The 1,093,529-nt window shown below is 39.0% G+C and overlaps 3 protein-coding genes and 2 pseudogenes across 4 annotated transcripts; 3 read left to right on the forward strand and 2 right to left on the reverse strand.

Moving 5' to 3' along the window:
• Positions 1-117,518: 117,518 nt before the first annotated feature.
• Positions 117,519-362,205, reverse strand: LOC149155680 (non-canonical heme oxygenase HOZ, chloroplastic-like). The gene is made up of 12 exons (XM_089445922.1): positions 361,813-362,205; positions 335,711-335,773; positions 335,094-335,180; positions 271,345-271,443; positions 271,051-271,146; positions 182,685-182,750; positions 182,456-182,546; positions 182,089-182,156; positions 181,931-181,996; positions 181,614-181,664; positions 118,036-118,100; positions 117,519-117,872 (listed from the first exon to the last, which is right to left on the reverse strand). Exons 1-12 carry the CDS (start codon positions 362,080-362,082, stop codon positions 117,803-117,805), a joined length of 1,092 nt encoding a protein of 363 aa, XP_089302048.1. The 5' UTR covers positions 362,083-362,205; the 3' UTR covers positions 117,519-117,802.
• Positions 219,097-252,375, forward strand: LOC149155681 (D-2-hydroxyglutarate dehydrogenase, mitochondrial pseudogene; annotated as a pseudogene).
• Positions 319,676-320,979, forward strand: LOC149155682 (uncharacterized). The gene is made up of 3 exons (XM_089439445.1): positions 319,676-319,812; positions 319,927-320,272; positions 320,923-320,979. The coding sequence occupies exons 1-3, from the start codon at positions 319,685-319,687 to the stop codon at positions 320,977-320,979; spliced, it is 531 nt and encodes a 176-aa protein (XP_089295571.1). The 5' UTR covers positions 319,676-319,684.
• Positions 362,206-448,948: 86,743 nt separating the features above from the next.
• Positions 448,949-972,743, reverse strand: LOC149155683 (phototropin-2-like). 2 transcript variants are annotated; one of them, XM_089445926.1, is made up of 24 exons: positions 972,560-972,743; positions 968,025-968,926; positions 966,903-967,085; positions 966,123-966,214; positions 965,648-965,927; positions 925,189-925,405; positions 924,965-925,035; positions 893,332-893,438; positions 844,353-844,402; positions 844,038-844,142; positions 842,886-842,945; positions 759,607-759,696; positions 758,866-758,942; positions 747,154-747,238; positions 692,786-692,866; positions 660,909-661,012; positions 660,531-660,580; positions 619,434-619,540; positions 588,186-588,311; positions 540,376-540,427; positions 497,489-497,601; positions 487,426-487,566; positions 461,182-461,274; positions 448,949-449,341 (listed from the first exon to the last, which is right to left on the reverse strand). In XM_089445926.1, exons 2-23 carry the CDS (start codon positions 968,900-968,902, stop codon positions 461,185-461,187), a joined length of 3,159 nt encoding a protein of 1,052 aa, XP_089302052.1. In that variant the 5' UTR covers positions 968,903-968,926; positions 972,560-972,743; the 3' UTR covers positions 448,949-449,341; positions 461,182-461,184. The 2 variants fall into 2 exon arrangements, with proteins under 2 accessions (XP_089302052.1, XP_089302051.1); XM_089445925.1 differs by having other exon boundaries at positions 925,189-925,411.
• Positions 520,669-521,692, forward strand: LOC149155684 (diacylglycerol kinase 7 pseudogene; annotated as a pseudogene).
• Positions 972,744-1,093,529: the final 120,786 nt, after the last annotated feature.

The following is a 1,093,529-nucleotide window of genomic DNA, read 5'->3' on the forward strand; positions in this document are numbered from 1 at the left end:
AGTCAACTAGTAGCCCTCTAATGATCGACATAGAGAATTATGCCAAAGTTCTCCACCTATTTCTTCATTCATTTCTCTCACCCATCTAGAATTATTATTGAAGGAAGGTGGGTCATTCTTTAGCAAGTACTATAACCATTCTAGAAATCATATGCTTTCATTTAATGTTATGGGCATATTAATATGGATTACTGGGAAAATTGGATGATCAACCAATATTGTTTGTATCCTTGTTACCACACTTCACTTGAAAGGTTAGTCTTTGATTATAGTCCAGTGGGACCTCCTCTAAGGCCTTATGGATTAGAAAGGGAACTATTGGGAAGGCACTTATTGATATGGTGTGTCCAGGTTAATCCATACTTACCACTTTCCTTCTATCTCAATTATCCATATCCCTTCTTTAGGTTGATATTCATTGGTCATTGGGATTGTCACCCTATAACCACATCCTTGAGATAGGGCTTGAAAACATGGCCTTGAAGGTTGATGCAGTTGAAAGAATGATAAAATCATATAAAGACAATGGAAAGAAAATTCAAAATGCAACTGATGGTTGGGACATGTTTAGCGTGTGCACAAAATCCTAGCATAATATCTACCCCCCTCATTTGCCATCACCCAATTCTTTAAGCATTCAATGCTTCATCTAAAATAAAGGAACCCTTGAATGTACCAACCTCAATAAGCGAGAAACTACCACATCTTAAGGGGGTATTGAAAAATCATAAAGAAATCTTGGGCTCCTAAGTTATGCACCAAATAAAGATAAATCATTAAACTAAAAGGGACACCAGAGGGGTGGAAAAAGCAAGATAAGGAAAGGAGTAACTCATGCCACCATGATTGGTTCCTCCTTACATCATTACACTCTGGATATTGGACCCCCATTAGTTGGTCTCATGGCACTGGTATCTTTCTTGAAGTTTCTCCCACTCCACAACAACTATATCACACACACCTATGGATTGAAAAGCTAACCTGGGTCATGTCTTTCCCCTTGGGGATTGGAAACACCTAATCGGGTTATTTGCTTGATCATCCCTAACATATTTGAGGTAACTTGTTTTCAAGTCTTGATCTAGTTATACATTTGAAGGTGAATCTTGTGTGAAGTATTTATGAACCCATAGCATTAGATATGGTACATTATGATGCTTTAATGGTTTTGTGTCCCAAATGAAGTTGATCTTACATGATCTTGAGAGTTTTTGTTTAGGAAATACTACACATGAAGTAGAGATCCCTTGAGAGATATCTTGACTCTATAGCACCTTTCAAGGGATACATTTCCTCATTTTGAGAGAAAACATGACTTTGTGGCACCAACGTTGCCCCTCTAGAGATGAGCGTTGGGCCTTGAGTAGCTTCCATATACTTATACACCTCTTGATGTGCATCCAAATCCTGAAACACTGAGTTTAAAAGATTGGCCATTGAACTATTTGATGATGTGATCAGATGGACCTAGGACACCCTCATGTTGGCCTTGACCCTATTTGATGAATGATATCTTATTTTGGAGCTAATATGAGGATAGTTGTCACCGAGATGACTTGGTAGGGATACCACAATCCATTTTCGATGCTAATTATTTCCCTAGATGATGTCATGTCACCCACACATGCATGGTAAGGGTGATGTATGCCTCCTTTTGGATGACATCATGGTGGATGAGGTGTCTTTTGGAGATGTACACATGCACTTTGAGGTCTTTTTAGAGTAAGGAGCACTCTTGGACCATTGCTTCACTTGATACATATTTCCATTTTTGGAGGATGACATCATAGTGGAGATCATTTTTATCCCATATGTGTGAGTTATTTTTGACATTTTCTTATGTTGAATGCTCAAGTAAACTTGTGACCTTTGACCTAGTTGAATGCTCAAGTAAACTTGTTTTAGGGTTTTTTCTTATAAAATTAGTGAAGTGAGACGTTGTAATCCTCATATAAATATATGAGAGTCTCATTCACTTATCCATCATCATTATTCATCACACTCATTCTTTAGAAGTGCACACTAGCTCTTGTCTTCGTTTTTACTTGGCCGCATGTAAAATTTTGGTGTGAATTGTTTGATGGGGAGGATTTTTACATGAGGAAGCTTCTTTGGGATAGATTTAAGGGATTCTTGTGGAATTTTGTAAGTTTATGGTTTATCTTCTTTCATTTTTTCATGCTATAATATGTGAATTAGGGTTTGTATGTGAGCCATGTTAAAATTGTAATATTTATCTTGAAATTTTGATTCTTCATGGTATGTAAAAGTGTTTTTCTTGAATCCTTCAAGATAACTCTAACATGTGCATCTCTTGAACATAAAATCTCCCATCTAAAGAATCCTCTAGGGTTTGTAAGAACAGACTCTTACTCTCTCGCCATCTTCAACATGGTCATCTTCTTCATTGAATTTGCCCTAAAATACTCCATCATTGTCCAATTAGTTCAAAGTACTATTCTTCTAGGTGTTGATCAATCTCTCATTTACGTATACTTTTTCTCTCTTCTTTCTTATTTATAAGTATCTAGGGTTAGGGTTAGCATTTTATTGAAAATGTGTTTAGTAGTAATTTTACTTGATTTGCTATATACCTCTTAATAGGGATTGCATTTAATATTTTGAAAAAGGATTAGCATTAATTACATAGTAAAACCCTATAATTATGATTTACGTCATCTTTTCCATTGTTTTTTGATGCATCCTTCAGCCATAAAAACTCACTTGCATACCCTAAACCTTGCAGGCCTAATTGTTATCCTTATACTTTTATTGATTCATCCTTGTAAGGCTATTTCTTTTGGATTTTATGTGACATTGCAAACCCTATAATCAAACATATATCAAACCTTAACTTATAATATTTTGCTAATCTATTTAGGTGGTCTAGGGATAGAGTACTTAAACCTTGGTAATTAGTATCTTAGCTTTCTAGCTTTTGCCAACACCTTATCCCAATCTTAGACCTTGCTTCACTATAAATCCTTATTATTGAATATCCTTGTGTGATCATTATAAGGAAGACTCCCTTGTGGTATTTAATTTACCATTAAATGATTGGAGAAAGGATATTACAGTGACAATGGTGGCCATTCTCTTATTTCGACAAGGTCTAGATTTTCCTAGTGGGGCTTTGCACTAAGCTTGCTATATTTTGCAGCAACATGTACAATTATAATAAAATGGTACAATGAAAGGTTCTAACCTACATAACAATATAACAATAGAAATGTCATCGCTTAATATCGATGACTTAATAAGGGATTTTCTAGTTAACATGGGGATTATATAGTGCTTAACATGCCCCTCCTCCTCAAACAAATTTTATCCCCAATACTTGACTATTTGTGGGTGTTTCTACATGAAAAAAACATCTTCCCATGTTGTCTCTTCCACTGTAGGTTCTTCCATTTTATGAGGTTCTTAGTAATTGCTTGATTGCTCAACTACTTAATCATTGTTTCCAATATTGTTTTTGGTTCTAGTATGATTTTCTTTTGTTCATTAATCTCTAGTAAAATGGTTTGGATTGGGATCTCATCATTGATTACTGTCATTAAGCAAGAGGCATGGAAGACTAGATGTACACATGAATATGGATGCAACTCTAATTTGTAAGACATACTTCCAATCCTCTGCAAAACATTATAAGTGCCATAATAACTTGGTGCCAAATTATTGTCCTTCTCTTTTTTCTTGAGGGACATCTATTTATGTGGTTGCAGTCTCACAAATACCCAATTCCCAACTTCAAATATCTTTCATTTAAATGTTGATATTCTTGTCATTTTATCCTATTTTTTTCTATAACCAAGTTATCCTTCAATAGTTTGAGAACCTCTTGTTAGTTTTGTATATAGGCCTCTATTGCTTGAACCTTTATAGTCCCTTTCAAGGGTGATGTGATGGATGGGGGATAATATCCATAACGTTCCATAAATGGTGACATTTTTTATGAAGTATAAAAGGATGTGTTGTACCACCATTATTCCAAGGGCAACCATTTAATTGATTGTGTCTATTTATCATATGAAAAGCAATATAGATATCCTTCTAAACATTTATTCACAATCTCAGTTTACCCATCATATTGAGGATGTTAAGATGAGTTATGATCCGATTGAGTACCCAAACAAGAAAATAATTCAGTCCAAAAATTTCCAGTTAAAATTGAATCTCTATCACTTACAATAATTTTTGGTATTCCATATAGCTTTTGGATTTTTTACGTGAATGCTTCTATAGTTGTATTTGCTTTAAAATGATAAGAAAGAGAGCAAAATGGGCATACTTTTTCATTCGATCTACCACTACCAAAATGATACTCTTTCCTTCATATTTGGGTAAATCTACGATAAAATCCATTGAAATGCCTTCTCAACATTGGCTTGATACGACTAATGGTTTTAGGAGCTCTGAGGTCTTGATTGTCACTCCCTTATTTTATTGGCATACCACACATTCAACCACAAACTTTTTCACATCTACTTTAAGACCTTCCCAAAAAATTATTTCTTGATCCTATGATATGTCTTCAAGAACCCTGCATGTCCTCTTATAGGAGAAATGTGTAATCCCAAAAGGACCTTCTATTTGAATTGAGAATTCTTTCTTAATTATAAGAGATCTTGATACCACAACAAGTCATTCTTCCACAAAAAATAGTTCTTGCATTGTGGTCCTTCTATAGTTGTTGAATGATATTGTGAATCTTTTCATCTTGCTTCCATTCTATCCTTGCTTCCACCCAATTTAATTTAGAAATGAAAATGGCCCATAGTAAAACCATTATATCTTCCTCTTTCCTTGAAAGTGCATCTGCCACAATATTTTGTTTTTCCCTTTTGTATATGATTTCAAAGTCATAATCCAACATCTTTGTAACCCATGTTTGTTTCTCTTCCGAATATAATCATGCTTCCAAGAAGTAATTCAAACTATAACGATCTGCTTTTATTTTTAACTGTGTTTCTGTTAGTTATGGATGCCATTTCATAATTACAAGTATTATGGACAGCATTTCTTTTTTCGTAAATGGGTGTATGAGTAAGTTCTTTCCTTTAAGTTTGTTACTTTCAAAGGCAAGGGGCCTTCATTATTGCATTCAAACTAAACCAATGCCAAGTCTTAATACATCACACTCTATAATGAAAATTTTTGTGAAGTTAGGTATTCCCAAGACGAGAGTTATACACATAGCCTCTTTAAGTTTTTCAAAAGATTTAGTTTCTTATTTAGTCCAAGAAAATGATTCTCTCTTTAATAACTTTGTTAGAGGTGTTGATATTTGACCGTAATTCTTGACAAGCTTGCAGCAATATCCTCTCAATCATAGAATCCTCTAAGTTTCTTCAAGGTCTTGGGGATTGGCCACTCCCTCATAGTTTTGATTTACTTAAGATCCATTTTGACATGCTCATGGGACACAATATGACCCAAATATTCCAATTCTTAAATCCAAAAGGAACACTTTGAAGGCTTTTCATATAGTTGTTTCTCTTTCAATGGTGTTAAGACACTGTCAATATGTTGTACATGCTCTTCACAAGATTTATTGTAGAATATTATGTCATAAAAATATATTAACATATATTTTAAAAGAGAGGGCGTGAAAATAGAATTAATCAAGCTTAGTTTTAAAATCATGAAGGTGCATTTATAAGTCTAAATGGAATAACCAAAAACTCATAATGACCTTCATGTGTTCTAAAGGTTATTTTGGGAAAGCCTTTTTTCCTTGTTATGATTTAATGATATTTAGAATGGAGATCCAACTCAACAAAGAAAATTTCTCCATGTAATTCGACAAATAATTCACCAATGACAAGTAATAGGAAACTTATCTTTGATTGTAATTTTGTTGAGTTGTCTATAATATGGACACATACACCATGAACGATCCTTTTTTATAACCATCACCACTATTTAAGAGAAAGAACACTGGCTAGGTTGAATAATTCCAACCTCTAATATTTCATGTCTGTTGGTGGCATGGTGTTGGCATTGATGTCAATAGGGAGTTAGTCAGCGTTGGCATTGATGTCAATAGGGAGTTATTCGGCATTGGCATTGATTTCAACAGTTTGATGAGCTTGGACATGGATTAACTGTTTAGTGTCGATGTGTTTGAAGTGTTACAGGTGTTGCAGAGGTGATTGAGAAGGCGGTGAAAAAACGTTTGATGCAATGAATTCAATTCTGGGCAATGAGATTCTGGTTTTTTTCCCCATTTCAAAGTACAAATGTTGTCTAGTTAAGGAAAAATAATATTTGCAAAAGATATCACCAATATTTTTGGTTGAATATCTACGTCCATTTCCAAAGGGGGAGAATGAAGAACCTACATCCATTCCTGTAGGCATGCAAAGGAAAAACCATGGGCACAAACCACTCTAATTTCCTAGAGTATTTGTTGAAATAATTGATTGACTTGTCTGCAATGGGTATTGAAGACTCGGTCATTAATGGAAGGTGTGAATGCATTGAAATAACTAAGTAACTGTGATTGTGTAGAATTTTCTCTACAAATTAGCTAGCTCACTGATATCATGTATAAATTTCACTTGCAGATCAAACTGATATATGCAATGTACTAAAGCATAATACTAGATCTACATCTACCATAAACTTTGCGGAAGCTAATCAACCATGAACAACATCAAGCATGAACACATATAACTGATAAGAAGGAATCAATCACACATAACACAGAAGAATTTATCTGGGAAAAGCACCAGCCTAAAACCCCATCTCTGTATTATCAATCAAGTGGAAATCCTCAACGACATACAAAAAGAATAAGCTCAAAATCTATCCGGCTCTCTCTGTACTCTGATGATGTAGCTCATGGACTATCTAGGCCTGTATATATAGGCTCCACAAGTCCTCCAAGCCCTATTTCCTTGTGCAGTTTTGATTGGGGTCCAATTACATAACATGTGTGAATTGGCCAAATCATACCTGCTGTCACCTCAGGTCCAACTACGTAATACTAGAAGGAATAATATTCCTTCCTCATGCAAGTGATATTCACTAGGAATATCCTAGCAACTGATAGTACACTATCCCTCATCTGATCTCAATTGGGTCTCTGTCTACACTGCCATGCATCAGTTATCCATGAGTGAATACTCAGTTATCTGAAAATACTAGTTGTCACATGCATGCAAGCACCAACAAACTGAATCTCATTAATTTAACAACTTGTTAAATTAATCTAACTGGACTTGGCTAAGTTAAACTAAGTCAACTGATCCTCTCAATCTAGAACTCATCCTTAATTCCTCAATCAGTGGAGCAAATCAAGGACACATTCCCCAATCAGTGGAGAAATTATTGCATGTTCTCACAAAGACTTCAAGTTTGATTTTCCTTAACTAATTAACTCAAACTGAATTAATTAATTAATATTCAAACTGCTGGTAACACCAAATTCGAATTTTACTTCCTATTTATAGTCCAGGGACTGACTAAAATAGGAATCCACACTGCACTGCTAAAAAGATAACTTCTATTTTTAGCACTTCCATTTTTCATTCCCTGTTGCCCAATCCAGAACTGATGCCCAAACTACTATTTTTAGTAGTGCTATTTTTAGTACTTCTATTTTTAGCAATTTCTTGTTGCCAATTTTCAACACTCCCTCTCAACAAGAAAGGCTTCCTCTCGAACCCGATCCTGTACCCCTAGAATGTTCTGCATGCAACACATCTACCAAGTGTGGTTGCTCCAGCAATTCTCGGAACAAAAAAAATCTCCCAACTGACCTCTCTGTTGGGCTAGAAACATACTCTGATGCTGAAGCTCTACCTGCTACTGACAAGTGCTACCTCTCTGACCTCTGTGCTACTGCAACATCTCCATGCATCTCACACTACTTCACCCTTCTCTGTGCTACCCTGCACAGTACAACACACTTGTGCCTCTCGCATTGTTGCAGCCTGCATGCTCTACATTATCCTGGGATTCCCTGCACTGTAGCTCTCTTTGCCGCTCCATCCGCATCTGTCTCTACCCAATTAGTCAATTCCTACTACTCCACATCGGGGCTCCCGTAGCAAGGTCTCATCCAAGAGGTTGGGTACCTCAAGGATCCTGCCCCTCATCCTTGGGACGATCACTCTACATCGCCCCACCTCCTACTTGGAGGTATGGCTGCATGTGATCCCTCAGCCCACCTAGCTCGAAGTTTCCCCCTACTGGAGGTATCTGCATGAGTAGATGTCTCTACTCGATCTCCACTCAGCTTCCCTTGTTGTGGCTGCTCCACAATCTCCGGAAGTTGCTGCACCAATCGTGGCTCCTCCATAATCGTCTGATACTTTTTCTGGCACTGCATGTTGAGAGGTAATATACCCTCCCTCTCAACCACCAAGTCTCCATCAGTTGCCTTGCTACTCAAGGATTTGCATGCATCTTGAACCTCAAGAGCATACAGGTTCTTGACCCATGAACCGATCTGCTTCACTTGTTTAGTGATGATGTGTCTAAGGAAAACCCTTCCCTTACTGAAGACTACATCATAGCCTCTGTCTTCCAGCATTGCGATCGACACCAAGTTTCTCTTCCATCCTCGTACATGCTTGACATCAGTCAAGGTAAGGCGAGCTCCATGCTCTCTCTGAAAAATAATCGTGCCTACACCTGAGACACTATACTTTTCATCATTACCCATCGCTATGAGTATCTGGAGATCTTTCTCCTCCAAAGTACTAAACAAACTCTTGCCATCGGTCATGTGGAAAGAAGCTCCACTATCAAGAAACCAACCACTTCCCACCATGGATGAAACCATGCATGCGAAGAGTGTGAAATCCAACTCGAATTGTGAAGCAAGTGCCTCACCTTGAGATCCTTCCCCGGATCCCTTCTTGGATTTCCTTAGTGGACAATTTGTAACAAAATGGCCCACCTCATGACAACGAAAGCATCGTACTTTCAATTTTTCAACCTTCTTCCCACCATGGGAAGAACTGGATTTAGGAAGAGAAACCTTCTCCTTCCCCTTCTTCGCCTTACTTACTAAGGCACAGTTCTCTTCATCCTCCATGGATGAAGAACCGTCTCTGGTGCTCTGTCTAATCTCCTCCTGCATCAACTCCAACCATAGTCATTCCCAATATGGCAGTTTCTCTCTTCCATTAACCGAGTCCTGGTAGCTATGCCATCTCTTAGGAAGTTTGAGGAGTGCAAGACTCACCATGTCATCATCAGCTGTCATGACCCCTACACTTGCAAGCTCATCCCTGCATGTGGTGAGCTTGGTCAGATACATAGAGATCGTGTCGCCCTTTTCACACTTGATCTTTCGAAGTTTTTCCTTCAGTGCCAACTTCCTCTGATCACTGCTGTTCTGATAAAGATCTTTCAATGTTTTCCACATCGAAAACGGAGTCTCCTTCCCATGGAGGCTCGAGACTATGTGATCTCGAACTCCCTCCAGGATGATTCTCCTAGCTCTAGCCACACACTTCCTCCATTCCGCCAACTCTTGGGCATTAGATCCTGAGGGCTTGGGGACTTCTTGATCAATGAAGTCCTTCACCCCGTTATCCTCTAATACTGCCTCCATGCGATCCTTCCAGGCTATATAGTTTGAGCTGCCATCCAGTGCATACTCAAGCCTCAAACCATAGAATGCCATTGATGAAATCTGAAATGTGATAAGAACTCGATATCTATATCTAGAAACCACAAACTTCTTCCTTCTTGTATATTGTTCTTCCTTGATCACTTGTGCTCTGATACCATGTAGAATTTTCTCTACAAATAAGCTAGCTCACTGATATCATGTAGAAATTTTACTTGCAGATCAAACTGATATATGCAATGTACTAAAGCATAATACTAGATCTACATCTACCATAAACTTTGCGAAGCTAATCAACCATGAACAACATCAAGCATGAACACATATAACTAATAAGAAGGAATCAATCACACATAACACAGAAGAATTTATCTGGGAAAAGCACCAGCCTAAAACCCCATCTCTGTATTATCAATCAAGTGGAAATCCTCAACAACATACAAAAAGAATCAACTCAAAAGCTATCCTGCTCTCTCTGTACTCTGATGATGTAGCTCATGGACTATCTAGGCATGTATATATAGGCTCCACAAGTCCTCCAAGCCCCTATTTCCTTGTGCAATTTTGATTGGGGTCCAATTACATAACATGTGTGAATTGGCCAAATCATACTTGCTGTCACCTCAGGTCCAACTACGCAGTACTAGAAGGAATAATATTCCTTCCTGATGCAAGGAATATTCACTAGGAATATCCTAGCAGCTAATTGTACACTGTCCCTCATCTGATCTCAATTGGGTCTCTGTCTAAACTGCCATGCATCAGTGATCCATGAGTGAATACTCAGTTATCTGAAAATACTGGTTGTCACATGCATGCAAGCATCAACAAATTGAATCTCATTAATTTAGCAACTTGTTAAATTAATCTAACTGGACTTGACTAAGTTAAACTAAGTCAATTGATCCTCTCAATATAGAACTCATCCTTAATTCCTCAATCAGTGGAGCAAATCAAGGACACATTCCCCAATTAGTGGAGAAATTCTTGCATGTTCTCACAAAGACTTCAAGTTTGATTTTCCTTAACTAATTAACTCAAACTGAATTAATTAATTAATATTCAAACTGCTGGTAAGACCAAATTGAAATTTTACTTCCTATTTCTAGTCCAGGGACTGACTAAAATAAGAATCCACACCGCACTGCTAAAAATATAACTTCTATTTTAGCACTTCCATTTTTAATTCCCTGTTGCCCAATCCAACACTAATGCCCAAACTACTATTTGTAACAGTGCTATTTTTAGCAATTTCTTGTTGCCAATTTTCAACAGATTTGGTTTGTGTTCTATTGATTTGGTCTCCCAAGTAGTGGAATGCAATAATCATGTCGATCTAGATCATGGTGGAATGTTAATTTTTCACCTGGGCATAATGGATCGAGTTAATGGTCGTGGATCTAGTCCAATTAGAGCATTGGAAGTTATTTTATTTATACCTATGCATTGCACTGAGCTTAAGTTGGCTTATGCGCTCATAGACATAGATAGAGAATTATTATTGTAGCATAGATGGAAAAGAAATGAAAAGGTGTTGATATCATGCCTATAGGTGTGAATAGAGGAGATTGATTCAACATTACTTGGATTTAGTCAAGTATAAAACTTGTGCCATAATGATGATCATCTCCACAATGAATAAACCAATGTGTACACATATTCATTGATGACTAAACCAACAAAATGTTCGTGGACCAATTCAACAATCCATCAATTGAATATTCTTAGTGAAACCATGGGAAATTACTAAGGTTTGTGCTCGTGGTATTTCAGTTTTTCCCCTACAGGACCAGACATAGGTTATATATTCTTAACCTGGGTTGAGTCCATGGATTTTCCACTACAAATCTAGGTTTCCTCCTTACAAATGTTGTTTTTCCTTTCTGAACTATCGTTCATACACTTAATGAGGAAAAACACAAAGCCTTTAATCCAGATAAGCCATTGCTACTTTAGGCCATCTATAACCATGTTGTTAAACACCTTTGCAACACCTGTAACACTTCAGACACATCAACACTCAAGATTTAATCCACATGAAAGCTAATCAAGTTGTTGACATCAATTCCAACACCAGCTAACATCTTATTGACATCAATGCCAACACCAACTGACACCTTATTGACATCAATGCCAACACCATGCTGCCACCATTCTCATCAGTTGGAATTGATGGAAACCTCTAACCACACATCCAAACATGCCATGAAGATAATGTAGCTCAATTTGGATGTGTGGTTGGAGGTTTCCATCAATGCTAAAGGGGGAGACTGTTTCCAACATGGTGTTGGGATGTCAAACAACTTGATGAGATGGCACATGGATTAATTGTTGAGTGCTAACGTGTCTGAAGTGTTACAGGTGTTGCAGAGATGCTTGAGAATATGGTTGTAGATGGTTTGAAGCAGTAGTGGCATATCTAAATTAAAGTTTTTGTGTTTTGCCTCATTAAGTGTACCGACGTTGGTTCAAAAAGGCAATAAAGTGTTTGTAAGGAGGCAACCCATATTTTCAATTGTAAATCCATGGACTCGGCCATGAGCACAAACCTCGATAATTTCCCATGGTTTCATTGAGAATGTACAATTTATGGATGGTTGAATTGGTCCATGAATGTTTTGTTGGTTTGTTCATCAATGAATATGTGTACACATTGATTTATTCGTTGTGGAGGTGATCATGGTTATGGAACAAGTTTAATACTTGATCTAGTCCAAGTAATGTTGAATCGATTTCCAAAGCATGTGAATTTATTAATCGACTTAGTCATGGATCTAGTCTTCATAACAGTTGGCTAACAATATTAAATAAGCATGCATTGAATCGTGGTAGAGATTAGATGGAGTGAGGTTTGTTTGGCACTTGTAGTAGGGTATCCCATATACATAATGACCATAGTGCCATTGGTAAAATGTGGCCAAATGTTTTGCGCAAGAAAAGTGTGTTGATGTACGTTTGGACTGAGCAATGTAATAGTGAATAAGTGTTAAAGTTCAAGGAAGAGATGGGTATGGAGAGCAATGTCTAAGCACAAATCATTGCAAGAGAATGTGAATAGAGTGATAAGAGGGATCAAATTAGTGTATATGGATGAAGGGTTGTGATTTCAATTTAAATATACCTATGTGTTGGATCTAGTAGTGTGCGTAGACAGAGGCAAGCCAATAATAGAGATTGTTTGTGTTAGCGCTTGAGATTTCACCCTAGGCTGAGGAAGGTAAACCTTCAAGGCTACATCAAACCATTTCACCTCGTAGCTAGCCCTACGAGGTATGAGAAGGCTCTCTCGGGTCAGATTCGGTAGATCTTTCAATAGGATTAGGCTGACCAATTAAGAATAAATATTTTAGGCTAGTAAATTGATAGGGGGTTTGATTTGATGATTTGTGGGGGTTTTGGTGGCAATTGGTGGAAGTGCAATTCAAGGTGCGGGGATTGAGCACAGTTTTCACAGGGGGATCTAAGGGGCAAGGTAGGAATGAGTGCTGATGTCTTAATCTGAGATGGATGATCAGAGATGATAGAGGAGAAGCTAAAGAGGGCAAACACACAATTCGAATCCTCTCTAGACAGTAGAAAACATTAAAATTGAACAAACTAAAAGCTGAGCATGTCAAAACATGAGTTCAAACTTTACCACTTCATCTGTCCAATTTAGAAGCATAAGAGAGATGTGAAACACATAAACAAACTTACAAGAACATGTAGAGAACACACCATCAACAATCAGATCCACAAGAATCCTCAAAGATGTCTGTAAAACCCTGGCTTTCCTTGCCTTCAATTGCAGAAATAGATGCACAATATACAATGAAGCTTCCTTACACAAGAGTCCAACCATGAAAATGAGAAGGAGAGAGCATAATATAGACCTCCTAGACCATCTAACTCCTTTCCCCACCTCTAGGGGTCGAGCTCAACTTCCTAGGAGCAGTTTGAACTAATTCTAAACTAAGAACTAGAAAATAGGCAGCCCAACAACTTGCCTCTATTACTTAGCTAACTCATCCATGCATTAATTTTTCACTATTTACATCAAAGAAGCTTCTAGAAGAGTAAAGAAAGATAAAACCTATCAAAGTGCCATGAAAATATTACATTCATCCATCATCTACAAGTAAAAATGGTCAACCATAGTCAAAACAGTGTTTTTTGACCGAAAATGGCAATTCTGGCAAATCTGGAAGTTCTGGTCGCGCCCCTGGAAGTTCTGGTCGCGCCCCTTCACAGCTGTTTTTGAGTGGGTTCCACTGGTCCAAATCAGGTGCAAGATGGCTCATTGGAAAGCTTGGCCTGTCTACTTTCCATCCCAAGTGTAATTTCTGAATTTGGTGTTGATTTGACCCCTCAAACATTGATTCTCCCAAGGTCACTTTCTGCAACTCAAAAAGTGGGCAGAAAGTCATTTTTTTGATGTATTTTGAGCTTTTGGAGGCTCAAATCTCAAAATTAGGCTGCTCCCAAGTACTGGTAATTTTTCTTTTTTCATGCCCTTTCCAAAAATGCCAAGTTTTCAAAATTCCGAGCAGTCCTCCAAAATGGTCTCACCCGGGGTGAGACCAAACCGTGGGCAAAACCTGTAATTTTACCAAAAATTTCCAAAATGCTCCAAAATTTTCAAAATTTTCACATTGTGATGCTAAATCAAGGCTGATCAGTATCATGATGAGTGAGGGAGACCTCAGCCAAGATGCGGAGTGGATTTGTCCTTTTCTTCCCCTCCTGGGCCTCTGATAGCTTTCTTTGGAGAATTTTCATTCTCGCCTTGCAAACATGTAATCTGGCCCAGTAGTGTGTCTTCATGTTGCGGAGCAGCTCTTTGTCATGATTTTCCTTCTCCAACAATCTCTCCAAACGAGTAATCTCATGAATGTACCAAGTCTCCCGGTCACCGGGCCTCCTGCGGTTTAAGCCTCTGTTACCGCGGATTCTCCATAGTTCATCCAGCTCTTTCTCTCTTGTGATGACCACCTTTGCCACCCTTACGAGGCCTCTGATGTGTCTCAACCTCCGTGGATGAAGATCGGTCATCACCTTGCTCATTAGTCTCAGTGGTTGACATGATGTTATTGAGCGAGGTGGAATAAACAAGTCAAGATGACCGCTGCCCTGCCTGCAAAATGCTGTGAAGTATGCTGTTTTCAAGGGGAAACATCATGAGGGATATGTTAGGGGAGGTAATTTACATATAGGAAAGGTAAAAATATATACATAAACAGGGAATTCTGAAGAAAAACATCACATAATGCTAAACATGTCATTCCATCTCTCACCATTTGCAAATCAATACTTTATTTAGGGAAACTGTGATTTTTAATCACCAAGGGAAAGGACAATGAAAATCATCATGATGGAGGGGAGGATGTCATAAGCATAGGGGGAAGTGGAATCTCAGAGATTGAGCGAGGGGAAGGGGTCCAAAAGGGCAAAACACAGGCCAAACCTAGAAAATTGCCAAGTTGTAGCTAGAAACTAGGGTTTGTGCAAAAATGAGGAATTTGGCGGATCTAAGGGATGGGAAGTGTTTGATAAGGTACATGAAGGATAGGGGAAGGTGTATTAACATCAGGAAACAAGTTTTGCCGATGATTTGGCCGCCCAAGAGAAATTGGCTTTCAAAACCCTAGGAGAGGGAAATGAGCTTGCCTAGGCACAACTGAAGCATGAACATGGTGTAAAATGACCCATTAGACACTGACATGACGATGACAAACCTCTGAATGATGATAAGCTCAGCTGAATGATGACATGGACTGACATTTGGGCAAACCCTAGGCCTAATGCCTAGTGACCAAATTTTGCTTGAAGACTCACTGAAATGACAAAATTTGACCTTGACACTTCAAAATCACTATGTAAGAGCACATTTGATCACTGGAGGAAGGCTGTAAAGACTGACACTAACAGTTTGAACGATCGAGTGTGCAGAGACAAGAGATCACACTTGTAGTTGATGCTATTGAATAGAGTTTGTTTTGCATGGTGTGTTTAGACATAGATCATTGCACTAGTGTTATGTTGCTAATATTGTTGTTGTGTTGCAGAGGTTATTTGATAGAGTGTGTTGCAAGGGCTTATAATGTGTGGTTGTTTCTAATAGTGTGTTGTGTGATGGTTTGAGAGAATGTTGTTATTAGTATATTTCCAAAAGTAACTATATGTTTTTTTCCAATGTTTGGCTGAGTGTGAGTCAATGTATGGTAGTAATCCTCATACAATGTAAATCTTGTATTGTTAGTCTTGTGTTGGTCAGAGTTTATGTTGCTAGGGCGTTTGGGTTGTTTGATGTATTGAGGATTGAGAGTTGTTTTCATGTAATGTTGTTGAGTTGTTATTGAGTTGATTGGTAGAGTTTGAGTCTGAGATTGATATGTTGGTTGTATGAGTAGATTTGTTTGTATGAGATGAGAGTGATTGTGAAAGTGTTTGATTTAGTTATTGAACAAAAGACTCTTTAGTGGGTCCAATATGAAAATGGGATGAAACGAGTCCCATTGTTTATTGAGTTATTGTAGGTGGATCTAGTACAAAAATGGGATGAAACAAGGGCCGCGGTTTGTTGAGTTGTTGTAGGTGGATCGAGCCTAAAACTGGGATGAAATGTTGCCCATGTTGTCTGAGTTTGAGGAATGGGCCCTAATATGAAATATTGTGAAACATGGTCCACAAGGGAGCCTGAAGGTTGGGGCCTTTAGTGAAGCAAGTAGTGGATTTTTGATTCAGGGTGTAGTGGCATCCTTTAGGTAGTGGCCTAAGAACTTGGGAGTGGTGGCTTCCATCCAATGGTGGCTATAAATGCTATTGGGAGTTTGGGGTATCCAACAGGTGGTAGCTTGAAAATTCATGGGAGTGGTGGCTTCTAGCAGATGGTGGTCTACAAAGTTCACTAAGCGGTGGCTTTCATCAAGTAGTGGCCTGGAATGAGAGTTGCTTGCATGATTGGAAAGTTGTGGCTTGCACACTAGCGATGGCCAGTGATTATGTAAAAGAATATTCATATTAGTAATAAGAAGAAGCAAAGTAGATGGTGGTTTTTCTCCCAGAAGGGTTTCCACCTTATATCTTGTGTTCTTATGTGTGATGTTGTTTAGGATGTTGATTTCATGGTTATTTCTTTTTATGGTTGTTGCTCTCATACATTGATTATGAGTATGTTTAAATATGTTATTGGTGTCTTTGTTGTTAATGAATGAATGGATCATTGTTTGTAAAGAAAAGGTGAAAATTAGTATAAGTTGATCAATGGTGTACAATATTGATTCATCGCCCAACTCTCAGTATTGTCAAGCTTCCAACAATGTCTTGAAAATGGACCGGGTTGGTGGCTCTGAAATGTCAATAATAAATCTCACATATCATGTGGATATTCCATTATCAATAAACAACTCCAGCCATATAAACTTGAATACTACATATGCTCAATATCACTCTTTTGTGCATATGGATACCTATAAGAACTAATGTTAGGTGGTAAACTAATATATTGTAAATGAATAGCATCATCGTGATCTTGAGTAGGTGGAATAGCCTTAGGCATCTATCCAAGAGAAAGTACCTTAGAATGATTATTGATAACATTTTGGAGATCCACTAGAGCAAAGGATATAGATGTTTGAACATCTAATGAACACAATTATGAAATTACGCCATGATGTCCCTTTTTTAGCAAACTTGTCAAGTTATTAGAGGTTATCACTTTCCATGGTTTCCCTTAGATACCTCTAAGTTCAATTTCCTTTCCTTATGAGGAAAATCTTATGAAAATATCCTGAAAATTAAGGGCCATTGTTCCCAATGATTGTCACCATTAGACCCCTAATACAACATCAACACCACCCATTTAGATTACAGTCATGGGACTATCCAATGAATACTCCCCCATATTCAGTTTAATACTATGACACTTTCGTGAACAATTTATGGTATCTCCAGTTATAGTCATTACTTGAAATTCTTGTGCTAGATACACAAGGAAATTAAGAATTTTTTCTTATTTGTAATTGATAATGCTATGGGTACTACCTGCATCAATCAAGATTGTTACCTTTTTCTTTTTGATATATCCTTCTATCTCGCCAGCTAATGCATGACAAGATATTGTTGGAGTATTCTCTTCTAGCTCTATATCTTATGACAATACCAACTCTTGATCTTGTTCATCTTCAAACTCTATATATAAAATTTCCTTTTGCCACATTTATGCCCCATACTATACTTGATGTCACAACTAAATCATATTCCCTTTTCTCTTCTTTCATCCATTCATTGAGGTGTCAACCTTGTCAGTTTTGGAGAGGGAGTATGATTTTCTCTATAATTATTAGTGACCAATTTTCTAGTAACCATATTTTTAGTTTCAACTTTTCTTATTAGATTGAAATCATGCTCTAAATATTCAGGTTCAAAGAGACACACCTCATGTTGTATGTTTTCCTTTAAATTCCCATAAATAGGTCTAACAAATTATTCTTTGAAATGGTTTTTTCCCTAAGACACGACTTTTGGAATCACTAAATATGCTCTATAACTATGTATTTTTTGGCAAATATTTACTAATTGACTAAAGAATGTATTGTTATTAATATCCCCACAATGTGTTATTAGTTCCTCTGTAAAAACGAACCAATATATAACATAATCCTTTTTCATCTGGAAAAGACATCGATATAGTGCATGTTGATCCTATTCTAAAAACATGGCTAGAATATTTACCTTTTGTAAGATTTCCACTTGGTGAAGATCAAAGAATTACTCCATATAGAATATCCATGTTACAGGATCATTACCATCAAACTTCCTTATATCGATCTTCAGGTTGTAGTAGTTCCTTAGTTTTTACTTTAAGCCCTAAATATGAGGATCTTGAAGTTAAAAGTCGTGCTTATGGTTCTATGATTAAATATTTGTGTTATTAAATTATGATAAAATACTCCTCATAGGTGATTAAGTTCCAACAATATAGTTCTCCTGATTTTCACGACTTCCTTCGATCTTAATATCCCTTCTAGGGAGCCCCTCCAAGAGAAGTTCTTCCATGGAATTCATGGATTTTTTAATTTCTTCATTGACATTTTTTTGGTATTTCTTCCTTGTTTTCCCCCATCTATTTTTCCATTTCATCCATCATTTATATTTTAAGGCTTTCTTGAGAACCTGATAAATCCACCTTTTTCAACATACTACCATCCATTTCATTAACTTTCTTCTCTAATTGGGAGAACCTCTATGCCTTCATTTTATTCATGAGTCCCGAATGAGCCTTTAGGAGGTTAAATTGGTGTATTAGCTTTCTTTCGAGGCATGTTGGAAAATAATAATAGTACTCACTCTTTATCACAACTTTCAGTCACAAAACGAAATATCGGATCTTCTAACCAAAGTTATGTCACCTGTAATTACATACCTTTAAAAACTTAATTTGGAGAATATCTTTATGGATAACATTTTTCTTGATATAAATCTAAGTTTTTAGTCCTTTTGAATTTGAAACTTTGGCTTGTAAAACTCTAATATGTCTTTTCTAGCAATTCCACATAGTTGACTAGAATTTGATGTGCCAAGTGAAAGTTATAGTAACTTTTCCAAAATTTGTTGATTTCTCGAGTATTTTTAAGAGAAAACTTGTACGATGTTTCCACTTGTTCAATTATTCAAATATTATTGCGATTTTTTTAACAAAGGTACTTTGTTATGTCTCCTTCAATCTCTGAAAATTTGACAATATGAAATGTCCAATATAAGAAATTATATCGAGAATGCCAAGATCACTCATTTTAAACCGATTTCAAGACCGTTCACAAACTCTAACTTCCCTAGGGTATATCTCAAGAATTATAACAAACTAGAATCTGAAATTTTTACTAAATGTACCTTGTGATTCCTTCTCAATATGCTCAAAATTTTTTAGTTTGAAACATCTTAAAAATGAAGTTATAGCAAATATGCCAAGATAACTTATTCGAAACATATTTCAAGACCAATCACAAATCCTAACTTCCACAAAATATGTCTCCAAAAGTATAGAAAATCAAAATACGAAATTTTAACTATACACTCCCCAATATCTACCCTCAATATCCTCAAAATTTCACCATGTAAAGCGTCCTGGAAAAAAGTTATAGTGAAAATGCCAAAATGACTCATTTGAAGCAGCAAAACCTTAAGATCATATGTCCTAATACCAAATTTTATGACCCTTTCACCTTAAAAATGATAACAAAACCAATAATTATAGTCCACTTTGAGGGGGAAACAAAAACCTCCTTTTATAATGAATACAATATAGAAGACAATATTTGATGATCCCAATACTAGGTCTTCTTTATGTGTGTATGTGTGAATATATGAATCTATATCTATATATATATATATATATATATATATATATTAAACAATAATACAATTGCCTAAGTATTTAGACAACTGAGTTATGTAGAGAAGAAGAATTACACAAAATGTGGAATACAAGACAATATAAGAGGAACACTCATGAGCGCCTATCTCTCCTTCTGCATTAGTATACATTGTAGAATTTGGGATGTACAGGAAAGTTAGATAAGGTGAAAAAGAAAATTTTCTTCTGCATCCACATTTACAAGGCCAAAAGTAAATACTCAATTTCTTTTTTAGTAGGAACATAAAAATGTATGGGTTTCTTTGTTAAAAGGAACATAAAAATTGATCAACAACAATCAAAGAACTCCCAAGAACTAAGAGACTTTAAAACCTTATTTTAGTAGAGCTCACATCGTCAATATTACATAAATCACCACATTTTTGTTTAAATTCCTTACACCCTAGGTTTGGTCTATGGCTATACTTAGCATACAAACACACTAGCAATGTTTAACAACTTTTCACATTTAAAATATAATGGTAGTGAAACAATAAAGTTCACACACACACACACACACACACACATATATGGCCCAAAACTCGTTTCTCATTAGTCCATCAATAAGAAAACATTAGGGCCCTCATACCAAGGATCATGGCCCTTTATGAAACCTGATACAAACTAGTATACAATATACAAAATCTAGGTCTTTAGGTCAACCCCTTTAGACCTTCAATCTGCCCAACAAATCAAAGACAAAAATCACAACCTACTGGTTGAGCTTCCTTTTCAATCATCCCTTTCAGTCATGTTGTCCATAGAATATCAGCTTCATTAGTTCTTTTTCCTAACATTCCTTTTCCACCTTAACTCACAAAAGAAATGACTCGGTTGATTTCCATGCAGACCCAACTTCTCACAGTGGACAATTCCATTCAGTTCATTGTATTTATCAACCTCTAAGCATGTTGTTCATAGCTCCATTTCTGAACAAACTTCACAAATATCAACTCAGTAACCCTACTTCACTTAACAACATCCCTAAGCCACCTTTGTTGGCCTATTTCAAGGTTTGAGACACCTTCACCCTACCTTCTAGTGTCCTGAGGCCTTTCATACCCTCTCCTCTGTCTACAACCTACCTCAGATAGGATTGTCTTTGCTACGACCATCACATATTTGTTTTCCCTCGGTCCTTAGGCCTTTTCATCCTTCCTGTAACCAGCCTAAGGCCTATCAGCATCCTCCTAGGGCTTTGGTCGTCTTCCAAGACAAAAAACATAACTCAAAAACCTTTTATTCCTCTTCAACAGTAGACAGAAAGTCACATCCAACCTCCACTTAACAGACAATAAACCCAACCTCTTCTTATCCTTCTCCCTAAGAAAAAAAATATTCAACTTGTATTCCACTTGGATATATGCATCTCTCTTCTTGGCTTGCTATTCTTCTAAGATGGAGTTGTTATGATGATAGAAATGACCTTCATGTCCTCGAATATATAGTGTTCAAGGGGTGGCCTTTAACCCCAAGGGTCATGTCACTTGGCTCCCAACCGACCTAAGCCTACATGCTCAAAACAATGAAAACATTAATAATAATAATAAAATTCTAGCTCTAAACCAACTCATTTAGGTTCAAAACCCCCAGGCTTGGGTAATTTCCCCACAAAGTGGGTTTTCTCCGCACATGTGAAGTAACCAGGATTTCTCGGAGTACCTTCCAAGCTACACTATTTTCAACGCTCCCTCTTAGCAAGGGAGGTACTTCCATTCCATGGAAGTAACTCATCTAAAAAAAAAATTCCTCATTCATGGAATTTGTCATTGCTGCATAACCTACAATATGAACAACACTCTCCTCGGATGTGTCCCTCCCACTAGAAGCCTCTCACTTCTTGTTCTCCTGATAAGCCTTCAATCCATTCCAAGGTTCCTTCTTGCTAGTTTTAGAAGTATCCTTTCTTCCCATTAACCATGCACTCTTCTTGGGTGCAGAATCTCCCTTTGACACTGGAAACTCTCACTCGAACTTGACTCCCTCTAAGTCTCATAAACTTTCTTCTTCCCTTCAACGTGTATACACCACTCTTCTTAACTCTAATAACTACTCCTATGGAGTTAGAGCCTTTGGGCTTGAGCATAACCTTTCCATCGTAGTACAATAATTCAAACCCCTTAGCCTCAATCGTTGGGACATACAACACATTGCACTTGGGCTCCTATACCCACAATACATCTTGGACTTGTAGCAATCCTCCTAACTCCATCCTAAATGGCACCGTACCTGAGCCTCTAACAATATTCTTACTCTTATCTCTAACCTCCATGTGTAATTTAGAGTCCCATTCATTTAGAGTCTCAAATACTTCATGTGATCCAGTCATATGCTTCGATGCTTCGCTATCAATGAACCATGCACCCTCATCAATGGTTCCCTTAGAGAAATGAGAGACTAGAGAAAATTCCTCCTTGAACCTTCTTGCAAAATCATCCTACTCAACTGTAGATGTAGCAACCATTACCATCTTTGTCTTCTTCTCATTATCTCCTTTCTTTCTATGTGGACACTTACTCACATAATGACCAAAATCACATGTGAAACACTTCACTTTGTTCCAGTCCTTCTTCTTATTTCCATTGTTGAAGTTCCCTTTTCCCTTCATCTTACTAGAAAGAACCACATTCTCTCCATCATAATTATTCTTATGAAGATCCGCGTCCCAAAGTTCCTCTTGGATGAAATCATCCCATAACTTGATCCAATATGGAAACTTGTCTCGAGAAACTATTCCTTTGATAAATGGCTTTCATTCCTTGATCAAGTGATCAGTATTTAGCTCAAAAATCAAAGTGCTCAGAATCACTAAAAACCTGAACGACCATGTCCGTCTTGGTAATACGATCCCAACGTAACTCATTTCACTCAAAACAGAGCTCGTATGAGAAAGAGAGAGACTTATGTCCATCTTTCCAAACAAAAGAATTTTGCAAAAAAAAATTACAGTCACTGCCTAGTCAACAATCTGTATTGCTGACGTGGCAGGTGACTGTGCAGGTCAAAATTGGGTCAGCAGTCAATGAGGACACGCCAAGTGGCACTTTATGATTGGTCGACAGTTTGATGTGTTGGATTTTTTTTATTGGCTGTTAGAGGACCAATGAGAAGGTGACGTGGCAAGCCCAGAGGCCACCACGTGTACCTCCCCAAGGGCCTAGCAGGTTGGTGCGCAGTGAAAAAATGTTGATTGGTAGGCCTGCGGAGTCAAACCCGCGACCTAGCCCACACAAGCACCAAGGTCCACCGCTATGCCGCAACCATATGAATTAACAAACAATGGGCGCGATTTGTATTTAAAAGGGTAGCACATGGCGGCTGGGGGAGAAGAGGCCCAACCCCCTCCACATATGACTGACACCTCAAAAATGAAGGCCAACACTTAACTCTAATCGTGTGTTTAATGTGCCAAGTGGGGATTAGCACTAATTGAAACATGCTTGTCCCTTAATTAATCATGGATTAATTTGGCGGTGATTTTAACAGGCCCGATAAATCTGGCACTTTGGCGGGGCTAACTGGAGTTTCTCTAGATTTGGTGGAGTTTTCCTAGGGAAAACTAAAAAGACCATAACTTTTGTAAAATTCGACCAATTTTGGCTCAGAAAGAGTCATTCCTAGATGATTTGGATGTTTTGAGAACATTGAAGCAGGTTTTAGGAGAAATGAAGCATTGTAAACAACACTTTTTTTCATTTTGAGCTAATACGGAGACCTATGCCATGGAAGCTAGACCAAGGAGATGTAGCCCAAGAGGGGTGAATTCCTTTATCAAAACACTGTGTTAAATGTTCATTTTGATGGTTTGTTGTATATTTGTTTGTTTTTGTTCAACACTTTATTTAAATGATATTTTGCTCATGAATTTGACATAAAACTTGACAAATTTACCTGTTACATTCACAAAAACCATAAGGAAACCCCTCCACATGAAGCAAATGATGAGAAATTGTTTTCTAATTATGAAGTTGAAATTAGCACAGAAAAACTAATATTCAACAATAGATCAAGTTGGTATCAGAGCAAAGGTTATTTGCTTGATTTGATTGAGTTTTGTGCAAGTAGGGTTTTAATGGTTGCAAATTTGTGATGCTTACAAGGTTAAAGTTGCAAAGAGGAGAAGGGAAACTATTAGTTGCAAGTCCTGAGGTTATGAACAAAAAAAGGAGAGCCACAAGGCCACAATCTCCACCCAAAGTTTCACTCCGAGTTGCACTTGAAGAACCTCAAGTTTTACCTTCAGTTGAGATTGAGGAGGTATAAGCAGTACCCGAAGCTGAGCTTGAATCCAAAGGCATCATGTCTAGAGAAAGAGAGATTGAAGGTATTTTAGAAGAGGAAGCATTCAAGAAAGCTTTGTATGATTTAAATGACATGGTTAAATTCCTCTAAGAAGAGAGGAATACTAGGATGGTTGGAGAGAGTTCTAAGTCTCCACATGGAGAGGGAAGCTCAAAAGATAAAAAAGATGAAAAGAAGGATTCAAAGGGTAATGGAGGAAAGCCTCCTCCATCTCCACCATCTTCATCATCGTCTTCATCATCCTCATCATCACCAACAACATCATCTTCCACTTCCACCACAAAAACTGTTCATACTCATTCACAAACCCCAAAAGGAAAAACTCCCTTACTCAAATTGGACATTAAGTTTGAACTTCCCATGTACAATGGTGAGGTAAATGCAGAGAAGTTAGAAAATTGGATTCGACAATTGGAGGTTTATTGCAGAATTCAGAACCTTCAAGAAGATGACATAAAGATCCAGTTGGCTTCATTGAGGCTAGAAGGAGAAACACTAGTTTGGTGGGAAGCAAAGACTCAAGAGGAAATGTGAATTCATGGTAAGATATCCATTTCTTGGGTTGAATTTCTTTCTTCAATTAAAAGACAGTTTTATCCTTTAGCCTACATGCAAAAAGGCATTATGAGTTGGCAAAACTTTAGGCAACTCAAGGGCTAAACAATTCAAGACTATACCTAGGAGTTTAGGAAAAGGGCTTTGTTGTTAGGAGTAAACTTGAATTCCCAAGATACTCTATTGAAATATATTGGGTGTTTACATTCCTACTTAAAACACATTATCCTTATGTTCAATCCAAGAAATTTAGATGAGGTATGTGTGCAAGCCACGCACCTTGAAGCAAGAGGAAAGAACATTCAGGAAGAGGGTAGCAAGAAGAAGCCATTCAAGGGTAAGGAGAAAGAGAAGGGTGGAAAATGGAAAGGAAATAAGAATGCAAGTGTAAAAAAAGAAGGGGAGAAAATTACATGCAAATGTTGTTCTAAAGAGGGCCATGATGAAACCCACTGTTGGAAACTACATCCTGAACTAAGGCCTAAGAAACCAAACAATAAGGGGAAACAAAAGACAACCGCTACCACACAACATGATCTTGGATCCGATTCTGGTGATGAGACCAAGATTACATAGTCACAACAAAACTCCAAATCAAGAATCAAGGATAGAGTTGTTCCATGTAAGGGTAATCTAAAACCATACAAAGATTGATGCACTATTTGATAGTGGGTCACAAGCGAACTTAATTTCAGAAGACTTGGTCAAAAATATTAACCTTGAAACTGTACCTCATCATAAGCCATATACTTTGGGTTGGATAGTCAATAATGAAAATTTACAGGTTACAAGGAAATGCTTATTCAGGTTTGCCATTACTGCAAAATTTATTGATGAAGTTGAGTTAGATGTGGTTCCACTTGACATCTCAAGAATTATTTTGGGAATCCCATATTTGTATGATAGGAAAGCGGTATTTTATTTCCATGAGAACAAATATCAATTGCTCAAGGATGGAGTGGAGTATATTGTGAGAGCCCATCGCAAAAAGTTAAACATTTCTTTGGTTAATGCAGGGCAGATGAAGAGGCTAGTAAATGCAAGTAAAATTTTTGTGCTTCTCATGATCAAGAAAAAGAATGATATGGATTATGAATCTTTTGAAGGTTGTGATGATAAGTTAAAATCTGATTTGTTTGATGTGGTAAGCAAGCATGGCGAGATGTTTCAGGAACCAAAGGGGTTACCTCCCAAGAGGGGAATTCAACATGAGATACAACTGCAGCAAGATGTTCCACTTCCAAACATTGGCATGTATCGCATGTTGATCATGGAGAGCATGGAAATCAAGAAGAAAATTCAAGAATTTCTGAAAAAAGGTATCATATGCCCATCTACTTCGCCATGTGGTTCACCAATTGTCTTGGTGCCAAAGAAGGATGGGACTTGGTGCATGTGTGTGGATTTCCATGCACTGAATAAGATAACGGTAAAGAATCGTTATCCACTCCCAAGAATTGATGATTTTCTTGATCAATTGAGGTATGAAAATTATTTCACTAAGTTAGACTTATGAAGTGGTTATCATCAACTTAGAATAGTTGAAGAGGACATTTGGAAAACCGCATTTAAAACTAAACAAGGATTGTTTGAGTGGCTCGTTATGCCTTTTGGTCTTACCAATGCTCCAGCTACTTTCATGAGAGTTATGAATGATGTATTGAGACCATTTATATATTATTTTTTCATTGTTTAATTAGATGATATTCTCATATACATAAAATCCAGAGATGAACATGTCATGCATGCGAACAAAGTACTTGATGTCTTGAGAAAAGAACAACTATTTTTAAAGATGTCAAAGTGTGAATTTGGCAAGACGTCTTTAGTGTGTTTGGGACACATTGTTGGAGGAGGTGTGATGAAGACAGACCCCTCTAAGGTTGAGTTCATTGTGAATTGGCCCAAGCCCAATACAATTACAGAGGTAAGAAGCTTTTTAGGGGAAACATAATATTGGAGGAAATTTATTGCTAATTTTTCTTTAATTGCAACTCCACTACATGCATTGACTAGTTTCAATAAAGTCTTCCATTGGGGAGATGTATAACAAAAATCATTTGATTCTTTAAAACAAAAGATAAGTTCAACACGAGTATTGGCTCTTCCGGATCTTAGACAACCATTTGAGATTCAAACAGATGCTAGTGATTACACCATGGGAGCAGTTCTCATGTAGCATGGTAAGCCCATTTTCTTTTATTCTGAAATTTTTAATGGTGTTGTGACTAACTATCCCACTTATGAAAAAGAACTTTATGCATTGGTACAAAGTGTTAGAAAATGGAAACATTACTTGATGGGGAAGGAGACCATTATCCATAACGACCATCAACCATTGCAGTACTTACAATCACAGTAAGAGTTGCAGCAATAACAACACTTCAGGTGGATGGGTTTTCTACAACAGTTCCATTTGGTTATCAAGTACAAAAAGGGAATCTACAATCAGGTAGCTGATATGATTTCTAGGCCTATTCTAAATTCATCTATTATACTCAAGTACAATTCTGTTTTTCATGAAAGTTACATTGAGCAATATGCATATGATAATGACTTTCAAGATGTATATGCAAGCTCGAGGCAAGGAAACCAAATTGAAGAGTTAGATTATCATGTACATAATAGTTTGTTGTATCACTTGGGCAAGTTATGTATTCCATAGGGAGAAGGAAACAATATCATAAGGGAGGCGCACACTTCATTGATTGCTAGAAATTTTGGTGTAGGCAAGACAATAGCGAATCTCCAAAGGTATTTTTATTGGCCACACATGTTTGATAGTGTATCTCATTTCATTAGAGGATGTTATTTGTGTGCAATAATTAAGCCTAGCAATAGGAAACTAGGATTTTACACTCCACTTCCAGTACCTTCATGTCCATGGGAGAGTATCTCAATGGATTTTGTAGGAGGTCTTCCATTGTCTAGGAAAGGTCATGATTACTTGTATGTAGTTGTAGATAGGTTCAGCAAGATGTGTATTCTAACGCCATGTAAAAAGAAAATTATTGCTGAACAAACAACTCATCTTTTCTTTCAAAATGTTTGGGTTTATTTTTGTCTTCCTACTTCCATTGTAAGTGATCGAGATTCTCAATTTGTTGGGAATTTTTGGTCAAATTTGTGGGACATGATGGACACTAAGTTGAAGGAGAGTATAACCTTTCATCCGCAAACAGATGGATAAACCGAGGTGGTCAACAGGACAATTATTCATCTTCTTAGAGGATGTTGCAACAAACATCCCAATTTGTGGGATGAATAATTGCATTACATACAACATGCATACAATAGGGCAAAGCATTCTTCCACAAACACATTGCCATTTGAGGCATGTTTTGGGTACTTACCAAGATCGCCATTGGACTTCATCTTTGAGAAAGATGTTGCTATTGATGGCCATAGCGACATAGATAAGGCAAGGAAGTTCATTGAGCAAATTCAGTTGATACATCACACAGTGCAAGAACAACTTGAAAAGAGTCAAAGAAACTACAAGGAAAGGCATGACAAACACCGTGTCGATCATAAATTTCACGTTAGTGACGAAGTTTGGTTATATATTAGAAAATAGAGACTTCAAGGGGAAGGTAAAAAGCTGAAGCCAATCCATTATGGTCCTTTTAAAATTATGGAAAAGATTGGTAATAATGCATTTAAACTAGATTTTCCTCCTTATATGCAAATATAGTTTGTTGTTAATGTTGAGAATTTGAGATTGTTTGAGCCTTCTTTGATTGATGATCAAGGAAAGCATGTTCAACTACCATCAATAGATGATTTCTCGCCAGAATATCTTGATGAACTTCAAGAAGATCTCATACTTGACAAAAGAACCAGAACTTCAAAGAGAGGGAATGTCGAATACCTTCGAGTGGGACTCAAGGGACAAAATCCTTCTAAGGCCAAATGGATGAAGATTGAGAAGGTGAGGGAGCCATACCCTCACCTGCTAAACAATTTATAGTATCTTTTAGGGTCCAAAAGGCTTTTAGTGGGGAGGAATGATTAGGTGATCAATATTTAGCTCAAAAATCAAAGTTCTCATAATCGCTCAAAAACTGAACGACCATGTTCATCTTAGTGATACGATCTCAACGCAACTTGTTTCACTCAAAACGGATATGGTATGAGAAAGATAGAGGATTTTGTCCCCTTTCCCAAACATAAGAATTTTGCAAGAAAAAAAATACAATCACTGCTCGGTTAGCAGTCCGTATTGTTGATGTGGCAGGTGACTGTGCAGGTCAAAATTGGGTCAACAGTAAATGAGGACATGCCAAGTGGCGCTTTATGATTGGTCGACAATTTTATGTGTTGGATTTTTTTTATTGGCCGTTGGAGGACTAATGAGAAGGTGACGTGGCAATCCTAGAGGCCACCACGTGTCCCTCCCCAAGGGCCTAGCAGGTTGGCGCATAGTGACAAAATGTTGATTGGTCGGCCGGCAGATTCGAATTCCCACACAAGCACCAAGGCCTACCATTCTGCCGCAACCATATGACTTAACAAACAATGGGCGTGATTTGTATTTAAAAGGGTAGCACGTGGTGGTTGAGGGAGGAGAGGGCCAGCCCCCTCCACATATGATAGACACCTCAAAGCCAAAGGCCACCGATTAACGCTAACCACACATTTAATGCGCTAAGTGGGGATTAACACTAATTAAAACATGCTTATCCCTTAATTAATCACGGATTAAGTTGGCGGTGGTTTTAACAGGCCTAATAAATCCGGCACTACTCCAATTTTGGTGGAGTTAACTAGAGTTTCTCCAGATTTGGTGGAGTTTTCCTAGGGAAAACTGAAGTGACCATAACTTTTGTAAAATTCGACCAATTTTGGCTTAGAAAGAGTCATTCCTAGATGATTTGGATGTTCTGAGCACATTGAAGTAGGTTTTAGGAGCAGTGAAGCATTGTAAACAACATTTTTTTCCATTTTGAGCTAATATAGAGGCCCAAGCCATGGAAGTTGGACCAAGGAGATGTAGCCCAGGAGGGGTGAACTCCTTTATCAAAACACTATGTTAAATGTTCATTTTGATGGTTTACTGTATATTTGTTTGTTGTTGTTCAACAATTTATTTACATGCTATTTTTCTCATGAATTTGACATAAAACTTGACAAATTTACTTGTTACATTCACAAACACCATAAGGAAACCCCTCCACATGAAGAAAATGATGGGCAATTGTTTTATAAGTCTGAAGTTGAAATTAACACAACAAAACTAACATTCAACAATAGATCATTCCTCAGAGAACCCCTTCAATGCAATCCTCACTAATTCAGATTCTCGGAGGTTATCACCAATGGAAAAAATTTCATCACAAACTTGAGAAACCCTTATGAGACATGAAGCCACATTTTCACCATCCATCATCTTAGTGCTCTTGAGCTTCTCTCTCAATACCATCAATCAATTCTCGTTCTTATTCAGGAACAAATCTTGAAGAGCCTTCCACATATCATGTGCAGTGTTATTCCTGGTGAGATGAGGTATCAAGTGATCCTTAACTCCATCAAGAATGATTAGCTTGACCTTCACATCTAACTCTTCAAATGCATCCAACTCTTTTGGATATGTTGGCCTAACAATCTCCTTAACAACAAACTCCCATATCTTATTCACCAATAATACTAGCTTGATTCTTTCCTTCCATGAACTATAGTTGGACAACCCATCCAACTTTTCCCCATACCTCAAGCTAGCAATTATCTTTGACATGTTGTTAATCCTTCAACAACAAATCAACCAAATTCCTCTTAGGATGCTTCTTGTGGACATTCTAATTCATTTGTCCCTACAAAGTAGCTTTGATACCATGTTGAAATTCCTTACACCTTAGGTTTGGTCTATGGTTAGACTTGGCACATAAACACACTAGTTGTATTCAAAAACTTTGCACAACGGAAATATAACAATAGTGAAACAATAAAGTACACACATATATATGGCCCAAAAATTGTTTCTCATTATTCCATCAATAAGAAAACATTAGCACTCTCGTACTAAGGATCATGGCCCTTTATGAAACCTGGTACAAACTAGTATACACATACAAAATCTAGGGCTTGAGGTCAACTCCATTAGACCTTTAATTTTCCTAAGAAATCAAAGACAAAATTCACAACTTACTTGTTTGTTGAGCTCCCTTTTCAACAAGCCCTTTCAGTTCTTTTGTCCACAAAATATTAACTCCATTAGTCCTTTATCCTAGTATTCCTTTACTACCTTAACTCACAAGGGAATGACTCCTTTTATTTCCCTGCACACCTAGCTGCTCACAGTGGACAATCCCTTTAGTTCACTATATTTATCAACATCTAAAGATGATGTTCATACCTCCATTACTGAACATACTTCAAAAATATCAACTCAACAACCCTACTTCACTGAATAGTAGCACCTAAACCACCTTTGTTGACCTCTTCTAAGGTCTGAGACACCCTAGCCCTACCTCCCAAGCCTCTGAGGCCTTTTAGATCATCTCCTCTACCTATGACCTACCTTAGATAGGCTTGTCTCTATTGGGGTCCTTATAGATTCATCTGCCCTCGATCCTGAGGCGTTTTTGACCCTCCTACAACTAGCCTATGGCCCCTTAGCCTCTTATTAGGGCTTTGACCCTCTTCTAAGGAACAAAACAAAACTTGACAACATTTTATTCCACTTCAACATAAGACAAAAAGCCATGTTCAACCTCTACTTAACATACAATAAACTCGACCTATTCTTATCCTTCTCCCTAAGACAAAAAATCTTCAACTCGTCTTCCACTTGGAGATTAGTAAATTCGACCTCTTCTTATCCTTCTCCCTAAGAGAAAAAATCTTCTACTCGTCTTCCACCTGGAGATTTGTGCCTATCTTTTTGGCTTGCTATTATTCAGAAGATGGAGCTGCTATGATGATTGAAATGACCTACATGTCCTCCAATATATATTGCTCAAGGGGTGACCTTTAACCCCAAGGATCATGTCACTTGTCTCCCAATTGACTTGAGCCTACATTCTCAAATACTAAAAACATAAATAATAAAAACTATTTTCTAGTTCTAAACCCAATTCTTTGGGTTCAAATCCCCCGGGATGGGTACTATTACCACAAAGTGGGTTTTTGCCTCACAGGTCAAGTACGTAGGACTTGTGGGAGTACCTCCCAAGATACATTATTTTCAACAATTTTTACAATAGTGAAATGAGAAAAATAATTGTAATGCCCCACTTGATCCTATCATGCTAATTTTTATTAGTGTTTTATTAACCTGAAAATATTGACTTATAATTATTAAGAAATATTGGTATATACCTACATTTGTGAAACTATAATTTTATTTTACTGATATTACTTTTATTATTGTTATTATTTAATTCCCAAGTTGTCTTCTCAAATTTAATTTTGGATAGCATATGGTCCAGGGGAAATTTTAGGGGCTAATATTTGTAGGTGGGCTAATTTTCCATACTTTTTCCAAAAAAAAGATTCGGCGATTTCCATTTTTTCTAAAATGATTCACCCAATTTTTATAGTACACCATTAGTTTACATTAAAAATCACCAAAATATTATATCAACTAATATAAAATCATTGGAAATATAAATGTTTCTACAAAAATATCACCAAAATTTTTACAATTTACATATTAAGGACTAGTAAGATTCACCAAGGTTTCTAAAATTTAAGATAAACTTCCATAAAATTTTCCTTGATATGGTCTCCTCCAATTTATTTCCAATTTAAATACCCATATCCCAAGGTGTCTTCTCAAATCTACTTTTGAGAAGATATGGTCTTCTCCAATTTAATTCTAAATTAAATATCTATATTTTATTCCCAAAGTGTCTTCTCAAATCTACTTTGAATAAGATATGGTAATAAAAGTCAAGGATACTAAAATGAAAGGATGAGGGGGTATTCATGAGATTAATGATAGGTGGATGGGAGAACGAGACATAAAAGGGGGAAGGAGGAGGAGAGGAGGGGCTGGGGGGGTGAGATCCTTGGTCTTCGTTTTTGGTTTTGGAGGATTTTGTTTTTGGGAGAGGAAGGGGGGGGGGGGATGTGGAGAAATAGAAGGGATAGAATGGAGAGATAAAGGAGAGAATTCAAACTTGGATCTATTGGAGAGTGTTGGTTTAACTTGGACACACTACAACTCGCTAGACGTGGGCTCAGATGGCTAGGGAACATGTGGAGGTTCCCTAGGATAAGAAATCATTCCTAGTTGGATGGGAGGTAAATTTAGTTGGGTAGTCGAGAGGAGCATCCCAACAGAGTTAGGAGCATCTCAACCAAGCTATTGGAACATGTATTCTTCCATTTATTGATTACTTATGTAAATTGTTGCAATGAAATTCTTACTTGTTTAATATGTTGTAAATAAATTTAATTGTATATTATCATCAAATAAATGTTGAGTTATAAATAAGCTATTTCCCTTCTTATTGTGTTTAAATTAAATAAATTTAGTTTTAGTTAGAGGACCCTAGGTTGGATCCTAACACATGGTATCAAAGCTAGATTAAAAATATGACCTTTAGACCCACCTAGTTAAGAAACATGCACACACACACACACACACTATATATATATATATATTAAAAAAAAATCTTCTTCTTACATTTGGACTATTTATATATACCTTCTTAAGCTTTATTCGCATGTGATCCCAACGAAAGGAGGCATCATCACCTGCTCGAAGAGGAAACTTACTAGAATTCCCATGATGAATAAGCTCATCCTCCAGACTAGTAGGTGATTCAGGCCACCTCAAACCCTTCAAACCACTGTCTACTTGAATAAATTCTAAGACTTTCTTAACTAAGTCTCGTGCCCCACATATACTTCTGTTGATGCCTTCCAGTGCCATAATTATGCTTCTAATTCTCTGCATAGCTCCCTCAGAGGGCTACACATTTTTGCATGGTTTGGAAAATCCAGAAACTTGTAAAACAAGACCACAACAAGAGAATATATGAAGTTCTTGTTTGGGGTGGTCCTGGTTCGAATCCTTCTTAGTTGCAACAAAAACAGGCCAGGCTTTGCTGCACTGAGTAAACTGGTAGTGTTTCTGACAAAGATTCGTTGAACCCGCCTGCTTAAGAAGTTGGGAGGGATTGCTTGAGTTCATACTCGATGTGGACATCTTACCAAAGGTACTCTGGTAAATTGCAGTGCTTACCCCAGACTGCCCCTCTTTAACTTTGTTGTACGACATGGTAGCACTCTCACTATCCCAGTAGATGTCTTCAAGATATTTGTAGTTGATGTAATTGGTGCAGTCTACACCAATTTCATGATCAAACTGGTGATCCACCTGAAAAATCCTTACCATACACCATTATAATGGTGATAATCCCCTACATTACCCATCATATCAACTTAAACATGCCCTTTCATTCATAATACTCACTATGCAAACATGACAACGATTCTCCAGTCTTTGACGGGAAAATATGTACATACAATGGGTTAATTACAGGAGATTACTACATATTGCATACTCTGCCATCCATTTTTATGGTGATTCCCAGCCCGAGCACTTGGGCGAAAGAATTTTCTTGCATTCAAATTTGCAAGTGGATTAGTTCACTAATAATTGATGATATATTAATGATGGGCCAGAAAATAAAATAAAATAAGAAGAAGCAATGAGTGAATCTTCTTTTTTGATGTTCCTTCTGCAATCAGTAGTAAAATCTATAGGAATTCCGCAGGAGTTGGCATCCACCACACCCGACACAGGTGTGGGTAGAAGCATTTTTCCATTGCAATGCTCTACCCCTACATCCAAAGATGAGCCACATGCCACTTGAAGAGGCCCTGTTATTATATTAACTAGAAAATGGGCATATGAGATAAATTTTGAAGCTCATCCTATCCCAAATAAGTATATCCTCTAATAATAATAATATTAGATTGCGTTAAAAGTGACGAGACTTACATGTCCTTTTGTCTTTCAGTTGTTAAAGTTCAGTGACTGACCGATTTTGGGTAACGATTATTCAAAAGAAAGGGTATGATTTAAAAAAATTAATGTGTGGATGAAAAGTTATGGATTGAAGTTGTCTTTTGAAAACCATATAGCTTTTTAGCTTTTTCATTGTTTGAGTTGCTGTAGTTTCAGTATATTTGTTGCGTTTGACCAACACAAATCTGGTAGTTTTAGTATCGCAAGTTTTAGTGGCCTTATGGGGAGGAGTGAAAAAGCCACTTGAAGAGGCCCTTCTTTTATATATTAAATATTAATTATACACCACAAGTATACGCAAAAGCCTTTCTCCCTCTCCATATCTATATCCTCACCGTCCAACAAATACTATTTTAATTTTTGCAGCAATTGATCTACGACAATAATGGCTTACGGGGCTTACATGGGAATAAAAGGCTGAACAAAGAGTACAATAAAAGTCATCCATGACCCTTTTATGATTTTTATTATTGGAGATAATAACAAAGAAGAGTACCCATAACGAAAGCCACATAATTAATTTTATGAATCTTTTCCACTGATCCGAACTTAAAGAGGAATGCAACAACTTACAAATATAATCATAAACACAAAGATGCGGCAGAAAAACACTTCATTTCATTAATGGAAAAATATTGAACTATGCTTACAAACAGAATGGAAATAAGATAGCTCGGGCGATGGTAGCTTATCTCTGAGGAGAGATGTGGTGGCTACATGCCTCTGAACTGTGTTACAATGAGGTTCAAAAGCCTATTTATTATTGAGAAACAATGGAAAACCCTAAACATCCAAAAACCTAACCCTAGGAGATGAAGCGCCAAAATTGTGGGCCTCGTTTGGATAAACTGGTACATCAATTTGACGGGGTCGTAACATTGGCATACAATCACCGTTTGGCTATCATAATACCTCGTTTCGAGATCTCGAAGAGAAGGTTGAAAAAAAATTGGCAAGCCAATTTGGGATGTTTTCAGTCTCTCCGTTTTCCCAAAAAAACGTAGTTTAGGAACTCAAAACGACTCTGGAAGTTCAGGACTCGAAACACTGCCAAAAATAGTACACTGTGCTACAATTAAGGAAATTGAAAAACCTGAAAGAGACAATGTTGGGAGTCCAAGTGGAATAGGCAGGTGGCCACCAATATCCACCTGGATCATTCCTCCCTGCGTAGGAAGCAATGGTCCCCATTGCGCTGAGTGCCTCCATGAGATGGGGAAACTTCTGTTGAACTTCGTACTTGATGAGCCACTTGACTTGGTGAAGGAGTTGGCCAACTTTGACAACCTGATATAGTTGGATCTTCTGTTGGCGAGTTCTCTTGATCTATGTGTCCATGATCTAGTCAGTGGTGGCCTGTTTCACGCAGTCTGGGTTTAGCTCTGTTGGTGTGAGTTGTTCTGCAATGTCAGATGTGTCCAACAATGGTGGGAAGTATTGTCGAAGGCGATCTACATTGAACATTCGGTGCAGACCAAGGAATGGTGGGATGATGAGATCGAAGGCATTGTCACTGATAGCCTTGGTGATGGTGTATGGCCCATATCGAAGCGGGCGAAGCTTGCAGTGGGGCCCAACAAGGCGCTCTTTCTGCAAATGAAGCCAAACTTTATCGCCCACCTGGAACTTGTGCAACACTCGATGTTGATCATGGTTCTGCTTCTACTTAGCATTGGATTTGTCCAATATATCATGGACCTATGGAGGATGTGTTGAATGCGCTCAATGAAGCTGTTAGCCCTTTCAGCTTCGGAATGCACGTGAGACAAATCTACCTCAGTGGATGTAAGTGGTATGGCCACATCAATGGGGCATAATGGCTGAAATCCCAGCCCTACCTAAAAGGGGTTGTGGCCTGTTGAGCTGTGGAGAGCTATTTTGTAGATGTGTTGGACACAGGGGAGACTTTCATCCCATGTGCATGGATGCTTCGAGTTGTACATGCGCAGAATGTGTATGATCATTATGTTGACAACCTCCGTTTGGCCATCATTTTGTAGATGGAAAGTCATGGAATTAGAGAGTTTTGTATCCAACATCGACTAGAGACTTTACCAAAATGCACTCAGGAATATGTTGTCCTGATTCGAGATAATTAGCTGTGGGATCCCAAAGTGTACCCACACTCGCTCAAAGAAGAGCTTAGTAGTGGCCTTTGCTAAGATACTCTTCTTTCTGGCCGCCATGATGGCCATCTTAGAGAATTTTTTGACGACCACGAAAATGAAATCGTTGTCATGCTTAGTAGAAGGAAGGCCCGACATATAATCCATGGAGACAGATTCCCAAGGCCGACTAGGAGTAGGTAGAGGAGTATATAGGCCTTGCTTCTTGATGGTTGATTTGGCAATGGCGCGGCGGTGCAGGATCTAATGTACTTCCCAACATCCTGACGAAGTTTTGGCCAATAAAAATACTTCTGCAATACCGCCACTATTTTCTCTACTCCGAAATGTCCAGCGACCCGACTGTAGTGCGCCTCCAAAATCATCTTGGCACGCTCACTTGAAGGAACACATATGTGTCCCAAGTGGCATAACAGTGCATCCTGAAGGTGAAAATTTGGAACTTTCTTCCCTTCCAGGAGTGTTTAGTATATGTTGTCAAATTCTGGATCGCTCTTGTAAACATGCGACCACCTCGATGTCTCGTGCCCACAGGAGTCGAGCACAGTGATCAGCGCCATGACCGGTGGTCTGCTGAGGCAATCAATGACATTATTGGTGCTACCCTTCTTATACTTAATGTTCAAATGGAACTATTGTAGATAGGTGGACCATTTCTGATGGTGATCGTTCTGCAACTTCCCTTGTGTCTGTATGAAATGTAGAGGTCGGTGGTCTGTGTGGATGATGGTTTCCTTCCCCAGAATGTAATGCTTCCATTGATGGCAAGATTGCACAATGGAATATATTTATTTGTTGTAAGTGAGGTATTTTCGGACTGTGTCTGAAAGTGTCTCACTGCGGTAAGCCACTAGATGCCCATGTTGAGTAAGAACTGCCCCAATGGCATAGTTGGAGGCATCTGTCTCAATCTCAAATGGTTGTTGTAGGTTTGGTAATATGAGAATTGGTGCAGAGAAAAGGTGATTCTTAAAATTCGAGAACACTCGCTATTGGGTTTCCGACCAAAAGAACTTTTCTTTCACTCCGCACTTGGTGACTTGACTTAAAGGCCAAGCGATATGAGAGAACCTTAATAGGAACCTGCGGTAGAAATTGGCTGGCCAATATTGAATGACTTGTATCTTGGATGGGTCCACATGTACACCCTGCTCATCAATGATGTACCCTAGATATTGAACCTGTGTTAGGCCAAAGGTGCATTTCTCCAAGTTAGCACACAGCTTGTGTTATCAATAGGTTTGAAGGACTTGTCGAATATGGTGGAGGTGTTCTTCCCATCTCTGGTTGAAGATCAGGATGTCATCTAGATACACCACCACGAATGTATTGGTGAAGGGAAGCAAGATTTCATCCATCAGTCCCATGAAGGTTGCAGGGGTGTTCGTCAATCTGAATGGTATGACCAACCATTCGAAAAGTTCCTCCTTAGATTTGAAGGCAAACTTCCACACATCGGAGGGTTCGAAAGGCACCTGGTGATAACCTGACTTCAAGTCAATCTTGTTGAAATATATGGCCCCCTTGAGTTGGTCTAGAAGGTTATCAATCCACGGGATTGGGTACCTATTCTGGATAGTGATCTTGTTCAGTGCCCGATAATCAATATAGAGTCTCCAGGTCCCATCCTTCTTCTGTACCAATATAATTGGGCTCCCACAGGGTGATGAGCTTGGCCTGATGTGCCCTTTCTGCAGTAGTTCCTAAATCTGCCAATTGATCTCATCGTTCTCCAAAACCAAGTGTCGATAGATCGGTCCATTAGGCAGCGACGTTCCCGGGGTCAAATAGATGGAGTGCTTGACCTGACAGTGCGGAGATACCCCTATGGGTGAGGCGAAAATTTCCCTGTACTCCTCCACGACCTTGTCCATATGTTTCTATTGTGCAGAGGAGCTTTGTCTGGAAGCCATGGCCACAAACTTCTTCTTGCATTGGGGGTGAATCATAAGGAAAACAAATTTCCTGGTCTACGAAATGATCTTACTGCATTGCTTTACAGTGATCAAAGAGATGGTGGTAGGTAGGGCTACCTCCGGTATCATGTACAACTTATTAGCCAAAGTAATATTCACAGAGTGAGGTCTAGAGTCATATACATCATGCCAGTTCCACAAGTATGGTTGTCCTAAAAATACATCAGAAACTTCAAGAGGAGCAATGTCACATAGTACCTCAGATCGCGTCCTTGGTGAAGCCACCCAATGGTGTAGGGTTATGGATTTGTTGTAGTCTTTAGGCCCAACCGCTCCATGACGTCTGCTGAAATGAGGTTATTTTCGCTCCCACTGTCAACAATGAATTGTAGAGGAGAACCCTTCACCCACATCTGTGAGTGGAAGAGGCATTCCCCCTCCTTTGGATCTTCAGGCTCAATTTTCTGGTGGCTAGAGTAGCACTAGGCTCCACATCAATGATCTTCTTCCCTTTGTCAGTCCCCTTATCGGGTCCTGATTCAGAGTCGTAACCTGTGTCTGATTTGGAAGCCTTTAGCTTAGCCACCAGTGACTTCTTGTCCCGACACTCACTTGTATTGTGAGTGAAGCTCTTATGGAATTCACACCATTTTCCTGTGTCCTTCTTCATCTTCGTGGTGTTTTTATTTACTTGCGGCTTAGGCGGGTTGTCCTGTGTAGCCCTGCCTTGGATTGGTCCCTTGTTTTGTGGTTTGGGGGCGCCTTTTCCTTGCTTTGGATTCACAGCTCCAAAGTCCCACTTCTTCTGTTTAAACTTCTTCTCAATCTTTGCAGCGCACTGATATGCCGTGTCGAGTGAGGAAATGTCCAGGAACTCCATCTCGTCCTGAATGTGCTTGTGTAGATAGCTGCGGTACTTGAGTACCAAATGTCGCTCAGTATCCTTGATACCCAACTTCGTTAAAAGGGTACGAAAAGTATTTGTGAACTTCAGAACATCTTGCTCCCTTCCCTGCCATAGCGTGGTCCAATCTATGTATTTGTCTTCACAGCTCCCGATAGGGTAATACTGTTCCTTGATGGTGTCTCAAAAAGAATTCCAAGTCGGTGCAGATAAAAACAAAGAAGGTTCACTCTCGTCATTTTTTTCACAGAAGGTTTCCCACCAGTTCTTGACGTGTGGCACAGCTTTGAGAAGTGCAAACACAATCTTTTCCCGATTGGAAAAGTCATGAACTGAAAAATATCCTTCCAATAGATTTAACCATTTATCTATGACATATGCATCTATTAGGCCTTCGAATATGGGAATATCGAAGTTAACTTGTACCTTAAATGGAGCGACGCCTCCAGAGTGGCTACTGGATGAAGATGCTTTGCTTGTGGGTAGCCATTGAAGGATCTAGGCAAATTTATCCATCATCGTGTCCCTCTGCCGCTCGAGAGCTTCTTTGAGCATCATTTTGAAAGGATCTCCTACCCCCTCGTCTTTCTTTTTTTATTCCATGGGGGGTTGTCATGTTTTGCAAGGTTGATCCTGCAATGGTTCAACCAGATCAAGCCCTAATTCCTTATACCCTAACCTCGTTGGGGACATGCAAAGAAAAATAGAGAAAGAGCAAACCCCTTTAATACGATTGATCTAAAATTAAACAGGAACGCAAAAACTTACAAATATAATCATAAACACAGAGATGCGGTAGAAAAACACTTCACTTTATTAATGGAAAAATACTAAACTATGCTTAAAAACAGAATGGAAATAAGATAGCTCGGGCGATGGTAGCTTGTCTCTGAGGAGAGGTGCGGCGGTTACATGCCTCTGAACTATGTTACAATGAGGCTCAAAGGCCTATTTATTATTGCGAAACAATGGAAAACCCTAAACATCCAAAAACCTAACCCTAGGAGATGAAGTGCCAAAAATGTGGGCCCCGTTTGGATAAATTGGTACATCAACTTCCCGGGGTCGTTACTTGGCATACAATCTCCGTTTGGCTATCATAATACCTCATTTCGAAGATCTCAAAGAGAATGCTGAAAAAAAATTGCAAAGTCAATTTTGGATGTTTTCAGTCTCTCTGTTTTCCCTAAAAGCGCCATTTAGGGCCTCAAAACAGCTGCAAAAGTTTAGGACCCGAAAATTTGCCAAAAATAGTAAATTGTGCTACAATTAATGAAACCGAAAAAAATGAAAGAGATAGTGTTGGGGGTCCAAGTGGAATAGGCATATGGCCACCAATATCCACCTGGATCATTCCCCCCCCTTAGGAAGCAATGGTCCCCATTGCATTGAGTGCCTCCATAAGATGGGGAAAATTTTGCTGAACTTGGTCCTTGGTGAAGGCGTTGGCCAGCTTTGACAACCTGATATAGTTGGATCTTCTGTTAGCGAGTGCTCTTGATTTGTGTGTCCATTATCCGATCAGTGGTGGCATGTTCCATGTAGTCTGGGTTTAGCTCTGTTGGTGTGAGTTGTTCTGCAATGTTAGATATGTCCAACAATGGTGGGAAGTATGGTTGAAGGCGATCTAGATTGAACACTAGACGCAGACCAAGGAACAATGGGATGTTGAGCTCGAAGGCATTGTCATGGACGGCCTTGGTGATGGTGTATGGCCCATATCGGAGCGGGTGAAGCTTGCAGTGGGGCCCAACGTGGAGCTCTTTCTGAAAATGAAGCCAAACTTTTTTCACCCACCTGGAACTTGTGTGACACTCGATGTTAATCATGGTGTTGCTTGTACTTAGCATTGGATCTGTCCAATATATCGTGGACCTATTGGTGGATGTGTTGAATGCGCTCAATGACATTGTTATCCCTTTCATCTTCAGACTGCACGTGAGCCAAATCTACCTGAGTGGCTGTAAATGGTATGGCCACATCAATGGGGCATAATGGCTGAAATCATAGCCCTACCTGAAAGGGGCTGTGGCATGTTGAGCTCTGGAGAGCTCTGTTGTAGATGTGTTGGACATAGGGGAGACTTTCATCCCATGTGCGTGGATGCTTCGAGTTGTACATGCGTAGAATGTGTACGATCATTCTGTTGACAACCTTTGTTTGGCCATCAGTGTGGGGATGGAAATCCGTGGACTTAGTGAATTTTGTATCCAGCATCAACCAGAGACTTGACCAAAATGCACTCATGAATCTGTTGTCCCAATCTGAGATAATGGACCGTGGGATCCCATACTGTACCCACACTCGCTCAAAGAAGAGCTTAGCAGTGGTCTCTGCTAAGATACTCTTCTTACAGGCCGCCATGATGGCTGTCTTAGAGAATTTGTCGACGACCACAAAAACGGAATCGTTTCTGTGCTTAGTAGAAGGAAGGCTCGACATATAATCCATGGAGACAAATTCCCAAGGCCACTAGGAGTAGATAGAGGAGTATATAGGCCTTGCTTCTTGATGGTTTGTTTGGCAATGGCGTAGGAGGTGAAAAATCTAATGTACTTCCCAACATTTTGACAAAGTTTTGGCCAATAAAAATACTTCTGCAATACCACCACTATTTTCTCTACTCCGAAATGTCCAGCAACCCGACTGTAGTGCGCCTCCCAAATCATCTTGGCATGCTCACTTGAAGGAACACATATGTGTCCCAAGTGGCATAACAGTGCATCCTGAAGGTGAAAATTTGGAACTTTCTTCCCTTCCAGGAGTGTCTGGTATATGTTGCCGAATTCTGGATCACTCTTGTAAACATGCGGCCACCCCGATGTCTCGTGCCCACAGGAGTCGAGCACAGTGATCAACGCCATGACCGGTGGTCTGCTGAGGCAATCAGTGACATTATTGGTGCTGCCCTTCTTATACTTAATGTTCAAATGGAACTGTTGCAGATAGGTGGACCATTTCTGATGGCAATCGTTCTGCAACTTCCCTTGTGTCTGTATGAACTGTAGAGGCTGGTGGTCTGTGTGGATGATCGTTTCCTTCCCCAGAATGTAATGCTTCCATTGATGACAGGCCTGCACAATGAAATACATTTATTTGTTGTAAATGGGGTACTTTCAGACTTGTTTCTAAAAGTGTTTGACTATAGTAAGCCACTGGATGCCCATGTTGAGTAAGCACTGCCCTGATGGCATAGTCGAAGGGATCTATCTCAATCTCAAATGGTCGTTGCCAGTCTGGTAATGTGAGCACTGGTGCAGAACAGAGGTGATTCTTCAACTCGGAGAACACTCGCTGCTGGGTTTTCGACCAAAAGAACTTTGCTTTTTCTCCGCCCTTGGTGACTTGAATTAAAGGCCAAGCGATATGAGATAACCCCAACACGAACCTGTGGTAGAAATTAGCAAGACCCAAAAAGCTGTGGAGCTCTGTTAGAGTGGTTGGGGCTGGCCAATCTTGAATGACTTGTATCTTGGATGGGTCCACATGTACACCCTGCTCATCAATGATGTACACCAGATATTGTACCTAGGTCAGGCCAAAGGTGCATTTCTCCAAGTTAGCACACAACTTGTGTTGTCAAAGGGTTTGAAGGACTTGTTGAATATGGTGGAGGTTTTCTTCCCAACTCTGGCTGAAGATCAGGATGTCATCTAGATAAACCACCATGAATTCATTGGTGAAGGGCCACAAGATGTCGTCCATCAGTCTCATGAAGGTTGCAGGGGCGTTCAGCAATCCAAATGGCATGACCACCCATTTGAAAAGGCCCTCCTTGGATTTGAAGGCAGTCTTCCACACATCGGAGGGTTCGATAGGCACCTGGTGATAACATGACTTAAAGTCAATCTTGGTGAAATATCTAACCCCCTTGAGTTGGTCCAAAAGGTTCTCAATCCGCGGGATTGGGTACCTATTCTGGACAGTGATCTTGTTCAGCGCCCGATAATCAATACAGAGTCTCCAGGTCCCATCCTTCTTCTATACCAATACAATTGGGCTCCCACAGGGTGATGAGCTTGGCCTGATGTGCCATTTCTACAGTAGTTCCTGAATTTGTCTCTTGATCTCATCGTTCTCCAGAACAGAGCATCGATAGATCGATCCATTGGGCAGTGGTGTGCCCGAGGTCAGATCGATGGAGTGCTTGACCTGACAGTGCAAAGGTACCCCTGTGGGTGAGGCGAAAATGTCCCTGTACTCCTCCACGACCTTTTCCATCTGTCTCTGTTGTGCAGAGGAGACTTTCCTGGAAGCCATGGACACAACCTTCTTCTTGCCTTGGGGGCGAATCATAAGGAAAACGAATTTCCTGGTCTGGGAAATGATCTTACTGCATTGCTTTACAGTGATCAAAGAGATGGCGGTAGGTGGAGCTACCTCTGGTATCCTGTACAACTTATTAGCCAAAGTAATAATCACAGAGCGAGGTCTAGACTCATATATAGCATGTTTATTCCACAAGTATGGTTGTCTTAACAATACATCAAAAACTTCCAGAGGAGCAACGTCACACAATACCTCATCCGTGAAGGGATTGATGCTACACGGAAGGCAACACTGATGGCTGACAAAAAGATCTCATCCTCAGTGAAGCCACCCAATGGTGTACAACTATGGATGTGTTGTTGTCTTTAGGCCTAGCCGCTTCATGACTTTTGTTGAATGAGGTTCTTTTGGCTCCTGCTGTAGACAATGAAATGCAACGGAGAACCCTTAACCCACATCTGTGAGTGGAAGAGGCGTTCCCCTTCCTTTGGATCTACGGGCTCAATTTTTTTGGATTTTCATGGTGGCCACGGTGGCACTGGGCTCTGGATCAATGATCTTCTTCCCTTTTTCAATCCTCTTATTGGGTTCTAATTCAGAGTCGGAGCCTACGTCTGATTCGGAAGCCTTCAACACAACCACTAGTCACTGCTTTGCCCGACACTCACTTGTATTGTGAGTGGAGCTCTTATGGAACTCACACCATTTTCCCGTGTCCTTCTTCATCTTCATGGAGTTGTTCTTTGCTTGTGGCTTTGACGGGTTGTCCTGGGTAGCCCTGCCTTGGATTGGTCCCTTGTTTTGTGGTTTGGGGGTGCCTTTTCCTTGCTTTGGATTCGCAGCTCCAAAGTCCCGCTTCTTCTGTTTAAATTTCTGCTCAAACTTTACAGCGTATCGATACGCCGTGCCAAACGAGGAAATGTCTAGGAATTCCATATCATCCTAGATGTACCTGTGTCGACAGTCGTGGTACTTGAGCACCAAATTCCACTCAATATCCTTGATACCTAGCTTCATGCGAAGGGTATGGAAAGTATTTGTGAAAACCAACACATATTGGTCCCTTCCCTGCTATAGCGTGGTCCACTTTATGGATTTGTCTTCATAGCTCCCGATAGGGTAATATTGTTCCTTGATGGCGTCCCGGAAAGAATTCCAGGTGGGTACAGCTGAAAACAACGAGGGTTCACTCTTGTCCTTTTGTTCACAGTAGTTTTCCCACCAGTGCTTGACGTGTGGGGCGGCTTTGAGAAGTTCAAACGTAGTATTTTCACGATTGGAAAAGTCATGAACTGAAAAATATCCTTCCAATATATTTAACCATTTATCTACGACGTCTGCATCTATCAGACCTTCGAATATGGGAATATCAAAGTTAACTTGTACCTTAAAAGGAGTGGCGCCTCAAGAGTGGCTGCTGGATGAAGATGCATCGCCTTTGGGTAGCCGTCGAAGGATCTGGGAAAAGTTATCAATCATCGCATCCCTTTGTCACTCGAGACCTTATTCGAGCAACATTTTGAAAGGATCTCCTACCCCTTGGTATTTCTTTTCTTCTGCCATGGGAGGTCATCGGGTTTTGAGAGGCTGATCCTGCAATGGTTCAACCAAATCGAGCCCTAATTCCTTATACCCTGACCTTACTGGGGACATGCAAATAAAAACAGAGAAAGAGCAGACACCTCTCATACCACTGATCCGAACTTAAACAGGAATGCAACAACATACATATATAATCATAAACAAAGAGATGCGGCAGAAAAATACTTCATTTCATTAATGGAAAAATATTGAACTATGCTTACAAACAGAATGGAAATAATATAGCTCGGGTGATGGTAGTTTATCTCTGGGGAGAGATGTGGCGGCTACATGCCTCTAAACTGTGTTACAATGAGGCCCAAAGGCCTATTTATTATTGAGAAACAATGGAAAACCCTAAACATCCAAAAACCTAACCCTATGAGATGAAGCGCTAAAATTGTGGGCCCTGTTTGGGTAAATTGGTACATCAAGTTCCCAGGGTCGTAACTTTGGCATACAATCTCCGTTTGGCTATCATAATATCTCGTTTTGAAGATCTCGAAGAGAAGGGCCAAAGGAAACTAAAAAACTAGTTTGGGACATTTTTGATCTCTCAGGTTTCCCTAAAAATTATGTTTAGGGCCTCAAAACGGCTCCGGAAGTTCAAGACATGAAAAACTCCCAAAAATAGTAAACTATGCTACAATTAATGAAATCGAAAAACTAAAAGAGACAGTGTTGGGGGTCCAAGTGGAATAGGCAATTGGCCACCAATATCCACTTGGATCATTCCTCCCCCCTTTGGAAGCAATGGTCCCCATTGCGTTGAGTGCCTCCATGAGATGGGGAAACTTCTGCTAAACTTGGTCCCTAGTGAGCCACTTGCCTTGATGAAGGAGTTGGCTAGCTTTGACAACCTGATATAGTTGGATCTTCTGCTGGCAAGTGCTCTTGATCTGTGTGTCCATGATCCGATCAGTGGTGGCCTGTTCCATGCAGTCTGGGTTTAGCTCTGTTCGTGTGAGCTGTTCTGCAATGTCAGATGTGTCCAATAATGGTGGTAAGTATGGCCGAAGGTGATCTACATTGAACATTGGATGCAGACCAAGGAATGGTGGGATGTTGAGCTCGAAGGTGTTATCACTCAAGTTGTCCCCTAGGAAAATTCTAAGGAGGGGATACGGCCGAGGTAACCACTAACCAGTCTTTTAGCTGCATATTCTAGCCAATCTGCAACTAGAGAGGGCTCTCTCTTTATGATTTAGATTTGTTTTATTATATGTTAGGCTAGTTATGAAGCACAAGTATTTGTTTGGTGTTTGGAAGGTGACATTCAATAGAACAGGGTTGCAAACTAAGAGAAGTTCAGACCATTGGGTTGATGGAGTCCAATGAAAATAAACCTCTGGTATGGTTTCTTTGGCAAAAGGAGAAACTACAGAGCAAGATAGTTAGACACAGAACAAATTTCAAGCTGGAATAAGATGAAGTGAAGTCAGGGAATGAAAGGAAATTAAGAATCTTTCATTATGCTAACAGAGGGAAGATGAGTAAATACTATCAAGGAGCAGTTAAGAATTCCTTAATTATATTTAGAGTGAAAGAACCAGGGAGACAGGAGCAGTTAAGAATTCCTGCCTATGCTAGTCCTGTAGAAAACATAAAAAATGACAGGAATTGAACACAGAGTATAGCAAAGTAAATTCTGGGCTATTCTTTCTTCCTGCAATTTAGAACATGGTATAGGGATGATATGTAAAACATAAATATAGTAAAACGAGAGTTTAAAGAAGACTTATTGATCCATGAGGTAACACGAGAATTCTGTAACATATTCTTCTGCCATTAATTCCACAACCAGAAAATTCACCAGCAAAGTATTCCAACAATCTTTATTCAGAAGGGTTCTCAAAATTACAGCGCAGGTCTAGAATGATATTCACCAACCAACAATAATACATATCTTGAGGAGGTATTTATAAAAGAATAGTTACAAAATATCTCATAGGGAAAATATCCAGCAATAAATTTATCCATCTACTTCTTCAAAGGCAATAAATGATATTGAAAAGAGAGCGTAATCAATGCAGAAGTAACTTGCGTTGTGCTGGCTGCCTTAGGTGGTCTGATATATTTGACTTTTGGACTTAATAAGTCGACTGGCAGCTGTTTCTTTATCTCGCGTTCCTGCGTTGCTGTCCCGGCCCTGTCATCTGTGCCCGATTCCCCTTTAATGCGTTTTGGCGTGAGCTCCTTCCTTGCTGTTGTCATATTTATGATATGTGGCACGTGCATTAAATTTGATTAGATGCAGACAATCAAAAAGAATTAGCGCCAACACTACCTTGGTGGTAAAACCTCCAACATGCCCTGCCACCATTGATCTGTTGGCAACTGGTGTCTTTGTAGTTTTATTAATGTTTCATCAGCTTCAGTATACCTGTAGTAATTGGGCTGGACTTCAAAAAGATGTGTTATCTCATGCTCGATAAAGAATAGATTTTCCAATTTGTCATATAAGCTCTGTCCAGAGGGAGGTACTGTGTCTTCTGAAATGCTTGATGATGCTGTAATTTGATTGGTAACATAGGTATTTACCCTGTGAGCATACTGTTCATGTGTCAATAGTCTCCGATTGTTGGTCAATAAGCTGGGTAACCCTTTGCTCTGCAAGACTGCAAACTTTTCTGTAAAGGCATTTATCTCTGTCTGCATTTCTTGGCACTTTCTTTCCAGATTTTGTACAAAATTCCTCATGGTCAGCACCTTTTTCACTGTCAAAATTGTACCTGTTCTGTCCTGAATATCTAGAGCTGCTAGCTGCTCTCTGGTATGAGTATTCAAAAAATGAATTAGTTTATTGGCCTGTTCGGGCTTGTTTGCTAATAATGCTTTGGCTTTTTGAGTCTCAACTTGAGCTATCTCTATCAATTCAATCTGGTCATGAATAGTCTGTATTGATGTCCATTGATCAGTGATGGACTGGCCAATTTTAGTCCACAAAATTGTTTTGATTTCTGCCAGAGTTTTGTGAAGAGTAAGGTCCTTCTCCAAGGATTTTACCTTATTTTCCAAGGCCTTTACTTCTCTTGTTTTCTCAGCCACAATTATTTTTGATTTATCATAATTCACCTCTACCTTGGCTAGTTTTTCTTTGGCTTCCTTTAGCTCTGCCATTTGGAGTTCTAAAGCCTTTATTTCCTTCATCATCTCTTCCATGCTCAGGTTGGCATCTGGTACTGCTGTTGTTGCTAGAGCTAAGGTACCTGCTGTTGATTCTGGGACAATGGGAGGGACTGCTGCTGTAGTTGTGGGAGGAGCTGTTGTGCTTATTGGAGCTGTTTCTGGTGGCTGGGAGGCCAACTCTCCCTGTTTTCCTTGTAATTCTTTCTCCAATGCCTTCTCTGTTTCTGCCAGTCTTTCATTCATCCTCATCAGCAAACTCACCACGTCCTCCTCTTCTTTCTGTTGTGCAACTTCTGTGGTTTGAGGGTGCATGGTAATTGGTAGCTTGAGCTACTTCCTGAGGGCTGCAATATCTTCTTCTTTCTTTTTTATTAAGGACTATATGCCCTTGGGATCCTTGGGATCATGTCCCAGCTCAATGATAATTTCCTCCAAGGATTTGATTCTGTTATCCTTGGCTAATGAGGAGGCCTTTTCCAATTCCAATTGGGCAGAAGTATTATGTAGTGAATTTTGCAGTTTGTGAGCCAATAACGCTTTGTCTGCCAAGGTGGAGTACACCATTTCGCCAGTTTGTTTATGTAATTCAATCTGGTCCATTGGGTGGATGTCTTTAGAGAGAACTTCCAGATTGGTCCTGATATAATCAGCAGCTGACTGTGGCTGCTGCATTGTAGGCCTGAAGTGACTAAGGGTCATTTTCCCTTCTTGAATATCATAGGCTGCCATTAGCCTTTGTTGATTGGTGGGAGCCATTCTCAGCAATTGATTATAAAGTTGGAACCTTACTGGCTCATTTCTAGCCTTTATTTCAGTGAATGCTTTCTTGATATCCGAGCCTTGCTTGCTCTGTTGCTTGGTGGATGTAACCTCCACACCATGTTGCCTCTCTTGCTCTTGCTGATATGAGCTAGTTGATGTTTCCAAAATTGGAGGAGCCTGTTGTTCAATTGTTTCCTCCGCCAATTCCTCTTCAGAGTAAGGATTTAACCTTTGCCTCTTTTCCCCTTGCTGTTCTGCCGATCCACCTAGAGGTGTGTCTTCTTGCTTGTCCCTTTTCTTGGCTCTTTCCTCATTGAGAGGAGTTTGTAACACAGGGATTTCAGGTACCTTTGTTTGTGTTGAAGGACCTTGCCCTTGACTTTGCTCCTTTGCTGTATCTGGCCGGTCTGCCATTATATCTTGTTGTTCTGAATGTTGTACTTCCTTGCCTTTGGATGTCCCTGTAGGTGGAGTACTCTCTTGGGCAGGTTGTTGTGAAGTTGTGGCAAATGATGTGCCCACTCTAATGTGTTGAGGCAATGTGAAAGGGACCTGTCCAAAAGAGTCCAGGTCAAGTGTTTTTTCAAGCTCTTTCATTGCTTTTTCTAATTTCTCTTCTTCAGTAAGCTCTTCAACTAGTGTGCCTTCTACCCATTCTTGTTGATTAGCATATTGTTCAATTTCAGAGATTTTGTAGTGCACATATCCTGTAAGCTTGTTTTTGACTCTTCTAAAACTTATGAAATGTTTAGGGTCATATGGTGACCAATGAAAACTTTGATTCAGCATAAGTTTATCTCTTAATATCTTATCTGCTTCCTCCCAGGCTTCTTCCCTTTTATTGAAGATAAAAGGGCCCAATTGATGTCTTATCTTGAGCTGTGCCTTTTTCCTAGCACCATAGAAATGAGTCAAATCTGAACTACTAAATTGTCGGTAGTATTCCAGGGCAAAGAGTCTCATAGGGACATACTTTGGCAGCTTGTAGGGAGTTAATTCACAGCCATAAATCCTGATTACTGTGTGGTTTTGGTAAAAATACCAGTCACCAATACTGTATTCCTTTGAGAGATGTAAAATTTTCTACATTTCAGCAGAGAGCCTGGCAGAAGGAGTTATTATCAACAAAGAAGTGGCTGGATATATGAACAGGTCAATGAACTCACAATATGTATATGGGGAGTTGTGGACTTCATGGAATACTGAGGTCCAGAAAATCACAGACCTCCTTTCTCCTTTGAGGTCCAATCTTTTAAGAGGAAGTTGGAAACTATCAGGTTGATAGTACAACAGCAAATGATATATGTAGGATGTGTATTTGAACACTCTTTCTCTCTCCAAATTCATGAATTGCTCATGGATTTTATTTGCTATGAAGGTGGCATAATCATACTTGACAGCAGGGGGCTGTCCTGGAGTGAATATGGACATCAATACTAAAACAGTTTCATCAACATACTCACTGGTTTTGAATCCTAAAATGTAGGATATCATGTCTATAATGAGTCTCCCTGCCTCATTGAACCAGACTTGGAGATAAGGAGGAGGCTGGTCAGGCTGGAAATTTGGTTTCATAAACAACTGAGCAATTCTGGTTATCTCTGAGCTGGGCAGTTTGGCACCTTGGTCAAGCAAGAATTTCATGGTGAGAGGAGCCAGAGGCTGAGTTGGCTTGAAGTTCAACATCTCATTTATGGATTGAGGAGTAATATAGAAGAGTACAGTCCCAGATGGAGCCATAACTGCTCTTTGTGTGGGTTCATAATTTGCACAGCATAAATGGATGAAATCAGGGAGCACATTCACTGAAGGGAGGTAATAGATAGGCATGTTGGACTCCCAAATTCCCAAGACATCAGTGCTGCTTCTGTAGCTATTTCTAATTTCACAAAAGGCTTGTAGGTGAGGTTTGTAACCCATCATATCCTTAATTTGGAAGTCCCTGTCAGCAAGGGGTATCCATTCCAATTCCTTATGTGGTGCATTCAAGGGGGCAACATTCAAGGCCACTGGAGCTTCCATGCTTCACTGTCTGTGTTTATAATTGGAATTTGGGTCTGTGTAACAACAGAAAACAGAGTACTGGCACTAGGGTTTTCTTAGGAAATTTGCAAACTGAGTTATATATAGAAATGGCCTCACTGGGTAAAATTCATAGAAAAGACAAAGTCTGCAGAGTTTAATTGGGAAGCTGGATAAAACAGTGGAAATGGTGCTCTTTTTGCAAGTGATTTTGACAAATTTAACTCAATATTTGGGCATTTTTGGAGATTTTTCCGACGGAAATGGGCTTGAATTTTAGTTTAATGGGAAATTTGCAGAGGAGAACAAAATTCACAGGTTTTCTTTGGGAAAATGGGTCAAACAGTGGATTAAAATGCAGAGATTTGTAGGCAGGAGTGCATTTTAATTCGAATTTTAGTTCTTTGGGTGATTTTAACAGAGAAACTCGGAAAAACAGGGTTTACGAGCGAATATCGGGTAAATACCTGTTTTACAGGTGCCTGGTGCGAAATGCAGGTCGAGGACTGAGCTGAGGGGCCGAGCTGCGGAGTGAATTCCTCTGGGTGGCGGACTGTGCAGAGAAAATGTCGTTTTGGACGTCGTAAACCATGCAAAGCTCGTGCAAGAAAAACAAAGAGAAATGGACAAAAACGTCGTTAAAATGACTTTTTAACAAAAAATTTGATTTTGGCGGGTTATTGGCGCGCTTTGGTTGGGTGACGTCAGCATGATGTCATCTTTGTCGGGTAGCAGGGGGTACGGAAGGTGACTTGGCGCTGACGTGGCGGACACGGCGGACGGAATAGTGATGACATGGGTGCTGATGTGGGTGGACGACGTCAGCAGCGGTAAGCGGGAGCGGTTTATGGTTTCATCGCACCGCTTTATGTACGGGGACGGTTTTCAGCCGAACGGACGCGATAAACTATGGGAGCGATATGCGTCCCACAGTACAGTGGGAAAATCGCTTTTTATCGTGTGCTATCATCCGGTCATCGGGGCACCTCCGATATTGATGTGAGCCATCCGATCTAGGGGATCGGATCCGACGGTTGACGGAGGGGTAAGTTGGCGGAGGGGTACAACACAGGACCCGCGCATTATTTTAATGTTTTTTAATGTTTGTGGGGTATAAACCTTGGTTAACAGGGGTTTATGGGTGCGGTTGTTTATTTAACCAAGTGTTAAATAAACTCCAATGGTTTTGAACGCAGAGGGCTATTATAAGGTTTCTGCCAAACCTTTTAATTCCCGAAAACTTTGATATATGGCTATACTTGCCAGGGGTCGGGGTATTATAGAATTTTGGGGTTTTTTATATAGTTTTTATGTATAATAGGGGTGGAGAAGTATTATACGGGAGCTATACAATATAGTTAGGATGTTAATACGGTTTTGTGAATAGAAAACGCTAAGTTTATAAGGTAAAAACTTAGGTTCTTAGAAAAATGAAAGTGAAATGGAAGGGTCTTTTTACACAAGAAATGTGGCTTGTTTTGACTAAGTAAACACAAAGTTTCACTTAGTATTTCTCATAAAATGAAATGAGTTAGGACCACTGAGCAGATCTCAATGTCCTTGAAGGGATGTTAGTAAGGGTTGCTTGGGGAGATGGGAGGGGAAATTAGTCATGCTCCACTAAACTGTAGCCACTTTGCCAGGATGTTTGTGATACTCATGAGATAGATTATATTTAAGAGGACAAAACTGATCACCAACATGCTTCTGCAACACCAGAATTACCTACCCATTCTGCTATTCCTAACATTTTTTCTTCATCTTGTTTGGGTGCATTTGAGCTAGCAAACCCTTTCTTTCTTTTTCTTTTGACTGCCCTCCTATCTAAGTCTGCCCTTATCTCTTCCAGGGGCTCAGATTCAACTGTTGAGCACCCTTGTTTCTCTACCTAGCTAGTGATCTGCCAAGCTTGAACTGTTTGAACAGACCTTATTCTCTAATGCTAAAACAAGAAATTTAAACATGGACTGGCCAAGATTGAGTTGTTGGGCCATCCATCAAGTGTGACAAAGTCACTGATTGCATGATTTGAAATTCTTTGCAAAAATAGGACAGTAGTGGCATTTTGACTAGCACACTTTCCTGGTCTTTCTTTGGGGTTCATTTTCTCTCTTTTTTGACCAATTCATTCTTTTTCCCTTTGATTTTTTTTTTAGGGCATACCCTCTTTACATTTTTTAAATTTTTCTATTTTTTTGGAAAATATGGAACCTTTGCAGCATGGAAATGATGATCATATTTAGCATTTCCACAGTCAATCATGAAATATGACACCTATTGGTATAAGAACCTAACAGAAGGCATTGTCATCGATTGCCTTGGTGATGGTATATGGCCCATATCGGAGAGGTCGAAGCTTGCGGTGGGGCCCAGCAAGGCGCTTTTTCTGCAAATAAAGCCAAACTTTGTCGCCCACCTGGAACTTGTGCGACACTCGATGTTGATCATGGTGTTGCTTGTACTTAGCATTGGATCTGTCCAATATATCATGGACCTATTGGTGGATGTGTTGAATGTGCTCAATGAAGCTGTTAGCCCTTTCAACTTCAGACTGTATGTGAGCCAAATCTACCTAAGTGGCTGCAAAAGGTATGGCCACATCAATGGGGCATACTGGCCAAAATCCCAGCCCTACCTGAAAGGGGTTGTGGCCTATTGAGCTGTGGAGAGCTCTGTTGTAGCTGCGTTGGACATAGGGGAGACTTTCATCCTATGTGTTTGGATGCTTCGAGTTGTACATGCGCAGAATGTGTACGATCATGTTGTTGACAACCTCTATTTGGCCATCAGTTTGGGGATGGAAAGTAGTGGAATTAGTGAGTATTGTATCTAGCATCGACCAGAGACTTGACGAAAATGCACTCAGGAATCTGTTGTCCCGATCTGAGATAATGGAATGTGGGATCTGAAAGTGTACCCACACTTGCTCAAAGAAGAGCTTAGCAATGGCCTCTGCTGAGATACTCTTCTTGCAGGCCACCATGATGGGCATCTTAGAGAATCTATCGACGACCACGAAAACGCAATCATTGTCGTGCTTAGTAGAAGGAAGGCCCGACATATAATCCATGGAGACAGATTTCAAAGGCCAGCTAGGAGTAGGTAGAGGAGTATGTAGGCCTTGCTTCTTGATGGTTGGTTTGGCAATGGCGTAGGCGGTGCAGGATCTAATGTACTTCCCAACATCTTGATAAAGTTTCGGCCAATAAAAATACTTCTGGAATACCGCATTGTTTTATCTACTTTGAAAAGTCCAGCGACTCGACTGTAGTGCACCTCCCAAATCATCTGAAGGAACACATATGTGTCCCAAGTAGCATAACAGTGCATCCTAAAGGTGAAAATTTGGAACTTTCTTCCCTTCCAGGAGTGTCTGGTATATGTTTCCGAATTCTGGATCACTCTTGTAAACAGGCGGCCACCCCGATGTCTCGTGCCCGCAAGAGTCGAGCACAGTGATCAGCGCCATGACCAGTGGTCTGCTGAGGCAATCAACAACATTATTGGTGTTGCCCTTCTTATACTTAATGTTCAAATGGAACTGTTGTAGATAGGTGGACCATTTCTGATGGCGATCGTTCTGCAACTTCCTATTGGGCGCGTGATCTCCCAAGGCAAGTTTTGGGGTTTAAAGCCTAGATTTTGACCAAATCTGATGTAAAGAAACCACATTTTGTGGGCACAGAGTGCGAATTTTGTAAATGAGTCATAGGGTTGTCCACCCTCATTTTTGTAATGTAATGTTGGCTTTAGAAATCTACTCATGGTTCGCAGACCATGGGATTGTATAAATAGAGCGAGGCTCTAAGTTGTAAATAAGCGAAGGATAGTCATGAATGAAGGATGAAGAATTTAGTCTTATCTAAGTGTCGAGTTGAGTCTTTGGGTCGTAGAGTAGGAGAAGGCTCTGCAAATGAGTGCACGGACCGCTGCAGCTGAGTGCGCAGGGCGAGTCGAGTTTGTAACCTTTGGAGAAGTAATAAAGAGAAGTTTTACATCATTTCTGTGTATCTTTTTCCTATTTTGTGCATTGAATGTATCAGATATAAATTGCATTTCTATGGTTTATATGATGCGTGAACTTATATGAATGTGTTGATAAAGTGAATATAAGATTAAGTACGTGTTTACGCGAAGATAACTAACTGTTATATGAAGATAAGCAAGATCTGCAGTATAACTTGGGAAGTAGCACAGATTGCTGCTAGGGCAACGTGAAATCACCTCAACCCTGGTTAGGGCTGTGCGAAGGTGATTATAACAGATCGCGAAGGTCTCACAGGTCAGGACAACACACGAAGTGACCTGCGCGAAGGTATTCACAGTTGGACTAAACCGACCCCTCAGACATCTCAAGGGTGCGGAAACTTGGTTCCAGCATCCCCCCATACTGCTTTGGGTGAGACCTCAGTCCACGCTCTGTGGGCTATTGCCGAAAGGGCCAGTAGTATAGGGATTTGTTTGGCTAATTAACTCCGAACCTGGGTCAGGCCCCCTCAAGCCAACAAATGGTTCCGTTGCCGAGACCGGAATCTGCATAGAGATGTCTGATGTCGTATCATTGGAATCCAACTAAGAAGGAAATTGAAGGTTGGTTGGACAGAAGAATTCACGAGTTCACGGCGCAGGAGAACAGGAATCTGCAACTGACAAAAGAAGAGTGGTTAGACTGCTACCTGTACACAGAGATCCACGAAATCTTTTTCGCATCTTTCCCTACTAAGTTGTACGAGTGGATTGCGAAGCTAGTAGATAGCCAAGGAAGGTGGAAACTCGACAATCCTATTGTGTGGACCCCAGATTTGGTGCGCAGATTGGAAGCATCGAAGGATAAGATCACACGCGTTCTTGATCATTGGCTCGATCGAATTATCGGAGGATTCATTACTGAGTTCGCGGTAGATACTTCATTAAGCTATAGCGAGGCGGAGCGATGTTTTCTCAATGGACTGTGAGGTAAGTACGTAAAGTCTCTGAATACTTGGATTAAAATGCTATTGTGTGAAAAGAGGGTTATGCAATTACCTTGATGTCCAGAGCTATGTGAAGTTGAAAAACCTACAAAAACGAAGGAAGTAAGGGACCAGAGAATAGCCCTTTGATTTCACCTCCGCAAGGGGACGAGGAAGAGCTCGCGAAGGTCTCGCCGTGAAGTGCGATCCATTTGATAAGGCAAAGGATTCCGCGCATATGACCCCCACCCACACCGCCACCAGTTTCACCACCTTCACCTCCATCTTCACTCGTACCACCTCCGCCACCACCGCGAGTCAATATGGCAAGCGCGATAAATTTTCCTATGTTCAAGGGAGTAGGAAATGAAGATCCGGACCAGTTTTGGTTCATGATAAGAGCCATATGGGAAGTGCAAGGAGTTATAGATGATAATATAAAGAAAGCAATGCTGGTTAGTGCTCTGCAGGATCGCGCGCTGACCTGGTATATTAAGCATTCTAATGATAATCCGAATGCGGGAATTGCGGATATCCAAATTGTGCTAAACAGATAATTTAGCAAGCCGAAGTTAGAAGCGTAGTTGATCATTGGATTCAAAGATATCACAATGCTACCAGGTGAGACTCCTTGGGAGCTGGATCAGAGACTAAAGTGTACGATTCGCGAAGCTAATATGAGTTTGACGGATGGAAAACACTGTGAATGGTTTGTACCATCGCTAACGCCGCATTTGAGGAATGCTCTGTCGCAACAGAGGTTAACGACTCAGGCAGAGGCCCTGGAGATCGCTATGAGGCTGCATGAAACCCTGATGTAAGATCCTAACTTGTGAGTTCAGCAAATCCACGCGTTGAAAAACTTGTGCCTTGAGATGCAGAGTCTGAAACAGGACAGGACAACCCGACCAGAAGTGCGTGAAGAGGTGTGGTGCGTAAAATGCAAGGGTCAGGGTCATGATAAGGACCATTGCCCTGTGTTCATGAATTACCTCGCGAGAGGAGGACCAATGCCGTTGAGGTCGGAAGCACAAGCAAGACCTAGTGCAGCACCTACTTTGTGGTGAGTGATTTGTCAAATAGGAGGAAAACATGCTACGGACAACTGCCATTTGTTACAGAAGTACACGTGGAATTCGCAACAGTTGTAATCTAATTTTTGTAGATCGGTTGGACACGATGAGCGCACTTGTAGAAGCTATGAGCTGATGATGGATAGAACTCTCATCTATAGATTTCAGGCCAAAACACGGCCCCTAGACCCAAATGCAGGAGTGGGGCGAACCGAATTTCAGGGGCGTGGATGAGGTCACGGACAAGGCCGAGGTGGAGGAGGACCTGGAAGAGGTCGCAGACAGTTGATATGCTACAATTGCGGAGGGCCAGAACATTATTCTCATGATTGTATAAATTCAACACGCCCATCATGTCTGTATTGTACCTTGTTTGATCATGAGATGGAATATCGTCCTACGCTGATAGCTAGGATACGCGACAAGGGAGCGCTACCACCTCCCTCGACTCAGAACCTACAGATAATGAGGTCTGAGCCGCGTGAGGAAGATCCAAATGTGAAAATTGTGCTCTGAAGTGGAATCACGACGGGAGATGATAAAGGAAAACAACCCGAAGATAGTACTTGGGTTCGCAAGGCTCCGACGAAAGAAGTAGAGTTTGATTTGGAGCGCACTAAGGAAACCTTCATGGAAGCTAAGAAGAGCTTCGTTGATGCCTCCACTTCAGAAAGCAAAGATATACCAGAGTTGGAAATGGACTCATCTATGCTTATGACGTTCCTAGAAACACGCATGAAGCTACTACGTGACAGTAAAGATGTAAAAGGATTGCAGGAACTCATTAACAGATGTGCTGGGACCGCGCCAAGAGAACCGCGCGTAGTCCAGAATATTGGAAAACACAATACTAGGACAGGGAGAGAAATGAGGCTAACCACTCAGATTGGAGAATATGAGATGGACCAACTAATTTTGGATTTAGGATCAAATGTGAACGTTCTGCCAAAGCATACATGGGAGCGCATTGGGAGGCCTACGCTACAATGGTCTCCTATTCAGCTACGAATGGCGAACCAACAGAAGATAATACCCATGGGATCATTGCAGGGAATCACCTTGGATATTGAGGGAGCGAGTGTGATAGCAGACTTTGAAGTGATAGAGATTGTTGATGACAACAATCCCTACCCCATGCTCTTAGGAATTGATTGGGCCACTGACATGAACGGGGTGATTAATCTGAAGAAGCACAAGATGATTTTTGAGAAGAAGTCTTTGCGCATAGTTATACCCTTAGACCCTGCTGAGGGATCACGCTACACAAAGCTAGTACGTGACTATGAAAGTGATGATGATTTGGACTACATCTACAAAATAACCGCACGAGAGAAAGACTGGGTAAATCCCACTGCGGATTGACGAATCTCATGGGAGCGTGAAAGCTCTTGTATGTCGAATTCTGATGAGGAGATAGAGCGATGGCAGAGCCGGTTACACGAGGTAACCACGCTGAACTGTAATATGATGACAAGATCGCTGCATTGGGTATCGACAGAAGTAAGGGATTTGCCTACTTATGATGGGTTAAGTGAGATAGATACTTTCCTAGATAATTTTGAAAGGGAGGTGCTGGAAAAGCAACATTTCCAGGCCTTGAATTGGGTACGGCGCGCTACGCCTGCGAGGTGGCGGGGTGCGCATAGAGGGAGCTTTGAGGACTGGCACGAATGCAGGAGAATGATGCACACATTTTTTGGGAAACCTATAGTGCGATTGGCAGATAAATACAATGGACGAGATGGTCCATGTGCACATCTGTCCAGGTGGGTATAGGCATATGGTAAACAACCTACACGGATACACATGAACTGCATGTTGGGAAATATGGTGAATGAGCATGTGTTGGGGGGCAAATGTGCGAACGATTCCTCAAGTTGGAACGACAGACTATGGAGAGAATGAGCGCATAGAAGGTTATCCACGCAGAAGCGTTTATTGAAGCGTATGAAGCACTGAACAAGGTATGTAATGCGCAGATAAGTGATTGGGACCTGTGCATACCAGCAGTTTTATGGGCCTATATGGTGATGTGCAAGAAACTGATGGACCAGACGGCTTCTAGGCTAGCCTATGGAGCGAACGCTGTAATGCCGATGGAATATATCATGCCTAGTCCACGCACAACAGCGCCCACGGATATGACTAAATGCGGAGCCTTGGAAGAAGGGATCGCACAGCTGGACGAAGAAGAACACTTAGGACCTAATGAAGAGATCCAAAAGGTGATCTTAGGCTCCAAGAACTCATGAAGGAAAAGGTTCGGTTGAGGGAGAAAAGCGCCATGGAAGAAGAAGAAATCAAGAAGCTTGAGGAAGGAATAAAGGACTTTCTTCATAAGAAAACTATGGTGATAAAACAGGATGCACACGATTACGTTGACAACTTTGGGGACTACTGCCAAGAGTTGATCAGTGTGATGCCTTGGATCGGGCCGTATGTTATTAAGGAGGTCACAGACAGAGGCACGGTGTAGTTGGTAAAGTTAAATGGAGAACCCTTCCCAGGAAGAGTGAATAGCAGTCAGTTGAAGCCATACACGGGTGGCCCGGCTATCTAACTAGCCTATTGAAGCACAGTCTTAGCACTCCAGGTAGCTGAAAGGAGGCGCAAGACTATAAAGAGATGCAAGGAATGCAGGAATAGATACAAGGAAGCAGTTCAGATACAACAGTCACTGAACAACATGTGCAGGACAAAGTTGGGAGGTCTCCGCGCGAAGATCTCCGCACCGATCGAGTGACTCGAGGGCGAGTCATGATGTTTTTGTTGGGGGCTTGTTGGGCACAGGATCCCCCAAGGCAAGTTTTGGGGTTTAAATCTCAGATTTTTACCAAATCCGATGTAAAGACTTCGCGTTTTGTGGGCCCGGAGTGCGAAGATTGTAAATGAGTCATAGGGTTGTACGCCCTCATTTTTGTAATGTAATTTCGGCTTTAGAAATCTACCCATGGTCCACGGACCATGGGATTGTGTAAATAGAGCAAGGCTCTAAGTTGTAAATAAGAGAAGGATAGTCATGAATGAAGGATGAAGAATTGAATCTTATCTAAGTGTAGAAATTTTGAATAATAAACACATATTCAATAGAGATTATCCCGATTATACACTATTGCAGAATACATGCATAATACGTAACCTCCTCTATGTTGATCATCAATTTAGCAGCATTAAAAACAATGAAACATCAATCGCATGCGCACATTAACACAATATGTAACCCGGGGAAAGCTTACAGCTGAAAACCCCACACTATCTGTATATTAATGATTGAGAACATGTAACATTACATAGTACAATACTCCTCTCAAGTACTCAGTACTATCTCCACCTATTACATACAATACAACTCAGATCTGATCTCCAAATCTCCTCTGCTGCTTGCTTGCCTCCACTGCACAATACCTGCAAGAGAATGAATGAGAATGGCTGATCCAAACTCATTTTTACCTTGTGAAAGTCACCCACACTGGAAATCACGTGAGCACAAGCTATATTTCACTTGGTATTGGCCCACACTACGCAGAGATCATTGGCATAACTCAATTCCATGCATGTGCACAATCTCATGCACAACTGATAGCAATCTCAACCTCTAACACCTATCCCTATTGAACTGTACATGCACTGAGTTAACTGATGTATTCTTCAGTTGCATTATGAGTTAATAATTAGTGAATTAATTAATAACTAATTCACACAACTCATCACTTAGTCTATTGATCAGTTAAACTAAATACAACTAGCTCAACTAAGTCAAACTGAACACAACTCCATTAATTGCTCATCCAACTCCACAGAACTCAACCACATGAGTTCTAACTGATGTCCTGCATGCAATAGCTCAACTAACACATAAGAAAAGCGTATTTCCTTCTGACAGCTGCATGTGCCACATCTGTAGCTCAAACTGAAGTGCTCCAAGAGGATAAGATAAAGTTTATAGTCTAAATATTATTATGAGACAATAATATTTGACTTTTCTATTTTTGACTAGCAGTCTAAAAATAGACTCTGATCACTCTTGTTGTGATCACTCCTGCTGTGATCACTCCTGCTGTGATCCAAAAATAGACTTTGTGCCATAATTTTCCTGCGGGCCCACTTAGTGAAGGCGACTCCTTTCCACTAAGCTCCATCATCTTGTTGCATTCTCAACAAGCATTTCTTGTTGCACACTTTTCAACACTCCCTCTCAACAAGAAAGGCTTCCTCTCAAACCCGATCCTGTAACTCTGGAATGTTTTGCATGCAACACATCTGCCCGGTCCACTTTGCTCCAACAACACTTGGAACAAAAACACTCCCAACTGACCACTTTGTTGGGCTAGGAACATACTCTGATGCTGAAGCTCTACCTGCTACTGACAAGTGCTCGTTCTCTGACATCTGTGCTACTGCAACATCTCCATGCATCTCGCACCATTGCACACCTCTCTGTGCCACCTAGCACTGTGAAAAAGACTTGTGCCTCTTGCATCTCTGTAGCCTGCATGCTATGCTCTGTCCTGGGATTCCCTGCACTGTCGCTCTCTCTGCCGCTCCATCCACATCTGTCTCTACCCAATCAATCAGTTCCTGCTACTCCACATCGGGACTCCCGTAGCAAGGTCTCATCCAAGAGCTTGGGTACCTCAAGGATCCTGCCCCTCCTCCTTGGGATGATCAATCCACATCACCCCACCTCCTACATGGAGGTATGACTGCATGCGATCCCTCAGCCCACCTGGCTCAAAGTTTCCCCCTACCGGAGGTCTCTGCATGAGTAGATGTCTCTACTCGATCTCCTCTCAGCTTCCCTTGTTGTGGCTGCTCCACAACCTCCTGAAGTTGCTGCACCAATCGTGGCTCCTCCACAATCGTCTGAGACTTCTTTTGGCTCTGCATGTTGAGAGGTAATATATGCTCCCTCTCAACCACCAAGTCTCCATCAGTTGCCTTGCTGCTCAAGGCTTTGCATGCATCTTGAACCTCGAGAGCATACAGGTTCTTGACCCGTGAACCAATCTGCTTCACCTGTCTAGTGATGATGTGTCTAAGGAAAACCTTTCCCTTACTGAAGACTACATCATAACCTCTGTCTTCCAGCATCGCAATCGACACCAAGTTTCTCTTCAGTCCTGGTACATACTTGACATCGGTCAAGGTAAGGCGAGCTCCATGCTCCCTCTGAAAAATAACCATGCCTACACCTGAGACACTATACTTCTCATCATTACCCATCCCTATGAGTATCTGGAGATCTTTCTCCTCCAAAGTACTGAACAAACTTTTGTCACTGGTCATGTGGAAAGAAGCTCCACTGTCAAGAAACCAACCACTTCCCACCATGGATGAAACCATGCATGCGAAGAGTGTGAATTCCAACTCAAACTGTGAAGCAAGTGAGGCTGCCTCACCTTCAGATCCTTCCCCGGATCCCTTCTTGGACTTCTTCTTTGGGCAATTAGTAGCATAATGGCCCAACTCATGACAACGAAAGCATCACACCTTCGACTTGTCAATCTTCTTCCCATCATTGGAAGAACTGGATTCGGAAAGAGAAACCTTCCCCTTCCCCTTCTTCGCCTTACTTGCTAAGGCACAGTTCTCCTCATCATGCATAGATGAAGAACTGTCTCTGGTGCGCCGTCTAATCTCCTCTTGCACAATATCCGACCAAAGTCTCTCCCATCCTGGAAATTTCTCCCTTCCATTCACTGAGTCCTGGTAGCTATGCCAACTCTTAGGAAGGCCAAGGAGTGCTAGACTCACCATATCCTCATCCTCCATAGTTACCCCCACACTTCCCAGCTCATCCTGGCATTGTGTGAACTTCGTGAGATACTGGGGCATACTGTCTCCATTCTCACACCTAATGTTTCTGAGTTTATCCTTGAGCGCCAACTTCCTCTGGTCTCTCTTGCTTTGGAATAATTCTGTCAATGTTTTCCACATCAAATATGGAGAAGCCTTTCCATGGAGGCTAGACACAATGTGATCCCTCATGCCCTCCAACAGAATCCTTCGACACTTTGCTGTCTTCTTTTTCCAATCCCTGACTTGAGCAACATCAATAGGTTTTGGGACATCCACATCTATGAACTCCTTCAACCCATTATCATCTAATACCGCCTCCATCCTGTCTTTCCATGCAATATAGTTCGAGTTGCCCTCAAGAGCATACTCCAATCGCAATCCGTTGAAAGACATTGCAACGTTGACACCAAGAAAACATTGTTGCAAATTTGAATTCCACCAGCTCCAAACTCAACCGCCTCTGATCTAAAATTCGTGAGAACAAAGTATTTCTTGTACAGAGATCGACTGTATGGGCATTCACCGGATATCTCACCTTCCAAAAGAAGGATGAATCCGGAGGCAACCTGGCCCGATTACAGACTCTGCCTGAAGAAATAGAATGTAAACACTTCCTGAATAGTAGATCTGATGATCAACAGCTCTGATACCATGTAGAAATTTTGAATAATAAACACATATTCAACAGAGATTATCCTGATTATACACTATTGTGGAATACATGCATAATACATAACCTCCTCTATGTTGATCATTAATTTAGCAGCATTAAAAATAATGAAACATCAATCGCATGCGCACATTAACACAGTATGTAACCCGGGGAAAGCTTACAACTGAAAACCCCACACTATCTGTATATTAATAATTGAGAACATGTAACATTACATAGTACAATACTCCTCTCAAGTACTCAGTACTATCTCCACTTGTTACACACAATACAACTTAGATATGATCTCCAAATCTCCTCCGCTGCTTGCCTACCTCCACTGCACAATACTTGCAAGAGAATGAATGAGAATAGCTGATCCAAACTCGTTTTTACCTTGTGAAATTCACCCACACTGGAAATCACGTGAGCACAAGCTATATTTCACTTGGTATTGGCCCACACTACGTAGAGATCATTGGCATAACTCAATCCCATGCATGTGCACAATCTCATGCACAACTGATAGCAATCTCAACCTCTAACACCTATCCCTGTTGAACTATACATGCACTGAGTTAACTGATGTATTCTTCAGTTGCATTATGAGTTAATAATTAGTGAATTAATTAATAACTAATTCACACAACTCATCACTTAGTCTATTGATCAGTTAGACTAAATACAACTAGTTCAACTAAGTCAAACTGAACACAACTCCATCAACTGCTCATCCAACTCCACAGAACTCAACCACATGAGTTCTAACTGATGTCCTGCATGCAATAGCTCAACTAACACATAAGAAAAGCGTATTTCCTTCTGACAGTTGCATGTGCCACATCTGTAGCTCAAACTGAAGTGCTCCAAGAGGATAAGATAAAGTTTATAGTATAAATATTATTATGAGACAATAATATTTGACTTTTCTATTTTTGACTAGCAGTCTAAAAATAGACTCTGATCACTCTTGCTGTGATCACTCCTGCTGTGATCCAAAAATAGACTGTGCACCATAATTTTCCTGTGGGCCCACTTAGTGAAGGCGACTCCTTTCCACTAAGCTCCATCATCTTGTTGCATTCTCAACAAGCATTTCTTGTTGCACACTTTTCAACACTAAGTTTCGAGTCGAGTCTTTGGGTCGTAGAGTAGGAGAAGGCTCTGCAGTTGAGTGTGCAGAGGCCTAGTAGTCCGTAGCTGAGTGCGCGGACCACTGCAACTGAGTGCGCAGGGTGAGTCGAGTCTATAACATTTGAAGTAATAAAGAGAAGTTTTACATCATTTATGTGTATCTTTTTCATGTTTTGTGCATTGAATGTATCAGATATAAATTGCATTTATATGGTTTATATGATGCGCGAACTTATATGAATGTGTTGATAAAGTGAATATAAGATTAAGTACCTGTTTACGTGAAGATAACTAACTGTTATATGAAGATAAGTAAGATCCATGGTATAACTTGGGGAAGTAGCGTAGATTGCTACTAAGGCGTCGCGAAATCACCTCAGCCCCTGGTTAGGGCTGCGCGAAGGCGATTATAACAGATCACGAAGATCTCATAGGTTAGGAAAGCACGCAAAGTGACCTATGCGAAGGTATTCACAGTTGTACCAAATCGACCCCTCAGATATGTTATAACTCAGGTTATCCCTTGGCTCCTTAAGGGATACGGCCGAGGTAACCACAAACCAATCTTTGGATTGCAGGTCCTAGCCTACCTGCAATCAGAGAGGGCTCTCTCTTTATGATTTATCTTTGTTTTAGGGATGATTTTAGGCTAGATATGATGTACAAGGGTTTTGTTTTGATTTTGGTGGGATGGTTGATGCTTCAGACAGAGTTGGCCTGCAAAGGATGAGAAGTTCAGACCATTGGGCATGGAGTCAATGAATGTGAACTGAAGGGTGTGTTTTCTTTGGCAGAAAGAGGGGAATACAGAGCAGGATAGCTACACATGGCACAATGTTAAATGCTGGAACAAGGATGAAATGGAGGTTAGGGAATGAGAGGCAATTAAGGATCTCTCATCCAGCCGAAGAGGGAAAGTGGATGAAGGCTAAATAGGAGCAATGAAGGATTCCTAAACAACATTCAGAAATGAGAGAACTAGCTTAAACATGATCAATAAAGTATTCATATCCATCACTAATTCAGAGGAAAACATAAAGAAATGACAGGAATTGAGCATAGAGTGCTGATAAGCAAATTCTAAGCTATTCTTCTTTCCTGCTATTTAGATGGTGAAACCAGGGTGGCATAAACACATATAAACTGAAAACAGAGACAAGAAGGACTTATTGAGTCATGTAGAAACACCAGAAATCTGTAGCATACTCTTTAAGCCATCAAATCCACAACCAGCAATTCAGAAACAAGCATTCCAGCATCTTTGATTATAGAAACTTTCAAGCTTACAGCGCAAGTCTAGAATGAGAAAAACAAACAACCAACCAACCCTTTCTACATCGCTGAGGGCGGTATATATAGAGAAAATATCTACAAACAACAGATCTGAGACAGATCTCATGAAATAAGTGTCTTGACCTAATTTGTACAGAAAATAAATGCAAGAAATATCTATCTAAGTGTTGCGCTGGGACAGCTGCCTCAAAAATGAGTTGATATGGTCCTTTGAGCCATGTGCTGGCCATTTCTGTAATAACTATGCCTTGGGTTCTGCTGCGCTGCTCTCATATGGCTTAAATGCCCATAAATCTGTCTTGGTGAGCTTTAAATGGGCCTTTACTGTTTCTTTGACTTGCTAGGGGCTCTTTATTCTTCATCCGCTTCGGGCTGCTGATATTTTGATCTGATCCTCTTTGCCGCTTCACTGATACACTTTGACACTGAATCGGGCCACTTTCTCTTCCTTGATATACTTTGAACTGTCAAATCGCCCCTTTATGGCCACTTATGGCAAGATTTGACTGCTGCAATACTTTCCGTGGACCTCTAGAGGAGCATCGGCACTGGCCGATCAAAAGTTTCCCAAAAATGAAGAAATGACTATAAATAGAGGAGGATGCATGGACTGGAGGCTTGCCAGGGCCGAAAACCTGCATTTTGGAGTAATCTGGGCTTGGAGTGATCCAAAACTGTTGAAGAATGCCTTGACTCCTATTGCCGGTGGAGCGCGCGCAAGAGCGAACTGATAATATGTGAAAAGGCCGCCTTTTTCTTTGTAAAGCGAAAAATTACTTTACATAGAAAAAACATTGCAAAACTAGGCGGGCGGGGCACTGTAGAGGAGCGGAGATCTGGGTCGTTGATCTGGGGCGGGCTTATCCAACGGCCGCGATTAACGCGGCGCATCGGCGATCGGCGGGGACAGGGATATCATATATATGGGCGGAGCGAAATGGAAATGCGCGACATGATCAGGAAGGTCGGATGAGTGGGATGATCGGACGGCTGAGATTAAGTCGGCATGTCGCTTATCGGTGGGGTGGAGGGTGTGGGACTTATATGGGGACGCGATGTGATATTATAAGGACCATTGATCTGGGGCACATGAATGGATGCCCGCGATTAAATCGTTGTTTCACCATCGGGGAGGACATGGGGCGTGGCTTTATTTTATTGTGATTGCCGACTACGACGGGGGATGCGATGGGATCCGGGCCGTCGGATTTGAGGACCTAATCCAACAGCTCCCGATAAGTCGGAGCATCGGCGGATGGGCGGGGTGTATATATGACACAATAACAATGCGATACGCCGACGCGAAGTCGCGATCAGCGATAAACCATCGGACAACACATATATGGGCTTTTACATATCACTGCCCCCTCCCAACTGCGATATCGCATCGGAGGGGGTACAAAGGGACCCTTTTTGCATCGGAACAAGGCTTTTGTAACAAAGGAAAATGTTATGAAATCGGAGGGGCATTTTTAATATTTTGAAGGGATTCTAAGGCATCGGAAGGGGTTCGATAGCCCTGAAAAGAGGAATTTCATGCCTTGGAAGGATTCCAAAGGCATTTGGAAGGGAATTTATGTGCTTGAGAAGGGTTTTGAGCCTTTGAAAGGGGTTTATGCCTTGGAAAAGGTAGAAACAAGGAAAAAAGATGGATTTGTACATTTGGAGGGAGATTTTATGCCTTAGGAAGGGGTCCAAAAGCATTTGGAAGGTGGTTTGAGAGGCGAATGAGGGTTCTTGCTAAGTTTCAGGCAAACTTAGCAATTCCCAAGGGATACTTATGGTTATTTTAAACCAATGGAAGGGGATATGTACATAGGGAGGTTATTTAGCATAATTTTAGTAAGGGGAAGGGGGAATAGATAGGGATTTACATAGTAGAGTTAGTAGTTAACATGAAATTGTGAAGAAAGCGCTAAGTATGGAAATCTTAGGCTATAAAGGGAAATAGAACTTGTTAGAGAACATGTGAACACTCCTTAGGTAAAGAAGATCTTTACCAAGGCAAATGATATGAAGAATGATGAATCTAAGAGATATCAAGCAGATCTTGACCTCTTTGGGGAAGTTAGTGAGTGATTCGGGGAAGAGGAAGAAGGGAAAGTTAGACATGCCTCACTTGAGCTGATCCAAATGGAAAACTGCCTCATATCTGTGATCTGAATAGATATAACACTTGAAAACATGAAATGGATCACCATTCTTTATTGCGAAATCCTTCAAAAATGGAACTTTTGCAGCATGGAAAAGATGAACATTTTTGGCACTTCCACTATCAATCATGAAATATGAACACCTATTGCAATAGGAGGCTAACAAGATATTTCAAGGGTGCAGAAACGTGGTTCCAACATCCCCCCATACTACTTCGGGTGAGACCTCAATCCGTGCTCCACAGGCTGTTGCCAAAAGGGCCAATAGTACAGGGATTTGGTTGGCTAATTAACTCCGAACCTGGATCAGGCCCCCTCAAGCCAACACTTCCCTTGTGTCTATATGAACTGTAGAGACCGGTGGTCTATGTGGATGACCGTTTCCTTCCCCAGAATGTAATACTTCCATTGATGACAGACCTGCAAAATGGAATACATTTCTTTATCGTAAGTGGGGTACTTTCGGACTATGTCTGAAAGTTTCTCACTCTGGTAAGCCACTAGATGCCCATGTTGAGTAAGAATTGCCCCAATGAAATTGTCAGAGGCATCTGTCTCAATCTCAAATGGTTGTTGCAGGTTTGGTAATGTGAGAACTGGTACAAAATAGAGGCAATTCTTCATCTTGGAGAACACTCGTTGTTGGGTTTCCAACCAAAATAACTTTGCTTTCGCTCTAGCCTTGGTGACTTGAATTAAAGGCCAAGCGATATGAGAGAACCCCAACACAAACCTGTGGTAGAAATTGGCAAGACCTAAAAAGCTACAGAGCTCTGTTAGAGTGGTTGGGGCTAGCCAATCTTGAATGAATTGTATCTTGGATGGGTCCACATGTACACCTCGCTCATCAATGATGTACCCCAAATATTGAAACTGGGTCAGGCCAAAGGTGCATTTCTCCAAGTTAGCACACGACTTGTGTTGTCGAAGGGTTTTAAGAACCTATTAAATATGGTGGAAGTGTTCTTCCCAACTATGTTTGAAGATCAGGATGTCATCTAGATACACCACCATAAATGCATTGTTAAAGGGTCGCAAGATGTTGTCCATTAGTCTCATGAAGGTTGCAACGGGGTCTTCAATCCGAACGGCATGACCAGCCATTCGAAAAATCCCTCCTTGGATTTGAAGGAAATCTTCCACACATCGGAGTGTTTGATAGGCACTAGGTGATAACCTGACTTCAAGTCAATCTTGTTGAAATATCTGGCCCACTTGAGCTGGTCGAGAAGGTCATCAATCTGCAGAATTGGGTACCTATTCCGGACAGTGATCTTGTTTAGCACCCGATAATCAATACAGAGTCTCCAGGTCCCATCCTTCTTCTGTACCAATACAATCGGGCTCCCACAAGGTGATGAGCTTGGCCTGATGTGCCCTTTTTGTAGTAGTTCTTGAGTCTATCTCTTGATCTCATCGTTCTCCAAAATAGAGCGTCGATAGATCGGTTCATTGGGGAACAGCATGCCCAGGGTCAGATCGATGGAGTGCTTGACCTGACAGTGCAGAGGTACCCTTGTGGGTGAGGCGAAAATGTCCCTGTACTCCTACATGACCTTGTCCATTTGTTTCTACTGTGAAGAGGAGCCTTGCGTGGAAGCCGTGGCCACAACCTTCTTCTTGCCTTTGGGGGGAATCATAAGGAAAACCTTAAAAGGAGTGGCATCTCCACAGTGGCTGCTGGATGAAGATGCATCACCTATGGGTAATCGTCGAAGGATCTGGGAAAAGCTATCCATCATCACGTCCCTCTATCACTCGAGAGATTCTTCGAACAACATTTTGAAAGGATCTCTCGCCCCCTCTTCTTTCTTTTCTTTCGCCATGGGAGGTCGTCAAGTTTTGCAAGGCTGATCCTACAATGGTTCAACCAGATAGAGCCTTAATTCCTTATTCTCTGACCTTGTTGGGGACATGTAAAGAAAAACAGAAAGTGCAGACCCTGCTGATACCACTAATCCAAACTTAAACATGAATGCAACAACTTACAAATATAATCATAAATGCAGAGATGCGGCAGAAAAACATTTCATTTCATTAATGGAAAACTACTGAACTATGCTTACAAACATAATGCAAATAAGATATCTCAGGCGATGGTAGCTTATCTCTGAGGAGAGATGTGGAGGTTACATGCCTCTGAACTGTGTTACAGTGAGGTTTAAAGGCCTATTTATTATTGACTAACAATGGAAAACCCTAAACATCCAAAAACCTAACCCTAGGAGATGAAGCACCAAAATTGTGCACCCCGTTTGGGTAAATTGGTACATCAAATTCCCGGGGTCTTAAATTTGGCATACAATCTCCGTTTGGCTATCATAATACATCATTTCGAAGATTTGGAAGAGAAGGCTAAATACAAATTAGCAAGTTACTTTGAGAAGTTTTTCGTCTCTCCGTTTTCCTTAAAAATGCCATTTAGGGCCTCAAAACAGCTCGGGAAGTTCAAGGCCTAAAAAACCGCCAAATATAGTAAATTCTTCTACAATTAAGGAAATTAAAAAAATGAAAGAGACAGTGTTGGGGGTCCAAGTGGAATAGGTAGGTGGCCACCAATATCCACCTGGATCATTCCTCTTCCCTTAGGAAGAAATGGTCTCCATTGCGTTGAGTGCCTCCATGAGATGGGGAAACTTTTGTTGAACTTGTTCCCTGATGAACCACTTGCCTTTGTGAAGGAGTTGGCCAGCTTTGACAACCCGATATAGTTGGATCTTTTGTTGGCAAGTGCTCTTGATCTGTGTGTCCATGATACAATCAGTGGTGGCATGTTCCATGCAGTCTAGGTTTAGCTCTATTGGTGTGAGTTGTTCTGTAATGTCAGATGTGTCCAACAATGCTGGGAAGTATGGCTGAAGGCGATCTACATTGATCACTGGGTGCAGACCAAGGAACAGTGGGATGCTGAGCTCGAAGGCATTGTCATCGATGGCCTTGGTGATGGTGTATGGCCCATATTGGAGTGGGAAAAGCTTGCAGTGGGGCCCATCAAGGCACTCTTTCTATAAATGAAGCCAAACTTTGCCGCCCACCTGGAACTTGTGCAACACTCGATGTTGATCATGGTGCTGCTTGTACTTAGCATTGGATCTGTCCAATATATCATGGACCGGTTGGCAAATGTGTTGAATGCACTCAAAGAAGTTGTTATCCCTCTGTTGAGATACTCTTCTTGCAGGCTACCATGATGGCCATCTTAGAGAATATGTCGACGACCACGAAAATGCAATTGTTGTCGTGCTTAGTAGAAGGAAGGTCTGACATATAATCCATGGAGATAGATTCCCAAGGCCGGCTAGGAGTAGGTAGAGGATTATATAGGCCTTGCTTATTGATCGTCGGTTTGGCAATGGCTCATGCAGTACAGGATTGAATGTACTTCCCAACATCCTGACGAAGTTTTGGCCAATAAAAATACTTTTGCAATGCCGCCACTGTTTTCTCTACTCCGAAATGTCCAACGGTCCAACTGTAATGCGAGGCTAATCCTGCAATGGTTCAACCAAATCGAGCCCTAATTCCTTATACCCTAACCTCGTTGGGGACATGCAAAGAAAAATAGAGAAAGAGTAGACCCCTCTGATACCACTGATCTGAACTTAAATAGGAACGCAACAACTTATAGATATAATCATAAACATAGAGTTGCGGTAGAAAAACACTTCATTTTATTAATGGAAAAACATTGAACTATGCTTACAAACAGAATGGAAATAAGATAGCTCGGGTGATGGTAGCTTATCTTTGAGGAGAGATGTGGTGGCTACATACCTCTGAACTATGATATAATGAGGCTCGAAGGCCTATTTATTATTGAGAAACAATGGAAAACCCTAAACATCCAAAAACCTAACCCTAGGAGATGAAGCGCTAAAACTATGGGCCCCGTTTGGGTAAATTGGTACATCAACCTCCTGGGGTCATAACTTTGGCATACAATCTTCGTTTGGCTATCATAATACCTTGTTTCGAACATCTTGAAGATAAAGTAAAAAGCAAACTAGGAAGCCAGTTGGGGCATTATCAATCTCTCTGTTTTCCCAAAAAACGTCATTTAGGGCCTCAAAATGGCTCCGGAAGTTTAGGACCTGAAAAACTGCCAAAGATAGTAAACTATGCTACAATTAAGGAAATCAAAAAACTGAAAAGACAGTGTTATGCAGGTGACCACCAATATCCACCTGGATCATTCCTCCCCCCTTAGGAAGCAATGGTCCCCATTGCGTTGAGTGCCTCCATGAGATGGAGAATCTTCTGCTGAACTTGGTCCGTGGTGAGCCACTTGCCTTGGTGGAGTTGGCCAGCTTTGACAACCCGATATAGTTGGATCTTTTGCTGGTGAGTGCTCTTGATCTGTGTGTCCATGATCTGATCAATGGTGGTTTGTTCCATGCAGTTTGGGTTTAGCTCTATTGGTGTGAGTTGTTCTGCAATGTCAGATTTGTCCAACAATTGTGGGGAGTATGGCTGAAGATGATCTACATTAAACACTGGGTGTAGACCAAAAAACAGTGGGATGCTGAGCTCGAAGGCATTGTCACCAACGGCCTTGGTGATGGTGTATGGCCCATATTAGAGCAAGAAAAGCTTGCTGTGGGGCCCAACAAGGTGCTCTTTCTGCAAATGAAGCCAAACTTTGTTGCCCACCTGGAACTTGTGCGACACTCGATGTTGATCATGGCACTGCTTGTAGTTAACATTGGATCTGTCCAATATATCATGGACTTGTTGGCGGATGTGTTGAATGTGCTTAATGAAGTTGTTAGCCCTTTCAGCTTCAGACTACATGTGAGCCGAATCTACCTCAGTGGTTGTAAATGGTATGGCCACATCAATGGGGTATAATGGCTAAAATCCCAGACCTACCTTAAAGGGGTTGTGGCCTGTTGAGCTATGGAAAGCTCTGTTGTAGCTATGTTGGACCTAGGGGAGACTTTCATCTCATGTGCGTGGATTCTTCGAGTTGTACATGCGCAGAATGTGTACGATCATTCTATTGACAACCTCTGTTTGGCCATCAATTTGGGGATGGAAAGTCGTGGACTCTGTGAGTTTTGTATCCAGCATCGACCAGAGACTTGATCAAAACGCACTCAAGAATCTTCTATCCCGATCTGAAATAATGGATCATGGGATCCCAAAGTGTACCCACACTCGCTCAAAGAAGAGCTTAGCAGTGGTCTCGGTTGAGATACTCTTCTTACAGGACGCCATGATGGTCGTCTTAGAGAATCTGTCGATGACCACGAAAACGCAGTCATTGTCATGCTTAGTAGAATGAAGGTCCGACATATAATCCATGGAGACAGATTCCCAAGGCCGGCTAGGAGTAGGTAGAGGAGTATATAGGCCTTCCTTCTTGATGGTTGGTTTGGAAATGGCGCAGGTGGTGCAAGATCTGATGTACTTCCCAAGATCTTAACGAAGTTTCGGCCAATTAAAATAATTTTGCAATACCACCACTGTTTTCTCTAATCCGAAATGTCCAGCGGCCCAAATGTAGTGCACCTCCCAAATCATCTTAAAACGCTCACTTGAAGGATTACATATGTTTCCCAAGTGGCATAACAGTGCATCGTGAAGGTGAAAATTTGGAACTTTCTTCCCTTCCAGGAGTGCTTGGTATATGCTTCCGAATTCTGGATCGCTCTTGTAAACATGCGGCCACCCGATGTCTCATGCCCACAGGAGTTGAGCGCAGTGATCAACGCAATGACCAGTGGTCTGGTGAGGCAATCTGCGAAATTATTGATTCTACCCTTCTTATACTTAATGTTCAAATGGAACTGTTGCAGATAACTGGACCATTTATAATGGCGATTGTTCTGCAACTTCCCTTGTGTTTGTATGCACTGTAGAGGCTGGTGGTCTGTGTGGATGACCGTTTCATTCCCTAGAATGTAATGCTTTTATTGATGACAAGCCTTCACAATGGAATACATTTATTTGTCGTAAGTGGGGTACTTTCAAACTGTGTCTGAAATTTTCTCACTGTGGTAAACCACTGGATGCCCATGTTGAGTAAGAACCCCCCTAATGGCATAGTCAGAGGCATCTGTCTCAATCTCAAATGCTTGTTGCAGGTATGGTAATGTGAGCACTAGTGCAAAATGGAGGTGATTCTTCAACTTGAAGAATGCTCGATGTTGGGTTTCTGACCGAAAGAACTTTGCTTTCTCTCCACCCTTGGTGAATTGACTTAAAGGCCAAGCGATATGAGAGAACACCAACACGAACCTATGGTAGAAATTGGCAAGATCCAAAAAGATGCGGAGCTCTGTTAGAGTGGTTGGGGATGGCCAATCTTGAATGACTTGTATCTTGGATGGGTCCACATGTACACCCTGCTCATCAATGGTGTACCCCAGATATTGAAACTGGGTCAGGCCAAAGGTGCATTTCTCCAAGTTAGCACACAACTTCTATTGTCGAAGGGTTTGAAGGACCTGTCAAATATGGTGGAGGTGTTCTTCCTAACTCTGGTTGAAGATTAGGCTGTCATCTAGATACACCACCACAAATTCATTGGTGAAGGGCCGCAACATTTCATCCATCAGTCTCATGAAGTTTGTAGGGGGATTCATAAATCCGAACAGCATGACCAACCATTCGAAAAGGCCCTCCTTGTATTTGAAGTCAGTCTTCCACACATCGGGGGTTTGATAGGCACCTAATGATAACCTGACTTCAAGTCAATCTTGTTGAAATATCTTTTCCCCTTGAGCTGGTCTAGAAGGTCACCAATCCGCGGGATTGGGTACCTATTCCGGACAGTGATCTTTTTCAGCACCCAATAATCAATACAGAGTCTCCAGGTCCCATCCTTCTTTTGTACCAATACAATCGGGCTCCCACTAGGTGATGAGATTGGCCTGATGTGCCCTTTCTATAGTAGTTCTTGAATCTTCCTCTTGATCTCATCGTTCTCCAGAATAGAGCGTCAATATATCAATCCATTGGGTAGCGACGTGCCCGGGGTCAAATCGATGGAGTGCTTGACCTAACAGTGCAGAGGTACCCTTGCGGGTGAGGCGAAAATGTCCCTATACTCCTCCATGACCTTGTCCATCTGTTTCTGCTGTGCAGAAGAGCCTTGCCTAGAATCTGTGGCCACAAACTTCTCCTTACCTTGGGGGCGAATCACAAGGAAAACAAATTTCCTGGTCTGGGAAGTGATCTTACTGCATTGATTTGCAGTGATCAAAGAGATGGTGGTATGCAGGGCTACCTCCGGTATCCTTTACAACTTATTACCCAAAGTAATAATCACAGAGCAATGTCTAGACTCATATACAAAATGTCACTTCCACAAGTATGGTTTTCCTAACAATATATCAGAAACTTCAAGAGGAGCAATGTCACACAATACCTCATCCGTGAAGGGCTTGATGCTATAGGGAAAGTGGCACTACTGGCTGACGCGAAGATCTCGTCCTTGGTGAAGCCACCCAATGGTGTACAATTGTTGATGTGTTGTTAGGCCTAGCCGCTTCACGACTTCTACTGAAATTAGGTTCTTTTAGCTCCTGTTATCGACAATGAACTGTAGCAGAGAACCATTCAGCCACATCTGTGAGCAGAAGAGGCGTCCCCCCTCCTCTGGATCTTCAGGCTCAATTTTCTAAATCTTTGTGGTGGCCATGGTGGCACTGGGATTCACATCAATTATCCTCTTCCCTTTTTCAGTCCCGTTATCGGTTTTTGATTCAGAGTTAGAACCTGCGTCTGATTTGAAAGCCTTCAGCTCGACCACCAGTGACTACTTGGTCTGACACTCACTTGTATTGTGAGTGGAGCTCTCATGGAACTCACACCATTTTCCCATGTCCTTCTTCGTCTTCGTGATTTTGTTCTTTGCTTGCGGCTTCGGCGGGTTGTCCTGGGTAGCCCCGGCTTGGCTTGGTCCCTTATTCTGTGGTTTGGGGGCGCATTTTCCTTGCTTTCGATTCGCAGCTCCAAAGTCCCGCTTCTTCTATTTAAATTTATGCTCAATATTTACGACGTACCGATACGTTGTGCCGAGCGAGGAAATGTCTAGGAACTCCATCTCGTCCTCAATGTACTTGTGTAGACAGCCACGGTACTTGAGCACCAAATGCTGCTCATTATCCTTGATACCTAGCTTCATGCGAAGTGTATGGAATGTATTTGTGAACTTCAACACATATTGGTCCCTTCCCTGCCAAGCATGGTCCACTTTATGTATTTGTCTTCATAGCTCCCGACAGGGTAATATTGTTCCTTAATGGTGTCTCAGAAAGAATTCCAAGTGGGTGCAACTGAAAACAACGAGGGTTCACTCTCGTCCTTTTATTCACAGTAGGTTTCCCACCTGTCCTTAACGTGTGGGGCGGCTTTGAGAAGTGCAAATGTAATCTTTTCCCGATTAGAAAAATCATGAACTAAAAAATATCCTTCTAATATATTTAACCATTTATCTACGATGTCTGCATCTATCACGCCTTCGAATATGGGAATATCGAAGTTAAATTGTACCTTAAAAGGAGTGGCACCTCTAGAGTGGCTGTTGGATGAAGATGCATCGCCTGTGGGTAGTCGTCGAAGGATCTGGGCAAAGTTATCCATCATCGCGTCCCTCTATCGCTCGAGAGCTTCTTTGAGCAACATTTTGAAAGGATCTCCTACCCCTCGTCTTTCTTTTCTTCCGCCATGGGAGGTCGTCGGGTTTTGCGAGGTTGATCCTGCAATGGTTCAACCAGATCAAGCCCTAATTCCTTATACCCTGACCTCGTTGGGGACATGCAAAGAAAAACAGAGAAAAAGCAGACCCCTCTGATACAACTGGTTCGAACTTAAACATGAACACAAAAACTTACATATATAATCATAAACATAGACATGCGGCCAAAAAACACTTTATTTCATTAATGGAAAAATACTAAACTATGCTTACAAACATAATGGAAATAAGATAGCTCGAGTGATGGTAGCTTATCTCTGAGGAGAGATGTGGCGGCTACATGCCTCTGAACTGTGTTACAATGAAGCTTCAAGGCCTATTTATTATTGAGAAACAATGGAAAACCCTAAACATCCAAAAACCTAACCCTAGGAGATGAAGTGTCAAAACTATGGGCCCCGTTTGGGTAAATTGGCACATCAACTTCTCGGGGTTTTAACTTTGGCATACAATCTCCGTTTGGCTATCATAATACCTCGTTTCGAAGAGAAGGCTTAAAACAAATTAGCAAGCCAATTTGGGAAAATTTTGGTCTTTCTGTTTTCCCTAAAAACGCCGTTTGGGGCCTCAAAACGACTCTGGAAGTTCAGGACCCGAAAAACTGCCAAAAATAATAAACTGTGCTACAATTAAGGAAACCAAAAAACTGAAAGAGACAGTGTTGGGGGTCCAAGTGGAATAGGCAAGTGGTCACCAATATCCACCTGGATCATCCACATTTATTGATAAACCTTTTTATTCAAATTATTTATGTTCTAGTCATAGTTGTTATTGTACATAAACAACGCTTTCCACTACTCAATTAAAACATTTATTCAAGGATAAAACCAAAGATATTCTTATCAAGGAGTGGTCGTTTGCTTAAATCTGAGTACAAAAAAAACCCTCTACTTGAAGTAAGAAAAAAAAAAGCATCCATTTAATTGAATTGCTGCAATCTGACTTACAAAATATCGAAATCTTTTTGGAATGAGTTAACCTTTCGCTAACATTTTATTTAAATAGTTAATATTTAATATATTTTTTTCTTTTTTCTTAATTTTTGATTTTTTTTTTACCGTTTTCCATAATTCTCAATATTTTACTTCACATACTAATATTTTACTTTTTATTGTTCCATAATTCTCAATGTTTTACTTCACATCTAAATATTTTACTTTTTATTTACCTTAAATTCCTCACCACAATGTTGGGCCTGTAGGTTTTAACCCCGTACAAAAATTACCTGCATACGAATTCTAAAACATGGAAAATAAACAATAGCGATAGCATAACACATAAAACAAATATACACAGAGATTTTCCCCTGGATCCCAAAACCGGGACTACGAGATTGATTTTTCATTATGTTCCTTCCAATGTTACAATAGATATAGATATACATGCCGAAGCATCCAATACCATGGACTGAAAACCATCGTGCCCAAAACCATGTGCGAGAACCATGCACAAAACCATAGGTAGGTCCGCCCACCTAATATAGGGTCCAAAACAAGTTCCCGGAGGCATTGCCCCAGACCTCGTAGAGAGGGGTTAACTGCCCCCCTCAAACCCCTCCCCCTGTGACCCCCCTGTTGCGTAATTGGCACAACGAAGGAAAGAATATAACACAACCCAACAGGGCCTTGATTGTTATTAGTGAAAGATTCGCTCTCAAAACTCAACATTTTTCGTACATGCTTAAATCACTGACAGGTTTAAGGAAAAGCTTAGCGCGCTGCACTTAGAAACAACAGGTGATTAACACACGGGCTAATAAGAATCTTGGTGCCTTTGAACTTAAGAATGCTCTTACCAAGGCGATGCTTAAAATATTCGTACAATATGTGGGTACTACAATCAAATTGTGGAGGCATAACGGAAAACTTTTTTATTTTAATTTTTATATTTATAATTCAAATCGAGATCATTAATACTTATGGTGAAATAATTGGCTAACCAAATATTTTAGGGTTTTTATGCAATAATTCAAAATAAAAAAATAAAAAAATGGAATGTGTATCAATATAAGAGTTTTTAAGACATTATTGACACTAATATAAATAAATATATTTACTAAGAGTTATTACCACCATAATTTATGTTATTTGCATAAATTTAGATGAGAGTAAATTTGAAAGTATACAAACATAGTGAGGTTAGTGCCCACCAAAATTTATGGAGTTGTGTCAAAAACTTAAGATAAAATAATTATTTATGTAGTCAAAGAAAACCTATCTATGTATATAAGAAGGTTGTAATTTCCTATAGAATTATTTAAGTCCCTTTAAATATCTATATATATATTGTAATATATATATTGTTATATATATATATATATTAAATATTAAATATTTTGTAAAAAAACAAGTATAATAAATTAAAAAGTTATGGCAATTTAAGTGGATCTTTTGCAAATTATTTCTTAAAAATTGAGATTAACATTAATACAAAGGAATATTATATTTTGCAGAAAATATATTTTCTTACAAATTCATATAGTGAGAAGATTTAGTGAGAATGCACAAATGGATTGGTAATATTATATAATTTGAAATTAACATGGTTTAAATTGAAATGAATTATATATATATTTGATGTAAAGTGTGTTATTTATGCACTATGTACTAGTTATATTTTGATTAAAATGGATATGAATAGTTTATAAAAGATAAATAAATATAAAATTGATTGATAAAAAACGGAAATGAAAGGTTAAGTTTATTGACCTATCCATTACCTTTTGTACCTTCACTCTCAAAGGGAAATTTGGTGGAAGAGTATGCTCAAAGAGCCAAGAACTATAGTCAAAGGACTATCCAATTAAAAACTCAACAACCATTTGGAGTTGGTTTCCATTTTAGTTTCCAAGGTAAATATTGTGTTCATTGTGCCTTGAATGGTTTGATATTTCTATGTCTAAGAAAGAATTATGTGTTTGAGAATTAGTAAAAGCTCTTCTTCATATTTAAACTACTACTTGAAATTGAATTAATGGCCATTTGGTGAATACACAAGAATGGTTCCAAATTTCTTTCTAGATTAGTATTTTGAAGGCCACCAAGAGCAAACTAATATTTGAGTATATTAAACCAATTCATTAATTAAAAATGTGTAGGTTATATAAGAGATCACACATGAGAGGATTTAATAGATCCTTGGGGATCTGCTCAGTATTAGTAATGCTCGTTTACGTGCATAGTAAAAGAAAAAAAAATTGTTTATCGTTTCATATATGTGTGTGAGTCGACTAAGAGAGGACAAGTCCTAAGTTGCATTAATAAATCTCTTATGGAACAAATAATTCGAACAGTTCAAAATGGTGAAGACGCAAGGAAATCAAGGTCGAGGAGGATCATCACAAGGACCTCCTACAAATAACCCATTTCCATCACCAGAGTTGGCTCTCATCTTACGTTCCCTAGAAGAATTTAATGAGACTTTAAGAGGGCGCCAAACAAATGAGATGGAAGTGGAGCACCCTCCATCAGGGTTGGGAAATCTCAAGGGATCGAGAGACTCCGATAGAGGACCTCCAATCGAGGACATTACTGGGGAGCTCCAAAAGATTAAGCTCCCAGATTTTATTGGAGGTCATGCCAGTGAACGAGCAGAAGTCTGGTTAGAAGGAATGAGAAGGTGCTTTGTAATAAGAGATTATACTTCCAATTCAAAAGATAAAATAGCAATATTCCAACTCAGAGATAGTGCTCTGAATTGGTCAGGTAACTTAGAGCGTCAACTACACCTCACTCTGGACACAATTACCTGGGAGTTATTTGAGGAGAAGTTCAGGAAAAAGTACCTACCAACATATTATGAAGAACAACAGGTAGGAGCCTTCCATGCTTTAGTACAGGGAAACCGCATGGTAGAGGAATATGAGATTAGATTCATGGAATTGGTCAAGTATGTCTCCTACATGGACACTGATCAGCGCCAAGTAGATCGTTTCATTTATGGATTGAACTCTAAGATTAGGGAAATGGTGCAGATGTGGAAACCATCCTCAGTTGCAAAAGTTGTTGAACATGCGCGTTATGTTGAAGAGCACTTAGACTTAAAAGATGGAAAAAAAACCATTTTTACACAACAACCAAGATTTATGGGGAAGGCCCCTCGTACCTTCTCTAGGGGAGGAAGTTTGAGGCCACCACCATATGGAAACAGGGTTGTACCCAGAGCACCGACAGTGGGGATTTCAATGGTTACCAGTGCAACTTCACCCACAGCTTTGAGGACTCGTGTAAATCAAGGTCATACACGAGGAGCCACAAGTAGGGGCAGGGGTCTCAGGAGAAGGAGCCATTTCCAAAGAACTCCACAACATTATGTTTAGAGTCTACCATGCATCACTTGTTGGGATGTGCGGGACCTCATTACCAACGTTATTGTCCTAAGTTACAAACTGGTAACAACCGTAGAGAAGGAAAAGCACCAATGGGGGAAGAAAGTAGCCACCATCGAATCTATGCAGCAATTGATAACCAACAAGTTGAACACCAATTTGTCGTGGTAGAAACCTCAAGTATGATCAACAAAGTAAAAGTTAAATTTTTGTTTGATTGTGGTGCTACAGATAGTTTCATTTCACCAATTGCATTAGAAAAATGTGGGTTGGCATCACATGAGCATGATGACTTTAAGAAATTCGAGATGGATTCTAGGATTAAACAAGTAGTAGGACCTAGTGTTGACCAATGTCATGTGAACCTCAGGTTTGTATAACTAAGTTGAAGGCATATGTCACAGCATTGGGGATGTATGATGTAATTATTGGAATTAACTGGCTAGAAGCTCATCGAGATTTGGTAAATTGTTTCAAAAAGAAAGTGATTTGTTTAGATGATGAAGTTAGGTCAATTGATATTTGTGGTATCAAGAGAGGAGTGTCCCTATGATTCATATCCATGTTGAAGGTAAAACTTTGTCTTTGACAAGGTTGCAAATTATATGTGGTCGAGGTTGTAAGTGACCATAAAGGACCCTCCCTAGATCAACACCTAAATTTTTCAGAATTCAAGGATGTTTTTCCTAAGGAATTTCCTGGATTACCTCCTGTAAGGGAGATCAATTTCATAATCGACCTAAAACCTAGTGCAAAACCAATATCTAAGACACCATATTGAATGACAACTCCAAAACTTTGTGAGTTGCAAATGCAGTTAAAAGAGATTTTAGACTTGGGATTTATCAGGCCTAGTATTTCACCTTGGGGTACACCAGTGATTTTCGTCAAGAAGAAGGATGGTTCCTTAAGGCTATGCATAGATTATAGGGACTTGAATAGAACCACAATAAAGAATAGGTACCTGATACCTAGAATAAATGACCTATTTGAATAAATGAAGGGAGCAACGGTTTTCTCAAAGATCGATCTATGATCTGGATAACACCAATTGAGGATTAAGGAAGGTGACATCTCAAAAACCGCATTTCAAACTCAGTTTGGGCACTACGAGTTCGTAGTTGTTCCATTTGGTTTGACCAATTCACCAATAGTATTCGTGAGCCTCATGAATGGTATGTTCAGGAAGTATTTGGACCAATTTGTGCAAGTCTTTTTGGATAACATTCTTGTGTATTCCAAGAATGAAAAGGAGCATGAAGAGCACCTAAGGGTTGTATTGACTTGCTTAAGGGAAAATCAATTGTATGGAAAATTGTCAAAATGTTCCTTCTTTCAGAAGAAAATTCATTATCTTGGGCACATCATTTCAGGAGAAGGGATTTCAGTTGACTCGGAAAAGGTAAATGCCATAATGGATTGGCCAGTACCGAAAATGCCCATGAGGTGCGTAGATTTATGGGGCTAGCAAGTTATTATCGTAGGTTTGTGGAAGGGTTTTCGAGGATTGCAAAACCCATCACCACATTACAGCGAAAATGGGTCAGGTATGAATGGACATATGAATGTGACACTGCATTCACTGAACTAAAGAGGTTACTAACTAGTGCATCGATCCTTTGAGTACCGGACATGGAAAAAGACTTCACTGTCTGCACCGATGCTTCAAAGCAAGGATTGGGAGAAGTATTGATGCAAGAAGGCAAAGTAATAGCTTACGCATCTAGAAAATTGAAGAAACATGAAGAGTTGTATGCTACCCATGACTTAGAGTTAGCAACAGTGATGTTAGCTTTGAAACTATGGAGACACTACCTCATTGGGAGAAGCTTTGAGTTAAGAACAGATCATCAAATCTTGAAGCACCTCTTCACTCAAAGGGATTTGAATGATAGACAGAGGCGGTGGAGTGAATTCATGAGTGAGTATGATTTTGGGATCTCATACATTAAGGGAAAGGAGAATGTGGTGGTCGATGCACTAAGCAGGAGGCCACGAACCTTCTCCCTAGTACCCTTGAGGGTCAATTTGAGGGAACGTGTGTTGGAGAAACTCTTTGAAGATAGTTGGTATCTAAAGGTTATATCAGCACTCCAGAGTGGGAAGCAGATAGAACCAAAGTTTGAGGGATATGTCCTTGAACCAAATGGACTATTGATATTTCAAGGGAGAATGTACATACTTAAGGAAGGGGGTATAAGAAGAACCATCCTCGAAGAGTCACATATAGCACTCTATTGTGCACATCCTGGAGTGAAGAAGATGTATGTGGACATGAAGAAACTCTTCTTTTGGGCAGGCATGAAGCACGACATAGTCCAGTTTGTCGCCAAATGTCTTGAATGTCAACGAGTGAAGGTTGATCATCGCCATCCGGCAGAACTCCTACAACCACATGACATCCCTATGTATAAATGGGAGGTAATTTCTATGGATTTTTTTGTGGGTTTTCCACTCACTTCACAAAGGCACAATGTTATATTGGTTGTAGTTGATAAATTTACCAAAAGTGCCCATTTCATTCTAGTGAGAGACACTTACAATGTTACTGATGTGGCACGAGTTTTTATAAGTGAAGTTATTCAACTACATGGGTTACCCAAAAAAATCATTTCTAATAGAGACTCTCGATTTACGTCTAGGTTTTGGACAAGTTTGCAGTCAGCACTAGGGACTCAGTTGAACTTGAGTACTGCATAACACCCAGAAACAGATGGGCAGACTGAAAGAATAAATTAGGTTATGGAAGACATGCTTAGAATGTACGTCATGGATAATAAAACTCAGTGGGAAAGGTACTTACCATTGGTAGAGTTTACCTATAATAACAGCTACCACAGTTCAATCAGGATGCCCCTTATCAAGCTCTATATGGGAGGCCATGTAGGACGCCATTGAGTTGGGAAAATTTGGAGGATTAAGTAATAGTTGGGCCAGAATCAGTTCAAGAAATGGAGGAACAGGTAATGCAAATTCGACAAAGTTTAAAGGAAGTACAAGATAGACAAAAGAGTTATGTTGATTCACATAGGATTGATCAAAGTTATGAAGTAGGAGACCAAGTCTTTATTCGTATCCAACCCAACCAAAGCACCATTCAGTTTGTGAAAGGGACAAAGTTGTCACCTCGGTTTATAGGACTTCTAGGATCAAGGAAAAGATTGGACCAATCGCTTATTGTTTTGTACTGCCACCCCATTTACATAAAACTCATGATGTTTTTCATGTATCTATTTTACGACATTATGTTTCTGATGAATTTCACAAACTGGATTGGAGGTAATTGCAGGTCTCGAACGTGGGAACCATAATGCTCGAACCATTACGCATATTGCACTGTGGGGTTCGACAACTCAGATGTCACATGGTGGACCAGGTTAAGGTCCAGTGGTACAAGTATAGCCCAGGATTTGCTACCTAGGAGGATGCAGAGACTATACGTCATGACTACCCCTCACGTTTTGAGCATATTTGATGCCCATTTTGACTTAGATAGCTAACTATGTTAAGGCTCTATTTATAGTTCCATGTTATTTATTTATGAACACTATGTAATATTGATGCATTTAGTTGGACAGGTGAAACTACTTATATAAATCATTAGATGGATTAGGTATTGTTGATTGAAATATTTGATGTATGACCTAATGTACGACTTACTTGGTTACAATTTATCTAGTGTATGACTTATCAAAGTTATTGTTGTTTCATGTATGGCTTAAGTGGATATGATTTATCTAATGAATGACTTAGCAAAATTATGATTTATCTAATGTAAGATTTATTTCCAGTATGAAGTACAAAATTGACACGTGGATACTAGACTTAATAACATGATGTTTAAGATCACTTATCTATATATATTTTGTTGTTATGTATATGCATGAATGAGAACTAACCTGTAGATTGGAAAGAACTATATGATAACCATTATCTACTCTTCCGATGGGGAATGTCGAGACATCCAATGAGGAATGGTGTGATTGACATTGTTCTATTACATTTTGTATCTACTTGATATGCACTCTTATGACATGGGTAAAATGTAAATGGTAGGTGACAAGACTACCTGATTGGATTATTCGATGACAAGTATCCAACCAGCATTGTAGTGTGGTCCATATTAGGGTGTTGACCCTAGTTGTGAGGAGGGGTGGAGGTATTTCCCACTGTGTAATCTCCAAACCTGGAATCGTGTTATGCTCATAACCTGCAAAAAGATACCCAAATACAGAATATGCGAAGAAAGATACCCAGAACATAGAATAGTGAGAGACAACAGCAAATATTTTATTATTCAGAAAGCAATGTTCACTGGCCTCTTCGAGGGGGAAACCTCCAATAGAGCAGAGCTCGATTCAAAAATAAGACACGATGCTCCTCGCAGGGAGTCTCTATCCTTTATATATGACTCATACATGCAATACCATGGATCAATACCATGGGTTTTATTAATACCATATATCTAATACCATGGCCCATTTGCAACTAATTGTGGTCCCGTCATTAATTGCGGGTTAACCACTTACAATTATTAATATTGGCTTTATTGACTCTTTACTATGACTCGATCCCACTACATAAATAAGGGGGTTAGGGTGGGACCCTAACATGCCCTCCCCCTTGAGAATAGCCTTGTCCTCAAGGCTGAAGTTGCGGAAACTGCTGAAGAATAGTGGTTGGTTCCCAAGTTGCATCTTCCAGAGAGGTGTCTTTCCACTTGACGAGAACTTCCCTAATCATGCAGCCACGCAGATTCCTTTCTTGTGTGTCTAGGACCTGGTAAGGTTGGAGCCAGATTGACCCTTCCTCGTCCAATTCAGGTAGACTGGATTGAATTTTGCAATTGTTCCCAATCACTTTCTTGAGGCATGAGACATGAAAAACTGGATGGATTTTTGCAGTAGGTAGCAAAGCCAGCTTGTAGGCTACTTCTCCAATGCGCTGAAGTACTTGATATGGTTCGTAGAATTTTGGAGATAGTTTCTAACAACCCTTGTCTTTGAGTGATGTTTGCTTATATGGTTGCAGCCTCAAAAAGACATGATCCCCTTCTTGAAATTGGCGCTCTGAGCGATGCTGGTCTACCTGTTGCTTCATGCGGTTTTGAGCTTGATGAAGATTCTCTCTAAGATGGGTGAGCATGGTTGCGCGGTTTTGTAGGAGTTGATCCACTGCTTGTACCTTTGAGCCCCCCTTGATATAAGAAGTCAGGGAAGGAGGGAGTTGACCATATACTGCTTCATAGGGAGTCATTTTGGTGGTGGCATGATAGTTGGTGTTATACCACCATTCAGCCAGAGGTAACCACTGTACCCAAAGATGTTGCTTTTCTGAAGTGAAACACCTAAGGTAGGTTTCCAGACATTTGTTGACGGCTTCCTTTTGACCATCCGTTTGTGGATGATAAGAAGTACTGAGTTTTAGTTGGGTGCCTTGTAGCCTGAAGAGTTCCTGCCAAAAATTACTGGCGAAGATCGGGTCGCGATCGGACACAGTAGAAGTGGGCATGCCATGCAATTTGAAGATCTGATCCATGAAAGATTGAGTGACCAAAGACGGTGTAAATGGGTGGGGTAGGGCGCAAAAATGAGCATACTTCGAAAGTCTGTCCACAACCACCATGATGACTGACTTGTTTCCTGACTTTGGAAGACCTGTAATGAAATCCATAGAAACCTCAGTCCATATTGTTGCCGGGATGGGCAACGGTTGTAATGTGTCTGGTGCTTTGATGGTCTCCCCTTTGTGGCGTTGACAAACATCGCATTCTACTACAAAAGTGAGGATGTCCTTTTTCATGCCTGTCCAAAAAAATGATCTTCTGGTGCGAGCATACGTCTTCTGAAAGCCTGAATGTCCTGCAATGGGGGATGAGTGAAATTCTGCCAAAATGCAACTTTTGAGGGTGGATGTTGGTGATATTACGACTCTGTCCCTGTAGCGAAGAATCTCATCCTGCCACGAGTAGCCCTTGGTGGAATTTGGATCCGCCTGCAATTGAGAAATGAGTTGGGAGAGCCCGGGATGTGAAAACCATTCCCTGCGAGCCTCTTCAATCCAGTATGGAATGGGAAGGGAAATTGATAGAGGGGTACTTCCCTCCTCAAATTGGCGAGATAATGCATCTGCTACACTATTTTCTTGCCCTTACTTGTAAATGATCTCATAATCATATCCCAGCATTTTGGCGAGCCATTTATTTTGTTGTGGGGAGGATAGGCATTGCTCCAAAAAATATTTAAGACTCTGATGGTCTGTGCGGATTTGGAAACGTCGCCCCAATAAGTAAGGTCGCCAGGTCTCTACTGCATGTAAAATGGCCATAATTTCCTTCTCATAGGTAGATTGGCCCAGATTCTTCCCACTTAGTTGTTGGCTTGTGAAGGCCAAAGGTCGCCCTTCCTGCATTAAGACCGCCCCAATACCCGTACCCGAAGCATCACATTCAATGAAAAAAGATTTGGTGAAGTTAGGTAGTGCTAAGACTGGAGTGGAACACATGGCATTTTTGAGAGCTGTAAATTCCTGTTGTGTGTCCTCATTCCAGAAGAATGATTTTTCTTCAGGAGTTGAGTGAGGGGCTTCACTATGCGACCATAATTGCAGACAAATTTGCGATAATAGCTTGTGAGACCCAAAAATCCTCTCAGGCTCTTCAAGGTCTTAGGTTGAGACCAATCCTGCATTGCCTGGATCTTTTTGGGGTCCACCTTGACACCTTCACGCCCCACAATGTGACCCAAATACTCAACTTCTTCCATGCCAAACGAACACTTGGATATATTGACAAATAATTTATGCTTGCGAAGCAGTTGCAAGATTAGATCTACATGCTGAAGATGTGCGGCCCAAGTGCAACTATAGATGAGGATATCATCCAAGAAGACAAGGACAAATTTCCTGAGATATGGTTTGAGAAGGTGGTTCATAAGGCTCTGAAAAGTAGATGGGGCATTACAAAGACCGAATGGCATGACCAGGAACTCATAATGGCCTTCATGAGTTCGGAAATAAGTCTTTGGAATGTCGACTTCCTTCATGCGAATTTGGTGGTAGCCTGAGCGAAGATCCAGCTTAGTGAAGAATTGAGCCCCATTGAGTTCATCCAGAAAATCATCAACCACCGGGATGGGAAATTTATCTTTGACTGTCAACTTATTGAGGGCCTTGAAGTCTGGACACATCCGCCACTCCCCATCTTTCTTGAGCACCATGACCACCGGTGATGAATAAGGACTAATGCTAGGACGAATGATACCTGCTTCCAAAATTTCCTTGATTATTTTTTCTATTTCATTCTTTTGGGTGAACGGATATCTGTATGGGCGCACTTTTGGGGGTTGGGCCCCTTGGAACCAAGGTGATTCTATGATCATGTTCCCCTCTCGAGGGTGGAAGCTCATGAGGCTTGTCAAAGACCGACAGATGGTTATTTAAAATCTGTTGCATCTCAGGATGAATCGGCAGAGACTTGGTTTCGACTGCTTAGATGGCATTAAATTGAGCTATAACTCCATGATGGCCCTTTTTTAGCAATTTTTCCATCCTATGCGAGCTGATGATAGAGGGAGCTCCCGCGTGGAGTTCACGAAGGGTATGTGTGGAGTTGTTCTGTTTAAAACTCATATATAACTCCTGGAAATCAATTGTGATTGGCCCAAGAGTACAAAGCCATTCAACACCGGGGACAATGTCGCACCCTCCCATGTGTATGGCAAACATGTGGGTCTTCAACTGATAATCCCCCATTTGAAGTTTGACATTTTCACAGCGGCCTTCACATTTCATTGTGCCCCCATCCGCAATTTGGACTTGGAAGTTAGAAATTGCTCGTACAAAACAATGCACTGCTTCCGCGACTTTTTGATGGATGAAATTATGTGTACTTCCACTATGAATCAAGACTACTACTGGGCGATGTTTAATAAAACCTCTGATCTTGAGAGTTTGAGGTGAAGAAATCCCTACCAAAGCATGCAGCGAAATAACTAGTTCGTCAGGGACATTGTCCTTTTGGTTGTCCTCTTCTACCGCCTCATGTTCCTCCAGTGGTGGATCTTCCTCCGATGAGCTGTAATCAATGGCATCAATTTGAAAAAATTTGGGCTTCTTGCATTTATGACCTGGGGATTATATTTCATCACAGTAGTAACATAATCCTTGCTTTCTTCTTTCGGCCATTTCTGCAGGTGACACCTTTTGAACCTTAAGTGTTTGAGTCGTACTGTGAGCTTGTGGGGGGCAACCCTTAGCGGTGAAATTTGGGCGACTCTACTGGGCTGCTAACACACGTTCCACGTTACAAGCTACCTTGCAAGCCTCCGTCCATGTGGGAGGGTGGTGCAGTAGGACGTGGGCTTTTATGGCTTCTTTAAGACCGTTGATAAAACATTCCGTGTAGAACACATCTGAGAGACCCCTAGTGCGGAAGGCTAGGGCTTCAAAGGCTATAATATATTCATCCACTGTGCCAGTTTATCGGAGCTTAGTAAGACGACCCAAAAAAGAATATTCCTGGTCAAAGCGTTCTGTAAGAGCTTTTTTGGTGGTCCAAGTCACAAAAGTTCCATTGCAATGTTGATGCCATTCCCACCATTGCCACCTTTCATTGTCCAAGTACATGCTCCCCACCATAAGCTGAGTCTCATTATCTAAGATGTTATTCAGATTGAAATACTACTCCATTTGTGCTATCCATGCTGTCAGGTGAGAACCATCAAATTTATGCATATCCAACTTGGGAGTTCGCAGACAGGATTGTTGGTGGGAGCCCCAGAGGTGAAGAGAGTGGCTAGACTCACCCTCACTGTGTCCATTGCCAATATACACCTCCTCATGGGCTTCCTCCTTGCCCTTCGGGATTATGCTCAGGATTATGCTAGTTAGTCTGTCAAGCTTAATTTGGAGGGATTGCAAGGATTGTTCAAGTTTTTCCATCCTCTCATTGGCCATAGCTTGAGCTCTAGTTTCTACCATGCACCGACTTGATGTTCTTGAAATTTGGGACCGCCCAAAAAAATTTTCACTAAGAATTGAATGGTACCACCATGCTCAGCGCTTCATCCTGATTCTGATGGGCTAGATCACTGCTCACGCAAAGGGGTGCAGCAGTAGCAGACATCAGTCCCGCAGTTCCAAGTTAGCAGACCAGCCATTCCGATCTATTAGATCCATCAGATCTGCAGCAGCAATCTGTTCCACCCCTCAGAGCTATCCGATCCGCCATTCAGATCTCTCATATCCACCTGATCTGAGTAGTTGTGTGGGGTTCTATACCGGGGCATGATTTTCACAGGACTTTTGGAAGCATTGACATTTTGAGGATTCGGCTACTACAGTTTCCTAAGGAAGGAGTACACATAATTTCATCCATCAAAAAGTAGGTTAGATCGGTATAACTGATTCCATAGTATATAGCAGCAGAGGATGGATAGGGTGGGAGTGGAAGTAGGTTAGGAAGTATATGAGGATATAGATTAGTTGGAGACTCTTGATGGGAAGTGGTATTATTGTCTAACTTACTTAATTTGACTACTATACCTTTCTCTCTATTTTGTTATGCCTTATTGTCAAACTTCTTTCGAACTCCTTGTATCTTTTTCACTCTAAATTCGGGACAAGGTTTTCTGAAGGAGGGGTGTATGTAATTTTGTACTTTATCCTATCATGCTAATTTTTATTAATGTTTAATTAACCTCAAAATATTGACTTATAATTATTAAGAAATATTGGTATATACCTACATTTGTGAAACTGTAATTTTATTTTACTGATATGACTTTTATTATTGTTATTATTCAATTCCCAAGTTGTCTTCTCAAATTTAATTTTGGATATGATATGGTCTCCTCCAATTTATTTCCAAATTAAATACCCATATGCCAAGGTGTCTTCTCAAATTTACTTTTGAGAAGATATGTTCTTCTCCAATTTAATTCTAAATTAAATATCCATATTTTATTCCCAAAGTGTCTTCTCAAATCTATTTTGAATAAGATATGGTAAGAAAAGTCAAGGATACTAAAATGAAAGGATGAAGGGGTAGTCGTGACATTAATGATAGGTGGCTGAGGTGGATGGGAGAGAGAGACATAAAAGGGGGAAGGAGGATGAGAGGAGGGGGGGAGATCCTTGGTCTTGGTTTTCAATTTTGGAGGATTTTGTTTTGTGGGGGGGGGAGTGGAGGGGGGAATGTGGAGAAACAAAAGGGAGAGAATGGATAGATAAAAGAAATAATTCAAACTTGGATCTATTGGAGAGTGTTGGTTTAACTTGGACACACTACAACTAGTTGGACTTGGGCTTGGAGGGCTAGGGAAACTGTGGAGGTTCTCTGGGCTAGGAAATCATTCCTAGTTGGCTGTGAGGTAAATTCAATCAGGTAGCCAAGAGGAGCATCTCAACCAAGCTATTGGAACATGCATTCTTCCATTTATTGATTACTTATGTAAATTGTTGCAATGAAATTGTTAGGTCCCTATAATACTAGTGATTCCCCCATTACTATTGTCATTGTATCCCTTATTTTTATTGTTGTTCCCCTATTGTCCCCATATTGTTATTATTGTACCCCATAGAAGCCCACTATTGTTATTTTTGTGCCCTTATATTATTATTGTTAGGTCGGCTTTAGTTATATTGTGACCCCTTAGACTCCTATATATAAAAAGGAGGTTTTGTCATTTGTATCATCCAAGAATTGTTCATTTTTGTAATGTAAAGGAGGTTTCCCCCTCGAAGAGGCTAATTTCTAAGTCGTTGATATATCTTTTCTATATTTTTCTGAGCTGGTTTCATAACATTTGGTATCAAAGCTTGGATTTTAGGGTTTCACTGCTCCAAACAGGTCATCGTGGAATTTTCGCCATAACTTTTTTCTGTGACATTTCAGAAGTGAAAAAAAAAACCATTTGAGCCGAAATCTCTCTGAATCTCAAGTCTGAATTTCAAATCTTATCTCGCTATATTTTCAGAGATATGATCCAAGGAAGTTAGGGTTTTTACAAAATCCCAACTTATATCTCAAACAAGTGACCTGGGGAAAATCGTCATAATTTTTTTTTTTTTTTTAGCATTAGATTGAAATTTCGTAAGAATTTACAGAAAGAGGACAAACTGTAGTTGTCTGTGTATTAGTTTCCGATCCTAAGGTCAAAAAAGGGACACGTGGCAGTTCGTACAATATTGTTTTACTGAACCAGTCTATAATCAGGTCATCGTGGGAGATTTGACATAACTCTTCATTGGAGAACCCAATCTTGATCAGACTTGCAAGGTTAGAAAGAGTACTCAGAGGTTTACCGCAAGAAGCAATTGCAGGCCTTCAAGATATAAAATTACAGAGATACAACAAATTCAATATCAATCTCCTACAAAGTGAAAAAAGGTGCGTAGTTTTTTTAATTTTTTGCATAAGTTTGGTTTGAAAAATTAGTTTGAAGGAATTCAAAGGGCATAGTGAAGCATTATTATCAATAATTGATGCCCCGAAACAAGAAAATGGAAACACCTAGTAAGCAACCGGAAAGCTCTAGCATGACTCATGAAGAAGAAGAAGAAATGCAACATGATATATCAAAATTACGAGACCAAGTGCAACAAATTTCACTCACACAAAAAGTAACAGAAGCTAAGATGGATGATTTAAAGAAAGACATAGAAGCTAATATGTATGGAGCAGAAGCTAAGATGGATGGTTTAAATAAAGACGTAGAATCTAAGATATATGGCATGGAAGCTAAGATGGATGATTTAAAGAAAGGTGTGGAAGCTAAGATGGAAGATTTGAAGACAGATTTGACCAAGTTTCTACAAGAAATGCTTACTAATGGCGAAAGGGTAGTAAAGGAAACTCATGATGAGAACAAAATAAATGTTAATTATGATTTCATAGACTCTAACGTTGGATCGAAGAACCACCATGTTCCAAAGATCGATATGAGGAAGTTTGATGGAAAGGATCCTGTATCATGGATACTACAGATGGAGTAATTTTTTGATCTCCATAATGTGCAAAACACACAAAAGGTATGCATTACAACTTTATATTTGGACCAAATCAGTTTGTATGGTATCAATGGCTTTTCTCTCGTAAACAAATTGTCACTTCGGCTATTTTTACGGGTGAAATGATAGCACATTATGAGGATACAAAAAGAAAAAAAAAAAAATTAGCCAATTGATAAATCTCAAAGAAAAGGGTTCAATGATGGAGCACATTGAGGACTTCCAAAAATTGAATATAAGGGTACAATATATTCCAGAGGAGCATAGGATTGATGTGTTCATCAGGACTTTAAAGGATAACATCCAACATGAGGTTCGCCTTTGGGAACACAATTCATTGGAGAAGGCATTCAGGTTGGCAAGAAAAATGGAAAGCAAAATTATGGCAACAAGGAAGCCTACCACTCACAATCATAAAGATGGAAATGTTGTTTCCCCTAGCCATCCACAACCTACAAGGTTGACACCACAACAATTGGAAGAAAAAAGAGCAAAAGGGCTTTGTTATAGTTGTGATAGCAAATACACTAAAGGTCATAAGTGTGCTGAGAAGAAATTATTGTACATAGATTGTGAAGATGAGGAAGAAAAGGAAGAAGAAACGTCAAAAGAAGAGAATATACACCAGGAACAAACCCTAGAGAAAGAAAAAATGAATCCGACCATATCTTGTAATGCATTAGCTAGAATTACCACTTCTCAAACTATCAAGATAGAAGGGCATATCAAGAAGAAAAAGGTAATAGTGTTGATTGATTCGGGCAGTACCCATAATTTTATTCATTGTAAGATAGCCAAGGAATTGAATTGCTTCCTATACCCAACACCAGAGGGTCAAGTGATGGTTGCAAGTGGAGCAACCATAAATTTCTCAAGAAAGTGCCATAATATCAAGCTATCCATGGGAGAATATGTATTGAATAGCCCAATGATTTCCATTCCAATGGGTGGTGCTGATGTTGTACTAGGAGTCTAATGGATACAATCCTTGGGTACAATAGCTTTTAATTTTCAAGAACTTTTTATGAAATTTTCTTCAGAAGGAAAAGAAGTTGAATTAAGGGGTATCGCAGGGAAACTGGGAAAGATAATCAGCTCTAATGGAATGACAAAACTTCTAAAGAAAGAACAACGAGGCATAAATGCACAATTATGTTCACTAGAGGTTCCCACATCGAAATCATCTATTTCTCCAAATCTCCAAAAAGCCTTGGACAATAATTCCAAGGTATTTGAGACTCCCAAAGTCCTCCCACCTATTCGTGATCATGATCATGTTATTCATTTGATTCCAGGAAGTGTTCCTCCAAACATCAGGCCTTACAGATATCCCTATGCCCAAAAGAGTGAAATTGAACGTATGGTTGCAGAAATACTAGAGGCTGGTATAATTCAGCCTAGTCAAAGTTCTTTCTCTGCTCCAGTAGTATTGGTTCACAAGAAGGATGTATCATGGCGCATGTGTCCAGATTATAGGGAGCTCAACAAGCTCACTATTAAAGATAAATTTCCCATTCCTATCATTGATGAATTATTTGATTAATTGCATGGATCAATTTACTTCACCAAGTTGGATCTTCGTTCAGGATATCATCAAATCAGAATGAAGACTGAAGACATTCCAAAAACAACATTTAGAACTCATGAGGGTCATTATGAATTTTTGGTCATGTCTTTTGACCTTACCAATGCACCTTCTACATTTCAAGGTTTGATGAATTCCATTTTCAAACCCTTCATTAGAAAATTTGTGTTAGTATTTTTTGATGATATACTAATCTACAACAAGTCTTGGAAGGATCATGTTCAACATGTTGACAGGGTGATCAAACTATTGGAGGAGAAACAATTATATGCAAAAAGCTCCAAATGTTTCTTTGGAGTACAAGAGGTGGAATATCTGGGTCATATTGTATCTCATGAAGGTGTTAAGGTAGATCCTAGCAAAATTAAAACCATTAAGGAATGGAAAATCCCCACATCCATAAATCATCGACGAAGATTTCTTGGGTTGACAGGGTATTATCGCAAGTTTATTAAGAATTATGGGAGAATAGCAGCACCTCTAACAACATTATTGAAGAAAGATGCATTTTCATGGACTCTAGAAGCAACGAAGGCCTTTGAACATCTTAAAGAGGCAATGTGCCAAGCACCGATCTTAGCTACACCGAACTTCACGAAAACCTTTATTATGGAATGTGATGCCTCAGGAAATGGAATTGGTGTTGTTTCAATGCAAGAAGAAAGACCCATTGCTTTCACAAGTTGTCCAATAAAAGGAAAATTTTTACACAAAGCTATTTATGAGAAGGAAATGTTGGCAATAATACATACACTTAAGAAATGGAAACCCTACCTAATGGGAAGACACTTCAAGGTAAAAATAGATCATGACAGTTTTAAATACTTTTTAGAACAAAGATTATCTTCAGAAGAGCAGCAAAAATGGGTCACAAAGATGTTGGGTTATGACTTTAAAATCATCTACAAAAAAGGGAAGCAAAATGTTGTGGCAGATGCACTCTCAAGAAAGGATGAGGATGTGGAAGCATTTCTTTGCACCATTTCTATTATCCAACCAAATTGGATAAACGAAGCAAGAGATGAATGGAAGAATGACGAAGAAGTGTGGGAACTCATTCAAAAGTTACAACAAGATCCCAGTACATCTGATACATTTAGTTGGAAAAATGATTCGTTATGGTACAAAGATCAATTATGCCTATGTAAGAATTCCCAACTCAAACAAAATATTCTTAGGGAATTGCACACCTCTCCCTTAGGAGGGCACTCGGGATTTTTAAAAACTTACCACAGGGTTAAGAAGGAATTTTTTTGGGATGGCCTTAAATCAGATATTTAAAAGTTTGTGGCGGAATGTTTGGTTTTCCAACAAAATGAAGTTGAAACAATTAAGACTCCAGGTCTATTAGAACCTTTATCCATTCCAAACCAACGTTGGGAGGAGGTTTCAATGGATTTTATCACAGATTTAGCCAAGTCCAAAGGAAAGAGTGTTATCATGGTGGTAGTTGACAGACTTACCAAGTATGCACACTTTTGTGCATTATCTCATCCATTTAAAGCGAGTACAGTTTCTACTGCATTTATGGAGACAATTCAAAAGCTACATGGAAACCCAAAGATTATTGTAAGTGACAGAGATCCCATTTTTTTGGGCAAAATTATTTTCTTGTCTTGGCACATAGTTAGCTCATAGCTCATCTTATCATCCTCAATCTAATGGGTAAACTGAGATAGTAAACAAATGTTTGGAAGGATATCTTCATTGCTTTGTATCTGATAAATAGACACAATGGGTCAAATGGTTGCCTATGGCTGAATGGTGGTATAACACTTCCTTCCATACTGCAACAAAAATGACCCCATTTATGGCACTTTATGGATATCATCCACCATCCATCACATCATATTTAAGAGAAAATTCTAAGGTTCAAGCAGTGGAAGATCACATCGAGCATCAACAACAAGTTCTCCAACTCCTAAAGGATAACCTCACCTTGGCACAGAATAGAATGAAACGGCAAGCAGATCAAAATCACAGCGAAAGAAGTTTTGATGTAGGTGATTGGGTATTCCTACGGCTATAACCATATAAACAAATGTTCCTCAAGCAAGCTAAGAAGTATAATAAATTATCACCAAAGTATTATGGTTCGTACAAGGTGTTGCAAAAGATAGGTACTATGGCATACAAATTGGAGCTTCATGCAACTTCCCGAGTGCACCTAGTTTTCCATGTTTCATGCTTAAAGAAGGTTATAGGTGACAAGCTCCCAGTGCAAACAATATTTCCAAAACTTAATGAGGAAGGAAAAATCATATTGGAACCTGAAGCATTCAAAGAAACAAGAACTCGACAACTACGAAATTGATCAATTTTAGAGTATCTCATCAAGTGGAAGAACTTACCTATTGAAGATTCCACATGGGAGGATGAGAATTTTATACAAAAGCATCCAAAACTACTCAAGCGTTGAGGACAACAGTTTTTTGAGGGAGAGGGGCATGTTAGGTCCCTATAATACTAGTGATTCCCCCATTACTATTGTCATTGTATCCTTATTGTTATTGTTGTGCCCCTATTGTCCCCATATTGTTATTATTGTGCCCCATAGAAGCCCACTATTATTATTTTTGTGCCCTTGTATTATTATTGTTAGGTCAGCTTTGGTTATATTGTGACCCCTTAGACTCCTATATATAGAAAGGAGGCTTTGCCATTTGTATCATCCAAGAATTGTTCATTTGTGTAATGTAAAGGAGGTTGCCCCCTCGAAGAGGCTGATTTCTAAGTCGTTGATCTATCTTTTCTATCTTTTTGGGAGTTGGTTTCATAACAGAAATTCTTACTTGTTTAATATGTTGTAAATAAATTTTAATTGTATATTATCATAAAATAAATGTTGAGTTATAAATAATCTATTCCCCTTCTTATTGTGTTTAAATTAAATAAATTTAGTTTTAGTTAGAGGACCATAGGTTGGATCCTCACAATGATAAAGTGTCTTTTGCTTTCACCACAAGAAAATGAATGGAGATCTAAGCAATAAAATTATGGATGTTACTAAAGCAATAAAAAATTATTTAGGCAATGATACAAAGAAGAGGGTTGCTCCAAAACACAATATTGTCCCTCGACTTTAGGGGCCTTCCAAGATACACAAGGAAGGTGTGCCTTGAAGCCCATTATGAACACACATAATAACAACCTTGCTAAGTTTCTTGCCAAAAAGATAAAACAACTAGTGAGTCACACATAGTTCCAAAGTCCTTTATCAAAGACTCCACTCGCTTCATCAAAATAATAAAATCTCTTAAATTAAATAAAATAAATCTATCATGGTCAAGTTTGATGTTGTATTATTCTACACAAGTTTTTGTCAATATCAACATTTTGATGTCATTATAAGAATCAAAGATGAGACAACAATTTTGATCAAATGTGCTTGAAGTCCATATACTTCAGCAATTGTAGTGATATATACAAACAATCAGATGGCATGGTGCTAGGTTTTCTACTCTCCCTAGTAATTGCAAACCTAAATATGGAGAATTTTGAGAATATGACCATTGAAACCTTCTCATTCAAATCAAAAGTGTGGGAAAGACTCTAATGACATGCATGTTATTTGGTCAAACAAACAAGAGTGTCTGGATGACTTCACAAAGCACTTGTATAGCCTATCCAACCATATAGAGTTTAAAATTTGCTATGGAAACTAAAGAGAATAAGTATGTTTTCATTTCTTAGATGTTTGAATCACCAAAAATACGAAAAGTTTCTTATCATGTCAGATATATCAAATAAAAATGTTCCACAAAGATGCATCTTGTAGAGTCAAGGGGCACCCCTTAGCTCTCCACACCCCTAAGATGGGGGCCATCCCCCTAATAAAAAAAATTGATGTTCCACAAAGACACATTACTTCACCTATACATCTCTCTTGTTTTGCATTTACAAGTTACTTAGAATTTGACTTTGAGATAAGATTGAACAATGATTTACCTTGATTACTCATGACAACGACTCTAAAACAAATAGTGAACTCCCATTAATGGTTTTGATGTATTCATACAACAAATGGATATAGAGAACAAATCAATGACATCAATTCCTTAATACTCATTTGATTTTATTTATTTTAACTACTTTAGTTTTCATTATTCATTATTAATTTTCAGTTGTAATTTTTGACTTTAGATATTGATGATTGAGTCTTTGACTTGTCACTCTTTATTATTTTTGACTAATTTTAATTTACTAATTTAGACAACAGTATTATTAATACCATTAGGAATTTGAATCAACGTATTCCCTTTTGTTCTAAATTATAAATTTGAACTTTTGATGTGCATTTATCATTTATTCAATGTGAAATATGATAATAACAAGAGTGATTAATGAATCATATTTAATACGTTTACAAATTTAAATTTATTATTTATGTTATATAATGGTAAGTTTAATATTTACATAAATTAAATGAGATGAATTGTTAATGTTAGGTTATTGAGCAAAGAGGTGCTCAACAGTGCAGTATGGGGTACATGTGTAGGCGTTAGATATTAGATGTGTAGGTGTTAAATGTGTACATTAGATGTGAGATGCGTAGGAGTTAAATATGTGAATATTTTTTAAATGTCGGGCTCATAAATACACATATATTATATTCTATTATGTTATGTAAATATTTTTACTTCTTTAATTTACATTAAAAATAAATAAATAATTAATAATTAAAATAAAATTGAGATAAAATAGTAAATTTCCTAGAGGTTTTTGGGCTCTAGGTTTTTGAAATCCATGGTTTTACCCATGGTATTCTTCTCTAATAGTCAAATTACATTAAAAAAATTTAAAAATTAAAAGAAAAAGAAAATAAAAAAATTAATAGTTAATAATTAAAATAAAATTGAGATAAAATAGTAAATTTATGCATTGAGGTTTTTGGGCTCCAGGTTTTATCAACCCATGGTTTTGTCCATGGTATTATTCTCTAATATAACCTATTTAAATGTATTCTTCCCTAATGTGAGACAACCATTGCAATAAAATATATTCGCTAGATCAAAATAAATCGTAATTTCCACAAAAATAGCATAACCTTGAGAAATTTTCATATCCAATTTGGCAAAGGAAACCACTTATTGAAAGAACACTACACGAACAATTTATAGCTCTGTGGATGCATGTCTTCTAGGTAAAACTTGGGAAAAACAACCCTTCTCACTTTGTTACATAACCTTCAAAGATTAGATTTTTCCAGGTTGTTCTATATGTTATTCATTTTATTTTATATGTTTGAAATTTTACTATCTAGTGTGAAGAGAAACAGGCACGAAAAAAATAAAATTTGGTACATGCAGTCCTACATTTTGGTTATATTTTTTTGTCTGCATTAAAATTTATTAGAGTTGCTTAGTTTAGATTGTGTCAACCATTAGTTTTAACCTCTGCATGAAAATTCAATGGAATATCTCTCAAATATTCATAACAACAAAGCTTCAAGTAGATTGTCTTAACTACTGAGCTATATATATATATATATATATATATATATATATATATATATATATATATATATATATATATATAACCAGCCTAAATCCATCTTAACTCTGGATCTATTAAGCGCAGAGAGGGATCAAATCTCTCGAGGTACAAATACATCCTCAGGTTTTGCACTCAAAAAAGAGGTTTGCACCACGAGAGATTTGATCCCTCTTGGGTGCTTAATAGATCCGGAGTTAAGATGGATCTATATATATATATATATATATATATATATATATATATATATAATTTAAGAGATGACGCCCCTATACTAGGAATCATGTTATGTCCCCATGTTCCTTAAAATTTGGGATGTTTCTACAACTACCCCATACGAGTTTCTGCATACCCGCATCCAAAAACCTAGAAGAAAATTGTAAAAAAATAACTCATACTAAAATACTTGCAAGTTGATTCTCACCATCTTCCGGGGAAATTATTAGGTGTTGATTCTCACCATCTTCCAGGGAAAATATCAAGTGTCGTTAACACACTAGGAACCGAAGTTGTCAGAATCTTAGACATAGAGCACTTGGATCAAGAAGTTGATTCTTTTCTCAAAAGTTCCTAAAATAAATGGTCACAGAGAAAGACAAATAAAGATGGCATTAAATAGAGCCTAGATTGGTGTCTGTAATAGGCATCAAATTTATGATAGGAATGATCATCGCATTTCCCTATATCCATGAAATCACAAACAAAATAGCAAGAATTCCAAGGAAGTAAAATATAAAAATTGCCTTCTCCCCCCTAATTTACCTTGTGGAACATGCTTGACTCTCGCAAGGATAGAAGAGATTCAAAGAAGCATCAACAGGTTTATTCATTTTCCTACCTGTGGAAAATTATATATATGTGAAACAAGTCATTCAGCACAAATAAGACTAAAAAAACATAGTACAGAAAATGTGCTTGACTGTGTTCAAAAATCTACACTATTTGAGCATTCACATACTTCTAAGCACCATATTTTCATAGAGAATGAAAAGGTTCTTGCAAGAGTGGATCATTATGTAAATAGGCATATCAGAGTAGTGGAGATTGAAAAACACCCAAATAATATGAAGAAAGATGATGGTTGGAAACTGAATGATACCTGGAAAGTTGTTCGCCACCTTCTAAAATGCAACTCCAGACAAGTTATGGAACATAGCATGGAACTGTTCAAAAAAACCTCGATAGATCTTTGGCTACATGGAGAATCAAAGCACCATTAATCGAAAATTTATTTGATTTATCCCAACTGACCTACACTCAATTTGTAAAATGATGAAATGGACTTGAGTAATTAGTTTGAAATGTCTAGATAAAAATATGTACAAGGCTTTCCCTGTAAAATTCTGATTTTGAAAGATTTTTACTTTTTTAACTTGTTAGTCTTTAATCCACTGCTTTGCTGACAAATTGAACTTTCCAAGTTCAGCAAAATGTAGGACAAATATGGTTATGTAAATGTTGGATTGGATGTCATGTCAAATATGCAGAATGGATGCATATGTTGGATTCATGAGTATATTGGATGTCTTTTTTTTTGTAAGCTAGATGGAAATATTTATATTGCAATAAAAATGAGTTTACATTTATAACAATCATGTCCCAAAAAAATGAGTGGGAACTTGAAAACTAAAAGAATAACAATAACTTGTCCCCAATGTTTCACATTTAACCAAAAGGAATACAAAATACACATAATAGCATACTAACTAAGTAGCCAATCGAGAATTCCATGCAATGGGTATGTCAAGCTTGACAGAAGAAAACCATACGCACCTATAGTATAATACGCCATAGAAGATGTCATGACTAAATAGTAGAAATAAACAAAACATAGACCAAAAGAGACCAAGTGTAGAATTACTAGTCTAAGACAATAACTGGAGAGATTGCATTAGAGTTGCCTTGAGGTATTTCTTCTGTTGGTGCGTTAATGATAGTTAGAATGCAAGGTTGTGAATCAGAGCCTGAATCTGAGTCAAACACCATGAAGCATTCCACCTGGGTCATCCTGGAAACTAAGTCATCCAATTTGTACCTTATGTCTCGGAGAATCCTTTTGATCTCCTCATGTCTTGTAAATAATTGATAATGATTGACTTTCTTGTCACGAATCACCATGTGAAGCAAGGTCTCAAATTTCTTGTGTAGAGCCACTGAATGAAGAAAGTGAAGTCTCCTTTTACGAAATTTTCCTAGATCTGGAGTCCATCTAAAAGTGGAGACAATAATTTTAGAATCTGAATAGTAAGCCTGGTCACCAAATTCCTTGGCTTCTGAGTGAAGAATTTCGTTTCTAACTTCATGAGGCACAGTATTGAAATGTTAAGCCACAGAATTCCAACCAAAAAGACGTCAATATCGTGAAGAAGAAGCACTTGTCGCACCTCCCCTACGACTAGGTTGGTGAAGCCGAGGTGCCATAAGAACAGTTGTCCAAAGCAGATTCGATAGGGTTGGGAAAAACACAATGTAAGTGGTCGGATAAACAAACCCGGAGAACATAAGCACCCCAAGCCTAATTACAACAATATGGTAAAGGAAACAATTGAAGGGTGTAGGCACTGGTGCAACTATGATAAGAGAGTTGTATGGAGATGTCATTAAGGAAGTAGTGGACAATCAACCATATATACCCTACATCAACCAACCCTAGGCCAACCAACCTAATTTGAAAATTTTTGGACAGGACACAATAGCTTAGAGAACTGAAAGTTGACCTATGGACCTGTGTTACTAACAAGTTATCAAAACCACAATGAAAACATTTTAGGCTACCATACACCACAAACAAGGACTAGGACACTGAATGAGATACCTGCGGAGTCAGGGATTTGAGAGGATGCGGAAGGAAATATAGCGACCAGTTTAAAGGGAGGACCTATCGTTGTATTGTGAACAAATAAAAAAAAACATGGGCACTGACAGCAAACAATCCTCGTGCCAGACCCAAGCAAAACAGGATAATAAATTGATTTGGATTCTCTCAGCTACCAAAATCAACCAAGATCTTTTACTTATGTGATGTTAGCAGAATCGCATGTGAAAGAGTATGAAAAACCACATGTGCATAATTTAAATAAGAGGAAACATAACAACAACCATCAAATCAAAGAACACACACAAGTTGATAATGGAGTTCACCCAGTGTGGGTTACATCTTCGAGCCCGTGTCAAGAGTGGGGAGGCTGCTTCATTAATTGCTACAAGATGATGATGAATACCTTATGTGTTCTTTGTCAATACAAGGAAGAAATCCCTTAACTAGAGTGACATACCTCTTTACAAAATGTTATTCTATAAGAACTCTCACTCATAAAATCTCTCCTTCAGCATGACAAAATAACAAACTCTCACATAAAGTGGCATACAAGGATCCTCCAACAAAATGGAAAACAAGGATCTCAACATCAAATCATCATCTCAACAAAAATCAAAAGAAGGCATGGCATCAATGCATCTTATAGCACCATTTCTCGAGATGTCCTAAAAATGCACACCTATGTTGAAGAAATGAGTTGCACGGTTGAATTTTTGGTGAAAAATCATGAAATATGACTGTAAACTTGACCCCTTTCTGATTCATTAAAATCTGGGCTCCCTGAGAATCTCAAAGATTCCTCAAAGATTCTCTTCTATGTGCTCACTGAAATTCAGCTGCTTAGACGAAGAAACTTATCACACTATCACGCTCCTCATGAAAAACTGAGAAAAATGAGTATAAAGTTGGCTTGGATCTGAAACTGTCATTTTAGATTCCATGCAAATTCTTGCATCAAGGTTCCACCTTCATGGTTCTGCGCTCAACATTCTGCTTCTAAAAAGTCTACTTCTCATATCAAAAAATTAATCACGCCATCAGACTCCTAGCGAAATTCTGGTTAATCCGAGTATAAACTTAGCATGATTCTAACACCTTCAAAATTTAGCTCTAAAGGAATCTCCAAGATTCTCCACAAGATTCTGGATAGAGATATATGTGGAATATTCCCCTACAATATTCTCTAAATATGCTCTCGAAAATCGCGACTGATCACAATTCCAGCGCACAATTTTGGCAATTAATTCCTCTTACTCGCAGTTCCTCCATTCTCTGCCCCGACTCCCTCATCGAATGGTGAGAATGTTGAGTATTTTAATAAAATATTGGCAATAAATTCCATGTAGGCCCGTTGTGTTGTTGGCAGGTGTCTAAACTTGATGGGCGAAGATCCAGGGGTCAAGCCTGCGGGCCTCCGCCATAATGACATGTTGTTGGCGCGTTGTTTTAATTAACCAACGACCCACCAAATCCACCATGACTTATATGGTTCGCGAATAATTTGATTTTTATTTTAAATATAACCATATTTAAAAACATATAATATGGTTCCACCACTTAACCATATCTAATAGTTATATTGTTTGTTGGACCATTCTATTTATTATTTATATAACCATAACAACCTTTATTTTTATATGGTATTATAACCATACATTTTTTAATGCATTCATTGGTTTTCTCATAACCACATTTTATATATTATTTTTGTTATATGGTTTATTTAAATAACTATATTTTTATATTTTTAAATGATTTTTGTTTGATTTTAATTAATTTATTTTTTGGGGATTTAATATTATTATTTTTGTTTTTTTCAAGGACAAAGATCCAATGACTGAGCACCAAGTGTCAATGGTTGATTGGTCAATGTGTTTCCACATGTGCCTTGTGGATTCTATTTTTCTTGTTCTACTTATAAACTTTCGAATGCGATAAGTTGGTAATACGAACTCAAATTTCAGTGTCATTTGTGCCACTGGATTCAGAACAACAAGATACACGACTTGGACTTGGTTTCTTTGAAAGTTGAAGGCTTCAAATTTTTAACCTCTCTGGAGCCACCTGGACCATTCCTCCCCATTGAGGAGTTTTTGGTTCTCCAAAAACATGAACACAATCTGCAATTTTTCGTACTCCCTCCTCTGCACAACAAGTGCCCTGACAGGCCACACTTCATTCTCCTTCACCTTTGTTCCTCAAATCCATAAGTGATGAACCGACACATGTACTTTATGTAAGCCTGCAGTACATCTTGCAAAATACATGTTCAATTACATGACCTATCATGACCCAAGCAATCCCCATACTTGCCAAGAGTTTATAACACACTCTTTGGTCAAGTTTACATCAAAATCATATCAGAAACCAATACCCCAACTATCAACAAAAAGGCTAAAAACATCATCATGTTGCTTCATAAGTGATGGAAAACACTTCATCACTTTTACATTCATTTCGCAACATATGATTTACAAAATGTGGCCATGACAAGCTACTATATCTAATAAAACCATCTCTCACTCATCAAAATGAATGGGTCATCATTCTCGAGTTGATTCGTTTGTCGAACAAATTTACTGGCTGGTTCCTTCATAGGTGCTTTGTCCTTCTTGAGACATTGCTCTGGATGGAGCTCCTAACATGTGGCTCTCTGATGTCCACCTTTGTTGCAATCATTGTAAAAATTCTTCTTCCTCCAAACCTGCTTGACCTTCTTCCTTCCCTGATGTGGAGAAGGCATTTCACGTCTTGTCCTCTCTTTTCTTGCCATTCTTTTCCAACACTCTGCAACAACATGGTTATACAAGCCACAAAAACTACATGGTTTTATATGCCATTATTTCTACTCATCATTAACAATCTTCTTGTAATCAAAAGGAACATTAGCATACTGAGACTTTTTATACCTCTCTTGGTTGTCTCTGGTACATGTCTGGCGATGAGAACTTGCTTTGGCTCTTTCTTTACAATGTGCATTGTCATGGGAAGATTGTGATGTGTTCCTGTCATTCTCTTTCCTTGATGATTTGGGAAATGGTTTGGATTCCTTTTCTAAAGAAGCCCTTTTTTCTGTTGCATTCTAACATTCTCCTTTAGTGTACACCAATCCTGAAACGGGTAGCTCAAAGGCTTCCAACATAAATAACATCCTGTGAAAATGAAATTGAAGAACTATCAACATTGTTTATCTCAACTATTGATCCTGAAGCAGGTGATGATGGCTTCACTAAGTCTTTGTTGCACTTCATATTTTCCAAGGCCTCTTATGTGGCTCGTAATAGAAGCTGCAATATCTGTTTCTCCTCTTCTGCTTCGTGTAGAAGTCTCTCCAATTCAACATTCTTTGCTTGAAGGCTCTCGTTGATCTCTTCATTTGAATGATGAGAAGAAAATTAAGACGAAGAATATTCACCAGAAGATGGACAAGGAGCATCATCCATTGCTCACTCATTCTCCTGTTCCTTTTTTCCATTTTCTCCTCATAATCTGCATACATTATATCTACCATGCTTGCCATCCTATAGAAGGCCTCGTAGAGATCTCTGTGATCCTCCAATTTTTTGTTGCATGTTTAATCTTTGGTTATCATTCACACTAGCAATTTGCATCAGCAAGAAGACCGCTCTGATACCAAACTTGATCTAGATTCTCTCAGCTATCAGAATTAACCAAGATCCTTTACTTCTGTGATGTAAATAGAATTTCGTGTGAAAGAGTGTGAAAAACCACATGTGCATACTTTAAAGAAGAGGAAAAATAATGGTAACTATCAAATCAAAGAACACACATAAGTTGATAACAGAGTTCACCCAGTGTGGGTTACGTCTTCGGGCCTAGTGTCAAGAGTGAGGAGGCTGCTTCATTAATTGTTGCAAGATGATGATGAATACATTATGTGTTCTTTGTCAATACAAGGAATAAATCCCTTAACTAGAGTGGCATGTCTCTCCACGAGACGTTCTTCTATAAGAACTCTCACTCATAAAAGCTCTCCTTCAGCATGACAAAATAACAAACTCTCACATGAAGTGGCATACAAGGATCCTCCAACAAAATGGAAAACAAGGATCTCAACATCAAATCATCATCTCAGCAAAAATCAAAAGAAGACATGGCATCAATGCATCTTATACCTCCACTTTCGGGGATGGCCTGAAAATGCACACATTTGTTAAAGAAACAGGCTGTACGATTGAATTTCTAGCAAAAAATCGTGAAATCTAGTTGTAAATTTGACCCCTTTCTGACTCAATCAAATTTGGGCTCCCCAAGAATCTCAAAGATTCTTCAAAGATTCTCTTCTGCAAGTAGACTGAAATTCAACTACTTAGAGGAAGAAACTGATCACACCATCACGTTCCTCCCAAAAAACTGAGAAAAATGAGTATAAAGTTGGCATGGTTCCGAAACTGTCATTTTCAGAGCTCCAAGGAATCTTTTAGACTCCATGCACATTTCTGCGTCAAGGTTTCACCTTCATGGTTCTACACTCAACATTCTTCTTCTGAAATATATGCTGCTCAAATCAAAAACCAGTCACACCATTAGACTCCTGGCAAAATTCTGGTTAATCTGAGTATAAACTTGGCATGATTCTGACACCTTCAAAATTTAGCTCCAAGGGAATCTCCAAGATTCTCCACAAGATTTTACATAAAAATATATTGTGGAATAATCCCCTAGAATATTCTCCGAATATGCTAACGAAAATCGCCCCCAATCACGGTCCCGTCATGCAGTTCCAGTGCTTAATTTCTCCTGCTCATGGTTCCTCCATTCTGCGCCCTGATTCCCTCATCGAATGGTGAAAATATTGAGCATTTTAATAAAAACTTGGGCAATAATATCCACGTAGGTCCGTTGGGCTATTGGCAGGGGTTTAAATTTGGCGAACAAAAGTCCCGGGATCAAGCTTGCGGGCCTCCACTGTATTGGCATGTTCGTGGAGCGTTGTTTTAATTAACCAACAACCCACCAAATCCTCCATGACTTATATGGTTCACGGATAATTTGATTTTTGTTTTAAATATAACCGTATTTAAAAACATATAATATGGTTCTACCACCGAACCATATTTAATAGTTATATTGTTTGTTGAACCATTCTATATATTGTTTATATAACCATAACCTTTCTTTTTATATGGTATTATAACCATACACTTTTTAATGCATTAGTTGGTTTTGTCATAACCACATTTTATATAAAACCATATTTTATATATGATTTATGTTATATGGTTTATTTAAATAACCGTATCTTTATATTTTTAAATGACTTTTGTTTTAATTTTAATTATTTTTATGGGATTTAATATTATTAACTTTTTTTTGTTTTAATTTTAATTATTTTTATGGGATTTAATATTATTAACTTTTTTTTGTCTTTTTCAGGGACAAAGAGTTAATGATTGAGCACCAAGTGTCAATGGCTGATTGGGCAGTGTGTTGCCATGTGTGTCTTGTGATCTCATTTTTCCTGCTTTACTTTTAAACTTATGATTGTGATAAGTTGGTCATACGGAGTCGGATTCCAATGTCATTTGCGCCATTGGATTCAGAACAACGAGATCTACAACTTGGACTTGGTTTCACTGAAAGTTGAAAACTTCAATTTTTGAGCCTCTCTAGAGCCACCTGGATCAGAGATGATATGAGCCGAGAAATAAGACCAGGACATATACAAATGGGTTAACATAATTGTCTCTAGTTTTCAAAGCAACAACGAACCAAGGTTGTATTCGGGTTCAATGAGAAGTTGGTGTGCATTCGCGAACATGAACCGGAGGTTCCACCACCCTAAGATAATATCCCCACATTTATAAAGAGACCTCCCTACCGGCGAGTATAACAAACGAAAACCAATGTCTAAAGGAAAAATCAAACATGAGAGACAAGTGGGTGTTAGGGCATACATATTAACGCCCGCATTAAACACTCCAAACATGTGTGCACTGCTCTAAGATGCCTCCATGATCAAGCTCAACTGTTGGAAACCATAAACCAGGAAAATGTCAGACGAGACCTCGCTACCCTCCACCTACCTCTCTTTAAAGTGATAAGACAAAAACCACAAGGGTTGATCAGATATACAGTGGGGAGGCCACACCTACACCTCCACTAGATAGGTGGTGACGTTTTCTCGGCCTCCGAGGTTAGCTTCCCAATCAACCAATATTTGCTCGTTCATGTCAATCATGCGAGCTGGCGTCCTTCCTTTCCATAAATGCCCCCCAACGGAGAGGGGTCCTAACTCTTGCCATCTCGAGCACCAATTATCAACAAAGATCTAGTCAGTTGTACGCACCCAGTCATACTAAAACCAGCTATGGACTCTATGGATTACCTCAATTGATGCCTCGTCTGAGCATGGTTTATCATATTGTAGCCCTTGTGTACAGTTGCCCCAATCAGCTAATACATCTGCCACCCGATTACCTTCCCTCTTTGTGTGATGTAGGATAATAAATTGAAAGGAAGACATGATGTTTTTAATACTCTTGATTACTTCGTTGAGTCTCTAGGTATGGCATACTTGTTCTTTCGATTGAGCGTGTAAAAATTTTCGGAGGCATTGTATGGCAATATAGGAATCCGCATGAACCTGTAAAAACGTATATCCCTCACGAACCGTTATTTTCAACCCTTTTTCCAGGCCAAAAAAATATGTTATGTTGTTTGTTGAGGTACCACAATAGGAATCATAAATGTGTAGAGGTTGAGATGACTTGTCTCGAAAAATGCTTCCGCAACCCATTGGTCCTAGATTCTATGGAAAAATGTAACTAGGTTCGGTCTCCATAATGACGTGTAATTGTGTTTTCATGTAATTGATGAGGAAAAGAAAAATAAAATTGTTAATGCAATGCTTGTCTCATGGGTTTCATGAGCAAGGAATTTTATTTTAGTGATGGCTCCCATTGTGAGCCTTTAGGATTTGTCATCTAGTCATAAAAGTCAAATTGAGTCTATGTCATGTATGAAGGACCCTTCTTGGGTATGTTACATTGTGTATGAGCCATGTAAGCCCTTAAAGACCAAGCACAAACAACTCCTTCATGTCGGCTACAAAATGGAGTAACTAACCTACTCTAAGAGACATGTTGGCTCAAGCTCTTTCATGTCAGCTAATTAAAGAGGCAAACCACTATAAATAGGCAGCTCGGCCTAAGTTCAGGAGATAGAATTTCAGAGACACAATTCAGTCAAGATCTGAAGTTCGAGGATCTTCAAGGGAGTCAAATTACCAACGAGGAAGAAGGAAGGAGTGGCGAGGTATCTAACTGTTGATTTGGGGTTGTTTTGTGGGCCAACTAACCTCCACATGTGCGAGAGATCTATGTTGTCCATTACAGGAAGACAACTGAAATATTAGTCACTATAAGGAAAGTATTTTGGGTGAAGAACAAGGATGACATCAAGCTGAGTTGACAAACAAGCAATCTCCACCTAAAGCAAAGGGTATCAAGGACTCAAAGGTGACATTTCACACATGTTAGGATTTCTGAAGAAAGCCAAGGTTTGGAAGGCAATAGTAAAGGAGGACGAAGTTTGACTTTCATTGAAGGAAGAAGTTGTGTGGCTTGGTCTTGGAGTGGCAAATAGGTCAGGGGTTTTGGTCTTGGTATTCATCAATTAGAATCTCTATAAGAAGAAGAGTTTGTTCATGTTTTCCTCTCAAAGAGAGAGGTTTTGGAAGGATGATAGCCTTTATTTTGTCTCTTGTCTCTTTATGGTTTATGCATTGGTAGTTGTTTGATGAAAAAGATCACTAATAACCTAAGTAAAAGAATATCCTAATCTAAAGTAGTAAAAATCACTCACAAGAAGTTACTAATAGAAGAGAAGTCACATAATTACTATGCCCTAGATTTCTCAACATAGTATTAGAGCTATGGTGACTAAGTCAAGGAAGGGCATCTCATCAAAGGACACTCAAGGATCAAATATAAAGGAAGGCATCAAAGCGAAGATCATCTTAAAGTCAAAGGAAGCATCATAACCCTAGATCAAAGAAGTCTACAAAGAAGTATTGGGATCATCATCAGGAGGGAGAAGGCCAAAACCCTACATCTACCCAAGTTAAAGTGTTTTTTGAAGACTATTCATCCAAAGGAAGCTAGATCAAAAGGTGGTGTCATCTCACTCCCTCTGGGGTCAAGGATCATTCTTGAAGAAAACTACCTTCATCAAGGAGAAGTTTTCTATCCTCTATATCATCATCAACATCAAGGAAGCAGCAAGAAGAAGAAGCATCCTATCAAGTAAGTATATTTATGTCCACATATGAATCTGGAAAAATGTCTTTTTGCAAGGAAAGCAAAAAACTGGTTGGCGCTTCAAACTATCTTGCATGGAAGAAAGGGACAGATCTGAATCTCATTGAAAATGAGGTTATGGAACATATCAAACATTCTATCACTAAACCAAGAGAGTAAGATGCTCAAGCTCTTGCCAAATATATGAAAGGGGAAGTTAGGGCTCGAAGGATTCTCATAGATCCATCAAGAATCCCCTCATCCCATATGTATCTAAACGTGAAACTTCAAAAGAAATCTATTACAAACTAGTAGAGTTGTATTCTGTAAGTAGTGCTGGAGAAGTCATCTCATTAAGGCAAGAACTCTACACGCTGAAGATGTCAAGGGAAGATGGAATAGCCTCATACTTTATGAGGATATTTGCGATTCAGGATCAACTACAAGATTTGGGAGATGTCATGTCTGATAGTGAAATGACTACAATTGTATTAAATGCACTACCAGAGGAGTGGGGTAAATTTACTTCAAGTATTTATGGGAAGAAAGAAGCTACTTAATTCCAGGATCTATGGTCACTATGCAAGATTGAAGAATCTAGACTAAAGGCCAAATCTGATGTGGGAGCAAGAAAGTAAAATCAAGCTTATGCTGCAATAACAAAAAGAAAGGGATAATTTGGAAAGTTTGGTTTAAAAAAAAACATGGCTAAAATTCAGCGCTATGGGTGTCAGAAATATGGGCACTACAAAAGAGATTGTCCTAAGGTCATTAAGGACAACAAGAGAGGACGACAAGAAGCCCATATCGCAAAAGAACTAGAGGAAGTTGAAAAGAAGAAGTCCAAGAAAGATGAAGTAAGAGATCTCTATTAGTGAGATAGTCTTCCTCACCTAAGTTCTTCTCAAATTCCTAAGTCTTCTGTTCTAAGATATGGCTATCATGATTCACTAAATGAGATGCATCAAGGCATCACAAAAGAATTGAAAGCAAGAGCTCGAACATCATCATAGAGAAGCACGAAAGACATTTAGAATCTACGGAAGTCAAGGATATAGCTCTTGGGAATCTCAATGAAAACACTAGTGGCAAGGTCATTTAGTACAAGGTTCATCATACATCTGTCAAAAGGAAACTTCCACTGATGGGGATACTTTAGATCCTAAAAATTCTATGATGGAATCTACATTGAAAGGTTCACCGATCATAAGAGGAAGCAAGGTTTTTATCAAGAATTCCAAACTTGTGGAATTCATGGGATGATGGTATGATGACATAAAAGTGAAGCAGATCAAGGGATTGAAGCTCTTTCAATCAAGGAAGCTGCTACAGAAAGTCTGGATGACTCAAAGGAAAAATGAGGTATGTATGCTTACATTTGATATTGTGGAAGTCATGTCATATGGTTGTAGTAACATGGATCAATGCTCTATCTTGAGAGCATGATCAAAAGAAAGGATCTTCTCCCTCAAAGGAATGAAGGAATGCATGAGTCACACATTCACTAGATGAAATCAACATGAAGTATGAGGTGGTTGACTACAATTGAGGAACTCTTATTGGAAGCTCTTGGGAATGAAATGTGTGAAGAAAGGAAGGAAGAGATCATGGAATATGCAACCATGGTAAAGGCAATCAACATTCGAAAGACTAAGTAGATTTGACTAGGATATCTCCATGGAAGATATGAAGACTCCCATGGAGTCTGAAAAAGAAAGAGACCCTTGACAATATATATCTTTGGGAGATATGTCGAATGTATGCAGGAGGTTGATGCAAACTAAAAGATGTTATGATGAAAGACCATCACAAAGGTAATGTTGAAGGAAGGCTAGATATGGACTGATGGATCACTTTCTAATGATGACATGGCTGACTCAAGGATGAAAGTGATGGATGGTCGGTGCCCTATGTAGAAGTCCCAAACATGACGACTCCTAGATAACGAAAAGAAGTTCATGACATCATGAAGAGGAGTTCTTCAAGCATTTGGTTGTCCCACCATCTCCACCTAAGAAACTATTGTAAATCCCTAGTTAAGAGGGAGCTTGGAAACAAGTTTCTTACTTGGAAGAAACTTGGAAATTCCTAAGCCAAGAGGGAGCTTAGGTACATTCCTTCCATAGGAATGAGTACATTCCTTTATTGGAATAGATATGTCCTCCCTAATTAAGAGGGAGAGATAGACACATCATTCTTGTCTTCACTTGGGAAGACATAATGGAGGATTGGGTAAGCATCTGGCATCTAATGCTCTTTGAGGATGTATTAGGGCATCTAAGATAAGAGTAGTCATAGAGGACCGATATTCTTTGAGGACTGGGAATCCAAGATAAGAATAGTCTTGGTGGAACACACCCTGAGAACCCAGGTGGGGTATGTTCTGAGAGAGACAATGATGAGGGTGTTTATACATCATTGATCTCGCCAGCATTGTGCTCAGATCTCGTGGAGAGATACAGTGGTTAATCAAGGTCTTGCTATGTAACAATGTTGGTTGATATGATGTTATACAGATGGGTTACCAATCTGACTCTTCTTATGAGAAATTCTTCAAATTGGGAATGACCAAGTACCACTATGAATACCTCCCTCGTTAAAAGGGAGTGCTGAAAAATGTAACTAGGTTCGGTCTCCATAATGATATGTGTAATTGTGTTTTTATGTAATAATTCATGAAAAAAAGAAAAATAAAATCATTATTGTAATGCTTGTCTCATGGGTTTCATGAGCAAGGAATTTTATTTTAGTGATGGCTCCCATTGTCAGCGTTTAGGATTTGTCATCTAGTCATAAAAGTCAAATTGAGTCTATGTCATGTATGAAGGACCCTTCTTGGGTATGTTACATTGTGTATGAGTCATTAAATAGGTATGTACGCCCTCTAAGACCAAGCACAAACAACTCCTTCATGTCGGCTACAAAATGGAGTAAATAACCTACTCTAAGAGACATGTTGGCTAATTACAAAGGCAAACCACTATAAATAGGCAGCTCGACACAATTCGATCAAGATCTGAAATGCGAGGGTCTTCAAGGGAGTCAAATTACCAGCGAGGAGGAAGGAGTGGTGAGGTATCTAAGTGTTGATTTGGGACTATTTTGTGGGCCAACTAACCTCCATACATGCGAGAGATCTATGTTGTCCATTATGGCAAGAAGGCTGAAATATCAATCACTATAAGGAAAGTATTTTAGCTGAAGAACAAGGGTGACATCAAACTGAGTTGACAAACAAGCAATCTCCACCTAAAGCGAAGGGTATCAAGGACTCAAAGGTGACACTTCACACATGTTAGGATTTCTGAAGGAAGCCAAGAAGTTGTAGATCTGAAGTGGGAGCCGAGGTCTGGAAGGCAACAGTAAAGGAGGACAAAGTTTGACTTTCATTGAAGGAAGAAGAAGCTTTGTGGCTTGGTCTTGGAGTGGCAAATAGGTCAAGGGTTTTGGTCTTGGTATTCGTCAATTGGAATCTCTATAAGAAGAAGAATTTGTTCGGGTTTTCCTCTCAAAGAGTGAGATGTTTTGGCCCTGGATGATAGCCTATATTTTGTATCTCTTGTCTCTTTATGTTTTATGCATTGGTATTTGTTTGATGAAGAAGAACACTAATAACCTAAGTAAAAGAAGATCCTAATCTAAAGCAGTAAAAAGCACTCACATGCAGTTGCTAATAGAAGAGAAATCACATAATTACTATGCCCTAGATTTCTCAATAGATTCCCCTTGGATGCCCCATCAAAACTCGGTATTTTGAAGTGTTTTGGAGGTGGGGTGAACAAATTGATATCTTTATCGTTATGCATCAAACTGAGTGACTTGATGGGAGTAGGGTTAAACATTATTGTTTGTAGATCCAATGTTTTAAAAATATACTCCTTCATCCTTGTATTTGAGAATTCTTCCTGTGCAAAGGACAATGTCGCTAGCGTCTCACATATATTCTTAAATCTTGTAAACTAGCAACATTCCTTTTGTTTGTCTGAAATATCCTAAGGTTTCATTCTTTCCAGAGGTTCCATAGGACAAAGCCACAAGCGAGTCTCCAAGCTTGTGATGCTATGGGATTATTAAACTTATTGTCTAAACATTGCATTACTAATTCTCGGATTGTGCAATATTGAGGCGCGGACATCGAAATATCCTCCCTATAATATCCCAAACATTATGTGCAAAGGTGCAGGTTAGGAAAATATGTTGTGTTGTCTCCTCTGCTTGAGAACATAATAGGCAAATCGATGGTCCTTCGTAGCCTTTTCTCCTTAAGTGATCCCATGTAAGGGTTTTGCCATGTGTTAGTAACCATAAGAAAACTAGTTTCGGCTAGCTCTTACAATCCCACAGTTTCCCCCACAATTCTATATTGTCATCTACATGGAAATTTTCTAATATTTGATAGGCTTCTTTTAACGTAAATTTTCCAGTTGATTGGTGGCCCCATCTTAGAACATCTTGTTGTTGTGAAACCCTGATAGGTCTATTATCTAATAATTCTTGAAACTCCTTCCATGGATAACTCTCACCAGACCAATCTTCTTTATCCTTCCACACTTTCTATTCTTAATTCTTCGTAAATGGTTTCCAGAAATGAGTATATTGAGTGTTGGGTCAATGGGCAACCAACTGTCCAATAATCCAACATATGGTTAAACAATTATGTTTGTTTGGATAATTACCTTTTCCACCGACCACCGACAATATATAGACAAGTAAGGTTATGATAATTGTAGTAACAAGAAAACTGTTAAACTTTTCCCTCTATTTCATTTATTTATTCTTCTCTACATCTTGTGTTAATAGATTACCATGGTGGCATGGGTTAACTACTCAAGGATTAAATCTAAAATTATCTTATATAAAAACGATGTCCAAAAATGATTATTTAATATTTGAAATAGCTAATCAAAGCCCTTTATCATTATGAACCATCTCATTTTGAAAACAAGATTGGATCCTTTGTGCAAGAGGGCAGTGTGCAAGTGGAGGAACAATAGTGAATGATTGAACTACGATAATCCTCAAGGGAGAAAGGAATATCTCCAGAAACACATGAAAACTTTTTCGATATGAAACCCATAAACCTCAAAACTATCTGAATATAATATATACAAGAAAATCACAAGTATAAAAGCAGAACACAAAACTTTGCCCTCACAAATTGACGACATAAACTTAAACCACAGCGAAAATGTTCCTTAAATATCTTACATCTCTTCGCTATTTCCTTTCATGTGTAAGACACATCGTACAACGTTGACAATTGATAGCAATATATCATCATTAATAAATGACTATTTACTACAATCACAAGGCATTGGAAAAAAATTGTAAATATTGACGAAAATTAATATATATTTTATCATAATTTGTCATGTTTTTTGTTTTTGTTTTTCTTTTTTTTTTTCTTTTCTGTTTTGTTCACTTAATCTTGAATTTCATAGTTTATATAATACTTGATAACACACTGATTGCAAATTGAGCTGCTTCCATGGGCTTAATGAATAGTGTTATTGGGTCCCTTATATATTTTTGTTTTGTGGTTAAAACTATTATTTAGTTATGCTTTCATGAACTGTAACATACTCTAGACACTAGTGATCTGGTACATCTTATAATCCTTAAGGATGGAAAAGGAAACACATGAGATCATAAATTTTAAAAAATCAGTAACAGAAACCCCTAACTGTGGCTAGAATCTCCAATACTTAGAAGAGAAGACAAAATGAAGTGTAACGATAGAAAAGTGAACGCACTAATTTTTCGTATTTACATAGGAGAAGAAACTAAGTTTGAATACTCGGTTATATAAAATACACGGAATCTCTTAGAGAGTTGATTGAAAAGCTAAAAGGATTCAAAGGAAAAATTAGGAAAATTGCAACTACATCTTGCACTTCAAGCAATCGTGTGATAATTGAGCTTAAGGAGATGACTAGAACAATTTTCAAGAAATGCTCCATGTGTACAATTATGACAACAAACAATTACATGCAAATATGACATATATATACTTGAGTTGTATTTAAGAATTTGAATCGATGGAATCTTGTTTTGCAGCTTCAAGCATCTGCACTATGAGGGTCTTGACATCCCTGCATGCCGACATATTAAGAGATCAAGTTAAACAAATTATATAAAAACATTTCAGATTTCGAAAGAAAAAAGAGCAGGTTATAAATCTAATTAAAGCATAAATTAATTTGTGCATACGCTAATCTAGCGCCTAGCGTAAATTTAAACTATACAGGTAATCACCTTCGATCCTCAGCAGGTCTAGGAAAGGGAATTCGAAGTTTAAGAGTCTTCCCTTCATAGCCAACCTAGAAATGCCCCAAGTGCAAATTAGATATTCAGTGGCTGCCACTTGAAAAGATTCATTTCAATGTGGATGTACAAGTATTTTAAATTTGGGTGCCTCAAAGAAAGGAAAATCGAACAAAAGCGTAGTTGAAACTGCATGTGTACATCACTTTTGTAAACAACTAATTTTTCCAATAATACAAATATTGGAACTAATTTTTCCAATAATACAAACATTGGAAGGTGCTTTTGAATATTGTTTGCATGTCTTAAATCTGAACTAATATGAAAAAATTCCTTCATAGAATTGAAATGTACATCATTTAACCAACATAAGTTCCCAGCATCTTATCAAACCCCTTCATTAAGGTTGTACCGATAATGAAGGTAATCTTATCTAACGTTTTAATTATATTTTCATAATTAGAAAATATGTTTCCATTAACTAATTGAGATTGATAGCAGATAAATAGCTTCTTGTCCAATGTCCCCTTCGTAGATAACCATTATTGTGTCTAGACAACAAATATTTGCTATTTAATATGTTCACCCAAACCTCAAGTGACAAAACATAGAACAAGAAAGATCAAATATTTCTACACGAGGATGCTTTCTTTAAACTTTAATGGTCAGAGTATCCACCACCTATTAAGAGGGGGGACATAGTATCAATCTTAATTGGGTGTGACCTGTTCCAATTTAACGACCATGATGGCTTCCAATATTCAAATGTCCTGCGCGTGAGGACATGCCAGCCCACAAGGGGCAAGCATGTCACTTAGGTAAATTGAACCCTAGTGGGGCCAATAACAACCCTCTACTTCCATTGATTCAGTAAGCCCCCTTTGACTGGTTCCAGTTTAATTACCTAAGATTGGAACTTGGGATTAGAATTAAAAGGTTGTTCAATCTTCTACTTTTTCTGACTATAGTAGCCTATGTGTGTCACTTCTAACGATTGCTTGTATTGTCAATAAATCTAATAAATATTGAGTCAAAGACCCATAATGATGACAAATCTAGATCTTCCCCAACAATTTTCACACGTACATATGCTCTCCTTTTCATAGTTGTCTACCTTACCATCATGACATCCTATTTATTAAGCTACATCTTCAATAGGTACAAGCCAAAGAAACAATTATGCCAAAACAACCTAAACAATGTTTAAAATCACAATTTACTCCAAAAGTGTTTACACCAAGCTTGGGGGTGCTTCATGTGATTTTGGGGTGAATGGCATGTTGATTACCCTTGGTTATATCATTATGGCCATAGACATTGGAGTTAGCTTACTCATGGATTTCTATGCCTTGTCTTGATGCTTGTGTGGTATTCTTTCATGGAGCTTTGGAGAGTTGATGGCATTCTTTATGATGTGCACATGGAGAGTGGGTTGATTGCTTGGAGAATGATTCACCTTGTAGGAGTGTTGGAATCTTGGAGGAGAGTGTTCAGACCAGTGTTGCACGAAGTGGGGACATTTTTTGCAAGCGAAGCATCTCGAAAGCATCTATTTTATATATATATATAATTAATTTTGCATTTATATTAAAAAAACATCCATAATACCAATTTAGTTGCAGAATATACAAAAACATGCATATTTGTAGACAAATTAAGATAGATATGGTATCCCGTATCCATAGTACATCAATGATTAATTATTCAAGAATCAACCATCTAGATTCTAGCAATTACAAACAAACATCAAATTTTTAAGCATATCACTGATAGTAGACGGTAAAAAGTATCAATTTATAAAGCATATAATAGTGTTAAATTTCGAATACCCACTGGATTTATTATTTCACGGGAATTTAATTTATCCCAAACAATTTATTTATTTACCCAAATAAACACTGAATCACCGAAAAATAAAATGATTGGTATTTTGAACTTCTAGAATTAAATATATGCAACAAAAATGAACTAGAAAGATCAATCACACATTGCAAAAATAAATCACCTACAACAATTCTCCCATCATTTAATTATTTGGAAAATTTAGGTTTTTCGACCCACTGAGATACTAGGAAAAATACAAAATCCCGGAACCTATAACTCGGCTCCTATAGAATGAATTCGGACCAAGGAACTCGACCTTTAGGAAAATAGCCGGATGAAATCAGCCTAAAGAACTCGACCCAAATACTCAACCAGTAACTCGACCTACGCCCTCCTTGCATGCCACTAATTCACACAAAGGAAAACTCGGCCCTCTAGCAACTCGACCTCCTCCAGATAAAATCAATCTCCCTTCGACAACTTGGCCCTGCAATCTCCTCCTACTCAGCCATCCTAGATTTTCCCCAATCCACTTGCACTTCTCCTTCTTTGCGCTCCTAGTCCACAAAGCCACTCGCACATAGAGAAAATCCCTTTCTTTGAATGATGATTCTCTCACACAACTTGTGTTCTTATGTGTCTTCACCTCTTCGCTAGGCCTCCTTTATAATCTTTGTTGAGTCCAAATGCCTAACCCCAATCTCACTTCTAGAACCATCTTGGAGATCAACAGTTGAGATTATTTCTAAGTCACTTAAATAATTAAATTATTTATGCTTAGAAAATGACTCAATAGTCCACAATAATTAATTTACTTTAATTATTGTACTTTTCCTAAGTTAGACTCAGGATTCAGGAAAGAAGACAAATCACTTACTCCACCAAGCAAGAACCTAGAAGAGGAAAATAATGTCTTCCACATGCTAAGACACCAAGCCTATGTAGAAGACCTTCCGAAGCTACCACTCATTTCAACACTCTCTCCTAGCAAGGAAGAGATTCTCCACTACTCCCAGCATATCTCGGTGCTTGGCAAACTTCCCTCTGACTAGAGGCTTAGTGAGAACATCTGCGACCTACTCCTCTGTAGAAATGTACAGCAATCTCACAACACCCGTCTAGACCCTGTCTCTGATAAAGTGATATCTGATTTCGATATGCTTGGACCGATAATGAAACACAGGATTCTCAGAGAGCTTAATGCAACTTTGACTATCACAGCGAATCATTGTTGGCCCCATGTGCAGATCAAATAACCCTGCAAGCATCTTGTGAAGCCACACTCCCTCACAACTCACCATACCCGTTGCCATGTACTCTGTCCCTATTGAACTGAGTGCCACTAATTGGTACTTCTTACTAAACCATGAGATCATGGTTGATCCCAAGCTGAAACAACATCCAGATGTGGACTTTTTGTCCACCACACTCCCTGCCCAATCAAAATTTGTGTACCCTTGCAGCTCCACTCCTCCAACTCTGACATACCTCAGTCCAAAGTCTACTATGCCACACAGGTATCTCAGCACATGCTTCATTGCCACCCAATGAACTTGTCTCGGCTCCACCATGAACTAGCTGAGTGTATTCACAACAAAACATATATCTGGCCTAGTGTTGACCAAATACATCAAGGAACCTATCAATTGTCTGTACAGTGTGGGATCCACTAATTTACCTTCAAAAGTGCTTAGCTTCTTCAGGTTAGTGATCATTGGTGTAGACATAGTCCTACAATCCTCCATCCTGAACCTCCTCAAGATCTCAACTGCATACTTGCCCCGCCCAAGGAAAATCTCTCTTAGTTGTTGCCACACCTCCAATCCCAAAAAGTAGTGCATCAAGCTGATGTCCTTCATGTCAAATTTTGAAGCAAGATCCTCCTTGCAAATCCCTTTGAATTTCTCTGATCCCATAAAAAACAAATCGTCCACATGCAATACCAATATGAGTGGTTCACCCTGAACAAGCACAAAGTACAAGTTGGGATCTGCCTCACTCTTAGTGAAGCCCAAACCAAGAAGATATTCATTGATCCAAGCATACCATGTGCGCAGAGCCTGCTTCATCCCATAAAGGGCCTTTTTCAACCTACGCACATGGGAATCTCTCCCATGCACCTCAAAACCTTGAGGTTTCTCAATATACACCTCCTCCTCAATTAGGGCAGACCCTACTTCATCCCATAAAGGGCCTTTTTCAACCTACGCACATGGGAATCTCTCCCATGCACCTCAAAACCTTGAGGTTGCTCAATATACACCTCCTCCTCAATTACTCCATTGAGAAAAGCAGTCTTCACATCCATTTGATGTATCCTCCACTCCATCTCTGAAGCAATGGACATAACTGCTCTAATGGATGCATATCTAGTGACAGATGTGAATGTATCCTCATAATCCAATCCCCCCTTCTAAGAGAACCCTCTCGCCACAAACCTCACTTTATACTTCTCGATACTTCCATCAGCTGCATGTTTGATCTTATAGATCCATCGAGAAGTGACCACAGACTTTCCCTCTGTTGATTTTTGTAGCATCAAGAGGTATTCCCACATGCCAAGGATCCTTCCAAATCAGCAAAAAGAAATAATAAATATTAAAAGAAAATTCAATTTTTATATTGGTTTATGTAGGCTCCAAGAAGCTTAAGTCAACCCCACCATTAGAGGTGATCATTGGTCAAAAGGGCACCCATTTGATCCCTATAAATGTATAAAGAAGAGATCCAAATTCGTTAATCCAATCAACAACATCTCATTTGAAGAAATCACACAAGTGGACAGAGAAGAAGGAAGAAGTTGACTGTAATTCAAAGTTTGACCATGTTTGCCTAAGTCTGACCATTGACCGAATCTAACAGCAGCTCGAATATGATCTCAAGACGTTGATCGCAGGTTGAATTGACCTCGGAACGTTGACCGCAAGACCAAAACTCTTTGTTGACCGAAAATCTATATTTGACCAACATTGACTTCTCTATTCTGAAGGGTTTGACCAACAACTATAGTTTGGAATATCTTTGCCCAGATTTGGGATTGAGAATTGGCAGAAATTTCTAGACAATTTTTATTGTAAACTTTGTTGAAGATTGAATTCTCCTTAGAAAAAAAGTTGGTTGGGTTTTTCCCAAGGTAATCTTGTGTCTCTTTTGTGTCTGGTTGTCTCTTATGATCTTATGGTTATTATTGCATTATAGTTGAGATTTTCTATATATAATTACTTAATGATATAAGTGACATAAGATAGCTTGAGAATACAAATCATTGGAAGTAATTATCAAGATTAGAAAATCGATTTCTATTATAAGAAAAATCAACATGGCGTTAGAGCGACGTTGTTAAAGAGAAGCCCTAAGATAGGAGACAAGCAAGGTTAAAGGAACAACCATTAAAACCAACTGTGAGAAAACAAGACCTAGAAGAATAATTTGATTAATAGTGAGCTAGTAAGAGGAAGTATGAAGTACCAACAAGTTCAGTGATGATCTTTGACAAAGTTGAGGGTAAGCAAAAGAGAATGAAGAAAACAAGCTTCAGGATTATGTGAAGAATGACATTCCAGAACCAGAGGGAGCAGAGGCCAAAGCAAGACAATTATTTTTGATCCCTCATAAAGATTGCCAAGCAATTGCAAATAATACAAAGTTTCATGTTTTCGTTTGAGGTTTGAGTTCCAGACAAGGCTAGGAGTTCTATTTGATATGGGCCTATTTTACAAAGATGTGTAAAGAAGTTTTAGTCTTGATTGTGGTCACTACGGAGTTATTATTATTACGAATAGAGGTCGTGTTACAATTTTGAGGATGTCATATGGAGTGAAGGTCACAAGTCTAGAATACTCATATTGTAGCTTGTTATTCTAGCCGTAAGTCATCATGGTCATGATACACATAAATGTCCAACAACAAATGATTGAACGAAGTATATATATATATATATAGTGCAAGTAGGGCTACAACACAACTAACGTATGGATATAATCTGTTTTGGTCTGAAATATCTTGTAGCATAATGATTTGTGGGTGAGTTTGAAGAAGAACTCGTAAAGAAAAATAAACACTTGTGAAAAACAATCAATTTTGAGCTTTGTTACCCACCACCTCGTGGGTGATATCCCCAAGAGAAATTTGTCTTCATGATGAGCCTCAGCTGGCAACCAGCAGCCCCTTGATGCCTCCTACTAGCTCATTATGCCATTTCTCTGCCCCCTGAGCCATCCATGTGGTCCCTCACCCACCTGTATTGATCGTATGTTTGAAGGTGGGCCTCCCGAATCTAAAGGTATGCCTTGTCATTTGGTAATTGAGTATTGGATTTACTTATCGTGAATACTTATGGGTATGGATTGATGGGGGGATTTGGTGGAAAGAGTGGGCTTAGTTTGTGCTCCTGTCCACTTCGTCTCTTCTGGGATTGTTACCCTTGGATCTTAGTCCCGTGGGATCTCCTTTATTGACCATTTGGTTCTAGGGTGGTATTACCTGGGAAACCTCGATTTTGGGTGCACGGTCCCGCTCCTTTATCCACACATATCACTCCCTTTCCACTCACTATACCCCCATTCATCTTTTCTCCCACCTGGGTCCACATAGGGCTAGCCTCCCTACCCCCTTGCCCCCACCTTGGGTCAGGCCTAGAATGATGCCCCAGAGGTTGAAGCGATTAAAAGAAAAGTGAAAAGCATAAATGGCCACATTTTACAGGAAATTGTACCACAAAATGCAAAAGATGGTCGGGACAAAAATAATTAGCACGTGGGCAAACACTAACACATGATCTCTAACCCATCCATGGCCATCACCCTGGGTCCATAGGCCCTAGATGGGCCTCCTCTATCATTCAGGAACCCATGATTGTCCCAACCCCTAGAAGGTAATGAACTGCCCTACCTCAAAGGGGGTAATCACTGCTATATTATACACATCATGCTCTTGTCCTTTGAGCCCCGTGTAGTTAACTAAAGAAAAATTCATAAAAGGCAAAAGGCATATAAAAAAGAGTGGAAAAATCAGGGTCGGGGCACCTCATCTACCACGATTGCTCCCTCCTATACATTATATACCCAGGTGTGGGCTTCCCCTTATCTAGCTACCTCTATGCCCCATTATGTGGCCCAGGGCTGCCCCTCTCATTCCCTATTCCATCTCACCTATTTGTCACTTGTTGCCCCCATTAGAAGGATGTACCTTGGACATAATAATATGCAGCCATAATTATCGAGCAAAAATATAAACTTCACAAACCACCGTATGTTAGTAACGACAGGACTAACAGCTATTCCAAGGGAAAGGCAGGTAAACCCTCGTCAGAAAATACTAGTAAGTATGTTCCACCACCATTACGAAGTGAAGGAAAACAACAATCTAATGTCGAAAGAAAAAAGGATGGCAAATGTTGGAAGTGCGGAGACAAGTATTATGCAGGACACAAATGCGCAACACAAAAATTGTACAACTGTGAAGCTAAACAAGAAGAGGAATCCTCAGAAGACAGCTCTAACAAAGAGGACAATGAAGAAAATGCAAACCCTAGTCCAGAATCAGAAGACGATATGCCACGAATTTCCATAGTAGCCATCACAGGGATAGCTCAACCACAGACACTGAAGCTTAAAGGTTACATCAAGAAGCAAAGCGTTATTGTTATGGTGGACTCAGGAAGTACGCACAACTTTGTAGATGTAAGTGTTGCAAAAAGACTGGACAACTTTGCTTACCCAGTAGCAAACTTAAAAGTTATGGTAGCACATGGAAAGCGTATAGATGGAGTTGGCAAGTGCCATAAAGTTAAGTTGCAATTAAGCGACTATGCAATGGAGTCCAGTTTTTATACGGTTCCCCTAGGAGGAGTAGATGTTGTTTTAGGTGTACAATGGTTAAGAACACTGGGCACATATTCAACAAATCACATAAAACAATTCATTAGATTCAAATGGGATGGACGGAAATATCAATTGTTCGGGTTTTGGGTTGAAGAAGCTTATTCGCAAGGGGGCACCAGCGTTTGTTACACAATGTTAGCACTTGGAATTATTATCGACAGAAGGGACTCATCAACAATCAGAGATCTCATCCTTGATCCAGAAATACGAGAAGGTTTTCCAAGATCTACCAATGAAGTTACCCCCGGAAAGGCAAATTGAACACATTATTGAAGTAAAACCAGACTCAACACCAATTAATGTTAAGCCATATAGTTATCCCCATCACCACAAGACAGAAATAGAACGCTTAATACAAGACCTACTGAAGCATGGAATCATTACGAAGAGTAGAAGTCCATACACTACACCCATAATATTAGTCAGAAAGAAGGACGATCTTTCCGATTATGTATAGATTACAGAGGCTTAAACAAAATCACTATTAAACATAAGTTTCTAATTCCGTTCATTGATGAAATGCTAGATGAATTACACGGTGCAGAATATTTTTCCAAGTTAGATCTAAGATCAGGCTACTACCAAATACGAGTAAGGTTAGAAGACATCGAAAAGACAACATTTAGGACTCATGAAGGGCATTACGAGTTCAAGGTCATGCCATTTGAATTAAAAAATGCACCAGCCACCTTCCAAGCAACCATGAATGAACTTTTTCACCTTATCTTAGGATGTTCATATTAGTTTTCTTCGATGATATTTTAGTCTACAGTAAGACGTGGAAAGAACATCTCAAACATCTAGAAGAAGTGTTGTCTGTTTTGGAAAAGAACCAGTTTTACGCCAAGCTATCAAAATGTACGTTTGGGTAGAAGAAAGTTGAATACCTAGGTCATATTATATCAAGGGAAGGACTCCGAGTGGATCCCAACAAAATCAAGGCAATCAAAGAATGGCCCAAACCCAAGAACATATCTAAGTTGAGGGGATTTTTGGGTTTAACAAGGTATTACAGAAGGTTTATGAACAACTACGCACATCTGACAGCACCCCTGACAAATTTGTTAAAGAAAAATGCTTTTAAGTGGGATGACCAAGTAGACAAGTGTTTTGAGAAATTAAAGGAAGTGATGTCAATCACACCAGTACTAACAACTCCTGACTTCTCCAAACCGTTTGTAGTCGAATGTGATGCTTCTGGGTTTGGAATTGGAGCTGTATTGATGTAGGACAACCACCCTATAGCATTTGAGAGCAGGAAACTTAATAAACAAGAAGGCTTAAAATCAACATACCAAAAGGAGATGCTCGCCATCATACACACTCTGACGAAATGGTGCCAATATTTGCTTGGAAGTAAATTTTCAATCCAAACCGACCACAACAGTCTTCAATTCTTACTTCAGCAAAAGACATTATCAACAGAACAACAGAAGTGGATGGAGAAGTTGTCAGCTTTCGATTTAGAAATATTACACAAGAAGGGAAAGGAGAATGTCGTAGTTGATGCACTCTCACGTAAAGATGACGATCACACAACATGTGCCGCCATGATAGTTGTTCCGGAATGGTTGGACGAAATACAAGCCAAATATGCCAAGGATAAGGATTGTGACTCCATGATTAACAATATCAGTCAGTATACCAACTTCGAGTGGAAAAATGACATCTTATGGTACAAGGGGAGAATTTACCTAACACCCGCATCCAAATTTAAGGTGAAAATACTAAAGGAGTCTCACAATTCACCAGCAGCCAGACATGTCGGATTCTACAAGACTTACTACAACGTCCGATAGTCATTCTATTGGAAGGGTATGAGCAAGGAAATTCAGAAATATGTTGCAGAATGTGATATTTGTCAAAGAAACAAGAGCGAAAATGTTCCAACTCCAGGGTTGCTACATCCACTACACATTCCAAATCAGAAGTGGGAGGAGATTTCGATGGATTTTATTGAAGGACTACCTGCATCTGACGGAAAGGATAAAATATTTGTAGTAGTCGACAGGCTCACTAAATATGCCCACTTTATGGCTATTAAAAAGACTAACACAACCAAACAAATCGCTGATGTGTTTTGTAAAAACATTTACAAACTACACGGGTTTCCTAAGGTCATAGTCAGCAATAGAGATGTAAGGTTTAAAGGGAAATTTTGGAAGGATTTCTGCCATCAAGCAGGAATATCCCTCAATATGAGTTCGGCCTATCACCCCCAAATAGATGGGCAAACCGAAATCGTTAATAAATGCTTGGAAACATATCTTCGTTGTTTCATTACAGATAAACAAAACAGATGGACACGATGGCTACACCTGGCAGAATGGTGGTATAATACCGCATACCACACGTCAACTAAGATGACACCCTTCCAAGCCTTATATGGTTACGAGCCACCCAGGTGGAAGGACTTTGCACTCCTTGATTCTAGGGTACTAGCAGTTAAAGACCACTTAGGAGAAAGTCAAAGGATCATCAACTTACTAAAATAAAATCTAACCATGGCCCGTAATAGAATGAAACAACAAGCCGACCAACACCATTCTAAAAGAGAGTTCGAGGAGGGAGATTGGGTCTTTGTTAGACTCCAACCTTATAAGCAACTATCACTAAAACAACAAGGGAAGAATAAATTGTCACCTAAATATTATGGACCGTACCAGATAATCAAAAAGATAAGTAGTGTAGCTTATGGGTTAAAGTTACCGGACAACTACCGAATCCATAATACCTTTCACGTATCAAGTCTCAAAAAAGTATTAGGGAAAAATCAAACAACACAAACAGAAATACCAGAGACCGATGAAGAAGGAAGAATAGTCCTTGAACCTGAAGGTATACTCGCTACCCAAGAAAAGGTTTTACGATCTAAGACCATAAAGGAATACCTCATCAAATGGAGGAGGTTACCAGAGGAAGATTCATCTTGGGAATCAGAATGTTTCGTGCATCAACACCCAGGCCTACCTATGCTTTGAGGACAAAGCATCTTAAGGGAAAGGCAATGTTATGAACTTAAAGTCATAACAATTAAATAAAATATTAAAATATTATTTAAATAAATAAATTATTAATTATAATCAATTAATTAGCAAATAATTAGTTACATGAAGAGACATCAGTCCCCAAGAGACATGTCTCTCTGATTAGGCATGGCTAGTCAACTCCTATTTAAGGAGCACCGCCTCAGCCTTGTAAACATCATTCAATTTTTATCATATATATATATCTAAACATATTACATTCAGAATTTACATGGTGTTTTATTATCAGTCTACAGTAATTTAGAATTAAATTTCTAACATGTATGATGAGCCTTGTCCTAGATGACTTCTTCCTTTCCTTCAATGTCCATTGAGGTTCCAAGAGTTATATCCTTCATATTTGTCTCTCATGGATATTGTCCTTCATGATTCCCATGGTGATGTCACGAGCTCTTGATTCTAATACTCGTGTGATGCCATGGTGCATCTTATTATCATTGCCATATCTTATAACACAAGATTTAGGAGCTTATGATAGGACCCCTTTTGCGAGGGAGACCATTTTAATTGTAGTGGAGATTGTTGCTCCCTCTTTCCTTGGCCCTTTTCTTCAACTTCCTCCATCTTTTCGGTGATATGAGCTTCTTTACTACATTTCAGAGAGTATAACTTCTTTTCATATATCCCTTTTTGTGTCTCCTTTCTTGTTACATAGGGATGAGAGGACCTTCAGAGTTCTTTTCCATGAATTCAAAGGAGCCTTTGACATGTTTACTGACTTCTTCTTGTCTATGAGGATTATGACAATCACAATCCTCCTTATTTCATGCAAGGATCTTTGAGTGATTTCATACAAATCCTATGAGCATCTTGATGCCCTTAAACCATGTTTAACCTTTAGAGACTTATACATCAATGACTTTTCTTCTGGGGACTATATCTATCCTTCTTTCTGATGCAAGGAATTTCGATGACCCAACCAATGAAGTCATTGAGTCAAACTTGTTTATAAAAAGAAAGATACCTACTTGGCACATGAAGATAAAATCTTCACCTTGATGCTTTCTTGAATGATCTCCTTCAATGAGATTCTTGCTTGAGCTGCCTAGTACAATTGAGTTCCAAGACTTCCTTTGAGACTTTTTCGCACTGTTCAGCACCAAGCACTGTTGCTTTTCTAAGATGTTGAGATATGATTTCGAGATTAAGAACTTTGACAGCACTGCTATGATGCCCGTCCAAGATGTGGCACCGTGTTCTTCTTTTGAAGTGATATCACTGTATGATGTGACTGTGCGGACACATCCTTGTGACATTCTGTGGTATGTAATTTATAAAGGTGTGCCTTAGAACTGTGGGTGGCACTGAGATACTGATACCTTCCATTCATTATTGAATTGTGGTTCATGTGCATGATTATACATCATGTTCTAACACCAAGCTGCATCATGGAATTACCAAGACTGTGTTGCAGAGATCCTTCTTCTAATCGAGACTTGTGTACTTCTTGATTATATAAACAAAAGCCTCTTGTTGTTGTATGTTTTTGTTGTAGACTGATTCATCAGTCTTTGATGTAGGTCTTCTACTTGCTTCGATGCCCTTGAAGATTGATCCTTGTATGTCTCTTTGTTGCCCGTGATTATAGTTATGCATTCAGACTGCAGAGACAAGGTAAGTTATGAGATCCTTTTATCATGACTATGGTTTAATTCCTGCATTTAGATCTTCATTATGATGGATATGCTGCGTCTGTTTAATATGTCAAAACAGAGATTGCGTCTAGTATGCCTGCACCGAGATCCTTATTATATTATCCATTGATGAACAGAGTCCTTCAGAGATTGCGAGATTTACTTATTCGAGATCCTTTGTATAATGAGACTAACTCCAGAATTCCTCAATTGTGCACCGAGTTGGTATATGTTACTGGACTGAGGTAATACTTCACCAATCCATGTAGACGAAATCAAGACTGAGGATAGCCTTCAAACTGAATAAGTGTCACTTAAATGCTAATGATGAGTTGATCTTCTTTATGCCCTGTACTAACCATAGCTCCGATTCCATGTTGAAGAATCTAGGGCAATTCATAGATTGATGATTCTTCTTCAATCTTATAGACAACAGTTTGTATTGTATTCTTCAATTAAACTTTAGTTAAGTTAGTGTATTCTTCTTTACCAAACAGTTATCAAAGTAGAAGATCAACAATAGAACACATACACATGATGTTGGCTCCAAGCCAGGGAAAAACCTCTCCTCTTGAGAGTAAAACCCTTGAATCTCTTCTTATAGATATTTAGATGTTGAATACCAGAACTCTTAACAAGATAGATGCAACGTTACCTCCAAGATATTTGTCACTATCTTCTGCACTACGTGATTCACTGTCATCACTGTTCTTCTTCTCCTTATGTCTTTCACTATTGTTATCTTTGATGCTTTCTCTTCTACTTGTTACAATTATTCGTTGATGACAACAGGGATAAGATGTGCCACTGCCTCGTTACTTATGTATACCAATGCGCAGTCCTGTAGAGTATATACATTACAGAGAGCGCTTTAAGGAAGGATGTCTCAGCTAATGATTCTGCATATGACTGAGAGTTCTTACAGGCTTTCGGAAAGACTGTCCACCTTCACGTATATATATATCTCGAGACCCTGAGATATGTGCTGAGACTTCTTTTAAGAGAGGTGTCAAGATTTCTGAAATCGATACCGAGGTTCTGAGATGATATTCGAATCCCACCAAGACTTCTGAAATCTTCTTCGAGACTTATCGAGACTTCTGAGATATATATCGAGGTTCTAAGATATTCTTCGGGACTTCTGAGATAGATACCGAGTTACCTTCCTTTGTGATATGCTTTTGTTCTTCAAATATATATGCCGAGACCCTTATCCTGTACTGTGTATTCGACTGTGATCTGAAGACTTGCCTTTCGTTGACTCTGCATTGCCCATGTATATATATGGGTCAACGATAATCCTTTTAAGCTGACAAGAGAGCTTTCCAAACAGAGCCAACATATCAAGGAGACATACTGTGGTTTGTAGAGTGAATTTGCATGAAGATAGTGACCCTTATCTTGGAGTGTTTTGACTTACATAATATTTATGATGAAACATAAAAATCCTAAAGACATCAAGAAGAAGTCTTTGATCTATGGTAAACACATCTTGCTCATGAATCCCATGATGCAAGGAATAACCATTTTTCTTCATAAAATTATCATTACAGATCATAATGAAAATCGATCCTAGTTACCTTTCCTTCAACACTTCTCCCATAACATCTTCCCTCACATTGCTGATGTCTGACATCTGTGACAAACTGCCACTGCCCACCAACTATTGTGCATACTCTGATTCATCTACCACTCTGTAGCTGAACCACCTTGCATCTGTGCTGCTACTGACACTGCACTGTACTACTTGTACTGCTGCCAACTCTATTCTGTGTTGCAACTGATCTCATGCGGCTGCTGCTGCAACTACTGCAACTGAGAACCAAGACTCTGTCACTACTACTAAAAGGGGTTCTCAACTATACCCATTTGTTCTCTGAATAGACAAACTTGGCTTTCCTTAGAGATTTTGTGAGTATATCTGCAACCTGCTCTTCTGTCGGAATATGTTGTAGCTGGACTGCTCCATGCTACACACAATCTTTGATGAACTAATAATGTATGTCTGTGTTTCGACCTATCATTAAACACTGGATTTTCAGAGAGCCTGATGCGACTCTGATTATCCCAGTAGATACTGGTCACCTCCAACCTCTGACTCTTCTAAAGCCATATAGCTTCGCACGTGATTGTGCTAGCTGCCATATACTCTGCTTCTGTAGAGCTCAATGCTACTGAGTTTTTGCTTCCTATTGGACCAGGAAACAATACTTAATCCAACATTGAAGCAGCTCCTTTGTCATGTCCCTTCCCAAATACATTAGTAACAGGGTGTTGCTACACAATTTTGCACATTTTTGACTAAGAGGGCCCCACACTTTCGACTTAGGGACTTAGGGGCCAAATCGACTTTATTTAGCTGCTAGTCGAATGTGGGGGCCACCCACATGGAGTTCAAATTAGCCATTCGATATGCTTGGAGGGAAAATCGAATGGGTGGATGGAGGGGCCCACATGAGGCCAAGGGGGCCCAAAGTGTTATAAAGAGAGATCAGCTCTCATTTTCTTTTCATCTTGATCATTTTACAAACAAACTTATCTTTGTACGCTCTACTGCTTAGTGAGTCTACCAGCTGTTTAGCCACGGATCTTCCGCATGGGAGATTCAACCTCTACTTCTGGGGACTATCCGTGCCCGTCCTAGGGAGGTTGTTCCACAGAGGTTTTAGGGGTTCCAGCATTCACACACACTTCATCCAACCACGTAGAGGAGGAGCCTGCGTATTTTTTGGGCAGCCATAAACACGCAGGAGGGGATTGAGCCAGTCGGGAGGTCCATAGCTTGTTGGGAGTTCCGAGAGATGGAAAGGTTGTTGGTTGAGGACCATTTCGCTGAGTTTTGCAGCCAACCAGTCAAGGGTTATAGCAGTACGAATTTCTTGGTAGAGGGATTGCGCAAAGGCCTCTGGCAACAAACTTGTGGTGCTTGGGAGAGCAGTCATCTGGGCCAAGGATCATCCGGGGAGCAAGGAGTTAGTCATCACAGGTGAACCCAACATTCTAGGGGTGTTTTCAAAGGGATTTGCAGGTTGTTTCCTGCAAGTCGAATTTGGCAGCAGCAGCTGGGGAGAGGCTCCAAGGAGGCCGAAAATCCAAAGTCAAAACCAGAGAAATTCCCTTATGGTTTTTTCTGGGTTTTGTCCAAGGAGTTTAAGGCTGAAAGGATATAATTTTCTAGGCGGTTTTTGGGTACATTCTAGCAGGTCGAAGTTCAACAGGACAACAGTCTTAGTTTTACTAGGACAACGCAGTGCAGAGTGGTGCAGCAACTAGGCAGCCTTTAGCTCAGCTATTCCATCACCTGGGTTTGGTCCAGCTTGTCCTTGAGACAAGCTCAGGTGCACCATCTCATTTATATTGTACCTATGCTCTCATATTTTATAATATATGGCTCAGCAGTTCCAAATTTATAGTGTTTTATGGATGTATAATGCATGTTTTTAATTTTATGTTGTTGCATTGTTTATTTGTTTAAAATATCACTCACATTCCTACTTAGGAACATTACAGTGGTATCAGAGCATGATCTTGGCCCAACTGTGGGTAACCAGTAAGATCAAGGGAGATTTAGGCATGTATGCACAGTGACGAGTTACACCGTACACTACCAATGGCTTAGGGGAGATTCAGTGTGCAGGAATTCTACGGTGGAATCCACTGGAGCGATGAGAGGTTGGCTCAATTGAGGAAGGTGTCAAACCAGATCCATCCTTGTCCTTACAACATAGACACTAAAGGTGCACAAGCCATGGGAGTACAACCATCTATACTATGTCAGGAAATCCGTCAAAATCAGGGAACCAAATCTCCTGAAAAGGAGCAAGCAGGCCAGAGAAAGTTAGAGGATGAGTCAAGGAGACGATTTTGCTAGTGTAGACCTTGTCTTAGACATCAGGGGCCTAAGAAGGAGATTGAACATGAGGCAAAGGACATGCGGGAGTGTGAGGATCACATTGGTATACCAATTGTGGCACAAGAGTCACCATTGTTGGAGGCCTCTTTGATAGCACCAATTGACACCTTGAGTAAGAAAGTAGAGCATACACCCATAGGACCATCCATGGATGAGGTGCCAGGAGACACAAACATGTCCACCATTGAGAAGGTGACATCTTTTGTTGAGATATCCAAGGTCGTGACCAAGTTTTCAGGTGATAGCAATGCATGACGGGATGATGAGGTGTCGAGAGACATCACCACCCTTGATGAGGAGCCAATAGGTACAGAGGCACCCAAATCTAAAATAGAGTTGCAGGATGACAACCACCTACAACAACATGGAGAGCACATAAAGGGAGGTGAGCTAGTCATGGAAGGGCAGTTCGTGACTCATGTTGAGCCCATGGTGGAGGAGGGCAAGTAGTCTTCTTTAGGGCCCACCACTGACTTAGCGTTGTTAGATGCACAAACCGTCAACAGAGTTGCAGTACTTCCAGATAATAGCTCTCTTTGGGCTTATATAGATAGGGCTTGCAACATTGCTAGACTACCTTTGCACCACGGAGAGAGAGATGTAGAGACTCCCCGACAAATTTTATGTGTTGACCAGGATGGTGAGTTGAGGCGACATGAGTTGCGCAGGGTGCAACACTTGCGAGATGGAGGGCTTGTTCTACGTGCTAGAGTTTGTGCATTCGATCCCTCTCTTGGGGTTGGATGGCGAGATATTCTGAGTTGGTACCTAGTGGAGTGGGCTAGACTCATGGAGATGGTTGTAGTCCGGAGTAAAGCTCAGTGGGAGTTCTCAGACATTGAGGGTGCTGGAGGCTCAGGTTAGCATTGGGATCCAAGCGGGGCTTCCTATCCAATATCAAACATGTGGGATGGCTATGGCAATGATGAGGTTGTCAACCCTGTGCCTAAGTGCATGCATTCCTTAGGGGAGTTCTAGTTAATGCTAGTGGCCAAGTGGTTTGTGACCAGACTCCATTGGTTGTTTTGGCATGTTGGTTGTGCATGGGGGCGCAAGATCATTAGCATTCTCTGGCAGGAGCTAGTTGGAGGAGGTGGCATAGGTATGCCACTAGACCGGATATTGTATGAAGACGATGTTCTCCCATTGAGGTTTAGGACTCAAGGGTCACAGAGGATCGACACAGTAGAGATATCCCCCCTAGTAGGAATGGAGTTAGGGTGCTCAAGTCTACCAGGATGGATGAAGGGACATGATGCGTGTCATGGTGGGGTCACTATCAGACTGGTGAACACTTTGGCACATGCGGGATACCATATGTTACAGGGTGGTGTGATAGTAGGCAGTGGTACACAAGACTGCACAGAGTCAGGTCGTAGCGTCCAATTTTATATACAGGGATGTGGCCTAATGCATACAGACCCAATTCTAGGCCATATCACCCAGTGGTGTACAGGGCTATGCAGCGAGGAGCAGTGGCCTACAGAGGAGCATGGAGATACATGGTGGTATACCACAACATGCTGGTTGACACTATGCGGTAGGAGGAGTGACTCACATCACATTGAGGACATGCGGGGAGTAACAGGTGCAGTGACACATAAAGGACATCGGACGATACAGGATGATATGGCTATAGCCGGGGGTATTCCATGGTGTAAAGAGACAGGTTGTGGTATACAATGGCATATCGATGAGTGCGGTGATACTGGGTGGTATGCATTGGAAGATGATGCAATGTAGTGGGCGCTTGGAGCGTTACCTCCAAGGAGACTGATGGACAGGGGCAATAGGTGTACCATTGAATGCATCTCACCTAGGATCGATGACGACATGGTTGAGCATCTGGTGACACCATGTTTAGCAGAGATAGGGCCTCGAGGGGGTTGTCAATAGATCCAAGGCAAAGACAGGGACGTCCGTAGGATTACTCTTGAGCATATTTTGGCAAACTCTTGATCATACCCTTCAGGACATACCCACCCATCCTCCTCCGGTGTTGCTTACAGTCACATAGTGTTTGGTTGTTGCCCCTTGGCACTCTCCATGCAGGCAGCAGGGCATGGGAGGCTCACCCTATGCAGTTGAATGAGACACCGCGTGTCATGGGCTAGGAGGAGACTCTCCAGTTGAGACACTTGGTAGGTGCACGAGTTGACAAATATAGGCTTAGGGATAGCATGGTTGATTGTCGAGGAAGCATTTGTTCCACCCCTAGGCTCACACTTGGCGGGGTGACCAAGAGGGAGTTGTATGGCGCTTTTCCAGCTCGACAACTTGAGACATTAGGTGAGCATGAGGTGCGAGGGATGGTAGCCCTTGTTGGCAGGATGATGCCTAGGCTTCCAGCAGGACCAGGGCACATCATCAGGAGTTGGAATAGTAGATCTTGTCGTGTGATTTAGCAGGCGCGGAGCAGTTGGTTATTGGCAACACAGGTTCTTGATGCTCAGTGCCTACCTATTAGATACCTACAGGAGTCAAAGACAAGGCACGGAGGAGTCTCGACCGCTAGCAGCAAATCACAGCAATAGGCAGAGAGGATTGGGGGTTGTGGACCTATTGTATGGTTATGGGATCCAAGGATCTAGTGGATTGGTGGGATACTCCACTCCTCAGAGCATGGGCAAGATAACATGTGAATTGATTCATTCAAAGGTAGACACATGGGGAATCACTGAAGCCCTCACCATAGGGCGAGGTAGATTGTTGCTCAAGATTGGGACCAGCCATGGAGGGATAAAGGCTGACACTATTGGGTCGCTTTGACAGGTTGGGCCTAACCTCAATCATCACATAGATTGTGGCCGAGACCAATGCGAGAGGAGGCTCTGGTACGAGCATGTTAGACAGTTAGTGATGACCAGGGTGTCGCGAGGTCAGCAGGACAGTTTCTTGCTGCATTGGGCATGGGACCCTAGCGTCATAGTACTTAGCAGTTCAAATACCCATAGGGGTGAGCTGGTTTCTATAGGGGAGGGTCATCAAGATTCTCCATCGGGTTTCAGTGATTTGCTAAGGGCGTGGGAGACTTCATCAAAATGGCAGGATGGACAGAAAGAGGATTTTAGGAGGAGCTCATGCAGGAGAGGCTTCATTCGCATAGGGATTGAGTTGTATCTTCAAGGGCCCACAATTAGAGTGCATGGGGTGGACTACTCGATAGAGAACAATCATGAAGATTTGGACAGAATTTTACATCGTCAAGATACTCTACTTATTGGTGATAGACACAGGGGTTCTAATGCCCATATCTGGCAAGATAGTGAATGGAGCAAGGAGGGATTCACGTTGATCAGGTTGGCTTGGGATACTAGTATTGAGGGGCTCCTTCACTATAGGATAGTACAACGATCAAGGACGATACAATGGCACATTTGGGACCCTAGTGAAGTTTGCAGTTATAGTGGGGGTCCACAGTCAAAGAGGGTGCTTGTTCAAGCATTTCTTGAGGACAAGCGATGTTTGGATCATTGGAAGAACTTGCCAGATGAGGATGCCACCTGGGAGGGTAAGCATATTTTGGGGCACCCAACTTTGAGGTTGCTTGAGGGCAAGCAACATTTGGGAGAGGAGGACTGTCATGTCCCTTCTGAAATACATTAGTAACAAGGTGCTGCTACACAATTTTGCACATTTTTGACTAAGGAAGAGGGCCCCACACTTTCGACTTAGGGACTTAGGGGCCAAATCGACTTTATTTAGCTGCTAGTCGAATGTGGGGGCCACCCACATAGGATTTTGAATTAACCATTCGATATGCTTGGAGGGAAAATCAAATGGGTGGATGGGGGGACCCACATGAGGCTAACGGGGCCCAAGGAGTTATAAAGAGAGATCAGCTCTCATTTTGTTTTCATCTTGATCATTTTACAAACAAACTTATCTTTGTACACTCTACTGCTTAGTGAGTCTACCAACTGTTTAGCCACGAATCTTCTGCAGGGGAGATTCAACCTCTACTTCGGGGGACTATCCATGCTCGCCCTAAGGAGGTTGTTCCACAAAGGTTTCAGGGGTTCCAACATTCACATACACTTCATCTAGCCACGCAGAGGAGGAGACTGCGTATTTTCTGGGCAGCCAGAAACATGCAAGAGGGGATTGAGCCAGTCGGGAGGTCCATAGCTTGCTGGGAGTTTCGGGAGATGAAAAGGTTGTTGGTTGAGAACCATTTCACTACGTTTTGCAGCAAGCCAGTTAGGGGTTACAGTAGTACGAATTTCTGGGCTGAGGGATTGCGCAGAGGCCTCTGGCAGCAAACTCGTGGTGCTTGGGAGAGCAGTCATCCAGGCCAAGGATCATCTGGGGAGCAAGGAGTTAGTCATCACAGGTGAACCCAACATTCTACGGGTGTTTTCAGAGGGATTTGGAGGCTGTTTCGTGTAAGTCGAATTTGGCAACAGCAGTTGGGGAGAGACTCCAAGGAGGCTGAAAATCCAAATTCAAAACCAGAGAAATTCCCTTTTGGGTTTTTCTGGGTTTTGTCCAAGGAGTCTAAGGCTAAAAGGATATAATTTTTTGGGTGGTTTTTGGGCACATTCCAGCAGGTCGAAGTTCAGCAGGACAACAGTTTTACTGGGACAGCACAGTGCAGAGTGGTGCAGCAACTGGGCAGCCTTTAGCTCAGTTATTCCATCACCTGGGTTTGGTCCAGCTTGTCCTTGAGACAAGCCCAGGTGCACCATCTCATTTATATTGTACCTATGCTCTCAGATTTTATAATATATGGCTCAGCAGTTCTAAATTTACAGTGTTTTATGGATGTATAATGCATGTTTTTAATTTTATGCTGTTGCACTGTTTATTTGTTTAAAATATCACTCACATTCTTACTTAGGAACATTATATCCTTGATGTGCTCTTCCTATCCACTGAAATGTTTGCTCAATTAGCATCTGTGAATGCACATAACCTGACACCATCACCTCGAGTATACCTCAATCCATACTCGACTGTGTCGCGCAAATACCTCAGAATGTGCCTTGTTGTTGTCCAATGCACTCTCTTCGGTCCCACCATAAACTTACTAAGTGTTGACCACAAAGTAGATATTTGGCCTGGTGTTTACAAGATACATGAGGGAACCAATACGTTATCTATACAAGGTTGGGTTAACGTCCTCGTCCTTTGATACATCAATCTTCCTCCAGTTTGTAATCATACGTGTAGACATGGGTCTACAGTGTTGCATCTTGAATCTCTTCTCTGTAGCATATCTCCCTTGACCAAAGAAGATCTCCCCGTCCTTCTGCCACACTTCTAAGCCTAGGAAGTAATGCATCAACCCCAAATCCTTCATGACAAACTCTACTGTCAGGTTCCTCTTATAGTCCTCTATGATCCCTGATGACCCTGTCAAGAAGGGGTCATCTAAATACAATACTAGTATGAGTGGCTCATCCTCTACCATCAAATAGTAAAGGTTGGGATCTACGTCACTCTTGACGAATATGATCTGTTGCAAGTAGTTGTCAATCCAACCATACCATGCCCTAGGAGCCTGTTTGAGCCCGTATAAAAATTTCTTCAGTCTGCACACATGCATGCCCCTCTCATGTGCCTCGAAGCCCTCTAGTTGTTCTATATATACCTCCTCCTCTATCACCCCATTCAAGAAAGTTGTGGTTAGATGCTGGTTGATGCAGGATTGAGCCTTGTTGATGTGGTCCTATTGGAAGCGTTTCTTAAAGGGCTGACTTGGTACTTCGAGAAAGGACTTGGTCTAGGGTTTGGGTCTTGGTTGTCTCATTTGAAGTAGATTCTATAAGAAGAAAAGAGATTTTTTTGGGTTTTCCCCTTGGAGGGGTTTTGCCTTAGCTTGGAGCCTAATTTTTGTGTCCATTGTTTTTACTATTTGTTCTTGATAGTTGTTTGATGAAGAAGAACTAATAAAGAACACACAAAAAGATAAATAAAGTTCACAAGCAATTATTAAGTTTAAGGAAATTTTGAATTAATCACTGCCATATTGCATTTTCCAACAATAAATACTTGTATAGTTGAAAATTGAATTTGTCTGCTGACTTTGAACCTACTTCCTTCGAAGAAGTTGCTTCTCATGTTGAATGGAACGAAACCACGCAAAAGGAATATGATGCTTTCATCAAAAATGGGACTTGCAAGTTAGTGGACCCTCTATACGAAACCAAACCAATTCATTGCAAGTGGGTCTTCAAAAACAAGTATAAAGCAAATGGCTCACTTGACAAGCACAAAGCAAGGCTCGTGGCAAAAGGATTTGCACAAAAGGCGTTGACTATGAAGAAGCCTTCGCTCCCACAACAACATGGGTGACTATCCAGAGCATATTCTCTTTAGCAGCACAAAAAGGATGGAAAATCCATTAGATGGACGTGAAGACTACTTTCTTGAACGGGGATTTGAAAGAAAATGTTTTTATGTCTCAACCTAAAGGTTTTGTTGTAAAGGGACAAGAACAAAAGGTGTGCAAGCTCATCAAATCTTTGTATGGTCTAAAATAGACACCACGAGCATGGTATGAAAAACTAACTGAGCATCTTCTGAAGCTAAATTTCAAACATTATAATCTTGATGATGCAACTTTGTTTGTCAAAAAGGTTGGCAAAATAGTTGTGTATCTTGTAGTATATGTAGATGATTTGTTAATAACAGGAAACAATGAAACTTATATTGCATCTGTGAAGAAAGATTTGAAGAAAGGTTTTGAAATGACAGATTTGGGACATCTTCATTACTACTTGGGCATTGAAGTCAATCAAAATCCAAAATACATATTCATTTCCCAAAAGAAGTACATTGGAGGACTACTGAACAGATTTGGCATGGCAAATTGTAGCCCTCTCTCCACCCCAATAGATCAGAATTTGAAGCTTACGTTGAAAGAAGGGAACGAATTTGAGGATGCAACCAAGTACAAACAGCTTGTAGGAAGTCTCAACTACTTAACCACAACCAGACCAGATATCTCATATGTTGTGAACATTCTTTCAAGACTTATGCATAAACTATGTGAGAGAGAATGGCTTGCTGCGAAAAGAGTCCTGAGATACTTAAAGGGAACTCAAGATTATGGACTCAAGTACACCCAGGTGGATGACTTTAGTCTTATTGCACATTTAGATTCAGATTTTGATGGGGGAAAGAAAAATGAAGTATCAACTTCAAGATATCTCACGAGTCTAGGATCAGCAGTTGTCTCTTGGAGGTCACACAAACAGTTAGTTCCGGCAAATTCGACAACAGAGGCAAAAGATGTGGCAGTTGCAGAGTCAACAAAGGAAATTGTGGCTCGGGAAAATACTTGAAGACTTGCAAGAGAAACAAGTGCACTCAACTCCTTCACTTATCGACAATACTTCTGCAATCAAGTTGGCCAAGAACCCCAGATTCCATGATCGAACCAAGCACATCAATACGAAACATCATTTGACTCAATATCATGTATAGGCCAAAACTATTCATCTAAGACATTGTTCCACAACTGAGAAAATTGTAAACATCTTCACCAAAGCATTTGGAAGAGAATTTTGAAAAGTTCAGAACGATGCTTGGGCTCACAACACCCCTTCAGATTAAGGGCGAGAATGTTAGACACCGTAATCCTTCAGGATTATGGTAAAAAGTAATTAGGTATGAATATTAGGTGTAGTAACGGATAGTTGGTTGGGAAAACCGACAGCCCACACATATCCTTCATGTAATAAATCTCTCATTTCTTAATGAATTGACATTGGAGCTTTTTGCACGATCCTCAGTCTGACAAGAATATGTAGAAGGCATGCATCAATGACAAGCTCATGAAATTTTTCTTATGAAGGAGAATTCTCAGCTAAAGGGAAATATGTTGCAAGAGAATACCTCCCTCGCTAAGAGGGAGTGTTGATTTTTGACATTTGTAGCATCGGGAGGTATTCTTGCATGCCAAGGAGCCTTCCAAATTAGCAAAAAGACAATTCAATTTTTATATTGGTTTATGTAGGCTCCAAGAAACCTAAATCGACCCCACCATTAGAAGTGACCCTTGGTCAAAATGGCACCCATTTGACCACTATCAATGCACAAAGAAGACATCCAAATTCGTTAATCCAATCAACAACAACATCTCATCTAAAGCAATCCCACGAGTGGACAAAGAAGAAGGACAAAGTTGACTATAATTCAAATTTTGACTAAGCCTAACCATTGACCGAATCTAACAGCAGCTTGGGTCTTATTTCAGGACATTAATCGCACGCTGAAATGACCTCAAAATGTTGACCAAAAGACCAAACCACTCTGTTGACTGAAAATTTGCCTGTTGAATAGCGTTGACTTCTCTATGCTGAAAGGTTTGACCAACAACTACAGTTTGGAATATTTTTTACTAGATTTCACTAGTATTTGGGCTTGAGAATTAGCACAGAGTTCTAGACAATTTTTACTGTAAACTTTGAACATTGAATTCTCCTTAGAAAAAAAGTTTGCTAGGTTTTTCCCAAGGTTGTGTTTTCCTAGGGTAATCTTGTGTCTCTTTTGTGTCTGGCTATCTCTTTATGATCCTATAGTTATTATTGCATTATAGTTGAGATTTTCTATGTATAATTGCTTAATGATATAAGTGACATAAGACAACTTGAGAATACAAATCATTGGAAGTAATTATCAAGATTAGAAAATCAATTTCTATTATAAGAAAAATCAACACCCTCTGGTCTCAACACGATGTCCCATACATCATTGCTCATGATGGAGTTATACTCCTCTATCTGTTGAAGGAAATGTAACTAGGTTCAGTCTTCATAAATGTACTTTTGATATTTGTATTTATTCAAGAAAAGAAATATTATTTTTAATAGATATGTCAATGAGTTTCTTGCTCATTGAAATAGGTCTAACACATGTTAAAGTGCTATAGGTAAGTCAAATAGTCAAAAGAAAATGTTGAAGACCTTAAGGGCATGTTATACTATGTATAAAATGGTATAAAGTTCAAAGGAATACCTCCAAACAAAGTCAAAGTCATCTCGTTGCAATGAAAGCCTTTAAGAAACAAAATAATGAAGAAATAGTCAAGTTGGCCTAAGGACAACAAGTCGGCCTAAAGGAGGGATAGTCCTCTATATATAGAGGTTGTCCACTCCCTCTCAACGTCAATAAGCAAGCTCTGAAATCAGCGAAGGTAGAAGCCGAGGAAAGTGAAGGAAAAGGCAAGTCTAAGGGTCTCCAAGACAAGCGAAGAAAGGAGGAAGAAAACCGAAGTGAAGAGGATTGTTTCTAGGGCTAGAAACAGTCACACGTGCAAAGAAAAGGAGAGCAAGTCTGCGGCATAACAGCAGCTAGAGAACAGTCCATGAATTATCATTGTTTGGGTGAGAAATTAAGTCTACAAGGCCTCCCAAGCCTAGCGAAGGAGTCTCTCTCTCTAGCAAAGGAAAAGAACCCTAATTCTCTAGGGTTCCTACCACACGTGGCAAAACTAGGGCTGTTGTTCAGTTACATCAATTTGCAGACCTATCTCAAGAAGAACCTCGTTGGATCAAGGGAAGGGTGTCTTCATAAGTGAAGATCATCTCTAAGTAAAGAAGAAGCATATATCATCAAGAAGCTCACATAAGCAAGGTCTATCTCTAGACAAAGATCGAAGAAAGAAGGACGTTGTGCAGGGAAGCAAAGTGCCGAGAGAAGGAAGACAAACTGCCGAGGAACAAAGTGCAGAAAGGAGGAAGGACTTGACTTCTGCTTGGAGGACATTCTAGTTAGGGGTCTAGGGTTTGGCATTGATCAAGAAAGAAGCTTCAATAAGAGAAAACTTACCAAAGGGTTTTCCTCTCAAGAGAAGAGAGGTTCTGGCCCTGGTAGAGAGCCAACATCTTGTGTTTTTGTTTTATGTTTTGATAGCAATTTGATGATGCACACACACATGCATTAATAAGAGAACAAGAAGATTAAGCTAACAAAGACAAATTGTAAAAAGACTTCACAAATTGTTATCTAGTCCCGAAGAATCACTCTACACCTAATTGCCCTAGATTCTTCAACATAGTATCAGAGCTAAGGTGACACATCAAGGAAAGGCTATCTCAAGAACACTCATAAGGTGACTCATCAAGGAAGGACATCTACAAAGTTGAAGCATCAAACCAAGAATTCTATATCACATCAAGGACAAGGTCTACCATCTATCTTTCATCAAGTAAGACTACAAAGCAAAAAGAGAAGCCTTTTGTATAACGGCACCTACAAAGAAGAGCAAATCAAAGAGGGACCTACATCATCTACAAGTCATCAAGGAATTCCACTTGGAGAAGGCAACTTGAAGAACATCAAGATCCTAGGAAGGCAAGCCATCAAGTCTTCAAGGAGAAAGCAAGTCTACTACATCTCAAAATCTATCAGTAAGTATATGTCCCCTTTTGAATATACATCAATGTCTTTTTGCAAGGAAAGGAACAAATTGGTAGGTACCAATAACTTTCTTGCATGGAAGAAGAGAACTGATTTACTTCTCAAGGAGAATGAACTTCTAGAACATGTCAAAGGGAATATCACTGTCCCTGCTAAGGAACAAACCAAAACCTTAGCCAAGTATAATAAGGATGAGACAAGAGCTCAAAGGATTCTAATAGAATGTATCAAGGACTCTCTCATTCCAAATTTGAAACATCAGAAGAAATCTATGATAAACTAGTAGAAGTGGTATCTCTAAGAAATGAATTGTACAAGATGAAGATATCAAAGGAAGGAATAGCTCCCTACTTCATGAAGATCTCTAAGATGAGGGATCAACTTCAAGAGCTAGGGGAAGTCATGTCCGACAAAAAAATGACAATTGTAGTACTCAATGCTCTACCTGTAGATTGGGGCAACTTCACATCAAGCATATATGCCAAGAAGGAAGCTACCACACTAAGTGAAATGTGGTCTCTATGCAAGACAAAGGAAACCAGACTCAAAGCCATGGAAGATGTGGGATTAAAGGAGCAAGCATTTGCTACCATGGCCAAGAGAAAGGGAAAATTTGGCAAATTTGGTCCACGAAGAACAAACAACAAAGATATGTCCAAAATCCAATGCTATGGATGCCAAGAATATGGACACTACAAAAAGAATTGTCCTAAGCTTAAGAAAGACAACAACAACAAAAGAAAGAGGGAATAAGCTCACATAACTCAAGAGGTGAAAGAAGAAGAAAAGAAGCAAAAGAAGATCCTTCGAATCTCTACTATGGCTAAGTCAAACTCTTTACTTAAAGTCTTCTTTCAAAGTTTTGAGTAGGATAGGAGCATGTAGGAATAAAATAAAATTGCATGGCTAGAAACATCTTCTAGAATCTAGAAGCATGAAGTACATAGAGTTCTAGATACTCATATAGAAAGAACATTTATAAATGAGATCAAAATGCATGGTTAGAAATATCTTCTAGAATATAGGAGCATCATGGATATAGTTCAAGATATTCATCTAGAAGAAGCATACCTAGAATAGGACCTCAACCACTATGAAAGCAAATTGATCATGATTAAGAATCTTAGAAGACCTCCATCATCAAAAGGAAAGAAACATTTGCAGGGTAAGGGTCTTTAAGATCCTATGATGGAATCTTCAAAAGAAGATTCATAAACAAAAGCAGATGTCTCATTGGGAATCCCATTCATGGGATTCAAGAAAAGGATGATATGGAGGCAAACTAAGATGAAGCAAGAAAGGCCATACCAAGGACAACCAAATGAAGCTAAGATGATCAAAGGAGAATCAAGATGAGGTATGTATGCATCAAAGTTTAGTCGTGTTATCTTATGCATAATATTGAGTCATGGGAATAGTTCTATGATATGGTCAAGTAGAAAAGAATCTCCTTCACCAATGACATGCTCGAAGGCATGTACTATAATGCAATGAAGGTCAACAAAAGAAATACTCACATAAGGAGTATAAGAATGTTGACTAGTCCTAGAAGCAAGCAAGGAAGAAGTGCTCTCACAAGGAGCATAAGGTGGTTGACCAATCTACCCAAGAAGAAGCAAATGAAGAAAGAGATCAAACATGTGAAGAACACCATGATCACCAAGAATCACTATCTGACTAGATACTTTGAAGACATCTCCCGAAAGAAAGCAGGACAACTCTGACTAAGAAAGGAAAAGATCAAAGGATCCTTACACCTATGAAAGGTGCAAATAATTGATTCTATCCTACGAAGATGTCATAGATGAAGAAACCATCCAGCAAAAGCACCATTTAATGTTGAAGCAATATTAGGATGAAGTCATGAAAGGCTACTAGATCAAAGCATGGGAACAAGCAAGTACAAAGAAGCATCCATGTGAAGAGTAGTTCGAAGCATAGACAAGATGACAAGGAATAATCAGACGACAAGAGAACCTGATATGTGACAAGAAGACCACTTTCCACAAAGGAAGCAATGACATGACCAAGAAGGAAGGAAAGTGATCGATGGATGTTGCCCTACCAAGAAGAAGTTCGAACAAAGACTTCATGACATCAAAGGAAGGAAGGAGATCCAGCAGCTAAAGGACCCAAGAAGAAGAAGTTATTGATGAATGGACAAGTCCCTAGCAAAGAGGGAGTTATAACAAGTTCCCAATTACAAAGGAACTTGGAAAAGTACCTTGTCAGAGGATACTTGGGCATGTCTTCCTCAATTGAGAGGAAGTGATAGACACAACATTCTTGTCTTCACTTGGGAAGAAAGAATGGGAGGATTGGGTAATCATCTGGCATCTGATACTCTTTGAGGATGTGTAGGGCATCCAAGACAAGAGTAGGCAAGAGGACTGATATTCTTTGAGGGTTGGGAACCCAAGATAAGAATAGTCCTAGAAGGTCATACTCAGTGAACACCCGGGTGGGTATGTACCTTGAGAGACAATGACTAAGGTGTCTATAAGTCATTGGTCTCACCAACATTGTGCTCTGATCTATTGAGAGATAGAGTTGTCAGTCAAGGCCTTGTTGTGGAAACAATGTTGGTTATTATGATGCTATAATAGATGGATTGCCAATCCGGTTTCTCTTATGTGAATTCTTCAAGATTGAAACATAGCCAAACACCTTGTAATGTTGTATGAATACCTCCCTAGTTAAGAGGGAGTGTTGAAGGAAATGTAACTAGGTTCGGTCTTCATAAATGTACTTTTGATATTTGTATTTATTCAAGAAAAGAAATATTATTTTTATAATATATGTCAATGAGTTTCTTGCTCATTGAAATAGGTCTAGCACATGTTAAAGTGCTATAGGTGAGTCAAATAGTCAAAAGAAAATGTTGAAGACATTAAGGCCATGTTACACTATGTATAAAATGGTATAAAGTTCAAAGGAATACCTCCAAGCAAAGTCAAAGTCATCTCCTTGCAACGAAAGCCTTCAAGCAGCAAAATAATGAAGAAATAGTCAAGTCGGCCTAAGGACAGCAAGTCGACCTCAAGTTGGCCTAAAGGAGGGACAGTCCTCTATATATAGAGGTTGTCCACTCCTCAACATCAATAAGCAAGCTCTGAAATCAGCGAAGGTAGAAGTTGAGGAAAGTGAAGGAAAAGGCAAGTCTAAGGGTCTCCAAGACAAGCGAAGAAAGGAGGAAGAAGACCGAAGTGAAGAGGATTGTTTCTAGGGCTAGAAATAGTCACACGTGCGAAGAAAAGGAGGGCAAGTCTGCGGCATAACAGTAGCTAGAGAACAATCCATGAATTATCATTGTTTGGGTGAGAAATTAAGTCTACAAGGCCTCCCAAGTCTAGTGAAGGAGTCTCTCTCTCTAGCGAAGGAAAAGAACCCTAATTCTCTAGGGTTCCTACCACACGTGGAAAAACTAGGGTTGTTGTTCAGTTACATCAGTTTGCAGACCTATCTCAAGAAGAACCTCGTTGGATCAAGGGAAGGGTGTCTTCATAAGTGAAGATCATCTCTAAGTAAAGAAGAAGCATATCTCATCAAGAAGCTCACATAAGCAAGGTCTATCTCTAGACAAAGATCAAAGGAAGAAGGACGAAGTGTCAGGAAGCAAAATGTCGGGAGATGGAAGATTAAGTGTCGGGGAACAAAGTGCAAAAAGGAGGAAGGACTTGACTTGTGCTTGGAGAACATTCTAGTTAGGGGTCTAGGGTTTGGCATTGATCAAGAAAGAAGCTTCAATAAGAGAAAACTTACCACAGGGTTTTCCTCCCAAGACAAGAGAGGTTTTGGCCCTGGTAGAGAGCCAACATCTTGTGTTCATGTTTTATGTTTTGATAGTAGTTTGATGAAGCACACACACATGCATTAATAAGAGAACAAGAACATTAAGCTAATAAAGACAAATTATAAAAAGAATTCACAAATTGTTATCTAGTCCCGAAGAATCACTCTACACCTAATTGCCCTAGATTCTTCAACACTATCATGGCATCTCATCAGACTTGTTCATCTATAGCCTCCTCAAAAGTGGAAGGCTCATATTCGTTGACGCTACTCGTTAGTGCCAAATAACTAGAAAATCTCGTCGATGGTCTGCTCTTCTTGAAAGTGTTGCTAGGAGCCTCCACATGCTCCTCAGCATCCCTCAAGGTTTGCTAGGCCCATCTTGGCCTCCTCCTAGTAGAGCTCGAAGGAATATATAACTCCTCCACATCTGCTGACTGTGTCCCTGCTACGAGTCCCTGCTCAGGCAAAGGGGCCTCTCGCTCTCGATCTTCTATTGTTGTTGGCTCCTTCTCATGAGACCTCCTAAGGGTCCTGCCCTCATCAAATCTAACATTCTGATTCAGGATCACCTTCCTTTGTCCTAGAATGTAGACTCAGTAGGCCTTTCATACCTCACTGCAGCCTGCAAATATGCCCCTCTCAGACAAGGGTTGCAGTTTACTCCTTTTTTCTGTAGGAATATGGACATATAATAGACTACCAAATATGTGCAAGTGGCTCACATTCGGTTTCACTCCTGTAAACAACTCCTCAAGAGTTACATCCTTCAATACCCTATGAGGACTCCTATTTTGCATGTACACAGTTGTATTGCAGGCGTCCACCCACACAAAACATAAGTAATTCCCGATCATAGATCATTGCCCTCGCTACCTCCATGATGGTCCTATTTTTCCTTTCGGAAACCCCATTCTGCTGAGGGTTGTAAGGTACTTTGAGCTCCTTTTTAATCCCTGCTTCCCTGCAAAAATCCTAGAACTCATTGGAGATATACTCGTCACCATTATCCGTTCTTAACACCTTAATCTTCTTCCCAGTCTGGTTTTCCGCAAGAGCTTTGAACTCCTGAAACCGATCTAAGACCTCATCCTTGGTCTTCAAGGAGTAGATCCACGTTTTCTTGGAATAGTCATCTATGAACATCACTAAGTATAAGGACCCTGTGATCGATGTCAAAGACATAGGACCACAAACAGTTGAAGGCACCAAGTCTAACACACCCTTGGACCTGGTGTCGCTATGAGGATACGCCACTTTGGCTTGCTTTCCAAGCACACACCCTTTATGTTGAAAGGTAACTAGTGCCAGTCTTCATTGTTCTTGAGTCATGACTAGAGGTAATTATTGATGTACTTGTCAAAAAAAAGGAAAGAAAAATTATTTGTAAAAAGAAACATTAGGGGATTTTTGAGGGTCTAAAATGGGCCTCCTAAGGAAATTATAAAATAATAGTGGAAATAATAAAATAAGATTAGATTACATCATCAAATTTTAGAGGGAAAAAAGATAAAACTATTTTTTCAACTCATATTTTCAACTTATCTCCATATGGGTTTACTCAAATTTCGAGCAGAAACACTCGTTGAATGCAGAATTTGATTCCTCGTCCAAAGGGTACCCATGTTTCATACTTTCGATGGACCCTGCTACACGAAAAATGAGAAATACATGAAAAACGTGATTGCAATCACATTTTTTCATGTATTTCTCATTTTTCGTGTAGCAGGGTCCATCGAAAGTATGCAACATGGGTATTCCTTGGATGAATTAAATTTTGCATCCAACGAGTACCCCCACTTGAAATTTGAGTAAAAACTTAGAGAGGTAAGTTGAAAATACGAGTTGAAAAAGTAGTTTTATTATTTTATTATTTTTTAATCTTTGTACTTTTTTACTCCAAAAATGGTGAATCATCCCCCATGGTTGACATCATCATCTTGAATCCTTTTGGTTCTTATAAAGTTTATTTTGGTTGTATGTTTTTCTTAGGAGGCCCATTTTAGACCTCAAAAATCCCCTAATGAATTATTTTATTAAAATGGGTTTCTTGCCCATTATATTGTGGTCCTAGGTCAAAGCACCCATTGTGTGCTCTAGGGGTCTTGTTGTCAAGTCAAGAGTCAAAGTCATGATGTACTAGCCCTTGGAGGGCCCATGTAACAAGAAGGAAAATTATGTAATGTAATATGTCATGTCTAGAAGCCTCCAAGTGATGAGTCGGCCAAGAGAGGCCTAATTTGCTCTCATGGAGGCCTATAAAAAGAATAACCTCACTTCATTTGAGACACACATCGAACTACAAGTTATCTCTGATTCTATTGAAGAAGAGAAGGTTTTGATCCAACGAATTTGTGTGGGAAGAAGAGCGAATTCTTGGGAGGCCAGTGAATCTATGGAAGGAAGCAAAATTTTGTCTTTGGTGCTCACACGTGTGAGTTTGAACGAGGGACTAGGGTTTCCTCAACCTAGTTTTTGCAGAGACATAGTTTGGGATTCAGCTGGCTCATCACTTGGGGTTTGGTCAAGGTCAAGGTCGTGGTCTAGGAAGTCTTCATTCAATAGATTCTATAAAAAGAGATTTCGTGGGTTTTCCTCTCTAGGAGAGGTTTTGGCCCTGGCTAGCAGCCTACATCTGGTGTTCTTGTGTTTGTGTCTTGATCTTCTTATTGGCATTTGTCTTGATGATGGGTAGAATTGGATAATAATGCTAATGCTCTAATATAACTCACAAGAAAATGTCAAGAATAACAGAGAAATCAACTTTTAAATACCCTAACAGTATGCCCTAGATTTCTCAACATGGAATCAAAGCTAGGGATTTGAACTAAGGCCAATAAGAAGATCAATTTGGTGTTACATCATCATCTACCATAGACCGAATTTATGGAGGCAAATAAAATCAAAGTTCTGCGCAACCCTAATTGCAAAAGTAAGCCCGCAAGCATTGTAAGAGTATCAAGAGCACTTTGAAGACATTTCAACCCTATTCAAGGAAATTTAAAGGCTAATCTAATAGCCCTCTCCTTACCGCACTCATTAGCAAGCAGATCAAAGCTTTTTGACACCATTATCTAGCCCTAATCTCTGCATCAAGGCCACAGACCTACGTTAGCAAAGTGAAGGCATAAGGAGCATTGTTGTTAAGGGTTAAAGGATTTATCTAGCAGCATATGAGAGGCCGCACCTCTTGACATTAGAATGAAGGTTAAAAGGGAGACCTCTAGATCTACATCTTTCATCCAAATCACCGAATTTCTGAAGCAACTTCACAACTTTGGTATGTACATTATATTCATTGTTGATCAGTGAATTTACCAAAGTTTTGTGAAGGGATTGTTCTCATTTTGGCAAGGCATTCAAGTTCTTCCTATTAACAACCATATCAACCCTAGAAGACAAATCTTTTGTACGTAGTCCAAAATTTCTATGATATGGTTTTGTGAATACATATCATTTGTATGCCCTAGAAGAAGCATCGAAATTCTCTCCCTTCACCTGTGCAAATAATTCATCCAAGATAGATTTTTGTTGAAGAAATATTTTGAAGCATAGTCTCACTATCAAAAATATTATCTTTACCTAAGCATGAGGTTCGAGTCACTCTTCATCAAAATTTTGAGCATAATTAGTGTGCAAGTAAAGTTAGAAATGGAGCCTAGTTCTTCTCTTAGCATAAACACTTTTCAAAATTCAAAGACAAGGAGTCGAGACTCCTATTACATTTCTGTGTATAAGGAAGAAGGCACATTAGGCCTATCAACTAAATATAGTCCCTCGTACATCCAAAGGAGAAAACAAGATCCATTCTCTCCATCTATATTCAATCACTCAAATAATTAAGATCGAGATACCGAAGCATATCTGTGGGAACTCAAGAAACTCTAAAGGATACGAATAAAAGGCTATTGTCATAGGGAGGAGCCGAGATCTCCTGCAAGATTGGCTACAAGTATATTCTTCAAAGGAGTCCTAGATCGAGTTGCTCCAGCCATATCTTGAAAGGATAGCCACCATTGCTCAAAACTCGTTGACTTGAATAAGTGTGAAAAGATTTGTGTAATCAACAATGATAAGATTGGCACATATATATATAAATACAGTTCAATCCCACCAAAAGTCAGTATGTCAACCTGTGGTAACATTAATAAGGTACATCGATTTTTGAAATAGCAGTGAATCATTCTAGAAGTCTTGTGTTGGAATCATTGGCTCGATCCTGGAAGTCCTAATTCAAGGATCCAATAATTCACTTTGGCCACATTTAGAGATAAGGAAAGTCACAAGTAGTAGCTAAGGTCACATTATTGTGACAGTGACACCATAAGTATAAGGTAATTTTGGATTGTTGACAAGCGTTACAAGTCAACTTTTATTTGAAGAAGATTTTTTGGAATATTGTTGCACCTATAACAGTCAGCTCAATGAAACTTGAGCATATCAAAGTGGCCAGCAGAGAAGCAAAGGTTTATTGACTTTGAAGAGATAGCAGTCCAGAAGCAGGTCACGATGTTATGACAGTCATCTCTTGTTGACAGTAAAAGATCAGTTATCTCTGATTCTATCGAAGAAGAAAAGGGTTTGATCTAGCGAATTTGTGTGGGAAGAAGAGTGAATTCTTAGGAGGCTAGCGAATCTATGGAAGGAAGAAAAATTTTGTCTTTGGTGCTCACACGTGAGAGTTTGAACAAGGAACTAGGGTTTCCTCAATCTAGTTTTTGCAAAGACATCTTTTGGGGTTTGGTCGGCTCATCACTTAGGGTTTGGTCAAGGTCAAGTTCATGGTCTAGGAAGTATTCATTCAACAGATTCTATAAGAAGAGATTTCGTGGGTTTTCCTCTCTAGGAGAGGTTTTGGCCTTGGCTAGCAACCTACATATGGTGTTCTTGTGTTTGTGTCTGTGTCTTGATCTTTTTATTGGCATTTGTCTTGATGATGAACAAAATTGGCTAATAATGCTAATGCTCTAATATAACTCACAAGAAAATGTCAAGAATAAAAGAGAAATCAAATTCTAAATACCCTAATAGTATGCCCTAGATTTCTCAACAATTTACACACTCCATCTTGCTCCACCCGGATCTCTGAAAACCTAGTGACCATCCTCTGCACCATAGGAAGAGCTCTGTAGTGTAGGTGCCCCATCCTCCTATGCCAAATCTTGCTCTGGTTGTCACTCTCATGTATGAGAGCCTTCACCAGTTGTCCTCTCAACAAATAGATATCTCTCTCCCTTCTACAAATCACCCGCTTCTTGCTAAAATCGGTCCCTTTCGGCCCAACTACCGCTTCACCTCCTGTAGAGTTGACCTCGAGTCCTTTGTCTTCCATGGCCAAAACTAAAATGAGATTCTTTTCCAAACCTGATACAGATAACACCTCGTTCACCTCCATGATGCCACTTGAGTTCATTTGGAACTCGACACTCCCAGTGCCCTCGACTGCATACTTGGCCCTGTCACCAAGCTCCACATGTACATCTTTGGGCCCTCTGGTCATGTTGGCGAAGATGTCCCAAGATCCTGTCATGTGACAAGACGCTCGACTATTCAACCAAACACCTCTTGTGATGGTTCCAGAAATGAAAGATACCAAGGCGAAGTTTTTCTCAAACTTCTCAGCCATTTCCTTGTTGGAAATACTGAGAGGGGAGTGAATGTTTCCTTTAATTTTACAATTGATTATGTTCTTTAACTTACCAAATCATTAAAACAAATACGAAACAGTGTCACATCACAAAAACAGTGCACAGAAGATTTCTCTCAACAAAAGCTTCATTATGTATGGTTACATACAAATTCACCAATCAGGACTAGAAGGAAGTAGAATACTCCCAGGGATTTTACCAACAAGCCCTCTTCTCAATACATCACCATGGTAAAACATTGAATCCACTTAGTTCTCAATCAAATCAATAATCATATTGCAACTTGTTGGAAAATGTAACTAGTTTCGGTCTTCATAATTGTCATTGTACTCGTGTCATTATGTATATCTTACGTTACAAGCAAAAAAAGAAAGAAAAATATTATTTTTAAGCATGGGTTTCATGCTCTATTTGTATTGGTCATCTAGGTCAAGCATGCATTTCATGCTCCTAGGGTTTTTCTAGTTAAAAGAATATTTTTCTCGAGTCAAAAGAGTTTTTATCATTTGTATAAGACCCTATTGGGCAAGTTGTAACATGTAAAAGATATTATTTTTGAGTCTAGAAAGTCAAGAAGACCTCCAAGACCAAGTCGGCCCTAACTGTGAAAAGTCGGCCTAGAAGAGGCTATTCGACCTCATGAAAGGCATATATATAGAAGCAGCTTTGACCTCATTTGACACATTCGATTTGCACAAGAAACAAGTTTGATCTGAAGCAAGGAAGAAGAAGGAAGCAAGAGCGAAGGTCAAGGAAGCAAGAAGAAATCAAGAAAAGGAAGAAAGATTTGATTTTATGCTTGGATTCTCTCACACGTGCGAAGATTAGGGTTTCTGCAACTTTTGAGAGGACGAAAAATGCAAGTTCGAAGTTGCAGATCTAAAGTGAAGGTCGAAACCTTGTTTGAAGCAGATTTGAATGGTTTGACTTAAGTTGACTTTGACTCACTAAAGGAGATCTCTTGGAAGGTTGTCACGTGCAAAGAAACTAGGGTATTTGCAGCTATTGCAGGACTGAAAAGTTTGACTGAAGCAAAATCTTTGAAGTTTGACTTTCGTTGACCTTGTTGACTTGAGCTTGTTTGAGGAAGCATTACTTGGAGGGCTAACTTGGTGCTTGGAGGAGGTCTTGACTTTGGTCTTAGGGTCTTGGATTTCTCATTTGAATTGATTCTATAAGAAGAGAACAGATTATTTATGGGTTTTCCCCTTTTGGATGGGTTCTGCCTTAGCTTGGAGCCTATATTTTGTGTCCTCTGTCTTTTATGTCATTATGGTTCATGCTCTTGATAATTATTTGATGAAGAGAATTTAATAAAGAACTTGAAGAAGCTAATTCAAGTTCACAAGTAATTATTAAGGATAAGGAGAATTGTTTTAATAGTTTCCCTACTAGATTCTCCAACACAACATAGCTTCTCTTCCAGCAATATCAACAAATAGTCACTGACGTACCAACCTTAGCAACAAATTCATCTCCTCAAAAACTCTGTCATTTAACTGCTCTATACATGATGTGGACTGTAATATTTAGGTATACAAAGAGAGACAGCCTGCTAGATTACTTCAAGGATTAAATGTTGCTACAAAGGATATGACCATGAATGCTTTTCAGAGTTCTGCAAATGATATGACAGTGAAACCCTTTCCAAGTGTTGTAAAATGAAATTTAAATCCTGAACAAAAGTGCCAACAAACTACCCTTTGTCTTAGACTGAGACTGCTCTAAAACCCTCACCAAACTTAATTGTCACAATGATATGCTTAAAGAAAATTTTCCACTACAGAGAAATCAAGCATAATATAGACTAATCTATCGCCCCTGTTGAGAAATCAAGAGGCTTGCATATTAATTAGATTTCTATTTCTTTGTTAAATGTTTGTGAAATTTTTTGGCTTCTTATTAAGTTAATTATGTTCTTCTTCATTAAACAGTTATCAAATGTAGAAACATGAAGATCACGGTACAAAAGAAACACAAGATATAGGCTCCAAGCCAGGGGAAAACCCAGAAAAAATATCTTCTTATTGAATCAGATCAAAGTGAGATATCCAAGACCCATGACCAACCTTCAAGATGCCAAGTCAAACCATCCTTCTGCACAGTGAATCCGTTAGCATATCTTCAAAACACGATATGATAAGGTAGAACTTCCACAAACCCTTCTTCAACTTCAGACTTTGGCTTTCCTTCTTTTGCAAAATTCCAGCGAATTGTGTGCGTCCAAATGAGCTCAAATCATCCTTTATTTATATTGCCCAGAGGGGTAAAAATAGACATGTCTTTTGGGGCAGGGCCGACTTAACAAGTAGGGTCGACTTAGCATCTAGAGGGGTTTTTGAACCAAAATACATATTTAAAAATTATTTTTCCTTTTTCTTTACAATAGGTCAAAATAGGACTTTGACTCTTTGACTCAACAAGCCCTAGAAGCATGAAGAACATGCTTATCTAATAAAATAGTAATAATAATAATAATAATAAATTTATTTTTCTCTTATTTCTTCTTTTTCTTTTACATAAAATATACGATGATATAAGTACAAAGATCATTATGCAGACCAAACCTAGTTACATTTTCTAACACTCCCTCCTAACTAGGGAGGTATTCATGATTCCACAATCGATACAAGGATATTTCTCAAATTGAAATATTCTCATAAGAAGAGTCCAGATTGATAAGTCATCTTTAACCATTAACATCATAACCAGTGTTGTCAAATAGCAACATAGCAATGCCTTGACTAACAAGTTCTAACTCTCCACAAGATTATAGCACAACGCTGGGAGGCATACATATGGACACAACCATAGCCTCTCAAGGCACATACCCCGTACGGATGTTCACAAGGTATGTCCTTCCAAGAATATTCTTATCTTGCATTCCCAATCCTCAAAGAATATTGGTCCTCGTTGACCACTCTTATCTTGGATACCCTGTCAAATCCTCAAAGAGTGTCAGTCCACGGGACTACTCCCTATCTTGGATTCTCAATCCTCAAGGAGTACTAGTCCCTAGATGCTTATCCAATCCATCATTCTCCCTGCCAGTGTGATACACTAGATATACAGCAGTTAGTCCTAGCCTAGTGCATGACACATATGGAGAATACAGTGTCCACCATCACTCCCTCTCAACCAGGTAAGAGGTCCTTACTCCTCAGACATGGAGGAGATTTCTTACTCCCTCTCAATCAGGGAGACATCATCACAATCCTTAGCTGGTCTCATATTTCTTCAATACATCATCTACTTGTTCTTCCGTGGAGATATAGTTGTAGTTGTAGAGCTCCTATTTCATGTTACATCATTCCGGAGCTTTGACCAAATTCTTTCACATTCTAGTTCCATGACAGGTTTTTTTGGCTCCTAACAGCGTCATGTTATATCAAACTTCGAGCTTCCTGGATCAAATGGTTCATCTGTCATCTTCAAGAAGCTGAGCTTCCTCACAACTGCTAGCATATGTCTTCTTCCTCATAACAAAATTCTGCTTTATATTCTTCAAAGTGTCATATTAGCTTTCCAATATCAATTTTGTCCTCATGCTTGTCTAAGCCATCAAACGTGTTATCCACACAATGCATGTGTTCCATGATCAAACCACGCAGTTGTAGGTACATCAATATCATCCAACAAAATATGTCAATTGTTATCCTTCCAACCTTTGCATATATTTCTGCAATATGTCTTTCCAGGGAGCCAAATCATATCTCAAACAAATCATCAATATCGGACTTGCCAAATCATAATGGCCTTAAATCAAGGTGTCAAATTTTGCTACTTGCTCCTTTTGAAGTCAACATTCCTTTGCATGTTCTATATTGCAACAAGGTTTTGCTTCATCTTTCAATTATCAATGTGTTTCTGGAATATGCTCATCAGCTGGAAGCTTCAATATCATCAGGGTTCCTATAGCTCCCTCTTTCCATCATGCTCATCATTATTAAGAAGTCACCATCAAGCACGAGTCTTCCTTTACTTTGTTCTTCCAACCTTCTCATCTTGCTTCCACAATTTTCACAGCCTTCATAATGTGCTTGCAATTATCACAAGCAAAATATACAAAGACAAGAGCATGATGTCAAATATGTCAATCTAGGGTTTCTATGATTTCTCAAAAGGTATTTCTAGGGTTCTATTTACAGACCCTAGATACTACTTGACCTAACCCTTATAAGGGTTTTTACTTTTATCTAAGAGACATAGTCTGAGGGTTTTTGACTTTCAAAACTAGGATTTTAATATCAAAGAACATCAAAACCTAGATACCAATTCCCAAGAGCTAGGGTTTACTTAGAGGGAACAATTAATTAGGGTTAAGATTTTCACTCCTAGGGTTAATCCAATCTGAACAAGGGTTTAGAAACCCTAAATACCAAGAGTCTTCAAGACTTCACAAGATGCAAGGCCTATAAACCCTAGATTCTCAAGATGCACAGGAACAACTGCAAAACCCTAGATAATCTTGACCCCTAAAATGCACATAAAAATTGCACATGCCTCTGGGACCTTAGCATACCTTCTTTGGTCTTGATCAACTTCATTCAAAAGAGATAGCTTCTAAGCGCAGGAATGAGCTTCACCGATATTCAGATTTAGTACCACCATAGTTTACAAATCTTAGTCAAGGTAACATATTCAAGCTTTCTTCAGGTCCAAACTTCAGGTTGGCTTTAATGTATATATCCTCCATTTATGTATTTGAAATGAGGACAACGTCATAGCTCCTCATACTTGTGCTTCTCTCGATCTTTGAGAGTAGGTTTACACTTAGAGACGATTCATTCTTCTATCCATCGATCATAGTGATGCTATTGAATATAGTACTAGTGTTGTCATTGTCCAATACGATCCATTGAATAATTTGATGTCATAGAGATACTGAAAACAGTCTGGGTCACATCAACAAGTGTGATGGAATGATGTCACATATTATAAGCGAGATCTTGTAGTGAGTGCGAGATCAGAGTTCTGTGATTAGTCATGAATGCGAGTTGTAGGTCATATAACGTTGATGCCATCAATTATTATAGATCGAGACCATTGTGCATGAACATGTGATGCTACCATAGAAAATGCGAGCCCCATTTCAAATGAATGTCATTGTTATAGTAAGTGCAAGTGGCCTCAAAAGCAAGTCAGAAACAACGAACCACAAAAATTCAACAAGTCATGGTTATGAATTAATGTTTTTACGTCCAAAATGCATCCTCAGATTTGATACTTCGTTACCGAGCCATTATGATTACTAAAGAGGTAGATCTGAAGACTGTATGAGCCACAATGAACTACAGTGCCAAAGTGATGCCAATACATGACGCTTCATCGTGCCATAGTGAGTGTGAGCTTTGCATATCAAGCTAGTCACTGCAATGTACTGTCACTGTGTTGTATGTAAACCAGAGCCATTATATAAAAAGAGAGACTTGAGCTACTATCAACGAGATAACGTTACGTACCGCATGATCCTGAGCCAATGAAATCCTAGAACCAGACCATTGATAAATTTCATATGCTTACAGAAAAGCAAGTCTCATAACGATGCCATGCAATATGGAGTCAAGAATTACGAGGCCTCACGATACCATAAAGCCTCGATGCCTCTAAGTAGACTAAGCCAAGAATCACGATGCTACAGAATTATGATTCTTTTGTGTGAACCATTGTGCGATGTCATAGTATATATACATAGGCAATTACAGAATGCGAGTTTTGGATGTAAACCATAGAGCGAGCTACGATATAACCACAATGCCATTGGTTATTAGATATGACGCCATTGTAGATATGTGACCACTAATAATTATAGATAGAGCCCAGAACTTTGTATGTTAAGCCACTGAAACTTGCGAGGTCAACAATGAGGAAGGAATTAACCAATAAATAGATGTGTGCCCAGGAATGTGAGCTTTTGAATCTTCCAGACAATGTCTTACAAACATTTTCACAGAGAATGCTAGGGTTACCACAAAGATGTGATTATAGGAACCTGAACTTCATGTCAATGAGCCATATATGTGTTCAGAAATCTAGAGCAGCTAGATCAGGGTTATTTCTCTTTACTTTGATAACTGCTTGTGATGTTCTTTACTTCAACTTGTAGTATTTATAATTAGCTTCTTCTTCTCTTGATTATTATAGTGTTCTTATCATCAAACAGCTACCAAAAACATGAAGATCAATAGAACAAATGGACACAAGATGTAGGCTGTTAGCCAGGGCCAGAACCTCTTCTAGAGATGAAAACCCACAAGAAATTCTTCTCTTCTTATAGAAACTTCAAATGACAAATTCCAAGACCCTTTAGACTCAACACTGAGACCCCCCTCCAAGACCAAGTCAACCTCCTTTAAATGAGTTTTTTCTTCCACAAAGTCAACACTAGTCAAACGGCTCCAAATTTCCGATTTTGACCTCTATTTCATAATTTCGGCTTTTGCTTCAGACTCTCCTGCAATAGTTACAACTTTGCACGTGTGGGAGAAAGAGACTAATTTAGGCCTCCTCTCTTCTTCGCTTGGCTTGATCTTCTTTCCTTAAATACTCGGCCTTAGAACTTAATCTTTCAGCAACACTATTTCGAATTCTAGAAGGAGAACTTCAATATGATCTTGTGACTACAGAAACCCTAGCTGCAATTCGCACGTGAGAGAGAATAGAGATAGAAATAGGCTTCTAAACTTTGATTTTTCTTCCTTAATTCCTTCCTCTTCTTCGCTTGTCTTCTTGTCTTCCTTTTGTGCTTCAACAAGCTTGATTGATGATCTGCTTCAAATGAGGTCGAATGCTCTTTATATATACTCTTTCTTGGAGCTCAAATAGCCCTAAACAGGGCCGACTTTTCACAGTTAGGCCGACTTGACCTTGGAGGGGTGCATTAACATTTTTTTACACAAAATAAATTATTTAACTAGTTACAAGATGCCTAATAGGGTCTATTACATATGATAATAACTCTTTTGACTTCTAGACTCTGTGACAAACCCTATAAGCACACAATGGGTGCTTGACCTAGAACATTTTGTCTTTGAGCAGGAAATCCCATTCTTTATATAATAACAATGATAATTGTCTTTTTCTTTTACATTAATCACATAAAATCAAGAGTACATGAGATATTATGAAGATCGAACCTAGTTACATAATTCAACACTCCCTCTTAACTAGGGAGGTATTCATAATACATTTATGGTACATGGACATTCTCATACTGAAGAATTCTCATAAGAAGAGTCAGATTGGTAAGCCATCTCATAAGCTATCTTTTCAACTTATATCAGTGCATCTCATCATATCAACCAGCATTGTCATATAGCAAGGCCTTGACTAACAGCTCTATCTCTCCACTAGATTAGAGCACAATGTTGGGGAGACAATGATTTATAGACACCTTCATCATTGTCTCTCAAGGCACATACCCCATCCAAATGTTCACAAGGTATGTCCTTTTAGGACCATTCCCCTCTTGGAATTACACATCCTCAAGGAATCTCCTCTTCGACTACTCTTGCCTATTGGATGCCCTACCTCATCCTCAAAGAGTATCAGTTCCCGAGACTACTTCTATCCCAAGAAGTATCAATCTCAGATGCTTACCCAATCCTTCATTCTTTTTGCACGATGTGAAGACAAGAACGATGTGTCTATCTCTTCCTTTCAACTAGGGAGGATCTACTCATTCCTTTAGAAGAAAGGAATATACCCAAGCTCCCTCTTAACTAGGGATTGTTGAAATTTGTAACTAGGTGTGGTCTTCATAATATTCTATGTACTTTTGATTTTATATATTTGATGTAAAAGAGAAAGAAAATTATTATTGTTATTTTATATAGCATAGGTTTCATGCTCTAGGTAAATTTGTTTTAGGTCAAAGCACCCATTGTGTTCTTCTAGGTTTTGTCATAGAGTCTTAGAGTCAAAAGAGTCATTGTCATATGTGCAAGACCCCATTGGGCATTTTGTAACAAGTCAAAGAAATTATTTTTGAGTCAAATATGTCAAGATACTCCTCCAAGACCAAGTCGACCTAGCAAAAAGATGAAGTCGGCCTGCAAGAGAAGAAGTCGGCCCTGTCTAGGGCTATTCGTCCTCCATGAACAACTATATATATATATATATGTGTGTGTGTGTGTGTGTGTGTGTGTCACTTGACCTCACTTCAAGATCATCCATCAAGCTCGCTAAGGAAACAAGAAAAGAAGCTTTAAACCAGCAAAGAAGAGGAGAACAAAAGAAAGAAAGAAAATGGAAGTTTGAAGTCTGAATTTTGGGTAACATTCTCCCACACATATGAAGGAATTAGGTCACATTTTGTTGCAGCAAAATCAAGGAGCTGAAATTTATTGTCAATTAGATCAAGTTTGAAAGCCTTATTACCTAGAAGAAGAGAGCAAGTCTAGCGAAGGAAGAAGAAGACCTTATTCTGCCCTAATATCACCCACATGTGCGAAAAAGACAGAATTGCAGGAAGGCCGAAAATTACAGGTCTGAAGTAGAGGCCGAAATTTTTTGCAGGGGTCGAAGTTGTGCAAAAGAAGAAGTTTTGACTTGGGTTGACTTTGTGAAAGAGGAGTTTATCTGAAAGGAAGTTGACTTGGTCTCGGAGGGGTCTTGTTCTAGGTCTTGGAATTCGTCATTTGAAGATTCTATAAGAAGAGAAGAATTTCTTGTGGGTTTTCCTCTCTAGGAGAGGTTTCAGCTCCGGCTAGCAGCCTATATCTTGTGTCCACTTGTTCTATTGATCTTCATGTTTTGGTAGTCGTTTGATGATAAGAGCACAATAATAATCTAAAGAAAAAGAAGCTAATTATAAATACTACAAGTTGAAGTAGAGAACATCACAAGCAGTTATCAAAGTAAAGAGAAATCACCCTAATCTAGCTTCCCTAGATTTCTCAACATGGTATCAAAGTTAAGGTGACAAGGAAAGCCAGCTTGAAGATCATAAGGGACGAATATAAAAGGAGGAACATCAAGGAGATATAGTCATCACATCACAAAGACCCTATTATCTTGAAGGAAGAACTTTTGGAAGAAGAAAAGAAGACCAAAAGGACCCCACCTACATCTCAAAAAAGAAGGACTCTACACATTTGAAGTATTTTGGGAAGCCTCCACATTTTTCATCATCATCAAAGGAATCAAAGTTATCGCCCTCATAGTGAAGAAAATATCACACCTCAAGCACTTAAGGAAGAAGAACATCACATCTTGAAGAAAAGCAATTGTCATTTTGAAGAAGGAAGATCAGCCCTCCCTTATTCTAAATCTCACACTCTAGTGGAAGGCATCATCTTCATGGATACATCTTGATTGATCAAGTAAGTACTTTATATTTATGTCTCATCCTACAAATCAAACAACAACTTTCTGCAAGGAGAACAATAAACTTGTTGGTACATCAAACTACCTTGCGTGGAAGAAGAGAATAGATTTGATTCTCGTAGAAAATGAAGTTTTTGAGTATGTCAAGGGCTCCATAACAAAGCCTCCTCAAGAACAATCTCAAGCATTGTCAAAGTATATGAAAAGAGAAATAAGGGCTCAAAAAATCCTCATTGAATCTATCAAGGATTCTCTCATTCCCTTTGTAGCAAAATTGAAGACATTAAAAGAGATCTATGACAAGTTGGTAGAGTTGTAATTTGTAAGTACAGCTGGGGAAATAATATCTTTAAGAAATGAAATATACAAGATGAAAGTATCAAAGGAAGAAGGGATAGCTTCATATCTCATGAAGGTATCTAAAATTAGAGATCAACTACAAGAGCTAGGAGAAACAATGTCAGATCCAGAGATGACCACTTCAGTACTCAATGCACTACTAGATCAATGGGGCAACTTTGTATCAAGCATCTATGGAAAGAAGGAAGCTACACCATTCAGTGATCTATGGGAATTAGGTAAGGTTGAAGAATGCAAATTAAAAGCAAAGAATGATGTTGGATCAGTGTTACTTGGGAGCGGGAGCGGGAGCGGGGAGCGGGAGCGGGGAGCGGGAGCGGAAGCGGGAGCGGGAGTGACCATTTTCAGAAGCTCCCGGTTTGGGAGCGAATCGGGGAGCGATTTTTTAAAAATATATATATTTTTTATATTTTTTAATTTTTGATACATATATGTCAACAAAAACATGTAGAATGATGAAATAGACATAAAAAACATAAAAAAACATAAATTGATCATTGAACCATATCACATCAATCATCTAGAAATTATAATCGTCATCAACCTTAGTAAAATAATAAATTAAAATAACATTCAATTCAATAACATTTATCATCATTGATCACCAAAGTAACAAGTTGTACTTGTAAGCCAAGTTTAACCATTACAAGAAGTAATATCGAAGATATTTCTAAGTCCTAACTTCTAACTGTTAACATGATATGAAATGTTAAAAATTTATAAAATGAAACATGAATAATGAGATGAAATGAAACAACTTTAGTCTTTCACAAAGCATCATATTCATAATTCACAATCATTACCAATGAGTTATAATTGCCAAGGCCCAACTTCAAACTTCAAATTTTCATTGTCACAGTCACCAGTGATATAATGTTTACAAAAAATATCATAATGTCATAATGATATGAAAGAGTCAAGAGTCAAGAGTCAAGGACTCAAAACTCAACACTGAACAGTTATGAAAACTAAAGTGACAAGTCACAAGTCTAATAGAAACTAAAAAAGACAAGTAAACTGTAAATCTACAAGTGGCCCTTGCCACGAGAGTCTCCAGGAGTATAAGTAGGTCTTGGCGGTCTTCTAGGAGTCTCCCGCCCAGACCGACGACCAGAACTAGAGCCTCCACGCGAGGGTGTCGATGGAGGTGGCGACAGCAATGGAACAAGACTCGGGCCCCGAGAACTGGATGGTGGAGGTGGAGGTGGCATGGCTGCTGCAGCTGCTTCAGCTTCATCCCGTACAAGCTCATCTTCTAGTTCTTCCATATGTACAATGCCATCTTCCAAATTGTCGTCCTCAGGGTGATTGTCCCAAATTTTATATGTGGGATCTTCATTAGCCCGATCACAGTAATGGCTCAACAACCTCAAATTGTAGTGCACATAAACCAAGCTTTCTGCTCGGTTTTCGTTGAGCCTGTTTCTTTTCACATTATGTATATAACTGTAGGTGCTCCAACACCTCTCTGCAGAAGAAGAATTTACAACCTGTGTAAGAACTTTCAATGCCAATTTTCGCAAAAGTCCGTCGCCGCCATATGTTTCCCACCATGTGAGAGAATCAAATTTATCTTTGTCGTCCATTGCATGGAAGTTACCATACAAACCACTGCCAGTGAAGTATCTGCCTATTTCAAGGCGCACAGCTGCACATTCCTCCCTGTCAGGCACCAACTTTTCTAATGCATCCAGATATCCTTTAGTTACCTCTCGATCTAAATGGGGTTTGGTCCTAACACCACCCCCTGCTGCAGGTTTGCCCAACCAAGAATCTGAGTAGTATTTTGGCGTAAGGATATACGCCAAGCAATGTAGTGGAAGGTTAAGCCTTTTACACCGTTGACACACACAATCGTGAATCAGATTGTACAAGTCGGGATCTCTGTTATTAACAATGTCTTTTATTTCCCCCAACATGGTATCCATTTGCTCATACACCTCACCAATCACTGGTTTGTCTGTATCTGCAAACCGAATCATGTTATAAATTGGCTTGGTGAAATCCAATACCTGTCTCACAGTTGTCCAAAACTGCCCATCAAGAGCGGCCTCCTCCACCGTTTCAAAACCTGCAATGTCAGCTACATTTGTAGCCCTTTCCTTTAACACCTGCCAATTTGGACTTGATACCATGCTAGCTAAACCCTCTCTTACCTTCAAAAGGCGCCTGAAGGTGAGGTAATAGCTACCAAATCTAGTCCTCGCAATCTTCAGCAACTCCAATCTCGAGTGACTGCGGAAAAGGCCATGGGTATTGCTATGATTTGTAATAAATTTTATCATTTTTTTTCCTTTCTTGTACAAATCACCAATCCATTGGTATTGTTCATTTTTGTTTTTGACAATATCATGCAACAGAAGGTTCAATGTGTGAACCAAACATCCAGACCAAAATATGTTCGGGTATCTATCCTCAATAATTGCTCCCGCTGCCTTACAATTAGGAGCATTATCAGTGATGACTTGGATGACATTGTATGGGCCAATACGCTCAATTGTTTCAAGCAATGCTTCTGCAATGTTGATAGCGGTCTTGAACTTGTCTGAGTAATCATGTGCAGCTAGAAAAATGGGACCACTTCGGGACACAGCGAGAACACTTATCAATGGCTTGCCTTTTACATTTGTCCATCCATCAGATACAATGGACACCCCATTGTCAGTCCAAGAACTTGTCATTTTATTCAAAGAATGTGATATTTTTGCTTTTTCATGATCAAGGCCAACTGTTCTTGCCTTGTCATACCCAGGGCTCTTGTATCCTTTAGGGGCATCATTTATGGCAGAACCCATTTCGTGCCAATAAGGTGAGCGTAGAACATTGAATGGTATCCCATTTGCATAGAGGAACCTGTAAATTTTTGAATCCACATCATTCCTACACCCCTCATCAAGGAAATCTGATATGGTTCTACGGCGTAAAGATGATGACCCTGAGCCTCCATGTCCATATCCACTGCCTTGGGAGGATGCTGAAGGAGTTCTTTGTGAGCTTTCAAAGAAACCCCTTGATCTTTTTGCTTTGTATTGGGCGTCCTCCTCTTCCTTTATGTATTTGGCTCTATCTTCTGTTGACACCTTGTCGCAAGTTCTGATTCCTATTTGTTTCTCTCCATCCCATGCCCTTTTCCCGCAAAGGTGTCTTCTCAAACGGGTGTATGAGCCTGTGAAATCAGAATTGCAATGGGGGCAATGAAATTTAGTGGTTCCACCCCCTCTCCCTGCTTCAGGCCTCTGAACATATTTCCACAATGGAGTTTGGTCTTGTTTAGTTTTTTGACCCTCATGTTCACCCTCCTCCACATCCTCCTCACTGGGGTTTTCACCTATTTGACTTCCTCCGGCTTCTTCATCCACCTCTTCAGTTTCAGGCCCCCTCCGTTTCCTACTCTCCACCACCATAATAACCAGAAAAGGGACCAGGAAGAGGAAAATGCCAATAAAAATCCCCAGGTCCATCGTGTTTGATGTTTGTAGGGTTTGAGTCTTGAATCTGCAAATTAATTTAGTTTATTGGGATTAATTCATTTAATTTATTAATTTAATTTAAATTAATGATCTTTAAACTCAAACAGGTAAATTAAACTAACCAAACTAACCACCTAACCAGCTAAACTAACTAAATGATTAAGTTACTTACCTCTGCAAGCTTGCTCCTCGCTCCTTGGCACTTGCTCCTCGCTCCTCAGCTCTGGCTCCTTGCTCCTCAGCTCTTGCTCCTTGCTCCTTTGCTCTCAAACTCAAGCTCAATCTCATTGAAATGATTTTGTTTTGGCCCATTGGGCTTATAAATCCAAAAAAATAAGTTAAATTTTTTGTTTTTTTCGGGTCCGTGGAATTTTTTTCCGCCGAATCGCTCCCGAATTTTTAAAATTCGCTCCCAGAGCGTTTTTTAATGCCCGGGAGCGATCAGGGAGCGATCGCTCCCCGATCGCTCCCGGGCATTAAAAAGCGCTCCGGGAGCGCGGGAGCGATCGCTCCCTGAAGCGCTCCCTCACAGACCAGGGAGCGCAAATTTTTTTACGGGAGCGCGCTCCCGAGCCGCTCCCGCCCGGAGCGCGCTTCGGGAGCGGGTTCGAAGGGGGGGGGGGCGCTCCCCCGCATCACTGTGTTGGATCAAATTAGCAAAAACAAGCATTTTCTGCTATGCTAAGGAAGAAAAAAAGTTTGGAAAATTTGAGCCTCGAAAGAAATTTCAAAAGAAGATTGACATGTCTAAGATTCAATGTTATGAATGTAATGAATATGGGCATTTCAAGAGGAATTGTCCTAAACTCAAGAAGGGCAACAAGAAAAGGAAAGAAAGAAGTGAAGCCCATGTGACCGAAGAAGTAGAAGAACTGGAAGAGAAGAAAACAAAGAAGGAAGAAGTGAAAGACCTCTACTATTAAAGGTCTCTCATACTTTAAGTTTATTTTCAAGTCAACAGTCATGATAGAAGCATTACAGTTATGGTAGGATGCATTGTAGCAGTGATTGAAATGGCATCATTATTAGAAGTATAGAAGAATAATAGAAGTAGCAGTTTGCACAGTTGAAGTAAGTCATCTAGCAAGATTGGAAGATAAGAGCTCATCACACCTCATCATCATTAGAATGAAGTATTTGTAGAAAAGGATCATCAAGATCCTCCACCAGAATCTTTGTTGAAAAGGTTCATCTCTACTTGGATGAAGCAAGTGTTACATATATAGTCTACATTCCACCTAATGTGGGATCCACAGTTTAGAAGGATGAAGCTATGGTGATAGAGAAGTGCAGCATGAAAATTTAGTTGAAGCATTTTCATCTTCAAGCAAGGGAAAGGAAGTTGCTAAAGGAAGTCTAGATGACCACATAAAGGAAGAATGTATGCATGTTGTTGTCGCGCGGATTGACACGACAACCCTCAGACCGGGGGCTGTCACTCTGATCTCCGGTAATTTTTTAATTGATAGAGTCATGTCATCACTTAATTGTAGATGGAATGGTTAGAATACTCTATCACATGAGCATGGTTGAAGAAGAAGGAACTCTTCCTTATGAATGACACATGAAGGCATAAATCAATATGCCTTGAACTCTTCTATATTATGAAATGATAAAATCAATATCATATGACCTCATATGATAGACAACAAATTGTCTCTATGCAAGAAGAGCTATGTGTAGAGATCTCGAGGAAGCACTATGTGAAAGGAGAGTTCGTGAAGATGTGTCTACAGCTACTTAATCAACATATGATATTAAAAATATTGGCTATGACGTCTCCATAAAGAAGTTATGAAGACCTCCTCTAGAATATAAGAAGGTGGGTCATAAGGTTTTTAATAAGAAGGAACTATGTATAGAGATACTGAAGAAAGGAGTATGTAAAGAAGTTATGAAGACCTTGATGAGTACGATGAAGAAGGGTAACCTCAATAATGGAAGCCTTCGAAATGGATTTGTAAAAGAAGGGATGTTGATATTGCAAAAGTAGATGCCATGACGAAAGGCCATCATAAAGAGGTAATTCTATTTTTGATGTTCACTTTTGATTTATGAAAGCATCTGGTTGGATTGGAACAGGGCTACCAGCAGAACGTTGTAGAAATTCTCCTATAACTAGTACACATAAATTTGATAGATGATTCTGAGAAGAACATGACTTAGAAGAGGTAGTAGTATGAAGGATAGTCAGATGATGACAAAGAAGATCACTTTCCGATAAAAGAAGGATGACATGACTAGCATTAATTGGTTCAACACTATGTTTCGTTGAAGGGAAGTAATGTAAGAGATGGTTGAAGCCCTACGAAGAAGTTATGGAAGAAGATGGCTCCACAATGTGGAAGTTGAAGTGTGTTCATGACCTGATGATGCAAAAGGAGGAGCCCTACAAGCAGCTGATAGTACCATGATCTCCACGGAAGAATAGATAGTTGTTGTTGGAAACAAGTCCCTAGTTAAGAGGGAGCTTGGGTATATTCCTTTCATGTAAAGGAATGAGCAGATCCTCCCTAGTTGAGAGGGAGAGATAGACACATCATTCTTGTCTTCATATCATGAAGAAAGAATGGAGGATTGGGTAAGCATCTGAGACCAATACCGATACTCTTTGAGGATGAGGTAGGGCATCCAATAGGTAAGAGTAGTCGAAGAGGAGATTCCTTGAGGATGTGTAAATCCAAGACAGGAATGGTCCTAAAAGGACATACCTTGTGAACATCCAGATGGGGTATGTGCCTTGAGAGACAATGATGAAGGTGTCTATAAATCATTATCTCCCCAACATTGTGCTCTAATCTAGTGGAGAGACAAAGTTGTTAGTTGTTGATTTGGGGTAGCATCGGATGTGCTCTAGCCATGAAAATTGGTGGAGAGGCTAAAGCACATGAGATTCCAAGACCCATAAATGGTTTGGACAGATTGTACTGGGTTTGGGAGATATTAAAATAATTAATATTTTTAATGGAGTTCCTAAGTCTAAACTTAGGAAAAATAAAATATTAATGGGTATTAATATAAAACTGGGTTAGAAGGTTCCAAAATTCATGGATCAAGCGAAATCTAATCTTAGCCGTTGATTAGAGATTTAATCTCGTTATTGAAGGGCCAACGAGAAAGGTATAAGAAGAGGCTTGAGGGTCAGTTGGAGAACACACCAGAGTGATCAGTCATTCATTTTGCTAGAGCGGGGTTGCTAAGCAAAGTTGAATCAGTGATCAGCAACGAGGGGCAGTGAGTACGAGGCAGAGAGGCAAAGACAGTACTGAGAGACCAGCGCAGAAGCAGAGAGAGCGAGAGCAACAACCAGTCCAGGCTACGCAGAGCCTAGCAGAGACAGCGCAGAGGCCAGAGGGACTGTGTCATCCACGCAGAGGCTATTGGAGTGACGCAGAGGGTCCCAGAGGCTGCTGGAGTGACGCAAAGGGTCCCAAAGGTTGTTGGAGTGCCTCAGAGGGCTGACGCAAGTCAGCAGAAGGCTGACACAGAGGCCAGAAGGGCCAGCGCTGAGCTTCAGTTGTGTCGGAGAGGGTTTCATGGGACAGGTTTTCTGAATACCTGTTTCCGAATATAGAGGTATTGTTGCCGTGTATTTTTCTCTGTCGGGTGAGTTAGTTAGGCATCCAGTTGTACTCAGAAAGATTGCATAATAATATAACCCTTTGAATAGCTACACCAGTTTTCCCGCATTGGGTTTTGTCCGTGGACGTTTGTCCAAAAATAACGGTGTCACTTGTGTGCTTGTTTTCTTTCAGTTGATGATCTATAGATTTTGTGATTGTATTGTGTTTATTTCGGTATTTAAATGTTTTAAATAACTTGTTCGAATTTAAAAAAATAGAAGAAATAAACCAGCAAAATACAAATTAATTTTCTGATGGTTGATATGATGAGATGCGCTAATATAAGCTGAAAAGATAGCTTATGAGATGGCTTACCAATCCAACTCTTCTTATGAGAATTTTTCAATATGATAATGTCCATGTACCTTCCATGTATTATGAATACCTCCCTAGTTAAGAGGGAGTGTTGAAATTTGTAACTAGGTTCGGTCTTCATAATATTCTATGTACTATTGATTTTATATATTTGATGTAAAAGAGAGAGAAAATTATTATTGTTATTTTATATAACATGGATTAAATCATGCTCTAGGTAAATTTGTTTTAGGTCAAAGCACCCATTGTGGGCTTCTAGGTTTTGTCATAGAGTCTAAGAGTCAAAAGAGTCATTGTCATATGTGAAAGACCCCATTGAGCATTTTGTAACAAGTCAAAGAAATTATTTTTGAGTCAAATATGTCAAGATATACCTCCAAGACCAAGTCGGCCTAGCAAAGATGAAATCGGCTTGCAAGAGAAGAAGTCGGCCCTGTCTAGGGCTATTCGTCCTCCATGAACAACAATATATATGTGTCACTTGACCTCACTTGAAGATCATCCATCAAGCTCGCTAAGGAGACAAGAAAAAAAGCCTTAAACCAGCGAAGAAGAGGAGAACAATAGAAGGAAAAAAAATCGAAGTTTGAAATCTAAATTTTGGGTTACATTCTCCCACACGTGCAAAGGAATTAGGTCACATTTTGCTGCAGCAAAATCAAGGAGCCAAAATTTATTGTCAATTAGATCAAGTTTGAAAGCCTTATTACCTAGAAGAAGAGAGCAAGTCTAGTGAAGGAAGAAGAAGACCTTATTCTACCCTAATATCACCCACATGTGTGAAAAAGGCAGAATGCAAGAAGGTCGAATTACAAGTCTGGAGGAGAGGCCAAAATTTATTGCAGGGGCAAAGTTGTGCAAAAGAAGAAGTTTTTGACTTGCGTTGACTTTGTAAAAGAGGAGTTCATCTAAAAGGAAGTTGACTTGGTATTTGAGGGGTCTTGGTCTAGGTCTTGGAATTCATCATTTGAAGATTCTATAAGAAGAGAAAAATTTCTTGTGGGTTTTCCTCTCTAGGAGAGGTTTTGACCCTGGCTAGCAGCCTATATCTTGTGTCCACTTGTTCTATTGATCTTCATGTTTTGGTAGTTGTTTGATGATAAGAACACAATAATAATCTAAAGAAGAAGAAGCTAATTATAAATACTACAAGTTGAAGTAAAGAACATCCCAAGCAATTATCAAAGTAAAGAGAAATCACCCTAATCTAGCTATCCTAGATTTCTCAACAAGGACTTGTTTCCAACAACTATCTATTCTTCTGTGGAGATCATGGTACTATCAGCTGCTTGTAGGGATCCTATTTCTGCGTCATCATGTCATGAATAAACTTCAACTTCTACATCAGGGAGCCATCCTCTTCCATAAATTTTATGTAGGGCTTCGTCCATGTTTCTCATCACTTTCCTTCAAGGAAACATAGTGGTGAACCAATTAATTCTAGTCATGTCATCCTTCTTATCATCGAAAAGTGACCTTCTTTGTCATCATCTGGTTATCCTTCATACTGCTACCTCTTCCAAGTCATGTTCCTTTCAGAATCATCCATCCAAATTTATGTGTACTAGTTGTAGGTGAATTTATACAACCTTCTATCGGTAGCCCTGTTCCAATCCAACCAGATGTTTTCTTTCAAAAATCAAAAGTGAACATTAAACCAAAATTACCTCTTTATGATGGCCTTTTGTCAAATCATTTGCTTCTGCAACATCAACATCCTTTTCTATACGAATCCATCTCCAAGGCTTCCATTACCGAGGTTCTCCTTCTTCATCATACTTATCAAGGTCTTCATAATTTCTTCATGGAGATGTCATAACCAATCCTTCTTTACATCAGATGTTGATTATCCATGTAGATGCATCTTACGAACTCTCTTTTCAACTTCTTCACATACTGTTTCCTTGGGATTTTTATACATAGCTCCTTTTTAAAGGAACAATAGTTGCCCACTACCTCATATTCTTCATGAGGTCATATAATGTTGATTCTACCAACATGTAGAAGAGTTCAAGGCATATTATATATATGCCTTCATGCATCAAACATAAGGGAGTCTTCTTCTTCAAACATGCTCATGAGATAGAGCATTTCAATCATCCTTTTTTGAAACAAAATGAAGACATGACTTTGTCTATCTATCAAAAAGTTATCAAATGTATGCATACCTCTTTCTTCGTATGGTCATCTAGACTTCCTTTAGCAGCTTCCTTTTCCCTTGTTTGAAGATGGGAAATACTTCAATCAAACCATTATGTTGCACTTCTTGTCATCATACCTTCATCCTTCTAAATTGTGGATCCACTTGGGCGCTAGGCATAGCTTTAGGTTCAATTCGTGCCATAGGATAGTTCAACAAATCAATTCTGGCAACATTTATATTTTGCTCTATCTCAAAGCAAGGACCTTTGCTTTTGCCATGATTTTAGGCCCTTTGTCACAGAGGACATATGTCAAATGTCCATGGAGATATCTCACTTACCTATCAAGAATGGTATCATCAATTGGCTTATATCGCTCAGGGATCTCCTTGAGTAAGCTTTCAAATTTTTGAGTAAATTCCTTAACAATCTCTTTCTCAGTTTTAGTAGCTTGAAGGAACTTCTCAAGAAGGATAACTCCTTCCTTGGTTTTAGCCCATCTTTTATTGAAGGCCTGGTAAAAGGTATCCCAATGAGTAATACTACCTTGGGGTAAACTAAGGTACCAATCCCCAGCACTTCAATTTAAATTCAAGGCAAATAGCCTCATTACTATATCCTCTTCCATTATTAGCTTAACACTCACTGCCCATTAAAACTCATGCATGTGTTTTCCTGCAATGGTGGCATTAGTACCATTGAACTTAGGCAACCATTTGCAATATTTCTCAGGTAACGGATGCGAGGAATCAAGGAATTGGCTTACATCCAATTGCCTAAATGCAGCTATGAGCCATGGTTTGTCCATGGTATTAAGGATGGTGATGTCTACAAAGACTTATAACCACAGAGCTTTTAGGGATAATGGGGGATGTAGCTACTTCAGTGGTTTCTCGGGTAGTCTTCTTCTTTAATGGAGTTATAATATCTTCAAAATAAATACCACGAGTTGTGATTGGATTAGTTTCAATAGTCGTCAAAAGAGATTTTGTTTTGTCATCTTAAATGTTCTCTTCAAAGAAGGTGAAGCTTAATCTTCAAATCACGAGGAGGTTGAGTTAAATCCTCCCGACAACGGCGCCAAAAGATGTTACCTCAAAATTTAGCAGGTTTGGTGAGGGAAGCTCACAAGATAGAACTAGACTAAGTGACAACACTATGAGGTGTGGCCCATTGTCACCATAGCCACTACAACACTATGAGGTGTGGCCCACTATCACCATAGTCATTACAACACTTTGAGGTGTGGCCCACTGTCACCATAGCCACTACCTCTTGCTCTTTAGTGGACTTTCACCACAAGGGAGGCTTCCTTATGTTAGGTCACCTAAAGGATATATCAAATCCAAGGGTTAGAGGTGACAAGGATAGGCTTAGGAGAGATACTCTACTTAAGAACAGGGTTCAGCTCGCTTAATATGGCAATGTGCATTCTCCAAGAGGCCTAATTAGGGCACAAAGTAACCTAAGGTTTAAGAATAGGCAAGGTTAATAGGCTTGTCTAGGATCACAAGGCCAATTCGAGGCTTGAAATAGATGAATATGATCAATTTGTGGCACAAGAAGCCTTCAGAAAGCCCCAAGTTGAAGCCTAGGGCTTCGCTAGGGCAAAATTACCTAGGGAAAAGGACATCAATCCTAAAATGGAAAAATTAGCCATGGGAAATGGTTGATTTTGAGGCAATGACCTCACAACCAAATGTTGAATCCCTTCACAAGGAAACACAATCAACCCTAGTTGAAATTAAACCCTAACCCTAGCATAGTGGCTTTCCTTAAGAGGCCAAATATTAAATTTAGGGGAGAAAAGTGTGAGTTAGAGATATTTTTTGGTGTAATCAACAATGTGAATAAGGCTAGCACCTTGACCTTGGGTGATGGAGTCTAAGGGAGGTCTACTTAAGAGAAAAGACTAAACCCTAGCAAGGAGTAAGGGATAAGAAACCCTAATTTCAAACCCTAGCTATCATTGTATGAGGGAGCAAAGTCAATGAGGAGAGCTAGTCATAAAGATTCACTCATGGGATTGTCACACAAATTCTACAAGGGTAATGCATACAATACCATTGCTAAGATTCCATAGAAAAAATCAATAATAACTAGCACATAGAAACCCTAGACAATAACCATTCCATGCAATAGCCATAAAATAAATTCCAATACAAAGAGAACTTACAAGATAGATGCATGAACTAATCCTTTATTGCTCCAAAATGACATCTCCAAAACCAAAGAATAGCTCCATAAGCAAAAACTCCACAATAGATCACATCTCCACAAGATACAAGACAAATTTCAGCTAGGTCGAAATCTCTAAGAGGGTCGAATTGATCCACAAGTGATGATCCAAATGAAATGAGAATAACCTCTACTTATATGAGGTTTACCTCAAGTAATTTAGCCTAATGAAGCCCCTAATAACAAGTTTGACATGAAATGAACTTGGGTTACAAGCCAACCCACTAGCTAATGACAAAGTAGACCATAATTGCCCACACGTGTGAGTCGTAGCCTCTCTAAATGTTGACATCATGCCCAATTAGGGCTCCAAATGCCATGCCAAGGTGTGTTGAGGTGTCCAAATGTGTGAAAGTGCCTGGATGATCCAAAATTTGAGGGATTGTCCTCAAATCCTCCTCTGGGGTCCCAAGTGTAGCTGGGGTACCATCAAGTGGTCTCCATGGGTCTCCAACTGTCAAATAATGTCTCATCCTCTCTAGTGTTAGGGCTTCCTCAAGTGCAACAAGCCCTCCCTAGTCTCTCAATGAGAGACCATCTTCATCTAGGCTTTGAATCAACTTTTTCCTGTCAAGTTGTATCAAGGCCAACCTAGGGGCACACTAGATCCAGTGGTGTCATCATGAAGAATCCTAAAATCTAGGTCAAAGTTGACCAACGTTTTGGTACCTGAAGGTACTATGGGACATGTAAGACCTGCACATGCTATTATGAGGCTCCAGTCTCTCAACAGTGCATTTGCTTTGGCCATGTACTTCTCTGAAAAGCCTAGCTACCTGTGGACCCTCGAGGCCTAGGCTATTGTGTACAACCTGACAAAAACAACATGGACTCAAGTGAAAGCAACAATCCATCAGAGACTAGGATCATATGTGCATCTAAGTGGACCCTATGTTACTTGGGAGCGAGAGCGGAAGCGGGGAGCGGGAGCGGGAGCGACCATTTTCAGAAGCTCCCGGTTTGGGAGCGAATCCCGGAGCAATTTTTTAAAAATATATATATTTTTTATATTTTTTAATTTTTGATACATATATGTCAACAAAAACATGTAGAATGATGAATTAGATATAAAAAACATAAAAAAGCATAGATTGAACCATATAACAACAATCATCTAGAAGTTATAATCTTCATCAACCACATCCGCAAGTTAGTAACATAGTAACATACAACATATTGAGTCTCATGATTCATCAATCTTAAAGTTTCAAGCTTTCAAAATTCAATATATAACATTTATCATCATTGATCACCAAAGTTGTACTTGTAAGCTAAGTGTAACCATTACAACAAATAATATCTAACATGAAATGAAATGTTATAAAATGAAACGAAATGAAACAACTTTCAACTTTCATGAAGCATCATATTCATAATTCATTACTAATGAGTTATAATTGCCAACTTCAAACTTAAATTGTCATATATTGTTTAAAAAAATATCATAATAAATATGAAAGAGTCAATAGTTATAAAAGCTACTAGAAACTAGAGAAGAGAAGTAAATCTATTATCTATTTCTTATGCTTGGGCGTCTTGCCACCACGAGAAATGTCTAATTTTTTAGTCTTGTTGCAAAATCAGGATCTTTGTCATTAATATCACCCTCCAAGCATTAATATGCAGAGGTATCTTTGTCATTACCTTTGTATCTGTATAGGGATCTTTGTCATTAATATCACCCTCTAAAGCATTAACATAAGATAGAAAAAGCATAGCATGTCAAGTCAAGATTTTGTTTGAGTGATGCGTACATTTTTAGAAGGGTCATGATAGAGGAGTTCGACAACCAATGTCACTAACATCAAGGTACATAGAGGGATTGGTACTCTTGATTAAATATGAGTTCCATACCCTAATACATGACAAAATTCAATGGAAACATTGCAATCCCCCAATCCTGAAATCCTGAAAAACTGATAAGTCTGCTGGATTTTGAATGAAATCTAAAATTCTACTTTCTCCATATGAAATCCAATGAGGACGAAACCACTCTCAAACATCCTGAGTCATTTCATGGTAATGTTAAAAATTTAAGTAAAAGGATGAAAATGAAAATTAAAGAAAATGTCACTTTTACTTTAAGAATTTAACATTACCATGAATAGCATATCAATACTAGGGCCTAGACTTGATCATTAAGTTGCCCCACTCAAAAACTATTTGTTTCTTTCAAAAAAAATTCATTTCGAACATTACTACAAAAAAAAAAAATGCAAAAAAGGCAAAACGCTCCCGAAAAGGCAGGGAGCGAAATTTTTTTTAGGGAGCGCGCTCCCGACCCGCTCCCGCCCGGAGCGCGGATCGGGAGCGGGAGCGAGGGGGGGAGGGGGGGCGCTCCCCCGCAACACTGAGTGGACCAAACTTGAATGTTAAGGGCATGTTAATACTTCAAACAAGGATCACCTTTTGATATCTAACTAGACCAAGTCCCGTAAAGGTGTTCCCTACCTTGGTAGAGGTGGCTAATGGCCAACCCTATTAGGTGCTTCCAACCCTCAAGGGGAAGTGACAGTTCCAAGGTCAACCCCTCAATCAATAGGTGTTGGTGTAAATAATGTGGTAATGAGGGGAAGAAAGCCTCATGGCCAAGTGCCATGGTCAAAGGAATCAGCTAATGGGCGTGTCCACATCCTAAGTGTATGAATGTAAAGGAGGGAGCAATCATGGAGGCATGAGTTACCTGCTCAACCTGATTTTTCCACCCCTTTTGTTTGTCTTTTACTTCTTCTTGATTATTCCTTGTATTACCGCATATAGATCAAGGGTTAGAGCTTACTCTTTATGATATAGCAATTTTATTACCTCTTAAGATGAGTCGGTTCATTGCTCATCAGGGTTGGGACATGCAAGGGTTCATTTTTTATGTAATGGAGCATCATGTGCTCAAGAACAAAGGGATAGAAATATGAGGAAGAGAGAGCTCATGCTAGGCTTTTGCCCACTTGCTGATCTTTATGTCTCGGCCATCTTTTGCATTTTGATTTTCTTTCTTTTGTTTTGTTGTGGCCATGATATGCTTTTTCTATTTTTTTAGCTACATCAACTTTCAAGGCAAAGTTCCCTCCCCCCTCGAGGAATGTGAACATATCAGTGCCAAATCCCAAAGAACTAATGACAAGTTGGACAGAAGAATGGGGTAAGATATGGAGCTTGTAAAGTGTGATGGAAAATGGCAAGTATGGTATAAGGTTAAACGAACAAGCTATCTCAATCATGGTTTTCCAAGTAGTGTCCCTCCTATAACCCTAAGGGGTTTTAAGGGAAGTCCCAATAGACTAGCACTAAATATTAACCCCCCTAGTAAGATGAGAGAACAAAATTACAATCAAGATTGGTCAAACTCCCAGATCACCCCTTTATCCATACTAAATGCCCAAAACAAACAAGTATAAGCACCTAATTGCAACATGATCAAAGTACCTTTTCAATAGCAGCCCACCTTCATCCAAGTGTAAATGCTAAATGGTGAGAGGCACATGGTTGATGCAAATGGCATATCATCGTCAAATAGTGGCTGGTAGGGGTTGCTAATTAGTTTAGGAGAAAAAATTTCTCCTACGGGGTTACCCATTTTGGTGGGCAATAGAACCTATAGAAGAACACATAGGGTGCATCTTCTATATTTAATTTGTCCACTCACAAAAAAGATATCTAGGATTTTACAAGAGAAAAAAAAATCACCCCTTTCTCCAATCAATTTTCATCTTCTTTAAAAATTTCCCTAGAACTCCATTAGCCCTTGTAGGATTAGGCACTAACCAAGGTTGTGTTGATAAAAAAACATTAAAACTTAAATATTTTTCTCTTCTTACCTCTCCTACACTTTTTAAGGCAAGTTGCTCGAGGTTTTTAGGGTTGATTTTCCATAGAGTTGAGCTTGAGTGGATGCTTGTGGATGAAATTCCAAGGTTTTCCTCAATAAACCGTTTAAACGCCAAATCTAGTATTTATTAAGGTGTGACCTCCCTAATTAGGGCTAACATCATCTTTTCCAAGGTCCTTTGTGTCATTGAAACCCTAGTCATTAGCCAAGATTCAACTTGAAGCCTATTAGAGGATTCCCATATTCCTTTGTTGACTAATCTATTGAGGGAATCCTTTCTTTCACTTCTACATATCTAGATACTCCTTATCATTGCTTATCAATAAACCCTAACCTGTACTAGTCCTTAGCTAATCTAGGGTTAGAATACTTGTTCCTTTATAAAGAAGATTTGAGTCTATTTTGGCTTTAAGGTATCTTTTCCTAGGCCATTCATATCACCTTAAGCCCTCTATTTAGAATACCCTTATAGGTGAATACAGGGAAGCCTCCCTTGTGGTGAAATTCCACTAAATATCAAAAGGAAGGTTTCTAAGGTGATAGTGGCAACCTTTCCTCATTGTTGTCATAGGGCCTAGCCCTCACCTAATGAGTCCCATCACCAGGCCTGCTAGATTTGCAGCAACAGTGATCAACCAAAATCTCAAATATCCAAAATATCTCGTTGTCTTGGCTAGTGTAAAGAAGAAAATAATCATTGCTAAAATAAGAACAGATTCTCATGAGCTCCATGGTGAAACTGGGCATTAGTCAATTGAAAATTCACAAAACACCATGGTTTCAAAAAATCTATCACCTTTGTGATGCTAGGAGGGTTGAAGATGAAAAGTACTTTCTCTTAGATTGTCCAACTTATACTCACCTTAGATCTAGATTTCAAATATTTGTCACACAACCAACCTTCTTGACCTTTTAACTCAACAAAACTATAGTGATTTTGGAACACTTCTTTTAATGCTTTTCAAGCATAAAAACAAAATTCTAAGAGAATTCCAAGCAATCTCTTACCTTCTAGTTCCAATAGACCATTTGGTCTTAGTGGACATCAAACATCATCATCAAATAAAAATAAAATGATCACTAGAGGGTGGGTGTTAGAATAGATAATTTCGATCTTTTAGAGAGAAGCGTAAAAACTGAAGTGGCTTGTTTGCTCTAAAAGAAATAAGGAAAGCTATACAGTTATACACATGCAAGAAAATGTAAAATAATTTAAAGGCTTTTTTAGGATAGAACAACTTCTTATAGGAAAAGCCAAGGATCTACTTTTATCTTAAGTGAAGAATTTGGAAACAATCATGTGTTATATATATGTATCTTGTTCAACAGAAATTTACTCTTGTGCAACTGGATTGAACAAAAATAAGAGTGGTCGATGCAAAGTTGGAGGAATTCAAAGAAGAAACCAGAAAGATCTGGCAAAACTTTCAAAAAATAACAGGGTAATGTGAACTTGAATACATCTACGAAACTTGTTGCTGAGGAGAATTGAAAGATTCGCAGGACAAGGCAAATGGATACAGCAACTACCTTCTTCAGTTACCTATTTGGAAACACATACGTATTATGAAAATCACTCTCTGCAAGTTGCTCAGACAAATCTAACATGATGGGTAAAAGCAGATTTGGAGGAGCTCAAAGAAGAAACTAAAAGATCAAGCAGACCCTATGAAGAAATAACAGAAGAATGTAAAATGAATACATCTAGAAGATGGACTGTTCAGGAATATCAAAAGATTCAGTGGCTAAGGAAAATGGAGACAGCAACTAACTTCTTCAGTATCCCCTTCTTCATATCTTGATTTTCTGTTCCTCTTTGGGTGTTTTTGTGATCTTTATGCTACTATTTAAAATCTGTTTATATAGCTCATATAGAAACTTCCTAATTTAATAGCTTTCTAGGCATTATTGTAATCTCTGAAATCAGATTTTCTGGCCTCTCTAAGAGGCTCATTGTTGCATACCATCACCTACGTATTTTATATATTTAGTCTAATAAGATCTTGTTGCCTTGTTTTTTTTTCAAAACCCAAAAGGGAAGTCATAGGAACTTAAATAGTAGCAAAAGAAACATCAAATCCATGTTCTAGGCAAAATGACATTAAACTCAATCCTAACACTGACATGAAAGGTGGAATGCAAAGGAAATAATTTCAATCACCTTAACATTGAAACCTAGTCTGTCCAAGTCAATTATTTGGGCATGGTCAACCTGCACGTAAAGAAAGTTTAATAAATAATACCTTCTCTCTGTTGTAATTAACGATTACTTATAGATGAACATCTTTATCTTGTCCCAAACTGTCAATGATACATAGACTATCAGTAAATAAGGCTTTACCTTTGTAATTTTCTACAAATGCACATTTTTACGATATCTAAAGCTATAGGCATCAGATATAATACATAATTCATTTCATCACAATCACGTACAAAAATTCATTTATTGGGCAGGAAGGGTGTTTCCAAAATAAGTACCTTAATCGATACAAAATGTTGTACAATCAATTTTGTGTCTTCTGCATGATCTCTGTTCATATGGGACTGCTTCAAATAGCAGATAAATCAGTTTCCAAACAGCTTAGCCATAAATCAAATGTTCAAATAATCATGATATACTGTCAATTAGAAATTACCGCTACAGGGATTGAAAACTGGGATATTGGATCAACTTTTGCCTTTTTATATTCTTCCCCGGTGAACTCTGCATGGATTAAAAGATTAAATTTGAAAGCTGGTGCATATCTCATGCACTAAGAAGCACATTACTATGTTGCAATGAAAATGGTAAGAAAATGTATGTGTGCAAAATAAGAATACCATTTCATTCTTATCAAAATAATTGCAAGGTACTTTACATAATGGATGAAGTGCAGGCATGAAAAACAAACATGTATGTCCCATATGCCAAAATATATTAACAAATTCCAATATACTTCTATAGGAACAAAGTCATCATATGAAAGAAAATGTTAGGTACATAGTTGGAAAATGTGCACTTACCTCCTGATCCTAGCATGGCTGTTGCAACACCAGAAACATATCTTACACACTTTGGTTCAATACGCACAAACTGGAAATCCCCAAAGTCAACCTTGAATTGAAATATTATCGTCTCAGAAACCAACAAAGATATAAAACATACCAACCAAAATCCAATCAAGCAATCATCGACAGGTATTAAAAGATAACTGGCATGTACACTAATGGCAGAAAGAATACAGCAACTCACCCAAAATGCTTCTGGATGCTTTCTTAAGTAAGATGCCCGGCTTGCTTCCCGTTCATTTTCTGGAACCTAAATGAACAAGTGACCATTTAAATGATCCACCTCCATACACATGCCATGTTCAAACTGTCACCAAAATGAAATATAGAATTCACACCACACGACAGTCCCCTGAGGTTAATTCCAAAGCCAAGGGCAATGAAATTTACTGAAGACAGAAAAGCTTCAAACTGATGAGGGATACCTACCATACAGGTAGCTTGGACATGCAGCAAATATAATTTCAAAAGAGTTGGCAAGTGACCCAAAACCATAGTGACAAAACGTTCATTTTCTGGAAACTAAATGAACAAATGACAATTTAAATGTTCTACCTCCATAGACGTCATTCTCAAATTGTCATCAAAATGAAATACATAATTCACACCACATGACAGTCCCCTGACATTAATCCGAAATGCAAGGACAATGACATTCACTAAAGACAGAAAAGGCTTGAAAAGCTTCAAACTGATGAGGGACACCAACCATACAGGTAGCTCGGAAAAGCAACACATATAATTTCAAAAAAATGGCGTATGACAAAAAAACATAGTTACAACATACAAATATAGAAGAGGTTTTACCTGACAAACAAGCACCCTTAAATTAAAGTCCAAAAGATTGGTATTAGCATATGGGCAACTAGGGTGGAGGCCAATGTCACCTCACCAACCCTCTTCCTACTTTATGTTGGCTCTTCTCCAACTCAAAAAGGTAGCCACCCTAAGGTGAGATTGCTAATGTTTAGGCATAGATATCCACCACCTGTGGGTGACACCCATAGGAGAAATGTTTCTCCTAGATTGTCTTCAGCCAGCAACCAGCAGCCCCTTGCAGCCACCAGATAGCTCGATGTGCCACCATCTCCACCACTTGAGCCAGCCATTATGTGCCCTCGCCCATCTTTTATGATCATATGTTTGAAGTTGGGCCTTCCAACCCCAAAGGTATGGCTTTCATTATGTAGTTGGGTATTTTTTCTTACTTATCTTGGACACCTTTGGGCATGAATTAGGGGGGGGATTTGGCAGAAATAATGGGCTTGGTTTGTACTCTTGTCTGTGAAGATTCGAGAATCCCACCTAAATCTACTACTGCAACGACTGATTAAACTTCTCCTATTTGTTAATAACTAAAACAAATTATTTACTGTTTCCTATAGAAAATATCGAAGCTAATACAACTACAGCCTTCACTTAATTAATTAATTTTCCCAAAACAAGAACAGAACAATAGAGAAAGAGACACACAAGTGACATAGTATTTTTTGGACAAATGTCCCCGGAAAAATCCAATGTCGTAAAACCAGTGCAACAGATCTGACGGTTTTTAATATTATGTATAAGTATTCTGAATACAACTTTGGACGCCCTCCCAGCAATCCAGTTATAGAGAAAATCACTTGGCAAGAAAGATTGGTGAGATTACCTCACTCAACATTGTTGATCCCGGCCGATTCGGCAGCTCAACTGTGAGTTCCTCGGCTACTTCTACGCTGCCCCTGCGTGGGCCTGTGTCAACCTCTGAGTCACTACGTCAGCTCAACTGTGAATCGATCTGCCTTCAGGAGCCTTTTCCAGCCCTCCCAGCTCAGAAACGTCGGCTCCTTCAGCAAATTCAGACCTTTGCACTACACTGTGTGGGGTCTGCATGAGCCCTTCCTATCTCTGCGTCAACCTCTCTGCCCTCTGTGTTGCCTCCTCTATGTGTCTCTCTACCTCTCTACTGAGTATTCTTGGCTCCGGAGAAGATCTTCCAGCCAAAACTCTCTCTACCCCTCTCTACAACAGCTCACTATCGAAATTCCCCCAGCAGTTGCTCTGCCTCAGAAAATCGAACTTCTCAACTCTCTGTGTGTTTTCCAAATGACCCTCAAGCCTCCTTAAATAGTCTTTTCGTTGACATTCAACGGCCCAGATTAGAAGCTAATCAATGGCTAAGATCATTTCTGCTTGATCCTCATCTTCTTTTAGAAGTTACACCCACAGTTAGATTAATACCCATTAATTATTTTAATTTCCTAAGTTTAGACTTAGGGTCCTATTAAAAATAATTAATTATTTTAATAAAATAGTCTCCAGGTGGAATTTCCCAAAACGCTTTATGGGTTTTTTGGAATACATGTGCCCAAGCCTCCCTACAAAATTTGAGACTTAGAGAACATTTGATGATACCAGAAATCAACACTCCCTCTTAACGACGAATGTGCTCTCGTAATGCAACCTGCTGAAGCATCACTCTGTTATGTGAAATCTCCCTTTGCGTTGCTGATGTCTGACATGCTATCCACCAACCATTGCGCAAATGTTGCATTTGTACCATTGTTGACCTTGCCATTGACAACACTGCATCCGTATTGTAACTCCCTCTGAAATTTTGCATTCGTGCAACTACTGGCACTGCCACTGCACTGCAAACTGCTGCTGCTACTGCATCAACAACGAAAAAACATCCCAAATTACTGAACTAACTATCTTCAATATGATACCATGTGAATGTTGGAGCCAGATTGCTGCTAGTCTCTATGTTGACCCTCTGAATCTACTGCGTTGTTGCTGACTACTGCTCTGTACCATCTACATTACTGCCAACTCTGCTCTATGTTGTTCAATCTTTGGCGCTCTCTATGTTGTTCAGTCTTTGGTGCTCCTAGCCACTGCAACTGTCTCTCCGACACTCCTCGACACCATCTGACACTAGTCCATCCTGCTACTTCTGATCTGGGCTCTCGTAGCAAGGAATTGATCCAAGAGGTGGGCTCCTCAAGGATCCTGCCCATCTGTAGCTCTTTCGAACTACAGCTCCAAATTAGCCCACCTCCCTCTTGGAGGTATCTCGGCTGTCATGGCGAACTCCTCCTCGATCTTCGCGGGTGCAGCCTTTGGATCGTGCTTCTCATCTTTGTCCTTCTTCCTGAGAGGACACTGAGTTGCGTAGTGACCCATCTCACCACACCTGAAGCACTTTATCTTCGAGACGTCCTTCTTACGTCTCTGTTGCTTCTACTGCCCCTTCGATGCAAGAGCTGCATTATACTCCTCCTTGGGCTTCGACCCACTGTTGCTGCTTTCGTCAAGCTTATGTTGAAATTTCTAAGTCTAACCCATTAGAAATCCCTACTGCATCTCCTAGCTTAAATTCTCCTACTTGTTTATTACATTAACAAGTTATTTATCAATATAAATACTGAAAAATAAACACGGATGCGGCCTTAACTCATATACAGATCAGCAACTGAAATACGGAGACAAACACACAACGGACATCGTTATTTTTGGACAATTGTCCCCGGAAAAACCCAATGCGGGAAAACCGGTGCAGCAGTTCAAAGGGTTTTATTATTATGTAGATTCTTGAGTACAACTAGGGTGTCGAAATGGCTAACCCAATAGAGATTGTTACACGGCAGTAATACCTCTTCTCAGAGACAGATATTCAGCTAATATACCCCATGAAAATCCTTCTGGCGCTTCCTCTCAGCTCTGTGTCAGCCTTGCTAGCCTCAGCGTCACTCCTGAAGCCCTTGCATCAGCCTTCTAGCTCTGTGTCAGCTCTCTGTTTTTTGCGTCACACACGCAAGCCCCTCAGCCTCTGCACAGTCTCTAGCTGCCTCTGTGTAGCTTCTGCTGCCTCTGCGTAGCTCTAGCTGCCTCTGCGTCAGCCTCTTTGGTCACTGCGCTGACCCTCAGGCACTATCTCTGCCTCTCTGCTATGTACTCACTACCCCTCGCTGCAACATATCACTTGTTCGAATTTTCTCAGCAAGCCCCACTCCAGAAAATCGAACTGACTGATCAATCTTAGTGTATCTCCAACTGACCCTCAAGCCTCCTCTTATACTTTTCCTGTTGAGTCTTCAACGGTCGAGATTAAGTCTCTAATTAACGACTAAGATTAGATTTGGCTTGATCCATGTCATTTAGAACCTTCTCACCCAGTTTTATATTAATACCCATTAATATTTTAATTTTCCTAAGTTTAGACTTAGGAACTCCATTAACAATATTAATTATTTTAATATCTCTCTGACCAGGTGGAATTTCCCCAAACCATTTTTGGGTCTTGGAAATCTTGTGTGCCTTAGCCTCTCCGCCAATTTTCATGGCTAAACGACATCCGATGCTACCACAAATCAACACTCCCTCTTAACGAGGAACGTGCTCTAGCAATGTTCCACTACTGAACAGCACATTGATCCTTCCGCCCCAGTACTTGTGTTGATGCTTGGCCTGCTGCCCAACATCCACTGCACTGTTGCTTCCTGTACTGCTACCCATGACACTACCACTGCCATTGCTACATCTGTACTGCAGCTCCCTCTCAAGTTTCAACATGCTACCCATGCTGCCCATAGCACTGCCACTGCTAACTGCTGCATTGCAACTCAATTACCGAGAAGTAAGTAACTGATCTACCCAACTTCTGACATCCTTGTTAGTCCGAAAGCCTCCTGATGCTGAAGCTACCTCTGCTGCTATCCTGTGTTCCCTCTGCTGCCTCTGCGTTGCTGCAATCACCTTTGTGCCTCTCGCACTGTTGCAATCTCTATTGTGCCTCTCGCACTACTACAAACACCTTTGTGCCTCTCGCACTGCTGCAACCCCTACTGTGTTGCTACAAACCTCTGCACTCTAGCACTGCCTTGTTTCTCCATCACATCTTGCTTCACCCGACCTCTATCATCCAGCTACTGTCATTAAGAGCTCCCGTAGCCGGATATGATCCAAGAGTTTGGGCACCTCAAGGATCTTGCCCGTCATCTCCTGTAGTCCTCTTGAGCACTCATGGCACAGTCGTCATCAGTCTCGACTTCTTTCTCCGCCTTAGCCAGAGTTGCCTTGGAGTCAGAAGCCTCTCCCTTGTTCTTCTTCCTGGGACACTGGGATGCATAATGACCCAGCTCCTCACAATGGAAGCACTTTACATTGGAGATGTCCTTCTTCTTCCTCTTCCCTTGTTGTTCCACAGATGCTAAAGCCGCATCCTCCTCCTCTTTCTTGATTCAACTTCCTTTCCCACTACTCCTCGCCTTGGTCAACTGTCTGATCTCTTCTTGGCAAAGAGCTGCCCACATCTCTTCCCATCCTGGAAGAGTAGCTCTGCCCAAAATGCCTTGGAAAAATGTCTCCCACTCCTCGGAGACTTCATTCAAGGCGGTCCTCACCATCAACTCCTGATCCGGCATGGCCCCTATGGAAGTAAGTTGGTCACCAATCTCTTGCAATCTGAGGAGGTATAGATCTATCTGCTCCCCCTTCTGCATTTGATACAACCGTAGCTGATTCTCTGATAGCATCTTCCGCTACACAAAAGTGCCCTGATACAATGTCGTCAAAGTATCCCACATCTCCTTTGCTATGTTCTTTTCAGCAATATGAGGTACAACATGATCCTTGACCCCATCAAGGATTATGCACTTTGCCCTCGCCATTGCATCCTCATACTTCTCATTATCAGTTAGGTCAACTGGGATAGCCATGGTTCTCAAGGCGAAGCCCTTGATGCGATGTCTATCCAGGACTGCCAGGATCTTGGCCTTCCAGATGACAAAGTTGGAAGCCCCGTCCAACCTGTCCTGATCCCTCAGTCCGTTCACTTCCATCTCCACTCCTCTTCTGGACTCCCTCTGAGATTCGACTTCCCTCCTGGAAATCTCCCTCTAAGTCATGATTTACCTGTTGACAATCTTCCCGCCAAATGTCGAACCGCCTCTCCAATCCTCTTTGCAACTGCAACTCGGATCTGGATTTCTTGGCTAGAAATTCGTCAAGGTAGTGACTCCCTCTACCGTGGTTCTGTCCCATTAGGTATTGTTCTGCTTCGACAGAAACAACACCCCACCTAACCACAATCTGCCCGCAGCTCCCTAGGCCCCGACAACTGAAGAAACTGAGCCTTCCAGCTCTGCACACTCCGGCAACAGCTGAATCACTCCTCTGGCCAACTGCGTCAAGCCTACCTGGATGAGTAGGATGACATGGCTCTTCGTGGGCCTCTTCTGCTTCTCTCCGCCTCCGCATTAGCCCTCTCTATGGCTCGAAATGATGATGTTGTCCCTCTGCATCAATCCTTCTCTATTGCCTTCTGCTTAGGAGTAGCTTTGTCTCTCGGGACAGCTGCCACTGCTGCAAATTTCCGATATCACTGATGCCTTCAGTCCTCCTGTGATCGGCAACGCTCTGATACCATGTTGAAATTTCGAAGTCTAACCCGTTAGAAATCCCTACTACATCTTGTGGTTTAAATTCTCCTACTTGTTTATTACATTAACAAGTTATTTATGAATATAAATATTGAAAAATAAACACAGATGCAGCCTTAACTCATATACAGATCAGCAACTGAAATACGGAGACAAACACACAAGGGACACTGTTATTTTAGGACAATTGTCCCCGGAAAAACCTGATGCGGGAAAACCAGTGCAGCAGTTCAGAGGGTTTTATTATTATGCAGATTCTTAAGTACAACTAGGGTGTCGAAATGGCTCACCCAACAGAGATTGTTACACGGCAGTAATACCTCTTCTCAGAGACAGATATTCAGCTAGTCTGCCCCACGAAAATCCTTTCGGCCCTTCCTCTTGGCTCTATGTCAGCCCTGCTAGCCTCAGTGTCACCCCTGAAGCCCCTGCGTCAGCCTTCTAGCTCTCTGTATCAGCTCTGCTTTTTGTGTCACCCATGCAGGCCCCTCAACCTCTGCACAGTCTCTAGCTGCCTCTGCGTCAGCCTCTTTGGTCACTGCGCTAACCCTCAGGCACTATCTCTGCCTCTCTACTATGTACTCACTGCCCCTCGCTGCAATAGATCACTTGTTCAAATTTTCTCAGCAAGCCCCGCTCCAGAAAATCGAACTGACTGATCAATCTTGGTGTATCTCCAACTGACCCTCAAGCCTCCTCTTATACTTTTCCTGTTGATTCTTCAATGGCCGAGATTAAGTCTCTAATCAACAGCTTAGATTAGATTTGGCTTGATCCATGTCATTTAGAACCTTCTCACCCAATTTTATATTAATACCCATTAATATTTTAATTTTCCTAAGTTTAGACTTAGGAACCCATTAAAAATATTAATTATTTTAATCTCTCTCTGACCGGGTGGAATTTCCCCAAACCATTTCTGGGTCTTGGAGATCTTATGTGTCTTAGCCTCTCCACCAATTTTCATGGCTAGAGCACATCCGATGCTACCACAAATCAACAGTTTACACTTGACCAAGTCTCTCCTCAGCTCCTCTTGCTTGAGCGCTACCCACATCTCATCCCAACTCAGCAAAATCGCCCTGCCCAGGATACTCTGGACAAAGACTTGCCACTCATCTAAGACATAATTGAGAGCCTGTCTAACCAACTCTGTGTCTTGAGGTGTAGACCCCACAGCTAATAACTCATTTCGGGTCTCCTGAAGCTTCGTGAGGAATGGATCCACACGCTCCCTCTTCTGGATCTGATTAGATCTCAGCTTCTGCTCCAAGTACATCTTCCACTGCTCGAAAGATCCCTGATATAGGGTAGACAACACATCCCACATCTCCTTAGCAGTCCCTTTGCTAGCGATGTGATAGAGAACATGATCCTTCACTCCGTCGAGGATCATTCTTTTTGCCTTAGCCATTTCAACTCGGTACTTCTTCAATTGATCTGCATGTGTAGGCACAGCCACCGTGGTGTCGACATATGTCTTGAGGGCATGCTCAGCTAGAAGGAATGGCATTCTAGCCTTCCATATGACATAGTTGGATGCTCTGTCCAACCTATCCTGATCCCTCAATCCACTGGTTGCCATCTCTGCCACAAATGTCGAAAATCTCCTCTTTGGTTCTTACTGTTGTTGCTCAACCAATAAGAAAATGGACTTCTTGACGAAAAGTCTTACTGAGGAAGAAATTCCCTCAACCATGCCTAGCAAAACGGCCTGCAAAAAAGACTGCATCCCACCAGCTTCTCCTCACGCTGAGGTTTCAGTGTTGCTCCCTCTGCCACAACAAACTTTCAAATTGGGAGTCCTTCCTCTCTGTCGACTCACTTAGAGAGAGACTGCCTCGAAAATTCAGCCCTCCTGGCTTAGACTGCGCAAACCCTTAGAGAGATTCGAACTGTTGCCTCTTGCAACTATTTCGATCTCCTTCTCTGCTCAGTGTTGGGTTCTCTGGCATTGTTCTACTTGCTTCTCCTACACTCGCTCTGATACCATGTGAAGTTTCGAGAATCCCACCCGAATCTACTACTGCAGCAATTGATTAAACTTCTCCTATTTGTTAATAACTAAAACAAATTATTTATTGTTTCCTACAGCAAATATAGAAGCTAATACAACTGCAGCCTTCACTTAATTAATTAATTTGCCCAAAACAAGAATAGAACAATAGAGAAAGATACACACAAGTGACACAGTATTTTTTGAACAAATGTCCCCGAAAAAACCCAATGCGGGAAAACCGGTGAAGCAGATCTGAGGGTTTTTATTATTATGTAGAAGTATTCTGAATACAACTCTAAATGCCCTCCCGGCAATCCAGTTACACAGAAAATCATTTGGCAAGAAAGACTGATGAGATTACCTCACTCAACACTATTAATCCCAGCTGATCCGGCCGCTGAACTACGAGTTCCCCGGCTACTTCTGCGCTGCCCCTGCGTGGGCCCTGCATCAACCTCTAAGTCACTACGTCAGCCCAACTGTGAATTGATCTGCCTTCAGGAGCCTTTTCCAGCCCTCCCGACTCAGAAACGTCAGCTCCTTCAGCAAATTCGCACCTCTATGCTAGAAGCTACTGCGCTGCTCTGCGTGGGGCCTGCGTGAGCCCTTCCTACCTCTGCGTCACCCTCTTTGCCCTCTGCACTACCTCCTCTATGTGTCTCTCTACCTCTCTGCTAAGTATTCTTGGCTCCGAAGAAGATCCTCCAGCCAAAACTCTCTCTACCCCTCTCTATAATAGCTCACTATCGAAATTAACCCGGCAGTTGCTCTACTTTAGAAAATCGAACTTCTGAACTCTCTGTGTGTTTTCCAAATGACCCTCAAGCCTCCTTAAATAATCTTCTTGTTGACATTCAATGGCCCAAATTAGCAGCTAATCAATGGCTAAGATCATTTATGCTTGATCCTCGTCTTCTTCTAGAAGTTACACCCACAGTTAAATTAATACCCATTAATTATTTTAATTTCCTAAGTTTAGACTTAGGGTCCTATTAAAAATAATTAATTATTTTAATAAAACTGTCTCCGAGTGGAATTTCCCCAAACGCTTTATTTGGAATACATGTGCCCAAGCCTCCCTGCAAAATTTGAGACTTAGAGCACATTCAATGCTACCAGTAATCAACATTGTCCCATTGTCCAACTTGGTGGTTAGCCTTGTATCCTAGTCCCATGGGATCTCCTTTATTGGCCTACTAGCTTTACGAGTGGTATTACATGGGAAATCCTGATTTTGGTTGCGAGGTCCTGCTTCTCGACACCACATACATCACTCTCCTCCGCTCTTTATGACCCCTTTCCACATTTGTCCATTGGGTCCACAAGGAGTTAGCCCCCCCTTCCCCTTGTCCACACTTTGGGTCGGGCTTGGAACGATATCCCGAAGGTTGATGCAACTATAAAAGAAAAGTAAAAAGCATAATTTGGCCACTCTCAACAGGAAATGTGCCATAAAATGCAAAAGATGGCTGGGACATACAAATTTAGCACGTGGGCAAAAGCCAACATGAGCTCTACCCCTATCATCATGGCCATCACCCTCGCCCCTAGGACCCCTCATATTGGCCCCCTACATCATTAAGGAATCCATGATTGTCCCAACCCTTGGTGGGCGATAAACTACCCAACTTTAAAGGGGTATTCACTACTATATCATTCGCATCATGCTCTCATCCCCTAGAGCCCCAAATAGTGTTAAAAGAAAAATTAATAAAAAGCAAAAGGCATATGAAGAAGGGTGGAAAAACAAGGGTCGAGCTTACTCATGTACCGCGATTGCTCCCTCTACATCTATACACCCAAGTGTGGGCTTTCCTCATCGTAGATACCCTTGTACCATGGCATGTGGCTTGGAACCTTCCCTTGATGCCCCACTCTGTTCCATCATTATATCACATGCCACCAGCCATACGACGGATGTACCATGGACCTATCACTCCCTTAGAGGTTGAAACCACCTAATAAGGTCCTTGATTAACCTCCCTCTTGAACTTGGAGATACATGTACACTTTAAAGCCCGTTATGGAAGGGCATGCCACTATGAAGTATCCACTTGGTTCCATGATTTGTAAGCTCATTTGCTCAATTACACTAATGATTTTTTATACGGGAAGGTGAGGAGACACATTGGATCTTATACAGGATTGCAAGTAGGTCTTCATCTTGGGGTTTGGTCTCCCTATATGGGGTTTGTTGCCACGTAGCACATACACCTAAGTTAGTGAGAAAACCCTTAACCCCACAAGGTGTGGTCGGTGGCAAAACTAAGAGGTGGGGTTGTCACCTATTACCAACTCTCATCGTTAAAGCTCTCTCCTAGGTAAGCTAAGCGGGGTGGTCCCTAATGAAAACTTATATGATATGAGTTTATAGAAGATTAAGTTAAGAGGGAGATGTTTATAAAAAAAATAACTTGACTCCAACATGTTAACAAGCATATAATATATAAGCATTATTCAATGATGTATTCAAAGTATAGACCATTGCCTCAAAGAAAATGACAATTGCTTGCTCAAAATGAAAATCAAGATACAATGAGAAAGAATCCTACAAAATCAAATGTTAGAAAAAGATGAGCATATAAACATCAATTGCAACTATAAAAGAAATAGTACTTGAAATTAAATGCTCAAATGACAAGATAATGACATCAATTACTCATGAGCTAAATAACCATCAAAGCAACAAGCATACAAAATAACTTGAAAATAGAGTTGCACCAATGAAGGATATCCCAAGTACAAGAAAGCAAATAGTTGCAAAAGTAAGGGATCCAAATACTTTCAATATAAAGCAAATGCTTCTCGAGAAAAAGATAAAATTTGCTAATATAACTCAAATAAATTCAAGATAGAATACATAAGAGACTTATATTGCAAGTGAAAATGTGATGTAGAGATGCTCTTGGTTTATTTTATTAGTTGCATTCTAAAGCAAAGTTTCAATTCAACTCTAGTCCCCAGAGCTCATCCTCGCTTGGAAATCCGTATTTCATAATGAGGACAATAGCAGTGGAGGGTCCCTAAAGTCTATACAACAACTTAAGTTCAAGGTTAATTTTAGAAATGCCAGTTAGCAATAAAATGTGCCTAAGTGAGATGCATGTAAGTTACTTGCTCTTGAAATCTTGATACCAATGCTTCCATAAATGAGGAAATACCCAAAGTAAAATTGCATTAATGATTTCAAAGTAAAAAAAAATGGTAGCTTAATGTCAGCAAGTGAATTAAAGTGATGCAAATAAGTTGCTTGAAAAATAAATTGTTTCAAGTAGACAATAACAATATAATGCTCCAAGGAAATATCAACAATACTTAAAATAACAATGTAGCAAAAGTTGACAAAAATGAAGCATGTACTCAAGTAGTCATGAAACAATTTACCAAGCTTAATGGAAATGAATTAATAAACTAAATCAAAGCTTGCCAAGAATGTAAAGTGCTTGCATGTAAAGAAATATTTTCTCAAAGCAAAGCGTTAACTTGTAGCTCAAAGTAACAATGAGATGAAGGATGTCAAGCTCAAGTAAAAATGTAGCAAACTTAATTTAGTAAATGAAATGAAGTTTTGAGGTTGTGTTAATTCCCAAAATTTACCATGTGTGAATGAGTATTAACAAATGCAAATTGCATGCAAGAGAAACTAAATTGTGAAAGTCAAGAATGCAAATCAATCCACCCACAAAAGTCTTCCTTCTAAATGAGGAGGTGGGATACCATGGGATGAATCCCATGCTCCCTCAAGCCCAAGAAGATTATTCTATTTAGAGTTATTACAATAAGGAGGAGGCCTTAAAAAGCTGCCCAAGAGATGAATGAGAAATTTTTACACAACCGGAACTATAGGAGCTAGATTCTCCTTCTTGTACAATGTGAAAATTTGGAAACCAAAGTAGCTAATGAGACCTCCTTGAAATCTGAAAATTACAAGGGAAAATCAGCCTTAAGAGACCCACAGCCTATCTTTATGTGCAGCTCTCAAAAGAACTTGGCCTTGCAGAAAATGAAGGACTCCAAATGCTCACGGCCTCCTTGGGAAATGATCCAATCATGCAATGGGTCCTGCAAACACTTGTTATGAGTTTGTAGAAAATGTCATCAAAATTCTGCTCCAAATGAGTTATCAAATCCTCCGAATTTGGGCTGTAAAACAAGAAAAATATTAGTGGACAAAAATCAGCTAGATGAAGTGTATATGTACAATTATAATTTACAAAGGACTAAGCTAAACAGTGTGAGTAAACTCTCACTCTTTGATTAGCCATTTTAAGCTCTTAGATAGCAAATGAAAGCAATTGGAGCACAATGTTTAATAAAAGTGATTTAAATTTAAAAGTACTTGGCTTGTGTACAAGTTATGTCCCGAAACCCCTGCAAAACCACTTTGTAAGATAAAACTATGAAGGCTCAAAGAACAAATGAGAGCTCCTTTGAGAATGTATCAAGAGTGGGTTGGTCTCTCCAAAGACTTCCCCTCACGCTTGATTCTTTGATCCCAACAAGATGTTCCCTCTACAAAACTTCAATCAATAATTAGTTCCATATAGATTTAGCAATAAACAATGATAAGAAACTCCAGAGATTTATTTGAAACCAGTGTGAAAAAAATCGAGATAAAATCAGCAAAGTCCAATTTTTTGAGCTAGCCGATTTTATCGACCGATTTTTTGGCAACTTTTTGGAGAATGAAAAATTCGGGATTAAATCGGGAGATTTTCCAAAAAATCATGAGTGAGATAGTTTCTTTAACGACTTTTTAAATTTATTTTTTTTTAAATCGAGATTTTATCGAAAATGTCGAGATAAAATCGAGAGTTTTTCCAAAAAATCATGAGTGAGGTAGTTTCTTTAACACTTTAATTAAAATGAATATATTTGTATTTTTTTAATTTTGCTGACTTTTTCAAAAACCTCGAGATTTTAATGACTTTTTCAATTTCTGGACCCTTGTCAATCTAATCTCGACTTCGACTTTTTCCACATTGTTTGAAACCAACTAGAGAATTCTATACCTAGAGTATATTTCTAAATCAAATGTCAATGCAAGATAGTTGTACATTAAAAAATCCACAAGAGCATATGGAAACAAATTAAATCAAAACATAAGTAAAAGGAATTATACCAACAATCAACAATTCATCACACTCCAAAAGGACGAACACCTCATGAATGAAACCCCAAAGTTTTTATTGATATTTCTGAAAGTGTACAAGGCAGTAGCGTTTCTACAAGCACAATAACTAGTAACAATCATTACATAGTGAGAGCCCATAGCTCTATTATATAGAAATTTGGAAGCCAATTCCAAGGCAAATGATGACAATCCCAATGCTCCTTCATGCAAATTCGAATTTCCCAAGTGGCAACTTGATTTCTTCCTTAGAGGCCCACGCAATCCTTGATGAGGGAGCTCAAATTAGATGAGAGGGCATGTGGGAGAGTGAAGTGGAGTGGTAGGAGACCACTCCCCACCTCACTCAAGTAAACTCTAATCCATTCTCAAGTCAACTCATGATATCTCCTTGAAGCTCAAGTTAACTTCCTCAAATCGTGGATTTTGTCACTGGAATTCATTGTCTTCTCCACAAAAAAAATCGATTTGTTTGATTTGTGGCTTATGTAGAGTCCACATCACTTGGTAACTCAACTTCGACCTTTACATGAATTTCCACCTCATTTCCACATCATTTGAACAAGTGTGGATATTTATTTTTCTCCATTTATTTAATAGTTGGACTAATTTATTGCCACATTTTACACAAAACTTAGGAAAAGTGGGTTTTGAGAGTCTATAACTTATTTTTTACCCCTCAAAGTGTGTCATAGTAGAAAGTTAAAGGTGAGAGGTGTAATTTGAGTACACATACCCCATACAAATTCTTTAGACATCACTTATTACATTTTACATTCAAATTTCCTCTCTATAAGAAGTTTTTAAAAATTTAAAAATTGACCCCTAAACCTAATCAAATTCCACAAAATTTTACGAGTGATCTAGTATGGTAATATATAATGACTCTAGACACTAGGACTCACCCAAGGCCTCACCATCAAGCTGCACTCTGGCTTTGGGGTTATGCTTGGAAGAAAAACTCAATTAATTATTAACTCCCCCGTAAGGACTTAATAATTAACCAAGTGAGAAAAGCCTCCCAGAGTAAACTCACTTGATAACAAGGTCCCTAGTTACCTAGGCCTGTTACATGACTCAACTCATCACACTAGCATCACTTTACATCATCCATGCAGGGCTTGTGGAATCTGAGTACAACATAAAAAAAAGATGAGAAGAAGAAATAGAGTTAAAAACTCTGGTGATATAGTGAACTCTGATGGTACATGAAGCCTTTGACACAACCTCGGGCATGGAGTCTTAAAAAATTTTCAAGTACACTTTAGTTGTCAACACGGTCCAAGAACTCAAAAGGGTCTTATTGGCATTTGTAGGGTGTGCGTTGAGAGCCATGGGGCTCCACTATAGCAGAGAGAAGATTGCCATGCCATGGGATCCTTCAGTACCATTCATTGCTCGCTCGTGTTCCACTTGTTTGATGATAATGATGCACCTGGACCACCTTGCCCAACCGACTACACACTTGGCAGTTGATCCAGGGCCCAGATGAGGTTGTGTCTCACCATGGGTTATAAAGGGAGCGCTTGCATCATTGTTCTAGCCTTTGCAGATGGGATACAGGGTTGTTCGATCCACTTGGAGACCCTTGAGGATGATTTTGTGCCCTCGTAACCACTTGGGAGCACCACAAGTCATTTGCTTGGAGATCAAGGGGCCATCCCCTTCATCACTATTTTTGGAGCCCTTCTACTCACTATAAATTCCTTGGTGACCTAGTAGCTGCCTCTTAGGGCTATGCGAAGTTGCCATAATGACTCCTTGGTTTTTTAAAAGAACTCCAAAAATTGAAAGCACAATGACTCCATCTCTCCCAATAGGCAAGGCACTGATCTAATCCTTAGTGATCACCTTAAAGATTATCTCCTTTCACCTCTTTTCCTTTTATAAAATCCCTAACCCTAGAGGTCTCCTAGGGCATCAAACAAAATTCATTGGAGCCATCCATTCTGAGGTGAGTTGAACTACAACTGCGTTGGGGTTGTCCTTAGGCCCTCACAAGTTTCGAAGGATTTTCCATGGCTAGATTTGGAAAAATCTCAAGCCCTAGCACCGACATCGTTCTTGTTCCTAGGTTTCCTTGGTTAGCGGATTCCTCAAGGGTCATTGCACCAAAACTCAAGTGAAATTCAATTTCATTGACCCTCTTCTTCTCCTTTGCTTGGTCTAAATCATTTGTTTGGAGTTTCACCTGAAACCCTAGGCCTTGCTTGGGTCTTCTTGGGCTTCTTTGTGGTCCCATACCTTTATTATTCCTTATCTTACAAGGCCACCTTATAAGACCATCCTCTCTTGGGAATCTTAGATCTAGGGCATGGCCTATCAAGTAATATCTCTAATCCTTGGGTCTAGGCCTCCTTTGAGCCTTTCTCGAAGAGCCTTACACCTTGTTTCTTGAGCAAGTAAACCTTATCATTTGAGTCTCTCCTATGAATGGGCTCTTGAAATCACTATCTATCTCATCATTGAGTTATCATTCATAGTGATTTCCCTTATACTGGGACTCCTCCCATCTGTGAAAGTTCGTAAAGATCAGGGGGCATTGACTAAGGTGGCATTGGGTCCTTGTCCCATAGTTGCCACTTGGTCTAGTAGTTGCCCCTTTGGAACCCCTTATAGGACCCCTGCTAGATTGAGCGGTAACATTTTGGCGCCATTGTCGGGGACCAAGTAGATCTAGGTCCCTTCTGAATCATTGAGGAATTGATTCATTGACGACATTTCAAAATATTCCTCTGGTGACTCCATTCACTGTCCAATGCCCTAGTTTACTTGAAGTTGACAACTTTCCTCTTTAAACTAGGGTTGCTGCAAGAAGGGGAGAACAAACTCCATCACTTGTTAGAACTAACCTTCTCGCCTGAATTTGAAAAGGTTGGTAACTCAACTCCCAATATGGTGACCAACTCCAATGCCAACCAAAATCAAAACCAACCCAAAGCCCCAAGAAGCAAGAGACACTTGGCTAGTGTTTTTGGACCTTTGAAATTGAGTGATAATCTAGAACCTTCGCTTGAGAAGTATAATGATTGGTTACCCAAATTCAAAGGGGACGCTACCCAAAGCACGCATGATCATGTTGATGATTTCCCCCAAATTCATAGAAGATGATGACAAGATCATGATGTTATTTGCCTTATCTTTTGAAGGAAAAGTTTGGGAATGTTACCTTAGTCTCTCTCCCGATAGCATAGAGGACCCTGACCAATTTCAATATGTTTTCATGAGAAGATGGTCATCCAATGCCCAGGGGGTCTTCCAACATTGAAAAATTTTACCACATAAGGGAAGGGAAGATATTAAGGAGTTCATCCAAAAATTTGATAAAGTAGTTAGAGACATCCTTGATAACCTTAGAGCTCCCAATGCAAATATCCTAGACAAATTCATTAAAGTTGTGGGTGGCCACCTAACCTATGCATTAAAAGATAAGAAACCTAAGACTCTTGCTGAGGCCAAAGAGACTATTATGAAAGTTGAACTTGAAAATTTCCAAAATGGAGGTGGATGAGCATCCTAAAGCTAAGGTTGAAGCTAAGAAGAACAAGTCTAAAGACCAAACTAAGGAGACCCTTGTTGTGGTCCTTAAGAAGCTTCAAAAGCTTTCTGAAGACATGAACTCAAGGGATAGGCTTTACATGAATAAGTTCACCGCCTTAGAAAAGGCTCAAAAGTCAAGCTTCATTCTCAAAAACAAGCCTTTTCCCAAAAACACTAATGATGAAGACAAGCCAAGTTCATCGCAAGCTCCTAACACTTTAGCTCCAACTAATGTTGTGGAACAAGAATCATCTTCTGAAAATAAACAAAGTGATGCAGAAGAAAGTGAAGATGAGGAAGAGGGTGAGCAAGCAAGCATTGTGGAAACTCGTGCCTTCAAAATTATGTTAGGTGCCACTTATGACCATCCCCCAATTAGTGAGGTGACTTCCAAAGAAGAGAAAGATAAGTTGATCCTCAATGTCGATAATCGCAGAAGGTTTAAAGCGGTCCTGTTGACCACTACGTGTCAACTACCTGTAGCAATACACCCGCTTTTTTCGCAAAAGGGATAGTGCTTGATCAACGTGTCCGTGCCATTCGATTGTCATCATCAGCTCGATCATGTTATGTTGTAAACCTAGTCTGCATGTGTAAATTGTAAATAATTCTAGCAGATCTGAGTCATGTATGTAAATTGCCTAGGTGGACCTAATTTTCTAGTGATGATTCACGTTCCGGAAGGTTTTTTGTCTCACCGATCTATGATCGGCAAAGTTTTCCTTCAGCCTAACCCCATAGCCAGAATTGATTTTGTCATTAGAATCTTAGGGAATCCTAGCGTGCTTCAAGTCTATGTAAAAGTAATTTGGAAATAATTCTGACTATTTAGTTAAGTTATTACAAATTGCTTGATCTGCTAGATTATATTTGGTCGCGGAACTGGGTGGTCTATGAGGGTCTATGTCAAATCGGTTTTCCCCCTTGAGATGTAAAATTGTAAAAGTCATAATGTAAAGTGTCTTGAGGGTTAGAAAATGTTTTAATTCTCTCATAAGTCCTAAGTCCTAGGTCCTAGGTAATTTTTCCAAAGGCTAAGTTCAAGGATCCAAAAAATAAAAATTAAAAAAATTAAAAAATAAATAAAAATAATAATAAAATTTAAAAAATAATTTAAAAATAAAAAATAAAAAATAATTTAAAAAATAATTTTAAAAAATAAATAAAAATTTGAAAAATAAAATAAAATAATAATAAGTCAAAATTTTGAGTAAATAAATGCAAAATTTTAATTTTTAATTTATTAAAATTTCGACGGATGAGATTAAAAGATATATTGATCCTCATTGACGGTCGAGATCATTTTAACATGGATCACTAACTAGCCGTTGGGAATTTTTTCTTTAAATAGGGTGCTAGGGGTCATTTGAGATCAGATTTGATCTGAGAGTCTGGTGCTAAAGAAAGCTCTCTTGTAGTCATTTTTTGTGCAATAAAGAAAGACATTGGGGTTGAAAATCTTGCTGGTGTTACTCTTCTGGAAATGTTGTAAGGTGATTTATTTTTCTGCATAATTTTATTTCTAGCCATTGATAATAGCTTGATGAAGATTGATTTAGGCACCAGTATCTTGTCTAATCTCTGGGGTTTGAATGATAGTTTAGATTCCTGAAATATAATGGCAGATATCTCCATTTGATCTAGATTCCACTATTGTTTTCTCCCTCTATGTTAATGGTTGATTGTAAGTTGTGTAGGAAATCCTTTTTTTAGTTTACCAGGCATTAGGGGAAGTTCTCCGCTGAACCAGCCAATTCCCGAATTGTGGTTTCTGAAAGAGCCCAGCCAGTTCTTAATTCCGGGCTTATCATCTGAAATTTTTTATGAATGCATGCAGAGTTTTTCTGAAGCATCTCACATTAAATTAAAATATTGAAAATATTTATGTGGCATAACGAGAAATCTGGCTGTTTTAGAGCCTGCAGTTTATGAATATTGTAATTATTTAGTTAGGGTTTTCAGTTTCGTTTCTTGCACATATTATTTTTGGGTTTTCTGTTCTTTGTCATTGCAGGTGCAGATCTTGAAATTTTTTTGGGGTTTTCATTAAACAAATCTGAAGCAGGGTGATTTAAGATTTACTGGAGAATTTGGAGGGTTTTCTGGTCCTTTTTACTGCTGCTGCCTGGAGTCTTCAATTTTCAGAGAAATTTCGAAATTTTTTAAAGGGTGTTCACTGTCCAAACCCTCACACAGCTGCACGTTGTTTTCATTTCTCTACGCTGCCCACAGTGTTCAATTGCTCCGTTGCACAAGCCTTACCTTGCTCTGCGTGAATTCATTTTTATTCTATTCCGCTGTCCATTCCAATTTCAACGCTTCCCTCCCTTTGTGCATCTCCTGGCTCCGTCCCTCATCAAGTTCCAACACTGTAAATCCATTCTTCAAAACTAGCAGCCCCTTCTTCCCTCATTCACCATCGCACCATCTCCACGCTACTTTCAACTATTCAAATCCTCACATGCTGCCATATCCATGCAGTATTCATGCTAACCATTGCTCCAGCTCCCTACGTCCTCCATTCATCCGTCGATTTCCCTCACTTCCCAAGCCGCCATCGCTGCCAGATCCACGTCATCTACATATCCTATCGACTGCATCTGCAAAGAAAACATGCATCTCTTCTGTCGAGTTGCTTTTCCCGCAACTATCCAAAACTGCGCAGCTTTCTTCTCACTCTCAACGCCTGCAAAACACGTGAGCTCCTCTTTAAACCCCACACAGTCACTTTCTGCTCCATTCTGGCTTGCACGTAACCCTCACGCAGCCCATCCAGCCCTCGACATCTCCAAAATCTGCTATCCTGTGTCGAACCCTCCACCATTGAGCTCTTCTTTCCATGCTCCTGCCTGCGTGCAATCTCCAGCTCTCTGCGTGCAGTCTCCCTTCCCTACGCAGCTCCTCATTCGCAGCCGCACCTCCTCACGCTTTCCTTCAGCCATCTGACCTGTGTAACATAAACAAAGCATTCGATCTTCATTCAATTTTTGACATATGCGTATGGTGTTGGAGTCGGTTAAGTTTCTCATATGTTTGGTTTCATATGTATATATTCATGCGTTAGGCTTCATAACATTTATTTAGTTTAGTGTTTTGATTTAATTAAAATCATAAATTCTTAAGTTTTCTTTTTCATTTAGCTTAGATTTCATTTCTTTTAAAATTTAGATTTTTATTTGTATATAGTTCTTTAGTTTAGAATTTGACTTTTTTTGGTTCAGATTTGTTTCATTTAAAAATATAAAGAGTCGTAAAAAGGTCCTTCTAAGTTTCTTTGATTAGCTGTTAGATTTTTATTTTTTTTAATATCAAAAAAAAAATCATAAATTTTTTTTATAGAAAGTCCCAAAAAATTATAAAAGTTTTAATCATTAGTTTTGTTTTAGAGTTTTGTATAGTTACGTTTACATTTAGTTTTGTTTTTTTTTATGAATCAAAAAATCATAAAAATATATAAAAAATAAAAATCATAAATGTTTGAAAAAAATAAAAAGATTTTTGATTTGTTCTTTTTCCAGCTTAACTTTTAATAATTTTAAGTTTTATTTAGTTTAGTTTAATTTAGAATAGTTTAAGTTTTATTTATTTTATTTTTATTTAGGATTTTAGTTTTGATTTAAAATTTTATAAAAAAATAAAAATATTTAAAAATTAAAAAATATTTTGAAAAAGCCTAATAAAAAAATTGAAAATTCATTTTTGTGGTCCATTTTCTATAGCTAAACGCACTAAAAATGTTTATTTACAAGTTGGCTATATGAAAGTGGTAGCTGGTCAGCATTTAAATTTTATGATCATTTAAAGCATTTAATTTTTCTTTAAGTTTAATTGTTGGATCATCGTTAAGGCGTTGTGCATTTGTTGAAAATCTTACATCGCTTGGGTTATTTGATGATAAATGATTGTTCTACATGGTTTATATTTCTGCAATATTCAATAAATAGTCATTTAATCATTAGCTCCTTAAGGCACTAGTCTATTAACTTAATAAAATCAATTAAGTGCTTGTTTCCCCTCGTGTCTACCAACCCAACTGATCCACAGTTGGTTATCCATTGTCTCATAGGGTCTACCCACCTTAGCCGCGGGAGACAGGCTTAAATGGAGAGATCGGGGATCAAGGTGACAGCCCCTGGTCTGAGCGTTGTCGTGACAATCTGTGTGACAACAGGTCCAATATTCACGAAAGAACAACGAAGATGCCTCCACAAGCTCAAAGGAACCTAGCAAGAAAGAATCTACTCCAAAACAGCCTCCTCCTAAAGAACATTCTCCTAAGAAACCTCCAAAGAAGGATCCTCCCAAGAAAGATAATCCCAAGAAGGATCCTCCAAAAGTGGAACCTAAAGGCAAATACAAAGGTAAGAAGTGTTGATTTGAGGTAGTGGCGGATGTGCTCTAGGCCTCAAAATTTGCAAGAAGGCTTAGACACATGCATTCTCCAATACCCAGAAATCATTTTGAGGAATTCCACCCGGAGACAGTTTTATTAAAACAATTAATTATTTTTAATGGGACCCTAAGTCTAAACTTAGGAAATTAAAATAATTAATGGGTATTAATCTAACCTATGGGTGAAACTTCTAGAAGAAGGCGAAGATCAAGTCAAATGATCCTAGCCATTGATTAGAATCTAATCTAGGTCGTTGATTGATTAACGAGGGGATTATAAGAGGAGGCTTGATGGGCACTTGGAGAACACACCAGAGGCAGATACTCAGTTACCCGAGTAAGATCGATTCTCTCACTAGTCGAAGTTCGACAAGAGAAAATCGAATCAGACAGAGAGTTGCAGGTGAGAAAGGAAGAGAGGGCATCAGCATTTTCAGAGAGTGCAAAGACAGTAAGACACAGAGCAGGAACAGGGTGATGCAGAAAGAGGCAACGCAGAGGCAGATTGACGCAGAGCCTACGTGGGCAGCTTGACGCTAGGCCAGTGTGAGAAGTTTGACGCAGAGGGATTACGGGGAAGAAGTACTTCACTTGGGTCAGAAATTTGTCAGGAAGCATCTGTAAAATTTCTCATTCTTGTTTTGTTGGTTGTAATTTGTACATGAGAATTTGCTGAAGAATAATAAAACCCTCATCTGCTGCACCAGTTTTCCCACATTGGGTTTTTCCGGGGATGATTGTCCAAAAATAACTGTGTCATTGTGATTGTATTTGTGCCAGTATTTTTCCTTACATTTACTTTCTGCAATGTTTTAATTGTGAAGGCTGCAGTAGAATATATTTCAATATTTGTTGTAAGAACACTGTGAATAACTTATTTCTGAGATAATAAGTAGAAGAAATAATATTAATCACTATAGTAGGATTTCTATTTAGAAATTTTCACATGGTATCAGAGCTAAGGGAAAGCAGAAGGAAGAAGTCGGAAGACCCAGCGTTGAAAGGAGAAAGGAATTCAAAATTCTTGCAGGGGCAGTAATTCGAATCTCCAAGGGGCTTGCGCAGTTCAAAGCCAAGAGGATTGGATTTCGTGGGAAAACTCTCTCTGAGTGAGTCAACGGAGAGGTAAGTCTTTCCAATCGAAATTTGTCAGTGGTAGAAGGAACAACGCAGCAGAAGATTCAGCGAGAGGGGGTGTCTCAGGTGAGACGCAATTTTTTCTACAGCAGTTGTTGGGACAGGTTAGCGTCAAAAAATGGCACAATATGGATACTCAAAGTGTCTCAGATTTATCTACCAGATTAGATCAAAAATTTGCATGCCTAGCAAATTCAGTGTCAGCAGATGTTTGGTACATTGATAGCGAAGCTTCAACTCATATGACTGGAGTACGAGAACATTTCTCAAGCTATCAAGAAGAACAAATGGACTTCCAAATTACCATGCGAAACAGAACGAAATGTACTCCAGCAGGGAGAGGCAGCATAGCATTTCAGACGGAAGCAGGGACTAGCATCCGAGCCACCAATGTTCTTCATGTGCCAGAATTATGAATGAACTTGATTTCAGTGTCCCAGTTATAGGACAAGGGATATGATGTATACTTCATGGGAAAGAAAGTATACGTCAAGCATCCAAGCTGGAAGAAGAAAAGGAAAATTGGGATTCGAAGCAACAAGTTGTATAGATTGCAGCTTGAGTCACCAATGGCACTAATAGGCGGCAACTATAATGGTGAGAAAGAGCGAAATGAATTATGGCACAAGTGAAAGGGGCATTTACACCACGGAGCACTGAGGATGCTCAAAAAGACTGTTACAGGGGTACCAGTCCTTAGTAGTGAACATGATGACTTATTCAAAGGGTGTGTACTAGGGAAGTACACTAAAGCAGTTTTTTCTAGAAGTAACAATAGAGTTGAATGTGTATTAGGATTAATACACTCAGATATTTGTGGTCCTATGTCCACAAGAGCTCTTAGTGGTGGTGAATACTTCGTCACCTTTATTGATGATCACTCCAAAAAAACCTGGATCTATTTCTTAAAGACCAAGGATGAGATCTTTAATCGTTTCCGAGAATTTAAAGCTCTTGTTGAAAATATGACAGGGAAAAAGATAAAGGTATTGCGTTCAAATAATGGTGGAGAATATACAAACAAAGACTTCACATATTTTTGCGCAAAGTAGGGCATCAAAAGAGAGTGGACAGCTCCATATAATCCGAAGCAGAATGGAGTAGCAGAACGGAAAAACAAAACTATTGTTGTGGCAGCCAAAGCTATGTTGTATGATCAAGATCTACCTAGGTATCTATGGGTAGAAGCTTGCAACATAGCAGTGTATATCCAGAATAGAACTCCTCATAGAGCATTGGGGAAGAAAACACCCGAAGGGGTCTTCACAAGGAAAAAGCCAGAAGTCAGTCATCTCGGGATATTCGGAAGTGTGGCTTATTGTCACATTCCAAATGAAAAGCACAGTAAACTGGATCAAACTACAAAAAAGGGGTATCTCGTAGGATACAGCGAGACCTCAAAGGCATACAAAATCTACATTCCTAGCAGCAGGAAGATTGTAGTGAGACGGGATGCAAAGTTCATGGAGGACAGAGCTTTCAGGAAATCTCGTGAGATGCCTGCAGAAGATCAGTCAGGAGATGTTCCATTAGTCCAAGAGCAGCAGGGGCAGCAAGGAGGACAGGTAGGAGGACAGACACCTAGATTAAGTACAGTGACCAGTACCAATATCTCCTCAGAAGGAGGAAATGCAAATAGTTCTCAGCAGATGGAATGATAGGATCAGGAGGAGTTGGTTGAGCCTCCCACCACCAGTGGTAGAACCAGCAAAGAAATACAACAGACATTGAGGGACGCAAAGGAGTTTGTTGGAGCTCCTAGAATCAAGAAAAGGCAGCGTCGACAACCTGAAAGATATCAGGCATTGGTAGCTCAAGTTGAAGAACCCTCTAGCTTTCAGGAAGTTGTTCAACACCAAGTATAGGTGGATGCCATGGTGGAAGAATACAACTCCATCATGACGAATCATGTCTGGGAAGTAGTACCTTGACCAGAAGATAGATCAATTGTAGGATCACGATGGATCTACAAGATCAAGTATGTTGTAGATGGTAGTATAGATAAGTACAAGGAAAGGTTCGTGGCAAAGGGGTATGCTCAGAAAGAAGGAATAGACTATGAAGAGACCTTCGCCCCAGTTGCTCGATACACCTCTCTCAGATCCGTTATATCCCTAGTAGCTCAAATGGGATGGCAGATTCACCAAATGGATGTCAAGACAACATTCTTGAACGGGGTGATAAAAGAGGAGGTGTATATAAAACAGCTCGAAGGCTTTGAAACTCATGAGAAGAAAGCCCTGTACAAGCTCAAGCAGGAACCCAGAGCATGGTATGGTTGGATTGATAGTTACTTGCAGCAGTTGGGATTTGTCAAGAGTGATGTTAATCCCAATCTCTACTATTTGATGGTAGAGAGCCACTTATTATGGTATTATATGTAGTTACTTGCAACAGTTGGGATTTGTCAAGAGTGATGTTAATCCCAATCTCTACTATTTGATGGTAGAGAATGAGCCACTTATTCTGGTATCATATGTAGATGACCTGTTCCTAACTGGGTCATCCAAACTCACCAGGATTGCAAGAAGAATCTTGAAGCTAAATTCGACATGAAGGACATCGAGTTGATGCATTATTTTCTAGGGTTGGAAGTTTGGCAGAAGAATGGGGAGATCTTCCTTGGACAAGATACGCTACAGAAATTCTGAAGAGATTTAGAACGCAGGATTGTCGACCCATGGCCACTCCCATGATCACCAATTGGAAGAAAATAGATGCATTAGGAGACAAGGAAGTAGATCCCACCTTGTACAGGCAACTCATTGGGTCGCTCATGTATTTGGTCAACACTAGGCCAGACATTTGCTTTGATGTCAACACTCTTAGTCAGTTCATGGTGGAACAAAAAGGGGTGCATTAGGCAGCAGCTAGGCACATTCTTAGGTATGTGCACGAAACAGTCAGATATGGGTTGAAATACTCCCGAGGGGAGGACGTCAGATTGAATGGGTTCACAAATGCAAATTGGGCAAGTAGTTCAGTAGACCAAAAAAGTACCTCGGGGTACTGCTTCAGTGTTGGAAGGATGATAGCTTGGTGCAGCAGGAAGCAGAAGTCGGTACCTCTGAGCTCAGTAGAAGCAGAATATATGGCAGCCAGGACAGCTACGTGCGAAGCTATATGGCTTAGAAAATTGCTTGTTAGCTTGTTCAGAAAAATGATGGAAGTGACCAAGGTTTACTGTGATAATCAGGGTTGTATCAAAATCTCTAAGAATCCAGTATTTCATGACTAGTCGAAACACATAGATATTCGTTGTCACTTTATCAGAGACTGTGTTCAGCGTGGGGCAGCTCAGCTACAGTATGTCCCCATAGGATAGCAGGTAGCTGATATAATCACAAAGGTTCTCGGAAGAGCTAAGTTCACTCAGTTCAGAGAGCAAATGGGTATGGTAGAAAATCCATTTCAGTAGCAGCAGTAATTTGCAGTGCAGGGACAGCTGGCAGTGGCAGTGCCAGCAACAGCACAGATGCAAAAATTTAGAGGGAGTTGCAGTACGAATGTAGAGTTGACAGTGGCAATGTCAGCAGCAGTATAGTTGCAACAACAGTGCACTATTTGGTGGACAGCATGTCAGATATCAGCAGCGCAGAGGACGATGTTTCAGAGTCAGAGCAGTATGCAGCAGCATATATTGCTAGAGCACTTCCTCGCTAAGAGGGAGTGTTTATTTGGGGTAGCATTGGATGTGCTCTAGGCCTCAAAATTTGCAGGAAGGCCTAGGCACATGCATTTCCCAATACCCAAAAATCGTTTTGGGAAATTCCACCTGGAGAAAGTTTTATTAAAATAATTAATTATTTTTAATGGGACCCTAAGTCTAAACTTAGAAAATTAAAATAATTAATGGGTATTAATCTAACCTATGGGTGAAACTTCTAGAAGAAGACAAAGATCAAGTCAAATGATCCTAGCCATTGATTAGAATCTAATCTGGGTCGTTGATTGATCAACGAGAGGATTATAAGAAGAGGCTTGATGGGCACTTAGAGAACATACCAGAGGCAGATACTCAGTTACCCGAGTAAGATCGATTTTCTCACTGGTCGAAGTTCGACAAGAGAAAATCGAATCAGATAGAGAGTTGCAAGTGAGAAAGGAAGAGAGGGCATCAACATTTTCAGAGGGTGTAAGGCAGCAAGACGCGGAGCAGGAACAGGGTGACGTAGAAAGACGCAGTGCAGAGGAAGATTAACGCAAAGCCTGCGTGGGCAGCTTGATGCTGGGGCAGTGTGAGAAGTTTCACGCAGAGGGAGGATTCCGGGGAAGAAGTACTTCACTTGGGTCAGAAATTTGTCAGGAAGCGTTTGTAAAATTTCTCATTCCTGTTTTGTTGGTTGTAATTTGTACATGAGAATTTGTTGAAGAATAATAAAACCCTAATCTGTTGCGCTGATTTTCCCACATTAGGTTTTTCCGGGGACGATTGTCCAAAAATAACTGTCATTGTGATTGTATTTGTGCCAGTATTTTTCCTTACATTTACTTTCTGCAATGTTTTAATTGTGAAGGCTACAGTAGAATATATTTCGATATTTGTTGTAAGAACATTGTGAATAACTTATTTCTGTGATAATAAGTAGAAGAAATAATATTAATCACTGCAATAGGATTTCTATTTAAAAATTTTCACAAGGGGGGCAAGCTTGATATTGATGTAGGCGCTACTATAGGAAAGATGACCATGCAAGTTCCCTTAAAAGAGTTGTTTAAACTCCCACATCAACAATGGCAAGCCAAGAAAGCATTAGGGTTCGAAGAAGAAGAGGACACACCTATCACATTACAAAACATACACCTCTCTAATACTAACTCAAGCCATGAGCCATTTTTGCTCACCTTAGATATTAATGACCTCTTACACAATTGTATGTTGGATTCTGGGGCCTCCACTAACATCATGAAATTAAAAGTCATGAAGCAGCTAAATCTTAACATTACTCAGAGGTACACAAGTGTGTGTGGTTTGAACTCCCAACCTGTTGAAGTAGAAGGCCTTATCAAGGATCCCAAGGTGTCGTTAGCTATGAATCCTGACATTTCGTTGCTCATGGATTATTGGCCCTCATTTTTTGTCCAATTTTGCTTAAGAAAACATACTTAATTCTTATATTTTCCATCCATTTTCCATCACATCCACCTCATTTTCATGTATTTTATGCATATTCAGGTATTTAATTTTAATTTTGCAATTTCTAGAAGTTTTTAGATTCAATTTCAAGTGCAATTTTTTGACAGAATCAGAAATTCTCGTAATAGCTATATGGATGTCATATTTGCAGGACACCTGGGTACGATCTGGATACATTTATGAGAAACTTGGGAACTAAGACTGAGCTAACTCCAATTGGTTCGGTCAAAATAAGCTAAATGAGGCCCAGTCAAAGCTGGTCAAACAGGACCAGTCATCTAAAAAATCCTTAAGAAATAGGGTAGTTTTATGATTTCATGGGATTTTCCATATTTTTAGTGAAAGGATTGAATGGATTCGACTTGGATAGGTGGATATGGATAGATATAGTTGTTAGAGATACTTTAGATCAGTTTGTTTCATGATCTTCTATTTAAACCAAAACTTTGAAGGCTTATGTACGTGGAATTTTGTATAACTTATGTCGAGACATTTGAATATTTGAAATTAATTTGAAGAACCTGTTCTACTTCCATTTTGTTGTTTAATGTGTGGGTGATTGACTAAATTTGCAGTAGTTGATAACATCTTCATGTGTGCAATGCAAGGGTGGAGGACCCCCACTCCAAGCTAAGTACACTTCATTGTTTAACTAGCTTGATTTTCATGAACTAGTTGCTTCAGATTTGTTTACTTGTTTTATTTCAGATTTGCTTACTTGAATTGATGTGCGATGATTTATGTTTGCTGATGAATCTTAGTCTATTTATCATTTTGATATGAAAAGACAACACAATGTTCAAGTTGAACCCTCTTTTTATTGAATTAATGAATAAAAACTAGAATTCATCTTTCTTGTTTTCAAGTAGTTTTTTGCAATTCCAGTTTTCTAACATGAGCATAATAATGAATGAATTTGTGATGAGGAATATCAAAGATCTCCTAAGTTAGGAGCCTCTTTCATTGTTTATTTATGCATCTTAAGCTGTTGTCAATTAATGGTTTTTTATTTCTATTCATCAAATAATATTGTAGAAGAATGACACAAATGGATCTCTTAAATTAAGAGCCACTTCATCTCATATATATTAGAGAAGTGAATTAGAAATTATTTAATTAGATTTATATTTGTAATATGCAGTTCCTTAATTCTTCATATTTTATCTTCTAAGCTTGACTACATTTGATATCCATACATTGTGGACATGCCTCCAAGTTTTACAAACCTGGATTGATAATGAAATACTTGTGTTAATTTGTGTTAATAAATTAGCTCAACATTTTGGCGCCGTTGCTGGAGACGCATCCATCAACATAGTCAAATAGAAGATTAAAACAAAATCTAAAAAAAAACAACAAAACAAAAACAATAAAAAATCAATGATGTTATGTTTTTCTTAATTATGTTTCTTTATGCCTAGAAATAGAGATCAGAAAGGTAGATTTATTTAAAAAAAAAACCCATCCATAGAAGTAGAACCATCAAGACTAACTACACTAGTCGCTGGTAAACCAACAATAGAGGAATTAGAAGAAAAACAAAGAACAAGACAAAGATTAACTTTAATTGAAAGACAAACCTTGTTAGCCTGGGAGGTAAAAAGGAAACAAACTCCAAAAGCAACACCTACTTCAGAAAAACAAAAGAAAATTGTTAAACCAATAGATCAGCCCATTTTTGAGCCTATAGATCAACCTATTTTCAAAAACAAACAACAACCTGAATCTCAAATTGTCATCGAAATAGTTGAAACTATGACAGAAGAAGGGAAAGGATCTATTATTCTTACTCCAGAACAAAGACTTGAATATGAAAGACAACAAAGAGAATGGAGAAGACAAAGAGAGGAAGAAGCAAAAAGAGAAAATGATAGAAAGAGAGAAGATAGGAAAAGACAAAATGATAATGAACAAGAAAATATTGATGATCAAGAAGCTACTTTTGGCTTTCCAATATTAGATACAAGTGCAATATTAGGAGAAGATGTGAAAATGAAAAAAATTCCACCTTCTGTATTGCCTAACTTTTATGGAATGTCAACAGAAGATCCTGATTCATTTATGTTTGAATTCGACATCTTGTGTAGAACTTATAGATACACAGATGACACACACAAACTTCGTCTCTTTCCTGCTACTTTGAAAGCAGCAGCATTAAAATGGTTCATGGGTTTAGGAGAGCGAACAATAACTTCTTGGGATGACATGAAGAAAATATTTCTTAAAAAATACCAAGCCTATTGTAGGCCTAGGGACTCGAAAGAGGATGTTTTCAGAATGACACAACAAGAAGACGAAAGTTTAGAAGAATACTTAGAAAGATTTGCTTACAATCTACAAAAGTCTAAACAACACTCGCTAAACCAAGATACCATTCGAACAATCTTTCTTAAAGGTATAAGAGATGAATACCTTGACATTCTAAATGTAATGGGCAAAGGTGACATTTCAAACTTTCCATTTAATGAAATTGCAGAACTCTGTCAAAAATATTCTAGAGGAAGATCAAGAGCTGGAAGGAGAGATGTTAGTTCAAAGGTAGCAAAATCGGCAGCGGGAGGGGTAACAAGAGCAGAGAGAGGGAGCTTGCTGGAAAACTTCAAAACTGATCTTTTAAGTACATTAGGAACACAAGTAAATGTTATAAAAGCAAACAACAACAAAAAAAGAAAAGAACAAATCTTAGCAATCTTTTGTCCCAAATGTAGAAAGAAGCATGCATTAAGAGAATGTCCTTTAGATAGTGTTCAAGTATGTGGCCTTTGCACAGAAAACCATTCAACAAAAAACTGTCTAAAGTTGAAAGAATTGCAAATGAATCCAATGGAAGAAGTACAAGGAGCAGAAGGTTTCTATTATGTGGCACCAAGAAGGCCTTGGCAACCAAGGATTCCTCAACAATTCCCTCAGCAATTCCCTCAACAAAACTATCAATATCCTCCTCAAAACTCTTGGAATACCCCAATGCCATGGAAAGCTTGGCCTCCACAACAATATCAAAACCAACCTACACAAGGTTGGAGAGGATATAGTTATGGAAACCAGCCACCTCAACAAATGTATCCTCAACAATACCAACAGCAATACCAGCAACAATATCAACAACCATTCTCATACCAACAGTTCCAACAATATCCACAATCCATGCCATTTCCACAATAGAATCCCGCACCATTACTAACACAACCACAGCAGCTATAGCTGCCTTCAAACCAGCCTAGACCAACTCAACTACCAGCTCAGCCGGTAGCAAATCCAAGCAACAAAATGGATAAACCTACATACAATGTGGAAGAAGCAACATATTTTCCAACATACTCCATTCTTCCCATAAATGATGTCCATTTAAGGTCTGGGAAGTACAGCATAAAAATTCTCCTCCGATCATAGAAGAACCAACAGAACAAGGAGAACAACCTGAAACATCACATTCAGAAAATCAAAGTCAAAAAGGAAAAACTATAATAACTCAAACACCACCCTATCTAGAGAGGTTAATAGAGCAGAAAATTCAAATGACCCTTCCTGAATTTGATATTTTGAATGAATTAAAAAATGCTTATGTAAAAATTCCTTTATTGCAAGCGATCAAAGAAATACCAATTTATGTTAAAACAGTAAAGGAATTATGCATCAAGAAAACTAGTAAAAAGAAGAAGGATCCTACTACAATCCAAGTCATTGGAAAACTAGCAAGCCTCATGTCTACAAAGACAGCAGTAGAAAAATATATTGACCCTGGTATCCCTATGGTTACTATTTCAATAAACAATTTTTCAGTTCCAAACACATTGATAGATTTGGGAGCAACTATAAAGGTAATGACTACAGAGACAATGAAACATTTAGATTTAAACAATATTAGATCTACTACTACCATTTTAGAGTTAGCAAATAGATCTAAAGTTATACTAGAAGGAATATTAGAAGAGATCATAGTCTCTTTGGATTCATGGGAGTATCCTGTAGACTTCTTCATTTTGCAGCCAAAAACAAACTTGGGAGGACATCCTCTAATCTTAGGCTGACCGTGGTTAGCAATTGTTGATGCCTTTATAGGATGCAGATCTGGAAGTATGATTATTGCACATGGGGATGAGAGAAAACACATCACACTTTATTCTCCAGCACAAGCACCTTCTTTAGTATCATTGCTTGAAGGACAAGAACAACAGCAAACTAAATCAGTTATAAGTATTAACCAAGTTTTTGATCTTAGAGAAGAAGAGGAGAATGAAGATCTATTGGATCTTTTCATCTCAGAACCAAATATTTCAGAGTAGCTTAGAGTAGATCAATATGAAGCTGCAAGTAATCTTTTGAACCACTGTTTTCAGGAAACCTGCACAAATTCAATCATTACAAGAATCATTCACACATTACAAGAATCATTCACAAATATTTTTCCTGTAAACACAATTACCAATTCAACAATTAAAAGAGTTGAAATTTATCCTGGAAAACATTTGAACATTGGTAACAACTTACAATCGTCACAAAAGCAAGAGGTAATAGAATTATTACAGAAGTACTCAAAAGCTTTTGCCTGGGATTACACAGATATGCAGGGAATTCACCCCAGCACATGTATCCACCACATCTATACTGATGACCAGATTAAACCAGTAAGGCAGCCTCAAAGGCGGATGAACCCCATGATGAAGGAAATAGTGAAAGAAGAACTACAGAAACTACTGCAAGTTGGGTTCATCTATCCTATTTCTGATAGTCAATGGGTTTCTCCCTTAGCGGTAGTACGAAAGAAAAATGGGAAATGGAGGATATGTGTAGATTACCGGGAATTGAATAAGGCAACATTAAAAGATCGTTTTCCGCTACCATTTATTGACCAAGTCCTAGATTCATTACCTGGGAAGAAATTCTTTTCTTTCCTAAATGGGTTTAGTGGGTATAATCAGATTAGAATAGCAATGGAATACCAAGACAAAACAACATTTACCTGCCCATGGGGAACATATGCATACAATGTTTTGCCATTTGGGCTATGTAATGCACCTGCTACTTTCCAAAGAGCAGTTCTGGCAATATTTGCTGATCTGATCCATGAATGTGTAGAAGTCTACATGGACGATTTCACTGTATATGGAAACACATATGACGATTGTTTGAAAAAGCTTGAAAAAGTTCTGAAATGATGCATAGAGACAAATTTGTCCCTGAGTAATGAAAAATGCTACATGATGTTAACAGAAGGGATAGTGTTGGGACACCATATTTCCTCATCAGGAATTAAGGTGGACCCAGCCAAAATACAAGTCATTGTGAATTTAATGCCACCTACAACTCAAAAGGAGGTAAGAAGTTTCTTGGGTTATGCAAGCTATTATAGACGATTTATTGAAAATTTCAGTAAAATAGCACAGCCTCTATTCAAGTTACTTGCAAAGGATGTTGAATTCCAATGGACAAATCATTGTCAAAATGCATTTCAAATATTGAAAGAAAAACTATCAGTTGCCCCCATCCTTCGAACGAAGACCGAATTGGTCTTTGCCATTTCACATTTCCATTGACGCATATGATACTGCTATAAGTGCATCACTTGGACAGAAAGAAAACCTATTTAATTATGTTATATACTTCATAAGAAAAAACTTAACACTAGCAGAATTGAACTACACAGTCACAGAGAAAGAAATGTTAGCTGTAGTACATGCAGTGAACAAATTCAGGCATTACATAACAGGCTACCAAGTGTACATTCATACAGACCATTCAGCGATCAAATACTTAATGAACAAAGAAATCACAAATGGCAGAATTACAAGATGGTTATTGTTAATGCGGGAATTTAACATTACAATTCAAGATTGACCAAGGAAAGACAATCAAGTAGCTGATTTCCTTTCAAGTCTTCATACACCTGGTGATCCAAATCCTATTTCAGATAATTTCCCAGATGAACATCTGTTTGCAATAACTGCCAAAACACCATGGTTTGCAGATATAGCAAACTATTTATCCTCTAGAAAATTACCATCCCAGTTCACAAAGAAACAAAAACGAAAAATAATTAGAGAAAGTTCTAGATATAGCTAGGTAAATGGTGATCTATTTTATACTAGCTCTGATCTGATAATAAGAAAATGTGTTAGAGAAGATGAAATACTAGAAATTTTGAAAGCATGTCATGACGAGCCATGTGGTGGTCATTTTGCAGACAAGCGGACAGCCTACAAGGTGCTGCAACTCGGCTACTACTGGCCAACAATCTTCAAAGACTCCAAAGCCTATGTCAAGAGGTGTGACAGTGGCCAAAGAATAGGCCAATAATATCAGATGAAATGCCACTGAAGCCACAAGTGCTCATAGAACCATTTGAGCAATGGGCTCTGGATTTTGTGAGACCAATAAATCCACCATCAAACAGAAAAAAAGTACATCTTGGTATGTACAGACTATGTAACTAAATGGGTTGAGGCAAAGGCAGTAGCAAGAGCAACAGAAAATACAGTGGTCACATTCCTCTTTGAGGAAATCTTTGTCAAATTTGGGGTACCAAGACAGATTGTAACTGACCAAGGCACACAGTTCACTTCAAAACTTGTTCGTGATCTTACAAAAAAGTACAAGATCAAACACAGAAAATCAACTCCGTACCATCCTCAAGCAAACGGACAAGTGGAGTCGACAAATAAAGTCCTGGAAAATATAATGACGAAGACAGTACAGATGAACAAGAAAGACTGGTCAGAAAAGTTAAGAGATGCACTATGGGCATACAGAATAACATGGAAAAACACAACTGGGTTCAGTCCATACCAATTAGTGTATGGAAAAGAAGTCTTGTTGCCCATAGAATTTCAGATACACACATTCAAGTTAGCAGCAAAGTTAGGACTGAAATTGTCTGAAGCACAACAACAACGGATAATGGAATTGAATCAACTAGATGAACAGAGACAGCAAGCAGTAGAACACACAACTCTGGTGCAACAGCAAAGGATGAAATGGCATGATCGATTCATCAAGAACAAGACATTCAACAAGGGAGACTAGGCATTATTGTTTGACTCCAAATTCAAAGATTTCAAGGCAAAGTTTACAACTCATTGGCTGGGGCCATATGAGATAGAAGAAATCTTTGATAATGGAGTTGTTCAGATAAAAACAATTGATCAAGAATCTACTTCATTTCTAGTTAATGGACATAGGCTTAAAGTCTACAATAAGCCTATCAATAAAGAAGATTTTGTGAAACAAATGACAAAAGAGACTGACCTAGAAGTAATGGAAAACATAGCAATATGCCCTCCAGTACTCCAGAAGAATAATAAACAAATAATACTAATAATAAAAAACAAGAAAAATTATAAAAAATATATATATAATAAAAAGTTTGCTTGTGAAAACCAGGCAACTGGCACAAAGCAAACATGAATTCATAGAGGAAAACCAACTAGTTTGGCCTGTATGAATTCACAATTTTTGTTTTACACTCACGACAGTTTGATTTTGCAGAATGAACCTCCAAAACAAAACAAGACTTGAGGACAAGTCTTCAGATAAGCAAAGGGAAGTTGCAAAAGAAACTTAGTTGAGCAGTTGAAAGTTTAAGTCGCTGAATTGAAGAAGGAACTTGAATTGTATCAAAGAAGGGACCTGAAACATTATTGGAAACATTGTGCAGAAGGGACCTGAAATATTAAAAAAACATGTATATACTGCATAAAAATATACATGACAATAGAGACCTGCGTTGGAATGTCTAATTCCTACTTGTCTCTAGTTGTGATTCTTACTAAGTAAAGGAGTTTGTTCCTAGTAGTTAGGATATATTTCCTACATTGATGTGTGGTTGAGATATTCTCTCAACCAACATATTGTGTGTGCATGTATATATGTAATTGCATTTGATTAATGAAGATATAGACATTATCAGAGTTTATCATGGTATCAGAGCCCTTGAGGGCCTGGCCCCTCTTGGGCTTGGCCCATCCTAGGGTGAGGAAAATAAAAAATTTAATGAGTGTTTTGTTTGTTTTTCCATTGTTGGTTTGCCCATCATTTTGTTGATGCTATGTAGATGGAGCTAGAAAGAGGGTGGTATATCTGTAGGATCGAGTCGCCAGGTGACGAGAGCAGTCAGGCTTCGGGAGCAGTGAAGAGCCCTGATGTGACTGTGAATTATAGATCTGTTTTTTTTCCTGACCTGGAGTGACATGCAGCTTGGCCTGGATGCGTTCAGAAACTCTGATTGCATTGGATCTCGTTTGGTGGATCGGCTCTTGGTAATCGACGAGCGTGATTGCAAATCCGAAGCCTGGCCGCTAAGGAGGGCTCTTTGATCTGCCTAGGCGGACTTCCGTGGGCATTGTTGCATATGCGTGTGTGTGGAGCCACAGAGCTGGTGAACGGTGGTGCGTTGGATGATCGAGTGTAATTTTGTGGAAGGGGATTGGAACCTGTGGCGTCCTAAACACATCGAGTTGCAGAGGCGGAGCAATGGCGAGCTCTGTAACTGCTACCCCCTGCCATCAGCCAGCGACCATTTATTTTTACATTCGAGCTTCAAGCCCGATTTCAGAAGGCTGCCAACAAGAGTTAAGCTGGGAAGGCTCCGGTTTAAAGTCTATGTCTCGCTCGCTGAAGGCGACAGAGTAATGGCGGACAATGAAAAAGACAATCCTAACAAAACGTTCATTGATTACGTTGGCAACAGAGGAGTGTGGAACTTTGTAAAAATGACCATCCCATAGGTCCAGAAGGTTTCATTGTCGTATCCTATCTCCCTCTCCTACATTTTGCTCTGCTCCTAGGAAGGATCTCGGTTCCCTTCCCTCTATACTCTGCTCTGCCTTTGATATTGTAACGATGGGAATGGGAATTCCAGTGCATTTTCCAACCATTTTGTTGTTGATTATCGTTAGAGCTTGTCTGGTTTATGGGCGAATCCTGGGTGTTTATCAGCCTGGGCCTTGGAATGAAGCACATGCAACTTTCTACAGTGGAAGCGATGCCTCGGGCACCATGGGGAGTGCTTGTGGATATGGGAACCTGTACAACCAGGGATATGCAGTTCAATCCGCAGCATTGAGCACAGCTCTGTTCAACAGCGGGCTAAGCTGTGGAGCCAGCTTTGAGATCAAATGTGTGAATGACCCACAATTGTGTCACCCGGGTAACCCTTCGATTTTGGTCACTGCCACCAATTTCTGCCCTCCCAACTATGCTCTGCCTAACGACAATGGTGGCTGGTGCAATCCTCCTCGCCCCCATTTGCGAATTAATGATGCAGGCATGTGCAAAGGTAGAGAGGATATCCAGCTTCAAAGGCATGATATTTCTGCGGGAAGAATTAGGAAAAGCCATTTTTTTATTCACTCATATTATGTGTTGGTGATTTTGCATTAATGCATAGTCAATTTTAGATCATGGCTTGTGCTTTGTTTCATATTATTTTGAAGGAGAATATCTCTTGGAAGTTTGTACACATATTGAGATTAGCAACCTCAATATGCAGTCATGTTGTTAGAATTCGCTACTCCAACTGATGACAGGTAAAGCATAGAGATCCAAGACTCAAAAGTACAAATTCCATGATGGAAATATTCAAACGAGACAGCAGTCCAGCATATGAATGGTGCGGTATATCCAGCATAAGCGATTAAAAAATGATGGACACTCAAATTTGCTTGAGTAGTTTGTTTGAGTTTGTAGAATAGACTCATGATTGTGATAAAGTGTGAGTCACACATTGTAATCATAGCAAATCTACATTTCATAATTTTTTTTGTTTTTTGAACAGTTGTGGTCCCTAAAAAATGCTTTATGTACCTAGTATCTTCTTAAGCTTGGAGTATACTAAAAGGACATATGATTGTAAGACCTAGAGAGGCATGCATACCCCTTTGTTATGTGTTCCCTAGTGACATCAAGTTGTGGAATCAACCATTGGGTAGGTACGAGGGTGGCAGGTGTACTCGTATCTAAGCTTGATATGTAATCAAAGAATTGAGTCTTCGATTAATGGGGGAATTGAGAGATGTAACATATCTCATAGTGTAATGGACCGAGTGAAAGAAAGTTCATTAAGAGGTTGGATGAACCATGTATGTGAAGGACTTCCTAGTACACTGGTGGTTGCAGCGGTTGGGAACCCATGCATTCCAGTGGATGGTTGTTCCTTTATATGGACATCGACAATTGCATAAACAAGGTACAAGGTATAATTACGAGACTAGATCAGATGTAGATTTTGCAGATTGATATGGAGACAAAGTACTCATTAAGGGGGAGTGTTGGAATATCTAATTCCTACTTGTCTCTAGTTGTGATTCTTGCTAAGTAAAGGAGTTTGTTCCTAGTAGTTAGGATATATTTCCTACATTGGTGTGTGGTTGAGATATTCTCTCAACCCACAGATTGTGTGTGCATGAATATATGTAATTGCATTTGATTAATGAAGATATAGACATTATCAGAGTTTATCAACCTGAACCATCAAGTACCAGTTGCAGAAGGGACCTGAATGACATCAACAATCAATGAACCTGAATCAATGATGGATGCAAGAACATGAAGCGGAAATAAAGTCTACATTTCAATCTATCCTAGATAATTCATCAAAGACATTTGACCAGGAAACATCATCAAATACTATTAGGGAGTAAAAGTACAGTGAGTACAAAGTTTTTCTCTTGAAATTTCAAAATTTTTAGAAATTTTTTTAGAGATTGTTAAAATTAAGTTAGTACCTGACATGCATATTTTATTTACATATTCATTTCACTACCCTCATCATATTATCCTATTCATATATTTATACCCATTATCCTACATTTAATCCCATAAACATCCTCCAAATATTCATTTCATATTCTATATTCATATTCCATATTCCATTTACATATTCCATATTCATTTCATTTCATAACCCTAAGTATTTTTATTTTGAAAAGCAAAAGGGATTCAAATAGAGGGTCCAATAGTTGAAACCCTAGAACCTACAAAAACATACACAAGATTAGTATCATGAAAATAATTTTAAATATGACCTAAACATGGTCATTTTAAAATTAAAAGACATATATTGAAATATATACATATGGAAACATGCGCATTATAAAGTAATACAAAGAGAGAAATCGAAATGATTTATTTTGATAAGTTATAATTCAAAGTGCACAAGAATGATGCTATTAAGTGCAAGGGTGATCATAATGCAAATCGTGTGATGACTATACAATGCAAACAAACATTATGAAGTGTTTCGGAGGTATAAGCCGTAGGTAATGGAGGTAATGGATATGAGGGGAGGTACGATGACAGTTAAACGGAGATAGGACCATAAACCATGCAATCAAAACTATTAAAAGCGACGATCAAATCACAATGCACCATGAAATGCATAACAATACGAGCCAATGATAATAAAATGTATGGTATGCAGACTATACGATGAAATAAGTGATATATCAGTCAAAGGTCAAATAATAAATGCTGAAGACGTGAAGGTAAGTACTATGGGTTGGTATGAAGGACGACCACGATGAAATGAAGGACAGCCACGAAGGAAGGAATCAAGAATATGCAGCAAATGGAACGGGCAACCAAAATTTGAAAACACCACAGCGAATGTTTCAAAACAACACCGTGAGTTTTACATTCAACAGAGCTTATGCAATATACCTCCGCCATTTTTACACACAGAGCGTTGTAAAAATCGCTTTCTCTCCACCATCACAACCGTTTTGCAGGCTCAGGGAGACAATGAAGGTTGCATGAGCCATTAGCGCACAGTTATGAGCCTGAGGTGAGTGGTTTGAGGAAGGAAACACGGAAATAGAGGAAATCAAACCAAGAAGGATAAGGCAAGAGATATAGCAGTTTGAAATCGGAGTGATAAAAAGAAAACACGGAGTTGATTGAGGGATAAGCCAAAGAAACTAGCAGAGGAAGCAGAGTTAGTTAAAGAAAATCTCGTGAGCAACAAGGTAAGACCGAAACTCAATAAATGAAACAGATGTTTTATGAGAAAATCTCGAGATTTTTAAAATAAAACACAAGTTAGAAGAAGTGCTCCAACCACCGTTTATCATTTGTTAAATGTTGTCTCTGCCATCAATCAAAGAGTAAGGTTCTTGAAACAAAGTTTAATAGTGGCAACCATTATGAAACGTAGGTTGGTTGAGCCACTGCATAGAGAGAATCAGGGCAAATCATCGCAGACAAGTAACTCAACTTGGATCCTCCACGTTCACTTATGAATCACCAAATTGATTGATGAATAGTCAAAGATTTGATTTCACAAATAAATTTTTTCGCCGAGTTAAAACAGAGTATTTAGTTGTAGTCTTGATTACAAAAACACATGTTTTTGCCGAGTTAAAACAGAGTGTTTAGCTGTAGCTTTGATTATATAAACACGTGTTTTCACCAAGGACTGGGTAATGAGACAAAGTGTTAAGTTGAAGTCTGATTGTATAGACACTTGTTTTCATCAAAATTGGTCAACGAAACAGAGTGTTAAACTTATAGTTTGTTATGATTTCGTTGAAAACACAATGAGATATTTGTGGTTGATTGCATAAACAGTGGGTCAATTGCATAAACAGTGGGTTCGATTGCATAGACAGTGGGTTTAATTGCACACACAGTGGCCTTAATTAAACAAAAAATGAATGAAAGTATGACTCCAGTATGACATAAAAATGAGTTTGATAACCATAAGGAAGGTATAAGAGGAATGAAAATTGAAAAGAGGAGATATGGTATGATTTTGTTTTTATATAAAAAAAATTCAAAATCAAAACAAAGTTCGATTTCTAATTTCTTTTATTATAAACTGTGACAGAGCAGAGTTTTGGTGAAAAAGGAACAGAACCAAGAATGGATTTTACATCAGAATAAGTAGTTTGTTTTTGTTTTTCATTCACAAAGATTTATGTTTTTTCTAAAACAGTGATTCATTGTTGCAGTGAGACAGAGACTAAAACAAGCCTGACTTTATTATTTCTAAAGAGTATCAGGAGAAAGGTAAGCCCTCCTACAAACTGAATCAAAAAGGATTTTTATGCATGAATGGTTGTTCTTTTCATTGTTAAAAATGAATTTGATGATAGTAGAAGGGCCTATCAGGTATGTCTTTTATGTAGCTGTGTCCCAATCTAGATGGCCTGAAGCTTCTGCAAAGGTGTCAAGGATCATAATTCGCTGAAGCTTGAGCCAGTAAAGAAGAGGCTCTATCGAACTGAGAACGTGTACACTGTTGATCTGTAGGATCACATAAGAGCACCTGCTGCATCTCGAGTATCACAGACCCATTTTGGAAGCTGAGGAGCTAAAGGAGGATCCTGAGAAGGTGGGGGAGGATTGTCATCCTCGATGTCATCATCTGAAGAAAAAATATTTTCAGAAGTAGAAGGGATAGAGAAAGGTGGCACATCCGCTGAATTAGGCTCGTAGGCCTATATATTTTCAACAAACTTTATATCTCTTCTAATGATAACATTTTTGGACTTAAGTGGAATAAGTCTATATCCTTTGACATCTTCAGAATATCCAACAAAAATACATTTTTCACTCTTAGGTTCTAAAGCTCTATGTTTTTCATCTGGAATATGGGCCCATGCTTCACTTCCAAAAACACGAAAGTGACTTACATCTCGTTTAATTGAGCTCCATGGTTCTTCTGGAGTGATATTCTTTAAAACCTTAGTAAGAGTGCGATTTACTATGTAATTTGCACAGTTAATTGCTTCTGCCCAAAAATTAAGACTAAGTCCTTTAGATTGAAGCATACAATTAGTCATTTCCTTTAAGGTGTGATTCTTCCTTTCAGCTACACCATTTTGTTGTCGAGTATATGGAACAGTCTGTTGCATTTGAATTCCATTCTTAGTGCAAAAGTTTCTGAATTTGTTGTTAACATATTCTCTGCCATTATCATATCTTAGCTTAAGAATTTGATGTCCAAATTGTTTTTCAACAAAGGCCTTAAAGGCCAAGAACATGTTAAATACTTCACTCTTGAGTTTTAAGAAGTAGACCCAAGTGCATCTGGAGAAAACATCAATGAAAGTTAAGAAATACTTGTAGCCAGAGAATGAAATAACTGGAAGTGGACCACATAAATCACTATGCACAAGCTGTAAAGGGGCTGAGGCATGCCAAGAGGCATGTTTTTCAAAACTACCCCGATGATGTTTTCTGAGTACACATCCAGAACAAACACCATCTCTGCAATATACCATAGGAAGACCTGTCACCATATTTTCTTTACATAGATTTTGAAGGGAGCGATAGTTTAAGTGACCAAATCGCTCATGCCAATGTTTGCTCACTTCATCATTATGAGCAACAAATACCGAGGGAAGAGTTGATGACCCAAAGTTGTTAAACTTATACAACCTTGTAGAATCATCAGCAATGCCAGTAGCTAAAATCTGTTTAGGATCTCTTAGGTCCTTAATTACAACATCGTGAGGTGAAAATTCAACGGTTTTACCTTCACCTGAATGAGTTATCTGATATACAGATAGAAGGTTGCAGGATAAGTTTGGAACACATAATACATCATTAAATTGACCATTGTCTAGATGAACAATTCCAATCCCTACAACACTAAGAGATCTATCATCACCAACATATATATTTTTGGTGTTACAATCATTTAAAGAAGAAAACATGGCTTTGTTTTTTACCATGTGATAAGAAGCTCCAGAATCAATGAGCCACTCATGAGAATGAGAAGAAGAAGACACATTTAGTGCGTAACCAGACCGAGATGCTTGACAACCACATGCAGAAAGTGTTATTCCTGAATATGAAGTTGAAGTTGAAGAGTGCTCCAAAAGGATGTTATGCTTCTTCATTGCTGCTTTCAAGGCTTCCATCTTCTTAAAGCATTTGGATTCTAAGTGGTCATCTCGATTACAAAAGTGGCAATGTCTATCAGTCTTCTTCCCTTTGTTTTTATTTTCCTTTTCATTTTGTTGAAATGAATTTTCATTTTGAAACTGAAATTGCTTAGGACCCTTGTTTGGTTTAGGACCATTGTTTTTAGGATACTTCTTCCTAGGATTCTTTGAATTTGGTTGTTGATGGGCGGCTAAGGCTTTCTTAGAAGAGTTTCCAAAATTAAGAAGACCAAGATGTAAAAGTTTTTCTTATTCTCTTACTAAAGAATCACACAAGGCATCAAAAGAGGGGGACTTGTAGTCTTGTCCTTGAGAAATAAAGGTTTCTCTAATAGAATGGAAGGTGGAAACAAACACAGAGCAAGCTGGTCCCAACTTAGTAAGAATGGAATAGATAAGGCTACCATCTTCTTTCTTAACCTTAACACCTTCCAAGAGAAGTCTAAGGGTCTTGAACTTGGACAAAAAATCTTCAATGGAAGAAAAATTATTGGGGTCCAATGTAAGCAACTCAATTTCGAGTTGATGGGCTCTAATTTCATTTTTAATTCCAAAAACTTTAGTAAGTTGTTTCATTGCTTCATTAGGAGTATCAATTTCTGTGATATGGAATCTAAGGTCTGGAGAAATAGACATCCCTATCAACACACGTGCTTAATCTTGTCTATTTTCCCATTTGGCTGTCTTATCTTCACCTTTAGGTTTAGTTTCTTGGCCTGAGGCTATTATGTAAAGACCTTTACTTCTAAGTAAATCCACAATGTACGACCACAATTGGAAGTAGTTGGTGCTGTCAAGAATAACTTGGCATGGACTTTCCATTTTAACATAAACTAAAGCTGTAGATGTTGAAACTAAGTGTCCCAATGGAAAGATCTCGAAAAATTAGGCTGATTCAAAAAAAACAGCTCTGAAAACGGTTTCCAGATGAAGAAGTTATGGCTTTTTGAAGAAAAATTGTTGAAGATGGCGACGAAGTGTATGAATGTGCGGAAGTGAATGATAATGTTATATTTAAAATAAAATAAAAAAACATTTTCCAAACTTAATCTAATTAGCTCACTTTAAAAAAGAATTTATGTGACCCACTTTTATAAATAAGTGAAAGTCACTTTTACAATGGTACTTTATGAACTACTCACTAAATTGTAACTTAAATAAAAGATAAAGAGACTTTAGAATTATAAGTGACTCACTTTTTATAATGGGTGAGAACACTTTTACATAAAGTAACTTTAAAACATAAGTTACATGTGCTTTTTGAAAAAGTAACTCAACAAAAAGAAACCCTTGAATCCAAGACCTCTATTCTAATAAAGTAACTTTGGACCAAGTGAGCTAGTTTAAAAGGTTAGTACTTTTTGGAAAAGAGGAAGGGGGAGTTTTTTTTTTATTAGTCACCGAAACTTTGGGGTGCATGATTACTTGAAAAAGCTCTTTTTGCTTGCAAAACAAAATATCACACAACCCAATACGAACATGCAAAAAAAACCAAACCTTATGGCTTGAAGTTAGCTTTCACCAGAAACTATATATTTTTCTCAATGTTTCTGATTTTCTGAAATCACACTAAGGCACGGCGGAAAAGAGCATACGCATGAGAAAAATTCTTCTTTTCTATTTCTGATTTTCCCAGATCGCACAGAGTTGCAGGGCAAAGAGCATACGCAGAAATGAAAGGTATAGATCCGATAATAAAAAACAGAGAGCTAAATAAACCGAAATAAACAGAGAGATGAATAACTAAAATTGCAAATAAAGACTATATACCTCTAGATCTTAAAATGACGTAGCTAGGGCTACTGGAAAACTTTTTGCGTGAAATTGTCAAGCCAAGCAGTAACTCCATAAGGCAAAAATGATTCGTGTGTTATATTCCATCAGGTAGGTCTTCATTATATACATGAGGGAGAGACTGTTCATATTTCTTATTTATCTATTTACATATATTTACTCACTCACAAGAATTAGGTGTCAACATTCCCCCCCTTAATCTTAAGGGATGTTGGTGAGTCCAAGCATCATTCTGAATCGTTCAAGCTTTTCTCTTCCAAACGCTTTGGTGAAGATGTCTGCAATTTGCTCATTTGTGGAACAATGACGGAGATGGATTGTTTTGGCCTCAACATGATGTCGAATCAAATGATATTTAGTATTGATGTGCTTCGTTCGATCATGGAACTTTGGATTCTTAGCCAACTTTATTGCAGAGGTATTGTCAATCATGAGTGGAGTTGATTGTACTTGTTTTACCTGCAAATCTTCAAGAATTTTCCTGAGCCACACAATTTCTTTTGTTGCTTCAGCTGCTGCCACGTATTCTTCTCCTATTGTGGAATCTGTTGGAACTGATTATTTGCGTGATCTCCAAGAGACAGCTCCTAATCCAAGACTCATAGCATATCCTGAAGTAGATACCCCAGTTTCTTTGTCTCCATCGAAGTCTGAATCAGAGTATCCAATTAATCTGAAGTCGTCCACCTGTGTATACTTGATTCCAAAGTCTTAAGTTCCCTAGTATCCCTTCAAGTACCTTAAAACTCTTTTTGCAGGAGACAAATGTCCCTCACAAGGCTTTTGCATAAACTTGGAGAGGATTCCAACAGCAAACGAAATGTCTGGTCTGGTAGTAGTTAGGTAGTTGAGACTTCCTACAAGCTGTCTATACTTTGTTGCATCCTCAAATTCTTTTCCTTCAATAGATGTGAGCTTTAAGTTTTGTTCCATTGGAGTAGTAAGAGGATTGCACTCTGTCATTCCAAACCTGTTCAACAAATCTCCAATGTATTTCTTTTGAGAAAGAAATATGGACTTTGGATGTTGGGTTACTTCAATGCCAAGATAGTAATGAACATAGCCCAAATCAGTCATTTCAAAACTTTTTCCCAATTCCTTCTTTATGCATGCAATGTAGCTTTCATTGTTCCCTGTCATCAAAAGATCATCTACATATACCACAAGATATACAACTGTTTTGCCAACTTTCTTGACAAATAAAGTTGCATCATCAAGATCAAAATGTTTGAAATTGAGTTTCAAAAGATGCTCAGTTAGTTTTTCATACCAGGCTCGCGGTGCTTGTTTGAGGCCATACAAGGACTTCACCAGTTTGCATACTTTATGTTCATGTCCTTTCACAGCAAATCCTTCAGGCTGGGACATAAAAACGTTTTCTTTTAGATCTCCATTTAAGAAAGCAGTTTTTACATCCATTTGGTGGACTTTCCAACTGTTCTAAGCTGCTAGTGCAAAGAGTGTCCGGATGGTAGCCCATTTTGCTGTGGGGGCAAAAGTCTCCTCATAATCGACCCCTTCCTTCTGTGAAAATCCTTTTGCCACAAGCCTAACTTTGTGCTTGTCAAGTGAGCCATCAACTTTATACTTGTTCTTGTAGACCCACTTGCAGCCAATTGGTTTGGTTCCTAATGGAGGATCAACCAGCTTCCAAGTGTCGTTCTTTATGAGGGCATCATACTCCTTTTGCATTGCTTCTTTCCATTCATCATGAGAAGCAACTTCTTCGAAGGAAGTTGGTTCAAAATCTGCAGACAAGTTCAATTCACAATCATAAGAAACATCCATATCAACAGATGAATTAGAGTCATCCACATCACTTCCATTTTGCCGGTTTGAATTTCTAGTTCCTGTCTTTCCAACCTCATTAGGAAGAACACTTTCAAGTGTCTTTGTCAGCCACTTTGGGGGGCCTTTTTGAGATGGTCCAGGCTACTCCGTTGATTGAGTTGGAACTGAATCGAGATTGAGTCTCCCAATTCTATCAATCACATCACTTAAAGCATCATCAGTTGTTGGAGTTTCATGTGGGGGAGAGTGTTCTTCAAAAGAAGATTCCACATGTTGATCTAATATAGGAATCCCCCCTTCAAGATGTGGAATCTAATTATCAAATTCTTGAAATGATTTTGCTTTTGCGAATCTATCCAAGCGATCAAGTTATCGCTCAACAACATTGTCAGTTTTGGATGATTCAAGAAAAATTACATCATCTCTAGATACAATAAACTTCTTATTTACTTCATCATAGAGGCGGTATGGTTTGGAGGTGTTTGAATACCCCAGAAAGATACACTTATGACTTCTAACACCAAGTTTGTTTCTATGTACCTTTGGTATCAAGGCATAACAAGTGGAACCAAATACCCTGAGATGCTTTATCGAAGGAACATATCCATACCACATTTCATATGGGGTCTTGTTTCTTATAGCATTAGATGGACATCTATTCTTTATATATGCAACACATAGAACAGCATCAGCCCAAAACAATATCTTTACATTCTTGAAGAAGAGCATGGATCGTACCATATTTAAGATTGTCCTATTCATTCTTTCAGCTACACCATTTTGTTGGGGATTATAAGGCACAGTTGTTTGATGTTTGATCCCATGTTGGCGAAGATAGTTTTCAAATTCACTTGATGTGTATTCTTTTCCATTATCAGTGCGAATAGACCCAATATGAGATTGTGCATCATTTTCAATCCATATATGAAAATTCTTGAATGTTTGAAAAGCATCAGATTTGTACTTCAATAAATAAACTCAACACATTCTGGTGTAGTCATCAATAAATGTCATGATATATTTATTTCCATTTGCAGAAGGAACAGGCATTGGACCACATAAATCTGAATGAATGAGTTCAAGTTTTCTATGTGCTCTTGAATGTTAATCATGAAAAAATTGTTTGCTATGCTTTCCTAGAATGCAAGCAACACATTGCTTAAGTTTCCTAGGAATTGTAGGCAAACCAGCAACACCATTTTTCTTCAACAAGCAAAGATTGTCATAGTTTAAATGTCCAAATCTAGCATGCCATAATAAACTTGATGGAAGTGTACCTTCTTCATGATGAGAATTGTATGAGAAATGTTGTGCACGAGAAAAGGTTCCTTACAGCTTGAGAAGCCTTTCTTCTTCTATTCCCCTCATGACAAGTGAGTGGTCAAATGCTTTTCTTACCTCAAGCTTGCCATCAAACATATGAATGGAGTGACCTTGCTGGCGGATGTGGACCAAGGACAGCAAGTTTCTCTTGAGCTGTAGGAGATATAGAACATGATGCAGAAGAAAGTCTGGAAGACCAGGCAGTTTAAGCCTGATTGTGCCAAGACCTGATGGCTTGATTTTTGATTGGTCTGCAAAGTATACTGATCCATCAACATTGTCAGTGAAATCTTCAAAAAAACCATTTCTATGAGTCATGTGGCAGGTTGCTCCTGAATCAAGCAACCAATCATTTTTCCAAGAAGCAAGTGAAGCATTGAATAAATCTTCATTTACTCCAATGTTACATTGTGCCACAACATAGCGAGCGGATTCAGGTGTTTTACCTTTGTCTGTATCATTAGTTTTACCTTTCTGTTGGTTTCTTTTTTGCTCAATTTTGTCCCATGGTAGCTTGCATGTAGAGGCATCATGTGATCCATTTCTTTTGCAGTGTATGCAGTGCAAATCTGCCTTTTCTCCTTAAGAATGTTTGCCCCCCCTGCCTCTGAAATATCTTCCTCTTCCTCTTCGACCACCTCTTCCTCTTGTAGAATCTTAAGCAAGATGCTTTTCTTTATGAGCAAGGCACACAGCCTCTTTAGAACATTCAGGGGTTGTCTTCTTTCCAAAAGCTTTCTCTCTTTCGGCAAACTTTTTCACAAGAGAGTCAAAGGTTGTATCTTTGAGGTTTCCATTTGCTTGCAATGACTCAAGATAATTGGAGTAAGTAAGATAAAGTGCCTTGAGAAAAACGATAAGAGGAATATCCAATTCAACCTTACTGGATTTGATATCATGCATTATAGACTTTACTTCAGATGCAAGAGCAAGAGGATCATTATTTTGCAGTTCAAGAGTGAAGAATTTAATCATGAGTTGAACAACTTCAAGTGCAGAATGTGAGTCATAGAGTTCTTTCAGCTTTTGTAAGGCTTCAAAGGCAATTGAATATGACGAAATATGGCGACTCACCTCTTCATTTACAGATGTTGCGGTTAATGCATAAGCTTTGTTGTTCTTGTTTTCCCAAATGACGAGCTCTTTGTCTGAGGTAGGCTGTATTGGTTCATTGTCTCCATCTCCGACACACTCTCCTTTCCACAACTCATTGAAAATGAGAGTGTATTTTATCATCTGGGACCATTCAGGATAGTTCTCCTTGCCAGTGAGAACTATTCCCACCATGGATATGATTGAATGCATTCTGTAAAAAAAACTTCTGCTGCAAAATTTTACTCTTAATGGGAAAGAAAAATATAGTGTTAATACACAAAACTCTGTAAATATACAAAACTGCACAGTGTATTCAACTGGACAGCGCTCCAACAAAGGTGCATTTGCATCTTCTCAATCACCAAGGGGCGGTGAGTGTGGATTATAAGGCGCAGTTGACATTCTCGGCTGGTGCACTCACATGAAAATGAGAAAACGAGTCTATATTCCCAATAAGAGACCCTGAGCTTTGATACCTCCTTGGAAACTTGAATAGATGAGGCCCACAAAATGTAACTAATTATGAAAACCAATCGCACAAATGAACGAACTTCGATGCATGTGTTTATAGTGAAACTCTAATAGAAAAAGGCATCATCAAAATTTTCGCTTCAAAATGTTTCATGGTGCCTCCACGCATGAGCTCGGAACCCCGGCACTAAGGAAGTGAAACAGTGTGCTGTCAAAGGTGAGGTCGTGGGTTTACCCGCATGGCGCAGTGGTAACACGACTTGGGTATCCCTCTTCCGCCCCTCAGACAAGAACCAACAGGCAATCGTAATGTGAAAAACTACAAAGCATCATTCACGCAGCAGCGTTCTGTCAGCCAGCGTTAAAAAATACCGGAGCATTTATTCGAAAGTGTAAAGATTACCAAAAAAACAACCCTTTCCGAGCCAATTGACTGCGTATATGGAGCAACGCTTTGTATCAGCGTTCAACTCTTCCAGCGTTCAACTATACCAGCGTTCAACTCTTCCAGCGTTCAACTATACCAGCGTTCAAGTCTTCCAGCGCAACTCTTCACGTCGGGTTCAGGTCACATTTCTTTCGAGCTATTTAGGTCATGTCGTCCCCAAAAACAATGTGCAGAGGGCTAACGCTGAGCACCTCGCATTGCTACAGCGGAATCATTGTATATACACTATCAGGTTGCTTGTCTTCTCAAAATAGAGTGCGGACCGCCACAGCAAGGCAAATGGAAAGTATTTTGTCGGCAATGGAGGGCACACGGGGTTTGAACGTATCAGACATAGTGAGTAATCAAAATCGCACGGAAAAATGAAATTCCAGAATGATGATGCTACTCGGCGTTCAAGCCAATCAAAAATCAAGCCACTGACACCAATGTTTATGAAGCAGTGCTTTGTATGAAACGTTTATGGACAGTCCAGAGAGCCAGAGAGCACAGGTAGTGTCAGGCTTTGAATTATATGGATAGCTAATTGTATGGAGGAGCAGCGCTTCTATATGGAGAGCAGACTAGGGAGTTACAAGGGACATAAGAGCTAAAAAAAGGAGCTAGCTCTGATACCATGTCAGGCAAAGCAGTAACTCCATAAGGCAAAAATGATTCGTGTGTTATATTCCATCAGATAGCTCTTCATTATATACATGAGGGAGAGACTGTTCAGTTCATCTCCCGATGACTGTTCATATTTCTTATTTATCTATTTACATATATTTACCCAATCACAAGGATTAGGTGTCAACAAAAACGAAGGGGTTCCTCACTGGAACAGATGCTCCTAACACAATAGAATAGTCGTCTCCACCCGAAAGCAGTAAAAAACAATAGATCTAGGAAACGACAATCGGATGCATTTGTACCGGCTTCAGATTTGGATCACCAATGGATGTGGCCCTCAAATAGCTCCAATACCATGTAGGAATTTACAGGGTAAGTTCCTCAGATAGAACACCAAAGGACACCGCTCACAAACAGATCACAGATCAATACACTAGTATTCTTAACGTGGTTAAAACCCTCAAAGAGGGAAACAGTCCACGGCCTGAGCCAACGTGGCCACTTCAGGCAATTTATTAATAAAAGAAAGAAAATTTACATAAGCCTCTCTCATCAACGATCACCCTACAAATGACCCTCCATGCTCTTTAAATAGAGATCATGGACCAATCGGGTGTTAAGCCACGGATCAAGTGTCAGTAATACCGAGGAGAGAATGAGTTGTCAGATCACTTCATGTCTAGAACATATCGTGACCGTCGGATTGTAAGTTACAAATGTACATAATAAAGAAACACAGTTTACCTAAATCTACACTAGACCAAGTTATACTTAACTATTTCCTATGTGTCGGAATATCCTAACATGTTGTTGTCTAGGAAATGGGATGCTATTGTAGGTGCTCAACTTCAAATGGACCTATCTTATATTACCATACCACAATCTGAAGAAACCACCTTCATTCTCTATAGAGAACCCTTGTACTCAACTCATGTGGTAAAGCTAGGTCCCATTCCATATTATAAGATCCCTGAGACTGAGAAAATGTCCCCTATCCTTCCCTCAAAGGGATTCGTATTCTTATGTGCCAGCCACCTGAGCCATCCATTATGTGCCCTCACCCATCTGTTATGATCGTATGTTTGAAGTTGGTGTTGATTTCGGGTAGCATCGGATGTGCTCTAGCCACGAAAATTGGTGGAGAGGCTAAGGCACATGAGATCTCCAATACCCAGAAAGGGTTTGGGCAGATTCTAAACAGTTTGGAAAATATTAAAATAATTAATATTTTTAATGGAGTCCCTAAGTCTAAACTTAGAAAAAATAAAATATTAATGTGAATTCATATAAAACTGTGTTATAATGGTCCAAAAGTCATGGATCAAGCCAGATCTAATCTTAGCCCTTGATTAGGGACTTAATCTCGGTCAATGATTTGTCAACGAGAAAAGTATAAGAGGAGGCTTGAGGGTCACTTGGAGAACACACGAAGAGATCAAGATTTCGACTTTCTGGGGCTGGGTTTGCTGAGAAAGTTGAGAGAGTGATCAGAGTTGCAACTGAGGGGCGTGAATACAGAAGCAGAGAGGCAGAGATAGCGCCGGATGATCAGCACAGTAGCCGGAGAGAGGGACGCAGAAGTAGCCAAGGGTTCACGCAGAGCCAGCCAGGGCTCACGCAAAGACAGCCAGGAGCTACGCAGTGCCTCAGAGGGCCAGCATGTGTGACGCGAGGACCATAGGGCTGATGCAGAGGGCCAGAGGGCTGGCGCAGTGCCTCTAGAGGTTAACGCAGGCCAAGCCAGAGTGACGTTGGGTTAACGTTGGGCCAGAGAGAGGCTGACGCAGTCCCTAGAGGCTAACGCTGGGGTTTCGTGGGGCAGATTCGAGCTGTGGAGCTGCCGGAGTGTTTATCCAGGGTTTCAGCCGGAATATCTGCTTCCGAGTAGAGAGGTACTAATGCCGAGATTTTTCTCCGTTCGGTGAGCCGGATTTGGCACCCAGATTATATTCGGAAACTGTTAATAAATCAAACCCTCAGATAGTTGCACCAATTTTCCCACATTGGGTTTTTTCTGGGGACATTAGTCCAAAAACAACGGTGTCACTTGTGTGCTTGTTTCTATTTCATTCAGTTGATGATCTGTGATGTGTTGAGCATGCATTTGTATTTATTTCCAGTATTTACATGGTAAATAACTTGTTAATTAACAGAACAAGTAGGTAGGAATAAATCAGTAAAGTGCATGAAGGGTTTCTAAGGTGTCAGACTTAGAAATTCCAACATGGTATCAGAGCATGGGTGCAGATCACAGGAGAATTAAGGACATCAGCCGAACAGAGCAGCAGCAGCAGAAAACAATTGTCCCGAGTGACAGAAGTTGTTCCTAGCAGAGTAGCAGCAAAGAAGGGGTGATGCAGTGCCTGTGTCATCAAGATTGAGCCAGGAAGAGGCAGTGCAAAGGCTGAGGGAGGAAAAGGCAGGCTCACGCAGAGCCACGCAGAGGCCAGGAGAGCTGACGAAGTTGGCTGAGGAGGTTGATTTGCCGGTGCCGGGATTGCGCAGAGCCTAGGAGTTCTAACCTTCAGTTTGTTGGCGTTTAGGAGGTTGTGCGTAAGTTGCAGAGTGGAGCTAGTGGGGTACTGTAGTCAGAACAGTACCTAACAGAGCAAGACCAAGGTAGAGGGAGTTGTTGCCGAGATGGATTTATAGCCAAGGAATCCATACCAGTGTTGCAGTTGCACAGGCGATTGGAGAGGGGCATCTTGACATTGGTAAAAGGGTTTCTAGGAGGGAAATCGAGGCTCAAAGGAGTCATACCAAGAACTTCCAAGAGGAAAGTAGAGGAGCAGCGAAATGGTAGTGAACGGGGTAAGAGACCAGGACAGACTAGACGGAGCCTCAAACTTCGTAGTCTAGAAGGCTAGAATCCTATCTATTCTAGATCGGAATCGTGTCAAGCACTGCGCCTTGAGGACGATAGTTATCCCAGTTGACCCAGTTGATAACGACAAGTACGAGGAGGCAATGGCGAGGGCCAAGAGCATCATTCTTGACGGGGTCAAGGACCATGTAATAACACATATTGCCGAAAAGGAAACGACAAATGAGATGTGGGAGGCCCTAAAGAAATTGTACCAGCATACTTCTGTGCAGAAAAGGATGTTACTAGAAAATCAGCTGAGATCATACCAGATGCAAAAGGGAGAACAGATCGACCCCTTCCTTGGTCGATTGAAGGAGATCAGGGATCAATTGACTTCCATAGGGGCAACGTCGGATCCGGAATTGATGGCGAGAACAGCGCTGAACGCAGTCTCAGAAGACTAGGAGGTGTTTCTCCAGAGCATACTGGGCAGGGCGACCCTTCCAAATTGGGAGGAAATGTGGGCTGCTCTTCGCTAAGAAGAGATCAGAAGGCTGAGCAAGGCAGGAAGCAGCGGCAAGGGGATCAGAATCAAAAAGGAGGAGGAGGTGGATGCTTCCCTAGCATCTGAGGGAAAGCAGAAGAAACAAAAGAAGAAGGACCTCTCCAAGGTCAAATGCTTCCACTGTGGGGAGTTGGGTCATTATGCGACCCAGTGTCCAAGGAAGAAGAGTAAGGGAGAGGCCTCTGAGACCAAGGCAGCGCCAGCAAGGGCAAAAAAGGAAGTGGAGACAGACGATGACTGTGCCATGAGTGCACATACACCACTTGAGTGGAAGTCGGGAGACATCGCGCTATAGTCAGACGAACTACAGGCGATGAGGGGCAAGATCCTCGAGGTACGCAGCCTCTTGGATTAGACCTTGCTACGGGAGCCCCAAAGAGAAGTAGCAGTACTGGCGGATGTCAATAGAGACGGATGCGGATGGAGCGACATAGGGAGCTACAGTGCAGGATTCCCAGGACAGCGTGAGGCAGCAGTGTGAGAAGCATGGGAGTGTTGCACCAACGCAGGATGGCACAGAGAGGTGTGCAACAGTGTGAGATGCACAGAGTTGTTGCAGCAACGCAGAAGTCAGAGAGGGAGCACTTGTCAGTGACAGAGGGAGCTTCAGCATCGAGAGTGTTTCTAGCCTGACGGAGATGTCAGAGTTGGGAGATCAGTTACTTACTTCTCAGTAACTGAGTTGCAGTGCAGCAGTTAGCAATGGTAATGTTATGGGCAGCACGATGCAGCATGATGAGAGGGGTTGAAGTGCAGATGCAGTAGTGGCAGTGGAAGGGCCATGGGCAGCAGCATGGATGCAGAGGGAGTTGCAGTACAGATGCAGCAGTGGCAGTGGCAGGGCCATGGGTAGCAGTACAGGATGCAACAGTGCAGAGGATGTTGGTCAGCAGGCCTAGCATCAACACAAAGACCGATGTCGGATGATCAGGGTGATACTTAGTGAGGAGTATTGCTAGAGCACAGTCCTCGCTAAGAGGGAGTGTTGATTTGGGGTAGCATCGGATGTGCTCTAGCCACGAAAATTGGTGGAGAGGCTAAGGCACATGAGATCTCCAATACCCAGAAAGCGTTTGGGAAGATTCTAAACAGTTTGGAAGATATTAAAATAATTAATATTTTTAATGGAGTCCCTAAGTCTAAACTTAGGGAAAATAAAATATTAGTGTGAATTAATATAAAACTGTGTTAGAATGGTCCAAAATTCATGGATCAAGCTAGATCTAATCTTAGCCGTTGATTAGGGCCTTAATCTCGACCGTTGATTTGTCAACGAGAAAAGTATAAGAAGAGGCTTGAGGGTCACTTGGAGAACACACGAAGAGATCAAGATTTCAACTTTTTGGGGCTGGGTTTGCTGAGAAAGTTGAGAGAGTGATCAGAGTTGTAGCTGAGGGGCAGTGAATACAAAAGCAGAGAGGCAGAGATAGCATCGAAGGATCAACGCAGTAGCTGGAGAGAGGGACGCAGAAGCAGCCAAGGGTTCATGCAAAGCCAACCAGGGCTCAGGCAGAGACAGCCAGGAGTTGCGAAGTGCCTCAGAGGGCCAGTGTGGTTGACGCAAAGGGCCAGAGGGTTGACGCGGTGTCTCCAAAGGCTAACGCGGGCCAAGCCAGAGTGACGCTGGGCCAGAGAGAGGTTGACGCAATCCCTAGAGGCTGATGCTAGGGTTTCGTGGGGCAGATTGGAGCTGTGGAGCTGTCGGAGTGTTTATTCGGGGTTTCAACCAGAATATCTGCTTCCGAGTAGAGAGGTACTACTGCCGAGATTTTTCTCTGTTGGGTGAGCTGGATTTGGCACCGATATTGTATTCTGAAACTGCCTAATAAATCAAACCCTCAGATAGTTGCATCGGTTTTCCCGCATTGGGTTTTTTCCGAGAACATTAGTCCAAAAACAACAGTATCACTTGTGTGCTTGTTTCTATTTCCTTCAGTTGATGATCTGCGATGTGTTGAGCATGCATTTGTATTTATTTCCAATATTTACATGGTAAATAACTTTTTAATTAACAGAACAAGTAGGTAGGAATAAATAAGTAAAGTGCATGAAAGGTTTCTAACGTGTCAGACTTAGAAATTCCAACCGTTGGGCCTTCCAACCCCAAGGGTATGGCTTTCATTATGTAGTTGGGTATTTTTGCTTACATATCATGGACACTTCTGGGCATGAATTAGTGGGGGAATTTAGCGGAAAGAATGGGCTTGGTTTGTACTCTTGTCCCCTTGTCCAACTTTGTGGTTAACCTTGTATCCTAGTCCCATGGGATCTCCTCTATTGGCTACTAGCTTTAGGAGTGGCATTAAATGGGAAATCTCGATTTTGGTTGTGTGGTCCAGCTTCCTAACACCACATACATCAATCCCCTCCGCTCATTATGACCCCTTTCCACATTTGTCCATTGGGTCCACAAGGAGTTAGGCTCCCCCGCCCCTTGTCCACACTTTGGTTCGGGCTTGGAATGATGCCCCAGAGGTTGATGCAGCCAAAAAAAAGTAAAAAGCATAATTTGGCCACTCTCAACAAAAAACATACCATAAAATGCAAGAGATGGTCGGGACATACAAATTTAGCACGTGGGCAAAAACCAACATGAGTTGTACCCCTATCATCATGGCCATCACCTTAGTTCCTAGGGCCCCTCGTATTGGCCCCTTGCATCATTAAAGAACCCATGATTGTCTCAACCCCTAGTGGGCGATGCACTGCCCAACCTTAAGGGGGTATTCACTACTATATCATCCGCGTCATGTTTTCATCCCCTAGAGCCCCGAGCAGTTGTAAAAGAAAAATCAATAAAAGGAAAAAGGCAAATGAAGAAGCGTGGAAAAAAAAAGATCGGGGTAACTCACGTACCACGATTGCTCCCTCCTATATCTATACACCCAAGTGTGGCCTTTCCTCATCGTAACTACCGTTGTACCATGGCATGTGGCTTGGAGCCTCCCCCTGATGCCCCACCTGTTCCATCATTATATCACATGCCACCAGCGATAAGACGGATGTACCACAGACCTGTCACTCCCTTAAAGGTTGAAACCACCTAATAGGGTCCTTGATTAACCTCCCTCTTGAACTTGGAGATACTTGTACACTCTGAAGCCCATTATGGAAAGGCATGCCACTATGAAATGCCCACTTGGTTCCATGATTTGTAAGCTCATTTGCTAAATTACACTAATGATTTGTTATATTGGAAGGTGAGGAGACGCATTGGATCTTATACAAGATTGCAGGTGGGTCTTCATCTTGTGATTTCGTCTCCTTATACAGGGTTCAAGCCCTCTAGAGGGTCTTATTGACATTGGTAGGTTGTGCGTTGAGAGCCAAGGGCCTCCACTATAGCAAAGAGAAGATTGTCATGCCATGGGATCCTTAAACACCATTCATTGCTCACTCGTGTTCCACTTGCTTGATGATGATGATGCACCTCGACCACCTTGCTCAGCTAGCTACACACTTGGTTGTTGATCTAGGACCCAGATGAGGTTGTGTCTCACCATGGGAGACAAAGGGAACGCTTGTATCATTGTTCCAGCCCTTGCAGATGGGATACAGGCTTGTTCAATCCACTTGGAGACCCATGAGGATGATTTTGTACCCCCATAACCACTTGAGAGCACCACAAGTCAATTGCTTGGACATCAAGGGGCCATCCCCTTCATCACTATTTTTGGAGCCCTTCTACTCATTTTGGCACATGAAGGACTTCACTAGGCCTTTCAAATGGCCCTCCTAGCTATTATATTACCATTTGACTCTTTGAGCCGTCTTGAGAGGCTTATTTTTCATATTATAGAGCTATTTGCTGGCCTTGTCACCAAAGGATGTTATTTTTGGACATTATTTTATTATTAGGGGCATCATTAGGCCTAATTAGGCAAATCGAATCCCTTGGATCATATATATTGATGAGAGGATCATTTCATTCCTCATCATCACTTGGATTTGTATCTCTCTCTTCTTGAGAATTTCGCACTACCTTTTGATGGGTGAGTTGGAGAATCATTGACACATTTTGATGTTTGGATAATCTTTTCTTGATTTGGGAGCTTCGCTTTGTCCCTATTTGATGATTGGGTATATTTGCTATACTTGTAAGTGCCTTTTCATGCTTATCTTTATCTCTTGTATACATGATTAATGTGTGGAATCTTCGCTCATGAAATCTGAAATTGCCCTATTTAAATGTGAAATCATGAAGAGTCTGGGTTTGTGAGGTATTGCATATGTTTCATGTTTGTAGTATGGTGAATGAATATTCCTAGGGGTAAATTATCTCTATAATTGCCTTGAAAAGTCATCAAATTCTGCAATAATAAGTATAAATTCCTTGGTGACCTAGCAGCTGCCTCTTAGGGCTATGCGAAGTTGCCATAATGACTCCTTGGTTTGGTAAAAGAACTCCAAAAATTGAAAGCATATTGACTCCGTCTCTCCCAAAAGGCAAGGTACTGATCTAATCTTTGGTGATCACCTTAAATATTATCTCTTTTCACCTCTTTTCCTTTTCTCCAAGCCCTAACCCTAGAGGTCTCCCAGGGCATCAAGCGAAATTCATTGGAGCCATCCATTCTGAGAATGAGTTGAACTATAACTACGCTGGGGTTTTCCTTAGGCCCTCACAAGTTTTGAAGGATTTTCCATGGCTAGATTTGGAAATATCTCAAGCCCTAGCACCAACATCGTTCTTGTTCCCAGGTTTCCTTGGTTAGTGGCTTCCTCAAGGTTCATTGCACCAAAACTCAAGTGAAATTCAATTTCATTGACCCTCTGCTTCTCCCTTGCTTGGACTAGATCTTTTACTTGAAGTTTCACCTGCAACCCTAGGCCTTGCTTAGGTCCTCTTGGTTTTCTATGTGGTCCCATACATTTATTATTCCTTATCTTACATGGCCACCTTAGAAGACCCTCCTCTCTCTCAAAAAATCAGAAAGGCAGAAATATTTTCTTATTCTTAATAATTACTTGCGATGTTCTTGATTTGTTATTATGTTTCTTTATATCTTCTTTCTTTTAGTTCATCAAGCAATTATCAAGGCAATAGCACATAAAACAATGGACACCAGATGTACACTCACAACCAGGGCAAAACCCCTCTCTAGGGGAAAACCAAGTTAGTAATTCTTCCTTCAATGGTTTTCCGGAGATATTCTAGGACTCTTGACCTTGACACAAACTTTCCTCCACACCAAGTCAGCCTTCTTCCTTACTTGCAAATGATCCTTCTTGACCTAGCAGCAAGAGCAGCGGTGGCAACACTTTCTGCGACCTAGCAACTTCGTCCTTGCCTTAGAGACTTCAATCTTCTCTGAAAAACTTCGATCTTGGCCCAATACAGCTTCTTGAGGTGACAACATCACACGGCGACTAGCTACGACATCAACATGGCAACTAGCTATGGCATCAATAAGAGAACTTCGATCTTCCAAAATAGGGCACGAGAGAGAGAGAGAGATAGTTGCACCAAGGGTTCGATTTTCCCTTTCTCATTCTCCTAGACCAAACTCGCACTTCCTTCTCCTCCTTCTTCTATTTCGCACTTCTTCCGGCTTCAAGAGAGATCGAACTTGCTTGTGAGAGAGAGTGCTTCTAATGGAATTCGAATGGCTTCACTTATGGCCCTTTAGTGAGGTCAATTAGCCTCCTTTGAGGCCAACTTGATCATCTTAAGGCCGACTTTGTGTGGAGAAAACCTAATTCATATTTGACTCAATACTTAACCTTTTTACATGATTCAAAAGCCCAAGAAGGGTCTCTTTAAAAGTACAATAACTCTGTTGACTCAGAATAAATCCTAGAAGTCCTCAATGGGGACTTTGACCTAAAACATGGTGACCCAAGCATGAAACCCATGCTTTAATAAGTCATAATAGTAATAATAATAATTCTTTTCTTTATTCTTTTGACAAGTACATTACAAGATGATTCAAGTACATTTAATGAAGACCGAACCTAGTTACATTTTCCAACACTCACTTGGGAATCTTAGGTCTAGGTCATCCCCTACCAAGCAATATCTCTAATCCCTGGGTCTACGCCTCCTTTGAGCATTTCTCGAAGAGCCCTACACCTTGCTTCTTGAGCAAGTAAACCCTATCATTTGAGTCTCTCCTATGAATGAGCTCTTGAAATCACTATCTATCCCGTCATTGACTATCATTCATAGTGATTTCCCTTATATCGGGACTCCTGCGATCGGTGAATGTCCGTAAAGAGTAGGGGACATCAACTGAGGTGACAATGAATCCTTGTGCCATTGTTGCCACTTGTTCTAGTAGTTGCCCCTTTGGAACCCCTCCTAGGACTCCTGCTAGATTGAGCGATAACAGGCACTAATGGCTCAAGGTAAAATGAAGAGTGGTTTTAGCAAAACAAGGGTGATAGTACAGAAAATATAAAAGATGATGGGTAGATAAAGCCCAGTGCCTATCAATTGGGCATGGAGGCAAAGGATCAAACTATGAGTGATGTTTCTACCTATGATTAAGGCATGAAAGAGCTGAATGAAAACACCTACAATCTTCCTTAGCTTGTTAATATGAAATGAGAAATATGCTTGGAGAAACCATTTAAGGAGAATCTCTAAAGATATCTTGGAGGTGTGTTTATCAAATGCTAAAAAATAAATTCCAACCAACCCAAATTAGGAGACTTGACCATCACAATGACATTTCCATCAAATAAACATTGAAGTTATTGAAAAGGAAATCAACCACCAACAAGACACTTCTAACAAGTTTCAACAACTCAAATTTAAGAAGAAAGGCGCAATCTTACCCATGCATTATCCCTTCAAAGCATATCCTCTTGCAAGCATTTCCATCAATAATATTTAACAAATGAAGCCCAACATATACACCTCATAGGAGAGCAAAACTTTGAACTTGCATTACCTTCAACATATTCAACTAAGCTCTAAGGGAAGATTCCTCAAATCCAACCACACATCAAATGGGAGGAGCCACTCTTTCTATAGAGTTTTATTCAACTACCTCTACAATTAAAAAGTAATTGTTTCCTAGATCCCTTAATACAGTAAGGAATAACAAAAGAATATTACGTTCAAACCTCCTCAACAACTTCCTTACTAAAAGTCAGAATGATTTGTTGAGATACACTTTCTTAGCCAAGAAAAAATTGTTAATTTTTCAATACCTGATTTAAGATTCTCAGCAAATTTTTTTTTTTTAACTGCAGAATAAAAAATACACTGTTATTTAACTTAAATAATTTGCAGCAAAATTTAATAGAAAATCAGTCACAAAACACAGCAGAAATTTGCCCAACAAATTCTCCTTCACTTTTCTATTACTCAAGAAAATTAGGGCTTCCCTAACAGGAAAAATGACCCTTAGAGAATACACAGAAAATACAGCATAATAGAACTTGGATTTTTGGCCCCCATAGGAATTTCAGCTTCCTGAGGAATTCAGCCCTGGAAAATCTCAGCTTCTCTGCCTGCCTAAGTAGCCTCCTCTTCCTCGAGTCTATACAACCATCCTTCACAAACTCCAATTACTCTAGCAGAGTCTATACTTGAGTGCTTGGGCCATACAAGAACTTGACCATCAACAAATGCTACTCTAGATCCTTATCTTCCAAACATGAAATAGAAACTAAATTCTTTTTCAACCGGGTACATATAGTATGTTGCTAAAATGAACATTTTCACCTGATTCCAACTCAATGGATGTTGACCCAACACCTTTGACTGCATAATTGTTGTTATCTCCAAGCTCTACCTTTTGTGATGATCTCTTTTCTATCAAACTTGAGAGATTGTCACGCTCTCCTGTCATATGTCTTGAGGTACCACTATCTACCATCCACATGTCATTACTATCTGCAACAAAACTTGTAAGAGCAAAGAAATAGAAGAAATCTTTGTCACTTGGATTTTCATTCTTGGATTTCTTTGGATGTTCATCAATGTCTGTTGTGGTAGCATGTTGCTTTCCCTTTCTCTTTCTATCATTCAATCTTTCAGGACATTGGCTTCTATAATGACCAAATTTGTTACAATGATAACATTGAATCTTCGACATATCTTTCTTCCCTTGAGGAGCAGGTCTTCTACCTTCATTTCTTCTTTGGAAACCAAACTTCTTTCTTCCTCCAGCCTTCTTGGATCATGCTGCAAATGCTTGAGAGTCACCTTCTTCAGATCTCTGAATCCTTCCTTTTGATATAAGTCTAGATTCTTCTTGAGTACATGAGGTCCATAGTTCTTCAAATTTTGGAATCTTTTCTCTGCCAAAAATACTAGATGCAAATGAGTCCCATGAATAAGGTAAACCATTAAGTGTTGTAGTCACAAGTTCTTTATCAGAAATGATTTCATCAATTGCTTGAAGTTGATCTATTAGTTGAGAGATACTCATGAAATATGCAGCCACAATATCATTTCTTGTCATTTTAACATCACGAAGCTCATTTTTAAACTCATTACTTGACCAATGTTATTGATAGTATTAAGTATATTATCCAACTAGGGCATCATACATCTTCTTTGAGGTGTCAAGGTTTGATACATATGGAATCAAATGATCTTTGATAGAATCCACAATAATACTCATGGCAGTGATGTCATCCTTCTTGTATTTTGCTTTCCCTTCATTATTTGAAGGTTCAGTGACCTTGCCCTTCACAATATCTAAAACATCATTCTTTGCAAGAATGAGGTCAATCCTTGTCTTCCAAGCCCTAAAATTTGTAGCTCCTTTCAATTTGTTCTCTGACTTCATAGAGGAACCCAAGATTATAAATAAACAATCAGATTGCAGATGCAGGTCTCTTCAAGAATGATCTCAATGCCCTTTCCTTCACCAAAGCTCTGATACCATATTGATTTTTCAAGTGCAATACATACAAGCACTAATTTCTAAAAACTGATAATTACTTCTAATGATGTAGATATTCTTTTAGCACTTCCAGTTTATCATTAAGCAAATGCACTTCAGAATTCAACCATAAATACACAAGGACAGTAGAGATCACAATGCACAAAAATAACACAAGATTTACCCTGGGAAAACCCACTTGGGGGAAAACCCTAACAACCTTTTCCTTAGAGAAATTCTTCAGTTCAACAAGAGATACACCTAATTCTTCTAGTCAAATATGATGGTCAAACTGACCAACAATACAATGGTCAAACCTGGTCAAACTACCCTCTTGTCAAGTCTCCAATCTACCCAACAAACTCAGCCCTGCCTAATTTTCTTAGGCCGAAATTCAGCTTCCCAGAACTGCCCAAAAACTTGACCCTGTTGCCCAAAATCTACCCAGATTTCACACGTGCGAAGCGGCAAGAGGAGAGAGAAACAACACATGCGAAGTCAAAGAGATAGAGAGAGATCCTTTAGATGGTTTCATCCTTCTTCGTCCTTCTTATCCTTTTTCTCCTTTACTTGGATGCCCAAAATATACCTTATTGTGTGGGAGATCGAATTGTGCTTGAATGAGGAGGTTGAGTGAAGTATATATGGATAATTGGCTGGCCGAAAGGGTGACTCTCTGCCTAGGGCTGACTTGACTTGAAGGAGGGCCAACTTGACCTTATTTGGAGCCATAAATTCAAATTTGAAAATTCAAAATTTTTCTTTTGAAACCGACATTAAGAACATGTCTTATATTTGTTATTACATATACATCAAGGGCTAAAATCTAATTATAAAGACTGAACATAGCTACAAAATTTACTTCCTGTATGGATTTATTATTTTGATGAAAAATATGGGCGATATCCTACGCCCAATACACACGCTCCCAAACAGTTTGATTGTAACGTGTAGGTTACAAGTCTGTGGTCCCAAGAGATTGTTAGAGTTCTCATGAACTCCCCATTACATGGGTCATGCCCTCTACAGTGAACCCATGTCCCAGTTGGAGCCAGATGTTACACACCCAATGTGGGTGACCCCATAGTAGAATTTTTTCCCCCACCATCTTTTCAGCTAGCCAGCCAGCAGCCCCTGACAGCCACTAGTAGTCGATGACAACGTGACATTTATATCTCCATCACCCGCATCAGTCATATGTTTCCTCACTCCCCTTGCAAGAGCACATCCTGGAAGGTGGGCTTTTGATCAAAAGGTACTTTATTAATTTTGTAATTGGGTGCTTATGCTTTTTTGTATTATGGCATTTAACATGGATTATGGGGTAACTTGGAAGAAAGAAGGGTCTTGGTTGTGATCTCGTTCCTTCACCTTAAATGGGGGGTTAATTTTCAATCCTAGTCCAATGGGACATCCCCTAATGGCCCAACGGGTGTAGGAGGGTCACTACTTGGGAAGCCATGATTGAGATAGCATAGCCCCATCTCTCCCTATTCCATACTTACCACTTTCCATCTTACATTACAAGCCCCTATTCCACCTCCATTCTTTGGGTTCAACTAACCACTAGTTCATTGGGATTTGGCACCCTCACGTCCTGTGTTGTTCATTATATTTCTCTGTTTGAAGCTGTGATTTTGCCCATGCAGCCCAGAAAAACCCCGTTATTTAATTAAAAACACCAAAAACTTTAAATCAACCCCCCTTATCAGTTTACTAGCCTAATATCAGTGTTCCTAATTGGGTCAGCTCATCCTATTGAAAGATCTACCGAGTTTGACCAGAGAGAGCCTTCTCATACCCCGTAGGGCTAGCTACGAGGTGAAATGGTTTGATGTTGCCTTGAAGGTTTACCTTCCTCAGCCTAGGGTGAAATCTCAAGCGCTAACATAGTGGCGACCATACTGGGGAGAACAAACTGATCTTTTGTTGTTTGATGTGTTTGTTTCATAAGTCTTAGACGGAGCCTGAAGTTATGCCAGGTAGCCTTCGAAAATGTTTGTTTCATAAGTCTTAGACGGAGCCTGAAGTTATGCCAGGTAGCCTTCGAAAACGCTCTTGTTTTACATCAGCGTTAGTAGATAAACGCTGCTTCAGTCAATCTCTGTGAGCTTGTGAATACAACACTTCATTTTCATTTTACCCCAGTACATGTATCAAGTTCAGATCTGATTGTTGATAGTGGACAACGATCAGACACTTGAAAGGCTGAAATCATTCACTGGCGACTCCTTTCACTGAAGAATCCAGCGATCAGTGCTTCATGGTGACTTCACTGCGGAGAGATCAGTAGCTTTGAGATTTCTCAAGATGGATCAGATTGCAAGAAGATATGCTCCCTTGAGCCGAGATCACATTCCAGGTTTTTCGAATAAAATTCTGAAGGTAGATTGGTCAAGGAATTTGCCTACATTTAGTGATGATGGTAAGAAGGATGCTGCTTTACATCTAGTCAGATTTCATATGCATATTCGCAAATTCAAGATCGATTTTCCTGAGGATTGCTTCATGAAGATATTCTTGGCCACTCTGGAAGGTAAAGCCCAATCATGGTATGAAAGTTTGCCGCCTGCTTGTATTTACTGTTTAAAGGATTTTCATGCTATGTTCATTGAAAGATATAAGGACTCTTATCCATCATTAAATTTAGTTCAAGACTGTTGCAAGCATGCCTATAGTTTTATTGAAAGCCTTGAGAAGTTTTATGAAGATGATAATTTCATGGATGAAGAGATCATGGAAGCTCTGTATGAGAATCCATTTCAGCAACACACCGAAATCTTAGAGGATACTTGTCAAGATCAGCAGGCTGAAGATTTCAATATGGTTGAAAATGAGGAAAGAGCAAACGTTGTTTCAGATCTGCCCACAGAAGACAGCAGCATGCAACCCATCAAAGAAAGCTCTACTGTTGAGATCATAGACAGAGTTTTGGATTCAGATGTTCATGAACAGCAAGGTGAGATCTTTGTGCAAGTAAGTGATGAACCTCCATTCAATAACTCAGTAATAAATGATAGTTTGAATGCCTTGTCATATGAAGATAATTATTGTTTAAGCAGAAGAAAACAAAAGGCATTGTCTCCTTTGTCTGAAGAGGAGATAGATCAGCTTTTGAAAGGTCTTGTTACAGCCCAAGCTACAGCAGATTTGCAATGCACACATAGTCAGGAAAGTGTTGGGGAAACTTCTTCCTTTGTTGAAGAAGATGAGTGTCTTGTAGATCAGCAAACCGATAATGTTGTCCTTCACAAAGATGATAATCCCACTGTCATATCATATGAAGATCACCTACCATATTGTCTGACTACCGAAGATCATAGCATACAGGATTACCTTTCAAATTCTTCATATGTTTCATGTGTTGAAATGTTATTTCAAGAGGAGATTTGCTCACCTACTTGTTCAGAATTTTTTGAAGCCCATGAGCATACTTTCACCGAAGCACATGAGGAAGGCAGATTAGAATTTGAAACAAAAGACACCTTGTTCTTTCAGCAGGAGGTGGCAGTGGCAAATCTTCATGTTTTTCACGATCCTCTAGCAAGTTTGTTGCAGCCAGCAGTGATAGTGTTTATTGCAGTGTTCAGTGATGAAGGAGACCATGGTCAGCTATGTTTTTGGATGCCCGGTTACCAGTATCTATTGTTGATCATGAGATCTGATCAGGAGAATCAATCAAGAAGGCATCTGCTTGATTGGTTGCATTGGCATTTTGATATAGTTTGATGTATATTGTCTTGTAAGAAATACAGGTGGTTGTCATCATGATTTCAAATCTTGATGGACTGCTGCCCTTCAACAAGCTTTGTAAGTTCTTGTTTTAGTTAAGTCAGTCATGAGTCATTTGTGTTGGTCTATTGAGTGAGTTTTTCAAATTATTTCAGCTTGTCATTGAGTCGGTTTGAGTCAAGCTTAAGTTAAGTTGCAGTCAGTGTTCAGTCAAGTTTTCATCTAATAAATGTGTCAAAGTGTTGGGTCACATGTGTAAATAATGACTCCATTGCCCAATGATTGTAAGGCACTGGTCTGCTCTCCCAGAGGTCTAAGGTTCTTGGCACCTCCAAGGAGCTACCATCCCCATTGGAGCCAATGTTAGTGTCAGCCTTTCCAGCCTTCCTCCAGTGATCAAATGTGCTCTTACAAAGTGATTTTGAAGTGTCAAGGTCAAATTTTGTCATTTCAGTGAGTCTTCAAGCAAAATTTGGTCACTAGGCATTAGGCCTAGGGTTTGCCCAAATGTCAGTCCATGTCATCATTCAGCTGAGTGTATCATCATTCAGAGGGTTGTCATCGTCATGTCAGTATCTAATGGGTCATTTTACATCTTGTTCATGCTTCAGTTGTGCCTAGGCAAGCTCATTTCCCTCTCCTAGGGTTTTGAAGCCAATTTCTCTTGGGCAGCCAAATCACCGGCAAAACTTGTTTCCTGATGTTCATACACCTTCCCCTATCCTTAAAGTACCTTATCAAACACTTCCCATCCCTTAGATCCGCCAAATTCCTCATTTTTGCGCAAACCCTAGTTTCTAGCTACAACTTGGCAATTTTCTAGGTTTGGCCTGTGTTTTTCCCTTTTCGACCCCTTCCCCTCACTCAATCTCTGAGATTCCACTTTCCTCTGCTTCCTAACATCCCTCCCTACTCCCAAAAATTTCCCCAAGAATTTAGAAGCCCCCTATCCCCTTCATTTCGCTCCATTTCGACAAAATCCCTTGTTTCACACATCGAGACAAGTTGCACTCAAATGATGTTTCAGAGCAATAAAAGATGAATTTTGGAAAACTGAGAGAGGTTTTTGTCCATAACATGCCAAAGAAGAAAAACCTCCTTCACTTTTTGCACAGGTGTCATGGTTTTAGAGAAATGCCAAAATTACAATCGCCGGATCCAAGGAGTTTGACCGGAGAGAGCCTTCTCATACCCCGTAGGCCTAGCTACGAGGTGAAATGGTTTGATGTTGCCTTGAAGGTTTACCTTCCTCAGCCTAGGGTGAAATCTCAAGCGCTAACATAGTGGCGACCATACTGGGGAAGAACAACTGATCGTTTGCTCATTGACGTGTTATTTCATAAGTCTTAGACGGAGCCTGAAGTTACGCCAGGTAGCCTTCGAAAACGCTCTTGTTTTACATCAGCGTTAGTAGATAAACGCTGCTTCAGTCAATCTCCGTGAGCTTGTGGATATAACACTTCATTCGCATTTTACCCCAGTACATGTAATCAAGGTGCAGATCTGATGCTGATGGTGGACAGCAGTCAGACACTTATGCAGGCTGAATCATTCACCTGGCGACTCCAACTCGATCCAGACATTCCAGTGCCTGTTGATATGTTCATGCAATGGTAGGGTATGTGGCAGACCCTGCACTTTGTGAAGCTCTAGATGGCGTTAGAGAGTGGTTAGCGGATATTGAAACTAATGAAGAATTTTTCACTGACTTCTTTCAAAGTTTGAAATCTCCAGAGTTCTCTCCTGAAGCTAAAGTTGCTACCTGTGAGTTAATTGTTGAAAAACTTGAAAAGGAGATTCAAGCTTTAGATGAGCAGATCCAGTCTTATGATTTCCAAGACCCTAAAAAGTTCTTGGAAATCCTCCTTCCTTCACAACAAGCAATAACAGACTTGCCTATAGAGGTATACATTGACAATGTGCAGCTGGAAGCATGTGTTGCAGAGTTGGGGCAGCCAACAGAGTCTGGTGTCCGTGATCCTATTGCGGTATACATGGACACATTTTTCAGTTTGATTGACAGATCAGGCTGTCTTTTCCGTGACCAGGGTCACCACGTGCATGAAGGGCTGCCAGCATCTGCATCTGTGTCCTGGTGGCAGCATTCTCAAGCGGCTTCATTATCAGGTTTACTTGAATGGTTAATATGGCATTTTAGCATTACCTGATCTATTATTTGTACAACAGATTAGAGTAGGTTTTGTAAATAAATAAGCAGCCATAAGGGCAGCATCTTGTTTTAGTTTGCTTGAAGTTTGTTTGAGTTCAGTTTCAGTTTGAAAATAAGTCAAGAGTTGTGTTGATGATGACTCCATTGCCCAATGGATGGAGGCACTGTCTGCTCTCCCAAAGTTCTGCGGTTCTTGGCACCTCCACGGAGCGGCAGCTGCCATCCCAAATGGAGTCGATGTTAGACTCCGTCTCATGACAGTGTGCGATTGATTCTTCTTCAAAACAGGGTTTTGAAGAAGAAATCATTAAATGTTGCTTTTCAGATTATGTAATTTATCTTCCGCCCTTTCAATCGGCATGCAAGTCTTTTTGGTTTTCTCATTTTCCTCCATTTCCAGAGCTAGAAAGTTTATATGATTCCCAAACAAGATCTTATGGAACTGCAGCTACGAAAATACAAATCCTTCCTTTTCTATGATAGAAGTTAGAGATATTCTTCATTTTCAAAATATACTTGGAGAGAAAAATGTCATTCAGGATAAAGATGAATTGGTACGGCAAATCATGATTGGATGAGGAAATATAAGGGTTCAAGCTAACTCCTACTTTGTCCTAGGAACACTGAAGAAGTCTCACAGATCCTAAAATAATGTAATTCAAGATGTCTAGCAGTTGTTCCACAAGGTGGTAATACTGGCCTCGTGGGTGGGAGTGTCTCTGTTTTTGATGAGGTGATTGTTAATCTGGGGTTGATGAACAACATTATTTCCTGTGATAAGGTTAGTGGCATCTTGGTTTGTGAAGCTGGTTGCGTCCTGGAGAATCTTGACACATTTTTAGCTGATCAGGGGTATATGATGCCCATTGACCTCGGTGCAAAAGGTAGCTGTCAAATTGGTGGAAATATTTCCACAAATGCAGGGGGCATATGTCTTTTTCGATATGGGTCTCTTCGTGGAAATGTTTTAGGGCTTGAAGTTGTTCTTGCAAATGGTACTGTGGTTGATATGCTTGGAACCTTGAGAAAAGACAATACGGGATATGATTTGAAGCAGTTATTCATTGGAAGTGAAGGCACCCTCGGCATAGTCACAAAGGTTTCAATTCTTGTACCACCAACGCTTTCATTAATAAATCTTGCCTTTCTTGCATGTGGAGATTACTTGAGCTGCAAGAGACTTCTCTCTGGAGCTAAAAGGAAATTGGGAGAGATTATCTCAGCATTCGAATTTTTGGATCTTGCTTCTTCGGACATGGCTTTGAATCACTTGGAAGGTGTCAGGAACCCTTTACCTTCTTCAAAGGAGAAATTCTATGTTTTGATTGAGACTACCGGTAGCAACCAGTTGCATGACAAAGCAAAGTTGGATGCCTTTCTGGAGAGTTGTCTTGAAAATAGTTTCATTGTTGATGGTAGTGTGACACAAGACTACAATCAGATTGCTGCATTTTGGCGAATACGTGAGGGTATTACAGAGGCACTAGGGAGAGCAGGTGTTGTTTACAAATATGATTTATCACTACCTATTCAACACCTATATGAACTTGTTGATGAAATGCGCACGAGGGCATGGTGTGTTTGACACAGCATTCAATTGGTTATGCTCAACTTTGCTCAACTTTTAGAGTCAGTTGCGAGGGCATTCTACAGGATGGGTGCAATTTTCACCCAGCTTTCAACCCCTGGTTTTTCCTCACCACTTGGAGATGAGACTATTATCCTCATACTGAGACACTTCTGGCCACTCCTTGAACGTATATTAAGTTCTGATCATATGCAAAATGTTTGTTTGTCAACTGCTGTTTGTAAAGCCCTGTCACAAGCTATTCAAGCCTCAGGTCGGAACTTCTCAGCACTGTTAGACCGATTTTGCGTTCACTTTCAAGTGAATGCCACTCTTTCAGAAAACGATTTAGTGGCATGCTGTGGATTTAGATGTGGATCAGGGTGTAATGGTGGTTTTCCATTATCTGCATGGCGTTATTTCAGTCGAAGGGGTGTAGTAATTGATGAGTGTTATCCCTACTTTGACAACGATGGTTGTAATCATCCTGGTTGCGAGCCTTCATACCCAACACCTCGGTGTGTCAAGCACTACAAGGATAATCAAAATTGGTCACACTCCAAGCACTACAGTTCAAATGCATACAGAATCAAATCAGATCCATACAATATAATGGCTGAGGTTTTCACTAATGGTCCGATAGAGGTCTCATTTTCTGTTTATGAGGACTTTGCCCATTATGAAACTGGTGTGTACAAGCATGTCCAGGCTCGTTATTTAGGAAAACATGTTGTCAAGCTGATTGGGTGGACGCAGCAAATACTACAAGCAACAACATAGTCTTGCTCTTGCTACTGATGCCCGCCATGATCTGCGTCTCTCTTTTCCCTCTTTTAAATGATCGACACACTATTATCGCCTCTACTTAACCTTTCAGAGAGTCGAGACGTCTGTGCCTTGTTCTCTTAAACATCAAATTGATGAATATAACTAGGCAAAGTTGCTCGGTGGGCGTTTAACTGCCAGCCATAATATCTTTCCGTGACAATCTCTGTTGTGAATTTTTCAATCACTGGAAAGAGCGTCTGCTGGGAAATGAATTTGGGTTTAATGTGAAGGTTGCGGGTAGGCAACTTCGTTCAAATCTCAACACCTAGTCACTTAGCACCCGGCATTTGTGAAACTCGGATTGCTGGTAAGGCGACAAATGGTTGAGCGAATTGACATATGGCTTTCACAATGCCAAGATCCAGATCACGGTGCGATCTTTTGGAGATTTTGTGGGAATTGCGGGCGATTGTTGGGACTCGTAGTTTAGTTGTCACCATAAGCTGAATCGGTGGAAAATTAGTTTTATTAAAATGGCCAACGCATTTCCAGATTTTGGGGCGCAGTTTGCAAAGTGGCATTCATAGGTTCGTTTGAGTGTCCACTGTCAACAATTGGAATTCGAATCAGGGTAACATGCTTATTCTCCAGGAGAGCTGCACTGATGTATGCATAGTGGCCATGAATGTCGTTCTCAACGGTGGTGATCCCAACTGCGTGGCTCCTTTACCATCGGATTTTGTGGCACACAGTTGAGTTTGGGTAGCAATGTCATTAATGACACAATCTCCAATGGCTCGTTGTTGACTGTGGCTTTCCAGATTTTAATCAACTCTGTGCGCTATCTTTAGGATCGGTTGCAACTGTCAATAGCCTCATATCTTGTACAGTTGACCAAATTAAGACGGCTCTGAACTGTGAAAACGCTGGGTTGAACAAGGCGCCTCTTGTTTCTTGTTTCCATCTGCTCTATTTTTATGGTTTTAGTTAAAACAGCGCCCCTGTTTTGGGCAGCATTTTTATTTATTGTATTAAAAATTCATTTTGAGGGAGTGAGAGGGAAGTTTTTTCTGAGTGCTGAGTGCTGGAACAGAGCTTTCAATGTACAGTTTTCTGCAGGGATTTTTAATGAAAATTTCACAGCTCTAACTTCTGAGATTCATGTGGTATGTTAATTTAGCATAAGTTTTCCCTTTGTCTCATATGTAAACTGTTATGTTTCATTCACCTCATGATCATATCTAATTGAGCAAATGAAGTGTTTAGGTAGGAATTCATAGTATTGTATGCTCCTCCTATAAATTTGCTCATATTCAATGTTTTCTTCTGTTTAAGGAGGATTCAAAGTATTATATGCCCTCCTTAGCTCCTCACCAGTCTTGCCATCCCATTTAAAAATCTAGATTTGATGCTAAATTCCTTGCCTACCTTGCCTCAGTCGTCAACCTGTGTTCTTCATTATATTTCTCTGTTTGAAGCTGTGATTTTGCCCATGCAGCCCAGAAAAACCCCATTATTTAATTAAAAACACCAAAAACTTTAAATCAACCCCCCTTATCAGTTTACTAGCCTAATATCAGTGTTCCTAATTGGGTCAGCTCATCCTATTGAAAGATCTACCGAGTTTGACCAGAGAGAGCCTTCTCATACCCCGTAGGGCTAGCTACGAGGTGAAATGGTTTGATGTTGCCTTGAAGGTTTACCTTCCTCAGCCTAGGGTGAAATCTCAAGCGCTAACATAGTGGCGACCATACTGGGGAGAACAAACTGATCTTTTGTTGTTTGATGTGTTTGTTTCATAAGTCTTAGACGGAGCCTGAAGTTATGCCAGGTAGCCTTCGAAAATGTTTGTTTCATAAGTCTTAGACGGAGCCTGAAGTTATGCCAGGTAGCCTTCGAAAACGCTCTTGTTTTACATCAGCGTTAGTAGATAAATGCTGCTTCAGTCAATCTCCGTGAGCTTGTGAATACAACACTTCATTTTCATTTTACCCCAGTACATGTATCAAGTTCAGATCTGATTGTTGATAGTGGACAACGATCAGACACTTGAAAGGCTGAAATCATTCACTGGCGACTCCTTTCACTGAAGAATCCAGCGATCAGTGCTTCATGGTGACTTCACTGCGGAGAGATCAGTAGCTTTGAGATTTCTCAAGATGGATCAGATTGCAAGAAGATATGCTCCCTTGAGCCGAGATCACATTCCAGGTTTTCCGAATAAAATTCTGAAGGTAGATTGGTCAAGGAATTTGCCTACATTTAGTGATGATGGTAAGAAGGATGTTGCTTTACATCTAGTCAGATTTCATATGCACATTCGCAAATTCAAGATCGATTTTCCTGAGGATTGCTTGATGAAGATATTCTTGGCCAGTCTGGAAGGTAAAGCCCAATCATGGTATGAAAGTTTGCCGCCTGCTTGTATTTACTGTTTAAAGGATTTTCATGCTATGTTCATTGAAAGATATAAGGACTCTTATCCATCATTAAATTTAGTTCAAGACTGTTGCAAGCATGCCTATAGTTTTATTGAAAGCCTTGAGAAGTTTTATGAAGATGATAATTTCATGGATGAAGAGATCATGGAAGCTCTGTATGAGAATCCATTTCAGCAACACACCGAAATCTTAGAGGATACTTGCCAAGATCAGCAGGCTGAAGATTTCAATATGATTGAAAATGAGGAAAGAGCAAACGTTGTTTCAGATTTGCCCACAGAAGACAGCAGCATGCAACCCATCAAAGAAAGCTCTACTGTTGAGATCATAGACAGAGTTTTGGATTCAGATGTTCATGAACAGCAAGGTGAGATCTTTGTGCAAGTAAGTGATGAACCTCCATTCAATAACTCAGTAATAAATGATAGTTTGAATGCCTTGTCATATGAAGATAATTATTGTTTAAGCAGAAGAAAACAAAAGGCATTGTCTCCTTTGTCTGAAGAGGAGATAGATCAGCTTTTGAAAGGTCTTGTTACAGCCCAAGCTACAGCAGATTTGCAATGCACACATAGTCAGGAAAGTGTTGGGGAAACTTCTTCCTTTGTTGAAGAAGATGAGTGTCTTGTAGATCAGCAAACCGATAATGTTGTCCTTCACAAAGATGATAATCCCGCTGTCATATCATATGAAGATCACCTACCATATTGTCTGACTACCGAAGATCATAGCATACAGGATTACCTTTCAGATTCTTCATATGTTTCATGTGTTGAAATGTTATTTCAAGAGGAGATTTGCTCACCTACTTGTTCAGAATTTTTTGAAGCCCATGAGCATACTTTCACCGAAGCACATGAGGAAGGCAGATTAGAATTTGAAACAAAAGACACCTTGTTCTTTCAGCAGGAGGTGGCAGTGGCAAATCTTCATGTTTTTCACGATCCTCTAGCAAGTTTGTTGCAGCCAGCAGTGATAGTGTTTATTGCAGTGTTCAGTGATGAAGGAGACCATGGTCAGCTATGTTTTTGGATGCCCGGTTACCAGTATCTATTGTTGATCATGAGATCTGATCAGGAGAATCAATCAAGAAGGCATCTGCTTGATTGGTTGCATTGGCATTTTGATATAGTTTGATGTATATTGTCTTGTAAGAAATACAGGTGGTTGTCATCATGATTTCAAATCTTGATGGACTGCTGCCCTTCAACAAGCTTTGTAAGTTCTTGTTTTAGTTAAGTCAGTCATGAGTCATTTGTGTTGGTCTATTGAGTGAGTTTTTCAAATTATTTCAGCTTGTCATTGAGTCGGTTTGAGTCAAGCTTAAGTTAAGTTGCAGTCAGTGTTCAGTCAAGTTTTCATCTAATAAATGTGTCAAAGTGTTGGGTCACATGTGTAAATAATGACTCCATTGCCCAATGATTGTAAGGCACTGGTCTGCTCTCCCAGAGGTCTAAGGTTCTTGGCACCTCCAAGGAGCTACCATTCCCATTGGAGCCAATGTTAGTGTCAGCCTTTCCAGCCTTCCTCCAGTGATCAAATGTGCTCTTACAAAGTGATTTTGAAGTGTCAAGGTCAAATTTTGTCATTTCAGTGAGTCTTCAAGCAAAATTTGGTCACTAGGCATTAGGCCTAGGGTTTGCCCAAATGTCAGTCCATGTCATCATTCAGCTGAGTGTATCATCATTCAGAGGGTTGTCATCGTCATGTCAATATCTAATGGGTCATTTTACATCTTGTTCATGCTTCAGTTGTGCCTAGGCAAGCTCATTTCCCTCTCCTAGGGTTTTGAAGCCAATTTCTCTTGGGCAGCGAAATCACCGGCAAAACTTGTTTCCTGATGTTCATACACCTTCCCCTATACTTAAAGTACCTTATCAAACACTTCCCATCCCTTAGATCCGCCAAATTCCTCATTTTTGCGCAAACCCTAGTTTCTAGCTACAACTTGGCAATTTTCTAGGTTTGGCCTGTGTTTTTCCCTTTTCGACCCCTTCCCCTCACTCAATCTCTAAGATTCCACTTTCCTCTGCTTCCTAACATCCCTCCCTACTCCCAAAAATTTCCCCAAGAATTTAGAAGCCCCCTATCCCCTTCATTTCGCTCCATTTCGACAAAATCCCTTGTTTCACACATCCGGACAAGTTGCACTCAAATGATGTTTCAGAGCAATAAAAGATGAATTTTGGAAAACTGAGAGAGGTTTTTGTCCATAACATGCCAAAGAAGAAAAACCTCCTTCACTTTTTGCACAGGTGTCATGGTTTTAGAGAAATGCCAAAATTACAATCGTCGGATCCAAGGAGTTTGACCGGAGAGAGCCTTCTCATACCCCGTAGGGCTAGCTACGAGGTGAAATGGTTTGATGTTGCCTTGAAGGTTTACCTTCCTCAGCCTAGGGTGAAATCTCAAGCGCTAACACACCCAAAAGATACCTTCCTTCGCTATCCCAAAAGAAACTCCACTTCGCAGGTCCCAGAAGAATCCTTCTTCGTATGCCCATAAGAATCCTATCTACTCCGTCTTTCGTTGATCCATAAGATCCTTCTTCGCTGCCCCAAAAGAGTGACTTTCGTAACCCTAGAGGAAACTATTGAAGTTTCTAAGTTTACTTAGTTAGAAACCCTCCATGCACTTTATCTGATTTATTCCTACTTACTTGTTATTTTCCTTAACAAGTTATTTACAATGTAAATACTGAAAATAAACACTAGTGCATGCTCAACATATTACAGATCAGCAACTAAAAAGAAACAGAAACAAACACACCATATGACACCATTATTTTTGGACTAATGTCCCCGGAAAAACCCAATGTGGGAAAATCGGTGCAGCTATCTGAGGGTTTTCTTATTAAGCAATATCAGAGTACAATCTGGGTGCCAAAACTGGCCTACCCAACAGAGAATTTCCTTAGCAGTAATACCTCTCTATTTCTGACAAATCTACTGGCTGAAACCCCGGATAATCCTTCCGGCAGCTACTCAGCACCAATCTGCCCCAGAAACCCCAGCATCTGCCCAATCTAGACTGCGCTAGCCTCTCCTAACCCAGCGCTCGCCTTGTGTCAGCCTATCTTGGCCTGCGTCAGCCCCAGGAGGCCCTGCGTCAGCTCTTTGAGCCTCTGCATCAGCTACGCTGGCCTCTCTGGTGCTTTGCGCAGCACTTCGCTGCCTCTGCGTGGCCCTGCGTGAGCACTGGCTGCTCCTGTGTCACTCTCTCTGGATGCTCTGCTACTCTCCCGACACTATCTCTGCCTCTCTATCTCTCTGTACTCAATGCCCCTCAGCTACTCTCCGATCACTGATTCTATCTCTCTTAGCAAACCCCGCTCGAGAGAATAGAATGACTGATCACTCTGGTGTACTCCCCAAGTGACCCTCAAGCCCCCTCTTATACTTTTCTCATTGACATATCAACAGCCGAGATTAAGTCCCTAATCAACGGCTAAGATTAGATCTTGGTTGATCCATGTCTTTAGGACCATTCTAACGCAGTTTTATATTAATCCACATTAATGTTTTAATTTCCCTAAGTTTAGACTTAGGGAATCCATTAAAAATATTAATTATTTTAATATCTCTTGAACTGTTTAGAATCTGCCCAAACCCTTTCTAGGTATTGGAGATCTCATGTGCCCCAACCTCTACACCAAATTTCGTGGCTAGAGCACATCTGATGCTACCACAAATCAACACTGCCTCTTAGCGAGGATTGTGCTCTAGCAATACTCCTCACTGAGTATTACTCTGATCATCCAGCATCAGTCCCTGCGCTGATGCTAGGCCTATTGCCCACCATCCTCTGCACTGTTGTATCTTGTACTGCTACCCATGGTTCTACCACTGCCACTGCTGCATTTGTACGACATCTCCCTCTGCATCCGTGCTGTTGTTGGTCCTTTCTCCCAACACTGCATCTGCACTGCAACTCCTCTCATCATGCTGCATCGTGCTACCCACTGTTGCACTGCAACTCAGTTACTGAGAAGTAAGTAACTGATCTCCCAACTCTGACCTCTCTGTTGGGCTAGAGACCCTCTTGATGCTGAAGCTCCCTCTGTCGCTGACAAGTGCTCCCTCTCTAACCTCTGCACTGCTGCAACAACTCCCTGCATCTCGCATCGTTGCACACCTCTCTGTGCCATCCTGCACTGGTGCAACACTCCCGTGCCTCTCACACTGTTGCAGCCTGCTAGCCTCGCGTTGTCTCGGGACTCCTGCACTGTAGCTCTCTCTGTCGCTCCATCCGCATCCGTCTCACTCAGCCAGTCATGCTACTCCTCGACGAGGCTCCCGTAGCAAGGTCTAATCCAAGAGGCTAGGTACCTCGAGGATCCTACCCCTCATCGCCTGTAGTCTTCCTGACTACAACTCGATGTCTCCCCACTTCCGCTCAAGTGGTGCATGTGCACTCATGGCACAGTCATCGTCTGTCAAAACTTCCTTCTCTGCTCGTGCTGGCGATGCCTTAGTCTCGGAAAACTCTCCCTTACTCTTCTTCCTTAGACACTGGGTCACATAATGACCCAGCTCCCCACAGTGGAAGCACTTGATCTTGAAGAGATCTTTCTTCTTCCGCTTTTCCTGCTTTCCCTCAAGATGCTAGGGCCACATCTTCCTCCTCCAGCTTGACTTTGATCCCCTTGCTGCTGCTACCCGTCTTCGACTGCCGTCTGATCTCTTCCTGGCGAAGACCTACCCACTTCTCGTTCCAAGGTGGAGGTGTCCCTCTGCCCAGTATACTCTGGACAAATACTTCCTAGTCTTTTGAGACAGCGTTCAGGGTTGTCCTCACCATTAGTTCCTAATCCAGTGTCGCCCCATAGCAGTCAACTGATCTCGAATCTCATTCAGTCCTCTGAGGAAGGTGTCAATCGATTGTCCCTTCTTCATCTGATACGACCTCATCTAATTCTCAAGCAACATTCTTCTCTGCACAGAAGTATGCCGATACAGCTTCTTAAGAGCCTCCACAATCTCAAATGTCGTTTCCTTCTCGACTATGTGTGGTACTACATGATCCTTGACCCCGTCAAGGATAATGCTCTTGGCCCTCACCATCGCCTCCTCATACCTGTCATTATCACTGGGGTCAACTAGGACAGCTATTACCTTCAAGGCGAAGTTCTTGACACTATTCCTGTCAAGTACAGATAAGATTCTGACCTTCCAGACTGCGAATTTCGATACTCCGTCCAGTCTATCCTGGTCTCTTACTCCGTGTAGTGCCATGATGCTCCTCTACTTCCCTCCTGGAAATTCTTTGTTCAACTCCTCTGAGTCTCTACTTCCCTCTTGGAAGTTCTTTGTTTGACTCCTCTGAGTCTCTACTTCCCATCTAGAAGTTCTCTTCCCTTCTACCGCTTGTCGAGATGCCCCCTACTCTGATCATCTTGTGCAACCGCACCACTGATCCGGGTTCCTCGGCTGGAAACCCTCGGTAGCAACTCCTCTGGCCTTGCTCTATCAGGTACTGTTCTGACTACAGTACCTCACCAGCTCCACTCTGCAATATTCCTGCAACCTTCTAAACCCCAGCAATTGCCTATCTGTGGACTGCGTCAGCCCCTCTCTGCCTCACCCTGGCCCTGCGTCACCCCAGATGGGTCTGCGTCAGCCCTGGGAGGCCCTGTGTCAACCCTCTAACCCTCTACGTCTGCAATGCTAGCCTCTCTAAGGCTCTACGCAGCTCCCAGCTGCCGCTGCATGGTGCTGGCTGGCTCTACGTCACACTCCTTAGCTTCTGCGCTGCTAGAAACAACTTCTGTCACCTCGGGAAAACTGTTTTCTGCTGCTATTGCTCCACTCGGCTAATGTCTTTTAGTCCTCCTGTGATCTGCAATCACACTCTGATACCATGTTGAAGTTTCTAAGTTTACTTAGTTAGAAACCCTCCATGCACTTTATCTGATTTATTCCTACCTACTTGTTATTTTCCTTAACAAGTTATTTACAATGTAAATATTGAAAATAAACACTAGTGCATGCTCAACATATCACAAATTAGCAACTAAAAAGAAACAGAAACAAACACACCATATGACAACAATGTCCGCGGAAAAACCCAATTTGGGAAAATCGGTGCAGTTATCTGAGGGTTTTCTTATTAAGCAATATCAGAGTACAATCTCAGTGCTGAAACTGGCCTACCCAACAGAGAATTTCCTTAGCAGTAACACCTCTCCATTTCTGACAAATCTACTGACTGAAACCCAGGATAATCCTTCCGGCAGCTACTCAGCACCAATCTGCCCCAAAAACCCTAGCGTCTGCCCAATCTGGACTGCGTCAACCTCTCCTAACCCAGCGTTGGGCCTGCGTCAGCCCGAGGAGGCCCTGTGTCAGCTACGCTAACCTCTCTAGTGCTCTGTGCGGCACTTAGCTGCCTCTGCGTGGCCCTGCGTGAGCTATGGTTGCTCCTGCGTCACTCTCTCTAGCTGCTCTATTTCTCTCCCGACACTATCTTTGCCTCTCTGTCTCTCTGTACTCAATGCCCTTCAGCTACTCTCCAATCACTGATTCTATCTCTCTTAGCAAACCCCACTCTAGAGAATAGAATGACTGATCACTCTGGTGTACTCTCCAAGTGACCCTCAAGCCCCCTCTTATACTTTTCTCATTGACATATCAACAGTCGAGATTAAGTCCCTAATCAACGGCTAAGATTAGATCTGTCTTGATCCATGTCTTTTGGACCATTCTAACACAGTTTTATATTAATCGACATTAATATTTTAATTTCCCTAATTTTAGATTTAAGGAATCCATTAAAAAGATTTATTATTTTAAAATCTCCTGAACTGTTTAGAATCTGCCCAAACCCTTCTGGGTATTGGAGATCTCATGTGCCCCAACCACTCCACCAAATTTCGTGGCTAGAGCACATCTGATGCTTCCACAAATCAACAAAAAGCCTTTCACTGCCTTTACTTCACACTTTCTTCTGCACCCTTCTTCGCACTTCTCCTAGACCGAAATCAGATCGAATTCCTTGCCTTGAATGGAGGTCAAGTTCTCTTCTATTTATACACCTCTTCACTGGGTCTTTAGGTCGACTTGACAGTTGGAGTTAGGCCAACTTCATCTAGAATGTTCTTCCATCATTTGTAGGTCGACTTGAAGAAGATAGATGACAAGTTCTTGGAGGATACTTTACATAGACAATATTGACCTTTTACAAAGTGTAACATGACTTCATTACATGACAATGACTCTAATATTTTATGACTATATGACAAATAAATCCTAAAGGCTCTCAATGGGAGTCTTGACTCAAAAAAAAAATCCCTTGCTCATGAAACCCATGAAGCAAGTCAATATAATAATTTTATTTTTCTTATTTACATCTCATTACATAAAATCATAATTACATGTCATTATGAAGACCAAACCTAGTTACACTTTTCAACACTCCCTCTTAACTAAGGAGGTATTCATAATGGTACTTGGACTTTCTCAATCTGAATAATCTCTCGTAAGAAGAATTCAGATTTGTAACTCATTTGTATATCATCATATCAACCAACATTGTTATATAGCAAGGTCTTGACTAACAATGCTATCTCTCCACAAGATTAGAGCACAATGCTGGCGAGACCAATGATTTATAGACACACTAATCATTGTCTCTCTCGGAACATACCCCACCCGAGTTCTCTCAGGATATGCTCCATGAGCACTATTCTTTTCCTAGACTCCCCAGTCCCACAAAGAATATCGGTCCTCCACGACTACTCTTACTATTGGATGCCCTATCTCATCCTCAAAGAGCATCGGATGTCAAATGATTACACAATCCTCATTTCTGTCTCCCCTGGTAAAGATCAGAATGACATGTCTATCTCTCCTTTTCAAACCAAGAGGACATATTCCATTAAAGAATGTACTCATTCCTGTCACAAAGGAATGTACCTAAGCTCCCTGCTTAGGAATTTTCCAAGTTTCTTCCAAGTAAGAAACTTATTTTCAAGCTCCCTCTTAACTAAGGACCTATCATAGCTCCTCATGTGGAGATCCTGAAACAACCAGCTGCTTGAAGAGCTCATTCCTTCGATGTCATGAATTTCTTTTTCGTCAAGGAGTCTTCATCTTTTGGGAACTTCTACATAGGGCACAGATCATCCATCACTTTTATCCATGAGTTATTCATGTCCTCAACTCATTAGAAAGTGATCCATCAGATTTTTCATATGGCTTTGCTTTATGTCATTTTTCTTTCATGCCATATTTTTTGGATGCACATTACATCCTTCTATATGGTCCACTTGGAAGTCATCCACAAATTTGCCTTTGGCAGTCCTACATAAGCCCATCCAGATATTAGTTCAAAAATAACCAATGAACACTTCAAATCAAAATTACCTTTGTAATGATCTTTCACCATGACATTGTCTTGTAAGTATCAGCATCCTACAAGCAGATTGACACATCTCCCACAGATATCTATTGTCAAGGGTCTTCTATCTTTTTCTGACTTTTATCACATCCTTTCAGGAGATATTCTAGTCAAATCTTCATGGACTTCGGATGTTGAATGCCTTCTACCATCGTTGCATATTATCTCGATCTCTTCCTTTCTTTTATCACACATTTCATTCCAAAGAGCTTCCAATCAGAGTTCCTTGATTGTAGTCAGCTTCCTCGTGATTCATATGAGAATATATTATGTTGATTTCATCTGGTGCGACTTATGCTTTTGCTACAATCTTTCGGAGGAGGAGATCCTTTCTTTTCTTGATCATATTTCCCAGGATGGAAATAGTGATTCATATTATCTGCAACCATATGACATGACTTCCATAATAATCTATGCAAGCATACATACCTCATCTTTCCTTCAGTCATCCAGACTTCCTGTAGCAGCTTCATTCGAAAGAACTTTATCCTTCAGACCTGCTTTCCTGTTATATCATCATATCATCATTTCCTTGAATCCCATGAGTTGGAATTCCTAATGAAAACCTTGCCTCTCTTTCTAAACCAATGAATCCTTTGATAAGAATTTCAGCAGAGAAGCTCGAGGATATTTGATATCCTCACCCTGTAGGTGTTTTCTTTATTGACTATGAAGGTCCCAGTTGATGATGACTTTTGTTTCCTTTTATAAGTATCAATGAGGCTTACTAAGAGCTTCCTATTCTTTGTAATCAGTAGGATTTGTACTAGACATACTTTCTGCTTCCCATGTCATGAGCTCTTACTTCTAATGCTTCTATCATGCTATTTTCGAATCTGATGCATCCTATCTTATTTAAACTGCACCCTATCTATAATTTACAAGTGGAAAGTACCTTCTAGAGAAGAAGATAATCTCATTCATAATAGAGATCTTTGACTTCTTCATTCTTAGGCTTCTTTGACTCAGGCTCTTTCACTTCTTCAGTAATGTGTGCTTCTTCCCTATTCCTCTTGTCCTTACTATGATTAGGACAATCTCTTCTATAGTGCCCAAGTTCATGACACCCATAGCATATCTTATCCATGTTCTTCCTTTTCTTTGGAGGATCAAACTTTCCAAATTTTCCATTTCTTCTTGTTATTGCAGCATATGCTTGATTCTGCGCACTTGGTTCGACATCGATCTTTGCCTTCAAACTGGTTTTTTCGATCTTACAAAGTGACCATAGATCTTGAAATGGAGTAGTCTCTTTCTTCCCATATAGACTTGAAGTGAGGTTACCCCACTCTTCCGGTAGTGCATTTAGTACCACTGTGGTCATCTCTCTATCAGACATAACTTCTCCTAGTTCTTGTAGTTGATCTCGAATCTCTAATATCCTCATGAAGTATGAGGCTATTCCATCTTCCTTGGATATCTTCAGTTTGTAGAGTTCTTGCCTTAAGGAGATTACTTCTCCTACGGTACTTATGGAAAACAGCTCTACCAGTTTGTCATATATAGCATTTGCAGTCTCATATCGGGAGGAGGAGTCTCGATATGAGAGCAGTTCCTAAAGAGTGACGATTGGATTTTTCCGGGGACGATTGTCCAAAAATAATGGTGTCCCTTGTGTTACTGTTTCTGTTTACTTCAATGCATGATATGTATATTTGTGAAGGTTTCAACCCCCACTCCGGTTATCAGTTTTCCTTATCACTCCATGCATTTAGTTTTAAATCCAAGCATGATAAAAATTCTAATATTTGGAAATGAAAATATTTTTTGAAAACACAAATTTAGAGATTTCACAACTGCTGAAATTGCAGAAATAAAACACAACAAAATTATGACAGCCACACACAGAAAATAACACAATGATTTTTGGTCAATGTTACCCTGGAAAAACTCCCTACAACTCTTGGGGAAAACCAGTTTGAGAGCTCTTCTTTATTTCTGAAAATGCTTTTACAGAGAAACTGAAATACACAGTAAAAATTCCAGCAACCACAAATTACAACTTATCTCAATTTCCGTGCTTGAACTCCACTCGAAAATCGTGCCAATCAGCAAACAGCCAAAATAGAAATTTTTACAACATTAAATGTTGTACAGCGTGCCTCGAAAAATGTGCCCAAAACTTGTTGTATAGACTGTACAGATTTTAGCAATACATCTGCCTTGAAATTCGTGCCCAAATCTGCTTCAAAATTCGTGCCCTTGCTGCTGTCCCTCTTCCTCGATTTTTGTGCCTTTCTCCTATTGTACGGTTTTGCCTTGGGATGCGTGCCAATAAATGTTGTTGTCCAGATTCGCTGAAATGTATTCTTGTTGCACCAGTTTTCCCGCATTGGGTTTTCCCGTGGACGATTGTCCAAAAATAATGGTGTCCCTTATGTTACTGTTTCTGTTTACTTCAGTGCATGATATGTATATCTGTGAAGGCTGCATTTGTGTTTACTTCGATGTTTATGCAATTAAATAACTTGTTAATGTAAAGAACAAGTAGGAGATAGTAAACCAGAAATTGTTGTAGGGGTTTCTGATGTGTTAGATTCAAGAATTTTCACATGGTATCAGAGCGATTGCAGATCAAAGGCGACTGAAGGCAGCAACCAAGAAAATCTGAGAATTTGTAGCAGAGAAGCAGTTTTCCCGAGAGACAACATTGTTCCAGAGCCAAAGACACAGAAGGAGGAGGGACGCAGTGCAAAGAAGGTGACGTAGAGGCTCACGTAGTGCCTATGTCAGCACTCTGAGCCAGGTGAAGGTGATGCAGTAGCTGCGTCAACTATCTAGGTCAGCACAGAGGCAGAGGGGGGACAGATCAGACCTACGCAATGCCAAGTCATCTTTCTCAGCCAGGAAGGATTGACGCAATGGCCAAGAGGAGCTAATCCAGCTCTCATTGTGATTGCGCAGAGCCAGAAGAGCTCAGATTCTTCAGTTGTCGGGCTAAGGGAGTTGTGCAGATTTTGATTTGTGGAGCTGGTGGGATGTTGTTTCTATGAGTGCACAACAGTGTCTAAGGAGATTGAACTAAGGTAAAGGGAAGCACTACCTCGACAAATTTCTAACCAATAAATCTAGATCCGAGTTGCAGCGGCAAAGGACGATTGGAGATGAGTGATTCGAGTTGGCCAGATGATTTCCGAGAGGGAAATCAGGACTCGGAGGGAGTCGAGATGAGGAGCAGAGATGGTAGTGAACAAATTGAGGGATCAAGACAAATTGGACGGGGCTTCCAATTTTGTCCTCTGGAAGGCCATGATCCTGGCAATCCTGGATAAACATCGCATCAAGGACTATGCCTTGAAAACAGTTGTTGTCCTAGTTGACCCTAATGCAAATGAGAAGTATGAGGCCGAGGCAAAGGTGAAATGCATGATTCTAGATGGGGTCAAGGATCATGTCATACCACATATTGCTGAGAAGAACACAGCAAGGGAGATGTGGCAGACGTTGACCACCTTATACCAGGGCTCTTCCGTGCAGCGGAAGATGTTATTAGATAATCAGCTAAGGTCATCTCAGATGCAGAAAGGACAGAAGATAGATCTGTTCCTTCTCAGGTTGCAAGGAATTCGTGACCAACTCACTTCCATGGGGTCTACACAGAATCCAGAATTTATGGTCAGGACTGCTCTGAATGCAGTCTCCGAGCACTGGGAGACGTTTTTCCAAAGCATTTTGGGCAAAGCGACTCTCCCCAGTTGGGAGGAGATGTGGGTTGCTCTTCGACAGGAAGAGATCAGGAGGTTGACTAAGGCGGGGAGTAGCGATAAGGGAGTTCGAATCAAAAAAGAGGAGGAGGAGGATGCAGCTCTAACATATGCGAGACAACAGGGGGTTCAAAAGAGGAAGAAGAAATATTTCTCCAAGGTCAAGTGCTTCAACTGTGGGGCGATGGGACATTATGCCTCTCAGTGCCCCAGGAAGAAAGGCAAGGGAGAAGCTTCCGACTCAAAGGTTGCTCTAGAAAAGGCGGAGAAGGATGTCGAGACTGATGACGATTATGCCATGAGTGCTCATGCGCCTCTAAAGAAGAGGTGGGGAGACATAGAGCTGTAGTCGAGAGGACTACAGAAGGGGGGCAGGATCCTTGAGGTGCCCAAAATCTTGGATCACATCTAGCTATGGGAGCCCTTAACGACAGTAGCATGATGACAGGTGTCGGATGGAGCAAGGTGTGATGGAGCAGCAAGGCAGTGCTAGAGTGCAGAAGTCTGTAGCAGCACAGTGGAGGTTGCAGCAGTGTGAGAGGCACTGAGGTGTTTGCAACAGCGCAGTTGCAGCAGAAGGAGAACAGAATAGCAGCAGAGGTGACTTCAGCATCACGAGGCTTCCAGACTGACCAGGATGTCAGTGTTTGGGTGAAGTCAGTTACTTACTTCTCGGTAACTGAGTTGCAGTGCAACAGTTAGCAGTGGCAGTGCTATGGGCAGCATGTTGAGAGGAGTTGTAATACAGAGGTAGCAATGGCAGTGGCAGTGTCATGGGCAGTAGTACAGGAAGCAGCAGTGCAGTGGATGTGGGGCAGCAAGCCAAGCATCAACACAGAGGACCGATGTGGAGGATCAGTGTGATGCTTCTATGGTGAGGCATTACTAGAGCACATTCTTCGCTAAGAGGGAGTGTTGATTTTTGGTAGCATCAGATGTGCTCTAGCCATGAAATTTGGTGGAGAGGCTAAGGCACATGAGATCCTCAAGACCCAAAAATCATTTGGAGAAATTCCAACTGGATGAAGAGATATTAAAATAATTAATATTTTTAATGGATTCCTCAGTTTAAACTTTGGAAAATAAAAATATCAATGTGTATTAATACAAACTAGGTGAGAAAGTTCTAAGTGATGAAGATCAAGCCAGTTCTAATCTTAGTCGTTGATTAGGGACTTAATCTCGGTCGTTGAATCGTCAACAGGAAAAGTATAAGAGGAGGCTTGAGGGTCAGTTGGAGACACACGAAGAGAGATCAAGAATTCGATTTTCTGGGACGAGGTTTGCTGAGGAAATCAAGTTAGTGATCAGTTGCAACAAGGGGCACTTCACCAAGGGATTTTCATACAAGGTTGAAAAATACATAGCAAAGTGGCAGTGAAGTGTTAGGAGAGACAGTGCAAGCCCAAGAAGGGCTTATGCAGAGGCAAGAGGAGGCAACACAGAGGATGCAGAAGGTCATAGAGGCTGACACAAAAGTCGTAGAGGCTAACGCAGAGGGATTCAGAGGCAACGCTGGGAAGATTATGTGGGGCAGACTGAGTGTAGATCAGCCGGGAGCGGGTGACGCAGTTCCTAAAGAGTGATGCAGCTCCAGAGCAGTGCTTGGAGCAGCTTTCGCTATCTAGCACAAGGAACAGTCAGAGTCACTCTGGGGTTGATCATCCGGTCGCTGATTTGCCGGAATATCTGTCTCCAGATAGAGGTACTATTGCCAAGGACATTCTTTGTTGGGTGAGCCAATTCTAGCACCCTAGTTGTATCTAAGAATCTGCTTAATAATAAAACCCTCATATATGTTGCACTAGTTTTCCCACATTGGGTTTTTCCAGGGACGATTGTCCAAAAATAACGGTGTCCCTTGTGTTATTGTTTCTGTTTTCTTCAGTGCATGATCTGTATATCTGTGACAGCTGCATTTGTGTTTACTTCAATGTTTATGCAATTAAATAACTTGTTAATGTAAAGAACAAGTAGGAGATAGTAAACCAAAAATTGCAGCAGGGGTTTTTGACGTGTTAGATTCAAGAATTTTCACACCACTAAGCTGCAATCCGCAATCGACATAGAGAGAGAGAGAGAGATTTAAATAAAACATTATCTTGCAAGAAAATAAAAATGATACACATAAATAACACTTTAGAATGTGCTACACCCCAAGGGATAACTACCTCAAAGACACCCTCACGTGAGTGTATGGTTGCTGATTCCACAAGCCTTCTTGCTTGGACTCTCTAGACTCGAATAGTTTTCTCATTTTCTCCTTCAGATACATCACTGTGCTAGTTCAACTGCAATATATCAGATGCTCCACCCTCACCTCTCAGATTACAAATACACAACGAATGGTATAGTTTGGTTACAGCATATTCTTTTGTGTTATTCCATGCATTGGTTGTTTTACTTAGATGTGATACTATAACTTCTTTGATATTTCTGTGAAAGTCGCAAACTCTAATGAAATCTAATAACACTTCGTAACATTAGACTTTTATGCTTTGCCTCCTCCTACCATGCGGGACATGGTTTTCTTTTAGAAGTTATGTCATTTCTTGGGTCAGCTTGCACTACTTGGAAACTAGTTAAGATAGTGTCTTACACATCCATGATCATACTTGACACTTTCTGTTATACCTCTTCACTCCATTCCATCCACAAAAGGACTTTCCCCTTTCATTGTTGGCTCGTCAAAGATCACAAAAGGGCCTAAACAAAGAAAATCCTCTCACTAAAGCCAACAAGCCTAAGAGGTGTAGAGTAAATCAAATCAAAAGCCAAAATCCCAAGCTTAAAATATATAAACAATAATTTTAATCATTTGTTGACAATGTTTATCATTCCTTTGTGTGTGTAAGGTGGGGGGTGGGGGTGGTGCTAGTACTGTGCTAGTAAGTGCCTGGATCGAATCCCCCAGACCAACAGATTCAATAGAAATGCAATCCACAAATATGGAGAAGCATCCCTTAGGTTTCCCCACAAAGTTTTCCTTGAAAATTGAAAACTATATATAAATATATATTATTTTGAATTTTTTTATATTTCCAAATTTTTTAAATTTGTCATTTGCATGTTTCCAAACTTTTTGAAGGGTAAAATTTCCATGCCATCCCCATTCTGAAAACCATACCCGCTTCGAAGTTTCATGCAACTTTTATGTAAAGCCTACAATTCATTTCAACTTCAGAATTCTATAACGCTTTATGTTTTACTCATTCCAAACATCAAGTATAATATCATTTGCAGGTGTAAGTCTTGAACTTGTATGCTTGATAGATAAAAGGAATACTAGGCTCCATTTTATATTAATTACTCAAGCAAGCAATAGAGGTTGGCTCATTTGACACAGAAACAAGACAAGCAAATGGAAGTGTAGAGAGACGCACAAAAACTGCATCACCATGCACTGTGATCACAAGTTCTGTTCTATCTGTCGGATCCTTGGTTACAAGTAATGAACATTTTGGATTTGCCAGTAGATCCTGCAATCACCAGTATACGTCATACGGGCGTCTCTGATTATGATACAAACAAAATGTTGAAATCTGTGATCTATTGCAAGCTCAATGTAATTCTTATCATCATATTTAAGATGAAATGAAAAGGATGACAAACAATACCAAAAACTCAACATATAATTTTCACTGAAACTATGCCAGCAAACATAATCATGGACAAACCTTAGTATGAACTGCAAGGCTGCTAATTGCTAATATTGGACACCCATCTTCACCACAACAAATGTCAACCATTGATCCTGATGGATAGCCCTCGTAGTGCTGCACATCACAAGCTAATAAGTCCAGGAAATGCCTTTCGTATAATGAAACATTTAGGATAACAATACAATTAGTAAGTAAATACAATTTAAGCACAAGACCCAAATCCTGACAGAAAACAAAGTGAAATTAGACACGTAAAACCTGTCTTACCATTTGGATAGCTTTAAGTTTTTTTCGACATCACAAAGAATTAAATCAATTCAAAAAAGATGAATGTATATTGAAGAAATCAGACTTACTAGTTGGTAATTAGTAACAAGAGTTTAAAAATACTCATTGTTCTTAGAGTATGTTGACTCGTGGAATTGGATTATTTGCTAAACCGCCTGCAATTTTATATAATGTGATGACTGATACCTTCTCTAGAATAAAAATCAATGACAAAAAAAAGCTAAGGATGGCACAACATTACATTGCTGAAAGCTTGTGTGTTAAAAATTCCAATATATATGAGTATGAGGTCCACCACCATCTAGGTCATTATATCAGCCTTATATTCATATCTTGGAATATATTCTCTATACAGACCTAATTAAACGTTTCAGTATTAACATGATCAATTCACACACCATTTCAACAGAACCTAATCCTCCAGCTGTAGGATTAATTTATCGAATGCCTACCATGCAATCTATGTTGGTTGATGACAAACAGAGAATAAGAGTGTTACCCACCAAAATGGGTAACCCCATAGGAGAAAAAACGTCTCCAACATTTGACAGGCGGCCAGACAGCCCCTGATAGCCACTATTTGACAACGGCCAGACAGCCCCTGATTTGCCATATACCTCCACCATTTGCATCAGCCATGTGCCTCTTGCCATCCAGCATTACCACTTGGATGAAGGTGGACTACTATTCAAAAGGTACTTTGATCATTTTGCAATTGGGTGCTTATACTTGTTTGATTTGGGCATTTAGTATGGATAAATGGGTGATCTGGAAGGTTGACCGATCATGACTGTAAATCTGTTCTCTGACCTTACTAGTGTTGAATTTTCTACAAGATGTACAGTAGAAACCAATTTTTTGATATAATAATTACTACCTAGTGATCTTTAACAATTTATCTCATGCCACTAATATCATTGAGCAATTATACACAGAAAATATCAGCAGTAAATGCAGCGAAAACAGTAAGATCATAAAGAGACAACCATGCACAATAGAAACAACAATTTTTTCCCTGCAAAACCCAACCTTGGTAGAAAACCCAGCGATTTTTCTTCTAGGAGAAATTATTCTTCAACAAGGTTTACAAATCCAAATCGTCTAGAAATCCATGCCAATATCCAAGACCAAATACCAGCCAAACCTGGTCAACTTCCAACAAGTCAATGCTGGTCAAACCAACCAAAAATAAATAAAAAATTAAAAAAAAAGTCAAAGCTGGTCAAACAGTCAAATTTCAGCCTGCAGTGAAGCTCAATCTTGCGATAAACTCGGCCTGCGGTCAGATCTATACTATGGTCAACTCTGGTCAATAGTCAAACTCAATGAAACTCAAACTTGGTCAAATTTCAGTCAATTCGACCTCTTTCTGTTCACACATGCAGCTGCTCTAGAAGAGAGAGGATGTGATGATTGAATGATCAAGGTGAAGTGTCACATCATGTATATATACAAGTCGAATGAGTTGAATTTTGACCAAGGGTCACGCCCTTTCGTGGTGGTGCCTGTTACCACACAGTCTAGTAGGGCCCAAAGGAAGGGAAACTTAAAGGACAACTACTAGACTAAGTGACAACAATGGGACAATGACCCATTGTCACCTTAGTCAAGGTCCCATGCTCTTTACAGAGTTTCACTGATGAGAGGAGTCCCGATAGGAAAAGAATCACTTGGAATGAATAGGTCAATGATTTAGATGTGAAGTGATTCCACTAAGCCCATTCAAGGAGAGACACAATAATGGTCCAATGCTTCAAGGAAGCCAAATGATCTCCAAGAAAGACCTAGGAAGAGGTCAATACTTAGGGTTTAAGATATGCAATGGTAATATGTATTTCTAAGGTCAAGACTCTAGGAGATGATGTAAGACCTTTCAAAGGAGCTCTATGTGACGATTTTAATGCTACTAAAAGGTTTTGGGCTCTCTTTGAAAGATCTAAGAAAGGCTTGAACTAGACCTAAGGTTTTGTGACTAAGTGTGGGAAGAAATGCTTCCAAGGTGCTACTAGGTCAAGGGAAGGGAGGAGAAAGCATCTCCTGTGATTTATTCCACCAAATATAATTCTCATACAACCCTCAAGAATGCCACCTATCCAAGGAAATACAAGCTAGGTTTCCCTTTATAGGGCACAAGAATTTATGGATGAGTCATTATGAGAAATCAACCAAAATTGTAGATCCTCAAGACAAGACCTCAGGGAAGAATCTTGTCTCAACGGAATCCAAAAATTCCTCTAAAGGATTTCGCTTGATGCCCTAGCTAGTCTTCCAAGGAAAGAGGGGCCAAAATTTTGGGAGGGGAAAAGGAAGAAAGAGAAGTTGATCACCAAACGACCTAGGCCACTGTCTTTTCCCTTGGGTTTAGGGAGCCCTAGATGTATTAGATAAGCCAAATTTGTCTTCAAGGAGGCTAAAAGATGATGCCCTAGCTATCAACTTTCAACTATTACCTACTATTAGAATATGAAGTTTCATGAAGAAAAATAACATCTCATTACTAGGAACATTCATTGCATGTTATATCATGAATAATATATGCAACAGCCAACCAAATAGCTTTCAAATTGATCTTCAACAAAACTAGGGCACAATAGAATTTATTCTAGTTGCAACAATTACATGCATTAGACAATTTGCAAAGAAAGATTTCATCAACAAGAGAACTTACAAAATAGTCATGCAATATATCCATCCATATTCAAGAAGTAGCTCCAAGACTAGATCAAAAATCAGCTCCAAATATCATAGTGTATCCAAGGTACTCCAAAGATTCCAAGAGAAAAAGTGTGAATTGCATAAAAGGGTCGAAAACCCTGATGAGTTCTCACAAATGAGACTTTTTTCTATTCATATGAGTTTCTCTAAATCAAATTAGCCTAATGAGCCCCCAAAATTATAAAATAATGTGCTAAGAACAAGCCTTGTCACAAGCCGACCAAGTAGCTATCACAAGTTATGAATAAGCCATCCATATGCAAGCTAAGTTGATGATGTCATGATGATGTAGGGCCGTTGGAGGGCCACGTTGAGTCCTCTAAGTGCCATGATGAGAGAGAGGGCTCCAATAAAGATGAATTAGGGGATGGCCCCTAATTTTCCATGCAAGTCATCATGTGGTGCCCCATAGTGGGTTTGGGGCACAAATGTTGGTCTCATGGGTCTCCTGATGAAAGATAAGCCTATAGACTGCTCCAAATGAGGGCTCTGATGATGGTGCATGCCCTCCCAAGTCTCAAAGGTGAGACAAACCTCCTTTGGGCCTTGGATCAGTTGCCATGATCATGCTGGGTCGATTGGGCACACTGGTCAAAGTGCATCATCTTGCGAATAATGTGGGGCAATAAACAAGCTGTTGAAGGTGTTAAGGGTGCCCATGGCATGAAATGATGCTCTAACACATGATGGAGTCCCATGGCTCTCAACACATCCCCTAAGGGTGTCAATATGATCTTTTGGTTGGCTTGGGCCCCAATTAAGTTGCCCAGCCCATGATGAAACCACCTGCCAATTACATATAAGATCCAATGCACTTCCTCACCATCAAGTACAATAATTCAATAGTGCATCTAAGTGAACAAAGCTTGTTAATCAAGGGCACGAATGAGACTTCATAATGTGCTTCCCTTCCAAATTTAGAGCTTAAGTATGTAACAGTGTTACCTCCCTAGGTAGGAGTGGCTAATAAACAACCCTATTAGATTATTCCCAGCCCCAAAGGGGAAATACAGGTCCAAGGTACATCCTTCAATTGATAGGGGTCATGTGAATAATGATGATATGGATGGGGACATGGGGGTCTCAAAGCCAAATGCCATGGATTCAAGGGGGGTAATGATGAGGGATGTCCACATATTTAGATTTATAGATGTAGGATGGAGAAAACGTGGATACATGAATTACCTTGGCCTTTGTTTTTCCACCCTTCTTCATTTGCATTTTTCATTTTCTTGATTTTTCTTTGTATTACTACCCAGAGCTCCATGAGATGAGAGCATGTTGTGTACAATATAAGCAGTTATTACCCCCTTCAGGTGGGGCATTTCACTGCCCACCAGGGGTTGCAACTGTGAAAATTCCTAGACTCGAAGGAACCCCTACTGCAGCAAATCTGAATCTACTTCACCTACTTGATTTTTAAATCATCAAGTTATTCTTCTAAATACTGAAGCAAAATACTTCTACAGCCTACAATAATTAAATATTTGATCTCATGAAACAAAAAACAGAGCAAAGAACAAGATACATAGGACACGCTTACTTTTGGACACAATAGTCCCTGGAAAAACCCAATGCGTGAAAATCAGTGTAGGAGTTCAGAGGGTTTATTATTATGTAGGAGAAATATTTGAATACAAATCTAGAATGCTCATCTAGCAATCCTTTACAGAGAAAACACTGGCGGAAAATCTAAGTGAGTTTTACCTCACTTCACCCGGCAGAATTTCAGTTGATCTGGCACAAGACTGGCTAACCCCGGTTATTTCTGTGTTAGCCCTACATAGGCCCTACGTCAGCCTTGTGTCACCTCTTCTACCCTCCGCGTCAGCTATCCCGGTTGTTCCGATAATTCCCAACAATTCGGTTGTTCCCAGCAGTTCTGGATTCTGCGTGACAGGCAAATTTTCTGCTCTGTGTTGGCCCTTCTGGCTCAGCATCAGGACTGCGTGGGCCCAGACTAGCCCAGCGTCAGCTCTCCCGGCTACTTCGCTGCCTCTCTACAAGCCCTCTCTGCCTCTTTGTCATTATTCTCCGGAAAGTCCTCCCAGATTCTCACTGATCCTTTGTTGCGGAATGATCACTTAGTTCAAATTTCTCAGCTTCCTAGCCCTAGAAATCGAACTCTAGATCAATTCTCTCTCTCCATGTGTCTTCTCCAACTGACCCCAAGTCTCCATTTATCCTTTTCCTGTTGAGAAATCAACAACCGAGATTAAGTCTCTAATCAACGGCTAACATTAAATTAGACTTGATCCTCATCTCTTAGAAGCTTCTCACCCATATTTTCATTAATACCCATTAATATTTTAAGTTTCCTAAGTTTAGACTTAGGAACCCAATTAAAAATATTAATTATTTTAATAAAATACAATCCGGGTGGAATTTCTCCAAATGATTTCTGGGTCTTGGAGATCTTATGTGTTCTAGCCCCTCCACGGAATTTCGAAGCTAGAGCACATCCGATGCTACCCAAAAATCAACACTCCCTCTTAGCAAGGAATGTGCTCTAGCAATACTTCCCAACAGAAGTATCACATTGATCCACGGCATCGGCCCTCTACGTTGCTGATGTTCAACCTGTTGCCCCTCATCCACTGTGTTGTTGCAATCTGTAGTGTTGCCATGACACTGCCATTGTCACTGTTGCACCTATAATGCGGCTCCTTCTCAATATGCTACATCATGCTTCCCATAGCACTGCCACTGCTAACTGTTGCACTTCAACTCAATTGCTGAGAAGTAAGCAACTGAAAAGCCACCCAAAATTAGTCGAACTTAACTGTGTTCAACATCATACAATGAATGTTGGATTCTGACTGCTGCTGATTTTGACCCTCTGAATCTTTTGCGTTGTTGCTAACTCTTGCACTGCTGCCAACCTTGCTCTGCGCTGATCAATCTCTAGTCCCCTACCACTACATCTGTCCTCCAAACACTCCACTGCGTCATCTGACACTAAGTCCATCTTGCTACTGCTGAATCTTGGGCTACTATAGCAAGGAATTGATCCAAGAGGTGGTCTCCTCAAGGATCCTGCCCACATGCAGTCCTCCCAACTACAGCTCAATATCGCCCCATTTCCCGCCTAGAGATGCGTGGGCACTCATGGCAAACTCATCCTCATTAATCTTTGTTGAAGCAGCCTTAGGATCATGTTTCTCATCCTTATCCTTTTTCTTCAAAAGACATTGGGATGCATAGTGGCCCATCTCGCCACAACTGAAACATTTCACCTTCAAAATGTCCTTCTCTCGCTTTGGCTTCTGCTGTCCCTTCGATGCTAAAGTTGTGTTCTCCTCCTCCTCCTTCGTCTGTGTGCCACTCCCATTGTTGCCATTGAGGTTGACCTTCACTAGGTCCATCTTGCTACTGCTGAATCTTGGGCTACTATAGCAAGGAATTGATCCAAGAGGTGGTCTCCTCAAGGATCCTGCCCACATGCAGTCCTCCCAACTACAGCTCAATATCGCCCCATTTCCCGCCTAGAGATGCGTGGGCACTCATGGCAAACTCATCCTCATTAATCTTTGTTGAAGCAGCCTTAGGATCATGTTTCTCATCCTTATCCTTTTTCTTCAAAAGACATTGGGATGCATAGTGGCCCATCTCGCCACAACTGAAACATTTCACCTTCGAAATGTCCTTCTCTCGCTTTGGCTTCTGCTGTCCCTTCAATGCTAAAGTTGTGTTCTCCTCCTCCTCCTTCGTCTGTGTGCCACTCCCATTGTTGCCATTGAGGTTGACCTTCACTAGGTCCCTCCTTAACTCCACCTATTGAAGAGCCACCCACATCTCCTCCCATGAAGGTAGTTTTTCTCTGCCCAATATGCTTTGGAAGAAAACTTTCCATTCATCTGAGACTCCATTCAGGGCTATCCTCACCATCACGGTTCGTTGAGGAGTGGACCCCACTACAACAAGTTGGTCTCTAGTGTCCTGAAGACGTTGAAGATAGAGGTTCACCCTTCTCCTTTCTGCATCAAAGTCCACTACAACTTATGCTCTAAGTACATCTTCCGATGTTCAGAAGAGCCTTCATACAAAGAAGACAAGGCTTCCCACATCTCTTGGGCTGTATCCTTGCCCTGTAAGTGTGAGACCACATGATCTCAAACTCCATCGAGAATGAGCCTCTTTTCCTTCCCTGCTCAGCCTTGTACTTCTTCTTTTGATCGTTGTCAGCAGGAACAGCTACAACACATTTGACGTAGGCCTTGAGATCGTATTCTTCCAGAACAACTAAGATTTTGGTCTTCCATATGACATCGCTGGAAGCACCTTCCAACCTGTACTAAACTTTGGGCCCATGCGATGCCATCTCACCAGAATGTCGAACAGACTCCTCTTGTCACTGCTTAGTACTTCTCAGCTGCTTAGCAAGTGAGAAATTCGAACTTTCTAGAGGAAAGTTCTCTGAGGAGAAAATTCCCCTTCTACCTGTCTTTGTTCTTTTCCAGCGGATTTCTGCCCTAGCAGAAACTACGCCCTTCAAGCACTACGCTAAGGCTCTGCGTCACTCCCTCTGCCTCTGCAAACTCACGAACTGGAAATCGTACCTCTGTCATCTCACTCAAAGAGAGATTTCCTCGGATCTGCTTCCCGGCAAAGACTACGCAATCCCTTCAAGGGGATTCAAATTGCTGCCAAGTGCAGCTTTCGGCCTCACTACTCAGCACTGGATACACTCTTCCTGTTTCAAAATCAATCCTCTGATACCATGTGAAAATTCCTAGACTCGAAGGAACCCCTACTGCAGCAAATCTGAATCTACTTCACTTACTTGATTTTTAAATCATCAAGTTATTCTTCTGAATACTGAAGCAAATTACTTTTGCAGCCTACACTAATTAAATATTTGATCTCATGAAAAGGAAAACAGAGCAAAGAACAAGATATATAAGACACACTTACTTTTAGACAAAATAGTCCCCAGAAAAACCCAATGCGGGAAAATCGGTGCAGCAATTCTGAGGGTTTATTATTATGCAGGAGAAATATCTAAATACAAATCTAGGATGCTCATCTAGCAATCCTTTACAGAGAAAATACTGGCAGAAAATCTGAGTGAGTTTTACCTCACTTCACCTGGCAGAATTTCGGCTGATCCGACACAAGACTGGCTATTTCTGCGTTGGCCCTAGGTAGGCCCTGCGTTAGCCTTGTGTCACCTCTTCTGCCTTCTGCGTCAGCGATCACGGCTATTCCAACAGTTCCGGTTGTTCCCAGCGGTTTTGGATTCTGCGTGACAAGCATCTTTTCTGCTCTGCGCTGACTCTATGTCAGGACTGCGTGAGCCCAGACTGGCTCAGCATCAGCTCTCCCAACTACTACGCTGCCTCTCTACAAGCTCTCTCCGCCTCTTAGTGTTGCGGAGGAGCGCCCCCCACCTCGATCCCGCTCCTAATCCACGCTCCAGGCGGGAGCGACTCTGTCAGTATTCTTCAAAAAATCCTTCTCCCGGATTCTCACTGCCCCTCTGCGGCTGAATGATCACTTAGTTCAAATTTCTCAACTTCCTAGCCCCAGAAATCGAACTCCAGATCAATTCTCTCTCTCCTTGTGTCTTCTCCAACTGACCCCAAGCCTCCATTTATACTTTTCCTGTTGTGAAATCAACGACCGAGATTAAGTCTCTAATCAATGGCTAAGATTAAATAACACTTGATCCTCGTCTCTTAGAAACTTCTCACCCATAGTTTCATTAATACCCATTAATATTTTAATTTTCCTAAGTTTAGAGTTAGGAACCCCATTAAAAATATTAATTATTTTAATAAAATACAATCCATGTGGAATTTCTCCAAACGATTTTTGGGTCTTGGAGATCTTATGTGTTCTAGCCCCTCCACAAAATTTCAGAGCTAGAGCACATCTGATGCTACCCAAAAATCAACAACGACATGCATGGGTTCCTTAATGATGTGAGGGCACTCATGGGCCCTAAGAACCAGGGTGATGGCCATAATGAAGGGGTAGAGCTTATGTTTGGCTTTTTCCCACGTGCTAATATAATGTCCTGGCCATCTTTTGCATTTTATAATATTCTTTTCTTTTGTTTCTTGCTTGTGGCAATGATATGTTTTTAACTTTTTTTAAACTGCATCAACCTCTAGGGCAACATTTCCAGGCCCGACCCAAACACGTGGACAAGGGGAGGGGGTGTACCAACGCCTTGTGGACCCAAAGAGGGAAGATAATGAAATAGGGCTTGTAATGTGTAGAGCGGAGTGAAAAAATGTGAAATGGGAAAGCGAGATTGTGAAAATTCCAAACCAGAATCCTATTGCAACAACTAGAAATTATTCTCCTAATTCTTAATGTAATTTAACAAATTATTTACTATTTGCCATAGCAAATTTTGAATAAATCACACAACAACCTACACAAATAAAAATGTGGAAGAATAAACGCTGGAAGAAATGCTAGCACACACACATAAAATAACACAGTTACTTTTGGGCAAAAGTCCCCGAAAAAACCCAACTTAAGAAAATCGGTTCAGCAGCTGACGATTTTAATATTGAGCAGCAGTGAAATAATCTGAGTACAACTTGATGTCGAAACAGGCAATCCTAACGAGAAATATTGGCAAGAAAAATCTAGTGAGGAAATTTCCTCACTCCATAGGCAACTTCAGGCTCTGACCTCAGCTCAAAGTGAGCCATCCAAACTGGCTCTGCGCAGCTACTGCATCACCCTAGCGCAGTCCCTTCTGCACTCAGCTTGAACCAACTTCTCCCCAAGTCGTTTGGTCTTCTGTTGTCTGGGAAAATGTCTTTCCAGGCCTCCGTAACCTCTGTCCAGCTTTTGGCATTGAAACTCGTCTTTCCCCAGCATAATCGAAATTGCCTCTAAAGGCTGTTGCGTTGCCCCAGTGTCAGCTTCACTGTGGCTCTTCTACCTCTCTATAAATGCACTCACCGAATTTAGAATCCTTCCACCGGCTTCACTATCTCTGCCCCTCTCTCACTGCTTCGATCTCACTGGATCTCTCTCCGGCAACTGACTATTGTTACTCTGGAAATTGATCTGCTCATGAAATCGAACTACTGAAGTGTCTTTTCCAAGTGCCCATCGACTTCTTCTTATAATCCTTTGTTAGGACTCCAATGGCCATGATTAAATCTTAATCGATGGCTAGGATTAACTTGCAGTTGATCCGTGTGAGTTTCTAGATCATTCACGCCTTGACTTAATCAATATTGTTTATTAACCATATTCCCTAATTTTAGACTTAGGCAATATTTAAAAAACCGGTTAATAATCTAATTAAGTCATTTCTAGGCAGAATTTCCAGAAATAGTTTCTAGGTTTTGGAGATCTCATGTATTCTAGCCTCTCCACTAAATTTCAAGGCTAGAACGCATCTAATGCTACAAAAAATAACACTCCCTCTTAGCAAGGAATATGTTCTAGTGCCACTGCACACCTTTTAGCAGCACCCTGTCTCTACATCATCTCTTGTCACGTTGTTGATGTCTGGCTAAACTGCTCACCAATCACTACGTAAGTTTGATATACATTGCATCTATGTTGTTGCTAACCCTGTTGAACTATTGCCAACACTGCAACTCCCTCTTCATCTATTACTATTGCAACTGCAACATCTACAACTAAAAAGCATCCTAAATACTAAATCAACTGTGATCAGAATGATGCATTTGTCTCCCAAGTCTCTGACTGTTGCTAGTATCTGCACTGCTACTGAAGAATCTAGGTTGTTGTTGACTCTACACTGTGCCAACTGCACTGTTGGCAACTCTGCACTGCCCTCCCCAGCATCTGACTGCTACTAATCTCTACAACTGTCACTTTGGAATCTGACTACATCAACTACCATTGATCCATCCTACTACTAAAAACAGTGGGTCCTCGTATCAAAGTATTGATCCATGAGGTGGACTTCCTCAAGGATCCTACCCAATCTCTGTAGCTCTCTAGGGTTACAGCACCAAGTCACTCCACCTCACCACTGGAGGTATGTCAGCAAACATGGCGAAGTCTTCCTCCAGCCTGGAAGAAAGCCTATTGATCTCTGTTGATGCTGCCTGTTGGTCCTACTTCTCCTCTTTGTCCTTCTTCCTAAGAGGACATTGGGTATTGTAGTGACCAAGCTCACCCCATCTGAAGCAATTGACCTTCAACAGGTCCTCCTTCTTCCTCCTCTGCTCCCCCTGTCCTTAACTGGGACACTTCGATGTGAGGGCCACATTCTCCTCCTCCTTACCTACTTCAATCTGCTACTGCTACCACTGATTGAGCTCTTCAATAAAGCTCGTCTCAACTCCTCCTCCTGCAAATCAGCCCACATCTTGTCCCACCTTGGCAAGGTATCTCTGCCCAAGATACTTTGGACGAATACCTGCCACTCCTCGGAGATATTGTTTAGTGCTAATCGCACTAGCTCTGTGGGTTGATGTGCTGCCCCAACAACTGACAACTGGTCTCAAACCTCCTAAATCCTGGTGAGGAAGGGGTTTATGTCTTCCCCTTTCTGCATCCTGATGAGCCTCAGCTTCTCCTTGAGGTACATCTTCTGCTACTCAGAAGTACCCTGGTATAACATGGAGAGAGTGTCCCACATCTCTTTGGCATTATCTTTGCCAGCTATGTGAGAAACAACATGATCCTGAACACCATCTAGGATCAAGTTCTTCGCCCATGCCATCTCCTTTCTGTACTCCTTCAGCGGATCTGAATCCTAGGGAACTGCTACCATTACATCTATATACATCTTCAAGCCAAACTCATCCAGAAGGAAGGATCCTTGCCTTCCAGATGACATAGTTGGAAGCTCCATCCAACATGTCCTGATCACAAAGCTCAACAGTGGCCATCTCAACAAGTGTCGAAAATCTCCTTTTTTCCTTCTGCTCAGTTGCTGCTCAATTATTCACACTCCCTTCTAGAGTGAGAAAATATGCTCACAATGATGATCTGCAAGGAAAAAATTGAACTTCTTGAGACTAGAAGTTCCTTGAGGAAAATTTTCCCCCAATGTGTGCTCTTCTTCCTTCCACCCAACATTGGCTCTGCTCTCGCAAACTGTTGCAAAACCACTACATTCAGCTAGAGATCTGCTCGACGAAAAATACTGAGTTGCTCCCTCTGCCTCTGGAATAACTTGATCTGGAGAGATCGAATTTTTCTACCCCACTCACAAAAATTGAATCTCCTCAAGTAACTCAGCCTCTTGGCAGAGTGACTGCACTGCCTCTGGGATTTCGATCTACTTCTCACACTGAACAGCCAAATCCCTTCTCTCTTCGCCTCTGAGCTATCCGGCTGATCAACTAGGCTCTAATACCATGTGAAAATTCCAAACCATAATCCTATTGCAACTAGAAATTATTCTCCTAATTGTTAATTTAATTTAACAATTTTTTACTATTTGCTACAACAAATACTGAATAAATAACACTGCAACCTACACAAATTAAACTACGGAAGAATAAACGTTGGAAGAAATGCTAGCACAAACACATAAAATAACACAGTTATTTTTGGACAAAAGTCCCCGGAAAAAACCCAAACTTGGGAAAACCGGTGCAACAGCTGAGGGTTTTGATTTTAAGCAGCAGTGAAATAATCTGAGTACAACTGGATGCCAAAACTGGCAATCCTACAGAGAAATACTGGCAAGAAAAATCTAGTGAGGAAATTTCCTCACTACACAGGGAAACCTAGGCTCTGACCTCAGCTCAAAGTGAGCCGTCCAAACTGGCTCTACGCAGTGATTGCATCACCCTAGCGCAGTCCCTTCTGCGCTCAATTTGAACTAGCATCTCCTCAAGTCATGTAGTCTACTGCTTTATGGGAGAATGTCTCTCCTGACCTCCAGAACCTTTGTCCAGCTTCTGGAACTGAAACTCGTCTTTCCCCAGCATAATCAAAACTGCCTCTAGAGGCTACTATGTTGCCCCGGCGTTAGCCTCATTGTGGCTATTCTGCCTCTCTGTAAATGCACTCACCAGATCTGGAATCCTTCCTCTTACTTCACTGTCTCTGCCCCTCTCTCACTGCTTTGATCTCACTGGCTCTCTCTCCGGCAACTAACTGTTGCTACTCTGGAAATCGATCTGCTCATGAAATCAAACAGTTGAAGTGTCTTCTACAGTGCCCATCGACTTCTTCTTATAATCCTTTGTTGGGACACCAACAACCAAGATTAAATCTTAATCGATGGCTAGGATTAACTTGAAGTTGATCAGTGTGAGTTTCTAGATCATTCACGCCTTGACTTAATTAATACTGATTAATTAACCATATTCCCTAAGTTTAGACTTAGGAAATATTTAAAAAACTTGTTAATAATCTAATTAAATCATTTCTAGGCTGAATTTCCAGAAATGATTTTTGAGTTTTGGAAATCTCATTTATTCTAGCGTCTCCACAAAATTTCAAGGCTAGAACACATCCGATGCTACAAAAACTAACAGGGACAATGCTACCAAAATCAGGATTCCCCAAGTAGTGCCCTTCCTGAAGCTATAAGCCAATAAGGGAGATCCCACAAGACTAGGGTTGAGGATTAACCCCCCATTTAAGGTGAGGGAACAAGACTACAGTCAAAACCCTTCTTCGAAGTCACCCAATAATCCATGCCAAAAGTGCCCAAGGAAAAACAAGCATAAGTCCTTGATTGCACAATGAAAAACATACCTTTAGGATTGGATTGCCCACCTTCAAACATATGCTCTAGACAAATGGGCGAGGGGGCATATGATTGGCTCAGGGAGCGGAGACCAAATGAAACAATATATCGGCTACACTAGTGGCTGTCAAGGGCTGATGACTACCAGTTGAAGACAAATCTAGGAGAAAAAAATTCCTATGGGGTCACCCACTTTTGGTGGGTAACAGGGTCGACTTGTCCTTTTTGAGCCTACATGATGCCCAAAAAATAAAAATAAAATTATTTTGATTTTCACAATTCTTCTAGGCGGACTTAGATGACCTCTTAACATGCAGGAATACCTCTCGATGCTACGCAAAAATCAACACTCCCTCTTAGCAAGGGAAGTATTCTCCTTGGTTGCAAAAGACTTCCCCTTAGCAGAAATTTCTCCTTCATAAGAAAAGTTCATGAGTTTGTTATGTTGACACATGTCTATAAATCACTCCATCCTGGAGAGGCTGTATGAGTATCCTAGGCCATTTACCCCTGGACCAAATTAGCATGGCTAGGCCAAAGTCCTTTATGGCTCCTTAGGTGAATGTATCATTCTCCTCTAGTCAAATCAACATAACCCAACCCAAGTCCTCTATGGCTTCCTAGGAGAGGATCTACCCCTAGACCATTCACCCCTAACCAAATGACCCAGCCAAGGTCGTTTATGGCTTCTTAGGTGAATTTCATCTATCTCCTCTAATCAAATCAACATGACCCAGCCAAGTTCTTCTCGCTTTTCAAGGGAAGATCTATCCAATCTGTAATTTCCTTGGGCCATTCACCCATAGTCAAATTCGTATGACCTAGCCAAGTTCTTTTGGCTTCTTAGGTGAATGTATCCATCTCCCCTGGTCAAATCAGCATGGCCCATCCAAGTCCTTCTAGCACCTCAGGTGATGGTCTACTTGATCCTGCAAAGAAATCAACACTCCCTCTCAATGAGGGAGACATTTTCCATCACGCCAAGCTTGTCTTTGAAGTATACAAACTTCGCTCTAGACAAAATCTTGGTGAGAATGTCCACAATCGGCTCATTTATGGATATGTATTGAAGCTCCAATGCTCCTCTCTAGACCATGTCTCGGATGAAGTGATATTTGATCTCAATATGCTTTGACCTGTCATGAAAATTTGGATTTTTTGAAAGCTTGACACAACTTTGATTATCACAAAATATCAAGGTTGACTCAAGCTCTTGATCAAAGAGCCCTACAAGTAGCTTATGAAGCCACACTACTTCCTGACTTGTGGCACTGGTTGCAATATACTCTACCTTTGTTGTACTAAGTGTGACAAAAGTATACTTCCTACTAAAGTTTAAACCAAGATATCATAGCTGATCCCACACTGAAGCAGCACCCTAATGTGCTCTTTCTATCCTCTGCACTCCTAGCCCAATCTGAATCCGTATATCCCTACAACTTCACTTCACAACCTGAGACATATCTCAAACCAATCCAATTGTACCACACAGGTACCTCAACGAATGCTTTGCTACAACCCAATGCATTTGCCTCGACTCAACCATATATTGGCTTACGATGTTCACTACAAAGCAAATATTTGGCCTAATGTTAACCAGGCACATCAAGGATTTGATCAACTGCTTGTACATCATGGGATCCACCAAATCTAAATCTGAAGCAAAATCACTCAACTTCTTCGAATTTGTCACCATAAGTGTATCCTTTGACTTACATTCCATCATACCAAATCTCCTCAAAATCTGAACAATGTACTTCCCTTGTCCAAGGAAGATCTCGTCTGGTCTTTGCCACACCAATCCCAAGAAATAATGCACCAAGCCAAGATCCTTCATCTCAAACTTCGAGGCTAACTCCCACTTACACCCAACGACGAGTCTCTTTGCCTCTGTGATGAACAAATCATCAACATATAGCACCAAGATCAAAGGATCACCATCAACAACCATGTAGTACAGGTTTGGATCCGCAACACTCTTGGTGAAGCCCAAACTCATCAAGTATCCATCAACCTTGGAATACCATGCCCTAGGTGCTTGCTTGAGTCCATACAAAACCTTCTTCAATCTGCAAACATGGGACTCCTTCCCCTTTACCTCAAAGCCCTGAGGTTGTTCTATGTACACTTCCTCCTCAAACACACCATTGAGCAACGCGGTCTTTGCATCCATCTGATGTATCTTCCAACCCCTAACAGAAACAAGAGAAATAATAATTCTAATAGAAGTGTACCTGGCGACTGGAGCAAACGTCTCATCATAGTCCACTCCCTCTTTTTGGGAGAACCCTCTCACCACAAACCTCGCTTTGTACTTCTCAATGCTGCGATTTTGTATTTGGAAGTCACCATTGATTTCCCCCTTGATCTCGAAACTATCTCCCACACATTATTCTTCATGAGAGATTGATACTGCTCCATCATGGCATCCTTCCAAACTTGTTGGCCTGCTGCCTCCTCATAACTGGAAGGCTCAAAATCAATGATGTGGCTCATCAATGCCATATAGCCCGAGTACCTTTATGGTCATTTGCTTTCCTTGAAAGTACCACGGGGAGTTGTGTGCCCCTCTACATCTTGCAAAGTGTCACGAAGCCATGTTGGCCTTTTCCTGGTTTCTGCAACATCTTTGGGTGGGTTCAATAGTTCTGCTAGTTCCTCTTGATCATCTGAAGGATGAACAACTAGAATGGAAGGACCTGTACCTGCATCCTTCAGAGTCTCATGGTCCTCATTATCAATCTCCATGTGGGACTCTCTAGACTTCCTAAAGGCTACCTCCTCATCAAAAATAACATCCCAACTAACCTCAACCTGACGTTGTCTTCGAATGTAGATCCTGTAAGCCTTCAAAGTCTCGTTGTATCCCACAAAAGTACCCTTCTTCCCAGAAGGTTCTAGCTTCTTCCTCTTCTCCTTGAGCACGTGAACATATATTGGACAACCAAAGATCCTCAAATAAATGACCATTGGCATCACTCCTATGAATGCCTCCTCAGGAGTCTTATCCTCCAATATCTGGTGAGGACTCTGACTCTGAACATAAACTGTTGTGCTAGCTTCCTCTGCCCATAAGAACAAGGGTAGACCTTGATCATGAATCATCACCTTCACCATTTCCACAATAGTCTTGTTATTCCTTTACGTAATTCCATTCTGCTGAGGATTGTAAGGAACTATCCACTCCCTCTTGATCCCTGCCTCCTTGCAGAAATCACTAAAGTTCTTGGAAGTATACTCCCCTCCATTATCTTACCTCAAAACTTTTATCTTCCTTCCTATCAAGTTCTCCACCTAAGCCTGGAACTTGCTAAAAACCTCATCCTTGGTCTTCATGAAATTGATCCAAGTTTTCCAGGAGAAACCATCAATGAATGTTACATAGTATAAGTAGCCACCCAAGGAGGATGCAGTCATAGGTTCGCATACATCTGAATGTACTAGATCCAAGATACCCTTGGATCTACTATCACAGCTCAGAAACAATTGCTTGGCATTCTTGCCAAGTGCACAACCCCTACAAACGCCATCATGTTCTACCTAGAGCTCTAGAAGACCCGTAACCATCTGCCTCAATGCAGGTAAAGCCCTATAATGCAGATGAGCAAATCTTCGATGCCATAACTCACATAAACTCATACTGTCATGTACCAATGCCTAGGTTGGTCATCCTATCAATCTATATAGACCTCCCTCTCAAACACCAATTACTTCTACTGAGTCCATGCTTGAGCCCTTAGGCCATATAAGAACCTGACCATCCATAAATGCAACTCGATAACCTCTATCTTCCAGTGCTGAGATAGAGAGCAAATTCTTCTTCAATCCTGGTACATACAAAACATCTCTCATGTGTAGTGAATCTTCGGACTCCAACTGAAACAAAGTTGACCCAACTCCTTTCACTTTATACTTGGTATTATCTCCAAGTTCCACCTACAATGTTGAATCTCTCTTTGTCAAATCAGTGAGAGCATCTCGTAAACCAATCATGTACCTAGAAACACCACTATCCATTAACCAAACATCATTGTTATTAGTAATAGTGCCTGAAAGAGAGAAAATAAAAACTTTCTCCTCGACTCCCTCTGGCTCTAGAATAGCTTCCTTCTTAAACTTGTTTTCCATTCTAAGACTTGGGAACATTTGGCAATAGATCAGAAAATCTAGTTAAGTTGTTGAACACTTCTCTCTTAGGCTAACTTCACTGGTTGCTCTTTCAACAAAGCTCTGATACCATGTTGAATTTTCTACAAGATGTATAGTAGAAACCAAGTTTCTAATCTGATAATTACTACTTAATGATCTTTAACAATTTATCTCATGCCACTAATATTATTGAGCAATTATACACGAAAAATCTCAATAGTAAATGCAGCGAAAACAGTAAGATCATAAAGAGACAACCATGCACAATAGAGACAATAAAATTTTCCCTAGGAAACCTAGCCTTGGAAGAAAACCCAGCAACCTTTCTTCTAGGAGAAATTATTCTTTAGAAAGGTTTACAAATCCAAATTGTCTAGAAATTTGTGCCAATATCCAAGTCCAAATATCAGTCAAACTTGGTCAAATTCCAACAAGTCAACGCTAGTCAAACAGTCAGTTTTAATCTTACAATCCAGCTCAATCTTGCAGTCAACTCGACCTGTGGTTAGATCCATATTGAGGTCAACTCAGGTCAACAGTCAAATTTCAGTTAATTCTGCCTCATTTTGTTCACACGTGCGGTTGCTCTAGAAGAGAGAGGATGTGATGATTGAATGATCAAGGTGAAGTTTCACATCACATATATATACAAGTTGAATGGGTTAAATTTTGACCAAGGGACACACCCTTTCATGGTGGGGCCCACTTGTCCTTTTTGAGCCTACATGATGCCCAAAACAATAAAAAAACTTATTTTAATTTTCACAATTCTTCAAAGACGACTTAGGTGACCTCTTGGCATACGAGAATACCTCACGATGCTACACAAAAATTAACAACCAAGGGGGTTAATCTTTAGCCCTAATCTAGTGGGAACTCCCTTGAGACCTTAGGGTTATAAAAGGGGCACTAATTCGAAAATCCAGATTGAGATAGCATGTTCATTATCCCCTATACCATAATTGACACTTTCCATCACACATTGCAAGCCCCATATGCCAACTCCATTCTTTGGGTCTAACTTGTCATTAGTTCTTTGGGATTTGGCACCCCACATGTCCACACTCCTTGAGTAGGGTCGGAAAACTAATGCCTTGGAGGTTGATGTAGCTAAAAAAATGAAAAAGCATATCATGGTGACAACAAAACAAAAGGAAGAAAATCAAAATGCAAAAGATGGCTAGGGATATAAATTAGTGTGTGGGAAAAAGCCTAGCACAAGCTTTAACCTCTTCATTAGCCATCACCCTATTCCTAAGCATGTGATGCTCCTTCACATCAACAAGAACCCTTACATGTCCCAACCCTGATGAGCAATGAACTGTCTCATCTAAGGGGTAATATAAATGCTACATCATAAAGAGAAAGCTCTAACCCTTGAGCTCTATGCAGTAATACATAGCATTCTCAAGCAGAAGTAAAAGGCACACAAGAGGGGTGAAAAAATCAAGCCGAGAAGGGTAACTCATGCCTCCACGATTGCTCCCTCCTTTACATTTGTACACTCAGGATATGGACACCCCATCAATCGGTCCCTTTGACCATGGCACTTGGCCATGAAGCATTTTTCCCCTCCATTATGTAACATCCCTTTCTAATTAACTGGCCTAAGAAAGATGAACCGTAGGCTAATGTCTTGATAACGCAGGAAAACCTATTTTTTTCGATGTTTGGGGCAACATTGGGAAAATTCAGGGTCGGTTGGGGCAAAAAAGCCCAAATTGGGGGTTGCATTGCAATCCCTCACATTTGAGAAACCCCTTGAGGGAATCTAGAAATAGAGGAGACTTGGAATCAAATTGGCATCATCAATTTGGATCAAAATATATTTGTTCCTTGAGTTATGGCTGTGAGGGTTTTACGATGCCTTTCTCTTTACTACTTTTGATGGTGAAAGATTCCACCCTAGTTAGGCTTTATTCTCCATTCATATTATGTTATTATTTGTCTAGCTGTTAAAATTGGCAACTAGGGCCAAATTCCACTTTGGGCAGGTCTTTTGAAGAAGATAATTATGGCATTGAATTCCTCTTTTTGAGAGGACCAAAATCGACCTAAAGATCATCAAATTTGGATAAGGAGAAATGGGTTTTTGAATTTATGCCCACTCATATGTAAATTAGCAAGGTCCATCTCACCTCTATGTAGGGTCATAAAGCTAAAACATCATGTCTCTTGACCCTCACCAATTTGTATATATAGAGGTGTCCTCCCAACTCAGTTTGACACAATGTTGTTAAAAGCGCGGGCGGGATTAAATCGGCGCCGGGAATGAAGCGGAAAAAATCGGAAAAAGCGGGAAAAAAGCGGAAAAAAGCGGGAAAAAAGCGTTTGGTACAAAAATATTCATTTTTTTTCATTTTTTTTTCAATTTTTTTAATATCTAAACCATCTACAACATAAAATAAATACATTGACACATAAATATGATAAGAAAACTAATATATAAGATGTTTAATATCATTTCTAGCGCTAAAATCACACATAACATTGAATCATGTCCTGAATAGTAAGTCCTGAGTCCTGACTCCTGAGTCCCAGCTCAGCCTCAAAATATCAACAAAAAATATGATAATGTATCTCATCATGTCATAATGTCATAGACTCATATACAATAAAATGAAAGTCTAATCCTATTGATTTCCTCTGCCCCTCTTGCGAGAAAATGTCACAGCTTTCTCTTTCCCTCTAGATGTAGATGCTGGTGCCTGTGCTGGTGGAAATGGCAATGGAGTCTGATGTGCTCTAGAAGTTGAAGAACTAGAAGTATGAGCTACAGGAGGTAGACCACGTCCTCTACTGGTCCTAGTGGTAGCCCGGGTAGGCGGTGTCACCTCCTCCTCCTGCTCCTCCTCTTTCTCCTCCTCCTCCTCCTCCTCCCCCTCCTCCTCCCCCTCATCCTGCACTAACCAATCATCAGTAGAATCCATGAGAGGCCTCTCGGCCTCAACCCTCCATGCAGCAATGGTGTCAATCCCATCCAATGAAGATGGCATCCACATCAGGTGTCCTCTCAAGTTGCCTCACCCACAATCGAAGATTGTAGTAGACGTAGACCATGTCATTAAGTCGCTGGGACTCCAACCTGTACAAAGATCATGAAATAATAATTAATAAATCCAAATTTTCATTATAAATCGTGCTACCACGGACCCCCGAGCTTTTTTACGAAAAAAGTGCGCTTTTTTCGAAAAAAGCGGCAAAAAAAAATTTAGCCGCTTTTTTCCCATAAAAAGCGCGATTAAATCGGCTTAGGGAAAAAAACGCGATTTAATCGCGCTTTTAACACCACTGGTTTGACATATCCAAGGGCTCCAATGTATGTCTAAGGTAGCAGTGCTCTAGGAGGACGAAGGGCTGTCTTGTTTTTGGGTTCTACTTCTGCAACTAGGCTGAGACGCTTCAGATAGGACAGTCGTTGGTCTTGAGGAGAATTTTGGTCTCTTTGTATGGGCAAATTCATCATTGCAGGTCTCATTTCAAGAGCAGAAAGGTTGGCCAAATTTGTGGGTTGGCTTGTGGACAATGAGAGGAAGAATCTCCCTCCTAGTAAGGCCACACTACAGATCTGTTTCTTCAGAAAGGGCCAAAGGCATTCACCATCATAGATAAAGAGGCCAAGATACCTATCAAGGGTTTTGTCCAACTAGCGAAGGGCACCATCATGTTGGTCAAGGTAAGTCGCAGCTGAGATGAGGGGTTTTGGAACAGTTCAGTGAGACAGCAGTGATTTACAAGAAGCCCTAACCAAACCTTGCTTCAGGAGGGTACGATCTGATCATTGTGACAGAATGCTAGAATTACAACCTTTGATTAGGCCATCTACTTGTCTAGGGCAGTGATATTGGAAAGTTATTTTGACTTTAAAGTATTGTACTCTCCCTCTGTTGAACATTTGATATTGATAATAAGAAGAATTGATCAAGGGTTTCCCCATCCTGGGGTTTTTACCTGGCTTGAGCCATATTATTGTGTCCTCTTGTCTTGGCTTGTCTTCTGCATTTGTTGTATATGTTCTTTCTTCAGTTACTGTCAATATGATAATGATTCTTGTGATTGCTAATGGATTAATGAATGGGCTAATATGGAATATTGAAGTAACTGTCCTAAGCAAAGAACATGTTAACCTAAAATTAACATGGTATCAGAGCTTAGGAGAGGTCAAGCCCAAGCAAGAGTAAAATCAATCACTGAAAGGTTTGTTGACAATTTTGTGTGGCCTCCTTCCTCTTCAAGATCAGTCATATCACTGGCCCTAGCAAGGAAAGAAGATCACCTCAGTTCTAGACTTCATAGACCGAGCTCCTTGTCAAATTCTGGGCAGTCCAAGCTGGAATCTTATAAAAGGAGAGCGAAAACTTTTGAGGGGCATACAAACCCTGATCTGAAAGACCGAGGGGCTGATTCAGTAGCCCACACAAGGTCGAGTTTGTTGTTCAAAAAATCGCAGTCCTGGGCTCAATATACAAAGTTGAGCTGAAAGAAGATTTCAGAAGGTTTGATTTGAAGAGGTCTTGAGGTACAACTCACTCCAACTCTTCAGATGATGGCACAATTTTGCAATTCTTCACATAGCTCAGTATGATCTGGAATCAACATATGAACTACACTAATTCGTTGTCACTACAGGTCTATTCTATCTTGTCTCTACTCTCTTGCAGACTTTACAGGACCACACTCAGTCTCTCTCGGATGTTTTAGATTTGCTCTCGATCCCACATAATGGACTTCTATATGATGAAAGTCTCTCACTTCTGGTATGATCTAATCGAAATGACAAGACTTCGAACCTTTGTACAGCCTCATTGTATTGACATATCTTCGCTATATGGTATTTGAGTTATAGTCTTTGAGCTATAGTCTCACTTCACATAAATGTCCTTTGTGCATAGTCTCGGCAGTATAATTCAGCCTTTGTTATAAACATTTATTTCAGTAAAATGTGTGTCAATGAACAGTGATCTCGGTATAATGGTTGATCTCTGCACTTTACATATATTCTCGGCATCCATGGCTCAATAATTGTTTGATAAAAGGCAGTGTCATATTATTGCTTCAAAGGGTCTGGTCTCAAATCTCATTCCCTTAGAGATGAATCCATCAAATTTTGAGCATTGGTATTATAAGAAAGATCTATAACAAGTATCACTCCGAAGAAGGTCGAGTATTATTTATTAGACCTGTTCTAAAGGAAAATATTCAAACTATGGCTTATATTAGTAAGGAGACTGAGACCTAGTCTTGAGGCACATATACTTTCTCAATTTGAGCAAGTTCTTCCATCCGTAAAGCCAACCTTGGGATAGTTCCTTTGACAATGTGACAAGATGCCGAAACTTATGTGGAGGTTCTCCTCAAAGCCTTATCCATATACGTCAGAGCAAAACAGAAATTCAGCTGAAGTCACATTGATAAGTCAATTGAGAAGGAATGGTCTCCCTAGAAGCTCAAAGACTCGATGCCATCATAAAGTTATTCACCATTGAAGAAACAGTTCAAGAGAAGCAGAACCTTGTACAGTGAAGATATGTTACATAGGGTTAACTTGCCCCTTCCCCTTACCCGCACCTTGGGTCATGGCCTGGAATGAAGCCCGAAGGTTGATGCAGCGAAAAAGAAAGTTAAAAGCATATATGGCCACATTCAACAGAAAAAGTACCACAAACTGCAAAAGATGGTCGAGACAAAAACATTTAGCACGTGGGCAAAAGCCAATACATGAGCTCTACCCCATCATCATGGCCATAACCCTAGTTCCTACAGGTTCTATGAGCCTTCTTCATCATATAGGAACCCATGATCATCCCAACCGCTGGTGGGCGATGAACCACCCCATCTTAAAAGGGGGATTTCACTACTATATCTTACACATCATGCTCTAACCCCTTGAGCGATTTCACTACTATATCTTACACATCATGCTCTAACCCCTTGAACACTGAGCACCCAACCAAATAAAATCATAAAAAAGGCAAAAGGCAAAAAGAAGGGTGGAATAAAATGAAGGCTGAGGCACCTCATGTACCACCATTGCTCCCTCTTACACATTATAAACCCAACTGTGGGCTTCCCACTTATTAGCTACCTGTGTATCCCAACATGTGACCCAGGACTGCCCCTTCTCATCCCCTACCTCATTCACCATGTCTATCACATGCCACCGCCTTTTGAAGGATGTACCTTGAATATTATCCCCTCTAGAAGTAGAAACCAGCTAATAGGGTACTTGGTTAACACCATTTGGAGTGTGGGAGACATTGGCACATCCCGAAGCCCATTATGGAAGGGCAGGTCATTATGAAGTACCCACTTGTGGTCCATGACTAGGTAAGCTCATTTTCTCAATTTCTCTAATGACTTGTTGTACTGGAAGGCTAGGGGACACATTGGATCTTATGCAGAATTGCAAATGGTTTCCATTTGGGGTTTGCTCTCCCTATACGGGGTCCTAATCCTCCAGAGGGCTATATTGGCACATGTAGGGTGAGCGTTGAGAGCCATGGGCCTCCACACCAGAAGATTGCACTCCATGGATCCCCATAGTCACTCAGAGATTGCTCGTGGTTCACTTATTGGACGAGGAGGATGCACCTGATCCACCATGCCCTGTTGGCCCCAGATCTACACCATACATTTGGCAGATGATCCAGGACTTCCACGATGATGTGGCATCACCTACACCATCATCCTAGCCTTTGTAGGTGACCTACAGACATCTTCAATTTGTTTGGAGACCCATGAGGACACTTGTATGCCCCCACATGTCATTTGGAGCACCATAGGTTATTAAAACGGGCCAACCCCTTGTCCACTGCTTTGAGGGTCCTATTCTTCATTATGGCACCCACGGACCTCATTAGGCCTCTTATACGGCCCTACAACATGCATAGATTATTATTTGACCTCTTGAGAGGCTTACTTTTTCATGTATGAGCTAGTTTGGTGCGCTTGTCACCAAAAGTTGTATTATTAGAACATTATTTTATTTTCGGGGCTTATGCCAAGGAGGTTAATTCGAACTCCTAAGTGTGTATAAATAGAAGTGAGATGAGTTCATTTCTCATTATCACTTTGGTTTGGATCTCTTATCTCTCTTGAGATTTTCGCACTTTTTCTAAGGATCAATTGGAGCTTTATAGATGAGTTTTGATATGTGAATATTGGCCTATCTTCTCTTGGAGCTTCTTTATTGTCAATTGTGAATGGTTGGATATACTCTATTACATGTAAGTACGCACTTTTGATGTTATTCTTGTTTACTTTTGTCATATATGTTGGTCTAGGATTTTCATTGTTCTAGGGCTAATTGTTGCATGCATTTACTGCTTAATATTGTGGAAATTGTCTCTATCATAGCATTTCCTTGAATGTATGGGCCATGTAATGGGAGCAAAATCTCCTAGGGGTAAAATTTGACCTTGACAAGCCATTCCTCTTGCACATTGAAGTATAAAGGCAGCAAGTTTGCTTCTTCTTGACCTAGAAGGCAAACGAAGTGATCTTGTGGCCTCCTTGACTGGGAACCAAGAAATCCTATTCTTACTCAACATAGGCTCCATTCTCCCAAAGAACAAGGCACAGATCTACCGAAAGTGGTCACTAAAATCAATATTTTCTTACATCCTTTCGGGACTAGCCACATTGGGGAGCCTAGGGCATCAATTTCTCGACAAGCTAGCCATCAAAATAATTGAATCTCCTAGTGTATCCTTGTGAAAATTTCAGCTATTGCAATACCTGAAAAATATTCTTCTAACTGTCAAATAAATTATGTAGTTTATTTGCTACGGAAAATATCGAATAAGTTTACTACTGCAATTTTCATAATAAATTACTGCGGAAAATAAGATGTTGGAAATAGAGAAATTCTAGCACACATAGAAGATATTAACACATTTATTTTTGGACAATTGTCCCCGGAAAAACCCAATGTGTGAAAACCTGAGCAGCAGATGAGGGTTTTGCTTATTAATTTTCAGCAGAAAATCTGAGTACAAGAATTCTGGCAATCTAGACACAGAAAAAAATATTGAGATATTTTATAAGAAATTTCTCTCTCCACAACAACTTCCTAACCAAGAGATGGGCCCTTTGCCCATACGTTAGTGCCTCTGCGTCACTCTCTACACAGTCACTGCGCAGTGCTCTTGTGGAATATGCTCTTCCTCATTCTGCCTCTTCCTAAATTTGGAAATCTTCCTTTCCGACTTCTGTTGCTACCCTCTCTCTCACCTGCTACTCACCCTCTGGCTCTATCTCCTCTGCTGAATCACAAACACTGAGAAAATCAATCTGCCTGGGCAACTGAGTAACTACACTGGTGTATTCTCCATCTACCCATCGACTTCTTATAATCTTTTGTTGAAGCACCAACGACCAAGATTAAACATAATCAATGGCCTAGATTATTTCCCTGTCGATCCGTGTGAGTTTCTAGAACAATTCACACGACTTAATTAATTCTGATTAATTAGTCATATTCCCTATGTATAGACTTAGGAAATATTTAAAAAACGACTAATAATCTAATTAAGTTGTGTCTAGGTAGAATTTCCAGAAACAATTTCTAAGTTTTGGGGATCTCATGTATTTTAGCCTCTCCACAAAATTTCGTGGCTAGAACCTATTCGATGCTACAAAAACTAACACTCCCTCTTAACGAGGAATGTTTTCTAGTGTTGTTGCCCCCTGTAGCACCACCCTGTCTCTGCATTATCTCTTGTCACGCTGTTGATGTCTGGCTGTTGCTACCCCCCAACTACTGCACAACTTTGATATACACTACATCTGTGTTGTTGTTGACCCTGCTGAACCGCTGCCAACACTGCATCTGCACTACAACTCCCTCTCATCTGCTGCGACTGCAACATTTGCAACTGAGAACCGTCTGAGATACCTGGTATTTGCTACTGAAACAGGTTCTCCACCATACCCATCTGTTCCCTGAACTGGATGAACTTAGCTCTCCCTAGAGCCTTCGTGAGTATGTATGCTACCTGATCTCCTGTGGGAACATAATGCAAATGGACTGCCCCGCGATGTACACAGTCTCTGATGAAAAGACATCTCATATCTATGTGCTTCAACCTCTGATGAAACACTAGATTCTCAGAGAGTTTTATGCAACTCTGATTATCATAGTAGACACTGGTTGTTCCCATCCTCTACCTAAACAAGCTCACGAGCAACTTCCTAAGCCAAATCACTTCGCACATAGTTGTGCTCGCTGCCATATATTCTGCTTCTGTTGAGCTTAGTGCTACTGACTTCTGCTTCCTGCCATACCAAGAAACCATTCCTGATCCAATGTTGAAGTAGTACCCGAAGGTACTTTTCCTGTCCACTGAACTGCTTGCCCAATCCGCATCTGTGAATCCACATAATCTGACATCATCTCCTCGAGTATATTTCAACCTATACCAACTGTGCCGAGCACATACCTCAGAATGTGTCTTGTTGCTGCCCACTGTACCCTTTTCAACTCAACCATGAACTAACTAAGGATATTGACAGCGAAACAAATGTCTGGCCTAGTGTTGACCACATACATGAGAGACCCAATGAGTTGTCTATACAAGGTGGGGTCGACTTCCTTGTCCCCTGATGCATCTATCTTCTTCCAATTAGTTATCATGGGCATAGTCATGGGCTGGTAATCCTGCATTCTGAACCTCTTCAGAATATCTGTAGCATATATCCCTTGCCTAAGGAATATCTCCCCATTCTTCTGCCAAACTTCCAATCCTAGAAAATAGTGCATCAACCCCATATCCTTCATGTTGAATTTTGCTGCAAGGTTCCTCTTACAGTCTTTTATGAGCCCTGATGATCCTGTCAAAAAGAGATCATCCACATACAAAACCAGAATGAGTGGCTCGTCCTCTACCATCAAATAGTAGAGGCTGGGATCTGCATCACTCTTGACGAATCCCAACTGCTGCAAGTAACTGTCAATCCGACCATACCACGCCCCGGGTGCCTACTTGAGCCTGTATAGGGCTTTCCTCAACCTGCACACATGAGTAAGATTCTCATGAGTTTCGAAGCCTTTAGGCTATTCTATATACACCTCTTCTTCTATCACCCAGTTCAAGAATGTTGTCTTGACGTCCATCTGGTGAATCTCCCATCCCATCTAAGCTGCTAAAGATATAACAAATCTGATAGACATATATCTGTCAACTGGGGTGAAGGTCTCCTCGTAGTCTATTACTTCTTTCTGTGCATACCCCCTTTGTCACGAACCTAGCCTTGTACTTCTCTACACTGTCGTCTGCCATGTACTTGATCTTGTAGATCTATCTGGAACCTACAATTGATCTATTTTCCGGCCTCGGCACTACCTCCCAAACATCATTTGTCATGATAGAACTATACTCTTCTACCATGGCATCCACCCACACCTGATGTTGTGTGGGTTCCTGAAAGTTGGAGGGTTCTGCAACCTGAGCTACCAAGGCTTGATATCTATCGGATTGTCTGCGCTCTCTTGTCCGTCCTAGAAGTTCCGATAAACTCCTCTGCATCTCTCAATGTCTGACGAACTTCCCTGTTGGCTCTACCACTGGTGGTGGGAGGTTCAATTAGTTCCTCCTCCTGTTCCTATTGTTCTATTTGCTGAGAACTCCCCAGATCTCCTACCCCTGAGTAAATACTGGTACTAGTCACTGTACTTGATCCATGTGACTGTCCTCCTGCTGGTCCCACTAGTTGTCCCTGCTGCTAGACTAACAGAACTTATGTTGATTGATTCTGATCACTTGCAAGCATCTCTCGAGATCTCCTAAAAGCTCTGTCCTCCATGAACTTTACATCTCGTCTCACTACAATCTTCCTACTGCTAGGAATGTAGATCCTATATGCCTTTGAGGTCTCACTATACCCGACGAGGAACCCCTTCTCTGCAGTTTGATCCAATTTACTGCGTTTTTCATCTGGCACGTGGCAGTAAGCTGCACTCCCAAAAATCCTCAAGTGACTTACTTCAGGCTTCTTTCCTGTGAAGACTCCCTCTGGCATTTTCTTCCCCAATGCTCTATGAGGAGTTATGTTCTGAATGTACACTGTTGTGTTACATGCCTCTGCCCATAGAAATCTGGGTAGTTCTTGATCATACAACATAGCCTTTGCAGCCCCAATTATTGTTCTGTTTTTCCACTCCGCTACTCCATTCTATTGAGGGTTATATGGAGTTGTCCATTCTCTTTTGATGCCTTCCTTCGCGCAGAAATCTGTGAAATCTTTATCAATGTATTCTCCACCATTATCTGAGCGAAGCACCTTGATCTTCTTCCCTGTCGTGTTCTCTACAAGTGCCTTAAACTCTTTGAACCGATCAAAGACCTCATCTTTGGTCTTTAAGAAATAGATCCAAGTCTTTCTGGAATGGTCATCAATAAAGGTGACGAAGTATTCACCACCACTAAGAGCTCTAGTGGACATAGGGCCACAAATATCTGAGTGTATCAGTCCTAACACGCCATTTGCTCTATTGTCACTTCTCGGGAATGCTGCCTTCGCGTACTTTCCAAGTACGCATCCTCTGCATACATCATCATGCTCTGTACTGAGAACTGGAACTCCTGTTACAGTTTCTCTGAGCATTTTGAGTGCTCCATGGTGTAAATGTCCCATCCTCCTATGCCACAATTCGTTCAACTCCTTTCCACTACTACTGTCACTGCCTATTAGTGCCATTGGAGAATCGAGTTGCAACCTGTATAGCCTATTGCTTCGAGCTCCAATTTGTTTCACCTTCTTCTAGCTTGAGTGTTTGACATACACTTTCTTCCCTACGAAGTGTACATCATACCCCTTGTCCTGCAACTGGGACACTGAAATTAGGTTCATACCCAATCCAGGCACATGCAATACATTAGTAGCGTTGGTGCTGGCTCCTAACTCCCTCTGAAACTCTATGGTGCCTCTCCCTACAGGAGTACATTTAGTTTTGTTGCCCATAGTGATCTGGAAGTCCATCTGCTCTTCTTGATAACTAGAGAAATATTCTCTAACTCCTGTCACTGAAGCTCCAGTATCTATATACCAAACACCAGGTGAAGTTGATGCTGATAGGCAAGAAAATTCATCCTCCAACCTGGAAGATAAATCTGAATCATCCTGATTGTTAATTTTGTCCATAATTTTCTATGTTATTTCTCTTTCCTTCCGACGTTGAATCTGTGCAGCAAATTGCTGAAAAATTACTGTTTGTCTAGAGATTTGCTCCTCTGCCTCTAGACTTTCTTGATCTGGAGAAATCAATTTTTTTTGTCGCTCTCTCAAAACGCTGATTTTCCTCAAGAATTACGGCTTCCTAGCCAAGAGACTATGTTGCCCTCTAGTGATTCGAATTGTTGCTCACGTTGAGCAGTGAACCTCTTCCTTTCTCTACTACTGAGTTCTTTGGCTGATCATATCTACTCTGATACCATGTGAAAATTTCATCTATTGCAATAACTGAAAAATATTCTTCTAACTGTCAAATAAATTATGCAGTTTATTTGCTACGGCAAATATCGAATAAGTTTACTACTGCAATTTTCACAATAAATTATTGTGGAAAATAAAATGTTGGAAATAGAGAAATTCTAGCACACACATAGAAAATATTAACACAGTTATTTTTGGACAATTGTCCCCAGAAAAACCCAATGTGGGAAAACTGGTGCAGCAGATGAGGGTTTTCTTATTAATTTTCAGCAGCAAATCTGAGTACAAGAATTCTGGCAATCTAGACAGAGAAAAAATATTGAGAGAAATTTTATAAGAAATTTCTCACTCTCCACAGCAACTTCCTGACCAAGAGATGGACCCTCTGCCCATACGCCAATGCCTCTACGTCACTCTTCGCGTAGTGACTGCGCAGTGATCTTGTGGAATATGCTCTCCCTCATTCTGCCTCTTCCTGAATTCGGAAATATTCCTTTATGACTTCTGTTGCTACCCTCTCTCTCACCTACTACTCACCCTGTGGCTCTATCTCCTCTCTTGAATCATAGCCACTAAGAAAATCGATCTGCCTAGGCAATTAAGTAACTGCACAGGTGTATTCTCCATCTACCTATCGACTTTTTCTTATAATCTTCTGTTGGAGCACTAACAGCCAAGATTAAAACATAATCAATGGCCCAGATTATTTCCCTGTCAATCCATGTGAGTTTCTAGAACATTCACACCATGACTTGATTAATTCTGATTAATTAGTCATATTCCTTAAGTTTAGACTTAGGAAATATTTTAAAAACGACTAATAATCTAATTAAGTCGTCTCTAGGTGGAATTTCCAGAAACGATTTCTGTGTTTTGGAGATCTCATGTATTCTAGCCTCTCCACAAAATTGTGTCTAGAACACATCCAATGCTACAAAAACTAACAATCTTGCGCTGGCCTATCCTCTAGTACTCCTACAATTTTGAAGTTATTCCAATGGTGGAGTCAAAAGAAAAGTCAAGCCCTAGCTCTAGGATCAAAACTTGCCCTGCCATCCCCAAGGCTAGTACCTCATAGGGTCAAGACAACATCTTCAAGTGAAATTCTTTCATTGATCCTTTCCCCCACCTTGTCTAGGGTAAGAATATCATTAGTTGCTTCACACTTTCCTCGTACCCTAGACTAGGTCCACTTGGCCCCGTGCGGACCCACTCCTTCAAAGAATCATTCCTCAAGAACCATCCGGGATACCAATTCTAACAAGGATTTTAGGGTTTGGGGAACTCCTTCACAAGCCTATTCCCATACACCTACCCCCCAAAGTCCTCTTTTCCTTTGCCTAGTATCTATACTACCTTGCTTAGTGAGCAAGCAAGCTCCATCTTTCAAACTTTTCTAGGAAAGAGTCTGTTTGGGTCACTCATATCCATTCACTTATCATTCATTAGTGACTCAAATACATATTGGGTCTCCTCCCATCGATGAAAATCTGTAAATAGAAGGGAGCCTTAGTTGAGGTGACAGTGGGCTAAGTCTCCATTCGTTACCCTTGGCCTAGCATTTGCCCTTTAGAGATCCCCCTTAGGTCCCCTGCTAGTTTGAGCGGTAACAGTACCAACTCAAGGAAATCAAGTAAGTATTGTCTACAAATCAGAGGTATGTAAACACAAGGTACATATGCTCATAAGCTTTTAGATTTTCAATATATCTAATCTTAAATGGTTCATGCAATCCTTGTTTATAGCTAGTCTAGGGTAAAGATTGTAATCCCTAAATAATTGTTAGAAATCATAAAGGCAAAAAGATTTTCTTCTTCTTGATAATTACTTGTGATGTTTCTTGTTATTAAAATTCTTTATATCTTCTTTCTTTTACTTCATCAAGCAATTACCAAAGCAGTAGCACATGAAACAATAGACACCAGATGTAGGCACTATGCCAAGGCAAAACCCCCCTCGAGGGGAAAACCCAGTGAAAAAATTCTTCCTTTCAATAGTATTTTAAACCAAGACCAGACCTTCCCTCCACACCAAGTCAGCCTCCCAGATCTTCGACCCCTTTTCAGCAACTTCGACTAGGCAGTAGCATCCGGCAACAGTGAAACTTGGAAGAATTTGATCTCCTAATCTAGGGCACGAAACAAAGAGAGAGAGGCACCAAAATTTCGATTTTCTTCTTCTCCTTAGACTCCACCCAACTCGCACTTCCTTTGAGTTCCTAGAAACAGACTTCACACTTTTCCCAACTACAAGAGATATCTAACTTCTTGTGAGAGAGTGTGTTCCAAATGAACTCGATGTGCTTGTATTTATAGGCTCCATGTGAGGTTGAATTATGGTCCTTGGGCCGACTTGGTGTGGAGGATACATAAATCACATTTGACTCAATACTTAACCTTTTTACATGATTCAAAAGCCCAAGAAGGGTCTCTTTAAAAGTAAAATAACTCTAATGACTCAGAATAAATCCTAGAAGTCCTCAATGGGGACTTTAACCTAAAACATGGTAACCCAAGCATGAAACCCATGATTTAATAAGTCACAATAATAATAATAATAATAATTCTTTTCTATTATTTGACAAGTACATTACAAGATGACTCAAATACATTAAATGAAGACTGAACCTAGTTACAATTTCCAACAATAACATACGAAAGTCTCATATTAGAACCTTCATCCTTATCTTCAAGGGTTCACAAGTAATCTAGGATGTCAAGTAAAAGTCCTAGTATTAATTAATGGAATAACTTGAGTTTCAATATTATAGGATTCCATCCTCCATGGTTATGTAGAAGATCTAACATGAGAAATTGAATCATGTTCTTGGTATCACATGTTTTGCTTGAATGTATGTATTACAGGTATAAAGATCATGGCTTAATACAAAGAGAACGCTTCAAGGAATCCTTACAAGGTTTGTCAAGGAACATCTCCAGGTATGTCTTAAACTATACACCTTATAAAATTCTCTTAATATAAAAAGTGCATTCATCTTATTTTGAAATTTGTATTACTAACATCTTTTTGTCTAGCTTCCTTGAATCTTAAAGATTCTTGATTGGGTGATTCATCATTAGATAAATCTACCCTCCTCACATCCTTAATTGTTCTCATAGAACCCTAGAAAGGTTCTCTGGAAACCCCTAACTTAAGGGTATGCTAATGATAATGTGTGAAACCCTAATTTGCTTAGGGTTATTGAAAGAAGATGTTTGATGATTTGAAGAAGTCTAAAATCACTGGCGATGCTTTGATGATGTCTTGTTTGGGGTTTTGGTATGATTATGGAGACCCTAACTTGTTAGGGTTGAATGATAATGTCTAAAATCCCGAACCTTTGAAGTATTGGTAATTTAGGGTTTGCTATGTCCTTATATTGAAACCCTACTCATTAGGGTTTGGTAATGTGTAAGAAAGACCCTTATAATTTCTTAGAAATGATTTCCTTGGGATGCGTGTGTTTGTCCAATCAAACCCTAGTCTAATCAAGTTTGTTATAGGTGTAACTCTTATTGATATTTGTGAAGTTGGGTTTGACTAACACATGATATGAAATGCCTATGCTTGACGATGAAGTCCTAGATGTATGAGTTGACCTGTCTGTCGGTGGTCATGAATCCTAGGGTTTGGAACTAAGCCCTAGTCAAAATTTGTTTCTCTAGGATGATAATATTTGTGCATTTTAGGGTTTTGAAGTTAAACCTTAGTAGAAGTTAAATATCTGGTATATGAAGGCAATGTGATAATTTGAGATTTGTGTAATATTGTTGCAATCTGAGTCTTAGTTATGATTGGTATTTATTTGTTTGAGAAAATCTAGGGTTTGCAACAAACCCTAGTGGAAGCTAGTCATGTTATTGATTGATATGTGATTGGTTTTGATTGTCAAATCTCATGAAATCTAAGGTTTGTATGAAACCTTGGTGGGAAATCTAACATATGAATTCTAAAAATCGTTAAATACTTTGTAGATCTATGTTTGCTTGAATTTTTTCTAGGGTTTGCTATATGTTGTAGTAGGGTATGTTATACCTTTGGAAAAAACATTGAAACCCTAGATGTAATGAAAGTTGTTATGATGAAGTAGTCTAGGGTTTATGATAAAGTCCCTAGCAAGATGTTGAAAAATATGTCTCTTGTTTGTATGTTTTGGTATCTGATATATAAAGTTGAATGCTTCTGTGATTTCGATATGGTTAACCTCATGGTTTTATAGATTTGGTTGTACTTACTATCTAAGTTGTGCAAGTACGTGATCTTCAAGATAGTGAAGATGATCATAAAGAAAATTTGATGTGATAAGCATGATGTGAATAACTTTGATAAGAAGGATGGCTGCCATGAAAGATTCTCCGATGTCATAAAGAAGTAGAACTCCCTAAATTAAGAGGGAGCCTGGATGAAATCTACCTAGGTTAAGAGGGAGCTTGAATGAAAGAAATCTCCCTAGGATAAGAGGATGGTTGAGAATATTCCTTGTACAGGATTGATTAGATCCTCTCTGATTAATAGGGAGTGACGGATATAGTTCTCTACTTCATGTGTCATGCACTAGACCAAGACTAACAGCCGTAAGTTTTAATGAAGACCATGAGTGAGAGAAGAAAATTTGAGAATGTGATCGATTTGTGAAATATGTTGTTACATGGGAAGTAGGAAAGGAAGTTGCATGGTTGAGGAATCTTTTGTCAAAGATTCATTGGAAAAGCTCTAAGTCCTATTATGGAAAGTTAAGAAGCAACATCAAGTTGTCTAGAAGACCCTGGAGGTTTGTATTTAATTAAGTACATTTGAAAGTGTATTACAATTAGGGTTGTGTTTTTACAAGTAAATCTCTCGAAGTTTTGATAGCATGTTGGTTACCGCTCAGTTTGATCAAGAGAGATTTGTTGAGGCTTTGCAAGTGAAGCATTGCCTGGGAGGACATCTGGCCGACACTCTGTGTTGATGTCTAGGTCCCAAAGTAGGGAGGGTGGCGTTGGTCGTAGAGCTCTGGCCTTCGATACACACCTAGGTCCCTAGGTTGGTGGTTAGCAAGTAAGCCTAATGGTACCTAGAGAGGCTGAAAGCTTGAGTCCACCTTACTCCCACTTGGATAAATTGCCCTAGTTACGAATCTAGTCCATGGCATTGCAGTGCCTAAAATGTTGAGACACCAATAGATAGATTGCCCTGGTCACGAATCTAGTCCATGGCATTGCAGTGCCTAAACTTTTCATTGTTCATATAGTTTGAGATCTTCCATTATATTTGTATATTATGAATACCTCCCTAGTTAAGAGGGAGTGTTGAAGAATGTAACTAGGTTCAGTCTTCATAAATATATTTGAGTCATTATGTAATGTACTTGTCAAAAGAATAAAGAAGAAATTTTTATTATTGTATCAATGATTTATTAAAGCATGGGTATCATGCTTGGGCCATCATTATATTAGTGAAAGTCCCCATTGTGAAATCCTAGGATTAATATTGAGTCAATAGAGTCATTGTACAGTTAAAGAGACCCTTCTTGGGCTTTGGAATCATGTAAATAGGTTTATTATTGAGTAAAATATGATTTATGTAACCTCCACACCAAGTTGGCCTAAGGGACACCAATTCGACCTCACCTGGAGCTTACAAATAGAAGGAGATCGAATTCATTTGGAGCATCTCATCTCAAGCAAGTTCGGTATCTCTGGTGACGCTGGAAGAAGTGCGAGTTGCTCAAGGTCAAAGAGAAAAGGAAAATCGAACTTTTGGTGTTACTCTCTCTATATTTTGTGCCCTAGTTTGGGAGATCGAAGTCTTTCAAGTGTTATTGTTGCCTGATGTCGTAAGTCGGTGCATAGTCGAAGTTGTTGGGGTGGAAGTGTTGTTGCAAAGGGGTCGAAGATCTGGAAGGGTTGACTTGGTGTGGAGGGAAGGTTTGGTCTATGTCTAGGTTGAAGAGTCTCAAAGAAAACTATTGAAGGAAGAGAATTTTTGACTAGGTTTTCCCCTCGAGGGGGGTTTTGCCCTGGCATAGTGCCTACATCTTGTGTCTTGTGTTTTTGTGATCTTCATACACACATAATATGGTAATTTCTTGATGAAAGATAAGATAATAAAGAAGTAAAAGAAGCCAACATAACTCACAAGTAATTATCAAGAAAGAGGAATCAAACCCTAATCTACTTGCATTAATTTCTCAACAGGTCCTTTTGTTGACTACCATGATACATTATCTTCAAGAGTGCAGATCTATGATATAAAGGGTTTTATATCTTATTTTGAATTAAATCAACCAGAAGGATCATCCGACTTAGAGGGAGTTGGCACCTTGGTCTAGCCAATTTCTTTGGAGAAGTTTGCTCTCTTTTGTAGATGAAGCCTGAAATTATTTTTGTGTTTTCCTAGTGAAGCTCACAGCACTACTCTGAGCATCTGAAGCACTAATCAAAGGTCAAAGATTGTTAAAGGAGTTCTCTTAAAAAGGGGCATTGTGAATTTGTCTAACAGCTGATGAAATCTTATTAAAGATTAGTAGCAGTCATTTATATCTGCATCTAGTAGCTGAAGTAATAAAAGCTCATATTGGCACCCTTGAGTATCCTTGGAAGTCTGCTAGCTGGGAGAAGACGTGCAGGGCACTTTGAAGCAGTTCCTTTTAACAACCCTGATGAGCAAGAAAACAAAGGTGCCTTGAAGAAAGTGCATGTCTTACAAGAAGGCTCTGTTCTTGGCATCTTGGAAAAATGATCTTATGCCTGAACATGAAAGCAAGGATCGAGTAATTCGATGTGTTGGTAACAGTACTCATAGCAAGGAAGGATAGGGTCGCTGTTTTTTTTTATGAGAAAAATTATTCTCCCTAAAGAAGGTCCATGATGATTCCTTATTGACCTGAAGCTTCCTAAAAGTTTGTTGTTATTGTTGCCACGTGGAAAGTCTCATCTTTATAGCTTATGATTCAAAATGATCACCTGAAGCAAGGTTTTAGAGGGAGCTATAAAATCCCTGATGACTTCTCTTGCCTAAGATAAAGGCAAGTCACAACAGTGGTATATAATGACTCTGATGATGGACTAGAGACCGCATTTGATAATCCTCTTCTTTATCAGTATAAAACCTAGCCTTGATACACTTAAAGATCTGATGAAGAAGTTGCTGATATATATCTTGTGGAATCCCTGGTAAGCACCTATTAGATGCCTTGCTATAAAGACTTTGGATGGATCTATGTATAAGCCCCTTAAAGGATAGTTGCTTATTGAGATATTCTTAAGTAAATTGCCGAAAATTGTTGTCCATGGACGAATCAAAGATTAAAATCCGGGAGCTTCATTGAGGTTGAAAGTAGCTAGCCTGACTTATTATGAAGCCATTTGAGAAAGCTCTTCAGTGAGCCATTTAAGCAAGTTCTGGAACCCTTCATTGTATATTGCAATTAGGATTCGCTTTTCAGAAAATTCATGACCAACTCAAGCATATTGGCAACAGGTACCACTTTATTTTGATATGGTACATTGGAGAACTACCAAGCTCCATCATTGTTGGGTGGATGAATAGATTTTTGTATTCATAACCACTTGATAAGGTTAAGACTATCTTCCTTCAAAAAGAGGTTGGAAGTCATGTATAGACCCTATTAAGAAGGTCCCGATTGAACATTGAGCTCTTGGAGGTCTTGGGAGCCTGAGTTACTTCTTGATGCTATGAGCGACCATAGGGGGAGTGGTTCATCTTCCCCTATAGGTATGCTAGGTATAGTATGAGTGGTTCACCTTCCCCTGTGATACCTCATGATGATATACGATGCATAGGGTGAGTGGTTCACCTTCCCCTATGGTGGTGTTAATGTGTGTAGGGTGAGTGGTTCACCTTCCCCTATGATTGATGAGATATGTATAGGATGAGTGGTTCACCTTCTCCTATGGCATATGAGCAGGATGAGTGGTTCACCTTCTCCTACAGATACCCTAGCAAGAGATGCATATAGGCATCTGCTTGTTGTCACATGTGGACATATCAATGGGAAGTGGTTCATCCTTTCCCCACATGTAGGATGTTCGTTCCCTACAATTGATGCTTGACATGTCGGTGGTATGTGGTTCATCCTTTCCCCACGTGTAGGATCCTTCCTATTACCACTCAAACTAGCAGGGGACCAAAAGGGAAAATGCTAGGCCAAGGGCAACAAATGAAACTTTAGCCTACTGTCACCTCAGCTAAGGCTCCCTTCTATTTACAGACTTTCACCGATGGGAGGAGACCTAGTATGTGTGGGGTCACTAATGAAGGATAAGTCAATGGATATGAGTGACCCGAATATCCCTTTCCCGGAATTTGAAGGATAAAGATTACTTGCTTTGTAAGCAAGGTACTAGGTAATCTAGGGAAAGTAAGAGAGGATTCAAGGGATAGCTTTATGGGATAAGATTTGTGAAGGAGTTCCCCAATCCTGAAAATCCTTGTTAGAATTGGTATCCCGGATGGCTCTTGAAGAATAGTCTTTTAAAAGAGAGGGACCACACAGGGCCAAGTGGACCCGGTCTAGGGTGCGAGGAAGTAATATAGCAACCGATGATATTCTTACCCTAGACAAGGTGGAGAGAGGATCAAAGAAAATATAATTGCTCAAAAATGTTGGTTTTGATCTGGGAAGTGCTAGCCTTGGGGATCGCAAGGCAAGTTTTGGTCCCGGAGCTAGGGCTTGGCTATTCTCTCAACCCCACCGTCGAAATGTCTTCAAATTTGGAGGAGGGCTAGAAGAAAGGCCAGCACAGAAGACCCTAGGAGATTGAAATTTTTTAGTGGCTAACTTGTCGGGAAATTGATGCCCTAAACACCCCAATGTGGCTAGACTTGGGAGAAGGTGAAAGAATAAGAGTTTTGGTGACCACCCTTGGTAGATCAATGCCTCAATCCTTGGGAGAATAGAGTCTATGTTGATTATGTGTAAGATTTCTTGATTCCCAATCAAGGAGGCCTCAAAATTACTTCACAAACCCCGCTAGGTCAAGTGAAAGCAATCTTGCAACTTTTATACTTCAAATGCACAAGAGGAATGGTTTATCAAGGTCAAATTTTATCCCTAGGAGATTTCGCTCACACTATATGGCCCATACATGGAGAGAACGCTATAATAGAGACAATTCCACAATATTAAGCAATAACTACATGCAGCAATTAGCCCTAAAACAAAAAAAATCGTAGTCCAGAATATATGACAAAAAGTAACAAGAAAAACATCAAAATTCCGTACTTACATGCAGTAGAGTATATCCAACCATTCACAAATGACAATAGAGAAGCTCCAAGAGAAGATAGACCAACAACCATATATCAAAATTCATCCATAAAAGCTCCAATTCATCCTCTAGGAAAAAGTAAGAAATTCTCTAAAGAAGAGAGAGATCCAATCCAAAGTGATGATGAGAAATGATCTCACTTCACTTGTATTTATACACATCTTAGGAGTTCGAATTAGCCTCCTTAGCCTACATAAGCCCCAAAATAAAATAATGTGCTAATAATACAACTTTTGGTAACAAGCCCACCAAACTAGCTCATAAATGAAAGATAAGTCTCTCAAGAGGTCGAGTAATAATCTATGCATGTCATAGGGCCCTCTAGGAGGCCTAATGAAGTCCATGGGTGCCATAATGAATAGAAGGACCTTCAAAAGCAGTGGGCAAGGGGGTGGCCCCTTGTAATTACTAATAACCTATGGTGCTCCAAATGTCATCTGGGGGCACACAAGTGTCCTCATGGGTCTCCAAACAAATTGAAGATGCCTGTAGGTTGCCCTCAAGGGCCAGGATGATGGTGTAGGTGATGCCACATCATCGTGGAAGTCCTGGATCATCTGCCAAGTGTATGGTGTAGATCAGGAGCTGGCTAGGCATGATGGATCAAGTGCATCCTCCTCGTCGTGAACCACAAACAATCTCTGAATGGTTGTGGGGATCCATGGAGTGCAACCTGCTGCTGTGGGGGCCCATGGCTCTCAACGCTCACCCTACATGTGCCAATATAGCCCTCTGGACGGTTAGGTCCCCGCATAGGGAAACCAAACCCCAAATGGAAACTACCTGCAATCCTGCATAAGATCCAATGCGTCCTCTACCCTTCCAGTACAACAAGTCATTAGAGAAATCGAGTAAATAAGCTTACCTAATCATGGACCACAGGTGGAGACTTCATAATGGCCTGCCCTTCCATAATGGGCTTCGGGATGTGCCAATGTCTCATAAACTCCAAATGGGGTTAACCAAGCACCCTATTAGGTGGTTTCTACTTATAAAGGGGGCAACATTCAAGGTACATCCTTCAAAAGGTGGTGGCATGTGACAGATATGGTGAATGAAGTGGGGATAAAAAGGGGTAGAACTCGATCACATGTCAAGGTGCAAGGGTAGCTAATAAGAGGGAAGCCCACACTTGGGTTTATAATGTATAGGAGGGAGCAATCGTGGTACATGAGGTGCCCCGACCTTGATTTTTCCACCCTTCTTTTATGCCTTTTCCTTTTTTATGATTTTCTTTGATTAACTACTAGGGGCTCAAAGGGGTTAGAGCATGATGTGTAAGATGTAGCAGTGGAATCCCCCTTTTAAGGTGGGGCGGTTCATCGCCCACCAGGGGTTGGGACAATCATGGGTTCCTATATGATGAAGAAGGCTCATAGAACCTCTAGGAACCAGGGCGATGGCCAAGATAATGGAGTAGAGCTTGTTGACCACTACCTGTCAACGACCCATAGCAGTACACCCCATTTTTTCACAAGAGGGATAGCGCCCGATCGATGTGTCCGTGTCGTCTAGCTTTCATCACCAACCTGATTGTCATGTTATAATGTAAACCCATTCTGCATGTATATGATGTAAATAATCTCAGCAGATCTGTGTCATGTATGTAATTTCCTAGGTAAATCTATTTTTCTGGTGACGATCTACATTCCGAGAGGTTTTTTGTCTCACCAATCTATTCTTGGATGGTCGGCAGAGTTTTCCTTCAGCCTTACCCCAAAGCTGGAATGAATTTTGTCACCGGGATCTTAGGCAAGTCCTAGTTTTATAGATTGAGTCTATGTAAAAGTGATTTGGGAATAATCCTAACTATTTGGTTAGGTTATTTTATTACAAATTGCTTAATCTGCGGAATTATATTTGTGTCACAGAAATGGGTAGTCTGTGAGGGTCTATTTCAGATGGGTTTTCCCCCTTGAAATGGAAAAAATGTAAAAATCATGATGTAAAGTGTCTTGAGGGTTGGAAAAATAATTTATCCCCTCATAGGTTAATTAATTAAATTTTTTGGCCAAAATTAATTAAAATCCTAAACCAGAAATTTAATTAATTCTAAGTCCTAGATAAATTTAAATTCTCCGAAGAAAAAATTCGTCGGTCCTTAAAAATTAAATTTTAAGAGGTCCAAGGACTAAGGTAAATTGATTATTTTGCTAAATTTTAAGCCTTTGGTCCCTGGGGTTAAGTCAAAGTCAAAATTTTGAGGAAATTAATTCAAAAATAATTAATTCAAAAATTTAATTTTTGAATTAATTAAAATGCATTTAATTGAAAAATTCGAATTTCCTCAATAATTTAAAATTTCGACGGATGAGATTAAAAGAAATTTTGATCCTCATCAACGGTCGAGATTGCTTTGAAGAAGATCACTCGAACTAGTCGTTGGAGGATTTATCTTTAAATAGAAGACCATTTGTCAGTCAATTCATCTGATCTTTGAATCGTGTACTAAGTTCTCAAGCTCTCTTGTATACTTTTTTTGAATTAATGCAGAAGTCTTTGGGGTTTCAACGTGCTATAGTGTTCCTATTCATGAATTTATGGTAACATTGTTTTAATTTCTGCTTAATATTATGTTAAAACTATCAATCAATAGCTCTCTTAGAATAATCTGAATACAGGTATCTTATTCAATTTGTTGGATCTAGGGTAACATTTTAATTTTGATTGAAGTAGCAGGTATCTCTATTTCTTCATAATTTTATTGTTGTTCTATTTCTCTACTTGATTTGATAGTTGATCTAGTGTTTGCAGAAGATCTCTCAGGTTCTCATTGAGCGTTTGGGGATAGTTCTCAGTTGAACCAACCAACTCTCAACACATATTTTCTGAAGAGCCTACTTCATATAAGCCTCAGAATTTATCTAATGATAATATTTTTTCTGCAGGGTGTTTTTGGGTTGGTACCTCTCTAAAATTTCAAAATATTTTAAATATTTTGTGAAAATTTTGATAGATCTGGCTATTAAGAGCCTTAGATTATCAGATATGGGAGCGGAGTTAGACTCATACTCCTCAGATCTGATAGATCTGTAAATTATTTGTATAGATCTATAAATTATTTGTATAGATCTGTTATTTACTTGTGTAGGTCTGAAATATTGTAACACAATTTTGAATTTTAACACTTGGGTTTTTTGGGATTTTCTCTATTTTTATACATATTGGGTATTGGGTTTTTTTCTTTTCACTTGTGCAAAAATAGATCTAAAAAATCGGCCAAGAAAATCTTCAGATCTGAGCTAGATCTAGACCCTGGAGGGCAAGATCTGGGCTCAGATTGTGTGCAAAAATAGATCTAACAAATCAACCAAGAAAATCTTCAAATCTGAGCTCGATCTAAACCCTGGAGGGCAAGATTTGGGCTCAAAAATTGTTTGCAGGAATAAATTTGAGAAATCAGCCAAGTAAATCTTCAGATCTGAGATTTTTTCAAGCAGATATGGAGGTTTTGAGACAGATCTAAGCCCTAGAGGGCAATATCTTATCCCAAATCTTTTTACAAGGCCAGTCATTAAAGATTTTGCAATAAATCTAAAGATCTTAAGCAAAATAATATTTTTCAGAACAAGGTTTTCAAGTTTTGGGGCTCCTAAGCCCAGATCTGTTTTCTCCTAGCCCTGTGCTAGCTCTCATTGGCCCTAGATTTCCCTTGCTCTATTTCTGATTTGAATATTTAATTTTCTGAAGCTAATCATTGGTGGGTTTTTGCAGAAAATTTGGTAAAAATTTGTGTTTCAGGGATTGAAATTTTTTTGGCAACTTGGGCAAGTGATCTTCAAGGCCTAGGGCCTAAGGGTTTGATCTCTAAACTATCTTTTTCCTCACTGTTTGCTACAGCGGTTATATACCTTTCTAATAGTGGTGAAAAACACATCTAAGTGGTTTGAAATTAACTAAAAAATTGTTAAATACATTAATAAGTCATTTATGTTTGATGTGTATCAAGAATTTGCCCTAGATCTACATTTTGGGTCACTGTTATCTCTAAATAATTATGTTTCTTAATTATAAAATATAACAGTGGAAAAATTTCATGTGGGTTAGCCTAAAATCAGTTCCTAAGTTGTCTAATACATTAAGGAATTAATTTCTTGAGTTGGGCATTCATCATTAAGTTTATTTCGTGTTTTAATTGTTGGTTGTAAATTGTAATAAGTATATCAAATTTGATATAATTTCGAAAATCACATCACAACAGGCTGAAAATTTTTTATAATTCATGTGGGCAAGTTTGGAAAAATTTCGGTAAATTTTTGGCATAAAGATATCATTGATAGCTTACTGTTTTCATTGTCATATTGCTACTGTCATAAAGTTTTTCTTACTGCTGTCCTAAAAATTAATTTCTGAAAATTAAGTACTCTGTCATGGAATTGTGATAAAATGCATATCCTTTGTTTCATAAACTGAGTATTTTTTTTTAGCATCTGTTGACATTGATATCGAATTGCAAAGTTGTTTTTGTTCTCTTTGAGCTAAATTGTATCAAGAAGATTTGAAATAAGTTGGTGTTTTAACTATAGTATCTTCAAGAGTTTATTTTCTAAGTCTTCATCTAAAAAAAGGCGAGCATTTCATTTGGGTAATTGAGGGCTTTTGTGGCATAAGTGTTTTCCCATTCTCGAGTCTAACTTCATCTCATCTTCCGGTGCATTTGCATATAAGTTAACTTTGCATAGATAAAATTTACTTCCAAGCATAAGCTTGGTCGATAGACAGATAGATCTTCATCCGTCTTTTCTTGAGAAGTTTGTTTTAATAGTACTTAAAACGGTGACCTTGTAGTCGTCAGAGCCACAGTTCTCTGCAGCGCCGGAGGCACCGGGTATGTTATAATTTCAGGAGAGGTATCGTTAATCACACGTTAGTGTGCTTCCCCTAATCTTCTCTCTGCCAATTACTACGAAATCAAGCTCAACACAGAAAGGATTGAAGGGTTCACATTTAAATAGGCATTTAACTAAAATTAACTAAGATTTTTGCATCTCACATTAGTTTTAGGATCTGAATTGCATATAAAATAGTCATTCATCTAAGCAACAGTTGCTAATCGATTACTCGGTCTTAATTTCCCTAGCAAGATCGTTGACTCCATAAGGTACTGGCATCAATTGCTTAAAATCTAATCAAATCCTATAAGTCTTGTTAAATCTTAATCAAGTACCTGATCGCTTCACTGTGTCTCCCAAACTGGTTGGTTCCCAACTAGTTCTTCTTCATTCCACTTTTCCATAAGGTCTACCCCCCTTAGCCTGCTGTAGGGAGACAGCTTAAACGGAGAGATTGGGGATCAGGGTGACAACCCCCGATCTGAACCGTTGTCGTGGTGCCTAGACATTCTGTGCGTCAACAGAGCTCATGTATTGGCTTTCACCCACATGCTAAAATGTTTTTGTCTCGGCCATCTTTTGCATTTTGTGGTACTTTTCCTGTTGAATGTGGCCATATATGTTTTTAACTTTCTTTTCAGCTGCATCAACCTCCAAGCTTCATTCCAAGCCATGGCCCAAGGTGTGGGCAAGGGGAAGGGGCAAGCTAACCCTATGTGGACCCAATGCAGGAATGTGGACCTTTGCGGGAAAAATAATGGATGGGGTAATAATGAGTGGAAAGCGGGTAATATAAACGGATAAGGGAGTGGGACCACGCAACCAAAATCAGGGTTTCCCATGAAATACCATCCCTGAAACCAAATGGTCAGTAAAAGAGATCCACGGAACTACAATCCAAGGTTAATTCCTAAAAGGGGTCTTGGAGACAAAAGCACAGACCTAGCCCATCCTTTTCGCCGAATCTCCCCATTAATCCGTGCCCATAAGTGTCCATGATAAGAAAACTACAATACTCAATTTCAAAATGAAAAGGCATACTTTTAGATTCGGGAGGCCCACCTTCAAACATACGATCATGGCAGATGGGCGAGGAGCCACATGGTTGGCTCAGGTGGCAAAGAAATGGCACAATGAGGTAGCTGATGGCTGCAAGAGGTTGTTGGCTGCCGATTGAGGACCATCTTGGAGAAAAAATTTCTCCTAGGGATATTACCCACAAAATGGTGGGTAACACTTCCTATAATTGTTGGTTGGCATGCATGTAGGACATGGTTCATCCTTTCCCTACTCTCGGTGATTTGCATGCGTGTAGGATGTGGTTTATACTTTACCTACGATGGTTGTGATATGTGATTGTAGGATGCGGTTCATCCTTTCCCTACATGTGGTTGGGAGGAGGATGTGATTTATTCTTTCCCTACTATTGCTCTAGTATCATCCTACCCATGTAGTCCGGGACACATGGGAAGTACCTCTCATCTAGCTAATGAGTTGGGAAAAATGGATAGGGACCATAACACTACCGATGGACCAGTGTTGTGAAAAGCGCGATTAAATCGCGCTTTTTTCCCTAAGACGATTTAATCGCGCGTTTTATGGGAAAAAAAAAAGGCTAAATTTTTTTTGCCGATTTTTTCCGAAAAAAACGTGGGGTGTTGGGGCAGCGGGTTTTATAATCCGATTTTTGATTTTTTTTTTGTTCATTTAGACTGTGGGTGCGCGTAGGAGGAGGAGAATGTCTTGGAGAGAGCAGCTGGAGGGTTTGTGAGCAAATCTAAGTGCTTGTAGGACAAATTCAAGAGGAGGCCACCAATTTCTCCATAAAAACGGTATGTGGATTAATTTTTTTTTGTTTTCCTTGTTTAAAAACATTGTTTTTCATTGTTTTTGGTTGGGAAACTTCATATGGGCACCATTTTCCTTTTGTTTTCATTGTTTTCAAAGAATTTTTTGTATTTTTTCATTGATTTGGGATGGGTAAATTGGTATGACTATGGGAACCAATTTTTCATTTTTTTTTTCATTTTTTTAAAACATTGTTTATGTTTTTTCATTGTTTTTGGCATTTGCCATTTGGTTGGGTAACTTGGGTTTGGAACTTTGGATTCTAGAAATTTGTAACTTGTAATTTTGTAAATGTTAAATTGTAATCCTAAATTCCTATTTCCTAATCCTTATTTTCCCATAGGTTTGCAAATTCAAAAACAAACATGCCAAGGAAATTGGATCCTTTCTGGGAATATGGTGAACCTAAAGCTCCGAATGATAGACAAAACTTGAATTGCAAGTTGTGTGGAAAGGAGATACGCGGGGGGGTGTACAGGTTGAAGTTTCACCTTGCAAAAATCCCTGGACATGATGTGGGGCCCTGTATAAATACAAATCCTGAACTTATCCAAAGAGCCATGAGAGCATTGGGAGAATTAGAGCACACTAGAGAGGCCAAAGAAGAACTCAAAAGGCAACTAAAAAGGTCAGCTGAAGGAAGTGGGCCAAGTGGCACTGGTTCTACTGCAGCATCAGTCAATCCGGTAGTTGCATCATCATTTTTTGTTCCTCGAACCACACCTGGTTCACAACCATCTATCGGTTCAATGCTAAAAAGAACTGAAAAAGAACAAGCTGACAGGTTGATGGCAAAATTTCTCCTCTTGAGTCTTGAGTGATATTCCTTTCAGCATTGTAAGGAATAATCCATTTTTTCAACCTACTGTTGATGCTATTGCCAGTGTTGGCCCGGGTACAAAATCCCTTCTTATCATGATTTCAGAGGCCAGATTCTTCAAGATGAAAAGCGTGACTGTACCCAAAGATTGGAGGATTTTAGGGCATCATGGGCACAAACAGGATGCACTGTTATGTCAGATGGTTGGACTGACCAAAAGGGGAGAACCCTTATAAACTTCTTGGTTAGTTGTCCCAAGGGGACTATGTTTATCAAATCTGTTGATGCATCTCATCAAATCAAAGATGCAAGAACTTTATGTGATTTGCTGGATGTGTTTATTTTGGAGGTGGGTGAACATGTTGTCCAAGTCATAACGGACAATGCTGCAAATTATGTTGTTGCTGGTAGAATGCTTATGGACAGGCATCCTACTTTATTTTGGACACCTTGTGCTGCCCATTGTATTGATTTGATGTTAGAGGACATAGGGAAAATTCCCTTTGTCAAAGATATTGTTGACTCATCAAAAAGCATCACAAAATTTATATATAATCATACATCTGTGCTTAGCTTGATGAGAAGATTCACCAACAACAAAGAGATGGTGCGCCCCGCCATTACACGGTTTGCCACGAGTTTCATATCTCTTCAATCCCTCTTGAATTCTATGTGGGATGTGAAGAGAATGTTTCTTTCAGAGGAGTGGCGTGCTATGTCAATGAGCCGCAAACCAGAAGGAGAGGTCGTATGCAAACTAGTCTCATACCAGGAAGACTTCTGGGCGAGAGTGCAGGAGGTGTGCGCCGTTACTGAACCTTTGGTAAAGGTTCTTCGGTTGGTTGATGGTGAGAAGCCCGCAATGGGCTATTTGTATGAAGCCATGGACAGGACCAAAGAAGCCATTCGGGCCTACTATGATGATAAGGGAGATGATGGGTTTCAGAAATAACTCCTTCTATGGGGAGTGATTGATGAACGATGGAACAACACACTCCATCGTCCCATTCATGCTGCTGGGCTTTTCCTGAACCCTGCATTTTCTTATGCATGTGGGTTTGATTTTGATGCTGAGATCATGGATGGATTCTTATCCTGTGTCCAGAAGATGATGCGATCTCCAGAACAACGTATAGAGATCTCTAAACAAATTGAGACATATAAGATGGCAGGTGGCACATTTGGCTTTGAGATGGCTGTCACTGATAGGACGATTAAAATGCCAAGTATTTTTAGTTTGTAACTTTGTTTCAAATTTCATTGTCTCTTCAAATTCCATTTTTTTCTTATGTTTATTTAAAATTTTATTTGTAATTTTGTTGTAGATGCATGGTGGAAGATGTATGGTGGCAGAGTACCCCTTTTGCAAAAGCTTGCCATACGCATCCTCAGCCAAACATGCAGCTCCTCAGGATGTGAGCGCAACTGGAGTGTATTTGAAAAAATACACAACAAGAAGCGCAACAGGTTAACACTTAAACATTTAAAATATTGCAAATTTCCAAATAAATTTTTGAATTCATTAAACAATATTTTTTTATAATATTAATTATTAATTATTATTTCATGATCTTTGTACAGGTTGGAGTCCCAACGACTTAATGACATGGTCTACGTCTACTACAATCTTCGATTGTGGGTGAGGCAACTTGAGAGGACACCTGATGTGGATGCCATCTCATTGGATGGGATTGACACCACTGCTGCATGGAGGGTTGAGGCCGAGAGGCCTCTCATGGATTCTGCTGATGATTGGTTAGTGCAGGATGTAGTGGAGGGGGAGGAGGAGCAGGAGGAGGAGGTGACACCGCCTACCTGGGCTACCACTACCACCAGTAGAGGACGTGGTCTACCTCCTGTAGCTCATACTTCTAGTTCTTCAGCTTCTAGAGCACATCAGACTCCACTGCCATTTCCACCAGCACAGGCACCAACATCTACATCTAGAGGGAAAGGGAAAGCTGTGACATTTTCTCGCAAGAGGGGCAGAGGAAATCAATAGGATTAGACTTTCATTTTATTGTATATGAGTCTATGACATTATGACATGCTAAGATACATTATCATATTTTTTGTTGATATTTTGAGGCTGAGCTGGGACTCAGGAGTTAGGACTTACTATTCAGGACATGATTCAATGTTATGTGTGATTTTAGTGCTAGAAATGATATTAAACATCTTATATATTAGTTTTTTTATCATATTTATGTGTCAATGTATTTATTTTATGTTGTAGATGGTTTAGATATTAAAAAAATTGAAAAAAAATGAAAAAAAAAATGAATATTTTTGTACCAAACGCTTTTTTCCCACTTTTTTCCCGATTTTTCCGATTTTTTCTGCTTCATTCCCGGCGCCGATTTAATCCCGCTCGCGCTTTTCACAACATTGCGATGGACACATTGTGTATTGTCGTACTCCCTATGTCTAGGATGCATGATGTTCAACAACTTGATCACTTGGGATCAAGTCCGATTGGGGTTCGACCCCTGGTTATGTGGACTGCCTTTTGTCACTGGAGAGTGGCAAGGTTTTGTGACTCACTCTCAATCAATTCCTCTTCATTATCTATATCAGGGTTCTGCAAAGATGAGACGAGATGCGGAGATGGTTCATGATGAGAGGATGGCATGATAATGAATGGATTGCCAGGTGGAATTCTCCCTAGTTGAAAGGGAGTGTTAAAATTGGCAACTAGGGCCAAATTCCACTTTGGGCAGGTCTTTTGAAGAAGATACTTATGGCATCTAATTCCTCTTTTTGAGAGAACCAAAATCAACCTAAAGATCATCAAATTTGGATAAGGAGAAATGAGTTTTTGAATATATGCCCACTCATATGTAAATTATCAAGGTCAGCCTCACCTCTATGTAGGCTCATAAAGCCCAAACGTCATGTCTCTTGACCCTCACCAATTTGTATATATAAAGATATCCTCCCACCACATTTTGACATATCCAAGGGCTCCAATGTATGTTTGAGGTAGTCGTGCTTTAGGAGGATGAAGGGTTGTCTTGTTTTTGGATTCTACTTCTGCAACTAGGATGAGATGCTTTAGATAGGACAGTGGTTGGTCTTGAGGAGAATTTTGGTCTCTTTGTATGGGCAAATTCATCATTGCAGGTCTCATTTCAAGAGCAGAAAGGTAGGCCGAATTTGTGGGTTGTCTTTTGGACAATGAGAGGGAGAATCTCCCTCCTAGTAAGGCCGCACTACAGATTTGTTGCTTCAGAAAGGGCCGCAGGGATTCACCATCATAGATAAAGTGTTCGAGATACCTATCAAGGGTTTTGTCCAACCAGCGAAGGGCACCATCATGTTGACCAAGGTAAGCCACAACTGAGGTGAGGGGTTTTGGAACAATTGAATGGGATAGCAGTGATTTACAAGAAGCCCTAACCAGACCTCGCTTCAGGAAGGTACCATCTGATCACTGTGACAGAATGCCAGAATTACAGCGTTTGATTAGGCCATCTACTTGTCTAGGGCAGTGACATTGGATCTCCTCGTTGGCAAGTCATTTTGACTTTAAAGTATTGTACTCTCCCTCTGTTGAACATTTGATATTGATAATAAGAAGAATTGATCAAGGGTTTTCCCCATCTTGGGGTTTTTCCCTGGCTTGAGCCATATTATTGTGTCCTCTTGTCTTGGCTTGTCTTCTGCATTTGTTGTATATGTTCTTTCTTCAGTTATTGTCAATATGATAATGATTCTTGTGATTGCTAATGGATTAATGAATGGGCTAATATGGAATATTGAAGTAACTGTCCTAAGCAAAGAACATGTTAACCTAAAATTAACATTAGCAAAATTGTAAAATCTAGCATATGTCTGGTCAAGCAGAATTTGGTGGCATCTCCAGTCAAAGGCATTAATTGTATGGGACGTTTTAAGGCTTTTGAGACAGCGAAGGCAAAGATTAGGATTTTGTACTGATATCAGGGCATTTGAGGGTTTTCAACAAGGTTGCAGACCAAGGGCCGCAGTCATAGCCATAGGTACAAGCTTATTCAAGCCAACTAAGTCCTATCTGCCATTTGTCCAACAATCGAGATTAAGCGCATTGTTGAACAACGAATCTCGTACAACACTTAAGGTAGTAAGAAGTTGAGAAAGGTCTACGGTTGTCCTCAGGTCAATTCGAGCTCCTGTTGTAGTAAGTTTAGAAGTAGGACTCCTGTTGCAACAGGCTTAGAAGTACAGTGGATCAGTATAGCATAATTGGGTTGGTTGTATATCAAATCAAGGGGATATTGGATATATTCAATGTTTTTATTGGTCAGTTATCCTTGGATTATTATGTCACTGAAGGATCTAACTAATTTTTATTGCTAGTGGATTATTGAAGAATCATATTGTTATATTGCCTGCTAAATGAACAATGTGTCATATAATCATTTATGTTTTATTGGAAATCTTGGATAAATATAAAACCTTACGGGAAAGAAAATTACCCTATGATATTACATTATCATACATTTACACTAACACGTATCGATTGAGGGGTTGACCTTGGAACTATCACTTTCCCCTAAGGGTTGGAAGCAGCTAATAGGGTTGACCATTAGCCATGTTAGTTTTTGTAGCAACAGATGTGTTCTAGCCTTGAAATTTTGTGGAGAGGTTAGAATGCATGAGATCTCCAAAACCCAGAAATTGTTTTTGGAATTTCCGCCTAGAAATGACTTAATTAGATTATTAGTCAGTTTTTAAATATTTCTTAAGTCTAAACTTATGGAATATGACTAATTAATCAGAATTAATTAAGTTAAGGTGTGAATGTTCTAGAAACTCACATGGATCGACTTCAAGTTAATCCTAGCCATCGATTGAGATCTAATCTTGGCCATTGAAGTCTCAACAGAGGATTATAAGAAGTCGATGGGGCTTCGAGAAATCACTTGAGCATATCAATTTCGAGAGTAGCAGCAGTTAGTTGTCGGAGAGAGACCCACTGAGATCGAATCAGTAATTGAGGGGCAGGGACAGTGAGCCGGAGGAAAGATTTTCCAAATTCAGGGAGGCAGCAACAAGTGAGTCGAATTATCCCAGAGAAGAGGCGTTAAGGGACTGCGCAGTGCTTCAGTCGGGCAGAACGATTCGGTGAGGAGAAAAATTTGTTCTCAGTTCCAAAGGCTAGGAAGGAGTCCCAGAGGGCCGAAGAGGCGATTTTCTCAGCATCCAGAGGCAGAACGACTTCACTGAGCCCAATCAAGAGCAAGCCATCCAGCTAGCTACGTAGAGTAGCACAGAGGTTGACGCAGTGCTCCAAGAGGTCGAGTTTTGATAGGGAAAGTCCGGCCAAAGGTTGCCTGTGGGAGAAGGGTAATTCCCTTCAGTATTTTAATCAAATTTTCTTCTTGTTTGGATTTTCAATTTGGCATCCATAGACATACTCAAATTTCACTGCTACATAATAAAATAAACCCTCACTGCTGCACCGATTTTCCCAAGTTGGGTTTTTTCGGGGACATTGGTCCAAAAATAACTGTGTTATTTTATGTGTGTGTTAGCATTTCTTCCAGCATTTATTTCTTTCGCAGTTTTATTTGTGTAGGTTGCAGTGTGATTGATTCAGTATTTGCTGTAGCAAACAATAAATAAATTGTTAAAAATTTATTTAACAATTAGGAGAATTATTTCTAGTTGTTGCAATAGGATTCTAGTTTTCGGAATTTTCACATGGTATCAGAGCGCAGATGATCAGCTGGAGAGCTCAGTAGCGAAGGAAGAGGGAGTTTCGTTGTTCAGTGTGGGCAGCAGATCGAAACCCCAGAGGCAGCGTAGTCACCTTGGCCAAGAGGCCGAATTTCTTGAGGAGATTCGATTTTTCTAAGTGTGACGCAGAAAAATTTGATCTCTCCAGATCGAAAGATTCCAGAGGAAGGGGGAGCAGCCAGTATTTTTCGCAAAGCAGATCTCTAGCTGGACACAATAGTTTTGAAGCAGTTGCTAGAGCAAAGCTAGCATCGGGTGAAAGAAGAGCACACACTGAGGGAAAAATTTCCTCAAGGAACTTCTAGTCTCAAGAAGTTTAATTTCCCTTGCAGATCAGTAGTCGTTGTGTGCAGAGTTTCTCACTCCAGAAGGGAGTGCAAATCGTTGAGCAGCAGCTGAGCAAAAGGGAAGAGGAGATTTTCCACATTTGTTGAGATGGCCATTACTGGGGTTCAAGATTAGGATAGGTTGGATGGTGCTTCCAACTATGTCATCTGAAAAACAAGGATGTCCTTCCTTCTAGATGAATATGGCCTGAAGACATTTATAGATACAGTGGTCGCTATCCCCACGGATGCAGATCAACTGAAGGAGTACAGAAAGGAGATGACATGAGAAAAGAGGTTGATCCTTGATGGTGTTCGAGATCACATTGTTTCACACATTTCTAGCAAAAGCACTACTAGAGAGATGTGGGAGACTCTCTCCACACTGTACCAAGGCACTTCCGAGCAGTGGAAGATGTACTTAGAGGAGAAGCTGAGATGCACCAGGATGCAGAAGGGGGAAGGCATAGACCCCTTCCTCACCAGGATTCAGGAGGTTCGAGATCAATTGTTAGTTGTTGGGGCAGTGCCTCAACCCACAAAGCTTGTGAGATTGGCACTCAACAGTGTCTCTGAGGAGTGGCAAGTCTTTGTCCAAAGCATATTGGGCAGAGACAAGCTACCAGAGTGGGACAGGATGTGGGCTGACTTGCAGCAGGAGGAGTTGAGACGAGCTCTAGTGAAGAGCTCCATCAGTGGCAGCAACAGCGGATCAAAGCAGGTGAAGGAGGAGGAGAATGTGGTCCTCGCATCTAAGGGTCCCAGTCAAGGATAGGGGGAAAAGCGAAAGAATAAGAAGGACCTATCAGAGGTCAAGTGCTTTAGATGTGGTGAGCTCGGTCACTACAGCACCTAGTGTCCTCTTAGGAAGAAGGACAAATAGGAGAAGCAAGACCGACAAGCAGCATCAATAGAGATCGATAGGCTTTCCTCCAAGCTGGAGGAAGACTTCGCCGTGTTTGCTGACATACCCCCAGGAGTGAAGTGGGGTGACTTGGTGTTGTAGCCCCAGAGCACTACAAATGGTCAGGATTCTTGAGGTGGTCCACCTCTTGGATCAATACCTTGTTACGAGGGCCCACAGTATTCAGTAGCAAAATGGATCAGTGGCATTAGATGCAGTCAAATGCCAGAGTGACAGATGCAGAGTCTAGTAGCAGTCAGATGTTGGGGAGCGCACTGCAGAGTTGGCAACAGTGCAGGTGGAAAAGTGCAGAGTCAGCAGCAGCGCAGATGCCTCAGTGACAGCGCAGATACTAGCAGCAACCAGAGACTTGGGAGATAGATGCATCATATTGATCACAGTTGATTCAGTATTTAGGATGCTTTTCAATTGCAGATGTTGCAATTGCAGCAGCAACAGATGTGGAGGGAGTTGCAGTGCAAATGCAGTGTCGACAGTGGTGTCAGCAATAGCACAAATGCAGCATATATCAGAGTAGCGCAATGGTTGGTGGGCAGCAACAGCCAAACAACAGCAACATTACAGGAGATGATGCGGAAACAGAGTGTTGTCACAAGATGTGCAAAGACAGAGTGTTGTCACATTCCTCGCTAAGAGGGAGTGTTAGTTTTTGTAGCAACAGATGTGTGCTAGCCTTGAAATTTTGTGGAGAGGCTAGAATGCATGAGATCAGCGTTGCGAACATCGCGATTTTTTCACCAAGCCGATTTAATCTCCAATTTTTTTATTTTCAAAAAATCGTGAAAAATCGTGGCGGGCGGAAACAGCGAGTTTTAAAGTGCATTTTGAGTTTTTTTTTGTCATTTTTTTTCAGACACAAGGCAAGAGTAAGAGCTAAGGAGGAGGAGAAGTCATCTACACGGGCAAAAGAGGAGAAAAGTGAAGGAATTTAGCATCCCAAGCAAGAAAAATTCAAGTTTGGACCAAGTTTCTTCAACAAAGCATGGTTTCCAGGTATGGGCATCAAATTTGGCCCTTCTTTTTGTTTTTTTCTTGTTTTTCCTTGGGTTTCTATAACCCATTTATTTTCAATGAATTTTGAGTGGATTTGATTGTTTTTTTTTTTTCATTTTTGTTGCATATAGTGGAGAGGGTTTATTAAATTATTTTGGTCAAAAATGCAAAAACTTGATTGTTAGATTTATAAGTTTAATTTCTTCTTGTGCCCTAGTTTTTTTCCATCATTTTTGCTTGGGTTTGAATGTGTATTTTTTCCATTATTGTTGCATTGAGTTGAGGTTTTTGTTTTGGTCAAAAATTCAATGTGTTGTATGTAAATTTTAATTTTATTTTTTTAACTTGCAATTCTTCTTGTGCCCTAGGTTCAACTTCAAACTTCAAACTTCATCTTACATTAAAACTCAAGAGTTCAACAAAGTTACAAACATGCCAAGGAAATTGGACCCTCTGTGGGAATTTGGTGAACCTGATGGAGGGTTTGACAGATCAAACTTGACTTGCAAGTTATGTGGGCATCATATGACAGGGGGGTATACAGATTGAAGTATCACCTTGCACAAATCCCTGGACATGAGGTAGGGCCTTGCACAAATACAAATCCAGAAATCATCCAAAGAGCCCTCAGATCATTGGAAGAAATAGAGCAAACCAAATTGTCCAAGGCAGCTCTGAAGAGTCAACTAGCAAGGACTGGGAGTAGAGTGTCAAGATTGGGAGGTGAACATGAGAGTGGTACTGGTTCTACTTCAACATCAGTATCTACAACCAACCCTATAGCTATCTCATCATATTTTGTTCCTAGAACCACACTTGGTTCACAACCATCTATCTCTTCAATTATTAAAAAAAATGGAGAAAGAAAAAGTTGACAAGTTGTTGGGCAAGTTTCTTCTTTGTAGTGATATCCCTTTCAGCGTTGCAAGGAATAATCCATTTTTTCAGCTCACAGCTGATGTTATTGCAGTTGTTGGCCCAGGGTACAAAGTCCCTTCTTATGATGACTTTAGAGGGTGCATTCTTCAAAATGAAAAGGTTGACTGCACCAAGAGATTGGAGGAGTTTAGGGCATCATGGGCACACACAGGATGCCTTGTGATGTCAAATGGTTGGACCAATCAAAAGGGTAGAAGCCTTATAAACTTCTTGGTTAATTGTCTCAAGGAGACAATGTTTATGAAATATGTTGATGCATCTGCGCATATCAAAGATGCACGGTTATTATGTGATTTGTTGGATGTGTTCATTATGGAGGTGGGTCGAGAACATGTTGTCCAAGTCATAACAAACAATGTTGCAAATTATGTTGTTGCTGGCAAGATGCTTATGGAGAGGCATCCTATCTTATTTTGGACACCTTGTGCTGCACACTGCATTGATTTGATGTTGGAGGACATAGGAAAAATTCCTTTTGTCAAGGATATTGTTGACTCATCAAAAAGCATTACAAAATTTATATATAATCATGCATTTGTACTTCATTTGATGAGAACATTCACCAACAACAAGGAGTTGGTGCGCCTTGCAATTACACGGTTTGCCACCAGTTTCATATCTCTTCAATCCCTCTTGAATTCTATGTGGGATGTGAAGAGAATGTTTCTTTCAGATGCGTGGTGTGCTTTGGCATTTAGCCGCAAACCAGAAGGAGAGACCATATGAAAATTAGTTTCATACCAGGAAATCTTTTGGGCGGAAGTGCAGGAGGTGTGCAACATTACTGAACCTTTAGTAAAGGTTCTTTAATTAGTTGATGGAGACAAACCCCCATGGGCTACTTGTATGAAGCCATGGATAGGGTCAAAGAATCCATTCAGACCTGCTATGATGATAAGGCGGATGAGGGGTTTCAGAAACAACTCCTCCTATGGGAAATGATTGATGAGTGATGAACAATACACTCCATCGTCCCATTCATGCTGCAAGGATCTACCTGAACCCCGCATTTGCTTACTCATGTGGTTTCTTATTTGATTTTGAGGTCATGGATGGATTCTTCACTTGTGTTCAAAGCATGGTGCCATCTCCAGCGGAACGTGCAGAAATATCCAAAGAAATGGAGATATACAGGATGACAGGTGGCATATTTAGCTTTGACATGGTTGTGGTTGATAGGAAGACTAAAATGCCAAGTATGTTTTAGTTTGTTTCAAATTTCATTGTTTTTTCAAGTTCATAGCTTCATACTTTGCTTCAACTTTCAAATTTCATTTTTTTCTTATATTTATCTTATTTGTTGTAGATGCATGGTGCAGAAACTATGGTGGCAAAGTACCCAATCTGCAAAGTCTTGCCATTCGAGTGCTCAACCAAACATGTAGCTCCTCAGGATGCAAGCGCAACTGGAGTGTATTTGAAAAAAAACACACCAAGAAGCGCAACAAGTTAAAACTTAAAATATTCCAAATTTCCAGTTAATTTTTTGAATTCATTAAATAATATTTTTTTTGAATTATTACTTTATTATTTATAATGTATTAATTTATGACCCTTGTACAAGTTAGAGTCCCAGCGACTTAATGACATGGTCTACGTCTACTACAATCTTCGATTGTGGGTGAAGCAACTTAAGAGGACACTTGATGTGGAGGCCATCTCATTGGATGGGATTGACACCACTGCAACATGGAGGGTTGAGGCGAGAGGCCTCTCATGGAGTCGGTCGTTGATTGGTTAGAGCAGGAGGTAGTGGAGGGGGTAGAGGAGGAGTAAGAGCAACAGGAGGAGGAGGTGGCACCACCTACCCAGGCTACCCTTGTCACCAATAGAGGATGTGTTCTACCTCCTATAGCTCCTAGTTCCTCAACTTTTAGGGCACAGCAGAGGCCACTACCAACTCCACCGCCATCTACATCTAGAGGGAAAGCTATTGCATTTTCTCGCAAGAGGGGCAGAGGAAATCAATGGTATTAGTTATTTGGTTCATTTCATTGTATATGACATTATGACTCATGATATGAGATACAATATTATATTTTTTGTTGATATTTTGAGACTAAGTTGGGACTCAGGACTTACTATTCAGGACATGATTCACTGTTATGTGTGATGTAGCATTAGAAATGATATTACACATCTTATATATTAGTTCTTTTATCATATTTATGTGTCAATGCATTTATTTTATGTTGTAGATGCTTTAGTTATTAAGAAAATTGAAAAAAACGAATATTTTTGTATTTGCCGATTTTTTCCCTTCACCGATTTAATGGCGATGTTTGCAACACTGCATGAGATCTCCAAAACCTAGAAATTGTTTTTGGCATTTCCACCTAAAAATGACTTAATTAGATTATTAGTCAGCTTTTAAATATTTCCTAAGTCTAAACTCAAGGAATATGACTAATTAATCGGAATTAATTAAGTTAAGGTGTGAATGTTCTAGAAACTCACACGGATCGACTTCAAGTTAATCCTAACCATCGATTGAGATCTAATCTTGGTGATTGAAGTCTCAACAGAGGATTATAAGAAGTCGTCAACGGGGCTTGGAGAAATCACTTGAGCAGTTCGATTTCATCAGCAGATCGATTTCCAGAGTAGCAGCAGTTAGTTGCCGGAGAGAGAGCCAATGAGATTGAAGCAGTAATTGAGGGTCAAGGATAGTGAGCCAGAGGAAAGATTTTCCAGATCCGGCGAGGCAACAGCAAGTAAGTCGAATTATCCCAGAGAGGTAGCATTGAGGGACTGCACAGTGCTTCAGTCAGGCAGATTGATTTGGTGAGGAGAAAAATTCGTTCTTAGTTCCGGAGGCCAGGAAGGAGTCCCAAAGGGTCGGATATGCAATTTTCTTAGCATCCATAGGTAGAACGACTTCATCTAATCCTAGTCCAGAGAAATTCGTCGAGCCAGCTACGCAGAGCAGCGTAGAGGCTGACGCTATGCTCTAGGGGGCTGAATTTTGATAGGGAAAGTCAAGCCAAAGATTGTCTATGGTAGAAGGGTAATTCCCTTCAGTATTTTAATCAGATTTTATTGTTGTTTATATTTCCAGTTGGGCATCCATATATGTACTCATATTTCACTGTTGCATAATAAAATAAACCCTCACTATTGCATAGGTTTTCCCAAGTTGGGTTTTTCCGAGGACATTGGTCCAAAAATAACTGGGTTATTTTGTGTGCATGCTAGCATTTCTTCCAATATTTATTTCTTCCGTGGTTTTATTTGTGTAGGTTGCAGTGGGATTGATTCAATATTTACTGTAGCAAACAGTAAATAAATTAAGCAAAGTCTTTTGGTAGAAATCACATAAGAGAATTTTTTGGCCAACGCGTTTCAAACCAACAAGTAAATAAATTGTTAAAAATTAATTTAACAATTAGGAGAATTATTTCCAGTTGCTGCAATAGGATTCCAGTTTTTGGAATTTTCACAAGCCACCTTTGTGAAGGTAGGGAACACCTTTACGGGACTTGGTCTAGTTAGATATTTGAAGACGATCCTTGTTTGAAGCATTAATATGCCCTTAACATTCAAGTTTGGTCCACTTAGATGCATATATGATCTTAGTCTCTAATGGATGGTTGCTTTCACTTGAGTCCATGTTGTTTTTGTCAGGTGGTCCATAGCAGCCCAGGCCTTGAGAGAACCCAATCCATAAGTACCCAGGCCTCTTTAGAGAGATAGATGGCTTAGCAGAAGCAGTGTTGAGAGAGTTGGGCTTCCTGATGACTTAAGCAAATGTTACATGTCCCAAAGCATCATCAAGACCCAGGATATTGGTCTACATTGACCTAGCATAGAGGATTCTTCATGATGACACCACTAGACCCAACATGCCCCCAGGCTAGCCTTAACACAACCTAATGGGCAAGACTTGATTCAGAGCTCAGATAAGGATGGTATCCCATTGAGAGACTTGGAAGGGCTTGTTGCACCTGGAGACCCATGGAGTTGACATTATGGCACCTAACTGGACTTGGGACCCCAAAGGAGGACTTGAGGTGGATTTTAGGGAACTTCCTCAAGTTTTGGATGATTCTAGCACTATGACATATTTTCACACCTTGACATGGCATTTGGAGCCATAAAAGAGCATGACATTAGCACTTTTGGAGGCTACGGATCACATGTGTGGGTAATTATGCTTAATTTGTCACTTATCCAGTGGGTTGGCTTGTAACCCAAGGTTATTTTGTGTCAAACTTGATTTAGGGGCTTAATTAGTCAGAAATTTGTTGAGGCAGACCTCATGTAAATAGAGGTCATGTCATTTGTCTTAACATCATCATTGTGCATCAATTCAGCGTCTTTGAGAGGTTTTGGCCTAGCTGAAATAGACTTGTATCTTGTGGAGATGTGATCTTTTGTGGAGTATTTGCTTGTGGAGACATTCTCTTGCTTTGGAGACATCATTTTGGAATAATAAAGGATTGGTTCATGCATTTTCTTGTAAGTATTCTATGTTGTTGAATGCCTTTATGGCTATTGCATGGAATGGTTATAGTTAGGGTTTTGATGTACTAGTTTTTATTGAATAATTTTCTATGAGATCTTGGCAAAGTATTGTATGCATTACCCTTTAAGGTTTGTGTGACAATCCCTTGAGATCCTTCATTTTAAGCTCTCCTCAATGACTTTCTTCTCTCATAAAATGATAACTAGGGTATGAAAACTAAGGTTTTTCATTAACCCTTACTCCATTCTAGGGCTTGATTTTCCATAATTAGATCTCCCTCTAGAGTCCATCACCCAAGATCGAGCACTAGCCTTTCTACATAGGTGATCACACCTTAAAGTTTTCCCAAAACCTAAATCTCTCTCTCTTCTCTAAATTTTCGGCCCTTTAAAGCAAGCCGCTACGCTAGGGTTAGGGTTGAATTCAACTAGGGCAAGTGCATTTTTCTTTTGGAGGGGTTTTACATGTGGTGTGATACTCATTGCCTCAAAATATCAACTTTACCACGTTGAATTCATCCTTTTTAGGACTGATGTCACAAGCCCTAGGATATTTTTCCCTAGGGTAAACCCTACGCTAGCCCTAGGCTTCAACTTGGGGCTCACTAAAGGCTTGTTGTCCCAAACATTGATCATATTCATCTTGTCAAGCCTTTCTCGACTTTGTGTACCTAGATAAGCATGTTGCCACATCCCTATCATGCGACTATTGCAGCTTGGTTGCATTGACGTACCTAGCTCCTCATATTACCTCTACCTGGAAACCTCGCCCTATCTCGTCTTTTGCATCTACTAAATCTGCAAGGCGCCGACCCTTTGATTGGTGACTTGACCGCCTTGGTGGAGTCTAACGACCCTGGCTGTCAGCCTACAGCCTAATAGCCTCGAGCCTATCCCCTCCCTCTTTGTGGCTCTAACAATTGATCTTTTCTTACCCACGAAACTGCCTTGTCTAGCTCCATTACTCTATCGCCTAATGGCTGAGTGGGTCTAACAACCCACTCAACCTGTCAACCCCCACTCCTTTTTTAATAGTTGATTTTTAACTTTAAAAACCTTTAAAAAAATTATTTTGATGTTGTTGTACAGTCCTTTGTACAGCCTTCTACACTCTACAAAATAAACAAGTTTTCCACGTATGATCACTACAGAACATAGCGCCTTGAGCTCAGTTCTCTGAGTTTATTGCTTTGATACCATGTTAAATTTTCTTGTGAACCTAACACCCGACAAATTATTAACCTAGCAAATTACAGACCTACTGAAGGAATGCACAACTAGGTTCTTAGCGAAAGTAAAAACATAACCAATCTCACAAAAATGACACAACAAATTCTACCCAATCAAATCAATTCTTCATTAAAATATTTTCATAACCTACTTGGGCTCTTGTCCTAGGATAATGGCCCAATTGAGGAAATTACATGTACAACAATTGGATTTGATCCAGCCAATCAAACCCTCCCTAGCTAATCTAGATATCCCTGTTGCCCCCTTCCTTAGACCCAACACGCTGGAGTATCACACTCCATATTGATATGCCTCTCTCAATCTTATGTTCTTGTATGGTGTCTTCTCCCTATCCTTAGCCTTGTTTTTATAACCTTTTGTTGAGTCAAATCCCTAACCCTAATCTCCAGAGTCCAAAGTGATTGACAGTCAAGATTAAATCTCGCCTCACTTGAGATCAAGGGCTAATATTAAAACATCATTTCTAAAGTAAATACTTTACTTTTTTTAATGTTTCTTTAGGTCAATTAGCCAACATAACAGTTATGTGTTTTTCCTAAGTTAAAACTTAGGCTAAGTTACAAATGCAAATTTTTCACACTAGAGCAAATGTCTAAGGAGATCTTGGGCGACTTCTACACGCCTAGACACTTAGGCCTGTGCAAAAGTACCTACCCAAGCTACAAACACAACATACCCATAGAAATTGAGTTTGTGCATTGCAAGCTAACTATTTCACAGATTATTTGAAGCATTGTATTTCAAAGACCAATCCATGGACCGTAATAGTTCCTAAAAGACAATGCACGCCAAGACTTATGCCATTGCCCTTAGGCCTAGCAAGAATAACCTATGTACTAGTTTCATGTTGCAACCAATGTTTTTACAAGTCCTAGAACCTTGTTTCATTATTACAATTTCCATATAAGAAGTCCACAAATATTCACTCTCTTTTACCTCTTCTCTTTGTAGTTAGGAGTTGTTCTGGTAATCCCGCATTACTATTGGGACTTGCTATACTCTTTAGTCCCATTGACCTATTTTGGTTATTCATGGCCATTAATAAAATTATCTTATCTATGTTATGTTGCTAACATCTTAATGCCTGCTTGCTAAGATGTGTACCATGGAAGTTTGGAAAGATGCAGGATGCAATCTTTCAATCTAGATGTGATAAATTAGAATTTGTTGCTAAAAAGGCAAGGAAAGAAAACTTTGAAAGAACTATCCCAACTATCACATAACCTACACTAACTCCTAAACTATTTCTAATTTACATATAGACATGTACATACACACAAGTAATACAAACAAGAATGAATACACATATATATACATCACACAAAAGTGCGCACACATAAGTGCAGAAGATGTATTGTCCTCCCCTTCCATGTAAATTTTTCAAAATGAACCAACCACACTCACACCCCTACCTACAAAGTCCAACCCTCCGACTTTCATAAAGAACCATAGCAATGACGATACTAAGATATACTCACACACATGCCAAAAAGTCCAAAAGGAGGATAACGCACACCAACAATGTAATCTGAAGATATTGTATACGCTGTCAGAATCATCTTCACATGCCTAATAATGCCCAAAAATCACCCAAAGACTTCTATAGATCACCTCAGCAGTCAGTAAGGCAGTTTCTGACCAAAAGAACCATAAATGTATTCTTTTACAGTCAACCTTCCTCATGACAAATTTGTTGCTCCATGATAAAGAGTTGTGTTTCCTTACATTTGAAGGATGAAGAATTGCCCGTAACCTACTAGATAAATTTTGGTTTATAACCTAAAATGATAAGCCTTGAAAAAATCTAAAGGTTAGCCTTAATTTATTGAATAAGTTTGTAATTTCAATCTCCTATACTTTTACAAGTTTCTAATGGTAAAACTGCAATACAAATAAATTTTTAATGTGAGAGTAAGTTGTGACTCGCAAGCGATTATGTTTACAAGAACCATGCATCCCAAACATAAGCCCATTCAAACCAATTCGTAATATTGGAAAAATCAACTGCCATGGGAACTCAAAATCAAATTATGTCAGTATGCAACAGCCTTTCTCCAAGTTAGCCTCTGCAGTAACTATCTATTGTATTGAATTAAGACAGCAAACCTGGAATTTAAAGTTTTTATGACCTGGGAAAAGGTAGAAAGCATGCCACGCAGGCTGGAGTCCAAAAGTGTTCGAATCTCTTCAACTGCTGGAAGTCGAGCTGCTGTTTTCTGTCAGATAATTCCGACTCAGTCTGTCAGATATCTTTGCACAATGTCTGTGAAAACCTACAGCTCCTTGTAAAAGTCATTGGCCATATACAAGGAAATGTTTAACCATGGTGAAAATAGTTCCAAGTAAACAAATTCTAGGCATGTTCTCCTTCTGCAAGTAATTTTCCTTATGCATTTCTTTCGTTCTCTTTCTATCAACAATAAGTTATAATTAATATTGTTTTAATACAAGTGTGGGAATGCAAAGTTGTCAATTAAGTCTAGCTTGTGCAATTGCAAGAATGGAGTGTTATCCTCCCTGACCAGGTTCAATTCCCACAAGTGACATGTTGAGTTCTTAATCAGTATATTGATGTAACAGCCTTGAACCCTATGTTGACACATCCTCAAGCTTCTGCAGAAACTGGTTTACCTTAAGTACCATTCTCGGAATGAGGGGAAGTGTTTGGTGGGTTTCCTCAAGATAAATACTTAAAAAAAAGTGTGGGAATGCAAAGCTGTGCAGGAAAAGAACAGAAAACTAATACCTGATGACTTTGGACTTGCTGCCAAAGTTTTGTCTCTTCATCCATGTTATCTGGAGCCAAACTCTGCAAAAAGAAAATTTCAGAAAAGATGGACACTAGCTAAGAAAAATAAACAATGTATATGAGGTACTTCTAATTACATCACATCATAATTAAAATCCAGCAATTGGCCAAGTTCAAAAGCTTCATATCAGAATTCCAGAGATCTAGAACCTATATTTATGCATCCTGAAATTTTTTCAAAAATGTACGGTATAAAGATTAGGCTAGAATATTTTCTGGTAATGAGTTAAAGCAAGGAAGAAAGATATTGCACAGTAAAGAAGAAGCAGGTGAGTAGAATGTCCATCATTGGAATATGACGGTTCCAGATAAAGTCATAAAGAAGAAAATGATACAGAAAGAAAAATAGGATCATTTTTGGTGTTTCTGCTCTTTTATATCTCCATATGAGGTATACAGGTCTGCATGATTCTACGATTTTGCATGCAATCATCTGGGCATCTTTTTGGTGCCGTGTGACAGGAACTTTGTACTAGTGTGGGGTCTCTCTAGAGTCTAAACAAGTTTAACACACCTTGCTGCATCATGAAAGTCAAGTTCTTCAAACGAGAATTGAACAATGGGGTAGGCAGTTTCACACAGGGTGAGCTTTCATGGCTAATAACCATAGTAACAGGAATCACAGATTTTACGTAGGAAACACAAGTCTGACCCGACTTGCCAGCTAAAAGTGTAGTTATGACTCACTGACAAGTCAAAACCAGGCTTGACCAGTACCACTTGACCAGTTTTACCCAGCGACCAAAAGTCTAACCCAACTTATTGACATAACAACTAATTATGACTTGGCCATAAGTAAAATCCAAGCTTGGGGATACAATTCATTAACCAGTCAACAATTTGTATTTGTTAAGCCCAGATTTGACTCGTTGACAATTCTATAAAGGCTCAGAAATAACCACAATGCACTTCATTTTCATGCTTTTCTGTTGGAGATTTTCACCACAGCTGTGACAGCTCTTCCAAACCTGACAGTGACTGAAATAAGGACAAAGTTGGACATCTAGGGAATCCACACCATCAATTTCTGACACACAAAAAGCAAGTGTTGGCACATAAACAGCAACAAGGCATCTAGGGCAAACTGTTCTAGCCATTCAGACCCCAAATAATTTCTACAGGTAGAATCCACCTCTCTAATTCGTTTGTTCACAGTTGCTAGTGTTTTAGGGCTTACAATTAGGGTTATGTTTTTTTCAAATGTTTATAATGTTTTTTCTGCTGTATTTTTAGGGCTTTTTTCCTGTATTTTCTCGAGAATATGCAGCTTTTGAGGAATATATCAACTGAAAATATTTAACATTGCCTAAAAGTTATAACCATAACAGAATTTTTGGATTAAACGCTAGGATTGTTAAAAGACCAAGGTAAAAAGATTTTGCATGGAATTATTGCAAAGTTCCAGGCACTATAAATAGAGTGATGCAAGTTTTTCCATGACGATTATAGTGGCAGATAAATACATTTAAATGCCTAAAGCATATATGATACATTCTAATTTATTACATTATGATAAAATTGTCAATTGTCAATGCATAGACTATAAGTATCTAAATTTACATCACATTTACTCATGAATAATCACATAATGAAAATAGAAATATCCAAAATCAGCCACGAGAAATTTCTAATTTTTTTGTCTCGTGGTTGATTGGGAGTCTCCTCCTACATAGTCGAATGACCTTAGTGCTCTTGATTAAATACAAGTTTCATACCCTAGTACCCTACATTCTCTTGATTATTGGGAGTCTCCCCTGCATAGAGGGCTTTGTTCTCTCGATTAAATACAAGTTCCATACCCTAGTACATGATAAAATCCAATGGAAACATTGAAATCCCCCCAATCCTGAAATCCTGAAAAACAGATAAGTCTGCTGGATTTTGAGTAAGATCTAAAATTCTACTTTCTCCATATGAAATCCAATGACGGCGAAACCACTCTCAAACATCCTGAGTCATTTCATGAATGTTAAAAATTTAAGTAAAAGGATGAAAATGAAAAATAAAGGAGAATATCACTTTTACTTTAAGAATTTAACATTACCATGAACTGCATATCAACACTAGGGCAAACAAATGTAAGAGATCTACATTAGAAAAAAAAAAAAAATTGTTTTTTTTGGGGAAACGTGGCCCGTACGGCTTGGAAACGCGTTTCCGGCCGTACGGCCACGGTACGGCCACGTTTCCGTTTCGGGAAACGTGGCCGTACGGCCGGAAACGCGTTTCCAGACCGTATGGTACGGGGAAACGCGTTTCGTTTCGTTTCCCCTGGCGAAACGCCCCCTAGGGCCACGTTTCCTACAACTTAGGCCAAACATTATTATTAATTAATTTGTATACTAACCATGCAAAGAGAAAAGTTGCAAAGGTAGGTCCACCACTCTAGTATCTCCTAAGTTAGCTTCTATGGTTATTAGCCATCGATCCAACCCTTCACGCTGCTTAGCATGAATTCTATTTGATACGGATACCCAAGTGCTTGGGCTAGCCAATATATATGATTCAAATAATGTAGATGAAAGTGAGCTCTTCTAGGACTAATTGACTAATACGCTTCCAAAGCCTAACTTCTTGTTGTGTGGCAACATTAATAATATTGAGACATGTTAACCCCTAAATTTGTCCCTTGCAAATTTAAAGGATTATAGACTAGCACATCTCATTCAGTTGGAGGTCCACAAACAGATATGGATACAGGCTAGGGATTGACTCCCAGGATTATTAGCCTTAGGATTGACTCAATGATGATTAAGAATTTGAGATACATTTTTGCACAGTTTGGAGAGGGTTGTTATTTTTAGCAGGATTCCTACTTTGGAGGAGAGGGAGTTCCAAGCATGCTACAGTAGTATTGATCACATATCCAAAGTCATTATGAACTTGGGATTCCAACGAGACCTTTCCTAGTGGCATGCATGGCACTTACTATTTTTAGCAGGTTTCATCTTGCTCGCATGTCAAAGATAACGGTATATTTAGAATCATTGTGAGATTCTTAGTCCAATGAGTTACTTATGGCCGACATGTGAGTATTTTCTATTTTTGGCAATGCTCGCATGTTGATTTTGATCACGGATTTAGATTCCTTGTTGAAAGATGAATCCAACGAGTATATACACAGGTGATTTGTTGATGTTTTGTAGCATTGAGAGGCATTCTCACACATGCCATTGATGTCGGACATGTGAGAATAAATTTCAGGCACTCACTTTAGGTTGTTGCCTTGAAAATCCATTGTGAACAATGTGTGTTATGAATCTATGATAACCCATGGTGTTGTTGAAGCTAGTGGTAGCTTCAAAAGGTCTTCAACATAGGCTTGGTGTCTTAGCATCTGGGAGATGATTTATTATATCTATTAGGTGTTTGCTTTATGGAGTGAGTGACTTATGTCTTCTTTCCTAAGTCTAACTTAGAAAAAGTACAATAATTTAAGTCAATTAATTATTGTGGACTATTAAGTCATTTTCTAAGGATAGATAATTTAATTATTTAAGTGACTTAGAAATAATCTGAACTGTTGATTTCCAAGATGTTTTAGAAGGGAGATTAGGGTTAGGAATTTGGACTTAATGAAGATTATAAATGAAGCCTAGCAAAGAGGTTAAGGCACACAAGAACTCAAGAGAGCAATTCATCATAGAGAGTGATTTTCTATAGTGCAAGTGCTTCAATGGACTAGGGCGCAAAGGAGGAGAAGTACTAGAGAATTCAAGGCGAATCCAGGAGGCTGAGTTGAGGAGATTGCAGGGCCAAATTGTTGTGGAAAGGTCGATTTGATTTGGAGAAAGTTGAATTGTTGGGGGGTCGAGTTTTCCTAAGGCGCGGTGATAGCACACAGGGAGAGCGCATGTCGATTTGCTAGTTGTTTGATTGGGCCAAATTTTTCCCAGACGATTTCTTCCAAAGGCCGATTTACATGTGGTCAAATTCCTTTGGTCGAATTCATCATGTGGGACCGAGTTACAAATTCTGATTATTGTATTTTTCCTTGTATCTCCGTGGGTGGAAAACCCAGATTTTCCAGGTTAATAGATGACAAAGTATTTTGTGGGTAAATTATTTTTGCAATGTGTGATTGATCTCTCTTATTTCAATTTCGTTGCATATATTCATTTCTAGAAGTTAAAAATACTAGTGATTTTATTTTTTGGTAATTCAGTATTTATTTGGATAATAAATAAATTGTTGGGAATCAAAGAAATTGCCCTGCGAAAATAAATATGGTTGGTATTTGGAAATTTAATAGGTATTCTAGTTTATGATAACCCATGGTATAGACCCATGGTATTTTCTTTGGAAAAATATAAATACAAGGCAATGAGAGAGGTTCATTATAAGATTGGGTGATTCATTCTTGTGGCAAGAGAGCAAGAGAGGACGTCTTGTGGAGGAAAGAAGGACAAGTAGGCCTTAATCTTGGGCAAACCTATGAGGAGGCAGTTCTGTGCGAGGGCCAAGGAGGGCAAGGAGAGGGTTGAATCTGCTTTGTTGTGAAAAACAAGAGGAAGAAGGAGGGTCGTAACCCTATTTGTGTGAAAGCAGACCAAGAAAAGGGAGGCAAAGACCTATGGAAGGGCTGGTAGAGAAGGCCTGAGCAAAGGGAAAGAGGGTCACAGCCTTGAAAAGGACAAACTGAAGTTTGTACTAGTTGGTCGCAGACCTAAAGAACAAGCTGACAGCTTATGGAAGGCCGCAATAGGGCCTGAGATAGGTTGCAGGAAAAAGAAGGACAAGCCCAGGCTTGTAGGGTGCTAGCAACACCAAGTTTAAGGGTTGATTGCAAGTCTATGAAAAAGATAGTAGCACAAGAGCGACAGGCCAAGGCCTAGAAGGTGTATTTTGCAGCCCATAAAAGAGGTTGTGAGGGCTAGTTTATTGTTGAGTAGTAGAACAATTAGAGCATTGAATTTTCCCTTGACTTCCAATGATTGGACAGCGAAAGGAGTAGCCAAAAATGAGCAAACTATGGCACAGAGACCGAGGAGGGTTTCCGCAGTAAGGACAAGGGTTTTTTGGTGCAAGTTTTCCCTTGTAATTAGCATTTTATTGAGCATTGTAAAAGGGCCATTTTCCCTTGTACGAGATCCATAGATTCTTGTTGGACTAATAAGAAAGAAAAAATTGGGGGGGTTGAATTTTTGTGTTACTATGCATGATCTGATTGTTGATTTTATAATTTTCGCTATGAAAAATTTATTTATGGTCAAGCACATCAGTGTGTTTCAGTTAATTAGTTAATTTGAGACTATTATCGAATCTAGGGTGTGTGTGTGTACACTAAGCGTAGTGCCCACATGCCCAAAATCTAACACAATCCGAGTACTTCCTCTTTTTAGTAGTGGTCACATGTCAAGTCTAATTACACATCCAGGTTCCCCACTGCGTTCTAAATCCCATGGTATTGTTCTCATCCAAATCTGAGAAATTTCTATTTTTAGCAATCGGAGCCAGGGATTAGTGATTACATATTTGGACTTCCCATTGAGTTATTAGTCTGATGATGGTGGTTGCATCCGATTCTAAGAAAAAAAAAATTGCAATCTCAATTTGGTAGTGCTGACAACAAATTTGTGTTCCCCGTCAGATTCCAAGACTAATGAGTATTATATTGTGGACATGCGTATATATCACTATTTTTAACAGTGCCTATTTATAGGCATGTCTATTTTTAGTAGCACAAGGTGGCAAGTTGACAGGTGGACACATGTCAATAGCTAAGGATGCACATGTAACATAGAATTAGATGAGTCATTGGTGACATGGCACTTGAGAAAATTTATTTTTTCTCTTAAATTTTCTCTCTTTTCCTTCCCCTATAATGTCTCCTAATTTCCCTCAATTCATTCCCCTAATATTTCTCCACCATTATCTCACATTTTCCCTCCTTTCGCTCCTTAAAACTCTCCCTACTTCCCCTCTTTTTCTTTCCTAAAAATTCTTCCTATCTTTCGTCCAAGAATTCAATTTCATAACTCAAGTGATAAAAACAAAAATTATAAGTTAACTCAAGCTATTATTCTAAAATTGGAAAATAAAGAGAAAATTAAGGCGATTCAAATTTCTTGAAGGAAAATTATGGCTAAGGAAAATACTAAATTAAGGTGGCTCGAATTTCTAAAGAGAAATAGAGAACAAACTAGTAAAAAAGGAAGAAATTGTTGGAGTCACGATTGTCGTTACACCAAAACCTACAGGTGTTATAGTAAACAAACGCATTGCCAGAGTTAACGGATCCACGAGAGGCGATTAAGCCATGTCGCGAAACACACGAGAGCGCTGGATTATCTAATGCCAAAACAATCTCCCCCCAGCGCAAGCCGGGTGTGATTCGAACTCGAGAACTTGGCTCTGATACCACTTGTTGGAGTCGCGATTGTCGTTACACCAAAACCCGTAGGTGTTAATAAATGGACGCATCGCCAAAGTTAATGGATCCACGAGAGGCAGTTAAGCCATGTCGCGAAACACACGGGAGCGTTGGATTATCCAATGCCCAATAGAAATGAAAAAACACTCAAGTTTAAATTGCCAAAATTATTAGAAAGTGATTTTTTTCTCATGTTAACTCCGAGAGAGTGTCAGTGAGCTCAATTTTTTCTCCACTCAAGTGAACTAAGGCTCAATAATAGCCATTCAACCTCTCCTAAACTTGGGTCAAATTAGTGAAGGAAAATATTATTCAAACGAGTAGAAGGCCATCCTTCCAAGTCAAATTGTCTTCAACGAGAACAAGCAGCCTTATTTTCTTCTCTCCATTATTCTTTCTCTCTCTCTCTCTCTCTCTCTCTCTCTCTCTCTCTCTTCTAGCTCTTGGTACTTTCTGTCTAGGTATCATTGTCACAAAAAATTTCAAAGTCATCTTTTGTTTTATCTTGGTTACTAGTATGTTGTGTCTTGTCTTTTTCACCTTTCATTTGAATCCTACAAGTCAATAACTTTGTTGTCCATTATGTGTTGCGAATAAAATTATGAGTCCTATCTTATCTATTCCCCCAGCCATTCATCAGCTTATGTGTAGGTCAAGCTTGGATACAGGCTATTCATTACTTACCATTGATTTTTATGTTTGATAGGTGAGTAGTGTTGAAAAGACAAATACGATAAGTCCTAAGTTACAATTTTTGTCTTGTCTCTTTAGTCTGCATTGAGTCATTATCCCCAAGTCAGTTGTTATCCCCCTGATCTAGTACTAAAGACATGGTGCCACATTATTCATACTTCTTTATGATCACTTCAGACTGAGGATAAGGAATCATCATTTCCTTTCATTTCAGTAGGTTGTCCCTCATTGACTCTAATACCTTATTTGAGGGGTAGTCCAGAAAATTGAGCTCCTTGGTGGTCATTAGCCTCATTGGCTATCACTTCACATTTGACAATGTCAAGTCTCATTGGGCTTGTTCTGCGCAAATTGTACAAGCACTGCGACAATGACTCAGGTCAGGGGTTGTCACTTTGTTCCACGACCTCTCCATTCTAGTTGTCTCCCAACAGCAGGCTATGGGGGTAATCCCTATGGAAATGTGAAGATGAAGGACAAGTTGGCAACCAACATGTCCGGGAGACACGATTGAATGGCCTAGCTACTTGGTTAAATTTCGTAAGGCTTAAATATTAGATTAGATTTAAATGTGACATTAGTGCCTTATGGAGTCAACTTCTTGCTTATTATCAATTTGATGCCAAGTAACCAGATGAACAATCGTTGCTTGGATGCTTGACTATCCTAGATGAAGTGCAAATCCTACAAGCTAGGTGAAATGCAAAATCTTGGTTGATTTTAAGTTAGATGCCTATTCTAAGTGTAACCTTCCTCTTAACTATTTTGGAACTAGTCTCTAGAGTAGGTTGTGGGATAGAAGCCAACGGGAAGCAAGCAGAGGCTTGATTAACGATACCTCCCCCTGTGTTCTAACCACTCGATGCCTCTAGCGCTACAGAGACTGTGGCTCTGACGACTACAAGGTCACCATGTTAACCACTAAAGAGGTGCTAAGCCCCTCAAGCTAAATTGAGAAAGGTGGTCTTATTCTCTATCAACCAAGCTTATGCTTGGAGGTAAATTATTAATGCAAGAGGTTATCCCTAGTATGCAAGTGCAAGAGATGAATGCTCTTAAGGTGAGATTACTTAATTTGTTAAGTACTTAATGACAATGATTTTCAATTAAGAACAATAAGGTACTTAAACAATAAATGAATAAAATATCAACCACAAGAGAAAGTGTTCAAGCTTAATAGTGCTAGAGAAATGCGGCAGTAATATAAATAGACAATTGCTCAAAGACAAGATTAATGCTACTTAAGACAATTAACAATCTCCAAGATTATAATCAATAAATCACCAATATGCCACTTAGATACAAGAGAGAAATTTAAATCTCTTATCACAATTATGATCAGAATAGCATCCACAAGAGATATCTAATTTAACAATGAGCAATGAATCCACTCAATAACAGTAATGGCAATGAGAAATTAAGAGCATTAATCCATAACGTCACTTAGAACAATTAGTCAATTAAACACTTGCAAACTTGATTAGAGCACTTGTGTGAATGCAAGAGTGTAAAAAATGTCAATGACTAAAATTAAGCCCAAATCACTTCAACCTTAATGATTATGAATTTTAAAATTTCCTTACCCAATTTTAAAAACTTATATGTGATTTATTATTGTTGCAACCTTGTATTCAGAGGTCTGCAATTTTATATCTGTAGTCGAGAAGTGATGCAAGATGCCAATGATAAGCTATAAAATCAATGCATTTAACTTCCAATGATATTCAATTGATTATAGGACCGCGTAGACACTATAGATCAGATTTATTATGCTCGGATCAAACCTCAAAATGATGTATATCAGATCTATAATAACTCAGAAAATCAGTGATTCAATCCTTAATAAACCAACAAAGTGCCTAAATATTAATGTCAAATAAGCAGCAATGATTAGCTAATCAATTTGAGTAATTTTTAGAAGATATTTAGTCAATTTTAATGATTCTTATTTAGTTTATATGACTGCATAATTGGTTGTAGAAAACATATCAAATCTGGAAATTGCCCAACAGTCCTCAAAAAATAACTTATATGCAATAAATTTAACCACAGATTAATGTTCAATGCCTTAAGTGACTTGTTAATTAATTTAGGCTTATTTTATGTGTTTATGCCCTGAATACATTGTTGTAACAATTATATCAAACCTAAAACTTTCAGATCGGACCTTGAAAATTATATGACATCCAACATAAAACAATAAAATTGATAGATCAAACCCTTGTAATTTATTTTTGATGTCTTGTATGAGTTATTAGCTTAATGTGTGAGTTCTTTAGGCTTGGATTATGATGATTATGCCACTATTATATCAATATATCAGATCTGATATAAATTATGCAGTCAATTAAAATGACAGATGAAGGCAATAGAAGCAAACCCCAAGGCCTAATGGCCTATGCCAAGTTTGGAGATGTGAAAGAAATCACTCTTCAACACCTGCACTCACAAAATTGTTAGCTCAAAACCCAAAGAACAGATCTTTATGACTGCTGCAATCACAAATTATTAGAGATAAAATGTCAATCCCTTGAAGAAACCCTTGCTTGCAATGAGATCTAGCCCGTGTAGGGCTTAGAGCCTTCTTGATTCTTGCAAAATAGGTCTCAAACACTAGCCATTTAGGTTGGGTAAGGGCTAGGACCTTCAAAATAATGGGTTTCTTCCCTAATTTGAAATTAAGCAACCAGCAAAAATGGGCTTGTTGTCGCGCAGATTGACACGACAACCCTCAGACCGGGGGCTGTCACTCTGATCCCTGATCTCTCCGTTTAAGCCTGTCTCCCGCGGCTAAGGGGGGTAGACCCTATGAGGTGATGAAGACCCACTGTCAACCAGCTGGGTTTGGGAGACACGAAGCACTAAAATGATTTTATTAATTTAGCAGACCAGTGCCTTATGAGAGTGATGTTTAAACAATTACTTGCTAGATAATGTAAAATTATAAACCATGAACAGCAATCATTTATCATCAAACAACCATAAAGATCCTATAATGACCAAATCTCAACAAACGATATCTAGCAATAAAGAAAATTTCGATCAGTGCATTAAACAACCATGCAATTATAAATCATTAACCAGCAAATGATCATTCATGCGCAGACTTGTCTAAAACGATAAACATTCATAAATTTAAATCTCAGCGTGAAAAAATATGACGTGATGATTTCCCGAGAAAAACATGAAACTGGCAAAATTTCCCACAATACTTTTTATGCTAGATCTAAATCTACACTTAAAAGAAAATTTTCTTCTTTTTTTTTATGATTTTTCAAAAGTGAAATTAAATTAAAATTTAAACAAAATAAAATCCTAAACTAAAATATAAATATTAAATCAAAAATTTAAATAATTAAAATCTAACAAAGCGTAAATCTAAAATCTAATATAACCTAGTCTAAACAACGATATCAAATTTCCTTAATAACAAAATGATTTTAAAACTAAAACTAAAAAAATCAAATGCCAAAATTTAAAAGAATATGTCTACCAAAAAAAATCAAAACGAAAAAACGTAACCCTCATGCTCACGCTGAAAAATGAATCGAATTGCGCAGACATACGTGAAGACGACGGAGGTTATGAAATCGATTTGATACTCACCGATAATACGCAGGAGATTCAAACAATTACCTGGCCTGATGGTGAGGACGACAGACGGATTTCTGGCTGGAAAGAATCGGTTTGAAGCTGGTTTTTGCTGAAAGATTTATTCATGTGAAATTCAACCTGTCTGTGGGACGTTCAACAGGTCTGCGAGCCGATCCTGGGTATGCCGTCAATCACATGCAGTCACGCCCTTCTCGATGGCGGATGCGTTGACAAACGACGCCCTGAAATCTTCCTCTTAACTGGCCCTCAAGTATTCTTCCGCAGGTAATGCGGGTTATGAATTGAACTGGCTCAATCAAAACACAGTTTGCAGGCTTAATTTGGACGGCGGATAGAGGACGCATGGATACAGCAGCATAGAGTAAATACGCCGGAAAAATGAACACATGGAGCTGCAGGGTCGTTTGAAATGGTAAATGCCCACCAGATGACCAACAGCAGCGCGGAAAGATAACCCCCACGTAAATAATGATGTATCTTGATTCAGAAACGCAGGCAATCCTGATGTGAAAAATTCTTCCAGATCTTGAAAAACCTTTGGACAACGAAACAGTGACCCTGCAAAATTTTTTCTCCAAATCTTATCTCTAACCTGCAAGATAGAGAATAAAAGCCCGCAGATATATGCAAAATTTTAAAGTAAAACCCTAATTAAACCAGTATATAAAGCAAAACTTTGAAACCCTAGATCAACTTGACTAATTTACAGATTTTGGCCCCTTAACAGCCAGATTCAGCAATAAGCATAGAAATATTTTAAAGAATAAAAACTTCAGGTTTTCACTGTGAAGAACTTCAGAAAATCTCTCATGCAAATTAGAAAAATAAACTGAATGATAGACCCAGGATCAAATCCAACTGGGCTTAGCAAAAAATGCTTGCGGGAGTTGGTTGGTTCAACCGAGAACTTCCCCTAACGCCCGGCAATCTTCTTCAGTAAGAGTTTTCCTGCACAGCTCACTTCAACCATCAGTAAAGAGGGCAAAAATGCTGCTAGATCTCAAAAAGTAATGGAGATACCTGCCATTACTTCAGAAACCGTAACACCACTCAAACCCTAGCAAGTGAACAAGATACCTGTGCTCACAATACTCTACAATAAGCTATTATTAATGGCTGAAAAATAAAATATGCGGAAAATTAACCAATCTCACAGCATTTCCAGAGAGTAACACCAGCTAGATTTGGACCCCAAAGTCTTCTTTTATTAACCTTAAACAGATTACAAGAGAGCTTCTTCAGTACCAGACTCACAGATCCAATGATCTGAAATGACCCCTAGCACTCTATTTAAAGGAAATGATCTCAACGGCTAGTTCGAGTGATCCATGTCGAAATGATCTCGACCGTCGATGAGGATCAAGACATCTCTTAATCTCATCAGTCGAAATTGTTAACTTATTATCAAAAATAATATTTTGCATGCATTCACTCAAAATATTATTATTTTATTATTTAGGGTTTTTGCTTTATTTTATAATTTTTTATTATTTTTTATTTATTTCATTTTTTAATTAATTAATTTTTTAATTTTTATTATTTTATTTATTTTCTTAAATGGATCATCGAACTAAGCCTTTGGAAAACATCACCTAGGACCTAGGACTTAGGACTCATGAGGGGATTTAAAACATTTTCCAACCCTCAAGACACATTACATCATGACTTTTACAATTTACATCTTAAGGGGGAAAACCCCTTTATCATAGACCTCATAAATCACCCAGTTTCTGCGACACAACTATAATCTAGCAGATTAACACATTAGGATTCTCCTAAAGTTCTAATAACAAAATGCATCCCAGCTTTGGGGTCAGGCTGAAGGAAAACTCTGCCGATCATAGATCGGTGGGACGAAAAACCTTCCGGGACGTAGATTATCATTAGAAAGTTAGGTCCACCTAGGCAATTTTACATAAACGACTCATATCTGCTAAGATTATTTACAATTCATACATGCAGACTGGGTTTACAATTAAATTGATTAAGCTGTTGATGATTGCAGGATGGCACGGACACGTCGATCAAGTGCTACCCCCTTTTGCAAAGAAAAAGGGGGGGTACTGCATGGGTAGTTGACCGGTAGTGGTCAACAGGGCTCAAAAACCCTAGACGTCTAGGGTTTTTAAGGGTTGGAAACTTCAAAATTTTACTCTTTTCTTGGATCCCTTAAGAGATTTCACTTGTACAAATAAAAAGAAAATTTTCCAAAAAAACAAAAAAAAACCAATATATACAAAAATAAAATAAAACCCCAGTCGCTGCACAACAAGGGTTAGAAAAAATTATCTTACAAAAATAATTTACAAATTATATACAAATATACAATGCTTGGAAGATTTTTTGAAGAATAATATTTATAAAAAAATTGACAATGGCTAGATGTATTTCGAAAGATAGATATTAACCACAGCCTTAGCGAAGTAAGAAAATCACATAAAATATTCGAAGTCCAAACAAGGTCAGTCTGTGCCCACAATCTGTGAACTTGGAGCCCAAGGGTCGGGGAACCTGCAAACTCTATATATATTTCTTAAGAAAAATCGTTAGATCATACAATGAATCGAATCACCTAAGATAAGCCCAAAACTTACCAATAGAATGTTCCTATCATCTACAAATGAAATAACAATTTATATGATATTGAAGCACAATATAGGAAAGCACATACCACAGATCAATGAGACAAAGACACCATGAATTGTACCCCAAAGTCTTTTATTATGAGATTCAAACGTTCTCAGCAGAACAGTGGCTTCACACCAGCATTTACAAAATTACATTAGACCAAAGATCAATCATGATCAATAGAAGCTCAATAGTCTTCTATTTATAGAGAAATTCCTCCAAGTGGAAAATAACGGCTAGTTGGCTTGATCCCTGTCAAAATAATCTCGACCGTCGATAAATCTTTGATGATCTTTTAATCTCTGCTGTCGAAAATATTTATTTTTGAGGAATTTTCGAATTTCTCATTAAAACTATTTTTTATTAGCTCAAAAATAATTATTTCGAGCTAATTTTCTCAAAAAATTGACTTCGACTTAAGGTCCATGGGTCCAATTTTTCTTGAAATTTTCAATATTCCCTTTGGTGGAGGACCGCCAAAAATTTATTTCTTTTATACCTACGAATTTTTCCATTTGGAGAAATTAATTTCTCTAACATTTTAATTTTTGACTCTAAATTAATTAATTTTCTGGCTTAGGATTTAATTTTATTTTGCCAGAAAAATTAATTAATTGACTCATGAGGGGATGAATTATTTTTTCCACCCTCAAATATTTTAGCCATGGTGTCTAAGTATATACTATAAGGGACCACGCACTGAAATATTTTTTACATAAGATTTTACCAATTTAACCCTCAAATAATTACCCAATTTTGCGACACAATATGATCTAGTAGACCAAGTGATTTGTAATAAAATAATTTAGCCAATTAGCTTAAATTATTCTCAAATCATTTTTACAATAGACTCGACTAAAACACCAGGACTCACCTAAGGCTTCGACGATAAATTCCACCCTATCTTTGGGGTGAGATTGGAAGGAAAAACTTTGCCGATCATTTGTGTTTAGAAACACAGATGAATCCATGAGATGAAAAACCTTCTACAATGAAATTTGCCACCAAAATCATAGCCTTACCTAGGTTGTTACATAATAAAGCAGTCATACTAGCATCATTTACATTACAAATTTGCAAAATGGGTTTACAATGACATAATAGTATGTTGGTTGATGATTCTTAACTTCAAAAAAAATGGTACAACTGCTTCCTTGGAATTGTGACAAAACATGTGCAACAAGGCCTTAATCAAATGATCTTGTTGGATGTTCGACTCCATCACATCTTTCACAGCTAGCGAGTTGCGGTCTTACCTTAGGACCCATTAGCCTCATTGGTGGGTTCCTTCGTGCCTGGCAGGTGTTTTCTTCATTGGCATCTAACCAAGTGGTTGTCTCCCATTTATCAACTTTAGCACATCATCCACTAGGAGGAGCATACAAGTTATGTAGTTGCGGGTTGGATGGGCATGTGTATGGATGAGACACCCTTTTCAACCGACTAGCTGAGGTTCCATACTTGTTGACTCCATTGCCCATTGGATAGGCACATGGGACCATGATAATTTTTCAAATGATACTCTTCAGTATATAGGCACAGATTTTGGACTATAGAGTTGATGGATACATGGTGAAATTCATATAGATATGCAAATATCACTAGGTTCTTAGTATCCCACAAGGGTATTCCTCCCCTTGAGTCGCCATTGTTAACTCTTAACTTTTCCCCTTGCAGATTTAGAGGATTAAAGACTACCACATCTCAAAAAGTTGGAGATCCAAAAACCAATACGAATACTAGTTAGGGAATGGTTCCCGGGATGATGACCCTCAAGAGTGATGATTTGAGACAAATTTTTGCATAGTTTGGAGAGAGTTGTTATTTTTAGCAAGTTCCCTACTTTGTAGGAGAGGGAGTTGCAAGCATGTTATAGCAGTTACAACCACATATTCAAAGTCCTTGTGAACTCAAGAATATAGTGAGGCCTTTACGGGTGACATGCATGGCACTCACTATTTTTAAAAGGTTTCGTCCAATAGCTCGCATGTCAAAGATAATGGTATACTTAGAATCCTTGAGAGATTTTGATGAGCTACTTACAGTCAACATGCAAGCAATTTCTACTTTTGCAGCGCTTACATGTTGATTCTACCACGGATTTGGATTCCTTGCTGAAAGACAAATCCAATGAGTATACTCACATGCCGTTGTTAGGTTTGATTACACATCCAGATTCCCCTCTACGTTCTGAATACAATGGTGTTGTTCTCATCCAAATCTAGTAACTTTCTATTTTTAGCAGTAGGAACCAAGCACTAATGATTACATATTCAGACTCCCCACTGAGTTCTGAGACTGATGGTGGTGGTTTCATCTAATTCTGAGAACTTTCTATTTTTAGCAGTCTCAATGTGGCAGTGTCGACAGCAAATCTAGGTTCCCCATCAAATTTCGAGGCCAATGAGTAGAATATTGTGGACGTACATACATATTGTTATTTTTAACAATGCCTATTTTTAGGCATGTTTATTTCTAGTAGCATGAGGTGGCAGTATAAGGGGTGGACATGTGGCATAGATTTGGATGAGTCATTGGCAACATTGAACTTGAACAAATTTATTCTCTCTTTTCCTTCCCCTACAATCTCTCCTAATTTCCCTCCACTCGTTCCCCTAAATTTTCTCCTTGATTATCTCACATTTTCCCTCCTTTCACTCCTTAAAACTCTCCCTATTTTTCCCACCTTTTCTTTCCTAAAAATTCTCCCTATAGTTCCTCCAAGAATTCAATTCCCTGACTCAAGTGATAAAAATGGGAAGTTATAAGTTATCTCAAGCTGCCATTCTAAACTTGGAAAATAAAGAGAAAACTAAGGCAATTTGAATTGCTTGAAGGTTATGGCTAAGGCAACTACTAAATTAAGGTGGCTCGAATTTCTAGAGAAAAACTAGAACAAAGTGGTAAAAAATACTCATGTTTAAATTGCCAAAATTATCAGAAAGTGATTTTTGTCTCATGTTAACTCCGAGGAGATCAGTTAACTCAATTTTTTCTCCACTTAAGAGAACTAAGGCTCAATAGTAGCCATTCAACCTCTCCTAATCTTGGGTTGAATTCGTGAAGGAAATTATTATTTAAATGAGTGGAAGGTCGTCTTTTGAAGTCGAATTGTCTTGAACAAGATCAAGCAACCATAGTTTTTTCTCTCCATTATTATTCTCTCTCTCTTTTCTGTTAATTTTCCACTATTCTATGCTAGTACAATCACTTTTAAATAAATTTAAATTATTTAATCTTCCAGTAACAATGAGCAATTGTAGATGGAATAGTAATTCAAATGCAATAGAAAACAGCCAAGAACATGAGACAAGAGAAACACAAGATTTGGCCAAAAACCAGGGGAAAACGCCACAAGGGGGGAAACCGTTACAAATTCTTCTTCTATTAGATTGTCATCAAATGTTCAGCAAAAAGATACAATGTTCCAAATCATCAATAATGAGTCAAAGGTCAACAGCTTCGACTATCCAATTCAACTAACCAATATCCAATAAGAGATGAGCCCAAAAGTCAAATCGATCCAAAGTCAAAGTCTGCAATTTTTTGTCAAAGTCAACAGCAGTCAAAGATGCCCTAACCCGTGAACATTCAGCAGTCAAATAAGCTCCAAATCAGCTCAGTCAATAGTCAAACAATTCAGCCTCCTTTGGTGGTCAAACTTCAACCAAAACAGTCCCAAAAAGACTCAGTCAAAGGAGAGAGAAATCTTTGGTCAAACTTCAGTCAACCCTGTGGTCAACCCAAGTCAAAGTGCCCAAAATAATTTGGTTCCTTCACAAAGAAATTCGACCTCAAAAAATCGAAATTTTGCAAGTCTAACCAAGTCAAAGGTGGTCAACGACTGCCCAAACAAAAAGTCAACGCAAAAAATCAGATCAGCCTCCTTCCCTTCACACGTGTGAGCTCGGACTCCTTCATTGCAGACCTGTATGAACCAATCAAGAGAGGAGAGAGAAGAAGAGATGTGTTGATGTGATGTCTAAATGAGGTGACCTTGATGTGTATTTATATGTGACTTTGGAGACCCAATTTGTCCTTTAGGCCGACCTATACTTTTGTGTACTTGTGGGTTTTCCATTAAAAATTTAAAAATAATAATTTTCCTTGACCAAATTAAATTCTTCCAAGGGGAAAGAGAGTCTTATCTGGATGAAGAAGGCTGCCCAAAGGAGGGAATTTGTCCCTGAACTACCAAATTAACATTTTCTAACTCTTGGTACTTTGTGTTCAGGTATCATTGTCTCAAGTTTTGTCAAAGTAATCTTGGTGAAGCCAACCTTTTCGCTATTGCGGAATAAAATTCAATTTTGATCCACTCACTCTAGTTTGTTTGATTCAATTTTATCTTGTACAAATTACTAAGATTTTTCAGCTATTTATTTGGGTAATTAGCCACTTAAATACACTTTCTTCTTACACTAATTTTTCCATATAAACGGCTGATTTCTGAAGGACTGTTCCACACTTTAGACTTAAGGATTTGTACACACTAATTTGGCCACCAACTTGCTGGTCAAACAGCTGTAAACTTGTTGTTTTTTCAGTCATCTATTGTAGATTTATAGGTTAGAACACCAGGTACAATCATTAGGAACACACCCTTGAGGTTGCAAGCACCAGGCCAAATGGCGAAGAGGATTTGTTAGTGACAAAGAGAGCAGATTTGCTGAAATATGTAACTAGGTTTGGTCTTCATAATGACATATGTAATTATGATTTTATTTTATGTAAAGAGAAAATAAATTTATTATTGTTGTTATTCTTGAGACATGGGTTTCATGCTCAAGGAAATTTATTTTATAGGTCAAGCTCCGACTGAGAGCTTCTAGGGCTTGTCATTGAGTCTACAAGTCAAGAGAGTCATCGTCATGTATGAAAGAGCCTTCTTGGGCATGTTACATATTGTAATGAAAATTATTTGAGTCAAAGTTAGAGTCAAAAGACCCTCCAAGACCTTGTCTATGTGCTTCAATTAAATCGGCCTCCAAAAGAAGCAAATCGGCCTATCAAGAGGACATGTCAGCCTAGGAATGATATCAAGTCAGCCTACTAGCATGGGTGAGGAGCCTATATATATGAGGACTCGGCCTCATTCAAGAGTGTATCAACCAAGCATACAAATCAAGGAAAGAAGTGTGAATAAGGAAGAAAGGAAGCCTCTTGAGCAGCGAGTAAAAGGAAGGAGAAGATCGAAGTCTTTAAGGATAGTTTTTGGGCCATTCACCTCACACGTGTGACTACAACTAGGGTTTCTGCAGTAAGGTATTGCAGACATTGAAAGAAGTCGAGATATAGCCTAAGAAAGGATCATTCTGCTAGCTGAATTCACAAGGAGAAGAGTCCAAGACAAGCGAAGGGGAGAAACCACTTAATTTTGTCTTTAGCATCTCATAAGTATGGCCTAGAGTTTCTGAAGCAAGATTGAAAAAGTTGCAGAAAGAGAGGTCAAAGTTGCAGTCAAGGTGTTGCAGGGCCAAAATTGAAGACAAGAAAGAAGTAGCTAATTTGACTTGGCAAAAAGAGGCAAGGTTGACTTGGTCTTGGAGGAGTCTTGATCAAGGGTCTAGGTCTTGGAATTCGTCAATTGAAGATTATATAAGAAGAAAAATTCTTGTGGGTTTTCCTCTCAGAGTGGAGAGGTTTTGGCCCTGGCTGATCACCTATATCTTGTGCCCTTTGTGTTATTGTTCTTTATGGTTTGGTAGTTGTTTGATGAAGAGAACGCAATAATAATCAAGTTGAAGAATAATTTAATAAGTAAAATGACATCACAAACAGATATCAAGAAAAGAGAGATCATCTATCTAGCTACCCCTAGATTTCTCAACAAGATTCACTTATATGTTTGCTGATTTTTGCAACTGTTTTTTGAAAATTATGTCAGTTGTTTGTTGATTTTTCATAGGATCTCCTAATCTGATAATTACTTCTTATGTTTCTTCATATTAATCTTTCTTGCATTCACATTTATCATAAAGCAATTACACAGAAAATCTCAACCACAGAAAAAAAGGATGCCAGTATGATCATAAAGCGAAAGCCAAACAAGAGACACAAGAATTTTACCCTGGGAAAACCCACATGGGGCAAAACCCAGCACCCCTGTCCTTAGAGAAATTATTTAATTCAACAGAGATACATCTAATTCTTCAAGTCAAACTGACTAGTAACATAGCCCTGATCAAACTGCCCTCTAAACAAGCCAATCTGCTGCCCAAACAATTCTGCCTGGCTGATATGCTAGGGCTGAAATTTGGCCTACTTCTGCATCCAAGAATCTCGGTCCTACTGCTTTGGTATGCCCAGAAACTCTTCCTTCGATTTGTCCTTACTCTGCCTCAGATTCGTCCAATACCTTGCCTCGGATTCATCTTATTTTCTGCCTCCAATTCGTCTTATTCTCTGCCTCAAATTTGTCTTATATCCTGCCTCAAATGGTCCGAATTTCTTGCTTGAGTAGAAGAACGAAATGACTTTCAATGGTCATCCAAGTAGCCCGAATTGGTGTCACTAAAGGGATCAGGCCGACTTCATCTTTGGAGCCAAAAATTCAATTTTTAAAAATTCGAAATTTTCTTTTGAAAATGACAAAGAATATGTCTTACATTTTTCATTATATATATTTTTCAAGGGCTAAAATATGAATTATGAAGACCGGCCATACCTACAAAATTCAACACTATTAAGAGGTAAAAATTACTGCCAACAAGATGCAAGAAGACATAGCACATATACTCCATGTTAGAATGTCACCAAGGGGAAATTGGCCTGGGATGGCATGAAGGCTGGAGTAAGACTATTTGATGCTTACAAATTCCATCGTCAAAACCTAGCTTTGGTTCACTTGGTCTTACTTTCAAAATGGTAGCAAAACAGTTTTGAAATGACTCGTTTGAGCCATGCTTGCTGAGAGGAAAATTTATTTTTCTTTGATTGCAATGGGAGGACGCTTACTCAAGTTCAGATAAAGCTCACCCTCTCTAACCATTAGTCCATTGTTTTTTCTATTTTATGGGGAGTAACAAAAAAAATGAAAAATACCAAGTTCATGCTCAATAGATTTCACTTGAAACAGCCACCATATATTGAAGCTATTAAGTGGATATGGAACCGTATGCCGCGGCAAAGAGGGCCCAAGGTTTGAATAACATGGTGGGATGAAACTTTCAGTTGGGTTGCTGTTTTTCTGCAGAACTACGCGAAGTAGATCATCGATGTTAGGCAAATGCAGCACAAGGCAGTAAAAGAGGAGCTTGAACAACTATCTCAGTAGTTGCAATTTACTTCTTGAGATGAGGAGACCCAGGCCAGGGCAGCCAAGATGAGACACTTTTTGAAAATCGAGGAAATTCATAAGGCCCAAGGGGTGCAAATTCACATTTCGCTCTATTGGCTCAAATTTGGAGACAAATTTACAAAGGCCTTATTCAAAAGCCCGGCTACCAAAGAAGCAGCAGAGAGAATAATAAGATAAGATGGGATAATTTTATTAATGTCCAATGAGTTAGCACAAAGTTGTTAAGTGGAACTCAAAAGTACAGCCAATGAGAACACAATGGGAGTGTGAAAGCAACTCCTATCACTCCTCTACTAAAAGTTGAAGAAAAACTAACTAGCCAATGAAAACAATAGAGATAGTGTAGACATAAAACCAAAAATAAAACCTTGTCAAGCTACAATGCTTATGTCAGGGCGTGCTAGAGTTAGAAATTAACTGATGAGAGAAAGAAGAAGAGCATCGCTCCTGATCCGAGTCGTCAATTATCATGATGGAAGCAATGCACTAGTTAATGATGTCTTATGGAGAATAGATTGAGGGAACCAATGCACTGCTTGATGATGTCTTTGGGAATGTATCTGGTAATAAAAGATAAGATTTAGAATTAACTTGCCCTTTACTATTCCCTTTGCTGGAAATACCCTTTATTGACTGTCAGTAGGTGTTATATTCTTAAGTCTCATTGAGGTGATTAATAAAATTTCAATTTCGATTTAGATTCTCGTCCTTATATTCTTGAGAACCGTTTAGCCCAATTTGGTGATTAATAAAATTTTAATTTCAATTCTCGTGGGGTGGAGCGGCAAGCTGAAAGCGTACAACCAGACTGCATTCGCCATGGCCTTCATACACTCGTCTCCAATCAGTGCAAAGGGGGAACGCAGGGAGCCAATGCATGGATAACTCATGATCTCAACCTACACGTTTTTATTCCGGAACTCCGTTGATAGCTCATGCACGTCTCAAGCTCTTTGTGCTCGCCACCTGCCAGTATATGGCTCTGCTCCTCCATGCCATCCGATAGAACGACACGTAAACTCTTCCACTATCAAGCCTCGTTCCCTGGCAGCAGCTATAAGTTTCAGTCTCCTCAGGTAGTGTGAAAGTTTGGCCAGCTTTCCTCTTCCCCTGCGCGCTCTGGCGCAGGGACGTCCCTTTTGCTCGCTTTCTCAACATTCCTTTTCTCTCTCATCTCCGGCATCGTGGTTCTGGTTTTGGTCTCGCTGGAGGTTTACTGCTGCTCTACACTCGGCATACGCTCTGTAAGAGGTGATCTTAATATTACTTTAAGTCCGGAAGAACGATGGGAGAAGTGCAGAAAGAGAGATCCGCTCTCTGATAGAATCAAGTATGAATTTCTTCACAGGAATCTTGTAGATGTTGTTCCAACCAAAATGATGCCTACGTGGAATAATGGAAGAATAGAAGAAGCCTATATTGCAAAAAGGATAGACCAGTTTATTGTCCATGTCAGCATCATTGATAAAATGGGAATGCCTTTCTCAACCATTGAAAATGCGTTCATCTCCGACCATAGGCCAATATCTCTCTGCTGGAAGGAAAAGGGGTTCAGGAGTGGGTACCCCTTTAAGTTCAACAGATCCTGCCTAGAGGACCCTGCGTTCGAGTTAGAAATATCAAAAGTCTGGAAGGAATTATCCGCTAATTGCTTGGTTCCTCCTTTTATGACTTTTAGAGATAAGATGTCCTCATTGAGAAAAGTGGTAAAGGCATGGCAACACAAAAAAAGACAATCGGACAGATTGGCTCTTCAAGAAATACAAAAGGAGTTGGACGATATCTCTAAGTTATTGAAAGCCAACTCTCTCCCCTTCAGTTTGAAATGCCGACTAAATGAGCTTGAAAGGAAAAAACAGAATATTCTAAAGGAGGAGGAAGCCTTATGGAGGCTAAAGAGTAGGGCGATATGGCTCAAAGAAGGTGATAGGAACACCAAATTTTTTCACAGGTATGCAAATGCCAGGCGGGAGAGGAACACTATATGGAAAATTAGTGATGGTCAGGGAGGTTTTCTCTTCTCTCATCAAGAAATTTCAAAGGAGGCAGTGAGACATTTTAAAGATCAATACAAAAGAAGAGAGAATTGCAGCTTTCAGGATATTCTATGGGGTATTGATCTGGTCCCCCAAATGTTTGATGATGAAAAAAATGAAGAGTTGTTCCAGCCCATAACAGAGGAGGAACTTTTAGGAGTTATGAAGGCTTTTAAGAAGGATAAATGCCCTGGTTCGGATGGCTGGACAATAGAATTTTTCATCCACTTTTTTGACATCATCAAACTAGATCTCTTGAGGATGGTTGAGGCAGCAAGAATCTCAGGCAGCATCCATCACATTACTTCATCCACGCAGATAGCCCTCATCCCAAAGAAACTGGAAGCGGACACCTTTAAAGACTTCAGGCCGATCTCCTTGTGCAACATTACTTTCAAAATTATCACAAAAATTATAGCAGAGAGGATCAAAGCAACATTGGCCGATTCATTATCAAGGGACCAGCATGCTTTTTTGAAGGGTAGGAATATAATGGATGCAGTCACCAACACTCAGGAAAGCCTGTTCTCCATGCTCTCTAATCGATCTGAAGCGGCCATTCTGAAAATAGATTTGCAAAGAGCTTTTGATTGTTTAGATTGGGGTTTTATCAAGTGTTTATTAGCAAAGATTGGTCTGAATTCAAATGTCTTTAATTGGATTATGGCATGCATTGAGAACGTGAATTATGCGGTCATTATTAGCGGGATCCCTTCCCCTTTTTTCTCAGCAGAAAGGGGGTTGCGGCAAGGCTGCCCTTTATCGACGCTGCTGTTCATCCTAGCAATGAACTCTTTAAGCCTACATATCAATAAGGTTGTTTCAGAGAATACTTGCAGGCCCGTGAAGATATGCAGGAACAATTTCGTTTCACACAATTTATTTGTTGATGATGTGCTTATTTTTGCAATGCTGTGCAGAATTACGTGGAGATGTCTAAACGACATTCTATACAGGTTTCAAAGGGCCACTGGCTTACAAATAAACAAGTCCAAATCCATTCTATACCACAACGACACCAATATGGAATTAGTGGAATGGATTTCCGAGTTATTTGGAGTCGGTATCAGGTCTATTAAGGATGGAGTAAAATATTTGGGTTTTCACCTAAAGGCAAAGGGTTATTCTAAAGATGATTGGAAATGGCTTATTGATAGATATTATAAAAAGATATCCGTCTGGGAATATAAATGTCTATCTCTGGCTGGAAGAATCGTCCTAACTCGAGCAGTACTTTTGCACTTTCTATTTATTGGGCTCACATTTTCTTCCTCCCGGCAAGCATCATTCAGAAAATGAACAAGATCACTGCAAATTTCATTTGGGGTGGCAATTCAGCTCAAGGAAAATATCATCTCGCCTCTTTGGAGAAGATTTCTAGACCAAAGTCTTCTGGTGGTTGGGGTTTATTGGATTTGAGGACCTTCAGGAAGGCACTCCTGTGCAAATCCTTGTGGAGGGGTATCTACGGGGAAGGACCTTGGAGCTATACCATTAAGATGAAATACATGAGAGGAAAAGGTATGGAATATTGGTTTCATTTAGGAAGGATTGGGGCTAAGTGCGGCTCTGCCATTTGGCTCAGTTTCCGCAAAATAGAGAAGTATTTTTTAAGGAACTTGAAATGGTGCTTACAGTCCGGTAATAGAATCCTCATCGGAATTGATCCCATCATGAGCGGGCGTGAGACCATATCAATTCCCGATAGGATTCTATTCTTCCTCCATGGCAAAGGCTTCTTCAGGTGGGATAAGTTGATTGCAGGTTGGCAAGGCCCCCTCCCTATATGGAAATCGGCTGCCGATCTTGGTTTGCCGGAGTCGTTGTTGAGCCAATGGGACTCGGTCAGGAACGTTCTGAGAAGCTGCGGGTTTCTCAGGTCCATGCCGCAGGACTTTTTGGTCTGGAATCTGACAAATTCAAATTTTCAGGTATGCGTAAAGGATATTTACGCTGATATGATTGGTTCAAAGTCTATGCTCTCTTATCCCACTTTCCCATCAGCATTTTGGAAAGCAGGATGCGCACCCAAATTCATATACTTCTCATGGCTGGTGTTTTATAATAAAAATCTGTCCTGGGAAAATTTGAGGAAAAGAAAGTGGCATGGGCCGAGTAGGTGCCAAATGTGTGAATTAGAAGAGGAATCCAACATTCACATGTTCTTCCAATGCAACTCTATTCAGCAAATATGGCGGGATCTGGCATTTCTATATGGTTTCCCTCTTCTCTCTCATGCTTCTACTCCCGCTGCATTTGATTGGTGGAGTAGGCAAAGAGAATCATGGAGATCGATCATTATAATTGCTTTATGGTGTGCCTGGAGGTGGAGGAACAATAAAATTTTCAATGAAGCAAAGGAGCCTCTCATGGATATATTACATCACATAATACTCATATATGACTCTGTCCCCAAAAAGTTTCCAAAATTGAAAACTGTCAACAGAAGAGGGCTGGCAGATTCCTTTCTCAGGACCCCGAGGGCCTTCTTTGACGGAGCTGCCCAACAAAATTCATGCGGCTGTGGGGTGGTCATTATTATGGATGACGATCTACATTATAGCCTATCCTGGAACACAGGTAAGGGAACAAACAGCTTGGCAGAGGCGAAGGCCCTCGCGGGTCTTCTCGCTTTCTGTATTTTTTTTGACATCCATTCTATCTCAATCTTCGGGGACTCAAAATCTATGGTCGATCATGTCAATGGTAAAAGCCTCATCAGGTGCCCTCACCTCGCATGCTGGATGGATAGAATTATGTTTTTTTGGGGTCTTATGGGAGGGAGTTCCATTCAGCACGTCTACAGAGCCCGGAACCAGAAAGCGGATTGCTTGTCAAAGGAGGGCCTTCTCCTCGGCTCAGGTTCATGGTCCTTGAAGGTTTCAGCTGGCGAGGAGTCCTTTTCCATTCAGGACTTCTGTATTCCGGGTTTTTAGCTTTCTTTCTATCTGTCCTTATGATCTGTTTCTGGTTTCTCCTTTTTGATTTTCCTGGTATCTGTCGGATTATGTATGGCTTTTTCTATCTCTGATTTCTTTCCCAGTTGGCGCTGGAGGTGTCCTTGCATCTGTGTATCTTCGAGTTTTGGCTATCTGGCAATCTACTCAGAAGAAACTCTCCTCTGGTTTCTGTCCTATGTTAGTCCATTTTGCATAATATGTACCATCTGGAACTGTTATACAGACTCAATATAATACATTTCAGCTTTTTCTTTCTGAAAAAAAAAAACTGTCTTATTGTATATGGCAGTGAGCTCTTATTGACAATCGAACCCTTGTAATACGATTGGATAACATGTAATGTATTGTGGTTATGATCTATTTTAATACTTGTGTTCAAATTTGTGGAATATCTCCTGAAAGAAGAAAAATTGAACGTCCATGGAATAACATACCTGAGGAGCTTGAGACACGGAAGCCATGACCAGGGAACGACTCGATCCGGAGAACTTACGAACAGGCTTTTCCTTGATCCGAAGTGGCTGTTGAAGGCAAAGGGGAGTGAAATCGAATTGCCTTGCAGTGGAATTGCCCACCGATCTGCTAATGCACGGAGTGTCGTTGAACAGGCGAAGGAGGTGATGAGAGTTGGTAAAGGCATTTATTGTGGTGGTTGGGGGAAGAACCCGGAGACCCATCGTGTATTTCTGCATCACCGTTTGCATGGATTGCTGGAGTCAACAGGCAGCCCTGATTCTGTCCTAGCAATCACGCAAAAATGCTAAGGTGTCTCGTAAAATACCATCTTCAATCTCATTATCAATCTTCAATTTCCAATATAATTTCCAATCCCATTATCGTTAAGCGCGCAAAAATGGTGAGATGTCTGGTAAAAAAACACCCAAACAACCAATGGAATCTTGTAATTGTTTTTTGTCTTTTTTAAGTATTAAATTTTGTATGGTCGTCGAAACATTTTTTCCTTAATAAGTGTTTTCCCGACATCTTTCGTTCAATATCATATTCGAATCTGAACTTTTTAATTTTAATTTTTGGTTTATTTATTATACTTGGGTAGGCAGTGGGTACAGATGGTATTACTTATTTAGTTTTGATGGGTATTAGTTTTTTTTGTTTTGATTGGGGTTTTAGTTTGTTTTTATAAAAAAAAATTGTGTTGATTATTTATAGTTTAATATTAGGAATTCAATGTTCGTTATTTTTTATTATTATTTAAATCTATTTATTTGTAAAGTGATTGGTTGAGGTTTTTATTATGAGTTTTTTTATTATTATTTAAATTTATTTATTTGTAAAGTGATTGGTTGAGGTCTTTATCATGAGCTAATAACTTCCGCTTTGTTAGTTACCAATTTTTTTGTTTTAGGTTTATTTTTTATTTAATTTTTTTATTTTCATTATTTTCATTTTCATAAATCATAATTTATAGATAAATCAATAAGAAGTAATGTATTGATAGGTTGTCAAATATAAAATTTAATATAATTTTTTAAATTAAAATTTGAGTGAAAAGTTTATATTTTAATATAAGTTAAAAATCATTTTTTAATATATAATTGTTATTAATATAAAATTATAATCATTTTTAGTATTAATTTTTAAATGTTAATAAAGTTATGATTTAATAAAGAAAGAAAATTATCTTAACGTCCACGGGACAGATTGCTTTTTCATCTCGTTAATGTATTTAGTCATTTTCCTAAAACCTCACAATAAATGTTCCTAGCTTCTCAACAAACCCCTAATTAAATGGATTATCCCAAGAGCTAGTTGTCACAATATCTACATAACTTTCCGTGCAGTGTTTGAAGGCCTCGCATTCTAAAATGAAATTTTTTTGTTTCCATTTTTCCCGAAGAACAAAAAATACATATTCTTTCCTCAAAATATTGGCGTCTATGCAAGCTTTTTGTTAATGAAGTTAATAATTTAAACTTAGTGAACGTCACTCGCAAATTAACAAGCCAAAGAAAGGCATAGTCTAACTAATACATTAAATATATTTTTTTAACTCTATTTTTATACAATTTTGTACAAAACAATGTAAACTTTGAAACGGGAACTGATACTGTTACCCGTTTTGTAGAGGTGGCAAAAAAATGACCCGATTTTCAAAAGTGTTGATGCAGAATACACATGTTTTTTTAAGAACATGGTTTTTGGAACTTTAATTTTTTTCATGTGCATTAAGTTTTAGAATGGTAGTGAATGGTAGTGATTTTCATCCTGATTTTAAAAAGTGGGTATTCTGCATCACACCCTTTTTTTAAAAGACCTATTTTTTTACTTTAAATTTTCTAGTGTGTGAAATGTAAAAAATTATTTTCTAAATTTGATAGTTTTTGAAGTCGTCATTGTATTCATATTTTCTTGTTCTATATCTTAATTTTTATTTTTTTTAGTGGGGTTTTTATTGTTTTGCGTTTTTAAATTAGAAAGTCGATAGTTTGAATTTTAGATAATCTACATATTTAGACATCCTTAATTAATTTTTCAATCCACATGAAATAATTGTTGCTAAAAAACAACATTTTTTAACAATGGACATAAAAAATAACCATTTTTAACATAAATATAACAAAAAAACTAAACGTTTTGATAATTTTTCGCTAGAATTAACATGTCAAAATCACAATTTTTATACAAAAATATTAACTAAAAATAGTCAAATAATAGTTTTTTTTATGAATTTCATGTCAAAAAGATAATAATAACTACTTTTTTTTTCAAAAAATAATGATTAACTTTAAAATCAATGCAAAAATCACATATTACCAATATTGAACGTATAACAACCATAATTGAGTGTTTATTCTTCTCATAAAATGTCAAAGTCAAAACATTGCAAAGCTTGAGTTACAAGCATAACTTAAATTTAATCAACAATGTCACGTAATCCAAACTCTTCATCCTCTAGAGTTTCATCATTGTCCTCTTCCACAATATTTTCTGTTTCATTTTGCTCATTTTGCTCATTTTCCTCTTCTAATGGGTCTTTCATGTCTGCAAATCCCCCAATATATGTCTTTCCATACATTCCATGTAATGGTGGTTGGGGTTCCTTTGCCTTTTTTGCCACACGTGATTCACTAAAGTCCCCTTTCTTCAACCCAATTTCTTGCAGTGCATCTGGAAGAAATTGAAGAGCATTAATTCTTTGCTGAATAAAATTGCATTGTAATGGATCTTTCTCAATTGCAACGCAATTTTTTCCTTTTTGAAGGCAGCATGCTAGTGTTGTACCTAATTATCAAGCACAAAAAAATAATGAAGTAAATTAGTACGATGACATATTAATTAAAAAAAAAAGAACATATTGAAATTCAATTCCATGTGGCAAAACGTACCAGAGCCAGAAAATAAATCCAGAACCCAATCTCCTTCATTTGAACATATGTCTATAAGATAGTTAATCAATAATTGTGGTTTCTGATAAATGTTAACTATCTCTCCTTTCATTTCTTTGTCTTCATATGTTAGTTTTCTCACAACAGCATCATAAGTCAGTATTTGGCTATGACTCTTTTTGTCCACCCGATTAAAAATCATAGACATATGGTTATCATCTTTTGCCCAACTATCAATATGAATGAACTCACAGTCATTTATAAATTGTTGATCTTCATTGTCAAGAAGATTTGACTTTTGCCTGTAACATAAAATAGAAAAAGTTCAATTAACTTGTACATAAATTAATTTTTCAACATTAATCAAATATACCTTTAAACATCTTACCATGTAAGCTGCATCCTTGAATTTGTTTTCCCCTTGAAGCTTGACAATAACATTGCCAATTGTGTGTCTGAATGAAATGTCACAAATCTCCATAATGGTGATGACGTCACTTCCTTAAATCCCGCCACCACTTTATTAAAAGCTTGATAAGTATAAGGGTCAATATCACAGCAAATGTTTGGAATATTGAAACCGTGGGGAATATCTGCAATAACCAGGGCATAATCCCTTTTTGGTACAAGTTTCGCAATGTCTTCACAGTCGCCTTGTATTACTTGATATTGAATAGTGTCTAGCCCATTCCAAATGAAATGATTAAGAGTTGGATCAAGTTCAAAATTCTTAATACGTTGCTTTCTCAGTCTTTCAATCTTTATTTTTTCAATAAAAGTCTTGAAATTGTCTGGTGCTCCGTTATCTTCTTTTTTCATCTTTTACCAAACAAACAAATGTATGTGTAAGTTTTAAATTAAAAATAGTACACAGATGATTAAAACTGAATGTATAAATCAAGTTACCTTTTTAAATGCAAGATAAAAAGCTTTCAATGTTGATGTAGAACTTGAATCTGGATAGTTGCGTACAACATCATCCCAACTATCTTCATTCAACAATTTAACCATTTGTTCCTGAATTTTCATGTAAACTTTGTGACTGCATAGATAAAGTAAGAAAAAGTTAATATAATGATATGTATAACAAATACTACCAATAACAACATGTTTTATTTAAAAGATAACTATAATCCTGGAAATAAGTAAAAATAATTCAGCAAACTTACTTTTGAAATTCTTCAGACATTTCTTCCAATGATAATTCCCCGACTTCACACTAGATAATATTGTTTTGACAATTTTTTCATCTTTCACTCCTTGCATCGCCCTCCAAGGCGTGATGGTCATATCGTCTGGAAGTTGCTTCAGTTCAGGCGTTGATTTATTGTTGCTACATATCAATGGCTTAGACTTTCTGACCCTCTGGTTTTTAATGCGAATGTCTTCCCACATGCTAAAAATGTCATCAATCAAATTCCAAATATCTCCAGTTCTAAATGCCAATTGGAAAATGTTATCAACACCTCTGAATAAATCGCTAGATCTGATGTCTTTTCCACTTTTTGAACTGCCTTTATCTTCAATTTGATAGCCTATTTCCATACAACATTCTTTTCGGAAATCTGCAGTAATATTGATCTTATCCCCACCACATTTTTCTAGGAATTCACTATGAATAAATCTAACCTTTTGGATCAAAGTCATAGACATCCTATATTCATTATCTGAATTATGATCCCATGCCACTAACTTTGCTTCTGTTTCATTTAAACCAGCATAAATGACACATTTCATTGTTTCAAAACGTGGGTTATTAGGATATTCCTCCATCAATTGTCTTTGAGCTTCAACAGAATGGTTCCCCCCAAGCACATAATAATTGTATTCAAAACATTTTGACTTATCAAATGCTTCTTTGTTGGGAACTTGAAGTGGATTAACAAGAAGCACATAACTAACCACATGAGCATATGGATTGTACCTCATCAATGTCTTCAAGTTGTGAACATGCAGATGATGTGGCTTTCTGACTTGATATTGGCATTGTCCTTCACTTGCCTTATAGGTTTGTCTGACATTTAACTGAAATGTACGACCACCATCAATTAAGTTACTCTTTGTCAAATTCTATCGAATGGCATTTTGTTTGTTTTGATAATGCCATCACCTAAATCAGCTCCTAGTGTAATGATTTCTCTGCTTTCTTTTGAAGTTTCACTAGGTTCTTGACTGCTGGTAATGACTACTTCAAGATCTTCAACTCTACTTTTTTTCGTCTTAACATTCTCAAGAGATCTATTCTTGGGCATTGTTACTTTTGGTCTTTTACGACCTTCCGCAATTTCAATGTCATCTTCAGTAATGGCAACATATGCTTCATTGTCAATTTCAATTTCATCGTCTTCAAAAGTAACTTGTTTACCCTTGCTAGATTTATCCACCAGAGGCCTTCTTTTCTGATTCTTTGGATGTAGTTTTGTAGCATTATCAATTACTACATTTTCCATGTTTTGCATATCTTCTTCTGACACTGAGTAAAAATGGCTGACAACTTTCATGATATCATGCTCTATGAAATGAATGCCTCCCAACATAATTGAACAGCTTTCAACAAAATTCTGCCAAACAAAATATCATATGTTAATAAACAAAGTTAAAAAATATAGCGAGACATTTTCAAAACGCAAAAAAAAAATACAAATAACAATACTTACCATGTTTTGTGTCATATCATTTATGATTTGTTTACACAACTTTGTAGATACCTCTCTCCTGTCATATAATGAATATGATAGTCGGTATTTAATCCTTTCATGTGACTTGGCAGCTTTTGTAAGTACGTAAACAACTTCAGTGTTTGGTACCGAACACATATCTATGACTTTTCCCATCACCTCCAAATTTCATTATTATTGTGTATCAATGTATAGATATATATTCACAGTTGTGCTCTCTCTTTCTTTCACATACCAGGCTCTTGATGCAAATTTCACCTCTTTTGAACTTTTCCAATCTGAGATTACCTTCTTATCACTTATAGCACTTGAAATATTTGTAGGTATGAGCTCAGGTGGAGTTCGTTCACCAATGTTTTTTGAAGATACACCTTTAACACTCCTTGGTCCAGAAAGATTCACAGAAATTTTCCTTGATGGCATTTTCCTAAAAAAAAACACATAAATTAGTAAATAAAAAAACATATTAACTTAAATTAACAAAAAAAATATACCATAAAATTTTTATTTATATAATCAAAATTGCCCTCCTCCTCCGCCGACCCGCACCCTAGCCCACCCCCGGGCCCCCCGCCCAGGTCGCCCCACCCCTCTCCCCCTCCCCCTCCCGGGCCGCCCCACTCCCCTCCCCCTCCGGCCCCCCGGGCCGCCCCGCCCCCTTCCCCCTCCCCCCCTCCCCCCCCCCCGGGCCGCCCCAACCCCTCTAGCCACCCCCGGCCGGGTCGCCCCACCCCCCTCCCCTCCCTCCCCCGGCCGGGCACCCCCACCCCCCCCCCCGGCCAGCCCCGCCCGGGCTGCCCCACCCCCCCTCCCCCTCCCCTTCTCGCCCGGGCCGTCCCCACACCCCCCCCCCCCCACCGGCCACCCCCGCCCAGGCCGCCACACCCCCCTCCCCCTCCCTCCCCCGCCCGGGCCGTCCCCACCACCCCCCCCCCCCAGCCACCCCCGCCCCGGCTGCCGCTCCCCCCTCCCCGTCCCCGTCCCCCTCCCTCCCTCGCCCGGGTCGCCCCAACCCCCCTCCCCCACCCGGCCCCTCCCGCCCGCGCCAACCCACCCCCCTCCCGCCCCTCCCCCTCTCGCGCCCCCTCCCCGGCTCCGCCGCCCACCCCGCCCGCACAGGGCCACCCCGCTCCGCCCGAGGGCAGGGCGGGGCGGCCCGGGGGTGGCGCAGTGCGGGCGCCGCCTGCACAGCGAAATCGACGCTCCGCCCCTCGAGCGAGGCAGGGCGGCCCGGGGGTGGCGCTGCGCGGGCGCCGCCTGGACAGCGCCACCCCGGGGACGCTCCGCCACTCGGGCGGAGCGGGGCGGCCAGGGGGTGGCGCTGTGCGGGCGGGGTGGGCGGCGGGGCCGGGGAGGGGACGCGGGAGGGGGAGGGGCGGGAGGGGTGGGGCGGGGCTGGGGAGGTGGGGAGGGGGAGCAGGAGGTGGAGGGGCGGGAGGGGGGTGGGGTGGCCCGGGCGGGGGGAGGGGGGTGGGGCGGCCCGGGCAGGGGGGGGCCGGCGGGGGAAGGGGGGAGGGAGGGGGGCGGGGTTGGCCGGGCGGGGGAGGGAGGTGGTGGGGTGGCCCGGGCGGCGTTGGCCGGTTGGGGGAGGGAGGGGGCCGGGGGCCGGGGGGGGGTAGGGGGTCGGCCGGGGGAGGGAGGGGGAGGGGGAGGGGGAAGGGGGTGGGACGGCCTGGGCGGGGGGGCCGAGGGGGGGAGGGGGCAGCCCGGCCGGGGAGGGCGGGCCCGGCCGGGGTAGGGAGGGGGGGGGGAGGTGGGGCGGCCCGACCGGGGGAGGGAGGGGGCGGTGGGTCGGGCAACCCGGTGGGCCGGGGCGGGGGCGGGCGCCGGGTGGGACGTGCGCCAGGTGGAGGGCGGGCGGGGTAGGCGGGGGTGCCGGGTGGGCCCGGGGTGCGGGCGGGGTAGGCGGGGGTGACGGGGTGCGGGCGGGTGCCGGGTGGGCCCTCCGCCCCTCGGGTGGGGCGGGGTGGCCCGGGGGTGGCGCGAATCGACGCTCCGCTCATCGGGCGGGGCGGGGCAGCCCGGGGGTGGCCCTGTGCGGGCGGGGTGGGCGGCGGGGCCGGGGAGGGGGCGCAGGATGGGGAGGGGCGGGATGGGTGGGGCGGGGCCGGGGAGGTGGGGAGGGGGCGCGGGAGGTGGAGGGGCGGGAGGGGGGTGGGGTGGCCCGGGCGGGGGGGGCCGGCGGGGGGAGGGGGGTGGGTGTTGTTGGGAAAAGTATCCAATACGGAATGACCCTATCCCACTCTAAGGGTGATAGTACCTCAGCAACAATCGAAGCAAAGCTATCTAAGATTTCTTCTTTATGAAAGTAAAATAGGGGAGAAAGAGATCCACTAACTGATGTCTTTCGCTAATGGTTGATCCAATCTTCTCTCCTTGCTGCTTGCTCCCAGCTACTTGCTCTTTCACTAGCCCGGCTACACCAAGATCCTGCAAAATGACAAGAGAGGGAAACTACAAGAAGCATACATTCATAATTGATTCAAGGATTAGAATAAATCAAATACACAAGCATAACAATACACCATTGAGACACATGCATATAGAAGAACCTCAAATGCTTTATTAATGGAAGAAGTAAAGTTCAGGAAGTGATACAACCATAAAAGGCCCAATCCAGCATCACCTCCCAGCAGAAAGAAATCTCCTCTTCACCTCCTTCAAAGCAAATCACCCAATAGTTCTAAACTCAAACCAACAGCACTTCCTTACATTCACCAGATTCCAGCCTCCTTAGACCTCATGAGAGAGCTCTATATATAGGAGTTTTGGAGAAAGGATGAGTCAGCTTGAGGCTGGCATGAAGCTGACTAGTGTCCTCTCTCACTTCAGTTATTCTTCAGTTCTTGAGTCCACTTGGAGGTTCTTGCTTCCACTTGGAGATCTAGATCCTCTTACTCATCACCAGTCGAATTCCTTGATCCAAGTGTCATTTTGGAAGCTTCCTGGGCATTGACACCTTGAGGAATGACTGTGCCACATGTCCCAACTCACCCGGCAGGTAGCCTTCTTTGCAGTTGACATTCAGCGCAGGTAGACAGTGGAGCAGTTGACATTCAGCGCAGATGCTCAGTGGAGCAGTTGACATGATCCAGAATTGCCTTGTTTTTGAGTGTTTTCAGGTGGAGAACTGCTATTCAGTGCTGTGGTTTGCTGACCTTGTTCCTCTAGGGGTAGGAACAACATGTTTAGGGACTTTGGATCCCTTAGATTATGGACATTTCATGCCTCATGCTGTAAGGCACAAAAATGTCTATAACAGTTGCCCCCTAAAGTATGAGGTCGTTTATCGGGTGAAATGCTTTATCAGGAGGATCCGAAGTTCATTCAACCGTTGAGAGGTGACCTGTAATAAGATACAATACAATACATTATTTTTCATACTGCTTTCATGATCTAGCTGAGTCGGGCATTCCCATGCTCAGTTTTATAAATTCATTTCGGTACATAGAACAGACGATCGTCTGATGGTAGACTGATAATTCTCCGTTGAAATTATCATCCTTTGAGTAGGATGATCATCTGCTGCAATGATGTACATGTCAAATGTCCTTATATTTCCTGAATATATATCACAGCCCGGATGGATGAAACTAGATCCGGGGTCTTCAAACTCGTTCGATCTTCATTCTAAGTACAAGTCAATCCATGTGAGAATTGCGCTGAAGTCGAACATGGAAAGACATCGCTTGATTACCGGTCAATGATGTAAATCGTTAACAAGCATGAGAGGAATCACCGATAATGATAATGACCCTCAAGGTACTGCGGTACAATTCACGTGGTGTGAATAAAGGACTTGGCGTCGAACACCACGCAAAATCTTTCGGTCGAAGGTCATTGATGTATACCCGTCGCCGGAAGTGAGAAACTTGCCATTGAGGCATGCAAGCTTCAAAGTACTGAGGGGGTTGTTCCTAGATCAACTTCTTGGATAATGAGCTGAAGTCGACAAGAAGCGATCCATCAAAGGAGGGCCTTAATGAATCCCACATTAGTGACACGGAACGGAGCTAATGACTTTAATGGAGGTGAAGACAATCTGTGACATATGATTCAGGGTGGCGATCATGGATGGATGAAGGATAATGTATGGCAGTGGATGGGACACGGTTGACTCTTTCTGAACAACATCTCTTGAACATATAACGACACTGATGCGATGGATCGGTAGCATTACCCCAAATGTGGATGGTTTGGCGAGACCATGGTGATGAGACCGGTGAATGAAACAACCCAACCCGATGTGGTACGGAGGAAAAGTGTCATGTTCAAGAGCGACTTGCTACCATTAAAGCTTTGAGGTTCTCCCAATTTTTCCCCAGTCATTTCTGACGAGTACCTCTTTATTTTTGTCAAGCTTGAGGAGGATAACATATGCTTGTTCTATAACCTGTCCTTCGGGCAAGCCCATCGCTATGTTTTAACGAGCTTAGCGATAGGGAAACTCGTTCTCGTCTAAAGACAAGTTTGTCGCTATTTAATCATTTTAACGAGTCTAACGACAAGGAAAACTCGGTCCTTTTCATTTTTAGAGAGTCTGAAAAGGTACAGAAAGTTAACTCCAAAATTCCTTTTTCGTCATCTAATCCCTTAAGTCCGAAAAAGTATAAAACAATACAGAAGGGATGAGTTTTCGATAACTTTAACGAGCCGAATAAAACAAGCGCTCGACCTTTTTGTGCAATAATCCCTCAGGTCCAAAAAGATTAAAATCTAGAGGAGGGATAGCTCTTCCGGTCCTTTTAACGAGTTGGAAGGCCAAAACTCGGCAAACTTTTCATATTTTACGAGTCAGTTGAAAAGAGCTTAAAGAAGACTCGTCTTTTGAGGAACGAGTGATAAACAGGGATAGCAGCAGATTCCAGGTACAGGTTGGAATTTTCCAATCACGGCAGTGTCACAAGGATGGCTAGGTGAAATCACTCTTCGCGGCTGTTCCTCAAAATGGGTAAACAATCATATGGAGGTGAACGATCGACCAAATGGATTGGAGGTGGCAGGTGCAAAACACGACCAAGGCTTTTTATGGCTGATAAATTTACGATCACAGTGGTTATTTACCGGGATAGGTTCATTTTTTAACGAGCTTGAATGCGCCAAAACACTGCTCAATCTTATGTTTATTTTTTAACGAGCATGAACTATGTGCTAAAACTGCTCGGATCTCGCTTTTCTATTTTTTAACGAGCATAAATTCCGCGGTAAAACTGCTCGATTGTACCAGTCATAAGATAAGAATGTCTCCTGTGAGATAGCTATTTTTTATGGAGCTTTATCTCACGAAGCTATGCTCCTCATCCTTTCTTTATGCAAGTTCGGAAACGGCTAATCCTAAAAAATAGATAAATAACCGCTCTTAGCTTGCACTCCAAAAGGTTTGCATGCCCCCAGGTATAAAATACAATTTCAAGGTTGCCCCTCCTCTCCCCCACCTCTGCTTTTCTTTGGGTGTTCACAGCTACTTGTCGTCTTGCTAGTCTAATGTTAACGATACTTGTCTTCTCGTTATTTTTAACGGGTCTTATGCGGTACTTGTCTTCCCGTCATCCCAACTTTTAACAGATCTTTTGCAAGATCGCAAGAGAACAACTACTTGCGACAAGAGAAGAACACTACTCAAAGACAAAACATTTGTGTTATTGAGGGAGGCTTACCTCTTTCTGGTTACCCAAAGATTGTTTCGTTAACTTCTTCAAACAAAAACATTTCCTCGACACTGTCTACCGAAATAGACAAGGGTGAATGACTCTTGTCAAACACGTAACTTTGACAAAAGAATCCTATTCCAGAACAAGCCCTCTTCCATCCACGGACGGGGTATGGACTGGTCATATTCTCTCGCGGAAATTCTATCTTATACCCAAGGTTTTCTCTGCCCGAAGCAGACGAGGATGGATGCCCCCTGGGTTCCAGTCCCATCTTTCCGAATCACTCGCACTCATCGGGAAGGAGAACTGGGGGTGGAGACATTTCTTGATTGAATAGACCATTCAGGGTTGGTATGTGACTATTTGCGATGCGTGATCCCGGAAATGAAAGTTGGTCTACGAGCTTGACCATTCTTCCTTCGTGTGGAAAACACATTACTCTAAAGAGTGAGGAGACTATTACTCCCATGCAATATATATAGTCTCGTCCAAGGAGTAGGTTATAATCCAAGGGTCCTTGAACGACCATCACGTTCATTTGAACGGTCTTCCCTTTCAATGTAACAGGCACATTGGGGAGGATCCCTAATGGTCGACTGGTTCCTTTATCGAAACCCGAGAGATTTCTTACCTCAGGCAAAAGCGTCGGGGAACCCAGTGCTTTCCAAGCAACAGAGGAAAGGATACTCACAGATGCCTCTTCATCAATGATAGTGCCAGCCATTACCATTCTGTATATTTGGACTATGATTCTGAATGATATACTGGCTGGCAACCGGGGTCTGCCTAGTTGGTTCCAATCAAATGACACAACCAGGTTGCTTGGTGGTGGGACTGAATACACGGCCGGATACGACCCTGACGATGTTCCTTCCTACGATAAAGGAATGGGCGCATTGCCCTGACGCTCATCAGAGTCTGTGTTGATGAAAAGAATCTGGATTGTGTCATCCTTATTATCTTCAGTGAGGGTGTCATTTGAAGATGAATCTTCAGTGACGGTGTCATTTGAAGATGAAACTTCTGAAGGGAGAACCGGGTCAACTGTCGTTTCGACCTTTGGACTTTCGTCTGGTCCGGATTCAGTAGGTTCATTTTCAACGACTGACGCTTCAGCCGACCACTTGAGCGGGCCAGCTGTATTCTCAACCAACGAAGGACTTGGCACGAGTTTTTTGTATCCAGGAGGAAGTCTCAACGGTGAAACCGGATGATCTTCCAAAACTCTCTTCGCTTCGTCTAAGAAGGGACAACGGTGGATGGCGTGATCGCCTTCACACAGTCTGTAGGGGGATCTTGCTCCCCCTCTTTGTCTTGAACCTTCACTTTCGCTGGTTGACGATAAGCATTCAACATGACTATCAGAGGTTCATGCTCGTTAAAAAATAAACATAAGATTGAGTAGTGTTTTGGCGCATTCAAGCTCATTAAAAAATGAACCTATCCCAGTAAATAACCACTGTGATCGTAAATTTATCAGCCATAAAAAGCCTTGGTCGTGTTTTGCACCTGCCACCTCCATTCCATTTGGCCGATCGTTCACCTCCATATGATTGTTTACCCATTTTGAGGAACAGTTGCGAAGAGTGATTTCACCTAGCCATCCTTGTGACACTGCCGTGATTGGAAAATTCCAACCTGTACCTGGAATCTGCTCCTATCCCTGTTTATCACTCGTTCCTCAAAAGACGAGTCTTCTTTAAGCTCTTTTCAACTGACTCGTAAAATATGAAAAGTTTGCCGAGTTTTGGCCTTCCAGCTCGTTAAAAGGACCGGAAGAGCTATCCCTCCTCTAGATTTTAATCTTTTTGGACCTGAGGGATTATTGCACAAAAAGGTCGAGCGCTTGTTTTATTCGGCTCGTTAAAGTTATCGAAAACTCATCCCTTCTGTATTGTTTTATACTTTTTCGGACTTAAGGGATTAGATGACGAAAAAAGAATTTTGGAGTTAACTTTCTATACCTTTTCAGACTCTCTAAAAATGAAAAGGACCGAGTTTTCCTTGTCGTTAGACTCGTTAAAATGATTAAATAGCGACAAACTTGTCTTTAGACGAGAACGAGTTTCCCTATCGCTAAGCTCGTTAAAACATAGCGATGGGCTTGCCCGAAGGGCAGGTTATAGAACAAGCATATGTTATAATCCTCAAGCTTGACAAAAATAAAGAGGTACTGGTCAGAAATGACTGGGGAAAAATTGGGAGAACCTCAAAGCTTTAATGGTAGCAAGTCGCTCTTGAACATGACACTTTTCCTCCGTACCACATCGGGTTGGGTTGTTTCATTCACCAGTCTCATCACCATGGTCTCGCCAAACCATCCACATTTGGGGTAATGCTACCGATCCATCGCATCAGTGTCGTTATATGTTCAAGAGATGTTGTTCAGAAAGAGTCAACTGTGTCCCATCCACTGCCATACATTATCCTTCATCCATCCATGATCGCCACCCTGAATCATATGTCACAGATTGTTTTCACCTCCATTAAAGTCATTAGCTCCATTCTGTGTCACTGATGTGGGATTCATTAAGGCCCTCCTTTGACGGATCGCTTCTTGTTGACTTCAGCTCATTATCCAAGAAGTTGATCTAGGAACAACCCCCTCAGTACTTTGAAGCTTGCATGCCTCAATGGCAAGTTTCTCACTTCCGGCGACGGGTATACATCAATGACCTTCGACCAGAAGATTTTGCGTGGTGTTCGACGCCAAGTCCTTTATTCACACCACGTGAATTGTACTGCAGTACCTTGACGGTCATTATCATTATCGGTGATTCCTCTCTCGCTTGTTAATGGTTTACATCATTGACCGGTAATCAAGCGATGTCTTTCCATGTTCGACTTCAGCGCAATTCTCACATGGATCGACTTGTACTTAGAGTGAAGATCGAACGAGTTTGAAGACCCCGGATCTAGTTTCATCCATCCGTGCTGCGATATATATTCAGGAAATATAAAGACATTTGACATGTACATCATTGCAGCAGATGATCATCCTACTCAAAGGATGATAATTTCAGGAGAGAATTATCACTCTATCATCAGACGATCGTCTGTTCTATGTACCAAAATGAATTTATAAAGCTGAGCATGGGAATGCCCGCCTCAGCTAGATCATGAAAGCAGAATGAAAAATAATGTATTGTATTGTATTTTATTACAGGTCACCTCTCAGCGATTGAATGAACTTCGGATCCTCCTGATAAAGCATTTCACCCGATAAACGACCTCATACTTTAGGGGCAACTGTTATAGACATTTTTGTGCCTTACAGCATGAGGCATGAAATGTCCATAATCTAAGGGATCCGAAGTCCCTAAACATGTTGTTCCTACCCCTAGAGGAACAAGGTCAGTAAACCACAGCACTGAATAGCAGTTCTCCACCTGAAAACACTCAAAAACAAGGCAATTCTGGATCATGTCAACTGCTCCACTGAGCATCTGCGCTGAATGTCAACTGCTCCACTGTCTACTTGCGCTGAATGTCAACTGCAAAGAAGGCTACCTGCGCTGGGCGAGTTGGGACATGTGGCACAGTCATTCCTCAAGGTGTCAATGCCCAGGAAGCTTCCAAAATGACACTTGGATCAAGGAATTCGACTGGTGATGAGTAAGAGGGTCTAGATCTCCAAGTGGAAGCAAGAACCTCCAAGTGGACTCAAGAACTGAAGAATAACTGAAGTGAGAGAGGACACTAGTGAGCTTCATGCCAACCTCAAGCTGACTCATCCTTTCTCCAAAACTCCTATATATAGAGCTCTCTCATGAGGTCTAGGGGGGCTGGAATCTTGTGAATGTAAGGAAGTGTTGTTGGTTTGAGTTTAGAACTATTGGGTGATTTGCTTTGAAGGAGGTGAAGAGGAGATTTCTCTCTGCTGGGAGGTGATGCTGGATTGGGCCTTTTATGGTTGTATCACTTCCTGAACTTTACTTCTTCCATTAATAAAGCATTTGAGGTTCTTCTATATGCATGTGTCTCAATGGTGTATTGTTATACTTGTGTATTTGATTTATTCTAATCCTTGAATCAATTATGAATGTATGCTTCTTGTAGTTCCCCTCTCTTGCCATTTTGCAGGATCTTGGTGTAGCTGGGCCAGTGAAAGAGCAAGGAGCTGGGAGCAAGCAGCAAGGAGAGAAGATTGGATCAACCATTAGCGAAAGACATCGGTTAGTGGATCTCTTTCTCCCCTGTTTGTGTTTTTGCTATTCATTTCCTAAACACAGGGAGTACCGAATCGAACTGCATTTGAATCTTTCAAATGCAAATTAGAGGGCAGCTACTCTAGCTCAGTTTCTGGGCATGTTTATGATTTGAAGAGCTGATCCACAAGGACTCTGAACAGCTCTTAGTGATAGATTTTCATCCTCCTTTTCATCCTTTAGTGTGTACTTGATTGATAGCTTTTGATTTGGCCAAAAACTGTGAATTTTTGAGCAATCTGTAACCCGGAAACTGAGAAAAACGAGAGTTTCTCTCTTCATTGCAGGCACTGTGAAGGCAGTCTGCATTTCATCGCAGGTCCCGAAGGGGCTACCTGCGCTGAATGTCAAACTGACAGTGTACTACCTACGCTGAACCAATTAGGCCTTGTGCAACTGGGGTTCCCTGCTTTCTGTTGCTTGTTTTCATCCCTGTTTTTGCAGCCTGTTATCAGTCAATGTACCTATCTGAAACCACCTTTCTTTGCCACTATTCCGCCTCGGTTGTATAAAGAAACTGTATTTGTTCTTTGTGTATTTCTTACATCATTTGCAGTTTCCCATAACGAAAGTGAACTAGTCTTGCTGTGGCCTCTTAGATCTAGACCTGTGATAAGTGTCGTTTTGATCTTAAGAGTTTGTTTGTTTGCTATTCATAGCTGATTGAGCTTTTGCTTTCGTCATATGGTTTGAATTTATGTATTTCTAGTGTCGAAACAAGTAAATCTTAAGGTGTCTTTTGATTTTGGACAAAAACTTGTTTGCTTTCACTTGAAATTGAATTCAAAGTTATACTACAACTTTCTTTTTGTAGTACATCAACATTAAGAAAGAGAAAAGAAATACCTGCATTGTGCATGTGCATTTTGACAATTTGCATGTTGATTTAGGGAAAAAGTGCATTAGTGTGTGCTCTATGATCTGTGTGAAAAGATGATGTCTTTCTTTTCCCTTAGTAGTAAAGATTTTCAAAGTTGAAAGATTGAAAAGCTTGCTTATCATCTTAGACTGCATTTAGGAGTTGTACCATACATCTCGTGGTGATCCATAACGGCAAACTGCTAAACAAGATCAACCTTAAAAGAAATTGAATTTACATAACAACGCTTTGAAACATAACGCAAACACATAGAGGTCTAAGCTAGAGACGTGTTTCGGCGTCGTTAAACGTGATATCTTAGCGTTGAGTGGTTGGGTGATTCCTCCACGGTGAAGCGATAAGTATCAATACGGACTTGTGCTCCCACGTACCGTCGCGTATATATTGGGAGACCCCTATAGGAACAAAGCCTTTATCCATAGGAAGCCGTGTTAGCCGCCCTACTGATCGCAATGCAGTGAACACAACATTCACGAAGATCGACCACCCGTATCGTAAAACGTATTCTGTGGTTTTGCGAAAAGTTTGGCATACCCTCTGCCTAGAACTCCAGAGTAGTTTCTTTTGGCCTTTTTCAAACTCTATAACTGAAAAAGTCCATCCGAGCATTTGTCACTTCGGGCTCGTTAAAACATCGAAGGAGACTAGAGTCATCTTTAGCTTTTTCTCGACTCTTAAAAAGTGAAAAAGCAAGTTGTGTCTAAAGCGTCGTTATAAAATTTATTTTAATCGGAACATAATCACCTCCCATTCCTGCGTTGATCTGTAGGTTGAGAACATGGAACGCACCAACCAAGGAATTCCACATGATGGGAATCCTAGTCCTTTCTCCTCTTGGGGAGAAGTTGGTGCGCCCCACATGGCCACATTGTTGCTTCCAGGACTGACAATTGGCCTACCAATTTGGCTATTCTCAACCAATGTAGTTCAGAACACCATGGTTCCTAAACAGTCTAGTCAACAGTTAGATCAGTCTAGAGCTGCCCACCAGCCTTCTACTTCTTATAACTCTTCCTCCAATCCTTCATCTTCGCAAGGTAGAGCCGGAAAAAGCCAAGCTCCCATGGAGAAGAAGGAGAAGAAGAAGAGAGAGAAGAAGAAGAAGGAGCCTAAGGTGACTGGGGGCAAGCAAAAGACATCTGACAAAAATCCACACACAGCACAGACCGGGCCTAAATCGCCATGTGTCATATGTAGAGGAGACCACTTCCATAGAGATTGTCCCTGTATTCCCCGGATACTAAGGGACTGGTCCCCTCGTTTGCACAGTTCAGGAGCATCAACCTATGATAGTCATGTTGAATGCTTACCGTCAACCAGCGAAAGTGAAGGTTCAAGACAAAGAAGGGAAGCAAGATCCCCCTGCAGACTTTGTGAAGGCGATCACGCCATCCACCATTGTCCCTGCTTAGACGAAGCGAAGAGAGTTTTGGAAGATCATCCGGTTTCACCGTTGAGACTTCCTCCTGGATACAAAAAACTCGTGCCAAGTCCTTCGTTGGTCGAGAATACAGCTGGCCCGCTCAAGTGGTCGGCTGAAGCGTCAGTCGTTGAAAATGAACCTACTGAATCCGGACCGGACGAAAGTCCAAAGGTCAAAACGACAGTTGACCCGGTTCTCCCTTCAGAAGTTTCATCTTCAAATGACACCGTCACTGAAGATTCATCTTCAAATGACACCCTCACTAAAGAGAATAAGGATGACACCATCTAGATTCTTTTCATCAACACAGACTCTGATGAGCGTCAGGGCAATGCGCCCATTCCTTTATCGCAGGAAGGAACATCGTCAGGGTCGTATCCGGCCATGTATTCGGTCCCACCACCAAGCAACCTGGTTGTGTCCTTTGATTGGAACCAACTAGGCAGACCCCGGTTGCCAGCCAGTATACCATTCAGAATCATAGTCCAAATATACAGAATGGTAATGGCTGGCACTATCATTGATGAAGGGGCATCTGTGAGTATCCTTTCCTCTGTTGCTTGGAAAGCACTGGGTTCCCCGGCGCTTTTGCCTGAGGTAAGAAATCTCTCGGGTTTCGATAAAGGAACCAGTCAACCATTAGGGATCCTCCCCAATGTGCCTGTTACATTGAAAGGGAAGACCGTTCAAATGAACGTGATGGTCGTTCAAGGACCCTTGGATTATAACCTACTCCTTGGACGAGACTATATATATTGCATGGGAGCAATAGTCTCCTCACTCTTTAGAGTAATGTGTTTTCCACACGAAGGAAGAATGGTCAAGCTCGTAGACCAACTTTCATTTCCGGGATCACGCATCGCAAATAGTCACATACCAACCCTGAATGGTCTATTCAATCAAGAAATGTCTCCACCCCCAATTCTCCTTCCCGATGAGTGCGAGTGATTCGGAAAGATGGGACTGGAACCCAGGGGGCATGCATCCTGGTCTGCTTCGCGCAGAGAAAACCTTGGGTATAAGACAGAATTTCCGCGAGAGAATATGACCAGTCCGTACCCCGTCCGTGGATGGAAGAGGGGTTGTTCTAGAATAGGATTCTTTTGTCAAAGTTACGTGTTTGACAAGAGTCATTCACCCTTGTCTATTTCGGTAGACAGTGACGAGGAAATGTTTTTGTTTGAAGAAGTTAACGAAACAATCTTTGGGTAACCAGAAAGAGGTAAGCCTCCCTCAATAACACAAATGTTTTGTCTTTGAGTAGTGTTCTTCTCTTGTCGCAAGTAGCTGTTCTCTTGCGATCTTGCAAAAGATCTGTTAAAAGTTGGGCAGACGGGAAGACAAGTACCGCATAAGACCCGTTAAAAATAACGAGAAGACAAGTATCGTTAACATTAGACTAGCAAGACGACAAGTAGCTGTGAACACCCAAAGAAAAGCAGAGGTGGGGGAGAGGAGGGGCAACCTTGAAATTGTATTTTATACCTGGAGGCATGCAAACCTTTTGGAGTGCAAGCTAAGAGCGGTTATTTATCTATTTTTTAGGATTAGCCGTTTTCGAACTTGCATAAAGAAAGGATGAGGAGCATAGCTTCGTGAGATAAAGCTCCATAAAAAATAGCTATCTCACAGGAGACATTCTTATCTTATGACTGGTACAATCGAGCAATTTTACCGCGGAATTTATGCTCGTTAAAAAATAGAAAAGCGAGATCCGAGCAGTTTTAACACATAGTTCATGCTCGTTAAAAAATAAACATAAGATTGAGCAGTGTTTTGGCGCATTCAAGCTCGTTAAAAAATGAACCTATCTCGGTAAATAACCACTGTGATCGTAAATTTATCAGCCATAAAAAGCCTTGGTCGTGTTTTGCACCTGCCACCTGCATTCCATTTGGTCGATCGTTCACCTCCATATGATTGTTTACCCATTTTGAGGAACAACTACGAAGAGTGATTTCACCTAGCCATCCTTGTGACACTGCCGTGATTGGAAAATTCCAACCTGTACCTGGAATCTGCTGCTATCCCTGTTTATCACTCGTTCCTCAAAAGACGAGCCTTCTTTAAGCTCTTTTCAACTGACTCGTAAAATATGAAAAGTTTGCCGAGTTTTGGCCTTCCAGCTCGTTAAAAGGACCAGAAGAGCTATCCCTCCTCTAGATTTTAATCTTTTTGGACCTGAGGGATTATTGCACAAAAAGGTCGAGCGCTTGTTTTATTCGGCTCGTTAAAGTTATCGAAAACTCATCCCTTCTGTATTGTTTTATACTTTTTCGGACTTAAGGGATTAGATGACGAAAGAGGAATTTTGGAGTTAACTTTCTGTACCTTTTCAGACTCTCTAAAAATGAAAAGGACCGAGTTTTCCTTGTCGTTAGACTCGTTAAAATGATTAAATAGCGACAAACTTGTCTTTAGACGAGAACGAGTTTCCCTATCGCTAAGCTCGTTAAAACATAGCGATGGGCTTGCCCGAAGGGCAGGTTATAGAACAAGCATATGTTATCCTCCTCAAGCTTGACAAAAATAAAGAGGTACTGTTCAGAAATGACTGGGGAAAAATTGGGAGAACCTCAAAGCTTTAATGGTAGCAAGTCGCTCTTGAACATGACACTTTTCCTCCGTACCACATCGGGTTGGGTTGTTTCATTCACCGGTCTCATCACCATGGTCTCGCCAAACCATCCACATTTGGGGTAATGCTACCGATCCATCGCATCAGTGTCGTTATATGTTCAAGAGATGTTGTTCAGAAAGAGTCAACCGTGTCCCATCCACTGCCATACATTATCCTTCATCCATCCATGATCGCCACCCTGAATCATATGTCACAGATTGTTTTCACCTCCATTAAAGTCATTAGCTCCGTTCCGTGTCACTGATGTGGGATTCATTAAGGCCCTCCTTTGACGGATCGCTTCTTGTCGACTTCAGCTCATTATCCAAGAAGTTGATCTAGGAACAACCCCCTCAGTACTTTGAAGCTTGCATGCCTCAATGGCAAGTTTCTCACTTCCGGCGATGGGTATACATCAATGACCTTCGACCAGAAGATTTTGCGTGGTGTTCGACGCCAAGTCCTTTATTCACACCACGTGAATTGTACTGCAGCACCTTGAGGGTCATTATCATTATCGGTGATTCCTCTCGCGCTTGTTAACGGTTTACATCATTGACCGGTAATCAAGCGATGTCTTTCCATGTTCGACTTCAGCGCAATTCTCACATGGATCGACTTGTACTTAGAGTGAAGATCGAACGAGTTTGAAGACCCCGGATCTAGTTTCATCCATCCGAGCTGCGATATATATTCAGGAAATATAAATACATTTGACATGTACATCATTGCAGCAGATGATCATCCTACTCAAAGGATGATAATTTCAGCAGAGAATTATCAGCCTACCATCAGACGATCGTCTGTTCTATGTACCAAAATGAATTTTCAATCTTTCAACCTTGAAAATCTTAACTACTGAGGGAAAAGAAAGACATCATCTTTTCACACAGATCATAGAGCACACACTAATGCACTTTTTTCCCTAAATCAACATGCAAACTGTCAAAATGCACATGCACAATGCAGGTATTTCTTTTCTCTTTCTTAATGTTGATGTACTACAAAAAGAAAGCTGTTGTATAACTTTGAATTCAATTTCAAGTGAAAGCAAACAAGCTTTTGTCCAAAATCAAAAGACACCTTAAGATTTACTTGTTTCGACACTAGAAATACATAAATTCAAACCATATGACGAAAGCAAAAGCTTAATCAGCCATGAACAGCAAACAAACTAACTCTTAAGATCAAAACGACACTTATCACAGGTCTAGATCTAAGAGGCCACAGCAAGACTAGTTCACTTTCGTTATGGGAAACTACAAATGATGTAAGAAATACACAAAGAACAAATACAGTTTCTTTATACAACCGAGGCGGAATAGTGGCAAGGAAAGTTGGTTTCAGATAGGTACATTGACTGATAACAGGCTGCAAAAACAGGGCAACAGAAAGCAGGGAACCCCAGTTGCACAAGGCCTAACTGGTTCAGCGCAGGTAGTACACTGTCAGTTTGACATTCAGCGCAGGTAGCCCCTTCGGGACCTGCGATGAAAAGCAGACTTCCTTCATAGTGCCTGCAATGAAGAGAGAAACTCTCGTTTTTCTCAGTTTCCGGGTTACAGATTGCTCAAAAATTCACAGTTTTTGGCCAAATCAAAAGCTATCAATCAAGTACACACTAAAGGATGAAGAGGAGGATGAAAAGCTATCACTAAGAGCTGTTCAGAGTCCTTGTGGATCAGCTCTTCAAATCATAAACATGCCCAGAAACTGAGCTAGAGTAGCTGCCCTCTACTTTGCATTTGAAAGATTCAAATGCAGTTCGATTCGGTACTCCCTGTGTTTAGGAAATGAATAGCAAAAACACAAACAACCAACAAGATACGATCCCCAACGGAGTCGCCAGTTTGTTGTTGGGAAAAGTATCCAATACGGAATGACCCTATCTCACTCTAAGGGTGATAGTACCTCAGCAACAATCGAAGCAAAGCTATCTAAGATTTCTTCTTTATGAAAGTAAAATAGGGGAGAAAGAGATCCACTAACCGATGTCTTTCGCTAATGGTTGATCCAATCTTCTCTCCTTGCTGCTTGCTCCCAGCTACTTGCTCTTTCACTGGCCCGGTTACACCAAGATCCTGCAAAATGACAAGAGAGGGAAACTACAAGAAGCATACATTCACAATTGATTCAAGGATTAGAATAAATCAAATACACAAGCATAACAATACACCATTGAGACACATGCATATAGAAGAACCTCAAATGCTTTATTAATGGAAGAAGTAAAGTTCAGGAAGTGATACAACCATAAAAGGCCCAATCCAGCATCACCTCCCAGCAGAAAGAAATCTCCTCTTCACCTCCTTCAAAGCAAATCACCCAATAGTTCTAAACTCAAACCAACAACACTTCCTTACATTCACCAGATTCCAGCCTCCTTAGACCTCATGAGAGAGCTCTATATATAGGAGTTTTGGAGAAAGGATGAGTCAGCTTGAGGCTGGCATGAAGCTGACTAGTGTCCTCTCTCACTTCAGTTATTCTTCAGTTCTTGAGTCCACTTGGAGGTTCTTGCTTCCACTTGGAGATCTAGATCCTCTTACTCATCACCAGTCGAATTCCTTGATCCAAGTGTCATTTTGGAAGCTTCCTGGGCATTAATACCTTGAGGAATGACTGTGCCACATGTCCCAACTCGCCCAGCGCAGGTAGCCTTCTTTGCAGTTGACATTCAGCGCATGTAGACAGTGGAGCAGTTGACATTCAGCGCAAATGCTCAGTGGAGCAGTTGACATGATTCAGAATTGCCTTGTTTTTGAGTGTTTTCAGGTGGAGAACTGCTATTCAGTGCCTTGGTTTGCTGACCTTGTTCCTCTAGGGGTAGGAACAACATGTTTAGGGAATTTGGATCCCTTAGATTATGGACATTTCATGCCTCATGCTGTAAGGCACAAAAATGTCTATAACAGTGTGGCGGCCCGGGCGGGGGGGGGGGGGGGGCCGGCGGAGGGAGGGAGGGGGCCGGGGTTGGCCGGGCGGGGGAGGGAGGTGGTGGGGCGGCCCGGGCGGCGTTGGACGGGAGGGGGAGGGAGGGGGCCGGGGGGGTAGGGGGCCGACTGGGGGAGGGAGGGGGAGGGGGAGGGGGAAGGGGGTGGGACGGCCTGGGCGGGGGGGTCGAGGGGGGGAGGGGGCGGCCCGGGCGGGGAGGGCGGGCCCGGCCGGGGGAGGGAGGTGGGGCGGCCCGACCGAGGGAGGGAGGGGGCGGTGCGTCGGGCTGCCCGGTGGGCCGGGGCGGGGGCGAGCACCGGGTGGGCCGTGCACCAGGTGGAGCGCGGGCGGGGTAGGAGGGGGTGCCAGGTGGGCCCGGGGTGCGGGCGGGGTAGGCGGGGGTGCCGGGGTGCGGGCGGGTACCGAAAATTTTTTAATTTAAAAAAAAAATATGGGGGAGAGGGAGTTAGGGGGGAGGGGGTTGGAGAAGGGGGGAGGTGTGGCGGGCGAGGTGGGATAGATAGCAATATTAAAATTTGGCTTGGAAATTTTTTTAATTAAAAAAAAAATATTCTTCATTAAAATAATTTAATATGAAAATTTCGAAAAAATAATTGTACTTACCTTTCAATTGCGACAATTCTTCGTTGTATATATTGTTGATAGCAATATCGCTGCTCCACAAATTCACGAGTCTTTCAAGGGACTTCAGAAAACCTAGATGTGAGGCGAGTAATTTTGATAGCGAAATTTATTATATAAGTGAAATTACGAAGATGTTTTTCCATACGATTAATGTGGGATAGTTTGTTTTACATTATTATAGAGCGAATATTGTAGAGTTGTTTTACAACGGATTGAATGTGGGATTAATTTGTTTGAGAATATATTATAAATAAAAAATAAAAAAATTTGTTAAGTAAATATTATATACTTTAACTATTAGAATAATTAATGTACAAGTTGTGATTTACAATTTGAATTTTAGTGATTTATTTCATAAAAAAAATTTAGTTTACGTTTTTCAATCAATTGTAGAATAAAATAATAAAGGTAAATAAATCTAACAAATTTTTGGAGGGAAATGTTTTCGCGAAAATTTTTGGAGGGAAATATTTTCGCGAAAATTTTTGGAGGGAATATTTCATTCTTTAAGCTATATAATATTCTTAGGAGACTCCATTTGTATCATTTAACATTTTCTATTTGAGAGTGATGGATTGCTCTGATGGTGAAGTTTCGGTTTATACACCATCAACATTTTCATCGCGTAACAACTCTATTCATATTGATGAATATAGCGGGAATTCTTCCACTATGAATAGAAAGTCAATTCTTCCACTTAGTCCCGATTCTAAAGACTATGAGAGCAGCACTAATGAAAGAGGGGATGGAGAATTTCAAATTAATAAAGAGTCACAGATTCCACTTAGTCCAAATTCTAAGGACTATGAAAGCAGCGGTGATGAGGAGCATGATGGTGAAGTTCAAAAGAATGGGGTGTCACAATGTCCACTTAGTCCTAATTCTGAGGATTATGAGAGTAACAGTTTTGAAGAGTGTGATGGTGAAGTTCAAAAGAATGGAGGGTCACGATGTCCACTTAGTCCTAATTCTGAAGACTATGAGAGCAGCAATTTTGACGTGCATGATGGCGAATTTCAAAATAATGGAGTGTCAAAGTGTCCACTTAGTCCTAATTCTAAGGACTATGAGAGCAGCAGTGATGATGAATGTGATAATGAATTTCAAAAAAATGGAGTGTCAAAGTGTCCACTTAGTCCTAATTCTAAGGACTATGAGAGCAACAGTGATGAAGAGCATGATGATGAATTTCAAAAGTATGGAGTGCCACAGTGTCCAGTTAGTCCTGATTCTAAGGACTATGAGAGCAGCGGTGATGAAGCGCGGGATGATGATTTTCAAAAGATTGGAGTATCACAATGTCCTCTTAGTCCTGATTCTAAGGACTATGAGAGCAGCAGTGATGAAGCGCGGGATGATGATTTTCAAAACATTGGAGTATCACAATGTCCTCTTAGTCCTGATTCTAAGGACTATGAGAGCATCGGTGATGAACCGCGGGATGATGATTTTCAAAACATTGGAGTATCACAATGTCCTCTTAGTCCTGATTCTAAGGACTATGAGAGCAGCGGTGATGAAGCGCGGGATGATGATTTTCAAAACATTGGAGTATCACAATGTCCTCTTAGTCCTGATTCTAAGGACTATGAGAGCAGCGGTGATGAAGCGCGGGATGATGATTTTCAAAACATTGGAGTATCACAATGTCCTCTTAGTCCTGATTCTAAGGACTATGAGAGCAGCGGTGATGAAGCGCAGGATGATGATTTTCAAAACATTGGAGCATCACAATGTCCTCTTAGTCCTGATTCTAAGGACTATGAGAGCAGTGGTGATGAAGCGCGGGATGATGATTTTCAAAAAATTTGAATATCACAATGTCCTCTTAGTCCCGATTCTAAGGACTATGAGAGCAGCAGTGATGATGATCATAGTGTGGATAACATTCCTCTTAATGATGATGAAAATTCTTATAAAAATTATGATCCAATGATGGAGATGTTGCCAAGAAATATTGTATCGAGGAGTAGGAGCAGACCTTTTCGTATCAATGCAAGCTATTCTAGTTATACAAGGGGTAGAGCAGAATATATGACGAGAAGAAGTTCTATCAACGCTCTCATTTCAAGTGATTGTTGCCAAAAAAATTGCTTGAAACGTATGGATTTCACATTTGCATTAGAAAGCAGGAAGAGATATTTGTCAATGAATAAAAGCATGCAAAACTCATATTTAGTTGGCTGCATGCAATCTACATTGTCAGGTTATGATTATCATATCAGGAATTTTTTATTGTGTAGAAAAGCTTTCAAAATGTTTCATTCAATTGGGAATTTTCGTCTCTCGAGAATTCAAGAAAATTTGGAAAAGGATCCCACATTTTATTTAGAAGTACGTTATGAAAGACAGTTTGGGCCATTATCAAATACTGCAATGTCATGGATGAAAGATTTCTTTTCAAAGCATGGAGAGTGTATGCCAAATAGAGAGACAATACATATTCCAGATAATTTTTCAAGACGAGAAATCTACAACTTATACAAAGAATATGCAGAAAGTGCTGAGGGATAGGGCCACTTTATTACATATCAATATTTTGTGAAGATATGGAAGAAATAATTCAATAATGTTCGTATTCCTAAGAAGACAAGGATGGGGATTTGCAGTACATGTGCTTCTCTTAAATAAAAAAGGGACAAATGTGAAGGCTCAGAAAGAGGTAAGTGTTCATAACTTTTACTTTTAAAATTGTACAGTCATCAACTATGAAAACATATTTCTTAATGAATTTCTTTTATGTTGTGTAGATTTAATTGTCAAAGAACTTCAGGAGCATCGCGAACAACAAACAAATGAAAGGAAGAAGTTGTACAAGAATCGAAAAAAGTGTTATGATAATCCAAATAAATATTTGGGTTTGATAATTGATGGTATGGACTAGAAGAAAACGCTTTTACCACATTTTGTTCGCACACCCAAAAATCTACAAGAGGAAAATTTTATTCAGTTTCACTTGGTCGGTTGTATGGTCTTCAATGGGAAAATGGTGCCAAGGGTGTACTTCACAGCTCCAAATATTCATAATGATGCAAATCTGACCATAACCATAATTCATGATGTGATTTCTCATTGGTCTGGTAATCTTCCTGAAGTTTTGTATCTACAATTGGACAACACTTGCCGTGAAAACAAAAATCAGGTTGTTTTTGGGTATCTGAACATGCTTGTTGAATTGAGAATTTTTCAAAAGGTAAAGGTTGGTTTCCTTCTTGTTGGGCACACTCATGACCATATTGATCAGATGTTCAGTCGTTTTTCAGTCACATTGAGGAGGAAGGAAGTTGGGAGTTGCCATCACTAATTGAATGTATTAAGAAATCATACATGCCAGAGCCTGCTTTTGAAGTGTTGGAAGAAAATGTTGACATGCGAAGGTTTATTCTGGGATCATATGGTGAGGGGAAATGCATTGAACAACTTAATGACATTAGCTTCCAACATCAATTTCGTATAAAAAAAATAGATGGGAAAATACTAATATGGGGCAAGAAGTATTCAACTACTACAGAGTGGGCACCGCCATCAGGATTGCAATTTTTGAAGTTCATTCCAGATCATCCAATATTTGCATCAAAAATATTGTTATTACAATCAGTTGGTGAAGTTCAGAATGCACGTAGACAGAACAGGGCTATAAATTATTCTGATTGCCTGGAAGAAATTAAAAAATGTATTAGATATACATATGAGTACTTTGACATTGCTGATTCGGTTTGGTGGGAGTCGTTTTTCAATAATCAAAGTGATCTCATTTCGACAACAATAAATGAAGATATACCTTTGAAAAATCCATTTATTTGGCCACAAAATGTGTCGAATGAACATGAGGAAGTAAACATTGTTGAACAGCAACAATCTCAAGGTATTATTAATTCTTCACAGGCAGAGGAAAGAGAGATGTATATAGGTTCCAAAAGATCTCGTGCACAACGTGAAGCCATGGAAGACCTTTATAGGGGTTCAGTACAGGATATTAAGGAGGGTTGCATGATCGCAATGCTAGCAGATGGAGATCCCAATGGCTATCCATTTTGGGTTGCTAAAGTTATAAAGGTCTTTACAGAAAATGAGGATGTTACAGGTGTTGAAGTACATTGGTATGCCACAAATACACACCCATTCAATGGTGTGTATAAGCCAGAGATGGTAGTTGACAAAAAAATAGGTGGAAAAAGAAAAAGAAAGGGTACAAATATAAATCGCCGCCGCATAGACATATTACAATTGAAGGATGTTGACATACTTGTTTATGACTTCAATTTAACAAAGAGAGGAACTCTTTGCTTCAAGACGACAGAGATTCTGAAAAGGTTGTTACCAGAAGGAACAGTGTTGACATGGGACTCTGCTGAAACCAGTCGTAGATCTAGAAGACTTTTGAAACCTGGAATCTTGGGCATGCATGTGGACTCAGATGGGGCACTAGTTGATGACAGAGAAGAATATGGAACATCTTCGTCAGCATCCAGTCACTCATCTGAAGATGTGAATTCTGATGGTGTGCAAGAAAATATGAGTGATTTTGAATAATTGTTTAAGACAGTTTATATAACTGATGTATGCATCGTATCTTCAAATAAAATTAATGTTTTCCATATTTTGTTAAATGAGAAGTTATGAAGCATTTTTATGTTCTTGGATTATGTCTTAAGTATGATAAATTTTATTGTTTAAATATCTACAATGCAATATCAAATTAGAGATATAATGTCTGTTTTAATCAGTGTACAAATAAAGACTTTTGAATTCATTCAGTGATATAATTTGTTCATAATGTCATGTTTTTTTAGTTTTGTGGTTGAAAACATGTTAAATTTATACTTAGGAAAGAAAAATGATATTCTACCAGAAACATTAATGTGTTTTTCCTTAAAATTTAACTTTGTTTGAGACAAAAAATTGGTTTTATTAGCATTGTTTAAAAAGTATGAAAATTGACCCTAAAAAAATAAATCATTATTCCAGTATCAACACTTTCGTTCTGAAGCTATATTTTGCAAGAAAATTTCGTAGTCACTGCCATTTTTAAAACAGCAGCAAAATTGACACCTAAAAAAAAAAAACATCGTTCCAGTATACACACTTTTCGTTTTGAGCACTGTTTTTGTGGTTTTTTTGGGGTTTTTGGGCCAGAGTTCCCGTTTTGAGTTTATAGTTCCCGTTTCAAAGTTTACATTGTTACAAAATAATGTAAAGATTTTTAAAAATCATAAGCTGAAGTTATTTAATGTACAAAGATGGAGTTCCTAAGGGTTTTTAGGGCATTGAATCCATTTATGGACTTAAAAGTGCATTCTAAGCAATAAAAAACCACAATCTTACTAAAAATTGTATTGTCGGATTCCACCAAAAAGTCATTTCATCCATTAGTTACACCACGCCCTAAATAAATAATGAAGTTAATAACATGTGAGTTTCCCTACTAATATTTAATTTACAAAGAGAAATAAAATAATAATTAGGCTCAAGTAAGAGTTTTAATTAAATTTTAATTAAAAAAATAAAAATTATTATCTTATTAGTTTATTTCTTATTAACCAATTTCTCATTGAATTTTACCTAGACATATGGTGTCATTTACTATGACAAGGACCATCCCCATGTGCCCTAAGTAGTTGGCTCTAAATATAAGCATGTGTGTGAGGTATGAGGTTACAAAGGAAAAGGTGGTCAAGGGCTATCAATGTTGAGCAAGCATGTCCATCTTATAGTTGTTGGCATAATTTTGTTAGCATGATGACATCATGTGCCATCATGGAAGAAATGGGGACTTTAGTTCTTTTAGTCCTCTCTAATTGAAGACAAAGAGTTAGTGGAAGACGATAGGGTACCTGGATGCAGTGTTGGTGATGGTCTCATGCTCAACACCCTTGGTTCGACTTCAAACTTGCAAGTTAGTTTCTTGATTCTCTACTCTCTATTATCTATTTTAGCCCTTGCTAGTTATGTTGTTTGTGCTTCATATCTACCACTCACTAAGATTGGGAACATTAAACTAGTTTTTTCTATGTGATGGGAAAAAATTTCTTACGTTTAGTGTAATGTCCGAGGGTAATTTCTACCCTTATGGTTGTAAAATCATACGATAATCTCTACAGATTTGCACAACACTCTTCTACTTTAGGCAAAGATAATATAAATCATACAATAATGCAGATGACAATACACATCAAGTTATTCACATCTATATGATATTTACAAAGGCTACTAAGACTTGTTGTATCAAGAGTAGTTATCTATGCAATTTAAATTGTCCACTTTCGTGCTTAGAGCACCAATCAATATCTAAGCAACAATATTGATTCCACAAATCAAATTAACCAACTTATAGAAGGAATTGATGAACTTAACAAACTTATTTGAGCTAGCAAAGAGTTTGACTGCCTAATGACACTCTAATTGGACCAGTCGTTTGGTTGTTTACCTAGTTCTACCTTCTAGACTCGTTCAGTCCCATGTGTATCCAACATCCCTTCGAAATTATAGGTCGTTGCCTTCCCCATACTCCTTTGCAACCTAAACTGTCACCAGATATTTTTTGTCACAGGTCTGCTAGCACAAGGAATGTTTAGAATTGTTTGTCACCCTTCAATAGCCATAGGAAGGTGTGTTTCAGCCTCAGGGAGGTTTAATAGATTAATATGTTACCCTAAGCAACCTTAGGGAGGTTCAATATATTATTTTACCACCCTAACAGCCTAAGGAGGGTTAGTTGACTGCAAAAAATTCCACAAAGCCTTCATTATGCTTGATGTGTGTTGTTGCTTAATGTTTGCCTCATGAAGAGATTAGTGGATTGAGCAATTTCTTCTCTAATCAAACCACACAAAAATCCCCTTTTGTTTGTCAGATAAACTAGATGAGGGGGCATTCGTTGTTTTGATTCCCCTCATCCAGGACATTAAAGAGACAACCTTTATTGCTTCAAGATATTCCCATAATTGCCCCGGTGTTCTAAATCAAGGGGTTTCGTGGCTAAAGATTACTCTAGGGTTGACCTTTACTCCAAGAGAAACCACAGGAATGACTTTTTCTACCCTTGAATAGATTCATTTGACCAATATGAAATCACAAAGGTTAGCGTCCTTGCTTTAGCCAGACCAAAAACCAAGCTACTCTAGGAGAATATGTTGTGCCAAAACAAAAGAAAAAAGGTGTATAGGTAGGGTGGGATCAACTCCACCGAAACTAGACATGATTAGCTAGGGTGGGATCACCTCCACCGAAACTAGACACGATTAGCTAGGGTGGATCACCTCCACCAAAACTAATCAAGAAGAAGGGGTCTTAAAACCCTCAGAGCCTTGTTGAAGACCAAAATTGTTCCTTTTTGACACCTTCCTTAAACTCCATTCTCTTCCTTTTTTACCATAATAACTCCAATTAAGTGTCAACTTGCAAGGTTATTGGCAAAAACAGGTATTTAATCATCTTTTATTCATAGTTTCATTGTTTCTTTATTATTTGATTTAATATTTGCACAAGCTACCGAATTGCATCAATTTTGCAGCTAATAATTGATTCTACAGCTTACTTGAAGAATCTACAGGTTCTGAAACATCAGTTGAGGAATGAAGCATATGAACAGGTAGTTAGCAACTAGCACAACGATATCCACCTATTCCTATGATCTGGCAAGGTGATAAGGATGCCCGTATGAGCAGGTCAACGTGGAAGTCAACCTAGCGGAAAAGACCGAAGACAAATCAGGCGAGCAAGAAGATCGTTGATTGAAGCTGATATTTTGCCTCATGATTTGCTTCTTCAATAGCAAATCATGAAGAATCATTATCTTATTTAAGCAATGTTATTTTAAGATGTTATGTTGAGAAGGATAGGCTTAGAAATCTCCAAACAGTTTAACAAAGGAGGTTATAAAACTTGCCTCTTGGCACGATGATACACATGACTGGTTATTATTTTAAAAACTCTTTGCAATCGATTAATTGAGCTCTTGATTCCACTGTGTTGTGCGTATAAATGTGTGGTTAATATTTCTTGATCTCTACATACCTACACTCATGGAAGGTCCCCCTGGGAGTTGTCATCTGGCTCCACCTGGGGATGGTGCTTTTGCCACAAAAGCACTAAGAACCATAGATTAGTGCCTTATCCATTGGGCATGGAGTCATATATTGCTTCGCCAAACTTAGCTGTGTGAAAATTTTGTACAGTGAACTGTTGAGTCTTGAAAATGTCATTCATTTCCATTACACTTTCACTATTATGTCCATTATATCACCTCCATTTCACTACTATGTCACCACATTCATCCCACTTTCATTATCATTGGGCCACATTTATGTTTTTCCAATCTTTATTAATTCTAAGCCTTTTAAGTGAATTTGTGGTTAAAAATTAGAAAATAATGTGCATATGCTTATACCTAACAAATGGGTTGAGATTGTTGACATGCGTAGGTTGAAAGGAGGCTTCTAGAAGACCCTTATGTGGCACTCTAAGGCCAAATTCGAATTTGAGTGGAAAGAATAATGGGATCATGAGGATATGTGTCAAATCTCCTAATTGTATTGTAACTCTAAGAAGACATGGGTCTTATCAGTTCCTATTTTGATTAGGACTCTAGAGGTAGAGGGAGAGATTCATGGACTCTCATTAATGAGATGGCTTCTCATCTTTTTGTATAAATAGGAGATCTCTCTCCTTCATTTGTTAGCTTGTTAGTCTTTTAGCTTCTGAGTTCTTTAGCTTGGAGTTTGTAGTTCTTCTTTGATGGCTTTTGAAAGCTTTAAAGAATTTTGTTGTACTTTGTAATTTTGAAGAATTTGAATAAAGCTTTGATGTTCTCAACATGGAAGGAGATGTGAAGTAGATTTCATGGAGCATATTAGAACGTAAGGTAGAGTAGATTTCATTTTGTAAATTTTGCTTTGATTTCATTATGTCATTTGAATGCTTTTAAGTTTGACAGATTAGATTTTTCATTCATGCAATTTTAATTCATGCAAGTGTGTTCAACCGGTTGATTGTAGATTAGTAATGCACATAGCTTTTTAATGACTAATGACATGATGGAATCATCTTGTCCTTCTGCTGATTTATTTTCTGAGTTCTAATTCTAGCATTGTTATTTCTTTTAGTTTAGTTTTGTTCATTTACTTTTCTGCAAGATAGATATTAGACTGCTCATGTCATTTTCAGTTACCTCCTATAGCCATAGTGACTCAAATGGTGAGGGATTGAAGTATGAATGCGTAGTTAGATATTAGTTATTTTTCTGCAGGTTAGTTATTGAATTACTCATGTCATTTTTAGTTACCTCCTATAGCCAGAGCGACTCAAATGGTGAGGGATTGAAATATGAATATGTAGTTTGATAGTAGTTTATTTTTCTGCAAGTTAGTTATTGAATTGCTCATGTTATTTTCAGTTACCTCCTATAGCCAGAGCGAGTCGAATGGTGATAGGTCAGAATATGAGTTGATGTAATATGATTTAGGTTACTTTGCTTACAGTTTTTGAATTGCTTTAAGTTCAGTTTTCTTTTTATATAGCAGCAAGGATATTGGATTTCATAGTCACTAGCTCATTGATTGGTTGTTGCATTCCATTTTGATTGAAGTAACTGCATATTTACACTTTTGCTTAAGTACTAATTCCATCAATAACATGTTTTGAGACCTTTTGAAGTGCTAAGTTTTGGAAGTTACCATTAGGGACATAGGCCTTGTCTTGAAATCTCTATCCATACTGGTCTTTTAAAAGTATTCTTAAGACCTTAGAATATGATTTCCATTTGCATTAGACAATTTAGGAAACCAACAAAAACAAAACCCCAAAACAAAATAAAATCTATAAAACAAAGAAGTAAGAAAAAGGTTAACTAAGCACATATGGTGCACCACACTTCATCAGTTTACGATACCCGGATTGATAATTTATGTAGAGCAATTTAAAACGTTAAATTGACTAGAAATTTTGGTGCCATTGCCGGGGAAGTGTAATTAGGAGACCTTATTTCTTACATCTGATTTTTTGTTTTTTTTATAATAATTCTTGAGTATGCTCTCCTCCTGCACTTCGTGTGATTTGGAGGATCAGAAAAAGGATTGTTAAGTAAAAAAAAATAAAAATAATTATTGAGTATGCCCTCCTCCTGCACTTTGTGTGATCTGAAGGATCAGAAAAATGATTGTTATATAAAAAAAGAAAAAAAGGAGACAAAATAAACTTCATCATTTCAATTGATTAAAAAAAAAATTAAAAAAAAAAAATAAAAATGAAACTCAACTGCTTTGATAGGTTCAAATTGGCTAAAATTGACTGGTTATGGTTTGTAGTGGTCCTCAAAACATTGTATCCTGTTTTAATAAGGTTTTGCAACTTAGCTGCGGAAAGTGCCCTGATTTCGCAGCTAGTTGAGAATTCCGCAGCTGTTTCAAGGTTTAGCAGGTTACAAGCATCCAATAAAAAAACCGACCACATGGGCATCTCCAGAATTGTCTCGACATGGATCCTATCCTAGTCACCCAGCTCAGACTGATAAAAAATGAGCTTAAAACCTCAGCCAAAGTCCTGTTTTTTGCATGTTTTACTTGAAGTCTTTGCTGCCTGAAATTGAAAATCATTAATCCTTATTATAAAAATTTACAATTTCAGAGAAAAAAAAAAGAAAAATAATCTATGGCTATCTTGAATCCTAGCTTTCACTGTGGCTTCAACAAGAAAATTTGCCTCCCTGTTCAAGCTTTGGCCTGAAACAAACCTGCAAAAACACTTGTTTAAAAAAAACACCATTGTTTTGTTTAATGAAATGTATATGTATATTTTTAATATTTGAAAATATAGCATATAATTTTATTAACAAAACAATTAAAAAAAACATTAAAAAGAATATAATAAATTTTATTATTTTGCTTGATAAAATATATATGTGTATTGTTAATTTTTGAAAACATAACATATGTGATTTTATTAAAAAAAAAAAAAAAAAACTTACGTTTCATACAATAAAACAATCTCTGTATTTCTTGAAGTAAAGCATCAAAATCTCCAGACATTGATCTCTCGAGCCGAGCCAGCTCGAAAGAACTGCACGCGAGTCTGATGCTTAACACATGCAAGTCAAACCTGACTGACTTTGATTTCACTTGAACTTGTTTTTGAATGAAAAAAAAATCGATCTGGCTCTAGAGAGGACAGAGAAGGAAACACTCTCCACGGCTGCATTGAAAAAAATTTGGATTGAAGCAAGGACTTTTTAACATGTATGGTAAATGCAAAGAATGTACAAAGTCGTATCATCTAACCACTAATTCAAAAATTTTACAGGCCGAATGCAAAACGGTAAAACTCAGAAAAACGTAAACAGCTGAAAAAGGGTCAAATTTCAAATGCGCGATTTGGCCAACTAGAGATGAATTTGAGGAAAAGAAAACATGGGTTTTTTTGCCAGCTGGGTCAATTAGATAATTCAAAAACCGTTTTAGGAGATTTGTGCAGGTTTGGAAGAAATCCTCGGTTCTTTGGCGCCTATTTTTGCAGGCCGCGGGGGAAAAACGAGATTTGAATCAATTAACTGATAGTTGATTTAATTGCTTTCGATTTGGAATAATGGCGTGCTGATGATTAACCGTTTGTTGATTTTTGCCACCACGTCTTCTTCCCTTATGCCACCCGTTTGCAATTCATTAACGCTTGTTAACAACAGTTCCGATCTAAAACAACTCTCCATTATGTGACTTATCCTAATTGAACACGACTCTCTGTCATTAAAACCCGTGAAATTGTTGCCACCCGTCTGTGCTTGTTCCGCTACTTCTTGTTTAACAATGAGAGGATCAAACACGACACTAGAATTATATGAAAATGATTATAGCTTGTCGATGTTTATTCCTTTGGCATATGTTTATTCCTTATTTATTCGAGGGATTCCTTACAAGGCGTGCGGTAGTATTGTTCAAATTTATAAAAAAGTGAGTTCTGCTCTAAGGCCTGTGACAGTGGAAAAGGTTACCAATCAAGAAATAAGGCAAGTTATTGAAAATGTATGACAGTGGCATCAGCAAGGCCTTTTGCTGCAACACGTCTAAATGACACATTTTTCAGAGATGAGTCAAGTAGGTAATGCACATGCACATTAAACTTCCCAATTATTTTGAGATTGACTTGGGTGTTTCTGTTACACCATGCATAGGATTTGTTGGTGACAAATACTAATAAAAAAAATGAGCAGCACAAGAGTTGGTACTCTGATCTATTTCCATCTTTAAAACTGTTTTGCTTAATATTTCAAAGTTTTTATTTTTTAGGCAAACAGTAAAAAAATAAATTAAAAACTAAAATGATGGGGACTCATTGGGAGAACTAAATCAGTTGAACACACTTATACTTGGACTTTATTTAGCTAGATAAAAGGGGCATTCAGGGATATGCGTCTGATGGTTGACTGTTTCAGCCACTTTCCGCAGCGGATTCAACTTTCCGCAGCTGGTATAACTTTCCGCAGCTGTTTTGTTAAACTCTAGGTTGCAGGTGTCATCAAGCAAAACAAGCCACATGGGTAGCTGGGGGAATGTAAGTAAATGGATGATGTCCTATTCATTTGGTCAAATTCGATGAAAAAGACCCCGGTCAAAGGGAAGTCAAGTTGTGTGTTATCACTAAGTCGCCACACTAAGTCACTGCATGTCAAGAAAAAAAAATAATAATTTTGAATCAATGAAATGAATAAGTTATTTGCTCATTTTTCTGAAGGTATTGATTAATTTTGGACTGATGATGAAAGATGAATGGCTAAATTTTTATTCAAGATTTTTAGCTACAGAAACTGTGCACATTCCGCAGCTAAAGTCCAATTCCGCAGCTGTTCTCTAATTCTGCAGCCAGAAAAATCTGATTGTTCAAATCAGTCTATCTTTCTCATACAAAATCAGATTTTGATGATTTAAGTACCATTGGAAAGATCTCAACAAGATCTACACAATGAGAAATCCATCATTTGAGTTTGAAATGACAAATAATGAAATAAATTGCTGAAAGGAAGCAACATCAACTTGAGGCACTAATTCCAAATCAGGTATAAATTCTTTTGATTTTTCCTTTGAGAATTTGTTTCATTAATACAAATTCTTAGTTTTGTATGTAAATATCATAACTAGAGAGATTGGCCATCTCTCTCCTTTGATAATCTTACATTCCATTGCAGATGAAGTATTAGTTTTTTTACAAGTTCCAGGAGGAAGGACAAATGACTACAAAAGAATGGTGTCTCTCTAAAAGACCAATTTGTTTCATAAAAGGATGATCAGCAACAAAGAGGAAATATGCTGATGCAAAATCAGATCCAAACACTTGAAAAGCTTTCAGATACTATTGTTTCCATCACATCCATACTTCATAATAAACCATTCACTCCATATTTTCCATTTACATTCACATACACTTTCCATTTTTTTTTTTTTTTTTTTTTCCATTCATAACCCACAAATAAAAGCAAGAGGCGCATTCATATGCTTATTTCCCATTGCTATTTCTACTCTCCATTGCCATCTTCCATTTTCATCTTCCATTTCCTGTCATTTTCATTCCGCAAATAAGCCCTGCTTCAATGCAAATTATTGAGTCCATAGTCTTTTGAGTTTAAGTTCTTTGTAAAAACACCTTGAGGCTTGCATGCCTTAATGGCAAGTCCTCATGCTGACAAACAATGGGAATACATTAATGTCCCTTGTTCGTTAGATCTTCTAGGTGACTCGACATCGGCAAATTCATTCGTACCTAGCAAGATGTGTTTGGGCATCTTGACTCTCATTGGCATCAATGGTGAGAGTTCTCGTGTTGACTAGTGGCATCTATTAATGGCCACTAAGCTAACAATTTAATACTATGTTCGACATCAAAACATCTTTTCACATAGTAGGAATTGTGCCAACGCGTTTTGAAGAAATAAAGACTATTATTTTCAGCATTTTGGAGCAGATTCAACAAGTTTTAGTAGAAGCAATAAAAAGTCATCTTATCTCTTTATCCATGACTCTTCTTGTTCAGCCACTTGAAGAAGAATATGATCAGAATTTTTCAGCCACCACACATACAACTCATCCATTCCAAAGGGTAAGTGAAGGTACGTCATTTTCTAACTTTTGACCATAGAATTCCATAAAAAACTAGAATGAGAATTGTTGGAAAAACATTTCTCTTCCTCATTTCATAAAATTGCCAATACCATCAGTTGGGAGGGGAATACATTCATATTCATATCTTGCCATGTCCATATCATATTCAAGATCCCACATACTTCCAACATATATTAATTATTACATTGCTATTATGAGCATACAATGACTTTTGAAAAAGTGCTTAAAGGATAAATTGGATATAAACAAAATCATGGTTGTCACACAAAAACCAGCCATCATGCAATCCAATAAAGATATACTTTGCAGCAATAATCAAAATATCATTATGCAAAGTTCAAAGATCAAAATAAAAGGCAACAAAAAAAAAAAAATGGTTGTAACACAAGAACCAACCATATTTCAATTCAAGTAAAATACTTTGCAGAAATATGAAGTTATCAAATGATATCATGCAAAGTTAAGCCAAAGCTCAAGGATCAAAAGAGTTAATGTAATATATATTGCATGAGGACATGTAATAGCTTCAGTTGGGGGTATGTTGAGTCTTGAAAATGTCATTCATTTCCATTACTTTTTCACTATTATGTCCATTATATCACCTCCATTTCACTACTATGTCACCACATTCATCCCACTTTCGTTATCATTGGGTCACATTTATGTTTTTCCAATCTTTATTAATTCTAAGCCTTTTAAGTGAATTTGTTGTTAAAAATTAGAAAATAATGTGCATATGCTTATATCTAACAAATGGGTTGAGATTGTTGACATGTGTAGGTTGAAACGAGGCTTCTAAGAGACCCTTATGTGGCACTCTAAGGCAAATTCGAATTTGAGTGGAAAGAATCCTGGGATCATGAAGATATGTGTCAAATCTCCTAATTGCATTGTAACTCTAAGAATACATGTGTTTTATCAGTTCCTATTTTGATTAGGACTCTAGAGGTAGAGGGAAAGATTCATAGACTCTCATTAATGAGATGACTTCTCATATTTTTGTATAAATAGGAGATTTCTCTCCTTCATTTGTTAGCTTGTTAGTCTTTTAGCTTGTGAGTTCTTTAGGGTGGAGTTTGTAGTTCTTCCTTGATGGATTTTGAAAAACTTTGTTGTACTTTGTAATTTTGAAGAATTTGAATAAAGCTTTGATGTTCTCAACATGGAAAGAGATGTGAAGTAGATGTCATGGATCATATTAGAATGTAAGGTAGAGTAGATTTCATTTTGTAAATTTTGCTTTGATTTCATTATATCATTTGATTGCTTTCAAGTTTGATAGATTAGATTTTCATTCATGCAATTTTAATTCATGCAAGTTTGTTCAACCGGTTGATTGTAGATTAGTAATGCACATAACTTTTTAATGACTAATGACATGATGGAATCATCTTGTCCTTTTGCTGATTTATTTTCTGAGTTCTAATTCAAGCATTGTTATTTCTTTCAGTTTTGTTTTGTTCATTTACTTTTCTGCAAGATAGATATTGGACTGCTCATGTCATTTTCAGTTACCTCCTATAGCCAGAGCGACTCAAATGGTGAGGGATTGAAGTATGAATGCGTAGTTTGATATTAGTTTATTTTTCGGCAAGTTAGTTATTGAATTACTCATGTCATTTTCAGTTACCTCCTATAGCCAGAGCGATTCAAATGGTGATGCATTGAAGTATGAATGCGTAGTTTGATATTAGTTTATTTTTCTGCAAGTTAGTTATTGAATTTCTCATGTCATTTTCAGTTATCTCCTATAGTCAGAGCGAGTCGAATGGTGAGGGATTGAAGTATGAATGTGTAGTTTAATATTAGTTTCATTTTATGCAAATTAGATATTGGATTGCTCAATTTGTTTATGATTACCTCCTATAGCCAGAGCGAGGCGAATGGTGAGGGGTCAGAATATGAGTTGATGTAATATGATTTAGTTTACTTTGCTTACAGTTTTTGAATTGCTTTAAGTTCAGTTTTCTTTTTATACAACAGCAAGGATACTGGATTTCATAGTTACTAGCTCATTGATTGGTTGTTGCATTCCATTTTGATTGAAGTAGCTGCATATTTACACTTTTGTTTAAGTACTAATTCCATCAATAACATGTTTTGAGATATTTTGAAGTGCTAAGTTTTGGAAGTTACCATTAGGGACATAGGCATTGTCTTGAAATCTCTATCCATACTGGTCCTTTAAAAGTATTCTTAAGACCTTAGAATATGATTTCCATTTGCATTAGACACTTTAAGAAACCAACAAAAACAAAACCCCAAAACAAAATAAAATCTATAAAACAATGAAGTAAGAAAAAGGTTAACTAAGCACATATGGTGAACCACACTTCATCAGTTTACGATACCCAGATTGATAATTTATGTTGAGCAATTTAAGACGTTAAATTGACTAGACATTTTGGTGTCGTTGCCGGGAAAGTGTAATTAGGAGACCCTATTTCTTACATCTTGAATTTTTTTTTTAATAATTCGTGAGTATGCTCTCCTCCTGCACTTCGTGTGATCTAGAGGATCAGAAAAAAGATTGTTAAGTAAAAAAAAAAATTAATAATTCTTGAATATGCTCTCCTCCTGCAATTTTTGTGATCTGGAGGATCAGAAAAAGGATTGTTATGTAAAAAAGAAAAAAAGGAGACAAAATAAACTTCATCATTTCAATTAATTCAAAAAAAAATGAAACTCAACTGCTTTGATAGGTTCAGATTGTCCAAAATTGACTGGTTATGGTTTGTAGTGGTCCTCAAAACATTGTATCATGTTTTAATAAGGTTTTGCAACTTAGTTGCAGAAAGTGCCCTGATTCCGCAGCTAGTTGAGAATTCCGCAGCTGTTTCAAGGTTTAGCAAGTTACAAGCATCCAATAAAAAAACCGACCACATGGGAATCTCCAGAATTGTCCCGACATGGATCCTATCCTAGTCACCCAGCTCAGACTGATAAAAAAATGAGCTTAAAACCTCAGCCAAAGTCCTGTTTTTCGCATGTTTTACTTGAAGTCTTTGCTGCCTGAAATTGAAAATCATTAATCCTTATTATAAAAATTTACAATTTCAGAGAAAAAAAAAAGAAAAATAATCTATGGCTATTTTGAATCCTAGCTTTCACTGTGGTTTCAACAAGAAAATCTGCCTCCCTGTTCAAGCTTTGGCCTGAAACAAACCTGCAAGAACATTTGTTAAAAAAAAACACCATTGTTTTGTTTAATGAAATGTATATGTATATTTTTAATTTTTGAAAATATAACATATAATTTTATTAACAAAACAATTAAAAAAACATTAAAAAGAATATAATAAATTTTATTATTTTGTTTGATAAAATATATGTGTATTGCTAATTTTTGAAAACATAACATATGTAATTTTATTAAAAAAAAAAATCACGTTTCATACAATAAAACAATCTCTGTATTTCTTGAAGTAAAGCATCAAAATCTCCAGACCTTGATCTCTCGAGCCGAGCCAGCTAGAAAGAACTGCATGCGAGTCTGATGCTTAACACATGCAAGTCAAACCTGACTGACTTTGATTTCACTTGAACTCGTAGTTGAATGAAAAAAAATCGATCTGGCTCTAGAGAGGACAGAGAAGGAAAAACTCTCCACGGCTGCATTGAAAAAAATTTGGATTGAAGCAAGGACTTTTTAACATGTATGGTAAATGCAGAGAATGCACAAAGTCGTATCATCCAACCACTAATTCAAAAATTTTACAGGCCGAATGCAGAACGGTAAAACTCAGAAAAACGTAAACAACTGAAAAACTGTCAAATTTCAAATGCGCGATTTGGCCAAACAGAGACGAATTTGAAGAAAAGAAAACATGGGTTTTTTTGCCAGCTAGGTCAATTAGATAACCCAAAAACTGTTTTAGGAGATTCGTGGCGGTCGGGGAGAAATCCTCGGTTCTTGGAGCCTATTTTTGCAGGCCGCGGGGGAAAAACGAGATTTGAATCAATTAACTGATAGTTGATTTAATTGCTTTTGATTTGGAATAATGGCGTGCTGATGATTAACCATTTGTTGATTTTTGCCACCACGTCTTCTTCCCTTATGCCACCCGTTTGCAATTCATTAACGCTTGTTAACAACAGTTCCGATCTGAAATGACTCTCCATTATGTGACTTATCCTAATTGAACACGACTCTCTGTCATTAAAACCCATGAAATTGTTGCCACCCGTGAAATTGTTGGACATTAAACTTCCCAATTATTTTGAGATTGACTTGGGTGTTTCTGTTACACCATGCATAGGAATTATTGGTGACAAATACTAATAAAAAAATATGAGCAGCACAAGAGTTGGTACTCTAATCTATTTCCATCTTTAAAACTATTTTGCTTAATAGTTCAAAGTTTTTATTTTTCAGGCAAACAGTAAAAAAATAATTAAAAAATAAAATGATGGGGGCTCATTGGGAGAACTAAATCAGTTGAACACACTTAGACTTGGACTTTATTTAGCTAGATAAAAGGGGCATTCAGGGATATGCGTCTGATGGTTGACTGTTTTAGCCACTTTCCGCAGCGGATTCAACTTTCCGCATCTGGTATAACTTTCTGCAGCTGTTTTGTTAAATTCTAGGTTGCAGGTGTCATCAAGCAAAAGAAGCGACATGGGTAGCTGGGGGAATGTCAGTACATGGATGATGTCCTATTCATTTGTTCAAATTAGATGAAAAATACCCCGGTCAAAGGGAATTCAAGTTGTGCGTTATCACTAAGTCGCCACACTGAGTCGCTACACTAAGTCGCTGCATGTCAAAAAAATAATAATAATAATTTTGAATCAATGCAATGAATAAGTTATTTGCTCACTTTTCTGAAGGTATTGATTAATTTTGGACTGATGAGGAAAGATGAATGGCTAACTTTTTATTCAAGATTTTTAGCTACAGAAACTGTGCACATTCCGCAGCTAAAGTCCAATTCTGCAGCTGTTCTCTAATTCCGCAGCCAAAAAAACCTCATTGTTCAAATCATCCTATCTTTCTCAAACAAAATCAGATTTTGATGATTTTAGTACCATTGGAAAAATCTCAACAAGATCTACACAATGAGAAATCTATCATTTGAGTTTGAAATGGCAAATAATGAAATAAATTGCTGAAAAGAAACAACATCAACTTGAGGCACTAATTCCAAATCAGGTACGAATTCTTTTGATTTTTCCTTTGAGAACTTGTTTCATTAATACAAATTCTTAGTTTTGTATGTAAATATCATAACTAAAGAGATTGGCCATCTCTCTCCTTTGATAATCTTACATTCCATTGCAGAGGAAGTATTAGTTTTTTTACAGGTTCCAGGAGGAAGGACAAATGACTACAAGAGAATGGTGTCTCTCTAAAAAACCAATTTGTTTCATAAAAGGATGATCAGCAACAAAGAGGAAATATGCTGATGCAAAATCATATCCAAACACTTGAAAAGCTTTTGGATACTATTGTTTCCATCACATCCATACTTCATAATAAACCATTCACTCCATATTTCCATTTACATTCACATACATTTTCCATCTTTTTTTCTTTTTTTCCATTCATAACCCACAAATAAAAGCAAAAAGCTCATTCATATGCTTATTTCCCATTGCCATTTCAACTTTCCATTGCCATATTCCATTTTCATCTTCCATTTCCTGTCATTTTCATTCCGCAAATAACCCTTGCTTCAATGCAAATTATTAATTCCATAGTCTTTGGAGTTTAAGTTCTTTGTAAAAACACCTTGAGGCTTGCATGCTTTAATGGCAAGTCCTCATGCTGACAAACAATGGGAATACATTAATGTCCCTTGTTCGTTAGATCTTCTAGGTGACTCGACATCGGAAAATTCATTCGTACCTAGCAAGATGTGTTTGGGCATCTTGACTCTCATTGTCATCAATGGTGAGAGTTCTCGTGTTGACTAGTGGCATCCATTAATGGCCACTAAGCCAACAATTTCCTACTATGTTCGACATCAGAACATCTTTTCACATAGTAGGAATTGTGCCAACGAGTTTTGAAGACATGAAGACTATTATTTTCAGCATTTTGGAGCAGATTCAGCAAGTTTTAGTAGAAGCAATAAAAAGTCATCTTATCTCTTTATCCATGACTCCTCTTGTTCAGCCACTTGAAGAAGAATATGATCAGAATTTTTCAGCCACCACACATACAACTCATCCATTCCAAAGGGCAAGTGAAGGTACGTCATCTTCTAACTTTTGACCATAGAATTCCATAAAAAGCTAGAATGATAATTGTTGGAAAAACATTTCTCTTCCTCATTTCATAAAATTGCCAATACCATCAGTTGGGGGGGGAGAATACATTCATATTCATATCTTGCCATGTCCATATCATATTCAGGAGTCCACATACTTCCAGCATATATTAATTATTACATTGGTATTATGAGCAAACAATGGCTTTTGAAAAAGTGCTTAAAGGATAAATTGGATACAAACAAAATCATGGTTGTCACACAAGAACCAACCATCATGCAATACAATAAAGATATACTTTGCAACAATAATTAAAATATCATTATGCAAAGTTCAAAGATCAAAATAGAAGGCAACAACAAAAAAAAAGGTTGTAACACAAGAATCAACCATGTTGTAATTCAAGTAAAACACTTTGCAGAAATATGAAGTTATCAAATGATATCATGCAAAGTTAAGCCAAAGCTCAAGGATCAAAAGAGTTAAAGTAATATATATTGCATGAGGACATGCAATAGCTTTAGTTGGGAGTATGTTGAATCTTGAGAATGTCATTAATTTCCATTACACTTTCACTATTATGTCCATTATATCACCTCCATTTCACTACTATGTCACCACATTCATCCCACTTTCGTTATCATTGGGTCACATTTATGTTTTTCCAATCTTTATTAATTCTAAGCCTTTTAAGTGAATTTGTGGTTAAAAATTAAAACATAATGTGCATATGCTTATAGCTAACAAATGGGTTGAGATTGTTGACATGTGTAGGTTGAAAGGAGACTTCTAGAAGACCCTTATGTGGCACTCTAAGGCCAAATTCAAATTTGAGTGGAAAGAATCATGGGATCATGAGGATATGTGTCAAATCTCCTAATTGTATTGTAACTCTAAGAAGACATGTGTCTTATCAGTTCCTATTTTGATTAGGACTCTACAGCTAGAGGGAGAGATTCATGGACTCTCATTAATGAGATGGATTCTCATCTTTTTGTACAAATAGGAGATCTCTCTCCTTCATTTGTTAGCTTGTGAGTTTTTTAGCTTGGAGTTTGTAGTTCTTCCTTGATGGCTTTTGAAATCTTTGAAGAACTTTGTTTTACTTTGTAATTTTGAAGTATTTGAATAAAGCTTTGATGTTCTCAACATGGAAGGAGATGTGGAGTAGATGTCATGGAGCATATTAGAATGTAAGGTAGAGTAGATTTCATTTTGTAAATTTTGCTTTGATTTCATTATGTCATTTGATTTCTTTCAAGTTTGATACATTAGATTTTTCATTCATGCAATTATAATTCATGCAAGTGTGTTTAATCGGTTGATTGTAGATTAGTAATGCACATAGCTTTTTAATGACTAATGACATGATGGAATCATCTTGTCATCTGCTGATTTATTTTCTGAGTTCTAATTCCAGCATTGTTATTTCTTTCAGTTTTGTTTTGTTCTTTTACTTTTCTGTAAGATAGATATTAGATTGCTCATGTCATTTTCAGTTACCTCCTATAGCCAGAGCGACTCAAATGGTGAGGGATTGAAGTATGAATGCGTAGTTTTATATTAATTTATTTTTCTGCAAGTTAGTTATTGAATTACTCATGTCATTTTCAGTTACCTCCTATAGCGAGAGCGACTCAAATGGTGATGGATTGAAGTATGAATGCGTAGTTTGATATTAGTTTATTTTTCTGTAAGTTGGTTATTGAATTGCTCATGTCATTTTTAGTTACCTCCTATAGCCAGAGCGAGTCGAATGGTGAGGGATTGAAGTATGAATGTGTAGTTTAATATTAGTTTAATTTTATGCAAATTAGATATCAGATTGCTCAATTTGTTTATGATAACCTCCTATAGCCAGAGCGAGTCGAATGGTGAGGGGTCAGAATATGAATTGATGTAATATGATTTAGTTTACTTTGCTTAAAATTTTTGAATTGCTTTAAGTTTAGTTTTCTTTTTAAACAACAACAATGATACTGGGTTTCATAGTCACTAGCTCATTGATTGGTTGTTGCATTCCATTTTGATTGAAGTAGCTGCATATTTACACTTTTGTTTAAGTACTAATTCCATCAATAACATGTTTTGAGATCTTTTGAAGTGCTAAGTTTTGGAAGTTACCATTAGGGACATAGGTCTTGTCTTGAAGTCTCTATCCATACTGGTTCTTTAAAAGTATTCTTAAGACTTTAGAATATGATTTTCATTTGCATTAGACACTTTAAGAAACCAACAAAAACAAAACCCCAAAACAAAATAAAATCTATAAAACAACGAAGTAAGAAAAATGTTAACTAAGCACATATGGTGCACCACACTTCATCAATTTACGATACTTAGATTGATAATTTATGTAGAGCAATTTAAGACGTTAAATTGACTAGACATTTTGGCACCGTTGCCAGGGAAGTGTAATTAGGAGACCTTATTTCTTACATCTGAAAAAAAAATAAAAATAAAAATAAAAATGAAAATGAAAATAAAAATAAAATAAAAAATAAAAAATAAATAAATAATTAATAATTCTTGAGTATGCTCTCCTCCTGCACTTCGTATGATCTGGAGGATCAGAAAAATGATTGTTAAGTAAAAAAAAAAAATTAATAATTCTTGAGTATGCTCTCCTCCTGCACTTCGTATGATCTGGAGGATCAGAAAAATGATTGTTAAGTAAAAAAAAAAATTAATAATTCTTGAGTATGCTCTCCTCCTGCACTTTATGTGATCTGGAGGATCAGAAAAAAGATTGTTATGTAAAAAAAAGAAAAAAATGAGACAAAATAAAGTTCATCATTTCAATTGATAAAAAAAATAATGAAACTCAATTGCTTTGATAGGTTCAAATTATCCAAAATTGACTGGTTATGATTTGTAGTGGTTCTCAAAACATTGTATCATGTTTTAATAAGGTTTTGCAACTTAGCTGCGGAAAGTGCCCTGATTCCGCACCTAGTTGAGAATTCCGCAGCTGTTTCAAGGTTTAGCAAGTTACAAGCATCCAATAAAAATACCGACCACATGGGCATCTCCAGAATTGTCCCGACATTGATCCTATCCTAGTCACCCAGCTCAGACTGATAAAAAATGAGTTTAAACCCTCAACCAAAGTCCTGTTTTTCGCATGTTTTACTTGAAGACTTTGCTGCCTGAAATTGAAAATCATTAATCCTTATTATAAAAATTTACAATTTCAGAGAAAAAAGAAAAGAAAAATAATCTATGGATATCTTGAATCCTAGCTTTCACTATGGTTTCAACAAGAAAATCTGCCTCCCTGTTCAAGCTTTGGCCTGAAACAAACCTGCAAGAACATTTGTTAAAAAAAAAAAACACCATTGTTTTGTTTAATGAAATGTATATGTATATTTTTAATTTTTGAAAATATAACATATAATTTTATTAACAAAACAATTAAAAAAACATTAAAAATAATATAATAAAATTTATTATTTTGTTTGATAAAAGATATGTGTATTGTTAATTTTTGAAAATAGAACATATGTAATTTTATTAACAAAAAAAAAATTACGTTTCATACAATAAAACAATCTCTGTATCTCTTGAAGTAAAGCATCAAAATCTCCAGACCTTGATCTCTCGAGCCGAGCCAGCTAGAAAAAACTGCACGCGAGTCTGATGCTTAACACATGCAAGTCAAACCTGACTGACTTTGATTTCACTTGAACTCGTAGTTGAATGAAAAAAATCGATCTGGCTCTAGAGAGGACAGAGAAGGAAAAACTCTCCACGACTGCATTGAAATTTTTTTGGATTGAAGCAAGGACTTTTTAACATGTATGGTAAATGCAGAGAATGCACAAAGTCGTATCATCCAACTACTAATTCGAAAATTTTACAGGCCAAATGCAGAATGGTAAAACTTAGAAAAACGTAAACAGCTGAAAAAACGTCAAATTTCAAATGTGCGATTTGGCCAAACATAGACGAATTTGAAAAAAAACACATGGGTTTTTTTGCCATCTAGGTCAATTAGATAACCCAGAAACCGTTTTAGGAGATTCGTGGCGGTCTAGGAGAAATCCTCAGTTCTTTGGAGCCTATTTTTGCAGGCCGCGGGGGAAAAAACGAGATTTGAATCAATTAACTGATAGTTGATTTAATTGCTTTCGACTTGGAATAATGGCGTGTTGATGACTAACCGTTTGTTGATTCTTTCCACCACGTCTTCTTCCCTTATGCCACCCGTTTGCAATTCATTAACGCTTGTTAACAACAGTTTCGATCTAAGACGACTCTCCATTATGTGACTTATCCTAATTGAACGTGACTCTCTGTCATTAAAACCCGGGAAATTGTTGCCACCCGTCTGCGTTTGTTTCGCTACTTCCTGTTTAACAATGAGAGGATTAAACACAACACTAGAATTATATGAAAATGATTATAGCTTGTCGATGTTTATTCCTTTGGCATATGTTTATTCCTTGGTTATTCGGGGGATTCCTTATAAGGTGTGCGGTAGTATTGTTCAAATTTATAAAATGGTGAGTTCTGCTCTAAGGCCTGCGGCAGTGGAAAAGGTTCCCAATCAAGAAATAAGGCAAGTTATTGAAAATGTATGACAATGGCATCGGTAAGGCCTTCTGCTGCAACGCGTCTAAATGACCCATTTCTCATAGGTGAGTCGAGTAGGTAATGCACATGCACGTTAAACTTCCCAATTATTTTGAGATTGACTTGGGTGTTTCTGTTACAGCATGCATAGGAATTGTTGGTGACAAATACTAATAAAAGAAATATGAGCAGCACAAGAGTTGGTACTCTGATCTATTTCCATCTTTAAAACTGTTTTGCTTCATATTTTAAAGTTTTTATTTTTCAGGCAAACAGTTAAAAATAAATAAATAAAAAAAATAAAAAAAAATGATGGGGTTCATTGGGAGAACTAAATCAGTTGAACACACTTATACTTGGACTTTATTTAGCTAGATAAAAGGGGAAGTCAGGGATATGCGTCTGATGGTTGACTGTTTCAGCCACTTTCCGCAGCTGATTCAACTTTCCGCAGCTGGTTTCACTTTCCACAACTGTTTTGTTAAACTCTAGGTTGCAGGTGTCATCAAGCAAAACAACCCACATGAGTAGCTGTGGGAATGTCAATACATGGATGATGTCCTATTCATTTGGTCAAATTCGATGAAAAAGACCCCGGTCAAAGGGAAGTCAAGTTGTGTGTTATCACTAAGTCGCCACATTGAGTCGCCACACTAAGTCGCTGCATGTCAAGAAAAAAATAATAATAATTTTGAATCAATGAAATGAATAAGTTATTTGCTCACTTTTTTGAAGGTATTGATTAATTTTGGATTGATGATGAAAGATGAATGGCTAACTTTTTATTCAAGATTTTTAGCTACAGAAACTGTGCACATTCCACAGCTAAAGTCCAATTCCGCAGTTGTTATCTAATTTCGTAGCCAGAAAAACCTCATTGTTCAAATCAGTCTATCTTTCTCATACAAAATCAGATTTTGATGATTTAAGTACCATTGGAAAGATCTCAACAAGATCTACACAATGAGAAATCCATCATTTGAGTTTGAAATTGTGTTAGGCCCCTATACTACTAGTGTAACCCCTTATTGTTGTTAGTATAACCCACCTATTATATTGTTGTACCCATGTAGTGCCCATATTGTTACTATTCTGCCCCATAGAAGGCCACTATTGTTATTATTTGCCCTTACAATATTATTGTTATGTCGGCTTTGATTATGTTATGACCCCTTAGACTCCTATATATAGAAAAGAGGTCTTTTCATTTGTATCATCCAAGAATTGTTCATTTATGTAATGTAAAGGAGGTTTCCCCCTCGAAGAGGCTGAATTATAAGGCGTTGATCTATCTTTTCTATCTTTTCTTGAGCTGGTTTCATAACATTTGGTATCAGAGCTTTGGATTCTAGGGTTTCGCTGCTCCAAACAGGTCATCGTGGCATTTTCGCTATAACTTTTTCTGTGACGTATCAGAAGTCGCAAAGAAAACTCGTTTGAGAAGAAATCACGTTGAACCTTGGGTCCGAATTTCAGAGCTTTTCGCGCGATATTTTTGGAGATATGATCTGAGGAAGTTGGTCTTTTTGCAGACTCCTGAATTACATTCAAAACATGTGACCTGGGGAAAATCGTCATAAATTTCTCTCTGGGAATCAGATTGAAATTTCGTCAGAAGGTACAGAAAGAGGACGAACTGTAGTTTCTTGTATATCTTTTTTAGAACCAAATATCGAAAATTCTACACGTGGAACTTCATACAACTTCACTCTTCTGGAAAGGTTTATAATCAGGTCATCTTGGGAGATTGTGCATAACTCTTTCTTAGAGAATCCAATTTGAATCAGACTAGTGGCATTTTAAAGAGGACACAGAGGGCTACTACAGGTCACAATTTCAGAACTTAAAGATCTGAAAGTACAGAGTTATAGTCGTTTCAAGGTCGAGCTCCTAAAATCAAGAAAAAGCAAGATGAGGAAGTTTGATGGAAAGGATTCAGTAAATTGGATACTTCAGATGGAGAAATATTTTGATCTACATGGTGTACAACTGTTACAAAAGGTATGTATTGCATCTTCATATTTAAAACTAGATCAATTTTTATGGTACAAAGGGCTTTGTTCTTGTAAAAAACTTGTTACGTGGTCAATTTTCACGGAGGAAATGATAGCACATTATGAGGATACAAAGAGCAACACCTTCTTTAGAGCAACACCGCAACAATTGGAAAGATTAAAAGGGCTTTGTGACATAATGGAAAGAAAAATTATGGAAACCAGGAAGCGTACACATCACAACTATAAATATGGAAGTGTTGTTTCTCCTAACCTTCCACAACCTACAAGGGTTACACCACAACAATTGGAAGAAAAAAGAGAAAAAGGGCTTTGTTACAATTGTGATAGAAAATGCACTAAAGGTCATAAGTGTGCTGAGAAGAAATTATTTTACATAGAATATGAAGAGGAGGAAGAAAATGATCAAGAAACATCAAAAGAAGAAGATATACGCCAGGACCCCACCCCAAAGAAAGAAGAAATGAATCAGACTATATCTTGTAAAGCATTGGCAAGAATTACCACTCCTCAAACTCTCAAGATAGAAGGACATATCAAGAAGAAAAATGTACAAGAAGTGAAAGATCACATCGAGAAAGAAGAAATGAATCCAACCATATCTTATAATTCATTGTTCGAAATTACCACTCCTCAAACTATCAAGATAGGACATATCAAGAAGAAAATGTTCAAGAAGTGAAAGATCAGATCGAGCATCAAGAAATGAATCCGACCATATCTTGTAAAGGATTGGAAGAAATTACCACTCCTAAAACTCTAGAGATAGAAGGACATATCAAGAAGAAAAAGGTTCAAGCAGTGAAAGATCACATTGAGCATCAACAACAGGTTCTCCAACTTTTAAAGGATAACGCCACTTCAGTGCAAAATCAAACGAAACAACAGGTAGATAGACATTGTAGTGAAAAATGTTTTGATGTAGGTGATTGGGTATTTTTACTGCTACATCCCAAGCAAGCTATTTATGAGAAGGAAATGTTGGCAATGCTACATGCACATAAAAAATGGTGACCTTACCGAAAGGGAAGACTCTTCAAGGATGAGGATGTGGAAGCATTGTTTTGTGCAATTTATATTATCCAACCAGATTGGATAAACGAAGCAAGGGATGAATGGAAGAATGATGAAGAAGTATGGCCACTTATTCAAAAGTTGCAAAAGATTCCAATTCAAACAATATTGCCAGAAATTAAAGAGGAAGGAAAAGTCATATTGGAACCTAGAGCAATCACAGAAATAAGAACCCGACAGCTACGAAATCGATCAATTTCAGAGTATCTCATAAAGTGGAAGAACTTACCCGCTGAAGATTCCACATGGGAGGACAAAATTTTTATACAAAAGCATCAAGAAATACTCAAGCGTTGAGGACAACACTTTTTGAAGGAGAGGGGCATGTTAGGCCCCTATACTACTAGTGTAACCCCTTATTGTTATTAGTATAACCCACCTATTATATTGTTGTACCCATGTAGTGCCCATATTGTTACTATTCTGCCCCATAGAAGCCCATTATTGTTATTATTGTGCCCTTACATTATTATTGTTATGTCGGCTCTGATTATGTTATGACCCCTTAGACTCCTATATATAGAAAGGAGGTCTTTTCATTTGTATCATCCAAGAATTGTTCATTTATGTAATGTAAAGGAGGTTGCCCCCTCGAAGAGGCTGAATTTTAAGGCGTTGATCTATCTTTTCTATCTTTTCTTGAGCTGGTTTCATAACAAATTGCAAATAATGAAATAAATTTCTGAAAAGAAGCAACATCAAGAGGCACTAATTCCAAATCATGTATAAATTCTTTTGATTTTTCCTTTGAGAATTTGTTTCATTAATTCAAATTCTTAGTTTTGTATGTAAATATCATAACTAGAGAGATTGGTCATCTCTCTCCTTTGATAATCTTACATTCCATTGCAGAGGAAGTATTAGTTTTTTTGCAGGTTCCAGGAGGAAGGACAAATGACTACTATAGAATGGTGTCTCTTTAAAAGACCAATTTGTTTCATAAAAGGATGATCAGCAACAAAGAAGAAATATGCTGATGGAAAATCATATCCAAACACTTGAAAAGCTTTTAGATACTATTGTCTCCATCACATCCATACTTCATAATAAACCATTCACTCCATATTTTCCATTTACATTCACATACACTTTCCATCTTTTTTTTTTTTTTTCATAACCCACAAATAGAAGCAATAGGCTCATTCATATGCTTATTGTCCATTGCAATTTCTACTCTCCATTGCCATCTTCCATTTTCATCTTCCATTTCCTGTCATTTTCATTCCGCAAATAAGCCCTGCTTCAATGCAAATTATTGAGTCCATAGTCTTTTGAGTCTAAGTTCTTTGTAAAAATACCTTGAGGCTTGCATGCCTTAATGGCAAGTCCTCATGCTGACAAACAATGAGAATACATTAATGTCCCTTGTTCGTTAGATCTTCTAGGTGACTCGACATCGGCAAATTCATTCGTACCTAGCAAGATGTGTTTGGGCATCTTGAATCTCATTGTCATCAATGGTGAGAGTTTTCATGTTGACTAGTGGCATCTATTAATGGCCACTAAGCCAAAAATTTCCTACTATGTTCGACATCAGAACATCTTTTCACATAGTAGGAATTGTGCCAACGAGTTTTGAAGACATGAAGACTATTATTTTCAGCATTTTGGAGCAGATTCAACAAGTTTTAGTAGAAGCAATAAAAAATCATCTTATCTCTTTATCCATGACTCCTCTTGTTCAGCCACTTGAAGAAGAATATGATCAGAATTTTTCAGCCACCACACATACAACTCATCAATTCCAAAGGGTAAGTGAAGGTACGTCATTTTCTAACTTTTGACCATAGAATTCTATAAAAAGCTAGAGTAATAATTGTTGGAAAAACATTTCTCTTCCTCATTTCATAAAATTGCCAATACCATCAGTTGGGGGGGAATACATTCATATTCATATCTTGCCATGTCCATATCATATTCAAGAGCCCACATATTTCCAACATATATTAATTATTACATTGCTATTATGAGCATACAATGACTTTTGAAAAAGTGCTTAAAGGATAAATTGGATACAAACAAAATCATGGTTGTCACACAAGAACCAACCATCATGCAATCCAATAAAGATATACTTTGCAACAATAATCAAAATATCATTATGCAAAGTTCAAAGATGAAAATAGAAGGCAACAACAACAAAAAAAATGGTTGTAACACAAGAACCAACCATGTTGAAATTCAAGTAAAACACTTTGCAGAAATATGAAGTTATCAAATGATATCATGCAAAGTTAAGCCAAATCTCAAGGATCAAAAGAGTTAATGTAATATATATTACATGAGTACATGCAATAGCTTCAGTTGTGGGGTATGTTGAGTCTTGAAAATGCCATTCATTTCCATTACACTTTCACTGTTATGTCCATTATATCACCTCCATTTCACTACTATGTCACCACATTCATCCCACTTTCATTATCATTGGGCCACATTTATGTTTTTCGAATCTTTATTAATTCTAAGCCTTTTAAGTAAATTTGTGGTTAAAAATTAGAAAATAATGTGCATATGCTTATACCTAACAAATGGGTTGAGATTGTTGACATGTGTAGGTTGAAATGAGGCTTCTAGAAGACCCTTATGTGGCACTCTAAGGCCAAATTCGAATTTGAGTGGAAAGAATCATGGGATCACGAGGATATGTGTCAAATCTCCTAATTGTATTGTAACTTTAAGAAGACATGTGTCTTATAAGTTCCTATTTTGATTAGGACTATAAAGGTAGAGGGAGAGATTCATGCACTCTCATTAATGAGATGGCTTCTCATCTTTTTATATAAATAGGAGATCTCTCTCCTTCATTTGTTAGTTTGTTAGTCTTTTAGCTTGTGAGTTCTTTAGCTTAGAGTTTGTAGTTCTTCCTTGATGTCTTTTGAAAGCTTTGAATAACTTTGTTGTACTTTGTAATTTTGAAGAAATTGAATAAAACTTTGATGTTCATGTGAAGTAGATGTCATGGCGCATATTAGAATGTAAGGTAAAGTAGATTTCATTTTGTAAAATTTTCTTTGATTTCATTATGTCATTTGATTGCTTTCAAGTTTGATACATTAGATTTTTCATTCATGCAATTTTAATTCATGCAAGTGTGTTCAACCGGTTGATTGTAGATTATCAATGCACATAGCTTTTTAATGACTAATGACATGATGGAATCATCTTGTCCTTCTGCTGATTTATTTTCCGAGTTCTAATTCCAGCATTGTTATTTCTTTCAGTTTTGTTTTGTTCATTTACTTTTCTGCAAGATAGATATTAGACTGCTCATGTCATTTTCAGTTACCTCCTATAGCCAGAGCGACTCAAATGGTGAGGGATTGAAGTATGAATGTGTAGTTTGATATTAGTTTATTTTTCGGCAAGTTAGTTATTGAATTACTCATGTCCTTTTCAGTTACCTCCTATAGCCAGAGCGACTCAAATGGTGATGGATTGAAGTATGAACGCGTAGTTTGATATTAGTTTATTTTTCTGCAAGTTAGTTATTGAATTGCTCATGTCATTTTCAGTTACCTCCTATAGCTAGAGCGATTCGAATGGTGAGGGATTGAAGTATGAATGTGTAGTTTAATATTAGTTTCATTTTATGCAAATTAGATATCAGATTTTTCAATTTGTTTATGATTACCTCCTATAGCCAGAGCGAGTCGAATGGTGAGAGGTCAGAATATGAGTTGATGTAATATGATTTAGTTTACCTTGCTTACAGTTTTTGAATTGCTTTAAGTTCAGTTTTCTTTTTATACAACAACAAGGATACTAGGTTTCATAGTCACTAGCTCATTGATTGGTTATTGCATTCCATTTTGATTGAAGTAGCTGCATATTTACACTTTTGTTTAAGTACTAATTCCATCAATAACATGTTTTGAGATCTTTTGAAGTGCTAAGTTTTGGAAGTTACCATTAGGAACATAGGCCTTGTCTTGAAATCTCTATCCATACTGGTCCTTTAAAAGTATTCTTAAGACCTTAGAATAGGATTTCCATTTGCATTAGACACTTTAGGAAACTAACAAAAACAAAACCCCAAAACAAAATAAAATCTATAAAACAACGAAGTAAGAAAAAGGTTAACTAAGCACATATGGTGCACCACACTTCATCAGTTTACGATACCCAGATTGATAATTTATGTAGAGCAATTTAAGACGTTAAATTGACTAGACATGAACCCATGCCAATCTTTGCAGTGACAGAATGCTTGTACCTTGATAGCAAACATTGATAGCAAACCGGTTTCTAACTGAGAAAGTTACCCTTATTTATCCTTCTAAAGTTAAACTAAAGAACTGCAATTGAAAACCAAATGCTCAACACCTGAGCTTATTTATATACAAGTTCCTACATATGTACATGATTGATCTCCATGAGGTGAAGTCAATCTTCCAATGATACCAAGTCAGCATTTGAGTGCTTAATCTAGAACCATTCCACCAGTGAATCTTGAAAAAACAATTCATTCTGAGTTTCTCCTAAGTTCCAATATTGTGACCCTGAATGTGTTCATCCTGTGAAACCTTCCCTGAGTCAAAAACCACATCATTGGGGTTAGAAATCCTTTCAAGATGAACAAGTCCCTTTGGCAAAATATTATCCTTCAATTGAAAAATCTTCGGATTAGCTATTGAATCTTTTGAACCACTGATTTCTGCAACTTCTATTGTTTCTTCTTTATCCTGATCAATTTCTATGCCCTGAAACTCTTCAGCTATAGTAAAAAATTCTTTAATTTGCTGATCATCTTCAAAAGCTTGCCAATTTTTAACATTATCAGGAATGGAGGGTCTGTGTCTCATCCCTACCTTATATCTTAGTCTTGGATTAATAGGAAACTTGAAAGTACTAGTAGCCACAACCAAAGAATCTGCTAATCTATTCTCATTTATTGGAATAAATTGAATGTTAAAAGCTTCAAAAATTTCTCGATCAAATCCCATACCTCATTTCTGTATATCCTAAGCCTAGGGTTCTTTGTTTGGAAATAATTTTTTATTTGCTTGATAATTATCCCTGAATCTCCAAAAGCGGAAATTGACTTAATTCCCATATGTTTAGCTGTTTGTAGAGCAATAATCAAGGCCTCATATCCTGCCACATTGTTTGTTGTTTCAAACTCTAATTTGAAAGAAAAAGGGAACATATTACCTCCAGGCGCAATTAGAAGAAAACCAACACCTGTTCCTTCCTTGGAATAAGCTCCATCAAAGAAGCATTTCCACAATCCTTCAGTTTGTAGCTATGTAATTACATTGGTTGAAGCAAGCTACTTTTGATTATCTTTAGCTACCTCTGCATTATCATATAGTGTGAAACAAGCAAATTCATCCTTCTCCTGGCTATATACAGGTGAATTACTTGCTCCATTTATTGTAATTGTTTTTACAAATCTAGTTTCTCTGTACAATCTCCTCCCTTCCCCAACAAAAATTGGTATAACAACATATGTAATATTCAGTTTCAAAACACCACTCAATTTAGCCCCTAGGACCTAGATAGAAGCATTCTAAATCTAGTAGGGATATCTGCTACTACTACATCCATGACCAAGCTTCTAGTTGGAATTTGGGCTAGTGACACTGCCAGATCCTTAATAACCCCTAGACACCTAACTTTGTTCGAATCAAAAGAGTACAAGTCCCTATAGGGTTTGGTAACTTGTAGATCTAGTTGCTTCATTACTAACAAAGGAATAAGATTGTGTGAAGCTCCCGAATCAAACATACAATTATGTAAGAGGAAGTCACATACCAATAAGGAAATATAAAAAGGAGGTATTGAAGGGTCTACTTCCTCTACATGTGGACCAAAAACCACTACTGGTTTGTCTTCCTACATATTTACAGTGTCATTTATAATCCCATTTTCTTTCAAACTAACAAACTTAGTCATATCCTTTTGATAAATAGGTATTTTTGTCAATTCTGTAAGAGGAACCTGAATTCTTACCTTTTCCAACTCCTTAGTAAGACTAAACAAGTGACCCTATTTAGCAATCCTTTCATTCTCCTCCTCACCTTTTTTCATGACTGGGATTACTTGAGGAATTGAAATGAGTCTCTCCAAAGGAATTTTTCCAGTTTGATCTTGAGAAGACTCACCTTGAAGTATTTGTGTCCTGCCATTTGCATTCTGTTGTTGCTTTCCTTTATTCACTTGTTTTGCAGACTCAGATTCTTGTGGAGTCACCTTTGGTGAGGAAGTTGAAACTTGCTGCTCACTTTCATTTTCTTGATTTCTTGATTTCTTCCTTGATCTCAAGTCATATTTCTTATGTAGTTCAGCCTGCATAAAATCAGAGAATTTCTTCCAATATTCATCAATTTTATTTTCATTATGAATGGCATATGTTTCATCATATTCATACTCTTCTTCTTTGATACCAAGTTCATCTTCATCCACTGCATATAATGTAAAATTTTGATCTTCAGGATGCTCTTGTTTTTCAACAGGATTTGCCTCTATATATAATGGTGCTTGAATTTGATCTTGATCTTTTCTTTCCCTTTGCAAGATTTTCAAAGGTTGTCTTTTGTATTGGAGATTAAATTTCTTATTATACTGTGTTTGCTTCTGAAAATTATTATTTTCTAACTCTAATTTATTTACCCTATCTGAAATTTTTTTAATTACATCACACATATCTTCCAATGCTTGAATTTGAGAGGACTCCATCTTTGCCTTTCCCTTGTCTTGGATAGGCTGTGTTTCTGGTACTTTTCCTGTAGCCACCAATTGTATCTCTAATGCATCTGTTTGGATCTGATCAAGGGTTGGAGCTCTTCTTTCCCTTAATGTGAATCCAAAATTTGATCCAAAAGCCCCTAAAAAAGGTTATTTTTGCACCAGTAGGAGGAGGCTTAATCTCCGGTGGGAGACTATTATACAATTTGTTAAATCTTATGGCAAATTCAACCATAGTTTCATCAAACTTTTTCTTTATGGCATTAAACTCTGTTAATGAATACCCATGGTCTCTTTTTTCTCCCCATCTCTGAATAAACAAATGTTCCATCTCTTCCCAAGAAGGAACATTATTATTGGGAAGTCATTTAAACCATTTTCTTGCTTCTCCATCCAAGGACTGAAAAAAATTCTTAAAGCAACATCTACATGTTCAACATCTTTGTTTTCTGCAAAATTGCAAAACACTGACACATGATTCTCTGTGGTTTGTTCATCTTCCCTTGTAAAACGAGGAAGAGTTTTGAGGTAATCCTGTGGCATTTGATTTAACGGTTGTGGCAATTGAATAGGTGCATACCTATTCGTCAAGAATGCAGGTGCTGCCATGTTTATTGAACTTTTATTACCAACAGATGTGGAATTTGACTGAGAGGTAGATGGAATGTGCAAAGGTGGTACTGTAGCTATTGGTTGAGGTTAAATGATTATAGTAGATAAATGAAAAGTAACAGATTCTAAAGATTGCTCTTGACAGTTAGGTTCCTGAAATGAAGATGATGAAAAAGATGACTCTTTATCATATGAATGTTCAGGTGAATTGTTGCCTGATACAGAAAATGTAGGAATTGGTGTAGTTGGAATCTTAGACCTTCCGACCCTCTTAGAAAATAGCCTTTTAGGATTTGAAAGAGTTTGAACCTTTTGTTGTGAAGTGTCTAATCTTGTATGGGGTCTTCTTGAAGCCAAAGTTATTGTTTTGATTCAAAACAGCTGAATATTTCCTCCTCACTGAACAACCAGAGGAAAATATTGAAACCCAGGGAAAAGTGTTCTTGTCTTCTCTCCCCGACAACGGTGCCAATTGATGTTTACCTTAAGAAACCAATTTCCTGGCTGCGGAGAAATTGTGCTTAAGACAATAATGTTTGTAATTATTGTCACTTATTTGTCACTTTATTGTTTGTTGTGTTCTCAAATGAAGGACCTGGAAAACTTGGTCTTTAACCCTTAATACATGTATGACCAGAACATCTCAGAATGCCATTTGTTGCTAGATATAAATGATGAATGAAGAAAGCTTGAAGGAGAAGTTAAAGATAATATGTTGTTTGACACAGAACCTACTATCCATCACTTAGAGGAATTATGAAAATGAGAACTGAATCACAGACAATATGCTGCTTAACACAAAAACTACTATTTGCGACTCTTGGAGAAGTTAAAGATAATATGCTGCCTTACACAGAAACTATTATCTATAACTTAGAAAGGAAGGTGAAAACTTCAAGTATAGGAGCTCTCTTTGAAGGAATTTTAACTTTATCTACATAAGCAAATAAATACCTGCAGCTTCATTACTATACTTAAAAGAAGAAAACATAAGATGACACATGACAGAGAAGGTTACAAAATTATACCCAACAATTCATGGAAACTTCTGATTCTTTCATTAATCAACGGTTATATCAGGAATACAATGGTATAGTCTCCGGGTTCTCCAAAATTCGAACCCTTTCTTTGTAAATTTTCATCTTTTTATACATTGTGGAACAATTGTTAATTTCTGAAACTGCCCAAATTATTTAACTGCTTCTCTAACTATATGAAGTAAAAACTATTACAGAATTTTACAGAGGGTAGAAGACACCTCAAAGAGCATGAAATAACAATAACATAACTGAATTCAAAAGAGGACGATAACTACTGGCTTGCTCTGTTAATTGGCTCTTGAGTTTCTTCTATAGATGCTTTAACAATGATTGATCTGCTTTAACCATAATAAACAATGTTTAACTTTGACTTGATCAGAAATTTGGGCTTACGCATGTATCGGGCGCATTTCAATTGGCCAAAACAACAAGAAACCCGACCAATTGCCTTTTCTTCGGATTCAGCTTTAACACTGATTCTTTCCCTTACACAGCAAAATCAACGCAACCTTTGATTATTATGGAACTCAAAAATAATTAATTCTACTTCATAAATCCATCAGATCCGCTTCATATTGCAAAACGCAATCGACCCTTTCAAATGATATATCAATACAAAACTTAATGATATGCAATATAACAGATGCAATGGGAGAGTTAAACATAATATATGTAATATCGGGTCCGAAACCCATCGCAAATCGCAATCGGCACTAAATGGTTGTATTAACCAAAACCTTAACAATCTGCGATATGGCGGACCCGCCGGAAATATGAAACATGGCATATATGATATCGGGTTTGGAATCCCAATCGCAAATCACAATTGACACTATGAACCAACACATATACATAAGGCGTTCTACGAACCTGCCAGCATTATAAAATGCAATATATATGTTTTCGGGTCCGGCCATCGCATATCGCAATCGACATACCATATACATATATATAAAGCGTTATGCGATAATCGCGGACCCGTCGGGGCTTATAAAACACAATATATACACGCTTCGAGTCCGGCCTGTTCAACGCTTATTTCTATTATAATCCTTTATAATAGAAATACATATAAAAATGCGTAACCATAATGTAGATGAAGTTCTTTTCGATATAGTGGACCTGCCAGGACTTTACAACAAAATATATATATATTTCGGGTTCTCCTGTTCAGCACTTTATTAACTGCTTATCACAATTAGCAATCAGTGATTCCCGTGGTAACTTTATACAAATGTCCACTGCATTTTGTGATTGCGATTTAATCGCATCGCTAACACACACACACACACACACACACATATATATATTGATTATGGGTTCATATAACTATTTATATTGCGATTTAATTTAATCGCATGGGCCAATTATTTTATACTTGTTTCTTTTGTGTTTTGATTTTGATATGTAATTTATTACATTTCCCTCTTTCCTTATCTTTTTTAAGATATTTTCAAGTGATTCTTGAATGAAACATGAACATTAAAGGTAACAAAAAATGCATGTTACAACATCTGGCTCCACCTGGGGATAGTGCTTCTGCCACAAAAGCACTAAGAACCGTAGATTAGTGCCTTATCCATTGGGCATGGAGTCATATATTTCTTCGCCAAACTTAGCTGTGTGAAAATTTTGTACAGTGAACCCACGCCGATCTCTGCGGTAAGAGAATGCTCATACCTTGATAGCGAAATATTGAGAATTTTAGATCAGTAGCCTTAGTTGGGCATGGAGTCCAAAACTGTGAAAACCCTGAAATTTGACAAATGAACCCTGTCAATCTTGAAGTATGACACCTCTGCAAACCCTAAACCCTAGTTACAATAGTTTCTAAAGGTAACAATATATATATATATATATTGGGTCCAACTCTTCAGCACTTTATTAACTACTTATCGCAATCGACAATCGGTGATTCCCGTGGTAACTTTATACAAATGCCGTTGTGTTTTGCGATTGCGATTTAATCGCATCACTAACACACACACACACACACACACACACATATTGATTATGGATTCATATAACTAATTATATTATGCTTTAACTTAATTGCATGGGCCAATTCCTTTATACTTGTTTCTTTTGTGTTTTGATTCCGATATGTAATTTATTACATTTCCCTCTTGCCTTCTATTTTTTTAAGATATTTTCAAGTGATTCTTGAATGGAACATGAATATTAAAGGTAACAAAAAATGCATGTTACAACATTTTCCTATGCCACCTACTCTTCTATTTCAACTACTTGCTTGGCAGTTAACGCTAGTTCTTGTGTAACAACGTCAACTACGGTTCCTGTTTCGTCCACCAGTTGCTCGACCACTTTGGTAGAAGACACTGGTTCTTTTGTAACAACGTCACCTGCAATTTCTTCCATTGCTGACAATTCTTCCATCAATTTAGCAGTCGATGCTGGTTCTGTTGTAACAACACCGCATGCGCTTCCTTCTACTTCCATTGCTCCTGCTTCCAGGTTGGTAGTCGACACTAGTTCTTGTGTAGCAGTTTCGCTTGCACTCCCTTCTACCTCCATTTCTTTTTCCAGGTCGACAGTCGATGTTGGTTCTTATGTAACAACACCGTCTTTTGTCCCTTCTTCTACTGGCGATTCTGTTGTAGCCTATTCCGTCGCCAATTCGTCCAATTGTTCAGCAGCTGATGCTAATTCTTGTGTAACAACATCATCTGCATCTTCTTCTTCCGCCACTAATTATTTTTCCTCTCTTGTGGGTATCATGGCCGCAAGTTCCTCTTCTGCTAATTCAGTGAATTGTGGCCAAGCCACGCAAGTCTGTGGCAGGGCTTGCACCACCATTAGCCCAACAAGCCTGTGGTTTATGAGGACCACCAACGGTTGGCGTGACCGACGAGCGAATCATGCCATTAAATGAAGGTTATTCCATAAGAAATATGACATATCCAGAGAATGCACATGACGAAACCGAAGGCATGCAAGAAGTTTAAAATAGTATTTGAACAAGGTAGAGAGTCGACCTTCACAAGTAATGTATCGAACAACAAAATATGCGTCCTCGGCCCATGGATGCGGCAAGGATTTCCGATCATACCCCCTTCCCTTCTGAACCATAGTTTCTCCTTCCTGCAAGAATAATTCCGGAAATTCTAGTAAGGTTGATTTCCAAGCGAACCATTTCTTCCCTCCTTGTAGCAATCCACTGATAGTCGAGATAATTTCTTCAGTGATGGGAATGTCCAGTCCACAGACTCTGGAATAATTCCCGTCCAAATTGCGAATTTGACTATAACGACTTCATCGAATCCTTGCAACCTCTCAAAATAGGTGTGCCATCCTGCATCTTGAAAAACTTGCCATACATCTGGATGGCGTCGGACCTGCACTGTGTCTTCTAGTTCGTGCCTAACAGTTTGCCAACGCATTCTGCAGTTTCTTTGTAGCAGCACTTGGAGTAGCAACAAAACCGTTGAGGAGAGTGTTAGTTGATAAAGTTGCGATGACAGGGATTGTAGTGGCAAAGGATGTCGAGATAGGGAAATCCGGTAAAATGTTATGGGGAAAATCCATGGTAGATCGTGATAATAATGGAAATTATTACAATGCATTGGAAAGGACCATAATTCAATGCAATCATTTGTGGTTCAAGTTTCAATGTGTATGGATAAATGTGCAAGGTGTGGTGGGGATCAAAATAATGATCGTGGAATGTACAAGTTGGTGCAAGGTTCAACAACAATAATGACAAATCATCATTGCTATCAAATACATCATCTTTAACATTAAATACGATACCTCCCCTAAACTAAGGGATGACTGTCCGTGGTCATGTCTAGTCATGTCATAGTTGAAATATCTATAAAATCCATGAAGTCGGTCGGGGATGTACCTAGCGAATTACTTTGATAGAGTAACAACACCGGAGAAGTAACAACATCGGATGAGTACTTAGACCGAATCACTACGAATAGAGTAACAACACCGAAGGAGTAACCAATGAAGTACTTAGATGAAATCGCCATGAATAGAGTAACAAAACTAGAGGAGTAACAACACCGGTGGAGTGACAACACCAGTGAAGTACTTAGACGAAATCAACATCTGCAAAGTAACAACACTAGAGGAGTAACAAAACCAGTGAAGTACTTAGACGAATCAGCATCCGCAGAGTAACAACATTGAAGGAGTAACAACACCGGAAGAGTAACAACACCAGTGAAGTACTTAGATGAAAATCAACACCCGCATAGTAACAACACCGGAGGAGTAACAACACCAGTGAAGTACCTGCAAGAAAAATAATGATAGAGTAGTAACAACATTTTATTATATATATATATATATATATATATATGTATTTTTTTTTTGAATTAAACAAGAGGTAAAGATGAATAGTTCTCTGCACTTACAATTTCAAAACTAAAATTATCAAAGAGATGTTTAATAAAGGAGTCTTTAGAAACTGGACGATGATACAATCTGAGGCGATGTCTGTTTACAATCAGGGGAGTATGTGCCTCATCGATTGTTACGAGTCTAACAATCTCGTTATCAAACATCGTATCCATTGCAGAGTTTTCCTTTAAAATATTTGAACCGAGAGTCATAGAGCAACGTCTAATCTCCTCTTTGAAACACCTTTTTCTTGATATATTTATCATGCCATTTAATTCACTGCTGTTGAATCATAATAGTGTTTTGGACAGCTATCAAATGAAATTCATCCAACTCATTTAACTGTTCCAGTCGATGTTTATGGGATTCTAACATATTCAAACCTACTTCAAGGGTTGTCCTAAGCATCTTAATTTTGCATTCTACTGGAAAAAAAGGGGATTTCCCATAGACAACTCATATGGTGAAAATACTGTTGTGTTCCTCCATGTTTTTTTATAAGCCCATAGTGTTTCAGGAAGCTTTTCGGCCAAATTTCGGCGATGGTTTGCGACAATATTCGTAAGGATATTCTTCAGCACTTTACTTGTACTCTTGACTTGACCATTCACATGAGGATGATATGAAGATGTCACCATGTGCTTGATTCCATACTTCTTCATAAGTCCTGCTATCAGACGTGATGTGAACTGCACCCCTCCATTTGAAACTATCTGTTGACACCTAATCCGAAACGGATGAGGTGAAGCTGGACAGTCATCTAGAAGATGAACTGATCCGTTTTGTATATGTATAAATAATGTGTTAGCTAATGAATAAAATCAATCAGTGTTTTCTCTCGTTCAATGTGGAGTTACCCTGGCCTGACATGGTATCAGAGCACAGGTCCCAAAATAGTGTAACTCCTGCTGAGTGCTGCATCATCCTGAGGGATTCCTGACACTGCTGAGGACTGCGCCCTCTGTCCTGACATGGAGACTGCGCCCTCTGTCCGTGGAACTATGCGTTGATGCGTTTTCTGCTGTTGGTAAAAACCTATCTCCTTCCATTCAAACAAAACTGATGGTGACTGCGTTTTTCCTATGACTGAGTTGTTGTATTGAGGCTGTCATAACCATGACTGTATTTTAATAAAGACTGCGTTTGTATAGAAAAAGAAAAAAATGCGACTGTGTTCCTTGTAATGGTGGCTGAGTTCTTATGAAGACTGCGTTTTTTTAATGCTGGCTGCGTGCATCCTTATTTTAATGACCACTGCGTTTTGATGCCATCTTCATGACTGCGTTAATGGTGCCTCCACGTGCCTTCTTCATGACTGCGTTAATGGTGCCTTCATGACTGCGTTAATGGTGTGTTAATGGTGACTGCGTTTCTAATGAAAGACTGCGCTGTTAATGGTGCCTTCATGACTGCGTTAATGGTGTGTTAATGGTGACTGCGTTTCTAATGAAAGACTGCGTTTTTAATGGTTGACTGCGTATTTATGCAAGAAGACTGCGTTGATGTATTTTAATGGTTGACTGCGTATTGATGCAAGAAGACTGCGTTGATGTATTTTAATGGTTGACTGCGTATTGATGCAAGAAGACTGCGTTGATGTATTTTAATGGTTGACTGCGTATTGATGCAAGAAGACTGCGTATTGATATATTGTTGCTTTTTAATGGTGACTGCGTTTTCTTTATTGAAGACTGATACATGGTATCTGCTGTTGAGAGTAGTATATGGTTGACTGCGTTTAATGGTGACTGCGGTTTTTTTTATTGAAGACTCTTGGTATGGTGACAGCGTTTTCATGGCTCCACTCCTGCACATCAATGTAATCTGGCCTCACCGCAGCGTTTTCATGTGATATAGTCATATATATATGAGCGCCCTTTTTTGTTGAGCAGTGATATATGTAAGCAGTCATATATATATGAGCGCCATTTTTTTTGTTGAACAGTGATATATGTAAGCAGTGAGCGCCCTCGTTTTATTAAACAGTGATATATATGTGAGCAGTGATATATATATGCTATGGAATGTTAGAAGAAAAATAAAATGCATAAGGCTATCATATAAGGATTTTTTTTTCTCTCTCAACAGAAGTGTTTTTGGCAGAGATATATTTTTTTTTACAAAATGCATAAGGCTATGACATAAGATTTTTTTCTAGCAGAAGTCTTGCTGTGGCATAAGAATTTTTTTTCTCCAGCAGAAGTCTTTTATCAACAGAAGTTTTTTTTTAGCAGAGATATTTTTACAGAATGCATTCAATCATTTCAATGGTCGGAATAGTTCTCACTGGCAAGGAGAACTATTCTGAATGGTATCGGATGGTAAAACACACCCTCATCTACAATGAGCTGTGGAAAGGTGTGTGTGTCGGAGAAGAAGACAGAGACCCTGTGCAGCCCACATCAGACAAAGAACTCGCCATTTGGGAAAACAAGAACAACAAATCCTTTGCATTGATCGCAGCATCCGTAAGTGAGGAAGTAAGTCGTCATATTTCATCCTATTCCACTGCCTTTGAAGCTTTACAAAAGATGAAAGAACTCTATGATACACATTCTGCACTTGAAGTTGTTCAGCTCATGATTAAACTCTTCACTCTTGAACTGAAAAATAATGATCCTCTTACTCTTGCATCTGAAATAAAGTCTATAGTGCATGATATTAAATCCACTAAGGTTGAGCTGGATATCTCTCTTATTGCCTTTCTCAAAGCACTCTATCCTACCTACTCTAACTATCTTGAGTCTTTACAAGCAAATGGAAATCTTAAAGATATAACCTTTGACACTCTTGTGAAAAAGTTTGCTGAAAGAGAGAACGCCTTTGGAAAGAAAACAGTCCCTGAATCTTCTGAAGAGACTGTTTGCCTTGCTCATAAAGAAAAGCATCCTGCTCAAGATTCTACAAGAGGAAGAGGTGGACAAAGAGGAAGAGGAAGATACATCAGAGGCAGGGGGGGCAGACATTCCCAAGTAGAAAAGGCAGATCTGCATTGCATTCGCTGCAAACGAAATGGATCACATGATGCTTCTACATGCAAGCTACCATGGGACAAAGTTGAGCAGAGAAGAAATCAGCAGAAAGGTAAAACTGATGACTCAGACAAAGGTAAAGCACCTGAATCCGCTCACTATATTGAGGCACAATGTAACATTGGAGTAAATGAAGATTTGTTTAATGCTTCACTTGCTTCTTCGAAAAATGACTGGTTGCTTGATTCAGGAGCAACTTGTCATATGACTTATAGGAGAGATTTCTTTGAATATTTCACTGACAATGTTGATGGAGCAGTATACTTTGCAGATCAGTCAAAAATCAAGCCATCAGGGCTTGGCACAATCAGGCTTAAACTGCCTGGTCTTCCAGACTTTCTTCTGGATCATGTTCTATATCTCCCACAGCTGAAGAGAAACTTGCTGTCCTTGGTCCACATCCGCCAGCAAGGTCACTCCATTCACATGTTTGATGGAAAGCTTGAGGTAAGAAAGGCATCTGACCACTCACTTGTCATGAGGGGTATAGAAGAAGAAAGACTCCTTAAACTGCAAGGAACCTCTGCTCATGCACAACATTTCTCATATATTTCTCATCATGAAGAAGGTGCACTTCCATCAAGTTTATTATGGCATGCTAGATTTGGACATTTAAACTATGATAGTCTCCGCTTGTTGAAGAAAAATGGTGTTACTAGTTTGCCTACAATTCCTAGAAAACATAAACAATGTGATGCTTGCATTCTAGGAAAGCATAGCAAACTGTCTTTTCATGATTCACATTCAAGAGCACATAGGAAGCTTGAACTTATTCATTCAGATTTATGTGGTCCAATGCCTGTTTCTTCTGCAAATGGAAATAAATATATCATGACATTTATTGATGATTACACCAGAATGTGTTGGGTTTACTTATTGAAGAACAAATCTGATGCTTTTCAAACATTCAAGAATTTTCATAAGTGGATTGAAAATGATGCACAATCTCATATTGGGTCTATTCGCACTGATAATGGAAAAGAATATACATCAAATGAATTTGAACACTATCTTCGCCAACATGGGATTAAACATCAAACAACTGTGCCTTATAATCCTCAACAGAATGGTGTAGCTGAAAGAATGAACAGAACAATTTTGAATATGGTACGATCCATGCTTTTCTTCAAAAATGTAAAGACAATGTTTTGGGCTGATGTTGTTCTATGTGCTGCATATATAAAGAATAGATGTCCATCTAGTGCTATAAGAAACAAGTCTCCTTATGAATTATGGTATGGACATGTTCCTTCGGTAAAACATCTCAGGATATTTGGTTCCACCTGTTATGCTTTAATACCAAAGGTACATAGAAACAAACTTGGTGCTAGAAGTCGTAAGTGTATCTTCTTGGGGTATTCAAACACATCTAAAGCATACCGCCTTTATGATGAAGTAAATAAAAAGTTTGTTTTATCTAGAGATGTCATCTTTCTTGAATCATCCAAATCTGACAGTGTTGTTGAGCGGCAACTTGATCGCTTGGATAGATTCACAAAACCAAAATCATTTCAAGAGTTTGATAATCAGATTCCACATCTTGAAGGGGGGATTCCTATACTAGATCAACATGTGGAATCTTCTTCTGAAGAACAATCTCCCCTACATAACACTCCAACAACGGATGATGCTTTAAGTGATGTAATTGATAGAATTGGGAGACTCAATCTTGATTCTGACCCAACTCAATCAACAGAACAGCCTGGACCATCTCAGAAAGGTCCCCCAAAGTGGCTGACAAAGACACTTGAAAGTGTTCATCCTGATGAAATTGGAAAAACAGGAACCAGAAATTCAAACCGACAAGATGGAGGTGATGTAGATAACTCTAATTCACCTGTTGATATGGATGTTACTTATGATTGTGAATTGAACTTGTCTACAGATTTTGAACCAACTTCCTTCAAAGAAGCTGCTTCTCATGATGAATGGAAAGAAGCGATGCAGAAGGAGTATGATGCCCTCATAAAGAATGGCACTTGGAAGCTGGTTGATCCTCCATTTGGAACCAAACCAATTGCCTGCAAGTGGGTCTACAAGAACAAGTACAAAGCTGATGGCTCACTTGACAAGCACAAAGCTAGGCTTGTGGCAAAAGGTTTTGCACAAAAGGAAGGGGTCGATTATGAGGAAACTTTTGCTCCTACAGCAAAATGGGCCACCATCCGGACACTCTTTGCACTAGCTGCTCAGAACGGTTGGAAAGTCCATCAAATGGATGTAAAAACTGCATTCTTGAATGGAGATCTAAAAGAGAATGTTTTTATGTCCCAGCCTGAAGGATTTGCTGTGAAAGGACATGAACACAAAGTATGCAAACTTGTGAAGTCCTTGTATGGCCTTAAACAAGCACCACGAGCCTGGTATGAAAAACTAACTAAGCATCTTCTGAAATTCAACTTCAAACATTTTGATCTTGATGATGCAACTTTATTTGTCAAGAAAGTTGGCAAAACAGTTGTATATCTTGTGGTATATGTAGATGATCTTTTAATGACAGGGAACAATGAAAGTTATATTGCATCCATAAAGAAAGAATTAGGAATTTTTTTTGAAATGACTGATTTGGGCTATGTTCATTACTATCTTGGCATTGAAGTAACCCAACATCCAAAGTCCATATTTCTTTCTCAAAAGAAATACATTGGAGATTTGTTAAACAGATTTGGCATGACAGAGTGCAATCCCCTTTCTACTCCAATGGAACAAAACTTGAAGCTCACATCTATTGAAGGAAAAGAATTTGAGGATGCAACAAAGTATAGACAGCTTGTAGGAAGTCTCATCTACCTCACTACTACCAGACCAGACATTTCATTTGCTATTGGAATCCTCTCAAAGTTTATGCAAAAGCCTTGTGAAGGACATTGGTCTGCTGCAAAAAGAGTTCTAAGGTACTTGAAGGGAACTCAAGACCTTGGAATCAAGTATACACAGGTGGACGACTTCAACTTGATTGGATACTTTGATTCAGACTTCGATGGAGACAAAGAAACTGGGGTATCTACTTCAGGATATGCTATGAGTCTTGGATCAGGAGCTGTCTCCTGGAGATCACGCAAACAATCAGTACCAGCAGATTCCACAACAGAAGCAGAATATGTGGCAGCAGCTGAAGCAACGAAAGAAATTGTGTGGCTCAGGAAAATTCTTGAAGATTTGCAGGTAAAACAAATACAATCAACTCCACTCATGATTGATAACACATCTGCAATAAAGTTTGCCAAGAACCCAAAGTTCCATGATCGTACTAAGCACATCAATACTAAATATCATCTGATCCGACATCATGTTGAGGCCAAAACAATCCATCTCCGTCATTGTTCCACAAACGAGCAAATTGCAGACATCTTCACCAAAGCGCTTGGAAGAGAAAAGCTTGAAAGATTCAGAATGATGCTTGGACTCACCAACATCCCTTCAGATTAAGGGGGGGAATGTTGACACCTAATCCGAAACGGATGAGGTGAAGCTGGACAGTCATCTAGAAGATGAACTGATCCGTTTTGTATATGTATAAATAATGTGTTAGCTAATGAATAAAATCAATCAGTGTTTTCTCTCGTTCAATGTGGAGTTACCCTGGCCTGACACTATCTCTCTAGGAGCTTCATATCGAGCGAAAATTTCTTCAAATAAGAAGTCTAAGACAACCTGTTCTATTGCTTTTACAACATCCTTGACCTCTACCCACTTTGTCACATAATCTGTGCAGACCAGAATGCGGACTTTCTGATGTGAAGGTAGATTGAATGGCCCAATGAAATCAATAGCCTATTTCTCAAAGGGCTTAAGAGCTAGTTGAGGCTGTAACGACATCTCATTTGACTGACTAGGTTGTCCCATTCGGTGGCGGTTATCGCACCCTCGAACATATTTCCTTGCATCACGAAAAATAGAGGGCAAATAGTACCCCATATGTAACCCCTTATGACCTATCTGCTTATCTGCAAAATGCCCTCCAAAGGGGCCATCATGAGCAGCTTTTAGGACATCATAGATGTCATATTCACCTATGCAACGCCAAATTTGTTGATCAGAAAAGAGGTATCCCTCTATCCATGAATAACCAACACTATGATGGATAATATTTCGCTTCTCTCTGTATGGAAAGTGTTGAGGTACTTTTACTATAGCAAGATAGCTAGAAATATCTACATACCACGAAGTGTGAGTAGAAATTACAAGAAGATGTTCATATGGAAAACTATCCTCTACAGGTGTTCTTTCATCACTAGTATCTAGCCTAGAAAGGAAATTTGCAACTACATTATCTTTCCTTGACTTATATACAATGGTAATACCAAATTCTTTAATTAATAATAACCATCTCATAATACGACTAAGAGTTATTGATTTATTCATCAGATACCTGATGGTTGTATGATCAGTGTGCAGGAAAGTGGTATACCCTGTAATGTAATGCTAAAACTTATTAATAGCATAAATAACAACCAAAAAATCTTTTTTCAGTTACCATATAGTTTAGTTCAGCAGGAGTCAGATTCTTGCTGACATAATAGATCATGTACGGTTTCTTATCATCCTGTTGTCCCAAGACTGCCCCTACTATTGTGTGAGAAGCATATGTAGAGATATGAAATGGGAGCTTCCAGTTAGGACCACATAATATCAAAGCTTTGCAAACTAGTTCTTTCATTTCCACGAAGGCTATTTCACATTCTTTTGTCCACAAAAACTCGGCATCCTTAGGTAACAATTGAAAAAGTGGGAATGCTATCTTAGAATTTTTTTCTATAAACATCTATAATATCCAGCATAAGCGATGAAACTATGCACTTGTGTTGGTGTCTTAGGTGTAGGAAAATTTAATATTACCTCTACCTTGGCAGGATCAACCCGAATTCCTACAGCTGAAAGAAGGTGTCCCAACACTATTCCTTCTTTCATCATCATATGGCATTTCATTGTACTAAGAGAAACATGTGTTTGCTTACATATTTTAAGTAGTTTCTCTAAGTTTTTCAGACCTTCAAAATAATCCCCATATGGGGTAAATTCATCCATGTAGATTTCAACACTATCATTGACTAGATTAGAAAAAATTCCTAATATTTCTCGTTGAAAGGTAGCGGGTGCATTACAGAGACCAAATGGGATGACTGAGTATGCAAAGTTTCCCCACGAGCATGTGAAGGTAGTTTTATATTGATCCTTAGGAGCTATTTGGATATGGTTGTACCCACTAAATCCGTCCAAAAAGGAGAAGAACTTCTTTCCAGCTAATGTATCAAGGACCTGGTCAATAAAGGGTAAGGGAAAATCATCTTTTTGAGTTGCTTTATTTAATTCCCTGTAATCAACACAAATCCTCCACTTTCCATTCTTATTAGGAACAATGACTAGTGGGGATACCCATTGATTGTCCGAGATTGGGTAAATAAATCCCACATCTAATAGTTTCTGTAGTTCGTCTTTGACAATGTTATTTAAAGAAGGATTCATTCTTCTCTGTGGTTGCCTAACAGGTCGACATTCTTCTTTAATGTATATGTGATGAGTACATAAGTCAATAGGGATTCCTTTCATATCTGTATATTCCCAAGCGAAGGCTTCTTTTTGTTCCCAAAGGACTTTCAGTAACCATTCAGACTAGGAAGGTGAAAGGTCAGGATTAACATTCAACATTCTCCCTGGTTCGATTTCTACAGTAACACTGTTACGGGGTACAATTACAGGAACATTTTCAACTTCAGTCTCTGGTTCAATGGCTTCCTGAACATTGCAACTCATAATAGATTCTAATAGCTGGCAGGTTGAATCAGAAATGAAGTTGGGGTTGCTGATAAAGGTACTAATGGCATCATCCTCCATTTCATCCTTAAAATAGAGGGCCTCACCAATAGTAAGAATTGGTCTAATTTCTTCATTTTTAGGTTCAGGCCCTTTCGTAGGTAGAGATTTTTGTATTAAGGTAAATCCTGGTTTATCTGGTGAACTTGGTTCTGTAGGGGGATAAAGGATAAGATTCTTTGTAACTTCCCCATTGGATATTACCATATTTCATGACCGACACCCAATGTAAGCGTCTGTGGTCGCAAGTCACGGTCTTCCTAAAATCAAATGATGCCCACCGGTTGGGGATTGGGTATGTAATACCAAAATATCAATAAGGTACTACCATGAGTCTACTAAAATGGTTATATCTTCCAACTTCGCTACCGATCTTATAGTAAATCAATCTTCCAATTATAGGAATGGGAGTTGGTTTAAGGTTTCACAGACCCACGATAATCACAATTGCAGAGGTTATGACATTAATTGCTACCCCTAAGTCTACTAGCCAATTTGGGATATCAACCCCATTAATCTGTACTGTAAGAATCAAGTTCCCTGGATCCCCGTATTTAATAGGTGTATCCTTCCCCAACATTATGTCTGATAATTTTCCCATAACGTGAATAGTGAGTGGATCCTTTGGTTTTCTTCCAGGTTTCTTAGAGCAATATTCTTTGATCGTTTTGGCATGAATCAGTACATCCCTCGTAGCTTGAAGTAACGAGATTTTGAAAAATAAATTTTGCAATTCCCCTAAAATGTCAAATTCAGGACGAGGACTCTATTTGCTCAAGGACAATCTCTTAGGATAAGGTGGACTAGTCTGACATCCCCTAGTAACAATTGTTTGAGAAGGGGGTTTTTGTTCCATAGGAGTTTGTGTTGGATCATCCCTAGTTGTTTCAGCAAAATGCCTAGGTTCTGATTCTGAGACTTCATCGTCAGTATGTTCAACAATTGTTGGTGAAGTCTGAGTATTTACCACCCGGCTGGACTAGAGATTTAATTAATTACATTCCACAATGGAAATACTATGTGCAAGAAGGTTGAGTGTCTCAACTTGTTGAGCCCCCCCTATTGTTTGGATTTGGGTTGGATTGAACAGGCAGTTGTGGATGAAGAGGAGGATTACTAGTGGAGGCATTAGAAGGCAACTGTAACTGTTGTTGTGGCATAGGCTGGGAGAACTGTCCTGAAGGAGGAGGAGGTCCACGCCAATTCTAGGACCATGAAGGAGTTGGACCAGATTGAGGGAACCATGGTTTCCATGGCATTGGATATTGACAGGGTTGTGACCATGAAGGTGAAAAAGGTACAGAATAAGGCCCAAAATTCAAATTATTAAAATATTGAGAGGGGTCTTGAGGCATACCTTGATTCATGTTCTATGGCCATGGTTGCCATGGTTTCCTTGATCCCATGAAGTACAACTGATCTACCTCTTCATTTTCTCCCTGAAAAACTACCTTCAACCCAGGAAGAGATGAAGATGTGCTAATGGAATGACTCTGCTCACATATCGCATAAGTCTCGACAGTATCCAATGGACATTGCTTCAGCGGGTGGTTCTTCCTGTATTGAGGGCAGAAAATGGACATAACCTTCTCTGCTTCCATCTGCTTCTGTTTTGCCTGTAAAACGTCCAGTTGTGAGGACAATGTGCTAAGGATATCAGTCCTCAATTTGTCCAACAAGTTTCCAATTTATGCTTTCGTAACTCCACTGCTAGATGTCTTGAGGGTTCAGATCCTCTGCCCATGCCTCGCAGCTCCACATGAACACTTAATGCACAATTCATAGATGGTGTCAAATTATTCCTTTGATATATCTCCCTTTCCTATTATGTTCAAAAGTTCCAAAGATTCCTCCCTTAGTGCTTGGAGAAAAATTATCTTCAAGATATCCTTATCCAGATCACTATGGCCTAATCTCTGCAAACTATATTTGAAACGTTCCACAAAGCCCTCCATGTTCTCATCCTATTTCTGCATAATCTTAAATATTTTTTCCTTAACATCTTGGGATTTGCAGTAGTCTTGATATTTTTTGAGGAAAATCATCTTCATATCATCCCATGTAGTAATATATTTGCCCCCTAAATCCATGAACCATCTCAACGTTGTTCCCTTCAAAGTGGCGGGGAATACCTCAATTTTTGGGCATCAGAAATATAGTCATACCCCTGAGAGACAATGTCGAATTCAAACATAAATGTGTCCGGGTATTCAAAAGAAACAACATGGAAGTTAGGTAATGTTGTCAAAGGAATATGCTTCATAGGCGCATCACCCTTGATACCTCCTATTGGGAACTCGATCGAAGAAGTTGTAGGAGCCATGGATATCTTCCAATATTCACTTGGAATCTCAACAAGTTCTGGTTGTTTTATAATGCGCGGTTGATGCTATTTGATAACATTTCCTCTATCAAATGGTGTAGAAAATTCACCCCCCCCCCCACTACCACTCCCCCTCCACTTCCAAACAATCACATTCCTGTGTAGGTACCCCAACTTAGGAGTATAAATGCCCATTGGGGAATGAGCCCATACCGATTCATCACCATTCAGGGTAAGTCTAATATGAACATTATAAAGAGCATTTAAATAATTGAGCCAATTTTCATGAAATACCTAATAAATATGAAAAGTTTCCACTGATAACCATCCTTGACACCAAATAGAGGTGAGCGTTGGATTATCAATATGGGATAACTGTGAAAAACCTCTTATCTTTGAGATGATAAATGAGCACCTGCGACAATCTATGGGAAATCTCACATCCTGGCCAATGGTCCTGACCCAACCTCACTTTTAGACCATTTCCAATCTTCCACGTAAGCCTCAAAGCAATGAGATCAAATGAATTAAAAAAAAACACACCAAATGAGAGAGGTATCGATGTGCATCTTGTCCCTTAGCCTTATCTAGTATTTTAGAGAGAACATATGAATGTATTTCTGATGTACCAAAAGTGTCCATAGGCTATGAGTGGATAAAAGTCTCAATCTGCATTTTGCAGCTACGGCTGTTAAGAACTTAAAAGTACTTTCAAGACCCCATCCCCAAGCATTTTCTGCAAAGCAATATGATCACATTTGACCCAAGGGAGGACAAAGTGTTCTTGAGTTCCAACCCATAGGAGTTTGAAACAATTTTTTTTGCTTTTTCTAACACTCCCCTTGGGATCCATGCCACATACATCCAAAACACAGGGATGGCCTCAAGTACAAATTTGACTAGAACACGCCTCCCTGCCCTTGAAAAACACCTAAAGGTCCATTCTTTTAATCTTTTCTCCATTATTGCGATTAACCATGAATGATCTTCCTTCTTTTAACCATTAGGATTCAAGTGAAAATCCAAATATTTTAAACCTACCTCCAGTTCTAATAGTTGAAAAGGGAAAATATTTCCGATATTCTGCAATTCATGGTCATCCAGGTTTTGTACAGAGAGAATAATTCCAGCTGTTAACAACCATACATGTGGCTTTCCCAAATAGGTTAATGATCTCAAATAATTTAATAACATCATGAACATAACCATTACATAAAAGTAGAATGTCATCAACAAATAATAAATAAGTGATTGCAAATGTATTAGCAATAACTGCTCCTTGGAAATCAGCTCTATGCTTAGCATCATCCAACAACCAACTGAGACCTACAACAACCAACATGAATAATAGAGGAGACAAGGGGCAACCTTGTCTCAGGCCTCTCTGGGCATGCAAAAAAGGAGAGGTTGAACCGTTAATCAAAACTGCAAAGGAGACTAAAGAGTGGCTAAGGAAACTCCCCAACCCCTCTACCCAGCAGAGAAAAGATGAAGTTCAGCAGCTGGAAACTTTGCAAATTGGAATGGAAGGTCTCCACATTACCCCTGAAATTTTAAACAAAGAGGCAGCTTATCAAAGAAATATCCATCAAGCTTTCAGAAGGGAAGAAGAGCACTGGAGGCTCAAATCTCGCAGTCTATGGTTAAAGGCAGGAGATCAAAACACCTCTTTCTTCCACTGGCAGTATAAAGGCCGCCTATCTTGGAATCACATCACTGAGATCAAGAATGAAGAAGGTTAGATTTGCAACAAATTTGACCAAATTAAAATTGCAGCTGAAAACCATTTTAAAAATCTCTACGGCTCAAGGAATGAAGGTAGCATAGAAGACACTGAAGATCTCCTCTCCTATATTCCCCACCTCATCACCCATGAGGACAACCAGGCTTTACTGAAACCCTTATCTGAAGAAGAAATCATCAAGGTCATATGGGCAATGGAATCAGATAAGGCCCCTGGGCCAGACGGATTTACAATACACTTCTACAAAGTCTGCTGGGACATCATCAAAACAGATCTGCTGAAAATGATACAAGGTTTTTTTGGAAAAGCCAAGGTTGGGGGAGGCATCAACTCCACCTTTCTTGCTCTAATTCCAAAAGAGGCTAACCCGGAAACTTTCAACAGGTTTAGGTCCATCTCCCTTTGCAACGCCTCCTACAAAATCTTGTCCAAAATCATTGCAAACAGAATCAAACCCCTTCTTGAAAAATTAATATCCAACGCCCAAGGGGAGTTCATCAAAGGCAGACACATCTTGGACAACATCATTCAAGTGCAGGAAGCTATCCACTCTAGCAAACAGAGGAAAGAGAAGGGGATGCTGATCAAGCTTAACATGGCTAATGCATTCGACAGAGTCAACCATTCTTTTCTTCTCCAAGTCCTCCAATCCTTCGGCTTCCCTACTCAGTTTATCAATCTCATTAAAGCATGCATCTCAAACCCTTGGATAGCCCCCATGGTCAACGGCCGCCCAACATCCTTCTTCCAAGCCCAGCGTGGACTAAGGCAAGGCTGTCCACTCTCGCCTTTTCTGTATATACTCATGGCAGATACTCTTAGCAGGAAGCTGGCTGCAGAAATGAACACTGGTGATCTCCCAGGAATCCGAACTGCAAATGCTCTCAAGCCTATAAACCATGCTCTCTTTGCAGACGACTCCCTTCTCCTAGGCGGAGCCTCTACTAGAATAGCAGCTAACTTCGATTCTGTGCTAAAAAGTTATTGCAGAGCTTCAGGAGCTGTGATAAATGACAGAAAGAGTTCGATCTATGGATGGAATGTAAGCCAACACAATCTCAATACCATAGCCTAGATCCTTGGTTTTGAGTGCTTCGCCCATTGGGATAGCATCAAATACCTCGACTTACCTCTCACATCTGGAGTCAACAACATATCTCTGTGGCATGGCATCATTAGCAAAATTAAAGACAAGATCACCTCCTGGGGAGGTTACTGGCTTACCAAGGGAGGGAAAATTATCTTACTTAAATCCGTCTTATCTGCTCTCCCCATATATCAAGCCTCTTTCCTTCTGGCTCTGAAACACATAATGGAACAAATCTCATGTCTCCTGAGAGACTTTCTCTGGAAAGGAGGCAGAGGCAATCACAACAAATTGCATTTGGCAGACTGGGATCTTGTCAAGTGACCAATATTGGACGGAGGTCTACAGATTAGAGACCCCGCTTTATCTAATCTGTCACTTGGATGCAAGCTCCTTTGGAAAATCTATTCAGATCCCACACATCCTGTCAGTGAAACGCTCACCTCCAAATACGCGCAGGGGATCTCTCTCAGGCATCTGTCAGCAAATAATACTCTCGCAGGCACACATACTTGGAATCTCTGTAGGAAATGCATCAGCAGTTTCAGGAAACAATTGTATCACATACCTGGCAATGGGGAGAAGATATTTCTCTGGAAAGATCGCATCATGAATAGCCCCCCTCTTAACTCCCACGAAGAAATCTGCGAGCTTAGAGATTGGCTCCACAGAGCAAGTATAAGAAAGCTAAATGAAATCTCCGCATGGGATAGTAAAGGGAATTGGACCGACTGGGCATTCCCTCCCGTGCCGGCGGAGCTCCACTATCAACTCGCAATCCTCAAAACGCTGCTCTCAAATGCAGCGCCGGTCCATCGCAACAGCGCAGACAGATGGGGGTGGGGTGATTCAGGTTCTTATACTTCAGCTTTGGGTTACACTGCCTTGCAGACCAAAAAAGACAGATTTAGAACTCCAGCGCTATGGAAACAGGTTTGGAGCACCAATGGGCTACCCAAAGTTAACTTCTTTTTTTGGATTCTCATGCAGAATAAACAGCTCACAGGGGATAATCTGTTAAAACGTAATATTGCTGGGCCTCATAGATGTGCAATGTGCAGAAACTTTGGAGAAACAACCTCTCATCTGTTCATTGATTGTGATTTTTCCAAAGAAGTATGGAAACTAACTCTTCTTGGACTGCCCGCCTCCCCTCCCCAGCACAGCTCCGTGGCAGATCTCTTTACTGAATGGTTTTAGTGTTACCCTCATGATATCCCCAATAAATCCCTTTGGTTTCACATTTGGCTCTCCATCCCCAAATTTGTATGCCGAGAAATCTGGCTTGCCCGGAATGAATCAATCTTCAATAATTCTACATGCTCTCCTGCTAAATATGCCTCAATTGCAAAAGCTTTTCTTCTTGAAACTGTCCTCCTGCGTTCCCAAAAATTAGACTCCTCCCTCCTCCCCTCAGAAAAGGCATGGCTGAACCTTCATAGCCCTCATCCCATAAGCAAAGCATGTTCCCTCCCCCCGCCCCTCCCCATTCCATCTTGGAAAATTAGAGAACCCGAAGCTTCCTTTCAAACTTGGTGGAAGATCCAAAACACAACTTCAATCTTTTTCGACAGTGCCTCCAAAGGAAATCCGGGGGCTGCGGGAGCTAGAAGAGTCATCTACTTCTCAGAAAATTCCAGAACAGTTCGCTTTTGTTGGGGGCTTGGTATTCGCACAAACAATCACGCAGAGCTCCTTGCTCTCACAAAAGCCTGCCAAATAGTTCGGGATAAAGGCATCAAAGAATGCCAAGCATTCGGAGATTCTGAAATCCTCATTAAGAAGATCATCTCGGACGACCAGTTCAACAATGCTATTCTCAACAAGTCTCTGAAAAGGTTAAAGATAATTCTGCAAGATTTCACTTCCTTCAAAATATACCATATTCTCAGAAGTTTGAATAGTGAGGCGGATGAAATGGCAAACAAAGGATGTCTCTTAGCACCGGGAGCTCTCAACATCAATGATAACAGCGCTACCTCATATTGTATTCCTTAATTCAAGCGCAAAATTGAACAAGAAGCATTTAGATGCAAGGAAAAGCTGTGTAAAGACGGTTGATTAGGCTTAGGCCCAACCATACCTCAATAATAAATTATACCCGTTACAGTTAAAAAAAAAAAATGCAAAGGAGACTGAATGAATATAGCCCATGACCTAATTAATAAAATCAATACCAAACCCCAAGTGCGACAAAAGGGGTCTAATATACATCCAACTTACATTGTCATAGGATTTTGAGAGATCAATTTTAATTACAACTCTTTTTAATCTAAGAGTCTTGATACTATGGAGACCTTCTTGAGCCACCCTAATGGCTTCATGAATCTGCTACCCTTCAAGGAAACCAAATTGTTCATTTGATATAAAATTTATCAGAAAAGGTTTTATTCTTTTAGCAATGACCTTTGAGATGACCTTGTAGATACAATTGCAAAGATAAATAGGATAAAAACCTTCAAAGGGGATGAGCTTGTCCACCTTTGGGATAAGGGCTATTAATGTAGATTTGAAAGCTACCAAAACTTCCCCTTCCCTTCTTGATTCATTTACCACTCCCAAAATATCCTTACCAATAATCTCAAATAACCCTTCAAAAAACTCTATCCCCCACGCATTCAAGCTTGGGATTTTATCTTTCTGAAAGCTAGCCAAAATAACTTTCAATGGGACTCTTCAAAGACCTCTTCCATAAGAGCTCTATTTTCTTCCTCATTCACGAACTTGGGGAATAATTGAGCAATCATGATAACTTCTGCAATACTAGCCCCTTTTGATTCCTTGAACAAATTATGAAAATGATCTCGGACTAAAGAAGCCAGACCTTGAAAATTAGAAACCTCCCCATCTTTCCCATCTTGAAGGCTCCATATTGCGTTAGACATATTCCTTCCCTTAGCAAAGGCATGGAATAATTTTTTATTCTCATCCTCGCCTTCTAGCCAAATGAATCCGCGTTTTAACATCCAAGAAGCTTCTTGCACCTCTAGGATGGCCTTCTTGCAAGATTCCATGTAGACCAAAGATTCTCTAGATTCTCCATTCAATAGCCCCCTTCCCTAGATTCACAAACAACTAGTATCTCACATTCAATATCAACAATTTCCTTCTCTTACATTTTTTCATAGCCCAATCAACAACAAAACTTGTCACTTGTTTAAGATTCTCTTCGAACTACCGAGCAACTGAGGATCCATTATCAGGGTTAAAAGGAATCCATCCATCCTTGAAGAAATTAACAAATTATTGATCTTTAATCCATGTCGAATTTAATTTAAATGAACTACCAAGCTTGTGGCCATGTTCTTTTATTTCCATAAGAATGGGAGAATGGCCTGAATCTCCACCAAAACCAACCCACTGTAGAAGGATATTAAATCGCTCCACAACGTTTCGACCACTAAGAATCTGTCAAGACATTTTTCAATCCAATCTTCCTCGATACAATGATTTCTCCAGGAAGGTTTTAGTTTAAAAGGCTCAACACTCAACAATTATTTTTCCGTAAGTTTATACTAAAGAAATTAGAAATGATATCCGGTTTGGCCCTAGGCCCCCAAGACTTAGCAACACCCAAGGAGAAATTTAAATCCATCCCTATAATCAAGTTCTGAACTACCTTCACCTTCAAGCTAAAAAAGTAGTTCCAAAATTCTGCTCTGCTTTCACAAGGCCCATAGATATTTATGCAAGAGAAGCACCCAACTTAGAGGAGAAAAATTCAAGCCCTATCCCATAACTAATGCTCCAAAGATTATGGACAATAATTTTATGGATTTCCTAGCCAAAAAAAAGACCCCCAGTGACCTTAGGCAGCTGAGGCAACAAAGTGTCACCTTCCCAACAAAGATTCCAATAATTTTGAAACTACCTCACCACTACCCAAGCTTTCCTGGAGAAAAATGATATCCGGACGTTCAACCATAACGAGGCGCTTAAGAGCAAGTTCTTTTGAGGAACTTGCCAAACCTATGCAATTAAAGGACAATTTTTTCAATAAGAAACCACCCCTTGGGTGTTCAAAGCTCTAAGCACCCCAATAATAGATAATTGTTTACTTGATTCCATCTCCACTCTAGCTTCTCTTTGGATTTGGACAAAGTGGATTTCCTCCCACAAATCTTAAGGGAAGAAAGCACAATTTGTCATAGATCACCTGTTTGGCTAATGACGGGGGGGGGAATCTACTTAGATCGCAAGTTATAAAGGATCTCCCAAATATCTTGTTCCCAGAACAAGCATAAGAAGTAGAGGTTCTTAGAGAGGAGAGGGCTAAAGATAGGGAGGGGTTGGGGCAATGGACCTAGGCAAAAACACAACCCTAGAATGTGTATGTGTGACATCAACCACTAGACCCCCATAAGCAAGACCCCAATCATTTCCAAACTCAAAAAATAATTTGTAAGCATAGTTACATTAGGAAGGGATGAAGGGAAACTCGGAGAATGCGGGTCCGAAGTAGCCAAACCACCAGTGCCCTGAGGGGAATGTGCACCAACAACAAGAGAACCCTGAGATTGCAACCTTGCATCTAGTAAATTGGGGCCATATGGGTCCACCATAATTTTTTACTCTTCGTCTGGGGCCACATCACCATCCATTAGACTTACCACTGGTTTATACTAAGGATCAATCTTCATTTTTTTATTGTTCTTCCCCTGAGCCAACCATTTTTTAAAGGGGAGATTGTAGTGGGTAACAATGTGGCACCAATGTGGCCATATTTGTGACATATCTTACAATGAAACAATGCTCTATAACCAAGAACTTGGAATCTCTCAGCTTCTCTGCCAATGTTTATGAATTCATGGAGACCATTGTGCAAATCCAAGCTAACAAGAATTTTGGCCAGAGACATGTCCTTAGCCTGTTGGAATGAGTAATCTGCTTTGAGGAAGGTCCCAATACTATCTCCAAGATCTCGAAATCTCTTCACATTCCACATGTGAGAGGGAAGGTTAGACAATCTAACCCATATGGGAACCACATCGACCCACTCTCGGCTTGCATCAAAGAGTGGTGTCCAGAATTGAACATTATGGGGGTCAAATCGATGGACCAAACACATTTTGCAATTTTCATCCCTACTCATGAGAGCTGAAATTGATTTGAATCCATCCTTTTGCAAAAGTTAAAAATTCAGGAGGATTATTTACCTTTGGGACTATCGTGGCCAGAAGTCACTCCTGCAAAGGCTTGATGCTAAATTTTCTCCTTCTGGCTCTTCTAACTAGAGACGTCTCCGCTAGGAATTCTGCTTGCTCCATTTCCACATTGTCCCTCAGAATGAGCTTGTTTGAGGTTGGGTTTTTGACACACTTTAGTACCCTATTCTTCTTTATATTTTGTCTTGAACCAGATGGCCCTTTAGCATGCATATGACATACTTCCTCACTGCCACCTTCCTTGATTTTATTGCCACATACTTCATTCCCATGTTCACCACAATCTCCTTCTGCCAAAAATGATCTTAGGAAACTGCTTGTAGTAGGTTGAAAAACATCTGGCACCCCTTTTGACGCCAAAACTTGACTTGAGACTAGCGAATGGAAGACCACTTCACCAAGAAAAAAAGTTAATCCCCCCCATATCATAGAAAAGACTTGAGGGTTTCTGAACCCAAAACCCATCTGGATTCACCCCTTGAGCAAAAAGACCTAACCTGCAAAAGTAAGGTGGTTCCAATATGTTAAGAACCCTTGACACCACCAAAGACACCACACCCTCAATATCATGAGTGGTAAATACTTGGGTAACTTGAGGTAAAAACCTGGAATAACCAGACCCAAAACCCTCACTTAACAACTTAGAAAAACAATATTCCTTCGAAGAGAAACCTCTCGCTGAAATCAAACCCTTTCCAAGGGCCCATCTAGCCGATTCAAAACTACCCTAGCATGTCAACTCCTCATTAGAAACGAAAATATTCCCGTGATCAGGGCTGCTAGAATAATCTATCATTTCTGGAACCTCCATCCTACCAAGCCCCTAGAGACCCAATCCATACACCTACAATACCCAGTCTCCCATCATTGTTTTGAACTCCATCCGAAACCCTAGCTCTGCCCTATGATCAAACCCTTGTGCCTGTTTCTTTGCCATTCTATGCATTTATTTGTCTATGCATTAGGTTAATCTACTACCAATCACTAGCTCCTTCTGACAAACACCTCATATTATGGTTTGTCAAACACATTTCTACTATTTTAGTTTTCCATATTGTTATTATTTTAAATTGTAGTCTCTTATGGCTTTCATACTTTCCTAGAATTTCAACATTATCCATGCCCTTCTCAAATTGAGGTTCCACTTGAATCCATGAATCCATGTCTTATCACATGGCCATTATGCTTGGATAGTCCTAGCCACAATGTTCACCATTGCATTAGATGGGTACATTAAAAAAACTATAAATCAAGAGTTTTTCGCAAACAACATGCTTGTTTCAAACAAAACATTAAATAACAAATCATATCCCATCTCTTAACACTATTATAGAGGAATGACATAATAAGATAAGGAGGTCTACTATTAATACTTTGTTGATTCAACAAAATAATTCAATGACATCCCTTAACATGCTTTACTTCAAAGACTAAAGGACTTGGGCTTTCTAGATGTGATTATTTCTCTTGTTATTACTTTATGCAAAATGGTTATGGGTAAAATAAAAGTTTACACAATTTCAATTGTTGACATTCAAAACATAATTGGTGTTACATAGGGTTTCCCCATGTCTTCCACTCTTTTTCTCTTATATATTGATAATTGGAGAAATTGATTATCAACAATTTGGGCCTAACTAAGTTGTACTCTCTTTATTGTTAGTACTACCATCATGATTTTTTGCTTATGATATCATTTTTATGTTACACATTATTGAAGGTCTCCAAAGGTAGTGGGATGATCTCCTAGGGTTAAGTTTTTGGACGTTTAAGGTTTCCTCATTGTTGCTTTATGTTAAAAAGAGCCTTTCAACCTCATTGTAAAGTGCTCTAGCAAATGGGCAGAGCTGTCACATCTCTTCTCAAAGGTAAGCTACCACAATTCAAGTGAGTTTGTTTCATTCCACATTATTTACAGTTTCAACATATTCCATTTATTAATAGAAGTCAAGTTTTATTGTATCTTCGTGTTTTAGTTATAAATTTGTATTTTATTTCATTCCCTTTACTTTTTATCTTGGGTGGTTCACAATTTGTTCTCAGTAAGGATGGACACCAATCATCACATACCTCATGATCAATTTATATCTAAACTATGTAACACAAACCTTGAGTTGGACGAACAAGTTTCATTTCTTCTATTTTTCTTATTATGAGATCCATGGTAAATATTATTGTCCAGTTGGAGATCGTCGCACTTTCAAAACTTGGATTCATTATGAAAAGTAATTTAGTGCGTTCTCCTCTTCATTATAGCTTACTCAATTACAAAGAAATTTGTTGCATACCCTTTGATATAGCACCATTTGAGACCTCTTCGATTAGCTCTTATTCAAAGAAGACACATAGATCTAGTGTTTATGAATCTCTTCTTTAAACTTTCTTTTAAGGTTAACTCTTTCCGTCTTCTCCCCATAAATGCATGGTAAAATTCAATCTTGTATTTTTTACCTCTTTTCAATTTATTTTCCTTATAAGAATATACATTAAGAAAAAATACTAAACTAACGAGAAAAAAATAAAAAAGTAAATATGAAAAGATTTTATTAAACTTACATTTTTATTTTTTATTTTATGGTTAATAGTTTTTTGTTCCACTTCATTATTATAATTTACTTTAGACCATCGGAATTTGGGGACCTCTAGATTAGAAACCTGTGGATGGTGTAAAAAGTCATTGTCTTCACCAATAAATCAGTAAATCACTAGTAACTCATTGACAAAAGAAAAAAATCATAGGTAAAAAACCAAAAAGCTGAAAATTATTCATTTCCTTGTACATTAATTTTTAACTCAACTATTTTGAAATGTCAGAGTTGAATCTTCATGCAAAAGTAGTAAGATACAAACAAGTTTATTTTGGAAGAAAGAAAATAGATGAAAGACAACTTGAAAATTCGTTCCACCCTCTAGACATGGATACTTCACAAATTTGGTGTATGGATAGGTAAGATGGTCTTTCTTAATAGTTAGTACTGGTTCTGGTAGACTCCAACGTAATTTCCATTAGACTACAGCTCAATTGACTCTTATTTTACCAAACATAGGATTGAGTATAGAAAAGATATCACAGCAGTCATCTTTTAGGTGTCCTGAAATAAAATCATATTTCTAACTCGAGACAGTTTAAATTGTCTAAAGGAGGGAGAAAAAATAAGCTGATAATAGAAATTCTGTAGGACAATAGCTTCACTAATGGCAAAACTTTCCAGATATGCATCCATGTTTTCACTCTGCACAATCGAATGTCTCTACATAAACGCATATCACATACTAATATACTACTACAACAATAAATCTCACTCTGCACTATTGGATGTCTCTCCATTAAAACATATCAAATACAAATATACACTAAATAATTAATCACAATTATGTTGCACCAAGGTCCACTCATGCCACGAAGGTTAAAATTCTCCACCAAAGCTGATAAACTCTGCAAAAACAATCTGTGCATATTACTCGCTAACAGAAAAGGCAATAGGAGAAGGTGCAGTCATGTTGCAGGCTTCCAATAGTTACAGATATCTATCAAACTGGAATACACAGAATGTGACTTTTCTCAAAAAATTGAGAATGAAAACCATTGATAGGTTTCATGTTCTTGCACCATCGGACATACTGAAAACATGCCCAATGGATATTTGACTGAAACCCTATGCAGAACTACCTGCACTCTCTGTGAAACCAGTAATAAATAGCTTTGTCTGGTTCCAACGTCTGTATGCAAACATGAAAAAAAATTGTGAGTAAATCTGAACAAGAAGCGAAAGTCCTTGAGAGAACAGAAAAAAAGTCTCAATACTAACTACATTAATAGGAAGCACTATCAGAAGGGACACGTTGTCCTGTAAAGACACTGATAAATTATCCATGCTTTAAAACAACCAATCGCACGAGAATAATGATACAACAATCAACGGCCATCTTTTGTGTCAGGACTCAGTGATAGGAAGATAATATTTTTCATAGCGGTAATATTCTGAATGTTTCCAGCTTCACTTTAAAGGGCCTCACAGGGTTTTATAAACAGTACTTCCTTATGCATAGATTTGCATTGGTTCCTAGTCTATATACTAGAGTCAGACTACAGATAGAGAAAAAGAAATAACACAGTGTACATGCCACGAACTCAGAATGCTACACCTGAATGTTGTAATTATTGAAAAGCTTCTATTACAACATATCGTAGCTTTTACAGTTGCGCCTTTCAAGTAAAAACTAGCCGGCCTTACTTTTTCATACGTACAATTGTTATCTCTACAAACAACCACTACGCGTACAACATTGGGGCTGGGGTCTCTCCAAAGCTGTTTGCAACCTTGGGATTGTGGAATTCAATTTCTTATAGCTTCCCGTGTTTGCAATCTCGTAGCTATCCAACAACTTCGCTGGCCCAAAAGTTTGCTTGTGATGTTACTGTAACTTGATCTCCACCTTTTCATGAACAATATTTCTCTCGTGTATGGCTCCTGTGGGTCTGCAACCTGGCCCTTGAAAGGCCTACAACTTTTCGCATTGGCACGTTATCTTCCAAGTCGCTTCACAGGCCCGCAACTTTGACTTAATGGGGTCGCAACTTTTCTCACTTCTACAACTTTTCTTTTTCCTACGGAGTCATCATGGGCCTGGAACCAGGCCTTTTGTAGTCCACAGCATTTTTTACTCTGCAACAATCTCTCAATCTCTCATGAAACTTTCATAAAGGGGGAGCATGGCCCCTAGGAGGCCATAACATTTTTGTGCACTTCTACAACTTTTCTTTTTCTTACGGAGTCATCATGGGCCTGGAACCAGGCCTTTTGTAGTCCACAACATTTTTTACTCTGCAACAATCTCTCAATCTCTCATGAAACTTTCATAAAGGGGGAGCATGGCCCCTAGGAGGCCATAACATTTTTGTGCAGATAAAGATAAGATAAGATAATTATATTTATGTCCAACTAATGACCACAAAGTAGGTCAAAGGGACTGTTGAGTTGATGTATATACAAAGCGGGAGAACCAAACGGTGTCCTATAAAAGATACAATGCATGAAGTAAATCAACATCTGGCCCTAACAGAGAAGATCCAGGAGCTAATAGGTATGAGGATCAGAACCATCTCTCCTAACAACTGAGGTTGAATAAATAACACTGAAGAAAGTCAACAAAGTCTGTTGGCCTGATGAAGAGTTGATGGCAAGTGCAGACTGTCCACTAAATCGTATCTTGGGGGGTTCACACATTGCTGAATGCTGGAGGACCTACTCTGTCTCCCAGGAACGGATCTGAGATGGAACTGTTGCTGAGATCTCATTTGGTAGGGTGAGGTCTCACGGATCCTCACTGATCTGGAGTCTCGATACGTATTGCTATCAATCGATCTCTTGGTGCCCCTGTCTGAAGGTAGTACCCTGAAAAATGTTATGGTCCTCTTTGTGGGGTCTGGTCTCATGGGAGGCTGAAGAATATGTGCTTAGAACCTAAGAGCCTCCAACATATATAGGGCCAAACATCTTTGATCGGGGTACCTGAAAAAGTCGGTGAGAGTTTGAGAATCTCTGAACAAGCAATGGAACCTTCCTCTGATCTCGTAGTAGACAGAGCATCCAAGGATGAAGTGCACCTCAGTCTCCACTTCCTGTAAATGACATACCTGGCAGAGTCTGTCTAGTCTATCCACTTGGTGGTCTGTCTCTACTCGAAGTCTGTGAGAAACTACTCTAAACTAGCCTAGAGGAATGCGAAGAGCATGCATCCAGTGGTGAAACGTATACTGGGGTCGAACAATAAGCCCATCTCTCAACTCCAAGAAGTGCTCAGCATAGAAGGCTATCTTTGGGCGTAACCCTCTTGGAGGGTTGACCCAGGTGACTTGGACGAATTGCCTGTAGATGTCCTCCCTGATGATCTTGTTTAGCTCCTGTCTAGTAGGTAAAAGGTGGCTAGGAGCATCTAAGGAATATCAAAAAGGAGGGAGACGATCCAACTGAATTCCCACTGACTCTAAGAGGTTTGAAACTCCTGTAAACCAACATCTGGCTCGGCCTGAGGGAGTAGAATGGGCAATAGTCTCAGAAGAGCAATATACCAAGTAAGGATAACGGTCCCTACTCTTTATCGAGTCTGCCAAGCCCTGGACACGATGCAAGAATGAAACCAATTTGAAGATTGTCTTAAGCCGAAAGGGCTGAGCTCCAAACTCTGCAAGGATGATGTGCTGCGGCACTGTCAGTTTGCACCTAATGATGCGGTGGAGAAGAAGAATATGGACTCTCTCAGCTGAAGCCCAATGTGACTCAAGTAAAGACGATCCCCAAATCTCTGAGCCATATAGAACCATGGGACGAATCAAGGTGTCCATGAGGCTCATCTTGGACGAGATGTCCTGGAAGTGATGTTGAAAGCATTGTCTCTCGAGAAGGGCTAAGGATCCATATCCTTTGTTGATCCAACGCTGAAGCGTTGGTCGCAAACTGAAGCGGGGCCCTGAGAATTGCACCCCCAAGTATACGTGTTGGTGATCTCAATCTCCTCCTCTATGAATAGAAAGTGAAGGTCTGAGGTTTTCTTCACCCCATTGATTCTTCAACCTCATAATTCATACTTAATTCATACTTAATCTGATGAAAGCAAGGGAATTTTGCTTGGTCTTCTTTACAAGCAAAAAATCTTGCACAATTGGAGGTATTATCCTTTTCTTCAAGTCCTAAACAAATCAAGCTCACTTTGCCTAATAAGCCTGGTTATACAGAAATCCGAGCGAGCTTAGCCTAATGGCCTTGATTTTTTGCTCCAATACATGATCTTGTCACAATAATACTTGCTAGTTGGGTAACAAGTCTTCCATTTCAGGAATCATTTAGACTCTTTATTTCGCAAGCATGTCTCAAACAACACCAATTTATCTGTAGTATACATGCTTAGAAGTACATGCCCGTCTCAAGCAACACCAGTTTATCTATAATATACATGCTTAGAAGTACATGCCCATATATTGTGGTCTTTCTAAAGAGTTAAAAAATTCTTGAAAAGGTGCCTTGAGGATCAAGAATTTAGCAGACGAACAGGAGTGAAAATGGCCCCAAGAAAACAAGCAAACATGGCAACACGCAATAAGGGATGAGCACACGAATTTATGATTCCTGGTAGCATTGTCACAGATTTGAGGTTAGGGAGCCAGGGAAACCTTGCCTCAAAAATAGTGGGACCACTCTTGTCAGGATTCATGGTGGACCTAAGGGGACTGACTTGACTCCCAGCCCATCCTTGATGGAAGGGTTGTCCCATGGAGTGAGGTTAGGGAGCAGGGCAGCCTTGCCTCATTGTGTCATTCCTAGCTAAAGCATTTTCACCATTTTGTCCCAAAATTTGAAATTGTCCTTATCGAATCGGATTCATTTTCTTATGCAGCCCTTCAAACCTTCCCTTTGACTAGTGTAACCACACTTGGATCTCCAACTTGGAAGGTATGAAAATTTGATGTTTATCATGTTTCTCATTGTATTTAAAAAAAATACAATTTTTTTTTTCTCAATGATTTTACTTCTAGAACAATATCAACATCAAACAAACACATTGCTACATAAATAGGAAAATAAAATTGTACATAAATATGAAAATAAAATTGATATATAAGAAGTACAAGATGTCAAGTGATACATCAGACATCAATATTGAAATATGATATTTGTCTTGAGTCATAAGATCTAATAGAATGATACAAAATCATATCGAAACAAAAATAAAGATAAATTGTGGCAATGGAAACAACAAATTTCCCCTTGTTTGTTTGATGGAAAATGGTCACAACATCCTCAACTGGACCAAAATATTGGTCGACCAAAAAATACATAAAATATTCAAATTTTGAAAACAACATATAATTCATGTGCATCCATATGAATCCAAATTATTATACACAAATATGCAAAATTTCTCATGTATATAGCAAGGGTGCATATAACCAAAATATCATCAAGTGCAAACCATCTTTGAATAAAAAAAGATCAATAGAGAGGCTCTAAATGGTCTCTAAAGTCCAAAGAAAATCATGCTACAACAAATAGCTACATAACATAAAAATCATTGCCTATATTGGGATCCTCCTCAACAAGATCACCCTCTCAGCATTAAAATAAGATGAGAAAGCTTAACATCCTAATCAATGATTTTTCTTGAGTGAATTATACAATTTTACTAGGGTCATGAATAATTGAGTGAAGTATACATTTTTACTACGGTCATGAAGGAGATGTGAAAATTCCAACTATTGCAGCAACTGAAAATTATTCTCATAACTGTAAATTAATTAAAGTGTATTTGCCCACACAAACAATGAATAATTCACAATTTCAATTTTCACCAAATTAAATTCCGCGGAAGATATACTGGAAACTGAGAAAATACTGGCACACATAATAAATTTGACACAGTGATTTTTGGACAAAAGACCTCGAAAAAACCCAACTTCGGAAAACTGATGTAGCAGCTGAGGGCTTTTATTATTAAGTAGCAGTGAGAAATTTTGAGTACAATAAATATTGCCAAACAGATGAATCTATCCAAGAGGAATACTGGCAAAAATTATCTGAGAGAAATTACCCTCTCCAAGCAGTCTCGACCCTTGATTGCCACTGGAAAATATTTTTCCAACCAAATTTTGCATAGGCTTGCATCACCCTAGCGTAGTCCCTTCAATGCTATGCCTAAATTAGTTGCCAATCTAGCATTCCTTCCTACTGTTGACTGGGAAAATGCTCCTCCGACCCTTTGGAAAACTTTCTCGACATTTGGAACTGAAAATGTCTTCCTCTTCATCTGGATCAAATTTTCTTCTTGAGCCTCTGCACTGCCTCTACGCAACCTCCTAGAGAAAATCTCGACCTCCTCTTTCTGACTCTTCAAAACAAGAAGAAAATTCTCCAGACTCGCTGTCTCTTCCCCTCTCTGTCTTTGCTTTCCTTCTCTAGCTCGAACTCTTCCAAAATCTGCTCTTTGGAAAATTGAACCGCCCAAAGAAATTGATCTCAAGTGTGTTCTCCATCTACCCATCGAACTTCTCTTATAATCTTTAGTTGGGACTCCAATGACCAAGACCTTAATCAATGGTTGATGTCATATCCAGATCAATTTGTGTTAGTTTTTAGATGATTCACAAATTTCTCAACTAATACTGATTAATTAACCCCTTTTGCTAAGTTTAGACTTGGGAAATATTTAAAAATATGCTAATAATCTAATTGAGCCACTTCAAGGTGGAATTTCCAGAAACGATTTCTTGGTTATGGAGAAATCCAATGTTTTAGTCTTTCCACAAAGTTTCGAGAGTATAACACCTTCAATGCTACAAAACTAACACTCCCTCTTAGTGAGGAAGGTGTTCTAGTGCTGCACTACTGCTACAACACCCTGTCTCTGTATCACCCTTTATCATGCTGCTGATGTTTGGCCACTGTGACTGCCTGCCACTACTTATCAAACACTGTGCCACTCTGATGTTTCATTTGTGTGGCTGTACTACTTCTAACCTTGCATATGCACCGCAATTCCCTCTCATTTGTTGCTGATGCAATTGCAACTATTGTAACTAAGAAGCACCCAAAATACTGAATCAACTATGTCTGTGTTGCATTTGTCTCTTGAGCATATGACTACTACTAGCCTCTGCACTGTCCACTAAGGAATCTGCGCTACTACTGATTCTGGTATTGACCTCCTACTCTGTTGTCAACACTGCACTATGCTCCTTAGCACCTAACTGTAACTAGTCTGCAATTTTCACTTCCGAATCTGACTGCATCAACTAGCACTGATCCATCCTGCTACTGAATACTGTGGGCCCCTATAGCAAGGTAATGATCCATGAGGAGGATGTTGATTTTTGAGTAGCTTAGGAAGTACTCCAAGCCCTAGGGTTTAAGGATTGGAGGATAAAGCACCACAAGAGTCACTTGTGGGCTTGGAACCCAAGGTAGGGGTTTTGTACCCATCGATATTTGGGCCAAAATCATGAGCATATTTTGACATGTGATGGATGAGGATGATAGCTCTCGATGAGATGAATCTAACGCAATTAGAATCATCCGATTCTGAGTTGTAGAAATGGAGATATGAATTTTTAAGTTTATAATTAGGTTTCTCACATATATGTCTAGGTCGGATTGGAGTTAAGAGGGCATGTGACAACTATTCAAGCCCTATTATGACTTTTTGGAGGAACCCTCCTATGTGTATAAATAAGAGGTGAGTGGAGGTCATTTAAGCCATCCATTTGTGCAACACACACTTGAAGATAAGCTCGTGGAGGAGAGATAAATCTCTATGGAAGTCGCAGCAAGAGAAGGCTAGGGAAACAAGGGAGATAAGGATTGTTTTCAGGGCCAATTAAGGAGACCGAGCTACTGGAAGAAGGCTGAGTAGCCTTGCTGGGAAGGCCAAGTTAGGAGACCTCTAATGCAGGTCTCTTGGGGCACTGTTTAAGGGACATATGATTGGTTTTATGTTGGCCGTATGCTACAGGAGGACTGTGTGTTAGGCCGCAGGCCATAACACCACAATTAAGGTATGCGTAGGGCTAATTGAGGGCTTATACATGCCCAGAAAAACAACATAATAAAGGAGTTGTCCCATGAAGGTGTGTCGCTGGAGTTGAAGGTTGTTTGAAGACTGTTGGTGAGGATTTTAGGGCTGTTGCAGTGTGACAAATTGCCCTAACCAAAATATTCAAAGGCAGCGGACTACAACAGACTTGGAGCAACATTTGTGTTTTGTGTTGGGTCAATGTGTTGACCAGTTTTGGATCAATTTGATGAGCATCTTGTGGGAGCCAAGTTGGAGACTTGATTGGGTGATCGAGAGCCTCCATAGGTGCAGATCTTGCAGTGAAGGATTTTGCATCTTTGGAATGTTGGAGGGAAGCATGTGGATATCCAAAGTAGCCCTAGACAAGCTATCTTGAAGTGGCGAAGAAGAGTTGAAGGCTGGGTGAATATTGGTGTTGAAAGTGTAGCACTTTGATGGACAAAAGTGACAACTAGCCTGGTAGATTGGAGCTCAGGAATCGGCCAACCTAGAGAGCAGATTGGTGAGCTCGTGTACATGCAGCAGAAGTGACTTGCAGTAATGTTAGGTGGAAGCCCTCTTGGAGTCTTGATGTGTTGTCCTTTGGAGGAATAAGGGGCAGCTAGTGAGAAGTACAGAAGCGACGGACCGACAGGACAAGATACAACATAGAGTTTGTGCAATATGTTTGTCATTGTATCGTGTATACCATAGATTGTTGTATTATTCAGATTTGGTTTAATATAACGAAGATTGGGTTGTACATTATTTGTCAAAAATTGTGTATACTTGTGCATATGTGATTTACTGCTTTATATTTTCCACTGTGAAAAGTAGTTCTTGTTAAGATTCTTGGTTTGGTAGCATGAAATATTTTAATATTCTAATCTAGACCCAAGATCGTGCAAATTCAATAGAGGACATCTTAATGGACCTTTCCCAAACCTCTGCAACTTTGGGACTATAACTTCATATCGCCCCACCTCACTCCTAGAGGTATAGCTGCAAACATGGAGAAATCTTCCTCCAGTCTAGAGGAAAACCTATCTATCTTTGCTGACGCTTCCTCCTGGTCTTGCTTCTCCTTCTTCCTGAGAGGACACTGAGTACTGTAGTGGCCAAACTCGCCACGCCTGAAGCACTTGACCTTAGATAGGTCCTTCTTCTTCTTCTTCTTCTCCCCCTGTCCCTGACTAGGACCCTTTGATGTTAGGGCCACATTCTCCTCTTCCTTCTCACCCTTTGTGCCCTTGCTGCTACTTCCGCTGATACTGCTCTTTAATAGAGCTTGTCTCAACTCCTCTTGTTGTAGGTATGAACACATCCTGTCCCATCTAGGCAATGTGTCTCGGTACAAGATACTTTGGACAAAGACTTTCCACTCATCTGAGACACTGTTTAGTTCCAACCGTACAAGCTCTGTCGGTTGAGGTGCCTCCCCAATGATTAAAAGCTGATCATAGATTTACCGAATCCTGGTCAGGAAGGGATCTATGCCTTCACCCTTCTACATTTTGATGCTTCTCAGCTTCTCCTACATGAACATCTTCCACTGCTCAGAAGCATTCTGATATAGCTGGTCAAGAGCGTCCCACATCTCTTTGGCAGTGCCCTTGCCAGATATATGTGAAACTATATGGTCTCGAACTCCATCAAGGATCAGCCGCTTCACCTTCGCCATCTCTTTCCTGTACTCCTTCAGCTGATTTACACCCTGAGGAATTGCCACCACATTATCCATATAGGCTTTCAGGTCATATTCATCCAACATGAAGGACATCCTAGCCTTTCATATGACAAGGTTGGAGGCTCCCTCCAACCTATCCTAATCTCTAAGACTAATGGTGACCATCTCTGAATTTGATCGAAAATATCCCTCTTCCTCTGCTTGGTTGCTGAATCTACTATTCACACTCCCCTCTGGAGTGAGAAAAAACTTCCTGTAACAATTGCCAATTGCAATTGGGAAAACCAGATTTCTAGGCTAGAAACCCTCTGAGAGAAATTCTCTCTTTGTGTGCCTTTCTCTTCCACCCGACGTTGATTCTGCTACTGCAAACTGTTGGAAAACTCTTATGTGCACAAACAAGGAATCTGCGCAGCAAAAACACTGGACTGCTGCTCCCTCTGCTTGCAGAAATCACTCAATTTGGCAAGTCAAATTTTTCTGCCTACCTGCACTGAAAAATCAAACTACTCAAGCAACTTTCACTTCTTGGCTCAGGCTCCGCGCAGTCCCCCAGAAACTCATCCTGCTGCTCCCTCTGAACAATGAATTTATGCTTCTGCTTTTGAGCTTCCATGACTAATCAAAATTGCTCTAATACCATGTGAAAATTTCAACTATTGCAACAACTGGATATTATTCTTCTAGTTGTAAATTAATTATCAGTGTATTTGCCCATACAAACAACGAATAATTCACAACTGCAATTTTCACCAAATTAAATTCTACGGAAGGTAAACTGGAAACTGAGAAACTAACACACACAAAATAAATTTGACACAATTATTTTTGGACAAAAGTCCTCAGAAAAACCCAACTTGGGAAAACCAGTGCAGGAATTGAGAGTTTTTTTTTATTAAGCAGTAGTGAGAAACTCTGAGTACAATAAATATCGCCAAACTGATGAATCTATCCAAGAGGAACACTGCCAAAAATTATCTAAGGAAAATTACTCTCTCTCCGAGCAATCCCGACCCCTGAACGCCACTGAAATCAACCATCTTTTTCTCAACCCTGCGTCACCTGAGTGCAATCCCTTCCACACTCTACCTGAATAAACTGTTAATCTAGCCATCCTGCTTGCTGTTGATTGGGAAAATGCTTCTTTGGCCCTCTAAAAATCTTTCCTAGCCTCTGGAACTGAAAACGTCTTCTTCTTCAGCTGGATCGAATTGCCTTCTTGAGGCTTTGCGCAACCTCCTGGAGAAAATCTCAGCCTCCTCTTTCTGATTTTTCAAACTGGATGAAAATCCTTTGGACTCACTATCTCTACCCTTCTCTGTCTCTGCTTCTATTCTTTGTATCGAACTCTTCTAACAATTGCTCTCTAGAAAATCGAACTGCCCAAGGAAATCGATCTCAAGTGTGTGTTTTCCATCTACCCATCGACCTCCTCTTATTATCTCCAGTTGGGACTCCAACAACCAAGATAAACCTTAATCAATGACTGAGATCATATCTGGATTGATCCGTGTGAGTTTCTAGATTATTCACACATTTATCAATTAATAATGCTTAATTAACCCCTTTTCCTAAGTTTAGACTTAAAAAATATTTAAAAATAGTGTAAAAATCTAATTAAGCCACTTTTAAGTGTAATTTCCAGAAACAATTTTTGAGTTATGGAGAACTCCTATTTTTTAGCCTCTCCACAAAATTTCGAGACTAGAACACCTTCAATGCTACAAAAAATTACAAGAGGAGATCAAAAGTTAATGCCACCAACATCGAGGTACAAAGAGGTCTTTGTGACCTCGATTTAATGTTAGTTTCGTACCCCCGTACATCACAAAATGTAATAGAAACATTGCAATCCCGCCAATTCCGAAATCCTAAAAGTTGTTAAGTCTGCTGGATTTTGAAAGGGATCTAAAATTTACTTTCTCCATATGAAATCCAATAAGGTTGGAACCACTCTCAAACACCCTGAGTCAATTAATGGTAATATTAAAAATTTAAGTAAAATGATAAACATGAAAAATAAGGAAAATTTGCAACATTAAACACAACACTATGTTCTTGGCAGGAGCATAATATTGATTATGTAAAGGTGCATGCATTCTCCAATTAGGAGTCTTTCTATATTGGTGGGGTATTCCAACATTTGCATTTGCTTAATTTAGCACCGTCGGCTGTTTACAATTTTCTAGAATTACGCTGGTTTCTAGGAGACAAACTTAATTTACAAATTACATATCCTATGCACCATCCTCATTAGGCGGGGTGCACCTCTTTAGGATTGGTATAGAGATAGAGCAATTTTTACCTTCTCCACTAGTCCTCTTAGTGTGTAAAAGAAAAAAGGGAATGTGTTATTCAATCTAGTTTGAATGAGCTGTTGTACTATTTTCTTTTCTTAGTTCATAAGAAAAAATAGATTTATTTTTTCAGTGCTGCAGATTCTCTTATTTGCATTTTTCATAGTTGATGTGCTTGTAGATCTAGCATATAGATCAGTTGTATTGTGAATTTTCAATCTTATCGCTTTCTAGGGTTTTAGATTGTAGTTCTATGTACTGAGATTTAACAAAACAATAATTAGACAAGTATCCCAGTATGAGCAAGAAAGTTGTCAGAACTGTAATGCTCATGTTGTATACTCATTTATACTAACTACATATGGGTACAAAACTGGTGAAAAAAGAACAAGTTTGACCAAATTTCCATAAAATACACTAAAGTAAGTGAACCATCATTATTTACAAAATACAAATATATTAGAATACAATGGAAATAGTACAACACTACGCTAAATCTCATCATTGACATACATGGTTATAACCACCTCTAATTTTTTTTAACATCAATCAGCACACAATTTGAGTAGCTTCATTAGCAATGGAGGGGTATGGCAATAGACTCGTAGCCCCTACGGCTCTACCTAGAGATCGCTGCTAGTTCTTTCTTTGTTAAGCTTATTCCCTCGATTTGTAGGTAGGACTTTTGTAGGAGTAATTTAATCAATTCCAACTTTACAACTAATCATTAATTGAGCTAGTTAACATTAATTTTGAATTAGTGCATTCTGACGCTATGAAATATATTAGACGTTTATGATGCATAAGACACTTCCATCCAAATAGTTGAGAGGGGACGGTATATGATAAGATTGTACAATGTAGTAGCATATGCATCTTAATCCTATTTCTTTTTCCACTCATGCGAAATACACACCAAAAGGACAAATCAATTTTTAAAATATTTGAATTGCAAGGAGGAAAATTAATAAGTCCAAATCAATCATTTTATACATATCATGGAAGTCATTTGAGCAATAAGAAAGACTCACCTCTTACATATCCCAATTTGAATCCACGCTCTTGCCATCTATTAAAGGATCTTTTCCTATTAGTTGGATAGGTGCATCAAGTTTAGGAGGACTCTGCATCACAAGGCAATTTGGAAAACTATTATTTTTTAAAACTCTATTAAGCAAACGAAGGGAAAGACGAATGGAAAGTATTCAACCTCTTAGAACAAACAGAATGGGATTTTTTCTACTTTTGGATATTTGCAATTTTATAGAATAAAGCTTGTATTTAGTAAAAATAACAGCTTGTATTCAAATACAAAGTGTAACGTAAAACAAGGATTACATAGTAGTTAGTATCGGCGTTTTAGTTTAAATGTAATTTAATTGAAGGAAAAAATATCAAAGACAAAAATTTCATCACAAAAATAACATAACTAATAAAATATTTTATTGTTAAATATCATTACCGAATATTAAGAAATATGATTAACTAATATTGTTTATATTAACATACATATATTTATGTGTGTATTTTATTTTTATTAATATATATGTGTGTTTATAATTAAATCTATTAAAATATGTTTTCAAGATAATAATAAGTCATTTTAAATTGAAAACACTGTGAAAAAATTATAATTCATGAAAATAGTAATAATAGAAAAAACAAAAAGTTAAATTAAACTAAAAACAAAAAATTAGCAACTATTATGAATGGAAGTTACTAAACAACCCATAATAAGACCACAACCAATCACCTTACAAATAAATAAATTTAAATAATAATAAAAAATAACAAAAATTGAATTCCTAATGTTAAACTATGCATAAGTGTCATAATTTTTTGGTCAAAAACAAACTAATACCCAATCAAAAGCAAAATTGAATGCATTATACCATGCCTGAGACATGAGACAGGTATAATAATGCAAATAAACTACTCCAAGGCATATAAATGTGAAGTTAAGAAGTGAAATAATTTCACATTTTTAATGCCCTTTTCTTTAAATATTTATTTTTTTCAATCAAATGGTTACTAAGCATCTCACAAATTTGGGAGTGCTTTTTGGAATCAATGTTTCCCTATTTGGTTGTCCGAATGGTGCTTGCAAAATCTTCAATCTGAAGTGACGTTCATAATCAGAGATTTCAAGTACCCTTTGCTATTAACTTAATAGTTCTTGGGTAAAGAACCAATACACAGTCCTTGTGAAAATTCTTTAGACTAGCGATGTTTATTATGTATTTTCCAATGTTTCCCAGTTTAATCATCTTGAAAAATTATAAGGATTATTTTTGTGGTCGAAATTTGGGGGAGAACATTCATTACATGTGGTTCCTTGGCATATCTATGCTTTACCCAAACATGAGCCCATTTTGGGCTTGATTGATATCTGTCTTTAGGGAGGCATTGTGTTTCCTAAATGGTTTGTATGGTGTGCTTTTGGAGAGAAAGCATGGAAACATTTGTTCATGGGTATAATAAGGTCACAGTGAAGGGGCGTTTCTCATTAGTAGTGTCATTTCTTCGTTGAATGATTTCTACATCAAGGGTTCTTCTATTTTATGATGAATTAAGAAGTGTAAAACAAATGATCCATGCGCTCACTTGGCATTGAAATGGTTTTAGAGGAGGTTTTAATCCTTCTTCCCATTTGATGTAGTTTTCCACATACCATTGGGGTACTTTTGCACATGAGATTGGTTCAATGCACTTATACCAATGGGCTATCTAGGTCAGTGTTTTAAAACTAGTTCAGTTTGACTGAGAACTAGTCAAATTGGTTGAGTTGATAGGTGATTGAGTCAACTTGGCCTTCAACTTGGTTTGGGGCCGGTTTGGTTCCAAATTTGCCCGAATTAGTTGAGTTTGTTCCAGAGTAATGGAGTCACCTCTAGACTCCACCGCATGGACCCAACGACAATTTTACTTTTAAACAAAAAGTAGGAAAAACCCTCCCTAAACCCTAGAATCTTGCTATAAACACTCCCTGTTGTTATCAAGCAGGAAGGTGGTGGGGAAAAGGTTGGTAATTTTCTCGTCCTGAGAGCGTCTGTTGGGGGTAGTATCTATCATGTTTGGGGCAATTAGAATGACTATTTATCAACTCTGCCAAAACTCAGTTGAGATCTTAGTATATGGAGCAATTGGGAGGGGTCTCATGGAGGGACAAGCAATTATGTGAAGTTGGTTTATGTTGTTGGCACATTGGATTGGGTTCAAAATTCATTCTGGAAATTCAAGCCCCGAAATAAGGTATGGTTCTGTTGTTTTATCCTTTGGTGTGTCCGTTATGTGCTTGGAGGGCTAGGTCGTAAGGTGCATTTCTAGAAGTGTCGGTCTTTGGGTGATATTTTTGTTAGGTTCATTTCTTTGTGTCAGTTATGGGTTATGTGGGGTTTGTTACTTTGTTGGAGGGCTGACGGGCTCGACCAGAGAGAATTGTGCTAGGACATTCTCTCGACAAGCCAAGCGAGCCCTTCAACCCTTGGTGGTGTGGTTTGCATGCACTTCTTGGTGGAGGATGTGGGAATCACTAATTTTGTTAACCTAGTCTTGAGCTCATTTGAGCCAGTCTCAAGATTTGTTATCAACCCTTTGTATCAACTTAGAGGTTTTGTGCATGATATTTCTCTTTGGGGTAGTACTGGTAGCTGTGGTGAGGGAGTTAAATGCCCAAGGCTCTTGGTTTTATACTATACCCTTGGGTCTCATACAACCTCCTGGTTGGCTAGCGTTAACAGGTTTGGCCATAGTGAGGCTCCCCTGGGACCTTATCAAAGGTGCTAAGAGGCAGTTGTGGAATTTGGTTTGTTATCTAGTGGTTGGAACCGTCGCCTGTGTTAAAGTTTCAATGGCACTAGGGTGGTTGAATCGTTTACAGGGTACGTAGTTAGTTGGAAGGATGTTGTTTTTAGCTCTGAAGTTGACCAGTTTCCCATGTTGCGCTAATGTGGAAGAGTGAGAAGGGGTCCGGGCGAAAGGGGGCAACATGGAGGGAACGAGAAACATGACCTTGGCCAGGGATAGGTTGTGGACCCTGTGCTTGCTCTTCCACCTAGCACCATATGGCATCCCCTTCCCTTGGATGGTGTCTGCAGTGCATTGCGATATGTCATTATTAATCTAGACCAACTCAGGTGTGCCCAACATGATGATCGCAACACAATTATAAGCTTCATGAATAATCTCTAGAGAAACCAATGGCAGATGCATGATTGATTGGCTAGCTTGATGAGGGGTCAAAGGTGCATTCAAGAGAAGTTGGATTGGCCAGATGGCAGATTGACCCATATGGAGAAGCACATCCATTGTGACTTCAGGCCTTCTCCTTCAATTGGCTCGGGATCAAACCATCCAACTCCAGTGAAAAGAAACCTAAAGAGAGTAATTAAAAGGATATGTCTATAGAAAATATATCCTCCTTTGTATACTTGATTATAGCTGTAAGGTAAACAAAAGGAATTGTTGAATTTTTTTCCTATCTGAATCACAAATCCCTCTCCATCCCTATGCGATTTGTCCTCTCAATGTCTATCCTTAGTGCACTTCCTCTTTATCATAAATTGTATTTTAATGTCATCGAGCCAGGACTTAAAAAGTAATAAGATTAAATTGAAAATGAATCCTAAACCAAAAAGAATATCAAAAATGAAAAAGAGTCTAGGATATGTGAATATATAAGTAAAATCAAAATAGATTTATTTTCTTTAGATTAATAAATAAATAAAATAAAATATTAATTAGCAATTGCTTCTAAAGGTACATCGAAGGAATGCAATATTTGGAAAATTATCTCATCATGAACAGAGCCCACCACTATTAAATGCATATGCTTAAGATCTGCCAAAATCTCCAATGCAAAGATTGTTAATAGTTTCTCTAAATATAGCTAAATTACTTCTTGATAAGAACACATAGCTAAATTTATACATGTGTAAATACATGGATTCAAATATTTTTATTAATAATTTTTAAATCTTTATTTCATAAATTATATATAACAATGAATTTATAACAAGCCCAATATTTGCAATATAGATACAAACATCACATGGTCGAACCTCAAGGGCTCCAAGTCTAGTATATGAAATTTCAATATAAAGCCATGGTGGAATTCAAGCCAACTAATTTTTTTCCCATAATTATGTAAAACTATATTTTGCAACCTATTTCCACTTCCAACCAAATTCTTTTATAAAAATTGTGTAAAACTAAATTTTTCAGCCAATTTTGCATAGATTTCCACTTCCAACCAAATTCCATAATCAAAATCTATAAGCAACTTAGATCTATCTTAACTCTGGATCTACCAAGCCTATGAACAAATCTCTTAAGATGCAAACCTCTTTTAAAGTGGACAAAGATTTGATTTCTCTAGGGGCATGGTAGATTTGGAGTTAATATTATGTTGGTTTAAAACATGAGATGGATGGATGAAGATGAATTAATGACATTTGGTTCAAGTGAATTAATGAAGTCATTGTTTAAAACATTACATAGATGGATGGATGGGCATAAAATAATTAATGAGTTGGTTATTTAATACTTTGGATAGATGATGGTTAAAAATCAATAAATTATTTTACAATATATTTAAAATAAATTTAAATTTTGTAATAAATAAATTATAAGTAAATTAATAAAGTAATTATTTTGAATAATTAAATAGATGAAAAGGTATTAATAAATTGGCTATTTAATACTTTAAATGAATAGATAAAAATCCATAATTTATTTTATATTATTTAGTTTTTTTTAAATTAATAAATATTCAAGATTAAAATATAACATATTATTTTGTTATTAAAAAATGTATTCTATTATAAAAATATATTCATATTATAAGCAGAGAGAAGTGGGGCAAGAGATTTAACTTACGTCTAATTTTTCTCATTACGAATCTATGAAATACATTCAATTTGATGTGTGAATTATTAGTATCTTTATGAGAAACTTTCCTGAAACGTTTAATAAACCTATGTTGCTTGCCATAATCATTCACGATAGAGATGGTGGTGGCTCCCAACGTGGAAAGCAATTCTTGATGTGACTAAAGAAGAACCATATGGTTCTGCAAATTTACAAAGTAGTTGTTGTGGAAGGTATTCAGAGTCACTGGATCAAGTGACGTTAACGTATTCATGTTTCCACTCTACGGGCACGTGCTTTGCAAAGGTGGACAGATAGGAAGAATTCAATGTCGGATCCGGACTATCTCTCTCGCTGAAATACTAGTTTACTACTAGATCTAAGAAAAACTAAATTGATACAACATAAAAAAATCCGAACTATACTGGACGCACTATGTAGTTCTAACTCTGTAGTTTACCATAGATTTTTCTAATAAAAATGAAGAGTAACTCCGTTAGTTAACCAGGACCTTGACTGTTGTTTATGACACGAGTTTGCGTAGCTGTTTCCCCTCCAACTTAGATCGAAACCTAGGGATCACTAGTGATAATATTATGATGATGCTGTTGCGAAAACACTTGGAGGCCCAGAAACAACTACATAGTCTAAATACGGAAAAAGCTAACCAATTATATATTAGGTATTTAATGTTTTTTTAGTAGCAAGCGACTTAACGCGATAACAAGGGAACAGGTAAATTCGACATTAACAAGTAAATTCGGCATTAAATAATATTTGCCCACTCCAATGTTATCGGGCTAAGTGGCGTGTTACTCTAAAAACATTAAATACCCAATATAACACACAAATACTTACACAGTCAAGAAACGACAACACACTTCATTCCATGACGTTAAGGCGAAGAAACATCGATGTCAAAAATAAAAAACAAATCGCTGTTGTGGTACAAAATCCTTGGAGGAAGGAAGACGAAAACAAAACTTTACATACCACCCAACATAACTTTTCAGATTGCGACGTGGTAAAATTATATTAGTCAGCCGGGGACGAAAATCAAAAGATCTGCTCAGCCAAATCCATAATAGGAACACTTTTGATATAAAAATATATGTTTTTATTAATACTTAAATAAATAAAAATTAAAAAGATATATACGTTTTAGAAGATTTTTTTGACGTAAATCACATTATAATGTTTTTGTTAATAAGTTTCGAACTAATGAGTGTGGTTTCGAATCAGATTCTGGTTGCATGATAAATAGATAGAGCAGAATATTCAATGGTGAAATTTGACCAGGCAACGGCTATATTTACCTAGGCAATCAAATTGGGTAACGGCTATATTTGACAGGGAAATAGCTCACTGGACTGGATCAAGAAATAAGGAAAGGAAAACAAAATTGGTTAAATAATAAGTGGGTTGGTTATATGTCTATTTAAATAAAGTAATATGAATATATAAACTAATTTATATAAATAAATACTAAGGTAGTTGATTTAGGAATTAGTTTAATAACTATTCTATATAAATCAAAATGAAACAAAATCACTATATTAAACTTATATAAAAGTTATATAGATAGAGTTATTTAATTAATTGTTACGTAACTTAGATATAAGTTAGTTAATATTAAATCCATATATAATTAATAGTTAATTAAACTTTAGTTTAATATAAGGTAACCAATTTAATTAATATGAATCCAAATTAAATTTATAAATTTTTTATATAATTAGATATTTAATGTTATTTTAGAATTATATAATTAAGTATCTAGTTAATTAATTGTAAGTTAGTTTTAATTTTATTTAATTTAAAATGGGTTAATGTTAAATAAACATAGTTAATTGTAAGTTAATATTTCTATAACAACTAACTATTGTTAAACCTGTTATTAGATCTCATTAATAAAACTATCAAAATCAACCTAAACTATAAACCTAAAACTATCTAGAGATTATAATAGGAATAATTCATTAAATTGATAACTTATTAAGATAGTTGAATAATGGACCTAGGATATACGACACAATTTCCCACACTTAAACAACCAAAGAGGATAAAGAAAAAAAGTTTGTTTTAAATTTGTTAGGTAATCTTAAGCAACTTTCATTAATATTTTTAAAAGGTTAACAAACAAAAATGTCTTAAATATCAAAATCTAAAACATAGAAATTAAGGATGATAAAAAAGGAAACACTGATGATCAGAGAAGGGAGAAGATAGGAAGGCTCCATAGAGAAGAATGCCACAAGGAGCAGCCAGGGGGAAATGGTTAGAAAAAGAGGGCAGAGATCCAACAACTGCTAATTTTCCAGCTGTCATCTCTATTGAGTTTGCTTGGTCTTTTTTCAATCTCAATTACTTCCCTAAACTTCCGATAGTGAAACTAAAAAACCCTAGCAATAACACTTACCTCTTCAATACTTCTTTTAATATTTAAAAAATAAAAAATTAAAAAAATATGTTTTTATCAATACTTACAAAAATTAAAATTAAAACACATTTATAATACTTTATTAACTAAAAATTTAAAAATTTATATCATAAAATTTCCAAAATTAGAAGAATTATAAATCATATAAAATATAAGATTTCAAAATTGTACGAAACAAAAATAAAAATATAAAAAAAATCTCATTCAAATAATTTGTGAAAGAATATAGACGAATATCTATCGCAGAATAAACTAGTACAGGTATAGCATATCGATGAAAGATATAAGAAATTTACGCAAGGAGACCCACATGTATTTTTAGATTACTTGTTTGATATTGTATTGAGAATTTCGTAGGTATAAGATCATGGAATGCTGTAACATATATTATAATGAATTTTTATAATTACGATGTATTAAGTTATATGTGTCATATAATTATTATATTAAATGTAGTTGATATAGGTTGATTGATGTTATTTTCATATGCGGATTGACGTATAAAAGTAAAAAATATTGTCGATTGGTGTATATCAAGTACGTTAGTAAATGTAGTTGTGCTAGTTATAGTTGATGTGTGTGGGTTGGATTCACTAATTAAAATTGATGAGGTTGATCAAGGTTGACGAGATTGACCATTGTGGTTGACCATATTTAACCATAGAGACCTTGGGTGACCATGTTCGAACATTTTAACCATGGTTGGCCATTAGGAGTTAATAGAGCATGGAATGTTCTAGGTTGATTATGGTTGACCAAAGATGACCATTCCTGATCATGGTTGATAATGGTTGACCATGGTTGATGACATTCAACCATGGTTGATCATGATTGACCATATTCAACCATGGTTGACAATGGTTGACAATAGTTGACAATGGTGGATGCTTGCATATTCTCATTAACAGTGGTTGACTATGGTTGATAATGGTTGACTATGGTTGACCATATTCAACCATGGTTGACCATGGTTGATCACGATTGACCATAGAGATTTGATTGACCATTATGGTTAACGTTATTGAACCATAAAGATCTTGGCTGACCATGTTTGACCATTCTAACCATAGATATTTTGATTGACCATTATGTTTGAACATGGTTAATCATGGTTGATGATGGTCGATCATAATAGATCATGCTTGACCATGTTCGACCATTCTAATCATGTTCATCTTGGTTGACCTTAATTGACCATGGTTGATCTTGGTTGACTATGGTTGACCATGGTTGATCTTAGTTGATCATGGTTGATCATGTTTGACCATGGTTGATCTTGGTTGACCATGTTCGACCATTCTAACTATAGAGATCTTGATTGACCATAGTTGACCATGTTTGACCATTCTAATTATGTTGATCTTGGTTGAAATTGGTTGACCATAGTTGAACTTAGTTGACCATGGTCAACAATGATTGATCATGGTTGATCTTGGTATACCATGTTTAACCATTCTAACCATAGAGATCTTGATTAACCATTATGGTTGACCATTGTTGACCATGGTTGATCTGGTTGACCATTCTAACCATGTTGATCTTGAATGACCATCATTGATCATGGTTGGCCATGGTTGACCTTGGGTACTCATGGTTAACGGTTGAGCATGGTTGACCACGGTTGATCATGGTTGAACATCTCATGGTTGACTTTGGTTGATCATGGTGCATGGTTGACCATGTTGATCATGGTTGGCCATGGTTGATCTTGGTTGCCCATGGTTGCTCATGGTTGACCTTCATTGACCATGGTTTCTCATGGGTGACCATGATTGACCTTGGTTGACCGTGGTTGTATATGGTTGACCATGGTTAATCATGGTTGAACTTGGTTGACCATACCAACAAGGTCTCTATGGTCGATCATGGTTGACCATAGAGACCTTGATTGACCATTATAGTTGACTATGTTTGATTATTAATAATAAAAGGTGATTTTGTTTAACCAAAGTTGAAGAGTGTTGACTACTAAACATAGTAAAAAATAGTCGAACATATTTATGAGTTAAGGCTTCTGTGATGTGAATAATTTTGATTAAATTATTCTGGATCCATCACACTAAGTATTTTTGAGTCAACGTTTTGAGCTAGCAAGTGTGGCTCATCATTCTCCTGATGATGAGGCACACTTGTTGTCTAGAAAAGTTGACTAAAGAATACTTAGTGTGATGGATCCATAAAAATTTAATCAAAAGAGTCAAACATAGTCAACAACATTAGTAAATGTGGTTAACTAATTTTCTAAAGTCGCATTGAGATGTTGGACAAATTGCAATGTGATGTAACATTGTGACAATGTTTGTCATTTTGTGACGTTGGTTAGATTTTTGTATCATTATGATGTTACAATATTAATATTAATATTATTATTATTTTTAGTCAGCTTTATTAATATTAATATTTTTATTAATTTGCGTTTTTAAATTTTGATTATCAATGACTAAGGATGACCTTAAGTGACTAAAGTTGACAATGTTTGATTTTGGTCAGCCATGGTTGACTATAATTGAATATGGTTGAATTATGTTGACTAAGGACGAATACGAGTGAACAAGGTTGAATATTGTTAAATATGGTAAACATAGAGTTGACCAAGTTTTATCATGATCAACTATTTAAACATTGACTATGAAAATTGACTTTGTTTGACTTATTTAATTAATGTGGTTAACTCTGTTTGACTATAGATATTAATCAATGATAATATAGGCGATTATGTTTGATTGAAGTTGAAGACTGTTGAGTGTCAAATATAGTCGAACATAGCCAACCACATTAGTAAACCAATGTGTATTAAACCATATTAATATATTATTAAACATTTTTTAACATTGACTAGTGTGAGCATAATTTATCCATGGGTGAACATGGTTTGACTAATTTGACTATGGTTGACCATAGTTGTCTATGCTATATTATGGTTTTCTATATTGATATTGATGTATATCAACCATAATCAACCATTAATGTGGTTGTGCTAGTTAAATCTTGAATTTGTTTTGACTATGAATGACTGGTTAATGATTGTATGACTATGGTTGACCGTGGTTTGACTATGGTTGATCATGGTTTGAGTACGATTTACCATTGTTTGACCATGGTTTGACTATGTTCAATCACAGTTGAATATGATTGACTATAGTTGACAATGGTTTTAATACAGTTTTACTATGGTTGACCATATTTTGACTATAGTTTGTCTATTGTTGACCATGATTTGATTATGGTTATTATTGCAATGATGGTTATTGATGGTTAACCATGGTTTCACTATGGTTAACCTTGACCATCGACTATAGGCCTCCATGGTCAACCATGGCCATCCACTATAGTTCAGTATAGGTCACTTATAGATAGACCATGATGCCCATGGTAAGTATCACTACGGTAGTCATGTCAAGTATGATGCCCATGTTGATTATAGTTGACCATGTCAGCATTATTTAACATGTGTTAATATATAGATTAATTTATAGTTAAGGCATTATAAATGTGTGGATTAATATATTATTAATATGTCATTAATGTTATATTAAACTCTTATTAATGTTATTTAAATGTTATAGTAATATTATTAATCTTATATTAATATATTAATAACGTTATATATATATATATATATATATATATATATATATATAGTGACCCAGAGGAACCCAACAATCCACGTGACATGTAACTACTAGTAAACCTCTATTGTTGACTATGATTTGACTATGGTTATTATTGCAATGATAGTTATTGATGGTTAACCCTAGTTTCACTATGGTTAACCTTGACCATTGACTATAGGCCTCCATGGTCAACCATGGTCATCCACTATAGTTCAGTATAGGTCACCTACAAATAGACCATGATGCCCATGGTAAGTATCACTATGGGAGTCATATCAACTATGATGCCCATGTTAACTATAGTTGACCATGTCAACAATATTTAACATGTGTTAATATATAGATTAATTTATAGTTAAGGCATTATAAATGTGTGAATTAATATATTATTAATATGTCATTAATGCTATATTAAACTCTTATTAATGTTATTTAAATGTTATAGTAATGTTATTAATCTTATATTAATATATTAATAACGTTATATAAATGTTTTGTATATATATATATATATATATATATATATATATATATATATATATATTGTGACTCAGAGGAACCCAATAGTCTGCGTGACACGTAACTACTAGTAACCTCTAGGTGTCTACGACATGTCTTCCTCTCCGTAAACCAGATTGCAAACAGGGGCATTTGAACCTAGGTCTCTCGAGTTTCAATGATTTCACATATCTCGGATTACCAATTGCGTTGCCCCTTGGGATAAATGTTTTGAATATTATTAATATGTCATTAATGTTATATTAAACTCTTATTAGCATTATTTAAATGTTATTAATCTTATATTAATGTAATAATAATGCTATATAAGTGTTTTTCCCATTGGGAGCAATGCAATAGGTGATCGTCGTGTTATAAAGTAATGTGTAAACTATGAGATTCAAAGTTCAAATCCTTGTGGACCAAACCAACCAGAAAAACCAAAAAAAGAAATGTTATATATATTTCTTAATATTATATTAATTTCACAACTAAATATTAATAACATATTAAATATGAATATAGCAATTTTGTATTAAATATCGTAATAATTATGTATTAATGTTAATATATTAATTAATATTAATATATTAATTTAAACATTTTTAAATTAATATTTCAATTGATTAAAATATATGGATTAAAATATTATTTATAACATTTATCCAATAATTATATAATTCAATTATAATATGATCCATTTTAATCACGAATCTAACATGAGATGAGGGATCAAATTTCTTCACGTGAAAACTTATTGTAGAGTGCAAAAACAATGTGCAATCTTTTATTGTTTAAATTGTATTTTTGAATGTTATAGAGATTACATAACATGTGCATTGAGTCATTTTATAATTACATATTAAATTAGGTTTTTGTCATTAAATATTTTATTCATATCACACATTAGATATTTTATTCTATACAACATTAAAATATTTTCTTTTAACAATTTTTTTTTTTTTTTTTTAAGATATATATGGAGTTCATATCACGTGTTAAAATATTTTTGAAAAGTATAAGGTTTAAACATCTTACACATTTTTTTTTTAGTTCTAATTACTTTACATTAAATTATATCAGGGCATATGGACAATTAATTAATTATACATAGCATAACTCACATTGGTTTTCTATTTTGAGAATAATTTAATTTAATTTTAAGTGGGACAGACATACACATCACCTTCACACTGCGCTGTATAATGACCATATCAATCAAGGTCATTATGGTTGACCATGGAAACCTTGATTGACCGTTATGTTTGACTATATTTGATTATTAATATTAAAAGGTGATTTTGTTTGATCAAAGTTGAAGAGTGTTGATCGCTAAACATAGTCAAACATATTTATGAGTTAAGGCTTATGTGATGTGAGTCATTTTGATTAAATTTTTTCAAATCCATCACACTAAGTATTTTTGAGTCAACGCTTCGAGCTAGCAAGTGTGACTCATCATTGTCTTGAAGATGAGCCACACTTCTTGGCTCAAAGCGTTGACTAAAGAATACTTAATGTGATGGATCCGGAAGAATTCAATCAAAATAGTCGAACATCGTCAACAATATTAGTAAATGTGTTTAACTAATTTTGGAATGTTGCATTGCGACGTTGGATAAATTGCAATGTAATGTAACATTGTGATAATGTTTGTCACATTGGGACGTTGGTTAGATTTTTGTATCAATATGATGTTACAATATTAATATTAATATTATTTTTAGTCAAGTTTATTAATATTAATATTTATATTATTTTGCATTTTTAAATCTCGGTTGTCAAGGACTAAGGATGACCTTAGGTGACTAAAGTTGACAATGTTTGATTTTGGTCAACCATGGTTGACAATAATTGAATATCGCTGAGTTATGATGACTAAGGACGACTATGAATGAACAAGGTTGAATATTGTTAAATATGGTAAACATAGGGTTGACCAATTTTGATCATGATCAACTATTTAAACATTGACTATGAAAATTGACTTTGTTTGACTATGTTTAATTAATGTGGTTGACTATGTTTGACTATACATATTAACCAATGATAATATAGGCGATTATGTTTGACTAAAGTTGAAGAGTGTTGAGAGTCAAACATAATCGAACATAGTCAACCACATTAGTAAACCAATGTGTTTTAAACCATAATAATATATTATTAAACATTTTTTAACATTGACTATGGGTGAGCATGGTTTAACCATGGGTGAACATGGTTTGACTAATTTGACCATATTTTTTATGATATATTATGGTTGTCTATATTTATATTGACATATATCAACCATGGTCAACCATTAATGTGGTTATGCTAGTTAAATTTGGACTTTGTTGGACTATGAATGACTATGGTTAATAATTATATGACTATGCTTGACCATTGTTTGACTATGGTTGATCATGATTGACTATGGTTGAATGTGGTTTGAGTATAATTTACCATTGTTTGACCATGGTTTGACTATGTTCAACCACAATTGAATATAACTGACTATAGTTGACGATGGTTTCAATGCAGTTTTACTATGTTTGACCATATTTTGATTATGGTTTGTCTATAGTTGACCATGATTTGACTATGGTTACTATTGCAATGATGGTTAACCATAGTTTGACTATGGTTAACCTTGACCATCCACTATAGGCTTGCATGGTGAACCATGGCCATAGAGTATGGTTCAATATAGGTCACCTACAGATAGACCATGATGCTCATGGTAAGTATTACCATGGTAGTCATGTTGACTATGATGCTCATGTTGATTACATTTAACCATGTCAACAACCATAGTTAACATGTGTCAATATATAGATTAACTTATAGTTAATACATTATAAACGTGTAGATTAATATATTATTACTTGGAAAATATAATTCTTACTTATCTTAATTGTGATGGTTTCTAAGTAAAAGTGCTTATTCCTATTCTTTAAAAGTTATTAGATGATCTAGATTAATGTTTGGTTGAAATATTTTTGTTAATTGAGTGATTGAGTGGTGAAGATAGAATTTCTATCTCCAACCAATAATTGATATATTTATATATAATTAATCTGAGTAAGTAGGTTTTTGGTGTCCACTTGGTTTTTCAAATTGGTACCCGAGCCCATGTGGGCACGATCCCTCCACGAAAAAAAAGTATATATATTTGGGAGTGCACTGAAGGAGTGTCGCGAAGAAAAAGAGTATATGTTTTTGGCAGTGTATATTTGTTGTGTTTCTAGTAGGGTCTTTGTCCATTAATGAATATACGAGTTGGGACTGTACAAAGCAAAAATGATTTATTTTTCGAGTTGTCTTGGCGTTTTTTTTTTTTAATATTTTAACCGAAGCAATCTGCTCATGAGAATTATTGGGTCGTGCAGCGATCTACGTGCAAGACTACGACAAAGAATAAGGTGGAGGACTCTGACGATACAGATAAAGGTTTCAATATTTGTGTTGTAAGACTTTGACTTCCGTATGGCAAATTTGAATAAGGTGGAGGACGTTGACGATGCAGATAAAGTTTTCAATATTTGTGTTGTAAGACTTTGACTTCCGTATGGCAAATTTGTGAAATTACCAGCCACAAATTTGATTTGCAAAGTTCGTGGGTTTCCTCCACTTGGGGACTCACCAGAATACGACATCACAATGTTGTGATGGCGAGAGGAGAATGTTGAGCACCGTCAGCACCCCCACTTTGAGGAAATATGAGCAGCTTCATTGAGAATGTTGCCGCTTCATTCCCCAGCTATTTGGGTAATCATTTTGATCTCACCACAAATAAAGTTATCATCTCCACGCTCTTTGTGTTGATGGACGGGCGAATTTGCCAAATCAATTTGGTTGAAAGGACGTCGAAGAGCTACAACCTGTTGATATTGCCAGTGAATGTGATGTGTGGCCGACCTGCGAGGAGCTACAACCTCCTATTTTATTAGCTCAGTCCGGAGGTCCAGTTTGTGGAGGAAGCACGCATTACCGGACCAGTGTGTGGAGGAAGCACAAATTGTTTGTTGATTTGAATAAAGAACAATGCCACAGGTTGCCGCAGAAGGATCTTCCCTGTTCATTGCATGTCAAACTCCACAAGATTCAAAAGTACAAGATGGAGCTTCAAAATTCATTTTTCATATGGAGTATGCTAAAGCAAATTGATATGACAATGTTCATCGTATGAGTTCAGTAGATAGGTGAAGTTTTTCTTTCGGAGGTTTTGATGCTGTGCATATTTCCGATCTTATTTTTCATCTCAAGCAAAATACACTGCTTGCGATATGGGCCTTTTTTTATTTGTCGTATAAGTTTTCAATTATGTACAATATCACTGTGTTTGTATTCTGCAATGTGAAAGAGGTAAACGAATTGAATTGATTTGATGGTGCGAAACAATTGATAAATGAGATCAAGTCCAGGTAAAAGGCTTAATATGGATGGTTGTCGAGATAGTATGGAAGTTGTGGATATAGGGAGGGGTCTCTCATTGTTGAAGATGTGAGAGTGGGAGGTTATGGGACAACTTGGGATGTTGTTCATTAATTGACTTCGAGAGGTCCGTGATTTGGGGAATTCCAAAGTGGAACTTGAGAATCCAACTTGCCAATTACACTTTTACGAGGATTATGAGACAACTTGATCCAGCTAGTAGCCTAGAAGATTTTGAATTGACAATAATGGAGAAGTATGAAGTTATAATGGTTGACAAAACCATGTATGCGAAGGACATTCTAGTACACTGACCATTGCAACACCCATGCATTCGGGTGGATGAAGGACATCCTAGACACCCATGCATTCGGGTGAATGAAGGACATCCTAGTACACTCACGATTGTGACACCCATGCATTCGGGTGGATGGTTCACAAAATTGATTTAATGGTGTGAAACAATTTATAAATGAGACCAAGTGAAGGTAAAAGCTCAATGTTATATTAAACTCTTATTAATGTTATTTAAATGTTATAGTAATATTATTAATTTTATATTAATGTATTAATAATGTTATATAAATGTCTTTTATATTATTAATATGTCATTAATGTTACATTAAACTATTATTAATGTTATTTAAATGTTATAGTAATGTTATTAATCTTATATTAATGTATTAATAATGTTATATAAATGTTTTGCTTATGAGGAGCAGTGCAACGGGTGATGTCATGTTATGAAGTAATGTGTAAACCATAAGATTTAAAGTTCAAATCCTTGTGGATCAAACCAACAAGAAAAACCAAAAAAATTGTTATATATATTTCTTAATATTATATTAAATATAAACATAGTAATTATGTATTAATGTTTTAATTAATATATTAGTTTAAATATTTTTAAATGAATATTTCACTTTAGTAAAATATAATTTATAACAGTTACTCAATAATTATATAATTCAATTATAAAATTGTTTATTACATATTATGAGTATAGATACATTTTAACCACTGATCTAACATGAGTCTAGAGGGAACAAATTTCTTCACATGCAAACTTATTTTAGAGTGCAAAAAAATAATGTGTAATTTTTTATTGTTAAATTGTATTTTTGAATGTTATAGAGATTACATAACATTGGCATTGAGTCATTTTATGAGCACATATTAAACTGATTTTTTGTTATTAAATATTTTATTCATATAAGATATTAGATATTTTATTCTATACAACATTAATTAACTAATTTATGAAATTGATATGATGTGTTAAAATATTTTTGAAAAGTATAAGGTTTAAACATCTTACATACATATTATTTCTAATTACTTTACATGAAATTATATTAGTTCATATGGACAATCATCTACGAGTAGGAGAAGTAGCGGGGCTCTGCAACGGCGATGGCGGAACCCTAGCTCGGGAACTACAGACCCCGTTCTGCTGGCGCGCTAGTCGACAATGGAAGCTGACACTTGGGCCCTCCAAGGTTTTACAGATGGGGCCACTGCCATAGGGCAGGGCTGACCGCCTGCCGCTTGACTGTTTACTTTCCTCGTCTGCTCGGGATACGCGGCTTCGATTTGGGTGTTATACTACCTTCTCCCCCGTGGTTCCCGCCCCCCTCGCCATCACTTGTCGTCGACCTCCGATTCTGTTGCTGCCGACCCGGTATCGAACCCACCAAGCGCCGCTTTCCGTTTCCCGCATCCGACGGCCCCAGTCACGAGTCCTACTGTGCTCCCACCGACAGTTAAATATGCTTGAGGAGGACCTGTTAGATTATGGGGAGGACCCCATGCCCAACCAAGAAATATGGGCACATTCCACCAGACCGTTGATGATACCGCGAAGCGTTGCTCTTGGGGTAACGGCTGGCACTTCCTCACGGCCTCAGCAACAGCTGCCGACTGGGAAAGGCAAGGGACCGGAATATCCTCCCCTGGACGTCGCTCTTGACTGCCCACCTCTCTCTCCGGCGACTCTTCAGCTCTTGGGTCCATGTTTCCCAGCTTCGCCATCTCTGGACGCTCCTCTCCATCAACCCATCCGACCTCCCCTCCCTCCTCCCCCGACCCCTCCCCCTCCATCTAGCTCTCACTCCCTCTCGGTCTCATTTATGCCGCTGAATCAGCGTATGCCCCCCCCTACTTCCGGCCCGAACCTGCAGGGTATCGGTTCCTCGGCCCCTCGCTCCCCTATTCGTTCTGGATGCTTTACTACGCCTACCCCTGCACAGTCGGTACATTCAGCTCAGCAAAGCTCCTCAGACCCGTGTCGCAGGTTACTCCGAGAGACACTCGCGGGTAAACGCTCGGAGAAGTTTACAAAAGGAAGATGCCTTAAAGCTAATAATTCTGGTTTTAAGGTAAACTTGGGGCCTGAAGCTCCGCTGCCGGACATTATGGATGCCGCGCGAAAGGTTCTTGTTGGCCGTGTACGTGGACGAAATTACACGGCGGAGAGGCTTAAGTCGTGGGTGGAGGAGATATGGGGACCGCTGCTTAAAGAGTTACCGGAGGTGATGGTTCTTTCCAAAGGATGGTTCGCTCTGCACTTCTGCCACCATCAATTCGCTGAATGGATTCTGGGCAAATATTGGCACATTGAGCTTATGCCTGTACTCCTTAAACGCTGGGATCCCTTATTTGATCCTGAACGCGAACAACTTGGAGCTGGCCCTATCTGGGTGCGCTTACCAGGCTTGCCATGGCAATTTTGGAGTCCCTATGTATTCAAGAAGATAGGCGACACCCTAGGCACCTATCTGGAGCATGATCGCTCATACGAGAAGTCGGGTAAACGCTCCATGGCTCGAATTTTGGTTCACATGGATACTAGACCGGGACTGGAGGAGATTATCGAAATCTATCACAACCATGTCACCAGGAAGCAGATTCTGGACTATGAAGGAGTACCCTTTCGTTGCCACAGATGCCACAAGACTGGACATCTCTATAAGGACTGCCCATTGATTACAGGGGGGGGCAAGGAGAACATGCATGGTCCCAGAAATCAACCTCCTGTCACTCCAAAGGTTGATGTCAATACTATGGAGAATGACCCGAGGCAACAAGAGAAGCCAACTAAGGGGCCGGGCGAAGGGGGGAAAAAGAGAACATCCAGGAAATTTGCTGTGCCTTCAACTGAGCCGCCGCGTACCAGATCCAAGACAGCTGAAGCCGCAGCAAAGCCGATGGAGACGACATCTTCACATTCAGGTGATAACTCCACTCCTTTTTGTCAACCTTCTATTTTGAATGATTTGCAATCCAATATGCACTCTGCATTCAGAACCTCCCTTTCTGAAAGTGTATCCTTACCCACCATCCATTGCCCCATCGATCCTCCCCTCCCCACTTTCTCAACTACCCCCCCTTCCTTTTTCCCGGAGAATGGTGACCCGGATTCCCCTCCCTCCACGATGGTATCTGGTGGGCACCATTATCTTTTGCGCTCCAGAACTCGGCCTAAAATACTAGGGCTGGGATCCTCCCCAGGTAGGCATCGTAAACAAAAGCGAGGCCGGCCATCCCAAATTTCTTCTGCGAAATTATCTGCGGTGGCAGATGTGGCTTCGGGTCGACAGATCACTATTGAGAGGGCACTTAGAGCGAATGAGCCCCAGAACAGGGTGACCCCATGATTTGCCTCCAACTGTAGGGGTTTAGCCAGCCCTAAAAAACGTTTGGCTCTCAAGAGACTGGTACTTGAATCCAGATGTGATATCATTTTTCTTCAGGAAACCCTATGCTCCTTTGAACTAGCAGTTCGATGTCTACACTCTTTCCTCCCTGGATGGTTCCTTCATGGGGTGGATGCCTGTGGTAGATCTGGTGGTCTACTCATTGGTATCAATCCTAGATTACACAGACCTCTTTCGGTTTGGGGAGGAAGAGGATTCCTTGGCATGGACATCACTATGGGTGAATTGGGCTTACCCATCAGAATTCTCAACATCTATGGACCCAATCAGAACAGGCTCGACTTTTGGCAAAACTTTCTCTCAGAAGGACATATTACACAAAGCACTATTATTGGGGGTGATTTTAATTTCTCATTGGGATCTGGGGAGACATGGGGGATATCATCACAAGGGGATCCTATCGCGGAACAAATGTCCATGCTCCTCGAAGCCCAGCAGCTTGTGGACATACCCATGAATAAAAAACTTCCTACTTGGCACAATCAGCGTACTGGAGAGGCTGCTCTAGGAAGGAGGCTGGACAGGTACATGATGCATGAGGCGCTGATACAGAAATTCCCATTATATAGACAGTGGGTCAGCATCGGGGGTTTGTCTGATCATCACCCCATCTTACTACAAATTAGTGGCAACACACCAAAACCGCGCTCCCCTTACAAATTCTTTGCTGGCCATCTTCAAGACCCAGAATACAACAAGTTGGTCACGGATTTCTGGACCACTCAGCCCCAGTTGAGAGAAGGGAGGAAAGCTTCGGACTTCTGTGACAGGCTTAAAAAGCTCAACAAAATGTCAGAAACCTGGGCTCGTCTGAAGCGAAGCAGAGAGGAACAGAACCTGAAGGATAAGGAAGATAGAATAGGCCAATTAACAGACGAAAGGGGAATAGGTTATCAATCGGATGGAACAAAAGCTGAACTCTGCCATCTGATAGAGGAAAAATCGAAGATCTTAAAGGAAAGAGAAGAACTCTGGCGTCTGAAGAGCCGAGCCATCTGGCTTAAAGCAGGGGACAACAATACCAAATTTTTTCATAATATTGCCAATGGCAGAAAGGCCGCTAACACTATATGGCAGCTTCCAATGGAGCCTGATGGTTGGGCAACCACTCATCAACAGCTGGCTAGACTGGGGATCACTCACTTCAAGGGGCTCTATACGGCCCCAATTTCAGTTAACCTTCCAGAGATTATCAGACTTGCTGGCAAGTTTCCAAGGTTTGTGATACAAGAGGACATTGAGGATATCTGCCAACCAGTCAGTGAACAAGAGCTTGAAAGCACGCTTAAGTGGTTCAAAAAGGATAAGAGCCCAGGACCAGACGGATGGCCTGTGGAATTCTACCTGGCTTTCTATGAGATGATGAAGGATGATCTATTGGCGGTGGTGGAGGAAAGCAGGATCTCGGGTCACATCCACCCACCCATGAACCAGACCTTCATAGCCTTGATCCCCAAATCTGACGAGCCCTCATCCTTCAATGACTTTCGGCCTATTTCCCTCTGCAACTGTCTCTATAAAATCATAGCCAAAATCATCGCCAACCGCATAAAGCCAATCCTATCCACTCATATCTCAGCAGAGCAATTTGCCTTCCTCAGGAACCGACATATTCAAGAGGCTATAGGCACTGCCCAAGAAGCTTTACACTCTATCAAGCAAAAGAACCTCAAAGGCATCTCCTTAAAAATTGACCTTGCCAAGGCTTTTGATAAAGTTAATTGGTTATATTTGAAGATGATACTTACTCATCTAGGTTTCCCTCATATTCTCATTAATTGGATCATGGGCTGTGTTACTTCGGTATCTTTTGCTATACTCATAAATGGCGCGGCTTCGGAACGCTTTCACATCTCCAGGGGGATCAGGCAAGGATGTCCCCTATCCCCATTACTTTTCCTCATTGTTATGGAAGGATTGAGCAGGCTTATTGCGGAAGCTAGAAGGACGGGAGACATAAGTGGTCTCAAAATTACGGAGCAGTTTGTTCTTACCCACCTATTGTGTGTGGATGATATATTAATCTTCCTGAATGGCAGTATCAGGGACAGTGCTGCCCTTAATGACATCCTTCTCCTCTTTTGTAAAGCCACGGGCATGGAAATAAACGAACAGAAGTCCACCAGGTCCATGATGAATTGCTCACAGCAGGAAGCTCTTCTAGCAGGCCAGTTCTTCCCATTCTTAGAATGCCAGTTGATGGATGGTATCAAATATCTGGGATTTAGATTGAAGCCGGATGGGTATAAAAATACTCACTGGTTTTGGCTTATTAACAAAATTGAAAGAAGGATAACAGGTTGGCAGCACCGTCGATTGTCTAAAGCCGGCAGACTTCTACTGATCAAGACAGTCCTAGAGGCCACCCCTGTATATTGGATGTCTCTGACTTGGATCCCTAAAGGCATTTTGAACAGGATCCAACAAATTTGCTCCCGCTTCCTTTGGAATGGAAACAAAAAAGGAAGGATTTTTGCCTGGACCAGATGGTCCACCGTTGCACTGCCAAAGCAATGGGGTGGTTGGGGATTAAAGTCCCTACAGGAATTTGCACTTGCCCTCACGGCCAAGCAGGGATGGTCTCTCACCAAGATGGACAGCCTATGGGCTAAGGTTATTCACCACAAATACATATGGCCATCCTGCTTCACGGAGTGGCTTCGCAGACCTTCTTGGAATCAACAGTGTATTTCAGCGATCTGGCGTGCCACTCTCAAGGCGATGCCCCTTATTAGAGATAATCTACTCTGGAGGGTGGGCAACAGGGCCCAGGTTCGCATTGGACTTGACCCTTGGCCTGGTTCAGGGAATGCTCACATATTGCCCAGAGATCTAATTCAACACCTCAATCACAGGGGCATCAAATTTTTAGCTCAGATCGGAGATCGGGAGCGCTCCACTATTTTTTCCCAAGCTTGGATTATTGATGGGCATGGACAGATCCCGGAGGCATGGACAGAACAATGGAATGGTTATATACGAGCTCTAATTGAATCTCATATCAAACTTCGGGAAGATGAAGATCAGCTTATATGGGCCCCTGCTAAATCCGGGACATACTCACCCAAGCTAGAATATATCAGGCTTATGGAAGCCATAAAACCTGCAAATTTGCTAGGCTGGTGGAAAATTGTGTGGAAGCTACAAGTGCAGCCCAGGAACAGGCTTCTCCTGTGGAACATAATTGCAAACAAATTACCTACAGGGGATGCCCTCAAGAAGCGGGCCATTGCAGGACCATCTTGGTGCGTACTTTGCCAAAGTAATGAGGAATCCTCGAACCACCTTTTCCTCCACTGTGAGACGACTAAAGGAATATGGCAACAGGTCACACAGGTACTGAATATCAGAACGAATTGGCAGGGCGAGGACATACCGACTGCATGGACAAATTGGTGGGCAGCGGTTGCCACAGAAAAGGCCTTAATCCTCCCAGCAGTGATTTCGAGTTTCATATGGCAGAGCAGGAACGCCTATATTTTTGAGAACCGTAGAGTCAACAATCAGCTTCTCTCGGCATCCATCTGTGCTGCATATAATGAAATTCCTTTTGAGAGCACACCCATCCGACCTAGACTTATTCAGCCTGAAAACATAAATAAGGATATGCCTTGGGCATATTTTGACGGGGCAGCTCCGCCACAAGGATGTGGTGGAGGGATTGTTTTTTTCCTATCTGATACACATTTTTTTCACCTGAGACTGGGACTGGGGTCGGGATCGAATAATTTTGTGGAGCTTATCACTTTGAGACACCTTCTCTATTTTGCCCTCACTAAACATTGCAGACAAATACAAATTTTTGGGGACTCAAAGATTGTGATTGATTGGACAAATAATAAATCTATCTGTCATGCATATTCTTTGGAACATATCTTGGAAGAAATTGTTTTTCTAAAAACACATTTTGACCAGATCACTGTTTCTCATATCTACAGGGAAAGAAATGCGATTGCTGACCAGCGTTCGAAAGAGGCGGCGGATCGGCCTCTAGGAGACTGGCAGATTGATGAACACACACCAGCTGGGATACACAGGTTCTATCATCGTCCCTACATCGACGGCCTTCTGATAGGGGGTTCTCCCCCTCACTAGTTTTTTTTGTAGCTGCTACTTGGGAGCTTCTTTTTGTATAGCAGGAATCTTCTTAATCGGATATATATTGTATGGACATATGGATGTACTATTTCCTATATGGCCTTGGGGCTTTATTATTTTGACATTTTGGGGAATCTGTATTACTGGTGATATACAGCTCATGTAATCACCTAGACTCACTCTGGATATTTATATCTAGCTTCTACTTTGTAACGTGGCTCTGGCCACCCTTCAGCATATGCCTCGGCATCTACAACATGTAATATCTATTAACAACTTTTTAATAGAAATTACGAACTCTATTTTCCACGGAAAAAAATTAGTTTATATGGACAACTAATTAATTATATATAACATAGCCAATATTGATTTTCTATTTTGAGAATATTTTATTTTTATTTTAAGAGGGCCAAATATGCTTACACATAACGTTCACACTTAGCTATAGAATTTTGAGAATATTTTATTTTTATTTTAAGAGGGAGGAACATGCTAACACATGGCCTTCACACTAAGCTGTAGAATGAGCCTCTCAGCTCAATAATTAATTTAAGATGATTTATTTATATTATATTTTTCATAGTAAGTAAAGTTATTAATACTATAATTTAATATTAAAAATATTTATTAATATTGTAATTTAAAATTAAAATAATAATTTAATATTAATATTATTGAAGAAATAAAATAATTTAATATTAAAACACTATAAAATAATTTAATAAAATAATATAATATATTTAAAATAAGTTTATATAATAATAATAATTTAATATAGCTTAAAATAATAATAATAATTGTAGTTAAATAGTTTAATTATAATTTAGTCTAATTATCCATTTATAATTTATAATTTAACCTTATAGTTTATTCACTATAAACTAAAATAATGAAATCTAATTGTATATTATAATTTAACACTAATTGTTTATATAATCACTCTAGATCTATCTTAACTTTAGATTTACCAAGGGTCTAGAGGAATTAAATCTCCTTGCATCTTAAGATATTTGTATCCCAAGAGATTTGATCCCTCTCATGGCTTGGTAGATCCGGAGTTAAGATGGATCTACATGAATACCATGGATAATACTATTATAATTCTTATAAACTTGGAACTCAAAAACAACTCTTAACTTGACCAAGTCAAATTTACTTTAACTACCAAATAAAATTATATAAGGTTATTTTTATTTTTATTTCAAACTTTACCTTAACTACTCAACAAATTACTAACAAAAATGATAATGTAGAATTTTAACATAAGGTTATTTTTATTTTGATCAAGTCAAAATGTTTACAGGACTAGACATTATAACACCTCTTGCATACTAGGTTAAAAAAACTCTTCTCAACATAATAATAAAAACCTAAAAAACTCTTCTCAACATAATAATAAAAACCTAAAAAAAAACTCTTCACAACATAATAATAGGAAAAAAAAATCAAAATAATTCAAATACAATAAACAAATGTGTGTGTATGCGAGCAATAACAATTATTCATTATCTAATAAAACCTTACCGTTTATTTATCCACTTACCTAGAGCGAACGCTCCTACGATCATACGTTTAAAACAACATAGTGATGGTTTCAAAATATGAACAACAAAACGTTTTAGAATTCAATTCATGTTTTATACATGTAGTTTTAAATTTAATGTTCAGTAATTATCATAAATGTTCATCAATAACAGGCATAATCACAATTTGGTAAAAAATGATTTTAAACATAGTTTAAATACATTTAGATATGCAAGGATTCAATTATTATTGAAATTATCATCAATGGTCATCAAAACAGAAATAATCACAATTTAGTAAGAAATTAAGAAATTATTATAAACACAGTTTAAATACATTTACATTCAGATAAGCAAGGATTCAATTATTATTGATGATTTGGTTTATTGATTGAAACGTGTTGGTGAAAACATGCCAGCATCTTTTTTCAGTTCTAAGATTGCAATTTATAATCAAGAAAAAGATTAAAGTGCCTTAACTTCCAATACAGAGACGCCTATAGGTAGGCGTAATTACGGTGTATTCACTTAGTTTATAAGCTCCAAACTGAGATATCACTACGTCATTAATAAAGAATTTAACCACATCAAGAAGGATGTGATGATATTGAGTTTCAAACAATGTTCAAGCATCAGTAATGATTATTGGTCGCAATAAAATAAGTGATCATGATTAACGAGGAGAAATCACTGCTAATGACTTGCTTTGTTTGAAAGAGAAAATGGAAAAGGTAAAACAATTCCGTGACGACAACGATAATTTAAAAAAAAGAACAATGCTATGAAACAATGGAATAATTATCCACGTTGAGGGAAAGCCAACCATATGAATTTGGTGTAGATATCAAATAACAAGTGAAGTATGACTTGTCTTCTGAAAAAAAAATGTTCATGAGATTTAGCCTTTTAGGTTAAAAAAGGGGAAAAATTGTGTTTTGAGTTTTTACTTTTTCTTTATAGCAATGATACAACGTTCACACAAATTGTAATGTTGTAAAGACCATTTTAAACAAATTTATATCATAAATTGAAGTATATGCATGTACAGGATTACACAAATAATTAATTGATGAATAACTACGCAAAGCATAAACAGACTTACCATGCAACGCACGAGCGGCCAGTGTATCCCACGGAAGAAAGGGTGTTGTTTGATTTCATGTGCTCCGCTTTTTGAGCCCAGTCTATTTGCAGGGTCTCTGTGCAACAATCTATGTATTAATTGCCTCGCAGCCAAGCTTGCCTGGCAAGAAAAAAACATACATGACGGGGTAAAGTTAAATGTGTGATTGATATAATGAAAATGTTAAAGAGCTAGATTAGCCATGATGGGTGTAGTCTTATAAAAAAAATGTTCGGGTTTTTTTAATTTTGGGTTGGGATTACTAAAAATTGTTAGTGAATTTTATTTCCGCACAGAATTATTTTTGGCTATCTTTTAAAAAAACATATTATAAGAATACAAAAAATGAAATTAGAAAGGACATTGTAACAATATACTTCTTAACCTGCCATTTACATGCATTAAATTTGAATACAGGAGTGATTTCTTCCCACAGTAATCAGAAAGCCCATGGTATTTGGAGAACTGAAATTAAAAAATAAGAAAAATAATTTAATTAATGAATTAAAGTGTTATTTTGAATTAACATGTATTTTCAAGAAGGGTTGTGATAATGTATAAAAGTAGAAAATATTGGAAGGAAAGTGAGTGTGGTATCTTGGCATTTTTATCATAATTTTTTTCCGAAATGTTTCAAAAAATAAAATATTGGGCATATTGATGAGAGATCAAGGGGAACATCTGGTTATGAAGAAGTAACTTCCTTAGAGTGACTAGATCTACATTAGACCAAATAGATATGTATGAACTAACACTAACTTGTGCCTTTTCTTTATAAAGCACTCCTTTAGGAAAATTGTCTCTGTGTTGCTTTGCTAGAATCCAACTCTCATTTGAACTGAGTGGATCTTGAATGGGAGACAACCCCTCAACCATTTTCTACTGTTGCAATAGTCTAAGATCACCACAATATAGATGGCCAAACTTGAATCCTATAATAAAAAATCATGCAAGCAAGTTTCTTTTTGAACAAATGAGTCATCATGTCTATCATACTTCATGGCAAGAGGATACATCTTATTCTTTGTACCTTTGGCAATCGACATATTACTAGCAGGCTTATCATATATGAAACAATCATGTTCCTTAAATATTACATTATACCCTTTTTGAGTAAGTTGGCCAACATTGAGAAGATTATCCTTCAAACTTGGAGCATAGTACACATCTGGTATGTACCTTACATTATTTAGTGAGGATTTTAACCATTCATTTCCCATAACATTTATAATATTATTTCTCCCCAACTTGACTTCAGTCCTTATTGAATCATCTAGATCTGCAATTATGCTTCTGTTTAATGTCCGACGATTGCTACATCCACTATCTATAAGCCAAATATCATCAAATGACTCTTGAGCAGCCTTACATATAAGGAATAAATATTCTTCACACTTCTTAGAAGAATAATTTGCATCTTGTTGTTAAGATCAACTTTATTTTTCCTACATTTATGTGCACAATAACCTAACTTATTACAATAAAAGTACTCAATTTTCAATTTGTCATACATTTGATAAGATTGTGAATTTCTGCTACAACTCCCCCTTGAACTATCAAGATTTTGATCTAATCGCCTTTCTTGTTCTGAATCATCTCTTTAATTGTTGCTTCTGTAAGAATCATCTCTTTAATTGTTGCTTTTGTTCTTTCCCTCTTAGTGTCCTTGATCCTCCTCTACCTCTTGAGATAAAAATATGGATTTGAATGCATTTTCTTAAAATTCACCTTGCTTATTTATTCAAGATTCATGGAATAACAAGGATCCAATGGTTCATCTACTAATTGTTGTGACAAGTTTTTAGACTCTTCAATGACTATGACCACAACATCAAACTTCTTAGGCAAAGTTCTTAGAACCTTCTCCACTAATTTTTAAATTGAAATTTCTTCACCATTCATTTTTAATCTAATTGACAATATTTATGACTTGGTTCATGCACTCAAGTACAAACTCTGACTCCATCTTCCATTTCTCAAAATTCATCGTCAATATTTGCAACCTAACTATCCTCACTTTCATAATACCCTCATAATTAGTCTCTAAAATACCAACTCTGACTCCGTCTTCCATTTCTCAAAATTCATCGTCAATATTTGCAACCTAACTATCCTCACTTTCATAATAATACCCTCATAATTAGTCTCCAAAATACCCTGCATTGTCTTGGAGAACTTTGTTGTTGAGATCTTGCGAAATAGAGTCTCATTGATGCCATTTTGGATTAAAAAAGTGCTTTTCCATCTTCTTTCTCTTGTTTCTGAGTTGATCTTTCTCTAGGTTTGTCAAAACTTGTTTGGTTGCTTCATTAGCTAGCTTTGTATAGCCACACACTACAAGATCTCAGACATACTGAAAATGTAATTTTTTTTTTCATCCTAATGACTCAAATTTTAGAGTTTTTCCTGATAAAATTGGAAGCAGCCACTGCCATATCTCTTTAACGTAAGACACTTTTTTTCGTTATAAAAATAAAATAAAACCAAAACCATTATTTTTTTTCTCAATACTCTCATACCTTTTTCCTTATCTCTCCCTCTTCTTTATTCACAATCACTTTGTTTTTTATGGCCGAGGAAAACTTCAAAAATATTATAAATGAACAGAAGTCTCGCACATAACTTCATTATTATTCCCAAAAACCATTTTGAAAAAATAATTTTTTCACTTCACTCTAGTAGATTGCTCAAAAACTAATCCGTGTGAATTTTTTATTTCAAGTAATGATTGACACTTTCCCACGGCATACTTAGTCCTCCACGCACACAACGATGGTGTCTCATGGCAGCGGCTGCTAACAATAGCTCCGACTTTTTCTTGAAACTCTCAAGCACCAGTGCTCCTGACTGTAGTAAAAAGCCTGGGTTTCCTGTAGATGGCGACTGTTTCTTGCTTACAGCGGTGGCAGGTCTCTGCGAACAGCAGTACGAATTCCCAGCCTGCTCACGGCTCCCTCACAAGTAGCTGACAACTCTGGCTCACGACAGTGAGGGCGGCGATGGAGGCTCACTGTGGTGGCTCTCTTTCAGCTCTGATAACTTGGTTTCTTGGGCTCTGATACCAATATGAAGGAAAGAGGAGGAATCTAGAATGCTGCAACAATTAAACACTCAAGCTGCAACTTTCTAATTCCAATTATCATATAATAGAGCTGCAACTCTTTAATTTTAATTGATTGAATTGTTTGAGGGATCCAAAAACTCACGGAGAATGCTCTAGAAAATCTCTAAATATTTTTTTAGAACACTAATAAAGCTATGCTCATTTTAATTTTAAGTTACACAGGCATGACTAATTGCTCCTCAATTTACACTCTACTCGAAACTACTTACACAATGACGGGGATGAAAGGTGCTCACGTAGTAGAGTACAAAAGCAGTTCATCAAGGAGGTAGCACTCAGCAACCAGTCCGCGAGGATATGCAGTCAACACTTCGATCCCTTGAACTCACTGTATAAGTTACCAGGATTATAACACAGAATATTTTGGCCAAAATTGGTGCACATCACATGCTTCTGATGGGTAGTTGTAATATTTTTCCATGACAGTGAATTTTCCTTTTTGGTGCCCATCTCCGGATGTAGACACTATATATATAGAGATTGGGAGGTAATTGTTAGTTTTGCTATCTAACATTACTTTAGATGACTAAGGAACTCTTTGACAGCGTTTTTTTGTTGAAATTTAATTTCAACTCCGTGCGTACCTCACCAAAAACCGCCAAAGCAAAACCGGAAACCTGCTTAACTTTCTCGGACCGCCTACCAGCGAAAAGATGTTTCCGTATATGCGACTCCGATGGAATATGGTGGCGCCACGTGTTTCTGACCTGACGTAACGCAACGTCACGTTCTCGGGTGGTAAACCTCAGCAGTTGTATGCCTTCCGATATCAACCTCCGCCGTCCGATTGTCCTCTTCGTCCTCTGCCGTCGATCTCGGAAGCTGCTCCCCGCCTGCATCAAATCAAACTTGTTGCGTGAAGTAAAAGTCAAGTTTTGGGTTGACCATACCTGTTATTAATAAATTGTCATAGGTGTAGGTAATGGTTTTAAGTTTTATATACGGCGTGCATTTATTTTGTAGGTGATCATATGTATTAAAAAAACCCACGATAGTATAGAGTTCTGTGTGTTATATTTTTTATATTACGAGCCATGAAATATATGCTCATTGTTTTTTTGTTAATTGAATCTGCAATGAAACACACTGCAGTGTGTAGAAAAGAACAGGGGGCCCGTGTGTAATTTTTTTTATGGAATTGACCATTGTAAATGGATCGATGGAGCAGTAAAAAAAAAAAATGTGCTCTGTATTGTTTTAGTTACACACATGGGAGATATGTAAGAGCGCAGCAGCGAAAGAGAATAGTGTGAGCCAAATGAAAAGAGCTCGTGGGTTGAATCTTTTTGTGGAGCATTGTAAAATGATGGTGCAGTAAAAGGTGAAACACACAGCAGTGTGTAAAAAGACAAGAACAGGGTTGTAATGTTTTGTGTGGCACTTTTGTGAAACAGAGGTGTAAGAAAAACCATGTGTGGTTTTGCACAGAAGTGCATAAGGAAAATGGTGGAGCGCATTTGTATGCATATGTAAATTTTATTTTACAGCAGTAAAGTGTTTTTCACTGCAGTGAATGTAAAAGGGGATTTACAGCAGTAAACCCAGCACAGTAATTTCTCAGGTGAAAACAGAGTTTTGATGGGTGAAAGTAATTTTGGTGAATCCCTCTCAGCAAAGAGGATGAATGTTATTTCAGGCTTTATATTTTAATCAATAGAAATATTTTTATGGCTGTGTAATGGGCTGTTATGAGTATATTTGATTTAAAGCTTCCCTGTGCAAAAGGTCCTGGAACAGTGGAAACAGAGCATTGGCTCTGTGGTGTTTGTGTGTTTGGTTTTTGGTATTTTCCCCCATTTAAAAATACCCAACAGTGGTATCAGAGCAAGTCCAGGCTCTTTGAAGACTCAAAGAAGCTGAAGGAAGGTGTTGTTGCAGCAGTCAAACCTCTCCAGCAGTGTGAAGCCACAGCCAAAAGGGATTAAGGTATTTCTCAAAGCTTTTCTTTGTGTTACTGTTGAAGGAACAGTCAGTGATTTTAAAAGAAAACACAGTCAAGTATTTAAAGCCTAGATAAGAATGGCAAGGTCAAAGAAGAAAGCCTCCAAGCCTGCTAAAAATGTGTCTCCCTCCTCTATTAAACTAGAAGGCAATCCATTTGAATACATTTTATTTGAAACCCCAAAGTTTGATGGAAACTTTGATGTATGGGAAATAATGATGAGAGCTTTCCTAATGTCTGAGGGGATTGAAGTCTGGGAGTCAGTGATTAATGACAGCAAGATGGATGAAGAATCCATGGAGTATGATGCACAAGCAGCAAAACTAATCTTGGATGGACTCCCTGATTCTGTGAAGAGGAATCTAGGAAAATATACATCAGCAAAGGATATTTGGGACAGACTGCATGACCTTCATGCAAAGGGAGCACTGACCATGACAATGAGTCAAGAAGAAACTTATGAACCCATCATAGAAGCTGAGAATGAAAAGCTTGATCTCATCAAGCTTCAAGTAAAAGAAAGGGATGAAGAGCTTACCAAGCTTAAGAAGGAGCTTGATCAATGCAAGAAGAAACATCATGAAGAAGTCATATCCATGACAAATCAGCTGAATGAAGCAAAGAAGCAGGCAGATGTCTTGACAAGTCAACTTGAACAAAGGCACAAGAGAGTGAACAAGCTTGTAAAAGAGATTGGACAGTACAAGGTAGAGGTCTCCTCCCTTAAGTCCGAACTACAAGAAGCCAGGAGGCAAGCACAAGAAGCTGAGAAGAAAATGGAGAGCAGTCAAGCAGAAATCTCCAAAATGAAGTCTGATATTATCTCCTTCAAAGTAGTAGCAGCTGAAGCTACTCGTAGCAAAGAAGAAACTGAGGAACAACTTGCAAAGAAAAATAATGAGTGTGAAAGATTGGAAGAAGAGATTGTCCTCCTCAGGAAGAAGGTTGAAGGGATGAACAAGATCATGAAGAGCTCTCAAGCTCTGGATGACATGCTCAGCTATCACAGATCTCCATTTGATAAATCAGGACTTGGGTATGTAGGTGAATCCTCAAACAAGGATGAGGATGCTTTAAGCAAAGGAGATGTGAAGAAGCCAGAAAGAGATGGTGATGCTCCTAGTTCCAGCAAAGGCAAGGAGAAAAATGAAGGCATCAATAGAAGAAATCCTGCTCCAAGTAGAAAACCAGCTCCAAGAAGAAATGTAGCTGATGGCAAAAAGGCAAGAGGCAATGGTGATCATCAAAGGATCTCAAGGCAGCAAGGCTTCAGAAGTACATCAAGGAAATCTCCATCTCCCAGGTACCAAAGTTCATTTTATGGTTATTGTTATGCTTGCTCAAACTTTGGTCATATGGCAAAAGACTGTAGAGCATTTCATGGAGATAGATGTTGTGGTCTTCGACAACCTCCAAGGAACAATTTTAGAAGAAATCATGAAATGTCATTCATGAAAAATGTAGAATGTTTCAAGTGTCATAACATTGGGCATATGGCACGAGATTGTAACTTAACATGGGCTCCTATGCAAGCTAGACCCATGCAAAAGAAGAGAGTTACACAAGTATGGAGAAGAAAAGAAATACAGTGTGAAAGCCCCTTAAGCAACGCAGCTGATCTAAGTTTGTTTTGAGAAGAGTCTGCCAAAAGAAGACAAGCACACATTAAAGGGGAGCTTGTAATTTTTGTTTGCTGAACTGTATTAACAGTCATTTGTTGATGGAGGATGTATTGCAACGCAGCAGTTGCAAATGAAATCTTTGTTAATCCCTCTAAAAGGTAATATGCAGCAGTGATGAAATCAGCAATGTTTTTGCTTTGTGTTTATGCAATATGCACAGAAATGCATAAAGAATAAAAGATGGCAGCGCTGAAATGTAAAGAGCAGCAGCAAGATAAGAGAAAAATGCAAAGTATGGAGACCCTCACAGCAGTGGGAAGATAGAGCATAAGACAGCAGTTTGGAAATTTTTTGTGGAGCACATGGATTAGAATGAACAGCAGTTTGAATTTTTTTTTGGTGCACATGCATTGAAATGCATAGCAATGGAAGGTAGTTTCCTTCTATGTAATGTGAGAGAATATACTCACAGCAGAATGAGTGTAATGCATAGCAAATGAAATGTTTTGTATTGGGAATGAAAATGCAAAGCAGTGAGAAGAAAATGAGAAGAAGACAAAACGCAGCAGAGCGTAAATGCCCAGTGACTGAGAATGCAATGAAAATTTTCACACAGCAGTGAAAAATGTAATGTTTTTTTGTATGCAATGCAACATGCAAAGAAATACATAAAGAAAAACAGGGACAGCAGATTTTTAATGCACATGGACGAATGAGAATGTGTATGGCAGCAGAAAGCCAAAGGAATTGCAGCAGCAACACAACAGCAAGTGTATGGACAGCAGCAGCATGATGGCAAGATGGAGAAGCACACAGCAATGCAAATGTGAAAAATGCAACAGCAAGAAGTTTTGAACAGCAGCACATGCAAAAGAAATTTTCCTTACAACAGTAAAGGTAAATGTAATGAATTTGTTGTTCATTAAGTTGAAATGCAATATATGCAACAGCAGTGAGTGCAAGAAATGTTTACACACAGCAGTGTAAATTTGTAAATTGGGACAGTGTAATTGTTCCAGAAAAGACAGAGTATTTTGTCTTTGAAATGTGCAGAAGCAGTGCAAGCGTAGACACAGCAGTGTGGGATAGACACAGTAAAGAAGATGGCACAACTGTGCAGCAGAGAATATGCATCAGCATAAGAGAACAATGTAATGAGTTTGCACACACAGCAGTGCAATGATTGTTTGTTTTGGAACTGCACTTGAAACAGTCATTTGGTGAAACCCTCTGTTAAAGAGGAAGGTGCTTTTCAGCACATTGTCATTAGTGAATCCCTCTATCAAGAGGATGATGCTTTTCAGCATAGTCACAGGTGAATCCCTCTGTCAAGAGGAAGGTGCTCTTCAGCACATTGTTATGGTGAATCCCTCTGTCATGAGGAAGGTGCTCTTAAGCACAGTTTCAGGTTAATCCCTCTATTAAGAGGAAGACAACTTTGTTTGTTTGTGAACTGCATCAGAAGCAGTTGGTGAATCCCTCTATGCGAGGAAGATTAGTGAATCCCTCCATGTGAGGAAGTGTTTGGGTAAGATTGAAAGCCCAGCAGTTGAAATTAAAGGGGAGTGTTGAAATTTAATTTCAACTCCGTGCGTACCTCACCCAAAACCGCCAAAGCAAAACCGGAAACCTGCTTAACTTTCTCGGACCGCCTACCAGCGAAAAGATGTTTCCGTATATGCGACTCCGATGGAATATGGTGGCGCCACGTGTTTCTGACCTGACGTAACGCAACGTCACATTCTCGGGTGGTAAACCTCAGCAGTTGTATGCCTTCCGATATCAACCTCCGCCGTCCGATTGTCCTCTTCGTCCTCTGCCGTCGATCTCGGAAGCTGCTCCCCGCCTGCATCAAATCAAACTTGTTGCGTGAAGTAAAAGTCAAGTTTTGGGTTGACCATACCTGTTATTAATAAATTGTCATAGGTGTAGGTAATGGTTTTAAGTTTTATATACGGCGTGCATTTATTTTGTAGGTGATCATATGTATTAAAAAAACCCACGATAGTATAGAGTTCTGTGTGTTATATTTTTTATATTACGAGCCATGAAATATATGCTCGTTGTTTTTTTGTTAATTGAATCTGCAATGAAACACACTGCAGTGTGTAGAAAAGAACAGGGGGCCCGTGTGTAATTTTTTTTATGGAATTGACCATTGTAAATGGATCGATGGAGCAGTAAAAAAAAAAATGTGCTCTGTATTGTTTTAGTTACACACATGGGAGATATGTAAGAGCGCAGCAGCGAAAGAGAATAGTGTGAGCCAAATGAAAAGAGCTCGTGGGTTGAATCTTTTTGTGGAGCATTGTAAAATGATGGTGCAGTAAAAGGTGAAACACACAGCAGTGTGTAAAAAGACAAGAACAGGGTTGTAATGTTTTGTGTGGCACTTTTGTGAAACAGAGGTGTAAGAAAAACCATGTGTGGTTTTGCACAGAAGTGCATAAGGAAAATGGTGGAGCGCATTTGTATGCATATGTAAATTTTATTTTACAGCAGTAAAGTGTTTTTCACTGCAGTGAATGTAAAAGGGGATTTACAGCAGTAAACCCAGCACAGTAATTTCTCAGGTGAAAACAGAGTTTTGATGGGTGAAAGTAATTTTGGTGAATCCCTCTCAGCAAAGAGGATGAATGTTATTTCAGGCTTTATATTTTAATCAATAGAAATATTTTTATGGCTGTGTAATGGGCTGTTATGAGTATATTTGATTTAAAGCTTCCCTGTGCAAAAGGTCCTGGAACAGTGGAAACAGAGCATTGGCTCTGTGGTGTTTGTGTGTTTGGTTTTTGGTATTTTCCCCCATTTAAAAAAATTCCCAACATTTTTGTTAAAAAAGTTGAGAGCCAATAGATGTTGGAAGCAATCTAGCTGGTAGAACTGACTATACAAAATTTCAATGGGAAAACTTTGTGAGAACTGTTAATTTGAAAGAAGCAATCTAGCTGCTAGAACTGACTATACAAAATTTCGAGGGGAAAACTTTGTGAGAACTGTTAATTTGAAAGTCACAGCAGGTTTTTATTTATCTCTCTCTATTCATTTTATTTATTTTTAACTTCGAAGACATCTATGTCGCGTGGATGCCATATAACTTCTGAATAGAAAAACTGGGATCCATCAACCAAATTAAAATCCCACTGGGTGTGTGATTGTAAATCTCTGCTGTATTTCTATGCATTAATATAATCCCTTCGAGAATGTGATACATAGGAGTTGAAGCCATATCACATCTACACGATCATAAACTTTTAAAACAACTACGAAAAAAAAGAACTTAAATATTTTCCATCCATGTATGAAAATGAAAATTATTGATATTAAAGGGCTACGGGTATGAAGATTACTCACCGGGATGCTACTGGAAAATGTGAGATCCTTATGAAGTATTTTCGCAAATGTATTTTGCCTATTCTTTCCTCTAAATGGAGTGTGCCCATAAAGCAGTTCATACAACAAGATCCCTGGATTAAAAAATAAACAGGAATGTTCAGTTAAAAAACCACGAGTATATGTAATCACTAAGAAAATACACGAATGCAAATCAGGAATGTTCAGTTAAAACACCACGAGTATATGTAATCACTAAGAAAATACACGAATGCTTTATGATGCATAATATTTAAGAAATATAAAACAATAATATCACACGTATTCAAAATAATATATAGATTCTTAACTCATGGCAAGAGATTCACAAACAAAGATTTGGTTTTTTTTTTCCAAGCAAGAAAAAGACCTCTCTTTTGTTTTTTTTATTATATAAAACAGTACATAATTCAGAAAATTGGGCTTTTGTAGCCGCATTCTGCAAATATCCTAATCTATATTTGGCATACATGTATATAAAACCCCATATTCATCATACAGTTCATCAACACTATGTGGCACTAATGTGTATACAAAAAATTGAGGGTATCCATCATTATCTACTATGTACTGAAGGACGATGTAACTCAGTTTATATATGTACCATATACAAAAAAGGAATGAAAAAACATAATGATGCATACTTATCTCTTCTGGCAGCATCCTCCTTTCTTTTGTGATTGTAGAACGTGTTCAATGCCCTGGTAAGAATCTAAGATGAGATATCCAACATTTATAGTAAGTTTCCCCATCTTTATTTTGATGTACATTCTGTTTGGTGCATCCAGAAGACCCATTTTGGACATTTGATCTGCATTTTGGTTATGGTCCCATCCAATATGATGTATAGTGGAATCCTGAAAAGTGGACCATTGCTTTTCAATCAGACATAGCCAGCCTTGAAGTGTGTTCTGTTGAATCTTGTTTTTTCCCAGGATATGATCTATAATGATCCGGGAATCCCCAAAAAAGTGCATGTGAGGTATGTCCATGTATTTTGTGAACCAAAGTAAGCCCCACAATGCCATGGCTTCAGCTTTCATGTTCGTGCCCCATCCCGCATTCCAGTGTACCCAGTGCTCTTGTACTTCTGAGAACTTAATCCAAAAACCACAACCGCACATCCCTCCTTGGGATGCCCCATCAAAAAACCCCGCGGGGTATACTATGCATGGAACAACCCCCTTAACAGTCTTATCCTTGGGCATGTTGTTGTTATCATTATCGACGTTGATCCATTGAGTAATACGAGCTAGTACCTTATCTTCTTTTACCTTGACATTTTCAAAAATAATTTGGTTGCGCCACCTCCAAATCTCCCAGAAGACTCCTCCATCTGGAACATTGAACGCTCCACCAATTTAAACAGTCAAAAATATTAACATATTGCAAATATGGAATGCCCATATTAACATAAAAGTGTCTCCATATGCGAACCGAGCATGGACAATTCAAAAATAAATGATTGTTATCTTCCCCTTCATTCCAGCATAGATAGCAGATCCCCGACCCTTGTCGCTTTCTCTTTTGTAGGTTGTCCCAGGTAAGGTTTTTGTTTTTCCAGGTCAGCCAAAGGAACATGATGATCTTGGAGGGCAATTTCGTGCGCCAAAATTTGTAGAACTAGCATATCTCAGTGAGGTGAAGCTCTTGCGTGCAGAGGTTGTAATAGGTGTCTGCTACCTCAATCTCCCCGATCTTCTTCTTACCAGCCCATGTGACCTGGTCTCCTCTTCCATCATGACAGATACCAATGGATTTCATCATTGTTCTGATGCGTTCCCATTTAAGAGCCAATTGGCCAGACAATCCCAGCTCATTGGCCCTCTTCCAAATAGGTATGCAGCCAAGCCATTCCCGGATGACTTGGAAGAAAATACCTCTGCAATTGAAAATATGTAGTAAGTCAGCAGAAATGTATGTTCCCCTGCACATACCAAGGATCTGATCCCCTCCTATCATAATTCGATGTCCAATATCAAATAGCCAACATAGATTTTGAAGAAAAATATTTTTGATCTTGTTAAAACTAAGCCATATAGTCGACCCCATTGGGATGCCAATGGACCCCTGGCGCATCCAGAATACAAAGTCTTTGTCCTTAAGATATTTGAATCTTATCACTTTACCCCATATGCCCTCTCCAAATAAACCGCACCATAGAGACTTCAGCAGCAATGCCCATCCAAAGCGCCGAAGGTTTATATGCCCCATCCTCCGAGCTTTTTTGGTCTAGAAATGTTTTCCAATTTGACCAGGTGGTATTTAAAGTTTTGTGCAGCCCCAGACCAAATATATTGGGCCATAATGCGGTTCAGTGAGTTAATAATGAGCTGAGGAAGTCGATATAAATGAGCCCAATAGACCCCCAGTTGGGTGAGCACCGACTGAGTGAGAGTAATACATCCCCCCAATGAGAGGCACCTGAATTCCCAACCCCTGATTTTCTTGTGAAATCGATCGACCAGCCACATCCAGTCGTTGTTCCTGTACTTACAAGGCTTTAAGTGATATCCCAGATATTTCATGCCCACAGCCAGTGAATCTGTGCAGGCATGTTTTCCTTGCGACTTTTAAGTGCTTCACGATTGTCCTAAAACCATTGTTTTAAGATCCGACCGACTCGGAAATGACTCGGCCGAGTTGGTCTGAGCCAAAAAAAATTTCAACCTAGCAAAAAATTTGATTTAGTCGGCCGAGTTATGACTGACCCGGCTGAGTCATAGCATGACTCAGTCGAGTCAGTCATGACTCGGCCGACTTGGCCAAATTTGTAACTACTCGGCCGGGTAGCTGACAGTGGCCAGTGAACCATAAAAACACACCTTTTTTATTTATTTTTTAATTTTTCTTGGTGTGGGGGACTCCAAAGGGGTTTATGAATTAGTTTGCTGGTCTTTGGGGTCTATTCCCCTCTCCCAAATCCTAGTATTTGATCATATTGCCCTACTAAGGCTATGCTATTCATGGTAATGTTAAATTCTTAAAGTAAAAGTGACATTCTCCTTAATCTTCATTTTCATCCTTTTACTTAAATTTTTAACATTACCATGAAATGACTCAAGATGTTTGAGAGTGGTTCCGGCCTCATTGGATTACATATGGAGAAAGTAGAATTTTAGATTTCATTCAAAATCCAGCAGACTTATCGTTTTTTCAGGATTTCAGGATTGGGGGATTGCAATGTTTCCATTGAATTTTGTCATGTATTAGGGTATGGAACTTGTATTGAATCAAAAGCACCAATCCCTCTATGTACCTTGATGTTAGTGACATTGGTTTTTGAATTCCTCCGGAATTCGCTTCCAAACCGGGAGCTTCCAAAAATGTTGCTCCCACTCCCCGCTTTCGCTCCCGCTCCCAAGTAACACTGAGCCAGATGATGTTGGCAACTCTAGCAGTAGCTAGTAGTACTGGTCACAAAATTTTGTTGTAAAGGCCATTTCTAGCCTCCTTGGTTATGTGTGTTTTGATCTCTATATCATCATCGTGTATGTATTGGACAGTGCACTGGGTGCCATTTTAATATAATGGATATATTCATAAGCCTACTTTGATCATATATTGTCTTCTATCTATATTCTAATGCTGTGTGTTTGGAAACATGAATGAAAATCTTTAAAATTATGTGTTTTTATAAAAAATAAATATTTAATGTATTTTTTACAACGACCGAGTCATTGAAATCGAGCCGGCCGAATCGATACCAAGTGGGAGTTTTAAAACATTACCTAAAACCATTGATTTATAATTTCAAATAAACTTTTAATTTATTTGTGCATTTAATACAAATAGAATCCTATATGAAATCACAATTAAATAAAATAATCAATAGTCACAATTACGAGAGAAAATCTTGCGAAGAATATCAAGATTATATATATATATATATATATATATATATATATATATATATTCCATAAAATGGAAATTAAATCACTACAATATGAAAAGAAACAATGATAATATATTTAATCTTATCCAAATAATTTAATACATACATGATACTTCTAAATTCCTTAGACTTCCTATTATCCATCTATTCCTTTTTCACTCAATTCCAACTAGTATCAACCAATTTTAGTTGTAATAATGACAAAATTTACATTATAACAAAGTGCTACGTAGCCATGGAAATTGATTAAACACTGTCATACAAATCAATAGTAAGGAGATATTTGAACATTGATTAAAAAACAATAGTACCATTCACGAATGACAACTCTTGAAATCAAGTCACGTGACCAAGAAATTTGTCTATTTATGTTTGAGAAATTTCATATAAATAGCAACAAATTTTTAAGGTTTGCATTTTGGTTATTTATTTTTTTGAAGTATTTGTTAGAGATAACATACACTTAATTATACTTAGACTAGTGAGTGGAGTTATGCATGACATCCTCATTATTATCATCAAGAGATTACTCCATAAGTGCATGCATGAATTTTATTAATCTCCACTTGAATGAAACAATTAACTAATGATTGCATGGCCACTTAACTAGGATTAAGTGTTAGTTTTCTTCAGTGCATGTTCACATCTCTCTAGATTCACAGCTATGTTAGTTCAAACATGTAGAATATATTGCATTGAATTGTATTTTCACTTTTTCGTGCATGAATAGAATTAATTAATTTTTTCTCTTTCAATTTTCTTTCTTATTTCCTACTTGCAAGTTTTGTTCATTTTTTTCTAGCTAGATCCATTATGTGCAGGTCCAACTACAATTTGACTTGGTATCAGAGCCCATGGAAGCTAAGAAGAAAGAGCATCAACACTCTATTTGTAGGTATTGAATCTTGGAGCTGTAAAAATTCAATTTTCCACCTTCTACAATTCTGACGCTAAATAACTATTTCAAATGGAAGCCAAATATTCTACTTTAGTTCAGAAGTAGAGGTTCATATTGGATAGCCAAGCAACAACTCAAGTAGATGTTCGTATCAGATATCCATGCAACATAGATTGAACCAAATTTTGCAGTTGAAAAATCCAAATATTTCAACCGCATGGATGAGGCCTTTGGTCTCCCATGCTTAACAATTGTTCTAGAATTACTATTTCATATCGAAGCAAGCACCACTCCAAATGAAGTTTGGATCACACTGGAGACATTATTTGGAAAGCAGGATGAGATGTGGGGTCACATCCTTGAAAAAAAGCTCAACTCATTAGATCCATGTAGTTTTAAAAACATTCAATATTTCTTCACAAGGTTCAAAGTCTTATTCCTTTAGTTGAAATAATGCTGAATCAACAAATTCAAGCAAGAAAGCAAATTAATTCTTGCCATATTTTCAAAATTGGATCCAAAGTATGCCATATTTGTCTCCCCTTTTCACATAGTCAAGCTTGCAACATGAAGATGCACACACTTATGCTTTTATTGAGTCTCTCATACATGAGTAGGATAAGCTCACAAATATGGGAACATTGGAAAGTTCCAAATCTTATGCACTTGCTATGCATGAAAGGGGGAAGGCCGACTCAAAATCCAATCAACAATCCAAAGGCAAAGAAAACGAGAAAGAACTAGATCCAAGAAAGAGAGGTAATCCCAAACCTCCAGATTGTGAAAATTCTATTGCAGTTAATCTTGTTTTTATTCTCCTGTTAGAGTCGGTCTAGTAGCCCTCCACCAGAGATCAAAGCTCTTTGCATTCCATGATTAGGTGTCCCATCAGTGTGATCATGTTGCATTCCGTTAGGCATGCCATAACTCTGGTAGAGGAGTTTGTGTCTTTTATTCCCCTCCTGTTTGGCACTGCTGGTTCAGGTTTGCTTAAGTAAATAAAATCTTCAAAGGGTCATTCATCTTGTTTTAAATTTCAAGGTCTTAGGTCTAGGGTTGAGTCAATTTTTGTCTTGAGAGGTCATAAAGGACCAGCAGGCCAGAGGGATGTCCTTCATAAAACATCATTTCAATAATTCTCACTATTGTACAGTTAAATTATCACCTTGTTTTCAAAACTCTGTTTTTGAAAAACAAAGGTCATTATCTCGTTTTTGTAAAAATTGTAAAAATTTCAAATTCTCCAAATGTTGAAACGAAGCCTTGGTCTCCTTTGCCAAAGCATCTTAGAAGCCATCCCTGCATAAATTTTCAGAAGAAATCATCATTTCAACCAATTTTTTTCAAAAAAAGGAAACCAAAAGTCAGAGCCAATTAATTCAAAAAGTGTCAACACTCAAACATTATAAAGTGGGTTTTGAGCAAATAAAAATCTAAAGGGAGCCTATAAAAGCACATCACTCTTCATTACCAACTCATTTGCCTTTCACAAGCCAAGTGAATCCTTGCAAAGGTGATTTCAAGAGTCATTGAGCAAATTGGGCAGTTTCAGGGGCGCGCTACGCATCAGGGTGGGCGCGTTACGCGTTAGAGGCGCGCTACGCATCAGCACGATTTTCTCAGTGTAATTTTGTTCAGGCGCTATGCACCAGAGGGGCGCTACGCGTTGGGCAAGGCGCGCTACGCGTTGGGTTTTTCGCCCAATAAACTGCCAGCAAGCTACCAAATCCTCTTTTCTCTCAAGCAAATTTCAGGTAGGCCTCTCCTCCATGGCTAGTTTTGGTTTTGCAAGATAAATGAGAAATTAATATGTTAAAATGCCATGAAAATGAGAAGTTAAAACCCTACATTGCTGTGGAAGATTTAAAGACTTAATGGTGCTAGGGTTTCAAAATATTTTGCTGTCCAAGGTTGCCCATTTTTTATCCCTCTTTTCCCTCATCTTCATCAACATTCTCCTTCAAATTTTCCCATAAAATTTTATAATATTGCTCTCTAAAATCCCTAAAACCTACTAAATTCCCAAACCCTACTTCACCTTAAAGTCCCACAATATTATGATTTCCCATGTTGCCTTCCCTAAATTCCTTATTTTTGTTTATTGTCCCTAATTCCCTCATGTTCCCCTATCCCTAACAATCCCCTTGTATTTATGTCCCCTTGGTGACAACATTTGAAAAAGTCAAACAACAGTTAATTGGGTGCAAAGTCAGCAATACATTTCAGCCATCTTGCCTTCAAAACCATGTCAGAAACTGAATCAAATTATGAGCAGAGTTATGACAATGATTCAACACCGGAAGTAGAAGTGCCAAGGAGGCATCACAAGGGTGGTAAAGGTGGTCGGCATGTCAGGGAGGAGCCCACTTCTTTGGCTCATTTGCAAGCTTGTCCACTTGCAATGACATGTTTTCAGTATCAATCATGCTTTGGATATTGTGAGCGGATCTCACAAGTTCAACATCACAGAGAACTAGTCCGCTTGTTTGTCCTACATTTACACAATGGTCATGTGAACCTTGCAGGAGTGGACTTCACCCTATCACCCGAAATTGTTGCTCAAGCCACCGGGATACCAAATGTTGGGGAGGAGTGGAACAAGCGCCAACAGCTAGACAGATCTCATTATCAACCATATATCAAACCCGGGTGTATGAGACACCTAACTGCTGTTTTTCCCTTCAGATTCCTAAGGGATGAGTATGCACCCTTGATGAGGCTCATTATGCGCTATTTCACTTGTGAGGGTATATTTTCACGTTTATATTCGTACCATATCTGTATGTTGATGCATTTCACCCGGGTACGAATGATGAACATTCCATTTTTCATGTGCCGAAATATAGAGAGGATGGTGCCCTTAGTGCAAAGGAAGAACCCCGCACAGCAACACAAGAGTATATATCATTATGCATTAATCGAGATCATAGTGATGCATCAGTTGGCACAGCAGGGTATTGCTTGGGAGGATTTCATATCTCACGACTTCTTCACGGTGCCACAGCCACCCCCTGAGATTGTCCATGATGAGGGAGGGCCTTCACATCAGTTTCACATTCCAGAGCCCGAGCATGTCAGCACTCCAGCATGTGTTACATATCAGAGAGGCCACAGGGGCTTATTTACATCTGCACGGAGAGTATTATCTCCACACCAGGTGGAAGGAGTCTCGCCTTCTTCGTCAGCACAGCGAGTGTTATCTCCACATCAGGTGGAAGGGGCCTCGCTTTCGACAGCAGCACAGGTACAGGAGAAAGGCAAGCAGCCCATGATTGATGAGGGACCATCAGGTGATCCGGACATAGACATTATTGACTTTGACATCAGTTCTCCTAGCTCGGAGCTAAAGGAGATCATTCAGCAACAAAAGGCTGAAAATCACTTGTTGCAGCAGAAGTTGGAAATGGCAAATTGGACAATCAACTACTTAGAGTAGCGCAACAAACAGTTAGAGGATGAACACACTCTTGATGAGTTGCGGAGGATCCGAGAAGACCGGAACTTGGCTCGCAAGAGACCCGGTGATTTGACACCTATTGAGCAAGGGTCTATGCTCATTCGGGTGAACACTCATTTAGAGAAGTTGCTAGCCAAGGCAAACAGGGACAAATATATGCTCCGCCACATGAAGAATCATTATTGGGCTCGCATGCATGTGTGCAAAGCGAAAATGAAGGTACTCAAAGGACAATTGGCCAAGGAACTAAAACGGAGGAAAAGGCCCGATCCACTTCAGATTTTGGTTGAAGCCTCCTTGAAGGAGCATGGTGCTCAATGATACACCCCCAGCTCAAAATTCAGAAAATTTGGAGCAATTTTGATTTTTTTTTGCTAAAAATAGCTTTTTGCCCTCAACGCATAGCGCGCTGCGCGCTACCCTGAAGATGGGGAGGTCCATTTCACAAAAACTCTGCATTTTTGGATTTATCATGACAAATTACACTTGCTTAGCCACTGCCAAGACATTTCATTGAGGTTTGGGCCCCCAAAAGGTCAAAAAACAAGCAAAAAATGACCTTCTGCCACTTTTTGGACACACAGGAAGCAGTCTTGGGAGATTGCATTTTTGGAGGGGCAAATGGGCACCAAATTGAGAAATTCCACTTGGGCTGGAGAGTAGACATCTAGAACTTTCCAACAAGCCCACTTGAGCCTCATTTGGATGCCAGGAAGTGCCCCAAAGGTGGGCTCAAAGGCGCGCTACGCGTTGAGAAATGACGCACTACGTATCAGGGAAATTTGCCAGTTTTTCATTTACAGCTCAGGACAACGCAGCTTTTGACTAGTTTTGACTTTTCATGGGATTTTTCACCCTCTTTGATGTAACTAATGTATTTTCATGATGACATGACACTTTTTTACCTATTCTAGAAGATTCATTCGTAAAATAGCAAAAAATTAATGAATGAATTGGTTTCCTAACTTATAGAAGCAAGTTGTTTTGATTGCCTAGATTGTAGTGCTTAGTTTAGAATTGGTTGAAACAGCTCCTAGGATGATGAGCTCGATCCCTAGAGGCAAGGAAATGTGTTAGCTTGCCTATATTATGTACTTTCTTAGTCATTTTCATGGTTGGACTCTTGAGGGATAAGCTTAGACTGTATTACTCTTTGTATCTCTGCAATTTTGGCAAAGGAAAGACCAGGGTTTTGCAGCACTATTTGGGATTCTTGTGGTGATTTGTGTTGATGGTGTGTTTCTCTCATGTACTTGTAAGTTTGTTATGTGTATCATTTTCCTACTCTTCTCTTCTGCAAATTAAGTAAATGAAGTGTTAAGGTAGAATTCATGGTTTCTATGCTCTGCCTTTAAGTTTGCTTAATATCTATGTTTTCATCTGTTTAAGGAGAACTCCTGATGGTTTCTTGCTCTCCTTAGCTCCTCACCAGTCATACCTATCCATTCACTTCCTTCAAAGGCATCAAGACAATCTCCTACCTTGCCCCAAAAAGACCTCTGCAAAAACTCTGTCTCATCCCCGCACCCAAAATTGTTGTGCTCAGGTTTCCAACAAAACCCTAAAAATTTGAAATCAAACTTTCCCTATCAGTTTACTAGCCTAAAATCAATGTTCTTTATTGGTCATCTCAGCCTTTGAAAACCTTTTGCCGAGATAGACTCGGAGATAGCCCTCTCTTGTTCTCGTAGGGCTAGCTACGAGGCTAAGTGGTTTGATGTTGCCTTGGATTCTGCCTTCCTCAGCCTGAGGCAAATTCGAGTGCTAACATCTCCTACATTTAAAACATATTATTTGTCCTAGCAGATTATTTACTGCAAATAACGAATAAAACATAACTGCAAATTTCACCAATTAAATAAGCTATGGAAACTCTGACAGAAAACTTGAGAAAACCAATCACACAATGGACACAATATTTTTGGACAAAAAGTCCCTAGAAAAACCCCAAATGGAAAACCACTTTTTTTAGATCCGAGGGTTTTATTATTTATCTTTAGCAAATTCTGTAATTTAGAAATATTACAACTGTTTTCTAAACCATGGCAAAGCTCCAACAAAAATATTACTTTAGCTCCACAGGTTGTTCTGACCACTAGAAGACACGTGACCTCCTTATGCAATTTGACACGACCTTTCTTGCAATTGGCACTACTATTCCTACAATCTGCATTTTCTGCTATCAAACTTATTGTCGCACAAAGTGTCTAGGCACCGCGACAACACTCAGAGTAAGGGCTGCCACTCTTAATCCTTACTCACTCCATTTAGACTCTCTCCTAGACAAGTCAAGGGGAGTAGTCCCTAAGGTGAATGGATGGGGTTAACCTGTGAAACATAGGCTCTAGGAGATTTTAATGCTGGACAACTTGATGAATTTAAATGAATCTCGATTAACTCAGATGAATAGATTAAACGCTAATGTAACCAAGACATGACCACGAAATAGAAACAATTATAGACCAGTGCCTTTATTTTCAATTAACCGCACATAAAGTAAGAAAACAAGTTATCCAGGACAATTTTCCAATATGCGATGAATAGTGACAATCATGAATGATCAATATAAATGCCCAAAGATGCAATATGCAAGATATTCTAGATTTAAAATAATTTTCATTAACTGCCCAGATCTAAATTCAATTAACTTTCTCCAATAGTCAATATGATTTAAAATGTTTATAGCATCTTGACCATAGAGAAATATAAATAATGCATTCAATCACCAAATAATACTAAGGAACTTTAGGTTTAAATTTTCAATTATCCTTAGGCAAAAATAAAGAATAAAAACAAGTCAAGGGGTTAATAAATCGAATTTTTAAGCACAAATCCCTTTATTTGTTTTAACTCCTTATTTCTCACATCACCAAGAGTTTAGATTTTTAAATTGTTTTAAATTTTTTTAATTTTTAGGATTCATATATTTTTCAAAATTTTTATATTTTTTGAATTTAGGTAAAAAGAAAAAAAGAGGTAACAAAAAAAAAAAATTAAAATCAAATGTCACAAAGAAAAGAAAGAAAAACTTTTTAATTGTTTTTTAAAGATTTTAGATTTTTTAATATTTTAGATTCTTAAGTTTTAGAATTTTAAATAAAAAATAAAAAAATCATAAAGTACAAAATAAAAATGAAATGAAAAAAAAAAAATCCCTAACTCCTACAAATATACAAATACAAATGGACTAACTAAATTAAACAAGACCTAGGCCTAATCGAATACACAAATAAAAGAAGCAACCTAAACTAACCCATATAGTACATGAGATAAAGAAAAGAAAATTCGAATGTTTTTGTTTCGTGCTTGTGCAAGTCAACAGAGAGATGCTCGAGGATGGTGGAAGGAGAACGTGAAGGGTTGGATCAAAGCAATGAGAGGACTGTGAGAGGAAATAAGGGATTGCGATGAAGGATAACACAGGAGTTCAGAGGTCTGAGGACGGAGGGAGCTGCAATGATGGGTGAGGGAAAGGGACAGTACAGGCAGCAGAAAGGAGGGTGAGGGAAAGATCGTGGCTGCGGAGATAGAAAACTGCGGGTTCAGTTGTGGATGGGAAGTGTGGAGGGAAGAGGATCGAAGGGGAGAATGGAGATGGAGTTCACGTGGAGAGGGAGCTGCACTGCAGGGGTTAGGCAGTGAAAGACAAGGGAGGAGCAGAGATGAAGGGCTATGGAAAGGGGTGCCAGAAATGCGGAATGAGATGGTAGTTCGATAGGGGGAGGTTGTACTGCAGTTATGGCAGTGTGGAGCAGGAAGCAGGCTGCGAGCCAGAGAAATCCACAGGTCTTGAAAGACAACCTTGGAGCCCTAAAAAGAAACGAAAATGGCTGTGGACCTCTCCTTAAAAAACAAATTTCAAAATTTATGTCTAGAAAATATGCAAAAAGAAACCCCAGGCAACAGACAAAATGGTGGCCCAAGAACCCAAGAGAACACTCCAAAAATCTCTGATTAAAATGTTAAAATCTTTTGCTTCAGATTTGTTAATGAAACCTTTGCAAAATTTCCAGATCTGAAAATAAAAAATAAATAAATTTAAACCCTTGGACTGCAAAATGTCTGAATAATGTCCTTGGAAAATGATTTTGACAGACACTAGAGATCAAGATCTTACCATCCAGGGCCTAGATCTGGAATCTACAGAGCTTTCTTCTTTAGATTTGTAGCTTCAAGACAACAATAAAACACTCAAACGATATGTACAATGACCCAAAAAACTAAACCCAGAAAACCCAAGTCAGAAAACTGAAAATAATTACATATCTATGTACATGAATGATAGATCTATCAGATCTAGGGAGTGTGAGTCCGACTCTGCTCCCAGATTTGATAATCTGAGGCTCTCAACAACGAAATTTATCGTTTTAGCACATAAAAAATTTAATTTTTTTAAAGTTTAAAGGAGTTGCTGAGCTCAAAACCCTTCATGCATCACCCATAAAAATATCTTATGATAAGCTTGGGATCAAATTTAAGCTGGGCTCTTCAGAAAACACGGATCGGGAGTTGGCTGGTCAAACTGAAAACTTCCCCGAATGCCTTATGATCTAAAAATCAAGACTTTCTTGCAAAACCCAATTCAACCATCAACATGGAGCGAGAAAACGATAAAAAAAATAAGATAAATAAAGATACAAAATATTATATTCAAAACTTAAATTATCATTCAAACCCCAACAACTGAGCGAAATACCTGTACTCAAATCACTCTTCAGAAAGCTATCATCAATGGCTAAAATGAAATCTATGCATGAAAATGACACATCTTACAATATTTCCACAAACAATAACACCAGTAGAAATTAAACCCAAATTATTTCTTTATTGCTCATAAAAAGATTACAAGAGAGCTTTTCGCTTAGCACACGATCAAAGATCGGATGAATTGACTGACAAATGACCTCCTATTTAAAGATAAATCCTCCAAAAGCTAGTTTGAGTGATCCTCATCAAAGAAATCTCAACCGTTGATGAGGATCAAAATTCCTTTTAATCTCATCTGTCGAAATTTTAAATTCTTGAGAAAATTCAAAATTTTCAATTAAATGCATTTCAATTAATTCAAAAATTAAATTTTTGAATTAATTTCCTCAAAATTTTGACTTTGACTTAACCCCAGGGACCAAAGGCTTAAAATTTAGCAAAATAATTAATTTACCTTAGTCCCTAGACCTCTTAAAATTTAATTTTTAAGGACCGATGAATTTTGCCTTCGGAGAATTTAAATTTAACTAGGACCTAGAATTAATTAAATTTTTGGTTTAGGATTTTAATTAATTTTAGCTAGAAAATTTAATTAATTAACCTATGCGGGGATAAACTATTTTTCCAACTCTCAAGACACTTTACATCATGATTTTTACATTTTTTACATCTCAAGGGGGAAAACACATTTGCAAAAGGCCCTCACAGACTACCCAATTCTGCGACACAAATATAATCTAGCAGACCAAGCAATTTGTAATTAAATAACCTAAGCAAATAGTTAGGATTATTCCCAAATCACTTTTACATAGACTCGATCTAGAACAGTAGGACTCCCCTAAGATCTCAGTGACAAAATCCATTCCGACTTTGGGGTAAGGTTGAAGGAAAACTTTGCCAACCATCCGAGAATGGATCAGTGAGACAAAAAACCTTCCGGAATGTAGATCATCACCAGAAAAGTAGGTTTACCTATGGAATTACATACACGACATGGATCTGCTGAGATTATTTACATTTTACACATGCAAAAAGGGTTTACAATATAACATGATGATCAGGTTGATGATGATAGTTGGACGACACGAACACATTGATCAAGCGTTATCCCTTTTGCGAAAAAAGGGGGTGTACTGCTATGTGTTGTTAACATGTAGTGGTCAACAAAACTGATTTCCTGCAATTCGCTCTGCAACTAGAAATTTCAATCTGCTACACTGACAAGTCGTATGGCCTCTCGTGGAAATCTTGTATGACCTCTCCTAGAAATCTCGACCTCTATATGTAGAATAACTTTGGGAGATTTCCTCCGCTTGATCTCAAAAAATGGAAGAATACCGATGAAAGAAACTTCTGAAATATCTACTGCTTCAACTGTTATTGAAACCCTCACTGGTGTCAAACCCCACACTATCACTGCACCCTATTCATTGCAATGAATTGATCTTCAATACTGCCCATTGATTTCGTTTATAATCTTTCATTGAGAAATCAACGATGAAGATCTAGATCTGAAATGGTCTAATCAAAGGCTAAGATCACTTAGAAACTTTACTAGAAGTCTCTAGAAAAAAATCGACCATGTCTCAATTATTACTAATTAATTAATATATTTCCCTAAGTTAAAACTTAGGAAAGTAATTAAATCTGATTAGTTAATTTAATTAAGAAATTTACATTCAAAAGAATAACTTGGGCTTGGATATATTTTTGGCTCTTATGTTCCTAGCTTCATTGACACCACTTGAGGCTAGAACACCTATCCGATTTGCATCAACCAACATACTCTCTTAGCGAGGAAGGTGTTCTACATTCAACAACATCATGCTCCATGCTTACATCTGGAACACAAGTCTCCTTGAGTACCACATGGCCCATTTCACTATGCCACAACTCTCCCGGATTGCTACTGAAAGCGATGAGTGCAAACTCATCCTCCATGATCCGTCTAGAAATCTCATTTGCAACTGTTGTTGCCTCCTTCTCGCCATTATTGTCACCTTTATTCTTATGCAGGAAATTGTTGTAGTAACGGCCAAACTTGTGATAGCCATAACACTTGATCTTCAACATGTCCTTTTCCTCCTTGGAGTTGGACCCTTTGTTGGATCCCTTCTTTGCTTTTCCTTTGTTCACTAAAGCAACATTCTCGCTATCATATCCCTTAAGCTTAGAACTAATTCTACTACCATTGTTTCCTTTTACAAGGTTTAGTCGAAGCTACTCCTATGTGAAGTCGTTCCACAAGCATTCCCAACAAGGAAAATCGCATCTTCCACTAACCATTTGTACGAAAACATCCCATTGCTTTTGAAACCCATTCAAAGTTGTTGTCATAAGCTCTTCATCCTCGACCTTCTCTCCAATCACTGCTAGCTCATCCCTGACCATTCTAATGCGAGTGAGATAACTAGAAAACATTTTCTCCCTTATTTTGTCTAGTGCTTCTGAGCTTCTCTTTTAGGATCATTTTCTGATTCATATTTTTATCCTATAAAAGTTTTTGATGGCATCCCACATCTTCTTGGCTATATCTTCTTCAGCTAAATGTGGAACTATGTGGTCATTCACCCCATCTAGGATAATACACATGGCCTTGGCATCATTTTTTCGGTACTCATGCAACATGATAGAATCTATTTCTACAACAATATGTACCATAACAAACTCCTTCAATCCACGCTCTTCTAAAGTAAGAAGGCATTGGATTTTCTGGACACCAAAGTTTGATGCACCATCTAACCTTCTTGATCCCTTAATCCAGTTGAATCCATTACCAAAGCCCTCGAGAGAAAATAAAAATAATCTCTTCTACCAACTAAGCAAGTACCTGGAAAACCTCACAGTATCCCTCTACAAGTGATCTCAACCCTTTCCAACAATTTGCTTGGCTATCCTGCAAAATCGCACTCCCAACAATTCACATTTCCTGTAATTATAGGAACACACCCTTTCTTGCAATTCACCTTTCCTATAATTCACCTACAGGAATTCACACTTCCCTTAATCACACAAATTTCCTGCAATTCACACTTGCAATTGGAAACTCAGTCCTGGCTGTTCGCGCTACCTCTAGAAATGTGGTATGGCAATTCACACTATTGAACATCGCCTCCCTTCTTATAGAAAATAACACTAGCAAAATTACTCCAAGTAATTTTGGAAATTTATCTGGGTATTAAACCCTTGGTTTCCTCTTCCAAAACCTTATGTTGATCTACTCCAGTAAACCTCTATGCTTTAGATCTGCTCTGATACCATGTGAAAATTCTATTGCAGTTAATCTGGTTATTATCCTCCTATCTTTAAAACATATTGTTTGTCCCAACAAATTATTTATTGCAAATAACAAATAAAACACAATTTCAATTTTCACCAATTAAATAAACTGCGTAAACTTTGGTATAAAACTTGAGAAAACCAATCACACAATGGAAACAATATTTTTGGACAAAACGTCCTTGGAAAAACCCTGAAGGGAAAACTAGTTCTTCAGATTTGAGGGTTTTATTATTAATCTTTAGTAAATTTTGCAATTGATAAATATTGCAACTGCTTGCCAAACCATGGTAGAGCTCTGGAAAAAATATTACTTCACCTCCACAGGTCGATCTGACCACTAGAAGGCTCACAGCCTCCTTCTGCAATCTAACATGGCCTTTCTTGCAATTTGCACTGCTATTCCTGAAATTTGTTGCAAATTCCTGCAATCCACCTTTTCTACTATCAAACTGATTTCCTTCAATTCACTTTGCAACTGGAAATTTCGATATGCTAAACTGGAAACTCGTACAACCTCTCCTGGCAATCTCATACAACCTCTCCTGGCAATCTCATACAACCTCTCCTAACAATCTCGACCTCTTTGTTTGCAAAATAACATTGGCAGAATTCCTTCTCTGGATCTCAGAAACTAGAAGAATATTGATGAAAGAAACTCCGAAAATATTTATTGCTTCAACTGCAGCTAAAACCCTTGCTGGTGTCAAACCCCATGCTATCACTGCACCCTCTTCACTGCAATGAATTGATCTCCAAGACTGCCCATCAATTTCCTTTATAATCTCTCGTTGAGAAATCAACGACCAAGATCTAGATCTAAAGTGATCTAATCGATGGCTAAGATCACCTAGAAACTTTACTAGAAGTCTCTAGAGGAAAATTGACCATGTCTCAATTATTACTAATTAATTAATCTATTTCCCTAAGTTAAAACTTAGGAAAATAATTAAAAACTGATTAATTAATTTAATTAAGACATTTACATTCAAAATAATAACTTGGGCTTGGAGATATTTTATTCTCTTGTGTTCCTAGCCTCACTGACACCACCTGAGGCTAGAATGCATGTCTAAACTACATCAACCAACATAGATGAGTCTACCAGCTTGAAGGAAAATAAGGGCAAGAAGAGGCAATCAAAATGTAACTGTTGTAACCATGGTTAACATCCAAAATCATCATCCATGAAGAAGAAAATTGATCTCATGGTGCAAACTCTTCTACAGAACAATGTTGGTGACTGTATTCTAAAGAGTACCAAGAAGAAGCAAGGAGAAAAAGAACATGAAACAAGAGGGAATGCACATGCATTAATTGCTATTTATTCTTATATTGATACATGGATTATAGATTCTGGAGCTTCACATCACATGGCAGCCACAAAAGATGTTCCCTCAATTTTAAAACCATATGCTAGTCCTCCTATTCTCATGGGAGATGGTTCTCCATTAGAGATATCTAGACAAGGGAGGGTAGATCTTGGAGATGGAATTTTCAATAATGTTCTGCATATTCTAAAGCTTTAAGTAAATCTTCTCTTCATTTATCAAATGACATATACGGATATTGGAAGAGAGTTGAATTCACCCTAGATTCAGTGAGCATATATAACATGCAAGATAACTCCAAAATTGCAGTTGGTAAGGTAAATCATTAGTCTCATTTGTAGTTTTTTTTGAATTTGTTCCTCAATCATATTCCAATTTATTACTAACACATGCAAATGATGTAAGTAGAATTTGGTATGAAAATATTGGACACTTAAATTGTAGGTACAAGCAACAACTTAGCAAACAGGGGATGATGAAAGGCTTGCCTACCATAGAAATTTCTGATAGAGTTTGTGAAGGATGTGCTTTTGGAAAGCATCAACAAGAAAATTTTCGGAATTTGAATGCATGGAGGGCCTCCTCTCCCTTGGAGCTTGTTCACAATGATATTATGGGGCCATTTCTAGATCCTTCCATAAGCAAAGCTAGATATGGATTCACATTCATAGATGAGAGCACAAGATACACATAGGTGTACTTTCTTAAACTCAAACCTTAAGTGTTTGAGCATCTGAAAATTTTCAAATTGCATGCAGAGAAGCAGTCTGGAAAGATGATCAAGATAATATGTATAGATAATGGGGGGATTATGTCAACAAGGATTTCCAACTCCATATTATGGAATGCTTTATTCCTCCATTAACAACTTTTGGGTGAGTGAAGATTCATTGTTTCCTTCATATTCTTTACACATAAGTTGTTGGTGTATAATTTGCAACTCTTCCAAGAATACATACAACTTACCATAAAGATGGTTCAACCATCACTTCATATGTGTTCTCTTTTTCTAGGTAGATTTACTTTACCATACAAGGCTTCCATACTTTTCTTCCTTTTCTTTTCTCTCCAAGACTTCTAAAAATATTCTCTTCCTTTGCTTTGAACAGACAAGTATTTGGCCTTCCTTAGTCTCTTCAAGACTCTTGAGTTCATTAAATTGATTTTTGTATTTATAAAATGTAGGCAACTGACTTAGGAGTGTAAGAATATTTTCCTTCTCATCCTTAATATAGCTAGCAGACCTCAACAACTCCAAAAACTTCTTTTCATATTCTTCCATAACCATATTTCCCAGCTTGAGTTCAAAAAATTCCCACATATTCTTGCCAAAGTAATGCTTAGAAATGTACTTATATTGGAAGTACTCTTTGAACTATTTCTATGAAATTCTCCTCCTGTCGACATGCTTACCTTGTGTCAATTGTCCCACCAAATAGTAGCTTTCTCCTGTAGGTTATATATAGAAATTCTAGCTTTATATTGGATAAATAGTTATGAAACTGAAAGTACTTCCTTATTCTCAACAATGAAGCTTCAACATCCTCTCCTATCTTCTTTTCACCATCAAATATGGGTGACTGGATCTTCCTAAGTTTTTGCAACTTATTTTTCACATATTATTTCCTTTGATGTTTGTATAGAGACAATACTAAGCTGCTTTGTGACTCTCTGAATGCACACGACTCCCTTGATAAATGTGTTGGTGTGTGATGATGTCTCCAAGTTTTGGTAGCACTTCTTGATTGTTTTGGATCTTCCATAGTTTTATCTTCTTGAATAGACTCTGCCTCCTTCCTCATACCTTGAGGGTTACCCATTATTCATTTTCTTTTGCAAATGATTTAAGATTTGCATTAGTTGAGTGTTCAACTGATTTTGTTTCTCTTGAGTCATCAAAATCATCTTATTATCAGCTTTATCAACTCTAATGGACCAACCCTGTCTTTGTGCCCATTGGATTTGGTGTCCTCATTTCCTACTAATATTCAAGTCTCTATCTTCTTCTTCGTGACTATAGATATCTTTGCCATCGTCCATATTATCTCTTCAATGATACTCTTCAATGTTGACCTAAACATATCCATGTTGGAGCACTAACTCTTCAAGAAATATGCATACAAGAAAATTGTTAGTTATGCCTCAATTCTATGTATGTAACATTTTTTTAAAATTCAAGAAAACATATGCATTTGATCAAATTTTCCTATTAAGTCTACACATCTCTTCTCTTAATTTCTTAATAATTTTGAAGCACTTCCCCAAGATCTAAGCCATCAAAATTATTCCCCTTTAAATTATCCTTCCAATGACTGCATTGATACACAATTTGAGCTTGTAAGTTGGAAGGTATGGCTTTATATAGTTCTTTCTCCTCATGGAAATTTTGTTAAACACTTAGCATATAAACTACATTTCCCAAAATTTTCATAGAGCTAACATTGAAATTCAAGCATTTTCTTCATTTATGCCTCTAGAGGCTATTGAAATACTCTAATAGTCTTCTAATTTGGTAATTGCAACACTCAATTCAAGATTTGCAATCTTCCAACACTATTTCCATAATTATTCTCATGGAGAATTTCATCAAACACTTATCACACAAGCTGCAATTTCTTCATATATAGCTGACTTCCAGCCCATACGACCCTAGTGCTATAACCACTAGGACTCTAATATCATTTTGTAATGAACCCAACCATCCAATTAAGATGATGTCAACATTTTTAAATGGAATTGATAGGTAAAAAAAACTCAACAATAGAATATACAATTCTCACAATAAATTAATTCACTACCCAAGAGTATAATTAGCCATATCAACATATAAAACATATTTTTTGCTCATACATTGAATAATAACAATTGATTGATGAAAATTATAATAGTATACATAACCAACACTTCCCAAAAAAGGTTAATACCTTTCTTCATGATTCTATCCTTTTCTTAGGTACCTATGAGGCCATTTACAACAAACTAACATGGTTATAAATTAAATTACTTAATATATGCAGAATTATGCCCTCTCCATTACAATATATGACTGTACTAGCCTCGAACCTACATACCAATATATGCCAAACAACTAGGAATTCCCTTCCGAGCCTGTTGACCATGTGCATGTCAACAATCCAAGAAGCAAAGTATATAGCAGTGGAACAATTTTTTTTATGTCAATATTATCATTGTAATCCCAAATTCTGCAAGTTTATTGTAAAAATAATTCTAGATGAATATTAAAACCATGTAGCAACACCTAGGTAAGCTTATGATTCTTCTCAAAGGGTTTCACTCTAGGGAGTTTTTTAACCTTACCAAATTATCTATGTTTATAAACACGGATAATTGGCAAAGTTTTTCTCCCAGATATACCCCAAATCTAGGGTGGAGCTCATTGACGAGGTCTTAGGTGACTCCTAGTGTTAATCGAGTCTATGTATTTTTCATACTAGATCATGTATCTTGTCGCAAAATTTGGTGACATCTTAAGAGTTTGTGTCTATATGTATTTTCTTCTTCTAAGGGTTGAATTTGTAATATTTTGATGTAAACGTGTGTTTAGAAATATTTTTGGTGAATGGTTCCTCATAATTAGAACACCATTACCAAAATATTTTTAGATACACTTAGAGGGTGGAAAAATAATTAATCCCCTCTTGAGTCTTTTTAATTTTAATTTCTGGAAAAAAATAAAATCAAAATTAACCAGAAATTATCCAAAAAATAAAGTTAATGGAAAATTAATTACCCTGAAAGTGGAAAATTCATCAAAAAATATTTGAGGCTATTTTTAAAGGAAAATAATTCAAGTAAAAAATTAAATGCCTCATTTCCTAGGCAGAAAGACCCAATCCAGAAATTCGTTGGACCTAGAAGATTATTTTCTCTAGCAAATCAAATTCTTGGGCCAAGCAAATAATTATTTTGCACAAGTAACGAAAATTCTATTTTTTTGGAGGTCCTGTAACGACCCATCTTTAATTGCACATATTATGTGCCCCTGTATAAAAAATAATAATACTAAAATATAATAATAAAGCAATAAAAATGATAATTATAAAATAGAATAAAGATTTAGTATTGTATCAATAATTAATTAATTAATCTAAAGTTTTAAAGTTATATTAAAACAAACATAAATAAACTTTATATATTAGAAAAATATATATATATATAAATAAAACAAAGTATATATATATATAAGGTACATATCAATATAATCAAGTAATATAAAGTATGTCATATAACATAATAGTGTTAATATATATATGATGATCAAACATTATAATACCTTCAATCTTATATATATAAACCATCGCATAAAAAGAAAAACCTTGAGCAAAGCAGAAACGTCTGTACGGGAGGATGACTCACAGCTGGAGGAAGTTGTCACCGCGAGAGTAAGCGGTGGAGTCGTTGGTGTACAGGGCGGCCACCGCTTAGCCCTGACTATAAAATCACCGAGATAGGGCTGAGAAGGGGGGAGAAAAACGGAGAGTGGAGAGTAGGAGAACCAGGAAATCAGGAGTTCAAACCAGAGGGAGCTTTACATTGATCTGAGGTTCTGGGCACGGGGGCAGTGAGCTTCGGTGAGAAGCTTACTGGATTGGCTGGGAGGAATTGGTTTCCCGGTAATTGGATCAGAATAACCGCGGCGTCATCAACTACAACGAAGCAGGCAGCAGTTCAGGTAGGTGTTCGAAACTCCTTACAGTTACTGTATTTCTGTTCTGCTTATCACCTTATTTCAGTTATGGTCTTTACACATGGTTTCAGTTATGGTCTTTACACATGGTATCAGAGCCTGCGTTCAAACCCTTCGGGACCTCACAGGCCCTACACAGCTAGAATTTCGTATAAACCTCTGTCTGAGCGTATAAACGGCTGTCTGAGCGTCTGTCTGACGGCTAGAATTTCAAATTTCTGGTTAAGTCTATAAGTACGTTGCGGTGAGATTTCTTTTCCGATTCTGCGACTCCGTGAGGGATTGTGGTCTCTGCTGCTAAAGAGATTTCCCTTTGGATGCTTTGCATCGATTGAAACTGGTTATTTGCGCCGAGCATACGCGTGTGCATCTGATGTTTCTTCGTTGCAAGGCAAGGTGAAACCCTCAGCGCGATAGGGTTCCGTCCATGACTTAGGGTCGGGCACCTGTGCGCGAAATCCACGGTCCTTTCCCTCAGGTTTACTCATAGTATATTTTCTTGAACATTTGGCGAATTCGTTTTTATCAGCAACTTAGGTCACCACACATCCTTTTACGAGAGGAGAATACAAAAAAAAATGCCCCAGGCAAACGGCGTGGACAGCCTTTTTGAATTTCTTTAAACAGTCCCCGCCTTACACCGCCTTCCGATGATAACAGAAGATCATACCAAATTTTATTCCATTCGTAGAGGTTGGTGAAAGCATTTGCAGTAACTGCGTACCTATGGTCATGGCAGACTCCCAACAACACCGGCAATCCATGCCGAGGATTTTTCACATTGCGTTCCCCCGTAAGACCCCATTTATCCTGCCACCAACCTTACGTCGATCCCATAAAATTGAGCCTTGTTCGACGACCTCCCGTCTAGGGTTGTTAGTGCCATGATGGAATCACATGCCGGAGCTTCTACTACTGCGGATGTTAACAGAAAGCAAAATGCCGAGCTCGACAACACGGCCATCAAATTCCCTATAATGGAGCCTCCGAGAGGTCTTTGTTTGCTGGCATGGAACATAAACACACAAGAATTACGCAGGCATACTGTGATTCCTAATTATCTGAGAATTGCCATAGCCGAGGCCGTTCGCTCAAAAGTATTTGTGTATGATGAAAGGCGTCACAAATGCAATGGACAAGAAAAGTCACCGGAGGCTCCTCTTGTGGTCTTTATTAACACTAAGAGTGGCGCTGGCGCTAAACTGGGACCTAAACTTAAGAATCAGCTTCAGAAGTTGATAAGCCAAGAACAGGTCTTTGACCTTTCAGTTGTTAAACCTGAAGAATTTTTTCAGTATGGTCTACATTGCTTGGAAGAACTGGCAAGCAATGGTGACCTTTGTGCACAGGAAACTCGTGATAGAATACGTGTTTTGGTAGCAGGAGGTGATGGTACTGTTGGATGGGTGCTAGGAAGTATATCTGGTCTTCCATTGGAAAAGTGTAAACAAATACCACCTGTGGGAATTATTCCTCTTGGCACAAGCAATGATTTGGCCAGATCTTTTGGCTGGGGTGGAACATTCTCTTTTGCATGGGGATCAGAAGTTAAGAAATATTTGCTCAAGGCTGTCAATAGTCGAGTATGTCCACTTGACAGATGGACAAAATGTAGCTTTTCCTCATGCGTTGAAACCCCAAAAGCAATCATTATTAACTCAAGATGGGGAATTAGACCACAAATCACGTGGCAATGTTTCTTCTTTTGATGGTGTATTTTATAACTACTTCAGCATAGGCATGGATGCTCAAGTTGCATATGGATTTCATCATCTACGTAATAAGAGACCATATCTTGCTCGGGGACCGGTTTCAAATAAAAGGGTCTACTCTGTCTATAGTTGCACTCAAGGGTGGTTCTGCACTTCTTGTTCAAATAATCCACAACTAAGTAGAAACCAAGACGCTTGAGGTCTCAAAGAACAGACTGCTCTCTTGAATATCAAGAAGTATGAAGAACAGTGATGAAGGTACAATCTCAAGGTTCTGTTAGCTGTTTGGCAAACAGATTTTTACACATACAGAAGACATAGTTGGGCACAGGAGAAATGCACCAGAACAGGTGGGGCGGTTAATTAAGATTTGCATGGCACTAAATGAGGTTGCAATGTCGTCTGTTATCTATTGCTTCGTTTGAAAGGTGTGCTTTGATTATTTATATAGTCATTTTGCTAGGCTTGTTAAACCCATGCTTATGTTATATTACTATATTAAATAATGCAGTATTTCAAATTCATCTTAGATTCTGGAGTGTTTTTTTTTTTCTTCTATTTAGAGTACCTGTCAGATTAATTTAATAATGAGCACAAGAAGGGCTTTTGTCGTTTCCATTTTTCATCAACCCAATTGTGTAGACATTTATCTGAAAACAAGGTCAATTTGGATTGTACACAAATTAGTTTAGGTCTGCTACGTGTGATTTTGACATTGCTGACAATGTACTTGTATTTGAGTGCATTCCTATGATTGTATGACAAGCAGATCAAGGAGACAGTTTAGATGAAGGAGCGACTTTATAAACTGAAATAAAGCTGTAGTGAAAGAATTATATACAAGGGCCAGCATGTGAGGGTCAAACAATAAACAGACACGTAAGACCAAACCGAAAAGCGAACCACACTTCAGCTGTGCCATCCAACCATTTACAGACGTTATACAATTATTATATTTGATCTTTAGCTGATCATAGGAATGTTATTAGTAAATCAGTTTGTGGCTCTATTGTAAGTGCACCTGTAAGCTTTATTACCTTGAAACTAAGTATTCGTTGAAACATCTCTTGAATTTAAGCATACTTTGATAAGTTGAAGGAGTCTTGGAAACCATCTTAGATGCTGACAGCTACCATTGACAGCTGTGTTATGTATTTTCAACCATTAGAAAGTTGCTGCAACCCTTTCAATTATTTTATTCAAAAACCTTGGTTATTTATTGGTCACCATGAATTATAGGTTGTTGCTGTTGCTGTCATAATTTTGCATGTTGTACAGAGTGCATAACAGCAACCATGATAGAAATCATTAAATCAAAGATGGCATGTGCGGGACCCATTTGAGTATCTCCAGGTCTCTGAACCATAGGTTCTCTACACTCCTTAATCTCATCTCCATTTTGCCTGTTGCAATAAATATGAAAACAAATGGTAATTTATACCATAGGCACTTGTGTCACCACAATGAAGTCATTGAAACCTTGCTATTGCATCAATTCCTTTAATAAGGAATCGAGAAAAGGCAGCGTTATTAGTTTAAAAATAATACAAATATTTGGAAAGAGGTCAACCATTTTCATAGATTAATTGCTCCAGCATCTTGAATTTTTGCAAACACCAGTATTAAACTCAGTAAACTAGTATTTTTCCAAAAACATAACTTTATGATCTTCTAGTACAATCTTGTGAGCTTATAAACAAAAATTAGATATACATAAACGTAGTTACATACAACGATTTGTGTTTAGCTACAGAGTAGTTTCAATATAATGCATTGCTAGGTCATCTCTAAAGCAACTCTAACATTGCCATGATCTTACAAAGTTTTGATTTTGGTAGTCCCGTTACATAATGCCTGTAGGTGGCTCTTAAACATCTAGAAATGAGATGGTGCACTAATGTAGGAAAGGATAGTATAGATCATTTTATTTACATACTATTAAACTAACCTCTTATAATCTTTACACTGCCCCAAATGCATTCAAGTTTACTGAATGCAAATGCCAATTACCCCTCTGTCATGTGCCATGGTGAACTGTTAAAATTACATACCTTATATTGCCTTTATGCTACATTATCTGCTGAACTGTATTTCTTCTAGATTGTAATCATGACATGTCTATGGTAAATTTTCCGGCTAAAGGACAAACTGATTTGGAACCAGAACAACCCTCCATTTTATTATAGGTTTAATCCATATCTAAGTAATATATTCAAAATATAAGTATGTATGCCCTTCTTTAAAGGAAATAGCTAGATTGAGGTATGACGGGTATGTTACCGAGGTATATTGTAACGAGACATTTTAACATTTTCATTTTGTGGATATTATTTAGATGTTTGATCTTAGGAGCTAATAACCATACACTTCTGCATTATTCATACTAGGATAGAATACCCTGCATTAGGACAAGGAGGTCGCGAGACCACCCTCCTTGACCTCGGTACCAGTAAGATCCGCCTAGCGGGTAAAAATAGCAAAACTATACCCGTTTATGAATGTGAAGTCGCAAAAGAAAATTATGCGTTAAATTCGGTTGTCTACCTCAAAATTTTGATAAAATTTTATTATGTGTTCAGGAACCATTACAATGGTAAGGACGTATGAGCGACGACGACGTGATCGGGCAGCATCACCACCATTAATGCCGCCACCGTCGCCATCATTGTCCCCATCGCCACCACCATCACCATCGTCACCACCAAGACCATTGTCAACATCAAACGCTCCAGCGCCAGAATTGACTGTGATAATGAACTCTTTGGAAGCCTTATTGGAGACATTAAAGGAATCCACTAAGGCCAGAACCAAAGGGGAATTTCATCATGTAGCCACCAGTTCAGTAGAACCAAATAATTATGAGCCCAGAAGATCAAAAGAAGACATTTCCAGAGAGCTTCAGAAAATTAGACTCCTAGAATTCTCAAGAGGTCGAGCAGGTGAACGCGCTGAAGCATGGTTAGAAGGAATGAACAGATGCTTTAGGTTAAGAGAATATTCGTCTTCGGAAAAAACAAAAATTGCCGTGTTTCAACTAAAGGAAAGTGCCCTGATTTGGTGGGGAAATCTGGGAAAGCAGCTACACCTTACATCAGATAATGCCCCTTGGGAACTATTTGAGGAAAGGTTCCGCGCAAAGTATTTACCTCCATACTTTCAACAACAGCAAGAAAGAGCATTTCATACATTAATTCAGGGAAATAAAACGGTGGAAGAGTACGAGATTAGGTTTATGGAGCTTGTAAAATACATTCACTACTTAGATTTTGATGAACGTCAAGCTGAACGCTTCATATTTGGGTTAAATCCTCGCATTAGAGCCTTGGTAAGCATGTGGAAACCGTCATCAGTAGCCGAGGCGGTTGAGTGTGGTCGTTATGCAGAAGAGCACCTTGGAATCAAAAAAGAGATAGGGCTAGCAGAACCTTTACAATCAGGATTTCCTGGAAAGACTCCTCGAAACTTTATCAACGGAGGTAGCTCAAGGCCACCTTACGATAACAGGTCTACCTCTAGAAATATAGTAACAAGAGCTCCCATGGCAGTAAACACTATAGCCTCGGAATCATCAAACGCTAGGTCATGGTCATCTCGAGGGACTGCCAGCAGAGGTAGAAATTCGAGAGAAATCAACATGAGAGGACGAAGCTCGTTCTCTAGAAATTCACGTCCTGAGTCAAGAGGATCAATGCCGCTAAATTGTTGGGGATGTGGGGGACCGCATTTTCAACGGGATTGCCCTGAAGCTTCGTCGAATATGTCGCATAGGACTGGAGAGGGACCAATATCAAACAATCAAGATAATCATAGAATTCATGCAGTAATCAGCAACGACCAAGCAGCGCATCAACCCACTATAGCGGGATCTTCAGGTATGGAACAAGGGAATCGTAATGGTCGAACCATTACGTATACTGGGACGTAGGGTTCGATAGCTGAGGAACCACCTGGTGGACCAAGTTAGGGTCCATTGGGACAAGTACAGTCCTGGACCAGCAACTTGGGAAAATACAGACGACATATGTCAAAGATACCCTAGACTATGTCAATTTTGAAGAACTTTAAACTATGTTTAGTATATATTTTTACTCTATTGCAGTCAGAGACCCAGAAACATTTTGAATGATTATAGATAAACGTGAAATTTTGTGACATAATATATGTTTAACTTCTGCTGGTACATGGATACCAAAACGATATATGTGGTTCATTTTATTAAATTATAGTTGTCGAAGGAAAGTTAAGGCAGTTAAAGGATTTTACTTCTAATAGAAATTAAGATATTGTAAATCTGTTTTGTTTTACATGTCAATATGATCAATGGCATAGAAATCAGGAAGTGAATACATTTTAGATGGAAGCCAAAAGACATGCATAGAAAATGGTAAAATATGTTATACTGTAGTATCATATGTGAATAATACATGAGTTATTTTGAATATGCTAATGCACATTTTACGAATGCATGATTGAGTGTATGATTGCAGATTCAAGTATCCAATTACCGGGATGACCACGTGATGACAGAACCTCAGAACAATTAAAGCTCCAAGTGATTCTATGATAGGGTGTTAGCCCTAAGTTCTATTGGGAGGGGTGGAGGTGTTGCCCACCGTTTATCCTCCGAACCCTGGGGTCATGGGAGGACTGTGTGAATCACGCTCCCCTAGACGTGTGATGATGACTGCCGGATGCCTACTGGGAATCAAGTCGGTATAATCGATGCTGCCACCTTAGAGTTTATGAATGGTTAGGTCAGTAAAACTGACGCCATGGCATACTCCAGTAGAGGACGGATAGGATGGGAGCGGAAGAGATTAGGAAGGTTAGGATGATTTTAGAATAGCTTGGGAACTTGGATAGGGTAAAATTTATCCATCGAAATCATAAACTTAAAACTCTCTAACTTCGGGACGAACTTTTTTGAAGTGGGAGTGTATGTAACGACCCATCTTTAATTGCACATATTATGTGCCCCTGTATAAAAAATAATAATAAAGCAATAAAAATGATAATTATAAAATAGAATAAAGATTTAGTATTGTATCAATAATTAATTAATTAATCTAAAGTTTTAAAGTTATATTAAAACAAACATAAATAAACTTTATATATTAGAAAAAAATATATATATAAATAAAACAAAGTATATATATATAAGGTACATATCAATATAATCAAGTAATATAAAGTATGTCATATAACATAATAGTGTTAATATATATATGATGATCAAACGTTATAATACCTTCAATCTTATATATATAAACCATCGCATAAAAAGAACTAAACCTTAAGCAAAGCAGAAACGTCTGTACGGGAGGATGACTCACAGCTGGAGGAAGCTGTCACCGCGAGAGTAAGCGGTGGAGTCGTTGGTGTACAGGGCGGCCACCGCTTAGCCCTGACTATAAAATCACCGAGATAGGGCTGAGAAGGGGGGATAAAAATGGAGAGTGGAGGGTAGGAGAACCAGGAAATCAGGAGTTCAAACCAGAGGGAGCTTTCCATTGATCTGAGGTTCTGGGCACGGGGGCAGTGAGCTTCGGTGAGAAGCTTACTGGATTGGCTGGGAGGAATTGGTTTCCCGGTAATTGGATCAGAATAACTGCGGCATCATCAACTACATCAGAGCACGCAACGGTTCAATTAGGTGTTCGAAACTCCTTACAGTTACTGTATTTCTGTTCTGCTTATCACCTTATTTCAGTTATGGTCTTTACACATGGTTTTAGTTATGGTCTTTACAGGTCCTCGATGGTCTAAAAGTCAAAGTTTGACCCCTCCAGCACAATGGACAAGGAAGGTCAAATTGTTTTTGAGATTTGTACCAACTAATCAAGGGATTGAATTTTTTCTTTTAGGATCAAGCCATGGATCAATACAACTAGCCATTATTTCCACTTGGAGGAGTTATTCCCTCTCATTTTTTCTATATAAGGAAGCTCTCAATCTCCTCATTGTAACATGAACGATGTTGAAAATATTTTGTATTGAGCTAAGCTTTGCTAGAATTTTTGCATTAATAAAAAGTATTTGGGGCTTCAATTCAAGGTGTCTCTCGCTTAATGATTCATGATATGTGCTGAATGGGTTTAATGCTCTAATTTTATGCTATTATTGAAGATTATTGTTTCATAGCCAGTGGTTGGACTATCTATTAGCACAAGTATCTTGATTTAGGTTTTGGGCTAGAGTAAACACCTAGAAGCTGGTAAATTTAGCAGGTATATCTAGATCTCTGGTCTATATGTGTGAATCAAACCCCTATGAAGCTGATAATCTATCTTTCGAGTGTGTAGAGATATTTTCAGGGGATTCATCCCTTGGGGAAAGCCCAAGTTCATGGATTTTGAGGTGGCCACAACTTGTTTGGACTCTGAGCTTATTTAACGATCTATTGTGCAAAACTTGGGTTTGTACACCAAATTCAAAATTATTTTTCAAAATCTATTTGAGCTAAAAGGATTTATTTGCTTATTAGAGCTAGAATTTCATTATAGATTATTGTAAATAATTTGTAAATTATTTCTAACCTTTGTATATTATTTGTAAAGAATAATTTTGGGTTTCATTTTAGTAATTTATAAATCTTGTGTCTTGGGCTCTATTTATTTATCTTGCAGGTGCTAAAGGATCAAATTTTCAAAGAGAAACTCAAGTGTGAAGATCCTAGCCCTCACCTAACCTAGGTGACTAGGGTTTGAGAAGGTTTTCAGCCTTGGAAGAAGTCGTCCAGCCTGAATGAAGAAGTTGTCCAGCCAAGAAGGGTTGATTTGGGGTCTAGAGCCCTAAAGCTACAAGACCCAAGTGTTATTTTTGCAACGCCTAGCCTAGAAGAGGAAGTTGCTAGCCCTAAAGGGATTTTTTGTTGTTGCAACTAGGGTTTTCTTGAGTATTTGCCGTCTAAATTAATTTTGCAGGTGGTTCCTTGGTGCTCGAGGTCATTTTTGGGCTTAATACTCACACATCTTTCTTGGATGTGGTGGCTGCAGGGGCTTTGAGGCCAATAAGCATTGGTTGCAGCCCTAAAGGGCCATTTTACCCTACCTGCAGCCTCAATTAGGATCATAAGCCCTAACTGTAGCCTTTGGAGACTTTAAAAATTGGTTTTCAAGTGATTTCAAGGGCTAACGATTTATTATGCAGGCTTAAAGTGATTTTGGGCAAGGGTTTATAGTGTTTTCTCATTGTATTTTTGTCAATTTGTGGGCTAATCTTGGCTTTGCAGGCTTATTATCCATTAAGGAAGGGTTTCAAGGGCCAAAAATTCATTTTCTTCATAATTCTAGCCCCTGGAGGCCTAGCTGCTAGCACAAGGAGGGCTAAAATCCCTAGCCGTGAGGCCTAAAGCCTCTTTCTTACTAGGTTGCAAGCCTCGTTTGGCTTCCTAGGCCTAGCCGCAACCCTTGGAGGGCTAGATCCATCATATACATTTATTCTAAGGCTAATCCATTGGTGTTGCAAATGTTTTGAAGGGTTACAAGGCCAAGACATCCAAAATCTAACCCCTAGTCTTGTTAACTAGTCCTTGACAAGCCTGATCCATTATTTGCATATGTATTTGGGCTAACAATTTATGGTTGCATTGGTCCAAAGGGTCTTCTCTTTGTGTTTCAAGCTAACATTTTGTGAGTGCAGGTATTGGAGGAGTGATTTCTCTTTTATCTCCAAATTTGGCATAGGCCACTAGGCCTAAGGGTTAGTTCCTCGTATCCTCATCCTTCTCTTTTCACTATCAAAATTTGCATCAAATATGAAGTGTTAACAACAGTGGCATAAGAGGCGACGCATAATCATTAAGAAAAGGTCCTAAAACTAATCTAAGAAACCTTAAGATCCTAAAGTAATTCACTAATAAACTTAATAGCAAATTTGTCACTGTTTTGTCTCATTTGCAATTGAAAATATTGGACTGATATCATTGTTAAAGAGGTCTGATCAGATTTGAAATAAGTACCTAAGATTCAATTCTAATAAGCCTTATGGCCCTAAAAGTCATTTCATAATTGCTTAAGGTCTTTTCATTTGGAATAGTGAATGCATTCAAGTGAATTGTGGGATTGATATTGCATAAATTTGTGGGCTGATCTATAACAGGGATATAGTGTAAAAGAAGCTTTTGGATATCCTAAGTTGTATTGGTGACTTAGCAATTTCCCTCCATTGCATCTCTTATCATTGCAAAACATTGTAATGACATTAGAGTATATCTCTCTTTTTTGCATTTTGCATATTGCATAGTATATCTTAGCTACTCTCTTTTGCATACCAAACATTTTCATCCTTTCATTTCCATCTTTGCATTCTTGGCATATCATTTTGGTAATTGCATTAGTTTGTTGATGTAATCACTGTTAGCAATCTCTTATTGTGCTTGTTAATTATGTATTTGAGATCATCTATTATGCTTCATTGGATTATGATCTAAATGATAAAGTCTTCTTGTGCCTAATTTATCATAAGAAGAATTAAATAAGATACCGCTCGGTTAGTTGAGATCTGCCTCACCTCAACCTTTTTCAGTTTTGAAGGAGAGTTCTTTGAGCAAACTTGTGGGGTTGCCATGGGCTCACCCCTATCCCCTATGGTTGCTAATCTGTTTATGGAGGATTTTGAATCTAAGGCTCTGAACTCAGCCCGTTTCCTACCTAAACTTTGGAAAAGGTATGTAGATGACACTAATGTCATCTAGTCTCACGGCCAAGAGGAGTTATATCTCTTCTTCGATCATCTCAATAATCAATCCTCGGCTATTAAGTTCACTATGGAACAAGAGGTCAATGGTTGCCTCCCGTTCCTTGATATTCTTATCTCTAAGAATGAGGATGGTTCCCTCTCCCACCGAGTATTTCGCAAGAAAACTCATACAGAGCAGTATCTTCATGCTAGTTCCCACCATTTCCCGGCCCAGAAGTTGGGGGTTCTCAACACCCTTGCAACTCGTGCCTTAAGGATCTCTGATGATAAGAGCTTCGAGGAGGAGAAATCCCACCTCCTTAATGTCTTTGTTGAAAACGGTTATAGTAGACACTTGGGACAAAAGGCTTTCCTCAAAGCAGCTAAGAATTCGTTAACCAAAAGAGGGCCTAAAGAGCGGATTCCTAGTGTCCATCTTCCGTATGTTCAGGGGACCACGGATAGGATTGCAAGGGTTCTTAAGAAGGATAATGTTCCCGCAACTTTTAAACCTCTCAACACCATTCGTAAATCCCTCAGATCTGTAAAGGATCCCATCAACCCTAAGGACATGAAAGGGATTTATATTATTCCTTGTTCTTGTGGGACCCCCTATATTGGTGAGACTGGTCGCTCCATTAATCAAAGGATTAGTGAGCACGCAGCTGACCTCAAGCATATGAGAACTAAGTCTTCTGCTTTAGCAGAGCATGTGGAGAAAACCAATCATCATGTCTACATCGAGGAGGCTAGTGTGATTGCTAGAGTGTCGCAATTCCATCACCGGAAATTTAGGGAAGCCTTGGAGATTGAAAAAAGTCCGAACAATCTCAATAGAGAGGATGACTGGAAGATCAATAGTTGCTGGATCCCAGCCCTCTCCTCCCAGTCGTTTTCTTTCTTTTCCACCCTTATTTCATCGATATATTAATTTTTTATATGGTAATTTATTTATTTATTATTATTATTTATTTATATTTATTTTTATTTTTAATTTATATGTAAAAACTTTTTGACTATTAATTTAAACTTAATTTATCTACAAAAATTAATTTAAATCTATTTTAATTAATTAATTTAAACTATTAATTAATTTTAATATGGTAAAGTTATTATTATTATTATTATTATTTTTTATCAATTTAAACTTAATTTACATAAAGTGAATTTAAAATTAATCTATTTTAATATACTATTTATTTATTTATTTTTTATTTTTACCTTTAAATAGACCTTGAATTAATTTTTTTTTCAACCCTTGAGTTCTCTATTTTTTTTGACGAATATTTATATTACTAACTAATATTTTTACCTAACAATTTAAAATTAATTTTATTAATTAATATATTTGAAATTATTTATGTATTTATTATTATTATTATTAATTTTACTTTATTAATATATAAATATATTTGAAATTAATTTATTTTATGTTTTACTTATTATATTATATTAATTTATTCTATATTAATAACCATATATATATATATATATATACCCCTTATCATGGTCAAACTAGCCATTATAACTAACTAATATTTTTATTTAACAGTTCAAAATTAATTTTATTCTTATTCTTGTTAATTAATATATTTGAAATTATTTATTTATTATTATTTAATGATTTACTAATTTTACCTATTCTAGTATACATTTCTAACAATTTTTTAGGTTTATTAATATATTTAAAATTAATTGATTTGTAATTAATTTATGATTTACTTATTATATTAATTTATTCTATATTAATAACTGAAATTTCTTTTATATAGATAAAATAAATAAATAATATAAATTAATATAATACCCCTTATCATGGTCAAACTAGTTGTTATGAGGTCAAATCTAGCTGTTACCTTATCGAGAAATCTGAGTCAGTGGATATTCTGCCCTATCTATTTAAAGTGCATAGCCAGATCTGCTCATTCAACTTGTCCCGACGATGAACCACACTGGTTGGTTCGAAACACGTCGACAAAAATTTCTCCATGTGATTTTCGCCGAAGAATTCTTCAAAAATTTGATATGGATCACAAAAGTCTCAATTCAATAAATAAGATCTTATTGACACATTGATAAGCTCTAATAATTTCTTGAAGAAATTGGAATTGCTAATTGTGTTTCATTGATATTAGTTATCTTGTTTCATTGAGATAATATCTTGTTCTCTAAGTGCTTTATTTACTTGCTCTTGTCATCTTGTGTTGAATATCATTGTGAGCATTTTAATTTCAAGTTATTTAATCTTATTGAAGCACTTAACACATCTATATAATCTCATTGAAGCAATCACTGACATCTGGCATCTTCATTCTAAGTTAGAAGTGCATCTCTAAAAATTCACTTCCAAGCATAAGCTTGGTTGTAAGAAGATAAGACCTTCTTCAAACAATTTGAAGATTCTAGACTGTCATTCACAGTTAACATAGGCGACCTTGTAGTTCCTTGGTGGGCAATCCCTTGTAGGAATAGAGGCACCTAGGTAGTTGGAGCCTCACGGGAGGTATCATTAATGAGGCCGTATCCTCCTTCCTTTGGGCTTCTCTCTACAACTTTTGAGACTAGTTCCAAAAGCATTGAGAAGAAGGATTCACTTAGATAGGGGATCTAACTAAAATTTACCAAGAGCTTGCATCTCACATAGATTTAGGTCTTGCATTTCATTTAGGATAGAATTTGCATATTGTAGCAACTATTCATCCGATAGATTAGAATTTAATTCACATTGTGCAAGTCATTAATTTTTGAAGACACTAGTCTCTAAAGCATAATATTAAGAAATCTAACCAAATCGTGCTTAATAATCATACTTGCCTCTTAATTTCAAACAAGTTTCTAGGCCATTCAGTTGTGTCTCCTTGACTTGTTGGTCTGCAACAAGTTGTTCATCATCTCATCCATAGGGACTATAAAAATTTCATCTAACAAAACTGGAAATTATTCTCCTAATTTTTAATTTATTTAACAATTTTTTTGCAGTTTTCTACGGAAAATATCCAATAATTCACACTGTGATTTTCACAAATAAACTGTGAAAAAATAATAGCGCTGGAAACTGAGAATATATAGCACACACACATATAAAAATAACACCGTTATTTTTGGACAAAAGTCCCCGACGAAACCCAACTTGGGAAAAAAGGTGCAGCAGTTGAGGGTTTTATTATTATGCAGTAGTGAAAAATTCTGAGTACAATAATTTGGATGCCAAAATATGGCAATCCTGCAGAGAAAAATACTGGAAAAAGCACTAGAGGGAAATTACCCTCACTCCGAGAAATTCTTACACTGAACTGCTTTTGAAAAGAAAACCATCCAATTGGCCTACGCAAGCTTTGTGTCAGCCTGATGCTTCCTGCTGCAACTGCTTCCCAAACTAACTACTGATCTAGTCATCGTGCCTGTTGCTGGCTAGGAAAACGTCTCTTCGACACTCTGGGACTCCTTGGCCTCTGAAACTAAAAACGTCTGCCCTCTTCAGCAAATCAAACTACTTTCTTGAGGCATTGCGCTGCCTCTGCGCAACCTACTGGAGAAATCTCAGCCTCTCTGCAAATGTACTTGTTGGATCAAGAAAACTTCCTCCAGCCTCACTGTTCCTACGCCTCACTATCTTTGCTTCCTCACTGAAGCTCAAACTCTTCAACAATTGACTGCTGCTACTCTGGAAAATCGAATTCTCCAAGTGACTTTGGTGCGTTCTCCATCACCACATCGATCCCTTCTTATATCTGTCTGTTGAGACTGTAGAAATTTCTCATTTCCCACCCCGGTTTTCAGTTTCTCCTTATTTCTCCCATATAGTTAAATTCCCTTTCCCATAACCATACATTTAACAAGCTGGAAAAAATAAATTTGCTGAAAACACAAATTCTTGAAATTTTACAAAATGCTGGAAATTGCAGAAATAAAAATCAGCAGTAATAAACAACCATTAAAACACATTTAAACACTGAGATTTTTGGTCAATGTGACCCTGGAAAAACCCCCTACAACTCTTGGGGAAAACCAGTTTGAGAGCTCTTCTTTATTTCTGGAAAATGCCTTTTACAGTAAGAGAAATATTCAGCAAAAATTAGCAAGCAAACTTTTACAACTTATCTCAGCCTTGCTGAAACTCCGCCTTGCTGAAACTCCGCCTTACTGAAACCCCACTGTACAGACTTGCTGAAACTCCGCCTTGCTGAAACTTCGCCCTACTGAAACTCCGTTGTACAGACTTGCTGAAACTCCGCCCTGCTGAAACTCCGCCCTGCTGAAACTCCGCTCTGCTGAAACTCCGCTGCTGAAACTCTGCAGCTCACTGTCCAGAAATCTCCCTTGCTCTCTTGCTCTCCTTCTCTCATTCTGCTCATGAAATAATTAATGACCTTTTCCTCCTTGTCCTCCTTTAATCTAACCCCAAGTGACTTTTGGGTGATCCTTAAATCCAATGGCTGAAATAAATTGAGATCTAAGGCTGAGATTAAATGCTCATTTAAATCTCACCTTTTATTTTTTAATTCACCCCACTTTAATAAAGACCCACTTAGTCATTTATTTCCAAAATCACTTTTCCTTTCTAATTTTTCATTGACTTTATAAAAGTCACTTTAAAATTAAACTTAGTAACTTTATCACTTAAAATCACTTTTAAATTAGATTTACCTTATAAAATTATAAAGTCACTTTGGGAGAAAAATTAAATTCTTTTGGACACTTTTCCTTAGGCCAAAGATCAAAGCCTAAGGGAACCACCTGTCCTCCGGTACCAAATTTCAACACTCTCTCTTACCGAGGAAGGTGTTCCTCACCACACCCATCTTGTCTCTGAAGTAGACATGATTGCCTCGTGGTAAGGCTTTGGTAAGAATATCTGCAACCTGCTCATCAGTGGAAATATACTCAAGCTTCACAACTCCCTTCTTAACATAGTCTCTGATGAAATGATATATGATCCCGATATGCTTTGACTTGTCATGAAATACTGGATTCTCTGTGAGTTTAATGCAACTCTGATTATCACAGTAAATCACTGAAGGTCTCACACCAACAAAGTCCTTCAAGTCTACTACTCTAGGGCTACTTTGGGTAGCCAACATGTTGCCCTACAACCAGATCTATGACACCCAATAATTCACTGCTGAATCTGCTCCTAGGAAGACAACTTCCCTCCCTGGAATGTCCCCCAATTGGCTCCAACAGACTACTCTATAATCTGATCCAAATCTGACCAAAAACAAGGATCCAACACTCATCAAAACTATTGTTCAAATCTGCGTCACTATTGTTATGACTGTGACTGGTTAGGGCATCTTTGACTGCTGTAATAGCCCCTAAACAGTCACCAAAACAACCTTTCTTGACTTCGGCCCACCTTTGGAGAAGTGCCCATCCACTTTGCTGCTATTTTGGGCATAGCCAGCCCCCAAATAACTCAACGCTACCCTCCAAAGATGAGGTAGGGCCTATGTCCCACCTACAACAAACTCTGTTGCCTCTCCAAGGCTTCAACACTCAAGAAACCACCTCTACGCAAGCTAAAACAACCCTCCCTTGACTCGGTCCTCTAGGGAGCTACCTCAGCCTCCCTTACAGCAAACTCGGCCCTCCAAAAGACCCCTGAAACAGACCTCAATTGCCCTCGCTGTCCAGTCTCCTTTGTTGTGGCCAAATCAGAAGTAATCCTCCTCTCCAACGAGTTTTTTTCAAGTGTGAATGTTGCACATTAGATGTTCAAAATAATTCCATATCACCTTCTATATATACTATAAAGAAGGGCTCCCAAAACATCATGTTTGAAGCAACACATCCATTGGATTCTTCAAGTCAGCCTACTTGACACACAATAATTCATACTTTCATTTCTTGATGATGAACCTCAGTCGTAGGTTTGAAACATTGATTTAAAAATCAACTTGAATGGGATGGATCCGGAAGATCAATTACAATAATTATTTCAACTTCAAAATTTCATATCTCTCTAAAAACAACTCAGATTTAGTCGATTTTCGATGCGTCAGAATCGTATTTCCAAGCACTATCATCCTCATCCATCACATGCTGTGAATCCATCATGGTTTTTCCCTAAAACACGATGGGTGCCAAAATCCCATTCTTGGGTTCCAAGCCCATAAGTTGCCCTTATGGCACTTTGTCCTCCAAACCCTGAACCCTAGGGCTTGGAGTACCTCCCAAGATACAAAAATAAACACTCCCTCTTAGCAAGGGAGGTACTTCCAAGACTAGGAGGTATCTCATCATCATCATCACTGCTCGCAACACTTGCACAACTCTTGGCACTCATAATCGCAGTAATCCCTGTATGGTGAACAATGAACTATGCCTTCCTCGGAAGTGTCGTTGTCACTATTGGAAGCAACCTGTTTCTTCTTCTTATCCTGTAATGTCTTCCACTCTTTCCATGATTCCTTCTTGGCAATTGTAGGAGCACCCTTGCTCACCACTGACCACGCGCTCTTCTTGAGTTGCAGAGTCTCCCTCTGAATTTGAAAGCTCCCTCTCGAAGTAGACTCCTTCTGAGTCTTTGGAACTTGGACCTTCTCGGAAAAGTGTACCTTCTTTTCGAGAACCTATGCCTTCTCCTTTGAAGCCTGCACCTGCACCTGCACTTGCTCCTGCTTGTTTGGAACTTGCACCTATCCCTACTTCTTTCTATGAACCTCAGGCTTTGTAGTCAACTTTTAGAGACCATGCTCTCTAACTCCAAGTACAATCCCATCGGACTTAGAGCCTCTGAGCTTAAGTCTTGCCTTTCCATCCTAGAACAAGGCCTCAAACCCCTTCTTTTCCATCATTGAGATGAAGAGCACATTATATCTGAGTCCTGGTATAAACAATACATCCTAGATCCACATCATATGTCCTGTCTCCATTCTGAATGACACAACGCCCGATCCTCAGATCCCCAACTGACTCTTGTCGCCCAACACCATGTGCAAATTTGAGTCCCATCCAGCTAGAGTCACAAAAATATCTTGTGACCCTGTCATATGCTTCGTCGCACTACTATCCACGTACCATGCATCCACTTTGATAGTAATCTGCGAGAAATGAGAAATCATAGCAAAATCCTCCTCTTCGTATTCCAATATTCTAGCGATCTCATCCATCTCTGCTTTATTGGCAATAAAGGTGACCTGCTTCCCTTTTCTTTTCTCATCATCTCCCTTCTTCTTCTTCAGACGTCTCGATGAAAAATGACCCATCTCGCCACAGTTGAAACACTTGACTTTACTCAAGTCCTTTTGCTCACCCTTCATTCGTGATGCAAGTGCCACGTCATCATCTGAAGCCTTCTACTTCAGCTAAAGATCCTCGTCTCGCAACTCTTCCTGAATAAAGTCATCCCACAACCTATCCCAGTCTAGAAACTTTTTCTTGGCAACGATTCCATTCCTCGGTGAACCCTTTCAAGGCAATCCTTACCATATCTCCATCTGAGACAATCACACCGATGGCAACAACCTCATCTTTGATCTAAGACAATCTCGTCAGATATGAGGTCACACTTTCACCCTTTAACATCTTGGTGGACTTCAACTTATCCTCCAATACCAATACCCGGTTATCGTTCTTATTTGGAACAAATTCTAAAGAGACACCCACATCTCATGATCGATGTTCTTCCTGGACAAAAGAGGTATTAGGGAATCCCTCACACAAATAGTATGATCAGTCTCACCCTCGCATCCAAATATTCCCATATTTCCAGCTCTTTAGGGTCGGTTGGCTTCTTGATCTCTTTCTTGACAAAATCCCAGATCTTGTTGACTTGGAAGATCAACTTGAGCCTTTCCTTCCATGGACTATAGTTGGACAACCTATCCAATCTGTCCTCATATCAAATACCTACCTACAACTTCGACATTGTAGTGAACCCTTCACTCACAATGTGACCGACTCCCTCTCACACTGTACTTTGCTATGCACAACTCTGATTTACTCACTTTCAAAGTATCTTAGACACCCTCTGATACCATGTTAAATTTCCACAACCTTGGGTCTAGGTTAGAGTCTTAAAATCACTGATGCTACCAAACCAAGAATCTCAACCATAAACTACTTTGCACAGTGGAAATATAAAGTAGTAAATCACATATGCACAATATACACAATTTTAAACAAAATTGTACAATATGTACAATCCCAATCTTTGTTATATTAAACAAACTGAGTAATACAATAGTCTATGGTATACAAGATACAATGACAAACTTCGTTGCGCAACTTCTATGTCGTATCTTGTCCTGCCGATCCATCGCTCCTGTACTGCTCACTAGTAGTGCCTTAGTCCATCAAGGCATCTACACATCAAGACTCCAAGAGGGTTGCCTCCTATCATTGTTGCAAGTCACATCTGCTACAATGAACACGGGCTCATCAACTGCTCTCTGGGTAGGCCTAATTCCTGAGCTCCAATCTTCCAGGCTAGCAGCAACTTTCGTCCATCAAAGTGCTACACTTCGGCACCAAAACTTCACCCAATCTTGCACCAACACAGCCCTTCTTGTCTGCTGCTCTAGGGATACTTTGGGTAGCCAACACGCTTCCCTCCAACCAGATCTATGACACCCAATAATTCACTGCTGAATCTGCTCCTAGGAAGACACCTTACCTCCCCAGAATGTCTTCCAATTGGCTCCAACAGGCTGCTCTATAATCTGATCCAAATCTGACCCAAAAACGAGGATCCAACACTCATCAAAACTGCTGTTCAAATCTGCGTCACTACTGTTATGACTGTGACCTGATAGGGCATCTTTGACTGCTGTAATAGCCCCTAAACGGTCACAAAAACAACCTCTCTTGACTTCGGCCCATCTTTGGAGAAGTTCCCATTCACTTTTCTGCTATTCTGGGCATAGTCAATGAGGTAGGGCCTATGTCCCACCTACAACAAACTCTGCTGCTTCTCCAAGGCTTCAGTACTCAAGAAACCACCTCTACGCAGGCTAAAACAGCCCTCCCTCGACTTGGTCCTCTAGGGAGCTACCTCGGCCTCCCTTACAGCAAACTTAGGCCCTCTAAAAGACCCCTGAAACAGACCTCAATTGCCCTTGCTGTCCAGTCTCCTTTGCTGCGGCCAAATCAGAAGTAATCCTCCTCTCCAACGAGTTTGTCTCAAGTGTGAATGTTGCACATTGGATGCTCAAAATAACTCCATAACACCTTCTATAGATACCATAAAGAAGGGGTCCCAAAACGTCTGTTTGAAGCCACAAGTCATTGGATGCTTCAAGTCGGCCTACTTGACACCCAATAATAATTATGTCAACTTCAAAAAATCATCTCTCTAATGACAACTAGGAATCGTCTTTCCGAGCACTATCCTCATCCATCACATGCTGTGAATCCATCACGGTTTTTCCCCAAAACAGGATGGGTGCCAAAACACCATACTTGAATTCCAAGCCTACAAGCTGCCCTTGTGGCGCTTTGTCTTCAAAAGCTTCAACCCTAGAGCTTGGAGTACCTCCCAAGCTACACAAATCAACAACCAGGAATCAAAATTGATGTATTACAAACCATCATGAGTAGTTTATAGGTGTTTAAAAACAGTTTCCATAGTGGAAAAAATTGTCAAAGTTGTTTTGAGTTCCCAGGTTGATCATTACTCGGCACTGTTGGTGACCTGACTTAGCTCGGTTCTAAGTTCAACTCTCTACTAGGCAAGGCAAACTTGTCAACAACAAGTCAAAAACGTCAAGCAGTCACGGTCAGACGGACTCTCAAGTCCCAGTCCTAGGCAGGGAGAAAAACACCCCTGCTTCAAATATAAACGTCAAAAAGGAAAAATAAAATCTCTTTTTGAAATATTTCTGCTTCGAGATTTTTTGAATTTTTATATTCTGTTCAAACTCTTTTATTCGGACCTTGTCAAGTCATTGTTCAAGCCCAAATTCTCCACATTAATAGCGTTTACAATACTTTATGGTAAAAATATTTAGGATTTATTTTATAGTGATAGAGATCAAAATTTGGATAGAATTCGTCATACATAAGGAGATCCATGGATCACTGTGACAAGACAATCATGTCTATAGCAGATTAATGGAATAGCACGTATTCAAGGCAAATTGTAACGCATTGAAAATAAAACGTTCAAGGGATTATATTTGATATATAAAGAAGATTGGAAAGCTTTCCATCTTTTTCAGCCTTAACTAGAAATGTAATTCCATCCAATAGTATTAAGCTTACCAAGAGCCCACCAATCAACAGCGCTACTATGACCTGTGCCAGTAATGATTTCCTGCAATGGTACGATGACCGCATGGGTCAGGCCGAACCAAATCTGCATAGTGTAATGAATCTATCCACAATACATTGAAAAACAAGCGGTAAACAAATTTCCTCAAGCATTTGAAGGCCAATCACAACCTGGGAAAGGAGAAATAAAAGTTACTTCTATTTCCTAAAATGAAAGAAATATTGTAAGCTTTTATAAGTGGAAACAAATTATTAGCACATTTATAGACTAAACTTAATTGCCTGTACTACGCAAGTTCATTGAAGAATGCATGATAAAGTTGTAGATAAGTATGTTTGTATACATATATTTTTCAAACCTGCAATGAAACAATCTGGAGGAACGCAATGTGTTGGAGAGAGAGATTCTAAAGAGAGAAAATTTAGAATAATCATTTGAATCAATGTTGTGAGATTCAGAATTAGGCAAGCACTCGACCAGCTTGGGATTTAACAAAACTAGGAAACTGGGTGAAACTTGGTAAATAGGAAAAAAAAAAAAGGGAAAATTCAAAATACAGAAAATTAAATGTGAAAAAGAATTAATAACATTTCAATTCACAAAATTAATAAAAATAAGAATGATATTTAAATAAGAATGATATTTCTATTGGCTTGGAGTATGTTTTAAAATTTCTTATGCTTGGCTAAGAGCCTGTCTTTCTCTGACTTAAAGGCCCAAGACCTAAAGGTATTGTGGCGAAAACTTCTCCTTTTATGGACCACCAACATGTAATTCTAGCTGGCATGATTTTCCATGAATAACAGTGACTAATCAACCTGCATTCATTGATAACAGCTAATAATGACTATGCCCATTGCTGATTTGATAACTGAATTAGGATAGATAATGACATTTCCATCCATTAAATCTATAAAACAACAATTTATCTATTAATTACTTAATTAAATCAAATGATATAAAATTTGACACTTAAATTTGTCTCAAAAACTGAAATATAAATAAAAATTTCAAATAGTTTACAATCCATCCAATAATACAGAGATCAACATCCCTAAACGGGCCTGCTTGGTTACCAACGGTTATCTTCGTTCCCAATTTTAGCATCACTGCATTTCGAGCAAAGGTTATGAAGAATGAATCATTACAATTTTTTTTTGAATAGATGGAATAATGAAAAGCGTAAAGTCTTTTAAATTTTGGAATCTGAATTTTGGATGGGATGTGAAATTGTATATTTTGGAATCTGAATTTTGGATGGGATGTGAAATTGTATATTTTTCATATAGGGTGATGAGGTTGGAACCATCTCAAATATACTAATGATAATTTAAATTTGGGATGGGATGTGAAATGGTATATTTTTCATATAAGGTGACGAGGTTGGAACCATCTCAAATATACTAATGATATATAAATATACTAATGATATATAAAGAAATGGGAAAAAGAGAAATATGAAAGAAAATGAAAACTTAAACTTTTATATTATCACTTATTTCATGTAGGGATTGAACTTATTTAATGATAAATATAAAATACAAGGAAATGGAAAAAGGGAAGATTAATAAATATAAAATATAAATGGAAAAAGGAAAACGAAAACTTATATAATATCATTTGTTTCATGCAGTTGTTGAACTTGAGTTTCTACTAGTTTGGCTAATTTCAACGAGTTCGGGAGAGTTTCAGCCGAGTATAGGGTTTAGGTGAATTTTCCTACAAGTTTGGAGACGATGCTCGCTTCCGGAGAGAGTCGGCAAGACTCACAAGTCTCTGTGAATCTCACAACATTGATTTGAAAAGAAATTGTTTAAAAGAAAAAAAAATTGAATAAGACTCTGTTGTTTAGAACAAATGTATTGTAAATACAAAAGATACAGGCTCTCCCAGCGAAATCTGAAAACCAAATTTCCCAGTAAATTAGATCTATTATAAGCTGGGCCCTTGTAGAAGATTGCATTTAGAAAATACACAACTCTCACTAATTTAAAGAGAAAATCAAAACTTCTAAAACCAAGAAGAAATATGTGTAAAACCAAGAAAAAAATATGTATAGTAAGGAATTATCCGTGTTCTATACCCACTTCTCTCTGTGTTTTTTTGTTGACACATGATTTCAATAGGAGAGGGTTAAGAAGATTAATTTTCCTTTTATCACCATTTGAGTTAGGGTCAAGTCACATTCGTTTGAATCTATTTCCTCAAGGGAAGCTAAGCGAGGGCCTGACATTGGAATTAGTAAGTGTTTTATTTCAGAATGAGATTTCCTTTTACCCAAAATTCTTTTTCTGAATGTTTCTCCATGTTTATAAATAATAGTTATGATAAATCTATGGATATTATAAATTAGTGTAACTCTTCCGATTAGACACTTATTGTATTAGCAAAATGTGAATTAATATGCATACGATGCATGAATATAATAGTTACATATGCAATGTATATACTGCACTAATATATCTACCAGTTAATATTGAACACGTCTACATGGTAACGAATTAATGTTGAAATAATATTAGATAAATACCTAATTCACCATAAAGTAATGAAAATGTAGAGTGATACTTATAATCAAAGCACTATTCAAATAATATACATATCAATAAATACAAATGATTGTATAATATATATATATATATAATTTGTTTTATATACTAACCAAAATAATTATATATTTTATTTTAAAAAATACATATATAATAATAATAAATATATCAAAAGGATAAAGGACATAGATATTTGAATAAATGTAATTATTTAAATAAAATATATGGAATAAAAATTAGGCTGCAAGCATATTTATTAAATGTAAAATAACCAAATTCAATGGAATAAATAACTATATATTTTACTTTACAAATATATATATATATAGTAATAATAAATATATTAAAAAGGATAAAGGACATAGATATTTGAATAAATGTAATTCTCTAAATAAAATATATGGAATAAAAATTAGTGGGCAAGCATATTTATTAAAGGTAAAATAATCAAATTCAATGGAATATAACTTAGTTATATAATGACCGCCTCTAACCAAAAGGAGAGGAGCTGAGATAGGAGAGTGACAACAAAAAGAATCGGGAGATGGTGGAAGGAATGGAATTGACAACATGGAGATTGGGAGAGGGTGGGTTTGAGCACATAAGGTAGTTGAAGAGGCCAAAACAAAAAAAGAGGAAAGGGAAGAGAAATTGCAGACAAAGCCCGCGCGCGACCCGTTCAGACCTGCACGCGACGTGTTGGGCAAGCGCGACGCGTCAAGGGAGTCATCGCAGTTGGAAAAAAGCACTAGCGCGACGCGTTGGGCGCGCGCTACCCGTCCAGACCCGCGCGCTACATGTTGGGGATTCATCCACAGAAAATTGCCTGTAAACTGCAAAACGACCCCAAATTTCTTCAAGGTTGCAGGTAGGCCTCCAATCATCAAAATGTATTGTTTGCTAAAGCTTGAAAGAGCATGAGAATGTATTTAAAAGCCATTATTTTCAAATGAGGAGTCCATGTGTATTTGCTTGAGAATGTCAAAGTGCTAGTAAAGCTAGGGTTTGTTTTGCTGTTTTCAAGGTCATCCTTTTCACCCCCACTTTTTCCCCACATCCCTTTACCACCTCCCATATAATTTCTACCTAATCTCCCTACCAAAAATACCAAAAGCCCTAAAACCCTACCCCTATTCCTAAAAATCAATAATATAACCCTAAACCCTACCTCCCATAAAAGCCTTGCAAATTATAATTGTGTGAAGGTGTATATGTCATGATTCATTCCCTTAATTCCCTATTTCATATATTTTCCCTAATTTCCCTTAAAAGTCTCCCCTCCCTAACATCTCCCTTGTGTTATTTGTCCCCTTGAAACAGCATTTCAACAATTAAAACAACAGATTTTAAGCAGAAGCAGCGGTACATTTCAGTCACTTTGCTCTTGAAACCATGTCAGAAACCAAAACCGACTATGAGCAAAGTGATGACCGTGAGTCAACACTAGAGGTTGAGGTACAAAGGAGGCCTCACAGGGGTGGTAAGAGTGGTCACCATGTGAGAGAGGAGCCCACCTCTTTGACCTATTTGCAGGCTTGTCCACTTGCAGTCACATGTTTTCGCCACCTGTCATGTTATGAGTTTTGCGAGAGGATCTCTCAAATTCAGCATCACAGGGAATTGGTCCGCTTGTTTGTTTTGCATTTGCATGACGGGCATGTGAACCTTGCAGGGGTGGATTTTACATTGACACCTGAGATGGTTGCTCAAGCAACAGGGATACCTAATGTTTGAGAAGAGTGGAACAAGCGCAAACTATTGGACAGATTTCAGTATGAGCCCTACATTAAACCTGCATATATGAGGCACATGACTGGTGTATTTCCTTTCAGATTTTTGAGGGATGAGTATGCTCCCTTGATGAGGCTCATCTTGCGCTATTTCACCTGTGAGGGCAGATTTTCATGTTTGCATTCGTACCATATTCGCTTGTTGATGCATTTCACACGGGTACGGATGATGAACATACCATTTTTCATGTGCCGGAATATTGAGAAGATGGTGCCCTTGATGCAGAGAAAGAGCCCAGCACAGCAACACAGGAGCATCTATCATTATGGTTTGATCCAGCTTGTGGTCATACATCAGTTGGCTCAGCAGGGTATCCCATGGGAGGATTTTATCTCTCGTGATTTTTTCACAGCGACACCACCACCTCCTGAGGTTGTTCATGAGGAGGGAGGACCATCACAGCAGTATGATATCCCTGAGACCAGACATGTCAGCTCTCCTCCATTGGTCACATATCAGAGAGGCCACAGGGCCTTATTTGCATCAGCTCGGTGAGTATTTTCTCCACATCAGGTGGAAGGGGTCTCACCTTCTTCATCAGCTCAGCGAGTGTTATCTCCACATCAGGTGGAAGGGGCCTCGCTTACGACAGCAGCACAGGTATCAGAGAGGGGCAAGCAGCCCATGATTGAGGAGGGACCGTCAGGTGATCCAGATATCGACATCATTGATCTTGACATCCATTCTCCTAGCACGGAGCTTCACGAGATCATTCAGCAAAAGGAGACTGAGAACCGCTTGTTGCAACAAAAGTTAGAGATGGCACAATGGACAACTACATATTTGGAGCAGCGCAACAAGCAATTAGAAAATGAGCACACTCTTGATGAGTTGCGGAGGATTCATGAGGACCGCAACTTGGCTCGCAAGAGACCCGGTGATTTGGCACCCGTTGAGCGAGAGGCTATGCTTCTCCGGGTCAATGCTCATTTGGAGAGGTTGCTGGCCAAGGCCAACCAAGATAAGGACCTGCTCCGGAACATGAAGAACCACTATTGGGCCCGAATGCACGTATGCAAGGCAAGAATGAAGGTGCTCCAAAGACGGTTGGCCAAAGCACTAAAACGAAGGAAAAGGCCCGATCCCCTCCACATCTTGGCTGAGGCTTCCTTGAAGGAGCATGATGCTAAATGACTTAACTCCAGCACAAATTTCAAAAAAATTTGAGCATTTTTGGTCACTTGTGAATTTTTGGGCAAAAAACAGGTTTTCTCCACCAACACGTCGCGCGCCGCGCGCGACCCTTTCGATGGGCAACTCCTTTTCAGGAAAACTCAGCATTTTTGGATTTGTCATGCAAAGATACACTTGCTCAGCAATTGCCAAGAAATTTCACCAAGTTTTGGGCCTCCAGAAAGTCAAAAAACAAGCAAAAAATGACTTTCTGCCACCTTTTTGACACACAGGAAGCAGTCTTGGGAGATTGCAATTTTGGAGGGGCAAATGGCCACCAAATTCAGAAATTCCACTTGGGTTGGAAAGTAGACATCCAGACCTTTCCAACAAGCCCACTTTTGCCTCATTTGGACACCTGGAAGTGCCTCAAAAGCAGCTCCAAAGGCGCGCGACGCGTTCAGGATCAGGGCGCGACGTGTTGGGCAGTTTTCACAGAAATTCACCTACAGCTCAGCAAAACACAGTTTTGACTGGATTTGACTTTTTGGAGTAGATTTTGATCTTCCTTGTTGTAAATGATGTAATTTTATGATATTTTGACACTTATTTATCTCTTATAGAAGATTCATTCATGAGATAGGCAAAAATTTAATGAATGAATTGGTTTCCTAGCTTATAGAGGCAAGTTGTTTTGACTGCCTAGTTTTCAGTGCTCAGTTTAGAATTGGTTGAAACAGCTCCTAGGATAGTGAGCTCGACCCCTAGAGGCAAGGAAAGATGTTAGATTGCCTATATTATGTACTTTCTTGGTCATTTTCATGGTTGGACTCTTGAGGGAGAAGCTTCTATTGTATTACTCATTGTATCTCTGCAATTTTTGGCAAAGGAAGACCAGGGTTTTGCAGTCCTTTTTGGGATTCCTGTGGTTACATGTATTGATGGTGTGTTTCTCTTTGTACTTGTAAGTTCGTTATGTGAATCATCTTCTTACTCTTCCTTCTGCAAATTAGGCAAATGAAGTGTTAAAGTAGAATTCATGATTGCCATGCTCTACTTTTAAGTTTGCTTAATATCAATGTTTTCATCTGTTTAAAGAGAACTCAAGGTGAATTGCTTGCTCTCCTTAGCTCCTCACCAGTGATTCTCATCCATCCAAATATTTCAAAGGCATCAATACAGTCTCCTATCTTGCCCCAAAGAACCCCCTGCAAAAGCTGTGTCCAATCCCCGCACCCAAAATTGCATTTCCCCGATTTTCCACCGAAATCCCAAAAATCTCAAATCAAACCTTTTATCAGTTTACTAGCATAAAATCAGTGTTCTTTATTGGTTATCTCCGCCCTTTGAAGATCTTTGTCGAGATATACCGGAGAGAGCCCTCTCCTGCCCCGTAGGGCTAGCTACGAGGCTAAGTGGTTTGATGTTGCCTTGGAGTTTGCCTTTCTCAGCCTGAGGTGAAATTTCAAGCACTAACAATTTGTTTACTCAAAGAGACTTGAATGCTAGGCAAAGACGACGGAGTGAATTCCTAAGTGAGTATGACTTTGGAATTTCATACATTAAAGGAAAAGAGAATGTAGTGGTAGATGCTTTGAGTAGAAGACCTCAGATACTTTCCCTCATACCTATCAAGGTAGACTTGAGGCAATGAGTACTGGAACATCTCTTGAGACACTGTTGGTATTTAAAAGTAAAATCTGAGTTCGATAGTAAAAATCCAAAAGAACCTAAGTTTGAGGGATATGAACTAGAAGATGATGGAATTTTGTGATTCCATGAAAGGATCTACATTCCTGATAACAACGATCTCTGAGACACCATCCCTAAGGAAGCCCATAGAGAATTATATCGTGCACATGCTGGTGTAAAGAAAAAGCACGCTCATACAAAGAAACTCTTCTTTTGGACAGGCATGAAACATGATATTGTCCAATTCGTTGCAAAATGTCTTGTATGTTAGGAAGTGAAGGTTGACCATTATCACCCAGCAGGTCTCTTGCAACCTCACGACATTCCTATGATCAAATGGGAGATAATTTTTAGTTGTGGTGGACAAATTAACGAAAAACGCCCATTTTATTTCTGTAAGAGATACTTACGAAGTTGCTGACATAGCTCAGGTATTTATAAATGAAATTATCAGATTTCATGGAATACCTAAGAAGATCATATTAGATAGAGACTCATGATTCACTTGAAGATTTTGGACTTGTATACAACAAGCCTTGAGAACTCAACTAAATTTACGTACAACTTATCATCCTGAGGTTGATGGATAAACATAAAGGGTGAACCAAGTGCTAGAAGATATGCTGAGGATGTATGTTATAGACCAACAAACGCACTGGGAAAATTACTTGTCCTTAGTCGAATTTGCATACAATAACAGTTACCACAATTCAATTGGAATGCCTCCATTTGAAGCATTGTACAACAAACCTTGCAGGACATCGTTAGGTTGGGACAGGTTAGAAGATGGAGTGATAGTGGAGCCAAAATTAATTCAAGAAATGGAGAAACATGTATAACGGTTAAAGGATACACAGGATAGACAAAAGAGTTACGCTGATGCTCACAAGATAGACAGGAATTATGAAGTAGGGGATCAGGTTTTCGTCCGCATTAGACCAAATAAAAGCAATATCTGATTCATAAAATGGATGAAGTTGTCACCCCAATTTATTGGACCATTCAAAGTCCTGGAAAAAGTTGGACCTGTTGCCTATTGTCTTGCACTACCACCCCACTTGCATAAAGTTCATAATGTATTTCATGTATCTATATTAAGACATTACATAGCTAAAAAATCTCCTAATCTTCAATGGAAGGAACTGGAGGTATCGGACGAGGGAACCATTTCGGTTGAACCATTGTGTACACTGGAACGTAGGGTTCGACAACTCAGGAGCTGTCTGGTAAACCAAGTTAAGGTCCATTGGGACACTTATAGCCCTAGATCGGCTACCTGGAAAGATACAAAGATCATATGTTAGAAATACCTCAACTTGAAGATCATATGTTAGAAATACCTCAACTTGTGTTAATTTTGAAGAACTTAAAACTTTATTTTGTATATGACTACTTTATTTTAGTTAGATACTTAAGACTACCATTTTGAACTACCACATGTAAAATTGAACTTTTATTTTGTTGGTACATGGATATCAATAAGAAATATGCTATTTTCTTAACTTTGCTGGTACATAGTATATGTTACTTGCTTAACTCTGCTGGTACAGGGATACCAATATGAAGTATGTTATTTGCTTAACATTACTGGTACATGGATACCAATATGAAAGTATATTACATGTTTAACATTGTTGATGCATGATATTAATATGAATTATGAATTCTATTATGGATATCATGTCTATAATTTTATTTTACATATCAACATGAATGATGAGATGGAAATAAAAGAATGACTACATTTTAATATGAAAGTTAACTTACAAATATATGGGCTGGACATGGCCCAGTATGTTATATGAACGCAAAGATAAATATCATAGATAGTAACATATGTGAAATCCACATGAAATTTTGAATATATTGATGCATATGTTATAATGTGTGGACAAGTTTTTACATTTCAGATAACATCATTACCAAACCGACCACGGGATGACCAAATTCTAAAAACAATTAAGGCTGGATGAGATTCCATGATAGGGTGTTGACCCTGGTCTTACTAGGAGGGGTGGAAGTATTGTCCACTGTTTATTTTCCAAAACCTGGAGTCATGGGAGGATTATGTGATTCATGCTCCCTTAGACGTGTGATGATGACTGCCAGATACTTACTGGGAAATCAGGTTGATATAGTCGATGTTGTCATCCTTGGGTTTATGAATGGTTAGATTAGTATAACTGACGCCATGGAATACTCCAGTAGAGGATGGATATGATGGGAATGGAAGAGATTAGGAAGGATAGGATGATTTAGAATAGCTTGGGAACTCGGCAGGCACAAGGCATGACTATTATGGTTGTAAAATTTTAAATGTTCAAAAACATAAATTTTAAAATGCCCTCATGTTAAACAAAAAATCAATTTTGAAACACAATTCTTATATAATTATACTAATCACTAAATAATTACTAATATACTATATAAACCCTAACTTCAGGACAAAGTTTTCGGAAGGAGGGGTGTATGTAATGACCCACCTACAATTACCAACAGAATGTGAATATTAACGTGCATATGATAGCTACATATGCATGCAACGTATGTACTACACTAGTATACCTACTAGTTAATATTGAACATGTCTAAGTACAAGGTAATGAATTAATTGTTGAAGTACTAGGTAAATACCTAATTCACCAGAATGTAATGAATATGTAGAGTGGGGTACTTATTAAGTATACCAACACTATAAATGACACTAATCAAAGCACTATTCAAATAATATACATATCAATAAATACAAAGGATTGTATATATATATATATCTATATATATATATATATATACATATATTATTTGTTTTATAGACTAACCAAAATAATTATATATTTTACTTTACAAAAACACATAATAATAATAAATATATCAAAAGGGTAAAGGACAGATATTTGAATAAATGTAATTCCCTAAATAAAATATTATGGAATAAAAATTAGTCGGCAAGCATATTTATTAAAGGTAAAATAACCAAATTCAATGGAATATAACTTAATTATATAATGACCGCCTCTAACCAAAAGGAGAGAAGGGCCGAGAAGGTAGGAGAGTGATAGCGAAAAGAATCGGGAGACGGTGGAAGGAAGGAGGCTGACAGCAAGGAGGTTGGGAGACGGTGGGTTTGAGCATATAAGGTAGTTGAAGAGGCCAAAATGAAAAAAGAGGAAAGGGAAGAGAGATTTCCAACAAAGCCACAAATATTGAGCCTAATTGTTCTTGGAATTTTGGGCACGGGGGCCAGAAGATTTGTCTTCTAGATCTGGGGGCCATATAGGTAGACCCCAGATAGGCTGGGGGGTAAAAGGCGGTTTGGTAACTGCGGAAACGGGAACAACCACGGTCCAAAACCCTTTAAAATGGTTCCAGGTATTCTTCTGCAGTCTATTTAAGTTCAGTTTCAAATTTTTACTCTCTGGATTGGCACAATTTAAGGAACAGTTCAGTTATTTTAGCTAAATTAATTAAAATAGTCCTTACACTTATTGGGATGAAACTAGCCAAAGCCTAAAATCATTGTCAGCAATTAGTTAAACTAACCCCTTGAGCTATCATATCGAGACTTCTATAATTGGATCCAAAACTTTTTGAGGATCTTCACCTTCTAAAGCCTTAAAGAAAAACTCTACTTCTTATTAGAATTTCCAGATAAAAGTCTTCTTCATGTAAATTTTGGAACCAACTAAATGTTTTCTTTCTCCTCCTAACTCTTTGAAAATGACAATGAGACATGAGAGGGCTTTGAAAATTTATCCATCCATGAAGCTTCAGGGACACTAGGAGAAATATCTTTGGACAGGTAACAATGATATCACCCCTTTTGGGATAAACCTATATCTAAAAGCAGACTTTTCATAATCTAGTTGTTAAATCTACTGACTTCTAGCATGATCAACCCTTTTGGGATAACCTACATCTAAAAGCACACCCTTCATAATCTAGTTGTTAGATCCACATGGATCCATTGACTTGTAGCATGATCTTTTTCTGGGACAAGTATGTTAATTTTTGAAGTATCGTATGTGTTCTAGCTTTGAACTTTTGTGGAAAGGCTAGAATACATGAGATCTCCAAAACCCAGATATCGTTTATGGAAATTCCACCTAGAAATGACTTAATTAGATTATTAGTCGTTTTTTTAAATATTTCCTAAGTCTAAACTTAGCGAATATGACTAATTAATCGGAATTAATTAAGTTATGGTGTGAATGTTTTAGAAACTCACACGGATCGACTTCAAGTTTATCCTAGCCATTGATTAAGATCTAATCTTGGTCGTTGAAGTCTCAACAGAGGATTATAAGAAGAAGTTGATGGAGCTTGGAGAAATCACTTGTGCAGTTGGATTTCATGAACAGATCCATTTCCTGAGTAGCAGCATTCAGTTGCCGAAGAGTGAGCCAGAGAAATAGAAGCAGTGAGAGAGAGGCAGGGACAATGAAGCTGGAGGAATATTTCCAGATTCAGTGAGTGCATTTGCAAAGAGGTAGAGAAGCCACAGTGAGGCTAACACAGAGCAACGCAATAGCCTCTAGAGGAGAAGTCAAATTATTGGGGAGAAGCCGAATTTCAGTGCCAGACGCTGGGCAGAGGTTCTAGAGGCCAGGATTGACATTTTCCTAGACAATAGCTATTCAGACGGCTTGAGGAGAAGTTGTTCCAAGCTAAGAGCAACAAAAACTGCGTTAGGGTGATGCAGTGACTGCGTAGAGCCAGTTTGTAAAGCGCATTTTGAGCTAAGGTCAGAACCCGTATTTGCCTGTAGAGTGAAGAATTTTCGTCACTAGATTTTTCTTGCCAGTATTTCTCTGTAGGATTGCCAATTTCGGCATCCAGTGTGCTCAGATTATTTCACTATTGCTTAATAATAAAACCCTAAGCTGCTGCACCGGTTTTCCCGAGTTGGGTTTTTCCGAGGACATTGGTCCAAAAATAATTGTGTTATTTTATGTGTGTGTGCTAGTATTTCTTCAAGCATTTAATTCTTCTGCAGTTTTATTTATGTAGTTTGCAGTGTGATTGATTCAGTATTTGCTGTAGCACACAGTAAATCAATTGTTAAAAATTAGTTTAACAATTAGGAGAATTATTTCTAATTGCTGCAATAGGATTTCGACTTTCAGAATTTTCACATGGTATCGAAGCAGAGATGATCAGTCGGAGAGTTGAGTAGCGAAGGAAGAGGGAGTTTCATTGTTCATTGAAGGGTAGCAGATTGAAACCCCAGAGGAAGTGCATTCAGCATGGCCAATAGGTCGAATTTCTTGATAAGAATTGATTTTTTTGAGAGAGGGACAGAAAAGTTCGATCTCCCTAGATTGAGGGCTTCCAAAGGTAGAGGGAGCAGCCAATATTTAGTACAGAAAGGAAATGGCGCGGGCGAAGAGATTGATCCTAGATGGTGTTCGTGATCATGTTGTATCATACATAGCGGCCAAGGGAATGACCAAGGAGATGTGGGATACACTTTCCACGCTGTACCACGACACTTCTGAGTAGCAAAAGATGTAGGAGAAGCTGAGATGCACTAGGATGCAGAAGAGGGAAGGCATAGACCCCTTCCTCATCAAGATTCAGGAGATCCGGGACCAACTATCAGTTGTTTGGGTAGCGCCTCAACCCACAGAGCTAGTGTGATTGGCACTAAATAGTGTCTCAGAGGAGTGGTAGGTATTTGTCCAAAGTATCTTGGGCAGAGACACCTTGCCAAGGTGGGACAGGATGTGGGCCGATTTGCAGCAGGAGTTGAGACGAACTCTAGTAAGGAACTTCATCAGTGGCAACAACAGTGGATCAAAGCAGGTGAAGGATGAGGAGAATGGGGCCCTCGCATCCCAGTGTCCTAGTCAGGGACAGGGGGAGTAGCGAAAGAAGAAAAAGAACTTGTCAAACGTCAAGTGCTTCAGATGTGGCGAGCTTGGTCACTACAACACCCAGTGTCCTCTCAAGAAGAAGGACAAAGAGGAGAAGCAGGACCAACAGACAGCTTTAGCAGAGATAGATAGGCTTTCCTCCAGGCTGGAGAAAGACTTCACCCTTTTTGCTGACATACCTCCTAGAGTGAAATGGGGTGATTTGGTGCTATAGCTATTACATGTCAATTTGTCGCCATGACACTAGATCAGTTTATGAAAATTTTAACCATCCGTGAACATGTTTGAACCAGCTCCCTCAGAAGGCAAACAACTCAAAATATTTTGAAGTATGATGAAAAATTTGAGAAAAATAGTTGTCACACCTTGTTAAGTTCACATGCATCGTTTTCTCTAGAGTTTCTCGTGCATGCATTGAAATTGACTCTGAGAACAGCACAAAGTTGCGCTTTGTCTACCACTATAAACCTGTGTAGGTGAATTCTAGAAAGTAAAAATAAAAAGTACATTCTAGAAACATAGTTGGTCGAATATTTCCCAACTGAAAGCTTCTAGGTGATGACTATTCGAACTATAACCCTTATATGATGCATCTCCATCCCTTTTCTCATGGTAACCTAATCCCTCAATGAAGGAGTCTCATCCTCCTCTTTTGGATCTAAAACTTCCTCCTCTTGGCCTATAAAATGACTAGAGGGTAGAGGGATTGAGGAGGTCAGAACTCAGAGAAGACAAACTTATGTTGTTGGTTTGAGATTGGAAAGCTTGTCATCTAAGGAGGAGATTGAAGGAATTTGGGAGGGACCTCATGACATCAAGGTGAAGGTTGTAAGGCTCCTCTTAATCTTTGATTAATACAAATGAACACTTTCTCCCATTGATTTGTCTTATTGGAATGATGAATGGTTTACAATTGTTTATAATGTTTATTAAGGCAAATTCAATTCCTAATTTCCTTGATCATTAGGTTAAGTCCTTTAGATTATTATATCGCATGTGCTTTTGATCCTTTTATGGTCGATGTTCGCAGGTCTTATCAAGAGATGCATCAAAATCACAACAAGAGATCTTCATCGAGCATTTCGTGAAAGAGGTAAGAGGCTCATCCATTAGCTTTAATTCTTATAATTCAAATGAGTTTGACTTTGGGAAAGAGTTAGTTCAATTGTCTTGCTTGTTTCTAGTTTCCATCAAGGATCTAGGGAGATTGCTCTTGTCCACAAGAGGGATTGTCTGGTGTAATAGTAGTCCCAGAGTGCTATAGATGGGGAGGATTCTTGAGGAGGTCCACCTCTTGAATCAGTTACTTGCTATGGGAACCCACAAATTTCAGTTGTAGGATGGATCAGTGGCAGTAGATGCAGTCATATGCCAGAGTGACAGATGTAGAAGTCTAGTTACAGTCAGATGTTGGGGAGCGTAGTGCAGATTTGGCAACAATGCAGAGTCAGCAACAACGTAGATGCATTAGTGATTGCATTTTCATTACATAATAGTGAAATTGGTTGCTTAAGAAAATTGGAAAAGTTGTGAGTTTTTGTATTTCATTTCTCAAAAAATCAAAGAAACTCTTTCTTGTCTTTAAATAGGATTTCATCGAATTTGAAAGTTTCTATTGCATTTTAGAGTGATTTAAGATTTCGGGTCGTGTCATAACATCATAAGTTTCACCTTCATCACCCATTAAGTAAAGAACAATTTAATAATACGGTGTTAATTAAAATTCATCTAGAATTTTACATTTTTCAGGGCTCTTGTCACCTACAGTAGCTTATGTGTAGGGCTTTGCAATAGAGAAGGAAGTAAACTGTCTAAAGCTACAAACGAGCAATAGAATCTTGAGTTAGGGAGAGAAAATCCAATTATTTCCATTTTTCTTTGGGAAGCTCTTCTTATACATGAGTTAAGCACGAGATCATGTCGAATCTGGTGAAGTGATCATACCCACTTCATCGACCTAGATATAGTGATTTTTACGTATTACAATGGTATCAAAAGGTACTTGGGGTCAACTGAAAGTAAACCTCCAATTGATCATGTGGAGGAGCCTTCAAGGGGATTGATCTTGTTACTCTGCCCTTGCGTGTACTTCCGATTTGCGACTGTCCCCCAGGTAAAATTGTTGTATTTGGTAAAATTAGTGACTATAATCCTAGGGCTCGACCTAAGGTGACAACAGAGGGAAGGTCCTACCATACCTGGAAAAGATGTTGACTAGACTCACTTGGACTTTTTGGAGGGTAGTCTTTGCTCGAGATGGTTTATAATAGATTTACTTGCACTAGAGTGTTTCATTAAGCAGGTTGTCAGGGTAACTGGTTCCAAATGCTCATTTCTATAAAACATTTCACCTTGATCTCTATGAGGTTGGATTTCATTACCAACTAGTAATTATTGATCTCTGTGAAGAGTCAATTTGTATGGTTTGAACTCCTAGATTTTAGTGCGTGTTACTTTCTGTGTTGTTTTTTACTTTTTAGAGACTTTACGTAAAATTTAGATATTGTGTAATTGATTAATTGAAAATTTTTCATTATGGCAAAATTAACAAGACAATCATGCAGGATACTCAGGGATCCCCTTGAGTATACACCAAGTTAGTTAGAAAATATTAAAGCCAAAAAATCTAATCATTTGAATCCAAAATTGTAGTAGAAACTGAAACTTCTACTATTATAGACTCTAATGTAAGGGGAATTGAATTTAATCAACCGATAACATCTACTATTTTAGGCCTTGAAGTAATAGAAACTGAATTTGATCAGACTCAGAGATTAAAATCACACTCAAAAGCCACTGATTTACAAATTACTGAACTCGTTCAAACTGAATCCGATATTGGATACTTTTCAGATACAAACCCCATTTTTGAACTAGATATTGACGAACCTGAGTCTGATATTTCCAAGCTTGAGATTCATACATCTGCTATAGAGCATATTCCAGATCCTTCACTTTCACCGCATGTGAAAGTTATTATTATTGATAGGGATTCTGTGATACAATACTCCCTATTCTATTTTACCAGGTTTTGACTGGTCTATGATGGCTTCTAGAAGTACCTCATCAGATACATCCATGTTTTCTACTTCTCCGGAGTCAACATTGTATGGTGGTTTTCTACCACCTAGATATCACTCTCTTGCAAGAGCTTATTCAGGAGCTTCTTCCTCGAACTCATCTTCAAACATGTCAACTGGTGTAATTAACCCTACCAATGAAGGTTTGACATCTGAACAATTTATTAATATGATTTCTGGTAATGTTGGTAATCCATAAACCAACCCAACAGGTGGTTATTACCTGCCTGAGGGGCAACCGTCATATCCTCCACCTGGAGGACAACCTTTTGGCAGATTGTATCCCAAATCCGGGGGGCAACCCCTACTGGGAATTACCTTAATTATGCTCAAATGCCTCAAACTGGTTTTGGTCAGCCTGTTATGCCTCAACCCGTTGTTGGAATGCCTTACCCTAGAATGAATACAATTTGGAACCCTTCGTTAAATCAACAATCAATTCTAGTTGCTTCTCAAGTGCCTTTGTATCAACCTGTTCAACCTCTTGGACAACCTATACAGCAAATACCTTTTCAAGGTATGCCTTTTCAAGTCCAACCAACTGTCTAGGTTAATCCATTGACACCTACCCAACAACCACTTCAGCGTCTTGTCCCGAGTACTCCTCAAACATTGGTGCAGTTTGCTGTCCCAACGACTGTTCAGAATCCAAGTTCAAGTTCGCCTCAAACTCCCATTCTAGGAGTATCGCAGGTAACTGTCTCGCTTACATCACAGGTTACTATGCAACCCCTTTTCCAGTCTTTACCTCAGATATCTGGTGTTCAATGCATTCCTACCATTCCATGAACACCCCAAATACCGGTTGTACAACCTAACGTTTCACATATGCAAGTACCATTTCAAGGGCCACCTTTCCAAGGTTTACCCCAGAGTCAGTTTTTTCAAGGACCATCTTTTCAAACTCAATTTCTCCAAGTTCAACCTTTGCAAAATCAACCCTTTCAAGGACATTTCGTCCAAGGTCAAATGGGTCAGAGTCTCCCTTTTTAGAATCAACCATACCCAGGTCATACATTTCAACAACCTATACAACCGCAATACGGTATGGCTCATCTTGGATATCCAGGAGGTATGCAAATTCCAACTGCTCAGGCTATCCCAGGATATCTTGGATATCCTCCTCCCAATACAGGGCTCGTCCCTCGAGGTTATTAGTATCCATCTCAGGATCCTAACCACCAGTTGCCCTTCATTGCAACTTTGGATTTTCCTGACCTCTCTCGGTTAACTAATGATCCACTTTTTTATTTACCATTTTGGCCAGCCATTCCTACTAAGTTTCCCAGTGATATTCCTAAGTTTGAAGGTAAGTCAGGTGAAGATCCATCCAACCATGTTATGACCTATCATCTTTGGTGTGCGTCCAACTCATTAATCGACGATTCTATTAGATTACGACTTTTTCAACGAACCTTAATCGGTTCGGCAACCAAATCGCATGTAGAATTTCTGCGTGCTTCCTTTGGTACATTTAATGCCCTTGCTATAGCTTTTTGACCATTTTCAGTTACCTGTTCGATATGATAATGGAACTAAACTTTTAACTTCTTTGAAATAGTCAATGTCAACCCATATCTTAGATCACATTCACGAATGGAGATGAAGACATTGCCTAGTTAAAGTTTACATTCTAGACCAGATTCTAGCCGAATGGTTCATAAAATCTCTTTTACTAGTAATAACTGAAGATGTGGCCAAAGGGGGTGTTGTAACTGAAGAGCAGATAATTGCTTGTGCTCAATACCTTGATCTTGTTTATACTCAGTTTGGTACTTTGTATGAAAATATCCCAGATTTACCCTGATCTAGTCAAACTAATCCAATTCTTACATCATCACATGTCGCAGATGGCATGATTGGTTCTGTGAGCCAGAAATCTAAGAACAAAAAGAAAAATTCTAAGAAAACTCAAATTTCGACTCTACCTGATTCACCTGAAGAAGATCCTTCTCCTAAAATTACTTCGGAAATTAACATTGTAGAGTCATCTATCGGCAAGGGTAAGCAATCCGGAGATAAGAAAAAGGGAAAAGGCAAAACTAAACAAGACACCCGTTCAAAGGAGAAATCAAACAAGACCGAACCATCTGATGAAAAGAGGAAACCTCAGCATCCTTGCTTAATTTGTGAGGAAGATTATTAGACCAAGGAGTGCCCACATCGTGCCAAAGTTTCCAAATTCGTCAAAAGTTCACCAACACCCGTTGTTTTGAAGGATGCTTTTCCTCCCTTGGGGCATCGACTTCGTCACTTGTAACCCTCACTTGGTCAGGGGGCATGCATATATTATCTTTGCAATTGATTACTTTACAAAATGGGTTGAGGCGATGCCTACATATAGAGATGACAAAAAAAATTGCAACAATTTTCATTTTCAATCATGTGATTGCTCAATTCGGTGTCCCACAAGCTATTGTTATAGACCATGGTAGTCATTTTCGTAACTTTATGATCGTCGAACTATCCGCACAACTCAAACTTCACCATGATAGCTCTACTCCATATTATCCACAAGCTAATGGTCAGGTCGAAGCTATCAATAAAGTTTTAACCAATATGATTAAACAAATAGTTGGTATGCATAAAGGAAACTGGCATTCTATGCTCTTTTTAGCACTGTGGGCTTATTGTACTACTGTAAAGACATCAACGAGTTTTACTCCTTTCCAACGTGTTTATGGTTTGGAAGAAGTATTACCTATTGAATGTGAAATCCCATACCTGACACTAGCTATTGAATTATTACCTGCTACCTCTGCGGACGAAGAACGTTTTGTACATCTAGCTCACTTAGAGGAAAATCGCTGTAATGTCATATTGGCTAGCGAGGCTCACCAAAAACGTCTTAGAGCCCAATATGATCAAAACGTTAATCCTCGTTCATATTCAGAAGGTGACCTAGTCTTGGTTTATGATCAAGCTCATGACAAGTTAGGTGCTGGGAAGTTCGAACCCATGTGACATGGCTCTTATATCATAAAACGTGTATTAGCTAAAGGTACCTATGAGCTGGTTGATTATTATGGTATTCCTTTGGGAAAGCCCATAAATGGTCTTTACCTAAAGAAATATTTTGCATAAAATTTTGGTGAAAATCTATACATGATTTACCGTTTTTCTAGGTATGTGTGATAGTTAATATTTTTTACATTTTCTACTGCTTCTCCACACAATTTGCAAACAATGAAAGCAATGGTTCTCAAGGGTAAAAGCTCGATGGTATGAATATCAATTCTTCCAACCTTGGGTGGTGCACCCCTACAAAAGTGTCATAGATACCCATCAGTAGTATCTGCCCCTGTCCTCGATCTGAATAGTGAAGGATCGGCTCCTTGATGAGACATCCCAATCAAGAAGTAGATGTCATCGACATCAATGGTAACGCGATGATCGAATCACAAAGCACTGTTCCTAGACATTCTAGGTCCTTACCAACCACGTCATCAGATCTACCAGAGCTTTCATCCCAGGAATGAACTAGTGTATCAGGAGGCCACAAGTCTTGAGAGCCTGCATGGTGGCCAGATCTGCCAAAGATGCCGAATCATTGGCTTCATGTTCTCTTTCCCTCCACTCCATTTTGAACAATCAAATGACCTGAAATGACCATTTTAAAGATTTTAGAATCATCTTAGAAACTCATCTCATGTTTTTTCTAGCTCAAAACTTGTTAAAAAATAACCCCCAGCGCCTGTGAAGCCACCATTTTACAGACAGGGCGCAATTGTGCAGTTTTTTCCCACAGAATTCGATGTAGGCCGTGATTTTCTGTGTGGAAAATTTTATCGGCATGTGCGGACCCGATTGAAAGAAACCCGTGTAGGGCTAAGGGTGCATTTTTAAACAAAGTTTTTCTCTAAAAAATCAAATGAAAACTCAAAATGAAATTCTAAATGGATAAAAAACTAAGTTAAGAAGATATCTTCTACCTGGAAGAAACGGTGCGTGATTTCGTCCACTGGTTAGCTCGGTATCAGTCCTGGAAGTTTGATGGTAAAAATTCCTCTCTTTGCTCTGAAATGGTGAAAATGCAAATGGTAAAAATAATTTACTTTTTCCCACTTTTATAAGTTTTTTGCAGCTTAAAAATATATTTTTTATGTTTAAGACCTTTTTGGAGGGAAAATAACATTTTTGAGCAGGTTATGACGAGTTATTGAGTTTAAATGTGTAGGATCGGTTACGGAGCAAAAATGAATCATTTTGACATTTTAGCAGACTTTTATCACTTTTCATGCTCTTAAAAAATTACGAAAAGTGAAAATCATGGAGTCTTCTTTTAAGCCCTTTTCAGACTCTTTCAAAATGAAAATATTGTTGAGTACTTTCTTGTTCGAACTCGTAAAAGTAAATGAACAACCGTCCACTCAGTATAAGTTTACCCCTTTTATAGACTGAGCTAGGACTGTTTACGAAAAAGGTATACGTTGACTGAACATGGTCAATAGAGTTCTCTCTTGTATTATTTTATCCTTTTTCGGACTTAAGAGACTAAACTGACGAAAAAGAACCTGATGGAGTTTACTTATGTTTTTCTTCTGACTCTCTAAAATTGAAAAATGTCGAGCTTTACTTTCTCTAGGCTCGTTAAAATTTTATGGTAAAAGAACTAAATGAGTTTCCTTTTTGTGTCTTTTTCAAACTCTTAAAAGAAAACAACATCGAGTTACTCCTTTACTGGACTCGTAAAAACTAAACAGTATAGGACTCGTTAAGCATGACAAGACCGAACCATTCCTTCTTAGGGTTCGTTAAAAATAGTTTGATGGAATCATCCGAAGGATGAGCTTACAGTCCAAGCATATGTTATCCTCCTCAAGCTTGTAAAAAATAAAGAGGTACTTGCCAATAATGGTGGGGGAAAATTGGGAAAAGGTGTGTCCATTTTACATTATCATTTTTAAAAGGTAGCATGTCACTCTTGAACGGCACTCCGTCACACTCATGTCCGGGTTGGGAAATCCATTTGCCTTACAGTTAATCAAACCTCATTGAAAGTCTTCATGGTTTTGGGTATTATCGTTAAGTCAAATGCTGCCAAGTCATTGTCGTGCCGTTATGTGTTTAGGAGAAGTTCAACCTCAGTTCAAAACCCTTTTGCAAATTCTATGCCTTCAATCGTGTCGGCCATCCTTGAGTCAGTCCTTGCAAACTATTTTCAAAACTTGATATCATGTTTCACTCGTAGGATTTCCTACGACATATCACTTCCTATCGACTTCAGCTCATTATCTAGGAAGTTGATTTAGAAACCTTCAGTACCTTGAAGCCTGCATGCCTTAATGGCAGGTTTCTCGCTTTCGACGACAGGTTCTCATCATTGGCCTTCGATCGAACGATTCTATGAGTGTTCGACTTCAGATCACTTATTCACACTTTATAGATTGTATTGGAAGTACCTTGAGAGCCATTGTCATTATTGGTGGTTTCTCTCACGCTTGTTAACGATTGACATTATTGACTAGTAATCAAGTGGTTTCTGCCATGTTCGACTTCAAAACATTCATTTGTATGATTAGATTCGTACTATGGATCAAGAGATGTAGATCAAGACCTTGGATCTAGTTTCATAAATCCAGGTAGCGAGGAAATTTTATATTCATGATTACGTAGATAGATGGTTGCGTCCATGTTGTGTCTACCATCTATATAACTTTAGTTTTTCCATGCTTGTTCATTGAGTTAGCATTACTCTGAGTATGAGAATACCTACCTCAAAGATGATTTTTGATATATATTTGCATTGTGTTTCTTGAATGTTCCCTGTAGATTTTCGACCATTGCCTCTGATCCGATCCTTGGAATGATAAAGCGCTTCAATATTTTAAACTTGTTTTTATAGACTTCGCACTTTAGGGGGCAATCTGTTACATGTCAATTTGTCACCATGACACTTGATCAATTTATGGATATTTTTACCATCCATGAACATGTTTGAACCAACTCCCTTAGAAGTCAAACAACTCAAAATATTTTGAAGTAGATGAGAAATTTGAGAAAAATAGTTGTCACACCTTGTTAAGTTCCACCTGCGTCGTTTTCTCTAGAGTTTCCCGTGCATGCGCTGAAATTGACTCTGAGAACAACGTAGAGCTGCGCTCTGTCTGCCACTATAAACCTGCGCAGGTGAATTCTAGAAAGTAAAAATAAAAAGTACATTCTAGAAACATAGTTGGTTGAATATTTCCCAACTGAAAGCTTCCAGGTGATGACTATTTGAACTATAACCCTCAGATGATGCATCTCCATCCCTTTTCTCATGGTAACCTAATCCCTCAATGGAGTCTCATGCTCCTCTTTTGGCTCTGAAACTTCCTCCTCCTTGTTGGTATTTCTAAGTCTGACACATAAGAAACCCTTCATGCACTTTACTGATTTATTCCTACCTACTTGTTCTGTTAATTAACAAGTTATTTACCATGTAAATACTAGAAATAAATACATTACAGATCATCAATTGAAGGAAATAGAAACAAGCACACAAGTGACACCGTTGTTTTTGGACTAATGTCCCCGGAAACACCTAATGCGGGAAAATCGATGCAATAATCTGAGGGTTTTATTATTAAGCAACTCTTTTTTGAGTACATTGGGTGCCAAACTGGCTAACCCGACAGAGAAAAAAATTTGGCAACAATACCTCTCTTCGGAAACAGGTATTCGGAAAACCTGCTCCCAAAATCCCTCTCCAGCACAATCTGAAGCTTAGCGTCATCCCTGTTGGCCTCTGCGTTAGCCTGAAACCCTCTGCGTCAGTGTACTGAGGCTCTGCACAGCCTCTCTGGCTCTCTGCGTCACTCCTGCAGCCTCTGCGTGGATGACGCAGGCCCTTCTAGCTCTGCGCAGTCTCTGTTGCCTCTGCGTGGCTCCCTCTGGCTCTACGTTTGCCTCTCTCTGCTTCTGCGCTGGTCTCTTGGCACTGTCCTTGCCTCTCTGCCTCGTACTCACTATCACTTGCTGCAACTGATCACTGATTCTGTCTCTCTTAGCAAACCTCGTTCTAGAGAATAGAATGACTGATCACTCTGGTGTATTCTCCAAGTGACCCTCAAGCCTCCTCTTATACTTTTCTCATTGACAAATCAACGACTGAGATTAAGTCCCTAATCGACGGCTAAGATTAGATCTGGCTTGATCCATGTCTTTTGGACCATTCTAACAGTTTTATATTAATTCACATTAATATTTTAATTTCCCTAAGTTTAGACTTAGGGACACCATTAAAAATATTTATTATTTTAATATCTCCCAAACTGTTTAGAATTTTCCCAAACCCTTTTTGGTTATCGGAGATCTCATGTTCCCTAACCTCTCCACCAAATTTCGTGGCTAGAGCACATCCGATGCTACCCCAAATCAACACTCCCTGTTAGCGAGGATTGTGATCTAGCAATACCCCTCACTGAGCATCACCCTGATCATCCGACATCGGTCCCTGTGCTGATGCTAGGCCTGCTGTCCATCATCCTCTGCACTGCTGCATCCTGTACTGCTGCCCATATCTCTGCCAATACCATTGCTACATCTGTACGACAACTCCCTTTGCATCTGTGCTACTGCCCATGGCCCTACCACTGCCATTGTTGCGTCTGCATTGCATCTCCTCTCCTCTCATCACATCCGATGCTACCCCAAATCAACACTCCCTGTTAGCGAGGATTGTGATCTAGCAATACCCCTCACTGAGCATCACCCTGATCATCCGACATCGGTCCCTGTGCTGATGCTAGGCCTGCTGTCCATCATCCTCTGCACTGCTGCATCCTGTACTGCTGCCCATATCTCTGCCAATACCATTGCTACATCTGTACGACAACTCCCTTTGCATCTGTGCTACTGCCCATGGCCCTACCACTGCCATTGTTGCGTCTGCATTGCATCTCCTCTCATCACGTCGCATTGTGCTGTCCATAGCACTAGCACTGCTAACCGTTGCACTGGAACTCAGTTACTGAGAAGTAAGTAACTAATCTCCCAGCTCTGGCCTCTCTATCAGGCTAGAGTAGTCCTGATGCTAAAGCTCCCTTTGCTGCTAACATGTGCTCCTTCTCTGACCTCTGCATTGCTGCAATAGCTCCCTGCATCTCGCATCATTGCACACCTCTCTGTGCCATCCTGCACTAGTGCAACACTCCCGTGCCTCTCACACTATCGCAGCTTGCTAGCCTCACGCTGTCCTAAGAATTTTTCAATGTAGCTCTCTCTGCCGCTTCATCCGCATCTGTCTCTACTGACATCGCCAGTACTGCTACTCCTCTTCGGGCCTCCCGTAGCAAGGTCTAATCCAAGAGGCTAGGTACCTCGAGGATCCTGCCCCTCATTGCCAGTAGTCCATCTGACTACAGCTCGATGTCTCCCCACTTCTTCTGAAGTGGAACATGAGCACTCATGACACAATCATCGTCTATCTCCACTTCCTTCTCTGCCCTTGTTGGCGCTACCTTGGTCTCTGAGGCCTCCCCCTTAATCTTCTTCCTTGGACATTGGGTCGCATAATGACCCAGCTCCCACAGTGGAAGCATTTGACCTTAGAGAGGTCCTTCTTCTTTCGTTTCTCCTACTTTCTCTTAGATGCTAGTGCAACATCCTCCTCTTGCTCCTTCTCGATTCTGATCCCCTTGTTGTTGCTTCCTACCTTGCTTAGCCTTTTGATCTCTTCTTGGCGAAGAGCAGCCCACATTTCCTCCCAATCTGTAAGGGTCGCCCTGCCCAGTATGCTCTAGACAAACACCTCCCTATCTTCTGAGACTGCATTCAGGGATGTTCTCACCATCAATTCTGGAACTGGCGTTGCCCTTATGGAAGTCAACTGATCCCGGATCTCCTTCAACCGACCGAAGAATGGGTCGATTTGTTCTCCCTTCTGCATCTGGTATGATCATAGCTGATTTTCTAGTAGCATCTTCCTCTTCGCGAAAGTATGATGAAACAACTTGGTCAGGGCCTCCCACATCTCCTATACTGTGGTTAAGGATGATACTCTTAGGCGTCGCCATTACATCCTCATACCTGTCGTTATCAGCCAGGTCAACTGGGATAACTATCATCCCTAAGGCGAAGTGTTTGACACGATTCCTATCTAGTACAGATAAGATTATGGCCTTCTAGACTACGAAGTTTGAGGCTCCGTCCAGTCTGTCCTGGTCTCTTACTCCATGTAGTGTCATTTCACTGCTCCTCTACTTTCCTCCTGGAAGTTCTCGGTATGACTCCTTTGAGCCTCAGTTTCCCTCCTGAAAACCCTTCTGCCAATGTCAAGTTTCCCCTCTCCAATCATCTGTGTAACTGCAACACTGATCTGGATTCCTTGGCTAGAAATCCACCTCGGCAGCAACTCCCTCTACCTTGGCCTTTCCCTGTTAGGTATTGTTCTGACTACAATAACCCACCAACTCCACTCTGCAACTTACCCACAGCCTCCTAAACCCCAAAAAACTAAAGGTTAGAGCTCCTAGGCTTCGCGTAATCCCGACACTGGAAAATCAGCCTCCTCAACCAACTATGTCAGCCCTCCTCGCCTCTGCGTGGTTTTGCGTGAGCCTGCCTTTGCCTCCCTCAGCCTCTACATTGCCTCTTCCTGGCTCGATCTTGCTGGCTCAATCTTGATGCCTGCCTCACCCCCTCCTTGTTGCTACTCTGCTAGGAATAGCTTTTGTCACTCGGGACAACTGTTTTCTGCTGCTACTGCTCTGTTCGGATGATGTCCTCAGTTCTCCTGTGATCTGCAATCACGCTCTAACACCATGTTGGAATTTCTAAGTCTGACACGTTAAAAACCCTTCATGCACTTTATTGATTTATTCCTACCTACTTGTTCTGTTAATTAACAAGTTATTTACGATGTAAATACTGGAAATAAATACAAGTACATGCTCAACACATTATAGATCATCAACTGAAGGAAATAGAAACAAGAACACAAGTGACACCGTTGTTTTTGGACTAATGTCCTCGGAAAAACCCAATGCGGGAAAACCGGTGCAACAATGAGGGTTTTATTATTAAGAAGCTCTTTTCTGAGTACACTGGGTGCCAAACTTGCTAACCCGACAGAGATAAAAAATCTGGCAGAATACCTCTCTTCGGAAACAGGTATTCGGAAAAACTGCTTCACGAAATCCCTCTCCAGCACAATCTGAAGCTCAATGTCAGCCCTGCTGGCCTCTACATCAGCCTACTGAGGCTCTGTGCAACCTCTCTGGCTCTCTACGTCACTCCTGTAGCCTCTGCATGGATGACGCACACCCTTATGGCTCTGTGCAGTCTTTGTTCCTCTGCGTGGCTCCCTCTGGCTTTGCGTCTACCTCTCTCTGCTTCTGCATTGGTCTCTTTCCACCGTCCTTGCCTCTTTGCCTCGTACTCACTGCCCCTCGCTGCAATTGATCACTGATTCTATATCTCTTAACAAACCCCGCTCTAGAGAATAGAATGACTGATCACTCTAGTGTATTCTCCTAGTGACCCTCAAGCCTTCTCTTATACTTTTCTCATTGACAAATCAACAACCAAGATTAAGTCCCTAATCGACAGCTAAGATTAGATATGGCTTGATCCATGTCTTTTGGACCATTCTAACACAGTTTTATACTAATTCACATTAATATTTTAATTTCCCTAAGTTTAGACTTAGGGACTCCACTAAAAATATTAATTATTTTAATATCTCCCAAACTGTTTAGAATCTGCCAAAACCCTTTCTGGGTATTGGAGATCTCATGTGCCCTAACCTCTCCACCAAATTTCATGGCTAGAGCACATCCGATGCTACCCCAAATCAACACTCTTGGTCTATAAAATGACTAGAGGGTAGAGGGATTGAGGAGGTCAGAACTCAAAGAAGACAAACTTATGTTGTTGGTTTGAGATTGGAAAGCTTGTCATCTGAGGAGATTGAAGGCATCAAGGCGAAGGTTGTAAGGCTCCTATTAATCTTTGATTAATACAAATGAAAACTTTCTCCCATTGATTTGTCTTATTGGAATGATGAATGGTTTACAATTGTTTATAATGTTTATTAAGGAAAATTCAATTCTTAATTTCCTTGATCATTAGGTTAAGTCGTTTGGATTATTATATCTGTTAAAATTGGAAACTAGGGAAAAACTTCATGTGGGTCATCTTATTCATGGTTGATAATATTTTTATTAGATTCCTCTCGTCGAGAGGTGTAGGATTGATATAAAGATCATCTGATTCCGATAAGTATTCATGGAGATATGAATTTATTTTGATTATGGAATTATTATCAAGTCAATCCGACAGACGGTTTGCGAGATATCGACTGCCCTAGTTTGACGCCGGAAGCTACCGAAACTGAAGCTGCAATTGCAAAAGTAAAGATTGTCTGCGTGGACTAGAAGATCTCCTCATCTGAATTGCGCTGTAGGTTCATCTGAACCTCCTCTGGAAGCCACAACTTTTGATGGTGGAATCAAGTCGATCTAACGATCGGTTTGTGAGATATCGTCTGCCCTAGTTTGATAATGAAGCCACTAATGTTGATGCTGCTGATCTAGGGTTTGCTACTGCTGATATGAATCAGATTTATTGTACTATTTCTCTCTGCTGAATTATTGAAGATAAAAGAAGATTTGATCAAAGGGTTTCCCCACAAATTGTGGGGTTTGTCCCTGGCTAGCCGCCACATCTTGTGTCTCTTGTCTTGGCTTGTTTTCTGTCGATCGTTTAATGTTCTATCTGCACTTTACTTTATGTACATGTGATTGCTAATCTGTGGAATATAATAAGAAAAAGAAGTAAACTGTTATAAGCATAGAACATACCATAACTTAACATGGTATCAGAGCTGAGGTGAAGACAAAGCCCAAGCAAGAGCAAGAGCAATCACCGAAGAGAAGATTGGCAAGGCTATCCTAAAAGAACGATGGGGTCCTCAACACTCTTTCCTACCGAAGACAAGCTCCGTGAGAAGGCTGACTATCATGAATGGAAGATGTCTATCGATCTAACCCTTGAGGATCAAGGAGTGTTGGATCATGTGAGAGGCAATATTATTGAGCCTCCATCAAATGCACCTTCTGCTGCCAGGAACAAATGGAAGAATGGAGAAATTAAAGCGAAGAAGATCATCCAGGACTCTATCGACAAGCGCTTGGTGGCCTACATCTCTGAACTAGACACCTCCAAGGAAATCTACAATAGACTGGTGAGTTTATTTAAAGTTAATGATGCAAATCAAGTTTTGTTTCTTAGAAATAAGCTGAGGGAAATCAAGAAGGGTAAATATGAGAGTATGCAAGCATACTTCTTAAGAATCACCGAGATCAGGAACGATCTCCCATCTATTAGGGAGACTATTACTGACAGAGAAATGGCACTCACAACTCTTGGAGGATTACCATCCGAATGGTACGTGTTCAGGACTACTCTTCTGAACAATAATGTAATTCCTGGTTTTGAGGAATTAATGGCTAGATGCATTCAACAAGAAACAAGGGTAGAAGAGCAAGAAATGCGCTTGCCTAAAGTTCCTCTTGCTGCTTTTTCTTCTCATTCTAAGAAAAGAAATAATTCTGGGTCTAAATCGAAAAGAAAGGCTGGACCTAAGGGTGGAAGAAAAGGACGATGTTTCATTTGCAATAAAGCAGGTCACTATGCAAGGGAATGTCCTGATAGAAAGGACTCTCGCCATGACGATGATCAAAATCCCTCTCATGGTAATCGAAGGAATGGAAAATTCGGCAACAAAGGTAAAAGGAATGCTGGAAATCAAGGAAGAGGGCAACCATTCAAGAAGGCTAGAAATTCCAGGTATGAATCTAACACTGTTGACAATAAGCAGGCTAAATATTATCTACCAGCTGCTCTATCTACCTCCACTCCTTCAGACTCAATGGGAATTTGGCTTATTGATAGTGGTACCTCAAGACACTTCACTGGTTACAAAGAAGTACTCCATAATCTGGTAGAGAAAGAAACGAACCCGGAAATTGTCCTTGGAGATGACATGAAATACCCCGTGAAATGTGTAGGCAATGTTTCTCTCAAATTGAATCAAGGTAATACGATTCACTTACAAGATGTATTATATGTACTTAATCTCAAAAAGAACCTGGTATCCATCTCGGCGATGGAAGACAAAGGCTACAAGATAACCTTTAGCGATGGCAAGGTACATATATGGAAAAATAATGTTAAAGATGCTTTCACTCTCGGGTTTCGAGTTGATTCTTTATATCAGGTCGGTGGAAGTCCACTAGGTGTCATGTCCTGTGACACAACTCTTCAGTCCGAACTTTGGCATCAGAGGTTTGCCCACCTTCATTACAAAGCTCTACCTGATGTAAGACAGATGGTAACAGGGATGCCCGAATTCCAAGTAGATAAAGAAGGTGTATGTCCGGGATGTGCCGAAGGAAAGCTCAAAAGGGGACCATTCCCTTCAAGTCAAAGCAAGACCTCCAATATATTACAACTAGTTCACTTAGACATATATGGTATGATGCCTGTGAACTCCTTGGGAGGATATTCATATTATCTCATTTTTACAGATGACTATTCTCGAAAGCCCTGGATATACTTCTTGAAAAAGAAGGATGAAGTGTTCTCTTGGTTTCAACACTTCAAAGCCCTAATCAAGAATCAAACCGAAAAGAAGATCAAAATCTTAAGAACTGATAATGGGACTGAATATGAATCTAATGAGTTCCATGATTTTTGTAAGGAGGCTGGCATCAAGAGGGAGACTACTACACCATATACTCCTGAACAAAATGGTGTGGGAGAAAGGAAGAATCGCACAATTACGGAAGCTGTCCGGGCCATGCTACATGATCAAAGACTTCTGAAGTTTCTATGGGTTGAAGCTGCAAACACTGTCGTATATGTACAAAATCGATGCCCTCATCAAGCATTGGGTTCCAAGACTCCTGAAGAAAAGTTCACTGGTAAGAAACCTGATGTTTCTCATTTTAGAATTTTTGGAAGCCCTGTATATTTTCATGTGCCGAAAGAGAAAATAAATAAATTGGGTGCATCTGGAAAGAAGGGAATTTTGTTGGGCTAAGGTGAAAATACTAAAGGCTATAGAATCTATGTAGTCGGTCAAAGGGAAGTCGTAATTAGTCATGATGTCACCTTTGATGAAGATATGGCTCTCAGCAAGGTGAACAATCTTCCGACTTTGAGGAGCTCTCAAGAAGGCGACACCAGGGAACTAAAAGAAAAGGATGATGAATCAATGCCTGATGTAGAAGAACCCATGGATCCGATTGATCCTCCTCCACATGAGCCTTCCTCTTCTAGGAAGAGGCCTTCATGGCTTAGGGGGCTACTTGATGATGTTGAAGGACATGCTGCACCCCGAGGAACCTTTCGTGAAAGTAAGAAACCTAATAGGTATCAGGGATACCTGACCATCATGAGCACGATCATACAAAATGAGCCTTCATCATTCTCAGATGCTGTCAAGCATCAAGTATGGAAGGATGCTATGACCGAAGAATATGAGTCTATCATGAAGAATGATGTCTAGGAAGTAGTTCCCAGACCCCAGGACAAGACAGTTGTTACGTCCAAATGGATTTACAAGATAAATCATGTAGCAGATGGAAGTATGAAAAAGTATAAGGCTCGTTTTGTTGCTCTTGGTTTCTCCCAGAAGGAAGGTATAGACTATGATGAGATATTTGCACCTGTTGCCAGATATATGGCCATCCGCTTGATCATAGTCCTTGCTGCTTCACAAGGATGGAACCTACATCAGATGGATGTCAAGACTGCGTTCTTGCATGGCTCGATCAAAGAAGAGGTCTATGTGGAGCAACCCGAAGGATTTGAAATTTATGATCGAAAATCTCATGTATGCAGGTTGAAGAAGGCTCTCTATGGGCTGAAGCAAACACCCAAGCATGGTATGAGAGGATCGACAGCTACTTGATGAAGTTGGGATTCACTAGGAGTGAAGTCGATCCTAACCTTTACTTTAAGGTTGAAGATGATAAATCTCTCAAACTGGTGTTGTATGTGGATGACCTCTTTCTAATAGGTGTAGACCCTCTCATTCTCAAATGTAAGAGGGAGTTGGCTTCTAGATTTGAAATGAAGGACCTAGGACTGATGCACTGTTTCCTAGGACTTGAAGTATGGCAGAAGCCAGGAGAAACTTTCCTATCTCAAGGAAAATATGTGGTGAAGATATTGGAAATATTCGGTATGGTGGACTGCAAGCCTGTAACTACCCCGATGGAGCTTGACTTGAAGAAATTAAGTGGTAGTGTTGTTGGACCTGTTTTACGAAATGCTACCAAGTATCGGCAACTCGTCGAAGCATTAATGTTCTTAGTGAACTCCCGTCTAGATATATGCTTCACAGTCAACACGTTGAGTCAACATATGGTTGAACCCCACTACATACATTGGATTGGTGCCAAGAATCTGTTGAGATATATTCATGGCACTATCACTTATGGGTTAAGATACACTGCCGGAGATGTGAGACTATTTGGATACATAGATGTTGATTGGGCAAGCAATGTAGAGGACCATAAGAGCACTTCCAGGTGTTGTTTCTCCTTGGGATCTGCTTTGATATCCTAGATGAGCAGGAAACAAAAGTCGGTGGCCTTGAGCACCACCGAAGTAGAGTATATTGCTGCCAGCATGGCCTCCTGTGAGGCAGTTTGGTTGCGAAAGCTCTTCAGTGAGCTGTTTGGATTTACATTGGATACCATTGTGATCCTTTGTGACAACCAGAGTGGGATTCGTTTGTCAGAGAATCCCGTATTTCATGATCGCTCCAAGCATATCGATATCAGATACCACTATATTCGAGATATGGTACAGAGGGGAGCTATAAGGCTCCATAATATCGGTACAGATGAACAAGCCGCCGACATTCTGACAAAACCCCTTGGTAAAGTAAAATTTCTGACTTTCCGAGAACAACTTGGAGTTGTTCAAAGACCCTCTGATGAGGGTCATGTATGATGCATTGAGCTCTGGGAGCTCCAAGGGGCTGCGGGGTGCTTCTTGGAGCAGCATATGACCATAGGATGATTCACTATCCCTTGGTGGTATACATGTACACCCCGTGGCGACATTGTAGCAGGATTGATGTGTTCTCCTGTGAGGCCTGGATTGATGTGTTCTCCATGGCGATTGTAGCAGGATTGATGTGTTCACCTATGAGGCCTGGATTGATGTGTTCTCCATGGCGATTATAGTAGGATTGATGTGTTCTCCTATGAGGACAGGATTGATTAGTTCTCCTGTCGAGGCATCCTACCAATGTAGTCTGGGAATCATGGGAAGTACCTCTCATCTGATCAATGAGCAGGGAAATGAAGTTAGGGACCATAGTAGTACCGATGGACGCATCGTTGTATCTATCGTACTCCCTACGCTAGGATGACGTCCATTGTTTTGGGATCAATGATACTAGTCTGGGACCAGTGGTAGGAGTTGTACCATACTATGACACTGACTTCGGGTCGGTTGAGACTGGTCTGGGACTAGTGGTACATACTCTGAGACTGACTTCATGTCAGTGCAGTACTGGTCTGGGACCAGTGAGAGTGGTACATACTATGACGCTGACTTCGGGTCGGTTGAGACTGGTCTGGGACCAGTGGTACACTCTTTGAGACTGTGATACTGGTCTGGGACCAGTGGTAGGAGTGGTACTTACTATGAAGCTGACTTCGGGTCAGTTGAGACTAGTTTGGGACCAGTGGTACGCACGTTGAGACTGACTTTGAGTCACTAGAGGATGATACTGGTCTAGGACCAGTGGAGTTGTACTCACTATGATGCTGACTTCGGGTTGGTTGAGACTGGTCTGGGACCAGTGGTACATACTTTGAGACTGAGTTTGAGTCAGTATGATACATCCTCGATCATTTCTTTTTCTTCATAATTTGGACAAAAGCAGAGCAGAACAGAACAATGCAAAAGCAGAGCAGAATAGAATAATGCAAGAGCAGAGTAGAACAATACAGATCAGTACAGGGCAGAACAAGACAAAGCAGAACAGGCAGAATAGAGCAGAGCAGGGCAAGGGATAGGCTGGACAGGGCAGTGCATTTGATGGATGAATAGTAACGATTGATAGACAGATTCCAGATGAAGTTCTCCCTAGTTGAGAGGGAGTGTTAAAATTGGAAACTAGGGAAAAACTTCATGTGGGTCATCTTATTCATGGCTGATAATATTTCTATTAGATTCTTCTCGTCAAGAGGTGTAGGATTGATATAAAGATCATCTGATTCTGATAAGTATTCATGGAGATATGAATTTATTTTAATTATGGAATTATTATCAAGTCAATCCGACAGACGGTTTGCAAGATATCGACTGCCCTAGTTTAAAGCCGGAAGTCGCTGAAACTGAAGATGCAAACGCAAAAGTAAAGATTGACCTGCGTGGACTAGAATATCTCCTCATCTGAACTGCGCTATAGGTTCATCTGAACCTCCTCTGGAAGCCGCAACTTTTGGTGGTGGAATCAAGTCAATCCGATGATCGGTTTGTGAGATATCGTCTACCCTAGTTTGATAATGAAGCCGCTAATGCTGAAGCTGCTGATCTAGGGTTTGCTACTGTTGATATGAATCAGATTTATTGTACTATTTCTCTCTGCTGAATTATTGAAGATAAAAGAAGATTTGATCAAAGGGTTTCCCCACAAATTGTGGGGTTTGTCCCTGGCTAGCCGCCACATCTTGTGTCTCTTGTCTTGGCTTGTTTTCTGTCGATCGTTTAATGTTCTGTCTGCGCTTTACTTTATGTACATGTGATTGCTAATCTGTGGAATATAATAAGAAAAAGAAGTAAACCGTTATAAGCATAGAACGTACCATAACTTAACAATATCGCATGTGATTTTGATCCTTTTATGGTCGATGTTTGTAGGTCTTATCAAGCATTGAAGCACTGCATCGAATCACAAGAAGGGATCTTCATCGAGCATTTCGTGAAAGAGGTAAGAGACTCATCCATTAACTTTAATTCTTATAATTCAAATGAGTTTGACTTAGGGAAAGAGTCAGTTCAATTGTCTTGCGTGTTTCTAGTTTCCATCAAGGATCTAGGGAGATCGCTCTTGCCCGCAAGAGGGATTGTTCGGTGTAACAGTAGTCCCAAAGTGCTATAGATGGGGAGGATTCTTGAGGAGGTCCACCTCTTGAATCAATTACTTGCTACGGGAACCCACGAATTTCAGTAATAGGATGGATCAGTGGCAGTAGATGCAGTGATATGCCAGAGTGACAAATGCAAAAGTCTAGTTACAGTTAGATGTTGGGGAGCATAGTGCAGAGTTGGTAGCAATGAAGAGTCAGCGACAATGCAGATGCCTCAGTGACAGCGCAGATACTAGCAGTAGTCAGAGACTCGAATGACAAATGTATCATATTAATCACAATTGATTCAGTATTTAGGATGGTTCTCAGTTGCAGATGTTGCAGTTGCAGCAACAACAAATGGAAAGGGAGTTGCTGTGCAGATACAGTGTTGGCAGCAGTTCAGCAGCAAGATAGATGCAACACATATTAAAGTTGCGTGGTAGTTGGTGGGCAGCAGTAGCCATCCATTAGCAGCGTGACAGGAGATGATGCAGAGACATAGTGTTATTGTAGGAGGCAACAACTCTAGAACACATTCCTCGCTAAGAGTGAGTGTTAGTTTTTGTATCATTGGATGTGTTCTAGCCTTGAAATTTTGTGGAGAGGCTAGAATACATGATATCTCCAAAACCCAGAAATTGTTTATGGAAATTCCACCTAGAAATAACTTAATTAGATTATTAGTCATTTTTAAAAATATTTCCTACGTCTAAAGTTAGGGAATATGAATAATTAATCAGAATTAATTAAGTTATGGTGTGAATGTTCTAGAAAATCACATGGATTGACTTCAAGTTAATCCTAGCCGTCGATTAAGATCTAATCTTGGTCGTTGAAGTCTCAACAGAGGATTATAAGAAGAAGTCGATGGGGCTTGGAGAAATCACTTGTGTAGTTAGATTTCATGAGTAGCAACATTCATTTGCCAAAGAGAGAGCCAGATAAATAGAATCAGTGAGAGAGGGGCAGGGACAATGAAGTCAAAGGAAGATTTCTAGATCCGATGAGTGCATTTGCAGAGAGGCAGAGAAGCCACAGTGAGGCTGATGCAAAGCAGCGCGGTAGCCTCTAGAGGCAAAGTCGAATTGTTCGGGAGAAGCCGAATTTTAGTACCATAAGCTGGGCAAAGGTTCCAGAGGCCAGGAGAGATGTTTTCCCATACAAAAGCTGGTCAGATGACCTGAGTGTTAAAAAGTGTAACTAGGTTTAGTCTTCATAATGACATGTAAATATGAATTTATGTAACAAGATGCAAATGTGAAAAATAAAATTATTTTATTGACTTGCTTCATGGGTTTCATGAGAAATGGATTTGGTTTTTGAGTCAAGACTCCCATTGAGAATCTTTAGGATTTATTTGTCATCTAGTCATAAAATGTGAGTCATTGTCATGTAGTGAATTGATGTTACACTTTGTAAAAAGGTCAATCTTGTCTATGTAAAGTATCCTCAAAGAAATTGTCATTTATCCTCTTCAGTCGGCCTACAGTGATGAAGGAAATCTCTAGAAGTCAGCCTAACCCCCAACAGTCATGTCGGCCTGAAGGGCATGGTATGAGGTGTATAAATAAGCACACTCGGCCTCCATTTCAAGCAAGAAAATCGACTTGATTTCGACAAGCAGAAGTGCAAAGTAAAGGGCTAAACAAAAAGTGCGAAGTAGAGGTTGAAAATAAGTGAAAAGAAGTAAGGAAAGGTTTCTTTTGGGGTAGTGCGAAGAAGGGTTTCTTCTAGGGTAGTGCGAAGGAAGTATATTTTGGGTAGTGCGAAGATAAGTTTCTTCTGGGCAAGAAAAGGAGAAGGATTCTTCTAGCAAGCCGAGATAGAAATATAGAGACCAAGCTTATCTAGAGGAGACCAGTGAAGACTTAGAGATCGAGATTCTATAGAGGAAGTCAAAAAGGAGCAGTTTGAAGGATAAAGACCAAGTTTCTCTAGAAGGAGTTGAGGAGAGTAGTTCTAGATCAAGAAGAAAGTCGAGGAAGGGAAGAGGCAGAGCATCAAGGATAGTGACAAGGTTCTTGTGAGGATACTAGAGTCAAGGGTATGCGTCATGGTCTTGGTACTTATCAATTGAAGATCTAGAAGAAGAATTTTGATTGGGTTTTCCTCTCAAGAGGTGATAGGTTTTGGCCTTGGCTGACAAGCCTACATACTATGTCACTTGTATTTTATTGTGCATATTGGTAATTGTCTTAATGAGAAGAACACATTAATAAGCTAACAAAGAGAAGACTAGAAGTTAAGAAGTAAGAGTATATCACATGAAATTATCAAGCAGAGAAATCTTGTAACTCTGAATGCTCTAGATTTCTCAACATGGTATTGGAGCTTCGGTGATGAAGACAAGAAGGGGTAGTTAAAGAAAGCAGACACACGAGAATCGAACTTCAAAGAAGGATCAAAGCAAGTCAAAGAACACCAAGCAAGAAATCAAGATCTACCAAAATCCTAGATCGATAAAATATACTCTATCAAGAATCCTGAAATTATCTTCAAGGAGGAAGCCAGAAGAAAGACTGAAACCCTAGAAGCACTTCAGAACATCATCACTCATACTTCACCAAGGAAGTGGAAGCTCTTCAAATCTAAGGAAGATTAGATCGAAAGGAAATCTTCTCTCTATTGAAGCAAAGATCTTATATAAGGTAGTCTTCCCTCACCGAAGTAAGATTCTTCTTAAAGATTTGAAGTTAGAAGCAACAAGTTCGTCATCAAGTTGAAGATTCAATCTTCACAAGTAAGTACCTTTTTATTATAATCTAATGTAGTAAAAATGACTTCATGCTTCAAGGAGAAGCAAAAGTTGGTTGGGGTATCAAACTTCCTTATATGGAAAAGAAAGATAGACATAGTCCTCAAAGTAAATGAAGTCATTGATCATGTCCATGGAAAGGTCTCCAAGTCATCCAAAGAACAAGAATTATTTGAATACATGGAAAGGGATCTCAAGGCTCACAATATTCTTAAGGAGTCTATCAAAGGTCCACTCATTTCCTATGTAGCCAAGTTGGAGACATCTAAAGAAATATATGATAAGCTGAGAGAACTTTTCTCTAAAAGCACAATAGAAAAGATCATATCACTTAGATCTGATCTACATAACTTGAAAGTGACAAAGGATGAAGGGATATTGTCATGTCTCTCAAAGGCATCTCAAATAAAAGGTCAATTGCAGGATCGAGGAGAGATGGTATCTGATAACGAAATGATCTCTGTTATTCTAAATGCATTGACTGATGAACAAGGTAACCTCATATCTACTAGGGAAGAGGAATCTATCCCATTCATCAAATTATGGTCTCTCTGCAAGGTAGAGGAAGAAAGGATGAAGAAAGAAAGTGACAAAAGATCAGACAGGAGGGAACAATTAGTGAAGCCGAAAAGGAAAATTTGGTACTCCAAAGAAGAAAAAGAAGAACATGGCTAAGGAAAGATGCTATGGTTGTCAAAACCTTAGGCACTATAGAAAAGATTTTCCTAGTAAACGTAAGAGGGACAGGGAAGAAGATTATTCTACTAGGGAAGTGAAAGAACTTGAGACAAAGAAGCTTAAGAAGGAAGAAACAAAAAGATCTCTACTATGACTGAGATAATATTCTTCATTAGAAGGTACCTTTGACTTGTAGGGAGCAGTGTAAATAAGATAGGATGCATCAAATTAGAAATTGGCATCGTGATATAAGCATTAGAAGTAAGAGCTCATGGCATGGGAACCCAAAAGTATGTCTGGTACAAATTCTGTTGATTACAAAGAATAGGAAACTCTTAGGAAACCTCATTGATACTTATAAAAATAAGCAGTGGTCATCATTCACTGGGATCATCATGGTCAATAAGGAAATATTTTTCGAGTGAGGATATGAATGATCCTCAAGTCTCTCTAATGGAATCCTCATCAAAGGATTCACCGATCTCGAAAGGAAGAAAATGTCTCATCACGAATTCCAGCTCAGGTGATTCAAGTGATGATGGTATGATGAAATAACAGGAAAGCAAGTATAAAGGATAAAGTTCTTTCGAATAAAGCTCCTACAGGAAGTATGGATGACCAAAAGAAAGATGAGGTATGTATGCTTACATAGGATATTATGAAAGTCATGTCATATGGTTGCAGATAATATGGATCACTATTTCCATCTTAGGAAATATGATCAAGAGAAGAAGGGATCTCCTCCTCCGAAAGATTGCAAAAAAGCATAAGCCACACTAGATTAAATCATCATAATATGTTGTCATATGAATCATGATGAAGCTGACTACAATCAAGGAACTCTGATTGGAAGCTCCTAGGAATGAAGTGTGAAAAGATAAGAAGAGATAGTGATAACATGCAATGAAGGTAGAAGGCATTCAACATCCGAAGTCCCAGAAGATTTGACTAGAATATCTCTCGGAAAGATGTGAAGACTCTGATGGAAGTCGGAAAAAGATAGAAACCCTTGACAATGGATATCTGTGGGATATGTATCAATCTGCATGTAGTATGTTGATACCTACAAGAATATGTCATGGTGAAAGATCATCACAGAGGTAATTTTTATTTAAAGTGTTCATTTACTAATTTTTAACTAATATCTGGATGGGCTTATGTAGGACTGCCAAGGGAAATCTATGGATGACTTCCAAGTGGACCATATAGAAGGATGTAATGTCCTTCCGAAAATATGGCATGGATGTAGAATGACATGAAGCAAAGCTAGATGGAAAATCTGATGAGTTGAGGACATGAGTAACTCATGGATAAAAGTGATGGATGATCTGTGCCCTATGAAGAAGTCCTTGAAAGATGAAGACTCCTTGACGAAGAAGAAATTCATGACATCAAAGGAAGGAGCTCTTCGAGCAGTTGATTGTTCCAGGATCTCCACATGAGGAGCTGCGGTAGGTCCCTAGTTAAGAGGGAGCCTGAAAAGAAGTTTCTTACTTGAAAGAAACTTGGAAAATTCCTGAGCAAGGAGATTAGGTACATTCTTTTGTGATAGGAATGAGTACATTCCTTTATTGGAATATGTCCTCTCGATTTGAAAAGGAGAGATAGACATGTTGTTCTGGTCTTCACCTGAGAAGGCAAAATGGAGGATTGTGTAGTCATTTGGCATCCGATGCTCTTTGAGGATGAGATAAGGCATCCAATGGTAAGAGTAGTCACGGGGGGTCGATATTCTTTGTGGGACTCAGGAGTCCAGGATAAGAATAGTCCTCATGGAACATACCCTGAGAGAACCTAGGTGGGGTATGTTCCGAGAGAGACAATGATGAGGGTGTCTAAAAATCATTGGTCTCGCCATCATTGAGCTCAGATCTTGTGGAGAGATGGAGATGTTAGTCAAGGCCTTTCTATATAACAATGCTGGTTGATATGATGTTGTACAAATGAGTCACAAATCTGAATTCTTCTTATGAGAAATTCTTTAGATTGAGAAAGTCCAAGTACCTTTATGAATACCTCCCTAGTTAAGAGGGAGTGTTAAAAAGTGTAACTAGGTCCAGTCTTCAGAATGACATGTAAGTATGATTTTATGTAACAAGATGTAAATAAGAAAAATAAAATTATTTTATTGACTTGCTTCATGAGTTTCATGAGCAAGGGATTTTGTTTTTGATTCAAGGCTCCCATTGAGAGTCTTTAGGATTTATTTGTCATCTAGTCATAAAATGTGAGAGTCATTTTCATGTAATGAAGTCATGTTACACTTTGTAAAAAGGTCATTCTTGTCTATGTAAAGTATCCTCCAAGAACTTGTCATATATCCTCTTCAAGTCAGCCTACAACGATGAAGGAACTCTGTAGAAGAAGTCGACCTAACCTCCAACAGTCATGTTGGCCTAAAGGACATGGTATGAGGTGTATATATAAGCACACTCGACCTCCATTTGAAGCAAGCAACTCGACTTGATTTTGACAAGAAGAAGTGCAAAACAAAGGGATAAACAAAAGTGCAAAGTAGAGGTCAAAAAGAAGTGCGAAGAAGTAAGGAAAGGTTTCTTCTGGGGCAGTGCGAAGGAAGTATCATCTCGACAGAGCGAAGATAGGTTTCTTTTGGGGAACAAAGTTTCTTCTGGGCAGTGCGAAGATAGGTTTCTTCTAGGGCAGGTTCCTCTGGGCGAGCAAAGGAGAAGGATTCTTCTGGCAAGCTGAGATAGAAATCTTGAGACCGAGTTTCTCTAGAGGAGACCACTGAAGACCTAGAGACCGAGATTCACTAGAGGACGTCAAGGAGTAGTGTGAATGACAGAGACTGAGTTTCTCTAGAAGGAGCTGAGGAGAGTAGTTCTAGATCAAGAAGAAATTCAAGGAAGGGAAGAGGCAGAGCATCAAGGATAGCGACAAGGTTCTTGGGAGAATACTAGAGTCAAGGGTTTGTGTCATGGTCTTCGTACTTATCAATTGAAGATCTAGAAGAAGAATTTTGATCGGGTTTTCCTCTCAAGAGGTGAGAGCTTTTGGCCCTGGCTGATAAGCCTACATACTGTGTCACTTGTCTTTTATTGTGCATATTGGTAATTGTCTTGATGAGAAGAATGCATTAATAAGCTAACAACGAGAAGACTATAAGTTAAGAAGTAAAAGTATAAGTGCGGTCCTTACCATCATCTCCTCATCCGGCATGGCCCATATGGAAGTCAGTTGGTCCCAGATCTCCTTCAACCGATCGAGGAAATGATCTATCTACTCCCCCTTCTGCATCTAGTATGACCTTAGTTGATTCTCAAGTAACATCTTCCTCTGCACGGAAGTATGCTGGTACAATGTCTTCAATGTGTCCCACATTTCCTTTGTCGTTTCCTTCTCGACAATATGTTGGACCACATGATCCTTGACCCCATCAAGGATGATGCATTTTCCTTGGCCATTGCCTCCTCGTACTTCTCATTAGCTACCGAGTCAACTGGGATAGCCATTGTTCTCAAGGCGAAGCCCTTGATGCGATGTCTATCTAGAATGGACAGGATCTTGGCCTTCTAGACCACAAAGTTGGACGCCTCGTCCATCTTGTCTTGATCCCTCAACCCATTCATGACCATCTCGTTGCTCTTCTGTCGACTCCTCTGAGTCTCTCTACTTCCCTCTGGAAGTTCTCCTTTCGACTCCTACTGAGTCTCTCTACTTCCTGCTGTGAAATTCTCTGTTGGACTCCCTCTAAGTCTCAATTTCCCTCCTGGAAATCCTTATGCCAATCGTCAAGGCACCCCTCTCTGATCATCTATGCACCCGCAATGCTGATCCGGATTCCTTGGCTAGAAATCCGCCTCGGTAGCAACTCCCTCTACCTTGTTTTTTCCCTGTTAGGTACTATTCTAACCACAATACCCCACTAGCTTCGTTTCCACAAACTGCCATAGCTTCCTATGCCCTAGCAACTGAAGGATTGGGCCTCTAGGATCTGCACAATCCCGACACTGGCAAAAACAACTCCCTCAGCCACTGCATCAACCCTCCTAGTCTCTCTGTGGCTCTGCATGAGCCTCTCTCTACCCTAGCCTCTGCGCTAGCCTCTCTCTGGCCCAGACTGATGATGCAGTCCCTCTGCGTCAACCCTTCCTCTGTCGTTTTTGCAAGGATCAACTTTTGTCACTTGATGATTCTACTGCAAATGCTTTGCTTAGCTGATGCCTTCAACTTTCCTGTGATCTGCAACCACACTCTGATACCATGTTGAAATTTCTAAGTCTATCCGTTAGAAATTTAATCTGTATTCTTCTAGTTTATTTCTTCTACTTGTTAAATTTGAACAAGTTATTTAAAAAATATAAATAACGAAATAAACACAATACAATCTCAATCTCTACAGATCATCAATTGAAAGAAAACAAACACACAAGTGACACCGTTCTTTTTGGACAAATGTCCCTGGAAAAACCCAATGTGGGAAAACCGATGCAACTATTCTGAGGGCTTATTATTATGCATATTTCCTTGAGTACAACTGGGTGCCAAACTGGCTCACCCGGCAGAGAAATATAACTAGCAGCAATACCTCTCTATTCGGAAATAGGTATTTAGAAAATCTGTCCCACGAAACCCTCTCCAGCGACTCTGAAGCACTGTGCTGGCCCTTCTGGCCTCTGCGTCAGCCCCAAACCCCTCCGCATCAGCCCTATGAGGCACTGCGCAGCCTTTGGGACCCTCTGCGTCACTCCAATTGCTCTCTGCGTGGATGATGTAGTCCCTTTGGCCTCTGCACTGTCTCTGCTGGGCTCTGCATGGCTTGCTCTGGCTGTTGTGTCTCGCTCTCTGCCTCTACGTTGGTCCCTCTGGCCTCTACACTATCTCTACCTCTCTGTCCAGTACTCACTGCCCCTTGCTACTGATCACTGATTCGACTTTGCTTAGCAACCCCGCTCTAGCAAATCGAATGACTAATCACTCTAGTGTGTTCTCCAACTGACCCTCAAGCCTCCTCTTATACTTTTCCTGTTGGTCCTTCAACTGCCGAGATTAAATCTCTAATCAACGTCTAAGATTAGATTTGGCTTGATCCATGACTTTGGAATCTTCTAACCCAGTTTTATATTAATACCCATTAAAATTTTATTTTTCCTAAGTTTAGACTTAGGAACTCCATTAAAAATATTAATTATTTTAATATCTCCCAAACCAGGTACAATCTATCCAAACCATTTTTGGGTCTTGGAGATCTCATATGATTTAGCCTCTCCGCCAATTTTCATGGCTAGAGCACATCCGATGCTACCCAAAATCAACAATTCACACCATATTTAATTAATACCCTTTAATTAATCACATTTCCTAAGTTTAGACTTAGGAATGCATTAAAAATGATTAATTATTTTAATTAAACCATCTCTAGGTGGAATTTCCCCAAACGATTTCTGGGCCTTGGAGAATGCATGCATCTTGGCCTCTTTGCAAAACCTCGAGGCTAGAGCACATCCGATGCTACAGAAATCAACACACCCAATATTGATTCTGCTTTTGTAATCATTGTTGCAAAATTACTGCACCTAAATATGCTCAATGAATTCTTTGTTTTGGTCACCGAAACTATGTCCTGGCTACACCACTGCCTGCTAGAACTTCTTCTGAACAAATCGAATTCTTCCTGCCACCTACAACTGGAAAATCAAACCCTGTACAACAATTTGAACTGCCTGGTTAGCCTCTGCACAAACCCAGAAAAAATTTGCTAAGACTCCCTCTGAACTACGAAAATTTTCCCTCTGTCTCTAAGCCTTTGATCTATCAAACTAGCTCTGATACCATGTAAAATTTTATTCTATTGCAGCAACTGGAAATTATTCTTCTAGCTAATTAAAAATTAAGTGTAGTTTATTGCTACAACAAATAACGAATAAAATCACAACTGCAATTTTCACCATAAAAACACTGCGGAAAATAAAAATATTAGAACTGAGAGATATAGAGCACAAACAGAAATTTGACACAATTATTTTTGGATGAATGTCCCTGGAAAACCCAATGCGGGAAAACCAGTGTAGCAGATGAGGGTTTTATTATTATTATGAAGCAGTGAAATAATCTTAGTACAATCTATGGATGCCTAGCTAGCTATCTAATCAACAAATATTTGACAAAAATACTAGAGAGAATTTTCTCTCTCGACAAGCAGTCTCGACACTGGCCACTTTATAAAAAGGCTTTCCAAACCCTTGTGTAGGCCTTCTGTGTTGCCTTTGTGCAGACCCTCACGTCTGTGGCTCAATTTAGCCTTTGATCAAGTTGTCCTGCCTATCTTTGCAGCTGGAAGTGACTCTCCAACCCTTTGGAAAATTTTCTAGGCCTCTGGACGCTGAATCAACCTCCCTCTTAGCTAAATCGAACTGCTTACTAAAGCTATTGCATAGTCCCTGCACAACTTCATTGTGGAATACTTTTGTCACTTGTTGCTTCCTCTTCAAAACCAGAATCTCCTTCGGAATCATTGTCTCTTGTTAGCTTTTGTAGCATAGGATGTGTTCTAGCCATGAATTTGGTGGAGAGGATAGAGTACATGAGATCTCCAAAACCCAAAAATCGTTTCTGGAAATTCCACCTAGAGATGGATTAATTATATTATTAGCCAATTTTTAAATATTTCCTAAGTCTAAACTTAGGGAATATGGCTAATTAATCATAATTAATTAAGTCAAGGTGAGAATTCTCTAGAAAATCACACAGATCGATCTAGAAATGATCTGAGCCATCGATTATGATTTAATCTTGGCTGTTGGAGTCCCAACAGGAATATATAAGAAGGGATCGATGTGGTGATGGAGAATACCAATGTTCCGCTAAGACTCCGATGTGGGGAGACGCGGGTGCGGGAAGGCGCACAAGTGGGACGTGTGGGAGTACCCTCAAATTTTAGGGAAATTTCAGGGGTGCAGGGAGGTACACAAGTGGGATGTGTGGGAGTACCCTCAAATTTTAGGGAAATTTCGAGGGTGCGGGGAGACGTTGGGGTATATAATTTTTAGTTTTATATATATATATATATATATATATATATATATAATTCAAGTTCATATTCATTGTTCAATAATGAAAGCAAAATATTAAATAGACTAATAGTAATATGGATACCAATACATTGAAAATTGAAATTTGATCCACACATAAAATTTAAATTCATAATTGAATTAAATAATGACATACATTGATCCATCCTCATCATTCATTTTGATACATACATCATTCATATGACATACTCATTATTCATCCATACCATGAGATTCAATAAAAAAATTCAATAATGAAATATTCAAATACATTGATCCATATCATTCATCATTCAACATTCTAGAATCTAAATTGAAAGCAAAACATACTAGTATATTACCATATACTATATACTAGATACTGAAGTTTTGTGGGGGGCACCCAGACGCACCCCTTTTGGGGAGTCTCATCCCCCACACTGGGGAAACGCACCCCCTTGCGTCTCCCCAAGACTCCGCAAAAAGGGTGTGTGGGGAAACACACCATGAATAGAATCTCGTCCCAGGTGCGTAGGGTGCAAGGGGTGCGTGCACCCGACCCTGGGGGATGCATTCCCGTGGAACACTGGAAAATACACCGGAGTCACTTGGAGAATTTGATTTTCTATACTAGCAACAGTCAGTTGCCTGAGAGTTCAAGCTTCAGTGAAGCAACAAAGATAGTGAGGGCAGGGACAATGATCCAGAGGAAGTTTTCCAGATCCAGAAAGGCAACAGCAAGAGGGCCAATTTATTCCCAGCGAGGTAGCGCAGAGGACTGTGCAGTTGCTTCAGAGAAGCATTTCGATTTTCCATAGAGAAATTCATTCTTAGTTCCAAAGGCCGGGCAGAAGGTCCAGAGAGTCGAAGAGGTGATTTCTTCAGTAAAGACAAGCATAATGAGTTCATCAGAGGCAGGTTGGAGGCTTGACGTCATAGGGTCCGCGCAAAGCAATGCAAAGGCTGACGCAAAGGGTCTAAGAGGTCGGGTTTTCTGAAGGAAATTGTGCCGAGATTGCTTGTGTAAGAAGGGTAATTCCCTTAAAATAAAATTTCTCAAATTTTCTTGTTGTTTGGACTGCCAATTGGGCATCCATAGATTGTACTCATATTTTCACTGTTGCATAATAATAAAACGCTCACAACTGCACCGATTTTCCCAAGTTGGGTTTTTCCAGAGACATTGTCCAAAAATAACGGTGTCATTTTTATTTTGTGTGTGCTAGTATTTTCTCAATTTCTAGCGGTATTATTTTCCGTGGTTTTATATGTGAAGGTTGCAGTGTTTATTTCAATGTTTCCGTAGCAATAAACTGAATAATTAATTTATCAGTTAGAATAAATAATACCAGTTGCTGCAATAGGATTCGAGTTTGTGGAATTTTCACATCTCTGCACCTCACTGAATGCTTCCCCTCTGGCTCAAACTCCTCTTCCTTGCTTTGCTATTGTTGGATAGCTCGATCTGCCAAGGAAATTGATCTCTCAAGTGCGAATTGCTCCAACCCCATTGACCTCCTCTTATGATCTCTCGTTGGCTCACCAGCGACCATGATTAAATCCTCATCAATGGCTAAGATGTCAATCCATGTGAGTTTCTAGAGAAATATCACCTTTCTCAATTAATTCCTGCTAATTAATCACTTTTCCTAAGTTATATTTAGGAAATATTTAATTATTGACTAATTAATTAATTGAGCCATCTCTAGGTGTTTTTCTGAAACTTTTTTTGGGTTCTGGAGCTCTAGTTTTTCTTAACCTCTCTGACCAAAGTCAAGACTAGAACACTTATCTGATAATACAAAAATTAACAATTGGAAATATTGAATGAGGTCTTCGATTTGCCACCATGAAATCTTCCCCATGAAAAGAGTCCGGCATCTATAATTTGGATACCAAAAGAAGGTGGAGAGGAAACCTCCCAATGATCAATATAGGAAATGAAACCAACACCTGATCTTAAAATAGATGGGACATATTAAATGAGGTGCTCCTCCAACTCAATCTACTAATAAGGACATTGCTAACAAGTCCTCTCATGGCATGGAATGTGGTTATGTATCTTGGCCCAACGTTGATGGGAGGCCAATTTGCAAGGACTAGGGGCTACCTAAGGGCACAGATCCAATGTCTACAAGTAGACACAAGTCTGACAATAATAGTGTCTCATAGTTGCAAGAAGTGCTAAAAATAAAATGCAATCTTAGGGATAAGGCCCTTTTGGTGGGTGAAGGGTGTATTCAAAGTTACATGGATGTTTTACCTATAGATATCCTCCCCAATCACTTGGCTCAGCTCTTATTTTCAGGTTAGGAGGTGACTTGGAGTGTCCGAATGGTACATGAAAAGGGGATGCCAATCAATAGAAATGGCTACTCACTAACACATTTGAGAAGCCTCTGAAAACTAGTAATAGTGCCATCTAGGGGAGCTATGGAGGCAATGATCTCTCAAGAATACAGAGCTATGTAGAGGCATATCTCTCTCTGAAACATAATGTATTCCAAGGTCTGGATTCTATGAAGGAGAGAAGTCTAATATGGCCTCAAGGGCACAAAGGATGAGCCCTAAACTCCCCCTAAATGAACTGGGGAGTTGTCTATTTGCAACAAATGATGCACTTTAAAAAAAGATATAGAAATGTCAAATGGATATTTAAACGTGTCTCTTTCTTCCCATGAAGATCATAGTTCAACAAGCTGAAAAACCAACCTTACATAATCAATGATGTGATCTAAAAGTAAAGAATTCTCTAGCTCTAACAACAATATATGTGCAACTTTCATGACCACAAAAATGTAAGAATGAGACCATAATCTATAAATTTTAAAAGAAAAAAAATAACATAACATGGATAGATTGCCATGCAAAAACATGGGACTTTTGGTCAAAGAATTAATGAAACCGATAAGAAAAGACACCAAGAAATATTGTAATTTGGTTACACAGTATAATTGAATGGAAGATAATGAATAAAATATCTATTAAGATGGCCTTAGGTTAAAGCAAAACACAAAAGACTCAAGCTGGAAAACAATTTTTATACATTTGTAATATCTTGTTAGGATTGTACTTGAGATAATCTTCACTTATAATTCGTCAAGTAAAAATTCCAAAAATTGTGGTTCAATATGGTCAAAGAAAGAAACACAAAGGAAGAAGAAAAAAATTACCGGTGCGATATATTCTTCTGTCCCTACAAAAGAGTTTGAAGCAATTGTTGGTTCTGCAACAAATGTTGGAGGTGGTTCATTTTTCATTTTTCTTTTCTTCCCTGGAATCTCTGTATACTTTATTAACTGCACATTGCCATTAATATATACATTAACACAGACACCCACTAACAAATATATAAAATGTTATATAATTAAAATAGTAATGTTGGAAAAACATGAAAACCTAAAGAAACTCCCAACTTTTAAATTTTACCTAACTAACTTCAAGAAAAATGATCACTACTTTTCTGTATACTTTAATAACTGCACATTGCCATTAATATATACATTAACCCAGAGACACACTAACAAATATATAAAATGTTATATAATTTAAATATTAATGTTGGAAAAACATAAAAACCTAGAGAAACTCCCAACTTTTAAGATTTTACCTAACTTTAAGAAAAATGATCACTACTTTTCTATTATAAGACACTTTTAGAATCAACAACACACTGATTTTACCATAGACACTAGATGCATATAAGACAATAACTTCCAAAAATGCCTAACGCCAGGTGTGCTCATTCTTAAGTTATGGTAGAATAAAACATGTCAAGTAACTTTTCTTTCTTAAATTATGGCACAATAAAACATGTCAACCCATTTTCCAAAATGATCGTTGTTACAAAGAAAATCTAATGGGATTCAAAACAACTTAATAGAGTACTATTACTTACTTTACATTGATAGAGAAAGAAACAATTTAGAGCTATTCTCTACCATACTTATCCAATAATAATTAGCATGTCCAATGTATTTAATTAAATGTAAGAAAATCGGTATTATCCTACAAAACAACTTAATAGAGTACTATTACTTACTTTACATTTATAGAGAAAGAAACAATTTAGAGCTATTCTCTACCATACTTATCCAATAATAATTAGCATGTCCAATGTATTTAGTTAAATGTAAGAAAATCGGTATTATCCTAAAATCAAAACATGAAAGCAAGATCATCTTATGCATCGTCATTAAAACACCAAGGAATATTTTCTGAAGACAGTAATGAATTATACAACTGTGATTCTTATGAAAAAATGTTAAGTTCATTTGCTCTACTAATTCTAGTGAACAAAATAGGAAACATGTCATCTTGCAATGAAAATTGCTTACACAGTAAGCTAAGATGCTCAAAACACCCAAAAAGTCCTTTGTAACACTATGTTTGTCGGTGTCCTTTATTGAAATTATTCATCCTACAACCAAGCCAACTTATCGTGGATGCCCTCAGCCAACCTCCTATAAGCTATGAATAAAAGTCTAAATCTATATCAAATCAACTATCATAAATCCAAATTGCATTGGGCATTCCCAAAGGATCTTCAAGTGATGTGTTTTCTCAATAATACATCTAATGGAGAATAAACACATAGGTTTAAGGCAACTTTACTCATAAGGCTTTTGTTTTGTTGGAAGTTGCTTTCATAAATATGACTTGAGGGGATGCACCATATATTATGAACTTCCTTGGGCTTATATGTAAAAAGTATGAGGTGTACCTATTCAGTCAAATTCTCCCTTAGAACTTACATTTTTATTATTGTAAGCAAGCCTACTAGGACAAGTTATGGCAAGAACCTCATGAAAAGATAGCATGGAAGTCCCATTTTATTGTCTTGTCATTATCAATAAATAACAGTAATTATTTTAAAAACCACAACACTATTAAATGTCAATTAAGTAACTTACAAGATGGTGTAGGTTGTTGACATCATGAGTGATATCTGAAACTTTTTTGCATTAATTATAAAAATTACAATTTTAACCAATTAAATAGAGAAAAATTGGAATTAAAAATAGAAAATTTAATAATTATTTTATATTTGACTTTAAGTATGGTAAGGTATATTTGCAAATGTTTTAGTGTGCTCGAAGACTAATGCCAAAAGTGAAAACAATAATCTCCACCTAATAACAAGATTAATGAAATTAGACTTCTGCCTTCATTCACATTTTGTTTTTTAAATTGTGAGAGATTTTATCTTCCATCCATCTCGTACATTCTCTATCAATCCTTGATTCATGTCTAATTATCTTGCACTTCCTAAGGGTTAGAAGAGCACTTTTGAGTGATATGAAATTTTGAATGGATGGTAGGGTTTACTCTTGATATCTGAGGCTTGATATCGTTTCTCCTCCCCCCTTGTCTTTATTCATATTTTCATTTTTGTTATTGTTTGTAGATTTGATGTTTTCTTATAATAATTCTCTTAGTTTGTCATAGATAACTCACTAGTAGACACTTTGGAGGTCGGGGATTGTCAAGAGAATTCAGGGATTAATGTCCCAACATTCATTCAAAATTTGTCATTATAATTTCATTTTTTTCCTGTTTGTAGATTTCACATCTTCTTATGACAATTTTCATAGCCTGTTATTAACTTTCTAATAAGCACTTGGAAGATTGGATATCGCCAAAAGAATTTTAAGCTTAATGACCAAGTATTTATTTAGCACTTGTCATCCAATACAGTATTACTAGGTGGATTTATCTGGTAACTTCCTAGACTTACAATGCATCTACAAGAAATCAGAGAAACAACTTTTCTACCTATGAGGTTGATTTTGAGTGAATACATCATTCTTAAATCTAACCCATGCCCCTTCTCCTTCTTTATTCCAACATTAATTAATCATGCCCTTTCATGTATTTATTATTGAATTTATTTTATGATTTTGAAGTATGTTGAGACATGAAAGCATTTATTGTTAATTAAGCTTTTTCCAACAAGCCTTTTTTCTATCTTTTTGTCATAATTAAAACATTATCTATCTTATCTTATATAACTTAAATCCTTCACCCTCATGGTTTCCAACCAAATCCATGTCTAACTAATGTTCATGACTCAATATTTTAATCCCACGTTGAATCTTATATATAAATGCATATATAATAACACAATAAAATATACTGAATAATAAATATTATATATGTTTATAATAGGGGTTAGTTAATAAATGGACAAACTCAATATGTTTGACAAGTTCAATTTGATAAAATTTTATCCACTCAGTTTTCTCAACTACAGAGATTTAAATCTTTTTAAAATAAAAACAAAAAATTATAGAAAGCTTTCATTAATATGAAATTACAATTTCAAAACTTTTCTTATTGTAAGTGGGAAAAAAAAAATTGAATTTATCCACTTATTACTCCTTTATAACGTACCATTTAAAACATCATAAAAAATTATACACCAACCATTGCCCAATAATTACTTCTATCATCTTATTATTTAATATACAACGATGTGCTTGCTTCATTCATCCAAACTCTGTGCAACAAGATTTTTATGCAAGATGCTATTGTCATGTTTGATAAGAGCATTATAAAAACCATATGGGGACACCATAACATAGACATAATTGCACAATGGGATTCACCCTATCACAATTTACTGTGTGTTATATGCGAGATGGAACCTCCTCTATGCATACACCATACTATGTTGCGATAAATCTCAAACAAGTTCAAGATCATTATAAATGATATTTAGCTTGCATATTATTTAATGAATATATTCCTTTTTAGGTGATTAAATAATTTTTTATAATATTATAATATAACAGTGGTTTAAATTATTAATTATAATGGCTAAACATTTTATGAAATGTTTTTTTTCTTCTTCTCTTATGTAATAAGAGTATTTGGCTTGTCATTTTTTTGGTTAGATTGATGAAATATTAAATATTAATAATGTACAATATAGTTGTAGTAGGGATATTCGGGGACGTTCAATTTATTTTTATATTAAGAAAAACAAGTCTACCAATCCAACAGTGCAATTTTTGACAAAAATTGCCTAACCAAATTCTAATAATAACCTTTAAAAAGAAACAAAAAAAAGGCATTTAACCTTCTTCATGGTTAATTACATATTATTTAATAAACATATTTTCATAATACTCACTATATTTCTATCTTCATATGATATTTTTACATTTTCTATATTTATATTTTCAATTTTTTTTTTAATTTAAAAAGTAATAATGATATCTAATTCAAACCTAACTCTCAAATATTTTCTTTTATTCTCACATTTTTACCTATAACCTTTGGTGCACAATAATTATGCTTAGTAGCCTTAAAATTCCTTAACAACAAAAAGCATAGCTCCTCTTAACCTATCTGAAATTTCCACTTGCTCGAAATGTGGCAAGCATGTTAAAATATCATATATAAAATTATACGAAAATAAGAAGTCAATCATAATAGAAAACATTTGGAGGATGGTATCAATTTAAATATGTGCATAAACAGTATTAATGGTAATTATTATGTATCCTATACTGTTTTATTAAATATTAATATATTTTGAGAAAGGAAATTTCCTATTTTAATGTTCTAGACAATGTTCTAAAACATATTGCAATGGATGCATTATTGTGTAGTGTGTTACTATTCAAATTTACACCACAGGTGTCAAAGTTTAATGTCACTAAATGTGTACTTACAGAAAATTTGAAGGGGTTACCCACTACAGTTGAGGTTGATTGAATTGTCAATATAAAAGGGAAAACACTAAACCACTAAGTTTTTGACGAAGGAAAGGGATTTGAAAGGTTTTGAACGACTTAGTGTTGAAACACTAAACCCCTAAGTTTTTGATGAAGGAAAGGGATTTGAAAGATTTTGAACGACTTAGTGTTGATTTGACTTGTTGTAGATGTATGATTTGATTTGACTTGTTGTAGATGTGTGATTTTGATTTTAGATTTTATGTGAATTAAATTGATCCTATAAATGATGAGCTTCTTTGGTTTAATACGAAGATTAAAGGTTGATATAAACGACCAGCTTTAATACATTTCACAACTACTCAATGGAAACTATATAGATGAACCAGGAAAATGTTAATTTCCCAAATCGTTAGTTATGAAATACAGATTTTGAGATAATAAAAGAAGGAATATTTTGGCCACAAATAAGAGATATATTGTGAATAATATGCTGTTGTAAAATTTCATATTTCATATAGCCAACATGTGACAAGAGTAGGAAATAAACTAGAAATTATGATTTATTATGCTAAGTTTTTCACATTTATATTTCATCAAGAAAATGTTTTGTTTACAATTTTATAAAGGGTTGGAAGTGAAAAATAGTGCCTATATGTTACAGGTTTATAGATAAAATAACAATAGGAGAACAGAACTGTCTCAAAGAGACTTTTTATTAATTCAGGCTCACACCCACATGCCAAATACATGATAGAGTCTCATTATATAACAATAATATCAATAGATTGAATAAACACAAAAACTTGGAGGATATAGACTCCTACTCAGCTACAACTCACTTTTACATTGGAAAACAATACATTTTAGAACACAAGCTCAAAACTCTATCTATCTAGAACTTTCATTTCTCTATTATCTCTAACACTACTCCTTAATGGAGAAATAAATTATTTACCACACCTAACTTGTCTCTACATAGTGTAATCTTATATTTTCCTAGAGACTAGTAAATATGTCCTCATTATTATTTGTAATACAATAGAATAAATCAATTTCCCTTTATTGCATCATTTTTTCTCGTACAAAATGATGATGTGTTTCAATATGTTTTGATCTTGCATGATAGACTGGGTTGTTTGCTATTTTGATAGAGATTTGATTCTCATATTTGATTATTGTTGGTCCTTCATGTTTTTCTCCCAAGTCTTCAAGAATTATTCTTAGTCAAATTTCTTCATAGCTTGCACTGCATAAGGCCTTGTACTTAGCTTCAATGGAAGACATAGAAACAATTGGTTGTTTCTTGTTGCTCCATGATACAATACCGAATACATAACCAAAGGTGGATTTTCCCTCATCTGGATCTCCTGCCCAATCAAAATCTGAATAACTTGTCAACTCAACATTCAAATCATTAGTATATTCAATACCAAAATTTTCAATCTCCTTCGAATATTGAAGGAATCTCTTGGCTTCTTCCAATGACTTTCATGTCGCTTAGCCATGAATTGACTAAGTATGTTGATTGAAGATGCAACATCTAGCTTGGTTTTTAGTTAAGTAATTCAAACTTCCCACCAATTGTCTATACAATATGCCATTCACTTCCTTTGTTTCATTATCACGGTTGAGTTTAAAATTTTGTTCCAATGATGTAAATACTATTGAGAAATCTAGCGCATTAGCATTAGGTGATTTCTCTTCCATTAGTGACTGCTTGTGAATGATTTTTACTTGTTTAGATTAGGATCTTCTTCATGCAAGATTATTAGTGTTCTTCTTCATCAAACAGTTACCAATGCATGGACATAAATAGACAAGAGACACAACATGTAGGTTATAAGCTAGGGCCAAAACCGCTCACTCTTTAAGAGGAAAACCCACACAAATTCTTCTTATAGAGATTCCAATTGACGAATACCAAGACCAAGACCCTTGACCTATTATCAAATCCAAGACCAAGCCACAAGTCCTCTAGATTGTCTTTTCTTCCTTTTGAATCCTCTTCCTCTTTGATCCTCTGAGCATTGAGACATTGACATCACTGAGATCTCATCTAGATCTCTTCTCGTGAGACCTACTTACTGTCATCAACAATGATCTGTGGTTATACCAAACTGTCATGTCTTCAAGACTGCTTCTCTACACTTGATGTGATACCTAGACAAAGAGACTCTTTATTGTAGGTAGCATCTTGTTGTCCCTTCAACTTCCTTCAAAAACTCATCTGAACTTCGAATATGTCTTGCTGCCATTATGTACCGAGCTTCAGAGATATCCGAACTATGCTATCCTAGACAATATTTCGCTGGCCCTTAAATACTCCTTGCTGTCACTGTAATCTGAACATTGATTCCATGAGTAAGGAGTATCCTTTTTTAGGAGGTCATTCATGGGTTTGATGATTTCAGCAAAATTTGGTTCAAATCTTCTTATGAAGTTTATTTTTCTGAAAAAGGATCTTAGAGCACCTTGGTCTTTAGGAGGGGAAATGTCTTTGATTGCTTGGATTCTCTCAGGGTCAATGTTAATCCCATCCTTGGAGACCATGTGCCCCAATAGTTTACCATTGTCAACACCGAATATTGAATTCTTAGGATTTAGGGAGATGTTGTATTGCCTACATTTCTCAAATACTTTTCTTAGGTAGTTGCGTTGATCGTGTCTTTCTTTAGAGGCAATAGTCAAGTCATTTCGATACATCTCCATGTTTTTCCCAATGATTGCGGTATCGCCTGGCCCGGGGTCTCGCCTCTGCTTCGTGGCATCGCCGATTGCGATCCACCGATTTCAGCAATCGCACCAAAGCATTGGCCCGGGACCTTTACCTTGGGTATACACCGTCTGCCTCCGATCCGACCCACCAATCCAATCATTGGAGGTCGTTGATCGAGGGTGCCTTCTGCCCGATCTTAAGTCCTCCTCTTTGCCTCATGCGATGCGATTTCCCCTTATAAGTGTCTTTTGCCCATTTTTAAAGGATTTTTGCCTCTTTTCCAAAAGAACAAAGGGGAACTTCTTTTTGTGATAACTTCTCCATCTGAAGTCCATTTTTTCCCATTCAAGTTGCGTTGGATTCAAAATGAAGGGATCTCTGCAATGAGACTATTTCTGAGAGCATCCTGCGACTTTCATTTTCCTTTGATTTACAAAGGATTTGTGCCATTTGGCACCTTTTACCTCTTATATGAAGTCTTTTAGACTTAGAAGTTTATCTAGGATCCATTTTTGGATCACCCAGTGCAAGGAACACAATCACTGTTTTGGTATATTTATGATCTCTGTCTCAGTACAACTGTGATCCCACAGTATTGCATTCATAGCATACTCTGTCTCGACATATTGGTAATGAACCAATTGTACCACCTGAAAGAAATCATCATCTCAGTCTCAGTATTGATCATGAAAAGATATTGGTGTAGTTGTCATATATATATATACATATATATATATATATATATATATGTATATATATATATATATATATATATATATATATATATAGAGAGAGAGAGAGAGAGAGAGAGAGAGAGAGAGAGAGATCTCAGTGTTATAGTTATGATTTCAGTAAAATCACAGAGATGATCTTACTAAAAGGATAGTGAAGATCTTAGTGAAGATGTGACAATGAAGCAACAATAATGATCTTGTTGTTATAATGTATATCTTAGTGAAGGTGCAGTAACGATAACTTCGATGAAGTGATAGTAATGAAGATAATCTCAATAGTAACGAAGAAAAGGATTGATATCTTGGTCTTGGAGTAGCCTAGCAGGTCAAGGGTTGTGGTCTTGGTATTCATCAATCAGAATCTCTATAAGAAGAATTTCATAAGGGCTTTTCTCTCCAAGAGGGAGAGGTTTTGGTCCTAGCAGAAAGCCAAACATCTTGTGTTCTTGTCTCTTTGTTTTGGTAGCAGTTTGATGAAGCAAACACATGCACTAATAATAAGAAGAAGATCAAGCTAAGATAAATTGCAAAAGCACTTCACAAATTGTTATCAAGTCTAGAAGAATCATATTAATTCCACTTGCCCTAGATTCTTCAACATGGTATCAAAGCTAATGTGTTATAATGTGTTAAAGTCAAATGAAGGGCAGCAAAAGAGACATACTAGTCTTCAAGGATATCAAAGCAAGCTGAAAGGATTAAAGGAGCAAGTATACAATGAGCAGGTCAACAACAATCATAGAGTATCAACTCTAGTAATTACAGTCATGTACTCAACCCATGCTCAGTTTGATGAAGTATGTCAGTGAGCCTCACTTCTTGATCACTGAACTTTGTCCATGCCATAAAAGATAGTCTCGGGTATATATATATTGCAGAAGTAATCCAAGGAGTACCTCTTACAATCCATGATTACTTCACTATCTCAGTATAGTTATTACATCAAGGCAGTTTCAATGATGAGACAGTCTGTCTATATAGTGCCACCCACAATTTAGTTATGTTATTCATTGACAAGTTTGGGCTCTCATTACATTGCCTCTCTACACAATGTACATAGACATCACTATGTAGTGACATACCAATATACTTGTCACAATCTAGAATTTTGTCTATGATTATGATCTCAATAGCATGGTGCTCGGATCAGAACATAGTATCATTAACATGTCAACAATATGTTGAAATCAAAAGTACCTCAAAATGAACTGGGAAGGTCGTGAAGTAGTCTCGATGATGTCAAGACCACTGATGTCATGGTGCTAGAAGGCCTCCAAGGAAGTCGTGCTGAAAGGATACTAATGATGGGTAGCTCAAGAAAAAGTAGCATCAAGGTGAAGATCTCCTCTTCACACACCAAGTAATTATATTTCAATTTTATAATCAGATTTGGTTAAATGATTTCATGATTGCAAGTGGATTTATAAATCGATTAGATAATCAAAATTCCTTGCATAAAATAAGGAGGATTGTTATAATCCTCATAGAAAGGAGAAATCATTGATATCTATGAAAAGGTCTATGAAGGTCAAGCATTGTTTGAATCCATCAAGAGATTCATATGATAACACTCAAAAGTCCTCTCATATCCAAATAGCAGAAGATGAGACATAAAGAGAGAAATATGAAATGCTAGATATACTCTCGGAAATCAAAGTAAATAAGGTCACTTAGACCTACACAATAGTAAAGGTGTCAAAGAATGAAGGAACAACTTCATGAGGATCTAAAAAGATGATGAGAGGGTAGTCATGATTGATGAGCAAGGTAACAAATATAAATAAACAAAGAAGGTTACCTCACCCGACAATTTGTGGTCTCTATGCTATAGATAGAGAAAGACAAGTTGCAGTCTATAGGATAAAGGAATTAAACCCTATGCAGAAAGGAAAAGCAAGGTTGGTCCTCAAGAAAAGGAAAAAGTAAGTATAGTGAAGATTCAATGCTATAGAAATATTTTGAAAGCTCGTATCACTGAAAGATGGAGGAAGCTAAAGAAAAGGGCCAAGGAAAGAGGGAGTGTCAAATCTCTCCTATGGGTAAGATAGTATCCCTCACAAAAGGGTCCTATCATAAGCTCCTAAATTTGTGTTACAAGATATGACAATGATAATAAGATGCATCATGGCATCATGGAAGCATTAGAAACAAGAGATCGTGACATCACCATGGGAATCATGAAGGACAAAATCGATGGCAGACAAACATGTAGGGTATATAGCTCTTGGGAACCTCAGTGGACAGTGAAGAAAAGAAAGGAGTCATCTAAGGCTCATCATACATCAAGTAAAAAAGGAAACATTTGCCAATTGGGGATATACAATATCCTCAAAAATTCTCTGACGGAATCCTCATCGTAGGGTTCACTAATCTAGAGAGGAAGCAAGTGTGTCAACAAGAACTCCAACTTATGGAATCCATGAGATAATGGTGTGGTGACATGAATCAGATCAAGGGATTGAAGGTCTCTTCAATCAAGGAAGCTGCTGGAAGAAGCCTAGACGACCTAAAGGTAAAATGTGGTATGTATGCATGTATTTAATTTTATAATCTCATGTCGTATGGTTGCAGGTAATATAGATCATCACTTATCTTAAGAAGCATGATCAAGAGAAATGAATCTCCTCCTTTGAAAAGATGCAAAAAGGCATAAGTCACACTAGATGAAATCAACGTAATATGTCCTCATATGAAGTATGAGGTGGTTGACTATAATTAAGAAACTCTGATTGAAAGATCCTAGGAATGGAATGTGTGAGGAAGGAATAGATCGATATGCAACCTTGATGAAGGCGATCAACATCCAAAAGATCAAGAAGACTTGACTAAGGAAATCTCCCGGAGAGATATGAAGACTTTGATAATGAAGACCCTTGACAATGGATATCTTTGGGAGGTGTGTCAACATGTATGCAAGATACTGATACCTACAAGAAGATGTCATGATGAAGAGCCATCTCGTAAGATATGATTTGATTTAATATGATGTTTTGGTTTCTTGAATAATATCTGGATGAGTTCAAGTAGGGCTACTAGAACAAGACTTGTAAGTACAAGTACAACCAGCATTCATGTGATGGATGGAAACTCCTGAAAGAAGCATGGAGAGAAAAAGAAGTATCCATATGAAGAAATTTCTAGATGTATTCCAAAAAGGCCAATTTCCATAAAGAAAGGAATGACATGACGAAACAAGAAAGAAAGTGATTGATGGTTGTTGCCCTTCAAGGAAGAAGCTCAACTAAATTTCATGACATCAAGGAGAGAAGTTAATCAAGCAACTGAAGAACCCACGAAGAAGGAGTTGCTGGTGTATAAAAGAGTCCCTAGCTAAGAGGTAGCTCTGACAAGTCCTTGATCAAGAGGGAGTTTGAACTAGATCACCCCTGATTACAAAGGAGTGACAATTGTGTTTTTCCATGTCATGTGCCATGCACTAGACCAGGACTAACAACCATAAGTCTAGATGAAGGCCATGAATGAAAATGTAAACACATGATGGACACATCATTCTTGTCTTCACCTGGGAAGAAAGAATGGAAGGTTGGGTAATCATATGGAATCTGATACTCTTTGAGGATATGTAGGGCATCCATGATAAGAGTAGGCAAGAGGACCAATATTCTTTGAGGGATGGGAACCCAAGATAAGAATAGTCCTAGAAGGTCATACTCAGTGAACACCTAGGTGGGTATGTACCTTGAGAGACAATGATGAAGGTGTCTATAAATCATTTGTCTCGCCAGCATTATAGCTCATGGTCTCGTAGAGAGATGGAGCTATTAGTCAAGACCTTGGACTATGACAATGCTAATTGATATGATGCTATACAGATGGGATTACCAATCCGATTCTTCTTATGAGAAATTCTTCAGATTAAGAATGACCAAGTACCATTGTAAATACCTCCCTAGTTAAGAGGGAGTGTTGAAGAAAAGTGTAACTAGGTTCGGTATTTGTAAATGAAATTTTGATCTTTGTACTTATCAAGAAAAAGAAATATTACTTTTGTAAATTATTTGAATGAGTTTCTTGCTCATTCCATAGGTTTAGAAAAGGTCAAAGAATCAAAGTCATGTTCTTGAGCATGAATATGGGTCAACCTAGTCAAGTAGTCCTCCAAGACCAAGCACCATCCTCCAAGACGAAGACTGCCAGCAAAACAATGATGAAACAGTTAAGACGACCTCAAAATGAAAATTGAAGAAAAATCATGTCAGCGCAAGTTGAAGTGACATATCTATTCATGAATCCAAGTCGACTTGCCTATAGGACAGACCAATATATATAACCAATAGGATCTACGCAAAATTAAGTGAAAAGATCTCGGATTCTTCTGAGGTTAGCTACAGGATATCAGAAAATTACAGTGAGTAAGAGGTTGCAATCTCAGTTCTTCGGATGGGTAATCTAATAAAGAATTTCGCAGCAAGAAGACTTACTCTTGGCATCTAAGAAAGACACAACACATCTACGATAATAGGAGGACACAATCTTGATCTCAGTGTAATAATCTTAGAACAATGAAAAAAACTCAGGCTCGATGATCTATATTGACATTCTTCATTAAAGCAATTCCTTTGTCTCGGCATGCATGTGACATACCAACAGTCTCAGCATAATTATATAATGAAGATCCTGATGCAAGGAACACACTCACTTTCTCGGTATATTTATGATCTCTGTCTCAGTACAACTGTGATCCCACAGTGTTACATTTGCAGCATACTCTGTCTCGACATATTGGTAATGAACCAGTCATACCATTTGAACGAAATCATCATCTCAGTCTCAGTATTGATCATGAAAATATCTCGGTGCAGTTGTCATCTATATATATATCTCAATATCTCAGGGTTATAGTTATGATTTCAGTAAAAGCACATAGATGATCTTACTAAAAGGATAGTGAAGATCTTAGTGAAGATGTGACAATGAAGCAGCAGTAATGATCTTGTTGTTATAATGTATATCTTAGTGAAGGTGTAGTAATGATAACTTTGATGAAGCAATAGTAATGAAGATGATTTCAACAGTAACAAAGAAAATGATTGATGTCTTGGTCTTGAAGTGGCCTAGCAGGTCAAGGGTCGTGGTCTTGGTATTCATCAATCAAAATCTCTATAAGAAAAATTTCGTACGGGTTTTCCTCTCCAAGAGAAAGAGGTTTTGGCCCTGGAAGAAAGCCAAACATCTTGTGTTCTTGTCTCTTTGTTTTGGTAGCAGTTTGATGAAGCAAACACACACACTAATAATAAGAAGAAGATCAAGCTAAGATAAATTGCAAAAGCACTTCACAAATTGTTATCAAGTCTAGAAGAATCACATTAATTCCACTTGCCCTAGATTCTTCAACACTCTAAGCCTTAAATTTTGCAGGGAGGCTTGGGCACATGCATTCCAAAGAACCCAGAAACCGTTTTGGGAAATTCCACCCAGAGACAGTTATAATAAAATAATTAATATTTTTAATGGAGTTCCTATGTATAAACTTGGGAAAATTAAAATATTAATGGGTATTAATCTAATTGCTAGTGAATCTTATAGATAAAGATGGAGACCAAGTCAAAATGATCTGAGCCTTTGATAACGATTTAATCTAGGCCGTTGGTTGTTCAACAGGAAGATATAAGAAGGGGCTTGAGGGTCATTTGGAAAATACACCGAGAGGTCAAGAGATCGAATTTCTGAAGTGAGAAGTTTTGAGGAGGAAATTTTGATCGAAGAGATATTTTGCAGTAGAGGGGCAGGGACACTGATCCGAAGGAAGATTTCTAGATCTGGAGATGCAGTAGCAAGAGGCTAAGTTATTCCAAGTGTAGGAATGCGCGAGTGCAAAAATGCGCGAGTGTAGGAACGCAAGAGTGCAGGAACGCAAGTGCAGGAATGTGCAAGTGCCGAAACTCATGAGTTTAGGAATGCACGAGTATAGGAACTCACGAGTGTAGGAACGCGCGAGTGCAGGAACGTGCGAGTGCAAGAACTTGCGAGTGCAAGAATGCGCGAATGCAGGAAATTGCGAGTGCAGGAACGCGTATTGTAGGAACTTGCAAGTGCAGGAATGTGCGAGTGCAGGAACGTGCAAGTGCAGGAACGCACAAGTGTAGGAACGCAAGTGCAAGCAACACGAGTGCCAGGCTTACTTAGGGAATATCTCTGCTATATTTTCTTGCTGTTTGGATTGCCAGTTGGACATCCACAGATGTACTCAGATTTCACTGCTGCATAATAAAATAAAACCCTCACTGTTGCACCGGTTTTCCCAAGTTGGGTTTTTCCAGGGAAATTTGTCCAAAAATAACGGTGTCCTATGTGTTTGTATTTCCTTGCTCAATTTCTATGTTTCAGAATCATATTTAATTTGGTGTAGGTTGCTTCAGTTATTTACTTCAATATTTCAGGAAGAAATCTGAAATAAGTTTGTAGTGTATTTTATGATCTAGGTGAATTATATTCAGTTGGTTGCAGTACAATTCCTGAGATTGTTAGATCTAGGAATTTTCACATGGTATTAGAGCTGTTGATTTGAAACAGGAAGAGCAGATCTAACACTGAAGCAAGGGGTAACTTGCTGCAGCAATAAATAGTTTGAATCCCCTGAGGGATTGCGTAGTACTAGCTAGGAGGGCTATATTTTCGTGGGTGTCTCTCTCTGAGTGAGCTGACAGAGAGGTAAGACTGTTGGATCAAGAATTTGCAAAGGCAGAGGGAACGACGCAGAGCATTAGTACAGAGCTAGAGGGACGTCGTTTTCTGCAAGCTGTGCGTTGGGCAGAAAAGCCATCGGAAGAAGGAAACAGATCGCATAGTGAGGGAATACTTCCTCAGTGATTTCTTGATGAGGAAATCAGTATTTCTCATTTGCTAAGCAGCAGTGGAGAAACAGACTTACCAGCTCCATCAGGGAGTGAGTAAGCCAGCCTAAAAGCTACATAGTAAGGAGAAAGAGGGAGTTGTTCGACAATTTTCAAAGGATATGGCAACCAGTGGCTTCGGGATCAAGATAGGTTGGACAGAACTTCCAACTACGTCATTTGGAAGGCTAGAATGTCCTTCCTTCTAGATGAGCATGCCCTCAAGATGTATGTTGATAATGTGGTAGCTTTCCCTGCGGATGCAGATCCACTGAATAAGTACAGAGTTGAAATGGCAAAGGCCAAGAGGATAATCCTGGATGGAGTAAAGGATCATGTGGTGTGCCACGTTGTTAGCAGAGCAACTCCTAAGGAGATGTGGGATGCTTTGGCCACATTGTATCAGGGATCTTCTAAGCAGCGGAAGATGTACTTGGAACAAAAGTTGAGATCTGCGCAGATGCAAAAGGGAGCCTGTGTGGATCGATTACTCACAAAGCTGAAGGAGACCCGTGATGATTTTTCGGCTGCGGGGCATACACCTCAGGACTCAAAGTTAGTGAGATTGGCTCTAAATTCTGTCTCGAATGAATGGAAAGACTTTGTCCAGAGTATCTTGGGCAGAGCAGCATTGCCAAATTGGGATGAGATGTGGGCAGCTCTAAAACAAGCAGAGTTGAGGAGAGACTTGGTCAAGGTCAAACTTGAGGGAAGTAGCAACAGCAGTGGATCAAAGCCCAAAGTAGAGGAGGAGGACAACGTAGCTCTTCCATTGAAGGGGTAGCGGGGGCAACATAGAGGAAAGAAGGACATCTCCAAGGTGAAGTGTTTCAGATGTGGCGAGATGGGCCACTATGCATCCCTGTGTCCTTTGAAGAAAAAGGACAAGGATGAGAAGTCTGATCCTAAGGTTGCAGCTACAAAAATCGAACAAGAGGACGAGTTCTCCATGACAGCCAAGATACCTCTAGGAGGGAGGTGGGCTGATTTAGAATTGAGTTCGATAGAGCTACAAATGGGTAGGATCCTTGAGGAGCCCACCTCTTGGATCATCACCTTGCTACGGGAGCCCATGATTAGTAGTAGCGAGATGGGGGAATTCTCAGTTGGTGCCATGGAGTGTTGATTCGATAGACGCAGTAGTTAGTAGCTGTTAAATTTGGACAACTAGGTCCAAACTCCATGTTCTGATGCTCAGATTAAGAGGCTAATATTTTTGTTGGATTCCTCTTTCTGAGAGGTGTAAAATCCATATAAAAATAGTCTTAATCCGATGAGCAGAACTTATATTTTGAGTTTATTATTCTTAATAAATTATATGTGCAAAGGTCAGCCAGTTTTGTAATGTAGGCTCACATGCCCAACAGATGTGTCACACACCCTCATTGATGGATATATATATATACAGGAAAAGTTGGAGAGAATTAGATCACAACACAACTCACATCTTCCTCTCTCATCAAAAAAAGTACGAGCTACCTGGAGGACGAATTTCAGCCACACGTGGGAAGGACGAAGAGGATTTTTCTGCTGCTAGGGTTTCGCAGAAGTTTGACCAGCGTTGACGTTGGTCAACGCTTGGTCCAAACAAGCTGAAAAATTGTGAGAGGTTCGATTTTTGAAGGCCATACTACCTGGCACAAAAATCGAGGTCAAAGGGTTGACCATTTTGCTGCTGCGTTGACTTTTAGCTTGCTGCCCCTGCGTTGACTTTTCAGGACAGCGTTGACTTTTGTAGAACTGACTTGGGTTGACTCATCTACTGGTTGGAGGGTTGTTGTGACACATGCTGGGCTGGCTGACCAAAGGAGACTTTGCTGGTTGAAGCATCCTGTTGACCGCCGAAACAAACACATACATTTTTCTTGTTTCTGATTTGTCTTCTGTAAGATCTGCTTATATGTTCTATCTGCATTTTGCTTATCTACTTGTATGATTGCTGTGAGAAAAGTGAAATTGCTCGTAGCATAGAACATCTACAAAACTTTACATGGTATCAGAGCTGAGGTGAAGACAAACTCTATCTATAGCAATCATCATCGAAGGAAATGGATTCCTCTAAGCTTGAATTCAGGGAGAATGACAAGCTGACTGGAAGTGATGACTTCCATGCCTGGAAGATGTTATTAGATCTCAAATTAGAATATCATGATCTCTTAGATCATGTGACAGGGAAGATTCAAGAACCTCCATAAAATGCCTCTGCTGCTGTTAAACACAAGTATAAGAAGGGAGAAATCAGAGCAAAACTGTTGATCAGGGAATCCATAAATAAGAGTCTGGTTGCCTATATATCTGAACTAGGCACATCCAAGGAGATGTATGAAAAACTGATACTTATGTTCCGAGTAAACAATGTGAACCAAGTGCTATTCCTCAAGAACAAGTTGAAGAATATGAAGAAGGGCCGAGACGAGTCTATTCAAACTTTCTTTATGAAGTTGACCGAAACCAGGAACAATCTGCTAGCTATTGGGGAGACAATAGCTGATCGTGAGATGATTCTCACCGCACTTGGAGGACTTCCATATGAATGGCAAGTATTCACAACTACCATTCTCAACAATAATACCATCCCTAACTTTGATGAGCTTCTGTCTAGATGTATGCAAGAAGAAACAAGGATGAAGGAATTTGATAATGAAAGAAATGCTGCCTATGTTGCTCATTCCCGAAAGAAGAACTCTGGTGGTTCCAAGGACAAAGGAAGGACTAAGACTCAAAAGAAGAAGGGTAAATGTTTCACCTGCCATAGGACTGGACACTATGCTAGAGAATGCCCCTTCCAGAAGAATTCTCCCGATAGTGACGACAACAACAACAACCGAAGGAATGGGAATCAAAGAAATGACAAATCCAAAGGAAAGAGGAAGGCTCACTTTGAAGGAAACCATCCACCTTCTAAAAGGACCAGAAATACCAGGTATGAGGAGTCTAATGTTGTTGATAAAAGAAATGAGTATATTCTAATATCTGCTCTCTCAGCTGCATCTCCGCCCGACACTATGGATGTCTGGCTAATCGATAGTGGTGCCTCAAGACACATCACCGGATTCAAGGAAGCACTTTCTGACATGGTTGAAAGGGATACTAATCTAGAAATTATCCTTGGGGATAATGCCACTTATCCTGTGAAAGGGACCGGGACTGTGACCCTCCACTTGTCTCAAGGACAAGTCCTCCATCTACAAGATGTACTCTATGTACCCAAATTGAAGAAGAACCTTGTGTCTGTATCTGCCATGGAAGACAAAGGATTCAATGTAACTTTCTCTGATGGAAAGGTACTCATGTGGAAGAAGAGCTTCAAGGAAGCTATCTCAATTGGTTTTAGAGTTGGTACACTCTACCAGGTTGGAGGGAGTCCGTTGGGAGCTATGACTTGTGATACTATCCGTCAAACCGAACTATGGCACCGAAGATTTGGACACCTTCATTACAAGGCTCTTCCCGAAGCAAGGAAGGTGGTGACAGGGATGCCTGATTTTCGAAATAATCATAAAGGTGTATGTAAGGGCTGTGCTGAAGGAAAACATACAAGGGGACCTTTCCCCTCAAGTGTCACAAAGACATCTGAGATATTGCAACTGGTCCATTCTGATCTTTCCGGTATGTTGCCTGTAACATCCCTGGGGGGATGTTCTTACTATATGACATTTACTGATGACTTCTCTCGCAAAACCTGGATATACTTCTTGAAGAAGAAGGATGAGGCTTTCATGTGGTTCCGTACCTTCAAAGCCTTGGTGGAAAATATGCCCGGAAAGAAGATCAAGATTTTGAGGACTGACAATGGCACTGAATATGAGTCAAATGAGTTCAAAGACTTTTGCAGAGAAGCTGGCATTAAGAGGGAGACTACCACTGCATATACTCCTGAGTAGAATCGTGTTGTTGAACGCAAGAATAGGACTATTGTGGAAGCTGCCCGTGCCATGCTATGTGACCAGGTCTTCCAAAGTTTCTGTGGGGAGAAGCTGCAAATACTGCTGTGTACATTCAAAACCGATGCCCTCATTCCGCTTTGGACTCCAAAACTTCCGAAGAGGTTTTCTCTGGTAAGAAACCTGATGTCTCACATTTTAGAATTTTTGGATGTCCTGTCTATTTTCATGTGCCGAAAGAAAAGAGAAGTAAGCTAGATGCTACTGGGAAGAAAGGAATGTTTGTGGGCTACAGTGAGACTTCTAAGGCATATAGAGTCTATGTACCTGGTCAAAGGGAAGTAGAGATAAGCCATGATGTCACTTTTGACGAAGATGCTTCCCTGAAGAAAGTAGTAGATCTTCCTAGATCTGAAGAAAACCATGAAAAAAGACCTGGAAATCTGGAAGAACCCCGGGATGAGACTATGCCTGATGTTGAAGGGCCAATGGACCCTATTGATCCTTTCCCTTCTCTAGGAAACAGGCCATCATGGCTCAGGGACACCCTCGAAGATGCTGAGGGTCATGTTGCCCCAAGGGGAACATTCCGAGAAAGCAAGAAGCTGTGTAGATACCAAGGGTATCTAGCTGCCATGAGTACTATTATACAATCTGAACCTGGATCTTTTGAAGAAGCCATCAAGCATCAAGTCTGGAAGGATGCTATGCATGAAGAATATGAGGCTATTATGAAGAATGATGTCTGGGATGTGGTCCCGAGACCGAAGGACAAATCTGTTGTCACCACTAAATGGCTCTACAAGATTAAACATGGATCTGATGGGAGTGCTGAAAAGTTTAAGGCAAGATTTGTTGCCCGTGGCTTCTCTCAAAAGGAAGGAATTGACTATGACGATATATTTGCACCTGTGGCTCGATATACCACCATCCGATCCATCATAGCCCTTGCTGCTACGCAAGGATGGAGTCTTCATCAGATGGATGTCAAGACCGCTTTTCTGCATGGTGCAATAAAGGAAGAGGTGTATGTAGAACAACCTCTAGGATTTGAAGTTCAAGATCGAGACACTTATGTCTGCAGGTTGAAGAAAGCCCTCTATGGGTTAAAGCAAGCACCCAGAGCTTGGTATGAGAGGATGGATAGTTACTTGATGAAGCTGGGCTTCACTCGAAGCAATGCTGATCCAAACCTTTACTTTAAGGTTGAGGAAGGAAAGCCTCTCATTCTAGTGCTGTATGTGGACGACCTCTTCCTGACAGGTGATGACCCTCTCATTCATCAATGTAAGAGGGAGCTTGCTGCTGAGTTCGAGATGAAAGACCTAGGACTGATGCACTATTTCCTAGGCCTGGAGGTCTGGCAGAGACCTGGAGAGATTTTCCTTTCTCAAGGAAAGTATATTGTGAAGCTTCTGGAAAGATTTGGGATGGTGGACTTGTTGGCATTATGAGACAAGTGTTGTCCTTGATGGCAAATCACACTGATGACGAATCATAGTGCAGAAGGATAGCAGCAAGGAATTGATGATCAGTCTACAAGTATGAAGAAAAATATATACACGCAGGTTCATTAAGCCCAAGTCGCGTATACAAGCAGGTTCACTATATACCAAGTCGCGTATACGCAGGTTCGCTATATACCAAATCGCGTGTACACGTAGGTTGGCTTCAGTAAAAGCGCGTGTATGTGGAAAACTTATCTTTGGTCCACGGTGGTTATTCCTTGGAAGTTGTGCCTATGGTTTTGGACCTTGGTGTCTCGACGGACGTGTTGATCCCTAGTTTTGAAGTTGATGGTATTGGATTTCTATGGTTTTGGCTCTTGGTATTAAACAAGGCCTAAGGCTATATAAGGAGAAGAAGATCATTAGGAAAATGTATCTGAAATGTCTTGAATATCTGATGAAGTATTAGATCCAGTATGCAGGTTATTGGTTGATGATGTATTGCATGATCTGAGCTAAGGAGAGATCTCATCGGTTGATCTAAGGAGAGATCGGGATCAAATGGTTTGAAATGAACTATCTTTATGATGCTTATTCTAGATCTACATACTGACGCATGTATTGTTCTATAAGTATTATGAGTATGATTGATGTCTGGTACAGCTGCAAGTTATGAGAAATTATTTTTAGATCTGTACGCGGGTTGTCTTTGGAAAAAGCGCGTATACACGCGGGTTTGATTCATCGAAGTAGCGTATACATTGTAAAGCTTGATACTTGAAGTTGCAGATGGGTCTGATGGTTATTACAGAGTTCTGTGTCTGCTCTGTGTTCTGGTAATAGGGTTTCAGTGATTCAGAGTTTGATGATTGTTTTGAGCTTCAATGATAGTTATGGGTCCAGTATGAAAATTGGATGAAATGTGGCCTTTCAGATTATGTGTTGTGCTTCAGTGTATCCAGTCTGAAAATTGATGAAACGTGGTACCTGGAGGAGAGAAGACTGTAGGCAAGCACCTACGTACTAGTATCTAAGCTAGTACAAAAGCTAAGGAAGATCTTTGGAGCATTGTAGCAGGTAGCAGCCTGTGTACTAGTAAATGGATCGGCTAGTACAAGAGCAAAGGGGGTTGTAGCTCCCGTACTGGTATAAGACTGCACCAGTACAAATATTGTAAAAGGATTTTCTTATTAAGAAGAAGATTGAGATGACTTGCAGCAGGTGGTTTTCACTCACATTGGGTTTCCACCTTATATCTTTGTGTTCATGTGTGTGGCTTTTGTGTGATGATCTGTTCTGTTATACTGTACCTGTTTACTGTTAATATGGTTAATAATGTTCAGATGCATTTACTGAAGATAAGCTAATTGAATCATAAGATCTCTGGATATACGCTAGTTTCATTAGACACAGTAGCGTGTACACGCGGGTTCACTTAACTGAAGTAGCGTATATGTTTCTGAGTATGAAATTGAAAAAGTTTTATTGATCTGATAATACTGATTCACCCCCCCCTCTCAGTATTATTTCCAACAGGACTGTAAGTCCGTGTCGACACCAATGGAACTCAACTTTAAGAAGTTGAGTGGCAGCGCTGCAGGGCCTATCTTGGCCAATCCTACTGAGTATCGTCAACTCATAGGAGCTTTGATGTTCTTAGTGAACACACATCCGGACATATGTTTTGCAGTGAATACTTTGAGTCAACAGATGGTTGAGCCTCATCATTTTCACTGGGTTGGTGCCAAGAATCTTTTGAGATATCTTCGGGGCACGATAAACCATGGGCTGAGATACACTGCCGGGAGTGTGATACTCCGGGGATATACTGATGCCGATTGGGCTGGCAGTGTGGTGGATCGTAAGAGCACATCTGGATGCTGTTTCAATCTTGGTTCTGCTTCGATCTCATGGATGAGCAGGAAGCAGAAGTCGGTGGCTTTGAGCACCGCGGAGGCAGAATACATTGCTGCTAGTATGGCCTGTTGTGAAGCAGTTTGGTTGAGGAAGCTCTTTAGTGAGCTGTTCCAACATGTGCTAGATACCACTGTAATACTCTGTGATAATCAGAGTGGGATTCGTATGACTGAGAATCCTGTGTTCTACGACCGATCCAAGCATATTGATATCAGGTACCACTTTATCCGGGATATGGTACAGCGAGGCGCCGTAAGGCTCGATCATATAGGAACTGATGAGCAGGTCGCGGATATTCTCACTAAGCCCCTGGGGAAGGTCAAGTTCCTAACCTTCCGTGAGAGTCTTGGTGTCGTGGAAAGACCCTATGATGTGGGTCCTGTTGGACGATGAGCTCTGGGAGCTCTGGGGGGCTTTGGGGATAGTTTCTCGGAGCTATAAGCACTCATAATGCTTCTGCCCCACCCTTGTGATTATTGAGCTGGTTCGCCACTCATTTAATCTGTGCCCCGTATGCATCCTACCCATTGAGTTCAGGGCTCATGGGAAGTACCTCTCATTTGGCCAATGAGGTGTGGAAAAGCTAGAGACTATTAGCAAAGACTGATGGACGCATCAGAGATTGCCGTACTCTCTATCTAGGATGGCATGGTCCAACCACTTGATCTGGGATCAAGATTTGTGAGGTCTGGGACCTCTGGACTGATTATGTCAGTCGGGGAATGATGTCTTTGTGACTGACCCACTTCTGTTCTGAAATAAAGAAGCCAGCAAAGCAAGTTTCGGCGGGATGACTCACGATGTTAATTGCACTAATAGATGGAGTTCTCCCTAGTTGAAAGGGAGTGTTAAATTTGGACAACTAGGTCCAAACTCCATGTTCTGATGCTCAGATTAAGAGGCTAATATTTTTGTTGGATTCCTCTTTCTGAGAGGTGTAAAATCCATATAAAAATAGTCTTAATCCGATGAGCAGAACTTATATTTTGAATTTATTATTCTTAATAAATTATATGTGCAAAGGTCAGCCAGTTTTGTAATGTAGGCTCACATGCCCAACAGATGTGTCACACACCCTCATTGATGGATATATATATATACAGGAAAAGTTGGAGAGAATTAGATCACAACACAACTCACATCTTCCTCTCTCATCAAAAAAAGTACGAGCTACCTGGAGGACGAATTTCAGCCACACGTGGGAAGGACGAAGAGGATTTTTCTGCTGCTAGGGTTTCTGCTGCTAGGGTTTCGTAGAAGTTTGACCAGCGTTGACTTTGGTCAACGCTTGGTCCAAACAAGCTGAAAAATTGTGAGAGGTTCGATTTTTGAAGGCCATACTACCTGGCACAAAAATCGAGGTCAAAGGGTTGACCGTTTTGCTGCTGCGTTGACTTTTAGCTTGCTGCCCCTGCGTTGACTTTTCAGGACAGCGTTGACTTTTGTAGAACTGACTTGGGTTGACTCATCTACTGGTTGGAGGGTTGTTGTGACACATGCTGGGCTGGCTGACCAAAGGAGACTTTGCTGGTTGAAGCATCCTGTTGACCGCCGAAACAAACACATACATTTTTCTTGTTTCTGATTTGTCTTCTGTAAGATCTGCTTATATGTTCTATCTGCATTTTGCTTATCTACTTGTATGATTGCTGTGAGAAAAGTGAAATTGCTCTTAGCATAGAACATCTACAAAACTTTACAGTAGCGCTAGAACGTGAGCAGCACAGAGCAGAGGCAACAGTGCATGGAGGCACAATGCAGAGCTTCAGCAATGTAGTGGCTTCAGAAGACAGCGTGGGTCTAGCAGCAATCAGACTTTCAACACCAAGGTGTATCCACGGGATACTTATCTAGTTTTGCGAGTTTTCAGTTGCTTCTCTCAGCAACTGAGTTGTAGTATGGATGCAGTGCTAGCAGCATAGCATATGCAACATTTGAGAGGGAGTTGTAGTACAGATGTAGAATTGGAAGTTGCAGTGTTAAAGGTAGTAGTACAATAGCAACAACAGTGCAGTCATTGGTGGACATCATCTCAAACATCAACAGTGCAGAGGACAATGCTTCAAATTCAGAGCAGTATGCAACAACGTATATTTCTAAATTCGCTAAGAGGGAGTGTTGATTTGGGGTAGCATCGGATGTGCTCTAAGCCTCAAACTTTGCAGGGAGGCTTGCGCACATGCATTCCAAAGAACCCAGAAACCGTTTTGGGAAATTCCACCAAGAGACGATTATATTAAAATTATTTATATTTTTAATGGAGTTCCTAAGTCTAAACTTAGAAAATTAAAATATTAAAGCGTATTAATCTAATTGTGGGTGAATCTTCTAGATAAAAATGGAGATCAAGTCAAAATGATCTAAGCCTTTGATTAGGAGTTAATCTAGACTGTTGGTTGTCCAACAGGAAGATATAAGAAGGGGCTTGAGGGTCATTTTGGAAAATACACTAAGAGACCAAGAGATCGAATTTCTGAAGTGAGAAGTTCTCAGGAGGAAATTCTGATCGAAGAGATATTTTGCAGTAGAGGGGCAGGGATAGTGATCTGGAGGAATATTTCCAGATCTGGAGAGGCAGTAGCAAGAGGTTGAGTTATTCCGAGTGCAGGAACTCGCGAGTGTAGGAAGGCGCGAGTGCAAGAACGTGCCAGTGCAGGAACGTGAATGCAGGCAACATGAGTGCCGAGGTTTCTTAGGGAATATCTATGCCAAATTTTCTTGTTGTTTGGATTGCCAGTTGGGCATCCATAGATGTAATCAGATTTCACTACTGCATAATAAAATAAAACCCTCACTGCTGCACCGGTTTTCCCAAGTTGGGTTTTTTCGGGGACATTTGTCCAAAAATAATGGTGTCCTATGTGTTTGTATTTCCTTGCTCAGTTTCTATGTTTCATAATCATATTTAATTTGGTGTAGGCTGCTTCAGTAATTTACTTCAATATTTCAAGAAGAAATCTGAAATAAGTTTGTAATGTAATTTACGATCTAGGTGAAGTAGATTTAGTTGGTTCTAGTAGGATTCCTGAGATTGTTAGATCTAGGAATTTTCACAAGGTGGTCATGAAAACTCCTATTCTTTCATCTTCTCCCAAGTCTAGCCACATTGAGGTGCCTAGGGCATCAATTTCCTGGCAAGTTAGCCACTGAAAAAATTGATCTCCTAGTATCTCCTGACATGGCCTTTCCTCTAACCCTCCTCCAAATTTGAAGACATTCCAACGGTGGAATTGGAAGAAAAGCCAAGCCCTACCTCCAGGATCAAATCTTGCCCTGCCATCCCCAAGGCTAGCACTTCCCAGGGTCAAAACAACATCATTGAGTGTAATTACTTCTTTGATCCTTCCCACCTTGTCTAGGGTAAGAAAATCATTCATTATTTCATACCTTCCTCATACCCTAGATTGGGTCCACTTGGCTCTGGGTGGTCCCACTCCTTCAAAGGACCATTCTCCAAGAACCATCCGAGATACCAATTTTAACAAGGATTTAGGGTGTGTGGAACTCCTTTCAAAGCCTATTCTCATACACCTGACCCCCAAAATCCTCTTCCTTTCCCTAGAAGAGCATAGTAACTTGCTTAGAAAGCAAGCAAGCTCCATCTTTCAAAACCTTCTTGGAAAGGGTCTGGGTCACTCATATTCATTGATTTATCATTCGTTGATGACTCCATACATGTCGGGTCTCCTCCCATCAGTGAAAGTCCGTAAATAGAGGGGAGCCTTAGTTGAGGTGACAGTGGGCTAAGGCTCCATTTGTTGCCCTTGGCCTAGCATTTTCCCTTTAGGGATTCCCCTTAGGTCCTTTGCTAGTCTGAGCAGTTACAAAACTCACACGAATCGACTCCATTATGATCCTAGCCCTTGATTAAGGTTTAATGTTGGCCATTGGAGCTCCAACAACGGATTATAAGAAGTCGAATGGGAACTTGGAGAATACACCAGAGACACTTGAGTAGCTTGCTTTCCTCGGAAAATCAATTTCCAGAGAGCAGCAACAGTTGCCGGAGAGCCAGAGATCGAAGCAGAGACAATGAGTCCAGAGGAAGTTTTCTAGATCTGGAGAGTCAACTATAAGAGGGGTCGAGTTTCCTCAGTGAGGCTGCGCAAAAGCTTTAGAGGCAAAGTTCAATTTGGTGACGCAGAGGGTCAATTCAATTGCTCAAGGTTGGCAAGATTTCCGCAAGATGCCAGTGAGTCATTCTCAGAGGCTAGATTGGGCAGACAACTTGATCAGTGGCAATTCCAAGCAGAGCATCTTAGTGCCTGCACAAATTTGATGCAAAGGCTGACATAGGGGTTTCGTGGATTCCATTCAGAGCCAGTTTCAGAGCTAGATCAGTGTCGGGTGAGAGAAAATTTGTCTCACTAATTTTTTTGGCCAGTTTATCCTATAGTGGATTGCCAGTTTGTGCATCTAGATTGTACTCATAATTTCACTGCTGCATAATAATAAAACCCTTAGGTACTGCACCAATTTTCCCAAGTTGGGTTTTCCGAGGACTTTTGTCCAAAAATAACTGTCATATTTTTAGTGTGTGCTAGATTTTCTTAGTTTCCGACACTATTTTTTTCCACAGTTTATTAGTGAAAATCACAGAGTGAGTTATTTGATATTTGACGTAATAGACAACAAATAAATTGTTAAATAAATTAACAATTAGAAAAAGAATTTCCGGTTGTTGTGATAGATGAAATTTTCAAATGCAGGCGGGTTTTCATCTTGGACTTGGCCTCCTATAAGGGATCCAAGCCCTCAAGAGGATCACGTTGGCATTTGTAGGGTGAGGGTTGAGAGCCATGGGCCTCTATCCATGCAGAGCATTGATTGCCACACCATGGGCTTCTTTAGCACCACTATTTTCTTGCTCGTGCCCCAGTTATTCAAAGATGATGATGCACTTGGACCACGTTGTCCCAGCCAACTACACATTGCACCTGACATTTGGCAGCTGATTCAGGGCCCAATGGAGGTTATGTCTTTCCTAGGGGGACATGGGAGGGCATGTGTCATCTTCTAATCCTCATTGATGGAGCATTGAATTGATCTTGAGCCACTTGGAGACCCATGAGACCCATTTGGAGCCTAGAAAGCCCAAATAGGGGTTTGGAGATGTTTTGCAGCATATGGAGGGCATCCCTTCTTCTTCATGATTTTTGAGGCCTTCTCTCTCATTTTTAGCAAATGTGGCCTCAACGTTGCACCTCTATGCCTCAATGCATGCATGATGTCAACCTTGCGTGGGATTGAGAGGGTAATTCGATTTTATTTTGGAGCTATCATGGTTGGCTTGTAACCATGGGTGGGTTACTTGACATTTTAGGCATTAGAGGTGCTTTGTCTTTCATAATTTCAACTCCTAACACTTGTATAAATAGGAGAGAGCTAGCCTCTTCCTCTCATCATCACTTGGATTTTCGATATCTCTCTTGAGAATTCTAGACCTATAATTTGAGGATGAATTTGGATGAATTTTGATGTTTGGATAAATTATCTCTCTCTTGGAGCTTCTTTTTGGCACTGTGATGGATATGTTCTTCATTGTCCTGTAGGTGCTATTTAATGCTATATTTATGATTTGATTCTAATGGATGGAATATTGTCTCATGGTTATAAATGTGCCCTAATTGCATGTGTTACTCATAGATGATGAATGAATGAATTTTCCTAGAGGATTTGTTGCATATGTATCCTTGAAACTCCATTAACAATTGCCATCGAAGTATAAATATCTAGAAGTGTTGTATATTTTCTTCATTAAGTGTAGTGAAGCTCGTTCTAGGTCTCCTTGAATAGTGAGCTTCCATATTATGATCATCTTTGACTCCAATTCTCCTAATTCATAGGCACTAGTCTTAAATCCTTGGCGATCACCTTTAACTTGAAAAATCATCTCTCTTTTCACCTCTTTTACTCGTCCCTTTAAGGATAAGGAGGCCTCTCTAGGGTTTGGTGTGAAATCTATTAGAGGAAGGTGTTTTGTATTTCACTTCGATAGAACTCTTCCTTAGTTTCTCCTCTAGTGATATTCAAGTTTTCGTGGATTTCAAATGGTGGAATCTCCAGAAATTTGATGCCATAGCCGTCATTTCAAGAGGGAACCCTAGAAGCTAATCCTTCAACTTGGGGATTCTTTGAAGGCATTTGCTTTAGTACTCATTCGGGTAGATCTTACATTGCCTTTTCTCTTGTCTACCTTGACCTTTGATCATCTCATATCTCATCATATATATCAACCCTAGGTTTTGTGTAGCTATCTCTCAAAGGGGTTTTTCATTGAAAGTCTTATTAGATTCTCCCAAAGTTTGCACATTTGTTGAACTTTTCCATTGAATGAGCCACCTTCCCTCACTTCAAACATACTATAGATACATATCTATCACAAGTGAGTCATAATGGGACTCCTCTCATCAATGAAAATCTGAGAAGAGTAGGGGGCTTAGGTTGTGGTGATAGTGGGCCTCTGTCCCAAGGTGTTTTTGTGCTCTCTAGCTCTTGCTTCTTTACAAGGCCTGCTAGTTTGTGCAACAACACATTCGACTGCAAAAATGATCAAAATACTTGTTGTGTGGTAGCCCACCTTCATCCAAGAGGAATGCCAAATGGTGAGAGGAAAATGGGATATCATCTTCAATGAGCTAGTGTGTAGGGCTGTTGGTTGGTTGGCTGGCTAAGATAGGAGAAAGGTTTTCTCCTATGGCATTACCCATTTTGGTGGGTAACAGATCCAGAAAGTGCAAATGGAATGGTTGCTCCAAATACTTTTAAAAGGGTTTAACTTTCACAAATATTTTCCTCCAAATGAATTATTTTTAAGGTGGATGTACCTTTTATGTTAATACTAACAATTCAAAGACATGCTTTATATAAATACCAAAAATCAATGCAAATTATTCCTTGTTTTTAAAGATCTTTGACCTCCCCTTATACAGTATCTTTTGCTCTTTTCGTTGGTGCAGATTGGTGGTTTTCACTTAGATGGAAATTCACAGCAGTGTCACGCAATGGCCAATGGTGGCTAGGGCTTCTCAATACTCACGGTGGTGGTTGTGACTTAGGCTTAAGGTGGCAGCGACTCACAATAGTGGAAAAAACACCCTTCACTAGACAACTCTCAAAACCTTTAAATTTGTGACCTTGCTGTAGACAGTGGCGATATGAGGAGGGTGGTTGAGCAACTCGCGGTCGTGGCTGGCAGACAGTGAGCTGAATTCACAGTAGTGACAGCTTACAGCGGTGACTCTAGGTTCACGGCAGAAACCATATTTTTACTACTCGATTCTCCTTCTTCACAATGTACTCTCGACTCTGCGAAGAGTCTTAAGCCTGCTATGATACCATGTTAAAACTCACAAGCAGAGACATGAAAGAAACCAATTGGAAATTCATGGGGCATTGCACACCCTTCTCACCATGGCATAAATTTTACAATAAATCAAGGACATTCTAGAATCTATGACTAACCACTTTTAGGGATATTTAGGACCAACAAGAACATTTTAAAAATATCTGCACTAATAATTTCGAGAAGTATATTTATAAAAATATCTTGAACTGACAACTACCTGTGTGACTACCTCAGTTAACAGGAGAGATTTGCTTTTAACAGCCCGAGGGCCCAAGTATTGTAAATGAATGTTCATCTATGCAAATATAGATTCATAATTATAAGGAAAATATCCAAATAAAAACGAGGTAAAATACTTCGTTAAGGTTGGTTCTATGACACTAGTCCCTTTACAAAGGAAGAAATAAGTCACTTTTCACAAGGAAAGTGGCTACAATTAATGTTAAATAGGGGAAGGCAAAAAACAATGGTGTTGCATTTAATTCATGAATAAGTATCCAAAACAACAATTTGATAATGACAAGGCAATATGGGATTACTAAGATGACCTACAACATGAAAAAAATTAGAACTCAGACCAACATAGACATAATCACTTGGGCGCAATTGTACACATTCAGCAAGATTTTCTTTTGAAAAAATATGCAACAGTTTTTCGTTCTTATAATTCCAATATAAAACCCTAAAGACGATGTGGACAAAGAGGATATCATATATAGAAATGTTACCAAATGGGTGGATCATATAAAGACCCTCAATCACTGATAGAGTGAGTCAAATATAGGAGTTGAATAACTAACAAGATAGGTGACTTACAAGAGTTGACATTAATGGAGATCACCTTGCTCTAAATTAGCTCTACCCAGCAAGCATGAGATAGTCAAGAGAGAACTCACATATTGAGACAGGTGACTTACACTGAATATATTAAATGGGGATCACCTTGTGCCTTTAAATTAGCTATGAGCAGCAAGCATGTGCTATTCAAGACAGAACTCACATATTTTCTGTGTTCAACGTGGAAGAAAAAAGACAGAAGCATATTTTCTAAAGTGTTGTTTTGTTTGATCCTGGAGAAAAGAATTAGCACTGTTTTAACCCCTTTGTTCTCCTCCCTCTCCACTGGAGGGAAGACCTTCTGGGTCATTCAACAGAGCATTGTAGTGGCCACTCCTCCTTTATGCTTAGACTAACAATTCTCCATTTTCTCTAATTAAATTGATGTAATTCTGACTTGACTTTTCTTTTTCATAGGATTTTCAATGAACTTGCAACTCAAATAACTGCTAAAGGTCATGGTTGTAGAAAGTATAACAGGGACTTTGATAAACTGTAATATAACTGTTAGACGTTTCTGCCCTTTACTAGGCATTTGTTCCAGTCAATTTTGCCCAAAATTCAGAATGGATTTCTTGGAATCTTAAATTTCAACTGTGTAATCTGCCCAATTTGAGTGCCCTGGGGGTTTTCAGGATGCTGAATACATTTATGCATTTAAATATGCATTTTAAACAACTAAAATTCACAATCTTACCAAAAGTTGTATTGTCACAGTCCAGCAAAAGAATCAAATACATCTAATAGTTAAACTGTGCCCTTTGATAATGGAGCCTAAAAATGACATGGTGGCACTTTTGGCCCAGGCTGGAAAAGGGAGCGAAGCTCTTAACGATACATGATATATTTTTATAATTGTGTGATATAAGAAGCAATTTTCACAAAAAAAAATAATAACAGTTCACAAAAGATCAATGGTTACATTTTGATGCTGTCCAGAAACAACTTATTTTGAATTTTTAAACCAATAATATTTTTAGTATTTTATGACCTCATACCTGTGGTTTACAAGATGCCAAATATGATAAGTCGAAATCTGTCAATAATAAATGCCCGTCGCTTTGAAGCAACAAGTTTTCAGGCTTCAGATCTCTGTAAACAATCCCTGGACAAATCAGGGTAAAAGAGGTATTGGATTAGAAAAACAGTTCAGATTTAAGATATTAACATGCAAACATAATTTTAAAATACCTGCCATCATTAAAAAAAAACCAAACCAGAGTGAATATGTATACACGTGTTTCTTGATAGAAATAAATGAACCAAAAGATACGAACAAAGTTCAAAAACCTTACTAAAGACATTTATTTCGCTGAGCAATCAATGTTAAAAACAATAAAAAGAGGATCCCTTGTTCTTAAAATATTTTACTTAGCTTAGTTCACACAAAGGATGTAAATGGTTAAAATTTATTTTAAAAGAAGCGAACATTCATTATCTTCAACATGCCTTTCAGCGTCATTGTTCATTCTAAATCTGATGGTCAGTTGTTACAACGTAGCAAAAATGTTATATTACATTTAAAATGAGGTCCAAAAATAACATATTTTCCTCCCAGGAAGGTGCATGTCGAGGAGGTGTCGCATGAAGCTATCTCAAGCTGTGTCTTCGTAAACGAGTTCAAGTTGACTGGATTGGATTTGAGATTTCGGATGGTATACTATTGGCATGGTCCATTTTGGGCTACTAAGCACTGTTAGGGAAATGGAGTTGTTCCTGCAGTGGTTCCTTTGCTACAGGCTTGTTTGATATAATTGGGATCTAGGTCGATCTCACAAACATGTGTGGGCTACTTTACTCCTTGTTGGCATCATATTTGGTTCTACTGCATTTACTCTCCTATTATCTTTAAGGGTAATGTTGCAATATGAAATTGGATCCCCTCCTCCCTCTTCATTGTTGAGTGGGTTTTAGACATAGATTTCAACATGGTAGAGTGTTAGGGTAACAAAGATGGTGGTAATGGCTGGCGAGCAATGAATATAGTGATAAAGTTTCTTTGCAGTTTTTCAATCAAAACTGGAGTAAACATGCCTATATTTATTTACACATGTTTACTCCAGTTTTGATTGAAAAACTGCAAAGAAACTTTATCACTATATTCATTGCTTGCCTATATATATAATCCTTATCACTTTTGGGTGACATAGTTTCAATTGATAACTCAACTTATCAGTGTCCAACATTAATTACTTAAATAGCTTCAACAGGTCACAATTCATCACTGAATCAATGGTTGTACAAGACAAAAGGCCCAGTCAAAATGAATTACAACCAACTTGCTCCAAAATATTGAATCATCCATACATTATGGGTTTGATCTTGTTGTGAGTTCCCTTGAACATGTCTTCGGAAATGTGTATCCATGCCAAATCACAAACACAAATGCATAGTGTTACCACAAAATCTAGCAGGGCCCTAAGGGGAGAAAACCTATGTGACAACTGCTAGACTAAGTGACAACAATGGGACAATGGCCCACTGTCACCACAGCCAAGGTCCCTTTCTCTTTACAGACTTCCATCGATGGGAGGAGTCTCAGTATGATTGTGATCACCTATAATAGATATTCAAGGTTTGAAGGTTCAAGGTGGTGGAGCTAGAGCTCATTCAAAGAGAGGATCCTTAAAGGTACAAGGCTTCAAAGATGCAAATTGCTCTGTAAGAAAAACCCTAGAAAAGAAGGTGCAAGACCTAGGGTTTTGAGGTTTCTTGATGGTAATATGTATTCACAAGGTTAAGGCTCGAGAGAAGTAGCTTCTTATGACTTACTCCAAGGAATACTAAGCTCATACAACCCTCAAAGAAGTCCCCAAGGTGAGAGAGAAAGACCTAGGTTTTCCCTCTTAGAGTAGCACCTAGGGCAAGAGATTTTATGGATGAAACTCAAGCGAATGTCCACCAAACTTGGAGCATAAGTAGCCTAGACCATGAGATTGATGCTTGGACCCTCAAATTCCTGAAAAATAACCTCCCTAAAATTTCGCTGCAAACCTTAGATTTCCACTGTACCTTTAGGGGACCGAAATTTAGGAAAAAATATGGAGAAAGAGGAGTTTCACCATCAAAATCCTTGGACTAGTGCCTAGTCCTTTGGGCTATGGAGTCATTGATGCATTAGATTGGGCAAATTTGTCCTCAAGGAGTTCAAAAGTTGATGCCCTAGCTACCAACTTTCAACAATTACCTACTATTAGAATATGGAGTGTCATGAAGAAAAATATCATTTCATCACTAGGAACATCCATTGCATGTTATATCATGAATAATATATGCCAGAGCCAATCCAATAGCTTCCAGAAAATTTCTTCAACAAATTAGGGCACAATAGCATTTACATTAGTTGCAACAATTACATACATTAGGCATTTCCAAGAGAAGGATTTCATCAACAAAATAACTTACAAGATAATCGTACAATATATCCATCCATATTCAAGAAGTATCTCCAAGACCAAATAAAAAATTGGCTCCAAATATCATAGTGCATCCAACATACTCCAATAGCTTCCAAAGAAAAAGTGCGGGTTCTTTTACAAGACAAGAATCCAAGTGAAGATGATGACTTCTCACAAACGAGACTCACTTCTATTTATATGAGTCTCTCTAAATCGAAGTAGCCTAATGAGCCCCCAAAATTATAAAATCATGTGCTAAAAACAAGTCTTGGTCACAAGCCGACCAAGTAGCTCTCACAAGCTATGAATTAGCCATCCATATGTAAGTTGAGTTGATGATGTCATGATGATATAGGGTTGTTGAAGGGCCACGTTGAGTCCCCTAAGTGCCATGATGAGAGAGAGAGCTCCAATAAAGATGAATTAGGGGATGGCCCCTAATTTTCCATGTAAGTCATCATGTATTGCTCCATAGTGGGTTTGGGGCACAAATGTTGGTCTCATGGGTCTCCTGATAAAATATAAGCTTGTAGATTGCTCCAAATGAGGGCTCTGATGATGATGCCTGCCCTCCCAACTCTCAAAGGTGAGACAAACCTCCTGTGGGCCTTGGATCAGTTGCCATGGTCATTCTAAGCCGGTCGGGGAACACTGGTCCAACTACATCATCTCGTGAGTAATGTGGGGCAATGAACAAACTATAGAAGGTGTTGAGGGTGTTGAGGGTGCCCATGGCATGAAATGATGCTCTACACATGATGGAGTCCCATGGTTCTCAACAAATCCCTTAGAAGTGTCAACATGATCCTTTGGTGGGCTTGGGCCCTAGTTAAGTTGCTCAACCCATGATGAAACTGTTGAGAATTCAATAGGGCAATGCATATGTTAATATTCTTAACTTGATAACTATTTGTGTTACCTTTTCACTTATTATCTTTGATCTTTATTATTCCAACGTGCAAGACATCAAACAACTACCAAAACAGTAAGAACAATGACACAGTAAGCTGCAAGCTAGGGCCAAAACCCCTCCTCTTGAGGGGAAAACCCAAAAGTCTCTTCTTATCTTTCAAATCTTTCAATTGACAAATACCATGACCTAGAATCAGACAAATACCCTCCAAGATCAAGTCTTCCTCGACCTTCCAATAAATATGAAATTTTGCTGCCCATCAATTGCTGTAATTGTTGCTTCTTCTCTAGGAGACTTTGATCTCCCTCTAGCTGCTCTTCCCTTGAATTTGCTTGCCTTTCTTTGAGTCGTAGGGCTAGTAGGAAACCCTAAGAGACCTTCGCTTTCCTTCTTTCTCTTCTTCCTTCCAAAATCAAACCTTAGACTTCCCTAGTGTAGAAAACCTAACTTCGCACTTCCAGAAGAATCTGCTGCTCAGACGTCACACTGCCCAAAACATTTTGTTGCCTAGATTTTGCACTGCCCCAGAAGATTCTCTTGCCCAGGAGAAACTGCTGCCCATATTTCGTACTGCTAGAAGAATGTAGAGAGACCCAAATGTGAAAATTTCTAAACTGAAATTCTACTACTGCAACAACTAATTTATTTCACCTACTTATTATTCACAATAAGTTATTTATGAAATCCCTTCAGCAAATATTAAAATAAATTCTACTGCAGTTATCACACAATTACCCAGAGAAAAATACATGCACAAGAACCAATCACATCAACATAGTTATTTTTGGACAATTGTCCCTGGAAAAACCGAACGTGGGAAAACTGGTGTAGTACATGAGGGCTTTATTAACCTTCAACAACAATTGCTTTTACAAGGAATGATTTTACAGAGAAACTGAAAGAAAACACCTCAGACTTTCCCTTTGAGACCTTCTGACACTTTGGAGACCCTGCTCCCACTTCTGCGTCACCCTTGCATCACTTTGTGTGGCCCAATGTGGCTCTGCGTCCCTCTGCGTCAGCCTTCATAAGCTCTATATCTCTCCTCTGGACTACATCTCTCTCTTCACTGCCTCCCACTATCCCCGCGTCACCTCCTCAATCACTACCTGCCGTTGATGCCCTCCTCTTCCTCCACCTTGCAACTCTCCCTCTGAAATCAATCTCCTCTACTTGAGAATCGATTTTTCTTGAGATACTGAGTATCTGTCGGTGTGTTTCCAAATGATCCTCAAGTCTTCTCTTATACTTTTCTTGTTGACGAATCAATGGCTGAGATTAAGTCCCTAATCAATAGCTAAGATTAAAACAGACTTGATTCTCGTCTCTTAGAATCTTCTCACCCTTATCTTTATTAATACCCATTAATATTTTTATTTTCTTAATTTTAGACTTAGGAACCCATTAAAAAATATTAATTATTTTAATAACTCTTCATCTGCGTGGAATTTCTCAAAACGATTTTCGGGTCTTGGAGATCTCATGTGCCTTAGCCTCTCCTCCAAATTTCAAGGCTAGAGCACATTCGATGCTACCAAAATCAACACTCCCTCTTAGCGAGGAATATGCTCTAGCAATGTTTCACTATAGAAACATCACACTGATCTTCTGCATCGGTACTTGTGTTGATGCTTGGCCTACTGCCTCACATCCCTTGCATTGTTACTTCCTGTGTTGTTGCCCATGACACTACCACTGCCACTACTGCACCTGTACTGCAACTCCCTCTCAACATGCTGCATCATGCTCCCTAGAGCACTGGCACTGCTAACTGCTGCACTGCAACTCCTAACACTTATCCATTTTTGCTACTCAAATGGATTCTTTACCATCCACATCTTCTCCCTGAAATAAACAAACTTTTTTCTTCCTAGAGCCTTGGTGAGGATGTCTGCCACCTGTTCTCCTATAGGAGTGTATCTCAATTGTATTGCTCCTCATTGGAGATAGTCTCTAACAAAGTGACACCTGATGTCAATGTGCTTCGACCGATCATGAAATACTAGATTCTCAGAGAGCTTGATGCAACTCTGATTATCACATATGATCCTAATCGCTTCCATCCTTCTCCTGAATAGGTTCACAAGCAATTTCCTAAGCCCATATGGTTTCGCACGAAGTTGTGCTAGCTGCCATATATTCTACCTCAGCTGAGCTCAGAGCCACTGATTTCTGTTTCCTATGACACCAGGAGGTCATTCCTGATCCAATGTTGAAATAGTACCCAGATGTACTTTTTGATCTACTGAACTTCCATCCCAATCTACGTCAGTGAGCTCACTCAGCGTGATGTCATTGCCTCTAGTGTACAATAGTCCATGCTCGACTGTTCCTTGTATATACCTGAGAACATGTTTGGCTGCTGCATAGTGCGCCCTCTTAGGTTCCACCATGAACTGACTGAGGGTGTTGACAGCGTAACAAATGTCTGACATGGTATTGACTAGATACATCAGGGACCCTATAAGTTCCCTGTACAAGGTGGGATCAACGTCTTTATCTTCTGATGCATCAATCTTCTTCCAATTGGTGATCATTGGAGTAGCCATAGGCCTACAGTCTTGCATCCTGAATCTCTTAAAGATTTCTGTAGCATATCTCCCTTGTCTAAGGAAGATCTCACCCTTCTGCTGCAAAACTTCCAACTGCAAGAAATAATGCATCTGTCCCAAATCCTTCATGCTGAATTTTGTGGCTAGGTTCTTCTTGCAGTCTTTGATGAGCCTGGATGACCCTGTCAGGAAGAGATCATCCACATATAACACTAGGATTAAAGGTTCAATCTCTACGACTAGATAGTAGAGATTAGGGTCTGTGTCACTCTTGACGAACCCCATCTTCTGCAATTAGCTATCAATTCGGTCGTACCATGCCCTAGGTGCCTGTTTAAGCCCATACAAGGCTTTCTTTAATCTGCATACATGAGATTTCTTCTCATGTGTCTCAAAACCTTTTGGCTATTCAATGTATACTTCCTCTTCTATTACCCCGTTAAAGAATGTCGTCTTGACATCCATCTGATGAATCTCCCACCCATCTGTGTTGCAAGAGATATCACGATTCTAATAGAAGTATACTTGACTACTGGGGCGAAGGTTTCTTTCTAGTCTATCCCTTCCTTCTAAGCATACCACTTTGCCACAAATCTAGCTTTGTATTTCTCCACATTGCCATCTGCAACATATTTGACCTTGTAGGTCCATCTCGAACCTACCAATGATCTGTCCTGAGGCCTAGGTATCACTTCCTAGACATCATTGACCATTATAGAGTTGTATTCCTCCGCCATAGCATTCACCCATACTTGATGTTGAATGGCCTCTTGAAAACTAGAAGGTTCCCCAACCTGAGCTACTAATGCCTGGTATCTGTCTGGCTGTCTTCACTCCTTTTTACTATTCCTAGGTGCACCAATGAAGTCTTCTACATCCCGTAGAATTTGTCAAAGTTCCCGACATGTTCTTCCAATGGTAGTAGGCACATCTATCAGCTCTTCCTCTCACTGAGATTCCTCCTGTTCTGAAGCTTTGTCTTTAGGAGAATTTCTGGTACTAATTTCCATTGGTTGAAGTGGTTTGAACAACAACTCGTCTTTCATTGCTCCTCGGAAGGAATTTCTCGAGATTTCCTGAAAGCTCTATCCTCCATGAACTTTACATCCCGCCGAACTACTACCTTCCTAATCCCTGGAAGGTAGACTCTATATGACTTAGCATTCTCGCTATATCCCACAAGATATCCTTTCTCAGCAGTTTGATCTAATTTCTTCCTCTTCTCCTCAGGTATAGGACAATACGCTAAACTCCCAAATATCTTGAAATTACTAACTTCAGGTGTCTTCCCAGTGAAGACCTTCTCTAGAGTGATTTTTCCCAATGCCCTATGAGGAGTCATGTTCTGGACATAAAATGTTGTGCTGCATGCTTCTGCCCACAGGAATTTAGGCATATCCTAATCATATAGCATTTCCCTAGTTGCTTCCACAATAGCCCTGTTTTTCCTTTCTGCTACTCTATTATGCTCTAGATTGGAGGGAGATGTCCACTCTCTTCTGATGCCTTCCTTAGCGCAAAAATCAGTGAAGTCGTTGTCAACATACTCTCCACCATTGTCTGAGCACAACACTTTTATCTTCTTTCTTATCAGATTCTCCAATAGAGCCTTGAACTCTTTGAATCGAGTGAAAACCTCATCCTTGGTTTTCAGAAAGTAAATCCAAGTCTTCCTAGAATGGTCATCGATGAAGGCGACGAAGTATTCCGCACCACTAAGAGCTTTTGTGGACATCGGTCCGCAGATATCTGAGTGTATCAATCCTATCACACTCTTAGCCCTCTTGTTACTTTCGGAAAACGCTAATTTGGCATACTTGCCTAGAGCACACACTCTGCATACATCATCTCATTCAGTACTAAGATCTAGAACTCTTGATACTGTTTTCCTAAGAATTCTCATAGCCCCATGGTGTGAGTGTCCCATCCTCCTGTGCCATAGTTCATTCAAATCTTTCTCTCCATTACTGCCTATCAGTGCCATTCGTGATTCTAGTTGTAACCTGTACAACATGTTGCTTATGATTCCAATATGAGCCTTCTTTTTCGAACTCAGGTGTTTGACATATACTTTCTCCTTAATGAAGAAAACATCATAGCCGTTTTTTGAAGTTGAGATACGGAAAGTAAGTTCATCCCTAATCTTGGCACATGCAGCACATTGGTTGCTTGAATCCGCTCTCCTGCTTCAGTTTGGAAAGCTATAGTACCTCTTCCTACTGGAGTACACTTTGCCTTATTCCCCATGGTGATCTGAAAATTCATTCTTTCTTCCTGATAATATGAAAAACATTCTCGGATTCCTGTCATATGCCAGGAAGCTCCACTATCTATATACCAAACCTTCGAGGAGGCAGAGCTTGCTAAGCAAACGACTTCTTCTTCCAATCTAGAAGCTAACATAGAATAATCGTAATTTATGTCCCTTGTGCATTCTCCTGGAAAAATCTACTCAAGTCCCCTTGAGTGGATGCCTCTGCATCATGCTCTTGACCCATAATCAATTTTCCTCTTCTGTTGCCGAATCTATGCTCTCATACCACGTGAGGATTATAAAATAAAATTCTACTACTGCAACAACTGATTTATTTCACCTGCTTATTATTCACAATAAGTTATTTATGAAATCCCTTCAACAAATAGTAAAATAACTTCTATTGCAGTTATCACACAATTACCCAGAGAAAAATACATGCACAAGAACCAATCACATTGTTGGACACCTAATCCTAATGGGTTAGTGTGGAAGTCAAATGGACAAAAGTAGTCCAAGAGACCTTGGGATCTGAAACCTAAGAGTCACAACATTGTATTATAAATGTACATCTCCTGCTAATAAAAAATGTACTGCATGATTTATCTTTCATATTCTCTTTCGCTGTCCATGTGTGTTTAACATGGTATCGGAGCCGCTTGTTTTTTTGTGGCCTGTTATGTGCATGTCAGTCCTGCACCTCTGCCCATAATTCTGTGTCTGAGCTGCCTTGAATAGCGCTGATGTGGTCTTCATTATCTCTGTCACTGTGTACGTTTTTGTTGCTAACGCGCTACTCCTGACTGACATCTCTGTCCATTGCTCCTGCGCTGCTCCATATAATTAGTTGCTGCTGTTGCACATCTGTCCTGACATTCTCTGCCCTTGAACGTTAGCGCATTGATTAATTTCTGCTGTTGTCCTCTGTCTCTCTGCGCATTAACTGCCAGCGCTCTGACCTGCATCTGCTACACCTGCTCTGCCTCTGCCTGGCTCTGACATTGATTCCCTGCGCATCTGCATGGTAACGTTTTCAAGCAAATTCTTCTTGCTATCCGAATTGATTTGAAACTTTCGAGGGGAATTCTTGGTGCGCTGCGGAACATTCTCCAGCCATCGCAGTCCCTCTGCTCCATGATCGTTTCAGACTTCCAGACAATGCCCTCTATCCCACTTGAAAGATTCTTGTAGAACTTGTGAAATTCCAATGTGTCACCTCCGGCTTTACGAAGCTCAACCATGAAAAGCGACGGAGCTACTTCAAATATCTCTGTAGCTACGGATAAGTGCCCCTTTCTTCCAGTCGTGGCAGCTTGCAGCTTCATCTTATAATTCCTCTTTTGGACACTGAATCCAAGAGGTCCGGCAGCTTCTTCAATTTTTGATATTATCTCTTTGGCAGGGTGTTTGGATGTGAACCTTGTTTCTCGCTTAACAAGACCCATATTGCTCTCAAACAAAATGCCAAGGTTGAGACCTTGTGACTTGGAGATAAGTTCAAATGCATTCATTAACACGGGCTGTGTCTCTTTCTTCTCTGTTACAAGATGGTCCTCAGAGTCATTGAAAACGGCATCCACATCATCCAGATTTATATCCACGTCTTCTTGAAACTTGGGTGGCTTGTAGCCTTTCTTAAACCATACATCCTCTAAAATATCGGGTACTGTAATACGCGTCTTTGGGTTTTTGAAATCAGATTTTTTGCACTTGAAGAAAACCATGAAGGAAAGGTAAAATCGGCTTTACAAATCTACAGTATTGTAAGGCTTCAGTATTGTATATGAAATCGTATGTCTTCAATGCGCTGTTTCAATAAACTTTCTTTTGCGATGGTTGAATAAGTTATTGAATGCGTTTTTGGACGCTGTTTTGGAAGCTGTCTGAATATTTTATGGAGTCAAATATGATTGTTGTCTTTTGTTGCAAAGGCCGAGTGGGTTTTCTATTGTGCCATCCGCCCAGCATATAGTCGAGAAATCCCAGATCCTTTTAGATATGAAGCAGATGTCGATTACTTGAAGAGATGATGGATTTTGAAGTTGAAGGCATTGATTTATAAAGGGGCCAAGTTAGTCTTTCAAGAGGGCTCGATTTGCACCAGGAAATTGTGTAGATTTTGTAGGCCGAGTTGGGCATTTCCCCTGCTATTTGCTCAACTTGGAAGAGTTATCTCAGTCCATTGAAGATTGGAAGAGAGGTTGATTTCATGATTTTATGTGGCTACCTGAAGGCTGAATAAAGAGGGCCAAATTCATTTTGCTTGGATGGTCGATTTCTCCTCAAGAAGAAATACAAATTTTCCAGCAAAAGGATCCAAATCAGAAGCTTGTTATTCTGGGTGGAGAACAAAATTATCTTTGGTATCTTTCAGGAATTCTAAATCAGTTTTAAAGAGGACGAATTCTTATTATCAGAGGCTGAGTTTATTTTATGTGCAGACCTTATCTCTGCCAAGGACGAATTCATCTTTCCAGAGGTCTGATTCCTTATTTGCAGCAGGTTGAAAGTTGTTATCATTCCAATTGGTATATCAGTCAATCTCAAGTGCTGAAGCAGACTTTATTGGTGGCTGAATTATATTGTCCAGGAGGCTGAATTAACCCAGTATCGCTGAAGCGTGATCTCCAGGCATCGTACTAGCACTGGATTAAGGAAATTAATTGCTTTCGTGTCAGCTGGAGCAAGTTTCAGGTTCTGCATTGTAATCATTGAAGATCATTCTCAAATAAAGGGATCAGAGCGAATTTGACACTGTGCACATGATTTTTCTTATATAGAATGATGCTTTGCTGAAGTTGTATCGTTGGTAAGTGGACTGGGGTATAAGCATCCTTAATTCTTACTGAGTGTGTTGTTGGAGCCCAGTTTGGGTCATCTAGCCTTGACAAGTAGATGCAATGAGGGATGTTGAAGCGGATCCCTGTTCCTGAATTGAAGTTTACCAGTTGTGCAATGTTAATAACTATCCATGTATTGGAGTGATGAGTAGAGAACAATGGAGTTAAATCATTGGAATATCCAACAGTATTGTAAAAGGGTCTGCCCATATATTGTTGCATGCGTACTGTGAAGGGTTAGTGACAGAAAGTACTTTTTGGTGATAATTATTAGTAGACCATCTTTCTTGAAGCATTTGGCTGCCAATTCCATCCCTGTACACTATTTGAAGGGGTTTGAAATTCAAGTCTAGCTGCATAGACCTCTGCTAATGGTTGGGTTGTCATATACTTATTTGGATTTCTGAAGAGATATGTTGTATCCATCTCATCGTGTAACCAAGTTCTCTGCTTCCCAGCTACTTCTTCATTACAGTCTGTTGGCTAAGATGTTTTTTTCTGTGTAATTTTGCGCACAATATGTTCATGGAAAAAATATGTCATATGGTATGAAATTGCATGGTATATGGAAGTATATTGAAAAGCTACATACTTGAAGATTTTTTTGAAGACAAAGTGGTACACCAATCAATTTTTTGCAGTGATATTATTGTCAAAATGGATAGAATGGGTGTTGTATTAGAATTACTGAATACTCTAATACATTCTACCATGGACAATACAATTATGATTGATAAAGCCATTGTCGCAAACATTCAAATCTGTTTAAAAAATGTACAAGAAAATATTGAGTTTTTGCAGCTGGAAACAAAGCTACAGCAGGAAGAATTACAGCAGTGGAGTCATCATTCTGAACCTGTTTCTGTTCAGAAGATTGAAACAGACTCCCATAAACAGCGAGTCAATAATGTTACAGTTCATTCAGATAAAGCGGCAAAGTTACATGCAGATGCAGAAGTTCAGTCTGCACTTCCCAAGCCCATCATCAGACCTTGGGAACAACTTGTCCACAACAAGCACAGAACTGGTCTTGGATATGACAAGGACTTGTCCTTTCATATTCCAGACTACTCCAAGCCCATTCAGTTTCAGAGTGCTGGATTTATTCATGACAGTTCAGCTCCATTTGTTCCAGATTCTGCCCCTCTTCCACAGCAACAACAACAACAACAGATCGTGAAATGCCAACACTGTGACCGAGTTGGCCATTTGAAAGATCACTGTTTTGATCTTCATCCATGTAAGCACTGTCATAAAACCAGTCATTCTTCACACAGATGCTTCAAAAACAAACGTCCTGCAAGAACAAAGATTCATCTTGGATGGATTGCTTCTTGGCAATGGGCATCAACAGCCAAGAAGATATTCCAAACACATGTCAGAACTTGTTCCAGAGTATTGAACAGTCTTGCAGTTGAGTTTTCTCCATCTTCTCACCTTGTACCTGACATGGGGGGAAATGATGGTCATCTACAAGCTTCAAAGTCACATCAAGTGAGCCTGAGCCACAACCTGCCACACCAGTTTCAGAGTTGTAGCCAGAGACAAAGATGCCTGAACATGCCTTCAGTTGGCAATCTGGGACACTTCGTCTAGCAGAAGACTCCAGCTTCTTGCCAGTTTTGGAAGAGTTCCAGGAATTACAGAGTTGTTGGTCATCCTTAAACCATCACAGATTGAGAACACTTCCTCTAGCAGAAGACACCAACTTCTTGCCAGTTTTGGAAGAGTTCCAGGAATTGCATTAAGCATTCCAGAGTTGTTGGTCATCCTTAAACCATCACAGATTAAGAACACTTCCTCTAGCAGAAGACTCCAGCTTCTTGCCAGTTTTGGAAGAGTTCCGGGAACTGCACTAAGCGTTCCAGTGTTGGTGGTCATCCTTAAACCACCGCCATTTTTTTACCAACATTTCATAGAGCACATTCAACAACATTTCATAGAGCACATTCAGCCTAGTGCTGCCATGCATTTTTTGCACATTTTGTATTACAGCTCTCTTCTTGGACTCATACATAACCCTTCGGATTAAGGGGGGGAATGTTGGACACCTAATCCTAATGGGTTAGTGTGGAATTCGAATGGACAAAAGTAGTCCAAGAGACCTTGGGATCTGAAACCCAAGAGTCACAACATTGTATTATAAATGTACATCTCCTGCTAATAAAAAATGTACTGCATGATTTATCTTTCATATTCTCTTTCGCTGTCCATGTGTGTTTAACACACATCAACGTTAGAAAATTATATATTACGGAGCCATGGAACACATAAAATATTGCAGAAATATAAACACAGAAAACACACAAAACAAGAGAGACACAGATATACGTGGTTCACCCAGTTTGGGCTACGTCCACCCCGAACAGCCAGTCCTTCCTTTCTATTATCCAGCAAAATGAAGAGACACAACCTACAGCAAATCCGCTGTAATATCCTCTGTTTTCTTTCACAGTCTCACCTCTCTGTTTCTCGCTCACAGAATACACCTCTATCACACAGCCTCAAATACAATACCCTCATACAAAGAGAGGGGTTGCTTTCTAGGGCAAAAAACCCTAAACTAAACATAAGTTCTACCGTCAGATCATCCGCCTAATGAACGGCCCAGATTGACTAGAAATTACTATATTTTTACAAGGCAATTTTACAGCTGTTTTTAGCTTCGGGGGCGTTGCCCCCGAAACCCCCCGCCAGGGGGGGCTCCCAAAGGTCGCAGCCGTCCCCCTGGACCCCCCCTGCAGCGAATATTTTACGGGCAGCAACGTTTCGAACTGGGGTCCTATGTGGCAATACCTTTGAATATAGAAGATAATCAGGCTCCACACCCAACAATCAACACAGTTATTTATGGATATTTTTCCTCGGAAAAATGAATGTAGGAAAACCAGTGCAGCAGATGAGGGTTTTATTAATCTTCAACAACAATTGCTTTTATGAGGAATGATTTTACAGATAAACTGAAAGAAAACACCTGAGACTTTCCCTTTGAGACCTTCTGACACTTTGGAGACCCTGCTCCCATTTCTGCATCACCCCTGCGTGGCTCTGAGTGGCTTTGCGTCCCTCTATGTCAGCCTGCATAAGCTCTGCATCTCTCCTCCAAACTGCATCTCTCTCCGCGCTGTCTCCCCCTGTCCCTGCGTCAACTCCTCCTCAGTTACTGCCTGTTGCTAATGCCCTCCTCTTCCTCCACCCTGCAACTCTCCCTCTAAAATCGATCTCCTCTACTTGAGTTGATTTTCCTTGAGAGATTGAGTATCTACTAGTGTGTCTCCAAATGATCCTCAAGTCTTCTCTTATACTTTTCTTGTTGAAGAATCAATGGACAAGATTAAGTCTCTAATCAATGGCTAAGATTAAAACAGACTTGATCCTCGTCTCTTAGAAGCTTCTCACCCTTATCTTTATTTTTTTTTTTCTATGTTAAGACTAAACTAAGTACCCACGGGGAATTGAACCGGTGACCTATCGCAAGGAGTGTCTTAACAGCGCACCCATTCACCGTCAATCCAAAGCCCCGTGGGCCTCACCCTTATCTTTATTAATACCCATTAATATTTTTATTTTTCTAAGTTTAGACTTAGGAACCCATTAAAAAATATTAATTATTTTAATAACTCTTCATCCGAGTACAATTTCTCAAAACGATTTCCGAATCTTGGAAATCTCATGTGCCTTAGTCTTGTTGGGTTGTGTTATATTCTTTCCACGTAGTTAATAGGGGGTTTGAAGGGCACCCGTAACCCCACTTTATGGGGTCCCGGGCAGCGCCTCGGAAAATTTTGGTTTTGGACCATATGTTAGGTTGGGCGGACCCACCTATGGTTTTGTGCATGATTTTCGCACATGTTTTTTGGACGCGATGGTTTTCGGTCCATGGTATTGGACGCGATGGTTTTCGGTCCATGGTATTGGATGCTTCGGCATGTATAAATATGTATTGTAACATTGAAAGGAACATAATGAAAAATCAAGCTGGTAGTCCCGTTTTGGGATCCAGGGAACAATCTCTGTGCATATGTGTTTTATGGGTTATGCTCTCGCATTGTTTATTTTCTTTGTTTAAGAATTCGTATGCAGGTAATTTCTGTACAGGGTTAAAACCTACATTTGGTATCAGAGCTGTTTTGGCTTCAAGGGGACGCCTTTGTTGCTGAAGGGTTTCGCTCGGGCCTGTGGTAGACCCTATTCAGTGGGAGATCTGCAAGATCGATTCTGGTGGTGAAAGAAGATGGCAAGCAGTGGAAAGATAGAGATTGAGAAGTTCAATGGTCAGAATTTTGAGTTGTGGAAACTCAAGATGGAGGATCTGTTGGTGGATAAAGATCAGTGGATCGCGGTAGATCCGAGTACTAAACCATCGGGAGTGACCGATGAAGAATGGAAGAAGTTGGATTGGAAGGCAAAGAGCACAATACGATTTTGTGTCTCGGATTCAGTATTGCTGAATGTATCAGGGGAAACTACGGCAAAGGCTTTGTGGGTCAAGTTAGGGACTTTGTACCAATCTAAGTCTCTGGTAAATAAACTATTCCTGCGGAAAAAGCTATATAACCTGAGGATGAAAGATGGAGACTCGGTGACAGAGCATCTAAATGCGTTTAATACTGTGGTAAGTCAGTTATTATCTGTTGATATTAAAATTTCAGATGAAGATAAGTGCATCAGTCTGTTGTGTTCTCTACCAGATTCGTGGGATAGTCTGGTTATTGAAATAGGTAGCAATGCAACTGCTTTGCAGTTTGATGAAATAGTCTCAGCCTTGCTGACGGAGGAGATGAGACGGAAAAATATGGACAACCAGAATGGTGATGCCTTGTCTATACGAGGACGGTCCCAGAACAGAAACAAAAATAAGTCATCGAGTGGGAGATCTAAATCTAGAGGGAGATCTAAATCTCCAGGAAAACCTACAAAGGTGGTGTGCTGGAAATGCGGAAAGGAAGGGCACTTCAGAAGGGATTGTAAATCTAAAGCTCCTGATAAAGGAAAGGGATCTGATGATGCTCCTTCTGCAGAGGCGAAAACCACCTCAGATGAAGGTGGGGATGTGTACTTGGCTTCTTCAAGTACACATGTAGATCATGAGGCACGATTGATTGACTCAGGTGCATCCTTTCACTTCACTCCCCATAGAGAGTGGTTCTGCGAGTATGAGAAATATGATGGTGGTGATGTCTTCTTAGGAGATGATAGGAAGGCTAGAATCATTGGTCGGGGAAAAGTAAAGTTGAAGTTGCAAGGTGGAAGGGTTAGAACACTTCCGGGTGTTCTACATATTCCTGCATTGGCCAGAAATCTGATTTCTGTAAGCAAGTTGGATGATGCAGGTGTAAAGACAGTGTTCGAGAAAGATACCTGCAAGATGGTTCGAGGAGCACTGATATAATGCGGGGAGTTCAGATTGGAACTCTGTACAAGCTGCAAGGTAGCACTGTTGTTGATGGGTGCAATAGTTCTATGGTTCCTGAAAATGGAGTAGAGAATCTAGTGGTCTCTGGAGAGAAGACCATGTTGTGGCATCAAAGGCTTGGACATATTGGAGAGAAGGGCCTTCGAATACTTCATGGTAAAGGTATGGTAGAAGGTATGAATAATAGCTCTCTGGATTTTGATTTCTGTGAAAATTGTATATGGGAAGCAGAATCGGGTGAGTTTCCCCTCTGGTGGTAAGAGGACGAAACAGATATTAGAGCTTGTGCACAGTGATGTGTTTGGACCTGTGAAGGTTCCATCACTGGGTAAGTCTGTGTACTATGTATCATTCATAGATGACTTCTCAAAGAATACATGGATATATTTTCTTAAGAAGAAATCTGAAGTCTTTGACAGGTTTAAAGAATTTAAGGCTCTGGTGGAAAATCAGACAGAGAAGAAGATAAAGGTGCTGAGGACAGATAATGGTGGAGAATTTTGCAGCAAGGAATTTGAAGAATTTTGTAAGAAGTGTGGTATAGCACGGCAGAAGACTACTCCATATACACCTCAGCAAAATGGAGTCGCAGAAAGAATGAACAAGACGTTGATGGAAAGGGCAAGAAGCATGCTCAGTGGTGCCGGGTTAGGACAGGAATTCTGGGCAGAGGCGGTGGATACTGCATTTTACCTGATCAACAGATCACCTTCATCAGCGTTGGAGGATAAGACTCCACAAGAAGTATGGACTGGTAAGAAACCCTCTCTTTCACATCTAAGGGTATTTGGATGTGATGCATATGTACATGTTCCAAAGGAGAAATGAACCAAGTTGGATAGTAAATCTGAAAAGTGCATCTTTATTGGGTATAAGGATGGTTTAAAGGGTTATAAGCTTTGGAACCCAGTCACACGGAAGGTTGTGTACAGCCGAGATGTGTTGTTCAGAGAGGTAAAAGATGTTATTCAACATGAAGTCCAACCAAAGGAACCTGAGAAGATAGAGTTTGAGCCAAAGGAGGAAGAATCAGACTCTGCAGCAGAGGAGGAATCAGAAGATGAAGAGCCACAAACTCTGGCTGTGAGAAGATCAGTTCGAGAAAGAAGGCAGCCAGAAAGGTATAGTCCATCTGCTTTCAGTTCAAATTTTGCTTTGTCTGTTACTGATAATGATCCCAGAACTGTGAAGGAAGCAGTGGATTCAGAGGATGGAAAACTCTGGAAAGAGGCCATGGTCGATGAAATGGCATCTTTGCACAAAAATGAGGCTTGGGATCTGGTGGAGTTGCCGGCTGGAAGGAAACCCATTGGCAGCAAATGGGTGTTCAAGAAGAAGACAAATGCAGAAGGAAAGGTGGAGAAATACAAAGCTCGGTTGGTAGCAAAAGGTTATTCCCAGGTGCCGGGAATTGATTTTGGTGATATTTTTTCTCCTGTTGCCAAGGTAACTTCTATTAGATTACTTTTATCTGTTGTTGCTGCTTTTGATTTTGAGGTAAAACAAATGGATGTGAAGACAACATTTCTTCACGGGGATTTGGAAGAGGAAATCTACATGAAGCAACCTGAAGGCTTTGCGGTGAAGGGTAAGAAAGAACTGGTATGCAAGTTAAAGAAGTCTCTGTATGGGTTAAAACAGTCACCAAGGATGTGGTATCAGGAATTTGATACATTTATACGGGGACTTGGCTTCACTAGAAGCAAAGCAGATCATTTTGTGTATTTTAAATTAATTGGTGACCGTATTATTTATCTGGTCTTGTATGTGGATGATATGTTGCTGGTTGGAAATGACAAAGAAATTATCCAGGATTTGAAGACCCAATTGTCCTCCAAATTCGACATGAAAGATCTTGGTGCTGCAAACTATATTTTGGGCATGGAAATTAAAAGAGATCGGTCAAAGAGGAAGCTCTGGTTAAATCAGAGGAAGTATGTCGAGACAATACTCCAGAGGTTTAATATGCAGGATAGTAAACCGGTGAAGGTTCCTATTCCTGTAGGTGTGAGGTTATTTGCTGAACAGTGTCCCAAGACACAAGAAGAGGAAGAGGACATGTCCCGTGTTCCATATGCAAGTGCAGTGGGTAGCCTGATGTATGCAATGGTCTGTACTAGACCAGACATTGCACATGCAGTGGGAGTATTGAGCAGGTTTATGTCAAAACCTGGGAAGGAGCACTGGACAGCAGTGAAGCGGGTTTTCAGGTATTTGCGTGGCACTAGTGATTATGGTTTGTGCTACTAAGGAAGACCAGGATTGGACAGAGTGTTGGATATTCATGGCTTTGTTGATGCAAACTGGGCTGGAGATCTGGATCAGAGAAGATCTACAAGTGGGTATGTGTTTAACCTATTTGGAGGTGCAGTCAGTTGGATGAGTAAGAAACAATCTGTAGTGGCACTATCAACTACAGAGGCAGAATACATGGCAGCCACTCATGCAAGCAAGGAAGCAGTTTGGTTGCAGAGATTCTGTTCAAGTATGGGGTTAGTACAGGGAGCTATAAGAATAGACTGTGACAGCCAAAGTGCAATTTTCTTGGCAAAGAACCCTGCTTATCATTCAAAGACAAAGCACATTGATGTTCAATATCACTTTGTGAGGGATATGATAGAAGACAGAAAGGTGTTGCTGGTAAAGGTGGACACTTTGAAGAATACTGCAGATGCATTGACAAAATCTGTGAGCTCTGAGAAGTTCTCTTGGTGTAGAGAAGCAATGGGAATCTCAGAGCTGAAAAAATGACTAAGCTCTCCTGTGGCCCCCTGTGGAAAGAAAACAACAAGTGGGAGATTGTTGGGTTGTGTTATATTCTTTCCACGTAGTTAATAGGGGGTTTTAAGGGCACCCGTAACCCCACTTTATGGGGTCCTGGGCAGTGCCCGGGAAAATTTTGGTTTTGGACCATATGTTAGGTTGGGCGGACCCACCTATGGTTTTGTGCATGATTTTCGCACATGTTTTTTGGACGCGATGGTTTTCGGTCCATGGTATTGGACGTGATGGTTTTCAGTCCATGGTATTGGATGCTTCGGCATGTATAAATATGTATTGTAACATTGAAAGGAACATAATGAAAAATCAAGCTGGTAGTCCCAGTTTTGGGATCCAGGGAAAAATCTCTGTGCATATGTGATTTATGGGTTATGCTCTCGCATTGTTTATTTTCTTTGTTTCAGAATTCGTATGCAGGTAATTTCTGTACAGGGTTAAAACCTACAAGTCTCTCCTCCAAATTTCAAGGCTAGAGAACATTCGACGCTACCAAAACTCAACAAAATTCTACTGCAGTAACTGATTTATTTCTCCTACTTATCTTTCACAATAAGTTATTTATAAGACCCTTTAGTAAACATTAAAATAAATTCTACTGCAATTATCAAATAATAACATAGAGAAAATAACAGTGATATACAAGCACAAGAATCAATCACATCAACACAGTTATTTTTGAACAATTGTCCCCAGAAAAACCCAATGCGGGAAAATCGGTGTAGTAGATGAGGGTTTATTTATTAATCTTCAACAACAATATCTTTACAAGGAACGATTCTACAGAATATTGAGACACTTCTAAGAGAAACACCTGAGACAATTTTTCCTCCTTTATCCAAAGAAGTTTTGACACTCCGGAGACCCTCTTTCCTTCTCTGCGTCACTTTTGCGTGAGGACTACGTCTCCAACTATGTTGCCTCTCTAATCTTCCCTTTATGTTGTCTCTAGGATGCTCTGCGTCACCTCCTCCTCAGTCTCTGACTGATGTTGATGCCCTCCTTTTCCTTGACCCTGCAACTCTCCCTCTGAAATCAAACTTCTCCTTGAGAATCGATTTCCCTTGGGTTACTGAGTATTTTCCCGGTGTGTCTCCAAATGATTCTCAAGTCTTCTCTTATACTTTTTCTGTTGATGAATCAACGGCCGAGATTAAGTCTTTAATCAACGTCTAAGATTAAAACAGACTTGATCCTCGTCTCTTAGAAGCTTCTCACCCATATTTTTATTAATACCCATTAATATTTTTATTTTCCTAAGTTTAGACTTAGGAACCCCATTAAAAATATTAATTATTTTAATAACTCATCATCTGGGTGGGATTTCTCCAAACGATTTCTGGGTCTTGGAGATCTCATGTATTCTAGCCCGTCCACAAAATTTCAGAGCCAAAGCACATCCAATGCTACCCAAAATCAACACTCCTTCTTAGCAAGGAATGTGCTCTAGCAGTGATTCCCAATAGAAGCATCACATTGATCCACGACATCGGTCCTCTGCGCTATTGATGCTCAACCTTCTGCCCTCATCTACTACGCTGCTACAACTTGTATTGATGCCCATGACTGTGTAATTGTCACTGCCACATCTATACTGCAGCTCCCTCTGAATATGTTGCATCATGCTGCCCATAGCACTGCCACTGTTAACTGCTGCACTGCAACTTCCTATACTATCCGCTTCTGCTACTGAAACGGATCCTTAACCATCCCCATCTTCTCCCTGAAATAAACAAACTTTGTTCTTCCTAGAGCCTTGGTGAGAATGTGTGCCACCTGTTCTCCTATCGTGGTGTACCTCAACTGTACTGCCCCTAGTTGGACACAGTCTCTGATAAAGTGACACCTGATGTCAATGTGCTTCGACCGATCATGAAAAACTGGATTCTCAGAGAGCTTGATGCAACTCTGATTATCAAACAAAATATTGGTCGCTTCCATCCTTCTCCTGAATAGATTCACAAGCAATTTCCTAAGCCATATGGCTTCACATGAAGTTGTGCTAGCTGCCATATATTCGGCTTTAGCTGAGCTCAGAGCTATGGATTTCTGTTTCCTACTACACCAGGAGGTCACTCCCGATCCAATGTTGAAACAGTACCCAATGGTACTTTTCCGATCTATTGAACTTCTAGCTGAATCTGCGTCAGTGAACCCACTCAGCCTGATGTTATTGCCTTGGATGTACATTAGTCCATGCTCGACTGTTCCTCGTATATATTTGAGAACATGCTTGGTTGTTGCCCAGTGCGCCCTCTTTGGTTCCACCATGAACTGACTGAGGGTTTTGATAGCGTAACAAATGTCTGGCTTGGTATTGACCAGATATATCAGGGACACTATGAGTTGCCTGTACAAGGTGGGATCGACTTCTTTATCTTCGGATCCATCAATATTATTCCAGTTGGTAATGATTGGAGTAGCCATAGGTATACAGTCCTGGATTCTAAACCTTTTCAAAATATCTGTAGCGTATCTCCCTTGTCCCATGAAAATCCTATCCTTCTGCTACCAAACTTCCAACCCCATGAAATAATGCATCCGTCCCAAATCCTTCATGTTGAATTCTATAGCTAGGTTTTCCTTGCAATCTTTGATGAGCCTGTCAGAAAAAGATCATCCACATATAACACCAGGATTATAGGCTCATTCTCTACAACCAGATAGTAGAGGTTAGGATCTGCGTCACTCTTGACGAATCCCATCTTCTGCAAGTAACCATCGATTCGACCGTACCATGCTCTAGGTTCCTGTTTAAGCCCATACAAGGCTTTCTTCAACCTACATACATGAAATTTCTTCTCATGTGTCTCAAAATCCTCTGGTTGTTCAATGTATACTTCTTCTTCTATCACCTCGTTCAAGAATGCAGCCTTGACATCCATCTGGTGAATCTCCCACCGCATCTATGCTGCAAGGGATATCACGGATCTAATAGAAGTACACTTGGCTACTGGGGCGAAGGTTTCTTCGTAGTCTATCCCTTCCTTCTGAGCACACCCCTTAGCCACAAACTTGGCTTTGTATTTTTCCACCCTGTCATCTGTAGCGTATTTGACTTTGTATATCCATCTCGAACCTATAACTGACCTGTCCTGAGGCCTAGGTACCACTTTCCAGACATCCCTGACCACTATGGAACTGTATTCCTCCACCATAGCATCTACCCATACTTGATGTTGAATGGCCTCCTGAAAACTAGAGGGTTCTCCAACCTGAGCCACCAAGGCTTGGTATCTGTCTGGCTGTCTACGCTCCCTTTTCTCATTCCTGGGCGCACCAACGAAATCTTGCACATCTCGTAGTATCTGTCAAAGTTCCCGGCTTGTTCTTCCACTGGTAGTGGGTAGATCTATCTACTCCTCCTCTTCCTGAGACTCCACTTGTTGTGATACCTCTGGAGTTTTGTTTTAGGAGGAATAATGGTGTTGGTTTCTGCTGGTCGAAGTGGCTGGACCAATGGATCACCCTTTGACTGCTCTTTGGAAGGAATTTCTCAAGATTTCTTGAAATCTCTGTCCTCCATGAACCTTACATCCCATCAAATTATGATCTTCCTATTCCTTGAAAGATAGATTCTATATGCCTTAGCATTCTTGCTATATCCCACAAGATATCCCTTTTTTGCAGTTTGATCCAATTTCTTCCTCTTTTCTTTGGGTTTATGGCAGCATGTGAAACTCCCAAATATCCTGAAATGGCTCACCTCAGGCTTCTTACTAGTGAAGATACTCTCCGGAGTAATCTTACCTAATTCCCTATGAGGAGTCCTATTCTAGACATAAACTGTCATGCTGCATGCTTCTGCCCATAGGAATTTTGGCATATCCTGATCATACAACATCACTCCGATTGCTTCCACAATAGTTTTGTTATTCCTTTCTGCTACTCCATTATGCTCCGCATTATAGGGAGCTTTCCATTCTCTTCTGATGCCTTCCCTTGAGCAAAATCAGTGAAGTCCTTGTCAATGTATTCTCCACCATTGTCTGAGTGCAACACTTTTATCCTCTTTCTTGTCAGATTCTCAACTAGAGATTTGAACTCTTTGAATCGACCAAAAACTTCATCCTTGGATTTTAGAAAGTAGATCCAAGTCTTTCTGGAATGGTCATTAATGAAGGTGGTGACGTATTCAGCACCACTAATAGCTTTTGTGGACATGGGTCTGCAAATATCTGAGTGTATCAATTACAGAACACTCTTAGCCCTATTGTTACTTCTGGAATAAGCCGCTTTGGTGTACTTGCCTAATGCGCACCCTCTGCATACATCGTCTTGTTTGGTACTTAACTCTGGAACTCTTGTGACAATTCTTCCGAGATTTCTTAGAGCCCCATGGTGTAAGTGTCCCATCCTCCTGTGCCATAGTCCATTCAAATATTTTTCCCCACTACAGCCTATCAATGCCATTAGAGATTCTAGCTGTAACTTATATAGCCTGTTACTTCTGATTCCAATTTGAGCCTTATTTTTCCAACTCAGGTGTTTGACATATACCTTCTTCCCAATTAAGAAAACATCATAGCCCTTTTTTTGTAGCTAAGATACAAAGAGTAAGTTCATCCCCAATCCTGACACATGTATCACATTGGTTTCTCGAAGCCAATCCCCTGCTTTTGTTTGAAAGACTATAGTACCTCTTCCTACGGGGGTACATTTTGACTTATTTTACATGGTGATTTGGAAGTTCATTTGTTCTTCTTGATAATTCGAGAAACGTTCTCGTATTCCTATAATGTGCGCAGAAGATCCACTATCAATATACCAAACCTCGGAGGAGGCATAACTTGCCAAGCAAGCGACTTCTTCTTCCAGTTTGGAAGCTAACATAGAATAATCGCGATCCATGTTCTTCGTGCTTTCTTCTTTCCCTAGATAACTGCGTGAGTCCTTTTGAGTTGCTGCCCCGACATTATGCTCTTGACTCATAGCAGATTCTCTAATTTTGTTGCCTGATCTCTCCTCCGATACCATGTGAAAATTTATAACACAAAATTCTACTACAGTAACTGATTTATTTCTCCTACTTATCTTTCACAATAAGTTATTTACAAAACCTTTCTGTAAAGCAGTTATCACATAATAGCATAGAGAAAATAATAGTGATATACAAGCACAAGAATCAATCACATCAACACAGTTATTTTTGGACAATTGTCCCCGGAAAAACCCAATGCGGGAAAACAAGTGCAGCAGATGAGGGTTTATTTATTAATCTTTAGCAACAATCTTTTTACAAGGAACAATTCTACAGAATATTGAGACACTTCCGAGAGAAACACTCGAGACAATTTTTCCTCCTCTATCTGGAGACGTTCTGACACGCCGAAGACCCTTTGTCCTTCTCTGCATCACTTTTGCATGAGGACTGCGTCTCCAGCTGCGCTCTCTATGATCTTCCCTCTACGTTGTTTCTAGGATGCTCTGTGTCACCTCCTCCTCAGTCTCTGAATGATGTTGATGCCCTCCTCTTCCTTCACCCTACAACTCTCCCTCTAAAATCGAACTTCTTCTCCTTGAGAATTGATTTCCCTCGGGTTCCTGAGTATTTGCCCAGTGTGTCTCCAAATTACTCTCAAGTCTTCTCTTATACTTTTCCTATTGATGAATCAATTGACTGAGATTAAATCTCTAATCAACGACTAAGATTAAAATAGACTTGATCCTCGTCTCTCAGAAGCTTCTCACCCATATCTTTATTAATATTTTTATTTTCCTAAGTTTAGACTTAGGAACCCCATTAAAAATATTAATTATTTTAATAACTCATCTTCCGGGTGGAACTTCTCCAAACAATTTTTGGTTCTTGGAGATCTCATGTATTCTAGCCCATCCACAAAATTTCGGAGCTAGATCACATCCAATGCGACCCAAAATCAACACCAAATACTTCAACTTTCCTCGTCCCTCTCTTCTTCGTATTTCCCTCTTCGACCTTCTGTTGCTTCCTTCTCCGCATGAGAGATGAGTGAATGATTGATCCAAATGGAGGATGAGTTCTTCTTACATATAGGCTTCCTTCAAGGGTGAACATGGCTCTTCATGTAGGCCGACTTGATCTTGGAGGTATTTTTGACATTTTCAAGACAAAATAAAGTTTTTTTACAATTTACAATGTGCCCATAGGGTCTTTCATATATGACAATGACTTATACCTAGGAGAAACCCTAGAAGCACTCAAGGGGTGCTTGACCTATAAAATAAATTCCTTGGGAAAAAAGCCCAAGCTCAATAATAATAATAATAATTTCTTTTTCATTTTACATATATAAGAGTAGATTTCATAATTATGAAGACTGAACCTAGTTACACATTCCTCAACACTTGATCTTAACTAGGGAGGTATTCACAAGAGGTACATGACTATTCTCAATCTGAAAAGATCTCATAAGAAGAGTAGGATTGGTAACCCATCTGTCTAGCATCATAATAACCAACATTGTCACATAGCAAGGCCTTGACTAACAGCTATATCTCTCCAAAAGATCATAGCACAATGATGGCAAGACAAATTATGTATAGACACCATCATCATTGTCTCTCCAAGGTACATACCCCACCTGGGTGTTCACAGAGTATGCCCTCCCATTGGACTATTCTTATCTTGGGTAGATAATCCTCAAAGAATATCGGTCCACGACTACTCTTATCTTGAATTCCCTACCACATTCTCAAAGAGTATCGAGTGCCATATGGTTATCCAATCCTCCATTCTTTCTTCCTAAGGGAAGACAAGAATGTTGTGTCTATCTCTCCCTCTCAATTAGGGAGGACAAATCCACCAAATCAATCTTGTCCCTTAAGTATACAAGCTTCTTGTTTGGAAATGCTTTTGTCAATATGATAGTTACCTATTCATTAGTGGAGATATACCATCCTGCACCACACCATTTTGTACTAGCTCTCGTATATAGTGATACTTGTAGTTGATATGCTTTGTATTCCCATGAAACACTGGGTCCTCAGACAAACAATACAACTGGTGTTATCACAACGTATCACTATAGGGTTCATCTGTCCTTCAAATAAGTTAGACAACAACTTCCTTAACCAAGCTGCTTCCCAACTAACTTCACATGCTGCAACATATTCTCCAGTTTCCTTTTCCTGTTCATGGCCTTCACTCAGACTTACGGTTGTTAGTCCTGGTCTAGTGATGACACATGAAGAAGAGAATCATATTTATCACTCCCTCTCAACCAGGAAGTACCTCTTTATCTAGACTCCCTCGTAATCTTAGCGAGATCTGTTATATTCATGCTTCCTTCAGGAGATTAGCTTCTTCTTTTCAACATCAGAGAATCTTTCGTGGCTTCCAACCATTTCATCAGAGTTATCATCATTCCCATTATGATTATCACATCAGTGAACATCTTCACCAAGTTGATGATTGTGTACCTGCACAACTTTAATAGAAAGTACAACCAATTCTACAAAAGCATGATGTTAGCCATATCAGAATCACGGAAGAATTTCAACTTTATACATATTAGATGCTTAGCCTTAATTACGAACAAGAGACATATATCTATTAACATCTTCGCTAGGGTCTTGTCATAACAATATTTCATTCCATCTAGGGTTTCAATGTTTCTTCCAAAGGTATGACATACCTTACTTCAACAGTTTGCAAACCCTAGAAACACTTTACACAAATATAGATCTACAAAGCATCTAACAACCTTTCAAAATACATATGTTAGACTTCTCACTAGGGATTCATACAAATCCTAGATTTCATACAAAAGGATCAATCAAAGTCAATCATAGCTTAGTCATTATCTTGACTAGTTTCCACTAGGGTTAGTTCCAAACCCCTAGATTTTCAATCAACCATTAGACAATGAATAACATGACCAACTACTACTAGGATTAGTTGCAAACCCTAGATTTGCGAGTAATCATCAATCCCAACCAGAATTTCAAATTTCAACAAATCTCTCACACACATCTCAAGTTAACATTCATCATAGATTCAACTAAGGTTCAACTCCAAAACCCTAAAATTCACAAATTCATCAAACTTTATACAAATCTCAAATCATCATATTACAAAGATTTTTACTTTGACTAAGGTTTAATTCCAAAACCTAGAATTTAATTCCAAAACCTAGAATTCCATTTTCACAATCTCAACAATCATTACATACATAGATCTCAGATTGTTACATTTCACACTAGACAATGTTACTACTAGGATTTAATTGCAAAACCCTAGATTTTCATTTCCAACAATCACTTAATAGATTTTGGATTGTTATATTACACACACTAGGCAATTTTAACTTTAATAAGGTTTAGCTATAACACCCTATATTTTCAGATATTATCATCCTAGAATCTTAGATAAGGACTTCCATTAAATCCTAAAGCTCATGAAGATCAATGACTAGGTCAACACATATCTAGGAATTCATAACCATACATAGACATATCATATGTCTCAACAAAATTAATACATCTTGACCTAGACCATCCTAGGATTTCAACCAAAAGTACATATCTATTGCATGCAAATACATTTCATATCATGTGTTAGTCAAACCCAACTTCTCAACAATATCAAATAAGAGCTAGACACTTAATCATTTCGATCACACTAGGGTTTGATCAAACAAACACACACATACCAAGGAAATCATTTTTAAGACAATATAAGGGTCTTGTTCACACATTCCACCAAACCCTAATGAGCTAGGTTTCCAATGTAGAACACAACAAACCCTACATTACCAAAACTTCAAAGGTTCAGGATTTTGGATTTTATCATTCATCCCTAACAAGTTAGGTTTTCCTGATCATACCAAAATCCTAAACATGACATTATCAATAAAACTTCAACTAACATTTCACAATATCCCTAAACAACTTAGGGTTTCAGACATTCACAATAGCATACCCTTCGGTTAGGGTTTTCCAGAACATGTCTAGGGTTCTACAAAAATCAAACAAGAGTGGAGTGTGTAGATTTATCTAGATATGAATCTCCCAAACAAGAATCAATAAGATTCAATATGGCTTATTCATAACAAGGTTAGTAATAGATCATAAAATGAATAATCCTTTCAATCAATGTATTCAAAGCATACCTTTGTTTATTGACTAACCTTGTTTTGAGAGATCCTCCTTCTTGCAAATGTTTTTCCTAATCAAGACAATAGAGGGAGAAAGGTGATTAGTATTTAATATAATCAAAACTAAATGAGTACATGAACCCAAAACATGAGATACTTATCTTTGAGAGTTGTTGGGGGCTTCCTCTGAAGCTTGAGGGAATCCTACAAACTGGAACAAATAGAATGTTGTTGAGGTGGATGTTGCTTCCATATTCTAGCTTTATAGATGATGATCCAATGCCTTTCACTCGATAGCTCTTTTGTCTCGAAGTTCCACAGAATATGCAAATTTTCATTTTGATAAGGTCTTCAATTGGTGGGAGTGAACGGTCATGTGCCTTGATGCACCACTATCAATCACCCAGATGTCTACATCTTGAAATGTCCCAGAGAAGCCGAGAAGAGTCCTTCATCCCTTTCCTTGAGTGATACCTTCTTTAAAGAGAATATGAGATTCCATATTTCTTTGATACCTTTGAGATGGTTTGCAATCTTCATGATGACCTTCTTCATTGTAGCGGAAACCTTAATGATGTCCTTAGAGAATCAAACCTCTAATACCATGTTGAGAATCAATAGGGCAATGTATATGTTAATTCTCTTAACTTGATAACTGTTTGTGTTACCTTTTTACTTATTATCCTTGATCTTTATTATTCCAATGTACAATACATCAAACAACTACCAAAATAGTAAGAACAGTGACATGGTATATAGGCTGCAAGTCAGGGCGAAAACCCCTCCTCTTGAGGGGAAAACCCGAAAATCTCTTCTTATCTTTAAGATCTTTCAATTGACGAATACCATGACCTAGAATTAGACAAATACCCTCCAATATCATGTCTTCCTTGGCCTCCAGCTACATATCTTCGACCTTCTAGCAAATCCGAAATTCCGCTACCTAGCAACTTCTACTTCTCTAGGAGACTTCGATCTCCCTCTAACTTCTCTTACCTTGACTTCACTTGCCTTTCTTTGAATCCTAGGGCTAGTAGAAAACCCTAAGAGACCTTCACTTGCCTTCTTGCTCTTCTTGCTTCCAAAATTGAACCTTAGACTTACCTAGTGGAGAAACCCTAACATCGCACTTCCAAAAGTATCTGTTGCTCAAACTTCGCACTGCCCCAGAAGATTTTGCTACCCAGATTTCACACTGCCCCAGAAGATTTTGCCACTCAGAAGAAACTGTTGCCCAGATTTCGTACTACCAGAAAAATGTAGAGAGACCCAAACACTTCGACTTTCCTTGTCCTTCTCTTATTCGTATTTCCCTTTTCTACCTTCTGCTGCTTCCTTCTTCGCATGAGAGAGCTCATTAGGCCGACTTGATATTGGAGGTATTTTTGACACTTTTCAAGACAAAATAAATTTTCTTTTACAATTTCCAATGTGCCCACAGGGTCTTTCATATATGAAAATGACTCCTATACCTAGGACAAACTCTAGAAGCATTCAATTTTTGCTTGACCTATAAAATAAATTCCTTGGGAAAGAAACCCAAGCTCAATAATAATAATACTAATTTTTTTTTCATTTTATATATACAAGAATAAAATTCATAATTATGAAGGTCGAACCTAGTTACACATTCTTCAACGAAAACCACGTGCCTGTTGATCTAGATTGTCATTGATGTCAATATGGCAATATTTTGGATACTAAATAATGATGTGAAGCCCAACGGAGCAGATCTGCGAAGAAACAGGAGTAGTACACCCTAGTACGCCCAAGAAGGAAAGATATTGGAAGTCACCAAAAGAGAAAGCCAAAGAGTAAGACGAAGAAGTTCATCGAAAGGAGAAAAGAGGAACACACAGCGAAAAAGTAAAGAACTAAGAAACAAAGAGGAACACGTAGCAGGTCGAAGTTCTGTTGCAGGGAGGCTGAAATTCTGCTGCTGCAAGGCCGAAGTTTCAGGTTGAAGCTGCTGCTGGGAAGTTATCATTTGGAGAAGAAGGAAGGGTTGACTTGGTGATTGGAGGAAGCCTGTGTCTAAGTCAAAGAGTTTTGGATTATCTCATCTTGTCTTTGAATCTACTGAAGGAAGAGTTTTGACTAGGTTTTCCCCTCAGGTATTTTTCCCAGTTGTCCGTTTACATCTTGTGTCTCTTGTTCTTGTGATCTTCATACACATATAATTTGATAATTTCTTGATGAAACATAATTTAATAAAGAAGTAAAAGAAGCCAACATAATTCACAAGTAATTATCAAGAAGAGGAATCAAAACCCTAATTCCTACTAGCATTGATTTCTCAACATGGTATCAGAGCTAAGGTCAAAAAAGGTTGGAGATCACTTTGTTGGCCTAAAAAAAAAAGGCTACTCCCTCTATGACAAGTTACTTGAAGATGGGGTTCAATATCATAAGAATTACAGGAAGCTGGATTGGAAGGATCATCTACAACTTATCTAAGAAAGTCAAAAGCGAAGGGTTCTTGGCTGCACTTACAAGTACTCTTGATGATGACAATGCATGGATCATTGATAGTGGAGCATCAAGAAATGTGATATGAGAAAGCGAACAACTTCATACTCTATCAATGGAACAATCATCTCATGTAGTGGAGCTAGGAGACAACAACAATTATGTAGTCAAGAACCTTGGATCTACATCTTTGAAGCTAGAAAATGGAGCAAAGCTACACGTCAACAATATACTCTATGTTCCAGGTTTGAAAAAGAATTTACTTTCAATTTCTTGTTTAGAAGATAAAGGAGATAGGGTTTCCTTTGTAGATGGTAAAGTCTTGGTTTGGGGAAAGGATTCAAGCATTGAAAAGGCAAAGGTTATTGGAGTTCGTGAAGGAAGACTATATAGAGTTATAACACCATCTCCTCAAGCCCTAGTTCACATGGAAATCAATCCTATCGAACTATGGCATAGAAGATATGGGCATATACACTACAAGATCATTCCCTCTCTCAATCAAATGGTAAATGGCATCCCTAACATCAAGGAAGATCGTGAAGGAGTATGTAAGGGATGTTCTTTGGGAAAGAATGCAAGGAAGCATCCCCCTTCCTCATTTAGTGGAGGGATTCTTGTGGGTGGCCTAATCTTGCTTTTAGTTTTTTTCTTAGCTTTCTAGTTTTTAAATTTCATATTGTGCATGCTTAAGATCGATACATTTCACTCCACATGCAAATTTTTACTAATCTTGTATTTAAATTCCCACATGCATATGCTCTCAAGTTTTGCAAACTATTTCTCTTTGAAGCATTTGCATGAGGCATTAGTTTAATTTGGGGAATTAACACAATTTGCACTTCACCTAGGCATTTTAGTATATGAAGGCCCCAAGTCTCATTAAAACTTACCTCCAACTTAAGTTGGTTGAATAGACTTTTAGGGACCCTCTACCTCTATTGACTCCTCATTCTGAGATCCAAACATTTGGGCGAGGATGAGGTGCGAGGACTAGAGTTCCATTGTAACTTTGCCTTAGCACTAATTAATAAAATAAACCAAGACCTCATTCCATCATATTTGCTTTGTTTGCAAATTTCTTAAATTTCTTGCTATCTTGATGGTTTAAAGTCTCACATGCAAATCTTATTTCAAGAGGCACTTTGGATGCAAGCATTGTAATTCTTTTTAATCTTGCAACAAGTTTAATTTTTCTTGTTCTTGGAAATTGACTCATCTTGTGGTTTAATCATTGTCATAAATGGTCGATTTCGCTTTCAAGTACTATTATTTTGGGTTGCAAACTTAATTGCATGTTGTCATCTCAGTCTAACATTTGAGTTATTTTTTATTCTTTTGAGCAAGATAGTTTCCATGTTTCGATTTGTAGACTTATTCATCTTGAAAGCATTTATAATATCCTGTGCTAACAATTTATTGTTTCACTTTTCAAGATTATTTTGGCTTTCCATTTGAAAGCATTTCACTTCATTCTAAGAAAATACAATTTCATTTATTAAAGAGAAATACTTTGAAGGCACTGGTTGTTTATGTATTTCATGCTTATCTTATATATTTATCGTTATTGCTCATATCAGTTTTGCTTATAAATCTTAAAGAAATAATCTATTTAACTAACAATTCTCCTAGAAACTCACATCCTTTTTAACTTAACTTTTCATTAGGGACCACCCCCCTTAGCTAACCTAGGAGATAGCTCAAACGGAGAGAGTAGCCCCTTCTCTGAGTTCCCTGCCACCAACCACACCTTGTGGGGTTGAAGGACTTTCTCACTAACTTGTAGGTAGGTGTAGGCGGCAGGGTCAACAAGGATCATGCCTACAAAAGATCCAAGGATATTCCAATTGATTCCGATGACAAAGATACACCACTATTTGAAGAAGAAGAACATCATGATAAGGCAACTACAAACCAAGAAGAAGAAGATGAAGGACCAAGTGAGCCGATTCAAACTATAACAAGGAAGAGGCCAAATTGGTTGAAAGCTACTCTTAAAGATGTTGAAGGACATGGAGCTGCTAAAGGAACTTTTAGAGAAAGAAAAAGACCAAAAAGATATTTAGGATATGCAACATACATGACAAAATTGATAGAAGTTGAACCAACTACATTTGAAGAAGCTTCTCATCAAGAAGAATGGAAGAAGGCGATGCAAGAAAAATACCAATCCAACATGAAGAATGGAGTCTAGGAAATCGTTCCTAGGCCAAGTGACAAATCAATTGTCACTTCAAAATGGATTTACAAAATCAAATATGATATTGATGGAAGTATAGATAAATACAAAGCTATATTTGTTTCAAGGGGCTTTTCTCAAAAGGAAGGTATAGAATATGAAGAAACCTTGGCACCTATTGCTAGATATACTACTATAAGATTGTTTTTTTCGCTAACTGCTACAATGGGATAGAATATTCATCAAATGGACGTAAAAACAACATTTCTGAATGGGACCATTGCTGAACAAGTATACATTGAACAACCAAAAGGCTTTGATTTGAAATAAATAGCAAGGCCACACATGTTTACAGACTTAAGAAAGCTCTATATGGCTTAAAACAAGATCCTAGGGCATGGTATGCAAGAATGGATGCATATTTCTTCAGAATTGGGTTCATCAAAAGTTTTGCAGATCCAAATCTCTACATCAAAGTAGTGAACAATGAACCAGTCATTAAGCTACTTTATGTAGATGATTTGTTTATTATAGGTGTGGAGCGCAGAATACAAGAATGCAAGAAGATGCTGACAGCTGAATTTGAAATGAAAGATTTGAGACTTATGCACTATTACTTGGGTTTGAAAGTTTGACAAAAACTTGGAGAAATATATCTGGGTCAAGGCAAATACATAATCAAGATTTTACAAAGATTCGGTATGATGGATTCCAAGCCTATGACTACTCCCATGATCACTAATCTCAAGAAGTTGAGACTCTTCGACTCTAGTCTCATCAATCCCACTAGTGAGCTATCATAGTTTGGTGGGCTCTCTGGTGTAGCTATTAAATATAAGACCTGAAATATGTTTTGTTGTAAATATTCTTTGTCAATTTTAGTTGGAGCCTCATCATGACCATTGGATTCTACAACAATCCCACTTCAGAGATCGACCAACCTTATTGAGGTTTCATGGCTCTCATCTTCAAAGTTTTGGTACTTCCGCATTATGTACTTCTTGACTGGAGCGGGCCCATGTCTTGCCATTTAGTGGATCGTTATGGGATCTGCAATTTCAGCTCCATGATAATTTGAGCACTAGCATCTTTCTCTCTTTTTTGGGGGGAGTTTTTTCCTACGGGTTTTTCTCTCTTTCTCCGCTTATGAGAGTTTGTAAATGGGTTCTTAATCAGGCCTTATTGCCAGGACCCATTCGTTGTTTTCTTTCTTTTTTAGTTACTCCGTATGTTTCTCCTAATGGGGGGTGTTAGAGTTTGTCTTTTCCAACGCTTCATTTCACTATGAGCTTCATTTCATTTTTTAGTTATCCTTATCCGACACTGGGCTTCCTCCATTGCTATATAATGGAGGTCTTCTATGTACATTTACACAACAATATGAGTAATATAATACTTTTACATGGCCCACGGTTGTCCCTTCTCATTCCCTACTCCTTTCAACTCTTTATCACATTCCACCACCTTTTAAAGGATGTACCTTGGACATATTATCCCCTTTAAAAATAGAAACCACCTAACGGGATACTTAGTTAACCGCATTTCGAGTTTGGAGACATTAGCACATGCCAAAGCCCATTATGGAAGGCTAGGCCATTATGAAGTCCCCATCTGTAGTCCATGGTTTGTAAGCTCTTTTACTCAATTTCCTTGATGACTAGTTGTACTGGAAGGACGGGGGACCCATTGAATCTTATGCAGGATTGCAGCTGGTCTCCATCTTGGGTTTAGTCTCCCTATATGGGGTCCTAACCCTCTAGAGGGATACATTGGCACATGTAGGGTGTGTGTTGAGAGCCATGGGCCTCCACAGCAGTAGATAAAACTCCATGGATTCCCAGAGATGTTTAGATATTTCTCGAGATTCACCTATTGGATGAGGAAGATGCACATGGTTCATCTTTTCCTAGCTAGCCCCACAGATGTACCATGCACTTTACAGCTAACCCAATACTTGTAAAATTATGTGGCATCACCTACAACATCATTTGAGCCCTTACAGATGGTCTACAGGCATCTTGGACTTACTTGGAGACCCATGAGGTGACTTGTGTGCCCTCACAGCCATTGGGAGCACCATAGGCTTATTATGTGGAGAACAAGGGACCAACACCTTGTCCATTACTTTTGGAAATCCAACTAATCAATTTTGCACTTATGGACTTCATCGGGCCTCTTAGAGAGCCCAATGAAATGCATTATTGATCATTCGACATCTTGGGAGGCTTATTATTTTATTTGTGAGCTAGTTTGGTGGGTTTGTCACCAATAGATAGTTATTTGCACATTATTTCAGTTGATGAGCTAATGTAGCCTCAAATTAGGTAATTCGAACTCCTAATGAGTGTATAAATAGGAAAGACATGAATTAATTTGTATAATCACTTTGGATTGGATCTCTTCTCTCTCTTGAGAATTTCACACTTTTTTTTGGAGGATGAATTGGAGCTTTATGGATGAATTTTGATGTTTGGATTTAGTTTATCTTATCTTTGGAGCTTCTCTATTGTCAAATTGTGGATGGTAGGATATGTTCTATTACATGTAAGTACACGCTTTTAACGCTATTCTTATTTTACTTTGTCATATACATTGGATTGGGAATTTCGCTATTTTTAGGGCTAATTGTTGCCTGCATTTACCGCTTAAATTGTGGAATTTTGTCTCAATGTAGCATCTATCAATGTATGGGCCATGCAATTTGAATGAAATTTCCTAGGGATAATTCTATCAACGAATTCATCTTGATAAGCCATCACCTTTTGCAAGTCGAAGTATAAAGTTGTAAGGTTTCTTCCCTTTGCCCTAGAAGGCAAGCGAGGTAGTATTAAGGCCTCCTTGACTAAGAAAGAAGGTCCTCATTTATATTTATCTTAGAATCCATTCTACCAAGATTAATGCATTGATCTACCAAGAGGTGGTCACTCAAAAATCAACTCGTTTTCACCTTCTTCTAGGTCTAGCCAAGTTGGGTCACCTAGGGCATCATTTTCTCGACAAAGTAGTCCTCCAAAAAGTTTTATCTCATAGCCTCTCCTACGTTGGTGTGTACTCAATGCCTCCTCCAATTTTGAAGCTATTCTGACGATGGAGTTGTGAGATACCCAAGCCCTAGCTTCGAGATCAAAATTTTCCTTGGTATCACCAAGGCTAGTGCCACATAGGATCAATTTGACACCTTTCTTGCTTTGATCCTTTCCCCCTCCTTATCTGGGTTAATAACATCATTGGTTGCTAAATTCTTGCCGCTTAACCTAGGCTAGGTCCACTTGGTCCCATGTGGTCCCACTCCCTTGAAAAGATAATTCTTCAAGAACCATCTGAGATACCAATTTCAATAAGGATTTTAGGGATTGGGAAACTCTTTCACAAGTCATATTCCCTAAACCTAGCCCTCAAATCCCCACATCCTAGAAGACATTGTATATTGCTTAGAAAGCAAATAAGCTCCATTCTTGACCCTCTTCTGGAAAGGGATTGTTTGGGTTACTTTATATCCATTTGTTGATTTATCCTTCATTTGTGACTCTATATATACCAAGTCTCCTCCCATCAATGAAAGTTTGTAAGTAGTAGGGAGCCTTAGTTGAGGTGACAATGGGCTAAGTATCCATTTGTGTCCCTTGGTCTAGCATTTGACCCTTTAGGAATCCCCTTTAGGTCCCTTGCTCGTTTGAGCAGTAACATTTTGGCGCCATTGTTGGGGACACGAAACGTGTGTTTTTTTCCCCATACAACACATTGACATATCATTATTGGCGACTCCATTGGAAGAACAGAGCCCTAGTTCACTTTAAGGTTGATGCTTGTAGGGTGAAGCAAGCATTTTTCTAGGCATCTTTAATTCACCCTAGCAACTTCATTATAATCCTAATATGAAAAATCATAGAAAATGGAGATTTCTCTTGGTCCTATATTTACAAAACTCAATAACCAAGAGATTCAGGAATTGCAAAAGAAAGCGGTGGAATATGCAGAATCTTATCAAAATATATTGGAAAGTATGGATATGGAATTCATGCTCAAGTTTTATAGGTCGCAAGAAGAACAACTCGACATAGTAAGGTGTGCTTATGAAAAGGATCCTAGTCGTCTCCTTGATCTTGCTCACATAACCTATGCTATGAATATTCTGGATAACCTGATCAATAACAATGAGAAAGGGAATACCCCCTCTAAGGATGATGAAGAGTTGGATCCTCTAAGCCTCCAAATCACACAAGAAAGAATGGATGAATATACTAGGTCATGCAGGGAAGTAATAAGGGAATATAATTCTAATAAAGTTTTCTCCCATTTATATGATGAAGAGGTGAAGCTTCATAAGATGAAATGTGAATATAAAGAGAACCCTACTAATGCTCTTCTCCTAGAAGCATATTACCAAAATCATGTAACAAATACCTTATCCATTGTTCTTCAAGAGAAGAGAGCAGAAGAGAGGTCTCGCTCCTCAACCAACCAAGATGAAGATGACCTTAAGGATCTTGGTTATGAGAAGGAAGATGAGTCCTCGTTGGGGCCGCAAGATGGACAGGATGCTATTGAGAGCACATGTGTTGTGTAGAATGAGGCCAAGATTGGCCTTACCTTTCTTAAGGGTATCACTTCTAATGACCCTCATTTGGAGAACCTTGAGGAAGGTAATCCCGTGAGCTCCTTGGAAGATAACATTGGAGATTATTTCCACAACGAAAAGGAGAAAAGGGAGATTGTTGGGCTTCAATTTGATCGTGCTCCATTTATGATACTAACAAAGAAGATGAGATTGAGATTGGTTTTTCCTTTATCCAACGCATTTCTTGCGATCACATATCCATCAATACCCTTGGGAATGAGAATTATTATTTTCCCTTGCATGAAGAAGAACAGTTGGAAGTGATTGATTCTCCTTTTAATGAAAGTCCAATCTTTGATGATTATAATGAGGAAAGCAATGAGGCTCCTACCTACCCACCTTATGATTATGTATTCAAAACACTTAACCCTTTAGATTGTGGGGAAGGAAAACCCGTTGAATATGGCACTTCACCCTCCTCTTTTCCTTTCCCTCTTGTTCATCACCTTGAGTCTTCCTCAAGTGAGTCCCTTGTCCCTTTGGCTATGACCTCAAGTGACCATGCCCCTTTTTCCCTTCCTGAATATGGTGTCAAGGAAGAACCCTCCATTGAATATACTTTATCCCCTTTGACTCATCCTCAGGATTATTATCACTACGCGACCTTTCCTCCCCAATGTGACCATCACCATGGGAGACCTATTTGTTGCACTCCTCCTATCCCTCGCCCTTCATTCCCTTCTCATCACGACCTTGTGGCATCTACAAAGCATAATATTATAAACAATGAATATGAGAAGGAGTTCTTGGGAGTGATCATTCGTTCCACCATTATGTACCTAGAAGGACAGCTCGGGACCTTTAGATTGACCTATTTTCTTTCTCCTAGAACTTTCCTTTACATCGAATGGATATCATGTTTTCCCACCTCCTACCCCCTTCATCCTCCCTATAATTGTATCCGCATTTGCTTTAGGATTGGCGGCATGACTAATCATACTAGCAAGCATATGTATATTGATATGATGATATGTTGCTTGCATTGGATTTATGATTACACTTAGTACTACTATAGGCATTGTAGGGTAGGATGCATTGCATGTTGATTTTTGCATTAGAACCAATGTCATATGCTATTTCTCATGGTATACTAGATGCATCTTTGCATATTTTATTTTTCTGTTGATTTTATGGCCTAACATTATGCATGTGAGATCATGGGACACCGCAAAAACATGTTGCCCCGTGCTCTTCATCTATTATATGTGCAGGTAACAGGTCAACAGTAACTAAGAGATTGTTGGAGTTCTCGTGACCTCCCGTTCGAGTAGCTTTGTCCACTTCTTCGAGAGATCACGTCCCAATTGGAGCCAGATGCTACGCACCATTTTGTGGTTGATATCCCTAGGAGATTTGTTTTCTCCAAGATGGTCCTCAGCTGCCAGCCAAAAGCCCCTTGCAACCACCAACTAGCTCCTTGTGCCATTTCTCTACCACCTGAGCTAGCCATGTGGTCCCTCACCCATTTGCCATGATCGTATGTTTGAAGATGGGCCTCCCGAACCTAAAGGTGTGCCTTGTCATTTGGTAATTGAGTATTGTAGTTTTCTTATCATAGACACTTCTAGGCATGGATTAATGGGGGAATTCAGCAGAAAGAATGGGCTATGTCTATGCTCTTGTCCCCTAGACCCCTTTTGGATATTAACCTTGGATTCTAGTCATGTGGTATCTCTTTTACTGACCGTTTGGCTTTAGGGATGGTATTTCACGGGAAACCCTGATTTTGGTTGCGTGGTCCCACCTCCTCATCCACATATATATCCCCTTTTCCACTCATTATAAACCCATTCATCATTTCTCCCACCTGGGTCAACATTCCTCCACTGGGTCTGGATAGGGTTAGCTCTCCCCTTTCCCTTCCCACACCTTGGGTGAGGCCTAGAATGATGCCCTAGAGTTTGATGCAGCTAAAAGGAAAAGTAAAAGCATAATTGGCCACATTCAATAGGAAAATGTACCGCAAAATGCAAAAGATGGTCGGAACAAACACATTTAGCATGTGGGCAAAAGCCAATACATGAGCTCTACCCCATCATCGTTGCCATCACCTTGGTTTCCACAGGTTCTGTGAGCCGCCTTCATCATATAAGAACCCATGATTGTCCCAACCCCTGGTGAGCAATGAACCGCCCTACCTTAAAACGAGGTATCCACTACTATATCTCACACATCATGCTCTTACCCCTTGAGCGCGGAGCAGTTAATTGAAAGTCCGTAAAGAGTAAGGGGTTTTGGCTAAAGTGACATTGGGCCTCTACCTCATTCTTAGCATTGTGTCTAGCTTTTTGTCTTGTAGGGTTTGCCTCTCCAAGGCTTGCTAGATTTTGTAGTAGTAGGCACCACTAGTTGCATGGACTTAGGGTTTCTCTTATCAATTGAGGGTTTGTTTCCACTACTTAAGGGTTGAGTTAGATCACTACGTCTTGAAAATGGAGTGGACATTTCAATTGTGCCATATTTTGGATATTGGGATGGGAAAACTCTTTGGATTTATATGTTTTCTAGATATCTTATATATTTTGAGACCCAAGAGAGACATCATTTCTTATCTTATGAACTAGGAGGATTTCTTGCCACATTCTCTTTCTATTCTAATGAGAGATATCTAGATTTATACATAAAAAAGGTGATTACTTATAGGAGGGAGAACTCGGGGGACCTTTCCAAACCCTACACCACGAGGCTCAGTTGCTCCTTTTTCGTTCCCATCTTGGTGATTGGAGTTATAGACCACCATGGAAATTTCCCAACCATGGGTGCAGATGATATCGATTTTGTTATACAACCTCACGCTCAACACGGAAATTTCCCATCTCTATGAGATCACAAGTCATACACAATCCTTGCTTTGTACTACCCCCCAACCTAGTTCAAGTAACCGAGTGCACATTACTACATTTTCTCTTTGGCCTCAAATTTTAGAAGAATTTCAATGAACTAATCTTATGCTCTCCCCAAGATAACCTAATCAAACTTTTTCAACCTTGGGCACTCCTCAAAGGACATGACCAAGCTTTTCATTTCTCCTTCATAGTGATAGTGGATGACAGAGGCATTTGTGTTACCCCTTTACTTGTTGGGTATCCTCTCTTCCTAGAGTTTACCTATATAGTCATCTTTTCTTGCGTACTTCTCTTTTCTTTGTATCATTTTATCTTTTAACATTTAGAAATGATATTGATTCTCCCATAATATGATGTTCTTTGCCTATAATCGATCCCCTTCAAATTATTCTTTGGTCAATGTGTGGACATTAATAATATTATTTTACGGTTACTTACCTTATCTAAACAGAAAATATTCTCATAAATGAGTTAAATTAAACATTTACAGAAATTCAAAATTATAGGGAAAAATAAATATATATGTAAGTAACAATTTAATTCGAAAAGCTTATGATCCTTATTGCCAAACCCAAATTTTTATTCCTTGCTCATTTTATATTGTCCTAAATTAAACATTTATTTAAACTTTGATGCCCATTTTCAACCTTTCCAAATTTTTATATATATTTAAATATTGAGAAAATGAAACATTTAGATTAATTGATACCATTTTTGTACTTTTCTACAAGTAACAGTGGATTCAAATTCAATACCTTGGCAATGAAGATACTCCAAAGCGACAACAACCTCTGCTACATAGAATCTGGATAAGGATAATTGTATTATTTTTTTAATGCAGAAAGATAATAAAAAACAATATAAGGTTGAGTTTCATTTGGATTGTATATCGAACATAAATTCTCCTTCTAAAATTGAAAATTAAGAAGCACTTCATAATCATTTTATTTTTCTATTCTTGAACAACAAGGGTATCACTAATAAGAATAAACCCAACCATACAAATAAACTCCAAAAAAACTATTTTATCGATTTTATAATGATGCACGATATGTCAAGAGATGTAGTTTAATGAGCCTACTGAAAAAAAGTAGTGTGTGCTATGAAAAGAAGAAAGGCAGTGTGACTATTACCGAGCAGCATCTTCACGAAGAACCTTCATAGGTTGTCTGTCTACGAGCATGAAAAGCTCTCCTCCAGGGGCAAAATCAGTAATTAAGCACACGTGTGTCTTCGTCTGCAAAATGAAATATGGAAAGATAAGAATATAGCTAAATCACGTTTACGGTAAAATATTATATATTGAAGAGTTAGCTATATTATATATTATATGTTAGCTAAATCGTGTTTACGATAAGGAGCTAGGGAGAAACAAAAAGTACTATATTGAAGAGTTTAACCCCACTCTTGAGTCTTAATCATCAACAAAAAGCGTATATAGGAGCCAATATTTCTTGGAGAGCCAAAATTCGTATTGTTCAGTTAAGGAATAATTCTCATCAGCAACTCTGTTTCAAACAGGGCATTGGAAAAGGCCAAAGAAGTGTGGGAAGAAAGAGTATGTATTTTTTTTCTCTTTTGGAAAAGTGGTGAAAAACATTTCATTTTAGGATGTGAGGCCTTATGCAGATATTCTAGCGACTAGATCTTGGGATAATTCATTCAGCGAGGGGTTTGTCGAAAATGTGGGAGCATTTATTGTGAAGCTTCACAAGAAAAGGGTTGAATACATGAATCAGATAGTGAAGCAATCTGCCCCATAAGCTATATTTAGCCTCGTGGACGTTAAAAATAATTTCTTTATTTCTTTCTTTCTATACTAATCATCAACTTCAAACATGAAGAAAAAGAGTGGTCATGGACAATTCTCCAAGGTGGAATGTGTATACATTTATCTAAACTTTTCTCTTGGATATCGAATTATTAAATTTAGTTGATGGTGGTGATGAAGTTTGGAATACAATCTGATGGTTTTGTGTTTTGGTAAGCCAATAGTTTCTTCCACTTTGTCAAAGTAACACCATCATTATTAATGTGTCTATAGGGGTGACAATCATAATTAAGGTAGTCAAAATACATGCTTGACTTGACGCCAATCAAGCATGTGTTACAAAGAAGACTTCAAAAGAGTGGATCTTGTATGTTGAGGATCTAATAATAACTTCAATGTGTGTAAAGGTCCTTTCTCAACACCTTATATAAGCAATTATTAACAATTAGTGAAGACATTTCTGTATGATAAAGTGTGATTCTTTTAATTTGACTAAATGTGGTAGGATTTTACCTTATATGATAATTTAAACAATGACGCATTATTTATTTAATAAGTTTCTTGGTGAAGCAACAATGGATTATTTATTTAGTAATTGTCTTGGTGAAAAATCTTATCAAAAGATAAGTTTGTGTTGATTTGAGGTAGCATCAGATGTGCTCTAGCCATGAGATCTCCAAGAACCAGAAATGGTTTGGGCAGATTTTAACCAGTTTGGGAGATATTAAAATAATTAATATTTTTAATGGAGTTCCTAAGTCTAAACTTAGGAAAAATAAAATATTAATAGTATTAATATAAAACTGAGCTAGAATGTTCCAAAAGTCATGGATCAAGCCAAATATAATCTTAGCCGTTGATTAGAGATTTAATCTCGACTGTTGATGGACAAACGAGAAAAGTATAAGAGGAGGCTTGAGGGTCAGTTGGAGAACACACTAGAGTGATCAGTTATTCTATTCTCTAGAGCAGGGTTTGCTAAGAGAGATAGGATCAGTGATCAGCAACGAGGGGCAGCGAATATATAACAGAGAGGTAGAGTTGGTACCAGAGAGATAACGCAGAGCCCAAAAAGGTTGACGCAAAGGCAGTTGGGTAATATGCAGAGGCAGCCAGGAGAGGCCAGTGTGTGAGACGTAGATGGTCTAGGGGCTGACGCAGAAGCTCCAGAAGGTGACGCAGAGGCTAGTAGAGTTGACGCAGGGCCAAGAGGCAGCGCTGAAAGGATTTCATGGGACAGACTAGGTGCTGGTGAGCCAGGTAGGGTGAAGCAGTCCCTATCAGAGTGACGCAGAGCAGTGGGAACTACAATTGTTGCTGTGGGATAGTTCATACAGTGATTAATCAGTCGAAATATCTATCTCCGAGGAGAGGTACTACTTCCGAGGTCATTTTCTATGGGTGAGCCATTTCTACACCTTGGTTGTATTCAGAAAACTGCATAATAATAAAACCCTATGAATAGTTGCACCGGTTTTCCCGCATTGGGTTTTTCCGAGGACATTGGTCCAAAAATAACGGTGTCACTTGTGTGCTTGTTTTCTTTCAATTGATGATCTATAGATGTTGATATTGTACTTGTGTTTATTTTCAGTATTTACATAGTAAATAGCCTGTTAAGTAATTAAACAAGTAGGAAAAAATAAACCAGATAGTATAGGAAGAATTTCTAACGGGTTATACTTAGAAATTTCAACATGGTATCAGAGCGTGGTTGCAGATCATAGGATAACTAAAGGCATCAGCTAGCAGAGCAGTAGCAACAAATTCAGCTGTCCCGAGTGACAAAGATGATCCGTGCAGAAGGCGACAAAGGAAGGAGTGACGCAGAGAGACTGCATCATCATTCTGGGCCAGAGAGAGGCAGCACAAAGGCTAAGGGAGGCAGAATCAGGCTCACGCAGAGGCTAGGAGGGTTGACACAGTTGGCTAGGGGAGCTTATTTGCCGGTGTCGGGATTGCGCAGAGCCAAGTGGTTCAATCCTTCAATTGCTGGGGTATAGGAGGTTGCGGGTAATTTGCGGAGCAAAGCTGGTGGTGTACTGTGGTCAGAACAATACCTAACATGGCAAGACCAAGGAGGAGGGTTTTCCAAAAGGGAAATCGAGACTTAGAGGGAGTCGAACCGAGAGCTTCCAGACGAGAAGTTGAGAGACTCAGCAGGAGTCGAACAGAGGACTTCCAGATGCGAAGTTGAGAGACTCAGTAGGAGTCAAACATAGGACTTCCAAGAGGAAAGTAGAGAGACTCAGAGGAGTCAGAACAAGAGCAACATAATGGCCGTGAATGGACTGAGAGATCAGGATATGTTGGACGGAGCATCCAACTTCGTGGTCTAGAAGGCCAGGATCTTGTCTGTTCTAGACAAATTCGCATCAAGGACTTCGCCTCGAAAACAATAGTGATCCCAGTTGACCCAGCTGAAAATGATAAGTACGAGGAGGCAATGTCCATGGAGAAGTACATTATCCTTAATGGGGTCAAGGATCATGTGGTGCCGCATATTGTCGAGAAGGACATGCAAATGAAATGTGGGATGCCCTGTAGAAATTGTACCAGCATACTTCCGTGCAAAGGAAGATGTTATTTGAAAATAAACTACGGTCATACCAGATGCAGAAGGGAGAGCAGATAGATGTCTTCCACGGTCGATTAAAGGAGATCCGTGACCAGCTAACTTTCATAGGGCCATGCCAGATCAGGAACTAATGGTGAGGACTGCATTTAATGCAGACTCAGAGGATTGGGAGGTATTTGTCCAGAGCATACTAGGCAGGTCGAGCCTTCCAGATTGGGAGAACTATGGGCGGCTCTTCGTCAAGAAGAGATCAGACGAGTGACCAAGGCAGGGAATAGCGGAAAAGGGGTCAGAATGGAGGAGGAGGAAGAAGAGGATGCGGCTATAGCATCTGCGGGAAAGCAAAAGAGAAAGAAGAAAGACCCCTCCAAGGTCAAATGCCTCCATTTGGGGAACTGGGTCATTTTGCGAACCAGTGTCCTAGGAAGAAGAGTAAGGGAGAGGCTTCTGAGACCAAGGCAGCGCCAACAAGGGCAGAGAAAGAAGTCGAGGAGGATGACGATTGTGCCATGAGTGCTCATGTGCCACTTGAGAAGTGGGGAGACATCGAGCTATAGAGGAGGACTACAGGCGATGAGGGGAAGGATCCTTGAGGTACTCAACCTCTTGGATTATATCTTGCTATGGGAGCCCCAAAGAGGAGTAGCAGGACTGGCAGATGTCAGTAGAGACGGATGTGGATGGAGCAGCAGAGAGTGCTATAGTGCAGTAGTCCCGGGACAGCGCGAGGCTAGCAGGTTGCAACAGTACGAGAGGCACGAAAGTGTTGCGCTAGTGCAGGATGGCACAGAGAGGTGTGCAATGGTGCGAGATGCAGGGAGTTGTTGCAGTAGCGCAGAGGTCAGTAGAGGGAGCACTTGTTAGCGGCAGAGGGAGCTTCAGCATCAGGAGTGTCTCTAGCCTGACAGGGATGTCAAAGTTGGGTGGATCAGTTACTTACTTCTCAATAATTGAGTTGCAGTGCAGCAGTTAACAATGGCAGTGCTATGAGCAGCATGATGAGAGGGGATGCAGTGCAGATGCAGTGCTAGGAGAATGGACCAGCAACAACACAGATGCAGAGGGAGCTACTGTACAGATGCAGCAATGGCAATGACAGGGCCATGGGGAGCAGTACAGGATGCAGTAGTGCAAAGGATGTTGGGCAGGGAGGCCTAGCATCAACACAGAGATCGGTTCTGGATAAAATCATGGTGATACTCAGTGTGGAGTATTACTAGAGCACAATCCTCGCTAAGAGGGAGTGTTGATTTGAGGTAGCATCGGATGTGCTCTAGCCATGAAAATTGGTGGAGAGGCTAAAGCACATGAGATCTCTAAGACCCATAAATGGTTTGGGCAGATTCTAATCGGTTTGGGAGATATTAAAATAATTAATATTTTTAATGGAGTTCCTAAGTCTAAACTTAGGAAAAATAAAATATTAATATAACACTGAGTTAGAATGTTCCAAAAGTCATGGATCAAGACAAATCTAATTTTATTTGTTGATTAAAGATTTAATCTCGGCCGTTGATGGACCAACGAGAAAAGTATAAGAGGAGGCTTGAGGGTCAGTTGGAGAACACACCAGAGTGATCAGTCATTCTATTCTCTAGAGCAAGGTTTGCTAAGAGAGATAGAATCAGTGATCAACAGTGAGGGGCAGTGAATACATAGCAGAGAGGCAAAGTTGGTACCAGAGAGACAACACAAAGCCCGGAGAGGTTGACGCAGAGGCAGCTGGGTGCTACGCAGAGGCAGCCAAGAGCCACGCAGAGCCAGGAGAGGCCAACGTGTGAGATGCAGAGGGTTTAGGGGCTAACACAAAAGCTCCAAAAGCTGACATAGAGGTTATCAGAGCTAATGCAGGGCCAAGAGGCAGCGCTGGAAGGATTTCATGGGACAGACTGGGTGTTGGTGAGCTAGGTCGGGTGATGTCGTCCCTATCAAAGTGACGCAGAGCAGTAGGAGCTGCAATTGTTGCTATGGGATTGTTCATCTGGTGATTAATCAATTGGAATATCTATCTCTGAGGAGAGGTACTACTGTTGATGTCATTCTCTATTGGGTGAGCCATTTTTGGCACCCTGGTTGTATTATGGAAACTGCATAATAATAAAACCCTCTGAATAGTTGCATCGGTTTCACTTGTGTGCTTGTTTTATTTCAATTGATGATCTATAGATGTTGATATTGTACTTGTGTTTATTTTCAGTATTTACATGTAAATAACTTGTTAAGTAATTAAACAAGTAGGAATAAATAAACCAGATAGTATAGGAAGAATTTCTAACAGGTTAAACTTAGAAATTCCAACATGGTATCAGAGCGTGGTTGTAGATCACAAGATAACTGAAGGCATCAGCTAGCAGAGTAGTAGCAACAGATTCAGCTGTCCCAAGTGACAGAGCTGATCCGTGCAAAAGGTGACAGAGGAAGGAGTGACGTAGAGAGATTGTGTCATCATTCTAGGTGAGAGAGAGGCAGCGCAGAGGCCAAGGGAGGCAGAATCAGGCTCACGCAGAGGCCAGGAGGGCTGACACAGTTGGCTAGGGGAGCTGATTTTGGTGCTGCGATTGCACAGAGCCAAGTGGATCAATCCTTCAGTTGTTGGGGTATAGCAGGCTGCGGGTAATTTGCAGAGCGAAGCTGGTGAGATACTGTGGCCAGAACAGTACCTAACATGGCAAGACCAAGGAGGAGGGATTTCCAGAAGGGAAATCGAGACTCAGAGGGAGTCGAACCGAGAACTTCCAGACGGGAAGTTGAGAGACTCAGCAGGAGTCGAACAAAGGACTTCCAGACGGGAAGTTGAGAGACTCAGGAGGAGTCGAACAGAGGACTTCCAGGAGGATAGTAGAGAGACTCGGAGGAGTCAGAAGAAGAGCAACATAATGGCTGTGAATGGACTGAGAGATCAAGATATGTTGGATGGAGCATCCAACTTCATGGTCTGGAAGGCCAGGATCTTGTCCATTCTAGACAGATATCACATCAAGGACTTCGCCTTGAAAATAATACCGATCCCAGTTGACCCAGCTTGAAATGAGAAGTACGAGGAGGCAATGGCCAAGGCGAAGTGCATCATCCTTAATGGGGTCAAGGATCATGTGGTGTCGCATATTGCCGAGAAGGACACGGAAAATGAGATGTGGGATGCCCTAAAGAAATTGTACTAGCATACTTCCGTGCAGAGGGATATGTTACTTGAAAATCAGTTGCGGTCATACCAGATGCAGAAGGGAGAGCAGATAGATGTCTTCCTCGGTCGATTGAAGGAGATCCGTGACCAGTTAACTTCCATATGGGCCATGCCGGATCAGGAAGTGATGGTGAGGACTGCATTGAACACAGTCTCAGAGGATTGGGAGGTATTTGTCCAGAGCATACTAGGCAGGTTGAGCCTTCCAGATTGGGCGTAATTGTGGGTGGATCTTTGTCAAGAAGAGATCAGACGGGTGACCAAGGTGGGGAATAGCGGAAAAGGGGTCAGAATTAGGAAGGAGGGAGAAGAGGATGCGGCTCTAGCATCTGCGGGAAAGCAGGAGAAGGGAAAGAAGAAGGACCTCTCCAAGGTCAAATGCTTCCACTGTGGGGAACTGGGTCATTTTTCGAACTAGTGTCCTAGGAAGAAGAGTAAGGGAGAGGCTTCTGAGACCAAGGCAGCGCCAGAAAGGGCGGAGAAAGAAGTCGAGGAGGATGTCGATTGTGCCATGAGTGCTCATGTGCCACTTGAGAAGAAGTGGGGAGACATCGAGCTGTAGAGGAGAACTACAGGCGATGAGGGGCAGGATCTTTGAGATACCCAACCTCTTGGATTATACCTTGCTACGAGAGCCCCAAAGAGGAGTAGCAGGACTGGCAGATGTCAGTAGAGACAAATGCGAATGGAGCAGCAAAGAGTGCCACAGTGCAGGAGTCCCGGGACAACACGACGCTAGCAGGTTGCAACAGTGCAAGAGGCACGTGAGTGTTGCACTAGTGCAAGATGGCACAGAGAGGTGTGCAACGGTGCAAGATGCAGGGAGTTGTTGCAGTAGCGCAGAAATCAGTAGAGGGAGCACCTGTTAGCAATAGAGGGAGCTTCAACATTGAGAGTGTCTCTAGCCTGATAGGGATGTCAGAGTTGGGTGGATCAGTTACTTAATTCTCAGTAATTGAGTTGCAGTGCAGCAGTTAGCAGTGACAGTGCTATGGGTAGCACGATGCAACATGATTAGAGGGGATGCAGTGCAGATGTAGTGTTGGGAGAATGATCCAGCAGTAGCACGGATGAAGAGGGAGCTGTCGTACAGATGCAGCAGTGGCAGTGGCAGGGCCATCAGCAGCAGTACAGGATGCAGTAGTGCAAAGGATGTTGGGTAGGGAGGCCTAGCATCAACACATAGACTGATGCTAGATAATCAGGGTGATACTCAGTGTGGAGCAGGGTTGCAGGAATCGGCCCCCCCCCCCCGGATCCTAACCCGGAACCGCGACCCGTGCGGAAGCGTTCTGGAATCTCCACAGGAATCGCGATTCCGAAATTGAGGTTGCGCGCTTCCATGTTTTTTAAACGATTCCTGCCAATGAGGTTGCGTTGCCCTCGGAATCGCGCTTCGGCATGCGGTTCTGGCAAGAGGTGGCGCCACGCAACCTGCCCGGAAGCGCACGCCACCCGCACAGCACCCGGGCGCAACCCGCACGCAACCCGCAGATAACATATTTTTTTTTTAATTTCATTTAAAATTTAACTTAACTAAGCATGAGGGGGTGGGTTAGGGGTGGGTTAGGGTCACTTTAGGGTGAGTTTAGAAAAGAATAAAGCCCCCATTCTCTTCTCATTTTCTCACTTTGAGTTTATGAGAGTTGGAGAAGAGAAGAGAGGAGAGGAGAAGAGAAGAGAGGAAAGGAGAGGAGAAGAGAGGAGAAGAGAGGAGAGCTTGGAGGAGTGAAGAAGGAGGAGCTAGGAGAAGGAGGAGGAGCTTGGAGCAAGAGCTTGGAGGACTTCATCTACAAGAGCTAAAGAGGTAAGTTCAAACCCCAAACTCCCTTGTTTTTTTGAAAAAAAAATTGTATTTTTCTCCTCCCTCTCCTACTCTTTCCCATTGTTTCTACTTGCTCCTTTATTTACAGGTTGTCCACCACCTATATCCATATTCCAAGATGGTGTTCTTTTGGCTTCTATGTATCATTCCACTCTTGGTTTTAATGATGGCAAGGGTGAGGAATAGAGGGGAAGAGGAAGGGGATGAACTTGGTCCTAATAGTAGTGACCCAATGTATGATGAGGAGGAAGGGTTTGAAGAGGAAGGGGATGAACTTGAAGGGGACACTGAAGCACAAGATGGAAAGGTACATCAAATCCCTTGTGGAACTATGTGACCAAACTTGAAGGGGGAGAGGGTGGTGGATCTTACAAATTTTTGTGCCCTCATGGTTGTCATGGAGGAAAACCATATACTGGTTCATATACCCGTCTGAGGAGGCATCTTTGTGGGGTGCTGGAGAGTGATGAAAAAAAGGGTTCTGTGGGGGTAACCATTTGCCCAAACATTTCAAGTGAACAAAGAGAAAAATACATCCAAATAGAGATGGCTGCACAATGAAAAAACAAGAAACAAAAAACTCATTCTGAATCAAGTGCAACCTCTAAATTTGGTAGTTGCCCATCTCCTCATGGTACTTTTGCAACCTCTGGAGGTAGAAAAACAATAGGGGATTTCCTTAATGTTGCTGGGAGGGATGATGTGGATGGAAAGATAGTCCGTTTTCTTTGTGCTTGCGGTGTACCATTCAATGTGCTTCGCTCTCCCTATTGGCATGAAATGGTAAAGGCCATCAATGAAGCCCCAAAAGGATACAAGGCCCCCAACTATGAGAAAGCTAGAACAGTGTTATTAGAAAGAGAAAAAGCTAAGGTTCAAAGAGCTTTGACACGTTTTACACATGAGTGGGTGGATTCTGGGGTATCCATTGTATCAGATGGGTGGACAAATATTAGAAACCAACATTTGATAAATGTTCTTGGTGTTTCTTCTAGTGGTGCAGTATTTATTGCATCTCATGACTCCTCCTCCATCAGTGCAACTGCACAAAACATTGCAGATCTCCTATTGAAATCAATCAAAGATGTTGGTCCGAATAATGTGGTTCAAGTGATCACAGATAATGCAGCAAATTGTAAGTTAGCAGGAAAAATTATTGAGCGTACTCATCCACACATCTTTTGGTCTGGGTGCCTGGTTCACACATTGAACCTTTTGATGCATGATATTGTGAAACACAAAGATTGTGGGTGGATTGCTGAGGTTTACAGGAAAGGGAAGCAGCTCATTAAATTCATCACAGGGCATACAAGGGTAAACTACTTCTATGGCACTTACTCCAAGTTGCAATTGCTTAAAATTGCAAAGACAAGATTTGCTAGTTATTACCTCACCTTTAGGCGGCTAGTGAGGGTGAGACAAGCTTTAACTAATCTGGTGTGTGCTGAAACATGGGATGAAATTAACACTGACACAGATGGTGCTAATGAAGTCAAGGACACTGTTCTTGACAGTTACTTTTGGTCACAGGTTAAATATGTTTTGCAATTCACCAAACCAATTTATTACATGATCAAGTTTGCAGATTCAGATCGACCAGTAATTGGGGAGGTGTATGAGCAAATGGATAGCATGTTGGGGCAGATTAAAGACATTGTTGAGCCTAGAGATACCACCTTGTACAATTATATTCGTGAAGAGGTGGAAAACCGATGGGATATGCTAAATGTTCCATTGCATGCATTAGCATATGTTTTGACACCTAAATACTATCATCCATCATGGCTTTCAAAACCAGCACCTGGGGGGGGAAGCAGGAAAAAACCACACCAAGATAAAGAGGTTCACGAAAAATATATGGCTGCATTGAGTAGATTAATCCCTGATAATGAGGAGGCTGCATTGGTACGGAGACAGGTGAGCAACTATACGAGCAACACTGGTCCATTTGGGAGCATGCATGCAATTCAAGATCGAGAGCATTTTTCTGCTCTTGAGTGGTGGAACATGCATGGAGGGCCTACTCCACTTCTACAGAGTTTGGCATTGCGGGTGCTATCACAGGTGGTAAACACTTCTTCTGCAGAGAGGTGTTGGAGCTCTTATTCTTTCATCCACAGTGTTAAAAGGAACAGGTTGAATTTAGACTGGGCAGAGAGCTTGGTTTATGTTCATTACAACTTGCGATTGTTGTCCCATTACTGTGAAGATGCAAAGTCTAATAAAGACTTGTTGACTTGGGACAAGAATCCAGAGGAGCCCAATTTGGAGGATGGAGTGTTGCGACTAGAGCAATTAGAGGATTCTCTTATCCAGGTATGTCCATTGTGGTATGAATTTTCCAATTTTCCCTTATAAAGCATTTCTCTAATTCATGTTTTTAATTTTTTTGTTAACTAGTGTTTTTTTTTTTGCATGAATTTTTTGAGCGATTCTAGGATGATGACACGGGTGTTGATATGCCACAACCCCCACCCCCATCTGGTCCCTTGGTTTCTAGGTTCCATGGTTCAACACCAACGGCAGGGGGTTCTTCTTCATCAGTTCCAGTGCCACGACTTACACAGGGACCATCTTCTTCATTGCCACCACGTGGAGGCCCGCCATCACGTTCTATTCGTGGTGGAAGGAGGAGAGATTAGTAGATATATTCACAATCTACTACTTTTTGTCATAGATTACTCATTAGACTTGTAGACTTGTGAATTTGAATTTTGAACCTTTTTGGCTTGGCGGTGACCAAGTGACATATTTTGTAAACATTATTATTTGAATTTTGGACATGACAAATGTTGACAGTTGCTCACTTGCTAGATAAATCATAATATGCTCTATGTTTTATGTTTTATAATATGCTTAAATGTTTTATGTTTTATAATATGCTTAAAAATTTGATGTATGTTTGTAATAGCTAGAATATAGATGATTGTTGTACATACTAGTAACTACAATGGAATCATGGATGCCATATCTATCTTGATTTATGCAAAAATATGCATGTTTTCATGTCTTCTACAATTAATTTGGTATTTGGGATGTTTGTTTTGAGTATAAATGCAAAAAAATATAAAAATATATATATATATATATAGCAGACGCTTCCGCGGACGCTTCGCTTCCTAGATTTTTGGAAAATGACGCTTCCGCGCTCCCGCTTCCGCTTCCGCGCTTCCGCTTCGCTCCCGCTTCGTGCAACATTGGTGTGGAGTATTACTAGAGCACAATCCTTGCTAAGAGGGAGTGTTGATTTGAGGTAGCATCGGATGTGCTCTAGCCATGAAAATTGGTGGAGAGGCTAAAGCACATGAGATCTCCAGGACCCAGAGATGCAGCATTGTAATGGATGAGTTGGAACAGGCCAAGCATCTGCAGCGCAGAGGACCGATGTCGTGGATCACTGTGATACTTTTGCAGGGAAGTATTGCTAGAGCACATTCCTCGCTAAGAGGGAGTGTTGATTTTTGGGTAGCATCGGATGTGCTCTAACTCTGAAATTTTGTGGAGGGGCTAGAATACATGAGGTCTCTAAGACCCAGAAACCGTTTGGAGCAATTCCACCTAGAGTGCATGTTATTCAAATAATTAATTATTTTTAAATGGTGCCTAAGTTAAAAACTTAGGAAATTAAAATAATTAAAGTGAATTAATGTAAATATGGGTGAGAAGCTTCTAAGTGACACAGATCAAATCTAATTTAATCTTAGTCGTTGATTATATGACGACCGTTGATTTCTCAACAGCAAAAGTATAAAGGAAGGCTTGGGTCAGTTGGAAAACACAGACAGTGAGAGCAACACTTGAGCTAGATTGAAATTTTGGGGCATGGTTTGTTGAGAATTTCAGAGTAAGATTCTAGTGCAGAGGGGCAGTTCGACAGCAGGACTTTTTTCCAAGGCTAAGAATACATAACAGAGAGGTAGTGCAACATCAGAGAGAGACAACGCAGCTCCATGACGGTGACGCGGAGGCTGTAGGGATGACCCAGTCACTTATAGATAACGCTGGGGTGTCTATGAGGCAGATCGGGCATCAATTCAGCAAATCGATTTCTAAGCCGGGAAGGCTCACTGGGAGGGTGACATAGCTCCTAGAGGAGGTGACGTAGTTACAACGCAGAGTTGGGAGAAACCATCACTATACAACATTAGGGACAACACAATCACCTGTGGGGTTTGTTCATCTAGTTGTTGGATCTGCCAAAATATCTGTCTCTGGATAGAGGTACTTCTGTCGGGTTTATTCTCTGTTGGGTGAGCCGGATTTGGCACCCTAGTTGTATTCAGAAATTTGCTTAATAATAAAACCCTCATATCTGTTGCACCGGTTTTCCCACACTGGGTTTTCTAGGGACGTTTAGTCCAAAAATAAGTGTGTCCTTTGTGTGGTTGTCTCATTTATTTTTTAGTAATTGATCTGTATATTGGTGTAGGCTACAGTGTATTTGCATTAATTTTTTTGAATAATTCTGAAAATTGTTGGTATTTCTAAGTTTGACACGTTAGAAACCCTTCATGCACTTTACTGATTTATTTCTACCTACTTGTTCTGTTAATTAACAAGTTATTTACCCTGTAAATACTGGAAATAAATACTAGTACATTCTCAACACATTACAGATCATCAATTGAAGGAAATAGAGACAAGCACACAAGTGACATCATTGTTTTTGGACTAATGTCCCCGGAAAAGCCCAATGCAGGAAAATCGGTGCAATTATCTGAGAGTTTGATTTATTAAGCAGGTTCAGAATACAATCTGGGTGCCAAATCCGGCTCACCCAAAAGAGAAAAATCTCAGCAGTAGCACCTCTCTACTCAGAAGCAGATATTCTCGCTGAAACCTCGGATAAACACTCCGGTAGCTCCACAGCTCCAATCTGCACCACGAAACCCCAACGTCAGCTCCCTCGGCAGTTCCGGCTTCTGCCCTCTCCGTCAACTTTCCCGGTTGTTCCGGCAGTTCCCAGCAATGCCGACTTCTACCTCTGCATCAGCGTTCCCGAGTGTTCTGACAGTTCCCAACAGTTCTTGTTGTTCCCAGCAGTTCCAGCTTCTGCCCTCTGCGTTAGCTTTCCCGACTGTTCCTGCAATTCCTGGAAATTCTAGCTGTTCCTGGTAGTTCTGGCTTCTGCTCTCTGAGTTAGCTTTCCCGGCTATTCCAGCAATTCTGGATTCACCTGTTCCGGCAGTTCCAGCTGTTCCAGCACAAAACTGCTTAACCCCGGCTATTTCTGCGTCCCTCTCTCCAGCTACTACGGTGATCCTCCCGGTGCTATCTCTGCCTCTCTGCTTCTATATTCACTGCTCCTCAGTTGCAACTCTGATCACTCTCTTAACTTTCTCAACAAACCCAGCCCCAGAAAGTCGAAATCTTGAGCTCTTGTTGTGTTCTCCAAGTGACCCTCAAGCCTCCTCTTATACTTTTCTCGTTGACAAATCAACGGCCAAGATGAGGTCCCTAATCAACGGCTAAGATTAGATCTGGCTTGATCCATGCCTTTTGGACCATTCTAACACAAATTTATATTAATTCACATTAAAATTTTATTTTCCCTAAGTTTAGACTTAGGGACTCCATTAAAAATATTAATTATTTAAATATCTCCCAAACTGTTTAGAATTTGCCCAAACCTTTTCTTGGTATTGGAGATCTCATGTGCCTTAGCCTCTCCACCAATGTTCATGGCTAGAGCACATCCAATGCTACCCCAAATCAACACTCCCTCTTAGTGAAGACTGTGCTCTAGTAATACTCCTCACTGAGTATCACCCTGATCATCCGACATCGGTCCCTGTGCTGATGCTAGGCTTGCTGCCCATCATCTGCACTGCTGCATCATGTATTGCTACCTGTTGACCACTACGTGTCAACTCCCCATAGCAAGTACACCCCCTTTTCTTCGCAAAAGGGATAGCACTTGATTGACATGTCCGTGCCATTCGACAGTCATCGTCGACTTGATCATACTATGTTGTAAACCCAGTCTGCATGTGTGAATTGTAAATAATTTTAGCAGATATGAGTCATGTATGTAAATTGCCTAGGTGGACCTAATTTTCTAGTGATAATCTACGTTCCGGAAGGTTTTTTGTCTCACTGATCCATGATCGGCAGAGTTTTCCTTCAGCCTAACCCCAAAGCCGGAATGAATTTTCTCATTAGAATCTTAGAGGAATCCTAGTGTGTTAATCTGCTAGATTATAGTTGTGTTGTAGAACTGGGTGGTTTATGAGGGTCTATGTCAAATGGGTTTTCCCCCTTGAGATGTAAAGTTGTAAAAGTCATGATGTAAAGTGTCTTGAGGGTTAGAAAATGTTTTAATCCCCTCATAAGTCCTAAGTCCTAGGTCCTAGATGATTTTTCCAAAGGCTAAGTTCGAGGTCCATTTAAAAATAAATTAAAAATCAAAAAATTAAAAATTGAAAAAATAAAAAACAATAAAAAATTAAATATATAAATAAATAATAAAATAATAAAATTTAAAAATAAATGATAAAATAAAATAAAAACTTAGAAATAATAAAATAATAATATTTTTGAGTAAATAAATGCAGAATTTCAATTTTTTAATGCATTAAAAAATTCGACGGATGAGATTAAGAGATATCTTGATCCTCATCGACGGTCGAGATCATTTTGACGTGGATCACTCGAACTCGTTGTTGGGAGTTTTTCCTTTAAATAGGGTGCTAGGGGTCATTTGAATTCATTCGATCTATGAGTCTTGTGCTGAAGAAAGCTCTCTTGAAAACTTTTTCTGGTGCAAATAAATAAAGACTTTGAGGTTGAAATCTTGCTGGTGTTACTCTCCTGAAGTGTTGTGAGCTATTTTATTTTTTGCATAGTTTTATTTTCAACCATTAGTAATAGCTTGATGTAGAGTATTGTTGAATGCAGGTATCTTGTTCACTTACTAGGGTTTGAATGGTATTAGAATTTCTGAAATAATGGTAGGTATCTCCATTGCATCTGGGATCTAGTACTGTTTTTTTCTCTCTTTATTGATGGTTGAAGTGAGCTGTGCAGGAAACCCTTATTGAGAAATTCAGTGGGCGTTTGGGGAAGTTCTCGGCTGAACCAGCCAACTCCTGCAAAGCACTCTCTTGTAGAGCCCAACCAATTTTGATTCTGGGTTTATCATTTAGAGTTTATTTCTGAGTTGCATGAGAGCTTTTCTAAAGCATTTCATAGCAAATCTGAAGTTCTAAAAATATTATTGATGATAACTGACAAATCTGGTTATTGTAGAGCTATAATTATGTAAATATTGTAATTTTTGACCAATTTGCAGGGTCTTAGTTTTAATATTTGCATATATTCTCCGGGTGCTTGTCTTCCATTACAGGTTGCAGCGTTTTCTGAAGATCTCCAAGGGTTTGCCTAAGCTATTTTGCTGTCCAAGGGTTTCAAATATCATTTGTTTTCAGATCTGGAGGGTTTCGATTGTATTGCAGGAAGAAATTTCTCAAAAAAAAAAATTGTGACCTGGGCAAAGCCCTTGCTGCTTGGCCAGCTGCTTGCTCGCTGCTGCAAAAAAACAAATCGCTACACTCGCATCCCTCTGCCGCAGTGTCATCTTTTCTCTCTACGTTTTCACTCTAGCACTCATCATATCAATCCCTGTAATTTTTTTTTATTTACCCCCGTTGCTCAGCCTTCAGTATTTTTACACTGCCTTTCACTTCCACGCAATTTTTCTTCATTCTCCACGCAGTCATTTTTTATGCTTTTGCTGCCCATTTGCTGTCATATCCATGTAAACGTTCTATTAAACCTACAGCGTATCATTTGCTATTCAACTTGCACCTCTATCTCTCACCATCGACCCCTTATCTGTTGCTCTCTCAACCTGCAGTCATTAGTCCCTCACGCTGTCTAAACCTGAAACTGCAAACAAACAAAATATATATATATATATATATACAAAGCCTGCGATCAAAACGCATCCCCTACATCTTCTACACGTTGTTGGCAATCTTTCCACAATCCTGCAAGTTGAAACCCTTTCACTGCCTCGTTCTTTTCTTTTGCCATCCACCTCTTCCTGCGTCCCTTCTCTTCTCGTTCCATTTCCGTCTACTTCGCGCATTCTGGCTGTTCCAAATCCACCTTTCCCTCGCTGCAATAACCATTCCGCTGTCCTCTGCCCACCATCACTGCTGGATCCGAGTACCATTCTCCATACCTCGCATGCGCAGTCACTCCACGCACTTGTAGAAACAACACGCCGGAAGAAGCATTCGAATTCCTTGTTTGTATATACGTTGGTCATTCTGTTGTATTTTCATTTATTTAGGATTTAGAACATACAGTTTTCGGGTTAGGTTTCTGCATTTCGGTTTTACTGCATGCGTAGATAGGTTAATTTTCTTATGCGTTTAGTCTCATATCCGTTAAGTTTCATTTAGTAGTGTTTTATTTTGAAGTTTTCGATTTCCATTTTAATGTTTTATGTAACTTAGTTCAAATCTTAAATATTTGTTTTAGATTAGTTTCGTTTTATGTTTTAGTTTAGAAATAATATCAAAAAAAAAATCATTAAAAGTCCCTTTAGACTTTAATTTAGATTATATTTTGGTAATTTCAAGTTTTGTTTACTTTAGTTTTAGTTTAGTTTTAAATTTTAAGTTTTCTTTTAAAAATATAACAATAAAAAATTCATAAAAATTATAAAACTTTAAAAAGCATAAAGAATTTTTTTTTTTTTTTTTTGTCTTATAATTTAGATTTTGAATTAATGTAGTTTAGATTTAATTTTGTTAGAAGTAAATCCAAAGAAAATCATAAAAAATAAAAATATTTAAAATAAAAAAAATTTGCCTTTCATTTAACTTAGGTGCTCCGATGTATATTCTAGATTTTAGATTTAGTTTAGATGTTAATGTTATTTAGATTTTTTGATTTAAAGGTTTCATTTAGTTTTAAATTTTGTTTTATCTAAAAAATATAAAAATATTTTGGGAATTTTTTTGCCAATTTCAGTCTTGGTTTAGGAATTTGTTATGTTTTATCTTTTCTGCTGAGGCTAAAATTTTGATGTGGGAATTAATGTTTAACATGCTTTAATGTTCATTTGAAGATTAACTACATGAATGATCTCTGGTTAGTATTTTTACGTGGTTGTTTAAACCACCGTATCTTTCGAAATTTTAATCGCTGGAGTATCATTATGCCATTAAGCATTTATTGATTATCTCACATGTGGTAAACGTTAATCTTTGTTGTTTGATGGTAAAACGATTGTTAATGAGTTCATATCTCTGCAGCATTTGATAAATAATCATTTCATTATTCATTTCATAAGGCACTGGTCTATTAACTTAATAAAAATCAATTAAGTGCTTGTTTCCCCTCGTGTCTCCCAACCCAGCTGTTTCACAGTTGGTCATTTATTTTCCCATAGGGTCTAGCCCCCTTAGCCGCGGGAGACAGGCTTAAACGGAGAGATCGGGGATCAGAGTGACAGCCCTCGATCTGAGCGTTGTCGTGACAATCTGTGCGACAACATTTTTTGGCGCCGTTGCCGGGGACAGAGTTTTTCTGTCCTTGGTCCTTTCCTTTCGAGCTTTTCCGTGTTTCACTTCCTGTCCGGGTGGCGACTCCACTTCATATATTATCTACAAGAGTGTATACTAGAAGACATCCAAGCAGTCTGTGCAATCCTGCTCCTGATCCTGAAAGGGCTCTCAGGGTACAATTACACAAACTCTCTTCTCGTACACTTCTTGTTAACCTCGGACAAGAAGCCCTCTCTGATATCCATTTACTTTTTACTAGTCCAGTTGAGCACGACATCATGGACATATTCGCCCCATGAAACTTTGCTAATATTCAGGGTTATCCTAATGATACTCCAAAGCATGGAATGGATAAATTTCCTATCTTTCAGGGAGATAACGCAATCAGTGCTAATTCACATCTGAAAGCTTTTAGTTCATGGCTGGGGAAGTACACAAGGGCCGCTGATTTTAATCATGAAGATGTTAAAATGACCCTTTTTGTTCTAACCTTGGAGGGTGATGCTTTAGATTGGTTTACTGAAAAGCCTCAAAATTCATTTGATTCCTTACAATCGATTGTTAATGCCTTTAAGGAAAAGTATGGAGATAAGAGAGAAGGAAGACACCCAGTAAAAGTTATCAGCATAATAAAAAAGAGAGAAAATGAAACCGTTGAAGAATTTAATAAAAGGTTTAATGATATTATTAAAGAATTACCTCAAGACTATAAACCTACTGACAAATCTCTTCAAGATTTTTACATTGATGCCTTTAGTCCTGAGCCATCTTATGAATTGAGGCGTGCTAGACTTAATGATTATAGGGAGTGCTAGGTTTTAGCTATCGAGCTTGAAAAGGACAAGGCGGTGTCTGGGAAGTCTAAGATCCCAGGTTTTGATAAGGCTGCTACGAAACTAAAGGAACCTAAAGGAAAAGCAGTTCAAGAGCCTAAAAGCGAACTTGTTCTCAAGTTGCTCCAAAAGATTGAAACCATGGAAATTAATCATAACAAGGAGATAGCCACTTTGTAGAATAGATTGATTCAAATGGAAAGAACACAAATGCGAAACTTCCAACCTCGAAATAATAATAACATAAATAAAAATTGGCAAAAGAAGGCTCAATCTAGTGAGAAGAGACCTCCTAATCCGATAACTAATTTGGTTGATAACGCTCCTCCTTATTTTCGGGTTTGTGATGCTCTTCATGAAGAGGCCACTTGCCCTATCGTTAGAAGAATCTTGGATAATGGAATGTTTGGGACAGGTGATCAAATAAATGTGGTAGGTAGCAAGTTTCCTTTGTCCATGGATGATTGGATAGAGGTCAAGTAAAATAGTCGTGATGTTATGAATCCTTCATCAACTTTTAGTATAAATAATCTTGAAAATGAAGATGACATTTTGGCTAGGTTATATGGTGGAAAACCCTCTCTTGAGCAAATCTTGGAAATTGCTAGAGATAAAGGTTTGACCTACCAGAGAAGGGATAAAGATCAAAGCGGGAATCAAATTCCCCCTCGAACTTTTAACCCTGGTTTAAACTCTAGATTAGATGTCGATTTGGGAAGTTGGTTTAACAATGCAAAAATCTAGGTTCCTGTCTCCGAGATTGCTAAAATCCCTTCCCAAAGAGATAAGTTACTAAAAGCTATCCAAGGTCCTCAAGTAAATATTTCTCAATAGAAGAATCCGGAAGTTGACGATCATGATGCTCCCATATATTTGCAAAGCTTAGATGCAGATAACAAAGATCACCAGCCTTTCTTTATCACCTTGTTAGTTAATGGATATAAATTGAATAATTGCATGTTGGATTCTGGTGCATCAGCTTGTGTAATGACTAAAAGGGTCATGGAACCACTTAACTTAAGAGTTTCTAGACCCTACTATAACATATGTGCCATGGATTCTAAGAAAATTGAAGTGCATGGTTTGATCAAAGATTTGCAAGTTCATCTATCAGTTTACCCAGACATCATGATTGTCATGGATATTGTTGTTGTGGATGTGCCTGATGCATGGGGTATGCTTGTATCCAGAAAGTGGGCCTCTGATCTAGGAGGAAGTATTCAAATGAATTGGTCATATGCTATGATTCCTTCTCCTAGGGGTAATGGTTTTGTAAGACTAAATAGAGAGCCCGAAAGAAAATTTCATGTCGAAGATCCTAAGAGACCTCACAACGAGATAATCAAAGAGCAATCTGACATTGGGAACTATGCCATCATGTCTAATTTCATAATTCCTCCCGATGATAAGATTAAGGATCTCAAGGATAAAGTTTGGTATATGTACTTCGATGGTGCATCGTCTAGGCATGGTAAAGGTGCTGGAATAGTGCTTAAATCTCCCCTTGATCACATTTTCAAGTTTGCCTATCGATTAGAATTTGAAGCAACCAACAATGTCGCTGAATATGAGGCTATATTGTTGGGGCTTGAATTGGCAAAATCTTTGAAGATTAAGTTGCTTAGCATTAAGGGGGATTCTGATTTAGTTATCATGCAGCTTAAAAATAAATTCACATGCAAAAATCAAAGACTAAGGAATTATCGAAATGCTGTGTGGGATACTATGGAGCACTTTGATGCCCTTGACCTCAAAGCTATCCCAAGAGAGAAAAATAGTTTGGCAGATGAACCTGCCATAGCTGCTAATACTTTCCAGTTATCTGATGAGCTAATTAATGATAAGATCAAAATGGAAGTAACATTTAGACCATCTGTTCCAGATAACTCAGAGCATTGGCAGGTCTTTAATGATGAAAAACAGGTCATTGTTTTCTTAATAGTCCGGATGAGTTTGAAGATTTCCGGATATATTCTCAGGAGGATGGATCTTTAAATTATGAGCATATCATAAATCCTACTCCTAGGAATGTGGTTGCCTTAGAGCAACATTTTGATCGGCATGATGCCATGAAGTTGAGAGAAGAAAATAAGATGGACCCAGGCGAATATCTCGAGATAAACATTGGTACTTCTGAAAACCCAAAGATTGTTAAAATTGGTAGAGGTACTAGTGTGGAGGAAAGAAAAAAGTTAACTAATTTACTTTGCAAATATCGAGATGTTTTTGCTTTTTCTTATGATGAATTAAAGGGCTATAGGGAAGATGTCACGGAACACACTATCCCCTTAAAAGATGAAAATGCTAAACCCTTTCGTTAAAAATTTAGGCAAATTAATCCTAAATTAGCCCCTTTGGTTCAGAAAGAACTTGCGAAAATGCTTGCGGCAGGAATTGTCGCTCAAACCAGACATTTGACATGGTGTTCAAATCTGGTGATTGTTAGGAAAAAGAATGGTACTATAAGGCTTTGTGTCGATTTTCGAAACCTTAATCTAGCATGCAAGAAAGATAATTACCCTTTGCCAAACTGGAGACTTTGTTGCAAAGAGTAACCGGTTCTGGAATGATGTCGCTGCTAGATGGTTTTTCTCGATACAATCAGGTATGGGTTAAAAAGGAAGATCGTCATAAAACCATATTCACCACACCATGGGGTACCTCTGAATACATCAGAATGCCGTTTGGATTAACAAACGCTGGGGCTACATTCCGAAGGGCTATGGATTATGCTTTCAAGGGGTTAATTGGGAAATTTATTGAGATTTACCAAGATGATCTTACTGTTTTCTCTAAAGATGGTATCAGTCATGTAAATCATCTTAGGCAGGTTTTCGATAGATGTAGAGAATACGAGATTTCTTTGAATCCAGCTAAGTCTGTTTTTGGAGTAACAGAAGGGAAATTACTTGGCCATATCATCTCTAAGGATGGAATCAAGATTGACCCTGAAAGAATTGAAGCAATCCAAAAGATTCCTCTTCCTCATAATCTTAAATCCCTTCAGTCCTTCCTTGGAAAGACAAATTTTATTAGAAGATTTATTCCAAATTATGCAGAAATAGCTAAGCCTATTCAAAGTCTTCTAAAGAAAGATGCAAAATTTGTTTGGCAAGAAGACGACAAAAAGGATTTCCAAGAAATCAAATGTGCTATTGCAAGAGCTCCTGTCTTAGTTAGTCCCGATTATTCCAAGGATTTCATGATTTTTTCTTTCGCTTCCGAAGATACCATTGCTGGTGTCCTGCTACAAAAGAATAAAGATGGTCATGAGCAGCCTATTGCTTTCATGAGTAGAGCACTTCAAAATTCCGAATTGAAGTACAATACCATGGAAAAGCAGGCTTATGCCTTGGTCAAGTCTCTTAAGCACTTCAAAACTTATGTGGGTTATTCTAAAATCATTCCTTTCGTCTCGCATTTTGCTGTTAAAGATATATTGATTCAAATCGATTGCTTAGGGACTCGTGCTAGGTGGGTTACTAAAATACAAGAATATGATTTAGAGATCAGACCCACCAAGCTAGTCAAAGGCCAAGGTTTGGCCCAAATGTTGACTGAAGGTAACAAAAAGACTCTTGGTTTGTTTTGTCTTAGCGATCTATCTTCGCCGAAGTTGCAAAGATTAGCAGAGCATGAGTGGTACCAAGACATAGTTTATTACTTGATGAATCTTGCTTGTCCTAACCATTTAGCCGCTCATCAGAGAAGGGCTCTTAGACTAAAAGCCACTTAAGTATTGCCTTATGAAGGATGGCCTTGGATGGAGAAATCCTGAGGGCATAGTGCTTAGGTGTGTTGATGACGTTGAGTCCAAGAAATTAATCTCTGCGTTTCATTCAGGATTTTGTGGTGGCCATTATGCTGCTAGAATTACCGCCCACAAAATCCTGAGAGCTGGTTATTATTGGCCTTCAATTTTTTCTGATGTGCACAAGTTTGTTAGAGCATGTTAAGCCTGTCAACTATTCACTGGGAAACAGAAGCTTGCTGCCCTGGCCCTACAACCTGTCATTGTAGAGGCACCTTTTCAGCATTGGGGTCTGGACTTCATAGGGAAGTTCCATGAAAATTCTAGCAATGGCTACTCATGGATTTTGACTGCTACGGATTATTTCACTAAATGGGTTGAAGCCATTCCTGCTAAGAATGCCACTGAAAAGGTTATTATGGATTTCATTGAGAATAATATCATTACTAGATTTGGTGTCCTTGCTAAGATCACTACTGACAATGCCAAAGCTTTTAGTTCATCAGTGTTTTCATCTTTTTGTTTCAAGTATGGCATTGTCTTATCTCATTCGTCAAATTACTATCCTCAGGGTAATGGTCTGGCTGAATCAAGTAATAAGAATCTCATAACCATTATCAAGAAGATAGTAGGAGATAATAAGAGATCATGGGATAACAAAATCAAGTATGCTTTATGGGCAGATAGAATCACTAAGAAGAAAGCTACTGGTAAATCTCCCTTTGAATTATTTTATGGCTTGGATGTAGCCTTACCTGTGCACCTGAAATTGCCAGCTTATCAACTCCTTCAAAATTTTTCTACTAATAAAGATGTTGTTCAGAATAAAATAGATCAGATTGTGGAGTTAGATGAAGCTCGTAGGACAGCTTTTGATGCTATATGTAAAAATCAATCTAACATTAAGAAAAGCTTTGATAAATTCTCTTGATCTAGATCTTTGCAGGTGGGAGATATGGTACTGCTTTGGGACCTCAAGAATGAAAAACCAGGAGAACATAAGAAGTTTGACAGTTTGTGGCTGGGACCGTACATCAGTCGAGACGTAGCTGGACCAAACTTATTCCACTTGAGCAGATTGGATGGAGAACCACTTGATCTACCTGCAAATGGCCAAATGCTCAAGTTGTTCTTCAAAGATGATATCTGATGCCATAGGGCATCCTCTGTATTGTATTTCTAACTCTACTCCTTGTTATTTCAACATTTTATTTCCGATTTAGGATTAGATTTACTTTCCTTGTTAATAAATGAAGAGATCTATCTTTCATGTGCTTAAATGTTATATGATGATGTTTAAATGGACGCTACTTATTTCTGTTGTGTGTTGCGTGGATGCAGATTCTGGATTCTCACATTCCTGCAAGTGCAACAACGTGTCCCCAAGTAGAGCCAGATGTTGACCACTACGTGTCAACTCCCCATAGCAAGTACACCCCCTTTTCTTCGCAAAAGGGATAGCGCTTGATTGACATGTCCGTGCCATTCAACAGTCATCGTCGACTTGATCATACTATGTTGTAAACCCAGTCTGCATGTGTGAATTGTAAATAATCTTAGCAGATATGAGTCATGTATGTAAATTGCCTAGGTGGACCTAATTTTCTAGTGATAATCTATGTTCCAGAAGGTTTTTTGTCTCACTGATCCATGATCAGCAGAGTTTTCCTTCAACCTAACCCCAAAGTCGGAATGAATTTTGTCATTAGAATCATAGAGGAATCCTAGTGTGTTAATCTGCTAGATTATAGTTGTGTCGTAGAACTGGGTGGTTTATGAGGGTCTATGTCAAATGGGTTTTCCCCCTTGAGATGTAAAGTTGTGAAAGTCATGATGTAAAGTGTATTGAGGGTCAGAAAATGTTTTAATCCCCTCATAAGTCCTAAGTCCTAGGTCCTAGGTGATTTTTCCAAAGGCTAAGTTCGAGGATCCATTTAAAAATAAATTAAAAATTGAAAAAATAAAAAGCAATAAAAAATTAAAGATATAAATAAATAATAAAATTAAAAAATAAAAAAAAAAATTAAAAAATAAATAATAAAATAAAATAAAAACTTAGAAATAATAAAATAATAATATTTTTGAGTAAATAAATGCAAAATTTCAATTTTTTAATGCATTAAAAAATTCGATGGATGAGATTAAGAGATATCTTGATCCTTATCAAGGTCGAGATCATTTTGACGTGGATCACTTGAACTAGTTGTTGGGAATTTTTCCTTTAAATAGGGTGCTAGGGGTCATTTGAGATCATTCGATCTGTGAGTCTTGTGCTGAAGAAAGCTCTCTTGTAAACTTTTTCTGGTGCAAATAAAGAAAGACTTTGGGGTTGAAATCTTGCTGGTGTTACTCTCCTGAAGTGCTGTGAGCTATTTTATTTTCTGCATAATTTTATTTTCAGCCATTAGTAATAGCTTGATGTAGAGTATTGTTGAACACAGGTATCTTGTTCACTTACTAGGGTTTGAATGGTATTAGAATTTCTGAAATAATGGCAGGTATCTCCATTGCATCTGGGATCTAGTACTGTTTTTCTCTCTTTATTGATGGTTGAAGTGAGCTGTGCAAGAAACCCTTATTGAGAAATTCAGTGGGTGTTTGGGGAAGTTCTCCGCTGAAGCAACCAACTCCTGCAAAGCACTCTCTTGTAGAGCCCAGCTAGTTTTGATTCTGGGTTTATCATTTAGAGTTTATTTCTGAGTTGCATGAGAGTTTTTCTAAAACATTTCATAGAAAAATTTGAAGTTCTAAAAATATTATTGATGATAACTGACAAATCTGGTTGTTGTAGAGCTATAATTCTGTAAATATTGTAATTTTTTACTAGTTTGCAGGGTTTTAGTTTTAATATTTGCATATATTCTCCGGGTGCTTGTCTTCCATTACAGGTTGCAGGGTTTTCTGAAGATTTCTGAGGGTCTGTCTAAGCTATTTTTCTGTCCAAGGGTTTCAAATATCAGTTGTTTTCAGATCTAGAGGGTTTCAATTATATTGCAAGAAGAAATTTCTCGAAATTTTTTTTGTGACCTAAGCAAAGCCCTTGCTGCTTGGCCAGCTGCTTGTTCGCTGCTGCAAAAAAGTAAATCGCTGCACTCGCATCCCTCTGCCGCAGTGTCATCTTTTCTCTCTGCGTTTTCACTCCTGTACTCAGCATATCAATCCCTGTAATTTTTTTTTATTTACCCTCATTGCTCAGCCTTCAGTGTTTTTACACTACCTTTCACTTCCACGCAGTTTTTCTTCATTCTCCACGCAGTCATTTTTTATGATTTTACTGCCCATCTGCTGTCATATCCATGCAAACGTTCTATTAAACCTACGGCGTATCATTTGCTATTCAACTTGCACCTCGAGCTCTCACCATCGACCCCTTATCTGCTTCTCTCTCAGCCTGCAGTCATCAGTCCCTCACGCTGTCCAAACCTGAAACTGCAAACAAACAAAATATATATATATATATACAAAGCCTACGATCAAAATGCATCCCCTACATCTTCTACACATTGTTGGAAATCTTTCTGCAATCCTGCAAGTCGAAACCCTTTCGCTGCCTCGTTCTTTTCTTTTGCCGTCCACCTCTGCCTGCGTCCCTTCTCCTCTCGTTCCATTTCCGTCTACTCCGCGCATTCCAGCTGTTCCAAATCCACCTTTCCCTAGCTGCAATAACCATTCCGCTGTCCTCTGCCTGCCATCACTGCTGGATCCGCGTGCCATTCTCCATACCTCCCACACGCAATCACTCCACGCACCTGCAGAAACAACACGCCGGAACAAGCATTTGAATTTCCTTGTTTGTATATGCGTTGGTCATTCTATTGTATTTTCATTTATTTAGGATTTAGAACACAGTTTTCGGGCTAGGTTTCTGTGTTTCGGTTTTACTGCATGCGTAGATAGGTTAATTTTCTTATGCGTTTAGTCTCATATCAAGTTTCGTTTAGTAGTGTTTTATTTTGAAGTTTTCGATTTCCATTTTAATGTTTTATGTAACTTAGTTCAAATCTTAAATATTTGTTTTAGATTAGTTTTGTTTTATGTTTTAGTTTAGAAATAATATCAAAAAAAAAAATCATTAAAAGTCCCTTTAGACTTTAATTTAGATTATATTTTGGTAATTTCAAGTTTTGTTTACTTTAGTTTTAGTTTAGATTTAAATTTTAAGTTTTCTTTTAAAAATATAACAATAAAAAATTCATAAAAATTATAAAACTTTAAAAAGCATAAAGATTTTTTTTTTTGTCTTATAATTTAGATTTTGAATTAATCTAGTTTAGATTTAATTTTGTTAGAAGTAAATCCAAAGAAAATCATAAAAAATAGAAATATTTAAAATAAAAAGAATTTTCCTTTCATTTGACTTAGGTGCTCCGATGTATATTCTAGATTTTAGATTTAGTTTAGATTTTAATGTTATTTATATTTTTTGATTTAAAGGTTTCATTTAGTTTTAAATTTTGTTTTATCTAAAAAATATAAAAAAAATTTGGGAAATTTTTGCCAATTTCAGTCTTGGTTCAGGAATTTCTTATGTTTTATCTTTTCTGCTGAGGCTAAAATTTTGATGTGGGAATTAATGTTTAACATGCTTTAATGTTCATTTGAAGATTAACTACATGAATGTGATCTTTGGTTAGTATTTTTACGTGATTGTTTAAGGCACAGTATCTTTCGAAATTTTAATCGCTAGAGTATCATTATGCCATTAAGCATTTAATGATTCCCTTCGAGTCCTGATTTCCCACCTGGAAATCCTTCTGCCAACATCAAGTTGCCCCTCTCTGTCGTTTGTGCAACAGTAACACTGATCCAGATTCCTTGGCTAGAAATCCGCCTCGGTAGCAACTCCCTCTACCTTGGCCTTGCCCTATTAGGTACTATTCTGACTACAGTACCCCACCAACTCCACTCTGCAACTTACCCACAACCTCCTAAACCCCAACAAACTGAAGGTTAGAGTTCCTAGGCTCTGCGCAATCCTGGCACCAGCAAATCAGCTTCCTCAGCCAATTGTGTCAACCCTCCTGGCTTCTGGGTGGCTCTGCGTGAGCCTGTCTTTTCCTCCCTCAGCCTCTGCGCTGCCTCTTCCTGGCTCAATATTGATGACGCAGGCACTGCATCACCCCTTCCTTGCTACTATGCTAGGAACAGCTTCTGTCACTCAGGACAGTTGTTTTCTGTTGTTGCTTCTCTGTTCGGTTGATGTCCTCAGTTCTCCTATGATCTCCAACCATGCTCTGGTACCATGTTGGAATTTCTAAGTTTGACACGTTAGAAACCCTTCATGCGCTTTACTGGTTTATTCCTACCTACTTGTTCTGTAAATTAACAAGTTATTTACCATGTAAATAATGGAAATAAATACAGATACATGCTCAACACATTACAGATCATCAACTAAAGGAAATAGAAACAAGCACACAAGTGACACCGTTGTTTTTAGACTAATTTCCCCAGAAAAACCTAATGCGGGAAAACTAGTGCAACTATATGAGGGTTTGATTTATTAAGTAGTTTCAGAATACAATCTGGGTGCCAAATCCGGCTCACCTAATAGAGAAAAATCTCGGCAATATCACCTATCTACTCGGAAGCAGATATTCTGGTTGAAACCTCGGATAAACACTCCGGCAACTCCACAACTCCAATCTACCCTACGAAACCCCAATGTCAATTCTCCTGGCAGTTCTAGGTTCTGCCCTCTGCGTCAGCTTTCCCGGCTATACCGACAGTTCCCGACAGTTCTGAATTCTACCCTCTGCGTCAACTTTCCCAGATGTTCAGGCAGTTCCTGGCAATTTCGGCTGTTCCCAGCAGTTCCAGCTTCTGCCCTCTGCATCAACTTTCCTGGCTGTTCCGACAGTTTGTGGCAGTTCCGACTGTTCCCGGCAGTTCCGGCTTCTACCCTCTGCGTCAGCTTTCTCGACAGTTACGGATGTTCCTGGCAGTTCTGGATTCTGCCCTTTGCGTCAGCTTTCTCGACTGTTCTGGCACAAGACTGGCTAACCCCGACTATTTATGCGTCCCTCTCTCCACCTACTGTGCTGATCCTCCTTGTGCTATCTCTGCCTCTCTGCTTCTGTATTCACTGCCCCTCAGCTGCAACTCTGATCACTCTCAACTTTCTCAGCAAACCCAGCCCCAGAAAGTCGAAATCTTGATCTCTTGGTGTGTTCTCCAAGTGACCCTCAAGCCTCCTCTTATACTTTTCTTGTTGACAAATCAACGACTGAGATTAAGTCCCTAATCAATGGCTAAGATTAGATCTTGCTTGATCCATGCCTTTTGGACCATTCTAACACAATTTTATATTAATTCACATTAATATTTTATTTTCCCTAAGTCTAACCATAAAAATATTAATTATGTTAATATCTCCCAAACTGTTTAGAATCTGCCCAAACCCTTTCTGGCTATTGGAGATCTCATGTGCATTAGCCTCTTCACCAATTTTCGTGGCTAGATCACATCTGATGCTACCCCAAATCAACAAAAATAACTTATTAAACTGAAGAAAACAAGTAGGTAATGCAAATCAGTTTAATGTAGTAGGATTTCCGATTTGTTGGATTCAGAAATTTTCACAGTTTTTCCGTTGCTGATAGAATAGCAGCAACAATGTGCAGTGCAGTGGTAGTTCGCAGTGACAGTGCTAACAACAGCACAGATGCAACACTTGAGAGAGAGATGTAGTACGGATGCAGCGTTGGCAGTGGTAGTGTCAGCAGTAGTACAATTACAACAGTAGTGCAATATTCCTTGCTAAGAGGGGGTGTTGATTTGGGGTAGCATCAGTTGTGTTCTAGGCCTCAAATTTTGCAGGGAGTTTTGGGCACATGTATTCCAAAGAACCTAGAAAGCGTTTTGGTAAATTCCACCCATAGACAATTTTATTAAAATAATTAATATTTGTTAATGGGACCCTAAGTCTAAACATAGGAAATTAAAAATATTAATGGGTATTAATTTAACTGTGGATGTAACTTCTAGAAGAGGACAATGATCAAGCTAAAATGATCTTAGCCACTGATTAGCTTTTAATCTGGGTCGTTGAATGTCAAGGAGAAGATTATTTAAGGGAGTTTGAGGGTCATTTGGAAAACACACCGAGAGATCAAGAGATCGAATTTCTAAAGTGAGAAGTTCTTAAGAGGAAATTCTGATCGAGTGGATTTCTTGTAGCGAGGGGCAGGGATAGTATCCGAAGGGAAATTTTTCCTGGTCAGAGGATACTCAGCAGAAAAGGCAAAGGGGAGATCCAGCAGTGGTAGTGCTGAGCCAGAGGGGTTAACGCAGAGCCACGCAAAAGCAGCGCAGAAGCCAAGAGGGAGTCCAAAATTTGCATAGGGAATTCGAGTTTCAGAAGCCGACAGTCGGGGTGTAAGACTGGGAGGCAGAAATCGAATCACCTGGGCAGCAAATCGACCAACCAGAGGATTGACGTTGTCCCTAGTAAGTTTGATGTTGGGATGATGTAGACACTGCCCAGAGGCAGCCAAAAAAGCCAAGGCGCAATCTGTCTGGGGCTAGATCAGCGAGGATTCACAGTGATAATGTGAGGTAATCTCACAAATCTCTTTGTCAGGATTATTCTCCGTAACTGGATTGCCGAGAGGGCATCCAAAGTTGTATTCAGATTTTACTACTGCTTAATAATAATAAACCCTCATAGCTGCTACATCGGTTTTCCCACATTGGATTTTTCTGGGGACATTTGTCCAAAAACAACAGTGTCCATTGTGTTGTATTTTCTTTCTTGCTCAGTCTCTTGTTTCCACATATAATTTAATTAAGTGAAGGTTGTAGTGTATGTATTACGATATTTGCTATAGTAAACTGCAAGTAATTTTTTTAGAGGAATTTAACAAATAGGAGTAATATCATCAATTGTTGTAGTAGGGATTCTGGTTTAGGAATTTTCACAGCTGAGACTTGTAAGAGAGAGGCGGTTTCTATGTAGGCTAAGATTGTGAAGATAGACTGTGTTTTCCAACAAGGTTTGCATGGAGGAAGGGAGTTGAGTTTTCTTAGTGCAAGTGAAAGCATAGATTTTCCAGGGCCTAATTTTCCAAGAGGGTCAAATTTCCATATGCCAAATTTCTTTAGAGGTTGAAAATCTAGTGGTCTGAAATCTAGGTTCAAGGTTTGTTCTAATTTCTATGTATTCTCTATGGGTCGAGGAAATAAACTTTTAGATTTAATAAATTGAATGAAGATTTATTGGGCAGAAATTTCTATTGTGGGTGTAGTTGATTTTCGTATTTTCTTTCCACTGCAATTTATTCTTGAAAGTTAAAAATAACAATGTATTTATTTTCCAACAGTTTTCAGAATTTTATTTGAGTAAAATAATTTCTGGGTATAAAATAATTGTGGAAGAAAAATATCAGACATGGTATTAAAATTAATGCCTGAAAGGTGAAGAGGCAAAGGGAGCAATAAATATTTCTTTTTGCTTGAATTCTATCAATGATGGTAGATTTTCCAAAAAGCAAAGAAACAATAAATGATATTCCCAAGTTTTATAATATTCCATGATGTGGATCATCTTGGATAATAAGAAAAAAAGAAAAACCTCAGAGTAATCATTATGGGAATTTAAGGCAAAAGGGGCCTCAAAACAAAAAATGTACTAACAAAATCAACTTTAAAAGAACCAATAAAATTCAAGATAATGATACCATCCCTAGGGGTAGATATTTTTTGGAGGGAAATAAAGAAAACTACTATTTTTAATTGTATTTTTGGCTTATCTCTTTATATATTTACTCAAAATGTCAAGTGAAGGCATTGGTTGGATGCAGATTTAGATTCAACATCCAATGAGTACCCACTCTGCATATTTTATATTTTGGGGTTTGGGGCTATTGAAAACTATACAAAGTGGGTACTCATTGGATGTAGAATGGAAGTCTAGATCCAACCAATCCATTCACTTGACATTTGATTAAACCTATAAGAAGATAACCCAAAAATACAAATAAAAGAATAGTTTTATTTCTTTTCGTTAAGAAATTCATCTCTTATTTTATTATTTTAACTATTATTTTATTATTTTCCTTAAGAGACCCATTTGAGACTTTAAAATTCCTATGATGATCTTAATTATAAATGATTACTAATAAACTAACAGGAAAAAAAAAAGAAAAAACTTTCCATATTCCCTTATAACTTTCAAACTTACACCTTCCATATTCCCTTATAACTTTCAATCTTACAACCATTTTATCAGTATAAATAATACTTTCGACTCTTACACCTTCCATATTCCCTTATAACTTTCAATCTTACACCCATTTTATCAATATAAATAATACTTTCGACTCAAAATTTCAATAATAGTAGCACTCACATGCAAAACACGTGCACCATTATATATGATAACTTTGTTTATCAAGGCTTTCTTTGTGGTTGAGAACACCAAATTAATCTTGTATAACTTTGTTTATCAAGGCTTTCTTTGTGGTTGAGAACACCAAATTAATCTTGTTGGACTACGTTGATTGATTCGTAAATGAACCATATTTTAAGAGGAAAGGGATACAAACACAACCTGAAAAGATGCATAAAGTGTTGGAAGGAAAGGATGGTCCAACGTTGCCATTATTTCTCTTTCCATACAAGCTCGATGCACCTGTAAGATTGGAGATAAAATTAGACTCAATAGATGGTAAAACACTATGTAACACTATGTAGAGATATTGTAATTGTTAAAAACATTGGCCAAAAACTAATACAACGTATCAATTGATTCTCATTCAAAAATTTCAAATGGCTCTATATCAAAAGAGTTGAATAACCTAATGATTTACTTGATAATGAACATAATTTTCATAGAAGTAAAATGATGGCGCAATTCCAAGTTAATATTTTCCTATTAGGTAAAAACTGTATAGAGGTTATCATTTTTTTTCTTTCCTTTGACAAACAATACTTAGTGGAAGAATATCGTACAATACAAAAATGTCCATAACCTTGCATCATTCTTGATGCTGTATAATATATGAAACATTCTTGGGGGAAAATTCCTAACGTGAATGATATAGCACCCTAATATTCAATATTTGGAAACCCTAAACATATGGGAGACAAATTTAACGAGTGACTTCACAAGGTAGACTGTGTATAAAAAAAGTGCTATGGCAGCAATTTGTAAGGGCAGGTAGTTATGGAACTGTTAAGAAAGGATGGGTTACAGAAAGAGACAACTCAGCGGGAGGGATAGGTTGTGAAAGGGGACATGCAGTCTGCAATGAGAGGTTGCCAAAAGATACATGCCGTAAACATACTTTGCATAAAAGGTACAGGTAGCTACAGGTACTCACTGTACAAATTTTGATAGAAATAAAATAGGAATGACTTTGACTAGTGTTGCAAATATCATCAATGTATTGGCGACATCACAGTATATCATAGTTCTCTCAACCTGGAAAAAATTATCAATTTAACAAATCATGAATTTTACCAATCTTTGAATATATTGCTCTATATCACCAAAAAGTACAAGTTGATAGAAAAAATAGCTGGTCCATGACAAGTGGGCTATAAAATCCACTTTTAGGACATTTTTTGGCTCATTTTGAAAGCAGAAACAAGGGATTGATATCAAAGGAGAAATTCATCATATTCTAACAACATAAGGAGGGAAATCAAATGTTGTCATTGACATTAGCAGATTTATTGTGGAATGCTGATTGATTCCCATTTTACCATTTCCATATTCCTAGGTATGTGAGAATTTTAACATTTTTAACTTTTTTGTTTGGTTTCCAAGTTTTATTATAGGGTTTGCAATGTCCATTGAATTTCCTTGTTGATTTTTAAAGGGAGATTTATATAGGTCTGATTTCTTATTTGCAGAATTATTTTGTGTTGGTTTCCATGCCTTTTTGTGTCTTAGGTTTATTCACCCCCCCTCAAGAATTTCTAAGGATTTAGACACATTATGGGAATATGGTGTGCTGCTTGAACTTAATAATAAACCAAAGTTGGCTTGCAAGTTGTGTAGGAAGGAGTGACTAGAAAAATCAGCTACTTGAAATACCAGCTTGCAAAAATTCCTGGGCATAAATCTGAATATGTGGAAAATCAACCCCATAAATTTTCCATATTTCTAACCAATATCTTAATGAACTGTGTAAAATAAAGAAGAGAACAAGCTTTAAGACTTAAGATTCTTGCAAGAACAACAAGAACATTCAGGGGTCAGGGAAAGAAATGGGCTCTCCTCTACCTCACCATCCACAATGTCTTCAATAAGCTCACTTTTTGCATCTTGAGAACCACCATTAGGCAAAAATACTTCTATTAGGCCAATGTTTAAAATAAGGGAGAACCAAAAAGTAGAAAAGCTTGTAGGTAGATATTTTAGCATTGCTAAGAAGAACCCGTCTACTATGCTATGTTTGATGTTGTTGACCCAACCTACCTACATCTAACAAGTTGAGAGGGCCTATAACTAAAATGAAAAGCTCAATTGCACTCACAAATTTAAGCTTAGGAAGTCATGGAAGTTACCGTATGCATTATGATGTCAAATGGTTGGATATGCTACCCACCAAAATGGGTGACCCCATAGGAGAAAACTTTTCTCCTACATTTGACAACCAACCAGATAGCCAACCAACCAACAACCCTTGACAACCACTATTTGATGATGATATGCCATGTGCCTCCACCACCTGCATCAGCCACATACCTCTGACCATATGGCATTACCACCTGGACAAAGGTGGGCTACTATTCAAAAGGTACTTTGATCATTTTGAAACCAGGTGCTTATACTAGTTTGTTTTGGGAATTTAGCATGGATAAAGGAATGATCTGAAAGATTGACCGATCTTGATTGTAAATTTGTTCTCTCACATTACTAGGGGGTTAATCTTTAGCCCAATTTCAGTGGGACCTCCCTTGAGACCTTAGGGTCATAGGAAGGGCACTACTTGGCATAGTTTTAAAAACTGTGACCGGTGACCAGACCGGTCCACCTAATAAACTGGGTTTCAAACTAGGACTGTTCAGGTCTAAATGAACCAGTCTTTAAAAAGATACATGAAATAATTAGTTTTTAATTAAAAAAACTATTTTTAAGATTTAAGACCACGATTCCAAACCAATAGAGGCAAAATATGCAAGGTTTGCTCATCTATATACCATGTAAAGGTGAATATATCAAAATGGCATCAAGTGCAATACATATTAGCAACAAAATACATAATCAATGAGAATTTAAATGTGAAAATTTCTAACACGAAATTCTACTACAGTAACTGATTTATTTCTCGTACTTATTTCTCACAATAAGTTGTTTACAAAACCCTTCAGCAAACATTAAAATAAATTCTATTGCAGATATCACATAATAGCATAGAGGAAAATAACAGTGATATACAAGCACAAAAATCAATCACATCAACACAGTTATTTTTGGAAAATTGTCCCCGGAAAAACCCAATGCGAGAAAACCAGTGCAGCAGATGAGGGTTTATTTATTATTCTTCAGCAACAATCTCTTTACAAGGAATAATTTTCCAAGACATAGAGAAACCTTCAAGAAAACACTTGAGATAATTTTCCTTCTCGGCTAAGAGAAATTCTAACACCCCAAACACACTTTAGCCTTCACTGCGTCACCCCTGCATCATCTGCTTGAGGACTATGTCATCTGCGTGAGGGGCTTCGTGAAAACTCATACCTGCCTGCGCTGTCTCTCAAAGCTCTCCCTCTGCGTTGTCTCTCTGAGGCACTGTGTCACCTCCTCCTCAGTCCCTGATTGATGCTGAAACCCTCCTCTTCCTTCACCCTGCAACTCTCCCTCTGAAATTGAAGTCTTTCTCCTTGAAAATCGATTTCCCTTGGGATACTGAGTATTTGCCCGGTGTGTCTCCAAATGACTCTCTTCTCTTATACTTTTCCTATTGATGAATCAACGACCGAGATTAAGTCTCTAATCAACAGCTAAGATTAAAACAGACTTGATCCTTGTCTCTTAGAAGCTTCTTGCCCATATCTTTATTAATATGGGTGAGATAGAGTTGTTAGTCAAGGCCTTGCTATGCGAAAATGTTGGTTGATATGATGCTAAACAGATAGGTTACCAATCTAACTCTTCTTATGAGAATTCTTCAGATTGAGAATGTCCAAGCACCTTGTATGGATTATGAATACCTACCTAGTTAAGTGGGAGTGTTGAAATATGTAACTAGGTTCGGTCTTCATAATGACATGTAATCATGATTTTATGTATTTAATGAAAAGAGAAAAATAAATTTAATATTGTTATTCTTGAAGCATGGGTTTCATGCTCAAGAGAAATTTATTTTTAAGTCAAGCACCCATTGAGTGCTTCTAGGTTTGTCATAAAGTTAATTGAGTCATTGTCATGTATTGAAGACCCATTGGGCATGTTACATATTGTAAAGAAATTTTATTTGAGTCAAAGTAGAGTCAAAAGACCCTCCCTCGTCATGGCATAAAGATCAAGTCAGCCTACATGAAGGGACAAGTTGGCCTAAAGAAAGCAATTCGTAACCCTCAAAATCCTATATATAAGAAGGGACTCCAACTCATTTGGAAATACACTCAAGCAAGTTTTTGATCTCCTCAAGATAGACGCTGGAAAAGGACAAGAAGCAGAAGAAAAGCAAGATCGAAGTTTTGGGCCTCTCTCTCTCTTCTTGTGTTAGGGTTTCTACATTTGTTGGGCAAGTCCAAGTTTTGAAGAGCTATTGCGAAAGCCAAAGTGCTAGAAAATTGTTGGGTTGAAGTTCCAGAAGAATTTTCTAGGCAAGTCGAAGTTGCAGAAGAATTTGTTGGGCAGGCCGAAGTTGCAGAGGAATTTGTTGGGCAAGTCGAAGTTGCAAAAGAATCTGTTGGGAAATCGAAATTGCAGAAGTTACTGGAAACAATTGAATTGATCTTGGAGGGTCTTGTTCAAGGGTCATAGGTCTTAGAATTCGTTAATTGAAGGACTATAATAAGAGACTAATTCTTGTGGGTTTTCCTCTCACTTGGAGAGGTTTTGGCCTTGGTTGATCGCCTATATCTTGTGTCCTTTGTCTTATTTTTCTTTACGGTTTGGTAGATGTTTGATGAAGAGAATACTAATAATAGTTAAGAGAAAGAAGAAAGATAATCAAGTTAAGTAAAAATACATCACAAGCAGTTATCAAGTTAAGAGAAATCATCAACTCTAGTTGCCCTTAGATTTCTCAACACCTAGGACCCTACTAGATTGAGTAGTAACAGACACCACTAGACCTAGCATGCCCCTAGGCTGGCCTTGAAACTACCTGATGGGCAGGCCATGATTTAGAGCCCAAATGAGGATGGTATTCGATTGAGAGACTAGGGAGGGCTTGTTGCACTTGAAGGATCCCTAACATTGAAAAGGGGAGGCCATGTTTTGACCATTGGAGACCCATGGAAATGACATGGAGACATCCTAGTTGTATTTAGGACCCCAAAGAAGGATTTGAGGGAAAATCCTCAAATTTTGGATGATCTTGGCACTGTGGCACATTTTCAAACCTCGTCACACCATGACATGGCATTTTGAGCCCTAAAAGGGCATGATATCAACATTGTTTAGGATATCGCCCACACGTTTGGACATTTACAGTCTATTTTAACATTGCGCTAGTGGGTTGGCTTGTAACCCAAAGTTTATTTCATGTAAAACTTGTTTTAGGAGATTCATTAGTTAGAATTCATTGAGTTAGACCTCATATAAAAAAAAGGTCACCTCATTTTCATTTCTCATCATCACTTGTTGATAACTCAGCCTCCTTATAGGATTTTGGCCTTAGCTGAAATAGTCTTGTATACTTGTGGATATGTGATCTATTGTGGATATTTTTCTTTTGGAGACCTTCTCTTGTTGTGGAGACATCATTTTGGGATAATAAAGGATTGCTTCATGCATTTCTTGTAAGTATTCTATATGTTGAATATCTTTTTATGGTTATTGCATGGAATGGTTGTTGTTACAATTTCTATGTGCTAACTTTATTGCATATTTTTCTATGAAATCTTGACAAAGTATTGTATGCATTATCCAAAAGAATGTGAGACAATCACTTGAATGAATATTCATGTTAAGCTCTCTTCAATGACTTTCTCCCCCATAAAATGATAGCTCAAGTTTTGAAAACTAGGGTTTTTCTTGCCCTTACTCCATAATAGGGTTTGATTTTTTCATTAGTAGGTCTCCCTTAGACTCCATTACCCAAGGATCAAGCAGCAACCTTCACAAGGTGATCACACCATAAAAAATATTTTAAAAATTAACTTTTTCTTGCATTTTCAACCCTTCAAGGCAAACTGTTAGTCTAGAGCTAGGGCCAAATTCAACTAGGAGGAGTGCATTGACTTATGGAATGGTTCTACACGTGGTTTGTGTCCTGTTGCTTGAAACTCAACTCTTTCCCATGGTAAATTCCTCTATTTTAGGTTTGACATCACAAGTGCTAAGTAATTTTGCTCTAGGGAAAGCCTAACCTAACCCTCGGCTTCAACTTAGGGCTTCATGAAGGATTTTTTCTCCATTTGTTGATCATATCTATCTTTAACAAGACTTTTCTTGGCCTTATGCACCTTGGTAAACCTTCATCCTTGCCTATTCATTAAACTCGAGGTCATAAGTACCCTAGATAAGCCTCTTGGAGGGTACACTTTGTCTTGTCTTTGCTGATTTTAGCCTTGTCCTTAAGCTGAGTGCCTTTCCTGAGCCCATCCTTGTCACCTCTAAGCCTAAGACTTTGAATACCAAATAGGTGACCAGATAGGGAATCCAACCTTGTGGTGAAAATACACTAAAGCACAAGAGGTGGTGAGCTGTGGTGACAGTGGGCCTCCACCTCATAGTGTTTTCCTTTGGTCTAGTCCTTGTCTTGTGAGCCCACTCACAAAACCTGCTAGATTTTGAGGCAATGGGATCAATAGGAAAGGTAAGACCATTTTTAATTTTAGGGTTAATGTCCTAGGAGGACAATGTTTATTAGACTTGTCAATTCATCTGCATATGTTAAATATGTGGCATTATTACGTGGGTTGTTGGATGGGTTCATCTAAGAGATAGGTTTAAAGAATGTTGTCAATGTCATAATAAATAATGCTTCTAATTATGTGACTTCCGATAATTTTCTTATGGTGAGGCATTTGACCTTATTTTCATCTCCTTATGTTGCTTATTGCATTGATTTGATTTTAGAGGATAGAGGAAAAAATTATTATATCAAGGATATCATTTAATAGGCTAGTAACATACAAAGTTTACATATAATCGTGCTTTTCTTCTTAGCTTGTTGAGAAAATTCACAAGAAACAAGGAGTTTTTGCATCGCATAGTCACACATTTTCCCACTATCTTCATTTATTTCTAGTCTCTCTACACTTGCACATTGGAGGTAAAAAGAACATTTATTTCAGATAAGTGGTACCCTAGTTCATTTTGCAATAAAGTGGATGGGTATACCATATTTATCTACTATTCCAAGAGGCATTTTGGGTGGGAGTGGATGAAGTGTGTGCCATTACTAAACTTTTCATAAAGGTTCTTCAATTGGTTGATGGAGACAAACCCTCAATGGTGTTAATTTTTCAGTACCGGGTTCAGATTTAAGTTTCCTAGAGCTATTTTATCCCCATAAATTACTTTAATTCAACAAATAAATTTTTGTTGTAAAATAAAATCTAAAAAGTGTAAAACATAAATACTATGGTAGTTCTAACTTAGAAATCCACAAAATCACAATGAAATTCCCCTAAACAAGTTCTACTGCATTTTTTTTTTTTTGGAAAGTTAGAGGCTCTCTTACTGGAGAAATTGGTTGTCAGAAATACATAAATTAGAGTAGAAATGAACTTGGAAATATTCAAAATATTTCCAGCAATAGCAATCTCATTCTCCCACACATGACAATTCTTGAAATCCTCATGGCTCCTTCCCATGTGTCAAAATATCCTACTTGGTTTGACACATGCGACACCTAGAAAAATTTCTTCAACCCCTACTCGGCCTCCCATGTGTGTTTGATCACTATACCTACACTTTGGTAAACTTTTGTAACTCTTTCCTTGTGCCTTCAACCTCTTAAACCTTCGATTAGCTCTCACAATTGTGCTGGAATCTCTCCAAATGAATGTGTCTTCATCCTCTCCCTTAGGCTCCTTATATAATTTCAAATTGAAAAAAAATATGAATCTTCAATCTCCAAAGTGATAAATGGATAGAAGTAAATACAAACCAACCTAGATCAATGGATCATATTAGATCTAAGTAATTAAATAATTAATTATTTATCCATAGAAATTTTCTCATTTTTTTTTTGTAAATTTCAAAGCCTAGTATTAGTAAACAAAAAGATAGACATACATGGATAGACTACTGCGGGCCGAGGGAATTCCAATAGAACTCCACCCTCTTACGCATAGACCCAACAAAAACTGATGACTTCCATACTAATATTTACATAATCACTGCCCAAAGGGGTTTACAGACTTTTGCTAGATACACACAGGAAAACCTAGAGCCATTGCATACTACAATTGGACATACGAGTGGCCAGATCCTTCTCTCAAAACCCACATAGTAGGAGACGCATTGAATTTTGGAGCCATAAAAAATAACATCAACATTACAAACAAACTCACAACCATACCAAACACTAGGCATTGACACCATATGTCATCATAATCCCACTGGAGAAGTGCCCATCCTGGGAAAAAACTGGACACGAAAACCACCATCTGAGAAGTCGACCAACCCAACTAGCTTCAGCCCTTCAAAACTAGTCTTCATCAGATGAGGACATTGTCGCTAGAGCACAAACACTAGAACCAGACGACTCACCATGGTCACCATCTTCTGACTCGTAGGGTACATGGCTTTCAACATGTCTTAGGCAGGCATCAATTCCATCCACACTGAAGCGCAGGTTCCTCAAAATTCTCTTGACGTTCTCCATAGACACAAATAGATTGTATTTCTCCACTTGTTTGTCTTTGAGAACAAGGCCCAACAGTGTTTTCATTTGCCAGTGGAGGGACATTGAATTTAAGAACTGTTTTTTCCCACCTCTAGTGTGTCCCCGATTCAACACCCATTCGCCCAAATATTCAAGTGATTCTCAATTAGAAAGCGACTTCCTTTCTTCTCCCACCTTCACCTCCAATTCCCTTATTTCCAAACGCACGTTAGGAGGGATGACATTGAAATAGGATGCCACCAATTCATGGGCAAACAATCTCGCCCCCCTCTGACCAAACTGAGCAACACTATCCCCACCCCTCCTGATTCTCTATCGTTGCCTTGGAGGCATGTTGGAGTCAAGTTATGGTATGTTCTATGCTTATAACAGTTTACTTCTTTTTCTTATTATATTCCACCGATTAGCAATCACATGTACATAAAGTAAAGTGCAGATAGAACATTAAACGATCGACAGAAAACAAGCCAAGACAAGAGACACAAGATGTGGCAGCTAGCCAGGGACAAACCCCACAATGTGTGGGGAAACCCTTTGATCAAATCTTCTTTTATCTTCAATAATTCAGCAGAGAGAAATAGTACAATAAATCTAATTCATATCAGTAGTAGCAAACCCTAGATCAGTAGCATCAGCATTAGCGGCTTCATTATCAAACTAGAGCAGACCATATCTCACAAACTGACAGTCGGATTGACTTCATTCCACCACCAAAAGTTTCGGCTTCCAGAGGAGGTTCAGATGAACCTACAGCGCAGTTCAGATGAGGAGATCTTCTAGGCCACGCAAGTCAATCTTTACTTCTGTAGTTGCAGCTTCAGTTTCAGCAGTTTTCGGCTTCAAACTAGGGCAGTCGATATCTTGCAAACCGTTCGTCGGATTGATTTCATTCCACCACCAAAAGTTGTGGCTTTCAAAGGAGGTTCAGATGAACCTACAGCGCAGTTCCAAAGAGGATATCTTCTAGGCCACGCAAGCCAATATTTACTTCTGCAGTTGCAGCTTCAATTTCAACAGTTTCCGACTTCAAACTAGGGCAGTCAATATCTTGCAAACCGTTCGTCGGATTGACTTCATTCCACCACCAAAAGTTGCAGCTTTCAAAGGAGGTTCAGATGAACCTACAGTGCAGTTCCAAAGAGGAGATCTTCTAGGCCACGCAAGTCAATCTTTACTTCCATAGTTGCAGCTTCAAATTCAACAGTTTCCGGCTTCACATGTGTGAGAGAGAGAGACCCATTTCAGCACAGTAGAGAAGAGACTCATATCTGCGCAGTAGAGAGAGAGAGATGTGATGATATGAGTGAGTCCAAATGAGGAAAAGTCCTCATATATTTATACACAACGTTGGTGGGTGAATAGATGCGATTGTTGGGCTTCTGAGCCTACATGAGTTGTAGGTCGGCTTGATAATAATTCCATAATCAAAATAAATTCATATCTCCATGAATACTTATCGGAATTGGATGATCTTTATATCAATCCTACACCTCTCGACGAGAGGAATCTAATAAAAATATTATTAGCCATGAATAAGATGACCCACATGAAGTTTTTCCCTCGTTGCCAATTTTAACACTCCCTCTCAACCATGGAGAACTTCATCTGCAATCTGTCTATCGGTCATTACTATTCATCCATCAAATGCTTAATGCACTGCCCTGTACAGCCTGACCCTTGCTCTACTCTGCTCTATTTTGCCTGTTCTGCTTTTCTTGTTCTGCATGCACTGATCTGTACTGTTTTGCTCTGTTCTGCTCTGCTCTGTTCTGCTCTGCTCTTGCATTGTTCTATTCTGCTCTGCTTTTGTCCGAATTATGAAGAAGAAGAAATGATCGAGGATGTATCATACTGACTCAAAGTCAGTCTCAGAGTATGTACCACTGGTCCCAAACCAGTCTCAACCAAACCAAAGTCAGCGTCATAGTGAGTACAACTCCAATGGTCCCAGACCAATATCATCCTCCACTGACTCAAAGTCAGTGTCAGAGTATGTACCACTGATCCCAGACTAGTCTCAACCGACCCGAAGTCAGCGTCATAGTATGGTACAACTCTTACCACTGGTCCTAGACCAGTATCATTGATCCCAGATCAATGGAGGTCATCCTAGCGTAGGGAGTACGGTAGTTACAACGATGTGTCCATCGGTACTACTATGATCCCTAACTTCATTTCCCTACTCATTGATCAGATGAGAGGTACTTCCCATGAGTCCCAGACTGCATGGGTAGGATGCCTCGACAGGAGAACTAATCAATCTTGTCCTCACAGGAGAACACATCAATCTTGCTACAATTGCCATGGAGAACACATCAATCCAGGCCTCACAGGAGAACACATCAATCCTGCTACAATTGCCATGGAGAACACATCAATCCAGGCCTCACAGGAGAACACATCAATCCTGCTACAGTCGCCGTGGAGAACACATCAATCCAGGCTGCCATGGAGAACACATCAATCCAGGCCTCACAGGAGAACTAATCATCCTGCTACACAGGAGAGCGAATCATCCTGCCCCACAAGAGAGCGAATCATCTTGTTCTAGTGTGCACCACCAGGGGAGGGTGAGTCACCCGGTGGTCATATGTTGCTCCAGTAGGAACTGCAAGCCCTTAGAGCTCCCAGAGCTCAATGTATGCAACATGCAGGACCCTTGTACAAAGGTTTCTTGCCGACTCCAAGTCGTTTTGGAAAATCACAGATTAGATCTTTCCTCGGGGCTTTGACAAGGTGTATCAACCTGTACATCATCTTAATGTTATGGAGCTTCCTTGCTCATCAACTTACCATATCCCAGATGATGTCTATCTGCTAGAGCAATTGACAAATACGGGATTCCTCAATAATCGAATCCCACCTTTCGTTGTTACAGAGAATCACAGTGGTATCCAATGTAAATCCAAACAGCTCACTGAAGAGCTTTCTCAACCAGACTGCCTCACACGAGGTTATGCTAGCAACAATATATCCTGCTTCGGCGGTGCTCAAAGCTACCGACTTCTGCTTCCTGCTCATCCAGGATATCGAAGAAGATCCCAAGGTGAAATAGTACCCGGAAGTGCTCTTACGGTCCACCACACTGCCTGCCCAATCAACATCAGTATATCCAAGTAGTCTCACATCTCCGGCAGTGTATCTTAATCCATGAGAGATTGTGTCCTGAAGACATCTCAGAAGATTCTTGGCATCAATCCAGTGAGGCTCAACCAAATATGAGCTCACAATGCTAACTACAAAACATATGGACGGAGGTTCACCAAGAACATCAATGCGAATGAGTTTTTGAAACTCAGAGGCATTTCCCAAGTCTGGTTTGACATCACTACCATATAACTTCTAAAAGTTAAGATCCTTGAGGTAGTCACAGGCTTGCAGTCCATCATACCGAATCTTTCCAATATATTTAGCACATATTTTCCTTGAGATAGGAAAAATTTCCCTTGGCTTCTGCCACACTTCAAGTCCTTGGTCCTTCATTTCAAATTCAAAAAGCCATCTCCCTCTAACATTTGTGAATGAGAGGGTTTGCACCTGATAGAAAGAGGTCATCCACATACAACACCAGTATGAGAGGCTTGTCATCTTCAACCTTAAAGTAAAGGTTAGGATCGGCTTCACTCCTTGTGAATCCCAGCTTCATCAAGTAGCTATCGATCCTCTCATACCATGCTCGGGGTGCTTGCTTCAGCCCATAGAGAGCTTTCTTCAACCTGCATACATGAGATTTTCGATCATAAATCTCAAATCCTTTGGGTTGCTCCACGTAGACCTCTTCTTTGATTGAGCCATGCAAGAACGCAGTCTTGACATCCATTTGATGTAGGTTCCATCCTTGTGAAGCGGCAAGGGCTATGATCGAGCGGATGGTCGTATATCTGGCAACAGGTGCAAATATCTCATCATAGTCTATACCTCCCTTCTGGGATAAACCACGAGCAACAAAATGAACCTTATACTTTTCCATACTTCTATTTGTTGCATGCTTTATCTTGTAAAGCCATTTTGAAGTAACAATTGTCTTGTCCAGGGTCTAGGAACTACTTCCCAGACATCATTCTCCATAATAGACTCGTATTCTATGGTCATAGCATCCTTCCATAGTTAATGCTTGATGACGTCTGAGAATGATGAAGGTTCATTTTGTATGATCGTGCTCATGATGGTCAGGTATCCCTGATACCTGATAAGTTTCTTACTTTGATGGAAGGTTCCTCAGGGTGCAGCATGTCCTTCAGCATCATCAAGTATCCCCCTAAGCCATGAAGGCCTCTTCCTAGAAGAGGAAGGATCATGTGAATGAGGATCAATCGGATCCATGGGTTCTTCTACATCAGGCATTGATTCATCATCCTTTTCTTTCGGTTCCCTGGTGTCAGCTTCTTAAGAGCTACTCAAAGTCAGCAGATTGTCCACCTTGCTAAGAACCATATCTTTGTCAAACGTGACATCATGACTAATCACGACTTCCCTTTGACCGGTGGTGAACATTTCTTCAGGAGTTTAGGAACCCAATGCTTGATGAGGGCATCAATTTTGTACATATACGATGGTGATTGTAGTTTCAGCCCATAGAAACTTTGGAAGTCTTTGATCATGTAGCATGGCCCGGACAACTTCCATCATCGTGTGGTTCTTCCTTCCTGCCACACCATTCTGCTCAAGAGTATGTGGTGTAGTAGTCTCCCTCTTAATGCCAGCCTCAGATATGCCTGAGTGAACCAACTGTAATACATCGGAGGTCTTGCTTTGGCTTGAGGGGAACGGTCCCCTTTTGAGCTTTCCTTCGACACATCCTGGACATACACCTTATTTCTCTACTTGGAATTCGGGCATCTCTGTCACCATTTGTTTTACACCAAGTAGAGCTTTGTAATGAAGGTGGGCAAACTCCTGATGCAAAAGTTCGGACTGAAGAGTTGTGTCACAAGACATGACACCTAGCGGACTTCCATCGACCTGATATGATGAATCAACACTAAACCCAAGAGTAAAGGCATTTCCATATACATACCTTGCCATTGCTTAAGGTTACCTTGTAGCCTTTATTTTCCATTGCCGAGATGGACACTAGGTTCCTTTTGAGGTCAGGTGCATTTAATACATCCTGGACTTTCTAGCCTTCTTGAATGGTTGTCCTCTTCCTCGATCCCTAGCCCTCCTCTTACCTTTGCTGTTGAATTTGTCATTCCTTTGATTTTCCATCAGCGGGTTTTTGATCATTGTCCCGGTGTGAGTCCTTTCTGTCAAGGCACTCCCTTGCATAGTGACCTGCTTTATCGCAGATGTAACATCATCCTTTTCTTCCACCCTTAGGTCCAGCCTTTCCTTTTGATTTAGACCCAGAATTATTTCTTTTCTTAGCATGAGAAGAAAAAGCAGCAGGAGGACCTTTAGGCAAGGGCATTTCTTGCTCTTCTACCCTTGTTTGTTCTTGAATGCATCTAGCCATTAATTCCTTGAAACTAGGAATTACATTATTGTTCAGAAGAGTAGTCCTGAACACATACCATTCAGATGGTAATCCTCCGAGAGTTGTGAGTGCCATTTCTCTGTCAGTAATGGTTTCCCCCATAGATAGGAGATCGTTCTTGATCTCGGTGATTCTTAAGAAGTATGCTTGCATACTTTCATCTTTACCCTTCTTGATTTCCCTCAACTTATTTCTAAGAAAAAAAACTTGATTTGCATCATTAACTTTAAATAAACTCACCAGACTGTCGTAGATTTCCTTGGAGGTGTCTAGATTAGAGATGTAGGCCACCAAGCGCTTGTCGATAGAGTCCCGGATGATCTTCTTTGTTTTGACTTCTCCATTTTTCCATTTGTTCCAGGCAGTAGCAGATGCATTTGATGAAGGCTCAACAATATTTCCTCTTACATGGTCCAGCACTCTTTGATCTTCAAGGGTTAGATCGATAGACATCTTCCATTCGTGATAGTCAGCTTTCTCAAGGAGCTTGTCTTCGGCAGGAAAGAGTGTTGAGGACCCCATAGTTCTTTTAGGATAGCCTTGCCAATCTTCTCTTCAATGATTGCTCTTGCTCTTGCTCGGGCTTTGTCTTCACCTCGGCTCCAATACCATGTTAAGTTATGGTATGTTCTATGCTTATAACAGTTTACTTTTTTTTCTTATTATATTCCACCGATTAGCAATCACATGTACATAAAGTAAAGTGCAGATAGAACATTAAACGATCGACAGAAAACAAGCCAAGACAAGAGACACAAGATGTGGCAACTAGCCAGGGACAAACCCCACAATGTGTGGGGAAACCCTTTGATCAAATCTTCTTTTATCTTCAATAATTCAGCAGAGAGAAATAGTACAATAAATCTGATTCATATCAGCAGTAGCAAACCCTAGATCAGTAGCATCAGCATTAGCGACTTCATTATCAAACTAGGGCAGACCATATCTCACAAACCGACAGTCGGATTGACTTCATTCCACCACCAAAAGTTTCGGCTTCCAGAGGAGGTTCAGATGAACCTACAGCGCAGTTCAGATGAGTAGATCTTCTAGGCCACGCAAGTCAATCTTTACTTCTGTAGTTGCAGCTTCAATTTCCGCAGTTTCCGGCTTCAAACTAGGGCAGTCGATATCTTGCAAACCGTTCGTCGGGATTGACTTCATTCCACCACCAAAAGTTGCGGCTTTCAAAGGAGGTTCAGATGAACCTACAGTGCAGTTCCAAAGAGGAGATTTTCTAGGCCACGCAAGTCAATATTTACTTCTGCAGTTGCAGCTTCAATTTCAACAATTTCAGGCTTCAAACTAGGGCAGTTGATATCTTGCAAACCGTTTGTCGGATTGACTTCATTCCACTACCAAAAGTTGCAGCTTTCAAAGGAGGTTCAGATGAACCTACAGTGCAGTTCCAAAGAGGAGATCTTCTAGGCCACGCAATTCAATCTTTACTTTTGCAGTTGCAACTTCAAATTCAGCAGTTTCCGGCTTCACATGTGTGAGAGAGAGAAACCCATTTCAGCGCAGTAGAGAAGAGACTCATATCTGCGCAGTAGAGAGAGAGAGAGATGTGATGATATGAGTGAGTCCAAATGAGGAAAAGTCGTCTTATATTTATACACAACGTTGGTGGGTGAATAGATGCGACTGTTGGGCTTCTGAGCCTACATGAGTTGTAGGTGTTAGCGCTTGAAATTTCACCTCAGGCTGAGAAAGGCAAACCTCAAGGCTACATCAAACCATTTAGCCTCGTAGCTAGCCCTACGGGGCAGGAGAAGGCTCTCTCCGGTCAATCTCGGTAGATCTTCATTGGGATGAGATGACCAACAAGGTAACACTGATATTAGGCTAGTAAACTGTTTAAAAAGGTTGATTTGGGGTTTTTTGGGTTTTTGGTGGCAAATTGAGGAATTGCAATTTTGGGTGCGGGGATGGGACACAGTTTCTGCAGGGGGTTCCTTGGGGCGAGGTAAGAGACAGTGCTGATGCCTTTGACTGAGGTGGATGGTCAGGAATGAAAGGTGAGGAGCTAAAGAGAGCAAACAATCACTTTGAATTCTCTTTAGACAGTAGAAAACATTGAAATTAAACAAATTTAAAAGCAGAGCATGGCTAGCATGAATTCATACTTTAACACTTCATTTGTTTAATGTGCAGCAGTAAAGAAAGGAAATGAATCACATAACAAAGCTTACAAGAACATTGAGAAAACACACCACCAACACATGAGTCCATAAGAATCCCAAAAATGACTACAAAACCCTGGTCTTCCTTAGCCAAAAATTGCAGAGATACAGTGAAAATATACAATGATAGCTTCTCCCTCAAGAGTCCAACCTTCCAACCCCTGAAAATGATTAAGAAAATACATAATATAGGCAAGCCAACCTCTTCCCTTGCCTCTAGGGGTCGAGCTCATCCTTCTAGGAGCTGTTTCAACTAATTCTAAACTGAGCACTAAAATCTAGGCAGTCAAAACAACTTGCCTCTATAAGCTAGGAAACCAATCCATTCATTAAATATTTACCCTTGACATGAATGAATCTTCTAGAAGTGTTAAACAAGAGTAAAAGTGTCTTAGAGTTACAATAATTACATCAAAGATAATCATCTTCAACCCCAAAAAGTCAAACTAAGTCAAATCTGCGTTTTCTGGGCTGTACAGTGCAATCTGGCAAAATCTGCTCAACTGGTCGCGCCCCTGCTCAACTGGTCATGCCCCTTTGGAGCTCTGTTTGAGGCACTTTCCGGTGTCAGAATCAGGTGCAGGATAGCTCGTTGGAAAGGTCTTTGAGTCTACTTCCAACCCAACTGGAATTTTTCAATTTGGAGTTCATTTGCCCTGTCAAAAATCAAATCTCCCAAGATAGCTTTCTGCAGTTCAAAAAAGTGGCAGAAAGTCAAATTTTTCATGTATTTTGACCTTCTGGAGGCCCAAAACCCCATAAAAACTCAAGTCCATCCATGGGCATATGTAACTTTGCATAAAAAATCTAGAAATGCTCAGTTTTTGCAAAAAGGAGTTGCCATGACAAAAGTTCTCACCAGGGGTGAGACCCGTTGAGGAGCCAAAACCTATAAATTTTCAAAAAATGCCAAAATTACCCAAAATTCTCAAAATTTTTTGGGATTTGAGCTGTGGCTAGGCTATTGAGTGCCATGATCTTTGAGTGAAGCCTCAGCCAAGATACGGAGGGGATCGTGCCTCTTTCTTCTTTTTTGTGCCTTGGCCAACCACCTTGGATCCGGCGATTGTAATTTTGACATTGCTCTAAAACCATGACACCTGTGCAAAAAGTGAAGGAGGTTTTTCTTCTTTGGCATGTTCTGGACAAAAACCTCTCTCAGTTTTCCAAAATTCATCTTTTATTGCTCTGGAACATCATTTGAGTGCGACTTGTCCCGATGTGTGAAAAAATGAATTTTGTCGAAATGGAGCGACATGAAGGGGATAGGGGGCTTCTAAATTCTTGGGGAAATTTTTGGGAGTGGGGAGGGATGTTAGGAAGCAGGGGAAAGTGGAATCTCAGAGATTGAGTGAGGGGAAGGGGTCAAAAAGGGCAAAACACAGGCCAAACCTAGAAAATTGCCAGATTGTAGCTAGAAACTAGGGTTTGTGCAAAAATGAGGAATTTGGCGGATCTATGGGATGGAAAGCATTTGATAAGGTACTTTAAGGATAGGGGAAGGTGTATGAACATCAGGAAACAAGTTTTGCCGGTGATTTGACGATCCAAGAGAAATTGGCTTTCAAAACCCTAGGAGAGGGAAATGACCTTGCCAAGGCACAACTGAAGCATGAACAAGATGTAAAATGACTCATTAGACACTGACATGACAATGAAAACCCTATGAATGATGATAGACTCAGCTGAATGGTGACATGGACCAACATTTTGACAACTTTAGAAGGAGTTAAGGCAAACCCTAGACCTAATGCCTAGTGACCAAATTTTGCTTGAAAACTCTTTGAAATGACAAAATTTGACTTGGAAACTCTAAGACCACTTTGTAAGAGCATATTTGATCACTGGAGGAAGGCTGGGAAGACTGACACTAACATTGGCTCCGATGGGGATGGTAGCTCCTTGGAGGTGCCAAGAACCTTAGACATCTGGGAGAGCAGACCAGTGCTTGCAACCATTGGGCGATGGAGTCATTATTTACACCTTTGACACAAAACTTTGACACATTTATTGAATGAAAACTTGACTGAAAACTGACTGAAACTTAACTGAAACTTGACTCAAACCGACTTGATGACAAATTGAAATAACTTGAAAAAACTCACTCAACAAACCAAACACAAATGACTCATGACTGACTTAAAACAAGACTTTACAAAGCTTTTGGAAGAACGGCAACAATCCATCAAGACTTGGAATCATGATGAAAACCACTTGCATACTAATGAAATATGTACAATCATGTATAATGAGCTTTCCAATGTAACCAATCCAGCAGATGGCTACATACCAAATTTCTGCTCTCGCTTATCTCGAGTAGGCGAAACGATGAACCTGTAGGCAACTCAAAATAACCACTGAAACCAAAGCTTATGATAATGAACCAGGCAACATTTATGTTTTCTAATGCTTGCAGAAGAATGCCAAAGGGATCTTGATAATCCTGAAGCACTACCTTGTTTGGAGATCCAGCTGCAAAAATATAAGTACTCGCTTCATTCTGATCTGAAAGAACAGTGGGTTGCTGATTGACAGGAAGGCACAGAGAAGTATAAGCTTCTGCCATATGAGTGTTGGCTGTAAATTCCTTGACCGTGAGAAATTTTGACATATTGTCTCTCTCAAGCTTATATTCCTCAATTTCATGGTCTAGGTCATTCTTAAATAGAAAACAATCCTCAAGATCATCAAACATGACAGCCTCATCATCTTCATGAAAGAAAATATTATCTGTTTGCTGATCTATAAAACTAATTACAAGACTGTCATCATTTTCAAAAGAGGAAGAAGTTTCACCAACACTTTCGTGACCATGTGTGCACTGCAAATCTGCTTTAGATTGGGTTGTAGCATGACCTTTCAAGAGTTGATCTATCTCCTCTTCAGACAAAGGAGATAAGACTTTTTGTTTCCCTTTTCTCAAACAAGTCTTGTCTTCTTGAAATAACATTTCAAAACATGAAAATTCTGAATGACAATCCTGATCTTCTGAAACTTGGAAACATTTTTGATCATCTTCATATGACATGGCAATCAAACTATCCAAATTATGATTGAAAGAAGAGTTTTCACTTACTTGAACAAAGATCTCATCTTGATGTTCATGAGCTCGCTGAATTACCTCCTCATGCAGGCTCTGTTCTGATGGCATAAGGACATTTGGATCAAGAACTTTGTCCATGATCTCAACAACAAAACTCTCCTTTTCAGGATTCGGCACAAGGTATTCTTGTTAACCATGATCTGAATTTTGATCTGAAATAGCTGAGTTGACTGCATTACATTCTAAAATTGAATCTTGGCTATCTTGCACGCTGTCTTCTTCTGTAGGCAGATCTGAAACAGGCTCTTCTCTTTCATCAATTACAGCCATATGGCCATCTTCAACCTGCTGATCTTGACAAGTATCCTCTAATATTTCTATGTGCTGCTGAAACGGATTTTCATATAGAGCTTCCATGATCTCTTCATCCATGAAATTATCATCTTCATAAAACTTCTCAAGGCTTTCAATAAAAGTAGAAGCATGTTTGCAACAGTCATGAACCAAATTTAATGATGGATAAGAGTCCTTATATCTTTCAATGAACATAGCATGAAAATCCTTTAAATAATAAATACAAGCAAGCGGCAAACCTTCATACCATGATTGGGCTTCACCTTCCAGAGTGGCCAAGAATATCTTCATCAAGCAATCTTCAGGAAAATCGACCTTGAATTTGCGAATATGCATGTGAAATCTAACCAGATGTAGAGCAACGTCCTTCCTACCATCATCGTCAAATATAGGCAGATTCCTTGACCAATCTACCTTTGGAATTTTATTTGGAAAACCTGGAATGTGATCTCGGCTCAGGGGAGTGTATCTTCTTGCAATCCGATCCATCTTGAAAAGCTCAAAGCGACTGATCTTTCTGCAGTGAAGTCACCATGAAGCATTGATCTCTGGATTTTTCAGTGAAGGAGTCGCCAGTGAATGATTTCAACCTTTCAAGTGTCTGATCGTTGTCCACTATCAACAATCAGATCTGAACTTGATACATGTACTGGGGTGAAATGCAAATGAAGTGTTGTATTCACAAGCTCATGGAGATTGACTGAAGCAGCGTTTATCTACTAACGCTGATGTAAAACAAGAGCGTTTTCGAAGGCTACCTGGCGTATCTTCATGCTCCGTCTAAGACTTATGAAATAACACATCAATGAGCAAACGATCAGTTGTTCTCCCCAGTATGGTCGCCAGTATGTTAGCGCTTGAAATTTCATCTCAGGCTGAGAAAGGCAAACCTCAAGGCTACATCAAACCATTTAGCCTCGTAGCTAGCCCTACGGGGCAGGAGAAGGCTCTCTCCGGTCAATCTCGGTAGATCTTCAATGGGATGAGATGACCAACAAGGTAACACTGATATTAGGCTAGTAAACTGTTTAAAAAGGTTGATTTGGGGTTTTTTGGGTTTTTGGTGGCAAATTGAGGAATTGCAATTTTGGGTGCGGGGATGGGACATAGTTTCTGCAGGGAGTTCCTTGGGGCGAGGTAGGAGACAGTGTTGATGCCTTTGACTGAGGTGGATGGTCAGGAATGAAAGCTGAGGAGCTAAAGAGAGAAAACAATCACTTTGAATTCTCTTTAGACAGTAGAAAACATTGAAATTAAACAAATTTAAAAGCAGAGCATGGCTAGCATGAATTCATACTTTAACACTTCATTTGTTTAATGTGTAGCAGTAAAGAAAGGAAATGAATCACATAACAAAGCTTACAAGAACATTGAGAAAACACACCATCAACACATGAGTCCACAAGAATCCCAAAGATGACTACAAAACCCTGGTCTTCCTTAGCCAAAAATTGCAGAGATACAGTGAAAATATACAATGATAGCTTCTCCCTCAAGAGTCCAACCTTCCAACCCCTGAAAATGATTAAGAAAATACATAATATAGGCAAGCCAACCTCTTCCCTTGCCTATAGGGGTCGAGCTCATCCTTCTAGGAGCTGTTTCAACTAATTCTAAACTGAGCACTAAAATCTAGGCAGTCAAAACAACTTGCCTCTATAAGCTAGGAAACCAATCCATTCATTAAATATTTACCCTTGACATGAATGAATCTTCTATAAGTGTTAAACAAGAGTAAAAGTGTCTTAGAGTTACAATAATTACATCAAAGATAATCATCTTCAACCCCAAAAAGTCAAACTAAGTCAAATCTGCGTTTTCTGGGCTGTACAGTGCAATCTGGCAAAATCTGCTCAACGGGTCGCGCCCCCTGCTCAACAGGTCGCGCCCCTTTGGATCTCTGTTTGAGGCACTTCCCTGTGTCAGAATCAGGTGCATGATAGCTCGTTGGAAAGGTATTTGAGTCTACTTTCCAACCCAACTGGAATTTTTCAATTTGGAGTTCATTTGCACTGTCAAAAATCAAATCTCCCAAGACAGCTTTCTGCAGTTCAAAAAAGTGGCAGAAAGTCAAATTTTTCATGTATTTTGACCTTCTTGAGACCCAAAACCCCATAAAAACTCAAGTCCATCCATGGGCATATGTAACTTTGCATAAAAAATCTAGAAATGCTGATTTTTTGCAAAAAGGAGTTGCCATGACAAAGGGTCTCACCAGGGGTGAGACTCGTTGAGGAGCCAAAACCTGTAAATTTTCAAAAAATGCCAAAATTACCCAAAATTCTCAAATTTTTTTGGGATTTGAGCAGTGGCTAGGCTATTGAGTGCCATGATCTTTGAGTGAAGCCTCAGCCAAGATACGGAGGGGATCGGGCCTCTTTCTCCTTTTTTGTGCCTTGGCCAACCGCCTTGGATCCGGCGATTGTAATTTTGACATTTCTCTAAAACCATGACACCTGTGCAAAAAGTGAAGGAGGTTTTTCTTCTTTGGCATGTTGTGGACAAAATTCTCTCTCAGTTTTCCAAAATTCATCTTTTATTGCTCTGGAACATCATTTGAGTGTGACTTGTCCCGATGTGTGAAAAAAGGAATTTTGTCGAAATGGAGCGAAATGAAGGGGATAGGGGGCTTCTAAATTCTTGGGGAAATTTTTGGGAGTGGGTAGGGATGTTAGGAAGCAGAGGAAAGTGGAATCACAAAGATTGAGCGAGGGGAAGGGGTCAAAAAGGGCAAAACACAAGCCAAACCTAGAAAATTGCCAGATTGTAGCTAGAAACTAGGGTTTGTGCAAAAATGAGGAATTTGGCGGATCTAAGGGATGGGAAGCATTTGATAAGGTACTTTAAGGATAGGGGAAGGTGTATGAACATCAGGAAACAAGTTTTGCCGGTGATTTGACGATCCAAGAGAAATTGGCTTTCAAAACCCTAGGAGAGGGAAATGACCTTGCCAAGGCACAACTGAAGCATGAACAAGATGTAAAATGACTCATTAGACACTGACATGACAATGAAAACCCTATGAATGATGATAGACTCAGCTGAATGGTGACATGGACCAACATTTTGACAACTTTAGAAGGCGTTAAGGCAAACCCTAGACCTAATGCCTAGTGACCAAATTTTGCTTGAAAACTCTTTGAAATGACAAAATTTGACTTGGAAACTCTGAGACCACTTTGTAAGAGCATATTTGATCACTGGAGGAAGGCTGGGAAGACTGACACTAACAGTAGGTCGGCTTGGTAATAATTCCATAATCAAAATAAATTCATATCTCCATGAATACTTATCGGAATTGGATGATCTTTATATCAATCCTACACCTGTTGACGAGAGGAATCTAATAAAAATATTATTAGCCATGAATAAGATGACCCACATGAAGTTTTTCCCTCGTTGCCAATTTTAACATAGAGGGATTGAATAAAATCTTTATAACGATTTCCCCAATTGCAAAAGGACAAACAAACCAACTTCTCTTTTTTTCAACTAGGTTAGGACACCAACACAAAGTCGTCAAAATAGCCCCAAATGAAATGACTGAATTTGGAAAGAAGACCACCAACACAAACGAGAGGCGACTCGAACTCCACAACCAACTTAAAATCCTCCACCAGTTGCCCATACAATGCCCCTTCTTGGCACTAGACCAACCACAAACTCCAAACCCGAGGACTACAACACAACTCTTAGACACAAGCACAAAACCTCGGGAGGCCAGCACAACCCTCCACAAGAGAGCACTTACACCCACCACCCACAACGCGACACAAGAAAATTTGGCTAGACAAACACCCACGATGTAACACAAATAGAGCTTGCTAACAAAACTCGAGACCCAAGGCCAAGCATATAGAGGACACTTATTTATGAAGCTATTAACAAACTAGCTAAGATAGATATGCCCAAGAAAATGGCAGTACCAAATGAAAGCGGAAAACTAAAAGCTTACCAAGACCTAAAGTTAGAGCTGAGGACCAGAACTTACATTCCCAATATACCAGACCACAAGGACGAGCTCGCCACCATGATAACTAGCAAAAATCCTGAACCCAAAACTTATCATCACAAAACACACAAGGGTGATCTCCAATTCAACCTCTCCCACAGGAAAATCCCCTCGAACAAACACAACACGAGAGCCCCCGCGAACCAGAAATCAAACAATATGCTACACAAGGCCGAGGAATAAACCTCAGCTCTTGTAATCTCTATCTCACAATGCGCCATCATTCAGAACCACCTCCAATATAACAACATGCTCGTGCATGCGAGGGAGATGGCACGTGTTATGCAACGAGCTCACAAAATAGAAGAAATTATAGATCAATGACTTCAAATTCAACCTCTTTGAGGAGGCAACCTCCTTTATATTACACAAATGAACAATTCTTGGATGATACAAATGATGAAACCTCCTTTCTATATATAGGAGTCTAAGGGTCACAATATAGTCAGAGCTAACATAAAAATAATAATGTAAGGGCACAACAATAACAATAGTGGGCTTCTATGGGCACAATAATGACAATATGGGGACAACATGGGCACAACAATAACAATCAGGGCTACAATGACAATAATAATAAGGGAATACACTAGTATTATAGGGACCTGACATGCCCCTCTCCTTCAGAAAAGTGTTGTCCTCAATGCTTGAGTAGTTTTGGATGCTTCTGTATAAAATTCTCATCCTCCCATGTGGAATCCTCAGCGAGTAAGTTCTTCCACTTGATGAGATACCCTGAAATTGATCGATTTCGTAGTTGTTGAGTTGTTGTTTCTGTGACTACTTCGATTCCAATATGATTTTTCCTTCCTCGTCAAATTTGTGCAATATTGTTTGAACTGGGAGCTTGTCAGCTATAACCTTCTTTAAGCATGAAACATGGAAAATTGGGTGCACTCGGGAAGTTGCAGGAAGCTCTGATTTGCATGCATAGTACCAATCTTTTGCAACACCTTTTACGGACCATAATACTTTGGTGATAATTTATTATCCTTCTTAGCTTGCTTGTATTGTTGTAGCTATAGAAATACTAGTCACCTACATCAAAAATTCTTTTGCTGCAATGTTGATATGTCTGTTGTTTCATTCTATTCTATGCCAAAGTGAGGTTATCCTTTAAAAGTTGGAGAACTTCTTGTTGATGCTCGATGTGATCTTCCACTGCTTGAACCTTAGAATTTTCTCTTAAATATGATGTGATGGATGGTGGAAGATATCCATAAAGTGCCATAAATGGGGTCATTTTTGCTGCAGTATGGAAAAAATGTTATACCACCATTAAGCCAGAGGCAACCACTTGACTGTTGAAGTTTCTAAGTCTAACAGTTAGAAACCCTCCATGTACTTTCTGATTTATTCCTTCCTACTTGTTCTGATTAATTAACAAGTTATTTACTATGTAAATACTAAATACTGAAAATAAACACAATTACATGCTCAACACATTACAAATCATCAAATGAAGGAAAATTAAGCAAGCACACAAATGACACCGTTATTTTTGGACTAATGTCCCCGAAAAAACCTAATGCGGGAAAACCGGTGCAGCTATCTGAGGGTTTGATTTATTAAGCAGTTTCAGAATACAATCTGGGTGCCAAATCCGACTCACCCAATAGAGAAAAATCTCGACAGTAGTACCTCTCCTTCAGAGACAGATGCGCCGGCTAAACCCTCGGATAAACACTTCAGCAACTCCTCAGCTCCAATATGCCCCACAAAAAACCCCAGCGTTAGCCTCTAAGGACTGCGTCAACCTCTTCTGTTCTCTACGTCAACTTTCTCGGCAGTTCCTGGTAGTTCTTACTGTTCCCAGCAGTTCCGACTGTTCCCGGTAGTTCCGGCTTCCGCCCTCTGCATTAACTTTCTTGGTAGTTTCGGCAGTTCTGGCTTCTGCCCTCTGTGTCAGCTTTCCCGGCTATTCTAGATGTTCCCAGCAGTTCTAGATTCTACCCTCTATGTTAGCTTTCCCAGTTGTTCTGGCAGTTCCCAGAAGTTCCAGTTGTTCCCGGCAGTTCCGGCTGTTCCCTGCAGTTCCGTCTTCTGCCCTTTCTGTCAGATTTCCCGCTACTGCACTAATCCTCCCGGCACTATCTTTGCCTCTCTGCTTCTATATTCACTGCCTCTCAGCTGCAACTCCAGATCACTCTCTCAATTTTCTCAGCAAACCCAGCCCTAGAAAGTCAAAATCTTGATCTCTTGGTGTGTTCTCCAAGTGACCCTCAAGCCTCCTCTTATACTTTTCTCGTTGGCAAATCAACGACCAAGATTAAGTCTATAATCAACGGCTAAGATTAGATCTAGCTTGATCCATGACTTTTGGACCATTCTAACACAGTTTTAGATTAATTCACATTAATATTTTAATTTCCCTAATTTTAGACTTAGGGATTCCATTAAAAATATTAATTATTTTAATATCTCCCAAGCTATTTAGAATCTACCCAAACACTTTCTAGGTATTGGAGATCTCATATGCCTTAGCCTCTCCAACAAATTTCGTGGCTAGAGCACATCTGATGCTACCCCAAATCAACATTGACCCATTGTGTTTGTTTATCAGATACAAAGCAATGAAGATATCCTTCCAAACATTTGTTCACTATCTCAGTTTTCCCATCAGATTGAAGATGATATGATGAGCTATGAGCTAACTGAGTACCTAGACAAGAAAATAATTCTTTCCAAAAATTTCCAGTGAAAATGGGATCTCTGTCGCTTACAATAAACTTTGGGTTTCTATGTAGCTTTTGAATTGTTTCCATAAATGTAGTAGCAACTGTAATGGCTTTAAAGGGATGAGATAATGCAAAAAAGTGTGCATACTTGGTAAGTCTATCAACTACCACCATGATGACACTCTTTCCTTCGAACTTGGGTAAACCTGTGATATCTATGAGCTTGTCCATATCTATGAACTAATAAATGGAGTCTTTGACTTTAATCAAAGCAATAAAAACAAATATGGAATAATGATGGCATTCAAGACTTGTCTAGAGTTGGATGAATTGAAGGAAATATACGAGCCATTGCTAAATTTTCTTGAGGGGATTTCAACACTTGAGCTAAAACGCCTCCCATGCCAAGATAATATTCCCAAACACAAGTCCATTGCGTATATACCTCAAAATGGTTATCAGTTGTGCCTTTCTGAACTAAAAATCGATGACAATGAATCGGAAAGTCTTCAAGACATTGAGTTTTCTTTTGCAAGTGAAAGGATCAACAGGAAGTGTACTTCTATCTTACTTCAAAGACAAAAGAGTTGTATCTTCTTTTAGGAGATGTCTATTATAAAATGTTAGATATGGAAACAACGATAATAAGAGATATGGAGTTGTAGCTTCAACCTTTCTCAATGCGATTGCATATGACATCAAATTTTGTTGGGACTTGGATTGCATGCTCCCATTGGCATTAGTTGCGCAACAATACATGTATTTCAGTGTAGTGCTCACTGCAGAGGATGTTATTGAGATAAAAAAGGAAGGCACTCATTTTCTATATGGAATAATGCCTTCTCTCTCTCAGAAACCCCTGCAAGTATTGACAATCATCTGTGATGGCACTATTGACTCTGTGATAAAAAGGTCAATACATTAAAAAATGGATATTAAGGAATCTAATCAATCCTGGGCTGGTTGTGTCCAGATTGCTTATAGCAAAAAACCATCAGACATTGAAGAAGGGGATCCTATTAAGTCTAGCCTTGGAGTATTAGCCAATAGCAAAGTGGCAACCAAAGAAGTGGAAGATATGAATGCAGACAAATTACAATTTTCTATTTCTAATGAAAAGGGTAGTACATTAGTACAACTTCCTCCAGTCCAGGTTATCACAGAGATGTATCATATGCATGGAAAAAAACTATCAACAACTAAGAAAATGAGTGATGACACTTCCAAACATACTCTATGCAGAGGAAGTGAACCATGACTATGCTTTACGTTTGAAACTTCAGAATATTGCTAGTGGAAGTAGGCACACTTCCTAGGCATGGAGCAAGTAGAGATCTTCTGTTGGAAAAAGGGATCGAGAGGTCAACTGTGGGCATGGAGTGACTCAGTGTCGTATCTCAGATCCTGGTATTAAATTCAGTCTGGGTCAATTGCTGAAATGGAGATTGGTGATGGCATTGCTTGAGGACAAGAAATCTTGGGGGGCAGGATTGTGATGTCCTCAATCTCCCGAGCATGGTGATATATTCCCACTAGAATAACTCATCTCCTTTAGGATAGAAAAAAGGAAGTTATTATGGGCACAAAAGGAGGTTTTTCCCAACTCACTATGATAATACTATTATAATAAAAGGGGAAAAATTATTATTAATAAAAAAACGGGGAAACAGTTATTTTGGGAGGATAAGTGAGTTAATAAATAAAATAATAAAAATGAAATTTCTAGAAGATCCAGAAAATTCTTTTAGAGGGAGGATGGAGACCATTTTGGATTCTTGGTAATTTCTCACTGTGTTTGGTTCGAGCTCAAGTGAGTTCCTACAAGAGGGTTTCAGGCGAGATCCTCAGCTAGTGTCGATGGACAATCTCTACCACCATAGATAGTACCTTGCCAATTTTCATGGATTCCCTATGCCACCCTAGTTGGTCCATTGCAAAAGGTGACTTATTTGCTTATCAAGTTTGGATTTGCAACACGTACCAAAGAAAATATTTTGCAGGGTTTATATAATTTGTAGGTGTCGATCACTCTATTCCTAAAAGGCCAAGTTACTCATACAGTTCTATCGATTCTAGGAGTCCTAGTTCCAAGAATCTTTGAAGCAGAAATTAATTTCCCTTTAAGAGGATGAGTTTGATCCACTTGGAGGTTGAGTACTTAATTTCTTTTGGGGGCCAACCATTGCCGCAACTGGAATTAATTCTTCCAACTATAAAATTAATTGTGCAGTTTATTTATTATGGAAAACAACAAATAATTCACGACTACAATTTTCACCAAAATAAATATTGTGGAAAATAAAAGTGCTGGAAATTGAGAAATGCTAGCACACATACATAAAATTGACACCATTATTTTTGGATAAAAGTCCCTGGAAAAACCCAATGTGGGAAAACAGGTTGCAACAACTAAGGGTTTATATTATTATTTGCAGCAGAAAATCCTACTACAATACTTTGGATGCCAAAGTAGCAATCCAATCTGAGAGAATCATTGGAAAAAATATTGTGAGGATTTTTCCTCACCCCATAGTTAATTTCGGCTCCCAAAACTAGCCCCTTATCAATTCTCACTCCCTTCTGCGTAAACCTCTACGCAGGCTTTACTGTTGCTGCTTCTCAAATTTCCTAAAAAGGAGTTCTGCTTCTCTTTGGCTCTGGAACTGATGCACTAGACCCTCTGATCAAAATCCCGACCACCAACTACCGAATTGACTGCTCCTCCATCTAGATCAAACTGCACTACTGTGTTGGAATTTCTAAGTTTAACCCATTAGGAATTCTTCTTGTACTATCTAGTTTATTTCTTCCTACTTGTTTAATTACTTAACAAGTTATTTACCTTGTAAATACTAAAAATAAACACAAGTACAGTATCAAATTCTACAGAGCATCAACTGAAAGAAAACAAGCACACAAGTGACACCGTTATTTTTGGACTAATGTCCCCGGAAAAACCCAATGCGGGAAAACCGATGCAGCTATTCAGAGGGTTTTATTATTATGCAGTTTTCAGAATACAACTAGGGTGCTAGAAATGGCTCACCCAACAGAGAATGCCCTCGGCAGTAGTACCTCTCCTTGGAGACAGATATTCCGAATGGACAACCCCACAGCAACAATTGCGGCTTTCGCTGCTCTGCGTCACTCTAATAGGGACTGCGTCACCCTAATAGGGACTGTGTCACCCTACCCGGCTCACCAGCAACCAGTCTGTCCCATGAAAGTCCTCCCAATGCTACCTCTTGGCCCTACGTCAACTCTGCTAGCCTTTGCGCAGCTATTGAAGCTTCTGCGCCAGCCCTCAGACCCTCTGCGTCACACATGCTGACCTCTCTTGGCTCTACACTGCTCCCAACTACCTCTGTGTAGCACCCAACTACCTCTACATCAACCTCTCTAGGCTCTGCGATGTCTTTCTGGTACTAACTCTGCCTCTCTGTTATGTATTCATTGCCCCTCACTACTAATCACTGATTCACTTTTGCTTAGAAACCCTGCTCTAGCAAAATGAATGACTGATCACTCGAGTGTATCTTCCAACTCACCCTCAAGCCTCTTATATTTTTCTCGTTGGTCCTTCAATGACCGAGATTAAATCTCTAATCAATGACTAGGATTAGATTTGGCTTGATCCATGACTTTTGGAACCTTCTAACCCAGTTTTATATTAATACCCATTAATATTTTATTTTCCTAAGTTCTAGACTTAGGAACTCCATTAAAAATATTAATTATTTTAATATCTCCCAAACTAGTTAGAATCTGCACAAACCATTTTTGGGTCTTGGAGATCTCATGTGCTTTATCCTATCCACAAATTTTCATCGCTAGAGCACATCTAATGCTACCCCATATCAACACTCCCTCTTAGCAAGGACTGTGTTCTAGTAATACTCCTCACTGAGTATCACACTGATTATCTAGCACCGGTACTTGTGTTGATTCTAGGCTTCCCTGCCCAACATCCTTTGCACTACTACATCTTGTACTGCTGCACATGGCCCCGCCACTGCCACTGCTGCATCCATACGGCAGCTCCCTCTGGGTTTGTGTTGCTACTAGTCCATCCTCCCAACACTGCGTCCCCCTCTCATCATGTTGCAACGTGCTATTGCATACTGCTACTACACTGCAACTCAGTGATTGAGAAGTAATTAACTGATCCACCCAACTTCTGACATCCCTGTCAGGCTAGAATCACTCCTGGTGCCGAAGCTCCCTCTGCCATTAACAAGTGCTCCCTCTACTGACCTCTATGCTGCTGCAACAAATCCCTGCATCTCGCACCGTTGCACACCTCTTTGTGCCATCCTGCACTAGTGAAACACTCTCGTGCCTCTCACACTATTGCAGCCTGCTAGCCTCGCGCTATCCAGGGACTCTAGCACTATAGCACTCTCTACCGGTCCATCTGCATCCATTTCTACCGACATCCGCTAGTCCTGCTACTCTTCTTCGAGGCTTCCGTAGCAAGGTATAATCCAAGAGGTTGGGTACCTCAAGGATTCTGCCCCTCATCACTTGTAGTCCTCCTGACTCCAGCTTGATGTCTCCCCACTTCTTCTCAAGTGGCACATGAGCACTCATGGCACAATCGTCATCCTCCTCAACTTCTTTCTCCGCCCTCGCTAGCGCTACCTTGGTATCAGAAGCCTCTCCTTTACTCTTCTTCCTAGGACACTGGTTCGCAAAATGACCCAGTTCCCCACAATGGAAGCACTTGACCTTGGAGAGGTCCTTCTTCTTTCTCTTCTCCTCCTTTCCCGTAGATGCTAGAGATGCATCCTCTTTTTCCTCCTTCCTGATTCTGACCCCTTTGCCACTCTTCCCCGCCTTGGTCACCCTTCTAATCTCTTCTTGACGAAGAACCGCACCACATTTCCTCCCAATCCGGAAATCTCATCCTGCCTAGTATGCTCTGGACAAATACCTCCCAATCCTCTGAAACTGCGTTCAATGCAGTCCTCACCATCAATTCCTCATCTGGCGTGGCCGCTATGGAAGTTAGTTGGTCACGGATCTCCTTCAATCGACCAAGGAAGACATCTATCTGCTCTCCCTTCTGCATCTGGTATGATTGCAGCTGATTTTTAAGTAACATATTCCTCTACACGAAAGTATGTTGGTACAATTTCTTCAGGGCCTCCCACATCTCATTTTCTGTGTCCTTCTCGGCAATATGTGTCACCACATGATCCTTGACCCCATCAAAGATGATGCACTTTGCCCTGGCCATTGCCTCCTCATACTTCTCATTTTCAGCTGGGTCAACTAGGATTGTCATCAATTTCAAGGTGAAGTCCTTGATGCAATATCTGTCTAGAATGGACAAGATCCTGGCCTTCTAGACCACAAAGTTGGACGCTCTGTCCAGCCTATCCTGATCTCTCGGCCCATTCACGGCCATCTCGCTTCTCTTCTTTCAACTCCTTGTAGTCTCTCTACTTCCCTCATGGAAGTCCTCTGTTCGACTCTTGCTGAGTCTCTCAACTTCCCGTCTAGAAGTTCTCAGTTCGACTCCCTCTGAGTCTTGATTTCCCTTTTGGAAACCCCTCTACCAATGTCAAGTTGCCCCAGTCCGATCGTCTATGCAATTGCACCACTGATCTGGATTTCTTGGCTAGAAATCCGCCTCGGCAGCGATTCCCTCCACCTTGGTCTTGCCCTGTTAGGTACTCTTCTAACCACAGTACCCCACCAGCTTTGCTCCACAAATTACTGATAGCCTCCTATACCCCAGCCACTGAAGTATTGAGCCATTTGGCTCTGCACAATCTCGGCACCGGCAAATCAACTCCCTTAACCAACTGCGTCAGCCCTCCTGGCCTCTGTGTGGCTCCGCGTGAGCCCGATTCTTCCTCCTTTAGCTTCTTCACTGCCTTTCTCTGGCCCAGAATGATGACACAGTCCCTCTGCATCACTCCTTCCTCTATCGCCTTATGCAAGGATCAGCTCTGTCACTCGGGACAGTTGAATCTGCTGCAAATGCTCTACTCGGTTGATGCCTTTATTTTTCCTATGATCTGCAATCACCCTCTGATACCATGTTGGAATTTCTAAGTTTAACCCATTAGGAATTCTTCCTGTACTATCTGGTTTATTTCTTCCTACTTGTTTAATTACTTAACAAGTTATTTACCATGTAAATACTGAAAATAAACACAAGTACAGTATCAACATCTACAAATCATCAACTGAAAGAAAAAAAGCACACAAGTGACACTGTTATTTTTGGACCAATGTCCCTGGAAAAATCCAATGCGAGAAAACCGGTGCAGCTATTTAGAGGGCTTTATTATTATGCAGTTTTCAGAATACAACTAGGGTGCCAGAAATGGCTCACCCAACAGAGAATGCCCTCGGCAGTAGTACCTCTCCTTGGAGACAAATATTCTGGTTGATTAATCACTAGATGAACAATCCCACAGCAACAATTGCAACTTCCACTACTCTACATCACCCCGATAGTGACTGCATCACCCTACCCAGCTCACCAGCACCCATTCTACCCCAAAAAAGTCCTCCCAGTGTTGTCTCTTGGCCCTGCGTCAGCTCTGCTATCTTCTGCGCAGCTACTGAAGCTTTTGCGTCAGCTCTCAGACCCTCTACGTCACACACGCTAGCCTCCCCTGGCTTCGCACTTCTCCTAGTTGCCTTTGCTTAACACCTAGCTGCCTCTGCGTCAACCTCTCCAGGCTCTGCGTTGTCTCTCTAGTACTAACTCTGCCTCTCTGCTATGTATTCACTTCCCTCGCTATTGATCACTGATTCACTTTTGCTTAGCAGCCCCACTCTAGAAAAATGAATGACTGATCACTCCGGTGTATCTTCCAACTCACCCTCAAGCCTCCTCTTATACTTTTCTCGTTGGTCCTTCAATGACCGAGATTAAATCTCTAATCACTAGCTAAGATTAGATTTGGCTTGATCAATGACTTTTGGAACTTTCTAACCCAGTTATATATTAATACCCATTAATATTTTATTTTTCCTAAGTTTAAACTTAGGAACTCCATTAAAAATATTAATTATTTTAATATCTCTCAAACCGGTTAGAATTTGCCCAAACCATTTCTAGGTCTTGGAGATCTCATGCGCTTTAACCTCTCCACCAATTTTCATGCCTAGAGCACATTGATGCTACCCCAAATCAACATGTTGCCCTTGCAATCCTTGTGCAGACCCTTTAGGTAAACTTGCACTCCCTAAATCTGACTCTCTAGAACTGGAAAATCTTCCTTTGGATACTGTTAACGTCTCCTGCCACTTGCTACTCACCCAGTGGCTCGACCTCCACTGCTGAATTACTCCTACTACTGGGAAGTCGACCTGCCTTGGCAACTGAGTATCTACACTTATGTATTATCCCTCTACCCATCAACCTTTTCTTATAATCTCCAATTGGGACTCCAACGGTCACAATTAAATTTTAATCGATGGTTGAGATCATCTCCAAGTCGATCGGTGTGAATTTCTAGAGAATTTTCACCTTTCTCAATTAATTACTATTAATTAACCATTTTTCCTAAGTTAGACTTAGGAAATTTTTAATTATGGTCAATTAATTTAATTGAGCCATCTCTAGCTAGAATTTCCAGAAACAATTTTTGGGTTTCGGAGAATGTTTTAGCCTCTCCACAAAGTCTCGATACTAGAACACCATCCAATGGTACAAAAAAATAACACTCCCTCTTAGCGAGGAAGGTGTTCTAGTGTCATGCTGCTACAACACCCTATCTCTGCCACATCCTCCAACCATGTTGCTAAGGTCTGACAATTATAGCTCCCTACCACTATCCATCAACCATTACTCTAACTCTGATTCATATGCCACTGACTGTACCTGAACCAAACTACTACATCTGTGTTGCTACTGACTTTGCATTGTAAAACCTAACCGCTTCCAACTCTGCATCTGCACTGCAACTCCCTCTCAATTGTTGTTACTTCTACTGCAACTATTGCAACTGAGAAGCATCCAAAATATTATGTCCTTGCTACTGACATGGATTCTCCACCATACCCATCTGTTCTCTGGAAGAAATGAACTTAGCTCTCTCTAGAGATTTCATGAGTATATCCGCAACATGCTCATCTATGGAAACATACTATAGCTGAACTGCTCCACGTAGCACACAATCTCTAATGAAATGACATCGAATTTCTATGTGTTTCGACGTGTCATGAAACACTGAATTCTCAGAGAGCTTGATGCAACTCTGATTATCACAGTAGACATTGGTCACCTCCATCCTCTGCCTAAACAAGCTTACCAGTAGTTTTCGGAGCCATATGGCTTCACACGTAGTTGTGCTAGCTACCATATACTTTGCCTATGCAAAGCTCGGTGCTACTGACCTTTGCTTTCTACTACACCAAGAAACCATCCCTGATCCAACACTAAAGCAGTACCCAGAGGTACATTTCCTATCCACTGAATTTCCTGCTCAATCTGCATTTGTGAATCCACATATTTTGATGTCATCCCCTCAGGTATATTTCAACCTGTACTCTATTGTGCCACGTACATACCTCAAAATGTGCCTCAATGTTGTCCAATGTACCCTCTTCGGTTCCACCATACACTGACTAAGGGTATTGACTATGAAGCGGATATTTGGCCTAGCGTTGACCAAATTCATGAGAGAGTCAATGAGTTGTCTATACAAGGTGGGGTCAACATCCTTGTCATCTGATGCATCTATTTTCTTCCGTTTGGTGATCATGGGCGTCAACATGGGTCTAAAATTCTTCATTCTGAATCTCTTAAGAATACCTGTAGCGTATCTGCCTTAACCAAGGAATATCTCCCCGCCCTTCTACCACACTCCCAATCCTAGGAAATATTGCATTAACCCCATATCCTTCATATCAAATTCTGCTACCAGGTTCCTCTTGCAGTCCTCTATGAGCCTTGATGACCCTGTCAGCAAGAGATCATCCACATACAACACTAGAATGAGTGTCTCATCCTCTACCAACAAATAGTAAAGGTTGGGATCTGCGTCACTCTTGACGAATCCCATTTGCTACAAGTAGATGTCAATCTGGCCATACCATGCCCTCAAAGCCTGCTTGAGCCTGTATAGATCTTTCTTCAGCCTGCACACATGAGTCTCAAAGCCCTCTGGTTATTCTATGTACACCTCCTCCTGTATCACCCTGTTTAAGAATGTTGTCTTGAATTTGCCACCCCATCTGAGCTACTAGGGATATAACGGACTAGATAGAAGTGTATCTGGAAACTGGGACAAAGGTCTCCTCATCATCTATTCCTTCTTTCTGCTATACCACGAATCTAGCCTTGTACTTCTCCAAGTTGTCATTTGCAACGTACTTGATCTTGTAGATCCAACGAGATCCTAAAACTGACCTATCCTTAGGCCTCGATACTACCTCCCAAACATCAATCGCTATGATAGAGTTATACTCCTCTACCATGGCATCTAGCCATACCTGATGCTGTGCGACTTCCTAAAAGATGGAAGGTCCTGCAACCTGAGCCACCAATGCTTGGTACTTGTCAGGTTGTTTGCACTCTCTCTTGTTTGTCCTAGGAGCTCCAATAAAATCCTCTGCGTCTCTCAATGTTTGAGGAACCTCTTTATTGGCTCAACCACTACTTATGGGAGGTTCAACTAACTCCTCCTCATACTTCCTTTGTTGCTCAATCTATTGAGGACTCACTAGATCCCCTGAGAAAAGCTAGTATTGGTCACTATACTAGATCCCTATGACTGTCGTATTAGCGGTCCCACTAGGTGCCCCTACTGCTGGACCAATGGAGGTTTTGATGTGTCACTCTAATCTCCTGCTGGCATCTCAGAGACCTCTTGAAGGCTCGGTTCTCCATGAACTTTACATCTCATCTCACTACAATCTTCCTATTGCTAAGAATGTAGATCCTGTATGCCTTTGAGGTTTTGCTATACCCAACGACCCCTTTTCTATAGTCTAATCCAATTTGGTGTGCTTTTCCATATGGCGCATGGAAATAGGCAATGCTGCCAAAAATCCTAAAGTGTATAACCTTTGGCTTCTTCCCTGTGAAGGCTTCTTCTGACATTTTCTTCCCCAATGCCTTATGAGGAGTCTTGTTCTGAATATACATCGTTGTGTTACATGCTTCTGCCCATAGAAACCTGTGAAAATCCTAGTCATATAACATAGCTTTTGCAGCCCCAACGATAGTTTTGTTTTCTGCTCCGCTACCCCTTTCTGTTGTGTATTGTATGGAGCTGTCCGTTCTCTTTTGATGCCTTCCTCCACACAAAAATCTGTGAAGTCTTTATCAATATACTCTCCACCATTATCTGAGGGAAGCAACTTGATATTCTTCCCTATCGCATTCTCCATGAGAGGATTAAACTCCCTGAAAAGATCGAAGACCTCATTCTTGATCCTTAAAAAGTAGATCCAGGCTTTCCTAGAATGGTCATCAATAAAGGTGACAAATATTCGGCCCCACTGAGAGATCTAGTGGACATCGGGCCACAAATGTCTGAGTGTATAAGTCCTAACACGACATCTGTTTTGCTGCATTAGGGGATTTTTTAGGTCTAAAATGGGCCTCCTAAGGAAATTATAAAATAATAGTGGAAATAATAAAATAATATTATATTACATCATCAAATTTTAGAGGCAAAAAAGACAAAACTATTTTTTCAACTTGTATTTTCAACTTATCTCCTTATGGGTTTACTCAAATTTCGAGCGGAAACACTCATTGAATGCAGAATTTGATTCCTCATCCAAGGAGTACCCATGTTGCATACTTTCGATGGACCCTACTACACGAAAAATGAGAAATACATGAAAAAATGTGATTGCAATCACATTTTTTCATGTATTTCTCATTTTTCGTGTAGTAGGGTCCATCGAAAGTATGCAACATGGGTACTCCTTGGATGAGGAATCAAATTTTGCATTCAATGAGTACTCCTGCTTGAAATTTGAGTAAAAACTTAGGGAGATAAGTTGAAAATACGAGTTGAAAAAGTAGTTTTATTATTTTATTATTTTTTAATCTTTGTACTTTTTTACTCCAAAAATGGTGAATCATCCCCAATGGTTGACATCATCATCTTGAATCCTATTGGTTCTTATAAAGTTTATTTTGGTTGTATATTTTTCTTAGGAGGCCCATTTTAGACCTCAAAAATCCCCTAATGTCACTTCTTGGGAATGTTCCCTTAGCATATTTCCCAAGCACGCACCCCTTGCACACATCATTGTGTTCTGTGCGAAGTTTTGAAACTCCTGTTACTAGTATCCCTAAGAATTTTGATTACTCCATGTTGTAAATGTCCCATTCTCCTATGCCATAGCTCATTTAGTTCCCTTCCCACTGCTATTGTCATTGCCTACTAGTGCCATCAGAGAATTGAGTTGTAACCTGTAAAACTTGTTACTTCGAACTCCAATCTGTCTCACCTTCTTCCAACTCGGGTGTTTGAAAAACACCTTCTTCTCTATGAAGTGGACATCATATCCCTTATCCTGTAGCTAGGATACTAAAATCAAGTTCATACCCAATCCTGGCACATGTAATACATCTATAGCGTTGGTACTTGCTCCTGACTCCCTCTGAAAATAGATGGTACCTCACCCCACTGGAGTACACTTTGTTCTGTTCCCAACGTAATCTAGAAGTCCATCTTCTCCTTATTGTAGCTAGAGAAATATTCCTAACCCCTGTCATGTGAGTTGATGCTCCATTATCTATATACCAAACACCTTGTGAAGCTAAGCCTGATAGGCAAGTAAATTCATCCTCCAATCTGGAAGACAATTCTGAAGCCCCCTGAATATCACATTTGTCCATGGCCATACTAGAAATACTTGAAGGCATCCTGAGTATAATTTTGTGTGCCACTTCTCTTCCATCTGGCGCTAATTCTTCTCTAGCAAATCTTCTAAAAAACCCTTTTGTGCCTAGATAAGAAATATACTCGGGGAAAATACTTATTTGCTTCACCGGAATTGCTTCCTAGCTTTACTATTGCCTGCTAGAATTATTACTGGGCGCTGAGAATTTTTCCTTGCCATCTATGCTAGAAAAATCGAACCCTCTGCCCAAGAGTTCGAACAACAAGCTAGCCTCTATGCAAATCTGTAAATCAAACTGATAGACTCCCTCTGAATCTAGACAATTTCTTCCTTCCACTTCTGATCTCCCCATCTAATCAAATTGTCTCTGATACCATGCAAAAATTTCAACTATTGCAATAACTGGAATTAATTCTTCTACCTGTAAAATTAATTGAGCAATTTATTTGCTGCAGCAAACAACAAATAATTCACAACTACAATTTTCACCAAAATAAATATTGTAGAAAATAAAAGCACTGGAAACTGAGAAATGCTAGCACATACACATAAAATTGACACAGTTATTTTTGGACAAAAGTCGCCGGAAAAACCCAATGTTGGAAAACCGGTTGCAACAACTGAGGGTTTATATTATTATTTGTAGCAGAAAATCTGAGTACAATAATTTGGATGCCAAACTCGCAATCCAATCTGAGAGAATCACTAGAAAAAATATTGTGAGGATTTTTCCTCACCCCACAACTTATTTTCAGTCCCTAAATTGGTCCCTCAACAATTCACACTCCCTTCTGCGTCAACCTCTGCACAGTGCTTACGCAGGCTTTGCTGTTGCTACCTCTAGAACTTCCTGAAATCTGCAGTTTTGCTTCTCTCCAACTTTGGAACTGATTCACTAGAACCTTTGATCACAATCCTGGCCACCAGGTATCGAATTGACTACTCCTCCAGCTAGATCGAACTACATTGTTGTTGCTACCTACGCAGTCCTTGCGCAAACCCTATGGGAAAACTCACACTCCCTCAATTTGACTCTTCGAAACTGGAAAATCTTCCTCCAAATACTGTTGACCTCTCTTGCCACTTGCTACTCAACCACTGGCTCGACCTCCAATATTGAATTACTCCTGCTACTGGGAATTCGACCTACCTAGGCAACTGAGTATCTACACTTATGTATTCTCCATCTGCCCATTGACCTCCTCTTACAATCTCCAGTTAGGACTTCAATTGCCACGATTAACCTTTAATCGATGGTTGAGATCATCTCCAAGCCAATTCGTGTGAGTTTTTAGAGAATTCTGACATTTCTCAATTAATTACTATTAATTAACCACTTTTCCTAAGTTAGACTTAGGAAAATTTTAATTATGGTCAATTAATTTAATTAAGCCATCTCTAGGTGGAATTTCCATAAACAATTTTGGGTTTTGGAGAACTCCTGTGTAGCCTCTCTGCAAAGTCTCGAGACTAGAACACCATCTAGTGCTACAAAAACTAACACTTTAGAGGACAAAATCTGGTTCTTTGAAGACCTATTTGTTGAATATTGGAGGAACTAAGGGCCGAATTGCCTGAATCTTGTAGAGGCCAAATTGATAGGAGGACCGAGTTTTATCCATATTGGAAACCAGATTGCATATCCTTGGAGGTTTACTTACCCCACTGGGAATTGATTTGTTGGAGCATAAACTTGCTATTTGAATATTTCACGAGGCATAGTATTTACATCTATGGGCCAAGTTTCACCTTCAAATTCCTAATGGAGCAGAGAATTATCATTCAGTGATCGAGTTGCTCATCTTCTTGCTGGCGATTCACTGAAATTCTCAGCCAAGTTATCTATTGGTCAGACAAAGTTATTGATATTGCAAACACTATTTCTCAAGATGAGTTATCTTTGAAGATGTGTAATTCCAATTTAATGGCCAAATTGATCCAGCCTTGTAGTAGTGGGTTCCCAGGTTCTATTATGGTTTTTGCACTGTAATATCTTTCCCACCAGTTAATAAAATTTTGAATTGCCCCTATATATATTTTTGTTGTAAGTGTTTAGTATCTTGTTTATCAAGTGTTTTGATGGAATTTTTGTTCAGCTGTTTGTTAAAAATCATCAAAGAAATTTTTCATTATTTGTTGAATTAAATTGGAAAATTCTAGTTTTGGTATATTACACGATCTCATGATATTGTTTGAGCTTAAAGCAAATATGCTTGCTAGATTTTCTCAATTTTATGAGATAAAAAAATAATATATATATATATATATATATAAAGGAATTGAATGATAGGATGCTTGTACTACAATACGGGTCCCCATTTAAATATGTGTAAATGGGTGTTCAATACCTTTTATGAAGGTCATGTCCTTTTATTAATTATTATTTTATTCAACTATCTTTTCTTTTACTTTAATATATCACTAACCTAGACTATATATACATTTTTTATTATTATATTTATATAACATTTTTCCCCTTTAGAAATGATTTGTCCTCAAATCAATCTTGGATGAATTTCTCTTCCATTTGAAGAAGCATCTTGCTTTCGATTTTGTTTTTGAATACTTGTGAACTCTTTTTTGTATATGAAATTGGATTTTGACCCATCAATAAATTCGTCTTGTAAATTTGTGGCATAGGTACCCAATCGCATCAACCACTTTGCACCTAGCACCATGTCCATTCCACTAAGGGTTAGAGCATAATATCCAAATTGTAGTTCCAAATATTGTATCTTTACAAAAGCCTTATGGTATTATCCTAGTCTTTTGATTTGTTGAACATTAGTTGTTGTAACCACTAGATTCTTTATAGGGTATACAAAATATTTAATTGTCTAACAAGATTAATATCCACAAAGTTGTGTGTGTTGCAAAATCTACTAAGATTGTGATATTTTTACCCTTAACGCTTCCCTTGAATTTTTGTTAGATCCCTATAATACTAGTGATTACCCCATTACTATTGTAGTTGTATCCCTTATTAACATTGTTGTGCCCCTATTGTCCCCATATTGTTATTACTGTGCCTCATAGAATCCCTCTATTGTTATTTTTATGCCTTTATATTATTATTGTTAGGTCCGCTGGGTTATATTGTGACTCCTTAGACTCCTATGTATAGAAAGGAAGTTTTGTCATTTGAATCATCAAAGAATCATTCATCTGTGTAATGTAAAGGAGGTTTCCCCCTCGAAGAGGCTGAATTCCTATCTTTTCTATATTTTTGTGAGCTGGTTTCATAACATTTGGTATTAGAGCTTTCGATTCTAGGGTTTCGCTGCTCCAAATAGGTTATCATGGCATTTTTTCTATAACATTTTTTCTGCAACGTTTCAGAAGCGAAAAAAAACCCATTTGAGACGAAATCGCACTGAACCTTGGGTCCAAATTTCAGAGCTTTTCACACTATATTTGCGGAGATATGATCTGAGGAAGTTGGTCTTTTTGCAGACTCTTGAATTACATTCCAAACAGGTGACCTGGGGAAAATCGTCATAACTTTCTCTCTGAGCATCGGATTGAAATTTTGTAAGAAGCTACAAAAAGAGGACGGACTGTAGTTTCTTGTATATATTTTTCAGAGCCAAAGGTCGAAACAGGGACACGTGGCACGTTGTACAAGTTCGCTCTTCTGAACTAGTCGATAATCAGGTCACTGTGGGAGATTTGGCATAACTCTTCCTTGGAGAATCCAATTGTGATCAGACTGGTGGCATTGGAAAGAGGACACAGAGGGCTACTACATGTTGCAATTTCAGAACTGGATGATCCGAAATTACAGAGATACAACAGAGGCAATATCGAGCTCCTACAAAGTGAAAAAAGTGTGTAGATTTTTTTTAAATTTTTGCTTAAGCTTGGTTTGAAAAATTATTTTAAAGGAATTCAAAGGGCATAGTAGAGCATTATTATTGGTAAATGATGCCCCAAGGAAGGAAAATGCAAACACCTAGTAATCAACCTAAAATCTCTAGCATGACTCATGAAGAAGATAAAGAAATGCTACATGATATATTAAAATTACAAGACCAAGTGCAACAAATTTCACTCTCACAAAAGCTAACAGAAGCTAAGATAAATGGCATGGAATCTAAGATAAAGGGCGTGAAAGCTAAGATTGACGATTTGAAGATAGATTTGAAGACAGATTTGACAAATTTTCTACAAGAAATACTTAATAATGGTGAAAGGTTAATAAAGGAAACTCATGATGCAAACAAAAGAAATGTTAATTATGATTTCATAGACTCTAATGTTGGATCGAAGACCCACCATATTCCAAAAATCGATATGAGGAAGTTTGATGGTAAGGATCCCGCAACATGGATATTACAGATGGAGCATTTTTTCAATCTCAATAATGTGCAAAACGCACAAAGGGTACGTATTGCAACTTTATATTTGGAACCAAATCAGTTTGTATGGTATCAATGGCTTTGCTCTCGTAAACAAATTATCACTTGGGCAATTTTTACGAAAGAATTGACAGCACATTATGAGGATACAAAAAGCAACATTTTTTTTAGCCAATTGATAAGTTTCAAACAAAAGGGTTCAATAATGGAGCACATTGAGGAGTTCCAAAAATTGAACATAAGGGTAAAAAATATTCCAGAAGAGCATAGGATTGATGTGTTCATAGGGACTTTAAAGGATAATATCCAACATGATATTCGCCTTTGAGAACCTGATTCATTAGAGAAGGCATTCAGATTAGCAAGAAAAATGGAAAGCAAAATTATGGCAACCAGGAAGCATACCACTCACAACTATAAAGATGGAAGTGTTGTTGCCCCTAGTCTTCCACAACCTATAAGGTTGACACCACAACAATTGGAAGAAAAAAGAGCAAAAGGGCTTTGTTACAGTTGTGATAGCAAATACACTAAAGGTCATAAGTGTGCTGAGAAGAAATTATTCTACATAGATTGTGAAGAGGAAGAAGAAAAGGAGCAAGAAAGGTCAAAAGAAGAGGATATACTCTAGCAACAAAGCCTAGATAAAGAAGAAATGAATCTGACAATATATGGTAATGCATTGGCTGGAATTACCACTCCTCAAACCATCAAGATAGAAGGACAAATCAAGAAGAAAAATGTAATAGTGTTGATTCATTCAGGAAGTACCCACAATTTTATTCATTGTAAGGTAGCAAAAGAATTGAATTGCTTCCTATATCCAGCACCAGAGTGTCAAGTGATAGTTGCAAATGGAGAAACAATAAATTGCTCCGGAAAGTGCCGTAATATCAAGCTATCCATGGGAGAATATGTATTGACCAGCCCAATGCTTTCCATTCCAATGGGAGGTGCTGATGTTGTACTAGGAGTCCAATGGCTACAATCCTTGGGTACAATAGCTTTTAATTTTCAAGAACTTTTCATGAAATTTTCTGCAGAATGAAAGGAAGTTGAATTAAGGGGTATTGTAGGGAAACCGGGAAAGATAATCAGCTCTAACGGTATGACAAAGCTTCTAAAAAAGGAATAAATAAGTGTAATTGCACAATTATGTTCGCTAGATGTTTCCACATCGAAATCATCTATTTCTCCAGATCTCCAAAAAGTCTTGGACAATCATTCCAAGGTATTTGAGACTCCCAAAGGTCTCCCACCTATTTGTGATCATGATCATGCTATTCATCTGATTCCAAGAAGTGTTCTTCCAAACATCAGGCCGTACAGATATCCCTATGCGCAAAAGAGTGAAATTGAACGTATGGTTGCAGAAATGCTAGAGGCTAGTATAATTCAACCTAGTCAAAGTTCTTTCTCTGCTCCAGTAGTATTGGTGCACAAGAAGGATGTGTTAGCGCTTGAGATTTCACCCTAGGTTGAGGAAGGTAAACCTTCAAGGCAACATCAAACCATTTCACCTCGTAGCTAGCCCTACGGGGTATGAGAAGGCTCTCTCTGGTCAATCTCAGTAAAATATTCAATGGACAGAGATGACCAATACAGTGACACTGATATTAGGCTAGTAAACTGATAAGGAGGGTTGATTTAAAGTTTTTGGGGTTTTTGGTGGCAATTGGAGGGAGTACAATTCAGGGTGTGGGGATTGAGCTCAGTTTTTGCAGGTGGGTCTTTGGGGCAAGGTAGGAGTTTGTGCTGATGCCTTAAGCTGAGATGGATGATCAAGGAGGAAAGAAGAGAAGCTAAAGAGGGCAAACAATGACTTTGAATCCTCTTTAGACAGTGGAAAACATAAACATTAAACAAATTTGAAAGCTGAGCATGACATGCATGAATTCAAACTTTATCACTTCATTTGTTTAATTAGCAGTAGTAAAGAAAGGGATGGAACACATAAACACACTTACAATTACAATAAGAGAACACACCATCAACACAAGAGTCCACAAGAATCCCAATGATGTCTGCAAAACCCTGGTCTTCCTTTTCCTCAAATTGCAGAGATACAAGTAAAATATACAATAGAGCTTCTCCCTCCAGAGTCCAACCATGAAAATGAGCAAGAGAAGGCATAATATAGATCATCTAACTCCTTTCCCCACCTCTAGGGGTCGAGCTCAGCTTCCTAGGAGCAGTTTGAACTAATTCTAAATTGAGCACTAGATAATAGGCAGTCAAAACAACTTGCCTCTAAAACTTAGGTAACCCATCCATGCATTTAATATTCACTATTTACATCAAGGAAACTTCTAGAAGTGTTAAAGGAGAGTAAATGTATCCATGTGCCATGAAAATTACCCAAAAATCCATCATTTACAAGCATTAAGAGTCAACCATAGTAAAAACTGAGTTTTGCAGGCCGAAATGGTCAAACTGGCAAAATTTCCCTGAGTGGTCGCGCCCCTCCCTTGGAGTGGTCGCGCACATTGGTAGCTGTGTTTGAAGGCCTTCCTGGTGTCCAAATCAGGTGCAAGATAGCTTGTTGGAAAGGTCTATGAGTCTACTTTCCAACCCCACTGGAATTTCTGAATTTGGAGTTGATTTGACCCCTCAAAAGTCATTTCTCCCAAGGCAGCTTTCTGCAACTCAAAAAAAGGGCAGAAAGTCAAAATTTGCATGTATTTTGAGCTTTTGGAAGTCCAAATCTCCATAAAATTTTAAGTCCATCCATAGGCAAGTGTATTTTTGCATGAAAATTCCAAAAATGTAGAGTTTTCCCTGTTCCGAGCTGTCCCCACGAGTGGTCGCGCGCGGGGTGAGACCACTCCAATGGCCAAAACCTGTAAATTGCACAAAAAATTCACAAATGACAAAATTTTCTCCAAATTTCTTGAAATTTGGGCTGGGAGTCCCCAATCAAGTACCATGTTCAGTCAAAGAGGCTTTGGCCAAAGTTTGGAGTGGATCGGGCGTTTTCCTTCGTTTTTGTGCTTTGGCCAACCGTCCTTGGAGCACCTTCGTTCTCGCCGGTATTTTTGACATTTCTCTCAAACCATGACACCTGTGTAAAAAGTGAAGGAGGTTTTTCTTCTTTGGCATGTTATGGACAAAAACCTCTCTCAGTTTTCCAAAATTCATCTTTTATTGCTCTGAAACATCATTTGAGTGCAACTTGTCCCGATGTGTGAAACAAGGAATTTTGTCGAAATGGAGCGAAATGAAGGGGATAGGGGGCTTCTAAATTCTTGGGGAAATTTTTGGAAGTAGGGAGGGATGTTAGGAAGCAGGGGAAAGTGGAATCTAAGAGATTGAGTGAGGGGAAGGGGTCCAAAAGGGCTAAACACAGGCCCAACCTAGAAAATTGCCAGGTTGTAGCTAGAAACTAGGGTTTGTGCAAAAATGAGGAATTTGGGGGATCTGAGTGATGGGAAGCATTTGATAAGGTACTTTAAGGATAGGGGAAGGTGTATGAACATCAGGAATCAAGTTTTTCCGGTGATTTGACCATCCAAGAAAAATTAGCTTTCAAAACCCTAGGAGAGGGAAATGACCTTGCCAAGGCACAACTGACGCATGAACAAGAGGTAAAATGACTCATTAGACACTGACATGATAATGAAAACTCTCTGAATGATGATAGGCTCATCTGAATGATGACATGGACTGACATTTGGGCAAACCCTAGACCTAATGCCTAGTGACCAAATTTTGCTTGAAGACTCACTGAAATGACAAAATTTGACTTGGAAACTCTGAGACCACTTTGTAAGAGCATATTTGATCACTGGAGGAAGGCTGTAAAGACTGACACTAACAGGATGGATCATGGCGCATGTGTCCGGATTATAGGGAGCTCAACAAGCTCACTATTAAAGATAAGTTTCCCATTCCTGTCATTGATGAATTACTGGATGAATTGCATGGATCAATTTACTTCACCAAGTTGGATCTTTGTTTAGGATATCATCAAATCAGAATGAAGACTGAAGACATTCCAAAAACAACATTTAGAACTCATGAGGGTCATTATGACTTTTTGGTCATGCCTTTTGACCTTACCAATGCACCTTCTACATTTCAAGGTTTGATGAATTCCATTTTCAAACCCTTCCTTAGAAAATTTGTGTTAGTATTTTTTGATGATATACTAATCTACAACAAGTCTTGGAAGGATCATGTTGAACATGCTGACAAGGTGCTACAACTATTGGAGGAGAAACAATTATATGCAAAAAGATCCAAATGTTTATTTGGAGTACAAGAGGTGGAATATCTAGGTCATATTGTATCTCATGAAGGAGTTAAGGTAGACCCTAGCAAAATTAAAGCCATTAAGGAATGGAAAATCCCCATAAAGCATCTGCAAGGATTTCTCGGGTTGACAGGGTATTATCACAAGTTTGTTAAGAATTATGGGAGAATAGCAACACCTCTAACAACATTATTGAAGAAAGATACATTTTCATGGACTCCAGAAGCAACAAAGGCCTTCAAACATCTTAAAGAGGCAATGTGCCAAGCACCGGTCTTAGCTACACCAGACTTCACAGAAACCTTTATTGTGGAATGTGATGCTTCATGAAATGGAATTGGTGCGGTTTTAATGCAAGATGAAAGACCCATTGCTTTTGAAATTCGTCCAATCAAGGGAAAGTTTTTACACAAAGCTATTTATGAGAAGGAAATGTTGGCAATACTACATGCACTTAAGAAATGGCGACCCTACGTAATGGGAAGACACTTCAAGGTAAAAACTGATCATGATAGCCTTAAATACTTTTTAGAACAAAGATTATCCTCTGAAGAGCAACAAAAGTGGGTCACAAAGATGTTGGGTTATGACTTTGAAATCATCTACAAAAAAGGGAAGCAAAATGTGGTGGCAGATGCACTCTCAAGAAAGGATGAGGATGTGGAATCATTGTTGTGCGCCATTTCTATTATCCAACCAGATTGGATAAACGAAGCAAGGAAGGAATGGAAGAATGATGAAGAAGTGTGGGCACTTATTCGAAAGTTACAACAAGATTCCAGTACATCTGATACATTTAGCTGGAAAAATGATTCGTTATGGTACAAAGATCGCTTATACCTCTGTAAGAATTCCCAACTCAAACAAAAGATTCTTATGGAATTGCACACTTCTCCCTCAGGGGGGCACTCATGATTTTTAAAAACTTACCACAGGGTTAAGAAGGAATTTTTTTGGGATGGCCTTAAATCGGATATTCAAAAGTTTGTGGCGGAATGTTTGGTTTTCCAACAAAATAAAGTTGAAACAATTAAGACCCCGGGTCTATTACAACCTTTATCTATTCCAAGCCAACGTTGGGAGGAGGTTTCAATGGATTTTATCACAGGTTTACCCAAGTCTGAGGAAAGAGTGTCATCATAGTGGTAATTGACGGACATTAGACTTACCAAGTATGCACACTTTTGTGCATTATCACATCCATTTAAATTCAGTACAATTTCTACTGCATTTATGGAAGCAATTCAAAAGCTACATGGAAACCCAAAGATTAATGTAAGTGACAGAGATCCCATTTTCACTAGAAATTTTTGGACAGAATTATTTTCTTGTCTCGGTACTCAGTTAGCTCATAGCTCATCTTATCATCCTCAATCTGATGGGCAAACTGAGATAGTAAACAAATGTTTGGAAGGACATCTTCGTTGCTTTGTATCTGATAAACGGACACAATGGGTCAAATGGTTTCCTCTGGTTGAATGGTGGTATAACACTTCCTTCCATACAACAACAAAAATGACCCCATTTATGGCACTTTATGGATATTAGCCACCATCCATCACATCATATTTAAGAGAAAATTCTAAGGTTCAAGCAGTGGAACATCGCATCGAGCATCAACAACAAGTCTTCCAACTCTTAAAGGATAACCTCGTGTTGGCACAGAATAGAATAAAACAACATGCAGATCAACATTGCAACGAAAGAAGTTTTGATGTAGGTGATTGGGTATTCCTACAGCTACAACCATATAAAAAAATGTCCCTCAAGCAAGCTAAGAAGGATAATAAATTATCACCAAAGTATTATGGTCCGTACGAGGTGTTGCAAAATATTGGTACTATGGCATACAAATTGGAGCTTCCTGCAGCTTCTCAAGTGCACCCAATTTTCCATGTTTCATGTTTAAAGAAGGTTATAGCCGACAAGCTCCCAATTCAAACAATATTGCCAGAACTTGATGAGGAAGGAAAAATTATATTGGAACCAGAAGCAGCCACAAAAACAAGAAATCCACAACTACGAAATCGATCAATTTCGAAGTATCTCATCAAGTGGAAGAACTTATCCGCTGAATATTCCACATGGGAGGATGAGAATTTTATATAGAAGCATCCAGAACTACTCAGGCATTGAGGACAACACTTTTTTGAAAGCGAGGGGCATGTAAGATCCCTATAATACTAGTGATTACCCCATTACTATTGTAGTTGTATCCCTTATTAACATTGTTGTGCCCCTATTGTCCCCATATTGTTATTACTGTGCCCCACAGAATCCCTCTATTGTTATTTTTGTGCCTTTATATTATTATTGTTAGGTCGGCTGGGTTATATTGTGACTCCTTAGACTCCTATATATAAAAAGGAGGTTTTGCAATTTGAATCATCAAAGAATCATTCATTTGTGTAATGTAAAGGAGGTCACCCCCTCGAAGAGGCTGAATTCTAAGGCATTGATCTATCTTTTCTATCTTTTTGTGAGCTGATTTCATAACAATTTTCAGGTTCTTGGCTCTATATTTCTTGTCATTTCTGCAGGCTATAGTATGGTTTTCCATCTTGACTATTACAAATCATATGTTGCATTTGTGATGGGTTGTTTCACCTTTATAGTGATGTGACACTCACTTGAGGCAACCTAGAATAATTGATGATGATGTGGAACTTCTTGGTGATGATACATGACTCTTAGATGATACCTTGAACCTTTTCAGGAGAGACATGACCTTTGCAAGTTTTCTACCCTATTTTAGAGGAGAAACCACTATCATTATCCTATTCTTTTCACATGTGTGGGGATAATTTATTGAGGACAATTTGATGATTGAGTATTAATTCTTCATTGTAGAGGAATAATTTTGGGTCGGCCTTAGACCTATTCACCTTGTATCATGGATTTGATATGTTTTAGGGTATTTTAATGGATATTAGCTCTTAGAGAGGCAAAGTGCTTGGAGTTCTCAACTCATTTGGATCATTGCTACTCGTGGAGGATTACTACTACTTGTTTACTTCTATTTTTTTATCTCTGGCTATGGATGAATGACTTATGTGACCTCTTGGAAAGATGTTTTTCCAATTATATTTCAATTTTGATGGATAATACATGGTTAGGGTCTATGGATGAGTAAGGATTTACCTATTAAGTACTCTTCTTAAGTATGTGGATTTATTTGTTAAATGTATTGTGTAAAAATGTGTTTATCTAAGGGTGAGGGTGCGTTCTCTTTATAATATTCTTAGATAGATCCTATATTGTAAAATGTAAGAATAGTTCTAGTGGAGAACCTTCCCTTGATTTTGTCTCAAAGCTTGTAAAGTTCAAGAGGTGGATCTTCTAGGGTTACTAGTGGACAACCCTAGTTATTCCCTAGGTTTTTCCTTACATTTCTTTAAGAGATTCCATGGTTTGACTCCATATGATCCCCTTAAAAAAATAGTAGGAACTAGTCTAACTCTCAATAATCAATCATTAAAACAAAAAATTACCTTTTTACCTATGTTTTAGGGTTAAATTAGGGTTTGTAAAATATAAATATGCATTTTCAACTGTAAATAGCTAGATGTGTAGGAATTTTGAGCACTGCATATGGTTAAAAATTCATCTTATCATTCATCTATCGAATTGCTAGTTTATTTTACAGCCTCTTAGAGTTTGAAATTTTGCATTTAGGGCTGTTATATCTCATTTAACATTCAGAAATATGTAGTTGTATAAACCCTAGTTTAATTGATATTTTCAGCCATCATTTTCACTTCTTATTTACCTATTCAAGGGATGAATTGTTTGTTGTTTTTGTAACATGATACATTGTTGAAGTTTACTATCTATTACAAATGTTTTACAACAGCCATATCTTTTTTCAATTTGCAGTGTTTGAGGTACCCTCTTCCCTATTTGAACTTGCTAACTATCATAATATGTCTTGAATACTTTAGCCACTCAAATTTGGAAAATGCTTTGAATGAACCACCTTGTTCTCACTTTGAATACTTTATCTTAGTTGTGGTATATTGAGGAGCTAATATAGGAGGCTGTAGACTTGATTCCTTCTTGCTATAGGATTCCTTGAATCTACTAGGAAGGATACCTCGGGTTGGATTTATCCTTCGCTAAAATGAGGGAAGTGATCACTGGGGTGATAGTGGCCTAGACCTTGTGAAAGGCTTTTCACTAAGGCGATAGAATTTGTGATAACATTTTGGCATTGTTGCCTAGAATTAAGTGAGTCTCCTTGGAAATCCAAAGTCTATGCTTCAACCTATTTTTGATGAGCTTATTTCAAAGCCTTATCTAGTGTGCTCATTTGGCAACTCCAAATCAAAAGTACCCAAGTGTGGAAAACACTAACGTGATATTTATTCAAAAGTACAAGGTCTATAAAAGGAAATCCCCTCATAACTCTATGGTAAGAAAATCCTTGTCTAATAAGTCTCTTCCTTAACTCCAATGGATTTGCAACCATGGGTTACCCATGCTTTCAAGCCTTTAGACATGCCTAGAATAGAAGCATACCAACATAACATGCTTGAGAAATTTGATAAATGGTTACCTAGGTTTTTTTTTAGCAATAATGACATTATTGTTGAAGAACACTTATCCCCATTTTTCAATGCCTTCGAACTTCATTCTAACCAAAATACGTATGAGGATGTTGTCATGAAACTCTTTTTTGCATAATTGATAAAAGCTTCTGGTATATTGATACGATAGTCATCTTAACAAAAGTATTAAGACTTGCCAAGCTTTCCATGGTTCTTGCATTAAAAAAAGGGGAAATTAAGAAACATGGTAGACTTCATTTCAACCAATTCAATGAGGTAATGAAGAAAGAAGTATAGTTTCTTGAGGAATTTAATATCAAATTTAGCACATTAATAAATAATTTCCCGAGGATTTCAAACCAAGAGATGGAACGATCCTCATACAATATATTCATGCCTTGATAGAAGCTAAAAAATAAGAATCTAAGATTAAAACCAACATGTTGGCATCCAAAATAGATATACCCCATGCCAAACTCGAGGCTAACATTAGGATAATTTTTAGGTCTATAATGAGCCTCCTACAGAAAAAAAGTAAAATAGTAATAAAACAATAAAATAAGAGTAATGAACTTTTAAAGGAACTAAAAAGAAACTATTTTTTACTTGTCTACTTCTAAGTTTACTCAAATTTCAAGTGTGGGCATTCATTGGATGCAGAATAAGATTTTTCTTCCAATGAGTACCCACTCTACATACTTTCAAGTAGACGCACACAAGGAGAAATTGAAAATACATGAAAAAATGTGTTTCTTGAAGTAACCACCTTTTTCATGTATTTTCAATTTCTCTTGGTGTGAGAATGCATATGCAAAGTGGGTACTCATTGGATGTCGAATCTAGTTCTGTATTCAGTGAGTGGAAACAATTGAAATTTGAGTAAACCTATATAGAGATGAGTCAAAAACAAAATTAAAAAAATAAATTTCTTCTTTTCTCTCCAAAAACATTAGAGAAATTTTGAGGTGAAAAGTGGGCCTCAAAACAAAAATGTACAACAAAAATCAACTTTATAAGAACCAATAGGATTCAATATGATGATGTCAACCATGGGGGATGATTCACTACTTTTGGAGTAAAAAAAAAAAAGAATTAAAAAAAAAAAAAAACTATTTTTTCAACTAGTATTTTCAACTTATCTCCCAATGGATTTACTCAAATTTCAAGTGGGAACACTGTTTGGATGCAGAATTTAATCCATGATCCAAAGAGTATCCATGTTGCATACTTTCGATGGACCCTACAGGAAAAATGAGAAAACATGATTGCAATCACATTTTTCATGTATTTCTCATTTTTGGTGTAGCATGATCCATCAAAAGTATGTAGCATGGGTAATCCTTGGATGAGGAATTAAATTATGCATCCTGCTTGAAATTTGAGTAAAACCACAAGGAGATAAGTTGAAAATACTAGAAAAAATAATTTTTATTTTTATTTTTTTATTTTTTTGAAATTTGAGTAAAACTGCACGGAGATAAGTTGAAAATACGAGCTAAAAAAGTAGTGTCTTTTTTTTTTCTTTTTCTTTTTTTCTCTAAAATTTAATAATGTAATATAATTTGATTTTATTATTTCCACTATTATTTTATAATATTCCTTAGGAGGCCTATTCTAGACCTCAAAATTTCTCTAATGCATTTACCCTTTGGAATAAATCATCATATTCAATCCTACTGGTTCTTTTAAAGTTTATTTTTTAGTACATTTTTGAGGCCCATTTTTACCTCTAAATTCCCTCAAGGAAGTGAATGATGATGATCCCACCTTTGGTTCTATAAATTTGTTAAATCAAAAGTTTGACCAAATAACCATCCAAATAAAAAATAATCAAATAACCCTTTTGAGAAAGTTGTATACATTGGAAAAGGAAAAGGTGCAAAGGCATAATTTTTTTATACCTCAAGGGAGATCCTAACACTTTAGATCACATAACCTAGTTGAAGAAGTGGATTCCATATATCCTATTCCTTCACAAGAAACTTTTACTATCACTAAAGAACAATGCTAACTTGAAAATACCAAAGCTGCTAGGATGGCTAGATTGGGGGTATTGAATGTCATGGACTAAGAGTGTACGGACAAGCTTAGGAAGAAAAAGGACTTGCAATATACTAAGAAAGGTAAAGAAGCTTTTCAACCTAATAACCCAAGACTCTCTCTATACGAAGCAAGAACTTCCTTACCATTCATCAGCAACCTTACCCCTCCTCCAACTTTGCACAGGAATGATAAAGACATAGACTTAAACATTGACTTGATGAACATCTTGTTTAATTTAGTAAATGATCCTATTCTTCTGCAGTTTATTTACATCAGAGATTTTATATTTCAGATTGAACTTGAGCATATAAACTTTCATTTTCACATCATAAACTTGCTCAAACATCAACTTTCGGCAAATCTGAATATTACAGCCAAATAATAATATCACTTACATAAGATTTGTAACAAGTCTAGATATCTATACACTTACCTACACAGACTTACATGTTGGTTTGTGAACCTGAAATTTACTTTGCCCAAAACACATAAACCAAATCACAAGCCAGATTTAATTAAAGTTCAAAACATTACATTTCAAACCTCAAACCCTGGACTTGAACTTACCTAAAGGAAGCCTCGTGTTAGAGAAAAGTTGGACTAAAGATAGAGGAAGAGCTGCCGTGCTGATGGTGGCCAGCCTTCCTAAGTTCAACTTGAGCCTTCATCTTAGTGATTGGGACTTTTCCACCTTGAGTGTCAGTACTTGTTGTAACAAATAGTAGTGATGATTTTGAAAGGATATGTATTTTGGATATGAATGTGTATTTACTATTGCCTTATTTATTGTAGTCAATTAAAACTGATATTTTGAACAGGTATAATGTGTGGATATCATTAGCAAAAATTCTAAGAACAGACATTGCAAATAAATAACTAAATAGAATAATGAGTCGAATTATGCCATCAAAATATTGTTAATTCAAATATCATATCTTACAAACTAGAAAACAAAGCGTACATATTACTATGTGCAACTAGAGCACAATTGCTTTAACTAGGAGGCTTTGTCATGGACAACATTATAATCTCAAGATCCATCTAATTGAAAGGAAAACAAATTAGAAAATTTGAAATCAAATGAGGTATTATAAATAATTGAAGTAGATAAGTATTATAAATAATTGAAGTAGATAAGTAATGTACATGCATGGACCTTATTACGGTTTAACATCACTTCCTTGTCCATTGCTTTCATTGCAAACAATTCACCAGTTTCACGCAATTCTACCAAATGAACACTGCATCACAAGAAAGCAAAGTTTTTCAATAATTATTCATTTAATTTGCTTTGCTATTAGCTAATATGTTACATGATTTAGAAATAAACCTTGTAAAGCTAGGATGCATGATACAGCGAAACAGAAACCTGTATCTAAACCGAAATTTGCTGGAAACGTGACGCCTAAAAAATTAGGAAACGGGGAAATGTGATACATACATAGATAATATAATGTGTTATTTTAGAAAATTGTATTGGAACTTTGAAAGAAAACATTTAGATATTTAAATTTTAACATTATGATTTAAAATATTTTTTTAAAGTTTTAGAGGTTACTAGAGATCTTCCAAAAATATTATTAAAACTTAATCACTAAAAAGTTTAATTTTTAGTCAATTAAAAATGAATTTTGGTGTGTGGCAGGCCAAAAACAGGCCACAGAAGTGTGCCCTACGGACCTACATGTGTGGTAAGGGCATCGAAACGCAGTGTACGGTCCCGGAATGCATTTCAACTGGGCTAAAAGGCGTTTCAATCATTTCAACTGCATTTCGAAGTTCCGTACCGAAAAACAGTTGGTATTCGTTGGGAGGTGTCCATGTTTCCTACAACATAGTTGTAAATAATACATCACTAAATTTTGAACTTCTACCACTTTCCTTGTATGGAAAGTCTCGTTAAATATTTAAAAAAAAACCCTCTATAATTGGACCAAATGATATTGTTATTTCCTGCTTGGTAAAGTTTCCAATGGGCCAAAAATTCAATGCTAAAAGTATCCATGATATTCCAAAATCTATTTCAAACCAAAAGTTGTCTTTAATTCAACCAAATTGATTATTTAACATCTTTGGAATCTCCCTTTGTTTCAAGACTTGTTAACAAACTAGTGGAAGATGGTGATACAAAGGATGGAGAAGAAAATTGAAAATTATATCACTAAGACTTCAATTAAGACGTCTTAGTGTTAAAATTTTTTGAAACTTTTTCTTCTCATTATGAATTACAACTGTGGAAATTTGCATTCAAAAATTCTTGAATACATTTTCTTTGGAAAAATGTTAGAGGAAAATGATTCTATAGAGTCTACAGAGCCTTTATGCTAAAAGGGATATACATGCTTTAGAAGGTGAATGTCATGTCCCCAGTGATAAATTTTGACAAGGAAACTCTAAATTTTGCAATTTTGGTAATTAATATATATATTTAGATAAATAAAATTAAGAGAAATAAGTTGTGAAAATATTTAATCAATTTTGAAGAAAAGGCAACGGTTGGGACTTAGGAAAAGAAGAAAAATTAAAGTGAAGTTGTGGAGATTACCAATCATGGAAATCAAACCATGGGAAGAATCAAACCATGGTAGTGTGAAAGAAATCGAACCATGATATGAAAACCAGAAAGAAAAAATAAAAGGAAAGTTAGAGCCCCATTTTCATCATTATGGTTTTGGCATTTCATTTCTGAATTGGAAGGTTTTCTTAAGTTGTTGAGCTAAGTCAACCAGTGGTGCTTAGCATGGATCTCCAAGCGGAGAATCCCAACTCTCTCTCAGTGAACCTAGAGTGTTACCCTAGGAGACAAATTTGGAGTTGATTTGATACTTCTTTTCCTACATTTTGTGAGACATTTCATCCGTGCAACAGGTGGTACAAATTTTCGAGGAGGACGTAGTAGCAGAAGTAAAGTTGCTGGGAGGAAGAGATTGTCAGGGATATTTTCCTTAAGAATTTGCAGGAATTGCCCTTGCAGGAGGGCGACTTTCCTTGTGGAGTTTCAAAGCCCGATACTATTGCATTTGTGTGGGCTGTACTATTCTTCCTTGGGGCCTGCACATGGGTTTTCTAGGAATGTTTGATGAAGCATTTGTTGCAACCTTGTGCCGTCAAATAGCTAGAATTTCACTCTATCATTTCAGTGCTACCGTTCAATGGTTTCTCAGTTATTTTTGTGGAGGATTTTAGGTGGAGTAGTTGTAAATTTTCTAGTGGGACGCAAAGCTCAGCAGTGGGTGATTTCACTTGAATTTTGGGTAATTTTGGGAGGTTGGAATTAGCCCAAAATCTTTCTAGGTTTTGTTGGTTGTAAAGCATTTTCCTAATTTTTCATAATTTTTGGAGCATATTCTAGGCCTCAAATATCAATTTTCCTTCGGTAGCCGTAACAATAAATTTATGGGCAGAAAAGCAAGTGAGCCGTTTCAGTGTTGAGTTTCTTTATTCTCACCTGGCTTTTGTGTGATTGCTTTAGCAAGCCCATGTGCACACATTCCACTATATTTGTGCTCAACTTGTCATTGGATATTCAATAAAATGGCTCAACTCCATTATTTTTGCTCAACAATGTTCTAAATTTGTTGTTCTTGCAGAGTTTTCAAATTGCATGTTTATTTGTTTGTTGTAGCTAGTTCATGTTTTAATATTTCACTGTATTTATCTAGTTAGAATATTGCAATGAATATACCTAGAAATTTCTCTTGTGTAATTGCATCAAATAGTGGCTAACCTATGCCAAAAAAATCAATGTAAAAGTGTAGATCTTCAAACCTTTAATATCAGGTCTACTATGGTGAAGGTTAAGGAACCTTTATGGCCCAAAGCATTTGGAAGCATTTTGAATCTCTCAAGGCATTTTTAAATTTCCAGGGCCTTAAAAAAAATAATCTTCTCATTTAATGAACATCCATTATGGTGGGTACCAAATTCCAATAAAATCTTTCTAAATCACCTTGGATTTTGGCCTTCATAACACTAAATTTGCATTTGGCATATCTAGTGTTAATGACATAGGATGTTCCTAAGTAATTCAAGATTATGCCAAACTCTATTTTTGGCAACGTTCCACCAAATTTCTAGGATGTACAAGCAGATGAGTGGGGAAATGTACATTGGGTATGTGTTGAGATACCTCCAAATTTCAAGAAACTTCTTGGAGGGTAGTGGGACATCTGGGTCCCTAGAATAAGGAGACTCGTCTCTAAAATTATAAAAGGAAATAGAAACTTGACAATAATAATTCATACTATTGCCTCCTCAAATCAAATCTAATTGGAAAAAATGCAATCCACATATAATATTGCCTCCTCAAATCACGTCTAATTGGAAAAAATGCAATCCACATATGCAAATTTGAGGTAAGTATCATGAGTTGTATCACTATCACCTCAAAACAAACTCCTCCACTTTTGACTCTCTCTAAAAGATAAGGCAGTATCCCTGAATTATGTGATGATTATGACAGCCCAAGAAAGTAAATCTTAAGATGATTAACCACAAATGCAAAAAAATTACTTGAATGATAAAGAATTAAATCCAACCATAAGATATAAATTTGCAAAATAAAATATTCAATGCTTAGTGATGTGATACTTCATACTAGTTGCATTTAACCTCAATGAAACTAAGCATACATCAAATGATCCACTTAGATATATATGGGTCAGAGCTCAAATCTGATTTTATCTGATTAATCAGGGAAAACCACTTAGTCAACCTTTTCCAATTATATAAAACTAACCTCAAAGGGTTAAATTGCAAAGCTGATTTATAGTGTGTGTTACCCCTTATATTGTATTATTGGTAAACTTGTGACTTTCATCACATGATAGGATTTTTAGTGTGATATATGGGGATGTTGATGAAATTCAAGTATACACCTTCGTAATTGCTCAAAGGTTATGCATTTTGATTGAGAAACTTCATGATTATGGATCCGCTTACCTCATCACGGTGATTGGATGGGATGTTATACATTGGTTCATGCATGATGGTTCTATCCCCAAGCGTTGGATACTAGTATTATGGGATGTGAGATGGCTTATTGGTGGATTGTTTTGGTCCTTGGTTCTTTCTCATGGTTGCACTTCATACTTAGATAGTCCTGATACTTTCTTTGGTGCTATGGTGATATTTTTAGGGTTAGAGCTTGCTTTGTATGATGAGTCAATTTATTACTCCTTTAAGATGAGTCAATTTATCACTCATGGGGTTGGGACATTGTTAAGATTAGGTATGTTCTATGCTAGAGCAATTTATTTAAATTTTCACAGTTAGCAATCACATCAGCATTACGATAAACTGCAGATAGAACATAAATATAATATGCAGAAGACAAGCCAAGACAGGAGGACACAAGATATGGCGCGAGCCAGGGACAAACCCCACAACGTGTGGGGAAACCCTTTGATCAAATCTTCTTTTATCTTCAAAGTTCAGCAGAGAAAGAGAGAGAGAGAGAGAGAGTACAATTACAACAAAAGTCAACACTTTGACTTATCTAGATCTAGCATAGATCATTTCGTATAACGATGAGATCAGTTGAAGACATTCTGCTTCAACTGATTCTCAAGGTGACTCCTTCACCTATCATTCTGTTGTATCTTGTCCATGTGCTGCACCTCATCATATTGCAACATCATACCATGTTCCTGAGCTGCACCATGCTGCTTTACTGCTGAGTTGTACGCTGTACATAACTTGCTGCTCTTAATCATCATGTTGCTGCTCTAGCTGTCACTACTTATTAGATAGGTCACCTTAAACTGTCCTCATGAACAGCCTCATCACTACACTGGTTGGGGCACAAACTCTGTCTGCTACAGCACCCTATTCACACCCATCAGATTCAACACAGGCTCTTGATCAGGCATAATAGACTGCGGTATTGTCTCCCTTCCTAGCTGTTGTCAAACGCTGGAATATAAGGCTAGAACCAGCCCCTGTACTCACCCAACAGCTCACTAAAAGGGCTCAGTCCATCTGCAATGTTTTCTGTGCAATCCGCTGCTCAAGACAGAGATAAGCCTTGCCACAAATGCCCTTACAAACAGCCCAGAAGTAGACTCCTGTAATGTGGCCTTAATGCTGGTTCATTTGCACTTCAAAACAGTGATGAGAATGACCCTAACGTCCTTCTCTTCTTCGCTGAAGTTGCCCTAACCTGCGGCCCTAAAACAGAGACCCTCCTCCTTGTCTTAAGGCTCCTTCTCTTGCTGTGGATAAGGGCCTTCTTGACTGTGGCTAGATATCTCTTCAAGGCGGCTAGGACTTGTGTTTGAGTCTCCTCTTCACCTGCGGCTAGATAAACAGGACTGCGTATAGGATGGATCCATTTCAACTGCGGTTGTGCCTCCTTTTATCACTGCAGCTAGGGCTTATTACGATCACCTTTATACATCGTATAAGGATCCTCTGTGACTGCGTCTAGATGTCCAGCATTTCATCTTCGTTAGGGCAACGTAGATATTAGGGCACTCCTTTTAGATCTCTTCTCCATCAAAACCCAAAACAGGATGAAGAGAGATCACGAGAGAGTGAGCTGCCAAATGACTTCAAATCCTCTTCTATTTATACTAACGTGTAGATGATGAATAGACACGACGTTTGGGCTTCTAGAGCCTACATAAGAGCTGGTCGGCTTGATAATAATTACATAAACAAAATAAATTCATATCTCCATAAATACTTATCGGAATCGGATGATCTTTGGATCAATCCTACACCTCTCGACGAGAGGGATCCAATAAAAATATCAGCTGCCAGAAATAAGATAACCCACATGGAGTTTGGCCCTAGTTGCCAATTTAACACTCCCTCTCAACTAGGGAGAACTCCATCCGCTGATCCATATGTACGACTGTACTATCTCTGCCATCAGTGCCCTGCACTGCTCTGCCCATCTTTGCTCAGCTCTGCTGGCTCTGCTCTATTCTACCCAGCTCTGCTGGCTCTCCTAGCTCTGCTTTGCTCAGCGCTGCTGGCTCTGCTAGCTCTGCTCTGCTCAGCGCTGCTGGCTCTGCTAGCTCTGCTCTGCTCAGCGCTGCTGGCTCTGCTAGTTGTGCTCTGCTCAGCTCTACTCATCATTGCTGGCTCTGCTAGCTCTGCTCTGCTCAATTCTGCTGAACTATGAAGAAGAAGAATTGATCGAGAATGAGTCATATCATTCTCCACTAACTCGAAGTTAGTCTCAGAGTGCGTACCACTGGTCCCAGACCAGTCTCAACCGACCCGAAGTCAGTGTCATAGTATGTACGACTCTCACTGGTCCCAGACCAGTATCGCAGTCTCAGAGAGTGTACCACTGGTCCCAGACCAGTCTCAACCGACCCGAAGTCAGTGTCATAGTATGTACCACTCTCACTGGTCCCAGACCAGTATCAGCCGACCCGAAGTCAGCGTCATAGCATGTACAACTCCTACCACTGGTCCCAGACCAGTATCATTGATCCCAGATCAATGGAGGACATCCTAGCGTAGGGAGTACGGTAGATACATCGATGCGTCCATCGGTACTACTATGGTCCCTAACTTCATTTCCCTGCTCATTGATCAGATGAGAGGTACTTCCCATGAGTCCCAGACGGCATGGGTAGGATGCCTCGACAGGAGAAATTAATCAATCCTGTCCTCACAGGAGAACACATCAATCCTGCTACAATCGCCATGGAGAACACATCAATCCAGGCCTCACAGGAGAACACATCAATCCTGCTACAATCGCCATGGAGAACACATCAATCCAGGCCCCACAGGAGAACACATCAATCCTGCTACAATCGCCATGGAGAACACATCAATCCAGGCCTCACAGGAGAACTAATCATCCTGCTACACAAGAGAGCGAATCATCTTGTCCCACAAGAGAGCGAATCATCTTGTTTCAGTACGCACCACCAGGGGAGGGTGAGTCACCCTGTGATCGTATGTTGCTCCAATAGAATTGCAAGCCCCCCAAAGCTCCCAGAGCTCAATGTATGCAGGACCCTTTTACAAAGGTCTCTCAACGACTCCAAGTCATTCGGGAAAATCACAAATTTGGTCTTTCCACGGGGCTCTGACCTATACATCATCTTAATGCGATGGAGCCTCCTTGATCATCGACTTACCATATCCCAGATAAGGCAGTATTTGATGTCTATCTGCTGGAGCAATTGTCAAATACGGGATTCCTCAATAATCGAATCCCATCTCTGGTTGTCACAGAGAATCACAGTGGTATTCATCATGTGTACAAATAGCTCACTGAAGAGCTTCAGCAACCAGACCGCCTCACAGAAGGCCATACTATCAACAATGTATTCTGCCTTGGTGGTGCTCAGAGTCACCGACTTCTACTTCCTGCTCATCCAGGATATCGAGGCAGATTCCAAAGAGAAACAGCACTGAGAAGTGCTCTAGTAATCCTCCATACTTCCTGCCCACTCATCATTCGAATAATCATGTGGTTTCATATTTCCGGCAGTGTATCTCAATTCATGAGAGATTGTGCCCTGAAGATATCTTAGAAGATTCTTGGCACCAATCTAGTGAGGCTCAACCAAATATGAGCTCACCATGCTAAGTGCAACACAGATGTCCGGACGGAGGTTCTCCAAGAACATGAGTTTATGAAACTCAGAGGCATTTCCTAAATCTGGTCCGACATCATTACCATATAACTTCTGAAAGTTAAGATCCCCGAGGCAGTCACAGGCTTGCATCTTATCTTCCCACATTCAGAATCCAACTCCCTCTGTCTCCTATAAATGAGAGGGTCTGCACCTGTCAGACATAGGTGCCGGTACGAGAGGTTTATCATCCACGACCTTCGAGTAATGGTTTGGATCGGTTTCACTCCTAGTGAATCTCAGCTGCATTAGACAGCTATCAATCCTCTCATATTATGCCTGAGGTGTTTTTCTTCAAGCCATAGAGGGCTTTCTTCCACCTGTATACATGAGATTCCTTGATCATGATTCTCAAACTCCTCGGGTTGTTCCAAACCTGTGAACCTGCTGCATGAGGGGAATGGTCCCCTTATAATATTTTCCTTCGGTACATTTCAGACATGTACCTTCATGCTTATTTTTGAATTCAGGCATCCTAGTTACCATCTGACTCACAGACCTCCGGAGTTGAGTCAATGGACATGGTCCCCAGTGGACTTCCTGCAACTTGATACAAAACATCTTTAAAAGATCTATTTTCAAACACATACCTTTCCATCGATAAGTGCCACCCTGCAACCTTTGACTTCCATTTCCAAGATGGACATCAGGTTCGATCAGGTACATAAAAGAGATTTTGGGGTTCCTTGCTTTCGTGGAAGAGTCGACCATTTCCTTGATGACCTGCATTACCAGTCATTCTTTTGATCATTGAAGATGTCCCAGGAATGATTGTTATCTTCATCAAGAGATGTGTCTCTGCCATTCGGACACTCCTTCGCATAACGGCCGAACTTATTTTAACAAGGCATCCGCCTTTCCTTCCACCCTTAGATCCGAGCTTCCCAATGAAGTGATCTTAAGATGGATCATCAAAATCTTCCGCTGCACCATTCTGATAATTTTCTTTGCTTTGAATTCACCCTCGGTGAATTATGAGGAACCCATTGATCCTTCTGTCTTGTCCCAACTGTCTACGGTGATTGCTCTTTCACTCCTGCTTGGGCATTGTCTTCACCTCAGCTCCGATACCATGTTAAGATTAGGTATGTTCTATGCTAGAGCAATTTATTTAAATTTTCACAGTTAGCAATCACATCAGCATTACGATAAACTGCAGATAGAACATAAATATAATATGCAGAAGACAAGCCAAGACAGGAGGACACAAGATATGGCGCGAGCCAGGGACAAACCCCACAACGTGTGGGGAAACCCTTTGATCAAATCTTCTTTTATCTTCAAAGTTCAGCAGAGAAAGAGAGAGAGAGAGAGAGAGTACAATTACAACAAAATTCAACACTTTGACTTATCTAGATCTAGCATAGATCATTTCGTATAACGATGAGATCAGTTGAAGACATTCTGCTTCAACTGATTCTCAAGGTGACTCCTTCACCTATCATTCTGCTGTATCTTGTCCATGTGCTGCACCTCATCATATTGCAACATCATACCATGTTCCTGAGCTGCACCATGCTGCTTTACTGCTGAGTTGTACGCTGTACATAACTTGCTGCTCTTAATCATCATGCTGCTGCTCTAGCTGTCACTACTTATTAGATAGGTCACCTTAAACTGTCCTCATGAACAGCCTCATCACTACACTGGTTGGGGCACAAACTCTGTTTGCTACAGCACCCTATTCACACCCATTAGATTCAACACAGCCTCTTGATCAGGCATAATAGACTGCGGTATTGTCTCCCTTCCTAGCTGTTGTCAAACACTGGAATATAAGGCTAGAACCAGCCCCTGTACTCACCCAACAGCTCACTAAAAGGGCTCAGTCCATCTGCAATGTTTTCTGTGCAATCCGCTGCTCAAGACAGAGATAAGCCTTGCCACAAATGCCCTTACAAACAGCCCAGAAGTAGACTCCTGTAATGTGGCCTTAATGCTGGTTCATTTGCACTTCAAAACAGTGATGAGAATGACCCTAACGTCCTTCTCTTCTTCGCTGAAGTTGCCCTAACCTGCGGCCCTAAAACAGAGACCCTTCTCCTTGTCTTAAGGCTCCTTATCTTGCTGTGGATAAGGGCCTTCTTGACTGTGGCTAGATATCTCTTCAAGGCGGCTAGGACTTGTGTTTGAGTCTCCTCTTCACCTGCGGCTAGATAAACAGGATTGCGTATAGGATGGCTCCATTTCAACTGCGGTTGTGCCTCCTTTTATCACTGCAGCTAGGGCTTATTACGATCACCTTTATACATCGTATAAGGATCCTCTGTGATTGCGTCTAGATGTCCAGCATTTCATCTTCGTTAGGGCAACGTAGATATTAGGGCACTCCTTTTAGATCTCTTCTCCATCAAAACCCAAAACAGGATGAAGAGAGATCACGAGAGAGTGAGCTGCCAAATGACTTCAAATCCTCTTCTATTTATACTAACGTGTAGATGATGAATAGACACGACGTTTGGGCTTCTAGAGCCTACATAAGAGCTGGTCGGCTTGATAATAATTACATAAACAAAATAAATTCATATCTCCATAAATACTTATCGGAATCGGATGATCTTTGGATCAATCCTACACCTCTCGACGAGAGGGATCCAATAAAAATATCAGTTGCCAGAAATAAGATAACCCACATGGAGTTTGGCCCTAGTTGCCAATTTAACAAACATGCAAGGGTTCTTTCTTTTGATGTAGTGAAGCAACATGTGTTCAAGAGAATTGATTTTATAAGTTATTTTTGAAGATCAATATAGGTAATCTAGATGATAGCATTGTATGCATTACTCATTAGTAGAATGTGAATGGAAATCCCCGTGGTGTATTTTTCAGCAATTCAAAATTTGTTTTGGTTAATTAAATATAATAACTGTTGTGAGCAAATAAATCTAAGTTGGTATTAGGAGATTTAATATTTTTTTTACTATGTTGATGTAAATATATTTACATGATGATGAAAAGTATATATCTATATATATATATATATATATATATATATATATGTATATACATATATTTGTTCAAGCTAGGTCACAACTTGTTTTAATACTAATGATAACCATTACCTTTAAATAAAAAAGATTAAGGTCACCATATGAGGATTACCAATTACAATCGAGAATTAAGGGTTCAAGCATCAAGGTAAGAATTGTGACCACAAGTCAAGAGTTACATGTGTCACATGAAAGGTTAAGGGAGACAATGATAATAAAATTCACCTAGAATCCCAAGGGTCAAGGTCAAGAGACCATATTAACATGATGCATGAATCTTACAGATTACTCTCTCCAAATCATTGTGCTTTTGTGAATGTGTTTGTTGTGTATTCTAAATCTCTCATGACTAGATTCCAGATTAATTCCAAAAAAATGAGCTTGTGATTTGTCTATTTAATCAAATGTGTTACTTCTTTATGATGCATGAATCTTACAGATTACTCTCTCCAAATCATTGTGCTTTTGTGAATGTGTTTGTTGTGTATTCTAAATTTCTCATGACTAGATTCCAGATTAATTCCAAAAAAATGAGCTTGTGATTTGTCTATTTAATCAAATGTGTTACTTCTTTACTTCTTCAACTGGTGTTGCTATCTAGGATATGTTTTCTAAGAGCTTTCATAGACTCAAAACGATATGAACAAGCTCATAACATCATGCATATTAGCATAATAACTTTTTTTTTTGACATATTCCATCGTCATCAATTTTTCTATCTTAAGCTACAAATAGAAATCTATACCTATTAATTCTCCATTCTCAAAGCTTTTACACTTTTCCTTAGATGATCAATCTAATATTTTGTAAAGATAATTATTAATAGTAAATAGAAGCAATACTAGAAATCTTCCCAAGGGATGGTTTCAAGCTGTTATTCATAAATCAATCGAAATTACTTGGAGAATTACTTAGTCCAACGAGAATATATACTAATTCTTAGGATCCATACAAAACATAATGCATGGTTGAGGAGAATAGTTCAAAGGGAATGACATTCTACTGTGAACTGTTTTCATTTCCACATGTAACCATTTTTTATGGCTATACAGCTCATAGCATTAATGTGTTCTAAACTTCTACTAGTATAGACTCCATATCATATTTTTGAGTTTATTATAATTTACTTTCCCGAGGCTTAGGAATTAAGGGACGTATTAGTCAGAAATCATGGATTACTCTGTAAATAATACCAAAATTAATTTGGAACATCCAGAAGGTGATATATCAATTAGTTCAAGTCTAAGACGTGGAAAATACATAGAAACCTACCTCCCTGTGTCACCGGACCCTAAAGGCCTGATAGGTTTGAAATGCTTCAAACCTATTTGCTCGCCAACCTCTTGTATCTGCAACCAGAGAATGCTCTATTGGTATCATAAATGGCAAAACTAAACTCATTTCTAACATATAAGACAAATAAAATGCTTTAAGTACTTTGACATTGCACAGAAAAGGAGAAAAGTATGCCAAAGTTACATTCACATGTAATGTTACAGTTTCCTTCATTATGAAAAATATAATTTAAAGTCAGTTCTAAAAGAAACGTTTTATGATTCCCAATATTCCGAATCTAGATGAACATTTTCATAAGATAAGCGTGTAGGTGATATTTTGTGCAAGAGTTTCATTGCTGATACGAAGAGCCTGAAAAATCAAAGTGATCATTTTGTAAATGTGCAAAACTTTTGGTAATAAAATACATTGTCCCAAATATTTCAAGCATAGTCAAAGACAAATATGTAAATAAGAAAGATGGTGTAACGCCATACAATTGCCACAATAAAGTGCAAGGAATAATGGTACCTTATTATGAAAGTTGTCTTGTAAATATATTCCTTAAGGACATTTTATTGTACTAAATGAAGTATGAAATTCATTCAATGGCGTATTTTAAGTTTCAATATAGATGCAAAAGAATCTTTACAAAAAGCACCTTTTAAATTCTACTCTATCAAAGGAAAAGTATTATTAAAACTAGAAAAAAAAGCTTATTCATGGAGGAAAACATACCTTCTTTATTGCTTTCCAAGAAGGGTTATTCATTTTATGGGGCTTGGGAATAGCTATGGTTGAATGCACTGCCCATAGGTCCTCAGGTCTCTATACATTACAACATAAAAATGATTAGAAAAATTTCATATAAATGACTAAAATAAAAAATATAAATAACATCAGATAAAACATTGACAATATGAGAAAATTCCAAGAGAAATATTCACAATATTCTGATTAATTTCAATTCATAATATAATACAATTTATGTGATGTTATTAGTTTTAAAAAAATCCCTTATCCACAAATTGTATTGTTCACTAATTTAAAATTTTAGCACAAAATTGCTTCACTAATGTAACAACTACTTTTAAAAAGCTTATTGAAAATAGAAAGTATACCTTCTCTCATATAGAATAAAAAAATAAAGAATTGTCAATAAAGTCCTTTCTCAAAGGATCCATGAAGGAAGAAAAACATGAAAAGAAACTTGAAGTCTCTTCTAGATTCCCAGGGGATATGAAAAACATCCTTAACACTAAAGGTCTGCTTTTTATCTTGAATTAGCTTAGAACTAGGATGAATAGCGTAAAGATCAATGGTGAACCCATGTGTACATATGGGCACATAGTGGAACCCTAGCTTAGCACTAGCCTGAATAGGGAAAATATCAAAGGGGAACCCATGTGTACATATGGGAACCCATGATAGAGAAGACCTTTAGTGTCAAGGATGGTTCTCATATCCCGTAAGGATCTAGAGAGACTTCAGGTTCCTTTTCATCTTTTTCTTCCTTCATGGATCTTTTGAGAAAGGCCTTTTACTATTAAGAATTCCCCATCAAGCATGTTTGCAAGATTACTCACCTCCCCAAGATGTGGATCAATCTAGTCACCCTCAAAGCAAGCAAATTGTGCCTCATACTCGTCAACTCACTTATAAAATTCCATATCCCACATTGTGAGTCAATTGCACTTAAACCAAACTTTTGTAGTTGATCCTACACTAACCAAAACTTTCAAAACCACCCAGCCTTTTATCATCTAAAAAGTCCTCTAAGTCATCCTCCATTATTTTTAAGTGCAAAAGAACTTTTTATCACTACTCCATACCTTATGCTTCATCACAATCCAAAGAAGACAATGAACAAGGAATTTAATCCTCAAGAATGTGATAACCGGGTAAATTAGCAAGCAAAGGTTTTTACATTTGAACAAGGAAGTAGTTTGTTGGCTAGTCACTTTGTTACCACCCAAAGTTGCACTTAAGTGAATGCCCTAAAACAAAAAGTACTACAACGCTATGGGAACAACAGAATGTTGCATATTTTCACCACAAAAACTCTTCCTCTCACTTCAATCTAGATCTCCTTTGACATAAGGTAGATATCCCTAAGCAAAGTGTTTGTTGAACCTTAGAATAAAGTGGAATATGGGTTGCCAAAACTAGTGCCAATCCAAAGGGGTGAATAAAGTCAACTAATAGGGTTAAATGGGTATGGAAAGAGGCAGAGTTAGCCTATTACAAACATGCTTTAACCAACCACATGAATTATTTGATGTGCATAAATTAAAGAAGGGCCCTTCCAAAGGTGCACACTTCAACTATTACCAATCTGTAGTAAAGATGTGAAACCATTGAAAAATATAAGATACCAATAGCCTATCATGGAAATGACATATAACAAACCAAATATTGATAATGATGAGCAGCAAGTTACACGGAGGGTTTCACCTCACTTATTTTATTCTTAAATGGAAAAAGTATCTTTTATGTGAAGGTAATTATAATTAGAAGAACAACTCTAATACTCAAATGCAAACATACAAAATATAAAAGAAGATTATGAACCTCACATTTATTAGCCCCTTATCTTTATTCTCCCATGGATCTACCATTAAGTTTGAAGTGATCTCCCTATCAATCCAACCATCCAAAAATAATGGAGAGAGATTCTCTTTATGTAGAGGTTTAGCTCAATCCTAACAACAAAATAATATTAAAATGGATTTGGATTGATACTCTTTCCAAGGAATAACAATATAAAGACCATTTTCCATAGATATAGTAGTCTACATTGACTAAGGAGGATTTTTCTTTGAAGATCATATTCTCATTTGGTCACTCCATCAAGGGATCAAGCCCTAATCCTTGAAGATTCTAAAGAACTTGTTTGTAGAGGTTAGGACATTTGGAAATACTTGAAAGAATTTTGAGCTTCACCTAGCAACTCCATAGCTGTGAAATGAGGTATAAGGTTATTTGTTGCATATTGATTCTCATTTTGAAGGACGAAGTAAACAAGGATGGAATTCATGGAAGCATCATGGATGAAGGGTTGGTTCAACTCATTGGATTTTGTGGGTATCTAAATGTATTGAAATAAATTCCATGATCCAAAATGGGACAAGCACATCCCAAGGTTTCATGGACATAATGATTTCACTATTGTACATGGTACATCTTTCATTGAATTAATTTCAAGATTCAAGGTTTTCCACAAGGATGTTAGGATGAAAATGTCTATAAGTTCCTTAAATATGATCCAACAAATTGATTTTATGATTGTTTTCCAAGGGAGACACCTTCACTCATGGGTTTGGTCAAGAAATTTTACAAGAATTGCAATTTGAGTGATGAAGAATAAGAATGGATTGATTTATGATCTAGATCCCTCTTAACAATATTTAATTGTAAGGATATTGAGCTATACCTCAATATAGTGAAATATTTATCTTTAAGGTTGACAGAGGGAGATTTCCCTCATATTACACTTGTTAAAACAAGTGACCTTTGCCATCATCCTTCACATATTCAAGAAACGAATTACCCCCTCACAAACTAAAGGTACAAAGAGTCAATGGCATCACCTTTGGCACTCATCAAGAGCGGAGTCTCTTATGCATGGACCTTTGAATTCCCTTTTCAAATCTCTATCCAATGACTTAAATGGCCCCACTCTTATTCACATGTGACTTATATGAAGCTACTCACTTGGGATGCTAAAGTCATCACATGCTAGGTCCTTAATGAGGGAAGTGAATCACTAAACATAAACAAAAATAAGTTGATGACTCACACTTCACTTATGGAAAGGGAGTTAACCTAAAGGTGAATCCATTAGCATTACATTGATCGATTCCCCTCCCTAGATCTAATATTTTATCTTACCTCTATCGATATGAACAAGGAGAGGGTTCTCACTCTTCACTCAACCAAAGAACGAACACACATTAAAAGGAAATTGACTTGTATCCTAAAAGAGCGATTTTCAAACTAGGAAATATAATTGACCCACAATAATTTATGGTCAACAGTGTATTAAAATACTTTTCATTTAAAATTTCCCATTAAGGCATATGTTTTGTCATTAAAGCATTAGGTGAGTTGGATTTCTTTTAATATGGAGATGCTTAACTAATTTTGTGCATTTAGAAAGTGTTATAAATGTAAATAACATAAATATATAAATAATATAACTAAAAAGTAATAATAATTAATTAATATAAAGACATTATAATGAAAAGATGTGTCTTATCAAAAAGATATGACTATTAATGATGATAAAAAGACATGACTATTAATGAAAGGACACTTCCACCTAGTATTTATAATGGGGTCCTCATTTGTAGTATCATATCATTTTTACTCATAACATTTATATACCTATTGTCCTTATCGATATTTTATTGGTGAGCTATATTTTGGTTATCACATTTGATATTAGAGTTCCATTGGCCACACAAAATTTTTGGGGTCTCCATATTCTCTAGGTCCTTTACCAAATTTAGGCTTTTGGCCACTCTTATTTTCGTAATTAAGAAATAATAAGAAAGAGTAAAAAGTTAAGGACCGTGGCTAAAATAAAAAGGTTTCCAAACATTGTTAAGAAGTGCATGTGAAAAAATAAAAGTGAATTTCGCTAGTATCTTTAAGAGTGTATGAAGAAGAAATATTTTGTGATTTGTTCACCATTGGTGGTTTATAAGCTCGTGGTTTTGGCAACCCATGGTATTTGCAAGCTAAAGTAAAATAAAAGAAATACAAATATATCTTTATAAAGTTGTATAAATGGATATATATTTAAAAGAAAAAAAATATTATATACCAAAAAGTTGAAGGAAATTACTTATATAAAAAAGAAAGTTTTTAATTTAAAAAGGGGTGTTCTAAATTATATCTATAAATTACCAAGATTACAAATCAAATTTTATTAAAGAAATTATTTAAGTTTCTAGATTACTAAACTATCAAGGAAAAGTCATATATATATATATATATATATATATATATATATATATATATATATATATATATATATATAAGGTGGAAGTAATAAGAGTGAAGGAAAATCCCTTGAGGGGTAGATCACTTGGAAACACATGTAAACGTGTTATGTAAAATATTATGTGGTCCTTGGTTGAATTTCCTCGATTAACCCATGTCCACATTAGGGGCAAGTGTTGTGCACCTAGTGCTTATAGTGGTGGTAGATGGAATCAACCCTGTTGACCTCTACTGGTCAACTACCCATGCAGTACCCCCCCTTTTTCTTTGCAAAAAGGGGCAGCACCTGATCAGCGTGTCCGTGCCATCCTGCAGCCATCAGCAGCTTAATCATTTTGATTGTAAACCCAGTCTGCATGTATGAATTGTAAATAATCTTAGCAGATATGAGTCATGTATGTAAAATTGCCTAGGTGGACCTAACTTTCTAGTGGTAATCTACGTCCCGGAAGGTTTTTCGTCTCACCGATCCATGGATCGGTAGAGTTTTCCTTCAAACCTGACCCCAAAGCCGGGATGGATTTTCTCATTAGAACTTTAGGAGAATCCTAGTGTGTTGATCTGCTAGATTATCGTTGTGTCGCAGAGCTGGGTGATTTGTGAGGGTCTGTATTAAAGGGGTTTTCCCCCCTTAAGATGTAATTTTGTAAAAGTCATCATGAAATGTGTCTTGAGGGTCGAAAAATGTTTTGAATCCCCTCATGAGTCCTAAGTCCTAGGTCCTAGGTGATGTTTCCGGAAGCTTAGTTCGATGATCCATTTTAAAATGAATTAAGAAATTAAAAAAAAAATGAATAAAAATAATAAAATAAATAAAAATTTAAAAAATGAAATAAATAAAAAAATAATAAAAAATTAAAAAATAAAACAAAAACCCTAACTAATAAAATAATAATATTTTAAGTGAATAAATCGACGGATGAGATCAAGAGATGTCTTGATCCTCATCAACGGTCGAGATCATTTCTACATGGATCACTCGAACTAGCCGTTGGAAATCATTTCCTTTAAATAGGGTGCTAGGGGTCATTTCAGATAATTGGATCTGTGAGTCTGATACTGAAGAAGCTCTCTTGTAAATCTGTTTCTGGTTAATAAAAGAAGACTTTGGGGTCCATATCTCGCTGGTGTTACTCTCTTGAAATGCTGTGAAATTGTTTAATTTTCTGCATATGTTATTTTCAGCCATTAATAATAGCTTTTTTGTAGAGTATTGTGAGCACAGGTATCTTGTTCACTTGCTAGGGTTTGAGTGCTGTTAGGGTTTCTGAAGTAATGGCAGGTATCTCCATTACTGTTTGAGATCTAGCAACATTTTTGCCCTCTTTATTGACGGTTGTTTTGAGCTGTGCAGAAAACATTTTCTGAAGGAATTTTGTGGGCGTTCGGGGAAGTTCTCGGCTGAACCAGCCAACTCCCGCAAGCATTTTTTGCTGAGCCCAGTTGGATTTGATCCTGGGTCTATCATTCGTTTTATTTTTCTAAGTTGCATGAGAGATTTTCTGAAGTTCTTCACAGTGAAAACCTAAAATTACTGTTCTTTAAAATATTTTCGTGCTTATTGCTGAATCTGGCTGTTAAGTGGCCAAGTTTGTACATTAGCCAGCTGTTCTAGGGTTTAGGGTTTTTACGTTAATTTCTGGCATATACTATTTTAAGCTTTCTTTTCTTTCGCAGGTATAGGATTAGTTTTCCGATAGCAAGGGTTTTGCGGAGGCTGCAAAGCATACATTAATTTTGGGCGAAATTTTTTTTGGCGATCCATTCATATATCGGTACATTGGCTGGGCAATACACTTGCTACGTCAACCTGTCACTGCGCCCAAGTGAACCAGCGGTGGCTATTCTACGTGGAGGCTCTATTTTCATCAGGGACGTAGATACTGATCGAAATTTCATGTGCACGCTCAGAGCTCTGTCATTGATCAGGAATTTAACATGAGGCATCGATCTTCATCCTTCTATGCGTGGGCATGACTGAGTGTGATGCCAAGTAAGATAAGCATTTATTGAAGTTTTCTGGCGTGAGCAGTTTCTCTTCAGGTAAGAAATCCCTCAACGCAGAATTCCTCAGAAAATATCACGCGTTTTATAAATCGGCGGCTTTTTCCAGACGTGACTGCAAATTGACACACGATTTGTTGCGTGTTTAACTGTGGTAAGGATTAACAGTTTTCTATCGTTCGCAAACATTTCAGCTAAGCCTCGAATTAGTTCATGTTTTATCCATCGCTGTCATCTGCTATCACATTGAAACTCTTCACGCAGTTGCCGTCGATCTCTGCTATGAAAACGATAAACCGATTTGATTTCCTTTCTGTCCGCCGCCATTCGATTTACGTGGTTTCCATTTGCGCATCTATTCCTTCGCTGAGTCAGGTTTATAGTTCAATATATCAGCATATTGTGTCTGGCGTATTTCTTTAGGACGATTTGTTTTTACCCGTTCCCTCATCCGAAGCGTCCTCTGGTTTTGAGCCTGTCATTTGATTACCGTGAGTATATCACATTACGCTCAGTGCATCGTATTTCAGTCTTTTCTGCCTTCGTTGTCTTCGTGTCTATCCTTCGGCGTGAACATGAGGGTATACGCAGTCGATTGTTTACATGGGTGTTTATACAGCTATTCGATGCGTTTTGCTTTTTTTTTTGTTATTTATCTCATGCTAATAGCGTAGGTTTTGTATTTTAATTAGTGTTTAAATTTAGCCTATGTTTAGATTTTAATTGTTTTAAATCTTAGGCTTTGATAACTTTAGTTTTTTTTTAATTCATTCTTGTAGTTTAAGTTAGGTTTCATTTTAATTAGATTTTATTTAGATTTTAAATTTTCTTTTATTTTGATCATATGAAAAATAAAAAATAAAAAAATGAAAAAGGATTTATTTATGAAAAATGGTTTAGGCTTAGTTTCATTTTTTTTATATAGTTTAGTGATAGATTAATGTCTAGATTTCATTTTTTTTAGCTTTTATTTAAAATAGATTTTATGTTACTTTTTTAGATTTAATGTATTAGATTTTAATTTTTATTTTAGATATATAAAAAAAAAAAAATTATTAAAAAAAAAGAGGGATAAAAATTTTTGCGGAAAATTTTTCTTTGTCAGATCCAGTTATTTTCAGGAATTTTCATGTTATATCTTTCATGCTGAGATCTAAATTTTTAGGTCGAGATACGAATACGATGTCTGGTTAATAATTCATGATTCTCGTGGTGTTTTAAGGCATTCATCTTTTTTTAAATTTTCAGTTGTTGGATATCGTTTTGGTCATTCTAAGAGCATTGTGATTTAGCTGATGATAGATGATTGCTGTTCATGGTCCATATTTTTATATCATTTAACAAGTAATCGTTTTAACCACAATCTCTTAAGGCACTGGTCTGCTAAATTAATCAAATCCATCGAGTGCTTTTTACATCGTATCTCGTATCTCCCAACCAACTGGTCGACAGTTGGTCTCATCATCTCACAGGGACTACCCCCCTTAGCCGCGGGAGACAGGCTTAAACGGAGGGACCGGGGATTAGAGTGACAGCCCCCGGTCTGAGCGTTGTCGTGTCAATCTGCGCGACAACATTTTTTGGCGCCGTTGCCGGGGATAGAGTTTTTCTGTCCTTGGTGTTTCAACGACTTTTTATCATTCATCGTGCATCTTTCTATCATTCGTTTGAGCCGGCAACGCCAACATTTTTTGGCGCCGTTGCCGGGGATACCTTTTCTTGGTGTTTCAAACGACAAATCATTTTTCTCATTTCTTATCTCTTCATCTGGCCCGACAACGCCAACATTTTTTGGTGCCGTTGCCGGGGACAGAGTTTTCCTGTTCCTGGAGTTTCATCGACATTCATCTTCTCATCTCTCATCTCTCAGTTGAGCTAGCAGATTCAATATTTTTGGCATCTTTTCATCCCATATCAGCAGCATCTCTTGGGGTTGTTTCTTGTTTGGGTGGCGACTCCATTTTCTCATTTTTTCCTAGACAAGAAGCCTTCCTCATATCTGCTTGTGATTCCTTTTTGGATCTTAGAATCAGATTCATTGTTCAAGTGGCGACTCCACTTCTTTCATCTCTTTATTTTCTTGAGCAGAGATCTAGTTCTATCATTCATCTAATCCCTTATCATTTATCATGGATTATTCATTTAAGCCATGTCGTTTTACTGAACGTCTCCATGATTTTCTAGAAGATGCCATTCCTAAGTTACCTATTTTCTCGGGTGGTGATCCAATCGTTGTTAGAAGGCATCTTGTCTTGTTTACTCGCATCATGATCATATACTGTAGATCCCCTCAGTTTAATCATGAAGATATCAAAATGCGCCTATTTGTCCTTTCTTTAGAAGATGATGTTTTGAATTGGTTTAACAATTTTCCAAAGGAATCTTTCACTTCTTTAGAAGACATTCTCAATGCTTTTAAAAATAGATATGGTTATCCAAACAGCTTGCCTTCTGCCTCTAAAATTGTGCAACAGAATGAAAGTAATTTGATAAGAGGTCCAGCTGAAAGATCTCAAGACGATTCATCATGTCAGAATGTGTCATCCACCGGAAATATTGCAGATCAAGTTCATGATAGTGAAAAATCAGGGACAAATGACAATGAAAGGGAAGAGCAAAAGCAAATTTTACGAGATCTAATGATGCTGGTAAGAAATATGGAAATCAACCAAACTAATTATGTCAATGATGTGAAAACTTTATGCACCCACCTGGAAAAACGTAATAGGGAGATTGAAGTCACGCAAAATCAGCATGCTAAGGAAATTGAGGCCATGAAAACTAAATATGAAACAGAAATTAGAAGCATGCAAAGCAAGATGTCAGTCTTAGAGGAAAATATGGTGACCATGAAAGCTGATCATGATAGGGAAATTGATTCTATGCAAAACAAGTTATTAACTATGGATGAGGAAATGACTATCATGACGTTCAATCATAACAATCAGTTCGCTGACATGCAAGCGAATCATAAAGAAGAAATAAATTTCATGCAGCATTACTTGATGGACATAAAGGAAAAGAACAATAAAATGATAAAAGACATGGAAGAACATCATGCCAGACAAATCGGTGATATAAAGGTTGAACACTCTAGACAGATGGATGCCATTAGAATACAGGTTCGAAGGTTTCAGCAATTGGAAGATGAAAGAAACCAGGTAACATCAACAGATCAGGACTCTTCTCATTTGCTGCAACAAGCTCCATCTTATTATGAGGAGGTTATTGATTCAATTGAAAGATGGTTAACTGAAGGTGATCCGGATAGATTTAAGAATGATAAAGATCAGATGCAGGATAAAGAAAGACATATCACGCATACTTCATCTGATAGTTTTGAAACAGAAAGTTCCAGGTCATCAGTAATTCCACCTGCCAGAAAGAAAAAACGTAAGAGAGAAAATAAGAAGAAGATTTGATGCATCAGACAGCCGTGAGCAGCTTGATTTTCGGATAGGAAAGAGTCCTACCATATGCAAAATTGGACATGGCACATCCGACAAGCAGCCGACAGATTTGCCTGAAAACAGGCAAATGCTCAGTATGCACTACATTGAACACATCTGATGCCGTAGGGCATCTTTTGTATCGTATTTCTAACCCTACTCCTTGTTTTTTCCGCATTTTTGTTTCTGCTTTAGATAGTTAATAAATGAAGAGCTTTTATCTTTCCTGTGCTTAATGTATATGATGATTTTGGATGGACGCTACTTATTTTTGTGTTGTATGGATGCAGATTCTGGATTCTCACATTCCTGCAAGCAGCAACGTGTCCCCAAGTAGAGCCAGATGTTGACCTCTACTGGTCAACTACCCATGCAGTACCCCCCTTTTTCTTTGCAAAAAGGGGCAGCACCTGATCAGCGTGTCCGTGCCATCCTGCAGCCATCAACAGCTTAATCATTTTGATTGTAAACCCAGTCTGCATGTATGAATTGTAAATAATCTTAGCAGATATGAGTCATGTATGTAAAATTGCCTAGGTGGACCTAACTTTCTAGTGGTAATCTACGTCCCGGAAGGTTTTTCGTCTCACCGATCCATGGATCGGCAGAGTTTTCCTTCAAACCTGACCCAAAAGCCGGGATGGATTTTGTCATTAGAACTTTAGGAGAATCCTAGTGTGTTGATCTGCTAGATTATTGTTGTGTCGCAGAGCTGGGTGATTTGTGAGGGTCTGTATTAAAGGGGTTTTCCCCCCTTAAGATGTAATTTTGTAAAAGTCATCATGAAATGTGTCTTGAGGGTCGAAAAATGTTTTGAATCCCCTCATGAGTCCTAAGTCCTAGGTCCTAGGTGATGTTTCCGGAGGCTTAGTTCGATGATCCATTTTAAAATGAATTAAGAAATTAAAAAAAAATGAATAAAAATAATAAAATAATAAAATAAATAAAAATTAAAAAAATGAAATAAATAAAAAATTAAAAAATAAAACAAAACCCTAACTAATAAAATAATAATATTTTAAGTGAATAAATCGACAGATGAGATCAAGAGATGTCTTGATCCTCATCAACGGTCGAGATCATTTCTACATGGATCACTCGAACTAGCCGTTGGAAATCATTTCCTTTAAATAGGGTGCTAGGGGTCATTTCAGATAATTGGATCTGTGAGTCTGATACTGAAGAAGCTCTCTTGTAAATCTGTTTCTGGTTAATAAAAGAAGACTTTGGGGTCCATATCTTGCTGGTGTTACTCTCTTGAAATGCTGTGAAATTGTTTAATTTTCTGCATATGTTATTTTCAGCCATTAATAATAGCTTTTTTGTAGAGTATTGTGAGCACAAGTATCTTGTTCACTTGTTAGGGTTTGAGTGTTGTTAGGGTTTCTGAAGTAATGGCAGGTATCTCCATTACTATTTGAGATCTAGCAGCATTTTTGCCCTCTTTATTGACAGTTGTTTTGAGCTGTGCAGAAAACATTTTCTGAAGGAATTTTGTGGGCGTTCGGGGAAGTTCTCGGCTGAACCAGCCAACTCCCGCAAGCATTTTTTGCTGAGCCCAGTTGGATTTGATCCTGGGTCTATCATTCGTTTTATTTTTCTAAGTTGCATGAGAGATTTTCTGAAGTTCTTCACAGTGAAAACCTAAGATTTCTGTTCTTTAAAATATTTTTGTGCTTATTGCTGAATCTGGCTGTTAAGGGGCCAAGTTTGTACATTAGCCAGCTGTTCTAGGGTTTAGGGTTTTTACGTTAATTTATGGAATATACTATTTTAAGCTTTCTTTTCTTTCGCAGGTATAGGATTAGTTTTCCGATAGCAAGGGTTTTGCGGAGGCTGCAAAGCATACATTAATTTTGGGCGAAATTTTTTTTGGCGATCCATTCATATATCGGTACATTGGCTGGGCAATACACTTGCTACGTCAACCTGTCACTGCGCCCAAGTGAACCAGCGGTGGCTATTCTGCGTGGAGGCTCTATTTTCATCAGGGACGTAGATACTGATCAAAATTTCATGTGCACGCTCAGAGCTCTGTCATTGATCAGGAATTTAACATGAGGCATCGATCTTCATCCTTCTATGCGTGGGCATGACTGAGTGTGATGCCAAGTAAGATAAGCATTTATTGAAGTTTTCTGGCGTGAGCAGTTTCTCTTCAGGTAAGAAATCCCTCAACGCAGAATTCCTCAGAAAATATCACGCGTTTTATAAATCGGCGGCTTTTTCCAGACGTGACTGCAAATTGACACACGATTTGCTGCGTGTTTAACTGTGGTAAGGATTAACAGTTTTCTATCGTTCGCAAACATTTCAGCTAAGCCTCGAATTAGTTCATGTTTTATCCATCGCTGTCATCTGCTATCACATTGAAACTCTTCACGCAGTTTCCGTCGATCTCTGCTATGAAAACGATAAACCGATTTGATTTCCTTTCTGTCCGCCGCCATTCGATTTACGTGGTTTCTATTTGCGCATCTATTCCTTCGCTGAGTCAGGTTTATGGTTCAGTATATCAGCATATTGTGTCTGGCGTATTTCTTTAGGACGATTCGTTTTTACCCGTTCCCTCATTCGAAGCGTCCTCTGGTTTTGAGCCTGTCATTTGATTACCGTGAGCATATCACATTACGCTCAGTGCATCGTATTTCAGTCTTTTCTGCCTCCGCTGTCTTCGTGTCTATCTTTCGGCGTGAATATGAGGGTATACGCAGTCGATTGTTTCCATGGGTGTTTATACAGCTATTTGATGCGTTTTGCTTTTTTTTTTGTTATTTATCTCATGCTAATAGCGTAGGTTTTGTATTTTAATTAGTGTTTAAATTTAGCCTATGTTTAGATTTTAATTGTTTTAAATCTTAGGCTTTGATAACTTTAGTATTTTTTTTAATTCATTCTTGTAGTTTAAGTTAGGTTTCATTTTAATTAGATTTTAAATTTTCTTTTATTTTGATCATATGAAAAATAAAAAAAATAAAAATGAAAAAGGATTTATTTATGAAAAATGGTTTAGGCTTAGTTTCATTTTTTTTATATAGTTTAGTGATAGATTAATGTCTAGATTTCATTTTTTTTAGCTTTTATTTAAAATAGATTTTATGTTACTTTTTTAGATTTAATGTATTAGATTTTAATTTTTATTTTGGATATATAAAAAATAAAAATTATAAAAAACAAAAAAAAAGAGGGATAAAATTTTTTGCGGAAAATTTTTCTTTGTCAGATCCAGTTATTTTCAGGAATTTTCATGTTATATCTTTCATGCTGAGATCTAAATTTTCAGGTCGAGATACGAATACGATGTCTGGTTAATAATTCATGATTCTCGTGGTGTTTTAAGGCATTCATCTTTTTTTAAATTTTCAGTTGCTGGATATCGTTTTGGTCATTCTAAGAGCATTGTGATTTAGCTGATGGTAGATGATTGCTGTTCATGGTCCATATTTTTATATCATTTAACAAGTAATCGTTTTAACCACAATCTCTTAAAGCACTAGTGTTCTAAATTAATCAAATCCATCGAGTGCTTTTTACATCGTATCTCGTGTCTCCCAGCCAACTGGTCGACAGTTGGTCTCATCATCTCACAGGGACTACCCCCCTTAGCCGCGGGAGACAGGGTTAAACGGAGGGACCGGGGATTAGAGTGACAGCTCCCAGTCTGAGCGTTGTCGTGTCAATCTACGCGACAACAAACCCCATGTCATCCAAGTACAAGACTGCCATAGTTTCAGATTCCACTAGTCATAAAAAAAGAGTGTAGGGAAGAATTTGAATTCAAAGATTTTACGAAGAAAAATAAGTTTAAGAGTTTATAAGTTTTAGAAATCATGCCATGACCAATGGGATCAATGATATATGAAGAACTTGATAAACTCATACAAAAATTTGAGCAAAATAACTTTCCCGACAATAAAGTTAGTGAATTAACACAAGATGTGACAAATGACAAAAAAAAAAGCATTTGTCTAAGAAAACCCAATCTAACATACAATTCAAGCACCAAACATCACTCCTACAAAACAACATAATCCAATGTACTCAAAAATTACATTTGGAATATAAAAATAACTCAGATAAAAAAATTAGAAGACAAGCTAGACAAGCATCAATGAAACAAGAAGGCATCGCAACGAAAATATAAAAATATCAAGGATATGTTTTACAAGGAATTAATAAAAAAAAGGAGAAAATCTACACTTAAATATTAGAGATAAAAACTACTTGCACAAGTCAATAAGTCTAAGGCTACAAAGAAAAATTATCAAATATTAGAACAAAAAAATGAAGATATTGAGAAATAATTCAGTAAGAACCTATTAGCAAAAGATGAAGAAAATTCTCACTTGAATAACATTAATAAAAAGTTATTGGAAGAAATTAGATCATTAAAAAATGGGAAACTTGAGTATCAAAACATTAAAGATAAAATCCATGAATCAAAAACTGAAGAAATCTCAAGTCTTAGGAATGATAATCAAAATCTACATACGCAAGTTAAGAAGCTTAAAAAAGATAAGCAAACATTTGGAAAATAGAATTGAACAATTTATCTAGAAGAAACAATCACACTCCTCAAGTAAAAATTTCCATGTTGAAGAAACGGAACAAATATAAATCTAGTTAATATCATGACTTTGAAAGATGCCAATCTAATTGAAGTAAATACAAACTCATATGTTGCAGTAAAAAGGATGCAATTTCCAAGTGAATATCCGATATCCAACCAAAAACATCAATATGAAAATAAAATCATATAAATCAAGAAATTCTCAAGGAAAGTCATCCTACTAAGACAACTTATTGACATCCTAATAATAAAAGAAAATATATTAACTAGTCAGTCTATCAACGTCACTAAAAAAAGAAACAATTAAGTTATCTTATGAAGAATATTGACACTAATAAATCTTGGGAATCTTATAAGTGCAACGATTTTCTAATGGTTATGAGTTTAGGCTTCTATGATTCAAAATCTTTTGATTTAGTTCTTCCAGATCCATCGTATTGAGTAACTTGAAACGTCATTGAGTAACTTGGGTTGATCCATCGTATTGAGTAACTTGAAACGTCATTGAGTAACTTGGGTTGATCCATCGTATTGAGTAACTTGAAACGTCATTGAGTAACTTGGGTTGACGTTTCAGACTAGCAAGTGTTGTTCATCATTAATACAATAATGAGAATCCTCATGAATAAATAGGGAGAGATAAAGGGAAAGGGATAAACCAAAAAAATCAAGAACCACAAAAAAGGGTCAACAACCAAAATTGAATGTTAGAGAAAAAGTCAAGATTAAGTAACCAACGTCAAAAGTAAATCTCAAAAAACATAAATAATATATAATATGGGACTTCCTTAATTAATAAACCCTAAAAATAATAAACAAAAGCATATAATCATAAAGTATAATTGATGTTAAGGTCCACGAACATGACCCATAGCAACCCAAGCTCATTAATATTGTTAATAATATAATTATTGATATTATTTATATAGTATAATAATAAGATTAATATTTAACAATAATATTAATAGTATAATAGATAATATTTTGATAGACATAACCAATAAGTGAAAAAATAAATAATATAATTTTTTTGAATATAAATCCTAATAACCAAAGTTCAATAATAAAATAGGATAATATTAGTAAATCGTATAATAAAACTAATAAAGATCCTATCCAAAAATAAACAATTAAAAGTTTTGAAATTTACTTTTGATGTTGGTTACTTAATCTCGACTTTTTCGTTAACATTTGATTTTGGTTTTTGATCCATCTATTGTGGTTCTTGAAAAAAAAATCGAGGGAGGGGAGTGGGGTTTCTTCCCTTCTCCTATATCTCTACCCTATTTATTCATGTGGACTTGATCAGATTTTTCATCATTGTCCCGGTGATGAACCACACATGTTGGTTCTTCATTATTGTCCCGGTGATGAACCACAAATGTTGGTTCGAAACGTCAAACCAAATTACTCAATGTTGATTTTGGGTAGCATCGAATGTGCTCTAGCTCCGAAATTTTGTGAAGGGGCTAGAATACATGAGATCTCCAGAACCCCGAAAGTGTTTGGAGAAATTCCACCCAGATGAGGAGTTATTAAAATAATTAACATTTTTAATGGATTCCTAAGTCTAAACTTAGGAAAATAAAAATATTAACGTGTATTAATAAGAATATGGGTGAGAAACTTCTAAGTGACGAGGATCAAGTCTGTTCGGCAATGAGAAGGGCAGTTTGGCAGAGGGACTTCAGTCCAAGGCCAAGAATACATAGCAGAGAGGCAGAGAAGGACCAGGAGAGCTCTTGGTGATGCAATGTTGTAGTGATGCAATGTCGCAGTGACACAGTGACACAGAGGGAGAGCTTTGACGCAGTGACGCAAAGGGAGAGCTTGGACATAGTGATGCAGAGGAAGAGCTCTAACGCAGTGATGCAGAGGGAGAGCTCTAACACAGTAACGCAGTGAAGGCTAAGGGGTCTCAGTGACACAACTCTTAGAGGAGGTGATGTAGTTCCAGCGCAGAGCTTGGAGCAGCCATCATTTCCCAGCACTGGGAACAATGCAGTGACTGAACAAATAAACGCATATAAACATCATCATGCTCTATATTCATATTATCTTCCAAATCTAGAAATGCAGCTAGATGATCTTTTGCAGATCAACCAGTTTCACCATTAAACCTGGGCAAGTGTTTCAAATACCCATAAGGAAAATTGTTGAGTTGTTTGGGAAGATGTAGGGCAACATATATAGCTTGAATTATAGGTTGAAAGGCCATATCCAAAGATAATGAATTATGTTAATGCTTAAAGGGTGATATTAATGACAAAGATCCCTATACAAATACAGAGGTAATGACAAAGATACCTCTGGATATTAATGCTTAGAGGGTGATATTAATAACAAAGATCTTGATTTTCCAACAAGACTAAAAAATTAGACCTTTCTTGTGGTGGCAAGAGGGCAAAGCATAAGAAATATATAATAGATTTACTTCTCTTTTCTAGTTTCTAGTAGCTTTTATAACTATTCACTCTTTCAATAGATTAAAATTTGTGTAAGAAATATCTAATTTTTAATATATATATATTAAATACACACATATATATATATATATATATATATATATATATATTTTAATAAAATAATATATAACAAATCCTACGTGTCCTATTCCGGGGTCAAAGTGTCTGAATCCGACACCACGAATCCCGAATCCCCGTGTCAGGTGACTTAGCTTCTTAGTAATCTCGAATTCTTCTCCATTAGAGTCATCTTGTTTGGAGAAGAAATTGTTCTTGTCAAACCCTTTCTTCTTGAACATCTTCCTTTCATATTCGTCTTCATCATCACTATCATTTTTATGAGGACACTTTGCAACATAATGTCCTATTCTTCCACATTTAAAACAAATGAGAGGATACTTTCCATTGAGCTTGGACCCTTTCCTTAGTTTTCTTACGAATTGAGCTAACTCAGATTCAGCGTTGGAATCATCATTGCTATAATTATAATTTTTCCCTTTCTTTGATGACCTTGAAGCTTTGAATGCAGATTCCTTGGATTTAAGGATTCCTTTTCTCATTTCATATGTAATGAGAATCCCATGAAGTTCGTCCATTTTTAGGTCATCCAAGTCCTTCATTTCCTCTATGGCATTGAATTTGGAATCAAAACGTTCTAGAAGTGATCTCAAAACCTTTTGGACAACTGTGCTTTCTTCAACGGTTTCACCTAAACCTTTGAGTGAGTTGACAACTTCATCTACTCGGAGGAAAAAGGCTGCAATATCTTCTTCGTCATCCATCTTAAGACTCTCAAATTGTCTTCTATGTGTTTGGAGTTTTGCCTTTTTGACCTTGGAGTCTCCATCATAGATAACAATAAGCTTGTCCCACATTTCCTTGGCAGAATCACAATTCATAACTTTTGTAAATTCTGAATCAGTAATTCCACTTGTTATGGAATTTAGTGCTTTGGCATTTGCTATATAAACTTTCCGTCTGTCCTGATCTGTTGGTGGAGTAGCTGGAACTTTATACCCATCAATAACTGATTGCCATACTTCAAGTCCAAGAGACATTAAATAGAATGTCATCCTACACTTCCAAAAGCCAAAGTTTGTTCCATCAAATTGGAGATTTTTTCTTGAATCCTGATTCTTCATTGTGACTTAAGAATCCTTCTTCTAGCTGTTAGGCTGATTATGAAGAAGTTGGCTCTGATACCAATTGTTGGAAATACTGAGAGGGGGGTGAATCAATATTTCTTTTCAATTGTTATGTTTACTAGTTAAGATTCTTCACAATTATAATCAGAAAAATAAATAATAAGGATTTTATTATAAATAAGTGAGGACACCAATCCTCTTTTACAAAAATTTGAGTACAGTGATGTTTGAGGGCACCAACCCTTCAATCTTCCAGGCTCCAACCTGTTGCCAAGCACCAACTTGGACTTTTGTGAGGCTCCAACCTCTAGGGCTCCAACCCTATCCTTCTCAAGGCTCCAACCCTGTTTTTAGAGGCTCCAACCTCTAGGGAACCAACCCTCCAATTTTCAACTTAGAATGTATAAATGAATTACTTTCAAAAACTTCAGGGCTTCCTTCAATAGTCAAACAGTGATTCCAAAAAACTGCCACAGACTCCTGATTTTGTCCATTGTCCAAGATCCGAATAGGAGTGTTCTTCACTATCCAAAGCTTCAAGTTCTTCACTATTAAAACCTCCAAGTTCATCATTGTTATAGGATTCAAGTTCTTCACTGTTCAATCCTCCAAATTCATCATTGTTCAAGCCTCCAAAATCTTCAATGTTCAAGCCTCCAAAATCTTCATTGTTCAAGGCCACGAGTTCTTCACTATTCAAGAGTGCACAGAAGTTTCAAGTCTGAAGTGTCACACATAAGTCTCCTACAGTTCTGAGATATAATTGGTCCAAATCTCCACTGATGGAGTCACCACATTTTCACACTTATGTGTGCCACAAATCCACAGGTTCGAGCTGTGTAAGCCACTAATCTGAACAATATGCAAGCTACAAATCTAAACTCTAAGCCATAGGTGATTGTCCTTGAAGTAATCACGGATCCGAGGTGTAGTCTGACCTCCACAAGTGAACGTAACTTCAAGCCTTTAAGCTACAACGCCGAGCTTCCATAGATAATTGTCCACACACCTTTCCACGGGTCCGAGAGATTTTGTTTCATCAATTTTTAACCCAATCAGAATTTGCTTCTTTTTCTCGGCCTTAAGCTTCCTTTCCCCGGTGCTGTAAAGTTCACGAGTTGCGAATTATATCTTACTCTCCGTGATGGATGACCAAGATCGATATTTGAAATGAAGTATTTGACTCGTGTTTATACGAGTTTCACCAATAAACGAAAAGACATGTTCATTAGAGGAGACATCGCCTTGAGCATGAGGTGGCACATTGAAAATATGTTGAAATTTGATGACTAAAAAAAGTTTCCAACAATCCCAACCCGGTTTTAATTTCACCGTATCACTCCCATTCAATTAAATGCCCTTTCCCATAAACATACATTCAACATATATTAAATAGTTGTCAGAACGGGTCTTTGTTAATAATCGTCCAAATATAACATAGTTACATTGTTATGGAAACCATATTATAATAGCAAGATAAGAGGGGCTATAGCTTTTAATCAAACAAATACATTTAAACAATGTGAAACCATATTATAATGGATGCCGAGAGGACCCACATGCCACATCATCACTTTACTTTTGTACATTGGGACACATGAATATTGGAGGTTTTTAGGTTGTGCACATGCCAAAGTTCCAATAAAGTGGCAGATGAGATTTGATCATTAAGTCTTTATTAAATCAGGTCAGGTCCGTATATCAGAAGTCGAAGAAAATAGGAGGTTATCGCATATCGGAGATCGGAGGTCCATGTCACATATCGGAGATCGGAGGTTCATATCGCATATCGGAGATCGAAGGTCCATATCGCATATCAGAGATCGAAGATCGGAGTCGTAGATTGGGGATCAAAGTCAGAGATCGGAGATCGAAGTAGGAGATTGGAGATTAGAGATCAGAGTCAGATATAGGAGATCGGAGTATTGAGTGGTGACACACAATAAAACCACCGATATGACATATGTCATCAAGTGTGTTATCAATTATAATCCTCCAAGAGTGAAACATCCATCGTGCTTATATTTCCATCAGTTGAGCTTATAATTCATCAATCACAATTATTGACCAACAAAAAAGACTTGGATCGAGTCCTAGTTAATCTTAGACATCGATTAAGTTTGTGGTCGTTGATGTCTCAATGAGAGATTATAAGAAGAAACTCAATGGGGCTTGGAGAACACACACCAGGAGTTCGATTTCACTGGCAGATCGATTTCCAGAGTAGCAGCACTGAGTTGCCAAAGAGAGAGCTAGTGAGCTCAAAGTAGTGGAACAGGGGCAGGGATAGTAAGGTCGGAGGAATTTTTTCCAAGTCTGGTGAGTGCACTGTAGAGAGGCAGTAAGTACCACAGAGAGGTAGCGCAGTGCTTCAAAGGGGATTCCGTATTTTGCTGGGAAGAAGCAGTAATTTAGTGCCAGAAGCTGGAGAGAGAGTTCGGAGGCCGGGAGGAACCATCTTCCAGATAGTAGCTGATCAGATAGCAAGAGGGAAAGCAATTCTGAGTTGTGAGGACGCAATACTGTGTACGCTGATGCAGTGACTGTGCAGAGGCAGCAAAGAGCAACTCAACTTGAGCCAAGGTTAGTGTTGAATCGCCTATGGGAGTGAGATCTTTCTCACTAGATTTATTGTCAGTCATTTCTCTGTATGGATTGCTAGATTTAAGTATCCATGGTCTTGTACTCATATTTACTACTGCATAATCTTAAAACCCTCAGCTGTTGCACCGGTTTTCTAGAGTTGGTTTTTTTCGAGGATTTAGTCCAAAAATAACTATGTATTTGTGTGTGTGCATCTATTCTTCCACAATATTTATTCTATAAAGGTTGCAGTGTATTTATTTCAATAGTTTCCGTTGCACACAACAAATAATTTGTTTAAGTAAATTAACAGATACAAGAAATAACATCAGTTTCCGCAATAGGATTCGGGGTTAGCCGAACTTTCACATGGTATCAGAGCACAATTTGGAGCTAGAGAGATTAGTTGCAAGCTAGAAGGAGCTTCAAAGCACTGCGTAAGCAACTGTTCGAAACCCCAAGGTTTGTGCGGTCCCTTTGGCCAGGAGGGTCAATTTTTGAGGAAAAGTTTATTTCTTCGAGAGAGTCGACAGAGAATAAATTTTCCAGATCAAAGATTACCAGAGGCAGAGGGAGAAGTAATATTTTCCTTTTTGAGGAGATCTTCAGCTGGAGCCTGGGACGTAATGGTGCGGAATAGCATCAGGAGGAAGGAAGAGCACACACTAAGGGAATTCATTCCTCAGGGAACTTCTAGTCCAGAAGTTCAATTGTTCATTGCAGAGCAACAGTAGTTGTGAGCAAATTTTCCCACTCCAGCAAGAAGTGCGTAGAACTAGTCAGAAGCTGCGTAGAGGAGAAGAGGAGGAGTTCAACTTTTTGCAGAGATGGCATCAGCAGGGCTAAGAGACCAGGATCGGTTGGACGAAGCCTCCAACTACGTGATTTGCAAGGCAAGAATTTCTTGTCTTCTAGATGAATACGTTCTCAAAGCCTACATCAATAACGTGGTAGTTGTACCCATGGATGCAGATCAGTTGAAGGCCTACAAAAAGGAGATGATGAAAGCAAAGAGGTTGATTCTCGATGGGGTTCGAGATCACGTGGTGTCTCACATAGATGGCAAAGATATCGCCAAGCAGATGTAGGAAGCTCTCACTATGCTATACTAGGGATCTTCCGAGCAGCAAAAGATGTATCTTGAGGAAAAGTTGAGAAGTACAAGGATGCAGAAAGAGGAGAGCATAGGCCCCTTCCTCATAGGATTTAGGATGTCCAAGACTAGTTGTTTGCAGTAGGGTCAGCGCCCCAGAATTGGTGCGGTTAGCTCTAAACAACGTTTCTGAAGACTAGCAGGTCTTCGTCCAGAGTATTCTGGGTAGAGACAAGTTGCTAGAGTGGGATTGAATGTGGGCTGATCTGCAGTAGGAAAAGATGAGGCGAGATTTGGTAAAGAGCACCATGAGTGGCAGCAGTGGGAAGAAGCAAGTGAAGGAAGAGGAGAATGTGGCCCTCGCATCAAAGGGGCAGCAGGAGCAACATAGGAGGAAGGACCTTTCCAAGGTCAAATGCTTCAGATGTGGTGAACTTGGTCACTACAACACTCAATGTCCTCTCAGAAAGAAGGACAAAGAGGAGAAATAGGATCAAGAAGCTGCATCTACAAAGATCGACAGGATGTCCTCCAAATTGGAGGAAGAGTTTGCCATGATCACCAATATACCTCGAGGAGTGAGGTGGGGTGATTTGGTTTTGTAGCCCCAGAGAGCTACAAGATGGGTAGGATTTTTTAGGAGGTCCACCTCTTGAATCAGGACCTTTCTATAGGAGCCCAGAGTGTTTCAGTAGCAGGTGGATCAGTGGTATATGGTGCAGTTAGATGCCAAAGTGAAAAATGCAGTGGCTAGTAGCAGTCAGATACCAAGTAGCACAGTGTAGAGTTGGCAACAGTGCAGTTGGCACAGAGCAGAGTCAACAACAATGCAGAGGCTTCAGTGACAACGCAGAGACTAGTAGCAGTCAAAGACTCAGGGGACAGATGCATCATATTGATCGCGGCTGATTCATTATATTAGATTCTTTTCAGTTGTAGTTGTTGCAGTTGCAACAACAGCAGATGGAGAGGGAGTTGCAATGTAGATGCAGTGTTGGCAGCAGTTCAGCAGAGCCATTGGTAGCACAGTTGCAACGTATATCAGAGTTGCACAGAAGCTAGTGGGCAATAGCATCTAGACATTAGTAGCATGACAGGAGGTGGTGTAGAGACAGGGTGTTGCTTAAGTGGGTTGCAGCGCTAGAACACATTCCTCGCTAAGAGGGAGTGTTATTTTTTGTAGCATCGGATGTGTTCTAGCTACGAAATTTGGTGGAGAGGCTAGAATACATGTATTCTCCAATACCCAGAAAACGTTTCTGGAAATTCCACCTAGACACAACATAATTAAAATAATTAATTAGTTTTCAATATTTTCTAATTCTAGACTTAGGAAATATGATTAATTAAAGGATATTAATTAAGTCATGGTGGGAATCTTCTAGAAAAGGCCTTGGATCGAGTTCTAGTTAATCTTAGCCATCGATTAAGTTTTAATCATAGCCGTTGATGTATCAACGAGAGATTATAATAAGAAATGTGACGAGGCTTGGAGAACACACACCAGCAGTTCGATTTCACTGGAAGATTGATTTCTAGAACAACAGTGCTGAGTTGCCGGAGAGAGAGCTAGTGAGTTCGAAGTAGTGAGAGAGGGTCAATGATAGTAAGGCTGCAAGAATTTTTTACAGTTCCGGTGAGTGCATTGGAGAGGGGCAGTAAGTGCCACAGAGAGGCAGTCCATAGCCACGCAAAGGCAGCGCAGTGCTTCAAAGGGGATTCTGTAGTTCGCTGGGAAGAAGCGGTGATTCAGTGCCAGAAGCCGAAGAGAGGGTCCGGAGGTTAGGAAGATCAATCTTCCAGATAACAGTTGATCAGATAGTGAGTGAAAGCAGTTCCGATTTGTGAGGACACAGTACTGCGTAGGCTGACACGGTGATTGCGTAGAGGCAACAAAGAGCAGCTCAACATGAGCCAAGGTCAGTGTCGGATCGCCTGTGGGAGTGAGATTTTTCTCACTAGATTTATTGTCAGTCATTTCTCCGTATGGATTGCTAGATTTAAGCATCCATAGTCTTGTACTCAGATTTACTATTGCATAATATTAAAACCCTCAACTGCTGCATTGGTTTTCTCGAGTTGGGTTTTTCCACGGACTTAGTCCAAAAATAACTGTGTATTTGTGTGTATGCACATCTAATCTTCCAACATTTTTATTTCTTCCGCAACATTTATTTTGTGAAGGTTGTACTGTATTTATTTCGATATTTTCCGTAGCACATAGAAAATAATTTGTTTAAGTAAATTAACAAATAGAAGAAATAACATCAGTTGCTGCAATAGGGTTCGGGGTTAGCCGAATTTTCACAATTGGTATTGGTTGATCACATTTTACTTGCACATCTTGTAAAATCTGCGTCATCCATAATAGCTAAGTGCAACATGAAATTGCTGCTATATAATCGGCTTCAGCAGTAGAGAGAAAAATTGAAGCTTGCCTCTTGCTCAACCATGAAACAAGACATGCACCAAGAAATAAAGCACCACCACTAGTTCTTTTTTGATCATCTACATCACCTGCCTAATCAGCATCAGTAAAAATAGTTAGTAAAAAATCTTTACCTCAGGGGTACCAAAGTCCATAGTCCATTGTGGGTCTAAGATATATTAGAATCCTTTTTGCTTCTAGAAGATGACTTTGTTTGGGGGTTTCTTGGAATATTCCAACACTACCAACTGCTTGCATAATGTCTGGTCTAGAGGTTGCCAATAAGATTTCTATATAATGTCTAATCCACCTCTAGTGTGTCATCAATATTGCTGAGTTTTCAACTAGTAACCATTGGCGTGCTCACCAAAGAGCATTCGTCCATGCCAAATTTATTCAAAACTTCCTTGAGGTACTTTCCTTGTGAGATAAAAATTCCTTAGGAAGACTGTGCAATCTGTAAACCAAGAAAGTAAGAAAGTTATCCGAGCATAGACATCTCTAACTTTGCCTTCATATCAATTGCAAACTAACAAGTTAGATGATTTGAATCACTGGCAAATATAATATCATCAACATAGACAACCACCACTAACAATTTGCCATCATTATATTTCACATACAAATCACTATTAGTTGCGCCTCTTTTAAAACCACACTTGAGAAAATAACTCTCCAGATTGAAGTATCAAGCCTTGGGCTTTCTTGAAACCATAGAAGGCCTTTTTTAACTTGCAAACATAACCAGGTTGATCTGATAATTGAGAATCGTCAAGTTGCTCAAAGTAGACTTCTTCTTGTAATTCTCCATTTAAAAAGGCAGAACTGACATCCATCTGATATATCTTAAATTTTTTGAAACAAGCAAAAGCCAAGACAGATGCGAATTGATTCTAATAGAGAAATAGGAGCAAAGGTTTCATCAACGTCCAAACCTTCAATTTGTTCATAACCTTTGTAAGCTAACCTTGCTTTGTTTCTTACCACTTCACCGTGTTCATTCATTTTGTCCCTAGAGACCCACTTTGTGCCAACAACATTCTTATCTGTTGGTCTTGGAACAAGCTCCCAAGTATATTTTTTCTCGATCTGATCAGGTTCTTCATTCATGGCCTTTTAACCAATTGTCATATTGGTTGGCCAAAGAAAAAACCCTTGGTTCTATCATAGAAAACAAAAGCTACGTACGCTTGAGTAGGGGTATTTAAGAATGTTCTTCTTCTTTGAACACCTAAATTCAAGTTACTAACAATTTGGTCAGCTGGGTGGTGTTTTTGCACATACCTTGCAGGATCTTTGGATTGTGGACTGAGGGGTTCTTCAATGTCTTCATCTGAGAATGGCTCCTAAATCTTCTCATCATTGTTGATTGGATTATTGGAGTTGATATTTACTGGCTTACTTTCTTCAAAATCAACGTGCTCATCAACTTTAACATCAATAAAATCAACTATTCTCCTTGTATTCTTATTGTAGCATATATGGCCCTTGCTATTCTGATAATATCCAAGAAAACTACCTTCATTAGATCTTGTAGCGAACTTACCAAGCTTTTCATTGTTCCTTTTGATATAACACTTTCTTCCGAACACTTTGAAATGCTTGACTGTAGCGGACCTACCATACCAAAGCTCACATGCGGTTTTAGCTATGAAAAATCCTTAAACCAGAATCCCTACTGCAGCAACTGATGATATTTCTCCTGCTTGTTAGATTTACATGAACAAGTTATTTGCAGTTTCCTACGACAAACATTGAAATACATACACTGCAACCTACACCAATTAAAAATAATATGCCGAAACAAGAAACTGAACAATAGAGAGATACAACACAAATGACAGTGATTTTTGGACAAACATCCTCAGAAAAACCCAATGCGGGAAAACCGGTGCAACAGATCTAAGGGTTTTTATTAAGCATAAGTTATTTTTGAATACAACCTCTAGATGCCTTGCTGGAAATCAAATATAGAGAATATCACTCGGCAGAAGAAATTATTGAGATTACCTCACTCTACACTGCAAGTGCCAGTTGATTTGGCAGCTGAACCAACGAGTTCCCTAGCTACTTCTGGGTTGCCCCTACATGGGCCTGTGTCAGCCTCTAAGGCACTACGTCACCTCTGTTGGGAATCGATTTTCTCTCAAGGGCAAACTCCAGCCCTTCCGGATCAGAACGTTAGACTCCTTAGCAAATTTTAGACCTCTACATGGAATGCTTCTGCACTGCTCTACGTGGGTCCTGCGTGAGCCCTTCCTGGCTTTGTGTCACCCTCTCTACCAATTGCGTTGCCTCCTCTATGTGTCCCTCTGCCTCTTTGCTGAGTATTCTTGCCGCCGAAGAAGATCCTCCAGCCAAAACTCTCTCTGCCCCTCTTTGCATGATCACTACGAAATCACTGCGTTGCCTCTAGCTTCAGCAATTCGATCTGACTAATCAACTTTGTGTGTGTCTTCCAAATAACCCTCAAGCCTCCTTAAATAATCTTCTTGTTGACATTCAACAGCCCAGATTAGAAGCTAATCAATGGCTAAGATCATTTTTGTTTGATCCTCGTCTTCTTCTAGAAGTTACACCCACAGTTAGATTAATACTAGTGTTGCGAACATCTCGATAACATCCCGATTTTATCTTGAAATCATGATTTTTCGGCCTAGTCGATGTTTGCCAATTTTTACCAATATTTTGATGGTATCTTGATTTTGCCGATGTTTGCCGATTTTACTGATATTTTCCCGATTTTTACGATTTTTTGGTTTTCTTGATCCTTACAGATTTTATCCCGATGCCGATGTTCGCAACATTGATTAATACCCATCAATTATTTTAATTTCCTAAGTTTAGACTTAGGGTCCCATTAAAAATAATTAATTATTTTAACAAAACTGTCTCCATGTGGAATTTCCCAAAACGCTTTCTAGGTTCTTTGGAATACATGTGCCCAAATCTCCGTCCAAAATTTGAGACTTAGAACACATCCGATGCTACCAGAAATCAACATTGTCACTATTTAGTCTAAAATGTGCCTTGTTTGGAATCACCAGTGCTGTGTGAATGGCTTCAGTCAAAAATCTTTGTTGTGTATTTCTTTCTCCTATCGTGGCTTTAGACAACTACTGAACTGATCTATTGGCTCTCTCTTCTACACCGTTTTGCTGTGAAGTCTCTGATATGGTAAACAGTCTTTTAATGCCATGTTGCTTGCAAAAGTCATCAAACTCTTTTGAAGTAAGCTCACCTCCATTATCATTAATTTATAAACTATATTTTACAATCAGTCTCATTATCTACCATGGATATAAATTTTTTAAACTTCTCAAAGGCCTCTGATTTTTCTCTCAAAAATGCTACCCACATCATTTTGCTGAAATCATCAATGATAAGCATGAAATAAAATTTACCTGAAGGTGTCTGAGTTCTTGAAGGACCACACAAGTCCATATGAACCAATTGCAATGTCTTGGTTGATGAGTTCTCCTTGGACTTGAATGGTACTTGCACTTGTTTTCCAATTTGACAGGACTTGCAACTCATGTTCTCTAGCTTTGAAAGGTTTGGAAGAGCTCTAATATTGTTCTTCTTGCCCGTTTTGACAATCTAATCAAAATTCAAATGTCCTAGCTTTCGAGGCCATAGCCATCTCTCATCGATCTTTGACAAACAACACCTCTCTGTCTTTTCTTTTAGAACATAGACATTACTATATGTTCTAACAACTTTAACTACTATCTCTCTTGTGCCTACATACTTAATTTGACAATTTTTAGCTTTGAACAACACATCATAGCCTTGATCACACATCTGAGACACACTGAGTAAATTATGCTTCAGCCCATCAACAAACAACACATCCTTGGATTTACCTCTGCCATTAGCTAGGCTGACAATTCCTTTACCCACAATCTTATCAGGTGCATTATTCCCAAAGGTTACATTACCTTTGCTGACAGGTTTCCATGACAAAAACTTGCTTTTATCTCCTGACATATGCCTGGAACAGCCAATGTCAACATACCAATGGCTTCCTTCATTCGGAGCGTATAGCACCAGGTCACAATTCTTTGTGTCTTCCTTTTTCTTCCATACCTTGGGTTGTTGGCTTGTTTTCTTGATATTTGGATTAGGCCTTTTTCCTTTAAGTCTGCAATGAGCTACTTTGTGGCCATAGTTCTGACATATATAGCATTGAATCAAATTTTCAAAGGAGAGAACGAGTTGTTGTACTTGGGTGTGCTCATCCTTTGTCTGACAAATTGGTTATTTGAATGATAATTTCTTTTTAGTGGCCTGAGCTATCTAAATGATAGATTCACCCTACAATTTGCTACCTTGTGCCCATAATTTGTACAAGTAAAATAGTAACTTGGAAATATGCCTTCATACCTGGGAGAAAATCGATTTTTGAAGATTGGCTAAGCAATTCTCTAAGAAATTTGATTTGCCTCTCCTGCATTGTCAGAATTTTGCTGAATCAATTTGTTTCTTATATTTTGCAATAGCTAATTTGTCTTTGGCTACAAATGGTATTGTGTGCTCCCTTTATCTCCTTGTTGTTGCATTGGATCTTCTTTGGCTATTGTGTTGTCTACATTTTTTAATGCTTGCACAAAGTTATTACTTTCTTTCCCTTCATCTTAGCTGCTAAGCTTGGCTCACTCTCAAATCAAAGACTAGTTTTGTCATTGGAGACTCTTTTTGCTTTAAGAAGGTCACTTAATCTTTCAGTCCCTTTTCCAAATTTCATTAAAGCTCAACTGAGTTTTTTCCTTTTCAAGCTCTTTCCTCAAAAAAATAGTTTCTCCTTCAAGCCTTTCACATGCTTGATTTTTGTCATTGAGTTGTGGATTTAGAATTTCTTGGTTCTTTTTGCCTTCTTCTATTTGCAGGAGAAGAGGTTCTATTACTTCATATTTGTCCTTGGCCAACAATTCTTTTTGTGTTTTTTTCTTCCTCGGCCTCTCAATCTCTTCAAGAGCATTGACCAACTCTCTTTCTAAGTTGACCTCAACCTCTTCTCCATTAGAGTCAACAACTTCTATTTTCAAATTGTCTATGGCCATGAGCATAAATTCTTTTGAGCTTTCATGAGCTCTGTCCTCATCTGATGATTGGCTACCTTCACTCTCAAAGGAGATGGAGTATTGGATGTAGAAGCTTTTATTTTTAGCCTTCTTTCTGTACTTTTGTATTTTTCTAAACTTCTCTCTAGGGTTGTATTCATTCTTATTTTTTGGACACTTAGAAGCATAGTGACCTACTTCACCACAGTTAAAATACTTAAAAGGTAGCTTACCTTTGTACATGCATGAGCATTTCTTGAGCTTCCTCGCGTACTTAGCTTCCTCTTCATCTGATTCACAACATGAATCATTATGTTCTTCCTTCGGCTTCTTCTCTGCTTTGAAGGCTGGCTCCTTTTTTGTTGGATTTCCATTAGAAATTATCATCTCATAGGCAGTAAGAGTACCAAGTAGTTGGTCCAAGGTGAGAGTCTTCAAGTTTGTCATCTCCTCAATCGGTGAGAAGATCTAATCACAACGATTGCTGATCTACAAGGAAAAATCGAACTTCTTGAGACTAGAAGTTCACTAAGGAAAAATTTCCCTTTGTGTGTGCTCTTCTTCCTTCCACCTGATGTTGGCTCTGCTCTAGAAAACTACTACAAAACTAGTGCGTCTAGCTAGATATATGCTCCACGAAAATACTAAGCTACACTCTCTACTTCTGGAATCACTCAATCTGGAGAGATCGATTTTTTCTACCCCTCGCTCACAAAAATCGAATCTCCTCGAGTAACTTGGCCTTTTGGCAAAGTGACTACGTTTCCCTTGGGAATTTCAATCTGTTGTTCACACTTAACAGCGAAATTCCTTCTCCTTTCACCTCTGAGCTCTCCAGCGAATCAACTGCACTCTAATACCATGTGAAAATTCCAAACTGGAATTCTGTTGCAGCAACTGGAAATTATTCTCCCAAATGTTAATTTAATTTAACAATTTATATACTGTTTGCTACAGCAAATACTAAATAAATCACACCCCAACCTACACAAATAAAACTGTGGAAGAATAAATGCTGGAAGAAATGCTAGCACACACACTTAAAATAATACAGTTATTTTTGGACAAAAGTGCCCGGAAAAACCCAACTTGGGAAAACTGATGTAGCAGCTGAGGGTTTTTATTACAAAGTAGCAGTGGAATAATCTGAGTACAATTTGGATGTTGAATACTGGCAATGCTATAGAGAAACTACTGGCAAAAATCTAGAGAGGAATTTTCCTCACCCCACACGCCATTTTTGGCACAACTTGACTTCAGAATTTCGGCACTCTCAGCCTCTGCATTAGCCTCTGTGTAGATGGTTGGACGTCTAGCCACGGACTGGACTCTTATGAATTCGTTCTACCTTTTGCTGACCAGAAACACGCTTCTCTAACACTCTAGGAATCCTTCCCGGCCTCTGGAACTGAAAACATCAATCTCTGCAGCAAATCAACTTTTCCTCAAGATGCTATTGTGCTACCCCAAAATCAGCGTCTCTATGGCTCTTCTACCTCTCTGCAAATGTACTCATCGGATCTGGAATCCTTTCTCTGGCTTCACTCTCTCTGCCCCTCTCTCACTGCTTCGATCTCACTAGCTCTCTCTCTAGCAGCTGACTATTACTACTCAGGGAATCGATCTGCTCATGAAATTGAACTACTCAGGTGTCTCAAGTGATCTCCCCATCACCACATCGACCTCCTCTTATAATGTTTTGTTGAAGCACCAACGACCAAGATTAAAACTTAATCAATGGCTAGGATCATCTCTGGATCGATCCATGTGAGTTTCTAGATGATTTTCGCCTTGACTTAATTAATACTGATTAATTAACCATATTCCTTAAATTTAGACTTAGGAAATATTTAAACGCTGGTTAATAATCTAATTAAGTCATTTCTAGGTGGAATTTCTAGAAACGATTTATGGGTTTTGGAGATCTCATATATTCTAGCCTCTCCACGAAATTTCAAGGCTCTAACATCTGATGCTACAAAAACTAACACACCCTTCAGGGCAAAGATTCCAGTTTCATTCAATAGCCAACAACAAAATTGCTATGGTACTGTGAAATTCTTGATTGGGCTAGTGTTTCCTCCGGATTAGAGTTGTACCACCTTTGGTTTGCATAGCTTGCATAGCAAGCCCAGGTTCCATAGTTCCTACCTACTTATGTACTTTGATTTATCATTATTAATAAAATGGCTCATATGTTTAGCTCTATTTCCCCGGTGTTTTGATGTTTATATGTGGTATTTCGTTTATGGTTGCGGTTTCCTTGTATATGTCTCTATTTATTGCTATAAATCTCCATTAGGAATATTACATACCATCGAAGAGCCATCTAGCTATATGGTGGCAAATAACTAGGATTTTCACTTGTTTTTTGTGTCGCAGGTAGAGTTGATCTCAAGGTCTCAAACCATTCCAAGATGAAGCTTTGTTGCTGCAAAGATTTTATATTTTGTCGGGCATAGAGAGTAAAGGTTGGGGATGCTCCAAGAGGGGCTTACCCCTAAGGGGATCTTGAATGCTTGCAAGGTGGATCACATCATAAGCTAGTCATAGCGACTTTAAGGGAATTGACTTCATACTCGGGCTCTAAAGTGAGTCTCCATTGGTACAGGCATTATTCCAACAACCCAAAAATTAAAAAAATCTCAAAATCTCTTTTAATTTCTGCATTAAAAGTAGGCCAAGTTTGCTGGTTTTTATTGCTTTATTACTTTGCCGAAAATCATTTTGGGGATAATCATCATATCAAAAACCCAATCTTAGATACAAGTTTTATAGTACACATTTAACACTTGTATCTAGCTAAAGGTTGTAGGTTTGCAAGTGTAGAGTGCTTTGGTCAAATGGATCTGCATTTTCAGCCACTTTTTAAACCAAGTCTTGGGCCTTTACAAATAAGTATCTTTGTTGAGATTCAGTTATAATAGCTCTATAGTGCCTAGTTGTAATGTTATCATTTAGAGCTGGTATATTTTCCAGCTGTTTTAATGACAATTCTTAAATCTCGATTTCTGAGTTTATTACATAACTCAGGAATTCTGAAAATTAATTTCCGACCACCCAGAAATTACATTTTTAGTCATACAAGCTAGAGGGGAGGTTCCTTGGAATGTCTACAAATACCCTCTTGCCCCTTCATACTCTTGGGTAACTTTCAAGAGGTGTATTTACACCATAAGTGGGCCAAAACACATAAAATAGCTTGTTGCTCCTGCATTTTTACACAAACTTAGCAGTCTGTCATGTTATCACTCAGGTTGTTCCCTGCCTCCTGAAGGGAATACGGCCGAGGTAACCACTAACCAATCTTTTAGCTGCAGGTCCTAGCCTACCTGCAACCAGAGAGGGCTCTCTCTTTATGATTTAACTTTGTTTTTGGAGTATTTTAGGCTAGTTATAATGCACAGGGTTTTGTTTTAAGTTTTTTGGATGGTGATTTCAGGCAGAGCTAGAATGCAAGTCCAGAACAGTCTATACTATTGGGCAATGGAGTCAATGATGGTGCACTGCTGAAAGTGTTTCTTGGGTAAAAGGTAATGCTACAGAGCAAGATAGGCAGTCTGGGAACAATTTTCAAATCTGGAAATTGATGGAATGAAGTCAGGAATGAAAGGCAATCAAGAATCTTTCATTATGCTGGCAGAGGGAAAGTGCATGAATATTATCCAGGAGCAATTAAGAATCCCTAAATAGTATTCAAAATGAATGAATTAGTGCAAACATGAGCAATTAAGAATTCATATTTATGATCAATCCTGAAGAAAACACAATTAATAGTAGAGATTGAACACAAGGTGCATTTAAACAAATCCTGGGCTACTCTTTCTTCTCTGTTACCAAGATTATGGAACACATGAAATTTGCAAACACAGAAAACATAAAACACAGTTTAGAATAACTTATTGTTCCATAGAATGACACAGGAATTCTGTAGCAGGTCCCAGAACATCAAATCCACATCCAGACGGTCATCATCAGTGAACTTCAACAGCTTTTGTATTAAAACAGTCTGAGAATTTACAGCGTAGTTCAGAGAGAAAATCACCAACCCCAAATACATATTATGGGGAGGTATTTATACAAAAAGGGAGATACAAAATATCATGAAGATAAGTCTTGAACTCATAACTTCCTTTACCAACTCTTAAGAAGTAGTAAATGAGGGAATAAATGTTGCAGTAAATATGAATGTGCTAGCTGTCCAATTTGTCAGAGGTATTTTGACTTTCTGGGCTGAGTGAGTCGGCTGGTTGTTGCGCATTCATTCTGCGTTTGCTGCCTTGATGTCGCTATGTTGCTTGTCGCTGTCTTGGCCTTGTCATCAGTGTTTAGTTTTCACTAACGAGCTGTAGTCACCATTCAATTTCTTCTTTTTTGTTGTTCTCTTCCCTTTGACAGGTGGACCGTGCCTCTGTATTAGTTGACCTGTAGCTGATCAAAAGAAAAATAAACCAAATTACCTGAGTAATGTCTCCAACATTCCTTTCCACCAATCCTCTGTAGGCAACTGATGTCTTTGTATCTTTATCAGTGTTTCATCAGCTTCAGTGTATCTATAAAAATTGGGCTAGACTTCAAAAAGATGGTTTATCTCATGTTTAATATAGAACAGATTTTCTAGTTTGTCATAAAGACTCTGTCCAGAGGGAGGCCCTGTTTCTTCTGAGGTGCTTGAGGATGCTGTAATTTGATTGGAGGCATAGTTGTTTACCCTGTTGGCATATTGCTCATGTGATAGCAGTCTTCCAGCACTGGTTAATAAACTGGGTAGCCCTCTGCTCTGTAATGCTACAAACTTTATTCTAAACTCATTTACCTCTGCTTGCATTTCTTGGCATTTTCTTTCCAAAGTTTGCACAAAATTCCTTAGGGTCAGCACCCTTTTCACTAGTAAGATGGTATCTGTCCTGTTCCTGATACCTATTGCTGCCAACTACTCTTTGGTATGAGTGTTGAGAAATTGGATCATTCTATTGGCTTGCTCAGGCATATTTCCTAAATATGCTCTAGCCTTTTGATTTTCAAATTGAGCTAAGCCTATCAATTCCATTTGCTCATGTATAGTTTCAATTGATTGCCATTGGTCTATAATGGATTGGCCAATTTTGGCCCACAAAATTTTCTTGACTTCAGCTAGAGTCTTATCAAGAGTAAGCTCCTTTTCCAGCTCCTTTATCCTTTTCTCTAGGGTCTTTACCTCCCTTGTCTTCTCAGCTACATCCATCTTTGATTTGTCATATCTTACCTCAATTTTGGCCAGCTTTTCTTTGGCCTCTTTCAATTCTGCCATCTGTACTTCCAGAGCCTTTATTTCTTTCATCATCTCCTCCATACTCAGGCTGGCCTCTTGCTCTGCTGCTGCTGTAGTTGTTGCCGAAACTGGTGCTGAAGTTGAGGTACCTGCTATTGATGTTGGATCTGAGGGAGGGGCTACTGTGGTGACTGTAGGAGGAGAAGTTGTAAGAATGTGAGTTGTTTGAACTGGCTGAGAGGCCAACTCTCCCTGTCTCCCTTGTAGTGATGCCTCCAAGGCACTCTCTGTTTCTATCAATCTTTTATGCATCCTCATGAGCAAAGTAACCACATCCTCCTCTTCTTTTTGTTGTGCCACCTCTGTAGTTTGAGGATGTATTGTAGCTGGCAGCCTGAGTTGTCTTCTGAGGGCTGCTATGTCTTCCTCTTTCTTTTTGATCAAGGCCTGAATGCCCTTAGGATCCTTGGGATCATGTCCCAACTCTATAATAATCTCCTCCAAGGATTTGATTCTATTATCCTTAGCCATTGAGGAGGCCTTCTCTAATTCCAGTTGGGCAGAAGTATTGTGCAATGAGTTTTGCAATCTATGAGCCAATAATGTTTTGTCTGCCAAGGTAGAATATACCATTTCGCCGGTTTGTTTGTGCAATTCAATCTGGTCCATTGGATGGATATCCTTGGAGAGAACTTCCAGATTGGTTCTAATATAGTCAGCAGCTGATTGTGGTTGCTGCGTTGTAGGTCTGAAATGACTGAGGGTCATTTTCCCTTCCTGGATATCATAGGCTGCCATTAGCCTTTGTTGATTAGTGGGAGCCATTCTCAGCAACTGGTTGTAGAGCTGGAACCTGACTGGCTCATTTCTGGCCTTGATATCAGTGAATGCCTTCTTGATGTCAGAACCCTGTCTACTCTGTTGCCTGGTGGATGTAACCTCCACACCTTGTTGTCTTTCTTGCTCTGGCTGAAAGGAGCTAGCTGATGTCTCCATACTTGGGGGAACTTGCTGTTCAGTTGGCCCCTCTGGCAATTCTTCTTCTGAATAAGGATTTAATCTTTGTCTTTTTTCTCCTTGCTGATCTGTAGATGCCCCTGTGGGTGTCTCTTCTTGTCTATCCCTTTTCTTGGCCCTTTCCTCATTAAGAGGAGTCTGTAACACAGGGATTTTAGTCACCTTTGCTTGTGTTGAAGGGTCTTGCCCTTGACTTTGTTCATCTGTTAAAACTAGCCGGTCTGCCATTGTTTCTTGCTGCTCGGAATGTTGCACCTGCTGCTCTGAATGTTGTACCTCTTTTCTTTAGATGTGTTTGCTGGTGGAGCAATTTCTCGGGCAGGTTGCTGGGAAACCGTGGCAGATGAGGTGCCTTCTCCAAGGTGCCGAGGACCTGTGAAAAACACCTGTCCAAAAGATTCCAGGTCAACTGATTTTTCAAGGTTTTTGATTGCTTTTTCTGTTATCTCTTCTTCAGTAAGCTCTTCCACTAGTGTGCCCTCTACCCATTCTTGTTGATTGGCATATTGTTCAATTTCAAGGATTCTGTGGTGCACATACCCTGTGAGCTTGTTTTTAACTCTTCTACAGCTTATGAAATGTTCAGGGTCATAAGGTGCCCAATGGAAACTTAGTTTGAGCTTAAGTTTCTCTCTCAGAATAGTGTCAGCATCCTTCCATGCTTCTTCCCTTTTATTAAAGATAAAGGGGCCCAATTGATGTCTTATTTTAAGCTGTGCCTTTTTCCTAGCACCATAGAAGTGAGTTAAATCTGCACTGTTGAATTGCCGATAGTACTCCAAGGCAAAGAGTCTCATGGGGACATATTTTGGCAGTCTGTAGGGGGCTAATTCACAGCCATAAATCCTGATTACAGTGTGGTTTTGGTAGAAGTACCAGTCACCAATGTTGTATCCTTTTGAGAGATGTAGGATTCTCTGCATTTCAGTAGTGAGCCTGGGAGGAGGATCTGTTGACAATAAGCAAGTGGCTGGATAGATAAAGAGGTCAATGAATTCACAGTATGTGTATGGGGAGTAATTAACATGATGGAACACCGAGGACCAAAATATTACAGACCTTCGCTCCCCCCTAGCATCCAATTTTTTAAGGAAAACCGAGAAACTATCTGGTTGATAGTACAACAACAAATGATATAAATATGAAGTATATTTAAACACCCTTTTCCTCTCTAAGTTCATGAACTGCTCATGAATCTTGTTGGCTATGAAGGTGGCATAGTCATACTTGACAGCAGGGGGTTGTCCTGGAGTAAACATGGACATCAAAGCAAAGACAGTCTCATCCACAATTTCACTTGTTCTGAATCCCAAGATGTAGGAGATCATATCTATGAGCATTTTTCCATCCTCAGTAAACCAAGCATGGTGATAAGGGATTGTGAATCTGGAGTAACACTCTGGTGGCATAAACAGCTTGGCAATTCGGTCAACTTCTGCAGAGGACAATTTTGAGGCTTGATCCAGCAATTGTCTCATGGAAAGGGGGACCAAAGGCTGAGTTGGCTTGAATTACAACATCTCATTTATGGACTGAGGGGTAATGTAAAAGAGGACATTTCTAGTAGGGTCCATCACTGCCCTTTGAGAAGGCTCATAATTAGCACAACATTGATGGATGAAGTCAAGGAAGACATTCACTGAGGGCAAGTAATATATAGGCATGTTAGATTCCCATATTCCAAATAGGTCAGCTTTGTTTCTGAAGTTATTCCTTATTTCACAAAAATCCTGAAGGTGAGGTTTGATTCCCTCCATATCATCAATTTGATAGTCTCTGTCAGCAAGAGGTATCCACTCTAACTCTTTATGAGGTGCATTTAGTGGTGCAATATTTAGGGCTACTGGAGCCTCCATGATTGACTGTGATTATAGTTGGATTTGGCCTATATTTCAACAGGAAACAGAGTCTTGACAATGGATTTTTTGACAGGGAATTTGCAGTTTGAGTTCTGTGCGAAGGTGCCCCTGCTGAGTAGAGCTCAACGGGAATAGAGAGTATGCAGGGCTCTGCAACAAGGAAGCTTTAAAGGAGTGGAGATAGCAGGGATTTTGCAGGTTTTTTAGTGGTTTTGCAGGTTAACAGGAGCTGGATTTCGAGCTTTAGTGGACAGTTTATCAGAGTCACAGAAATTGGCAGGTTTTTGCTCGAAAATATGGTTACTCAGTGAGGCAGAGTGGAGGAGCTTGCGGGCGATAATGCTTTTGAGTTGAATTTAGCTGTATTGGTGATCTTTTGCAGAGAAATTATGAAAAACAGGGTTTATGGGCGTTCCCGGGTAAATACCTGTTTGTTCGAGACTTTGCTATGGAATGCAGTTGCAGGTAGAGCCGAGGAGGTCGGGTTGCAGGTTGAATACGCCTGGGTGGCAGACTGGGACGTCAATGGCGGATTGGACGTAATTTTCATGCACAAACTTTGACTATTGGTCACATAAAAATAAACAAAAACATCACTTTCGTGAGTTTTTAACGAAAATTTGTGGTTTTTGGACTTTTTGGCGCTTTTTGTGCTGACGTCAGCATGACGTCACCTAGTCCTGTAGCAAGGTACGGCGGGTAACGTGGTGGCTGACGTGGATGGGTGACGGGGCGGCCATGGCGGATTGTACAGTAGTGAGAGCGTTGACGCAAAAGCCGACGTGGGGATGACGTGCGCGGCGGGGAGGATAAGCGGTAAGCAGTTTCCATCGGACCGCTTTTGGTACGGGGATGGTTTCTGTCAGAGCGGGCCCAATGCAATCGAAACGGGCCATGCGTCCCTGCGTACGGTGGCAAAACCGCTTTCTATCAGGAGCTAACCCTCGTACAGCGGGGCGGCTCCGATATCAGCGTGAGCCGTCGGATCTGCAAGGGCGGATCGGAGGGTTGACGGGATGCGTAGGTGCTGGTACGATACGGCGCGGGGACCCGCCCATATTTTAATATTATAAAATGTCGTGGGGGTTAAAAACTTTGGGTTTGCGGGTTTATATGGTTTATACAGTGCGGGCATGGTTATTGGTTTAATCAAATATTAAACTAATCCCAAAGTTTATATGCGCGCCCAGGTTTGAATGTGTGGTATGGTGGGAGGGTTTCGAGTGGTTATTTATTTAACCTAAGGTTAAAATAAACCCCGAGGTTTATACACGGAAGGGTTAATATAAAGTTCCATATGGACTTAATATTTCCTGAAAACTATATTGTATGGCCATATTTGCCAAGGGAAAGGGTATTTAGTACTTTTTGGGTTTTTATATGGTTTTTGTAAGAATAAGGGTGGGGAAAATGATTTAGGGAGCTACATAATAGAGTTAAATGTTAATATGGCTTTATGGAATGAAATTGCATGCACAGATGCTAAGTTTGTAAAGTGAAAACTTAGGCATAAGAAAATGTAAGGAGTATGGAATGATGATTTTTACACAAAAAATGTGGCTTCTTTTCACTAAGTAAACTTAGAATTTAACTTAGCATTTCTCATAGAAAGAAGTGAAACAGGACTTATTGGGCAGATCCCAAGGTCCTTGAGGGGATGTTAGTAAAAGATTTCTGGGGGAATGAAGGGGGAATTAGTCATGCTTCCATTGTTTTACAGTGCAACAACTATCTTGGTACTTGTGTCACTGATGATATGAGTCTTTCTTGACAAGACAAAAGTGATCATAAACTTGCTTCTGCAACCTCAAAGCTGCTTACCCAGCCTACACTTAGCATTTTTTCTTCATTTTGATTGGGTGCATGTGAACTTGCAAACCCTGATATAACTCTTTTCTTTTGACTGCCCTCCTATCTAAGTCTACCTTTATCTCTTCCAAGGGCCCAGATTAAGCAATTGGGCTCCTAAATTTCTCTACATATCTACTCATCTGCCAAGCTTGAGCTGTTTGGACAGATATTCATTCTCTATTCTACAACAGCAAATTTAAATATGGAGTGGTCCAGATTGAACTGTTGGGCCATCCATCAAGTGTGATAAGCAATAGTGTTTGCACATTGTGAACTTGCAAACAAGATAGCAGTGGCATTTTGACTAGCCACTTTTCTGGTCTTTTGGTTTGGGGTTCAAATCTATTATTCTTTCTGACCCATTTACTCTTTTTTCCCTTTGATTCATATTTGGCACTTCCATAGTCAATCATGAAAAATGAAACCTATTGGTAAAGGAACCTAACATGTCATACGGGACAGAAAGCTAAATTCACTCATAAATATTCAAACATGCAACCAAATACATAATTAATCATAGAAACAATTAATATTTTTCTCGTAGATCAAAATCCATTGGTCATAAGCCATGCCTTGAATTATTTTGACTACTAACATTTGATGTTAGAAACCTGCATATTTTTTCATTGTTTTATCAGTAGGGACAACAAAGAAGCAGAGAACACCTTCACCCATTGGACTCCATTGAAGGCATTGGTCATATATCCGTAGTAGTAGGTAATTTTCAGGGAAGTAACCCTTAGCCATTTAGGAGGTGTTGGGCTTAAAGAGTGGGAGCAAGGGTTGAGGTGACAACAGGTCCTCGTCATGCCTGTACCAATCTAGTTAGGTTATTGGGACCTTAGCAGCCCTACTAATTGGATAGGTAACACCCTTCATTGTTATTTAGTTTTGCAAACCAATTTATCTATGAGGTGTTGGGAGAGGACAAAGGAACTGATTACTCGCCAAGTATGATCCTAAACCCTTGCTACCTATACCATGTGTTTGTTTAAAGACAATTTGCATGAGAAACCTAGGTGTGGATATGAACTCATTATTCATAGCAAGGAAAACATGTTCCAATTCATTCCCACCCAAGTAATCTTTTAACCCTAATTTAGGTTTGTTTGGTTAGCTATCCACTTGCTCTAATTCATAGTGATTTAGTCGGTTGTATATACCTCGAATATAAGCAATTACATATTTGATCTTATCATATAAATGTTGAGGATGCACACTTTTTTTCCCATACTTGTTTCAATTTGAAGTGAGCTATTAGCTTCTATTTTCCTCAATCCCAAGCAAATAGCTAATCAACACTATTAAGTGCAAATTTGGTATCAATCCAACCTCATTCTTCAACTAGATTGCAAATGATCAATCTAATATGGTCTTTTTAGATATCTTATGAAGTTACAATTTTTTCACAAGGTGTTGTGAAAATGGCAAATTTACTATGACTTTGGAGAAAAGTAGAAGCTCAAAGAAGAAGACTAGAGAAACTCTCCCTGTGCCTGAGATGTGTTGATTTCTAGTAGCATCGGATGTGCTCTAAGCCTCAAAATTTGCAAGGAGGCTAGAACACATGTTTTCCAGAATACCTAGAAATCATTTTGGGAAATTCCACCCGGAGAAGGTTTTATTAAAATAATTAATTATTTCTAATGGATGCCTAAGTATAAAATTAGGAAATTAAAATAATTAAAGGGTATGAATTAAACTAAGGGTGAAACTTCTAGAAGAAGACGAGGATCAAGCCAAAATGATCTGAGCCATGGATTAGAATCTAATTTGGGCTGTTGGTTACTCAATGGGAATATTATAAGAAGAGGCTTGATGGGAATTTGAAAAACACATCAAGTGAGAGATCAAGAGATCGATTTCTGAAGAGAGCAATGCAGCAGTTGTCAGAGAAGTGATCAAGGTGATTTCTTGCAGTGATGGGCAGGGATAGTTTCCAGAGGAAGTTTTCCTGATCTAGAGAGTACAAGGCAGAGAGGGAAGAAAGACGTCCAAAGAAGCTGATGCAATGCCACGCAGAGTTACGTTGTGGTAGCGCAGAGCTTCAAAGGGAGTTTGAAATTCCACTGAGGAACAGTCGGGATCAAGTGCCGGAGCTAGGGTGTGAGACCGAGAGGAAAAAGGGCCGAAGTTTCCAGCCAACAGAGGATCAGAGGAGGTGCAGCACAGCCCCAACAGCAGTGACGCAGTGACTCGTTGGGTGGGACGCAGTACTGCATAGAGGCTCACCTCCAGCGCAGATCAGTGTCGGGTTTTCCAGTGATAGGGTGAGATCATCTCACTATATTTTTGTCTAGTTAGATCTCTGTATAGGATTTCCAGTTTGGGCATCCGAAGAATTGTACTCAGAAATTACTGCTTAATAATACAAACCCTCAGCTGTTGCACCGATTTTCCCACATTGGGTTTTTCCGGGGACATTGGTCCAAAAACAACGATGTCACTTGTGTGTGTTATTTCTTTCTTACTCAGATTCTTGTTTCCGCATATTATTTAAAGTTGTGAAGGCTGCGGTTGTATTTATTTTGATGTTTACCGTATATTACTGTAAATAACTTGATTCAGTAGGACAAATATAATCAGTTGATGCAGTAGTGATTCGGGGCTTCTCGAATTTTCACATGGTATCAGAGGGCAGGTGAAGGAAGAGAGAAGACTAGAAGAGCCCAGCTCTAAAGAGAAGAATAAAAATCAAAGTGTTGCGTAGGCAGTAGATTGAATCCCCAGAGGGATTACGCAGTCCAAGCTAGGAGGGCAAGATTCTAAAGGAAAATCTCTTTATGAGTGAATTTACAAAAAGGTAAAATTTCTAGATCGAGATTTGTCAGCGGCAGAGGGAGTAGCGTAGTAGTAGATTCAGCGCAGAGCATTTTTCTGGTCAGACGCAGTTTTCTACAGCAATTGTTGGGGCAGAAAAACGTCAGAAGAGGGAAGGAAACACTATTTGAGGGAATTTTCTCCTCAGAGAATTCCTAGCCAGGGAATTCGATTTCGCATTTGTTGAGCAGCAATAGAGAGGAGCATATCCACTAACTCTAGCAAGGAGTGCATAGGCCAGCCCAGCAGCAGCGCAGAGGAGAGAGGAGGCAGTTCGATATTTTGTTGGCAGAGATGGCAGCTAACGAGCTGAGAGATCAATATCGGTTGGATGGAGCATCCAACTATGTGATCTGGAAGTCTAGGATCTTATGCCTTTTGGATGAGCGTGATCTCAAGATGTATGTCAATAGTGGGGTAGTTGTACCCGGTGACGCAGATTCACTAAAGAAGTACAAGGCTGAGATGGCGAAGGCCAAGCGGTTGATCCTCGATGGAGTGAGGGATCACATTGTATGTCACATTGTTGGCAAAGGGATGGCCAAAGAGATGTGGGAGGCGTTGGCTACGCTATATCAAGGATCTTCCAAGCAGCAGAAGATGTACTTGGAGGAGAAGCTAAGATTAGCAAGGATGGAGAAAGGGGAATGCATTGATCTGTTCCTATCAAAGCTTTAGGAAGTCCGAGATCCGTTAGCAGTTACAGGATCAACATGTCAGCCTATAGAAATGGTGAGGTTGGCCTTGAATTCAATCTCAGAAGAACGACAAGTATTTGTCCAGAGTATCTTGGGCAGAGAGGGATTGCCGGATTGGGAGGGAATGCGGGCCACTCTTCAGCGGGAACATATGAGGTGAGACTTAGTCAAGTGCAAACTTGATGGCAGCAGAAACAGTGGGACGAAGTTGAAGGAGGAGGAAGAGAATGTGGCCCTTGCATCAAAGGGGCAACAGGAGCAGTGAAAGAAGAAGAAAGATGTCTCAAAGATCAAATGTTTCCGATGTGGTGAATTTGGTCACTACGCTACATAGTGTCCTCTCAAGAAGAAGGACAAGAAACATGATCCACAGGCTGCAACAACAAAGATCGAGGAAGAGGAGTTCACCATGATTGCCCAAATACCTCTAGGGGAGAGGTGGGGTGATCTAGTACTGTAGTTCAAAAGAACTACAGATTGGCAAGATCCTTGAGGAGTCCACCTCTTGGATCAATATCTTGCTACGGGAGCCCATATCAGAAGTAGCAGGATGGACCAAGGTCAATTGGTGTAGAGGAGTGTTGGAGAGACAGTTGCAGTGGCTAAGAGCGCCAGAATCTAAGCAGCGTAGAGCTAATGTTGGAAGCAGTGTAGTTGGTGTTGATTTTGGGTAGCATCGGATGTGCTCTAGCCATGAAAATTGGTGGAGAGGCTAAATCACATGAGATCTCCAAGACCCAGAAATGGTTTGGATAAATTCTAACTGGTTTGGGAGATATTAAAATAATTAATATTTTTAATGGAGTTACTAAGTCTAAACTTAGGAAAAATAAAATATTAATGGATATTAATATAAAACTGGGTTACAAGGTTCCAAAAGACATGGATCAAGCCAAATCTAGTCTTAGCCTTTGATTAGAGATGTAATCTCAGCCATTAAAGGACCAACGGGAAAAGTATAAGACGAGGCTTGAGGGTCAGTTGGAGAACACACCAGAGTGATCAGTCATTTGATTTGCTAGAGTGGGGTTGCTAAGCAAAGTCGAATCTATGATCAGCGGCGAGGGGCAGTGAGTACTGGACAAAGAGGAAGAGACAGTGCTAAGAGACCAGCGTAGAGGCAGAGAGCGAGAAGCAGCAGCCAAAGCAGGCTACACAGAGCCCAGCAGAGACAGCGCAAAAGCCAAAGGGACTGCGTCATCCACGCAACGAGTAGCTGGAGTGACGCAGAGGGTCTCAGAGGCTGCGCAATGCCTCAAAGGGCTGACGCAGAGGGGTTTAAGGCTAACGCAGAGGCCAGAAGGGCCAGCGCAGAGCTTCAGAGTTGCTGGAGAGGGTTTCGTGGGACAGGTTTTCTGAAAACCTGTTTCCGAATAGAGAGGTATTGTTGCCAGTTATTTTTCTCTATCAGGTGAGCCATTTTGGCACCCAGTTGTACTCAAGGAAATGCTACATAATAATAAACCCTCATAATAGATGCACTTGCTTTCCCGCATTGGGCTTTTCCAGGGACATTTATCCAAAAACAACAGTGTCACTTGTGTGTTTGTTTTCTTTCAGCTGATGATCTGTAGATGTTGAGACTGTAATGTGTTTATTTCGTTATTTATGTGGTTTAAATAACTTGTTGGAATTTAACAAGTAGAAGAAATAAACCAGAAGAATACAGATTAAAATTCTAACGGACAGACTTAGAAATTTGAACATAGTATCAGAGGGTCGCTGCAAATCATAGGAGAGCTGAAGGCATCAGCTAAGCAGAGCATTTGCAGCAGAATCAACTTTCCTAGGTGACCGAAGTCGATCCTTGCAGAAGAAATAGAAGAAGGGTTGATGCAGAGGGACTACGTCATCAGTCCAGGCCAGAGAGAGGCCAACGCAGAGGCTGAGGAGGGAAGAAAGAGGCTCACGTAGAGCCATGCAGAGACCAAGAGGGTTGACGCAGTTGGTTGAGGGAGCTGTTTTTCCAGTTTCAGGATTGCGCAGAGCCTAGAGGCTCAGTCCTTCAGTTGCTCAATGCTAGGGCATAGGAAGTTGTCGGTAGTTTGCGGGAGTGAAGCTGGTGGGGTACTGTGGGCAGAACAATACCTAACAAGGCAAAACTAAGGTAGAGGGAGTTGCTACCGAGGCAGATTTCTAGCCAAGGAATCTGGATCAGTGTTGCGGGTGCACAAAAGATTGAAGAGGTGCAACTTGACAATTCGCAGGAGGATTTCCAGAAGGGAAATCGGGACTCGAAGGGAGTCTAACAAAGAAATTTCAAGCGGAAAGTAGAGAGACTCAGCAGGAGTCAAAGAGAGAACTTCCGGAGGGAAGTAGAGAGACTTGGAGGAGTCGACAGAAGAGCAGAGGTATGGCCATGAATGGGCTGAGGGATGAGGACAGGCTGGACGAGGCGTCCAACTTTGTGGTCTGGAAGGCCAGGATCCTATCCATTCTAGATAGACATCGCATCAAGGCCTTCGCATTGAGAACAATGGCGATCCTAATTGACCTAGCTGAAAATGAAAAGTTAGAGGAGGCAATGGCGAGGGTGAATTGCATCATCCTTGATGGGGTCAAGGATCATGTAATCCAACATATTTCTGAGAAGGAGACGACAAAGGAAATGTGGGACGCCCCAAAGAAATTATACCAGCATACTTCCGTGCAGAGGAAGATGTTAATTGAGAATCAATTGCGGTCATACCAGATGCAGAAGGGGGGCATATAGATCACTTCCTCGGTCAATTGAAGGAAATTCGAGACCAACTGACTTCCATAGGGGCCACGCCAGATGAAGAGATGTTGGTGAGGACCACACTTAACACAGACACCTTGGAGTGGGAGACATTTGTCCAGAGCATACTGGGTAGGGCGGATCTTCCAGATTAGGAAGAATTGTGGGCGGCTCTTCGCCAAGAGGAGATCAGGCAATTGAGCAAGACGGGAAGTAGCAACAAAGGAGTCCGGATCAAGAAGGAGGAGAGGATGCAACTCTTGCATCTACGGGAAAGCAGATTAAGAGGAAGAAGAAGGACCTCTCCAAGATTAAGTGCTTCCACTGTGGGGAACTGGGTCATTATGCAAACCAGTGTCCAAGGAAGAAGAACAAGGGAGAGGCGTCTGACTCTAAGGTAGCACCAGCTGGTGAGCACCAGTATTGCAGCAATAATGCTGCAACTCCTGGGCTTCCTAATTTACTTTAATCAACCCGGTAGTTCGTAACAAACTTGGAAGCGATGGTGCTGTATGCACAAGTACTAGTTCTTACTGCAAGCTGTCACTTAATCAGCTAGCAAAAGATCACTAGGAGCTCAAGCCAACTTCTATGAATTCCAGAAGAAGCTTTATATGTGATGAAAGAAAGGAAAGCTTACTCTACAGAGGCTATTCTACTTACAGAAAAAGAAAGAAGACTGAAATGTGAAGTAAACCTAGCAAACCCTAATTTACCGACTAACCCTACTTTTGCACAAAGAGAGGTGAAAATCTAGGAAAGGAGTTTCATTACCTACTGAGGAAGTAAACTACACCTATTCAAGCTATTTATAGAAGGAAATAAGAAAAAAACATCTTTTTTGGATTTTTATGTATTTTGTTGACACCTAATCCTTGTGATTGGGTGAATTTATGTAAATAAATAAATTAGAAATATGAACAGTCATCGGGAGATGAACTAAATAGTCTCTCCCTCATGTATATAATGAAGATCTACCTTGTGGAATAATATACGAATCAATTTTTGCTTTGTGGAGTTACTGCCTAGCCTGACATGGTATCAGAGCCAGCTCCTTTTTTTAGCCTTTATGCCCTTTGTAACTCCCTATTCTGCTCCTCTGCTCTCCATTCAAAAATGTTGCCTATTCATAAATGTTGGTAGCCTGCTCCACACTGTCACCTGAACGCTGCTGCCTGACACTGCCTGCGCTCTCTGGCAGTCCTGACTGTCCATAAACGTTTCATAATTTTAGCGCTGGCCTGGAGAGTCCTCTGAATCGCTGAGTTGAATGCCCTTGAGATCAGCTGGACGACTTGCAATCATGGTATTTACGCTGGTATGGCTATGCGTTGAAGTTTCTTTGGCTATCTGTTGAAGTTTCTGGCCATAAGTTGAACGCTATTGTACTAACACTGTTTTAATATGATATTCACACCGTTCTGTTATGGTATTCACACTGATAACTTCCGATTTGCATAGAGCTTTCCTACATTGCATATGAGACCAGCATGTGAATGACTGTATTTAACCGTGAGAAACATTGAGTAATGGTTTTTCATTGAAAGTTGCCTGGAGACTTGTGCAATGTGTGTAACAGTGCTCAGACCTGTGTTGAAGTGAACGTGTGGTTCATTTGACATGGTTGAAGTTTCTTCCGTTTATGATGGCATCGTCAAGATTTCTGTTCCCTTTTGTGCTTATTAAAAACTAACAGTTTCTTCAGCGGGAACTTCATTCTTGCTCACAGATCGCGAGACGGTGAAAGAGAAAATTTCACTGACATTCCTGTTACAATAAGGTGGTGCGGTGAGCGTGGACCATTTTTCGAACCTTCGGCCTTTTGAACGCAGGAACTAGAGTCGCAGCATTAATTCTGTCGATTGATTTATATTTAGACGCGGGATTGAAGCAAAGCGGATTCAAGAACTCTTAGCGGTAAAGCACCCCTGGTCATAGCTCGTGGTGGACTATCGGGGCTTTTCACTGACCATATCGAAGCTGTTTATCACCAAGAAGAGTTTCTTGTAGCATATCTGAATCCATGCACAAGCTGACACTAATATTAAGAAATAAACTCCTTTATCATATTCTATCAGCTATGCTTCATTTGACTAGAGAAGGCGCAAAATTTGTCACAAAATATAGTTTGTAATTTGTCTAGTTTGGCTGGGAAGCCATGCTTGAGGGATAGGTTCAATTGAGTCATCTTTTGATAGACTGGATTGGTTTATATATTTCTTCAAATCACTTGTGATGATAAATTATTTATTTGGTTTTCCTGATGGAGGAAATATTTAACAATAAAATTGAATTATAAGGTCCTTGAGCAGCAAAGAGGCAAGATTACACAACAAGGAGATTTGAAGTTACCACTCCAGGCCATATTTGAGTTTGCTGTCCAATCATATCAGAACTATATTTTTTTCCCATTAAGAGTAAAAGTTTTGCAGCAGAAATTTTTTTGTTACAGTATGCATTCAAGAGGAAGAGAAAGATATTTCAGAGGCAGGGGGGGCAGACACCCTCAAGGAGAAAAGGCAGATTTGCACTGCAAGCTACCATGGGACAAAATTGAGCAGCAAAGAAACCAACAGAAAGGTAAAACTGATGATACAGACAAAGGTAAAGCACCTAAATCCGCTCATTATGTTGTGGCACAATGTAACATTGGAGTAAATGAAGATTTCTTTAATGCTTCACTTGCTTCTTGGAAAAATGATTGGTTGCATGATTCAGGAGCACCCTGCCACATGACTCATTGAAAAGATTTTTTTGAAGATTTCACTGACAATGTTGATGGAGCAGTATACTTTGCAAATCAATAAAAAATCAAGCCATCAAGGCTTGGCACAATCAGGCTTAAACTGCCTGGTCTTCCAGAATTTCTTCTGCATCATGTTCTATATCTCCCACAGCTCAAGAGAAACTTCTTGTCCTTGGTCCACATCCGCCAGCAAGGTCACTCCATTCGTATGTTTGATGGCAAGCTTGAGGTATGAAAAGCATCTGACCACTCACTTGTCATGAGGGGAATAGAAGAAGAAAGGCTTCTCAAGCTACAAGGAACCTCTGTGCATGCACAACATTTCTCATACAATTTTCATCATGAAGAAGGTACACTTCCATCAAGTTTATTATGGCATGCTAAGTTTGGACATTTGAACTATGACAGTCTCCAGTTGTTGAAGAAAAATGGTGTCGCTGGTTTGCCTACAATTCCTAGGAAACTTAAGCAATGTGATGCTTGCATTCTAGGAAAGCATAGCAAACAGTCTTTTCATGATTCACATTCAAGAGCACATAGGAAACTTGAACTCATTCATTCAGATTTATGTGGTCCAATGTTTGTTCCTTTTGCAAATGGAAATAAATATATCATGACATTTATTGATGACTACACCAGAATGTGTGGGGTTTATTTATTGAAGAACAAATCTGATGCTTTTCAAACATTCATGAATTTTCATAAATGGATTGAAAATGATGCACAATCTCATATTGGGTCTATTCGCACTGATAATGGAAAAGAATACACATAAAATGAATTTGAAAACTATCTTCGCCAACATGAGATCAAACTTCAAACAACTGTGCCTTATAATCCCCAACAGAATGGTGTAGCTGAAAGAATGAATAGGACAATCTTAAATATGGTACGATGCATGCTCTTCTTCAAGAATGTAAAGATAATGTTTTGGGCTGATGTTGTTCTATGTGCTGCATATAAAGAATACATGTCCATCTAATGCTATTAGAAACAAGACTCCTTATGAAATGTGGTATGGACATGTTCCTTCGGTAAAGCATCTCAAGGTCTTTGGTTCCACTTGTTATGCCTTGATACCAAAGGTACATAGAAACAAACTTGGTGCTAGAAGTTGTAAATGTATCTTTCTGGGATATTCAAACACCTCCAAAGCATACCGTCTTTATGATGAAGTAAATAAAAAGTTTGTTTTATCTAGAAATGTAATTTTTCTTGAATCATCCAAAATTGACAATGTTGTTGGGGATTCCTATACTAGATCAACATGTGGAATCTTCTTCTGAAGAACACTCTCCCCCGCATGAAACTCCAACAACGGATGATGCTTTAAGTGATGTAATTGATAGAATTGGGAGACTCAATCTTGATTCAGTCCCAACTCAATCAATGGAGCAGCCTGGACCATCTGAGAAAGGTCCCCCAAAGTGGCTGACAAAGACACTTGAAAGTGTTCATCCTGATGAAGTTGGAAAGACAGGAACTAGAAATTCAAACCGGCAAAATGGAGGTGATGTAGATGACTCTAATTCACCTGTTGATATGGATGTTTCTTATGATTGTGAATTGAACTTGTCTACAGATTTTGAACCAACTTCCTTCAAAGAAGCTGCTTCTCATGATGAATGGAAAGAAGTGATGCAAAAGGAGTATGATGCCCTCATAAAAAATGGCACTTGGAAGCTGGTTGATCCTCCATTAGGAACCAAACCAATTCGCTGCAAGTGGGTCTACAAAAACAAGTATAAAGCTGATGGCTCACTTGACAAGCACAAAGCTAGGCTTGTGGCAAAAGGTTTTGCACAGAAGGAAGGGGTTGATTATGAGGAGACTTTTTCCCCCACAGCAAAATGGGCTACCATCCGGACACTCTTTGCACTAGCAGCTCAGAACGGTTGGAAAGTCCATCAAATGGATGTAAAAACTTCTTTCTTGAATGGAGATCTAAAAGAGAATGTTTTTATGTCCTAGCCTGAAGGATTTGCTATGAAAGGACATGAACATAAAGTATGCAAACTTGTGAAGTCCTTGTATGGCCTCAAACAAGCACCGCGAGCCTGGTATGAAAAACTAACTGAGTATCTTCTAAAACTCAATTTCAAACATTTTGATCTTGATGATGCAACTTTATTTGTCAAGAAAGTTGGCAAAACAGTTGTATATCTTGTGGTATATGTAGATGATCTTTTGATGACAGGGAACAATGAAAGCTACATTGCATTCATAAAGAAGGAATTGGGGAAAAGTTTTGAAATGACTAATTTGGGCTATGTTCATTACTATCTTGGCATTGAAGTAACCCAACATCCAAAGTCCATATTTCTTTCTCAAAAGAAATACAATGGAGATCTATTGAACAAGTTTGGCATGACAGAGTGCAATCCTCTTGCTACTCCAATGGAACAAAACTTAAAGCTCACATCTATTGAAGGTAAAGAATTTGAGGATGCAACAAAGTATAGACAGCTTGTAGGAAGTCTCAACTACCTCACTACTACCAGACTAGACATTTCGTTTGCCGTTGGAATCCTCTCCAGGTTTATGCAAAAGCCTTGTGAGGGACATTGGTCTGCTGCAAAAAGAGTTCTAAGGTACTTGAAGGGAACTCGAGACTTTGGAATCAAGTATACACAGGTGGACGACTTCAGCTTGATTGGATACTCTGATTCAGACTTCGATGGAGACAAAGAAACTAGGGTATCTACTTCAGGTTATGCTATGAGTCTTGGATGGATACAAAGAAATTGGGGTATCAACTTCAGGATATGCTATGAGTCTTGGATCAGGAGTTATCTCCTGGAGATCACGCAAACAATCAGTTCCAGTAGATTCCACAACAGAAGCAGAATATGTGGCAGCAACTGAAGCAACAAAAGAAATTTTGTGACTCAGGAAAATTCTTGAAGATTTGCAAGTAAAACAAGTACAATCAACTCCACTCATGATTGACAATACCTCTGCAATAAAGTTGGCCAAGAACCCAAAGTTCCATGATCAAACGAAGCACATCAATACTAAATATCATCTGATTCGACATCATGTTGAGGCCAAAGCAATCCATCTCCGTCATTGTTCCACAAATGAGCAAATTGCAGACATCTTCACCAAAGCGCTTGGAAGAGAAAAACTTGAACGATTCAGAATGATGCTTAGACTCACCAACATCCCTTCAGATTAGGAGGGGAATGTTAACACCTAATCCCTGTGATTGGGTGAATTTATGTAAATAAATAAATTAGAAATATGAATAGTCATTGGGAGATGAACTGAACAGTCTCTCCCTCATGTATATAATGAAGATCTACCTTGTGGAATAATATACGAATCAATTTATGCTTTGTGGAGTTACTGCCTGGCTTGACATAATTTATGTGAAATAGTTATGCATGTAATTTATTTGTTTGTGGATGTGACAGTGATTAGGTGGCGATGGAGGACGACTTTGGGATTTGCAGAGGTGTAGGAAGGTGTGGAGGGGTCCTAGGAGGCCTCTAGTAACCTTCTGGAGGCTTTCCCTGTAATCGGATTTCAAAAAGCCACTTACAAGAAATTCTACAGGAGGCTGCAGGGGATCTACAGGAGGATGTCGAGGACTGTTTAAAGGTTTTAAAGGTGGAAAACTAGTGGGAAAGGGTAGTTGAAGACTAGAGGGATGTATTAAGGTGTCTGAGGTTCATCAAAGAGGATTAGGAAAAAAAATGATGGTTGGATTTGTTCAAGAGTCTAGAGAAAAGCTTATGACAAAAGTGCAGAAAATTAGGGCAGATTTGTGAAGAGTTGTGAATGACCTGTGAAACATGTAGCCAAATAGATGGTGATGGCTACGTTATTGACTTATTATGAGCAGAGATGTACTGTAAGAAAGCTGAAAATCAAATCCTGAAACTGAGCAAGAAAAGAACTAGTTGCACCAAAAAACAAAACTATATCTCATGTTAACCTAAATTCTGATCTAAGAAAATAAAATGTTGAACAATGCTATATGGAAAGAAAAGCATGGAAAGAGATTTATTGCAGAAACATAAATGAGCATGGCCAAATGAATCTGAAGCAAAGCATTAACCTCTAAATCAAATTGTAACACTAGAAATTGCATGGAGGAAGCAAAACTGTGCTTTTATGGTAGCCAGAATGTCTTGACCTCAGCTCATGGTCCCAAAGGGAGGAAAGGACATCAAGGCTCTGTTGATGGCCTTTTTGTATTTTTCTCCTATCACTATTTAACCTACTCCAGCAAATTGAAATGGAAACAACTATGTAAATCACCAAAAAGCAACCTATTCTACTAAGGAAGAAATCTATCTAACAACAACTAATTCATGAACTGCAACAAGACATATAAATACAAAACAAGAGGTGTTGGGCAGCTTGGGTTGGGCCCTAACCCAAGAGCTTCAGCCCTCTGAAAGAACTCAATGCTGGCTCAGAAAATATTTCATCTCCATTATCAAAATAATAGTCACATTACATAAAACTGTTCACAAAAGTAAGCTCGAAATGAGCTGAGCAAGAGCTGCAACAAAAGTGCGAAAATTTGACTAACATCCAACAACCTAATGAGGCCCTAAGCCTCTCTATTTATACAATTGGAGCCCCCAACAGCTCTCCTAAAATCAAGGAGGCTTGGCTCCCAAGACTTGAGATAGACAACAGTTCCTCTTCACTTGCTCGGCTGCCCCTTTGATGCATTGATGTGGCTGCTTGTGCTCCGAGATTTCTGAAGGAGGATTCAAAGTAGGGGGTCATCAATGAGGGGGACACCCTCCTATAAATCCTCTCCCTTGTCTTCCTTGAATATTGGCTGCCAAATGCTCATTAAACCTTTGACTTTGTCTCAAAATTGACCAAAAATCTGCATAAAGCACACATTAGACTTCATGGCATAATGACTAACCCAATTCACTCTATTAGCATAAATATAATAAAAATCATGCAATAAACTAATGAGAATGGTGGATTAAGCTAAGTTAGGAGGCCAAATGAGCCCATATAATTACCCATTTATGGGGCTCATCATCACCCCCTACTGAATGTGTTGCTCATCCTCTGAGCAACTAGTCTATCTCCTCATCTTTGATGGCCCTGATGGTCTCCCTGACATCCCATGCTTCTGATGTGAGATCCTCTTCTTTATCATGGAATCCTGCCTTTTTGTCCACCTCTTCCCACTGCTGTTGTTCTTCTTCCTCTTTTACACCTTCCAGTAGGCCTAGCAGCAGTGGAGGACTCAATTTGAGGCCAATCCAATTGGCCTTCAAACTCTACATAGAGCGCTTGTACAGTGGCACTCTCCTTAATGCTTCTTTCATCCTTGTTGGGGAGTGATACTCCCTGATTTGCAGACTGTGTGGGAGAGTGTTCCACCTCCTCATACAAGCATGAATACAGTCTTCCCCAAGTAATCTTTCCATGTCTTCAAAATGTGCAATGGCCTGGGCCTGCTCATTGATATACTTAGGGGCACTTTGAGGATTATTTACAAGCAGCTGGTGGACACTGATGAGAGCCATGGGGTCTGCTGGCTCAGCTCGGATCATTAAGGGTTCATTTTGCTCTTTTGCCATCAACTTTTTGATTTCTGCTGCCCTTTTCTCCTCATGATTCATCCATGATGCCATGGCCATCAGCTGCAAGTCCCCCAACCTAGCATTGGGGTCCCATAGGTTCATATCAGTGAATTTCAAGTTATGCAAATAAAACTCTGCTATCTTTGCCTTGTCTTCTGCTGAACTTTGGTCACATAGGTCTGTAAACTGTTTATAATCTTGAAAAGGCATGGTGCCTCTCTGTGCCAAGGTCTTGATCTGAAACTGTAGCCACTGGTCTTTGAGGTATACTCCATATGATTTGGCTGGTTGCCTGCATTGTAGTGCCTCCATAGACCAGTTGGCCATGCATGCCAATTGTGTGTCCTTTTCTTGCAGCTGTTTTCTTAACATTTCATTTTCTGCTTCCAAGTGAGATCTTCTGATTGCTTTTGTATGTCTTACAGTGCTCAACTCCTGACCCATCTCTCTAAGCTTGCTCTCCATGTGGCCAATGTCTTCCACCCCTTTGGACTTGGCAATTTGCATCCATCTATGGCTCCTTACTCTTTCTTTTTCCAGCTTAAAGAAAAGTGGGACTGCAAACTTCTATGGGATAACTTTTCGCCTCTCAAGGAGATTGTAATAAGAGCCCAAACTAGGCTGGGGGTCAGGTTCTGGAATCTCTGTTGTTTCATCCTTCCCCTTGGTCTGCTCTTCTGCCCTTTTCTCAAGTTTCTCAGTCTCCTGTAACTTTGTTAGGGTCTCCTGTAGAGCAGTCTGTGCCTCCTGTAGGACTGCTTTTTAGTCCTGTAGTTTTATTCTTTCCTTCCAAATGGAAGATCTAGGACTTCCTCTCTCATAAGTAATGGGGGTTTTGGATGGAGATTCTTCCCTTTTGACAATAGGGGAATCTTCAATTATGATAGGCTCTTTTGAGGATGGTTGTGGCTTCCCTATTTTTATTCTTGTGCTTTTTCAAGCCATGAAATACATTGATGGTGGCCTTTTCCTCTTTTGTTTGGGTTTAACTGGGGTGCTGAGGGCAGCAAGAACAGTGGTTGCTTCCCTTTCTAATGTCTCCGAGGACACTTCTGTCTTCTTTGCCCCCTTTTCCTCTTCTTCTGTCTTTTCTGCCTCTGCTAGCTTTGTTTCCTCTAGCTCTATTTTGGTTTCCTTCTCATATTGTTTAGTTTCTGCCTTCTCTGCTTTAGTCTTTTTCTCTTCTGTCCTAGGTTCTTTTTTCTCTGTTTTGGTCTTTTTCTCCTCTGTTTTAGTCTCTTGCTTCTCATCTTCTGTTTTGGTTTCCTCCTCATCTTCCCCTTTTTGTTCGTCCCCCTCACTTTCAGAAGGACTGAGGTCATATGTGAGGGATTTTATATCATCTTCTCCCGTCATATTTCTGAAGATCTCCCAGGCTATGGGGATTGTGAAAGTGTGGAGGGATTCTTCCACCAGCAGTTTAATTAGTCCATGGTCAGCCAATTGATTTGGACCTCCTGCCTTCAATTTAATGTTGGAATCTATAAGGGACTGTAGGAAAAAATAGGGAATGTTGAGTTTTTGGGGTGTGGGAATATCCATGCCATATCTCAACTCATGCAAAAGTCTGAAATGGTAACCATAAACTATGCTATACCTCCCTTCATAGGAAATGTACTTGATAATTTGGTAATTGACGTCATCCCAAAGGTAAGGTATGCTTTCTCTTCTGATGCCATTTTTGTCCTCTATAGGATGCTCATTTGGTTGGAAGAAGGTTTTCTTGGCAACTTGACCCAGTGGCTTTTCTTCTTTGCTCCAGGGTAGTCCAAGTGGAAGACTGGTAACCCTACTGATAAACTCTGGGGTGATTTCCATGGTGAGACCTCTGAAAGTAACAGTGGCATGAGTCTTTGAGTGGGGTACCAAGGAAAGGGAAAACTCCTGAGTCACTTCTTCATCATACCCTCGAAGTTTTTCGAAAAATGGCATCCAATTGGCTCTAGTAAAAATGGCTACTACCTCGGGATGTTCATGGAGCCTAACTGAATTTAGGGGTTCCTTCCTCATGAATCCCCCTGTCATTATGTTTATAATCTTTTGGAATACCTCAGGTGGAGAAGGAGACAACAATTTTTTGCAAAAACAAGAAACAGAGAAAAAAACTGTGTTTTTCTTTAAGAAACAGGCAGACTTTTTTAATGCAATCCCTCTTCTTTTTCAGGCTTAATTCTTCCCTAAAATTGCATCACTCCTTGTATATATGAATATCCAAGGTGGGTTTGTACAGAGCCTACCTCTTCAGGCCCGAATTTGAGCGAAAATCCCGTGTTTTCTCCTGTAAAACTGCTTACTGGCCCTCCTGTAGAAATGGCTGGAGGTTCTCCTGTAGAACCCGATAAGTGGAGGAGTTCTAAAAACAACAGAGAGCGATGGTTTCGAGGCTATGGAGGTGGTATGGAGCTTGCTGCAGTCGCGGGGATGATGATAAAGTGGAAACAAAGGTGGTGAATAAGTTCGAGAGAGAGTACTTATGCTTACTGGAGATATTTCCAGCGATGATGTGAGGTGGCAAAAAGAGTATGTTGCCATTATTTGGACTGTTGATCCCCACTGCCGCGTCATCATAAGTCTTCATGCCTTCTGCCCGTAATCACTTCCCATCATTTGCGTTGGAGTTTAAACATCCGCCACTACCTGTCTTTTGGATTTTCCGTGAGTTGACTAGACACACATGTGGTGGGCTCTCCAGATGAGCGCAGTCGAACTAGATGAGGGTGGCTAGTTAACTAGCCACCTTTCTGGTTTAATCCCAACCATTTCATTCGTTCATGCAGTTTTCGAATTATACAGATGCAATAGAGGAGAGGGTTAGACACTTACCTGCAGGTCGAATGCCCGTGCTATAATGCTGCCAGGTTCTATTGCTACTACATGCTCGGATTTCAGTGTTGCATGCTTGTATCCCTTCTGTTATATGCTTTTTGCTTCTTGATATGTGCTCGGTTGCTTTGTACAATGTGCTCGGTTGCTTTGTACAAGTGCCCTTTAGCTGAATCCTGCTTCGGACATCCTCTGCGTTCCTGTGGCTGCACCTATTTTGCTGTTGGAGCTTGATTTTAAGGGGATCAGCTGCTACAAGAAATCCTACAGGAGCTCCTATCGCTGCTTCTCCCTCTAAAATTTTTAGCTGACTCTTGTGCTGGGAGCTATGAGGATGCTACTGAAGATCCTAATGGCAATGGAGAAGGATTTGGTAAGCTGCAGGTGAGTTGTGGAGGTGCTGTTCTTTTTTATTTCATTTTTTTTTAAGTGGTTTCTGTGTTTTTTTCTGCAGGGAGGAAAGAAATCAATGGAAATGAGGTGGTGCAAGTGTGGGATGGAGGGTCAAGATGGTGGATAGTTGTAGGATGGCCTACATGCCCTCTAGGAAAATCCCTAGCTCCTCAAACTGTTTTTAAAAGCTATTTCGGGCTCTCTGTGATTTCTACAGGAGCCTCTTGTAGAACACACAGGGTCTCTTGTAGGATGCATAGTCTTCAGGAAAAACACGAAGAGGTGGAGAAAAAAAATCAGAAATGATGGAGAAGTGTATAAAGGATGTGTGCTAGGCTTTGTGGCATGTCCCCTTGCTTCCTGTGATCCATCTATAACCTGCAATGCATTCTAAAACTCAATTTCCTCTTCCTTTTTTCTCTGTTTCTTTTTTTTGAAAAGACAACTAGGGCGCCTCCAGGAGGTTTTCACCCTACTTGCCTGCCCTGGGCACCTTCAAGGGAGGTTTTCACCCAGGGATCTTATTCTTTCTTTTTGTTTTTGTGTTTGTCATCATTGGGCCGCCTCAAAAGAGGTTTTCAACCCAATGATCGGACTCAAGTGCCTCATAGAGGTTTTCACTTGAGTCCTTATTATCTTTAAATTTTTTTTTTAGTGGGTGGAGTGGAGGTTGAGACTTTCTCCACTACCAACACTGTCTTATTCAGATCTTCAATGAACTCTCGCTTGGAGAGGGGCTTCTTGTAAATTTTCAACCTATGCCCATTGACAAGCATGGGGATGGCTTCCTCATCAATGGTTCTGATCAGAACTGAACCATTGTCATTGCATTTTTCTACAGTGTAGGGTCCCAGCCATCTTGTCCTCATCTTGCCTTTGAAATCTTTATACCTTGAGTCATAGAGCAACGCCCAATCTCCTTCTTGGAATTGCTTCTCCTTGATATTTTTGTTGTGCCATATCTTCCTTTGAAGCTGGACTACCTCTGTGTGGAGAAGGGCCTACAATCTTTGTTCATCCAATCCATTGAGCTGGAGTAACCTTTCCCTTTGTGCATGGCTGAGGTCTAGGTCCAGCTGAGCTACCATCCTTAGTGTATTGTATTCAAATTCTATTGACAGCAAAGCCTTCTTCCCATAGACCAGTTCATAGGGTGTGAACCCAATGGTGGTCTTCCATGTGGTGTTGTAGGCCCAGGTGGCCTCAACCAATCGATCTGCCCAATCTTTTCTGCTGCTGCTCACTACCTTGGTCAAAATTCCTTCCAAAGCTTTGTTAGTGACTTCCACCTGTCCATTGGCTTGTGGATGGTAAGGGGTGGAAGTCCTGTGCTTGATTTTATGATGTGTGAGACGGTCTTCAATCAAATTGGAAGAGAACTGTCTGCCTTGATCTGTAACCAGTTCTCTTGGATACCCGAACTTATAAAATATGTTATCTCTTAAAAACTCAGCTACTTTTTCTTCTGTTGTTGCCTTGATTGCTTTTGCCTCTGCCCATTTTGTCAGGTAATCAATGCACACAATGGTGTATTGTTTCTATTTTGAAGAAAAATTGATAGGACCCACAAAGTCCATGCCCCACTTCTCAAATGGCTCAAAAGTCACTTGAGGTTGCATGGGCATCTTATTCTTTGGAGTAGGTTTCCCCATCCTTTGGCACCAATCACATTGGCTGATATATCTCTTCACATCTTGATGAAGAGTGGGCCAATAGTAACCTGCTTGCAAAATTTTGAAGGCAATCCTCTTTGCTGCAAAATGGCCTCCACAAGGCCCGTCATGACAGGTCAGGAGAATGTCAAAAACCTCCTCCTCCCTGACACATCTTCTCAAGATCTGATCTGGGCCAAGTTTGAAGAGATTGCCCCCAATCCAGGTGAAAGGGGCACTTTTCCTCACGATCTTGCTCCTCTTTTGAGGACAGGTGTGGTGGGAACCGTGTTGAAACTAAGTAATTCTCTATATCAACAAACCATGGAGAGAGTACTTAGATAGCAAATAGGTGTTCATCTAGCATTTGATCATCCACCATTCCTTCCTCACCTGCAGTGAAATCTATTCTAGACAAAAAGTCAGCAACAACATTTTCTTTACTAGGCTTATCAACAATGGTTAAATCAAACTGCTGCAGTAAAAGCAACCATCTAATAATGCGAGAATTTACATCTGGTTTATTCATTAAATACCTAATTGCAGCATGATCGGTGTGTACAAAGGTTTGATAGCCTGTGATGTAATGTCTGAACTTATTTAAGGAATGCACTACAGCTAGGAGTTCCTTCTCGGTAACCGTGTAGTTTAACTCTACCTTGGACAAATTTTTACTTATAAAGTATATGGCATAAGATAACTTTTCATCAACTTTCCCTAAGACTACTCCTATTGCTTTGTTCGAGGCATCTGTGTGAATGTGAAAAAGTAGGGCCCAGTTTGGACCTGTCAAAATTGGGGCAGTCACAAGTTTACTTTTCAAGGTATCTAGGGCTTCTTGACAGTGGTCAGTCCATATGAACTCGACATCTTTTCCCAAAAGACCAAACAATGGAGAGGCTAACTTACTCAAATCTCTAATGAATCTTTTGTAATATCCCGCCAAACCTAGGAAACTTCGGACATCTCTCACCTTTAAGGAGGTGGGACCCTTTGGATGATGGCAATTTTGTTGGGGTCCACCTGCAATCCTTGTTGAGATATTGCATGACCTAGCACGGTCCCTTCAGTCATTAATAATTCACATATTTCTGGACTGAGAGACAGGTTCATTTCAATATACTTGTCCAAAACTTTTTCTAGGTTAGATAAAGCTTCCTGGAAGTTAGAACCATAAGGAGTAAAATAATCCATATATATTTCCACTGCATCATGAACCAGTTCGGAAAATATACTCAATACTGCTCTCTGGAAAGTGGCGGGAGCATTGCGCAACCCAAAAGGAAGGACCCGATATGCAAAGGTACCCCAAGGACAAGTGAAGGTGGTCTTATCTTGGTCTTCTGGGTTGATTTGAATCTGATTGTACCTGCTAAACCCATCCAAGAAGGAGAAAAACTTTTCCCCGCCAGACCATATAATACTTGATCTATGAAAGGCAAAGGAAAATGGTCCTTTTTGGTGGCCTTGTTCAGTTCTCGATAATTGACACAAATTCTCCACTTACCATTTTTCTTTGGCACTAGCACCAAAGGAGAGACCCATTCACTGTCGGAGATGGGGTAGATGAATCCTGCATCCAGTAACTTTTGCAATTCTTCCTTGACAATGTCCTTAAGGGTTGGATTCATCCTCCTTTGAGGCTGCCTAACTGGTTTGCAATCTTCTTTAATGTAAATGTGATGAGTACAAACTGAAGGGTGCACTCCCTTCATCTCCTTATAGCTCCAGGCGAAAGCATCTAAATGTTTTCTCAATAAGCTACACAGTTCCTTCTCCTGGGAAGTGGATAGGGATGAGTTGATTTTCAAGGTTCTTTCTAGGCCAAACTCTATATTCTTAACATGGAGAGAGATTGGGTCGACCACACAGAGACCAATTACGAGATTGTCTTGGGTATCTTTCACTAGATCTTCTAATGGAAAAATACTGGGGGTGGATTCTGAATTAGATTTTCAATGATATCATCCTCATTTTGTGGTTGCCCCCTCATAACAGTTTCTACTACACACAGTGGTGCAGAATAGACTTCATCCTCATCCTCCTCCTCCAACCAGAGAGGTAGATCATGTTCTAGCAAGGGTTGGGCAGGAGGGTATAGGATTAACTGCTTGGACATATGCCCGTTCTTGATTGTCATGTTCCTAGCTCGACAGATGATGTATGCATCTGCAGTAGCCAACTATCGTCTTCCTAGGATGAGAGGATACCCAGTGAGCTTTGCTTTCGGCTGGAGAACCAAGAAATCGGCAGGGTACTCCCAAGAATCAACGAAGACCATCACATCCTCCACAATCCCCTCAGGGGTCACGGTGGAGCGATCTACTAGCTGCAGTACTATTGTGGTCTTTCTCAAGGAGCCCTGGAGTTTGAGCTTGAGCATGGTGTCCTCGGTCATCACATTAATGGCAACTCCCAGATCAATCAAGGTATGTGGGATCATGATGCCAATGATGTGGACATCAACTACTGGGCTTTCAAGGTCTAGATCCGAACATCAGGTCGGACAGTTTTCCTATGACATTGATGGTTGGGCCATCTCTCTTGTGCCTGCCTGGATGCCTGAAGCACTTCTCTTTGATCATCTTATTGTATATAGGCACATCCTTTATGGCTTGGAGAAGTGGTATCTTTACACATAGTTGTTTCAATTCTCCCAGAAGTTCAGTTTCTTCTGGGGTAGGTTGTGTTATTCCGGATAATCTCTCAGGAAAGGGTGGAATTTCTTTCGGTTCACTTTCCTCTTTATCTTCCTCAACCTCCTAAGGGGGAGGCTGGTTATCTGGGAGAACCTTCCCAGATCGTAGGTTAATCTCTTGAATCTCCACAACATAGGTTGGGCATGATGGTTCCCCACTGTATACTTGCTGAGCCTGTCTGTTGTTCGGGTTCGGGTTCGGTTGAGCAGGCATTTGGGGTTTCCTTGGTGGAGCAGGAGGCAATGGTTGCAGTTGAGCAGGTGGTGGAGGAAAAAGAGCGGGAGGAGAGTTGTACTAGGGCCTCCACCCCTGATGAGATGCATTCCACTGAGGTTGTGGCTGAGTATAGGAGTGGAATGAATGAGCAGCTGGTTGGGCATGATATTGAGATGGGTATGACCAAGGAGGAGGTGTGGACCAGGAAGGATGAGTAGGGGGACCCCAAGAAGGTATGGAAGTGGCTTGATTGGGATTGTAGAATGCCTGAAATGTCCCTTGCATTCCCTGCTGGTATGGTCTAGGCCCATGCGGTCTCCTTTGGTTCATGAAATAGAGTGGTTCAGTGGCTCCTTCGGCCCCTTGGTATACAGCTTTAAGTCCGAGCAAGGAAGGGCACTTATCTGTAGAATGATCTTCTTCACAAACTAAACAAACCTCTATAGAGTTCAATGAACATTCGTTCCTAGGATGCCTTCTGGTGCACCTAGGACAAAAAATGGCCAAATCTCTCTGCTTCCTCTTGTTTCCTTTTGATATGTAAGGTAGCCATTTGCATGGCAAGAGTCTGCAGCATCTTACTCTTGCAGTCTTCCAGCATGTTTCCAAGTTCACCTTTAAGGGATGAACCAAATGAAGAGGTACTAGCTATGGGTTGACTCCCCCTACCTCTCTTTCTGGTTGCCCTAGAATGGTTTCTAAAAACAGTCTTTATGTCTTCACAAGGTAGTTGGTAGATGTCTCCCCCAGCCAGTAAATGGAGGGTGTCTAGAAGGTCTTCTGGAATTCTTCTGAGCAGAACCAACTTCAAAGATTCGGGGTCAAGTGTGCACTTGACCATTTTATAACTAAGTTGGAACCTTTCTTCATAATCTTCCAAGGATTCATCACTTCCCATGGTCATTCGAAAGATTTCTTCTTTGGTATCTTTTGACCTACAGTAGTCTCGATATTTGTTATTAAAGGCTTGCTGCATCTAAGCCCAAGTTGTGATGCTGTTGCCAGGTAACCCCATGAACGAGCGCAATGCTGCATCTTTAAGGGTAGAAGGAAACAATTTTAACTTTTTCTCATCTTCCGCATAGTCATAGGTTCGACAAATAACATCAAACTCAAACAGGAAGGTGTCAAGATCTTCTATAGTTAATCCATGGAAGTGAGGTAGGGCTAAAGGGCTTATGTTCTTCATTTTAGTGTCCCCATTGGTCTCTTGGATGGGAAAGGTACCCTCTACTCTTTCTCCATTCCCCCTAGCATTTTTGTTTTCAGCCATTGTCTCAATAGGCTCTAGTGCCTCCTTCTTTCTCCTATTGTGTCATATTTGTAAATCCTTCAATCCTATCCCAAGTTGTTCTTAAGGGGGGATGTTAGGATATTCCGACACATAGGATATAGTTAAGTTCAACTTGGTCTAGTATAGAGTTAGGTTAGAGTTAGGTAAAGTGTGTTTCTTTACCGTTGTACATTTTGTAACTTACAATCCGACGGTCACGATATGTAGTGATCCGACGGTTCACTCTCACCTCGGTATTACCGACACTTGATCCGTGGCTTGACACCCGATTGGTCCATGAATTCTATTTAAAGCGCATGGAGGGTCATTGTTCGGGTAATCCGTGCATGAGAGAAGCTTATGTAAATTTTCATTCTTTGATTAATAAATTGCCTGTAGTACCCACGTTGGGACAGGCCGTGGACTATTTCCCTCCTTGCACTTTGAGGGTTTTAACCACGTCAAAAATACTGGTGTATTGATTTGAGATCTGGTTGTGAGCAGTGTCCTTTTGGTGTTCTTTCTGAGGAACTTACCCTGTAAATTCCTACATGGTATCAGAGCTATTTGAGGGCCGCGTCCGTTGGTGATCCAAATCTGAAGCCGGTAGAACTGCATGCGGCTGTCGTTTCCTAGATCTGTTGTTTCTGACTGCTTTCGGGCCGAGAGGACTGCTCTGTTGCGTTCGGAGCATCTGTTCCAGTGAGGAACCCCTTTCGTTTCACGCGAAAAGGTTTCCGGTAGCCCTAGCTGCGTCATTTTTCAGATCGGGAGGTATACAGTGTTTTTTTTGCAGTTTACTGTTATTTTCTCTCTGCTTATTTCGGCTTCGGTTTATTTAGCCCTTTTTTTTTAACTGAATCTATACCTTTCATTTCTGTGTATGCTCTTTGCCCTGCGACTCTGTGCGATCTGGGCAAATCAGAAACAGAAAGGAAGGATTTTTCTCATGCGTATGCTCTTTTCCCTGCACCTTAGTGTGATCTTGGAAAATCAGAAACATTGAGAAAAATATTTAGTTTTTCGGCTAAAGCTAACTTTGAGATTTTTTTTTTTAAATTTCTAGTTTTTTGGCTAAAGCTAACTTCGAGCCGCAAGGTTCGTTTTTCTTTGCATATTCGTGTTGGGTTTTGTGTTTTGTGTTTTGTAGGGAAAAAGAGCTTTCTCAAGGCAAGCACGCAAACCAAGGCCCCCCCCTCTCTCTCTCTCTCTCTCTCTCTCTCTCAAATTTTTTGTATAGATCAATTGGTTCAAAGCTATTTTAAGAGAGTAGAGGTCTTGGGTTCAAGTCTCCATTTTGTGGGGGCGGATTTTTTCATTCCCGCACATTCGCGCACTTTGCCGGCAACTTCAAAATTTTTTTTTCAAAAAGCCATAACTTCTTCATCCGGAAGCCTTTTTCAGAGCCGTTTTTTTTTAAACCGCCTATTTTTTCGAGATCTATCCATTGGAACACTTACTTTCAGCATCTTCAGCTTCAGTTTTTTTTAAAATGGAAAGTCCATGCCAAGTCATTCTTGACAGCACTAACTACTTCCAATGGGTAGCCTACATGGAAGATTTACTTAGAAGTAAAGGTCTCTTCAGAATAGCCACAGACCAAGAGAAGAAACCAAAAGATGAAGACAAGGCTGCAAAATGGGAAAATAGACAAGATCAAGCACGTGGTTTGATAGGGATGTCTATTTCTCCTGATCTTAGATTCCACATTGCAGAACTTGAGACTCCTCATGAAGCATTAGAAAAACTCGCTAAAGTTTTTGGGATTAAAAATGAAATTAGAGCCCATCAACTTGAAAATGAGCTGCTTACTTTGGATCCTAATAATTTTTCTTGCATTGAAGATTTCTTGTCCAAATTCAAGACCCTTAGATATCTCTTGGAAGGTGTTAAAGTTAAGAAAGAAGATGGTAACCTTATTTATTCCATCCTTACTAAGTTGGGACCAGCCTACTCTGTATTTGTTTCCACTTTCCATTCTACAAGGGAAGCTTTCATTTGTCAAGGAAAAGACTACAAGGCCCCTTCCTTTGACTCCTTTTGTGATTCCTTAATAAGAGAACAAGAAAAACTCTTACACCTTGGTCTTCTTAATCTTGGAAACTCTTCCACGAAAGCGTTAGCCGCCCAGCAGCAACCAAATTCAAAGAATCCTAAGAAGTCATATCCTCAAAAGAATGGTCCTAAACCATCTCAGCCTCAAAATGAAAGATCATTTCAGCAAAATGATAAGACCAATAAAAACAAATGGAAGAAGACTGATAGACATTGTAACTTTTGTAATCGAGATGGCCACTTAGAATCTAAATGCTTTAAGAAGATGGAAGCCTTGGAAGCCGCAATGAAGAAACATAACATCCATGTGGAGCCTACTTCAACTTCAACTTCCGGAATGGCACTTTCTGCATGTCATTGTCAATCATCTCAGTCTGGTTATGCATTAAATGTATCTTCTTCTTCTTCTTCTCATTCTCATGAGTGGCTCATTGATTCTGGAGCCTCTTGTCACATGGCCAAAAACCAAGCCATGTTTTCTTCTTTAAATGATTGTAACACCAAAAATATATATGTTGGTGATGATAGATCTCTTAATGTTGTAGGGACTGGAACTGTTCATCTAGACAATGGTCAGTTTAATGATGTATTATGTGTTCCAACCTTATCCTGCAACCTTCTATCTGTCTATCAGATAACTCATTCAGGTGAAGGTAAAATTGTTGAATTTTCACCTCATGATGTTGTAATCAAGGATCTAAAAGATCCTAAACAGATTCTAGCTACTGGTCTTGCTGATGATTCCAAAAGGTTGTATAAGTTTCACAACTTTGGGTCATCAAATCTTCCCTCAGTATTTGTTGCTCATAATGATGAAGTGAGCAAACTTTGGCATGAGCGATTTGGTCACTTAAACTATCGCTCCCTTCAGCATCTATGTAAAGAAAATATGGTGACAGGTCTTCCTATGGTATCTTGCAGAGATGGTGTTTGTTCCGGATGTGTACTCGGAAAACATCATCGGGACAGTTTTGACAAACGTGCCTCTTGGCACGCCTCAGCCCCTTTACAGCTTGTGCACAGTGATTTATGTGGTCCTCTTCCTGTTGCTTCATTCTCTGGCTGCAAGTACTTCTTAACTTTCATTGATGATTTCTCCAGACGCACTTGGGTATACTTCTTAAAACTCAAGAGCGAAGTATTTAACACCTTTTTGGCCTTCAAAGCCTTTGTTGAAAAACAATCTGGACATCAAATTCTTAAGCTAAGAACTGATAATGGTGGAGAATATGTTAAAAACACATTCATCAACTTTTGCACCGAAAATGGAATTCAAATGCAACATACTGTTCCATACACTCCACAACAAAATGGTGTAGCTGAAAGGAAAAATCGCACCTTAAAGGAAATGGCTAATTGTATGCTGCAATCTAAAGGACTCAGTCTTAGTTTTTGGGCCGAAGCAATTAATTGTGCAAATTATATAATCAATCGCACTCCTACTAAGGTTCTAGAGAATATCACTCCAGAAGAAGCTTGGAGTTCCATTAAACCAGATGTAAGTCACTTTCGTGTGTTTGGAAGTGAAGCATGGGCCCATATTCCAGATGAAAAGCATAAAGCTTTAGAACCTAAGAGTGAGAAATGTACTTTTGTTGGATATTCTGAAGATGTAAAAGGTTATAGACTTATTCCATTTAAGTCCAAAAATGTTATCATTAGAAGAGATGTAAAATTTGATGAAAATAAATCGGCCTGCGAGCCTAGTCCGGCGGATGTGCCACCTCTTCCTATCTCTTCTACTTTTGAAAACATTTCTTCTTCAGATGATGAAAGCGAGGATGATAATCCTCCCCCACCTTCTCAGGATCCTCAACTTCCAAGATGGGTCCGTGCTACTCGGGATGCAGCAGGTGATCTTGCCGGTGATCCTACAGATCAGCGACGTACACGTTCTCAGTTTGAAAGAGCCTCTTCTTTACTGGCTCAAGCTCCAGTAAATCATGATCCTGACACTTTTGCAGAAGCTTCAGGCCATCCACATTGGGAAGCAGCTATGAATGAAGAATATCATTCATTGATGACAAATGATACATGGGATCTTGTTCCTCTACCAAAGGGACGCAAACTTGTTAGATGTAAATGGGTTTACAGAACCAAGTATGGACCAGATGGGAAAGTTGATAAACATAAAGCTCGTCTCGTTGCTAAGGGCTTTTCACAGGTTGAAGGCATTGACTACACTGAAACCTTCTCCCCTGTTGCCAAAATGAACTCTATCCGCCTTGTTCTTTCCCTTGCTGCCTCTTTAAAATGGGAAGTCCATCAGATGGATGTTAAATCTGCCTTCTTGCATGGGGACTTGCAGGAAGAAATCTATATGGAACAACCCATTGGCTTCATACAAACAGACTCCAGCCTTGTTTGTCGACTTAAGAAATCCCTTTATGGCCTCAAGCAAGCTCCTCGGGCTTGGTATGCCAAAATGGATAGCTTTCTTTTAGAATCTGGCTTTTCTAGGTGTCATTCTGACAATACTGTCTACACCAAGAAAGTGGGCAACTCTCTTATCATCCTTGTTCTTTATGTTGATGATCTTATTCTTACTGGTAGTGATCCCAACCTTATAAACCATGTGAAGTCCAGCCTTAAAAAGAAATTTGAAATGACAGACTTAGGACACTTACACTATTTTCTCGGTCTTCAAGTCTTGCAATCCCAGGAGGGTATTTTCCTTTCCCAGTCCAAGTATGCTTGTGATATTCTTCGTCATTTTCACATGGAAGACTGTAAGCCAGCCCCTTCTCCCTTTCAGTCTGGAGTCAAACTTTCAGTCTCTTGTACTTCTCCTGAAGTTGATGCTACCTTATACCGTCAACTTGTCGGAAAACTCTTGTATTTAACCCATACTCGTCCTGATCTTTCCTTTGTTGTTGGCCTTGTTGCTCGTTTTATGCAAAACCCCCGTGAAAGTCATTGGAAAGCAGCTAAAAGAATACTTCGTTATGTTCGAGGTACAGTACAGTTTGGGATTCATTACAGTGCCAAAGCAGCTCCTCTGTTAGTTGGTTTCACTGATTCTGATTGGGCTGGTGACCCTGATGATCGGAAGTCTACTGCCGGTTATGTCTTCACTCTTGGTTCAGGACCTATTACATGGGCTTGTAAGAAACAGGCTGCCATTTCTCTTTCGTCAGCAGAAGCAGAGTATCGTGGTGCCGTGGAAGCTAGTAAGGAAGCCTTGTGGCTTCGTCAGATCCTATCAGAGTTTGGCTTTGAGCAGCAGCATCCAACCACACTTTGGTGTGATAATCAAAGTGCCATTCAGCTATGCAAAGATCCAGTCCAGCATCAGCGCAGCAAACACATTGAACTACACATGCACTTCATCAGAAAGCTCATTCATGACCATGTTCTTGAAGTGCAATATTGTCCAACAGATGATCAGGTTGCAGACATCTTCACAAAGGCTCTCACAGAGGCGAAGTTCACTAAACTTCGATATATGCTTGGAGTTCAGGAAGTTGTCACTAAGGGGGGATAGGCTCTAGTGCCTCCTTCCTTCTCCTATTGTGTCATATTTGTAAATCCTTCAATCCTATCCCAAGTTGTTCTTAAGGGGGGATGTTAGGATATTCCGACACATAGGATATAGTTAAGTTCAACTTGGTCTAGTATAGAGTTAGGTTAGAGTTAGGTAAAGTGTGTTTCTTTACCGTTGTACATTTTGTAACTTACAATCCGACGGTCACGATATGTAGTGATCCGACGGTTCACTCTCACCTCGGTATTACCGACACTTGATCCGTGGCTTGACACCCGATTGGTCCATGAATTCTATTTAAAGCGCATGGAGGGTCATTGTTCGGGTAATCCGTGCATGAGAGAAGCTTATGTAAATTTTCATTCTTTGATTAATAAATTGCCTGTAGTACCCACGTTGGGACAGGCCGTGGACTGTTTCCCTCCTTGCACTTTGAGGGTTTTAACCACGTCAAAAATACTGGTGTATTGATTTGAGATCTGGTTGTGAGCGGTGTCCTTTTGGTGTTCTTTCTGAGGAACTTACCCTGTAAATTCTTACAGTCTCAGGAGGGATGTTTTCTTCCTCTTCTCCTATAGGTTCTTCAAATATCTTTGGATGTTCACCTAAAGGTTCTTCTGGATCATTGCCACCGAAGAAGAGAGAAGGGTGGCTTTGTGACGTGGTGGGGGTGTTGGGTAAGAATTTTCCTAAATTATTTCTGTTCCTACGAGGCATGAAAGGAAATCTCTTTTTGGGTGATTTTTGTTTTTTTCTGCTTGTACCTGCAAAACTAAAACTAATTGAACTAACAAGTTGCAACTACTGAAATGAACTTGCTGAAAGGAAATTGTAGAATTGAAATGCAAGCAAGGAAATGACTAATCTGGAATGAAAATTATAGAATTGAAAGGACTAATATACTTTTGCTGAAATGGAAATTGCAGAATTGAAAGGGCTAATCTACTTTTGCTGAAATGGAAATTGCAGAATTGAAATGAAAGCAAGTAAATGCAAAAATTGAAAGAAACAACTACTCTACTTTTGCTTAAATGAAGTACTTAGCAGTAGAAAATAGAAGAAAAGCAGTAATCACAAAATACTCTGACACTTCCCCGGCAGCGGTGCCAAAAAGTGGTGAGCACCAGTATCGCAGCAATAATGCTGCAACTCCTGGGCTTCCTACTTTACTTTTATCAACCCGGTAGTTCATAAAAAACATGGAAGCGACGGTGCTGTATTCACAAGTACTAGTTCTTACTGCAGGCTGTCACTTGGTCAACTGAAAAAGATCACTAAGAGCTCAAGCCAACTTCTATGAATTCTAGAACAAGATTTATATGCGATGAAAGAAAGGAAAGCTTACTCTATAGAGGCTATTCTACTTGCAAAAAGAGAAATAAGACTGAAATGTGAAGTAAACCTAGCAAACCCTAATTTACCGACTCACCCTAATTTTGCAAAAAGAGAGGTGAAAATCTAGGAAATGAGTGCCATTACCTACTGAGAAAGTAAACTACACCTATTCAAGCGATTTCTAGAAGGAAATAAGAAAAAAACATCTTTTTTGGATTTTTATGTATTTTATGTGAAATTGTTATGGATGTAATTTATCTATTTGTGGATGTGGCAGCAATTAGGTGGCGATGGAGGGCGACTTTGGGATTTGCAGAGGTGTAGGAAGGTGTGGAAGGGTCCTCGGAGACCTCTGGTAACCTTCTGGAGGCTTTCCCTGCTATCGGACTTCAAAAAGCCACTTACAGGAAATTCTACAGGAGGCTGCACGGGATCTACAAGAGGATCTACAGGAGGATCTACAGGAGGATGCCAAGGGTTGTTCTAGAGGTTTTAAAAGTGGAAAAATGGTGGGAAAGGGTAGCTGAATACTAGAGGGATGTGTTAAGGTGTCTGAGGTTCATCAAGAAGGATTAGGAAAGAAAATGATGGTTGGATTTGTTCAAGAATCGAGAGGAAATTTTATCTGAAAAGTGTAGAAAATTAGGGCAGATTTGCTAAGCGCTGTGAATGACCTATGAAACATGTAGCAAAAGAGATGGTGATGGTTACATTATTGACTTATTATGAGCAGAGATGTACTGCAAGAGAGCTGCAAATCAGATCCTGAAACCAGGCGAGAAAAGAACTAGCTGCACCAAAAAATAGAACTATATCTCATGTTAACCTAAATTCTGATCTAGGAAAATAAAATGCTGAACAATGCTATATGGAAAGGAAAGCATGGAAAGAGATTTATTGCAAAAACAGAAATGAGCATGGCCAAATGGATCTGAAGCAAATCATTAACCTCTAAATCAAATTGTAACACTAGAAATTGCATGGAGGAAGCAAAACTGTGTTTTTATGGCAGCTAGAGTGTCTTGACCTCAGCTCATGGTCCCAAAGGGAGGAAAGGAGGTCAAGGCTCTGTTGATGGCCTTTTTGTATCTTTCTCCTATCACTATTTAACCTACTCCAGCAAACTGAAATGGAAACAGCTATGTAAATCACCAAAAAGCAACCTATTCTACTAAGGAAGAAATCTATCTAACAACAACTAATTCATGAACTGCAACAAAACATATAAATACAAAACAAGAGGTGCTAGGCAGCTTGGGTTGGGCCCTAACCCAAGAGCTTCAGCCCTCTGAAAGAACTCAGTGCTGGCTCAGAAAATATTTCATCTCCATTATCAAAATAATAGTCACATTACATAAAATTGTTCACAAAAGTAAGCTCGAAATGAGCTGAGCAAGAGCTGCAACAAAAGTGCGAAAATTTGACTAACATCCAACAACCTAATGAGGCCCTAAGCCTCTCTATTTATACAACTGGAGCCCCCAACAGATCTCCTAAAATCAAGGAGGCTTGGCTCCCAAGACTTGAGATAGACAACAGTTCCTCTTCACTTGGCTGCCCCTCTGATGCATTGATGTGGTTGCTTGTGCTCTGAGCTTTCTGAAGGAGGATTCAAAGTAGGGGGTCATCAATGAGGGGGACACCCTCCTATAAATCCTCTCCCTTGTCTTCCTCGAATATTGGCTGCCAAATGCTCATTAAACCTTTGACTTTGTCTCAAAATTGACCAAAAATCTGCATAAAGCACACATTAGACTTCATGGCATAATGACTAACCCAACTCACTCTATTAGCATAAATATAATCAAAAACATGCAATAAACTAATGAGAATGGTGGATTAAGCTAAGTTAGGAGGCCAAATGAGCCCATATAATTACCCATTTATGGGGCTCATCACCAGCGAAGGCGGAGAAGGAGGTCGAGGAAGATGACGATTGTGCCATGAGTGCTCACGTACCTCTAGAAAAGAGGTGGGGAAACATCGAGTTGTTGTCAAGAAGACTACAGGCGATGAGGGGCAGGATCCCTGAGGTACCCAACCTCTTGGATTATACCTTGCTACGGGAGCCCCGAAGAGAGAATAGCAGGACTGGCGGATGTCGGTAGAGACGGATGCGGATAAAGCAGTGGAGAGTGCTACAGTACAAGGGTCCCCGGGCAGTGCGAGGCTAGCAGGCTGCAACATTGCTAGAGGCACAGAGAGTGTTGCACCAGTGCAGGATGGCACAGAGAGGTGTGCAATGGTGCGAGATGCAGGGAGTTGTTGTAGCAGCACAAAGGTTAGTAGCAATGTGGAAAAAGTCGAAGTTGGGATTAATTCGGCAAAGGTCCAAAAGTTGAAAAACTCGGCAAAGTCGGGAGTTTTTCGAAAAAGTCGGCAAAATTAAAAAAACACAAAATTATTCATTTTTTTAATTTTTTTTTAACATCTATAGTATCCACAACATCAAATAAATGCATTTCCACATAGACATGTAAAGAAAGCTAATATATAATATGTTTATGAAGTCTAGTGCTACATCACATATCAAAATAGTGAATCAACTCCTGAATTTTGAGTCTTGTCTGAGTCTCAACTCTCAAGAGTCAAAATATCAACAAAAAATATTATAAATGTACATCATGAGTCATCTAAAAGTCATCAAGTAATCACTCATCAGTCACTGAGATCCTCTTCCCCTTTTACGGGAATAGGGAATGGCTTTGTCTTTTCCTCTAGAGGAAGAAGACCCTGCCCCTGGGGATACAAAATGAAATGGACTCAATCGTCCTCTAGAAGCCGATGGAAGAGGTGTCCTCTGTGCTATGCTGTTGCTGCTGCTGCCCACCCTAGATGGTGTCACCTCCTCCTCAGCATCCTCATCCAGCTCTGCTACTGCCTCCTGACCCTGATGTTGCTCCGCCTCCTCCTCCTCTATCTCTGGCTCTCCCTCCTCTGCAACTGCTACATCCTCTAGATCCACACCTAACCAATCTGGGATCATGTCCAAGATCAGCCTCTCAGTCTCGACTCTCCATCCAGTGGTGGTATCAATATTGTCCAATGAGATGGCTTCCACATCAGTAGGTTTCTGAAGCTGTCTCACCCACAATCGAAGATTGCAGTAGACGTAGACCATGTCATTGAGGCGTTGGGACTCCAATCTGTATTAGGGTCATAGATTGTAAATTAGTACTTGGAAAATTTAAATATTAAAATTAATCAAACGAATTCAAAAAATTTAATTTGAAATCTTTTTAGTTTTTACCTATTGCGCTTTTTGGAGTGTATTTTGTCAAATAAACTCCAGTTGTGCTCACACCCAGAGGAACTGCATGTTTGGCTAAGCACTCGAGGCAAGCTTTTGGAGATGGGGTACTCTGGCACCATAGCTTGTCCACCAAGCATCTACAAGTTAAAAGAAAAATGAGAAACATAAAAAAAAACACTGAAATTCTAAACTTGAAAGTTTGAAACAAACTGAAGCTTGCCTGGCATTTTGGTCATCCTATTCTTAATAGCCATGTTAAAACCAAATGTGCCACCTCCCATCCTATAGACCTCCATTTCTTTAGAAATCTCCTCACGTTCTTGCTCAGATGACACCATCCTCTCAACACAAGTGAAGAATCCATCCATGAGCTCGACATCAAATCTAAAACCAGAAACATAAGAAAATGCAGGGTTGAGGTAGACACCTGCAGCATGAATGGGGCGATGGAGGGTATTGTTCCATCGATGATCAATCACTCTCCATATGACCTGTTGTTTCTCTAACCCCTCGTCTCCCTTATCTGCATAATAAGCATGGATGGCTTCTTTGGCCCTATCCATGGCCTCATACAAGTAGCCCATTGTTGGCTTCTCTCCATCAACCAACCGAAGAACCTTTACCAAAGGTTCTGAAATGGCACACACATCCTCTACTCCTGCCCAAAAGCTTTGATCATATGAAACTAGTCTGCATATGCCCTCTCCCTCTGGTTTGCGGCTAATAGATAAAGAATGCCAATCCGTTGAGAGAAACATGCTCTTCACCTCCCACATAGAATTCAACAGAGACTGAAGAGATATGAAAGTAGTGGCAAATCGTGTAATGGCAAGCCGCACCAACTCTTTGTTGTTGGTGAATTTTCTCATCAAGCTAAGCACAGATGAATGATTATATATAAATTTTGTTATGCTCTTGGATGATTTAACAATATCCCTCACAGTAGGAATTTTACCTATATCCTCCAACATCAAGTCAATGCAATGAGCAGCACAAGGTGTCCAAAACAAGTTATGATACCTCTCCATAAGCATCTTGCCAGCTGCAACATAATTTGTCAGCGTTGTCTGTTATGACGTGGACAACATTGCTTGGGCCTACTTCCTGAATGAAGAGGTCCAACAACTCACATAATGTACGTGCGTCTTTAATGGGTGCAGATCCATCAACAGATTTCATAAACATTGTCCCCTTAGGACAACTAACGAAGAAGTTAAGAAGGGTCCTACCCTTCTGGTCAGTCCAACCATTTGACATGACTGTGCATCCAGTGTGCTTTCATGATGCCCTAAACTCTGCCAATCTAGCAGTGCACTCAGTCTTTTCATCTTGAAGAAGAGGCCCTCTCAATTCTGCAAAGGTGGGAGCTTTGTACCCCAGGCCAACGACAGCAACAACATCAAACATAGGCTGGTAGAATGGGTTTGTCTTGGCAATGTTGAAAGGAACATCACTCCATAAAAGACACCTACTGACCAACTTGTCAGCTTTTGCCTTTTCCCTTTTTTTCATTGATGATTTGATCCTAGGTTGTGAACCAGTTGTTGTTTTGGGAACAAAAAAAGATGAGATAGAAGGATGAGTACCCATGGGTGAGGAAGGTGATGCTGCTGTAGAAGCACTGCCACTCTCAATTCCCACCACTCTTGAGCCCCCTACAAGTTGGTTTCTTAGTGATACCCTGGTGTCTTTTCCTTCCTCTTTATCCATCAATGATTGAATGGCCCGTCGAATGATTTCTGGAGTTGGTTTTTTTGCAAAGTTCAACATTTTGCCCCGGAATTTGCCCCAAATGGAATTTTAATCTGTTGATGCCTCCTGACATATGCTTGCCACACAACTTGCAAGTCAAATACATTCTATTGACCCCCCCAGTTTCGGGTGTAGCATCAGGCTCACCAAACTCCCACATAGAATCCAAAATCCTCGGCATTTTGTTTTAAACTTTGAGCTTGAATTTAAAGTTTAAACCTGGGCACAAAAAAAATTGAAACAAATTCAATTAGCAATGATCCATCAAAATAGTAGCAATGATCCATCAATTTAATGACAGAAAAAAATGTCACTATAATATGCAGTGTTGAAAATATCGGTATCGGCAAAATATCGGCGAGGGTCCAGAAAATATCTTATCGGCAATATCGGCGAAAATATCGGCAAAATATCGGCAAATATCGGCAAGCATAAAAAATAATTTTTTCAAATTTTAAAATATAGCCGATATTTTCAAAATATCGCGATATTTTGCCGATATTTTCCGATATTTGCCGATATTTTCTCGGCGATATATCGTTTTGCCGAAAATATCGCGATATTTCTGAATATCGCCGATATATCGCCGATATTATCAACAGTGATAATATGTATGACTTCTCAATAATATATGACAAGAATCCATAGGTAATACCGTAATACATCACATAAAATTTGATCATATTTTTCCCAAAATATGGAAATACTAAATGTGGTTCAGTGACCAGTCACAGTGATTTTCATTTGATGCCCTTTCTGCAACTGTGCTACTCTACACTGCCCACTAATAGATTCAAATTTCATAGGCATTAATGTGACTCCATGGGCATGAATCTGTTAAAAAATTAGCATAGTGCAAGTGAGGAAAGCTACCATGTAACAGGCATCAGCAAGTTTCCTTTTGATGAATTCAACTTCATCCCAATGTTTGGACTCAACATGTTCCCAGATTTTGGAACAACCCCATTTGGCTTCCATGAATCTTTCACAATTGATGAAGTTTATAACTTTACTGTTATTGTCCATGAAAATGCCTTGATGACTATTTTCGCATTTTCTTTGAATGGAAAGAATGCATGAAAGTGGTACTATCACTGTGATTTAAATTTTCAGCCCTTGTCATTTCCACATCTTGTTAAGAAATTTCAAAAATATTGGATGTGTGGATATGGTAATTACTAATGAGGACTCATGATATAGCATATATTCAATGGTTTGATTCAACTATTTCACCATCCTTTTCTACAACAGTTGATATTTTTGTGGTTGAATTTTAGTATTTTACTCATCAAATTCATGCTTTCTGTTGTCCTAAATAGTAAACAGACCTTCATTGTAACTGTTGATCCTATGATACGATGAATGATTCAATTCCCTTTGACTTGGAATGGTTTTCCACTGGTTAATAAGCTGTTAACTTGTTAATTCCAACGAAAATTTTCAAACCCACAAAATTGAGAAATCAACCACCAGAATCCTTTAAAAGTTTAACGTGTGTAGCAGTAGAACCAATTCATGCAGGACTTTTGTTTTTAATATTTATAGGGAAATGAAAAGCAATAAACAAGAAAGGATTTAACATTGGATCTACTGGCAATGTTGAACTGGAACAGTTATTCAACGGTCAACCTTGGCAAATGCTATCAATCCGGCTCACAATTTGAATTTACGCCAGCTCCTCTCCATGCTTGCAAATCCTCATTCTCTCAGTTCTCCACAGCAGCCACAGCGAGCAATGAAAAACACACAGGCCAAATGGCAAAAACTAAACTGAGTTAATAACCCTTTGTGGCTTTTTATCAGCCAAAAAAATTTCACGCTGATTTTTTCGATCGACTCGCGATTTAATCGGGAGTATTTCAATAAAATCACGATTTTTTCGTTTATGAAAAAATCGCCAAAAAATCAGTTGATTTAATCCTTTCACTGAAAAAATCGCAATTTTAGGAATAAATCCCGATTTTTTCGGGACTTTTTCCACACTGGTTAGTAGAGGGAGCACTTGTTAGCGGCAGAGGGAGTTTCAACATCAGGAGTGTTTCTAGCCTAAGAGGGATGTCAGTAATTGGGTGGATCAGTTACTTACTTCTCAGTAATTGAGTTGCAGTGCAGTAGCAATTGGCAGTAGCACGATGCATCATGATGAGAGGGGGTCGCATCACAGATGCAGTATTGGGAGAAAGGACCAGCAGCATCACAGATGCAGAGGGAGCTATTGTACGGATGCAGCAGTGGTAGTGGCAGGGCCATGGGCAACAGTACAGGATGCAACAGCGCAGAGGATGTTGGGCGGGGAGGCCTAGCATCAGCACATGTACCGGTGCCATATAATCAAAGTGATGCTCAGTGAGGTGTATTACTAGAGCACAGTCCTCGCTAAGAGGGAGTGTTGATTTGAGGTAACATCGGACGTGGTCTATCCATGAAAATTGGTGGAGAGGCTAAAGCACATGAGATCTCCAAGACCCAGAAAAGGTTTGGGTAGATTCTAACCGGTTTGGGAGATATTAAAATAATTAATAATTTTAATGGAGTTCCTAAGTCTAATCTTAGGAAAAATAAAATACTACTGGGTATTAATATAAAACTGGGTTAGAAGGTTCCAAAAGACATGGATCAAGCCGAATCTAATATTAGTCGTTGATTAGAGATGTAATCTCGGCCGTTGAAGGACCAATAGGAAAAGTATAAGAGACTTGAGGGTCAATTGGAAAACACACCAGAGTGATCAGTCATTCGATTTTCTAGAGCAGAGTTGCTAAGCAAAGTTGAATCAGTGATCAACAGCGAGTGGCAGTGAGTACTGGACAGAGAGGTAGAGACAGTGCCAAGAGACCAACACAGAGTCAGAGAGCGAGAAGTAGCAGCCAGAGCAAGCCACACAGAGCCCAATAGAGAGCAGAAAAGCTAGAGGGACTACATCATCCACGCAGAGAGAAGCTGGAGTGACGCAGAGGATCCCAGAGGCTGCACAGTGCCTCAAAGGGTTGATGCAGAGGGGTTTGAAGCTGACGCAGAGACCAAAAGGGCCAGCGCAGAGCTTCAGAGTTGCTGGAGAGGGTTTCGTGGGATCGATTTTCTGAATACCTGTTTCCAAATAGAGATGTATCGCTGCCAGTTATTTTTCTCTGTTGGGTGAGCCAGTGTGGCACCTAGTTGTACTCAAGGAAATACTGCATAACAATAAACCCTCAGAATAGCTGCACCAGTTTTCCCGCATTGGGTTTTTCTGGGGACATTTGTCCAAAAATAACGGTGTCACTTGTGTGTTTGTTTTCTTTCAGTTGATGCTCTGTAGATGTTGAGACTATATTGTATTTATTTCGTTATTTATATGTTTTAAATAACTTGTTTGAACTTAACAAGAAGAAGAAATAAACTAGAAGAATACAGACTAAATTTCTAACGGATAGACTAAGAAATTTCAACAGTTGGCACAGAGCAGAGTCAATAGTGGCTTCAGTGACAACATAGACACTAGTAGCAGTCAGAACTCCAGCAACTGTTGCATCACGTTGAATACCTTTGGTTTAGTGTTTTGGATGTTTTTTCGTTGTTGTTGCAACAACAATAGCAGTAGGAGAGGGTTGCAGTGCATATGAAATGTTGGTAGTGGCATGGCCCGCAGCAACACGGATGCAGCATTTACGCCGTAGTTGGTGGGCAATGATGTCAGACATCAACGGCGCAGAGAGAGATGTTACAGAGAAGGGTGATGCTTAGCAAGTTGCATTACTTGAGCACACTCCTTGCTAAGTGGGAGTGTTGATTTCTATTATCATCGGATGTGCTCTAAGCCTCAAAATTTGTAGGGAGGCTAGGACACATGTATTCCAGAATACCCAGAAATTGTTTTGGGAAATTCCACCCAGAGAAGGTTTTATTAAAATAATTAATTATTTTTAATGGATGCCTAAGTCTAAACTTAGGAAATTAAAATAATTAAAGGGTATTAATTAAACTGAGGGTGAAACTTCTAGAAGAAGACAAGGATCAAGCCAAAATGATCTGAGCCATTAATTAGAATCTAATCTGGGTCGTTGGTTACTCAACGAGAGGATTATAAGAAGAGGCTTGATGGGCATTTGGAAAACACATCGGGTGAGAGCTCAAGAGATCAATATTTGAAGTGAGCAATGTAGTAGTTGCCAGAGAAGTGATCGAGGTGATTTTTTGCAGTGAGAGGCAGGGATAGTTTCCGAAGGAAGTTTTCCTGATTTGGAGAGTACAAGGCAAAGAGGGCAGAAAGACGTCCAGAGAGGCTGACGCAGAGCTACGCTATGGCAACGCAGAGCTTTAGAGGGAGCCTGAAATTCTGCTGAGGAACATTCGGGATCAAGTGCCGAGCTAGGGTGTGTGGAGGACAGAGAGCCAAAATTTCCATCCAGTTGAGGATCAAAGGAGGTGCAGCGCAGTCCCAGCAGCAGTGACGCAGTGATTGCGTGGGTGTGACACAGTACTGCGCAGAGGCAATGCAAAGGCTCACCTCCAACACAGATCAATGCCGAGTTTTCTAGTGACAGGGTGAGATCATGTCACTATCTTTTTGTCCAGTTAGATCTTTGTATAGGATTGCCAGTTTGGGCATCTAAATAATTGTACTCATAAATTATTGCTTAATAATACAAACTCTCAGCTGTTGCACCGGTTTTCCCACATTGTGTTTTTCCAGGGACATTGGTCCAAAAACAACAGTGTCACTTGTGTGTGTCATTTCTTTCTTTCTCAAATTCTTGTTTCCGCATATTATTTAAAGTTTTGAAGGCTACAGTTTTATTTATTTCGATGTTTGCCATATAATACTATAAATAACTTGATTCAGTAAGAGAAATATAATCAGTTGTTAAAGTAGTGATTCGGGGCTTCTTGAATTTTCACAAGATGCATATCACTTACAACAATACCACACCCAACATTCATCTAGACATCATATAGGAAGAAATATCTTTGAGATGTATCGAGTGGCTCACCCCACTCCAACATTTCTCAACAATTAAAAGGCTCACCCAAGGACTTTTCAGAAAGGAGATCTTGTTTTCATGTGTAATAAAAGAAATGAAAAACCAGGAAAGCATGGCATGTTCAACAGATTTTGGTTATAAATCAGATCAGGGAAATTTTTATCGGGTTACAGATTATAATCATATGCACTTCCATTGAGTGCTGACTCATATTTTTTGAAATAAAATCACAGATATATTCATCGTAATTCACCAGTCTAGAATAGTCCAAAAGAAATGTCCATTCAAATACTTGTTGTCAATGAAATATCAATTTTGTTGGAGTATCAGATTGAGGTGTCATTTTGTTTGTTGAAAAGTATATTTAAATATCTCTATGATGAGATGTCTTTCGAGGGATTTCTTGAAGCAGGGACAAAGATACTACCTCTAAAAATTGCTTCATTTCAACCTCACAAGCCTAATAGAAAGGGGAAAATCATCACTACTTTCAATTGTGGTAAGAAACTCAAATGTCATATTTTGTGGTTGGAAGAAAAAGTCCAGATCTACTTGCACACCAAATCTTAGCTTGAGATTTCATTAGAAAGGGGGATGTATTGGATGTGAATTATCCTACATCCTTTGTATCAAAGCCTTGCTTGAAAAACTGTTGGAAAAAAGGAGCAAAGCATCATCATATAAGGCTAATATAAAAGCGTTGCAAACAATTTTGAATGCATTTGATAAATGCATTCTTAAGCTACATAATTGCATTAAAAAGGGGGATCCATTTCATGCAAGCTATCTTTTATTTTTTAATCAAACCCTCGCCTGAAGAAAATTGTGAAAAAAAGGAGCAGGGCAACTTCTAGATAAGGAAAAGATAGAGGTGTTCCAAGGAATATTGAATGCATTCGATAAATTTATTCTTGAACTTTAGAATTGAATTAAATTCAAGTGATTGTTTGTTTTTTGTACCGAAGACTTGCTTGAAAAAGATGTTGGAAAAAAGGACCAGAGCATGTTCAAATTATAAGGCTAAGGTAGAACTGCTGAAAAGCATTTTATATGTTTTTGATAAATTTATTATTGAACTTGATATTTTCAACAGGGGGAACTATTGAACGTAAAATAATTTGTATTTTTTATACTAAAACCCTCACTTGAAAAAAATGTAGTAAAAAAGGAAAAGGGCATCTTTAAATAAGGGTGCGGTAGAAATGTTGAAAGGAAAGTTGAATGCATTTGAATAAATATAATCATGGAAGCAATATACATGGAGAGTATAGAAAATACAACATCTATATATATAAAGATAAATTCTTTGAGCATATTTCGTGGAATCTTCGACTCTCTATCATAAATCTCCTCGTAAAAAGAATTTACAAGAAGCAAGGAAGAGCTCCCATCTTCTCTTCAACCAGTTCCTTCCTCTTTATGATTAATCTCCTAGTGAGAAAGTGTAATAAGCACTGGTTGAAATGGAAATCATTGAATTCAATCACAAGCAAGTGGTGAAAGAGAGTTTTTAGCTTGAATCTCTTCCCTGGGGATTTCCTCCCCCAACTCTACAACCAAATTCTTACATCTATCTAGATGGAATTTTTGTATTACATGATACATAGTGTCTTTCTTGAGCCATTTTGGACCCTCATGACCCCGTTAATCATGATTAGAGGAGTACATTGAATGAATTCATTTAGTTCATTGGAGAAGATAATTTCTAAATTTTTATCCATTCAAGTGGGTGCATATGATCATATTCAAGGAAAGGCCAAATAAGCATCAAAAGAAAAAACCATATGGAAAATTTACTCTTTAGTCCACAAGTTTTGGGGACAAAGCTTCCAAGGAGAGGTATTTTTCTATCTAAAAATAACATTTTTGTTACATAGATAATTTTATGCACGAGTATTTTTGTATGTGAGCCGTAATTTTACAATAATATTTAGTTCTTTAAGGTTTTGAGCAAGTCTACTTATGTTAAATAATGTCTCAAATGGATAATTAGTCTATTTAGGATTAATTAGCTAAATAAGAGGCCAAATTCTTTATAAAGGTAACTTGCTGCCACACGTTAGGCATTTAGTCACTCTTTTGTAAATAGAGGTTTTGGCATTTAGTCACTCTTTTGTAAATAGAGCTTTTCTCCTCCTTTGTAATCATTCATATCTCAATCAATCAAAACATATTACACTTTTAAGCATACTTTGGATAAGTCTTCATCCATTATTTGGATTTTCAGGTGAAATCCACTCTTGGGTGTGAAGGAGCCCCACTCCCTTATTCTCGTCTCTCGTTTTGTAATTTGTTATTCACTCCTCTCATATCTATTATTTTATTTCAATTCAGATATATATTTAAATTTACAATTAAAATACATCCAGAATAAGCAATAGACATACAACCACCCAACACATTGGTCAATTGTTCGAGCCACTTATGCACAAAATGAAACTTAATATCATCCACAAGACCATCAAACTCTTCCACCATGTACATAGTGATACCATTCAATTGATTACATTAGTGATAACATAATAGCCAACTAATGGTCACATTTTATCAACCGCCCACTAGAATGACAAACACTCGTCATTCCCCATTGATCACCAACCATCAACATTGTTGACACCAACACATGTTTATGTTGTCACCAACACTCAACATCAATTTTCTCGTGGAACTTTATATTAATATGGATCCATACCTTTAACATATTGACACACAAACTTAGGTCATTAGCACTGATATAAACCTTCAACTCAAACCTTATGCTCATTACCAAAACATCATCAATAATGGCTTTCTTATATATACACAAAGTTTGACATAATCCTATAGCAAATGATTTTTCTCCTTAGTTTCCTCCAAATCCCCATACCAATGGTTAGAATCGAGAATCAAGTATAGACAAAGACTTTATCCCCTTATGTTCAAGCCAAACTAAGCATAATAATTGGGTTCATGCCAAACCAAGCAAAAGCTCAGTTCTCACCTTTAATTGGATTTTCCACTACCAATGAAAAATCCTTATGGCCCCCCTCAATGTACATGATCATAACAATGCATCAACTATGCATAAATCCATTATCATGTATGGTAAATGCATAGTCATGGCTCATAGGCTGTAGTCTGTAGATGTGCAAGAAAACACTTCGGATTTTATCTAGAAGATGCAATCTATATCTATGTACGCTGTAGATGTGCAAGAAAAGACATGGATTTTATCTAGTAGATGCAAGATATATCTATGAATAATTATAGATATTACATTGTTCATTCATATATAAATTTTCATGCATTAATTCCCCCATTAATGCTTTACGGGTTCTTGATGGAGGAGACTTTCAAGACTTTAGGCAAGTTTTCTAGTATAAGCCACAAATAAGTGTTTTTCCCATGCCCATACTGAATAAGCATATATATTTAGTCTGGAATGTATAAAGACCTGAATAAAATCATAGATAATGAGGTTGATGTCAACATTATCAAATAAAATGCTGGATGTATCAATCAACAAAGTTTATAATATATGCTAACAAATTAGTTACAAGATCAAAAGATATCCAGGCACGTGTAAACACAAATTTAAAGTACCGTCTGAGAGTTATGCATTGCACAAATAATGTTAACATTGTTCATTTCCATGCTCTTTTACATACACTTTTCATTTTATTACTTTCATAATCACCCTTATCTATATAGGAACTTTGGAGTGTAAGTTGAACAAGCATACAATGTAAAAGTAAATGAAAATGAAAAATGTTCTATAAGTTTCATAATTAAAGCTATGTACTTTACCAAGTTTGCATCAGGAAGCTCTCTCACAGCATCATCAACATTCCCAGCAGTTGCCTTAACCTGAAAAGTGAATGATTCAATAACATGTAAGGACTTAGACATTTACATATGATCATACGTTTTTGTTTTTGATCTATACAATGGAGTAACAGAATTTCAATATGTAAGTATATATATATTATAGTATGGTAATTCAAAGCAGGTTAATAGCATATTGTCTGTCTTAGTGATACTTTCTTCCAATAATATGAACCTTGTTAGATTAAAATATCACTATATGCAGTGAAAATTTTTATACTACAACAACATCAAGTTATTTGATGTAAGGAAAAAGATATCCACTCTATTTGCACCGAGAGGCGCTCTCCAGCCCAGTATGGTAGAGATGGTGTAATGTTTAACATTTTGACTTAGTCAAACTAAAACAGAATTAAATTAAACTAAAAAATAAAATAAAATAACATTTTCACACTACAACCAATGGTTTTTCCCATGGTATTCTTAACCCATGATTTTCCCCATGGTATTATTCCTTAATGTGGCCTATTTAATGGCTAACAATTAAACCATCCTAGATCCATCTTAACCCCTGATCTACCAAGTGCCAAGAGGGAACAAATCTCTTTTCACCCTAAAAGAGGTTTGCACCTCAAGAGAGAGATTTGATCCCTCTTGGCACTTAGTAGATCTTGAGCTAAGATGGATCTAGGATGGTACAATATCAGTATCCCATTTCATAAAAATATCCTATATAAATCTTCTTAAATTAGCACAGCAAACCACATATTTTCGCTCCTTTAGCATATGACCTCCCTTGTTATATAATAAATGCTCACATATATATCATTTTGTACCTGATATTTAGGTTTCTTTTGAAAAATCTTATGAGTATATATTACATATGTACGTCATCACGTGGAGCCCCAACTTTTACACAACAAATTAAATAAGAAATAAATAGTCAAGCACTTAGAAAAATGTAATACAAATAAATTTATGGGGTAATATTTTTTAATTTGTACAATTTAAAAAATGTGATCCTCGAAACTCTGACTAAATGTTCTTTATTTCCTCGAAAAATGGAGAATTTCTCCGCATACATAAGGTTATCCATATAATTTTGTACTTAACAATATTATTAAAAGGGATTACCAATTTTGCACTTTCTAACTCTGTGGTCTCTGAAAGACGATTTTTATGTGGTTCCACATGCTCACTTCCATCGAGTTGAACTCCAATGAAGTATTGTAGTTCACCCTGTAGTACGGACAAAATGTTAATATCTAAGATGTTGACAAGACAAGATTTGTGATGTTAAAGTAGAAAACAACTCTTATTCATGAAAACACCAAAATATTTAAACAAAAATGTTAATATCTAAGATGTTGACAAGACAAGATTTGTGATGTTAAAGTAGCAAACAACTCTCATTCATGAAAACACCAAAATCTTTAAACTGTCAATTACCTTTTGATCATGCATAGGTTGTAAGTGGAATAAGTTCCAAAACTTCTTCCCTGCATGGGATCATTTGATTACAATTAAGAGTAATATAGCAAAAAATGTAGGTCAATGAAATTTCATAATCTTTTCTACAACAAACATAATGTCAACATTACTTCTATTCTATCTATATATATAATCTACAAAGAATAAAAAAATATTTTGAAGTTACAAAAAACATGGATGATGAAATAGAACTAGTTTATTACATAAATTATAAATATAAACTTTTAGATTGATAATAATTTTGTAAAAGAGATATTAGAGCCATACAAGATTCAAGGTATATGGTGAAAATTTCAGTGAAAACATAATTCTACAACAATTACAAAATGGAAAAAGATACTTACAATAAACTTGCACAAAATCACCATAGGATCATGTTGTCGCTCAAAGTGTACACAGGAATGCGACAACACTCAGTGCAGGAGTTGTCACTCTGATCCCTTCCCTGTCATTTTATGTTGTCTCCTAATTTCAAACTGAGGGGGGTAGTCCCTATGAAGAGATGATGAACAACCTGTTGGGAACCAACAAGTTAAGGAGACACAACTGAATGGCCTAGAAACTTGGTTGGAATTAAGAGGCAAGTATTATTATTAAGCACACTTTGATTATATTCTTCAATATTTTAAGTTAGATACCATTGCCTTGGGAGATTAATTACTTGCTCAATTAGAATTAGATTCCAAGTTACCAGATGAACAATGTTGCAATATGAAAATTCTATCCTATATGAAGTGTGGGACCTAAAACTATGTGAGATGCAAGCTCTTGGTTACTTTTAATTATATGCCTAATGTAAGTGAGTCCTTCTCCTCAATTCTTTTGAAGCTAGTCTCGAATGCAAGTTGTAGAGAGAAGTCCAAGGGAAGGAGGCTAAGGCCTCATTAACGATACCTCCCATGGAGTTCTAACCACCCGAGTACCTCCATTCCTACAAGGGATTGCCCACAAGAGAATTGAAAGGTCACCGTGTTAACTACGGATGAGGATCTAGACATTGCAAATTATTTGAAGAAGGTGGTCCTATATTCTTACAACCAAGCTTATGCTTGGAGGTATATTTTATAGATGCACTTCTAACATAGAATGAAGTGGCAATTTATAAGTGATTGCTCCAATGAGATTATTAAGTGAATTAAGTACTTCAACAAGATAGATTATTTAAGATCCAAATGCTTATAAATATATCCAATACAAGAGCAATTTGATGAAGCACTTATAGAGGAATTGAAAGATTCTTTCAATGAAACGAGAGAGAAAGATATCCAATACGTACTAGCTCGTCATCAGCCGACTTCTCTCCAAATGCTGCAAGTTCGTCTCTGACAAACTAAATCTTGGTGAGATAGGAAGTTACATCCTCGCCCTTGTTCATCTTCATGGTTCTCAACTTCTGTTCTCTAACGAATCCTGGTACAACTTGATGATGGCATCCCACATCTCCTTCATTGTTCCCTTTTCTACGATATGTGGAACGATGTGATCCCTGACTCCATCAAGAATCATCCTCTTGGATTTGGCATTGTCCCTCATGTACTTATGAAACTGGATGGGATTTGTTGGTACAACAATAACTGTTGTAGAAAACTCCTTCAGACCATGCTCATCCAATAGAAACAACATAATGGCCTTCCAAATTCCAATGTTGGAGGCCCATCCAATATATCTCGATCTCTCAATCCTGCTACGACCATCTTTGCAAAATCTGTGAACTCAAATACATTGGAGAAAATAATAAATTGGTTTATAAAACTCGGTGTGCTCTCTTCCAAGACCTTATTTACTCCTACAAAACCTCTTTGCAGCAAACCCTTTGTGCTAGATCTACTCTGAAACCATGTGAAACTTCCAAAAATGCAATAACTGTAAAATTTATCTCCAAAGTTATGCATTTTATTTGTCTTCTGTAAATTATTTTTGAGGCAAATAATGATAAATTCACTCCTACAATTATTCAGAAAATTAAATACTGGAATTAAGAAAACAATGCACGCTTAAAATTGGACACCAATATTTTTGGAAAATAGTCCCTAGTAAAACCCCAAAGGGAAAGCTAATGCAGCAGATGAGGGTTTTATTAATATTAATTCTTCAACAAAATAGAGAATACAAGTACTTTCCTATTCACTGGCAAAGATTCTGACAAATTTATCTCAACTGGAAAAATAGTTGCAATCACAAAGATCCCTACTCATAATCAAATTGGCCTCCTTCCAGACACTCGCACTCCTGCCTGCAAGTCGCACTGGCTAACTAAACTACGTAGATCTACTACTGGGGAACTCACACTACCTCCGAAAACCCTCTCTAGAATTCGCACTACCTTCTGTTGCTCTCTAGACAACTCACACTTCCTTCAAATCACTTCCCTAGACTGGAAATTGAACTATCGCCTCTAAAACACACACTGGTTGACTAGAAACACACATTAGCAATTCTCATTGTCTGCTTCGGCCTCCTTTGATGGAAATCTCAACCTCCTTTCCTTTCACTAGAATGTTGGAAACCTCCTACGAATTTATCTAGTAAATCTCCCTGCTGAAAACCCCGTTGTTGGTGTCTCTCTCTGCTTCAACTGTGTTGATTTTTGAGTAGTTTGGGAGGTACTCCAAGCCCTAGGGTTCACGATTTGGAGGTTCGATCACCACAAGAGTCACCTTGTGGGCTTGGAACCTAAGGTTTGGGTTTTGTACCCAAAGGAGTTGCGCCAATACCATGAGGAATTTGAGCATGAGAAAATTTGAAGTGATAGAGGATGTCGAGACAAAACCAATGCATTGCGAATCACTCAAATTGGAGCTCTAGATCATGAGATAAATTTTGAATGTCACTGTCATGATTTGTGCAAGTCAGCTTGGCTTTAGAAAGACTTTTTCACAATTGGCATGAATTTGTTGGAGCCTGTAATGACCCATCTAAACTAATCCACTATATAAAGTTTTAAACTTTATAATAAAACAGATATGATGAACTTTAAAATAAATATGATGAAGCTTTATAAATATAAATTTTAATCTTTATATTAAAACAGATATGATGAGCTTTAAAATAAATATGATTAAGCTTTATAAATATAAATATTAATCTTTATATTAAAACAGATATGATGAACTTTAAAATAAATATGATTAAGCTTTATAAATATAAATTTTAAACTTTATAAAATATATAAATTAAACTTTATAAAACTAAACTATATAATAAAAATAAAATCAAAAGAAGCACCCTTATATAAAAGGGGACGCATAAACCAGCAGGATATTTATAACAAAGCGCATATGACAGCAGGGAAAATATCTGAGAGCCGCAAATGCATGGAAGGCGTGTCGGGAGGAGGGAAGGCGGTGGCTGCAGGTAGGAGGGCGGCCACCGCCAGGCCCGCAGATAAAAACCGGAGGTCTGAACCGAGAAAGGGGGCTGTAACAACGGAGTTAGAAACCAGGAGGAGGAAATTCAGCAGTGAGAGAGGTCTGCCATTGGAAGAGCTTTAATCCGTCTGAGGTTCTGGGCACGGGGGACAGTGAGCTTCTGTGAGAAGCTTACTGGATTGAGCAGCCAGTCTCTACTCAGTCAGGTTGGGTGGAATTGGTCTCCCTGGGTAATTGGAGCAAAACATTAGCAGCATCATCAACTTCACGGGATTAGATAGCAGTTTAGGTAAGTACAAATCAATTTTTTTTTTACGGTTCCTGTTTTCAAGTTTTTGATTACTACAGAGCCACATGTGAAGAATATAAATTAGGCATATGTGTGAGTTCATTTCATCATCCATAAATGCACAATTCATAGCATTCTTCAATTTGACATATCTGCAGCTCTGGAAGGGAGGCCAAGGGTGGAAAAAGTTATTGTTTCAGGGTTGTTCTCACCTATTCCATAGGCTGAGTTGGAGCAGAAGTAGGCCGAGGCCTCAAGGGACAGATCTAGGCTATTTGGAGGTGTGTTTGTGGCATATTTCAACACTTTTTAGGGTTGTGATCATGTACAGGAGGTTGGACAGGGAGCTGAGGTCTGTTCATTAGTGAACAAAGAGTTGTTTGGTGTGAACAGAGGTTGGTATTTAGCCCAAAAAGGCAGCAAGTTACAACAGCTAAGAGGAGGAGCTATGTCACAGCTGTAGGAGGCAATTTGGAGGTAGAAAAGAGGGCTGACAGGTAGTTGTTGGAAGCCCTAACCAAGAAACCTCATCAACAAGAAGTTACATCAATCCAGGAGCAGTCAAAGGTATGTGTGATTGTTGAATTGGTGTTGAATTTGTTGCTAGGTGGATGATCCATATGTGGACAGATTTATGAGCAGCCTGTGGGAGCCAATTGGAAGGCTTGTCTTGGTGAATGAAATCCTATACTAGAAGCAGATCATGCAGTGGAGTATTGGGCATCATTGGACTAGTGGAGGGCAGCGTGTTGATGGCCCAAAGTAGCCCTTGATAAGAAATCATAATGAGAGCTTGACAACTGAAGTTTGTGTAAAGGATTGAGCCTAATGTGTAGCTCTTTGATGGACGAAAGAGGCTACTAGATTGGTAGATTGGAGCTCAGGTGTTGACCAGCCTAAAAGAGCAGATTGGATCAGCCCGTGTTCATTATCGCAGAAGTGACTTGCAACAGTGATAGGTGGCAACCCTCCTGAAGACTCTATGTGTTTTCCTTTGATGGACTAAGGGGTAGCTAGGGAGCAGAACAGGAGCAAAGGACCGACAAGACAAGATACAACATAGAGATTGAAGCGAGATTGTCAGTGTATCTTATATTCTCGTACTTGTGGATAATTGAGGGTCATTATCCCTTGTATGGGAATCCCTACACTATTTTATTATTCAATTGGTTTAATATAACGAAGATTGGGTTGCTGTACATATTTGTACAATAATTTGTAAAAAGTTGTCTATACTTGTGCATGTGTGACACATTGCTTTATATAGTTCCACTGTGCAAAGTAGCTTTGTTGAGATTCTTGGTTTGGTAGCGTCAGAGATTCTAAGATTCTATCCTAGACCCAAGATCGTTGAAATTCAACAAACTGCGCCCTTGCAGAATCACTACAACTGGGTAAGTTGAACTGCACGAATGTCTTGTGTGTCTTCTCCAAACCCCATCGACTTGCTCTTTATAATCTATCGTCGAGCTATCAACAACCATGATCTAAGTATAATCAATGGCTAATATCATCTTGACTCCAACTCACTTTTCCAGAAGTCTCTAGAGAAAAATCAATTTTCCTCTATTAATCTAATTTCATTAACCAATTTTCCTAAGTTAGACTTAGTGAATATTTAATTATTAGCTAATTAATCTAACTGAGGTGTTCCTAAGGCTTTTCTTGTGAAATATTTTTTGGGTTTTGGAGATATCGTGTTCCTTAGCCTCTTAGACACCATAGAGACTAGAACACCTATCCACTCCTTCCAAAAACTAACAGGTACCCAAGGAGAATTTTCTCTCGATCATCGTCTTCTAGCCAACAACCACTAAAAGCCACCTTGTAGCTGATGTGATGTGCAATTTTATCTCTGCCAAATGCATTAGCCATATGTTTCCTCACCCATTTGTAAAGAGCACATGTTAGAAGGTGGGAAATCTGATCCAAAAGTCATGTTATTCATTGTGCAATTGGGTGCTTATGTTTGTTTTTCATTTGGTCATTTGGCATGGATTATTGGGTGACTTGGAAGAAGCAAGCATTTTGACTCTGGTTTTGCTCCGCCACCTTAAATGGGGGGATTAATTTTCAATCCTAGTCTAGTGGGACCTCGCTTAATGGTCCATGGCTTAGGAAGGGCACTACTTGGGAAACCCCAATTGAGATAGCATGGTCTTGTTTTACCATTCCATACTCATCACTTCCTTCCATACATTACGAGCCCTATACTCCATCTCCCTTCTCTAGATCCACCTGAACATGGGTTCACTGGGTTCTAGTACACCCCCTCCCCTTGTCCACATATCTGGGTCGAGCCTGGAAATATTGCCCCAGAGGTTGATACAGCTAAAAGAAAAGTAAAAAGAATATCATGGCCACAAGCAAGAAAATTATAAAATGCAAAAGATGGTTGAGACATTAAAATTAGCACATGGGCAAAAGGCAAGCATGAGCTCTACACCTTATCATTATGACTGTCACCAAGCTCCTTGGGCCAATGTTGCCCCATCACATCATAAAGGGAACCCTTGCAAGTTCCAACCCCTGGTGGATGATAAAATGCCCCACCTTTAAGGGGGTAATCACTGCTACACATCATACATAGCATGCTCTTGTTTCCTAGGGCATCGAGTAGTGATACAAAGAAAAATCAAGAAAATGCAAAAGGTAATAAGAGGGGTGGAAAAAAAAAGGCCAGAGTAGCTCATGCATCCACGTTTTCTCCTTCCTCACATCTATGTTAATTTGGCAGTCCAGTGACAAATTCCAACAATGGAACTAGATTCCTCTTTTCGAGAGGACCAATTTTGACTATTGAAGCACTCAATTTGGACAAGGGAAAGTGTATTTTTTAAGAAAAGTCCACATGTGCACATATGGACAAGTCAGCCATAATAGGAAAATTTAATTATGCAATTTATTTGCTATGGAAAACAACGAAAAAAATCATAACTGCAATATTCACAATAAAAATACTGTGGAAAATAAAATGTTGGAAACTAAGAAATGCTCGCACACACAAAAATTTTGACACTGTTATTTTTGGACAATTGTCCCCAGAAAAACCCAATGTGGGAATACCGGTGCAGCAGATAAGGGTTTTATTATTATGCAATAGTGAGAAATTTTGAGTACAACTAGATGCCCAAACTGGCAATCCTCTACAAGATAAATTGACCACAAAAATTAGTGAGACAAAATTTGTCTCACCCGACACTGATCAAGCTCCACAACTAGCACAAATAGGCTACACAAAAGCCCTTGCGTCAACCTCTGCATCATCCTTATGTAGGCCCTTGAACGCTCTTCCTGGAAGCTGCAACTGATCAAGTTGTCTTCCCAACTCAACCTCTGAGAATGACTCGCTGACCCTTCTCAAAATTCTCCTAGCCTCCAGCGATTGAATCGACACTCTTTCTGGCCAAATCAAACTCTACGTCTGAAGCTTCTACGCGGGCCTTATGCAGCCTAACTAAGGAAACTCGGCCCTCTTGTAGCTGACTCTCCAGAACTAGAAAACTTCCTCTGGACTCACTCACTCTGCCCCTTTGTATCCCTTCTCGTTCGAACTCTCTTCCTATGCTCGACTTCTGAAGCTGGAACTCGTTCTTCTAGTGTATTCTCCATCTACCCATCGACCTCTTCTTAATCTCCAGTTGAGACTTCAATGACCATGATTAAAACTTAATCGATGGTTGAGATCATCTCCAATTTGATTCGTGTGCGTTTCTAGAGAATTCTCACCTTTATCAATTAATTCCTATCAATTAACCAATTTTCCTAAGTTAGACTTGGGGAAAATTCAAATGATGGTCAATTCATTTAATTGAGCTATCTCTAGGTGGAACTTCTAGAAATGATTTCTTGGTTTTGGAGATCTCCTATGTTTTAGCCTCTCCACAAAGTTTGAGACTAGAACACCATCCGATGCTACAAAAACTAACACTCCCTCTTAGCGAGGAAGGTGTTCTCTAGTGCTGCACTGCTACAACATCTTTTTTCTGCACCATCCTCCATACACGCTTCTGATGTATGACAACTATGTTTCGTGCCACTGTCGATCAACCACTGTGCTAACTCTGATTCATCTGCTACTGGCAGTATCTGAACCTGTTGATTTGGGGTAGCATCAAATGTTCTCTAGGCCTCAAATTTTGCAGGTAGGCTTGGGCACATGTATTCCAAAGAACCCAGAAAGTGTTTTGGGAAATTCCACCCAGAAACGATTTTATTAAAATAATTAATATTTTTTAAATGGAGTTCCTAAGTCTAAACTTAGGAAAATTAAAATATTGATGGGTATTAATCTAATTGTGGATGTAACTTCTAGAAGAAGACGAAAATCAAGCCAAAATGATCTGAAACTTTGATTAGGAGTTAATCTAGGTCGTTGGTTGTCCAACAAGAAGATATAAGAAGGGGCATGAGGGTCATTTGGAAAACACACTGAGAGATCAAAAGATTGAATTTCTGAAGTGAGAAGTTCTCATGAGGAATTCTAACTGAGGAGATTTGTTGCAGTTGAGGGGCAGGGATAGTTGGGTTGGAGTATCTTCTCCAGCGCCCAGGATATGCAACAGAGAGAGGCAGAGAGACACCAGAGGGGTTGACGTTGAGTCAAAAGGGCCCACGTAGAGCTTGACGCTAAGCCAGAAGGGCTCACGCAGAGGCAGCTTAGTCACCCATGCAGAAATCTGAGTTTTGCAAAGGAGCTGACATTTTTGAGCCGGAAGGACTGTAAACTGCTCCAAAAGGCAAGACGTTTCCCAGTCGAGTTGACACACACATCAGAGAGCTCCACACAAGCCCATGCAGTTACTATGCAGGGGCAGCGTAGTTGTAGCTAGGGACAATTGATTCAGTTGCCGGAACAGTCGGGATTTTCCGGGTAGAGTGAGGTAATCTCACAATTCTTCTCTTCCAATTCTCTGTAACTATATTTTTGGGAGGGCATCCAGAGTTGTATTCAGAAACTACTGCTAAATAATATAAAACCCTCAAAGTTGTTGCATCGGTTTTCCCGCATTGGGTTTTTCCAGGGACATTTGTCCAAAAATAATAGTCTCTATTGTGTTGTATTTTCTTTCTTGCTCAGTATCTTGTTTCCACTTATAATATAATTAAGTGAAGGCTACAGTGTATGTATTATGATATTTTCCGTAGGAAACTGCAAGTAATTTGTTTAAAGGAATTTAAAAAATAGGAGTAATATCATCAATTGCTGCAGTAGGGGTTCCTGTTGAGGAATCTTCACATGGTATCGAAGTTGCAGGTGAAGCAAGAAGCACAAAGCCAGTTGATCCAGCGTTGAGCATAAGAGGGAGTTCGAAAACGCTGCAAGAGGCAGCGGCTCGAAAACCCCAGAGGGTTGACACATTTCCAAGCCAGGAGGGTAGATTTTCGAGGCAATCTCTCTCCGTGTGAGTCAACAGAGAGAAGGACTTCCAGTTCGAATTTTTGCCGAGGCAGAGGGAGCAATGCTGAAACCTCTGCGTGACAAAGCTGGTGGGATGCAAATTTTCAGCGTGCAGATTGTTGCGCTGAAAAACATCAGAAGGAAGAAGAGAAGCACTTTGAGGGAACTTTTCCTCAGCAAACTTCCGGCTGAGAAGTTCGATTTTCTCATTAGCTGAGCAACAACAATGAGAAGCAGAGCGGGGATGTTCAACATCTTTGGCACAAATGGCAACTAGTGGCTTAAGGGTTCAGGACAGGTTGGACGAAGCATCCAACTACGTCATCTGGAAGACTAGAATATCTTTCCTTCTAGATGAGCATGCTCTCAAGACGCGCGTAGACAGCATGGTGGTTGAACCTATGGAGGCAGATCCGCCGAAAGTGTACAAGGCTGAGATGGCTAAGGCCAAGAGGATGAACCTAGATGGAGTCAAGGATCATGTAGTGTGTCACGTTGCTAGCAAAGCAACTGCTAAGGAAATGTGGGATGCCTTGGCCACGTTATATCGGGGATCTTCCGAGCAGCAGAATATGTACTTAGAGCAGAAGTTGAGATTTGCTCAGATGCAGAAGGGAGAGTGTATGGATCCATTTCTCACAAAACTAAAGGAAACCCATGATGAGTTTTTTGCTGCAGAGCATACACCTCAGGATTCAGAGTTAGTTAGCCTGGCCCTCAATTCTGTCTCAAATGAGTGGCAAGTCTTTGTCCAGAGTATCCTGGGCAGAGCAGCATTGCCTAATTGGGATGAGATGTGGGCAACTCTAAAACAAGAGGAGCTGAGGAGAGATTTAGTCAAGGTAAAACTTGACGGAAGCAACAGTAGCAATGGGTCGAAGCCCAAGGAGGAGAAGGATAATGCAGCCCTTGAATCGAAGGGACAACATGAGAAGTGGAGATGTAAGAAGGACGTCTCGAAGGTGAAGTGTTTCAGATGTGGCGAGATGGGCCACTATACATCTCAGTGTCCTCTCAGGAAGAAGGACAAGGATGAGAAACATGATCCGAAGGCTGCGCCTGCGAAGATCGAAGAGGAGTTCGCCATGACAGTCGAGATACCTCCAAAAGGGAGATACATTGATTTGGAGTTGTAGTTCGAAAGAGCTATAGATGGGTAGGATCCTTGAGGAGTCCACCTCTTGGATCAATACGTTGCTACGGGAGCCCAATTTTGCAATAGCAGGATGGACTAGTGTCGGACGATGCCGAGGAGTGTCGGGGAGACAGTTGCAGTGGTTAAGAGCGCCAGAGTCTAAGCAGTGCAGAGCAGAGTGGGCAGTAGTGCGGATGGCATAGAGCAGAGGTCATCAACAATGCAATATATTTAGAGGGTCAGCGCAGAGACTAGCAGCAGTCAAGCTTCAACATTCACGTGGTATTATACTGAACACAGTTAGTCTAGTAATTTTGGATGTGTTTTACATTGTTATCAGCAACAATTTGCAGTGTAGTAGCAGTTGGCAATGGCAGTGCTAGCAACAACACAGAAGCAACATTTGAGAGGGAGTTGTAATACAGATGTAGAATTGACAGTGGCAGTGTCAAAGGAAGCAGTACAATTAAAGCAGCAACGCAGTAGTTGGTGGACAGCATGTCAAACATCCACAGGGCAGAGGACGATGATTCAGAGTCAGAGCAGTATGCAGCAGCGCTATGTTGTTACAACACATTCCTTGCTAAGAGGGAGTGTTGATTTGGGGTAGCATCGGATGTGCTCTAGGCCTCAAATATTGCAGGTAGGCTTAGGCACATGTATTCCAAAGAACCGAGAAAGCGTTTCAAGAAATTCCACCCAGAAATGATTTTATTAAAATAATTAATATTTTAAATGGAGTTCCTCAGTCTAAACTTAGGAAAATTAAAATACTAATGGGTATTAATCTAATTGTGGGTGTTGTTGATTTTTGGTAGCATCGGATGTGCTCTAACCTTGAAATTTGGAGGAGAGGCTAAAGCACATGAGATCTCAAAGACGCAGAAATTGTTTTGAGAAATTCCACGTGGATGAAGAGTTATTAACATAATTAATATTTTTAATGGGTTCCTAAGTCTAAACTTAGGAAAATAAAAATATTAATGGGTATTAATAAAAATAAGGGTGAAAAGCTTCTAAGAGAAGAGGATCAAGTCTGTTTTAATCTTAGCCGTTGATTAGGGACTTACTCTCGGTTGTTGATTCGTCAACAGGGAAAGTATAAGAGAAGACTTGAGGATCATTTCGAGACACACAGGCAGATACTCAGTATCTCAAGGAAAATCAATTCTCAAGTAGAGGATATCGATTTCAAAGGGAGAGTTTCAGGGTGGAGGAAGAGGAGGGCATCAGCAGTAGGCAGTGACAGAGGAGAAGGTGATGCAGGGACAGTGGGAGACAACGCAAAGAGGGACGTAGTCCAGAGGAGAGACGCAGAGCCTACGCAGGCTAACACAGAGGGACGCAGAGCCACTCAGAGCAACGCTAGGCCACACAGAGTGACGCAGGGGTAACGCATAAGTGGGAGCAAGGTCTCCAAAGTGTCAGAAGGACTCAAAGGGAAAGTCTTAGGTGTTTTCTTTCAATTTCTCTTTAAAATCATTCCTTGTAAAACCAATTGCTGCTAAAGATTAATAAAGCCATCATCTGCTACACCGGTTTCCCACATTGGGTTTTTCCGGGGACAATTGTCCAAAAATAACTGTGTTGATGTGATTGGTTCTTGTGTATGTATTTTTTCTTTGGGTAATTATGTGATAACTGCAGTAGAATTTATTTTAATATTTACTGAAGGGATTTCGTAAATAACTTATTGTGAATAATAAATAGGTGAAATAAATCAGTTGCTGCAGTAGTAAAATTTTAGTTTAGAAATTTTCACATGGTATCAGAGAAGAGATCCGACAAAAGGAGAGGAATATCGATTATGGGTCAAGAGCTTGATGTAGAGGCATCCACTCAAGGGGACTCGCACAGATTTCCAAAAGAATGCACAAGGGACATAAATTACGACTATTCTATGTTAGCTTCCAGATTCAAAGAAGAAGTCACTTTCTTAGCAAGCTTTGCCTTCTCAGAGGTTTGGTATATAGACAGTGGAGCTTCCTGCCATATGAGAGGAATTCGAGAATGTTTTTCAGATTATCAGGAAGAAAGAATGAATCTTCAGATCACCATGGGAAATAAAGCAAAGAGTACTCCAATAGGAAGAGGTACTATAGTTTTTCAAACTGAAGCAGGAGAGCGGCTTCGAGCAACCAATGTGTTGCATGCGTCAGGATCGGTGATGAATTTACTTTCCATATCTCAACTGCAAAACAAGGGCTATGACGTTTTCTTCATTAAGGAGAAAGTATATGTCAAACACCCGAGTTGGAAAAAGAAGGCCCAGATTGGAATAAGAAGTAACAGGTTGTGCAGGTTGCAGCTAGAATCACCAATGGCATTGATAGGCAGTAATGGAGACAAAGATTTGAATGAACTATGGCACAGAAGGATGGGACACTTACACCATGGGGCTCTGAGAATTCTTAGGAAAATAGTATCAGGAGTTCCAGAACTAATTACTAAACTAGATGATGTATGCAGAGGGTGTGCTCTGGGCAAGTATGCCAAAGCAGTGTTTTCCAGAAGTAACAATAGGGCGAAGAGTGTGCTAGGATTGATACACTCAGACATTAGTGGACCGATGTCCACAAAAGCTCTTAGTGGTGCCAAATACTTCGTCACCTTCATCGATGACCATTCCAGAAAGACTTGGATCAAATTTCTGAAAACCAAGGATGAGGTTTTCAGTCGATTCAAAGAGTTCAAGGCTCTAGTAGAGAATCTGACGGGAAAGAAGATAAAAGTGTTGCGCTCAGACAATGGTGGAGAGTATGTTGACAAGGAATTCACCAATTTTTGTGCTAAGGAAGGCATCAAAAGAGAGTGGACAAGTCCCTACAATCCGGAGCAGAATGGAGTAGCAAAAAGAAAAAACAAGACTATTGTGGAAGCAGCTAGGGTAATGTTGTATGATTAGGATATGCCTAAATTCCCGTGGGCAGAAGCATGCAACATGGTAGTTTATGTCGAGAACAAGACTCCTCACGGAGCATTGGGCAAAATCACTCTGAAGAAGGTTTTCACCAAGAAGACAACTGAAGTCAATCATTTCAGGATATTTGAGAGTTTAGCATATTGCCATATACACGAAGAGAAGAGAAAGAAATTAGATCAAATTGCTGAGAAAGGATATCTTGTGGGATATAGCTTGAATGCTAAGACATATAGAGTCTATCTTCCAAGGAGTAGGAAGGTAGTAGTTTGGCGGGATGTAAAGTTCATGGAGGATAGAGCTTTCAGGAAATCCCGAGAAATGCCTTCCGATGAGCAGTCGAAAGACGGGTCATTGGTCAAACCACTTCAACCAACAGAAACTAGTACCAGAAATTCTCCTGAAGACAAAGCTTCAAAACAGAAGGAATCTCAGGAAGAGGAAGAGCTGATAGATGTGCTTACTACCAATGGAAGAACGAGCCGGGAACTTCGACAAAGTCTACAGGATGCAGAAGACTTCATTGGTGCAGCCAGGAATAGTAAAAAGGAGCGAAGACAACTAGACAGATACCAAGCCTTAGTAGCTCAGGTTGTGGAACCTTCTAGTTTTCAGGAGGTCGTTCAGCATCAAGTATGGGTGGATGCTATGGTGGATGAATACAACTCTATAATGGTCAATGATGTCTGGGAAGTGGTACCTAGGCCTCAGGACAGATCAATGATAGGTTCGAGATGGATCTACAAGGTCAAATATGTTGTAGACAACAGTGTGGAGAAATACAAAGCCAAATATGTGGCTAAGGGGTATGCTCAGAAGGAAGGGATAGACTACGAAGAAACCTTTGCCCCAGTAGCTAGGTATACTTCTATTAGAACCGTGATATCTCTTACAGCACAATGGGGTGGGAGATTCATTAAATGAATGTCAAGACGACATTCTTGAATGGGGTAATAGAAGAGTAAGTATACATTGAACAACCAGAAGAATTTGAGACACGTGAGAAGAAATCTCATGTATGTAGATTAACGAAAGCCTTGTATGGGCTTAAGCAAGTACCTAGGGCATGGTACGGTCGAATTGATGGCTACCTGCAGAAGATGGGGTTCGTCAAGAGTGGCGTAGACCCTAATCTATACTATCTGATTGTAGAGAATGACAGGATCATCCAGGCTCATCAAAGACTGCAAGAAGAACCTAGCCACAGAATTTGACATGAAGGATTTGGGGCAGATGCATTATTTCCTGGGGTTGGAAGTTTGGCAGTAGAAGGGTGAGATCTTCCTTGGACAAGGGAGATATGCTACAAAAATCTTGAAGAGAGGACTGTAGTCCTATGGCTACTCCAATGATCAAAAACTGGGAGAAGATTGATGCATCAGAAGATAAAGACTTTGATCCCACCTTGTACAGATAGGTTATAGGGTCCCTGAAGTATCTGGTCAATACCAGGCAGAACATTTGATATGCTGTCAACAACCTCAGTCAGTTCATGGTGGAACCTAAGAGGGCGCACTAGGAAGCAACCAAACATGTTCTAAGGTATATACAAGGAACAGTAGAGCATGGACTATTGTACACCAAAGGCAATGACATCAAGCTGAGTGGGTTCACTGATGCAGATTCAGCTGGAAGTTCAGTAGATTGGAAAAATACCACTGGGTATTGTTTCAACGTTGGATCAGGGATGACCTCCTAGTGCAGTAGGAAACAGAAATTTGTGGCTCTAAGCTCAGCTGAAGCAGAATATATGGCAGCTAGCACAGCTTTGTGCGAAGTCATATGGCTTAGGAAATTGCTTGTGAATCTATTTAGGAGAAGGATGGAAGCGACTAGGATCATGTGTGATAATCAGAGTTACATCAAGCTCTCTAAGAATCCATTATTTCATGATCAGTCGAAGCACATTGATATCAGGTGTCACTTTGTCAGAGACTGTGTCCAACGAGGGGCAGTACAGTTGAGATACACTCCTAAAGGGGAACAGGTGGTAGACATCCTCACCAAGGCTCTAGGAAGAACAAAGTTTGTTTATTTCAAGGAGAAGATGGGGATGGTAAATAATCCATTTCAGTAGCATAAATGGATAAGTGTCAGGAATTGCAGTGCAACAATTAGCAGTGGCAGTGCTATGAGCAGCATGATGCAGCATGTTGAGAGGGAGATGCAGTACAGGTGCGGAAGTGGCAGTGGCAGTGTCATGGGCAGCAATACAGAAAACAATTGTGTAGGGGATGTGAGGCATCAAGCCAAGCATCAACACAAGTATCGATGCAGAAAATTAGTGTGATGTTTCTATAGTGAAACATTGCTAGAGCAAATTCCTCGCTAAGAGGGAGTGTTGATTTTTGGTAGCATCGGATGTGCTCTAGTCTTGAAATTTGGAGAGGCTAAGACACATGAGATCTCCAAAACCCAGAAATTGTATTGAGAAATTCCACCTGGACGAGGAGTTATTAAAATAATTAATATTTTTAATGGGTTCCTAAGTCCAAATTTAGGAAAATAAAAATATTAATGCATATTAATAAGGATAAGGGTGAAAAGCTTCTAAGAGACGAGGATCATGTATGTTTTAATCTTAGCCATTGATTAGGGACTTAATTTCGGTCGTTGATTCATCAACAAGAAAAGTATAAGAGAAGACTTGAGGATCATTTGGAGACACACTAGAAAATGCTTAGTATCTCAAGGAAAATCGATTCTCAAGTAGAGTAGATTGATTTCAGAGGGAGAGTTGCAGGGTGGAGGAAGAGGAGGGCATCAACAACAGGCAGTGACTGAGGAAGAGATGACGCAGGGACAGTGGGAGACAACGTAGAAAGAGACGCAGTCTAGAGCAGAGACGCAGAGCCTACGCACGCTAACGTAGAGTGATGCAAAGCCATTCAGAGCCACGCTGGGCCACGCAAAGTGACGTAGGGGTGATGCATAAGTGGGAGCAAGGTCTCCAAAGTGTCAGAAGGTCTCAAAGGGAAAGTCTCTAGTGTTTTCTTTCAGTTTCTCTGTAAAATCATTCCTTGTAAAAGCAATTGTTGCTAAAGATTAATAAAGCCCTCATCTGCTGCACTAGTTTTACCACATTGGGTTTTTCCGGGGACAATTGTCCAAAAATAACTGTGTTGATGTGATTGGTTCTTGTGCATATATTTTTTCTCTGTGTAATTGTGAGATAACTGCAGTAGAATTTATTTTAATATTTACTGAAGGGATTTCGTAAGTAGGTGAAATAAATCAATTGCTGCAATAGTAGAATTTCAGTTTAGAAATTTTCAAAGGTGTAACTTCTAGAAGAAGACACAAATCAAGCCAAAACAATCTGAGCCTTTGATTAGGAGTTAATCTAGGTCGTTGGTTGTCCAACAAGAAGATATAAGAAGGTGCTTAAGGGTCATTTCGAAAACACACTAAGAGATCAAGAGATTGAATTTCTGAAGTGAGAAGTTATCAGGAGGAAATTCTGATCGAGGAGATTTCTTGCAGTAGAGGGGCAGGGATAGTTGGGTTGGAGTATCTTCTCCAAAGCCCAGGATACACAATAGAGAGAGGCAAAGAGACACCAGAGGGGTTGACGCTGAGCCAAAAGGGCCCACGCAGAGCTTGACGCTGAACCAGAAGGGCTCATGCAGAGTTAGCTCAGTCACCCATGCCGAAGTCTGAGTTTTGCAGAGGAGCTAACATTTCTGATCCGGGAGGGCTGGAAACTGCTCCAAAAGGCAAGACGTTTCCCATTTGAGCTGACGCATAGCCTTAGAGAGCTCCACGCAAGCCCACGTAGTTATTGCACAGGGGCAACGTAGTTGTAGCCGGGGACAGTTGATTCAGCTGCCGAAACAGTCGGGATTTTCCCAGCAGAGTGAGGTAATCTCATAATTCTTCTCTGCCAATTGTATTTCTATGTAACTGGATTGTCAGGAGGGCATCCAGAGTTGGATTCAAAAACCACTGCTTAATAATATAAAACCCTCAGAGATGCTACATCGGTTTTCCCGCATTGGATTTTTCAGGGGACATTTGTCCAAAAATAATGGTGTCTATTGTGTTGTATTTTCTTTCTCGCTCAGTATCTTGTTTCCACTTATAATTTAATTAGGGGAAGGCTGCAGTGTATGTATTACAGTATTTTTCGTAGGAAACTGGAAGTAATTTGTTTAAAGGAATTTAACATATAGGAGTAATATCATCAATTGTTGTGGTAGGGGTTCCTATTGAGGAATTTTCACATAACCATGCTGCATTTTTGCTGCTACTAACACTACACTGTATAACTTGTACTATTTCGAACTCTTCATTTTCACTGCAACCCAACTAACACTTCCTCTCACTCTTGAGCTGCTACTGCAATTGAGAAGCATCCAAAATATTGAAACAATTGTGTCTCTGTGTTGCAAGTGTCTTCTGAGTCTCTGACTGCTACTAGCCTCTACACTGTCTACTGGGAAATTTGCGTTGTTGTTCACTCTGCACTATGCCTCCTCCACTGCTATCAACACTGCTTTGTGCCCTTCGGCATCTGACTGCAACTAGTATATGTTGATTTGGGTTAGCATCGGATGTGCTATAGCCATGAAAATTGGTGGAGAGGCTAAAGCACATGATATCTCCAAGACCCAAGAATGGTTTGAGCAGATTCTACCCGATTTAGGAGTTATTAAAATAATTAATATTTTTAATGGAGTTCCTAAGTCTAAATTTAGTAAAAATAAAATATTAATGGGTATTAATATAAAACTGGGTTAGAAGGTTCTAAATGACATGGATCAAGCCAAATCTAATATTAGTCGTTGATCAGAGATGTAATCTCAACCGTTGAAGGACCAATACGAAAAGTATAAGAGGAGGCTTGAGGGTCAGTTGAAGAACACACCAGAGTGATCAGTCATTCGATTTTCTAGAGTGGGGTTTGCTAAGAAAAGTCGAATCAGTGATCAGTTGCAGCAAGGAGCAGTGAGTATGAGGCAAAGAGGCAAAGATAGTGCCGAGAGACCAGTGCAGAAGCAAAGAAAGGAAAATGCAGAGCCAGAGACACACACACACAGCTAGCAGGGACTATGCAGAGGCCAGAAGGGCCTCTGTCACCCACACAGAGGCTATAGGAGTGACACAGAGGGCCGTAGAGGTTGCATAGTGCTTTAGAGGGCTGACGCATAGGGTTTTGGGCTGACGCTGAGGCCAAGTGAGTTGATGCTGAGCTTTAGAGTGTGTTGGAGAGGATTTCGTGGGGCAGATTTTTTGAATATCTACTTTCGATTAGGGAGGTATTACTGCCGGATTATTTTTTCTCTTGGGTGAGCCAATTTGGCACCAAGTTGCACTCAAGGAAAGACTGCATAATAAAATAACCCTCTGAATTGCTGCATCGGTTTTCCCAAGTTGGGATTTTACGGGGACGAGTTGTCCAAAAATAACGGTGTCACTTGTGTGTTTGCTATTTCTTTCAGTTGTTGATCTATAGATGGTTGAGGCTGTATTGTGTTTATTTCGATATTTATATTTTTAAATAACTTGTTCTTAATTAACAAGTAGGAGAAATAAACCAGAGAATACAAATAAAATTTCTAACGGGTAATACTTAAAAATTTCAACATAGTATCAGTGCATGGTTGCAGGTCACAGGAGAGATGAAGGCACCAGCTAAAACAGATCATTTGCAGCAGAAACAGTTGTCCTGAGTGACAGAAATTGTTCCTTGCAGAAAAAGGCAGAAGAAGGGTTGACACAGAGGGACTGTGTCATCAGTTCGGGCCCGAGAGAGGCCATCGCAAAGGTTGAGGAGGGAAAAAAAGGCTCACGTAAAGACCAGGAGGGTTGACGCAATTGGCTAGGGGAGCATTTCAGCCAGTGTTGGGATTGCATAGAGACTAGAGGCTCAGTCCTTCAGTTGCTGGGGCATAGGAAGCTATGGGCAAATTGCGAGGAGTGAAGTTGGTGGGGTGTTATTGCTGCGAAGTCAGAACAGTACCTAACGGGCAAAACCAAGGTAGAGGGAGTCACTACCTAGGTAGATTTCTAGCCAAGAAATCTAGATCATTGTTGCAAGTTCATAGGAGATCGAAGACGTGCAACTCGACGATTGGCAGGGGGATTTCCAGGAGGGAAATCGAGACTCAGAGGGCGTCGAGCAAAGAACTTCCAGACAGGAAGTAGCGATTCAGAGGGCGTCGAGGAGAGAACTTCCAGAGGGAAGTAGAGACTCGGAGGAGTAGAAAGGAAGAGTAGAGAGATGGCCATGAATGGACTGAGGGATCAGGATAGGTTGGACGAGGTGTTCAACTTTGTGGTCTAGAAGGCCAGGATCCTGTCCATTCTAGATAGACATCGCATCAAGGCCTTCGCCTTGAGAACAATGGCTATCCCAGTTGATCCGACTGATAATGAGAAGTACAAGGAGGCAATGGCCAAAGCGAAATGCATTATCCTTGACAGGGTCAAGGATCATGTTGTCCAATACATTGTCGAGAAGGAGACGACAAAGGAAATGTGAGACACCTTGAAGACGTTGTACCGGCATACTTCCGTGCAGAGGAAGATGTTATTTAAGAATCAGTTGTAGTCATACCAGATGTAGAAGGGGGGCCAGATAGATCACTTCCTCAGGAGATTGAAGGAGATCCGAGACCAACTGACTTCCATAGGGGCCACGCCGGATCAGGAGCTAATGGTGAGGACCGCCCTAAACGCAGTCTCCGAGGAGTGGGAGACATTTGTCCAGAGCATTCTGGCAGGGCAAATCTTCCAGATTGGGAAGAATTATGGGCAGCTCTTCGCTAAAAAGATATCAGACGGCTGAGCAAGACAAGAAGTAGCAGCAAAGGAGTCTGGATCAAGAAGGAAGAGGAAGAGGATGCAACTCTGGCATCTGCGAGGAAGCAGAAGAAGAGGAAGAAAAAGGACCTCTCCAAGGTTAAGTGCTTCAACTGTGGGGAACTGGGTCATTATGTGAACCAGTGTCCGAGGAAGAAGAACAAGGGAGAGGCGTCTGACTCCAAGGCAACACCAACGAAGGCGGAAAAGGAGGATGACGATTGTGCCATGAGTGCTCATGTACCTCTAGAGAAGAGGTGGGGAGACATCGAGTTGTAGTCAAGAAGACTATAGGTGATGAGGGGAAAGATCCTTGAGGTACCCAAACTCTTGGATCAGATCCTTGCTACGAGAGCCCCAAAGAGAGAGTAGCAGAACTGGAGGATGTCAGTAGAAACAGATGTGGATGAAGCAGCAAAGAGTGCTACAGTGCAGTAGTCCCGAGCAGCACATAGCTAGCATGCTGTAGCAGTGCGAGAGGCACAGAGGAGGTTGCAATAGTGCAGGATGGCACAAAGATGTTTGTCGCGGTGCGAGAGGCAGGGAGTTGTTGCAGCAACGCAGAGGCAGTAGAGGGAGCACTTGATAGCGACAGAGAGAGCTTCAGCATCGGGAGTGTTTCTAGCCTGACAGGGATGTCAATAGTTGGGTGGATCAGTTACTTCTCAGTAACTGAGTTGTAGTGTAGTAGCAGTTAGCAGTAGCACGTTACAACACGATGAAAGGGGGTTCGAGTGAAAATGCAGTGTTGGGAGAAAGGACCAGCAAAAGCATGGATGCATAGGGAGCTATCGTACGGATGCATCAGTGGCAGTGGTAGAGCCATGGCAGTAGTACAAGATGCAGCAGTGCAGAGGATGTTGGGCGGGGAGGCCTAGCATTAACACATGTACTAGTGTCGTATAATCAGAGTGATGCTCAGTTGGAGTATTACTAGAGCACAGTCCTCTCTAAGAGGAAGTGCTGATTTGGGGTAGCATCAAATGTGCTCTAGCCATGAAAATTGGTGGAGAGGCTAAAGCACATGAGATCTCCAAGACCCATAAATGGTTTGGGTAGATTCTACCCAGTTTAGGAGTTATTAAAATAATTAATATTTTTAGTGGAGTTCCTAAGTCTAAATTTAGGAAAAATAAAATATTAATGGGTATTAATATAAAACTAGGTTAGAAATTTCTAAATGACATGGATCAAGCCAAATCTAAACTTAGCTGTTGATTAGAGATGTAATCTCGGCCGTTGAAGGACCAACAGGAAAAGTATAAGAGGAGGCTTGAGGGTCAGTTGGAGAACACACCAGAGTGATCAGTCATTCGATTTTCTAGAGCAGGGCTTCCTAAGAAAAGTCGAATCAGTGATAAGTTATAGCAAGGAGCAGTGAGTACGAGGCAGAGATAGTGCTGAGAGACCAGTGCAGAAGCAGAGAAAGGCAAACACAGAGCCAGATAAAGCCACGCAGAGCTAGCAGGGACTATGCAAAGGCCAGAAGCGCTTGCGTCATTCACGCAGAGGTTGCAGGAGTGATGCAAAGGATTGTAGAGGTTGCGCAGTGCCTCAAAGGGTTGACATAGAGGGTTCTGGGTTGACGCTGAGGCCAAGTGGTTTGACGCTGAGCTTCAGAGTTTGCTAGAGAGGGTTTCGTGGGGCAGATTTTCTGAATATCTGCTTCTGAATAGAGAGGTATTAATGTCGGATTATTTTCTCTGTCAGGTGAGACAATTTGACACCCAGTTGTACTCAAGGAAAGACTACATAATAAAATAACCCTTTGAATTGCTGCACCGATTTTCCCAAGTTGGGTTTTTCCGAGGACGAGTTGTCCAAAAATAACAGTGTCACTTGTGTGTTTGCTATTTCTTTCAGTTGTTGATCTGTAGATGGTTGAGACTGTATTGTGTTTATTTCGGTATTTATATGTTTAAATAACTTGTTCATAATTAAGAAGTAGGAGAAATAAACCAGAGAATACAAATAAAATTTCTATTCAGTAATACTTAGAAATTGCAACAATCTAGTACTGTCACTCTAAAACTAATTGCACAAACTGACACTAATCTTCCTGCTACTAAATACTATGGGCCCCTGTAGCAAGGGTAATGATCCATGTGAGGAGTAAACTACTGCTCCTTTATTGACCCTGGCCAACTCTATGCAACTCTGGAGTCTAGAACTCAATGTCTCCCCACCTCTCGCCTGGAGGTATTGCTACATACAAGGTGAATTGTTCCTCCAAGTTGGAGGACAATTGATCTATCTTTGCAGATGTTTCCGCCTAATCCTACTCCTTCTTATCCTTCTTCCTCTGAGAACACTAGGTACTATAGTGTCCAAATGCGCCACAACTGAAGCATTTGATCTTAGATAGATCCTTCTTCTTCTTCACACTTTGCGAACCTTGTCCCTGACTGGGACCTTTTGCTTTCCCTTTCAATGCATGGGCTACATTTTCTTCCTCCTTCACACCCTTCGATCCTCTCCTGCTACTATCGATGATGGAGCCCTCTAATAGAGTTTGCCTCGTCTCCACTTGTGTGAGATCTGCCCATATCTGGTCCCACCCAGGCAACTGATCTAGTCCCAAAATACCCTGGACGAAGGTCTCCCATTCCTCGGTGACACTATTGAGATCCAAAAGCACAAGTTTTGTAGGTGTAGGTAATTCTCCTATGGCTGCAAGCTCATTTTGGACATTGTAAATTCTAGTGAGATAGGGGTTGATGCCTTCACCCTTCATCATTCGAACATTCCTCAGATTTTCCTTCAGGAACATCTTCCGCTGCTTGGAAGGATTCTGGTAGAGTGATGCGAGAGCATCCCACATTTCTTTGGTCGTATTCTTGGCCGCAATGTGTGAGACAATATGGTCTTGAACTTCATCAAGAATCAACCGCCTTTCCTTGGCCATCTCCTTATTGGAATTCGCTAGCTGGTATGCATCTGTAGGAATGGCTACAACTCGTTCTGCTAGCATGGATACAATAGTTCAATGCACCCTCTAATTTAACTTGACCTCAGAGTCCTGCTGAAGCCATCACTACAAAAGGTTGACCTGGGATGGAAATCTCCCTCTTTCACCTACTCGACTGCGAGCAAAACTACTCGCATTCCTTCATGGAGTGAGAAAATCTTCCTGCTGCTACTGCCTGTTGCGACTGGAAATATTGGATTTCTGAAACTAGAAACCCTTTGAGAGAAACTCCCTCTGTGTGTGCAATTTCTCTTCCACCCAACGTTGATTCTACTACAACAAACTTGTTAAAATTGGCAACTAGGGCCAAACTCCATGTGGGTCATCTTATTTATGGCAGCTGATATTTTTATTGGATCCCTCCCATTGAGAGGGGTAGGATTGATCTAAAGATCATCCGATCCCGATGAGTATTCATGGAGTTATGAATTTATTTGTGTTATAAGACAAACTGTCAAGTCGGCCAGCAACTTGTGTAGGCTCAGAAGCCCAATAGTCATGTCTATTCATCATCTACGTTTTTAGTATAAATAGGAGAGGACTTGAAGTCATTTGGGACATCACTCTTTATGTGATCTCCTCCTCTCCACGTTTTGGGTTTTTGGTGAAGGAGGGAGACACTAAGAGTACGCTGGGCTAAGTAGTGATGCCCTAGCAGTAGTGATGCCCTAGCCACAGTAAGCCACAGGCTTATGAGGAAATCTAATACGCTGTCCAAATAGCACTTATACGCAGTCAAAAATGGAGGCTCTAATACGTTGTTATACACTGTCAAGGAGGAGCCTTTAATATGCTGCCTGTAGAAGCCTAAACGCAGTCCTATCACGCAAATCAATAGAGACTTGTTCATGTGGCAAAGGAGACATGTTGACGCAGCCAAAGAAGAAGAACAGAACTCGCACATGGAGGAGTAGGTTCGTATTAGGTGCAGTCATGTTCTGATTTCGGAAGAAGGATGAGGACGCAGTAGTCTATGTATCGAAGCCACAGCCAAGGTATGAAGCCGCAGAGAGCCGCAGTAAATCAAAGCCACAGTCAAGGTCATGGAGACATCCAATGCAGTGATGAAGACTCATACATGTAGGTCATGGAGACATCCATACATAGTTCAGTCAATGGAGACACCTAATACGCAGTCAATGGAGACATCTAAGAGTAGCAAGGAGAGCTGTTTTGTTGTAGGTGACAGCGTGAGGATAAACGTTGTTACATATTACAGACTTGAGTATAGATTCATGGTGACTAAGTGTTGTCATAGAAGAACCTTAGACAACATGGATTTGACAAGTGGTGCAGCCTCAAGGATAAGCTATTCAAGGGGCAAGAGGGTTGCACTAACAGTGCTGGAACCTCTCTTGGATCAATGAGAACAACTCAGTGATATTTTGGTACAGCACTGAGATGATGGGCATGTTAGTAAAGGGCAACATGATCATTAATGAGACTGCATAATGATGTAAAGGGCAACATGATCAGTGAGACTGCATAATGATGTATGAGGCAGCATGATGATGAATGAGGTTGCATGATGATGGAAGATGCAGCATAATGGGCAGCATGATGATGAGAGCAGAGGCGCACAGCTCAGTCATCAAGGTCCAGCACTGTGATGGTACAACATGGTGCTACACGGTAAGGTGCAACAAATGGATGAAATGCAACACTACGATAGGTGAAGCTGTCACCTTGGAGAATCAGTTGAAGCAGAATGTCTTCAACTGATCTCATGTATCATCATTATAGGAGATGATCTATGCTCAAATCTTGATAAGTCAAAGTGTTGACTTCTGTTGTAAATGTACTATCTCTCTCTCTCTTTCTCTGCTGAACTTTGAAGAACATAAAAGAAGAATTGATCAAGGGTTTCCCCACATTGGGGTTTGTCCCTGGCTAGCGCCACATCTTGTGTCCTCTTGTCTTGGCTTGTCTTCTGCGATTTATATTTATGTTCTATCTGCAGTTTACTTTAATGTTGATGTGATTGCTAATCTGGAAAAGATATTGAGCTAACTGTGAAAATTGAAATAAATTGCTCTAGCATAGAACATACCTAAAATTAACAAAACTACTACAAAACCCTACTGTGCCCAGACAAGAAATCTGCTTTGCAAAAATACTGTGATTCTCACCCTCTACCTACTGTAATCACCTCCAAGACAAATCGACCCTTCTTGTATCCAACAACTTGAAAATCGAACCCCTGCCCAGTAATTCGCACTACCTAGTTAGGCATTGCGCAACCCCTGGGAAATTCGTGTTGCTACTCCCTCTAAGCCATGAAATTCTCCTTCCTCGTCTCTGAGCCTCTTGTCATCAATTGTGCTTTGATACCATGTGAAATTTTCTACTATTACAACAATTGGAAATTATTCTTCTAATTGTAAATTTAATTATGCAGTTTATTTGCTATGGAAAACAATGAATAAAATCACAACTACAATATTCACCATAAAAATGCCATAGAAAATAAACTATTGGAAACAAAGAAATGCTAGCGCACAAAAAATTTGACACCATTATTTTTGGACAATTGTCCCGGGAAAAACCTAATGTGGGAAAACCGATGTAGCAGATGAGGGTTTTATTATTATGCAGGAATGAGAAATTATGAGTACAACTAGATGCCTAAACTAGCAATCCTCTACAAGATAAACTAGCCAGAAAAATTAGTGACACAAAATTTGTCTCACCAACACAGATCTAGCTCCACAATTGGCACAAGTAGGCTACACGAAAGCCTCTGCATCACCCTTGCGCGGGCCCTCGAACGCTCTACCTAGAAGCTGCAACTGATCAAGTGGTCTGCCCAATTAGCGTTTGAGAATTTCTCGCTGGCCCTTCCAGAAATTCTCCTGGCCTACAACAACTAAATCGACCCTCTGTCAAGCCAAATTGAACTCTGCCTCTGAAGCTTCTGCACAGGCCCTGCGCAGCCTCATTGAGGAAACTCGACCCTCTTATAGTTGACTCTTCAGAACTAGAAAACTTCCTCCGAATTAGCTGACTCTTCCCCTCTGCACCCCGTTTGGCTCGCACTTTCTTCGTCTGCTCAACCTGCCAAGGAACTCACTCTTTTGGTGTACTCTCCATCTACCCATCGACCTCTTCTTATAATCTCCAGTTGAGACTTCAACGACCATGATTAAAACTTAATTGATGGTTAAGATCATCTCCAAGTCGATCCGTGTGAGTTTCTAGAGAATTCTCACCTTTCTTAATTAATTCCTATTAATTAACCAATTTTCCTAAGTTAGACTTAGGAAAAGTTTAAATGATGGTCAATTAATTTAATTGAGTTATCTCTAGGTGGAATTTCTAGAAACGATTTCTAGGTTTTGGAGATCTCCTATGTTTTAGCCTCTCCACAAAGTTTGAGACTAGAACACCATCCGATGCTACAAAAACTAACAAGATCTTGGTCTTGATTTTAGAAGGGGATCTTTGTTTGAAGTATTGATATGCCCTTAGCATTCAAGTCTGGCTCACTTAGATGCATTATTGAACTGTCTCTGATGGGTGGTTTCTTTCACTAGAATCCATGTTGTTTTTAGTCAGGTGGTTCAATAGCCCAAGCCTTGGGCACCCACTCCACAGGAACCTAGAGAAGTACATTGTTCCAAGCAAGTGAAGCGTTGAGAGATCAAGGCCTCTTGACAACACTAGCAGATGACACATGTCCCAAAGTACCTCTAGGACCTAGGACATTGGTCAACTTTCACCTAGTTTTGAGGATTCTTCATGTCCTAGTATGCCCCCAGGCTAGCCTTGACACAACCTAATCAGAAGGAGTTGATTTAGAGCACAGATGAGGATGGTCTCTCATTGAGAGACTATGGAGGGATTGTTGCACCAAAGGAATCCCTAACGTTGGAGAGCAGGAGGTCTTATTTAACAGTTGGAGACTCATGGAGACCACTTTATGGCACCTTGGTTGGATATTGGGACCCCACAGGAGATATTGAGATGAATTTGAGGGCCAAACCTCAAACTTTGGATCGTACAAGCATCTACGCACATTTGGACACCTCATTTCACTTTGGCATGGCATTTGGAACCTACATTAGGCATGACATCAACAATAAAGGAGGTTATGGCTCACACGTGGTAAAATTAGGCTTTTTTTGTTGTTAGCTAATGGGTTGGCTTGTAACCCAAGTACATTCAAGGATCAAACTTGTTTTTGGTGCTTTATTAGGCATAATTATGAGGCTTAAGGCTCATATAAAAAAGGATAGCCTCACTTCATTTCTCATCATCAATTGTGACTATTTTTCTCTCCTAGAGAACTCTGCCTCGCTGAATTGTGACTTGTATCTTGTAGAGATGCGATCTATGGTGGATGTTTGCTAATGGAGCTATTCTTTGGCTTTGGAGATGTCATTTTGGAGAAGTAAAGGACTTGTTCATGCATTATATTTTGTAAGTGTACCCTGTATTTGATAAATCTTTGTATTTTGTGGCTATTGTATGGAATGGTTGATTATCTAGGGTTTCTATGTGCAAATTTATTGTTGAATATTATTCTATGGACTCTTGATGATAGTATTGCATGTATTACCCACCTATAGAATGTGAATGACAATCCCATGTGTGAATCTTTCAACTATCTCTACCCTTTAACTTTGTTCCCTTGCAAAAGTGATAGTTAGGGTTTAAAACCTAGGGTTTCATATTCCCTTACTCTTTTGCCAAGGTTTGGTCACTTTTAACCATCCCTTAGACTCCATCACCCAAGTTTAAGGCATTGGCCCTGGGTACATGGTTGATCACCTTGAAACTTTCATAATATCACTCTTCTCTACCCTAACCTAGAACTTTGGCCTCTTAAGGGAAGTTTCTAGCTAGGGCTAGGGCATCTTTCTCAACTAGGGTTTGAAACATTTGATAGAGGGATTCAACACATGGAGGTGAGGTATTTTCCTCAAAATCAAGTCATTCCCATGGCTAATTTCTCTATTTTAAGGAAAAAGTCCCTTGCCTAGGTATATTGTGCTCTAGAAAATCCCTAGTTTTGGTGCTTAATGAAGGATTCTTGTTCCATAAATTGAAGGTAAACATCTATTGGAAGTCTTTTCTTGGCCTTGTGATCCTTGACAAGCCTACTTACCATGCTATTTCTCAAGCCCTAGGTTACATTATGCTCTAATTAGGCCTGTTGTCGCGCAGATTGACACGACAACGCTCAGACCGGGGACTGTCACCCTGATCCCCGATCCCTCCGTTTAAGCCTGTCTCCCGCGGTTAAGGGGGGTAGACCCTATGAGATGATGAAGACCAACTGCCAAACAGTTGGGCTGGGAGACACGAGACACGATATGATAAGCACTAGATGGATTTAGAAGTTAAAAGACCAATGCCTTGTGGAGTAAATATTTAATCGTTTAATTATCAGATGCTGCAACAATATAAACCATGCAGAGCAAGCATTTATCATGAAAGCTAGAACGACGCAGGATATCAATTGAAACAACAACGTTCTTAAAATGGGCAAAGCTCAATAACGATATCCAGTAATTAAGAAAATTTCGATCAAAGCTTTAAACAACCACGCAAGGTCATGAATCATTAACTAGATACCATATGCAGCAAATCTTAAAAAAAAGTTCATTTACGCGCAGATCTGTCTAAAATGATAAACATTCATTCCACATCAGATAATTTCCCGAGAACAACTGGATCTGGCAAAAAGAAAATTTCCAATTTTTTTTTTTTTTTATATATATATCTAAATGAAATCTAACTATATGTAATAAAAAATAAAATTTAGATTGAATTAAAATCTAGAACTAAAATTAACCTACGTTAAAGATCATTCTAAACAAAATTAATTCAAATCACAAAACTAAACTAATACAAACAATTATCCGATTTTTGTTTTTTTGTTTTTTCCAAAAAAAATAAACTATTTAAAATAAAACTAAAATCCTAAAAAAAAGATGAAATTTCAACTATGACTAAACCCTAAATTAATAAACTAAGCTAAAACTAAACCACATAAAAATCTATGAAATAATTGAATGAGCGTAAATGAAAACAACGACAGAAGAAGGCTCGATGAAAACGCGATTTCAAATGGATCGAAACTGACGGCAGAGGTTCGAGAAGCCTGCGGGAGAGTTTTGCGTGGAGAAGATGGATGATACAGTGAGAAATGATAGCTGCAGGGAGATGAGGTTGTGCGTAAGGCAGCAAAGACTTCGGCTTGCCAACGGGTGTATCGAAAACCAAGCAAATTTCCCTGACGCCCACCAGAAAACCCCTGATAAAAGCTCAAAGATTGAACGCGCAGAGAAATTTCGATGTGCGGAATGGTGACGGTGGTAATGGAAATCGATTTGAGATTTACTGAAGATGAAAAAACGCAGAAATTACCTGGCTCGTGTATACTTACAGTGCGTCTTGGTTGCTTGTACGCAGGTCAAACGGACGTGTGCGTTGCTGCTAACAGCGCTGAGGGGCTACGCGTTTTTTCACTTGAAGCCTGACGTGGTAACAGCCAGGAAACGACAGTGATCCGCTGAAAAATGGAGCTTCCACGCAGAAATGCTATTTTCTTTGAACGCCAGGCGTAGTGAAAACGTTTTACTCAGCCAATGCCCTCGCAGGTTTGCTTTTTCAGATGGCTGGTATGCAGCTTGAAGATTATGACCACGTGAAGCAGAACAGGTCATCCACTGATAGAAATTTTAAAAGAAAAATCAATCTTCAGGTTCCAAAATTCTATCACCCTTGAATGATGGAGGGTTTGAGCAGAATAACGATCAGTGTGACGATTTATGTGGAAACAAATCGAAAATCCATATCCTGAAATTTACTGTGCGTGATCACAAGAGAACGCCTTCATGATTCCGAGAACCTCTTGTCTGCAAATGAACAATTTTTTATAAAATGAACCCTAGAGATTCTTCTGGATCATGTGTGCCTATTTTCTGCAAGAGAAAAGAAAAACCCTAACATAATACGTGCATAAAACAAAATTTGAAACCCCAAAAAGTTAATTAATTTACAGACTTAGGCCCCTCAACAGCCAGATTTAGCCATAATAACAGAAATATTTTCAAAATATCACAAACTTCAAATTTACTGTGAAAAGGCTCAAGAAAATCTCTCATGCAACCCAAAAAAGTAAATTTAATTGATTAACCAGGGCAAAATCAACTGGGCTTTGCAAGGAAGAGCCTGTAGGAGTTGGTTGGTTCAGCCTAGAACTTCCCCAAACGCCCACCAATCTTCTTCAGTAAGGGTTTTCTGCACAGCTTAAAACAACCATCAGTAAAGAGAGCAAGAATGCTGCTAGATCTCAAAATGTAATGGAGATATCTGCCATTACTTCAGAAACCCTAACACCACTCAAACCCTAGCAAGTGAACAAGATACTTGTGCTCACAATACTCTAAAAAAAACAAGCTATTATTAATGGCTGAAAAATAAAATATGCAGAAAATTAAACATCTCACAGCACTTCCAGAGAGTAACACCAGCAAGATTTGAACCCCAAAGTCTTCTTTTATTAACCATAAAACAGATTACAAGAGAGCTTCTTCAGCACAAGACTCACAGATATCTCAAATGACCCCCTAAGACCCTATTTAAAGGAAAAAATCCCAACGGCTAGTTCGAGTGATCCATGTCGAAATGATCTCGACCGTCGATGAGGATCAAGACATCTCTTAATCTCATCCGTCGAAATTATTAATTTATTAAAAATGAAATTTTGCATGTATTTACTCAAAATATTATTATTTTATTATTTTTAGGGTTTTTGCTTTATTTTATAAATTTTTATTATTTTTTTTATTATATATATAATATATATTTTCAGTTATTTATTTATTTATTTTTAATTTTTTTTAATTTTTAATTCATTTTCTAGATGGATCCTTTAAAATATTTTCCAACCCTCAAGACACTTTACATCATGACTTTTACAATTTACATCTTAAGGAGACAAACCCACTTAACACAGACCCTCATAAACCACCCAGTTCTGCGACACAACTATAATCTGGCAGATTAACACACTAGGATTCTCCTAAAATTTTAATGACAATATCAATCCCGGCTTTGGGGTCAGGCTGAAGGAAAACTCTGCCAATCATGGATCGGTGAGACGAAAAACCTTTCGGGACGTAGATTATCATTAGAAAGTTAGGTCCACCCAGGCAATTTACATACACGACTCATATCTGCTAAGATTATTTACATTTCATATATGCAGACTGGGTTTACAACATAAATCGATCAACCTGTTGATGACTGCAGGATGGCACGGACATGTTGATCAGGTGCTACCCCTTTCTGCCAAGAAAAGATGGGGTACTGCATGGGTAGTTGACCAATAGTGGTCAACAAGGCCTTTTGGAGGATGTGAATTGCCTTGTTGTGGTAGTTGACCCCTATTCTCAATCCTTAAGCTTATCTTGTCACCTTATCCCTTGTACTTGATAAATCCTTCAAGTAAATTAACATAGGGAAGCCTCCCTAGTGGTGAAGTCCACAAAAGAGGAGGTAGTGGTTGTGGTGATAGTCGGCCATGTTAGCCACCAAAAATGGGTGACCCCGTAGGAGAATTTTTTCTCCTTCCATCTCTTCAACAAGAACCCCCTAGCAGCTCCTAGTAGCCGATGATGACATGCCATTCATATATCTGCCACTTGCATCAGTGATATGTTAACTCACCCATCCAGCAAGAGCACATGTTGGAAGGTGGGCTTTTGATCAAAAGGAATTTTACGCATTTTGCAATCAAGTGCTTATGCTTGTTTTATTTGGGCATTTTACATGGGTTATGGGGTAACTTGGAAGAGAGAAGGGTCTTGATCGTGATCTTTCTCTCATCTTAAATGGGGGGTTAATTTTCAATCCTAGTCTAATGGGACCTCCCCTAATAGCCCAACGGGTATAGGATGGGCACTACTTGGGAAGCCATGATTGAGATAGTGTAGCCCCATCTCTCCCTATTCCATAGTTACTACTTTTCATCTCACATTACAAGCCCCTATTCCATATCCATTCTTCAGGTTCAACTGACCATTGTTTCATTGGCGGATTTGGCACCCACACATCCTCATCCCTAGGCATTCCCTAGAAATATGCCTTGGGAAATTGATGCAACAAAAAGAAATAGAAAGAGAATATGATGTCCACAAACAAAACAAAACAAAACAAAAATAAACATGTAAAAGATGGTTGCGACATTCAAATTAGCACATGGGAAAAAGCCAAGCATGAGCTCTACCTCACTCATTATGGCCATCACCCAGTTCTTGGGCCAATGTTTCTCTATCATCATAAGATAAAGGAAACCCTACATGTGTCAACCCCTAATGAGAGATGAACAACCTCATCATAAAGGGGGTAGATAATTGTTACACATCATACAAAGAAAGCTCTCATTCCTTGAGTTATGAGTAGCAATAAATAGAAGAATCAAGAAAAGGAAAAAGGCATAAAAGGGGTGGAAAAGAAAAAGTCGAGTTCGTGACTCATGCATCCACAATTTCTCTCTCCCCGCATCTATACACCCAGGACAAGGATCCCCATCAGGGTGGTTCTTTCGACCCTGACACTTGGCCATGAAGTCTTTTCCCCTCCATTCCATCATTATTCACATGACACTTATCGATTGAAGGATGGACGAGGAAATGTCACTTCCCCTTGGGGGTTGAGAACACCTAATAGGGTCATCTATTAACCACTCCTACCTAAGGAGGTAACATCATTACGTGACCAAAGCCACAAATTTGGAAGGGAAGCCATGTATGAAGTGTTAATTTGCCCATTACTTTCATGCTTGATTCACTTAGAAGCAATAATGATTAAATGTACCTAATGGTGAAAGCGTAGCACTCGATATTGTGTGTAATAGGAAGGTGGTTCGGTCTATAGGTCTAGGCAACTTTACTGGGGTCCAAGTCCTCCATAGGGACATATTGACACCCACAGATGAAGCCTTGAGAGCCATGGGACTCTAGACAATTGTAGAGCATCACTTGCATCCTAGGGCACCTCTAACACCCACAATGTTCCAACGCTTTGCCCCACATTTTTTACTATTATGGGATGATGCACTTGGACTAGTACGCCCCCAACCAGCTTAGCACTAATCAGATGGGATGGCAGCCAATATGGGGCCCAGATGAGGATGGTCTCACACATTGAGACATGGGAGGGCTAGCAACACCTTGAGAGTCTTCAAAGGTGGAGCAGAGACATGCATTTTGGTCACTTGGAGACCCATGAGACCACTTTTTGTGCTCCAAACCAAAATTGGGGTCCAAAAATAGATTATGCCAGAGATCTAGGGGCCAACCTATGAAATTTTCCTTGAAATGCAACAAATGGAAATTTATTTTTGTAACAGCTTAATTATGCAATTTATTTGCTACGGCAAATAACAAATAGAACACACTGCAATTCTTCACAAATAAAAATGTTGCGGAAAATAAAATGATGGAACTAAGAAATATAGAGCACATACACATAACAATATGATAGTTATTTTTCGACAAATGCCCCTGGAAAAACCCAATGTGGGAAAACCAATGCAGCAGATGAGGGTTTTATTATTATGTAGCAGTGAAAATATGAGCACAATCTATGGATGCCCAGCTGGATATCCAATTAGAAAATATCTCACAAAAATAATTAGAGAGACAATTCTCTCACTCCACAAGCAATCTTGGCCTCTAGCTCCCTTTGAAAATTGGTCTTCCAAACCCTTGTGCAAGCCCTTTTGCGTTGTCTCTGCACAAAACCTAACACGTGTGAATCAGTTCAACCACAAATCAAGTTATCTTGCCTATGTTTGTTCTTGGAAGTGACTCTTCGAACCCCTGGAAGACTTTCCCAGCCTCTAGAAGCTTAATCGACATACTCTCCAGCTAAATCGAACTGCTCTGCTAAAGCTACTACGTATCCCCTAAGCAGCTTCACTATGGAATACTTTTGTCACTTGTTGTTGCCTCTCCAAAATTGGAAATCTCCCTCTGGACTCACTGTCTCTACCCCTCACTGGCTCTGCATCCCCTCTGGCTCGAACTTTCTCTGCTGAATCACTGCAACTGGGAATCTCGATCTCTGCCAAGGAACTTGACCCTACTGGTTCGCCGCACTCCAACCCTATTGACCTTCTCCTATAATCTCTCATTGGCTCACCAACGAACATGATTAAATCCTTATCAACAGCTAAGATCATCTCTAAGTTGATCCATGTGAGTTTCTAGAGAAATCTCACCTTTTTCAATTAATCCTGTTAATTAATCAAATTTTCCTAAGTTAGGCTTAGGAAAAATTTAATTACTAATTAATTAACTTAATTAAGCCATCTCTATGTGTTTTCTCCTTAAACGTTTTCTAGGTTTTGGAATTCTAACGTTTCTAAGCCTCTCTAACCAAAGTCGAGACTAGAACACCTATCCAATGCTACCTGTTGACCATTACCGATCAACTACCCATGCAGTGCACCCCCTTTTCTTTGCAAAAAGGGGCAGCACCTGATCGACGTGTCCATGCCATATTGCAGTCATCAGCAGCATGTCATTTTAATTGTAAACCCAGTCTGCATGTATGAATTGTAAATAATCTTAGCAGATCTGAGTCATGTATGTAAATTGCCTAGGTGGACCTAACTTTCTAATGATAATCTACGTCCCGGAAGGTTTTTCGTCTCACCAATCTATGATCGGCAGAGTTTTCCTTCAGCCTGACCCCAAAGCCGGGATGCATTTTGTCGTTAGAACTTTAGGAGAATCCTAGCGTGTTAATCTGCTAGATTATAGTTGTGTCGCAGAAACTGGGTGATTTATGAGGGTCTATGATAAAGGGGTTTTCACCCTTGAGATGTAAATTGTAAAAGTCATGATGTAATGTGTCTTGAGGGTTGGAAAATGTTTTAAATCCCCTCATGAGTCCTAAGTCCTAGGTCCTAGGTGATGTTTCCAAAGACTTAGTTCGATGATCCATTTAAGAAAATAAATAAAATAAATAAAAAAATTATAAAAAAATTATAAAATTATAAAAATGAAATAAATAAAAAATTATAAAATAAAGCGAAAAACCCTAAAAAATAAAATAATAATATTTTTAGTGAATGCATGCAAAATATTATTTTTAATAATAAGTTAACAATTTCGACGGATGAGATTAAGAGATGCCTTGATCCTCATCGACGGTCGAGATCATTTCGACATGGATCACTCGAACTAGCCGTTGGGATCATTTCCTTTAAATAGGGTGCTAGGGGTCATTTCAGATAATGGGATCTGTGAGTCTTGTACTGAAGAAGCTCTCTTGTAAACTGTTTCTGGTTAATAAAAGAAGACTTTGGGGTCCAAATCTAGCTGGTGTTACTCTCTGAAAGTGCTGTGAGCTGTTTTAATTTTCTGCATATTTTATTTTTCAGCCATTAATAATAGCTTATTGTAGAGTATTGTGAGCACAGGTATCTTGTTCACTTGCTAAGGTTTGAGTGTTGTTAGGGTTTCTGAAGTAATGGCAGGTATCTCCATTACTTTTTGAGATCTAACAGCATTTTTGCCCTCTTCACTGATGGTTGAAGTGACCTCTGCAGGAAAACTCTTACTGAAGAAGATTGTCGGGCGTTAGGGGAAGTTCTCGGCTGAACCAGCCAACTCCCGCAAGCATTTTTTGCTGAGCCCAGTTGGATTTGATCCTGGGTCTATCATTCAGTTTATTTTTTCTAATTTTCATGAAAGATTTTCTGAAGTTCTTCACAGTGAAAACCTGAAGTTTTTCTTCTTTAAAACATTTCTGTGCTTATTGTTGAATCTGGCTGTTAAGGGGCCAAAAATCTGTACATTAATCAGCTGTTCTAGGGTTTCAAATTTTTTTGTATACAGTTTTCATTAGGGTTTTGTCTCTTTGCAATTGCAGGACCGCCGTCAATCTTCTCGCCCACTGCACCTGTAATGATAAACGCCAATCCGGTATATTTATGATAAATCAATGACAGTTTGTACTGGATCCATTTCAAGGAGCGTATGCATGTGCGTAAAGCAAAACTGCCAGCGTGAAAATATTCTGCTCCAGCATTTTGATCGATATTCATAGTGGACACCAGGTTACGTGCTGGGCATTGTATGTGCTGTGCGGAAGAGCATTCAAACACTGTGCGTTCCAAACACTGTGTGTTTCTGTGCGTTTCAATCGTTAAAAAACAATATACGTCTCCACGCTGCTCTCCGGTTGACCTGCGTACAAACAAAGCACGCTGTATAAACATATAAAGATGCAACAAGCTGCCGAGACATTAAAACTCGTACAAGAAAATCTCTTCATTTACGCAGTCAACCAGCGGTTTCAGCGTGGGCGTCAATACACAAATTACTACTGTTCTGCGCAGAAATTCCTTTGGGTTTCGTGGTAAATATGATCAGCGTGAGGTGAAACGACACTCAGTTCAATTGCTCAGCATTTCGCACTGGCATCAGTAACATTGACCAAGACTCCTTCACGATTAAACACCTTTCTCCGTCAAGCACCAGTCAGCATTTAAATTCGGTTACGATTTCAGTGATTGCATGCGACCAATAGCTCGACATTCTCAGCTCCCAAAACGCCGCCATCAAGGGTATCCGCAGACAGGTTAGAGATCCTCAATGACTGCGATCTGTCTGTCGACTTCACCATCGGGCCAGGGTTTGACGTATTCGTTTCTTATGCAATTGTTGAAAATCTAATATACGTTGCTCTGTCCGCCGTCTAAATCGCACCTGCAAATGCACAAAGAAATCAAACGATACGGGCCAGGTAATCCGAAGCGTAAGGCAGGTAAAATCTGAAATCCGATTTGTATATTTTTCATAGCCGTCGACCGTGTTATCGTTTCTGTTGCCTGCGTTAAATTTTTTTGAGCCGGGGTCACGATTTTTTGCAAATCTGTGGATTGGATTATCGTAGGTTGCAGTGCGCTTCGACTTCAGTGGCCAGGTCTTAGTTCTGCGTTCAATGGTTAAAAAATGCGATTTTGCTTTTTTTTTTTTTGACTTAGGTTTTCGTATAGTTATTTTAATTTTTTTTTTATTTAGTTTTGATTTTAAATTACGCTTTAGATTTTAGATTTTATTGATAATAAAAAGAAAATTTCGAAATCGTTGTATTGTTTTTAGATTTTCATTTAGACTAGTTTTTAGATTTAGGTTAGCATAGTTCATTGTTATATTAAAGTTTTAGATTAAATTAATTTAGTTTTTTTTTGTGTTAGACTTAGGTTTTCATTTAATGTTTTAGTTCAGAATTTTCTTAGGTTTTATTTTATTTAGATTTTAATTAAGTTTTAATTTTAGATTTAAAAAAAAAAATTAAAAATTTAAGTTTAGGAATTTAATTTTTGATTTAGTTCATTTTGATAAAAAAATAAAAAATAAAAAATAAAAAAAAAATTGAAAAGCATAAAAGCATCGTGGATATTTTTGCCAGTTTCAGTTGTTTTACTCAGGGAATTATCATGTTATATCTTTTATGCTGAGATTGAAATTTTCAAGTCTAGATACGAATATGATATCTGGTTAATGATTTATGATTCTCGTGGTGGTTTAAAGCATTCATCTTTTCAAAATTCTCAGTTGCTGGATATCGTTTTGGTCATTCTAAGAGCATTGTGAGTTTAGCTGATATCTTGTGATGACAAATGATTGTTGTTCACGGTTTATGTTTCTATATCATCTAACAAGTAATCGTTTTAACAACAATTTCTTAAGGCACTGGTCATTTAACTTCACAAAATCATTTTAGTGTTTCGTGTCTCCCAAACCAACTGGTCGACAGTTGGTCTCTTTCACCTCGCAGGGTCTACCCCCCTTAGCCGCGAGAGACAGACTTAAACGGAGGGATCGGGGATCAGAGTGACAGCCCCCGGTCTGAGTGTTGTCGTGTCAATCTGCGCGACAACACTACTCAACAATCAAAAAAATAACACTCCCTCTTAGCGAGGAAGGTGTTCTTGACGATCTCATAACATCCTCCCATACACAATGTTGATGTCTAACAACTATGACATTTTCCACTGCCCAACAACTACTGTGCAACTTCGATTCATTTGCTACTATGAGTTAAACCAATATTACTTCTTCGTTGCTGCTAACACTACACTGAACAACCTGTATTGCTACCAACTCTGCATTTGCAGTGCAACTGATCTCATGTTGTTATTTCTACTGAAACTGCGAACTGAATCTCTAAATTAACTGTGCCACTGGAGTGGATTTGCAACTATCTCCTGTGTCTCTGACTGCTACTAGCCTCTATAATGTCCACTGATTAACTGTCTTCCATGCAACTGCTCTGTGCCCCTCAGCATCTGATTGCAACTAGAATTGCAATTGTCCACTCAAGATTTGATTGCGCCATCCTAAACACTGATCCATCTACTATTGAACACTGTGGGCCCCTGTAGCAAAGGTAATGATTCAAGAGGAAACACTTGCACGATGTTAAACACTTGTCCGATGCTCAACACAAATCTGATGGTCACCTCGAAGGATCCTGCCTAGCTCTCTACAACTCTGAACTCTAATCTACTCATACTGCTACTGTTACTGCTCTACTGCTGTTGCAACTACTGCAATAATGAGTTTGATCTCTCTAGATCCTGGAGCACTAGCTTCCATAGGGTTGCTCCCATTGAAGCTAGACTCCCTTTGAGTCTCGATCTCCCTATGGGAAATCTCTCTGCTACCTCCTGGTAACTCGCATTGTCCTCTTGCACTGGAAACTGGACTGCCTATCTCTTTGATGGGAATCTTCTAGCTGGAACTGCACCTGCATACTACAACAATGCAATTCCCACTACTTGTGTCACATCAACTAATTTTGCAACTGTCTCACGTGTACTGACTGCAACTAGCTATGCAATTGTAATCTGAATAACTGACTGCACCTGCAACTATGATACTGTGGGCCCCCTTCATAAAGGTGATGGTCCTACTGCAACAACTAGAAAACTGATCATCTTACTACATCTGCACTAAACCCTGCCCATCTTGACACACTGAAGTATCAAGCTCCACCTCTACTTGGATCTGGTGCTCCACTATATCCTTTCGAGCCTTTTCCCTGGCTAGGACCTTTCTTCGCTTTACAACTCACACTAGACAACTAGTACCTCCTCCGGTTCCCGTCTCTGGCCACTGGAAGTCGAAATGTTGCCTAGATATGTATTTTGGCTAACTAGTACAGTCTCCTCTAGCAATCTCATACGACCATCTCTAGAAAGCTGCAAAATCTGTGAACTCAAAAACTAGGAAAATGAAGAGGAATCTTCTACTCTCTTGCTTGGCTACCTGCTCTGCAATTCACACTCCTTTATGGAATGCACAGTCCTGCCTGCCAGTTCTGCCTATGCAACTGGAAATTTTGGATTTCCTTCAAGATTAAAATTGGAAACCCTATGAGAAAAATTCCTCAATGTGTGCAATTTTTCTTCCACCCGGTGTTGATCTTTGTTAAATTTGGACAACTAGGTCCAAACTCCATGTTCTGATGCTCAGATTAAGAGGCTAATATTTTTGTTGGATTCCTCTTTCTAAGAGGTGTAAAATCCATATAAAAATAGTCTTAATCCGATGAGCAGAACTTATATTTTTAATTTATTATTCTTAATAAATTATATGCGCAAAGGTCAGCCAGTTTTGTAATGTAGGCTCACATGCCCAACAGATGTGTCACACACCCTCATTGATGGATATATATATACAGGAAAAGTTGGAGAGAATTTGATCACAACACAACTCACATCTTCCTCTCTCATCCTAAAAAGTACGAGCTACCTGGAGGACGAATTTCAGCCACACGTGGGAAGGACGAAGAGGATTTTTATGCTGCTAGGGTTTCTGCTGCTAGGGTTTCGCAGAAGCTTGACCAGCGTTGACTTTGGTCAACGCTTGGTCCAAACAAGCTGAAAACTTGTGGGAGGTTCGATTTTTGAAGGCCATACTACCTGGCACAAAAATCGAGGTCAAAGGGTTGACCATTTTGCTGCTGCGTTGATTTTTAGCTTGCTGCCCCTGCGTTGACTTTTCAGGACAGCGTTGACTTTTGTAGAACTGACTTGGGTTGACTCATCTACTGGTTGGAGGGTTGTTGTGACACATGCTGGGCTGGCTGACCAAAGGAGACTTTGCTGGTTGAAGCATCCTGTTGACCGCCGAAACAAACACATACATTTTTCTTGTTTCTGATTTGTCTTCTATAAGATCTGCTTATATGTTCTATCTGCATTTTGCTTATCTACTTGTATGATTGCTGTGAGAAAAGTGAAATTGCTCTTAGCATAGAACATCTACAAAACTTGACATGGTATCAGAGCTGAGGTGAAGACAAACTCTATCTATAGCAATCATCATCGAAGGAAATGGATTCCTCTAAGCTTGAATTCAGGGAGAATGACAAGCTGACTGGAAGAGATGACTTCCATGCCTGGAAGATGTTATTAGATCTCAAATTAGAAGATCATGATCTCCTAGATCATGTGACAGGGAAGATTCAAGAACCTCCATCAAATGCCTCTGCTGCTGTTAAACACAAGTATAAGAAGGGAGAAATCAGAGCAAAACTGCTGATCAGGGAATCCATAAATAAGAGTCTGGTTGCCTACATATCTGTACTAGGCACATCCAAGGAGATGTATGACAAACTGATACTTATGTTCCGAGTAAACAATGTGAACCAAGTGCTATTCCTCAAGAACAAGTTGAAGAATACGAAGAAGGGCCGAGACGAGTCTATTCAAACTTTCTTTATGAAGTTGACCGAAACCAGGAACAATCTGCTAGCTATTGGGGAGACAATAGTTGATCGTGAGATGGTTCTCACCGCACTTGAGATGATTATTGTTACTGACCAAGATCTAGAGTTAATTAACCTTTTCCAACATTCAATATGATTTAACGCACCTTGACCATAGAAGAATCATAAAATTTAAGATTTATCATTTAACATCAGAAACACCAAAGGACTTTCATTTAGGCAATAAACATTAATGAAATAAAACAAATCAACGGGTTAAAAAAATCAAAATTTTTAATGGGCCATAGGCCACATTAAAAATTTTAATGTTTAAGCGAAAAACCCCTTAATTTATTTCATTTTAAATCCTTAGTCACAAATTTAAATTTTTTAGAATTTTTTTTAAAGATTTTTAAATGTTTAGGATTTTAAATTTTTTTAGATTTTTTAATTTTTTAGATATTTTTAGTTTTTATGATTTTTAATGTTTAGATTTTTTTTTTTATTTTTAAAGGGTTTTTAAATGTTTTTTAGATATATTAGATTTTTTTTTGAAGTTATATGTTTTTTCAAAAAAAAATGTTTAACTGTTTTTAAATTTTTTAGAACTTTTTAATTTTTTATGAATTTTTTAAATTAGAAATAGAAAAAAGGAAAAAAATAAAATGCCAAAAGATCAGTTTTTTTTTTTTAGATTTTTGAAACTTTGAAATGTTTTAGATTTCTTAATTTTTTAAAGTTTTAAATTTTAAAAATTTTGTTTTTTTTTTATTTAAATAAAAAATGAAAAATGAAAAAGGTCAAATGAAATCAAATTAAAAAAAAAATCAGAACAACAATCCAATGAACTGAGTAAACTAGACTTTATAAGAAAATAAAAATGAAACAAAAGAAAATCGAATTCTATGTAAAACCCAACCTAACCCTAACCGGCATACATAGATAAAATAAAAAAGGGTAAAATGAAAGTCGATTTTCTTTGTGTTTGCAGGTCTGGGGGTATTCGACAGCGGAAGGAGGAGAGAAGGCCTACAGGCTTGAGGGATGGATTCGATGGAGAGTTGGAGAACGCTGGAGCGGATGAACTGGTTGTTGCGGGTTAGACGGAGGGTGAGGGATAGGATGGACGCAGGTTGAAGGCTGCGTGGACTGCGATGAAGGCAGTGGGCTCACGTAGAGAGCAAGTGATGAAGCGATGGAGGTGGAGGGAGGATAGCTATGACAGCAGAGCTATGGCAGTGAGGAAATTGAACGAAAGGAAGAAGGAATGAAGGAGAAAAACGCAGGTCAGAAAAACGCTGAGAGGGAAGCTGCAGGTGGAAGGCTATACGCAGGTTTGCAGGTGCAGCGTTTGAGGAGTTGGACGCAGAGGGAAAGGCAGTCTTTTGCAAGCAACGTATGGGTGGCCAGAGGCCAGAGGAAGAGCTAGAGGTAGGGCAGTGTATTTATTTTTTTATTTTTATTTGTTTGCAGGTTTAGGGTCAGAGTTTGTTTGCTGTGTATGCAGGTTTGCTGGAGCAGAAGCTTGGACTTGAGCAGCAGATCAAATGCAGAAGACAGAGGAAAAACGTTTCCAAATCCTAAAAAAAAATTAAAACCCAGATAAAAAAAAAAAAAATCGAAATTTTTCCAGAAAACGACAGGTAGCAAAAGAAATGCATCCAAAAACTTAAAATAAACCCAAGAAAACGAATTTCACACTAATGTGTTTTAATGCCTCAGATTTATGAGTGAAACCCCGGTGAAATTATTTCCAGATTCAAGAAAAGAATTTAAAACCCTGGACTGCAAAATTCTTTTGAATAAAATCCCTGCAAAAGGATATTGATGAACCCCAGAGATCCAGATCTTACCCTCCAAGGCCTAGATCTGGACTCTACATGGTTTTCTCCTTCAAATCTATAGCTGCAATACAACAAGAAACACCCAAACAATATGTACAATGACCCAAAAAAACACCCAAGTCAGAAAACTAAAATTAATTACAGATCTATATACATGAATGGCAGATCTATCAGATCTAGGGAGTGTGAGTCCAACTCCGCTCCCAGATCTGATAATCTGAGGCTCTCAACAGCCAGATCTAACAATTTAGCACAGAAAAATTTATTTTTTTGAATTTTAGAGGAGGTACTGAGCTCAAAACCCTTCATGCATCACCCATAAAAAAATATCTTATGATAAGCCCAAGATCAAATTTAAGTTGGGCTCTTCAGAAAACATGGATCAAGAGTTGGCTGGTTCGGCCAAGAACTTCCCCGAACGCCCAATGATCTAATAATCAAAGATTTCCTACAAAAACTCAATTTATCCATCAATATAGACCGAGAAAATGATAATAAAAAACAAATAAATAGAGATACCTACTATTATATTCTAAACTTAAATTATCATTCAAACCCTAGTGATTGAGCAAGATACTTGTACTCAAATCACTCTTCAGAAAGCTATCATCAATGGCTAAAAAGGAATCTATGCATGAAAATGAGACATCTTACAGTATTTCCATGAAGAGTAACACCAACAGAAATTAAATCACTCTTCAGAAAGCTATCATCAATGGCTAAAAACAAATCTATGCATGAAAATGACACATCTTATAGTATTTCCATGAAGAGTAACACCAACAGAAATTAACCCCAAAGTATTTTTTTATTGCTCATAGAAAGATTACAAGAGAGCTTTCGCTTAGTACACAATCCAGAGATTGGATGAACTGACTGGCAAATGACCTCCTATTTAAAGATAAATCCTCCAACGGCTAGTTCGAGTGATCCTTGTCAAAGCAATCTCGACCGTTGATGAGGATTAAAATTTATTTTAATCTCATCTGTCGAAATTTTAGATTATTGAGGAAATTCGAAATTTTCAATTAAATGCATTTTAATTAATTCAAAAATTAAATTTTTGAATTGATTTCCTCAAAATTTTGACGTTGACTTAATCCAAGGGGCCAAAGGCTTAAAATTTAGCAAAATAATTAATTTACTTTAGTCCCTGGACCTCTTAAACTTTAATTCTTTAAGGACCAATGAATTTTGCTTTTGGAGAACTTAAATTTACCTAGGACCTAGAATTAATCAAATTTCTAGCTTAGGATTTTAATTAATTTTGGCCAAAAAATTTAATTAATTAACCTATGAGGGAATCAATTATTTTTCTAACCCTCAAGGCACTTTACATCATGATTTTTATATTCTTTACATCTCAAGGGGAAAACCCATTTGCAAAAGACCCTCACAGAGTACCCAATTCTATGACACAAAATATAATCTACCAGATCAAGAAATTTGTAATAAAATAACTTAACCAAATAGTTAGGATTATTCCCAAATCACTTTTACTAGACTCAATCTAGAACACTGGACTCCCCTAAGATCCCTGTGGCAAAATCCATTCTAGCTTTGGGGTAAGGCTAAAGGAAAACTTTGCCGACCATCCGAGAATGGATCGGTGAGACAGAAAACATCCCGGAATGTAGATCGTCACCAGAAAAGTACGTTTACCTAGGTAATTACATACACAAAACAGATCTATTGATATATTTACATTATACACATGCAGACTAGGTTTACATGATAAGATGATGACCAAGCTGATGATAATAGCTAGACGGCACGAACACATCGATCAGGCACTATCCCTTTTGCGAAAAAAAGGGGGTGTACTACTATGGGTTGTTGACACGTACTCATCAACAGACCTCATTGTGTCACCTCACACCTCAAACCTAGAACACCTATTAGGTGACCTTCCATAGGCAGAGACTCCTCCCATCGGTGAAAGTCCATAAAGAATAGGGGGTTTTGTCTATGGTGATAGTGGGCCACTACCCCATTGTTGTCTCTTTGTCTAGTGTTAGCCTAGCTGAGTATCCCATTTCTAGGTCTGCTAGATTTTTCAGCAACATTTTTTAGCATTGTTGCTAGGGACGAAGTGAGTCTACCTCCCTATAAATTTGAAGATTGATCTTCATCCCTAATGACAAGATACATCCTTTCTGGCGACTCCATTGGAAGAAGGAAGCCCTTGTTCTTCATTGAGATTCAAATTCAATGCTTGTAGGGTGAAGTAGTAAGCATCTCTTAAGGCATTTTGAATTCACCCTAGCGACTCCATAGTTGAATCTTTTTTTTCCTAGCTTACGCTTAAATTTTTATCTTAAAAGCTAGCAAATCCCTGAGGTTTTATGTTTAGATCTAACTTTTATCCAAAAGAAATTCTACCTTCTTATTTTTCAAATACATCAAATTTCATGAGGGTATTCAAAGGTATTTTGTAGATCTGCAGTTAATTATAGCAAAAATTACTACAGATCTTGCAAAAACCTCATCCAAAGGGCGTGGTTAATTTCAAGATTGTTGGAAACTTCATTTTACTTGCAAATATGAAGTGTTGGGTCATTATTATCATCATTAACTTTCTGCCCAAGCTTCCCCACCCACAGATCTATTGATCTAGTGCATTTTCACACTTGTGGGTGGCCTCCAATGGAACTTTTGATTGCTGGTTTTCTGCATTTTTCCCACTTTTGCAGGTATAAAAGCATAGGACAGCTATATATCTGTCCACTTTCAACTAGTCAAAAAGTATTTCAAGGAACTCTTCTTATATTTGCTAAGGACATCTATCACTCACCTTTTGGTGTTATAATAGATAAATATTTAAAGGTTTGAGAGGTTTTTTTGCTTGTTGGTCTACACTTTTCTGTAGTTTATTTTACTATTCCATATCAGTAAAGTTAATAATTAACTCCATCCTTCACCTTAGGCATCAATATTAGGCAATGGTATCCTTAGCTTGGGTGATGTTTTATGTGTGTCGATTAGAGAAGTCTCCCATATCCTTTAGTAGAAGTTGGCTTAAAGAGAGGGGATTTGTGCCAAGGTGATGACATGCACTTATTTTGTGCGGTACCACCTTAGCACCTTGAGAGGACCTTGTTGAGATTGATAAATTGGGTGGTAATAGGCTATGTTACCAGATCCGTGATGCTGGGTGGCTGAATCTGTGGATCCCTGAATCAGACACGAATCCACCAATATCAGCTTGGGATCTGCTCTGTGGTACTGCTACTCGATTATCTGTGAATTTGAAACACTTGCACAATGTAATTTGGAGGGTTTGTCCCCCAACGATGTATGTTAAACGACATGAATTAGTTTATCTAAGTTTATAGGCATCACATGGAGGCTCTCCAACTCGCTAGTACATGGCGCGCATAGGGGTATTTTCAGTTTTGTTATGTAAGCCCCTACACCGACTGGAAGTTATGTGCTAGGTTTATTTTTATTTCCATCTGATGGAAGGGAATAGAAGAGTCTTTCCACCTCGCTCACATATTTCCAAGCACGTCAGCGTTTCTGCTTGTTTTTGCTCATCCAGTTCCATTTCAACATCCCATTCTTCTTATTTCCATTGGTAATGGTGGGGAGGTTTAGTGCTTCAAAGTCGGGGAGACCAAAGAACAAAGAGTGCATACGAAAGATGTGTCGTAGAGGGCCTAAACCTGATTGAGCGGGCCAGAGTGAAACCAAATAAATAGCAGGGAACACTTACCATAGCTGGGGAAACCAAACTAGAATAGCTAGGGGAAGAAATAAAGATTTTATATAATTATTGCAAATTACAAATATATTAATTCATAGATGACATATTACTTAATTAATATATTGCATATTAATTATTAATGTTAACATGATTAATTCCAATTCTAATTTGTTAATTTTTATTAATCTAACTTTATTAAGTATTTCATATTATAAATATTTATAAGTTATACTTCATAAAATTTATAATTTTCATATAAATTTTATTTTTTTTAAATTATAAAACATATATTTTTATTATTTGTACTTGTCATTTCCTTGCCATATCCGGATCTTGGATTTTCAAAAAACTATCGGATCCATAGCCGTATCCGGATTAGAATCCTAGTAACTTAGGTATTAGGCCTTCTTCATGCAATTAAAAATCATAACCTTGGTTTCCCAAAGTTGACCATCAACAGTGGAAGGTCTTAGAACCTCAAAAGAGTATCCAATTGTCTTTTAAGATCATTAGGAAAAAGTTAAAAGAGCCACATCATTAGAAAAAAGGAGTATGGAGATCGGAACATGGTGGAGGAGACAATGAGTCACCTCATCAGATGTGCTCATGTAAAAATGACTTCAACTAATATATGTAGATCCAAAATAAGTTGGGCAAGAAAGAGAACCCCTGCTTCACCCCAACGATGTTCCTAATGAAATATGACAATCATTCTGGTATGCAAAGGTGCCCAAGGATAGCCTCATAGAGGCACAAAATACCAACATCGATAATATTTGAAACAAGGCCTCCCTTGGAATTGAGTTAAAGTCTTTCTAAAAATCTGCAAAGTAGAAAAATGATTTCAAAGGGTGATGCTTTCCTCCTCAATAACGGCCTCCAAGGTGAGGATATAATCCATAGTTTGATACCTTTCACTAGATCTCTCCTATTCTCTACCCTCAAGGTATCTCATCTCAAGCTCCTCAGGTAGCAAAAAATGAAGGGCAATGTCATAAAGCTTTGAGAATGCAAGTCCCACTATAATCATCCTATAATTGTTTGGACCAACACTAGATTCTGATTTGTGAATTATGAGGATAGTATGGTGGGACCAGGTTAATGGAAAACCTGAGCATACAGCATGGTTATAAAACAATGTTGCAAACATCGGCATCGGGATCAAATCGGCAAGGGTCCAAAAAACCAAAAAATAGTAAAAATCAAGAAAAAATCAGTTAAAAATCAGCAAACATCGGGAAAATTAAGATACCATAAAAATATCTTTAGAAATCGTAAACATCGGCTAGGCCAAAACATCATGATTTCGAGATAAAATCGGGATGTTATCGAGATGTTCGCAACACTGTTATAAAAAGCATCAATGTGATGCACCATTGAGTGTGTAGTGTAACTTTGGAAGGTAACTAAATCACTCCATTCCCATGCTCATGGAATTCTACATAGACAATTGAATAGAAAAAGGTGAGGGGCCATTCTTTTATTCTTATTAGGTTAGAACTTTTATCCTTATTAGGATTGAACTTTTTCTTTACTACGTGCCTTCCAAATTGTATTTATCAGGCTTCTTACACGAGCCCCACCTTAACATTAATAATTTTAATATATGAGCTCAAATGTCATGGGTATTAAATAGGAAGCCAAGATAATCTTTCTTCTAATGTTTGAATCATAACAGGTCTCCACCCTGAAAGTCTCAACAACCCTACTGAGGCCTTATTCTCTTGTAAAGGAAGCAGATTTCCAGGAGGCCTATGAGGTTAAAAACATCTTGTGTGTGTGTTATTTTGGTTCTTGATAATTGAGGGGTGTACAATGCATCCATTCCATACACAATCATCCTTCTCAGTGTTTCAACTAATGCAGGAAATAAATTGAGTCTGTGTAAGTGACAACCCCGCTGACCTCTATGTGCACTTGTCAACCTTGATTCTTGTCACTAAGTCAGCTTGATTCTGTCTATTACATGGTAGACATACATGGAACTCCATGCAAAGGGAAATGTGTCACCTAAACATATTTGTTCAATAGTTATCTTGAGATTTCTATAAAGATAATAAGATCTATGTGTTCTCCACCAAAAGGTTCCTTCCAACATAATTCAATTGGCACTAACAAAAACCAGTGTGGCTTAATATGATTTAAATATGTAAAGTTTGTTTCACATCAATGTAAGTATTCTAAGGTTCCAGGGAAGAATCTGTAGTGTTCCATATAAGCGAAAGAATAACTCAATTCATACATTCATGAAGATGATGGTGGAGAGAAAAACTGAAAAGATATATGTCATGAACAATGCTGCAGCAATACATCTCTCACAGTTTTACAACATGCATCATTATAATTTGTAATTACTAATAGACAGTTTTTATGGTGGTTTAACCACCTAACCCCCGATCTTAACATCCAAGTGTTGAATTGGTCACATATTCAACATAAAAAATTCATAAATGCTAATGACTCCTAACAACACTTTCTTGGTTGTTACCACTAAGAAATTCTCCTAAGGATTATGTAATAGACATCCTCCATAATTAACGATTTTGTTTTCACTATTTATACATGAATATAGAGTTTATGATATTTCTTATAAGAGGTCATTTGACAATGTTAAGGGTAATGCATCACACATGCCCCACATCAAGATTCCAGCAATATTTCAAGCCTAGATACAAGAAAGGATTATAGACAACAACAAGAAAATACCAAAGTAAGACATGAAATGTGTTTACAAAAATTGAATGTTATATTTCATACCACTCTTGGTGTAGTTGATCAACTGCACAGTAATCTCCCTTTGATCCCTAATAGCATCTCTTATTTGTTGGACAGTATCTCTGTCTGTTTCAGGCCCTTGAAGAAAGCTGACATAGAAACATCACAGAAAATTAAAATAAGATTTGTTGCTGGCTTTTTGCTCATGATCATCCATAAAAACAACCACTTCAGAGGCATACACTTCAAATATAATGAATGATGATGCATGCTATATGGTAAGGCATGGCTTAAAAGCCATAGCAAAATGAAAAATATGTAATAAATTATGAAAGCATTGCACAATGCAAAATAGTTCACTCTATTCTTTAATGAATATTTTTTCTCAAAATATGATAAGACATCGTCCATATTTCCAACTGTTTAATATGAACAAAGTAACTAATACGAATCATGAAAATATTGGCAAGTTGAATGATAAAAAGATGGTTTTGTTCTCCACAGACTAAAATTGTAATTTTCAGATTCAGAATATATTAGGATATTTCAGAGAGAATTTTGAACTTAAAAGGTCTTTTCAATACATTTAATAGTAAAACTCATATGTTTAGATGCTCTTTAGAGAATGAAGAAAGCTCTATTCATTAAAATGGTTGAAAAAACTAGTAGATAGTGATATAAGTTCTGTTACCTGTTACCCCTTGACATCTAGGGATAACTTGTTAGTTTTTGTAGCTCTGACAGGTGTTCTAGTCTCAGATTGTGTCTATGAAACTAGGGAACACATTTTCTCCAATACTTAGAAAATGTTACATGGGAAAAGACCTTCATTAGAATTGATTAAGAAGTTAATTAATTTTCCTAAGCTTAACTTAGGGAAATAGCTTAATTAATCATAATTAATTGGGGTAAATCAATTTTCCTCTAGAGACTTCCGGAATCCAAAAAAGTCATTTGATTTGGTCAAGGTGATCTTAGCCATCGATTGAGATAAGATCATGGCCGTTGATTTGTCAACAAGAGATTATAAGAGGAGATCGATGGGTCATTTAGAGAACACACAAGATCAGCGAAAGATTGAGACACAAAATTGCAATGATAGCAAGGGCGTAGAGGCAGTGTAGGGGCATTAACAGAGAGAGATAAACAGTGGTTGGAGACGAGATGTAATATCCCATATCAGGGATATACCCCAAAAACAAGCAAACTCCAACCAGAGATGGACTGGGAGGGCATTTACAAGATATGTCGCCTCTAAAAAGAGGACGAGATCCGAAGGCTACTTGGCCCTTTCCAGACTCTGTCTAAGAGTATAATAGAAACACACAAGTGGTATAATAGCCGAGAATGCTCATAGAGATACAAGTAACAATGATACTATATTATCAAATAAACCATAAACAGATACACAAGAAATGAAGAGAGAATGCTAAGCCATTTTATTATATTGAATAATAAAATGAGTACAGGTGGTGATCAAGAAGATGGCACCTCTAATTGCATAAGGCAAGTGAAGAAATACACTCAGAATAGCAAAGGAATGGCCCCTCTCTGATCTGCGTCCAAGATGTTGCGCTGCTGCTGCAAGAAATCAAACGAGGATTTGGGACTGCTCCCCTCCTCAGAAAAATCTGAAACTCTAGAATCGGACTCTACTCAAGAAACCCAGAAAAACCTAGAAAGCTTTCCTGGAATGGCCGACCCCCGAAAATCACCCCCTTGGGGTTCTGCGCAGTTCCTCACTGCTCTGCGTTGCCACTAAATATAACCCTCTGAAACTCAACCCAGAACTCTGCCAAACTCCTCCAATATGCAAGAGCTGATCTCTTGTTCAATCCCTCTGCTCAAATCCTCCACAAACCCTCAATCCAAACTGCTCCCAAAAATAACTGCGTCCCTCTCCCAGTGTTGCGCAGTCTTCCAGAACACTGATAAAACCACTGATGAAATGCTGAAGATACTGCTGCTGAAATGCCAACGAAAATACGTTGCTGGAGTAGGCACTCGAAGTCCCCCGGGGCTAAGGGTGAGATCTCCGAACGGAGACACTCACTGCACTAAACAGTGCTACAGACTAGCTAAACAGCCAGCATGCTCTAAGCCAAAACGACTATCACAAATGCACATAACCGAATGATCAAAATGAGGGGGCTCCTCTCTCTTTTATAGCTTCTGCCTCTCTCAATCCCAATGCTCACCTTCTCCTGTGTGATTCCCCTTTTGCCACGTGTTCCTCCCCTCCTGCGCAGTCCCTCCATGTGTCTGCGTGGGCTCCATTTCTGCGTCCCCTTTTGGCCCCCTTGGCTCTCCCTTTAAGTCACAACGTTGTGCTACTAGGAAGTGACTTTTATTCTAAAAGTGAGTTATGTCCCCCTTTCTCACTTTTTTATTTACAAAATAACTATAGAAGGCAAAATTTGGCAAAATCGAATATTCCAATTAGCTGGGGCTAATTAGGAATATTACAGTCTCCCCCGCCAAAATGTTGCTTGTCATCAAGCAACTGAAGTGATGGATGCTGTAAGATCTTCTCATTCTCCCAAGTGGCATCCTCATCTGGAAAATTCTTCCACCTCGCCAAGAATTCCCGGACCGTCCTGCTCCGCAGCTGCCTCTCCCTGGTATCAATGATAGCCTCCGGCTGCAATACCAAATGCCCCTCATCATCCATAGGTGGTAGCTCATCTGTCACTGTTACCTACTGCCCCAATGCCTTTTTCAATCATGATACATGAAAAATGTTATGAATCTTGCTACCTTGGGGCAGCTCCAACTCATATGCAACCTGTCCAATCCTGAGTATCACCCTGTATGGCCCATAAAAGTGGGGCTTGAGCTTTTCAGCCCCCTTCTGCTCCAGTGACGACTGTCGGTATGGCTGTAATCGTAGGTAGACCATGTCCCCTCCCTCGAACTGCCTCTCTACCCGACCCCTGTCGGCATACAGCTTCTGCTGGTTCTACGCTGTAGCCATGTTATCCTTGAGAGCTCGGAGAATATCCAGACTCTCTTGGATCCAAATCTTGGCTCTAGGAACCCTATTGTCACCAAACATCACGTCAACAAAAGATAAAGGATGATACCCATATAAGGCATAGAATGGTGACATACCAATGGATATGTGATGTGAAGTATTGTAGCAATACTCCCCCAGATGCAGCCACTTCAGCCATGCTCGCTGCTGCCCACTGACATAGTTACGCAAGTAGCCCTCCAGCCACTTGTTAACTATCTCTGTCTGCCCATCCGTCTGTGGGTGATAACTGGTACTCGGAGTCAACTCTGTCCCCACCAACCGGAAAAGATCCTGCCAAAATCCGCCCATGAAATGGCTATCCCTGTCACTGATTATGGTCTTAGGAAGACCATGCAGCCTGAAGATCTCCCTGAAGAACAGCTCGGCCACCTGTGTTGCTGTGTAGTGTGCGGATATGGCAAAGAAATGCGCGTACTTTGTTAGTCGGTCAACGACGACAAAGATACAATCCTTGCCCTGTACCGTGGGCAATCCTGTGATGAAGTCCATCAAAATGCTATCCCATTTCCCCTCCGGAATGGGTAGCAGTTGCAATAAACCCGCGGGATGGCTCATCTCTCCCTTGTTCCGCTGGCAAACATCACACTTCCTGATATGCTGAGTACGTCCTTGAGGCCCTTCCAGGAGAACCTCTCTCTAATGGCCCTGTAGGTTTTGGTAAACCCCTGATGGCCTGCCAATGGTGAATCATGTGATGCCTGGAGTATCTTCTTCTTGAGCTGAGACCCTTCAGTCAAGAAGATCTGATCCCTGTAATAGATGATCTCATCAATCACCCTGAACCTGTCATCTGCCACCTGCCCGTCTAGAATCTCACATGTAAACCTGTCCTTGGAGTACTCTACTAAGAGTCGAGCCCTCCAGTCTATATTCAAGCTCATAAGAGACAACGTGGCTGGTCTACGTGAAAGGGCATCCGCTACCACGTTGTTCTTACCCTTGACATGCTCAATGTCAAAGTCATATGCTTGGATCTTACTGATCCACTTCTGCTGCCTCTCCTGCAACTGCTTCTGCTCCAAAAAGAACTTGAGGTTGTTGTGATTAGTCCTCACCCTGAACCTATTCCCCACCAAATACTGTCGATACTTAGCCAATGCATGCATGACGGCCAGCATCTCCTTGTTGTATATAGAATACAACCTCTCGTGCGGAAGGAGCTTCCGACTCTCAAAGGCTATAGGGTGACCTCCCTGCATCAAGACTGCACCGATCCCCTCTCCCGACGCATCACACTCCAAAACAAATGGCTGCATAAAATCTGGCAATGCAAGCACTGAGCAGCTGCTCATAACCTCCTTAAGCCTGTCAAAGGCTCGCTGCGTTGTATCCGACCAACTGAATGCCCCCTTCCTCGTCAAATCTGTCAGGGGTGCAGCAAGCTGTGAGAAACCTTTGACGAAATTCCAGTAGTAAGTACAAATTCCAATGAATCCTCGAAGTTCCATAACGTTTCTCGACTCCGGCCAATCTCTGATGGCCTTAATCTTCTCCTCGTGGACCCTCACTCCGCCCACTCCAATGATGTGTCCCAAGTATAACATCTCCGTCAACCCGAACTCACATTTGGAGAGCTTGGCATAGAACTGCTGCTCCTCCAAGATGCATAATACTGTCTCAATATGCTGGAGATGCTCCTCCCATATCTTGCTGTAAATGAGTATATCATCAAAGAACACCAACACAAACTTCCTCAAGTGACTACGGAAGATGTGATTCATGCAAGACTAGAATGTAGCTGGGGCGTTGGTTAGCCCGAAGGGCATCACCAAAAACTCAAAGTGCCCATAGTGACATTCGAAGGTGGTCTTGAGAATGCGCTGCTCCCTCACGCGAATCTGATGGTACCCTGATCTCAAATCAATCTTTGAGAAGAACCGTGCTCCTCTCAACGCATCCATCAACTCATCGATCCTGGGTATGGGGTACCTGTTCTTCAATGCCCTCTTGTTCAAGGCCCTGTAGTCAATGCACATCCTCAATGTACCATCCTTCTTCTTCACCAACACCACAGAAGAAGCAAAAGGACTCATGCTCAGTCGGATGTGCCCAAGATCCAGCAACTCCTGAATGGCCCACTCTATCTCATCCTGATAGGCCTCGGGATGCCTATAGGGGGTAGTAATCACTGCCTATATGCCTTGCTCAAGCTCAATAGTGTGCTCAAACCCCCGATCCGGTGGTTGACCCGGTGGAATCTCCCCAAATACTATGGCATACCGGTCAAGGATGGACTGTATCTCCGGGTGCACTATCTGCCCTGTAGTCCCCGCCTCCGATGCACGCAGCTCTACTGCCCACTCTATGTCTCCCTTCCGGAAGACTGCCTCCATCCGATGAGCTGAAACAGTCTGAGGCGGATACGTATGCTGTCCCCGTATCTTCTCATGCCTCCCTGTCTTCTCATCATCCCACTCCATCTCTAGGGTCTTCCAATCCGTCGTGACCTTCCCTAGAGTGATGAGCCATTGAACATCTAGTATCATGTTGGTGTCCGAAATATCAAGCACATGTCATGGTCTGATCTCCTAGGACCAAGACTGAAACCCATCGAAGCTCTCTCTCTGTATGCCTCTCCGCTCAACCATCTGTGCATCGATGAAGTTGTGGGTCACCCCACTGTGAGCCAAAACTGACACTCGCTGGCCACGTACTGTCCCTCGTACGCGTAGCGTCACATACTTGGGAACTCCTCGCAATGCGGCAAGGGCCCCTCCGATGGGTGCAAAAGATGCACCACCTGTTGCTGGCAGTGGAGGTGGCAAAGGTCCCTGTCCATCATGGCTATCTCCTACCTCCACACCATCCTCATCATCCTCTTCTCCACTGCCCTCAGAGAAAAACTCAATGAAATGTGCCTTGCCAGCAGCACATCTATGTCCTGGTGCCCATGGCTCCTGACATGTGAAGCACAACCGCTTATTCTTCAGCTCCCTCTTGACATCATCGTCAATTTGCACTCGTCTTGGATTCCCCTTTGGAGGTGGAATCCCCACATCCTTCCCCTTAGACTAGAAAGTCTGTCTCTGGGGGTAAGATGTCCGAGTCCTAGGTAAGACATCCTATAGGTCCCGGGTCTGCTGATAGCATCCTGAAGGGTGGTTAGTCTAGCGGATCTGACTAGACCCCGAAGTGGCTCTGCTAACCCCTCAACATACATATAGATCCTCCGTGTCGTGGATAGATCTGGCACCATCACTGAGACCCTCAAGAAATCTGCAATGTAGGTCTCTAGGCTCCCTGTCTGTTTGAGCCTTGTCAACTCAACAAAATGCTGCTCTGGATCCCTCCGATCAAATCACTCCATCAATCTCCTGGTGAATTCAGCATATTCGTCACTATGGAGTGTCCTAGTGTAACCATCCCATGAAACCACCAATCATGGGCCTCACCATCCAAATGCAATGTCGCCACCTTGATGGCCTCTGCCTCCGACATCTGGTTAAGCTGGAAATAAATGTCCAACTTCTCCACCCAAGACCTTGTCGAACTGTTTGATCAGCCATCAAACGTAGGAAAGTGGAATCTACTCACTGCACGGTGGGTGTCACCATCATGATAATGTTAGTACCCTCTGTGATGGTCGCGGGGTCTACTATCCTACTGGAGCTGAACAAAATCACGGAATGAGGGGGCTTCCCTGAACTCCTGCCCATAGGCCTGGTACTCTGCAAAATAATCACCCATGTGTCTAGGCTCTGCCTCCTGCTGGGCTATGGCCCCCGTGTCTACTCCTAAGAAAGTGGGCATGGTAGAGCATGTAGGGGCATGTGAGGCCACCTGCTGCGCAGTATCATGCTACTCTGGCAAATGGTGGGATGCACTTGATCTCTCACCAACCTGGAAAACCCGTGGGCTCTCACACTGTCTGGCCTCTACTGTCGTGAATCTCTACCCCATCACCTCAATCTGCCTCGACAGATCCTGCACTGATTTGAGGAGCATACCAGCAAATCTCTTGCCGTCATCATCTGCCATTGGAGCCTCTTGCTCTGTGTCCACCACCAGCTCCTTCTGTTTTGCGTCCACCACAGGCTCCTCCTGTTCTGCGTCCACCACCGGAACACAGTCTCCCTCTCCGTAGGTATTCTCCAACCTACGCCCAACGTCTCTGTATCTCCGACCTCTGCAACAGATATAGGGTTTCTACCCCGGTGTCATAGATTGTTAGCTCTGCACCTCTGATAGAACTAGTAAAGAGTGAAGTTTTTAGAAAGCCTATCTTTGATGCTCTTGAGCAGAAAGCCTCACGAAACCCCACTGACTACGTCAATTTGCAAGATGATAAGCCTGCAGTTGTGCTTAGCCCAATGACTGAACCTACTGATGATAATTCTCCATCATTTTATGTCTCCTTGACCATTCATGACAAAATCCTCCACAATTGCCTGTTAGACACAGGGGCCAGCCACAATTTGATGCTTAAAGCTGTCATGGAAGAGTTAGGCCTTGATATCACTAGACCATATCATGACTTATTCTCATTTGATTCAGGAAAGGTAAAATGCCTAGGATTAATCAAAGACCTAGCCATTACCCTAACTCAGCTGCCCATGAAGAGCATGATGATGGACATTGTTTAGCAGATGTCCCTCCTAAGTTTGGCATGCTGTTGTCCAGAGGGTGGATCAAGAAACAAGGTGGGACACTACAGAATGATTTATCCAATGCCACTGTCCCAGTCTTTGGAGGAGAAAGCAGGAGATTGTACAAAGAAGCACAACTGGCCTACATCATCAGTGATGAGAGGAATCCTTCTAATCATTCCATATATGTTGTGGACACTAATTTTGGAGCTTGTATTCTCCAAATTGAAGAATCCTAGAAGGCCTCAATGCAGATCAAGAAACCAGTAAGTCAGGCCGAGGGAGAGAAAGGAAGTATGGTTTGGGAGATGTTCTTTGATGGAGCATGTTCTAGGGAGACCGCAGGAGCAGGGGTGGTGCTGATATCTCCAAAACAAGAAAGCACACATCTGTCTTTTAAGCTGGCCTTTCAAGTTACCAACAATATAGCAGAGTATGAGGCTCTGATATTGGGTCTTAATGCAGCTAAAGACAGAGGAATCAAGAACATAAAGGTGTTTGGAGATGTTGATCTTATCATTCAGCAAGTGAATAAAACATTCCAAGCAAAGCACCCAAGGCTGAGAGCATATAGAGATGAGGTATGGAGACTCAAAGATTCTTCTGATAGTTTTTGTATCTCATATATCCCCAGAGTCGGAAATCAGCGTGCCAATTCCCTTACTGTGTCTGCTAGAATGTTTATCCCTCCCATGCCTCCCAGACTAGTTTATGAAGTCCAAATGAATTATAGACCATCTTTGCCTGATAATGTCCAGCATTGGAAAGTTTTTGAAGATGACGATGAAGTGAATAGGTTTCTGCAAGTCATTGATGAATTTTCCGAAATGCAAATTGACCAAGAGAATGAAGCCTTGGAAGAAAACCCCCAGTCCCAGCTTAAAGACAGAATTGGTAAAGACAACATTGTCCAACTGCCCAGTAATCATATACCTAAGGGTCTGGTTCCATTAGAAAAGTTGTTTGACCAAAATGATGTGCCTTATAAGGCTGCCCAAAAAGAAGACCAATCTGCAGTCTGTAAGCATAATATAGGGAGTCCAGGACAACCAAGATATATAAATCTGTCCACCCGTCTATCTGCTACCCAAAGTGCTGAATACTGCAATTTAATGAAGCAATTTGCTGATGTCTTTGCCTGGGAATATAGTGACCTGAAAACATATGACAAAAAGATCATCCAGCATAAAATTCCTTTAGAGAAAGACACCATCCCTTTCAAGCAGAAGCTGAGACCAATAAATCCTTTGCTTCTCCCACTGATTGAAAAAGAAATCATGAAGTTACTGGCTGCCAAAATCATAGTCCCTCTCAGATATTCAAAATGAGTAGCCAATTTGGTAGTGGTGAAAAAGAAAAGTGGAGAAATCAGCCTCTACGTTGATTTCATAAACTTAAACAAATGTTCTAAAAAAGGCAATTATCCTCTACCCAAGATGGAGCATTTGCTGCAGAAAGTCTCAAGAGCCAAAGTGATGCCTTTCCTGGATGGATTGTCAAGGTATAATCAGGTTGTTGTACATCCAGATGACCAAGAGAAGACTGCATTCACCACTCCTTAGGGCACCTTTATGTATTCCAAGATGCCTTTTGGGTTGACAAATGTTGGAGCCACCTTTCAGAGAGCTATGTATATAGCATTTGTGGGAGAGAAGGATAAGTTATTCCTTATATAGCTAGACGATATAACAGTGTACTCCACCAGCCATCAAGACCATTTACATCGTTTGAAGAAAGTGTTCCTGAAGTGCAGAAGGTTTGGGATTTCAGTCAATCCTAAAAAGTCATAGTTTGCTTTAGAAGAGGGCAAGCTATTAGGACATGTCGTTTCTGCTGCAGGTGTCAAAAATGACCCAGAAAGAGTAAGAGCAATACAGACCTTGTCTGTCCCAAGATCAAAGAAAGACATCCAATCCTTTCTAGGCAAGATAAATTTTGTAAGGAGGTTTATCCCAAGTTTTGTAGAACTTGTAAAGCATATTACCTCCATGGTGAGAAAGGGGTCGGAGATCAAATGGACTGATGCAGCAAGGAGATCCTTTGAGTCCATTAAGAAAGCTATTACGGAAGCTCCCACTTTGAGAAGTCCAGATTACAGCAAGGAGTTCCATATATTTTCATTTGCCTCTAAAGACACCCTTGCAGCAGTTTTATTGCAAGCACATGAAGAAGGCTCAGAGCATCCAGTGGCTTTTTTCAGCAAAACATTAAGGGGTGCAGAGCTGAAGTATGATATCATTGAAAAACAGGCATATGCTCTTATCAAGTCTTTGAAAGATTTCAGAATTTGCATTCTGCATTCCAAGATAATTGCATATGTACCCTTTGCTTCAATAAAAGATGTTCTAACATAGCCTGATGCTGATGGAAGAAGGGCTAAATGGATTGCAAAGTTTATTGAATTTAACATAGAATTAAAGCCCACCAAATTGGTTAGAGGTCAGGGCCTTGCCAGACTAATGGCAGAAGGAAATTGCAGAATGCTGGACATCAATCTCATGAGCATGATTTCAGAGAATGGTCAGACAGAAGAAGAAACAGTTGAACCAGGGAAAAATCTGTCATTGGCAGAAAATTTAGCTTCTTGTGATTGGTACTCTGCAATAGCTCAATTTTTGCTGAAGCTAGAAATCCCTCCAGGTCTTAGTTCAAGCCAAGCCAGAACTATTAAGCTCAGGGCAGCCAAATATGGCATTCATGAAAATCTGCTCTACTGGAGGGACCCCTCGGGAATTCTTTTGAGGTGTATGGACAAAGAACGATCCATTGAAGTCATGCAGCAATTTCTTTCCAGCCTGTGTGGAGGGCATCATTATTTGAAAACTACAGCTCACAAAATCCTCAGAGCTTGGTACTTTTGGCCCACCTTGTTTGTTGATGTCTTTTCATTTGTTAAATCATGTGATAGGTGCCAAAGATTTGAAGGGAAGCAACAATTGAAGTCCCTGCCCTTAAAACCCATACATGCTAGTGGCCCTTTTCAGCAGTGGGGCTTGGATTTCATCAGAGAAATCAATCCACATTCCAGTGGCCAACACAGATGGATATTAGTAGCCACAGATTACTTCACTAAATGGATTGAAGCCATCCCTACCAGAAAGGCTGACCATAATGTGGTCATGAAGTTCTTGACAGAGAATATCTTCACCAGATTTGGTTGTCCACATAAATTGATCACAGACAATGCAACAGCCTTTAGGGCAAAAGAATTGGTGGACATGTGTGACTCAATGGGCATTAAGCTAGATCATTCCACCTCATATTACCCTCAAGCAATGGTCTAGCAGAATCTTCCAACAGAAGCCTGATAAGGATAATTAAAAAGCTGCTAGAAGACAACAAAAAGAATTGGGATTTGAAACTCAAGTATGCACTGTGGGCTGACAGAGTAACCACCAAGAAATCCACAGGGAATTCTCCTTTTAAGCTAGTATATGGCACTGAGGTTGTATTACCAATTCAGTTAACCCTCCCTGTGGCAAAGCTCTTACAAAGAGCAGGATGAGGAAGAAGACATCGTAAAAAGGATCACTAATTTAGCAGAGGTACATCAAATCAGAGAACAGCTGGTTGAAAGGTCTGTGGCACACCAGAAGAAGATCAAGGAAGCCTTTGACAGAAGTACAAAAACAGATAACTTTCAGGTTGGGGACTTAGTTCTTAAGTGGGATGCACTAAAAGAGAAGAAAGGCAACCATGGGAAGTTTGACGCTTTCTGGACAAGGCCTTTTATCATTTCTCGGATCCAAGGGAACAATACCTTCATACTGCGAAGTATGGAAGGGGAGGCAGTTTTTGATGGCCCAATTAATGGGCATTTTCTGAAAGTTTATGTCATTTAAGGCCTTTGGTCTTAAGTCTGTAAATATGTTATTTTATCAGTTTTTAGTGTAGGCTCAGTTAGACTCCATGCCCAATGGAACACTAGGAAATTTTGCTAATTTGGTTTTCACAGGAAAGGCAATGATCTGCAGTTCTTGAGACCTCACAGGGAGGATCTCATCCCCAGAAGGAGCCAGTGTTAGCTCTGCCACATATTTTGACATTTTGAGAATCAAATGCAAGCTTAGCCGTATTGTTCATGTTCAAAAGAGAACTCGCACCAGTCATCTTCCTCCTTCTCCCTCACTCCGCTAACTCTCTCATAACCCCGTTGCCTCTGTTTTTCCTCCAAAACCCCGGATAAACACTTATTTCTCAAAGCCCTGAATGCTTAATCCCATACCCCATGACCCTGCGCCCATACAACCGCGCGCCCTCGCAGACCCTTCTGCCGCAGCCTTGGACGTTGACCTCTATCACCCTAATCCAATGGCCCTCCCATCACATCACATGAACTGACCCACGCAATTAAATCCCCACCGTCCGATCATCTCAGCTGCGATCGGACGGCGTTCGCTCTTCCCGCACCCGCGAAGTGACAGCCCGTTAACACGCGATGGAGGGCAGTTTCCGCTGCCACGCGTCACACTCTGAGTGGTATCGCACACCCTTGTACCTTTACCGCCCAACCCCCAATGCTGGTGCGATCAATACCGCCTGCCGCCAAAACCGCCCTTCCCACCCAATAAACTCCGCGCATCTCCGACGCCCGATGACCGTTGGATTCGTCTGCCTGAGATCCAATGGCCTGCGTCCACTCCGCTTCCATATCTCCCGGTACTCCTTGCCAAGCAATCCCTGCTATCGATCCGCCCAATCTAACGGCCAGTCTCGCTCCGCCATCCGACTATTCCACCCATTGTGCAGTCCACGTACCTTAACCATTCCATGCTCCCAAAAGGACGAAGATGACCTATTTACCTGTACCCGGTGCATTTGCTCCTCAACCACCGCCTTCAACAGACAGTATGGCTGAGAAAGAAAAGGACAGGGCCTGAGCAGGTGAAGGCATTGAATAGTTACGGAATTTCATTCTGCACGACACTCCACCCACCCGAGAGGACAACAGAGCGCAGGAAAAGATCACATCCATCAACTACAGCAAGCAATCGCACTCAGAAGTTCCTCCAGGCAGTTAAAGCAGTTGGTGGTTAATTACGACCCCTCCATACCTAGAATGGCTGAGTGCCTTTGTAATGAAACTCTATATATACCCAAAAACAAGATGTAATCAGGGTTGATGGTTGTTGTTTTGATGTAAAGTTCAACTTTTGGAGACTGTAACTACTTTGATACTTGCAGCGTCTCATCTTCATTTTCAGCTAATACAAGCTTCTTTTGTTGTTAGTTGCTCACTTTCCATTTCTATTCTGTTCCAGGTTGTGCCTGATATGCGGTTTTTCCTGAACTCTTGATGTTTAGCATTTGAAGAGCTGTCATCCTACCTCTGTGTTAAAGTCTTGTATTTATTAGTGAATGAGTTATTCAGGTTTCTTTTCAGTTAGTGACAGAGAGTTGTCATCCTGTCTATACACTAGGGAATTAGATTTGCAGACCTCTTTACTGGTTGCAGCCGGCTATCACAAGGTCTTGTGCATATGCTAGTGTGGTCAATATTCTCCATATTCACCCAATCTTTGAACCGTGAGTAATTGGTGGTCTAAAGCCTTGTAGTCTGAGGGTGTTCACGCATGTCTGGAGTTAAGCATAGTAGAAGTGGTTATCTGGCTTGAACAAGCATCATTCCTTCCATTCATCCATTTCCAACATTAAGTTGAGTTTGTAATGTTCCCGAGCATCTTCGAGCTACAACCTAGGAGAGTTTCTTGGGGTGATAACACCTCACGTAGTCTCTGCATCAACCTCTCTAGGCTCTGGGTCATCGATTTTACTGATCAATTTGCTGCCCGGAGTCTCTGTGCTCAGCCTCCCGATCTCACACCTCGGCTCCTGGCTTCTGAAACTGACTCTCCTCAGCTAAATCTCAGACTCTCTCTCACCTTTTGCGTTGCCTCTGCGTGGCCCTGTGTCAGCCTCTGCATCAAGGCTACTAGATAACTCTCTGCCTCTCTCTGCTGATGATTCTCTGACTAAGAAAATCTCTTTCTCCAAATGTTATCCCTGCCCCTCAACTGCAAGAAATCTCCTTGGTCGAAATTTCCTCTTGATAACTTCTCACTTCAAAAATTCAATCTCTTGATCTCTCGGTGTGTTTTCCAAATGACCCTCAAGCCTCTTCTTATATCTTTCTGTTGGACAACCAACAGCCTAGATTAACTCCTAATCAAAGACTTAGATCATTTTGGCTTGACCTTCATCTTATTCTAGAAGTTACACCCACAATTAGATCAATACCCATTAATATTTTTAATTTCCTAAGTTTAGACTTAGGGTCCTGTTGTCGCACAAAGCGTCTAGGCAGAGCAACAACGCTCAGAGTAAAGGTTGTCACTCTTAAATCCTTACTCACTCCGTTTAGACTCTCTCCTAGACAAGTCAAGGGGGGTAGTCCCTAGGTAAATGGATGAGGATAGCCTGTGAAAAACAGACTCTAGGAGATTTTAATGATGGACAACTTGATGAATGAATCTTGATTAACTCAGGTTGATAGATTAAACGCCAACGTAATCAAGTCACGACCACAAGATAGAAACAATTATAGACCAGTGCCTTCGATATTTGAATTAACAAGTTATCCAGAACGATTTTCAATATGTGACGAAAAGTGACAATCATAAATAATCCATATAAACAAAATTCTAAATTTAAAATTATTTTCGCTGACTACCCAAATCTAGATTTAATAAATTTCCTTCAATAGCCAAATATGATTAAAAATGCTTATCGCACCTTGACCATAGGAAAATCATAAAAATTGCATTTAATGACCAAATGACACTAAGGAACTTTAGGTTAAAACTTTTTTTAATTATTCCTTAGGAATCTAAATTAATCAAAGGGTTAAAAAATTAAAATTTTTAATGGGCCACAGGCCACATTAAAAATTCTAAAGTTTAAGCGAATAAACCCCTTAATTTTATTTATTCTCAGTCACAAAATCTTTTTTAGATTTTCTTAATCTTTTAGAAACTTTTAATGTTTTAAAATGTTTTTTGGATTTTTTTTTAATTTAAATTTTTTATGTTTAGAAATTTTTTAATGTTTTTTTTTACTTTTCAAAATTTTAAATTTTTAGGATTTTTTTAGAATTTTTTTTTAAATGTTTAGGATTTTAAATATTTTTAGATTTTTTAATTTTAGAATTTTTAAAATAAAAATCATAAAAATAAAAATAAAAATGAAACTAAATAAATCCTAACTTAAGTTTGGATTTTAATTAAACTAAAACACATATACATATTGAATAAAAGAATTGACCTAAACTAATGCACAGTATGCATGAACAAAAAAAAGAAATTTAGAATGCCTTTTTTCGTTGTGGTTTGCAGGTGCAAGTCGACGGCAGCGGAGGAAGGAGCAGGTCGAGGGTAGGTTGAAACTGCGTGGAGGACGCGGAATGAGGGTAGCACGCAGGAAGGGTATGAGGATTGCTTTGCAGGATGCGTGGAGCTGGGAGTGCGATGAATGGAGCGGAAGACTGCGGATTTGAACAGCAGTGAAGAGGAGCGGAGGGCTGTAGCAGCGGATAGAGGGTTATACCGAGGGCATGAATGGATGCCAGAGGACGCAAGTCAAAGGAAAATGAGGCAGCGTGGAGGGCTGGGGCTACGAAAAGGGAAGACGGCAGTGGTAGCAGCGTTGACGATAGAAGGGTGTAGCTGTGGGAGCCGCAGGTGATCCAAGGTAGCACGCAGGTATATCAGAGAGGCAGTAAGAGGATGCGGGTTTGGTAAGCTGGGCAGCGAAGAAAGGGATTTGAGGAGGTTTTCTGTTCTCTTTTTGCAGGTTTGGAATGGTGGCCAGCAGTGCGGATTTGAAGAGAAAGCAGGTAGCCAGGCTGGGGCGTTGAATTTTTTTTTCGAAATGCACAGTGAAACCCAAAAAACCAGGCAACAAATCCCAGAAACCAATCAGCATACTGGTGGCCGAAAAGCCCCTTAAAATTTACTAGAACTCCTTTAAGAATTTTCCAGAAATCTTAATTTAAAATTTTGGATCAGCTTGCTTCAGATTTGATCTTGAAACCCTCACGAAATTTCCAGATCTGATTTTAAATTTAAATCCTTGCAAAAAATGATGTTGATGGACCTCCAGAGATCCAGATCTTACCCTCTAGGGCCTAGATCTGGACTCTGCACAGCTTTTAGCTTCGGATCTGCAGCTGCAATACAACAAAAAAACACCCAAATGATATACAAAATGACCCATAAAACACTAAAACCCTAAAAACCGAAGTCAGAAAACCAAAATTAATTATAGATCTATGTACATAAATGGCAGATTTATCAGATCTAGGGAGAGTGAGTCCGACTCCGCTCCCAAATCTGATGATCCGAGGCTCTCAATAGCCAGATCTAATGATTTAGCACAAAAAAATTAAAAAATTTTGAATTTTAGAAGAAGTAGTAAGCTCAAAACCCTTCATGCATCACCCATAAAAATAATATTTTATGATAAGCTCGGGATCAAATTCAAACTAGGCTCTTCAAAAAACACGGATCGGGAGTTGGCCGGTTCAGCCGAGAACTTCCTCGAACGCCCGATGTGATAAAATTTAGATCTAATAGAGATACCTACTATTATATTCAAAACTTAAATTATCATTCAAACCCCGGCAACTGAGCAAGATACCTGTACTCAAATCGCTCTTCAGAAGCTATTATTAATGGCAAAAAAGAAGTTACGCACGAAAATAATACATCTTATAGCATTTCCATAAAGAGTAACACTTGCAGAAATTTAAACCCAAAGTCTTTCTTTATTGCTCATAAAAAAATTACAAGAGAGGGCTTTTCGCTTAGTACACGATCAAAAGATCAGATGACACTGACTGACAAATGACCTCCTATTTGAAGATAAATCCTCCAACAGCTAGTTCGAGTGATCCTTGTCAAGGTGATATCAACCGTTGATGAGAATCAAAATTTCTTTTAATCTCATCCATCGAGATTTTAAATATTGAGGAAATTTCGAATTTTTCAATTAAATGCATTTTAATATATTCAAAAATTAAAATTTTGCATTTATTTCCTCAAAGACTTAACCCCAGGGACCCAAGGCATAAAATTTAGCAGAATAATCAATTAACCTTAGTCCCTAGACCTATTAAGATTTAATTTTTTAAAGGATCCACGAATTTTACCTCTGGAAAATTTAAATTTACCTAGGACCTAAGACCTATGAGGGTATAAATTATTTTTCTAACCCTCAAGACACTTTACATCATGATTTTTACATTTTTACATCTCAAGGGGGAAACCCGATTTGCAAAAAGACCCTCACTGACTACCTAGTTCTGCAACACAAATATAATGTAGCAAATCAAGCAATTTGTAATAAAATAACCTAACCAAATAGTTAGGAATATTCCCAAATCACTTTTACATCAACTCGATCTAGAACACTAGGACTCCCCTAAGATTCCAGTGACAAAATCCATTCCGGCTTTGGGGTAGGTTGAAGGAAAACTCTACCGACCATCCGAGAATGGATCGGTGAGACAAAAAACCTCTCGGAATGTAGATCACTACCAGAAAACTAGGTTTACCTAGGTGATTACATACACGACACGGATTTGTTGAGATTATTTACATTATACACATGCAGACTAGGTTTACATTATGAGATGATCCTCAGGCTGACGATGATAGCTGGATGGTAGGAACATGTCGATCAAGCGCTATCCCTTTTGCAAAAAAAGGGGGTGTACTGCTATGGGTCATTGACACGTAGTGGTCAACAGGTCCCATTAAAAAATATTAATTATTTTAATAAAATCGTCTCTAGGTGGAATTTCCCAAAACACTTTATGGGTTCTTTGGAATACATGTGCCAAAGCCTTCCTACAAAATTTGAGGCCTAGAGCACATCTGATGCTACCCCAAATCAACACTATTTTCCCTTCTAACTCATGAGTAATTATACTTGCTATTATGTGGCTTTAATGGTTGTTCTATCATTGTTATTTATCTGGTTATATATGTTGGTTATAGGAATGGTTTTATGACAAATTCAAGTTATGGCTCTTATCATGTTTTCATTTGTAAATGAATGGTTATTGAATGCATGACCTAATAGATGTTATTGCAGCTATTGTGAGAGGGCATTAGACCTTCTTGATGATTCTCAAATAAGTTTCAGATCTCTATGTTCATATATGAAATCGTGACCTATAGATTTCATGTTCGCCATGTATTTGACAGAATGACTATCATGGTTAGGTCTTGTTAGGTCAATTCCTTGTCTAAGTTTTGTGTTAAAAGCTTTGTCCTGGTGTCATTCATTGTTCTGGAAAGTTTCATCAAGTTCTGGGCAGGGGTCTGGAGACTAGCCCTGAAAAAGTGGCTTGGATTTCGCAGTCGCACGCATAGAACTAGTAAAAAATATTGCATTTTCTCTCATGCAGGCTTCTGCATGCGACTGGAGGGTTACAGTCGAGTTTAGGCAGTGTTATGCCAGTGTCTGGGAGTCCAGACCAATGAAAAGGAAGTTTAACTCAGGGTTTGAACACATGGAAGGTTGGTTTAGTTCTTCGGGGTCCTGTAGCTCCTGAAGAAGGTCAATAAAGTTTCATTTTGTCGACTCCATTTCCTTAAGGTGATCTAGGAGGTCGGGTCATGTCACAATAGCCCTCAACTCATGTTTACCCTGGCAAGCCAGTTAAAGTGGGTAGATATGGGAGGGGTGGTTACAACAAGTTCATAAGTATATCTTATGAAATGTTGCACTTTGGATGTGTCATTTGAGCCTCAACACCCCCTCTATTTATACACTTCTATTGGGTGCCAACGATTAGCCCTTGGGGCACACTTAAGCCTAGCCAACTAGTCCTTTGTGCCACAAGCCCACTAGAAATATATACAAATTAATATCTTCCATTGTAGAGCTCCTCTCTTGGTGTTCTTTGCGCCCCCTAACTCCTTTTAGGGTCCTCTACAATCTCCAAGGGTTACATGTCCAAAACTTCTTGTGGTTTCACACCCACAACCTTGGGTGCAAAGCCCACATGCTTGGGTTCTTAGCCCACAAATCCATTTGTGGTGCCAATTCCTCCAAAACCCTAAACCCTAGGGCTCGGAGTACCTCCCAAGCTACAAATCTCAACATTACACACTCAAGGAATAATGGAGTTTATGGGAAGAGCTACAAAGAGTTTCACCACTAGGATAATTCTTACAATGTCTTGTATGAATAATGCATGAAATTTTCTTCTAACTAGCATAAAATAGATACTTACAAAAATTTAGGGCACAATTTAGCATAGATTAGAACTACTCGTTCCATACATTAGACATGAAAAGAAATATTTTCAACAATAAATAAATTACAAGGCAATTTAGCAACAAATTCCATCCATTATGACAAGAATAGCCCCAAAAGATGTCCAAATGCGAGTCTCTCTAAGGTGGTTGAAATCCCAAGTGATGATGATGAGAGATTCAAATGACATCTCTATAATATATATGAGTCCTAACATGTGCTATTATGCCTATAAGCCCCTAAAATTATAAAGTGATGGGCTAAAAACACCTCTAAGTCATACGCTGACCTAGTAACCAATGATAAAATCTCCTAAAGGAGGGTCGAAATGTTGATGTCATGCATGTGTAGGCCTCTAGAGGGAAGGCAATGAGGCCAAATGATGCCATGTGTGATGTAGAGGGCCTCTAAACATTATGGAGGGGTTGGCCCCTCTGTCTCTGTGCAAATCATCCTATGCACCCCAAAATATGGTTTGAGGAACAAAAGTTGGTCTCTTGGGTCTCCTGGTGATAGAATGGCCTATTTTTACTCCAACATTGATGGCTTTGAGGATGGTGCTAGCCCTCCCATGTCTCCAAAAAGTTGTGACAAACCTCATCTGGGCCTCGGATCAGCTGCAAAACCATGTGATCACTGCTAAGCCAGTTGGGGCACATTGGTCCAAGTGCATCCTCTCATGAAGGATGTGGGGCAAAGTACAGACTATTGGAGGTGTTGTACGCGACCATGCAATGGAGTGATGCTCTGCAAGTGATAGGAGTCCTATGGCTCTCAACGCTTCACCTGTAGGGGCTCAATATGATCCTCTAGTGGACTTGAGCCCAAGTTAAGTTGCCCAGCCCATAATGAAACCACCTGTCAATCACACACAATATCCAATGTTGCAACTTATATCATCAGGTACATTTAATCATTTTTTGCATCTAAGTAAGCCAAGATTGCAAGTAATGGGCAACATGACACTTCATACAAGATTCCTCTTCCAAATTTGGGGCCTTAGTCACATAACGGTGTTACACCCTGTTACCCACCATTTTGTGAGTGATATCCCTAGGAGAAAAAAATTCTCCATGATGGTCCTCAGCTGGCAATCCCTTGCAGCCACCAACTCACTCATTGTGCCATTTCTCCGCCACCTGAGCTAGCCATGTGGTCCCTCACCCATCTGTCATGATCATATGTTTGAAGGTGGGCCTACCAAACCTAAAGGAATGCCTTGTCATTTGGTGATTGAGTATTTTAGTTTACTTATCATGGAAACTCGTGGGCATGGATTAATGGGGGGATTTGATGGAAAGAGTGCACTAGGTCTGTGCTCTTGTCCCCTAGGTCTCTTTTGGATGTTAACTTTGGACTGTAGTCTTGTGGGATCTCTTTTACTGACCTTTGGGCTTTAGTGATGATACTACATGGGAAAACCCAATTTTGGTTGCGTGGTACCGCTCCCCGATCCATGTATATCACCCCCCCTTCCACTCATTATAATCCCATTCATCACTCCTCCCACCTAGGTCCACATTCCTCCACTGGATCCACAGAGGGTCAACCACCCCCTCCCCTTTGCCCACACCTTGGGTCGGGCCTGCAATGATGCCCGAAGGTTAATGCAAACGAAAATAAAAGAAAAAGCATAATTAGCCACATTCAACATGAAATTGTACCACAAAATGCAAAATAAGGTCAGGACAAACACATTTAGCACATGGGAAAAAGCAAATACATGATCTCTACCCCATTCCATGGCCATCACCCTAGTTCCTATAGGCCCTAGATGAGCCTCCTCTATAATTCAAGAACTAATGATGTCCCAATCCCTGGTGGGAAATGAACTACCCCACCTTAAAAGGGGTATCCACTGCTATACTTTACACATCATGCTCTCATTCCCTTGAGTCCCGAGAAGTTAACCAAAAAACGAAAAAATCATAGAAAGCAAAAGGAATATGAAGAAGGGTAGAAAAATCAAGGCCGAGGTAACTCATGTACCAATATTTCTCCCTCCTACACATCATTTTCCCAAGTATGAGCTTCCCTTTCATTAGCTACCCTTGTACCATGGCATGTGACCCCGGTTTTCCCCTTCATCCCCTACTCCATTCCATCACTTTATCACATGACACCACCATTTGAAGGATGTACCATGGGCATACCACCCCCTTTAGTGCTTCCACCTGAGAGGGTGCTTGTTTAATGAGCTTGAAGACCTATGTTGAACGAAACTTCTAGGAACCCGACATTTCAAGCCGTACCCGTACCCGAAACTCCGAAACTTAGCCGAAACTCGACCATCATATAATCATCTATGAGAGTTAATATAGACTTGCTTTTCCTTCTAAATTGTCATCTATGAGTTTTATTCCCTTTTTTCTTGCAAAGATAATGTGTTAGTCGGTTATTTATTTATATATACATATATCATGTTTCGATTGAAGTTTCCATTTTGGGAGGTGACGTTTCTAAATGTACCCGTTTTGGAAACTCCAAAATGTTTCGGCGTTTCATGCAACTTAGTTGAAGACATTCGCACATGACAAAGCCCACTATGGAAGGGCATGCCATTATGAAGTGCCCACCTGTTTTCCATGGTTTGTAAACTCTTTTACTTGATTTCTTTAATGAATCGGTGTACTAGAGGGCAAGGGGACACATTAGATTTAATGCCATATTGCAGATGGTTTCCATCTTGGGTTTGGTCTCCCTATACAGGGTCCTAATCCTCAAGAGGGCTACATTGGCACATGTAGGGTGTGTCTAGAGAGCCATGGGCCTCCACAACAACAGACAACATTCCATGGATCCCTAGAGTCATTCAAAGATTGCTCGTGGTTCACCTATTGGACAAGGAATATGCACCTGGTTCACCATACATAGCTGCCTCCACAGTTGCACCATATACTTGGCAAATAATCCAAGATTTATATGATGATGTGGCAACACTTATATCATCATCCTAGCCCTTGCATATGATCTATAGGCATCTTTGATCTGTTTGGAGACCCATGAGGACATTTGTATGCCCTTGTTGAATTTTCTAAGTCCATCTGTTAGAAAATTAATCTGTATTCTACTGGTTTATTTATTCTACTTGTAAATTCTGAACAATTTATTTAAAACATTTAAATACCGAAATAAACACAATACAGTCACAACATCTAAAGATCATCAACTAAAAGAAAACAAGCACACAAGTGACACCATTATTGTTGGACAAATGTCCTCGAAAAAACCCAATGCGGGAAAACTGGTGCAGCTATTCAGAGGGTTATATTATTATGCAGTCTTTCTGGGTACAAATGGGTGCCTAACCGGCTCACCCAACAGAGAAAAATACACAGCAGCAATACCTCTATATCCGGAAACAGGTATTCAGAAAACCTATCCTACGAAACCCTCTCTGGCACAACTGAAGCTCAGTGTTGGCCCTTCTGGCCTTTGCGTCAGCCCTCTGAGGCACTTCGCAGCCTCTGGGACCCTCTGCATCACTCCAACAGCCTCTGCGTGGATGACACAGTCCCTCTGGCCTCTGCGTTGTCTCTGTTGGGCTCTGCATGGCCTGAACTGGCTACTACTCTCGTTCTCCCTGCTTCTGTGTTGGTCTCTCAATATTGCCTCTGCCTCTCTGCCCAGTACTCACTACCCCTCGCTATTGATCACTGATTCAACTTTGCTTAGCAACCCCGCTCTAGCAAATTGAATGACTAATCACTCTAGTGTGTTCTCCAACTGACCCTCAAGCCTCCTCTTATACTTTTCTCGCTGGTCCTTCAACGGCCGAGATTACATCTCTAATCAATGGCTAAGATTAGATTTGGCTTTATCCATGTCATTTGGAACCTTCTAACCCAATTTTATATTAATACTCATTAATATTTTATTTTTCCTAAGTTTAGACTTTGGAACTCCATTAAAAATATTAATTATTTTAATATCTCCTAAACTGGGAAGAATCTGCCCAAACCATTTCTGGGTCTTGGAGATCTCATGCGCTTTAGTCTATCCTCCAATTTTAATTGCTAGAGCACATTCGATGCTACCCCAAATCAACACTCCCTCTTAGCGAAGACTGTGCTCTAGTAATACTCCTCACTAAGTATCACCCTGATTATATCGCACCAGTACCTGTGTTGATGCTAGGACTCCCCTCCCAACATCCTCTACACTACTGCATCCTGTACTGCTGCACATGGCCCTACCACTACCACTGCTGCATTTGTATGACAACTCCCTCTACATCCGTGCTGCTGCTGGTCCATCCTCCCAACACTGCATCTGCACTGCATCCCCCTCTCATCATGTTGCATCGTGCTACTACACTGCAACTCAATTACTGAGAAGTAAGCAACTAATCCACCCAACTTCTGACATTCCTATCAGGCTAGAAACACTACCAATGCTGAAGCTCTCTCTACCGCTAACAAGTGCTCCCTCTACTGACCTTTGTGCTGCTGCAACAACTCCCTGCATCTCGCATCGTTGCAAACCTCTCTGTGCCATCTTGCACCATTGCAACACTCTCGTGCCTCTCGCACTATTGCAGCCTGCTAGCCTCGCGCTACCCGAGGACTCCTGCACTGTAGCACTCTCTGCCGCTTCATCTGCATCTGTTTCTATCGACATCCGCCAGTCTTGCTACTCTCTCTTCGGGGCTCCTGTAGCAAGGTATAATCCAAGAGGTTGGGTACCTCAAGGATCCTACCCCTCATCGCCTGTAGTCCTCCTAACTATAGCTCGATGTCTCCCCACTTCTTCTCAAGTGGCACAGAGCACTCATGGCACAATCGTCATCCTCCTCGACTTCTTTCTCCACCCTCTATGGTGCTGCCTTCGATTCATAAGCCTCTCCCTTACTCTTCTTCCTCAGACACTGGTTTGCATAGTGACCCAGTTCCCCACAATGGAAGCACTTGACCTTGGAGAGGTCCTTCTTCCTCTTCTCCTGCTTTCCCGTAGATGCTAGAGCCGCATCCTCTTCCTCTTCCTTCTTGATCCTGAACCCTTTGCTGCTACTTCCCGCCTTTGTCAGCTGTCTGATCTCTTCTTGACGAAGAGCCACCCACAGTTCTTCCCAATCTAGAAGACTCGTCCTGCCCAGTATGCTCTGGACAAATGTCTCCCAATCCTCAGAGACTGCATTAAGTGCGGTCCTTACCATCAACTTCTGATCCGGCGTGGCCCCTATGGAAGTCAGTTGGTCACAAATCTCCTTCAACCGACCGAGGAAGACATCTATCTACTCTCCCTTCTGCATCTGGTATGACCTTCGTTGATTCTCTAGGAGCATCTTCCTCTGCACGGAAGTATGCTGGTACAATGTCTTCAAAGTATTCCACATCTCCTTTGTCATTTCCTTCTTGGCAATATGTGGGACCACATGATCCTTGACCCCATCAAGGATGATACACTTTGCCTTAGCCATTGCCTCCTCGTACCTTTCATTAGCTACCGGGTCAACTGGGATAGCCATCACTCTCAAGGCGAAGCCCTTGATACGATGTTTGTCTAGAATGGACAAGATCCTAACCTTCCAGACCACAAAGTTTGACGCTCCGTCCAACCTGTCCTGATCTCTCAGCCCATTCACAACCATCTCGCTGCTCTTCTGTCAACTCCTCTGAGTCTCTCTACTTCCCGCCTGGAAGTTCTTGGTTCGACTCCTGCTGAGTCTCTCTACTTCTCGTCTGGAAGTTCTTGGTTCGACTCCTCCGAGTCTCTCTACTTCCCGTCTAGAAGTTCTCTTCTGGACTCCCTCTGAGTCCTGATTTCCCTCCTGGAAATCCTTTTACCAACTGTAAAGTTGCTCATCTCCGATTGCCTATGCAACTGCAAAATTGATCTGGATTCCTTGGCTAGAAATCCACCTCGGCAGCAACACCCTCTACCTTGGTCTTGCCCTGTTAGGTATTGTTTTAACCAAAGTACCCCACCAGCTTTGCTCCCGCAAACTACCCACAGCGTCCTTCGCCCCAGCAACTAAAGGATTGAGCCTCTTGGCTCTGCACAATCCCAACACCGACAAAGAAACTCCCTCAGCCAACTGCGTCAACCCTCCTGGCCTCTGTGTGGCTCTGTGTGAGCCTCTCTCTACCCTCCTTAGCCTCTGCGCTGGCCTCTCTCTGGCCGAAACTGATGACACAGTCCCTCTGCATCAACCCTTCCTTTGTTGCTTCTGCAAGGATCAACTACTATCACTCAAGATAGTTGATTCTACTGCAAATGCTCTGCTCAGCTGATGCCTTCAATTCTCTTGTGGTTTGCAACCACGCTCTGATGCCATGTTGAATTTTCTAAGTCTATCCATTAGAAAATTAATCTGTATTCTGCTGGTTTATTTCTTCTACTTGTAAATTCTAAACAAGTTATTTAAAACATTTAAATACCGAAATAAACACAATACAATCACAACATCTACAGATCATCAACTGAAAGAAAACAAGCACACAAGTGACACCGTTATTTTTGGACAAATGTCCCCGGAAAAACCCAATGCGGGAAAACCAGTGCAGCTATTCAGAGGGTTATATTATTATGTAGTCTTTCTGAGTACAACTGGGTGCCTAACCGGCTCACCCGACAGAGAAAAATACACGGCAACAATACCTCTATATCCGGAAACAAGTATTCAGAAAACCTGTCCCACGAAACCCTCTCCGGCACAACTGAAGCTCAGCGTTGGCCCTTCTGGCCTTTGCGTCAACCTCCCACTGACTTGTGTCGGCCCCAAAACCCTCTGCGTTAGCCCTCTAAGGCATTGCGCAGCCTCTGGGACCCTTTGCATCACTCCAGTAGCCTCTGCATGGATGACACGGTCCCTCTGGCCTCTGCGTTGTCACTGTTCGGCTTTGCGTGGCCTGAACTAGCTGCTGCTCTCGCTCTCCCTGCTTCTGCGCTGGTCTCTCAGTACTGTCTCTTCCTCTCTGCCTAGTACTCACTACCCCTCGTTGCTGATCACTGATTCAACTTTGCTTCGCAACCCCACTCTAGCAAAATGAATGACTGATCACTCTGGTGTGTTCTCCAACTGACCCTCAAGCCTCCTCTTATACTTTTCTCGTTGGTCCTTCAACGGCTGAGATTACATCTCTAATCAACAGCTAAGATTAGATTTGGATTTATCCATGTCATTTGGAACCTTCTAACCTAGTTTTTATATTAATACCCATTAATATTTTATTTTTCCCAAGTTTAGACTTAGGAACTCCATTAAAAATATTAATTATTGTAATATCTCCTCAACCGGGAAGAATCTACCCAAACCATTTTTGGGTCTTGGATATCTCATGTGCTTTAGCCTCTCCTCCAATTTTCATGCCTAGATCACATCCGATGCTACCCCAAATCAACAGCCCTCACATCCATTTGGGAGCACCACAGGTTTATTACTTGGAAAACAAGGGGCCAACCCCATGTACATTATTTTTGGAGTCCTATTTCACATAATGGCACCTATGGACTTCATTAGGCCTCCTCTAAGGCCCAACGACACGTTTTATTGATCATTTGACCCTCTTGAGAGGCTTACTCTTTTGTTATTGAGCTAGTTTGGTGGCTTGTCACCAAAATTACTTGTTATTTTGCACATTATTTTATTCTAGGGGCTAAATTAGGCCAAAATAAGCTAAAATGAATTCATTAGGCATTGTATAAATAGATGATGAATTTATTCATTCTCTCATCATCACTTGGATTAATAATATTCTCTTGTGAGACTTTCGCTATTCTCTTTGGAGGATGAAATTGGATGGATGGATAAATTTTGATGTTTGGATATCTTCATTTTTGTCTTGGAGCTTCTATAATGGCATATGATGATGATTGGGTATACATGTTCTCACATTTAAGTGCTCTTTTAATTCTATTTTGTCATTCTTTTCTATGTCACATAAATGATGTTGGGATTTTCGCTACACTATGCTGAAATTTTGCTGCTTTTCTTGGATGAAGGGGTATAAATTTGTCTTTTATTAGTGTTGCATCATGTAATGGGCCATGTTTGAATAAGTGAATGTTCCTAGAGATATTTCATTGAAATTTATCTTAACAAGTCATCACATATTGCACATCAAAGTATAAAGACCTTGAAGCAATTGTCCCATGCCCTAATTGCCATGCGAAATTGTTCTAAATGCCTCCTTGATGAAGTGAAACCATCCCAAACATCAGAATAATCTTGACTCCATTTCTCCTAAAGGATTAGGCACTAGTCCTCCAAAGGTGATCACCCTAAAGCATATTTTTCTCACCTTTATCTCCTTCCTTCTAGGTCTAGCCTACATAGGTCACCTAGGACATCAATTATCTCACAATCTAGCGATCCAAACACTTTGACTTTTGGTCCACAACTACGTTGGAGTTTTCTCTATAGTCCCTCCAAATTTGAAGCAGATCCGACGATGGGATCTCAAGATATTGCAACCCCTAGCTTGAGGACCGTTTCTTGCCCTAGGTTTCCCTTGGCTAGTGACCTTACTAGATCATTACATTCCATTCCAAGAAGATTTTTCCATTGATCCTCTTCTCTTCCACAATTATGTCAAGCCCCTCCTTGAGTGACCAATTCCTCTTGACCTAATTTTGGGTCCACTTGGTCCCATGTGGTCGCGAAACTTTTTGAAGATAATTTCACAAAGGCCATTTTGGAACCAAGTTTTCACAAGGGTTTCTAGGACTAGGTCCCTCCATAAGCCTTATTTTCAAACCCTAGCCCTTGAAATCCCCTTGGACCTTCTTAGAGAGCCTTACACCTTGCTTCTCAAGCAAGTAAGCTATTTAATTGAGTCTCTCTTGTGAATCATTCAAGAATCATTCTTTTCCCTTTATTGACCCATTTATCTAGGTGATTCCTTTCATACCGAGTCTCCTTCCATCGGTGAAAGCCCGTAAAGAGTAGGGAGCTTTAGCTGAGGTGACAGTGGGTTATTGCTCCATTGTTTCCCTTGGCCTAATAGTTGCCCCTCTAGGATCCCCTTCTAGGAGCCCTGCTAGTTTGAGTGGTAACACACCCCTAGGTAGGAGTGGTTAATAGATGGCCCTATTAAGCATTTCCAACCCCCTCAGGGAAGTGGCATGTCCTTAGACCTCCCTTCAATCGATAGGTTTCATGGGAATAACGATGGAACGAAGAGGGGAAAAAGGGGTTTCAAGGCCAAATGCCAGGTCAAAGGCGTAGCAATAATGAGGAAATCGACATTCTAATCATACACATGTGAGGAGGGAGCAATCTTGGATGCATGAGTTACCCCGACCTTTGTTTTTCCACCCCTCTTATTTCCTTTTGTTTTTTCTTTATATTACTGTTTGAAGCTCTAGGAAATGAGAGCATGCTTTGAATAATGTGTAGCACTGGTTACCCCCTTAGTGGTGGGGTAGTTCATTGCCCACCAGGAGTTGGGACATGCAAGGGTTCCTTTCTATGATGCGATAGGGAAACATTGGCCCCAGGAACCGAGTGATGGCCATAATGATAAGGGGTAGAGTTCATGCTTGGTTTTTGCCCACGTTCTAATATTAATGTCTCGTCCATCTTTTGCATTTTATAATTTTCTTTCTTTTGTTTCTTTGTTGTGGCCATGATATGCTCTTCCCTTTTTTTTGTTCGCTACATCAACCTCCCGAGGCAACATTTCCAGGCCCGACCTAGATATGTGGAAAAGGGGAGGGGGTGTGCTAAATCCCAGTGGACCCAGAGAAGGGAGGTGGAATAAGGGATCAAAATATGTGGAGGGGAGCAATAAATATGGAAATGGGATAAATGTGACACACTTTCTCTATCATGGACTCCCAAGTAGTGCCCCTTCAAGGTTACTTGGGAGCGGGAGCAACATTTCAGAAGCTCCCAGTTTGGGAGCGAATCCCGAAGCCTTTTTTATATATATATATAATATTTTTTATATTTTGATGCATATATGTCAACAAAAACATGTAGAATGATGAATTAGATATAAAAAACATAGATTGAACCATATAACAACAATCATCTAGAAGTTATAATCTTCATCAAACACGTCGACAAGTTAGTAACATACAACATATTGAGTCTCATGAATCATGATTCATCAATCTTTAAGTTTCAAGCTTTCAAAATTCAATATATAACATATATCATTATTGATCACCAAAGTTGTACTTGTAAGCTAAGTGTAACCATTACAATAAATAATATCTAACATGAAATGAAATGTTATAAAATGAAATGAAATGAAACAACTTTCAACTTCATGAAGAAACATATTCATAATTCATTACCAATGAGTTATAATTGCCAACTTTAAACTTCAAACTTAAATTGTCATATATTGTTTACAAAAAATATCATAATAAATATGAAAGAGTCGACAGTTATAAAAACTACTAGAAACTAGAAAAAACAAGTAAATCTATTATCTATTACTAATGCTTGGGCCTCTTTCCGCCGCGAGAAATGTCTAATTTTTTAGTCTTGTTGGAAAATCAAGATCTTTGTCATTAATATCACCATCATTAACATAAGATAGAAAAAACATAGCATGTCAAGTCAAGATTTTGTTAGAGTGACGGTTACATTTTTAGTAGGGTCATGATAGAGGAGTTCGACAACCAATGTCACTAATATCATGGTACATAGAGGGATTGGTGCTCTTCATTGAATACTAGTTCCATACCCTATTACATGACAAAATCCAATGGAAACATTGCAATCCCCCCAATCTTGAAATCCTGAAAAACTGATAAGTCTACTGGATTTTGAATGAGATTTAAAATTCTACTTTCTCCATATGAAATCCAATGAGGTCAGAACCACTCTTAAACATCCCGAGTCATTTCATGGTAATGTTAAAAATTTAAGTAAAAGGATGAAAATGAAAGTGACATTCTCCTTAATCTTCATTTTCATCCTTTTACTTTAGAATTTAACATTACCATGAATCGCGTATGAATACTAGGGCAATAGGCTTGATAATTAAGCTGCCCCACTAAAAAATTATTTATTTCTTTGAAAAAAATTGCATTTGGAATGTTACTACAAAAAGAAAATTGCAAAAATGGTTAGGTAGCAAAAATTTCGCTCTCGAAATTCGCTCCCATGCGGAAGCGATTTCAGGAGCACGCTCCCTGGTCGCTCGCGAGGCGCTCCAAAAGGGAGCGCGATTTCGAGAGCGCACTCCTTGGTCGCACCTGAGACGCTCCCAAAGGGAGCGTGATTCGGGAGCGGGTTCGGGGGGGGGAAGCCGCTCTCCCGCAACCCTGTGCCCCTTCATAGAGTAGTAAGCCATTAGAGGCAATCATGCTAGATTACGATAAAAAATTAACCCCCCATTTAAGGTGAGGGAACAATACTATGGCCAACACCCTTCTTTCTTCCAAGTCGTCCTATAATCGATGCCAAATGCCCAAAATACAAACAAGCATAAGCACCTGAATGCAAAATGAATAAAGTACCTTTTGATCAGAAGCCCACCATCCAACATGTGATCTTGAAAAATGGGTGAGGGGACATATGGCTGATGCAAGTGGCGGAGATATGAATGGCATGTCACATTGGCTACAAGGTGGCTCTTAGGGGCTACTAATTGTTGGCTGGATGAGATGAATAGGAGAAAAGTTTATCCTAGGGGTCACCCACTTTTGGTGCATAACAGAAAGAACATGATTACAAAAATGGTTAGTGTACCTTGTAATTGATGACCCACCTTCCTTGAAGTAGTATGCTAGGTGAGGAAGAAAGCACTGACCAGACATATGTGGAGAGATCTAAGGCATAGCTATTTGTGGGTCATCCATAGGGCTACTGGTTGGAAGGCTGGTCAAAGAGGAGAAAGATTCTCCAAGGGGTCACCCACTTGTGTGGGTAATAGGTACTATTAGGGGGGCTTGATAAGGGTAACGTTCCCATATCATTTCCATACTTAACACATTCCATTGTTACCCTTCTGTTGTCCTTTCTTTTGGTTGTTTGTTACATGTATCCCAAAAAAGGTGTATACCTTGTACTCCTATGGGAAGAAGGGTCTAGGATGCTTAAGGTTGATGCAGCTGTATATAAAGGAGAAAGACTATGGTATGAATTTCAATATCCAAAAGAAAATGAAAGAGATAAATTATGATAAGTCAAAAGATAAATAAGCTTAAACTCTATCCATTTGCCATAAGGCCATCACCCCAGGTCATAATGCAATGGACGCATAACTAAAGAAAGGAATTAACTAAATTATCCCCATGCATTTGAAATGAAATGCACACACATCAAATTGGACTTGCAAAGTGAAACAAAGAATACAAAGAAAGAGACAAAGAGAGAGGTGGAAAGACACAGTGTTGAGGAATGGGTAACTCAATGCATGAAACATTCTCTCTATAAGGTTCCCAATACACGAGGCTACTATTGTGATAGTGGGTAGATTTCCTAAGTTTCCCGGGTTCTCAAAACTTGTCCTTAAGGGACTTTTACACAAAATGAAAACCTAGGAGGTAACAGAAATCATTATTTCAAATACATTTCAACTCTAGTCATGATAGTAAAAAGTATTTATTATTCAGTGTTCAAGAATATTAAAATAAGATTACAATTTTGTTTTATTTTTGAAGGTCTTTTCTTTTGTGTGTGCATATTTTTGTGTCAGAATTTCAGCTCTGTAGACATTTAGAAATTATTTCATCTGATATTTAAGGGGCATTCATGCATCAAGGCACCAGAAAACTGAAAGTATAATAATGTTTTCTATTGTTGTGAAAAGATACCAACAAAAAAATTAAAATAACCATTTTCCGAGTACTTTCCATATATGAAACATGCAAAGGATAAGCAACTTACCGACAATTTTTTCCTAGAATTTCTTCACGAGAATACTCTGTCAGCTCCAAGAAACTGTCAGATGCAAATATCTGCAACGCAGAACAATTTCAGCACATTTGTTTACGATACTGTATTTGTTTATATCCTTCATCTGAATGTTATTTGGTTTTAGCTTTTTAGCATCATGTGTAACCTTTAGTTTATGTTTAAGAAATAGCAATGTGATTGGGTTTTGAACCAACAATAGGATTGTCAGGAAGCCTTGGGTCTGTGATCACAAAATTTTTCTCAATACGCTCGAGTGTTGTTGCTAAATCAATGCCTTGCCGAAGTTCTTTCTTTCTCTCCAAAATATCAAAGCTGTCAGCATTGTCTTCATCCTTGGTCATTAAAACCTCAGGTTCAATAGCTGGCTCGGTTTCATGGTTCTTCATAAGACTACGATTCTTTCCTGTTAACCTGCAGCTTCACAGAAAGACGTGAATTCAACAGGCTGCACTGCATAACAGAACTTGGGAATCCACATTAAAATAAATTAATCCTAGACTTGTATAAATGCAGTGAGTTTAGAGATGATATTTGACATGTAAAAATTTTAAAACTCTACAAGATATTAACCAACAACATGAAAAAGTTTTATGCATGATTTTATCTATTCCAAATTCGACTGTGAAAACCAAATGGGAAGTAGCACATATAAGTCATAACAGAAAAAAACAAGTATTCACATCAGGATGCTCATTTCTTAGTGAACACAAGTAGAAATCAAGAAGATCTAATCAAACTTAGACACTACCAACTGAAATAAACAAGCAATATAAAAGCGTGCCTTAGTAAGGCATTAGACCTTAAGAAGACCTTTTTGCGGGCAGTCTAGTAGAATGAAATTAGATCAAATACCCTCAAATTCTCCCTGTTTATTGATTATCACATCATTGTACATCATTAGTTCTAAACTTTTCCCAAATGTCTTTGCAAAGCTTGCGATATTTGGAATGAAGTGAGGTATTTTTATATAAAGAACTAGGGCAACTTAGAGGATCTAGAGATGATATTTTGCTATTTTTGGGCCTTTTATGGTTGAATTTCCCCTACAGCAAGGGACTACTGTCCATTATAACAGAAATCATTTTTTGTACTTAGGAAAATTTAGAAGTTCTATAAGGGTGATATCCATATGCCATATGTCAGTCGCTCAGAGAAAAGTGACTAGATCTCTTGGAGAAACATATCTAGGGAATTGTCTTTTTACAAAGGTTCAACCTGACAAGCATAGAAATGATCAATATGTTTGACACGGATGATAGTTAAAAAGAAAAGCTACAAAAGGGTGGATATTATGTTGACAATATAGAGTATGGATAAATGTACGCCTCTTATTATACTCTCCTTCCAGTTAGTCCATGTATTGTTCCTAATAGGAAATTAACAATGAATAACAGAAAGACATGCTCATGAACAATAACCAAAAATGGAAAACATACATAAATAGCAGATACACATATATTGGAACCAAAGTTGGGTCTTTATATTAAATTCGAGCTGAATAAGTACAATGTAGTGAGGGAAAGAGGAACCTGAGCTTGCTACAGCAAGCTAGCAAAGACCCAGGTTGAGAAAACACTGCAAATTGCTCAAATATCAGCCCATCTAAGCTCTGCGCAGACCCAGTAAATTCCTACTCCTGCTGCTGGAAGAAAATGGTGATATCTACCACTCTTGTGCTCAGAACCTCCCGAAATTGTAGTTGGTGCCTCTCCACAGTGTCCTCAACCAAACACCGAAAGGAATCTACCCCAAACCAAACACCCGGAAGACCCACAAAATGGTGCAATTATCGACTGAATAATAAAACATACTACTGGATAAAAAGGGGATTTTTGGCCTAAATACTGCCCAGAAAATTCTGCAAATTTAACCCTGCACTCCTATCAACAAACGCAGAAAGGGTTTTGGCTAATTCTGACCTTCCAAAATTGTCCTATTTTGGCACTACGCCCTCTTAAACAAAGACTACATCCCCCAATGATGAAACCTGCTGAAATCCTCCTTATTTCTCCTCAATTTGCAATAGGATGCTAAAGGAAGTTTTCCCGGATGTAGGGGAGAAGTCTCACATCAAATCCCGACACAAGGTAGTTGAACCCAGCTCCACAGAAACGTTGTCCAATGACCCCCTGCGTAGGCCTTAGGAAGATAAATTTGTTCCCCTCAATAGCAGTCACCTCCAGCTCCAAAACTTTCCACAAAGGCTGATCTCCCCCTCAAGCAACTCCACTAATTTTCTCCCAGCAAAATACCTCAGAAGCTAGCTGAAATGAGTGGTACGATTTCTCTACTGCGTCCTCCCTGGAGTACGAATTTGCTAAAGGAATCTTGTTGAGATGTGCTACAATACTCCACAACCCTCTCACCAAACTAACAATAGTTTGCCTCCCTAGGGTGGCACTCGGAATCCATCAAAAGACGAGAGAGTTCTCCCCTTGGAGAACTCTGTGGTCAACAGTACTAGTGACCCAGCTAAACAACTTGAGCAACAAAGGAAATAGATGAGTGAACAAAAGACCCCAATAGCTTCTATGATCCTATTTATAACTTTTGTCTTGCCTCCTCATGTGGGTGCCTCCATCCAATATTTCAACCTCCTTCCCTTAGCAATTCAATTTTCTCTCCAATTGTGTATTTCGTATAGCTGTGGCCCCCACATTCCACTAGCAAATTAATTTTCTCCCTCTCCTAAGTTCCATACGCCAAAAATGTCTCCAATGCTCAATTTACAAAATTGTGTTATGCTTAGCACCTCTCCAATAAACTCCATTAACTCCCTCGGATGAAAAATCAAAATTGGGGACATTACAATTCAGGTTGCACTTCAATATAGTTTGGTGGTAGAATGTCCATTGGTATCTTCTAGATGAGGCATCAACATGGTTGAAGAGGATTAAAAATGGTTTGATCACCTACCTTCAAACTCAAACACTTGGTTAATTTGTTCTTCTGCAAATCTCGGTAAACAAACAAATATTTGCTAGGATTGGCCTATCAAGGGGTTTGTGTGTCCGTTGTGGAAAGAGTGAGGGCTTTAAGCACATTTGTTGGGATCATGACTTTGCCAGGAAACTTTCAAATCATATTATTTTGAATATTTCATGATCTCTTAGAGAGCTACTATATTTGGTGGTTCAAGTGAAAAAGGCTTGGTAGTTTTGGTTTTTGATACTTCTTACCACCATCACTATTTTTCTCTCAGATGTAACTTACTTTTGAAGAATCTAAAAGGAATTTTGTAAATGGGATATGTTACCTCCAAACATGTACTTCATGATAAAAGCTCTAATCCACAATGTACAAGGGCACTAATAGGACAATTACTATTGTCACCTAAGAAACCTATCTTCACTTTAGGAAATCTCTCCTCCAACTCAAGGGAGGTGTCCTTAGTAGGATAACTAAAGCTAACCAATGAGGGTAATTTTACGATCCTTATATGAGGGTAACCCCTTATATGGCATGAGGGTAACCTCTTATATGGCATGAGGGTAATTTTTGTGATCCTCATCACACGACAAGATTTTCAGGATAACATTTAGGGTTTTTGAACAATTTGGGGTACACAAACCCTCATTCTTTGCTCGAAGATGATGCTAATGTTTGATGGCTTATGGATCACCCTCTTGGTATACTTTTTTATTATGGAGCCTACTACCTTGTCATGGTGTGTTGCATGTATGATGTTTCTAGCCCCCAATGTGTTGGGTACGAAGCCTGATTACCTTCCTAATTGTTCAGAGGTTTTTGTTTCAAATCCCAGTCCCTGACGGGGGGGGTGTGGGGGAACTTACCCCCCACTATTGCTGCCAGGGGGGTCCAGGGGAGGGCAACTGAAATTCTTTGGAGCTCAAAATTAGATGAAAACTTGCCTTGTAAAATATTGTAATTTCATAGTCAATCTAGATCATTCATTAGGCGAAAGATCTTACGGTAGAAATTATGTTAATTTAGGGTTTTGCCCTAGAAGGAAACCCTCGATTTATATGAGGGAATTGTATTGCGATTGTGCATTATTATTCTATGTGAAGAAAAGAGGAGAGACTGTGAAATCGAAAAGGAAATTACAACGAATTTATTATAGGTTGTATCTCTTCATTTTGTTGGATAATATAAAAGAAAGGATTGGTCGTTTCTTCGTGGATGTATCCCAATTTGGATGTATCCACCAAGGGTTCCTTTATTATGTGATGAAGCATTAAGTGCTAAAGGAATTGGGTGATGGCTAATGATGGCGGAGAGCTCATGCTAGGATTTTTCCCATATGCTAATTAATGGCCTTTCCATATTTTGTATTTTAACTTTCTTTTTCTTTCATTGTGGAAATTTTATACTTTTAACGTTTGTTTAGTTGCATCAACCTCTAGGCAAAAGTTTCCAGCCCAGTCTGAAGGATGAGGATAAGAGGGTGCCAATCCCAATGAACCAATGAACACAAGCTCGCAGAATGGAGATGAAATGTGGGAACTGATAGAAAGTGGGTATGGAATATCATGGACACATTATTTCAATCCAAGTCTCCCAAGTAGTGCCCCTCCTATAACTCTAAGGCCTAAGGGGAGGTCCCACTAGACTAGGGTCAAAAACTAACCTCCCTAGTAAAGTAAGAAAACATGTTTACAAACAAGATCAGTCAATAATCTAGATCGCCGTTTAATCCATGTTTGAATGCCCAAAACCTTAAGTAAAAGCACATGATTGCAAGATGGTTAAAGTACCTTCCAAATGATGACCAACCTTCCTTCAAGAGGAATGCCCGATGGTGAGAGGTGCCTGTTACCGCTCAAACTAGTGGGGGTCCTAGGAGGGGTTCCTATAGAGAAACTAATAGGTCAAGCGGCAACAATGGAGAAATATCCCAATGTTACCTCAGCTAAATCTCCCTGCTCTTTACAGACTTTCACCGATGGGAGGAATCCTAATATGAGAAGAATCACTAGGAAAGATAGATCAATGATAGGACATAAAGTGATTCCAAAGCCTATTCACAAGAGAGGCTAAGATGAAAAGCTTACTTTCTTTAGAAGCAAGATGTATGGCTCTCTAAGAAGGGATAAGAGGATACTTGGGTATAGGGTTGAGAGGTATGTCTTGATAAGAGGTGCCCTAAACCAAAGAATCCTAGAAGAATAGGGTTTCTAAGCAATCCTTGTGGAATTTGAATGTCAAGGTTGTGGGACCACAAAGAAGCCCTAGTGGACCCAAACAAGGTCAAGGGTGTGGAGTAAGATTTGACTTGAAATTTGGATGTAATGATCCTTGATGAAACCACTAACCAAAGGGCACCTAGGGAAGAAATGGTCTCCGAGCTAGGGCTTGAGATATCTCGAGATTCCACTGTCGGAATAGCCTCAAATTTGGAGGACCTCAAGAGGACTCACCAATGCATCTCTAGACCAATTTTCATCAATTTTTTATGGCTACAATAGAATTCGTGTGATGCCCTAAATGACCTTCTAGGTTAGGGCTTAAAAAAGAGAAGAGGGAGGTGAAAGAAATCTTCGTTTTAATGATCACCTAGGACTAGACCAGTGCCTAGCCTATTGGGAGAATGGAGTCAATGTAATCCAATGCTTAGAGATGACTTATACCCAATCAAGGAGTCTCCTAGCAACTTCGCATAGCCTAGAGGCAACAACTAGGTCACTATGAAAATTTATACTTCTTTAGGTGATGCAATTGGTTACTTATCAAGGTAAATACGAGCAATCCCATGTGAAAATTCGGAAACCCCAAATCCTACTGTAGCAATTGATTAAGTTTCTTCTATTTGTTAAATAAACTGCACAAATTATTTATTGTGTGCTACGGTAAATATCGAAACTAATACACAGCAACCTTCACAAATACAATACTACGAAAGAAAAATAATGTTAGAAGAATAGATGCACACACACACAAACAACACTATTATTTTTGGACCAATGTCCCCAGAAAAACCCCACTTGGGAAAACCGGTGCAGTATTTGAGGGTTTTATTTATTATGCAGTAGTAAATATGAGTACAAATCTATGGAAGCTCAAATCTAGCTTTCATACAGAGAAATAACTGACAGTAGATCTAGTGAGAAAAATCTCACTCCCACCGGTGATCCAACACTGACCTTGGCTCAAAATGAGCTGCCCCTTGCTGACTCTGCATCAGCCTATGCAAATCTACATGTTGGAATTTCTAAATCTAACCCGTTAGAAATTCTTCCTGTATTACCTGGTTTATCTCACCTACTTGTTTAATTACTTAACAAGTTATTTACCATGTAAATACTGAAAATAAACACAAGTACAATATCAACATTTACAGATCATCAACTAAAAGAAAACAAGCACACAAATGACACCGTTATTTTTAGACCAATGTCCCCAGAAAAACCCAATGTGGGAAAACCATTGTAGCTATTCAAAGGGTTATATTATTATGTAGTCTATCTGAGTACATCTGGGTGCCTAACTAGCTCACCCGATAGAGAAAAATCTACAACAGCAATACCTCTATATTCAGAAAACCTGTCCCACGAAACCCTCTCCAGCACAATTGAAGCTCAGCGCTGGCCCTTCTGGCCTCTACGTCAGCCTCCTGCTGACCTGCATCAGCCCCAGGACACTCTGCATCAGCCCTCTGAGGCACTATGCAACCTCTGGGAGCCTCTGCGTCACTCCCTCTACCCTCTACGTCGATGACACAGTCTCTTTGGGCTCTGCGCTACCTATGCTGGGATCTGCATAGCCTGGATTGGTTGCTGCTCTCGCTCTCTCTGCTTCTGTGCTAGTCTCCCAGTATTGTCCCTGCCTCTCTACCTTGTACTCACTGCCCCTCGTTGCTGATCACTGATTCACTTTTGCTTAGCAACCCCGTTCAAGCAAAATGAATCACTGATGTGTTCTCCAATTGACCCTCAAGCCTCTTCTTATACTGTTCTCGTTGGTCCTTCAACGGTCGAGATTAAATCTCTAATCAACAGCTAAAATTAGATTTGGCTTGATCCATACTTTTGGAACCTTCTAACCCAATTTTATATTAATACCCATTAATATTTTTTTTTTCCTAAGTTTAGACTTAGGAACTCCATTAAAAATATTAATTATTTTAATATCTCCCAAAACAGGTACAATCTATCCAAACCATTTCTGGATCTTGGAGATCTCATGTTCTTTAGCCTCTCCACCAATTTTCATGGCTAGAGCACATCTGATGCTACCCTAAATCAACACTAACCACAATACCCCACCAGCTTCGCTCCACAAACTACCCACAACCTCCTATGCCCCAACAATTGAAGGATTGAGTCTTTTGGCTCTACACAATCCCGGCACCGGCCAAACAGCTCCCTCAGCCAATTGCATCAGCCCACCTGGCCTCTGTGTGAGCTAGTTTCTGCCCTCCTCAGCCTCTGTGTTGCCTCTCTCTGGCCCAGACTGATGACACAATCCCTCTGCGTCACTCCTTCCTCTGTCGCTCTCTACAAGGATCAGCTTTGTAACTCGGGACAACTGATTCTGTTGCAAATGCTTTGCTTAGATGATGCCTTCAGCTCTCCTGCTGACCTGCGTCAGCCTTCACAAATACAATACTACGAAAGAAAATTAATGTTGGAAGAATAGATGCACACGCACACAAATAACACTGTTATGTTTGGACCAATGTCTCCAGAAAAACCCAACTTGGGAAAACCAGTGCAATAGCTGAGGGTTTTATTTATTATGCAGTAGTAAATCTGAGTACAAATCTATGGAAGCTCAAATCTAGCTTTCATACAGAGAAATAACTGACAATAGATCTAGTGAGAAAAATCTCACTGCCACCGGTGATCCAACACTGACCTTGGCTCAAAATGAGTTGCCCCTTGCTGCCTCTACTTCAGCCTACACAGATCTACGTGCTAGAGCTTGGACCAGCGTCTCTCTCACTAACTAATCAACTGCTACCTGGAAAATCGATCCTAAGCAAAATATGAATCTCCCTCTGAAGCTCTAAGTTGCCTCTCTGTGGCACTCACTGCCTCTATGCTATGCACTCACCAGACTAGAGAAACTTCCTTCTAGTGTTACTATCCCTGCCCCTCTCTCACTCCTTCAACTTTACTGAATCACCTCCGGCAACTCACAGCTGCTTATCTGGAAATCGATTTCCCAGCGAAATCGAATTTCTGGTGGCTCCAAGTGTGTTCTCCAACCCCCATCGAAATTCTCCTTATAATCTCTCGTTGAGACATCAACGACCAAGATTAAAACATAATAGATGACTAATATTAACTAGAACTCGATCCATGTCTTCTTCTAGAAGATTCTCACCATGACTTAACTAATACCCTTTAATTAATCAGTTTTCATAGGTTTAGACTTAGGCACCATTAAAAAAATATTAATTATTTTAATTAAGTTGTCTCTAGGTGGAATTTCCAGAAACGGTTTCTGGGTTTTGGAGAATACATGTATTCTAGCCTCTCCACCAAATTTCGTGGGTAGAACACAACCGATGCTACAAAAACTAACACTCCGTCTGACCTACTACTAGCTACTGCATTTGCCACTCTCGCACCTGACTGCATCAACTTCCATTAATCCATCCTGCTACTGCATGCTATGAGCTCCCGTAAGAAGGTATTGATTCACGAGGTGGACCTCCTCAAGAATCTTGCCCATCCTATAGCTCTCTGGGGCTACAAAACCAAATCACCTCACCTCACTCCTGGAGGTATATCAGTGGTCATGGAAAACTCTTCCTCCAATCTAGAGGACATCCTATCAATCTCCATGGCTGCTGCCTGTTGACCAAACTTCTCCTCCTTTTCCTTCTTTCTGAGAGGACATTGAGTGTTGTAGTGGCCAAGCTCACCACATTTGAAGAATTTCACCTTGGAAATGTCCTTCTTCCTCCTGCGCTGCTCCTATTGCCCCTTTGATGCGAGGGCCACATCTTCCTCTTCCTTTACTTGCTTCGTCCCACTACTATTGTTGCTGCCAGTGATGGTGGTCTTCACCAAATCTCACCTCATCTCCTCCTGCTGCAAATCAGCCCACATACGATCCCAGTCTAGCAACTTTTCTCTGCCCATAATACTCTGGACGAAAACTTTCCACTCTTCGGAAACGTTGTTTAGAGAAAACCGCACCAACTCAATAGGCTAATACAATACAATAATAGAAATAGATGCCAATACAATAGTTTGGAATGGCCCTCTAAGATAATAATGCTAATGTTGGCCTTTAAACTGAAACAAGAAATCAATCACTACACCTGTGGATTCTGAATGAATCCACCAAGGGGAAATGGGTGCTCGCCCAATCTCACTGAATCACCCGAGGGTTTCCATCCTAGGGCTACCAATGTAGTAGAGAACCAAGCTCTCAACCTCTCATACGAGAAACAATATCAAATCCAAGATGTCTCCAAATGACCTTCTCTTCCTCTTTTATAGATCTCCTGGATAGATCTCCAAGCCTCTAGAAGCATCTTATTTTATTATTTTATTATTATTATAGAAGCTCCTCCATTGAAGTTATCAAGTGACCTTTTAATTTTATTTTATTTCACGTAAGTCACTCGTGGCCCTTTTTCTCCAATTAATTCTTTTTCCTTAATTAAATGACTAATTAAAGTCATTTTTAACTAAGGAAAATGGAAAATCACCCACCATACTCTCTTCATCCACTGGAAATACCTTCTCAACATCCCATCCTATAGATATTCTTGTTCCAGTTCCAACGAGCTATTACGCTGAGGTGTTCCATCAATTAATATCCCCGGAATGCCACCTCAAACTTAATTAAGTTATGCCCAATAATAATGCTAATTTTTGAAAGTTGTTGGAATGCGACGGAACGAAAGGAAAATTGTGCGGATGATGGAATATGCCAAGCGAATGCCATCAAATCCCATAAAAACTCCTCAAAACTCCATTGGGACCCCTGATGACATAAACCTACTCCACTGACCTGGCCATCCCCTGCCCTAGAAATCCACCCTGGCTGTACTATGAAGAAGAATAAAAATGGGGACATGACAGTCCTCCCGGCCCAAGATTGCTTTCCCTCAAGCAACCCAAATGTAGTGCCCTAATTTCGAATTTACAGCAACCATATAAATACACATAAAATTTGGAAACAATAATGCATAAAATTGTAAGCTGCACCTACCTGAACTGCTGGCGGACTTTCGATTCTGTTACTGAACTGGCGATCCTGAACTACTGACTGATTTGATTCAATTTCGAGATGGCCAATACCACCCGACCAGACAGAGCAACCTGGTTGCTCAATCCAGAGAAGCTCTCCATAGAGGCTCTCTGTCCCTCCGTGCCCAGAACTCAGACCACTTAAGCTCTTCCACTGATAAGTCCTTCATCCCGGTTTCCTGCTGATGAATCCATCTCTCTGGTTTTTTCCCCCTCACTTCAGGTTCAGGCCTTGCTATTTAATCACTGGTCTGGCGGTGGCCGCCCTCCCACTTGCAGCCACCGCCTTCCTCGCATTGAAGGCTCTGGGATATTTTTTTCACTGACTTCTGCGTTCAGCAATAAGTACCCAGCTGCTTCGGACGCGCTTTTATTAACGGGCTGGGGTGACTCATAGGTAGGTTATTGTATAGAATATCATGAATTAATTTATTGACCTTAGCATATACACCTTCCATAATTTGTAAAGTTTTAATTTACTTACTTTATAACATTCATTTCTATAATGTCTCATTTATACTTTATAACATTGTATATAAAATTTCATTTATACTTTATAGCATTATATATAAAGTTTTATTTATACTTTATCACATTTATACTTTATACAAGTTAGATATATATATACATATTTTATAAAATTCAATTACATGTTTTGTAATATTAATATATATATATATATATATTATAAGGTTAAGTTATATATTTTATAAAATTTAAACTTATATATGTTTTAAATAAAAATTATATATATAACTTATCATACTTATAGTTTTAAATTCCCACATAATTGGTTTTATTATAGAGTTTAAAACTTTATAAAATGGATTAATTTAGCAGGGTTGTTACATACATTCCCCCTTCTGAAAACTTCGTCCCGAAGTTAGAGCTTTAGGTTCAAGGTTTTAACGGACATGCCCTTTTCTATCCAGGTCCCCAAGCTATTCAAACTCATCCTATCCTTCCTAATCTCTTCTGCTCCCATCCTATCCATCCTCTACTAGAGTATGCCATGGCGTCAATTTACTGACCTAGCCATTCATAACACAAAGGTAACAGCGTCGGCTATACCGACCTGATTCCCAGTAGGCATCCGGCAGTCATCATCACACGTCTAGGGGAGCGTGACTCGCACAGTCCTCCCATGACTCCAGGTTTCGGAGGATAAACGGTGGGTAACACCTCCACCCCTCCAGTAGTATCAGGGCTACTACCCTATCATAGAATCACTTTGAGCTTTAACTGATCTGAGTTTTGTCATCACGTGGTCATCTCGAAAATTGGATCAATTATCTGCAATCATAGTTTATCTGCAAGTTTATCTGCAATCTTACACTTACCCAGCATTTGTAAAATGTGCATCAGCATGTTCGAAATAACTTATGTACTATCTACATATGATACTATAGCATAACAGAATTTTGTTATTTTCTGTGCATGTATTCTGACTTTTCTATAGGATGTATTCACTTCCTGTCTTTTATTTCAGTTGCTCATTTTGATATGCATAAAATAAAACAGATTTATATTGTTTCAATTTCTACCAGAAGTAAGATCATTTGACGGTCTTATCTTTACTTCAACATTTATAATTTAGTAATATAATCACATATATTGTTTTGGTATCCATGTACCAGCAGGAATTAAACACATATTATTTTGGTATCCACGTACCAGCAGGAATTTAAACATATATTATTTTGGTATCCACGTACCAGCAGGAATTTAAACATATATTATGCCGCAAAGTTTCATGTTTATCACTAATCATTCAAATGTTTTTGGTTCTCTGACAGAGGTGAAGTAAATATATACTAAACATAGTGTAAAGTTCTTCAAAATGGACATAAACTAGGGTATCTCTGACATATGTCTTCTGTATTTTCCCAAGTCGCTGATCCAGGACTATACTTGTCCCACTGGACCTTAACTTGGTCCACCAGGCGGTTCCTCAGCTGTCGGACTCTACGTTCCAGTATACGTAACGGTTCGACCGTTATGACTCCCTCGTCCGATACCTGCAATTCTTTCCACTGAATGTTATGAGATAGATCAGCTACATAATGTCGTAACACAGAAACATGAAATACATTATGAATTCTATGCAGGTGAGGTGGCAGGGCAAGACGATAGGCAACAGGTCCAACTCTTTCCACGACTTTAAACGGTCCTATAAATCGGGGTGACAACTTTGTCCCTTTCCTGAATCGAATAGTACTTTTGTTTGGTTTGATGCGAACGAAGACCTGGTCCCCTACCTCATAATTTCTATCAGATCGGTGAGCATCAGCATAACTCTTTTGTCTATCCTGTGCTTCCTTTAATCGCTGTCTAATTTGTCTGACCTGCGCTTCCATTTCATGGATTAATTCTGGTCCTATTATCACTCGATCTTCTAACCTGTCCCAACTTAACGGTGTTCTGCACGGTCTGCCATATAAAGCTTCAAATGGAGGCATCCCAATCGAACTGTGGTAACTGTTGTTGTATGCGAATTCAACCAAGGGTAAATACTTTTCCCAGTGTGATTGCTGATCCATTACATACATTCGCAACATGTCTTCAAGTACTTGATTTACTCTTTCAGTCTGCCCATCAGTCTCAGGATGGTAAGCCGTGCTTAAATTTAGCTGAGTACCTAAGGCTGTCTGCATGCACGTCCAGAATCTGGAAGTGAATCGCGAATCTCTATCGGATATAATCTTCTTAGGTACTCCATGAAATCTGATAATTTCGTTTATGAATACTCGAGCTACGTCAACAACATCATAAGTATCTCTTACCGGAATAAAATGGGCGCTTTTTGTTAATTTATCCACCACTACCAGAATGGCATTGTGTCTTTGAGAAGTAAGAGGTAGTCCCGTGATAAAATCCATAGAGATGGTCTCCCATTTAGACACAGGTATGTCGTGGGGTTGTAAGAGGCCCGCAGGGTGACAATGATCTGCCTTTACTCGCTGACATTCCATACATTTTGCAACAAACTGAGTGATATCACGCTTCATGCCTGCTCAAAAGAAGAGTTTCTTGGTATCCGCATACATTTTCCCTACTCCAGGATGAGCACAGTATACTGCTCTGTGGGCTTCCCTGAGGATGGTATCTCGAAGGTCTTTATCATCAGGGATGTACATCCTTCCATGGAATCGCAGGATCCCATCACTTTCTAATTCATAACCCTCAAACTTAGATTCTTTTGCCTTAATCCCCTCAAGACTTGCCCTCACCTTTAAATACCAGCTGTCTTTTATAAGGCGATCCAGTACTCGTTGTCTTAAGTCCACTTTAATGGGTATGAGAGAAAATATCCGGGGTCTTCTGCTTAAAGCATCGGCTACTACATTTTCTTTTCCCTTAATATACGATATTCCGAAGTCATATTCGCTTAGGAATTCACTCCATCGCCTTTGTCTGGCATTTAAATCCCTTTGGGTGAACAAATATTGTAGACTTTGATGGTCGCTTTTAAGTGTAAAATTTCGTCCCACCAGATAGTGTCTCCAGATCTTTAAAGCTAGCATTACAGCGGCCAACTCTAAGTCGTGAGTGGCATAGAGTTCTTCATGAGGCTTTAGCTTTCTGGAAGCATAAGCTATCACTCCCTTATCCTGCATCAATACTGCACCCAGCCCTTGCTTGGATGCATCAGTACATACTATAAAGTCTTTGCCCATATCAGGGACTCTTAGGATTGGTGCACTGGTGAGTAGTCTTTTGAGTTCAGAGAATGCATTATTACATTCCTCGGTCCACTCATACTTAACACCTTTACGCTGGAGGGTTGTGATTGGCTTCGCGATTTTGGAGAATCCCTCCACAAATCTCCGGTAATAACCTGCTAAGCCCATAAAGCTTTGTATCTCATGTGCATTTTTCGGTATTGGCCAGTCCATGATCGCTTTTACCTTCTCAGGATCTACTGAAATCCCTTCACCTGATATGATGTGACCCAAATAATGAATCTTTTCCTGAAAGAAGGAACACTTGGACAGTTTTCCGTATAACTGACGTTCTCTAAGGCAGGACAGTACTAACCGCAAATGCTCTTTATGCTCTTCTTCATTCTTGGAATAGATGAGAATATCATCTAAAAAAACTTGTACAAATTTATCAAGATACTGACGGAAAACACTGTTCATAAGATTCATGAATACGGCTGGCGCATTTGTTAACCCAAATGGTACCACAGTAAATTCATAGTGCCCAAAACGTGTCCGGAATGCTGTCTTAGAGATATCATTTTCAGAAATCCTTAGCTGATGATACCCTGATCGAAGATCAATTTTTGAAAAGACAGAAGCTCCTTTCATTTGATCGAAAAGATCATCGATTCGTGGCATAGGGTATTGATTCTTTACTGTAGCTCGATTCAAGTCCCGATAGTCTATGCATAATCTTAAGGATCCATCTTTCTTCTTCACAAAAATTACAGGAGCGCCCCAAGGTGAGGTACTGGGCCGAATAAGCCCTATATCGAGTAGTTCCTTCAACTGGATTTGCAATTCCTGAAGTTCTGGAGCTGTCATTCTATAAGGTGTTTTAGAGATCGGTTGGGTACCTGGCTTTAATTCAATAGTGAGATCCAATTCTCTTACCGGGGGTAATCCAGGTAGTTCTTTTGGAAATACATCCGGGAACTCGGCTAGCACCGGATATTGTTCTAAGGATGGTCCCTTTTCCTGGCTTACTTCGTGAATTGCATAAGCCTGACAACCCTTTCTTAAACAACGCTTCACCTGCATTACCGAAATGTAGCGCAAAGAAATTTCTCTCTTAATTCCTTGAATTTGGATTACTTCTCCCTCATCATTTAAGCCCAAAATCCTTTTCCCATAACAATCTACCCACGCTTGGTGAGCTTCCAGCCAGTCCATACCTATGATAAGATCATACGTCCCTAGGGCTGTGACGTAGACTTTTAGTTTAGTCGAACAGACCCCTAGGTCAATTTTGCATTGATCCACACTCAAGCCCACGGTTTGGAGTTCCCCTGAGGCCATTTCCACTTGGTGGAAATCATTTTGTCTACGAGCTGCCAGCCCACATTTGTTTAATGCATATGACGAAATGAAACTATCTGTGGCACCAGTATCAAATAAGATTTTGAGTTTTACACCATTGATAATACCTGAAGATTCCACTACAGTGGATTGATGGGCTGCTTGGTCGTGGTTGACTACTGCATGAATCCTATGATTACTTCGCTTGGCTGATATCGGCTCCCTCCCAGTGCTTTGCAATATGTCCGATGATGCTTCTGGGCAGTTACGCTGGAAATGCGGCCCCCCACATCCCCAACAATTGAGCTGCGTTGATCCTCTTGAATTGAGGTGTGAGTTTCTAGAGAACGAGCCGCGTCCTCCCATGTTGGTTCCTCTCGCACCCCTTCCTCTACCGGTAGTCCCTCGCGATGCCCATGGTCTGGTGTTGGATGATTCCGCAGCTATAGTGTTTACAGCCATGGGAACTCTTGTCCCCATACTTGGGGTAAACCTGCTGCCGTAAGGTGGCCTCGAGCTGCCTCCTCTGAAAACGTTCCGGGGAGCCTTCCCTGGAAATCCTGATTGAAAAGGCCCTGCTGGCCCCATATCCTTTTTGATTCCAAAGTGCTCCTCCGCATAACGGCTACATTCGACTGCCTCAGCTACAGATGATGGTTTCCACATACTTACCAAGGCTCTGATGCGAGGGTTTAACCCAAATATGAAGCGTTCAACTTGACGTTCATCAGAGTCTAAGTAGGGAATGTATTTTACCAGCTCCATAAACCTTATTTCGTACTCTTCCACCGTTTTACTTCCCTGGATTAGTGTGTGAAAGGCTCTGGCTTGCTGTTGCTGAAAGTATGGAGGTAAATACTTCGCGCGGAACCTTTCCTCAAACAGATCCCAAGGAACGTTATCTGATGTAAGGTGCAACAGCTTTTCCAGGTTTCCCCACCAAATCAGGGCACTTTCCTTTAGTTGAAACACGGCAATTTTTGTTTTTGCTGAAGGCGAATATTCTCTTAACCTAAAGCACCGGTTCATCCCCTCCAACCATGCCTCAGCGCGTTCACCGGCTCGACCTCCCGAAAATTCTGGGAATCTAATTTTCTGAAGCTCTCTAGAGATGTCTTCTCTCGATCCTCTGGGCTCCAAATTATGTGGTTCCGCTGAACTGGTGGCTACATGCTGAAATTCCTCTTTGTTTTTAGCCTTAGTTGATTCCTTTAATGTTTCCAACAAGGCCTCCAAAGAGTTCATTATCACAGTCAACTCTGGCGTTGGAGCGTTTGATGTTGACGGTTGCCTTGGTGGTGACGAGGGTGAGGGGGATGGCGATGGTGACGGTGGCGGCATTAATGGTGATGATGCTGCCTGGTCACGTCGTCGTCGCTCATACGTCTTTACCATCGTAATGGTCCCTGAACACAAATAAAATGTATATATATAAAAAAAAAAAATTGAGGCGGATAACCAAATTTTAACACACCAATTTCTTTGCAACTTCACATTTAAAACGGGTATAGTTTTGCTATTTTTACCCGCTAGGCGGATCTTACTGGTACCGAGGTCAAGGAGGGTGGCCACGCGACCTCCTTGTCCTAATGCAGGGTTTTCTAAAAATGAATAATGCAGAAGTGCATGGTTATTAGCCCCTAAGGTAAGACATCCAAAGTTTATTTACCTAATAACATCCCCAGAACGAAAACGTTAGCTTTTCGTTTACAATGTACATCGGTAACATAACTGTCATACCTCAACCTGACTATAACATTTAAGGGGGGTCATCCGTATCCATACCCCGAATAAATTACAAGGATATGGATTAAATCTTTAGCTTGTATGATTACCAGCATTGACAACTTTGGCAATAAATTGCAAGCAGTTTGCTATTGGTTCTAACATGTCGGTGCCTCCACTGATTGGAGCATGTATTAGCTAATTGAAATTCCAATAGTCAGAAGTAATCAACTCAGAAGTAGTTCATCCTTCAGGTGATGGAAGTGTGCTAACTTATGGTTTCCTGCCATGACAAAAACCTAAGGGCAGAATGGCACACCCTTATACAGGTGAGCACTGATTTTAAAGCTTGCACAGATCAACGCTACAGTTGCTCTGGGCAGAGGAATTTGAGGTACTTTTATAGCACATTAAAATATATTATTTCACAACAGTTTGATATATATATATTAATATTAAGCGCCTAATGAGTGATATGAGCTGGCCATGGATTAAAACATGAACCACTATTATAACATATAGTTTTTAATGGCTACCATTATGCATACTCAATTTAATTGCTGAACTTAATTTATTTAAGTATATGGCACTCTTAGCATTACACAGTCACAATCTCGGCATGATTGTGACCTCACAGTTATACATTTTGGCATTCTAGACACAGTCAAGATCTTGGTGAAAATAGCAGTCATGATCTTGTTCTTTTATGAAGACAAGGTCCTGATCCTTATCTCGGTGTAGCTATCATAAAGACCACATTGTTATGATCTCAATAAAGGTACAGCAATGGTGACCTCAATGAAGGTACAACAGGGATGATTTCAGTGAAGGTGCAGCAGTGGTGTAACTGTGATGGAAACTGACTTGTAAGAGGAGGCTTAGATTTATTTAAAAGTTTAACTGTCTTTCATGAAAAGAACGAATAATCTAGGGCATGTAGTTAAGGAGTTAACAACATTTCTCTCTGATGGAGAGCACAGGCAGTGAACCTTTAAACAGAGGACAGCTGCTTGCTTGCGTGCATTGTTTCTTTCTTTGAGCAGAGGATATGATTTGTGGATAGTTTATTTCTCTTGGTTAGAGTTTTACAGCTATGGACTATGATTTTCCAATAATGAACAGAGTTTTGCATTTCTAACTCCTAACTTAGTAACTAAAATAATATTGCCTACTGAAATATTAAGTATAAATCATAATTATCATGACTGGGCATGTCTATATCACATGATCCATACATTGTACTTTATATATGGCAGTGCTACATGACTGCACATCATCACTGCACCTATACACTATATCTATTTTCACAGTACACACAGATACTTCTGTAACACTGAATTAACTTCAACATCTACATTTGTATATGTGTGCACAGAATAAACACGTATGTACACACACGTGTTATGAACTTATGTGTATGCCTATGTCTGACTGTAAACAGTGCAGGGCTAGCCATCCATCCCTGTAGGTTAAAATTGATGTATTAACTTTACGTAAGTAATATAAACATAGTCATATTCTTTATACAAACACCAGTTTATTCAATTATTTTCATTGAAATTCAAATTTAGCTCAATACATTCACAACAGCACATCATATTGAACATCACGCATCATGAAGGTCAGCAGATATTTAATGTAGACGGCTCCTCTATGTCTTGGAGGGGGCATGGATAGATGACCAAATTTATAGACATGTAAATACAATTATGTTGAAGGAAAATAGAGAAAGCTGAAAGTCAATATATAGAGATTTACCACGCATATAAAATAGACATAGATAACCACTGGAGAATCGATTGTGAAAAGCACTAAGGATAGATCTAAGGTTATTGCCCTGACAGCGGCATTATAGTTTTGGGTTTTGTGGAGTTCGGATGGGCCTGACGCCATGTCACTTTTATATATCCTAGCAACTTAATTTAGTGAATTTGCAGCAATAAAAGAAACTGAAATTGTAACCGTCAAATACGTTCACCAACCAACTGCGTATTATACCCTAGCATGCACAACGGCAAAATAAATCTGAAGACAGTCACACGGTAAGACACAGTGATATTGGAGATACCCAATAAACCCCAATTTGGAAAACCTGTAATGCTTGTGTTATTATATTCTACTTTTGACGATGAGTCTGGACGGATCCAGCTGCTGGAAAGGGCGGGGTCAATCGATGATCGTGAAGGTCAATCGATGATCGTGAACTTCCGAAATATCCCAAAAGAAGCAATCCGTCACTCCCGAGGGTATTTCAAGACCGATGTCATGACCACTACAGCATATTCATAAATGTAAGAGCCGTGGTTACACCCTCCCCTGTTCCTTTCCGTAATAGCCGCTTCCTCTTCGAATTTAGACGACGATATTGTGGTCTTGGAGGTTCGATCTCCCGAAGCCTGTTTCGATGGTAGCGTCGGCATAGAGAGGACGAGTTACTCTCTCTCATTTTTCTGGTTGAATTCATTATAATTAATGTTGAATCTGAAGGAGAAAGAAGGGACGAGTTCTGGAATCCTGTAGCACGAGTTTCATTTCCAGTCAAGCCATAGTTCATCCTCAGATTGTGGGTCGATTTTAGAAGCAGAGCAGAGGTCGAAATCAGTGCCAAACTTGTTTCAGGGTGTGTACACACGTGGTGGTCAAGTTTCGGGTGTAGAGGAGCAGATTTCCTTGACAAAACAAAGCCGTGAGCCTCCTATGTTGGTTGGACGTGTTATATCTGAAAGTCATTCTTGTTGGGCCGAGTTTAAGAAACTATTGTTGTCTGGACCCCCATAGAGGTGAAGTTCAGGTTATAATCCTAACTGCTGGTCATATCAATCAACTATAGGAGCTGAAGGCTGAGTTTCTCGTAAAGAAAGGAGGCATATCTGATCATTGTATCTCCATATCAGTTGATAAGGGAGAAATCGATGCATGGGAATTACAGGACGAGGAACTTTTCATTCCGCCAGAAAACGATAGAATCGATGCCAGATACGAATTTGTAAGGGCCGTGATGAGAAATTGCAAGAATTTGAGATTTCAAGAGCGTGTTTTACAGGTGTAGGCCAATAAGGTGCCACAGAGTTTAAAACTGCGCTCTGATACCATGTGTAGTGCCCTAATTTCGAATTTACAACAACCATATAAATACACATAAAATTTGGAAACAATAATGCATAAAACTGTAAGCTGCACCTACCTGAACTGTTGGCGGACTTCCGATTCTGTTACTGAACTGGCGATCCTGAACTGCTGACTGATTTGATTCAATTTCGAGATGGCTAATACCACCCGACCAGACAGAGCAACCTGGTTGCTCAATCCAGAGAAGCTCTCCACAGAGGCTCTCTGTCCCTCCGTGCCCAGAACTCAGACCACTTAAGCTCTTCCATTGATAAGTCCTTCATCCCGGTGTCCTGCTGATGAATCCATCTCTCTGGTTTTTTCCCCCTCACTTCAGGTTCAGGCCTTGCTATTTAATCACTGGTCTGGCGGTGGCCGCCCTCCCACTTGCAGCCACCGCCTTCCTCGCATTGAAGGCTCTGGGATATTTTTTTCACTGACTTCTGCGTTCAGCAATAAGTACCCAGCTGCTTCGGACGCGCTTTTATTAACGGGCTGGGGTGACTCATAGGTAGGTTATTGTATAGAATATCATGAATTAATTTATTGACCTTAGCATATACACCTTCCATAATTTGTAAAGTTTTAATTTACTTACTTTATAACATTCATTTCTATAATGTCTCATTTATACTTTATAACATTGTATATAAAATTTCATTTATACTTTATAGCATTATATATAAAGTTTTATTTATACTTTATCACATTTATACTTTATACAAGTTAGATATATATATACATATTTTGTAAAATTCAATTACATGTTTTGTAGTATATATATATATATATATATATATATATATATATTATAAGGTTAAGTTATATATTTTATAAAATTTAAACTTATATATGTTTTAAATTTAAATTATATATATAACTTATCATTCTTATAGTTTTAAATTCCCACATAATTGGTTTTATTATAGAGTTTAAAACTTTATAAAATGGATTAATTTAGCAGGGTTGTTACACCAAATCTCTAGACCAATCTCGTGGCTCAACGCAACTGAGACCCAATGCCCGGATCCCATGCGAACCACTAGGTGATGCTCTGCTCCTGTGTCAACCCATCATGAACGAACCCTCAATGCCCGGATCTCAAACCAATCTCTGATTCAACCTATCATCAATGAATCCTCCTGGATCCCAATGCCACCAAGAACAAATATCAAGGCTCCATGGCTCCTTCTCTACTATAACTCCAACCAGGAATGTTGCTCCATCCACTGCGTACCAACTCATCACCTCTCTCCAATCCAACTCTTGGCATCAACCAAGGTCAATCTCATCATGTTGATGTTGTGATGAGATACTGATGAGTGGCCAGCCTATATCCTACTGCCAATTGAAGCATGTAATATCCCTCACCTCTAAGGGCTCCTGCAATACAATGCCTCTGACTAAAAATGATACTCCATCAGTAGGATACCGACTCATGATCTCTCGCCAATCCAATGCATGGACTCCTATGCAAGGAATACATCTGCTATGTTGATACTGGTCCATGCTCAACTCTTGAAGCTCTACCTGGAGAATCAAAACATGTCCAAGAAATCCTGCCTCTCTCCCTCTAATGGGAAAAAGTGGGAAAATTGTGGTGTAAGCCCTGTCTATGAACTCCTGGAGAGGGTTGTTTCCTGAATATGTTGCAGCTTTGCTAGCTGCCACTACATCAGTCTGCACCTCATCAATGGGTAGACCCAAAGATGGATGCACTACCACCTCCAACAGCTACTGCCATCTACTAGCCTCCTGCAAGACTACCATGTCAATCTCCTGTGAAAATTCCTAGATCTAACAATCTCAGGAATCCTACTGCAACCAACTGAATCTACTTCACCCGGATTATAAATTACATTACTAGCTTGTTTCAAATTTCTTCTTAAAACATTGAAGTAAATAACTGAGGCACCCTACACCAATTTAAATATGATTTTGAAACATAGAAACTGAGCAAGGAAAATAGAAACAAATAGGACACCGTTATTTTTGGACAATAGTCCCCAGAAAAACCCAATGCGGGAAAACCGGTGCAGCAGCTCTGAGGGTTTTATTATTATGCAGGAGAAAATCTGAGTACAATTCTAGGATGTTCAACTAGCAATCTGATACAAAGAGAATACTGAACAAAAGACTGGTGAAATGATCTCACCCTGTCACTGGAGAATCAGTGATTGAACCTGCTGCACTAGAGGCTTTGCGTCACCCTCTGTATGGTATCTACGTCACCCCTCTTGGGTATTACGTCGCCCACTTCCAGATCCTCTGCAGGCTCAGAAAATCGAACTTCTACCTTTTGGACTCACACCCCAGCTCCCATTAACTGAAACTCGACTTCCTTCAGCAGGAAACTCGACTTCCCCTCAAGGACTACATTGCCTCTACATCAGCACTGCGTGGGCCAGCATCAACCTTCCTCTAGACGTCTTTCTGTTCTCCCTCTGCCTCGTACTCTCCGGAAATTCCTTCTTCCGAATTCTCACTGCCCCTCTACTGCAAGAAATATCCTCAATCGATTTTCCTCCTAAGAACTTCTCACTTCAAAAAAATCGATTTCCTTGATCTCTCAGTGTGTCTTCCAAATGACCCTCAAGCCCCTTCTTATATCTTCCTATTGGACAACCAACGACCTAGATTAAATCTTAATCAAAGGCTCAGATCGTTTTCGCTTGATCCATGTCTTGTTTTAGAAGTTTCACCCCTGACTAGATTAATACCCATTAATATTTTAATTTTCCTAAGTTTAGACTTAGGAAACCCATTAAAAATATTAATTATTTTAATAAAATCACTTCTGGGTGGAATTTCCCAAACCCTTTCTGGTTTCTTTGGTATACATGTGCCCAAGCCGAACTGCAAAATTTGAGGCTTAGAACACATCTGATGCTACCCCAAACCAACATTCCCTCTTAGCAAGGAATGTGCTCTAGCAATACACTGCTACTGCATGTTGCAATGACTCTGAAGCATCCTCCTCTGTGCTGCTGATGTCTAACATGCTGCCCACCAACTACTGGGTTGCTGCTCCAACTATACTATTGCCTTTGACACTACCACTACCAATGCTACATCTGTACTACAACTCCCTCTCAAATGCCCCATCTGATACGTTGTTAGCACTATGACTGCTAACACTGCAACTCAGCTGCTGAGAGAAGCAACTGAAAACACCCAAAACTGGACAAGAATCCAATGGATATACCTCGGTGCTGAAAGCCTGACTGCTGCTAGTCCCACGCTATCTTCTGAAGCTACTGCGCTGCTAAAGCTCTACACTGTGCCTCCATGCACTGCTACCTCTCTGCTCTGCGCTACTCACGTTCTGGCACTACTAACTACTACATTTGTCAAATCAACACTCCATGGCACCAACTGAAACTCCTCCATCCCGCTACTACTGATCATGGGCTCCTGTAGCAAGGTGATGATCCAAGAGGTGGGCTCCTTAAGGATTCTGCCCATCTGTAGCTCTATTGAACTACAATTCTATGTCAGTCCACCTTGCTCCTGGATGTATCTTGGCTGTCATGGCGAACTCCTCCTATTGGATCTTTGTTGTTGCAACCTTAGGATCGTGCTTCTCATCCTTGTCCTTTTTCTTCAAAGGACACTCAGATGCATAGTGGCCCATCTCGCCACATCTAAAACACTTCACCTTGGAGACATCCTTCTTTCGTCTTTGTTGCCCCTGTTGTCCTTTCGATGCAAGGGCTGCATTATCCTCCTCCTCCTTGGGTTTTGACCCACTGTTGTTGCTGCTTCTTGTGAAAATTCCTACAACTCAAGGAACCCCTACTGTAGAAAAACTGAATTTGTTTCTCCTACTTGATTTTAATATGCATTATCAAGTTATTTATTAAAAACACTGAAGTAAATTACTTCTGCAACCTACACCAATTTAATTTGATTACATGAAACAAGAAACTGAGCAAAGAACAAGATACATAGGACACCGTTATTTTTGGACAAAATAGTCCCCGGAAAAACCCAATGTGGGAAAACCGGTGCAGCAGCTCTAAAGTTTTTATATTATTAAGCAGTAGTTTTGCATACAATGTTGGATGACCTCCTGGCAATCCAGTTACAAAGAAAAATATAATGGCGGAAAACTGAGTGAAATTACCTCACTTCACCCGACAGTTTCCGGCTGATCCAACAACAAAACTGGCTAACCCCGGCTATATCTGCATTGGACCTGCGTAGGCTCTGCGTCAGCTCTACGCTATCTCTTCTGCCTCCTGGAGCTTTTGCGTCAACCTTCCCCGACTGTTCTGACAGCTCCCCGGTAAAATTTTGGATTTCTGCCCAGGATTCCCAAACTATCCCTACCCCTCTGCTGCAGAATGATCACTTAGTTCAAACTTCTGAGTTTCCTAGTCCCAGGAATTTTGAACTCTAGATCAATTCGTTCTCTCCATGTGTTTTTCAATGAGCCCCAAGCCTCCTTCTTACACTTTTCTCATTGAGACTTCAACGACCGAGATCAAGTCTCTAATCAACGGCTAAGATTAAAAACTTGACTTGATCCTCTTTCTAGAACATTCTCACCCAAATTTTGATTAATCTCCATTAATACTTTAATTTTCCTATGTTTAGACTTAGGAACCCCATTAAAAATATTAATTATTTTAATAAAATAAAATCTGGGTGGAATTTCACCAAACGGTTTCTGGGTTCTTTAGAACTCATGTGCCTTAGCCTCTCCACCAATTTTCATGGCTACAACACATCCTATGCTACCAAAAACTAATACTCCCTCTTAAGCGACGAATGTGCTCTAGCAACAATGTCCAACTGCACGCTGCTCTATCTCTGAAGCATCTCATGTCCGCACTGTTGTTGCCATCAACACTGTGCTACTGCTGCTAATGTATTGCTGCCCATGACACTGCTACTGCCACTGCTGCATCTGTACTACAGCGCCCTCTCAAATGCTGCATCTGCTATGCTGCTAGCACTGCCACTGCTAACCAGTGTTGTTAAAAGCGCGATTTTATCGCGCTTTTTTCAAAAAATCGGGCTTTTTTCACCAGACCGCATAAAACGCGCGTTTTATCCCAAAAAATCGCCGGTTTTTTTTATAGCGTTTTTTTCCGAAAAAATCGCGCTTTAAACGGAAAAAAGCGCCGAGGGCGCGGGCAGCGGGCTTTTAATAAGGAAAAATGAATTTTTTTAAGTCATTTCTGATTGTCGCCGCGCGGAGGAGGAGGAGAAGAGCTGAAGGGTTTGGGTCGACTTTGGGAGCGAATCCAAGTGTTTTTAGGAGAAATCCAAGACAAGATCACCAATTTGTCCATAAAAACGGTATGTAGATTATTTTTTTTTTGTTTTGCTTCTTTAAAAACTTTGTTTTTCATTTATTTTAAAGAATTTTTTGTAATTTTTCATTGATTTGGGATGGGTAATTTGTTATGACTATGAGAACCAATTTTTTATTTTTATTTTTTCATTTTTTTTAAACATTGTTTATGTTTTTTGAATTTTCATTGTTTTTTGGCATTTTCCATTGGCATTTGGTTGGGTAACTTGGGTTTGGAAATTGGGATTTTGGAAATAATTAACTTGTAATTTTGTAAATGCTAAATTGTAATTTGTATTATGTAATCCTAAATTCCTATTTCCTAATCCTTATTTTTCCATAGGTTTGCAAATTCAAAATTCAAAAACAAACATGCCAAGGAAATTGGATCCTTTCTGGGAATATGGTGAACCTAAAGCTCCGAATGATAGACAAAACTTGAATTGCAAGTTGTGTGGAAAGGAGATAAGCGGGGGGGTGTACAGGTTGAAGTACCACCTTGCACAAATCCCTGGACATGATGTGGGGCCCTGTATAAATACAAATCCTGAACTTATCCAAAGAGCCATGAGAGCATTGGGAGAATTAGAGCACACTAGAGAGGCCAAAGAAGAACTCAAAAGGCAACTAAGAAGGTCAGCTGAAGGAAGTGGACCAAGTGGCACTGGTTCTACTGCAGCGTCAGTCAATCCGGTAGCTGCATCATCATTTTTTGTTCCTCGAACCACACCTGGTTCACAACCAACTATCGGTTCAATGCTAAAAAGAACTGAAAAAGAACACGCTGATAGGTTGATGGCAAAATTTCTCCTCTGGAGTGATATTCCTTTCAGCATTGTAAGGAATAATCCATTTTTCCAACCTGCTATTGATGCTATTTCCAGTGTTGGCCCGGGGTACAAAATCCCTTCTTATCATGATTTCAGAGGCCGGATTCTTCAAGAGAAAAAGCGTGACTGCACCCAAAGATTGGAGGATTTTAGGGCATCATGGGCACAAACAGGATGCACTGTTATGTCAGATGGTTGGACTGACCAAAAGGGGAGAACCCTTATAAACTTCTTGGTTAGTTGTCCCAAGGGGACTATGTTTATCAAATCTATTGATGCAACTCATCAAATCAAAGATGCAAGAACTTTATGTGATTTGCTGGATGTGTTTATTTTGGAGGTGGGTGCAGAAAATGTTGTCCAAGTCATAACGGACAATGCTGCAAATTATGTTGCTGCTGGTAGAATGCTTATGGACAGGCATCCTACTTTATTTTGGACACCTTGTGCTGCCCATTGTATTGATTTGATGTTAGAGGACATAGGGAAAATTCCCTTTGTCAAAGATATTGTTGACTCATCAAAAAGCATCACAAAATTTATATATAATCATACATTTGTGCTTAGCTTGATGAGAAGATTCACCAACAACAAAGAGTTGGTGCGCCCCGCCATTACACGGTTTGCGACGAGTTTCATATCTCTTCAATCCCTTTTGAATTCTATGTGGGATTTGAAGAGAATGTTTCTTTCAGAGGAGTGGCGTGCTTCGTCAATGAGCCGCAAACCAGAACGAGAGGCGGTATGCAGACTAGTTTCATACCAGGAAGACTTCTGGGCGGGAGTGCAGGAGGTGTGCGCCGTTACTGAACCTTTGGTAAAGGTTCTTCGGTTGGTTGATGGTGATAAGCCCGCAATGGGCTATTTGTATGAAGCCATGGACAGGGCCAAAGAAGCCATTCGGTCCTACTATGATGATAAGGGAGATGATGGGTTTCAGAAACAACTCCTTCTATGGGAAGTGATTGATGAGCGATGGAACAACACACTCCATCGTCCCATTCATGCTGCTGGGCTTTTCCTGAACCCTGCATTTTCTTATGCATGTGGGTTTGATTTTGATGCTGAGGTCGTGGAAGGATTATTAACCTGTGTCCAGAAGATGGTGAGATCTCCAGAACAACGTATAGAGATCTCTAGACAAATTGAGACATATAAGATGTCAGGTGGCACATTTGGCTTTGAGATGGCTGTCACTGATAGGACGATTAAAATGCCAGGTATTTTTTAGTTTGTACTTTGTAACTTTGTTTCAAATTTCATTGTCTCTTCAAATTCCATTTTTTTCTTATGTTTATTTAAAATTTTATTTGTAATTTTGTTGTAGACGCATGGTGGAAGATGTATGGTGGCAGAGTACCCCTTTTTCAAAAGCTTACCGTACGCATCCTCAGCCAAACATGCAGCTCCTCAGGATGTGAGCGCAATTGGAGTGTATTTGAAAAAATACACAACAAGAAGCGCAATAGGTTAACACTTAAACATTTAAAATATTGCAAATTTCCAAATAAATTTTTGAATTCATTAAAGTTTTAAACAATATTTTTTTTATAATATTAATTATTAATTATTATTTCATGAACTTTGTACAGGTTGGAGTCCCATAGACTTAATGACATGGTCTATGTCTACTACAATCTTCGATTGTGGGTGAGGCAACTAGAGAGGACACCTGATATGGAAGCCATCTCATTGGATGGGATTGACACCACTACTGAATGGAGGGTTGAGACCGAGAGACCTCTCATGGATCCCACTGATGATTGGTTAGTGCAGGATGAGGGGGAGGAGGAGGAGGAGCAGGAGCAGGAGCAGGAGGAGGAGCAGGTGGAGGAGGAGGAGCAGGAGGAGGAGGTGACACCGCCTACCCGGGCTACCACTACCACCAGTAGAGGACGTGGTCTCCGTCTACCTCAACCTCCTGTAGCTGCTACTACTAGTTCTTCAGCTTCTAGAGCACGTCAGACTCCACTGCCATTTCCACCAGCACAGGCACCAGCTTCTACATCTAGAGGGAAAGAGAAAGCTGTGCCATTTTCTCGCAAGAGGGGCAGAGGAAATCAATAGGATTAGACTTTCATTTTATTGTATATGACATTATGACATGATGAGATACATTATCATATTTTTTGTTGATATTTTGAGGCTGAGTTGGGACTCAGGACTTACTATTCAGGACATGATTCAATGTTATGTGTGATTTTAGCGCTAGAAATGATATTAAACATCTTATATATTAGTTTTTTTATCATATTTATGTGTCAATGTATTTATTTTATGTTGTAGATGGTTTAGATATTAAAAAAATTGAAAAAAAATGAATATTTTTGTGCCAAACGCTTTTTTCCCGCTTTTGCCGATTTTTTCCGCTTTATTCCCGGCGCCGATTTAATCTCGCTCGCGCTTTTAACAACATTGCTGCTAACACTACATTCGTACTGCAACTCAATTGCTAAGAGAAGCAATTGAAAAGCACCCAAAATTATTGAACTAATTGTGTTCAGCATAATACCATGTGAATGTTGGAATCTGACTGCTACTAGTCTTTGACCCTCTGAATCTTCTGAATCTTCTGCGTTGTTGCTGACTTCTGCACTATGTCATCTGTGAAAATTCCTAGACTCGAAGGTGTTGATTTGTGGTAGCATTAGATATGCTCTAGCCATGAAAATTGGTGGAGAGGCTAAAGCACATGAGATCTCCAAGACCCAGAAATGGTTTGGGGAAATTCCACCCGGTTAGGGAGATACTAAAATAATTAATATTTTTAATGGAGTTCCTAAGTTTAAACTTAGGAAAATTAAAATATTAATGGGTATTAATATAAAACTGGGGGAGAATGTTCTAAATGACATGGATCAAGCCAAATCTAATCTTAGCTGTTGATTATAGACTTAATCTCGGTCGTTGAAGACTCAACAGGAAAAGTATAAGAGGAGGCTTGAGGGCCAGTTGGAGATACACCAAGTTGATCAGTCAGTTCGATTTTCTCGAGTGGGGTTTGGTGAGAAAATTTGAACAAGTGATATAAGTTGCAACGAGGGGCAATGAGTGCATAGCAGAGAGGCAGAGATAGTGCCAGAGGGCCAACGCAATGATTGAGGAGGCTATGCAGAGCCAGCAAGAGCCACGCACAAGGCCAGAGAGACTGCGCAGAGGCTAGTAGGGCCTACGTGGGTGACACAAAAGGCCAAAGAGCTAACGCAGAGGAGCAGAGGGTTGACGCAGGGGGTTTCATAGCTACGCAGAGGCTAGCAGGGCTGACACAGAGCCTCAAAGAAGCGTTGGAAGGATTTTTCGTGGAGAAGACCTGTTGAATATCTGCTTCCGAAGAGAGGTATTACTACCAAATAGAAATCTCTGTTGGGTGAGCCAATTTGGCACCCTAGTTGTGCTCAAGAAAGTTGCTTAATAATAAAACCCTCATAACTGCTGCACTGGTTTTCCCACATTGGGTTTTTCCGGGGACGATTGTCCAAAAATAACTGTGTCCCTTGTGTGTTTGTCAGTTATTTCAGTTGATGATATGTAGATGAGTTGAGACTACATTTGCGTTTATTTTCAGTATTTATAAGGTTAAATAACTTGTTAAAGGAATAAACAAGTAGGTGAAATAAACCAAAAAATGCAGTAGTAATTTCTGACGTGTCATACTTAGAAGTTTCAACATGGTATCAGAGCATTTCAAATCACAGGAGAACTGAAGGCACCAACAAAAAACAGAAAATTTGCAACAGAAAGAGCTGAGAGACAAAGTTGTTCCTAAGCAGAAGGCAGCAGAGAAGGAATGACACAAAGGGCCTACGTCATCATTTCGAGCCTGAGAGAGGGCCAGCGCAGAGGCAGTGAGAGGCAGAAGAGGCTCACGAAGAACCACATCATCCTACTCAGCCAGGTAGGAGTGACGCAGTTGGCCAAAGAAGCGACTCAACCTTTTTGGGATTGCACAGAACTAAGAGGCTCAGTTTCTTCAACTGTTGGGGCATAGGGAGCTATGGGCAGATTATGGATTGAGAAGTTGGTGGGGTGTTGTTGTTGTCAAAGCAGAACAGTACCTAACGGCATAGAACCAAGGTAGAGGGAGACACTGCCTTGAGGGATTTCTAGCCAAGAAATCCAAATCCGAGTTGCAGTTGCAAAGAGGATTGGAGAGTAGAGGATCGACAGTTGGCAAGAAGATTTCCAGCAGGGAAATCGAGACTCGGAGGGATTCTAAGAGAAAACTTCCAGTAGGGAAGTCAAGACTTAGAGGGAGTCCAGTAGAAGAGCGGAGATGACAATGAACAGATTGAGGGATCAGGACAGGTTCGACGGAGCCTCCAACTTTGTCACCTAGAAGGCCAGGATCATGTCTATTCTAGATAGACATCACATCAAGCGATTCGCCTTGAGAACCGTGGCTATCCTAATCGACCCAATTGATAATGAAAGGTATGAGGATGCAATGGAGAAGGAAAATTGCATAATCCTTAATGGGGTCAAGGATCATGTAGTATCGCATATTGCCAAGAAGAACATGGAAAAGGAGATTTGGGATACCTTGACGACATTGTATCAGGGCACCTCCATGCAGAGCAATATGTTGTTGGAGAATCAACTTCGGTCGTATCAGATGCAGAAGGGGGAGCAGATAGATCTATACCTCAGCATGTTGCAAGAGATTCGAGACCAACTTACTTCCATAGGGGCTACAACGGATCAGGGGTTCATGGTGAGGACTGCCCTGAATGCAGTCTCCGAGAATTGGGAGACATTTGTCCAAAGCATTTTGGGCAGAGCTGAACTTCCAGGATGGGAAGAGATGTGGGCAGCTCTTCGCCCAGAAGAGATCAGACGGTTGACCAAGGCGGGAAGTAGTAGCAAAGGAGGTCGAATCAAGATAGAGGAGGAGGATGCGGCTCTGGAATCTGTGGGACAGCAAGGGAAGAGGGAAGTGAAGTGCTTCCATTGTGGGGAGTTGGGTCATTATGCAACCCAGTGTCCCAGGAAGAAGAATAAGGGAGAGGCTTCTGACTCCAAGGCAACTCCGCCTAAGGTGACGAAAGAAGTCAAGACTAATGACGACTGTGCCATGAGTGCTCATGCACCTCTAGAGAAGAGGTTGGGAGACATCGAACTATAGTCAGTAGGACTACAGAAGATGAGGGGCAGGATCCTTGAGGTACCCAAACTCTTGGATCATATCCGACTACGGGAGCCCCTAATGACAGTAGCAGGATGACAGATGTCGGTAGAAGCAAGATGTGGATGGAGCAACAAGGCAGTGCGAGAGGCACAGAGGTGGTTGCAGCAGTGCAGAGAGGCACAAAGGAGATTGGAGCAGTGCAAGAGGCACAGAGATGCTTGCAACAGCGCAAAGGTAGCAGAGGAAGCACAGGATAGCAACAGAGGTAGCTTCAACATCAGGAGGCTTCCAAACTGACAAGGATATCAGTAGTTGGGTAGATCAGTTACATACTTCTCGGTAACTGAGTTGCAGTGTAGCAGTTAGCAGTGGCAGTGCTATGGGCAACATGATGCAGCGTTTGAAAGAGAGTTGCAGTGCAGATGCAGTGTTGGGAGGAAAGACCAACAGCAACACGGATATAGAGGGAGCAGCAGTGCAGTGGATGTTGGGCAATAGGCCAAGCATCAACACAGGTACCGATGCGGAAGGATCAGGGTGATGTTCAGTGGTGGAGCATTACTAGAGCACATTCCTCGCTAAGAGGGAGTGTTGATTTGTGGTAGAATCGGATGTGCTCTAGCCATGAAAATTGGTGGAGAGGCTAAAGCACATGATATCTCCAAGACCCAGAAATGGTTTCGGGAAATTCCACCCATTTAGGGAGATACTAAAATAATTAATATTTTTAATAGAGTTCCTAAGTCTAAACTTAAGAAAATTAAAATATTAATGGGTATTAATATAAAACTGGGTGAGAATGTTCTAAATGACATGGATCAAGCCAAATCTAATCTTAGCTCTTGATTAGAGACTTAATCTCGGTCGTTGAAGACTCAACAAGAAAAGTATAAGAGGAGGCTTGAGGGTTAGTTGGAGATACAAGAAGTTGATCAGTCAATTCGATTTTTTGGAGGGGTTTTTGCCGAGAAAATTCAAACAAGTGATCTGAGTTGCAGCGAGGAGCAGTGAGTGCATAGTAGAGAGGTAAAGATAGTGCCAAGGGGTCAGCGCAATGATTGAGGAGGCTATGCAGAGCCAACAGGAGCCGCGCAAAAGGCCAGAGAGACTGTGCAAAGGCTAGCAAGGCTTGCGTGAGTAACGCAGAAGGCCAGAGAACTGCAAAGGAGTAGAGGGTTGACGTAGGGGGTTTCAGAGCTACGCAGAGGCTAGAAGGGCTGACACAAAGCCTCAGAGAAGCGCTGGAAGGATTTTTCGTGGAGCAGACTTGCTGAATATCTGCTTCCGAAGAGAGGTATTACTGCCAGATAGAAATCTATGTTGGGTGAGACAGTTTGGCACCCTAGTTGTACAAGAAAGTTGCTTAATAATAAAGCCCTCAAAACTCTGTTGCACCGGTTTTCCCGCATTGGGCTTTTCCGGGGACGATTGTCCAAAAATAACAATGTCCCTTGTGTGTTTGTCCGTTATTTCAGTTGATGATCTGTAGATGAGTTGAGATTGTATTTGTGTTTATTTTAAGTATTTATATGGTTAAATAACTTGTTAAAGGAATAAAAAAGTAGGTGAAATAAACCAGATAATGCAGTAGGAATTTCTGACATGTCAGACTTAGAAATTTCAACAGAAAGAACCCCTATTGCAAAAAATTTGAATCTACTTCGCCTACTTGATTTTTTAAATTACATTCATCAAGTTATTCTTCTAAATAGTGAAGCAAATTGCTTCTGCAGCCTACACTAATTAAATATTTTATCTCATGAAACATAAAACAAAGCAAAGAACAAGATACATAGGACACACTTATTTTTTGACACAATAGTCCCCAGAAAAACCCAATGCAGGAAAACCGGTGCAACAATTCTGAGGGTTTATTATTATGCAGGAGAAATATATGAATAATATCTAGGATGCTCATCTAGCAATCCTTTACAAAGAAAATACTGGAGGAAAATCTGAGCGATTTTTACCTCACTTCATCTGGCAGAATTCTAGCTGATCCAGCAGAAGACTAGCTAACCCCAACGATTTTTGCGTTGGCCCTGCGTTAGACTTTTAGGCTCTGCGTTAGCCTTGTGTCACCTCTTTTTCCCTCTACGTCATCTATCCCGGTTGTTCCCGATAGTTCTGGCTTGCAGTTTGTCTGCTTTGCACTGGCCCTTATGGCTCTGCATCAAGGATGCGTGGGCCCAGACTGTCCCAGCATCATCTCTCTCGGCTACTGCGCTACCTCTCTACAAGCTCTCTCCACCTCTCTGTCAGTGTTCTCTGGAAAGTCCTTCTCCTGGATTTTCACTACCCCTCTACTCCAAGTTCTCCCCAATCGATTTTCCTCCTGAGAACTTCTCACCTCAGAAAATCGATTTCCTCAATCTCTCTGTGCTTGTTTCCAAATGAACCCCAAGCATCCATTTTATACTTTTCCTGTTGAGTCTTCAACAACCGAGATTAAGTTTCTAATCAACAACTAGATTAAAAAATGACTTGATCCGCCTTCTAGATCATTCTCACCCATATTTTGATTAATACCCATTAATATTTTAATTTCCCTAAGTTTAGACTTAGGAACCTCATTAAAAATATTAATTATTTTAATAAAATACAATCCGGGTGGAATTTCACCAAACGGTTTATGGGTTCTTTAGAACTCATGTACCTTAGCCTCTCCACCAATTTTCAAGGCTAGAGCACTTCCGATGCTACCAAAAAATAACACTCCCTCTTAGCGAGGAAAGTTTTATAGCAACAATGTCCACCTACATGCTGCCCTGTTTCTGAAGCACCCCTTTTCCGCACTCCTGCTGCCACCAACACTATGCTCCTATTGCTAATGTACTGCTGCCCATGACACTTCCACTGCTATTGTTGCATCTGTACTACAACTCCCTCTCAAATGTTGCATCTGCTATGCTGCTAGCATTGCCACTACTAACACTGCAAATCAGTTGCTGAGAGAAGCAACTAAAAAACATCCAAAATTAGTTGAACTTAACTGTGTTTAGCATCATGCGATGAATGTTGGAATCTGACTATTGCTGATTCTGACCCTTTGTATCTTTTGCACTGTTGCTGACTCCTGCACTGTGCCAACTGCCCCGCTGCCAACCTTGCTCTGCGCTGATCAATGTCTAGTCCCCAGCTACTGCATCTGTCCTCCAAACACTCCACTGCATCATCTGACACTAAGTCCATCTCCCTCTAAGTCCTGATTTCCCTCCTGGATATCCTTTGGCCAATTGTCGAACGCTCCTCTCCAATCCTCCTTGCAACTGCAACTCAGATCTGGATTCCTTGGCTAGAAATCCGTCGAGGTAGTGAATCCCTCTACCTCGGTTCTGTCTCCTTAAATATTGTTCTGTATCGACAGAAACATCATTCCACTAGCTCCTCAAATCACAATCTGCCCACGTCTCCCCAACCCCAGCAACTGAAGAAACTGAGCCTTTCAGGCTCTGCACAATCCCGGCAAAGGTTGAATATGTTCCTCTTGGCCACAAGCGTCGATCCTTCCTGGTTGAGAAAGATGACCGGGCACTGCGTAGGTCTGATCCTCCCCTCTCTGCCTCTACGCTGACCCCCCTCCTCGCTCGAAATGCTAACGCAGGCTCTACATCACTTCTTCTCTAGCTGCTTCTGCTCTAAAACAACGTTGTCTCTCAGGACAATTGCTACTACTGCAAATTTCAGATTTCTATTGGTGCCTTTAGTCCTCCTGTGATCTGCAACCCTCTTATACCATGTGGAAATTTCTATGTCTGACACATTAGAAATCCCTACTACATTATCTGGTTTATTATCTCCTACTTGTTCATTCCATTAACAAGTTATTTATTAATATAAATACTGAAATAAACACAAATGCAGCCTTCACACATATACAGATCAACAACTGAAATAACTGAGACAATCACACAAGGGACACCGTTATTTTTGGACAATCGTCCCCAAAAAAACCCAATGCAGGAAAACCGTGCAACAAATATGAGGGTTTTAACTTTTATTATTATGTAGTTTCTAAATACAACTAGGGTGCCAGAAATGGCTCACCCTTTAGAGATTTTCCTTGGCAGAAGTACCTCTCCTCGGAGACAGATATTCCCGCTGATCAGCAACCAGATGATTGATCCCACAACAACTTCGACAGTTCCTTAGTTGGACAATGAAAGCTGCTCCAAGCTTCTCTCTGGAACTGCGTCACCCTCCAGGGACTGCATCACCCTCTACGGCTCTGCGTCTGCCTCTCAGCTCCTAGTCTGCCCCACGAAAATTCCTTAGCGTTGCCTATTCTACCCAGCGTCAGCTCTGCAACCCTTTGCGCAGCGTCTGCTGCTTCTGCATCATCCTCTTGGTCCTCTGTGTCAGCCTCTTGGCCCTCTACGTCTTCTGCGCTGGCTTTCTCAGCCTCTGCGTAGGTCCTGACTGCCTCTGCTTCAGCCTTCCTAGGCTCTGCGCTGTCTCTTCGACGCTTTCTCTGCCTCCCTGATATGTATTCTCGGCCTTCTGCCGAACTGCCCCTCGCTACAACAGATCACTAACTTGATTTCTCAGCAAGCACTACCCCATAAAATCAAATTGACTGATCAATTTGGTGTCCCTCCAACTAGCCCTCAAGCCTCCTCTTATACTTTTCCTATTGATGATTCAATGGCCGAGATTAAGTCTCTAATCAATGGTTAAGATTTGATTTGGCTTGCTCCTCGTCATTTAGAACTTTCTCACCCATTTTATATTAATACACATTAATATTTTAATTTTCCTAAGTTTAGACTTAGGAACCCCATTAAAAATATTAATTATTTTAATATCTCTCCATCTGCATGGAATTTCCCCAAAATATTTATGGGTCTTGGAGATCTCATGTGCCTTAGCCTCTCCACCAATTTTCATGGCTAGAGCACATCCGATGGTACCAAAAATCAACAGGATCACGATGGATCTACAAGATCAAGTATGCTACAAATGGAAGTATAGAGAAGTATAAGGCTAGGTTTGTGGCAAAGGGGTACGCTCAAAAGAAGGAATCGACTATGAAGAGACCTTCACCCCAATTGCTCAATACACCTCTATCAGATCCGTTATATCCAACGTTGCAGTAATCGTTATCGAGATAATATCAACGAGGGAAAAAATCGTAAAAATTGGGAAATAATTGGGAAAAAATCGTAAAATACAAAAAAAATCATTTTTTTTCAATTTTTTTAATATCTAAAGCATCTACAACATAAAATAAATACATTGACACATAAATATGATAAAAGAACTAATATATAAGATGTGTAATATCATTTCTAGTGCTACATCACACATAACAGTGAATCATGTCCCGAATGGTCAGTCCTGACTCTTGACTCCCAATTCAGCCTCAAAATATCAAAAAAAAATATAATAATGTATCTCATATCATGAGTCATAATGTCATATACAATGAAATGAACCAAATAACTAATACCATTGATTTCCTCTGCCCCTCTTGCGAGAATATGCAATAGCTTTCCCTCTAGATGTAGATGCTGGTGGAGTTGGCAGTGGACTCTACTGTGCTTTAGAAGTTGAAGAACTAGGAGCTACAGGAGGTAGACCATGTCCTCTACTGGTGACATGGGCAGCCTGGGTAGGTTGTGTCACCTCCTCCTCCTGTTGCTCCTCCTCATAAAAATATCGGCAAAATTAAAATATATATATATATATATATGCAAGATTTTTCCCCAAAAAAATGTGTTTTTCCGTAAAAACCGCAATTATTTCAACTTATCGCGATTTTCTGATATTATCGCGATTTTCGTAACACTGGTTATATCCCTAGCAGCTCAAATGGGATAGGAGATTCACCAGATGGATGTCAAGACAACATTCTTGAATGGGGTGATAGAAGAGGAGGTGTATATAGAACAGCCCGAAGGCTTCGAAACTCATGAAAAGAGAACTCATGTTTGTAGACTAAAGAAAGCCCTGTATGGGCTCAAGCAAGCACCAAGAGCATGGTATGGTCGGATTGATAGTTACTTGCAGCAGTTGGGATTTGTCAAAAGTGATGTTGATCCCAATCACTACTACTTAATGATAGAGAATGAGCCACTTATTCTAGTATTATATGTGGATGACTTATTTTTAACAGGGTCATCCAGGCTCATACAAGATTGCAAAAAGAATCTTGAAGCTAAATTTGACATGAAGGACATGGGGTTGATGCATTATTTTCTAGGGTTGGAAGTTCTGGCAAAAGAATGGGGACTTCGTTGGCAAGGAAGATATGCTACAGAGATTCTGAAGAGATTCAGAATGCAGGATTGTCGACCCATGGCAACTCTCATGATCACCAACTAGAAGAAAATAGATGCATCAAGAGACAAGGAAGTGGGCCCCACCCTGTACAGACAACTCATCGGGTCACTCATGTATCTGGTCAACACTAGGCCATACATTTGCTTTGCTGTCAACACTCTTAGTTCATGATGGAACCAAAAAGGGTGCATTGGGTGGCAGCTAGACACATTCTCAGGTATGTGCATGGAACAATCGGATATGGGTTGAAATACTCCCAAGGGGAGGATGTCAGATTGAATGGGTTCATAGATGCGGATTGGGCAGGTAGTTCAGTAGACCGAAAAGGTACCTAGGGGTACTGCTTCAGTGTTGGATCAGGGATGATATCATGGTGCAGCAAGAAGCAGAAGTCGGTAGCTCTGAGCTCAGCCGAAGCAAAATATATGGCAGTCAACACAACTACGTGCGAAGCTATATGGCTTAGAAAACTACTCGTTATGTTGTTTAGAAAAAGGATGGAAGCGGCCAAGGTTTACTGTGATAATCAGAGTTGTGTCAAACTCTCCGAGAATCCAGTATTTCATGATCGGTTGAAACATATTGATATTAGATGTCACTTTAGCAGATACTGTGTTTAGCGTGGGGTAGGATAGCTACAATATGTCCCCACAGGAGATCAAGTAGCAGACATACTCATAAAGGCTCTAGGAAGAGCTCAGTTCATTCAATTCAGAGAGCAGATGGGTATCGCAGAGAATCTGTTTCAGTAGCAGAAACAAGGGATTCCTTAGTTACAGTGGCAGAGGGAGTTGCAGTATGGATGCAGTGTTGACAGTGGTAGGGTTAGTAGCAGTACAGATGCAGCATTTGAGCAGTGGTTGGTGTACAGCATGTCAAACATCAGCAGCGTAGAGGAAGATGTTACAGAACATAGTGATGCTTCAACAGGTTGCATTGCTAGAGCACATTCCCCGCTAATAGAGAGTGTTGATTTCTGGTAGCATCAGATGTCCTCTAAGTCTCAAATTTTGCAAAGAGGCTTGAACACATGTATTCTCCAATACCCAGAAATTGTTTTAGGAAATTCCACCCGGAGACAGTGTTATTAAAATAATTAATTATCTTTAATGGGACCCTAAGTCTAAATTTAGGAAATTAAAATAATTAATGGGTATTAATCTAAACTGTGGGTGAAACTTCTAGAAGAAGGCTGAAATCAAGTCAATATGATCCTAGACATTGGTTAGGATCTAATCTGGGCCTTTGATTGATAAACGAGAGGATTATAAGAGAAGGCTTGATGGGAACTTGGAGAACACACCGGAGGTAGATACTTAGTTACCCAAGTAAGATCCATTTTCTCACTGGTCGAAGTTCGGTAAGAGAAAATCGAATCAGAGGGAGAGTTGCAGGTGAGAAAGGAAGAGAGGGAATCAACATCTTTTGAGAGTGCAAGGCAAGAAGACGCAGACCAGGGAGAGACAACGCAGAGGCAGGTTGACATAGAAAGAGGCAGCGCAGAGGCAGGTTGACACAAAGAGGCAGTGCAGAGGCAGGTTGACGCTGGGACTACGTGGGCAACTTGACGCTGGGCCAGCGTGGGGAAATTGGCATAGAAGGACGCAAAAGGATTCAGAGGGAAGAGGAGTACTTCACTTGGATCAGAGATTTGTCAGAAAGCGTCAGTAAATTTTCCCACTTCTGTTTTGTTGGTTGTAACTTGTACATGAGATTTTACTAAAGAATAATAAAGAAACCTTCATCTGCTGCATCGGTTTTCCCACATTGGGTTTTTTTCGGGAACGATTGTCCAAAAATAACTGTCATTGTGATTGTATTTGTGCCATTATTTTTATTTGCATTTACTTTCTGCGATATTTTAATTGTGAAGGCTGCCGCAGGATATATTTCAATATTTGCCGTAAGAAACTGTGAATAACTTATTTATGAGATAATAAGTAGAATAAATAATATTAAGCACTGCAGTTGGATTTCTATTTAGAAATTTTCACATGAAGCACAGTAGATAATACAACTGCTGGAGGCAATCACAGCAACTCCAATTAGTTACCGTAGTACTCTCCAAACAGTAGGGACACTAAACCGTAAAAGAAAAACCTAAGCTGCAGACTCCTACGTATCATATCAGAACCTATATGTTGCAAAACATAAAGCCTTAATTCATTTTGGGCAATCTGTAAATGGTACAATATCTGTCTTATGTGATGGCTTAATAATGAATTCACCATCACTACATGTAGGACCGAACTCAATCACAATGGAAATGTAGATTCGGTATCAGAATATGGAATACATTAATCCAGTGGAAGTACAAAGATTGTGAAAGAAAAGTAGAAAAATTAGTCAAGGTGGGAATAAAGAATAAGATAATTGAGTCCACTACTTGATGGAAAGAAGTCAAAGATGAGTGAGGATGAAGTTGAATTGAGGAGAAAATTGGTCACAAGTTCTTCATCCTAGAACAAATAATAAAAGCAAAGTAAGACATTGATCCAAAAGATATGATGTTCAGTTAAACCAAGATGTAGAAAGCGCTATATTTGCAAATTCTTCAAAAAGCTATCTTGAAATTGGAAAAAACTCACAACAGAGTCACAATAGTTCCTTTTACGCATCCAAATTGTGAAAAGGATGAGCGAATATAATATATATTTTAGGCATAGTTGATGCTAGATAATATGGGTGGCAATCTTCAAGGAGGCAATATACCCAATCATAAAGTTTTTTGCTAGTCTTCAATAGCCACCTTTACAGCTTTTTAAAGTTATCATGCTTTAGATTTTTATTTTATTCTATTTTGATGAAGAGAATCTCCAGATATACAAACTTGTCAAAGATATAAGTGATCATTCTTTCCTCTGATAACTAAATATCACAAGTTTAGCAAACAATAAAGCATTTTCAGGGAAATCTTTGACTCAATAAATGGACTGAGCAGCGAAGTTTAATTATACAAGTAAACTAGAGAATTATTATAAAAAAAAGACTAAAATAAGGCAATACTTTGGAAATCGACATGTAATCTGCTTTGAAAGAAAATGTTGTAAAAGCAAATCTTAGAAGACATAATATTTTTGCGGGAAGTAGGTAAGCATGAACCAACCCCATTAATGAGAGTCTTCCTGATTTCCTCTGTTTCATCCCAGCATCACTTTTTCTTGATATATCATTTGTTAGGCTCGTTTGAGAAGTAGGCCCACTAGAAGCATCAGAATTAATCTTCTCAACTTTCGTGTCTGCTATAGATTCAAGATGCAGTGGTGATAGAATTCCCTCGGAATGGCATGCACTCATTTGAGTTGTAGACTGTGCAACTGAATGGGGATACTTTACAGCCTGCAGAACCTCTGTGGCAGAATTCACGGCTATGTCTTTCTGACGGGCTGTAGGAAAAGAAAAAAATTAATTTAAACTTGCATAGCACAGAAAAGTAGGTTTTCATCCTTCTTAGCTGAATCTACGAAATTTTCCCAAGAAGAATTTTATGTTTTCTTAAAAGTATCAAGATACAAATATAACACAAGGTAAATAAGAATCACAGAGCAGAAAATCTTGATAAGAATCAATCTGGTACTTACCATCATATCGAATTAAAGACTCTGGTAATCCATTAGGCCGTAGTGCCCCATTCTTTGAACCTTCTGTATACTTGCTCACCTCAACTTGCATTCTACAATACCAAAAGTGAGTGGCTCGACCAAAAACTAATATAAGTACACAGATATTTCTATTTATTTTAATTTTTAACATGTTATGCTAGGCAAAAGACCATTTCTATTTCAAAGTGATTTGCAAGGTTGAATTGCCATGTAGAACATGTGTGTAAATGATGAATACGGTCATCTTTACAGATAACTACACAATTTAACTAATATCTGAGTCTCTGAAAGATTAGATATGGAAACAAGTGGACAACATTCAACATTCACCCAATAATCTCTTGGAAAATATTTAATAACCTAACAATAAATTTTGATGTATACATGCAACATCGAATTATTGCATAGTTCTGTTGGCATGGCTACTAATTGAAATGAACATACAAGCATTTGTCCTGCTTTCATTCAGACCTAAAGAGCAGCTTTGAATAGTCAATAGAAGACTATATGGGTGAACATTTACTTTCAAGTTTCAATCAGCCTCCTTTGCACTAGGGAATGAAAGGTAAAATAAGTTTAATATGATGTAAAGACTTAGGAAAGTGATCTACGCTTTCAGAAAATCTTATGATGTTCACAGGTAGTTCTTCATCGAAGGGATGAGGATGTGTACAAAGGAAGTGATTCATGGGGAAAGACAGTCCGGTGCTGCTGTAAGGTAAGTTGTCTACAAAAATATCATTTCTGTAAGTGACCTACCCTATGTATTTAATAACTTTCCCACTGCCATCCTTTATGGGTGTGATAGTAAGAAGGTTCCAAAACGGCTTCCCATCCTTCTTATAATTCAGCAAGCGTCCACAGTAGCTTTTCCCTGTAGCCACAGCTTCCCGTATCTTTGAAACTTCAATAGAATCTGTACCAGCACCCTGAAGAAAGCGGCTGCAATGTAAAAGAAAAAAGAAATAAGACAATCATAAACATGTTTTGGACCAAGCAAATAGCTTGTGGTTTTTGAATTTCTCTCTTTGTCTCAAACTTATTAACAAAGAAAATCTATGTATGGGAATCACTGTATCACAAAGAAGCTATATGTGATCATAACTTTTGAAAGGACAGTTTTCTTACCAGACTCGTACCTGATTAATAATCAAATGATATCTACAAAATGCTTAAGTTTCCAAACAAATGCATTCTGGACATGTGAAGATTCATAAAAAACATACGCAGCTTCACCCAATGGACATTAATCAAATAAATAAAAAGAAGAATCCTATAAATGAGAATGGGACTAGTACTAATTCTTGATTCTGTACATTATAACATGGATCCTTAGAGAAGATAAGTACTCAAGAAACATCCTATCAATAAAACAAAACAAATATCACAAAATCTATGCATAACACTTCATGAAGCCACAAAATATCGATTCAATATTGACATTACATTGACTTCATGATTGCCTCGCAGTTTCTGCAAGCAGTTATGGGATATGGTAACCAAAACAAGCAACTGGGGAACAACGTTTCCATTGCCGTCTATTGTCTTATTAGGGCTATCTCAGGGTATCTTTCTAGTGAAATTCATAATAGGAAATCTGCACTAAACAATTCTTTGTGTTGAGGACTTAGTGAGTCAAGTTACAACAGTCAGTTGAACATTAAGGCCATCCCTTCTAATTTTCTTTTGCTTTTGTAAGCATCGATGATAATAATGTTTAATGAATTTTGTGAACCTTTTTTTCAAAATTCCGGAAGTATCCCATGTTAATTCATTCAAAGATACTACGTTAATCCTCACATGATTATCCAATCACAAAAAGAGAATGAAAGACATAGAGACACACATACATAGAAATAGGGAGCTAGAAGAAAAGCACACCAGTTTTTTCCAATAACTTCTTTTGGAGAGTAGCCAGTCATGTTGAAAAATCCAGCACTAGCATATACAATAGGATAATCTGGTTTGGTTGCATCTGATACAACAAATGTCTGTTGTAACGTGGACAATGCTTCCTTTAAGTCCTTTGAAACCCGTTGAACAGATGTTTCACTCCCACGATCAGATCCATCAGATGTCCTCATTGAGCTTCCTGATCCCCTTTGAGTTTGACCTCGTACTTCCTCATCTGATGTCCTTACACCCACACCCTGAGGTTTCCCTGTCCCTACATCTGTTTTAACGACCAGTCCCCATGCTGATGCCCTTTCTGCCATGCCAGATTCAGATAAGATTTGTCCAGAGGCTAAAGACTCCACATTTGCTTTTTCTCTTTTTTCATTCCCATTCTGTTTGAGCAATGCCACGGCCACTGCTTGTCTGTTTCCCACTTCATTTTGGTAGTCTTGGGGTCGTCCATAAGAGATCTCTGATTGTTCTCCTATACCTAAAGGAAACTCTTCCATCAGTAAAGCATCATTTGCTGGCTCACTTTTGATGGCGTTTACAGACTCAGTGTTTGTTAATGCCATCCATTTACCAACCGGTCCCCTCAATCTTCCAGATTGTGAACCATGCCCATGTTCAAGGCTCAGATTATTCTCCGCATTTGCTTCATCTCTCCTGTTAGAAGGAGATCCATCATATAGAGACCTGTTAACGTTTGATATCACCTTAGAAGCAGAAGTGCCTGTTGGATTGAATACTTCAAGTGAACCTCGCGAATCTCGGGAAAGTATATAAGGCTCATAAGGGGACTTCCCTAAACTATAAACAGTTGGTATTGCAGCACTTGAATTCGGCGGCTTTGATGAATCCATAGCAAGAGTCTATAGACTTTTTTACTGCAATCAAATTGTCAGAATCATATGTTAAACTCCGACATATTTCATAATTGCAAATATCATCGCTTTGAATGTGAAGAAACAACATACTTCACAAAAGACTTTTGATAACTAAGTGAGTCTATATGCACTGTTTGCAGTAAAACACCAGTATTTCTTTTAGTAATAGCCTAAGGGAAATTACTTACAAAAATGTCTTAAGTGCACTTTCTAGTTAAATCACATTAGACAATGGGGCTTGTATATATTGTTTTTTATGATAGCATTTATTCAACATAGAAGAAGACGTTTCATAGAAAACAATGATGACAATGTTAGACACCTAATCCTGGGGATTAAGTTTGGGTTAGTGTGTGTTATGGTGAGTAGTTATTGGAGTCCAAGAAACTTATGAAACTGAATCAATGGTTTACCTATTGTATTAATATGGACACACTATGTACATCATTCTTAGACACCAATCTTAATAATACAGTTGAGTTGGTGTCCAATTTGTTGTTGTTCTATAGTGGTATCAAAGCGGTTACAGGTCATACCACAAGAGATGTTTGAGAGAATTGACAAGTCTTGCAGTGAAGTGTACTTCATCTTCTCACCCTGTATCTGACAAGGGGGGAATTGATGGAATTGATCGTCTGCTACAGGTTCGAAGATTTTTCAAGCAACCCGAGCCAGAGGTAATCAGAGTTGTACTGCTACAACCTAGAGTCCGAGTTCAGAAATCAGATTTAGAGTTGTAGACAGAGTTGTTTTGATTTATGCTCTATGAGAATGAGCATGATTGCATGATTTTTGGCATGCTAAGACTTGTAAAGGAGCACTTCCACTAGTAGAAGATGTTAGATTAGGAATTGTTCCAGAGTTGGTTTGTTTGAGGAACTGCTATGATAGTTCCAAAGTTGATGGTCATCCTTAAACCATCATGAGACCTTGAGTTCTCCCATCTTTTGTATCGTTTGTGGTTTTCTATTAAAAACCACCATCCTTGATTTGCGGTCATCCTTTGAAAACCATTTTTGAGAGACATTCCGCTCTTGGCTGAGATGCATTTTTGCATTTTTAGCTCTCATTCTTGGACTTTGATACATCCCTTTGGATTAAGGGGGGAATGTTAGACACCTAATCCTCAGGATTAAGTTTGGGTTAGTGTGTGTTATGGTGAATAGTTATTGTAGTCCAAGAAACTTAGGAAATTGAATCAACGGTTTACCTATTGTATTATTATGTACACTATGTACATCATTCTTAAACACCATTCTTAATAATACAGTTCAGTTGGTTTCCAATTTTTTGTTGTTCTACAGATAAGATAGATAATGTTGATCTATTCTGTCATTGGAAAACTGTACTTTACCAGAAGAAAAGCCTCAAACATCAGCAGACCTTGGCTAAACATAGCCCCCTTTTCAGAATATGTTCTCCATTTTCTTTAAGGCAATGGATGTTCTCTGCTCGGAGGATATGATGTAGGAATACAGAAGCTTTCTCTTGACTTGCTACGGGGAGCCTGGTCATGCTTGTTTTTCTCATATTCCAGTTCAAAGAGCATTTCGACGATGGCAAAATTAGTGAGCAAACTTAGTAGTGGAGGTAAATCTCCCTGATTGCATGCCATTCCTTTTTTGCAAGTCAAAGAGGAAGCAAATTAAGTTGAGACAAACTTCTGTTCTAATAAATTTAATTTGGTGGCATACAGATGTTGTTGATATGCAGAGATGACTGATGGACAGAATTAAGATAATTGCTCACAAGCAAATCTGAACAAACCTTCCATAAATATATGCTAAATCTTAAAGCAAGGACTCACAAACAAATTCGAACCAAACCTTCCCTGAAAATATCTTGAATGTTAAAGCAAGTACTCACAAACAACGTCTTACTTTGAGAACATAACATCTCTAGGGCATCACATGCAACATTTTGATGCTAAATAATACTTGTTCTTATATTTAACAAGAAACTGAAGAAACCAGAACCTAAATGCTGATTAACAGGACAAATTCGTACAAAGAAATCATATAATGTTGCCATCATCTAGGATGCATATTATGCACAGAAATAACCTATTGAGGAAATAATCGGCAGTTTTATCATAAAGTTCATCGTCAGGATTATCTCTTATGGACTATAAAGTTCTTGAAGTAGGTGCTCTGCTTAGCCAAAAGATAAACTTCACTAGTAATCCGCTCAAATTCCCTTACTTTCAATTAGAATACAGTAAATTATCTACACCTTACTGCTATCAGGGCTGAAATTTCATAAAAGGAACGTTTCTGCAAACGTTTAGTACTTTAAAGGCCCCAACGCAGCACCAAAGCAAGCAAAGAGAAGTTCTTCATTGATGATAAAGGCTCAGACAGAAATTTCACTGAATTCCGTCCACAATATGCAATCCTATCAAATCCCCTTAGTTTTATCCAAAAACAGAGGAAATCGCCACGTCTTTACTGCTGTCAGCGCTCAAAATAGTAAAAAGATCGTTTCTGCTACATATTTAACTCTTCAAAAGCCGAAATGTGGCACTAAAGCAAGCTAAGAGATGCTCTTCATTAATGTCAACTGCTCTGCCTAGACTAAATTTCACCAAATTCCGATCACAATCCGCAATTCTCTGAATATCCAAAAACAGTCTATCCGACCGTTTCTACTACATCTTTAATATATCACGAGCTTCAGTGCAGCACTAAAGCATGCTAAGAAATATTCTTCATTAATGATAAATGTTTAGCCAGAGACTAAATTTCACTAAGTTGCTTCGACAATGTACAATCCTCTTAAATTCCCTTGACTTCATCCAAAAAAAAGACCAAATTGCCACACCTTACAGCTAGCGTCTTTCAGATTTCGTGTAAAGATCGTTTCTGCTACATATTTAATACTTCAAAAGCCGCGATGTGGCACTAAAGCAAGCTGAGAGTGCTCTCCATGAATGTTAAATTCTCAGACAGAATCGAAAGCTCCCTAAATCCCTTCGACAATATGCAATCCTCTGATATTCCCTTGATTTCACCCGAAAACAGCCTAAATTGTCACACCTTACCGCTATCCCTGTTCATATTTCGTAAAATGAACGTTGCTGCTACGCATTTAATACTTCAGAAGCTAAAGCGAGGAAAGAGACGTTCTTCATTCACGATATATGCTCAGAAAGAGACGAACTTTCACTAAATTCCATCCTTAATATTCTTCAATAACAATAAATTCTCAGGCACAGACTAAATTTCTTCCACAAAGTGCAATCCTCTAAATTTCCCTCGATTCCATCTGAAATGGACTAAATTGTTAAACCTTTAACGCTATCGGCTTAAAAAAATTGTTCAGCTCCCATTTCAATATATAATAATTAATATAAGAAATACCGAGCTCCTGCAACATATTTAATACTTCCCCGGCCCAAAGCAGACTCAATTGTCAAACGTTTACCGCTGTCGGCGCTCATAATTCGTAAAATATCAGTTACCAGTTCAAACAATAACAATTAATAAATAAATCTATCGAATTCTTGCGACACATTTAACACTTCAAGATGTGCGTAAAGCAAGTTAAGAGACACTCTTCATCAATGGTACTTTCCGGCAAGCGCATCTATAAAGAACTAAATTATTTATTATAAAGAACTAAATTATTTATTACCTGTTCCGGTTATGCACGTATGACGTTGTGCCGAATTTTTCGAATTAACTGTAAACATAAACATTAAGGTACCAGCGTTTCACACACAGATATTCGAGCAGACCAATTTTTTCCAATTTTAGCATCGTCGGAACTCACCGCACGCTACGAAATGTGGTCCGGGTGAATTTAGGAAGCGAAACACAGACACGCAACTCTCGTTTGCCGGCTCTTCTGGCCACCATTCAATACGCAGAACTTCAACTACTCTGCTAGCATAGAGTCTCGAAATTTTTCTTTATTTATCTCCTCTTTTAATTATTATACTTAAATAAACGGGACAGGACCTGACAGTGATTTTACAGCCCCGTAAGCTTGATGCGAGGTACACGTGAAACTTTTAGCCGAGTTTTATCCATTTTTATCCGTTTTATCCAACTTTTCACGAGTCCCCGTCTCAAATATCAGCCATCATCTTATCCTTGGTGTGCATGGTTTCATCATGATGAATATCTTTTGCATGTGCACCCCGAGGGGGTAGTCGTGAGCTGTGCCAGCAACCACAATTATCGATGGATGTATAATAATAAATATTTTTTCCTTTCCAATAGATTATGTATTACACACACAAGGATGCGAATATGGAATGGGTAAGGATCCTCATGACGTTAAGGATCCAAAGAATTCAACCCTGCTTTCGTGTATTCATATGTACCGTGCGTTAATTTTGTGGCGTTGCTGCTCTTTAGTTTTTCGTACATGTAGCTTTCTTTGACATATAATATGTGGCTACCAGTGAATCTTTGTATTTGAAAGCCTTTTAGCCATTCTTCTCTTCTCAAACATATTCTTCTTACTCTTACGACATAATATACACATTGAACAATTTTTAAATGGTTTGACTATGTAAGATAACTATGTGAGCAGGTTCCCAAGGTTGACCTTCCCTTCTTGGTCAACATTGATATTGAACTCTTCAATGTACAAGAGGTAGAGATAAGTATCAAGAAGTTGGGTGTTGGAAAAGCAAAAGACTTAGTTGAACTCTAAGCAGAATATCTAAAGTGGGGCTCAAAGATTCTTGCACCTCACATTACAAAAATCTTCAACAACATCATTCAATAGGGACTCCCCACAGATTGGACATCTAGCTTGGCAATACTTCTTTTCAAGAGAGGTGATGTCAATAATCCCTCCAATTAGCTATTTGGAAGCATGCTAGGAAACAAAATTAGCAAGTGGGCAGAAGAAAGAGATAAGCATGCTAAAGGGCAAGCAGGTTTTAGACCTAAACATTCCACAGTTGATCATTGTATAACTTTAAGGCACATCATTGAAAAAGTGTGGGAGAAAAAGGAAGAGGCCTTTTGTTGCTTTGTTGATTTCAAAAAAGCGTTTGACTCGGTTCCTAGAGATTAGCTTTGGCACAAAATGGAGTAACTTGGGTTCCTAAACATTTGAGAGTAGTTGTGCATAGGCTATATGAAGAGGTGAAAGTCAAAATTAGAACTTCAGCAGGCATTTCTGAAAGTTTTAGAAGCGATATCGGGGTCAAGCAAGGTTGCCCACTATCTCCTACCCTTTTTGGTTTATATATCGACAAGCTTGAGGAGTGGTTAAATTCGCAAGGGGGTGATAGTATCTATTTGGGCAAGTTTGTTATAAGGCTTCTTTTGTATGCAGATGACCTTATTCTGATTGCTAAATCGGCTCTTGGTTTGCAAGAGCACTTACTATCCCTTGAGCATTTTTGTAGAAGTGTGGGGATGCAAGTCAATATTAGCAAAACGAAAGTAGTGGTTTTCTCTAAGAAAAGAAAGCATAACCAGCATAGTTCTACTTTGAAGGCAACATTCTAGAAGAAGTTGCGGATTACAAATACCTCATAATTGACTTCAACAAAAATCTAAGCTGGAATGGTTGTAGAAAGAAAAGAACTTTGGGGGGTTGGAAAGAATATTATGCTTTTCAAAATAAGTGTAGAGAGGTAGAGTTATGAGACTAGAAAACCACTCAAACTCTTTTTGGGCTTCCAGTGATTCCGACGATTCTCTATGGTTGTGAACTATGGGCCAGCAGTACATCCGACATGCAGTGGAGACAAATTGAGAAAATTTAGATGATTACAAACAAATTCAAGATTAAAAGTGCAATCCCTTATGCTATCTTGTTAAGTGAAACAGGGACTACTCCTATTGAAGCAATTGCTATGGTGTGAGTCATAAGGTATTTAAAAAAAAAGTGAACAAATGGAAGAGGGTAGATGGCCTAAGGTTAACTTTAATGATAGATTGTGCAAGAGCAAAAAAACTTGGATGCAACAAAATAACAAATGGTTTAGTAGATGGGGTACTTACTTGAACGCGTGTCCCATAAACAACAAAGAGATAAAAGTTTTTGTTATGGAAAAGTTCCACAAGCGTACTTGGGATAAGGAGCTAGGAAGAAAGAAAAAGTACTATATTGAAGTGTTTAATCCCACTCATATTCATCAACCAAAAGCATACATAGAGGTCAATATCTCTTGGAGAGCCAAAATTCTTATTGCTCAGTTAAGGACTAATTCTCATCAACTCCGTAAAAGGCCAAAAGAAGTGTGGGAGGAAAGAGTATGCATTTTTTGTTCTTCCAGAAAAGTGGAAACAAAAAAAACATTTCATTTTAAAGTGTGAAGTCTTCAAAGACAACAGGGAAAGTTATGCAAATATGCTGGTAGCTAGCTCTTGGAATAATTTATTTAGCGAGGGCTTTGTCAAGAAGCTAGGAACATTTATTTTGAAGCTTCGCAGAAAAAGGGCCAAATACATCAAGCAAATGAAGAAGCAATCTGTCCCATAGGCTATCTTTAGCCTCGTGGACATTAAAATAATTTCTTTCTTTCTTCTTCTTTCTTGATTTGACGGAAAATCAATATTCATAATGATGGTGTCAATATGTAATGGGAAACCTTTAACAAAGATAGTGCACTTTCTAGGTCGATGAAAGCATGGCCTACCTCCATTATCTATTTTACTCTTTCTATGAAATTGTGAAGATTACTTTCCTTGTTTCCACTTTTCACATCACATTTATCTGAAATACACAAATTATTTTCTTTGGTATGAGATAAACGATCACCCGTTACCTCTTTTTATCATGTTTACATGGTCTTTACTTGCATGATAGAATTTTTTCCTCTAAATAGAAACATCTTGACTAAGTAGATGTAACTAAAAATAATAGGCTAAAATTTTAAGAATCTAGAGATTCATAACTTCTTCCCAACTAATTCCAACTATAGTTAGTGCTCTTCAACCACCAATTAGCCACTGGTATAAGTTTACTATGCACATATTGCCATCCTTTTAACTACTTCAATTGATTATCAACTTCGGTCAACTCCTTAATTATCCATCAACTTTAACGGACTCTAAACTTAATTATAGACGTATCAACTCCACTATCGACTTGTCGTCCATGATAGAATTTTTTCCTTTGTTGTAAAGGGTGAAAAGGAATTGCATGTTTTATGAAAAATGATCTAATCTCTAAAGTATAGGTGATATGTTCCTTTGGTTACCAATAAACAAAGAACACTTAAATGCTAAATTGCACATTATAATTTGTTATTTCTTTTATAGTATAGGTGATATGTTCCTTTGGTTACCAATAAAAAAAGAACACTTAAATGCTAAATTGCACATTATAATTTGTTATTTCTTTTATCTTATTCATGTTATAACAAGTAAGGTGAATCCTCATTTATTAACTTATCCATTAAGACATGTGTGTCTTTTTCAATTTGTTATTCATTTTATCTTATTCATGTTATAACAAGTAAAGTGAATCTTCATTTATTAACTTATCTATTAAGACATGTGGGTCTTTTTCAAGGGTTGTCATTGGTCACTAGAAACAAGGGGCATTATACTCACCTAGGTTGAGTTCGATATAATGATGGAACCAATGTTTCGAAGAAGAGCCAAAGAGCATGTTTTGAGGATCATATGTAGTTAGCATTTGCTAACCTATAACTCACAACCAAGGTTACTTTTGGAGGCAAAAGGGGATGGAAATTAGAATAAGGTAGTGATAGGCAATGATATGGACATATACAAACAAGTAGGGGGAATAACTCTAAGTGTTTATCTATAGTTGATGTTATTAACTTAAGAGACTTCAATGCTTCTACCAAAAATATGTGGTGCTAGTGATATGGTACAATTTCAAAGTCACTAAGGCTACATGAGTTGGGATAAGAGGAATTGGCCATTTACAGATAGTGTGTTGCTTCTATATTCACACCTTATGGTAGGCACCTTATTGGGCCTAAAATCTAATTACATGATAGTGCTAAATGGCCTTCCATATTTCCTAGGGTATGGTGTCTTTACTTATTATCCTTGTGATGGTGGAAAGAGTGTTATGGACTATGTTATGAGTAATTTGTTCACGATGAGCAAAATCTTTGACCTATCTATAGATTATCTACCTCCCATTGCAAATTATGTGCTCGTCACATTCAAAATTTGATCTTCCACTTATAGAATAAGATCAATGATGGGAGTAAAAGGAGAAAAATCAAATGTGGATGCAAGTCGATCAAGCTAAAAGAAACCACAACCATGAGAGGATCTAAGAGGGGGGAACCTCAACAACTTGAAACCTACTATAAATAGACTATTACTAGTTCATAGAATAATAATGAGCATGAAAGAAAATACAACACACATTCAATAAAATAGATACTAAAGCTAACGAAGTAGTTCATTAACCTTGGCATGTATGAAACAACATTTACCGTAAACATTTAAAAATTAGTCTTACAACATCCACGATACATGCATGAAAATGTGTTGGACCTGAGAGCTTCTAGTAATTGAGTGGAAGTTCAAAGTACAAAATACAATGATATGACACTAGCTCCAATAGTGGAACATGAAGTTACCACTTGCTTCTCCAAAGAATTATATTCACTCCTATGCTAGGCCAAAGAAGCCAAGGCTACAAATTCTATGTTCCAATCCCTTTGCTTGAGTTATAAGGGTGTATTTATAACAAATGAGGTGACCTTTCACCTTCTCTTGTGACCTTTGAGCTTCCTCATGACTCTTGAGCTTCTTTTGTCCCTATTATATACCTAATAACTCTTCATATTCCCTATGTAACTATTATACTTCCACTTACATTTGCATTACTTATTATTTTTCGAAATACAAAATTACATAAGACAAAAATGTGGCTAGAGCCTAATAAGACAAAACTAATACATCATGGTTGAACTTGAGGAAATTGTAGCTCGTCAACCTCTACATGTAGTTCTAATGTGACATATTGGTACCAAGCCTTGTATTGCATTATTATGTTTTCAAACTTTGATGGAAGATCTGGATTATGTTTGGCTCTTCCCTCCATTGCATCAGGGTAGATGGTTTTGGAACCAATCTGAATGTTGTTCCACAATAAGAATAGCTTCATATTCAAATTGGCAGGTTTAACCACAAATTGTAGAACATTCTCTTTTGTAAATTCTAAATCTTCCTTAGTGGTCACCTGTCTCAGGTTGCTCAAGAATTCTTCTATCTCTTTCTTGATAACATTTGTACCCTTTGTTTCTGTAAATTCCCCGATGGAAGGTATCTTGTGTACTCTTACCAAGGAATCCAACCCATGATACAGCCACAAATAGGCGAATATGGTATTGGCCACATAAGTGTTGAGTTGTTTATTCCCATGTATAAGAATTATGACCTTAGCTCTATCCAAATCAACATATCTCTTTGTCTTCCTAACCAACTCTAGTGGTGCCTTCCTATACTTAGTGCCCCATTCTTGGATCGCATCAATGGCTACATAAATTATCTTTAAAGCTTTCACATTCTATCACAACTACTTTTGTATTGTTTGCAAGGGCACTACCACCTTATGAAGTGTGATCATTTCCTCATATAGTTGTCGCATAATGTCTTCCAATGATTGAATCTCCTCAAGTGTTGTTGCCTGTAGCTCCTTTCTATTAGAACTATCAAAATAAAACCTTTGATTCTTAGTGAGGAGATGATCGATTTGTTTCCTTGTAGATTCCAAATCCTTTGTTAATTTCTTATTTTCTTTTACCAAGAAATCAATGTTTACTTTCATAGCTTCTGCAAAAGTCGCATTTTCTACTGCAAATGTTCTCAGATTCTTCCTGGTGTTTGGAATAATTACCCTTTCTGTGAATAGAAACAGGATGAACAAGGTCATTTGGAAAATACCTTCACCTTTTTTGCATTATTCTATTCTTCAATTGATCAAAGGTAAGATTGGAAATATCCATGACCAAGTCATCTTGAGGAGTACATATTCCCATCTCAGTGAATGGGATGTAGCCACCAGTAAGAGGAGGTGGAGGTTGATAGCTAGTCTATCCTACAATGGGCACGATGTCTACCTCTTGGTTTTTCTCCCCCTGTTCAGCCTTTATGTCATGAGCCTGCATCTCTTCCTCTATCTCTCTAACAAGCTCTTGATCCTGATCCTTCTTTCTTTCTTCTTCTTCCAACTGTTTTTGGTTCTCTTCTTCTCCAAACTGCCTCTATCATTGTTCTTCTTCTCTCTTCTTCTGCCATATTTCTTCCTACTACTTCTTTCTAGTTTCCTCTTCTTTCTTTCTTAACTCTTCATGTCTTCTTTGCATCTCTTCCCTTTCCTATTGTTCTTGTTCTTCTTTCTGCTTCCACTCAAATTATTTTTTTTCGCTCGTCCTCTTGTCTTCGTACTTCTTCTTGTTTCTTTTTCTATGATTCCTCAAGCTCCTTTCCCCGCTTTAATGGTCCTTTTAGTGATGATAGGATTTGCTTTAAACTTATGGCTCCTCTCTACTTCAGGATCATGCACAACTTTCCTCTTTGGCTTGGCAATGCTGACTGGAGTGGGCACTTCCTGTTGATTCCCTTCCTGGACAACATGTTTCTCATGGGGCATGTTGGAAGGGCCTGCCTCATCACCTAGCACATGTGCTTGGGAAGAATTGCATCGATTCTTTATCTTCTCTTCCTCTTCCTAGGAATAATACTCATAAGTCCAAGAAAAATGTAACTTAGCACAAATTTGTTTGCACACACCCCCAAAAAAACGTCATTTGATGCCTCAAAATGTTCCTGAAAGGTTTCAGACCTCGTTTCGCCAAACTAGGTCTTGCCGGTAAAAATGATCTCGTGTGTTGCTTCCTCCACTTTTTTCCACTGCAAGTGCATCGATATGGATGACAAGCAATATAATGATACAATTCAGATCAAAAAGTGGGATAAATAATGTGGATTTATAAATCAAAGGACAAGATTTACTGCATATCAATGGTTGCTAAGTCACTATCTTCCATCGGCCATATCTTAAGCTCTCGATGTCCAAATTGAACAAACAAGAGCTCGTTGGAAAGATAAAGACACAAAGAACAAATTGAAACTTTTTCAATGTCTAGAATAGTAATTTTCATTGATAAAAACTAAAATAATAGTCATAACTATTCCTAGGTTGGTTACAATTTATTTTGGAAAAATGATTTATTAAAAAAAAATCTTGAACTTCTAAAGTGCGACCCATTTTGGAGGATGAATATCTAAGTTCAAGACCTAATTTATTTAGCTCAAAAAATGAGAAAACCCTAACCGTAAAGTAGTTCCAAGAAGATGAAGACAAGATTATAAAAAAAATGTGAACAAAATTAGAGAAAGATTATTAATCCATCCACCATTTCTCTACAAATTTTGTTACTACAATTATTTGATTTGGTCCACATCAGCTCCATCCCAATCCATTTGGATGGGGGCACTTATTTTAATAGTTTAATTATTAAAAACATTGTTTTGTGTGATAGGTACACACGTTATTCAAACTTGAACATCAATTTATAGTAATTTTACTTTTGTAGAGAGTTATTCCATGGGTTCATAACATTTTTAGTTTCAATACTTTATATAAGCATGGTATCTAGCGTATGTTCATCCTATGCATCTTATGATTTTGAATGAATGAAATCATTTAATTCTCTATGAAATCTTGGGCCATCAATCTTATTTTTGTTTATGAATATTGCTTCAAAAATGTTTCCCTCATTGTGTGAATGGATGGATGTGATGGAATGGATTTAGTTATTTATGTTTGTCAGACTATCATCTTTAAAATATAATTTATTTGTTACTTTTTATTTCAACCACATGGTCCAATCATAGGTGTAGATATATTCAAGGCTTGAATTTATTTTTTTCAAAAGTATATTGAAAATATAACTGAGAAAGAGGACTACTACCTCTATAAAATTGTAGAGGGAAACTTTAAAATTACCTAGGAGGTTGACTCTTGTCCTTAATAGAAAAAGAGATCAAAAAATATTTATGAGACTATTATTGGTAAGCCATGAACAAGAACTATTGTGGAAAATGATGTCCATAGTACAATAGGAGTTAAACAAGGGCACCTACCTTCCCCCATAATTTTTTGGGTCGACATGGATTAGCTAGAGGAAATCATACCCAACACATTGGGTGCCATAGATGGATGTTCACCCTTAGGAATCTTTATTTCCATTATTCTATTTGTTGATGACATTATCCTAAGGTATCACTTAGTGAAGGGTCCCCATAGATAATTGTTGGAATAAGGAATTACTGAGAGAGGGGGTGAATCAGTGATAGTGAGGTTCTCAAAACTTTTTATGAATAAGTCTTTGATTCTTTCCTCTGTTGTGAGTTACTTGTGAGAGCATTCATAGACAATACAAATGAACATCAAGATAAGGCATTCACATGTACATATAATCCATCACATGAGTAGCATACACATATTGACACATGTATTTTTTACATGGAAACCCAAAAGGAGAAAACCACAAATTTGTTTGTTGTTATGATGTAAATTAAGCACCTACTTAATTACATCAATTTGTTTGTGAGCACCCACTCGCAGTAGGCACTGACCCCCTTAAGATAGAAAGAACCTACTTTCCAAGAGGAACCAACCTCTTATGAGTGCAGGCCACCACCTTCTCTAGCCACTGTTCTACCTTTCATACAATTTTCAAACTAAAAATAGTGGGAAATACATATACAATGACTATTCCATATTTCTACTCTCGTCCCTCTACTATTCCATAGACTCTCTCGGCCTCACATAGTATCACCAACCCACTCTACCCCTTTTCTCTATAGTATAGGAACACGCGACCTCTTTCTGGAGCACAGGCACACTTCGCCTCTCCTCAGCGACACACACTTGCACACATCTCTCCACATTGTTCCTTGACAACAATACAACTTCCCCCCATTGCTCAACTGCAATCTTGGGTTTTGTTTCACTATCACACAATGAAAAATGTAGTCTCTGTCAGCCATCACTCTGTCATTCACACTATCAGAGTGTACCTCTACATGGCTTCTCCATCTTGTTGTTGCGTATCTTTTCCCAAATTTTGTCGCTACTGCATTAAATTGAAGAATGAGCTTCGTTCATTTACCAATTGCGGTTGCAACATAATCAATTCAAAGAATGGGTCACTGTGTAATTCTCCATGTTGAGAATTAAATCTCAGTCAATCAGTACTCTCAGGAGGTTATTACGTGCTTATTAATTGCTCACAGAGCTTGAAATGAAATTTAGCATGGCTTCTTTGAACTGTAATCAAATATTTAGTTATGAGGCTTTATTCTTCATTTAATCCCTTGTAGCATGCCTGGGAGTTCAAAGACAACTTGTCTTAGCTCATAACAGACTCCTTTAATTCATCCTGTGCAATCATGGTCCTTGTTGCCTTGACTCAACGATCTTTGCAATCGCCATTACTCCTGCAAAACCAACTATTTTGTGCACACTTACTCTCAGCTATCGACTCATTCATCTTTAATACACCTATGTGCTATAATATTGGAGCCCCACATATCGTAACTCTATTAAGGAAATGTTATGAAAATGCGACATTTTGAACTTCCAATCTTGGCCTTTATCCCCTTTTGTTTTGCCTCTTATTGTTTTTCTACCATAGGACTGGTTGTTGTGACCGACGACTTCATACACCTGTGTGTTGCAATTTCAGAGCTCCACATATCGTAACTTTATTAAGGAGATGTTACAAAAATGCGAGATTCTGAACTTGGCCTTTAGCCCCTTTTGCTTAGCCTCTTATTGTTTTTCACCATAGGACCAGGTGTTGTGACCAACGACAAAGCACTTAGGATATAAGCCCTTCAAGATTCTACCAGGGACCTATCTCCTTGTGTCTTTTCTCTATGTCCTTGGTTCTTTGGGCTCCACGACCAACCACCAACAATATCGAAAGCCCCTGGTATTAGAACTCTCTCAAATTTCAATTAGAGTAGAGTTACGAAATATCCAACCTCTAACATACCCATGTGGCGTCTCCATAGCACTTAGATGCTAAGCCTTACTCTATGCCCTTGGTTCTTTGGGCTATATGACCAAGTGACAAGCACACCAGAGCTACCTGTATGAGACATTTCTAACAAAGAAATTACATCGGAGTACAAAATCCCCGACCTTTGATATGCTTCCAAGATGACATCATGCTCTTATCATCAACCCCACATGGCGTCTCTTTAGTGGTGATACGTGTCACTAGGATTTGCGCTTCTAGGATGATATCATGCTCTCTGTTGAAAATTTCTAAGTCTAACCGTTAGAAATTTTGATATGTATTCTTCTGGTTTATTTTTCCTACTTGTTAAATACAAACAAGTTATTTAAACATATAAACATCGAAATAAACACAATACAGTCTCAACCATCTACAGATCAACATCTGAAAGAAATAGAAAACACACAAGTGACACTTTTATTTTGGACAACTCGTCCCCGGAAAAAACAAATGCGAGAAAACCAGTGCAACAATTTTGAGTGTTATATTATTATGTAGTATATTGTTGAGTACATCTGGGTGCCAAACTAGCTCACCTGACAGAGAAAAATAACTGACAGTAATACCTCTCTATTCGGAAGTAGGTATTCAGAAAACCTGCCCCACGAAACCCTCTCCAGCACCATTGAAACATTATGTAAGCCCTCTTAGCCTCTGCATCAACCCTCTGAGGCAATGCGCAGCCTCTGGGACCCTATGTGTCACTCCTGCTTCCTTCTGCGTGGATGGCACAGGCCCTTTGGCCTCTGCGTTGCCTCTGCTGGGCTCTGTGTGGCTTGTTATGGCTTCTGCGTCTGCCTCTGCGCTGGTCTCTCAACACTATCTCTGGCTCTCTGTCCAATAATCATTGCCTCTCGTCGCTGATCATTGATTCGAACTTACTTAGCAACCCCACTCTAGTAAATCAAATGACTGTTCACTTTGGTGTATTCTCCAATTGACCCTCAAACCTCCTCTTATACTTTTCCAGTTGGTCCTTCAACAACCGAGATTTCATCTCTAATCAATGACTAAGATTATGTTTGGCTTGATCCATGTCTTTTGGAACCATCTAACCCAGTTTTATATTTTTTTTTCTCGGCAAAGACTAATATCTATTAACTTAAAATAAAAATATTTTTACAAGTAATCGAGGCCTCAGAAGAATCATGAGGCCTCTGTACACAACAAGTTCGCCTCAGAATGGAAGGATTCTGAGCATAGGTGCTACAAAAAACTACATAACAGAAAAACATGTCAGAGAAGGACCAGTAGATAAGAAGATTGTGCATGAGAGCATAGAAGCGAGTAGCCATTGCGAGTTTGTCTGTAAAAACATTGCCCCTGCCCTGGAACTAAGCAAAAACTTCAAGCTGATAGAATTGAGCCATGTGTGTTATCAATGAAACCTGGAAACAGTCGTCTGCTTGACAAACAAAAAGCAAAATGAACCAGAACAGTGTCGCGTGGCCTTAGTCTTCCTTGCCCCCGCCAGAAGTCTTCTCTTCTGCTGGACGGTCACTAGCCAAACACAGAACTTCATTGCCGGCCTTATCGTCCTCAGGGATCGAAATTGGGCGATTAGAGTCATTCAGAGCTCCATCCCCCTCAGCAGGGAAATTTCCTACATGGGGCAGAGTAATTCTTGGGCTGTCAATATGGCCTGGCTGATCCACCAGAACTTTCTCCGGGCTACCCATGGTCTACCCAGTTTTATATTAATACCCATTAATATTTTATTTTTCCTAATTTTAGACTTAGGAACTCCATTAAAAATATTAATTATTTTAATATCTCCTAAACCATGAAGAATATGCCCAAACTATTTCTGGGTCTTGGAGATCTCATGTGCTTTAGCCTCTCCACCAATTTTCAAGGCTAGAGCACATCCAATGCTACCCAAAATCAACACTCCCTCTTAGTGAGGACTGTGCTCTAATAATACTCCACACTGAGAATCACTCTGATTATACAGCACCGGAACCTGTGCCGATGCTAGGCCTCCCCACCCAACGTCCTCTGCACTATTGAATCTTGTACTGCTGCCCATGGCTCTGCCACTGCCACTGTTGCATCCGTACGGAAGATCCCTCTGCATCTGTGTTGTTGCTGGTCCTTTCTCCTAACACTGCAACACCCTCTCATCATGCTGCATCATGCTACTGCTAACTGCTACTACACTGCAACTTAGTTGCTGAGAAGTAAGTAATTGATACACCCAACTACTGACATCCTTGTCAGGCTAGAAACACACCCAATTTTGAAGCTCCCTCTACCACTATCAAGTGCTCCCTCTACTGCCTCTACGCTGCTGCAACAACTCCATGCCTCTTGCACCGCTGTAAACCTCTATGTGCCATCCTGCACTATTGCAACACTCTCCATGTCTCTTGCACTGTTGCAACTTTCTAGCCTCACGTTGCTCGGGGACTTCTACACTGTAGCACTCTCTGTCGCTTCATTTGCATCCATTTCTGCCTACGTTTGCTAATTCTGCTACTCTCTCTTCAGGGCTCCCATAGCAAGGTATAATCCAAGAGATTGGGTACGTCAAGGATCCTGCCCCTCATCACATGTAGTATTCCTGACTATAGCTCGATGTCTCCCCACCTCTTCTCTAGAGGTACATGAGCACTCATGACACAATCGTCATCCTCCTCTACCTCCTTTTCCACCTTTGTTGGTGCTACCTTGAAGTCAGACACCTCTCCCTTGCTCTTCTTCCTCGGACACTGGTTTGCATAATGACCTAGTTCCCCATAGTTGAAGCACTTGACCTTGGAGAGGTCCTTTTTCTTCCTCTTCTCCTACTTTCCTGCCCAGAGCTGCATCCTCTTCCTCTTCCTTCTTGATCCAGACTCCTTTGCTGCTACTTCTTGTCTTGCTCAACCATCTATTCTCTTCTTGGCGAAGAGCCGCCCAAAATTCTTCGCAATATGGAAGATTCGCCCTGCCCAGAATTATCTGGACGAATGTCTCCTAATCCTCGTAGACTGCGTTTAAAGCAATCCTCACCATCAACTCCTGATGTGTGTCTCTTGGAATTTCACATTACATTACATTTTATTACAACAAGTATGCCCATAGTAGTAATGTGGCTGAGACAACTCATGACACTACTGACATGTACTCGCTGACTATGGTGTTTGTGTCGAGCTGTTATGTCGCTGAGTGATGGGTGTGCTCTCGGTGTATAATGTCTTCACCTCCGCATGAAAAATTATGCAGGGTCTTCTATGGTCTTGGCCTTTTCTTGATGTTTCACATGTATGTGTCCCTTTCACTTGCTGCTTTGTTGAGAATGCAACAAGATGATGGAGCTTAGTGGAAAGAAGTCGCCTTCACTAAGTGGGCCCGCAAGCTATTTTTGGTGCAAAGTCTATTTTTAGACTATGTCTATTTTTAGACATATGGATCATGGTCTATGAGTTGCAGGATGCTATTTGTGGATGATTGGTCATGTTGGTAAAAATAGATGGACTTCTATTTTTAGACATATGGGCGGTTTCTATTTTTAGACTACCTGGCTAAAAATAGAACAGTCGAATATTATTGTCTCATAATAATATTTGGACTATAAACATTATCTTATCCTTTTGGAGCACTTCAGTTTGAGCTATATATGTGGCACATGCAGCTGTCATAAGGAAATACGCTTTTCTTGTGGGTCAGTTGAGCTATTGCATGCAGAACTTCAGTTAGAACTCATGTGGTTGAGTTTTGGTGGAGTTGATTGTGGAGTTGAAGGAGATGTGTTCAATTTGACTTGGTTAAACTAGTTGTATTTAGTCTAACTACAGAATACACTAGTGATGAGTGATGTGAATTAATTGTTAAATTAATTTACTAATTATTAACTCATAAAACAACTAAAGAATACATCAGTTAACTCAGTGCGTGGACAGTTCAGTGGAGACAGGTGTTAGAGGTGTAGATTGCTATCAGTTGTGACTATAGTTGTGCATGAGATCTTACACAATCAGTGGGATTGAGTAATGCCAATGAGGATTGCGTGGTTCAGCCAAGGAATACGAGTTTGCTTCAACCATTAATCATTATTCTCATGCAGGATTGCGCAGTGGAGGCAGGAAAACAGTGGAGGAGATTTGAGGCTTTAGATCTAAGCTAGTTTGTGTGTAACAGGTGGAGATAGTACTGAGTACTTGTGAGGAGTATTGTACTATGTATTGTTACATGTTCTCAATCAATATAATATATAGATAGTGTGGGGTTTTCAGTTGTATGCTTTCCTCAGGTTACATATTGTGTTAATGTGCGCATGCGATTGATGTTTCATTGTTTTTTATGCTGCTAAATTGATGATCAACGTAGAGGAGATTATGTATTGTGCATGTATTCCGCAATAGTGTATAATCAGGATAATCTCTATGAATAAGTGTTTAATTATTCAAAATTTCTACATGGTATCAGAGCAGAGTTGATCATCAGATCTATTATTCAGGAAGTGTTTACATTTTATTTCTTCAGGCAGAGTCTGTAATCGGGCCAGGTAGCCTCTGAATTCATCCTTCCTTTGGAAGGTGAGATATCCAGTAAAATCCCATACAGTCAATCTCTGTACAAGAAATACTTTGTTCTCACGAATTTTAGATCAGAGGCGGTTGATTTTTGAGCTGGTGGAATTCAAATTTGCAGCAGCATTTTCTTGGTGTCAATGTTGCAATGTCTTTCAACGGATTGCGATTGAAGTATGCTCTTAAGGGTAGCTCAAATTATATTGCATGGAAAGACAAGATGGAGGCGGCGTTAGATGATAATGGGCTGAAAGAGTTCATAGAGGCTGAGGTCCCAAAGCCTACTTGTTATAGACATTTTTGTGCCTCGCGTCAAGGAGCAGGAAATGTCGATAATTACAGGGATCCTCAGTCCCTAAACATGTTGTTCTTACCCCTAAAAGAACAAGGTCATCAATCAACAGCACTTCCAATCAGTTCTCCACCTAAAAACACTTCAGAACAGGCTTATTTTGGATCATGTCAGGTGCTTAACTGAGCTTCTGTGCTGTATTGCAGCTGTCCCACTCTGTACCTGCGCTGGAAGTAAAAAACAATGAAGGCTACCTGCGCTGGGCGAGATTGGCCAAGTGGCACAGTCATCCTGCAAGGTGTCATTTGCCCAGGAAGCTTCCAAACTGACACTTGGGTCATGAGATTCGCCCTGTGATGAGTAAGAGGTACTTGATCACCATGTGTAAGCAAGGATCTCCAAGTGGACACAGGAACTGAAGATTAACTGAAGATGGAGAGGACACTAGTCAGCTATATGCCAGCCTCCAGCTGACTCATCCTTTCCTCTTCCCTCCTATATATAGAGCTCTTCTATGAGGTCTAGGGAGGCTGGAATTTTGTAAAAGCAAGGAGGTGCTGTTGGTATACTGCCAGGATTATTGGGTGATTGTTTTACTAGAGGTGAAGAAGAGAGTTCTTGCTGCTGAGGAGGTGCTGCTGGATTGGAGCCAACATCATTGGTTGTAACTTCCTCTGGAACCCTGTTACTTTCTATCAATAAAGTTTGCATGTTCTTCTATATACTTGTTTTACATAGATGCTTTTGTGTTTACATGTATATTTGATGCAACCTAATCCATGCTTCAATTATGATTGCTTGTATCTCGTAGTTTGCTCCCTTTTGTTGTGCAGATTCTGTGTGTAGCTGGATCGGCTTGGAGAGCAAAGAGCTGGGAACAGGATACAAAGCGAGAAGGACAAGGATCGACTAAGCGCAAGACACCAGGTTGGTTGACCCTCTTTCCATTCTCTCTGTGCTTTCATAAAGTGGAACATGAAAACTTTATCATTCAGTTGTTGCTAAAGACTGTCACCTTTAGAAAGGGTTAGTGTCATCCGCATCGGATACTTTTCCCCACAACACTACTGATACTGCGCAAGTTGATGCTTGGCAAAAGAAGACAACAAAGTGTCGAAGGATTCTGTTGGAGGGTGTGAAGGATCACATTGTGTCCAGCCTGCATGGAAAGGCTTCTCCATACTTGATGTGGAAAGCGTTGACAGATCTATTCCAAAGTAAGAGCGATCAGAGGAAGCTAGCGCTCAAGGATAAACTCAGAAACATTAAGTGCGAGAAGGGAGACAGTATGCCCAAGTATCTCACGAAGTTCACTCAGTGCAAGGATGAGCTGGAAAGTGTGGGGGTGACTGTCGATGATGAGGACTTGGTGAGCTTAGCTCTCCTTGGTCTTCCGAAGAGTTGGCATTCCTATCAGGACTCTGTCAATGGTCGGGAGAAATTGCTCGGATGGGAGAGACTTTGGTCAAATCTTGTGTAGGAGGAAATCAGGCGGAATAGCAGGGATGGATCTTCCTCAAAGGAAACTGATGAAGAAAATTGCGCTTTGGCTGCCAAAGCAAAGAAGGGGAAGAACAAGAAAGCTTCTCATTCCGATGCGAAAGGCAAGAAGTAGGACATGTCCAAGGTGAAGTGCTTTCACTGTCACCAGCACGGACACTATGCCACAAATTGTCCGCAGAAGAAGAAAAATAAGCAAGCTGCTGGATCTGCAACAAGAGAGGCCTTAGCCTCGCAGTTTGAGCTTTATTTTTCGTTGATCGCATGCTTGGTATCAAGTGTGATGGGATCGGTATGGTTCTTGGACAGTGTTGCGTCTTTTCACATGACAGGAGATCGAGATTTGTTTTCTGATCTGGAGGAGTAAGATCTTGGAGTGCACATCGAGATGGGCGATTATGGTAGATACAGTGCGACCGGTATCGATACCATTTCCTTTGAGAGGGAGTCTGGTAAACCTTTCGTATTGAAGGAAGTGATGCATGTTCCAGGATTGAAGAAGAATCTTATCTCTGTGGCGATGTTAGAAGACAAGGGATATGATGTTGTTTTCAGCGAGGGAAAGGCTTTCCTGCACAGTAGGACAATTGGAGAAACTCGGAAGATAGGGGTTTGAGTTAGGAACCTTTATAAGTTGCATGTAGATGGTTGTGCAACAATGGCATGCAAGGCAGAAGGATTGGTGAGCCGGGATGATGGCGAGCTATGGCACAGGAGATTGGGTCACCTTCACCATGGAGCCTTGAAGATACTGCAGCAGATTACTACACGGCTTCCTAAAGGCACTCTTGCGCAGTCAGATCAGTGCAAGGGATGTACTTTGGGAAAGTTTGTGAAATCCACCTTTCAAGATAAAGATAGTCACGCCACGACGATCCTTGAGAGAATTCACACAGACGTGTGTGGACCTTTCTCAGTAGCTTCAACAGCAAAGCACAGGTACTATGTGATCTTTGTTGATGATTTCTCTCGAAAGTGCTGGATCTTCTTCATGCAGAAGAAGAGCGAGACATACTCAAAGTTTTGTGAGTTCAAAGCACTGGCCGAGAAGGAGTCGAGGAAGTAAGCGAAGGCTCTTAGGAGAGACAATGGTGATGAATACATCTCTGGCGAGTTCAAGGACTTCTGCAGCGCAGAAGGGATTCGAAGAGAGCTCATAGCTCCCCATAGCCCACAACAGAACGGGGTTGCTGAGCGGAAGAATAGAACGATCATGGGTGTTGCACGGGCGATGTTGCATGATCAGGGTCTACCCCTTCACTTGTGGGCGGAAGCATGCAATACTGCAGTATATGTGCAGAACCGTTGTCCTCACAAGATACTTGGCATGAGTACATCCGAGGAGGCTTATTCTGGTAAGAAGCCTGATCTTTCTCATTTGAGGATTTTTGGTGCTAACGTTTACATGCATGTGACGAAGGATGCCAGGAAGAAGCTGGAGCCGACCACAAAGGTTGGGATATTTGTGGGGTACACTGATACACCCCACAACTATCGTGTGTATTTGCCAGACAGTGGCAAGACTGTTATGCAATGGGATATAAAATTTCAGGAGGAGAAAGCCATGAAGTGTTCGCTTGAGAGGGAGCCACACTTGCATGCAGATGAGGAGCTATTAGTTCCTAAGGATGAGCTTCAGGATGTGGATCAGCCACAGGATGAAGTTCATGGAGTGGAAGAGACCACTCATGCAACGCCAACCATCAGAGGGCGAAAGCGCTTGACAGAAGCTGAGCGACTGGCTCAAGATGCAGAGAAGGTTGTAGGACCACCTACAGCTCAATGTAGACAGAGACAGTCACCTGATCAGTATACTGGATACATGGCTCTTTTGAGAAAATGTGTTGTGATTGAGCCATCCTCTTTCGAGGAAGCTATGGAGGATCCCGCATGGGTAAATGCCATGGTGGAAGAGTATGATTCGATTGTTAGAAACAATGCATGGGAGATTGTCCCAAGACCGGAAGGGAAATCAGTGGTGGGTTCGAGATGGATCTACAAAGTTAAGCAGGCAACTAACGGGAGTGTGGAGAAGTACAAGGCAAGATTTGTTGCCCGAGGCTTTTCACAGATAGAGGGGATCGATTATGAGGAGACCTTTGCACCTGTCGCAAGGTATTCTTCAATACGAACGATTCTTGCTCTCTCAGCGCAGATGGGGTGGCACATTCATCAGATGGATGTGAAGACTGCATTCCTCAATGGAGTCATTGAGGAGGAGGTGTACATTGAGCAGCCTGAAGGTTTCAAGATCTTTAGCAGTGAGTCGCATGTGTGAAAGCTCAAGAGAGTGTTGTATGGGTTGAAACAAGCACCACGTGCTTGGTACACACGGATAGACAGTTATTTCACCGGACTTGGATTCTCCAAGAGTGAGGCGGATCCTAACCTATACCAGATTGTGGTGGAGGGTAAGTTGCTTATCATATTACTTTATGTAGATGATTTGATTCTAACAGGTGATGAGCTGTTGATACTTTCATGCAAGAATGATCTTGCTAATGAGTTTGAGATGAAGGACTTGGGCCTCCTTCATTATTTCCTGGGATTGGAAATTTGGCAGCGTAGTGATGGACTATTTGTTTCTCAGGGTAAGTATGCTCGGGAGATACTGGAGAAGTTCAACATGCATGGCTGTAAGCCTGTTGATACTCTTCTTCCTGGAGGTTGGAGGAAGGAGGATGCTACTTCGGCGGAAGTAGTGGATGCCACTGTTTATTGACAATTGGTGGGGTCGCTTATGTATCTGGTCAATACACGACCTGATATATGATATGCTGTTAACCAGCTTTCACAAGCTATGGTTAAGCCAACCAAGCTCTTCTGGAAGGCAGGCAAGAATGTATTGCGTTATCTCAGAGGCACATCTGGATATGGTTTGTGGTAGAGACAGGAGGATGAGGTGAAGCTATGTGGCTTCACGGATCCAGATTTGGCAGGGAGCCCAATAGACAAAAAGAGCACATTTGGAGGGATCTTCAATATCGGGTCGACAAAAGTTTCTTGGTACAGTAGGAAGTAGAGATCCGTGGCACTCAGTTCAGCAGAGGCTGAGTATATGGCAGCAAGTTTGGCTGCATGCGAGGCTATATGGACGAGGAAGATCCTGGTCGGGTTGTTTGGTTCATACTTGGAGCCTACAGTGGTTTATTGTGATAACTAGAATTACATTAAAATCTCAGCTAATCTAGTATTTCATGATAGATCCAAGCACATTGACATCAGGTACCATCATATCAAGATTGTGCGCAACGGAGAATCATGTTACTTTCATACATTCCAACGGAGGATCAGGATGCTGATATCTTGACAAAGGTGCTCACCAGGAGAAAATTCGAATACCACCGAGGCAGGATAAGGGTTGCTGATAATCCATATCTTGTTGAGAGGGAGTGTTGAGAATGCAACAAGATGATGGTGCTTAGTAGAAAGAAGTCGCCTTCATTAAGTGGGCCCGCGGCTATTTTTGGCGCAAAGTCTATTTTTAGACATATGGATCATGGTCTATGAGTCGCAAGATGCTATTTGTGGATGATTGGTCATGTTGGTAAAAATAGATGGACTTCTATTTTTAGACATATGGGCGGTTTCTATTTTTAGACTGCTAGGCTAAAAATAGAACAATCGAATATTATTGTCTCATAATAATATTTGGACTATAAACATTATCTTAACCTCTTGGAGCACTTCAGTTTGAGCTATAGATGTGGCACATGCAGTTGTCATAAGGAAATACGCTTTTCTTGTGGGTCAGTTGAGCTATTGCATGCAGGAATTCAGTTAGAACTCATGTGGTTGAGTTTTGGTGGAGTTGATTGTGGAGTTGATGGAGTTGTATTCAGTTTGACTTGGTTAAACTAGTTGTATTTAGTCTAACTGCAGAATACACTAGTGATGAGTGATGTGAATTAATTGTTAAATTAATTCACTAATTATTAACTCATAAAGAAACTAAAGAATACATCAGTTAACTCAGTGCATGGACAGTTCAGTGGAGACATGTGTTAGAGGTTGAGATTGCTATCATTTGTGACTATAGTTGTGCATGAGATCTTGCACAATCAGTGGGATTGAGTAATGCCAATGAGGATTGCATGGTTCAGCCAAGGAATATGAGTTTGGTTCAGCCATTCATCATTATTCTCATGCAGGATTGCGCAGTGGAGGCAGGCAAACAGTGGAGGAGATTTGAGGCTTCAAATCTGAGCTAGTTTGTGTGTAGCAAGTGGAGATAGTACTGAGTAATTGTGAGGAGTATTGTACTATGTATTGTTACTGTTCTCAATCAATATAATATATAGATAGTGTGGGGTTTTCAGCTGTATGCTTTCCCCGGGTTACATACTGTGTTAATGTGCGCATGCGATTGATGTTTCATTGTTTTTGATGCTGCTAAATCTATGATCAACGTAGAGGAGATTATGTATTGTGCATGTATTGCGCAATAGTGTATAATCGAGATAATATCTGTGAATAAGTGTTTAATTATTCAAAATTTCTACATGCTTGGCGTGCTTCATACATTCATTCAACTACAAGCAAGCCTTCTAGCATGCATTCCTTCTTCATCACATTCATTGTCACACCATGTTTCATCAACGTACCTGTTCCTGCAATCACTCATGACGAGATGACATCAAATCCAAAAATATCCTAGTCTGGCATGATGCATTATTTTCTACTTCGGGTGCAAGTGACAGGGAGAGAGGAAAAGGCACTGAAACTGCGCAGAGCACAACTTAGGCCGGGATGAGAGGCTTCGAAGCACCGTCAGGAAAAGCTGTACAGATGTCACTGGGAGGCAGATTTACGCAATTTGGGACAACAATGACAGCTACAAGGTAGAATCCAGTTGGGCACAATTGCGCAGTTCCTGGCAGGAAGAGAACGCAGGGTGTCGGGAGGAATTTCTAGGAAATTCTGCGTATTTTTCAAGATGAGGACTGGGCAGGTCATCCAGGGATCTAGCTAGGAATCTGCACAGTTTCTCTGAAGAAGACAGAGTGGGCAAAAGGGGGCACTGGTAGACATTTCTGCGTATTTTTCCAGAGCAAGGCTGGGTCGCGCTGCAGGGAGTTGCTGGTCATAATTACGCATTTCTAAGAGACAGTATCATACATTCAATTGCTCGTAGTTTTCGAGATGAGTGCAGAGCAGGGCAATAGTGAGAGTTCCAGTCAAATCTGCACAATTTTCAGAGGGAGAGTAGGGCAAGCCAGCAGGGGGGCTTCTAGTCAGATCTGCGCAATTCCTTGGAACAGTGCAGTGACAGGAAGCAGAGGCCTGACTCACATGACTGCGCAGTTTCTGCAGACAGTGCAGGGCAGGTAGCTGGGAAACTTCTGCGTAGTTTTGGGGAGCAGTGCAACCTCGGGTCACAGTGCAGTTCAGGTTTTCTGGTAGACCAAAGGGAGGCTTGATCAGTGATCTTGCGAGAAGCGCAAATTGGGTCGGAATTGGGGACAACTTCTACACAAGTTTTGGGAGACAATTGGCTTTCTCACTTCCAGGATTTCGTAGTGCATGTTGCCTTCGAGGAAAACCTCAAGATTTGTGTAGTCATGGGTAGCAGAGCAGGGTCACTGAGCGCTGAGACTATGTAGTGCAGCTCAGTCGGGATCCGGTTGAAGGACGGTTGTCCGGTCGAAATATTTTTAGGAAAAATGGATAAGTGTGAGAGCAAGTGAAATTGTGCATACATGACATTGTGATAACACACTTAGCATGACTCAACGACAAGATACCTCAAACAAACAAGACAAACATGTTCTCAGTGAGACTGTCTTAAAGGTTAAGAGTGACAAGTGTGACACTTGAGATAGATCTTCGAACGACCGCGATGACACCTGCACAATAGTGCTTGTAACTTTGTGTGTGAGTACAACCGATGTTCAACAACTCATGCACACAAAGATAAACCTTCAAAATGGCCAGAATAATATCACAAGCTTGACATAGCAATCAACATGCCAGAAGACAACTGGTGGTCAATCAAGCAAAAAGGGTATAAAGACTCGACAAGAGCTAATTGGAATGAGCCCGAGTGTTTGCAACCATTAGGGGAAAAACCAAGGAAGGCTCTGAAATTTGGATGGCGACCAAATTTTGGAGGGTGTTGCAGCTGCTACAACACTTGGTGACACACTAATTGAATACTAACTTCCTTGTTTCAGTTCATTTTCAGCACAGGGTCTTGGCCTTTTAGGGAGTATGGATTCATTTTGCAGGTTACCTTAGCTTCCCCACCCACCCCATGGAAATACATGGTTCACCTTGTACCAACTCAGTCAAACACAACAAAATTTTGAGCTAGATCATAGTGTTTCAAAATCAGGAAGGGTATTTTGGCTCATGAGCTTAAGATTTTCAAAGTATAAGTCTTCATCTTTGGTGTTGCTCCACTGCCAGCCGGCCTGGACAGTACCCTGATGGAGTCACGCAGGAACATAAACATTGCTCCACTACCAGTGAGCATGGTCATTACCCCGGTGGAGTTTCTTGCTTCACCTCTCTACACAGGAAGCCTTTCTCTTCTTTCACCTTTGTATTTTTTTGAAAGGTAATTGTGCATAGGCACTTATTTATTTTTGGGGTGGAAGAGGGATCTCGACTTATTGAGAGTAGAAGAGGTTGTTCTTTTAGAGAAGCATGTAAGACCTCTGATTTAGGTTTTCTCATTTAGATTTCCCCCTTCTCCGTTTCTACTAGTTGGATAAGCTTGAACACACAAAGCAGAAGACTAAGTACAAGCATTGGGTTTCCCAATTTGGACACAGGTTCATGGTTTGAATATAGCTTCCCTTACAAACGGGTTTTTCCGTTAATATTTCATTGGTCAAAAGTTACAACCAAGCACAAAGAGGATGGACACAGGACTGGCCAAGTATTGCACTATCATAAGACTCCTTGAACTTCAACCACACACTTATTCAAAAGGCAGAACATAGTGCAGGACAACACTTATTTACAAAATGAAATGACAAGACATCAAAACAAAGCAAAGAAAAACAAAGAAAAAATGGCAAAGAAAAACAACAGAACAACAATAAGAATGCTATGTACATAGGGCGAGGTGCGACCCCAGATCATTGAAAATAACATTTTAAATCTTGGCCATTAACAGGAAGGTTGTCAATCCTCCCGTTAAGTGATTGTAGACGATACATGCGTTGGCCAAGTTTTTCATGAACCATGAATGGACCAATCCATAGGGATTGGAACTTCATGTGTTTGCCTTTGTCTTCGTGGGGTTTATCCCACTTCAAGACTAAGTCACCCACAACGAAGCTGGTGTTCCCTACAGAATTTCGATCGAACCATCTCTTGATACAATTTTGGTGGAGTGAAATTTTTTCTTTTGCTTTCATCTGTTCTTCCTATAACTTGTGTAATGTGTCCATCCTACGCTGAACCAATAGACATGCTTGCCTTGGGATTCTTGGGATAACTGGAGAGTAGGAAAGTAGATATTTGGTGGAGGATGGCTTCTTTTCCATATACAAGGAAGTATGGAGATGTTTTCAGAGAGTATCAGTCAACCCAAAGAGCAATCACCATAATGGAATTCCAGTTTTGTTGTTAAGAGTAAATGGTCTATTTTATGATGTCGATGAGGTTTTTTTTTTGTAGATTTGGCAAGACCATTTCCCTAAGGATAGTAGTTAGCTGAATGCTTAAGCACAATACCATATTGCAATGAAAAATCATAAAGTTTCAACAAAGAGAAGTAATTTTCATTGTCAAAAACAAGTGATACAAGAATGCCAAACCTCGAAATGATGTTCTATTGAAGGAAGCTCATGACTTCCTGGTCATTCACTTGTTTGATTGGAACTACTTCTGTCCACTGTGTGAAGTAATTTGTAGCAGTCAGGATGTAGTGGTGCTGCTTTGATGAATGTGGGAATATTTTCCCAATGATTTCTAAGCCCCATTGTTGGAACGGTTCGTCCACTGCAACAGGGCTGCTGACCTTCGAGTTCTGTCGGCGCATCGCTGATAGATCAGGCACTTGTGGACATAAGCGTGTGCATATTTAAACAATGTGGGCTAGTAGAAACTATCTCTCATGACTTTATGCATTATTGTGTTACCCGCGGAGTGACCTCCGGCTGGTTTATCATATAAATCACATAACACTCTCTCTGAACCCTGTGCTTCCAAGCACCAAAGAAAAATTCCATTGTTGTGCTTTCTGTAAAGCACTTTGTGCACCAATTGGCACGATAAGGTTTTGAGTCGGAGTGCCCTCTTCTGTCGCATGGAAAAGTGAGAGGGCATGGTGTCGTGCTCAAGGTATTGGCACACTTCTTCGTACTAAGAGTTGTCGTATGAAGTGGGTGGTGCTCACTCTACATTATACATATCGATTTCTTGCTCCCATCCAACGAGCTCTTCTTCTTCCTCTTGTGCATGTACCGCTTCTCTCACAAGTTTGTAGAGACCGTGACCATTGACAATGTGAACTAGCTTGATATCAAGATCATACTCTTGTATTACTATCATTCGGTTCGCACGTCTTTCACCCAGCTCTTGTTGAATAAGAAACGACCTGACCGTTGGGTGTGGCACAAAGACTGTGCAATGATTTTTCAGCAGGTAGGATCTGAAATGTTTCACCGCCTTCTATACCTTGTATGCTTGTTTATCCACGGTGAGATAGTTGAGGTCAGCTCCTTACATGCTCGTGTTCATGAAGGAGATGGGACACTCACTATTCAACTCATCCTTCTGTGTGAGCACTACAACGAGTGAATTGTCGACAGTGAATGTGTAAAGCAAGAAATCTTTGTTGAAATCTAGGTTGTATAATACGGGTGCATCTGCTATCGCCTGCTTGATATGGGAAAATGCGTCGTTTTCCTTCTTTCCCCAGCTATAGAATGCGTCCTTCCTGATCATCTCTTGTAGAGGTTTGATGATCTACACATAATCTGAGATGATCTTCCGGAGGAAGTTGATCTTCCCCGAGAAGGACTGCATAGCTTTCTCATTTATTGGGTGAGAAATCTGCGTGATATTCCGAACTCGGTTTGAATTAACCTTGATCCCACTCTTGGAAATGATGTGCCCAAGGAGGTTCCCGTCAGACACTACAAATATGCTCTTCTTGAGATTCAAGGATATCTCGTACTTCCGACATCGCTCAAATATCTTCTTGAGATGGGCACGTGGTATGACCGTTTTCTGGAAAATATTGTCACATCATCAAGGTAAACCACCACGATTTGTCTGATGAGCCCACGGAAGGAGATTTCCATAGCGTGTTGAAAAGTAGTGCCTGTGTTTACCATCCCAAAAGGAATTCTTCAATAAACGAACGTACCCCACTTGGTACAGATTGTAGTTTTAAGCTTGTCAGGTTTTACTACAAGAACCTAGTTATATCCAGAAAAACCGTCAAGCAGATAAAACATTTCTACTCCAGATATTGTCTGCAAGATGTGCTCCATACACGACATAAGGTAATTTTCTTTGTCCAAGGCATGATTCAGATTTCAGAAATCAACGCATAGGTGGATCTCCCCAAAATTCTTTCTGACAAGAACTAAGTTTGAAACCCAAGTAGAATGACGAACCTTGTAAATGATCCGAGCATCCAACAACTTAGTCAATTCTTTATGTATGAGGGGTTCAAGTGACAGATGGACTTTTCTGAGCTTCTGTTGAAATAGCTTGATCCCTTCTTTCATCGGAATGATGTGTTGGATTATTTGCATATCATATGTTTTCAAGTCATCGTATGTCCACGTGAAAACATCACGGTACTGTCTGAACAAGCGGACAAAGGCTTGCTGCTCTTCTGGTGTGCAATATGTACTGATATTTACAAACTTCGGATCTCTGTCTATTCCCAGATTATTTTGTTCGTGCATCAATGTTGAACTGTGGGTTTTAGTGTTCCTGGGTCCCTTGAAGAGGTTCTGCAAGTCATATAGTTTCTCGAGTGAAACCATACCCTTGGGGATGGGGTTGCCTTTACTGTCATCAATTGTGTCTTACAGAGACTGCCCGTGCATGTCTTCATCTATCGTTGTGTCCTTGAAGACATCTGGTTGGCCATGAAATGTAGTATCTGTTCATCATCATAAAAAACATGCAAATTAGCGATGTTGTCAGGGATAGATGGTATATACAAAATTTCAATAGTAAATTTATCCCCAAGGGGTGTCATCCTAGTAGCTGCATTTTCCAGAGCGTATGTAGGTGCATTGCACATTCTTGGTACAAAGATGATATTAAAAGCTTGGAAATTAGAGATAATCTGTCATACCTCTTGTTGGTAACTCTTAAGATGAGGTGAGACACAGTGTATGGTGTTACGTACATGACGTACCACAATCTCTGAATCACTTACCACTTTCAGCATAGCAACGTTGAGGCTGAGGGATTTCTGTAAGCCTAAAATGAGTGCTTCATATTCAACAGTATTGTTCGTGCACTCAAACTCCAAGCGGCTTGAGACTAAGTGTTTCCTTTGCCTTGGGTCTATCAAAACACACTCGGCTCTAGAGCCATCCTGTGTTTTGGATCCATCGAAATACAAGGTCCACAAGTCATCTGTACAAGGACCGCTTTCTGCGCTAGTACTGCTAACACTACTGCTACTACTGTTACAATGTACTGTACAAGTTTCATTTCCATCAGTTGGGCAAGGAAGGAAACCCAACTGTGTATCTGGTGGGGTGGGGATCAACTGTGCAAGATAACACCCCAGTTGTGTTTCCAGAAAGAAATTGCTAAACAAAAGTTCTGCAAAATCCAACAGTTCATTTTGACCATTCAAGGGAGTAACATTATGTTTCATATATCTCTTCGAAAACACCCAGATCTAGTTGTTTCTGCCCTGGTACGGAAGCCATAAGTGTGACCATGTTAGGATATTCCGACACATAGGAAATAGTTAAGTATAACTTGGTCTAGTGTAGAGTTAGGTAAAGTGTGTTTCTTTACTATGTACTTTTGTAACTTACAATCCAACGGTCATGATATGTTCTAAACACGAAGTGATCCAACGGTTCATTATATCCTTGGTATTACCGACACTTGATCCGCGGCTTATCACCTGATTGGTCCATGATCTCTATTTAAAGAGCATGGAGGGTCATTTGTAAGGTGACCGTTCATGAGAGAAGCTTATGTAAATTTTATTTCTTTTACAGACCAGTCTCTAGCAAAATATCCTTGCAACTTTCTAGACTAGTCTCTGCTCAGTAATAAGCCATATGCTTTTGGAATGTCCGCGATCACAATGTTAATGCTTTAGTGAACTCGTCCGTCGGATGATAACCGGATGATCACATCCCGGAGTTCACTAATGGGTACACATGTTCAATCAAGTTGGATGATCTGCATAGTTGTACTTCTCCATTGCGCATTGATCTGTTTAGCGATGGAGAGTGGCATGACATTGACTGATGTGCCAGAGTCAACCAAATAGTTGTGGACATTGAAGTTGAATATTTCAAATGATAACAAAAATGGTGGGCAGAGTGAGTTCGCTTCTTCCATGCGAAGCACGTTGAGCACAGATGTGAGTGATCTGGGAGACTTGCTTGGTCCCTTGCTAGAAGAGGCAACATTGTCTGTGCAAAAGAATATCCCGCTGACCCGTGAGCTTGGTTAGCTCATATAGAGAAATGTTTGCATGGGTCTTCTTCATATCTTCAACAATATTGTAATCCAAAGCGGGAAGACTCACCGAGTTTTCTGGGGGAAGACTTGTGTTTGTACTGTCTAGTGGAGTGTTTTGGAGTTTGCTGCTCATGGACATATCTTTCGCTATAGTTGTCTTCCCGGACTTGCTTTGTGTTTTCTGTGTTGAGGAGGCCGGTGGATCAACTGTTCTGAGAAGTTGTTTAAATTTTTCTTTCAGTATCTCAAACACAGTGGGATCCCCTTGACTTCTCAAGTTGTATCGACTGTTCTACTTTGGGGGCTCCTTCTCGGTGGTTGTTTTCTTCTAGGTAGCATTAAGACATTGATACATGTTAACTACATGCCTAGAACTTGGAGCTTCATTAGATGCAACATCCTCTTCTTCATCTTCATCCTCCAACTGAACCTGCTGGCCAGCTTTAAGATGATCAACCAACCTTGAAGCCATAGTGCTCATAACTCGGTTCCATTCTGGACAAGACTTCTCGGAATGTCATTCTTCGTGGATCACGTAGTAGTTATCCTTCGCAATTTGGTCCACTTTCAACACAACATTGGAGCTCTATGAAAATTTAGTCGGGCGGCTATTGCTGCTACTTGATGTCACATTCTTCCTCTTTGCAAATCTGGGACATCTGCTGCTCACTACTGTCTTAGTCATCCGTTGCTTAAGTTCAGCTACTTCAGTTGTCAAGGACTTGAGGAGACAAGTAAGGGTCTCAATTTCACTTGTTTCCTTTTCTTTACCTTACTCGCAGCAGTCTGAGACCTCCTGCCCGTGTCTTTGGAGTCCTTAGCTGGTTCATCATCTACAGTGACTCCAATCACGCGTAGGTATTTCTCCACATCAATTGCTTCTTGGAAATTTTCTAAAAGTGTTGGTTTCACAGCTCGTTTGACGAACTGCACAATACTGGTTGGCAGTGCAAACTTGTAGTAGTCAACTATGATGGAGTCATGAGGTTTAGTGTATGTAGTGAACCTATTCAGGATATAATTAAACCTTTGGTTAAAATCTTTCACCTTTTCTTTCTGCTCCATCTTGAGACTACCCAACTCTCTTAACAACATGGCGGGGGTTTTGTCCTCAACAAATTTCTTAAGGAAAATTATTTTGAACATCCCCCAGTTTTGAATGGATTTGACAGGAAGGTTATGGTACCATACAAGTTCTCTTCCATCCAAGGTACATGGAAATAATCTACATGAAACATCGTCATAACATACCTCGATTGTCTGCAAATGTAGGTAGAATGTGTCCAGATGGTCTTCCGCCTTCACTGTTCTGTCAGAGTCATACTTCGTTAACAACTTCTCTGCGTGTCTTGGCATCTTTTGCAAGATACCCTGGAGTGCCAATGGGCCATGTGTCATCCATTCCGGATTTTGATAAGCCATATTGTCCTCTTCTTCATCCTCCTCCTCTTCTTCTAAATCTAACGATTCAACCTCTGAATTTGTTGGTTTGCCTTCCCCTCCGCTGCCTTCGACGAAACCTGAGCCCAAGAGTAAGTTATTAACTTCTTCTCCTTCTAGAAAAACAGGAGGTTCCTCTTCATTCTCAATAACTTCTTCCATCTCTTCAAGAGTGGCGAGGATTAATTCCTCAATAGACGAGAGTACCACTCCTATGGGTGTACTCTTTTGCTTCCTCTGCGAAGAGAGAAGATTGTATAATCCTGGAATCAATCCAAAAAATTTAGCAAACTGACGGGTGATGGGATGCACAATGTGAATGTGATGATACGAAATTTCCTGTTCGGGTTTGGGAGGTGAGGAGTAACCAACTTCAGAGTTGTGCGTGGGAGAGAGGGAGTCTGTGTTATTGCCTTCAACAGATGATGGATAAGTGGGGTTGAGAGGACATTCAACCATAAACTATTAGCGGTCCTCCTTCTAGGACCATAAATGTTGATGGTGCTAGATCTGTCAACATTCAGGGGATATCCCTAGTATGAAGGCCCAACTAGACCTCACACCATTTGGTGTAGGAGTCACATTCGGTATGATGGCCCGGTTGCCATTATATTAGATATTTTCCTTAGCTCTTGTTGTTCATCACATGAGAGTGTTATGATTGTAACTTCAAGAAATCGAGGTGGGTATGCCTAGTGAGTGCGTAATGTAACTTTGTGTTTGGGTTCTCTTACTATAAGGGAGAGGGTAAAAGTGAGCCTCTAGATGAGAGGTAGTAGTACCACCCAGGGAGAGACACACGTGAAAACAACAAGGGTTTGTCCAACATCCAACAAAATAATCCATAGTAGATGCGACAATCGTTAAAACTAAAGTGCAAGGGAAAACACATACACCGTCCAATGGAGTAGTCCACACGGGGGTGACGGTCGTTATAACCAAGAAAACACAAGAATGGTTTGTCTAATGTCTGACGGAGTAGTCCACATGGACGAGACAACAGTGATAAACAATACAACACATCTTCAACAATGTAAGTACTAAAATAACCGAAGTAGTTCAACTACCTTAGTATAGGTTAAGCAAACATGCGTGAAAACGTGCTAGTCTGAGACATGATTTTGAATTAATCAAAAGTTCCAAGACACATCCATACACTATACATCACTAGCCCCAATAGTGGGACATTGGAGCCACTCCTTGCTCCTCAAAGAACAAACTACAAACTCTCAAGGCTATGTGATGGGCCTCTAAATTAGACATAAATTAAGGCCCATGCCTCTAAATTAAACATAAATTAAGGTCCATATAACCATCCTTTAGCATATTAAACCTCTCCTTTTGCATTAGATAATGTATTTTTAACTTTAATATGTTCATTATGAAGTTTTATGAATAATTGCATATTGGTGCCTAATATTATTTATTTTTGTGGAATATTATGAGAATATTGGGTAGATTATGAAGAATTCGAGGAGGAGACAATTTAGGGACTTGCTCCCTACTACAAGAGGATCAATATTAAATAATAAATCAACAAGATATTATGGAATTATGGCATAGATTGTGGAACTCCAATGATTGAGAAAATCTAGGAATGTGTTCCCTACCATTTAATGTAGATTCCTAGTATTGGGAACCAAATCCACTAATCAAGGGATTTTGGTGGGGAAAGCTTCCTCCTTTCATGGGGAATGATTCCTAATAATTTTGTATAAGTAACAAGTCGAATTTTCCTCTAGGGGTGGATTTTTATTAGTCTTATTGTGGAGAGAACTCGTATTTTTGCAGCTCCACTGTCATTTCTTGCAGGGATGTAATTGTATTGATGAAAATAATGAAGATTGGTGTCATGTTCAGCTTCTAAATCTTGTTCTCCTCCATAGGACTCTGAGTTTCCTTGGGCTTGGCCATCCCAGGAGCCTCAGAGCCCTTTTGTATCATTTTTTTTTATTCTTTTCACTTCTTATTCACATGCATCTCTTGTTCTTGTTTCTTTCTATTTCTGCATTTAGTATTAATGATTTCTTGTTGTAGGATTGGGTTAAATGGTTAATGTAAGTTCTTTTGCAAGGTCACAAGAATCATTTCATCCTTGGAAAATATTTGGAAGGTCATAGTAATCATTGAGCTGCTTGGATTAGTTTGCTTATTCCCAAATCTAGATTTCTGGAACTCCTTTGTGGCAAATAGCAGCAAATTTCTGCTATTTTTTAGAGCATGCTAACGAGCTTCAATCAAGTTGATTCCACTTGCATTATATCAAAAAAAAATTCTAGTTAATAACAAAATTTACCCCATTGCATTTTCACTTGATTAGGTTAGGCATTTAATAGATTTACTAGCTCACTAGTTTTCGAATTTTTGGATTTTAGACTAGTAATTTTCTGTTATTTAATAAATCTTTCCCATGTATAGATGAAGACAATAATGTGTGTTTTTGTAGGAGCTTCTACATTGTAGGGAGACCTCATCCCATTCTCCTCATCGAAGCCTCATCCACCCATGTCATCAAAATCCACTAAAGTCTCAATCTGAATTCTTGTTTTATAAGAAAAAATTTCCATTTCCATTGAGCAAATCTACCCATCTTGAAACCCTTGTTTGAGTTCTGGGTAATTTATACCACCTCCATCCCTTATTATTCAATTATCCACCTTTCCCAAGCTCCATTCCACCTCCTAGACCACTTCCTAAGCCTTCGGTTTGTTCTTGTAATAAAATATGGGATCTTGTAGGAACTAGTACATCCTATAGGAAATCCCGTAACGACCTGTTTTGAGCTCAAATTGAGAAAAATCATCATTGAAGTTGGGATTAGGCCTCTTCTTGACCTCCAAACCATCAAAACCATTGTACCCCTCTTCCTCCACACATGTCTCTCTTACCAAAGAACAAAGGAAATATTAGCATTTGCATTTATAAAATGAAAAGATGAAGAACAATAGTTCTTTTTTTCTTAATTCGCAAATTCATGTGGAAATTAATACTCCCTAGATCAGATTCCATGCTCAGTTAGTTTAAATCATCACATGTGATAAATAGGGTTAATTTAGGTTTCTTTCATATTTAGTTCATGATATTTATGCAATTAGAATATGTTTCTTTCCTTATACTTTATTTCTTGCAATATGTTAGGGTTTCCGTTTCGAGTAGTTCATTGTCTACAATTACTTTAGGATTTGATTTTAGTACATGCACTCCATTACATCATGAAAACAAAGGAATGACACATTGTATGTTGCACATATAGTGCTGATACCTCTTAAGTTTGTATGAACCCCGGGTTGATAATTAAAGTCGGTAGCCTTGGGAGTTGCAACATTCTTGTTGCAATACCAAGGCTCATCACTTTTTGGCGTCGTTGCTGGGGAGGTGTCAAAGTATGCATTGTTTTCTTCCCTAGTTGATTCATTTCTTTTTACTTTTTGCAAAAACAAAAAATAATTGCATTAGGCATATTTCATTTCAAAAATAGAAAAGTGCATTGCATTAGTGTTTTCATTCAATCATAAAAACAAAAAAAAATCTCCAACACCAACCCACCCCCCATTTGATCACGTGGTGCAATAAGAGCCACATCACCATTCACTTTTGCAGGTAGAAGAAGAAGATGGCAAAGAATGTAGAAGAAATGGATGGAGATGATGACAATGAGGAAGATCCTCTTAGATTTCCCATTCAAGACACTGATGGTAGTGTGCACATGAAGAACATCCCTCCATCGTTTCTTCCAAAATTTCATGGTCTAAAGTCAGAGGATCCGGAAACCTTTCTCTTTGAATTTGAAATTGTTTGTAGATATTATGGTTACTTATTAAAATCTAAAAAAATAAGATTGTTTCCGACAACATTGAAGGATAGATCTCTTAAATGGTACATGAGTTTAGGGACTAATTCAATAAGATTATGGAATGATATGAAAACATATTTCTAGAAAAATATAAAGATCATGATTCTAAAGGAGAAAGATTTAGAATGAATTAAAGAGAAGATGAGAGTCTAGAGGATCTAATAGAGAGGTTCATGTATAATGTTAATATGGAAAAACTACATCATTTAGGATCCGACACACTAAAACCCTCTTACTTCGAACAATTAAGGATGAGTGGATTGATCTCCTTGATCTCATGAGGGGAGGTGATGTATACCAACTATCATTTGAAGAAATTTGTGAAACATGCAAACACATATCAAGAGGAAGGGAAAGAGTAAGTAAATCAACATCAAGATCAGTGAGTCAAGCTAAACTTGGAAATTTGCTTGATAACTTTAAAACATAAATTCTTAGCAATCTAAGTGAACAAGTAGAAATGTTAAGAATTCAAATTGAGAAAAAAATGAGATGTTGATATTTGTGTCATCTATGTATAATCACATGATGTTAAATATTGCCCCTCATTACCAAGTTTGAAGGAAGTTTACCAAGAGGACAATGGAGTAAGTCAATTGCCAATGCAACTATGTTATGTAGCTCCAAGAGGACCATGGCATCCTATTCAACCTAGTATGATGAAAGAACCTAATTCACAATTTCAAGCTTATGCACATCCATCTCAAAGTAATTGGAACACACCCTTTCCTTGACAACATTGGCCATCTCAACCCCAAAAACAACCTTGGAAACAAGATTGGCAAGGAACTTATGGTAGCCATCCATAATATCCTCAATATTTTCCTTAATATCCTCCATACCCAACTCCATGTTATCCCTACCATTCACCTCCACCACAACCACAACCCCAACCACATCCATCTCAAATATCCACTCCCACTCAACTACTTGTACCACCATTTCCAAACCCACACAATGAAGTAGCTCAGCCCACTTACAATGCTGAGGTACAACACTTCCAAATATCTCCTTTCGATCTCAATGGTATTCATCTCAGCTCAGGAAGAATATTAAAAAAAAGAGATTCTCTTGATGCCATTGAAGGACAACATGCAAAAAAAGAAGATTCAAAAGAGAAGATCAAAGAATCATGGGCTGCACTTGATGAAGAGCAGACAACAAAATCAGAGATTGAGAAAGCTCCCTCATGGTTACCATCAAATCCTCCATGTGTTCAAGAGAACAATCAGCAAAAAGAGGAAGATTTGAAGGTCATGGAAGAAGAAGACATCCAAGATGATCCAAATCAGCAAGTGGACCACAGGCATCACAACTATATTGAAATATGGTTCCAGACAGTTGTTAAGTTGCAGCAACACTCTCTTCTTCAACTGTGCTTGATCCTTTCAAAGTCAAATCATTTGGTCTCTGAAATCTAGGTACATGTCAAATCATATATTGTAAGTCTACACATTAGTTTATCTGTCATATTGATGTGCACATGGCTCCATTGGAAGTATTCTTATACTTGAAAATAATTTTGTTATTCAAGTAGGGTAGGGTAAAAAAAAATAAGAGGAAAAAAAATCTCAGGTGAAAACCTCCTTTGAGGCACCTGAGATTGGCTCATTGATTGAAAACCTCCATGAGGCAGTCAATGGGTTGGGAAAAAGAGAAAAAGAGAAAAAAGAGAGAAAAATAAAAGATCCTAGGTGAAAACCTCCTTTGAGGCACCTAGGTAGACCTACTAGTTGAAAACCTCATTGAGGTGGCTAGTAGGCCTAGAAGAAAAAAAGAGAAAAAATAAAAAATATGTGCTCCATGTATCTCTCTAATGAATGTAGGTGCCCTCCAACATCTACAAGCAACAAAAACAAGTTGGCACCAACAAAAGAAAAAATAGGTCAAATCTAGTCAAAAGAAGTCAAATTTTGACTTTCTCCTCCTTTGCTCAAATGCTCCAACATGACCAAGGCCATGCAAATCCATCACCCTCATCTATTTCCACCATCCACTCATCATTTCCAAGCTTCTACCACTCATTTTCCTTGCTATCCTAAAAAACTACAGGAATGCTCTGTTTTACTATAGGAAACAAAAATACATAGAGCATAAAACTATTTTTTCCATATCTTGCAAACCATGCATCCATTTACCAAACTGTTTCAGGGGGAGATGCATATGGATGATGATAACATGCTTAAGAAATTTTAGCAAATTCCAGTGCACAATTTTCGAGAAATAAGCCTCCATCACCTACAACTATTTTTGAATTTTTTTCGATATCCGTGTATCCATTTAAAAACATACTTCAAGGGGCGATGCATATGGATGATGGTAACATTCCCAAGCAGTTTTAGAAAATTCTAGAGAATGGTTTCCAAGAAATTGGCCTGCATCACCTTAATCCATTTTTAGTTTTTGTCGAGATTCGTGCATCCATTGGCCAAGAATTTTTTATGGAGAGGTGCATAATGATGATGGAAACATGCTCAAAATTTTTTAGGTCAATCCATTCTACTGTTTGGGAGATATGGACAAAACAAGTCTGCTACAAGAGGTTGTCTTGAAATACTACAGGATCTCTACAAGAAGGCCGAGAAGAAGCTACAAGAGGCAATATGATGGAGAAATGGGCCAAAAGACCAGGTATTCTTTAGGGAAGGTTGATATAGGTCCACCAACACCTGCACATCAACAAGAAGACAACCCATCAGCAAAATGAGATCAACAAAAAAGAAAAATCCAGTCAAGAAGATGTACTTGAGTCATTAGCAGCACAACAACATCAACTCAGCGGCAGCATGCATGTCTCTCCAACAACCATCAGGTGGGTACATGTATGAAATATTATTGACCTCTTCTCTTGAGCATATTATAGTTAGAAATTTGTTGTCAATGCATGAGAGATGAGGTTTTATAAGCTAAGGATGGGTCAACAGTCTCGACCACCTTCAACTAGTTAATTTCAACTCACTCATTCACTCATGCAATGTGGAAAAGTAAAATTATGAAGGGTGATGATTTCAAGGAATGGGGACAACAGTTAAAAGAAGATTTTTTTTCAAATTCCAAGTCACCACAACACTCCAAGCCCTCCATCCACTTTATATTCACTATCTATCCATCATTCATCCATCCCATTTCATAATTTCAAGAACAAACCATACACTCTGGCTCACCTTGATTTAAAAAAACAAACAAACAAATAGAGCATCCTCTCTATTTTCACAAACCTGCACTACTCCCTCTGAGCCCTAGCATCATCCTCCAAATCCTTTACATCCTTTCTCATCACTTGCATACAGTTAAAAGACTCTAAAAGAGAAGGAATGGCTGCTACAGGAAGACATAATGTTGCTACAAGAAGGAAGAAAGGAACAAATGGTGCTAAAACCAAAAAAAAAAGGTAGTGCCTAAGAGAGACCTAATCAAAACAGAAAACTCCAAGGCCATTAGGCAATCATCTAGGCCACAAAAGAAAAGAAGAAGACAAGCTAATGGTCTCAAGAAACAATGATTTTTCTATGCACAAATATATTTTTGGGCTTGTCCTTGCAGAACTTACAACCAAGATTCTTAAGAGAAAGGACTGAGGAATGCACAAGAGAGAGGCCACCAGGGCCATGAATGAGGCACAATGAGGTCACTAAGTTGCTCAAAGGATGAACAACACTTTCAACAGGGGGCATGATGGGCCTCTAAATTAGACATAAATTAAGGTCCATGCCTCTAAATTAAACATAAATTAAGGCCCATCTAACCATCCTTCAACATATTAAACCTCTATTTTTGCATTAGATAATGTATTTTTAACTTTAATATGTTCATTAGGAAGGTTTATGAATAATTTCATATTTGTGCCTAATATTATTTATTTTTGTGAAATATTATGAGAATATTGGGTAGATTATGAAGATTTGGAGGAGGAGATAATTTAGGGACTTGCTCCCTACTACAGAAGGATCAATATTAAATAATAAATCAATAAGATATTATGGAATTATGGCACAAATTTTGGAACTCCAATGATTGAGAAAATCTAGGAATGTGTTCCCTACCATTTAATGCATATTCCTAGTATTGGGAACCAGATCCACTAATCAAGGGATTTTGGTGGGGAAAACTTCCTCCTTTCATGGGGAATGATTCCTAATCATTTTGTATAAGTACCAAGTCGAATTTTCCTCTAGGGGTGGATTTTTATTAGTCTTATTATGGAGAGAACTCGTATTTTTGCAGCTCCACTGTCATTTCTTACAGGGATGTAATCGTATTGATGAAAATAATGAAGATTGGTGTCATGTTCAACTTATAAATATTGTTCTCCTCCACAGGACTCTGCATTTCTTTGGGTTTGGCCATCCCAGGAGCCTTAAAGCCCTTTTGTTTCATTTGTTTTTATTCTTTTCACTTCTTATTCACATGCATCTCGTGTTCCTGTTTATTTCGATTTCTGCATTTAGTATTAGTGATTCTTGTTGTAGGATTGGGTTAAATGGTTAATGTAAGTTCTTTTGCAGGGTCACAAGCATCATTTCATCATTGGAAAAGATTTGGAAGGTCATAGTAATCATTGAGATGCTTGGATTAGTTTGCTTATTCCCAAATCTAGATTTCTGGAACTCCTTTTTAGAAAATAGCAACAAATTTATGGTATTTTTTAGAGCATGCTAATGAGCTTCAATCAAGTTGATTCCACTTGCATTAGACCAAAAAAACATTCTAGTTAATAGCAAAATTTACTCCATTTCATTTTCACTTGATTAGGTTAGGCATTTGATAGATTTACTAGCTCACTAGTTCTCGAATTTTTGGATTTTAGACTAGTAATTTTTCGTTATTTAATAAATATTTCCCATGTATAGATGAATTTGTGGATAGATGTAGACAATAATGTGTGTTGTTGCAGGAGCTTCCACATTGCAGGGAGACCTCATCTCGTTCGCCTCATCCACCCATGTCACCAATATCCACTAAAGTCTCAATCCGAATTCTTGTTTTATAAGCAAAATTTGCCATTTCCATTGAACAAATCTACCCATCTTGAAGCCCTTGCTTGAGTTCTGGGTAGTGTCCACCGCCTCCATGCCTTTTTCTTCCATTATCCACCTTTACCAAGCTCCATTCCACCTCCTAGACCACTTCTTAAGCTTTCGGTCTGTTCTTGTAATAAAACAGGGGATCCTATAGGAACTAGTACATCCTGTAGGAAATCCTGTAGCAGCTTGTTTTGAGCCAGAATTGAGAAAAATCATCATTGAACATGGGATTAGGCCTCTTCTTGACCTCCAAGCCATCAAAACCACCATACCCCTCTTCCTCCACACTTGTCTCCCCTGCCAAAGGACAAGGAAAGATTAGCATTTGCATTTATAAAATGAAAAGATGAAGAAAAATAGTTCTTTTTATTTCTTAATTAGCACATTCATGCAACAATTAATACTCCCTAGATCAGATTCCATGATCAATTAGTTTAAATCATCACATGTGATAAATAGGGTTAAGTTAGGTTTTACATTTAGTTCATGATCTTTATGCAATTAGAATATGTTTCTTTCCTTGTACTTTATTTCTTGCAATAGGTTAGGGTTTCCATTTCGAGCAGTTCATTTTCTGTAATTAGTTTAGGAATTGATTTCAGTACGTGCACTCTATTACATCATGAAAACAAAGGAAGGACACATTATATGTTGCACATATAGTGCCGATACCTCTTAAGTTTGTACGAACCCCAGGTTGATAATTAAAGTCGATAGCCTTGGGAGTTGCAACATTCTTGTTGCAATACCGAGGCTCATCACTATGCGAGAGGAGTGAAGGTGAAAAGTCCTTTGCTCATACAATGAGGGGGCATATATAGCCCAGGGAAATAACTAACCCTTGTTACTCTTCGACTTCCCTCATTATTGTTTAACTTCCTATGAACTTTCAACTGACATGACTGTTCAACTTCATATGTGTGTCTCTTGGAATTTCACATTACATTACATTTGATTACAACAAGTATGACTTATAGTTGTTATGTGGCCGAGACAACTCATGACACAACTCGACATGACACTGCTGACATGTACTCGCTCACTGTGGTGTCTGTGTCGAGTTGTTATGCTGCTAAGTGATGGGTGTGCTCTCGGTGTATCATGTCTTCACCTCTGCATGACAAAGTGTGCAAGGTCTTTGATGGTCTTGGTCTTTGCTTGATGGTGCACGTGTATGTGTCCCTTTTGCTTGCTTCTCGATGTGCTTCATATGTTCGTTCAAATGCGAGAAAATCTTCTAACATGCGCTCCTTATTCATCTCGTTCGTTGTTGCGCCATGTTTCATCAATGTACCTGTTCCTACAATCACTCATGATGAGACGACATCAAATCCAAAAATATCGTAGTCTAGCATGATGCATTATTTTCCGCTTCAGGTGTAGGTGATCAGGAGAGAGGAAAAGGCACTGAAACTACGCTGAGCACAATTAAGGCTGGAATGAGAGGCTCCAGAGCACTGTCGAGAAAAATTGTGCAGATGTCATTGGGAGGTAGATTTGCACAATCTGGGACAACAGTGACAGTTGCAAGGTAGAACCCAGTTGGGCAGAACTGCGCAGTTCCTGGGAGGAAGAAAAAGCAGGGTGTCAGGAGGAACCACTAGGCAATTCTGCGTAGTTTTCAAGATGAGGACTAGGCAAGTCATCCAGGGGTCCAGTTGGGAATCTGTGCAGTTTATTTGAGGAAGAAAGAGTGGGAAATAGGGGGCATTGACCGAAATTTCTGCATAGTTTTCTAGAGCAAGGCTGGATCTGGTTACTGGGAGCTACTGGTCATAACTACGCATTTCTGAGAGATAGTGTCGGATAGGCAGTTGTTACACAGTTTTTGGGATGAGTGTAGAGGTGGGTAGCATGGAGAGTTCTAGTCAAAACTGCACAATTTTCAAAGGGATAGCAGGGCAAACCAGCAAGGGGGCCTGCCAATCAGATTTGTGCAATTCCTTGGAACAATGCAGTGACAGGCAATAGAGACCTGATGCACATGACAATGAAGTTTCTGCAGATAGTGTAGGGTAGGCAACTGGGCAACTTCTGTGCAGTTTTGGGTAGCAGTGCAGCCTCGGGTTAGAGTGAAGTTCAAATTTTTCGGTAGACCAGAGGGAGGCTTGATGAGTGATCTTCTGGGTAGGTCGAACTTCGGGACAATTCTGCGCAATTCTGGGAGACAGTCAGCTTTCTCACTTCTAGGATTGTGCAATGCAGGCCGCCCTTAAGGATAGCCTCAACCTCTACGTAGTTATGGGTAGTAGAGCAGGATCACTGAGAGCTGAGATTGTGCAGTGCAGCTTAGTCAGGATCCGGTTGAAGGAGGGATGTCCGGTCAAAATATTTTTAGGAAAAATGGCTAAGTGTGAGAGCAAGTGAATTTGTGCATACCTGAAATTGTGATCACACACTTAGCATGAATCGATGACAAGACACCTCAAACCAACATGATAAACATGTGCCTAGTGAGACTGTCTTAAAGGTTAAGAGCGACAAGTGCGACATTTGAGATAGATCTTCGAACGACCGCGACGACACTTCCACGATAGTGCTTTCAACTTTGTGTGTGAGTATGACTGATGTTCATAGAGTGAAAAAAAATCATACACACAAAGACAAACCTTCAAAAGCCTAAACAAGATCACAAGTATGACATAACAATTAACATGTAAGAAGACGACCAGTGGTCGATCAAATAAAAAGGGTGTAAATACTCGACAAGAGCTCATGGAATGAGCCCGAGTATTTGAAACCATCAGGGGGGAAACTATGGAAGGCTATGAAATTTGGATGCTGACCAAAATTTTAGAGGGTGTTTCAGTCGCTACAACATGTGCCTGGGATCAGGAACCTAAGACGACATGTCCTCCAATATTTCTGAAGTGGAATGTGATTATCTCTCAACTCATTCTTGAGTCTCTAATTTATGAATTTCCTTCCTTGTATATGGAAAAATAACATTGAAGTAAGTGGAAACTGAGTCATGAGCGAAGAGTCTCGCTCCTCTCTACCCTTGTGGACCACTATCCCCTCCCCCCATCTATAGCACATTCGCTATCTCGATGGTGTGACTGAGACCGGGGGGACACACTTAGAGAACCAACTATAAATTCCTCTTCCTACAAAGAAACAAGAGAAAAAGCTAGACACACCCATAGAAGACCTGAGTCTCCAACACACTAAATCATCCCCAAAACTCAAGACACAGACCTCGGCTTCAACAAAAGTGTCTGCATAATGAGTAGAGGTCATGACAACCTCTATAAAGGACCCATTCCCTAACCCATTAAATTAATGCACAAATACATCTAAAGTAGATAACCTGAGATGCCTAAGACTCCCAAGTACTCAAGAAAACCAAACCCTAAGATCGCTTCAGGCCTTTCTTTATAATTCATGCAACAATACCCAAATTCATTAATCCATACAATAGCCACCTACCCAGAAATTAAAAATTCAAAGACGCCCTGAAACAAAGGATGCATACATGCTACCAATCCTCAACAAACCCAACCCAAGGACTGAGGCTAAAACTCACAACACAAAAACACTAACGCTAACACCTCAGACCTAGATACATAACTACCATTAAACAAAATAGCCAACCAAAGAAAGAAATTGACTTGAATTTACACATTGCGAGAAGCAAATGTTGCCCTCACCATCCCACTACATTTCTAGGATCCAAGCATCTAGAACCAAGCCAAAATTTTTTGGATACTCCATTGCTACTACCAACACCCTCATGTGCTAGAGAGCTCTCACCTCACTGACTCAATTACAAACTCAAGCCCAAACACAAAACTTGATACACTATCAACTCGAGTAGAATGCATGCATTGGGAGGTCGAGGACCAACCCTTGCCTCAACTCAAACCACAACCATCAAAGTAGAGACACTTCATATGATAAGTTATTGTAGTTGCTACAACACCCACCCAAAATTTTGGTCGAACACCAAAATTATAGGTCTCCCTATGCTTGTCAAGGTTCTAGTGGTTAAGTTTGTGTTTTAATTGGTCAAATATCCAAGTGATTCAATTCCCATCAAGCCTCATTTATGCACATGTACTCACAATGTATATTTGTTATATCCTATCAACTTCATCCTGATTATCATTTTCTTTGACCAAGGCGATCTCGCGCATTTGCAAGTCTTCCAAATTCCCGGTAGTTGTCTTATGTTGATAATCATTTCCAACCTTGGCCCTCATCTTCTCGAATACATTAGGATTTTAATAATTTTCACTTCATTTAGACACTATAATATCATGATGGCATTTTTTATCACTACCATTAGTCACGTGCTTGGATGCTAAATTAATGAAGGGACTTTCACTTATGCTAGTAAAATCGGTTCCTATAATTTTATGTATTTTGTCGCACATCTTTCTTTTGAAATATTTATCTGAAGCATCCTAAGCATTTGCATTGGTAAGGATACTTAAAAGTTCCTTGTGGGTCTTGTAAAATTCACTTTTATTTTGACTTTAATCACCTTATCTAGTGTACATATAAAATTTTACATTGAAGTTTATAAAAAATTTATCTTATATGATTGGACTAATTTATAATTTATTGTGGTATGTAGGGCAAGCAAAGGGAGCACATCAGACAATGTTATACCACAGTGTAGAAGTCATTGATAATGGCCAATAGACTTAAATTTCCCATTAATTATTTGCTAGGGTCAACATATATATTAGAAACAATGATTGACACTATATAGGGCTACCCTAATTCAAATGATGTGTTCCCTTTACATATATATGTAAAAAATGCTACATTAAGGTGGTGTTGCGACCATAAGGAAAAAAAAACATGCGATATGGAAATGATAAAAGGGGTAGCATCATGCCACAAGCTCACATGCCGAGATTGAATGATTTATCAAACACGTATACACCAAAACAATGGAGCTGGAGGATGTGACTTGTGATACAGATGGAAAATGCTACCGGAGAGATTGCAGATGGTAATGCGACTGTAATGCAACTTTACATTAATACAAAGATATATATTAATGTGTTGGGAGTATGGTGAAATCCAGGTGCATTGAGAAGACAAAGGATCATGCGCAGTTCCTGACAGTTGTAAGTAAAGTGGAAGAATTGGTTGTACTTTCAATCCTTCCTCCATCTGTCATTCAAAGAATACATCAAGTACGGGCCCGTTGTATACAAATTTTATATCTTGGCAATGCTAATCAAGAGCTAGAATAACATGAGTTGCTGCAATGATTAAGCTAGAGCAGTCGCTTTATTCCTGGAGATTATGTGTGAAACAATATGTAATTAAAAAATATATGTTATACACTGAATGGAAGGAAAACTAAAAACTAAAGCAATTGTAGGTACATAACAAAGGCATGACGTGACACAAAGCATTGCAGGGCACAAAGATACATTGAGTGAAAACAAGTACGCAACCGATGTCAATACTAAGGCAACATAAAATGATGTGTTAAAAATATATGTTATACACTGAATGGAAGGAAAACTAAAGCAATTGTAGGTACATAACAAGGAAGGACAAGGCATGACGTGACACAAAGCATCGCAGGGCACAAAGATACATTGAGTCAAAACAAGTACGCAACCGATGTCAATACTAAGGCAACATAAAATGATGTGTTGGTATACCAAATGGTGTATTGAAAGGATTTATTGCTAGGATGAGTAAGAGAACTGTAGCCACATTGCAAAGCCATGGAAAGCCACCACCACATTGCAAAGCCATGGAAAGCCACCAAATCAACATGAATAGATCAAATTATGAGGAAATCACAATGGGAAATGTGACTAGCCTCAGTCACAAATGTTAGCGCATTTCAAAGTGAGACTCATCACCCTGTCTTTGAAATTTGTGTGTGCGATTTACGACTTATCCAATGGCAACATGAATCTGCAAATCACATTTCAATCCTTTGACTTCACTAGATCAAGTAGACGTGACCCAATTACCATGGAATCCCTTATTGTGACCTCCTCCAATCTTATTTACTAGGACATGCAATCGTTTTACCTACCCCTTCCTTACTCTTAACTCACCTTTCTGCTTATGTTTCCGTGCGCCCAACCTTGACGTGCGATGCCCCTCCATAAAAATTGCTCTGAAGATCTCATGTGGTTTGGATCACATGTAAGTATCTAATACAAGGCTATGTCTTGGATGAATCGAGCTATATGGTTTATGGAGAATGGTCCAGAAATTTGGCAAATAGATCTTTCACACCGCCTTTTTCAATAGAGACATGATGTTGAGAAATCTAGGGGCATCAACATTAGAATGATATTTTTTTTTTTATAATTGTTTGTGGAGTATTTTTTTTCATTAGATTAGCTTTATCTTTCACTTGTTATTATTAGTATTTTATTCATCAAATAACTATCAAACCATAAAAAAAATATAAAGGACACAAGATATAAGCAATTATCCAAGGCGAAAATCTCTTCGATTTTGAGAGGAAAATCCACAATAATTCTTCTTCTTATAGAATCTTCAATTGACGAATTCCAAGACCTAGACCCTTGACCAAATGACCCCTCCAAGACCAAGTCACAATTATTCTTGAAGAATTTGACTTTTAACAAAGTCAATCCAAGTCTCTTCCTTACATCATGAGTTCAAACCTACACCTTCACTGTAACTTTCAACCTCTTCCAACCTGCAACATTTTCAATCTCTTTAGAAACCCTAGGACAACACATGTGATCAAAACATGGGCAACTTCATCTTCTATCTTCTCCGCTTATCTTCACCTTTCTTCCTTGACAACTTGGCTTGAGAACGAGACTTTTGAAGAATGATATTTCAAAATTGAATATATAGGTGCCATTCTTAAAGTCTACATTTCAAGTCACCAACTGGACTCACCACCATGGCAGGTATGTCAAGATAAGAAGATAAGAAAATGAGAGTATATAATAGGAAAAGGAAAAAAGAAAAATGAGGGTTAATAAAAATGAGACTCTGCTTTGAAATAAAATGAAAACAAAACAAAAACAATATTCAATAAAATAAAGTTCAAAGATTTTTTTTTGGTAGGTAAGCACCATGGGAGATTTGAACCAGTGACTTATCACAAGGAGTGCATTAACAGTGCACCTATTCACTGTCAATCCAAAGCCCCATGGGCAAAATAACAACCAATAAAATTAATAAAATAAAGTTAAACAAAAAAAATAATAAATAAATAATAAATAATAAAATAAAATATAAACAGTGATAATATGAACAAAACAACAAAGTTAAACAACAAAAAATTTAAAATAAAAACAAAACATTAAAAACCTAAAAAACAAAAAATATAAGAATAAAATCTAATCAAATAAAAAAAAATAAGAAGGGATTAAAATTTAAAAGAATAATTGAAAAAAATAATAAAATAAAATAAAATAAAAAAACAAAACAAAACAAAATAAGTTAAATTATAGTAAGAGCAAATTTAGAACAAGAATATAGAACAAGTGCTACGTAGTAGCTAGTACCTTCTGCTTAGTTTAAATATAGTTAATTGGAGTATGAACTGTTGATATGGTGTGAGATCATCAATGAAAGTATTCGTAAAAATATAAAAATGAAAGTGAAAATGTTGTGTTAAAATGTTGTTTTTTAGTGAGCACCCTTGGTTGTAATGAAGCTTTATAACTTAATTTTTTTTGGGAGTATTTGGTTCAAATTGATATGGAAAAACTTAGTTTCAGATGTCAATACCAAGAAACTTGTTTTTCACAACCAATTGTCTCATACAAAGTTCATGGGAATTGAACATGATCGATATAGAGTTGAATGCAATTGTGTTTGTGGCAGTGAAGACATGAGAGTATGAAACCAAACTTTTATTGTTATCACTCAAATAGCCTCTCTTTCTTTTACAGAGAAAAATTGAGTTGAGATGATCTATAATATGTGATTTAGTATTAAATTAATTTTTAAATTAAATTGTAAAGACATGTTAATTAATATTTATGAATAATTCGTAATAACAATTGTTTAAATAAAATATATCATTAGCCATTTTCAATTTTTTTATAAATATTATAAGTTTGTCTATGATTTGTGATTTAGTACTAAATTGATTGAATTTGATAGTCACTTTGAATAAAATCAGGAATAAAGTTGTAGTAGATTAAACCACTTTAACAAAATTCACACATTAACTTTTTGCATGGTAACTGAGACCAATCTTCTATGTTTGATTCGAGGAAAGAAGATAAAACAACTTTAACAAACCAATTGAAACATATGAGAAATTGAACACTAACCTCCCAATAAATGTCGAACAATCTCCAACGACTTGAAACATAATATGGAACTTCAAAGTGGATCCTGTTGATATCCCAGCTGGAGTTTCAAATCCTTTGACCTTCAATAATAATAGACTTTAATCACAAACACATTAAAAAAAACTATACTTGCAGGCAAAAATTATAAAAACATTCAACAAAGTTAGGAAAAAAATGCCCATGAGATCGTAAAACTTTCTTAATATAACTTTCAGCAGCTATACATCAATAAAACTTTCTTAATAAAATTAGGAAAGAAATGCTCACAAGATTCTAGAAACTAATAACTAATTATCATAGTAGTTATTAATTATAAAAGCTATGTGTAAACAAGAAACAAAATTATGATTAATGCAATTGGAATTGAAAATAGAGAGAAAAAAAAAGAAACAGACAAAAATAAATATAAGTCAAATTAAAAAAGTAAGAAAACTAAAAAAAATAATTATTGGGAAAATATTTTTTAATTACTTTTTTCTCTTTAAAATTTGTCATCTTAAAAAAAACATAGAAAAAGACAAAAAAAATATATAAGTCAAATTAAAAAGTAATAAAACTAAAAAAAAATTATTGTAAAAAGATTTTTAAATTATTTTTTCAATATGGAGTAAAAACCATAATTCATGGAAATAATAGGAAAAAAAATTCAAAAAGTTAAATAGAAGGAAATAAAACTAAAAACAAAAAAATAGTAAGTTGTGGCTTAGAATGGAAGAACTTGAAATTCCTTTACATTATAGAGTTGTTGTCCATAGACTTTATGAAGAGGTGAAAGTCAAAACTAGAACCTCGGTAGGTATTTTAGAAAGCTTTAGAAGTGACATTGGAGTCAAGCAAGGTTGCCCTTTATCCCCTACTCTTTTTGGTTTATATATTGATAAACTAGAAGAGTGGCTAAATCTGTAAGATGGAGATGGTGTTTGGTTGGGGGAGTTTGTGATAAAGCTTCTTTTACATGCTGATGATATTGTACTGATTTCTAAATCAGCTCATGGATTGCAAATGCACTTATATGCCCTTGAGCATTTTTGTAGAGTAGTGGGGATGCAAGTCAATATTAGCGAGAACAAAATAATGTTTTTCTCTAATAAAAGGAAGCAGAGCCAGCATACTTTCTTCTTTGAAGGCAAAATTCTTGAAGAAGTAAATGAGTACAAGTACCTCTGGATTGATTTCAACAACAAACTTAATTGGGAGGACTGTAGAAAGAAGAGAATTTTAGGACAGTGGAAAGCATTATATGCTCTTCAAAACAGATGTAGAGATGCAAAGTTATGGGATTGGAAAATGATTAAAGTGTTTTTTGGACTCCTAGTTTGTCTAGTGATGCTATATGGGTGTGAATTGTGGGCTAGAAACACCACTGTCTCAAAATGTAAACAAATTGAGAAAATCCAAAAATGCTTGATCACGAGCAAGTTCAAAATAAAAAGTTTGGTACCATATGAGATAATGTTGAGTGAAATAGGAGCAACTCCCATTGACGAATTGCTATGGTGCGACTCATAAGATATCTAAAAATAATTGAGCAAATGGGAGTAGGTAGATGGCATAATGTTATCTTCAATGAAGACATGAGTGAAAGAAGGAAAACATGGATGAAACAAACTACACGTGGATGGAAAAATGGAATATCTACCTCAATGTCTGTCCCACAAATAACAAGGAGCTAAAGAATTTTGTTATGGAGAAGTTTCGTAAAAGGGTATGGGGAAAAGAGTTGGGTAGAAAGAAGAAGTACTACATTAAGGAATTCAACCCTAAGTGTGATCTACAACAAAAAGAGTTCATTGGAGCTAGCATTCCATGGAGGGAAAAAGTTCTTATTGATAAAGTAAGGACCAAATGGCATCAACTTTGGTGTGAAATAAGACAATGGGAAAAATCTAAATAGGCTTGGGAAGAATGGGTGTGTACATTTTTCACGTATGGGGTAATGGAATCGGAAAAACATTTCATTTTGGAATGTGATGCATTCAAAGACATCAAAGAAAGTTATGGGAATATGTTAGCATTGGTTTCTTGGCATTGTCTTTTCAGCGAGGGGATTGTTGGAAGGTTGGGCGAGCTGATCATCAATTTGAATAAGAAAAGGTTTGAATTGCAAAAAGCAAAAAACAGGGAACTAATGGCCTCATAGACTATTTTTAGTCTCATGGACCTTAAAATATCATTTCATTTATAATAGAAATGGAAGTTACTAAAGAGCCCATAATAAGAACTCAACCAGTCTACCTTACAAATAAATAAATATAAATAATAATAAAAAACAACAAAAAATAAATTCCCAATGTTAAACTATGGATAAGTGGCATAAATGTTTGGTCAAAGCCAAACTAATAGGCGGTTAAAGGAAAAAATGAATGCGTAATACCATGCCTGCCGCAGGTATAATAAGAAAAAAGAAACTAATAATAAAGTAAAGTAAAATAAAATATAGTAAAACAAAAAATAAGTTAAAGAATAAATATTGAAACATAAGATACCAACAAAGAACCAATAAAATGAATAAAGTGATAATAATAAAATCAAAGTAGGACAAATTAAAATAAAATAACACAAAGTAGAGGCAAAATAAGAATTTAGGCATCAGGAGAGAAAGAAGAGGGAATAAGGAAAGGCTAAGAAAAATAGTAAGGGGAAGGAAAAATAAGAGGAAAGGGAAGGGGAAGGAGGAGAATGGGAAGTAAAAGAGAGAGTTTTAGTAGGAGAGTAGGAGAGGTTAAATGAGTGATATTAAGGGCCTCCAATTATTGTTGACCTCAACCCCCCCATCCCAGTTAATATTGTTGGGATGTTTAATGATTTCTATGGCTTCCCTAAACTTACACTTGAAATAATGATCTTCCTCATCGATAATTTCAATGTCTTCAAGGCATAAGTGGTGCTTAGTTTTGGATGAGTGTTCAACAAGGGATAAGGAACGAATTATTTCCTTCTTTATGTCAGCCCCATGTTCCTTGAGTCTTATTCTGAATGACTGACCAGTCTCTCCAATGTAGCACATTCCACAAGAGCAGTTAATCTTATAAACTCCTTTGAACTGAAATTGGTCAACCTTATCTTTGACAGATTTCATCTTATGTCAGATGGTTTCAAGGGGCTTGAATGATGTAATAATACCATTTCTTTTAAGGATTTTGGAAATTTTGTTAGTAGTACCACAAATGTATTGGAGGAATGATTTTCATTTAGGGTTAGGGGAGTCAAGAGAGGGAGAGTTATTTATGGTTTTCTTGATATCAAGAAACACTTTCGTAAGGTGGTCAATTTCTTGCTAGAAATATTCTTTATCAGATAATATTGAGGCTCTAGTGATTAATGTGTTTCATATCCCCATTTTCTATGCAGGATGATGGTGAGAATCAACATGGAGCTAGCTATATGTATGAATCTTCTTTCTATATACTTGATGTCATATGCTTCCATCTTCTTTCATTGGGAGAAGAAAATCCAGAAAAAGAATGGTATTATTATTTTCAAGTTCCATGGTAAATTTGATATCCTAAAAATTTCCATTAAGTTGTTCCAAAAACTTTTCAAGTTCCAATTTACCATGTGTCCATTTTACATTGGTGTCATCAACACACCTCTTCCATCTTTCTGGTTTTAAGTGGTAGGTGTTGATGTAATTCTTCTCAAACGTTACCATAAAATGGTTGTCAACAATCGACATGGATTTTGGTGCATCATTATGGTGGTTGTATTCGATTTCTTATATTTCCATCGTATTTGCATGTGTGCTTTAATACGGGCATATGTTAATGAACTCATTTTTAGCTTATGGCTTGCATGTCCACTTTGAATCTTTGCTTCCTTATTCCACACATTGCTGACAACTTATTGTGAATTGATTTACAATTAATCTTTGGCACTTTCTTGTTCATTATCTCTGAGATGGTTTTAGCTCACTAATCCTTCTTGTGGCATGATTCTTCTTATTTTTTCTCTATTAAATCCTTGTACCTTGTTTTGTAGGTTGTCAATCGTGGTTTGACCTCGTTCCCATTGTTTGGGCATTTCTTTCTTTCTCTTGCTCTAACATGTCCATATATGATAGCCAGGAGAAAAAATTACATGATGGAAGGTAGGACTACATACTAGATGGGGTTCCTATCCTAAATGGTGTGAGGTCTAATTGGGACTTCACACTGGGAAGACCCCCTAGCTGTTGGCGGGACATTTTCTCCCATCAACACATGTATTTAATGGTTAGTGCCAACTGAGGATTTGCATGTGATTGCATGTGGGGGTCGGCCGCGCCCCTTACATTAATGCACATCACACACAGGGATGGCAGGCACAACCTCCAAAGCCCCCATTTCATGTGCTTTAACACCCCCATCGGGGGTTAACCTTATATTTATTAAACATTAAAATATATTGAAATTTTTAGAGCATATATTTTTAATAATATAAAAAATTGTAAAACAAAATACACTCGGAGAATTTAGTCCTTTTTAATGATTTAAAATAAGTTAAAATTAATCTTAATAAAATATATTATTTAAAAAAAATAAAAAAGAAAAAGGAAAAAAAGAGCATTCTTTTCACTTAACTATAACTATTATAAATTATACAACTCATTGGAAGCAACTCAACTAATGATCATTGCGTAATGTAACCCATGAAATTCAAGGTTCAAATCCCCATAAATCAAACCAATCAAACAAAAAAATAATCATACATTATATCTTTCAAGAAATATATATTACAAATAATTTTAACTTTTTAAATAAATTCCATCCCATAACATTGAAAGTCATATATTTAACATTCTCCTTAAACATTTTCTAAAGTTATTTAACTAACATCTTCCCAAAACATTTTTAAAATCCATTTTATGAGCATCCTCTTAAAACATTAAAAGTAATTTAACTAATGTCCTCTCACAACATTTTTAAAGTCATTTAATGAACATCCTCACAAAATATTGAAAGTTTTGATATGAGGCTTCCGAATCCATCACATTACATTTTTGAGTCAACATTTTGAGCCAACAAGTGTGGCTCATCATTAGGACACTCTCAAAATATTGAAAGTTTTGATATGAGGCTTCTCGATCCATCACATTACATTTTTTAATCAACAGTTTGAGCCAACAAATGTGGCTCATCATTAGGACACTCTCAAAAATGTCCACTCAAAAACGTAATATGATAGATCCAGAGTTACTTATCAAAATTACTCATCTCACAGAGCCTAAACTCTAACATTGAAAGTTATTTAACTAACATCTTTTGACCTAGATTAGGTAAGAATCTTTGAAAAAAAAACATTAAACTTCAATTGAAATTTAGTAACTTAGGTAAATTAAATCAAAACTAATGATATGGGTGCTTAAGAAATAGGATTTCAAATTAAGATGTGTTTTCCATTAAACTTCAATAAGTAATAGTTACGGTAAAACGTTTAAAGGATTTTTTTAATTTAAATTAAATTAAATATTAAAAATTAATATTTTAAATTTAGGATTAAAATGAATGATATAAAGAGTTTTAGAAATCATTTAAGATTATCATTTAAATTTTTATATTTAATAATTTAATTTAAATATAAAAATTTAAATTAAATATTTTAAATTTAGGATTAAAATTAATGATATAAAGAGTTTTAGAAATCATTTTATTTTTCAAATTAAAAAAATGCATACTTGTAATTTTAAACATCATACAAATTTATCATATTTCATTTTTTTTAAACGATGAATTTTGTGTTTTTGTTTAAGGAATTTAAATTTAATTGCAGAAAGTGAGAAGCTTTTCATCAATGATAAGGTTTAATTTCCTTCAAGATTTACCTTGAAATCATGGGTTATCTTAAGATAATGATTAAACGTGTGGTTGCACCTAGAGAGATTATGTTACATGATCTCGTGACATGTACACACATAAGTGGATCAAAGCTCACATATGTATCCTTCATAATTTTTAACATTCCATTTGGGGAAATTGTTGGAAGCGTGAACAATATTGAGAAGGGGGTGAATTAGTATTATGCTCTATGATTCAAATTTACTGTTTTTTTCCTTTTCTTAAACAATAACTGAATCATGTGTTAGCATATATAAACGATACATACATAATCATAAACATAAGCAACGATCATCATAAGCACAAGTAACCATGGGCAACAACACATCAACAAAACAACATGCACATCATCCCACATATAGACACCGGATGTTGGTGGAAAACCCAATTTGGAAAAACCACCATTGTTGTTGTCTTCATCTTCTTTTATTATTATCATTAAAATCTTCTTTTACATATGGTCACTAGCCACCACCAGTGTGCAAGCCACAACTTGCCAATCATGTGAGTCGCTACTTGCTCCAAGTCACTATCTGTATGAACTTTGCAGGCCATCACCTACTGGAAGCCACCACTCCCACGACATTTGTAGGCCACCACTTGCTAGAGCCCCCAACACTCTTTCCACCCACCACTCCCAAGTTCTCATGCCTCTACCTAAAGGATGCCGCTACACCATGTCACAACAAGCCACTACTTCCCTCACTAAAGGCCCCAACCTTCAAGCTCTCTTGTTGATCTAGGATGCTCCAGGAAACCTAAAAAATAAAAGTGTTCAAATTTTATGGAAACATTGCATTTTCGAAGAGCTCAATGAAACGATTCCAACAACAAGAATACCACTTCAAACTGAGTTTGTATGAAAAAGTAATGACTAGTCAAATTTTTGGTCAAGCTGGGCAAAAGTGTATTTCAAAGCATGATTTGGCAGTTCGTACTGTTAACGTCAATAGTGTGATGTGGAAGCTCAAGGACATGTCACATGTCATACACATATGGAATTCTTAGGCATGAGTTGGACCAGTGAAAATGTGTCATGTGGCACCTCCAGAGCGTGCCGTGTGGCCTCACCAGGGCATACCACATGTCCACATTGTACAAACGACGTGGAAAATGATTGAACCAATAGAAGGCTGCCGTGTGGCACCTAGAAATAGGCCCAAGTGGCCTTGAAGCATATGCAAATCTCATTCAAAGTTCAACAAATTTTGTGTTTGGGTTTTGTTTTAAACATACATATAGTCATAACCCACTATATGTACTTATATATATAATTAAACAAATCAAAAAATAAAAGTTTGTATTATAGTCCAAGAAGGGGAGGCTCATGGGTTTGACCCCGTGACCTCCCCCACAAACCATGTACTAAATTTAGTTCGCTAGCCAAGTATGGCAACAAGCCCATTGGAAAATTTGCCCACATATTGTTATATAAACTATTGTTTATTCGTAGTTTGGAGGTTCGACCCACGGAGGTAGCTAACTAGGTGGCAGTGGGGGAGGCTCGAGCCCAGGCACCCAGTGGAGGTGGCCCAGACAAGGAACATTTTTTGATATAGAATACAAGATAATATTCTACAAGAATATTTCAAGAATGTTCTACTATTGTGGCATGAGACTCGAGGTGGAGATTCTTTGGGATGTCTAGAAGTGAAGTTCCAAAACCATATGAAGTTTATGCTCATTTTTCTCTAAATTTCACAAGGAATCCAATGGTGCATTCAGAATTGAGGTATGAGTGGAAAATTTTAGGGCTCATGGTAGATGCCCAAATGCATCGTAAATTCTTAGCATAAACTTTGAGGAAGCCTTGCACATGTCAGAAGGTGGTTGAATTTATACTCTAAAATTGTAGGATTCCAAGGTGGAGATGTTGGTATGGAGTGTTTTGAAGTTTGAGTAGCGTATTTTAGAGCTCGTGGTTGAAGCTCACATTTGGTAGCCACTGTTTGGCACACTTCACGAGGTAGGATTTCCATCTTCAGAAGGTGTTCATGTTTATAGTTAAAAGTTGCAGAATAATGAGATAGCCATGTTGGTGTTGTGATTGTTGAGTTTTGAGCATCTAATTGAGATCTTTGGCATGAAAACCAATGTAAGCTTCATTTATTGTTGATTCTCCCTCTTACATGATAATATGTACTTATAAATTTTGTATGGTCTTTGTATACTATAGCAAGGAAACAAGATATGAATCATTACAAAGAACTGTTTTTTTAAGCTCGTGCATGAAAATCAAGATGGTGCAACATTGAAAGGGATCTCTTTCTTTGAGCTTGTGCACGCAAACTGAGATGGTGTAGCAATTAAAGGGCCACATTGCCACTTGAAGTGAGAGTTCTTTTGTATTGACAAAGAAGTGCATTATTTAAGGAGAGTACTTAATGAAGCGGCTACGTAGTTGAGCAGAGCCCAGAGATGTAGCCCACATTGGGTGAAATCCGTTACTAATTCAATGATCTCTTATCTTATGTGATTAATATCTTGTCTCATGTTTTCTTATGCATGTTATTTCTGTAATGATCATCGCTAAATGCATTAAGTAATGAATCAAGAGTCTATCAACACGATCGTAAGTTTAATATTCAATTTGGATTCAATCCTTTTAATGCAATCAAGTTAGAAGATCAACATTAAGAATTAGGGTCTTGTTCAAGGGGATTTCAACCAAATCAAGTTTGGGATCAGTTGCACCCAAGATCTAGATAAAGTTTGGCATAAAAAAAGGTCTGACATGGATTATAGGTATTGGATTAGGGATGGGAAAAACACCAAAGGATCCATGGTTCAAAGAACTCGAGGGAATAAAATAGAGCATTCAAGTAGAGAATGTTGAGTTGAGAACAAATATACAAGAAGCAGAAGAGGATAAGAAGAGATTGTAACTTTAGTTACAAGCCACAAAAGAGGCCTTTGTAAAGTTGCAATCTAATGAAGGATTAGAAAATCCATCCTCACCTGTTCCAAAACCAACAGCTGGGCTAAACAATGTCATTGATTCTTCAATTTTATGTTCCCATTATGATAATGATTTTGGAGCTTTCGAAAATCACACTATAGACATTGACTCAAAGCTAATGAAGAAAATGGGATATGAAGGAAAAGTCCTTGGAATTAATGGGTAAGGCATTTTGAATCCCATCCAAGTGGTTGAACTACCTTGATATATAGGACTAGGCTACGACAGAGAGGAAGTTGGAGAATGTTCCCATACCACCGATGAAAGAAACTCCAAATCCATATAAGCAAGAGAGTCGTTTAGTAATGAGTCTGAATCAATGCAGGATGAGAGCACATCACAACATTCCAACGATCGTGATTTCAAGTCATCTCCAAATGGCATAGAAAACCATGTACATTTCATGGTTTATATAAACATACTGCTACGATATGTTGGAAAAGAATAACATTGTACAATAAAGTTATGTCAACCAGGAAGGAGACATAAAATACAAACCCCTCTCTAATTCATAAGAAAAATAAGGGAAAGAAAGCTTTTATGAAGAAAATCCATTGCAGCCATTGCAACAAGGGTGGACATCAGAAATCCACGTGTTGGAACTCCATTTAGAGTTGCTTCCAAAGAAGGGGAATAAATTCTGGATGAAAAAGATTTATTATGACCATTGAAACAAGGATGGACATCAGAAAGCCACATGTTGGGAACTCCATGTGGGGCTGCATCCAAAGGAGGACAAGAATCTTGGGAAAGCACCTGAAGCAACTAATGAAGCAAGTCAGCTATAGGAAGAAGTCCAGTTACAAAAACAACTTGAGAGGGAAAACATGTGAGCCTTGATGAATGAAAGGATGAATAACCTACTTGAGAAATGGCCATCATTGTAAATCACTTGTTGCTTCTAAGACCCCATAGATGGGAATGTTTTTTTGTAAAAGTGATGAAGTGTATAACATTACTTATGAATTTAACATAGTGATATTTTAGGCCTTTTATAGGTAGAAAAGAGTATAGGTTATGTTGTAAATCAAATAAAATATGTATGAGCTTTGTATGAAAACTTTTGGGGTCTAAAAGTCCTATAATTGGGAGGTTTGATCCAGGAGGCTCTAGGAAACCTCAAAAATCAAAGTTTTCATAATCCGATGGAAATAGTGCCATGTTTAATAGATCAATGGACTAATTCCAACGATGTGAATGACACCTCAAATTGAGTTCGTATGAAAAAAGTTATGCCTAGTCAAAGATTTGGTCAAGCTCGGAAAAAGTCAAAGTTAAAGGATAACTTGGCAGTCCATACTACTAACATTAGTAGGGTGACGTAGCATCTTGAAGACATGCCACATGTCATACACATATGACATTGTTGGGCACAATTTGGACTAGTAAAAATGTGCCACATGGCACCTCTAGAGCATGCCACATGGCATCACCAGGGCACACCATGTGTCCACACCGTAAAAGCACAGGTGGAAAATGATTAAACCAATAGAAGGCTGCCATGTGGCCCAATAAGAAGGTGATATGTGGCCCAATCAAAAGGTGCCACGTGGCACCTTGAAATAGGCCTAAGTGGCATTGAAGCATGCACAAATCGCATTCAAAGTTCAACGGATTTTGTGTTTGGGTTTTGTTTTAAACATACATATATTCATACCCCACTATATATACTTATATATAATTAGAAAAAAGGTTTGTATTATAATCCAATATGGGGAGGCCCGTTGGTTTCACCTTGGGACCTCCCCCACAAACAACGTACTAAATTTAATCCACTAGTCAAGTATGCTAACAAACCCATTGGAAAATCTTCCCACATATTTTTATATAAACTATTTTTTATTCCTAGATTGGAGGCATGACCCATTGAGGTAGCCAAATAGGTGGTAACAGAGGATGCATGAGTGTGAGAAACCAATGGAGGTGGCCTAGGACAACCACACTTTTTGAGATAGATTTTGGAAGAATATTCTACAAGAGTATTTCAAGAATATTTTGCTGATACATAAATGAAGTTCCAGAACCTTATGAAGTTTATACTCATTTTTGTTGAAATTTCGCAAGGAATCCAATGGTGCAGTTAGAATTGGGATCTAAGAAACATATCTCAGGGCTCATGGAAAAATCTCACATGTGTCATAAATTCTTGGCATGAAATTTGAGGTAGCCTTGCACATGTTAGAAGGTGATCATGTTTTTACTCTAAAGTTGTAGGATTCCAAGATAGAGCCACTGGTATGGAGTGTGTTGTAGTTTGAGCAGTGGATTTTAGATCTCATGGTTGAAGCTCACATTTGATAGTGAATGCTTGGCACACTTCACAAGGTAGGGTTTTCCTCTTCAAAAGTGTTCATGTTTGCAATTAAAAGTTGTAGAATAATGAGACAGACCTGATGGTGCTGTTAGTGCTGAGTTTTTAGCATCCAATTGAGATATTTGGCATGGAAACTAATGTAAGCTTCATTTATTATTGATTCTCTCTTTTACATGAGAATATGTACTTGCAGATTTTGTATGGTATTTGTATACTGCAACAAGGCGGAAAGATTTGAATCATTGCAGGGAACTCTTTGTTTGAGCCCCTGCACACCAACCGAGATGGTGCAACACTAAAAGAGACACATTACCACTTGAAGTGAGAGTTTTTTTTATATTGACAAAGAAGTGCATTATTGAAGGATAATATTTAATGAAGCAGCTACATAGTTGAGTGGATCCTGGAGATGTAGACCACAATGGGTGAACTCCATTACCAATTCATTGATCTCTTATCTTGTGTGATTAATCTCTTGTCTCATGTTTTCTTATGCATGTTATTTCCATAATGATGATCACTAAATGCATTAAGTAAATAGTTAAGAGACTATCAAAACAGTCACAAGTTTAATATCCAATTTGGATTCAATCATGTTAATGCAATCAATTCAGAATATCAACATTAAGAATCAGGGTCATGTTCAAGGGGCTTTCAACCAGATCAAGTTTGGGATTGTTTTGCTTCCTAATCTAGATCACTTGTGGAACATGTTTCACAATGTTTCATACTGGGATCCACTCAACAAGTTTATACAAACACCTACAACACAACCCTCTACAATATGATCAATCTCCGCAATACAAAATAAACCAATACATCAACAATACATCTGCAACAATAAAATGATAGCTGTGGCATATGTAATAAAATATATCAACAACACATGATATATGAGTATTTAAAACATTACTTAGTTCAGAAACTCGTTACTTTTCACTACTCAGCTTCTCTATCACCTTCAACACAAACATATCAGAAATATAAACTATGATACAAAGTCTCTACAACAAAAACTACAAAAATACTCTGATCTCCATGAAAAAAAAAAACATAATACTGACATCGACGTATAAATTTTGATCATCTATTCTTAATAGACACACTCAACATGTCTGCAATATTACTCCAAATATCTCTGATTTGCGCTATATCTATAATACTGTAGCTCACATTCTCTCATTGTGTAACCCCTTCTATTGCACACTCCAAAATTTTATCAATGATGAAAGATGCAATCAATACAAAGCCCTAATCCTCATTATATTTGACTTGATCACCTTCTAGAATGTGGACCAACTAAAGTCAAATCTAAACCACTAAAAACCTTGGGAAAATACTCTAGGAAATTCTTAGGGTATTTTATGTGTGCGTTCAATTGAAAAACTCCTCCTACAGATATATTCGTTGGGACAAAACTAACTCCCAGAGATGATCCTCACTTGGATATTATTGGAAACCCAACAATGATACTATTATATTTTCTCTGTGCATAATTGTCTCCCAATGAAGATGCCCTAACTCATGGACTGAAACTTGCTTTGCCCAGAACTCTGCCACACTTCTACATCACCTTGCCAAGTACCTCCAAAGCCTATACACACCTGAGCAACACTTCAACAAGCATCCATAATCATTATGTAATCATCATCATTTCAAGTCTTGTTGACATCAATGCCAACTTACTAGCTGACTAGGGTTGACATCTCCTTGGTTGACATCAATGCCAACACCATGTGGCCAACAACAACCTGAATAGTTGTGACTAACAATGTTAATGTAACCCGCTTTATACCAAATATTAATTTCCAATAAATTATCATAGTAATGACATGAAATATGATCTTTAATAATGATAATGATTATATATTCTAATTATAATTCTTTTGAATTATTAAAAAACAAAAAACTATATATATATATATATATATATATATATGTATATATATATGTATATATATATATATATGTATATATATATATATATATATGTATATATATGTATATATATATACATATATATACATATATATATATATATATATATATATATATATATATATATATATATATATATATATAGTATTTGTTAAAATTTTATAAATATATTACATAAGTTAGGTAATATAACCTCGTTATACCTAATCCTTTTGCAATCAAATTAGAGACTTACGCAACCCGTTCACTTAGAGATGCTTTAATGAACTTTACTTTCAAAGTTAATGCATACAAATTACATGATATGGGTTGAATTTTTATTTTTTGGGGGTTGGATTGACCCATAGGGAATTTGAACTTTGCATCTTATGGTTTACAAAATAGTTAATAACATGATGATGTCTATATATGAGTTAAAAGTTAAATTTAATTAATATATTTTAATAAAATTTAAAAATAAATTTAATTTTTTAAATTTAAAACCGTAAATAAGAATATAAATATTAAATATTAAAAAATAAAATTAATTATAAAAAAATGACAATCTAATAATAAAATTAAGAAATTTAAAATGATAAAAAAAATTATAATAAAATTTCAAAATATAAAAATTAATTTTACATATTTAGATGACATATTGTATGAAACACAATGTTTTATATGTTTTTATAGGTGTGGGTTCAATTCTCCTTGGGTCCATCAGGGTCAGGCTCTATGTGTTGAGTCATTTGGTCCTGCAACCCTTTCAAGTGGGCCGCCTAGGGGTTATTACGAGAATATATATGTGTGTGTTTTATTATATTAAATTTAATAAGGACATGTAATTAATTTTTTTAATAATATATATATATATATATATATATATATATATATATATATATGAAATGAATTTTGTTGCTTAAAAAACAAGAGTTACATCAGAGATTTCCATATGTCACATCAATCTCTCGCATGGGAGACTCAACCATAACCAAAATTGTACATTTCAAAGGGACATAAGAGACATACATAAACTAACATAACCATACCCAAACAAGCCTATGCTAGGATATTGACCTATCTAGCCATAAACATAATTATCTACAAAAAAGCCCATAGACATGATCCATCACATAATCAGGGAAGTGGTTCAAAGTCTGAGCCTGCTACTAGGATAGGGGTTATTGGGTCTATCGAGGGTCTAGCAAATGTTAGAGGAATGTTGAGATGTTTTTCAATCCTTTCCAGCCTATTCTCCATCATTTCCAACCTGCAATCATAGTGTTTCATTTGTCCATGCATATCGTCCAAGGTTTGTAGCAAGTCACTCCTAGACTCTTGGCTATCCAACATATTGCATCCCAAGAGGAATTTCATTTGATAGTAGAGGTCCACTATTTGCATATACTAATTAGATTTGCCTCGTGTATGCCCCATGCTTGATATCCATCCTATCCACTCAGCCATCACTTTAGAATCAGAGAGGGAAGCTCTTTGAGAAGAAGCTTCCCCTTATGACCATGTCAATTCTTCATGTACATGCACAGGAATATGTTCCCTATACCTTAATGTAAATAACGGTACTATATTTTGTATATCAGAGTTTCCTCTACAGGTCACTCCTCAAAGTATGTAACCCCTCTCCTCACTCAGCCTCTCTCTTCTTGATTTTTCAAATATCATATAAATTGATAATTACTTCTTATGATTTCTTCTTAGGTTAATTATTTCATGCAATCTTATTCATCATAAAGCAATTACAAAGATGATATAACTAGTAGAAAAAAATTCCATTAGGATCATAAAGAAACAGCCACACAAGAACACAAACGTTTACCTTGGGAAAAACCACATGGGGGAAAAGCACAACAACCTTTTCCTTAGAAAAATTCTTCGGTTCAACAAGAGGCACACCTAGATCATCTAGCCAATTATATGATCAAACTGACCAATAAAGAGACTTAGTCAAACCCGGTTCAACTCCTTCCTAATCAAGTCAAACATCTGCCCAAGAGAATAGGTTGGTTTGCCTGCTAGGGCCAAATTTCTTCCTTCTTCTGTACCCAAATTCTCGATCCTGCAACTCATCCTTTTGCACCCAAAGTCTTAGTCCTGCAACTTGGTTATACTTTATAATTTTGGTCCTGGAACTCATCCGTCTTCTTCAACATAAATTGTGCCTCAGATAAGCTTCTTTTCAACCTCATATCTGTCTCCTTCTTAGCCTTAGATTTGAATTCTTATTTAGCCTTAGAAGGTCTGAGTTCCTTCTTAGCCTTAGATTTGACTTCTTATTTAGCCTCAGAAGGTCTGAGTTCCTTGCTTGATGAGGAGGTCGAATGTCATATCTCTCTCTCTCTCTCTCTCTCTATATATATATATATATATATATATCTATATATATATATATATATATATATATATATATATATATATATATATATATGTATGTATATATATATATTGTGATCATGTTAGTTGAATGGGTTCCTCTACACTAGGGCAACTTGACTAGGAGGATGACCGAATTGGCTTATTTGGAGCCAAAAATTCAAATATCAAAAATTCAAATTTTCTCTTTTAAAGAACCAACATGAAGAACATGTCATTTATTGTATCTTTTGAAAATGTCATGAAGAACATGCCTTATTTATTATTTCAAATACATCAATAGTTAAAATATTAATTATGAAGACCGACCATAACTACAAAATTCAACATCTCCCTCAACATTATGAAAACTTCCCGTGGGACATGGACTAAATGAAATGAAATTCTTTGTGCATACAACACTTCTTTGGTTTGTGTGGCACCCTGTCTAATAGGGAAATTTCCAATTTACTTTTCTTTCTAGCCTTTGTCTCTGCCAACTTCCAAACACCAATTAAACATTGGTTCACTAATCCACCATCCCCACCCTCCTGAATTTATACCTTGGCCCAAAAAAACAATAAAACCACCAACCAACCCACACATATACTATAGGACAAGGACATCTTCTCCTCTTTTCCCACACCACATAAAGGTCTTCAAGATAACAATCATATCCAAGGTAATCCAACAACAATACACACCATCTTCCGACCAACAAGCGTGTTAACCAAACCAACTCCACCTATTATTAGTGAGGTTTTACACATAGGATAGACCACACCAAAATTTAAGGAAAACATATACCTTAGAAACTACATAGAAGAAAAAAACCAAGACTAGTCCTAATGCACATACTCCCCACCGGATAAATTTGAGGCCAAGTCCCTTCAAATTTTTCACCTTGCTCCACTTCCAACTCAATCATAGATCAACAAAAAAGATAAAGAAATTCACATACACAAAAACCAATGAAATATACATAAAAAAATAGAATTCCCATAATTTTTTTCAATTTATAAAAATAGTAAGCAGATTTAGAACAATGGTACCGAGGAGAGTGATAACTATTACCTGGAAGTATTACCAAGAATTTCCTCCTTTGTTGCTCGATATTGCCAACAAAAATTAGAATGGATTCCACCTTCATTGAGTGTATATTTCGTAAACTACTCTTCAAGTCCGTGAGCACCTGCCCTCCAATGTCAAGAGGTCCATAATTTGCGAAATCCTACCCAACCACCAGTTTAATTTCCTACAACTTTTCCCCCAACCATATGGAATTGCTTGTCTAGTTAAATTCATCTATGCCATTAAAATTCTTATGATACTCCTCTATTGAAAAGCCTTGAAACCTTAAACTGACATTTTCCCAAACACTTTGGGCCACCTTTTCTGTTAGACATGCAACACCTCTTCCCACAGGTCCTTGTTTTCCTTGCATGGGAGTATACCCATGAGGCATTAACACCAACATTTGAATGCTTACATTTTTTGGGAGCATGATACCACGCCCCCCAGCTTATTGGTTAGGTGGGGCGATGGTGATCCCCCCCCAAAAAAAACCTCCTATCCATATTTGTCACCCCCTCTGAGGAAAGAGAGTCCTCCTTAACGATATTTTGACATGATTTTTTGATAGGATAGACCAGAAGAGAGTTTCAAGCTGCTACCAAAGGTATAAATGTCTCTAGGAATCCATAATTCACATAATGTTCACAACCTTATTTCCTGTTCGCCTTACATGGGTCAGGATAAGAACCAAGGTATTGGTAATGAGAAGCATTACCTATTCTAACATAAATTCCAATTTCTATCTTTTCAATACCTTGTGGATATGGGAGCTTTCTTGTAATTAGCATTCCATATTAATGATATTTGGTAGTCCCCTTCTACAAAGATATTTTGATATCCTTGATTCTAGGCATATTCCAATCCCATTCTTAGACCTGATAACTTTGCTGCATCATTAGTATTAATGTCGATTTTACATGAATAGATAAACATGGCATGCCTATGCGGTCCCTAATTATACCTCCAAAACCAGTAGGGCCATGGTTACCCTTAGATGCACCATCAAAATTGAGTTTCATAAATGGAGATGGGGCGAGATTCCAATTGGATCGACCAGAGGTGAAAACGGGTGGGGGGGATGCAAAGGAGAGACCCTTAGGGATAGAGGGAAACCATTTCCACAAAATATTGGATTCAACTCTTGAAACCTACAAATATTGGGCTGACCATTTTAGTGCAATAACCATTTCCTTAACAGTTTTAACAAAAGTGTTCCATGTAGTTTCCTCTGGTGTTGCACATCCTTTAAATATCCTCATGTTTCTTTCCTTCTAGATAACCCAGAGGATGAGTCTAGGGGATATTCCAAATGTAATTGAGGATAGGTTTGTCAAAGGCTTGCATCATGTTGGTTGATGTAGCTTGGAGAGGTGTTCTAACCTCAGGTGGTGTCAGTGAGGTTAGGTACACAAGAGTAGAAAATATCTCTGAGCCCAATTTATTCTTTTGAATGGAAATGTCTTAATGAAATTAATTAAATTTTTTAAAATTATTTTCTAAGGTTTAATTTAAGCAAATATATTAATTAACTAATAACAATTGAGACATGGTCGATTTTCCTCTAGAGACTTCTAGAAAAGTTTCTAAGTGATATTGTCCATCGATTAGATCATTTCAGATCTAGATCTTGGTAATTGATTTCTCAATGAGAGATTATAAAGGAAATTGACAGGAAACCTTGGAGATCATGATCATGGTTATTGAGTTTGACAGTAGTGAGGGTTTTAGCAGCAGTTGAAGAACTAAATACAAGGTTTTCGCTCATCAGTATTCTTCCAGTTTTCTGAGATATGGAGGAGGAATTATTCCATAATTTTTTTGCAAATAGGAAGGTTGAGTTATTGATGCCATGAGGATTTTAGGACGGCCTTGTTTTCTATGAGAGAGGATGAGATTCCTTGCGGAGGTCGTATTTTCCAGGAGGATATCATATGATATTTCCAGGAGGGTTATACGAGTTTCCAGAAGGGCTGAGAGGATGATTTCATCTAGGTTTTGAGCATCAGAGGGTCCACGAGCCACACTTGTGGGGCCATATAGGCCATATTTTCTACTATGAGGCCATGCCAAGTTGCAGAGGGAGGCCATGAGGCTTCCAAGGGTTAGATTGACTTGTGGAGCAGAAGAAATATTTTTCGAGAAATTTTCCAGGTTTTGGAAAGAAATATTGTAATATTAATCAATTATAGAATTTGCTAAAGATAATAATAAAACTCTCAGATCTTAAGAATTAGTTTTCCCTTTGGGTTTTTCTAGGGATGTTTTGTCTAGAAATATTTGTGTTCGTTTTGTGATTGTTTTTTCTTAGGGTTTTCATAGTTATTTGGGTGAATATTTAAATCATGTTTTTTATTCAGTATTTGTGGTAAAATAATTGTTCAAAATTAGATACATTGGATAATTAATAGTTGATCACAATAAGCGATATTTCTATCAATTTTTACATGGTATTAGAGCAAATATGAAGCATCGAGGTTTCCTAAAGTAGATCAACATAGGTGTTTGGAAGAGGAATCTAAGGGTTTAATACACATATAAATTTCTTCAGTTTGTTCCAGATTTTCTTGGAGGAATTTTACTAGTGATATTTTTTGCAAGAGAGGCCGATATTTTCAGTCAAGCTATGAGGGTTTCTGGAGGGCCATGTTTTCCAGGACTAGTTTCATGTTTGGGGTCTTAAGGCCATGTTGAGGGCTGAAATACTCTAGGAGGGCTGTGAAAATGAGTCCGAGTCTTTTTTAGGAGGATGAGAGTTCAAGACACTAGGTTGTGAGGCCAAATTTCCATCTCAAGGCCACAAATATAGGCTGTATTATTTTCTAGGAGAGCTGAAATTCTTAGAGAAGCTGAGATGACTTTTAGAGGGAGATTGTGAGGTCTTCCAAGCACTTTTGTTAGCTATTAGAAGATATATTTATTCTCTATTTTCTCTCGACGAATTCAGTAATGGCTTCAACGGGATTGAGCGACAAGGTAGGTTGGATGGTGCATCTAACTTTGATGTCTGGAGAATCCAATGCCTTCTTATTTTGGAAGAGCATGCACTGAAGCAATTTTCTACGACACATATTATTGTACCAATAGATCATATCATGTTTCATGCATACAATAAATATGATTCCATGTCCAGATGTATTATTCTAGATGGGGTCAAGGACCACATAGTTCCATATTTGGCGGAAGACGATACAACCAAGAAGATGTTGGATGCCTTCAAAAAAAAATTTCAAGATAAAAATATGAAATGGAAAATGATCCTAAGAGAGAAGCTCAGAGGCACCAGGAAAAATAAGGGAGACAACAATGTTAGTTATCTCACCTGCGTCAGGACAATGAGAGATGAGCTAGCAGTGATTGGAGAGAAGGTCGATGATGAAGCGCTTATGAGAACAACCCTAAATGGGTTTCAAAAGTAATGGGAAGCCTCAGAGATCATGATCATGGTTGTTGATTTTGACATTAGTGAGGGTTTCATAACAGTTGAAGCAAAGAATATTTTATGGGGTTTTTGTTCATTATTATTCTTCTAGTTTTTTGATATCTGGATGGGGATTTCTTCCAAAATTTTCTGCAGATATGGAGGATGAGTTATTAAGGCCTTGAGGATCCCAAGAGGGTCATTATTTCTCTGAGAGAGGCCTATATTCTGTGTGGATGTCGTATTTTCCAGGAGGAGTTCATAAGAGATTTCCAAGAGGGTCATACAAGTTGCCAAAAGGGCTGAGCATTGATTTAGTTTAGGCCATGAGCTTCAGGGGGTCTAGGAGCTGCACGTTTGGGGATGTACAGGTCGTATTTGATAGTGTGAGGTTGTGTGAGGTTTGCAAAGGAAGGTTGTGATCCTTCCAGGGGTTAGATTGACTTGTTGAGGTGAAGAAATATTTTGTCGAACCTTTATCGAGGTTTGGAAAGCAGTATTGTAATATTCATGAATTATTGAATTTTTTGACGATAATAATAAAACCCTAAGATATAAAGAAATGGTTTTCCCTACAGGGTTTTTCCTGGGATGTTTTGTCCAAAAATATTTGTGTCCATTTCGTGATTTTTCTTTCTCATAGTTTCCACAATTTGTTTTGGTGAATATTGCAATCATGTTTTTATTCAATATTTACAGTAAAATATTTTTTCTTAGAATTAAATACATTGGAAAATTACCTGTTTATTTCAATAAGTGATATTTTTATTGATTTTTCACACATCTGTCATCTCATTATAGTGCTTTAATGACTCTCTAGGATCCATTTTGATCTAGAGATGCAATCCCCCATCTTCTTCCAAAGATCCCTAGAAAACAAACAAAGGCTAAACAAATGCTCAAAGTTTCACTATTCAGTAAACAAAGAGGGAAATGTGAGGGTCCTTGAAGAATTTTCTTTTGAATATTGCTCCATGTGAGAGGTTTATTTTGTATCAAAAAACATATAAATATTGATACTTTGGGCCATATTTGTTGTTTCCAAAATTTTATCCATACCTCCTGTACCAGTTGATAATGATGACCTACTTCTAGATGATATTCTTCCCTAATTGAGAAGGTGCCATTAAAACCATAACCCCATTTGAGCTTGTCATATTGAAACAATATGGGGACCAACTGATGTTGTAGATACTTCCAAAAGTTTCACCATATTTCTTTAGCTGGTTTAGGATTCCAATTTTCCGAGATAATCCATTTGTGCCATCATTGGTCTTGTGTATCCTTTGCCCAATAATACTCTATTTTGAATTTTTTTTGGGCATTCATTTGTACTCTAATTTGTTCAATCTCCCATTGATTTCCTAGCTTAGGAATTTTTTTCCATGAATCCTCTCGAAACAACGTTGTGCTCCCATTCTTGACTTCCCAAAAGTAGTTCTTATGAATCAATCCCATACCCTTCTTTGCTAGGGTCTAGATAGATGATGCAAGGGAAAAAAATCAAACTATTCAATTTTTGAGGGGGAATTATAGGATCATATTTTCATGTCCATATATTTTCCAAAGATCCATCCCTTCTTGAAGTGATCTCCACCAAATTTTGGCACTAAACATCGTGGCCATCATTATGGGGTCTCGCAAACCCAAACCTCCATTTTTGGCTAGAAAATTTTATGTTAGGTTACCAGGGGCCATTTATTCTTGAACCTAGATCCTTCCCATAGGAAGGTTCATTAAATTCTTCACATTTCTTGAAGAATGACCATGGGATCCATCATTGTTGAACAAAGATACACAAGCAGAGCTTGTAACACAGCTATGAGGAGGATTAAACAACCTTCCATATTCAAATAAATAAAGGTCCAAATTATTAATTTCTTCTAAAATTTTATTAACAAATATTCCCACATGTTATAAAGGAGACAACTATCTATTAGAGGGGAATTAAGGTATTTTGGAGGAAGGTTTCTAATCTCAATTTCCAAGACTCTGGAAACATGTCTCTACACATTCATAGGAGTATTGAAGAAGAAAACCCAGGATTTGGTTTTATTTATTTCCATACTTGAGTTCGTCGAAAAAACGTACAAGATATGGTTGAAAGTCTATGCTTCCTACACTATTAGAAAACCTAGTCCCATCGTATCATTAACAAATTGTTGATGGGTTAAGGGAAAATATTCTCCATATAAGAAAATTCGTTTCAATATGTTCTCAATAGTTGTCGTATTGAAAAGGTTCCCTAGTCCTTCCACTGACAAAATAAAGAGAAATGGGGAAAGAAGATCCCCTTGTTGAATCCCACTTGTAAGACGGAAAGGGTTTGGCTAGTGAACCATTGATCAAAATTGAAAAGGATGCCAAGGAAAGAAAGTTTTATACCCAAATAATCCATTCATTTGAGAATCCAAAGTATCTTAAATTATAGCCTTAGAAAAATCAATATCAAGCATCTTGCTTGGTTTTTTAGTAATCATCAATGAGTGGATGGCCTTGTGGGACACCATGATTCCATCAAGAATTTTCCATCCTTCCATAAAACTTGTCTACTTTGGAGAAATAATTTTGGGAAGTAGAGGTTTAAGCCAGTTGGCTATGATCTTGGTTATAACTTTATATACTACATTGTACAAGGAAATTGATTGATATTCATTGAGATCATTGAGATCTTCTACCATCTGCTCTTTTGGGATCAATGTTAATAATGTGGCATCTAATGCTTTGAGAATATTTTTTTCTTTTCGAGACTCTTCCATAGCCTTCCATATCTCCTCCCCAATTATCAACGAACAAGATTGGAAAATTCGATGGTGAACCAATTATTACCAGGGACATTATTAGGGGGCATCACCTTAACGGTCGATTTGAACTCCTCCTGGGTAAAATGATCAAAGTAGCACATCATTTTGATCATATGTTATGATTGAGAGGATGTTCTTGGTTACCTGCATAATGGCCTCTTGTCTTTCCACTATAGGTTTTGAGAGGATGTGTTGAAAATGTTGAATCAACTCTTGGGATATCTCCTAGTTTGATTTGATCTTACGACCATCTGATCCTTTTAGAGAAGAAAATGAATTTTTGTGTCTATTATGTAACATAGATTAATGGAAAAAGGTCGTATTCTTATCCCCTTCTTTTAGCCATTGAATTCGAAATTTCTACCTCCAGTATTTCCTCCTACGTCCTATATTCTTCTAGATCCCAAAGAGTCTCTGCCTATATCTTATTCAACTCCTATGAACGACCACTTACTATTTCCTATTTTTGTATCCCTACCATTTTAAGCTCAAAATTTTGTTTTTCTTCTAGAATATCCCCAAACTACTCTTTGTTCCATCCTTTTAATTTCCATTTGATGTATTTTAACTTTTTATATAGAGAAAACATTGTTGAGCCTTTGATGGTTCCTATTTTCTCCCACCATTTCTAAATATTTGGGAGAAACTTTAGATGCTTGAGCCAAAAAATTTCAAACCTAAATGGGAAATTAGAGGGGTGAGCCTTCAGATCTATATTGAAACTGATTTCCCAATAATATGATCCATGGTTGGGGAGTATAAAGGCTTCTATCAATACATCCCAACCCAAAATGTTTTCTGAAATGAGAAAGTTGTCCAACTTTAAGGCAATTTAGTGCTAGCCCCCTCATCTATTATTCCAAGTATACACCCCATTAAGTGTATCGATATCTATCAATCTTAGGCCTTCCGTGGTATCCTGGAATGAAGTAGCCTCAGCCTCTAGTCACTGAATGCCCCATTTGTTCTCATTCAAGGATTTAATTAGGTTAAAGTATCCTCCAAGTATCCACAAATTTTGGGATATTACTGCACCAGTCTAGGTGATTAATTAAAGAAACAAGACCTCGCCATGCGTATATTTAGTCCATATACATTTGAGACATAACACCACATTCCTCAACCAACAAGCTGGATCTAGACTGTTAGGACTTGGAATGTAGCAAACATATTTATCACTTTGACCACTTTCTTATCCCATACTATCACTATTCCTCTTGATTGTACCTAGGCATCTATTACAATTGACTGACATTATCTTCTCCAATTGTTTGTTATGTTGGCTAGGGCCTCCCTTGAGATATTAGTTTCTTGAATCATCATATTGGTGAGTTTTTCTTCTACCCATTTCTCTTTCATTAGCCTTTCTTTTCCACGGCTATTAAGGCCCCTCATGTTCCAAGATATAATATTCATGTCTGAGGTTTGTTGGAGCCACAAAATACCTCTGTGATGACCCTAATATGACCAAAATTTATAATTTTCCTCCTATTTCATCCAACATTTGTAATTTTATCTTTCAACCACACCTTTTCTCCTCTATGTGATTTCTTGATTCCTTCAGTGGTTGTTCTTAAACCCCCAATGGCTTAGATCTTGAGCTCGATTTGGTAGCTATATGTTTGTATTATAGGTACACTTGTCCTACCATGAAAACTTGATGCTTAGGGGGGGTGAATGGGTCCTTACCTACCCAGGATTTTGCTATTTCTGGAAGATTCAACTCATATAAGTCCAGATCCATATCATTTATTTGTCTTAGGCTTGTATCAACCTCTCTATCATTGCATAAAGTTCAATTAGCAGAAAAAGTGGTGGGGAGGAGGAATTAGGGGATGCATGATAAAAAGGAACAAGGCTTACTATTGGAGTCAAAGAAGGGGCCACTGCTTGCTTTGGATCGAATGGATCCTGTGCATGATTCATTCCAGCTAAGGTCAAGAAGCATCCAACATTCTCCCACATTTCCACATCTGTCAAATGGTATGGGTTAGGGTTTTTAATGTTGCTCAATGACACTAGCAAATTGAACTGGTTTGTCAATCCTTCCATCCTCTCTGTTGTGTTTTGGCACATGGGCGACTACTTTTGATTATGAAGACCTATATCTACTACTATAAACCCATCATCAAGCTAAGCTGACGTCATTTATAGGGTTTCAATCTGCTTAGCCATTAGGAATTCTTGATATAATGGAACCTTTTGCATATGAAGGGAATGTGGTCATAATTGATTGTTTGCTTCCACAAATCATCTTGGAAGTATATATCAATAGATTTTGAGAGAGGCTCAGATATGTTTATGTACATATAGATGCAAACATATGAAATATATCTTCCTTGATAAGTTTCTTCATATGCTTTAATGTATTGCCTAAGGGAATTTCCGATTATAGTCAATGTTTCCTCATCCCAAGACTCTCTCGACAGTGAATACATTGAAATTCACACTTGAGGTGTTATGAAATATTCTTTATTTGGGTTTTAAAATGTTCAATCCGCCAGTGAAGGTACATTCCACCAAAATTAAAAAAATATGGTTCATTCTCAAATACTTTGTCCCAATCTTATAGACTGGAAAATATGATGGTGAAAAAACCCCTGGCATTGAGCTCTAGCTTGATTTGACTCTTTGTTTTCTATTTGATTTGGATCCATCGGGGCAAGGCTTTCTCTGTAGTCCATAGCCCCAAGAATTCCCCTATAAGCGCATGGCCATGCATGTACTAGATAAACCCCCTGATTTGGTTATATCGGATCTCATATTCAGGGTCTAAAACTGCTTGTAGTAAGACAATGTTCAATGTTCGTCTTTTGGCTTGGCTTTCTTGTTGTTATAGATCTTTCTGATTAAGAGTTAAAATAGCTTTAGAGGAATTCGAATTTTAGGTCATATTATTTCTAGCTACATGTCGATCCATGACTATTCATATGTAGGAGGGATTGTCACTCCCTCCAGTGGCATTTTCCATAAGAAGAGTGATTGCAGGAAGAAATTTTCCGCAACACTAGGGTTTGAAGAATTTTCCACTAGGGTTTTGCAAAGCACTCATGAAAAGTCCTCGATGATTTAATAATATTAATATTAATATAAATATATACAATTTTTTAAGATGATAAAATTTACTATTAATTTTGATTTATTTTAGATTTTGATTTAAATATTATGTTAAATAAAACAAATGATAAACACGAGATAAGATAAAGCATTGAATACATTTACTATTCACAATGATATAAATTTATACAATGTGTATGACCCTTGATTTTCGTATACCAAGTTGTCTCTTGGACTAAAATGACTATTCACATTCCACACCCAAAACCCTTAGCAGATTAGGTATCCAACATCCCCCCTCTCAACATGAAGGGGTATATATGAGTCTAAGAAGAGAGCTGTAATACAAAGATGTAAAAATGCATGGAAACAATTGACTAATTGTGTTCTCTAAAATGATGGTATAAGGTGGGAGAAATCTAGGTCTCAACCAGTGGTGGTTTAAGGATGACCACCAATGTTAGAACACTTAGTGCAATTCCTGGAACAATTCCAATTCCAACTAGAATTTGAAGTCTTATGCTAGAGGAAATTCTCCCTATTTCTTTGAAAATGGAGTCCGTTGGGGTCTCAATCTGAAACACTTGATGTTGTTCCTGGAACTCTTCCAAATCTGGATAGAAGCTGAAGTATTCTACTAGAGGACGTGTTCTAAAAAGGAAGATCATTGAGGTCTCAACTTGTGGTGGTTTAAGGATGTCCACCAACAAAATATATGCTTAGGGGCTTCTTTGTCTCTAGCTACAACTCTGAATTTGGGTATGGATGACTCTAGCTCTAGGCTCAAGCAACGGGTTCAGGCTGTGGCTTAGGCTCACTTTATTTATCTTTGAAAATCGTAGATGACCATCAATTCCTCCCTTGTCAGATACAAGGTGAGAATATGAACAAAATTCAACTACAATACTTTTCAATACTCGAGAACAAATTTTGTGGTATGACTGAAATATATTCATGGTTGTTGAAGACCACTGCCAAGAAGCGATCCATCCAAGGTGAACCTTCGTTCGTGTAGGAGGCTTATTTCTAAAGAATTTGTTTGAATGATGAGTGCACTGACTATAATCCTCACATGGGTGAAGATCAAAACAATGATCTTTCACATGGCTAACTCTGTCACAACGTTGGCATTTGCCAATTTTTTTTGAATGTGGATGAGGAGTAGGTTAAAATGAGTTGTCTTGAAGAAAACCAACACTTTGAAATTGAATGGGCTTGGAGAAGTCTATAATATGGAAGGACACCTCCTTGTCACATATAAGACCAATTTTTTTCCTATTGTTGTTAGGATTTTCATAAGGTCCAATGATGGGCTTGGGAAGGGGAACACAAACTTTTGAATCTGCATGCAAATCTTCTCTTGCAATGGGCATTGAGTGTGAATCAAACTCAACTTTACTAATCTGATTAGTTTCTAGTAGTTGATGGGAGTTTGTCTCAATCTAAAAGAGAGGATTTTTTTGAACAAAAACAAGTTCAAAATGATGTCTCTTCTGTTGTAATTCAGTTTGCTAAAGTTGTGATTCGATTTGTAGAAAATCGATCTTGTCGTGTTCATCTTGTAGACATGTTTGAATCTAAGTGAGGATGGATTTGTTAATTGTGATTGTACCATCATCAATAGAATGTATCATAGTATTCAGTAATTCTAATAGTGCAACGATTTTGGCCATTGTTTCAACAAAAAGAAAGGCTCAACAAATAAAGATAGTGAGTTCAACCACAAATACATTAAAACTGGAATATGTTAAGAAAACTTTGATGTAATCTCTAATATCATGCATGTAATTATATTTGAGTTCATATATAGCTTCACACTACATAACAACTCTAAGACAAAATTCTACTAGAATTTGTTTTTTATAATCTTGATCAAAAGAGACCTTATTGTTCAGCCAATACGACACTCGAAGTATCACTTCCCTTTAGTATGAGTAGAGAGAAGAAGTTGTGCAACTATTTTAAAAATAGCCAAGTCAAAAAATGAAGAATGTTAACTAATCCTTCGGGATTGTTATTGTATAAGATATAATTAGCTCTACATTATGTTTTTATCGTTAATAAGTTACCAACACACAATTGTCTCATACCTAGATTACACATGTATAAATAAGTAATTTTATCATTAATATGATGCTCTTTCATTGTGGATTTTATTTGGGCTTGTACAATGGTATTAGAGCCCTAGTTGAGTTGTTTCTAAACTCCATGTATTTGAAGTCTATGATGTAAAGGAGACACAAAGCATGAAGGTTGTGAGGATAACTGAATGCAACAAAAGGTTAGCCCAATGGGACACCCAAACTATTGACTCTTTGTAAGTTTTATAAATTTTTGTCATAATGAAAGACGATTGGAGAAATTCAGTGGTATAAAGATTTCTTTTTAACATATCCCTGGAAGTTAGAATACATGTTGGAGTTTTGAGTGCTTGTCGTTCTCAATAAAAATTGCCAATATTGAGTTGAATACAATAATTGTTGGATTGCTTGCTAAAAGTCTAAGTTCCATGCATCCAAGGTCCACTTGTTGTTTTAATTTTGGGAGGTTTTATTTGCATTTACTGCATCAAAGGGGAGTTTACTTACAGTGAAATTTCTTAAGGATAGTATTTGCATTTACTACAGTAAAAAAGAGTTTCATCACAATAAAATTTGTGAAGGATAATATTTGCATTTACGACAATAAACAAGAGTTTAATCACAGTAAATTTTTTGAAGGACCAGAGTTTCATCATAGTAAAATTTCTTAAGGATAATATTTACATTTACTGGAAGAGTGGTCAATTTTCTAGTGATTTGAAATACATATTTTTTTAAGAGGTCATTGGTAAAATAAAATATTTGGAGGCTAATAAGATTTGAACCTAACTTTTTGCTAGGCTATTTTTGAAACTTACCATTAAACCACAAAGCCAACTTTGTTTGAAACAAGAGGAGAAATGGATTTATATCTTTTCAGAAGTATTGCATGTATTTTGAATTTGAAAGGATTTGAAGAATATTTGGTTGCACAAAAATTATGACTTCAATAGTTTCCATAGTTGGAGTTGTTCTTAATGGAAAGGAAAATTATCAAGAGTGGTTTAGAAAGCTTAAAAGTGCCCTTGTTTTTAATGATTTGTGGGAAGTTTTTCAAGGCAAGAAGGATAGTGATGGAAAAGAAATTGCATCGAAGCCGCTTGATAATGAAAGTAACGTGCAATTTTGGAGACAAAAGACAACAAGGCATATGCATTAATAATTACATCGATGACAGAAGAGGTAAGTCTATATATCGTTTCTTGTGGTACTGCATTCGAAGCATTAAAGAAGTTGAAATTATTGTATGATTCATAGTCAGAACTCAAAATTATTTAGTTATCGTTAAAGTTGTTTGATTTGGAGATGAAGGATAATGATCCTTTGAAGAGTGCCTCTGAAATAAAAGCCATTTTTCATGATATAGAAGGCACTGGAATTAAATTAGATTTACAACTTACGAATTTTATAAAATTCCTTCATCCTGTATATTCACACTATTTGGAATCTGTCCAAGCTAGTGGGTAGTTAAAATACATTACATTTTATAAACTAGTAAGAAAAATAATTGAGAGAGAAAAATCCTTTGGGAAGAAAGAGGATCCACCTAACTTTAATGTAGAAACTTTGTGCCTTGCACAAAAGGATTAGAAGTCTCATGTTGAAAATTCTAGAGGTGATAAAAGTAGTAGAGGTCGAGGTAGGAGAAATTATAGAGGCAGGGGGGGTAAAATAATCAGGGAGATAGGAAACAAAATGATAGACAACAAAGTAATTTTTATGATAGACCAGCTATCAAATGTTTGATATGTTGTAAAATTTTCCATACTGCTACTAACTGTAAAATACTTTGGGATAAATTCAGTGAAAGGAGAGAACAATTGAATGAAAAGAAAGATCAACCAACACCAGATAAGGGAAAATTGCTCACTGTAATTTTAATATTAACGATGTTTTCAACACTACATTTTCTTCATGGCAGGACAGTTGGATTTTGGATTCAGGAGCCACTTGTCATATGAAATTTAGGTGAGATTTTTTGAAACATTCAGTGATGATATTGACGGTGTTATTTACTTTGCTGACAAGTCTCAAATTAAACCATCTGGAATTCGGTATATTCGTTTGAAGATACTGAATCTTGCAGATTATGTTCTACATGATGTACATTATATTCCACAGTTTCAATGAAATTTGATGTATCTTATCCATATTTGGTAGCAGGGGTATTCTATTCATATATTTGATGGCACAATCGAAATAAGAAGAGCATATGATCATGCAGTTATTATGAATGGTGTGGAAGAAGGCATGCTTTTTATGTTAAATGGTACTTCATCTACTAATTCTTGTGAAATTTCTATTTTTTTGGCGCAACAAAGTGATATCCTGTCTTCCAGCTTGTTATGGCATGCTCGATTTGGTCACATCAATTATGGCATCATCAAAATTATGAAAAACAAGGTATTAAAGGTCTTCCGATAGTTCCAAGAAAGGTTACACCTTGTGATGCTTGTATTTGGGGAAAACATTGTAAACAACCTTTTCATAGTTCTTCTTTTAGAGCTTCACGAAAATTAGGTCTTATACATTCAGATTTATGTGGACCTATGCCTGTTGCAACTGGCAATGAAAATAAATATGTGCTGACATTTATTGATGATTACTCGAGAATGTGTTGGGTGTATTTGTTGAAGAATAAGTCACAAGTGTTTGAAATTTTAAAACTTTTCATTTGATGATTAAAAATGAAACCCAATAGAATATAGGAATTCTCAGAATTGATAACAGTGGCGAGTATACTTCTCATGTTTTTGAACAATATTTGAAGGACAATGTAATAAAACATCAGACTACCATACATTATAATCCACAACAAAATGGTGTTGCAGAATGCATGAATATAACTTTGCTTAATATGGTTAGATCTATGATTTTCTTTAAGAATGTTAAGTTGGTGTTTTGGAGAGAAGCAGTGCTTTGTGCAACTTCTATTCACAATTGTTGTCCTTCTTATGTCATCAATATTAAATCTCCTTAAGAAATGTGGTATAATCGTCTTCCCGTTGTTCAACATTTTAGAGTCTTTGGTTCTCAATGCTATGCATTAATTCCAAACAGGAATGCAACAAGTTGGGTGCTAGGAATCACAAATGTATTTTCTTGGGATATTCTGCTACTTACAAAGCATACAGGTTGTATGATGAAGAAACTAATGTTTTTATTCTTTCCAGAGATGTTATTTTCCTTGAATCAGATAAGGATAATTCCACTATTGATAGGCAACTGGCTCGTTTGGAGAAATTTGCATCTAAGAAGTTCTATTTTGAATCTGATAATGATGTTCCACACACTAAAGGGAGGGTTCCCATTCTGGATTAGTCTGTGGTTTTTCCATCTTTGACTCATGAGGATGTTTCTGCTGAAGAAAACTTGGAGGATAGTGTTGGTTCTTGCAGGGTCAAAAAGTGTTCCTGAAGAATATGTACTTTGGGATGAACAACCATCACAACCACTTCAACAACCTTTACGAAGATCTACACATGCTCGAAAAGTTCCAAGCAAGCATGATGATTTTGAAAAGGGAATGTGTTGTAAAGGTGTTTCAGGTAATGTTCCTCAAGACTGTGAATTCAATCATTGTACAATTAGCAAACCTAATTGTTTTGAAGAAGCTACTAATTAATGCAAAAGGAATATGATGCACTTATTAAGAATGGAACTTGGAGGTTAGTGGATCCTCCTATAGGTGTCAAACCCATTGGTTGCAAATGGGTGTATAAGATCAAATACAAAGCAGATGGTTCTCTTGATAAATACAAGGAATGACTTGTATAAAAAGGCTATTCTCAGAAGGAAGGTGTTGACTACAGAGAGACATTTTCTCCTACAACAAAATGGGGCACAATTAGAACTTTGTTTTCTCTTGCACCTTCTCTTGCACCTCAGAATAGCTTGAAGATACACCAAATGGATGTTAGAAAAACTTTTTTGAATGGCGATTTGAAGGAGGATTTTTATATGTTTCAGCCAGAAGGTTTTGTTGTTAAAGGAAAAGAGAAAAATGTATGTAAGTTAGTGAAGGATTTGTATGGACAGAAACAAGCATCTTCTGCATAGTATGAAAAATTAAATAAACACCTTCTCAAGTTGAATTATAAGTTATCTGATCTGGATGATGCAACTATTTTTGTTAATAAAATTGGAAAGTCAATTTCATATTTGGTTGTGTATGTAGATGATTTGATGATCACATGAAACAATGATGACTATATAGTGTCCTTTAAAGAGATATGTTGAAAGTTTTTGACATGATAGATTTGAGTTTATTACATTATTATTTAGGGAATGAAGTTGGTGACAAACCCAAATATATTTTCATTTCTCAGAAAAAGTATATTATACAGCTATTAGACAGATTCGGGATTCAGGATTGTAATCCTGTCGCTACTCTTATGGATCAAAATTTGAAGCTTACTTCCCCTGAAGCAAGTATGTTTGAAGATCCAACAAAGTATAGGCAACTTGTTGGAAGTTTGAATTTTCTAACTACTACTCGACCTGACAACCTTTGTTGTAGGGATACTTTCCAGGTTCATGCATAAGCCATGTGAAGGTCATTAGAATGCAACAGAGAAAGTGATCAAGTATTTGAAAGGCACTCGAACATATGGCATCAAATATTCCAAAGTTGCAGATTTCCATCTCACTGACTATTAAAATTCTGATTTTAATGGAGATAAGGAGAATGAAGTCTCTACTTCTGGTTATTTGATGAATCTTGGATCAATAACCATCAGTTGTAGATCACACAAGTAATATTTTCCTGGTGATTCTACCACCGAAGTCGAATATGTTATAGCAGCTCAAGCTACAAAAGAAATCATTTGGCTTCGCAAAATACTTAAAGACTTGCAAGAGAAACAAAAGGATTCAACTCCACTACTTGTCGACAACTCTTTTGCAATTCAGTTGGCCAAGAATCCCAAGTTTCATGATCGAAGCAAGCATATTAACACCAAATATCACTTGATTCGACATTATGTAGAGGCCAAAGTTATGTATCTAGCACATTGTCCCACTTCAGAGCAGATCACAGACATATTTACAAAGCCACTTGCACGTGAAAATTTTGAAAAGTTTAGAATGTTACTTGACATGTAAGATGTCCCTTCAGATTAAGGGGGAATGTTAACTAATCCTTTAGGATTGTTATTGTATAATATGTAATTAGTTTTACATTCCATTTTTACGGTTAATAAGTTATCGAGACACAATTGTCTTGTAACTAGATTGCACATGTATAAATTAGTAATTTTGTCATTAATACGATGCTCTTTCATTGTGGAGTTTATTTGGGCTTGTACAAAGAATACCTCTTCACAAATCTAAGCAGCTCAATAGACACAAGTTTGTATGTTCACATATATATTAAAACAATTTCTTAGAATGGCCAAATTTGATGTTGTGATACATTTAGCTGCAGATGATGGCAATTATTGTTTATGATCTTCTTATCCATGAAGGATAAAAAAATGGAGGGTACACACTCCAACATTTAGTACAACACATTAAATATAACATTAACTGCTCCAACATTTAGTACAATGCAATTCAAAGAACATATATACAATGCAATTCAAAGCACATAAATACGTATAAATGGTTTGACCCACAATGTAAACACCAATACAACGTACAAACTCATTGTTCAACACACATAATTCATTGTTCAACACATATATAATGACAAACTATTCAATACACATACCATGACAAACTATTCATACTACTTCTGCTACAGATTAATATTATATGCGCACAAGTAATAACCACAAACACAATGAATAATGAATGGTGATACCCGAGCATGTGAAAGATCAAACAGTTCTAGCTTTCTAATTTTGTCTTATGGTTTAAAAAAATTTCTACTCATATCACCTCCTCGCGCGGGCATTAGGTCAACCTTAAACGAAGAATGCCCAACCTGCTCTATGTGCGCTATGTTGCTATAATAAGAAGAGACAATACTCTCGCGGGCTTGTCACAGTGTGCACATGGAACAAACCTTAGCTATAGTTGAAACACGAATCCCACTAACGTGCCTATCTATTATGCAAAGGTTTGTGGAAAACCCATAGATAAGATCTTGAGAGACTTACTGAATTACAAAAAAAACAGAGAATGAGCAAAAGGTTAGTGTTGAATGAGTCACAAATTGCTCTAGTTAGGTACAGAGGAGACCAAAAACCGTTTTGGAGATTTCCCATAGACAACGATCAATGCCAAACTAATGGAGCATCTGGACTATAGCGCAGAGAAATTGGCAGGCAAAAAATTTAGCATAAATCTTGTTGAGAGATCAGTGGGACAGGTGCACAACAAGAAATAGGCATGCACACAATAATGTTATTGTATCCCATATAGATTCTTTTCTGCAACTGCAAGGAATGTTAAACACATAGGGAACATTTTTTATAGCTGCAATAGAAGTGATGGGTAGAGCAACAGGTTGGTGAAAGTACGGTGAGTAAGGGCGTTAAGTAGCCACTGAGGCAATGCAACTAGAAAGCACGTAAATTCCTAGGCGTTTTTCAGAGGATAGGCAGGTCTACAATGTGACAAATAAAGGGATAGGCTTAGAATGACAGAGCCACATTAATCAATTTGATTTCTAAGAAGGCCAAAACCCAATGGATGAAATTTGAGCACGAAAAGGATTCACTCGCTTTCACATCATGTTGAACAACACAAATGATAAACAAAAAATGTTAAACAACACAAATGATAAACAAAAAATAAGATAAAAAGTTGAATACATTTTTTATTCACAATGATATACATTTATACAATGTGTTTGACCTAATAGTGGTGTCTTGGACTCCAATAATTGTTCACACTCAAAAATTTTAACTAATTAAATATCTAATATATTACATAAATCATTTTTTTAATATATAAATGTTTTATAATTTAATTTTATGTTATATATTAAGAAAATGGTCATCTAAATATTTGATTGAATTTAAGTTGGCTTAATTATTTTAATATTATTACATACCAAAATCATTTCTTTTATCCTAATATATTTTAAATTTTAAATTCTTAACATTATTATTTTAATATAATTATTTAATGATAATATTTAAAATTTTAACATTATTATTTTAATATAATTATTTAATTATAATATTTAAAGGAACAAATTTTTTTATAAGGTATTAAACACCTATAAAACATAAATTTCACAATCATAAATGGAAAAAGTCTAACGAACAAATACACTGGCAAATAAATAAATGGTAAATTATCTATGCACCCCTGATGCACCACTTTTTGTCGATAAATGGTAAATTATCTATGCACCCCTGATGCACCACTTTTTGTCGATTCATTGAGGTGGACACTTTAAAGCGTGGGAATGAAGATGCTATGGGTGAATACATTTCACAATCACAGAAAATAATCTAACAAACAAATATACTACATAAATAAATGGAAAATAATCTAACAAACAAATATACTACATAAATAAATGGTAAATGTAGATGCACCACTTTTTGTCCGTTCATTGAAGTGGACAATAGGAAGTGTGGGAATGGAGATCTTATTAACCCATAACTTTTCGTTATCCAGAGCGTCCAAATTTCACAAGAACGGATTTAACAAACCATAGATTTTTGCCTCTATCGTAAGACCCAACATGACTTGATGTGACTCGGTCTCATCTTATCTTTATGCAGACCTTTTCCCGCATGGTCTATCCAAGTATGGAAGTATGCAAATCTTCAATATCACTATCTACGATGCCTTCAAAATCTTAGATTCCATCCATCCCAAAACTTGATCACGAACTTTTGAGCTTGGAAGACACCCTCCGCCTTATCTTTTGCAAAATTCCTTTTTAACTATGATATCAAAATGTAGCTCATAGTATCAAATGTTGATTTTCATATATATTTACTCATACTACAATATAAAATATATAGAGAAATTATATATAGAAATTATTTATTATATAAGAATTGAAAAGGTTATATATAGAAATGATTTATTATATAAGAATTGAAAAGGTGTGGAGTTAGTTAAAGATATGTATGATGATTAAATATATAATAATTTATGTAAGTTTACAATTCATATATTGGTTTTTTATAAAATGTAGTATTGGAAAATATTAACACTAACATTTTTACTAAAATAAAATAGAGTAAATAAATATAAAAAATTGGATCCCAACAACAAGATTTGATAAGGTACCTAATTACTATTTTTTATAAACAGAGAAAAAGAGAAAATCTTATAGGAAAAATTTCTCTCCAAAAGAGAGAAAGATGTCAATGCTCACTTCAACAATGAAGTTGAAACTGTAGATCCCACAACAATACACTGAATAGCAAGAATACGAGTTCGCTCTAACAAGGAAGTACCGAAACTATAAAGATGAGAGCTAATACACTTTAGTGATCTTGGTTGAACTTTGAAGTAAAAGATGCTATAGAGACAGAAGAAAGACAAACACAAAAAACTACCTTATATATGCTTAAGAAAAGATAAACATTATAAAGAACCATAACAAAGGCTTCGAATAAAAGCAATCATCATCAACTATGAACAAACAATAAGACTTATAAACATTGAAGATCCAAACAATAAATATGACAAACTTATATATAATTTGGAAAAAAATAAATCACATAAAATAACTTCCCCACTTAATTTGTAAAGCTAATCAAAACACAATAATTGCATCTTAATATAATCAAAATATAATAGTTGCATCTTTGTGTTCAAACATTTTCATCCATAAGTATCAGGATCAAACCTAAATCTAATACTATATCAAATATTATTTAAAAAATTATTTTTAACTTATAAACAAAATACACATTATAATATCTAAAATTAACTCATAATGAAGTTAAAATGTAAATATCTCCTCAAATAAAAACTCTAAAAATAAACCTCGAAAATATTTTTACACTTGCTAAATATAAATTATTAATATACCTTTCTTATAAACTACTAAATTATAATAATATTTAACTAATTTAATTCCAAACCTAATCCAATTTACTTTTCTCAATTAGAGTTCTCAGATTATGAAAGACATACTATTATAATAAAAACTCACCTTTTGAGGGTATAATAATTATTCATCCAATTTCAAAAGTTTTCGTTTTTCTTTATCACGCAGTTTGTGTTTGGGTAGTATAGAGTTCAAGTTATTAGTAAAAGCCATGGTTCACGGAGAGAATTAACTTTTCTGAAAAAATAGTGTTGTTATGTTTAGCTCAATTTTTTTAAAAACATAATATAATATTAAATAATATAATTATAATTATAATTTTTTTTTTTTAAGCTTCAGTAGGACCCTCTCATTTTATAGTTTTTACATGTCTGTTATTCACCTCATTTCCGAGGAGGGTAGCACAAGAATCGAATCCAAGATCTCCGGTTCGGTGAGACTTCATTTCTACGGCCATTGTCACTTGAGCTACCCCATACGAACATAATTATAATTATAATTATAATTATATATATATATAATTATAATTATAATTATAATAATAATTATTATTAGATATTTAAAATTTAAGTATTAGGAGTTTACGCAGTGCATTATATTAGATATCATTTTTGGGATTCAACTGCGTTAAGTAAGTCATTAATGTATGACCATTTCCATGAGAGGTAGTCGTAACTGACTAATTTCTCATGATTTTTGAATTGTTCACTTAACACTCATTGCATCGGGTGATGCTCACAGGGTGAAGAAGTGGGATTGAAACTAGTGAAATGAATCACATAGCGTCAATCGTCACTTCCGAGGCTTGCACCCGGTAACCAGGACTTCCTGGGAGGTCACCCATCCCAGATCTCCTCTGGCTCAAGCGCACTTAACTGTGGAGTTTTCCCCACAATCAAGCCCACTTAGCTTGCTACCCCATTTGCAAAACCGTAGCAAGTATTGTGCCTCATGAACCATTCAAGTAGAGATCCCTTCACTCTTTTTTGAATTTAAGTATTAGGGGTTTACGCAGTGCATTATATTAGATATCATTTTTAGGATTCAACTGCGTGAAGTAAGTCATTAACGTATGACCATTTCCATGAGAGGTAGTCATAACTGACTAATTTCTCATGATTTTTGAATTGTTCACTTAGCACTCATTGCATCGGGTGATGCTCACAGGGGTGAAGAAGTGGGATTGAAACTAGTGAAATGAATTACATAGCGTCAATCGTCACTTCCGGGGCTTGCACCCGGTAACCAGGACTTCCCGGGAGGTCACCCATCCCAGACGATCTCCTCTGGCTCAAGCGCGCTTAACTGTGGAGTTTTCCCCACAATCAAGCCCACTTAGCCTGCTACCCCATTTGCAAAACCTTAGCAAGTAGTGTGCCTCATGAACCATTCAAGTAGAGATCCCTTCACTCTTTTTTGAATTTAAGTATTAGGGGTTTACACAGTGCATTATATTAGATATCATTTTTGGGATTCAACTGCGTTAAGTAAGTCATTAACGTATGACCATTTCCATGAGAGGTAGTCATAACTGACTAATTTCTCATGATTTTTGAATTGTTCACTTAGCACTCATTGCATCGGGTGATTCTCATAGGGGTGAAGAAGTGGGATTGAAACTAGTGAAATGAATTACATAGCGTCAATCGTCACTTCCGGGGCTTGCACCCGGTAACCAAGACTTCCCGGGAGGTCACCCATCCCAGATCTCCTCTAGCTCAAACGCGCTTAACTGTGGAGTTTTCCCCACAATCAAGCCCACTTAGCTTGCTACCCCATTTGCAAAACCTTAGCAAGTATTGTGCCTCATGAACCATTCAAGTAGAGATCCCTTCACTCTTTTTTGAATTTAAGTATTAGGGGTTTACGCAGTGCATTATATTAGATATCATTTTTGGGATTCAACTGCAGTAAGTCATTAACGTATGACCATTTCCATGAGAGGTAGTCGTAACTGACTAATTTCTCATGATTTTTGAATTGTTCACTTAGCACTCATTGCATCGGGTGATGCTCACAGGAGTGAAGAAGTGGGATTGAAACTAGCGAAATGAATCACATAGCGTCAATCGTCACTTCCGGGGCTTGCACCCGGTAACCAGAACTTCCCAGGAGGTCACCCATCCCAGATCTCCTCTGGCTCAAGTGCGCTTAACTGTGGAGTTTTCCCCACAATCAAGCCCACTTAGATCTTTTATTATAAAATTTAAAAGAGCAAACTCCAATGACAAATATATATATATATAATTATAATTATAATGGTTAGATATTTAAAATTATTGATAATATTTTAGATCTTTTATTATAAAATTAAAAAGGGTAAACTCCAGCGACAACCAACTCTGATATGGTGGGAGCCAGAGACAACCAACTCTCATATGGTGGGAGCATTGAAGAATCTTGGGATCTATGTCCTATGTCAAAAGCTCATTTTTATAGGTTCGATACTAATTATAATTGATAAATTGAATATGGAACATGTTGTGTTTATCCCAAGTGTATATATATATATATCTATATCTATATATATATATATATATATATATATATATATATATATATATTATTTTGACATTAAAAATAGTTTTTTTTAATATATTTATAAGATATAGTATTTTGACATTAAAAAATAGTATTAATTTTTTACTATACATATTTTTAATATATTTATAAGATATAGTTTAAATATTTTGTTTTATAAGATATAGTTTAAATATTTTGTGTTTTAAATTTTTTAATTAAAATTTAGTGAAACCATTTTTAATGAGATTATAGTTTTTGGTCAGGTAGAATATATTTTTGAATGAAAGAAATGAATTTAGAGTTGTTAATTTTTTTTTGAAATATTTAGAGTATGGATATTCTATAAAATAAGTTTATGATTTCAATAAATTTTTGTTATATTTGAAACAAAATTAAAAGGAAAAAATACAAAAAAAAAGGAAAATGTAAAAGATTGAGATTACAATTATTTATATGATGAATTTTTTAATAAAATAATATTGAACAATGGAAATTCATATTGATGGGTACTTATAAACTCTAAACATATTATTTTTGATGTAAATATTGTCATATTCATAGATATATAATGATTTTTTATACATAAACTTTCAACGAGAAAAATAAGAATATAGTTAAAGGACTTAAATTACATCATAAATTTTATTATCATAATGAATATGTGGTAGCTATTTATTATGTTGATAGGTATGTCTATTTTGGAATAAGGTTTCTAAAATTTTAATTTAATTATTAATAATCATTAGTTTAATGGTAGGGGTGTAACTTCCACTAAATATTTTTAATAGTAGTCATATATAGAGGGTTAAGATTTATTTTAGATGTAGTTATGTCCTTACTTTTCAATTTGGTTAAAAAAAAGTCACGTCCATAAATATCAAATTCAATTTGGTATTTTTTTATGATATTGAACTCTTATTGTTTAGTCTTACTTTACTATATTTTTCTTAATACATGTTTTTTAAAATGTACATATATTTAGCTTGTATATTAATTCTTTTACAATTGATAATAATTTAAATTAAAGTCATAATATAGTAATTTTTTTTTTTTTTAATCTTGGTAATGTGAGATGTTTCATGAGATTAGTGTCTTGATGCATATTATGGATTCATGTCTATTGGCATTTATCAATCATTTAATTTATATAGATACACTAGTTCACAAATTACTTAAGAGAAAATAAAAAAATATATTTTGATTAAAACTTAAAATAAATTACTATTTTTTTTGTGAATTGATGCTTTGTATTACCTAGAAAACAATTTTACATATATATCAATTTTGATCATAGATGGTAAAAAACACCTCATTATACTTCCAATAACGCCCGAAAACAAAAAACACTCCCATGATTAGAATACTTAACGATCAAGGCTAGAGACAACCTCCTTTTCTACCAAACTATTCTAGTCATAAATACAAACAATGTTTCCCATAGAGGGTCACCAACTGCAACTAACAAACAAACAAAAGGCTACGAAAAATTCCTATGAAATATGATAAAAACACCTGCGACTAGTGCATTGATAGGAAATTGGTGACTGAAGAGTCGTTTCTGTCCTTAAACCAACACCAAAGGTAGCTAAAAGACCTGGTAAGAACCCAACGAAGGAGGCTCATAACCAACATAGCCATCCACAATAAACATAGGTGTTGCATCCATCCATTACCAAATAACCAAAATTATAAAGGAAATAAGAAAAATACCAAATAAAGTGAGACAAATCCATCACATAAAATGCAGAGCCGCAACCAGCTTATGTCAACATAATTTGTAGACCAAAAGGATAGCAAATACCTTGCATAAAAAAAACTAGAAGCACTAGAAAATCACCAAACTGCACCACCCACCGTTCATGCTCACTAGTCATTTTCTACAGACGAGATATTTGCTAGAGCCCCGCACTACAACCAGGAGGATCCATTAGGCCCCCACTGTTCGAGTCATAGGAAATATGGATTTCCACATGCACCAGATGAGAGTCAATGTTATCCAAGAAAAACCTTTGATTCCTGAGAATCCTCTTGAAATTCTCCAATGAAGCAAAGATATTATATTTACCCACTTGTTTGTCCCTCAATACCACACCCACAATATCTTCATTTTCTAATGAAGAACCATCAATTTTAGATATTGCTTCATCCAACCCCTAGTGTGCCCAGGGTCTGGAACCCAAGCAAACATGTCCTTTAAAAACTCAAAATCCAAAAGGGATTTCCTTTCCTCCCCTACTTCGGGCTTAAGCTCGTGGATTTCGTTATGAGTATTAAGTAGAACTGCATTGAAATATGTGGCCACTGAGTCATGGGCAAAGAGTCTCACCCCTTGTTTCCCTGGCCGAGCTTTGCCACCTCCTCCCCTTATACATCTCATTCGTTTTCTAGGAGGAATTGTAGAGTCTTAGGGAGGAGACTTGTTATCACTGCAAAGGTTGCCTCTACTTGCGAAAAAACAAAATGACTGAATCGACCCACCTTCTACAATACCGGGGAACCAACAAACCAACTCGTCACAATAACACTAGATAAAAGAGTTAACCTTAACAAAGGACCCACCTAAAAGGGCAAAGGATGAGTCTTCCTCAATCAAGGCCCCTTCACCCTTGACCATCGAATAGGAAAAGAAAAACACCAGGAAAATAAGAATTCGACACCTAGTTGAGCATAACCATACACCAATTTACATCAACCGACACTTAACTTCCCAAGAAAATAAATCAACTCAGGTGGACCCTCACAATTCCTTCCAAATACGACTTGCAAACCCCACCTTAAACCGAGAGAAGAAATCCCAAGACAAACCACAACACCAAATCAAGCAAGAACTCCCAACAATATCCCCAGAACAAAGAAGAAGATTCATACACATAGACTTGGACTTAAAACACTTATGACTAGACCCTCCAAGATGACTAAAAAGAGAAACCAAAATAAGTAGAGATATGACTTGAGAAAGCATGATGCGCTTAAGATTCGATGACCCAACATGATCTTTGGAGCAGAGACTTCCACTAGCCACGAATGATACTAGGCTTTCTAGATGCCTCGAACAACCATACATTATTTATAATGAACAACATGAATTCTTAGCCAAGAATTGAAACTCACTACCACCCACAAGACCGCGATTATCATGCATTGAAAAATCACTCTAGGAGGCTGAGGACCATACCTTGGTTCCTTTCCACTCACTGATCTTTCCATCCATCGAAACACATAAATAAACTACAATCCAACGTAATAATGCATGTTCATGCATGCAAGGCCAATCCACATCCTCCCTCTTTAATGCCTGTTGTGTACTCCAGGGAGGTGGGTGTATTGCCCAAGCCTCGAGTTCCATCTGCCATTACACCCCCATTGGGGATAAAATAAATTACTATTAAAAAAAACCTATCAGATTTAAAAACTTATACTAACCATACTAACAAATTTAACTATTAATTGCTACCTTAGAAATGGAAAAATCATTAATATTTATTAAAAAACTAAAAAAACTAAAATATTTTTAATAAAAAAACTTAAAATAAACCACCATGCACCAAAATCTACTAAAACTTGAAAAAACATATACTACTCATTCCAACTAATTTAACTAGGTTTATTGTGAGAAGATTCCAATTAAAAAAAAAAACACAAAAAATATGAAGTATATTTTGAGACCATTCCACCTAACTATGATGTAGGTGACCATGGTCCATCATCATGCCTAACTCTTTCACCAAAGTCCAAGTTCACAAAAATAAGTTCAATGTGAGAAGATTCCAATTAAAAAAAAAACAAAAAACATAAAGTAAATTCTTAAATCGGTCCACCTGATTATGATATAGATGACCATGATCCATCATCATGCCTAACTCTTGCACCAAAGTCTAAGTTCATAAAAATAATTTTGCACTTATTTAGATGCCATATCAATTAATTAAAATTGATTACCATGTAACTAACGTTTGCATGTTAAAATTAATAATAAATTATTAAATATTTTTTAACTATTTTATATTTTAATTTTTTTTGGTTAAAATTTAATAATACAATTTTAAATAAAATTATAATTTTTTAGTTATTTAAAATATATTTTTAATTATATAAATAAATTCAACATTCTAAAAATTATTAAAAATAATTTAATTATATAAATTACATAACTGAAATTTATAATTTAAATAAAATTTAATTTAAAAAAAATATTTAAAACACATAAAATAACTAAACACACAATTATGAAGAAAGCCACATTAGCAAAAGCCAAGATCGCAAACCATAAAGCACATTGTTCAACGCTCATCTTGGCCATCGTATAATCTTTACGATAAATATCTAATTTTTGTTTCAACGATTTATTTCATCGTAAATCATTTATCTAATACTTACATTAATATGATTTTCTTTTCTCTGCCCCCGCAACTTTTTCAAAATTCTAACATAACGTACGTAAGGTTTGTAATTGCGGGAAGGAAAGCAAGTTCCACATTCTAGTCGAGTAAACAGGAGCCTTTTCAAATTATATATATATATATATATATATATAATTTGGAATATTTTAAAAATAAATTAAAATTTAAAATTTATATTATGAAAGTTATTTTTTTTTTAAATTTAAGTTTTATTATTTATTTTGTAATAAAATTAAAAAATAATATTAAGATGGGAGAAACCTTGGTAGTAAGGTGACGCTATTTTGTTTTCTTTTTTGTTGTTGTTTAGAATGAGAATTATGTATATATGAATGAAAAGACACTCTCTATGAAGTTGCCTAAGACCTATGGCGTGTGGGTTACTATAAGACACATACCCCTCTTTTATGTTCCCTTTTCATCCACCTTGACTACTATGAAAGAAAATCCAAGCACATTGAGTGAAACCTCCTTTTTTTTCTTAGTGTCCCATTTTTTGTTTACTTTTTTTACCATTGTAAATTAATAACTTGAGTAATTTGAGCGAGGCCAAGATCAAATCTAGGAACTACCACTGTAACACCATTTAGGTTACCGTGTAAGAGGGATAAGAAGGATTAAATGCACATACACCATTCTTTTGCCAAGCGAGATTTTGAAATAGGTTGAACTATGAAATAGTAAAGTGACAATTTGAATCTTGGTGTTCACATTTTTGTTATTTATATCCATCGAAGCTTTCAATTCTGTTATTAGTGGATTTGTGTTTATGTTTTCTTTCCTAACATTTTCAACTAATTATATGGAAGCATATTGTTCCGGTTAACAAAAACTTTAATTTTTAATTTTTATTTTATTATATGGTTTTTGAATTATTAAGTTAAAATATATTTTGTATTTGATATTGAAGAGTTTAATTTTATTTAGTAAGAAAATGTTTTGTATGTTTGAAAAGTTTTTTTAGTTACTAACATAATTGTATTAATAAATGTTGTTGATATCTACTAATAGATATTATTAATATTAGTTCAAAACTTTCACAATTTTTTGATTGAATAGTTTATAATAAATTAAAGTGTAATATTAATAAATACTAGTACAACTACATTAAAAATATTAATGTTGTTAATAAGACTTCATAAAAATTATTGTAACATGAAGAATGTCTTACCAATGTATACATTTACTTGATTAGTCATGTATAGAAAGGTTATGGGTCAACTTTAACTTGAGAAAAAAAAAAGAATTACACATCTTATTGTAAAATGGACCATTTTGCTAAATAAAATTTGCTTATATATTAATTTCCCCACCTAATTTGAATATGAACTTATTAGAATTGGAATAATCTCAAATCCCTTGAAAAATTGGTGGGCAGGGCCTTGCATGAACCTAATTTTTTAAATTTATTAAAAGTCAATATGTTGAGCATATTCCTTTAAAAATCAATTTAGATTTTTAATAATAAAAAAGGTCAATAGATCCTCATACACCTTAAGTTAAAATAAAAAAATTTCTACCATAAATATTTTAGCAAAAAAATTATAATTATATTTGACAAGGTGATCAATAGAGAAAAAAATCCATAGCCATAAATCCACACTGAAATTAAATTTATAGTATAAAATTAAATTGAAATTACTTTAAAAATATATTTTTAAAGATCAAAGAGTATAAACATGTTTGAAGCTAAAATGTTTAAAATTATATCAAATTTTAGTCTGACATTCGTTTATAGTTCACACTTCATACAAAAATACAAAAGTATTTTATGTGCATTGCAAAATCTACTTTAAAGATTTTACTTCTTACAGAAATATAAGACATATGTGTAACATCTCGACATATAACTTATATTGAAATTTAAAATATATTTTAGGTTGTTTTAATTACATTATCTTATTCATTTTAATTCTCATTACATTATCGCTATCTTCTGTAATCTTCCCATTATCATTATCTTATATAATGCTTCCATTTATATCAAAATATTAACCTGAATTGGCATTATGCAAAATTGCCAACACATTTTTACCCACTTCAACAATCATCTCCACACTTAACAGATGTCGCAAAAGAAATAGAGATCGAACAATTTCGATTTCCATTGCATAAATAAACTACTTGGGTCATGTCTCATGTTGTACAAATTCAAACTAGCATGTTAAAATATGGATCATCACCCAGACCATGATTAAGAGAATAAGCTAATGCTTTTTGAAGACAAAATGTCCAGTTCAACTTTAACAGAAGTTGTTCTTACACAACAAAGGTTTGACCATTCCTAGCCTTGGAATTGGATGACACCTCAAAAGTGAGCACAAAGAGAAGTGTTTTAATTTTTTTCTCAGTTGTTCTTACACAACAAAGGTTTGATCATTCCTAGCGTTGGAATTGGATGACACCTCAAAAGTGAGCACAAAGAGAAGTGTTTTAATTTTTTCTCAGCAACTTTTGCAACGGGCAGAAGCTCTGCCTCACAAAGTGGATCGTGCATTTCATTATCTACGACAAACTTGACCTCTGCAGATGCAAGAATTAGAGCTCTGCTCGCAATCTATTTTTTCCATCACTCTCAAATTTATCATCGCTGCAACTTATACCATATGCTATTCAGACACAAAATACATTAATGGATATGTTCTCGCTCCCTTATTGAACAGTCACAACATGTGTTACTATCATATGTACTCAAAATGTATGGAAACGATTTCTGTAAATCCAAGAATTAACCTCACATCAGACGAGAGAGTAAAAGCATCATGACATACATGATTTAGATCTGTCGACCAACCTTTCAATTGGGAAACGAAATTCCTCAACCTCTGATCTAACCTTCAATGTAGACATGGCAGATACCTCGCCTTACCCGAAATTAAGCAATTCCAGCGAACCAGTGGTCTAGCGATTCCAACAAACCAGTGATCTGATCCAATGATTCTAGCGAATCAGCAATCCAGTAATCTAATCGATCCAACGTTTCAAGGATCTGATTTGATCTAGCGATCCACGGACTATCCAGTGATCCAACAGTGCGCCTGCTAATCCATGCACCTGGTAATCCGTGATCCACCATCCACTAGTGCCCCCGCTAAATGGTAAACCTTCTTGTAATCCACGCGCCTGTGCACCTTCTTGTAATCAAACCGAAGAGGAGAACAATCAAAATCGACAATGGTGAAGAAATGGAAACGAACAACAGCAGATTTGAATGACAACAGGGCTGGTAAAATCGTAACATCCTGCAAATACCCTACAAGAGTTTTTGAAACTAAAAAAAATGACATCTCTTAGGTTTCTAATTTCATCTCTCAAATTATGTTTATAATTAAGAATATTCAAGGTTAATTAATTCGGGATTATTTCTAATTTCATCAAAGTTTATTAAATCTAGATTGTTTCTAATTTCGTCGGTCAAATTAGGTATACAATTAAGAATATTCCAAGTTTATTAAATTTGGATTATCCATTTAAATTTTATTATTTAAATAAATTAAATTCCTTAATCTCATTACTATATAGACCGCATAACGCAAGTAGTGAGAGACAAATAAATAAGATTGTTTATTAAGATACCATTATATATATGATTTGGTTACAATATAGTTGTAAATGTCTAACTACCTTGATTGGTTGACCCAATTACACGGTCTATCAATTGACATTCCAATTTACATAGTCGCTTGGGTTCAACTCGCAAGTCTAGTTGATAGAGTCAGCTAGCGCTTCCAATATCTCCCCCCATCTTAATTCCTTTGTTTTTCTTAAGAAAGTGGGAGATGTGCATTATGCTAAAGAAAATTTTAAGAGAAGTTACAATAGAAAATCTTTTATAAATTTAATCTATGGTTGTTGTTGTTGTTCTCATGGTACTTTAGTGGTTAGGTGCTTCTTTGTGGTTAATGCTAGAACTAATGACGTACGTAGAGAGCTTTCATGTACTTCTTCAAAAATAGTTTAGGCCATGTATATAGGGGTACTTCTTTGCTCAATGCTTTCTCCCCCTTTTCCCACCTGAGCTACTGTGTCGTCCACAAGGAACTATTTGTTTATGTTTTTATGAAGCCAAATTGTAGAATTGGCATTAGAAAATTTGACTTTGACGTGTTGGGAGAAAAAAATTGAAATCTTGGCTAAATTATGGAAGCTAGAATGTGAGGCCACCATGGTTTCAAGTCCCGAGGTCATCTTGTTGTTGTCTTACATATCTATCATGCAAGTCACTATAGTTGGTGGTTAAAGGTTGACCATTCATTGATGTTTTATTGGACTTGCATCCATGTTGAAATCATTTTGGCCAAGTATTCTAAATTTTGAGTCAAGATAGCCTCTTATACTTCCTACAACTCTGGATTACATTGATCCCTGTTAGTTTTTAAAACCAAATAACTAATTTAATAAAATTTTAGAAATGAAAGAGCTGAACTTGAACTTTCAAAAGCATTCATCAACTATATTGAGTTTCATAACTAAATACTACAAAAAAAAAAAAACTTGAAGACGCAAACACATAAAATATTCAATGTCAGAAATTTACTGATGAAGCCCCAACTGGGGAAAACCTGCAAACTTGTGTCAATAATTGTCATTGATGAAATATATGCTCCCTTGATGAGCTATTCTAATGGAAAATTGATGAACACTGCACTATGACATATGGTTGATGACATATCACTGCACTATTACATGATGACATGGATGCTATACTAGAATGATGACATGGATGACATTGATGACTCACATGATGAAGAATTTGGAGACACACTATGATGAAGAACTTGGAGTCATGACAATGACCTCTTGCTGTCCCAATCACCTTCTGCACAAAAAGAGAGGTGTTCAAGAACAATCACAAAGTAAAATAAATTTGGGCACCTTAGAAACAACCTTTCATCATGGGACCTAAACCATCTGAAAGAGGATTTTTTCTTCTTTCCAATGAGCTCTTACTTGCCCCAAAACTCCATATAGTTTTTGAGATATTGATTTTTTAAGTTAAGGAAGTTAATCCTTTCATTGAGTCGACCTATGCTCAAGAACACAAGTCGGCCTCCAAACAGGGACGTGGCTTTTCGGTTGTCATTACAAAGAAACCTATTTATATACAGTCTGAGATTCATTTCCTTATCCATCAATTCGGTGATCCAACATAGAAAAGGTAGTTACAGTTCACAACTCGTGAACTTGAGAGAGGCAACATAAAAGAAGAAAAGGGCAACGATTGTCATTTCTGGGATATAACACAGAGAGTGTGTTCTTATTATGCTTTAGCAAAATATTCAGAAAATGATTACAAAGAGGACGAAAGACTTCCCTTCACACTAGCAAATCTCTCAACACAATTTGATATGCGCCCTTCACTTCCTCTTGGCCTGGCTTCCTATACACTTTATGAAAAGCATACATGCATGTACAACCTAAGTATGTCCTCTCTACGTAGTTGAAATCATCCTGACTGAATATGAAGTTGGATAGAAGGTTCTAAGGATGTTTGACCTCTCTTTCTTACCCTAGCTGCGTTGAAATAAGAACCCTAGGCATTGAACTAAACACAGAAGTTGTCTAGTGCATAATGAGCCAAGTCTGCACCCTTTTCCTCCTTTGAAGTCGAAATAGGCCCACTGTCTCCACAAATGGCTGAGATTATATCTTAATGGATGGATGCGATCACTTAAATTTTTGACTCTAGGAAAATTAATTTTTTCCCATGTCAAAATAATGAGATAAAGTGTAAACTACGCCTTTGGTCCACTTATGGGTTCCCCTACTAGATTTAGTTGAACCCTTCCTCCTCGAACTCCATTTAATACTCCCTCTTAGAGAGGAAGGTGTTTTGTACTACACCCAGTCTATCACTAAAGTAGACAAATCTACCCCTTGCCAATTCCTTGGTCAGAATATTTGTTGTCTGCTCCTCTATAGAGACGCACTGGAGTATGAATTTACCCCTTTAAAAACAATCTTTGATATGGTGGTACCAGATCTTGATGTGCTTGTAGCGGTCATGGAACACTGGATTTTCAAAGAGCTTGATGTAGCTTTTATTGTCATAGTGTATGACTATGGGCACCAACTTCTGACTGAACAACCCAACAAGTAGTTTTCTCAACCATTTGGCCTCATAGGTTGCTAGGCTGGTATCCATGTACTTAGCCTAAGTTGAGTTCAGTGCCACTGATCTTTGCTTCCCGCTAAACCAGGAAACACATGCTAATCCAACACTGAAAGTACAACATGAAGTTCTCTTCCCGTCTGTTGAACCACATTCCCAATCTGCATCTATGAAGCCCTAAAAGTTCACACATTCAACCTACTTGTATAATAACCCACAATTTGTTGTGCCCTTGAGATACCTCAACATGTGCTTGGAAGCAACCCAATGCACTCTATTCAACTCAACCATGAATTGGATCAATTAGTTAACTACAAATAAAATGTCGGGTTGGAGTTCACTAGATACATCAACAACCCAATAATACTGTAAAGTGTGGCATCAAATTGCTCTTCCCTGGTATAATCCACCTTCCTCTAGTTTGTGACTAGAGGTGTGGTCATGGGCCTGCAATCCTGCATATGAAACCTCTAGAGAATATCCTGCGTGCGAAATTGGAGGAAAAATTGGAAGCCACACTAGAAGCAAAAATCGAAGCCATGCTGGAAGTAAAACTGGAAGAAAAATTGGAAGCCACACTAGAAGAAAAACTAGAAGCGAAATTGGAAGCCACACTAGAAGAAAAACTGGAAGCAAAATTGGAAGCCACACTAGAAGAAAAACTAGAAGCAAAACTGGACATAAAACTGGAAGGCAAACTAGAAGCCACACTAGAAGAAAAATTGGACGTAAAACTGGAAGCCAAACCAGGAGCCAAAATAGGAAGCAAATATTGGCATTATTTTCGGCGCTAAAATTGGCGTTATTCGTAACTCTATTCCCGATATTCTTTCCAACACTATTCCAGGTGATATTTCTAATGTTATGCTTGAAACCATTTATGGTGTAATTTCTAGCACAACTTCTAGTGCAAGATTTTGGGCGCTATTTCTGACACTATTTTTCCTACGCTATTTACGACATTATTTCCGAAGAAATTTATGGCACCAAATCTGGTGCTATGATAAACATACCTGGTTGCACCCATTTTTGCGTTGAGAAAAGTGTTCAATTCGTAAACTGAAAATCACTAAATACCAGTGCCATTTTAAGCGTTATTTTCCTATTCTGTTGTAGTGATCCTAAGGTAAAATTTTTATATGTAATAGTCCCCAAGGCCACATTCATAGTTCTCGAGGTTGAGGTCATTGTTCATGGGTAAAAATGCCCATGGCTAGAGTCATAATTCCTAAGGTCAAAATTGTGTAGGCATAGTTCCCGAGGTTATAGTTCCCATGGGATCATAGTTCCAGAGGTCATAATTCTCGAGGTCATAGTTCCCAAGGCCATAGTCACAATTCTTAAGGCCATACAAAATAGGTCTTAGAGGAATTACATTTATCATCTACTACAAGTCACTTTAACTTTAATAAAATCTATGAACTCGGTAAGTGCTCCTTTTTTTGGAAAGGAATTAAAACAAACATCAAATTTTCGTAGCAACTAGCGATGCTTGTCAAATAAATGAAGGTGATATATTGAAGAAAACATGAGGATTACAACCACTACCAATCCCAACAAATATCTATATTGACATATCTATGGGTCTTCTAGAAGAGTAACAAATTGGTCATCATGGTGGTATTTGACATCCTTTCGAAATATGCTCATTTTTTGTGCCTTCCATCAATGCATCTCCACCCCTATAAAAACACAAAACCAAAACCAAAATGAAAACCCAAAACAAAAACATTACTCACATATAAAGCATATATGATAAAACTTTTGTTATTTGCGGTTTAATGGTTTGAATTTGCACACACACACATGCACGTGTGTGCATGTGTGTCACACACACACATGCACGTGTGTGCATGTGTGTCACACACACACATGCACGTGTGTGCATGTGTGTCACACACACACATGCACATGTGTGTGTGTGTGTGTGTGTGTATTATGTATCTTTTGGTCCACTAGTTTTATATCTTGTGTTTTTACCCATTCTATTTTTTTGGTTATCCTAATACCAAATGGAGGAAGCTCATCATTCAAAGATGTGGTTCTAATGTCGAAACAAAGGGAGCTCATCGCGACAATATGTGTAACTTTTGCCAAAATGGACAAAGCTCATTGCTACAAGATGTGTATATTTTGCCTAAATAGGCAAAACTCATTGCTGTAAGATGTGTTTCTTTTGTCGAAACCCAGGGATATCTCTACTCCAAGATGTGGCTCTAATGTCAAGAACATGTGTATCTCAATTTCATTGAAATAGTTGTATCTCACTAATGAAAATTATGGATATTTCACCTAAATGGAGGTATGAGAGGGGTCATCATTCCATCATTCTAACCCCTTAGATATGTTTTTCATGAGGTTTTTAACCCCAACAAAACAATACTACCACAAAATATCAACATCTAATAGTGATTCCCTTGCCCCTCTATTTCAAAAAGTGATCCACATCTTGTAGTAGTGACATCCCTCCATTTCACTAAAAGATATGCATTAGGGTGTGATATTTTCCCCATATAGTGAAAGATAAACATTTTAAAGAAATGATATCCCTCCGTTTAAGTGAAAAATACACATGTTGGAGCGGTGAGCTACCTCAATTTCAATGTAACATCTTGGAGCAATGACATCCCTCCGTCTTGGTGAATGACCCAAATATTGGAGCGGTGAGGCCCCTCCACTTCAACGAAAGTTTCACATCATGGAGCGATGAGCCCCCTTGTACCTTTGTTTCAGTAAAGAATCCACATTTTAAAGTGTTCATATAATCCCTCCACTTCAGAAAAAATGATACACTTGTTGGAGTGATGATCTATCTTGGTTTTTGATGATGCACATGGGTAAAGAAGCCAAGATGTAGCTGGAATATGTACATTTACCAATAATTGAGAATATTTTTTTTAGAGGTATGAGATAAATATTCCTAGGATCATGTTTTATACAGGAATAACAATGAGGTCCCTCCATTTTGCTATTAAATAGACATCTTAGAAAGCTCTGTTTCATTGAAATATCCACATCTTGGAGCCATATGATCCTTTGTTTCGATGAAAGAAAAACATCTTGAAGTGATGATATCCCTTTGTTTTAATGATTGTCCATATCTTATAGTGATTCCCTCATTCCTCCATTTGGTGAATGATCCACATATTCATAAAAAGACATAGTAAGCACCATAGTGACTCACTATATCTCTTAGAAAATAATATTAGGAACTCAACTAATATTCAGGGAAGGTTCTCCTAGACTTGGAACTTGATATCACTCTAAAAGGTGTTTTATCAACCCCAAGGTAGCACTGAGTGAATCAATATTTTCCCAAGATTTCTTGGTCAAATTAAAATCAATAGACAATTGGGATATCACCAAAATACAAGGAGTGATGTCCCAATATCACAACAAAGGTTTTTGCCAATGTGTTCCTCATGAATGATCTCGCTCTTGCACATAAGATTCACTTTTATCCACTCCTATTTATCAAGAAAAGTCCCAACTTCCATTCAAATTGTGGGGAAAGCTATATAATCATTGTCTCTCTTTCTAACCAATGACACTTCGCCCATACTCCCAATGTTTTTCCTTTGCCCAATAATTGCCTTCATCATGTCCCTCTCTTGGGTGCTGACTTTGTCAACATGCCCCACGAGATTAAGGACAATATGGACATGTACTTTGTTGCAGGATTCCCATACACATTTCAAATATTTCACTAGTAGACCATTCAATTTTCTAGGGATATGTCTAGGTAAATACATGAAGTGGCTTGATTTTGGGTTTAAAATCCTACAAAAGAAACCCCTCCTCCTCAATCTCTGAATCCATTTCCACTCCATATTATCCATATCTTTACATTTTCCATATTATTACATGAATTACAATTCATAAGGACATTTAAAAGAGGGGTAGAAAAAGGGTTGTTACATACCCGCGGAACACCATCCTTAGTGTTCTTATACCCAGAACAAAAAATTTCAAGAACGAGATTTATATACACAACTCTGTTACATTCATTTAAATAGTAAAAGAATGGGTAAGATTCCCTCATTTAATCAACTACTTTCCAAGTGGCCTAATCTAGTCCAAAATGTTTCCATTGCACTTTTTCTTGCTTGATCACTTGATTCTGGACCATGATCCGCCTCTAATGTCCAGCCATGCCACCCAATGTCCTCAATCTTCTCATACGACCATACTTGTCTCATTTCTTCCCCAATGTATGCTTGATCCATTGAGTATGCACATGACCTTTTTGAAACTGAATTTATTTGGTCTTCTCTTCCTTGAATCCACATACCTTCCAAGTTTTGGTTTCCCAATCCCTCAGGTGATCCATCCCTTGAAAAGGCTTACTTACACAAGAGGAGTCTTCATAACTAATATATCTCTCTTCCTTGCTTTGATAACACAATCATATTAGTCATGGTATCTCATATGGAAATCAGTGCCTATCATAGGTTTCCAATACCATTGATATGGCCTAGTTCTTGAGGTATTTAGATCTATTATGTTGTTGTTGTGCCCTATGATATTATAATGATGATGTTGTTTACTTGTAGTCAAGCTCATATATTTAAGATGGATAGTTCATTATTTCATCTACATCAAAAGCACATAATTCTTATGAGGTAAATCATAAAAGGATTTTAAGTCAATTAAACCATACTTTCATCAACAAACTATAAGATTTTAAAATCAATCCAAGCCATAATTTTAACAAAGAAATTATTCAAACTAGTATTTTATACTAATCTCTATGAATTATTCAACCAACTTCATTGAGTGTTATATCATCTTAAGCAAGAACTCAATGATGTTTATGTTTCTTAGATTCACATAGTCTTTAGCTTCGTCTTTAAATCTAGCCCATTAAGTAGTTTCACCACCAAGGGAAGTACTCAGTGGAAGATATATTGCTCCAACCAGTCTTGTTGTATAGGTCCATCCTTGATTCTAATTTACTGAGTAGTTTCAACACCAAGGAAAGTACTCAATGGTGGATATACTACTCCACACAGTTGATAAGCCTCATCATTGGGTAATTACATGGGCCTTAATTCACCTCCTAGCTTAGTTAAACCAACTCATCTCACAACTTATTGCATACTTTTGATTATATTTTGTTTATGAGATGAGTTAGAGTTGGATATTTTGTTTTGTGGTCTAATGTGCATTTAATGAAGGATTAAAGGATAAAAGCAAAGAATTTTGGCAGACCTTGGTCAAAACTCGAATGGGACAAATGAGAGGAATTATAGGAGGTAAATCCTCCTCATTTACTACCCCTCCATTTGAATATTCCTGTATCAGCTCGAAGTGCAAACAACCAAATCATGAGGACTAGAAGGAAGCCAAGGAAAGACAAAGCACTAGTTTATCTCGAGTTTGCGAGATGAGCCTCCCTAATTTTAAGGAAGTCGTTGGATACTTCAGATGTATAAGTAGAGAGGCCTAGGACCTTAGTAGGATTTGGATTTTTTATTGTAAAACTCTACTCTATTTTCGAGCTACAAGACTTGTGACAATTTTTGATGTAATCCATGGTTTTGATAATAAGAATGAGTTTTGTTTTGAGCCAACACTGACCTAACTCAGAGGGCTGAAGCTCTTGCATTAGGGCTCAACCCTAGTAGCCAAGTCTCCTCTTTATTGTACATGTATGCTAGCATAGATTCATGGTTTAATTGTTCATTTGCTTAAGTAGCTGCATTTCCATTACAACAGTGTAAAGTAGATTGGTTGTATTTTAATTTGCTTCCATTTGTGCCTTGTTTCAATTAGCAGGTTAGCAAGGAGAAAAATATCACCGTAAGGTTGTTAGCAGGTGTCTCGATCTCACCTCCTCCCTCTGGGACCATGACTTGAGGAAGAGACCCTTCAGCGACCCCAAAAACACAAATTTATAGTTCTTGCATGAGCTTTGGAGTTTGTTATCTTGATTCAGTACTCGGTTCATTACATTTTCATCTTTTTCCATCACTCTCTTTCTGCAATAAGATCTCACTCATGTTCTCATTCCCTTCAGAACTTTCTTCATGCATAATATGGGCAATTGATTCATGCTTTTCTAGTTTATGAGAATGTATCTTGTTGCATAATCTTGGAAGACACACATGTTTTAAGCATTGCAGGTACTTCAGGAGGAGGTCTAGACTTCATCACCAACATCCATCTTCCACCTCATCCACCTCAACCATCTCTTGTTCCACCATCACCCTCACTAGTTTTTTTGTCCTTTTTTTATTATTGAAATTCCCCTAGACACATTGAGTGAATCTAGCCATCTCTTCTCTTGGATATTGACTCATGGGTGTTCATATACCTTCTAGCACCCTATACCACTCATCAAACACCCTTTCCAAGCTTCCAAACACCTCCAACACCTCATAATTAGCTCTCGGTTGTATCTTGTAGGTTTCCTGTGATTCTTACAGGATCATCCTGTAGGTTTCTAGTACATCCTGTAGGTTTTCCTGAAATGGCCTGTTTTGAGGCCAAATTAATGGGGAACCTCTAGGAAGTCACAAAAAGCATCCTAGGACCCTTCCACACCGTCCAACCACTCCCTAAACTTTCTAGCCATCCTCAATCACCTTCCATCCACTTGTCACATCCACAAGAACAATTAAATTGCATGCTTGATTTTACGAAAGAAAACCAAAAAGTGAAAACAGATTTAGTTTAGTTTTCTTACTCACACATTAGTATGGTTTGATGCTCTTTAATTCTGTAACTTAGATAGTAGCATTAGGTTAGTGTTGATTTAGCAATTTTTCTCAGCATAGTTATTTAAATGGTTAATTAGGATATGGTGTGATTTAGCATTAGATGTTTTTGTTTTCATCATTACTGCAATGGAGTAGCTCTCTTAAAATAAATTTTCTCCTCTTCCATCAAAGAATCAAGCTTCTTCTGATTCTATAGAAATCTGGCTTGGAACCCCTGGGGTCTCTTGCCATATGAACAGTGACAACAGGTAGGACCTTCACTTTTACTTGTGCATATAGCACTCTCAACTCCAAGTTTTTATGAACCCCGGGTTGATAAGTAAATCTAGTAGCCCAGGAGTTGCAACATCCTTGCTACAATACTGACGCTCATCACTTTTTGGCATCGTTGCCCGGGAGGTGTCTAAGTAGAATGTGATTACTACTTACTTTTCTTCTATTTCTAGTCTCCAATTTTCTGCCATTTTTTTATTTCTGCAAAAGTAATCTAGTAGCTTCCTTTCTTTCATCTTTCATTATATGCTCTCATTTCCATTCTGCAAGTAGCTTCTTCATTCTGTCAATGATTTTTCATTCAATCAACAATTTCATTTTTGCAAAGTACTTTCCATCTTAAAAAAAACCTTACAAAAACAAACGCAGAAAAACATTTCCTTTCATGCCTCACAGGAATAGGGACAATTTAGGGAAATTATTGCCAAATACCACCACTGCATCTAACAACGGACCTTCTCTCTTCTTCGGTGGTTGTGAACTAGAGGAGCCTTTAGGTGAGCAACTTGACATATTTGAAGAACCTATAGGGGAAGAAGAAGAAGAAGAAGAACCCATTCCTACTGGACCAATGGCTGAAAACCGAATTGACAGAGGGAATAGGAAGAGTTGAGGGTTCCTTCCCCACTAGGGAAACCAACATGGACACTAAGATGAAGAATACAAGCCCCTCTGCCCTACCTCATTTCCATGGCCTGACCATAGAGGACCTCGACACTTTCCTATTTGAGTTTGTTGTTATATGCCAAACCTATGACTATACAGATGATGAGCAAAAATTAAAACTGTTTCCATCTAGCCTCAAGGATAAAACATTGTGCTGGTTCATGGGTTTACCTGGGGATAGCATCACAACTTGGCCTCAGATGCAACAAGCTTTTAACAACAAATATCGGGTCTACTTTAGGTCAAAGGATACTAAAGAAGAAATTTTCAAGATGACCATGGGCCAGGATGAATCCTTAGAAGACTACGAAGAAATATTCCAACTCAGTTACAAAAGGGCCAGGTGCACACTTGACCCCGAGTCACTAAAGCTGGTCCTCATCAGAGGAGTAAGGGAAGATCTTCTGGATAACTTACATTTGTTACCAGGAGGATATATCTACAAATTACCCTATGAGGATATCAAGACCGTCTTTAGAAACCATTCTAGGGCAGCCAAGAAAAAGGGTAGGGGTAGTCAACCTATGGCCAATACATCATCTTCCAACTCATCCATCAAGGGTGAAATTGGAAATATGCTGGAAGCTTTCAAAAGTGAGATGTTGCAAACCCTTGCCTTGCAATTAGACACCATGAACATAAAAAGGAAGCAAGAGGAAGCAAAGAGAGCCTTGGCCATCTTTTTTCCTAGATGCACCATGAGGCATCCTAGGAACAAATGTCCATTGAACTGTATTGAAATTTACTCAGTGTATGAAGAAAACCACTCCATAGACAAGTGCCCTTCTTTACTTGGACTCAAATTTGTATATCAAGGAGTTGAAGGGGTTACTGAGTAGCTTTTCTACATTAACCAAAGGAGACCTCCTGGGCCTAGACCATACCAAGAGGGTATGCAAGGGTCATCCCATGCATATTACAACCCAAACCAAACCATAGCTATACCTTCTTGGGACCCCTTGCTCATCCTTCCTGGTCTACACCCCCTCCTTGGTCCTATGCATCTCAGTATCATTCTTAGCCAGCTAGCCAATCATTTCAACCTTACGCTCCATTGCAACCTCAGTGGAATACACCACTCTAGGGGTGGAGGACCGAATACAACAATGCTCCAGCTCTATTGCCTCCACCACCTACCCAACCAAAACTCCTACACTCTGATCCAACCAAGCAACCCGAGATGCCTTCCCAACCAAATCTGAACTCGAACAATAGGTAGGCTCAACAAGTATACATTGGAGAGACATCATATCCAGCTTATGCTGTAGAAATCTAGGAGATCAACCTAAGATTTGGGAGAGTCTTCTCGGATAACCAACCTCCCCCTCCACATAGGGAGGTAGAAGAGGAAAGAGAGGAAAGAAACCTTAAAGTAAATCCACCCTTTCTTGAGAGGTTAGCCCAACCACTCCATCCTACCCCAGAAGAAACTGAAATTCTGGGAGAATTGAAAAATATATGTGTAAAGATCCCCCTTCTCTAGGCAATAAAAGATGTCCCCATTTACAATAAGTTGATTAAGGATAAGCGCTTCAAGCATCCAGGAAGAAGAAAAAGGGATGCCCCTACCATTAATGTCATCGAACAACTGTCTGACTTAATGATGGGGCAGGTAATATGTCTGAAATATTTGGACCTTGGAAGCCATGTAGTAGATGTACACATACATGGCACCATCATCCCACACATTATGATCGATCTTAGGGCTACCATTAATGTGATGAACAAGGACACCATGCTCAAGCTCAACCTCCAAGGGTCATTGAGGAAGACCACAATAGTTCTGCAACTTGCAGACCATTCCGCAGTCACCCCTGAAGGAATTGTGAAGGATGTAATGGTCTCCATTGACTCCTAGGAGTACCCTGCAGATTTTATAGTTCTCCAGCCTAAGGCTAAGCTTACTGGTTACCCTCTCATCCTTGGGAGGCCATGGTTGGACATAGCCGATGCTTACGTTAGCTGCAGAGATGGGAATATGACCATCAAAAATGGGCATATGTCAAAACAATTAGTCCTATACCCTCCTGCTCAAACTTCTCTAGAGAATGATTTACCTTTATGGTTGGAGGAGGAGGAAGAATATGAGGTTTATTCCGCCCAAATTTTTGCTTTGGAAGCAACCATAGGAGGAGGACAATAAGATGAGGATGACTTAATTGAATACCTGCACCAAATTCTAACTCCTGGTTCGTTACCATTAGACGAAGAAGTAAGGGAAACCTAGAAAAATCATCCAATTGACTTATGCTTGGCCGATTCCAACCCACTCCATGTAAAAACCATAGAATTCAGCCCAGAGAAAACCTTGAAAATTAATCCATCTCTTTCTGCTCTCGAAGAGGAAAATCTATGCAACATGTTGAGAGAAAACCTAGAAGCCTTCACTTGGAGTTACAAGGAAATGAAAGGAGTACACCCCTTAGTGTGTACTCACCACATATACATCAAAAGAAGGTTGCAAGCCGGTTTGGAAACCACAAAGGAGGATGAATCCAACTCTTAAAGATATAGTCAAAGAAGAACTGCAAAAACTGTTAGATGCAAGATTCATTTACCCTATCTCCGACAATGAGTGGGTCTCTCCTTTAGTGTTAGTTCCCAAGAAAAATGGAAAGTGAAGAATTTGCGTCTACTACATGGAGTTGAACAAAGCCACAAAGAAGGATCATTTTCCCCTACCCTTCATTGACCAAGTGCTGGATGGTTTGGCAGGGAAGAAGTTTTTTTCTTTCCTAGGTGGATTCAATGGGTACAACCAAATCCAAATCTGCCCAGAAGACCAAGATAAGACCACATTCACCTATCCTTTGGGTAATTTTGACTATAGGGTCCTTCCTTTTGGTTTATGCAATGCTCCTGCCACTTTCCAGAGAGCAGTCTTGAGTATTTTCTTTGAATTAGTACATGATGCAGTGGAAATTTATATGGACTATTTTACACCTTATGGCTATGATTTCCAAGAAGCTCTGACTAACCTAGGCAAAGTATTGCACAAATGCATTGAAATGAACCTGTCTCTCAGTCTGGAAAAATGTGAATTATTAATGACTGAAGGGACCATGCAAGGTCATTCAATATCTTAGCAAGGACTGCAGGTGGACCCAAACAAAATAGAAATCATCCAAAGGGTCCCACCTCTGCAAAAGCAGAGAGATGTTAGGAGTTTTAGGAGTTTCTTAGGTTTAGTTGGATACTACCGGAGGTTCATAAAAGACTTTAGCAAGTTGGCCTCTCCTTTATTTGGGCTGCTAGCCAAAGATTCTGAGTTTATATGGTCAAAAATTTGTCAAGAGGCCTTAGACATTTTAAAGGATAAGTTAACCATGACACCGATTCTTCGAGGCCCAAATTGGGCCCTTCCATTTCATATTCATGCTGATGCCTCACACAAAGCCATAAGAGAAGCCTTAGGTCATGTAGAGGAGAAATTTCCCTATGCCATCTATTTTATCAACAAGAACCTATCAAACGCTGAGCTAAATTATACTGTGACCGAAAAGGAACTCCTAGTTTTTGTGCATTCATTAAAAAAATTTAGGCATCATATTACATGCTATCAAACATTTGTGCATACTGACCATGCTGCAATAAAATATTTAATGAACAAACTAGATGTGAATGCTAGAATTATAAGATGGTTTCTTTTATTACAACAATTTGATCTAACCATTATTGATAAGACTGGTAAGGAAAATGTTGTTGCAGACTTTATATCTAGGATGAATTTGCCTACAGGTGAAGAATGAATGGTGGATGACTAGTTACTAGATGAGCACTTGTTTGCTATTTCAGTTCTCTCCATGGTTTGCTGATATAGAAAAATATTTAGTATCAACACAATTCCCACCAAACTTTCCCTCCAAAGAAAAGAGCAATATAGCTAGGAAAAGCGCCCCCTTCACCTGGATTGGGGGAAATATTTTCAAACTTGGCCCGGATCAAATCTTGAGAAGGTGTGTAAGGGAAGAGGAAGTTTTTGACATCCTTCTGACCTGTCATGATGGGCCTTGTGGGGGTCACTTCACAACAAAGAGGACAACATTCAAAGTATTACAAGAAGGCTATTATTGGCCCACTCTTCATCAGGATGTGAAAATGTACATTAGTCAGTGTGATCAGTGCCAGAGGATGGGAAAACCTACCCCAAGAGATGAAATGCCCTTACAGCCTCAAGTGAATTTCGAGCCATTTGACAAGTGGGGCATGGAATTCATTAGGCCTATCAACCCTCCTTCAAAGAAAAAATAGTACATTATTGTGTGCACTAATTATTTGACTAAGTGCGATGAAACCAAAGCAATTAAGGCAAAAACAGAAGAGAAGGTGGCTGAGTTCCTAAGGGAGCATGTATTCTACAAATTTGGGTACCCTAGAGAGCTAGTCATAGACCAATGCAGCCAGTTTACCTCCAACATGATTGAAGAACTGCTCAACCATCAAAAACTCAAGCATAGGACCTCCACTCCCTATCATCCACAAGCTAATGGGCAAGTGGAGGTGACCAATAGGGCACTGGAGAGCATCTTAACCAAGGTAGTGAGAAGCAGCATAAAGGATTGGGCAGAGAGACTAGTTGAGGCCACTTGGGCCTATAATACAACATAGAAGACCACCACTGGATTTACACCCTATGAGATGGTCTATGGAAAAAATGCTTTCCTATCCATTGAGTTTGAACAATACACATTGAGGATGTCAGTCAAACTAGATTTGGATCTCAGTCATGCACAGAAAGAAATATTCTTCCAATTAAATGGCTTGGATGAATTCAGAATGCAGGCCCTCCTACATACAAAGATAGTTCAGCTTCAGAGGAAGATCTGGCATGATAAACATACTAAGGATAAACAATTTCAAGAGGGAAATTGGCATTGTTATATGATTCTAGGTATAAATACTTCAAGGGAAAGCTAAGGAAAAGATGGCTCGGACCTTATGTGGTGGAGAGATGCCATGATAATGGTTCAGTGAAAATCTTAACTATAGATGAGGAATCCATTCCATTGCTTGTTAATGGACACCGACTGAAAATGTATAAGAGGTCTTTATCAAAGCAAGAGTTCATTGACAATATCAATAAAAAAATGATGATGGTGGAGCAAGTTCCAGCTCCTCCCTCATTAGGTCACTAGAAAAAAGAAAAAAAAAAGAATAAGGACTCAGGTGAAAACATCCATGAGGCGCCTGAGTCCCATATTTGGGTTGAAAACCTCATGAGACTGCCCAAGGATGAGAAAAAATAGAAAGAAGAATAAGACGATCCCTAAGTGAAAACCTTCCTTGAGGTGGCCAGGGCAAACATCTAGGGTGAAAACGTATCTGAGGCAGCCTAGGTATTTTTCAAAAAAAAAAAAAGAGAGAGAGAAAAAGATATAATTGTTATTTGTAGGTGGGCGAGAAAGACAGTGAAGAAGCAAAAAGAGGATCCAAAAGGAACCCTGCCTCACACATATCCATCTCCTCCACTCCTTACCATGCATCACTCCATTACTTTTATCATTTTCCACTCCACGACTTCAATTTATGCATAGACTGTGTTTTCTACAGGATCCCCTGTATTCCTACATGATCCTCTGAAAACCTACAGGATGATCCTGTAGGAATTATAGTGGCTCGAAAGACCTACATGAAGAAATCAAAGTGTGAATGGTAGGGTTGGTAGGTCCCTAAAATTCATTCTAGACATGATCTAACACCTAACTTCGTCCATTATTATCATCCCTGCAATCACCATCCAAAACAAAAAGAGATAAGTTTTTTCCAGTTATGAAAAAAGAAAAAAAAGAGGAAAAATAGAGGAGAGTAAGAGCATTACCTGAATGTCCCTTGCTTCACACACACTCCTACTCCCTCTATCCATTCATTTCACCATCCTCACAGCCCCAGCCAGCAACATGATTAAGAAATTCTAAGGGAGAAGAAACTACAGGACATCCTGTAGGAAATCTTGTAGCAGCCTGTCCCACAAAATGTCAATTATCAGCTAAAGGTCTTCACTAGGATGATCCAAGAGCTCCACAGCAGTAGCAACATCAAATATTTAGTCACAAACACCTTCAAAAGCCAAGATATCATCAGTAGACAACAAGAAGAGAAAGAAGAATGACCATGCAACAAATAAACAACGCAACACCTCTGATCTTCGATAACTGCAGTATGGCATCGAGACCATAGGTAAGTATCTCGCTTACTCACTCATATGCATCATTTGATCAAAATTTGTACGGGTTACGAGATAGTTGGTTTATAAGTGAAAAGGTGGTTAGTTAACTTGGCCACCTTCGTTTATTCATCACATGCAAAACTGGGTGTCCTGTCACACATGGTTGCAGTCAACTCAAAGACAGAGGAGTAGGACAAGAGGTGGTTAACTACGGATCTACGAGGTGGGAGCTGATTACGAGGAGAGGAAATGATGAGGTGGTAGTGGGGACCAATGGTCCAATAATGGAAAAAAACCTCTGCTGCCAGCACACCACCTAACCCTGAAACCTCCTTGAAACTTCCTCACTCAAGTCGCTTCCATAACTCTAGCCACCCACGGGAAGCAAGGATCCATTGTTCTGCAAGAGAATTTCTATAGGAGCATGCACATGAATTTCTACAGGAGCAGTATATAGGATACACAAAGGTAGTCTATAGGATGGGCATAGAATATTTCAAGAGGGGATATCACGGGAGTTGTCCACTACCACTATTCTAAGGAGGTAGGATCTAAAAATCCATCCCCATTTACAAGCAAATGAACTAGAAATGCTCTAAAATATAGTGGAGTTAGCAACTGTAGGAGGTAAATTACATACACAATAAACTCTATTTTCCTCCTGAACTTAAAATTTTTGTGTCAAACCTCTCATTTTCTCCTCAAGCCTCACAAGCAAGATGACAGGAGGGTTTAATAGGAGAGAACCCACAAACACTGTGAGGATACAACAACACCCCCAAGTTCTTGAAATATTTACAAGACACAACTGGATGGGGTTTTTCTAAAAATTCACAGGTTATGATGATGTGGTGGCTCAAGAATTTTCTCATTCTCTCACTCCACACAGAAGAATCCATGCCACTATTATAGTTATAGGGCTCACTATAAATCTCACCCCAGAGCTCATCAGTAGGGTCAAAAAACTTCCCCTAGGAATTCCATGGAGAAAAGAAGACAAAGCAAACAGTCAGGTGGAAAAAAGGAAATTCTTTTTAGAAGGTGAAGAACCCACAGAAGATAAAAATGGAGTAAGGAGGGACAGTCTGCCATACCCATGGAGTGAGGTAGGCTAGAAACTCATCAAATATATCTCATGTGAGGGTAGATACAATGTTGTTTATGGATACCACTTTAGGATCCTTGAAGAATTAAGATTTGGGATAGAGACACCAGTTCACCAAAGACTCAGCGTACCCTATTTCTTTATGCAATCACTCATAGACTCTAGCAACAAAGTAAAGGAAGGGAATTCCAAACAATTGGCTTACCATGGGTTGATAAAGATCCTCATTGAGGATTCCCTCCAAAACCTCAGGATCACTATAACATGGTTAGTCTTCAGAGACTTGCCAGCAGAGGATGACATTAAAACCCTCACCTATGATGTTATTCCTTCTGTCAATGAGGAGGAGGGAAAACAAGAAGAAGAAGATATAGAGCTAGATGGGGATGAGGTGGATGAAGAAGAAACTAATAGAGAGGAACATGATGAATCTGAAGAAGAATAGGGAGAATATAAGGAGGATGATGCTGAAACAGAGGAGGAAACTAAGGAAGAAACTAATGGAGATGAGGAAGAACAACAAGAGGAACAAGATAAGAAAAACAGAGAGGAAGAAGGCATTGAAACAGAAGGGGAAGAACACAAGGAGGAGTCATCTAGGGTGTCTCTAGAGGCTCCTGAGAGGGAGTCAGCAACTACCCTCACTGATCTCAGCACCCTAGTCAAGAAAAAAGGGAAAAGGAGGAGGAAAACCCCTCTATATTTCAGAACAAGAAAGAGCACAAGAATCAAACAAGGGAAGCCACAAATATCAACAAAAATCCCTATTGAGATTGAAGATTTCCCTACACCAAAAGGCCAAATTCCTTCCCCTAATTCAACAATCACCTTTATAAGGAGGCCTAGTTCCAGATAAACTTCCTTAAAGGGTAAGGCCCTCCTATAAGATCCACAACAAAAATTATAGGAAGCAAAAACAGTCCTACAGGATACTTTGTAAAAACTATAGGAAGCACAAAAATTGGAAAGAAAGGTAGGGGAGCAGCAAGAAACAAAATAGGAAGACCTTGAAACAAAGGAACCAAGTCTCCAACCTAGCCTAGACTCCTACTACCAGTTGATTGAAGGAGGCAAGGTGATACCTCAAAAATTTGCCATCCCATTGTTTTTCGAACTTAAGAAGGAGAGGGCTAGAACCCACTGATGGATGAAAATCACCAAGTCAAAAGTGGTGGAAGATATTGGGCACATGGAAGAGAAGCTCAAAGAAATGGGCAAAGAGCTAAGTGGCTTAAGGGATAGAGAAGCAATAATGAGAGATCGAATTGAGAGGGAAAATGCATGGCTGAGGAGACATCTGCAAGAAAGGGAGAACAAACTAGCATGTATGGCCAACCTCTTTTAGGTCCCTATAATATTAGTGATCCCCCCATTACTATTATTGTTGTATCCCTTATTGTTATTATTATGCCCCTATTGTCCCCATATTATTATTATTGTGCCCCATAAAATCCCTTTATTGTTATTTTTGTGACTTTATATTATTATTGTTAAGTCGGCTTGATTATATTGCGACCCCGTAGACTCCTAAATATAGAAAGGAGGTTTTGTCATTTGAATCATCCAAGAATTATTCATTTGTGTAATGTAAAGTAGGTTTCCCCCTCGAAGAGGCTGAATTCTAAGGCGTTCAACTATCTTTTCTATCTTTTTGTGAGATGGTTTCATTACATTTGGTTTCAGAGCTTTGGATTCTAGGGTTTCACTGCTCCAAATAGGTCATCGTGGCATTTTCGCTATAAATTTTTTTCTGCGATGTTTCAGAAGCAAAACAAAAAAAACCATTTGAGAAAAAATCGTGCTAAACCTCGGGTCCAAATTTCAGAGCTTTTCTCACTATATTTGCGGAGATATTATCTGAGTAAGTTGGCCTTTTTGCAGACTCCTGAATTACGTACCAAATAGGTGACCTTGGGAAAATCATCATCAATTTTGTTTCGAGCATCAGATTGAAATTTCGTAAAATGTTACAGAAAGAGGACAGACTATAGTTTCCTGTGTATATTTTTTAGATACTAAGGTCAAAACAGTGACACGTGGCACTTCATACAAGTTCGCTCTTCTGGAAAGGTCTATAATCAGGTCATCTTGGGAGATTGTGCATAACTTTGACTTGGAGAATCTAAATTCAATAAAACTGGTGGCATTGGAAAGAGGACATAGAGGGCTACTGCAGATCGCAATTTCAGAACTGGATGATCTGAAATTACAGAGATACATCAAATTCAATATCGAGCTCCTACAAAGTGAAAAAAGGTGTGTAGTTTTTTTAAAATTTTTGCATAAGCTTGGTTTGAAAAATTAGTTTGAAGGAATTCAAAGGGAATAGTAAAGCATTATTATCGGAAATTGATGCCCCTAGGAAAGAAAATGAAAACACCTAGTAAGCAACTTGAAAGTTCTAGCATGACTCATGAAGAAGAGGAAGAAATGCAACATGATATATCAAAAGTATGAGACCAAGTGCAACAAATGTCACTTGCACAAAAAGTAACAGAATATAATATGGATGGTTTAAATAAAGACGTAGAAGCTAAGACGGATGGTTTAAAGAAAGGCATAGAAGCTAAGATGGATTGTTTAAAGAAAGGCGTAAAAGCTAAGATGGATGGCATGGAAGCTAAGATGAATGGCATGGATGCTAAAATGGATGGCATGGAGATAAGATGGAAGAATTGAAGATAAATTTGAATAAGTTGCTACAAGAAATGGTCAATAATGGTGAAAGGGTAGTAAAGGAAACTCATGATGAGAATAAAATAAATGTTAATCATGAGTTCATAGACTCTAATGTTGGATTGAAGACCCACCATATTACAAAAATCGATATGAGGAAGTTTGATGGTAAGGATCCTGCAACATTGATAATACAAATGGACCAATTTTTTGATCTCAATAATGTGCAAAACACACAAAAGGTACATATTGCAACTTTATATTTGGAACCAAATCAGTTTGTATGGTATCAATGGCTTTGCTCTCATAAACAAATTATCACTTGGGAAATTTTTACGGAAAAAATGACAACACATTATGAGGATACAAAAAGCAACACTTTTTTTTAGCCAATTGATAAGTCTCAAACAAAAGGGTTCAATGATGGAGCACATTGAGGAGTTCCAAAAATTGAACATAAGGGTAAAAAATATTCCAAAGGAGCATAGGATTGATGTGTTCATAGGGACTTTAAAGGATAATATCCAACATGATGTTTGCCTTTGGGAACCTGATTCATTAGAGAAGGCATTTAGGTTAGCAAGAAAAATGGAAAGCAAAATTATGGCAACTAGGAAGCCTACCACTCACAACTATAAAGATGGAAGTGTTGTTGCCCCTAGCCTTCCACAACCTATAAGGTTGACACCACAACAATTGGAAGGAAAAAGAGCAAAAGGGCTTTGTTACAGTTGTGATAGCAAATACACTAAAGGTCATAAGTGTGCTGAGAAGAAATTATTCTACATAGACTATGAAGAGGAAGAAGAAAAGGAACAAGAAAGATCAAAAGAAGAGGATATACTCCAGGAACAAAGCCTAGATAAAGAAGAAATGAATCCGACCATATCTTGTAATGCATTGGCTGGAATTACCACTCCTCAAACCATCAAGATAGAAGGGCATATCAAGAAGAAAAAGGTAGTAGTGTCGATTGATTCAAGAAGTACCCACAATTTTATTCATTGTAAGATAGAAAAAGAATTGAATTGCTTCCTATATCCAGCACCAGAGTGTCAAGTGATGGTTTCAAATGGAGGAACGATAAATTGCTCTATAAAGTGCCATAATATCAAGCTATCCATGGGAGAATATGTATTGAATAGCCCAATGCTTTCCATTCCAATGGGAGGTGCTGATGTTGTACTAGGAGTCCAATGGCTACAATCCTTGGGTACAATAGCTTTTAACTTTCAAGAAATTTTCATGAAATTTTATGCGAAGGAAAGGAAGTTGAATTAAGGGGTATTGCAGGGAAACTAAGAAAGATAATAAGCTCTAACGGTATGACAAAGCTTCTAAAAAAGGAACAACGATGTGTAATTTCACAATTATGTTCGCTAGATGTTTCCACATCGAAATCATCTATTTCTCCAGATCTCCAAAAAGTCTTGGACAATCATTCCAGGGTATTTGAGACTCCCAAAGGTCTCCCACCTATTCATGATCATGATCATGCTATTCATTTGATTCCAGGAAGTGTTCCTCCAAACATTAGGCCGTATAGATATCCTTATGCCCAAAAGAGTGAAATTGAACGTATGGTTGCAAAAATGCTTGAGGCTGGTATAATTCAACCTAGCCAAAGTTCTTTCTCTACTCCAATAGTATTGGTGCACATGAAGGATGGATCATGGCGCATGTGTCCGGATTATAGGGAGCTCAACAAGCTCACTATTAAAGATAAGTTTCCCATTCCTGTCATTAATGAATTATTGGATGAATTGCATGGATCAATTTACTTCACCAAGTTAGATCTTCGTTCAGGATATCATCAAATCAGAATGAAGACTCTAGACATTCGAAAAATAGCATTTAGAGCTCATGAGGGTCACTATGAGTTTTTTGTCATGCCTTTGGCCTTACCAATGCACCTTCTACATTTCAAGGTTTGATGAATTCCATTTTCAAACCGTTAGAAAATTTGTGTTAGTATTTTTTGATGATATACTAATCTACAAAAAGTCTTGGAAGGATCATGTTGAACATGTTGACAGGGTGCTACAACTATTGGAGGAGAAACAATTATATGCAAAAAGATCCAAATGTTTCTTTGGAGTACAAGAGGTGGAATATCTGGGTCATATTGTATCTCATGAAGGAGTTAAGGTAGACCCTAGCAAAAGTAAAGCCATTAAGGAATGGGAAATCCCCACATCCATAAAGCATTTGCAAGGATTTCTCGGGTTGACAGGTATTATCGCAAGTTTGTTAAGAATTATGGGAAAATAGCAGCACCTCTAACAACATTGTTGAAGAAAGATGCATTTTCATGGACTCCAGAAGCAACAAAGGCCTTCAAACATCTTAAAGAGATAATGTGCCAAGCACCGGTCTTAGCTACACCAGACTTCACAAAAACCTTTATTGTGGAATGTGATGCTTTTGGAAATGGAATTGGTGCTGTTTTAATGCAAGATGAAAGACCCATTGCTTTCAAAATTCGTCCAATCAAGGGAAAGTATTTACACAAAGCTATTTATGAGAAGGAAATGTTGGCAATACTACATGCACTTAAGAAATGGTGACCCTACCTAATGGGAAGACACTTCAAGGTAAAAACGGATCATGATAGCCTGAAATACTTTTTAGAACAGAGATTATCCTCTGAAGAACAACAAAAATGGGTCACAAAGATGTTGGGTTATGACTTTGAAATCATATACAAAAAAGGGAAGCAAAATGTTGTGGCAGATGCACTCTCAAGAAAGGATGAGGATGTGGAAGCATTGTTGTGCGCCATTTCTATTATCCAACCAGATTGGATAAACGAAGCAAGGGAGGAATGGAAGAATGACGAAGAAGTGTGGGAACTTATTCGAAAGTTACAACAAGATTATAATACATATGATACATTTAGCTGGAAAAATGGTTGGTTATGGTACAAAGATCACTTATACCTATATAAGAATTCCCAACTCAAACAAAAGATTCTTCTGGAATTGCACGCTTCTCCCTTAGGAGGGCACTCAGGATTTTTAAAAACTTACCACAGGGTTAAGAAGGAATTTTTTTGGGATGGCCTTAAATCGGATATTCAAAATTTTGTGGCAGAATGTTTGGTATGCCAACAAAATAAAGTTGAAAAAATTAAGACACCAGGTCTATTACAACCTTTATCCATTCCAAGCCAACGTTGGGAGGAGGTTTCAATGGATTTTATCACAGGTTTACCCAAGTTCGAGGGAAAGAGTGTCATCATGGTGGTAGTTGACAGACCTACCAAGTATGCACACTTTTGTGCATTATCACATCCATTTAAAGCCAGTGCAGTTTCTACGACATTTATGGAAACAATTCAAGGCTACATGGAAACCCAAAGATTATTGTAAGTGACAGAGATCCCATTTTTACTAGAAATTTTTAGACATAATTATTTTCTTGTCTTGGTTCTCAGTTAGCTCATAGCCCATCTTATCATCCTCAATCTAATGGGCAAACTGAGATAGTAAACAAATGTTTGGAAGGATATCTTCATTGCTTTGTATCTGATAAACAGACACAATGGGTCAAATGGTTGCCTCTGGTTGAATGGTGGTATAACACTTCCTTCCATACTGCAACAAAAATGACCCCATTTATGGCACTTCATGGATATCAGCCACCATCCATCACATCATATTTAAGAGAAATTCTAAGTTTCAAGTAGTGGAACATCACATCAAGCATCAACAACAAGTTCTCCAACTCTTAAAGGATAACCTCGTGTTGGCGCAAAATAGAATGAAACAACAAGCAGATCAACATCACAACGAAAGAAGCTTTGATGTAGGTGACTGGGTATTCCTACGGCTACAACCATATAAACAAATTGTTGGCATTATGATTCTGGTTTGGATCTCTGGTACAGGTGTGTTGTACTTGATGGCAACTCACTCAAGTGGAAAAACTCTGTTTCAGGCTCTCAAAATGATGGAAAATAAGAGGTTTGCAGGTGCATCATTCAAAAAGGTGCAGACCCGCAGATTCGCCGTCCAGGAAGTGCAGACATTCCCGCAGGTTATCCGTTCATAAGGTGCGGTACCCCAGTTCACTCACTCCAATGCAGAGAAGTGCACTCATGTGGGGTTTCTTATGTTTGGCCCTTGGTATTTAGCCCGTCACTCATGATCCTATGGTTTTGGCCCGTGGTATAGGATCTAAATTATTTGAACCCCTGTTTGGATCCCTTGTATTGGCTTTCGATGGTTTTGTCCCATGGTTTGAATAAGGGCTTGCCTATAAAAAGGAAAAGAGATCACTTGGCTAGTCACACGTGAAATTTGAATATCTTAAAATCTGAAATTTTGGGTGATTGGTTTTAAAATCTAGATCTAAATCAAGGAGAAAACTTAAGGCGAATCTCTTGACAAGTTGTGATCTCTTGGGTGCATGATCAGATATGTGGATCTGACTGTCTGTGGCACATTGGAAGACTATTAATTTGGCCGTAATCAGAGGTTCGCAGGTGATCCACGACATGAGTGCGGGGGTACGCAGTGCAGGAGAAGGTGCAATGCGGGGGTACACAACGCAGCAGAAGGCGCAGTGCGAGGTACGCACTACAGAAGAAGGCACAGTGCGGAGGTTTGCAGGGAAACAGAAGAACAAGTTGCGGAGGTACACTGTCAGACGGATAGTGCAGGTGTGGATCTGAGCAGAGGTACGCAGGGCAGCGGAATGAGTGGTGCAGAGATACGCAAAGTAGTAGACCGACCAGGTGCAGATCTACGCAGTTTAGACATAGAAGAGCTGCGGGTATTCGCAGGCCACTATTGGTGAAGTTGCGGACCTATCTTGAAACATTTGTTGGTTGTCTTTTATCTATTGCTACAGAGTTCTGGGTTTAGATTTTTGGTAGTACTTTTCTATTTACAACATTCTGAGAAGTTGGTTGATTCATTGGTTGATTGTATAAGGAGATTGGGTGATTTGCATGTACTTGATGATTATTTGATATTCTTGGATCCAATTTGAAAATTAATGAAACGTGGTCCTTAAAGAAGTAAAAGAGCAAAGGTGGTTGTAGCTCCCTTCCAGGAGAGACTGGAAAACGAGAGAGAGTTGTAGCTCTTTGCAGGTTGCAGCCTGCGTACTGGTAAAGGATTGCACCAGTACAAAATCCTTGTAAAAGAAGTTTCTAATTGAAAGAAGATAGAGACATATTGCAGCAGGTGGTTTTCACCCACATTGGGTTTCCACCTTATATCTGGTGTTCTTTGGTGTGCCTATCAATTTTTCTTGTTCTTGTTCATTATTATATGGCACTAACATAAAAATTAATGATCAATATTTGAAGAATAAATTAAAGTATAAATATGGAGGTATATTGAAAAGAATTTGATAATACTGATTCACCCCCCCCCCCCAAGTATTATTTCCAACAATTGGTATCAAAGCGGGTTCTTCAGAAGAAGCTTGATCGCTTGAAGAAAGATATTTCATCATCAGCAACTACTAGAGGGAAGCATCAATCAGGCCACCGAATTTTTATGGGACAAACTTCGTTTATTGGAAGGTAAGAGTTACTGCCTATCTTCAATCTCTTGGTACAGAAGTCTGGGATATCATAGATACAGGGTATACTTTTCCATTAGCAACTCCTACAGATCCGGCTGAGAAGAAGAAATATGAAACAAATGCAAAGGCGGTCAATACTCTATTAGGATGCCTATCTCAATCAGAATTTGTCAAGATAATGCAGTTTAAATCCGCAAAAAAGATATGGGACAAGATTGTTTTGAGCTATGAAGGAGATGATTAGGTAAAACGAGCAAAACTTCAAACCCTCAGGATTCAGTATGAAAATCTCAGGATGTATAATGATGAAAGTGTGGCTAACTATTTTCTTCATGTAGATGAGATTGTTAATTGTATGAAAAAATTGGGTGAAGAAATAAAAGAGGCTGTTGTGGTTGAAAAAGTTCTAAGATCTTTGTCCCCTAGGTTTGAATATAAAGTTTCTGCAATAGAAGAAAAAGAGAATCTACAAAGCCTTAAAATGTCACAGCTGCACGAAATTCTAACTGCTTATGAAATGAGGAAAGGAGGTCCATCAGATAGGAGAGAAGCTGCCTTCAAGGTTTCAGTCAAAGGAGAGTACTATGAGTCAGGACACGTGTCAGAAGAAGAAGAAGAATAAAATTTTGTCAGAAATTTTCAATGGGGTACTGGTCGTTTCCGAGGTAAGTTACCTTTCAAATGCTTTGCTTGTGGAAGAGTCAGTCACTATGCTGCCAAATGTCCTCACAATGATAAGATTGACAAAGGGAAGGAACCTTTTAGATGGAACAAGAAACAGAATGCAACTAAGAAAAGTTACTACACTCATGAAGACAGTGATGGCCTATCAAATAGTGACAAAGATGAACGAGGTAATGATTATAAACTTTTAATGGCCTTTGAAGATGATGATTACATGGACGCTATAGATGTAGATGGTTTTTATGAAGATATTTCGCGACTCAAAATATGTTTAGAAGAAAAAGATATGATCATTGATACTTTTCAATTCCAACTTGATGAAAAAGAAAAATCTCTTGAGAAGTTAGAATGTGAAATTGTTGGCCTTAGAAAAGAAATTGATGAAAAAAAAAAGGTTCTTAATCTTAAATTTGTTAAAGGATCTGAAACTC

This window comes from Pinus tabuliformis, chromosome 9 (assembly GCF_031772625.1).
Source record: "Pinus tabuliformis cultivar Carrire ecotype Pingquan chromosome 9, CPIR1, whole genome shotgun sequence".
Lineage (NCBI taxonomy): Eukaryota > Viridiplantae > Streptophyta > Pinopsida > Pinales > Pinaceae > Pinus > Pinus tabuliformis.

Coding starts and splice junctions, on each gene's coding strand:
- LOC149155682 (XM_089439445.1), top strand. CDS start 319,685: ATGTATGGTGGCAGAGTACCCCTTTTGCAAAAGCTTGCCATACGCATC. Junction 319,813..319,926: donor CACAACAAGAAGCGCAACAG/GTTAACACTTAA, acceptor ATCTTTGTACAG/GTTGGAGTCCCAACGACTTA. Junction 320,273..320,922: donor TGCCATTTCCACCAGCACAG/GCACCAACATCT, acceptor TATCTATATCAG/GGTTCTGCAAAGATGAGACG.
- LOC149155680 (XM_089445922.1), bottom strand. CDS start 362,082: ATGCAAACGGTGATGCAGAAATACACGATGGGTCTCCGGGTTCTTCCC. Junction 271,147..271,344: donor GCCTTGCAGTTCATACTAAG/GTTTGTCCATGA, acceptor TGGTGATTGCAG/GATCTACTGGCAAATCCAAA. Junction 181,997..182,088: donor AGTTTTCAATCCCTGTAGCG/GTAATTTCTAAT, acceptor TATTTGAAGCAG/TCCCATATGAACAGAGATCA.
- LOC149155683 (XM_089445925.1), bottom strand. CDS start 968,902: ATGGATTCATCAAAGCCGCCGAATTCAAGTGCTGCAATACCAACTGTT. Junction 925,412..965,647: donor GGAAGACTCTCATTAATGGG/GTTGGTTCATGC, acceptor CTTTCTGTGAAG/CTGCAGGTTAACAGGAAAGA. Junction 842,946..844,037: donor AGTTAGAAAGTGCAAAATTG/GTAATCCCTTTT, acceptor TTCACTTTTCAG/GTTAAGGCAACTGCTGGGAA.